The sequence below is a fragment of the Meriones unguiculatus genome, chromosome 19 (genome assembly GCF_030254825.1).
Source record: "Meriones unguiculatus strain TT.TT164.6M chromosome 19, Bangor_MerUng_6.1, whole genome shotgun sequence".
Taxonomy (NCBI): Eukaryota; Metazoa; Chordata; class Mammalia; order Rodentia; family Muridae; genus Meriones; species Meriones unguiculatus.
In genome coordinates, this window is record NC_083366.1 from 34,402,544 (window position 1) to 35,516,206 (window position 1,113,663).

The 1,113,663-nt window shown below is 39.2% G+C and overlaps 5 protein-coding genes and 2 non-coding genes across 34 annotated transcripts; 2 read left to right on the forward strand and 5 right to left on the reverse strand.

Annotated features, from left to right (window-relative positions):
- Positions 1–4,194: 4,194 nt before the first annotated feature.
- Positions 4,195–4,297, reverse strand: LOC132649400 (U6 spliceosomal RNA). Its single transcript, XR_009587836.1, has one exon. It is a non-coding gene; the product is annotated as a U6 spliceosomal RNA (small nuclear RNA).
- A 6,548-nt stretch (positions 4,298–10,845) lies between these two features.
- Sugct (succinyl-CoA:glutarate-CoA transferase) lies at positions 10,846–718,492 on the reverse strand. 25 transcript variants are annotated; one of them, XM_060372765.1, is made up of 17 exons: positions 718,319–718,492; positions 697,907–697,958; positions 697,353–697,426; positions 691,920–692,005; positions 691,411–691,461; positions 682,106–682,226; positions 636,875–636,966; positions 627,137–627,280; positions 571,429–571,524; positions 449,353–449,424; positions 436,133–436,230; positions 390,122–390,224; positions 388,301–388,379; positions 268,057–268,244; positions 123,192–123,255; positions 60,452–60,519; positions 10,846–11,379 (listed from the first exon to the last, which is right to left on the reverse strand). In XM_060372765.1, exons 1-17 carry the CDS (start codon positions 718,410–718,412, stop codon positions 11,368–11,370), a joined length of 1,494 nt encoding a protein of 497 aa, XP_060228748.1. In that variant the 5' UTR covers positions 718,413–718,492; the 3' UTR covers positions 10,846–11,367. The 25 variants fall into 25 exon arrangements, 23 of the variants coding, with proteins under 23 accessions (XP_060228748.1, XP_060228750.1, XP_060228746.1 ...); XM_060372764.1 differs by lacking the exon at positions 60,452–60,519 and adding an exon at positions 30,138–30,263 and having other exon boundaries at positions 11,247–11,379; XM_060372767.1 differs by lacking the exon at positions 268,057–268,244.
- On the forward strand, positions 513,197–513,328 carry LOC132649425 (small nucleolar RNA SNORA17). The gene has a single exon (XR_009587856.1). It is a non-coding gene; the product is annotated as a small nucleolar RNA SNORA17 (small nucleolar RNA).
- Positions 718,493–718,763: 271 nt separating the features above from the next.
- Positions 718,764–722,390, forward strand: Mplkip (M-phase specific PLK1 interacting protein). The gene is made up of 2 exons (XM_021631398.2): positions 718,764–719,509; positions 720,663–722,390. The coding sequence occupies exons 1-2, from the start codon at positions 719,174–719,176 to the stop codon at positions 720,861–720,863; spliced, it is 537 nt and encodes a 178-aa protein (XP_021487073.1). The 5' UTR covers positions 718,764–719,173; the 3' UTR covers positions 720,864–722,390.
- Positions 722,391–746,244: 23,854 nt separating this feature from the next.
- Cdk13 (cyclin dependent kinase 13) lies at positions 746,245–835,917 on the reverse strand. Of its 4 annotated transcripts, none has more exons than XM_060372762.1 (15): positions 834,564–835,917; positions 800,470–801,129; positions 794,317–794,487; positions 792,591–792,730; positions 790,784–790,954; positions 782,120–782,309; positions 780,054–780,110; positions 768,527–768,628; positions 768,353–768,430; positions 758,762–758,878; positions 757,645–757,776; positions 753,267–753,314; positions 751,239–751,444; positions 749,543–749,812; positions 746,245–749,113 (listed from the first exon to the last, which is right to left on the reverse strand). In XM_060372762.1, the coding sequence occupies exons 1-15, from the start codon at positions 835,775–835,777 to the stop codon at positions 748,263–748,265; spliced, it is 4,407 nt and encodes a 1,468-aa protein (XP_060228745.1). In that variant the 5' UTR covers positions 835,778–835,917; the 3' UTR covers positions 746,245–748,262. The 4 variants fall into 4 exon arrangements, with proteins under 4 accessions (XP_060228745.1, XP_060228744.1, XP_021487063.1 ...); XM_060372761.1 differs by having other exon boundaries at positions 749,543–749,992; XM_021631388.2 differs by lacking the exon at positions 753,267–753,314.
- A 69,007-nt stretch (positions 835,918–904,924) lies between these two features.
- Rala (RAS like proto-oncogene A) lies at positions 904,925–954,854 on the reverse strand. Its single transcript, XM_021631368.2, has 5 exons — positions 954,639–954,854; positions 919,169–919,318; positions 915,415–915,623; positions 911,146–911,320; positions 904,925–905,110 (listed from the first exon to the last, which is right to left on the reverse strand). The coding sequence occupies exons 2-5, from the start codon at positions 919,280–919,282 to the stop codon at positions 904,988–904,990; spliced, it is 621 nt and encodes a 206-aa protein (XP_021487043.1). The 5' UTR covers positions 919,283–919,318; positions 954,639–954,854; the 3' UTR covers positions 904,925–904,987.
- A 43,898-nt stretch (positions 954,855–998,752) lies between these two features.
- Yae1 (YAE1 maturation factor of ABCE1) lies at positions 998,753–1,004,579 on the reverse strand. Its single transcript, XM_021631357.2, has 3 exons — positions 1,004,392–1,004,579; positions 1,002,793–1,002,914; positions 998,753–1,001,264 (listed from the first exon to the last, which is right to left on the reverse strand). The coding sequence occupies exons 1-3, from the start codon at positions 1,004,515–1,004,517 to the stop codon at positions 1,000,835–1,000,837; spliced, it is 678 nt and encodes a 225-aa protein (XP_021487032.1). The 5' UTR covers positions 1,004,518–1,004,579; the 3' UTR covers positions 998,753–1,000,834.
- Positions 1,004,580–1,113,663: the final 109,084 nt, after the last annotated feature.

Genomic DNA, 1,113,663 nt, shown 5'->3' on the forward strand with positions numbered 1-1,113,663 from the left:
TTGACAGTTAAAGCCAAGAAAAAGTCATCATCTAGGCTTAAATTCTGTCTTGTGTTCTTTAAGTGTTCTTTTTTCCATTCAATTCTCTGAAATATCATTTCCCTTGGCAAGGTAATTTTTTTCCAAATAGGAAACTAGTTGGTGTATTTTTTTATACTCCCTTGAACCTTGTCAAAACAACTAGGTGGAATTGCAGATGTTGATTACTGTTTTGCACATATATTAATATTGATCCCCTTTTTATGTCCTCAGGCTGTCTCTGAGTCCTCCTTTCCATAGAGAAGAGCCCATGATTCCCAGATCTGCAGGTTTTCAGGAGGACAGGTAACATACCTGTGAATGTGCTGGTTCATGGCTGACAATAGCTGTCATCTGCTCAGTGATGCTTGACCTGAAACACTTTCACATTCAACACTTTAGATTCAATGTACCCCAGCTAGTCTCCAAAATATTCACAGAGAGCATCAGAGAGATAGGAAGAGGTGCTGAGAAATGGGCAGTATACCCCACTTTGTTAACTTTAAGAAAACTTGACCTCCTTGTATTCCTGGATTGCTAAATATCCATAAAAAGTAATGCTCACTTCTTATTTAGAGTACCTTTCCCTTTTAAAGGTTCAAAGCTTCAAAAGTATTGTCTATGCTTATACCACAGTCTGATCCTAAATGAAAGAGACAAACTGGGAGAAGTCAAGGTAACAGTCTTAAAAATTATCTCATCAGAGTCCCATAGCCTACAAAGTGTTCTGGAGCTGAGAGAGACTGGGTCCATCCAGCGACACTCAGACAAGTTAAAGATCTCCGTTTAGACTAACCTTAATAAATATATGGCTTCCATCCTTATGTATAAACAAATATAATGAACTGTGGGATCCTGAACAAGCCTTGGGTGAAAGTGTAAAGAGCAGTTGAAGTCTTAAGTGAGTGTGTATTGCTGATATGTTCACAGCCATAGAAAAGGCCTGATGTCTCAGACCTCCCACACACACATCGGGTGAGCTCAGAGGGGTGACAAAGCCTTTTCTGGTCTGAGTGGGAATTCTGACAGCGTGTGGAATTACATGTTCGTGAACAATTGGCCAGTGTTTGAGGAAACTGGACAAGTGCAGCTTCCTACTTTCTGGATGTTTACAGCCTGAAATTGCTCACCTAGAGAGGCCTCCTACCGAGGCTATCCGACTCCTCCTACTGTGCTGTACATAACGAATGAGGTACCCGGATGCTGCTCCATCAGAGCACATATGTCCAACCTGACTCGAGTTCCTCTGTCCACGTGTCTGTGCATCTGTCCTTTCTTCAATCCCTCGACACCTCTAGTCAGTTTTCCAGAAACACAGCACTTGACAACGAACGAAGCATACAGAGTCTCCACTGACTATGATGTTTTGTCTTCCACCTTAGAAATACTGCATGAAGTCAAAACAATAATTTCCATATTGTAAGCTTTTCCCGTGGATCACACGAGACTGTAATAAATCTATCTCCTCCCTACCTTAAACTTATATAATCTAAAACACACACACACACACACACACACACACACACACACAGCAACCAGCAAACAAAAATAAAAGCAGCCAGAATACTCTAAAATGGCATTCCGCATAGCCTGTCAGCACTACTGACACTTTGGGGTGAGTAATTTCTTGCTGTGAGGGCTGTACTGTGCCTTCTGGAACACTTGTCACTTCCTGGCTTCCACTGACTAGATGCCAGTAGCAAACCCACTTCCTTTCCACCCGCTATATCGTGTTGCCGCTGTTTTAGGCAAATAAAAAAGTGACTGCAGATACTATCCAATGTCCCATAAGGGAAAAATTTGCTCTCTTCATTCCACAGAACCACTGGTCAAAAATATGAAATAAATGTGGAGGTTGTTCTGAGAGAGAACCTTCTAAGACCTTCTGAAGAAACAAGGGCATAGCAATGATAATATAAGTCAATGGTAACATGAAACAATGATAACATAAGTCCCCTTTTTGAGGTCTTGTCTAGCATTTCTCAGAATAAGCCAAACCAAGGTTCCTAGTAGAATTCAAATCATCAGAGTTGCACTGAGTTTCATATTTTCTTCTCTCTTATTTTTGAAATATTTTTCATGTAATATGTTCTGATTATATTCTGCCCTTCCCAAGCTCCTCCCACATCCTTTCAACTATATACCCACCCAACTTTAAATTCTCTGTCTCTCTAAAAAGAAAAAAAAAACAACAACAAAGACAGACCTACGCACACACATGTGTACACATACAAAACAAATATCAAAACAAACCATAAAGAAGAATAAGAAAAGAAATAATACAAAAAGCACCTGAATGCTGTCAGCTGGAGGCCTCTCTCTCTTCCCAGAGGCCACTTGAATTGCTTTCATGTAACTCTCTCCAGCAATAGAACCTCCATACGTGTTATATCAACACCCCCTTTTCCTGTGGTCTGGAGCTTTGACATTTAGAACCATATTTAAATTATCCCTGTGAGGTCATGCCTATATAACTAAGTTCCATATGCGAGGGTCAACTGATTTCATTTTATTTCACCAATTTCCTTTTTGAGACAAATTTTCATCATGTGGCCCAGGCTGACCACAACCCTCCCCCCACGTGCTAGAATTATTGGTGAGTGGGTCATGCCTGGCACCAATAACCTTTTAGCTTAATCTAATCTACAACATCTACCAATAGCAGCAGTTAAATTGGTGTCCAACTGCTTGACCAGGAGGGCACATATATTCAGAATGGCTGAAGGGCTGACTATCTCGGGGACTCTCTTAGAATTCTACCAGGAAAGTAAGACAGCTCAAAATATTTGAACAATTTGATACATTTGTTAATGAGAATACATTAATTTAAATGTCTTGTCCATACAACTTAACCTTGGTGAATAGAATATGTTAATATTATAGGAAATGGTAAGTAGCACATGAGAATTCTGTGCTTTGCAGGTAATTTATTATAAATCCAAAATTACTTTTAAATGTTTTAAGAAAAGCATTTATAATGATTAAGTTTTCTTTTCTTATTGTTGTCATTTATTACAATTTGTTCAGTTTGTATCCCGGCTGTGGCCACCTCCCTCATCTCCTTCCAATCCCACCCCCTCCCTCCCAATTCTTCCCCAATGCCCCTCCCCTAGTCCACTGGTAAGGGAGGTCCTTCTACCCTTCTATTCGAACCTAGCCTACCAGGTAGCATCAGGAATGGCTGCATTATCTTCCTCTGTGGCCTAGCAAGGCTGCACCCCCAGGAGGAGGTGATCAGAGAGCCTGCCACTGAGTTCATGCCAAAGAAAGCTCCTGATCCCCTTACTAGGGACCCCCCTTAGATACTGAGTCTATGGGTTACATCTGAGCCGGAGTTTTAGGGCCTCTCCATGCATTATCCTTGGTTAGGGTATCATTCTCTTCAGGGTACCCAGAGCTCAGTATTTTTTGGCTCTGTTGCTCTCCTTGTGGAGCTCTTGTCTCCTCCAGTTCTTTCTATCTCCCCCTTTTTTCATAAGATTCTATGTACTCTGCCCAAAGTTTGGCTATGAGTCTCAATTTCTGCTTCAATACCTCAATCAGTAGAATCTTTCAGAGGCCCTCTGTGGTAGGCTCCTCTCCTGTTCCCTGTCTTCTGCTTCTGATGTCTATCGTGTTTGTCCTTTTGAATGAGGACTGAGCATCTTCCCTAGGGTTTTCTTGTTGTTTAGCTTATTTAGGAGTATAAATTTTGGAATGTTTATCCTATATCATGTGGCTAATATCCACTTATGAATGAGTATATACCATGTGGGTCTTTCTGCTTCTGGGTTACCTCACTCAAGATGATCTTTTCTAGTTCCATTCATTTGCCTGCAAATTTCATGATTCCCTTGTTTTTAATTGCTGAGTAGTATTCCAGTGTGTAAATGTACTACAAGTTCTATATCCATTCCTCCATTGAGGGACATCTGGGTTGTTTCCAGCTTCTGACTATTACGAATAGAGCTGCTACAAACACGGTTGAGCAAATGTCCTTATTCTATAGTTGAGCATAATTTGGAGATATGCCTAGGGGTGGTATAGCTGGATCTTGAGGTAGCACTATTCCAAATTGTCTGAGAAAGTGCCAGATTGATTTCCAAAATGGTTGAACAAGTTTACATTCCAACCAGCAATGGAGGAGAATCCCCTTTCTCCACATCGTTTCCAGCATGTGTTGTCACTTGAGTTTTTTAAAATGTGGAACGCTTCATGCTAATCGTCCATGTACTTAGACCATGCTAATCGTCTCTGTATTGTTCCAATTTTAGCATATTAGTGCTGCTGAAGCAAGCACTAATGATTGGTTTTTGTTGTCAACTTGAAAGTCTGGAGAGATGGGTCAGTAATTAAGAGCTCTTGCTGCTCTTCCAGAGGTCCTGGGTTTGAATCACCATCTATAACTTTCTAACTCAGGGGATTTGAGACATCATCTGGTCTCTAGAAGCACTAGGCATACATGTAGTATGTTCAAGCGAAACACCTATACATATAAAATAAAACTTTAAAAAGAAGAAATTAAATTGTCAACTCGGACAGTCTAGAATGACCTGGAAATGGAGTTTCAACGGGAATTGTCGCCATCAGGTTGGCCTGTGAGCTTGTCTTTGAAGGTGACCACCTTACTTATTTTAATAGATATGGAATGGAGCTGGTTGTGTACAGCACCACCCTGGGTTTGAATTCTGAATTGTATAGACGTGGATAAACTGAGCTGAGAGGTAAGTATGCATTCGTTTACTCTTTCTCTCTGCTCTTGACTGTAGGCATTACTAGATATTTCAAGTTACTGCCACCTTATTTTCCTTACAGTGGTCTAGAATAACCTGTCTCTCTCTTAAGCTTTCTTTTTCAGAACACTAACCAAAGAAAGGGAAAGTAAGATAGGATAGTATGTTCACGACCAGCTCATTTTCTCAAAAGGAGATAAATGATACATCTCTCAATAGGGAGATAAGGGAGTGCATGTAGAGGGAGGAAGACTTGATCGTAGTCTCGTTTGAAGACTATCATAGGTGCTGTGAATAATAGCCAATGGAACAAAAGCTCTTCTCCCCACAGAGTTTGCAGTCTCCTTAGTGAAAGAGTGACTGTCAAAAACATATTTGTCATCTCCTGTGGAGTCGTCTTTACTAGTAGTAACCACTGAAGAAATTATGACTAAGACACCCGTAAGGATGTTACAGTGGAAAGAGGAGAGCAGGCTGGTCTCCAGGCTACTTCATCTCAGTTTATGCTATGTGGGTGCCTCAGAATAGAGCTAGATAGAAAAAAAAAAAAGTTGATAGGACAACCATGAAACTCACAACATTTTCCTTCATGACTTCCCAGAAAAAAATTCACCTCCTTCACTCTAAGTCCTAACACCCTGAAGATATCATGAGCAAACTAACCCCAGAAGACTGAATTTTGCAGTTAGTTTGTTGGTGGATTGTTCTGATGCACATGCCTGATTTTCTAAAGATAGAGATTATCAAGTCCTGCTAAACTCACATATCACCGTAGACAGCTCTCATACATACTTTGTTGCTGTTCATGATTCTAAGGTTTTGTGGGAAATAGGTCTCACTCGTTTCTGGATTTTTTTTTTTAGGTTTTCTGATATTCATAGCTTATTTGCACTGATAAAAAGGGTTTCCCCATGCTCTCTGGGCTCAACAATGTGTCACCTGTTTCTGGGTATGCCAGATCATCTCTCTCTGATGATGAAACCAGAGTGCATGCACTTTCTAGCTTTTCCCCTGGTCTTTGAGAGAGTGGTTCCTGATTTGCAACTTCATGAGTAATTTTATATTTAACATAGTAAAAGAACCAATGGAAAACCATCTCTTCTGGGATGGGGAGGGTTTTAAACAGGTAAAATTATGCCTCCTCCTCTTTAGAGGCGGTCCTGTCTGGGGAGACTACCAAAGGATACATCCACAGTGCTCAAGCTACTTGGATGCTCTTGAGAATTCTCTTATTTTAGAGCACTTGCAAAGGTCAAAGTGACTGTGTTAGGGTCTTATTTGCTTCCACGATGTCTTTCCCATTACATCTCCAAGGATAGGTAAAGCTGCAGAGCCTATGAGCTTAAGGATATAATCTGAGTGATACTTGCAGTAAGAATGGCAGAGGACCACCTAGTCCCACTGTACTTGCCCAAACAGAGGGCACATGAGTGTTCACACAGCGATGTGATTTTTCTGTTCGTGGAGAATGGCCGCCAGGATTTCCCAGACATCTCCCATACAGGAGTTACTATGTATAAGTCACTTCAGTGGTTTTTAGTTATCTTCCTTACATAGAACAGTACCTTATATGTAAGAATATGAGAGATTCAATTATCAACATTGGGTAGCATCAAATTTAATATCAATCATAAAACTCATGAAACAGCTTTCCGAATTTGCTGAATTTTATCTAGTTATGCATTCTGATAGGTAGCACACATACGTATATAAGATATAGTAATTTAAAATCTTTATGTGGACAAGTCTTGTGAATCTACTTCCATTTTGGTGCAGGAAATTAAAGGTATGGCTCTGACTACTGTCAGAAACCTCCCCTGGCACCTATTCTAGATCTCTGAGCTCTTTTTTGCCAAGTTAATAAACCTTCCCCCAGAATGCACCCACACAGAGACCCACCGAGGTACTCATTTCACCTTGTATCACCTGAGCAGTATGAGAGTAGTTGCATAAAGCATGCAGATTGATCACTGGAACCTTGCGATGGTTTGTCACGGAGTTCACAGAGCTGGTTTGCCTCTTGAGCCTTAAACGTGCCCAACCCTGGGATCACTTTCTAGCCCCAGGATTTTTCCAGAAAGTAAAGCTGGAGAATCTCACAAAACATTTGGGATTCTGGAGAGAATCAGAGCTCAGGGCTGGAAACTCAAGTTACTGGATATTTCCAGTTCTGATGTGATTCTGTGAATAGGACATTTTAGTTTGCTGTTGACTCAGACTTTCCCATTACACAGTTCAGCAAAGCAGGCTGAGGAGGCTCTCAGGCTCGTAGACACTGCTTCCAGAGTCGGGCTTGTGGATTAGAGAATTTGACATCAGTGCCGGTGTCACTGTAAGCATGTAAAGCTTCTGTAGGGCAATCCTATGTAGACAAGGAGACAAGTGCTCTCTTTTCTATTTTCATAAGATGTAGTTAACGATCTCCCTCAAAAAGAATGTATCAGTTTTCTCAACACAATAGCCATTCACAGTTCATAGTATGAAGCATTCATCAGGTACAGTCGGGGATTTCTTCTTAAAATCTAAAGACATAAATCCACGAAAATTGGGGTGAATGTTACACATGTTGCCAAGTCTCTCATACTAAGAAACACTTAGAAAATCTAATTTCTTTCTTTAGGGTTCACAGGAGGTAAAGTGGCAGAAATCACATTCATCTGAGGCAGCTTTACTTTTTTCTTTCTTCTCAACCTCTGTGGTACATGTTTGGAGGCTGACTTTATTGCTCTTGAGTAAAACCAATGACGCTAGGGACAGGAAGGGATGTGGTGTTGGCAACAGGTTGAAGAGCCACCTGAAAAGCCTTCCTCCAGTCTATGTGGTAAGGAGTCAAAACAACAACAAAACAGACATCAGTCATGAGGTTGATTTGCAAAGATAAAGAAGGGGAGAAAGGGCCAGTGTCTGGGGTATGGGAGCATTTTGTATCTTGTTTGAAGATTATGAGGATCCCTTCATCCTGTCTGACTTGAAGGTCAGGTAGAGGGCAAGGCACCATCCACCTTCTCAGAGGTCATTCAACTAAAGTGATTACTCATGAGCTGAAGCTTAAGAACAGGAAAAATTGAGACCAAGCCCAAATCTAGTACTGGACAGAAGAGTCCAACACCCACCAATCATAAGTGCTGACTGTAGAGCCAGAGAATGTTTCATTCATGAGTCAATGACAGGAGAATATCATGAGGAATAATTATGAAAATTAGTAGCCAAAAATAGGGGTATGGATAGTAGAAAATATACTCCTCCCCAATTACTTTCTTTGTCACTGAAGATTAAGGGTCAACAGCTCCAAGATGCCAAAGATATTAACAGTCATCTTAAAATCTAAAATTTCTAGCAATGTAATTTCTGCACCTGCCATCCCTTTTCAAATACTTCAGATTTTCAATTGCTCAGAGAATCGGTCCTGAAGATGAGGGCAGCTCTAGGCCTTACAATAGGGTGATCAGTAAGACTCACATCTATGTGGCTTTTAATGATCCGTTTTTGCAGAATTAAGAATTAAGCTTGGGGCCTCACACGCGCTAGGATAGTGCTCCACCACCAAGATATACCCTCAGCCCACACGGATTTTAAAATAGGCAATTTGCCAAAGGTAAAACACAAGTCAAAAGTGTAATGTCAAATTGAAGTGATATATGAATGGGTACAAATTGCTGTAAGAAGATTTAAAAGTAGAACTTGTGAAATCTTCACATAGAAGTCCTCGTGAAGATGAGCATCTAAAAATAGTGGTCTAAGGCTGTAATATCAAATAACCAATATGACATTCTTTGTCTTTTCCAATTATGATTGTATTTCTAATACTCTTAGGTGTCTCAAATGCAAGATTAGATGAAGTAACTATAGTGCTCATAAAAATCTCATCAATGTTTGTTTTCACTTTTACTAAAAGAACATTCAGCGTATCAGGCTATTTACCAGAAAAAAAAAATGTGTTGGTTAACAAGAAAAATTTTGCTAGAATTTTTTTCAGAAAAAAAAAAAAAAAAAAAAAAAAAAGTCCACTTGCTTATGGACATGCCTCTGGTTCCATAACAATTAACTTACAGATTTTAAAGGCATCTTTGAGGCCAACCACAGATATAACCTTCCAGAAGGCAGGCTTTGACACAAATTGAACCTGAGCATATGGTATCTTAGTAGTGTGTTATTTTGAAGACTGTGTAAGATAACCAGTTCTGATAATTAAAACAGCACATTTGTTTATAAGCATAATTTGATCTGGGGCATATTGCTTGAAGTTTTAGTAAGCACAATGTTTCTTTCAGGACTGATAATCAATGTGAACTTGAAGCACAGCCTGAACTTTTTTTTTTTAATTTTTAATCAGTGGAGTAATGTTTCATGTTGGCTATGTAACCAGAAATCTAAAGTTCTCCTGGATCAAACTGCGCTGAGCAGGTGGGAATCTAGAAGCATGGTCATGGTTCAGTGGCAGCCCTACCGTTTTGAAGACTTCAGGTTTTATTGACCTGAAAGTTTGTGAGCTACATTCTGGCCCTATGCATGACAGAATCCTCCTACATGTGGGTATTCACATATGTAGAATTATTGCTCAATAAGGAGTATTTGCATTTTCAGATTTCATGGTTCAGTGGGGGAAATGATGCATCTGGCTTTGAAGATTTGTGGCTTTATCAATTCTGTCACCCAACCTTTTCCTGATTTCTATATGAGTCATATAACTATAAAGACATTGTTCTTTAAATGTCTGGTTTGGGGCTCGAACAATGGTTTAAAGGGTAAGAACACTTACTGCTCTTGCAGCAGACCTAAGTTCAATTTCTAAACCACATGGTAGCTTACAACCACCTGTAATTACAGCTTCCAGGGACCCAGTGTTATCTTCTGATCTCTGCAGGCAACAGGTATGCACATGATATGCATACACACATGCAGCCAATACAGTCACATATATGCATATGTACATATATACATACACACACAAATACAATCTTTCAAGCCTGATTTGATGTGAACAAACTCCATATATGATTCTATAAATTAGGAACTGAGTCAGGGGACTGCAGAAGGCACAAAACTATTCTATTATGACAAAATTCTAACTCCTGGAATAATAGCAAGAGTCTTTGGAGTACAATGTGATGAGCAGCAAAGTTTGGGTAGGGGTGGGTCTCAAAAATTAGGACATTTGCCTCTGGAAAATCTTGAGAGAGACTTTTAATTTGGCATCCTTGATTCTAGAGACATATCAGGCCTTACAACGTGGGTGATTCAAACCATCCAAGATGAAAAGGAAACCCAGCTCTGCTCAGTTTGAAAGGTGGAAATCTTCATGTTAGCTACCAATTACTACCAGCATATAATGGCAGTGCTTTATAGTATATGTGTATATGGGCCATGAGTGGAGGTCCCAAGACACCGACCAACTGGTACCCAATGCCCCAGTCTGCACTTGTCCTATGCAGTTTTTGGGGGGCAACAAATTCTAAAATATATATCCTGATCACTTTTTATCTTTGATGCATATTTTACTAAACTCAGAGCTCACTGACAAATCAAAATACCAAGACATAATACTGTCTTCTACAGAGATCTTCAAATTACAAAGAAATCTATCTTATTTTTTTTCATTTGGCATTCTTTACACCTTCATATGTGAGCAATCACCTCACATTTATTTAACGTGTGTTGTACTTGGCTATGTCTCAAAATAAGGTAGCAAGAGAAGAAACACCATCCTTTCTCATATACACAAATACTCATACCCTGAATGAATAGGTAGAAATTTATGTTCCACTGCACATCACAGTATCACCAGGGAAATACAACATAAAGCAAATATTTACTCTCTATGAGCAGAGTGGAGCTCAGTCTTACAACAGACATCAGCAAAGTCCATGGTTTAAATTACAGACTAACAAAGGGTTTGTGGGCTTGAAATTAAGTTATACTGTTTAAAATCAATCACAGAGACTGTCATTCTGCTTATTGCTTTTACTTCCTAACAAAGATTTAAATGAGGACTTTATGTACAAGTAGAACATGTCAAGAGTCCTGCTTTTTATCAGGCTTGTGTGGGTGGGACAGGCAAACATTTTAGGGCACTAAGGCAATTAGAATAAAGAGGGCTTTTTCCAGAAAAAAAAAATATTTTGTATGTTTTGCTTTATTTTTAACTGACAAATCAAAACTACAATTTATAATTTGATGCTTCCATACATGTGTACATTGTGGAGAAATCAAATCAGAACAACATTCCATCAGCAAACAGTCATCACTTTTTTTGGATGAAAACATTAGAATTAATCAAAGTCCACACATAAACAATTGAATTGTTTTCTGGAGGAAAAAAAAAAGTCAGAATAATAAGTTTTTAAATGGGCACTAGACTTTAATTCTAAAGTTACCCCAGAGATGTAGGGCGGGAAATCTGCAGTTCTTCTCACTCTGATTTCAGGGGATCAAAATTAGGGAAAGGCATGCACAGGCACCTGGGCTGCCGGGTGCACTGTTATCTGTCACTTGGTTTCATGTTGCTCTATCACACCAGTGCCGAGTAGCTCCTCAATAGCCCCATCATCATATCTGAGGACCTCCTTCAGGATGTGCCTTGTGTGCTGTCCCAGCAGGGGAGGTGGCTTTGCCTCTGACATCTTGAACTTGCTGTATCTCACAGCTGGACCTGTCAGAGGAAGGGAAGGAGAAAGCCTGTTAATCACTGGCTCTGGAAAGTTAATTACTCAAGTAATAGAGAATTTTCAAAGGACTCCAAGATTTTCTCTGCTACTTATGCCTTGCCCATGCTCCATGTTTTGTTTGTTTGTTTGTTTGTTTGTTTTGGCATGGGTGGCTTTCTTGCTATTTTGGTTGGGAGCCTAGTCTTTAATGTCTGAGCCATTTCTCCAGAATATACACAGCTTTTTTTGATCCAAGTTCATTCAAATGTGCTGTGCTTTTCTAACCTGTCCATCAGCATCTAATGGGCTGTATATCTCTGCCTGGTGTGTTCATAAGTTTCCCCTTCTATAACAGACACCTTCATGGGTAGAACATTCATCCAGAAAAACTATACGTTCAAGAGCACAATGACCACACAGTTGAAGTGTTACTGTGAAGCTAATAATCTGGCCCAAAATGACGGTAACCCAGAGTTCTGCCATTCATTGTCTTTTTTACGATTTCAAAGTTTAGTACAAAATATATCAAACCCTGACTCAGACTCTTACCCTTGGTCTTTAGTAATACAAGAGGCTATGTGACCAAGCATCCTCATTAAAGAGACTTGTGTTAGAGCTTTGGGATTTATACTTTTTAACAGAACCATCTTGGACAAATTACTTACTTTCTCAGAGCTGCATATCCCACAACTGTAATATAATAATGTTTACCACACAGACTTGAGGCAAGGATTTAATTGAGGCAACAGACAAAAACATCAAGTAAGAATTCTATATAACCCATAATAATATACAAAACTTGCTGGCTATTATGCTTATGAAAGCCACTACATCGCTCTTGAAACTTGCAGTTTAAAGGGATATTTACTGTCAGCTATTTGACAGAACTGAGTCATTTTAAACAGAGGAACTCTATCAATACTTTCAAAAATGATTACAATTGATTTTATTGTTCCCATTCTTCACATAACTGCAATAAAGCCTGGAAAGGTTTGTCACCAGCCACATGGCTAATGATGGCATGAGGGTGCACTTTAGCCACAGAAATGGTCTCATTAAAAGTTGTGTGTACACTTTTCCTAACAGGATGCTTCCCACTCCTCAATGGTGGAGCTGGGCTTTTGAGAATGTGTTTTAACAAAATTTATCTTTGTTTACTCATTCTATATTGATTATATTTTTACCACATGTAATTAGGCTTCAGGACTACAAATTAAATAGTTGTCCCAGGAAGAGTTTATAAAGCAGCACATGTCTATCTCTTGGGAATTTATTTGAAGATTTTTAACAAGAAAGCACAACTAACTATCCAAGAACCCTTGACTGAAAACTGGTCTTCATCCTTCCAGGAAGGTCATGTCCTTTAACAACGGTATGCAGCTTTGCAGAGGACACACATGGACCGATGAAGGAAGGAGTGGCATCCACCTAGCTCATCAGACCAGCCAAATCAACCATGGTGGTCAATGGCATACAAGATCAAAGCCAGGTTGTCCTGATCCTATATTTTAACCTCTTTGTTTTTTCTAATCTCTCTCTCTGTCTCTTTCTCTCTCAGAATTGTAACCGAATGCAGGGTTCTAGGCATGTTAAGCAAGCATTCTATCACTGAGCTATATCCTTGTTTTTCTGTAGGCCACTCTTGATTTGAGACCTCCACAAGAACAAATAAGCCAAAGCATGCACAGTTAACAGAATGTCCATCAGCGCGACATAAAAGCCTTTTGTGGAATTTTATTAATAAGAATACTTATTTGCATATCATTTGACAGAGACAGCATCCAGATACGGCCTAACACTGTCACATCCAGTATTTTCCTACCACATTCCCTCCTCTGTAGACCAAGGACAACTTATGACTGATGCTTAAAGTTTTCCTTTCTCTGAAGCTCAGCAGAGTTCATTTCCTTCTCACATTTTCCTGGAATGCACCATACAGGAGGGTTTTGTCAGGGCTGGTTCCTGCCCGGTAAGGGAGGACACAAACATATTACACATTGGGAGACTGAGAAGAGATGAATAACAATTATTCTGCTCTTCTATGACAGAGTCTTTGATCTTGAAACCAGTGGTTATGAGAGAGACAGACTGGAACTAGAAACAGGACTGGAAGCAGAAGGGTTGGATGTCTCAGTGTCAAATAGCTGACCTCATTCAGTTCTGCTTGTGCAAGCTTTGTAAAAGCAGAGCCTGTCAGTGTTGAAGTACAAACAAAATTTCAACCAGCTACTTAAAAAAAAAATCAGAAGGAATTCTCAGAGAACAATAAATGGCCATCATGCGAATGCTGGCCTCCTAGTGAAATTCTCCTCACTACTAGATTTGAGGGTCCCCATGGTCTTAACTGTGTCCCACCCGCCCTTAAATTTAAGTGTTTACAAATGCACTGCCCTGACTCAGAATTATGGTTTATGCTAACTTCTGTAAGAGAGAAAAATACCTCACCAAGAAAAAAACCAGTGCTATACATCTGGACCTTTATTTTTTACTGAACAATCAGCCAAAGATCACTAGACAGATCACATAGAACAGAAATGAAAGAAACACTAGAACAATCAGAGACGGCTTACAACAAATCAGGGTGAGAACGCTATGTAGGAGACAAAACTGAAAATATTTAATGCTCATGATTATTAGTGTTATATTTTAAAGCAAAAACTTAGAAAATAAGTAAAAGATATTTCTAAGCATTTAAAGAGAACAATATAAAAGGACTAAAACAAAAATGTGATAAAGAAGCCGAACTTTCTTAGGAAACAGACATGAATCCCAGGAAGAAGTAAAAGAATGAGGATGGTAAGAAGTTTCTGTACCAAATGTGATGGTGAATGGAAAAAAGGCAAACTATCAGATTGAATCAACAGAGAATCCAACATAATGAATGAAGGAAAGATTTGTATCTTGATATCTCAAATGAAATATTACAATGTAGCATTAAAATGACAAGAGGTCTCCCAGGCGTAGAGAGGGTATACAAGCTTGGGGTAACATATCAACACATCCAAACTTGATGCCACGAACATCCATTTGAGTAGCTCCTGTTACCTTTTACACCCTATTACACAGATGTTAGAATAACACATTAAGTTGTTTGGTTAGTTGCCTGTGTCCCTGATGGAAGTGGAAACAATGCGAATTGTGTTTGCTAATGGGCTTTCACTGCTTTCCGCTGGTTCTACAAAATAAATTGTAACAAGCCTCTTTTCCTTGATATTTATTACTGTGGACTGTGCTTCTGACTTCCCATGTCACTGGATCTCTATTTATAGAGTAGAGACCATTGTAGCCTACATTTTACAGGTGAAAAAATAAAAGGAGGCTTTTTATAGAGTAAATTCGTTTTCTAGAGTTAACAGTATTATAACCAGTGACAGAGCCAGGGTGAGAACTCTAGTCCTGGGACAGACACAAAGTCCTACCTTCAACCAAGATTCGATTTATGATTGGTACCTGCTGACAAAAGGAAATTCAGTTTTCTCAGTGGAGCGACATGGAGTATATCAATTACACTCCATGTCCAAGAGTTAGCCAATAAAAAATGGAGTCCAACAGTTGGTTTTTGTTTAATTTATTAATATTTGTTGTTTTTAATTTTTTTTTTATTTTGAGAGAGAGCAAGGGAACATGAGTTTGGGTTGGTAGGGAGATGGGGAAGATCTGAGAGTATCTGGGGGATGATCATATAATACGATCAAAATACATTATATAAAATAATAATAATAAAAACATCTCCAATCTTTGGACTCCGGTTCTATGTTCTCTCATTCAAAACGGTTATGGGGGTGGGGAGAACAGCCTTGCAAGGCCACAGAGAAAGGCAATGCAGCCAGTCCTGATGAGACCTGATAAGATAGGATCAGAGAGTAAGGGAAGAGGACCTCCCCTATCAGTGGACTTTGGGAGGGGCATAGGGAGAGAAGAAGGAGAAAGGCTGGGACTGGGAGGATATGAAGGAAGGGGCAACAGCCAGGATACAAAGTGAATAAATTATAATAAATAATATAAAGAAAAATTATTTTGAAAAAAAACAAAAATTATTTGACTACTGCTAGCAATTAAATATGTTTAAATAAATATTATTCATATCATACTAGCAATTTTATCCATTCATTTATTATGCTTATACTTTTGAGTATTTATTTCTCTCTCAATATTTGCTATAGGTTATTTAATTATGAATTACTCTAAAATATATATTCAGCCCTGCTGTCAAGGATTATAATTTGTGACATCCAAAAAAAAAATTGCTATAGTCTGATAAAATAATCATAAATCAAGCTTATAAGAGAATGATGCTATGAGCATAGTGGGCAAGCGAGCGAAAAACTAATAGATGATTCAGGCCAAATTGATGTCAAGAGGGCAGGCTTTGAGAATTTAAAACCCTTGTCGTTTCTAGTTCAGTCCCTGCGTGGTGCTTGTGGGTCAAGAGTAGAGCCCTCAGCTTTCTGCTCCTGCTGCCATGTGTTTTCTCCTCCATCCTGGATTCTAACCCTCTGAACTGTAAGCCCAAATTAAACTCTTCCTTCTATAAGTTACCATGGTTTATAGTGTTTTATCACAGCAATAAAAAAGTGTGACTAAGACAGAAGTTGATAGCAGAGAGAGGGCTTTCGCTGTGATAGAACTAGCAATGTTATTTTTTGGAGTAATATGGAAAACGTTATAACTTTGGACTAGAGAGGTGACTGAGGAATATAAGTGGAGCTTAATGGGCCATCCTAGTAAGAGTTTAGAAGGCAGTAGTGCTGAGAGCTATGTAAAATACGGAGGCCTAGCTCAAGAAGTTTTTTCAGAGAGAAAGGATATTAGCAGCTGAACTAGAGACTGTGTCTGTGTTATTTTGGCAAAACAAACAAACAAACAAACAAAAATGCCTTCTTTCTGATTATGTCCTAAGAAGTTGCCTGAGGATAAATTTAAAAGTATCTTTGGTGGAGGACATTGCAAAAGAGCCTAGTATTGGTTTGATTGCTGATATACCTTGGAATACAGGGAAGGGTACCCTCAGGGCATGGCACCACTCAGCTATCTTCCGATTTGTGAAAGAGGGCATAAGGCATTTCAAAAGCAACTACAATCAAAAGTTGGTAGTAATATGGCTCAAGCAGGGCAGTGTCCATCTCAAGAGTCCCTGAATAAAAGCACTGAGAGGACGAGAGACCCTGAGAGGCCATTGCATGAAGCCGTAAAAGCGAAGCCTGGGTTGCATTGGAGACCCCGATATGTTGGAGACGCCAGAGCTGTGAGGCATCTATCAAGAAGTACTGCCTTCAGCGATAGGAACCAGCCTAAAAGGTTGGTGTATGTTACAAGCAGCAAAGCCCGAACAATAGAAGCCCTTTGACAAGTGACAAGAAGCGATGGCACATGATGTTTGTCCTCCTGGGTTCTGGTCTGGTTGTGTCGAGGCTTTCTTCACGATGGCTCCTCCCTTTTGGAATGGTATTTTATGTCATTATCTGTTTGAAGTATATAAGCTGCTTTTAGATTTTATAGGCAGTTAAAATTCAGACATTGTCAAGGAGTCTCAGAAGGGATAGTGATTTTGGGACTAAAGTGTTGTAGATGCAAAGGACTGTGGAGATTTTTGAAGTTGGATTAAAAGCATTTTATATTATTATATTGCCACAGGACTATGGAGGCCAGGGAGTGAAATGTGGAGGTTTGAATGATATTTCCCTCACAGTCTCAGACATTTGAATGCTTGGGCTCCAGTTGGTGGAATTGTTTGGGTAAGTTTAGGAGGTATGACCATGCTGGGGAAAGTGTGTCATTCGGGTTTGGGGATATTAAAGACCTGTGCCAGTTCTGGTTTGCTGTCTTTGCTGGGTGCTTGCAGGTGAAGATGGGCGCCCTCAGCTTCCCACTTCTGCTGACATGACTTCACCCTGCCATCATGGACTCCATTCTCTGGAACCGTAAGTCTAAATAAGCCCTTCTTCCCACAACTAGCCTTGGTCATGGTATTTTATCACAGTGACAGAAAAGTAACCGATACACACAGTAAGGGGGAAAGAATGGAAGGGAAATCCTATGCATTTAAAAAGAACAACTGATATAGACATTTCCAGGATGGGAGACTAAAGGAATGCATGGATAGGTTTTATAAATAAAAAGAAGTCATGAATTCTTTTGGATACTCCAAGTTTAGGTACCTTTTGACAACCAAAAATTAAGTCTTTATACCTGTAGCTTTTTAAATCTCAAATTCAGAGGTGAGTTCTCCAGTATATATAAAAGTTACTTTTTAAAATGTCTTCATTCAAAAAACAATATAAGCAACTGTATTTTTTCAACATCTCTGATGCTGTTTCCACAACTCGTCAAAATGCAGAGAACAACTGATTGTGTCATGCCCAGTCCCTATTGATACATCTACAACACAACTCCTAAGGCTCAGGGAAAATAATGAAGAAGAGGTAGAAACTCTGTAAGAGCCTGAGGAAGAGGAAGTCTGCTGCAAGCCTGTATCTCCTTAAAAAAATTACAGGGAAGCGACACCCATGAGACCTCAACATTATGTCTGCTTAAACAAGGCCTGAACAATGATAACATCAATAGACATAATACTGTGTAAGGGAGAAAGCTCATAGTCTCTATTCATAGACAAAGAGCTACAAGCAATTTAATGGCTGCTGAGAGAAGGAGAATTAACCCCTTCCCTAGGGATAAACCCCCAACTGGTTATGCAATACCAGTGAAAACATCAACATTCAAGAAACACTAAGAGAGCTCAGCAGTTCGTTAAAGAAAAAGAGACCATAGATTTGAAAGGGAACAAAGTAAGGGGGCGCGCGTGAGGAGAGGGAGGTGATACATTTAAAATGTAAATATAATGATATTTAATTTTAAAAACTGCAAGAAGAAAACCTCCAAAACCTAAGTTGAAAATAGAGCCTTTTTCTCTACTGTCAAAGCTCTTTTCGATTTTTTGAAAGTAGCATATGAAGTAAGTTTCTCTTATGGCATTTTCATGCATGCTTTGTTTTGGTTAACCCTCCTCTTCACCCCCTTTTATCTCCTTGCTCCTTCCGCGGTATAATATCCTACCCCCAATCCTGTCCTTTCCAGTCTCATATAACACGTGCATGATTAGCCTCCTCAACCCCTACCCCGTTTATTTTCGTTGTTGTTGTTGTTGTTTGTTTGTTTGTTTTTGAGACCGGGTTTCTCCTTGTAGCCCTGGCTATCCTGGAACTCACACTATAGACCAGGCTGCCCTGAACTCAGAGATCTACCTGCCTCTGCCTCCCAGGTGCCTGGATTCAAGGTGCACACCACCCTGTCTGGCTTCATGTCCCTCTCTTAAAGCCTATTTTTCATGTCTTTTGGTCCAAATACAATATTATGATCTATATTCACATGACGACACAAATGTATATGCATTTGTGTGTATAAATATACACACAAATATATGTGTATATATACACACACATATATGTAAAAATGAGAATCTTAGATCTGCATATGGCAGAGAATAATGATGTTTGCCTTTCTGAGACTAGGATATTTCATGTAACATACTATTTTTCAGTCCCATTCATGTCCTGAAAATTTCATGATTTCATATTTCTTAATAGCATAATACAAATTCCATTGTTCCACGTTTTCATTATCCATTCATCTGTTGGTGGACATCTAGCTCCCAATTTCTATTGCATCAAACATGTTTTGTGTTCATAAGAAGCAAATTAAATAGTTAAAAGAAAGTGTCTCTGAAACTCAGTGTTTTAGAGATAGGTTCAACGATTTGTAAAACGCTTCTGTTCTTTGTCCTTAATGATTTTTTTAAATTTATGTTTTGAATGTTTTGCCCTCATGTATGTCTATGCACCATGAGCATGTGGTACCTGCGGAGCCCAGAAGAGGGCAGTGTATCCTCTGGAGCGGAATTTGCAGATGGCTCTTAGCCATGTGGGTGGTGGGAACCTGAGCCAGGTCCTGTCCAAAAGTAACATGTGCTCTTCACTGCTGTGCAGTCTCTACAGCCTCTGATCTTGGTCTTTAGCAGCTAAATCTCTACTGATTTTACAGTAGAATAAGGGAAGTTTTACTGTTGAAAGAATTGTTGGCTCTTATTCCCATAGAAAACCACAAACAAAGCAACTCACAGCTCTCTTCTACTCAGAGGCAAACTGAATGGGATGCTTTGAAAGCCAATCACAATGTATCACACAGGAGAAATTCATGCTCTATTTTTTTGCCTTTAAAGTAGAAGGTGTTTGGAAACATGCCACTTCTCTAACAGACATTAGCCATGTACCAGACATGGCTTTGTATATTTTTTTCTATGTGCTTTGTATATTTGCTTATTTGGACCTTAGGATAAAGCCAGAACTCACTCTTGTCATCTCCAGTTTGCAAATGGGGAGAAATGAGAGATGAGGAGAGGTCACCTGCTCAGGGTTGCAAGACATGGTAAGGAACAAAACTCCGGGTAGTCTTGTTCCTGAATCCCAGATCTTTTCCACTCAGCCACATCTCTTTGTGTAAGGACGGCACGGAAGAGGGGAAAAATTAATTCAGTTTGACACTGTACTGAATTCTGGGTTCCTAAATAAGACCTTGACAAGGAAAGCTGCAGGCTTCATCATTCCATCAGTATATTTTCTTTCATTTCCTAGATTAGAGTCTTATGGTATCTGCGTCCAATAGTATCTCATCTTTTTAATTAATTTGTTAATTGCTAATGCTTCTCATGTAGGAAGTTGTAGAATTGCAACGCCATCAATGCATAACACTTTCTCCTACTTCTGTGAGGCATTCCAATGCCCTTCTTTCTACTCACCCCAAAAGAAATGAAGCTTTCGCTGCTGTGCTCTCTGGAAATCTGTCTGGTTCAAGGCACATGGACAGCCAGTGCCTGGCACACTAGAGAATTCCTCAGACTAGCCATGTAGAGTTTTCCATCTGTGGTTTGAGGCCCTTTAGTAACAAAACCTTGGCTGTTTTGTCTCACCTCCCTTTAGAAAACATCCATAATTCTTAGGCTGAAAGGAGATCTACCCAATCTACGTGAGCATCCCAAGCTACCATTTATCCAAGTTCAAGCCACTTATCTGTAAGCCAGATCAACTTAATAATACAAACAGTTGCAGGAAACAGAGGTAGCCAAAAACATGTGGGAAGCCATAATGAATATTCAAGTAACGGGAACATAATACCACATCATCCTGAGGGAAGGGACTTGAACAGTGCCTTTTTCCAGAACTGCATGCACCTCCTGTCTTAATGATGCATTCCCAAAGCACTGAAACAGCCTCTTGCTCAGCTCACACTAAATGGCAATGAATCAGGACAAAGGGTTAAGTAGTTAACATAGCAGGCGGGTGTGATCTCGGCGGTAGTAAGAATAACTAGAATTGAAACCAAGTATGTCGGGTTTTGTTGACTATACTTTTTTTTTCTTTTTAATTTCTTATATTGTATTAACTTTTCAAGAATACTTAAAAGCAAACATCTGTCATATAATGTATGAAACATTATCTCAAAATGTTTTTATTTTGACGTCTTTGGCCCTCTTCTAAGATCCATGCTGTGGATAGCAAGCATTTAATCTTCAGTGCTTACTAGTGTAGCAAAAAGCCAAACTTCATTTTGCTAAAAATAATGATAGCTTAGTATCAAAAGATTTCCCAACTTCCCCTTTGGTGCTTGAATTCATCATTATAACAATAACAATATTTTTTATATGGCGCCTCTCAGCCATAGCATCCAACTTGCCAAATGGGACCATACAGTTAGAACACATTAAACCCATTAGATGTGAGATAAAAACAGATAAGAGCATTTAAATAGCATGTAATTATGGAGGAAGGCTATAACAGAATAAATATGGCTTGGGACATCTTTATCCAAAGAACTCAAACTATGGCATTGCTTATGGGGTCAGGAAGTCCAGAAACTTGAGGCAACCTGTGGTATGTACCTCCAACGTGGCTAGGTCATCGTGCCTTGCTTGCAGTTCAGAGGTTCTTAATATCACTATCTACAGTAATAAATTTTGACTCAATATTTTTTAAAGATTTTAATCTTTAAGCGTCTATGCTTGCGGGTGTCTGTGTGGAGGAATGCATGTGTGAATGCAAGTGCCTGTGCAGATAAGAAGCAACGGATCTCCCTAAGGCAAGAGTAACAGGCAGCTGTGAGCCTGTGTAGATACCAGGAACTGAGGAACTGAACTCGCGTCCTCTGGAAGAAGAGTCGGTGTTCTTAACACCGAGCCACTCACCAGCACTTGACTCTGCCACTGCCAGAGTCTTATTTTCAGCTGTGTCAATGGCTCTAGGATAGTCATCAGTGTTGTTCAACAGATTTCCAGCTTCTGCCTTTCGGAAGGATAACTATATTACATGTTTTGACCTTTGTTCAGTTGGGCCAGGCCATCAAAGCTCTGCTGAACTGTGAGTAGAGAAAGTTGGTCTACTCCGGGGCAGATCACACACTTGCTTTGGGTAAGTGTCGGTAAGTGTGGGTCTCTCCTTCCTTGCTTGAGTAGCAGTGTATGAGACAGTAACCACTGCGGTAACCCGAGACTCTGTGAACTTGCAATGCCGATCGCATGTAGCATGAGCAGGAACCACATCGTGTGTAAAAACACTGTCTTCTCCATCCTGAGGGTGATCTATGCCTCAGTTTAGTACAGAGACCTATTTGTTGCCATCAGAGAGACCTTCACTGAGGAGCCTTTTAAAAATATAATTCAGTCCAGACACTCAAAATACTTTGAAGCTGCATGATAATACTTATTTTTTATTGAATACTTACACACGTTAGGCATTTGGCAGAATGCTTTCTGTATATTACTGTGTCAGATGAGCTAAATGACTTTAAAAGGTATGATTATAATGAAACCATTTCATCAAAGGGGAAAGTAATGTTAAGTAACGTTATCAAAATTACACAGCTTATCAGCTGAAGAATTTCATTAGAATTTAGGTTGGTTAAATACAAAGTGTATGCTTATTAGTACAAGGATGTACTTCCCCTTTGCATAATGTAGAAGAAAATCTGTTCTCGTATCAGTGGCTGAATAAATACGGCTCTTCAGCAGATGGTGTTAAAAAGCAGTGCTGTTTTATAAATACTTATACATTTCGTGATTGCTAATCTATTAAGGCATTAATCTTTCATTTGAAAAAGGAATAAGAAAACTTGACAAATAAGGAAAGATGGATGGATATATCTTATTCCAGTCCACTGAAATGACGTAGTAGAGTATCCATTTCCGACTGGAAAAATATATGGCCCATAAGGAAATGCTATTCGTGTTCATTAGTGCACAGGCTGCCTCACCTCCAAGTACATGACCCAAGTGCTGAGCCTTCTGAAAAATGTCCTTGCTGGAAGGAGGTCTGTCAGGAAAGCCTCCTCCTAACACTCATATTTGTTTCTAATCATTTCTCACACTTCTGAAAAATGTTGAGGATAGTGAAGAAACACCTTGCTGACAATGTGCTTTTTGCCAAAACAATCAGTTCTTTTTTTTTTTTTTCTTTGCCTTCGAAAATTGAAGTGTTCAACATGAGCTCTTTGGGTGCACTCCCAAGAGTTTGTTTGGTTAGACTTCACCATGGAAAACAAAATTGGTTCAGCTGATGTCTGCAGCCAGAACATTTTAAGCTTCATAGACCTTCAAAGAAGTGACCTTCTCCTCACCTCCTCTGCCTCTGTGCTCCATTAAGGGAAATACCGGAAGATGTTTCCAGTTGGAGATGCCAGATTGCATTTCGATTCCGTTTCAGAAGAGGAACTAAGCAGAGCTGGAGCAGGTGGCTGTTTGTGGCTCTTCCTCAAATGAGCTTTGGAAAGTTCTTTTGTAAATCTTTAAACGTCTTTTGCAACTTAATAAATTTCTGGACATCTTGGTTCTTTATTAAAGGAATCGGCTTTATGTCTACATGCCTTTTCTTTTTTTCCCAAGACTCTCCATAATCATACAAATCACAATTATGCTTAAAGAATATTGGATCCAATGAGGCCCCTAACCCTGCTGTTGAGAAAATGAGTAGGTGTTCATTATGAGCCAGAAGAGCTGATCTTACATTTCTATCTTCTTTGCTTGCACAGTGCAGGTGAAAAGGTTTTAAGAGGTCCTTGCTCACCGTACTCCCATCTTAGCTGCTGCAAAACCACCCTCAAGACAACAGCACTGGTGTATCTTTGAAATATGGAAAGTCCCAGCAGTCCCACCCATGAAATAGCTCCTCAACACATGTCTAATATTTCCTGCTACCTCCTTTTGTCCATATCATCCCACAATATGAGAACAACTTGTTCACTCTTCTCCCTCAATCACTCTATCCGCTATACATAGTCCATGGGCCAACCTGAGATGCATCTCATTGGGGCAATTCCCAAGTCTATATTGTCTTCAAAGATATGTTAAGGATGATGTGGTGGTGTAGCTTTTTTTTTTCCCACAGCCCAAAGGAACATCTCTTCTTTTATTCCACAGAATCTTCAATCCAGTTCTTCACGGTGTATCATTATTGCTAATTTTATTATCTTTTGTCATCTTTCCTAGGACCAAAATTAATGTTTCCCCATTTTTATATCCCCCATAATATTTACCATGTGATACCATTTCAAAAATTATCTGCCAAAAGAATATGAACATATCAAACAACCACACAGAAATCTCCCATGTTCCCAGATTTGGAAGCAAAGCCATTCAAAAAAAATTTTTTTAAATCATTAGAAAGGAATTAAAACTTGCAGACTGTTACATTTTGTACACATTTCTAAATCAAGTCATATTGATTCCTCCTGTTTTTTAATATGTCATGTCAAATCTATCTACTAATTCTATTTACTACCTTGAAAGTATACACATATTCCAACCAACTTTTTAAACCACCATTGTTTCTTGCTTGGGCTTGTGTGTTAGGGCTTCAGGCCAGCTTTGTCTGGGTGCTTCCTTTCACTCTATTTCAACAAGGAAGGTGGAATCATCTTTCAAATAATTAACTCCAATAATCTTATTCTTCTACTCAAAGTCCTGTGAAGTCTTTCCTATTTTATTTTATTTTTTTTTTTAACAATGGCAATAGGTCCTACCTCACCCATGCAGCTTCCCTGGAAGCCATTGTGATCTCTCTCTGTTACGTCTTTCTCTCTTTGTGAAGCCACAGAGACCGCCTGCCTCTTTACAGCACAGCAAACCCCTTCTAAATGTCTCTTCCCCACTGTTTGCTATGCTCTGCGTGCTCACTGTTTTTCCCCAAACTGTCCTGAATCATTCCCTTTTGTCCTTCAGGTCTTCTCAGCAAATATATCATGACCACTACAAAGCTGTCCTCGTTTCATTTCAGTTGCTCTGACAAATATTCTTTGAACAGAAATGTAGGGGATATAGCATTGTAGTTCACAATTCCATATCACAGTCCATCATCGTGGGGAAATCCTAGTGGCAGGGGCTTCACCCAGATAGTCACATGACAATCACAGTCAAGAACAGAGAGAAATGAATGCCTCCGTGAGTGCTTGCTTTGTCACAGTTGTTTCTCCACTATTGCACATTTCAGGACACTTTGATGGTGCCACAATAGTAGGCTAGGTCCTATGTCATCAGTCAAATGCCCAAGTGGCATGCCCATAGGGCAACTGCCTCTCTGTTCCACCATAGTTTAGCCCTCTTTAGTCTGTGGGTCTTTATTCTATTGTACTGTTAACAAATCTGCCATTTTTTTTTTAAATCTGCTTCCTTTGGCTAGAATATGCATGTCATGATGGTGAGGAATCTTGGCCTGCTTTTTTAAAAAATATTTTCTGAAAGACAAAGAATGAGTGATTTGACTTAGGCATTGAATAACTTTCTCTGGTGTCTAAAACAACGAAACTCAGTGTGTTGATAATTTCAGACCTCAGGATTCTAAATAAAAACAATTCCACTAAACAGATTCAAAAGCAAGATGAAGTATTTTATTATTATGAACCCAAACAGGACCATGCAAACAATGTGGTTTTTTTTTTCTCATTTCAACAACTGTACAACTTGTGTTTCTGCCACCCATCAGTATAGACACATTCCAGTGTTCAGAGATCAAGCACTGGAACAGTTGTGTGGATTTTTGAGCGCTGGCTTTCATTTTATAGGTTCCATAAGGGAAAGACCCTATTTTCTTTACAAGTTTTGTCTAGAAAGTTAGGATGCAGTGTTCCCTGAGTGGATGAACAAAAGGAAAGAACTCTTTTTTTTTTTTTTCAGAAGTAAGTAAGATAGTAAAATGTGATATTTCTAGCCACACAAAGAAGGGTTTTAATCTAGATGTTGGATAATAATAAAGTTTACATTGACTTAGTGCCTCGGCCTTGATTTTTATAGTAAAAATACTATGTAGGGTTCATAAAACCTTTGAAAGTATCTCAGGAAAACTCTACTTTACGGGGGCTCCTCTTTTTTTTTACAGTATTGGGTACTGTAGAGTTCACATATTCTAGGCAAGTGTTACTACTTAGCTACATGTGCAGTCATAAGCTTTTTTTCCCCCGTGAATGTTCATTATTTCTTCTCAAAAGGACACGCATTATCTTTGATTAAGTTTTATGCATTTATTTAGTTGTGTGTGCAGGTGTATACAAGTATGGCCATGAGTATGTCAGGGTGCATACGTGTGTGTCTGGAAGCCAGAGGAGAACTTGTGAGAATCTGTTCTACCTGTTGGATACCTATATATCATAGGTATCTAATGAGGTTGGTGGCAGGTGCCTTCACTCACTGAACCTTCTCACCAACCCACTCTGGATTTTTTTAAAAGTTGCTGTTCTTTATTATATTAGAAAATAATAATCTTGTTTTTTATTTATATAGAAAATAAGTTTTATAATTACACACTATTTTTCTGAAGTTTTTCTTTGCCAGTGACTATAGTGAATTTCATATAACAGTGATGATAACTCATATCCCTTATGTATATAAGCTTTTATGTTTTATTGTTTCTTTTTTTATAGTCGCTTTATTAACTATTTTGATTGATGCTTTCAAAGCACTCTGTCAATTGACTTTCATATTAATTCTGTTGTTATTCTTTCCTGTTATTTTTCAAATTATTTAAAAATCATTTAACACATGTGAAAAAGGCCTAATTTGCACTAAAATATTAAATGTTGATTTTATTTTCATAATCACATTATAAACATGAATATGGTCATTTTTAATGCATTGATTAGATGTCTAAGTACCAGGTGTCCACCACCCTGGTGGGACTCTTCACACTTTCTAAGAACACAAACTCAGTTTCTGCTTCTGCCCAGTACAGAGCGGGCTGTCTTTAACCTATCCTCGATGGTAAGGTATCCTATGCACCCTGAAATTCACTATTTTTGCCTGAGTGAGTAACTAGTAAATGAAAGTAAGTAAATAAAAAAGAAAAAGGAGGAGGAAGGAAAGAAGGAGGGAAGGAAGGAAAGGAAAAAGGAAGGAAGAAAGAAACTAGTAAGTACGTAAATAAAAGACATGAAAGGAAATGAAACTAGGCCAAAGGTATGTTGTTAAATTAAAAGAAAATTTACCAGTATACAAAAAAAAAAAAAATGGATTATAAATACTAAGTCAATTAGTTACCTTCACAGGGTCTTTGATCTGGGCTGATGCTTGCTAATTGTTAAGAGTAATCAAAACATGTTTTGTGTAATCTTTGTTCAGGAGTTTTTAAAAAGATAGCACAAAGATAAATCTCAGGTAAGCATATCACATCAATATGATCACATACTCTGAGTGGCAGGTCCCAAATATAAAATGTTGCACATCTTGAGTCTCAATGCTCAGGTAACTGTAGGATCTAAAGTCAAGGCACTTCCTATGTAGTGGAGAGAGAGCTTCAACTATAAAATGCTGAAATGCTTATCACAGGGCCTGAGAATCTAAACTCAACCAGAAGCATCCATGTATAAAGCCTGGCACCCTTTTGTACACTTGTAATCGAATATTGGGAGGGTGGAGCCAGATAGGTCGCCGGGACACACTGACCAGTCCTAGAAACAGTATCCCCCAAATCAAGGACGGTTTCTGAGGAAAACATTTGAGGTTGATCTCTGGACTCCGCATGCATGTGCACATAGACACAACAAATATGTAAACAGATAGAGTGAATGAAAAAGACGTGGTCCACATAGCAATGCATAGTTTATAAACAGGCAGGCAGTCCTTGAAAAGTAATAAGCCAGAGGGGAATTGTCTAATATGTCAACAGAAACTTATTTGCAAACACAATTTACTTTTTAATTAACAAGGTAATAGTTAAATAAGAAATATTCAAAATAGGTTCCCATGTGAGACTTTACTTCCCACAAAAGAAAAATGTTTACCCATTATAACAGAAATGAGTTATAAATTTAAGGGGGCTCCTTGGATTATACTTTCTCTGAATGTTGTTGTACCTTATAATGAAAGAACACGCTGCAAAATAGTTTCTGTAAGCATCTATAGAAAGAGCTGTTGTTATAACTAAAAATTCCAAATAAATGGCATATGTCTTACACATAACCACAATTTGTTTCCTATGAGGCATACACTCAAGTACTCATGAGCAGCTCCTCTGCAATGACTGACTGTCCAGCTTAGTGGTGTGACAATGCAGGTTTAGTCAAGCCTACAGAGGTCGGTCCAGAAAGTTCTGGGCATCATCTTGGGCAAATCTTGGAAGACAAATCTTTTCTTTTTTTTTTTTTTTTTTTTTAAAAAAAAGGGGGTTGGCCATTGTCTTGGTTTGCTTACTACTACTGTAACAGTCTTATTTAGGGTTACTATGGCTGTGATAAAACACCATGACCAAAGCAACTTGGAGAGGAAAGGGTTTATTTGATTTACACTTCCATAGCATGGTCACCATTGAAAGAAGTCAGGGCAGCAACTTAAACAGGGCAGGAACCTGCAGGCAAGAGCTGAAGCAGAGGCCATGGAAGGGTGCTGCTTATTGGCTTGTTGCCCATTGCTTGTTCGGCTCACTTTATTTATATATTATATTATATTATATTATAAATATAATATATACACATTATATATATATATACATATTATATATATGCATATAACCTAGGAATACCAGCCTAAAGATGACACCACCAAAAATTATCTGGGCCCTCTCCCATCAATCACAATTTTAAAAAGCTGTACAGGTTTTTCTACAGTCTGATCTTATGGAGGCATTTTCTTCATCAAGGTTCTTTCCTAGATGACCTTAGCTTGTGCCAAGAGTCAAGTTGACATAACTGTGCAGCACACACCATGATCAAAAACAACTTGAGGAAGAAAGAGCTTATTTGGTTAGAACCTATAGTCATGAAGGGAAGTCAGTGTGGGAACTCAATGCAGAAACCTGAAGGCGTGAACTGAAGCAAAAGCCATGGAAAGATGCTGTTTACTGACTTGTAGCGATGTGCTCAGTCTCTTTTCTTATACTCATAAGCACCTGCCTAGAGAAACACCACCCACAGTCGTCTGGGCTCTTTCACATCAATCACTGGCCTGTCTATAGGGCAACCTGACGGATGCATTTTCTCAACTGAAGTTCCTTCTCCCTTGATGATTCTAGCATATGTCAAGATGACACAAAAACTAAGGACCACAATGGCTTTCTTTATTCCTTATTATTGAAAAATAGCTTACACAAAGGAAGGTATATGCCTCACTGCCTTCAGTATTTATTAAAATGTAAATAAAAGGCTTTTTACCTCAAATTTCCAATTTCCAACTTGCCCAGACAAAACAACAATTAAAAAAAACAAACAAATAAAGTAAATAAAACAAAACTAAAAAACAAACCAAAAAGTATATTCCAGAGCTTTCCAAATAACAACTAAATCAAAATATTTTCAGTGGCTCTTATCTGATTTTGTGCAAGATTGCAAAAATATTACTGAGACAGAATATCAAATGTAAACAAAATATTAAATAAAGCACAATACATTAAACTTCAAGCTTTGGCAAGAACAAAATAACTGTTCTTCTCAGAGCCTCCCTCTTACGGTTAAACACACTAAACAGGTAACAGAGCTTGTGGGAATCCTTAGAGGCGAACATAAAAGCCTCTAAAAGGTGAGCCAGAAGCAGCTGCAGGCCTTGACAACAAATGCCAAGGCAGGCCTGTTCCTCTTATTCAGAACACCAGGAGAGGGGATACCAAAAAGACACACAAATCTTTTTGACAATACCTGCCCTGCTTGAGCCAAACAGTAGTGGGAAAAAAGTCTACTTCCATGGCCAAATAATTCCAGCTGGGTCAAGATGTCTGAAAATGTCTAGAGTTTCGCAATATCCAAATATCTTATAATATCCTGAATACAATCAAAACTCTTCATCCAGAAAAATCACAACTTGAGTGAGAAAAGACAGCCAATGGATATCAGTGCCTAAATCAATAAAAATATTGAAGTTATAAGACAAAAATTTCCAATAAGGCGTCATAAAAATAATTCATAAGCAATTATGAATTCTCTTGAAATAAATGGGAAGTTAGAAAATCTTAACCAAAAAATAATTAAAATTAAAACAACCAAGTGGGAGTTATAGAACCAGTAATACAAAAGTCAGCAACCCTCACTCCATAAACATACGGATAGGCTCAACCAAAGAGTGAAAATGATATAGCTTGAAATCTGGTATAGTAATTCCTCAAGCAGCCTTGATTTTTCTCATAATTGTTTTGGCTATCAGGGATCTTTCACGGTTATGTATGAATTTTAGGATTTATTATTTCTATTTCTCTGAGGAATGCCATAGACATCTTGGTTATAATTGCATTAAATCTATAAACTGTACCTGGTAGGATGTTCATTTAAAAACTATTAGTTCTACTAATCCATGAACATGGAACATCTTTCCATCTTCTAGTGTTTTTCTCAATCTCTTTCTTCAGGAATTTAAAGTTCTTTTGTTGAAGGAGTACTATTAATAGTGAGGAACAGAAAGGAGATCAATAACAATAAAGATTATTAAAAATTCATTAGATTACATATTTCATATTTACTTATAATTTATACGCTATATACATACACCTACTCATTCACACATACACACACACACACACACGTATATATGACATTGGTTATATAAAGTTATACCATTTGGGGGTGAAAATGCACTTCCAAAGAACTACAGACTAACAAACAAAACAAAGCATACAAACACACAAAAACCATGAGAGAGCTTTCTTCAACTTGTTGGTCAGGGGCTATAAATGTAACTTTTATTCCCCAGATGTAATTATTATCATCTCTGGGGCTTACTGCTCAATAAACTCACCCTTTCTTGATTTTTCTGAACTCTGGTTGGCTGGTTCAACTCAGCTGTTCTTGCTCAAAACTCCAAGCTGACTGATTCAATCTGGCTTCTTTCTGGTCCTCACTGAATTGCTCTGCTTGGCTTCTAGTATCTGGTTTCTTATTCTCTGGCTTCAACTGCCTCTGCATGAACTCAGAAATGAACTCAACTCCATTGCACTGCACTCACTCAATTGAGCTCCACCAAATTCAACTCCACTCAACTGAACTGACTGAACTGCCACAAACTGAACGGCCATTGGCATGGGATGGTTCAGTTGTGTTGAGGTCAGTCAGTTGACAGTCAGGGGGGAGTCATTGGGCATAGCGCAGTGGCAATTCGGATTAGATCAGTCAGTTCAGTTGAGTGGATATGAATTCAGCATCAATGCACGCAGGAACAGTTAATGGTTCCCAATATCCTTCCTTCCTACACAGAAGATCAGCAGAAGACTTCTGCTTCTCAAGTATTAAGTACTGCATGTAAAAACTTGGTTTTGTCAGTTTTGACTATTTGGAGGTTCCTAATGCAGAATATGGGAAATGATATCTTTGCCCCAAATGTTCTATGTATTTATGTTAGTCCTTTTGCTTCTTATGTTGACAAAATACCAGACATAGGCAATGAGAAAAAGGAAGGTTTATGTTAGTTCATAGTTTGAAGTTATACAGCCCCAAATGTGTAAAGCACAGTGTCAGGAGCAAGAAGTAGCCTGGTAGTAAGAAGCAAACAGCAATGAAAATGGGTTCTCGCCTATTTTTCTTTATCATCCTTTTATTCGCCAGATGTAATTGTCATCTTAGAGGCCAGGTGCTAAATAAACTCACCCTTTCTAGCCTTTTTTGAACTCTGGTTGGCTGTATCGTCTGAGTGGTTCTTATGAGGGCTGGGATATCTTATCTCTGACTCATTCTGTCAAATCTTTCTCTGATTCATCACCTTGTCTGTCTCAATTAGAAGTCATTGTTTGGGATTAAAGGTGTGTACTAAGGGCAAGTCTGCATTCCAGCCAGAGGGATTAAAGGTGGGTCTGCATTCCAATTGATCACACAGACCTAGAAGGTCTTTGGATCTGATCTGAGCAGGCATGTTGCTGGATTAAATAAAATTCCTCTACAAAAGGCCTCCAGGAGACTTCCAAGAATTTATAGGCTATTGCCGTTTCCCTTGGTTGCCTCCCTGAGGTTGAAGATAAGACTTTAACTTGTTGAAAACACCATACATTTTGTAAACATGGCTTCCAAGACTTGAAGAAGGACCTGACCCAGAAGCCTCCGGCCTGAGGAGCTCTCAGAGAATCTGCAGGTATTATGCAAGCTGTCAGTGGTGATAAATAATTAAAAGTTCTACCTGAATGTAAAGTCTATGAACCACAACAGTGACCAGTCTGGCAAGACACCCTCAACAGTACAATAGTGGCACATATCTTGGCAGTAACCAACACCCATCTAATTGTATGTATGGCCCACCCAGAAGGAGGGAATTCACACGTGATACTGTAAACCTAGCCCTACATACATGATTATGGACCCTAGGGGAGAAGATATCTATATCTATATCGATCTAGATCTAGATAAGTAGATATGCTCCTTCCCTAAACCAGTGTAATTCCCTACCTTTACATTCACACTAGACATTGCTTTCTCCTCATCAACAGAGCTTCTTTTCACAGCAGCTGGATGCCATCACAAAAACTCACAAATGTTCAAAATGCGGAGAACAACGAGAACGCCGTAGAAGAGGGCAGAACGTTTGTGAGGGCTAAAAAGGATGAGGTGTCTGCTACGCGATAGTGCCTTCTATGGATGACAGGGTTACACCCATGAAATTTTAAAAAAGTCCTCGGCTAAACAAGACCTGCCCGGTGACAAAACCAGATGACATCCCAACATGGATGAAGGGGTGGGGGATCTCAAAAGGCCCCACCCCTAAAGAAGGAGCTATAGGCAACTAATGTCTGTGAAGGTGGGGAGAATCCGTTTTCTTCAGAAACAAGCCCCCTGATAGGAACTCTAATCCCAAGAGATCAGCCCTGAACACAATAAGTATACTCAGCAGGTTATATTTAGATATGTATATATAATATATATGCATCTTTTTTTTCTTTAAAAAGAAGAGGTCCTGACCTTGAGAGGGAAGAGGCAGGGGACACAGGAGAAGCTGGAGAGGAGACAGTGAAAATGACGTAAATATAGTAGCACTTTTTTTTTTCAAACAAAGAAGTACATAAATGTAAAAAACAATGGAGAAGCCAAACAGTAAAGACTAAAGAAGATAGAAAATATAAGGACAAATCAATCAAACCTATCAGTATTACAGCAGAGAGAAACCACTGAAAAAGTGCTAAAGGAGGCTTGTGAGTAGCTAGGATAACAATAATAAAACTGTTTATTTCCGTTTTTATCGATTAAATTTGGTCACTAGCATGCGTATATGAAATGTGTTCTGATTAGTCTCACACTACCTCTTTTTCTCTTTTCTTTTCTTTCCAACCTTGTCAGCTCTGTTCCCTCCCTACAAACAACTTTCTACATTCATGTCTTCTTATTTTCTTTTATGACCCACTGAGTTTAACCAAGGCCAACTGTGTGCCCCTGGGTTTGGAACTATCCATTGGGACCCAACAGGTTCACTAGTGTGAACACAATAAAGATATTGAATTCCCTTCTCCCAGAATCTATCAGTACTCAGTAGTTAAGCACATCCCTCTCCCTGATCCACGGCTAATAGTTCACAGGGCCAGTTTTGTGCAGTTAGGTCCATTCCAGGTACCTGCAGCTGCTGTGAGATCATGATTGGAATGATCTGTGTCCCACTCAGGAGGAAGCATCTGCAGCCCTTCTTCCTATCTTTGACCTCTTCCATTCTTTCCACCCCGTCTACATGCTGTTCCTTGAGTTTTAGGAAGAGGTATAATTTTCTTATTTAGGGCTGAGCATCCAACTCTCACTTGTTCTCTGCATTTTAGCGCAGCCATGAATTTTTGCACTACAAGAAGAGCCTCCTCCAATTACAGCTAGACTAGCCTCTATTTATTTATCTGACATAAATACAGATACTTTGGAGGCAGTTTGACACCATGTCAACTTAGTCAAAGAGGAATAAGTTCCCCATTTATATGATCTCCCCAGCCATGCGTTTTTTGTTGTTGGTTTTAATCAGGTTTACAGTATCAAACATGTGTTCCCTCCTGTGGAGTCAGGGAGAAAACTAGCAGATCATATCGTTGGAGTATCAGAAGACAAAGTGAGGGAGAGAGGGACTGAAATAGTTATGGTTGAAAAGTTCTCCAAATTTAGTGAAAAACATAAGTGTGCTGCTGCAACAAGTAAACAAATTTCAAGTGGGATAAATCTAAAGAAATCAGTGCTGTGGGAACTCACAATTAACATTTGAAAACAAAGGAAATCTTTGAAGGCAACAGAATAAAAAAAAATGCAGCATTTATCCAGCAGGGAGTAAACAACCTGAATTATGTCAGTTCTTATCAGAAACCATGAAAAGCAGAAGAAGCAGCATTTTTAAAGTACTGAAACAGGCCAGTGAGATGGCCCGGGAGATAAGAGCATTTGTGTATGGCCTAACAAACCAGATCTAGATGCCAGGACCCACAAAGTAGAAGAGAAGTTACTCTTGCAAGTTGCCCTCTGGCCTCTAAAACTTAGAGGTTATCACAAAGGATTAAAAAATATGCTGCTCTGAAAAAAAAACATTTTGAATTTAATAAGTAACATAAAAATGAAAGGCTAAAAGCATGTTATATCATGTAGACACTAATTGATACAAAGCAAGTGGCTATAAAGTAGATTTGTGTGAAATGAAAATAACAAGAGATGAAAGAGATGCTTTACAATGATAACATGATCAATATAATAACATAATAATCCTAAATGTGCACATATCCTATAATAGAGTTTCAAATAACAGAAAGCAAAATCTGATAGCCCCATGAGAATAAACATCAGATTACATACCTAGTGATAAAGTCATCAACAATTCACTTTTAATTTATAGGACTATTGGTCAGAAGCCTGCACGGTGTAGAAGAAATGAACAGCACAATTGGACTTAAAGGGGGAAATGTTGGTATAATGTTCTTGTGGAATGTATACAATTTACCCTTGTTCATTCAAATGCTGATTTCCCTACCCCACTACCTGGTTTCAATCATTGCATTGCGATGTTTATTCTAACACCTGTCTCAAGTCTGTGTAAACATGTCATCATTTGTTACCTGTATTTTCAATAAAACAAGCAGCCAATGCTGTGCAAAGGACAGAATAGGGTGGGACATCCTGGTCCAGAGAGGAGAAGGAAGCGAGTGGGAGGAGGAGGAGGGCAGAGATGGGCAGGACAGGATTTAGAATCATGAGGAGAGATGAACTGAACCTAAAATATGACTAAAAGCAAGTATAATGTGAGAAATCTGACTGGGAGGAAGCTATGCATGCTTGAAGGTTTAGGATGGAGAAACTATTGCCCAGCACTGTGCTCTAGGTTAATTAAATAAATCCTATTCTCTATGTGGTGATTTGGATATACAGCTGGCTTAGGAATAACTGTTATTTAACTAAAAGATGAGCCAATAATAAATATTAATAACCCACAACAAATGGCATGCCAACATGGGTTTAATTTACAGTAATCTAGCAAGAACTTACATAGAAAGTAAAACTACAGAGCAGTTTTTTAATATAATTTTATCTATTACAATTTATTTACTTTGTATCCCAGCTGTAGCCCCCTCCCAACCCTGCCCTCCCTCCCAACCCTGCCCTCCCTCCCTGCCTGTCTCCTCCCATTCCCCTTTTCCAGTCCACTCTGTTCCTTAAAAACAAAGCAAGGGCAGTTCCTAAACTAGGTGCTCACAGATTCATGATTAGACAGACCCCTGCAGAGCAACAAGGCCTTCAGTAGGCTGCAGAAGAACAAAAATTGATACATACAAACCCCAGAGAGGCAGTTTCCTTAGGTTGAGGGAAAAAATGGCTCTTTAAGAAGGAAGCTTCTCAAAGCCAGACTTTGCCAGCCAAGGCAGAAAGTAAAATCCCTTTGAGAAGGGGATCTTGCCGGTCTGAGGAGCAAACATTTGTGGACCCATTAACTTTCCAGAGTGAGGAAAGACTCAGGATCCAGTGAGAGAGACAGAAAAAAAAAAATACCTCTCCCTGGAAGCAGGAACCAGAGGCAGAAAAGCCTCAAGCATCTGAACCGGTAAGATCTGAAAGGGAAGCTGCATCTAAGAAAGTACAGTCCTTAGGGAAAGGGTTTGAGATTTAAAAAGATGATTTTCTATGTTGAAAAGGGAGGAAGACACAATGACACAGTGCTTCTGGATACCATCTGAGTTTGTGTCCTCTTTGGAAGGGATCTGATTAAGACAAACTTGGAGAAAGAAGAGACTGGGAAAAAATAGATGCTAAATTAAAGGCCACAGAACAGAGGTTGGGGGGAATCTTTGAATCAAAATAGCCTTCATAGCAATCCAATCTGGTACTTACAATAACACCAAAAGAGGTGGTTCTATATGAGAAAAGTCCACAGAGGCTTAAAGATACTGCAAAATGGCAGCCCATTAAGATGCTGGAGAGAAAGTCTTCGGCTATACACCAAATTGGTCAGACAGGATATTGCATGTGTATTCTTAAGGTTCAATTACTAGATGAAGGCCTTATATGCTAAAGTAGAAATGCAGATCCTGTTTAGTGTTGTCTTAGAACAAGGTCACACAGTGGCTGGCATACTCCATTTTACAGAGTTTGGAGAACTGAAATATATGCACCATGCCTTAGATTCATATTCAAAATTACAGTGGGCTTTTGCCTTAAATTCTGGAGAACATGATCCTAAGGTTACACAATTGTTACAGATGTTAAATGTTTTGGAGATGCCCTGGCAAATTGGGGTTGATGGTATTTCAGCATGCATGTATATCCAGTGGAATTGAACAATATTTAGACATTATGACATGAAACCTGTTACAGATATAATTTATAAGTCTACAGGTCAAACAATTGTGAAAATACCTAACAGTAATTTTTAAAAGATGGTCATAAAAGAGAAGAGAAATGTAATATCTCCCCAAAATAGATTAAATTATGACTTATCAATTTTAAAATGTTAAAGTGAGATAAATAGCACAGCTGATAAGACACAGTGGAATTTAGAAAGGAGTGCTGAGTTACAGCAGTGTGTAAATGTCCTAATTCCAAAATGGAGAACAAGGAATGTGTTATGCTGGGGAAGAGGTTTTGCACATATTAATACAGGAACAGAGAAATTATGGGTTCCATCAAAACTAATAAAAATCAAATATGACAGAGGAAGTCCACCTGAAGACCTTGGCCACACACAAGAAGAGAGAAATCAAGAAGACCAAACAAAACAGCTAACATAAAATGCTGATACCTTCACATGGGAACAACTCTGAAACTAACTGAGACATAAAAAATGTCTCCAGCCAGAACTTCAACAATACATGGCCAATAAATCCCTGGCTACAATATCCTCAAAATTTATTATGCCACTCTTTTAAATGGCATAGACAAAATTTGTTTATAATTTTGTTCCATCATATACATCTCATACATTTATAATTTTAGGACTGTATAATTCTTATGAGAAATTATATGTTTGCAGAACAAAAGGACTGGACACCAGAGATACTGGATCAAACCTGACAAAATTCATCTTTCCAGTGTGCTGAGACATTGACACATCTGTTCCAGCACCTTGCATGTTCCAGCATTCTGGTTGTTCCTGCCTCAACTGCTTCAATTGCTGTTTCTCAGCAAAATCTGCTCCCAAGAGAACTTTGAAGAAAGCTACTAATCTCAGTTGGTCCTGCATTTCAGACTATTCCAAAAAGGGCTTCTATTAAACCTGAAATTTCTCAACATTCAAAGACTGGACCACAAATATTAATGCTTGCTTAATTAAACATTTTTCCCATTTCTTTTGGGCTCCCTAACAGGATTTCTGCTTGTCCAAAAAGTATGCTGGAAAAAAAAAATTCATGAGAACAATGTCCAGTTTCCTTTTAGGAGGGGTTGGTAGGTTTTTGGTTGTTTTCTGTGGCAATGTATGTTTATTATCATTGGGAGATGGCTATAAATTATTAATGGTCTTATAGAGAAAACAAGGTTAGACTCAGGGATTTCTCTTTTCCTTTTTCTTTTCTCTATCTTTCTTAGATAAGGAGAAAAGCAATTGAAAAAAAGAAAGGGGAACATGGGTATATCTTATAGGAATAATAAGACAAAAGGTAGATTATTGAATCTACTCAATTTAAGGCTTTATTTGTTATTCTCAAATAAAGTAATTTTTAACTCTGGTATAGGAGTTTTGTATATTGATGCAAAAATAAGTATTTTTAATACATTGGTAAATTTTAGTATATTAATACAAATTCAACTTTACTTCCAAAATTTTAAACTGCTGTTACAAACTGTTTAGGGTATTAGGTAATAGAAGTTAATTGATAGTTAGTCAACTCATAGTCGTGTTAGACACTAGTCTACTTTATCACAGGAGTATACACCCTAGGTTTAACAGATAAATATGATTTTGTCAACAGGTCAATTACATAAAGATAGGCAGTCTTCAGAAACTTCAGAGTCCTACAAAATATGTCATTTTAAAATGTCTTCATTATTTTAAAGACTCTTTGACAAAGAGACAGGTTATCTCCTGGCAGCTGTATACCCAAAGAAGATGATGAGCATTGAAGAACCTCCATAAGGAGATGGCTTCAAATGTGGCAAATGAGCCACTCTGGCAAAAAGAAAATGCCCTCATTTTATGACAGACAGAATTCTGCCAAAAATGGGCAAGCTTAAATGCAGGACAAGTCAACTGCCGAACTCTGCCAAGACAGGGTAAGCAAGTCTTAAAGAGTTCCTACTTCACATATATGTCTGTCAAAGATTGTAAGCCAGGAGGCTGAAGATGATGCTTCAGAGTTATAGAGAGTTTTGGGTGATTGATTGGTCAGGCAGAAAACTGTCTCTGTCAATTTTTTATTTTTTGGAAGCTGTTAACATGCACTTCCTATTTACTCCAGTAACTAGTTTTTTTCCTTCTTAAGTCTCTGGTGGGGTTAAAGACCAAATAGTTATAGTTCCACAATTAAGATTAAGTTGTTAAGAATTAAAGAAAATGTTGTCATATAGGTAATACCAATAAGGATAAAAGTTAATTTAGGTATAGAACTCTAAACTTGTCACAATAGGATAGATAATCAAATACTTTTCCTAAGTGCCAAATGCACATGAACTGGATGTTTCACAGGTAAATCTTACCTAATAGTTTTCATAACTTTTATAATTATTATTATATTAAAAGAAAAGGAACCTTTTATTGGACTTAAAGGGGGAGATGTTGGTATAATGTTCTTGTGGAATGTACACAATTTACCCTTGTTCATTCAAATGCTGATTTCCCTACCCCACTACCTGGTTTCAATCATTGCATTGCGATGTTTATTCTAAGCATCACCTGTCTCAAATCTGTGTAAACATGCCACCATTTGTTCTCTGTATTTTGAATAAAACAAGCAACCATTATTGTGCAATGGAGAGAATATGGTGGGACATCCTGGTCCAGAGGGGAGAAGAAGGAAGCAAGTGGGAGGAGTAGGAGAGCAAAGATGGGCAGGATAGGATTTAGAACCAGGAGGAGAGATGGACTGGACCTAAGATATGACTAAAGATATGACTAAGTATAATGTGGGAAATGTGACTGGGAGGAAGCTATGCAGGTGTATGTCTATCTTGGAAAGTTCAATATGTGAATGATAAATATATAAAAAGAAGTATATTCTATGATCAACTGGAATTCATACCAGTTATGTGAATCTGACTGAGCAGAGCAAAATCAACCAGTATAATTTATCATATTAATAGACAAAAGGAGAAGTTTCTTGATAATTTCAATATATTCAAAATATTTTGGCACCTAATATAAAAAAGTTGGAATAGAGGTACTTCCTCAATGTCATTTTTTTTTTAAGTTAAGAAAACAAGAACAGTAGCAAAATTTTCCAGGTACTATCTTATTTGCCATAAAAGAAAATACTCCCTTCAAGATTAGAAACTAGGTAGGGATCCCCTCACTCAACATTCTTATTCAACAAGGAATTACAAAGTTTAATAAAAGCTTATGCAATAAGGCAAGAAAAAGAATTAAAGTAATGACAATGGGGAGGAAGAAGTGAGTTGTGCACATTTGTGGATGACACAATCATCTGTATCAGGCTCCAATCAACAAAATCATATAGACAAATGCCCTAGTTAAGAGAGGTGGGGGAGAGAGGACTCTGGATTTGGAATAAACACAGAAAAACTGGTCACATCTCTATGTATTAACAAGGAAATATGAGAACTGAAATAAAAAGCACATTATCATCCCCGATTGTTCTATAAAAAGTGAAATGGGCATCAATTAAATATTTCATGTGATGATTATGTTGAAAATTACAAAATGCTGATGAAAGAAATGAAGCTCAAATAAAAGATATACAGCATTCACAAATTTCAAAGATCTGCCTATTAAGGAAGCCATTTTTTTCCTCAAATTGGCATATATGCAATGTAATTCCTTTCAAAATCTTTAAATAACAAAATTCTAATTGGAAATTAGTAGTGTTTGAAAGTAACCATAGAACTGAGAAGGGAGTTAAGAGTTGGTGCATCTAAAAGTTTGGATAGCATGAAGAATTCCTGCACTAGAACTAATCTCCACACTGATTACTCTGGTTACACATTTGATGAAATTTCATAGAACTAAACACACGAATTCAAATCAAATAACAAATGGAGAAAATACGCCCAGGATCATTCTGTTACACTGTGTTAGAATGATGTCAGATTTTATGGTTAGGAATAAAATTAGGTAATTCTTATTATTATTTCCTTTAATTCTATGTAAATCTACAGTTATCACAAGGTAAATTAATTTTAAAAGCCATAAAAAGAAAATTAAAATCCCAGTAATATCTTATGCTTGATTAATGCTGTCTACTTCTTATTACAAACTCTATTATTTACTCTTCTTCTTCCTATGACAAAATAGTTGACAAAAATAACTAAAGGAAGAGGACATGTATTTTGGCTCACAGTTTGAGGAAGACTGAAATCCATCATGGCAAAAACTAAACACTACAGGACCATGTCCAGCATCTGGGACTCATGATGACATCATCTTCACTCTAACAAGCTTGGATGGCTCTTTCTGTCCAGGGTCATTGTCTTGGACACAGTATTCCTCTCTCTTGGACTGGTTCCATATTATATCTGCAGCTTTAATTGTATGATGTTCCACAGACTCAAACAATTTCCTGATGTCTCTACTTCAACTTAGGCCTCACTTTCTCAACTTTATTTTTTAATTAATTAATCAATTATTTATTTTTGTTTTTTGAGACAGGGTTTCTCTGTGAAGCATTCATTGGCTGTCCTAGAACTCACTCTGTAGGCCAGACTTAGTTCATACTCATAGAGATCTGCCTGCCTCTCCCTGAGATTAAAGTTGTGTGTAACCACTGCCCAAACAACCTCAAATTTATACAATGGCCTCATAATTTTCTTGCAGAGAATCCAATCCCTATCAAGTAGGGATTCATCTCAGTTGCTATCTACGTCCTTGATCTTGTGACTCTTCAATTCTGTATGCCTGCAAAACAACGCCCTGCCAAAGTTCTGCCAGCTTGAGAAATCAGCTGCCTCTCTTCTACCATAGCTGTGATGGGTTCGGCACGGTTTGGTGGCTGAATCTGGGAACAGACTTTCCTGGGAGAACATTTTGGAGCATGATCCCATTGATGCTGCTTTAAGTTCATGCTTTAACCTCTCAAATGAATTTGCATTGTTACGAGCAAAAGCACCAGAGGGGAAATTTTCTTACTGGAGCAGTGCAGAGTTTGAGGTTTTTCTTTAACAACACTAATCTCTAAGTATTACAGCTTCTATCTCTTGTATACAAGAGCCTTAGAATACACTCATGAAGATTAACTTCAGGCTAGGTATTAGCCACTAGGACTAGACTTTGTTTCAAATTTATATACATATATATATGCATATACATATAATAATTATATATTTATATATTATATACTTACTATGTATTATATATTTATTATATATTGCATATAATTGATTATATTATATATAAATTTTGAAGGTAAATAAAATTATATAAGTCAATGTAGGTATTTCCTTTATCATAGCATATGAATCTATTTATAGCAGGCATCAAAGGCTTGTTCTTCACTTAAATAGATTCTGGAAACTGGAAAGAGAAGTGTGCATTGTTGGAAGGAGGACAGGACATCAGCCAGACTTAATTTCTTTAATCAGTACATGAACGTGTATGTGGACAGTACTTAGAGCAGGTGCTATTTGAGAAGAATTTTGAAAACCCGAGGTACTGAATTCAGAATGTGAGTAGGAAGACGTTAAAACAAATAAACTAAAAACACGTACTTTGTAAAACAGAAAACACGTACTTTGTAAAACAGAAATTGGGTTTTCATTCTACTAGTCACTTGCTTTTATAGTTTAGATAAATCTAGAAGAGATAAGAGACCAAAGCGCAGATTTGCCAGCAAGTTAAAGTAGCAGTCAGTATTTTGAACCATGAAGTCTTTCAGTCATATATGAATTTACATTAACACCAAATTAAGTTAAATTAGATTAAATTCTTTAGATGGACTAGCACATTTCTAGGCCTTGAAAGCCAAACGTGGCTAGAGGCTGTCATTCTAGACAACATAAAATGCATTTCCATCATCCCAGCCCAGCAATAGACAACCCAAACTACACAATTTAAGGAACTAGTACAAAGTCTCAAAATATTCTATTAAATACATCTTTTCACCAATGATGCTTCCCAGAGGCAAGGGAAGAAAGATCTCTTTGTCATGTGAGAGCATTTGTCATACTCTCTCTCTGCCTGGTTATCCATTTGTGCCTGAATATCCTTACCTGTAACAGATAACTTAGTTTCTTTGATCTTTGCATCTTAAGGCAATTAATGTTCTTTGAAACTATTTCATGACTTCAAATCCTTGATTATTACTGTGCCTCTATAGCTAATGATTTAACTTTAGTACCAAAATTAAGAATCATGCGCTGTGTACTCATACCACATATATTTTATCTTCTGTCTTGAGCTAGGCATTATCTCCATTTTTATAGAAAAACATTTCAAGGCATCTTCAGTAAACATACCAGTTAATTTGCAATGGTCTTTTAACCCAAATCTTCCAATCTGGCTGATATAGCACACTGTACCATCTAATTGAAGCTTTTCCTATACTAAGTATAATAAGGTCTCTATGCAATGGCCCACTAACATACTTTTGAACACTTCTGGTGGTTAAGTCATCAACCTTGTAGATTCTGTATTATATGCAAAAATGTAGCCTCCTATATCTTTCTCCATGTAGCTGTTAAAATTCTAGTGAAGACGGGCAGTGATGTGTCCTTTAAAATATCTTACCCATCCTCACCCCCAGTTTAACACCTTCACAGTACAGATCCAACCATCCATATGCAGTCCAACTTTACTAGGGCGAATTACTCTCTTCTCTGCTTTAGCCACAAAGAAATACCTATGAATCTCAATTTTACTGAATTTCCTAAATTATACTTCACGTTTCCCAAAAAGCCAAAAAGCAATGATTAAAAAATAAGACAAGAAGTTTTTACACAGAAGAGAATTCATGCACAGAGAGGATACAAGGGTAATACAAGTCTTAGTCCTCACAGTGGGCAGTTTTAGCATCTCATAGTGAAATAGCACTGAGAGACATTTACAGTGGTTCTGTTGCTTGCCAAACAATAGTAAAGGGTGGAGTCTAGCTAAAGGTGGTGTTTCCCACTGTCCTTCACCTAATGGAAAGCTCTTTGCAATATCTGTGGGAGAGGAGAATTCAGCAGTCCAGATGCTGCATTGCACTACTGCCCGGCTGGGAGGCCTCAGACCCAGCTCTCATATGGACTCTTTCAGCCCAGAAACAAATGAACGTCTGTAGTGCCTGACCCCAGATCAGGTGACTGTTCCTTAATGAGGAGCATGAGCAACATCCTGGAAAGGAAGCGTACTAGAGAAATAGTCATAATTATTCTTAATGCTTCTCCCAACATGAAAATGTTTTGTAATGATGATTTTAGTTTTAAAAATACAATGTAGTCTAGAAGTAAAAAACAGGGATCTGGGATATTAGGTAGTTTGTGTGCCAGTACTAGTTAAAATGATAAAGCACTAAGCCAGCTGTCTTCTCCTTCAAGGAGGAGTCTTGTAATAGAAGCAAATTAAGTCAGCATTTACATTCTATGTAAGGAACTTTACATCACAAAAGAGCTTTCTTTGGGTTGTTAGTTCTTATGTTCTGAGTCTTATTTTTTTTTTTTTAAAAAAAAAGTGAATTTTGTATTTGCTGAAGGTGTTTATCAGCTGTAAGAGTTCCCTGGTAGAATTTTGGGGGTCACTCATGTATACTATCTTATCATCTACAAATAGTGATACTTTGACTTATTCTTTTCCAATTTGAATCCCTTTCATCTCCTTTAATTGTCTTATTGCTCTAGCAAGGACTTCAAGTTCTATGTTGAAGAGATATGAAGAGACTGGGAAGCCTTGCCTTTTCCCTGATTTCAGTGGGATTGATTTAAGTTTTTCTTCTTTCAGTATGATGTTGGCTATAGGCTTGCTGTATATTGCCTTTACTAAATTTAGGTAAGTGCCTTGTATCGTGATCTCTCCAAGACATTAGACATGAATGAGTGTTGGATTTTATCAAATGCTTTTTCAGCATCTAAGGAACTCAAGAAATTACACCAACAAACCAAATAATCTAATTTAAAAAATGGGGCACAGAACTAAGCAGAGAATCCTCAATACGGGAATATCGAATGGCAGAGAAACACTTAAAAAATGCTTAACGTCCTTAGTCATCAGGGAAATGCAAATCAAAACAACTCTGAGATTCCATCTTATACCCATCAGAGTGGCTAAGATCAAAAACTCAAGTGGCAACTTATGCTGGAGAGGATGTGGATAAAGAGAAACCCTCCTCCATTGTTGGTGGGAGTGCAAACATGTAAAACCACTTTGCAAATCAATCTGGTGCTTTCTCAGAAAATTGGGAATAGCACTACCTCAAGATGTAGCTACACCACTCTTAGGCATATACCCAAAAAATTCCCCACCATTCAGCAAGGACCTTTGCTCAACTATGTTCATAGCAGCTTTATTTGTAATAGCCAGAATCTGGAAACAACCCAGATGCCCCTCAACTGAAGAATGGATACAGAAATTCTGGTACATTTATACAATGGAATACTACTCAGCTATTAAAAACAAGGAAATCATGAAATTTGCAGGCAAATGGATAGAACTAGAAAAGATCATCCTGAGTGAGGTAACCCAGAAACAGAAAGACAGGCATGGTGTACACTCTCTTATAGCCATATAATATAGGATAACCATCTACTGACCTAAAGAAGCTAAACACTAAAGAGGACCCTAGGGAGAATGGTTAAATCTCATTCAAAATGGCAAATAGGATAGACACCAGAAGAGGTGGGACAACAAAGAGGAAATGTAAATTCTTCTGAAAGGAGACACTCTATCAGGGTAAGGGGTGCTGGGCTAATGAGGGGCTGCTAGTAAGCAGACATGGAGGTCCAAGAGATAGAAATGGCCAGAAATAAGAAGTTCTGGACCAGTGAAATGTCTGGGCTGAATTCTATTTTAGATTCTCCTATGTTACTAGAAGTAGTTTTTGTTTATCTGAGTGAAGACACAGAATTTGTATTTATCATATTTTAGCATATAGGCAACCTACTTTGGTTTGCCTAGTAACCTATGATGTCATCATGTGTCACCCACCAGGTGTGCGGTGGTTCATCTACGTATGCACAAGCTGTGAAAGGACCAACCGCCCCTTTGCCTCCTCTTACTCTCCTCTCTTGCTCTCTCCACCTCATTTTCTTTCCTGGGGGCTACCCACCATGTCTCTTTCTTTTCCCCCTCTATCTCTCTACCTCCATCGAATACATCTCTTCCATATAATACCTGTTGTGTGCATGGCATCATTTTTAAATAAATACTACTGACATCATGATCTCAGCTGTTAGCATCAGTTCTTCGAGAACATGTGGTCCACTGTGTCATTCTAACTTAACTAGCTTGGGCATTCAGTGAGATCACTGTGTCTTGGCCATCACTATCACATTTCATATGCACTCTGGCCCATGGGATGGAGTGTAATTTTTAATTACTGTTGAACGGTAACAAAGCTCTGGTAGCCTGGGTTCTCTCAAAGAAAAGATCAAGCCCAAGGCTGCCAGATTCTATTTCTGGATACTTCTCTTAAGGTGCATTGCTGAGAGATTACACTAGACACCCACACCTCTGCACATGGAGCTCTTTTAAGGTAAATAACTTCTATTCCTCATATTGCTTAATTCTTTTCCTGACTTCTCATTAGACAGTGTCCCATCCAACATTTGTTGTTGCCCTGAAGCCAGAATGACTTCTGTATGTACCTAGACCACAGTCCTACCAGAGTACCCCTACACTACAGGTCCCAGGAACCCCCAACTATCCCTTCTGGACAACAAGAGTTGTGTACTCTTCCTTCCCTGACTCCATTACCCTAGAAATATACCACAATCTGTGTTGACGTTGGGATTACTTGAGTGTAAAAAGTAGGAAGACTCTCACATACAGAGAAATAGAAGCTGGAGGTAAAGAATATGTTCTTTATTTCCCCATTTGGAACAGAAATGGCTTTTCCCAGAATCCATGTAAATTCTAGGGCTTCTAAGATTATCTAGCAGTATCTTGTTTGGACATCTGCATTACACAAGGCTTCCCCTTGCCCCCAAGACCCTATCTATCATTGATAATATTGTTTCGATGGGGAAGTGTATTTAAGATTTCACAGGACAACCTTCCAAAAAATTTTAGGAAACAAACCCATCTGTGAGTCGGGCATCTGCTGTCTTCCAGCACGAACTGTTCCCAGGCTTGGTCTCTCTGACCTAACCTGCTCTCTTATATCCAACTTCTGGGTGGCCCAGGAAGGCTATTGTTCCTCTGAGACTACAAGAGCCATAAGCAATGAAGAAAAGGGAAAGCTCCTAGATCAGAAAGAGCAAATAAAGAAAGAGAGGGGAGATAGTTTTCACCAGACAGTGAAAACTGAGTAAGTCACTGCTGTTGAAAGTTTATAGGCCTTTTGTAGAAATTGAATATGCAAATTTTAGAGAGGGGAGATGAATGTGTTTAAAAAAGTAAAGACTGGTGTGAGGTAGGCCTGGGTACACTGTAGAGCTTATTAGAAACTGTGATTAAAAGACATAGTCAACCTTCTGAAAGGTTCCATGTTCTCAACTCTAAGATTCTGACAATGTTGACATCTCTGCGTATTTGTGAAGATCAAATTACTATGAAAATATGACTAGCAGAGTCTCTGGTAAAGGAAAGCAGAAAACAATGCTATATTCTCTGGGATGCCTCCAGAAAAATGAATTAATATATTTGTGAATGCCTGTGAGCAGCTGATCAAAACTAGTATTAATTTGCTATTTGAATAAATATAGATATAAGAAACATTAGATTTTTCTACACTGTATAATTTTATTTAAGACAAAGAATTCAAATCTCTTTATCTCCTTCACCTTGTAAAAATCTTTGTGCAAATATTTTAAACCCCACTTGCACCACACTTGGTAAAACTTTAGTTTACACAAATGCCCTGCTGCATTCTGGGAACTTGCATCCAACCCCTTTCCTCTTTCCTTCATTTCCTTTGTACCAATTCTTTTAAAATTAACCAATCAAGAAAGATTGTGATGTCAGACCCCAGCGGAGAAGGAAAAGTCAGTCATCACCTGTGTGAGAATCAAAATCAAGTGGCCTTCCTACCCTGGTGTGCTCGAGAGCTCTGCTGGGGCATCGGTGCACCCATTTTGTTTGTTTTCTACTTTGTAAGACACTGGGATTAATCTTCATTTATTTCTTTTCTTTTTTTTTTGCGTGTGTATTTTTTAGATTTATTTTTCATTTATAGATGCATTTTACATCCCAATCTATCGTATCCCCCTTTCTCCTCTTCTTTCATTTCTACCCGACCTTCTTCTTCCTATTTCCCTTCCCTTTCTCCCCTACCAAGTATATCTCCCAGTATATCAAGTCCCATGAGGACTGAGCTCATCCTCATCCACTGAGGGCAGGCAAGGCAGCCCCATTAGGGAGAAGAGATTGAAAAGCAGGCAACATTCTGAATGAGATTTTAGCATCCTCCCTAGGTCTCTAGGTCTCTTTTGGTCTATAAATGGCTGTCTTATATTATACAGTTAATATCTGTGTATTAGTTAATGTATACTATGCCTGTCTTTCTGTTTCTGGGTTACCTCACTCAGGATGATTTCTTATAGTCCCATCCATTTGCCTGCAAATTTCATGGTTTTCTTTTTTTTAATAGCTAAGTAGTATTCCATTGTGTAGATGTGCCACAATTTCTATATCCATTCCTCCATTGAGGGGCATCTGGGTTGTTTCCAGATTCTGGCTATTACAAATAAAACTGCTATGAACATAGCTGAGCAATAGAATAGACACCAGAAGCAGTGTAAGAGAGGAAACAGGATGGGAGTCTACTATAGAAGGTCCTCTGAAAGGGGTCACTCAACAGGGGATTGAAGCAGATGCTGAGACTCAGGGCCAAACTTTGGGCAGAGTGCAGGGAGCCTTATGGAGGAAGAGAGGGGTGGGGAATAGAGGGATATGGAGAGAAATAGGAGCCCTACAAGGAGACCAACAAAACTAAAAGATCTGAGCCCTGGGGATCCTGCAGAGACTGACGTAGCAACGGAGGACCATGCATGGAGAGGACCTAGACCCCCTGCTCAGATGTGGCCAATTGACAGCTCCGTCTCCATGTGGATCTCTGAGTGAAGGGAGCAGGGGCTGCCTCTATCATGAACTCAGTTTACTGCTCTTTAATCACTCAACCCTGGTGATGGAGCCTTGCTCGGCCACGGCCACAGAGGAAGAGGATCCAGGAAGTCTTGATGAGAGTTAACAAGCTATGGGCAGATGGCAATAGTGGGTAACTCCCCCTTTCAGTGCACTAGGGAAAGGGAATAAAAGGGAGAGAGAGGGAGTGTGGGACTGGGGAAGTTGATGGGGGAGGGGGCTTCAATTGGGATACATAATGAATAAATTGTGAAGAAAAATAAAAAAATAAAAGTAGGTAACAGTGTCCATGTCATAGACAGCAGCCATTCAGTTTACTAAAAGAATCTACATGAAAATCAAACTGCCCATCAGTTTTAGGGGGCCTAGGTCTAGTCTATGCATGCTCTTTGGTTGGTGCTTCTGTCTCTGTATGCTCCTATGGGCATAGGTTAGTTTACTCTTTTGGTCTTCTTGTGGTGTTCTTGTCCCTTCCGGGTCCTTCTATCTATCCTTCCTCCCACACTTTTCCACAAGACTTCCCTAAGCTCAGCCTAATGCTTGGATGTGAGTCTCAGCTTCTGATTCAATCAGCTGCTGGGTGGGGCCTCTCAGAGGACATTTATGCTAGGTTGCTTCCTGTAAACACAGCAGAGTATCATTAATGGCAACAGGAAATAACAGGGTGTTGTGGTAGATGGGATGATCAGAGAACCTAAGATTTGAGCAGAAAAGGAAGGAAGGAAATTATGGAAGTAGAAAGACTCCAAGCAGAGGTAAGTGCAGGGGTATATACAAGATGTCAGTCATCTTGGACCTGACTAAGATAGTTAAGCTGATTCTCAGAAAGTTGTTGGGACTACTGCAAAGATAATGGGAGTGAACTACGAGCTGTTACTGAGCATTCCACAGACTGCTAATAGGACTTCCTCTGGGTTCTTAGTACAGAGAAGCTCTTGGAAGCTCTTGAATAGTGGAGTTTGTGATTTAAAGAAACCTTTTCCAAAAGAGATGGTGGTAGCCTGAGGGAAAGAAGAGAGGAAACTTTTGGGAGTGACTGTGATTAATAGAAGGGCTTTGAGATAAAGCCTGGGACCAGGGCATGGAGGAGATACAGACTTTTCAAGCCCTCACCATGGATTCTGGAATACAACAGAGTTGAGTATGATTAAAAAAAAAAAAAAAATGCATGCTTGTGGAAAATGAGATTAAGAAGGGAGCTGAGGAAGACTGAAAATTGTGGAGTTTAGGTAAGTTTGATGGGATGGGTGATGCAGACGATGTTACAGAGACCAATGTGGGGCAAGTCAGAGCCATGTTTTGAACAGCTGAGTTCAATATGTGTCCATATGGAAACCGGAGCTGGTCAAGGAAGAATGAAGACCAGGACACAATGATGGTCTGAAGTCAAGTACCAGGTGAGCTCACCCAGGAGTCAAGAGCTGAGGAGAACTGCTTACCACACCACACCACAGCATGTAAAGGTCTGTAGGCTGCTGGGTTCCAGAACGGAAAACTTTATTTTTGATTTAGAAGAAGAATCCATCGGAAGAATAAGTTCTTCTTATTACAATTCTGTAACTTCTTACTGATTTTAATTTTTTAATTAAAATGTCATGAAATGCTTCAAATATTGAAAATACTAAAAACAAAATAACTGGCACTCTAACCCCAATTTTGAACTTGGGAACGTTCTGGCATTCTATTGAGTTCATTTCAACTGCAAGTAAAGTTATGTCTACTCCACAAACCCTTCTTCCCTTTCCTTCTCCGTAGGCCTTAGAGAGTATCAGCCAGTGAACAACAGAAAAAGCTGCAACCCCATGCTCATCACAGTACTGTTGACAACACTTAGCTCAGTCATAGCTGGATAAATGGATAAGGAAAATACTGCACCTCCAGAGTGGAGGAACAGGAGGTGGCAGCAGCAGTAGCAGAATGGGGTGCCAAAATCACAAGCATCTGGGATAAGAGAGGTGGTACAGGTGGCCCTGAGAGGACCCAAGAGCCAGACTGGAGACTCGACAGTAGGTGACTGCAAACAGAGCTACACTGGTGGAAGCAGACAGGCACCACGTCACAAGAATTGATACCTAGTTGGGACTCAAGAAACCTCAGAGCAAGTGACACTAGACAGTCCGACCCTACAACTCAATATGGACTCTCCTCAACTGACAAACAGGACCCCACACCTCTGTGTACAGACTTCAGGATGACTGTGCATGTGGCTGGAGAGCTAAGAGCCCTTGTCGCTCTTACAGAGGACCCAGGTTCAGGTCCCTGCACTCACAGGGTGGCCCACAACCATCCGTTACTCCAGTCTCAGGGGATCCGATGCCCTCTTCTAAACTTTACAGCAGCAGGCACACATGTGGTGCACATAGACATGTGGACACATAAAATAAAAATTAATAAATCTTTTAAGTTTACAGGAACGCAAGTGAAGAAGACAGCTGTTGACATCCGTCTGGGCCCTGCACTAAGTCACTCCATATTGTGTAAACTGGTGTTTTTTCAGAGGGCCTTTCCCAGAGAAGCTCTATTTCACAAGCAGTTTTTACTCCATTTTGGGGATGGAGGATGACTGTGCACTTGGGTGGATCCACAAACACCACCATCTGTCCAGCAACACCCCTCCAGCACAGACTGATAAACAACTTATGCCCGGAAGTGGAAAAAGGTGCAGCCATATAAATTCATCAGGGTGAATTAAGACTGTAGGCATATTAAAATCATACCAGGGAAACCAGGTCCAAGAACTTATCAGACACACCAGAGTGAGGAAAGAGAATAACTCCTTCATCTGTACCCTAAAAGGAGTAGACACACACTACTGCAATGGCAATGGCCTCCACTGACCTGTCATCTCATACCTGGTGTGTGTGTGTGTGTGTGAAGGAGTAGACACACACTACTGCAATGGCAATGGCCTCCACTGACCTGTCATCTCATACCTGGTGTGTGTGTGTGTGTGTGTGTGTGTGTATGTGTGTGTGTGTGTATGTGTGTGTGTGTGTGTCAAGGACCACAGGCTCAACCCTTAGTCTCTCCTGTTGACATGGCCTGTTTAAGTGCCATTTATGCATCCTCCTGCTCATTTCTTAGTATCTGCTCTCCATCTGCCCACCCAGTCCAGCTCTGGACCTGCCCCTACCCTTTCATCTGGCCTTCTTTGCAGGGTTACTCTCTACCTCAACTCCATGGCAGTCTGCACAAAGTGGGAGTTTCTTCCCCGCATCTGACATTGATTCCTTATCTTATCAATACAGACTCTATGTGCATTTCTATCATCCTACTTCTGTAACCTCCTAGAACTCTGGTGCTGCTTTTGTCACCCTTAGTATCCACTCAACATACACAGACACACATAGACAGATAGACTGTGTGATGTGAGACAATATTACTAAGAAAGACTGGGATAAAATAATCCATATTCCCCTTAGCCAGACTACCAAGCAAAGTAGGATTGTCAGGCAAAGTACTGCCTTTGAAATCATCCTACCTTGTGAATGTATCATCTTAATAAATGTTGACACTGTGGAAAGACACACGTGTGTTCTAATATTTAGGCATAGTCTACTTATAGACAGATTTTTTCTCTGCTGTTAACATTGTGGTGTTTGTCATACCATCATAGCTACTATTGCAGTCAACTTTCTTCCTGAACATAAATACAAGCAAAGAAAACCAACCAGCAAAACTCATAAAACAAAACAAAACAAACTAAAGTAGTTGGAAAGAGCAAAAAAGCCACAAACTGGAAGTTAGACTCCATGAGTCAGAAAACACAACACAACACACACACACACACACACACACAAACATGAGACATACTTCCATTATTACAATGTCACAAGCTGATAGCCTCAGAACACTGGAAAATAAAGATGATGAGATAGCTAAGCTTCCAAAGAAAGAGTTTAAAGGACTATTGCAAAGGATCAAAAACCAACTTACAGAATCAAATAAACAATCAAAGAATTTGATCCAAGAATTGGAAAAGTTACTGAATTAATTCAAGATATAGACTAGTAAGTTAACAACGTAGGTGAAAGAATCAGGACCTTTGACAGAAAATAAAAATATAGAAGAAACTTCCACCTACAGATGACTCTCACCCTTCATCAAAAAGCATTTTTGCAGCAAAGGTTATTACAGCATTTCTCAACCTGTGGATCTTGACCTCTTTGGGGGTCTCACATCAGACATCCTGCTTATCAGATATTTACATCATGACTCATCAGAGTTTAAAAATTACATTTATGAAGTAGAAACAAAATAATTTTATGGCTAGGGTTTACCACAACATGAAGGACTGTATTTAAAGGGTCTTAGGAGACTGAGAACCCCTGGGTTCTTACATAGCCCTATAACCAATCAAAATACACAGAATATGTGACTGTGGGTTTCTTGAGTCCACATATACATATGTGGCTTGCTTGGTTATTTTTCTGTTTCTCTATTTCTTTGCAGAATTGTTCCCGGTATTTTTAATTTTAAATTATTTTTGAAAAATTTTACACAAGTATATGTGTGTGTGTGCACACACGTGTGTATGTGTGTGTATCCCACTGATACATATCCAACACATCTCCCACATCTGAGGCCCAAGGAACATCATGGATGAAGAGGTGGAAAGACTGTAAGAGCCAAATGTCCAGAAGAGCTACTGCAAGATTTCATATTCTAGATTTTATTGAAGGACAGGGAAGCTGCCTAAATAAGAATTGCATTAAAACAAACAAACAAACAAACAAACAAAAAACTAACTGACATGTCAATGAAGATGGGGAGAAATTCATAAAGTCCCATCCCTATATAAAATGCTGTAGGCAAGTATTGGCTGCTGAAACAGGAAGAATCCATTTCTTCCAGAGATGAGGCCCCTGATAATTTAACCCATCTTAAGTGGTCAGCCCTAAACACACATATATGATGTGAGAATCTCTAAATCCTCTCTCTCTGATGCATGCATGCATGCACACATATATATATTCATACATACAGATATATTAATTAAAGAAGAAGAGGCTATAAATTTGAGAGGAAGAGAAACACAGGAGGAACTGGAAGGTGAAGGAGTTATGGAAATAGGTAAATAAATACAGTACTTGTATAAAATTTTTCAAAAGTAATTTAAAATTAAAAATATTGGGAAAAAATTCATCAAGGAAATAGAAAAAGAGAAAAATAACCAAACAAAATTCTGGAAACAAAAGAATCAATAAAATAAATAGTGGGGAAGAAAGTTTCATCAACAAACAGAATCAAATGTACATCAGGTATTGTGGAGATCAAGCCTATATCATTCACAGAACTGTGTAAAGAAAAACAAATTCCAAGATGAGTAGGATACACTCAAGAAACCAAATCTAAGAATACATGGGAAATAGGAAGGAAGACAAAAAGCAAGGGCATAGACAAGCTTTTAATCAAATTACTGCCAATAATTTTCCAGATCTAGAGAAATGAATAGACATAAAATGACAGGAAACTATTAGAACTCTAAATAGAGAGGAAACTCTCCTTGACATATCATGGTAATGATGTTAAAAATAAGAAACAAATAGTACTGAAAGGAGAAGGGAGGAAGGGGACAAGGATTAGAACAAGGATGAGCCAGAGAAATAGCAGTAGAAGAAGGCAGAGGAAGAAGAGAAGGACAAGGAAAAGGTGGGTGTGGGGCAACAGCAATACAGAAAAAAAAAGTTCCCTGAAGAACATAGATGTAAAACTCTTTAAAACCAAAACTGAATTCAATTCAAGATGGCCTTAAGAACAACATACATCATAACCAAACTCTTGTACAAAACAATAAATGTAACCCACCATATTAACAGGCTTAAAGGCAGAAATCACACAATCATCTTGATAAGCACATAAAACTGAACACACCTTCCTTCTAAAAGTACTAGGAATAGGCAGAACACACCTCAACATAATAAAAAACTATATATGTGACAAATCTATAACCAACACAGTTCTAAACAGTAAAAAACTGGGACCATTTTCTATAAAATATGGCATGAGAAAAGGGTATCCTCCCTCCCCACTCTTCCTCATTAAAGGGCTCCAAGCCTTGGTTACAAGAATAAAAGACAAGAGGAAATACAAAAGGGATAAAATTACAAAGGAGATTTTAAACCAACCCTAGTTGCAGATGAAACAATTCTAATAATTAAAGGACCCCAGGGACTCCACTCAAAAACTTCCATAACTGATAGTTTCAGTAAAGAAACATACAAAAAATAAATAAATCAATAGCTTTAGTGCACACACACACACCAACAGTGAACTTGCTAAGAAAATACCCCATTTAGAATAGTTTTAAAAATATCTAGAAATAAACGAAACCAAGGAGATTTTAAGAAATTGGAATAGTGAAATTTTGAAGAAAGCATTGGACATGTTAAGATCTCCCATGTATCTGGACCAGCAGGGTTAGTATTAAGAAATCGGCTATAGACTAGAAAACAACACACAGATTTAATGCAACGTGGGGAGGTCACAGGGCAGCTTGCACGCTTTGGTTCTCTCTGTCTACCATGTACGTGTACCCTAGAAATCAGACTCAAACTTGTTGGGTTTGACCGCAGTCACCTTTACCTGCTGAGTCATCCCATAGGCCCCAAACGAAGTTTAAAAGGAAGACACGCTGAGCAGAGGCAGGCAAATTTCTCACTGAGGCCAGAGAGGTGCTCTGTGGAGCAGGCCTTCAGCACACGCTTCAGGTCCCCATCATAGAAGCGCATCTTCAGAAACAATCTGAGCACCGCACTTTTTCTCTTCTGAGTTCCCCCCCCCCTCGGGTCAACCTTGTGTTCTTAAGATGCTCCTGTTTTGCTTTGATTGCTTTATTTTGTTAAAGGAGTCGGTTTAGAAAGTAAGAATAACAGGAGGAGGAATTAACTGTTACAGAGAGAGATTAGAGAACGCTTTGAAATCTCAGCACCGGGTCCGGGTCTGTGGCTCATGTACTTTCTCTCTGATGTCTTCCTCCTCACCCCTTTCTTACTGAGGAGCTATTGAAAGGAAAGTTGGATCAACCAAGGTTTGGGGGGACATTAATGGTTGGTCTCAAAATTCTCAGACAGAGAAAGAACCCCACAGACTCTGGTCTTGCAGTCCCCTCTGGCTCCACTGCACTCTGTCCCTCTGCCCGCAAGGAGGCAGGAAGTAGTGCCCCTGGGCAGTGTTGTGTTACTCCTGGGTGATAAGCACCAGCTCTTCTACAGGCAGAAAGCCAGCACATGAGCTGTCCTTGCTGCTCACTGTTACTGTTCTGCTCTCTCATAGTCCAGTTATCTGTTTTATTTTGGAGTCCTCCCAGAACAGGCGGTGTTTGGATTTAAGCTCCAAAGAGATGACAGTAGACACAGCGCACATTCCACATCAGAAACCAGGAGAACATTTCAAAACGATGTGTTGATCAATGTCATCGTGGTGCTTAGGCTAGAAGACAAGATTGGTTTTCACGCCCCTAGTGCCTATCTGTGACAGGGTGGACCGCTTTTGGGCTGGTAAGATCCGTAGCACCCTTGACGAGTGCCATTCCCTTTACGGTGGCATGGTTTCCACAGCTGGGGAGACAGACTTTCGTTGTTGCTTTTGTGAAGCCCAACTCCTTGTGATTTTTATTTCTCTTTCCCAGCCTTCCCCGGGCCCGGAGGGAATTCGACAGGAAAGACTAGTAAGAGGGCAGAAAGAACTGTTGCAGATCACGTCTCGAGGCTACAGGCAAGAGGAAGATAAGGCCCCAGCTCAGGAAACTCAGGCCAGATCAGCGACTGATCCAAGCCTGTGCTTTCTAACCTCTCTGAGGAACTAAGAGCTTCTCACTCTCGGTAAATTATATACAGGATAAGAGTTCAAAATCAGAATCAGACTGAAGGTGACGATCCAATAAAGGCATTGGGTACCTAAAGGTCAGAGCCCCGTTTGCCTGTGGCCCTATGAAGCCTCCCTATTTGCTCGGCCCTTCTGCCCCCCTCAGCTCCTGTCTCCCTTAGTGGAGGCTCTGATCCTGCTTACAGTAGGTGCGGGGCCTCAGGGGTATTTCTTCCCCAGGGTGTTTCCAGCAAGGCCTGCACCCTCTGCCCACTTACCTTTGATCCTTCCCCATTTGCAATGGTGTGGTTTTTCTTTGGCCTAGGCTGAGCCTGCCCCAGTTTGTGTCTGTGTTTGTATTTCTAGGGCTTATCCCCTGCTTACTCAGGGGCCTCAGCTCACTGAGCCTTTGTAAGAGCAATTCCTTTAATTCATCTCTTTTAAAAAGATTGAAACAATCTAAGAAAAAAAAAAAAGAAAAGAAAAGAAAAGCAGTGTACAGGACACACACCTCAATGGAAAATGTAGTTGATTTGAGTGAAGTCAAGCAGCCTCACTTATCAGTTCTCCAGTCTGGAGTCATGTTTATTATTGTGGCCATCTTGTTACCCCAACAGTAACACTCTGGGTTTGGTTTTCATGGTAGATGAAGATACTTTCCTGCTTTTCCTGCTGATGGATTAATAGTCAAAGGTATACCTCTTTCATTCCCAGTGATGCCCTGTTTCTAGGAAAAGAGATTCAGATGATCCAAGCAGCCAGCCTGGCAGAAACCTAGGGCCATTTTTGTGAAGACTGACACACAATAGGTGATTCAGAAATAAGAGGCTTTTTGCACTGTTTAAATGACAGCTTTCTTTTCTATTTATCATCTATCTATCTATCTATCTATCTATCTATCTATCTATCTATCATCTATCTACTTTACATCCCTACAGTAACTGCTTCTTCCTCTCTTCCTAATCTCATCCTCCCTCCTTCCTCCCTCTTCTCCCTCTCCTACTCCTCAGAAAAAGGGATCCCTCCCCCCAACCCACCTGAGCACATCAAGTCGCCTATGAAAAACAGATGCTAAGACTCATAGTCAAACATTAGGCAGAGCGTGGGGATCCTTGTGGAAGAGTGGCTGGAAGGATAGAAGGACCGGGAGGAAACAGGAACTCTACAAGAAGACCAACAGAGCTGACTAACCGGCGCTCAGGGGTCCTTACAGAGACTGAAGCACAAACCAAGGAGCATGCATGGACTGGACCTAGACTCCCTACACAGATGTAGCTAATGGGAAACTCGGGCTTCACATAGGTCTCCTAGAAAAGGGAGTAGGGGCTGTCTTTGACAAGGACTCTGTTGTCTGATTTTCTATCACTCTCCCCTGGCGGGGGGGGGGGGGAGGGGGCTGCCTCACCAGGCCACAGGGGAAGAGGGTCCAATCAGTTCTGATGAGACAGCTATTTCTTAAGCTGTGTGGTTTCAGAGCCCATCTCCTTAGCCTGAAGCCAGCTTAAGCTTTGTTATGAGGCTCAGAGTTCTAGCTTCTTCACCTAAGGCTTGCAAAATGTTTATAGTGAATTCAAATGCCTTCCACAGATTGCTCTCATTCCCAGTCTGATTTCTCCACCAGCTGTTCCATGCCTGACTCATTGTCCAGATTTCTTTCTAGTGGTGTGTTTATTCCCTAGGCACCTACCATAATGCTAGGTTCACAGGTGTACAGCATGCATGTACTGCCTGTTCTTCTACTCCCAAGGACAAAAAAAATCATAAAATACTATCTTATGTGTAATTTTTCTGAATGCTAAATGCTTTGCCCTAAATTGGAAGATAGGGTATCAGTTGAAGGGTGCCAGGAATTACTTCACCTCTTGCATATGTACCTGGTATAGATTATATTCACTTTCAAATTAATTTAAAAGCCAGCTGTTATTTTTGGTATAAGTAATCTATGGTGGTGTCGCTTGGTAACAACATTTAAAACTCAGAGACAGCAAGCTGCGTAACTGGAGGATTGACATACAGTGCTTTGTGGTTATCATGATTTCACATCTTGAGCTTGAGTCGCCCCTGTAATTACATTGTCTGTAAGCACTTCATAAAACAGATGATATGGGGAAACAGTCTGCATGATCTACATGCTACAAGATAAATTTATATGTGTACATGTAAGAAACTTGGGTGATTTAGTTTTCCTGTTTGAATACAAGTGCCTGTATGAATCACAGCCCTGGAAGGCTGTGTTTGCGCATGAGCACCTGGCTGACCTACATAAACTATACAAAGGGCCGAGTCAACTCTGTGGTCATAGGTGGGAGGAGTGAGACCTGCAACCACACATGGATTCCATTTTCTCACTTTTCTTAGTCGTGAAGCGTTACGATTTTGAAGGAGTCAAGCCCATGTTTCCTTTCTCTTTCTCCTTTTCTTTCTCATCATGGAATTGAGATAGCAAAAATTTGAGCAGGGAGTGGCATTTCTAGACTTTACCAGGCACTTCCAAATTAAGTTTCGGGTTTCCATAGGAAGTCTGAAATCCTAAAAGCTTTCTTCAGGCCACAGACAAACACAAATAATAACTATGCAAATTAGAAGTCTTCTAAAGAATGCTGAGCGCAGGCAGCAAGGGTGTCAACGGGAAAAGAATGGGCCTCATGTGTTTGAGGACGTCTGACTGTTGACTGCTGAATGATCGGAGTACTAGGATGTGTTGGACTTGTTAACATACATCCACTAAAAACAGCTTATGTTCCTTCTGGGCAGAAAGACAACAATGACCTTTCCCCGGTTCCTTTGCAATTAGATTTGGGTTGTAAGTATGAATTCTATCTAATGCTATGCAAGCAGAAGCTTTATATGACACTTCCAGGCTTCCTCCCTTGCAGGCGTGGTCCCAACCCGCAGGCCTCATATATAACCTTTTACATCTCCTCCCCACTTTAAAGTAACATAGTAGAGACTTGGGTATCACAAGAGAGGACGATCCTGGGTGCCTGAAAGACTAATCGAAGCAACTATGTCTCACCCGTGATTACACTAGACCATGGCAAAGGCAATGGCGTGAGTCATGAAAAATTCACATTGCAACCTAACTGCACTTGTGGCAGAACTGAGAAGTGAAGTTTGAGAGGAGTGCCAATACTCCTCCCCCTTTCACTACCTCCTTTTTGCCCTCTTGGCTCTTGGATTCCCACCTAGTGACCACTTCTTAAGTAAGCTATAATGGCACCTTGGCATTGAACTTCCCAGCCCCTAGGATTATGAGACAAATGCTCATTTTAGATTACAGTCATTGGTATCCTCTTATGCAGCACACGATGAACCACGACATAGGGTTAAGCAACAAAGTGGAGATCCATTCCAACTAATGCATGCCATGTGTCGCCCAGGATGATGTCTGTGTGGCCTGCTTCCTGCACTGCTCAGCATCAACACTGGAGGACTAAAAGTGAAGAAATCTACCTCTTCTACCTCTTCTTAGGCAGGTGCTTTTTAGCCACACCTAATGTTTCTTCTCTCCTCTTTTCCTTTGTCCTAGCCACCTAAGCAATATACACAATACAACACACACACATTAGCATCTTGATACAGTCATCCTTTTCATCTTCAAAATGTCAAACAGTAAAGACTATTTGAATTCTAAGGGCATCTATTAGCCTTATTACTATGGACAAAAATTTTCTGAGGTAACTTTCTTTTTCTTTAATATGGAATATGTTTTCTCTGTCTGGTTACATAACAACTTTAAGCATATCTACTTGTAATAAGCTTGAGAGAAAAAAATTTTACCTGCTGCTCAATGTTTTTGTGTATTTCTTATCTCTGTTTCCCACAAGTCTTTTCATTAACCTCTCCATCATTCAACGAGTAATGTGTTAGTAGGAGTTCTTTTAGTAAAGGGGCCAATAAATATTCACTGTTTATGCTCCATATATGGAACCAACTAGGTGACCAGTGAATGCTGACTATTATTTTGAAATAAGATTATAAACCAGGAAACAAACTTGCTTTAATTCCTCAGAACATACCAGGGTCATGCTGAGGGAGTAGAACATCTGGGAGTCCTTTTCTGAGTCCATAGTTAATTGACACACATCTAAAATTGAAAGGAAATGACTTTGTAAAGTAAAATGCCACTTCATAGTTTCGCTTCAAAGATGAGAATTAGGAACAGGAGAAAGAAAGAAAGGAAAACTTGTAAGAAGCCCAATTTCTTCTTAAAGAAAATAAAGACCTCAAATCTACCCCTTCGGCCTTCTATGGATCGGCATTTGTAATAGTTAGATAATACAAGGACACTGTATTAGAAGGACACTGAAAGCTAGAGAAGACAAGGTTGCACATACTGAGCACAAATTTGAAACTATAGCTTCTGCTTTCATTCTCCAGTGTGAGTTTTGGAAATCCCCATAGTAGGAAATCTACTTGAAATATGTTTGCCTTTGGATCTATTTTTAAATAAAGGAAAAAAAAAATCCTCAGTGCTTCTGGCATATGTATGTACTAGAGAGTCTTAAACTAAGATATTAAGAGAGAAGCCTGGGAAAATGTATCACTGACAGAGAAAAATTCCAGAAGAAAAGTTAAGATGGATTTTCAAAGTACTAGTTAAGATCTAACTGATTTATTCACAAAGATTCTTTCTGTTATTAATTTATAAGGGGATGTTCTCAAGGATTCAGATAGAATGCATGGTTAAAGTCATGATGATGATGATGATGATGGTGATGATGATGATGATGATGATACAATAGCAATAAATACTGCTTACAAATAACACGCTCTAGAAAAATCTGAAGGAATCCTACTCTGGTGGTGTGTTATGTGAAATACTACAACGAAGGTCTGATTTTAAGCATTGTACTGCAATAAAAGAAATAAACACAGTGCTGGAAAATCCAAAAGATTCTAATTTCTCAAGAACTTCAGAACAAGCCCTCATCTAATGACATATCTGCATTTTCCCTTTCTTGTTTCCTGTTCCTGTTAATCTTTCTGGTGGCCCAATCCTATGTCATGCCATTGCTTTCATGACCTCATTTTCAATTTCATCCTCCTTCATACCCCTCTTAGAACTTCTCCGTTTCTAAAATGATCAGAATTCTATACATCGGTATATACCCTTCCAAGTGATAGAATGCTATCAGGCCCTTCAAGCCTTTTAAGGACTCTATTCATTTGCCATATTCCATTCACAAAGGCACCATTTCTTTCTCTCTATCTTGGTTGCATATGTGCTATCGGCTATGATACTCTATACCGTAACTTTCTTTTTCCCCATAGGCTTACTTGTATTCTCTCTCTCTTTCTCACTCTCTCTTTTTTCCTTGCTTACTTATAAACTATTCAACTGATTCAAGTACAAAAATCTATTATTTGTGTCATTGAAACTATTGTCTTAGACACAGCAGTTCCATATTTCCAGTATCCCTGATGCAAGAAAAAAAGGTGAGAAAAGAAACACACACTTGCAAAAACTCTTTCAAAGGAATGAGATCTGTGGTGATTATGATCTTACATCTGTGATACTTACGTCCTCTGATGACTGACTCCAGAACGGGCTCACTCCTGGTTCCCAGAATACAATTCTGAGATGCCCTTTTATTTATTTACCATTTTTTTTTCTTTCTTTGTTGCTATTCCTTCTCCTTCTCTTTTCCTCTCCTCCTCCTCCTTCTGCTTTTAAGTTTTTCAAGACAGGGTTTCTCTGTGTAGCCTTGGCTATCCTGGAACTAGCTCTGCAGACCAGGCTGGCCTTAAATTCACAGAGATCTGCTTTTCTGCTACTATTTTTCTCATTTTAACCTTTGAAAATAGGATCTTGGCAGGTATCCCATGATCTACATTTCTTTTTATTTTATTTCTTTTTCCTCCACTCTCTCATCCTTGTTCTTCCTTTCTTTACTTAAAACAAATTCTTCTGGTAATGGGAATTGAACCGACTGCCTCACATATGATCGTAGGCAAGTCTTCAATCACTGAGTTAACTCACTATCTTCTTCCTACTTCTTATTTTGAAATGGGATCTCATTAACTTGCCCAGGATGGATCTGAACTCACTCTGTAGCTCAAGAAGGCCTTGAACTCCTATTTCAATCTCTCAGATAGCTGATACATGTTCATTGTCTGAAGAAGGGCATACTTACAACTTTGGCCTTTGTCTAAATTCTCGTGACAGCACTTTGCCAGATACTTGATCCATAATTTTATCTTTTGGAAGACCACAAGAGCCTCAAAGTTCACTTCTAAAACTCAAATCCTCATTATTTTCTAACAGCACTTTGCCATGTAGTATTTTAAATAATTCAGAGAGTGACTAGCTTGTACTCAGTCCCTTTATTTTCACCTACTGGATGCTTAACTTTCTGTTTTCATGACTCCACCCCACTATGGTGACCCAGTTTGCACACCCCTGTAGAGCCTGCTTGCCGTATTCCTCTTCAGGCCAACCCATTATATTGCAGACACTGATTTCCTCATCTCTCTCTGTGGAAACTCCATCTTTGCTTATTTAGAGAACCCATTTAGTCACATTTGTGATTTTATCACTTAATATGAAGCTGAAAGAATCCAAGTACACATAAATAAGGTTTGGGGGTGGTAGATAATAAATAATTAAGGAAAGTTAGTTGCCTGAACTAGCCACAAAAAAATGAAGGAAGTTCCAACCACGTAATTCCACCAACATCTACATGTTAAAAACAGGAAATGAAACACTGGGTCACAGTTATAACCTCCACACCTCTCCTTTCAAGACAGTGAAGATGAATGCTCCCTTGTCAACTCCTACCTTTTTTCATACTTCTTTCCAATACCTTCTTGCAACTCTTATTTCACTTTTCATTTTTAGCCCCATCAACTCAGTTCCTGGATTTGGGGTTAAATCCTACAGCTATCACTGCCTAGTGAGGACCTCACCTACCAAGATTCTGTTAGTCCATATGTGGAGGGGACTTTTGCATTTAGATGCAGTGGGCTTGAGATAGCACTGTGGCCTAAGAAGAACTGGGGAAGAACTTAATGAGTCCAATCCCACTGTCTGGGTTGTATTTCCCTAAATTGTTATTGAATGTTTCAATGATAAAAATTTAATCACTTATGGAATGTAGTGTTTCTGTGTGTGTGTTTTAGAGAGAGGGGAGGGAAGAGAGACAGCATAATATATTATATATTATATAATATATAATATATATGTAATTCCTGAAAAAATGTATATAAAAAAGCAGATACAGGCTTTGATGCAGTTGATTAGTCTGTAGGTACAACACAACTGGAATTAAAATCAGGTACATTCTCCCAAAAATTTGTTTTTAAGAATCACTGTTTTCAAACATACATTGCCAAATTAATTGTAAAGGTCAACTTGATAAGATTTCAATTCATTCAGATCAGAATCAGGAATGGTCATGAACTACCTATGAGCACTTAGCCATGCCACTGAGAAGAGCACCTACCTATAAGAATAACCAGAATAACCAGAATGAGAGGTGAGCAAGATAGCATTGCATGGTTTCATCCTCTGCCTGACTTAAAAGTGGCTTACATTCTGTTTCTTATAAAAAAAAATCTCCAAGAGACAACAATTGCACTCGTGAAGAGGAAAACAATCTGTTGTAATGACACACACAAGAGACATTTCTGCATAAAAGAAGGGAACTGAGCCACTCCAGCCTCTTAAAGATCAAAAGGCCCTTGGAGGAATGTTCTTCTTCATCCCCGGCTCCTTATCCATACCCACAGCTGACTGGCATCCGTATTAGGCTTGAGCAATTGAAGGACAAAGAATTTAAACCAACTGGGCTTTCTGAAGCTGCAGAAGAGTAAGGCTTGGGGAATGGAATCAATGCCCCCTGGGAGCATGGCTGGATGTATACCAGTTGGGCAGCAAGGGAGAAAACAGTGCCCAAGCATATGGCTACTTCTCTTCAGATAATCCAGGCTTGGCTGAAGACAGTTACTGAAGATCTAAAGCATCTCCATTTTCCAGAAGGCTGTTCCCACTTACTTCTCCTGCCCAGACTTCTGTTGTTGCTGGGTGTCTGAGGTCCTCCATTTTCTGGTGAGGCCAGAGGCCAGAGGCCAGAGGCCAGTCTCATAGATCAGTCCTGAAAAGCAGCCTTGGAATGCAGCAGCTGTCATAATTGGAATCAACCATGAAGTCTCTTGTGCCTTTCTTGTTGCCAAATACAGTAAGAATGGGAGATGGATTAAGGCCATTGATGGTGGCCAGATGACACTTGCATGGTAACTCAAACTACTTTGAGTTAACCTTGTATGATTCTGAGTTTCTGTCTGGTTATGCAGCTACCACCCTAGACCCTTGTCAATGGTCACAGTTCTTATCTGCATCTCAGGTGGCTGACCGTCTTTTATTGTTCAGCCTAGGAAATGGGTAATTCACTTGTATTTGCCTTGGAGCCCTCCTTCCTACTAATCTTTCCTCCCTACCTGCCCTGTCGTTGACGGTCCATCATGTGATGCTTCACCTCAAATGTCCTTATTCTACAACATGAGGCTTCAAACTATGTCATTTATCTTTGAAAAAAAAGTACATAGAATTAGTCTCTAAGTTTCCAATGATTCTCTGCAAATCCTGGGTTATGGAAAAAAAAGAACACTCTACTTCAACTGCTCCTGCCTTGACAACCACCACAACTACCTCACCGTTTGGTTTATCTTAAGCGCAGGCCCTTGTGCTTAGTGATTTACATATATGGACCAGTTTAAACTCCACAAGCTTGAAAGGTAGGTAATGGTTAGACTTCTTAATTCCATTTTGTAGAACATGAAATTGGTCTAAAGAATTGAAGCAAGAGACCACCAACTGTGGTGCTTTAGAAGTGAATGCAAAATGGGTTAGAAGTCTCTGGAGCATCTATCCCTCCCAGCTCAGAGCAGCCAGGCAGACCTCCTGGTATCTGCTTCAAACAGCCTTGTTTGTTCACTCCAAATTACAGCAAATATACAACTATTCTCTTTTGGAATATAGTCTATAATAGCTAAAATCAACTTATGTGGTGTTTAAATGGTTACATGTATATTATCAAACTATTGTAGAAGCATTTAAATGGAGTTCTTCTCTGGCTTGTTCTAAAACCATGGTTGGTTGGTTGGGTGGTTTTTGTCCGTGTAAATTATCATTTAAGAAGCCTTGGAAATGTAAAGCATAGAGAACGGAAAGCTCCTTGGAATAGGGCTTGCATCATGAAAAGCTACTTTGGGAGTCTTCCAAGAAGCATGGCTAGATATACTTCCAAATCCTCAAACACTAAACACCCAAGTGAAAACCATTATGTTCAGTGAGATCTTATTTGTATGAAATAAATCCAGCAGTATTGACAGAAGCTTGTTCTCACAAATTTCCACGTGGTCCTGAACAGCCATTACAGGGTTTTATCAGACTCACGGTGAGGAGTTGCAGATGGTCAGTCTTCATTTCCCACTTCTTTTAGAAAATGTTTCATAGAACAAAGGCTACTCTGGATAGCAAAAGCAATTTCTTCCTTACGAATTCTCTAAAAACTAAGATTCCATTCCGGGCAGCCTTCGCCATCCCCCCTTAGCTACCATTAGTATGTATATCAAATGCATGCACTAGAATTTTTATATTAAAAAAAACCCCAAAGGAATATGCCTATTTTTTTATGAAGACATGGAACAGATGACCACCATTAAGTCAACTAAACAGAAGAACTATTCATCCCTGACAGTGAAGGTGTTAACAGTTCACTAGGCTGGATATCTGTCTGCATGATACCCAAGTGTTCCTCTCCCATAGCTCAGAGGAACATGAGCATTGAAAGAAACCTTTAAGAAGATTCATAAGTGTGTATGTGGGCCTCTGTGCATGGAAGCAAGTTGTCATACTTTCAGCTGTTGTCTGCTGAGGGAATGTCAGCTTGGGTTGATGAGAAGACCTCCAACATATTTGCTTTCCAGACAGAGAAGCAGCAAACAACGCTTTTTCATCAAACCCAAGGAACAAAATTTTCATGTCTGTTTTGATGAATGAGCTATTCAGAAGCAGTGAGTTCATGTTTTTTGGCATTCAGAAATTGGTAAAGACTCATATAAATAGTAAACAATACTTTTTGGCTTCATGTCCCAGCCCAAATAGTATGTTACATGCAGCCAGCCCCATTCTATCCTTGAACACACCCGTAGTTCTCACTTAAGTAAATAAAAGTTGCATGAAGATTTCTGGGGAACTGAATTAAACTAAGGCTAAGAGAAATGAGAAATGTTGTGCAAGAGAAATGAAAGCCATGAGTTAAGCCTTCTGTCTATGTCTTGGGCTTGTGAGTCATTAAAAGCAATACATTTTTTCTTTGCTGTATATTTACTAGCATGCCTCAGTCAGGCACATTAAGTAAGTAAGTAAGTAAGTAAGTAAGTAAGTAAATAAATAAATAAATAAATAAATAAATAAGAAAAAGAAAGAAGAGAAAAACTGAACCAGGAGCCAGTAAGTCCTATAACTAGCCAAGTGTCTGAAGTCATAGTGTAAAAAGACAGAGTCCTTTTCACTTCTGAAGGGTGCTTTCGTGTAGACACAGCGAAGCTGACCACAAATAAAAGTGAAAACAGATCCAGAATAAATACAGCTAGCAATGGAAAACAAATGAATTCTGGAGTTCAGATGGAACAACACAGGTTTCTGTGTGCCCCATATTCTGCTCCTCACTCCAATTTTTTTTTTTGGCATTTCCAGCATTATTAATGGAATTAAATTATTCCACATGGGTGAAGAATTGGTCCCATGATGCCAACATTTTATTTCTACACTCAAGCTGGGAGAAAAACGGGACAATACTCTGACAAAGCCACTGCTATTTTATTGTAACAGTTTGGGACTTGGCCACGGGCACCTAGACACCATTCTGAACATATAAATGACAAAGGACTTTGAACTTGAGTGCCTGATCATGTTTTCTAACATATGTTTTCACTTAAGATATTCAATCTTTGAGCCACCCACAACACAACATCAATTCTGCTTGAAGATAGTCCTGTGTATCTCTCTCTGTGTCTCTATCTCTCTGTTTCTGTTTTTTTCTCTCTCATTTGTCTCTCTCCCTCCACTATGTCTCTCTCTGTTTATATCTCTCCTTCTACTTCTCCCTTATCCCCCAACCTCTTTCTCTATTTGAGAAGAGCCTGGAAAGTTACAGTATTAAGAAAAGAAAGATGACTAACCTCACAATTTCAAAGCTTACATACAAAACTTGATGTTAGAGGTATGGTATTCTTGGATTCTTTCTCTCAAAGCTCATATTATCTAAGAAATATTAATTAATAATTTATTGTGTTTTGGATACTCTTCTAGGTGCCAGAGAAACATTAATTAGCTGAGAAATGCCAAGTATCCATTCTCATGGAACTCCCACTCTACTTGCAGGAAAAAAAAAAAAAACCTAACTCAATACCTTACTTTGAAGTTTAGTATTTGCTGAAGCTTTTAGTTAACATTCCTTTTCTTTATTTATACCCAATGTTATATTTGTGCACAGTATTTATAATGCTGATAAGATTTCATTTTGGAGAGTTTGAAAAAGAAAAGGCCCATATTCTTTTCTAGGGAAGTTAAGTCATTGCTGAAGTTGATCAGCATCTTTATTACAAAGAACAAACTGCTATTGTTTTGTGTCTGTAAGCCATATAATGATGGATACTGATATTAAATTTATTAAAGTTGTTTTTATTGGTATGTAGCATAAAGTATGGAGGCAAGTATCAATTAATCTTCAGGCAATAAGGAAAAAAAGAGAAGGAATGACATATAACAGAAGACCTTAATTTTATAGTTAAAAATAAGTGTAGGCTCTTATTCAATCCTCCTAACCAATTGTTATTCTATTACTCTTCTTAAAATGGCTAGCTATAATAATCTTTAAGCTATACTGAAGTATAATTACTATAAGAAACATAACTAAAATGTAAATAAAATCTACAGTTTTTATTTTCTGGTGGAAAAATGCTAAAGTGTAGAAAAAGAAAGAGCAAAAATAATAATAAAATCTTCTCTTCCAGTTCCATATAAGCAACATATCAGCTGTCTGGTACCAAAATACCCAGATATCTATGAAGAGAAGCATTGCCCCAAGAAGAGGAGGGCTGGGTGGTTTCCAGATACACAAAAAGAACCCTTGGGGTGGGCAGCTTCTGTAAATGGTCACTGTGTTGACGTTAGATGGTCCTTCTCATCTTCCATGGCTTCGTACAAGGCTCTACTGCTCACGACATGTAAGTAGGACTCTCTGCGAAAGGTGTTTACAAGGCTTTAAAGATGACGTCGTGGAAACTGTAAAGGTTTTATAGTCTTAACAGAAAACATTGTCCATCATGAAAGCCAACAGGGATCCAAAGAAATAGTAAATGTAAACCCAGGAATAGAGACTGACTTTAGGGATTTTTAAAATGACATTTTGGTGATGATTAAGCTGTACAGTCAGAAGGGAAATAGTTGAAAAGGAATGGTTTTGTGTGCATGTGTGTCCATGTGCCTGTGTGTGTCTAACTCTCTCTCTCTCTCTGTGTGTGTGTGTGTGTGTGTGTGTGTGTGTCTGTGTGTTTATGTACATGTGATGACCACACTTGGGGAATTTCTATTTGGGAATAGAGAAAATATCTATTCATCCATTCTTTGCAACAGTGCTACTTGAAGCATATCTCCAAGTAATTTGTCTGGTCTAGTTTGAAATGACTAAGTGATGGACCTACCAAAATTTTCCCAGTGAGACTATTCCACAGTCTACAAATTTTCACTGTTTCCTCTAATTTAGCTTAATTTTTTTTCCTGTTTCAAATTACTGTCTCTTTTTAAGAAAAAAAAAAAAATCTGCCCTTTAACTTCAGTTATATGGAAAAATTTACTTTCATTTTGCTCATAGAGACTGTTTCTCTCTGGGCCAGTCTAGCATTAGGTAGGAATTGGGGCCTATACCTACATGAATTTTCTGTCATGTTCAAAAGCGATATATAAGTAGGTCTTAGCGGTAAATCCTCATCGGATGCAACTGTGGGGCATTTTGATTCTATATAGCATGATTTATAACAGCCTGTGCATGAAGTATAAACTATACCTTCAGGCTTACTGAATTCTAACAACCAACATGCCCTGTACATAGTGCAGAGGGAGAGTTCAAAGTTCAGCCCAATTTGAAATGTCCTATGGCTTTTCATTTGCCAAGCTTATCTTTTAAAAACTGTTTATTTTATTTTATTTTAATTTTATGTCCATAGGTATTTTGCCTATATATGTGTGAATGCCTGGTGCTCATGGAGGCCAGAGGAGGGTATTGGAATCTTTGAGTCTGAAGTTCTGGGCAGTTGCCACGCAGATGCTGGGCTTTGAACCCAGGTCCACTGGAAGAGCAGCCAGCACTCTTGACTGCTGAGTCATTTTTCAGCCACCCCCTTCCCAAGCTTACTTCTAAGAGGCATGCATTGTTATTTTCTCTAATTTCCAGAAGTCTGACCCATGAAACAGCTTTCCTTGCCCATGAAAATGGATCTAAGTGACAGATTTCTGTACCAGATCACATCCACAAAGATCACAGAGAAAGACATTTAGGATAAAGCTTTAGATCCTCTCCACTTTCCACTTAGTCTGTGCATGTAAGCCCGAAGTCTCCACGATGCTCTGCATTGTTGGAACATGCTTACACAAATGTAGACTCTAAACCTCACCAAGGCTTGTTGAACTTTCCTCAGGGAGAAGATCAGCATAGTCTCCTGGGAACTTGGGTGCATGTTAGAGCCATCCTTTTGACCCCATACATTACAGTATCACAAACTCAATATTTCTCTTCTTCCTGGTATGAGTCTTCCTTTCTGCCTATCTGCCTATCACACACACACACACCCATACACTGTAACATTGCTGTAAACATCATTATGGTGTAAGACCATTCCTAGGGTGACTAAAACAAATGTTTACTGACTCCAGTAGGGAATGGATGACAGACTAATGAACAGGTACCACCAAAGTCCAACTTGTTAAACAATGATTTTATTGGGGTTAGTAAAAGGAGCAGAAGTGATCAAAGACTGCTGTCTCACTATCACTGAAGACCTAAAGACCAGCTTGGGTGGCAGCTTATGATAACTGTAAACCTGGAGCTTACTGCACAGCCTGCAGGCAGCTTAACAAGTTGGTGTCCTTTCTTGGTGGCTTGTTTGTTCTCAGCCTCTTCCAGGGAGTTTAGCTGATTTCTGTTTCTTCCAGGCTGCTTGGCTGGTTTGAGCCTCTTCTAGTCAGCTCAGCTTGTCTTAGCGTGACTCTGGAAGTTTTTTCTGCTTATATGCTCTCGAGGAGGGAGGGGCCTAGTGAATCTAGTTACTTTCAGGGACTTCCTGAACCTATTTTGAGTTGTCTATTTAACAAACTTCCCTGTATGGTGGACCACTTTACCTCCCTTCAGAGTCTAAAGTTTAGAACATCCGTTCGTTTCATCTTACTGTAAGCATTATGTGTTATGAGGTTCCCTCCAAGATGACCAATTTTAATCTCATAGGAAACTGCCGTACAGAAGTTATCTGCCATCATTGATAATGCTTGGGCCAGGTGTCAAATCATTAAGAACCTAGACTAGACCCTGGACCTACTTGTGAATGGGCCTTGTATCTTAAATGAGAGGCTGACCTTTCTCCATCTGGGTGACCTCATCTCTGAAGTACTTAAGGTAGCAATAATGCCACAGTGGTCATATCAACATGTGTTTAACATAATGTCTGAAACAAAGTATCTTATAATTGTTCTTAAATTGAAACTGAAACACACCCTCTAAAGACAATAACATCCTTCAGATTCCCTGCACATCTTGCCTTGAAGAAAACAAAGAAATAGAACACAAGACTCTCTCAAGAGCTATGACATGAAATGACAGGAAGCCTGGTTTCTACTGTATGCACATTCAACAGCAAAACCTTTAAGGGAAAACACAATTTAAGAAATAGTCCTTCTCAAGACCTGCCTACCCTCAGACAAGCCACACCCACCCTCCAGGGCAGGACAAAGCAGCACCAAGACCACAGCTAGGAAAACATCATCATGACATAGAGAAAGGAGAAAGTCCCATTATTTAGGCTGGGAGGCAGGAAGGAGTAGGTGGACACTCAAGACCAGTATCAGTTAGAAAAGACACAGATGTTCGTCTGGAGCACAGCGCCCTCTTCAGGTCCCAAGGATCGTTGCTGTAGCTCTGTGCTTAAAAAAAAAAAGAACTTTCCTACAGAGAGATTCTGAATAAAAGCCCGCTGATTTGATGGGTACTGGCCCTTCCTATATCGGCTATCTGACTTTTCTTGGGACAAGTTTGCCACAGTAATGGCTGCAGGCTCTTATCACTTGCTTGTTTCAAAAACTTCTTTCTCTGTATTTTCCAGACTAGTGTCAAGAGTAAAGCTTCTCCATGCCAGGTTTGCTGCAAAGATAAGTCTACTGCCACAATCCCCGCAGCCTTGACTGACAGTTTAATAAACGGCACGATGACAAGATTCAAAGCCTGAGTTTTCTAATGGGATTGCTCTCTCTCTCTCTCTCTCTCTCCCTCTCTCTCTCTCTACCTTTTTCTCTCTCCTCTCTATTTGACAAGATTTACAGATTAGCACTTCTGAGATGTGGACACACGCTGTAAACTTAATCCTTGGCAATTTCCTCCTTACCTCAATAACCTAAGATTTTTATGAATGGAAAAGTCTTCACACGTCCATTACCAAGCACAGTTGTCTCTGCCTTATGCTGTCTCAATTTTTTTTTTCTGGTTGTTTAGGTGATTTCCTTTAAGAAAATACATTTCTGTCAATTTTCACACAGAATGCAAATAATCCTAATACTTTTACTTCAAAAACTTTTAAAAGGAATACTTTTTTCCCCAAGCAAAAATCTATTAAATAAAAATAGGCTAGGGTCAGAGGGAAGGGGAGGAGGCCCTCCCCTATCAGCGGACTTGGGGAGGGGCATATGGGAAGAAGAGAGAGGAAGGGTGGGGTTGGGAGGGGATGAGGGAGGGGGGATACAGCTGGGATACTAAATGAATAAACTGTAATTAATAAAAAAATAAAGAAATTAAAAAACATCTTTAGGGTTTTATATAGCCTTGACATTAGGTTTATTCGTTTTTTTTGTTTTTTTTTTTTGCTTTTCTTTTATTCTTTTAAGGTTTGTTTGTAGGGTTAGATGAGTAAGAGATTCCAGTTCTAGGGAAAGAAATGGCTTGATTGTGCACCAAATGCTGTGGCTGTCCCCACACTCTTCTCACGGGATAAGGCAGCTCATGCCTGGCAGCGTTGCAGGTACCCTTGATCTTACTGGATTTTGTTGAAGCCTATCATCTGTCCTTCGCAGTAGAAGTGCCGGTCCTCAACGTGGCTATGAGGCTTTTACGTTTGTTAAACAGAATCTATTTAATGCTTCTGAGTCTAAAGCAATACTCTTGCTCAACAGGTATTGCTGGTATCATTTGGGTGGTTTAGCTCTTAACTAAGAACCAAAAATTACTATGCTTGTGGAGCTAACACTTTTGAGGTACTGTTTGTACCACAAGCTTATTTTAAAAGAATAAATTGATATGTCAGCTATTAAAATATTATGCTAACAAGCAAATTCTGATTTGTCTTTATTACTGTGAACAAAGAATTTCTACATCTTCTCATATATCAACCTACCCAAGAAGCTAAAGGAAAACACTTTATCTATCAATCAATCTATCTATACAGTTTTCAGAAAAACAAAAAATCAACAATTGTTGAACAGAATTTATATAAAAAAGATCAGAGTTTTTTATTGCTATAATTAAGTTATCTATACAAAGGCTGAGCATAAAAGAGAGTTAAAATATGGAACTAAAATCAAAAACTAAAGATGCCAGTAAAAAGATAATAGTAAATTACCATATGCATTGATAATTTATAGAAAATGTAGTTATAAACAAGAATAGGGCAGATTAGAGAATTAATGTAGATCTGGTGATCTCTCAGAAGGACAAATGCCTGAATTCTATGTGAGGAACAAGGGGTCTCTTGCTGCATGTTGGGAGGTTACTTACTTTAAGCAGAGGAAATAACACAAAAGCAGAGAGCTGCAAACAGCTGAAAGCTATATCTAAGGAGTATTTGCAATGTGCATCTAGGATTCAGGAAAGACAGGCCAACTCCTGATGATGAAGTCCTTGCATTCTAGTCTGTGAAAATATAAACTTTGACCCATAAGAAAAGAACATATAGGGAGTAGTCAAACATTAAAAAGCCTAAAATATTATGGGCACTTCCAACTTTCATAACCAACTCCAAGCATTACAGCATTTGGCCATTGCTTTGGGCCAAGGTTGTGGTTAGTGTGATCTTGTGAGCTTGGTCACAGTAAAATGAGATGAGAAACAGGTTCTGACCCAGAGGCTGTGCATAAAAAAGTCCAAGCAGATGACATGGGCAATGGCCGAATGGAGAAAGGGGATGAATTGGAAAAAGGAGGGGAAAGGAAAGGGGAAGGGAAGGAAAAAATGAAAGGGAAGGAGGAACGGGAAAGGAAAATGGGGAAAGGGAGAGAAGAGGAGAGGGAGAGATAGAGGCAGGAGCTGGGAGAAGCAACCAAGAACTTAGCTGGAGAAGATTATGCAGCTGCAGAAATGCCCACAATTACTTTGAGGATCAATAGTCCACAGAGTGATGTGGAAAAAGTAAGTGGCTTCTTAGGAGAGTGCACTGCAGCAGGTTAAGGAATCTTGAGAGAAAATATAAGTATTTGAACTATTTTTCTATTTTCCTAAATGAAAAAAAAAAAAAAGATTACTTTGGACTTCTCAGTACACAGATTTTATGTACAAACAAAGCAAGTGTTTCCAATTAGAATGATTGGTGTAACTATAAAATATACTTTGTGCTATAAATTAATTCTTGCTTTTTAAGAGCCAGTTTTTTAGGATTAAGAATAATTTTCATGGTATGTTTTTAATATATACCAATACGGAATGCATAGAATTGAACTTTGTATAATCAAGTCTCCTCTCTTCCATACTGAACACAGGAAATTTCATCCTAACAGTTTCGTGAGTCCCTTCATAGCTCTGCAGAATGTAAGGTGGGTAGACTAGTTATGCCTCTCAGAAAAAAAATGCCTTTTTTTTCAGGAATTCTGGGGCTCAGTCTTAATACAGGGTTCATATCCCTGCCAACCCTGGCCCTTTCTACATTGCTCTTTGAACACTCCGCTCCGTCTACCCCTGGCTCACCCTCAGGGACCTGCCTCATTCAGCTGATGCTGCCCTCTGTTCTCTACCATCCTCTCTTGTCAGCACTTGCTTTATGCCAAGACTCTTGGAATTTTCGAGTTTTACTAGTTTAGAATCATAACACAAAGACAAACTTCTCCAAAATGTCCAAGACATATTAAAAAAAAAAAAAAAAAAAAAACAAAAAACAAAAAACAAAACACCCTGATGGGGTTTCCCCACCAGGCCACAGGGGAGGAAGATGAACTCAATCCTCATGTGAACAGATGAGCTGGGGTTTCTGGGCAGGGGAAATATTCTATGGACTAGGAGAGAGGAGATACAAAAGGGGATGCAGAAGGAAGGGTGGAACTGAGAGGAGAAGAGAGAGGGGCCTATGACTGAGTTGTAAATTAAACAAATTAATAAAAAATAAAAATAAAAAATATGCAACCTATAGCCAGATCTTCTCAATAAGTAAAGTTGGTTAACTAAAACCAGGGGTATGGTATCAAAAAGTTGGATCTGAATTAATAATCATTTATCTATGAAGCAGTTTTTAAGTTACTTTTCCTTTTTATGCTACAATTGTTAAGCAGGGATGGTTAATAAAGCTGCCTCCTAGCCACTGGGATACAAATGTTAGAATAAGGTCATATATGTACAGTACTTAACCTGGTGTCTAATGTTTTAAGTTTCTCCTTCGCTTCTTTTGTTTTTCCTCATTATTTTCAATTCTTCACAATACACTTCTCATTAGTACAAAGAGTACCAAATCGCCCTCTGTGAAGATTGATGGGTACTGTTATCAGCTTGACATGATCCATAACAAACTACGAGGCCTGCAGGCACATGCGTAAGAGATTATCTAGGTTAGCCTCTGTGGGCACCTAGGGGCTGTACGCCTTTGTCTAGAGTAGGTTACTTGATAAGGGAAAACCTGCCCACCGGGTGGCACCATTGCACGGGTCGGGTCTTGGACTTTATAAAAAGGAGGAAGCGAGGCAGGCATCCATTAGCCCATTTCAGCTTCCAGATTGTGGATTCAATGTAGCAGGCTGCTTCAGGTTCCTGCCAGTTTGACTACCTGGCTGTGATTGACTGTACCCTGGAATCATGACCCGAATGAACCCCTTTCTCCCTTAAGCTGTTTTTGCCCAGTATTTTATCACAGCAACAGAAAAAAATAAAAAACCAAAACACTAACAATCCTCCCAGAAAGCACTTTCCCAGAAACTCCCGAGTCCCTCCTCAGCATCTAGTTGGAAGTTCTTGTCTTAGTTCTCAACCGTTTTGAATGCCTTTACACATACCTTTTCGCTTTTGCTGACTGATGACCAAATGAAACACCAACACCAGAATTCCAAACCCAATGCTCACCCTGTTGTCCTATCTCAAAAGCTATTAGACATCCTTTCTAACTGACTTAATGGGCTCGAGGCACTGTACTTTTTCCATGAAAGGTATTTGTTGTACACAGACAAACAGAAAGAATGAAATTCTAAAAGGAAAGAATTTTTAGACCTAAGATCCAAGGAGGTTATTATAAACAACGGAGAGTGTTAAGAAAAGAAGAAGAAACATTTAAAAGAGGTCAAGAAAGTCCTTCAACAGAATCCTTTTCATTTATATTGTTTCAAGTAAAAGATCACATATTCAAAATGTTCCTATTAATTTTCATATGCTGCACTGGCTCAGCATGTTTGACTATTTCACTTCATAATGTTTTGGCACAAAAATGTAAATAACATTGTACTTCATCTTCCCATGCTCCCTCAGTCCATTTTCTGTAATAGAAGGAAGGATACACCGTCAAAAACTGTGCACATTCTGCTGGTGGGAATCCAAAAAATGGCTTTTAAAAAAGATTTCTGTCACAGCTTGTTCTTAGAAATTTGTTCCCTATCAACCACATCTAGGATTACAGGAGAGTACAAACCCTCTTAAAAATCAGACATGGGTGCCATAGGTGGGTATTGTTTTAAGCTGAAGCTCCATTGCTGGGGCATGCTGGTAGGCTGTTTTCAAGAGAGAGGCTTACTTTCAATTACTGGGAAAATTACACTAAATGTATGTTGGTGTAAGGGAATGGCTTCTACTGGAAATTGGGTTCACAAGCAGCTGTTTACAAAAGGCACCACTGTGATCAGAAAGGGGACTGGATTTCAGCCTTGGCTCTGTTACTGACTCCCACTGTAGTTCTGAAAAAGTCATCCTAATCTCCATGCTTGCTCTCCTTGACCAGCATCTCAAGAACACCGGGAATCTGACTAGTGCTCAGCAATACTCAAAGATGCTCAGGATATCTGGCCTGTTACAGGCTATGCCATCTCATCGATGAAGAAGTTTGATATTCTGTTGAAGCCAGCATTTCTCCGTTTACGTTCCTACATAACTACAAATTGTGATTTAGGGAACATTCAATTGGAAAAACTTCTCTAGGTATAAATTCCCAAATAAGGAATAAAAAGTAAAGATATTGGAAAGTATTTACTTTAATATTTTTTTTAATTTTCCTTTAATTATGAAAGTTTAGCAATGAACACAACCTTAAAATATCAAAATCTGTATTCCTGCCAGGTCTTTACTCAAATTCAGGTTCAATACATTTATTGTAAGCACAAATTATTTGTCAAACACTTTCATTCAATAAGCTTGTAAATCTTCAGAACAATGCCCAAAGTAGTTGAATGCCCTCTACTTTATATATAAGGAAATGGGGGCGTGTATTGTTACCTTCACTCAAAAATATTTTTAATGATTCTTGTTTTGTTTGAGTGCTCCAAATGTCTGTGACATGAAATAAGAACAGAAAAGTAAAATTTTTGTTAATTATAAAATAAATATGGAAATTTACGGAAATATGATGGGTTAGCTAGCTGAGCCTTCTTCATCTGTGACATCTGAAATTATTAGGCTATATTTCAAAAGGATTTTAAATGTATGGATGAATTAACTAAAATGTATGAAGAATCATTCTGGAAGAACAGTGATTTAGGGAGGGAGAGTCAACAGACAGGGGAAACCATAAGCTGTTAATTAAATGAGTTCTGCAGCCAGCAGCCTTCCCAAGAGCATTTGGTGAATGCTTGTCGATTTATAGCAGTATAATAAGTGCCCACACAGAGAACAGAAGACACATCCTAAGAGCTGTGCTAGGTGAGAAGTTGTTTGAGCTACTTCTCTAAAGCTAGGGGCCATAAAATGAAAGCAGAAAGAAACAGTATCCTTTTCTTGAACAGTAGCATGAAAAATTCTGCTTTAATTCTAAGTCTGTATAGAGAATAATAAAATAATTTCCATGAGGACCACAGGTCAGTCTTCATACAAGTTTAGATCAGGGATTAGATCAGTATTACTTTGGTAGCCACAAAAACCCCTGAATGAAATAGTCTAAGGAGTTGCCAGTCTCAAAGAATTGTTAGAGTCAAAGTATCAGATGTAAATGCAAAATAATATACTACAATTTAAGCCTAAAGATGTAAATGTTTCAGTGGACCTAATACACTCACACAGACACACACACACATGAGAGAGAGAGATTCACCACATAAAAACACACAGACACGCACACACAAAGATATGTACACATACATAGACACAGATAAACACAAATATATATATATATAACCACAAACACATACATGTATAATCATACATATACACATACATAATCATACATACTTATAATACACACACAAACAAACACATATAAATATCTGGAAATATGTCACTATAAACCAGAGACAGCAAAGCCAGCAAAAATAAAATAAAATAAAATAAAATAAAATCCTAAAGTATATTGTCATTGTCATAAGATTATTATATCTTTTATATAAACTTACTATGAAATAAGAATTATTTATAAAAAATATAATAATAAAGTATTAGAAGTTATTGTAACCCATAATTTCTAGAAGTGACATAGCCTTTACACTAAAAACTGAATGGAGAGGTTGAATATCAGATTTCATGTGTTTGAAAAGACAGTGGTTTGCAAGACTGAATTAATGACCCCACAACTAAGGACTTAAAATATTAAGGAGAAACAAAAAGGCATGAAACTAAAGTGATACAGCTTAGCACACATATAGTTTAGGTTCTGAGGAGAAAATAGAGGGTCAGTATTTCAAAACATTTCTAGAACTGATCAAAGGCAGGATACCTCAGACTCATGTAGTCAAACATGTTATCAGTAAAACAGTAAAAACAGTAATTTAGACACAGCTCAGAAAAAAAAAAAAAAAACCTCAAATCAATGTACAAAAGAAAAAAGTTAAAGCCGACAATGGAGAAACAGAAACTGTTACCTAAGAATTAACACAAAGAAAGCTGACTTTTTAATAGCACAAATGAATCCGAAGCATGTGTGCCACTCCCACGTCAGTGAGAATGACTTTACATAGTATAATCTGAGAACAAAGACTAATCAACAGAGGGGCGGAGCGAAGGAGAAGTGATGGTAAGTTGAGTATGCAGCCATCGCTCATCATTATTTAGATGTCGGGGAAGCCTGGATGCCCGTTTACCACATCAAACAGGTACTAGTACCTTCCACTTTTGTTGCCGCCTCTCTACAAAGCCAGAGACATACATAATGTGGATGAAACCGAAATAATGGCAAGAGCCAGCATATGTATTTAAAACCTTTTATATTTGAAGTCAGAATGAGAAGCATTTATGAATGTTATGTGGAGTTAAATACTGCCTATCAGACGTGGACATCTATTAGAACATTTGAGGTGTCCTTAAAATTCCGTATAGCTGGACTACATCCGATCTACTGAGGTAGAATCTTCAGCAAGGGAATCTCTAGTTTAAAAGCGTCTCTAGGTGAATCAGTGGAATTCCGGTTTGATTTTACCTGTGTACCTCAGAACACTTCAGCCCTATGAAAGCTGACATAGTCAAAGTCAATCCATCTTTAAACTCACAGAGAATGGGCTACTCAACATCTCCACTAGTATCATACAAGAGCTCTCTCTGTCCACATAACGAAAAGGTTTCTGAAAAAAAGAAAACACACAAAAACTAGAAGTAGATCTATCATAGATCTTATAGCTTACCATATAGCTTTTCTACTCCTGAATATTTACCTAAAAACTCCAAGTCAACATATCAGGAGTCAATTGCACATTGATGCTTATAGCACTTTCACAATAGCTGAACTATGGTTGCAACCTAGATACCCATCAACAGAGGAAAGGATAAGGAAAATGTGATTTGTATATACAATGAAATGTTTTATTCTTCCATGAGGAAAGATGAAGTCATGTTATTTGGGGGAAAATGAATACAACTTTTGACAACCATACTAAATGAATTAAAGAGGTCTTAGACTCATATATGCTTTCTACTGTTTATGCTTCTTAGATTTTATATACTCACCTAAAATCACATACAGACATATTATATGATAATAGAAGTGAAAGAGTCAAAGGAAACAAAGATGTAAGGGAAGGAGAAGGACCAGAATAAAGGAGAACAGTGTGGAAAGGCACTGGGGTATGTTCAAAGTATATACCTGTATAAGAGCTAACGAATACAATTAATAATTATAAAAGGCACGAAGATTAAAAAAATAACTGTTAGAGATAACAGAATGCCATTCTTTAATGCATGTAACTATTATGTGAACAACAAAAATGCATGTTTGCACGACTAAGTGATTTTCCAGGTATCATTAACTGCATGGTAATAAAATTTTAGCTAGAGATGTTATTAGTTATGAAACTATTCACATGGGCGATGTGGCCACATAGTTCATCCATGTATTGTCTTAATTTAAATTACAGATGATTACTGACTATGGAATCAGAACAAGAGAAGGAAGTTAAATTGAAAACTCCCTTGAAATTTCCTCTTCATGAACGAATGACAATCAATACAAGGCATACTCTTCAGGTCTTGTGACATCCTCCTATAGCAGAACTCTGAGTACTTGGATGACATTGGGATGTATTTAGAAAATACTGGTTCCATATAATGCCTTAGCTAACTTCCATATCCTCTGTTCTTCTGCATTCTAAGCCATGGGTACCACCTGTTCCTACGCCTAGGACAAGACTTGCATTAAGATGAATGAATAAAGTTAATTGGGTTTACTACTGTAATTTCAAATTTTCTGTGACAGAAATTATCCATCTTTTGTCAGATCTGGGCCAATCATGTGTAGTCAGAAGCACAGGACCAAAACTTTTTGCTGATCATCACTGTGGGAAGAGTTATCCCAGAAAAAAAGTGTTGGGGGGAATGAGGAGAGATAAGTGTAAGGCCAAATAGTTACTGTATTCCCAATATTTTTCATTAGTTCCAAAGGGAGCTTCTGTCAGAAACAAACCAATTCATTTCAGTAGAACGTTTACAACAGCAGAATGGTGGCCCAGGTGAGACCTTAAGTATGTTTTTGGACTGCTTTAGCAATAAGAGTTTGGACTGAGGTAAGATAAAATGTAAATTCAGAAATAATATTTTCACTTTTTATTTCCTCCTGTCTCTATTAAACATTGGCTGTGATAGTAAAAACCTGCCAACATTCTACTGTTTGTTTGCATGGGACCTATGGAAACAGTGTTATGCAATTTATTCTTCAAACTATGTCCTTCTCTCAAAATCCAAATGTATACCATTATGGATTCTTCTGAGCAAAATAGGTTGCCCTAGTTAGCATCTTAGATCTTAAGTCACTAAGCAGCATCCACAGCTGTGAACTGGCTAAAACCCCAGGATTCAGTGGAGTTTCTAGAAACTGAGATCCACTGGGGAACTAGATAAGCCAAACAAGCAAGTGGAAACATTCTTTAGTTTTTAATTATTTTGCTTCTCTCTCTAGGAAAACACAACAAATTTGATTGTTTACGTGATATGGCTATGCTCTCAGTGGTGCTTTCTTAATGGAGTCAAATAAGTTACACCTATTTAAATCTGGTGGTCTTACCTTTATCATAACAACTCTCATGTTTTTTAATTGAAAAGGAAAAAGATACAGATGTAAACAGCAAATTCACTTTATATCAAATTCAATAAATACTTGATAAACTTTCTAAATTTTATGAAAGAGAAAAGTTTTTCTTTTAATAATCTTAGAAAATTTGTGTTTTCTTTGACCTCTGTGGGGGGGTCTCAATATCCTAGAGTTATTAGGTGTCTTTTGCTTTCAGCAGTAAGCAAATTAGAAAAAAATTACCACCCCAAATCTTCGAATAAGACCCCTCTTGTAATACTCTCAGACTGGCAAACTAAAGGACAACATCAAACACTCTTTTAACTGGTTGCTTACAGATAAAAATAATACATTGCAGTTGTTGTCTAAAGAAAGATCTGGACTCTACCCCAACACTAAGAAGGCAAACTGTGTTTCTAAAACAACACTTGGAAACAACTCCAGCTTCTTCTGGGTGTGTGTGACTATGATCAGAATTTAAACTAGTTTACAGACACAGGTGAACGTGGGATAATAGTATTCATGCATTACATTACTATGCCCTTAAATTAATTTTTTAGCTGAAAATAATTTCTGTCACCTACCCTACTATTATTCTATCATGTGTTAATTCTGCTCTTCAAATCTGTGTTAAGTCATCAAAAGGGTATTTTAAGAAAATTGTCTTCTTTACATACTTGCTGGCTCCTAAGAATTTGGATTTTCAAGTTAGGATACAGTCTTTTTTTTTTTTTAAATGCGCTCCAGCATCAAAAATTTATTGACGAAAGAATTATGATTTGTGACACATTATGTTACACACATACACACACGCACACATACACACATTTTGAAGACAGCTCTTGAGAAGAGATACCCCCTCCTTGCATTTTTCCTGTGGCATTTACTAATCAGGAGAACCTGTACACATATCCTGGCATTTCTGAGCTTCCTTATTTATACATCTATTGAAAGTGGAAATCATAGTTATAGCATTTTATATAGTATACATTTTATGAGCACTGGATGAGGTGATTAGTATAAATGCAATTCAATGCTGTAAAAATAATAGGTTTTATTATGCTTTGGATGTATAATGTCCCTCAGGGGCTCATGTGTTTGATACTTTTTTCCCATCTGATGCTGCTATCTTATGATGGGGTGGAAGGCATGGCTAGTAGAGGTAGGTCCCTGGGGGGTGGGGCTTTGATGATTATTGCCCACTTCTTACTCAAGCTTTCTGCTTCCTGACCTACTATCAGGTGAACAAGTTTCACTGCCAAAGCTCCTAACTGCCCAGACACCAGGTCATTATAGAAATGAGTGACTATGTTTTCATGAGTCAAGAGAAAAGATCTTCCCTCCTTGGGTTGTTCTTCTGTCAGGTACTTGGTCACAATGATAAGGAGTAACTAATTCAGGTATATATTTCAAGATCTAATGAATAGAACTATAATATAAACTAGTCATTTTCTGAATGGCATGGCCCAGCTTAGAAACGTAACTCAAAATCTATCTTATGGTGTAGCAAACATACTTTTGAGCATATGAAGGAATTGAAATCAAGATCTTAAGAAATTTAACCACATGGTGTTCATTACAGCACTATATACAATAGCTCAGATATGAAAACCAAGGTCCATTGATGGATTGATGGATGTAGAAATGTGATTTATATATACAGTTGAAAATTACTGTAGGATTTTTTTTTCCTGTGATGTTATTTGAATGGCGTTGGAAATCTGTGCCATATGGATGAACCCTGAAGAAATTATGTTAGGCAAAATAAGCCAACCTCAGAAGGTTATCCTGCATGGCCATTCACCTGAGCTATCAGACAGAAGAATGATGATTACTAAGTACTAAGGGCAGGTGAGGGACTTGCTGACTAGTGGACATAGAGTTTCTGTTATGCTACAAAAAGTTGTGATGATATTTCTACTACTATTAAAAGTGAATCTTCTGGCCTGTAGAGAGTACACAGAGCATAAGAACACTGGCTGCTCTTCCAGAGAACATCAGTTTGATTCCCAGCACCCACATGGCAGCTCACAACATATGTTTATCTTTAACCAGTGGTTATCTTTAACAGCAGTTTCAGGAAATCCAATGCTTTCTTCTGATCTCTTGAGGGTACTTCAGATAAGTGGTGCACAGACATAATTGCAGACAAAATCCAACACACATAAATTAAAGTAAATCTTTAAAAGAGTCTCCTGTTAACTGATTTTTACTAATTCCATGACTCTTAGGATGTCTACATAGCTGTGGTTATCCCATGACTATAAATAAATTGGTGAATATGAATCTGAATAAATGGAATAACATCTAGTGTTCATAGCACAGCAGAACGTGGTTAACGTTGTTAACGTGGTTAATGTGTGTTTCAAAATTCCTGTGGAGACAATTTGAATTTTCTCAATTGAAAAACTGTTTGAGGTAGTAAATTTGCCAAAGATTTTAACCAAATTATTATGCAGCACAGTCATACATTGAAATATTATACTATATGCCAGAAGTATGTATAGTATGTATTAAGTAAAATTCAAAACAGATAAACAGGGAAATTTCAATAAAATTGAAAAGTAACCTAACTAAAAGAAAAGGTCAGGATCAATCCAGGGGATGAAATCATAGCATGACCCTAACTGTCATCAAATTTTTATTCCTGTCTTTGGACTCATCTCAAGCAAATTCCTACCATGCTGCAAACTTACTTTCTAACAACTGAGCAAACCAAGCTGAAAATAGGAATTTGTTTTTCAGTACTTCCAGAAAGAACTCAGGAGTTTCCTCTGGTTATTGAAATGTGGCCACTTGTATGCATTCTGTAGCAGTTTCTTCCAAGGTTGAAACATTTCAACCTGCTAAGAAGTTCCTTAAAACAGACAGTAAGCAACTTAGAATAGCTTTAGGAAGTACCTGAAATAAACAAGATTCACTAGGTCCCTCCCTTCCCAAGAGTAAACAGAAGAGGCTGCTGTGAGCCATTCTCAAATGAGCCAAGCAGCAAAGAGGGCAAAAGAGACCAGCCAAAACCCCTGGACAGAGGCCTACAGAACTGCCTGGAAGAAGTTGACACAAACTGAGCAACCTAGAAAGGACACTCTCTAGTCTCTTGGGCTGCCTGCGGGCTGTTCAGAGTACTCCAGTTTCCCAGGCTTCTTGAGCTTTCACTCATGTTGGAGCGGTTTGGTAATTCAACTGTCCTCGAGTCATTTCTGCTCCTTTAAGTAATATCTCATCCACACTGATGTAAGTGAATGAATCTCATTGGTTCACCAACTTGAACTTTGGTGATAGCCCTGATTCTGTGCTGTCTTGGGCTCTTTATCAGCAGTAAGTAGGTGAGTGCATTGTGTCTCCCCAGGAAAGTCAGTCATACAACAGCATGTCACACCTTTGGCTGAAAAAAAAAAAATGAAGTAAATTCCGTGTCTCCCTAGGCCAAGAAAGGCAATAACAACCCTGCCTGGTTCACAATGAAGGCATAGAAACATCTGAACTTGGGATAGATGCTTTCACACATGCTGAGATCCACCTGAAGGGAACAGAAACACAATTCCATGTGTTGTTGTTTTTAAAAATTTTCTTCATTTTCTCTTTCTTTACAAGGTTTCCTTATTCCTTACGCTTGCTCTTCTTTTCTGTTTTGTTGGCTTTCTCTTCACCCTTTTGATAAAAGGACAACTGTTTTAACAACCTTCTTTAGAGAATGCAGGTATCAGTGCATTTCCCTTGTTGGTATTCATCAGCTGTCTTCTACCATTGAAACCTGAAACTCTCCTGGCTCCACTACATATGAAGAGTGATTTTCAATTACACCCCAGACACCTAGAGTTATGAAACTCTAGACTGTATTTATTTATTATTGTTTCTGTTTGAGCATGCCTCCTTTGAGTACATGCTGGCCTTACTTCAGGGTGATAGAGGGATCCCACATTCCCTCTCTGATTTCCACAAACATCCTGTGGAGGAATAAGTCCTCCTCCTTACTTATGGTGAGATACACAAGATTAGATTCTCCACTTGGCCTCTCCCAAACACCCCTGACTCCTAGTGGGAAAGAGAGCCTCCTGCTCTTCAGCATCTATTGCCAAAGCAGGTGAGGTGGGTAGCTTGCAAAGGTTGGGAGGCTATAGAAATCCTGGCTTCCTTTGGTCTCCTCGGAGACCATCCCCACAGAGATGCCTAGAAAAGTGCTATTATCACTCTGGGAAAGTTTATTGTCCCCACTGCTCTCTACTTTGACCATGAAAGTAAACCTCACTGTTTCCAGGAAAGGATGACAGTTCAGGTTACCCTTCTGCCTTTCAATGAAATGACCCCAGTGTGGGTTCGTGTTGCATGATATCGAGACTCATTGCTTTTCCTGTGTGGACACTGGTGAAGTAAGGAAGCAATGGTATCTTCCCGTGTCTAAACATGAGTTGTGTTGCTGTCTATATGTTTCTATATGTTCTGCCTGTTTTAGGAAGATCCAGCATTGTTGAAATCAGTTTTTGTTTCAGTCTTGGATTTTTTTTCTAACTACATGAAGCTAACACTTAAGAAACATTAGGGAAACACAGTGCCAGGCTGACCATCTTGGATCTAAAGATCTTTGCCGACCTGGTCTCTCCATCTTTGTTTTCTTATGTTTACTTCTAATACTCACTTTTATATGAGCTCTAGACCCCTAATGCTCTGGCTGTTTTTAGAGTCTCTCAAGTGAAAATCAGTAAAATTAATTGGCTGCAAATGTTAAGTCACTATTTTTAACCAAAGAATGGTAAAGACCAAGTTTGTGTGAGCATGGGATGGAGCACATAAGGTCTGTTTCATGCTGTTTTCCTTTTCGGGGGGAAAATGCCCCTGGCTTACCTATTGTACATGCTCTGAGTGTATAAGTTAATTCTGAACATGTATAATCTGCATTTCAAATAGATCATATTTGCATAATTTAACAGAAAAAAAATGAATCAAATGGTTCCTAACATGCCATTTGCTACCCAGCACGGCTGATATTCAGCCTATCTGCACTGGCACACTCACACTGGGCACTGAAATTTTGATTTACACTGACTTCATAACGGTAAGTGAATGCTGTTCTGCACCCTGGCATCTTCCCTAAGATCCCCCTGACGTTCATAATGATGCAAACATAAAGAGCTAACTCCCACTTCAAGAAATGTATTCAGAGACTATGCCAATGCTGTCACCAGCAGCCTACATTTTGTGATGAAGGCTCATACATAACTGTTTAAACCTATCTTGTGTACTGCTTTGTACACTGGGTGATATGCACCCTAATTTGAGTTTCATTTAATATAGGAATTTTTTTCTTGGTTACTGTCACCTCAATTGGACTTAAACCAGCAAGCAAATACCTCTCAGTGTATATGAGGAGAAAGGCTAAACTAAAGAAAGAAATTCCACCCTGACTTAGCTCAACATCATCCATGAGATGTAGTCCTGGAGTGAATTAAAATGAGAAAGTACCCATCTTTCTCTCTCTGATTAGAGATACAGTGTGACTTGCCCCACACTTTCCTTTCTCCTTCAGGCTGGATTGTGTCCCCCATCTGTGAGCCAAAATAAACTCTTCCTAAAGCTTCTTTGTGTCAGGCATTTGACCACAATGATGAGAAAATTAACAAATACTGTTGTTTCCACACACAATTGCTCTGAAGGCTCTTTTATTCATTTATGTAGTAAGCAGCAATACAGTTAGCAAAATAGTTCAGGGTTGTTTCTGCTAAAGCACCCCATTTGAATTTCTAGTCCATGAATATCTTTACCTATCTCTACTACAATTAAAGTCGGAAATGATTGCCAGGTTGAGGATTGCCGAATAATTTATAATAGGGCCAACCTAACAGCTTAGATAATCATGTTTCTTTGTTAATCAAATGTGGTGCTGAACACACGCCACCAAGAACACTCCGTACCACATAATTGACAGAAAGGAACCATTCCCACCTTCACTAATAGTGACCTATTTATTCTGTCACTCACTGAGTCATTTGCAGTCTCTGCATATTGTTGTCATGCTTATTTGAGGTACAGTGCTCCAGTTTCCTTCGCCCTTCATCAATACTTCAATTACTGAATTTCTATGAGGAAATTCAAAGCATTATGTAAACACGGGTTTTTTAAAAAAATTAAATTTCAAACAGCTGTGTAGTGATTTTTCTAAATTGTAACACATTCATAATTTTTCATTCATGAAGCCCACGGACTTAGAGGTTGGGACATACATTTGTTTAGCCCTGTAACCATTTTTCTTTGTGTTAGTACATTATTTTAGTAATAGTAATACTGTATGCTAAAAATAAAGGCAAAACTGCCTATAGGTGTGTGAATATTTCTAGCCATTACAAGAAAGCCTTGGAAGACTTTTCTAGATTGACCTTAGATTATCATTACTATTTAGTCTAAAGAAATTGCAATAAGAAATTTATGTTCTCTAGCTGCAACTAAGATTTTTCTAATAGGATTTAGAAGATTTACTTATTTTTTCTTTTTTATTAAATTTTTATTTTTTATATTAATTATAGTTTTTTCACTTTGTATCCCAGCTGTAGCCCCTCTCTCATTCCCTCCCAATCCCACGTACCCATGGGATCCCACTTCAACTCCTCCCATGCCCCTCTCCAAGTCCACTGATAGGGGAGGTCCTCCTCCCCTTCCATCTGACCCTGGCTTATCAGGTCTTATCAGAACTGGCTGCCTTGTTCTCCTTTGTGGCCTGGTAAGGCTGCTCCCCACTCCCCCTCAGGAGGAGGTGTTCAAAGAGCCAGCCACTGAGTTCCTGTCAGAGACAGTCCCTGTTCCCCTTATTTGGGTATGCACTTGGATACTGAGCTGCCATGGGCTACACCTGAGCAGGAGTTCTAGGTTATGTCCATGAATGGTCCTTGGTTGGATTATCAGTCTCAGAAAAGACCCCTGGGCCCAGATTTTTTGGTTCTGTTGTTCTCCTTGTGGAGCTCCTGTCCTCTCCAGGTCTTACTATCTCCCAATTCTTTCATAAGATTCCATGAACTCTGCCCAAGGTTTGGTTATGAGTCTCAGCATCTGCTTTGGTACACTGCTGGGTAGAGTCTTTCAGAGGCCCTCAGTGATAGGTTCCTGTCCTATTTCCTGTTTTCTCCTTCTACCAATGTCCATCCCACTTGCTTTTTTGAGTAAGGATTGATCATCTTACCCAGGATCCTCCTTGTTGCTTAGCTTCTTTAGGTGTACAGATTTTAGTATGTTCATCCTATATTATAGGTCTAGTATCCACTTATACGTGAGTATATGCCATGTGTGTCTTTCTGCTTCTGGGATACCTCACTCAGGATGATCTTTTCTAGACCCCACCATTTGCCTGCAAATTTCATGATTTCCTTGTTTTTAATTGTTGAGTAGTATTCCATTGTGTAAATGTACCACAATTTCTGTATCCATTCCTCCATTGAGGGGCATCTGGGTTGTTTCTAGGTTCTGGCTATTACAAATAAAGCTGCTACAAACATGGTTGAGCAAATGTCCTTTGTGTACTTGAGCATATTTTCGACATATGCTTAGGAGTACTAAAGCTGTATCTTGAGGAAGTGCTATTCCTAATTGTCTGAGAAAGCGCCTGGTTGATTTCCAAAGTAGTTGTTCAAGTTTACATTCCCACCAGCAGTGGAGGAAGGTTCCCCTTTCTCCACTAAAATTGGTTAGAAGAAAAAGTGGGGAAGAGCCTAGATCTCATCGGTACATGAGACAAATTCCTGAACAGAACACCAACAGCACAGGCTCTTAAGATCAACAATCAATAAATGGGACCTCATGAAACTGAAAAGCTTCTGTAAAGCAAAGGACACTGTCATCAGAACTAAATGACAGACTACAGACTGGGAAAGTATCTTTACCAACCCTATATTTGACAAAGGGCTAGTATCCAGAATGTATAAAGAACTCAAGAAGTTAAAAAGCAACAAATCAAGTAATCCAATTAAAAAATGGAGTACAGCACTAAACAGAGAATTCTCTGTAGAACATTTACTTATACTGAAGGTAATATAAGAGGCTGATAGATAAAGGGAGACAGACTGATTGTCAGAATCATTTGATTATGATAATTCAGTCATGGTTTCCTCACCTGATATAAATTAGTGAGAAGAGAAGGTAGTCATACCAGTCAATCCAGACACAGCCTTGTTTTCAAGAGCCCTAACTAGTGGTATATGTTCTCGCTTAGTTATGAAGGGAGAGCGTTTCTGTGGGGGGAACTGGTGATAGCAGAGATTATCATAGATTTAATTTACTAAATCTGCAGACTGTACTTGGAATCTCCTTATAATTCAATTTTACAAGAATATTTTGTTACCCAGATATTGCATTCCATATTGTCTCTGTTGACTACCATAGATGTAGATGTTAGCACTGTTCATTTATTCATTTATTTATTATAATACACAAACGATAATTCCTATGACAGTGAAGAAACAAAGACTCCATGAGATTAAGCAACTGGTTTCAGGTAACAAAACTCACGAGTTCAAAGGCTAGATTCTAGGGCTTCACTCAGTGTAGGTTTTTCTAGCTACTTCAGTCAGTGTACTACCTGTGGTATACACTAATCATGTCTAATGATGCAGTGCAAGCTATTATCAAGGACACTTTAAGTCATTTTGGCATTAGAATTGTTTTAAATGTATTTTCTTCCCCAGTTCCTCCTACAGAAAAGATGAGCTATACAGGGGTCAAAGAAAGGGCACTTGCTAGCTCAAGAGATGAAGAATTCAGAGTGTATTAACAGGGGATTAGTCTACAAGAATCCCTTCCAGAAGTAAGTGACTCTAGTCCTTTGAATGTAATCCCAAGTCATGTAGGATTTTAATGATATGAAAGTGTTCAAAATAGCTACCAGAAGAGGGTGACCTCAGCAGTTCTGAATGGTCCACTTGAAGCACTAAAAATGAGAATGAAAAGAATGCAATTAGCCCTGTCTAAGGGGAGCTCCATCAGAAGAGCTTAAGCCTTCCATAACCACAAAGGCATGCTGATGAGTGGAGTAGAACTAAGTTCTGACAAAGTTCTGAAACCACCCTTCCCCCATACCTGTTCCAAACTATCTGTTTGTGTTAGCTCAAAAGCCAGGTTCCAACTGTCCTATAGATACCAACCAACCAGCATGCCATACTAGGACTCTGAAGAATGTACAGAGGCGGGGATAGAAATACACAGACACTTCAAAAAGTTCTGCTCACACCCTAATTCAATGCACCCTTATTAAATCAGCATTTAATGAATCATGCATCCAGGTTCAACACTGAGAGATAAAATATGATGGATATTCCCATTGCTGCCTTTTGTTAGCTCATAATCTAGTTGATTTGGAGTGCAAAAAAATTTTATGTGAGTTTCCAGAGGATGTGGGTCATACTAAGGGCATGAAATTTTACTAGGGCATCCAACTTCCCATGGAATTAAATCACAGTAGAGCAAATAACTAAAAGATTCCTTCGTTTCAGAGGTACGTGGAAGGTGGAAGTGTAGGTCAGTTGTATGTAAAGTATGTAAAGTCCTGAGTTCATTCCTCAGTAACACAAAAGGAACAGTCTAGCCTAAATACACTGCTCTCAACCATATGCTGATTTGGTACATTTTCTTTTTAATTTACCGAGAAGGCTATTTTCTTTAAGAAGACATACTTAGCAATTTTCAAAGTTCAGCATTAAAATAAGGATATATAGTCAGAAGGAGAGTGTGAGCAAATCTTCTGGCTTTGTGTCTCTGTTATCATTCTCATCTCAGATTCTTGCCTGAGGTCCTGGGAGCTGGTCCTGTCCCTGTGTTAGTGTCTCAACATTAAGCATAAAAAGAAAAGATCCTCTTGGGGGTTTTCTCCTTCTACACAGTGGAATATTACTCAGCAATGAAAGATAAGGAAATCATGAAATTTTCAGGTAAATGGTGGGACCTGGAAAGGATCATCCTGAGTGAGCTGTCCCAGAAGCAGAAAGACACACATAGTATATAGTCACTCATATAGACATATACCATAGGACAAACCTACTAAAATCTGTACATCTAAAGAAACTAATCAAGAGAGAGGACCCTAACTAAAATGTTCAATCCCCATCCCAAAAGGCAAAGAGGATGGACATCAGAAGAAGAAGAAAACAGGAAACAACCTAGGAACCTGCCACAGAGGGCCTCTGAAAGGCTCTGCCCTGCAGACTATCAAAGCAGACACTGAGACTTATGGCCAACTGTTGGGCAGAGTGAATGGAATCTTATGTAAGAAGTGGGAAATAGTAAGAGCTGGAGAGGACAGGAACTCCACAAGGAGAGCAACAGAACCAGAAAATTTGAACACAGGGGCCTCTCCAGGGACTCATACTCCAACAAAGTACCAGGCATGGAGATAACCTAGAACCCATGGCAGTTTAGTGTCTAAATGGGTTCCATAGTAATGGGAAGAGGGATTGCCTCTGACATAATCTGATTGGCCTGCTCTTTGATCACCTCCCCCTGAGGGGGGAGCAGCCTTACCAGGCCACAGAAGATGACAATGCAGCCACTCCTGAAGTGATCTGATAGACTAAGATCAGAAGGAAGGAGAGGAGGACCTCCCCTATCAGTGGACTTGGGGAGGAGCATTCATGAAGAAGGGGGAGGGAGAGTGGGACTGGGAGGGGAGGAGGGAGGGGCTTATAGGGAGGATACAAAGTGAATAAAGTGTAATTAATAAAATAAAAAAAGAAAAAGAAAAGATCATCCTGAGTGAATATCCCAGAAGATACACAGTGTATATACTCACTTATAAGTGGACATTAGACATATAATATAGCATACTAAAATCTGTATACCTAAAGAAGGAGGACCCTGGGTAAGATGCACAATCTTCATTTAGAAAGGCAAATGGAATCGACATTGGAAGAGGGAGAAAACAGGCAACAGGACAGGAGCCTTCCACACAGGGCCTCTGAAAGACTCAACTCAGCAGGGTATCAAATCATATGCTGAAACTCAGAACCAAACTTTGGGCAGAGTGTGGGGGATCTTATGAAAGAAGGAAGAGATAGAAAGACCTGGAGGGGACAGGAGCTCCACAAAGAGAGTAACAGAACCAAAAAATCTGGGCACAGGGATCTTTTGTGAGACTGATACTCCAAACAAGAACAGGGGAAGACAATGAAGCCAATCCTGATGAGATCTGATAGGCTAGGGTCAGATGGAAGGGGAGGAGGACCTCCCCTATCTTTGGACTGGGGGAGGGGCATAGAAGAAGAAGAGGGAGGGAGGGTGAGAGGGCTATAGCTGGGATGCAAAGTGAATAGACTGTAATTAATAAAAATGAAAAAAGAGCAAGTAATTTAGTGATTTATTTGTTATTTGTGTGTGTGTGTGTGTGTGTGTGTGTAGTAAGAGGACAACTCTGAGGAGTCAGGTCAGTTCTCTCCTTCCACAGTGAGACCAAACTAAGGTGGTCAGGCTTGCATAGCCTGCCTGTGCTTTCGCTTACTGAACCATCTTACCAGCCCCAATTACGTGTTTCCTCCATCAGTTTAGAAGAAATGGGCTGAAGTGCTAAGAGGTATCTGCTGAGCAGTGAAGCAGAACTAGGAGAAAATAAGAATAACATTACACACTGATGTCTTCTATGTATGAAGAAACAACAACAACAAACAAAAACGGGACATTTATTAATACTTAAAAAAAAAATAAGGCATGTACTTTTTCCCACCTGGAAATCCTTTTTAAAATATTAAGGTAATGCTGTAAATTTTAGGGAAATATTAAAAATAAAGGGCAAAAATTACCCATATGCTTATGACCCCCCAAACTCCAAGCTCCACCTAGCACATGGCAGACCTTTCAGTGCCATCTATCAACAGACTCTTCACCTGGAAAGAATTTCATATACCCTCAGAGGGTGCTATGCATTCCTTCTCTGTGGTCTGAAGCCATACAACGTACTGATGTCTGGTATCAAGACACACTGCGGTCCATACAGCTCTGTTGCTTAAAAGCCTATGTGTATGTGGTGTGTTACAAAGGTGAATACACACATACACATCTGAATCCAAAAGCATCCTCATGCGCACGTGCAAAAATGCACACGGACATTTGTCAGGGTCTCTCTCTGGCCTTCTTCATTCCCAGAGCTGACAAACTTTTCCTGAGTCAAAGGTCGCAACTGCTACGTACATTATATTGTGACTTCCATGGCTATAATTTTAATTGGGAGAAAAAGTGATCAATTCTAGTGATGTCCCTTTGATTCCAAGGGAGTATGAGGTGGAAATTTAGTATCAGAAGCTCAAGGCTAAGAATACAGAAATAAGAAAACCTCGAGAAGAATTATCTTGGCTATATAGAAACAGCACATCGTGTGCGTGGCTAAGAGAAACAGCCAGCTGATACAGCCTTCAAGTAGGAGAATAAACACCACATGGAGAAGTGAGCTAGCTTTCTTCAAAAGCTCATGTGATGCCAAAAATAGGAAACAAACTTATCAACAGGAGGAGTCCCATGCCTGAAGAATGCGAAACGACAAACTTGGTGACACTGTACTTATTTTGTTCTTTGGTGAGCATCATTGAAACTATTTCCCTTTTACCATTTTGAAGATTTATAATGCAATTCTTTCTGCTTTAATGAACTCCATGCTGGTCTCTGAAAATTGTTTCCTCAAAACGTTTAAAACCTCAATGTCGGTGTTTCGATTTTTTTTTTTTTTTAGGCAACACAATTTTTAAAAGGGAGGGCACACTAGGAACTCCAAGTCCTGCCAATTTTTTCTTGCTGTCAAGTCCTATTAGTATAAATGAATGGTTTATTTTAAGAAAGGCCTGATAAATGACACGACACAATCAGTAATGAGCGTACTGTCAGCAAAGGAGAATCATTTCCAAAATCCACTTGGCACTGAGGCGCTAGCGCCTTGTAAGCACACACTGGGTTATGTGGCCCTAGCCCCCGTGGATGCCATAAATCTCCGCTCCTCCGAAGACAGAGTAGTGGCTGATAAGGAGAGCTGCTAAGCTTCTCCGTGTCCACTTACAGCTTTTGAAAACTGGAACCAAACAGAGCATGACCATCTTCAAACTTACCTTGTCAGTAGTTTCTGCTGTTATCCAAAGAGTTTGTTCTACAGCTTCTCAACTTTCCCAAGGAAAAATATTAAAGACTCTGGGTGAAATTTTTTGAAAACTTAAAAACAAAACAGAACACTCTCAGCCAAAACAGAACAGTGTGACATGACAAAGGGACTTACATACAGCTCCTGTTCATATCCCGTTAGACCTGCACCGTCAGCTAGCATCTTTCCGCATCCTATACACTCACCCAACTCCTTCCAAATCCCGTAGGACTAATGGGTCCATTAGTTCCTATCCTTCCAGGACCTTCACACCACACCAATCCTGTCCACAGCTTGTAGGACCTGTAAGCACACCCAGCTCCTATCCACATCCCCATGAGACTTTTTGCTTCTTCTGAAAAATCACTGGTCATTCACAATGTAAAGATACAGGATAAAGAAAACCAACTGAGCTGTGACTGACTAGTGAAAGGTGATGATCCCTGAGAGCACCCTCCTCAGAGTTCCTGTGGCGCTGTGTGACTCCAGTAGACCCTTCAGGTAGAGCTCATTTTTTTATAATAAAAACAAAACAAAACAAAATGTACAGGAAGCTCTTAGAAATCAGAGACTGATGTCCTTCCTCCCCAAAACTTGAATGGAGAACTGGCCTGTCTTAGAACTGTGTCTGACGGGAGAGAAAGCAGTGTTCTTTTATGGCAGTAAACATCAGCAAAGCTGTTGTGGGAACAAAAAGTTTCAAACTTGGAGTCGCTTATCTAGGGAGCCTTTCTGTGTTCTGTAGAGGAACAGCATTATAAAAGTTAATGTGCAAAAAAAGTAAACAACTACTTTTAGCCCCTTCCCACCCTCCATTTTCTTTGGCCCACTAATAAATCCTCCGTGATGGCTTTCTACTGTTTCTGCCGCAACACCATTTGCCAATCACTGTCTGAAAGTCTTCCACTTACTTTTAGCAGCGTCTGTGTAATGTTTGTGGTGACCTTGCATTACTGAGCCTCCAAGCAGGAGACAAAAGTGTTTCATACAATTTACTCTACTCATATTTTGTATTTAATATGTTTAAACACGAGGATCAGAGTTCAGCGTTTAATGCAATGCAGTATGTACACAAGCTGACTAAATTACAGATGAGCCAAAGAGGTGCTGCATGTTTCCTCCAGTCTTATAGCAAAAGGAAAGATACCAGTGCTTCTTAAGAAATATTTACACGTTCCAAGCATTCTTCACATTAATAATAAGCACATTTTCCAGTGGTCCTTAGAGGTTATAAAAGAAATCGATCCCTATTTTGCAAACGAGGAAACTGAGTCCTAGAAAGAAACTGTGTGAATGTCTCAAGGGCAAATTTATTAACAGAGCCAGAACAAGCTTTACTCACTGCAGGACCACAGCCCCTCAATTGTTTGCCTGATTTTTTTTCTCTAAGGTCTCTACTCACAATGGCACTGTGAGCACTCTATAGTGGGGTGTTTGGTCAGTGTCCATACCAATAGTCCTAAGATGCCTGCATCAGAACTGAAAAGGCTGGATAACTAGACCACAACATAGTCTTGATTTGTGCTCAGGAAAATCCTCAAAGGAGCCTGGCAACATGTCTCAGTAGAGAGAGGACTTGCTCCTCAAACATGAAGACCTGAGTTCATATCCCCAGCCAGGCTTGGTACCACATGTCTGCAACCAATGGATGCAGAGATACGTGAATCCCAAGAGCATGTCAGCCAGTAATAAAAGGAGCTATCCACAACTCAGAGGAAGGTAGAGTGTCCTGACCTCTGGACCTCACACATAACACATGCCATACAGCCAGACAAAAAGCGTCAATGGATTTCAAGAGTGCTGTCATACCCCAAGGACTCTAACCTTTATCATACCACGTTAGAAAAATGTTTCCTATAGGAAAGAAGGGGAGGAAGACCTCCCCTATCAGTGGACTTGGGGAGGAGCATGCGTGAAGAAGGTGGTGGGAGGGTGGGATCGGGAGAGGAGGAGGGAGGGGCTTATGGGGGATACAAAGTATATAAAGTGTAATTAATAAAAAGAAAAAGAAAAAGAAAAATGTTTCCTTACAAATTTATAATTTGATACCATGTAGAGGTCTGATCCCAAGCTGCTGTTGACATTTCATTAGCTGGGAAAGTGGAGGAACAAGAGGTAGAGGTTTCATATTTTATTTTTTAAATTAAGTTTTATTTCTTCACTTTACATCCTGGGCTCAGCTGTCAAAGGGCAAGGTTCACAACCAAAATCCTAAGAGTCTTCTCTTTATAATTTCATCTCATTTTTTTGGGTGACAGAGAACATTCCGCATCATTCAATCAATAAATAGCAAATAGTAACAACTGTAAGAAAATTTAGCGCTTCTGAAATGATTCTGTTACTGCCAAAAGGAACTATATGATGATAAATAAATCTGTAACAACACAGGCAAAATTCCTAAACATTAATGTTGTTATTAGCCCTCTGGAGCCAGCTTTGGAAATAGCCACTGTATTGCTTCACCAACACTAAGTAAGTTAAGGAGGCTCCTGTGGCACTCATTCCAGGCTTACTGGTCAGATTCTTATACCTCCACGGAAGCACCAGTATATGAAGAGACCATAGAAGACAACTGTGATTTCTATAGTTGCATCCAATAACTTTTGGCTACTGCTGGTTAAATTGATAGCATCCTGACTCCAAACCCTGACTTGTGTGTATGTGATATCACAGTGTTGGAACAACACTCAGGTCCTCTCCGCAGAACTGAGGACTGGAGTAAGCAGCCAATGAACTAGGAAGCTGGGGCCACTTCAGCAGGTAGGTGGCATTTAACAGATCTGGGTGGCCATCAAGGACCAAGAGTGTGCTAGATTTATGAAGAGGCAGTGACTCCAAATTCTCCGTGTAAGACATCTGGGAAAGGAAGGGGGAAGCAAAGCCTAGAGCACCAGATTCGGAGACAGATATGCCAAGGCCAAGTTGCAGTTCAAAACCGCTCTGAGTGAAGCTGCTCATTCAGCTTCTCCCACACAAGAACTTTGAATACGCCTTCCTTCACGTGAGGCAATTTAAGAGCATGTCTGTTTCTTGTAACCAAGAGAGCCTCTAGAAGAACAAAGGCCCCCAAGGAAATGATTAAAGACCTTCTGGCATAGCCCAACCCTTGTGTTTTCCAGTCCCAGGCAGTCCCAGCTTTCTTAAAAACACCAGCAATTATCAGGCCTCCCAGAAGATAGTATGTCCTAGTATGTACATTACATAACTTAAAGCTCATTCCTCCTCAAAAGTTAGCGTGAAGAATCACTGAAAGTATAAAGAATCATGGTAAGTTTGTACCACTCACACTCAGAGTAAGGGTAGCAAACATGAACTGATGAACAGCGCTGTCTTAGGAGCTTAACAGAAATGTGGCCACTCACTAGGGATTTGACACCAATTTGTTTGAACACAATAGGAATGTGCTAACACATTCCTGGTGCTCACAGAAAATATGAGTGCTCCCATCTGGCCTGTCCTTCCATCATGCACTCTTTAGCTTAAGTTAGCAAGGAAATGGGAGTAAGGGGTTATCCCCAAGGAGCCATATCTGGGCCAGGCTGATGACATATCACCCCACATGACACCAGTGAAAGCCTGTCTACAAAAAGAAGTCTATTATCTTATATCCTTGAGGCTGGTGTTTTTCGTTTTTAATTCCAAACTTCATTTCTTCACAAGATACTTTCATGGATAAAATTATACTGTTCAGTTATGGAGAAGGTCAGAGCCTTTCATTACAGAGGGTCTTTTCATTAAAGCGTCAAAGTGTTCCCTAAGGAAAAAAAAAAAAGGATCAATATATTTTGTGTTTATTACATGATCCATTATTCCATGGATGACAAATTGATTTCTTCCCGTCCACCATTGCTTAGATGATTGTTAGAGCCTTTTTTCAGCCAGGGTATACTGAAGTCAAGTAGCAAACAGGCTCGATGGGAAAGAGCTTGGATTGATTAGCACTGTCTGCCATAGTTGAGGCAAGGAAACTGAACAGAATTCTTTAGTTTTCACCTTTACACCTATATACAAGTGCTTGACTGCAATTTTGTGTTGAGAATAAAGTGAATTGACTTCAAATATGCCTTTCAAATAGAGGTGTTTACATTTAAAATAAAATAATATAGAGAAAGTAAGTTTGATATTGAACCTGTTGACCTCTACATTCCAAAAGGTCAGCATAACTCATACCAGAAAAGAAATTCTGAAAGAATTTTAAAAAGCCCACTAAAGATCGAGGAAATAACAAATTAGCTTACTGCTACACAAACATCTTTACAGGACTGATCAATAATATCTGTTCAAAAGGTAAAATAGCAGGAAAGAATGCACTGTTCTACTGACTGCCTTCTTCTACATAAATTAAAGCATTATGCTTGCTACAGTATTTCCTGCCACTTCCAAAAGCATTCTTCAGGCAATAAATTTTGTAGTACCAGTGAATACAGTACTTTTCAGAATTGTTTATTGTTCTTTAGCCAGTTAGAGAGATGGTGGTTTAACCCTTTTTAAAATGGAAAAAAGACCGGCCTCCAAAACTCTGACATAATCACAAGCTTGTATAATCTTGGTGAATGTTAAGTAAGGGGGGAAAATGTAGCAACAGAAAGATTTAGGTTCCCAGAAAATTCGGCAGTATTGTGCAAGTCTAAAATCTGATGTAGTGCCGTTTGCCCTCACGCCAGTTGTTTAAGACATTTCTGTATAAAACAGATTTATATCATCAATTTTCACTAATTTCCTGTTTCTCTCTCCATTCACCAAACAAACGTTTGGAGGTCTCAGCCATCTATGGCAACTGTTAAAAATTGACCTAGGAAGTGAGGACTCCTCTGGGAGCAATTTGATTGGTTAATACTAGTTCTGAGCCCCCTGTGTGAGTCCATATGACTGTTCACATTCAGGAATGAATTACTTGACCTTAACTTTCTCCACAGGGGTGCACACCTTAATTTTCCACACAAATTTTCAAATGGAATTACAAAAACACTTCACTTATTTAGAGGTCAACTATTTATAAACTCTTGGAACACAGACAAAAAGTATTTCTGCAGGCAAAGTGATGTCATAAAATACCATGAGCTTTCCCTATCAGAGAGCTGCTAACCATCTGAAGCAATTGCCCTTACTTTATTAACAGTTCTCTTCACTATCCCAATACTGTTTGAGCCAACTGGACATTAAGAAAATGTATAAATGTATCATAAATTAGAAAAGGAAATTAAAAGAGAAAATGCATGGAAAAAAGTGTAAAAGATACTAATTTAAAAAACTACACATGCAGAATGTGCCTCTGGTCCATAAGGATATCACATAAAAGTGTAAAAATATAGTATTATTCATAATCATTTTATTAAATTTTCATAAGTTAGTAAGCAAAGATTATCCTTTATATTTTATAAAGGATATTTGTAAAAATTCCTTAGGCTAAAAATATTTCAAAAAAGATTAGCACTAGTTTATGCTATGGTGATCTATCTATCACCTACCATACTGGTTGAGCGATGACCTCAGAGTCATTTAATGAAATGCTTACTAACTCAAACTTCTAAGTCTTCATTGAAGGAAGACAAAAGATGAGAACGGGGGTGGGGGGAGAGGAGGAGAAGTAAGAGGAGAAAAAAACACAAGAAAGATGTCTTCCAGAGAAGATAGACTTTGATTTGTATACCACAGGGACTTAGAACAAAGTTGTAAGTCCTGATTATGAGCTGAATTCCATGTGGTAGCAAGGAGATTATGGAAACCAAGCTGCAGGGAAAATGTTACTCTCTTCCCTCCACACTTGGTTTGGAGAGTGAGGAAGGGAGATATTTGGGAAAGTGCATCTTATTGTTTTGCCTGCAGATTCCTTGGAAGCTAAAGGGTTACTATTAAGACTTGTGCTTGGACAGACAGGTCAAGACAATCACAGGCAAGCTGAATGGTTACCCTTGTAACCAGAAGCAAGTTAAAAGTAACTTTATAAGCTGTACACCGTCTAGTGAATTTTGAAGTGGAAAATGACTATGAACATGAGAGATGAGTTGAGGAAGTTTCCCATAAAATAACACGAAACGTTGGCCTCCCAGGCCATGTGCTCATTCATTCATACTTACTGTAACACACAATTATTGTAACACAATTGCTTTTCTCTTATGGGTCATAAAATTTTAAGAATATAGCTTCTTTTTAGCTTCTTTCCTTTCAGGCCCTATTTATTCAGTAGATATGATAAACAGTTGTTAATAATCTAGAGTTATACATGCCATAAGATATATGAAAATCTGAATTATTTCAATAAAATTACTAACCATCAGACTAATTTTAATAAGGTAAAATTCACTGCTTGAACTTAAAGAATTCTCTGGGACTTTGGATTTCTCTGAACGACAGAACACTTTTCAGCCCTGACACACTCACACACAGTGAACATGTATTACATAAAAAGGAAACATATGACCACATCCATCCTCTCCACTAGCCAGATACAGCATATCCTTTTCCAGGACCTATCTGATTGACTCCACCTGATACTTCCTTTCATGAAACAACTCCAATCCCCAACTCTAGTCCCTACATTCAGTTCCCCAGCATGGTCTGGCCACCCTTCTCTATACCACCCTCAATTTCTAAGTTAACACCAGTATAGTTTCCATTGCTCCCAACACATACCACATCTAACCTCCTGATCCAGCCAGAGCTTGCACCTCCTTTGCCAGGGTCTAGGTGAGTAAGTCTATCTGATTCTTCCTGTCACAACCCTCTGAACCCCCAAATCTACCTGTATTTTCCAAGCTTGGACCAGGACACACATCCTGCACACCAGCCCAGGTCCCTGTGTCTACTTAACCTAATTGTACCTAAGCCATATTCAGTGTTCAGGCCCAACTAAGCTACCACAGACCTGCTCTATCCATATCATACAACAGAATTGACAAAACAATACCAGATTCCCAGATCTCATTGCAAAAATAAAAAATCATAAAAGATCAAGGCATTATCCACTCCTTACTAAAATTCACCAGTGTCATAATAATTTCACCAGTGAGAATTACCTAGCTGAACAATAGGAGAGAGGATTTTTTTTTTTACTGTGAACTTTACCAAAGAATTTAAATATTTTAAAGAAAACAAATAAAAAGATCAATAAACTTAAGGAGAAATGAACTGAAGGAAGATAAACGCCTAAGAGAGTACAGATATGAGGATGGTAGAAATGACTATGACAATCCAATATTTTAAAACTTCAATAAGGAGATTGAAACATTGAAAAGAAGTCAAGCTGAATTGAAGATAGAATTAAAAGACTCAGTAACCCAAATGGAAAACCCCAGGAATAGAACTACAAATAGAATGAATCTATCAGAACTCAAAAATAAAGAAGACAATCTAGACGAGATAAGCAAAGGAATATGAAAAAAGTAAAACTAAAGGAAAGAACATATAGAAAACATGGGCCCTTATGAAAAGACCAAACCTCAAATTATAGGGATAAATGAAGAAGAACCCCATGTAAACGGCATAAACCAGATCCTCAACAAGATCATAGAAGAAAACTTCCTGAAACTAAGACAATAGATACCCAAACAGATACAAGTAGCACACAGAACACCAAAGACCTGACCAGAAAAGAAAACCACTGCTTCATATCATAATTAAAACACTGAATATACTGAATAGAGAAAGGATTTAGAAATCTACAAGAAAAGCAGATGTCAATCTATAAAGTAAAACTCAACAGAATAGCAGCTGATTTCTCAATCAAAATTCTGAACATCAGTAGATGCCCTAAGCAATGCCCAAGTCCTAAAAGACCACAGTCCAACTTATATTAACGTACCCCACAAAACTATCTGTCATGATTAAAAAAGAAACATTTTCCATGATATAAATAATTTTTAAATATTTATATCCAACAGACCAAAACTAAGGAAAATATAAGAAGCAATATTTCAAGATGAGGAGAAGGAAGAGCATAGCCAAGCGATTTTAGAAAGAAAACTAAGGTACAATTACCAAAACAAAGTACCACTAAGAACACAAATAAAACCAAAATTCAGCAACAGTGACTATAATCAACACATACCTTTTAATAATAATTTTAAATATTAACAGCCTCAAGTTTCCAATCAAAAGACACAGGCAGGCAGAATAGATTAGGAAACAAAATCCATGTATCTGTTGTCTATGAAATTGCAGCCTCAAAGTTAACCACCACCTTAGAGCAAAAGCATGAACATAAATATTCTAATCAAATGGGACCAGGAAGACAGAAGGCATCACTATTCAAATATCTGAGAAAATAGACTTCAGATTAAAACTAATTAGAAGAGATAAAAGAAAGATATTTCATTCTAATCAGGGAACAACTAACCAAAAAGACATTACTGTCCTAAAACTCATACATACCCAGCTATGGCAAATCCAGTTTCATAAAAAATGTTTTATTGATATTAAAGGCACAGCTTAATATCAACCCATTAATAATGGGTGATTTCAATACATCATGCTCTCCAGTAGACATGTCACTAGACAAGTCAATCAATCAATCAATCAATCAATCAATCACCAAGGGACATTAGAATTAATTGACATCATACATAAAGTAGATTTAATAGACTCCTATAGGATTTCCCATACAGTCTATTCAACAGGATATCAAAACTTCTATAAAACAGACCAAAGCCCAGAACAAAAACAAAAATTAAAAAATTCATAACATTGAAAAAAATCTGTGTATCATAATAACCATAATGCAATAAAACTCAAAGTTAACACAAAACTACTCTAGTAAACACACAAACACATGAAGATCAAAGAACTCATTTCTGAATGATAAATGGGGCAAAGAAGATATCAAGGAAGAAAAGTTTCTAGAAATAAGTGAAATCAACACAACAAAACCTCTGGGACATATTAAAGGCACTCTGATGTGGGAAATTTATAGCTCTAAGTAGCTACATTAAAAAATTAAAAAGTCAGAAAGAGCATAATTAAATGCCTTAATGATGCAAATTAAGAATTTAGGAAAACAAGAACAAACCAAAGCCTAAATCCAATAGACGGCATGAAATAATAAAAATCAGAGCTGAAATTACTGAAATAGAAACAAAATAATACAAAAAATAAATAAATCTAAAAGCTGATTCTTTAAGAAAATAAACAAGAGCAATAGATCCTGTCCAAAAGAAAAAGAGAGAAAATCCAAACTTCCTGATTCAGAAATGAACAGAGAAAAATTACATCAGACACCAAAGAAATTCAGAATATTTTGAGGAAAACTTCATTAAGTTGTACAGCCTAAACAAAAGAACAAATTTATAGACTCAGTCAAACTATCAAAATTAAAGCAAGCTAAGACCAACAACTTAAGCAGACCCATCACAAATGAATATATTGAGACAGTAATGTAAAGCCCTTCAACTAAAAGAAGTCCAGGTCCAGATAAATTCACAGCATAATTTTACCAGGCTTTCAAGAAAAATCTACAGCCAAGCCTTTTTAAACTACTCAACAAAAGAGAAACAGAAAGAAAACCCCTAAGCTCCTTCTATCAAGCCAGTATCACACTTATATGAAAACCAGTTAAAGGCAACTATAGGCCAATATCACCGATGAGCATAGACTGAAAAATCCTTAATTAAACTGAATACAGTCATACATCAATGAGACCATCTTTTTTTAATTTTTATTTTTATATTAATGTACAGTTTACTCACTTTTTATCCCAGCTGTAGTACCCTCCCTCATCCCTTTCCAATCCCACTCTCTCTAGCTCATTTCCTCCGATGCCCCTCTCCAAGTCCATGGGTAGGGGAGGTCCTCCTCCCCTTCCTTCTGACCCTGGCTTATCCGGTCTCATCCTAACTGGCTGCATTGTCTTCCTCTGTGGCCTGGCAAGGCTGCTGCCCAATCCAGGGGAGGCAGTCAAAGAGCCAGCCACTGAGTTCATGTTAGAGACAGTCCCTGTTCCCCTTACTGAGGTACCCACTTGGATACCGAGATTATCTTATTATTCATCTGACCAAGTGGTCTTTAGCCAAGAAGTACAGAGGTGACTCAGTGCACACAAGTGAATATCTATAAGTTCACATAAATGAACTAATGACAAAAATCGCATGACTGTCTCAGTAGATTCAGAAATAGCCTTTGACAAAAATTCAACATGCTTTTATAATAAAAGTCCTAGAGAAAGTAGGACTAGAGGGAACATGTGATAAATGTACAACCAACATTATCCAAAGTGGAGAAAAACTTGAAGCCATTCCAAGTGAAGTCACAAAAGAGACAAGGCTGCCCACTATCCTGATTCTTTTTTTAATACTGAAGAACTTCTAGAAACTATTAACATATTCAGTAACATGTCAGGATACAGAATCAAATGGCAAAAGTCAATAGCTTTTTTTATGCACCACCAACAAATATATAGAGAAGGAGATCATTGCTATACTCCCAATCACAGCAGTCTCTAAGAAAAATAACATCTAGGAACAACCCTGGCTCAGGAGATGAAAGACCTTTATAATAAAAACTTAAATCTCTGAAGAAAGAGAGACACAAGAAAATGGAAAGTCCTCTCATGCTCGTGGATTTTTAGAATTAATATTGTAAAAATGACCATCCTACCAAAAGGCATTTAAAAGAATCAGTGCAATGCTAATCAAAGTCCTGATCTCACTATGTAGAAGTAGGAAAAGTTTCTTAAAATTCATAAGGAACCACAAAATTCCCCAGATAGACACAACAATCCTGAGCAAAAACAGCAATGCTGGATGGATTACCATTCCAGACCTCAGCTATGTTACAACAGTCATAGTGATAAAAACACATAGACCAAGGAAACAAAATAAAACTACAAATGTGTGCACACATAACAGCCGTCTATTACTTAACAAAAATGCCAAAACATACACTTGAAAAAAGACAACATATTCAACAAATAGAGAAAACTGGTTGTGCACATGTAGAAGAATGAAATTATACCCAAATCTATTACCATGCACAAACCAAGTGTGTAAGAGCCAGGAGAGGGTGTGTGTGCGGAGGATACCAGGGGAACAGGCCCTCTAAATCAACTGGGGAAAATTCATGAAAACTCAGAGACTGAAGCACTAAACACAAGCCTACATGGGTCTGCACCAGGTCCTCTGCATATATATTATAGCTTTCAATTTAGTGTCTTTCTTGGACTCTTGGGTGTTTGAATGAGTGGGACTCTGACTCTAGAGCCTTCTCTTGGGCTCTTTTCCTTCTGTTGGTATACCTGTTCAACCTCTATGTGATGGTTTTTGTTTTCTCTTATTATATTCTTTTGTGTTATGTTTTGATGTTATTTCTTAGAAACGAGTTGGGTTTTTTTGTTGTTTGTTTGTTTTCTATAATAAGAGACAGAAAGGGAGTAAATCCTGGTGGGAGAGGAGGTGTGAGAAACTGGGAGTAGTAGAGGGAGGAAAACTACAAACTAACCTAAATGTGAAACCTTAATCAGTGAAACTGATAGAAGAAAACATAGGTAGTACTCTACAGAATAAAGGTATAAGAGAAAACTTTCTTGTCAGGACCTCATTTATTAAAGAATTAAGTCCAACTGGAAAGTGAGACCTCAGAAAACCTTCTTTATAGCTAAAGAATTTAGGTGAGGAGGAAGCTCACAGAATGCTAGAGAGAATCCTTGCCAGATATATATCCAATAGGGAATTAATATCCAATCTACAGAAATAATTCAAAATAATTTAAAAAAACCACAAATGACACAAAGAATCAATTAAAAATGGCTGGAAATGAAAAAAAAAAAAAAACAGAAAAAACAGGCTGGAGATTTGTGGATCTGAACAGAGAATTCTCAAAAAATAAAAATAAAAATGGCTAAATAGTAAGAGCTGGAGAGGACAGGAACTCCACAAGGAGAGCAACAGAACAAGAAAATTTGAACACAGGGAACTTCCCAGAGACTCATACTCCAACCAAGGACTATTCATGGAGATAACCTAGAACCCTGACAATGCAGCCACTTCTGATGAGAACTGATAGACTAAGATCAGAAAGAAGGAGAGGAGGACCTCCCCTATCAGTGGACTTGGGGAGGGGCATGCATGCAGAAAGGGGGGGAGGGTGGGACCGGGAGGGGAGGAGGGAGGGGCTTATGGGGGGATATAAAATGAATAAAGTGTAATTAATAAAAGTTAAGAAAAATAAAATAAAAAATTAAAAACTGCAAAAGTAAAATATCTTTTAACAGTACTTTTTTTCCCTAGAAGTATGGAAATACAAATCAAAACAGCTTAGAGCTTTCATCTTACACAAGTTAGAATGGCTAAGATCAACAAAAAAACCTGACAATAAATGCTGGAGAGGATGTGGGGAAAAGGGAACCCTCTTGATAGGACTGCAAACTTCTCTAGCTGCTCTTAAAATCAGTGCGGAGGACTCTCCAAAAGCTAAAAAATAAAATAAAATAAAAAAATCAATGTATCATATGACTCATTTATATCATTCCTGTCATTGCCCAAAGACTTGACATCCTACTACACAGACACCTACTCGGCCATGTTCATTGTTGCTGTATTAGAACAGCCAAGAAATGGAAACAACCTAAATGCCCTACACCATAGAATATTATTCAGCAGTAAAGAAAAATAGAATCATGAAGATTGCAGGAATATTAATAAGAACTAGAAAAGGTAATATTGAGTGAGGAGACCCAGGTCCCAAAAGACAAGTGTTACATTTTCTCTCTCATCTGTAGTTTCTAGCTCCAAGTCTTCAGAAGTGAGCATGTAGATACAGAAAGAAAAAAGGGATCATTGTAGGAGAACAACAGAAAATGAAATATCAGAGGCCAAGTTATTTGAAGGGGAAAGTGGGGAAAACATGGTGGATGCTTTAATTATGGAGGAGAGGGAAGTAAGTACAGAAGATGAAGGAGGGGTTAAATAACAATGAGGATGTCTGAAAAAGTCATACCGGTTATATTATTATTTATCTACCTAAATTTGCATATAATACATACGCAACCCTGTAAAAATCATTTCTAGTTTAAATAACATTTTCTCCTCTGGTATGGCAATATTCCCGCAAGAAATATAGGCCATCTAACAACTCCCAACACCAGGCCTATTAAAATCCCTTTTGAGTTGTTGATATGGGTTGTCCAAAGGACTCTGCAAACATTATAGCCATTGCTGTTGCCCTAGGGTACCTTCCAGAGATTAAGCCCCTATTTTTGAAAACAGCCTGCACTTTGGACACAGAAATCTGAGGACCTGAGCTAGATTAGACCTGGAAATCTCCTAAGAAACGGATATTTTGGTACCAGCAGGTTAAAAATATCTTAAAAGCTCCCAAGGGAGGAAAGCAACCAGTAGTCTTACCCAGAAAGGATGTCTAGGAACCTCAAAAACAACCAGCATTGCAAGATAATCCCACGGGTGCAGTAGTGGCACACAAGCCTTGGTTGTAGCCAACAGCTTTGTAATTGGACTTATGACCCATTCACTCAACAGAAGGGAAACCATGCCTCCTATTAAAAACCTAGCCAACTACCTGGGGAGAGTAAACTCTCCCCAGGAGGAAAACCTTTAACTACCACTTTGCCAAAACCAGCATAATCTCTAACTACATTGTAAGTATTTTTTTTATTATACCCCCCCAGATAAATAAAGTTCCTGCATTATCAAAGAAACTCCTCCTTCAACAAATGGAGATCACTAAAGAAGATGACACTTATCAAAAGGCAGAGAACAGAGGAGAAGTTGTACCCAGTTTAAAGTGGGACAGTTAGAAGGTGCCTGTTGTGGGATGGGTTGTGATGTGGGAGAGGCATTTGGTTCAACTGGGGTACAAGACTCAGCCCACTTCAGAAAGCATTCAGATATGAGTGACCGCACTATTTTTTTTTCAATCACAGATTCCCAGTTTTTTCTTCTATATGAATTTTATTTTTTAAAATTATTGTCTATTCCCCTACTCCATTTAAATAAGCACAAAGAAAACAATGAATAAGGAAACACAAACTTTGTTTTTTTACATTGGCTTGGAAATCTCTGTTTCTAAACAGTTAGGGTTGTTTTTGTTGTTTTGTTTTGTTTTGTTTCATTCAGTAGGTTTGTTTTCCAAGGCAAATTCTCTTTGCACAGCCCAGGCTTGCTTTGTACTTCCTACTGCTGGGATTACAGGCCTGCGTCACTATGACTGTGAGCACTTAGTTTTTTGTGGAATGTTTAATGATTACTCAAGTTCTTTTTTGTTGTTTGTTTTAAATTAATTAATTTATTTATTACAATTAATTCACTTGTATCTCAGCTGTAGTCCCCTCCCTTGTCCCCTCCCATTTCTACCCTCCCTCCCTCTTCTTCTATGTCCCTCCCCAGTCAACTGATAGGGGAGGTCCTCCTCACCTTCCATCTGACCCTAGCTTATCAGGTCTCATCAGGACTGGCTGCACTGTCTTCCTCTGTGGGCTGGTAAGGCTGCCCCCCACCTCAGGTGGAGGTGATCAAAGAGCCAGCCACTGGGTGTATGTCAGAGACAATCCCTGTTCCCATTACAAGGGAACCCTCTTGGAGACTGAGCTGTCATGGGCTACATCTGTTCAGGGGTTCTAAGTTATCTCCATGCATGGTCCTGGGTTGGAGAATCAGTCTCAGAAAAGACCCCTGGGTCAGATATTTTGGTTCTGTTGCTCTCCTTGTGGAGCTCCAGTCCCCTCCAGGTCTTTCTATCTCCCTCTTCTTCTATAAGAGGGAGAAGAAGTTTGGCTATGAGTCTCAGCATCTGCTTCAATAGCCTGATCAATAGAGTCTCTCAGAGGCCCTGTGTGGTAGGCTCCTGTCTTGTTCCCTGTTTTCTCCCTCTTCTTAGGTCTATCGCATTTGCCTTTCTGAATGAGGATTGAGCATCTTTCCCAGGGTCCTCCTTCTTGCTTATCTTCTTTAGGTTTACAGATTTTAGTATGATTATCCTATATTATATTGCTAATATCCACTTATAAGTGAGTATATACTGTGTATGTCTTTCTGCTTCTGGGATACCTCACTCAGTTCCCACATTTGCCTGCAAATTACACGATTTCCTTGTTTTTAATTGCTGAGTAGGATTCCATTCTGTAAATGTAGCACACTTTCTGCATCCACTCCTCAGCTGAGGGGCATCTGGGTTGTTTCCAGATTCTGACTATTAAGAATAAAGCTGCTATGAACATGGTTGAGCAAAGACATTACTGGTGAGAATGTACAACCACTTTGGGAATCAATCTGGCGCTTTCTCAGAAAATTAGGAATAGTGCTACCTCAAGATCCAGCTATACCACTTCTAGGCATATATCCAAAAGATGCTCAAGTGTTACTCAAGTTCTTAAACTGAGGAGAAGACTTCAAAGCATAAAGGCTGGTTTAGTTTGCTTGTTTCAGGAGAAGCACACAGTTTGGGGTTCACTTTTGAGGTCTTAAAATGGAAGTACTTGTGTCACACTAAGACTCAATACAGGGCATCTGAGAACACAAAAGCCAAGAGGCATTTCCCAAAAGATTCTTGTCCATTTTGTTTTTTAATTAAAATTGCCCAGTTCCATGGAGAGCATCTTGGAATTTTGGCTGGAATGACTACCTCTGGCTTGCAGTTTTTACATTTTTAATCTGATTTACCACCAAATATGTACAAGTGACCATTCTCTGAATTCGATTTACTACAAAATTTCATAACTAGAGATTTTGAAAAATAAACAGAACAGAAAAAATATTTCCCATGTTTAATTCACTATATATGAAGGGATATCAGTTAATGAAAGCTGATACTGACTCCCCTTAGCTATAAAATGTCAAATACAGATTGGATTGCCATTCTTGCTTTCTGAGGAATTGAGGATTATTGCTATGTGCTGGCAAAGAGGAGAGCGCATCATACCACACTGAGTGTAACTTGAGGTCCTAAAGGGATGCAGAACCTCCAATATTGGGATAATAAACCAAAGAGCTGTTGTGAGCCCTAACTTTAGCCTTATATCTAGGACCATATCATAAATTGTATCAATGGCAACAGAATAGAATTAGATTGCAATTATCCATATTAGAAAACAGCAAAGGTGCTTTGCTTGTCACACATAATGAAACATCTCTAATTAAACTTCGTCTTTAAAAAAGCATATCTTTTGTCAGGCTCAATTGCCCTCTCTTGCATTAAAAGGGTTTAAAAGGGTTGTTTTATCTTAGTATTTTCAACTTTCCTATTAGATCTAGCTTTTTTCATCACTGCTAAGATGCATTTATATATCTTAAGGAAATAAGAAAGCATAAAAGAACTAGCCAGGCTAGAAATATGTCATGTTTGCTAAGGATCTACTATAGAACTGAATAGCTCTGGTTTGAAATGTGTCCATAAGTATAAGAGCCCATTAGAAGTCAGCTATGATGGCTAAATAAATGTAATTGAGGTAATGTGGCAATGATGGGATGTTTATCTCAAATGTCATATAAATGGGTAGTGAAATTAATTTTTAAAACGGTATTTTCTTTTTTTCAAGGCAAAAACTACTCAGAGGTGAGCTGAGGGAAACTGGCATGTGAGTGGTCATTTCCATACATAGATTTGGGACTTTCTTCCTGAAACAAAAGCCACACTGAAAGTTAGAACATCTACACGTCTTGTACAGCTCATGAACTTGGATGGTAGGGACTGGTGTTCTTCTTCTCAAAGGGACTTCTAGAATGAGCACCCCTTGCCATAGTAACTAGTGCGGTGATGGAGACAGGCTTGCTGTGGAAGAGCTAGTGGCATTGGCTTGTCTATAGAAACATGCAAACCGATACTTTTCCTTTCAAGTTAGCCCCACCCCCTTCCTCCTGGGACATTCCACAATGCCACCATAAAGGAGAGATCATTTCTGTTTATGTGAAAATAGATCTGAAGTCCATGATACAAGAGAAGAAATAACAAAGTCTTCAAAGACCACAAAGAGGAATTACATTCAAGTATGGACAGTTTTTGAGATCCATCTGTGTCCCTCTATATATCAGCAATGAATGCTCAGGGACTCAAAGTCAGCATGGCGCAGCCTTGCCTAGCACACTCAGGTGAAACTTGGTACAAGCTGCCAGCTGAAACTGGGCCTTGGGTTGGGCTATCTGAAATAACTGTGAGTAACTCAATACTCAATAACTGGTCACCCATGCTCAAACACAAGGAAACACTTTCAGGATAGATAGATAGATAGATAGATAGATAGATAGATAGATAGATAGATAGATAGATAGATAGATATAGATATAGATATAGATATAGATATAGATATAGATATATAAAGCCTCTGGCCTCAAGCCTACATATGCGAAAATGCAAAATGTCTTCTGGAGGCAGCAGAGGGTGCAATCAATGGGTATAGATCCCTTTATGAACATAGAGTCCAGCTGTGGGACTGACCTTAGCCATGCTATTGCATTTCTTTGTAGCTTTGTTCATTCCGTTATAAATGGAGACTCTGAGTGTCATCTGCCTGACAGCTTGACGTAAAGCAAGTTTGTAGGGAACGCCCAGCTTGTCTGTGCTCACTAATTATTAGCTAGTTTTATTCTGCATCCTTTATGGTACTAGTCTTTATTATGATATGGGTTACAGGGCATATCTTCACATCCATAACTCCACACCATAAAAAATGCATATATTCCCAAGATTATCACCAAAACTTATGCTATAGGTTAGTTTGTGGGAAAACATGCTTCAAGCCCTGTAGCAAGGCTGCACTGTCACCAGCTCACAATACTTTGCGGAATTTTTAAACATCTTTCTCCAGTCTTTAAATTTCACTCCAAACTATCCAAAAAGTTGCGCATCTTTTAATAGGAAAAAAATATTTTGTTGATATTGGAATATAGGGGAAGTATGATCCCAAGTCCTATTCAAATAACTCACCTGGTTTTCCCACACAATGACAGTCAAATCATCCTTACTATTAAATGTCATTTTCCTAATATACTTCAGGTTTCCTTCTTGGAGGTTAAAGTCTGTTTCTTTTCATTTGCCACATTAAGGAATTAACTGGGGATTTATAGGCATCCATCATATACCACACTGTCACTGCTACTCAGTCATGCATCTTAATTTCTCCACACATTGCCACTTAAATCCTACCCCATAATCACCTCATCATCTTTGTCACATTTTAAAAGTTGCTTTCCACTTAATCAACTCCATTTTCAGAGCCAGAGCATGAACAACTGTGCAGAATTCTCTTAGTGTAGCATTACTGAGGCTCGACGGAAAGGACATGTTTTCTCTTCGAGTGATTTCTTTAGATTCCAGGAGAGGTTTTGCTTCTAGTGCAAGAGCATCACCATGTGAGCTGTTTCTGCTCTGCACTCCAGGACTGCCCTACTTCACTGTTGAAGCTTTGTCTTCTTAAATGTGCCTCTCCATGGTGGGGGCTGAACCCACCACTTGTCACCATGATCTCTAGGAGCCACGTGTCCCCTAGGTGAGTTACTGATTGACCAATATGCATGACTGTACACCTGTCATGGAAGAAAAACATTCCCCTTTGAGCAGTCCTCAGAAGCCTTGGTACCTTGAGCAACAAAGTAAGAGAAGATGTAAGCAATCAGTTTAATGTGCTTTCTCTCTATCAGTACACATTAGCCAGTTTCTTTAATAAATACCCATTGCAGATTGTCTCATGTGGCTCCAAAGGACTCATGTTCCCAGTGGCATGACCTACAAATCACTTTTATCAGGCTATTCAGAAGAGCTCAAAGGTCTCTACTGTCCTTTTCCTTAACTCCCTCATTTTCTTAATTCCCTAACTTAAGAAATTAAGGAAATGACACTCATTATTCCCAACTAGAAAACGCCAATATGTCAAAGGGTGTTTCTGGAAAAGGGGAAGGAAAAGAAAATCTACTGACTTTTGTGTAATGTAGGTTTTCCAGAGATCTTTGACAACATGGTTGTCTTGTGGTGAGAAAAATATTACTTATTATTACAAGGAACTGTGGCCTCCTCCAGGGAACATTTTGGAAATGCACAGTTGCATCATGGCTCTCCTCTAAGATCTCCTCCAGGATCTCTCATTGTCTGTGGTGTGATCTCTGAAAGTAGCATTCTATCAATCTATTCGGAATAACTTTGTGGAGAGCCTCAAGATACCTAGTCTCCACTCCTGGCATTTCATGCAAAATATGCAAGGCCTTCTAGTTACAGAGCACAGGTTGGTTTGGCCTTAGATACCTGATGGTGAGTCTCAGGCTCTCCTTGGCCCCATGGCAGGTCATCTGTTTTGCCACTGTCACATGTCCCCTTATAGTGGGCTGCTTGCCAGCTAGCATCTGGCACCTAGCAAATACTAGATAAATATTTAGTAAACAAAGAAATTATGTATTTTAGCATAGTTCTTAGAAAAACGTGTACGCTTAATGTTTAATGACTGAAAAATTAACAGTGTAGCTAATTTCATTTTTTGTGAGACTCTGCCACAGTAGATACTGTGAAGAGTTTATGAATAGTCAATAATGCACTTCCACTTACGTCCTATATGTTCTGAATCCTTGGCATATATTTTTACTTAGCTGTTATGTGGGTCAGCAAGGTATTTGATCTTCATGTCACAGGCAAGAAGGACGCCACCGAGATGGATTAAGTAAGCTGTATTGTTTTCCGTTGTATAAGGCTAAATTTTGATTTCAGTATTTTCTGAGCTCTTACACTCTCTAGCACATCTTGTCTTAATTTTACACCGTACATGTGTTGCACACGTAGTCTACACTGTCTTAATTTTGAAGCAGACACATGTAGCACCTGCAGTCTGCCCAGTCTTAAATGTGCACCACACATTTATAACACACACAGCCTACCCTGTCTCAAGTGTGTTCCATACATGTATAACACATGGCAGTCTCCCCTATGTTAACTTTACACCATACATGTATAGCAATGCAGTCTACCTGGTCTTAAACGCACAGCACAGGTACGTAACACATGCAGTCTATGCAGTCTTAAATGTGCACCATACATGTACAGCACATACAGTGTCTGCAGTCTTAAATGCACACGATAGATGTATATAACACATGCAGGCTGCCCGGTCTTAAGTTTATAACACACACATATAGATACCACACATGCACATATAAAAGTAGAATCTAGCCAGTGACTTCTTGTACTATTTGAATTTTTGATTTTAATCATAGTTTCTTTCATGCAGAAAAAGTTATATATATGACACAACAGTGAGTACTTCAGGTACACAGTCCTATGGCACTGATTGCACTCACATTGTTACGCGACATTCGCTGTAGCCATCTTTGGTCCCTTTCATCTTCCCAAACTCGAAATCTGTGCACACTAAACACAGATTCCTCCCACTCCCCCACGCCCTCTGATAGCCACCATTCTCCTTTCTGTGGTTTTTATTTGGAGAATGTAGCATCATTCAGTAATTCTCATGAATTTATCACACTAATTCAACTGTTTCCATTCTGGCTGTGCTATTAAACATACACTTGGAGGGAAAAAAAAATCTTCTTTAACTTTCTTACACCAAGAAGGCATTGTTTACAGTTTAATTAATGTTGCTCAAAGGAAATCAAGGCCTGACTGTGAAGCAAAAACAGCTCCGTGCGAAGAAGTGGAAATTTGTGCACACAGCCCCAGGACTAAAAAGCAGGTCACTGAAGAGACAAAAATTATGGGGTAGGCCTGGGTAGTGGTGTTAACATGCTAGGTCTTTTGATGGTTGCAATCCACATATAGATCACAAACAGTTTTCATTTTTCTCCCTTACAGACTGCATTTCTGTTAATGTGTGAAAACGAGGCAACTGGAGAGAATGTAATCCACATGTTTTGGTGCATTTACACTTCTGTGCTCTTGAGAATATCAAAGTTGCCCAACAGTATATTTTCTGAGGCCTTAAAAAAAAAGAGCAAGACAATTACAGACTTTTTGAAGCACAAACAATCCTCAAAGGCGAGTACTCAATATAAGCTAATCCTAAAATCTAAACAATATTAATTCTCTATGCTGATTCTAAATAAAATAAAGTTTATTATACATTTAGCTACTTTAAATGTAGGCTGAACTCCAAAAGCCAAAAACTGTATAGGAGGCTCAGCTTTTCCTTTTGAAAAGAGGTTTGTTTCTGAGACAGGTGTGGGGGAAGAGTTTGCCATTGACATCTGCTCAGTGCAGCAGCACTCGGCAAGTCTCATTTTCTCCATCTACAAACGGACATGAAAATGCATGAGGTGCTGATTTATCCTAGAGATAAAGCAGATCATAGGCATAAAGTGCTCAAACAGACACCACGTAAAGAGAAGCACCTAGCAAATGTTTGCTCACACACATATCTTCAGATTTGAATACTCCACAGTGACGATGCCATTAAAATCTATTCATAACATGAAGTTGCATGAAATACAGAGAACTACGTTCCTCTTTTACATTGAAAGGATGAAAAGCACTGATGATAAAAGGTAAAATGGCACGCATTAACCCAAAGGTGGGACCACTAAGAGAATGCAGGTCCAGCTTATGGGGTTTCTCTGTAGGGTGGCCTACAGCATGAGGGAGTGTTTCCTCACATTTCTAAAATGTTTGTATTAACTAACATTATTTCTTAAGTCTTAGTTTAATTAAAATTAGGATGTTGCTTGTCTGTTCATGAAGCTCGCAGATTTTAAAAATAATTTGGGCTTTGTCTTAGGATAACTTTTAAAACGGCAAGATAAGTAGGCTTCCCACTATGCAAGTAACACAGCCCTCTGTCACTTATGTAACGTCCAGGTGAAAGAAGCCTGGGAGAGCACTCTAGGGCCTCCTTGTCCTCCCCCTCTATGTGATGTCTTAATCATACCCAAAACCTGAGCTCAGAAACACACTGACTGCTAATTCTACAGCCAGCTAAAGTCATGACAATGCGTAGACATGGTTTCATTAAAGCAGACATGCAAGGGGCACACGGAAGACCACAATATCTCAATCTGAGTAGATAAGCAAGGAGGCCCACAGACCTAGCCCTATGCTAAAACCTCCTTAAGGTTTAGGGTGATGTGGTAAGTGGAATATTGTATATGACTCATTGGTTAGTTCTTGAGGTTTTAATTTAACTCCTTTAGCCCTGCTCAACATCTACCGTCATCTTTTCAATATAACAAAATGCTCTGTTTATTCAAAATTCAACTATGATTTATTTATTTATTTTATTTAGTTTTAAGCTATATTCATCTCTATTTTTATCATCTCTATTTTTTAAAAGAGAGATATGCTTCTTCTAGATGGCCTGGAACTTGCTGTATAGCCCAGGCTGTCCTTCTTCAGCCTGCTGACAGCTGGGATTACAAATACTTGCCACCCATCCAGCTTATATTTTAAATGAAAAGCAGGCTTCCCCCAATAACATTTTCTTTGGCTAAGTCAGTCTTCTTTACAGGAACACATCTTAACCTACTGAAGATTTATGGGAGAGGAAACAGTTTTGTTTTGGAGTTCAGGCAAAACAGTCATCTCTTTGTGCACAGTGTCTCATCTTGGTAAGATAGCAGTATGTAGAGCTGCTCTTCCTTTAAAAACCACTAAAATGGTACCCTCCCTTCCAAGAAAAAAACACAGTGATGAACTCAAATAGCTAGCCCCATGGGGAAGTTACCTAGAGGCCAAGATAATGTAATTTCTTGATCATCTAACTGAACTCCTTAACTTAGAAGTAGAAAACAGAAAACAGTTTAAAATTTCTCTATTTACTTATTAAATTATATATTTTATTGTTTTTCCAATAAGTTTGAATGCTCAATTTCATTTAATTTATAACAAAGACCCACTGGAAAGTCTATATATCTTATCCAGAAAGAAACCTCTCTGGGTAGTAAATTAAAATTGGATCCAGCTAACATGCCAAGACTTCAAAAGCCAGCACCAAAATTTGTCTAGTGGACCCACAAAGACAAGGGAAGATGCTTTCCTGTCATTACAGCCTCTGGGCTTCCTGTGTCATTATTTCAGTTTTCTTTTGATTTCCATGTTGAGCTCAACATGTAGGCATTTGATCGGGTTACCTCTGGCTTACTTCTAACATAGGGAGAGTTGAAGACATACCACAGAATCTGTAAGTCTAAATAAATGTCCACCCACGAACATTACATTACCTTTTCCTTTCCTTCTGAGAGAGTCATCTGAAAGGCCCTTTTCTCTTGGGAATAAACAGCTTACCTCACCTTTCATTCTTGTATCAGATTCACACTGTTTTCCTTGTGAAGACAAACACTGAACTTTATGGCGGAGTAATGCTAGAAACCCTGGTTCTGATCAGTCTTTCTTTTGCCGGGTAAGATTTGTGACAGTTTCCCAGCTGCTTTCATCTAGTTAAATTTCATCTAGAAATTTAACCATATTTTGATTTAAGAAACGTCTACTTTCATATCTAAAGGGAAATGAAAGTGACAGGGTAGGGTTCAGGACTCCAGAGTGCAGATCTCTCTACCCGCAAAGGACTAGGTGGCCAGTGCATTCACTGCTCAGGCCTCAACCTGCAAACAACCTAAATAAGAGAAACTTTCAGAAGGTTTCGAAAGCCTGTTTATTTAAAAATCACATGGAATAAACTTGCCACAGATCATCTTTTAAAGTTTTTTAATATGTAATGGCTTCTAACATTAAGTTTGTTCAGACAGTGCTGACGTGATTTTTCCCTCCCAAGTTTATGTACACAGAGACCTTCTGTGTCAAAGCCAGAGGGTGTTTTAGAACATCCCTTATTAAAAGTCCAGCAAGTAATTTACATTTTAAAAATTCACTAACGTTTAAGATGTTTCAAATTGGTGACTCTTCCTGCTTTATCTAATATCCTATGCTTAAAACTGCTAAGTTCTGAGTGTGCATATTAAAATTCTGTGTAGGAAAAATGTAGGCTAGGTTTTATTGAAAATCATGTGGAGCTCTTTTTGGAAAACACAGACCAGAGACAAGCAGGCAGGATAATTCAATTTAGAATCCTTTCACATGCGTAGAAGACGGATCCCCTCAGAGCACTGACACAATCCACTGAACACTTCCCAGAAATTTCTGGAGTCAAATGACCACTGTGCATTTTCATGGGTAAGAATTTGAAAGGTTATAGTGAGCAACTTTAGAACTATATATCAAAGTCTATTGCAGTGACAGCCTTTGAAGTGCAGGGCACAGCACCAAGGCCATTTTGGCACTTCCTCAGAATATGAAAAGACACCAAGATCTGCTGTGGCTAATATGCCAATGGCCAGTGGCATTGCAAGAAGATGCAGTGAGCAGTTCAGTGAGAATTGACAGACTTCATGATAATTTATGCAAGCCTGTTCCATTACAGTGACAGTCAGTTGGTGTTTATTTCATCTGTCTCATTGTAGAACTTCTGCTGGGACTTGAATATGACTTTATTTTCTATATTTAATAGTCACGCATTTATCAGTTTCACAGTTTAAAACTCAGGACACTGTAAGTTTAATGAAAGTTTTTGGTGGAAATCAAATCAATCTGTAAGAATATCTGTTCTGCTGATGTTGGGGTTTCTGTCCAAGCTCCAGCTCCAATCACCACTTTCAAACTTCACCCAGAAGGGAAAGAGAGAGAGAGAGAGAGAGAGAGAGAGAGAGAGAGAGAGAGAGAGAGACTGCCATAGATGGCTTTGAAATCTCTGATTTGGTTTTAATTACACCATTAGTTCTATTTAAGACCTCATTCATCTGGCATCTAGATCACTCTCCAGAGTAACCATGAGCCTTTTCTTCCTATTTTCTCAATCCTAACATATTCTCATATCCTAAAGATGTATTTAGACCACACCACTCAGAGATACTTTCTTCAGATTGTATATACTATGTAGGATCTCTCTGGTCTAGGCATGGAGAGTAACTGCTGCAGCCTCTAGTTTTTCATGGAAACTCACTCATCCTTCTTGCCCACATTTACTGTCCCTTTCTTTCTTTCTTTCTTTCTTTCTTTCTTTCTTTCTTTCTTTTTTCACCGCCTGCCTTTCTTAAAAACTGTAAGCTCTGTGATGCCATCTAGTATTTTTGAATAGTGAAGAGAAGCAGATTTTACTTATTCTGTGTATGGGAAGTAAGTACTTGACATTGGTTAAGCAGTACTTTGAGGTGTAGTCTGTTGGTACCCATGTGGGAGCTATTAGCTAAGGGAATGCCATGTGGGTTTGACATCTAAAAATAAGGCACTAGAAATGCTGCTTAAAGATGCCCACAGGCCAGATGTGGTGGCCCACATTGTCATCTCTGCACCTTTGAGGGAGAGGTAGGATGCATGCTACAGATGTATAAGGCCAGCCTGGTCTTCATATCAGGCTAGCCTCAGCTACCTAGTGGGTTCCAGGTCAGCTATAACTACATCCTGAAACTTTGTCTCTAAAAGTAAATATATTCTTTTTCAGGATACAAGTTACCAGTAATGGCTAAGACACCAAATATGAAACACATGAAAATTCAGCATATGTCATAGTTCATTAATAAAAAAGGAAATATGGAGGTTTGTTAATATTTAGTAATAATTTTACTATAAATATAAAGATGAAAATACTTAGATACAACTCTATAGAACTATGTTTAGAAAGTTCAAAATATGTCTCTATTAGATAACTAAAAATAATGAGCCTGAAGTTGGATAATTTTCGTACTGATAAATCTATAGATACAAATCCTGTCAATAAGATAGACAGACCAAAAGGATTCATGAATTGTACAGAAATTAAGAAGAATTAATCTACAGGGAAATAAACCAGAAAGGAGTTAGTGCAGGAGAGCTGATAACATCATTGTAAATTGACTTTTGCTCCCAGTTATCTGCTCATCCTTAAGCTCACACTCTCCACCACAAAATCTTCTCAAAGGCATGGGTGTTTGCTGACCTATGGAAACAGCTTTAAATGGCCTTAGGCAAATAGTTCCGTTTGCTGGTTCTATGTCAATACTTTAAGTGACACTAAAGCTTCTGTTTACCTTCTTATTCTTCAGCCAGTTGCCATGGGGACACAAGAGATATACAGAGAAGAACTGAGGCCAGCATGCAGTGAGAAATCAAGCTAGCTGTATGTGTAATCAGAAATAAAGTCACCCTGTGACAGCAGCTTGTGGCAGTATCTCCCTGCTGATTACACACATGCAATGAAGAAAACAAATAATGCAGCTAAGGTTTTGTGGTTCTTTGTTATGCACCACTATCATGACCATAACTATCTGATACATTCACAAATTAAAAAGAGCAATGGGGACAGTCTTCCCTTCCAGAAATTAAAGAAAAAAAAAAGTCTCTTTCCTAAGATTGATTCTTTATTCTTTTTCCACAGAAATCAGCAAATTTGCATCTGCTCAATGCAGAAAGTATGAGTTTCTCCTACGTCCTCCAGTGGATTCTGTCTTCTTCGTGGTCAGGCTAAGAACTGTATTGTCTTTAAAATGAAGACTTTCCTCTAGTTTATGGGGATGCCAATGACTCTGTGGCCTCATCTGTAAAATATGGAGTCAACTTAGAACCATAGTTTAGGACTCTGTTTGGGGATCTGTTGTTAAGTTGTCCTATGAGCATGATGTGGCTATTTTCTTTTGAACTGTGAATACTCCCCTCACACACACTTAAAACTGAGCACACTGTTTTTCAGTTCTGGAGAGTGGAGGACTCAAGGATCACGCCAAGGATTTATAACGATTGCCAAGGGAGATGGGTTTATGAAGGACCACCTTTCCCAAGTATGTATGTGGTTAACAGTTGCTGGAGGAGACAGTTCTCTTTCTTCGGTGGTATAACTGTTTAAAAGTAGCCATGCCTCTGTGAGTAATCCATTACCAAATTCCTGTCAGTAACTGCATTAGACTTACTAATTCACAAAGCTATACCTGAGTGGACCATTTCTTTGTTTCTGTTATTGATGTCTTATCTGGGGCAAGAAGACATTCGTACATTCTCCTCAGGAAAAGTTTTAATAACAGTACCCTTTAAAGATGGACACTGAGAGTCCTAGCATGTGGAGGGGGCAAAGCAGGAAAGCTAGCCGATCAGACTCTTCATGTAGCAACATTTTTCCTTTGATCTGTTGAAAATGTAGAGACTCATTGTGAAAAATCACTTTCACTGTTAAAAAATTAGAAACAGTAACAAAATAGTTTTAAGGTTATCTCAGACTAAAAGTTGGTTGATCGCGGAGTTGGTTCTAACGTATTTATGAGACTGCCATATAAACTCTTGGAATAATATTCTGACTTGACAATCTGGGTCATAGATTGTATCACTTTGCGCTCTTATTAATGGTTAGGGTAAGTCCAGTTTGGTGGGCTCTCATGCTTCTGCCTGTACCCTCAGCATGTTTTCCATCCCCATGGTCTTCCTAAACTTTAGGAACACCCAGCTCTTTCCTTTATCAGGTTTCATACCTGCTCTTTGGTTATTCGGAGTCCAGCCTCTGTTTTTCTTCAGTCTTAGTTTATTAAACAGCCTACCAAATAAATATTCCCCAATCCCCCAAAATACCAGAGACCTCCACGCCCTTGTCAGTCTCTATGACAGCATGCTTTGCTTTCCTTTATTTACAGTTCCAGAAGAATCCACTCATAGTTCATATTACTTGTCATACTCATAAGAGAAAAGTCTGTGTGTGGGGTCCAAGTTGCCTCATTTACTTTTATATTAATGGAATCGAAAGCAATACCTGGCACAGACCATATGTTTTTTATATGGATGAATGAATAAATGACCTCCTTAGACTTCATCAACATTTTCTTCACCATATTTCTAAATATCATGTAATATTTATAGACTATGCATGCGTGAATCCCTCAGTCATATTCCTAATCCACACAGAACCCTCCTAATCCCCTTACACATCAATATTCTCTCAGTTTTCTTCTGTTCATCATTCTTCTTCTCGTTACATATTTTTAGTTATAAATGGTCATCATCTGAGAAGCTTCAGGAAATAATTATCAGGTTGTTCTTGAAGCTTAAAAATAGAGGATTCTCTGGAAGTGGCATGAGGCTCCTGGATGCTGCAAAGATACCTCCCTCTGGAAATGAAAATGGCATTTTTGCTTAAGCTACAGACTTTGCTGAGTTTATCTGGTATGAGCCAACATTTGAACACCTAAGTTTATTAATGAAAACACTTAAATTTTTGATCTGGAAAAATCAAGATCTATACATCAGCTCATAGTTATGAGAGATGACCATTCGCACATTTCTGTTTTTCTTTTCCTATCTTCACACAAACCACATGGCATTTTTTGGCTATACTATATCTATTATTATTATTTATCTATTGATAATTGCATAATGTACTTTCATGTGTACATAACTACATAATGTGAAATGAGGAAACATGAAAATTTTTGTCACTGAGACATTTCCACATTCTTTAGAGAAAAGACATACAGCTTGAAGTCTCAGCATGCATTTTTATGAGTAGGTATGGTCACAGGATTCCCCTGTTATACTAAGTTATACCTTTGAATTTATTTTCAATAACTTCTTTAGGAAGTTTTTGGCTCCCTGTTGTAGGGAGTATATGTACAATTGATGAATGAAGGTGTTAAGAAATGTAACAAAAACTTTCAAACCTGGGACTGAAATCTTCCCCACAGTGGGATGATTCATTTCCATAACGAGGCCATTGTGCAATACCTGAAAACAAGAAACCAGAAAAACAGCTCAGAGAAAGAAACTGTGTTCAATCCCAAGCTATTCAGACAGCCGGCTACTTAGCATTGAAGAAAGATATAACAAAATAGAGATCTTTTAACTTTCATTTGAAAATTGTTTCTTATTGTCATAGACACCAATTGAAGCCAAAATGGCTAAGCGTCTCACTAATTAGAAAACTTCCCATACTAAAAACTTTAATTTACCTTAAGTATAGTTTATCTAAGTATGATATATATAGCTTATTTAATTTACTTTAGATATAGTTGATCAAAGTGTGCTACTCTAATGTCAAATGTCGCCTTATTTTTTGCATTAAATAATGGCAGGACCTGAGCAAAGTCAATTGCAGCAGGAAAGAGAGGATGGGGGCTAAGATCTGGACTAGAAGTGTCCATGGAAAATATACATGCACTTCTGGCATTCTGTTCAGTTGGATTAGGAGCTCATTCCAATGTGAAGGATGAATCAGTGTCCAAAGGGCAATTCACAGCTGGAGGTGTAAGATACAAGAATGTTAAGATCTATATGAGCAGAGTCAATTGAGAAAGAGCCTAGGGAAGGCCCAGGTCAGGGACTTGAGCAGGGAGGTTAACCTAGTTGTGTTTTCAATGATGAAAAGACTTTTTAAGTTCTCAAGAATAGGACTGATGAGAGAACACAGAAAGAGACAAAAACCTCATGCTGGAGAACTGAGTGGGTTCTTCTGTGCTATGACCAAGATCAGTTTTTCGGTGTTCCCTGAGGAACAAAAGTAAACATAGCTTGGGGTAAGACTTAAGACCTTAGGTCAGTTACTACTACAGCATTTCACCAGAGACATAGACCTGCATGCTTTGTTATTTGACTACAAAATCTGGAAATGTTGGCTAAATTTTTGTTATTGTTGTTCAAGAATCTAAAATCTGCTAGATATAATCAAATTGCTTTGCCTATTAATAGAGGATGTCATCATAGCTTGGGGCTACACTCTGTACCATAAAAAGTTGAATTGCTAAAGATAAAAAAATATTACAACCATTATCACTGTTATACATATTATCACATTGTATTATAGAGTAAAGGTTCATGGAATAAAGGAGCCAATAAACACATATTCTTCCCTTAAGAAAATGCTCAGGAAAATAGCAAAATGACATGGGATTGTATCTATTTCTAATGAGCATTTGGGTTATACTATGACCTAAGTCATATTTTAAACAACTAGGGGAATACTTGAATATACTCAAAGAATCCAACATGGATTGTCGGATCTTCACCAAGTTAAGTGTCAACTGTGTTTCACTGTCAATTGAGATTAGGTCTTTCTTTCTAGGCTGTACATGACAAGAGCATTCCAGGAGTCCAACACACTTAAGGAGTTTGAGTTCATACCCGAACAACAATGATGATAGATCTATAGCATTTTGAAGCTCAGATTTATTAAACTACACTGTTACCATGATGCATTTATAGGGTAAAGGTGCATGGAATAAAAAAGCCAACAAAAATCATACCTCCCTTGAATAAACATACTCTGGAAAATAGAAAAATGAGATGGGGTGGTATCTAGTTCTCATAAGCATTTTGGTCACATTATGACCTAAATCATCAATAAGACAACTTCATGGGTAACCTTGTAAGGCCAGGCATTCAAATCTGTAATGCCTAAGCATTCTTGTATCCAGCAAGGTTGTGTGAGGAATGGCCACCGTTTCAGAAAGTAACTCTCTCGCAAGTATTCAGCCCCCACCATTTAGGCCAGTGCCACACCATACGCAGAGCCTTGCCAGCAATGCCTTGCTTTTCTTTTGGCATCGCCAGGTTTGTACACAAGAGCTGGCCAGAGAAAACCCTTGCCAGTGTTAGAACTGTGCTATAATTTAATTCTGGTGTGGCTCATTCTCAGCATCCACCCAGCACAGCCTCCTTCTCTGTGGGGGTGGAGGCTAAATGCCAGCCGGAGGTGCTAAATCTCAGTTCCGCTGAGGACAGGAACAAAAATACCAAGCTAAATTTCACTTGAAACAATTATCCGCACACTGAATCATTCTTCTCTTCTCGTATCTCTGTTGCCCTCCTGACTACCTCTTTGTAATAGCACTGCAGTGCTACTCACAAAAGACAAAAGTGAGTGTTCTTAGCTAAATATAACTTAACTGATAGCGTTGAAATTAATTAACGCTGAATTTTAATCACGTAGCAAATGCTAAGTGTCAAACGTGAAAGGGTAGTTGGTAAAGGTCAAGGGACATATGTCAAAGTTCTGTGAAGCAAGCGCTAGCGGCAGTTGATTGAAAATGTTCACAGAGGATGCACTACATATTATGCTTCCTTCCCCTCTAACTTGCCTGCTCTCTGCATGAAGTATTTCCTGCTTGCGGCTTTTACCTGAGCAATACACCAGCTTTAGGCAAAAATACGAATCTGTCTAGTGTTTGGCACAAGAAGCTAAGTGCCATTTCTCATTGTCATCTGCTGTGACATTTGTACAATGAAGCAAATGGGCTGGACTGAGCTCCTCCTTAAAAGAGGGGCTGGTTTTACTCTGCCCTTGGCAGACACTCACCTTTTAACGTGCAGTGTGGAGCTGGTAAGGGTCCATAGGCTTTTCTCACGGTTCAGGTCTCATCATCCCAGATACAGTACGTGACCTGGGTAATCTTGGGTAATTCTCCAGCCTTGTTTGTGGAGCTTTGCCCAGTATAATTTTCAAATATCTCAGAGGCCAGAAGTCTGTATCTTAACATAAATCTCACCTACTTACTCCAGTGTGCTGTCTCATCAAAGCTTCATTGGAAACTGAGGGATGCCCTCTCCCACCTCTTAACAAGCATTCCTGTGGGAAGGGTTAGTAAGTGCCCCCCTTTCTTTTGCTCATCTATCCAAACTCCCATATCTAGAACTTTAATACAAAAATGTAAATAAAAATGTTCTGTTCCATGGCCATTAAAAATGGACCAGTCCAGACAATATTCACTGAGTTTAATAGAGATTTTTCTTAATTTATGTGTATATTGCGGCAGGGGGCTGGTGCTTAAGAAGGCTATAAGAAATAGGATCAGATTCCTTGAAGCTGGAGTAGATGGGGATGTTGGGAACCAGCTTGGATTTTATGAAAGGGCAGTGCACTTTTAACCAAGTCTTCTTCATGCCAGTCCCCTTCAGGGCCTTTATAAGTTTTCTTCAAGTGGATTTCTTGACATTAAATTCAATCTGGCCATTCAGGTTCTTCTTATTGCATATAAGATTATTTCAAAATAAAGACAGACCTTCCCTGGAACTCTTATGTGAGTTTTGTCCTTTGGCAGTGTGTTTAGATTTGACTGTTTTCTCCCAATTTTAATGTTTTATTCTTCCTAGACCTTCCATTGTTTGGTAGCTCCTCTAAATTTCATTTCTTCTTGATGTTTCAAAAGCCTATTCTTGCCAAGAATAGAATTTTAGATAGTGCACTAACCTCTTTAGCATCAGGCCTACTTAAAATAAGGACTCTCTTTCTCAAGGGTTTTATAGAGTGACAGCCTAATGATAGTCAAATGGTAATGTATTAATGACGGGGTGATAAATGTATACCTTAGAGTGATGTGAGAAATACAAGTCTAAAGTAAGTCTTTTTATAAAGTCCTATGGAAGAAGAAGAAGAAGAAGAAGAAGAAGAAGAAGAAGAAGAAGAAGAAGAAGAAAAACTGTAATATAGCACTAGAAAAACAATTAAAAAAATCACAAAAATTAAAACTGATAGCCCTATGGGTACAGGGCAAAAATCTAAGCCGCTTGAGAAACTGAAGCAGAGAATTACAAATGCAAGCCCTGTCTGAGCTACAAACTGAGTTCAAGGCCAGCCTGGACAAATTAGTAAGACCCTGTATAAAAGTTTTAAAAGGAGGTAGGGGAGCTTTAGATAGAGCAAAGTGGTAAAGTGCTATGTGCAAATCCCTAGGTTCAGTCCCCAGAACTGACCCCACCCCCATATACACACTGTTACCCTCTTTCAAATGCAAAACTTTTATGGAAAGCAAGAAAACTAGCTCAAAGATATATATATATATATATATATATATATATATATATATATATATATAATTTTTTTTTTACCTGTATCAAAACAGGTGGTACAAGAAATGACATCAGCAAGAATTTCCAGAAGACAAATCTAAGCAATTTACTGTGAATCCCCATTTGACGAATTGACTTAATTCAACAAACTCCACATAATTTTGATATGTTAAGCCCAAAGAAAAGGCAGGCAGTAATGATGAATGAGTTTACACTGAAATTGTCTTTAATTATGAGAGAAGGGATAAAGAACAAAAGGCTTAAGACAATCTAGAACATAATAGAAGGTCCGTAAGGAAGGAGAAACACCCAATGAGAAACAAATATTTAACTCTGTTTTAGAACAAAGTAACTCAGGTCAAAGAGGCCAGTGGAGGTCATTCAACAGAGATAACACTGAAATTAAACATTCAAGCTAATCACAGCTATAATGCATTCAATATCAGCACTTACAGCAAAGCTCCAAAAAGATCACCCATTACACTAAGAATCAAACACATATTTCATTAAATTTTCCGATGGACAAGACCAGGCTGGAAGTAGTGTCTTCTCTCCAATGCTAAGATGACGGAAGCTTAAAGAAGTTGAGTCCTGGTCCAAAAGTCCGCCTTGGACAAATTAGAAAGTCACCTTGGTAGCTGACCTGGGGCTGTAATTAATATGTCTAAGCCTAGTCACTTAGGAGGCTCCTGGCAGTTGGACAGTCAGTCAAGGAAGACAAAAAACTAGAGAAGCATAATTTGATTTACCATTAAAATAACTATCCAATGTGGTCAACTCTGTAACAACAAGTCAGCTAAGTGGAGCAATGAAACTAAAGGGATTGCTTGGCACCAGGAGGCACACTTAATTAATAAATGAAACTGCTCCCTTGTAGGAAGCCAAGAATAGTCTGGCACAACAAGGCAAAGGCTGTGCAGAGAGAGGGAATTGCACCCAGACTAGCTCAGAGTATGAGGGAGCCAGACCCAGCCATTGGTCTGGCAGGAGCACTGAAGAATTCTGAGGCATGAACCCTCACTCCTATAAGAGAATAATAATTTCTCTGTGGCATCTTGAGGGATTAAGTGAGATGATAGTCGTGGCCCTCGTTCCAGGTGAGCTCATAGAAAATAGCCACTGTTTCTGCCACAGTCAGGATACAGGGTTCAACCCCTGGTCCCAAACAATGATCCTGAGGTTTCACCTTCTACCCATCAGAATGGCTAAGATCGAGAACACACTTTCGAGATTTGGGCACATTCATTTGTCTGCATAGCACACATGTGTTAAATGCATCATCAGGAATAGGTGTTTATTGATAGAGCACAAATCCTAATGGAGTTTTGGGTGTTTTGTTTGCTTGCTTTGTTTTGTTTCCTTTTTGAGACAGGGTATCATTATGTCAGTCTGGCTGTTCGGGAACTCACTAGGTAAACCATGATAGCCTAAAACTGACAGAGATACACCTGCCTCTGCCTCCAAAGTGCCAGGATTAAAGATGTGTGCCACTATGCTGGAATATAAAGACTGATGCAGCAGATGTAAAGTGATAAGGAAAACTGAGGCCATAGCAAAAGCAAGGTGCTCACCTTCCAGAAGCTTACAGGCCTGCATGGAAAATTCCAGTTAAACATAGTTACTGGTCTGTTCCTGATATGTAATAATATCTGTTGGTAATCAACTATATATTTGATAGATGTTCAAAAAATACCCATTGAATTTTCTTAAATTTAACTTCATTAACTGGATTAATATCAGGAGCTTCTTTCTGGTTCTATAATTTGATAGGGCTGTTGTTTAACTATTTTACCAGACTCTAAATTTCCCTAGACACAAAGTTCTTCCATAATATGTGTACTTTTAGGATCTTCATTATGGAATTCCAGGGTTGCTCAGTAATGCCTTCAGTCAGCACTCCTGGCTAACCTTAAGGGCTATATTGCAAATAGGGGAAGACATTCCAGGGACCATGCTGAGAATCCCTTAAAGGAGCATGGTCATAGCCTCAGTAGAAAACATAAGAATGACCTATTAATCAATAACAAGAAAAACTCCATTTGTGGTGTAAAATATGCCCACCAAACCTGAAAAGCATATCAACAATTTACTTCATTAAGAAAATTCAGAAAAAAGAACAATAAGCAATCTCATTTATTATTCAACTCAAACACTCCTTATATGAAATGTTTATGACAGAGTGCTTTAAACTTAAGTCTTTTTCCAATGCTGAAATAGTTAAACATACATAATAAGATATCTTGGAAAGGGTACACACTCAAGTATATCATATAATTTACATGTCATACAGACTTTATATTCTAGTCTGAAGCTGATTTTATGGGAGGTTTTCCTAGCGGGCTTATATTATGATTCAACCTATAATATCAGATGGAATTTTCCATTTGTGGTATCAAAGCACTCAGAAATTTTCAGTTTTGGAGCATTTTAAATTTCAGATCAAGATCATTCAACATATAGTATCAATTTTAGCAATTTAATCATACTTAGTATAACAGGAGAATATTTTTGAAATAGCATTTTGAGAAGTTCCATAAACAGAGGCAAAACTTACTATAGATACAGCCAACAAGTTAGTTCAATTTATAAAAACTTCCCACAGAAAATACAGAAATAACTTGAAGCCATGAAACAAATAGAAAGGTAAATCCTCAGCTCTACCTAGATAATGGAGATCAGCTTTAAAAGCTGCTGTTTGGGTCTTTCTTATTTCTTTGACTCAATCCCTCTTTCTTTATTTCCTTTTTATTTTCTTTTATTTTCTTAAGTTCCCTACTATTTTTTAATTTTTATTAGGTCACTAAGAATTCCATAGTTTGATCACATTCAACTTCCTCTTGGTCTCAGTTTCCAAAACTAAATCTTATTTTCAAGCTAATACACACAAGCCCCTCTTCAATTTCAAGAACTCATAATTCTGGGGTTGGGGAGATGGTTTATCAGTAATGAGTTCATGGGCTCCTACAGTTCATGGTTCAATTTCCAGAACCCACAGGCCGCTCACAACTTTCTGTAATTCCAGTTTCAGGTCATCTGATGCCTTCTTCTGGCCTCCACTGGTACCAGACATGTATATGGTACACATACATACATGTAGGAAGAATACACACACACACACACACACACACACACACACATATATATATATATATATATACACATATGTATGTGTGTATACATGTACTCATATATATTAAAATCATATTTTAAGTCATGAAAAGGGGCAGGACAATAGATGCATAGTTCAGGAACTACTGATAAAATGAGCACAGATGCACCCAACACCAGAATAAGAAAGTAATATTTTCAGCAGGGTTAATGTCCCAAGTATGCTCAAACCCTGATAAAATCTCAAATGATCACTCAACTGAATTTTACTACTCATTTTCTTATTTTTATATTTATGCACATGTATGTATAATGTTCACAATTAAGTATTTTAATTGACTTACAACATTTTTCCTAGTGAAATCATGCATAGGTTTTCTTTGACTAGCTTTTTCTCTGGACATTGTTTCCATGATGTAACTATTTTTAAGGATATGGGTGAGGGTTAATGTCCCAAGTATGCTCAAACCCTGATAAAATCTCAAATGATCACTCAACTGAATTTTACTACTCATTTTCTTATTTTTATATTTATGCACATGTATGTATAATGTTCACAATTAAGTATTTTAATTGACTTACAACATTTTTCCTAGTGAAATCATGCATAGGTTTTCTTTGACTAGCTTTTTCTCTGGACATTGTTTCCATGATGTAACTATTTTTAAGGATATGGGTGAGGGTTAATCACGGCCATCAATGTAAAGTGGTATTGTATAAATATAGCTTAATTTTGTAGATTTTATTGGTACATATTATACATAATGTATTTTGTTGTGACATTCTTATATATACTTATTATACAAAATGGATTTTTAATCTATTCACCTTGTTACTCTTTGTTTTCATCCTCCTGCCCCTGCTGATTTTTTCCTTTTCCCAATTAGGTCCCCTCCCTTTTAATGCCTTTTTAAAATAATTTTTTTTTCTTTTTGATATCACAACGAGTTTCCTTAGGGTTGCATGTATACGGATCTGTACAAAATTGGGCCTGTCAGCATCCAGTGATGAAGGGGTGGAGGTGGTGAGGCTCATGAGTCCCCAGCCAGCTGAGGATGTATATGAAGTTAATTGTTATTGAAAGGAGATGTACTTTTTTCAGTGGTGTACTCACTAGCATGATTACCAGGCTCCTGTAAATACACCATAATTTAGTAACATAATCTTTCCCTGTGTGCTCTGAAATTATTTTACTGTGCCTACGTAAGTAACAATTAGCGTGCTTCCTCATAAAACTGTATCTTTAAGACATATACCTAAAGGCAGAATTGTTAACAGATAAGAAATATGTATATTCAACTTGCTAGTTAATAACCAAGTTTTTTTCTTAAAAGTTTCTAAATTGATTCTCTTCAATTGCTTTACCTTCCTTGGCAAAACCTAATATTCTGAGTGTTTAGATTTGATCAGTTTATCTCTTTTAAGCTTCAACTTACATTTCTTTGATTTCCTGTAACAGTGAAAATATTTTTCAGTTTAATAATAACTTAAATCCTCTTTATAATTAAATATTTATCCAGTTAATGTGTGCCCTTTCTCAGTGCCTTAAGTGATTTTTAGTTTTGAATTTCCAAAGTTCACATAGGATATGAATATTTATTGTAACAAAAATAGTAGAAATAAAAATTTGCTTTTGTTCCAATTCACTTCATTATGTATTTGGGTAAAAGAAATTATTTACCCTGACATTCTCAATTTACTGACCTTTATAACATGTTTTTCACTTTTTCTTATTGATTTTAACATTCTTTCCTGTGCTTAGATGACAATGCTATTCTCCTGAATTTCCTTAGAAATGTTCAAAAGTTGTTCAGTTCCATAACAGCTGAGAGAAAAGTTAGTGATGTGAGAGAATAACTTAAACTTGATAAAGAATACATTCACTTGTGAATGGTAGTGGTGCATCCTTGCACCTAGCATATGAAAATCTGAGGCAGAGAGACAGAGAAGTCTTGTCCATTGGGGACATATAGTAAGGCCCTCAACAAACAAACAAAAACCAAATTACAGAAAAGAAAAAAAAGAGCAAAATATGTATATAGAATATATATAACTATAACTATAACTATAAATATATATACATATATATATAAGCATGAACAAAAATACTAAGGCTAAATCAATACACAGAAGTTAAATACTGAGATTTAACCATAACAAAACTTAGAATGTGAAAGCTGGGAGCTAAAAAAGAAAAAACTACTGATAGACTAAATCAAAGCTGACTTCAACACGCAGAGAAACACACTGTGTTAATGGTCAGGATACTCAACATTACATAGATATTAAGTATCCTAAAATGTAGCAGTTTGATGAAGTTTTTGTGAAGACTCACATTTTTATGGTTAAAAAAATTGTTCTTGTTCAAAAGTATGTGTGCTGTCCCTAACCTGGTGCACTAGATTATGATCAGCCTTCTTCCCTTCTTCCCCTTCCTGATCCTTCTTCCTCCAGAAGACATCAGCTCCCCATAACTCTTCAGTTCAGAAATCGAGATCATAACTCCTTCCATACCAGAATACTGGCTGGCTTGACCTTGTGCAATTCTTGTGTGACACTATTTCTGGGAGATAAAAACAAGTGTCTACTGACCCAAGAAGGAAACCAACAATAGACAAATATACAGATATCACCCAAACCCAACTTGATGAACTAATGAGAGCCTCAAGGGGTTACTTACAGGAATATTGCATGAGGGATTGTGTACGAAACAAAAGCAAGTCAAGAAGAGCTGTACCACCATGTAAACCAGCATGGATGACAGGCAGTTCACAAAAGCCAGAAACCAGCAACATACTAACTACACAACCAGCAGGCAGCTCAATAGTTTAGAAAATGTCCTTCACAGAGAGCTTGGCTGGTGTCTGTTTCTTTCATGCAGTCCAGTTGGTCTCTGCTTCTTCCAGGCAGCCAACTTGGCTGGGATTATCTCTCAGCAGCCCTTATCATTTCTATATATTTGAGGAAGAAGGAGTCCAGTGAATCTGGTCAGTTTCAGGGACTTCCTGGTTTGGATTGAATTCACCTCGACAATTTAAGGAGCTTTTCCTGCAGGAGTGGAGTGTTTCACCTCACCTCAGAACATTCCTTGCTTTTACCTTCTTATAAATATTCTGTATTAGCAAGTATATGCCTAAGAATATTCTGTTCTCTCTCCCTCTTAACACCTTGTCTTAAAACATTATGTTGATTTACCTTCTTTTAACTATTCTGTGTTTTATTGAGTGTTCTACCAAGGTGTAAAGTCTTAATCTGGGAGGAAATGGCTCTAAAACAGGAAGCAGCCACTGATGCTGTGAGTTCTTCAATTCAGCAGTCCTGTTATATCCAGGAGACAGTTTCTTCCCAGTTCTCCTGGATCTCTCCTTGTCACAATCCTGCCACCCTCTTTTCTGTGATGGTCCTCAAATCTTAGGGAGAGCTGTGATACAGTCATATAGTCATGGCTGAGCAATGTGCTGACACCTACTCTCTGATCTTTCACTACCTGTGTGTTTCTGTGTTAACCACTATCAATTGCAAAAAGAGATTTCTCTGATAAGGTCTGAGACATGGACTAATCTTTGAATATGAAAACAAACTTAGAGAGCAGTTTAGTATGACATCAGTTTTGCAGAATAACAGTTGTAGGTTCCCCCTGAGACCTCTGAGCTTTCCAAACATGGGTTCATGGACAGAAGTATAGTGGAGGTGTCTGCTTCTGCCTGTGAAGCAGGCCATAAATCCAATCAGAAAACAGTTGATTATCCACATAACACTCCTGCCTCTATTGTATCGATGGAACATTTTGCAACTCAAGTCATTATTAAAGTCACATGGTTCAAAACTGGGTAATAACTGTTTATGACTCATCCCAAGTCTCCATCAGCAAACAGCCCACACAGCACCTTTCAAAAGCTCCTACAAAAGCTAGACATCAGGGAGAAAGCTCTCTGCTCAGTGCCAACATGAGTTTTTTTTTCATGCAATGTACCAATGTGTGTGGTATCTTCAGCAATAGGGTCTTACCATCAAGTTCTGGTGGACAGCCTAGAGTAAGGAAATATTCTGTATGGTTTTGAGGGTTGCTAGCAAACTTAGGGCCAAAAATTGAAGGGGAGGTATCTCATACCTGACATAAGCTATTAATTGGTAACCTGTGGTTTCTCGGATAGACATAATTCCCTATGTAGGAACCTGCATCTCCTATCTCAATGGATCATGGACTTAAAAATAAAAACACTCTATTTATTATTATTTCTTTCCTTTGAGATTAATATAATTATATCATTTTCCTTCCCTGTCTTCCCTCCAGATTCTTCCATATACTCCACTTTGCTCTCTTTTTTCATTACTTGTTGGTGTGTGTGTGTGTGTGTGTGTGTATGAGTGTGTTTGTATCAACAGAGACCAATAACAAAAAATTAAAACAATTAAAATACAGAGTTGTGGAGTCTAGTCCCAACACTACATCTAAGACTCAAGAATTATTAAAGAAGAGAAGGTAAGAGCCAGAGAAACAAGGAGTTTAATATAAGTTTGTATCTTTTAGGAATATCAGAAGCTACAGTCTTCAAATATCACCAACATGGCTGCCTAAACATGAGCTGAACAAAACAACAACAGTGAATAAGCTAACACTGAAGAGGGAATGTCCACAAGCCCTGAACCCTATCATATTTTAGGGAAAGAAACAAGTAAAAGTCCTTGATATTATTTTGCTGGGATAAAAAGAAAGGCTATAGTGTGGAAAAACTTTTAAAAATAACATTTCTGACAAGACTAACAAGTATGTGAGTATGTGTGTAAATACATGTGAAGAACTCATTACAGTAACACACACATACACACACACATATAGAGTTTAACTAGAAAATACTCCTAAATAGTAAACAAGCATTTCACCAGAGATTTTAAGAGATGAGAAAGGAAGCACATGAGGAGGTATAATCAGTGTCATTAACCATGAGGAAGAGTGGATTAAATTGTGAATGCAATACCTCTACAATGACAAACCCAAATAGAAAACTAAATTTTTAAGTAATGTATTCAATTTCTGGAAAGGAAAAATGGAGCACTCAGATACCACTGGTGACAGGTTGTTTCTAAAAATGGATGGCATATGGATAGATAAACCTATAGATGCACAGAACCCAGCATTTATGTTCTTAAACAAATATGAAAAGCTATGATATCCAAAAATCTGCACATGAATATATACAGGAGTTTGTGATAGTAGAAATTAGAAACATAGAGATTTATTTGATGAATTATTAAGCAAACTGTGATACATCCATAACATGGAACATTCCTTAGCAATAAAAAATAAATAAACACCAAAAACCTGCATGACTCTTTAGGGGTGCTATTAAGTGAAAAGAGACAGTTTGAGATTGTTTTATAGTGAAGGTTCATTTCTGTAGCATTCTTGATGACAAAATTAAAGAGGAAGAAATTGGAAAAGAGTTGAGAAGAGAGGAAAGAGTTTCTGAAGCTATAAAGGAAACACAACAAGGAAACCTTGGGAGTGGTGAAATGGGTCTTTGTTTTGACTAGTATGCGGCTATGATGTTACAGTATAGTTTCACATGAGAACTGGCCTTGATGGTAATGTGGAACCCTCTGTAATATATCTTAATAACTGCATCTCAACATAAAAAGGTAGTTGGTTTATGATTTCAGTCTACCATGATTCTTTTTTTAAATCTAGAATTAAATTTCAATTGCGATGTGAAAGGGAGTTCAATTTTCCTTTCCTCTGAGTGATTCCTGAGCAGCCTTTCCTCTCTGAATCTGCAGCACAAATTCTGCCATCAGTCATTCTATGCTAGGCTTGTTTTTGGCTTGTTGGTCTATGACTCCCCTGCCAATCCCACACTGACTAAATCACTGTGGCTTTGCATTGAGTCCCAGTGTTACATTTGGCAAGATCTATGACCCACCCCTGCCTTATCCTTTGTCCTGAGGGGTTCTTGGCCCTTAACTCTTTTCTATAAATCTCAAAGTTAGCTTATCCAAGTCCAGGAAATCCCTATCGGGCAGAATGAATATTCTTACCATATTCTCTTACACCCATTAAACATTTACTTAAGCAATTTCCATTTATTTAAGTCATCCTTAATATTTTATAAAGTGTTAGCAGTTTTAATAAAAGCTCTGTACATTTCTTTTTATTAAGTGCCTTGGAAGCATATTGTTGCTGCTTGGGAAAAATTTTTGAGGGTATTGCTGATGAAATTAATTTTTTTCTTTTTTTAATTCTTTATTAATTACAATTTGTTCACTTTGTATCCCCCCCCCCGTGGTTCCCTATCTCCCCCAATCCCAAACCCTCCCTTCCTCCACCTTCTGCATGCATGCCCCTCCCCAAGTCCACTGACAGAGGAGGTCTTTTTTTCCTTCCTTCTGATCCTAGGGAATTAGGTCTCATCAGGGGTGGCTGCATTGTCTTCTGTGGCCTGGTAATGTTGCTTCCCCCTCAGGGGGAGGTAATTAAAGAGCAGGTCAATCAGTTCATGTCAGAGACAGTCCCTGTTCCTATTACGATGGAACCCACTTGGATACTGAACTGCCATGGGCTACATCTGTGCCGGGGTCTTAGGTTATCTCCATGCATAGTCCTTGTTGTAGTATCAGTCTCAGGAAAGACCCCTGTGTGCAGATTTTTTGGTTCTGTTCCTCTGCTTGTGGAGTTCCTGTCCTCTCCAGATCTTACTGTTTCCCACTTCTTTCCTAAGATTCCCTGTACTCTGCCCAAAGGTTGCCCATAAGTCTCAGCATCTGCATTGATAGTCTGCAGGGCAGAGCCTTTCAGAGGTCCTCTCTGTCAGGCTCCTCACTTGGTCCCTCTTTTCTCCTTCTTCTGATGTCCATCCTCTTTGCCTTTCTGGATAGGAATTGAGCATTTTAGCAAAAGTCCTCCCTCTTGATTAGTTTCTTTAGGTGTACAGATTTTAGTAGGTTTATCCTATATTATAGGTCTATATGAGTGAGTATATACCATGTGCATCTTTCTGCTTCTGGGATAGCTCACTCAGGATAACGTTTTTCCAGATCCTGCAAATTTCATGATTTCCTTGTTTTTAATTGCTGAGTAGTATTCCAGCATGTAAATGTACTACAATGTCTGTATCCATTCCTCCACTGAGGGGTATCTGGGTTGTTTCCAGCTTCTGGCTATTACAAATAAGGCTGCTACAAACATAGTTGAGCAAATGTCCTTATTGTGTACTTGAGCCTCTTTTGGGTATATGCCTAGGAATGGTATAGCTGGATCTTGAGGAAGTGATATTCCTAGTTGTCTGAGGAAGTGCCAGATTTCTTTCCAGAGTGGTTGTACAAGTTTACATTCCCACCAGCAGTGGAGAAGGGTTCCCTTTTCTCCACAACCCCTCCAGCATGTGTTGGCACTTGAGTTTTTGATCTTAGCCATGCTGGTGGGTGTCAGGTGAAATCTTAGGGTCGTTTTAATTGGCATAAACCATTCAATGAAAAAAAGACAGCATCTTCAACAAATGGTGCTGGTCTAACTGGATGTTTACATGTAGAAAAATGCAAATAGATCCATACTTATCACCCTGCACAAAACTAAAGTCCAAGTGGATCAAAGACCTTAATATAAAACCAGACACATTAACTGCTTAGAAGAAAAAGTGGGGAAGAACCTTGAACTAATTGGCACAGGAGACAACTTCCTGAGCAGAACACCAACAGCACAGGTTCTAAGAGCAACAATCAATAAATGGGACCTCATGACACTGAAAAGTTTCTGTAAAGCAAAGGACACTGTCATCAGAACAAAGCGACTGCCTGCATATTAGGAAAGGATCTTCACCAACCCTATATCTGACAGAGGACTCATATCCAGTATATATAAAGAACTAAAGAAGTTAAACAGCAACAAATCAAGTAATTCAATTAAAAATGGAGTACAGAGCTAAACAGAGAATTCTCAATAGAGGAATATTGAATGGCAGAGAAACACTTAAAGAAATGTTCAGCGTCCTTAGTATTAAGGGAAATGCAAATCGAAATTAGTTTTTAAAATATGGCAAGCATTCTTAACAATAATATATTAATGCATTCCTTTGAGTTTTCTGTATAATCAATAATATTCTCAAAAAAAAATGTTTTCTATTTTCTTCTAATTGCTATATTTTATTTGGATCCTCATAATGAATTTATTGCCAGATAGGGCAACTAACATACCAATGAGTTACAGCATTAGTAGAAAATATCTTTTCCTACTTTTAAAGAAGATGTACATCATATTTCTCAAAGAACATACTTGTACTAAATTATTGTAAGCACACCTCATCAAGTTCAGCATCCTTTTTCTACTTTGCCAAAAAAAATCCTATATTGCATGCGTTCACTTTAGCAACTATGTTTTATAAAAGTGTTGAGAGAATTATAGACCTCTTGACCTCTTCACTAATTTGCTAACATGAGGAAGTAATCCTCCAATGTTTATACAAACATGTTTCAAGGGCTAAGTAATTTTTTGAGTTCTGTTTGATCATGGTTTGCCTTTTTGTTTGTTTGTTTTTGCTGTTCTCAGGAATGATATCAATATGTAGTCTTTTTGTTTGTTTGCTTTTGAATCAAGAGAAAGTTTATTCACAAAGTGTGCAAGGAGCCTTTCTTTTCCTGCATTCTGAATGCACTTGTGAAGGACTTCAACAGCTAGAGGGAACTGTTATCAAATGATCTGGTGCTTAATCGGTGAGATTTTTAACATTTAATTACGATTTTTAGTTTTTTTCCTCTAAATGACATACAGATGAGTTCTGCTAATCCCATCTGCGAGTTTGGATTTGTGTGTTTTAATTGAAAGATTGAGAGCATTGACATTTACAGTTATTTTTGAAAGATAAATATTACTTTCTGTGATATTGACTGACTGATTGATTGGTTGCTATTGGGATATTTGGTACCTTCCTAAATCTCACTTGTTTTTACTATTTGGGTGTAATTACATGTATCTTTGGCTGCATAGATGAGTCTATCTGTCTCCATACTGCCTAGGATTCCTTCAGCAATCACCTGTGCTAGTGACTTAACGGTCATAAAGTCCTCCAGTTTGTGCAATGCTTAGGAAGTCACCATGCCTGATTTCAAAGAACCATCTTACTGAAAATAGCATGATGCTGGCATGCACACACACACACACACACACACACACACACACACACGGTTCAAAGATCAACAGAACAGACTAGAAGATCCACAATTAAATCCACACAACTATATCTATCTGACTTGGACAAAGATGTCAAAAGCATACATTAGAGAAAATACAGCTTTTTGTGAAGCAATGCTGGGAATCTTTTCCACAAAGAAAGCTAGATACAACTCTCATGCTCTACATTCAAAATGAGTAAAAGACTTTAATGTTAGAGCTCTGAAACTGGAAAGGGAAAACCTTTAAGAAATAGGTAAAGATACTTCTCAAAAGAATCCCAACACCCTTAGGAAATGACACCCTGAATTGACAAATGTGATTTCATACATTTGAAAAGTGTCTGCATGGCAAAGAAAATGATAAATTAAGTGAAGAGAAAGCCTACAAAATAAGAGAAAAATCTTTTCTAATTACACATCTGATAGAAGATGTGTGTCGATACTACATAATAAACTAAAATTATTCTAAATACCCCAAAACCAAACAACTCAATTAGTAAATGGGTTAATAGGATAAATAGATAGTTCTAAAAAGACAAAGTACAAACTGACAAAAAAAATACAAAAAAATGTTCAACATTCAACTGCAAATCAAAACCAGAGTGAGAATCCATCCATCTAACCTCTGTTAGAATGGTTAAAACAAATAACCATTTGTTGGGAGGGTGCAAGGAAAGGGAGTGTGCTTTACATTGCTATTGAAAATGTAAATTAGTTCACTTTACCAGAAACCATCATGGAAGATCCCTCAAAACCTCGAAACCATCACATCACCCACCTCTACTTCTGGATATATACCAAAGGACGATAAGCCAATATATAGCAGGGACCCCTGAACCACCATGTCTGCTGCAAAACATTATTCACAGTAGTTACATAATGGGATTAGCCAAAAAGTTTGCTAACCCATGAACAGATAAATAAAATATGGTGTATATAAACAATTGAGTTGTATTTAACCACAGTAGAGAGAAAATTATGCTGTTTACTGGAAAATGAATACAACTGGAGAACAACATCTTAAGTCAGACTCAAAGACAAATGTCACATTCTCTCTCATTTGCAGATCTTAGAATTTTTATAGATACATAAAACCATTAATGCACATAAATGATATTAATGTAAAAAGAAAATTGGAGGACACTATGAGTCTGGTCAGGGCAAAAAAAAAAAAAAAGAAAGAAAGAGAGAAAGAAAGAGAGAAAGAAAGAGAGATAAAGGACACAGTATGAAGAGAATATGTTCCGCAATGGATTTGGTACCAGGTCCCCTGTGTATACAGTATGGCCTCCAGGTTAGTAATTCCTGAGTATGAAGAGAATATGTTCCGCAATGGATTTGGTACCAGGTCCCCTGTGTATACAGTATGGCCTCCAGGTTAGTAATTCCTGAGTATGAAGAGAATATGTTCCGCAATGGATTTGGTACCAGGTCCCCTGTGTATACAGTATGGCCTCCAGGTTAGTAATTCCTGAGTATGAAGAGAATATGTTCCGCAATGGATTTGGTACCAGGTCCTCTGTGTATACAGTATGGCCTCCAGGTTAGTAATTCCTGAGTATGAAAATACTCCATTTAAAGGATGCAGATATGATCAAATAAATATCCCCCCCCCAAAAAAAAAAATTCATGCTTGACTTAATATACACCTCAGCAAAAGCACCTTAAGGAAGATGGGTTTTCTGGGTTTAGAACTCTGGGTAATATTCCATCACTGAGGAAAAGTTGAGGCAGTTTGAACTTGAAGCTGCCAGTCACATGGCATCCACAGCCAAGAGCAGAATGCAATCAGTTAATACATGCAGTAGCACTCGGCTCCTTTTGTCATTTTTATGTAATCCACAATTCTTTCCTCAGGAATGCTGACTCTCAGTGTGGCCTAGTCTTCACACCTCAATTAGCATAATCAAGACAGCGCCCCCAACACACACACAAAGCATGCCACAGGCCAGCTGAATCCAAACAACACTTCATTGGAACTCCCTTCCCAGGTGATCCTGTATTGCACCCAGTTTCGAACAAATGGCTAACCTTCACACATGCTTATCAAAAGAGAAACTGACCAGTGCATATCTTGTCATTCCCTGCTAACTTACATGCCAGATGCTTCCAGAAGGTTTTGATTCTTAGTATTCTTAGAGTCTTGAAACGTTTTTGTTTTTTGGTTTTTTTTTTTTTAACAATATCCTTAGGCAAAAAGGAAAATGTTTAATTTTGTTTTTAAAGTAATTTTGTTTTGTTTATTAAGTAATAACATAAAAGCTATTTAATATGCATCTATGTCCTAATGACTTCATGATTGTTTGAAAAAGTAATAGACATAAATTAAGAGAAAAATGGTATTTTTATTTCCCTCATAAATAAACACAATTGGTTTCTCAAAGCATAGTCACATTGAATACAGTATAACCTTCAATCTTAGACACCCATCATTATTTCCTGTTTTACAGTGATTTAATTGATCTCATCTTGGCATTTTCTTTTTGTGCATAATGATATTCATCCAAAAATACGCTTTGATAGGCACTGAAGGGCATGCATGTGGCAAGAGTTGCTCACTGGTAGAATGGTTCGCTCTCAAGGGATAAGCCCTGGGTTTGGTTCCAGTACCACACACACACACACACACACACACACACACACACACACACACGCACACACACACACACAGAGGAAGAGAAAGAGAAAGGAGTGGAAGACAGACGGAGGGGAGAAAGAAACACAGAGAAACAGAGTGAGAGAGACAGAGAGAGCAAAATGTCAACCAGTTTACAAGCGTGATCCTTGTAAAATGAGAACTTGCCTTGAGCTAGTATTCTGCGCTATAGCCAACAGACACCTTTTCTGTGAAGATGAAGGCACCTGTGCTAGCCTTGTCCCTGCTGGCCTCAAAGACCTCAGTTGAAACTGTGGAACCATAGTTATACATTGTCGTGTTCATGGATTTGTTGCCTTTTAATTAAAAATTACTCCTTGTCACCCATCTTCAGAACTGATGACCTGTACTTGACACAAGTTTACAGGACATTTGCTCAAATTCCAATTTTGTTTTAAATTTTAGGCATTCAGTGGTTGTTTTCCTTTTTCATGAAGAATATTCTCCAGAGTCCCCTTAGTAATTTTTTTCAAAATAAAATTGGTTATGTGCCTCAAAGTCCTTGATTTTCCTGGGAGAGAGCTGTGCTGGCTACACCTTTCTGAGCTGACAGTTACTTTCTGTTGCCGCATGGATGCTATTCCACAGGGCTGCTTTCAAGAACTTGGGCTCCACTAGTTATCACTGTCTTTTTGGGTAGTCTGCATGTAGTTCTCTGTTGATTCAAAGAAAAAAAAAATCCCCATGATCAAAGAGCCGGCCACTGAGTTCTTGTCAGATACAACCCCTGTACCCCTTACTAGGGCACTCACTTGGAAACTGAGCAGCCAATGTGCTTACTTTGAACAGGGGTCTAGATCACCTTCCCCTGGGAGATGCAGCCTTGCCAGGCCACAGAGGAAGATGATGCAGACAGCTTGATGAGACCTGATGGGGGGAGGAGGTCCTCCCCTATCAGGGGACTAGGGAAGAGCAATAGGGAGAAAAGAGGGAGAGTGGGTGGGACTGGGAGAAGATGAGGGAGGAGGCTGCAGTGAGGATACAAAGTGAATAAATTGTAACAAATGAATATTTAAATAAAACTAAATTAAAAAATATCCCTGTAGTTTAGGTTTACTACAGTTTAACTACCCATCAGCCTACACCTTAACTGACTTTTTCTTTAATCTATTTAATTTTTATTTAGTCTCCACGACTTCCTAAATGTGAATACATTCGTTTTTAAAAGCTCTGATTTCCTCACCATGTTCAAATGTTTCCATTATTTCCTCTAGATTCTTCAGCAAGTTCACATTAGTCCTATGTTGGACATTCATAGATTGGTCTACTCTTCATGCCTCTGTACTCTGTCTCTGAATTCTAATGCATTTATGGTGGCCCATGACCACCTATGGATCCTTTCTCACTGTGCCTAATATATTTAGATTTGTATAGGGGTATAGTGATTTTCCTTGGGATACTTTACACATTTTTTTTCCTCCAAGTACTTGGAGTACCATCACAATATATTTAAATTTCTATTTGGGTATTTTTGAGTCTCAAGTTGAGTTAATTCCTACATGCAGAACAGTTGGTTTAGAGCAAGACCACCTCATGAGAGATTTTCTGTTTATATCTTTCCTAAAAAAGAGAAAAAGGCCAAATTTCCTACTGTTTCCCACTTTAGTTTTCAATGTGGGTTTTAAAATTTGCTCTCTTTCTGACTTTTACTTAGCTGATGCTGATTTTGGCATGTTCCAACTTCAACTTAAAATACCTACTTGACCTCTCATCTGATATGGGCTTCCAGATGTTTGTTCTGTTTCCTTGATTGAATATTGGCCAAATGGCTGGCTGACTGCTTGCTGGGGATGGAGCCTGGAGTTTCCTATCGGTGGGTACTCTAACCACTGAGCTACATCAACAGCTCCTGTCTCTGTGTCTCTTTTCCCTTGAAGTTCAAGCTGTAAGGCAGCAGCTAGAGCCAATGAATTTCAGTGCATGCTGTTTTCTAGGTCTTCTTGGGCCAGCAGATTCTCCAACACAAACCTCAATACTGTCAGATCCAGAGGATTTCCAGAAACTTCTCTCTACATTTTTGAGGCCTAATTTGATGCTCCAATTGTTCCCAAGATTAATTAACCCAGGAAGTAAGAAGAATAACAACTATTAAATAAAATAGGAAATACAATGGAATCCAGTGAATATAAAGGTGATTTATGAACTTTAAAGTCAGGATATTAAAAGTCCAGACTTGTAACCTTAATTCAATTCTCTTTAGCATTGGGACCTTCAATTAAATTATCCCAGAACCAGTTGCTACAATCTATGGTGAAAGTTGAGAAGCTCTTCTTTCCCCCAGCACAGGGGCCTGCAAAGCCCTGTAAGAGGAAACTTGCCAAGAGGTGGCCCATGGGGTGACTGCTTGTGCTGTCTTCACTTTGAAAGAACCATAGGATTCCTTCATTCCTAAGCATTCTCCAGTTGCCCTGTGGGAAAACCAAGTTTTATTCATTCTAAGAACAGGTCAGGAGGTTGTAAATGTATCATCTTTCTCACTGGACTTAGTACTCTTCCCCACAGAGAGATTGCAGCCAAGAATTTGGGAATCTAGGCTGAGAGGTAAAAGTCATCTACTTTTTTAAACAAAAGAGCCATTTTCAGAAAGCATGAAAGTAGTTTTTTTTTTCCACCAATATCCATCTCTTGATCAGTAAACGACCACATTAATATGGATGAATGATAACTATACCATCTCCCAAGGACTTTAGGAACAACAATAAAGAGGAGAAAGGTCAGTGGATAGGATCAAAATGCACCACAACAAAAACAACCTTTTAAGTATGTGAACTCTAGGTGAGCAGCTACCTGACATGGCAAGGGTCAGCACTTTTTCCAGCATGTGTGAAGGATACAGAATGAGTTGAGATGATGGTACAAAACACATGCTTGTCATGAAAGGACACTTGTATGTCCTGCTCATGTCTTCTGTATGGAGACCATGTTGGCACCTTTGTCTCAATTTCTCTTAGGTAAAGACCCATATGCAGGTAGAGTGACCTGTGCAATAACAACAGAGTCTGCCTGATGACAGAGCCAATACAGTCTTCCTATTACAGTGTGCTGCCTCTAAAGCGTTCAGTGTGCCTTTCCACTACCATGAAATCCTAGTGTTCTGACCTGGGTGCTGTGCAGACGTAGGAGAAAGAGTCCATGGGGAGTTTGAATATTCCAACGGATTGCTATTATCAACTTGCCATTTCTTTTGCTGGCACAAATACAGCCTCAGAAAGTCAGACATGGGAAGATGTAAGTAGTTTTATGGACAGTCTGCTGTCTGTCCTTCTGATGACACTGTGCTGAAAACTATGGAAATGAACTCTCCATTGGGATCTAACTGCAGCATAGCATCTCCTTATTTGGTACAGGAAGGCTTTCTTTAGTGAGTCCATGGGAATACAGATAGCAGGATGCAACAAAGCATCCACATCTGCTTCCATAACAATTTCATTTTAGTAAAGTCGCGCACGCCAGATATATTTAAGGCTCGTTGTGGATAACTCTTCCTACAGGGCAATATAAGTTTAACATGAGGGAAAAAAAAAAGAATTTACCATTAGGAAAACACAAAGGAAATGTTATCGGGGCACATAAGCTACTGAACCTGCCTGAAATCACAGCAATGCCTGATAATCGTGAGGGTCATACAATTTTCTGCCAGGAGTAAGCAATGCTCGTTGTTTACATAAGCCAGTCTAGAAAACTATAGGTGACAACGAGGCAATCAGGAGGCCGTCTGACAGCTGCAGAAAGATCATGGACACTGCAGAATGTACCCTCTGTATTCCTGACTCATTATTCAAAAATATTGCTCAGGTTCAAAGGAAGATAGCAATAGTATGATTAACTAACATGTTTCTAAGACTTAAAAGCACTGAGGAAGTTGTTCTAAAATTCAATAAATCTGTGCTTTCATCTTACATGTTGGTTTGGTTTTCCTGAGCATTTATGCTAGGGGAGAAATGCTTTGTTCTCTGCAGGCAAATGCATGTTTGCTCTAGGGAAAGCGATAAGGAAAACTATTTTAGGAAGGAGCCGCATGACTCAGTGTGGGAGAGATAATACTGATAAGCATGAGCCAGGTCACTGATAACTCTAAGGCCAAGTGATCCTTTGGATAAGACCACAGATTTTATCTGCAAGAAATGTCTGAGTTATGCATCTATATTTTTGGATTGAATTAGTTGCGTGGTAGGGCAGAGGACTGTGGATGGTGGAACTTAGTAACAGAGACTGAGAGGCAAGAACCCAGCCAAAAGTTAGGCCTGAGCTCCTCTCAAACGCATATGTTTTCCCAGCTGACTTTTTGCATCCAGTGGCTCATAAATTTTAATCATGTGTCATCAACCTGCCTTACAGACACGTTTTCAGCGTGGATATTCATGGCGCTGTCACATCTCCACGAAGCAGCCAGAACAGTGGCTACTACCTCTGTCTCCTCCTACCTCTGTCTCCTCCTAGTGTCTGAGACTCTAATGCCTCTGGCTTCCAACTGCATGGTGTGGCTTCTCATCACATGCTTTATCTCTGGGGAATGACACATGACACTGTGCCATGTGTCATTGTGTTGTGGACATTGTCCTTTTAGTCATACTAAAGACATCCCCTATAACTTGAGCCTTATGATTTTAGATGTGTCTTTGTATTTTTTCACAATAATTTTTATTTATTCTTTGAAATTTCACACATGTATAAAATACATCTTGAAGATAACCACATCCATTTCCTTCTCCTATGCTCCCAAACATATTTTCTTCCCAATTTCCTGTCCTCTTTAATATTGTTATTGTTGGTGTTATTATTATATTTTATTATTATTTATTGTTATTGTTGGTGTTATTATTATTGTTATTATTTTAACCCATCAAGTCTAATTAGTGTTGTTTATATGTTTGTGAATGTGAATCAAACCTCATACCAGCTACAGTAAGTTAAATAATGACAACCTATACATACCAAATTACAATCCTTGGAATTTGTACATTTTACTGTATCTGTGAAATGAAGCTTTGAAGATGGGATTGAGTTAAGGATTTTGAGATTGTAAGACTTCCCTGTGTTATGGGTTTTTGACCTTCAGTTCCATTGCTAACGAAGAGGCAAGATAAAAATGATAGCTATACCAAAGAAGAGACAGAAACGTGACCACCAAAGCAAAACAGAGAAATGCTGCCAAAAGCAAAGAACACTATTCCAATTTGCTTTTTATTGCCATAAAAGACCATGACCAAAAGCAACTTGGGGAGAAAAGTGTTTGTTGGTCTACGGCTTACAGCCTGTCACAAAGGGAAGTCAGACCCAGAACACAAGGTCTACATTTCTTCAGGTAGAAATCTGAAGGCAGGAACTGAAGCAGGGGCCAGGAAGAAATGCTGCTTACTGGATTGCTCTCCATGGTTTGCTCAGCCTGCATTCTTTTTTTTTTTTTTTTTAATTTTTATTTATTCACTTTACATCCTGGTCATAACTCCCTTCCTCTTTTCCTTCCAGTCCCACCCTCCATCCTTGTTTCCTCAATCCCCCTGCCCTACTCCTCACAGAGGGGAGCCCCTACCCACCCACCCCAGCCTATCAAGTCACATCAGGACTGGGCTAATTTTCTTCCCCTGTGTCCTGGTAAGGCAGTCCTGCCAGGGAGAAGTGATCAAAAAGCAGGCAAAAGTCTATATTAGAGTTTATATATACCCTTATTAGTGAACCCACATGAAGTCTGAGCTACCCATCACCTACATATGTGTAGAGGACCTAGGTCCACTCCATACATGGCCTTTGGTTGGTGCTTCAGACTCCCCAGGTCCCTCTGGGCCCTGGTTAATTGGCTCTGTTGGTCTTCCTGTGGAGTTTTTGTCACCTCTAGGGTCTTTTATTCTTCCCCTAGACTCATTATGCTTCACCTAACATTTCACTGTCTCAGCATCTGTTCTGAACCATTGCTGGTGGAGCCTCTCAGGAGACAACTCTGATATGCTCCTATCTGCAAGCATAGAAGAGTGTCAGACAGTATCAGGGGTTGGCTCTCTTCCTTGGGGTGGGTCTCCAGTTGGGCCGGGCATTGGTTGGACATCCCTCAATCTCCGCTCTATTTAGCCTATCTTTGTCCCTGAAGATCTTGAAGGCAGGATAAGTTTTGGATTGAAGTTATTGTGGGTGGGTTGGTGTTCTTCTCCCTCCACTAGGAGTCTTGTCTGGTTAGAGAGTGTCCTCTTCAGTCTCCATGGCCTCTGTTGCTAGTAGTGTCAGCTAGAATGCCCCTCATACCCTCCCAGAGGCCTATTCTGACTTAGGTCTCCGGCTTCTCACAGAGATGCCCCCACCACAGTTTCTCTTTTCTCTGCAGGCCTTTGTCTTTCTGCCCCCACTCTCCTCAAGTCTGATCTCTATCCTTATTTCTTTCTATCCTTCCTTTCCTACCTTGTTCCCTCTCTTCAACCACTACCTCCATCTATTCTCTTTCCTCTTCTCAGTGAGATTTAAGCATCCTATTTTGGGACCACCTTGTTACTTATCCTCTTTGGATCTGTGCATTATAGTATGTTTAGCCTTTATTATATGGCTGAAATCCACTTATAAGTAAGTACATACCATGTGGATCTTTCAGGGTCTGGGTTACCTCACTTGGGATGATCTTTTCTAGTTCCATCCATTAGCCTGCAAATTTCATGATTTCCTATTTTTAATGGCTGAGTTGTATTCTATTGTGTAAATGTGCCAGTTTCTTTATCCATTCTTTGGTTGAAAGACATCTAGGTTGTTTCCAGGTTATAGCTATTACAAATAAAGTTGATATGAACATAGTTGAACAAATGTCCTTGTTGTATGATGAGCATCTTTTACATATATGCCCAGGAGTGGTATAGCTGGGTCTTGAGGTAGAGCCATTTCCAATTTTCTGAGAAAGTACTAGATTAATTTCTAAAGTGATTGCACAAGTTTGCACTCCTACCAGCAATGGAGGCATGTTCCCCTTTCTCCACATCTTCACCTACATGTGTTGTCACTTGAATTTTTGATCTTAGCCATTCCGATAAAATAGAATCTGAGTCCCTTTGATTTGCATTTCACTGATGACTAAGGACATTGATCATTTCTTTAACTGCTTCTTGGCCATTCTATATTCCTCTGCTGAGAATCCCTGTTTAGCTCTGTGCTCTATTTTTAATTGGATTATTTAGTTTGTTGATGTTTACTTTCTTGAGTTCTTTCCTGAGTTTGGATATTAGCCCTTTGTCATATGTAGGATTGGTAAAGATCTTTTCCCAATCTGTAAGGTGCCATTTTGTTCTAGTGACAGTGTCTTCTGCCTTACAGAAGCTTTTCAATTTCATATCACAGGACCAGCTGCCCAAGGGTGGTACCACTTATAGTGTGCTGGACCCTTCCATGTCAATCTCTAATCAAGAAAATGCCCCACAAACCTGCCTACAGGCAACTTATTGGAGGCATATTCTCAACTGAGGTTCATTTTTGCTGAGGACATGAGATCTTGTCAAGTTGACCAGACATGATTTACTCTTTGGCACTCTAGAAATTTAAGTACCCATTACTTTTAGCTACTTGGTTTGCAGTAACTTGTTACATCAACCCTAAAATATGGAGTACCCTAGCACCTAAGTTTCACCCAGATAGATTAATAGAAACTATTAACACATCCAGATAGATTAATAGGAACTCAGCTTAGTTTTTGTATCCCTATTTTAATAAATGCCTCTCTCCAATAAAGTCAGAGATAAGAAAGCATCTCCAGTCCCATAACCCAGATAAGACTTAGAGTTGATACTTTGTGAAGATAAATATTCTAGCAACAAGGAATTGGAGTTTACATCAATTATGAGGCAGTGTTAACTGTTACTGTCTTCAATGAATAGCACTACTTTTCTCCTGTCTTTAAATCTTTGAGAACTACCCCTGCCACTCTCAGTCACCTAGTAGAAATCTGAAGCCAAACACTGTTTCCATGTTAAGTGTTAAGTGATAATTTATGGAGATTATTATGTCATATAAATACAGGTGTATGTTACTTTTGGTCCTATGGTTCATTAATAAGATCCACTTAATTTTTGATTGCTATTGAATTTTGTGTGTGGTGTGTATGGTTTTTTTCTTCAAGTATGAAGGTGTGATTTGCAGATGCTATTTTAAATCCATAACATAGAGCACTCAGAAACAAAATTAGAAGATGAGGAACATTTGGCAGGTACTTGAGAAGATGCTGTTCTTTTCTGAAAACAAGGCTTACTGTGAAAGGAAGATTTAGCTGTTCTGATCTGGAGCTAATTACAGGAGATGGTGTTGGCATATTTGAAACCTCTCTGGTGTCTTAATTGAGGGATTGCCCAGATGAGATTGGCTTGCAGCCATGCTTGTGGAGAATTGTCTTGACTGTTGTCTCACATGGGGAGGCCTAGCCCACTGTGAGTGGTGCCACTCTGAGCCAGTGGTCCTGGGTTGTATAAGAATGCTAACTGAATGGGAGCCATTTTGAGCAAAAGAGTAAGATGGTCTTCATTTCAGATCTTGACTTGAGGTTACTGCCTTGAGTTCCCACCTTGAATCCCCGGGTGATAAACTGTTATTTGGAAATATAAGCTAAGATAAAACCTTTCTTCACCGAGATTACTTTTGGTCATGGTGTTTATCATAGCAACAGAAAGCAAATTGGTCCTTGTGGCGCTCCTGTCCTCTCCAGATCATACTAACTACCCCCTCTTTCATATGATTCCCTCTACTCTGCTGAAGGTTTGGTTATGAGTCTCAGCATCTGCTTTGATACACTGCTAGGTAGAGTCTTTCAGAGGCCCTCTGTGGTAGGTTCCTGTCCTGTTACTTGTTTTCTCCTACTTCCAATGTCCATCCCCTTTGTCTTTCTAAGTGAAGATTGATCATTTTACCCTGGGTCCTCTGGAGCAGCCTTGCTAGGCCACAAATTAGGACATTGCAGCCAGTCCTGAAGATACCTGATAAGCTAGGGTCAGAGGGAAGGAAAGGAGGACCTCTCCTATCAGTGGACTTGGAAGGGGGCAGAGAGGAGATGGGGGAGGGAGGGTGGGATTGGGAGGGTAAGAGGGAGGAGGCTATGGCTGGGATACAAAGTGAATGACCTGTGATTAATAAAAAAATAAAATAAAATAAAAAGAAACAAAACAAAACAAACGAACAAAAAAAGGAAAGCAAATTGGGAGAAGCTGTCAGGGACCCAAAAGGAGCAGTACTTTCATCTTGCATGGGTGATGGCTTCCCCACAGTTCCTCAGGTGGGGCTGCCCTACCCTTCAGTTAACCTTGTTTAAATTACAAACTCTTGCACCTACAAAGGACACGTAGAGTTCGAGCAGAATTGCATATAAATGGCTGGGAGGTGCAGGAGGAAGCAGCTGGAGTCTAGGGGAAGAGTCTAATAATCCTCTCCACCCCCTTTTCTAGTGAATGACAACAGTCAATAGGCCTGCTTGTGATGATTGCTTGAAAGCTGCACGGCTGATTTGATGAAAATGGTATCTGTTTTGCTCAGAGGACAGTGTTCTACAATAAGCACCAATATGTATTTGGCACATATCATTAAATAAATTTTGCTGAAGTTGTTTTGTTATTAGCTATCATTTTGTTATGTAACATTTTCAGCACCAATTAATCTCCCTTGTGTATAGCTCATGCAGACATGTAGATTAGCACACTCTGGCAAGAAGGCACTATGATGTGGTTCCAGACTTAACTAATACAGTAATTAAACATATTCAGATAAGGTTCAAAGTTCTTTCTTCCCCATTGGTGGGTGTCACAGGGAACCCCTTTTTTTTTTAGCTTCAAACTAAATATATAAAAATAAATTAATATAAGAAAAGCTGCCCTGGAAGCAGCGGTAAAGAGAATTGGCTTCTCTTCCAGAGGACACAAGTTTGGTTCTCAGACCCCACATAGCAGCTTATACTATTTATAACTCCAGAATCCAGGGGATCTGATACTCTCTTTTGGCATATACATAAAGGCAAAATACTTATACACATACAATAAAATTAAAAATATGATTAAAAAAAAAGAAATACTGTTGTCTGCTTTTTGATCACTTTCTCCTGATGGGACTGCCTTATAAGGCCACAGCGGAAGAAGATGAACTCAGTCCTCATGTGAATAGATGAGCTGAGGTGTCTGGGAAGGGGGCCGTCCTTCTGCAGTGTTCCACGAGACATGGGTATGAAGAATGAGTTGTAGAATGTATTAGAAGGGATCTGGACACCCTCCACTTACTTGTTCTCTGCATTTTGTCCAGTTGTGGCTTTCTGAAATTGTCTCTATCTGTTGTACAAAGAACATTATTTAATGAGGGTTGAGAGCTACACATATCTCCGGGCATAAGGATAAGTATTAAGAATAAACTTGGGAATTGTGCTGCTTTGGTAAAGTAGCAGCCGTTTCTTCTTTAGGATCCATGCTCACACTAGCCACAGGCAGTGAAATGAGGTTACAGTACCAGGTATGATTTCCCACATAATCATTAGGCCTTAGGTCCAACTTGACAGCTATTGGTTACCACCGAGATAGGAGTGCCACCGTTATACCTTGAGAGAGATCATGCCAAGCTGTGGGTCACAGGTGTCATGGCTGGGTAGTAATATTCATTGCATTTCTCCATCAGCAGGTTGTATAGCAACTTCTAGTACTATGAAAACCAATCTTCAGCAAGGAGGCATTCAGGTCAGATTTGGCTCAAATCTTCAAGTCCTAGCTCAGGTCCTATATTTCAAGCATGTGGTATCTTCAGCAATGGGGATTCCCTTCAAATTCTAGGAGGAGCCAAGAGCAACAGCATATTCTTAGCATTACTGTAGCTCTTCTATCTTTAAATCTGGAATGGTAACCCCTCAAGCATTGTTCTCTTTTCTGAGGATTGATTTGGCTGTTCAGGCTCTTTTGTGGTTACATATAAGATTTAGGATTTTTTTTTAATTTACATGAAGAATGCTGTTAGCATTTTGATTAGGATTACACTAAATCTATACATTGCTTTTAGTGAAATGGTTATTTTCACAATATTATTTTACCAGTCCATAATTATTCGAGCTTTTTCCATTTTCTGTGTCTTCTTCAGTCTTTCTTAAGAGATTTAAGTTTTTTATTACACCTCCTTGGTTAGGCTTACTCCTATATATTTTATTTTCTTTGAGCCTATTATCAGTGGGTTTTTATCAAGAAGCCATGCTTGATTTTGTGAAAGGCTTTTTCTTTATTTAATTTTGTGATTTTTGTCTTTTGGCTCATTTATATGATTTATTAATCTGCATGCTGAACTATCACTGTGTCTCCACAACAAAGTCAAATTTATCATGGTGTAATTTTAATATATGTCTGTATTCATTTTATAAATAATTTATTGAGAATTTTGCTTATATGTATGTAAAGGATGATGGCCTATAGTTTTATATTTTGCTGTGTATTTCTCCAGTTTGGGTATTAGAGTTAACATTGGCTTCATAGAAGGAGTTTGGACGTGACCCTTCTGTTTCTAGTTTCTTTAATAAGAATTATTGGTTGTAGCTCTTCTTCGGAAGATCTGATTAAATAAAGGGGCTTTATTGAGTTGGACAGTTTTTTGTTTGTTTGTTTTTTCAAGACAGGGTTTCTCTGTGTGGCCTTGGCTGTCCTCCACTTTGCTTTGTAGACCTGGCTAGCCTGGGACTTACAGTGTTTTACCTGCCTCTGCCTCACTGAGTCCTAGAATTACAGGTGTGCTTCACTGTGCCTGGCAGTGGGGAGGTTTTTAATTATACTTTCAATTTCCTCGATTGTTACAGGTCTTTTTACGTTGTTGATCTTTTCTTGATTTAACTATGGGTTTACATGAATCTATAATTAATACATTTCTCCATATTTTACAACATAACAGAAGATAGATTTTTAAAGTGTTCCCTTGTAACATTCTAAATATTTTGGAGTCTGTTGGAATGTTTTCCTGTTTATTTCAGATTCTGTTACATTGATTAGGTTGATTTCCTTTGGTTACATGGGCCAAGGAATTGTCAATCTTGTTTACTTTCTCAAGAATAAGCACTTAGCTTCATTTGTACTGGTTTTTGTTTGTTTCTATTTCATTAATTTCTGCTCCGATTTTTTTTCTTTCCAATCATTGGTTTGAACTTGGTTTGTTCTTATTTTTTCAAATCTTAAGTTGCATCATTACGTCATTTATTTGCGTTCTTTCTGATTCTTTAATGTAGGCACTTTGAGCTATAAATTTCCCTGTAGAACTACTTTTAATGTGTCCCAGAGGTTTTTGTTGTTGTTGTTATGTTTTCATTTTCATTTAGTTCCAAGATTTTCTTTTCATTTCTTTTGTGATTTCTTCTTTACTCCAGTCATCATTTAGCCTTGAGTTATTTAACCTCTATGTGTTTATGTATTAGAGATTTGGTCACTGTTGGTATTAAGTTTTACTGTGTTATGATGACATAGGATACATGGAGTTATTTCATTTTTTTTAAAATTTGTTAAGTTTTATTTTGTGTTTCAAAAATAAAACTTGAAAGAAGTATCTACTTTAGAGAAGTGTCCATCATTTGGTGAGTGGAATGATTGTTGTTTGGGTAGAAGAGAATACACTGTAGATAGTCTTAAAGTGTTACAGTATTTATTCTGATGTTTCTCTATTTGCATTTTTGTCTAGAGCTTTCTATTGGACAAAGTAGGAGAGTGAAATCACCCACTAGTAAAGAGTTAATGTTAAGGTGTGTCTTTTTCCAGTACTGTGATATTTATGAAAAGGGGTATACCAGAGATTACTACATACATGCTTAGTATTTGAATGTATTCTTGGCTAATTGTTTCCTTGATTGGAATGATATGTCCTGCATTACCAGTTCTGATTAGTTTTAGATGGAAGTCTATTTTGTCACATATTAAAAAATTATCGCTCTCTTGCTTTGTGATACCATCTACTTGGAATACTTTCTTCCATCCTTTCAATTTAAAGTGGTATGTATCTTTAAATCTAAGACGAGCTTTTAAATTTTGTACTTAATACATTTAGCTTCCCAGTATCTTTTGATTCAAAAGCTGAGGCCATTAATATCCTAATATTATTGAAAGGTATGTGTTAATTGCAGTCCTTCTGTTTTATTTTTATTTATTTATATTGTTTTACATCTGTATTCATAGCCATACTTTGTGTTTCAATAATTATAGCTTCATTTGTTTTCTTTTACAGTCTCTCGGTCATGTTTATTTCTTTTCTCAGTTTGAAATGCTGCTTCTAGTTGTCTGTGTATGGTTGGTTTGAGGGACATGAATTCTTTCAGAACATTTTTATCATGGAGAGTTTTCTTTCTCATTCCACTATGGCATTTTTGTACGGTATAATAGTTTAGAAGGACAACTATGGTCTTTTAGAATCTGAACTGAAGTACATTTCTAGGCTCTTCTGGTTTCAGGGTTTCCATTGAGAAATCAGCTGCTATTCTGATGGATTTTTGTTTATATGTAACTTGTGATGTTTCTTTTTCAGCTTTCAGCGCTCTTTGTTCTGTTTATTTTGTGTTTTAACTATGATTTGCATGAGGAGCTTGTTTTCTGATCTTATCTATTTGGTGTTCTGGGCACTTCTTGCATCTGTATGGATATGCCTTTCCTTGGTTTGGAAACGTTTTCATGTATAATCTTTTTGATGACCTGACCTAAGCTATTAATATGGAATTCCTCCCCCCTACCTATACTAATAATTCAAAGTTTTGGTCTTTTCATGTGTTCACAGTTGCTGATTGTTTCTTCTCTTTTGATTTTATAATCTTTGCTTGTGTGATCTAATTTCTCTACTCTGGAGTCCTGATATTCTATCTTCTTTTTGATCCATTCTACCTGTAAGCTTCCCTCTGAGTTTTCTGTGTTCTTAAATTTTTAAATTCCATCTTCATTTCGACTTGAGTTCTCTTCAGTATTTCTCTTTTAAATTTGATTTTCAAATCCTAGGTTGTCTTCATCATTTCATTTAGTCTAATGGTTGTGTTTTCTTGGGCATCAGTTAGACATTCAGTTGCTTAACATTAATTATCTCTAAGTTCACTGAGGTGTCCATTTTATCTTTAAACTCCTAAATTCTCTGATGAAGCTTCCTATTGATCTTTTATGTTCCATGGCTCACACCCAGGAATGTGTGATATTGATCTCATTGGAAAACATTTCTGTAGGATTGACAGGTTGGAATAAGTGCCATCTTATTTTGGTTGTTCATATTCCTTACATTTTTATGATTAAACCTGGAAATGATGACTTCTTTTCTGGTTGTGAGTTTGGTATGGACACAGAAGGCTTTGTTAACCTAGCCTAACCCTGGAGGGCTGGTGCTGTGCATGCTGCGTGCACCAGTCTGGGATGGCATGCTGGTTTTGAGACCTGGACTAGTTCTAAGATTTGGGTAGGGTACGTGTGGGGTTGGTTCAGTCAGAAAAAGGAGTCTCCAGGCTTCACTACAGCACAGGACACATCAGGCTGTGCCTGGAGGTTGAACATGGTGTAATAAAGGAAGCTCAGATAGAAAATTGAGATTTTAAAATTATGTTCACTAAGTTGTTTAACAACGGGAGAAAAGGTACTAAATAAAAAATGTAGGGCACAAATTTATATATGCAACACAATCTTAATATTAAGGAGGAAAACAAAAGGAACTATACCTGTATTTTTCACATAGACACTTAGACATGCAACATTCCTAGATTAGATAAAATTCTCTTTCCATTTATAATAATGAACTACTTCAATTTCATGACACATGCTTCAGAATTAGAAAACAATGTTAAAATCAGTTTTGGGGAGAAAATTATTATTAAAATTAACTGGGCACCAATTTAGAAGAAAATGTATCTCAAATTATGCAAATAATTAATGCCTTCTAATATTTAATAAGCTTTAAAAATCTGGTATGCATACTATACACATCATTTCTTTTCATTTTCTATGGAAATTGACTTACAAAAAAAGGAAACTGAGACACAAAAGCCTGTGGTAGCTCAGTAACCAAGTGGGTTTACCCTAGTAAGGGGAACAGGGACTATTTCTGACATGAACTCAATGGCAGGTTCTTTAACCTCCCCACCCCCCAATGGAGGAGCAGTCCTGCTAGGCCACAGAGGAGGACTTTGCAGCCAGTCCTGAAGATACCTGATAAAACAGGGTCAGATGAAAGAGGAGGTGGTCCTCCCCTATCAATGGACTTGGAAAGGGGCAGGGAGGAGATAAGGGAGGGAGGGTGGGATTGGGAGGGGTGGGATACAGCAGGATACAGCAGGATAATAAAATGTAACTAATAATATGTAACTAATAAAATGTAACTAATAATAAAAAGAAAAAAATTTAAAAATAAAATTTACATAATATATTAAATTAAAAACAAATCCTATGTAACTTGCCAAAGTCACCCAACCAATTTAAATGATTGGTGCCAAATCTTTCAACCTCAATTGTATTCTGTTTTCTTACACCTGCCTTTTTGACTGAAACATTATCATTTCAACAGAGTGCTGTCTGTCTCCGTGAAGCTTCTGTGGTGGTATCCTGTTTTATTTTGTTTTAAAGTATCTTCACCAATCAATACTGTAAGAGACAGGGAGAGGGAGAAATTTGGTACCTCCATGAAAAAAATCTAGTACATTCATCGGTGTCACAGCAATTCTGGAAAATACAGACTGGCAGCCAGTGTGGCAGGAGCTAGAATGAAGGTAGCTTCATTACAAGGTTTGGAGAGAATATATCTTTGAGGTGGTTGTGTGAGCTAGTGACTGAAGGTTCTATGGATTCTTATGACCAGGGGTGGGGGGTTCTTGGAAGAGCTGTTAGAAAAGAACAGTTAGAGCTGAAAACCACTTGTCCTCATTTATGCTCCTGGCTGCAGTATGTGGACCACCAACATGAGAGTTACAGCTTTATTTAAAACGAAGAGTGAGGGAGTAACAACTCAGAAGGTTAAACATGAGTGGCAAGATCTAAGCTATTCCCCCAGGAATGAAAAGTGCTGTGTAGCATTTGAGTATAAGGATTCAAACAGGATAGTTCCAGACAATATATATTTAGAAGTAGACAAAAAAAGGAGGGCTTCACATTTTCTAATCATTCGAAATTGAGAGTCTTCTAACAGGACAATTCTAGGAGTTTCCATTTCTAAGGAGCTTCCAGGTGGTCCTGATACTGCTAGCACATCCCTAGCAACTGCAAGAGTTTCTGTAACACAAGCTGTGTGACTGGAAAACCAGCTGTCAAGTCCTAGGAAGGAAGACCAGACCCAGGATGGACTTAGAAGTGGGAAACAGACCAGGAAGGATGCCCACTGCTGAAGTCTAGCACTTCCACTAAACACTATGAGCATGCCTGGGATTTTACTTGGCTATGAGACTGTGCTACTGGCAAGTACAGCCAAAGACCACTTATCCAGTAGCAGACCAGATAGTTGTTTAAAAGCATTTCCCGCCTTATTTTTTCTAATTTTAAATACAAATGTCTATTTTAATACTTTATTGGTTTTGAATCTGTTCTTTTGTTTAAATAAATTGTGCAGTTGATTTCAATAGAAGCCTAGCTTCCATCCATGCGATAAACATATAAAATGCTTACATACGTATTTATGCACAAATTTACACCACATATAGCCTATTTAAATTGCAACAAAGATTTTGGATGAGAGGTCAGTAATTACATTCTGGATTTGGACTGATATCCTAAACCATTGTCTTCAGCCCCAGATGTCTTAACAAGCGAGATAAATGACCACTTACAATGTCCTTCCATTTGCCAGTACCCCCGTGTGAAGAAATCACTGAGGTACTTTACCTCAAAGATTTAAGGGAACAACACAGGCAACCCTGTTCTCCAGTTTTGTCATTCAGTTTCATTTCGTGCTCAAGTGGTCTCAGCCCAGACCCTGGCCTTTCTCATAAACATATTTTCATTTTCTTCCTATAGTCTCTGGTCTCATTCTGTTCTTCTCTTAGTTTAAATGCTCTATTTCACACGTGTTTATACACTGCTTTAAAACTTTGGGGGAAGCAGACAAGAAATACATAAATATTGCTCTATTTGTTCATTTAGACAACAGTTTCAAAATGTCCATTAGTTGGCAGACACTAGGGACAGAGGCAAATGAGATCCTATGTCATGAGCATGCAAGCAAGTGCCCCGTCATGGTGCTGTGTCTTCATCTAAAGGCTCATCTCCTAAATTCATGATATAAGCAACTCTAGTCTATCATATAAAGCCATTCTTTATCAATTTCACCAAAAGTTAGTTTTAACAACCAAATTGGAAATTTCCGTGTTTTTATGATCTACCTGAAAGTCAAAATCAGAAAGTCTCTTGCAAGAATTTGTATCACACTCTGTTATTTGTGTAAGTATATATACCCACACTTATATACTAAAAATAACCTTGTTCTCTTTCAGTGAACAAAGACTTCAAGGACACGTTTCTAAAAGGAAAACTGTTACCTGCCCAGGGATAAGTCCAGAGAACTGTGGATGGCAGTTCCCTTTAGTGTACACAGAAGCAAAAGTGGAAAGGCATCGGTCAGTTCCTGGGCCTGCTGAGAAGGGAGGTGATGCATTGCTGTGTAAGCACACTGATCTACTTACTCCTGCAGTCACCCCCTCCTTCCAGAGCTGCCTCAATTGTTCAACTTAGAGTCAAGTCCATTTTAGAAGTCACAGGGACGTGCTGAGGCCAACATTACAGCCCTGTTCTCTTTGCTATACATACAGGAGCTCTTGCTCAATGGAGGCCTGAGGCTCACGGGTATCTGCTGGCTGTGCTTGGGAAGTGCTTGTGACCTCCAGTTTCTACAGAGTGCTTCACGGGCCCATTGTCATCTTAGGGAACCACAACTTTCAATAGCTTTATAAACCTAAAGTTCACAGAAAAGTCTGCCTGCTGCCTCCTGGATTTGTAACTCATGCTTGCTGATCTCAGAAGCAAGTCACTGACACTGTGATTTTGGGACAGTCATCTCAGATGATAAATGTTACTTGAGAGTAAAGACTTTTTTATAATTTATATGATTTATATATGACTCCACCAAAGTGAAGAACAATGACTAAACTAAACAAACAAACAAAAAACAAAACAACAAAAACAAAAAATGAAGCAAAATGGACTTGAGTACATACTTAAAAAAGAAATCTTGAAAAGAAATTAATAAGAAAAGAAAAAAATTAACATTATTATTCATTTTAGAGAAGGATCATTTAAGCATTGAACATTATATAAAATTTATTATGCAGTTGTAACCAGCCTAGCAGAAATGAAGATATTCTAAAGAGACACTGTGACTTTGAATTTATCAGACTGCTAAAACAAATACCTCAAAGAAATGGGAATTTCCCCAGGAATCTCATGCTGTGGAAAGAAAACATGCCATCCATAAGGGGAACTTATCTCCAGGAAAGAGATCTCCCACAGTTCTAACAACATGTCAGACCATCTTACAGGGTGAGACTGAAGCTCAGATAGACGAGTCAGTAGTGGACAGAACCACCTTGACCACCACTACCTAGCTGGGTATACCCTTGGCCCACTAAGTAAGTGTTGATCCCTCTTCAGGACTGACCTTGTGGGGTTAGCTGGATCTCTTTGTCTCTCTTCCCAATGTGGCCATTTACTTGTTCCACTCTTAATTCGGCACTTTTCATTGGCTTACTGAGGAGAGGAGGCCAGCTCTGACTTAGGGCACATATGATGAGCCCCCGGTCCAACCAAAAAAAATGGACTTGGGGGCTGTTTTTAACTTGCATGAGCTGACACCTGGTGGAGGAAAAATGGACATCCCCAGTAGCCGCTGAAGCCATTGACTCCAGCAATGGTTTTCTCTATCCACTGCAAGCTTTAGCTGCATTTACTTCTACATGGTGGAGCAGAAAAATGAGTTTGGAGTTTGTTTTTGATTTTTGAAAAAGTCTGAGCCTTGTTAAATCTCCTTGTGAGGCTTGAACCTCAGGCTTTGCTTTCCTTTTACCTTTGGACTCTTGAGCAGTATGGCATTCTTTTGAACCTTTGAGGGTGGTTGCCATTTGGTGAACGGCTTTCTCTTTCCGTGTTGTATGTTGAACAATATTGAGATATTATTGTAAAATATAGAAACCCAGTGACCATGGCACTGGAGCAGAGATCTTATGAAGCACCGGGAGCCTGAGCATAACTCAAAGTCAGGGACAGCAGGGATAGGGAGATGCTCTGACATTCCTGCAGTCAGACGTGGTTACGTCTCCTTTGATTTTTCCCTGCTGTGACATGTGCAGGGCCTGTCAGCTCTACCAGGAAGTCTGGCTTGACTTTCTAGAAAGAGGACTATCTTTCTATCTTAAAGTGACAATAATGTCACCTTGCAGGACAGGTCTTGTCAATGTGAAGTTCCTTTGAGTAAATATGGACTTCTCATGAACTATTTGGGACATCCACCACACATGACAAAGGTTTGTGGCTCTAGGTTCATTTGGAGCAGAGAGGCAGGTCTGTTAAGATCTGCCAAGATTTATGTAACCATACAAATATTAAATCGTTACCAGGTCGGTATGAAATGTCTCAATTGCCGTTGGTAAACAAATTTAGAATGTGAAATCGAAAGTCTGGTTTCAGGATTGATCTGTGTCTGTTACAATGCCAGTTCTTGTTTCACCCATTTCCTGCTGATTTTCTCTTCAAATTAAGAGACAATCCCTTTTGCACATGAACAATTCATAACATGCAATAATAAATTCATGTTCCTGAAATGTATTCACCATTTTATAAGATCACTGATTTATTTACACACATATACTAGTCTAAGACAAAAACTTAAATTTTCAATAAGAAAAAATTTTAAGAGATAACACTGAAATGTACTACTTCCAAAACTACCCATGGATGAGATTTATATTGTACTTAAATTTTGTGAACAAAATTTTACTTATTCCCCATTCTCCTTTATATTTCAGGCTACACTAAAACACAGGGAAGTCAGAAGACTAGAATTTTGCTAAAATAATCATCTTCCACATAAGCCGAGACTATTTACTAACTCTTTGCATAAATAGATATAGAAACAGGTATATCCTCCCTGTGAGATGTTGAGAGCCACGATCCAAGCAGCTTCTGCGCATGGTGATACCTGTTGATCTGCAAATGGTGGGAGCTTGAGCCTTGTCGGATACTATTCTGGGAAGCTCAGCAGTGTATGCTTCTCTGCTGGAAGGTCACTGATTTAGGCAAGGCTAGCTCCAGAAAGAAAGAAAGAACCTTTTAGACATGTTAGTCACTTGGTGAAGTAATCAGCAGATAAGTGAGGAGGTCCTGGACAAACTCGATGCCAGTGTAAGGAGAGATGGTCACAAGAGCAATAGCCTGGGGACAGCTGATATAGACAGCACAATTTGCTGAACTGGGACCGTCAATAAAATTTACACAAAAGCTGACTGACTTCCACCTTAAAATCAACTTCTTATGTGGAACAAGCTGCCCTCTTATGTTCCAATTTCATCAGGTGCACGAGGAGAACAAACTCGGAAGGGCCTGTCAGGATGCTCACTTGCCCTCTGCACCAACCCTTGTTGTTGCACTTCTTCAAAGTGTCTACACTGCGATGGCCAGATCTAGAGAGCACCTGCTCTGTTCCACCTCTAGACAGTTCTATTCAGGGAACTCCGTGCATCCTAAGAGAAGATTCACTCATTCTTCAAGGCCAGCATATCAGATAGATAGACAATACGGCTTTAGTGGATAGAATGTCCACTCCATTGTCTGTCATGCCACTGTGGTTCCCAAATAACCAACAAGGAATTTTTAAAGTGCATCTTCATGCTACAGGTGTGATTATTTATTAACAGCAATTATATTTGGTCTACACATACTGTTTTTGCGTCGAAGGAACAGACATTTCCAAGGAAAATAAAATGAGCTGCAGCAGGGCAATGGGTGAGCACTATGCCAAGATCTGTACTCACTTGGTTACGTGGATTTATGATGTGAACATAGAACAACAATATGGCTTTTCTAAGACACCTCCTACAATGCAAGCAGGAACTAAAACCCAAAGTTTAAGACTTGAGTGTCTGCCTTGTTTTTATGGCTGTCAGTCTTTTATACATTTAATGTTTTCCCCAAGTTGTCATTATTTACTATGATTATTTACTGGAAGGAAAACACATGTTTACCGGCAACCATAAAGAAAAGTTCTCTCCTTACTAAAGTTTTGATGGATGGAATTATTCAATACAAAAGCAAACAAAAACAACAACAGCAAAAGCAAATCATCAACAACAAAGCAGAAAACGAAAAACAAAACAAAAACAAAAAAAATTCTCTAATATCATTGAAAGAATCTAAGAGAGGTTTCCTCACATGTAAATGAATTGCGTTTGCCTCCTTTCCTCGGAGCCTGCTGCAGAAAGTCTTTCATCCAAGACCAGAATATATGTACACAATACTAGAATCCTCATGAAAGGACATTCTTGAAATTCTCCCAACTCTACAAATCTCACTGGGAACCATATTTTCAATTTTAAACTATGGATAAAACTCATTTCCCAATTTCTTTCCAGATTGCCTGCATGTGCACAAATGGAGTTTGAAGATACTTTATCAGTACTTTAGCAACAGCAAGCTAGGAGACAAGCTGCTCAGAAAGAAAGAATGTCCAGGTTATAGGAACGGAACGAAGCACTTAAGAAAATGGTCAGTTATGGGATGGTCTGTGCATAAGTATGTTCATTAAGTGATAAGTGAACCGTAATTACCAACGAATTTCATACTGGCCCCCAACCAGCTGCCAGTTGGCTACAGCTTGGTGACAGATGGTAGTGACTGATCTGCACTAGATCTGACCTAGAGATAGTCCAACATTTATTAAATTGCAGCCCCAAATAAAATTCCCCTCATTGCAGCATTTCACCATGATGCCTCACAGGGAGATGTTCTAGGGGCATTCCTGATCTCCCATCATGTTGCAAACAACAAATTACCCCAAGGGCACAGATATAAGTCTCTAGAAGACCTCTCCAAAGAGAAAGAAAGGGAAGGAACTTGAATGAGTGTTCCTCATTTGGTATAACAAGGGTCCGTTTTGTACTGTTCTGGTTTTCCCTCCACATCCTTCAAACATCAGGAGTTTTCACTTAGATGGCATCTGACAAACAGTGGCTGTTCAGGTTCTGCTTTATTTGTCAACACATCCTCAGAATGAAGAGGACTGCTGCATTCTGGCTGCAGGACCTGCTCACCCGAGGCTCCTGCATAAACAAGTCAGTGGAACAGGTACAGAGTCTGGGGCACTTGTCTGTCTTGCTTGTATATCTGAAAGCATTAACCTTAACTACGCATTTGGATGAGAATGTTCATGAAGACAAAGGTCTATCTAAGTAAGATATGGAGAAAATAAAATTCTGACCTTCACAGGCTTATTCACCTTTTGCTGCAGAGCATGCTTCATGCTAGCCAAAAGTCAGGTCGATTTTTTTTTGTCCTCTACAACATATAATTATTGCATTTTATTACAAACTATGTATTCAAAGAGCAACAAGTAAGTAGTACTTCTTTTTACCAAAGTTATTATTTTCTCATTTCTATTGCTACTTTTATTTTTTATGTTCATATATTATGCTTTTACCTTTAAAGTGTATTGCTTTGGTGGAATGCACCTGAATGATACAGTGGTCAGTGCCTCAGAGGTCCACTGAAAGACCCCCTAATGGTAGAGAAGAGTGAGTGAATAGAGATTCTTCCTCAGAGATTTGGGAAAAATTCCAAAGAACCCTATCATGATGAAGTTTTGTTTTGTTTTGTTTTGTTTTAACCCTCATGCTTCAACTTAGAACTGCACTCGCAGTCTGTATGTGATCCACAGCCTATCTCTGCTTTCTGTGAATTATAAACATGATGCTAACTTTGCCCCATCATCAAAAATTTATACCCATCCAAGATGTGACACCTTTATCCTGTAGCTTTATAAAATTCTGTCATGTCACCCTGGGTATTTGTGACCTCTTTGATAAGAAACAGAGATAGCCAATGTGTCCAAATGAAGAACATTAAAATATGTCTGTCTATAGATTATTGCTTAACAAAGACACTTATCTCTAAAGTATCAATGGCTTAAATGACTTATCTAAAGTCATATAATAAAGGAAGGGGTGTAGAACCAAAGGCTGAGACTGCCACACGGGATTAAGGTGTATGGTGCTGAAGCATCAGAAGGATTCCTGTAAGCTTGCTACAGGTGGGCTGTAGTCTTTTAGATCTTTTCCTTTTTATTCAGCTTAACTCTCTCATCTAATGTTGCTCAGGATTTTATCTTTAACTCAATTCGCTCTCTATTTAAACACACTACTTGATTTCATTCTGCTTTTGAAATTTCTGTTGTGAACTTTTACAGTCCCTTGCCTAACCCTGTTTTCAGCTTTGCTTTTCTTCAGTTTGTGACTTGCAGAACATTTGAGAACCCCATCATCACACATACGGGGATTGCCTACAAACCAAATATGGGCATTCAAGGCAAAGAGTGGAGAAGCTAAGCTTAGGAGGGCAACTACAGCAAGAACAACAGGAGAATTTTTAAAAAATAATGCAATGGAGCCCCGTTATCTGTTCTGTACGCAGGGCCTGTTTCTAATAAATGACTGACAGGCAGGTAATACATAGAGCGTGGAAATACTAGACAAAAGGTTGATTCACACCCAAGATAGGATGGAAGAAGATGGCATGAGACTTCACATAATGTTCATGAAATTAGCACATATTATCAAGTTTATGAATTATTTATTTCTAAAATTTTCCATTCAATATTTTAAGATTGGGGTTGGCAATGAATACCTGAAACTACAGAGAGTGAAGCCTAGGAAATGGAGAACTACTGTGATAACAGACTTGAGATACATCAAAAAGCCTGGCATAGAATAGGAATAGACTGGGCTATAGAGTAGGAGGGGAAAAGCTACACTATTTCAGAAATTAGTCTGATAAAATGTCCGTATGCCAGTAAGAGTGGCTTAGTTGATGTTCTGAAGACTGTAAAGGGAGCATATCCTAAGAAGTGATATAGCTGGGTCCTGTGGAAGATTTACTTTGAGAATTCTCCACATTCTCCACACTATTTTCCATAGTGGCTACACCATTTTGCAATCCTATTAACAGTGAATGGGGCTTTATACTCTTCCTTTATACCTGGACCAGAATATTGTTGTTACCTGTTTTGTTTTGTTTTGTTTTTTCCATTTTAGCTATTTTGACTGGGATAATATGAAATCTCAAAGTACTCTGATTTATGATTGTTGAATCACTGAAAACTTTTAAAGATATTTCTCTGCCATTTTTATCCCTTCTTTTAAGAACTCTCTGTTCAGATCTGTAGCCCAGTGTTTAGCTGGGTCTTTGTGGTCTTGATCTTTGCTTATAGAGTTCATAGCATATTCTGCATATTAACCCTTTATCAAATCCATAGCTGGCAGAGATTATCTTCTACTTTGTGGGTTTTCTCTTTATTAGAATGATTTTCCTTTGCTTTGCAGAAGTTTTTTGTTTTTTGCTTTGTTTTTGTTTTTGTTGTTTTAGTTTTTGAGGGTCCATTTGTCAACTGTTGACCTTTATTTCTGATCAAATGGGAGAGCTGCCCAGGAAGCTCTTTCCTACAGTTATACCCCTCAGGGTACAACCTATGTTTTTGTTGTTGTTGTTGTTGTTTGTTTGTTTGTTTGTTTGTTTGTTTGGTTTTTAGCAGTTTCAACATTTCAGGCTTTACACTGAAGACTTTGATCCATATGAAGCTGGAGTTTTGTGTAGGGTGATATATATGGGTCTAATTTTGCTCTTCTATATGTAGACACACACATTTGTAAACACCATTTGTTGAAGATAATATTAATTTTTCGTGTTAGTTTTAGATAGTTACATGCACTCATGTTTGAGTCTAATAAACTAATGACTGGATAATGAACATGTGCTACATATACTCAATGAAATTTTATCAGAAGTTAAGAAATATAAGATCATCAAATTCACATATATGGATGGAATTCATATATTGCCCTGAGTAAGGTAACCCAGACTGAGAAAGGCAAATACCCCATGTTCTACTAGCTCCAAATATTTAGACATGAGATTATTTCCTGGAGAAATCACAGAATCATGAAAGTAAAAAGGCAGGGACATGGATTGGGGTGGAAGTTTCTAAAGCAAGGGATAGGACTTAGTATTAGGAAGGGAAAATGAGAAAAACGATGGGAAGACTTGAAACAGAGAATGAGAAACAGGGAGATTCAGAGAACGGTGTTAAAAATAACCTTAGGGGGTTCTAAATAACACTTAGGATGTTTGGGGAAAAACATGGGAAACTATATTTAAATAACAATACATGTATAATTTTAAGTGCTATATATATGCACATATAGAAATATATTTTTAAAGGAAGTTACAACACTTAGGGGATGATTGCCCCCCCCCTTCTGCAAGAGTCACAGATCATACAGCAAGAACTCCAGGGCCAAGCATGGGCCAGGGGGAGTTTGAGACTCCTCAAGCTATTGCTATTGCGCTTGATTGCCTCCCAGAAAATGAAGGTAAGTCCCTGTTACTGGAGACATCACACACTTTGGACATAAGACTTGGAAGAACTGAGCCGGAACTGACCCCGAAGCCTCCTATAAAGATTATACTATCTGGAAGTTCTATGCCAGCAGCCAAAGTAGACATTTGACCAACAGTCCGACCCAGCTGTGAAGCCTACGAACCACAATTACCACCATGGCAAAATATCCCCAAAGTGCAATAGGGAAACCTGTGTACTGGGGGTAATCATCATAGATTTCTCATTGGATGTAAGGCCTGCTCAGTAAGAAGAAATTCATGCCTAGTTCTTTAAACCTAGCCAGTTACTTGTAGCTGGCTGAGGTCATAAAGCCTTCAGGGAACCCACTACTGCCACTTCCTCAAACCAGTACAATTCCTAACTGGATTCTAAATGCCAATCATTAAATCTACAGGTAAGAGCAGTTCTTCCCGTATCAAAGAAGTGTGCGTTAAGCCGACATATTAACACTATTAGAGAAATCTACAACTGGTGAAAATGCAGAGAACAGAAAGTGGGATGCACAGCCCCAGGACGCTGGTACAACTGCAGTAAACAACTTCACGTAAAGAACGATGCAGAAGTTGGAAGGAAAGATTGTGAGAGCCAGAGGACCAATATACCAGATAGTATGTTCTAAATATGGTAAGTGGTTATATCCACGAAATCTCAATAATATAGCTGTTTAAGAAAATAAAAAAGACATGCACAATAACGACAGTTGACAGAAGAGGAAAATATCACAAGGCTTTATCCCTAGAAGAAGAGTTTCGGACAGTTAACGACTACTAAGACAGCAGGAGAGAGGTTCAATGCATTTCCAGGGAAGAGGCCCTTGATGGGACATAGAATCCCAAATAGTCATCCTTAAACAAATATCCATATGAGCAACACATAATGGACTCACTGGGCGCTATTACACATACATATACATATGTATGTACAGAGACCTGCATATAGGCACAATAATAATGTTTAAAGAAGAGGTTATGAATTTGAAGTGGAGTTGGGGGGACACAGGAGGGCTTGGAGGGGTCAAGGGAGGGGTGAAAATGATTAACTACAGTACACATTCCCAAAGACATAGAGTGTGTTTGAGGAAGACATGGGGCATCGATCTCTGGCATCCACACACACATGTACATAGGGACAGGCAAACATACTCATTCATACATACACACTAAAGGAAATTATTCAGAGAAATTTGTTGAAAAGAAGCACCTCGGGAATCACTTATGAATGTACACTAATATATTTAAATCTCTGACTGCACATAGCAATTTTAAACAGAAAGTCAAAATCTGCTTTTCTCCTTTTTACTGGACTAACTAGGCAGGGAACCTAGCAGTTTACTTATCAGACAAAAAAAAAAAAAAAAAAAAAGAAAAAGAAAAAAGCATGAGTGTTTGACAGATGAAAGCTATAGCCAAAATGTTATGACTTTATTTGAATTACATTATAGAGACAAAGCATGCTAATCCATCAGCCTCGAGTTATTGCCCTGTTACCCATGGTAACAGATACTTTCTTCATTTTTTAATAATACCAAATCTCAAGTAAATATCATAACATGAGAAACAGATGTTAAAATGTGACACTCAAGGTCACTGCATCCCATGCCTGTTCATTTCTGAGTGCCTGGTAAAATGGGCTTGGTTAAATGGATTAAAATATCACTATGTGCATGACACTAATAGACAACTGCCTTGAAACTAAGCTAGTAATTAAGTGGAAGAAACTAGTTTATATTCATAATGTTCATTTTATATGAAATTTGATTTATACCAATGACCAAGATCAAAGATATATTCTATCTTTATTTCAAATATTTTACTCATAATATCTCCTTTCTGCATCACATAATCTTTAAATTTATTAAGGGAACATCTTTGTCTTAAATAGATAAATTATATTTTGTTATGTGTTATTATAAATTGTAATTTTAAAAGCCCAGAGTATCTAAATAAATAAAAATAAAAAATAAAATTCTCACTATAACATTGCTCTCTAAAAATACTTTAATATAAATTTAGTTCCAGCTACTTTTTCATATCCATATCAATGTCTATATTTACTTGAGAAAAATTAGTGGATGAAAGTATGAAGTGTTTCCAGCTACTCCTCATCTGCAGGATCATTTTTAAATCTGGTGGATGATGCCCTGATATAGATACGCTATAATTTATTCAACTAATCACTGATTTCTGTGCATTTAAATTGCCTCCAATGCTTTGGTTTTATAAATATTATGGCAATGAACAAATATGTAGCTTAATCTTTCTACAAATTCTTGATTATTTCCTCATCATAAATTCCAAGAAGTAAAATTTCAGGGTCAAAAGGATGCATGTTAAAAATTGGAGTACATAACTGCTAAATTGCATCCAGAAAGAGTATACCAAATTATGTTCCCACTAGAGGTGAGTGGATGACACTTTTCCGACAAAGTGCTTTTCCAGTTTGCTACTAAACTTCCTTAACTCTAAGAGGCAAGTTTCTTCACATTTCAATATGTTTAAAATCAGGTCACATTTTTAAATTGATTCAATAGCAAAACTTAACTAGTAGCATTTTTTTTTCTTCTTAGTGATGTTTATAAAATGTTGTACAATGCTATCAGTGTTTTAAATTCTAAATAAATTTAAATTTGCCTCACTCTACTGTTAAATAACTGATTGTTAGATAAACACATAGAAGTATTTGATTTTTTAATTTTTTATATTAATTACAGTTTATTAACTTTGTATCCCAGCTGTAGCCCCTTCCCTCATTCCCTTCCAATCCCACCCTCCCTCCGTCATCTCCTCCCTGCCCCTCTCTAATTCCACTGATAGGGGAGGTCCTCCTCCCCTTATCTGACCCTAGCTTATTAGGTCTCATTAGGACTGGCTGCAATGTCCTCCTCTGTGGCCTAGCAAGGATGCTCCTCCCTCAGGAGCAGGAGGTCAAAGAGCCAGCCACCGAGTTCATGTCAGAGACAGTTCTGTTCCCCTGACTAGGGTACCCTTTTGGATGCTGAGCTGCCATGGGCTACTTCTAAGCAGGGGTTCTAGGTTATATCCAGGCATGGTCCTTGGTTGGAGAATCAGTCTCAGAAAAGACCCCTGTGCCCAGATATATTTGGTCTTTGTGGAGCTCCTGTCCTCTCCAGGTCTTACTAACTCCCCCTTCTTTTATATGATTCCCTGCACTGTGCCCAAGGTTTGGTTATAAGTCTCAGCATCTGCTTTGATACATTGCTAGGTAGTCTTTCAGAGGCCCTCTGTGGTAGGCTCCTGTCCTGTTTCTTGTCTTCTCCTACTTCCAATGTCCATTCCCTTTGTCTTTCTAAGTGAAGATTGATCATCTTACCTGGGGACCTCCTTTTTGTGTAGCTTCTTTAGGTGTACAGATTTTTATTATGTTTGTCCTATCTTATAGGTCTAGTATCCACTTATAAGTGAGTATATACCATGTGTGTCTTTCTGCTTCTAGGATACCTCACTCAGGATTATGATGCATTCAATTTTTATAGAAACATAGTTTCATCAGTAGCCATCATGCTAATGATTCCTATTCTGATGAAAAAATAAAACCTCTATTTTTATCCTATTACTTTACATTCAAACATTTAATAAAAAACTTTTCAAATGAATAAGCATTCACTCTAACAGTATTTGTGCTGGTATACTGATTTAAAGCTTATTTTACTATAACAGTTACCTTTGTCAGGTCACTGTCTTAAACACAAAAATTTACAAGATATCCATTCACTGGTTAAACTCATGGTAACAAAGACAGATTTGAAAGGTTTGAAAGTCATGGTCTAGTGTGTCTAAAGAGATTGTAGAGTTAGTTGCTAACTACTAATCTACCATTTATTTGGGTTCCCTGAGTCATCATTGCTTGGTTACAATGATACAACAGGATCCAGCAGCCCAGAAGCTAGTGTTCTTTGCTGATGACTCCTCTCAACCTCTGAAATCTGAGGGAAGGAACAACTGTGCAGTATGAGAAAGTCTGTCTGCTGTACTAGTTGATAAAACCCCATCGGATTTACAGAGAGCTAAGGGTGGTTGTACAGTATCACAGAGGGAGAGAAATATGCTCCATCCAGATCATCAGCTGAGTCTACAGGTCTTTCTTTGGCAGTGTCTAAACCCAATGATGTGCTCAACCAATGCTGTAATAAACTAGTTTGATAAACAACTATTGTCTGCTCAGCATTAACGACAGGTACACGGATAAAAATTTTTGCCTCAGAATACCAGCAAGTGAGGAGTATGAGTAAGTCCTACCAAGTATTATAGGATACAGCTTTTTTTTTCCTACTGATGCATTCTGGACACTGGACATGTAGGAGAACACTGGAGAAAACAAGAGGAAGTTGGAAAGGGCAGAAAACCACAAGAGGAGACTGATTGGTTGGCTGAGGTACGGTACAGGAATGGGGACTGGGAACGCCTAATTAGCATGTGATGGAAGATGAGAGTGAAGTGGTCCAAGGACACATCTGGACAAACACAAGGAATCAGCTGGAAGATATCAAAAGGAGGTGGGGTGGGAACTTGACTTTTGAACATAGAGGAAAGTACAAGGTGAATTCTGGACTGCTTATCAGAATGTGATGGCTAGCTTTGGTAGGTATTTTGTAATTGTTCAAATTAGGCCACCAGAGAAGGTTCTCACTCCACCATAAACTATAAGCTGCTCATCCTTTCCTGCACAACTAGAATAGATGAGAGTAAAACATGGCTTCTCCGTACTGCTTGGTTGATTTTTAAAACAAATGATGGATTTGTATATATATATACAACATATATATATATGTTGTGTGTGTGTGTGTCAGTAGAACCACAAGTATGATTTTTTTTAAAAATGTTTATTCTTATTACTTTTAGTTATGTATATATTTGCAGGTATGCCCATGTGCATTCACTGTCAACAGAGGCAGAGGCTTCAGTTACAAGCTGGAGCTGGAGTTACAAGCAGTTGTAAGCTTCCTGACATGGATGCTTGGAACTAAATTCAGAACCCCTGAAAGAGATATGCACTCTAACCCGCTGAGCCATCTTTCCAGCCCCCAAAGGGTAATTTTTATAACCCGCATCATACCCTTGTGCTGCTGTTTTTGCAAAGAACTTTAGTGGCTGGCCACGAGAGCAAAGGTAACCCAAGATTCTCAAAGTGCTAATTTCTGATTTGCATCTAGAACTTTGGAATATGACACAACTTCAGTATGAATTATATTTTTCAACCTTTAGTTAAACCAGGGTTAAAAGGAGCACTACTAACTGGGAGCTTGGTCGTATCAATTGGCTGCATGAGAGAGTACAGAAGATAATGACTGGGAGCTACACAAGCATCAAATAGGTATCAATGTACTATTTTCATTTACTGTCTTGTTCAGCTTGACTTGCAAACATTCAAGAGCTTTAGCTTCTCTGGGGTGTTACAATCAGCTTTAAGCATATCCATCGTGCTTAAATAAATTTGCTTCTGAGACCAAATAGCTGTATTAATATGGGTTAATTGATAACAGCCAATGGCAAGGCAATTAGTGAAGATCTATGCATTAATAAACAGTTACATTAAATAATGTGGAATAAATTTTCAAAGGAAAAAAAAAAGAATGCCAGCTCACAGGAGCACATGGTTTTCATTTGAGAGGAGGGGCTGGAAAGAGGCTCTGCGCTGAGGTTTACTTCATGGCTTCAGGCAAAACTGGGAGATTAGCAGAAACTGCAGCAGAAGCAGAGCTGTCTGCATCGAAGGCATTTGAGTCAGTGCTGGGCAAATCTCAAAAGATCTTTTGAATCTGGGAAGAATAGAACCTTGGGAGAGGATGAAAAGTTATGCTTCCTTCTTTCTTCCTGTCTTCCTGTCTTTCTTTATTTCTTTCTGGTTTATTTTCAATAATCAATGTTACCTAAATAATGTCAACGTATTTTAGGCACGGAATTTAAGATGCTTCTCAATTTAGTAACTTAAGTTTTACAAATGGCAAATGGGAAGTGCATCTCACTTGATGTCTCCTAATGTGGTCAAATGACTTCTTTCCAAAATGGGAAGAGAATATGAAAGAAAGCATAAAGCACAATGACACAGTTTGTGGTGGTGAAACAAGTAAATAAAATAGTTGAAGCAATTCTACATACAGTTGACACTTCCCAGAATAATATTCAAATTGACCATTGCTAGATGCCTTGTGAAGAGCAGGATTTTTCGTGTGCTATAAGACATTGAGCAAAATGTCTTAAAACAAAACGTTTGCCTCTGTTTTGTTTAAGGACCAGAAGTTACACACAAAGTGGCTATCTTTCTAGATGACTTTTGTAATTCTTGCAGAGCAGTGGTGGAAACCAAATTTGAGATATTTGAGATCCTTAGCTATTTCATAGGCATGAAATTAAAGTGGGGTGGCATTTATGTGTTGGCAGTAAAGGCGGTAGGTATGGTATGGTGTGAAATGGTATGGTATGGTATGGTATGGTATGGTATGGTATGGTATGGTATGGTATGGTATGGTATCATATGGTATGATATCGTAGCTATGGCATAGTATGGTAAATATACCATGGTATGGTATGCTAACACACTTAGAACATTTAGGAGGGTTGAGGAAATGCTAATGCCCCAGGTACAAGACAGTTATTTTCTGACCCATGACTCCCTGCGATCTGCAGGAGCACAGTGAAAGTAGTGTTAGCAACACCAACAGTAGCCAGAGTCTTCACCCAATCACATAGAGCTGTCAAAAGTGTTGTCCTTGTCCTTCAGGTCTGCTCTGCCTGTTCATGTTCCTCTCCTCATGGCTAATTAGGGTGATAAGTTGTAGTAACAGGTAAGGAAATGAAGAAGAGACTAATAATGCATTGCCTCCCTGACGAGCCTCCAACTGCAGAGTTTTGGACTTAAAACTGGCCATCGTTAAAGGAAAATAGAAACTCTAATTTTAAAAAAAATTCAGAGATTTTGCTATTTTATTGCAGTTGATATCTGAGTTAATTGTATATGCATTTATTTTGGCTCACCGTTGCAATAGTTTTAACCCATAACCTACCATCCCTACGCTTTTGAGCCTATGGCAAAGCAGCACATCAGAGAGGAAAGTGTTTGCAATAAAGCTGCTAAACTCACAGTGGCAGAGAGATGAAACAGAAAGGAAGAGGAGGAGCCAAGTTCCCAATGTTTCCTCCGAAAGTACACTACCAACAGCCTAATTTCTTTCCACAGACTCTTGCAGAGCTAGCTACCTCTGATAGCACCTCCTGCTGGAAACTAACTGTGACACCAAGGGTTTATGAAGAAAGGCGTGTCAGCATTTTCTGAATTCAGCTCTCTAAATCAGCTCGAGGGAAATGTAAGCCCTGCTTACGCCAAGGACAGCCATCCTGGGTTACAGAGCTGCCACCTCAGGTAAGAGAATCCCTTCTTCTCCAATATACCTTCAAAGTCTGAATGCTGGAATATTTTCTTTTCTCTAGGAGTGAGCTAAAGTTGGTAGTTCTAATAAATTTAAGAAAAGAAGCCAATAGACACCCTTGTTATATGGTCAGCAATTCTTACAAGTAAGAGTTTACTTTCAAGTCGGGTTTCATATTATCCTAAACTATATTTTTCTCTACAGGGACAATGTTTTCATCCCATGCTACATTACACTTCAGGAGGTTTGTGAAGCACCCAACAACAAATTAGAAGAGGAAGTCAGCATATGTGTCATACATCGTGTGAGCTAGGCACTGCCTTCCAGATCTGCCTGATGAACTGCAATATGCTTTATTTGGCTAGAAAAAAAAAATAAAAAGGGATACATTTGTTCTTTAAAAAAAATCACTTGTAGATAAGTGAAGATAGATTAGTTTTTAATCAGCCCTTTCCTATGAGCTTCTTCATCAATGTTGTTCCTTTTAAAAGTAGTATACTAAAATGCAATAGTGTCTAGCAATCACATATTACCAACCAGATAAATGGTAGTTCCATGTACTAAAAGTCCAACAGGGTAAAGCCAGTTCCTAGTGCCTTCATAATTGAGCCACTTGCTCAGTCAACAGGATTGCTGAACTTTGGTTTCCCTGTGTTGAAAGTAATCCTTGATTACTGAAATGACTGTGCACTAAAAGCCCAAACTCCTCTGTGTCAAAGCAAGTCATACTTCCCAGAAAACAGAAAGGTCTAGACCACTCCAAGGAACCTTTGTGAGCCTGGACACTTTGTTTAAAGAAAGAAAACAAACAAAATAAAAGCTTGCAAACCTCTAATCATGTTGGATATACAGAGACAGTTTAACCATAATTTTAAGGTATGAATTATGAAACTACAATACCAATCTGCTGGGCAAGATATACCCATTAGGGCAATAGTGGCATGACTATTATGGAAGTAACCAATTGGCCTCTGATTGAAATAAGGCCAACCGCACTAAAGGAAATTCATGCTTGGTATTATAAAAAAAAAGTATGACCTGGCTGAGGAGAACTTATGTCCTAACTAAAGACTTCCCACCTTTGTTCAGCTAAAGTGACATGACATCTATCTTCCTTTTGAAATACTTATGTTTACCCCATAGACAAATGATACTCTCAGATTTAAACAACAACAACAACAACAAAAAAACTTCTCTTTGCAATTAATATCAGTGAGTGCAAAGACTCATAGCTGGTCATGGTGCTGAAAATAATTGGCAACTGAGTGCTCAGCCCTAAACAGGGCATTTATGAAACTCCCTCTCAGACTAACAGAACACTGAAGAGGGGATGGGAAGAATGTAAAAGATTTGGAGAAGAGCTTTAAAATACTATACTTTGGGTATGAAACAAGCCGTATAATGATAATAATCATATAGTAATTGCTACCATCTGCACCAGGCCTGTATAAGACTGGACCTGTTAACAGTGAACATAGATGAGGGAGGGAATGATAGGTCCCACTTCTCCCCGATTGATTGTTGGAATATTTTTTGGATTTGGTGGGAGGGGCAGTCCTTGTTTTCAGTTGTGTACCCACTGATGAGCCCACAAAACTACAATGGACGGGCCCAAACCTGGTCAAAACTATGGCCTTTGTTAAAATCAATGGGTCACAAAAAAAAAAAAAAATCAACCAACAAACAGAAAAATTAAAAATCACAAATATGAGAGAGGAGCTTGAAGGAGGTAGGATGGAGCTTGCTAAGGCTGGAGAGAGATTAAGGGTGGGTGGAGAGTAAACAGAAGATATAAAGTATGTATGTAAATTGTATGAAATTGTAAAAAACAAATTTAGTAAAAGATTTTAAAAATAATCTTCACATAATAGTATCAATTCAAAGGAATGGTATCAATTCAAAAAAATTTGTGAAAGTTTTCTTTGGAAGAGCCATACTACATGAACGGTAGTGACAGGAAGGGAGAATGGAAGCTGGTGGAGAGTGTGACAGGAATCGGGGACTGGCAGTGCTTCATACAGGGGTTGCAAAAAGTACTATCTCTATGAGAAATTATCACAATAAAAAAAAAATCTTTATTTCCAGCCTGTCTTTTAACTCCAAGCCCAGGTCTGCTTCAGGAAAGGACTCCCCTTACTAGTACACCAGAGAGGTCTTCACCCTCAGTTTCTCATGCTTCTTACTTAGCTTGGCTTACTGGTGTTCCCTGCCTTGCCCTGGGGTGAGTCCGGGACTGACGCTCTCCACGTTAGACATCTCATCGACCTCATTGGGCAGGGATGAGAACCCAAGTGAACATCGACCCTTGAGTCAGCCGCCAGCACGTCTCTATCCTTCCTCATCTCCTGCAGGCCACACTCCCTCTTAGGACACCACAAGGCTGCAATCCACGCTAACCACAGACGAGCTGCACATGAAACTGCAGTTTATTTTACATGGCATCTTTTTGAATAGAACTTCCTGAGGGAGACTTTCTTAAATTAAGTTCCCAGTGGGAGAAAATCAAATAGTCAAAACTCTGGTGAGTCCTGGAGCTGGCCTTTCAATAAGCTTGCCATTATCTACCAGGGTTCTCCGCTCAAATCATCTACTTTCAGCATCTGGTTTATGTCTTCTCTCCTGGGTTAGTTTTTGTTGCAATAAGAATTTTTTTCTCATTTTTCCCCTTTAAGCATGATTTTCAAAATCTACACTTTCTGTACAAGCCCTAAACCTTAAAATCACTTTTATTTATTTTTTTTAAATATCAAGATCTTTAAGACTGAGAATGTAGGAGGGGATAGAAGAAAATGATGGATTTCCAGGTAAGGTCTGGGTTAAAAATGAAAGCCTACTGTCCCTTAGAGTCCTATAATCATGTAAAACAAGGGCTGAGTGCTACAGTTCTACCATTTCTATACACTAAGAGGTGGATCACAAATAATTTGTGCCTAATGCCTGTAGAATAGATCCACAATCTTTTTTTTTTTTTAATTCCTTTTTAAAGACAAGAAAATTCAAGGTCCCATATGTGGTAAAGCATCTTTACCTGACATTCTATCCTTCTGGATGGAAGGGGAGTAGGATTAACACAAAGAATGCTTGATACCCTGCAAAGAGCTGTGGTCCCCACAGTAGGAGTGGGACTCTCAAGAAAGGAAGAATACCTAAGAATTGCTCCTCAGAAAGTTTTCTCAGTGTGATGCTGGGCTCCTATGTCCTGTCCCCTTCTGAAATAAGCCTTAGTGGGGGCCTGTTTGATGTCTTGTGCCTGTTAGAGTAGAATTTATGTTTCTTGTTGCAGACTGTCTTCAAAAGGCCTCCAGCGTGTTATAATCCAGTCATTCTCAAGGTAGTTCCCCGGTGTTTGACTTGTATCCACAATGCCTGAAACTTGCTAAAATAACCCATTAGCTCTGGGAGTGAGGCCCAGAAATACATATGTGTTTGAAGTTGTCTCTAAGTGATCTACACATTCAAGTTGGAAAACAACTGCTGTAATCTAGATGTAGCAGTGATTAATTGAAACCCCCTGTAGTACTACCACAGAGGCCACTGACGGATACTCCTGGACCACCAGTGCCCCTTCTCTAGGAGAACATAAAGATGATGGCCATAACTTGCCCTGTACTGGAAGAATAAGAGAGACTCCCATGAATTCACCACCTACCACTTCCTGCCCCTGAGGCAGCCAGTAGAGAGCTTAAGACTAATTCTCTCAAAGAACAGGACACCTCTGGCCTGTGATTCCCATGGATCAGGGCAAGGCTAGAGTTCACTTAATATTTACTGCTTGTGTGCATATGTATGTATGTATGTGTGCAGGTGTATGCAAGCCACAATGCACATATGGAGGTCGGAGGACAACTTTACAGGAGCTGATCCTCATTCCCACCTTGCTGAGCCAGGGTCTTCTTTGTTTCTATTGCTTTGCTATGTGCCTCAAACTGAATAGCCCGCAAGCTTCAGCCAATGCCAATTCTCGTTTCTACCTCTTATCTTGTCACAAAAGTGCTGGGACTGCAGCTGTGCACCCTTTTATTTGTGTTCTGGGGATCCAAGTCTAGTTGTCAATCATTTCTCTGATAGAACCTTTACCTACTAAGCCATCTCTGCAGCCCCAGACTCTACTGAAGACCACACTCCATGTACTCCTTTCTCCACATGGACTGCCTTTCTCTCTCACAAATTTTCACTAAAGACTACTCCGTCTTTAGGTCTTGAACATCCATGTTATTTCCTCAGGTTTGCTTTGAGGGACCAGACCAAGATACTATTATGAGTTTTAATGACAGATGACTACAATGTTCTTTTAGGAGCAATAAAAATGGGTGGGGATGATTACTGTTTAGTTGAAAAAAAAAGAATTCCCAAATACTGGCAAGAGTATAATGGACACTAACAGCTTCCAGAAGGTAAACTGATTTGCTCATGTGTCACTTTAACCCATTAGAGTTCTCAATGGACCTGAAGGCTGTAAACACACCATGTACTCTACGGGCTCCCTGACCCTATTTCTTACCTCACAACATGGGAGGAGAAGGGAGGATTTATGTAGCAATGAGTCTCAGGCATCCAAAGAAAGGCAGGTGTAGGGCATCGCTGAAACTGAGGACCTAGCAAGTGGTTAGTACTGGTGTCTGAGACTACCATTAGCACTAGACTACTTTATACAGCTTCTCTCTGCATCCTGACACTTCGTGTGGTACTTTGCAAGGCTAGGATGCAAGGCTGAGTTTACATTTTTGTTCTCTGAAGCCAACCTGAAATAAATAATTTCCATGTCACTCTATTCACAGTAAAAATTAGGCCAATAAGTATTAGGCAAATAAGCAGAGTGTCAACCTCATTATTTTTGCTTCCAATAGGAAACTATTTGTTGCTAAAAACATCGTGTTAGTAGTTTTAGATGTGTAGGGACAGAACTCAGTTATGATTTCTAATACTAGCAATTCTTAAGAAAGGAAGTGAATTCTTCGGGAAGGGACAAAACCCTTCCAGTACTTACTTAGGAACAATATTTAAGGCTTAAATCCATGGAGATCCTGAACATTACTTTTCTAAGTGGCATTTAATTTTCCTGTTTCTAAGTTTCCTGATGATGGTGGTTGTGGGTGTATGAGCCTGTAGTCAGGTGGTATAGGAAAAGTAAGTTATAATAATGAAGGTGCTGGTTTTTAAATTAAGTCTGAATTTTTCACATGCCTTAACAGTTATGTCCAAAAGAAATTGCTTTCCCTGGGACCAAACGCACTATCTTACCACTCCAATACAAAGAGCCAGAAGCCTATTTAAACATTCTCCATGATTTATTTCCCAGACTGGGCTTACTATGAGCACTTCCTTCAGGGAAACACACTTTTCCTCCTTAGCAGCCCATTTCCTGTAGGAATGCGTGTCTAGGAAATTATAATCACAGCATGCTTCTTGGGTTTACAGTGTCAACTTAGAGGCAACATTTGCACACACACACATACACACACACACACACAAACACACACATACACACACACACCACCTTCAAAAAATATGGGGATGAGGCAAAGTGAGAGAAAGAATATTCTGCTTTCCTAAGTGATACTCCATTTTCTTCAGTTAACTCATCAGTTTTACATAGCAACTTTTATAGCATGTTCTTAGCTTACTCTGAGATTCCAAATTTACACCACTCAGCTTGAGGCTGGGATATTGGCCCGGCATGTGCAAACTCCAGATTTTACCTTAAGCACTGCAAAACAAAAATCAGTTCTTCTTTCAGTGCTATATATTGATTCACACAATCTGATTCACTATCAGGGTTCAGTTTAGTTGTAAGCAAAGGATAGCCAGGACAGCTGTCAGAATTTTCCAATAAACATATGTCTCCTGCATTCTGAAGAAGAAGGTAGATGAGCAAAGTATGTAGCAGAGCTGAGCTATGAACACAGTCATGACAAATATTTCCTTAAGGAGAAGGACTGACCATCTTAAGTTAAAAGAAGGACTCCGACTCCGTGTGTGTGTGCGTGTGTGTGTGTGTGTTGGTGGTGGGGTGCCCATAAGAGAAGAAGGGCTGATGAACTATATAGAGCCTCCATCTCCTAACACAAACTCTGACAATGCTGTCCTCTCTCTAGATAAGGACTCAGAGAGCTCTAGTTGCTGGATGCCCTGTGCCGTGGTTCTGGAAACATGATTGGTTTCTTATATGCCAGAGCTGCTTACCAAAAATTACTAAGTGGATGTCCCTTGCTAGCAGCTGAAGAACTCACAGCCATTAGAAGAAACTCAGAGAGCAGAGGGTGTATTTCCCCTTAATAACCATTAGCAGTGCTTACCGCTTACAACAGCCATGTTTTCTTAACCACAAACTCTCATGCCTATGGTACAGGTGTAAGACATACTTTCATAACTGAAGGCACATACTAATATAAAGACAGCAAAAAATATAGTTGCCACAGAATAAAGGAAACCTATTATTAGGATTGATATTGGTCCTAGAACACTTCCTAGGCTCCCCACTTAAAGGTGTTACATGACTTAGTTACCACAAACAGACACCTCTCCAACGTAGACACAGATTTTCTAATTTTATAGATGAGAAATCTAAAGCTGAAGCAAAGTGAGGGAAATGAAGAACAGCAACGGACCCTGGAGCTTTGTGGCTCTGAGCTCAGCTGCTCGGGCTCTGGGCTACATCAGTCCCCTCTAAGCGTGTAAGATGTTCTTCCACGAGGATGCCACGCAAAGGTAAGCACCTCCTGCCCTGGCAGTGAAACCAATGGTAAACATGAATAAATAGGCAGTCCTTTTATACCATCGGCAGACATGGCTCAAAACCTTGGCTTAAACACTTTGTTTTTTTTTTTTCTTTTACCCAATTAAATATCATGGGAGTCAAAAGGCAACTCTCCCGAGATGATGAGGGATCCTGGCATTGAACTCAGGGTATGAGAAATACACACGAGTGCTTTTACCGGTTGTTGTCAGCCCACAATTGTTTCTAATGACATAAAAATTATGTCCCACCTCTGCTGTGACCCAAACTTTAGGACAGAATGTAGTGGACAGGACGGAGCTATGGCTCTGCAGTCTGAAAGATCTGGGCTTCACAGTAGTACAGAGCTGGGGCCGAAGGACGGACTTTCTAATCAGTGTCAAATACGGTGCTTTATGAACGATGCTAAGGAAACGCGAAGGTAGAAACTATACTTCCTATCTCTCAGCAACACCTGAGTGAATTCCAGATGAGCCAGCAAATGTCAAGTAAAGATAAAAGCGTATGTGGTGGTCCAGTACGTCCTTGCTGCACTTAGAGTGCTCATTACACAAATCTGCATGTGTCTAAATGGCAGGAAACCACACACACACACACACACACACACACACACACACACGGCGTCGACTGTCGGTCTCCTGATTGTGAGAGTGTGCTCTGATTATATAATGTGTGTGTGTATATATACATATATATATATGTATATATTATGAGCATTTTGTCTAAATGAAGATTCCTACTAAGGATCTGTGGGCTGCACTTCTAATGCAAGCATCTGAACACCTTTGTTGATATTTTTCCTTTTTTTGTCCTGATTCTTGTCATGGTCCGAGAACACCTCCTCTGGGAAAGCAGCTTCCCCTGGGTCACACTTGTTGCATGTGCACAGACTGCTTCCTGTTACCAATGCAGCTGTTTTTCAGCTCTGTATTGAAGGAGATGAGGACCACACATATCTGTGGTCTGATATCCACTGACAAAAATAAGTACAGTGATCAGTAGTAATCACTTCTGATCCTTAGTCCCCCCTATTTAGAAAAATAAATGTAAAGGATAAGAGTTTTGGCATTTGTTTGAGAAACTTTTGCTACATGCCCATCTTTGGTCATCTTGGATTACAAGTGCTCACCCAAGTACCAGGTAAACAGGTACTAAGAAGGTCAAAGATCAAAGTCCTGTGTACCCTTCACCCAGTTCCTTTATTGTTATTCTTAGAAACAAGAACATCATGCTACAATACCACCATTCAGTGTGGCCTTGGATGGGTGATTAACATTGCTAAATCATTTCTTTGACACTGTGAAGGGACTCAGCACCATTTGGAAAACCGACTTTACCACACAGTACCTCCAGTATTCCCAGTCTTCTAAGAAATAAGAGCACATGTATAAACGAGAAGTTAAATGAACTAGAGGACTCTGAAAACACATCAAAGGGGATGTTAAGGAGTCAGTGCAGAGCTGTATCTGTGCTGTGTTCTCCAGAGAAAGCTGTTCAAAGAATCAGGGCCACCCCATTCCTCAAAGAAGAGAAATATGCACATATGTGTATATTACCATTCCCTTTGTGTGTATCTCTCTCTTTGTCTCTGTCTCTCTCTTTTCTGTCTCTCCTTCTCTTTAATACATATAAACACAGAGAGGGCATGCAGATTTATTCACCTATGTAATATTCTATGTGACTATCATTAGATTCCTTTCTACAACAAAGATGGGACAGGAGGATACAAAGCCTCTATTAAATGTAAGCATAGGACCACGGTATTTTTGCACACTATACAGGATGCTTTAAGTATAATATAGTCCTTGACTAGGGAAGAGTGTCAAATTTAGCTCTGGTATATAAGCGAGGCCTCCCCCTGGAATAAGAAACTAGCCCAGGAAATACATTTCAATGACCTGTTATTGAACTAGAAGTCCCACACTGGTGATTGTAAGGTGTTAACAAGAAGCTTTTGTTATATAGTTCCCTTAGTCCCGAAAACAAGGAAGAGAACTCTGTTGTTGGATCACTATGAAACTGAAAGTAGCTTTATAGTAGGCTGACCCGTAAGCAGAGAGATTTAAAGAGAGGTGGACTCAGTGTCTTTAAAATACACATAAATCTAGCATATCGACACCATATGTTCAAGGCATCATTACCAAATATAGGAAAGAGGAAGAAACAGACTCATATTCCAAGAAGCTGAGAAGGTAACTTCTGGCTGGCAAAGGCAATGGATAATAATTTTAATAGGTTTTCTTGACTTTGATATTTTTACTAAAAAGTCACAGGAAAACGTACATTTTTCACTCTATTATTTTCTTCATTGATATAGTGCCAAGATTCTTACACACAGGGAGAAATATCTCAGCACAGCATAATATCTCTAGTCTCAGAAAGGTTAGAATATAGACTTCCCATTTCTTGGTAAGCTTGTTCTGCCAGCCAGCCTGCTCATCCAGCGCAAACCTAAAAATGCAGAAGACGCCTGATGACTGAGAACCCACTACTTCATTACCAGCTATCTGCCAGGCCATGAGCAGAAGTTTTTAGGTTTTTTTTTTTTTTTATCTTTTAAGGATGATTTTCATAAGCTAGTCTTTGGCTGAGTTTACAGAGAGAGACAGCGACAAGGTGATATTGCATGTTTAGTGATAGAACCCAGGCAGGCTACATTATACTAACCTGTGAGTTACACAGGTTACACATTGCTACTGATTCTCCTTATCTTTGACACATGGATCAGCCAAGTGGCACATTCGTGTTCCAGGGACTTAGGCTCTGAGGTTAAGCATTCATAACACTTATCTTCTTAGCTCACTGTGTGGTGGTTTAAGGATGTACCCTATCTTTCATATAGGAGTCCTTAGTTGAAAGGAGGAAGAAAGCCTCATATACCTACCTCACAGGTTTTTAGTGAAAATTTGAATAGATTATGAGAGCAGAGGATGCTACAATTTAGAAATGTCATCCAGGGTCTCCACATGAAAATTCCACTGGTTAATAAGGAAACGTTTGGTAGCATGAAGACTGGGATTTACCTCCTGTCCATACCCAGATGGCTGAAGAAAACAGAACTTTGAACAATCCCTTTAATCATAATATATTTCTTTTTTGTAACAATATTTTATCACTTTAAGGATGACCATCTGGAAAATACTGTGCATATGCTCAGCATATAATCAGTTTGTTAGAACTCTTCAAATGGCAGGTAGCAGATAACACTGAAAAGGACTCGGGTGGTCTTGGAAATTGTTATTCTCTTTAAAGATGCAGCTTTGGGCCCCAGGCCTTGTGGTATTGAGGGCAGAAGTCTGTCATTCATGACTTCTGAACACTGGTGTGGCATTGCGGAGAAGCTTAGCTCTCTGAAGTGACCACAGTGCTTGAGATAGAGGTGTCTTGCTACATTCACTCCTTAGGAACAAGTTCAGCCAAAGCCACATAAAAAGACAATTGCCTAATGTTGGCAGAGTCTTCGGGAAGCAGCAAACCTGGGTGATCAGGAGGAGGAGTGGCCAGTGTCACAAAATGACAGAGCTGGGCAAGCATTTCCTGTCCTCTAATTCATAACTGGGATGGGGGAGGAAATGGCTTCAGAGGCCGGAGGGTCTTCTGGAGAAGCTATAAAAGGAAGGGATGATAAAAGGAGGCAATTTCAAAAGGACTTCTAAGGAAAACAAAGAAGGAGGCAAGGCAGACTCCCCACTCAATCCCAATACTCGTTTGCAATTTGCAAACTGGGTTTCTACGGTAGGCCACTTAGAGGAGATGTAGACTATGGTTTGGCTTTTTGGTGGCTCTTTTGTCCCCGGTGAGCCACCGGGGTCTTCTTACATTTTCATAATAGAGACTTTAAAGCAGCCAGAAAGCAGCAGTTGCTTCTTTTTGCACGCACACCTCCTAGTGGCTCCGAGAGAATGTGCTACCTGCTCAGAAAGTGGTTCTTGCTCCCTGAACTCTCTATGTCTGAAGTCAGTATTTCAGCAGAGTTCGATACCTGTATGAAAAAGCATCAGCATGGCCTATCACACATTTTCATTCGGTTTCCAGGCCAAAGAAGAGTCATCATGAAGTATTCCCTCAGGTATTTGTCACTTTTAAGTCATGACAAAAATATGAGTACTTAGTTTGAAGGCAGACCAAGTGGAAAACATTAAAAATCCTCAAAATAGGTCAAAAATGTTAAAACACTATTCCATTTAGTATTCCAAATGGCCAAAATAGTAGTATAACAGGATTTCTGATCAGGATTTCCTGAACAGTTTCAATTCTTAGGTCTTTCATTCCATGACCATTCACATCCTCCAATATGCAATTTTATTTATGAAAAGTCTGAATACGAACATGAGGAATTTTCAGTGGACTGTAGCTGTGGTGGGACTGTAGTTGTGAGGCCAGACCACTGGGATAGCATAGACAACGTTGTACAGTCGGAAACACAAGATGCACAGAGCTTCACAGAGGCTCCAGGCATCGCCAGGTCCTTGGGGATTATATTTGACTCATGAAATTTAGAATTCACTCACCCACACAAATCAATGTCATCTTCTTTTTCCTTGTCCTTGTTCTACCCTCTTCTATAAATCAAGAGATGCATGAAGCTGCCTACAGCAGTCACAAAAATCTCTCCAGTGAAACACGCTTCTAGTGTGGAGAAGGAAAATTTTCAGAACAGCTCAGAGTTTAATTCAGGGATGAAATCAAAAGCCTTCATCTCTGATTTGAGTTCTGTGGATAACTGATAGCATTCAAATGCCTCTTATAAATTGTAATATGTTTATGTTAAGTAACCCATTTGCCTGTTTTATAGATGAACAAGTCAACTCCACGGTCTTTGTAATTTACCAAAGGCCGCATCTTGACATCTGCAAGTGGTGATCAAGTGGTAATCGTTTACAGCCTTCCCAGCAGCATACACATTCCTGCCAGCTTTCCAACCTCTGTGCCCTTAAAGAGCTCTCCTTATCACTTGTGGTTGCATAATTATCTCAGGGCTCCTAAAGAACAAGGCCTTGAGGAGAGCAGGAGTTGTGGACTCCCATCTCCAAAGCTGAAGACATGGCACAGTTTGCACATGGAACAATACTCCATACATATGTAACAAACTGAATCAAACTGAATTAATCCAGTAAGATATTACCAACTGAGGAAATTCTGTGCCTCACCCACCTGACAACCTCTTGTTCTCAGCCCAACTCCCACCAGTCAGAATCATTTAAACACAGAAGAAGCTCTATAATTGATAGAAACTTAAATGTTACTCATCACTGTGGGTAGGTAATAACTTTGAATCTAAATGAATGCAGCTCTAATTTCAGGCATGGCATGAACATCTGGAATGACTAGGGAGTGGCGGTATTTTTTTTCCCAGAAGGCCAGAGAACACACTTGGAACTTGGTGGCACTTAAGCTTGTACTAACATCATAGGCACTCAATCACCTACCTTGTCACTCTCATCTACAAGTTGAAAAATAGACTCATCAACTGTTGAGAGTATGTTAATTCACTAATTATTTTGGATAACAAAATGCCAATCTCTGAGGTTAACTCAGCAGCCAATTAGCCAATGTTGACTTTAAGATCAACCTAAAAGTCCAAGAGAGAAAGAGAGGCCTATTTTGAACTCACTCACAAAGAAAATATGGAAGAGTAAGTAGCTTCCACTTCTTGGATAGTGCCCACATTGGATGCTTACCCCAGTGGGACACCATCCTGAATATCTTCTCAGCCAGATCTGGCGTTGAATTTACAAACAGACACATCTCAGGGCATCTGTATTCCACCCTTGAAGATTTCTGCAGCTTAGGTTTAAGGTCCTGTTCTCACCAGCCTCTACTTTCTTCTTCCTAAGAGTCTAGGTTTTCAACTACCTAGACCTGAGACTCTTTATTTTGAAGATTACATGGGTCCTATCTTCACTTGTCAAATAGCCCTTAAACTACTGCCATTCCTGCTCCAGAAATACCAGGAAGTTTCAACAGCTTCCACTTCACAAATTCTGTTAAGGCTTTCTCTTGCCTACAATGCTCATATTGCAAAATTGTCACTCATCATTCAGTACTCAACTCATATAACCTGGGACACCCTCACTGCCTATAATAGGCAGGTTTAGGATCTCTTTCTCTCTGCTCTACAAAACTTTTGGATCTCTATCAAGCACAGCATGCATAACATAAAATAGTAATTCTACTTAACATCTCTACCTTGTGGTACCAGAGGTTCTGTGAATGAGTGGTACACTGTGATCACTAAGGAACAAAAACATGTTGGCTGAATGGATGGGCAATGGGTACAGTGATGGCTGTCACCTCAGAGTACTCAGAAGAGAAGCTGAAGTCATTTGAGATGTATTTATTCCCCAAGTCTAATGAAGAAGCTGCTTCACCAATTGAAACTGAACCATCTGATTCATATCTTGAGGTTAAAAGGATGACTGTCTTCATTCAATCAGTCTTGGTTGACTGACCATCTAATAATACAGGCAATTTACTTGGCACTGTGGATGCATAACCAAAGAGGCCAAGATGCTAAAGTGGCAATAATTTCATAGTTACATAAGTCTCAGAAGAAGCTCAAGCATTCTTCTTTGGGGGATGAGGACAACTTAACTGTATGGGTTGAGGAGATGGCTTCAATGGATAAAGTGCTTGTTGGACAACCTGAGTTCAGATCTCCATATCCACATAAAAGCTAAGCATGGCAGGATGCATATGTACTACAAACACTGGTTTGGGGAGGTACAGACAAAGTTATAAGCCCACCAATCTAGCCAAAGGGGAGAGTTCCAACAGGAACTAGAAGGCAAGTTCTTCAAAAAGGCAAGAAGGAAGTTTAGTTCAACACAACTAAGTGGCCAGTATTGGTTCAATCTTCAGGAGTCTGATCCCGGGTAGTTTATTTTAGGCATGTTTAAGTTGATGAAAACCTTTCTGGTGATAATTAACTCATTTAAGAGTGCACAACAAAGCATACCTGAATGTCTTTAAGGAACAAAGTAAGCTAAATATAGATCGGACATGACTATATTGAAACTACATTATGCAATACCTTTTATAAAGATGGGCTGTATAGATTGACTATGTGTGACACCTTCTGTAAAAACAGGTTCTACAGATTGACAAAAACAAGCTCTCAGTGAGGATCTGGGGGACAATCCAATGTGGTGTTGGCCACACAGATAGCACAAAGGTCACCAGGCTATTAACCACATCTGTTCCCAGCTTCCTGGGCAGATAACAGATTATGCACCCCTTCCTTCGAAGAAACAATTGTATGTACGCTAGGCCACCTAGAGCTTATTTGTGAGCACAAAGACCTCATGCCTTCTACATATCCGCCTTTTTTGACCTTTCAGCTGTATGTATATGTGAATATGTATATGTGTGTTTGCATGCTCGATATCTGTGTCTTCTCTGTCCCAAATACCCTGGTATGAATATTTATGCAAATGTTAATTACACAGTAATTACTTATAATCATCTAAAACTCCCCTTGTTATTTCATGCCAACTAATATCCTCTTGCATGTATGAAACGTTCTTTGGATGACAGCTTTAACATTCCACAGGCCTGAGTTTGCTGTCCCTAAACTGCTTATTCTCTTGGGTCCTGTTAATCTCTCATGTTTATTATCATTTTTTCAGCTGCAGTCACTGTGAACAGTAGTATGTTTTCCCTCATGGTAATAAATATCCATGTATTTATGAAGTAATGAAGAAAGTGTTGCTTAGCATGAAAAAGTAGATGTCAACAGTCAGGAGAGAATGAAACAGCATAAAAATCTATTAACATTCTCACACCTTCCTAGCAGTTCAGTTGCTCCACATGGAGAAGGCTGAAACTTGGAGTTTGGGAGTTTGATAATGACTACAGGATGGGCAGGAAAACAAAGACACATCTGGCTCACCATGGCTCTGAGTGTTATTCCTATTTCACAATAGCACATGGGTGAGAAGCACTTGGGGGCTTTTTTACATTGTTTATTTATCCCTTGGAGACTGGGATGGTCTTCAGAGTCCAAACATAAGACACAGTCTGGGCAGTGATGACTTGTAATGCAAACTGCTCAGCCTTGTCAGGAAATGGAGACTGCTTAAGATGAAGCTCATTAGTCTGGACATGTATCTGTATTCTGAACTCAGATCTCCCCTCAAATACACCTGCTGGCTCAGAGTGCAGCTACTGTGAAGACACAGCTGTCATCCCCCCAACCCCCCCCCAACAAAAATCCTGTCTGGTGAGTTTAGGAGCAATAATGCAAAGTCAGTTCTAGAATGTTTTGAAATATGAATTTCAAAAGTTGCTAGACAAGAGTGCTATGCCAGCGTGCACATACTGTGCATGGAAAATGCTCACTTGAAATAACACTATAAAACAGATAAGCTCATTGTAGTTTGCAGTATTTTGTAGTCCTCGTCATGGCGATAGAACTTTAGGAAAACTATTTAACTACCCTAGATATAAATTTTAGCATCTCCTTAGTGTGACCATTCTTAACTAGAGCTAAATTTCACCCACAATCCCACAGGGACATTTGACAACTTTGGAGACAGTTTTGATTTTCACCAATAGGATGGGTGTGCCTTGTGACATGTAGTGAGTAGAAGAGGGGGATAAAAACAAAAACAAACAAACAAACAACAATCCCTTCCTCTAGTCCTATGACAGTCCCATAACAAAGAATGATCCCTAATCCAAATTTTCAGGAATCTCCAAGTCGAAAAATCTGTCTTAATGGATTAGTGATGATTGTACCTGACATAAAAAGCTTTCAGGAGCACCACAGAAGTTGACATTTTGAAAGTAACTATTGTTGCTATAATAATAGTACAAGAAAAAGAAGACTAACGCTTATTGAGAGCCTGTCATAGGCCAAGGATTGTGTGTGAAATACTTAATGTAATTTTCCACATGTAACAACACAGTCATCTCACCAAATAGGGATTATTTCAATATAGGAGGTTAACCTCAAACTCTTACATAGCAAGGTAAGACCATTCTAACATCTTTATATGGAGAGAAGAAAATGTTGACCGAAAATCACCACCAGGTGTGTTGTACCCTCAGCCCTGCGGTGAAGACAGCTATGAATGCCGCCCAACACAAAACCATAAACAAACTTAAAGTGGTAGAAGAGTGGTTGTCATATTTTTCTCACAAGTTGATTGTGCATTTCTCCAGCACGAGCTTTGTAGATGAACATATGGTATTGCAATGTCAAAAAACTAGACAGCCCTGCGCGTCTGTGGAGAAACTAAAGTTTTGTTTTCAGTCTCAGTATTTTCCTCCCTACTTCTCACTTAACGAGTCTCCCTATTTATCAAGCTGGCCCCACTGCTCCTTAAACTCAACATCCTGCCTTTCAACGGTCACCCTAGGATCTCTTGCTTTCTCAGTAATGACGTAAAAATTCTAACACATCCTTCACAATCACATGCTAAACTTCCCAAGAAACATATGAAAATATTTAGGAGAAAACACACACACCAGACATGAATAAAAATCTAAAATTCTTAAGGCATTGGAATGCAGATGGAAATTTCACTCCCTTAGCAATATCAGGTAAGCCTTCCTCTTGCAACCAAGAATTATGTTATATAATTCGTGAAGGGCACACCCAGAACAACCTTTTCTGTTTTTCAAGCCAAAGCTATTAGAACTGACCATGAGACCATGTGGTATTTTGCTATAGAGTCTCCCAAAATATTTCTAGGCATTCGGTTCACATTCATCCCACTGATTTCTTGGGGTGAGGTGGCAATTTGATGTCAGAAAATACAGAGTCACTTTATAGGCAGAGAGATCTTCTCAAAGGACAGATGTGGCCACTGATTCTGAGAGTTGTTTTCTATCATCTTCTTTGAGTTGTTTAGCTCACAGGATTGAAAAGGCACAAACGCAGACCATTTTCATTGACTTAACCTAAGTCAAGAACAATGTAGAAATTGTCCACTAACAATGTAGATCATTTTCAGATAATCCCCAGAAAATCTGGGATAAGTTAGGTGAAAGAGAGATAGATGACAGTATGTGGAAAACTTTATTTATGAATGTTAATAAAAAATTTCTATTGCAAAGGAAATACTAGAGACAAAACTGAAAACCTTCCAACAAGAATAAAGCTTATTCCAGGCTGACACCGAGATGCAAAGAGGCCCAGGACCAACTCATTAAATGCCAAGTCCATGAGATGGATGGCAGGCTGTGGCTCAGCTGGAGAGGTTTCCTCCTGAAGGCTTTGCCAAGAGCCTGATTACACGTTTGAAGACCATCGTGGACATGTCAGGGCAGAACCGACCGACACTTTTGCCAGCTTTGCTCCATCAGCTTCCTTGCAGGATGGAAAAAAGTTGGTAGGTTCTGGACTCAAAACAGTCTTCTTCATTCACACTTAGGGCCTTTGACAGAAACTTTTAAACTGAAAAGGGAAAATGGAATCCAGTCAAAAAAACAACAATTTAAGTTTTGCAACCCCTGGAGATCCCTTTGAATGATAGTAGTTGATAGAGCAGAATGGACTTGAACTCATGTGCAAATTCATTCCACTAAATATCTACACTCATGTTAGTTTTTATGGTGGGCACTGGCGTGTTTCATTTGTTTAAGTGGAAGAAACGCTGTCAAATGAATGGTGAGGACATGGCAGGACAAGGTGTTTGGGAGATCAGGAAAGCTTTTGTGAGGCTGGAATGAAACCGTCTGGAAACAGTGCTCTCAAGGAGCATCTTTCCCTAAAACTCACGCAGGTCGTGAAAACAGTAATTATTTTAACTGCCCTTCTGTAAGCTGGGGGTGAGGGGGATACATCAGTTAATATTTCAGTGACATTAGACCAGGTGTTCAAATTCTAATATGAAATAGTATGCTATTAGTTTCAAATTAATGCCCAGATTTCTTCACTGTTCAGCTTTTATTCCATATTATATCTGTCGATGTATATCAAACTAATTGCAGAGGCAGTACAATAGGAAAGCCAAAGAGGGAGCCTAAAGATCTGGTTCCAAATCTCAGCCCTGATACTATACATATGACTTTAGGAAATGTGCTTACCCTCTCTGGCCCTCCGCCTCCTCATCTAGTAAACAGAGATAGTAATATCACCAATATGCTGTTTCAGAATTAAGTAAATGGATGCAAGTTGGTACACAAGTGGCCTGCTAGTCCTCGGTTTCATTTTACAAATGAAGAAAGTGAGCTCTGCAAGGAAAATTACCTTGTCTAAATTAACATAGCTCCTATGTGCCGGAGACACTTGAAACATCTTTTATCTTAGGCCAAAGACTAAGATGCTACGACTGTGAAGACTCAGTCAGCTGGTGGGGCCTCCCTTAGTCTAATCCATAAGTCTTAGTGATCCTCCAGGCACATACAGAACATTTCTGCTTTCTAGATCCCTTATGGGGGCAGGGAGTAAAGACATAGGACATCAGGGATGACACACAGACCCACAACTCCCCCCCCCACACACACACATTGTCCCAATGGAAATGTTCTTGCTTCTTTAATCGGATTGGTTTCCTAATACCGAGCCCAATGTGTGAATATCTGAAAGCCACCGTCTTTTCCTGTACCCCCAAAACATCTCAGGAACATGCTGCTCTTGTTACAATTGTTTCGCCGCCGTTGGATTTACTGAGTTCATCCCAGCTCACATCTGTGTGAAGGCTAAGAGTGACAGCAGGTTTTCGCAAGGACTTAGAATAAAGCTGGTGTTGGTGCCGCAGGCTCTCTGTTCTTCGTTTCGTTCTGGAACTTTATCTGCCCTACTGTTGTCCCCACCTTGCAGTAAATCGTGCTTTATGAGTTGTTCTTGCAGCTAATAAAGCCATTGCCATCATGGAGCAGATGAGTGGACATTGCAGGCTCTCGGAGTTTGGCTCCATTAAAGTGTGGATAAAATTAACGTGATGATTCTGATCCCATGCTCATGATAAAAAGTTATGCTGCCTTCTGGGGAGAATTAGGGCTCTGCTGGTTTGGATTCTTTGCAGATACCAGTGGCTTCGGTATCTGTGGATCAGCAGACAGCATGCCATGTGCATGATCTGGCTCCAAGGAGGAAAATCTCTGCTCTCCTTTCAATCCTAGAGTCAAACCCAAAAACAACAACAGATCTCCGTGTGAATTAACCACTTAGGTGCCTGCCACTTTCTAGTATATTTTAGCACAGCGGGTGGCAAATGTGATTGCTCTTGAATACAAACGCCATTTTCTATTAACAGAGCTAGAGGCCCGGTCACTCTTGGGTTCATCAGGTTATTTACTTTCCTGCTTCTGCAGGGTCCAGCTTTGTTTTTAAGATTCTCAGTTGTCTAGTCATTTTCCCGAAGTCTGTCCTTTTGATTATAAGAGGAATAATCAGAGACCAGAAAGCAAAGCCCAAGCATATTCAGTGCCTATGGTAATCTTCCATTGAAGGAGCAGTAAATGACTCAGGGCCTATCAAAAAAACTTTCAATCATGTGTTTAAGGTGGTTAGAAGATTCAGTTCTTATATTCATACCAGGGAATAGAATATGTTTTTCTATCTGTCTGTCTCTCTCTCTCCCATTTACATAATTTATAACATGGCTTATGTAAATAGTTTTTTAAATAGTTAAACATTAGGTGTCATATCTGTATATTAATATAACTGACATCTTTAGGTTTAGGGAAATAATACTTAATGATAATGACCAGATAATGACTAGAAAATCAACTTAAGGTTCTAAAGTATTTTTTTTAGTTTTAAAACTCTTTTAAGCATAAATCAGCTAATCACACACACACACACAAAGTTCTTATTCATGCTCATAAGGACACTACATTGTCATCATGTGGGTCTCCTAACAACAGGAGTAGGGGGCTATCCCTGACTGTGTTGCCTGCCTTTGGATCTCTTTCTCCTAGGAGGATGCCTTGTCTGGCCTCAGTGGGAGAAGATGTGCTTATTCCCATGTGACTTGAGGTGCCAGGGTGGGCACCTTAGGGGCCTCCCCTTCTCTGAGACAAAGAGGGAGAAATAGGGAGTGTGAGGGCAGGACTGGGAAGAGAGGAGGGAGGGGGCTGGGATCAGAGTGTAAAGTGATTAAATAACTAAAATTTTTAAAAATATATATTTTAAAAAAGGACACTGCGAATGCAAGTTTCTAAAGAGACCTAAATCCACAGTCAGAGAACCAAATCAGAGCCATTATGTTCACCATGTTGGCTCATGTCCCAAGAACCACGTTTTATCCTCCCCTGAAGTCAACAAAAAGGCCCAAATGCACAGTTCTTTTGTTGCTACTCCAAAAACATAAGAGAATAAGCCCATTTATCTGAACATGAATTTGAAATTAATTCTAGTATGGTGACCATATGCATTCATCCTTAAAAAGTAAAAGCAAAATATTAATTTCTCTTTCTGCTAGAGCACTTTATGTTTATGACATGAGGAACTGATCTTATTAAGTGGCAATTTACAGTATGGCTCCTGATTACTTAAATATGGAAAATCTACAGGGTAAGTCATGGGGACTAAAGAAAAGAGCACACTAAATAAAAGACTACTACACACACCTAATTCTCCAGACTCATTCCAGAGCCTTCCTCGTGTGACACCCTAGTCTCCAAGCCCATCCACCCCATTCCCTGACACTCAAACATTACCAAGAACTGAATAAAATGTGAAGTTTTCCCAGTAAAGTCTGCTTTTTCATTACTTTACAAGTTATAGTAAACAAAACAAAACAAAAACCCTTTAGGGTTAGGGTTTCCATTGTTGTGATAAAATGCATAACCCCAAACAACCTAGATCAAAGAGCATATTTGGCTTACATTTCCACATCACAGTTCATCATCAAAGGAACGTGTTAGAACAGGAAATCAAAGCAGGAACCTAGAGGCAGGAATCGAAACAGACAACATAGGAGAGTGCTGCTTACTAGGTAGCTCCTGTCTTGCTCAGTTTTCCCTCTTATACTATCCACCTACTGAAGTGGACCTGGCTCTGGTGATCTGTGCCTTCCCATATCTATCACTGAGCAAGAACATGCCCTTAATATTTGCCTTACAGAGACTTTTTTTCCCCCAGCAGAGATTTGCTGCTCTCAGACATGGGTATCTTTGCATCAAGTTGACAAAAAAGTAGCCAGCACACAGCGTACACAGTGAGCATGGACCCATTGGCGTGGAGCCATGTAGCTTTTTGTACATGGCATTCTTTTTTATTTTACCAAAATTTAAATCTTTATTTTGTCCTTAAAATTTTCAGAGCAAGTGGTCCTGAATTTATCAAAATATTAATTTTTATTTTATTTTTAAATTTTTATGTATTTTCTTAAATTTTATTTTTTTCTTCACAATTTATTCATTATATATCCCAATTGAAGGCCCCTCCCTCAATTCCCTCAGTACCATCCTCCCTCCCTCTTTCCCTGATTCCCCTCCCCTAGTCTGCTCAAAGGAGGAGTTCTCCACTATTGCCATCTGCCCATAGCTTGTTAAGTCTCATCAGGACTGCTTGGATCCTCTTCCTTCCTCTGGCAAGGCCGCATCATCAGGGGCGAGTGATCAGTTCTCAAAGAAAGTTTCAGTCTTTGTCTGCCAGAATTAATTAATGCTCTTCCTTTCTTTGCCTCATTGATAAACTATGGTAGGAAAAGTCAATAAACAAAACTCTAAATCTACACTGACATCTCAGAATGTTGGTTCTTCCCAATTATCTTCTAAAATATCAATCAAGAATTTGATTTTAGGTGGCACACATCTGTAATCCCAGCACTCAGGGAGGCAGAGGCAGGAGGATCTCTGTGAGTTTGAGGCTAGCCTGGTCTACAAAGCAAGTCCAGGACAGCCAAGGAGAAACCTTTTCTCAAAGAAAAAAAAAGAATTTGATTTTATTTCCATACATAAATATAATGACCTGAATTTAATTTACTAATTTTTCTGAGACAGTCTTCCTCCATAACCCATTCTGGTCACACACCGATTATCTTCCTGACTCCAACTTCTAAGTGCTGGTATTTTAGGCATGACCCATTATGGCCAGCTAATACAGTGATCTCTATCATGTGTCTATAGACTTACACTTTCTTACTCAAAGGGAAAAATGTCATTATAGAGAAATTTAGAAAATTAATGGCCTGCAGTCTCATTCTGAAACACAATTAATATTAACATTCTGTATATTTGCTTAAGTATGCAAGAAATTTTGCTATATCAAAATCTGTTTCATATTTAATAACCATGATAGATATGTACTTTGGGTATTGTTTTCAGATTTTTATTACAAATATAATTTTATATAGAAATGCTATAGTGTATTATAACAACTACCCCAGGGATGACTGGGGTGTGTCTACTCAGTGTAAGTCTAAACTTTGACACACAATGTCCATTATATATTGAAACATCCAACTTTAAATCTCTGGTGATCAAGAGAATTTCTTTTAAGTCTGCAGGTCCAAGAACCTCAGGAGGAGGAGAACTGGCTCAGACAAGAGACACTGGTGCCTAAAACAGGGACCACGGGATCAACTGGATGGAAAATTAACCATCTGCCCTTTGAGGGGGGATTCAAGTAAAGCTGGAGTCATTCCACTAAGCCAGAGTACAAATCAGCAGAATCATTCTGTGTCAAGGAGAATTGGATAAAATCAGAAAGAAGAATATCTGTTGGCAGTGGGCAAGGTGAGACATGCTGCGGGTTTGAATTAAAAAAAAAATAAAGAAAATAAAGAAGAAATAATAATAATAATAATAATAAGAAGAAGAATAAACAAAAATCCTCACAGCCAACAGGTGTCCATGGACATCAGCGATCTGACTGGATAGGAAATATTCCCCACAGAAGGCTGAACAAGTGTGCTGACTCCCCCCAGTTCCTCACGAGCACAGAAACAAGCGATCTTTATATTCAAACCTGATAGACTGCAAAGCAAAACGACAAGAAACAAAATACCTTGAAAGATGGTAACAATGTATGGATTAGTTACTTCTCTACTGCTGTGATGAAACAGCGCAACAGAGGCAACTTAGAGAGCAAAGAGGTATTTGAGCTGTGGTTCCAGCTATGGTGGGTAAGAATAGTAGCAAGCAGGGGACATGGAGGCAGGAGCCAGGACACTGAGTTCTCAACCTCTTGAAAATCAGGCTGGAAGATTAGGGACCAAACTAGGAATTTCCCTATAGGTTTGATCTCAAAGCTCACCTCTAAGGACATACATCCTCCAGAATCAGCTAAATCTTCCCAAAGAACACCACAGAATGCCAGAGATAGCGGGGGATAGTTCTTGCTCAAACCACAATAACATTGCTCTCTGTCTCTGTCTCCATCTCTGTCTTTCTCAGTTTGTCTCTGACTCTCTATTTCTCTCTCCCTCTCTCTTGGTTTATTCATGTTCTGTGTATGTGTGTTTATCTGCATGTATGCATATGCACCATGTGCTTGTCTGGCGCCCATGAATCCCAGTAGAGGGCAACAGTCTCCCAGGACTGGCACTGTAGGTGGCTGTGTGTGTAGGGAATCTAACCCAGGTGCTCTGCAAGAACAAGTATGTCTCCAGAGTACCCACAACAGTATCTCACCAGTCACACAATCAGGGGTAATTAGGCCCTAACGGAGAAAGTAAATAGTGGGTTGGGAGATGCAGTGAATAGGGACCAGTTAGGACTTACAAGTTTTGGAACTAGAAAGCCCAGAAAATGAGAAATTTGGGGATACAGAGCAAGGGGAAGTGAAAATATGAATATTGGCTCAACATTTAGAAAATGTTGGATGTTCCTCATGCAGCTCTCTGAAAATGGTGAATATCAAGGCTTTGGATATTAGAACAATACCTACAGCTGAGGGTAAACATGATACATTCATGCAGAAAAAAAGGTATATTAATACTTTCATTCCCATAGCAAAGAACAAAGTTAGTTATTGTGCAGAAAAGAAGAAAATTAGATGAAAATCTGCATGGGAATCTCTCTTGTGCCTCATAGAACTCAGGCAAATGGATATTTGTATGATTTCCTTTCTAGATAACTGAACAGACTAAGAGAGTAAATATGTGGAAAGCGATAGTTAAAAGTCCCAATTACCAGGTCAACCCTTACCCGCACATTTCTAAAAGTTACCAAGCAACAACTGTTATGCCAATCAGCTTCTCAGTTTTTGAGGACCACATTTTAAAATAGTAACAGCCACTTTGGTCTCTCTATGTGCAAAGAACCATGCTAAGCACATTATAAACAAAACAAAATACTCATATATATTACTTATTTAATCAGCACAACTATATCATATGCTAAGAACCATCACCATTCTCATTTTTCTAGAAGGAAACCGAGGCACACAAAAACTAAGTAACTTAAGCCTGGCATGGTACTGCATGCCTTTAATCCCAGAACTCAGTAGACAGAAACATCAGATCTCTTATGAGTTCAAGGCCATTCTGGTCTATATAGTGAGTTCCAGGACAACTGAGACGTTACAATGAGACCCTATTTCAACAAACAAACAAACAAATAAATAAATGAATGAACAAACTAATGATTGAATGAATAAAAGAAAAGAAAAAGACTAAGAGTAAGAATAAGCTTTGATCCCCTACCTTATACTGCACAGGAAATGCGAGCAGACTTAGGCAAGGCAAGTATGCAGGCGGCACAAGATCAAAAAGATACAAATTATCTTTAAGACACTTGCTCAGTGGTCTTAGCTTTATGTCTGTAACAACAAAAGAGCAATAGATTTATTCTGGTTCATTATTTCGTAAGTATCAATCTATGTTCAATTAGCCCATAACTTTGGGCCTGTGCTGAATAGAAGTGCTTGATGAAGTAAAACTGGTTATAACCTAGTAACTGGGAATTGAAAAGGCGATGATAAAATGGGCCATGGTTTCAACATGCCCACTGAAAGCTACATTCTGAAGTTTCTAACCTTCTCCTGTTTCTCACATATCCCAATAGTACATCCAACTAGAACAGAGACTAAAATTCCAATAAATGAGCCCTTGAGAGACATTCTATATCTAAACTGTAGCATCATGTATAATAATGCATCTACAAGAGTGAATAAACAGAACACAGAATAATAGAATATGAGAATGTAACATCCTGTAGATGACTTATAAAATGGAACTGTAGACTAAAAGACAAAAGAAGTACAAAGGAAACGAAGAGGAGGATCTATCCAGAAAGTGTGAAGAGTTCAAGCTATGTAGTGAAACTACCAAAGAAACAGGAGGAACTATACAGATTTCATGGACCCATGAATACTAAACTAGTATGGTAAAAGAGAAAGAGCCACAGAAAGATAGGCTCTTTTCTGTTGGAAAGATTAATTCCTCAGTTTCCACAAAGGAAATGATAACAGAGATTAAGAATTAGAATGGCATGAGGAAGCCCAGCAACAACTCTTTAAGTTCAGGGGGCAGATGGCATAGGTCAAATTACAGTTTAATTGAAAAGCAAACTGGGCATGATATGTACACCTATAATCCCAACACTCTAGAGACAGGCACAGGAACAAATTCTAGACCAGACTTGTCTATAAAAAAGTCCTAAGCCAATCAAGGCTACACTAATAGTTCAGGGCCAGGCAAGATTACATACCAAGTTTATGTCTCAAAATGTAAAAATAAAAGTATTTAGAAAAGGAAACAAAGAAAAATGAAAAAGAAAGAAAATAGGGCTCTAGAAAACTATCCCAAATGGACAATTATGATGTTTCAGGAATACATTTGAACAGCAAGACCACAGAAAACTAATCCACACTGGAGCAGCATGGTAGACGTCCTAAGAGATCACTCAGATAAGCTGAAAGATTGATCGATTAGTCAAAATTTTTCTATTTACTTATCTTTCTGTGTGTCAGAGTAGAGGTGCCACAGTGCACATATGGTAATCAGAAGACAACTGTGGCAATCATTTCTGTCCTTCTGCTCTGAGTTTCCTGAGACTGAGCTCAGGAAATCAGGTTTGAAAGCAAGTGTCTCTACCCCTGAGCCATCTTGCCACTGTCCAAGACCAGTCGGTTTTTCAAAATTATGAGAAACATGGTTCTGATGGAGAATGTAGGTCTAAATTAATACAACAAACATAGAATGAACAGATAAAAGCATTTGTTATGAACATTGATGTACTCATACCAATGTGAATATTTTCTACTGATTTCCTCAAAATGGGGATAAAACCATTTCAAAATGGATTGAGGAACAAAGGTTGGGAGTTGTGTGAGAAAGAATAGGAAAGCTAAATCATCATTGAGTATAAAACAGAATAAATAAACAATACCTAAAATTCTAAAAAGTCAGGAAATAGCAATATTGAATGTATCATACTGAAATACAGAGATAATTAACAGAAGAAGGAATTTTCAGAAGTTTGGAAAAATGGCAAACCTGAGGGAAGATGACAGAAAAAGCTGCTATTGTTATGAATCTGTGAGTCCTTGTTTCTTCAAGCTGCTGAACATGATTTTTAAAAAGATGAAGAAAGACTTCAACGGGCTGGGGTAGAAACTGAGAATTGGGCTGTGAATAAAACCCAGTGCTTCTAGTCATCTCTACCCTAGCCTCACAGAGACTGTTTCCTCAAAACATGCCGTGTCCTAGTTCCTAGAACCTGTGACGGTGTTTTAGGTGAAACTGAAATTCTCAACCAGATAGGAAAATATTTATCCTCTACTATCCTTTTCTAGTTGCAGAGAGAGAGCTGCAAACTTAGATGGGTTCAACTCATCCTTGCTGAAAAGGAGGAGTTGAAAAGGGCCATGATCCAAGAAATGAAGCAGTCTTTAGAGCTGAGGCCAGTCCTAAACTGATGACCGGTGAATACACCATGACCCTGTTCTTGGAACTATAAGGGACTGAACCTGCCACCAACTAAAATGTGCAAGGAAAGGATTCTGGGACTCTTAAATTTTAACGAGAGCTACATCATTCTTTTAACTTCTAAAACAGTTAGATAATGCACTTGTGCAGTTTTAAGCCACTCTACTCATGGAATAACTGCTACTCCAAAACAGAAAACTATTAGTAATACAGATATACCACCAAATCCTCAGTCACTTCATGAAGTTTCTAATATATGTGGCAAGATCTGAAATTGGCAATTGTTAGGCCCAAATAAATGAAAAAGTTCTAAAAAAAACAACTGAGAACATTTAACAGAGCATTAATCAATAGCATTAATCAATCAATAGATCCATCTGTCATATAGGCGCTAAATTAATAATTTTTGAGTCTGATCAAAAAGCCTAAGGTTCCCATAGTGGGAACAGGAACTTAAGATAACCAACCAACTTTCTCCCTTATTTTTCTCCTTGTCTGTCTCTCCAATGCATCTAAGCCAGTGGGATGTGTTTAAAGTAGAACTTAAATAATTGTAAGCACCTAGATAAGAGCATAAGCTCAGACTTAACAAATGTGCCTGCAGAAAGAAAAGAGGTGGCCCTAAGCACGGCTGGGCGTGTCTAAGCATCCCCGCTCTAATCGCCACCTCTGTAGCAGCAGGAATCGACTTTTTAGGACCAAATATGCTTTCACAGAAGACACAAGTAACTCTTCAATCACACTTGAAGGCAACGGATAAGGAAAACAGCCTTGATTAGCTTTTAAAACCTAGGATATAGAAGTTCCTTGGTATTTACCTTTTAAACTTACCTAAAGTTAGATTTAGATCTTTTAAGATTTATCCTTATATCTAAAACCAAGGACAATAAAATGGCAATTTGCAACTATAGAGATTTTTATTTCAAACACTGGCATAAGATCAGTCTACTGAAAGAACAAAATAAGGAATCGACCCTGTTGGTATTCATAGTGTACATCAGTCCTTCTAAGTTCACACAATCCTTTCCTTTTCATGACACCAAAACATTAAAATGGAGCAAGACAAATATATCTCAGTTCCACATTTATAAAAAATAAGGAATAAAATTATTTTCAAGGCAGAGAAAGGCAAACATTAACTTTTATTCATCCTCTTACAGAAACTAAAGAATTTGGCATTGCTCTAGTTTTCTAAAGAATCTACAGATACAAGAAATGGAGTAGGAGCTATCTCTGACTCTGTTGCCTGTATTTGGATCTCTTTCCCCTAGCTGGACTGCCTTCTCTGGCCTTAATGGGAGAGAATGTGCTTAGTTCCAGCTGTGACTTGAGATGCCAGGATGGGTTTTACCCCCTGAAGGCTTCCTCTCCTCAGAAAACAAATAGAGCCAGTGTGGGGGAAGGGATAAATGAGCATGAGACCTGCAGGAGAGAAGGGAGGAGGTTGGGATCAGACTATAAAGTAATTAAATAAATAAAGGAAAGAAAAAAAAAGAATGGAGTATTTTTCTGCTCCTGTACAAAATTCCATACAATATTTCTGACACCAGACATTTAGGTAAATATCAATCATCCAAAAAGCATTAAATAGATGTCTTACAACTCATTTCAGTTTAATTTGCTTCTGATACTAGCTACCTGAAAATAGGACCAGCTCCCACAGACTAAGGGCTCAGTCCCACAGAAGGAGCCTCAATTTAAATGGCTGTCACAAGCTGCGGGTTGATAACTCCCCTTTGGCTAACTGGTTAGAAATTTATCCCCTCCATGAGTTCAACGTATTTGCTAGAGTGGTTCGGAGTTTACCAGTTAAAGCAAAGTACAGCAAATACAACTGAAAAGCCTTATGGGAAGTATGTACTGACAAGGCTTAAAGGAAGAAGAGAAAAGTTCCCTCTCTCCTGGGCACATCACCCTCCACGTACCTTATATGTTCAGCAATTATAAAACTCAAAGGAAGCCTACTCTTTAAGTTATTAGGGAGTCTCACTACTTAGGTTTTACTGACTAAATTATTGGCCTCTCTTCCTTTTAGAATTTGGAGAGATAGGACTGACTGTCTCATCTCTACTTCTCTAAACGTATTTGTGTTTTGTTATTTCTGGTTACCAGGCCCCATTTTGAACTTATCTAGGGGCAGCCAACCACATTAGCAGATAAAACATGCTCATTTCACTCCAGAAATTCCAAGTGTTCCAGGAAGAAAACAGGAACAAAGTACAGATATGGACACCAACCCCCCATGTTTGGTGTCATCATCAGCATCCTGCTGTCAATCAGCAAGCAATCGCAGATCAGAAATATTTAGATGGAAATTTACATTGAAGCAAACATATGCAGGTTTTTCTTGCCATCATACTTTGGTAAAATTATGTTTACAGCATTTACATTGCATTATGTATATAAGTAATCTGGAAGATTTAAAGTTCTGAGAGAATGTGTATAAGTTACACATAAATACTTATTTTAAATGTAAATATAAAAGAGATGCTGTGATGTTCATGGAAAATTGTAGAACCAACCTTCTTGGGATAGTGAAGATCAACTCTTTACATGTCACATTACAACCCCCTCCATGTTCTTAATATCTATTATGGCTCATTCAGAGGGACATAGGCTATTTCAAAGTTAATATTCCACAGTTGTCTTTTTACTAGTGTATGTTTGTATCTAAGTATTTTTTTTTTTTGCTCCAGTTTAGAGAAAGTGCATAACATTCCATATGGTAAGCATGGAAGATTTCAGATGTTAAAGGAGGCAAGGTAGCCCGATGGACATGATACTTCATCTCCTTACTTGCTTTTGTCTCACTCACACAATGCTTGTCTAGAACATTAGTGCTGATTATATAGAATGGCCATAGGTGTGCTGCCCATACATGCCAGCCTCGGATTTCAAAATCACGGTCACACAATTAAAGAAAGAACAGAAAATTAAAAAAACAGAACTATGTAGCTCTCAATTACAAATTATATTAAAATTCTCTGCAGATGGAGATTGCACCAGTGCATGATATAGATTTTTTTTCTCTATAAAGGCTCATGAATAGAGGGTGGAATGCCATTACTTTTTGACAATAGAAAGCACCCTGAAACTTTCAAGACAAAGCTGTGAGGCATTTTATTTTTCTTGAACTTCTTTTGTGGGCATGCAATCTTTCCTTAAACATTTGGTCTACATATGGATAGACCTGTGATTTTAAATGGCCTAATGAGCTTCAGACAGACTTTTAAGTAACACTTATGAATATGCCAAAGAGAGATTCTCACATGCTAACATTTACTGTTCTGGATTTTTTTTTCTGTTTTTGAATTTTTCCCTTTTTAAAAAGTTAACACTTATTGACCATAATTAATATGTCCTGAATCTTTTGCAAGTGTTAAACAGCTGACTTTAATTTTTTTTAAAGGATCATCCATCTATTACCAAACTTTATTAAAAAAAAACTATTTATTTAGGTAATTCTGGCAATAAATCCTTCCTTTCTATTATGTCCTAGTAAAAGGCTTGCATTTCTCCATTAAAATAAACTTTTATGAAGATTAAGAAGATATGAGCTCATATGGATTTGTTCCTTAAAAATTTATAGTCTAAAATGTGACATTATATTTCCTTTATTCTAACGCTTTAATTTAGGATAGCAGGACACAGTAACACTGCCTTTAAAAAAATAGCACATCTCTTTATATTGACATAATGCCATCATAAGCAAGTGATCTTGAGTTAGGTCATTGTCTAGATGAAATCCCCACTTTGAAGTGTCTAGGGGCTTCAAAAACATGACAGCAGATGAAATTTGAAGTGTTGGAGGAGAGCTCAACAAGGCCAACTTGAATGTCAAGTCTGGCCTTGGACTCAGAATACTCATCCAGTATTTGGACTTTTCTGTCATACATTTTCCAATGGCAGTGGATTATTACTATATCACCAGTTATCTTCCATCACCTATGCCAGATAAGGAGTTTCCTACTTCCAGCAGCCAAATGGGACCAAGCCACCAAAGGATGAACACAGTGGAGAAAGCTTCAGGGAAAGCTAGTGAGGCTTTCTTTATAAGGCTTCCCTTTATTGAAGGGGCTGACATAATCAAGGACAGTTTTGTGGGGCAGGATGTAGCCTTGTCCAACAAGCCTATGAATGGTGGTTCTAAGATTATTGATGTCTTTGTAAACTCCATCATGGAGACATGGAGAACCTGTATGTCTTAGTTTCAGTCCTCACTGTGGAGCTCATTCTCTGTATCAGTTAGGAATGAAAACTCTCTAGGATTGGTAAACTAGATCACAGACAACCTTAATCAAAATGCCAATTCTAGGTATGGTTTCTTCAGAAGGGATGTAACCTTCTTTAGATCTGATGAAGAGGACTCTGTTTACCCCAGGATGGATACTAGAGACGCTTTCTAATGCAGAGCCAAGGTAACTGCACTGATTACACATATTGTGGAGACATGTCTACCTTGAATATGATAATCCCAAGAGCTTGAAGCCTGCAGAACAGCATGGGATCACCAAAATTCTCAATTGCAGTACCTGACTGGAATATTTGGTCACTACTATAGGAAACCAGGGGCAGCTAACAAAGTCACTCAGTTAGCTACATTGTATTTATTTATATTTTGTGACAGATTTCTCATCAACCATGTTTACAAAAGTGGTCAGCAGACTGTCCTGAAAAAGTCTTGGGAAAGAAAATCAACATAAACTTCTTTCTGTTTTCTTTAAGAAAAGCTTACTCAAAGCTTACTCAAATCACAAAGTATCCAAAAACCTGCCTATAATTCTGGTCTTGCTAACTATCCTGCACTAGTTATCCCATCTTTGCTTTCCAAGGCTGGAGTTACAGGTAGATCACCTTTCCCACCCCATTATTTACATAGGTCCTGGAGATCTGAAATCCCTATACCTTATTGCATTAACTGCCGAACCATCTACCCAGACTCCACATTCTCCTTCAAATATATATAATGTATATATTCAGCATGCTTAGCTTCTCCTTATTTAATTAACATTTTTACTTCCCTGATTTTAAAAATTGATTTCATTCTTTCCCAAGGATGAGACTGATCTTTTCAGAAGCACAAGGCCTTTTGATTAAGGTTGTCTGTGATCTAGCTTGCCAATCCTAGAGAATTTGCATTCCTAACTGAGGCTATAATATGGCATCTTCATCCAGATTCTTTCCTCTTGGTTGCTGGAATTCCTACTGGGGACAAATAGCTCAAAACTGCTTTGGGTTTTCATGGAAGTTTTCCCTTTCCCTGTCTTCAAGAGTACTTCCAGGAACGGAGGGAGGGAGAGAAGAAGGGAGGGAGAGAGAATGATAAGATGTGGCCTTTCAGGTGGCTTTTCTCAAAGAAAGGCCTTGCCTACCTTTGAGCAGCCTTGTCTGGCCTCAATGGAAGAGGATTCCCTTAATCCTGAAGCAACATGATAGCACCTGTGTATGTGGGGGAGGGGCTCCCTTCTCTGAGAAAAAAGGGAGGGAGGGATGGGAGAAGAGGGTGGGAGGGTAGGAGGAGAGGAGGGGCTGAGACTGGGATGTAAAGTGAATAAATAAATAAATTAAAAAGAAAAAAATAAAAGACGTCTTCCTTAGGAAGAGAACTAGCTATGTTTCTTGGAAGTATGGATTAGATTTGATTCGACTGGATTAGATTAGATTAGATTAGATTAAGCAATATACTGAAATAGGCACTTCCTTTAAAAAGTAAAGTTTCTACAGATTATGTTCTATGACCAAATGCCCCTGTTTTATAGTCACTCCTTAAACAACATTCACTATTATAAAGAAGAAACCGTATCAAATACTTTTGGAATGACAACATTTTTTTTAAATCTCATATTTTCAGTTTTTTAAATGTTTTCCTCAATAATTTCTCCTCATCCTCACTGTAATAGGAAGTTAAAATGTTCAAAAAACACAGTTGGTGTTCATTGTTTCTACTATTGAGGTGGTTGACTGTCATCACTTTAAGTAATGTTTAGAAGGAATGAGTCTGAGGAATAGGAGAGACTCCTCAATAGCTGTAGTATAATTTGCAGTAGTGAAACCTCTTCTTAAATTTGAAATGAAAACAGCTTCTTTAACAGGGTAAATTTATAACACCCACAACTTGAGGCCAGAAAACATACAATCAACTTTAAAGCACAGGCAATTCATCTCAAAGACTGTTTTGTTTTTTTTTTTTACTAAAAAAAAAAAGTAATAGTCATTACCTTCATAGTTATTAAGTGATATATTTCTATAAAAGAAGTTTATGAATTGTATACCCTCCGTGTGTATGTTGTACTTCAGCCATAGACATTTTATGATTATATAATTCTTTTCAGCTTTACATGGTTCCCTTAAAGAGAAACCAAAAACAGAGTTTCCTTCAAAAATGAAAAAGGAAAGATGGCTTTGAGGCATAGTTTAAGTATAGGAAGTGGCTCAATGGCTTGAGAAATAATGCAAAGAGATGAAACAGTGTCTAGGAACAAGGCTCTAGATCATGGAGGCCATAAACAGTGAAAATTTGCAGAGCATTGTGGGAAGTAAGGCATACTGCTTATCTTTCAGAGGGATTCAGGACAAGGCAGCACGAGAAGCTATGTTGGTGACAGTAATAAGCTTATCAGTACAGAAGACTGAATTTGTGGTTTATGTGGGAAGGGTGAAAATTTCTGTCATTACGCAAGAAAGAATCAAATAGTTTCTTTGAGAAAGAGCAGGTATGGAGTGCAGAAATTTTAGTCTGAAAACTTTCAAGTTAAAAAACCTAAATAGAAGATAACCAGTGGTTTATTACTAAAGACGATGTTACTGATCCGGGTAGAGACACAAGCATACAATTGGAAAGTGAACACTGAGATTGCAGGATAGATGGATTCATTTATGTTCTAGGAGGCAAAGTTCCACAATCTGAGATGATAAAGACAAAGTATAAAGGGGAATGAGGAAACATTGTTTATGGATGAAATGTTCTGTATCTTGCATGTAGTGGTGTGTTCACAGCTGTACGTATTTATCAAAACTTACTCTATTGTCCACATGTGCGTTTTATTGCATATAAACGACAGCTCAAATTATAGGGGTTTTTTTTGTTTTGTTTTGTTTTGTTTTAGAAAAAAATGAGTTATTTCAAGGTGGACATTGATTCTTATGTAGTTGTAAGAAACAAAAAGACAGCACTCATGCTGTTTTTCTAGTTTCCCTAGTGGGAACATCTCACAAACCCACAGTTGAGTCTCACACTGGGGGTACTGTGTGATGCAGCCAAAATACATCCTATCACCACATTTTCCAAAACCACAAGCTCCCTCATGTTGCCTCTTGATGCTTACTCATTCTTTCTTACCGCCCCTACCTTCTTAAACCCTTTCCTCCAGTCATCTAGCCTCCATTTATATGGGTTTATCATTTCCAGATTGTATGTATAAAAGGGATCTTACCATGTATGACCCATTGAAATAGTTTTTCTATTGGCATAATTCCCCCAACAAAGATCTCCCTGAATAAGAAGGGCAAAGGTTATTTTTATATTGTTCCTCATGTTGTCTCCAATGACAAGCGATGGCCTTGTTCTTGTTAAGTCGGGATAGCTACCAATTTCTTCTTTAATAACACAATACAACAGACAGGGGTTTATAAAGAAAAAGAGTGCATTTGCTACAGAATCCTAGAGGCTGGGAAAGCCTAAGCCATAGTGCCAGCATTTGCTAGGTATCTTGTGAGAGCATGCCTGCTGTATTACCCCACATCAGAAAGCAGAAACAAGAGGACTATTCCAATACTCACACTAGAGGATTGGCGATATCTCGTTGTACGTGGGAGGAGCAGAAATCTTAGCTAGCATTTGAATAACTCTGAGAGACTGCAGCTTACTCGGGGACATGGCTAAAACGTGGCAGTTATCTGTGAGAGTATTTTGCCCTACTAGGCTCTACTTTTCCTGGGGAATTAGCTCTCTGTATGTTGTTAGTGTCTCCTGGTTGCTACCTTCATCAGATCCAAACTCTGGGATACATGAGATAAAACAGCTTTTTAATACCAGGCATGGATTCCTTCCTGGGAAGATCTCAAATCCACCCAGAAAAGAATTGGTCGCTCCCATCACTGTCTCACTGCTTCTTCCCAATAGGCACATTTTGCTTGATAGATAGTATGCAGGGTCTAGTGCTGGATAAGATCACTGATCATTGATGGCTCTTCTTTCTCCCTCAGCTTCCTGCAATGTACCTTCCTGACAAGCTTTTTTTTCTTTAGTGAACCATGATTAATAACGAAACTCCTAACTATAAGCGACCATGGACATTCAGCCACAGGTCATGGGCCACCTGTGTTAACTTCCTCCCACCTCCCACGGCCAGGCCCATCACAGAAAAGTGGGAAGAAAGAATATAAGACTGGGAGGTGGAGAAGAGTTCTGTGAAATGTCACCTAGACATGACAGGGCCATTATAAACAGGAGCTCAGAGTAGCTGTGGTTACCTGCACAAGCTTACGCCAAATAGAATTTCCTGCATGAATACAGAAGGGGATTCCGGGGCTCCATCTCTGGCTGAAGAGATATTGGCAGCCCCAGGGAATGGCCCCATACCAATGCCCACATGGGCAGAACTAACCAGATTCACTGAGCTTTTTTTTTTTTTTTAAAAAGATATACTGGAGTTAGGGCTGAGTGAACTTTGTGGGGGAAGTGAGTAGATATGAGAAAGTATAAATTTTGACAAAATAAATACTGCTTTTTAAAAGAAATAAAAAATCAAAAGAATTCAGCACTGTGTTGTTTCGTGTGCCTGAGTTCCTTAGCCAGGCACTCTTCAGACTTCCTTTTGTTTTGTATAATTGTCCAGGATTTTTGCTGGATTCAGGAAAAGGAAAACATGTTAATTCCATCTTTCTGGAAGTCGGAATCCTCCAAAGTTGACTCTTTTCACAAGTAAATTCTCTGGTCCAAAAATAAAACAATACAAAAAAAAAATCCCCAAGCAAAATATTTTGGCTAATATTTTAATTACACATAATAAATCCACAACTATCCATATAAAAAAAGGCTATCGACAGAGAAATAAAAATCAGGATGAATGAAAAAATAAATTCCAGAAATAAAGAACATTTTAAAATTCTAGAGTTGTTTGAAGATGGAAATTAAAAAGCAACTATGAATTTAGCCAAACTATAGTTCATAGTTAAGCACAAAAACCTCTACAATATGTAAAAGCTTAGTCAGCATACTATTTACATATGATTCTATTAACCCTTTAAGGATGAGTTTCCTAAAGTTTGTGAGTTAGCGGTTCAACAGTATTTAACATTAGAAACTAAGAGATGATTGTGTCAATAGGGCAAGGCATTCATCACTGAGGTAATGATATGGGAGCAGGTTAGTATCACTGTGTTTAGTTTGGTCTCCCCTTGCCTGCATGCTTCCCAACAACTGTGTGTCCATCCTTGCCATGGGATGCCCCAGAAAGGCCTTCACTAGTGCAAGCTCCTTGGCATTGGACTGCGAAGAAATCAGTTCTTACATCTTTCCAAGGTAACTACTCCTTGGTATTTTATTGTACCACCCAAAAGGGACTGTGGTGGTTTGAATAACAGTGGGCTCCAAAGGCTCACATAATTGAATGCTTAGGGAGTGACACTGTTTGGAAGTGTGGTTGGAGTAGCTGCAGTCCTGTTGGAAGAAGTTTGTCGCTAGGGGTGGGCTTTGAGGTTTCTAACGCTTATGCTCTTCCTGATGCCTTCAGATCTAGATGTAGAACTCTCAGCCACCTCTCCAACACCATGTCTGCCTGCATGCAGCCATGCTTCCCACAATGATAATAGACTAAACCTCTGAACTTGTAAGCAATCCCCAATTAAATGCTTTCTTTTATAAGAGTTGTCATGGTCATGATGTCTCTCCACAGCTGTAGAACACTGTAAAAGACAGGGACCAGAATATACCTTTGAATTCTACCAAAGAAAAATTTACATCAAGAATATAGTCTCAATTTTGAGATTAGTGAATATTAGAAATGATACTAAACAAATTTCTTTTATAAAGTATTCCAATATAATAGTTATCAAGGTTATTGATATTCAAAGTAATATTCTTCCAACTTTGTGCAGTTATGAGCCAGATAAAGGGCAATCACCTCTCAATGAGCACTAAATAGGTATTAAGTATTGCTCAGCTCACTACTAATGTAAGTAATACACTATATTGTCAGCACTATTTCTGATATTCATTTTCCTATAAATAACATCAACAACAACAAAACTATAGTGTATTTTACCAGTTCAGCCTTGGCTGCTGATAACAGTTTGTATAAGACATTTTCTTATCCAAGTCTAAATGAATTAAAGCTCTAGGTGATCCAGCAGTCATTTCTACTTTGGCCAAAAGGGGAGAAGCCCTTGGTGGTCTAGGAGAGGACTGTTACGTTTGCTGCTAAGAGGCCAGGCTGCCATTGCTCCAAGTGCCCCTCCTCAGGCTATAGAAGCAGGTAGGAGGGACACTCTCCTGTGCTGCCCATTCTGGTGTTGCAGCATGAGGCTCAGTCAAATGCTTTGCTTTAGCAGTCTTTGCCTGCCTGTCTTCAGTAGTGTGAGTAGAGCTGGTAAAGCAAGAGTATCACTGACTAGAGGTGGTAGAGGAGGTGGAGTAAAGAGAGCAGCAGAGGTAGCAGACCTGCAGCAGCAGTGAAAGGCAGACAGCGGTGGTGACAACAGCATAACAGGCAGGCTAAGCTGTAACCTCCGTGAGGCAGGCGAGGAAGTGGAGACGGTCTCATACTGTGGTCATGCTCGAAGTATGGTACATGCTTGGCTCTGGAGCAGCCTGACTCCATAGAAGACCAACTTTCAGCTCACATCTAGATCCTCACTTCCAAGCACCCGTCCAGCCCACTGCCAGTGACAGCTTCCCTAGTGGACAGCTCCCTTGTGGCCTTGTTCATGCCTGACACCTGTTGTCTGAGTTTCCTGACTTTGGAGAAGCTCTGGACCCCATCCTCAGCACGCAGTGCAGGTAGAGGCCACGGCTCCACCTAGCTGTGAAAGAAGTCACACAGCCCACTGTCTGATAGCTGAAGAAGCAGCCAGCACAGCCAAGGAGGAAATGGGATGTGGAAAATGGCTTGGTTTATACTCTTTCAAAAGGCATTTCTTTTACTCCAGTAACTTAATTAAACATTCATTATTAGGATAGATTGGCTATATGCAAAAATGGGATTCACTGTGGCATTTCATACACACACACTATATATATATATATATGTATATATATATATGTGTGTGTGTGTGTGTGTGTGTTACTTATCATTTCCATTCTCTGTGACTCTCCCTGATCTCCTCTCTGCCTCCTTTTCTCTCTACCGTCTTGAAGCTCCACCACTTTCCTGCCCTCGTCTTATGTTATTGCTCTGTATCAGCCACAGTTCTTGAAAAACCCTTCCTTCTTGAAGGATCGTTTTCATCTGGCTTATCCACTCTTGGGTTTGTGGTTCTAATTTTAACCTTTTTTTCTGGCTAGCCAGTAATTGTCAATTTCTTTTATTAATTTTATTTTTTGTTCATCCTTGATATACATACCTCAGAGAGATGACTAGTAGACTATTGATTAACTACTTACACACAGTCCTCAGAATTTTAACTAGTAGACTATTGGTCAAATATAATACACACATAATGAAGAGATAGAAACTTACAATGACAATTGTGAAATGACATGGACTGCCTTTCAACCAAATCATACCTGTTAAGAGACTCAGAATATCAGGTCAGGTCAGAAATGTGTGTTGTTGCTTCTCTGGTTGAAGAAGGAAGCCAGCAGTCCTACAGATCATGTTCACACTGGATTTGAACCAGCCAGCTTTTCCTTTGTGATTATGATACCCTCACCTCCGGCAAAACCTTCTTCTTATCATTTAGCCTGTGTATGGCAACCCAAGTGTTGTTCATCAGGAGGTACTTCCACCTGATTTTTGAAACAACATCTGCCATTGGCTTAGTGACCCTGGCTAGCCAGCAGGAATCTATTTGCCTTCACCTTGCATACTGAAGCTTGAACTTGGGCTTTTAGGGTTATGTTAGAAGCACTTTATAGACTAAACTAGCTCCCCAGTCCCTAGAACTTTCTTTATAAAAACATAAACCTGGAAGCAGAAGAGACAGCTCAGAAGCTAAGAGTATGGGTTGTTTTTCTAGAAGACCTGGGTTTGAATCCGAGCACCCACATGATAGCTCAAAACTATTTGTAACTACAGTCTCAAAGGTTCCAATAGCTTCTTGCAGCCTCCTTAGATACTAAATGTACCTGGTGTGTAGATCTAAATGCAGGTTAAACACAGACATAATAAACAAACAAACAAAAGTAAATAAAGAATAAATAAATAGATAGGTAGATAAATAAATGAATGTGTGTTGGTGAACACCTGAAGTCCCAGCACTCTGGGAGGCAGAGGCAGGCAGATCCTTGCGAGTTCAAGGCCAGCAAGTGAGTCCAGGACAGTGAAGGCTACAAAGAGAAACCTTGTCTTGAAAAAAAATTAATAATAATAATAATAATAGTGTAAACCCTGAATAAACTGCTTACAAATTTCTTTTGATCATCACTAAATTCAGAGTAATAGCTAAGTCCCAATCTCAGTACTTCATACACACTCACCTAGCCTTTTCTCTGAGGCATTTGTCCCTTTAATCACTGTGGGCTTCCTACAACACAGAATGGAACATTTATTCACATGGTGCCTTTGAGTTTGTCATTCCTATGCATAAGCTTTTTCTGAGAAAGGCCCCTCTCCTTCTACAGCTCAGCTGACATGTCACTGCCTCAGGCTCTTCCTTGTCAGTGTAATCCAATATAGCATCCTTCCGCACATGCTTCCTTCCTTTCCTTATTCATTCCCTGCCTTCCTGTTGTCTTTTCTTGATTCTTTTCCTTCTTCCCATTATCTCCCTTCTATTCCTTATTTTCTACATGCATAGAGTTTTAAGATCTACTGAATTAGAAATTAGGAGAGTATATAACTCATTCTCACTTGGTAAGTGCTCAGCAGTGGCTAAGGGAGTTCCTACCTTTAGTTTCAGAAGTAGGACTCAGTTGGTCTAAGAGCATCAAAGGACTTCTCACTTTCCTGCTTTTGTGAATGAGCACGCAAACCAGACACAAACTTTTCAACACCTACTGATACGCAGGCCTAAATCAGCTTCAGAGAAAAGCAGTATCATAAGTAAATACTGGCATACTAAAACCAAGTTCCCTCCTATTTCCCCGGAGGTGACTGAAGAAGCAGGCATCCATTATTGATCCTAGTGGCAGCTTTCTGACCGTAAAGGGAACCCTCTAAGGACAGAAACAAACATATGGAGAGCAGACAGTCAAGGGTAAAGCACAGACGCTCCACAGAACAAAAGCTCCAAAGCCCACATAACACAGAGCTGCTCAGTTACATAAGTCAATAGTTTCCATTCTTGGCTGCGTATTTGGTCCTTATGGAGAACTTGCTGATACCTGGGACTCATCTCCAAAGGTTTCTGCTTCAAATGCAACTCATTGTACCTCAGGTGCTCTGAAGTAACTGCAACAGGTAACCAGGTTGAGAGATAACACGGCATATCCTGGTTATGACGGAAGACCAATTGAGCAAAACTTTCTTTCTTATTGAGAACATTTTAACACCATGTTTCCAAACTTCAAGAATCAGGAAAAGAACCTGGAGTTGTTCTAACAACGCAAATTAAAAGCCATAACCCTCTGGAGCTGTGTAAGTTTGCCAGGATTTCTATAGTAAAGTATTGTAAAAGGTCAAGGTAGCTTAAAAGAAAGAGATTAAAACAACAGCTTTGGAGTCTAGAAATGCAGACTCAAATGGTTTTTCTGGATTTCATCCATCTGAGGACTTGTAGACAGCCACCCTACTTCTATGTGTGTCTGTGTTGAAACTTTCCCTTTATAGATGGATCAGGCCCATCCTAATAAACTCATTTTCCTAGATTACCTCAGAAAATATTCAACCTCCAAATAAAGCCATATTATGTAGTACTTCTGAGCTTCATCATATGAATTTTGGTAGACACAATCCAAATCACATTTAAGAATGAAGAGGTTGCATTTTTAGCAAACTCATAGAAGATACCGATATTCTTGGACTATGGATCACACTTTGAAGAATAAGGTTCTATCTGTTACATTTCTCATGTACAGGACTTGGTGAAATTTAGATCCCTGATTCTAAGAAGAACACTCTTGAGACTGCCTGAGGGATATCAAGCTGGTGGGCAGAGCAATAGAACAAGGATGTTGGCCATGGGCATGATATGTATAAATATACATACAAGAGAAAGCCCTACTTACAGAAGATCTCTGAGAAAGACTTGAGGTGAAGAGTGTAATTGCATGCAAACACATACAAGCACACATACACATATACGAAGAAATACATACTCAAGTACATACATGTACACAACAAACTAACACACCTACACACATACATGCACAAAAATATGCTCACACACATACATATAACTAGACACACATACATAAACACACAATTTGTTGTGCATAACCCGAAAAGAAGCTAATTGGCAATTGACGCAAATATGTGGGTTGACAACAGAAAGAGCATTTCAATAAAACCTCAAAAATAATTTTTATGGATGATTTTAAAAGTGAATAATACATTTATGAATCTTTCTTTTTCCCTCAAATTTTCCATTTTTCCAAAATATGTGAATTCTACAATAAAAAAGCAAAAGTGATTTTAAAAAATTACCGTTAATAAACAATTACCGTTAAAAAAAAACAATCCATCAAATTAGTATGACTGGTTAGCTTTTTATTTATCTTTCAGGAGAGCTGTCACTCTTTACAGAATAGAGTTGCACTAGTATACTAGTGTGTTGCCACTGAGTGCTCTTGCTAATGTCACTCAAAGCTCTAAAGTTTACCAGCTTTCAACATATCAAAACCAAAATTACTGCTGTAGCAATCCCACCCTCTTGAATTCTTAGTTATTGTTGCAATGTCACAAACTGTCTTTCACTGTTGAATGTTGAGCCCTCACCATGCATCTATGTCACACTGGCTCCTTCTCAAAATCAGGGGATATCAACAGTATAGCAGACAGAAAGATTGTAAGAGCCAGAGCACGGATGGAAGTACCGTCAAACAGTGTCTTCTGGGCATGGCAGCCCTTGCACTCATGATCTCACCGTGGCCATGATCACTGGCATAAGACTGAGATGGTTAATACTCTATCATGCATGGGAGAGGCGCTCATGAGGCCCCACTACTCTCTGAGGTTCTTTGGTCAGTTAATGGCTGCTGAGAGAGGAGGTGCCATATTCTTCTCTGGTGTACCCACCTATGAGTGTCCTATGCTCCAGGAAATAATCCATAACCCATGCTCATGCAAGAAGCCTCGGTTTCTCTCTCTTTTTCTATCCTCACACACATACACACACACACACACACACACACACACACATCAAAGTCAGAGGGAGATGAGTTGGGAGAAGGGGTTTTATTAGGGAGAAAGAGGAAGATAAAAGAAAGTAGTAGGGAGTAAAACCAACCAAAATTTACTACATACAGAGATGGTACTGTCAATAAATAAAATAATAATAAAGAGAAAAGAAACTCAAGCACAATGCTTCGGCCCTCGATACTACTGAGAGGCTGTGTACTAGAAAGAATAACCACATCTTGACAAGACACACGCCAGTGATGATTTAATACAAGCTGTTATGGTGGAGTTTAGCAAGTCAAATCTCACTTTCAGAAGCCTGAGGAAAAGAATGAAAGGTGAGAAATAAGAAATTTGATGGGTCATGTTAGATGTGTTGCCAGTGGGGCAAAGGATAAAATTGCTGATACTAGAAAGAAAGAAGAAGACAAGAACCAAATCCCCAAGACACAAGATCTAAGGAAACATTGAAGACGTAGCTTTTATATGCAACCACTTTGTACTGTAACATAATAAGTACATAATGTATGTTTTTCCATTTTTAATGCTCAGCTTCAAAATAAAGGTATGGCATAACTACATGGTTAGTTCTAACCAGCCCTAGAGGTGTGATAGCCAACTAATGAACAGAGAGTAAAGAAAGAGGCATGAAGAGTGAAAATGGTTCCAGTGATTGACAATGGGTCCCAACTTGTAGGCAGGGAAGTGAGTGACCCTGGAGAATAACAAACAGTTACACCAGGTGCTGTTAGAGAGTAGTTGAGACCATGCTCAAAAGCAGAACCAGGGTGAATGGGGCCTAGGCAGGTGATAGCAAGTCAGGGCTTGTCAAGTGGCCTAAGAATTGGTGGTTAACAATAAGATCATTCTGACTGTTGCCAACATGTGCAGTGGAGATGATCCTCAATACCAGGGAGGGTAGACACAGAAGAGCTGGGGTATTGTTTGAATTATCTGCTTGGATGTGGAAACAGCTAAGATTAAAAAGGAAAAGCAGTCAAGAATGAGACAAAGACTGAAATGCTGGCATCTTCACTAAATAAGAGAGGGGAGGCCAGGAGGCCAACAGATGGCAGCACGGAATGCTAAGGTTGGTAAAGCCTGATGTCATACCCATAAAAGATAGAAAGGAAGACAATTTGGCACCAGAAAACAGAACAATTTTTTTTTATCTGATCTTCTTTTCCTGAGATCAACAGGGTGGGACAAACACAGCTTTCATCTGGCAGGCATGTAGAAGAGGCAGCATTATTAGAGGACAGCCAGGTTGTTCTTACAGCATGAAGAGGATCATAGATGGAAGTAGAGATGCTGATGAGAAGGGTTCATGAGCAATGGCGTGGAAGGCTCCAAGTGGGCTAAGAGGAGGGTAATAACAGAGATGGAGTACTAGGAGATGGCGTTCTCTGAAGGTAAGTGGCAGGGCTGGTCCTAAGTTTGTGCCCTTAGTGACCAAAAAGCTCATGTAATTCTTGCTGCTAAGCATCAAAGATGAGCAAATATCACCCAACCACTACACCTATGTGTGTGTGTGTGTCTGAGTCTCTGTGTGTGTGTGACATCTGTACATTTGTGACCTCATCCAATGAAAAATGTAGCTGTGTGTTTACAAAATGTCCCTGCCCTTCTTTCTTACTTACAAGCTGCCTATCCATGGATTTCATTCTTCACCTAAAGAAATTAGGTGGAGAAAATATGACTAAATTCCAGCAGTGAAATGAGAACAGTAGTGATGAATGTCACCTCAGGACTAATACATTAAAAACTCCTCCAGGGGAAGTTGCCTTTAACATTACTTCATGCTATTACAATACTGTCCTACTTTACATAAGGAAATATCTAAGGAGAGAGATGGGGGGGTGAGTATTTAACTCTATGAATGGTACAACTAAGCCAAATAATCAGTGGAACCAGAGCCAAGTGATTTTGGATGCTCTCAGTCACCTGCAGGAACTATGGTGGCATACAAGAGGGTAGACTGGCTATTACTGTTTATGTCAAGTACATTTCTGAAGTCCCACTGTAGTGACCAGCCTTTACTATAACACCTGATGATCCTCACTTCCTGGTACTTGTATCTTTTGTATAGTCCCATTTTCATCCTCATTTAGACCTATTGTTGGAGACTGGGGGGAGAGTATAGAAGTAACAATTTTTAAGCTGAGGTCAAAAAGCATGTGACTTTTGACTTGGTTTCATGGGTCTCTCTTTCTGGGAGGAAAACAGCATCATATCAGGATGGCATTCACACATCCATAATCATAGGTAAGTGTGGAGAATAGCTGAGACCTTCTCCTTACAGGCAGGACCAAGATGCCAGCCAATAGGCCAGCCAATATGGCAGTGGGATTACACCTTGGAAGTCAAATCTCTGGTTCGTGACAGTCCTCTGATGACTGAAACCCAGGCAAAATCTAAATATAACTTCACGGGAAACTCTAAAATAGACTCTCTGGCAAAGGCTGTCCAAAATTCCTATTCCAGAGAAACTACATAATAAAATACTGTTAAGTTATCACTATTTTTTTGAAGTGAGTTCTTCAACAGTATAAATAACCTTAACATCAAAGAAACTGCTGCCTCACATGTTTCTTGATGTTTGGCTATATTCACAAAGATACTTAGAAACATCCTGATTGGGCCAGATTCTGGGCTACAAACTTCCAAGAGTGAGACCCAAACTAGACTAGTCATGCAAACAGAACTTGAAAAACAAGTATAGTAGTCTTTCTAGGAATGAGATATGACCCAAATTAGATACTGCCTCAGTACATAGGGGCCTCAACATCTTCTGTTGTTTTCTTATCTTAAATGATGACACAGGCAAAATCCAGGCCAAAAAAATGAAACAAACAAAACAAAAAACAAAAAACCAACCAAACAAACAAACAAACAAACAAAAAACAAAACCAAAAACGTAGGACTATGCCATTGACAATAGGCTAAGCATTACATTAATTACACACTGTAGAGTATGGATTTTCCTATACTGGCAGTGCCAAAGGAAGACCTAACAGATTCCCTGTGAGAGGTGCTTCACAAAAAGAAGGATAAAATAATTTAATATATGTCCCAAGAAAAGTCATGAAGCCACAAGCATCAAGTAAGACTAGACTGTCTCATGCCTGGGGCCTCTTTCATCATTGGATGCAAGCAGGGTAATAGGAAAAAGAGCACCATCACTATTCCTCCTCCCTGACATCACTGACAATAATGTAAGTCCCAACGAGTATGAAAAGAGGACAAATCAGGGGCAGGTTGGCCACATATCCATTCTAAGAAACAAGTTCTAGTTGATCTATCACTAAAGGTTATGAAGTCATTCAATATGGTATATCAAGAGACAAAAGAGGGAAGTTTCAACATAACAGAATGGAAAATACTAATTTCAAAAAAGTAAAAATGACTATCCTATATTTTTCTCTCAGTGAAATAAGACTCCTTAATATAAAGGTCATACTTCAAATGTACATGCTAACATAGTCATATTAGAGATGAGCAACAAAAATGATATCTACATGGGTATCTATCTATCTATCTATATCTATCTCTCTCTCTCTATATATATATATACCATAGATAAATAAGTATGATTAAAATGAAGACTTAGCTCCTGCTATTAATGGGACAATTATTTGGATATCATTTTTAAAAATTTGTGTTTTTATTGGGGATTCCCTTGCTCAGTATATAACTGGATCTGATGTCTAAAGACTGAAGTTTTCAATCTTAGTTCTGTCACAGAAGAATTACTAGTGGATCATGAAATATTTATCATTAATATTTTCATGTAGAAAATAGAGATCACTAAATTTGTTTCATGGAACAATTAATTAAATACAACAGTACCTAGCTAAACAGCCCCCTGATTTTATGCAGAATCTAAAAACTGAATTTGTAAATGTGGTAGTTTTAATTCTGATATCATTGTCAATAACAAATACCACAGCCATGATATTGACACCCTATTTGCAAGAGAAATTATACCTGTGCCAGCAACAAGTGAAATTATTTTCCCTTACTTAAAAAAAGATAACAAAACTATGATATGACATACATGCTTCCACAAAACTGTAACAGTTATATATAATTGTTTCTATGAAAATTTGATTTATGGCTTTAAGGAAAAATACAGCATTAAAACCATGTAACCCCTAATGTATTCTTTCCCTGAAACCATAAACACACCTCCAGTTATTCTGTCCAACAAAAATATACCACAGCAGGTGGATCCCCGAAATGTAAACAGTTTCAATCTCTTTGTTCATTTCAGTCTATTCCCTCAACAAAAACTTCAAACTGCAGGTGCATGAAGCATGCTTCTGCTATGACAAGAGCAGTGCATCTCTGTAACCGAGGCTTCACCTAATGATGTGTGAATGAAATGTTAACTGCAGCAAAGCGACTCCAAGCCAAGAAAGCCCCAGCTGAGCTCTCCTGGAAGGGGCCGAGCTGTAGGAACACACCAAGCACTGGAGTTGGAGCCTTGGTGCTGGGGTACTTCCTTCCTTTAGACTTCTGTCGCTTTGAGAACAGTGTAAATTAAGCTTGGCTTTTCAATTGTCATACACACCTCATTTTTAGAGCGAAAATTTGATTTCAGGCTAGAAGCTGGCATCAGACTTACTTTGAGATAGGACTAGGTTATAGGGAAGGTCAACCCAGTCAAAGAAAAACACTAACCACTTATTGCAGGGAAGTGGTGTCACAGCTGGAACTGGTTACATGGGAGGCAGTGGAAAGTTCTTAAGATAGTTGATTTAATTACATTTTTAAAACAAGGGAAACTAGCCTAGGAAAGGAAGCTAATCTCAAATGCAAGTAGACCACCTCTAGCTGCTAAGTGTATTTGCTTCTTGTTTCCACACAAATCTTTACTATTATATTCATAAGTAGTTTCCACCACTTGTTCATCAATTGCTGAAAAATCTGGAATGTCCCCTTGAGGATGTACATTCTTTCTAGAAGTTTCTGTGTGTTGGGGTCAGATCTAAATACTCAGACATCTTGCAGCAGAGAGACACACAGAGAGAGATATGGAAGAAGGGAGGGAGGGAGGGAGGGAGGGAGGGAGGGAAGAAGGAAAGGAAGAAAGAAAAATAACAGGTACTGAGAGAATAGCATTAGTTTGGACATAACATTGGCGTGGATACTAAGGAAGCCCAAAGTCTTCAACAAAAGTTAGCTCTCTTGTCCCTCTTATGTCCCCTCTATTCTCTTTCTCCTCCTTTATTTGTTACCACTTGTTTTTAGAAAAAGGAATATACTGTTGGCAAATATAATGAAACAGGAAGCTGCTGTAGCCTACCACATAAAATATCAGTAGTATGGCACAGGAGAATAGGGGAAATCAAATATATATAAATATATGAACTTAAAAGTATTCTCCACTGGACATCTCAAAAAAGTTTATTGTTGTTATTAAATACAGTAGATGAAATACATCTCTTGAAATATATTTTTATTACTGTACAAATTAAACCCTTTTGGTTTCATCACTGTTGCCCATTTTCCCTAGAATCTCTCCAAAAATACTAAGGAATAGAATGTTTTTATCATTTTGATCCTCTGTCAGGCTAATCACTAGCCCTGGGGCCATACTGGACATACTGGACCCAAAGTTTTATTATCTTTGTAAGAGTTCTAACATTCAAGGTCAACAGATAAGTCTGTATACTAATACTTCACCCAGAGCACAAGACAGATTGTACTTTGTAGTGCAATGTAGTTTGGCTAAGAGGATGCACTTTATAGGAGCAGGGTATGACTTTTCACAGGAAACTTCACCAAAACACTGGTTATCACTCTAATACCAATGAACAGAGGCTGGGGTACTGGGTGGTGTAATCTTTGCAAAGGTGCTATGACATTGATTGTCTTTTGCCTTAAGTTCTGTTTACGTTAGCAATATATCCTGAAGTGATATCAAATGCCTCCTAATTTAAGGAAGTATCTCTACTTGAGTCTGGGAACAGGAGTAAATCTGTGAAGAGAAGTTAGAGGAAAGAGAGAAGAGTGCTGTCCAAAGAGATCAGCTGACATCTAAGGAAGATGAACCACAGGCCACGGATCCAAAGTGTTAGAACAATTCATCACAACTGACTGAAGCAAAGAGAGTTGTTAGCCAGCTTGACATTCCTCAGGGTCAGTCTTCAAAGTTTAAGGTCTTCATGCACAGGAAGCTGTACAAACTAGAAGCCACATCTGAATGGCATGTAACAGAAGGGAAGTTTGATGTCATTGAGCATTTGCCTTTCTTACAGTCTGCTGTTTATAAACAATCCAGCTATGCAAATAGGACAAAGCCTTTGATATCCATGATATCCATGATGATCTGGTATAGCAGGGACTTAGGAGAAGGTGTTGAGTTTTTGTATGCTAAAACTTGTCAAGGACACATCAAAATGTAATAATGAAATCAACTACCAGGCAGATTGAATAGCAGATTTTGGCAGCTAAGAAGGAGCGTTCTCTTTATAGGATGTGTAAGCTTGTGGGCTGCACTACAATTAGAAACACTTTTTTTTTTGCTTGAATTCTTTGACTTTTTTTTTCTTCTCATAAATGACAACAGCCAAAGACTGCTTTCCACTGACTAATTTGCATTATTCATCTTCCTGATGTTAAAGTTGTTAGCATCTTAGTTGAACATCAAACTTTGAAAAATTGGGTCAATATTGTTCAATACTGGTGGGGCAAACATGGCTTTCCTTCTACTTATGGGTATATTTCATAAGCAACAACCTAGTGAACCAGGTCAAGGGTTTCTGACACACAGCAAGACAGGCACAGAAGCAAATGGCTTCCTTTGAACTTCACTGTTTGCCCGAGCCAGTAGTAAAGCTCCAAGAAAGTCAAAAGTAACCTTAACAATTCCGAAAAGAAATGGATAAAAACTGACCACAGGGAGAATTCAGCCTTTTAAGTACACACAGCAATTATGCATGAAAGAGCAATCTAAGTCCTAAATTACTGGTCCCCAAAGAAAGGCTAATGGGACCTTTGATACAGTGTGGAGATAATGGACAATGAAGTTAGGAAGGAAGTTATCTTTTTTTTATAAGACAAGAGCCTCTTATTTTTGAGGGGGAAATAAACATGGGGCTGGAGAAATGTCCAAGAAGCTAAAATTACATCAGGCTCTTGCAGAATGATCCAAGCTAGGTTCCTAGCATCCAGGTCTAGCAGCTCAAAAACACCTGTAACTCCAGCTCTGGGAGAGTCTGACACCTCCGGCCTCTATAGGAACCTACATTCACATGTACATACACATACACAGACATACACACACACACACAATTGAAAATAATGTAAATGTTAAAACATATGCATAGGACTTGGCTTGTAAATCCTTAAGAGACAAGAGGAACTAAAGAGAAGAATTAGACATGCATTTATGCTTTTTCTTTTACAGGAACAAAAGAAATATATTGTTAGTTTTACTTTACATCAATGACCATGTTTAAATGCATTCTGATACCAGTCTTTGTATCAGATTTTAGGGGTACAGAAGAATGTTAGAAACTTCCTCCACATAGTCATGGCCAAGTAAAAGGGATAGAGACATTAAGAGTAGCCTTTGTGTGGTGCTTAGCAGAAGTTTAATGATGGAATGATTAAGTTTGCTATTCCTGGAAAAGGTGAAGCTGTAGTTCAGTCTAAAAAGCTGAAAAGGCATTTTCAGGACAAATCGGAAGGAAAAGTCTGAAGAGTGAAGAGAATGCCACCAATCAAAGCACAGAACGTTGGAATACGGTATGAGAAATGGATTTGGAGGCTTATACAGGATGCAAGATGAGATTATTGTAGAATTGTTGAACTTCTTTGTGTGTGCATGTCATGCTAGGGAGTGAATCAGACATGAAATTCTGAAGATCAAATATTCCACAGTAAGTTGACACAAACTATATTGCGTTTTTAAAGGCAGAAGTGAAATAATCGATTCTGTTTATAGATATCCTATGTGGCTTTCAGAGACTAGAGATTGTATTCAGACAATTGTGTTTTATTTTTTTTTAAAGAATATTGTAAAAAAAAAAGTCAACAATGTAATGCCTCCAATTTCTTATTTCAAATATCTACAAGATACAGAAAATGTGATATATCACCTAAAGCCAATACCAAAAATTTAAGAAAATAGACCATAATTACAAATTGATGCTGGACCTACATACATCCATTCCCTAACATCTTCCAATATTCTATTTGAATCTACAGACCAAAAAGCAGAAAACCAGTGGGTAGCAAATACAGGGTATGGCAGAGATTAGATATTATAAGTAAACGGTATATTTTAAAAAGTGGGTATACACACAGGCTAGTGTCAAGGTAGGTTTTTTTTTTCATGTATTTAATAATAAAACTGAAGAAAAAAGAAAAACGATGTTACAAGACAGAGAGACCTTGTAACACCAGTGAATTAGGAAATAGAAACGAAACGCACAAGTCTGTGCTGCATGTGGCAGCTGTGACAGTCACAGATATACAATCAGGTTTCTTTGTTGAAAAATACTGATGAGATACCAATCTAAATGGAGAAAATAGTTTCAGAAAAATCAAGAAGAAATGGTGTACAGAAAACAAGGAAGAATAAAACACTTAATACTATCTACTCCCAGACTGAAATGTCAAGGAAGCATTTGGTTTCCTCCATAAAGGACAAAATGAGGCCTCTATAGGTAGGAAAAGTAATCTTAAGGAAAGAATAGGCTGGAGTATAAGGAAAGATGGCTGTCAAATGTTATGAGCAGGAGACTAACACCAGCATGTGGTGGCCAGTCTCCTTACCAGCTTAGAGTCAATCTCAGCTCTGTGTATACTGTTGAGTCTGGACTCCATTTAGTTAGCTCATTCTACTGAATACACATGTAACAGAGGCAACCGAGTGTTATACCCAAGAGTATCTTACTAAAGATGGCCTCTTATCTTCTGGCGCGCTCTCTCTCTCACCCTGAAAATTCCCACTCAGGCTCACTGAGAGGGCTGCAAAGCAACACATTGAGAGATGACTCCGTCCGAGAGCTTTGAAGGAACTGGTGCCCTCCGAAAAAAAATAGGAAAATGAACCCTAGTGACACAGTCCCCACACCGCAGCCTTCAGAAGAGAATACAACCCCACACTTTGCCGTTCTTCCTAAGGACCTTGAGTTAAAAGCACCAAAAAAAGATAAATTCGGATATGTAACACAACAGCTAAGGTAATAAATATTTGTCATTTCAAGCTACTGTGTAAGTATTGGAAGGAAGGAAGGAAGCATTTGAAGCGTATTTTATAATTGCCAGAGTAAAGATTGGAATAGCCTTTTTGAGTTGTCTATCATGAGACTGAGAGTAGAGCAAATTACTCTTCAAATATTTACAATTACGCTTCAAATGCTTACAATTCAGTAAGCAACAATAAATTACCCACAATAGCACATTTATTCTGGAAAAAAAAGAATAGGGAACAGCAATAAAGTCTTAATATTTGTGTCTCTATGCTCTAAAATCACTGATGCACATCTTTTTAAATAACTGAAAATTGGTGGTGGCCTTGAGATAGAAGATTTCTTAAATTTGAGCAAGAGTATCTTACATGCACTAATCGTATCACATTGCCTCAGTTTAGAAATTAATCACTCCCTCTATCTAATCTATCTACCTAATCAATCTATCTAATCCCTCTATCTAATCAATCATATCTACCACCAGAAGATATGATTGATATAATACAAATAACCTGATATTGATTAGCTCTCACAACCCGAGGATTTATTTGGAAGGCCTGCTAATACAGCAGTAATGATCAGAGCTAGAGATCAGTGGTCCCTTACTTAAGTTATAGCTTTGACAAAGTGTTTTTTCTGATGTATTTATTTATTTATTTATTATTTATGACAATTTATTCACTTTGTATCCCAGCTGTAGCCCCCTCTCTCATCCCCTCCCAATCCCTTCTTTCCTCACTCCTCCCATGTCCCTACCCCAATCCACTGATAGGGGAGGTCCTCCTCCCCTTCCATCTGACCCTAGCCTATCAGGTCTCATCAGGACTGGCTACATTGTCCTCCTCTGTGGCCTGATAAGGCTGTTCCCCCATCAGGGGTTGGCAATCAAAGAGCCAAAGAGCCAGTCACTGAGTTTTTGTCAAAAACTGTCCCTATTCCCATTACTAGGGAACCCACTTGGCCACTGAGCTGCCATGGCTACATCTGAGCAGGGATTCTAGTTTATTTCCATGCATGGTCCTTGGTTGGCATATCAGTCTCAGAAAAGACCTCTGGGCCCAGATTTTTTGGTTCTGTTTCTCTCTTTGTGGAGATCCTGTCCACTTCAGGTCTTTCTGTCTCTCCCTTCTTTCATATGATTCCCTGTACTCTGCCCAAAGTTTGGCTATAGATACTACTCAGCAATTAAAAACAAGGAAATCATGAAATTTGCAGGTAAATGGTGGGAACTCGAAAAGATCATTTTGAATGAGGTATCCCAGAAGCAGAAAGACACACATGGTATATACTCATTTATAAGTAGATATTAGCCATATAATAGAGGATAAACATACTAAAATCTGCACACCTAAAGAAGCTAAGCAAGAAGGAGGACCCTGGGTAAGATGATCAATACTCATTCAAAAAGGCAAATAAGATAGACATCGGAAGAGGGAAAAAACAGGGAACAGGACAGGAGCCTATCACAGAGGGCCTCTGAAAGACTCTACTGATCAGGGTATCAAAGAAGATGCTGAGACAAAGTATTTTTAATGCTGTTGTCTCTTCACGTGCAAAGAAGATACGTAAAATGTAAACCTATCACAGTGGCATTGCACATGTAAATATGCAGCGTTATCACTGCACTCTAAACCTTAAATGGAAAACAGGGGGAAACTTAATTTGCTTTACTCCCAGTCTCATGATAGGTGACTCAAAATAGGCTATTCCACTCTTTACTCTGGCAATCAGAAAATATCCTTCAAAGAAGAATGATTCTGCTAGGTAGAGTCTTTCAGGGGCCTTCTGTGGTAAGCTACTGTCCTGTTACTTGTTTTCTCCTATTTCCAATGTCCATCCCCTTTCTCCTTCTAGATGAGGATTGATCATCTTACCCCTGCACCTCTTTCTTGTTTCTCTTCTTTAGGTGTACATATTTTAGTATGTTCATCCTATCTTATAGGTCTATATAAGTGAGTATATACCATGTGTGTCTTTCTGCTTCTGGGATATCTCACTCAGGGTGATCTTTTCTAGATCCCACCATTTGCCTGCAAAATTCATGATTTCCTTATTTTTAATTGCTGAGTAGTATTCCATTGTGTAAAAGTACCACAATTTCTGTATCCATTTATCCGTTGATGGACATCTGGGTTGTTTCCAGCTTCTGGGTATTACAAATAAAGCTGCTACAAACATGGTTGAGCAAATGTCCTTGTTGTGTACTTGAACATCTTTTGGATATATGCCTCAGAGTGGTATAGCTGGATCTTGAGGTAGCACTATTCCTAATTGTCTGAGAAAGCGCCAGATTGATTTCCATAGTGGTTGTACCAGTTGACATTCCCACCAGCAATGGAGGAGGGTTCCCCTTTCTCCACAGCCTCTCCAGCGTGCGTTATCTCTTGAGTTTTTGATCTTAGCCATTCTGATGGGTGTAAGGTGAAATTTCAGGGTCGTTTTGATTTGCATCTCTCTGATGGCTAGGGATGTTGAACATCTCCTTATGTGTTTCTCTTCCATTCTATATTCTTCTACAGCGAATTCTCTGTTTAGCTCCATACCCCATTTTTTAAATTGGCTTACTTGGATTATTACCTTTTCACTTCTTTAGTTCTTTATATATTCCAGATATCAGCCCTCTGTCAGATGTTGGGTTGGTGAAGATACTTTCCCAATATGTAGGCTGTCATTTTGTTCTAATGATAGTGTCTTTTGCTTTACAGAAGCTTTTCAGTTTCATGAGGTCCCATTTATTGATTGTTTCTCTTAAGGCCTGTGCTAATGGTGTTCTGTTCAGGAAGTTGTCTCCTATACCAATGAGTTCTAGGGTCTTCCCCACTTTTTCTTCTAATCTATTTAGAGTATCTGGTTTTATATTGAGGTCTTGGTCCACTTGGACTTTAGTTTTTTTCAGGGTGATAAATATGGATCTAGTTTCATTTTTCTGCATGTAGACATCCAGTTGGACCAGTACCATTTGTTGAAGATGCTGTCTTTTTTCCATTGAATGGTTTTGGCTTCTTTGTCAAAAATCAATTATTCATAGGTGTGTGGGTTTATTTCTGGGTCTTCTATTCGGTTCCATTGATCCACCTTTCTGTTTCTATGCCAGTACCAAGCAGATGCTGTGACCCATAACCATGCCTTCAGCAGAGTGTATGGAATCATATGAAGGAAGGAGGAATTAGTATATCCTAGAGGGGACAGGAAGCTCCACAAGGTCCAAATATATCTGAGCACAGGGTTCTTCTATGAGACTGTTTATCCATCCAAGGACCATGCATAGATAAACCTACAAGCCCTGCTCAGACATAGCCCACGGTAGCTCAGTATTCAAGTGGGTTCCCTGGTAAGGGGGACAAGAATTGTTTCTGACATGAACTCATGAGCTTCCCCTCTCCCCTGAGGGAGGAACAGCCTTGCTAGGCCACAGATAAGGACATTGCAACCATCCTGAAGATACTTGATAAGCTAGGGCCAGATGGAAGGAGAGGAGGACACCCCCTCTCAGTGGACTCGGAAGGGGGCAGGGAGGAGATGAGGGAGGGAGGGAAGGATTGGGAGGGAAAGAGGGAGTGGGCTACAGCTGGGATACAAGTGAATTTATAAAATTATTTAAAAATTAAAAAAATAAAATTAAAAAAAACAAAGAATGGTTCTGAAGAATATAATGGTAATTTAAACACCCACTTCAAAACCTTAAAGAAAAGATGAAAAACATAAGTGAATTAAATTACCAAAAATGTTATTATCAATATTATTAGTAATAGTAGTAAATTAAAGTGAGTAAGCTCTCCTACTTCATAAAGAACGTTTCTTAAAATTGTTCAAAGAATAAAATGTTACTCTTAAGTTAGTTTCCTCGGGCTGGTGTAACAGGTTTCTGCATGCCTAGTCACTTGAAACAACAGAACTGTGTGAACTGTAGTTATAGACCAGAGTTCAGAAATCAAGGGCTGAGGAAGAACCTGCTTTGGACTCTGAAGGCTCTGCTGAGGGACTTTTCCTCCCTTTTGGCCAGCACCTGGTGGTCACCGCCATCTTTGTTCCTGTAACTGCCTCACCCCCATTCTTAGTCCCATCAGCACAGAGGCTTCTTCTTTCTTTGTGTGTGACTATTTTCTGGTATCTTCCTAAAGTACTGGCTTTAGGGCCATCCCCAACTCAGCATGATCTCCTCTTCACTCGGTTCTATTTCCAAGGACTATTTCCAAATGAGATCATGTTCATAAATATCAGTGGTCAGAGTTTAGACACACCTTTTCATGGGACACATTCAGTTCACATGGATGTCCTATCTACAAAAAGCACACATAAAAGCTGTTTTTAAATAATTTAAACACCACACTAAATGCTATTTGTGACAGTAGTATAAATAGTCAAATGGTAAAATTCTAAAAAGCTCATGGAAGAGTAATATATGAGAAAAATGTTATAATGTGTAAAATGGTAAAAAAATGTTAACATACAAATAATTAAATATGTAAAAGATACAAAGACCTCAAACACAGATTGAAATATCTTAGTAGAAATAAACTAAAATGAGGGGCTTAGAGTGCTTAGTACTGAGGGCAATAGATGGTTTTATTTCCATTTTCAAAATTGGCTGTACTGTCAATATTTTATTGTAGTCAGTATTATATTTTTAAATTTTCATAGTCTTTGTAAACCATGCTTTCAACAGCTGCCACTGGATGTAGATATGATTCTCTCTCTCTCTCTCTCTCTCTCTCTCTCTCTCTCTCTCTCTGTGTGTGTGTGTGTGTGTGTGTGTGTGTGTATTTTAAAGGAACATGTGAAGCCAGCAACTGTTGCAAGTTTATGCATAGTATACTAAGATCTTCGGCCAGTTACTTGGGCTGACGGTCAGGATTCTATTTTGTAGCTTCATGAAACTGAGCAGGAGATCTCACCACCGTGTGTCTCCGTGTTCTCCCACATGTAAGCTGGAAACATGATAGGGCCTGACTCAGAAGCCTGTTTGGGTAGGAGTTTTACTCACTGTTATAGAATGGCTGCTTTCTTCCCGGGGTTGCAGTGCTCCTATCGTGTGTCTATAGCAGTAGAAGCAGTTTGGGTAGTCATGTACTTTTGGATTGGTCCACAGGGATAATCTTACCGTGTACAGTGCTCTGAAATGCAATGTGTTGCCTGCAGTAACATACAAGTCCCAATCTCGACGATACTAAAAGGGGTGGCTACAGCTCACCACTCTGCCAGATACACAGGAAGTCTGAAATACTCCCTCATATCATTTGCTTGCCTCCCAGTGTCTGGTCTTACAAGGATCTACCTCATAGACTTTTGGTTGCTTTCCCAGCCACCAGAGAAACAAAGAATGGAGAAAGGCCTGTTACCATTGGTTCTCTTCTGTTTCTCCTATGCTCTGTGCTGGTGCTAAAGGTCTATGACTCTCAGCTGCACCCACTTCTGCTCTGCTGAAGCCTGGAAGTATGTTCTGGGGCATCTCCCCAGGAAGTGGGTGGTTTGTGATTTGCCAGTGTACTCACTCTGCTTGTAAGTATGTCTGATTTCTAAGCTGGCAACATCATTTGGTTTGGCTTGCCTCAGGCTGGGTTAAATGATTCATTCAAGATGTAAATACTAATGGAATACAAGACCCTTTACTTGGTGCTGAAAAAATACTACATATCCTTGCATGGGATTGACTGACTTAATGCATTAAACATAGAACTATAGAAACACAGAACCATAAAGGAAATGACCAAATGCAAAGACAGGGAAAAAAAAAAAAAACAACCGGAAGAGTTAGATATTAATAAAATCACAAAGTCATCAATGATAAGAGGACGAGGCCATGCAAAGAAGTGGAAAAGAGCAGCCCCAAGCTAAGGTCCTGAGTGGGAAAGCATTAGATAAATTCAATAACAGAAATGAAATCTCCTCATGGTACGGTGAGGGAGAAAAGGTGTTAAGACAATGCCATCCAGGTAAACCAGGCCTCATTCTAGCCTGATTGGTCTCACAGGACAGAGAAAGTAGGGCATTTTGGCTGTTTCAGCAAGATAGACCAAGAAATGACAGGGTTTAAGCAAAGGAAGAATAAGTTCTCCAATTACATCTCTGTGAGGTTGGGGCTTTCTAAAAGTGCAGAGGAATGAAGATAGGGAAATGACTAACTAAGGAGGCTAGGAAAAACTTCAGGTGAAATGTCATGTGAGATGGCAGCAAAGAATTAGAATTTTATGTTAGCAAAGAAATGACAACACTGCACTGTATATGAGAAAGAGGAAAAAACCTAAAGACTACTCTTGCTTGAAGACATGTCTGCCTGGGGGAGCATCGAGGAAGAAAAAAAAAAATCTGACTTGGCAGAAATCTCTTTGGGGTTGACAGAAGTGGGATTGGAAATGGAAGTCAGAGCTCAGTTTCAAACACTGGGAAAGCCAGTGCACAAAAGGAGATGAAAGGAGGCAGCTGGGTGTCCATATCTGGAACTCAGATGCAGGGTCTGAGCCCCAGATGCGAATATGAAAGCTCTCAGTTTAATGACTGAAATACTGACTTGCAAGCTGATCCTCACCATGGCAGGAGCAGGGATTCGTGTCTGTAATGGCTAAGGTCTACCTCTGGATGCCAATATCTACCCTGAAATGACATGCATCTCTCCCAGGCTACTGTGCCTGGGACCTACCTTCTCTGGTCTCAATCAGTCTATATGAGACCACTGTTTTATGCTCTGCCTGGCATCTGTACTGAAACAAATAGCTGGAAAGCCAATGTCTCCCTGTAGGAAGAAAATACACAGTTACTTCAAGGAAGTGAATAAACTCAGGTGACAGACAGGAATCAGATGGGGATCACTAGGTCAACTCCATTCCCAGTAAAGCTGGTTCAAGGTATGTGTGTAGTACCAGAGGTCACAGTCAGGCTTCCTTCCACTCTCTCTATAGCATTCCAGACTGTAGGTGTTCCCATGGCGGAAGGACAGGGAGAACATGTTCTGCCTGCAGCCCTGCCAGCAAGCTGGTTGAAAGGAGCCAACCAGAGGTGTGGGAGTGGGTGGAGTTGGAAGACAGGCCACTTTTCCCAATCAGGCAATCAGATATGGCCTCTTTCCTGTGGGAGAGGGCTGGCAGGAAGGGTGAAAGTTGCCTTGCTTCCCCAGTGTATCCAGAGAGACAGATGTTTCTGTTTTACAAACCTTAGGAAGGATGCTGGCATAGTGTGTCAGATTTGACATTTTGATATGAAGAAAGGGAAAAAAATTAATTTCTGTATGGACTAGAAGAAAGCTTAGGCATTTTTTGAGCTACTTTTTCTTTTAGCTGTCTAACTCTTCTTTAAATGTGAAATATAAAAGCTAGACTAGTTGAAAGAACATAAGATAAGAGGTGAGATAGCCCAGGGTCTACCTTCTCTGCCCTATCACACACCATAGGCAACTCAAGGGACTCTGGGACCTCACACTGTCATTCCCAGTGTTCTTAGATGGTCCTGCTTCTTGCAGAAAGTGCTAGCCAGGGAAATTATGTAACTGTGAAATGGGGCAGCTGCGCCAATGGTAGAGATGGCGCTTCTAGGTCTACCGTGGGAAACCTCATCTTGACGATGGTTTGAAATCAACACAGTTGGAAACAAATTATATTAATATGGGACTCATACCCCATGTAAAATCTAGAAGTGTTAGAAGAGGCTCTGCCCAGCCAGGGAGTTGACATCCATTACCGCCATCGCTGGTGATGTAAATGTCGACAGATCGAATTTGTTGGGGACACGTGCAACAATCAGAATGGAGGACGCTGTGAACGGTAGAGTAACAGAATTTCCAGGGTCACCAAGACCATGATAATTTAAATCCTGGGTCCTCTTTTCTTGCTAGTTTCTCCTTTTCCAATGAAACCAGCCCACAAAGACATCAGGAGAGTGTCACAGCATGCAGCTGCTGGTCAGAACCTAGGCAAGCCTTCATTTTAACCCTTGCTGCCCGTGAGCAAGGGAACAGTGAGGAACAAAGAGAAAAAGCAACTCAGCTTTTGAAAACAAGATCAATTCATATGAATGAAAACTCTGAATCATATATTTCTGAAAGTCACCAGTGGCCCAAAATGCATTATTCATTTTTTTATTTTACTTATTATTTTTATTCAGTGACCCAGTGTGCTGACAACTTTGACCTTTTCATTATCCTAACAACAGGCTTTAGTCCCAGTCCATCCTTGATTTTGCATCTTAATTTAGGAAGGAGGCAAACAAAAATGTTCCAGGCCTTTCATTTTATTTATTTATTTATTTATTTCTATCAAGGACCCTGAAACACGTTCAGGCATTTTACCTCACTCTTCCCCTGCCGATGCTGCTCCTACGTAGTTTTCTCTTTACCCTCCGTTTGTGCCCATGTGGTCATAAGACAGCAACCACACTGGTTTCACAGCAGTTGTCGAAGGTGGGGTTGCAGAGGGCCAGGATACAAGGTTTAGTATCTCAGAATTTGACCACTTACTCTTTGGAAGAACAAGATTCAAAGACCTTCATAGAATAACGTATTTTTTTCTATTATTACCTTCATAATTGTAGCTTCAGCATAATCCCCACAAAAGCAAGTACAGCATCTAAAAGGCCAGTTGATGAGTGTCAGGGGAATTCATATCATCACAGATTGGACAGACAGAATATCACTATTACCAAACTTACTTTACAAAACAAAGTGGAGGTAAAAGTCCAGGGGAAGGGAAAGGAACATCAAAGAGGATTGATGGGCTTCCCATCCTTGCTCTACATTAAGGGGTGACCTCTGCAGACTGGAAACTGGGTTACATCAACAAAATGCACTTTAAAGTGTGAGATGAAAGAGGGCCTCCCCTAACGTTCTGCAGTATTACTGGCTCAGGTTTAAAGAAAGTATGCAGCCAGGTACCAGTGTCACATTTCAACCTGTGATATTGACATGGATGTGAAAACCTCAGCCTTTGAAATTGAGCCTTTCATATGCTGAACAAAAACCTGAAATGCACTCTCCTGCGAAGACCTGAAGGAGAGAGAAGCAAGATGATAAAGGGGAACCTGTCACACATGGAGCAATTCTGAGTTTTCCTTCCAGAGCTGTAATTTAAGCCTGCTAAAGTAGGGCTTAACTCGGATCTTGACATTGGTTTGTTTGGCTTTCCTCAATACCAGGGCTTACCTGCCTTGTAGAGATTTTAAAAGACCAGTAGGGGAGGAGGGATAAGGGTTCCACAAAGGTGGTGATGTGTCATGGCAGTGTGGAGACTATTTTAACAGAGCCACTCACACTTGAGTTGGATGCAATTATAGACCCCTGCACCTCCTCCCCCCCACCCTCCGCACACACACACAAACTCTCCTCTCCCAATACATCCTCCGGTCCTTTGGACTAATTTTTCTATTGGCTCAGCAAACTCCTGAGCAAACAACAAATAACTCAAATATTTCAGGAAAATTTCATTAGCTCACTGCGAATAAGCTTCACTCTTTCTTCCACTATGTTAAAAAAAAAAAAGGCATCTCAGCTTTGTGCCTTCCATTTTAAGCCTTGTGGTTTTGACCTAAAAATTAACAGGACAGTCGGGAAGTACATGACTGTAACCCCAGCACTTCTGATGTAGTGGCAGAAAGATGGCAAGTTCCAGGCCAGTGTTGGCTACATAGTGAATCCTTATTAAAAAACAACAAAAACAGACACACACACAAGATATTAATGAACTAAGTATATAACAGCTAGCATAATCCATAGGCACGTCTATAAAAAAATTGCAGGAACTGAGCATGTAGGATTCCTCAACTTTAAAAATCACTTCACACAAGAGCCTCAAATTATATCTTCCTGTGACTTTCACATAAGGGAAAATGTATTACAAAGGTATTCGAAATTCTTGCAGATAGAGAGAAGGGGATATTTGCTAAAATCTGGTGATGCAAACCAAGTTTCTAATACTAGGACACAAAAATGCCCTAGTACTGTAAAGCCTTGAAAACCTCTTTAGTCCCAGGTCCTCCCTTGGCTGTCAGCCAGACCCTAGGCTCCTTTACCAGGAACAGACCCCAGGATGCATTACACTTCCTAATTCTTCATAGTCTGCTTCATTTGGCAAAGGACCTAAACCTAACCACAACAGTTAAAAGAAAGCCTTACATTCTACTATAAAATATACAAATCATGAAATGTATACAACTAACAAAAACAGTCTCAGTACTACTTGATGAGAAGAATTTGGGAGGGGGTTTTCATTCAGCATTCCAGTAATGTGAAACCACTGTTTAAGGTAGAAAATCATTTTTCAATCTCAGGAAACATCATTACTAGCTGCCAAAAGTTGATCCATATAATAAGAACTGTTTGGTAATGCTGAACACCTGCACTTTTATAGATGGCCTCTCAGGACAGCTGTAGCTGAGGCTTCAAGTCTACTGATACAGCAGCCAAAAAAAAAAAAAAAAAACAACACAGTATTGTAGATAAGAATGCTTGTTGAATTGCCCACATGGTTACACTGTCTAGTGTGTGTACCTGTGTGTATTTGTGTGTGTGTGTGTGTGTGTGTGTGTGTGTGTGTATGAACTCTGACAGTCATTAAATACAATACAGTACAATACAGAGTATTTCCCAGATAAGGCTGCCAGCTGCTAGAAGCTTACATCTTGAGGTGGTAGGATACACAAATCAAAACATACTAAAAGTATAAACATATATCATGCTTATGGAAGCCATTCATAAATATTTACTCCACTTCCCATGGCTAGTTTTAGCTTTTCGGTTTCATTGTTTGATTTTCTGACTTGCTGAGTTTATTGGGAAAAGTCAGACATCAGAAGTTTGAAAGAAAAGTTCATTAGGAAGTTGCAAGTCTCATTTCATAGGCTTCTGAAATGAAGCTCCTAGCAAGCATGGGGGTAATTTACATTGTGTGCATATGTAGTCAAGCATCGATGATCTCTTCATTGCTTTCTCATGTACTGGACTCTCCTTATCAGTCAAGCAAGAGCCAGGTGGAGACGACTTTCTTCTTGTCTGTTGTAGAATTGGAATTTGAAGAGAGTTCCATTCAGGTTGAGAAGCTGTTGTCTTTCCTATGTATTATTCTCTCTCTCTCTCTCTATCTCCCCCAACAATTTCTCAGCACTGAACATATGTTGAGCACTACAATGAGAGGAGAGCAGCTAACAGAGCAGATGTTGTCTTCCTCAGTTTACAGTCTAGTCAGGAAGACAGGTATGCAATGAGTATAATATGTAATATGTTACATACCTTGAGGGACACCAGCAAGACCTGGCTAGATATGAAAAGAAAGCCATGGAAAATTAAATTCTTAGTCATCAGTCATCCTTCAGACCTTAAGCCATCCTAGTGTTCACACAACACAAGCTTGGTATCCCATTCTAGTGTTTAATGAACAAGATTCAATGAGTTTCCTCTGTTTGGCAATGGTTTTAGCAGGCCAGAAAGAAATAGGAAAATGAGAGTGAGAGTAAGGGCTTTGAAATTATTTTCTTTCCTCCCAATTAAGCCTTTCTGCTATCCTCAAGCCTAGCAATGCTCTACCTTATCATTTCTAAAGCAATCCATCAACTCCTTTCCTTTACCCATTGTGACCTCTAACGACTACCACAAATCACCGAGGTTTTTACATTGACTATCACAGTCCTATCCCTATTCTGATCCATATTACTTCTCACCATCTTTTACTGCCCTGGCTAGCACCTTTGCACACTGAGAACAGTTCCCTGGTGTCAGAAAATGGAATTTCCATCATTCCTGGGGATTGGTTCTCTCTTAACCCAAGCAGAAAAAGAACTTTTCTTGAGCACTGAATCTGGCTTTTACCACTCTAAGCCATAAGATTTCTCAAAAGCAGACACAGACCAAGTGCCCAGGGTTAATCATGGTGCCAAGATTAACCGAAAGCTGTGCACCCAAAGCACAGCCATCCTCTCTTCCAAGCCTCTGTTGGTGTTTACTATCTGACTCTGCATGTTCTAGAAAGCTCGTGTATGTATTGCAGCAGATACAGTGTCTATGAATCTTAGAATTTCCAAGCCATAGAATTCCTATTTCAGGGATTCACTTCTAATGAATAGAATGAGAAAAAGTGGTTTTGGGTTACTTAGGCTGGAACACAGAAAACAGAGTTAAGAGCTGGCTGTGCCTAACCTGCTCTCCATGCTTAAGAAGTCAGTACTATACTCTGAAGAACCTCAACAGATAAATGGAAACTGTAAGTTGTAGGTGTTCTAGCAACACCTCCAGCCAATATCCAGACAACATCTAGCAACATGCTTCAGTGACACCCAAGCCCTGCATGTGATCTTTGCCAGTTTGTTATTCCACAGGTTCTTGAGTAATCCCAGAATGTCAATGAGAGCTAGAAGCCATTCTCATCAAGCCCCCCTTGAATGTCAGAATAACGAATAAGATTCATTAGAGCTTTAATGTAATTCAAGAATTGTAATATTAATCTATCAGGGTCCATGCTAGCTAGTCCATCACACCTTATATCTGCTGAACATCAGACTTCAATTTGTCTCACATAACAAATGAAGCAAAAATCTTCATCAGCCAATTCCACAAAATTTGAAAAAAAAAACATTTTTGTTATACTCTGAAATGACTTTATAATCCCTTAGGCAAAGTGAACATGGCAAGGGTTCAGTAATTCTTGAGCTGATTGGTAAATTTGACTACTACACAGTAGCAATTTCTAATCATGAATTGGGGGGGGCATAGAAAGTCACTGAGTTGAGTATTAAATATATTAACATTATTGATGCATATGTAAAAAATAAATTATGAAAGAACATATTTTAAGCCCACTGGTAAAATATATTAATTATTGATGGATACAGAAGTAAAATAAATTACGCAAGAAAATATTTCTAACTTACTGGTTTAAAAGTCTATTTCTCTGTATCCTCAAAAACTCAGACTTGGATTATTTTGATCTCTGCATTTTACCTTATTGAACATCAGGCATAAAATCACTAATAGGAAAAATCAGAGAGCAGGAAGAGACCGTCATGCAAGCACTCTTGTGGAAAAAAACCTGGACTGAGTAAATACTGAATGTTGTAAAATATTACCATAGTAGAAGCTTCAATAAATATTTGTAGATACATATTTGAGTTGGCTCTTGTTCATTTAATTTGATCAGGACTCCATGCTTTTCCTGGCTGAAATCTCACAACTTTCTTCGGTTCTAGAAAGTTCTTAGCAGTTATCACCTGTTCAATTTGGCTTTTCTTCACCCTCTCCTTCTGGGATTCCTATTAGATATTATTTCATATGTCACTTCACTCTCCAATTCCATCTTTTACATTATCCTTTCCTTTATACACCATCTTACATAACTTTCCATTTCATTAACTTTAACTGTATACAGCCTATTATTCATATTTTTATTAGAATTTTTCTGAACTCAGAATGTTTGAAAATTTCACTTGGCAAGATTTCTAATGGTTCTTGCCCATATTTATCTGTTAATCTTATTTTTAAAATTTTGTTCAAAATATCCTATTACTATTTAATTTGGATAGTACCCACTTTATACCTTTTTTAAAAATTATACTTTATTTACTTTGTATCCCTTCTCTAGTTCCCTCCCACCTCCCCTCCCAATCCCTTTTTTCCTTCCCCTTCTCCACACACTCCCCTCCCCAAGTCCACTGGTAGGGGAGGGTTTCTTTTTCTTCCTTCTGATCCTAGTCTGTTAAAGTGACTCCTTCAATAATTCTATTAAAATTATATAAGCAGCAATGGATTATTTATAATAGCTCATGCATAATTCCTCCCATTTGTTAGCTATAGTGACTATCTTGGTCTTGAATTTTCACATGTGTTTTTCAAATCTGAGCTTATGAACTCATTTGGCATTGGAAATTTGGTTTGTTTTATTTTTAATTATTTTACTTATTATTGATTGTGCATGTAGTACGTGAATTTGGGTGCGCATATACCATTACACACGTGCAAAGACCAGAGGATAACTTTTAGCAGACAGTTTTCTCCTTCCACCATGGGATCCAGGGATTAAACTCAGATCACCAGAATTTTATGGCAAGGTGCTCCCTGCTGAACCACCTCCTTGGCCCTGCTTCCTTGTTTTTGCACTTTCCTAAACTCACTTCCAGGAAACAGGTATTGTCACAATCACCTGAGCCTGACACCAGAGTCCATAGCTTGGAACAAATTTTATACAAATGTCTGGGGCTTTTCCCTGTGAGGAAATGAAGTTCATGTGTCTGTGATAAACATGGCGGCAGCATCAAGAAAAACCATGGGAATAAACAGGAAGCTGCGAGTCTCCTTTGTGCCATGTAGCTGACCCCATGGTCATCATCCTCACAAGGTGGTAATCAGGGAGACTCACCACGCGGGAATCATTTTCTGCCCTACGGGTTGGTATTAGTTGAGTTTGACCTGTCTTCCAAACCACACTGTGCTGGGCGCCCCCACTCTATTCACCATGTGGATTTCAACTCTTGTTTGTTTAGCAGAGATTTTAGTTTATAGTCAACTATTAAATGAAACTGTATTTTTTAAAGTTTACTTTTACAGCTTCAAGTGTGCTCTAAGGGAAGGCACTCCCTTTCTGGCACCCCATGTATGCCTACCTTGTATTTTGATGACAGAGAAAAAAGAATAGAATAAAATAATTCTTTCATTTTTGTAGTTTTGAATGAAAAACTCTGTATTTCCCATTTTGCTTTACATGATGATGCTACAGCCATTTATCTGAGTTGAAGTCTTTATACAGCTAAGTGTTGATGTCACAGCTCTGAATTTTCAAGACAGTGGTTCCAGCACCTATTTGGAAGTAAGTAAAGGACTCAAGCAGAAAAGACAACGTGATGAGAAAGAAAGCAAGTGACAAGCATGTAGAAGAATGGAGCATGCGAGTGAGACAGACTGAAGAAAATGCCAGGCTGAGCTCATAGCATCCAGCAGGAGCATCACATCAGTTCTTCAAGACTGAGCCCTGCCTGGCCCCCAGACCCACTCAGCATGTTTCGGAGACCAAACTTCAACAGGAATGTCAGTGGGGACAAACCAAATTCAATCCACACCATATACATAGTCCCTGTTACATTTCATATTTATTGTGGTGATGAGAAGTGAAAAAATGGGAATTCTCTTCACCTTATGTAGTTAAGATGAACTGAGAAAGAGCTAGAAAAAATACAAAGACACAAGCATCCTAGGTAATGAGAAGAGGTCTGCTGAGGATTTGATTCCATGCTAGCAAGGCTCAAAGCACAAAGCCTGTCAATGTGTATGTGTGTCTGTTGGGGCAACGCCAGACAATACACAGAAAATTATGTTTCATGTCTCACCTAGGAAGTAAGCTTTATGCAGATATCTTCAGTTCTGTGTTCAGAAGCCTCTGGGTGCTCGAAGTTGCTGGCATTAGCTTCTGATTCACAGCACAGACAAACTCTGTGGCTCCTCTAATTTGCAAAGACAAGTGCCGTGTGCCTGATTTCATACTCACACCTGCTAAAGGTATCATTTTTCTGGCAGCTGACTTGACATATGTACTGACAAGTGACTTCATTAAAATACTTCTGTGCATGTCAGTTCACTGTGAGCAATCTTCATTATGCTCAGAATTCTGAACCGTATTAGTCCATTTCACTGTAGATCCATCTCTCTGCAAACAGGTCAACTTTTGTATAAGAAATGTCTCACAGAAGGATCATTGTATTAAAAAGACAATGATATATTCTCTCAAGCTTTAATACAGCTTGAATGAAATGTTCCCCACCCCCACCCCAGGCTCTTGTGCTTCAAGAGATAGTCCACAGAGGGTAGCTCTAATGTGAGAGTGTGTGGAACCCTTAGCCTGGAAAATGCTGCTGGCAGATCTGAGGGGGGCTTTGGGAGTTTTACCCCAGGCTAGCCTCTATTCTGTTTCCTAATCCACCAAGGTGTGAGAAGCAAGCAGCCACAAGCTCCAGCATTATGGACTGAAACCCTTCATCACACCTTCTGTAACACATGGGATTCATATCTTCTGAAACTATGTCTGAAAATAAATAATTCCTTCCCTAAGTAGCTTTCCTTAAGAATTTTATTGTAATAATGAGATAAAATAGCTCAAGCCTTAACACGGTCAATACACTTGAAAAAGAAAAACAGTACAAACATATTTTGTTCCCGAATATGTAAAGAAATAGTCCTGATGAGACCTGATTAGGTAGGGTCAGATGGAAGGGGAGGAAGACCTCCCCATCAGTGGACTTAGAGAGGGGCATGGGAGGAGTTGAGGGAGGGAAGATAGGACTTGGGGGGGGAAGAATGAGAGAGTAGGTTACAGCTGGGATACAAAGTGAATAAACTGTAATTAATACAAAAATAAAAATTAAAAGAAAAAAGAAACACAGGGGACATAGCTCAATGGTTAAGAGCACTTAATATACAACAAGGAGGACCTGGATTTGAAACCCCAGATCCACCCTCAGGAACACCCTCCAACAAGACCACACCTCTCAAGCAGTGCCACTCCCCAACTGGCCAAGCATTCAGATATAGGAGACTGTGGTGGCCATTGTGATTCAAATCACCACGCTCACTCACTTTTTCACTTGTTTCATCTCTCAGTTTTTTTTCCTAACTACTCTCTAGGAATTCACTTTCTTTAACAAGCTGAAGGAAATTCTATTTATAACACAGTAATACTAAGCTCTGTGGAACATGAAGAGTACTAAAGGTTATTTTATTGGCATTTAGGAACATCAGTATGAGTTTCTAAACTCATCAAGATTGTTTAATAGGGCCAAATAAAAACTCTAACTCTTCTTTGTTTTGGAGACATGATAAAAATGAATTATCTTTCCAATCACTTATGCAATTGATAGAGTTGACATTCAGGTGAACAAATATGGTTTAATGCTGCAGATATGGAAATAGCTCCACAACGTTCTTTTCTTCTTACACATTCACAAAGGAAAAACAGAAGAAAGGTATTGGGGGGTAATACCACATTCCTTTTACATGTGTGCCTAGTTTGTCTTCTACTTACTGTGAGTGAATAGGAACTAGAAGGGAAATACAGAATAATTTCTGATCAGCAATGCCCATGGCCATCAAAGATTGCCTCTGAGGAAGAGGACTCACAAGAAGAATTAGCATTTAGTCTGTATCCTTCCTTTGCTTCTATTCTGTAGTAGCAGGAAGAAAAGATATTAGTCTATATTCTCTCTCCTAACAGTTTGGTCTGTTACTGTTAATGACATTGTGTATTTATAGGTCTATGCTTACTGTTAGGCATCTACAGGCAATAAAACTCTATGCCACTTGAATCCCCCTCAAAGAAGATGAATTAGCACTTACTAGGAATATACTATATGCTAGACCCAGCTGAAAAGGCACAGTCCTCACTTTTCCAGAAAAAGTCAAGGTCTGAAATTCAGAAGGTTTGAGCCTCTCTAAGGGGCAAAGCATCTTTCCTTGCCTTTGGCTTAGTGGTTCCCACATAAGACTCTCATTTCAAATGTCTGCCTAATTGGAACATACTTGTTCTTCAAGGTGGCACATAGCATTTACAAAGAACCAGGCTGTGTACCCTGCTAGGTAGGCATTGTCCTCTAAACATCATGCTTAGAGGATGAGCCAATGAAGCAGTAGAGGAAAGGATAAGAGGAAGAGTGAGTACTGTGAAAGTACTTGCAATAGAGAGAAGCAAATAGTGCTTTGAAATGGAGGAGAAGGGAAAAGCTCCCAAATAGAGCAGAGGGGAAAAAAACCAAGAAGTGGATCATGAATAGCATCTCAAAGGTAAATGTAAAGGAAACAATGACCATAGCTGGGCATCTTTGTGAGATGGACAAAGGGTCCATATGATGAAAGGAGATGCCATTCAGTATAACCACAGCACAGGCAGTGAGAGGATGGAAAAAGGAACATGACTTGTGAGAGAGAGAGCAAAAGAAGGGTTAGATTTTCTTCTGAAAGCTTAAAAGCAGGTACCCCATCATACATATACCCAGAAGATATAAAGGGGTGGCTGGGAAATGGAGAGACCTCTTAGGATGCTATCATTTCCAAACATGTAAGAAATAGTGAAGGACTGAAAAGGACAATAGCTGTTAGATCAAAAAGAAAAGGACAAAGTCAAACAAATCTATATAATTTTCTGGTGTGGTTTAATGTTAGCTTGCTTGTGGTGGCTCTGAGAGAGCTAATTCTGAAGTAACCTCTTTGTTTCTTACTTGAATACCTACTATTCTGAGGCACTGAGGGGGGAAAAAAAGAGCATGCGTTTAGTTTGGACAGTAATGACAATTAGTATCTTGTCTCGAAGCCCAGAACAATGGAAAAATTATATACATGTCCTTGCTGAAGTCTACACAGAAGCAAAAAATGGATGTACTGGATGAGAATGAGTGTGACAGAAAAATATATTGAGAGACATGTTCAAACCAAAACCCCAAAGTTTACTTTGCCATCGTCTTTCTAATACCCCACTCCTTACATTCAAACTCTGATTATACATTTCCCAAGAGCCATAACAAAGCTTAGACCACTATAACACATCAGCATTTACCTTCACCGCTGTTGAAAGTCTCCTGCTGGACTGACCAGATCATTCTTTCTTTACACTCTATTTTCTATCGTCAGAGGCAACTATACAGAATCATTTAAAGTAAACAGAGGTTTCCTTAGATCGCTTGTATTAAGTTGAAACACAAATTTTCTGTTACCACTATATTGTCAAAAAATTCATGTTGAAGAAGTGAAATGAGCTAACCAAGAGGGCAGTGACAGGGCCTTTTCTCTGTGATCTCAAATACACATGCCTAATCCAAGCATCAGCATATTCTCAGCATCACCATTTCCCTGGCAGAGTTGGTCCCAGAGCCACAATAGTCAAAGTTCTATGGAAAACAGACTGATTGATTCTGCATGAGAGAGAGAGACAGAAAGAGAGAGACGGGGCGGGAGAGGCAGGAGGAGGGGAAAGAAATTCATTCACAAGGGTCCAATGCTTGTCCATTGCCCTTTGTCTTACTTAAGCATTCATCCTCCTTGGGACCCAAGTAACATATTAGAAATTATTAAGAATTATTAAGTTTCCCATGGTATCACAGAATCCAAATACAAACCCTTCATAGATTTCTACACTTTAGGAACAGAATAGATGAAGGAAAGAATTAAAGAGGTGCCTGAAGAGGAAGATTAAAAATGCTCAGCAGGACACAATTTAGAAGCAGTGGACTGTCAGTACAACAACAACAACAAAAACAACAAAATGTCAGATATAAAAACTAAAATGATAATAAATTCCACCCACACAAATGCTTTTCAGTGATTTAGTACAGAATCAAAGCTCCTGAAAGTGGAAGGTAAACAAGCACAAAATCTGGTTTAAGTCAGGATGTATCTGCATTCCAGCCCAGACTGAGGCACTTCAGTACTAGGGCAACCAGAAATCTGCAGAGATAATCTGTTTAGTTTCCAAGTTACAACTGAACTTTTACCCAGAAAGAAGGGAATGTGATAACAAGGTCTTGACCTTTGGCCTCCAGTGATGAAGTCTAAGGTGTTCTAGAAAAAGTTCTAGTTTTTCATGTGCTGTGAAACTACACATTCTCCTTCACTTGTCATTTGGATAAATGTGGGAAATTACTTTGCCTTTATAGAGAAATTTTATTTTAAACAAAGAAGAAATAATAAAGGATTCCCTGCAGCACTTCAAAGCCAACATGCACAAAATTGACCTTCCCCCTCTCTCTGTCACACACACACACACACACTCATACATACACACTGGCAATGAGACAGAAAAAAAAAGAAATATGATACTAAGCTACAATAATATTCATTTTGTAGGATGACATGAGTCCTAGATTCAAGTCCTGGATATCCCAGTTTTCAGTTCTAAGTCTTCTCAAGTAATTTAATCTCCCTTTCATTCCCTTTCTTCTTGAGTAAGACTGATGTGGTCATTAATCTTCCTACTCAACAAATCTCTGGATACGTCTGTGTGGATATTTCCAGGATTTAACTACAGAGAGAAGACTTACCCTGCATACAAACTCTATCCTACGGGCTACAGTCCATGACTGAATCAAGAGAGAAAGCTACTGGAACATTCAGATTCCTCTCCGCATCCTGGCTGTGAAGACATCTGCCTTCACATGCTCCGGCTACCACATAATGGACTGTATCCCTATCCTCTACAATGAGCCTTAAAAACCCTTTTATCCTTAAATTGTTTGTGTAAAGTATTTTAAGAAAGGCAACTACTGTGCCAGAGTAACAATATCAGCTGCTCACAAGCAGTAGCTCTGCACATGAACACGTTAAAAAAAAAAATAGCATGGCTGTTGGGGCAAAATGACTTGAAGAATTGTAATTATCATGGTGCTTCAGAATCTGCCAAGTCTTCCAATTGATTATTACAAAGACTGAAATAATTATAGACTATGCACTACTTACAATTCTTTGCATTAACAGAATATAAACATGCAACTATACACACACACATAAAAATAGCTTCTGAGAAAAGTCCATCTTCATATTATTAAGAATTTCAATTTATAAATACAATGATAAAGATAATATTTGATCATGGGAACATTTTTTCCTCATAAAAACAATGATTACACAAAGTATTCACATAATTCTAGGACCCACATTGACTTCTAAATAATAAAACATCAGAAGAATACAATAAGAAGTAAGTAAGTTAGTACATCTGAAGAATACATTTTCTTAACATCTGCTCTGGCTAGCAGGAGTTGGTGATGTTAAAACTGAGATAAAAATTCTTAAGACATTACTGCAATAGAATTTGGGGCAAGGGCTAGATACATGAAATTATTTTTCAGAGCAGAGTTGAACAGAAAGTCATGACAACAGAGGTCTTATTGGATTGTTTTTTTTCTCTCTCTTTTTTCTTTGTTTTCATTTATTTTACATGATCTCACTAAATAACCAGGCTGACCCCAAATTCATGATCCTTCTGCTTCAGAGTCCTGATCACTGTGGTATGTGCAGCCTTGCATTCACCTGCCCTGGCTCAGCAGCATTCTATTTTTTATTTTATTTTTATTTTTATTTTTGAGACGGGGTTTCTCTGTGTAGCCTTGGCTATCCTGGAACTCACTCTAGATCAGGCTGGCTTCCAAATCAGAGGACCATCTGCCTCTGCCTCCCTGAGTGCTCTGCCGCCATGTGTGCCACCAATGCTGGGTTGGCAGCATTCTTGAGCACAGCGGAGGCAAAAAGGTCCTGGCAGCTTCTAGTTGCCTTTGGGAGGTTAGCTTGTGTTCTAGCTCTTCCAGCAATTCTGAAGCATTTCAGTCTCTTGTATTAAATCATTGTCCATTTATACTAGCTCTAACGGGTTCTGACCAAAGGAGAGAAGGAAGCAGGGCTTTGGACAGGAACTCAGACACTATTCAAGCAAATGCAACTTGATTCAGAGATTAGGAGAGCAGTGACTTTTGTGTAGTAATGGAAACTGACTGCTTCTCAACTTAGAGCCCAAAGATGTCTGACAGTTATTATCAAACAACCTCCCCTGAAGAAATGGCATTCTGTTGTGTACGTACACAACTGGGTGGAGGGAAAGAGGAAAAAGTGGAAGGGTCAAGGTTTTCCAGAGGTCAAGAAGGAAGGGGTGGAACTCTTGCACGTTCTGGTTAGCTGCAGCACAGCTTTTGAAAGAAAATAAGCACTATCTTTAGTGAAATGCTCAAGGCAATGATTTGAAGTGCCGAGACTTCCTTCATTCCATTCCAAGTTGGCTCCGTGAGAACGTAGACTTGTGATGGTTGTTCTTGGTTGGTCAACTTGATTACATCTGGAACTAACTAAAACCCAAGGAGCTGCAAATACCCGCAAGGACTTCTTTTGCTCTTAATTAAATCATTTGAAGTTGAAGACCTAGTGTTAATACAAAAATTTTGAGGGGGGAAGATTCACTTTTATTCTGGGCAATGTGTTCTGCTGGCAGCCTACATAAAGGACATTTAAGAAGGAAGCTCTTCCTCTTGGCCTATCTGTTCTCAGTTCCACTGGCATGTCCATTTCTACTACTGGCTTTAGAGCCTACTACACTGGGGTCCTGGTGTATACTGGAGATCAGCTGAGGCATGCATCGTGTGGACTGAACAACTTCTGGATTCTTAGACCATTTTTTGGCAGATAGCCATTGTTGGATTAGCTGGACCACCTCCTGTAAATGACTTTAATAAATCTAATAAGTAAATGGAGAGAGGAGAGAGGGGAAAGATTTATTCTATAACTTCTGCTCCTCTAAGGAACTCTGATTAATGCATGGGTAAGAAGGTCATCAGTATTTGTGAACTAACATTACAATAACGAAGCAGAATAAGGAGAGAACTGAAACATCAAGACAAGCACATGAAAGAAGCCCTTTTGTGGAGGAAAACTAGAAGCCCTTCCTTACCTAGGCTTCCTCTAAAAGGACAGAACTTGCAAGCAGAAGGGGAAAGCCAGAGAAATATAAAGCAGAGACACAGACTCTAAAGGTCCTATCACAGGCTATATACACTACATGGCAAGACTGTTTTCTTCAGATCAATGGGTACTTCCTTTCTTGACAGTGCTTTTCCTTTCTTCAAAAGCAGTCCCTATTTCTAGTTACGGGTTCTTAGTACAATCCTTTGTCCTGAGACACATGAGCATGAGGAGGAATGGCCTATGAATTTAGATCCTCAGCTGGGCATTCTTAAGTGTATTTTCCCAGATACCTTGGGCTTTTCTCTGAGTTCTGTTTCTAATCTAAAAGGCATGACTTTTTCTTATCGCCTAATCTTGGTGGCTGCCAGTATCTTCCACTTATCTGTAGTGCTGTGTTCTTCTCAAAGTCTAATCAAACTGTCCCTAAGCTTCCTTCTGAGTCAATTCTTTAATTATTTCGTTAATGAGGCTAACAATCCCAAAAGGGAGCTCACTTTCCCTGTAACAGCAAACATGGTGGGACAAAGAAAGGTTTTTTTTGTTGTTGTTGTTGTTTTTTCTGCTCATTTTCAGAAATAATTCAAAGGAAGGAAGGAGGAAGATGGCTTGATCCTGCAGACACGGTTCTTTTCGGCTTGCAGCTGTTAGTAGAGAGGAGCAGGGTTTGTTGTTAGGTCTCCCTAATCACGATGCAGCCGCATTAGTGTGCTCTGCCCTGCAAGGGCTGAGGTAGGTGGCCCACCTGACAGAAGCTCTGACTTGAGGAGAACCAAATGTCATACTCTGATGACTGAATCATATCTGCCCAGCCTCTGGTTCTTGACAAGCACAGTATGGATGTTCTGTGCTTGAAGATATTGATAGGAGGTATTTGTTAGATCAGTGGGCTGATGATAAATGGTTTAAGCCTTGAGGCAGCCTCTGGAGAGAACACTGCATGTGCAGTAAATTTGGATAAAAATCACTCAATACAGTAAATGCTGATAACAGAAAAGTCCAAAGTCCAAACTCTGTAAATAGCTATGAACAATACCACATGTCTGCACATGTGGCTGGAATAGCACGCACAGCTCTTTCCAGACAAATGCACAGGGCCTTCTTGCCTTCTGTCCCTGGCAGAGAACGTCAGCTCCAGGGATAAGAATCTACCTCTGCTTCTTTATCTATACATCTTTCAGGTTTCAGCAAAACTGGATAAAAGGCAGGCACTGGACAATAAGACTCTTCTGTTGGCACTTTGAAATGTGTCTTTTCAAATATCTTCATAAGTTAATGCTATACAAAATAAAGACAGTTAGAAATATGGGTCTTATTTTCATTAAATTGCCTCTCTTCAGAGGCCATTGTCAAAACCACTGAATAGTGTATGCAAATACTGAAAAAATATATTAATATGAAACACTCAACTAAAATATAGAAAGAAACAAACTCCTGAACATTTCTTATATTCATCAAGCTCGATGCTGAGAAAGTAGGTGTCAATATGCACACTGAATAAAAATGGAGGTTCAAATGTAACTTGCTGTAGGATATACACAAAGATGCCTGCCTACTGCTAAGAAAAAGAAATAAATGTATACTTAGCAAACTTCAGTTTTTCCCTCATATACTGAGGAAAGACATGTTCTCAGAAGAGAGCTGGAGAGGGCTGCTCTCCTCAAATTTTATGACTCTCTTAGGAAGTTGGAGCATATCACAGTCCAGGAAACTCAGGGTCAAGGGAGGCCACAAAGTGGAGTTGACCATCAAAGGAAAAAGAAATGTCATTTTGTCAATTTGTAGCTGGAAAGTCTTGCATAGAAATTAAGGATATGGAAGGGTAGTGCTGGGCTACTTCTTACTTCCTTGACTCCTATACAAGCTACCTAACCTGCTGACTAACTAGAATAAAATACAAATATGTATTTTCTGTGGTATTTAAAGTGCTTATCCCAGTCTCTAACACCGAGTAACTGTTCAATAATTGTTTATGACTCAGTATTAATTGCGCAAAGTAAAAGAGTTGTTTGGCTATTCTCCACAGTACATGCCTTGCTCCCCAAAGTGGTTGAAGTGCAGCCTCTGGGGCCCATCCCATCACCAACTCAGTTCCGTGTTCTTGTGATGCACACTGCGTTATCACAGTGAGGAAAAGCTCACCTTAAGTGCCTGCACCAGAACCTCTATGAAGACAAAATCATCTTTGTTTAGAAAATACCCTGGTAATTTTCTCAGAGTAGAAGTTGTCAGCTTCAGAAGGCACGGGTAAGAAAGAGTAAGCAAAAATGTGGGGAAAGAAGCAGCATTTTAAATGAGACATTGATGACCCGGAAGGAAGACACAAACAGTGAGACAATACAGAACAGACCATAATCACAACACCAGACACTTGCTGGTGGTAAAGTGGCTAAAGAGCTTTGAAGAAAAGGGATGGTTAACAGTGTATCAAATTGCTTTACTGGAAGGTAAACCTTTTCTCCTCACCTATAGGTAGGTATTCCTCAGGGAATACCTTGTGCTAATGTAGGTAGGAGTGTGTTTCAAGTGACGGAGAAAGGATTGTTCTACACATAGATCAGCCTAAAGCACAGAGGAAAAGGGCAGCCAAGGAGGGAAAAAGGCAGCAAGCAAGCATCGAAGTTAAGAATACACTAGAGAGTACTGTTCATGGGGACAAGTCCTTGTGTGGACAGATATGAGGGTGGTGTTGGCACATTCAAGGAGAGATAAAATGGAGTCCGAGGCAACTCAAATCTCAAAGGACAAGGTAACCTTAACAATAAGGGTGACCCCAGTTAACATGTGAGTTACATTAGCACTTTTTGACCTGGGGGACAAAAATAAGAGTGCATGGTGATAAGTGGGATTGTAGAAGGGAGTATTTTCAAAGCACGTTTGTTTTTATAGAGATATTCTTCAAATAAAACATTATTTGGAAATCCAGTTTGAAACAAATGTGTATCTACTCAGCTTAGTTTGTCTGCATGTGTATGTGCATGCGTGTGTGTGTGACAGATGAAAAGGAGTTGTGTTTTTTTCCTCTACCTCCTTCCTTTTAAGTATTATGCAGGTCTCTCTGCGATGGAGTCTATTATACTCTTAAGATAATGCACAGTGGGTCTACATATAGATGCATTTGGCTACTCTTCAAAGAGCATCAATTCAGCACACAGGGTCTCATCTCAGATGAACAAGCCTTTCCTCACTGTATACTTCTAGGTAAATTACCTTAACATCTTGTACTTCACACATGTGGTAGATACATAAGAATAAACACCCTTCCTTGCAGGGTTATTGTGATTAACTATAAAATTTCACCTTACTAAATCAGAGCAAATAATTAATATGAGATGTCACTGCTACCTTAATAGGCTTTTTTCCACTGCAAAGAAATAATGTGTAGACGTAACATTATTAAGGTATTTCCAGTCTTCAGTTGCCTATAAGAGGTCAAAGTAAGAATGAAATGGTGATCTAGCTAGAGCTAAAGGGAGACCCCTGGGGATACAGATATGAGGAGGTTGAAAGGAGAGTGAGGGGTTACTTCCCATAAAAAGACGTGAAGTCGGAGCCTTCTGAATGACAGTTACCCTGCTAACTGTGTACCTCGTGACTATCTGATTGACTTACTGTGATCCACATGCTGACTGTTGTTTTTGTTTGGGCTCAGGGATCCACAATTATCACTAACAGACATTAATGATAGAAATTAGTGATGAATATATCAAAACCAGGATCCTTAGAGGGATATATAAACTTAATGCAAAAAGCAAAAATGTTAGAAGTATTTTTAACTATTGCTCCAGAAGAGGCAATAATGCTCTTTACAAAATACTATTTTGTTCCTATGCCAGCCCACAAAATTCTTGGTCATACAGTGATGTGTGTGTGTGTGTGTGTGTGTGTGTGTGCACACGTGCGCACACGCGTGCAAGAGTGCGCACATTCTCAAAACTTAAAAGGCAGCTATTATTAAAATAAATGATCCTCTGCCCAAGAGCAAAAGAAGAAATAATGTTTTTTCTCTCAAAAAAAAATCTGAGGATTGTATTACTTTTAATAGTTAATCATTTCCTATAAAAGGGGATGTTAAAAAAGAAGAAAGGGTATGAAAAGTAGAGTATAAAGGTGATTTTTGTGGCTGCTCATAAAACAATAAATTGTACCTTAAGGAATGCATAAAAATGAGATAAATTTAGCTTTCCTGCTCACAGTAGCCACGGGAAGGCTATGGCAGGATCCAGCCCTACAGAATTCACTGCTCCAAAGCACCAGCTATTGTTATTGGGAAACAAAGATTTAGGAGCAAAGGACAGAATACTGGGGAGGACTGAAAAACAGAAATATTGCTGATGGAATTTTGAAGAAAAAGAAAATGTGTTTAAGGATTGGGAAAACAGCCACCATTAGATGACAGAGCCCCTGGAATGGGGAGATGGGCAAACAGAAAGAAAGTTAAAAGACTGAGGGATAATGAAGTGTAGCTCTCCCCTGCACAACGAGGAGTAGTTCCATATGCTTTTATTGGCAGGGAGATGTCTAGAAAATCCTGTTATCAAGCATCAGGGAATTTGGACGGAGATCAAATAAACTGCCTAAGGTCACACGCTGTGTCAGGGCAGACCCAGAGTTAGAACTCATAGCCCTGAAGTTTCCAATCAATTGCTTGGCTCTCTAAACCACATATGCTTGTCAGGAAAAAGTCTCCCTAGAGCAGAGACAACACATCTGGAGAATATTAAGTCCAAGGTGAACCAGGCTGAATTGTACTGGATCCACAGATCGAGAACCAGTTTTCGTGAACACATATATACATAGCAGGAGAGCAGAAGAAAGACAAGACTATGGGAAGCACAGGGAGGCTGAATACACACACACACACACACATACACACACACACACACACAGGGCATACATACCATATAGACACATACATAACATACACATATATGTGCATACATACCATATTTACACACAAGTGCACACACACACTCACACATGCACATGTACCAAATACACTACACATACATCACATATACCATGCACAATTGCATGCATACCATACACACACACACACATACCATATATACTATACACATACACATACTTTATGCACACATATACTACACACACATACACACAAGTATATACACATACACCACATACATGTACACATATGCACACACATATACACACATCATATATATGGTACACACAATATATAGACCACACACACAGACATACATACAAATACATAGAATACACACATGCACACATACCAAACACATCACACACATATTGCATATACCATACACAAGCCACAAACATGCATGCATATACCATTACACACCCATCATGTGCACACACCGTCCTAAACACACACACACACACACACACACACATACACACATACACACACCATACAAATGTTGTGAACTATTAGCTGACAAGATTGAAAATGCTTGCCTGGAAAAAAAGGCTATATTTTAGTAGTAAGTCATCTGTGGTGTGGGATCTGGGTTTACATGGTTTTTAATCTGCAAAGGATGCTTTTTGTTATATCTAAAATTGTAAGGAGATAAAAAGAGAGGAAAGAGGAAGAAAAGGACAGAGGGAGGAAGAAAGGAAGGGAAAGAGGAGAAAAAAGAGGGAAAACAGGACGGCAGTTAAGTCTAAGATCATGGCTTTTCCTTTCTGGAATTCTCTTTAAATCTCAGGCCTGTGTGTCTTGAGTCTGTAACCTTTCTCAGTATTTTCTATGTTGAGAACATGATGAAAGCTATGGTCCTCTCCAAGAGCACTGTTTATGGATTCAAAGCTGTAATTTTAACATTAGAGTGTCAGGAGATTAAACATCCCCATAGGTTAAAACTCACAGCGTAAGATTCACTCTTTCGAGAGGCTGTGAATATGTGCATTTGAACGGTCCTGACTGGCCCACTGTCTTCCCAAAATTTGTCTACCAGCCCAGTTGTCTAAAGATCACATGGGACCCTTGCTAACAGACACACAATCATTTCCAATCGCAATGAGCTGAATTTCTTAAGTGAAAAAGAGTAAAGCAAATATTACAGGGATCATCAGTTACAGCAATGTCCTGCACTATTCTACAACAGATTTAGGAAACACTGCCATTGACTTGTGTGAAGTTGGAGTCAGAGTGAAAGCTCCTTGGAGGCCTTAAATGTCGAACTTAAAGCCACAGGGAAAGGAAAAATGTTTTAAGTATGCCTAGTCTACTAATGGGAAATACCAGCATGTTTTTGCCTTGCAACACTAAAGTGATTTTTTTTTTCCTCAAGACCATGGACCATGTTATAATACAATTAACCCAACTCTTTTTTTCCTCTCCCCCCTCCCTTCCTTCATCCTTCTAAGTCATCGAATTACATTAAAAAATCCAATGCCTCTGTTATTTTCTAAAAACACCACAGTATGCACCTTTTATGACAAAAATCTACACATCAAACCAGTGTCCACAATATTTGTTTAACTCATGACAGTCAGTGAAAGGGAACAGCATATCTGGCTTTGAAAGATGACTCTAAGTCATCCAGAAGAGGCACTTTCTTCAAATAAGAGACAAGAATGGGCGAAAAGGCATCTTTGAGATCTAAATTAAAACTAAGCATCAATGTGGAAGAGGTCATCAAAAACAAAGCAGGAAAAAAAGATTTTTAAAACTACTTTGCTTGACCTTAAAAAAAAAAAAGTGAAATAAAAGATAAGAGTTACTTCCAGCTGCTTCTGGCCAGTGCTGTATTCCAGCAGCAGAAAGCAAGCTGGGAAACTCCTATATCAGGCTTCAAAGTGTCAGATCAAAGAATTTCACAGCTATATAAACCTAAGGGAAATGCCACTAATTACTAAATTATAAATGTTTTGGCAAATGAACTTAATTAATGATTCAATTACCAGAAGTTATTATTTTTAAAGTCTTTGTCTTAATCACATACTTTTTAAATTTTTATTTATTAATTACATTTTAGAGATTATAACTTAATTACAATATTTTCTCCCTTCCTTTTTCTCCCTCTAGACCCTCTCATAAACTCCTGCCTGCTCTCCTTAAAATTTGTGTCCTTTTTAAAAACTAATTGCTATTACATGCATGTCTCTATATGTAACCACACATATATTCCTATGTAATCTGTTCAGTCCATATAATGTTACTTGGATGTATGTTTTCAGGGTTGCACATGTGGCAGTCTTCCCCAGAGAAATGTACACCAGAAGTTAATGATTCATCCACCTCTTACTATGGAGAGCTTAGGTATTATAGATGAATAAAAAATCAATAAGCATATGCTACATCGCAATGTGACTTAAAGAATATGGTTTACAAGTATTTGCCAAAAAAATTTCCTTAGCTTTTATTTTAAATAAGTTTAGTTCTGCCATATGAAGGAATAGACTTCAAAAAAAAAAACTAAATACTGAACAATTTGTAAACAAAGCAGTCATCATAACTAATAATTTACACATCTTAATAACTGCATAAATTCTAGACTTATTAAAATGAGGTCTAAGGAAATCCAGTTAAAACTTTGATGGTGGATTCCTGCTGAAGCAGTTGTACCTAAGGGTGTTTATAAATAATAGGATCTCAGCTGAATAGAGGGCTCAGTGGCTAAAGGTGCTTACTGCTCTGGCAGAAGACCTGGATTTAGTTCTCAGTACCAATAACATGGGGCTCATAACCACCTGTAATTACAGTTCCAAAAAAAAAAAATCTGACATCCTGTGGTCTCCATGAGCGCCTGCACCTCCACCCATGTAGCACAACAGCATACGTACATATACGTAAATAATAAAATTAATTCATAAAATAATGGGATTTTTATCTCTGAGTTACTTCTTTCCCATTGTGAGACTCCTGTGTTATTCCTGGATAAATGGGAGAGAAATTGGAGCATACCAGTAAGGGCAATGTGGGGGTACATTCTAAAGTGCCACTTCCCAAATTTCGAGACTGTCCTGTTTGTTCCATAGACACGCATACCTGTAACATCAGGCAGGCCACTGGTTTTAATTCTTTCTGTTAGACACAAAAGAAAGGTGAAAGAAAGAGTCTTCATTAACATTTAAAAATAGAAAAATCAGACTTAAATTCTGGGGCCATGACCATTAACAAAATTAGGTCAAATCATTTATATTCTGCATCTTGGTTCCATTATTTGTAAACCAGTGGGAAAAATAATACCTAGAAATAGAAGGAAGATAAAAATGAGCTAACTATGAACAGTTATTTGTAAATAACAAGTAATATAAATTCTGGCAAGTACATTTTTCTATTTACATTTATCTCATGTTCTCAGGTTATATTAAACTAGCTATCAAATGGTTTTTCTAGGTGGGAGAGCAAGACAGTTCATGTTTGAAACACAATTCAAGACTTGCTATGTGGCTGGGCAGTGGGTGGCTTTAATCCCAGCACTCAGGAAGCAGAGGCAGGCAGATCTCCAAGTTCAAGGCGAGGTCTACAAAGCAAGTTCCAGGACTGCAAGGGCTACACAGAGAAACCTTGTCTCAAGAGGAAGAAAAAAAAAAAAGACATGCTATAAGCCTGGCCATTTTCTCTTAAGTCTAAGGCTCAAGAAACATTGTAGAAGATGGAGCAGGATATGTAAGTATTTCAAGACAGGGTCAAGGGCTGTGAAAAGCCATTCTCCAGACTTGCTATATCTCCTACAACCAAAAACTCCTAACCACGGTTACATGACTGGGCCCAGTGAAGATTGGCCCTGTCAATAATCAGTCACACAGAAGGCCCCTAGTTAATCTCATCAGACCAAAAGAAATGTACATGAAGGCAGGGAGGGTAGATGAGGAAATAGGGAGGTAGGAGTGAGAATGGCCAATAATATGCATAGGGTGTTCTACATGAAAGGAAGAATGAAAGGGAGGAGGAGAGGGAGGAAGGGAAGGACAGAAGAAGATGCCTTTTGGGTTAGAAATGGTGACAGATATTTGATTATGTACATGTCCAAGGCAGTCACATGCATTTACAAATTTGGTGTTGTACAAAGTTATAAGAGAAGCCTGGCTAGATTCTAGAATATTTTGGCAGCAAAGCCACAGCAGTTTCTAATGAATAAATTGCAAATTATGAATGAAAACAGTTAAACACGGTAGGCCCCGGACCTGTTCCCTCTCTTCCACTGCTTCTGGTGTCTATCCTGTGCCTTATCAATGAGAATTTAAGCATCTTCCCTAGGGTCCTCTTTGTTGTTTAGTTTCTTTTAGCTCTGTAGATTTTAGTATGTTTATCCTATATTATATGGCTAATATCTGCTTATATGTGAGTATATACCATGAGTATCTTTTTGGTTCTGGAGTAGTACCTTACTCAGGATGGTCTTTTCTAGTTCCCACCTTTTGCCTGCAAATTTGATGATTTCCTTGTTTCTAATTGCTGAGTAGTATTCCATTGTGTAAATGTACCACAATTTCTATATCCATTCTTCTATGAGGGATATCTAGGTTTTTTCCAGATTCTGGTTATAAAGAGTAAAGCTGCTATGAGCATAGTTAAGCAAATGTGTTTGCTGAATGGTAAAGCATCTTTCAGGTGTATGCCCAGGAGTTGTATATCTAGGTCTTTAGGTCAAATTTCTAAGAAAGTCCCAGATTGATTTTTAGACTGGTTGCACTCCCACCATCAATGGAGGAGGGTTCTTTCTCCACATCTCTCCAGCATGTGTTGTCACTTGAGTTTTTATTTTAGCCATTCTGATGGGCACTAGATATAATCTTAGAGCCCTTTTGATTTGCATTTCCCTGATGACTAAGGACTTTGAGCATTTCTTTAAGTGTTTCTCTGCCATTCTATATTCTTCTGTTGAGAATTCCTATGTTTAGTTCTGTATCCATCTTTTAGTTGGATTATTCAGTTTGTTGGTATTCAATTTCTTGAGTTCTTTGTATATTCTGGATATTAGCCCTCTGCCAGATAAAGGGTTGGTGAAGATCTTTTCCCAGTCTGTAGGCTGTTATTTTGTTCTGCTGACGTGTCTTTTGCTTTACAGAAGCTTTTCAGTTTCATGAGGTCCCATTTATTGATTGTTGATTTTAGAGCCTAGGCTGTTGGTCTTCTCTTCAGGAAGTTGTCTCCTGTGCCAATTATCTTTCCCCTTTTTTACTGTAGTAGATTTGGTGTGTCTGGTTTTATGTTGAGGTCTTTGATCTACATGGACTTTACTTTTGTGCAAAGTGATAAACATGGATCTATTTACACTTTTCTACATGTAGTCATCCAGTTAGACCAGCACCATTTGTTGAAGATGCTATCTTTTTTTCCAAATTGTATGTTTTGTCAAAAATCAGCTGTCCATAGGTGTGAGGTTTATTTCAGGTCTTCAATTTGATTCCATTGATCCACCAGTCTGTTTCTACACCAATGCCATAGTTTTTTGTTTTTTTGTGTTTTTTTTTCTCTTTCCATTCTTTTATTTTTTTTTATCAGTTACATTTTATTAACTCTGTATCCCAGCCGTGTCCCGATCCCTCATTCCCTCCCAGGCCCTCCCTCCCTCCCTCATCTCCACCGTGCCCCTTTCCAAGTCCACTGATAGGGGGGACCTCCTCCCCATTCATCTGATCCTGTTTTATCAGGTATCTTCAGGACTGGCTGCAAAGCCCTCCTCTGTGGCCTAACAGGACTGCTCCTCCCTTCGGGGGTGGGGAGACCAAAGAGCCAGTCATTGAGTTCCTGTTAGAAATAGTCCCTGTTCCCCTCACTTTGGGAAACCAATTGGTTACTGCACTACCACAGGCTACATCTGAGTGGAGGTTCTAGGTTATATCCATACATGGTCCTTGGTTGAATGTCAGTCTCAGAAAAGACCCTGTGCCCAGATATATTTGGTCCTTGTGGAGCTCCTATCCTTTCCCCATCAGACTAACTCCCCTTCTTTCTTATGATTCCCTGTACTCTGCCAAAGGTTTGGTCATGAGACTTTGCTTTGAAAACACTGCTAGTTAGAGTCTTTCAGATGCGCTCAGTAGACTCCTGTCATACGTTCAATGCACATCCCATCTGTCTTTCTTTTTTTTTTTTTTTTTTTATCAGTTACATTTTATTAACTCTGTATCCCAGCCGTGTCCCGATCCCTCATTCCCTCCCAGTCCCTCCCTCCCTCCCTCATCTCCACCGTGCCCCTTTCCAAGTCCACTGATGGGGGGGACCTCCTCCCCATTCATCTGATCCTGTTTTATCAGGTATCTTCAGGACTGGCTGCAAAGCCCTCCTCTGTGGCCTAACAGGACTGTTCCTCCCTTCGGGGGTGGGGAGACCAAAGAGCCAGTCATCGAGTTCCTGTTAGAAATAGTCCCTGTTCCCCTCACTTTGGGAAACCAATTGGTTACTGAGCTACCACAGGCTACATCTGAGTGGAGGTTCTAGGTTATATCCATACATGGTTCTTGGTTGAATGTCAGTCTCAGAAAAGACCCTGTGCCCAGATATATTTGGTCCTGTGGAGCTCCTATCCTTTCCCCATCAGACTAACTCCCCTTCTTTCTTATGATTCCCTGTACTCTGCCAAAGGTTTGGTCATGAGTCTTTGCTTTGAAAACACTGCTAGTTAGAGTCTTTCAGATGCGCTCAGTAGACTCCTGTCATACGTTCAATGCACATCCCATCTGTCTTTCTAAATGAGGATTGATCATCTTACCCCATGTCCGCTCAATTGATTATCTTTTTTAGGTGTATAGATTTCATTATGTTTATCATATCTTATAGGTCTATATAAGTGAGTATATCCCATGTTTGTCTTTCTCCTTCTGGGATATTTCACTCAGAATGATCTTTTCTAGATCCCACCATTTGCCTGCAAATTTCATGATTTCCTCCTTTTTGATTGCTGAGTAGTATTCCATTGTATAAAAATACCACAATTTCTGTACCCATTCCATCGTTGATGGACATCTGGGTTGTTTCCAGGTTCTGGCTATTACAAATAGAGCTGCTATAAACATGGTTGAGCAAGTGTCCTTTTTGTATACTTGAACAAACTTTGGGTATATACCTAGCAGTGGTATAGCTGGGTCTGGAGGAAGCACTATTCCTATTTGTCTTAGAAAGCGCCAGATAGCTTTCCAGAGTGGTTGTACCAGTTTACATTCCCACCAGCAGTGGAGGAGGGTTCCCCTTTCTCCACAACCTCTCCAGCATGTGTTATCGCTTGAGTTTTTCATCTTGGCCATTCTGCTGGGTGTAAGGTGAAATCTCAGGGTCGTTTTGATTTGCATTTCCCTGATGGCTAATGAGGATGAGCATTTCTTTAAGTGTTTTTCTGCCATTCGATATTCCTCTGTCGAGAATTCTCTGTTTAGCTCTGTTCCCCATTTTTTAATTGGATTACTTGGATTGCTGCTTTTCAGCTTCTTTAGTTCTTTGTATATACTGGATATTAGTCCTCTGTCAGATAAAGGGTTAGTGAAGATTCTTTCCCAATCTGTAGGCAGTCATTTTGTTTTGATGACGGTATCCTTTGCTTTACAGAAACTTTTCAGTTTCATGAGGTCCCATTTATTGATTGCTGCTCTTAGAGCCTGTGCTGTTGGTGTTCTGTTCAGGAAGTTGTCTCCTGTGTCAATGAGTTCTAGGCTGTTCCCCACTTTTTTTCCAATTGATTTAGGGTATCTGGTTTTATGTTGAGGTCCTTGATCCACTTTGACTTTAGTTTTGTGCAGGGTGATAAATATGGATCTATTTTCATTTTTCTGCATGTAGACATCCAGTTGGTCCAGCACCATTTGTTGAAGATGCTGTCTTTTTTCCATTGAATGGATTTGGCTTCTTTGTCAAATATCGAGTATTCATAGGTGTGTGGATTTATTTCTGGGTCTTCTATGCGGTTCCATTGATCCTCCTTTCTGTTTCTATGCCAATACCATGCAGTTTTTATTACTGTTGCCCTGTAGTACAGCTTGAGATCAGGAATGGAGATACCTCCAGATGATCTGTTGTTGTACAGGATCATTTTGGAGATTCTGGGTTTTTTGTTTCTCCATATGAAGCTGAGTTTGTTTTGTTTTTTACAGGTGTTCTATAGTACTGTTTGAGATCAGGGATGGAGATTCTTTCAGAAGATCTTTTATTGTACAGGATTGTTTTAGCTATTCTGGGATTTTTGTTTTTCTGTATGAAGTTAAGACTTTTTCTTTCAACATCTGTAAAGAATTGTGTTGGTATTTTGATGGGAATTGCATTGAACCTGTAGATTGCTTTTGGTAGGATGGCCATTTTTACTATGTTAATCCTACCGATCCATGAGCATGGGAGATCTTTCCATCTTCTGACATCTTCTTCAATTTCTTTCTTCAAACACTTGAAGTTATTTTTTTTTTCATACAAGTCTTTCACTTGCTTAATTAGAGTTATACCAAAATACTTTATGTCTTTTGTGGCTATTGTGAAGGGTGTTGTTTTGCCCAATTTCTTTCTCAGCCCATTTGTCTTTTGTATACAGGAGGGTTATTGATTTTTTTTTGAGATAATTTTATACCCAATCATTTTGTTGAAGGTTTTTATCAGCTATAGAATTTTCCTGGTAGAATTTTTGGGGTCACTTGTGTATATTATCATATATTCTGTGAATATTGATACTTTGACCTCTTCCTTTCCCATAGATATCCTTTGAAACACTCCACCCAGCAGGGAATTAAAGCAAATGCAGAGACTCACAGCCAAACTTTGGACAGAGCACAGGGAGTATAATGGAAGAAGGGGAAGATAGAAGGACTTAGAGGGAACTGGAGCTCCACAGAGACCACAAAATCAAAAATCCTGGGCACAGGGGTGTCTGCAGAGACTGACCATGCATGGAAAGGACCTAGACCCCATGATCAAATGTAGGCCATAGGCAGCTCAGTCTCCACGTGAGTTCTCTAGTAAGGGAAGCAGTGGCTGTCTCTGACATGCCTGCTCTTTGATCACTTCAGCCTTGCAGGGTGACTTTGCCAGCCTGCAGAGGGAAAGCATCCAGGCAGTCCTGATAAGACTTTCTAGGCTAGGGTCAGATAGCAGGGGAGGAGGACTCCCCCTTTCAGTGGATTAGGGGAGGGTGATGGAGGGAAGTGGTACGGAGAGTGGGACTGGGAGATGCTGAAGGAGGGGTACTACCATTGGGATATAAATTTAATAAATTGTAAAAATTTAAAAAGTAAAAAAAAATAAATAAATAGTCAGACATGGATTCAAGACTTGTGGCCTGAGCAACAAGAAAACTGGAGTTGCCATTAGTAAAAAATGAAGAGGATTGTGGATGAAGAAAGACTTTGATGACTAACAATTTAGACTAGGGATTTTATAAAGCATCAAAGTAGTGATATCAACTACTATTTTAATAAAATATAAAGAAATCACAAGAAAAGATACAGATATATATAATGTAGAAACTCACTGAAGAGAAAATAATTTGCATAATGTTAGCTTTGTAACAGGCCTCAAAAGATCAAGTGGGGTGATAACACTCTCCCAGGAGCTATAGACCATCTAACAAAAGCCATTTGTGGGAGAGAAGGAAGCACTGAATGAAGGTGTAAAGAGCTTAGAAGCCCTGAGTGAATGTGTACTGTTGACATAGGCATGGCCATGTCAAGGATTCCAATGTTCCAGACCCATGGATTGGCAAAGCTCAGAGAAGACAAACAAACAAACAAACAACAACAAAAAAAACTAAAGCCTTCTTCCACTTCAAGTATACATGTTCACAAAGAATTGTGCAGTGTGTTCAAACAGGAACAATGGCAGCTTCGGACAACATGCTTGTAAAAATCAAGCTAGAACTGAACTGGCAGCCTCCTCCATGGGAACTAGCTCTGGTAGTATGTTGAAGGATCTCTGCAAGCTGCCAAGGAAAGAAAGCAATTAGAAGTCCTACATATCTGTGAAGGCTGCAAACCACAATGACCAGCATGGCAAGATATCCCCAATGATGCAATGATGGCATTTCATATATTGGGGGTAATCAACACCCATCTAATAAGACTTAAGGTCTGCTAAGAAGAAGAAAATCCTATATAGATAATTACCAATGGCTGGTGGGGTCATGACCTAGCGGAGAACCCACTGCTGACACTTTCCCAAACCAGAATAATCCCCAGCTGCTTCTAAATAACAATATTATATCTACAGGCAAGTGTCGTTTTCCCCCTATCAAAGAGATTTTCTTTTGCAACAGACAGGGGCCATCAGAGATATTCACAAAAGGTCAAACCACATAGAACAACTGACTGTAGAGGACCCATCCCCCAAACATACATCTACAATATTAGTCCGGCACCTAAGGACCAGTGAACATCACAGAAGAGCAGGCTAAAGGATTGTAAGAGCTGAGGATCGCACTTCTGCTACAAGACAGAGTTGCACCCGTGAAATCTTAACAAGATGGTGGTCTAAACAAGACCTGTCCCAGCAGAGGTTTCAACATGAATGAGAGAAATCTCACTAAATGAAGAGATGCAGGCAACTGATGGTTGTTAAGAGAGGTAGAAGCGGTTGTTTCCAGGGATAAGACCTCTGACAGATTATCCAGTCACAAGCAGTCAGCCCTAAACAGAGATACATATGTGTAACAGTGAATAAGCTCAGCAGGTTGGGTGAAAGGATAGAGGAATTCAAAGTGTGAAAGGGAGGGGGAGAAATGATGGAAAGGCAGTTCTCGTGTATGAATTTCTCAAAAAAAAAAACTTAACATGGAAAAAACAAACCAGCCATAATCCAAACAAAAAGTCAGTGAGCTCCAGAAGGAATGCCCCGCAATAGAATTATGAATACGAATACGTGACTAAGGAGCCAACCTATAGAAGAGCAAAAATAGGCTGACGAAGTCAATATGAAAAACTCATAGGCATAATTTTAACGATTGTAACATGAGAAAGAAGAATGTATCTGACTTTTTAATATCACAAAAGTATTCAAATGAAAAGAATATAGAAAAACAATTCATAGCTCACACTGAAACATATGTCCTTACTGATTTTCAGTTTTTAAAATAAACTATATAGAGAATGTACAAGGTTATGAAATTAGTGAGATTTTTCATTTAGCCTTTTGGCCCTTTTATCTAACCAAAACTTCTTATACATGGCATCAGTAGTGACTTATCTTCAGGTTTTTTGTTTTTCTAGAAGAATAAGCTAGTTAAGAAGAAAAAGCACACTTATTAATGTAACCAGTTGGATTTTTGTCAAAATTTACTGGCATTTGAGCTCTTACACTGTGAATGTCGAATTTCTCCTTCAAAAATATGTCAAAAGCAGATATTTCAGGGGTACTTCATAGATCATGAAAGTATAAAGCTTCAAGCATGCCAGGTACGTGGGAGGTGACTGCATGCAAAGCCAGGGTGGGTGACCTTTCAATGCTTTCATGTAACCTTGATCATTTCAGGGTATTCATTAAGCCCAGGTATAACAAAGGATCCTGCTGGACATTAAAGATGACTCCATATATTCTTTAAAGACACAATTCCAGTGTTTGGGGAGAATTTGTTCAAAATGGTAAGGAATGGGGTGAATGACTTTAGACTTTAGTTCAAATATTAAATAAGAAGGAAAAATGATTAATGAAGTACAGGTTTTAAAAACAAGACATAATAGTTATTTTCCTCATAGTATGCTATAAAATAACATAAACACCGGCTGGCCTTTAATCCATTAAACACGATCTTTTAAAACTTGAAGTGAAGCCATTAATTGACTGCCTTGGTTTGGCTAGGTGCAAATGAAAAACCCAGACTTTGTCAGAAAAAAGTCAATATTGACAAAATAAAAATACCTCATTAAATGTCTTGGTCCTAAGTCCCTCAAATGCAGAATAGAATGTACATAGAGGCTGTGAATCCCCCTAAGAGGAAAAAGTGGGAAGGGTTACATTCCTGTCCTTCCCTTTTGGCACCAGACAGCAGTGCAGTAGTCAAGCCTAGAATCCCCTCTTGTCCCCCCCCACTCCACAGTTAGAGAGTCCAACAGAGAGTCCATCCTCAAGCAGATGACTTAGTCCCTGAAACAGCTTCTTTGGCTCTGAAGATAATCAGATCTGTATTCTTATGCCATCTTCGCATAGCTCTTGCATCTTAGCCCAACCACTTCAACTGTATTTACCTACATTTTCATATATAAAATTAATGTATGGTTTATAAATTCAAAATGTTTTATACATTTTATAAATGATAATAGCTAGTTCTTGAGTTTTTTAAGAATAAAAATATGCAAAAATTGCTTAGTATCTGGCACATAATTGGCATTCAGTAATTATTAAGTCTTGTAGTCAGATAATTATTATATTTTTAACATTTTAGGTAGCAATTATAGACCCACAATCATAGAGATGTTTAAGGGGGAAAAATTCTGGTCATTCCTGAAGAAATTAACAAAGCACATCCTTATAAGCCTTAAAGTGTGAACAGACCATGAAGTGAGTGATTTTTCAAAGTACAAATAAAATTCTTCTTTATAAGCAGTGAGTATTAACTTTGCTTTACTTTGTGTCCAGATATAGGGTCTTGTTCTTTGTGTCCAAAATCATTTTTATATACTCAAGAGAATAAAGGTGCACTAAGGAGGAAGACACAATTTTTAAAATTAGTCCTAACTGGCTTTTACTATGCTGTGCAACAAGCTGAGAGATGTATCTGCTCCTTATATATTTCTTAAATAATTTAAGAACTAGTGAACAAGAGACTCATCATTCCCGTGCAGGAAGCATTTCCCTGGGAACTATAGGTTTCCCTCTTGGTCATTTATTTCCCCACCTCTTAGATCTGGGACAAACTACTAAAATTTATCCTTTATTTTTTCCCCTAATAAAACTAGTTTCTCATACCTGCTTTCTTGGTTATTTTTAAAAGACAACAAGATGAGCGAACAGCCTGCCTTCCACTTGGTCTCTTGCCCAAACAGTTGATGGACATTAAAGTCCTGGTAGTGGAAGTTCATTTCACGGAGGCATGTTGGTTCTGTTCTGGACCAGACCTCAGGGGCCCACTGAGGTTCAAATTTAACAAAATAGCAAGCACTTGTGCTCTGTGAGGTGACCTAGAGTTACCATAACGTCACAGCGTATTTAGGACCTAAAGAACACTAATTAAAATATGTCCACAACAAATGTCATTTACTTTGCCAAAGTTCCGAGAAAATGGCTCTTCTGTGTAGCTGAGGAGATCTACAAAACATTTTAAATTGCTGTTATAAAATATTCCTAGTGACTTGTCGGCTTACTTTATGACCACATTTCTTTCTTATCCTTGATGACAGGTTGAGGAGGTTGTAATAACTAATGCTCTCTGTTATTAGTCTGTCTGCTGATACAACACATATACACAGCCAATTTGATCTGTTAGATGAAACATATCGTGGGTTCAAGATTCACTATAGAATTAGAAGTATGATTTTTTTAAAAAATTATTTTTTATTACTTCCTTTTTCTTAATTTCAATATAGGAAAAATTCTCCCTCCAGTAAGTTCAAAATTCAAGCTTTTTATGTTTAAGTAAACTATGCCATTGCCTTATCTAATCTTAAGAATAAATAAATAAATAAGAGTACTATGACCTTTAGGCTGGGGATCTGTCCTTATTTCTATCTGTAACAGGGAGAATCATATAAACTCTCATATCTCAAACCATGATGCTTAGACACTAATTCTGTGAAATGTGACAAAAATAAAGACGCCAGTCAGACAAACGCAACATATGATAGTTTCCTCTCAGAGATGGAAGTGTGCCGGTGCGTAAAGGATTTGCATGCAAAGCCCATCGGAAAAGGAGGCTGGCTACCGCATCAGGGCCCTGACTCCCCAAACTGATGCAGAAGCTTCTTGTTTTCAGCATGGCAACACTAACATCCTCCAAACAGCCTCATCCAGAAGAGACTGAGGAAGTCAAGCGTCACACAGGCAGGGGCACCCACCTGAACGTCGAACTCACCAGAATTCGGTACGGTGAGACAGTGGAGTGACAGCCCTTACGTCAGTCAGCCAGGTGGGTTGTGAATTTAGTAAAACCTGGATTGTTGTCTGTGTTTTTGTTTATCTCCATTCCCCTTCCCTGGGTGAATAAAACTCTACGCTTCCATAGACTAGGAACTGTCACAGGTACATGAGCTAGCGCAACGAAGATACTCAAAATACATCAGCTACAGCTTAAAAAGCATAAAATTAAAACTGTTACACATCAGTTCACTACTGAGCTTCATGATGATACTGAGAAGACTGGAAGGAACAAATAACATGCTTTGGGGGTGCTACAAAATGCTGGACTACCAAACCTGGTCGTCTATGAATAATAGAGAACTGACAGGAAAACACAGCATCAGAGTCATTGCAAAGTCCTTACTGGTCCACATTCTCTCTTCCCTACCTGTCCCAGCTCTGGGAAACGAAGTCCTAGGGGTGATGGAGAGATCCCCTGCCATCTGCTCCAGCTGTGGACGCACTTCAGCTTGGACCTACAAACCTTTGCCATGAGCGCCCACACTCTGACTTCCAGGAGAAAGGTCTCACGCATGCGCATTGCTCTCATATGGCAGTGTTCACTGCACTTGGCTCCTAGGATTAAAATCACGACTTTAAAAGTCATAATATACTTGCGAGACTCAGATGTAATTCTATTTCCAATAGTTATAATAACATTAACTAATCATATTTGCATGCTACTTTATGGTGAGCCCTACAGTAAGAGCTTTAATTTTCTCATTTAATCCTCACAGAGATCCTGTAAGAGACAAAGTGCTGTAAATAACCACACACATACACATACAGGGACACACACACACACGCAGAGGCCACACAAATACACACACATCACACATACAACACACACACCACACTAACATACCACACACGTGCCTGCATACACCCCCACAGACACACATAATATACCACACACACAAACATACACACACACCACAAATACATAAACATGCCACACATACACACACACACCACACATACAACAGGCGCACACACACACCACCCACCCACCTATATACATACACAAAAACACACAACCACACATACTCACATATGCCACACACACACACACACACACACATACATCCACCTAGACACACACACCACACATGCTACATATGACACACAAACATAAATAAATAAATAAATAAATAAAATAAAATAAAACCACATGCCACCATTCAATAGCTTTATTTCTCAAGATGTTTAAAAAGACACCCAGCATGCTTTGTTCCTCTTTCCACCACATCCCAGCATCAATGACTTAAAACAGAAAACTTCCGACAGGACTACTATGAATTACTGAGCAGCAAGACACTGCACAAAATATAGATGGACTTTAAAGAAAGGTGAATTTTCTAATAAACTAACCTGATTTGTTTCACTTTGAACAAGGAATTGCTGATTGTTTAAAGATTCACAGCCTACTAGGCTCTTCAGTTGCAACACTTAAAAAGGAATTATACTTGAGAACCTACAGTCATTCCAAAGCTTCATTAATAAGCCTGATATACCTTAAAAAAGTATGAGAGAGCCAGAAAATACACTAGTCTTTTCAGAACACCCCGTTCCACAAACCTCACTTGGGTATGATCTAAACAAACATATTTTCCAAAGGGGAGTTAATGAGATGCAAGACAACTTGTATTTTCCTCACCCACATCAAATTTGTTTACTAAAATTTAAAGGTTTTCTAGATTTTTCCTACTTATTTATTTGTTAAATTAAAGCCTACTTCTCATTGATGGTGATGAGATCATTAATAGACAAATTATACAGAGCCAAACTAAGAATAATTAAACCCAAGCTAAATATAGCACAAGGTTGATATAACTTATCCATAGATGCAGTTTCAGGATTCCCAATATCTGAAGCAAGAAAAATCCTCTGGAAAATTAAAATAAAGCATTTGACTTAAGATAGAGAGCCTGGTCTAGGAGAAGGCTTGGTGTGCAAGGGCATTTTGACCAAGCCAGATTCTACCTCTGTAATCACAGGGTGGAAAAGAACAGATTCCTCCTCGCTGTCTTCTACTTCTATAGATGCACCATGACATGTGCACCCCCACACAACACACATACACACACACACTTAAATGCAATTATATACAAATCATACCATTGCATAGCTCATGCAATAGATGCATACTTAAATGATATTAACTTTTGTCAGTTTATTCAATTGTCCAATAATCCAGTTCAGACTTCAATGAGCACCTCAATAATAACCCTTTTATGGGCAATGATTATTATTTTGCTCAAATAAAACAAACAAAAATAAAAAATCCACAGTATTTTGAAATGTGGATTCAAGACCAAGGTAAATGTGAGTCTAGTTGGTTATCATGTTGTATATTAAAGATGTTAAGTAAAATTTTAGGAGCATTTGTGTATAAGTACAAGTTTAGAAATAATGTCCTTAAGAATAAAGGGGTGTTATCTTTGCACTGTAATGAAGGCAAGCACTTAGAAAGCAGTGAGAAGTCATTTTTACATATACCTGGTTCCTGGAACATATGTGTCACCTAACTTCATCTGCAAACAATCCTGTTCCATAGACACTATCACTATCTTGCTCTATTAATGAAGAACCTACGGCTCAAAACAAGTTAATCAGAATACTCCAGACCACAACCAGGAGGAGAATATGACTATCGATGCCACTGCATGGTTCATGTCATTCCTAACCTGCTGCTCAAAAGAGGTCTGACACTGTAGGGGGCAGGATGCTAGGCTCTGTTTGTTTGTTTGTGCGAGACAGGGTTTCACTGTGTAGCATTGGCTGTCTGGACTCTCTTTGTAGACTAGACTGACCTCGAACTCACAGAGATCCCCCTGCCTCTGCCTCCCCAAATGCTAGGATCACAGGCGTGTGCCATAGCGCCTGGCTGAGGCTCATTTTCTAAGTGAGGAGTCGAAAGCACCAGGAGGCCATACTGGCTCTTTACCACATCCGAACACCAGAGCACCCTTACCACAGTTTCCCCAACCAGCGTTTCTTTTGTCACATCGCAATGTGTGATGCTGACCTTGTGGTTAGAGTGTCTGTGACATCCTGAAGACACAGAACAAGCTAATAATAACAACTGTGTTTTCTTTCCTCCTCATTTTTGGCTCATGGCAACATATACTGCAAGTTTATTTGTCAATTTGACCATTGTACTAAAAGTACAAAAGAATATAATTAAGATAAAGTAAAAACATAATAAATAGACTAAAAATACACTATTTTCACAAGCAAGAACCACAGTTTTCTAAGCTACATTCCCTAGAGCTAGAGAATATCCTTCTAATGAGTTTTGAGTAATCACATAAATTGGAAAACGTAACCTTGTAATGCCTGATAGTGATCTAAACTACTTAGCTATGTTTTGTATTATACCACAAAACAGTGGTTTGTTCACGAAATGTAACAAAATATCATGTGTTACTCATATTTGGCCTTAGGCTCGCATATGTTGAAACCATAATGCCCAACAATTTTCAGTGTGTTTGGACAACCAAACTTACTCTATGAAAATAACCCAAAAGGAAAAAGGAAAACCCTATTCCATTAAAAACACAAATTGCTAAGAGCTAAATGTTTAACTGCTGCCTAGAATGTATGGAGATTGAAAGTAGAGTACTGATTTTCCCACCTGAAAAATGAAAAGGGAGCACTGAGAAACCACACAGGGAAGCTGTAAATTAGCTACATCCTGACCCACTTCATTCATGCCACATTATGTAATGTGCAAGAAACAGGATCCTAGACCCCAACAAAGGGCTGTTTGATACTGAGCTCCAGAGAGGCAGACAGGCTGCCTGGTGTGATAAATTAGGGATATTTTAAGGGGACACAGAACCTCCATGATTCATATTAAAAATTCATGGGTTGACTATCCTCAATTCAAGCTACTAAAAATCCATGCGAGCAATACTTATGGATAGGATTTAGGCTCTATCTTCTCTAAAGACAGTCCTGTATTGTTAATAATGGGGGTGGAATCGGGGTGTGGTGGTGCACACCTGTATCCCCAGCACCCGGGGAGGCAGAGGCAGGTAGATCTCTGTGAGTTTGAGGCCAGACTGGTCTACAAAGTGGGTCCAGCACAGCCAAGGTCATACAGAGAAACTCTGCTTCGAAAACACAAACAAATCAATTTTTTTAAATGGGAGTAGACAAGGCAGAAACTCTTGAACCCCAGTTCTATAACTCACCAGATGTAGAACCCTAGGAAAATGCCTTACCTCCCCAACTCTTCCCAACCTCACCTCAGAAATAAAAATAACACATCAGCCACAAGGACTGTGAGAATTAAGTGAGATTTGTGTGGAACATTTAGAAAATTCACTGTACCCTGTAAGCAGTCAACACGTGTTTGCTACTGCTGATAGTATTATTATTTTACACAAAACAGTATTTTATCCCCCAAAGAACTTCCCAGAGACTTTAAGTGCCGATGTGAATTATGAAGAAAGTCTTTAAGGGTTTCTCATACTCATTGTAGTTTCCTTGTCTAGTAATGGGAAGAGGGACTGCCTCTGACATAATCTGATTGGCCTGCTCTTTGATCACCTCCCCCTGAGGGGGGAGCAGCCTTACCAGGCCACAGAAGAGGACAAAGCAGCCACTTGTGATGAGAACTGATAGAATAAGATCAGAAAGGAGAGGAGAACCTCCCCTATCAGTGGACTTGGGGAGGGGCATGCATGCAGAAAGGGGAGGGAGGGTGGGATTGGCAGGGGAGGAGGGAGGGGCTTATGGGGGGGATACAAAATGAATAAAGTGTAATTAATAAAAAAATATAAAAAAATGAATAAAGTGTAAAAAAATTAAAAAAATAGAAATAAGATTTCTCAACATGATCTATACAATTCTTTCTCCTCTTTGAAAGGTTAAAAATTCTAAGCATTTTTCAGAAATAGTTATGCATATGCATGTAAATAAAAATCAATGTTTGTTCATTCTTGATCATTCAGGCCTTTACAGCCATTGAAGCAGGACATTCTCCCCAAGCATGGTTGGATACCATAAAAAGCTAAAATGATACGCTCAGGATGCTAGGCTAAGCACTGCACTCAGGGTCAGCCACTTTGGACCCAGAGAAGAGCATGTCTGATTGCATGCGGGTTGATGCCCCAGGTCCCGCCTCTGAGAAAAAGGTATCGGACGGGTCTGATGCTCTTTGGGTGGATGACACCTAAATGAACATCTGTACAAAGTCCCAATTTATTTCTAATATCAGAGATCAGACCTCTACTCTTGCCTGATGCGTCTAAAACAAAAAGGGGGAACTATAGAGAGCTGCGGAATGCTATGCCTTAAAGATGGAGCTGGTTTTCGCCTTCCACCTTCCCGATGGTGAGTGCTCTCTGTCACGAACAACTCCACATTTGGCTAAGGCCGAGGATCTGGCTTGCTTCCATGTATGTGGACCTATCTGCATTGCCCCCGTGGCACGCCTGGGTTGGCTGCCCAGAGGCTATTTAAGCTGTGGGCTGGCTTTCCCCGGGGTCCGAGGATTGTTCAATGTTCCTGAATAAACTGCATTGAAAAAAAAAAATGAATAAAGTGTAAAAAAATTAAAAAAATAGAAATAAGATTTCTCAACATGATCTATACAATTCTTTCTCCTCTTTGAAAGGTTAAAAATTCTAAGCATTTTTCAGAAATAGTTATGCATATGCATGTAAATAAAAATCAATGTTTGTTCATTCTTGAATCAAAATAAATTTAATCCTTTTCCATCTTCCCATTCCCAAGCCCACCCATAAAGAACTCCATCTTTGATATTTTATCATGCCTGTTATTTGATGCTTTAAAACACTTTAAATTCATCTTGAGTTTATGTTTAAGTCATTTCTAATTTAATATGACTTTTTATAAACATACCTTGCTTGCTATCCATTATAAAATGCTGAAGTTTATAGACTCGATGATAAAGATTTGAACATAGAAAGTTAAAGAGTAAATGTTTTGGAATTCTTACTTGTAAGTAATGTTCTCACTAAGGCATTGGAGGTTGGTCTAATGCTAATTACTGGCCCTCAAGATCTGGTTACTGCATGCAGGATACACCCATCCTTGTTTGTATAAACCTGCCTAAAACATTATACCTGTTGGTTCATTAAACAACCTATACCTGGATAAGGCAGAATGGGGTAGGTGTGGCTAGGTTCCGGGGCTTTTGAGGAGAGTCACAAACAGTCAGATGGCAGGAGAGGAAGAACGAGGACCTCATGATGGGTTAGGTGGTGAGGAATCACATGATCGAGGAGAAAAGACTCCAAAAAGGCATGAAAAGGCCTAGATGAAGAAAATAGCAAGTACCATGGGGTTATGCATGGAAGATAGACCATATGAGGAGGATAAAGGTGGATAACATTGGATGGGGGCTGGGAGATGGAAGGTGAGGATTCTGAGGCAGTGTATGGAAAATATGTGCATGGCCCATGGTAAATAAGGCAATGATAAATCTAACAGGTGTCTCTGTCTTATTATTTGTATAGCGGGTCAAACAATACCTCCATGATACTCTTAGGGCTAATAATAACATTATAGGGCCCAAAATGCCATTTTACTTTTTATTTACAACACTAATGCAAAATATTACCCAGACTTCTTCCCCAATAATGTTTCATATCCCTCAATGTAAAAAAGAAACGTGTGGTTCTCCCTGCTGCCTGCCTTCACACCTCTCTTCATAAATCATCCACTGAGGCTGTGGATCTGCACCAGTGACTCTCACATCCGTCCCCCAGCATGTCCTAGCTCTGAGCTCACGCCCATCAGTTTACTGGATATGTTTAATACAGTCACCTCAAGCTCAACATAGCCAAAGTACAAGTTGTGATTGTGACAGCAAACCTTTATTCTCTCATCCCTGCATCCATCTCACTTCCACTTCACATCTTCCCTAATTTCTGTTTCTTCATCCTACACAATCAGTCTCTACCTCTTGAAATTTTCCCAATAGCCCTTTTCCTAGGGTCTATCTATATGACTATTATCCTTCCCTTTTCTTCTCTGTCCTATTAGAAACAAAAAGCTGCTTGTTGCAGCTTTACCTACTCTCTTACATTCTCTGTCTTTCTGAGACAGATTCTAAACTGCAAAGCAGTCACCACTCTACACTCTCAGCAATAGTTAAACATGTAACTCTTAGCAGTTTGTGTTTCTAATGGAATAGACAACAAACGGCGGTTTGCTCATGAACTGTAACCACATATCACGTGACACTGCACTATGGACTGCACACAAGGCTTTGTACATAGTAGGCAAATGTTCTATTATTGACCTATGTCTCACACCCTTGTTTTTAAGACAAGTTTCCATCATGTAGATTGGGCTGCCCTTGAACTTGCTGTCTAGCACAGGATTAATATTGTCCTTTGAAAGCCTGAAATCCAAGGAATGGACAGTGGTAAACGGTGAGGCTGACACAGTAGTTTGAATCAGAGTGTGAATGGCCTTGTGCTAGGGAGACTGGATTATACCCAGCCAGAGGACGGAAGTCGTGAAGGTCTGGAAGCATACATCCAAAATTATGTGCACAGCATGAATTGGTTTTCATGGTTTAAGGGGGAAAAAGCTGGATGGGTAGGAAAAGGTGGAGTGGATCTGGGAAGAGTTGGGGAAAGGAAAACATATATGAAGATTTCAAAGAACTAAGAGAAATACAAATAAAAATTTTTAAATGAAAATATTTGCCCTCCTTTATGACTTTTCTTCACTTGTCCTGGTAAAAAAACCTATGAATAATTCTGTAAACTTGAACTCATTTGCTGTGTGTGGGAAACCACTTTGAATAGTTTTAAAATACTGAATTGCTCCACAAGCACAAAAAAGAGTCTGAGTCAGGCCCCGCTCTCAGTGTTGGGAATCACACAAGAACACCAAGCTACTCACTCTTATAGGCTCCCTGACATCTGTGAGCACCCATGAGTCCAGGTCAGTTGATTCTGTGGGCCGTGTTTTTATGGTGTCCCTGACCCCTCTGGTTCTTCCAGTCCTTCATCCCTATCCTCCACAGGACTCCCGGAACTCCACTTAACATTTGGCTGTGGTATTCTGCGTCTGTTCCTGTCAGTTGCTGGATGAAGTTTCTCTTGTCTCTCTGATAAAGATTATGTTAGGCTCAGGTCTCAGAACACTCTGCAGGTGGGGCAAACCGTAGGTCAAAGGTTTTTGTGGCTGAGTTGGTGCTCCAGAGTTTCCATTTAAGGAGCCTTCCCTGCCTACTGAGTTGTGTCATCCAGCTTTGATGTGATGGTATGTGCCTGGTCTTATTGTAGCTTGTTATGCTCTGTTTGGTTGATGTCCCTGAGAGGCATGCCCTTTTATGAGGAGAGGCTGAGGAGAGGTGGGCATGGTGGAAAAGGGAGGTGAGGAGGAGATACTGGGGAGAGTGGTGCAAGGGAAAACTGCAGTCAAGATGCAATATACGAGAAAAGAATTTTTTTTAGTGTTTAAAAACTGAGGTGTTAAAAAAATACAGCTGCTTCACAAACTGAGAGATTTCACTGTGATTATTTTAAATTTGGGGACCACTGGCTGCGCTGCTCATGATACCTGCGATGTCAACAGAATAATCTGTGTTTGACTTGCAGCTCTCACACTCATAGTTAGTCTAAAGCCTTCATCTTCTGACTGTCATTATAGCTTCAGGTATACCACTAGGCATGAGAATTCAAGACTTAGACAGCAACCAGATTAAAGGAGAGATAACAGTCTATTCTATAAAAGAGCCACGGGCCAGGCAGTCCTGATGAGACTTAACAAGTTATGGGCAGATGCCAATGGTGGAGCACTCCCCCTTTCAGTGGACTAGGGGAAGCTGATAGGGAGGAAGGTGAAAGGAGGCTAGGTCTGGGAGGAGTTAAGGGAGGGGGCTTCAATAGGGATATACAATGAATAAATTGTGAAAAAAAATTAAATTTAAATTAAAAAAAGAGCTACAGGCTAGTACAGATTTCATAGTTCATACTGTCTCTAATGCAACTATTTCACTCCCTAGCATAAAAGCAGACACAGAAAATTCATGAACAATATTGGGAGTGATGGCCCCCAATTGTAATTTCAACACTCAGGAGACCGAGGCAGGAGAAATGCCTTGTAAATTCAAGTCCAGCTTGAACTACAAGGTGAGAACTGTCTCTCAAACAAACACTCACCCCGAATAAAACAAATTAACAGCAAAAATGCACAAACAAATGAACATATAGTTGATTTTAAAAAACAATTCTCATATGTCATAGATTTTTTTCAACCAATAAAAAACAGAAGCAATCGGGTGTGGTAGTATACGCCTTTAATCCCAGCACTCTTGAGGCAGAGGCAAGTGAATCTTTATGGGTTCAATGGTTTAATGTGTTCCAGGCCAATCAGGGCTACTTAACGTGACCTTGTCTCCAAAAAGGGAGAAAGGGGATTGAAGAGACTGCATACTGGTTAAGAGCATATATTGCTTTTGCAGAAGACTCAAGTTCTGTTCCTGGCACCCACACGGTGGCTCACAACCATCCTAACTCCATGAGATCTGATCCCCTCTTCTGAATTTTGCAGACACAATGTAGTGTACATACATACACATGGACATTAACACTTATACACAATTTTTTAAATTTCCCATGAAAATATTTTTGCTGTTACGCTCAAGCATGGGTGATGGATTTGATATAGCAGCATGGTTGAGGGGTTACTCATAAGAGCATGAGTGACTGACAGTAGTTGCATTACTGAAAGACCCACCGAAGCTGGATGATGACTCGGGAAAGCTGCACCCCGAGAGCTTCCATCCTGCCTTATAGACAGCTGCACCAGAGTCGCTTCCTGCTCACTTAACATAAGGGAGGGGCCTACTGAACCTGTAACTCACTCAGCTTCCTGAGCCTGCTAAACTGCCTGTGTCCAGTAAGTTCCTGGTAGGTTTTCTGAGCTTCCTGAGTTGTATAAGCATTTCTCCTTCCTCCAGGAGCAATTGACAATATTCAGGGGCAACACTAGGTGACCCAGTGGACCCGGTTTTCATTCTCCGCTATCCTGTGCCTTCTCTGCTATTCTGTTGTCTCCCTTTGTCTTCTAGACCAAGTGCTTCATCGATGAAATAGGCACTTTGATACAGTGCCACATGGTTTTGAAACTCATACTCTACAATGTTGATAATTAATAACACCAAATTTTAAGCATTATTTTTATATGTCTTACGTATATTTCTCCTAAAAGAAACCCAGAATAATCTTTTTAAAAAATTTACACCTTCCAAGTTAATAATAACTGTAAATGAAAATTTATTGCTTCTCTTAAAAAGCTTTATAGTGCTAAGAGAGTATCATCATTTGTAATAAGTAGAGAAAAAAAGCCCTAAGATCTTAAAACTGTGTGTGGACAACTGTTAAAATGTATAGGATGAGGTCACTGGTCTTTTGGAGGGAAGGGACAGTCATCCTAGAAAGAGCAGATGCACAACAGAATGAAAGATACCAGGGGGGAAGGAAACAGTTCAAATTAGGATTATTAAATTGCTATAATAAAGTATTTGAAGATGGATTTTCTTTAAAGACCTTTATTTTACTCATAGTTTTGGAGGCTGAAGCCCAAAACAACATAGATCCAGCTAAGGTAAAGGGGTTTGTAGTGTTTGTTTCTAAAACTCTCCTTTTGGAGTGTTTTTAAGCCTCTACCTCCCTTCTATCAATTCCCCAACCCTTGGTAAAAGAGAGAAGGTTAACAGGGAGAGGGAAACCCCTTTACTTCTTCCAGCTGTTTAGTGTCGATGGTCTTCAAGCGATATACCAGTCTCCCTCAAAAGCACATGAAGCCAGCAGTCTCTGGCAAGCCACGGAGCCTCGAATGGTTTCTCTCCGTCTGTCTGCTCCAAACTGCCTCACTGTCCATCTCTGGTCTCTAAACTTCTACTCGCCACATGCCAACACTGTACCGTGCCCTCTTTCTGGGCTCTCAAATCTATATCCTCTGAGTCCTAGGCCATGCTCCTCTCTGTGCTGCCTGTGGAAGGATGTTACCAGAGGCAAAAGCCACACCCCACATGAGACGATTAATAGCTGGGAACAAATTATAGCCCAACTAAAACCCCAAACTTGGGATTAAAACAAAAACCTATTTACATAACATAACTGAGTTTACAAAGAAACCAAAGCTTCCATTATAGGGGTCCTTTAGCTATATCATGTCATGGCAGATAGATAATGGTAGGATTGTACGTGTTAGAGAAACCATGAAGAGACAGAAAGCCTGGGCCAGGAAAAAATGATAACTTAGGGTTTTGTTTTGTTTTGCTTTTGCTTTTGCTTTCTTTTTTTTACAACACTCTCATGATATCTAATAAGAGCTGTACCAATTTCTTCCAAGAGTAACACCCTTCATGACCTAATTATTTTCCACTAGTCCTACCTCTTATTAGTTCAAAACTGTCTGCCAATATTGCCATAGTATAGACAACCAACACCTGAGCTCTTGGAAAACACACAAGACAATCCAAAGCAAGACATAGTTTTTCTAGGTTCTCACAAGACACTTCCTGTTAACTTAGCAACTTATATTTTTGAAAGCTTTCTCTATGACTTGTAAATAGCCATAGTTTAAGGATAGATCTAGGATCTAACCTTTATGAGAATAGTAGGGGTACATTAGCAAACTTCAGATGAGCCTATCTGAAGTGAAAAGCAACATTCAGAACCCCGAGAACTGTCTATCATGTTCACTTGATACATTGTTTTTCTAGGATGCATGAAGCCCTGGGTTTGATTCCTAGCACTTCATCAAAGGACATAGTGTCTTATCAAATTACACACCAGTAATTTCAGCATTCCAGAAGTGGGCACAGAGGATCAGAAAATCAAGGTCCTCCTTTAGTTAACCAGAGCCTGCTTAATAGAGTCTAGTAAATAGGCATAGAGGTCAATCTGAGTTACATAAAATCGTAAGTATTATCCAAAACAGGCTATATCAAAGTCGGGATGTTGGATGCTTTAAAGTAAAGGCTTCAGGCCAAGGGCAAGCCTGCGTTTTTAAGACACCTACTTTGAATTTGGCCATGAAGTTTAGATCTCATTTTGTATTTTGAGCTTTCTGAGGAAAGCAGCTGTCATCGAATACTAGAAGAGAGAAGCGTGAGGTTAGTGTGATATACCACATTGTGGAATTTCATGTTGATTCATGAAGTTCATGTTGACAACAAAAAAATCAGGCTGTTCATCTCCATAAAGGAATCTAAACCTTCAAAGTTGCTTCTAAGCAGTATGCTTTTGTCACTCAGAAATCCATTACCGTAGTACCATATGGATATGTGGCCAGGTCCTCTGTGCTCAGTGGTTATAGTCCAACAGGAAGTTGATGCCTGGTTTACTTTCTTGTGGTTGATGAAGCAAACTGAGATCCCCAGGTAAGTAGAACACATCATTAGATGTATGGTTTGTAGAATGTGCTTCAGTTATTGGTGTAAGTCGCAAAGATAGTTATGGAAGCTACTTGCTAAGACAACTCTTGGATTCATCTCTATTGAGGACCCTACAAGTGGTTTGGATGTATGAATTTCATACTAATATGGAATCTAAAAACACAAGTGCCTTCTTTTTCTTCTTTTCTAAAATTGATATTAGATTCATGAGATCCCATTTCTGTTGCCACAATATACATAATGCATTCCATGTTTTGATCAAAATTATGAGATCAGATTATTAAATATGGGCATCTGACTAGGGGCAGCACATGAACAGAGCATGACTGTCTCCCTGGTCAGTCTAGAGGGGTTTACACAGGGTGTGGAGACCCTCCAAGTGACTTGGCCTATGACAGATGAGATCATTATCTAATCTCAGTAGAGGTGACCTTAGAGTCTGGGCAGTTTCTGCCACTGTCCTATAAAACTGCTAAACCAAATTCAGCAGCTTTTTACTCTTTAGGAAACCTGTCTTTCCCCCTCTCAATTTTCCTGAGTTTTCCACTTTTTTTTTTCTCAATTTCTTACCTTTCTGTGATAATACTTATAAGTCTGTTTTCAGTTTGCTTACTCCCAAGAGAGTCCACATCATCAATATTCTTTGACAAAAGACAATAAACTTTGATCCACTGTCTCAAGTTATGATACTTGGAGTGATAATGTTCTCCTCATGACTTGTAGACTATCTGACAAAAACTCTAATTCCAGGCATGGGTAATCTCTTTTTGGGTTGTTGGTCAGGGGAAGCAAAGAGACTCCTAAAACAATGTAGGTAGGGTCTTGATGTTCTCATTGGTTGATCACCTCCCCCTGAGGGGGGAGCAGCCTTACCAGGCCACAGAGGAAGATAATACAGCCACTCCTGATGAGACCTGATAGACTAGGATCAGAAGGAAGGGGAGGAAGACCTCCACTATCAGTGGACTGAGGGAAGGACATGGGTGGAGAGGGGGAAGAGGGTGGGGTTGGGAGGGGAGGAGGGAGGGAAGTACAGGGGAGATACAAAGTGAATACATTGTAATTAATAAAAATTAAAATAAAAAAATGAGTTGAATGAGAGTGAATTCCCAGCATCATGGCATATTAAGTCCTTGGGTCACTCAAAACTGGGCTATAAAAGGTTCTCTTACTCTCAAAACCTGATATCATTTTGACCAGAACAACAACAACAACAAAGGTTCATTTTTATTTCTGTGATTCATAGAGTAAATCAGGTCCTCAGTCTCCTATGTCTCCCCCTCTCTATCCCCTCCCCCCCCAAACAAAATGATAAGGGCTTTTAACAATTTTATTCTGAAAACTGACGTGAAAGGTTTGGAGACTAATAAGCAAAGTCCTGGAGGGTCTCTCATAAAACCTGGATATTCACAAAATTAGTTGCTTGCATGACAATATGCAAATGTGGCACCAGCCAGCCCTGATCACCCACTCATCCAGAAACAAAAGTCAGAGACACCCTGCTGGAGAAATGGTCATGCAGCTTGCGGAACCCAGACTGAGCTTCAATTAGAATTTACACACAACTAATGAGAGAATGTATTGATTCTGCTTCTGTTATTTGTTTACTAAAATTCTTCACTCTTATTTGTTTGTTTATAGGTTCCTGAAAAAAAAATAGGATTAATAAGATTGTTCTGTGCACATGTCCAGGAAAAAACTGACAGCCAAAACACACTGCCATCTACCTCAGCGGTGGATCATGGTACCAGCCCTGTAAATGGAGCTGCAAGCAAAGCCATCAGCATGAGAAGTATTACCCTGGGTTCTATAGGGTACCGTGAACTTCAGAGGGAAGCGAGGTATTCTTCATATTTGTGTAAAACCCACAGTGAAGAAACACAGGAATGCCAGCAATAGAGGCAGCTGTGAAAATGCTCCATTGTTCTTTAAAGTTGAATAGTATTCCAATGTTTGCATGTACCACATCTTCATTATCCATTCATCAAACAAGAGACATTTAGGTTGTTGTCCTCGCTTTATAAATTGAATGACAATGAACATGGCTGAACAAGTATCTGTGTAGTAGGATGTTAAGTGCTTTGGGCATATGCCAAGGAGTGGGATAGCTGGGTCATACGGCAGGTTTATGTTTAACTGTTAGGGAATTTCCCACACTGATTCCTACAGTGGTTAGATCATTTTGCAATCTCATGAATATTAAGTGAGTGTTCCCCCTTTCCCACATTCTCACCAGCATTTGTTGTCTGTTGTTTTCTTGATCTTAGCCATTCAGACAAGAGTAAGATAAAATTTCAAAGTTGTTTTAATTTTCATTTCCCTAATGGCTAAGCATACCAAATACTCTTTAAAATATTTCTTAATCGTTTTTATTTCTTCTGAACTCTGTTCAGATACATAGCCCATTCATAAAATAATGAAATTTGTAGGTAAATGGGTATAACTAGAAAATATTATATTGAGTGAGGTAGACCAGACCCAGAAAGACAAATACCTATATTCTTTCTAGAACTTTAGATGTGAGTATGCAATCTGGACAGACCACAGTAAAAATTGATTGCTGGAAGAAGGGGATGGGGAAGGGGAAAATTAGGACATAGGTGTTTTGAAGTGGGAAATAGAAAAAAAATGGAATAAGAACTTTACTTGGGAAGGTAGGAAAGTGATATTACAGAAGGAGAGAATGGAAGGAGGGATAAATAATACTAAGGATCTTTGAAAAGACCATAAATAAATAAACATTTTATATTTATTTTAAAATAATATATATTAAAATTATATATAAATGTATATAATATATATTATATATAATGAGATTATAACACTTGGGTGATAATGCCCCTCCCACAAGAGCCATTATACTATCTACAAAAAAAAAACCAAAACAAAACAAAACAAAAAAAAAACCCAAGTGCTATGCACAGAAAACCTGTTTTCAAGTTGTTGATCAGGGAAGGATAAGAGGCTCCAAAAACAGCATAGGCTACTGCCTTTGCCTTTGGTTGCCTTCTGAACTTGAAGGTACATCCTTATCGTTAAAGATACCAAACATGACTAACATAGGAGCTGGAGGAATTGAGGTGGTACTGACCTCAAAGCCTCCTTCTTGAGAACTAGCTTTTATAGTATCTGAAGGTTATAAATAAGCTATGAAGGTAGAAAAGCAATCAACAGCCCTACCCAAGTATGAAGCCTATAGACCACAACACTGATCAGTACAAGATATCCCAAAGGGTAAACTAGTGGTATTTATATTTTGGGGGTAACCAAAAGAGCTAATTGGACTTAAAGCCAGCTTAATAGGAGGGAGATTTTGAATGACACTGTAAACATAGCCTACTACTGGCGCTTTGCTGATCCTGTGTAGTTCGCAACAGCATTCTAAATCCTTATTCCCACTGGGAATTGTGGCTCTCACCCATTCAAAAGGTTCTATTTGCAGTAGAGAGAGAGCATCACAGAAATCAAAAACTGGAAAAATTTAGAGAACAAAATTGTTGTGTTGTAGCTTATAAAACAACAACAATGGTATATTACTCAGCAACAAAAAATAAGGAAATCATGAAATTCGCAGGTAAATGGTGGGAAGTGGAAAGGATCATCCTGAGTGAGCTGTCCCAGGAACAGAAAGACACACACACGGTATATACTCACTCATATAGACATATAATATAGGCTAAACCTACTAAAATCTGTACATCTAAAGAAACTAATCAAGAGGGAGAACTCTGGATAAAATGCTCAATCCCCATCCCAAAAGGCAAAGAAGATGGCCATCAGAAGAAGAAAACAGGAAACAAGTTAGGAACCTGCCACAGAGGGCCTCTGAAAGACTGCCCTGCAGACTATCAAAGCAGATGCTGAGACTTATGGCCAACTGTTGGGCAGAGTGCATGGAATCTTATGAAAGAAGCGGGAAACAGTAAGATCTGGAGGGGAAAGGTACTCCACAAGGAGAGCAACAGAATCAGAAAATTTGAACACAGGGGTCTTTCCTGAGACTGATACTCCAACCAAGTGCCATGCATGGAGATAACCTAGAACCGCTGCACAGATGTAGCCCATGGCAGTTCAGTGTCCAAGTGGGTTCCATAGTAATGGAAAGAGGGACTGCCTCTGATATAATCTGATTGGCCTGCTCTTTGATCACCTCCCCCTGAGAGGGGAGCAGCCTTACCAGGCCACAGAGGATGACAATGCAGCCACTCCTGATGAGATCTGATAGACTAAGATCAGAAGGAAGGAGAGGGGGACCTCCCCTATCAGTGGACTTGGAGAGGGGCATGCGTGAAAAATGGGGAGGGAAGGTGGGATTAGGAGGGGAGGAGGGAGGGGTTTATGGGGGGATACAAAGTGAATAAGTGTAATTAATAAAAGTTTAAAAGAAAGAGACTATAAAAGATTTCAGACAATAAAAGAAAAAAAAACCTACAACACCTCGCATACTTAAGGTTCAGGAAGCCTTGCAGAAGATGGGACAGAAAGAGTGTAAGAATTGCAGCACCAGGATATCTACCGTAAGATAACGTCTTTTTTATACATGCAGGGAAAGAACATGCATGGTATCGTAACAATACCTCACAAAGATGCCTGTTTAGTTGCCCAAACAAGACCCATACAATCACCAGTTGACATATTAATGTAGATGGTGGAAATTGCATGAGGCTCCACTCCTAGATAAGAGATACAGGAAAATAATGGCTGCTGAGAGAGTAGAAAGTGAGTCTTTTACAGAGATAAGCCCCATGATGGGTCATTAAATCCCAAGTGAGCGGACTTAAACTCAGATCCATATGAGTAACACTAAATGAATTCAACAGTTTCTCAAGTATACTCATGCACAAAATTCTCAATAAAATATAAGACACCTTCAAATGCAAGTAAGGGCAGCTTTCGAGACAGAGACACAAGTATCTATATACTAGGCCCCACAGGCCACGTAAGGTTCCCTTCTTACCTGACAGCCTGGATGTGGACCCATTCAAGGGGAGCAAAAGTAGAGAAAGTAGTAAGTAGTGGTTCAAAAGAGAACTTGAAATCTGGAATTACACTAACGAACACAGATACTTTTACTGTTTATTATGTATTAGCCACAAGCTCATGAGCCCAAGGATATTGGTTTAGAGATCAAAAGCAATCATATTTTAAATTTGAATTTTAAACAAGAAAAATCTGATGAGGAATTTGGGGGAAGAGAAAGACTACTTATAATCAATAGGTTATTTATACTACTCAGAATCATGGTTATACAGGAAATCTTGCAAGATGAATTCATACTTACAAGGACAAGCCGGCCTACCCAGGGACCAGCTTTGGTGTTGAAGTTAATATGACCCAAAGCAATGGCAAGCAAACCACTACAGTTTCATGTGAAAAGCCTGGCTCTCATCTCCCCTCCCACGCTTCATTTCCTCAATGTCAAATACAGATATCCCTTACCTTCCAACTTCTAGCCACCAATCTAATTCCCTAATTAATGAGAATGCTGAAGCTGCCCACAGACTTCTTAGAAGATGTCGTTAAGCCCGCGTATCCTGCCACATGGATAACAAAGGGCAGCAGAAAATCACAAGCGTCGGCTTCTGAGGGTTTGCTCAGAATGTCGGTTCCCACCTCCCTCTCATCTGACCACAAAGTGGAGCTGCTTCCTGCGGCATCTGCCGCAGGAACAGGAGCAAGAGGCAGCGGTTCATTTAGGAGGAAGTGCAGAAAAAGGTGGCCCTCACGTTTTCCTCCGGACTCCATCGTGTTTAGACTTGTGAATGGAAAAGACAGCCCTGTAAAGGATACAGACGACTACTCTCAGTCTCATTACTCCTTTGGCCAGTCCCCTTTGCCCATCTCAGGGTAAACAAATCCCTCTAAGTCAGTGGCTCTCAACCTGTGCATCTGACTCCTGTGGGGTATGGGTCAAACAACCTTTTCATGTTTGTCGCCTAAGACCATCAGAAAACACAGCTATTTCTGTTACGATTCATAACAGGAAAAAAAGTCACAGTTATGAAGTGGCAACAAAAATAACCTCATAGCTGGGCTCACTCTAATGAGCTGCTTTAATGGGTCGCAACATCAGGAAGGTTAAGGACCACTGCTCCAAGTGGTTAGTCACATTCCACGCTTGAGACTTTTTAAAGTGCCATCTCTGAAGATGGGGTTTTTCAGCTGCAGTCATCCTTCGCTGGTCAAAGTTACTCTCCTACATCACATGTTTCTGAAACTATGACATATAGTTATCTCTCACATGCATTCATGTTGATAATATACATGCACTGGCAAATGCATGACTCCTCTGACCCTCACCTAGTCTGTCCTCACCCTCTTTAAGCAGTCAGTCCTCCTTGCAGCGCCTTTCTCTGCAGTGTTCTACTAAAAAAAAGGATCTTACCCTTGGAGGCCTAAATCAATGATCACCTCTGTGGATCTTTTTTTTTTCATTCACTTTTGAGACCAGCTCCATCTCAGTAATATTCTTGGTTAATATATTTGAATTCAAGTGGAAATGTGTGTCTGTCCCCTGAGCACAGTTCAAGCCATTAATTCCTTCCTTTTGGGTGACTGAGAAAATTAGATTCTCTCTAGTAAACAATGACACTAGATGGAATTCCTGAAAAAAGAGGGCAACAAGTACCAGAGTGGACCCGTTCTGACCCAGTCCTTGGGAGACAGAACAGCACTTGCTGAATGTGTGCTGAATGACAGCCACCCATTCAGTGTTGCAATTAGGGTGACAGCTAGGAATATAATAACAATTTTGCAGTAGTTTCTATCATGGCATGCAATGCTTCTTAGAGATTTAGATTGGCCAGAGACCATTATGTTAGTGACTGACAAGAAACATCCCTTCTGTGAGGAATCACATGCACATTATATGGTATAGAAATGAGAGGAACACGGTAGTGGAAATGATAAGTCTTTTATAGGGTGTTTTTGGGTATCATAAAATGAGAGCTTAGAGAGTGGTAGCTTGTAAGATGGCTCAATAGGTTAATGACCTGAGTTTGAGCTACAGAACCCACATGATGGAAGGAGAGAAACAACTCTCAAAAGCTATCTTTGGATTGCCACATTTACACACAGCACATGTTCCCCATACTCATCTACAAATACAAATAAATAAATAATTTATACATTTATTAATTACAAACACTGGGGGTTTTAAAAACTTGATATAGAAGGCAAATGATAATATCTGAGGGATCCCAAAAATATTACCTGCACGAGTAAGAATAGGCTCAATTTCTCTTCAGTAATAATATGCACTAAAAACAATCAGGATAACAACCCCGAATCTTGGTGGCTTAAAACAACAACTGTTCACTTCTCTTTCATGAAAATATCAATAGAGGACTCTGCTCCTTTTCACCACTCAAGAACCAAAGGGAATGGAGAAACCAATATCTCAAGAATTTACCAGTCACCATGCCAAAGAAGATGAGAGAAGTATTGGGTCAAATGTCATAGCCTGGAGGTGATAGAGACTCACTGTTCCCAGCAGTTTGGCCAGATCTAGTCACATAGTCCCATTCCACAGTAAGAGAGCTGAGAAGTAGAATTCCATGATGTTGCCAGGAGTCAAGAGCTGGAAATATTTGGTAAACAGCTTTGATGACTACCACATGAACCTGCCTGGACCCCAAGCTTACAAAGTACATCATACTTGCTACAGTCAGTCGAACTGGATCTTACTTAAACATGTTTCTCTGTTGCTTTGATTCAAATGAAGAAAATACATGTATTTATTAATGTTATAAGAGTCTGTGTGAGCGGAGGAGGATCTCACCCGAATCTAAATGTGCACCACTGTACCATTCACTGTATTCTCCAAAACTTTTGAAGAAGACACAGACCAGTTCTTTATTTAATGAAGTGCATTGGGGACAATGTTCTAGTATTAGGAACCAGAGATTTTGGTTTGTTCATTTCTTTTTTTTTTTTTTTTTTCTCCTTAAGATTAAGGCTTTTCAATGAAGGAAACAATCTGGAGAAAACGATATTACAAGAGCCAAGGAGTATTATGTCTAGGTCCCCATCTTCTGCCTACCTGTTATAGAAATCAGAGGAGTCCTGTAGACACTGAGGTTTAAATATTTCTACCTAGAAAGATACATTATTTCACCTATTGCCTCCATGGAAGTAAGCACTTGGTTACATGGGTAATACAAACATTCAGGATAAACACACACACACACACACACACACACACACACACACACACACAAAACCATGATTCTTGACCTTATAAATCACGCTCTGTTTGTTACTCATGGTAAAATCACCTGCTTCTACATAACAAACATGGTAATAAAAATATGGAAATCCATGATATGAAAATTCCTCAGACCCCAGTAATCCACTAAATACACTGACTGGCGCATGAGATATGAAAGGGGGTTACTAAGAAGATAAGCAGAAGGAAATTCAGGGAACACAAAGAGTAAAGAAATTAACAGCTTAATATTAGAAAAAGGTAATCCCTAACTACCCGTACATATGAATGACCACTCTATACTGAAATAATACACAAGTATTAGCGATAGGTATTCAAATCTGTCACATATGACTCATTTATATAAAGTTGATGAGTCATGTTTGCTTGGATAACTCAAGTAACTTTATAACTGGCTTCCGAGCTATTCAACTTAGAATATTTGCTATGTATTTAAATAATTAAATTTCCCTGGTAACAAAAATCACATTGCAATATCAATATATAGCCCTGGCAATGTTTTCTATACATTCAGTACTCAGAAGAATCTCTTTGATACTTTTAATATCAGAGGAACCAATTTGGTTTCCAAGGACATGGTATATCTCCAGTTCTTCTGTTTAGCTATTTTTATTGGAATCAGTGAATAAACTTTTAAAATACAAAGGACTCTTTCAAAGTTACAAAAGAAATGTGCAAGAAGCTATGAATAGGGTAAGAAATAATTTCTAAATTGAACAGTTTGTTTTATTATTAACAATAACAATAAAGTAAGTCACACAGTTCCTAAGTCCTCCCAGATGAGACATCTGTGGGCTTCTCTGCTTTGAAAAGAAACTTATCTTATAAACATGTCAGCCATGTTCCGAATAAAAAGAAGGCTCCCCACTACATGGGAATGTGATTATTTGTTTTCCAAGATGTCCAAATTTCAGTGCTATTTTAAAGTGTTTTTGAGTCTAACTAGACGGAACGTTTTCCTTCAGCTGTAGGGGGGGCGGGGAACAAAGGTCCCCACAGCTGCTCTTCATGATGGTAATTGCTTATGCTACTAAACTCAAAATTGGGCTTTCAGACACCAATATTAAAACTAAATCTTACCCTCCCATGGGTGTAATCCATTGCATTTTAACCTCTGTTACCACAGACCATCTCCATATTCTTGTTATCACGTTAGATCTTTAATCAGTTGTGTTAGCTAACTGATTTTAAATAGACGGTGGGGGTACAGCTCTGACTTGTTCTTGACCTCCCACTAAAAAATGAATTCCATTCTTCTTACTGTGACAAAATTAAAGAAAAGAGGAAAAGAAAAGAAGGGTGTATCCAGTAGCCCAGGAAGCTAGATGACAGCAGGGGACTGGCGAAAGCTTCTTTTTCCATGCTCCTCTCCAAGAAGCAGTGTGAGGACTTTCATTTGGTTCGAGCGTTGTCAGACGCATCGCCTTCAACTTGTCAACTGCGCACTCCTGACTTTCTATGAAGTGTTTTTCAAGGTTTGCCATTTCCACTCTACTCTCTGCTCTGCTCATGGCAGTAATGGACAGTGACAGCATGGTACAGCACAGATTAAAACACACCACACATTTCTTCAGAGCTCCACAGATGGGAAGCGGTGAGGGGAGAGAATGTGGCCTTTAGTGTCATGCAGATCCATCACTTAGTAGCATTCTGACTAAGACCAAATAACATCAGCTTCTCTGAGGACCTCGGTGCACTCAACTAAAGCCTGAACAACAACAATTTTACACGTAAGTACAGCAGACTATGAGATACTTTGAGGTTTTCAGCATGTTGTAAACCTTACATTTTTTGTTCTCTTAGAATGTGAAGTATACAGAGAACTTCGTTTTTCTGATATCTGATCTTTTTTTTCTTGTTGCCTCTCACACTACATGTGCAACTCTAAAATAAAAATTATTCGATGACCGTTGATCAATATTTACTCCCAAACTGCTACACAAAGGAGACTTCAAAGATGGGATCTTCACGAGGTTGCTGAGGCTGCCAGAGAAGCTCAAACAGATGAGGGTCTAGGTGTCTTAGCCTATCCAACCAAAGCAGCTGTGTTGCTTTGATGGGGGAGGGGTGATGAGTACCTACTTTAACCATTTCTTGTTGACGCCACATAGGCCACATACGAGTGGAAGCAACTTCCCAAGAAGGAGGAACTGCTTGTCCTGTGAATGATCCTGGAAGATTGTCATAGAAGGGAAGATAAATCTGAAGCCAAATTGAGCGCCGAACCTCCAACACTGCAGCTCCTGTCACTACAATAGACCAAGGAAACACTTCAGCTGCAAACAACAGTCTATCCCTATGGTGTGTTCTGGGCTCTTTTTCTGTTAGCTCCAAACCTCACATATAGCAAGGGGTTGCTCTACTGGACTTAGCCAATGAAGAGAAATATAGCATTCTTAGTTCAAGACCAAAGGATAATGACCATGATCGCTACTAAAGGCAACTGGTCTGCCTTTCTCTCCTAAGTCATCCCCAAGACATGTCCCGATCAAAACTGGAAGGACAAACATGTTTTATTCTTGGACATCTATGAGGTAGAAACAGGAAAAAAATAATAATCTAATACACTTGGGGCCTTAAACATGCCAAGTAACAAGTGATTTACAATTATTTACTTATTTAATCCTTACTAGAACATCACTATCACTATAAAGGCACCATTTCTATTCATAGGGAAGGAAATCAAGACGAGGAGATTGCCTTGTCCAAGCAGAATGACTTAATCTTTGAGAACACTCTAAAATGGATTAACTTCGCACAGTATTCCTGCTATATGACTATAGTTAGTGTAATCATATTTTCTAATTATATTATAGATGACCTGATAAAGCTGATAATATATTGAAATTTTCACTTAAGATTTTATTTTAAAAATCATACTGACTTTTAAAAATCTTACCTTTGAAGACTATTACTATTTCAGACTTTGGTTTCAAATTTTCTTATGAACTGCTTAGAGAGGTCATTCCTTGAGGTAGGAACTCAATTCTACCCAGTTCCCATTTTCTATTTGTCAATACAATATGTCTATCTACTGGCTTAAAACTAGACCTAAAGCGAATTAATGCTCAACTAACAGGAGACTTGATGGTGTTCAATAAGAGGATTGACCTCATGCAGGAGCAAATTGATACCCTATGGCAAATCGCTCAACTTGGCTGTCAAAGGAAGTATGCTGGACTTTGTGTCACTAGCATACAATATGAGAATTTTTCCCGTGCTGCAAATCTGTTTAAACAATTGTCTAGCTATATTTTAGGTAATTGGACTGAAGAATTCGATACTATGATGGAGCAGCTGAGAGTGGCCATTGTTAGGGCAAATTCTACCAGAGTGGACGCAGGACTAGCCACAGGATTATCATCATGGATTGCTGCAGCCATGAATCATCTGAAGGAATGGGCGGGCATGGGAGCTTTAGCAGGCCTTCAGGTGTTGGTCTCCTTGGTTTGCCTGTAGTGTATATGCAAGATTAGAGTCTCACAACAGCATAATGCAGCCATGATCATTCAGGCCTTTACAGCCATTGAAGCAGGACAGTCTCCCCAAGCATGGTTGGCTACCATAAAAAACTAAAATGTTACGCTCAGGATGCTAGGCTAAGCACTGCACTCAGGGTCAGCCGCTTTTGACCCAGAGAAGAGCATGTCTGATTGCATGGGGGTTGATGCCCCAGGTCCCGCCTCTGAGAAAAAGGTATCAGACGGGTCTGATGCTCTTTGGGTGGATGACACCTAAATGAACATTGGTACAAAGTTCCAATTTATTTCTAATATCAGAGATCAGACCTCTACTCTTGCCTGATGCATCTAAAACAAAAAGGGGGAACTGTAGAGAGCTGCGTAATGCCGCGCCTTAAAGATGGAGCTGGTTTTCGCCTTCCACCTTCCCGATGGTGAGTGCTCTCTGTCACAAACAACTCCATATTTGGCTAAGGCTGAGGATCTGGCTTGCTTCCATGTATGTGGACCTATCTGCATTGCCCACGAGGCGCGCTGGGGTTGGCTACCCAGAGGCTATTTAAGCTGTGGGCTGGCTTTCCCCAGGGTCAGAAGATTGTTCAAGGTTCCTGAATAAACTGCATTGAGAAGAACAAAAAAAAAAACAAAAAAAAAAAAACTAGACCTAAAGCATTTTATATATCTAATAATATAATAATATATATTGGATATATTGGATTTATTAGACTTAATTATAGTAATTATATTAATATAATCTATAAAATATATAATATAATTATATAGTATATGGCATAATATTAATATATAATGTTAATTACATTAATTAGAATTAATTATAGGCTACAGTCCGACAGTGGCAGGCTATGAGTGGAAAGTCCAAGAATCCACAAGTCTGGATGTCTCAGCTGATCTTAAGTAGATGCTGGGATTCCAAGTCAATAGACTCTAATGCCAGCGAAGGAACGGACGTGCCAGCAGGGCAAGAGCAAACAGGTAAAGAGCAAAGGCTTCCTTCTTCTGTGTCCTTATTCAGGCTTCCAATAGAAGGTATGGCCCAGTCTAAAGGTGTGTTGCCTGCCTCAAGATCAAAGGCCTGCATCTTCATACCTCAAAGTTCAATACTAGAAGGATTTACCCACATCAAACCAACCAAAATATCTCTCACAGGTGTGCCTTCCATTTCTGGATTATCGTTCATTCGAGATACAGTCAAACTGACAATCAGGCACAGCCAAAAAAGATATCTAGACATGAAAAATAGCCATGAAATGAGGAGTTTTTCTACCTACCTTTATCATAAGGAATAAAAATATGTTAAGCATGGGCTTGGGATAGCAGAGAAATAAAACTAGCTAGTCCAAGAGCAAAGAGAAATAGACTCTAATATTATCCTTGGCTTTCCCCACTCTGTACTCCTAGGCTATTTCTGCCTCAGTGGATCTGGATTATTTTTTTTCTTTTTTTTATTGTTTGTTATTATTAGTTACATTTTATTAACTCTGTATCCCAGCTGTATCCCGCTCCCTTATTCCCTCCCAATCCCACCCTCCCTCCCTCATCTCCTCCCTGCCCCTTTCCAAGTCCACTGATAGGGGGGGACCTCCTCCCCATTTATCTGATCCTGTTTTATCAGGTATCTTCAGGGCTGGCTGCGAAGTCCTCCTCTGTGGCCTAGCAGAACTGCTCCTCCCTTGGGGGGTGGGGAGTCAAAGAGCCTGCCATTGAGTTCCTGTCAGAGATGGTCCCTGTTCCCCTTACTATGGGAAAACAATTGGTTATTGAGCTACCACAAGCTTCGTCCGAGTAAAGGTTCTAGGTTATATCCATACATGGTCCTTGGTTAGAGAAACAGTTTCAGAAAAAAAACCCTGTGCCCAGATATATGGACCTGGATTCTTAACATTCCATTGACTATCTGTCTTCTTTGGATACACCCTTAACAGTCATTGTCCCTTTGTCTTACCAGCCACTCAGCCTAGCCAAGGACTATGCTTACCTCAGAGATTAATCTTATTTACGGCCAAACAGAATATTCCCTTAGCTTTTTATAGGGCCTATTGTCAAAAAGGTGTCTAAATGTTAAAAAGATAATAAATGTGAGCCACAGTTACCTTCACTCTATGTACTGATCCAAAGATCAAGACATGAAAAACAGCCGTGAACTGAAGAGTCTTTCTGCTAACCTTTATCATAGGAAATAAAAACATAATAATTACTAACACCTTGCTTTTTTGGAGCACAAATAAAGATATTAGATAAAAACACATTCAAATGTAGCCTGACTCTTCTCATTAGAATTTAAATGTGATTGGGAAATTCCCTGATATTAATCTATTTTTGAATTTACTATACATTTTTTCCCCAAATATTACCAGGTCCATTTGATAAATATCTATGTCAGCAATCTTGTCTTTCATAGTTCTTCTAGACAGCTGCTGCTTACTTCCTATGCTTTCAACTTTCCCTCTGCCTCTGCTCAAAAAAACCAGCCTACCATCTAAAAAGATGCACCCTTGCTTCCAGACTATCAGAGACCCTGGTCATTCTCCAAGTCTAGGAACGGCAACTGTCGGTTATTTCACCTGAGACTTTGCCACAAAGGAATACAGGAGATAGTGCGAATCTATCGCTGTCCTGGGGACCACAAGTAATTAAGTCATACAACCCATAGTATGAATATTAGCAATTCACAAAAGTGAAAGTGACCATAAAAGTAATTTAACTTGCATGTTGTAACAATAAATGGATTGAGCAGGTTGTGTTTGCATAGTTTGTCACTGAAGGAGATATGTAACAATAACAGTTTAAAAAAAAGATCATGCTTTCGAAAGGAAGCAAGGTGGCAGGCGTGTGGGAGGGATGAGAATAAGAGCCAGAATAGAAAACGATTTAATTGCATTTTAATTTTCAAAAACTGAAAAATTAAAAACAGACAAACTTTTAGCAGAGTTTTCCACTTGTACTTTAGAACTAGCAGAGTTGACTTTAAAGGCATATTTGATACCATTTACCAGAAAGCTAAAAAAAGCATACCTCTTTGTAAAGTGTTTCTAGATAGATATAAATGAATAAGAAAGTCCAAGGAATTATCCCAGATGCTTTGAGAACATTATGATATCTTTTCAAAAACGTCATAACATCAACAACTGACCACTTTTTCCTATGGCTTAAGTTTTTACTGTCTAAAATATCTACTATGGAGATATTAATATTGATATAATACAATCAAGAAGCAGTACATTCTCAATTTTCTGAGAAAGCACCAGACTGATTTCCAAAGTGGTTGTACAAGTTTATATGCCCAACCCCAGTGGAGGAGGGTTCCTTTCCACATCCTCTCCAGCATGTGTTGTCACTTGAGTTTTTTATCTTAGCCATTCTGATGGGTGTAAAGTGGAATCTCAGGGTCTTTTTTATTTGCATTTCCATGATGACTAAAGACATCGATCATTTCTTTAAGTGTTTCTCTGTCATTTGATATTCCTCTGTTGAGAATTCTCTATTTAGCTCTGTACCCCATTTTTTAATTGGATTACTTGGTTTGTTGGTATATAACTTCTTGAATTTTTTTTAATTATACTTTATTTACTTTGTATCCCCCCTCCAGTTCCCCCCCTCCTCCCCTCCCAATCCCTCCTTTCCTTTCCATTCTCCACACAGTCCCTTCCCCAATTCCACTGGTAGGGGAAGGTTTCTTTTTCTTCCTTCTGATCCTAGTCTGTTAGATCTCATCAGGAGTGGCTGCATTGTCTTTCTCTGTGGCTTGGTAAGGCTGTTCCCCCATCAGGGGGAGGTGATCAAAGAGCAGGCCAATAAGTTCCTGTCAGAAGCAGTCCCTGTTCCCATTACTATGGAACCCACTTGGACACTAAACTGCCATGGGCTACATCTGTGCAGGGGTTCTAGGTTATCTCCATGTATGGTACTTGGTTGGAGTATGAGTCTCAGGAAAGACCCCTGTGCTCAAAATTTTTGGTTCTGTTGCTCTCCTTGTGGACCTCCTGTCCTCTCCAGATCTAACTATCATTTCCCATTTCTTTCATAAGATTCCCTGCATTCTGCCCAAAGTTTGGCCATAAGTCTCAACATGTGCTTTGATAGTTTGCAGGGCAGAGCCTTTTAGAGGCTCTCTGTGGGAGGTTCCTAACTTGTTTCCTGTTTTCTTCTTCTTCTGATGGCCATCCTCTTTGCCTTTCAGAGTGGGGAATTGAGCATTTTAGCCAGAGTCCTCCCTCTTGATTAGTTTCTTTAGATGTACAGATTTTAGTAGGTTTAGCCTATATTATATGTCTATATGAGTGAGTATATACCGTGTGTGTCTTTCTGCTTCTGGGACAGCTCACTCAGGATGATCCTTTCCAGATCCCACCATTACCTGCAAAATTTCATGATTTCTTTGTTTTTCATTGCTGAGTAGTACTCCACTGTGTAGATGTACCACAATTTCTGTATCCATTTTCCCCCTGAGGGGCATCTGGGTTGTTTCCACCTTCTGGCTATTACAAATAAAGCTGCTACAAACATGGTTGAGCAAATGTCCTTACTGTGTACTTGAGCCTCTTTTGGATATATGCCTAGGAGTGGTATAGCTGAATCTTGAGGAAGCACTATTTCTTGTTGTCTGAGAAAGTGCCAGATTGATTTCCAGAGTGGTTGTACCAGTTTACATTCCCACCAGCAGTGGAGGAGGGTTCCCCTTTCTGCACAACCTCTCCAGCATGTGTTGTCACTTGAGGTTCTGATCTTGGCCATTCTGATAGGTATAAGGTTGAATTCTTCATATATTCTGGATATTAGCCCTCTATCAGATGTAGGGTTGGTGAAAATCTTTTCTCAGTCTGTAGGCTGTCATGTTGTTCTGTTGACAGTATCCTTTGCTTCAAAGAAAACTTTCAGTTTCATGAGATCCACATGATATCCACTCACTTATAAGTGGATATTATCCATATAATATAGAATAAACATACTAAAATCTATAGTTCTAAAGAAGCTAAACAACAAGTAGGACCCTAGGGAAGATGCTTAATGCTTATTCAGAAGGGAAAATAGGATAGATATTGGAAATGGGAGAAGACAGAGAACAGGACAGGAGCCTACACAGGGAGCCTTTGAAAGACGATACCCAGATGTGTATGGAAGCTTTAGGCAGAGTGCAGGAGATCTTATGAAAGAAGGGGAGATAAAAAGACCAGAAGGGATAGGAGCTCCACAAAGGAGACCAACAGAGCCAAAAAATCTGGACCCAGGATGTCCTGCAGAGACTGATGAATCAACCAAGTACCATGCATGGAGAGGACCTAGAGCCGCTGCTCAAATGTAGCCCATAGGCAGCTCAGTCTCCATAGGGGTTGCCTAATAAGGGGAGCAGAGAATGTCTCTGACATGGACTCAGTGGCTGGCTCTTCGATCACCTTCTTGCAGGGTGGCATTGCTAGGCCACAGAGAAAGAGGATGAAGCCAGTCCTGATCAGACCTGATAGACTAGAAAAAGATAGTAGGGGAGAAGGACCTCTCTATCAGTGGACTATGGGAGGAGTATAGGGGAGAAAGAGGGAGGAAGGCAGGGATAGGGAAGAGATGAGGAAGGGGGCGACAGCCAGGATAAAAAGTGAATAAATTATAATGAATAATAATAAAAAAGAATTAGTAAATTCTCTCACCTTATATCTAATTCCATAATCTGTATGCAAGTAGTATGGTCAGAATGTGTCATCAAAAATAAGTTAGAATTGTATTCCTTAAGGCAACACTCTCAGGAAATAGGACCTACAGGGAACTCTTCAGGTCATGAGAGCAGATCTAAGCATTTTTGTGGAAAGAAAAAGAGCTTCTCTTGCCTCTACCACATGCAGCTATGACATTTCTGTTTACTGAAGGACATGACATACAAAGCACCAAGTCAGAAGCAAAGAAACCTGGCCCTAATCTGACAACTCCTTACCTTTGGACTTTCTAGACTGCAGAAATATAAGAGAACAATGCTTACCAAGTCTTAGGCATCCCATAAAAGAAGCAAGAGATCACCATGATAATCACTGAAACTACAACAAGTATAATAAAACTTGTTCACATGGATAAAAGGCAATCCCTTTTGGGTTCATATACACAAATACATACATATATTAAAATAATGATTTAAGATTCATGACCATAATAACAATTCATTCTGATGTTAATTATTGGGTTTGTTTCCATTCATAAAAACAATTTCAGGAAATAAGAAAGATGGTGCTGCCTGTAGAGTTAATGTACAAACACAAGGGTGTGAGTTTGAATATTCAGCACCAATATAAGTTGGCTTCTCTCTGTCTCTCTCTGTCTGTCTCTCTCTTTCTCTCTGTCTCTCTCTCACATTCTCTCTCTTTATGTTCTGAGTTCTGCCATTCCATTTGAGGTGACAATGCTTTACCCCCTTCCCTACCCACAGCAGCCTCAGGCTACTCCTCAAACAAACAAACAAAAACCTATAAGGAGGTATAAAAAAAAACCCTCTTTTTGAGTTGTTGGTTAAGAAAGTTCAAAAGACTCCCAAGATAATCCAGGGTATTGCTATTGCCCTTAGTTACTCCCAGAAATTGAAGGTAAGAAAACATTATGTACTTTAGACATAGAACTTGGAGAAACTGAGCTGTAACTGACCTGGAAGCCTTCACCCTCAAGTCTAGATTTCAAATCCTTCCTGTGCAAGCTGCCAAGGAAGGATTGCAATCAATAATCTTAGCCAAGCTAAGCTGACTATGGCCCACAATGGCTAGCTAGGCAAAGTATCACTAAAGGTCCAAGAGCAGCACTTATGCTGTAAGTAACAGCTGTCTAACTGAATTTAAGGTCCACTCAATAATAAGGGATTCATGCCTGGTACTGTAAACCTAGCCAACTACCCACGGTTAGTAAGCCATGGATCTTAGAGGAGAACCTAGAACCACTTTACTAAACCAATAGAACTCATAGCTGCAGTCCAAATATTCATCCTTATACCCAGACTAAGGTTCATACCTCATCAGATAAGCTTCTCTTTGCAGCAGATGGAGACCATTACAGAAATACACAACTAGTCAAAATACAGAGAACAGCTGACCATGGGGCACCCAGCTCCATTTGATACTTCTACAACAAAACCTCTATTCCTGGCTTAAACGAGAGGGATTAAATATTGCAAAAGCAAGGGAACCAGGAAGTCTCCTACAATATTGTGTCCTTCAGACATAATAGGGAAGCTATAACCATGAAATAGCAATAATATGGCTGTCTAAATAAGACTTGAACAATGGCAATACCAGTTGACACTCTAGCATGGATAGGGAAAATCTCATGGGAAATCTTAGATGAAGAACTACAGAAAACTAACAACCATTGTAAAATTATATATACATATATATCCTGTATATAGGATAAATATGTGTGTGTGTATGAAACAATAATAATTAAAGAAATATTTAATTTCTTTAAAAGAATAAGGGTATGGGAATGATTAGAGGGAGGAGAGGAAGGAAGGATTGGTGTAATTATAATTTTGGTAGTAGTTGGGTGTGGTAATGTACATCTCAGTGATGGGAGAGGGAAGTGGACCAAATGGTTCCTTAGGTTCACAGGTCACTCAGCCTAGCTCAACTTGTGAGCTCAGGTTCAATGAGAGACCTTGTCTTAAAAACATAAATTAGAGAAGAAATTGAGAAATATCATCTTCTGACCCCCACAAAAAAAGCACACACGTGTATGCACACCCACGTCCACATGTATGTATATTATCTTCATAGGTAGAGCATGTGCACACTCACGCACACAAAGAATTTAGATGCTTTTAATTAGATCATAAAAATCAATTTGTATATTTAATTGCACAAACAAGTACTACTTTCTAGCCAACAAAACAATCAGATACTAGTTTTCTCTGCAATTGTATGCCGGATCCTACTTGAGAATATAGAGAGAATGGCAAGCAGATGACTGAAAGATAAAATCAGAGGAAGAAAACACATTTGTTCAGGGATTCACATCTTTTAAAATGTTTTCACACCCATCACATCAAATTGCATATTAATAAATGCACCCCATTTAAGCATACAAATTTTTCTAATTTTCCCATTCACTTATGAGGTTTATTCCAAGATTAAATAAAGTTACTGGAGTATTATTACATATGATATTAATAAATCTTGGACTTGAGAAACATTTGAAGCAGAGAACCAAGTAAAGTGCTTAAATGATAATCTTTGATTAATCTTGTTTATAATTCTGTTTAAATTAATAACTTCAAACATGAAACTCTAATCATTACCACTGTGATTGTGGTGAGGTTAACTTGTCTGTAGCTACCTCTTCACTTACAAAACAGAGACATCACTTTTTTCATTTGCCTAAAAGCAATGGACCATGCCAGATAACAGTTTGAGGTTCTGTCTGTATAAGAAGGTTTTTGGTAATAAAAAAGAAAACCAAAAATATGCTAAAAGGCAACCACTGTGGCATTCTCTCATATAGTTTATTATAAAAATAAAAATTCCATTATATACTGAGAAATCTTAAAGTCATCTTTAAAAGGACTGTATGACCTCATAGGGCAGCTATTTTTTTTTCATTTAAAAAATAAATGGAATTTATTTTAAAAAATGGAATTTTTTAAAAATATTCATTTAAAAAAATGGAATAAGCCATATAACATATTAGCATTCAGATTTAATTAAAATACCTCCTCATCTTCCACCTCCATCTTATTTGCTATGCCAATGGTAAACAAACACCAAGCTGAAAAAAACATTTCATGCGTCAACTCTGTTATCCCTCTGTAAAACAACCTTTAGGACCAAAGTCCATTGTCCTCCATGAAGACTTCCCTCACTCATCATCCATGTTTATAGATCCGTTTTTCATCTTTCCATACAATTCAGTCTGGTAGCCACTATGACAAAACCTTTTTCAAATGTTGTTTATGGTTAAACAGAAATTAAATCAGAACTCTGCTGTCACATTAGACATATTTCAAGTGCTCAGTGACCAGGTGGCTAGTGGCTACTGTGTTAGACAATAAAGAAACCAAATATCTCAATCACAATTATCAAAGAAATTTTGATTGGGCATATGCACTCATTCCATTTAGAACCTGATTAAATAATAAGATTTCTCTTTAGGTTTTCTGCTCATATGAAATGGTTAGCAGACATTGGCTGAGCTTCTTCTAGGATAATACTCTGCTAGGGACAATAGTGAGCAATTATACCATATCCTCTAGGGAATCCTGGGCTACTTAAAGAAATAATATAAAGAAAATTAAAATAAGCAATTTTCGCTCTGGTTTAGCTGTTTAAATGGGAGATCATAGAAAGTCTCAACATATGTAAGTCCAGGAGTTTGTAACTATGCAGCAGAGTAGACAGAACCTGACCTTATGGTGATCTCTGCGTCTTCTAAAGCATCTACCAATTCTATTAAGAAACCAAAAAACAAAATGATCAAGAATAGGATTTTTATGGAGACATATAACATAGGATAATTTGAGATACACAGTCATGTGATGAAGATTAGAAAACTCGATAATTAAACTTGACAGTTTAATTATCTACACTGTCAAGGATAGATATACAGCAAACACAGAGGCAGGGGTTTAGTAAAATTAAGCCAAGCTGGGGAAAACGAATAAATAGTGTCCAGACAAAGTGATATTGGAATAAACATGGGTTCAAAGAGGAAGGAAGGAAGGCAATATCCAAAGGTTAGGACAAAGAGCCAGAAGTAACTCAACACCAGAGAGATTGAAGGACAGGAGCTTGTTCACCCATGCAGGAGGCCAGACTAGGGAATGCAGCCAGTGTGGGGACACTGCTCTGGCTATCTATTATCCTTGGTGTTTCTACATACAGTGATTTATCTTCCTTTTTGAACACTGAAATGACATGTGGAAGTCATATAAATCTTTTGGATAGGTTGTGGTCATTGGCTAATGCAAGAGAGCAGAAGTAATGATAATACTTTTCAATCAAGCATAAAGGCAAAATCTGCAAAAAATATTGGAATATAGGGTTAAAAAGTAACATTCTTATGTTTATTGGCTTTCTGCCTGACACTTCCTGCCCTAGTGGTGTCCTTACATTTTTCCATTTCCTTGCTTGGACTTCTTTTCAGCTTGAGTGACCTGCTCCAGAAGCTACTTACAAAGAGATGGTTTCAATTGCTCATTCCTGTGTTCTATCCTGTGTATTTAGCCAAGAATTCACGAATCACAAAACTGCTCTTCCCAGATTTGTCTGGATCTAATAACATTATCAAAAAGAAAGTAAACATTTTAAAGTCCAAATCTCAGATGAGAAACGAAATGTGCTGTTGGCAAAAAAAAGTCAACAGCAACAGAACATGAATAGTAGCACAGTCACATCTGAAAGTACCTTTAAAAACTCATGGGCACAGGAGACAACTTCCTGAACAGAACACCAACAGCACAGGCTCTAAGAGCAACAATCAATAAATGGGACCTCATGAAACTGAAAAGCTTCTGTAAAGCAAAGGACACTGTCTTCAGAACAAAACGACAGCCTACAGACTGGGAAAGGATCTTCACCAACCCTATATCTGACAGAAGGCTAATATCCAGAATATATAAAGAACTCAAGAAGTTAAAAAGCAACAAATCAAGTAATCCAATTAAAAAATGGGGCACAGAGTTAAACAGAATTCTCTGTAGAGGAATATAGAATGGCAGAGAAACACTTAAAGAAATGCTCAAGATCCTTAGTCATCAGGGAGATGCAAATCAAAATGACTCTGAGATTTCACCTTACACCCACCAGTATGACTAAGATCAAAAACTCAAATGACAATATATGGTGGAGAGGTTGTGGAGAAAGGGGAACACTCCTCCGTTGCTGGTGGGACAACCACTTTGGAAACCAATCTGGGCTTTCTCAGACAATTAGGAATAGCACTTCCTCAAGATCCAACTCTACCTCTCCTTAGGCATATATCCAAAATATACTCAAGTACACAACAAGGACATTTGTTCAGCCATGTTGGTAGCAGCTTTATTTGTAATAGCCAGAACCTGGGAACAACCCAGATGTCCCTCAACAGAGGAATGGATACAGAAATTGTGGTACCTTTACACAATGGAATACTACTCAGCAATTAAAAACTAGGAAATCATGAAATTTGTAGGCAAATGATGGGAACTAGAAAAGATCATCCTGAGTGAGGTATTCCAGAAACAGAAAGACAAATGCATATATACTCACTTATGAGTGGATACTAGACATATAATGTAGGATAAACCTACAAAAATCCATACACCTAAAGAAGCTGAGCTAGAAGGAAGACCCTGGGTAAGATGATTAATCCTCACTCAGAAAGGCAGGTGGGACAGACATTGGAAAAAGGAGAAAACAGGGAATAAGACAGGAGCCTACCATAGAGGGCCTCTGAAAGAGGCATTGTATCAAAGCAGATACTGAGACTCATAAATAAACTTTAGACAGAGTTCAGGGATCTTATGCAAGAAGGGGGAGATAGTAAGACCTAGAGAGAACAGGAGCTCCACAAGGAGAGCAACAGACCCAAAAATCTGGGCCCAGGGGTCTTTTCTGAGACTGATACTCCAACCAAGGACCATTTATGGATATAATCTAGAACCCTGATCAGATGTAGCCGATGGCAGCTCAGTATCCAAGTGGGTTTCTTAGTAAGGGGAACAGGGACTGTCTCTGACATGAACTCGGTGGCTAACTCTTTGACTGCTTCCCCCTAATGGGGGACAGCCTTGTCAGGCCACAGGGGAAGACAATGCAGCCACTCCTGATGAGACCTGATAGGCTAGGGTCAGATGGAAGGGGAGGAGGACCTCCTCTCTCCGTGGACCTAGAGAGAGGGCATTGGAGAAGATGAGGGTGGGAGAGTGGGAGTGGAAGGGAATGAGGGAGGGGGCTACAGCTAGGATACAATGTGAATAAACTGCAATTAATATAAAAAATAAAATTTAATTTAAAAAAGCAAATACTATAGATCTCATTTCATGAATCAACTCAAATAGTAACCTATAGCTCTGGCATCAGGCCCTTATACACTGCCTGAAACAGTAGAGTTCACAAAATCCTTAGACGTTCAGGAATAATTGCATGTGGTCCAAATCAGTGCTATCATTTACATCTGTGACGTCATCTAAAGTTCCATGGATTAGAGGCTTGGTTCTTACCTTGGCATTATTCCCCCTTAAGAGGGGGAATACTAGAATAAGTTAGGTGAGTGGGGCCACACCCTCAAAGAAAATACTGAGACCTATTTTTCTCTCTAATTCTCACTAACATCTCTCTTCTACCATATACTCACTCCTATTATAATATTCTTTCTTCTAGAAGACTCAAAGCCATTGACCAGAGAACAATGGACTTAAGCCACTAAAATTAAGAGCTAAAGTATATCATCTTCATTCGAGTAACTTATCTCAGTATTTTTTTTTTCACAGCAATGTACAGCTGACTAAAATAACCAGCAATGGGAAAAAGGCTCATTAAGAACTTCTCATATTTGTTTCTCCAACTTCCAGTACTTACCAAGTGAAGCTACTTTAATCACAGAAATTGAAGGTCTGATATCTCCATTTGCATTTCACAAAGGAGATAGTGGGGAACACTGGGGGGTGACCTTAGCAGAAGACCATTAAGGCCATTTAAAATGAAATATAAAGATTAAGCTATGAAATTGGTATTGGTAATGCATTTACCAGAGAAGACCCTGGCTTAGTAATTTTTCTCCTGAAAATTAGCAGAATTCCATTGTGTTTGGGGGAGGCTGAAATCTTTCTATTACCCCAGAAGCAGAGAGATAAGTATCTAGTCAACATGATTTGCCACCATGGAAAGTCATGGTGCTATAAAGAAAGTACAGGATTTAAACCAAGATCCATGGTCTAATTTGAATACTATCTATTCAGTGACCTCAATTTAATTTACTAATTTACCTACCATCAGTTTATTCATCTGTAAAATGGGAAAATCATTTTCTAGCTATTTTGGTGAGATACTGTGATGATCAAAGAAAATAGTTATCAGAAAAAAGATATTTTGCAATCTGTATATTCCTATGCATAAGGGAACTATTATCTTGTCTTTCTTCCCTCAAACACTGGTCCTTAGAGTTTACTTAGCCCAAAGTTTTCCAAGTTACTTCTGAAAGAACATTTTTTAAGCTACTCAAATGAAGACGTAGACAAAATATGAGTATGATTGTTTTTTACTTTTTTTCTGATCCAAGGAACTTGCTTCCTTTCACAGATTTCACTCTTTATGTCATTAACTAAATTTAAATCATGCCTAAAGAGTTACTTGCTTGGCAGCACAATTTCATATCCTGTTTGGTGTAATTTTTCAAATTCTTTTGAAAAGCACTCCAAGATGTTTGCATGAAGATCACTCAACAAATGCCTCTCTTGACTGCGCAGACAAGGACACACCCACATCAATGGGAAGAAAAACTAATTCAGACTTTTGTTAAGGAGGTAAAGCAAGTCTACAGAAAACAGCTCCTACATGCACATCTGTTGCCACATTGTTGGGCCATCTCTTGGACCCTTCACCTCCTCAGACCTCCTTGAGAGGCTAATGTGATCTTACAGAATGCGAGGCTACCAACCGACAGAGATATGTTAGGATGTGGTTCAAAACAGACACAGTACTTTCCATGAAGCCGGCATCTTGGCAAGAGAAAATTCCCTAGTGTTTCAACATTATCAAGAGACTAACCATCAGATCATGCACTGTGTTACATAAACACAATAGCCTTATTGTTAGCAGCTGTTCATCGGTCAGCATTGCACAACTGACCAGGTGCACAGCAGGATAGGGATCTGTCCTTCAAAGATGAAAGGTAGGTGGGCTGAAGACTTAATCTAGTGTGGAAATATATTTGTTTCAAGCCACCACGATTATTACAATCCATAAATTAATTGGTCAAGTAACAGAAATTAAAGCTACAAGTACACAAAGACCTTTAATTAGTGACCTCCTTTTTTTATTTTATATAACAATTGATTTTAGGCTCAGTTGTCTAGATGAGAAAGAATGATAATTGACTCAGTGTAACTGAAGATCATCAGATAATTCCATGGATATGTATATAAGTTACCATCTGCAAGAACAATTCAGTTTCAATGACCACATTAAAATAACTCAGCAGTGTGCAAATACATCCACTATGTATACAAGCATATCCATTATATTGAAAGGGTTAGACTAACTTTGTAACCTGTATGTCTTCTAAAGCCTATAGTTTTGAGTTTTAGGTTCAGGTTAAGCTAAAGCCTCTTAGTACCTTTCCAGAGAATGGAAAAATGTGACCCTATCTATGAGGACAGATAGAAAAAAGGCAAGCAAGCAATGACCTTCACTCAGCAAAAAGAAAAACTCCTGTCTTTGAGATAGCATTTCTCTTTTTTGGGGGGGAGGTTCTCTTTTTTTATTATTATTATTAATTACACTTTATTCATTTTGTATCCCCCCATAAGCCCCTCCCTCATCCCCTCCCCATCCAACCCTTCCTCCCCTTTCTGCATGCATGCTCCTCCCCAAGTCCACTTATAGGGGAGGTCCTCCTCTCCTTCCTTCTGATCTTAGTCTATCAGATCACATCAGGAATGGTTGCATTGTCTTCTTCTGTGGCCTGGTAAGGCTGCTCCCCCCTCAGGGGGAGGTGTTCAAAGAGCAGGCCAATCAGTTTATGTCAGAGGCAGTCCCTCTTCCCATCACTATGTAACCCACTTGGACACTAAACTGCCATGGGCTACATCTGTGAAGGGGTTCTAGGTTATCTCCATGAATAGTCCTTGGTTGGAGTATGAGTCTCTGGGAAGTTCCCTGTGTTCAAATTTTCTTGTTCTGTTGCTCTCCTTGTGGAGTTCCTGTCCTCTCCAGCTCTTGCTATTTCCCACTTCTTACATAAAATTCCATTCACTCTGCCCGTCAGTTGGCCATCAGGCTCAGCATCTGCTTTGATAGTCTGCAGGGCAGAGGCTTTCAGAGGCCCTCTGTGGCAGGTTCCTAGGTTATTTCCTGTTTTCTTCTTCTTCTGATGTCCATCCTCTTTGCCTTTCAAGATGGGGATTGAGCGTTTTAGTTAGGGTCCTCTCTTTTGCTTAGTTTGTTTAGATGTACCGATTTAGTGGGTTTATCCTATGTTGTATGTTTATACGAGTGAGTATATACCATGTGTGTCTTTTTGCTTCTGGGACAGCTCACTCAGGATGATCCTTTCCAGGTCCCACCATTAACCTGCAAATTTCATGATTTCCTTATTTTTCATTGCTGAGTAATACTCCATTGTATAGATATACCACAATTTCTGCATCCATTCTTCAGTTGAGGGGCATCTGGGTTGTTTCCAGCTTCTGGCTATTACAAATAAAGCTGCTACAAACATGGTTGAGCAAATGTCCTTTTTGTATACTTGAGCCTCTTTTGGATATATGCCTAGGAGCAGTATGGCTGGATCTTGAGGAAGCGCTATTCCTAGTTGTCTGAGAAAGTGCCAGATTGACTTCCAGACTGGTTGTACAAGTTTACAATCCCACCAGCAGTGGAGGAGGGTTCCCCTTTCTGCACAACCTCTCCAGCATGTGTTGTCACTTGAGTTTTTTATCTTGGCCATTCTGATGTGTGTAAGGTGAAATCTCGGGGTTGTTTTGATTTGCATTTCCCTAATGGCTAATGATGTTGAGCATTTCTTTAAATTCTTCTCTGCCATTCCATATTCCTCTACAGAGAATTCTCTGTTTAGCTCTGTTCCCCATTTTTTAATTGGATTACTTGGTTTGTTGCTTTTCAGCTTCTTTAGTTCTTTATATATACTGGATATGAGTCCTCTGTCAGATAAAGGGTTGGTGAAGATTCTTTCCCAATCTTTAGGCAGTTGCTTTGTTTTGATGACAGTATCCTTTGCTTTACAGAAGCTTTTCAGTTTCAGGAGGTCCCATTTATTGATTGTTGCTCTTAGAGCCTGTGCTGTTGGTGCTCTGTTCAGGAAGTTCTCTCCTGTACCAATGAGTTCTAGGGTATTCCCCACTTTTTTTCAAGCCGATTTAATGTGTCTGGTTTTATGTTGAGGTCTTTGATCCACTTGGACTTCAGTTTTGTGCAGGGTGATAAGTATGGATCTATTTGCATTTTTCTACATGTAGACATCCAGTTAGACCAGCACCATTTGTTAAAGATGCTATCTTTTTTCCATTGTATGGTTTTGGCATCTTTGTCAAAAATCATGTGTCCATATGTGTGTGGGTTTATTTCTGGGTCTTCTGTTCGGTTCCATTGATCCACCATTCTGTTTCTATGCCAGTACCATGCAATTTTTATAATTGTTGCTGTATAGTACAGCTTGAGATCAGGGATGGAGATACCTCCAGAAGATCTTTTATTGTAGAGGATTGTTTTAGCAATTCTGGGTTTCTTGTTATTCCATACGAAGTTGAGAATTTTTCTTTCCAGGTCTGTAAAGAATTGTGTTGGCAATTTGATGGGAATTGCATTAAATCTGTAGATTGCTTTTTATAAGATGGCCATTTTTATTATGTTAATCCTGCCAAGCCATGAGCATGGGAGATCTTTCCATCTTCTCATATCTTCTTCTAATTCTTTCTTCAGAGACTTGAAATTTTTTTCATACAAGTCTTTGACTTCCTTGGTTCGGGTTACACCAAGGTACTTTATGTCATTTGTGGCTATTGTGAAGGGTGTTGTTTCCCTAATTTCTTTCTCAGCCCTTTTGTCTTTTGTATACAGGAGTGCTACTGATTTTTTTGAGTTAATTTTGTATCCGGCCACTTTGTTGAAGGTGTTTATCAGCTGTAGGAGTTCTCTGGTAGAGTTTTGGGGGTCACTCATGTATACTATCATATCATCTGCAAATAGTGATAATTTGACTTCTTCCTTTCCAATCTGTATCCCCTTGATCTCCTTCAACTGTCTTATTGCTCTAGCAAGGACTTCCAGCACTATGTTGAAGAGATATGGAGAGAGTGGGCAGCCTTGTCTTGTCCCTGATTTTAGTGGGATTGCTTTAAGTTTCTTTCCGTTCAGTTTGATGTTGGCTATAGGCTTGCTGTATATCCCCTTTACTATGTTGAGATAGGTGCCTTGTATCCCTGATCTCTCCAATACTTTAAACATGAATGGATGTTGAATTTTGTCAAAGGCTTTTTCAGCATCTAGGGAGATTATCATGTTTTTTTTTTTTCAGTTTGTTAATATGGTGGATCACATTGATGGATTTCCGTATATTGAACCACCCCTGCATACCTGGGATAAAGCCTACTTGGTCATAGTGAATAATATCTTTGATGTGTTCTTGGATTTGGTTTGCAAGTATTTTGTTAAGTATTTTTGCATCTATGTTCATAAGGGAGATTGGCCTGAAATTCTCTTTCTTTGTTGAGTCTTTGTGAGGTTTAGGTATAAAGGTGACTGTGGCTTCATAGAATGAGTTTGGTAATGTTCCTTCTGTTTCTATTTTGTGGAATAGTTTGAAGAGAATTGGTGTTAGCTCTTCTTTGAAGGTCTAGTAGAATTCTGCGCTGAAGCCATCTGGTCCTGGGCTTTTTTTGGATGGGAGACTTTTGATGACCACTTCTATTTCTTTGGGGGATATAGGACTATTTAGTTGATTTACCTGGTCCTGATTCAGCTTTGGTAAGTCAAGTCGATCAAGAAAATTGTCCATTTCATTTAGATTTTCAAATTTTGTGGCATATAGACTTTTGAAGTAAGTCCTAATGATTGTTTGGATTTCCTCAGTGTCTGTAGTTATGTCCCCCTTTTCACTTCTGATTTTGTTGATTTGGGTGGTGCCTCTCTGCCTTTTAGTTAGCTTGGCTAAAGGTTTGTCTATCTTGTTGATTTTCTCAAAGAACCAGCTCTTGGTTTCATTGATTCTTTGAATTGTTTTATTTGTTTCTAATTGATTGATTTCAGCCCTGAGTTTGATTATTTCCAAACTCAGGTCTGAGTAGTTTTTGACCTGCAGCCAAAAGTCCGAAGTCCCTAATCTTCAAGGATGAGCTAACCACCCCCACCTTAAATTGCAGCTGCATCCACACTTGGCAGGACTGGCCAAGCTTGAGCACCTAAGATTAACCAATTATCTTACTTTATAACTTCCTCATCCAATCCTAAGTTGCCAAAACTGCAACTTCAAATTTCCCACAATTTTTCTTTTAAAACCTAAAGGCCTTTGTCTCCCGGTGCCACTCTTCGCTGACCAGCAGGAGTGACCCCATTGTGCAATGGTTAATAAACCTCTTGTTTTTGCAAAGAGTCTTGGTCTGGGGGAGTTTCTGGGAAGGGCAGGATCTTGAACTCCTGAGCTGTGAGACCCCAGGTCTTACAATATAAATGAAGGAAAGTCTAATTCACACAAGATACAAGTGTTTCTAGAGTTAACACCTTTTTTAAAAAGTGGTCACATATTTGAGGAAAAATTGTAATAATTAAAGTCCTTTGAAAGGCTCTACCCTGCAGGTTATCAAAGCAGATGCCGAGACTTATGGAAAACCTTTGAGCAGAATGCAGGGAATCTTATGAAAGAAGTGGGAAAGAGTAAAACCTGGAGAGGACAGGAGCTCCACAAGGAGAGCAACAGACCCAAAAATATCTGGACACAGGGGTCTTTTCTGAGACTGATACTCCAACCAAGGACCATTCATGGAGATAACCTAGAACCCCTGCACAGATGTAGCCCATTGCAGTTCAGTGTCTAAGTGGGTTCCATAGTAATGGGAACAGGGACTGTCTCTGACATGAACTCAGTGGCTGGCTCTTTGATCACCTCCCCCTGAGGGGGAACAGCCTTACCAGGCCACAGAGGAAGATAATGCAGCCAGTTCTGATGAGACCTGATAGACTAGGATCAGAAGGAAGGGGAGGAAGACCTCCCCTATCAGTGGACTGGGGGAGGGGCATGGGTGGAGAAGGGGGAGGGAGGGAGGGATTGGGAGGGGGAACTACAGGGGAGGAAACAAAGTGAATAAATTGTAATTAATAAAAATTAAAATTAAAAAATAAAGTCCAGATTTATAATTCCCATGATAGTGTTTCAAAGGATATTGAAGGATTTATTTGGTTTCAAACATTTAAAAAATATTTAGAATAGTATAAAGGACTTGTCATCAAAAATTGGGCTACAAACATGCTTTCTAACATGTAAAATTGTTGCCTTAAAAAGAAGACTATCAAAGGCCCAAGTTCAGGATTATAATTATGGTATTTTTATTAATGAAAAGCAATCTTAAGACTCTGGTTAATGACAAAATATTGAATAGTGTTCATTATGTTTATGAAATGCAATCACAGGGCAGCTGTGGTGAAAAACTCATGCCCATTCAATGGCAGGTACAACTGTCTTTTCCTTGAGCATCTCTTCCATAATGTCAGTGTTACAATTTATTTTAAAATTGTTTCTTAATTAATTCCAATTTAGCTTCAAAAGGAAATAGTAGAATTCTGGTACATAATTGCTGAGAGATGTGAAAACAACATGATTTGATGAGTTGTCTCCAGTCCAGAGATAACATACAGAACATGTCAATGAGGAACACACTCCATGAGCCCAGGAGTGCTCCAGTGAGGGAAGAGAAGCCATTTGCAGGATATGTTCTAGGGTGTGATCACAGAACATAATGGTTCAAGTTTTTATTCGAATAAAGTGGGATATTTTTGTACTTGTTTATTATTTGTGAAGGCAGTGATTCCCCTCCCATGGTGACTCCCCTCAGCAATCTTTATGGATCGTGGTGTTCATTTTTCTGAAGACTGGAGATTATCACAAGCTCTTGAAGAGAGAGTATATGTCAGAGATCAACACTTTCAGTACCAAATTATAAAGAAGAGAGACTACAGTTTTTGGTTGTTTTATTTTCCTAGACACATTAAACATGAGGATGGTCATTAGTTTCTGTTCACAATGGTCTCTTGTTTTTCATTTCAAAAACCAATTTTTATAAATAGAGGTGATTGGACTCTGAAATTCGTCCATGTTCTAAATACCCTTAGAAAGTGCCACGTGAAATTAATTTGTTTTACTAAGGTGTAATACATATAGCACATACAAATCCAATACTATGTACATATGCATTGTGAGTATGGAGAAGCAATCTTGATCACAATTACCATTCCTTTCTCTGCTGCAAATCACAGGCTTGGCAGAATCTCTAAACTGGTTCCAGCTTGTCCTACATCTTGCAGAAATTATTAAAAAGTTCTAGCCTATGGGTCTTACTATTTCTTATTTCCTGAGAAAATACCATTTTATCTGATGGGTATCAGCAAAAAAGATTATACACACATCATTTAAGAGAGAGTATTAAATATTCATGCTAAAACAAAAATAGTCCTTTGTAAAACCTTCTACATGATTATCATATGAAAGAGAAAAATAAATTTTCATATCTTCCCCAAGTATACAATAAACCTTGAACACTGTCCCTCTTTAGTTTTGGAAATAAAATGACTGAAATCAAAGGTAGAAATTTTCTGGAAACTCGGAAGTCTAAGGCTGGTAAACTCATTCTAGACTTAAAAAAAAAAATCTCCTAATCAGTGAATCTTTTCTCACAACTCTGCCCTCACAAAAGTCCCTCATGGCACTATTTCCATTCATGTACTAACATACTTGTAATTGGAGAGGGTTTTCATTCTCATCCCTTCCAGTGTAATTATAAGCTGATTTTTCGATGCTGATGTTGACCATTATATACCTACCTATATACACATAAGAAATATAGCACTTAAGAAATACTCATAAGTATGTATTTAACTAATGATTCAATAAATAGCAATCAATAAATAGACAACAGTGAGTTTATGAAGCTGTTTGATGAAGTAAAACAGCCATAAAACATGTACTGTGTCTGGATAGTGTAGGAGCATTTCCCACAAATCTTCAACTAGAAATCAAAAGAAAAACCTGTAAAGCTAAAGTTCTACATTAAGCATCTCTAATAACTTCATAATTAAAGACATAAGAAATGTGTACGGCCAAGTCAAAGTTGAGAATTTGTTCCTGATAGTGTTGCACATTGGGTATGAAGATTATTTCATGGAGCTAAACTGTTTTACATGTATCCCTCTATTCCTCCATGAAGCCTGGTCAGGCAAGTGAATTATCTAAGGAGGAAAGGTAACGTGAAAAATACTCCCAACCTAATCCCTAAGCCATGCTGCCCTTGCCATGAAGACTTCCATTGATCAGCACAGGGCCCTTTGCTTAAACTTCAGATGCTACTGTTCCAAGCCTGATCCATAATAATACCGTCTGGGCTCTGTTGATCTTGTATCTTCTGACTGAGTCTTAACAAAGTCTTGACTCATCAAGTACTCCAGCTCTCGCAGGTCATTCTATGTGGGGGCGTTATCATGTGTGTGGCTCAATAGAATGAATGCAGTATGTTTCCCACAGTTTAAACACATCAGGAAGACTCTCTAGCTCTATACACAACCCAGTGACTTAACATGAGGGGAGGAAACTGTACAGTCGTGAAGGCCCTCCACAGCACCTCACCACAAGCCAACATAGTGGAAATTCACACCTGAAATTATGGCTTGGGTAGTCATGAAGAAGGAGTGAAATACTCCCTCAGCTTCTGCAAATCAGTGAGTTCTTGTAACCATGCAGAAACATGGCAAGGAGGTCTAGTTGTCTGCAAGTTTCCCTCATAATGTTTGGTCATTTACTAGTCTATGGTCCTAATAGGCTTGAGTAAAATGGTGTCTTACAAAAACAAGTAATCTACCTTGATAGTCTGCAGGGCAGAGCCTTTCAGAGGCCCTCTGTGGCAGGTTCCTAACTTGTTCCCTCTTTTCTCCTTCTTCTGGTGTCCATCCTCTTTGCCTTTCTGGATGGGGATTGAACATTTTAGACAGAGTCCTCCCTCTTGATTAGTTTCTTTAGGTGTACAGATTTTAGTAGGTTTATCCTATATTATATGTCTATATGAGTGAGTATATACCGTGTGTGTCTTTCTGCTTCTGAGAGAGCTCACTCAGGATGATCTTTTCCACTTCCCACCATTTACCTGCAGAGACTTATGGCCAACCTTTGGGCATATTGAAGGGAATCTTATGAAAGAAGTGGGAAATAGTAAGATCTGGAGAAAACAAGACCCACAAGGAGAGCAACAGAACAAAAAAAAAAATCTGAGCACAGGGGTCTTCCCTGAGACTGATACTCCAACCAAGTAGCATGCATGGAGATAACCCAGAACTGCTACACAAATGTAGCCCATGACAGTTCAGTCTCCTAGTGGGTTCCATAGTAATGGGAACAGGGACTGTCTCTGACATGGACTGATTGTCCTGCTCTTTGATCACCTCCCCCTAAGGGGAGAGCAGCCTTACCAGGCCACAGAAGAAGACAATGCAGCCACTCCTGATGAGACCTAACAGACTAGGATCAGAAGGAAAAGAAGACCTCTCCTACCAGTGGACTTGGGGAGGGGCATGCGTGGAGAAGGAGAAGGGAGGGAGGGATTGGGAGGGGAGGAGGGAGGGAACTACAGGGGGAATACAAAGTGAATAAAGTGTAATTAATAAAAAAAAAAACAAGTAATCCATTGGCTTGTGAACCCTACAAAGGCAGAGAGACTACTTTTATGCCTGTTCCTGGAGCCTCACAAGACACTTAGCACAATGTAGGTATGAATGAACATTTTTACTTGGTGCTTTCATGTCTTCAGTTCTAATAACTGAATACTTGGTGATAGGCAATGCTCTTACCGCGCTAGTGTGGAGACAGACTGACACAAGAGCCTGGTTAAAGGGCAGAGCATCAGTGACTATGGAACCTATGAAACTTCTGTAGCATCTTGGTCATCAAAACCTTCATAAACTTTCAAATAAACCAACTCTTCATTTATTGATTCTATGAATTTTTGTATTGCTATTTCAGTAAGTCTAATAGTTTTTACTTAAGTTTTTATTTTATATTAATTACAGTTTATTCACTCTGTATCCCAGCTGTAGCCCCTTCCTCATTCCCTCCCAATCCTACTCTACTTCCCTCATCTCCTCCCATGCCCCTTTCCAAATCCACTGATAGGGGAGGTCCTCCTCCCCTCCCATCTAACCCTAGCTTTTCAGGTCTCATCAGGACTGGCTGCATTGTCCTCTTCTGTGGCCTGGCAAGGCTGCTCCCCGGTCAAAGAGCCACTGAGTTCATGTCAGAGACAGTCCCTGTTCCCCTTACTAGGGAACCCACTTCTATACTGAGCTACCATGGGCTACATCTGAGCCCATGGTTCTAGATTATATCCATAATGGTCCTTGGTTGGAGTATCAGTCTCAGAAAAGACCCCTGGGCCCAGATATTTGGTTCTGTTGCTCTGTTTGTGGAGCTCCTGTCCTCTAATAGTTCTTTTTAAAAATATTTTTGTCTAGATGATCTATCTATTGGCATGATATGAGGGTGAGGAATTGGATTCACACACATTATCACCATGTTGGAGTTAATCAAGGTGTCCCTATTTACTGATAATATGATACTATAAACAGAAGACCCTAAAGATTCCACCAGAAATTTCTTAAAGCTCATAAAAACATTTAGAGAAGTGGCAGGATATACTATTAACACACAAAAATCTATAATCCTCCTATATACCGATGAAAAGCATACTGAGAAATAAATCAGAGAAACAATCCCATTCATAATAGCTTTAAAAATATCTTGGAATTAATCTGATGAGGTAAAAATAAGAGACACCATGACACTGTAGAAGGAAATAAAAGAAGATATCTTCCCAAAATAGAGAGCCCTCTCAAGCTCATAGAGCACTAATATTGTGAAAATGGCTATCTTACTGAAAGCAATCTATTGACTCAATGCAATCCCCATCAAAATTCCCGACATCTATTCAGAAAAATTTTACCTGAACCTTTATCCTGATGTATACTCCCTACACTTTCTTACAGAAGCTCCAGAGGTTCATGTCTAACCTGAAGCCAAGTTAACCAAAAGGAAAAGACAGCTGACACAAATGATGAAATTAGAAATAAAAGGGAGAAATTACAAGACATCAGAGAAATTCATAGACATAATAAAATACTTTAAAATTTTATATTCCACTGAACTGAAAAAAATAAAAGAAATGGATGATGCATATGACCTGCCAATGTAAAATCAAGATGAGATTTATTTACACAGATCAATAACAATCAATAAGACAGAAACAGTAAATTAAAGTCTCCCACTTAAAAATATGCCAGGGCCAGAAGGATTCAGTACAGAACTGTACCAATGCTTCAATTGGCTTCAAATTATTACAAAAATACAAAGGAAAGGTCTTCCAAATTCTTTTTATAAAACTGTATTAGCATGATACCAAAACCAGACAGATCCAACACAAAGGGAAAAACTACAGGCCAAGCTCCTCAATGAACACAGATATAAAAATTCTTAATAAAATACTATCAAACCAAACTCAAGACATTAAAAAGATTATCTACCATTATCAAAGTCAACTTCATCTCAGAGATGCACCGATGATTAAACGTATGTAACTCGATAAATGTAATCCACCACAGAAGTACTCAAAGAAACAAAGCCACTATTATCTCATTATAAGAAGAAATGCCCTGTGACAAAACTGATAATGAAACCCTGAACAATCTAGAGATACGTGTGACATATCCCAACCTATTAAAAGTGGTATTACAACAAGCCCACAGCCAACATCATGATGAGTGAAGAAATTTCCATGTATTGCCACTAAAACCAGGGACAAGATAAGATGTTCACCCTCTCTACTTCTTCTTAACACCGTGTATGAAGTCTGAAATAGAGCAGTGATGATAAGAGGAGGTAAAGAGAATACAAATCAGCTAACATATAAATCTAGCTAACATATAAAGCTTTGGTTTTCACTGCTTTTTCTTCCTCACAAGATATCATTACATGCAATCATATTTACCCTCCTGTTGTTGTTCCCTCTCTCACCTGGCCTCCTTATTTGACAGATGAAAACAAAATGACAGCGTTATCAAGCAACACCACAAAGCTTCGCTCACATTTTCTCATCAGGCTGCTGGTGTTGCACCTCCAGATAGAGGCTTCTCATCTTTCACACCCACCAGGTTTTGCTATGAGAGCTACGTAGGCTTTATCACACCCACTTTGATTTTATGTACAAAATGGGGCCTGTCCTTTACTATTTGTGAAAAAAAAAGTTAAATGCCAGAAAGCGATAGTGAAACCAAAAAGAACTTGTTGCAGCTCGGAAATTCTAGCCAGCTTTTACAACACAGGAAAGCATCACACTTGACCCACCACTCCTCTGTGAAACGTGGCTGACTTGAAGAAGCCTAACAGACTTTTTACTTCTGATCTTCTTTTACCATTCTATACATGGCTGCCCAGGAAACACACAGAAGTTCTGAGATTCAACACAGGAGCAATTGATATAGTCTATACCATTGGCTGAAGGGAAGAAATTAGTCAGATTCTTCATCTGGACCCACCTGTTTCAAAAAGGACACCCTTCTTCTCCACTTTCCGTTTATTAGTCATTAGTTTTCTAAAACCTGTGACACATAATCAAAGCATGCAATTAATCAAATTGTAAGTGGGGAAAAAAAAAGCCAACCAAAGCAAAGAAAGGACTGATAAAGGCCTTGATCCTTTCTATGAAAAGTATTACCACCTTATTGTTAGCATACTAAAAAGAAAGTGATTAATATAAAAAGACAAATCTAGAACATTGCTTAATGGTTGAGCGTGGATTTCAGCCTCAGCCACTTAGTCTAGGAATGATCGATACTTGCTGTCGCTCAACATCCACATGTCCACGTCTTCTACGCCAACTTCATTCCCCAGAGCTGTGGTGATAACATAACCATCGAAGTTAGCGACTACCTACTCATCTAAATGGTGTATGCTAAATACATCGTGTATGTGAAGGTAGGAAGCTGAGATGAGCTATTAAATTATTGGACAATGTGCCCCACTTCACTGTGGCAGATATATTTAGAAAAAAAATAGAAATAAAACTCAATGGAATTTTAAGTTATTTAGCATTCTATCTATAAAGAATTAGATTGACTACATTGCAGACTCAAAGATCAATAATAGATAATTAAATTTACAAGTAAAATCTATAATACAGTATGAAATTGTTCATAGTCACACATGCAAAGGGCTCTTGGCATATACAGAAAAGACTATATGTCATGAGTGCACAGAAGCCAGGATCCACAAGTTTGATTCTCATGGAGACCCACTGGGCACTGGATCCTTGACCATGAGTGTGATCTGGTATAAGAAATGGAACAGTGTATATAGAGCAGGTAGAAAACATGTATGGTCTTATAGCATGATTGGTGAATGATTGGAATGGTGAATTTTATAAACATTCTTTTGAAAAGGCAACATTGTAAGTAAATAAAGTTAGTGTATTTATCCTCACAGTTTTAGGTAGAAAATGAATAAAGTCAGCCTGGGAATGTGGCTGAGTGGGTTTGCTATGCAATCGTGAAAAGCTTAGTGTAGAATACTAGCACCCACATAAAAGCAGGGTGTGGCAGCCCCCATCTGTAACTTCAGTGCTGGAGAGGCAGAGATGGTGGATATCCTGGGAGCTCACTGGGTAGGCAGTGTAGCCAGAGCTGTGACCTCAAGGTTCAGTAAGTGACCTTCTACCAATAACATAAGGTAGAAAGAAACTGAGGAGAACAGCCAGAGGCCAACCTCTGGCTTCCACATGTGCTCCTATGGGCAACTGTGCAATTGTACTGAGAGAGACAGACAGACAGACACAGAGACAGACAGAAACACAGAGAAACAGAGAGACAGAGAGAAGGTTCCCCAAAAATATATTCCGAAGTAGAGGGTATCAGGGGTTTAAAAGCCTGGCTCAAGGGTAGTGGGACCAGATACTAATGGGGCATTCTGGGTAAATCTCAGCATCTCAGCTTCATACATCTCATCTCCAAAAACTACAAGTTGATTTATGACATTATTAAGGAATCTGGCATCTGAAACCCTAGGACAAAATGAAAACAATTTCTCTTTTTAGATACTTATTAATAAATAGGTCACCGAAGTATCTATTGTTTAGTTTAAATGACCGTTTTTTGAAAACTCACATTGCCAAACAAAATACAAAATGCTTGTGAACATAAACGTGTGTGTGTGTGAGAGAGAGAGAGAGAGAGGTGGGGGGAAGGGGTGGAGAGTGTGTTTATTATTACTTAGGGGAAACAGACTGGATTAAAGCACACCTGGTTACTGAGCATGAGGAGGAAAGAGGGGAAGGAAAAGGAATTTAAAATGTCTGCAGAGCTCATTAGTGCCCTGTTACCAAATGATTCAAGGACATCTTTGGCTGCGATTCAAACAGTTGTTCTGTTCTGAGGAACATGGCGACAATATAGAGATCCACAGCTGGACTCTGGAAAACCCCGTCGGAATCTTTTGCAATAAAAGTAACAAATTTGCTGCATTGGTTGTCTGACAGAGGACCATCTCAGAGTGAATCCTCTCAAAGCCAGGGGCCTATGAGAGCTGGTTTCTGCAGTCGGATGAAAAAAAAAAATGTGTTTTGTTTTTAAGGTAGTTTGGTATTAGAAAATGCTGAGTAGTTCTGAGCGGTTCCCAAATAAAGTCCAAAGTAGTGAACAGCTGATGAGACACATTTCTGTTTTTAACCTTTTCTCCTCTGTGGATGTTTTCTCAGGCCAAACAACCTGTGGGCACTAGCCTCAAGATGCACCATCACCCATCCTCTACCATGTCTGTTCTTGTCCCACAGAACTTAGATGCAACCAGGCATGCTATCAATAACACCATTTGATTTATCAGCTCTTCCTCCGATGCACTCTGAATTCGTTCTTTATCACAGCATCACTAAAATCTAAATCCAACGGGGAACTGACACGTCATTCAGTTCCATTCGTAAAGAAAGGAATATTTTAAACACCACAGTAATAGGAAGTGGTTAAGATAAAAAAAAAATCTTCGTGCTCTTTCCACCCTTGCTCTTTAAACTAGAGACTAAAAGCTACCGTGCTAAGTGTGGGTAGGCACATTCTTAAATCAACAGGTAATGCAATGTCTTCCTTAGTCTCTACAAAATGCTTGCTTTGCAACTGTCCCTATCATCTTTATGAGGCTCATTCCAACTTTTCAACTTTCCTTCCCTTGACTCCCAGAATTATGTGACTGCTAGGGAATGAAATCCAACCATCTACTGTCAGCATCCCCAAACACTTCCTGGAATGAACAGTATCTCCTTCAAATATACAGTATAAGCACTGTGAACAGTTCCTTATTCCATTAGGAAAAGGAAAGTAATATTTTCCTCGCTGACAGACCAACTATCCCTTCCCTGCAAAAATTTTATAAGCGATTCTGCACGCTAAAATTTGCATATGAAGTATAAATTTTCAGACACATTCCTTCAGGAAAGGCAGTGTCTCATACACCTTCCAGTGCGTGGTGACCACATCCTGGCCAAGGCTGAACACTGGGAATGCTAACCAGATCTAGACTACAGGAAGCAAGATGCCACACGGGACAGCTGTCAGCACTCTCTCAGCACCCAGCCTTCAGTTCAGCCCTCCCCAGCAATTAGCAAGCAGCTAGGTTTGGAAGCAAGCAGACCCATTGTGATCCCACAAGTAAAGGAGAGGAGCCCCGGGTTTGCTACTTGTGATTGCTAGGCCAACAGTTAGCAGTGTCTGTAGCCAGTCCACAGCTATATGACCACTGCTTCCTAGCCCTGTCCTCCTGAGATAGGTGATAAACACCAGCTTATCCAGTCTTCCACAATCCCAGACAATTTTAGAATACCACATAATCACACTTTTTTTCTTTTTTTTTTAATTTTTCATCAATTACACTTTATTCATTCTGCATCCCCCCATAAGCCCCTCCCTCCTCCCTTCCCAATCCCACCCTCCCTCCTTCCTCTGCATGCATGCCACTCCCCAAGTCCACTGATAGGGGAGGTTCTCCTCTCCTTTCTGATCTTAGTCTATCAGTTCACATCAAAAGTGGCTGCATTGTCCTCTACTATGGCCTGGTAAGGCTGCTCCCCCCCAGGGGGAGGTGATCAAAGAGCAGGCCAATCAGATTATGTCAGAGGCAGTCCCTCTTCACATTACTATGTAACCCAATTGGACTCTGAACTGCCCTGGGCTACATCTGTGCAGGGGTTCTGGGTTATCTCCATGAATAGTCCTTGGTTGGAGTATGAGTCTCTGGGAAGTTCCCTGTGTTCAAATTTTCTGGTTCTGTTGCTCTCCTTGTGGAGACCCTGTCCTCTCCAGCTCTTACTATTTCCCAGTTCTAACATAAAATTCCCTTCACACTTTTTTTTAAGGGATTGGTGTTTGACAAAAATCTCTTCTGAAGACATACAACTATACACTTACATATATGGAAAGTTTAGTATCTAGACTTTCAGATTAGCAAAGTAATTACAAAAAACTCCCAAATGCAAAAAATCAATAGACACAGGGCTGAAAACAATATTTTTCAATTGAATTTAAATGTTTCATAATGTAATCTATGGTAATACAACAGAATAGATTATCATTAAATGTTTATTGGGATAATTTATGCAGTGATTCCCAATAACACAATACTTTGCATTCATATTGTCTGTATTAGTGGACTAGAGGTTGCTATTAACTCTTTGTTTCTTATATCACTGGAGATTAAATCCAGAAACTCAAGAATGCCAGGTAAGTGCTCTACCCCTGAGCTAAGCTTTCAACCATTAGGATAAATTGTTAAAAACAACAACAACAAAAAAAAAAAAAGCTTACACTTGCACATAATTAAGATGTGTCTACCTTAAGTATGCAAAGCATAATTAAATTTAATTATTTTCTTAAATATTTATTTAATTTATATGTATATGTATTTTTATCTCCGTGTATATGCACACCTGTGGAGACCAAAAGAAGTAGCTGGAGTTATAGGTGGTTATGAATATGGGTACTGAAAACCTAACTCAGGTCCTCTAGAAGAGCAGCAAGTGCTCTTAACTACTGAGTCATCTTTCCAGGCCTCACATGTGATTATTTTTTTAAAGATCTTTAGAAGGAAAACATTTAAAATCAGATCACTCCTTGTACCAGCTGGTTTTACATCAACTTGACACAGCTAGAGTCATCAGAGAAGAAGAAACCTCAGTTGAGAACATGCCTCCATGAGATCCAGCTGTAAGACATTTTCTTAATTAGTGATCAGTGCGGGAGGGCCAGACCATTCTGCATGGTGCCATCCCTGGGCTGGTGGTCCTCAGTTCTATAAGAAAGCAGGCTGATTAAACCAGTAAGCATGGCCTCTGCATCAGTTCCTGCCTCTAGGTTCTTGCCCTGTTTGAGTTCCTATTTTGACTTCCTGCAGTGATAAATAGCAATATGGCAGCTTGAGCCAAATAAACCCTTCCCAACTTTCTTTTTGGTTGTAGTTGAATCAATACAAACCCTAAGACTAAAACATATGTTTGTTTAATGTTTTTCTCACTGTTCTTTACATGGGAAAAGCCTGGAGCCCATATAATGGTGCATTTAAAGAAGTATATAGCTTTCTCTACAGGAAAGTATCTACAGCAAACTCATGTTTTCTTCACTCTCACCTTAGTCATAATTCTAATGAGCTAGAAGCAAATTAAACAGAAAAAAAATTGTGACTGGGATTTAAAACATAATGATTGTTGCAAAATTAAAATATTGGTAGTAAACAAAGAATCTGTGGGGAAAAGGATTAGCAGTATTCAAAAGTAAATACATCACACAGCTCTTGAAATGGATTTAAGCGTAAGATGGCTACAAACACAAAAAGGCCCTCGTGATTTAGCTGTGTTTCTGACTTTCTAGGTGTCTCAATCCTTTCTGCTTCTCCTCTGCTATCCCCTGACCATACCATTCAATTCTGCAAAGGTCCTCAAGTGTCCCCACACCTCAGGACAAGTTCTGTTGTCCTCCTGGTCTGAAACCCTTTCTCTCTGTCTTCACATCCCTGGGTCTCTTTTCTTGAAGGCTCAGTTTATTCAGTAACTGGTCCTTTAAAGGGCACTCACAAATATTTGTTGACTAAACAAATGTAAATCTATCTATATATCATGTTAACTATGTGACCACAAAAAGTAGTTAACTTTATTCTTTAAAAAAGTAGAGTAAAAATGCATATAATATGTCCACCAAAATATTGGAAATAAGTCTGTCAAGGAGTAGAAGCAGAAGCAAGTTCAAATTCTTATTTTCTAGAATGAAATGAAAATGTGAGTGAGCTACTACTCTGGTGTATTTCTTTTCTGAATCCACATTTTGCTTGCTTTGAAAACAAGATTCTGTGACAAGGTGGGTTCTGCAACCCTCATTTTTAGGACATCAAGCTATACATCAGCTCCTGGAGATACCATACTCTACATTTTAAATAAATAAATATTATAACTTCATAAATTTCACTTTGCTCATCTTTCCAATTAAATATTAAAAAGTAATAATTATCATTTAAATAAATATTGGAGGTTGAGTAAGATTAAAGCTTTTTCATGCAATATGATAGCAGTTGGAATACAGCAGGATAAAGGACTACAAGGTCTGATAGTTTCACTCTGAAATCCACTCAATAAATCAATTCAAGTTTCCTGTTTGATGACTTGTCCATGTTCAGATAACTAGGATTTTACAGCAGAAATTGGAATGCGCATTTGTATCTTCTCAGTGATTTCTCAGTCCAAGTTGCTCACTTCACAAGTCTAAAGACGGCTCCTCTCTGCCCCAGCTGTGCCAGTTCAACCTGGGATGGGAAACGTCGAGGTCTTGACAACCTTAGAAGCTACCATGACTGCATGAGAGAAATAAAACTGACAGTTCTGTCAGGGATGTGAGAAGCAGAACTAGATCCGTCTCATTCCTGCAGAGATGTGCTGGCTGCACACAGCTGAAGATAATAAAAGCAAGTTTGGTGGAGAGAATGTGCAGATAAAATTCAAAGACACAGGGGAGAGGGGCTGATAGTACCTTTGTCACTAAAGCACATAGTGCTGAATACTGTCTTCCTAAAGGTTTGCTAATCCCAGAGAAGGCTGAGGAGACTTCCTTTATGGACTACCCTGCACTTACATTTAGACTCCATTAGACTGCATATCTTTACAGTCTAAACACCATGGCACCACCATCTCTTCTCCTTGTCTTGATATTGTAGGAAATGCACTTAAGATGGCTGGTAGTATTAAGTCCTATGATGAGGGTCTTCATGACCCAAATTCTCACTGATCATGTAGGTTAAGTGGCTGATCACTTTTAAAGTTACCTGTAATCTTCATGGTAATTTATTGATTAAAAGGGGAGTGGCCCAATAAAAAAATTAAATTGCCCAAATTCACACAGCTAGTGAATAGCAGACCCAGGATTCAGACTTAGTTTCTTCCGCTCCTCTCCCCTCCCCTTCCTCCTGTCTCCCTCTCTCTCTCTCCTTTCTGTCTTTCTTATTCTCGTTCATTCTCTCTCCCTTTCTCTTGCTGTCTGCTGTTGTAGACATAATCTCTCCTATACACTCTATAGCTATTGAGAATATATTCAGTGTTGTCCACAAAGGAAGATATTTAAGGTTGGGCATGATGATACATGAATTTAATCCCAGCACCCAGGAGGCAGAGGCAGAAAGCTCTATGCGAGTTTGAGACCAATCTGGTCTACACAGAAAGTTCCATGCCAGCCAAACAAAAACATTGATAAAAAGGTAAGTTGTTTTCCTCTTGTAAAATGTGAATTACTTAAAATTTTTACAAACAACTAAAACCCTTTTAAAGCCTAAATCAGAGCATGAGCTGGCTTCCCCATGGGAATACCATTGTCCAGCCAGATTCCTGGATAAGGGATGTAATAGGCTCCTGATCTGAGCAGGTGACAGTGTAGCTGTGCTGGCCACTCACTGCTCCTCTATGATTTAGCAGGTGTGCTCCAATGGACTAGGTCACTTAGGGTTGCTGAAGAATAAATTTTCCACAAGGTGGGTCTTCTAGCTATCACTGAAAAAAAATATTTATTTTGGTTTTTTATTCACTTACATCCTTGTTGTAGCCCCACTCCTTCCCTCTCAATCTCACCCTTGCTCCCTTCCCCTTTTCCTCAGAACAGGGGAGCATCCGGTTCCATTCAGACCAGCTCATCAAGCTGCATCAGGGCTGAGCATGTCATCTTCCCCTATAGCCTGGCAAGGGAGTCCTGCCAGGGGAAAGTGATCAAAAGCTGCCAAGTGAGTCCATGTCCAATGCAGTTCCCACTTCCCTTACTAGAGGACCCAAAGGAAGCCTAAGCTGCCCATCTGCTACATCTTTGTAGGGGGCCTAGGTCTACTTTATGCATGGTCTTTGGTTAATATTTCAGTCTCAGCAAGCCCCTCTGGGCCCTGGTTACTTAGCTCTGTTGGGCTTCTTGTGGAGCTCCTATCACCTCCAGGTCCTTTTCTCTTTCCTCCCACTTTTCCACAACACTCTCTAAGCATCATCCAATGTTTGGCTGTGAGTTACATCTTGCATTTGTTTTGAGGTGCCTCTCTGTAACACCTCTCAGACAACTTTATCAGGATCCTGGCTGCAAGCTTAGCAGAGTATCTTTCATAGTGTCAGGGGTTGGCACTCCCTGATACGGTGGGTATTTGGCTAGGTCAGACATTGATTGGTCATTCCCTCAATCTCTGCTCTATCAGCTCTATCTTTAACCCTGCACAACATGTAGGCAAAATAAAATTTTGGAATGAACCCAAGAAGTTAAAAAGCAACAAATCAAGTAACCCAATTAAAAAATGGGGTACAGAGCTAAACAAAGAATTCCCTATAGAAGAATATCGAATGGCAGAGAAACACTTAAGAAATGCTCATTGTCCTTAGTCATCAGGGCGATGCAAATCAAAATAACCCTAAGATCAAAAACTCAAGTGACAATACATGCTGGAGAGGATGTGGATAAAGGGGAACTCTCCTTCATTGCTGGTGGGAATGTAAACTTGTACAACCACTTTGGAAATCAATCTGGTGCTTTCTCATATAATTAGGAATATGGTGCTTCCTCAAGATCCAGCTATACCACTCCTAGGCATATTTCCAAAAGATGCTCAGTATACACCAAGGACATTTGCTCAACCATGTTGGTAGCAGCTTTATTCGTAATAGCCAGAACCTGGAAACAACCCAGATGTCCCTCAGTTGAGGAATGGATACAGAAATTGTGGTACATTCACACAAAGGAATACTACTCAGTAATTAAAAACAAGGAAATCATGAAATTTGCAGGCAAATGGTGGGAACTAAAAAAGATCATCCTGAGTGAGGTATCCCAGAAACAGAAAAACACACATTGTATATATTCATTTATAAGTGGATATTAGACATATAATATAGGATTATCACACTAAAATCTGTATACCTAAAGAAGCTAATCAAGAAGGAGCACCCTAGGTAAGATGCTCAATCCTCAGTTAGAAAGGCAAATGGTACAGACATCGGAAGAGGAAGAAAACAGGGAATAGGACAGGAGCCTACCACAGAGGGCCTCTGAAGTACTCTACCCAGCAGAGTATCAAAGCAAATGCTGAGACTCATAGCCAAACTTTGGGCAGAGTGCAAGGAACCTTATAAAGGAAGGGGGAGATAGAATGACCAAGAAGGGACAGGAGCTCTACAGGGAGAACAACAGAAACAAGAATCTGGGCCCAGGGGTCTTTTCTGAGACTGATACTCCAACCAAGAACCTTGCACGGAGATAACCTTGAACCCCTGCACAGATGTAGCCCATGGAAGCTTAGTATCCAACTGGGTCCCTAGTAAGGGGAACAGGGACTGTCTCTTACGTGAACTCAGTGGCTGGCTCTTTGATAACCTTCCCCTGAGGGGGGAGCAGCCTTACTAGGCCACAGAGGAAGACAATACAGCCAGTTCTGATTAGACCTGATAGGCTAGGGTCAGATGGAAGGGGAGGGGGACCTCCTCCATCAGCGGACTTGGGAAGAGGCATGAGAAGAGGTGATGGGGGGGAGGGAGAGTGAGACTGGGAGGGAGTAAAGGAGGGAACAACACCTGGGATACAAAGTGAATAAACTGTAATTAATAAATTAAAAATTTTTAAAGGAAATATATATAGTCATCCATATGAAGACCTTTAGTAATTGGCAAGGTCCAACCATTCCCCACTGTTAGTCTATATCTTTTCTAACTTTGAGCATGGTTTTATATAATAAAAGATTCCATCTAACTCTCCGGAACTTCAAACAGTTATATGTTTGATGAACTGGAAATGCCTTTTTGTTTTTTAAAACTTGAACATCTCTGTTTCACCTCAGGTTGCGTCTTTTGTGATTCTGCTTTGGAGAAGCTCACTTGTTCTTATGGTGGCTACTCTGCTCCAGCACAAGGCAGGGCATGTCCCCTGTTAGAGTACTGTCAGACCAAAAAGAGCATGTAGAACACCCTGGAAAGCAAAGCAGATTTATACTGAACTGATTCTGCATAATTCACTTCCTTGATAATCCTTGCTCTAAGGTCAATTAAACTAAAGATCTCTAGGGCTGGAGGAGGTCACATGTCCAGATTAGAGGCCCAGGGTGCACGAAGAAACCTCTTTTCATGTTGCACTCATATTTGCAGTAACTTTCAGATACTATCTGGGTATATAATGATTGCCGTGTGGTTAGGAAATGAGCAGTAATGAACAGTATTGAATCATTTCATCATCTAAGAGAAAATGTCAAGAACAAAGTTTAATGATTATCCCCAACAAGTGAAATACGCAAGACCACAAGTGGCTTGCCATTCTAAGCCATTCAAAGCATAAACCAGCACATACTTGCATGCACTCACAGACTTCACAGACCCTATAGACATCCACTGAAAGAGTTAATTTAGGACTTGAAACAAGGGCACTTTAAGCTCTGCTTCAAAAGCTCGTAAATGGCAGAAAAATCAATACACTTTTTATCAGTCCTTAGTGTTTATAGAAGCAATACAAAACAGGATTTTGTTAAATGTATATATTACGCTAGATCAAACTGTAAGTTAAAACAGCTGTATCCAAGTTAATCTCAGATACAGCATGGAGATTATTTGAGTTGTGTGTTTCCTTTTGTGGCTGTTTTAGATGTGGCTTTCAGGGGGTGGGTGGGAAATCATTTTCTTAAAGCTTTTTAGTTGTCTGCAGCAGTGCCAACAGTTGAACATATAGCAACATTTTTAAGTTACCCAGATGAGAAACAAAGGAGAAAGAACCCCCTTTAGTAATTCCAAAATAGTGTTGTACAGGTAATCTGTAAAAAACAGATTATAGGTATATAAATGTAGGTATGCGCATCTAAGATTGCTATAGGCTACCCATGACATAAAAATTTCAATTAAAACCATTTTTATGAGCAATTATCACATTCTGAGAAAGCATATGCAACTTGCGGGTGGATTATACCACCTCCCCAATGAAACAAGACTTAAAACATAAGTGACTATAATGTACTTAGCCTAGTGTGCATGGATTATTTTTAGCATAGGAAGGGTCTTATACAAAGTTCTTAGTTCTTGTTTGTAAGAGACAAAAAATTAAGTTGATGGAAGCTTTCTTTTTTTAGATCTGTTTTTAAAGAATCAGACATCTGTAATTCAAATCCATTTTGATTGAAACAGTAAATTTGATTCAATTGTGAAATTTCATTTCAAAAGAGTAAGAGAGAAGAAATTCATGGGACCTCTCAAAGTAAATGACAAGCTTGGTCTCTGAAATATGTCAGGAACACATTAACACCATGTAAAAATAACAGCAGAAACAAAACTAAAGTCACAACGGCCAAATGTCCTGAAAACAAGAATCAAAGAAGGGAACTCACAAATTTAATATTAATTGTATCTTTGCTAATTAACTGGGCATTATGGTTTAACCTACTCAGTAATTTTAATCTAGTGTTGTTATTTATTCTTTGTTTACTTCAAGGGCTAAGCAAAGACATCTACCCAAGATTAAAAAGACCATATTGTCAAATGGAAGCAGAATCATGTATCAACATACAAAAACATTTTAAAAATACACATTATGGGCTGGACAGACTGCTCAGAGGTCAAAATATACATTATGGTGAAGCTCTCTTCTGTATGCTAGATACACACATTTGAGCAATCTAACTCACTGATTTATACATGTATACTAATGATAGTGAGAACCATAAAGAAAATGAAGCAAGGAACGGGAACTGAGAAGATCTAAGAACTGCTATTTTAATAAGTCGTCGAGAAAGCCTTTGTGTTGAGGATAAAATTTGAGTAAGGTCCATTAATATCTGTAGAATATCTACACAGATGCCACAAGGAATGAGCTTGCTTAATGCACTTACAAGGGTCAATAGGACTTGAAGCAGTGTGAGAAAGTTGCAAAGAGGTAGGAAGTAGGTAAGAAAAATAACTAGGGCCAGATTAGCACAGGATCATGAAATATGATGGAAGGCCACGGGATGATTTAAGGATGACAGGAGCCAGAGCAAATCAAATGAATAGGATTTCTACCTAAATTACAACCATAAAGTTCTTAGCACAAAACTTCAGGCAGTATTCAGCATGAAATAGCTTATCAATAAATATGAATGACTAATGAATGGGTGGTGACAGTCTTTTTCTATCCACAAGAGTTGCCCGGATTATTAGACTTTTACTTCTCTGGTCAAAATTATGTCCCCAAGATGGGTATAGTGGCACCTGCTTATAATCTCAGAACTCAAGATGCCTAGACAGGATGATTGCTGCAAGGCAAAGCCCAGGTTGGACAACATAGTGAAGAATGCCTCAAAGAAGAAAGACCTGTGGGTTAAGAATTGTGTATTAGGATATTATAATTGGATGGAAATAAGAAAAGCCTGAAAGAATGCTATTAAAAGGAGAAGATGATAATGGTAGGTTCAGATTTTTTTTCCTTTTGGTGTGTGTGTGTGAGTGTGTGTGTGTGTGTGTGTGTGTACAACGTGTGCTTGCATACATGCTTGTATATGGACCTATGCATGTACCTTCCAACTTGATCGAGGTAGGATCAACTTGTACACCACTCTGAATGCCAGGCTTGCTGGCACACAAGACTTTGGGGCTTTCCTGTCTCAGTCTTCAGTTTTGCTATATGGACACTGAGATTATAGATACACATACCATGCCTGCCTTTACATGGGCCAGATTGAACTTGGTTCCTCACATGTACAACACAAATATTTTACTCATGGAGCCACCTCTCCAGCCTAGTTCTGCTAATTTCTGTAATTACCCAAAAGTTAACCCTAGTAATGCTACCTTTCCCTCTCGCTGCGTATCTCTGATATCCATTTGGCTTCCTTAGAATGTACTTTTTCTAACTGAAGGGTTTATCTATGAGCCTTGGATTACCACTCCTCTTGGAGTACAGGAAAACGGATCTAGTACTACTTAAACAAGAACATAGCAGGTGCTCTGTCCCTTGAGCAGAGTACACTAGAGCTTGTGAAGGATGAAAAATTATCTTCATTCTTAGCATACAAAAGGCTGCTCCAAAATAATAAGTATGTTTCTTGGAGGGCTCAATCCACTAGCAGAGAGGAAAATTACCCCTTCCTTCCAATCGTCAGTACAAGTAGTTAGGCTCTACCCCTCCTATTTTCAGGAGCATATAAAAGTACTAATGACCTAGGACTGAGTAATAGTAAGCATTTTCTACATTACATAATTATCTCAATCTTCAATATAATAAATGGTTGTCTAACGGATGGGCGTATCTCCATTAGGAAAGGAAATTGAGGTTATGATTCATGACTGAGCAAGGAAACATAACTGAATCTAACTGTTCTATAAAACAATCTTAAGTATATTTCTTTCCCATATCTTAAATATACATGTTCTTTTATGGCAAAATAATGTTTCTGTGATCACAAAAGTTGTACAGGCCAATTGTTTGAATATCCAAATATTCAAACAATTCTGAATTGTTTGAATCTTTAACAAAAAAGAAAATTACATAAACATTATTAGCATTTTGGTACACTTCGCTTTTTCTTTCTTTAAGTATGCATATCCATTCATACTGTCTACTTTTCAGTGCGCTGCACTGAACACTTGGGAACATTTGATTGTAAAAAGTAAGATTCATGTCTCTGAAACAAATATTCCCATTAATCACATTCGTTTAGACCTGGGCTCAGTGGCACGCCCTGCAAAGTCTGCAGTGTAGATTTCCATGTGACCACAATGAATGTTTCATTTGGCCTTTACTGCATCTCTCCATCCAGCTCGGGGTCAAATACAGGTGCTGTCTCGTTTGGATTGTTTGTGGTACTAGGGATTTAAACCAAAGGCCTCACATATTCTAGGCAAATGCTTTCCACTAGAGCACTCTTTTACTTTCAGTTAGAGTCTCCCTGCTCTTTCGAGGCTACCCTTGAACTTGATTCCTCTTGCTTCTGCCTCCAGAATAACTAGAATTTACATACAAGCAAAGCCTGGCTGGCCCTTTGTAAATAAAGTTTTATTGAAGCATAACTCATTCCTCTGTATGTATTGTCTGTGGATGGTTTCACATTATAGTAGGAAAGTTTCAACAGAATGATGAGAACAGAGATTGTGGGGCTTGCAAAGCTTAAAATATTATTAAGTGTTTGGCTGCCCTCTTATGAAAAATATTTTTTTAAACAACTACATGCCCCTCCCCATATAAATATAACCACCACCTTCCATGAAATTGGCAGAACAATGATATTACCGATGTTCATCTATGCCATCCTCCACCTGTATCTGGGCCTGGTTAGCTCTTTAACCAGACTGAGTGCCCCTTATATGACATGTTTAGACTTAGAAGTGACTCAGATTTGAGAGTTTAGAATATTTACGGATGCATAATATATCTAGGGGATAAAACACAAATCTAACATCAAATTGATTTTTGTTTCATACACACCACACATACTAGCAAGAAGATAATTCTGGACAATATTTCCAATGACTTTGTGTATGAAGCCAAGTTTTACGGTGTTGCAATTTTCCAGTTGCTGTATCGTAGACTCAAAATGTTACAGATCTTATAGCTTTTCAGGTTTTGAATTTTCAGATTAAGGATCTATATTTTAGGTTTCTAATCATTATCTCCAGTTTTAATTGGGAACATTTACAGGCACGGCACAGCTTTATTTTGTTTCGATTTGCCTTAGTTGCAAGAGGGCACATTCAAGGTGTTGGGAATAAAGTGGCACAGTGGGATGGCTACCCTAAGGGAAACAACTTCTGAGTTCTTGTGAAGTGTGAAGGACCAACAACTCCATATTTCTTTCCTCAGCGGCCCTAAAGTATCCACTTGCTAGCATAGCCCCCCCCCCCCTTTTCTAAGCATGGTCTAAAATAATTGTTTTTTATCCATCACATTTTGTTCTATAGAGGGAAAACATTTCCTTCATTTACAGTATAGAAAGACAGTTTCTGGCTGGTATGAATAAAGCTACTATGAACACAGTTAACCAAATGTCCCTGTTGTACGATAGAGCATCTTTTGGGTATATAACCAGGAGTGGTATGGCTGCATCATGAGGTAGCACTATTTCCAATTTTCTGAAAAAGTGCCAGATTGACTTCCACAGTGGTTGTACAAGTTTACATTCGCGCCAACAATGGAGGAGAATTCTCCTTTCTCCACATCCTCACTAGTATGTGCTGTCACTTGAGTTTTTGACCTTAGACATTCTGATGGGTGTAACAAGGAATCCCAGAGTCATTTTGATTTGCATTTCCCTGATGACTAAGGAATTTGAGCATTTCTTTAAGTGTTTCCCAGCCATTCAGGATTCCTCTGTGGAGAATTCTGTACACCCCATTTTTAATTGGATTACTTGGTTTGTTGGCATTTATATATTTTGGATATTAGCACTTTGTTAGATTCATGCTGGTGAAGATCTTTTCCTAATCCGTAAACTGCCATTTCCTTCTATTGACAGTGTCGTTTGCCTTACAGAAGCTTTTCAGTTTCATGAGGTCACATTTATTGTTGATCTTAGAGCCTGAGATGCTGGTGTTCTGTTCAGGATGTTTTCTCCTGTGCCATTGAGTTCAAGGTTGATCTCCACTTTCTCTTCTAATATATTTAGTATTTCTGGATTTATGTTGAAGTCTTTGATCTATTTTGACTTGAGTTTTGTGCAGGGTGATAAGTATGGATTTACTTGCATTTTTTTTTTCACATGTAAACATCCAGTTAGACCAGCACCATTTGTTAGCCAAGCTCTCATGCTAACAAATAATGACTTTTCCTGAGCACCTCTTAGACCTAAAGGATCAAGCAAGTATATAGACTAAATTCTAAAGACTTGTCAAGACCTTCTGGGGACAAGGAAATACAAGCTACCTCACCTCTGGCAAAGCAATAGAAGAGAAGATACAAAAAAAAAAAAAAAAAAGAGGTGAGATGAAAATAGATAAACATAAATAAATAGTTAATAAACAACAAGAGTATGGGAAAGCGTGCCAGAATCCCTAGAAATAGCAGACTGAAGGGATGTCTGTGGGTACCCACTAGTGCCCACAAGACACATGAGAACAGAACACACAACTAGACAGCCTTCCTTTCTAGTCACCTACCACGCAGGGGCTAGAATTAAACACCACTCACTTGCTTAGACTCTAAGCCACTGAAAGAGAAATAGGAACTGCTTCACATATCCGAGTCAAGGAAGAGATGCTTCTATCTTGTCCGAAGGCAACTTCAATTTCAACATGTGCAAAGGAGAACTCGTTTCTTTCCCCTCCAACCTCTGTTACATGCCTTAACAGAGATGGGCGTGCTGCCGTCATCCAGTTAAATGTACCAGCCCCAGACTTCAGGGTTCATTGCATCTCTTGCCTGACTCCTCATTCTTAGGTTAAAACTAGTTTTTGTTTTGGTTTGGTTTTTAGCATAGTATTAGTCATGTCTAAGACCATTTTAACTGCCACCATTATGATGAGGTTTAGACCTTCATCACTATCTCTCTGACTGTTATATTAGCTTCTTAAGAAATACCTATGTGTTCAGCTGCTCACCTTCCCATGCCAGTTCATTTCACTTCCTTCTTCAAATGCTTCAAAGTCTCTCTATATTCTGAAGGGTGGAGTTGAATTCCTCAGCATATCAAAGAACATCTTCCCACCTTGCCAAATACCTCCCCTGCCACTACCACACAGTGCATCTTGAAGCCACACTTCAGCCAGCACACCAATATACTCCAGCCTTTTTATAGCAATGCTTTATACGCACAGTCACTCAGCCTGGAACCCTCCTCTTGTTTTTTTTTATCTGGTATACCTATAAGACTTAGCCTGAGAGTCTCCACCTGTGATGTCACTCTAAGCCCCTCTCTCCACCCTTGCAATTTTTATTTTTTTAATTTTTTATATATTTTTTATTAATTACACTTTATTCACTTTGTATCCCCCCATAAACCCCTCCCTTTACCCCTCCTGATCCCACCCTTCCACCCCCTTCTTCTCGAATGCCCCTCCCCAAGTCCACTGATAGGGGAGGTCCTCCTCTCCTTCCTTCTGATCCTAGTCTATCAGATCTCATCAGGAGTGGCTGCATTGTCGTCCTCTGTGGCATGGTAAGGCTGCTTCCCCCTCAGGGGGAGGTGATCAAAGAGCAGGCCAATCAGATTATGTCAGAAGCAGTCCCTCTTCCCATTACTATGGAACACTAAACTGCCATTAGGCTTGGACACTAAACTGCCATGGGCTACATCTGTGCAGGGGTTCTAGGTTATCTCCATGCATGGTACTTGGTTGGAGTATGAGTCTCTGGGAAGACCCCTGTGTTCAAATTTTCTGGTTCTGTTGCTCTCCTTGTGGAGTTCCTGTCCTTTCCAGATCTAACTATTTCCCACTTCTTACATAAGATTCCATGCACACTGCCCAACAGTTGGCCATAAGTCTCAGCGTCTGCTTTGATAGTCTGCAGGGCAGAGTCTTTCAGAGGCCCTCTGTGGCAGGTTCCTAGGTTGTTTCCTGTTTTCTTCTTCTTCTTATGTCCTTCCTCTTTGCCTTTTGGGATGGGGATTGAGCATTTTAGTCAGGGTCCTCTCTCTTGATTAGTTTCTTTAGATGTATAGATTTTAGTAGGTTTATCCTATATTACATGTCTATATGAGTGAGAATATACCGTGCGTGTCTTTCTGCTTCTGGGACAGCTCACTCAGGATGGTCCTTTCCAGGTCCCCACCATTTATCTGCAAAGTTCACGATTTCCTTATTTTCCATTGTGTAGATGTACCACAATTTCTGCATCCATTCTTCAGTTGAGGGGCATCTGGGCTGTTTCCAGCTTCTGGCTATTACAAATAAAGCTGCTACAAACATGGTTGAGCAAATGTCCTTACTGTATACTTGAGCTTCTTTTGGAAATATGCCTAGGAGTGGTATGGCTGGATCTTGAGGAAGTGCTGATCTTTGACAAAGATGCCAAAACCATACAATGGAAAAAAAGATAGCATCTTCAACAAATAGTGCTGGTCTAACTAGATGTCTACATGTAGAAAAATGCAAATAGATCCATACTTATCACCCTGCACAAAACTGAAGTCCAAGTGGATCAAAGATCTCAACATAAAACCGGACACATTAAATCAGTTAGAAGAAAAAGTGGGGAAGACCCTAAAACTCATTGGTACAGAAGATAACTTCCTGAACAGAACACCAACAGCACAGGCTCTAAGAGCAACAATCAATAAATGGGACCTCAAAAAACTGAAAAGCTTCTGTAAAGCAAAGGACATCGTCATCAAAACAAAATGACAGCCTACTGATTGGGAAAGAATCTTCACCAACCCTTTATCTGACAGAGGGCTAATATCCAGTATATATAAAAACTAAAGAAGCTGAAAAGCAGCAAACCAAGTAATCTAATTAAAAAATGGGGAAAAGAGCTAAACACAATTCTCTGCAGAGGAATATCGAATGGCAGAGAAACACTTAAAGAGATGCTCAACGTAATTAGCCATTAGGGAAATGCAAATCAAAACGACCCTGAGACTTCACCTTACACCCATCAGAATGGCCAAGATGAAAAACTCAAGTGACAACACATTCTGGAGAGGCTGTGGAGAAAGGGGAACCCTCCTCCATTGCTGGTGAGAACGTAAACTTGTACAACCACTCTGGAAATCAGTCTGGCGCTTTCTCAGACAGCCTTGCAATTTTATATTACCTCCTCTGCCTGTCCGTAGCACCCTCAAAAAAGAGCTTTTGAAGCCACAGTGTCTGCCTTATTCCTATTAGGAACCTTGAGCCCTTGGCCTTTAGTTCAGCTCTACAGAGATATTTAATATCTTTGTCGACTACATTTTAAATCTGAAATAAAGACAGGGACCCGATAACTTTCCACATCTCAACATCTTAGTTTCCAAAAGGTATTTAACATGAGTTTTGCTACCAATGGGGATAAGATAGAACCCTCAGTTCCTGGTTTACTGTTTTATTTTATGTGTGTGAGTGATTTGCCTGCATGAATGTGCACCATATGCTTATCTGATGTTGAAAGAGACCAGAAGAGGGCACTGGTTACCCTAGGACTGGTGTTCTGAACAGCGATGTAGATGCCAGAACTAGAACCTGGGTTCTGTTCTCTGGAAGAATACTCAGTGCTCTTAACTCCTGAATTATCTCCCCAGACTCCATGATTACAAGTTCTAAAGGTTATGTTAGGAAACCTGAGCTGGGGTTTCTCCCTCCACATAGTTCACCAGTGAGAGATTTTATTTGTTTTTCACCATCCAGTCATTGGTTCTAGGATGCACTCCTCAAGGCAGCATGGACTCGTTTGAATTTTCAGTAGTCTACGTGAAAGATTGGCAACATTTAATAACTTTCAGACTGTATAGATTCAACAGTAGCATTCCTCCTCAGTCCAGACACACTGTTTTAAAGAAAGAACAATATGGCGATTATCATCATTTATTTTCAAGCACTGCATATTTGTTTCAACAAATTTCACAACATTTCCCAAGGGATTTTTAAGAAAGCTACCAAGTATGTTTAGCAGAACAACATATGGAATGCTAATTTTGTTGTGATGCTACACTCTAATACAGCAAGAAACAGATTCTTCACAAAATCAGCAGATTTGCAAACACTAATTAAGAAACACTGAAAACTATCAAGGTCAATTTAAGAATCCATTTGAAAACAAATACTCCCAGTCATGTTAGTTCTAGTAATTTCTCAGAAGGGATTTGCTGAACATCAACAAACTTTCACACTGCAGTGTTTTCAGTGGAGGTAAATAAACAAAGGTATATTTTAGATTTTTGAACTTGGTCAAACATAGAGCTTTGGACAACTGATTAGAAATAACTAATTTGTCTCTCTTGGTACAATCAGTCACTCCTTGGAAACTGCAAATCCTCAGAGTGTCAGATTTCTACTTAGCCTAAGATACATGACTTCTAAGAGACTTTGCAAGGAGTCTATTTGGGTATTATGAACTGCTAGACTGATTCTCTGCATGGTACGCAAGAATAAGTCGTCAACAAAATTCCAATTTCAAAAGTTAACTCTCAGTCCTGCCTGTTGTCTCCTGGTTATGCCTTTGTTAAATCTTTCATTGTCATGCCATTATCTGCAAAAATCTCTAACCAATAATTAAAGGGGCAGTCCACTCACCATGTGTACATACATATGTGTGTTATGTGTGTACATGTGTTCATTGTTCTTCACATGGTCTATCCAGTGGAAAATGATTAAATTTTACACATGGTTGGCCTCACTGTGTGCTTAAACCTAGTACTGGATTGCCCAGATGAGAACCAAAAAGAGTTTTAAGATAATGTAGTAAAAACTACAAAACATACATTATGCAGAAGCCAGAGGAAATGTTACAGAGATTAATCAGACCTGGCAATGATACTGTCCCCAAACAAAACCATCCCATGCATTTCCTTCTTCTGTCTCATTTCACTGCTTACAATAAAAATAATGAAACTTTGAGACTGTGGGATTTGAAGGACAGCATAGTCAATGGGTGACTACCAAACTGAATGGACAGAGACAGCCATGTTGTTTTGCCTAGAGACACAGAAAACTGCCCAACCAAAGCACTGGAACACCACATACAGTCACTGCTACATCTAAATTAGTGCTATGGGCTATTAAAGAGTTTCTCCTATGGGCATATTTCTGTCATACAGAGAGATGTGAGACATAAGAAGATGGAATGTCTGGTTTCAGACCACTGTGCCTATGATCCCGAACCAAGTGCATCCATATGCTCAAGATTTTCAAGAACCATAAATAGGAATGCTGAAGAAAACCTTCAGCTTACACTCTTTTAGTGTCCATAATCACACTGGAGTAACTGCAGTCATGAGGTGCAAATTCTGAGAACACCTAGAGGATTGGCTAGTAAACTAACTGTTTTCTTATTCATTCAGATTTGTGCACTGTGACATTTTTCCTCTCTTTGAATTGGCGCTTAAAGTTTACAGCTATATAGACATATATTTGTATGTCCACAGATCAGCCACATGTACCTCCCACATGTAAGAGAAAAGGAGTGCTAGTGACAGGTATTGAAGTGTGGAGGCAGGGCAGGAAGAGCAAATGGCATTCTTGAACTAATGTGCCCATTATGCTAAAATATACAAAACATGAAAATTACCACTTTAACAGCTTTAAATAGACAAATTGCTTTAAATATATTTACAACATTGTAGAATCATTACTATATTCTTTTGTGTGGCTGAATATTATTACATTGTATATTGCATATTGTTTCACCTGTAGATACAGGTTGTTTCCATTCTTTGACTGTGGAGAATCTCACTGTACTCGTGTTTTATAGACTCTCTCTACACCCCTGTTTTCAGCTCCTTTGGATATAATGCTCACAGTGAAACTGATGGGTTACTTGGTAACTCTCTTTCACTCTGTATGGAGCTACTATTGCTTTCCCTAGCAGTTGGAGAATTTCACATTCTCATACTGTGAAGAAGTTGCAGTTTCTCCATGTTGTCGCTCAAACTTGCCAAACTCACCATTTCAGAGTTATTTAGTGTAGTCATCTGCAGGAATGTGCAGATGACTTTCAAATGAGAGTCAGTACTGAATGCCAGAACCCCATAGGTCAAAGTCCTAAAAGATTGTACAGTATAAAATCCCTAAAGATTAAAACTCCAAAGAAATAAAATTGTGAAGAAGTAAAACCTCAAATTGTTGAAACTCTAAAAGCTTAAATGGCCAAAGCCACAATTTTCAGAGAAGAGAAGGAAACATACAAAGTATAGAAAAAAATTACATGGAAGGGCTTGGTGGGTTTTTGCTTGTACCCAGGACAGTTGTATCTTATTGAGTGGAATAGATGCTGAGAAGGCATTATTTTGTTATATCTGTGGTGTATCTCCAGAGAAATAAGTCAGTCTGTGACATTATATCCCTGGTACTATCATTATGGCCAAGAACCTCTAGCTAGGCAGTACTGAGAACCTAGTACTATTATTCTGCTAAATGGTTGAAGCATTAAACCAACTGGTAACAATTATTCTTCTATCTCTATAATACTGCACGGAGTGCACTGAAATAAGTTGGTTTAAGTACATCCACAGTGTTGTATTATTTATATATGCACTACATAAATATATACTATATATGAACACTGCTACATGAATTGAATATACATACATTAAATGTATAGAACATATGCATTATTTATGTATATAATCACTGTGAATTTGAAAGGGACTACATTGAATCTAGACATTGCCTTGGGTAGTACCCCCATATTAATAGCATGGCCTTATAATCCATGAACACAGTCTGGCCACTTACTTATTTCTTTAGTCTCTTTCAATGCATTTATCTTTTAAATTGCTTTTACAAACACCTAATTCACAGTACATTCCAAGAAACTGTATCAAGGGTCTTACAAGTATTAAGGTATTTAATAATATTTTAAACAACCTGATGACACATGAGTTTAAACTTTATTTTATGGGTAAAGACATGAAAACATGCAAAAGCTCAATAAGCAGTAGTCAGTGGAAGAACTGATATCTAAATACAGGCAGTGTGGTCCCAGAGTCCATTGCTCTACTCTTGAAAGCAATTGCCCATTCAATAAATATTTGTGCAATTCCTACCTGTTCCCCAGAAGCAGGTCTTGAAACAAGAGTCTAAGTTCCAGTTACATATTAAAAAGTTGCCCAAGAAGAAAGAAGTTGGGAATAAAAAAGGGTGGCTAGATAGGAGGAAGAATTCAAACAAGGCTTTCATGTCAGGTGAGGTCCTGAGATCACAGCCTTGAGAGAGCCAAGGAACATGTGTCTACCTCAAGGCAAGGAGCTGGACTTTCACATTGCTGAAGCCTTCGGAGCCTCCAGACCTGTCTGCTGCAGATGCACACAGACAATCTCAGGGTTCCTTATGTGAGGCAGAAATGGATCCAAAAATGCAAATGTAGTCTCCTGAAGTAAGGGATAGGCTCAAGTGGATAGGGAGAAAGTGTGAAGAAGCTGGAGGTGTGTATATGAAAGCAGTACAGAAGATTCCAGGGAACTCAGCAGAGCACCAGCAGCTTGTACTGTGCGTATGGTGCCCACATTAGAAGTGAGATGAGTGAAGCCTACTCACAAACTCCCCAAGAGTTTATATATCAGGAAAAGAGGTCAATAGATAAACACTACAAAAGAAAAAAAGAAATGGCTAAGAAACTGATGAGTTGCAGCCATCAGCTAATATGTGCCCTGTTTTAAAAAGAAAAAAAAATATCACTGAAGAGAAGACCATGGCACTTGCTTGAGGGTTAAAATTAACAAGACATTAAGGACAAATTGTGGAAGTCCCCACACAGTTGAGAAGACATGGCACTTTTCTTATAACTGCACACAACATTGTGCTCCCACATATATGAATGTAAAGAGTGTTTCTAATTGTGTTCTTCTCACTCCCCTGTTTACTAAATCAGATGGGGTGGGGTGGAAGGTAGGTAAAAGTGTATGTTTACTAAGCTTTGAAAATGTCTGTGATGAATTAAAGCTAAAAAAAAGATGTTATCCTACCACCAACAGGACGTTGTCCAGGAAGCTCAGCTAAGCACCCAGTATATACCTAGCCATCTGTGACCCTGCTACCTGCCTGATACATCCTCTCTCTTCCCATATTTTAAGTGAATGGCCAGGAATGGGAAGAACGTTTGGACCATATAAAGGAACACACTCCAGAGAGCAGGGTCTTGTTTACAAACATGAGGCTGAGAATTCCATGAGGTCTTTTCAATAAGGAAAAAAGTTGATAGACTGGGATTCCTTTATTGATCATCAGTGGAGGGCCAGGCCATCAAGGGCTAGCTATAATCCCTATAGGCTTCCTGATAATTGTGCAGGTTCTTCCTTAGCTTTCTTCTTTGGAAAGTGGGCTGCCTTGTAGTATTCGCCTTGCCTCATAAGAAGACTGGCTGGTTATCTGTGGCATCAGACAAGAAGGAAAGTGAGAGAGCTACCATGTTTTGAAATAATAACTCAAGTACTATTTTCCCATTGAGAAATGATTGGGAATGAAGAGACAATGAACAACTAATGGCATGACTTATGACAGAATAGTGAGGTTTAGTAGGCCAAGCTGTGTGGAAGAGCAATAAACAGGAGCAAGAATTCTAAGTCAAGGTGATGTGCCATTACTCCTGGGGATGGAAATAGAGCCTACAGTTTGGGTAAATTACCCTGACAAGGAGCACAGTGATTAGGAAAGACATATTTTTAAACAAGAGAATTTTGTTAGAAGGCTTCAGTAAAGAACTATGGATTAGCAGAAAACACAAGAGAAAACCTAGATGTAGAGTTGACAAATATGTGGAGAAAAAAAAACAGGAGTCATTTAAATGTGCAAGTAACAGACATTGATAAGTTCAATAAAGCTGGAAATCTTTACTTTTTAGGTAAAAGAGCACATGCACTTTAAAATTACCCCCACACTAAAAGCTAAAACAAGGCAGCAGGTAGTGCACAGATGCTGTGTGACTCTCACACCCACCACAGAGGAGTTCTGAATGGACAAACCAACAATTCCAGGCCTTCCTAGGACAATCCTGTCCCACCTTTCAGAATGGATAGAACCATCTCAAAGCCAGAATACTGACTGAAAGATGTGAGGCCAGCCAGGTACAAAGTCAGCAATCACAACCAGAGATTCACATAAACAGAAATCAGGGTTTTCCAAATCCCGTGATTAGGTCAGGAAATCTCAAATCCCTGAACCAATTGATTAATACAACTTTGATGGGTTCAGGAAACAAATCGAAAGGGAGTTAGTTAAGAAGAGGCTGTGCAAGAAAAGCTATACTTAAACATAATTTGCCCCTTCCTTCCATGCCTTTGGGGGAAGTGTGATGGAAGATGTTGCCCAGATCATAGCCCCTGTTTGGGCAACGTTCTAGGTTATCATTTCTGTATCCTTCTTGCACTTTGATCTTAGTCATGCTGTCAAAGGAAACAAGTGGAGCAAGCTAGACAAGCCCCCAAAGCTAGGTAATCATGACAGATGAGCATGGGGCTGAGCTGTTCCAGCTGGCCTCCTAGGCCATCAGCAGGCCCTGTGTGATCTATTAGCAGGGGGAGCCCAGGTGCGGAGACCTTGGGGCAGGCTCACTGAGCACAGTCAGGCCATTAACTGATGTAAGCATTGGGTAACTGATGAAAAAAGCATGCAACATAAACGCCAGCCAGGAAATGGTTACAAATTAGGAAAAGAAAGAGCTATCAAGGGCAGAGGGGCCTTTTATGCCACAGTCATAAAAGCACTTCCTCTTTCCCCTGACTTGAGAACCACAAAGTGGAATTCTCTCCATATGAAATTCCTCCCGAGTCACGGGCAGCGCTAAACCACGACCTGTCCTTTTCCATGTGTTCACACTGTAGTCACACAGAAACAGATGTTACTGTTTGGCTGTCACGCTGTTAAGGGAAAGTGTCATAGTACTCGGGGAGTATCAGCCTATGACCTCTCGAGCAAAATGCTCCAGCACCCCATAGAGTCATTGGTTCTCTAGAAAATCTGGATCCTTAAAGTTAGGAAAAAGTTCACCAGCATGGTGATTAAGTAACTGAGCTGAGGAGGGACTCTCTCAGCTTACAAGTTTGGTGTAATTATCACCCCTAAAAGTTCATTTATCTCGTGATTCCTGTTGCAGTGGGTTGGCTAACTGAGCACCATGACCTCAGGCCAGTCTCCTATACCAGTCAGATTCTGCATCCTCAACACCCTTTGTCTGCCTCCTCTCCTCTTCCTCTCCTTTTCCTCTCCTTTCCTCCCCTCTCTCTTCTCTCCTCTCCTCTTCTCTCCATCCCTCCTTCCCTCCCTCTCTCTCAGTTTCTCTCCACAAAATCTCAGCATGATAACAATTCGATCAATCACAGCTATGTTCTCATGGAAACAGAAATCAGGTTCAGTCATCGCATTTCTGTTCGTCTCTCTAACAAGAAGGCTACTTTTTGAGCTAAGCCTAATTATGGCATCCTCCCACCAACAGACAACAGAACCGAGCACATGTGGAGTCTACTGGGGTTCACAGAATGAATGGATCAGACTGAACTGTCCATGTTTATTATGGCCACATACAACATATATTTATTTCTCTTTCTATTTTAGATTGTATACTTTTTTGTGATCTAACTAAACCACTTCTTAAAGATGTTTTCCAATTATATGTGGGTACAGGTTGAAATGTTTATAAAATGTCTTTGTTCCTGGTAGTATTCACCAGAAAGTCAGCTCTCTCTCTCCAAAGAGACCGGCTACCCTAAATGAAGATTAAAAAAAAACTTTATTTTCAACAACAACAACAACAAAAAATGCAACTAACTCTTTTATGCTAAAAAGAATTTTAACCTCAAAGCCTTACTAGGGATTTAATCAAAATACAAATTTTCCAAAATTACAATCAGGAAGGGATCTGAAGAAAAGCTGGTAGGCAAACAGCATTTGTACCCTAAGTGCAAAGGCCTAAGAAATACTGAGGTAGGGGGTGGTGTTAGAAAATAACATATGATAAAGAGACATGGGCCTCAGACTGACTAAGGCATGAGCATGCTTCCACATGGGCAAGAGAAGACAAGGAAAGGAGTGCAGGTAGAGAAGGGTCTGTGAAGACTTGGGAACCCTGTAAAGACCTCAAGTGGGACAAAAACCTGGCCATCAGCCTGAGCAGGATCACACATGTCCTCTGGGAAAGGTTTCAGAAAAATGTTTGCATTTCTAAAATGTTTGTTCTAATTTCATACTAGAACTAAATTAAATTTAGTCATCCTTCTAAGTCTTGTTAATGTTTATTTTTAACACAGGAATCCTATTTAAATATTGTCTATTCATAACTCTTTCGTTAATCTTACAGAAAATCCAGATCATCAGGTCAACAGGAAGCAATAGAAAGTAAAAGTCTAAATAACTAAATAACAGCATATGTTGTATTCCAAATGCCATATGCACATCACCGCTTAAATGAAACAGTTTCCTCCCAGAACACCACACAAGAATAAGCACAATGATTTCAAACCCAAAATACTTCAATCTGAGCTATAGTATAGACTGTTTACATGAAGATACAGGGTAATTCTTTTTTACAATGAGTTATTCAAATATGACCACTGAAATAATCTATAATAATAACATAATAATTGAACATGAAGTATACGACAATGTATATAAGTTGGAAGAAATGTAAATAACTTTTACTCATGGGCAAATTCTTTTACGCAACTTTCAAAACTAATAGAAACTACATGGTAATTTCTTCAGGTTTTAATCTATTGCAGAGAAAATATTCTCACAGTCTACAGTAAGTTTTAGTAACAACTTGAATCTATTTTCTCATAATTAGACACAAAAATTTTAAAAATACATTTTTTTCCTTCATGAAAAAGAGAGAAAAGACAAGATGGGGAGGGGATCAAAGACAGGAAGAATCCACAGAAAGAATGTTATGAATTTCCTAAGGGTAAAAACTATTTAATGTGGAACTACAATGCTAGACACATCTCCTCATGCATTAGTCAGAACCCATGGACTCACAGCATAGAAAATGAATGCTAATATACACTATTGGCTTTGGATGCAGAGAGGGCAGCACAGACTCACTGACTGCCACGTATACACCAATCCAGAGAAGCTACTGATGACAGAGAACACATGTGTGGGTTAACATGATAAACTCGGGGCTTTCTTGATTTTCTGTGAATCCCAAACTCTCTAAAACACAGAAGAGAAATAAAAGAAGGGTAGGTTCTTTGAGGACTGAAAATAACACATGAAAAAAACACAAGCTACTGTAAAACTGGTCTGTAAGTAGAATGTTTGTATGTGAACATTATAGAAAATATTACTAGATATAGTATTGCATGCACTTAAAAGGATAGAGACTTTAAGACCCTATTTCCAAACAGAAAAGTTGGTAATAGTATATATATAAAAAATATGGTAATAGTTATAACTAAAAAAATAGCCAACTTAGTTAATTATAATGATAAAGAAAATAGAAATTTTATGAGGTTAATTTCTCTAAAAGAATAATCAAGTGGGTACATTATGTTCCATACACAAAACTATAGAAATAATCCTGTCAGCAATGGCAGATCACTTAATGAAAGAGCATAAATCTAAATATATTACTCCCATAAGGTAACTTCTAATTAAGGAAAATATTTTATTTTCTTCTTTTGCTTCTTTCTTTTGCTTATTTTCTATTGAATTTTAGGATAAACATGGATATGCTCACAATGATGATGATGGATGATATTAACATCAAAATTGAGTGCATCAGGTTGGTTGCATACTGAGACTGAGCTGCATCAAACTAACTGGAAACCCAAGTGAAAGAAAAGGGCTGAGTGAGTGCTTTCCTGACCACTTGGGCTGGAAATCTAGCTTTCTGCCTTCAGACGAGAGCTATACTGCCAACTTCCCTGGTTCTCCAGCTTGTCAAGTGAAGACCCTGGGATTCTCAGCCTCCATAATCATCTCACTCAGTGTTTAGAATTAAAGATATATATTCACAATACATAGATCTGACACCGTTTCTGCGAAGAACTACAGGGATCAAATTAATGGTCAAAAATATATCAGTGCATGGGGGTCCTCTATGAGACTGTTTCTCCAACCAAAGACCATGTATGGATATAACCTAGAACCCCTGCTCTGATGTAGCCTATGGTAGCTCAGTATCCAAGTGGGTACCCTAGTAAGGGGAACAGGGACTATTTCTGATATGAACTCAATGACTGGCTCCTTTATTCCCCCACCCCACCCCCCGAGAGAGGATCAGCCTTGGTAGGCCACAGAGGAGGACACTGCAGCCAGTTCTGAAGATACCTGATAAGCTAGGGTCAGATGGAAGGGGAGGAGGACCTCCCCTAGCAGTGGACTTGGAAAGGGGCAGGGAGGAGATAAGAGAGGGAGGGTGGGATTGGAAGGGAATGAAGGAGGGGGCTATGGCTGGGATACAAAGTAAATAACCTGTGGTTAATATTTAAAAAATAAAAATTAAATTTAATGGTCAAAGCTATATTTAAATATGGTTACTGCTACATTGGCACTCAGGGCTAGCTGTGGTAGGGGAGGCCAGAGGCTATGGATCTGGGCAGAAGGATGCTGCAGACTGTGCAGACAAGCACACCAAATAGAAGCTTGGCACAGATGCTGGGGAAAGAGCAGATTGTGGTGTTGAGAAAACCAAGTTTCCTGGGTTCTGATTCAAGATGGGGGCTTAGCCCTGGGGTAAATCAGTGACTTCCCACTCTAAATCTCTGATTTCTTCTCCATGAGTTGGTTAGATTATAAATCCTAGGATTCTTTTTCTCTTCTATAAATCTAAAATTCCACTATCAGTAGAAAACAATATTTAGAGGCTCTTATCCAAATTGTGAATCCATTGCCTCAGCTTTGTTGTTGTATACTACAACTGAAATTCCATCAGTACTCAATAAATAATACATTAAGCAAGTTGTTTTGGACATCTTGGTTTAATTGTAAGGACTGGAAATGCCCTGCCTTTTGGCAAAGTCTTCACAATATCAATTACTTTATTAACTTTGCAAACATATAATGGAAAAATAGGCACATTACTTTGAAGCAGGCTTGTTTAATCTAATTCTCTTTCTTAATCATGGAAAAAGCCAATTTATGAGAAGAGCACATTTCATATCAGGCAATTTATTTATGATGAAAATTATGTAACTTCACAGTACTTGATGCAATTTAAGGATACTGTTCGTGGGTTAGAATGAGGATCCGGTTGTTCAAACAGCCATTACTGTGTCTCTAATACACAGAATGCTGATCCATATCTGGGTCTGAGCTAGCCTGGGAAGCCTTGTTAAATTTATTCTAAATTGGCTCAATGGGATCATTGTCAAAGCGGAGACATCTGAATAACGTACTTGAAGATTAACTTCTTGAATGCCAGAATCCCTGTGATCTATATCATACACAGTTCTGGTTTGAGAGAAACACATAGCTGAATTTGTTGGGTCACATTAAGGGAATCTCACAAACACTCTGCCAAACCTCAGAAAATACACCAGGCCCTCAGTGAGTGCCTATGCCTACATTCCCTAATGTGATCTTCATCCCAATCACACCATTCTCTGGGTGTTTCCTGAGGCAAAAGCTTGAAAGAACAAAGCCATGATTCTTCTGTAGTTCACATACTTGGTTATACTTTGCATTACTGCAAAATTCAAGTAAGGAAAAAAGAAAGGAAAAGGGGGGCACCCGCACACTAAATCTCTTTTCAGCATGTGTCTAATCCCTTACAACCTGGACATGTGGACCAGCTCTTACTTTTTTTCTTCCTGTGTCTTAGGTTCTTTTTTACAACTAAACCTGGACCTAGCAGCATTTAATGTCCTGAAACTTTCAGGTAAGGCCATATTTTACATCATATTTTATTTCTGGTCTTGGCAGTAAACTCAGAATTAGCCATTAAGTCAGGATTTCTCATCTAGTCAACTCCAGGAAAAAGTACGATTGAGAAAGGAGGAAGAGCCAGAGACCTTGACCAACAGGACTTATGTTAAGCCAAGAGAAAAGTATTCTTCCTACTTGGGCTCCAATGGGAAGAAGGGAAGGCTTGCTTCCACATCAAATGAGGGTTTCTTCCAGCAGAGGGGTTCCGCTGAAATCCTTTCACTGGCCTTCTTCCAGTAAAACTGAATATGTCAGGCCTCTTCAACTCCACCTCCCCACTCCGCGCAATCAACTGAGATTCTGAGATCTAAGCTATTATTTCTAAAGAGGGAGGAAAAAGGAGAACTTATTCCCAAAATATCTGGTTCTCCACCCCCACCTTCCTTCATTTGCGAAGCAAGCTATCTAAATCTCTCAGGCTATTTTTCCACAGGCTTGTTTATAATGTGGTAATGATTATGCTAATACCAGCTGGGAATACATCTATGAGGACATGTTGTGTGAGTGTGTCAGGGACTGGGGGAGGGCTGTATAAGCAAGCACATGAGGAGAACTATTCAATAAAATTATAGTACACATGTAGCCCTCTTTCAGTATTTACTAGTTTTTGTAAGCCCTTTCTCAACTGGGAAATAGACCATGTTTCCTTTGCAGAGGGATAGTTATTGAATAACGAGGACCATGTGTTCTGCTATATCTTATTTGTCTGAACACTCTGCAGCTATTTTCTAAACCAAATTAATAACAGTATACTAAACTTATTTCCCCAGTGAAAACTTCTGTCTACTAACAGTGTCAGTATGTGCGCCCCACTGTCCCCAACAGCGCAGGTAATCACTACGCAACCAAAGTCTATGATGGTACCCAAATGAGGAGAATGCAGTATTCACAGTATCCAAAGGAAAACTGATATCCTCTAAATAAATGATTGTGGTACCACAGGCAAACAGTATTACGTCACTGTCCCTACAAAGAGGAGAGAATGTGAAGTTTCAGGGAAGACAGATAGCTATTTAATGTGGAACTTGTCACCGCCATCAGCTTCAACATAATAGAATGCATGTGGAAAATCTCTTTCAGCAAACCCTTGTGGAGAGCCGTCCTTGCCTAGGCCACGGGGTGTGCTAGTGTCTAAAGGAGTGCTATCTTTTCACACCCACTTGCTGTGCAAGGAGTTTTCAAACTCGTTTTTGTGATGTATCCAAAATACACTGGGGACACAGAGATAAGAGGCTGGAAACAAGGCCTCTGGGTGACTGAAGATAAAAGAAATGAACCCCTTCCTACAGGTCGAAAAACCAAAACAACAACACAAACACATCCACTTCACAGGCAAGTAGAAGAAAAGCGGTACTGCAGAGAAGCTGCCTTCTTTCACCCTTTCCACAACCAGGTGAAGCCCAAGCAAACATGAAACGATTCCAGAAGAGCCTGTTTGTGAAAGGGTCATCTATATTACTGTGAACTCTGACCTTTGCCACGTCAACATACAGGTGTTTTATTTTTATTTTTTTCTGTAGTTTTTAAAATTAAAATATAATTACACAGTTCTGCCTTCTATTTCCTCCCTTCAACCTTTCCAAGTATATTCCCTTTGTTCCCTTTCAACTCTGTGGCCTCCTTTTCTCTGTTACCTATGTGCGTGTGTATGAGTGAACAACTATTTCAATGAAACCTGTTCAGGCCATTTGATGTTGCTTGTGCATATGTGGCTGCCGAGCTGACCATTAGGTATTGGATAACCACACAGGGGACTCATCCCTGGAGAAGATGAATTCTTCCTCACTCAGCATTCCTTAGTTGCCTATAGTTCTTGGCCTAGAGATTCTCCCTTCCACAGTAGAAGAGCTGTTGGGGTTGTCATTATTCAAGTCTTGTTTAGGCAGCCAGAATGGTGAAGTCCCATGAGTGTAGCTTCCCTGTCATTTCTAGGAGACACGATCTCACAACAGACTTCCTGGTCCTTTGATCCCAATAAGTACATACAGGCATATACCTCACTTAAACACACTCTATAAAACCCCATTAGGCTGATTTTATTTCCTCTCAGACATCGTGACTTAAACATTCTATTAATTCCACAGCTTGTTCATTCTTTCACAAGTAAAAAAAAAAAAAATACTTTCTGGTGTTTTCTAATATAACTTTAAAAGTTCGTTAAATTTTTTCATACAAGGAATCTTCCTAACAGAATCAAAAGTAACAAGAGCTAATGATGCAAGCCAGCAGATAAACTTTTGCAGGTTTCCATCTGAAAGTCATAACATAACCTTTTATTCTGTGTGTCACTGGTGCAAAAGGTTTTTCAAGGCAGAGTTCTTCAAACTGCAAGATGTTAAACAGATGTACGGCCTAGACTTCCAGGTCTAAGCCATGAGGAGTCTGCTCTCAGTCTCTGCACTGTAGCCTTTATTTTAAAACTTCTTTTACCAAGACAATCAGCTTTGGATATTTGTTTTGTTGGTGTTATTATTTTTCAAACGGTGTGTTTGTTTAAAATCTGAATTTAAAACACATTATTTTTGAACTAAGAAGTGTTCATTTGAGTTTTGTCATTTAAAAGCATATTTTTCAGAAGTACAGTCTCCACTTCCTATGGCAGGTGCTGGAAGCCCATTCCCAGATGTTTTGATGTGTAAATAGCAAGTGAAGAATTTGAGAAATGGACAGAGATGCAAGAAGAAGGAAGGCATAAATAAAAACAGACTTGTTGAAACTTTAGTCCATCTGCGTCTGTCACTAAAAGCCCTTTCTAAACATCTTGGCTTTGTTTTCCATTGGTGGCTTTTATGTTTAACTCTTTTCTCATGTTACAAAAGTCACTCTCTAAACCATGAACTAGCCACAGTGATCAGCTGAAATGTTCACCTAGCTCTTCATTTCCAGTGAACCAATTCTATTCTGACTTTGAGTGGAATAAGTCCTACATTCAAATTCAATATGCTGAGATGGAGAACCCTATCCTATAGATGAAGCCATACCCCTCATGTTCAACTTCGTTTTAGTTTGGTGTGTTTGTATTGTCAACATGATGAATGGGGTTCTTAAAACATACTAGCCTTTTTCTTTGCAGTTGAAAGGCCAATTTCACCCTTTTTATTCTGACCCATTTGTTATCTGAAGGAATTTCAAAAAGTGTGGCAGTAACAGGTATAAAGTATTGCTTGTAAATGTTTTTTCTTATTTGTTTTGATGTTGACAAAGCATTTTGTGAAAGTACCTTTTATTCTTGCCAGATGTCATTGTCTCTGAGGCTTACTGCTTCCATCTGCTAACGTAGGCCTAGTCCTGGAAGCTTTTAGCCTCTGTAAAATCTAATCCAGGCCTAAAATGATTTAAGCCTCTGAGACTTACTCCTGAATAAGCTAACCCTTTCTACTTCTTTCTGAACTCTGACTGGCTGGTTCAACTCAGCTGTTCTGGCTCAAACTCCTCTCCAAGTTGACTGATTCAAACTGGCTTCTCTCAGCTTCTGACTAAATTATTTTGCTTGGCTTCAGACTAACTCTAGCAATCAGTTCTAATCTTTCAGCTCCTTCTCATTCTCTAGCTCATTCTATCTTCACTGGTGTCTAACTTGTTCTTTCTTCAACCTGTCTCTAGAATACTCTCCCAGTAAAACTGTCTCCTCTCTCTATCCCTCTGTGCTGTTCTCTCTTAAATCACCTTTCTTTTCTCTCTGTTCTAATGAGATTCTAAAGACATTCTGCCAAATGTCTTTCTGATTCATCACTTTGTCTGCCTCTCAGGTAGACATGATTTTCAAACCATGTTTGCTTCCTTCTACAAACTAACCTTATCTACACTGTTTCGGATTAAAAGTATATATTTCTTTAAGTGCTTCTCTGCCATCTGATATTCCTCTCCAGAGAATTCTCTGTTTAGCTCTGCTCCCCATTTTTTAAGTGGATTACTTGGTTTGCTGCTTTTCACCTTTTTTCGTTCTTTATATATACTTGATATGAGTCCTCTGTCAGATAAAGGGTTGGTGAAGATTCTTTCCCAATCTGTAGGCGGTCGCTTTGTTTTGATGACTGTGTCCTTTGCTTTGCAGAAGCTTTTCAGTTTCAGGAGGTCCTATTTATTGATTGTTGCTCTTAGAGCCTGTGCTGTTGGTGTTCTGTTCAGGAAGTTTTCTCCTGTACCAATGAGTTCTAGGGTATTTCCCACTTTTTTTTCTAGCCAATTTAATGTGTCTGGTTTTATGTTGAGGTCTTTGATCCACTTGGACTTCAGTTTTGTGCAGGGTGATAAGTATGGATCTATTTGCATTTTTCTACATGTAGACATCCAGTTAGACCAGCACCATTTGTTGAAGATGCTATCTTTTTTCCATTCTATAGTTTTGGCGTCTTTGTCAAAGATCAGTTGTCCATAAGTGTGTGGGTTTATTTCTGGGTCCTCTGTTCGGTTCCATTGATCCACCATTCTGGAAATAGTAAGAGCTGGAGAGGACAGGGTCTCCACAAGGAGAGCAACAGAACAAGAAAATTTGAACACAGGGAACTTCCCAGAGACTCATACACCAACCAAGGACCATGCATGGAGATAACCTAGAACCCCTGCACAGATGTAGCCCATGGCAGTTCAGTGTCCAAGTGGGTTACATAGTAATGGGAAGAGGGACTGCCTCTGACATAATCTGATTGGCCTGCTCTTTGATCACCTCCCCCTGAGGGGAGACCAGCCTTACCAGGCCACAGTAGAAGACAATGCAGCCACTTTTGATGTGAACTGATAGACTAAAATCAGAAAGGAAAGGAGAACCTCCCCTATCAGTGGACTTGGGGAGTGGCATGCATGCAGAAAGGGGAGGGAGGGTGGGATCGGGAGGGGAAGAGGGAGGGGCCTATGGGGGGATACAAAATGAATAAAGTGTAATTAATAAAATAAAATAAAAAATGTTTAAGCAAAAATGAATAAATAAATAAAAGTATATATTAAGGGTATGTCTGTATTCCAGCCAGAGAGATTAAAAATGAGTGATAAGTCTGCATTTCAGCTGGATCCCACAGACCTAGAAGGTCTTTGGATGTGATCCCTTGCCAAATCAGCCATGTTGCTGGATTAGAATTCCTTTACAGCATTTGAATCATTTCAATGAAATACTAACAAGCAGAAAGACTTTTGTAATATAGCAACACCTTTATAACACATGCATTTTTTTTCTTGAATACCTTTTGATTATCTAATTAGTGAGTGGGTAAAATTAAAGCCATAACTAATGTAGGGCTGAGTTTTAATTTAACTGCTTGGCCACTAGATCCTCATGCATCACACTGACAGGAACAGACAGCATCCCTTACTTGTGAAAAGCACCAGTGTATGAAGGAAGGGAGTCATACATGGCAGAGTCAGATATACCCAACCCTTAGCCATTAATTTAGCACTTCCACAGTCTGTGACAGGAAGGTTGTTTTCCTCATGAAAACATGCTTTCCTTATTTGAAACATAGATAATGATGAAGAGTGTGGTTGTGTTTACATTGTCCATACCATACTTTATAAGGACTATTCTCCCCATCTAAATGACAGACTGTAATACCTGAAACCTTGGGCTGAGTAAATTTTGGCCTTCACTGTTTGCCTCATTCATACTCTCTTGCAACCATAGGATGCTTCTCTTTCCCTTTAAAATGAACCAACCATTGTGCTTTCCCAATGTCTACTAAGAGTTTGCCAGACCCTAGTCCATAGAAAGTTCTTTTAAAGATACAACACCATTCATCTGATCCTGTTTTATCAGGTATCTTCAGGACTGGCTGCAAAGCCCTCCTCTGTGGCCTAACAGGAGGTCCCCCCCATCAGTGGACTTGGAAAGGGGCATGGTGGAGATGAGGGAGGGAGGGAGGGAGGGACTGGGAGGGAATGAGGGATCGGGACACGGCTGGGATACAGAGTTAATAAAATGTAACTGATAAAAATAAATAAATAAAAAAATGATATAAAAAAAAAAAAAAAAAGATACAACACCAAACCTATCCCTTTCATGAGGAATTCCCTGAACTCTTCACATTGTGATTCCTTAACTCCATTGATGTCAGGATTTCTGCTCTTTCTGGTAAGGAACGCTGACTCAAACACACTCTCCACTTGATATCATATTACAATTAATGGCTCTTAGATAGTGCCTTTGATGTGTGTGTGTGTGTGTGTGTGTGTGTGTGTGTGTGTGTGTCCTTTCTCCTCTCATCCTCTACTACCTTCCTCTTCTTCCCATGGAGAATGTTTCTATTTAATATGTATCTGTTTCTAACAAGCTTTTACAAAATGGGTACTACTTTCACACCTCTATTGTATTAACAGGAACCCATGGCAGAGCTTGTAACACTTCTTTTTTATTTTTTCTTCCTATTTTAATCGCTTGCCAAGTTGCTGGAGATACTTCTAATTATTGCCTAATTCTTCTCTCTGCACACTGCCTACCTTTCCTGCTCTTGGGATAATTTCTTAGCAACAAGAAATGAATACCTTTAAACATGACCCCTACATTTCTTCTTGGAAATATTAGGCATTATTCTAAGGAACAGAATTGCAGTTCACAGAAACAAGTACAATTACTGATAACATAACACTAAAGTACCCATAGAATAACAGCAACAGATCTATGGATCAGTTCACAGATCCTCATAGCTCTGCTGGTACTTGGTTACACCTAGCTTTTGAACATTTGACACTTTTCTCAGTGTCACTTTAGTGACCTCTCATTATTTTTTTCATTCGTGCTTGCTTGCCAATATATTTACTTTCTATGGTTCTATTTCTCTTAGTCATTCAGCTTATATAGCTTGGAGAAATGTTTAATTAAACACTTACCTTTTCTCTTTACTCTCAGCAAGAATATAAATTCATTTAACAATGAATTTTTTTGCTTACTTTTGTGCTCACTGTAGCACCAACCATAACATATTAAATATATATATACATCATGGTCACAAAAACAAGTGGAAGGCAAAAGGACCACAAACATACAGTAACAAAACAGAAGAAAAATGGATGCCTCTCATTCTGAAATAAGCTAGATTCATACTTTGCTAGTATGACTTCTCCTGGCCAGCTGAACAAAAAGTGTCAGTAACCACTTATGGTTTGAGTAAGATGTCCCTAAAATGTCTCAGCATGTTCCTAGGTTGTTTAAGAAAGTTTAGGAGGTTTGGTCTTATTGGAGGAAGCATGGCACTACAGGCAGGCTTTGAGGTTTCAGAGGCCATGTGCATTTCCATTGAGCTCTATTTGTTTCCTGTTCACAGTTCAGGATAAGGTCTCAGCTTTTCCTGCCACCATGCCTGGGTGCTTGCTGACAAACTTCCCCAACCTGATAGTGATGCACTCATCCCTCTGGAACTGTAAACCTAGAATAAACACTTCCTTCTGACATGCCTTTGTCATGGTACTTTATTACAAGCAAATGAAAGTAACTAAGACACTACTCATTATCATAAAAAATGCTATAGGTAACAACACAGAAAAATGAAACTCAATCCTCAACAGAATTCAACTGCAAGTGGATCAAAGACCCTGAATCTGATAAGGAAGAAAGTCCTAACTATGGCACAGGAAAGGACTTTCTGAATATGATGCCAAAAGCACAGGCATTGGGCATTAAGAGCAATAATTAATAAATGGGACCTTATGAGATTAATAAGTTTCTGTGCAATGAAACACATTATCACTTGAGTAAAGGAAGAGCTTACAGAAAACAAAAACTTCTTTACCAGCTGTATACCTGAGAGAGGAATAGTATCTAGAATATATAAAGAACTCAAAAAAAACTAAACATGCAGAAAACAACCAAATTGAAATTTGGAACATATAACTAAACAGAGTTCCCAAAAGATGAAAAATAGATGGCTGAAAAACACTTTTAATTTTTTCATCATCCTTAGTCATAGGGAATTGCAAAATAAAACTTCTCTGAAATTCCATATTGCCACAGTCAGAATGATACTCAAAACATAAATGATGACAAATGTTAGCCTGGATATGGGTAAAAAGGGACCCTTAATCACTACTGGTGGAAATGTAAATGAGTGAAACCACTGTGGAAATCAGTGTGAGGGTTCCTCAAGAAGTTTCAAAAATAGATCTTCCAAAACACACAATGCATTGATCAAGGAGGAAGGTTTGGAGTTCAATGGGTAGGATTATGACTCTACCACATGACTATTGTGATATTATTTCCTTGAAATGACTCCTCATCAGTGAACATGAAGGCTCACACTTACCTTACACATATAGCTAAGCACAACAAGAACAATGCTACACAGTAACTGACAGTTATTCCAATACTATATTCTAAGTTACACCTCTTATTCTCTAAACTATTCCACATCATTAAGTTTGCAGTGATATATCAGAATGTGCTATTACAAAAGCAACAAAATTGGGAAATGCTTATATTTTATGTTAACTGTTTCAAGAGGTCCCATTTATTGATTGTTGATCTTAGAGCCTGAGCTGTTGGTGTTCTGTTTGGGAAGTTGTCTCTTGTGCCAATGAGTTCAAGGCTCTTCCCCACTTTTTCTCCTAACAGGTTTAGTGTGTCTGGTTTTACGTTGAGGTTTTTGATCCACTTGGACTTTAGTTTTGTGCAGGGTGATAAATATGGATCTATTTGCATTTTTCTACATGTAGACATCCAGTTAGACCAGCACCATTTGTTGAAGATGCTGTCTTTTTTTCATTGTATGGTTTTGGCTTCTTTGTAAAAAATCAAGTATTCGTAAGTGTGTGGGTTTATTTCTGGGTCTTCTAATCGATTCCATTGATCCATCATTCTGTTTCTATGCCAGTACCATGCAGTTTATATTACTATTGCTCTGTAGTACAGCTTGATATCAGGGATGGAGATACCTTTAGACAATCTGTTGTTGTACAGGATCGTTTTAGTAATTCTGGGTTTTTTGTTTCTCCATATGAAATTGAGAATTGTTCTTTCAAGGTCTGTGAAGAATTGTGTTGATATTTTAATTAGAATTGCACTGAATCTGTAGATTGCTTTTGGCAGGATGGCCATTTTCATTATGTTAATCCTACTGATCCATGAGCACGGGAGATCTTTCCATCTTCTGATGTCTTCTTCAATTTCTTTCTTCAGAGACTTGAAGTTTTTTATTTTTTTATTTTTTCAAAAAGGTCTTTCACTTTCTTGGTTAGAGTCACACAAAGGTACTTTATGCTATTAGTGGCTATTGTGAAGGGTGTTGTGTCCCTAATTTCTTTCTCAGCCCTTTGTCTTTCATATACAGGAGGGCTAGTGATTTTTTATTTATTTTTTATTTTTTTTAGTTAATTTTGTATCTAGCCACTTTGCTGATGGTGATTATCAGTTGAAGGAGTTTTCTGGTTGAATTTTTGGGGTCACTCATGTATACTCTCATATCATCTGCACATAGTTGTACTTTGATTTCTTCCTTTCCGATTTGTTAACTGTTTATGGTAAATGACTAGAATATTTTTCTGTCAAAACTAAATTGCTGATACTTTAGTGGAAAGCATCACTCACTTAAATAGTTAGTTATAGTTTTGTGTCCTGGTTATTATCATTCCCTTGCTGTGAGAGTTTGGGCAAGTTCCCTAACCTCAAGTCAAGAGGCAGATCATTATAAATATGGACAATATTATCTACTCCAGAAACACTAAGAATTTACTACTAATCATGTGAATAACTTTGAAGAATTCAAGACTACATGAACTATGTTCATTTTCATTGGTTTTCACAGTTAAATAGAGTCTTGGTTTTGGGTTTTTTTTAGTTTTTTAATTAATTAATTTTATTTTTATTAATTATAGTTTATTCACTTTGTATCCCAGCTATAGCCCCCTCTCCCACCCCCTCCCAATCCTACCCTCCGTTCCCTCTTCTTCCCCTATTCCCCTTTCCCAGTCCAATGATAGGGGAGGTCCTCCTCCCCTTCCATCTGAACCTAGTCTATCAGGTCTCATCAGGACTGGCTTCTTTGTCTTCCTCTGTGGACTGGTAAGGCTACTTCTCCCTCAGATGGAGGTGATCAGAGCCAGCCCATGAGTTCATATCAGAGATGGTCCCTGTTCCTATTATTGGGGAACCCTCTTGAACACTGAGCTGCCACGGGCTACTTCTGTCTTGGTTTTTAATGGTGTTGAAAATAACTCTATCATGACTTAAAATGTCAAAAGCATTTTTCTAGGGACATAATAATGCTACCAGAAGTCTTACGTTTTTGTTTTGTTGTTAAGAGATTGCTGACTTTTATTTCATGTTCTTTAAAGCCAGACAGTCCTTTCTTGCAATAGTAAAATAGAATAAGAGCCAGTAGAATAGGAGGCACTGCATCCTCCCTACCTAGAAATGGACTAAGAAAACCATCTCCCTTCAGTCCCCATGAAGTATCTTACCACTGGAACAACTCTTGTCTTAATTCCCTGATAATAGTGATGTTTCCTTCTTTGGGCTAGCTGCTTGGTCATCTCAAAGCTAATAGCTAAAAGTGGAGTTACTTTTGGTGTGCTCAGCTACACAGCATGAATTTTATGTTCCCACTTCATCCCTAGATGTGGTTTCGTATTCCTGCCTCTGTTTCTCATTGACCATGACTTTCCAGTTGCTCGTTTATCCTCTTGAGTAAGGAGTTTAAAAAAATGGACGAGAAGCTCGGTATCTGCACATATTTCCTGTTCAGTATTCATTCAGAAGACATCTTGGCTGAGATGTCAATACTTGCTCCTTATTGTCCCTTTACACTGCCAGCACCGATCTTTAGCCTTTGTTTGTGCTTTTGTTTAGAAATATTTCTGAAAAAAAATGCCTGAAACTTAGAAGTTTCTTACTCTAATGTTTAATATTCTTGACAAGATATATTTATATTACATAGATTTAGACTCAGTAAGAGCTTACAGGATAGAACACTCTGTCCTAACAAAACTTTCAGTGACACAACTATTACCTTATCTAGTTAAAATTAAATGTTAGGAATGGCAAAAGAAGATATTGAATATTTTGACTACAAAACATCAAATCATAAGCCTTGGTTTTCTTTTTAATCTTTATTCTTTGGTGGTCTCATAAATGAATACAGTGTATTTAGATCATATCCACCTTTAAATGTGTATGATTTCAAACTCTGTATATTGTTTCACATCACCTATCTAAGGATTTTTTATTAATCAACAACAATCCTCATGTTTACCTTCTTGAAATGGCTCTCAAACATTTTCAAAATCCAAGTACTGAAAAATGTTAATACTAAATGGATGTATTCATTACCTTGGCTCTAGTGAATATTATGTCAAAAATTATCAATGCCAAGTGATATAAAGATAATAAGGTATCATTTCTACCAATCCTAATATTAATATCAGTCTCTCAAATCACAGATTTATGGATGGCCTTCCCCTAGGTATTCTCCATTGCCTGGTTTATCACGAGTAATGATATTAAATTGACCACCTACAGATGGATTTCAGTGAGGCTATACAAAAGTGAAAGTTAATAGGATACAGAAATAATGTGTTTTATAGATAGCCTTACCTGGTATTCCAACAAAAAATGGAGATTGTGAATTCAATTAATATACATTAGATAAAACAAAGTGTTTCATAATGATTAATTACATAAACATACACATTATTTTATCTACTTCTTTCAACGTTCCTTTTTATGTAATATAGAAACATTCCTTTCTATGTAATATAGTTAAATAGTATAAAATTGACCTGATGCTACTTTGTTTGGACAAAAAAGAAATCTCCTCAAAAATATTTAGTTTTTACTATTAGATCTTATTCAAAATGTCAATAAGTAGGGAAAACTATATGTAAGTAACTATATAATTTGTAAAAATATTCTAGGCTTAGATCATGTAGCACAGTTTCTTAAAACTAGCAGTGTATCAAAGCAGATACTAAGACTCATAACCAAACCTTCAGCAGAGTGCAGGGAACCATATGAAAGAAGGGGGAGTTTGTATGATGTGGAAAGGATAGGAGCTCCACAAGGACCAAATATATCTATCTGGGCACAGAGGTCTTCTCTGAGATTGACACTCCACCAAGGACCATGTATGGATATAACCTAGAACCTCTGCTCGGATGTAGCCCGTGGTAGCTCAGTAACCAATTGGTTTCCCATAGTAAGGGGAACAGGGACTATTTCTGACAGGAACTCAATGTCAGGCTCTTTGACCTCCCCACCCCCCAAGGGAGGAGCAGTCCTGCAGACCACAGAGGAGGACTTTGCAGCCAGTCCTGAAGATACCTGATAAAACAGGGTCAGATGAAAGGGGAGGAGGTCCTCCCCAATCAGTGGACTTGGAAAGGGGCAGGGAGGAGATGAGGGAGGGAGGGAGGGTTTAGGAGGAAATAAGGGAGTGGGATACAGCTGGGATACAGAGTTAATAAAATGTAACTAATAAAAAAAAACAACACAGAATATAAAAAACAAAATATTCTTTAACCAACCAAATAGATGACTGGAAAATCAAGCAAGTTGGTGATTTTATTTTTAAACCTCAATTTACATTTTGTTTGAATTTTGTCGTGTGCTCAGTTATAAAACATCTTTCTCAAGAAATTAAATATATAATTATAGATAGTTTCAATAATATCCAAACTAAAATTAATTGCTTAGCTCCATATCAGACTATATTTACAGAATAAGGAAAATAAAACATATTTCCTAAATGCAACCAAATTCACATAAGTATGTCATTCAAGAAGAAAAATCACAAAACAATATTTAATTAATATTCTAAAATATGCTGTTTCAATTGGATATAATATTACCAAACAAATTTAAAATTTGAAATCAATAATGAAAAAACATCAGATATACTTTAGAGGCAATAAATATAACAGAAACTGGGATTTTATTCAGGATATAAAGTTTCCTTATTTAATTTTATTGATAAATCTTAATAAAATTATTTATGGTTGTATCAGCTTTATATATTCTGAACCACTGTTTAGATAATGAAACTTCCTAATAAAGTTTCATTCACTTTGATGGCTTTAGGGTACCTTTCTACAGATTTCACAGTTATTGTAGCAACTCACATTCTACTCTGCATCATCTGGAGACATTTGAGAGGCAGAAAGGAAAACTCTAGGATTTAGAAGTATGGTGGAAAAATTTAAAAAGCAGAAACTCTTAAGCAACAATTGAACTTATAAGCCCACAGTTATTTATTTTTCAATATCTATCAGCTCATCAGAGCTTTCTCTCTCCTCTCTCTCTCTCTCTCTCTCTCTCTCTCTCTCTGTGTGTGTGTGTATGTGTTTGTAAATAGGGGCATATGTGTTTCATGATGTGTGTGTGTGTGTGTGTGTGTGTGTGTGTGTGTCAGGTCAGAGGACAACCTTGGGTATGAGTTTTCACTTTGTTTGAGACAGGGTCTCTGACTAGTCACTGCTGCGTCTGCAAGGCTAGTTGGCCTATGAACTTCTGGGGATTCTCCTGTCTCTTCCTCCCATTTTGCTGCAGCAGCTTTGGGAGTAGAGACATGTGCTTCCACCCCCAGCTATAAATGCACACTGAGGATCTGAACTCATGTCCTCCCATTTGAGTGGCAGGCACTTTTCTAAGGATCAGTCTTTCTGGGTCTAAAGACAAGAGTATTACTTAATCACCTGAGGCAAGACAATGATAATGTGGTACTGAGTTAATTTTAATATATAATAAATACATTTTAATTATATTTGCAATTCACGTATGAAATACTGCTTTGTAGTTTCTAACACTTTACTACAAAACATAATGTTGACACTATAGTTTTAGCGACATGATGAAATACAGGTTACATTTTGAAGATGTTGTGAATGATAATGAAGCTTCTTTTGTAAAATACTAGCTTGAATTGTCTTCTGAAGCTTCTCATTTCTTATTTAGGATCAATTTCAGAGACTCTAATACAACAGAGTAAAAGACATACACATACAGAGATGGGGGCTCGGTTCAGATTGCCATACTTCAAGTGGTTCCTTATATTTCCTTATTTGTTGGGCTCCTTCAAAAATATAAAAAGCTCTATAGTCCTTTCTGTTAAAAATATTTCTTGCTTAAGCTTCAGCTGAGTAAATGTTAACATTCAACCCCTTCTAAAGAGAATGAACTCGAAGTCAGCAATCTTTTTCCGTGAGCAATTGTTTTCCCTGGTGTCAGGCAGGGAAACATAGCAAATGGCATACAGTTGGTCCTCTCTAAAATTTTCCAAACTAAATTTTCTTAATTTCTGGAGTTGTATGTCACTCTAAGACATGAAATCATTTGGTCATGTTAGATAGACACTGTAGAAGGAGATATTGTGACATGCTTTTTTAAATTTTTATTTTTTATATTAATTACAGTTTATTCACTTTGTATCCCAGCTGTAGCCCCTCCCTCATTCCCTCCCAATCCCACCCTCCCTCCCTCATCTCCTCCCTGCCCCTCTCTATGTCCACTGATAAGGGAGGTCCTCCTCCCCTTCCATCTGACCCTAGCTTATCAGGTCTCTCCAGGACAGACTGCAATGTCCTCCTCTGTGGCCTAGTTAGGCTGCTCCTCCCCCGGGGGGTGGGAGGGCAGGGAGGTCAAAAGACATGCTTTGACAACCTTATTTACAATGGCTTCCTCTGGTCTGCCTCATCCCTTAGGCCTGCCTCCTTGGATATTTTATCTTGTCTACAACTGTCTAGACATATCACAAAATTTGAACTTAAGTTTCCCATATATGTGATGAAAGTACATTCTTTTCTTTTTTTCCCCCTTGGTTTTTGAGACAGGGTTTATCTGTGTATCATTGGCTGTAATGGCCTTAGGCTGGACTCAAACCCACAGAAATTTGCCTGCCTTTGCCTCCCTGAGTGGTTGGAAGGCATGGAAGGGCCACCGTGCCTGGCAGGAAAATACATCCTTAATTCTACCAGCTAACACGTTAACTGTGTGGTTGGCAATAATTTCTCATTTACCAAAAGGACAAGAATGATTATCAATTTTCTTAATAAAATTTTAGTAACTTGATTCTCTAGTTCCTTGCCATTAAATAAACAAAATTTATCACCTTTATATCAATAACACAAAAAGCCCTCAAAATTTAGTAAGTCTTTTGTTTGTGGCAGTGAGACAGACATTGAATTTTAGGTCAGAATGTGTTTTCTGGTACTTCTCCATTGCTATGGCAAGCTGTTTCAGCAAGGTGTTTGTTTGTAAAACATGAATAACCCCGCCTCCCCGTAGAGTCCTTGTATGGCCAACTCAACACAGCTTTTTCATTTTTATATAATGTTTGCTTTTCAACACACATCTTCTGCTTTACTCACACCAAACTCCTTGAAATTCTCTTAGGGTGCCACATTCACTCTTCTCCTTTGCTTTGAATTGTTAATTTCTCTATTTCAAAGTTAACATTAATACCTCACTATTCAGTACTCCTCCTAACCATCTCCAAGTTGATTCAACCTGTACAGATCTTTATCGGAATATTTGCTTGTGAGCACAACTCTATAACCCCACACTCTCTGAGTCACAAAACTATGAATTCCCTCTTTCCCATCTCATATGTCCTTTGCATACGTCTATCCTGGGGGAGGGGTTAATTGTGTGATTAATTAAATGCATGACATACCTAAGCACATTCAAGGATGAGGTAGGGATTCAACTTAGACTAGTTGAATCTGAAATATAAGTCCTTAGAGATAATGGATCAAATGCTTACCATGGTATCACTTAATTTGTGTATTTTAAACCTCTGAACAATAACTGCTGGTGATTTTAAGATATGTTTCATAAAAGAAAATGGAAAACATCATTGGATAAATCCTACATATGGTCAGCATACACTCTTAACATTTTGTCTTGTTTGTATTAAGTTAGCATCAAGGTCTTTTAGATTACAAATCCAATGAAACAGGCAAACTGACAAGCAAAACCTCAGTATATCACAAGATTGCAAGCATGCTTCTTTTAAGTTTCCTCATGGTCATCGGATTTAAGTGCTTAGTAGTGGTATTTCAAAGGTTAAATGCATTTCCTGCTCTTGGCTACCTTGATTCTTGATTAAAATAACTATACTGCCATGGCCAGAGAGTATGCTGATTTTAAAATAACTGTAAAAGTATACAAGAAAAATCAACCCTAAGTAGGCATTTTCTGTAGCTAAGAATTATAGAACAAACAACTCCCAACTTGTTATAAGTTGCAACTGAAAGCATTCAAAAGGAATGAAAAATAGCAGTAAAATAAGAAACGAAAGTCCTTAAGGGTGAATCACAGGCGTTCCATAAACAAATGTATCACTGAGATTCATGGTTTGGGATGTACTTGGCAAGAGAGGCTACAGACAAATGACTATGTGAACAACAAAGCAGGGCAAATTGAAAAGAGTGAAAATGGAGTCAAGGGAACCATTAGGTGAAAATAATTCTTCAGGCACTTGGCTGCTCCATGGCCCACACTGGGCCCAGTTTATAGCCCTCACTAGACTCAGGTCCACGGCCCACACTGGGTTGAATGTACAGTTTATCCTTCAATGTTTCTACCCTCAGAAAACAGCTTAACATAGAGTTTGAGGCACATAATGACTACGTTAACTTAAACTTCCTGGAGGGGTTGGGCAGACTTTATATTTTGCAGCTCATTTACCTTTTAGCAAATGTCTTTCCCTTACAGGACTTTTCACTAGTGGGAAAATAAGCAAACAATTCCTTTAACCACACAAGTTATTGAAAAGTATTATCCTGTTCTCCTGCTCAGGTTGCCTGTTGGGTGATTGAAGATGAGCAAATGGCTCCTTCACCTTTTGGGATCTGCTTATCAGATCATCTTCTGGCTTCTGCTTAGATGTCTTGAAACTGAGTCCATTGGAAATTCTCTTCTGATATTAGTGACTTCTCTGCTCTAGAATTATGGTGTCAGGCTGGTATATACTGATGATGACTATGGAATGCTGTGTTCTGCATCCTCCAGTTCTTAGCTCTTGATTCAAGACCTTTCAGAACGGGGCAGTAGATAGGGTTTTCCATTCATTATACTTCTCACTCTCTCACCCAAGATTCTGTATGATAAGAAAATCATAGCATACAATGATTCTCTCTTCCCTATTCCAAAGAAAAATTTTCTCCAAACAGTGGATACTTCAAGGCTATGGTGTGTGTGTGTGTGTGTGTGTGTGTGTGTGTGTGTGTGCATGTGTTAATGTGTGTGTGCATGTGTGTGTGTGTGTGTGCATGTGTTAATGTGCTATTCATTAAGAAAATAGCATTTATGGATGCAAACATGCATCCATAAATGCTATTTGCTTAATGAGTTGATATAATTGAGGAACAAAGGGGAAACAAGATTACCAAAAATTTTCACACAGCATTTAAACGTGTCTAAGATATTATCCCAAACAGGCACCTAAGTCTAGTTTGGAAGAATTAATTTACATAAAGTTAGCTTTCATTTATACACTTTTGAGTGTTACTAGGTGACTAATACACATTTTCATTACTTCAGAGAAAATAGAAGAAAACATGGAGCATAGTGTTTTTCTCACTAGATTAAGTATTCTCAAATTTGGGTCTGAAGAAATGAGTTCATGCTTTAGATCCCTTGCTCTTCTTGTAGAGAATCAGAATTGAGTTACCAGCACCTACACTGTACTCATTTGTAATTCCAGGTCCAAGGCTTCAGGTGCCTTCTTCTGGCCTGCATGTGCTTTGCATACTACAGACAAAACAAATAAATCTTTTAAAAAGAGAATCAAAGTGGATATTAGTCATAAAATACAGAATGACTATGCTATAATCCACAGACCCAAAGAAGTTAAGTAATGAGGAGAGCCCATGGATGGACACTTGAATCTCACCCAGAAAAAGAAATAGATTAAACATCAGGGATGGATGTAGGAAACAGGATGGGAGTCGGGAGAGAAACAAGAGGGATCAAGCATGGGGAGGAAAACAGAGGGAGATAGAACTAGAAGAGAGAAGTAGAATCATGGGAGGGAGAATCTCTGGGATAAGCTAGAAACCCAGGACAGTAGAAACTCCCAAGATTCTATGAGGGTGACCGTAGCTAAGACTGCTAGCAATTGGGAATATGAAACCTGAACTGGCTACCCGCTGGAACCAGAAAAGAAATACAATGGAGGGATAAGGGTACCAACCCAGCCACAAAACCTCCCACCCCATAATTTATCCTGCCTATAAGATGTATAGGAATAAAGAGGGAGCAGAAATTGAGAGGAGAGCCAAAGAATGACTGGCCCAGCTTAATATCAATGCCATGAGAGAGAGCCCATTCCTGACACTATTAATGATAGTCTGCTATACTTGCAGACAGGAGTCTAGCATAACTGTCATCTGAGAGGCTTCACCCAGCAGCCAATGGAAACAGATGCAGAGACCCACAGCCAAACATTAGGCACAGTTCAGGGAATCCTGTGGAAGAGGAGTAGAAAGCATTGAAGGAGCCAGAGAGGTCAACGACACCACAAGAAAACCTATAGCATCAACTAACTGGGGCCCAAAGGGGCCCACTGAGACTGAACCACCAGACAGAAAGCATGCATGGGACAGACCTAGACCCCCTGCATATATGTAACAGATGTGTAGCTTGGTCTTCATGTGGGAGCCCTAAAAAGCAAGAGCAGGGGCTGTCTCTGATGACATTGCCTGCCTATAGATCCCTTTCCCCTATCTGGATGGCCTTGGCTAGCCTCAATAGAAGAAGCTGCTCCTAGGCCTACTGCAACTTGATATGCTAAGGCTGGTGGATATCTATGGGAGGCCTCCTCTTCTCTGGGGAGAAAGGAAAAGGAGAGGGTGCAAGGGAGGTGAGAGGGAGGGACTGGGAAGAGAAAAGGGAAGGAAAGATTAGGTCTAAATGTAAACTTAGTTAGTTAATTAATTAATTAATGAAAATGAAACCAGTACATAGGTGTATTACATCACAATAAATCTAATTATTTAAAGATTAAAAAGAGAGAGACTCAAGGATGGGTGGGGAGGTAGAAGAATCTAGGAGGAGATGTGGGAGGGAAAACTGATCAAAATATATCATATAAAATATTTTTAATTTAAACAAATAATAAAGATATACTGGACTGAAACAGAATCTTAAGTTCTTAAGGTTGGAAAGCATTAAAATAACAAACTATTATTGCTAAGATGTAGTTATTTCCTAAAATATGCTACCAAAATACCATACATTCAATTTTTGTAAAATAACAATCTATACTCATAATATTTAACTCATTTAAAGCCTGAAGCATTCCTAAGTAATATTTTAAATAGCAAATTATAATGAGTCTGCCTTAATGTTCTTGCCCTGAGGGAAACAATTAATCAAACTAACAAGTTTAGTCAAAATAAACAAACAAAAATCAGTATTGATGGAGAAATAGTATGAGCCCAGAAGTGTTCTCAGTGACTAGTATGCATTATCTAACTTACTGATCTTTCAAGGTAAAAAGCTTATCTTCATTTCACACATTAGGTGAAGAAAGCAGAGAAGTGCCAAGTAGCTTTCTGAAGTCACTCAATAAAGAAGTAACAGAGTTAGAGTTTTAACCCCAGCAAACTGCCCTCATCACCCTTATCCACTGTACTGGACTGCCTCTCGTGGAAAAGAAGTGTACAGCAATGAGCTTAAGATGAAAAAAAAAAAAATACCAGGCTTTCAAGACTATGCCATCTTCATAAGGACAAAGGAGGGGACTGAGATTCCATATTTAGAGCTGGCAAGCCTCATGATCCCCAGAACCATATGTTTCTAATGACCTGATCACTGGGCCTTTCATTTCTGATCATTTGACATTTTTAAGCATGAATCATCTAATGAAAAAATTACAAGGCTTTCTTTTGAACACACTGTTTATTTGTCACCAAAAGATCTCAGATATACTTTAAACAAATTCCTTCTATAAAGGAAAGACTACATACCCTCATGAATGGCATAACCTAAAAATAGAAATTATTTAAAACAGCTCTAACACCTTTTCTAAATTTCCTACATTGTGAAATGACAGCAACGTCTCCTTTTCAACACTGCCTTCTAGTCAATGCAAAAAGAAATAAACCATGCCCACATGCTCATATTTGGTGTTTACTTTTCCATCAGTCATCTAAAATAGGACACAAAAAAAGGGATGTGTCTGTCTCTGTTAGAAAGAAAAGAAAAGTGAGGGGACGGAAATCTAATGCAACAAGAGAGTTGCCAGATTTGGAACTGATTGAAAGAGTTTTGTGTCACCAAACATTTTTCAAAGCCCTATCAATCTGCAGCTCTTTTTATAAACCAACCTGTAATGAGTGGTGTTTCCACACATTTTCTTCACACAGTTGCTTCTGAGTTTGGCAGTGTCTTTGATTTGAGAAAGAATTTCAAACTTTAGATGATCACACAGAACCTTTTTGGCATCACAGAAAAGAATATTTAGATCATAAAGACTTAAGGGAATGTCAGCTAGAGATCCAAGTGGTTTGAACTCTCCTTTCTGAGGTACCCAAAGCCACAGTGCTGCACTTACAAGTATGTTTATGAGTGATGCCATTTGTGGCTGTAATTAATAAAGAATTGGAAAGGGGGACATAAGAAAGAAGGGCAGAGATAAAATGTTAGTCTTACAAGTATAAATTCAACAATATTCAAATACCACGACATACCAAACATCATCACAATGTTCCTATTCACATCGCTGGCACTAAGGGAAAACCACCTTGGAAAAACCAGCAAATCCTTGAAATAACAGAAAAGAGCCAGCACTAACAGTGGTAAACTTAGCACTCCCTGGGAAAATTCAAAGAAAGTACAGTAATGCAACTTGTCACCTGATGACTGGTTTCTGCTGCTTCAGAAAACAAAGAGCACAACTGACTGGGGTTCAGAATGTACAGACAGAGGGAGCAGGATTCCTAACTGCAGAGCCACAGACTCCATTATAAACACAAGCTTCCTTCTCTCCACCCTTTCTAAACCACTGACCTAGCAACAGCAGCCTTCTCAGACTGCCGCACATTGGTCGCATCTTAGGGTGAAGCCTGTAATGTGTCTGATTATGATATCCATACACATCAGTGCTGAGACACAGCTCCAAATCTGTAAGATGCCCAGGGGGACAGACCATCATCTGAGAATGACTCCCGTTAGAATGACTCCCACTGGATAACCAAGCATTCACTAGGAGCAGAGCACTTTTCATAGCATATTGTTTGTATGTGAGGATTCATTCTATGTCAGGCCCTCAACTGCCACACCCAAGTGATTTTTTTAATCTAGGTAGGCAATGGAGAAAATTATCTCCAAAGAACAATTACTAAGAATACTGAGTGTCTTAAAGGCACACCTACTGATAGCAAAATAGGCAGAAGCCCTGGGAGGCCTTGAAAAGAGATTGCTGTACACATTCCAGGCAGCTGCCATTGATAAAACAGATTCAACAGTTCTAAATTTTCACTTTAAAGGTCAAAAGAACAAGATGTGTTTCATTGTGATATCCTTCATTCGGGTCCCAAGTGGGAGTTGGTCTAAGTCCAGATAGCCAGATGTACTGAATAGCCATGGTGACAAGTAAGGTGGAAAGGAATCAGCCAGATGGCCTGAATTCTGCCCAGCTCTGATTTCAACCCCATCTTCTCCACCTCTGATCCCTCATCTAATTAGTGCTTGCTCTTAGTAGCAGTGGGCAGAAACTATAAAAGAATTCAAGAAGCAAAATATGTCTGAGTGTAAATGGTAAAAAAGTCATGACATAAATGGTAATCTTTAATTAGCGCTGGAAGTCTATTACTTATTTTCTAATAGTCAGGCTTGAAAACTCAATATTCTTGAATATTCCTCTTTCTTCACTCTGTCACTCAAGAAATCATCAAATCCTTGCACTCTTTTACCTGGACTCTTCTATACATCACTTCTTTTTCTATCCTAACTTCCCCCTCTTTGCTTCCCCTGCTCTTTCCCTCCCTCAGCTCACCCTTGATTATTACAAGACTCTTTTTAAAATAACTTTATTACAAAAACTTGGAAATCAATAAAAAAAACCCACACACCAAAATTAACCAGACCCACAGTCTGTGAAACTTAATGTCCTTACATAGTTAGAAATGACAAATCTCTTAATGTGCTCCTCACTGTTGTGTTCATCGTGGACAAGAAAGGCAAGGCCACTTTCACCACTATGCGCTCTCCAGTGCTGACACGATCTACTTCCTAGACATAAATACGTTATTTTTCAACTTGGTTCCAACCTCATTGTCCCTGCATGCGAATCTGAAACACTAATCAGTTCTGTATTCACTGTCTCCATAATAGATCATGAATATTCTAGCAACTCTTCTTCATCACTGTCCATAGCTATATAGTAGGTTAAATAGTAGATAAATCGTAGGTTAATGGTAGGTCAAATAGAAGGCTAAATAATAATTAGTATAAAAAGCCAAAGTGAGAATAGGTGTTAAAGCAAAGCATAAATTAAACTTTCCTTGCTCTTTAGCACTGTGTTTCATGAGAATTATTTTTTATTATTGAACTCCAACTGTTGGAGAAAAACATGAATGTTTAAATTATTATACAAATTATTTAAACTACTTTTTAAATATTTAATTGATAATTAAATAATAATAAATGTTTAATTACTTTTTAAATATTTAAATTATTAACCTGGATCCTTGCTTAACCCATAAAATAGCACTTAAACTAAATTAAGTTGCTGCCAAAAATAAACATATATAAAGGACAAAGGCTCCTTCTCCAACATCACATAAAGCAAGCCCCACCATGATACCTAGAATTTCCATCATTTCACCAAACTCAGTGCTGAGAACTGAGGTCTACTTGTGTCTACTTATGCCTACTTGTGTCTAGGAAACAACAGTCTAACAAATCCAGTTGATTCCTTCATTTGTCATCATGAATCCCATCCTCTACAGCCTCAGATAAGTCTACAAATTAACTTAACCATGGAGGTGGAAGACATCTACATTGAATATTTTAATAAGTTTAGGAAAGAAATCAAAGAAGACATTAGTGGCAGAATGAACAAGTCAGTATACATATCACAAACCCTAACCCTGATGACAGAAGATTGGGGGGTTCAGAACAACCTAAGCTCCATAGTGAGACCCTGTCTGAAGAAAGAAAGGGGACAGAAAGATTCGGCTTCAAGAATAAATAATTTTTTTTTTTTTAAAAAAAAGCTGACTCTTTTTTCTTTGTTTTATTTTTGAGGATATTTTGTTTTATTATATATGTGTATAGAAAATTACAGAGTTCTCCAGTTCAAATTTTTAGGGATAAGGTTAATTCCAAAGAAGCACAAGTTTTAACTCTGATAACTGTCGTTTACTCACTTTCTAGAGCAAAACAGTTCCTGAAAAGGTATTCTCAATGGAGTTGGAGTTCATTGGATATCTTTCTAATTTATCTAATTTTCTTTTTGAATATTGTAAATCTGCATCAGTTTCACACTGCATCTATCTAAATAGGATCCTCTAACTACTAGAAAAAAAATCATGGATATTGATTTTTAAGCAAAAATAGTTTGTTGTTTGCTGCCATTATAAGCCAATAAAATTCAAAAAGTAGCTCACTTTTCTTTTTTCTTTTTTAATTGTTCTTTTATATTAATTTATTTTTATTAATTATAATTTATTCACTTGTCTTCCAGGTGTAGCCCCCTCCTTAATCCCCTCACAATCCCACTTCTCCCTTGCCCCTCCCCCAGTCCAATGATAGGGGATGTAAAATGAATAAATTTATTTACATCCCAATCACAGTTCCCTCCTTTCCTCCAGGTCATACCGTCCCTCCCTCTTTCTCCTTTCCCTTCTTACTTTCTCCTCAGAAAAGGGGAGTCCCACCTCCGCACAAACCCACCTTGGCCCATCAAGTCACATCAGGAATTAACACATCCTCTTCTACTGAGGACAGGCAAGGCAGCCCAGCTAAGGGAAAGTGATCCAAAAGCAGGCAACTGAGTCCATGTCAGATATGACCTATGTTCCCCTTGTTGCTAGGGGAGCAACATGAAAAATAAGCTGTCCATCAGTTACATATGTGTCATGGGCTTAGGTTCAGTCTGTGAATGCTCTTTGGTTGGTGTATCAGTCTCTGTAAGCTCCTATTGGCCTAGATTATTTGACACAATTGGTCTTTTTGAGGTGTTCTTGTCCCCTCCGGGACCTTCTATCCTTCCTTACATTCCTCCACAAGCTCCTGTAACTCCACCTTATGTTTGGCTGTGGGTCTCAGCATCTGTTTCATTCCACTGCTAAGTGGAGCCTCTCAGAAGGCAATCATACTAGGTTCCTTTCTGCAAGCATAGCAGAATACCATTAATAGTGTCAGGGGTTGGCTTTCTCCTATGGGGTGGGTCTCAGGTTTAGCCAGGCATTGGTTGGCCATTTCCTCATTCTCTGCTCCATCTTTATCCCTGAATATCCTGTAGGCAGGGAAAATAGAAATATAAAAACATGCCTACACAAGAGCTTGTACATGAATGTTTATAGACATAGTATGGGTACTCACCCAAATAGGGATACAACCCATTGACTGAAAATGGATACTTAAATTTTATATGTCCATAAAAGGAAATACAGGCATATACGGAAACAAAGTATTGACTGTGCATGCTATAACAAATTAATCTTGAAAACACTACTTTGTGTGAGTGAAAATAATAAAAAATGAGACATTTTAAATGGTTTGATTTATATGAGATGAAAAAATGGAACTTGGTGGAAATGGAGAAGAGACTGGTGATTACACAGACAGTAAGAGGAGTGACCGCTAAGAAGGCTATTGCTATTATGAACATGTCCTGCAATCACAGAGCGGTGCTGGTTGGGCAAGTCTGATGATGTGCATTACATATTTTAAAAGGCAGATTAAAATAATTTTTAAAGTATTTTAATAAAGTTGTTCTAAAAGGTCGCGTGCTGTTTGGCTCCATTTGCATAGCACTCTTTAGGGTACTAGACAGAACGAAGGCAAACTAAGAGTTGGCAGGTACTAGGACAATCATCGTTGCATAATGATGGCTAGAGTGAGAGCCTAGGGGAGATCTTTATGGTTATAAAAAAATGTCTGCATCTTGGTTGTGCTTGTGGTTACACAAACTTACACATGTAATAAAATGATACAGACTTTAAGCCAGAGCATCAACAAGAACTATTCTTGCCATGCCAGATTCCTGGTTTTACTCTTATCCTTATGATTAAGATACCTCATCAACAGAAGCCAGGAGAGGGCCCACTGGATTACTCAATACCATTTTGGAGGATTCCTACAAACCTAATTGTTTAACGTTTTAGCAAGCCCCAGCCTCACCAACAGTGACCTGGTACTAATTTGACTCTACATGGACTTTGATGCCCATGCAGCTTCCTTGGCAATAAATCACTTGGCATTCCTATTTATTACTTAATTTCATACTAGCTTTATAAATTAAACAGTATGGTTATTCTACTTCCCAAGAACATTTAATATTGTTTTAACCTTTGGTGTTCATGAAATACTTGATAACAAATGAATCTGAATCTTCAGGTCTCTGACCGTAAATTGAACTGCAAGGGTTTTACATCAGCACTGCAAGGCCTGGCAGAAAACAGCAGGAGCGCATCTTTTCCACACACAAATTTCTGGGTCTCTGAAAATATAGTCATTATTTAGTTGCAATTCTAACAACATTTTTTTTAATTTTATTTTTTCTTATCAGTTACATTTTATTAACTCTGTATCCAGCCATGTCCTGATCCCTCATTCCCTCCCAGCCCCTCCCTCCCTCCCTTATCTCCACTGTGCCCCTTTCCAAGTCATCTGGAAGATTTGAATAAAAGTAAAATTTTAAAATTTATCACGTTTGCATTTATGGACATGGTTACTTGGCCTACATGTATGTTTATGCACCGTATTCATGCTTAGTGCTCACACAGTCCAGAAGAGAGCCTCAGGTTATCTGGTGCTGGAGGTACAGACAGTGATAAACTACAATTTGGGTGCCAGAAATTAGACTCTAAAAGAGAAGCCAGTGCTCTTGGTTGCTGGACTCTGTGAGCCTTATAGCTGATGGCAGCTTAAATAAGAGAAGCAATGACAGAAAACTCAAGTATGGACTAAGATCAGAAAGGAGAGGAGAACCTCCCCTATCAGTGGACTTGGGGAGTGGCATGCATGCAGAGGGAGGAGGGAGGGTGGGATTGGGAGGGGAGGAGGGAGGGGCTTATAGGGGGATGCAGAATGAATAAAGTGTAATTGAGGAAAAATTAAAAAAAAAAGGGGGGAAATAATTTAAGAACCTTAAATGACTAACAACATTTTTTAACAATGGATTTCTCTGGACCTAAGGCCCACACTCTCACAACTGTCTCTCTGTAATTCCTCTAGTGATCTCCACTTAAAATGTCTAAATTTCTTAATAGCCATAATGTCAATGAATGCAAAAATGGAGAATGGAGAGGAAAGCTATGAAATATCGCCTTCTAAATACAACTTGGCTGCTCTACACATGAACACACATCACACGATCAAGGCAGTTAAAAATTGTCCTCCTTCTATCCTGCCTACTGAGGCCTCAGTAGCTGGTGTGCTATTAGCAGTTGATGGTTGCTGAGGGAGGAATAATAACTTTTCTTTGAGGGAGTATCCACTTGCAGGCTGCCCATGTCCCAGTGGATAACACCACACCTGGACTCATGGACTTAATGGGGTAGATATATAAGTGGACATGAAATTGGGAGGGAATTTTGTTAGGAGATGTCTGGGGAGAGTTGGAAAGGAAGTAGGGACAATATGGATATAATCAAAATACATTGTAGATGCGTATAAATTTTTCAAAGAAGAAAAGATATCATTTAACAAATAGATTTTGTTGGAGATCAATTAAGAGAAAGCTGGAAGCTCTGTGATACAAGTAAAGTCACAAAATCAGTCTAACAACAAGAACCAAAGAGACAGTCGAGGAGAACCCTTCAGGATCACAGTTAGCCCCACATGAAAACATGAATGTACACATGTGCTGGGCTGCCTCCAAAGGGGCAATTAGATCATAATATGGGGAAGATGTGAAATCATAACTAGGCTATACCATCACCAATCAGAAGTTTACAAACCCTGACAGTAATGGCTAGATGACTAAAAATCAAGGTAAAATAATTGTAGACACTCAGAGTTGTCACATGGCAGCAATTTACACTAGAGGAATAATACATATCTCGTATTCATCCTAGTAACTACCAGTAGCAATTAAAAATCAAAAATGGCTTCTGCAATAGGAAGTGGATTGGCAGAACAAAGTATGGGAAATGCACAAGAACAAAGCTGGCAATAGAAATTGCCTCTGAAGAGGTACAGATGGTGGATTTAGCAGAAAAAGAAAAAAAAAGCCTTCAAAGTAGATGTTATAAACATGTTCAAAGAACATGAAGAAAATGTGGTTAAGTGAAGATATGGTGATGATGTCTCATCAAAGAAAGAATATCAACAAAGATCATTATTAAAAGAGATCAAATGGACACATGAGTCAGAAAGTACAATAGTGAAAACACCAATTCTTTAGAGGATCCCAACCACAGATCTGACTAAGCAGAAAACAGAACTGGTTATCTTAAAGATCAATGAAGACCAATGCAATCATCAGAAGAGAGGAAGAATGAAGAAAAATGAGTGGAGACTCAGTGACAGAGGCAGCATATCAAAAGATACTATTGATTTAAGTAGAAAAGGTATAATAAAAAAGTATGAAATTCAAATAAACTAAGACTAAAAGCTTTCCAAATGTCAGGAAAATCATTAGTTTGCATATCAAAGAGGATCAATGAACTCAAAATAGAATAAACAGCAGAACAACACTCAGAGAGACAGTATACTAAAAATGTTCAAAGAACTCCTGAAAAGATGAAATGAAAAACAATACATCACACATAAGGAAATCAACTAAGATTAACACATTATTTCTCATCAGGTACAATAGGAGTCAGAAGTCACTGGAACAAGTACTGGAATAACAGTACTTAAAATCTGTCAACCAGGAACCCCACAAAGCTCTTTCCAAAACAACAAACCACATGAATGTTGAACACACAAAACTTTGAAAATCCATTGCTAATAGTCTTGTATTACAAAAAAAAAACAACTTTTTTTGTAGAACCAAAAAAGTTCTTCAAGCTGAAAGTAAGTCATATCATATAACAATACACACACATACACAGACAAGCACGCATGCATTAATAAAATAATATTCATTTACAAAATAATGTAATTGTATATTCCCCTTTTCTTTTTATTAATATGAAATTGATTAAAATATACATAGAGATATACTGGCAGACTTATACCATATAAAAATGTTGAATGTTCAACAATAAATAATACAAACATTGACTAGAAGAAAGCCATAGCAGGATAAAACATATATCAATACGCAAAAGCAGAGTAAATGGGTAGATAGAATAATACAATTGTCTATAAAAGACAATTTGTTTTTATTTCTTTTATCAGCTTCTATCAGTAAATGAACTAATGAACAGGCAGTTATCAAAAATGAAAAAAATGGTCAAAACCATGAAAATTATCCAACATCCTTCACTATCAGGAAAGTGGAAATGAAAATGATTTCAGCCAGAATGGGAATTATTGAACAAAAACGACCAAGTAATTGCAAAGATATGAAGAAAAAGAAACTCTGCTTGTAGCAGTGGAATGTAAACTGATCCCACTATGGAAATCCATGTGTTGGCTCCACAAATACTGAAAACAGAAGTGCCGTATGACCCAGCTCTGCCACGTCTTGGCATACATCAAAAGGACCCTAGTGCAACCTATCACAGAGACATCTGCACATCTCTTAAATGCAGCTCCCCTCACATGGCTAAAGAAGTTCTGGTACATCAGCACCATGGAGTCTTAGTCAACTACAAAGAAGAATTAAATCATGTTGTTTCTTGGAAAAAAAGGAAACAGGTAAAAGTAGGAATCATCACATTAAGCAAAATAAATCCGATGCAGAAATTTAAATATTATGTGTTTCTATCATCCATACAACATAAAATTCTTTACAGATATGTAAAATCATGTATATACTCATGTATATAGATATACATACATGCATACATACATATCAGAAGTGAGAGCAGCAAAGAAAATGAGTTAGAAATAGAAAATTTAGAGGTTAAACAGCATATTTCTAAATAATGACAGGTCTGGGTTACATTCTTAATGTTTAGCTGATTTTGAGCCAGAATGCCAAGAAAATTCAATGGGATAAGAATAATCTCTTCATCTGGGTGTTCTGGCACATACCTGTAATCGCAGCACTCAGGACGGCAAGGGCAGGCATATCTCTGTGATTTATAGACCAGCCTGGTCTACAAAAAGAGTCAGCCAAGGCTACACAGAGAAACCCTTTCTTGATAAACCAAAAGAGCTGGAAGAAGAAGAAGAAAGAGGAGGAGGAAGAAAGAGAGAGAGAAAGAGAGAGAGAGAGAGAGAGAGAGAGAAAGAAAGAAAGAAAGAAAGAAAGAAAGAAAGAAAGAAAGAAAGAAAGAAAGAAAGAAAGAAAGAAAGAAAGAAAGAAAGAAAGAAATAATAATAGTGGGACAGGTAGATATCCACATGCAAAATAAGGAATTTGAAACCTATATTTTCTCTCTCCCGAAACATAACACAGACCTAAACATAAGGCTTAAGGTATATATTTAGAAGAAAATGCAAGAGTAAATATTTCTGTGCTTTGAAGTGGTAATGTTTTCTTCCTGTAAAATGAAAAATCACAAGTGAATTAGAGAGAGATAGGGAGAGGGAGAGAGCTAGACTATAACAAGATTAAACCTTTTATGCTACAAACTACCAAAAAGTAGTTGAGGATGGAGCTCAGTGGTAGAGTGCTTTTCCAGAGCCCTAGATTTTATCCCCAGTGCCACATAGACTGGACCTATTGGCACATGCCTGCAAAGCCAACTCCTGGAAGGTAGAGCCAAAAAGATCTAAAGCGTAAGGCCATTCCTAGTTGTGTAGGGGCTTTCATAACAGCCTGAGTTATGTAAGAAACAAAGTTAAAACAACATGAAAAGACAGAATTGAAAACATAATAGTAAATAAGGATTTTATCTAGAACATCAGCAAACTATCCCAGTACCATTACAAAATAATAATTTAATGAACTTAAAATAGGCAAAAGTGTGACCAGGATTTTTTTTCTGTCTTGAAGATTTATTTATTTATTTTTATGTATATGAGTGCTCTATCTGCATGTATACCTACATGCCAGAAAAGGGCACCAGATCACATTACAGGTGCTTGAGAGTCACCATGTGGTTGCTGGGAATTGAACTCAGGACTTCTGGAAAAGCAGTCATTGCTCTTAACTACTGGGCCATCTCTCCAGCCTTAGGAATTTTCAAAAGAAAATATAAATGATGACCAAAACCATTAAAATGTATACTATACCATTATACAGAAAAGAGAAATAAAAATCAATTCATATCTGCCAGAGGTACTGCTCCACATCCACCATGATGACTACAATAAAAACCAAAGACAGCTACAATATCAACATATAAAGCATGTCAACACTGGAGAAAAAAGAGGGGAGGAAAAGGAAATAGGGAAAGAAAGGAGAAGAAGGTGAAGAAAGGGTGGTCAGGGGGACTCTCATTCACTAACTGCTGAATTCTTACACAACACGGGGCCCCCACAGACAGGACTGTACTGCTTTGTATCAACTTCTCTATTTGTGTCTTAATCTGGGAAATATTATAAATAATGTTTCAAGCTCTATTGAGATATAACTGAAAATCTTATATAAATATAAATGCACACAAGTTATACTTTGATTCCACTATATATTTTATTATGATCAAGCACAACCACCTCCTTCAAGGTTACCTTTTCCTGTGGCAGACATGAGAATACTCATCTCTCTCTTCAGCAAATTATAAACAGATGATACATTTTCATTAGTTATAATCCGTGACACTGCAGATTGAATCCAGAAGTTACTCATCTCCTATGTAAACTTATAGCGTTTAACACTTCCCAATGTCTTAAACTTCAAGCCCCTCTTAACCACCATTCTTCTGGAAGTTCAAATTTCTCGGATAACTGAGAAAATGAAATGTTTGTTGGTATCTGACTAATTTTGCTTAACATAACATCCTCATTTTCAAGGCACAATAATATTATATTACATATATATCATATGTTTTCCATCTTGTATTTGCTGGCCATTAGGTTATGTCTATATTTTGGTTTCAGAAGGCAGATACCTCTCTAAGACAATGATTCTATCCCTCTAAGTAGATATCATACGATAGATATAAAATCTATAAAGGGGTCATACAATGTGATAGGTTTGTTTTAAAGCTGGGTTTTGGGGGGGGGAAGCAAATAAGCTTGAATATTTTTCTTAAACAGGACAGTTGAATGGCTGTCCTTAACAATGGTGTTAAGCTCCACTGATGAACAAGAAATGCAAACTGCACAACAATAGGGTTGTAATAAAGTCCAAAGAGAACAGAAATCAGTGAGGACAGGAAGGTAAGAGAAAGCCCACACACTATTGTCCTAAGCAGATTAATTTTCTCTCAGTCATGGTCTCTGTCCAATATATTGCCAACAATATAAGTAGAATGGATTGTTGACAAATCTTTCTGGTCAAATAAAAATACAAACTGCTTTCTTCCCCTGGGAAGTGTAATGGGCATCATTGTAACAGATTGTAACTATGCAGAAATGACCACAATTCACTTTAGAGGGCCATATAAGATGTTGAAGGTTTCTAAGTTCACTTACTCTTTCTGATTATAGAAGTGGCATGATTATTGTATAAAGAATGTTTTACAAGGTTGGAAAATACATATGAGCAATTTTGTATCCTGCTTGCTCATCTTTATGAATGAAATATTTCACATTACTCTTTAAAAATATAACTTAAAGGTAGTGTGTCATTTACTGCAATATAGCATATTATTTAATCAATATGTCTATAACTACTGAACATTTTTATTTGTGTTTAATAATATATACTTATGTATCATATATTATACAATAATTTTTAAGAGACTGAATCTGAGAGACAGCAAGTGTGGAAATATAAGAGGGGATGCAGGGAGGAAAAGGAGGGAGGCAATTATGTTATTATAGTTTAGTTTCAAAATAAAAGACCAAACAGTACAAATAAACCAAAAATAGTTTCGATTTAAAATAAATCCTTGATTCCTTATTAGGCATATATTGTGACTAATAAAAATACTGTTTCTTTCCTTTGAGTAAAATCAATCTCTTTTTGTCTTCCAGCCCTAACAAATCTGTGAAATTTATTTTTAGGTTTCCATTCATGTTGTATCGTTTATGTCTCTGTTGACTACCAGGGCCATACTCTTTTTTTTTTTTTTTTTTTTTTTTTCATTAAGGTCACTATTGCTGTGATGAAACACCATGACAAAAGCAACCTGGGGAGGAAAGAGTCTATTTGTCTTACACATCCATCTCATAGTCCACACTGAAGGAAGTCAGGACAGGAACTCAAACAGAGAAGGAGCCTGAAGGTAGGAGCTAATGCAGAGATGATAGGGTGGATGTGGGTACTGCTTCCTGGCTTGCTTGTAATAGCTTGCTCAGCCTGCATTCCTACAGAACCCAGGACCACCAGCTCAGAGATGGCACCACCCACCATGGGCTGGGCCCTGGGCCCTCCCTCATCAATCACTAATTAAGAAAATGATCTACAGGCTCGCCTACAGCCAAATCTAATGGAGGCATTTTCTTGAGGTTTCCTCCTCTCGATGACTGTAGCTTGTGTTGAGTTGACATAAAACTATCCAGTACATTACGCTAATACATGTGTCCCTCTAGTGACTTATATACTTTACATACATCTTAGACCTCTATCATATTTTTGTTCCACTTAATGTTGTAACATTTGCTTGCTTATTATGTGTATGTATATATGTGTGTATGCACACATGCAAGCCACGGCACAAGCGAAGACATCAGAGGACAAATTGAGGGAACTGGGTTTTTCTGTCCACCTTATGGACAGGGATTTAATTTTGTCATTAAAATTGACAGCAAGTGCCTTTACCTAATGGATTATCTCACCAGCCAAATATTTGCTTTACTTGTCCATATATTTTTCCAGACAGCCCAGAAAAATAATTGAATAAGTTACTTGAAAGACTGTGGCTTTCACTGCAATTATAGTAGAGCTATAATTAATCTAGGAATATTGATGTCTGAACAATATGATCTCCTTGGTTATGATTGACTATATTTTTACATTCTTTTCAAACTCTCTTTTGGCTTTCAACAACGTTTTACAGTTTCCTAAAACAGCATTCTACTTTACTTTGCAGCTCCCTCAAAATCACCCAGAAAGAAGGAAGGCCCTAAGTTTAACATTGTCTCAGAAGAGAGTGTTGATCATTTATCATCTTTTCTTCTTCTTTTTTTTTTAGGATTTATTTATTATTTATACAACATTCTGCCTGCATACCAGATCTTACTATAGATGGTTATGAGCCACCATGTGGTTGCTGGGAATTGAACTCAAGACCTTTGGAAGAACAGCCAGTGCTCTTAACCTCTGAGCCATCTCTCCAGCCCCCCATTTGCCATCTTTTGATGTTGTTACTATAGAAATCATTTAAGTAAAAGATTTTCCTTTTGAACTATAAAATATTTGAAGTTCACAAGAAAATGAAAACTAAAACAGGACTGGGAAAACAGGTATATTGTTATTAGAGCCTCCAATAAAAGACATGCAGACATATTACTCTTAAACAGAGCTTTCACAGAAGGGAATGCTTAAGACTTAACTTTTTTAATTGAGTTGGGAGATATGAATGAAAACCAAATTAACTACAAACCATGCAAAACCGAAAATAATTCCCAGATATTTTTACAATTATCTTGGTGGACCCCACCACATTGAAGTAACTTCTAGGCACTTAAAGTAACAATGGCATGATGTAAGATCACTGCAAGGATAAAACGCACAACAGGTTCCAAAGGCTGTATAAGTATTTTAACACCTCATCAATAATATTTCAGTATTATTCCTACTTACTATCATGGCCTATTAGAATTCATTCTGAGTCTCAAAATGTCCCCAGAAAACACTAATTAATATTTTCTGATTTTTTTTATTTATAGCTTTTAATTCTTTAAATATTTCTCGATAGCAGTAAATTTTAGGGCCTTATTGTTAAGTACATATGCAGGGATAAAGGTAGTTCTGTGCTAATAAATTGATACATGTGTCAATATCTAATATCTAATATCTCTTTTTTTTAATAATTATCATCATCTTTCCTGATTTTCATCCCATACACACACACACACACACACACACACACAAAACAAAAACAAAAAACAGACTATGTCTCTGGATGGGAAGGTCAAGATCAGGCAAAAGTCAATGATAATGCTATGAAAGTCTACTCTGAAATAGTGTGAGAATGTTCCTAAAAATATAGGTTTTATATTTGGAACGTAGAAATTAGCTTCATGCTGTGCAGACTCACGAGGAAGAGACACAGCATCAAAGACAGACAGAGGAAGTCAGTTTATAAGACACCTAGAAACCTGCCATGTCCTCAGATCTCGGATGTCAAAATCACTAAATAGAAGCTGAATCCCTCCATTGTCATCTTCCTAATCTCTGAGGAAAAAAATATCAAGGCCAATGTGATTAACTAATTATAAGAAATAGTTAAAGGGATGCTGGATTCCTTGGTAGGTATCATGATGAAGACGTTTTGCAGCTCTTTGTTTTATTTTAGACTTTTGCCAAACCACATAGTTGGAAATCTCACAGGGCCTTATGTACATCATCTCTGGCTATTCGGGTACTCAGCATTCGTTTATAATGCTTCTCTGGCACAGAACTGGTTCTACATAAGGCAGACTCCAACCTCCTGCTTGTCATTGTATCCTCTTCATTTGCTTTCCTCCACCATCTCCTCCCCTTACCCGATACCTAATAGCAGACCATCCATACGACAGGCCACCCATCCCTATGTGCTGAATGAAGGAGTCTGAACTGAGTGATGTGTTGCTGTGGTGTCCTCCAGGACTAATCATGCCTCTAGATTTGCTTAAGGGATCAGTCAGATGTTAGCCATGGCACTCCAGTGGGGTATCTAGGTGTGAATCAGTACGATGTGTCAAACAGTTAATTTCTCTTTAGAATGTATCCAAGCTTCCTAAATATGAATATTAAAAATTAACTTGTTTTCTTCTTAAATTGTAACAGAAAAATATTATTGTGAGATTCTTCCACTCAAAACATATAATTAGATGTTACTGTCTTATACTCAATATTTTAAAATAAAACAAATTCTACGTTTTGTTATTCACCTAAATTTGAAATACATCATTTCTTCAGAAGTTGGACATATTGTGCCCAGATACATAAGTCAAATAACATATAAAATATTTCTAAAATGAGTAATATATGCAAAACAAAATCACTAAATAGTAAAAGCTAGAACCCTAAATTGTCATGTTATCAATCATGATGGAAAATATTGATGATAATGAGATTTATAATGTGATTATATTTCATATCACCCTTATCTGTTAGAAATTATTTCCAGACACTATTTTATTCAAACCTTCACAACAGTTTTCTTGTTATAGAAATTACGGTATATAAATAGGGTGTAATCATTTCCTACAGTGTTCAACAAAGATATTCGCTTTATATAACTCCTTGAAGCCCAAGCAATGCCACTAAAGGATAATACCATTCAAAGATAATATTTACTATCAGTAATGTGTGTGTGTGTGTCTACAAAAGACAGCCACGGATTTTGCGGTTCTTCTGATGCTTATTCTATCAATATCGAAGGCCTTTTTTCCCAGATGCTCAGAAATTTTGCCAAAATGTGCTAAAACAAAATTGCTTAGAGAATATGAGTTAGCCTTGAGATTAATAAAATCACTAACTTCACAGGCTTTCACAAATGATGAGATGAAAACAATAGTTTTTAGCCATCAAGTATTTCAATACTCCACTTTGTTTCCGTGATACATCTATCCCATACGAAATATTTACAAAAGGAGTTGTAATGGCCTTTTGGGATAAGAAGAAGAAGATTCCTGTAGGAAATGTTAAAACCAATTTTGATGGGATGCAAAGCTAGAGACGGCTGTTAAGAGATGGCGTGCTGCCACAGGGTGGGGTTTTGTTTTGGTTCCTGTTAGAGCTGCAGGTGTTTGGCACCAGTTAACATCGGGGCCAGCTGTGATATTTCAATAATCCTGATGTTTCTCTCACAATATTTCTCAGAAGTGATGCTTCCTGGGGATGTCTTACACCTGACATATTCAACTTGTGTGGTACAAATAGAAAATTATGGTAAATAACACCCATTTGTGACACCCTTTGCCCTTCTTCCGCACCCTCAGGTCATAACATCAAGGACAAATAAAAAAAAAAGTGGAACCTGGGTGCTCTAATAATTCACAGTTTTTATCTAAGCAGTTGGGTATAAGATGACGATACTCAAGAAAGACTAGATGAAGTCTTAAGGGCAGTCTGGGGGCAGGCTGGAGTCTCCTTGATGCTCATTGTAAATAATGGTGTTTTAAAACACTCTTTGTGGTAGGATCCATACCTAGTTTTGCAGGAATTTGTATAATTTCTATTAAAAGCCTCATTCTCTTTTAAGTTTGTTTGAGTTGGAAACCTGCAAACCACAATGCATCTCATGCTCATGTTCCCAAGGGCATTTTCACAGGACCATGCTGAGGTCATGTAGTAAGCTGTTGAAACGTTTTAAGAATCCCTTTAATGTATTGCACAATCTTGACTTGATTAATTAAAAAAAGATATTTGAAGAAAGCACTTGTGAAAGAGGCTAACTATTAAAATCTACCTGTAGATAAGCTATATAGCATTCTATAATGCATTGAGCTTCCCTCAGATAATTTGTCATTGTGGGAGGAAAACAATAAAACTATCACTTCGAGAGTTTTGAGTCAAAACATCCTGGAATTATTGGCACATTCAGGCAAAACCCCTGTGGTATTTGTGATTGACAGCAGATATTCATAGGGGCCACTTAAACCATTCAAAGATCAGATCATTTAATCAAAGGATGGAAAGGTGGACAGTATTCTATCGAGCTAAGAAAATGCATATCATCTGTTGCCTTTCAGTTTAGAGAAATAATTTGTGTCCTTGAAAACAAAGGTGTGATGAAATTGTTTGGTTAGAACTGGTTTTTACCCTGAGCACTGGGGCCCCTGAAGAGAATGATACCCCAACCAAGGACAATGTATGGAGAGGACCTAAAACCAGGCTCAGATGTAGCCTATAGACTCAACCCCGTAGACTGGGGTCACTAGTAAGGGGAGCAGAGACTTTCTCTGGCATGAACTTAGTGGCAGGCTCCCAGATCTCCTCCGCCTTGGGGTAGGACCTTGCCAGGCCACAGAGGAAGACAATACAACCAGTCCTGATGAGACCTGATAGGCTAGGATCAAATAGAAGAGGAGGAAGACCTCCCCTAACAGTGGACTAGGGGAGGTACATAGGGGGAGGAAGATGGGATAGGGGAGTGGGGCACAGTCAGGATACAAGATGAATAAATTGTAATAAGTTATAATAATAAAAAAATTTTAAAAGAAATAGTTTTTTACCATTAAGTAAATGTTCACTTTCTACTGAGAATTTCCAAGCACAGATGGAATGTAAGTCATCCACTTGATAAGTGGCACACAAAATTCTCTTCAATTCTTTGAGTTTCCAGTCTCTCTTTCTCACCTCCATGGCTGGACATACCCCTTTTCACATCATCAAGAACTTCCTTCCTGTCTCTCATTCCAGGCCTTGTACTTCACCCAAAATGATTTCTAATTGAGCAAGCAGCTGTGCTGGCACGGCATGCATGGGGCATGGGGCCACAAAACCAGTGGTCCATTCCCACAGCTGAACACAAGTGGCCAGTTCCTTGTACCTGGGGCCAAGAAACTCCGCAATCCATCAGAGAAAAAGACTAGGAGGACACTTCAAACAGAAATCATACTTCAAAAAGATACTTTTTATGGAAAATTAAAAATTCTAGAGGGCTGTCAATCAGAAATGAGGGAGGGATGAGCACTTTTGGCAAAGAGTTTGTGAATATATTTTCATAAAAAGATAGCAGAGTATGGTTTCAGTGAATGACCTTCACGGCTAGACTGGATGTGACTCTGTTCATAAGCATAGGTAAGTCAAAGGTACCTGTAACAATAATAAAACCTAAAGGGCGCAACCTTAAATACTTCTCAGGTTCTGTGGTAAGGCACCATGACCAACACAGCTTACAGAATAAAGAGTTGGTTTGGCCCTTATGGTTTTGAAGGCTGGGGATCATGGCATCTAGCAGTCAGGCATGACTCTGGAGCAGTAGCAAGAGCTTACATCCTGATCTATAAGCATGAAGGAGACAGACCTTGCTGATAATGGTGTGAGTCTTTGGAAACCCCAGAGCTTACTCCTAGCAACACACCTTCTCCAATAGGGTCACACCCCCAATCCTTCCCAAACAGTTCCCCCAAGTGGGGAACAAGTTTTCAAAAAGATGAGTCTACGGAGGGACAATCTCAGTCAAACTACCACAGGCACCATAATAATGAAACCTGCCATTGTGCTGTTTCCATCCAGCCTTGCCTGGACTCCTACTCGCTGAAACATCTCATCTGATGCTGCCAACAAAGAGTTAAAATTCTGTTTTAATGTTTGACATTTTTTAGAGAAACAGTAATTCAGAATGTTCATAAAAGTAGCAACCAACTCTGACACTTGGCCACTATTTTACACTCAGTCCCTTGAAGTCACCAAAAACAATTTTGCTAATCCTAAAGATAAAGTTGGTCAGCCCATTTTCAGAGGCACAAAGACTCCACTTGAAATTGCAGGAAAACTGTACTCCCCACAGCTATTATTCGTGAATCTACAAGTATAATCTCATACATACTAGTTTAGTCAATTTTGAATTTATTTTTCAGAAATGCAAAGCATACTAAATTTGCACTAAATCCCTACCACCTACTACCTAGTAGATACAATAAGGCAAGTGAATAAAATGAAATATTCTTTTAAATGGTCATTTATGTTTCTATTTGTTTTGCTTTGGAGATAGGGTCTTACTCTTATCTCAAACGACCTTGCCCTTGCTCTGTAACCCAGCGGGGCCTTGAACTCATGACATTCTTCCTTACTCAACCTACTGAGTGCTAGGATTATAGGAGTGATCAAACAGCTTGGCTGAATGGGCATTTTTACATGTCACATTAATGTGTTTTTGAAAGTATGTTATACATTTTTTAACTCTGATTTCCCCACATTATAAAAATGCCTTTAAATTCAAAATTGGGGGGGGGACAAATACTCCCAGTATGAACGCAAAGAAGGCAGTCCATCTCTTGGATGGAACAAACAAAAACATTTGAAACTTTCACATTCATCTCTGATTATTTCTATAATGCTAAGAGCAGATTGTTTATGAAAGTTCAGAGAAGCTGCACATATATATATATTTCAGTACTTAAATCCCCACCCCTAAAAAAAAGATCTGGTGAATAAAGAAAACTTTTTTTTTTTTTTTTTTTTTTTTTGCTTCAGGGGTTCGATTACCGCAATCAGAGCATAATTAAATATTTATGGTGATAGAATTATGACAATCAGAAACTACTCTTAGTAAGAGGGCAGTCTGTAACATCTTTGGAGGTGATATGAGAAGATGACATCTGACAAATAAAATCATTCTTCCTCATTTGATAAATAGCCTAATGACTAAAAAGAAGCCATAGACTAACAAAAAAAAAAAATCTTTACATTCTGAAACACTTAATTTACATTGAAAGTAATTAAATAAACTAAATTTCACTTGTCATAATTAAACTGGACTGGAAGGGACAATTAGTTGTGAAAATAGGAATGAGCCATCATTTGAGCAACTGTATGAGAGTGGGTAGAATCGAGGCTAAGCACTGCACTCAGGGTCAGCCGCTTTGGACCCAGAGAAGAGCATGTCTGATTGCATGCGAGTTGATGCCCCAGGTCCCGCCTCTGAGAAAAAGGTATCAGACGGGTCTGATGCTCTTTGGGTGGATGACACCTAAATGAACACTGGTACAAAGTCCCAATTTATTTCTAATATCAGAGATCAGACCTCTACTCTTGCCTGATGCGTCTAAAACAAAAAGGGGGAACTGTAGAGAGCTGCGTAATGCCAAGCCTTAAAGATGGAGCTGGTTTTCACCTTCCACCTTCCCGATGGTGAGTGCTCTCTGTCACAAACAGCTCCATATTTGGCTAAGGCTGAGGATCTGGCTTGCTTCCATGTATGTGGACCTATCTGCATTGCCCACGAGGCACGCTGGGGTTGGCTACCCAGAGGCTATTTTAAGCTGTGGGCTGGCTTTCCCCAGGGTCAGAAGATTGTTCAAGGTTCCTGAATAAACTGCATTGAGAAGAACAAAAAAAAAAAAAATCAGAGAGGAGAGGAGGACCTCCCCTATCAGTGGACTTGGGGAGAGGCATGCATGCAGAAAGCGGGGGAGGGTGGGACCGGGAGGGGAGGAGGGAGGGGGTTATGGGGGGATACAAAAGGAATAAAGTGTAATTAATAAAAGTTAAATAAAAAATTAAAAAAATAAAAATAAAAAATAAAAAAAAACAAAATTATTGTGATTCTACTGTTGTAGAAACTTACTTTTGCTTTGGTAACTTTGCTCCTGATGAAATATACATGGAACAACGAAAATGTTGATGAATAAGCTCTTAAGAAGTATCTGTGGGGAAATACACCCCAAGTTGAGATAAGCTAGAAGCCCTGCGCATCTCACAACTTTAAAGTGACAGTTGAGGACATAAAGTGAGCAAGCCAGCTTCTGGGTCCATCCACTGGCAGCTGAGCACCTCTTCCCAGGAGTTAGCAGGCATGACTCCCTGGTATTTGGGGTCACCTCCTGATTACCCATACAACACATAGCATACAGGCCCCTAATGTCAAACCCACACTCCCCATTATTCTATTATAAAAAAAAAATCTTACAATCTTAGTAAGAAAACAAAACAATTGTTTTGTTGTTGTTTGGGGTTGTTTTCTTTTTTTGTTTTGTTTTGGTTTGGTTTTTTAGTTTTGTTTGTTTGTTTGTTTGGTTGGTTGGTTGGTTGGTTGGTTTTTTTCAAGACAGGGTTTCTCTGTGTACCCTTGGCTGTCCTAGACTCACTTCTTCTTTGTAAGCCAGGCTGGCCTTGAATTTACAGATATCTGCCTGCTTCTGCATCCCTGAGTTCTGGGTGCTGGGATTACAGGCATGTGCCACCACACCCAGCTTCACATTTCCCTCTAAGTTAACATTTATGTAAAATAAAGGTGCTTGTGTTAAAGAAGTTCATTTTCCAACAAATTCTTCTCCTTTAAAAAGGTACGTGTTTATATTGTGTTTACTTTGTCTGTTGATTGCATCAGACCACATCTAAGTGCAGTATTCAAGGTACTATGATTTCATGAACACTGAGTTTCTTAAAACTTGTTCTGCTCTTATGGGGCATGTGGCTACACAAGCAGTAACTGTGATGCCATCACATTTAACTCTTAGGTGAGACATAGTCCAAATCCCCCCACACACACACAAAGGTATGTGTTGTCTCCAATAATTCATTAAAAGTTAAAAACTTCTATTCTAAATGGATAAATAGCTCAAGAAAAATATCCTATCATTTTACAACTGTTAGAAACCGATACATGAGTCATAATAAAATCTTCCCAGAAAAACATAGAATTCTTTTATATTTTAAGTTATTACAAGAGTCTGAGATTAGCAAATTTCTTCTATTTGTTACAGTAATTGAAGTAATGAAATAAAAATACTGACAGCCGTGTCTGTAATCCCAGCACTCAGGGAGGCAGACACAGGTGAATCTCTGTAAGCTTGAGGCCAGCCTGGTCTACAAAGCAAATCCAGGACAGCCCTGATACACAGAGAAATACTGACAACATATAAATTTGAAGACTGTTCTAGAAGAAAATTTTCAGATGCCCCTTCTCTTTGCTTGGCATTCATCCTATCCAAGTTATTTTATGCCTTACAAATAGCACAGTTAACCAAACACATAAAAGCTTTTACTCTACAGAACTAAGTATGATTTGCTTTGCACATTTTGAGACAGTTAGTAAAAGATAGTAACTGTGAGACCTATCGTATTTATTTCTATAAAGAGCAATCTCTGAGTCTCAAACCCTGGCTATATTTCTGGTTTTAGGAAAAATAAATGCCCCCGACTTTGGAAATTTTATGCAGCTTAAGTGTGCTGGATCTAGCAGACCTGTAAGTATGACTATAGACATGTAGCTGATTCTAAATTGTATTTTTCTTTTTTTTTTTTTAGTTTAGACCCACAGACAATTTTAATCAAATAGTAAAATATTGTATTATGTGACTTAGGCTCCAGAGCAATGGTTATTGTTCTTTATATAAGTCAATAAAGAATTTTTAAAAAAGTAACCAGGAAATTCAAAAGTACAGACCTGGGCATCTGAAAACACATCCTTCATACTGTTGATTGGGCCATATGGGATCCCACTTCCTTCAAAGAGACAAAGCCACTTGGCTGTCACTTCTTCTGCAAACCTAGGTATAGAGAAACAGGGTGCTTTACAACCGAAAGAAGGTGATACCAGCTTTCCTCTTATGCAGCCATCTTTCAGAGTAACTAGTTGTGACAACAATATGCTTTCTCTTCACTCTGGGAGCCTAGAAAAACCCATCTATAGAACGTGATCTGAGTGGTCCTGCTGTGGTCAGAGCAGCCACTGGGAGAGTGCTTCCTCCCAGTTCTGGCCTAAGTCAGTATCCTCTGACAGAGCATCCCTGGAAAGGAAACATTTGAGGGACATGCACTGAATTACAAGTGCTTTTGAGTGAAACATAGATAAGCATCATAATTGCACTGTGAGCATGAAATCACGACATAGAATATTTTTTAAGTTTCAGATATGCTATACCAGGTTAGAGTACTAGATAATCCTTCAAAAATAAAAACAATGGATTTTTTTTAAAAAAAGAAAAAAAAACTAAAAACAAACTAATATTTTAAAAGTAAGCTACTAATGAGGCAGATAAGAATTAATAGCCGCAGTCACTTGCTTTAACTCCTTGTTACTCTGTCTGCACCGTGATGTGGGAATTGGAAAAGCAGATATGTAAAGACATCTGCATTCCACACCTAGTCTCTACATACAAGGCATCACTTTCTACCATTATGTTCAATGACCTTCCTTTTCTCTGGAATTGAATTGTAGTGAACACAGACTTTTCCTGTCTGGGTGTCCCACACGCCTGTAGTACCTGCGCTTGGGGAGTGAAAACAGAAAGATCAGTTCAAGGTTATGTTAGGCTACATAACAAGTTTAATACCAGCCTGGGCTAAATTATATAATATATTTCAGTACCATAATTTGATCTCTCTACACGCAGTTTTAAATAATATAATTCACTTTGAAGTATTGAAAATCGATTTTTTTTCCATGAAAATACCATACTATAAGGCTAAATATCTGGCTTATGGTTAGTTCTTGACCTTTTCTTTTCAATCACTGCTACTGTTCTCTCCTGGCCAAGACTTCCAGAGAGAGAAAGAGACAGATCATCAAAATGATACATGTTGAAAAAAATTAAAAAATACTTTACACCTAGAACCTTTTTTCACAAAGTGTCCATTATTTACGTTTTCCTAAGGGGTGTGTTATAATAGTTGGTCTGATAAATTTTCAAGATAACTAATTTATAATCAGTGGACCATGCAAATGGTACAAATGATATACACAGAAAATGTGTGTCAATAGATCAAGGGGTCAGGCTAGCTAGAGAAAATTTGGGAACCATGTGAAGCTTTAATATTTATACAAGCTGTCTGTCCTCAGGGTTTACTTCCAATTATAGGCAAAATGAGGCTCTATTTCATTTTACAGAAGATAGCCTATGCACTTTGGAAAGGAGCCTGGGGCATAGTAAGTATCTGGGACCTAAGCTGTGGCCACTGTGTAAGTGTGGGTAGTGCTCAGTCCCTAGATACCACAAAATCCATCAGTCAGAGATGACTGACAGGCTGCATTCCACCTCTCCTAAAAAACCAGCCCTTCATCTTCTCCAAAAACCTATCTCTTGATCTAAGTCCGATGGGAAGCTTTTCTTTATCCACAAAAGGGTTGCAATAAAAGCACATGTTTTCACTAACCACAAAAGCTCTCAAGAAATAAATAAGAACAAAAGAAAAAAGAAAAAAAAATGCTGACCTGAAACAGTCAGAGCAAAAGAATTTGGAGGATAAGGCAAAAGTAAGTGGAATGTCTAACCAACCAGCTCAGCTCTGCAAGGGAGTTGTGCGGAGTCCCATAAACACCTCAGCCTTAACTGGAAATTAATTTGTCTCAAATATTTAATCCTTCAATTGTGTCAAACCCACTCAACACAAGAAAGCAGTATTCTGAACCAGACATCCTGCGATATGTTATAGAGCAGCTATCTTTTCCAGTTATCAGCTTATATCATAGAAGCACCAAGCTGACCAACAAGTTCAGTGTCATGACCTTGCTAGCCCAGGGTATGAATCACAAGTCTCAAAGCTCTTAGCTGGTGAGCCCTAAATGTTTTTATTTGGGTTTTTGTTTGTTTGTTTGTTTGTTTGTTTGTTTCTGTTTTTCTGACCTCAATTTGTAGAGTGAAATTTAATAATAACCAAAACTCTAGCAGATGGTTCCTGCTTAAGTCATAAGCAATGGAACTACTGTATGTCCCCAAGTTTGTAAAAAAAAAATGGAGGCACTCTGTATTGAATGAGTTGCCTGTAACTTGCCACTCTTGCTTTCTTTCCATCTGGCACCCCTGGAACTGTGGAATGTCATATCTCTTCAGCAACAAACCTGAGCTGGTTCATTTGCTTGCATTTTGGAGGTTAAGACATGGAAGCTTTATTGGGGTTCAAATTCAAGTTGGCATTCTAGGCTAGGGTTCATCTCACAGCACAGCGCTGCCATATCTGGAAGATAATGACAGTCACTGGCCACAAACATTTACTGAGAAAAGACTGACTTTTAATCCTCACATAACCCAGATCTGTGTTCCTGAGTCAGCTGGTTGCCCTCTCTGCACTCCAAGCCGTCCATGTTTTAGGAAAAGTATAATAGTTGTAAATTACTTATGGTAGGACATGATAAGTAACCAACAAATGGCATTTACTTGGCAGCGATTCCACTTATAATAAAAATAAGTGTAACAAAACCTCCCATAATTGCAGATCACCATTAGATCACCATGTGAGTTCTACAGTATCCCAATCTATTACTACTTATCTGTCAGGTATTTTATGGTCACAAAAGCTTAAGTTTCCAGAACTTATAAAATATATTTTTATCTTTTTTGTTGTTGTTGTTGTCATTTGTTTGTGCCTTTCTCTATAAAAACATCTTTGTACTAAGGCCTCTAGGGATTTAGTGATGACTGGACTCAGGAATCCCACTTGGTCTTCATTATGCTTGGAGCTCTACCATAGGGAAGGATGAGGCAGAGACTCAAGCTGAGCAGGAAACAATAAATCAGGCTTTTACCAGGCCAACAACTAAGACACTTAGAAACAATTTAAAGAGTCACCAACAAACACCGCTTGTGGACAGACTAAAGAGGTTAAGGGTTCTCTTTCATCTCATCTTAAGAGTTCAGTGTAAAGCCAAAGCCTCAACTCTTAAAGGCGATGAGAGTATGCATGCTGACTTTGTGTTGTCATGGCTGCATGATGGCTGCAGGCCTCTAGGCAGGACCTTATAAATGATGAGAATATGTGGAGCCCCTGTTAAATCCATAGCTGGATGAGGTCTGTGCACCTCCACCCTTAGCCTGCTGGCTTCAAAATTATTAACAACAATGTGAAGCCAAAGAAATATTATCTCTTCCCTTATTGCCTGACAGGATTTTTAAAGTACTCAAAGAGAACCTTCCCCCCCCCCCCACCCTTTTCAAGAGTTTTCCTAATAAAGGGCAAAGTCCTTTATTAGAAAAACCGTAAGTGCATCAGTGCCGCTGTACTTGGATAACTATTTCCTTGAAATAGCTGTGCACCATCCCTGACTCTTAGACTATTTCTGCCTTCTCTTCTGCATAGAACCCTGAACTTAAAAGGAAGGGGTTTGATAAAGACACCCAGGTTAATGCTGATTTTTCCATTCTCTGCACAGTGTCCAGTTATGGGCTGTTGGGGGTTGGTCTGGTGCTACGTATTCTAATGCTAATTACTAGTCTCCAAGATCTGGTTGCATCTTAGACAAGCACATTCTCATGTACACCATTTGATACTGTGTAACTCACTACCTAATTATCTCTGATTAGTTAATAAAGTTGCTGACAGCGTGAGCTGGACAAAAGAGAGGTAGGCAGGGCTTAGGTTCCTGGGCTTGGGGTCTGAGAGGGACCACAAGGCTGAGAGAGAAGGAAATGAAGCAGAAGATGTAGTAGGAGGAGAGGAATATGGAGAAAAGGAAGTTGTCATGGGGCAGTATGGACCAAGAGCACATGGCTATGAAGACAGATAGAACAGAAGCAGCCCAGACAGAAATGATTAAGTCAAGTAACATGGTGTGTGTAGCTGGGAAATATTAAAATAGCTTAGAGAGTTGATATCTGCCCAACTCTAGTGTTTTAAAGTTTATAAAATAAATTATAGTCTCTCTGTGCCAATTATTTGGGAACTAGCCAGGGTAGAGAAGCCTTCAAGAGTCTAATATAATTTTCTACAACAGTGGGTCTCTGTGCCGATTACTATGTGCTGCAAGGGGAAGCGTCTCTGATGAAGGTTGAGTGACACATTGGTCTATAGATATAGGAATATGTCATTAGGAGTCAGATATTTGCATAAGATATACACGAGCTAAAGCTAGACAAAAATTCCAGCATTAAGAAGAAAAACAGACACAATGTCCCACCTATAGCCAAAAATTATCTGCAGTTGATACCTGCTGGAAGAAGGAAAAATCAGTTTTCTTCAATGGAGTAGACGGCCAACACAAATCTTACTTCACTCCTCTCCTCATTTTGTTTTGTTTTAGTTTGGATTTGTTGTTGTTGTTGTTGGAAAAAGGGAGAAAGGACGTGAAGTTTGATGAATAGGAGAGAGGGTTATATCTGGGATTATTTGAGGAATAGAAAAATATAGTCAATGCGTACTGTAGGAAAATGTCTTAAAATAAGAAAAAATAGATTCTGAGACAAATACAAAATTAAGGCTCTCTTTTTTATCTTGTTACTTAATTTATTAGTAGTGACGGTATAGTAGTAGGTGGCATGCATTTGGAGGTCTGTGGAAAACTTTGTCGAGTTCATTGTTTCCTTTAAATGAGTTGCAGGGTTCATACTTAGGTCATCAGGCTTGTGCTACCAAAACAGAGCTTCGGTTGTCAAGCTTGCAGGACAGGTGCTCTATGTGCTGAGCCATCTCACGAGCACTATGTCGCTCTTTTCTTTTTAAACATGAGACAGAAAATATTTTATCAATATGTACTAAGTTATCTGATAATCTTATATATGATACTAGAAAAAAATCCGATATTAGTTATCTGATACCTGGTATTAGAAAGAACTCAATGAACATGGTGCTATGAAAAGTTAATAAATGTCCAAAAGAAATTATGTAAGAAAGGTACTCTTCCTCTCCTTCTCCACCATTCTGGTCTCCCTTGTCCTGCTATCACCTGCCTTAGCATCCTCTCTTCTCAGCCAACCTCCTTTATTTTGGCAGATTCCAGCCTGCTTCCTACCAAGGACCCTGTGGCAGGGATGACTGGCCCAGATCCAAGCAGGCTAACCTATGTTATTTCTTCTTCCTCCATTACAGTTCTCCTGTTCTTGCAAACACCACCATCTAAGTCAGACAATACTCCCATACTTCTCTTATCTACTGAGAGCCACTGTATCCCAGCTCTGCTTCCCACCAAGGAGCTTGTAGCAATTATATGAGGTAGGTGTACTCATTCTCTTCCTCTTCTGATCCAGTTGTGCACACCACATCCAATTTCCAGTTCTTGCCTGAATCCCAGACCTAGCTCCAATCAAGCAATTTCCCTGAATCGTTGTTTATGTGCACCACCTCCAATGTCCAGAAACAGCAGGAGTTGCACATTGTCTACACAGTCTTGCTACATTGTCTGATCAGTCTTGCTGCACTTTTCTCCAGCCTGCAGGCTTGGCTCTTATCCTATACCCTGTAGCCCATCCCTGCTTGATCAGCCCTCCTTGGCTCTAGCCTATCCCTACCACATAGCCTTGGGAGCACAATATATGCTGAGATGTGGTCTGGTATGCTTGCTCAACCATAACTTACATGTACTCTCTGAGTGTCCAGACTTATCTCTGATTACACATCTGTGTGAGGTTCAAGCCTTACAATTCCTGGAACCTGCCCTCAGAATCCTCAAAACTCAGGCCTTGTTGATACAGCCTGAATGCTGTACTATCCCAAGGAAGTCTACAAAGTCATCTCAGACACAACAGCAAAAAAAAAAAAGAGAGAGAGAAGAAGAAGAAGAAGAAGAAGAAGAAGAAGAAGAAGAAGAAGAAGAAGAAGAAGAAGAAGAAGAGGTAGTAGTAGTCCACATGCCCAGGTCACATAAAAACAAACAAATAAAACAAAACAAAATTTAAAAAACATTCAATATGAAAGGCCACCAGAGTGTACTTCCCCCGAAGTCTACCAGTCTATAGAATTGTTCTCCAATGAAAACAACCTAGATCAATCCCAGTACAGAAAAATTAAAAGACAACCATAAATTTCCGCAACGAAATCAAGGGCTTTAAAGAAGACACAAAGAAACACGCAAATGTACTTAAATGATGAACTTACAGAGAATAAATCCATGATGTCCAGGAAAACAAAAGCATAGGGCTTAATAAATTGACAAAGATAATCTATGATTTTAAAGTCAAATTCAGTGTAGAGAATATTGAATAGAACTCCTGCTGAAATGAAGATGAAAATGAAAGACTCAATATCCCAATTTAAATACTCAGGTGCGGGGAAGGCTTACCAATAGAGTGAATTGAGCAGAAGATAAAATTTCAGGACTCAGAGATAAAGTAGAGGTTTTACAGCACACAAAATCAATGATTATAAAAATTAACAATAAATACAGAAAACAAATGTCCAGGAATTATGGGATATCATAAAAAGACCAATATTCATATTATAGGCACAGTTGAAGGAGAAGGATCAGGTCAATGGCATAAATCACACTGCCAGAAAGTTAATAAAAAACTTCCTTATACTTAGGAAAGGCACCCATATAGATACAAGAAGCACACAGAACACCAAATCAGAAAAAATAACCCATGCCATATCATTATTAAAACAATAAATATACAGAAAAAAAGAAAGAGTATTGAAAGCTACAAGAGAAAAAAATTACAAGCAACATTCAAAGAAAAACCTATCAGAATAACAGCTGATTTCTCACTGGGAATTTTAAAGCTGGAAGAGCCTGAAGCAATGTTCTTATAGTTCTAAAAGAACTCAAGTGCCAACCTACATTAGTGTACCCAGCAAAACTATCTTCCATAGATGATAGAGAAAGAAACTTAAAGCAAACATGTTATCCCAATAAAAAATAGACTTCAAACCAAAACTAAATCAAAATAGATAAAGAAGAACATTTCATTCTAATCAAGAGAATGATTACTCAAAAAGACATTACAACCTTAAACATACACACATCAAACTTCATGGTACTTGATTTTCTATAAAAACACAAATTAACATGAAACACATTAATAGTAAATGGTTTAGTAAATGGTCTATTGCACTTTCTCCCATAGACAGGTCATCCGGACAAAAATAAAGAGAACCATCATGATTAAATTACATCATAGAACAGATATACCTGATAGATATCTACTGAATGCTCTTCCCAAATCTCAAAGAAAGTAGATTCTACTCAGCAGCCCATGGAGGCTTAGACAAAAAAAAAAAAAAATCTTAACAAATGTCATAAAACTTAGTGGGTTACATAGTAATGGGAAGAGGGACTATCTCTGACATAATCTGATTGGCCTGCTCTTTGATCACCTCCCTCTGAGGGGGAGCAGCCTTATGAGACCACAGAAGATGACAATGCAGCCACTCCTGATGTGATCTGATAGAATAAGATCAGAAGAAAGGAGAGGAGAACCTCCCCATCACTGGACTTGGGGAGGGGCATGCGTGAAGGAGGGGAGGGAGGGTGGAACTGGGAGGGGATGAGGAAGGGACTTATGGGGGAATACAAAGTGAATAAAATGTAATTAATAAAATAATAATAATAATAACAAAATCAAGAGCAAACAAAGCTCTACTAAGTATATAAACTCAAGAAGATTTAACAACTTATTACTGAATGACAAATCGGTGAGAGAAGAAATCAAGACAGAAAAAAAAAAATCCTGGAACTAAATGAAAATGAAAACACAATACAACAAAACATCCAGACACATTAAAAGCATTCCTATGAAGAAAATTTACAGCTTTAAGTGCCTACATTAAAAAAAATCAGAAAGAGCACAGATAAATGACTTAATGATGTAATTCAAGAATTTGGAAAAACAAGAATAAAACAAACGCAAATCTAGGAGATGGCAAGAAATAATAAAAATCAGAACAAAAAATTAATGAAATAGAAACAAAGAGGATGATACTAAGAATTAAAAATCAAATAAGCCTGTTTGAGAAGATAAACAGGAACCACAGACCATTAGCCTAACTACTAAAAGAAGAAAGAGATGGCTCAATTTAATAGATTCCAAAAGAAGAAGGGAAGCATTAAAACAAACACTAAAGAAATTAGAATGTTATAATGAAATACTTTAAAAACCTGTACTACGTTATGTTGAAAACCTCAACAATATGGTCAGGTTTCTAGATTCATCCAAAGCATCAGAGGTAAACCAGAGGGAGATCGACAACCTAAACAGACCAATAAAAACAGAGAGATGAAACAGTATTAAAAAGCTTTCTAAACACAGACCATGACCAGATGGATTCAAATCAGAATTCTAGCAGACTTTCAAAGAACTATAGCAATACATTCAGAGAGAGAGAGAGAAACAGAGACAGAGACAGAGAGAGAGGCAAAGACAGCAACAGAGACACAAGCCACTTCAAAACTACTTGTATAAGGCCAGTTACTTTAATACTAAAAAAAGGAAAGACATCAGAAAAAGAAAACTAAAGACCAGTATCCCTGATGAACACAGATGTAAAAACACTTGGGAAAATACTTGAAAAACAACTAGATATATATAAAAGAGATCATCCACCATGATCAAGTTGGCTTTTCCCAGAGATATAAGGATATTTCAACATATATAGGGTAATCAATATAATAAATCATATAACAAGAATCACATAATCATCTCAACAGATACAAAGGGCCTTTTACAAAATCCATCATATCTTCATGATAAAAGTCTTAAAGATAAGAAAACTGAAGGGCACATAACCTCAACATAATGAAAGTTATATATGAGAAACCCACAGACACCAGCATCCTAAATTTATTTGGAACCACAGAACACCCATATAGCCGAAACCAAAGAAAATAAAATGCTGAAGTATTACTACTTTGGATTTCAAGATACATTAGAGAGCCATCGTAGTGAGAACAGTGTGGTACTGTTAAAACAAACAAACAAAAACCAGACATTATGGACCAACTGAATAAAAGAGAAGACACAAACAAGTGAACATTTAACTACTCTCACCAGATATTTAACAAAAATGTCAACAAAATCGTCACTGTAGAAAATATAGCATAATCAACAAATGGTGTTGGAAAATAGTATATCCACATGTTTAAAAAAAAACAAAGTTAATATCAACCAACGTGCATGAATATTAACTTCAGATGTTTAAAAAAAAAAAAAGAAGAAGCCCTCGATGTGACTCAATGTGAAACCTAACATTCTGGAACAGAGAGAAAACATAGACAAGTACCCTACAGGATACAAGTGTGGGAAAAGGCTTTCCGAATAAGACTTGACATACTATAGCTAGGAAATGAAAACAACCCTAACATCCTTCAATGAATGAATGGATAATGAAAATGCGGTACATATACACAATGGAATACTATTCAGCTGTATAGGGAAAATAAATGAACTCATGAATTCTTCAAGTAAAGGGATAAGTGAGCAAACTCAGATTGAGAAGGAAAAACGACATGTTTTCTCTAACCTGTAGTTCATAGCAACAAACCTTCAGATGTGAGAAGGTAAAGCAGACAAATCACGGGAACCAGGACAGCAAAGCGTGACTATGGGATGCGGAGTACTAAACGGGAAAGTACCAGGATAGAGGTGATATGAAGGTATAAATGGAAAAATAGTGGGCTTTAACTTGAGGGGGAGGGATGGAAGTCAATACAGAAGGAGATAATAGAAGGAATGAATAACGCTAAGTATGTTTGAAAACTCATAAAGAATCATATAAATTTATATTTACCTAAAATTAACTATAACACATATAAATCTATATATAATACATATAATACACACACAGACACACCAATGTTTACAGATTAAATGAAGTTATTACACATGGGGTAAAAAATATTCCTTTAAGAGCCATATACTATGTAATAAAAACTCTGGGATCAGGTATGAGAAACCCTCCTTTGTTGCCAAGAGAGTTCCAAAAGCTCCAAGACAATATGGAGTATTTCCATTGGCCCCAGACTGCCTCCTAGAAGTTGGCCCTACTGCTGAAGACATCATATAATTCAGATGTAGGTCTTAAAGGAATCAGGGTATATCTGACATAAAAATCTCCTCCTTTGGATTTATGTTTCATAAAACCAGAAGTTGTTATGTGAAGAGCCTAAGGAAGAGGTGTAATTAATAGTTCTACCAAGCTGTCATGCCTATGAACCACAACAATCTCCCCACAGAAAGCGTAATTGTGAGACACTAAAGGTGTAATAGTGAGATACATATCTTGATGATAACATCTGTTTAATTAGACTTAAGGGCCACTTAATAAGAGTCTCTTAATTAATACTATAGTATGTACGTACATTTACATACCACTCTATTGATAATATGGTATTTATATTACATTTGTGTTTATCTATATCATGTTTTTACTTTATCTGTGAATATTTATCCATATTATATCACATATGTACATCTCTGTATTCATGCTATAATATGCATCTCTCTATATATAGTAGAAGACACCATATAATTATTCCTGTTCACCTCTCAATTCATTCTAGAGTTTTATATTACATTTGTGCATATCTATAATCATTCAGTAGTATTTAAGTTATATTTGTGCAGCTCTTCAATTTACTGTATTTATAATAAACATGTAGCTTTCACTGAACTCCTAAGTAGCATAAGTAACATGTTTTATTTGTACATTTTATACTATAATGTCTCTTCTTATATGTGATGTTAATTTGTCTATCTAGCTATGTCATAAATGGATATGTGGCCCATTTAGTTTATCCAGTGAACATAGCCAGTGCTTCCATTATACAGTGCTTCTGTGTGCATTACCAGTTTTTGCAACACGTGCCCATAGAATAAGGTAGAACTGCTGAGTCACAGACGCCTGCTACTGTGTAACAGCTGGCCAAACAGCTCTCTAAAGGATATCACACTTGGTAATTCTACCACACCCCACATTCTTGCCTTTGTTGCTACGGGAGTTAAAGTTCTGCCCGCCGAATAGAGAGGGAGTGATGCCTTATGGCTACATAAGCTGCATTCCCCACAGAAAGAGAAATCAATAGTGTGTCCTAACGGCCACAAGGTGTTGGAGGTTGTCTTGTTTCTTTTTCTGTTGTATATTATGGACTTATCAGAAGTGCTGAATTATCAAAGCAAAGATCCTTTGCCAGATATATGATTTCTAATTTATTTCTAGACTAAAGTTTGTTTTTGTTCTTATGTAAATTTTCATATAGAAAAAAATTGTAAGCTGTGTGTGATCTTGGAGGGTGGGGTAATACAGCGTTGTAGGTGGTGCGTTTGCGTATGTGTGTACAGAGGTCAGAGGAGGCCGTTGGCAGTCTTTGTTGCTCACCATCTTAAATCCTTGAGACAGACTTTTTGCTGACTCTGAAGCTCTGTTTCAAATCAGATGCGCTGGCTAGTGATCTCACAGGCTCCACCTTTCCCCAACCCCTAATGGTGTGGTCACATGCTCATTTGGACATGTCTAGTGTTTGCATATGTGCCTGAGAGTCGATGTCTGGGCAGCAATCATTCAGCCACTGAGCAGCTCCCCAACCCAGAACTTTTACTTTTAACGTAGGAAGATTGTTATTCTTATGTTTAAGATTCTAGTTTTTGTGTTGCTTTGACAAATAATAGTCCCTAGGGCATACGCTTGTTTTAAGAAATTAAATGGACATATTGTGTGCATTTAGAATAGTATGGAGTACTAGTTCAGTGCTGTTTTGGTATTAAACATATACAACTAAGCTAACACTACAGGGAGAAACTATTGGCAGGGAACTGGCAGTTACTGGAATGGAACTTTTAGAAATAAAATTTTGATAGAGGGCTGCATTCTTACAGGAAATAATCTTTAGACAAATCTGAATAAGCCCAAACCAAACCAGTGAGGCCCTACAAGATCCAGGCTGGAGTCTCCAGCTAAGTAACTATAAACAGGCTCGTGACACTTCTATAACCCACAGAGAAACAGCTGGAATTTGTTGGTCGGTGTTCTACCATAAACAGAATCGTGGGTTTAATGTTTCCGGCAATTTCTTCAGACCTTATTTCCTCTTGGGAATTTTTCTCTCTATATTACAATGAGTTATGCTAAAGTTATCTGCTTTCCCCTCACCATCCACTGGCATTACCCCTCATCTGCATGTTGATTTATAGGCCACACAGAAGGTGAACATATACCCAGGAAACCTAGTCAGAGCCTTCTCTGTCAGTGTCACTCAGAATTCTCCATGCAACTTTCTCTTAAACACGCCTTGAAACAAGAGCTTGAGTAGCCAACATGCCTTAAGACTCACACTAGGAGGGAGGGGCAAGATGGCGGCGCCTGGAGGACTCTCATTCTGAGCAGCAGCAGCAGGATCAGCACAGTGACCAGTAATCAGAACTCTCGGCCATAAAACACAGTCATTGTGTTTCCCAGGTGAGAGGAAACCCCACGGTGCGGGATTCAATCAGCTTTTAACTCACCCGGCTAAACCGCAGAAGAGATCCCGGTTTCCCGGTTCCGCCAGACGCTTGGCTGCCGGCCGCCAGCCCCAGCCCCAGCCCAGAGCCACAAGCCAGTGTCTCTGGTCACGGTCCCAGACTGAACCGTGCGCACCACACTATCAGAGACTGGATTCTTCAGTCGAGAGATAACCCCAGGGTACAGGAAACGATTGGGACCGGCCTTAGGTCACCCAGACATCCCCTGGAAAAGACTCGGGTTCCACGGGCACCCCAGGACCCAGCCCGGAGCCAGAGCCCGAGACCCAGGCTCCGGCACTGAGCCCTGCCTGCCTGCGCGCCTGACTCGCCGCCTGAGATAGAACTGTGGGCACCAGGGCACCAGCGAATGAGTTTCACTGTCCGGTGCAAACACACAGGGAGGGAAATGGCTGGTCTGATCTCAGAGCACTCAGCCGACACCCCCAGCCTGAAAAACGTCCCCGGAAAATTACCCAGCTTAGGGAGGAACCCAGGCTCCCAAAGGCCGCAAAGGCAGACACAGGCAGTTTCTGCACACCAGACAACTGGCGGAGACTGAGCCGCCATCACTCAACTGTGCTCCAGGCACAGGCAGTTACTGTGGCCAGCCAGCTGGCGGACACTGAGCAGTGTGCACCAGGGCAAAAAAGACACTGGGAGTCCCTGTCTCCAGAGAATCCACAGGGAAGGAAGAAGACTGTACTGACTTAAATCACCCAATCCTTCCCTAGAAAAAGTCTAGCAGTCTAGCAGACCAGTGGGGCCACCACTCAGCTGTGCTCCAGACATAGGCACAAACAGTTGCTGCTCACCTGATGTCCAACTGGGTCATAGCAGCTGATCATTAAATTTACAACAAGAAACCCAGAAACAGGGCAGCTGCCCTCAGGACTTCCCTGGGTGAGAGGAGAACCCTCTCGACTAACAAAGACCACAGTTACCACTCAGGTCTATATCCCTGAGGTGAGCAACTCCTGAAAAAACACCAGCCATCCAGGGACTATACCCAAAAAGCTGAGAAGACATCCTTCAGGAAAAACCAGCTTTCTGCAAAGGGGATTCTCTCCACCACAGGATCCCCAGGAACCACCAGAAAATAACCCCAAAAACCTAAGATAGCACAATGGGTAGAGGCCAGCGAAAAAGCTCAAGCAACAAAAGACAGAGCAATATGGCATCTCCAGAACCCAGTTACCCAGGGGCAAGTAGCCCTGGACACCACAGCATAACTGAAATCCAAGAAGATGACCTAACAACTATGCTCATGAAGATGATAACAGAGGAAACAAATAAGATACATAAAGACATAGAGGAAGATAAACTCAAACAGAATATTGCCATCCGTAAAGAAATAGAGGAAGCTGCAGCCGAACAGTTTATGGCTTTGAGAAAGGAAATGCTTAAAGCACTGAATGAAATAAAAGAAACAGAGTTGAAGGAACTAAAAGAAAAAGAGAAAAGTACAATCAGACAGGTGAAGGAAGTAAACAAAACAACACAAGACCTGAAGATAGAATTGGAAAAATTAAAGAAAACACAAATGGAGGAAATAATGGAAAGGAAGAATCTAGGGAAGAAAACAGGAACTACAGAGGTAAGCATAACCAACAGACTACAAGAGATGGAAGAAAGAATCTCAGGTGTAGAAGATATAATGGAAGAAATCGATGTATCTGTCAAAGAAAATGTTAAATCCGAAAAATTCCTGACACAGACCGTCCAAGAATTGCAAGACAATATGAAAAGACAAAACCTAATAATAATAGGTATAGAGGAAAAAGGAGACTCCCTTCTCCAAGGCCCAGAAAATATTTTCAACAAAATCATTGAAGAAAATTTTCCCAAGCTAAACGAGAGGCCAATTAGAATACATGAGGCCTATAGAACACCCAACATATTTGACCAGAAAAGAAAATCCTCCCACCACATAATAATCAAAACAGTAAGTATACAGAACAAAGAAAAAATACTAAAAGCTGCAAGGGAAAAAGGCCAAGTAACATGTAATGGCAAACCCATTAGAATCACACCTGACTTTTCAACAGAGACTATGAAAGCCAGAAGGGCCTGGACGGATATCATGCAGACACTAAGAGAACACAGATGTCAGCCCAGGCTACTATACCCCACAAAACTCTCAGTCCTCATAGATGGAGAAAACAAGATATTCAATGACAAAAACAAATTTCAACAATACCTACAAACAAATCCAGCATTAGAGAAGACACTAGAAGGAAAAATACAACCCAGGAAAACTAGCTACATTCAAGAAAACACAGGAAATAAATAACCTCACTTCAGTAAAACAAAAAGCAACCAAGCACACAACCTGATGACCACAGCCAACATCAAAATCAAGGGATCTAGCAGCCACTGGTCATTAATCTCTCTCAACATCAATGGACTCAACTCTCCAATAAAAAGACACAGATTAACAGAATGGATACGTAAACAAAACCCAGCAATCTGTTGCATACAAGAAACACACCTAAGACACAAAGATAGACATTACCTGAGGGTAAAGGGTTGGAAGACGACTTTCCAAGCAAATGGACCCAAGAAGCAAGCAGGAGTAGCCATTGTAATATCTGATAAAATAGACTTTCAACCAAAATTAATCAAAAGAGATGGGGAAAGACACTTCATACTCATCAGGGGAAAATTCCACCAAGAAGACATCACAATCCTGAACATCTATGCCCCAAATACAAGAGCAGCCACATTTGTTAAAGAAACATTGATAAAATTTAAAGCACATATAGATCCCCACACATTAATAGTGGGAGACTTCAACACCCCACTCTCAACAAAGGACAGGTCAACAAAACAGAAATTAAACAAAGAAACAATGTCTCTGACAGAGGTCATGAATCAAATGGACCTAACAGACATTTACAGAACTTTACACCCAAACACAAAAGAATTTACCTTCTTCTCAGCACCTCATGGAACCTTCTCCAAAATAGACCATATAGTGGGTCACAAAGCAAGCCTCAACAGATACAAGAAGATTGAAATAATCCCTTGTATCTTGTCTGATCACCATGGAATAAAGCTGGACCTCAACAATAACAGAAATAGCAAAAAGCCTACACACACATGGAAACTGAACAACTTGTTACTAAATGACAGCTGGGTCAGGGAAGAAATAAAGAAAGAAATTAAAGTCTTTCTAGAAATCAATGAAAATGAAGACACAACCTACCCAAACTTGTGGGACACAATGAAAGCAGTGCTAAGAGGAAAGTTCATAGCACTAAGTGCCTTCAAGAAGAAATTCGAGACAGCTCATTCAAGCACCTTAATGGCTCACTTAAAAACCCAGAAAAAGAAGAAGCAGACACACCAAGAAAGAGTAGACGGCTGGAAATAATCAAACTCAGGGCTGAAATCAATCAATTGGAAACAAATAAAACAATTCAAAGAATCAATGAAACCAAGAGCTGGTTCTTTGAGAAAATCAACAAGATCGACAAACTCTTAGCCAACCTAACTAAAAGGCAGAGAGACACCACCCAAATCAACAAAATCAGAAATGAAAAGGGGGATATAACTACAGACACTGAGGAAATCCAAACAATCATTAGGACTTATTTCAAAAGTCTATATGCCACAAAATTTGAAAATCTAAATGAAATGGACAATTTTCGTGATTGATTTGACTTACCAAAGCTGAATCAGGACCAGGTAAATCAACTAAATAGTCCTATATCCCCCAAAGAAATAGAAGCGGTCATCAAAAGTCTCCCATCCAAAAAAAGCCCAGGACCAGATGGCTTCAGCGCAGAATTCTACCAGACCTTCAAAGAAGAGCTAACACCAATTCTCTTCAAACTATTCCACAAAATAGAAACAGAAGGAACATTACCAAACTCATTCTATGAAGCCACAGTCACCTTGGTACCTAAACCTCACAAAGACTCAACAAAGAAAGAGAATTTCAGGCCAATCTCCCTTACGAACATTGATGCAAAAATACTTAATAAAATACTTGCAAACCGAATCCAAGAACACATTAAAGATATTATCCACTATGACCAAGTAGGCTTCATCCCAGGTATGCAGGGGTGGTTCAATATACGGAAATCCATCAATGTGATCCACCATATTAACAAACTGAAAGAAAAAAACCACATGATAATCTCCCTAGATGCTGAAAAAGCCTTTGACAAAATCCAACATCCATTCATGTTTAAAGTATTGGAGAGATCAGGGATACAAGGCACCTATCTCAACATAGTAAAGGGGATATACAGCAAGCCTATAGCCAACATCAAACTGAACGGAGAGAAACTTAAAGCAATCCCACTGAAATCAGGGACAAGACAAGGCTGCCCACTCTCTCCATATCTCTTCAACATAGTGCTGGAAGTCCTTGCTAGAGCAATGAGACAGTTGAAGGAGATCAAGGGGATACAAATTGGAAAGGAAGAAGTCAAATTATCACTATTTGCAGATGATATGATAGTATACATGAGTGACCCCAAAAACTCTACCAGGGAACTCCTACAGCTGATAAACACCTTCAGCAAAGTGGCAGGATACAAAATTAACTCAAAAAAATCAGTAGCCCTCCTGTATACAAAAGACAAAAGGGCTGAGAAAGAAATTAGGGAAACAACACCCTTCACAATAGCCACAAATGACATAAGGTACCTCGGAGTAATCCTAACGAAGGAAGTCAAAGACTTGTATGAAAAAAATTTCAAATCTCTGAAGAAAGAATTAGAAGAAGATATGAGAAGATGGAAAGATCTCCCATGCTCATGGCTTGGCAAGATTAACATAGTAAAAATGGCCATCTTACCAAAAGCAATCTACAGATTCAATGCAATTCCCATCAAATTACCAACACAATTCTTTACAGACCTGGAAAGAAAAATTCTCAACTTCATATGGAATAACAAAAAACCCAGAATTGCTAAAACAATCCTCTACAATAAAAGATCTTCTGGAGGTATCTCCATCCCTGATCTTAAGTTGTACTATAGAGCAACAGTTTTAAAAACTGCATGGTACTGGCATAGAAACAGAATGGTGGATCAATGGAACCGAACAGAGGACCCAGAAATAAACCCACACACTTATGGACACCTGATCTTTGACAAAGATGCCAAAACCATTCAATGGAAAAAAGATAGCATCTTCAACAAATGGTGCTGGTCCAACTGGATGTCTACATGTAGAAAAATGAAAATAGATCCATACTTATCACGCTGCACAAAACTGAAGTCCAAGTGGATCAAAGACCTCAACATAAAACCAGACACATTAAATCGGCTTGAAAAAAAAGTGGGAAATACCCTAGAACTCATTGGTACAGGAGAAAACTTCCTGAACAGAACACCAGCAGCACAGGCTCTAAGAGCAACAATCAATAAATGGTACCTCATGAAACTGAAAAGCTTCTGCAAAGCAAAGGACACCGTCATCAAAACAAAGCGACCGCCTACAGATTGGGAAAGAATCTTCACCAACCCTTTATCTGACAGAGGGCTAATATCCAGTATATATAAAGAACTAAAGAAGCTGAAAAGCAGCAAACCAAGTAATCCACTTAAAAAATGGGGAACAGAGCTAAACAGAGAATTCTCTGTAGAGGAATACCGAATGGCAGAGAAGAAGCACTTAAAGAAATACTCAACCTCACTAGCCATCAGGGAAATGCAAATCAAAACAACCCTGAGATTTCACCTTACACCCATGAGAATGGCCAAGATCAAAAACTCAAGTGGCAACACATGCTGGAGAGGTTGTGGAGAAAGGGGAACCCTTCTCCACTGCTGGTAGGAATGTAAACTGTACAACCACTCTGGAAATCAATCTGGCACTTTCTCAGACAACTAGGAATAGCGCTTCCTCAAGATCCAGCCATACCACTCCTGGGCATATATCCAAAAGAGGCTCAAGTACACAAAAAGGACATTTGCTCAACCATGTTTGTAGCAGCTTTATTTGTAATAGCCAGAAGCTGGAAACAACCCAGATGCCCCTCAACTGAAGAATGGATGCAGAAATTGTGGTACATCTACACAATGGAATATTACTCAGCAATGAAAAATAAGGAAATCATGAAATTTGCAGGTAAATGGTGGGATCTGGAAAGGATCATCCTGAGTGAGTTGTCCCAGAAGCAAAAAGACACACATGGTATATACTCACTCATATAGACATACAACATAGGACAAACCCACTAAAACCTGTGCATCTAAAGAAACTAAGCAAGAGAGAGGACCCTAACTAAAATGTCCAATCCCCATCTGGAAAGGCAAAAAGGATGGACATCAGAAGAAGAAGAAAACAGGAAACAACCTAGGAACCTACCACAGAGGGCCTCTGAAAGCCTATGCCCTACAGACTATCAAAGCAGATGCTGAGCCTGATGGGCAACTGTTGGGCAGAGTGAATGGAATTTTAGGTAAGAACTGGGAAATAGTAAGAGCTGGAGAGGACAGGGTCTCCACAAGGAGAGCAAAAGAATCAGAAAATTTGAACACAGGGATCTTCCCAGAGACTCATACTCCAACCAAGGACTATTCATAGAGATAACCCAGAACCCCTGCACAGATGTAGCCCAGGGCAGTTCAGAGTCCAATTGGGTTACATAGTAATGTGAAGAGGGACTGCCCCTGACATAATCTGATTGGCCTGCTCTTTGATCATCTCCCCCTGGGGGGGAGCAGCCTTACCAGGCCATAGTAGAGGACAATGCAGCCACTTTTGATGTGAACTGATAGACTAAGATCAGAAAGGAGAGGAGAACCTCCCCTATCAGTGGACTTGGGGAGTGGCATGCATGCAGAGGGAGGAGGGAGGGTGGGATCGGGAGGGGAGGAGGTAGGGGCTTATGGGGGGATGCAGAATGAATAAAGTGTAATTGATGAAAAATTTTAAAAAAATAAAAAGAAAAATAAAAACAAAATAAAAGACTCACACTAGTTGTCAGTACATCAACAACTTCAATTCACACTCACTATCATTCACAGTTCACAAATGAACTGTTTCATAGAGATTTTACATGCAGCATGGATTGTCGTGCATGGTTGGCCTGTCTAACACTGCTGCATCTGCTTCTGAATTACAACAGCATTGTGCAAATCTGAGAGCAAGAGGCTGCTCACATAGTCTTGGTTCTGTCCCCTGCGAGGCTGCCTACTCACACTAGAAAATAAGCCTGTTTAACTGACATACCCTCATGAAGAGCTATGAATAACGCACTATAAAATTATTGGGAAAAAAGGTCTTTAATTAACAAGAAAGCAATTATAGCTTTATTATGTGAAAATAACTTTGGTGATACATATTCTTGGTAATTCTACCACACCCCACGTTCTTGTCTTTGTTACTGCGGGAGTTAAAGTTCTGCCTATATTTTAATGAACCTATATTTTTAAGTTAAAATACTTTATAATATTCTGTAAGTATTTTAACTTTAGCAATCCTATGCATAGGTCAAAAAAGGTTACATACTATATCGCTTGAATTGCATCAAAAATGTTACATGGAAACATACTACTGTAGTCTTCCTAACACTATAGACACACACACACTCACACATGCACACACACACCACATTTTTTAAAAGTTAAAATGAAGCTACTCTACAACCGAGAAACAATGCCTCTCTTAGACCCCAGAGACTATCAAATGAAAAAAGTCCGGTTAGGAATGGTTGGAGGCCATTTGGGGGTAAGGGGGAAGACATGTTAGCCAGTGAGGTTCCATAGACACTCAAATAGTGCAGAAAATTGCAAATGCTCTTGGCTGCTCCTCAGAACTTGATAGCAAGGCCCTATTGCTAAACACACCACATGTTTGAACTGTACACCATGAAGAAATTGAGCTGGTACTGAAAAGAGTTTCATCCCTACTGACTGGCTTTCCTAGTGATAGAAGATGCTGTGCAATCTACTGGAGGAGAAGAGTAATCATTGACTCTACTCAGCTGTGAACCCTGTAAGATGCAATAAGCAACTTCCTGGAAAAGCATGCCTATGGGTGTAAAAGTGACATGAATGTCCTCAGAGTAACCAATCACTTTCCGGCTGGATTTTAGCTCAGCTCCACGAGATGAAACCTATACTTCACACTATTGTCAGGCCAGGAAATAATGGCTACACAGATGTTAGAATTCAGTACTAATATTGTGCATAAATGCACATGTTCTTAAACTAATTCCTAGTGACTTAACATTAATTAAGTCACTAGTACTCTAGTAGACTAGGACATTTCTCAGGTCCCATCAGAGTAGTTTCTATTTGCAGCAATAGTGAATAACACAGGGATTCACAATTATCCATTGCACAAAAAGTAAACTGAAGATTACTCAGCTCTAAGTAGAATACATACCACACTCACTCTTACAAAGATCACTGCAGAAGAGGTAGTATAAAATGCCTAAGAGCGAGAGGCAGTGAATGACTACAAGAAAACTTTGTCTTCTGGACATAGTCAGGCGGCTACACCTATAAACTCACAGCAGTCATGGCAGCATACATAAGACCAGTGCAAGCTCAAGACAGACTACATCTCATTATATATATAGGAGTTGGACATTAAATCTCATCCTGGAGCAAAGAAGAAAAAAAAGGCACAAAGCTGAATGGATGGAGAAGCAGGGGTAAGACGTAGGAAGAATTGGAGGAGAGAGTGAATATGACCAAAGACATTGAACAAAATTCTCAAAGAACTTTTTAAAGAATATCTATAATAAAAAAACAAGCATCAGATATTTAAACAAACTCCAGTTGTTAGATATGTACATTTTGTTTTCCTACAGCTTGTAAATATATCCACAATAAACATATTTATAACTAAATCTCATTCCAGAAATGAAACTATTTAACATCACCCATGAAAATGTCTTTAGATTGCCATATAAGTATTTCCTGAATGACAGGAGACACTGTTGAAATACTGAGCAAAGCAAATGAAAATGCAATTCTTCAAGCAGCTTACACAGGGTAAAAGAGAAAGGAATAAAACCATTCCACCTTTGGAATTTCCATGGAAAAAGACTAAGCAGAAAAACACAGCCCTCTGCCTGCTCATTGGTTATTTAATAGGTAATAAAGAACTATACAAGGAAATGAAGTGTCAAATGTGTTCCAAGTAGGTCGTTTTATCAAACCTTGGTATGACTCTTTATCATTTGATTTGATTTTTCCCAAGTTTGTAAATGAGAAAGAGACATCTCACTAATTCCTAATCCTTAATGCTATTTATGTATTTTACAAAACTCCTGATTTCAGTCTTTCAAAAAGTTTCTATTTTTTTTCCTTTTAATGTGTGAAAGGTAATTTTCTATTAAGTTTTGTACTTACCTTAAATCTTTACTTATGGTGTACTTTAATGTATAAAATATTTGGAATAATTCTGTTTCTTGGGTATACAACTAATAATAAAATTATACTAACCAGTAATTTGCTTTGTCCTATATCACATATGTAATGTATCAGAAAAATGCCTTTAAAATGCCACAGGTCATTTTTGTTTTGCTGCTGTTGTTTAAGTTTTGGTTTTGCTGCTCCAATCGCAGCCCTGTGTTTAACAGTTGTATAATAGCTATGCACGCACAGGTCATATCCTACCTGCTCCCCTAGACTCTTGTCATCTCTCTATTCACACACACAGTCAAAGTTCATTCCATACCAGGTTATTCAGTCTCAATTCACAAGAGCAACATAGTAACAAGGAAAAATCGCGAGAAGCGAAAGATTTATACACTAGCATATAAAGGCACCCGATTAGTACCATTAAAACGTGCAAGTTCTTTACCAACAACGTATGTATGCCATTATTGCACTCATAGGGTTATCATGCAATGTTGGTAATTCTTGCAGTTTTTAGGCAACATAGCTGGGTAGGGCTGTTTGTCCTTTCCCTCTTATGGAATCACACATGATACCCTCTAGTACCTTCTGGTACCATGATAGCTGATTCTCAAGGAGGAGGCTTTTACAGATCAACTCCACTACTCCATGTTCTGTGTGTAAAAGTATATGCTTTCTTCATCAATAGTGACTAACCCTACCTTTGATGCTCAACAAAGGGAAACAGCACTAGTCTAAAATGTTTGGAGAGTTTGTTGGACAACTCAAAAGATTTCTCATACCTGGTAATAAGGTTTCTCTTGGTCTATGGCACTTATAAGGAGCAGTGTCAGCCCAATGAGAAATTTATATTTAAACTTTATATGTTTTAATTATTATTCTAGTCTTTAATGACCTAACTATCTCTCTATCCCAATTTAAACCATATATGTATACACAGATATAAGAATGAGAAGAAAACCATGCCTGGTACTGGAAACCAAGCCAACTACCCAGGGCTAGTGAGGTCATACATCATGAAGGCTAACCTTTAGTTGCCACATTACTAAAGTAGCACAATTTCTAACTATGTTATAAAGGTTGTCTGAAGTGGAAGTTTCTGGTTTCTTTGAAGACTTGGTATTGTCATTTGATGTTTTGCTGCAAGCTGGGCACGTGATGTTTGTTGGAGCTGGCTTGTGAGAGGACACCTGATGTTTTGCTGTGAGCTCTCTCATGCAAGGGGCGTGACTTTGGCCAGCTGAGAACAACTGACTTTGAACTGGACTGCTGGTATCCTGACAACTGAGTTTGATAATCCCCTAAAGATCCATCAACCCTAATCAGCAAGAAGGAGATAAAAGAGGTCTATAGCCCTTTTCCCTACTAATCACCTACCTAAGGTGGGGAAGGGGGCTTGGAAGGGAGGTAAGAGTGTTTAAGAACCCTAAATAAAGCAGGTTTGGTGAAAAATCTAAGCCTACAGTTGTAGCTATATATTTAGAAATATATTATTATTACTATATTATATAAATAATTTAGCAAACACATGTTATTTTTATATCACATATATATTATATACTAAAATACAATATACATTATATATATATCATATAATAATGGGAGGGGTCGAACAAAGAAAAGGAAAAGGAAGAAGTGATGTAATTATATTATAACCTCAAAAATTATATTTAAAAAATTGATGACAAAGGGAGCAAAGATGAAGACAGCGTATTTCTTGGTTTCAAAAGATATTACAAAGTTACAGAGCCCAAAATAGTATGTTCAAAGTGGCTACTTTTATATTCTTTCCACAAAAAGAAATTATGTGAGATATGGTGTTTCTTATATAATGCATATGCAATCATCAAATTGCTCTTTAAATATATGCAGTTTGGGTCAAATATTCTTCAATGTTTAATAATAGTCATAGTTCTTTAAGTTGACTAGCCAAGATTTGTTTCTTCTGTGTACTGGTACCATGATTTAATCCTCAGACTATTATCAATGGAAGAGATGAAAGAACAGCCTCAATCTTAGAAGCTTTGGAAGGTTAAATAAGACACAGAGGTGTTAAGCATTATGTATCATTGCTGCCATTGTTAAACTTCTCCACCTAAGGCCTATTGTCTATGGCATAGTTGAAATATTAACAGTTAAGCCACAGTCACCTGAGTACATATCCACAATACCTCAGCTCTCATCTAAATTTACCTGCATGAAGATGCAATGCACTTGCCACAGAACACACACTATCACCAGTTTTTAATTCTTCTCTTCTTGGTCCCTGTTTTTAATATAACCATGCTGAATTTAACTTAAACTTATTATAGAAAGAAAATATTCAAATGAAGTATGAGAATCTACTGTTTTACAAATTTTCCCATTTTCTCACCTGTGCCCTCCATGCGTCAAGAATCTAGGGAAAGAGAACAGTTTTGTTACTGTACTAAGTACAATATCATGACACTGGTGGGAAGAGGCCTTAGCTAGAAAGTTTACTCATGATTCAATGTGTCCCAAAGGTGAAAAGAACCCTCTGAGAATCCCACACCCGCCACCCATCCTAACCGTTGGAAGCAAATATCATGTTTCTCTCCCCTTCCTTTATACAGAAAGTTCTGGGCACATGATTTCTGAGAAGCTACCCATCCACACTCAACTCTTTTTCTCCTCTTCTCCATTTTTTTCTGCCAGTGCTGAGGATGGCACCAGGGCAGTGTGCTTGTGAGGGAAGTACTCTGACACTGAGAGGCACCCCATCCTGGATATACCCAAGTGAGGACGCCATCTTCCTAGTCTTTCTGCTCTTCTCCACCTCTCTTACCATGCCTTGATGTTTTCTAAGAAACCACACTGTAAGTGTGAGACCACAACTGCTCACACCCATCTAGGAACCTGTGCCTGCAAATGTCCTGGGTCCTGATAATCTGGAGAAGCACAGTGCTGCATCCTTTCCCATAATTCCCCTTCAACCTTCTTTAAAACAACAGCCAAACCCTCCCACCAAATACTCTTCCCCATAAGCTAAACATCCTTTTACTAATTGTTCAATATGACATTTATGAAAATTTATATAATCTATGCTCAATTTATCAGTCAAAAATATTTTTTATTCAAAGAAATAAGGTAAGAACAAATCTTTACCAAGAAGCATAGTCAACCAAACTTGTACGTTAAATAAAAGGTGCAAATTCAATGACTTTGAGAAATTCAATGACATTGCCTCAGATAATCAACAAAAGAAATTCTTAAAAACAATCTATTAATAAGTAACAAAATAGATTTGTCCATTTAGTTATTCTGAAATACTCCATTTTTCTAATAATACACAAATCACATATTTTTAATAACCATAAAATTTGCCTGACACAATTTTAACCCTAACACTCAGGAGGCAGAAGCAAGTATATATGATTGAGTTTGAGGCCAGCCTGCTCTACAAAACGAGTTTCGAGCAAACCAGGGTCCCAAGAAGACCCCATCTCAAAAGTAAACAAATAAAGACTGAAAATGGCAAAAATTAATAACAATACTAAGTATACTGCAAAGCAGTCTTGCAACAGACTAGTCTGTGACTAATCTACAGTAAGCATATAGCCACACATACCTTACATCATATGCACACAAAACAATTTTAAGTCAATTCAAAAACAGAATTCACATTATGTGTGTGTGTATATATATGTATATATATATGTGTGTGTGTATGTTAATAAACTTCTAAAACAGTCTGAAGATATAAGTAAATGTTTATAATATTCTTTTGTCATCAATGTTTTTCAAACCCTGTGAGAGAGAGAGAAGGGGCGATGATTGAAGCAGTCTCGTGGCTTAAGCATATGGGGAACTCCACTGTAAGGCAGGAAGCAAGCCGGACTCCTCCCTGTTGCAGTGTTACAGCAGAACAACCTAATATTTGATAGCTGACACTTCCATGGGACAGGCTATGTGCCAGGCACCATTGTAAGTGCTTTCCATAGATATCACATTCAGTCCTCACAATAATCTTATGGGCTAAACCCTACTAGCATCCTGTTTTATAGACAAGCAGCCTGAAGCTCACAGAGACTTGAGTGATTTACCAAGGTCACACATATAAGAACAGAATAAGCAACCAGACAGTGTGAGCTCCAGAACCTACACTCTTCCCATCAATTACAAAGAAGCACAGCAAAAGAGGAAGGCAGCAAATGTGTTCATGGATGGATGATGCTGATGATCAACTGGTGAATCTATCAACACAGCCAAAGTCTATGTCTTCACTCTTTGTGGACTCTGGAAGAGGAAAATGAAGTGTGTACTTCCCTGTTCTGATGCTCTGTAATCACAGTAGCAGTCTGATATGGAGTCATTATTTTATGCCTTTTCTGAAGACAAGAAATTTGTTATGGCTGCTTGGGAAAGTCAGTCTAAGATTCAAAACAATACTCAACAGAATAGGACCTTAATTCGTATTTGTTGAATGAAAGTTTATTAAGTACTCTTTTCATGCTTACAAAGGAAATAGTAAGAATTAGTAACTAATACTGTTTCTTAAAGACAGCTAATATTAATCCAATTTCATAACTTTATTTGGGTTTTATATAGAAACCCTAGAGGACTCCTACAGGTAACATGCCCTGGATTTCATCAGAGCTACGGACAAGGCCATCCAAGGTACATTTGTGGGTCAGATAAACACGCGACCCCCCCTCAGGGAGTTCACACATGCCCAGAGAGTTCAGTTTCCCTCATTGGTAGCAAAGTTGGTTTCTATTACAAAACTTTAATAGAGACGTGCTGATGCCATGTTGGTGAACACTGTAAGAAACAGAAGCAGATAGAGAAAGCAATCTTGTTAGTTTAAACAGAGCTGACATCATTTTAAACAGAACAATAAAAAATGTATTTAAGGCCCCAAGTAATAAACACATAAGAAAAAACAAGACCCCACTTAAGAGGAAAATAGAAAAGAAATGGTGTTTTGTGGTTAAGATTTTATACAAGTCAACATGACACAGAGCATGAGCAACACAAAGCAAATGAGCAACCACCACATTGCTGCCATCCTGCCAGACCCCTGCCAGTACTACAGTAGTGCTTATTGTATGGCAGGAACTTTATAGCGTCCCTTTGACTCTCTCACTTTTCAGGGCTTAGAATTATTATTATTATTATGCCCAATTTATGGAGAAAGTAAAATTTAAAACACCTATAACTTAACTACTATAATGTCTTAACAGGACAGAACAACTATTGAAATTTCAACAGTTTTATTCAAGCTTCGACCTACATTAACCACAATTCTCTTGTCCTCAAACACCAACAGCTATTAACAGCTTTTTAAAATTAATTTTATTTATATATTTATTTATATATTTATTTATTATAATTTATTTACTTTGTTTCCTCTCTGCAGCCCCCTCCCTCATCTCATCCCACTACCACCCTCTCTCCATCTTCTCCCCCTATGCCTCTCCCCTAGTCCACTGATGAGGGGGATCCTCCTCCCCTACTATCTTACCCTAGCCTATTAGGTCTTATCAGGACTGGCTACATCATCTTCCTCTGTGCCCTGGCAAGGCTGCACCCTGCCAGGAGAAGGTGATTAAAGAGCCAGCCACTGAGTTCATGTCAGAGACAGCCCCTGTTCCTCTTACTAGGGCACCCACTTGGCAACTGAGCAGCAAATGGGCTTCCATTGAACATGGGTCTATGTCCTTACCATGAAAGGCCCTTAGTTGGAGTATCCGCCTTTGCAGGACCCCCTGGGCCCAGATATTTTTGTCTCTAAATACCCCATTCAGTATCCTCTGGTCAACCTGGATTTCACTGACAGCTCAGAGAGTGCCAGCCTCCCATTTAAAATCCCTATGTTTCTTTTCTGGTGGCTTGGATTGCACTCTAGAGGTGACCCTGGGCCACTGGGAGGTGGGCTCATGGGTAAATGTCCCAGGTTTTCACCCTCCGGGGCCATGAGTCTGAAACATGTTCCACACCATTCTCAGTGTCTGCAGCATGGCGGAGCTACACTACTGAGATGCCAACCGCAGTGGTCTGGAATGGAGTGGCTTCCACAGACTCGTGTGTTTGAATACTTGGCCCAGAGGAAGTGGTGCTATTTGGAGGTGTGGCCTTATTGGAGTAGGTGTGGCCTTGTTGGAGGAAGTCTGTCACTGTGGAGGCAGGCTTTGAGGTCATATATATGTTCAAGTTACGCCCAGTGTTGACACAATGTCATACAGTTTCTTGATCTGCTGCCTACAGATCAAGATGTAGAACTCTCAGCTCTATGTCTCTAGCACCATGACTGCATACCACCATGTTTCCTGCCGTAACTATAATGGACTAAACCTCTGAAATGGAAAGCAAGTCCCAATTAAATGTTTTCTTTTATAAGAGTTGCCATGGTCATGATGTTTCTCTGCAGCAATGAAGGCCTAAGACACCAGCCTACCCATAAAAGTAGTATGTCTGGCCTCACCTCCCCATTCACTCCTGTTCTTTGGAATAAATTCTCTAATAAAAAGTTGTGCTCATGACTATGGCTTGGTTTGGATTTGAGGCAAACTCACATTAAGATAATATCTTCTGCTGCCTCTGAATTATCCTGAGACATTTAGCTAAGTAGAGGTAATTAAAGTAACTACTTAAATTCTCAAAAGAATTTAAGTATTTTACATTCTTCAGCATGTCACAAGCAGCTCTGGCATTGGCTAAAGACTATTTTAATGAGTTAAACTGGATCTGAGCTTGGGGAAATGGGGAGAAGCCAGCATGATTCTCTCCAGGCCACCTACCAAGCCTGTCACTAACTGAAAAAGACAGTGAGTATCTAAAGGCAAATTAATGGGAGAGCAATGTGAGACATGGATTCTTACTTTAATCACTGTAGCTCAAATAAAACTTGGACCCTGACCACCCCAGCAGCTACCCATGGACTCCTAGCATGAAATTATAAAGCTGTCTCATACTCAAGAATATTGAGACTAAGTTCAAGTCATTTTCTTTCTGGATGTACCCAGAGGAGGCCATTGGCACCTAGAAACAAATCAAACTGGACAGAAAACTTGGAAGCTAGCTTTCACTCTTGGCTAAGTGGTTATTAAATATGTCTGATTCTTGTGATTGCATTTGGAACTCACTGCGCCATGAGGAGTGCTTCAAGAATGGACAGTGGCTGTTGGTGTGTCAGCAAAGCTGGTATCCTGCTATGTGGTGGAAGGAGCAAGCTCTTCAGGAGGTTGAAGCATGAAAGCCACTTGAAAAAAACACTGTAGTCTTGACTTTTTATTTTGTTGTGGTGAAAATAGCTTTAATCAAATCTCATCTTCAGCTGCTGCTGTTGTGTGGGTAAAGTGATACATTTAGTAAAACTAAAGTAGCCAGTAGCACAAAATTATTGGCAGTTTTGGAATATATAGCTTTTGTTTGTGAGTATTGCTTTAAATGCTTCGTATGGTTGCTGTAAAAATGAGTATATAAGTTTTATTGAATAATACTATAAAGAACCACAAGAAGCATGCATGAATTGTAAGTAGATTCTGCTACTTAATAGCAGAAGTCATTGGTGGACTGTGTTTCATCAAAGCATCCTTTTCGCACTAAAGAATGAAAGGTTTCGCACTAAAGAATAAAAGATGGCGTCCTTTGCCTCTTACCAAGTTGGGTTTTTTTCCCCATAAAACATCATATATATACACATATGTGTGTGTGTGTGTGTGTGTGTGTTTCTCAACTAATCTAGTGGAGAAAAATACAACTGCAAACAAAAATTTTGACATTATAGACTTTTATCCATTTTTCTAGAGTAACATAAAAGTTATTTCATACGAAGTAAAAAAAACATGAATTATTGACAAAGGGCATCTTCATAAATAATGTTAATTTCTGATATTTAACCTGTGTGTTCTGTTTGCTTTTTTCTCTTCCTAGCAATAAACTTAGCCTAGAATTGCTGGTATGCTCATTAGGTAGAACATAGCCCAAAAACCTTTCAGTTTGTTTTTGTTGCCTCTTTTGTTATTTTGGTTACATCTAATATACTGTTGTTTGATCTCTTCTTTTTGTTTTGTTTTGTTTTTTAATGACTTATTATGGGCCAGTGATATAGCTCAGCAGGTAAAGGTGCTACATGACCTATGTGCAATACCCAGGACCAACAAAGAAAATGGAGAGAACCATCTCCCCCAAGTTCTCCTCTGACCTCCACAAGTACACCATGGCACATGTGCATCCCTGCCCCTCAAATGTATGTATTGGAAAAAAATAATAGATTATTTTAATGCATATAGATGTACTCTCATGCTTTTCTCTCATTTTAATCGATTTAATGACTATTCGCATAGTCATTTTAAAAATTCAGGAAACAGAAATTCAAGGATGTAAAAAAAAAAAAAAAAAAAAAACCCAAAACTACTCAGCATGTATCCAGGAAGAGCCAAGATAAAAATTTAGCATCTTTCTTTTGTGTTTTTGCTTTCTATTGTCATGACATTCTTTCTTTCCTGGTACCTGTGGTAAGCTGGCTTCAGGACCCCTGATGACAACAGATACTATACGTCAAATGCTCAAATCCCTTATGCAAATGTTTTGTATGCAGCTTATTAAGCACTGTCTCCTCTGGCAAGTACTTATGATATGCATGCAATGTAAATGGCAGTATACTGGGCATAACCATGACAAAAGCGAGCACATTCACTGTGGGTAAAAATAGTTTCTAAGGATTCTTTAAGAGTTTATTGAATGAACAGAGACATATGCACTGCCAATTGTAACCTGTAAGTTTGCCTTTAAAAACTAATATTATATAATAAGCACTTCCCACACAGTTAGAAATTCTTGCTAAAACTCATTTTCACTGAGAATATAAATATCATATCACATTGTTCATTTTCAACATTGTGGTGAGCGTTTATGTGGTCTGTAGTATATGCTTGATTTCTTTTGTTATCATAAATTTCTTTCACTTTTCTAAAGTTTCAGTATGATATCAAGGGTAAAAATCTGAAACGGAATGATACCTTGGACTCTACGGACCTTTGGCCCATACTTTTTCAGTATGTCATATATGCATTTGGTGATACTAATTTATTTTTCAATTGTTAAATTTTGAATGATTAGAAACTTACTTCAGTCATTGTAATCTCTATGTTTGATTTCCAGTGAGACTGAGTGCTTGCCCCACATGGGTTTGACATTAGGATTTCAGCTTTTATGAGTCAATTCTTTGGTTATCTGAGTTGCCTAGGCTATTGCTGCTAAACATGCTGGAATCATGTCATTCCATTTTTGTTTCTGTACATTGACTTTGGATTTAAGATACTGAGAGCTACGTCATCCTCCCTGCTCTCCTCTATTGTAGATGGTGGCATGTTAAATCACTAACAGTCACATTCCTAACAATTTCTCACTGATTTTTTTATTATTATTATTTTAGACTATACTGCTATATGTTGATATGTCTGAAAACAGCTTGAAATCATCCCATGAACTTATTTTCCAAAACCAATTTATCTAAATGGCCACCAAAAAAGCCAATCCCAGAGCCACAAAGATCCAGGCCAGCGTTTTTATTTGCCTTTTTTGTTTCCATTCATTAAACTGAACAGAGTACTGAGACTTAAATAAACTCAGACATTCCAATGTCTGGATTTTTCTTTTTCTAAAGTTAGCAAATGAGAAAAGAAAAACAATTCACAAAAGAGGGGGGAAAGGGGTCATTAAGAAGGGAAAATGTAAATTTATAAATTGCAATGTTAAAATTTTATTCCTATATGGATACTTGTAAGAGAGAGTTAGAGGTGTGGAAAGGGAGAAAAGGAAAGAAGGGAAAAGAAAATGAATGGAGGAGGGAGGGGTGAAGGATGGAGGGAGAGAAGCAAAGAAAAAGAAAGATGGAAGAGAGAAAAACAGAGAAGGGGCAGGGATGGAATGATTTCAGCCAGAAGTATTCTAAACATGAAGTTTATGGGTAGGAAAAAGTGGGGAAAGTGTAACTATTCTGTGAGTGCTCTGGAAAATGAACTGGCCATCAAGAGATTCCAATTTGGGCCTCACCAATGAACTATGTCATAGTAAGAAAATACATGAAACTAGAACGAAGGTAGATCCAGCCTGACTACAGAAGCAGCAAGAAGCCTGACAAAACTATGAAGGATTGACTAGGTAACAAGGGCCAGGAGTGCCGATCACTAGTGAATATCCTGGAACAATTGACACGAATCTGGACTCTGCTGAGATGGTAGCTGTCATCACAGAGCGAGAAGTGAAGCCCACATTTGCCAGGAACATTAGCTCATGAAAGAGCAAAGATTAAGGGAGGCCCAACTGTGAAGCCAAAGCTAAGAGAATAAAAAGTACAGGATTCAGGCCTAGTGCAGGCAGGCATGAAACTTGGCAGGAGAGGAATGAACTGGGCAGTCTAGAAGCAAACCTGAGTGTCAGGAAACTGGGTAAGTCTCCCGGTTCTTTAGCTAGTGCAGAAGTCAAGAATGAAACAAGAGTGTCCAGAGAAGTCTGGAGAGCTTTATGACCTACAAAGAATGACTTTAAAGCTGGCCCATGGCATCTCCCACCAGGTTTCTAAGGATCTCTGGCCCACCATGATACAGTTAAATTTCAGTTTATGTACTAGGAAAAGAGTTAAATTTTATGTCGTTCCAACATCTATCCAGTTTACAAAGTTCAGACTCCAACATTCTATAAATTGAAAATGATGCATTAGGTTCCAATGGAGAAATGAGGGCATTAAATATTTTATCTAGGGAAGCAGAATTTACTGGACTCTTGCCCACTCCCATCATTCCCTTCCTACACACACATAGAAATATCACACAACCGCCACCCAGCTCTTTCTTCTAAAAAGCAGTGTGGAATGGTTTATAGCTGTGCTGGAAAACAATGGACAGGGTTGGAGAGAGTAGCTGACATTCCATTCCCTCCCAACTCGATTAGAGACATCATTTGATTCTCAGTCACAAAGACCTCTGTTGCAGGGTGAAAAGTGCCTTGGTCACAGGAGCTTCTCTGGAGTGGCAGTGGTCCATTGCTTTCTGTAAGCCAAAGGGATGATTTCCAGAGCTGGCTTTCTTTATTTCGCCCTCCAGGCTGGTTTTATAATAACAACATGGCCTTAAATCTCTCTCCAAATAACCAACATGCAGAAAATGTACTACATCAAATATAGACATTTTACAAGGGACCATCTATTAGCTGATAATGGCAGAGCTGCCAAGGAATGCGTAAGAAAACAAATGTGACCCTCACCAAACATCAGCTCCATTTATCCAAATTATCCCTGCTGCAGTAGATGCAAGATAAACTGACAACACTATGATTCAGAGCAGTAGGAGAGGCTGGGGGGAGGTTACAATAAGCTAAATGTGTAGGTCGAGGATGTGTATAAATCACAAGAAGTGCATCCTCATGAGATGCTAATGGAAGTCAGGAAAGGGACTGGCAGAGATCGTAAAATGTGATTATATGGAATATTAGACCAACAGAACTGTTTCAGAGGGAGAAAACAATAAGTTTCTCTGTGGAGATTAAAAACATGTAGACATAGGGGAGTTGATGGCTACCAGGTTTCAGGAGCAGTGGACTGCACCAGAGTGAAGAGGCAGCCACTGCCCCCAGCCCTGAGTGTATTTCAGAAGAAAACCCTGGGCTTCTGACTGCTCACAGATTTTCATGACGTTCTTCTCTGCCCACCAAGAGCAGGTGATGCTTGGCGCTCTCTCTACCGTGTCTATGTTAAAACCCAGTCTGATGGAAAGGCCTTTTGTCCTAGGGAATCAGACTTCCTTAACCCCCCCCCCCCCCGCGAAACTGCCTGAAACCTAAGGACAAAAAAAAAAAAAAGGCAAACTATAATTTTGTAATGTCAGATCCTCTGAAATCAGCAAACTATGTGTAAGGAAGAACTATATTACATGAAATAAAGGTTTCTTCCGGCCCTTCACAATGATAAAAGTTTGTCTTTTCTCTTAGCAAACCAGGTAGTCAATGAAGCCTCCATGCAGATGAATGGAACCTAGCTAGGAAAACAATGCATAACATCTACTCACTGTTTTAACTGTGGAAGAGTTCAAACTGTGAAAGGCAGGAAAGACAGCTCAAGAGTGGATTGAAGGAGATGAGGGGGCTGCAGCTGGGATACAAAGTGAATAAAATGTAATAAAATGTATAAATAACATCAAATTTAAAAAAAAAACATTTAAAAAAAAAGAGTGGATTGAAATGGAGGAGGAAACAGTGAAAAACTTACCCACAAAAGTAACACAGGTGAACTCAGTTTGAACAGCCTGGTTAAAGCTGTTCCCAGAGACTCTGCCCTAGCTGTAAAATCATTTGCTAGGGCCTTGTTTGTCTCTTTTGGAATAAGACTTCCTACCTGGAACCTTAATATGTTTTTAGTATGTTATTTTTAATAAAAGTTTATAGTTAAGAGAAACATGGACAATGAAGGCTCGACTTGTGAAGTTTCAGAGGGAGCAAAGACTCTATTAATGCTATTCAAGGCCTATATAGTTGAAAGTAAAATCTTTGCTTTCCTGAAAAATCAATGCTATTTAGCTGGGATTTACAAACCAGATGTAACTAATAAAAGAACAGCATTGTGAGAGGAAATCTTCTAGGAAATAGTTCCTCATGTAGGACACAGAAGCTGTAGCCCAAGAGACACCAAGGGTGCCTCTTAAGCTGGTAGCTGAATTTGGAAATGTTAGAGAGCCTCACTGGTTTGGGTGGCATGAAAGCTAGAGGACTGAAGAAATCATGGAGACAAACTGAGCCTTGGCACCATGCAGCAGGGTTGGAATTCTGGCCGAAAGGTCAAAAGGCTGCTGGTGAAGGTGCAGCCCCAGTTCCAACGAAAAACCTATCATGTTGGAAATGCCAAGACCACAGCTGCCTGCCAGTGATGGTGTGGAGTGTGGAGGGGATCCTGACGGAGCCTAGAGGGGGAGCAGTATGTGCTGCAGATGTCAGAGCTGGACAAGGGGAACTACCTATAGGCTCCTTGAAGAATGAATGATCCTGAGTCTCAGATGTCAGACACCGAGCCATGGGAGAATGGTTTAAAAGTGATGTGTCTATGAGCCAAAGTTGGCAAGAAATTGTCAACTTGACATACCCAAGGAGAAGAAACCTCAATTGAGAAGTTCCACCCATAGACTGAACTTAGAGCATGTCTGTGGGGCATTTTCTTGATTGCTCGTTGATGAAGGACAACCCATCCCCCTGTAGTCAGTACCACGGCTAGACAGGTGGGCCCTGGTAGTTCAAGGATGGTAACTGAATGTGAACCTAGAAGCAAGCCAGTAAGAGGCATTTGCTGTGGTCTCTGCTTCTGTTCCTACTGAGGGTTCAGGCCTCTATAATCTGAAAGCCAAATAAACCCTTTCCTCTCCAGCTGCTCTTGGTCAGAATGGTCTATCACAGCAACAGGGAAACAAACTAGTACAGACAATTAAACACAACACCGCAACTAAAGGACTCGCTGAAGTATTTTACTCCTAGGAAAAGATAGCTGCAATGTAAGGAGAAACTCAACTAAGTTCAAACCTCCAAATTCACCAACCACATTAAGGAACAAGCGTCTCTTGAATGGGGATGAACCAGGGGCAATGAACAGCCACTCCAAAGGGTTTCAAAAGCTCTGGGCCCATTAATAGCATCTATCAATAAAATAGAACAAAGTTAAATGTATTCCTAAATCCTGAAAGCTACTTTAAGTTTTTGAAGTTATCCAGAAATGAATTTTCTAGCTACAAGTCCCAGGCCAACTGGAATCTCGCTTTACTTTGTTAGAACCAAATTAGATCACAACAATAATACTATATTTATATCATCCCAATCAAGATTTCTGATTGACAGCTGGATGCTATTTTATTAAATAAAAATTTCTAAAATTAATTATTGTAATGACTATAGTGTGGCAGAAAGGAAATCTCCCTAATACATGAGCTTTGTGAATTAATAAGATGATTATAACTGGAATTCCTAAAAACAAATTATCAGAATTGGTCATGGTGGCACATAGCTATAATTCTAGTACTCAAGAGGTTTAGACAAGAGATTGCCATGAGTTCAAGGCTATACTGAGTTACATGGCAAAACCCTGTCTCTAGAACATAAAATTAACAAACAAAAAATAGTAAAATATTTGTTATACTGTAGTTGGTGATTCTTGAAGATTGAGGTTTTCCCCTGTGATGGTTTGAAATGTCCCTCACAGGCTCATGTTTTAAATGTGTGTCCTAGCTGGAGGTGTTATTTGGACTCTGAAAAGTGTGGTTTCCTGAATTTAAAAAGTTACTATGTGTGATTTCCAAGGTATCCCTGGCTCTGCTTCCGGTCTTCTCTGCTTTGTGATCCACAGTGATTTTTTTTTTAATTAATTGAATTTTATTCACTTAACATGCTAGTTGTAGCTCTACTCATCCTCTTCTCCCAGTCCTACCCTCTATCTCTCCCTCCCTTCCCCCTCACCCATTCCTCAGAAAAGGGGAGCTCTCTTTCCAATCCAGCTCATCAAGTTGCATCAGGACTCACCTTGTCCTCTTCCCCTGTGGCCTGGCAAGGCAGTCACACCAGGGGAAAGTGATCAAAAAGCAGGCAAGTGAGTCATATCCCCACTTCCCTTACTAGAGGACCCACGTGAAGCCTAAGCTGCCCATCAGCTACCTCTTTGTAGGTCCAGTTCATGCATGGTCCTTGGTTGATGCTTTAGACTCAGCAAGCCCCTCTGGGCTCTGGTTAGTTGGCCCTCTTGGTCTTCTTGTGGAGTCCTGTAACCTACAGGTCCTTTTTCCTCTCCTCCCACTTTTTCACATGACTTCCTAATCATCGCCCAATGTTTGGCTCTGAGTCTCAGCATCTGTTTTGAAGCACAGCTGGGTAGAGTCTCTCAGAGGACAACTCTGACAGGCTCCTGTATGCAAGCCTAGCAGAGTATCTTTCATAGTGTCAGGGGCTGGCACTCTCTCATAGGGTAGGTCTTTGGTTAGGCTGGGCATTGGTTGAGCATTCCCTCAATCTCTGCTCTATCTTTGTACCTACACGTCTTTTAGGCAAGGTAAATTTGGAGTTGAAGTTTTTGTGGGTGGGTTGGAGTTCTCCTCCCTCTGCTAGGATGCTAGACTAGTTAGAAGTGTCCACTTCAGTCTCTATGGCCTCTGCTACTAGGAGTCTCTGCTTGAGTCCCCCTCATCTCTTCCCTGACTTAGGGCCACAGCTTGTCACAAAGATAACCCCATCCTCCATTTATCTTTTCCTTACAGGCCTTCTGTCCTCTTGCCCTTGCTCTCTCTAGATCTGATCTCCACCCTCTTAACTCTCCGTGGCCCCTCTCTTACTTTGTTCCCTCTCTTCAGCTACTACCTCTGTCTATTCTATCTCCCCTTCCAAGTGAGATTTATGTATCCTTCCTTGGATCCTCCTTGTTATTTATCTTCTTTTGCTCTGTGCCTCATAGTATGCTTATCCTGTTCTATATGGCTAAAATCCATTTATAAGTGAGTACATACCATGTGTATTTTTCTGGGTCTGGGTTACCCCACTCAGGATGATCTTTTCTGGTTCCATCCATTTGCCTGCAAATTTCATAATTTCTTTGTTTTTAATAGCTGAGTAATAGTCCACTGTGTAAGTGTGCCACATTTTCTGTATTCATTCCTCAGTTGAGGGATATAGGGATCATTTCCAGATTCTGGCTATTGTGAACAAAGCTGTTATGAACATAGTTGAGAAAGTGTCCTTGTTTATTGTGGAGCATCTTTTGGGTATATACCCAGAAGTGGTATAGCTGGGTCTTGAAATAAAGCTATTCCCAGTTTTCTGAGAAAGTGCCAGATTGATTTCCAAAGTGGTTGTACAAGTTTACACTCCCATCAGCAATGGAGGAGTTCCCCTTCTCCACACCTTCGCCAGCAAGTGCTATTGCTTGAGGTGTTGATCTTAGCCATTCTGACTGGATCCACAGGGATTTGAATGGCCTCTCTGATCAACATGAACAAAGCTATTCTACCATACTTTCCCTGCTATGGTGGACTAAAACCTTTGAACACTTAAATGAAAAATTTAAATAATTTCTCTCTTGTTTTACGTCCTTTGGTCATAATAACACTAAACGAACTATGTCCTCCAATAATTGGGACATGTAGCATAGGCTTTACAATGCTATCTGCTTTAGAGCTTGTTCCCTGATGACAGTGCTCATAGTGATGGAGGTATTGTCATGGGTCCCTAACTTATAAGAACCCGAGGCTCAGGGAAGTCAGATGGGAGTTAGTTCCAAGAAGACTATGGCCTCCAGTTTAGTTCTTCTGACATTGTGTGATCATGAGTCTACATGGTTTCTGACTACTGAAGTTTCCCCCTTTGGCTCTGTAGGTCCTAACCCTGGAATCTTCCCTGTTTGGTCAGTTCAGATCTATTTAGATAGCTCGGTTCAACACTGACTCTTGCCTTCACTACTTGACAGATCATTTACTGACTTTCAGAAACCCAAACAAGTATGAGAAACAAAAACAGGAATAATATATTTCAATAAATTTACTGTATTGTCAAAAGAAGGGGGAAGGATCGTCAGTGACAGGTGACAACTTATTACAAAAAAAGCCATGATACAGGAGCCTCAAAAAATGGCTTACAATAGATACATGAAGGAAGCAAGAACATCTCCTGGAACTGTGTTTACTTTAAAAATAGAGGATCCAGGAGACCAAAAGACTCCATAATTCATGGGTAAATGGATGACTAAAAGTCTGGGCCACAAGGACTAGCATGTGATTCTGTGTCTTGCTTTCTGGACAAGACCCTAGATCAATACCATGTATTAAAAAATGGTTTAAACTTTTCCTTAAAGCATGAAAGGATACCAGAAAGACCTAGCAGGAAAGTGCAATAACCCTCTTTATCTAAGAGTACCAAGACACAAAGAACAGAAGGCCTAAAGAGACAATGTGTGTTTAGAAAACATGATACTGATATAGGTCTCCAGTATGACTCAGCTAACACATTGCTGACACCAGACATGGAAAGTGGTGTGTGGAGTGAAGTAAAAGGATGCATGTCTGTAAGTCAGCACAAAATGGCTGACCCTGTTGCCAGAGCATTCCAAAAGTAACAGTGTTGTAATCTGTTACATAACTACTTTTGGCCAAGCAGCATTTTTGTGTGATTTTGTATAAATACGACCTTGTATAGATATGACTTAGGCTATGCCTTTGCCAGACTGACTGTGTCTGACTGTAGGCCTGTGTGCTACCTGTATGTAGCTGGTGTGTGCCAGCATATAACTGGGTCCCTGTCTGTCTTACAGCCTGTGCTCAGAGTAAAGAAGATGAGTCCTCAAATCTCTTCAATCTCCTGGCCTCTGGTGTTTGTTTTGTTGAACTAATACTAAATCAGGTACCATTGAGCTTATAGTCCTTCTTTTAACACTACGATGATAAGTTCCAGGTTCAAGTCTTAAAAATTTTGTACATATCTTTTTTAAAAATGTGGTGACAGATTATAGAAAAAAATCTAGATAAAATTTTATTTCAGTTCCAAAAATATTTAATATCTCTTTTTAGAAATCACTGAAATCGAACATTTAATCTCACAATGATTCACTATGGCAAACTCTAAAATTAAGTAAACTCCCAGCCATATACCTGAGACTTCATTAACAATGTCAAGGCAGGCAACTGCAGTCGGTGAATTATGCAGTCTGTTGCTTTTGCTCCTGAGGAAGCAGCACAGCTCTTTTAGCAATAACTTACTGGACTATGTCAAAAGACAGTGACTTTACATTAGTAATATTTCCCCAAAATTAAAAAGTGCCATCCATGTCATTCTAAACCACAATTTTTTTTTCTTCCTTCGGAATTTTTTGAGTCTTTAAAATTAGCTCAAGTGATTGTTTCTGTTTTTTTAAAATAACTTTTCCTTTCCTAATTTAATTCCATCTGTCCTTCAAGATTCGTGACAAGTGGGAATGCCTCCAGGAAGCCTTCCCTGGCTTAACCCAAGCTGAAACAGTAGTCCCTTTCTTGGCTCCACAGCACGCTGGCCACCCTGGCACTAGCCACACACTGCTAGTGTGGATTTCATTCATTGCCTTATGTATTTGCTTTCCTAATTAGACCAGAAACTCCTGAAGATCCCAGGTTTCACTTCATCCCAATGTCTGTTGAACCAGAGTAGCTAGACAAAGGCCAAAAATGTCAGTAAAGCAGGGAGGAGGCAGGGAATGCTGTGACTCTGATTTCTACTTCTTCCATTGTTCTCCTTTCCTTCAACCTCACTTCATGGCTTCCTGGTATTTCTCCCCAAATAACAGCACATTCATCTTCATCCTTCTTTTCTTAGGTTGAACACACATGAGAACTTTCACTCTTGAGGCCCTAACTATTACAAAAACGCTGATCCAGTGTGCTGATCCACTTACATGGGTTGAACAGCCTGGTGCTCCTTAGTATTGCAAAGGTGGGATGTCTTTGCCAGAACCTGGACAAATCTGTTCCTTGTGTTTTTTGTGTTTTAGCTAAGGTTTAATATGTTTTAGCTTTACCTGGTGCTCAACACTAGCAGCTGGGTAAACAGAGTTTCTGCAACACTAAGGATAAAATGGCAACCTCAAGGGGAAAGTCTTCCACGTTACAACAAGAAAAAAATTGCTGGCAGGCACAGTGGGGACTAGACACACCTGAGGGGCCTGGAGGGAACTATGTGTGCTGGCTACAGAATCAGTTGATGACCAAAGCAGGCAGCTGAAGCTCAGAGAAAGCCTCCAACTGTACTCCAGAATAGTCAAAGCAAAGCCCCGCACGGGCCCTTCCAGCAATCTAAGAATTCCACAGTGTACAAAGGGAATTCCTGACTCTACAGACTTCACATGAATCCTACTGTGGCAAAGATGGAAATACTCATTGCTGAAGAAAATTCTTGGAAGATTATGAAACTCAGTAGGAAATCCATATGTCTACTGAGGGGCATACACTTGTAAAAAAAATCTGTTAATGCTTCAGTTTTCAGTTTGGGGTGTCAAGTTGAGTGTAAGAACTGAGTTTCGTGTGAGTCCATCGTGCCTACAGTTTATTTTTAAAGTTATCTCTACTGCTAATTTATTCTCAGAAATCTTTCCACATTTTTACATATTCTAAAGTTGGGAGTGTACGTGAGCACAGGAGAAAAGGTCCTATGTTTAATAACAGACAATAGGCAGAATCCAGTTACACTCACACAACAATGTAGCTATTGATCTAAAAATCTGCTTTCACTTCAAAAGGGATTAGCTAACACTAGAAAAATATTATAGCATTCATATTAGTATGTTAAGAAATGACAATAAATGGTTAACAAATTCTAGCTGTAATTTTTTTAAAGCAGAAAAATGTTTTAAAGAAAATGTTATATGAAAAAACAAGTTCAAAACAACCACAAGAAACGTCTTTTAGGGAGTTAGCAAGCGTCCAGAGAGCTGGGCATTTTGGCTGCACATATTTATCCCAATATTTCTTTTTCCTAATGTTCAGAATAGCCCTTGGTATGTAGTAGGTAATCTATATTTGTAAAAAATAAAATAGAATAAATGTGTGAGTAAGCAAGTGAGTGAGTAAATAAATTTGGGGGAGCCCAGCACTGTTACCAGTGAAATTGAGGTTCCTTTCAGGGATCTTAGTCTTCTTAATAAAAAGAACTTCAGAACAATTCAAAAAACAAAAAAAAGCAGGGACAATTTTATTATCATTTAAAGAAAACCCACAAGGGAGTCTGGGTGTAAACCTCAGTACTGCCTGGAGGAGGGAGATAGAAAAGAGGAAGCAAAAAAAGCAACGTCTTGGGGTTAGGTATAGAGGTTCAGCAAGCAACCACGTGACAAACGGGAGATTCCTTGGCAGATAGAGTGAAAAATCCCAAAGTACTAGAGGAAGTTAACGTAGATCCTGGCTCATATCCAAAAGAAAAAGAGGAGAATGGGAAAGTTGGATCTTTTTGGGTCTATAATTAGACCTAACAGAGCTTCAGAGTAACTCTAAGGCAACTGTATAGAAAATAAGGATTCTGGGAAGGAAAAGTACATGACCTCATGGATAAGGATTTAAAAAGATAATTATCCCTCCCATCTCTTTAGCATGGCATTAACTGAACCTGTCTTCTTATGGGATGTTCCTTAACTAGGTGATTTACTGGCCCTGCTGGATTAAGTCTTACATTTTGGGATATGATGGAATATTAGGTGCTTTCCTGTCAAGCCAGAGGAAGACTCCATTTTCCTTCATGGAAACAACATTCCCTTAATGGGTCTCAGCAGAGTCCTGATTAAGGCTCCTATAACAGAACCGCTTGCTATGGAAACTTATGAGTTTCTGTGGCCTCTCCACTGCAATGAAGTTTTACTGGCTGGGTGTTACTGGAATACTTTGAACTTTGTAACAAGTAAAGATTCCCCTTTGACACTTTAAGTTGGGTGTAAAATAGCTGCCGCTGAGCAAACTCATTTATAACCCCCTGCCAAAAATAAAAAATAAAAGAAAAAGAAAGAAATCCTTTAGTTCACAACTTAAGCATCAGTCTGATTATAAAGCCCACCTTTATTTCCACAATATAATCTGCTTGTCATGTCTCTCAATGACTGTGACCCATCCTCAGCCTTCACCTTGCTCCCCTAGTCGAGGACATATCATCTTCTGAACTGTTTCTTGAACATCATCATATGCCCTCAGCCTTAGAAACTTCCTCTGGATATCTGCTGACTACCTTCTCTCAATTCCTACAGGCCCCTGTTCACACTTCCCTTTATCAAGAAGGCCCCTTGATATATGCATGGGAATGAAGCCATCCTCATTCCCAACTTTTGGTATTCATCCTTTCTCTTTCCTAGTTGTATTTCAATAATGTACTTTCCTGTTTTACTTACTAATCTCCAATGCTTATAACTTATTACTTAGTATACAAGAGCCTCCAGTAAGTGTACACTGAATTAATAAATAAACAAGCACAAAGTGACTATGTGTCACTGCAAGGGGGGAGATAAGGTATATGAATAGGGTATGGTCCTTCAAGTCTCCATTTGTTGTATATAGAACCTGCGGTGGTTTGAACAAGAATGGCCATCATAGGCTCATATATTTGAACGGTTGGTCCCCAGTAGGTAGAACTGCTTGGGAAGGATTAGAAGGCATGTTGATTTGTTGGAGAAGGAGTGTCACTGAGGGTGGGTGTTAGGGTTTCAAAAGCCTACACCTTTCCCAGTTAGCTCTCTTTCTCTCCCTGCTTCTTGCTTGTAGAAAAGTTTGTAAGTTCTTAGCAACTGCTCCAGCACCAGGCCCACCTGCCTGCCATGTTCCCCACATGTTTGTTCCATGGTGGTCATGGACTAACCCTCTGGAACTGTAAGGCCCCAATAAACGTTTTCTGGTATAAGTTGCCTTGGTCATGGAGTCACTTCACAGCAATTGAAAAGCAAGTAAGACATTACCTGCACTTCAGAACTGGCATCTGTGAAGAGGAAGAAGAAACACATAATCTGGCCTGAACATCTAGCAAACACACCCCTTTTCCTTTCTCCCTGCTTGCTAATGTGTCTCTGTTCTCAGGGAACAAACATAAAATGATTCACAGTTTCTGCAATGATGGAAAGGAAACTTTTTAGATGAAGATGACCATATTGAACAATGCAGAGCCCTGAGCATCCATCCCCAGAACTAATGCCTATTCTGCTTATGTTTGATGACAGGGTGGATATAAGGTAGAAGCTGCATACTTTCTCTTCTAAAGAGGCCATCATCTCTTTGGAAACTCAGGAAGAAATATAATAGTGTGGCTTCATAGCAATGTAGAAGCCACAACTGCTTCAGGACAATGCTAAGTCTAGGAAAGAAGACAGAACACACAAATAGGAGTGTGGCCAGAGCAGGGGCCTCCAGCTGAAACAAGATAAGAAACTGCAGACAGGAAATTTAGGTGACATCAGACTATGAAGGACTCTAGATTTCAAACTGGACAGACTGGGCTTAGTCCTGTAATTTATGGAAAGCCACTAAAGTTTTACAATACTGGAAAAAATGTTGATCATACTATGAGGACAAATCTCAAAGCATCTGTAAAGGCTTCTGAAATCTGACCACTAAATAATATTAATGCACCCAGAATTATTCATTTAGAGAAACTGAGATGTGCTTGTAGGTGAGGATGAATAAACATGCTAATAAACCCTGCTCCCCACTACTGGATATACCCTGGATGAGAAGATATTGAAAGTATTGAAAAATCATAAAAATCTTAAGATAATACCAAAAAAAGTCACCACACTAAGAGAAGGTAGTATGAAACTTGTTTCCAAAACAACAACAAAAAGAGGACTCTAATTAAAGAATCTCTAATCAAAGTTCCTTTCTGTGACCATCATTACATTCTTCCTTTCGGTATGATTCCTAATTCTTTCTTGAATCTGAGTAAAAAAAATTATGACACCATGAGTTCAAAAATGTTTAAATACCTATATGTGTATATGAAAATGTAAAATACTCCCTAATTACCTAAAAATAAAAAATTAATTTAAATATTACAGAGTCTTCTAAAAGTCTTTGCACGGTAGATTTCTACAACTGAACTAATTAAGGAATCAAAGTTTCAGGATACAGGAAACCCTAATTCTGTGTGTCCAGATGCTACCAAAATGCCAGTGACTTAACAACAAAATGATACTTGTATCTGCCTGGGTTGATATTTTTTCTTAGAATCTACTCTTCTCACAGCACGGACATGATTTATTTAGCTTGTCAAAGAGCTTTTGACAAGGTTCTCACAAGTGCCTATTATTGAGACTTGGTAACCATGGTGTGAAAGGAAAGGTCCTATCAATGAATTAAATGAATTAAAAATGCTTGAGACACAAAGAGGCCCAAAGCAGAAATGAATGGGTGATTCTCATGCGGAGAAAGGTTAATCGTTAAGGGCTGTGAGTTTTGCAGTAGATTCAGAATTATATTTAACTAATGATCAGGAAGGGGGCACCCAACTTTCATTCCCGTACTCTGTGCATTAGTCCCACACGCAAAGCCTCCACTGACAGGAAGATCGTTTGACATATGGAAGAGCTACAGCGCAGAGAAGTGTTTAAAATCCAGAGAACAAATGGGTGAAGAAATATCAATAACTTCATGGAAAGACAAAAGAAATGGAGGTATTGCTAGCATGACTTCACTTTCTAAGAACTTCGATTCATATTACACAGTATTACGTGGGTGTTTGAACAAAGCCCTAAGTCACTGGCATGACAAAAGCAACACTGAGTGACAACACGTGTGAGCATTTGGAGTCACAAAACCCGCAGAGACTATTTCTATAGACTGAGAAGTTTAGAAGCAAACAATGTGAAAGTGATATGAACTGTGAATAGGAAATATTACTTTTTTTTAATACAAAATTTAAAATTTGGTATATGTTTTTCAAAAGTACAACTTGACATGAATGGAAATTTAGAAATCAAATACTCAATTAATATGAATCTTTTATGACTCCTTACTTAATCTGGCATTAATTCCCATCTAAGTAACACATTCACACCAATGGCCCAGAAAATCTGTTAGTTTCACCTCCAGATATTTGGTTTCCTTATCTGTAAAATGGGAACAATAGGACCTACATCACAGGATGACCACAAGGGTTAAATGAGATTATAGCAAAGCATTTAACACAGTGTAGACGCGATTAATGTTCAGTTCTTGTTGTGCTTGTCCACAGTTTATGGTACCAAATCCAAACAATTACAGACCACAGAGAAGCAACCTTACTGAAGTCACTGTGACTTTGTTTACACCGTTGTTAGGAGCTGGTATTTAATAAAACATTTAAATGCTTTCAAATGTTTTTTTTTTTTTAACAACAACAAACAGCTTTAAGATGTCTTCTCATTGGTCAATCTGGGATATGGAAGAGAATTACAAACTGATATAAAGAGTGGGAGGGCATGCAAAGTGTCGGATGGGGAAACCAGATGATTTTGGGTATCAGGTCCAAGCTTACCGTGAAGACAGGATTTTCACAAGTTCTTTTCTATTTTGTACCCGAAGATGGTTCGTTCTATACTTGGAATCATCAATCAATTCAGGCAAATTCAAGATCTAAAAGGAGGAAAATAAGGTATAATTTACAGGTTTTTCACATACTCTTAGGTCACAGTTAATCGGATCATTCAGGATCTGCCTCTCCCTTCTTTTCTTATCTTCACACCGCTCTACAAGGGGATGGAAGCAGCAACACTCAACTGAAGGGATCATATTGGTGAATGGGTCTTGTCAATTATATGAGAGAGACTACATTCATTTATATAAAACATACAGTCCTCATATGTCTTAGGGGCACAGGCCTAGCTGTTCCACATGTTAATAAAATACTATCTATCCCAATAGTCCTATTCAGGATATTGTATAAGGTGCTAAAATAAAGGGAAAGCACATTTATTTGTCCAAATCCTAGCTGTTCAAACAACATCAAATGAAAAGATCTTCTTCCTGCAGGAGGGTCACTATTTTTCTTTAGTGTGTCTTCCTCAAGGAATACTGACTAGAAATGCTGTCATGTACTTCCTCTTTGGCTGCTCCTTGCTAAAAGGAAAATCTATCTTGCAAATCCCATTGGACACTCTGTAGTTTTAACAAGACCGTAATGAAAGTACCAAGTGGATTTGGAAGGGAAAAGACATTTTGAAAGAATGTGTGGAGACAGAGTTTGGCAGTTGTGTTGGAAAGTCAGAAGGAGCATTTATGGGCTGGGGGCAAGCCAGGTGCCCTACAGAAAGCCTTACTTCCTTCATTAATGTGTTTGCTTTCAATATAAACACTTAATGGTTTCACTTGTTTCTCATAGTTTAAATAAAATCAATCCACTAATCATCTTACAAAAGAGAGAGGAGCAGAGAAGATTCCCCGGAATCAAGAGACCATCCCAGCAGAGCAATCCTTCTTTCCAATCCGCCACTTACTCTCTCCAAAGGCAGCATCGCTGCAGGATTTTAAAAAGTGACACTACATATGGTGCCCTTTCTAGAAACCGCCATCACTACACCTGATCCCAGAACTGGTCTCAGTGCCTGACCTGGTCACAAACCTCCTTCAAAAGAGTAACTCTGCAAGAAAAAGTCAGTTCCTCCCCTAAATAATGGCCCAAATTTGCAGGTCAGGCTACTTATAAAGCATGCTAATGACATCTACATAAAAAGGTACAAGGTGACTATGTTTCAGAGGGGCCTGGATGCCATGTGTCCTGTGCACTTGACTTACTGGGCTTTTTCTGTCTTTCAAACCTCATGCAAAATTGTGGGCCTAAGTAATTATACATCCGACATCAGCCCTGCTAGCTGTCTAAACAGACAACACTGAGGGCAGTGAAGGATCCATTCTGTAGGCGCTTGAACAATTGTGCGCCAGCTAGCACACCCATATACATGCACACACACATATATATACACACACACTGAATAACTAAATATAAAAATGTTTTTAAAAAGAAAATTAAACGTTGGCAAATTCAGACCACTCAGTATCTGCTCTTCCAGTGCAGTACGAGGCAATTCCTTGGATAAGGATTTGTTACAAAAAGGCTGACATTCAGCCACTGCCATAAAAGCCCCACTTCAGCTTTCTTGATGACATCTTTGCTTTAGTTTTGTGCCTTTTACTATTCTCTGACTTTACCTTTCAGTCTCATTATGCTTGAGGTGAATTTACTTGTTAGAGCATAGAAGTATGAATTATCTTTTTAAATAAATAATGCCCATTAAAATATCTGAAAGGAAGTCAGTCATAAAATAACACAAAAATTCGTTATTTTATGAGAAATTAAGAATAGACAGAACTGCTGTGTGGTGATTAGCAAAAGATTGGGTTGACTAATTTACATTCCTAACAGCAGTGAATAAATTACTTTTATCCTGATCATCACCAGCAGTTTATTTGTTGAAAATATTACAGATCTGCACAATATATTATAAATATATCCACTCATCAGTCCATCCCTTGAATTCCCACCCCCTTTAACCCTATCTTCAAACTCTTATTTTTCTTACAACCCACTGAGTCCAATTAGGCTTACCATCATACTAATGGGTGTAGCATCATCCAAAGGGGAATGGACAACTCTTCAGTGGCCATGCTCCAAAGAAAAGTTACTCTCTGGTCCCCAGTAGCTGAAAATAACTCCTCAGCTAGGATTGGGACCTCAGGAGCCTCTTCCTTTTGCCAGAACATTTAACTTGCTTGATCTTGTGCAGGTCTTGTGTGGGTAACCACAGCTATTCTGAGTTAGTATGTGTAAGTCAAGTCATGTCCAGAAGACAGCTTGTCACAATGTTCTTCCCCATCTTCTGGCTCTTCCATTCTTTTTTCTCCCTCTTCTGTACTGTTCCCTGACCTTTGTGGGATGACAAGCACTCACAATCACTGTCAGCACTTTGAACAGATGGAGCCTCTGCATTAATCACTACCTAATGTAATCAAAAGCTTCTCTGCCCAAGACTGAAAGCAGTGCTGCTCTATGGATATAAACATAAATATTTAAAGGTGGTGGTTTGGCAACTTGACCACTCACCAAAACAAATCCAAAGATTTCTCCTCTGAGCCTATGACTTACCTAGTAACAGTTTTTAACCATGTTTATAGTACCAAGAATGAATTCCCTCCCGTAGAGCAGGCTTCTAATCCAATCATCACTGTGTCTGGTTACCCATAAACAATCTTGCCCTTAAACCTTAGTGGGTATATGTTTCCTAGGATCTTAGATTTGTAGCATTCCAAAGGCCAGCACTACATGAAACACAGACAAATAACTTAAGAGCCTATTCACCTTGGATAGGTCACCCATGACAGGTCAAAAAATGATTCCACAGAAGTCTAGTTTATGAACTAGTAGGCTCACTGGAGTTACTTATAGAAGCACACAGACATATAAGGAATTACTAAACCATGGGTGACGCAAAGGCCTCTGTATGCTGAAAAGCCTACCCTAACATAGGCTAATAATATATGAAGGCCATGCCCCCAGAACTGCCTACATGGTATGCAAGCAGCTCATCTGGTTAGAGTCTCTTAACCCAGCAATTGTTACCATTTATATGACCTTGGGTAGAGGTCTATGAGTCTTAGAACTTTCATCAGCATCTTGAATCTTTTAAATACTAGTCATTTTCTGTGCCTTGTATGGTTTGTTCAATTCCTGAGTCTTCAAAGCCTTCTTTTTCCCTCCAAGAGGTAATGTTTCAATAAAGAGGAAACTGCTACATAACATTCAACCCCTTCCTCTATTACTTGCAGTCTTTCTGCTCCATCATCTACAGTGTTTCCTGATCCTAAAAGGGGGTAATACAGCTGTTTGACTAAGTATGGGACACTACTTCCATTGTAACTGTCACTAATTTTTAGGAACTTGACCAGTCTTTCAGTACACTACCCATTCGAGGGAAAAGTGTTCCCTAGGACCAATTGAGATTGCTAGCTATAGTAATCTATGAACCCAAGTATAAATGTTTGCAGGGGTTATTTGACAGGCACACCACATCTATTTATCATTTAGCAGTGAACTTTCTAGCCACTGGTGTTTGGTTTTTCCTTCCAAGCAGGAAACAGCATATTAGACCATCAAAGTCTTGTCACTACTGTATCAGTAGGCGCATCATGTTGTCACTGTGGTAAACAGGGTCCATAGCTGAATAGCATTGTGGGTAACAATTCTTCCTAGTTGACGACATGGTGCTTCCTGGCACTAAGGAAAGCCAGAAAGCAGGAGAGAGCTTCCAGCTCGGTCTCAACCTGATCTCCCCATGTCCCGCAGCCAAAGCCATGCAGTGTCTTCAATAGCATGTACTTTTCACTTGATTTTAGCATGTAAACAATTGTGATAGTAAAAGCCATTATAGTTTGTAGAGACCTTTGGGGCGCTCCCTGGCCAACCATCGATAGAATAGTAATCTGCCTCTGGCACAGGGATTTTCATTCAACTTCTGGTTCTCAAGAGCGTTTTCTCCATTTTCTAAATCTATCAGAAAACCGAAGGCTATAATTACATAAATAAATTTATAAGGCAATAAGTATATAAATAAATTTAAAGTTATAAAAGGCTATAATTATATAAAAATAATTGTAAAGAAGATAGCATGATCTCTGAGGGTCTACTGTCATCTATTCCAAATGTCGCATGGCCTTGGCTAAGGAAACAGGTAAAAAGAAGCATGAGAAAAGCATGAGGGAACAAAGTAGTCCTCAGGGTAGCCTGCATGCTCAGCAGTAGATGGGAAACAGAATGAACTCCCTGACATCTTTGGAGCTTCCTTATAATGTGTGTTGGGGCTCTTCCTTTCTAAATTTTTTTATCTTATTTTTTTTGTACTTTTTTTTTTAATATTTTTCTTCTATCTTTTTACCCGATGGGCCCCTTGCATATATATCATGGCTTCTCGTCTGGTGGATTCCCAAGCTGTGTGACTGAATGTGTCTCTGTTTCTTATGCATTCTCTTGGGCTCTTTTCTTTCTGTTTGTTTGTTTTACCCAATTCCATTGCGTTGGGTTTTGTTTTATCTTACTATATTTTACTATTATCTCAGAGAAGCCTGTTTGTTTTCTAATGAGGAACAGAAAGAGTGGATCCAGATGGAATGGGAGGTGGAGAGGAGCTGGGAGGAGTAGAGGAGGGAGAAACCATAATCAGGATATATTATGTTAGAAGAAAATCTATAAAAGAAAAAAATTAAATAAAAATAAACAGAAAAAAACAAAATAAATAAAATATGTATATATGAAAAATTTACTTATCATAAAAATGTTATGATATAACCTGCAATAGACAATGTGAGAGGAGTGAGAGATTTTGGAACATGCAGTCTTAAATGTCATGTCTTCATAAAACTCCTCCCCTCAGGGCTCCTGGAACTATGCCGAAGAGGAGGCAGAAAGAGCAAGAGACAGAGGGGAGGGATGACTTCAGGAAAACTGTCTTCCAGACACTACAGGACTGACACACATATGAACTCACAGAGACAGTGGCTGCAGGCACAGGGCCTGCACAGCCTTGAGCTAGTTAGAGTCTCACTGCTGAGAGGGGGCACTGGACACCAGCTATCAGCCATAACCAAGAAGATATATCAAAGTTATATCTCCTTTCAAAGGAAAAAATAGTTCTCTTTCTATTGGAGTCTCACACCTAGCAGTAGTGACCAACAGAAAATTAACCCAATGATATTTTTTTTTGGACTCATACTGTTTTGTTTGGGAAATTTTTGTCTTAATTAGTGTTTTGCTTGTATAATATAGTTTCTGATTTTGTGCTTTTATGGATTCTCGGTGTGTGTTTCTAATGTTTTTTGTTATTATTGCTGTTGTTTAGTTAGGTAGTTGATCTGCCTGTTTGTTTTCTAAAGAGAGAAAGAAAGTTCATAGAGTTGGGTGGGTGGACTTGGGAGGAGTTAGGGGAGAGGAGATAGTGTTCAGATTATGTGGTATGAAAAACTTTTCCAAATAAAACAAAAAAAATCTCATCACTTGTTTTAGTTGTTTCATAAAAGAACAATGTTGGATATAGACACTACGGATGAAAAATACTACTCCACCTAGCCATCCATAACCCACAGTTCTTTTTTATGAACCATACAGCCTCCTCAGCCTGGAGTGCTGCTGCGGCTGCTTATCTCTCCTCCCCTGATGTTCTTGGGATGGAGGCTACCTTGAGATGCTCAGCCTACCTTAGACTCAGTAAGTCTTAGTCATTCATGCTTTAGCTTAGAAATGGCTCCTCCTCAACACTGACAGGTTCGGGGCCCACACTGGTGTTTGTGTTACCACTGGTCACACTTGGAAGAGCCTAGGCTGGGTGAATAATCTCCATCCATAACATACTTTATTGCAAGGGAGAAATATACACTGCCACATACTCAAAACCAATTCTTCAGCTCTTGGTCAAGCTTAATCTTTTTTGACCTGTGCTGTTTTTATCATTTATGTCTTAAAGCCTTTCAGAACCTCACTGGCATAACTGGGTTTTCTGTCAAATTCTTCCTAAGAAACTCTGGCTCAACACAAACCTTGCCACACTTACCTTCAAGTGACCTATCTTCTGCCTTTAATCATCCCCTCTTGATTGTTTTATAACTTTGGAAATCAATTTACATGCTTGTCTAAGTCAGTTAGAGCTTTCAAAGGCTCTTCTAATTCGTAAAGATCACATCTCACCATGGAGTTTGGCGAAGTCACTCAAGCCCCATACTGGCTTTGAGGTCCTACCAAATCAACCTTCTTCTCAGCTCTCCTGAGCATGTGCAGGTCTATCCAGCTGAAGGCACTGAACATCAAACAAAATCTCTCACATGCCCTGGTCTCTTGGTAATATTCCTGCTGTTTCTCCAGTGTATCCCAGTCCTTAATAGCCATGGGACTCTTCACTGGAAATATCCAGATAGCCATAATTACTCCTATGAGCCAGCCCACCAAGCACTGATTTTCTTAGTTTGCCTCAGTCTTTGTCTTAAAGATGGGTGCATGGTTCCATTACCCAGTTTCTCCACTTTCACTGCACTCAGAATAACCCAGTCCATCCTCATGTCTCATAGTCTCTCCAGCAAGGCTGTGAGTGTAAAAATTGTTCTTTGCTGGGCATGGTGGCACATGCCCTAAATCCCAGCACTTGGGAGGCAGAGACAGGTAGATCTCTCAGTGTGTGGCCAGCCTGGTATACAGAGTGAGTTACAGGGCAACTCAGGCTACAAGGAGAAACACTGTCTCCAAAAACCTAATTAGAAATAATTAATAATATAGTAATAACAATAATTAACAACAGTTGTTCCTAATTCAAGCAGCTCAGATGCTGAGTATTCCATAGTTAACATAGTTTCTGATGTTGGGCCATTATGAAAGTCTCCATGCTCGTGCTGAATCTCATCTGTCCCTGCTCTCTCTATTAAAGATCAAGCTTCACAGGTATCTTCCACAACTTCTACCCCACTCGTTCATTTTTACTGCCCAATTCTTCCCATGGGTTACAGGTTGCAAGGTTTTGCATTCCAGGAAATGTTCTTTAGCACAGACCCAATTTAAACTCTTTTGCTTGTGCCCTACCAGATGTAATAATAATAATAATAATAATAATAATAATAATAATAAAGTTATGCCAATACCCTTATCCCAGAGGTTCTGAACCTATGGGTTATGATACTTAGGAGGTTGAATGACCTTTCACAGTGTCTCCTAATACCATCAGAAATCACACATATTTATATTATAATTCATAACAGTAGCAAAATTACAGTTGTAAATTGGAAATGAAATAATTTTGTGCTTGGAGGTCATCACAACATTAGAAACTATGTTCAAGGGTCTCAGCATTAGGAGAGTTGAGCTCCACTGCTCTGCCTCATCTTCCCCTTTGCCTCCCGTTCCTGACAAGCCAGAGTTTAATGTGGCGGAGAACATCTGCATGTCTTTCCTCTACTGTAATTCCTCACTTATGCAGAAACATTCTTTCTGGGAAGACAGCTGAGCTTTAGCTGCATGCCTTCCCACCCACAATAAAGCCATGCAAATGGCACTGCACCCAGAAGGGATCATGTCCTTTATGAGCTACTTTCAAAGACTTCGGCAGAGCTGCTAGCTTATCGGTGGCTTGCAGGACGTGTCCACACTAACTGAAGTTCTATGTCCCATGCGTAAATTGGCATTCCAACCAAAACCAAGAAGAAGACAGTGGCCAGCCAAGGATACTCCACTCTCAGACGGCCTGGCTTTGGTTGCATACCCTGTCATCCATGTGGGGAGCATGTAACCACTCCTCCCTAACTAACTTTTGGTTTTGAAGGTCTCTGTTCAGACATCAAATGTGTTGTGTGCTTTCCTCGGGGAGATGTGAACAAACAACTATTGAGCCAAATAGAATACTGACAACAGACAAAAATGATGATACCCCTAAAACTAGCTGGTGGACTATTGAGTCTTTGGGAATTACTTATGAAAGCATAGGTGGCCACTACTTTACAGAAGCATAGGGAACTCAACAGAAGTTGCATCATCACCGAAAAGCCCATCTCTTTGTAGGATCACAACATAAAATTTCCATTTTATTCTTCATATCTTCAATAGATTTGCTAAACACTTCTAATTTCCCATTTATGTACAGTGCCTATGATGCTTATAAGAGAACTTTGAGAACAGCTGTCATTGTGAATTAATTCCAACATCCGTGTGGCCCTGATATTGGCATATACAAATTTTTGAAACTTCAAAGTCTTTCCTTATGAAACTTCAAATTCTGCATAATCTGAATAATATCCCAGACATTTTAAACATACTAAGAACTTCTGAGTCAGGGCTGGAGATGGCTCAAAGGTTAAGAGTGCTTGTCATCTTTTTTTTTTCATTCTTTTTTTTTATTCTTTATTAATTACACTTTATTCACTTTGTATCCCCCCCATGCTTCCCTCTCTCCTCCCGTCCCAATCCCTCCCTTCCTCCACCCTCTGCATGCATGCCCCTCCCCAAGTCCACTGATAGGGGAGGTCTTCTTTTCCTTCCTTCTGATCCTACTCAATTAGGTCTCATCAGGAGTGGCTGCATTGTCTTCTTCTGTGGCCTGGTAATGCTGCTTCCCTCTCGGGGGAGGTAATTAAAGAGCAGGCCAATCAGTTCATGTCAGAGACAGTCCCTGTTCCTATTACAGTGGAACCCACTTGGATACTGAACTGCCATGGGCTACATTTGTGCAGGGGTCTTAGGTTATCTCTATGCATAGTCCTTGGTTGGAATATCAGTCTCAGGAAAGACCCCTGTGCTCAGATTTTTTTGGTTCTGTTGTGGAGTTCCTGTCCTCTCCAGATCTTACTGTTTCCTACTTCTTGTCATCTTGCAGAAGGCCTGGATTTAGTTCCCAGTATGAGCATCAAAGGGCTCACAACCACACGAAGTCCAATTCAAGAAGTTCTGACGCCCTCTTCTGGCCTCTTCAGGCACCTGCATGCAGATGATACACTTAACAGACAAGAAACTATACACACATACACATAAATAAAAATAATTTAAAAAACCTGCTGAGTCTTGTGTAAACACTACAGAGACATCTAAATGCTACTGTTTTTAGACTTGGCCTGCTTAGTTCTAAGCTGAAGTTTCACCACATTTTCCACATATTTTGAATCTAATGTTTTCAATTCACAAGTCTTTTCAGTGACATTAGAATCTGTCTTGCATGTGCACCACTTAATAGTCACACTATAAGCTGGGCACAAAGGCAGATATATGTTGATTCTGCTCTCAGCATTTCGGGACAAGATATTTAATCAGATCAGTGTATATGCAACACAAATGTAAGCTCAGAAACTCACAAATAACTTTAAGAATTGCTTTGAAAACATTTTCCCCCTTTGCAGTCTTTTTCTCTGCGGTCTTCTTCTTTGGTTAGCCCACTTTCCGTGTACTTTTAGGTTAGAAGCCAAATGGCCAAACACAGGGTAGCAGCAACCCAGATTCACACTGTTGTCTGAGTGACCTGAGCTATGAAGAAAAGTTTCTTTTCTTTAGATGAGGTTTCTGTCCCTCTGTACTGCTGGGACTGGTCTGTGGCTAACACAGAAGAAAGTACAGAGGAAAAAAAAATTAAGGCTCTCTCTACATAGAGACCACAGCTCACTTTTAATTCTTTTTGTATAGAAATAAAGAGCAATTATGGAGCTCATCTCCCCTTCCTGGTATCCACCCTTATGCTTCAGGCTCCACTGAATTGAGATAACAGAATAACTAGACAGAAAAACTTGGCTGATCTGCTACTAGTTTACAAGAACTTTAGATTCTAATTTTTTTTTTTAATGCCCCTGTTGATTACTCATAGAATCTTCAAGCAGAATTCCCCTCTGTTGTGCCCAGGTCTTTCCACAAGGCTCTGTTACAGCAGCAGAGGGAAGTATGCCATCTGGCTCTTTTCTAAAATCAGAACTGTCTCACCCAATTCTTTAGGGGTCAGGTCCTAAGTGCCTCCTGTAGGCCAGGAGTATGCTGTGTTCTGCTTCTGTAACTAACCCTTGTGATAGTCTCTATGTTGGTGTAGCTGTACATTATAACCTACATTTCAAGCAGAAGGAAACAGATGCTTAGAAAAGATTAAGTACTTTACCAGTGGTTACCTGACTAGAAGCAAGACTCATAAAGCCCTTATGAATCATACTATAATGTCCCCAGGACACCTGCACCCGAATCAAGTACAGCATTTATTAAAGTTGAAATTTCCTGCACCCTACCTCAAACACACCAAAGTCAAATCTTTAAGAATGTTACTATCAAAGATTCTATACATATTGAAACTGAAAACCAATGCATTCAGTACCCAGTGAGGGAAACCATCAGTCTAAATGACTTTAAAGGGGATGTCAAGAGACTTCAAATAGAAATAGCCATAATGTTGGCATCAATCAGCTTAAAATAGCTTACATATGCTCACTTTCACTGCTCTTCTGCATCATGTTAAGGGACCTAAAATAGAAATTGTCATAAACCAAAGTTCAGTTTATATACAGCAGTATATTTTTGACCTCTTGCTCTGAATTTTTGCTCTGGCTCTGGCCCCTGAAAACAAGCACTTCCTGATAGGACCCCTCCTCCATATGTGTTAATCCACCAGCATATCAAATTCTACTTCGGAAAGAGGGGATTTAGGCAAATCCCATCCATTCATCACTGACAGCTGTCACCTCCCTCTCTAGGAGGCAGAGGTTGTTCTGGCTTTTCAAAAGAATCTGACTTGGGCTCACTTCTGTGAGGCCAGTTTGCATGAATCCATCCCTCACAGGCAAGTGTAAATGAAATTTAATTAGAAATTTATGGATTACTAATAAGAAAAGAGAATTTTGTATCCAAGCAGAAATACAAAAGTTGTTTGTTTGTTTGTTTGTTTTTAACTTGGGTGAAAATAAGTGTAGCACAAGCTTACATGTGATGTTGTAATTACAAAGATTGAGAAAGTCAATCAAACTTCAGTGCTCAGTCAGCAAACCCAGAAAATGACCTAAATAACACTGAAACAATCCACACAGAACGCTTCTTCTGAGGTCTTGGAGATTTTTTTTAATTCTTTATTAATTACACTTTATTTACTTTGTGTCCCCCCTGTGGTTCCCTCTCTCCTCCCATCCCAATCCCTCCCTTCCTCCATCCTCTGCATGCATGCCCCTCCCCAAGTCCACTGATAGGGGAGGACTTCTTTTCCTTCCTTCTGATCCTACTCAATTAGGTCTCATCAGAAGTGGCTGCATTGTCTTCTTCTGTGGCCTGGTAATGCTGCTTCCCCCTCAGGAGTTCTTGGAGTTTTTACAGGCACTGCCTTGATGGCTCCTAGCAGAGATCATCATTCCTACCTCATGTGTGGGAAAGTCAAGTATGCCATTATCTAAGGGCCTATGACAGTCTCTCTTTTGAAGCAATGTGCAAGTGTATCATAGCAGTAAGTCATACTTTAGTGCTAAAATGTGCAGCAAACATTCTGCTTTGAAATAAGTCTTTTCCAAAAAGCGTTCTTATGGATACCTATGAAGAAGTTTAAACATTTCAAAGTGATCAGCAGTAATGAATCATTTAAAAAAAATGAAGAACATATCAATTTGGAGAGGGAGAGGCTTTAAACATATGGCGCAGGAAGCAAATCTGTACTTGTTTAGAGTACAGAGCTGAAGTTTCCATCTCTGCAGTTGAGTACGCGAACGACTTCACAGTCAACGGTTTCCGTATGTTTCATATTTTTAAAGCTGACCATTCATAATAAAGATGCTTTGATCCCAGATCAAATGTTTGAATCAATTTTCTTTACACTCCCTGGGTCACTCTTATAAAAGCTTTGCCCTCCTTTCCACCTCGGCTGCACCAGCACGCCCTGAATCAGAACCGTCTCCGCTTGTCACCTTTTCTACAGTACTTCCCATCTCTTTGCTGTGGTTTTCAGCTCTGCTTCCTAACCTCACACACAAAAGAGGCACCGTAATAAATAATTCTTGTACACAGTGAGCTAACTACTATAATGAAAACGATTCCTCTGAGAACTTCAGGAGTCTTTAATGAGACTCCTGAAGCTTATGGTCACGCAGTTGGTAAAAAACTGAGTCATCTCTCAGTCAGAAAAAGGTTTTGATAGATGAAACCCTTGTCTATATGCAAGAAACTTAAAAAAATTAAAACAAACATATTTTAATTAGCTTATATATCTTTGATGAAAACTAGTGAAAGTGAAGTAACACTTTTGAAATGTCAAAATTTTGTATTTTATTTTTGAAAGTTTCCTAAAACAGAAGATCCAAAGTCGAGATAAAAAGTGAAAACATTAAAAACTATCTAGGCAATACTGAAAATGTAGCATATTCCTAACCTAAATTGGTCCAAGTATTTCAAGGCTTTCTCGGATTTTGCTTGGAAGAAACACTTCTAATAAACACTTCTATTTTCTACCATATTTAAGCATGAGTTCCACAGAAAGTTAGTCATTAAACAAAGGTAACTGAAAAAAAAAAAAACCTTAAAATTTCTTGCAGAATATAAAATTAATTTGCAAATACTTCAATTATACTTGAACCTAATTAAATATGATATAAAGAGATGGAGGGGAGAAGAGAAAGTCACAGGACTGAAAATCTCTAAAAAATTGAGAAAAATATTTACATATGTATGTATTTGTGTATATATGCATTTGCATATATATAATGATAATAATCAAAGCATAAGATGCCATCAATTTGAGAGAGATTGAGATGAGAGACATGAAAAGGGCTGGAGGGAGGAAGAGGAAGGGGACAATGATGTAATTATACTTTAATTAAAATTAAATATTTTGATTGAGAAAAATTTAACTTACAATTTCTCATTTCAACCTAGATAGTACACTTAAAACAACAAACAACAAACAACAAAAAAATCTCGAGAACCCATGAAGTGGAAAAATATGCCTTGTGGTGCACACAAATATATACATACAAAATGAAACAAAGATTGAAAATAAGGGAGGAAAAGAAGGAAGGAATGGAAGGAGAAAGGAGGGAAGGAGGGAGGGAGGGAAAAAAGGGAATGTTTGTTTATCGGACCTGTGTCTGACCATTTGTAAGCATCAAGCTGTGTGCTTTTCGGTGTTAACACGGGAACTCAAGTAATTATGACTGAGAGACACTATCAGGCAAAGTTGAACTTTTCCTCGGTTGTACAAAATGAACATTGGAACTTGTCATATGGTGATTATGTATTACCTTGCATACAACAGCAAACTGTTGGTTATTTCCTGCTCCAACTACAAGATAGCCGTCCTTGGTTTTAAAAGCCTAAAAAGAAACAACAAATACATATATAAGTGTATGTCTGTACATGGGCAAGACCAGAAAATTAGTTTTAATTTCTAATAATTCTATATTGAAAGCTATTTTTTTATAACTTATTCACTTTATATCCTGATTGTAGATCCCTCTCTCATCTCTTCTTGGTCCCACCTTCCCTCCCTTTCCCCCCCTATCTTCCTCCCCTTGTTCACAAAAAGAGGGAGCCTTCCTCCCCTGCTATCTGATCCCAACCTATCAAGTCTCCTCATGACTGCCTGCATCCTCTATCGCTTTGGCCAGAGGAAGTGATCAAAGAGTGGGCAGCAGAGTCCACGTCAGAGTCTGCCCCTGTTCCACCTACTCGGTGGTTCACATGGAGACTGAACTGCCTAATGGCTGCACTAAGCAGGGGGTCTAGGTCCTCTCTATGCATGGTCCTTGCTTGGTGCATCAGTCTTCTCAGGACCCCCAGGCCCAAATTTGTTGGCTTTGTTGGTCCTCTTGTCCCTTCTTGGTCCTTCTATCCCCTGACTCTTCCATAAGACTCCCTGCACTCTGCCCAAAGTTGAAAATGTTTAAGTGATGCTATTCATCAATTTAGTGGCAACCTAGTATATATCTTTTATCTTATGACTGCATTTTTTTTTTCATTTAAGACTTTCAAGTTGCTTCCTAGTTTTTCCAACCTAAAACATTGGGAAAATGTGATAAAAATTTTAAGAAAATGCTAGACTAATGCTTCATAACACAAAATCCTACTTTCATTACACTGTAGATTAATTTCTGATATTCAAAATTTTGTGTTTTTTTAGTTCCTTTTTTGTAGAACTTTGTATGGCAGATAGTACACTTAAAACGAGTGAGAAGAATACACAAGGGACTCTGGGGTTTCTCCCAAAGGGCCTTCCTTTCTCTTAACTCTTATGCTTAAAATCTATTTCAAAGTATTTTCAATAACTCCATCTCAGCTTCTCCCCACTGCTTGAAAAGAGGAATGGAAGAAAAAGAAGAGTAAAGCATTGGAGCTGCATTGCTCTCAGGTGTAAACTTTTGGGTGACTTTCAGTTTTTATTGGTCTCATATGGCTTTAGGCACATAAAATGGTCAACTGCTCTCTAGGAATAAGCTCAGGCGGACAGACACTCAGATTGGCAATTTCACCATCAAATGGCCCAGCTCAATGGGAGACCTTTCCACACACTCTTCAGCAAATGTGACCTTAGTGTAATTGGAGAAACAAGCTCTACTCTCCAACTGCCCAATCAGCTCTTTCTCAGCAAGCTCGCTGAGTGTCTTTGCTTCCCCGCTGAGCTTTGCTCTGCACCCTCATCTGCTTTTCCTTCACTAGGCCCTGCTGTTGAGAAGGATGACATCTCTCTAATCTGGTGAGTATTACTTCCACTCTGATGACGTTTGTGCTACCTTTGAGTATTTCCTTTGCTCAGTCATCTTTTGTCTCTTCTTCTCTCCTACAGAATCTTTCTCTTCTGCCTCCACAAGCCTCCACTGAAGATATCAACACAACATGAAATTTTCTTCCTTCCCTCCGCTTCTCAGTGCATAAAAAACACAACCTACTTATACCTGTGTACAATACCACATTGCCAAGCCTTTGTCTTTCTGTTGCCCTATTACTTCACCAAACTGATACCTTCTTGACTGTTCTGGATGACTGTCTGCCGCTTTGTTTATATTTGCCTCCCATCTCTCTGTCTTGTATTTTTCATGCACCCCCCCCTCGCACCCTGCAATATTTTCATCACTGCATGCTATCAGATTTGGTCTTTTCACTTCAGTTGATCTTGTGGTAGTCACTAGGCACATATTGCTAGTAAATTCATGATAACAAATAAGCTAAAACTACATTTTGTAATTTAAGTCATATGAAATGTCCCAAAATAGATAAATCCCAGGAGACAGAAAACACAATGGTTACCTAGTGCTATAGAAGTGGGTAAGAAATGAGAAATAACTACTGAGTTTGGATATTTTGTGGAAGGGTGATGGTTGTAAACCCTTGTGAGAATGAAAAATATAAATTTTATATCAATCAAGCTGTTATTTTAAATTTAAATTCACAGTGATTGGCTACAGTCCTACCAACTACCAGCCAAGCATTGAAGAGCCACACATGGCTGGTGAATACTACATTAGATAGTACATGCACAAAGCGAGAAAACTACTGTTGCCTGGTACTGCGGGCCACAGCTGGGAAACTGCAGGGTTTTCTTACTTACTCCTCTTATTACATCCATGCTGATATCTGAAGACTGTCAAGGTTTATGAAAAAGGGTTGACAAAGGGTAAACTGATCAAAGGATTAGTTCCAGATAATAAAATTGAAGCTAAAATTTATCTGGCATTTTAAAACTACAGTAGGGTTTTATTCTGTTCACACTGCTGCTGGATTTGGTGAGAAGTGCTATTAAAAGCACATCACATGAACTATTGTAAGCATTTGTCATTGTTCGCAAAGGCACGAGCAAAGTGAGTGATAAGGGTAATGTATTGGTGTTTCTCAAATGGCAGGAAAGGAGTCTGCAACACACCTGTGGGTAAGCTGCAAAGGACTTTGAGATCAGTCTTTTTAATGAGCCCTGGCTAACTATGAAGGTATACCAATTCTCTACTACTTTATGTATTTTTTTGTAGATTTTATAATTCCTTTTTATTTATTTTTTTAAGGTGAGGCGACAAATAGGAAGTTAAGTAACCATTTACTGTCAAGGATAATGCAAAGACTTATTTTCAAAACTGGATCAGTAATCTGTTCAATAAGTTTGGGAGGGATGTCATTTCATTTTAATAAATTTCCTTTTAATGAATGAAGAAATCTTTTTATTTCCTTCACCCTCCATTATGTTATGAAACACTGACACCAATATAAGAAAAATAGTAAACAAATGTAGGAACTTTGATCACTTGTAAGAAAGTGGATACTTTGCAGGCCTGGAACCAACAGATTAAGATCAGAACACAGACTACAAGAACTGAGGTAAGATTTTGAGTTTTCTTAATAACTACTTCTTATTAATATTTTAAGGTGTTCCTGAAATAAATATATTTTAAATAAGAACATCTTTTAAAAATGAATTAGCAGCCTGGCAGTGGTAGCGCACACCTTTAATCCCAGCACTTGGGTGGCAAAGGCAGGCTGATCTCTCTGAGTTCGAGGCCATCCTGGTCTACAAAGTGAGTAGATGAAAGGGCTCCACAGAGAAATACTATCTTGAAAAACCAAAAAATAAAAAAAATAAAAAATAGCAACTAGAAAACTGATCAAGAAGAGAATGTGACAAGGAATAAATTAGCTATTATAACTACTATTATAGCTACTATTATAAATTAGCTACTATTATATACTATAACCCAAAGAAACAGATGCTCACAGAACTCTTTCTGCTCTCATTACATCTTCACATAATTCATACCTTACTATATTGCTAATCTTTATTTTAAGGTTAACAGCACTTCACAAGAATAATGAAATGTCATAGATTTAAAAACCAAAGTACATATTTAAAGTGTAATTATACATGCTCAGTTTGTCTAAACTGTAAGGTGTTTGTGTTTTGTTTTATTTTATCAGTTTTAAAATAAGCATTAATATGACTGGTATACAAAATTTTAATTTAATTTACAGTGAAACTGTAACAAAATGCCTGATCTAATTAAATTATTTAAAATATATTCTTATCTCAACAAGCCAATATACTAAACTAGATAACAAACCCTAGATCTATGTTACTTAACCTGTGCAGTGCCAGGCATGTTACATAACTCTGAAGGCTCTTTTTTTTAATTACATAAAATAGAAATGACAAGTACTTAACCTTAAAATTATTAAAATAATTAAGTTTGCTTACGTACATTTATTCATCTAACAAATACTAACATAATACATCATATTCTCCAGACACTAGTATTATGGGTAAAAATAAAGTGACCTTTTCACTTTTCATAAAAGTTACATTCTTATGAAGTGGCAGATTTCAACCAAACATTAATGTCAAAAAAAAGAAAAAAGAAAGAAAGAAAGAAAGAAATTGCAGACAATGACAAGCTCTAGAACAGAAGCATACAGATCAAAATGAGATCTTACATTACATAGTCCTAATATTGTTTGGGATGAGGAAAGACAAGGCAGAAAATTTCCTTTAGAAAAGTGTTCTGTGTGCTAAGAACTAAGAATTCATAAATATATACTGAATAGAGTTGGGGATGTGGTTGACGATGGAAGAATGACACGTGCACACAGACAATTATACACAGGAGCACAGAGAGTAGCTCACGTGAAGCTGCTGAAGAGGAAAGAGAGGCAGGTGAAGTCGGAGGCCATAGAAAATATGTTATGTACCGTAAAGCTAATGGGAGGTGACTACAAGGCCTTGAATGATCATGCCTGGATTTCAGAAAGATCTTTCTTTCTGCAGACTAAACTGCTGGCTAGAGGATACGATTAGAACTGAGGAAGCTGATTATGAGGCTGTTGTAATGATCATGACAGGAGAGAGTGTAGTCTTAGACTAAGGGCCATGTGAGTAGAGGCAGAAGGAAATGGGGTCAGTAAGTAATTAAGTGGAGGAAATTAGTGGGATGATAACAGGATGGATATGATGGCTGCAAACTGCAAGCTAAGGGAGAGGGAGGTGCCACAGGTGACACTGATACTGATGAGAACTTTGTGAGACTTCCCAGAGCAAATTTCACAAGTAGGAACCAGATCAAACTCTGAACTACAGATAAAATCTTGCCAATCATTTCCTTATAATAATATGTAACTAAAGAAATGACGTAAATGAAATCATTTATCAAGAAACGGAGCAGGGAAAGGACTAACAAATGCCTAAGGGGCGACATTTTATACTCTCAGAAAGCACTTTTCTGCTGGCTCAAGGATGCAGTATGGAGTAGGTCAAGGATGAAGTAGCACTGAGGGATGTGGGGTAAACCACAGCAGCCAAGCCAGGCTGCGATGTGGAGGTAGGCATGCCTCCCGAGTGGGTTGGATGGAAGGCACTGACTGACAAGGGTCCCCGATGCTTCTACTTTCTCTTGCAATAGGGGTGACTTGGAGCTTGTTTAGGGGAATATGAGAGGAGATGAGAAAGAATTCCAGTTTGCTACAGACAATGAAAGAGCAGAGGGCTGGAAGAGAGACAACTGAAAGTGGGTGTGCTGAGATGCCAGATAAGTGCTTCCTTGCCTAGTTTCAGTTACCCGGCCTTAGAATAAACACACACTTGTATATATTATGTTTAGGGTTTTCCCAGACAGATAAGGGGACAAACAAACAAATGAACAAGTGCAGGAAAGTTAGAAAATTACCTGGAATATTACTGAACAATGGGGCATAAACCACAAACCTAAGGAAGAAGGTGGTAAAGAAAGGGTGTGCCCAGGGCCAGGCAATGAGAAGCCCATGCCGAACAGTCATGATGGGGGTGGGGGGAGCTAAGCAAGAAAGGAGAAAGAACAGGACACAATAAAAACTCAAACTGGAAAAGCTTCCTCAGCAACTGTAGAAGGGAATCAGTTTCAGATTATAGCTAGAGAACTACAATATGTCCTACATAAAGCAGCTGCCGATGTGAGACGGGGACATGCTTTGGCCATTCTATCAAATAATTACTATCACATCCACACACAGAATCCCCAGTGGATCCAAATCTCTTGGATCCTAACAATAGCCCTCACCAGTTTTGCAAACAACCTCTTGGAATTCACCCGATTGCACACTCACCAGATTTGCACAGCACACAGAGCACTGTACCCACTCCCAAACTGACCTTTCATCACCTAGCCTGGCTGCAAACATCTGTAACTGAACTGTTCTTTAAAGGAATTCAAGTCCCCTGGGAAAAAAGCAACTCCTGTTTCTGCATAAACTGATGGAGACACAGCCAGGAAGGGCAAGTATATACCATTTCCCAAGAATAAGATCAGAGCTGAGCTTTTCCTCATAGGCATCTAGAATTTATTCTTCCTGGGGAAATAAATTCTTTCCATCATATGTAAGATTCCCAAATAGAAACTGCAAGGTGATCTAGAATGTTGGCAATTCAAGGTATTAAATGTCCCAACTATCCAGGCAGACTTCATGAACAAGAGGACAAGTGAGTTAGTTTAGAAGTAACAGGTGATCACAGCTGAGGATTTGGGGTACCCATGTTGGGCGATGAGTAGTGAGCAGAGTTAAGGCACGGTAAAAAAAAAAAAAAAAAAAAAAAATCATTCTAGAATTTTTGTTGCATGTGGAAATTTTCAGCCCTTCCCAGGGATTGTGTGAACTCCCAGACTGCCATCTTGGCTCAGTGGTGTCTTACTTGCTAACTTGACCAAAGATAACAACATAGATGGACTTTTAGACGTCCCTCACCCACTGGTTATAAACCATACTCCATCAGAAGAGGGAAAAGTATAGTTTTGCCTTGCTGTACTATCTTTTGTAAATGGCCCTGTCTGATTATCTATAATGCTGCTTCCGTCGTTAATAAGGGATGTACAATTGGTAGGGTATCAGATTCCAAAACAAGAACACATATGCTAAAACCTTCCTGGGCCTACTTTATCATTTCCTTCCACAAAAGGGAAACACTGCTGATGCCCTTCACCATCCACAGGAAAAAGGCATGCCATGAAGTTTAATGCACTGCCATTAGAATGTTTTCTGTAACATCAGGCAACTGACTTCGGGTATGTGCTAGTACGTTGTGACAAACACAGAGCCCTCTTTTCCACTGCTAACAGTTCAGTGCACCTTATGGTGCTGGAGCTGTCTGCCAGATGGCAACAAGGCATGGACTGTTTATGGATCAAGAACAGTGTCACCAATGGAATGGAACAATGCAGAAAATGGCAAGTGAGTTCCCCCCTCTCAAACTTCCCTACAACCAATTTGGCACCATCTATACATTTTTCATATGAAATAACACATTTTGAAAACTCATAGCTGATTGCAAGCCCTTTCTTAAATTAAATAATTCTCCAGTACCCTTGAAAGCAATGTTATGTGAGGATTTCTGGCTAGAATTCACCAGAATCATAGGAAGTTTAAATGTTTATAGTGATATTTTTGAGGCTCTCTTAACCAATCTAAGATTTTCAGTCACTTTTCTTTTGGCACCACTTGTGGAGGAAATTGCAAAGAAAGACATGGGGAAAGGTCTTCAGTCATTTGTGTCCTTCACAAGTTATCAAGGGATATAATTTTCCTTACAGTACTTTGTGAGGAAAGTCTGTTTTTCTTCAAAAAAAACTGTAGCAGGAAATAGTGAGCCAAATCTTTTTTCCTGAGACACGTGCAAGAAATCACCTCTGATGGTCCTGAACTGGCTGTGTTAGGGTGAGCCTTAAGCCAGATGACTTGGAAAGTTTATCAATAGCACCCACTTTTAATGGAAAGTGAAAAACATGCTTAATCAGAGTGTCTGATTTTCAATAAACATTACCATGTAAAAATTCCCTTACAGTATAGATCTTTCCTTAACTTCCCTCTTGTATCCCAGGCATGTTACGACACTCGTGGCTTTATACCAGTTACATGCCATATAGAAAATGCCATTTGGGAAAAGAGGCTCACACATACCTCAGACTCCTGGGAAAGGTGTATTATTTTTAACTGTATTCTAAATATCTATCACTATAACCTCAGATCAGTAGTTCTCACAACTGAAGTTTTCCAGCAAATGGAGTTACAAAAATCTACAACTGGTCAAAATGCTGAGAACAATTGACTGTGGGGGTACCCAGGCCTAGCTGATACATCTACAACATAACTCGTACAACCTAAGATTCAAGGAACATCACAGAGGAGGCACGGAAACATAACGTGAGCCAGAGGACAGGCCAACTCTGATAAGACATTGTCTTCTAGATATGACGGGGATGCTGCATCCATGAAATCTCAACAATATGGCTGCTCAAACACAACAAGCACCATGGCAACACCAGATAACATGACAGCACAGACCAGGGAAATCTCTTGGAAGAAATACAAGAAATTAATGGCTACTTAGAGAAGGTGACTCAGTCTTCTCCAGGGACTAGCTGCTAAGTTTTTCCAATACCAAGTAGTCATCCCTAAACATAATTCACATAAGAGCAGCACTAAATCGGCTCATGAAGCTGTACATATATGTTAAGATATACATATGATATATACATATATGTAACAATAATTAAAGAGGAAGATGTCATGAATTTGGCAGAACACGGGGTAAGGGGAGGAGTTATAGAAAGGAGGGAAGGGAGGGAAATGATGTAAATACAGTATTCATATATTAATTTCTCAAAAAAAATTTAAAGATTATGCTCTTTTAAAAACAGAAAACATTAAGCACTATGCAAAAGAGTTGATTGCAAAAGTTGGAAGCAGGAAATAGGGTTGGGGAGCATCCCTCCTCTCAAAAATTCAAAGACCAGGACCCTCTGAAAAGCGCAATATACCAAGAAGGACTACCACAGCCTTCCCCAGAGATGATCACTGAAGTTTGAAGGTGAAACTAAGTTAAAGACACATGGTGACTTTGTTCTCCTAGCAGCTCCGGGTACCCTAGGTTGAGACACTGACAGTCTCCATCTCTCTACTGAGGCATTTTTACTATATTTTCCACGACCAAAGTTTAACATCCAAATCTATTGCATCAGCCCCTATACCTTTTCTAAGAAATACTACAAATAGTTATTGCCGAATAATTGGACATGAGCCTGAAAGCAAAATGTGCTTTCCATCCAAATACAAAATAAATTCCTGGCCAGGGACCTGGATTCTAAAGCACAGTGGAGAATCAGTGCTTACAGGAGGACCCCACCAACTGCAGACACAAGTGAATTGTAGAGAAAAGAAAGACTGAGGGTGGGGTATCTTTGTGACAAGCTAGAGAACCAAGTCAGGGTAGGCTCCTGGGAGGATATGAGGGGACTCAAGCAGAGACTCCTAGTAACAGAGGCTGTAGAGACTAAAGAGGACACCCTCTAACTAGACTAGCCTCCTAGTAAAGGGAGGGGAACCCCAACCCACCCACAAAAACGTCGACCCAAAATTTACCATGACTACAAGTTGTGCATGGAGAAAGATAGAGCAGTTAGAGAAGAGATAGAGGGAATACTCAACCAATGCCTGGACGAATCAAAGACCTACCCTATGGGAGAGTGCCAACCCCGATATGAATAATGCTCTGCTAAGCTTGCAGACAAGAGCCTGACAGAGTTGTCTTCTGAGAGACTCGACTCCTGAGGGCCTCAAAACAGATGCTGAGACTCACAACCAAACATAGAGCATAGGGAGTCTTGTAGAAAAGTAGGAGGAAAGAGAAAAGGAGCTGGAGGTGATAAGAGCTCCAAAAGAAGACCAACACAGCCAACTATCCAGGGCCCAGAGGGACTTGCTGGGACTGAAGCATCAACCAAGGACCATGCATGAACTGAACCCAGGCTCCCTACAAAGAGGTATCTGATGGGTTGCTTAGGCTTCATGTAGGTTCTCTAGTAAGGGAAGTGGGGTCCGCATCTGATACGGACTCACCTGCCACTTTTTCGATCACTTTACTCTGGTGGGACTTCCTTGCGAGGCCACAGAGAAATAGAATAGACTCAGTCCTTGATGAACTGGGGTGGATGGAAAAGGGAGATCCCCTTGTTTGAGGAATAGGGGAGGGGGAGAAAGGGAGGTTGAGACTGGGAGAGGAGGAGAACTGGGGCTGCAACTAAAATGTTAAGTGGATTTTAAAAAAAATAGTGACCAAATGCAGAGAGTAAGGAAATGTCCAACCAATGCCTGACCCAACCTCAGCGCCATCCCATGGAAGAGAGCCAACCCCTGACACTATTAACGATATTCTGATATGCTCACAGACAGAAGCCTAGCCTAGCTCCTTTGAGAGGCACCACTCAGCAGAAGATCAAAACAGATGCTGAGACTCACAGCCAAACATTGGGCAAAGCATAGGGAGTCTTGCGAAAAAATATAAAGAATAGGAGAACCTGGAAGTGACAGGAGCTCCACAAGAAGAACAAAAGAGCCAACTAACCAGGGGCCAGAGAGGCTTGTGGAGACTGAAGCACCAATGAAGGATCATCCGCAGACAGGACCTAGTCTCCCTACACAGATGTAGCAGATGGATAACACAGGGTTAATGTGGGTTCTCTAGTAAGGGGAGCCAGGACTGACAGTGACATGGACTCTGTTTCCTGTTTTTTGATCACTCCCTCATGGCGGGGGATACCTCAACAGGCCTCCTGGGGCGAGGACAATCTCAGTCAAGGTGTGACTTGATGAACTGGGGTAGGAGGGAGGCTCCCATTTTCAGAGGAATATGGGAGGAGGGGTGAGGGAAGAGGAAAGGAGGATGGGACTGGTAGGAGAGGAGGAAGGGGGCAAAGATGGAAATGTATTAATTAATTAATTAAATGGACCTCAGCATAAAACCAGATACACTAAATCGGTTAGAAGAAAAAGTGGGGAAGAGCCTTGAACTCATTGGCACAGGAGACAACTTCCTGAACAGAACACCAACAGCACAGGCTCTAAGAACAACAATCAATAAACAGGACCTCATGAAACTGAAAAGCTTCTGTAAATCAAAAGACACTGTCGTCAGAACAAAAAAACAGCCTACAGACTGGGAAAGGATCTTCACCAAACCTATATCTGACAGAGTGCTGATATCCAGAATATATAAAGAACTAAAGAAGTTAAAAAGCAGCAAATCAAGCAAGCCGATTAAAAAATGGGGTACAGAGCTAAACAGAGAATTCTCAGTAGAGGAAACAGAATGGCAGAGAAACACTTAAAGAAATGCTCAACGCCCTTAGCCATCAGAGATGCAAATCAAAACGACCCTGAGATTTCACCTGACACCCACCAGAATGGCTAAGATCAAAAACTCAAGTGACAACACATGTTGGAGAGGTTGTGGAGAAAGGGGAACCCTCCTCCATTGCTGGTGGGAATGCAAACTTGTACAACCACTTTGGAAATCAATCTGGCACTTTCTCAGACAATTAGGAATAGTGCTTCCTCAAGATCCATTCCTAGGCATATATCCAAAAGAGGTTCAAGTACACAACAAGGACATTTGCTCAACCATATTTGTAGCAGCTTTATTCATAATAGCCAGAACCTGGAAACAACCCAGATGTCCCTCAGTTGAGGAATGGATACAGAAATTGCGGTACTTTTACACAATGGAATACTACTCAGCAATTAAAAACGAGGAACTCATGAAATTTTCAGGCAAATGGTGGGATCTAGAAAAGATCATCCTGAGTGAGGTATCCCAAAAGCAGAAAGACACACATGGTATATACTCACTTATATAGACCTATAAGATAGGATAAATATACTGAAATCTATCCACCTAAAGAAGATAAACAAGAAAGAGGACCTGAGGTAAGATGATCAATCCTCACTTAGAAAGACAAATGGGATGGACATTGGATGTAGGAGTAAACAAGTAACAGGACAGGAGCCTACCACAGAGGGCCTCTGAAAGACTCTACCTAGCAGTGTATCAAAGCAGATATTAAGACTCATAACCAAACCTCCAGCAGAATGCAGGGAATCAAAAATAAAAGGGGCAAGGGGAGTTAATACAACCTAGAGAGGACAGAAGTTCCACAAGGACCAAATATATCTGGGCACAGGGGTCTTTTATAAGACTGTTTCTCCAAACAAGGACCATGTATGGATGCAACCTAAAGCCCCTGCCCAGATGTAGCCCTTGGTAGCTCAGTATATAAGTGGGTACCCTTAATAAGGGGAACAGGGACTGTTTCTGACGTGAACTTGATGGCAGGCTCTTTGACCCACGCCCCCAAGGAGGAGCAGCCTTGCTAGGCCACAGAGGAGGACTTTGCAGCCAGTCTTGAAGATAGCTGATAAACCAGTATCAGACAAAAGGGGAGGAGGTTCTCCCTTATCAGTGGACTTGGAAAGGGGCAGGGAAGAGATGAGGGTGGAAGGGTGGGGTTGGGAGGGAAAGAGGGAGTGGGATACAACAGGGATACAAAGTTAACAAACTGTAACTAATATTAAAAAAATAAAAATTAAAAAATCTAACAAAATAATTAATTAAATACATAATTAACATTAATTAATTGATTGACAGATTAAAAAACAGTGGCCAAATAAAATAATTCTTAATCATATTCTGCTATCCTCATAGATTTGTTCCTTGTCCAGTCATCATCAAAGAGGCTGCCTCTGGCAGCAGATGGAATCAGGAGCAGAGACCCACAGCCAGACATTACATGGAGAGAGAATCTACATTGGAGGTTTCCACCAGGTCCCACCTTTTGGAGCTAGGGGAATGCTTCAGAAGAATGGGAGGAACGACTGCAGGAGTCAGAGGGGATGGAGGATGCTAGCAGAATATGGCCCAATGGATGGACTAAGCATGGTTCATATGGGCTCATATTGGTCTGCACCTGGCCCACTGTGACATGCTTTCGCTGTCAGCTTGGTGTTTGCACAGGACTCCTAACTGTGGGAACTCGTGTGTCTCTCTTTTCCCTGCTCTTGGGACCCTTTCCTCATATTGGGTTGCTTTATTGAGCCTCAAGGTGAGGGCTTTTGCCTTGTCCTAATGTATCTTGTTTGTTGTGTTTGTTTTTTTGTCTCCTAGAGCCTGCTCCTTTCTGGAAAGAAACAGAGGGGAGTAGATCCAGAGAAGAGGGGAGATGGGAGAGAGATGAGGGAGTGAAAGAAAGGGAAACTGTGATTCAGATGTAATGTATGAGAGAAGAATCTATTTTCAAGTATATATATATATTATATTTTCAAGTACATATATACACTTTCAAGAATATACTTTCATATGAACAGGGACAAAAAGAGCTTCTAGAAAACTCCATCTGAAAAAATTACAGACATTTTTAGAAAGCAATGAAATAGGGATGGTGAGATGGCTCAGCGAGTAAAGGTGTTTGCCACTGATCCTGATGATCTCAGTTTGATCCCCAGAATAAGAGAACTGACTTTCACAAATTATCTTCTGATCTCCATACATATCGGTGGTGCACAAAATATGTCAATACATGTACATGAGCGCACACACGCACACACAGACACAGAGAGAGAGAATAAATAAATATATTTAAAGGCAATAGAACAGATAAAATGCTGGAAGCATATTGCAGGACTGTAAGAAAACCAATATATTCTAGAGTTTTTATTCTTTTTTCTACACTGTAGATGAATCCCAGGGCCTTGGGCATGATGTTCATGCTTTTTGCCATTGATCTATATCATGATCCCTTGAACTTTTCTTAGAGACCCACTCGTTAGTGAAATATCTAAAATACCTCCACAGGGAGTGATTTAAAATACCAAGGAAAAATTGAGGTGAACATTACAGGATGGAAATACCTCCTGTGCTCACAGATCAGCAGAATGAATATTGCGAGAAATGACCATCCTACCAAAAACAACAACATACACAGTGCCATCCCTCATCAAACCCCAGTGTCATTCTTTACAGAAATAGGAAAAACAATTGTAAAACTCATATGAAATCCAAAATAATTCAGATCAAAAAGAATCATCCTGGCAGTTAAGTTTCATGGTTTCATATTATATTAAAGTGTCAAGGTAAAAACAAAACAAAACAAAACAAAAACATGATGGTATTACCACAGAAACAAACATGTAGATGAATGGAGCAGACCCAGATATAAACTCATACAGCCTTGTCTGGGCTGGGTAGAACTGGGAGCTTCTCTCAGACTAGTTAGCACACATAAGCTTAAGGTGAATACCAAGAAAACACATTGCTACTCTATGACAGGGAAAATCTGCATAATAGGACACAATACTTGAGAGCTAGGTGACTAAGGAATTCTCTTCTTATAAAATTAATATTTAGAGAGCAAAATAACTCATGAGTTGAGTACAGTTTACTTTCTTTCTCAAGTTCCCAGGAATCTATATGAGTTAAGCCCAAAGCAGCTGATGAAAGGTGCACAGACCTTTCTATATGTGACTAGAAGAGAGTGGAACAGACCCAGGCTTCTAACAATACAAGACAGAAATGTACTAAGGCCCTCAAAAACATACTTTAACCATTCCTAGTCTGTGAAAAAAATCTATTCAAAAAATAGGTAATCTGAACATTGTTCTGCATGCACTTCTGTTTCCAACACTGGTTATACCCATGAATTGGATCCTCACAGGCTCATAGCATGGCTGAGTCTGGATGGTGTTCTGCAAGACATGTAACAAAATGCTGTTGAATTAGAAAGTTGTGTCTCCCAAAGTAAGCAGAAATCTGTAGAAGCCTTACAAAACAACATGAAAAGAAATTCAAGTCTCCCTGTTCCATCAATAAGAAAAATAGCTAGTCTCTTTAGCTACTTAAGAGGAAATATCTGATCTTCTATGCCTTGCTCCTCTTACCATATGAACATACCACATTATCTAAAACATCCAAGGGCAGCAAAGATATGTTGGTTTATTTTAGGCTTTATTTGCCTGTTGAGCAATAGTTATATTTTAGTTTGTCTGAGATTCCTGTCCTATGAATAAATGTGAAAATCACTGAGGAATTTTTATATATAGTAACAAAATGAGTTAAGAATAATTTACCATTGCCTGCCTCCCAAAATATAGCTCTTCATCCCAATAGTATAAGATATGTTTAATAAATATTTCTACTGAATCCCCTTGAAGAAACATCCCTATATAGTGTTCAACTATGTAAGGCTGCCATTCCGCTATTAGCCAACTGGCTCATTAGTCAGGAATCAATCAGCTGCATCGGTTCAAGAATACACCTCAGGATGTGGGACAGGGATAATCACATTAACACAGAAACTAAGTTAAAAAGTCAGAGATTCCCAGGAAAATAACCGAGATGAAATACTAGAAGAAGCAGAGATAAGGATGAAGCAATGGCCTCATAACTGATCTTCGGCACCTTGATCTTCGCCACCAGGGTTCTTGTGAATAGTAGTTTTGGAGGAAGCAATGAACAGAGAAAGCTGAATCTGCACCTTATGTAATTGTGGTCTGTCTTCCTACCACAGGGCACAGCACTTGAAAGGTCTGTGTATTTACACCCATTTAAAAATCATTTTGTACTAGATTATCATTTTCCCAAACCATTTCTGTGAAACAGTGACATAAACAGTAAGTAGAATTGTCTCTTTCTGAGCACTTCCACTCAGACACACAAATCCACAGACACAACATACAATATACTTCTTTTCATTCCAAGAAATTTGAGAAATCAAGTTCAACAGCCTATTTTAATTGCATTCTTCAAAAATCAAAAGGATTAACAGGGCAGTGGTGGCACACACCTTTAATCCCAGCACTAAGGAGAGAGAGGCAGGTAGATCTTTGAGTTTAAGGCTAGCCTGCACTACAGAGTGAGTTCCAGGACAGCCAGGGCTAAATCAGAGAAGCCCTGTCTCAAAATAAATAAACAAGAAAGAAAGAAAGAAAGAAAGAAAGAAAGAAAGAAAGAAAGAAAGAAAGAAAGAAAGAAAGAAAGAAAGAAAGAAAGAGAAAAGAAAAGAACAAAAACAAAAGCAAAACAAAAAAGGCTTAATGAATTTTCTTTTAATTTTTTTATTTTTAATTTTTATTTATTAACTTTATTCACTTTGTATCCCCCCTATAGCACCCTCCCTTCTCCCCTCTGAATCTCTCCCTTCCTCCTCCTTCTCCACCCATGCCCCTCCCCAAGTCCACTGATAGGGGAGGTCTTCTTCCTTCCTTCTGATCCTAGTTTATTAGGTCTCATCAGGAGTGGCTGCATTGTCTTCCTCTGTGGCCTGGTAAGGCTGTTCCCCCATCAGGGTAAGGTGATCAAAGAGCAGGCCAATCAGTTCATGTCAGAGGCAGTCCTTGTTCCCCTTACTATGGAACCCACTTGGACACTGAACTGCCATGGGCTACATCTGTGCAGGGGTTCTAGGTTATCTCCATGCACGGTCCTTGGTTGGAGTATCAGTCTCAGGAAAGACCTCTGTGCTCAGATTTTTTGGTTCTGTTGCTCTCCTTGTGGAGCTCCTGTCCTCTCCAGATCTTACTGTTTCCCACTTCTTTCATAAGATTCCATGCACTCTGCCCAACAATTGGCCATAAGTCTCAGTATCTGCTTTGATAGTCTGAAGGGCAGAGCCTTTCAGAGGCCCTCTGTGGCAGGCGCCTAACTTCTTCTCAGTTTTCTCCTTCTACTGATGTCCAGCCTCTTTACCTTTCTGGGTTCAACCACTCTGGAAATCAATCTGGCGCTTTCTCAGACAACTAGGAATAGCGCTTCCTCAAGATCCAGCTATACCACTCCTAGGCATATACCCAAAAGAGGCTCAAGTATGCAATAAGGACATTTGCTCAACCATGTTTGTAGTAGCTGTATTTATAATAGCGAGAAGCTGGAAACAACCCAGATGTCCCCCAACTGAGGAATGGATACAGAAATTGTGGTACATCTACACAATGGAATATTACTCAGCAATAAAAAAACAAGGAAATCATGAATTTTCAATCTCAAAGAGGCTTACAGTTTTTAAAATGATATTTCTCAAATTAGTTTAGTCAGCAATTCCTTTAAAAAGCACACCAATTAGTTTTTCTCAGAAAAACACCACAGAACAATCTGAGAACATCTTTGTCTTTCTTCAGATCTGTTCAGACACAACCATCATGTTTGACATCCAGAAGGCTCTGTGGGTATGAGTCTTCATTTTCTCCCATCTTCATTTTACAAATTAACTCATCTATTCTATGTCATTTCAATATTATCTGTTCATGCGATAATTATTTTTTAAATTTTATACTATTCCCTAAAAAAAGGCTTTGGATAAATGCAAAAAAAAAAATGTTGTAAATTAGTTTACTCTAGTGTATCCCCTGTAGCTCAGCTTTTAAAAATAGGAGTGCTGATTATTCAGAAAGGTTATTTTTTTTTGCAACTATGAAATCTTGTTAATCAGATATCATTAGGAGAGAAAGATACCCACAAGAACGAAATAGTTTATATTCTTAGAAAATTCTCTACATATGCTATTAATCAAAATTTTGAGGCTACAGTGTAGCTCAGTGGTGGTAGTTGCTAAAATACACTTTGGTTTGATCATAGCACCACACACACACCCTCACACATGCACACACACACACATTCACACTAATTACTTCATGTCCTACACTGTTTTGCTTCTGAGGTTCTGAGGGTTTTTTTTTTAATCTCCTCTCGACTTTCACACCCTTGTAGGTCATTTATTACTGTCCTCTTTATTCTAAATAGTAGGTGATTTAGCTAAAACTCTGAAAGCCCAGTAAATCTTCTCAGTCCCTTTTAAAAGAGAAGGGTTCATCTCCCCTTAACAGATCTCTTACTGTAAAGAGATGGACCATCTGGAATTGCTCAAATGGCTATTAGTTAAGTGGTTACTGTGTGTGCCAGACATGACGCTAAGTTCATCTTATGAATCATCTTGTTGATCAGCACAGTCACATGCTATCTGGGTCATTATACATTTACTCTATTCAGGAAGTGGACACACCAGAGAGAAGCAGCTTCCCGACATTTTTGCTGGCAGCAACCTCCCAGAACTCAGGTTCTCTCCTACCCTGAGGCTGGGAAACACACTCTGATTGCATTTCTGGCTCTACCTAATATTGCTGGCTAACTAATATACGAGCATAACCAATATAATATTCTTTATAGGAGTTTCATGGCCCCATCCAAATAATTTCACAACAGCCAACCTCTGCCTCAGGTAAGGGTCTTCAAACCAGCCAACTAACCTCTTTCCAGCCTTGTGCTGTAGCTCACTTTTTAGAGCCCCAATACCACCTCTTCTAAGCTAAAAAGTTTCTACTTTGCCTGGATCCAATTTTTATTTCTTTTTTCCTAAATGTTCTGGACTTGGCAACAAGAGACCAAGACTCTGCCACTAATTTACTGTATGGCCTTGGGAAAAATCACTTAACTCATCAGGTCAAAGCTTCCTCAGGTATAAATTTGGGGTATTAGACTAGTTCCTCTTAACTGTAAACCTCTGTGATTTTAAGATCAAGTATGAAATCTGGAGAGGAGAATTGCTTGAGGGGGAAAAAAAACATTGAAAAGAAAAAACATGGCCTAGTCTAGAGATCTTTCTAAGTTGTTTTTTTTTTTTTCCTAAAAGTTCAGGGCTATTTCATACATGTTCACATTTACTTAGAGACATTGCAAATGATGCTATTTCAAACTGGCATGATGGTGCATGACTGCAATCTCAGCAATCAGAAGACTGAAGCAGGAGAACTGCTGCAAGTTTGAGGCCTGCCTGGGCTACATAGCAAGATCTTGTATCAATGACGACGACGATGACTGTGATGACGACGATCAACTGTGGACATTTTATAAGGTAAGAAACCAGAAAGCCCTCATACACAATATTTAAACAGGGCTCCACGGTTCACAACACCTTCCTTATGTATAAATAGAACATAACCTTTACAACCACTAACCCCGTAATGTATTTCTTTTGGCTGGGAGTTAACTCTGTGAGACTCTGTAGAACACTGACTTTTTCTTTATGTTACTGAAGAAAGTCATGCTATTATGTAATGACAAGGGTCCTTGAGCACTCAATCTAATTATTACTGTGGATTTTTTTTTTGTTTGTTTTTGCAGATATTTATGACTCCCATTCACTGACCACCTACTATCGGGTCTGGCTCCATGTTTGATCATTTACATATGCAATCTCTTTCTTTCAAAAAGCCTACAGGGTATGTATAATTACCCAACTTTTCTCATAAGAGAAGTCCGTAGGGAGTACACTATTTGGATGGGGCCATAAAACTAGGATGAAAAGCCAAGCTTGCAAACCTGCTCTGCCATTCTGCCCTGAAACCTCAAATCATGAACCTATTCACTGTTTGAGCACAGTCACAGACCTATTGAATCCATATTATGCAATAATGCCATAATGCCGCTAAGTCTCACAGCAGTCTTACCAGCTAGATGCCATCATCATCTCCATTAGGTAGGTATACAAACTGAAGCATACAGAAATGCAACTTGTCCAGAGTTACATAGCAGGAAAGATTCAAGCTCACCTTGATTCTTACCTGCAAACCACCTAAACTCCGGTAGAAGCTTGAGAGCTAGAAGGAAAATATCCATTTATTTTGAAGTTCCACAAACTAATATCTAATGAATCTTACTGATAAGGAGACGTTTATCTAGAATTACAAACAACTACTGAAATCCTTTCATTTCTACTAATTTCCACACACTCACACACATTACAGAAATGTACAAAAAAAAAAAAAATGACCTCTCTGACTGGAACATATTTCAGTATTCCCAGCCCATCCCATTGGGCTTTCCACAGTTTCTTTTCTTTATGGGAACTATGAATGCCAAAAATGATCGCAAAGCTGACGATGACAATGATGATCATGGCAGAAACAAGAAATTCTAGACTCAACTGTTTCTACCATTAGGTGCTATCCCACTTTGGAGACAACACTTTATAAGTTAAATATCAAAAGTTCATTTATAAAGATAAAAGCCATTGATCCCTTTAAGACCCTAAAACTTGGTATTTTCTTATTGACAATGATTGTACATAATGTTGTAAGCCTGAACTGAGACACTTAACAAATATTTTGTCAAAGAAATGAGATAGGCTTGAAAATGGAGAGTGGAAATAATATATTGCCAATTGTGAAATGCTTTAAATATCATAAAGTTCATTATAAACTTTAATTCTAAATAAACACGTTGATGTAGTAAACACTCACTGTGTTGGAGTGTTTAAAAATTTATACGTAGAATCAAATTCTCCATTGCAACATTAATTTTCCAGTGCCTTTTCAATAGCATCTTAAGAAAACACACACTAAAAGATGGATGCCTTACAATAGCAGTGCGTTGGAGCCAGGGTAATGAGCTTTATGTCAATGTTTCCATTTAAGACACTTTTTTTTAGCAGTTTAATGACCGGACTATAAAAAATGTGACTAAGTGAAACCTGGCAACTGCATTCTTAGTAACATTAAAAAAAAAAAAAACTGCAAATAAACTAAAAGTAATGGCTTTCCATTGGGTGATTTTTAAATATAGTTTTTAGGAACATACACTGTTAAGGAAAGTCATATAAAACTTTTGTTCAACTGGATTCATAAGTATATTTTGGAAGTGTATTGCCAAACGCATTGAGTCAAGTCTTTCTCTATAAAATGGTGTGTTATTTAAGATAGGCTGATATGTTCTTTCTTACTGAATACAGAATGCATCAGGAAAATTGGTGCCATTCTACAGTTATTCATCACAACATTTGGGAGTTCAGATATTTGTACAAGGGTGACATACTAAGAAGCAGTAATAAAATCAAGTGGGAAATGACACTTCGTTTAAAAGCTCCTGATAACTGTAGAATTGGGAAGCTCAGTCAGGAGGCAGAGTCACTAGATTCAGCTTGTGTCAGTTTGACTAAGTGTGAGTCTGTGGGACCCAAGCAAGTATTTAACCTCACAGTGGCTTAACCATCTCCTTTCATTAAAAATATTATTTTATTTAACCTGTCTTTGTGTTTTGCCTGTATGTATCTCTGTACCCTGTGTGTGCCTGGTGCGCACAAGGACCAATGAGTTGCTGAATCTCCTGGAACTGCAGTTACTGATGGTTTTGAGCTGTTATCTGGGTGATAACAGCTGACTCCAGCCTGGGAGTCTCTGTGAGAGTTCACTGCTCTTAACTGCGGAGTCATCTCTCTATCCCCAAACTGATAACAGTATGATACAGTATCTATTTCATGGGTCCATTTATGTAAAAATTTATTTCTTAGAGCAAACGACATTAAACCAGGAATTTTAAAACTTGATTTATTTAAATATAAAATATTTTTATATTTTTTATAATTTATTCACTTTATATTCCAATTGTAGCCCCCTCTCTCCCTCTTCCCGCCCATCCTCCTCCCCTAATCCACTAAAAGGGGCAGTCCTTCTTCCCTACAGTGTGACCCTCCTATAAAGTCTCATCGGAACAGCCTGCATCTTCTAATCTCTGTGGCCTGGCAAGACTGCCCACCAGGGGGGAGTGATAAAAGAGCAGGCAACTGAGTTTATGTCAGAGACAGCCCCTGCTCTGTGGGATCCATATGGAAACTGAGCTGCCTATGGGCTACATCTGAGCAGGGGTTCTAGGTCCTCTCCATGCATGGTCCTTGGTTGTTTCATCAGTCTCTCCAGTACCCCTGGGCCCAGAATTTTTGGCTTTGTTGGTCTCCTTGTGGAGCTTCTGTCCCCTCTGGGTCCTTCTATCCACACACGCGTGCCTTCTTCCATAAGACTCCTGCACTCTGCCCAAACTTTGGCTGTGATTCTTCTCTGCATCTTCTTCAAGCCTATGCTAGGTAGAGCCTTTCAGAGGACATCTATGGTAGGCTCCTGTCCTGTTCCCTCTCTTCCACCACTTCAGGTGTCTATCCTGTTTGCCCTTCTGAATGAGAATTAAGCATTCTTCCTAGGGTCCTCCTTGCAATTTAACTTTTTAGATCTGTGGATTTTTAGTATGGTTATCCTATAGTATAAGGCTAATATCCACTTATAAGTAAGCATATACCATGTGTGTCTTTCTGGGTCTGGGCTACCTCACTCAGGATGATCTTTTCTAGTTCCATCCATTTGCCTGCAAATTTCATGATTTCCTTGTTTTTAATAGCTGAGTAGTATTCCATTGTATAAATGTACCACAATTTCTGTATTCATTCCTCAGTTGACAGACATCTAATTTGTTTCCAGTTTCTGGCTATTACAATTAAAGCTGCTATGAGCATAGTTGAGCAAATGCCTTTACTGAATGGTGGAGCATCTTTCGGGTATATGCCCAGGAGTGGTATGGCTGGGTATTGAAGTAGCACTATTCCCAGTTTTCTGAGAAAGCATCAAATGGATTTCTAAAGTGGTAGTACAAGTTTGTGCTCCTACCAGTAACAGAGGAATGTTCCCCTTTCTTCACATCCTCTCCAGCATGTGTTGTCACTGAGGTTTTTATCTTAGCCATTCTGATGGGTGTAAAATGGAATCTCTGCATCATTTTGATTTGCATTTCCCTGATGACCAAGGACGTTGAACATTTCTTTAAGTGTTTCTCTCCCATTCGATATTCCTCTGTTGAGAATTCTCTATTTAGCTCTGTATCCCATTTTTAATGGATTATTTGGTTTGCTGGTATTTAATTTCTTGAGTTCTTTATATATTCTGAATATTAGCCCTCTGTTGGGTGTAGGGTTAGGGAAGATCTTTCACCAGTCTGTAGGCTGTTATTTTGTCAAGGCAAAGCCACACAATGGAAAAAAGACAGCATCTTCAACAAATGGTGCTGGTCTAACTGGATGTCTACGTGTATAAAAATGCAAATAGATCCATTTTTATCACCCTGCACAAAATTAAAGTCCAAGTGGATCAAAGGCTTCAACATAAAACCAGATACTAAATCTGTTAGAAGAAAAAGTAGGGAAGAGCCTTGAACTCATTGGCACAGGGGAAAATGTCCTGAACATAATAGCAATAGCTCAGGCTCAAAGATCAACAATTAATAAATGGGACCTCACGAAACTGAAAAGCTCTGTAAAGAATAGGTTACTGTTAATTTTTTATATTTTTATATAATTACAATGCTTTATTTAACAGTTGCAGGTGATCCCATGAGTCAAGTGGTGGATATCCAGGACCCAGCAGCACAATCAGCGTAACCTCCTAGCTTCTCTTTCTGACTCCAATAGGGTGAGCACATCATCCTCTTGAATGGGGGCCTTTGACGTTTCGGATAACAGAGCAGCTGGTGTCATCCATAAATTCTTTGCAAAGGGGTTCTGCCCAGCACTTTGGTTACCCTAGCCAACTAATCTCCTTAGATGCTGAAAAAACATTTGATAAAATCTGACATTCATTTATGTTTAAAGTCCTGAAGAGATCAGGACTTACAAGGCACTTACCTAAACATAGTAAAGGCAATATACAGCAAGCCCTATAACCAACATCAAACTAAATGAAGAGAAACTTAAATCAATCCCACTGAAATCAGGAACAAGGCAAGGCTGCCCACTCTCTCCATATCTCTTCAACATAGTACTTGAAGTCCTAGCTAGAGCAATAAGACAACTAAAGGAGATCAAGGGGATACAAATAGGAAAGGACTAAGTCAAAATATCACTATTTGCAGATGATATGATAATATACATGAGTGACCCCAAATATTCAACCAGAGAACTCCTTCAGCTGATAAACACCTTCAGCAAAGTGGCTGGATACAAAATCAACTAAAAAAAGAAAATCAGTAGCCCTCTTGTATACAAAAGACAATTTTTAAACAATGAAAATTTCTCTAAATTATTATTGATTATTAGTTATTATTGATTGTATTTTTGGGAAAGACGGTTGATTTGATTTGTTAATTCCCTAAGAATGAGGAATAGCAAGTCACTTACAATCATGTCAACCTCTATGTCACAACCAAACATCCTCTTAAGATGCCTAACAACAACAACAAAAAAAATAAAAACAATAATGTTTCCAGTATTACATTCAACAATGATGCACTGTGGTCATAGTGGGGAAGAGCTCAGTGGTAAAATATTTACCTAGCATGCAGGAAACCCAGAAGAACAAAGAAGGGTATGGGGCAGGGATGTTGACAAAGATTACCTTAAATGCAGACTGGTCAAAACACACTAGGAGGGTTCAAACACGTTTCAGTTTTAATTTAAGAAGAAAATGGTGTACATATCATAAAGTGTATATGTTAGTACAAAAAGGTTCAATGGGACCCATTAAAATAGAGACTCAATGATCATGAGCACAAAACAAGGGGCAGTAAGAGAGGCTCTCCCCACCCCCATCACACACACACACACACACACACACACACACACACACACACACGCACACGCACATGCACACACACATGCACACACACTACCTACACTTCCCCTCTCCCAAGTCCCACCAGATCGTCTCCCCTTCCCTACCTACCTGTCTTTAAGTTCAACCAAAACCCGATTCAACCAAAAAAAACCAAAAACAGAAACCAAAACCCAAAACCAATAAAACCACATCCAAAAAGAAAAAAAGAAGAGAACTGTAACCAAATAAAAGCACAAACAAACAAACAGAAATCTGTGGAGTCCAGTTATATATTAATCAACTACTCCTGACCACAAGGCCTGTCCTAGGGGGGTTGATATACCCAGTGTGACTCTAAGGGAAGAAACTGATCTTTCCCTCTCCCAGCAACTATAAGAGCGAGCTCAGTGGTTAACCTTTACCCTAGTGGGTAGGTTTTTATTCATCTATCATTCATTTTTTTAAAATACAGTAAAATAAAACAAGAATTATCACAGTGAAGTTGAGCAAGACAAACCAACAGAAGCATAAAACTCTTGAGGTACCATGTACACACATGCTCTTCCTTTAGATCTGTCTGTAATTCAACTGACTCCTGCTTTCCTCTTGATCACTGTCCCTACCAACCCCCTTGAGAGCTTTACCCTGTAGCTAGAAAAAAAATACAGAACCCTAATAACTCCCCAGGCACACACCTTCGCTGAATGCTTTTGTTATCCACCAGATCATCCTTTGCCTACTCTTTTCATTTGTGAACTCCCCACATTTCAAATCGCCCAGTCCTTGATTGATTCCCCTCTAGACCACTTCCTCAGTGGCATTCAATAACTTAGCCTCAGCAGTCCGAATACACTAGCGACATACGTGTGTGACACATATTGTAGTAATTCAGATTGTTGCTCTCTCCTCCCAAAATTCTAACCAGGCACAGGGAGAAAAAGCAAAACACACATGTTAGGAGCACAGGTTCCTTTTCTGCAGCCCACCAACACCATATCACCTTAGCCCCTGTCTTCCTCGAAAAATACAGGAAACTCCTACCTCTCGGGGCACTGCAAGGAGTATGAGACAATGCATGCAAACTGCTTAGCACAATGCCTGGAGCAGCAGCAGCCACACATGCACGGCACGGCTTTTTAATTAACCATACTTGAAACACTTCAGACCAAACAATGCAGAAAGTTGGGCTCCTTGCCAGACGTAACCACCAAAGTCAATGATCAGAGCCAAGCTTTCCACAGGCCTCCCAAGCCCTCCTGCCTCCACAGACGGCTTCCCGGCAGTGGGTCTCCTTGCCATTGGGCCTGGACTGTAAATGCACAGAGAGGGCCAGGCTATGAACAAGTCTCTCATTTCCCCTCACAGGTACCAGGTAACCATGCTTCTGAAGAGAGAACTACCCGAAGCACAAACCAATCTTACAGATGGCTTTGTGGCTTGAAAATAAAACCTGAGAAAATAGCTTTTTAATGACTACATTATAATTCTCCTTTTCCTTCTAATTTAAGCCAAAGTTATTTTCCCTCTTTAGCAATGAATCAGGTAATTCATGAGTAAACTGGGGATTCTGCCTGGACTCAAAGCTGGCTACTAATATACAAAAAGTATATGTGATTAAGTTTTTGAAAAACAATGAACTCCTGATATCAAGTATCTCATTACACTACTTTCAGTACTACCTGCCAAAAAAAAAAACCAACTAATAAAACCCACAAAGAATTATTTTCAGCATTCACTTACAACATGTAAATATAAATGTTGCTTTTGTTCCCTGCAACAGCAATTCATTACCTCATAAGTCAACATTTGTCTTACGGTTTTGCTGTATTTCATTACAAAAAGAAAAAAAAATTGCTACAATTTATAGTAATTTTCTTCTATAAAATAATATTCATGCCAATATAATGTCTAACTGTATTTATAACACTGTACTGTAGGCAATGAGCACGGAAAAGAAGAAAGTATCACTTCCCAACTTGGACAAATATTAAAAACTTCTGACTGGAAACTCAATAGACTATGGATTCTGCTTCTTAACAGGGATTTTTTTTTAATATCTTGTTACTTTAGTCTGCAGTAGTCAAAATTCAAAAAGCAACAACAACAACAAAGAAAAGCTAACTGAAAAGACTGTGTTCTTAATTCCAAGCCATTCTTGGGTAACTGATAGAGTACTGAAGAGAAACCTACCCAGAGGACATCCCAAATTCCCACATTCTGCCTGCATACAGCCTGCAGCAAGATGACCTAGTCCTTGGTCATGGCACCTTTGTCTCTGTTAGCATAGTTGGTAGGGGGCAGACGAAGGTACCTGACCAATGTTTTGTCCTCCATAGGCCTGCAGTGGCTGCCATGATTAAAAGTGTAGGCTGGCAGTAATCTCTCAAACACATGTCATAGGGAAAAGAGGAGAGAAATCCATCTACATGGAAAACTGGTAATGAAGGGATGCTTTGAAAGTTCGTCCAACATGGCAGCGACACATGCAACTCAAGTCCTTGTACAGAAACCAGTTGGTTTAGATTCCAGTATCCAGCCCAATGACAGGCAGAGCCAGGAGGAAAGGTTCTTTCCTAGGGAAGACACATTTTCTAAGAGTTCCCACATGAAGCATCAGTACCAAACAAATCAGTAACAAACAGTAACAAACAGGGAGATCCTTGGTTCCCTGCACTCAGAAACACAATGACATCTGACATAGTATTAACAGATAATTAGAACAGTTATCTCGGGACTAAAAAGAGAAAAAGCTACTTTACAGGAATGCTGATAACAAACAAAAATGAAATACTGTTTAAATATAAAAAGATGAATAAGAACTTAGGAATGGGGTCACAAAAAGATATTCATTTGTCTTATGCCAGCTGACATAACATGAAGATAAGGTTTTCATGAAATATCTAAAACTTCTTATATGTGCTTGCTACTATTTTGCACAATCAACTACCATGAACTTAGACACTTAGAAATAAATCCACTTATGAAACGTTTTTCCTCAAGAAAAGTCTCCCTGCCTGCCTTTCATTCTCTCTCTTTCTCTTTATATATACATAAAACAACACAAACTCATACACACATACACACACACTACTTCAGTGTCTCCGAGGGAAAAAATTCCAGGTGTCAGCTGGGCTGAGGTTTCTGGAATCTGACTAGAAAAGATCATCCTCCCAGGCTCCTTAGCTTGTTAACTAATTTTCCTGATTTGTATGACTAACAGTCTCATCTGAGTCTGCCCATCTCAAAGGAGTTCCAGATTACAGCTATTTGCATTTTAACGACATCTGACATAATAGAGATACACATAATGCAATAAAAAGAGAGACTGACCTATAACCTTTGCTACCTAATCTTTGGCATTGCCGAAAAGTAAGTCCCAATCTCCAATAGCCTTCAAAGGAAGGAAATTGTACAGAAGATGAATGCTGGAGGGTCATCTAGGTAAACCAAATCCTTCTGGCTTGGACATTTCATTGTAAATGTTGCTTAAGAGAAATATTAATTACAAACAAAATTACACATAAACATATTCACTTGCCAAACTAATATATATATTACTGAACAACTTCCATTACTATATGACAAATTGACTTACATTTTCTTTAACCTTAAAAACATTGATAGACATATAGATATAGAAACAGATACAGATTCATAAATACATTGATGCAGGCAGACAAAGTCATTGGTAGCTGGCATAGCAGAGGAAGAAGCAGGAAAACTCTCCCAGAGCAGTTACAGTATCTGTGGACTTACCATGCCACTCTTTTGATACACCACAGTAAAGCTGGAACCCTCCTTCTGGCATTAGATCTGCTGCTCATCATTATTGTGAATATTTCCTGGGTTATTTTTTCAAAAGTGTGCATTAAAAGCCAAACTGTATAACTTATTTGTTTCCTAAAAGGCATTGCCACAGTTTTCCAAAAGCATATTGCCTACTTAGATAGGCTGGGTTTTATGCAAATGTAAGTCACAAAATTACAACTGTTGTAAGTTATTCTACTTTAATTACAGTAAGGCAAAAATATTCTCTCTCTCTGTCTCTCTCTCTCTCTGTGTGTATGTGTGTGTGTGTAGACTTATATACAAAATATGTTGCAATCTATAGATTTTTTTTGTTCCTGAATTATTTTCTATCAATGTTTTACTTTGCAAAATAATTGGTACTCATTATATAGTACAGGCTATGTGTTATCATCACTGTGACAAAAAAAAAATGACAGAACACTAAAATTCTAGACAAACTTATGGCCTCAAATGTTTCAATCAGTTGTTAGCCACCTTCACTGTTTCTGCACTCAGAAAAAGCAGAGAACCATGGCAGAGAAAGTCGAGAAGTGAAGCTGGTCATCTTATGTATGCAGGAAGCAGACAACAAATGACGGCTTTCTCCCTTTTCCTTTCCAGTCCATCCATAGCCCCCAGCCTATGGAGTGGCACTGCCCACATTCAGGTAGGTCTTCTTCTCCTCAGTTAATTGTCCCTGGAAATGCCCTCAGACACACCCAGTGGCCTGCATTACTAGTCTCTGGCACTTCTTAATCTAAGTAACCTGACAAGGAAGATTAATCACAACAGATGAAAACTAAAGGGATGATTTTATCTATCACTTATAAAGGAGACAAAGGGACAAAGGGACCTTATGACTCAATACCTCAATTTTGTCAAGATCATAGGTTCTGGTTCTATTAATGTACAAAAATTAGTTATCAAACTTCAAAAGAACCAATTTTAATTTACTTTTTGTAAAATAAAGACCCTTTTGGCTATTTATGTTTTAGTAATTAGTCTTTTATTAATTTTCATTTTGAGGCATGATTTTGTTATCCAGTTATACTACCATCTCTCTGTGGTCACATTTTCACTGATCACATCTGAACTACTGTCCCCATTCTCCTTCCGTCTATGTGAGTTCTTCAACAATGTGAGTTTTCTGAGGGCGTGGATTATGTTGGGAACAGCTCCTAGTCTTTCTTTTGTTCCCATAATAATCACACAGTAAATGTTTAATAAACTGAACCAACTAAATAAAAATCTTGGCTTAAAGTATTTGAACTATTCCACACTCAATCCTGGCAGGTAATGACCTAAATAAGCACCACAGATGTTCTTCCTCCCGAGTTCCAGCTACACAATTAATTTTCCAGAGAGATCCAAATCAGGGCAGATCCGGGCACATTAATATTCAAGGTTTATGAATGCAAAATTAGACCTAGAATGTCAGTCTCTTCTAGAGAGCAGAGGATATCCCTCTGGCACCGCTAGGGACCTGCTAGCCCAGAGGCTGGCCCAAGAGACTTCGGGATGTTCCCTAAAGTATGAACCCCACAAGAGTTCACCTAATCTCCTCAGTCTCACGGAAACCTTATGAAAATCTCAATTCAACACTCAGGAACTCTTAGCCTTGTGCATAAGAAGGGCAGAACAAGGGCAGCCAGGAGACTTGAGAGCAAAGCAAGATGTCCTCCTCAATGGAAGGCAGCTTGAGGTCAGTATGGCCTCCTCCATGTAAGCATTATTTTATATACTGTGACACAATAACATGGCTTGGACTTCTGGATGGCATAACAATGAGAAACCTCAGATGTGACTAGATCAAATGAAACATTATGGCTAATGCACAACCATCTCCATCTCCATCACTGTAGCAGACAATAGCTATAAACCACCGTTTTGTTTTTGTTTTTGTTTTTTTTGGTTTTTTTTTTTGTTTGTTTTTTTTTTTTTTTTGCTAGGTTAGATCTCCACACGGAGGAAAATGAGAGCAGTTCTAACCTACCTAATGTGTCCAGCTACAGCAAGTGGCTCTGGCAAGATGACTGGAAACCTTGACCAAAAGTGTTTCCCTTCATGCATATCAGCCCCTCAAGAACAGTTACCTGGACCACCAAAGGTCTGGGTATATGACTGGCAGTAAAGCTTAGCAAGCGAGAAACGTTGGAAAGAGGAGAGGGTTCAGTAAAGTCAGTAGAAACCACCACAAGGCTTACAATTTTCTATCCCACAAACACTGGTACCAAGAAGCCACCCAGGGAAGAACTGTGGCAGAAAGAAGCTGGAACCAGAGAACTAAAGCCCTCTACAAAGTCGTGGGTGCAAAGCATGAGGGCCGGACTGAGAGGCAGATGCAAGTCCCTTGTGAGGGTGCTACTGAGGTGAGTGGGAGCCAGTAGTAATGGCTTCTACCTTCCTCTTCCCAACACAACACTGCCAAATCAGACAAAGCCTCAAGGAGTGATCTGCTAACTACGTCCCCAAGTCTGCCCAGGCATGTCAGAAATTTTATCCCAAAAGTGCTGCTCTAAGCCTCACTGAGAGGATAGCACCCTGAGAAGATATCCCACTGATGAGAAGGTGCCTGGCTGAGGTGCTGCCTCGCTGAGATGACTGGTACCCCACTGAGATGGTACCTCACCGAGACAAGACCTTGTGTGAACTTAGATGAAACCTATTCCAAATTTTCTCTGATCAAAAGTGAGGTTAATCACTTCATGAAGGAATGAAAATTCCAAACACATATCACCAACGCAAGTATACCTAAGTCCAGAAAAGAGACATTACTGGATTTAGACATGGGTTAACCCCAACAAAATAATAATATTTTAATACCGCATTGTTGCCAAAAGACAGATATTCCATAAAAAAAAAAAAAAAAAAAAAAAATCAAGAGCCGAGCACAGCGGTTCACAGCTATAATCCCTGCACTGGGAAAGACAGACTCTGTGATTTTGAGGCCAGCCTGGACTACAAAGTAAGTTCAGGGCAGGCAAGGCTGCACAGAAAAACCCAGTCTTGAAAGAAAAGAAAAAAAGAAAAAAAAAAACAAAGGAAAGGAAAATATTTGAGTTAAATGATATTATAAATCAAATAAAATGAACCTAAAAGATATCTACAGTACATTCCAAAGAAATACTGCAGAATATTATTCTCAGAAGTCATGGGAAAATTCTATTGAAAGGAGTATGAAAGGACACAAAATAAGACTTAGGAAATACAGGAAAATTGAAATAATTTCTTGTTTTCTTTTTGACCAAAATGAAATAAAGCTAGTAACACACATCAAGATAATCTATGGAAAACACACAAACTGGTCAAGACTGAGTATCACATAGCTGAATAATGAATTGGCCACCAAAAAAAAAAACAAAAAACAAAAAAGGAAATCTAAAAATACTTAGAAATGAAAATACAGCATACCAAAATGTATATAATATGAGAAACACAACACTAAGACAAAAGTTCATAGAAATACTGAAAACTCGGAGTTTCAAGATGGCAGTGACCAGTGTGTACCTTATCTAAGGGGCAGAAGATCAGAGACTGCAAAAAGGTTGAGCAAACAGCTGGATCCAAGTCCCCTGTGGCTGTCTCCCAGGGCCAGGAGTCACACACTGTGAGACCTCTGCTCTTTCCACATACTCAAGAGAGTGCAGGCCTCCAGGCCCAGGGACCCTCTGCTACAGCAGCCAGATATCAATCCCGCTTCCCTGAGGGCAACAACTGGATTCCTGGGACAGCATCCCAATTTCCAAACCAGCGCTCTACCAGTCCCTCTGTGGAAACCAGGTCGACAATAAAATCATGGATCCTGGATCTACAGAACTTTTCACCCAAACACAAGAATATACTTTTTTTTCAGCACCACATGGAATCTTCTCCAAAACTGACCACATAGTCGGTCACAAAGTAAACATCAACTGATATAAGAAAACTGAATTAACCCATTGTTCTTTATCAGATCACCATGGATTAAAGCTGTACCACATTAACAATTGAAACAACAAAAAGCCTACATACTCATGGAAATTGAACAACTCCCTGCTCAATGATCTTTAAGTGAGGGAAGAAATAAACAAATTACAGACTTCCTAGAATTCAATGAAAATAGGGGCACAACTTACCCAAACTTATGGGACACCATGAAAGCAGTGTTAAGAGGAAAGTTCATAGCATGAAGTACCTTCATAGAGAAATTGGGAAGATCCCATATTAGCAAATTCACAGATCACCTGAAAGCTTTAGGGAAAAAAGAAGAAGCAAATACACCCAAGAGGAGTAGACAGTAGGAAATAATCAATCTCACAGCTGAAATCAATAAATTAGAAACAAAGAAAGCAATACAAAGAATCAATGAAACCAAGAGTTGGTTCTTTGAAAAAACTCAACAAGACAGACAAACACCTAGCCAAACTAACTAAAAGACAGAAAGACAGTACCCAAATTAACAAAATCAGAAATGAAAAGTGGGACATACAACAGACACTGAGGAAATCCAAAGAATCATTAGGACTTACTTAAAAAAACCTATATTCCTCAAAATTGGAAAACCTAAAGGAAATGGATTTTCTTGATAGATTTCACTTACCAAAGTTAAATCAAGAACAGGTAAACAGTTTAAACAAACATATAACCCCTAAAAAAATAAAAGCAGCTATTAATAGTCTCCCGACCAAAAAAAAAAAAACAAACTCAAAGTCCTTAGTCATCAAGGAATGCAAATGCAAATCAAGACAACTCTAAGATTCCATGTTACACCCATCAGAATGGCTAAGATCAAAAACTCAAGTAACAACACATGCTGGAGAGGATATGGAGAAAGGGGAATGCTAGTCCATTCCTAGGTATACATCTGAAAGGTGCTCCATCATACAACAAGGATATTTATTCAATCTTGTTTGCAGCAGCTTTATTCATAATAGCCAGAAACTGGAAACAACCTGGATGTCTCTCAGCTGAAGAATGGACACAGAAATTGTGGTGCATTTTCATGATGACATACTAGTCAGCTATTAAAACCAACGAAATCATGAAATTCTCAGGCAAATGGATGGAACTAGAAAAGATCATCCTGAGTGAGGTAACAAATAGACTCAGAAAGACACACATGGTATGTACTCACTTATAAGGGAATATTAGACCTATAGTGCAGGATAACTAAACTACAATCCACAGACCCAAAGAAGCTAAGTTAACAAGGAGAACCCAAGGGAAGATGCCTGAATGTCACTCAGAAGGGGGACTAGAATAGACAGCAAAAGTGGGTGAAGAGAAGGAACTGGGCATGAGATGGAATAGAGAGGCGAAACAAGGGTAGAAAATAGATGTGGGGAGAATGAGGGTGGGAGGTGAGAGGGCTGGAAGGAACAATAAGGAAAACTGAGGGGGGACATCTCTTTGTCAAGCTAGAGGCATGTGAGAGTAGGCTCCTGGAAGGACATGGGTGTGACTCTAGCTGAGAGTCCAAACAGGGGGGACCAACTGAAGTGACCACCTCCTAACCAGGCACGACTAGTATAAGGAAGGGAACAACAACCTACTGCCAAAACCTGAGACCCAAAAATTACCTTGCCTACAAGAAGTACAGGAATAACGAGGGTACAAAGATTGAGGGAAAATCCAACCAATAATTGGTCCAACCTGAGACCCACCCCATGGTAGAGAGCCAGCCCCTGACACTAATAATGATACTCTGCTATACTTTCAGAGAGGATCCTAACTTGACTGTCCTCTGGAAGGCTCCAGCCAGCAGCAGGTAGGGACAGAGATGATGGGGTTGCAGCCAAGAATGGGGTAGAACTCCTGGGTTCCTATGGAAGTGCTGGGAGAAATATGGGTGAACCCAGAGGGGACAGGAACCTCACAAGAAGACCAACAGAGACAACAAACCCAATCCCATGGGGACTTTCCAGACATCAACTCAGGAGCATGCATGATCTGGACCTAGGCCTCCTGCATGTAGCCAATGGGCAGCTTGGTCTTCATATGGGGTGCCTGGGGGGTGGAGTGGGGGTCTGTTTCTAACATGGACTCTTATTGCCTGCTTTTGGATCACTTCCCCTTGGCAGGGCAGCCTTGCCTGGCCTCAGGGGACAAAGATATGGTCAGTCCTAATGTGACTTGATGTGCTGGGGTTGTTGATATGGGGAGAGGGGGCCTTCCCTTTTTGTGAAGGAAGGGGAGGGAGAGAGGAAGGGAGAAAGAGGAACTGGGAGGAGAGGGGGGAGGGGGCACTTTTAGGATGTAATGTAAATAAACTGAAAAACAAAAGAGAGGGAAAAGAAAAAGAAGGAACAGACAAGAGTCCCTGCCTAGGAATGATACCACCTACATTGATATTTTCTTAATTAATGTAATCAAGATACTCTCACCACCAAACAGATGAACACACACAAACACACACACACACACCCCAAGTAGCCTATATCTAGGATATAAATTTTCTCAAGTTAACAATCAACATTAGCATCCCATGATAACTCTACAAGCAGCTCTTTATTAGATAGAGAAAAACTCAAAGTATTTCTACTGAGATCAGGCGCAAGACAATGGTGTTAACTGTCCCTACTTTTATACGTGATAGTACTGCAAATCTTAACTAGAATAGTTAGACATGAGAACTAAAAGGAACACAATAGGGAAAAATTGAAACAGCAATCTTATTCATAGCTGTCTTTTAAAACACCTAGGTATCAACCTAAGAAAGGAAGTGAAAGATATTAATAATTAAAATTTTGAAACACATGAGAGAGAGAGAGGAAGAAAGAGAGAGAGAGAGGAAGAAAGAGAGAGAGAGAGGAAGAAAGAGAGAGAGAGAGGAAGAAAGAAAGAAAGAAAGAAAGACAGGAAGGACAGAAGAAAGGAAGGAAAGGAGAAAAGAACTACTTTGGAATACACTTAGAAACATTTTTTAATAGCAGAAGAAAAACTTTTTAAAAAAGTGTATCCTTTAAAATGTTATTAGAGTATAAAGTCCTTGACCCCAAATCCTCTAGGGCCAGCCCATCTTGAACTTCAGGTAATTAGCTTTAAAAGGTAGAATTTATAATGTTTTACTAGAAAACTAAAGTCTTGTCCAAATGGACTTGGGAAGAGTACTCTATCCCTTTTCCCAAAAGATGGGTGGATCCCTTAACTTTTCCCATGCTGGGTCCTGTGCACTCTATCCCTATGCCCCTTCTTTTTTTAATTAAATTTTTACTTTTATATATCAATTACAGTTTATTGATTTTTGTATTCCAGCTGTAGCCCCCTCCCTCATTCCCTCAGCATCCCACCCTCCCTCCCTCATCTCCTCCCATGCCCCTCTCCAAGTCCACTGATAGGGGAGGTCCTCCTCCCCTTCATTCTGACTCTAGCTTATCAGGTCTGATCAGGACTGGTTGCTTTATCCTCCTCTGTGGCATGGCAGGGCTGCTCCCCCCTCAGGGGGAGATGATCAAAGAGCCAGCGACTGAGTTCACACCTATGCCCCTTCTTTATGGCATCCATTCTTCTTTGGTCAGAGGTGTTATGGGAAGAGAGTTTGTCACAGTTTATTCATTTTAACTGAATAAAAGTACTCTTGCCAAAATGAAAGAAACAAAGAAAAAAACTCCAAATGTACAGAGACCTTAATGTAACACCCAAGACTCTAAAGGTGATTGAGGAAAAAGTAAGAAAACAATGCAAAATATTGGACTAGGCAATTTTCTGAGTACACTTGTCACAAAATAGTATCAATTGACTGATGAAATCTCATAAATTCAAAAATCTTCTGCACAGGAAAGGAAACAATTAGGAGAGGAGGCACCCTAAAAAATAGAAATTTCCACTAATCACTGCTACCTATGCATCTGAAAGATGAATGACATCTTAAATTGTGGGCAGAGTACAGGAAATCTTAAGAAAGAAGGGGGAGAATAATAAGACCTGGAGAGGACAGGAACTCCACAAGGAGAGCAACAGAACCAAAAAACCTGGACACAGGGGTCTTTTCTGAGACTGATACTCCAACCAAGGACCAGGCATGGAGATAACCTAAAACCCCTGCACAGACGTTGCCCACGGCAGTTCAGTGTCCAAGTGGGTTCCATAGTAATGGGAACAGGGACTGTCTCTGACATGAACTGATTGGCCTGCTTTTTGATCACCTCCTCCTGAGGGGGGAGCAGCCTTACCAGGCCACAGAAGATGACAGTGCAGCCACTCCTGATGAGACCTAATAGACTAGGATCAGAAGGAAGGAGAGGAGGACCTTCCATATCAGTAAACTTGGGGAGGGAAATGGGTGGAGAAGGGGGAAAGAGGTGGAATTGGGAGTGAAGGAAGAAGGGAGCTACAGGGGCGGATACAAAGTGAATAATCTGTAATTAATAAAAACTGAAATTAAAAAATGCAAAAAAATAAAATAGGATACAATAAAATAAACATTCGAATCAACTGAGCCAGTGGAATGAGCATATTAGGTCAATAACTTAGCTAACAATAAACAGTCCTGGAACAAATTCTAATTTGCAAGTATGTCTGTGATACATTTTTTAAAAGTAGTTAGAGCAAATGCCCCGAAAAAATGAAATGGCTGAAATGAGCAAAATAAGTGGTACAAACAGCCAATAAACATAAAAATTGTCAATATCATCAATCATCAAAAGATCTATGTGACATTCTATCTCATTCCAGTCAGAATGGCAGTCATCATGAAAATAGACAAAAACAAATGGTGGCTACTAGGCAGACAAAAGGCAACACTCAGACTGCTATTAGGAACAAAAATCATCCACCCATCGTGGAAATCAGTAAGATTGTTTCTCAGTATATCTTCCCTATGACCCAGCACTACTGAAACACAAATCACAATAGTTAAGTTAACCTAGGTGCCCATCACCTAGAAGAATAGATAACGAAAATGGGGTTTGCATGCACAGTGTAAATAGTTAATCACAAACAATAATGAAGATAATTATCTGCAGTAAAACAAATAAAAGTGGACGTAATTATATTAAGCAAATTTAAGTCAGTCTCAAAAAGTCTTGTTTGCATTTCCTAGATAGATGTATGCATATAGAGATAAATAAAATCACAAATGAACAAAGGACATAAAAGAGGAAGCAAAACTGGGGAACCAAGAGGGTAAATGGAGGGGAAGGAAGGAAGATAGGAAAGTAGGAGAACAGTAGGGGAAAATATTCTCTGTTATTATACAGTGTATCAGACGTTAGCATAAGAGGGCCTTAGGTAACTCTATATAATAAAATATAAACAAAATGAAATAACAACTTGGCTTGATCAGTGAAAATGAAGAGACAGTCTTGGCAAAAGAAAACAATAAGCATTAAAAGGAATCACTAACTAGGAGAACGACTGCAAAGAACATTGTTCCCCTGCTCTGTTTAGCCGTTTATTTCCCCAGGAATTATATGTTCCTGTGTTCTTCATGTCCTCTTCTGACTTCTGCAGGCACCAGGCACACATGTGGTATACATACATAAATGCAGACAAAACACATATGCATAAAATAAATATAAATAAAAAAACATTTTTAAAGAAATTAAGGAATACTATGAATTACTAAGAATACGCATTTAAAGAGAGGAATATATTTTTAAAGAAAAGGAAAGAATATTATAAATATACTAAGGAATTTATGAAGTCAGTATTAGCCTGATATCCAAACCAGAAACGATACATTAAAAGTAGTATAGACCATTTTCCCTCATGAACATAGACTTAAAATTTTTCAAAAAAATTCTTGAAGAATCATATTTAAGAACACATTAAAAGGCTGATCTCTATGATGGTGTGAAGACAGCCAGGTCTACATAGTTAATCCCAGGCCAGCCATAGCTAAAATGTAAGACCCTGTCTCAAAAAAAAAAAAAAAAAAAATTTGTGTGTGTGTTTTAAAAGAATACACTAAGACTACACCATGACCAAGCTGATTTCAGCCTAACAAGGCAAAGTTGGTTCAACATTTACATATCAATAAAGGTAGCTCAGTATTTATTCAGAACATGCATAGACTTAAGGATAGAACTTACATGATCATCTCAACAGACACAGAAAAAACCTATCATAAAGATCAGTGTCATTTCCTGGTAAAGTGTCTGAAAATATAATAATACAAGGAATATATTTCTACAAAATATGTGCTATATGTGAAAAGCTACAGCCCACATTATACCAAATGGGACTAAACTGAAAGCATATCCACTAAAATAAGGAATAAAGTAAGGGTGCCAGCTCTTACCTCGCTTACTTAATATAGGGAGCACTGAAAGTCTCAGCTACAAGACAGAAAAAAGGATGTAAGCAGAAAGAAAGAAGCCACGGTACTCATATTTGTAGGCCCTAAACTTAAAAGGTCCTAACGGCTCCACTAGAAAACTTTGGAAACTAATAAACACTTTCAGCAGAGTATCAGTTGGATACAATTTCTACTTATAAAAATCAATAGACTTAAGACAACAATCATGAACTTGCCAATAAAAAGAAATCATGTATAAAATCCTATTCATAATAGCTTTTTAAAAATAAAATAAAATATCTAGAAATAAACCTATCTAGGAAGGTAAGATATGTCTACAAGAAAACTTAAAGAACCTCAGAAAGTAAAGATGACTCTAGACAATGGAAAGACCTCCCATGCTCATGGACTGACAAAAGCAATCTCATACAAATGGCAATATTCCAAAATCTGCAGATTTGATGTAATCCCTATTAAAATTCCAACCATATTCTAAGAGTAGAAACAAACAAAAACAAAGCAAAACAAAATACTCACCTAAAATTCATATTGAATCACAAAAGATCACAATTAGCCAAAACAATCTAAGAAGAATGGATGACACTAAAGACCTTAACACTTTCTAATCTCAAACAATACTACAGAGCCTTGGGTCGTTGTTTTTATGAATAAAAATGCAATTCCACTAGTACAAGTCAGAAATGCAGACCAGTGAAACATAGAAGAACCAGAAATAAACACACAGTCACCAATGATTCCACTTCAGGTTCTATTGTGAGAAAATATTCTAGCCAAATCTAAGTTGAGGAAGAAAGAATTTATTTGGTTTATAGCCCATCACTGAGGAAAGCCAAGGTAGGGACACAAGACAGTAACCCAGAAACAGGAACTGAAGCAGAGACCAGGGACAAATGCAGCTTACTGGCTTGCTTCCTCTGGCTTTCTCAGAGAATTTTTTAAATTCAGGTCAGGTCCAGCTCCCTAGGAATAGCACTTCTCACTGTAGACCAGGCCATCCTGTATCAGTAATAAGAAAATGCCACACAGGCAAGCCTATTGACCAATCTAAAGATCGCTTTTAATTTCTGCTGAAACAAAAAGGGGGAACTGCAGAGAGCTGCGTAATGCCGCGCCTTAAAGATGGAGCTGGTTTCCGCCTTCCACCTTCCCGATGGTGAGTGCTCTCTGTCACGAACAATTCCACATTTGGCTAAGGCCAAGGATCTGGCTTGCTTCCATGTATGTGGACCTATCTGCATTGCCCACATGGCACGCTGGGCTACCCAGAGGCTATTTAAGCTGTGGGCTGGCTTTCCCCAGGGTCAGATGATTGTTCAAGGTTCCTAAATAAACTGCATTGAAAAAAAAAAAAAATTCTGCTGAGTTGACAAAACTAACCAGCACACCAAATTTTCAAGAAAGGGTCAAAAACATACACTAAGCGTGGGGAAAAAACACCTCTTCAACAAATGGCTTACGTGGCTATATGGCTATATAAGAATAAAACTAAGCTGGGTGTGGTGGTGCATGCCTTTTGTCCCAGCATTCAGGGAGGCAGAGGCAGGTGGATCTCTGTGAATTTGAGGCCAACCTGGTTTACAAAGTCCAGGACAGCCGAGGCTATAGAAACCATGGTTAAAAAAAAAAAAAAAAAAAAAAAGATACAAGGTCATTATTTCTCATCCTAAACAAAATAAATTCAAAGTGGATCAAAGACCTCATTATAAGACAACGCTGAAAATGCTAGAGAAAACACAGTATACACAAAATAAACTCTCTCAGACACAATGTAATGTTTTAAGTAGCTAAATCTATCAACTTCAATTCCTTTTGCACTGAATTTAAAGTACACCCTTCTCCAAATAGTATATAAGTGATTTTCCATATTTGACGACCTATGAAGTTTTTTTTTAATATGTAAATCTTTAATACATCTGGTGTTTGTTCTAGTGGATGAGGTGAGTTAGAAATTTGACTTTCCCAACTGAAGCAGAGGGAAAGCCTGAAACAGCTGGGAGAAGCTCCAGGAAGGAGGCCAGACATAGACAAGCAATATTCTTGAGAGGAAACCATAAGAAAAAGAAACCTCGCATGGAAAGCTGGACGGCGGAGCAGCAGCTTCTCCACAGACAGACTGTAAACCAAGCAGAGGGGAGTTTCCTCTGCCTGACTTGCTATGTCTCTAACTTCTTCCAAATGGCTGCGGCACTAATATAAATGTATGTTACATAGTGATTCAATTTTAAATCTTAAGGAAGGACTTATGTCACACAAGGGAATGGTGATTGACCTCAAAAGAAACCTAACCATGCCGTGTGTTTTTATGAGGCAAGTGTCAAGTTAGAAAAACTCTTTATTACCTAAGAATGAATAAACATAAATATAAAATAATATTCATAAAGACATTCTATCCTACAGAAGAATCTAAATCCAACATGTAGAGCGAGCATAAGGCAGAAAATAAGTGAATGTCAGGAGTGTTCATCTATGCTTTCACAGAAATTAAACACTCCAAAATCTCTACAATGAGAAAGCAAAAGTAAGCTAAATAAAAAAATTAATAATTTCATTACGAGAAAGAATAAGGAACAGACACCTCAATAGAACCTAAACAACACTAAAGTCTGTGTAGTTCAGACTCTGTGCTGAAGAAAATATAGTGTTATATGCAACACAAAACTGTACCCAGGTAAAACTGAAAAGAAAAGGAACAAGAATATTAGCATGATCCTCCACCAAAGACTAAAAACTATGAAAAGTTTCTGCTGGAAATTCAACCTACAAATAATGTGTGAGTGGAAAAACTAAATAAATAAGATAAAACGTCTGATTACATAAGAGAATCCCCAGCCCACTGGTGAGAATGATTGTGGTAGCTATTACTGTAGTTCACCTTATCTTAGAAAAATAAAAAAGAGCAGACATCAGCTAGTTCTACAATGTGTACTGTAGCAATATGAAACCCTCTTCTACAATCCACTTTAGCCACTGGGAAATTTAAGTTTATACTCCAATACTGTCTTACTAACAAGTTAGGTACATGCATCAATAAAAATTAAGTAATCTGTGTCTAAGTCAAACGTGGCAGGATTTGTTGGGTACGAAGACCACAAAAGGAACTAGAGCATATACAACTTTCCGGGTACCTTGTACTTCTACCAGTGAAGGAGAAACTACACATTTGTCATCTCTATCTCACAAGCAAAGAAAAGACACATGAGCATTTTTGCAGAGATAGCAAAAGTCGATAAGGCCTGAATAAAAAGGCAGGAAGAAATGCCTGCCCTCTTTTGGTCAATATAATCAATGTACAGCCTCTTCTGCTTTTTCCCAGCACATGCCACATTGCCTATGTCAATAGATTAATAAGAAGTGAGAGGAGGCATTTAGCCTGCCCACACTTTATGTTATTCAGAGATTTAGCATCATAAATAAAAGTAATGAGCTAAATAAATAAAGGCTGTTGACTAAAATCTTTCCCTAATACAGGGTGAAATTAATTAAATCTCGGCAAACCCTGATGATTATTTTTTCAAAAATATGGAAACATCTCTCCACAAACTCTTAAAGGCAAGGTGGCCTAGATTGCTCATTCACCATGTCACAGATGGAACAAATCATCTAGGTATTAATTAGGGAAAGAACACTTCTAAAGAATTCTATGTGCAGATTTCCATGCACTTGTTCAGGCAACAGAAAGGTAACATAGGATTATGTAAGGTATATAAAACATGTCACTCGTGCATCCCGGAAAAAAAATCCTCAGAATGTACTTAAAGGACACTATATTGTACTGCAACGTTGTTACAGCTTTATTCATAATAGCTAGGAAATGAGATCAGCCAAACATCCATCAACTTAATGAATAGATAATGAAAACGTGGCACATATATACGACGAATCTTATGCAGCTATGAAGAAAAGAATAAAACTTATTAAGTTTTTAAGTTATTGGCAATGATTGATTTGGGTCAAACTGTGTGTGTGTGTGTGTGTGTGTGTGTGTGTGTGTGTGTGTGTGAAGTAACCAGGCCTAAAAAGACAAATGCCTCATATTCTCTCTCGTATGTGGATCCTAGCCTCAGATCTTTAATTTTATGAGTTTAACCTGGAGCACCAGTGGAAACAAGGAAACTACAAAGGAGGCACGGGGAGAGGGTAGTAAAACACAGGTAAAAGGAAAATAAAGAGGAAGTATGGTGTAGAAGGGAGGTTCATGCATGGAGTTGGCGGGGGCACAGAGACAAAGATATATGGGACAGGATTAACCGGAATGTGAACTACATGAAACTCCCATATGGAAGCATACTCGTAAGCCAATTAAATTATATGTGTTATAAAAGAATTGGAAGGCAAATGTCCTACACTGTTGGATAAAGTTGCTTCTAAAACTCTCGGATAAATAAGTGAAAACCTCAGTGCCAGTTGTGGGATTTCTCCTTATAAGTTGCTGGTCAAGGAAGCCCCTGAGGCTCTAGAAATGAGTCAGGCTCTTGCCTTTCATTTTGGTTCTCTGCCAGAAATAATGGAAAAGACTCTACTGTTGAAGACACCAAACACCTTCACAGCACGATACAGAAATATGGAATTGAGCTGGAAGTTTCCTCCCTGCCAGCTAGATTTTATAGTACGAGACTGTGCAGACTGCTGGGGAGGAAAGGTATCAACAGTCCTAACCAGCTGTGAACCCTATGAACAGCAATGTCAACCTGCCAGACAAGATGTGCTTAGCACTGTAGCATGACTGTTATGGAGGTAACCAACTGGCTAAAGTATGAGGTTCATTCCATTGAAGAAAATTCATGTCTAGTATATAAACCCAGTCAAAATCACAAGACTGAGGGGAACTTAGGCCCGAAAGGGGAACTTACAATTATTGTATAACTAAACAGACATGCTCCAAACTACCTTGTCAATATTTATTTTTATAGTCATAAACAAATACTATTCTCTGTATTAAGCACAGAAGATTCTCTTTGCAAAGAAGGGTGATGATTGCAGAGACTATGTCCTGAGAATGAGTTGAGTACTACACCCCAAGGAAGACTGTATTCTAGCACGGCCTCTAAGCCTCAGAGAATATTTTGGAAGAGGAGATAGAAAGAGAGACAGAGATGATGGAGAGAAGGGCTGCTTAATTCTTTTAGGCCTACATGGCAATGGTACTCTTGATCCTACACCAAATGAGGTTTTACTGGGCCTGTATAAGACTGGGCCTGCCATCCTTAAATAATGGGCAGGAGAGGAGTTTGAGGGCTCCGCTCCTCCCTGCTGGACTATTAGCTGAGCTGAAACCTCCTAGTGAACCCATCAGTGGACAGTTTCATGACCATCCTCATACAGACACCCCTGGTTAAATAAACCATGAACGTGGGAAAGGAGGGAGGGGCTGAGACAGATAAGAAGGAAGTAAGAGATCATGGATTAAGAGTGAAAAGAATGCATCATATACATGTTAAATTGTCAAATAAAAATTTTAATATTGGAAGGGGTAAATCATAAGTAAATACACTGTAATATAAGTAATAACAAACAATAAAAGAACATGTTTTTAAAACACAGAAAATTTTAAAATCATTTTTAAATGTTTTCATACAATGTATTTGATCACATTTTCCTCCCTCCCAAATACTCTCAGATCCCTCTCACCTCTCCAACTACCCAACTTTATGTTCTTTTTCTTTCTGTCAAAAAAGAAAACAAACAAAAACCAAATAAGATGGAAAACATCAAATCAAACCAAATCATTAACCGCCCCCCCAAAAAAAAACCCAGAAAAACATGGAGTCTGTTGTTCAACTACTCCTGAGCATGAATCCCACCTTAGAGAAGGATTAATATACTGAGTGCCATAGACTGGAGAAAATAATTTTTTTATTTTCCTGTCCCAGCAAGTGTCAATTGCAGTTTCTTGGTTAGGGGTGGGACTTTGTGACCATTCCCATTTCTCAGCACTGGGATTTTATCTGAGTCGATGTTACACAGGTATTGTGCATGTCGTCAAATTCTCTGTGAGTTCATATGTGCATAAGCCCTGTTGTATCTGGAAGACTGTTTACCAGAAATCAACTACCACCCCTAGCTCGTACAACCTTTTGTTTTCCACATAAATATCTGAGCCTTGGGAGAAGGAGTTTGATACAAACATCCCTTTTAGGGCTGAGTGTGCCAAAGTCTCTTACTCTCTTCACATTTTCTATTTCAGGGTCTCTGGGTCAATTACCACTGACTGCAATAAGAAGCTTCTCTGATGAGGATCTAATGATGCACTGATTTAAAGATATAGCAATATGTTATTAAGAGTCATTTTATTGCTATGTTCCTTTACCTGAATAATAGTTGTAAGTTTTCCCTTAGGCTCATGACCTATCTAGTCTCATGTTCTTGGCCTCTTTAATAGTGCCAACTGTTGGCTCCCTCTCATAGAGTAGGTCTTAAAGCCAATCAAAAGTGTTAGGTCACTCCCATAACCTTAATGCCACTGTTGCCCCAATATATCCTATAGGTGACCGCTGAGTGAGACTGAGGATTCATCTTCTCCTGTGGTAGTATGGAGAGTAATTTCTAGCATTGTGAATGCTAGTCAGTGGGGCTGAAGCTTCTGCTCTGGCATCAGATCAGTCTTTCCATGCTCAGTATCATGAGTGGTGGCAGTGTTAAAGTCACTATGGAATCAGTGTGGTTCCTCAAAAACATAAAAATATATCTACTTCAAAATCCAGCTATGCCACTCTAAGGCATATACCTAAAAAACTCTACATCTTACTATAGAGACACTCGTTCACCCATGTTCATTGTTGCTCTATTCATAATAGCCAGAAATTGAAAACAATCCAGATGTGTATCAATTGATGGATGAATAATAAAAACGTGACACACTTACATGATGGAATATTATTCAGATGTTAAGAAACATGAAATTTTAATGTAAATGAGTGGGATTATAAACAATTATTCTAATGAAGTGACCCAGAGTCTAAAAGACAAATACTGCATATTTTTTCTTATATACGGATGTTAGCTTTAAATATTCATATACATGTGTTTCATTTAGAATATCCACAAAGTTTAGATAGCCAGTGAGTGACCAGGAAGAGGGAGGGAATCTTCCAAGGAAGGAGAAATAGAATATAAATAAGAAATAAATAAACTAGAATAGGAAATTTAAGCAGGGAGAGGAAAGAGAAGGTGCAGTGGAAGAGGGAATGCTGGGAGTGCTAATTAACACAAAATACCTTTGAGAAGCTATATGGGCCAGTAATACAGACTGTTGGGCTGTATCTTCCTGTATTTATCATGACATTTGCAGGTAAATGGTGGGATCTGGAAAAGATCATCCTGAGTGAGCTATCCCAGAAGCAGAAAGAGGCACACGGTATATACTCACTCATATAGACATATAATATAGGATAAACCTACTAAAATCAGTACACATGAAGAAACTAATCAAGAGGGAGGACTCTTGCTAAAATGCTCAATTCCTATCCAGAAAGGCAAAGAGGCTGGACATCAGAAGAAGGAGAAAAGAGGGAACAAGTCAGGGGCCTGACACAGAGGACCTCTGAAAATCTCTACCCTGCAGACTATCAATGTAGATACTGAGACTTATGGGCAACCTTTGGGCAGAGTGCAGGGAATCTTAGGAAAGAAGTGGGAAATAGTAAGATCTGGAGAGGACAGGAACTCCATAAGGAGAGCAACAGAACAAAAAAAAATCTGAGCACAGGAGTCTTTCCTGAGACTGCTATTCCAACCATGGAGATAACCTAAGACCCTGGCACAGATGTAGCCCATGGCAGTTCAGTATCCAAGTGGGTTCCATTGTAATAGGAACAGGGACTGTCTCTGACATGAACTGATTGGCCTGCTCTTTAATTTCCTCCCCCTGAGGGGGAAGCAGCATTACCAAGCCACAGAAGAAGACAATGCAGCTACTCCTGATGAGACCTAATTGACTAGGATCAGAAGGAAGGAAAAGAAGTCCTCCCCTATCAGTGGACTTGGGAAGGGGCATGCAGGCAGAGGGTGGAGGAAGGGAGGGACTGGGATGGGAGGAGGGAGGGAACCATGGGGGGGATACAAAGTGAATGAAGTGTAATTAATAAAGAAAAATTAAAAAAAGAAAAGCTGTATGGAAACCTACTACTTTAGAAACTTCCTAAAATATATAACATGAATTTAAATACAGTTGTCATATAATAGAGGAGGCAGTGGCCCAACTAAACATCATATGTTATCAAGTAAAAACCCCAGGATCAGAAGTGGGTAACATCTTCTTGAGTTATTGGCCAAAGGGTACCATAGACTCTTCCCAAAACATTACAGTCTGTTGCAAATGCTGCTGATTACCTTAGAAGAAAATATTTTTCAAAACTCAAATCTTATGACAAGAATTTAACTAAATACAAATATATTAGTGACATACAGCTGAGTAGCCAAAGGAAAAAAACTAAGCACCACTAAAATGTTTATCAAAATCAAAATTATGCCAAAAGTTGAAAGTAACTATAAGAATAAGGCTGGGTATGATGACCTGAGTATGAGGATATTAAACTCAACAGCCACACAAGTAACTAGAACCTGTCTCAAAGCAAACAAAACCAAAAAATAAATAATAGCAAAAAGAAAGTGTAACATTACTATGATCTAGGTACCATCACAATATAGCCTTGTAGACGCTAATAACAGGGGCACAAGAATGAAAGTGATTTTCTTAGGGATACACAGATAGTGAGTGGCAGAGCGAGAATCAAATTCAAACTCGGGTCCTCTGTCAGAGCAGTAGTCACTCTTAACCACTAGGCCATCTCTAGCTCCAAAAGTGTGGTAGCACGTGCCTACAGCCCCAGCACTTAGAAGAATGTTGCAGGATTATAAATTCAAGGCCAGCCTAAGCTACATAACAGTACCCTACCTCAGGAAAGGAAAAGAAGCATTTGTTGAGTTAGGTACTGAAGGAGCAAGGTTGGGTGAAAGAAGAATGCTAGAGCTTAAAAAGCTCAACTGGGTATAAACCAAACTTTGGTAGTTGACCAAAGCAGTAAGAAACAATAGAACAAAATATAAAGGCCAAAGCATTGTGGGGCTATGTTTGAATAATTAAAATAAGTTAAAATAACTGAGAGCTTATGAATAGTTGGTGATAAGTAAAAGGGACAAAAAAATCTACGCAATTTATAAAAAGTATACTGTACTTATTTGGATCACCACCAAAAAAATCAAAAGTAGCTACAATGTACATGATAAAATTATGCATGTACTCACTTTAGACACTATAAGCAAGATGGCCTAGCACTGATATTTACCAAATGACAGAATCACAATAAAAATTGTTTCCAAGTCTAAGAAGTGCTCTAGAAATATTATCTTTCAGAAAAATATTTACTTTCTAGCTAATTTACATAATAAATACTGAAATTATAGAAAGGTGCACTGATCCAAATGACTTGGACAAGGTCACTAATATCAAAATCAGCAAACCATTACTATAGGTAAAAAACAGAACTGAAGACATCACAAAGGAATGAGCTGGACAGCTCCAACTTCAGGGAGCTGAACACGATAGTCTAAAAGAAATAAAAATAAAAGCACTTTCTAGTCTATGGCACCAATTCTTCTATATGCAATGAAAAAATAAATTTGGGGGTGGAAGAGGGTCATGATACACCTAAGCAATCCAAATAAATATATTGATTGGTTGATTGATGACATTAAAAGCTCAGATCTGCCAAAACACTTTGGAAAAGGATGACCAACCTGAACTGAAAAGGATCTTAAGCCAAGTATCCAGTGTTGCTTCTCTTGAAGACAGACTGAGCCCAACATGCACAACGTGTTTCATTTTTGCTGAGGGTCTACGAAGCTTAATATCTCTATCGTGTTAAGACTTAACACTAGACCACATTTTAACTAGGCCATAAATAGTTCTGTGCTTGACTTCAACATACACAGAACTTTCTATTTTCATCAACTTAAATGTAATAAATTGAATATTTATTTAATTTCATACAACAGTCTTTCAAAAGTTTTTTTTTTCATTTTTGTTATCATAATAAAAAGAATCTGGACATGTTCTTATACTTTAGACACAATTTCTTCCACCATTGGAGACATCACAATATAGTGTTAACTACAAGTTTACTCACTAATGAAAAATAATTGTCTAAACTCAACGAAAGAGTTCAACAGCAAACTTTTTTGGTGACAATAAGTTGTAAGCTGCGAATATTTTATGTGTGCATTTCATTTATTATTCTCATTCACATTTTTTCTGTTACCGTCTTTTTAAAAGGCCTAAAAGATCTTATTTCTTTTTTTAAAAAGTACGTGTCATTATATAACATAGACATTGTTTCTACATGTTTTACATGATAAACCTTCTCCCTCTGTATGCACTGTTTAAAATTCAGCACAAAACAGCTGAAGAAACTGCTTCTCTTTCTAACCCAAACAACTCTCAAAGCCAGCATTGAATGTACAGAGGCATCGAAAACTGGTATACCTTGAAATAGTATTTGTTCTTTTACAACTTTCTAAAGAACAAAACCACCCTAGGGCAGGTTTTTGGCATCCTGATCCCCCAGCCATATTTTTATAACTAAATTAGAAGTTTCTGAATAAAAGAGATTAGGAGAAATTAGCTCGTGATTGCGCAAACTCTAATCAGGTTAGCTTTCTAGTTAGCCTAAATAAACCACTTTACCTTCCTAATGGCATCATAATTAAAATCTGCTGTGGCAGCACAATTACAGGAGTTCACAAATTAAAAAGGACATTTCCTGGTTCTTAAAAAACGTTAATTTTCTAAAGTATGTCCTATATTAAGTAACACTGATACATTAAGCAGGAAAACATGCTTCTTGTAAAAATTAAAACATTACATATTCAACTATAAGGCAGGAAACATGTTAATTTAATTGGAAAAGACATACTTAGTACAGATGATACTTGTTACAAAAAAGCGATAAACTGATTTCCATATTCATGTGAGCATCTCTTATAACACCTAAGGATCCTGTGACTTTTAATGTAGAGTGGAACACCACGTCTGTCACCCTGAGGGCAAGCTCACTGGGAACATGGCTAAGATGTTGGCTTCTTTCAGCCCATAAGAAGCTGATGCCTACACAAAGGTCTTTCCTGAGATTCATACTCCAACCAAGGACTATTCATGGAGATAACCTAGAACCCCTGCACACATGTAGCCCATGGCAGTTCAGTGTCCAAGTGGGTTCCATGGTAATGGGGACAGGGACTGCCTCTGACATGAACTGATTGGCCTGCCCTTTGATCACCTCACCCTGAGTGGGGAGCAGCCTTACCAGGCCACAGAGGAAGACAATGCAGCCAGTCCTGATGATATCTGATAGACTAGGATCAGAAGAAAGGAGAGGAGGACCTCCCCTATCAGTGGATTTGGGGAGGGGCATGCATGGAGAAGGGGGAGGGAAGGTAGGATTGGAGGGGAGGAGAGAGGGGCTTATGGGGAGATATAAAGTATAATTATTAAAAATTAAAATAAAAAAGATTAAAAAAAGAAGAAGCTAATGCCTGGTTATGAGTCTCATCTCTGCTTTGATACACTGCTAGGTAGAGTCTTTCAGAGGCCCTCTGTGGTAGGCTCCTGTCCTGTTACTTGTTTTCTCCTACTTCCAATGTCCATCCCATTTGTGTTTCTAAGTGAAGGTTGATCATCTTACCCCAGGTCCTCTTTCTTGTTTATCTTCTTTATGTGTACAGATTTTAGTATATTTATCCTATCTTATAGGTCTAGTACCCACTTATAAGTGAGTATATACCATGTGTGTCTTTCTGCTTCTGGAATACCTCACTCAGGATGATCTTTTCTAGATCACACCAGACCTTTGGCAGAGTGCAGGGAATCATATGAAAGAAAGGGAAGTTAGTATGACCTGGAGAGGACAGGAGTTCCACAAGGACCAAATATATCTGGGCACAGGGATCTTTTATGAGACTATTTCTCCAACCAAGGACCATTTACGTATATAACCTAGAACCCCTGCTCGGATGTAGCCCATGGAAGCTCAGTATCCAAGTGGGTTCCCTAGTAAGGGAAACAGGGACTATTTCTGACATGAACTCAATGACTGGCTTTCTCCCCGCAACAAGGGAAGAGCAGCCTTGTTAGGCCACAGAGGAGGACATTGTAGCCAGTCCTGATGAGACCTGATAAGCTAGGGTCAGATGAAAGGGGAGGAGGACCTCCCCTATCAGTGGACTTGGAAAGGGGCAGGGAGGAGATGAGGGAGGGAGGGTGGGATTGGGAAGGAATGAGGTAGGGGCCTACAGCTGGGATACATAGTAAATAACCTGTGATTAATATTTTAAAAGAGAATATATATATATATATATGACGCTGATGTTTTGGCTTTGTCAGCACAGCTGAAGAGAAGACCCAGCTATTATAGCTCCACTGCTCTGGGACTCTAATAGGAGACTCTCATCTCTTATTTCCCATGGAATTTTCAGAAAGGTCAAAAAAAAAAAAAAGAGTATGTGTTCATTTTAGGTGAAGAAAGGCCTAAAAATTGAAATTGAACTATATGTACCCACTTAACACAGAGCCTTACCTTCACGTTTAAGCTAAGCCTGGGTAATTCCAGGAAGATATGAGAATTACACGGAAGGGCACTTACTCCTAGGGCTGCTGGAGCATTTACTTGTGTAAGCACTGAGAACCTGGCAGGGCACAGGATCCTACTGAAGAGCAGCTGATGCCCTAAAAAGGATTGTTGTCAGCTAATAGCCTCTCTGTCACATGTACATCAATATTTCCTCTGTGTGCAAAGACAAAACAGAACGGGACTGTGACTAGAGACTACTTTGAAGGAATAGCTTTTCCAGATGGAAAAGAGAGATAAAGAGTACAGGTTACTTATTGCCCACATACTCACTCTTACAAAGGGTGTCAAGAACCAACAGAAGACCAACGGTGCTTCCGTTCTCTGAACCGCGGAGGAGTAACTCCACCAGTGCCCTTATCATCTCTTGCAGAAGGAAACTGAAAACTTTCTCAAAGTTACATGAAAGCAGAGCTGCTGCAGGTCCTGGTAGAGGCCCTTCCACTGTGCAGGGCAGTGTTTGTGTATCTAAGAGGCCTCCTCCTGTGCAGTTTGCCTTCCACACCTGACAGAAGCCAGTACAGTTCCTTTAACAGATCCTGTCCTTACCTCCTTGCCCTGTGCTGCTTAAACCTGGAAAATAAAATTCACAGAAGAAAAAGAAGTGTCCTGCAGGGTAATGCATGATTCTACCAAGGGCAAGTCCATTCTATCGGCCAGCAAGCCAGTAGGAAGGCATCCCCAGGATCTGACACCGCTTGCAAAAGCTGTCTTCAAAAAGATGAAAAGGGCATGTTGTAAACTCAACCTGTTTGCCAAATAGTCACATACACACACACGCACACACACACACAAAGAACATAAGAAACATGCTTGCCATCCAACTGTATCAACAGTTCCCTCTGCTATGAAGAAATGAGTTGAAGTTGAAAACCTTCTGAAAGAAGCACATCAAAGCAGAGCATGGGGAAAAAAAAGAAGCAGAGCATGAACTGCCTGGGGCAGAAATTTAAACTGTTAAGTACTTTGTCCTGTCTGCAGGTCTCAGTAGCTTGTTTGGTCTGTGCAAACATTCTTCCTGGATTTTAAAATGGCTCATCCATTTTCACATATGTTGCAACTTTTCCCGTTTTTTTTTTCTCAACATGCTGACAGTTGAAAATACCATTGTTTTTCCTTTAAAAATACTATTCTTTTGTCCCTTTAGAATTGCAGACCCTCTAGCAGAACTCAATGTTAGTAAAAACGGTAGTACTGTTTTCAGTTGTAAGGTCTTGAGGTGTGTGATGCTCAGCTTCATGTGGTATGACAAGTCTTTGTTTAGTTTTCCTAAAAGATCTCTGCCATGATTTATTGAGAGAAGATTTCAATATTGTTAAGCATATTTACCTATATTTGTGCCAGCATAATATCAAAAATTGTACAAAACTATAGCAGAAAGGAAGCCACTGTGCTTATCATATAGTTTATTGCCATCTAATTCCTAAGCATAGGAAAAATTCAAGGAAATGAAAAAAAATACTTGAAAACATGACCATGGGGCATGAGGAGTAAAGATCCCAGTCCATACGTGATAATCAGTGCAGGTGCCAGCACCAGACTCCTCCTGTGCTCACAATTACATCTGGACTGGAGCTGACCTACCAGAAAATAAATGAAGTGTGACAAGTAAATGCCTCTGCCCTTCTCACCAAAATCCATGGGAGACAGTAGTCGTCATCATTAAGACCACACATGAACCTACACTTGGTGGTGTTTACTCAGGAGTCCAGAATGTAAGCTTAGAGAGTGAACTTCCTCCCATCCTACGTAATCAGGATAAAGCAAGGACAGAGGCCCTTCTGGATGGAGGGAGACAGGGAAGATGCAGGGAGGGAAGAAAGTAGAGAGGTAAGGAAGGAAGGAGGTAGGGAGCGAGGGAAGAAGGAGTTTTATTTTTGAAACCTCTAATGTAGTCTTATTAAAATGCATTTATGGATTCTTACCCTAACATGTACAAGCCAAAAGTGAGGGGTTTTTTTAAGTGGATTTTTGGTAAAACAACAAGAAGAAAAGCAGACACAAATCAACATCTGAAGAGCATGGTATGCTCCACTGTCTCTGAACTGGCAAATTGTTTTAGGATTATTTCTCTACCTTAGTTTTGGCTTTACTGTCACAGTAGACCCCTTCTTACTTAAAACAATTGATTTCCAGACCACATCATGTGAGAAAAAGCAGGCATCTGAACTTCTCCTGCCACTCATACACAAAGCTCCTTCTCTATCACCTGTCCCAAAAATAAAATCAGATGACACCAAATGATCTCTACTGTTGTCAAAACCCCAACAGGAGAGAGCAGAATCACCAGATGTCTAAGTATATGGATTCTAAACCCACCCTCCCAACTGTGTGACCTTAGCATGATATCTAAACTCCACATCCCTCGGTTTCTCTGTTGAAAAGGATATTTCTATTTCATAGAGTGAACAGGAAGGATGAAGGGAATTACTGTTAAAAGTGCTCACTAAATGTATTCTCCATGAAAGAATTTGTAATATTTGAGGAAAAGAGGAATAGGAAGGGGAAGGAAGGGAGGGAGGAAGGAGAGAGGGAGGGAGGAAGGAAGGAAAAAGAAAGAAAAAAATTATTAAAATTAGCATCTTGGAGCATTTTGAAGGACCAGTAGAGAAAACGAATCGGAAAAATTGTTAAGGGGCAAGAAGCCTTAGCAAGACATGACTACCTGAACAGTTGGGATAGGCTTTCCCCTAGGGTTCCCTTTTTGTTCAAATTCTATACACTCACCACATTGCCTACTTGTCTTGATTTATAGTTCTTGTTATTTCTGATCTTATGTAAACTTCCCTTCTAGGAAGAGGGATTTCCTATTTTAAGTTATTAAACTAGTTTCCAGCTAAAATCAGAACTTGGTCATTGTGAGTCTATTTTCCCTAAGGCTTAATCATTCCTTAGATTAATTGAACGGGCAACTCCCAGACGGCAAAATTGAAAGTGCAAGCCCGGAAAATAATTAGTCCTTAACCTACCTTTCCAGAACTCCTCAGTTTAATTAATCGTTCTCTGCTTGAACCCAGGAGTATCCTGAGTAAGTTAATAAATCAGTAGCCTCTTGTATTCTATTTGGCTTCCTTGTCTCCCTGCCCGGTCTGGTCTATAGTATTCAGTATTTCCACTGCATGAGATTACAGAGCACACAGGGGCCAGAGTCCTTGTCTAGTCATCTGAAGCCTATCTCTACTGCCAACTAGTATATTACAGACCATTCAATTTTCCATCATCACTACAGCAAATTTTAACTATGTCTCTTTTTCTAGTTATTCTATTTTTAATTTAAAATACATACTTTCTCCCTTCCCTTTCTTCCCTCCAATCCATCCCAGAGCCCACCCATGCTATCTCTCACGTTCATGGCCTCTATTTTTTAATTGTTATTACACATACACACACACACACACGTCATTGTGTCCCCATTTTATAGTACTCCATTTAAATCCCTTTCACATATGTATATATTTTAGAGGGCTTTACAGTAGAAGATAGCCATACAACTTTTAAATGGATTTTATTGTTAATTCTCCCTCCCTAGAGCACTTCCATTACCTTGCTGTCCTTCCCTCTCCCCATTTAATCCTCCTATTCTAGTTTTCCGTTTATCCCTTTATATCATTATAGTCTATTTCACAACAGAGACTCTTAATGTTGAAAATGCCTCCATAAGTTTTGCCTAAAGGCCCATTGGTGAGAGACTGTCTTGATTAATGATTGATATGGGAGGGCCAGGCTCATTTTGGGTGGCGCCACCCCTGGTTAGTTTTCTGGGTCCTCTCAGAAAGCAGGCTGAGCAAGCCATGAAGAGCAAACTAGTAAGCAACATTCCTCTGTGGCTTCTGCTTCAGTTCCTGCCATGACTTCCTTTGATGATGTGAACTTTAAGCCAAATAAACTGTTTCCTTCATAAGATAAAGAACACAAAGTGAAAATACATGGCAACTTCAAAGGTGAATCGGACTGATCTTTACTGGGTACTTTTACTATCAGTCCTATCTACTTCAAACTCATCCTAGCTCAGGTGCAAGAAGCGTTTTCCTCTTACCTTATGCCACCTGTAGGCTCATAGCCAATCTCTAGAGATTAGGTTGAAGTAGGATGAGTACCTAAGGGTCCTGAGACTTTAGGTAATTAGCAATGAAAGGTATCACAACAGCAAAAAGTTACTGAAATACATGCAAGTGGGGATGAAGCCTTTTCAAATGTTAATGGGAAGTCTATGTTAAGCAGTTCATAATTTAAAGAAAGCTTAGTGCCAAGCATGGTAGTGTATACTTGTAAGCCAAGCACTGGAGAGGTGGACATAGGAGGGCTAGCCTGAACTACACAACCTAAGGCTGCAACTGTTAACTCAGTGGTTACAGTACTTGCCTGACACGTTCAAGGCTCTGGGTTTAATTCTCAGAACTTACTGCCGATAAACAAACAAATAGAAACAGAATGCACTCTTTCAACGTGACGGAAAAACCTATGACACACCTACACACTTCACAGTGAAACACTGAATCATTCTTTTCTAATATCAGTAGGAAGGCAAAAATGGTTTTTCTGATCCTTTGTACTCAGCTAATGCAATAAGGCAAGAAAAAGGAATGAATTGTATACACTTTGAAAAGTAAGTAAATTGATGTGCTAATTTCATTATTCTGGCCTCTAGAGATAAGCACATGCAACAAATGAGTTTGAATGAGAGACTCCTGAGTTGATATAAAAATTCTTTTCTTCTGTGCTATCTTTTATGGTGGCTGGATTGGCCTTCCAACTTCTTTTCATCACCATCATGGGCCTGAGAACAAAAACTCCTCATTTTAGATCCTTGTCAGAAAAAAATGGTTCTGCTGACACAAAACTGTGTCAAGCTGCTCTGTAAGCAGCTCCTTTCCTGGACCTTTCTAGTTTTATGACATCACAAGTGTCTCGGCCCAACTAGATGAGAGTTGCTCCTCATTTATAAGTTCTAACTTTTTCCTTGCACCTTCTTTTATACCTCAAATTTACTCAAAAGTTAGGCTTCTGGTTTTTTTGTTGTTGTAGTTGTTTTTCTTTGGGAGGAGGGTTTGGGGAGTATTTTTGTTTGCTTGCCTGCTTGTTTTAGCCTGCTTTCCCGTTTCTTTAGATATAACTCAAAATCTATCTAGGAATTTACATTACAAAAATGTAAATTTGTAATTTACATTACAAAATTTAAATGAACACAGTGAAAACTAAGGTACTACACATTTGACAAATAAATGTAATGCTGTGAGTTCTTCAATCCCTGACTAGTGAATCATAATCAGCTCATTATTTATAAGCTTCCCCATTATTCTGAGTAACAATGTAGACCTGAGTAATATTTTACTTCTGGGTGCATTGCCCTCACTGTGCTGGCATTGGACTAGCAGTCAAAAGCAAATTATTTTTTCAATTTGACCAAAGCCTAGGTTTTCAAAGAGGATTCAATGCAATTCATCTACTCTACAAGAGCATTCCTTTATTGTTTCATTCTTTGTTCATTGCACATAACTCTCAAAGACTCTTCCAAAATACCTTCTCTAAAGACAAAGCTAATTAAACCAAACATTTCTCCCACTCGGTTACAATTTTTTCATCGGTAGCAATTCTCATTGTAACAGCATTTAAATGAAACCTTACATTTGAAGACATTTATTTGTTGCTAAGACTTCATCTCTACTTAATCAGAATGACTACGAATGATTAGTCACAAAACAAGACCCTATTTATTAAGTGATCTGGAAATACAATTTGGGTATATATACGTGTGTGTGTGTGTGTGTGTGTGTGTGTGTGTGTGTGTGTTTAAAGGAAAGGAAAAGAGAAAAGCTACTGAAGAATGTATTGAACCACTGTGTCACTGCTCTGGTCAGGTCTTGTTCATCTTTACCAATGACCTTCAGAGAGATCATCTATAATAAACCTCATAAATGTCCACCAGCTAAGTCAGAATAGTTAGCAACTGGTTTCCATACAGCATTGGTTACTCATTAAGATATGAAACCTATGATGTTTCTGAACAGCCCTTTGTGGAACAAGAACCTGTGATATGAAGTAAACCCTCAATAAGAAATTACAAGGCAAAGTTATGTTAGGTGGAAAACTGTTCATTTGCACAGGAACTGTCCATCATATCTGCATGAGAACTCAAAGTGAATAAATGAATATAGAATGGGTCGTCAACAGTAGCAGTAACACTGTCCAACTTAGCACACAGATCATTGCATCCTCAAGATCAGGAAAACTCTAACTTCTTTCTCCTCCTCATTATCTCAGGAATTTCCTTATAGTCTATACATGCATCTTCACTCATGTACTTGACATAGATTTCTACTTATATGTAAAATTTGCTTATTAAATATAATTCAGAAAGCTAAAATATGGAAATTTACCGACCAGTTTATTTTTAGTTTCTCTGTGAAAAATCTTCTGGAGGAAATAAGAGGATTCTCTTCCAACTGTTTCAAGAATAAAGAAGACACAGCCCTGCTCTACAGCTGTCTAGGAGGAAAAATGTCAAGGTCACAAATAACAAAAACATAAGGCAAAATGAGCTAAGTGCCATTAGAGAGGTATATATGCAGTGCTTTGGGGACTCAAAGGAGATAAATATCACATCTACTTGGCAAGATCAGGAAGAATATGTGAATGAGGAAATGTTCGAGCCAAACTTTTAGGGATGGATGGGATTTTGTCTGTAAATGGTGGCTAGAGGACATTGTAAATACAAAGACCATTAGAAGGAAAGTTCCCACCCACAGAAAAAAATTCTTTCAGGGACAGCACATGCTCCTTAGCTGATGTACGTATCTAGAAGTCTAGTAGAAGCCACCACTTGAAAGGACCAGTCTACCCACATTTTGGTATAAAAATGTGGGTATCACATCGAAGTTCCTGGTGATGAGATATGTCCATTGTTTAATTTTAACATTATTTTAGTATTTGCAGTTTTAATTTTCCATAACATCAAATTTGTTAAAAGGGAATGTAAAAATCAGGAGTTCTTTTTTTTTTCTGGTTATATAAAGACAAGCAGTAAAGCCAATGAACCATTTTTGTCTTTGTCCAATAAAAAACTAAGGAAAGGATGGTTTATATTTTGTAAAAGTGGTAGAATAAAGTAATAAAAATGATGAAAAGCAAATTAAGTCACTACTTAATAGTCTCTCGAACAGGTGCTTGAATAGACATCTATACATGAGTTTACAGAATTAGCCAAAATAAATAATGTGGAGATCAGTGTTAAACACATTTGTATGCATGTGGTTTTTCTCCATTCTCCGGAGAATTCACATTTTAGTCTTGCTGAAATCCCATTATTAATCTTACTGTTACCAGAATCAAATGGAAAGTAAGTGCACTGAAGTGTAATGACTGAAGCTACAGGAAAAACATTTCTTCCTCACAGAACAAATGCTTCCATTCAACTTGAGGACCATTTCAGACAGTCCTAAAGGCAGCGTTTATGAACACAAAATAATGACTGGTTAATTTACCTCTAAATAGCAGTACTTTTAAAAGCAAACACCCATAGTGTTAGAATTTTAAAAATTCTGTAAAATATATTGCTCCCAAAACATCTCCATTTTACAGATTAAAACACTAAGTCTCAAAGAAAGCTAACTGAGCCTCACATGTTGGCATTGTAATATGGCATTTTGAGTCTCTCTTTTTGCCAATATACCTGAAATGAGTCTTAAAAGGAAATGTAATTTCTTAAACAGTTCTCTATATTTTTTCATAATGCAAAAACTGCTTCTTTTAATAACAGTCTCACTATGAGGGCATACTCTACTTTTCATGTGTTTAATATTCTTCTATGATTTCCTTTCACAAAGCAATAATAAAATGATCTCTTACATGGTCTTTGCATTAATCCTCTAGAGTTTCACAATTCTTGCAGAGGCTATTGAACAGAATCAGTGTTTCTTCAAGTTTTGCTCTGCCTGTGATCTATGGTATGCCTATGCTAAAAAGATTCCTCCTATATGTGCTAAAATATTTGAGTAAATTTCTCATTTTCATGCAGAATATCAACTTTCTACTTGTATCTTAGGGACTTCAAATCATACTATTTCATCATTAAGTAATTCAGCTCAGCTAGGCCAACTCCTCCACCATGGACACTCTCCTTACACACACTCTAGCCTACACTAAGTCACTGGCAAGAGCAGGAAGATGGGTAAGGAGAAGGTGGCACAGCCTAGAATTGCTAGATAACTTTCAAACGTCAATCTGCACACAAACCATGTGGACATCTTCTGGAATGAAGATTCTGACTCAGCAGAGCAGAGCTGAGACTCACAATCAGACTCCTTAGGCTGGAGAGAGGGCTCTGCAGTTAAAAGCACTGTTGTACACGCAGAGGACCTGGCTTTGGTTCCTAGCACCAAACAGGGGATAACAAACATCCATACCTCCTGTCTCAGGGTATCTGATGCCCTCCTCACACCTCCAAAGGCACCAAACATGCATGTGGTGTGCATGAACACATGCAAGCAAAACACTCTTACACATAAAATTTTAAAATCTGTAGGAGATAAAATTAAATCTCTCATTAGCTACCGGAGATTCATTCCTGTGCTCTTAGTTCAGAATTACACGAGTATCAAGAACTTGTCTAGACGATAGACTCTGCAATAAACCGAAACTGCTGATGACATCGCATATAAAAAAGTTTTTCCTCTATTTTCAAATGGCTCTGGGGGACAGACTAAAAAACACTTTATTTTGTGAAAATTGTACAAAATTCAAATCTATGTGTCCATAAATAAAATTGATTATGTCATTCACAGTAAATAAGATGTGGAATCAAACTAAGTGTTCACTAGAGAGATGTCATTAATAACTTCGTGCTGCATCTGAAGGCTCTGGAAAATAATAACGAACAGCACAGAAAAAGAGTAGAGGGATGGGAAGAGATCATCAAAATCAGAGCCGGAGTTAATTAAAAAGAAATGGAAAAAGTTACAAAGATTCAATAATATGAAGAGTTGGGTCTTTGAAAAGATTAACAGGATTGACAAATCTTTTGCCAAATTAACCAAAAGAAAGAAACGGAGAACCCACATTAGTAAAACCAGAGATGAAAGGGGAACTATTACAACAGATACTGAGAAAATTCAAAGAATCATGATACACTTTTCAAAGAAATGCTTGCAAACCAAATATGTGAGTACACTAAAAAGCATAAACCATGATCAACTCAACTTTACCCACTGGTGGAGGGATGGTTGAACACATATAAACCAGTATAGGCAACACACCACAGAAACAGATGCAAGAATAGAAAAACAACAACAACAAAAAAATGATAATCTGACTGTACTCAGAAAGTTCCTTTAACAAAACCCAATGTCTATTCATGATTAAAGGCCTTGAAGAATCTAGATATAGAAAGGATATGTCTCAAAATAATAAAAGGCAATATGCAGTGTGTGTGTGCGCGTGGGCGCACACATGTGCAGCCATCTCATTTAGGCTCTCTCTTCATGTAATGTCTGGCTTTGGGTCTCTGCATCTGTTCTGATCTGCTGCAGGAAGAAGCTTCTCTGACAATGACTGGATAAGGCATTGATCTATGAGTATAGCAGAATATCATTAGGAGTCATTTCATTGATTACCCCCACCCTTTTTTTAGACCAGTAATGTTTGGATTTACCCTAGGTCTCTGTGTTCCTATTTGTGGAGTGAGCCTTAAGTCAAATCAGATATTAGTTGGCTATTCCCATAACTTCTGTGCTACCACTGCCTTAACATATTTTGTGGGCAGGACAGACTGTAGGTCAAAGTTTTTGTGGATGGATTGCTGTTTCTATTTCACTTTTGGTAGCCTGCGGAGTACTTTCCTGCACCAAAGGCACTAGAAAATGTACAGTTAGAGGCTCCATGCAGGTGCCAGATGGACACAGTGTTCAATGAGTTGTGTGGGTGCTGTCCTTGGCAAAGGCAACGGGCAGTGTCCTCTGTCAGTTTGAGGAGGGGAAACTATTGTCCTAGCAACAGCCTGCATTCTTTGGGTATTTCATTTAACTCCCCCACCCCCTGGCAAACAACTCAATTGAATGTAACCCTGTCCAATTACTAAATGCCTCCTTTGGTTGTAAGATGGCCAGTTGAGACTCCTCACCCCTCCCTTATTATTAGGAGACCTCATTAGTATTGCCTACATATATTTTAGGAAGTTTCCGCTGTATTGGGTTTTCATACCACCCTTCAAATGTCCCTCAATTCTAGCTGTCTCTCCTCACATTCTTTCCCTCAAAACCATCCCTCCTCCTCCTCATTGCCTGATCCTCCCATGCCTGCCCCCACCCACCTCGAGTCCACCCATAAAATCTATTCTACTTCTCCCTCCTGGAAGAATCCATTTGTCCACCCTAGACTCTTCTGTGTCTAACCTCTCTGGGTCTATGAATTGTAGCATGGTTACCACTTACTTAATGTCTAATATTTACATATAAACAATTCACATGTTTTTCTTTCTGGGTCTGGGTTACTTCACTCAGGATGATTTTTTTCTTTAAGTTCCCGAGTTTCACGATGTCATTTTTAACAGCTACGTAATAGTCCACAGTATAAATGTACCATGTTTTAATTATCCATTCTTCTACTGAGAGGCATGTAGGTGGCTTCCAGTCTGCGGCTACTGTGAATGAAGCAGTCACGGACATGTTTGAGCAAGTGTCCTTGCACCACCTTCGAGACGTTATCTAGACGTGGAAGTGTGGGTGGAAGGGAATCTGGGTCACTCACCAGGATGGGGAGATGGGCAAGCTCCACACCCCAGCTGGAGCTGGGAAAAGAGACTGAGCGGTCAGGCAGGAGGCTGGTCAGTCGCCAGGCTGGAATAGTGTGCAACATGAGAGACTAGAACTGGACCTGGGAGTGTGACGACGGCACAGGCAGGCAGGGACCTGGGCCATTTACCTGACCCACCTGGCACAAAAGCTGCAAGACTCCAGCAAGGCTTCAGAGTTACTAGAGGGCCTTATTCAGTTTTCTTCAGGTAGTTTTGCTATTGGCTCAGGCCAGCCTAAAACTCAGTGTGTAGACCACGCTGGCCTTGAACTCAATCCTCCTATCTTAAGCTCCTACGTCTCAGGAATACAGCCTTAAACCACTGTGTACAGATCCCAGACGTGTGTTTCTTAAAGTCCTCAAGTGGTTAAAAATGTAACTACTATGACCCGTGGATGATTTTTTCCTATAGAAAACAAAAAAGAAAACTTTAAAACTAAATTATTTTTAATTATCCACATTCCAAATAATAATTGTCCTGTGTTTACTTCTGTTTAGAACCTTTGCTAATTTAAAAATATTTAATGCTCTGAATTGTGTTGCTTCAAATGACTTATATTAAAATGGAGTTCAATTCCAAAGCCAGAGTTCCCTCATTGTATTATATGATCTCCATTTTCCTAAGTAAAATGCACAGCATTAAGAGCATGCCTATTAAGCCAGCTTCATCATTTTTTTTTTCAATGCAGTTTATTCAGGAACATTGAACAATCCTCGGACCCCGGGGAAAGCCAGCCCACAGCTTAAATAGCCTCTGGGTAGCCAACCCAGGCGTGCCACGGGGGCAATGCAGATAGGTCCACATACATGGAAGCAAGCCAGATCCTCGGCCTTAGCCAAATGTGGAGTTGTTCGTGACAGAGAGCACTCACCATCGGGAAGGTGGAAGGCGGAAACCAGCTCCATCTTTAAGGCATAGCATTCCGCAGCTCTCTACAGTTCCCCCTTTTTGTTTTAGACGCATCAGGCAAGAGTAGAGGTCTGATCTCTGATATTAGAAATAAATTGGGACTTTGTACAGATGTTCATTTAGGTGTCATCCACCCAAAGAGCATCAGACCCGTCCGATACCTTTTTCTCAGAGGCGGGACCTGGGGCATCAACCCGCATGCAATCAGACATGCTCTTCTCTGGGTCCAAAGCGGCTGACCCTGAGTGCAGTGCTTAGCCTCGCATCCTGAGCGTAACATTTTAGCTTTTTATGGTATCCAACCATGCTTGGGGAGAATGTCCTGCTTCAATGGCTGTAAAGGCAGCTTCATCATTTTTAACTACTGCATTTTTCCAGCAGTGTACAAAAGGAGGTAAGATGAACATAGCCCAGGTGTACCCTCTATTACTCAATACACTTAACTATTTATTTTTTGAGTCTTAACATTGTGATGCTTTTGAATCCATTTTTACTGATCTTTTTTTCCATTTTCAATTGAAAACACTACCTATAGACAAGGACAGGACAAAACTGCACAGTAAGCTCTAACTAGGCCATAAGTCCTTATGTCCACATTTGCAGAGGTGATTTCTCTCTGAGATTTCAGCTAGTTGCTATATGCCCTTTTTAGGCAGTGTTCCCTTGAGGAACTAACTTTTCAATGCCTCATACTGCTCAACTGTAAAATGGGGATGAAAATGTCTGTTTCAGGAAGGTTTGAGGAAACATCAAATTATAAAGCACAAAGTTGTTAAGACGGTGTCTCAACACATTAACATATTCCTTTCATGGTACTGATGTTGGCACTCCATAAGCATTATACCCGTCAATCCTTTAACAAACCTGAGCAGTGTACAGTATGATCATACTCTTCCAACAGAAGATTTCTTTAAACCACAGCTCTGATTATCCCACAGGACAACTTTAGTAGATAAACAGTAATTGGCACTAACCAACGGATGTTTGACAAGGAAAATAAACCCCAGTGCCCTGAGACATCCATGGTACGCAATAAGCTAATTTCTCAAATTAGAAAAGAACATTTGTAAGAGAACCGAGAGACACAGTCACTCAAGCAATTTTTCTGCATTCTGTTTTTGTTCAGGCAAGCAAACAAATGACAGTATAGCCCCACACCCCTCTCAATTATTTCCTGACTTTGTAGTTTATGTGTCTTGTTTGCTAAATTATTAAATTCACATTTTTCATTGTAAACAGAAGTTTATACAGAATTAAAGTAGAATCGTTTGCTTATTTAAAAAAGTGATGAACTATTTTGTTTGAGTGGTATGGTAATTTATTAAGATACAAGTTAGCTTTTTGGTCTCCCTGCTGTTTAACAACTCAGAAGACTGATCCACTAGTTAACAGTTTACATGTCCTATTCTGTCTTCTTCTATCACACGCTTTCTTCTGAGAAAACAATCAAACCTTCAGCAAACATTCTGTCACTACAGTGTGCTCCTGCTTCCGGGACCAACGCGGAAGTGGCTGAAAGGGAATGCCCTTTCCTTACTATGCTTTTCCAAAAGCCTAGTACAGAGTTAAAAAGAAACCGCTGCCCTGCCCCTAGAAGCTCTGCAAGTGGGGCTGCTGTGTCACACGTGCATCAGCAGGTGGCAGAGAAGAGAGATGCTATCTCTATACTCAGTGTTCTGACCTATGAACATCTGAATGGTTAGCAGCCTAACGTTTCTTCTGAAAAAAGTGAGTTTGAAATGGCCACCAGTCCAAAGTGTGTCTGTGAGTCTCTGCATCTGCTTCAATCCCCTGCTGGGATGACTCTTTTAGAGGACATCTGTGATAGGCTCCCATCCTGTTCCCTCTCTTCCATTGCATCAGGTATCTATTCTGTTTTCCCTTCTGAATGAGAATTAAGCATCTTTTCTAGGGTCCTCCTTGTTGTGTAGCTTCTTCAGGTCTGTAGATTTTAGTATATTTATCCTATATTATATGGCTAATATCCACTTATAAGTGAGCATATACCATGTGAGTCTTTCTGGTTCTATGTTACCTCATTCACGATGATCTTTTCTAGTTCCACCCATTTGCCTGCAAATTTCATGATTTCCTTGTTTTCAGTAGCTGGGAGTATTCTACTGTGTAAATATACCACAATTTCTGTATCCATTCTTTGGTTGAGAAACATCTAGGTTGTTTCCAGATTCTGGCTATTATGAATAAAGCTACTATGAACATAGTTGAGCAAATGTCCTTGTTGTTTGGTAGAGCATCTTTTGGGTATATATGCACAGGAGTAGTACGGGTCTGAGGTAGAACTATGTTCATAGCAGCTTTATTTGTAATAGCCAGAAACTTGAAACCCAAATGTTCCTAAACTGATGAATGGATAAAGAAACTGGTATATTTACACAATGGAATACTACTCAGCTATTAAAAACAAGGAAATCATCAAATTTTCAGGCAAATGGATGGAACTAGAAAAGATCATCCTGAGGTAACTCAGACAGAGAAAGACACACATAGTATGTACTCATTTACATGTGGATATTAGCCATATAATATAGGATAACCACACTACAACTCACAGAGACAAAGAAGCTAAGAAACAAGGAGGGCTCAAGGGAGGTTGCACAAATCTCATTGAGAAGAGCAAATTGAAAAGACAGGGAAAGTGCTCGAAGAAAGGGAAAAGGATAAGAGACAGAGTGCTGAGGGAAATGAGGGTGGGGGTCTGATGCAGAGAGAGTTGGGGAGAAGGGAAGGAGGACAGAGGGCATGCAGAGGGAAGAGAAACTGTGGCCTGAGACATCTCTTGACAGGCTGGAGACCTGTCTGGGTAGGATTCTGGGAGGATATGGGGGTGACTCTAGTGGAGAACCCTATTAGTGGGGGACATGGAGACTAAAGAGGCCACCCTCTAACCAGACAGAACTCCAAGCAGAGGGAGGGGAATACCAACCCACCTATAAAAACTTTAACCCAAAATTTACCTTGCCTACAAGATATGCAGAGATAAAGACAGAGCACAGATTGAGGAAATGTCCAACCACTGCTTGGCCACACCATGGGAGAAAGCTAACCTCTAGCACTATTAAGGACACTCTGTTATGTTTACAGACAGGAGCCTAGCATAGCTATCCTTTAAGAGGCTCCATCCAGCAGCAGATCAAACTAGATGATGAGACTCACAGCCAAACACTGAGTGTTCCACTAGGCTTGTGGAAGAGTAGGGGGAAGGATAGAAGGACCTGGGGGGAATGAGATCTCCACAAGAAGACCAACAGAGCCAACTAACCTGGGTCCAGGGGAGCTTGCTGAGACTGGGAGACTGAACTACCAAAGATCATGTATGGACTGGACCTAGGCCCCTTACTATACAGGGTGGACAACTCGATCTTCATGTGGGTTCCCTAGTAAGGGGAGCAGGGGCTGTCTCTGACAAGGACTTCTTGGATGCTTTTTGATCACTTCCCTCTGGCAGGGATGACTTGCTAGGGAGAGGATGCACCTACTCCTCAGAGGCCTTCATGTGCTGGGATGGGTAGGTTGGGGTTGAGGAACTCCTCTTTTCAGAGGGAAAAGAGGGGAGGTATATGGGGAAGATGGAAGGAGGGTGGAACCAGGAGGAGTGAGGAAAGCAATGAAAAAAAGAAAGAGGGAAGAAAGAAAGAAGAAAGGGTTAATGAAATTTCCAAAGCACTTAGTCATTTAATCAATGTTTGCATTCAAAGAAGATGGTCTCTGAAAAACTTATTCTTCTTTTTTTTAATTTTGAATTTCAAATTTATTTTTTGTACTAGTAGTATGATATTCCATTATACAAACATACCATGGAAAAACTTATTCTTAAGTGTTGAATCTAAGTTAAATTTGATCTGTGTAAAATTTTAGCTCTTCATCATTTAATAGGGATTCATTGGTTTAATTAAACAGTATTTTCATTCCTAACTTCTTTCTAAACCTTGAAGCATATTGGATGCATCTAGATGTTGGGTTCCTATAAATTTATCGTTCCTTGAATTGCTGATTTTCTTCCTTTATGAGAGTGAGGTACCTGTGTTCTGCTGATATCCTAAAGAACTGATTACACTAACTACTAGGAATTTAACTTGCCATGTTTTTCTTAAATCATACACATTTACGGAAATCCTCATTTCTCTAAATAAAATGTGCCCTACCTTTCATGTTTCCTGTCCCAGCAAACAGAACTCATGACATCTGCCTTGAAGGCTAAAACAAAATTTGAGGAATTCTGACCTACACCTTCATCATTTACATCCTCACTAACAAGTGCTGTGCAGGTCTTGTGACTTCCAACTGCTTCGTGGCTACTGAGACTCTGTACTCCTCCCCCAGGATTGCCAACACTTCCTCTCAAGTGAGTGTACAGAGCTCCTGTGTCTTTCCCTCCTTCCTTCCCCTCTGTCTTGTCTTGCCCCACACCATCAAAAACACTTTATTTCTACATAAAATATTGTTTGTGAACCTAAAACTTTTCAGAGAGGGATGAGGAAACAGCTCAGTCAGAACCCACTGGGGAGCCAGAAACGAAGATCCTTGGTGATGCTAGGTTAGTTGAGCCCAAGACTCATTGGGAGACCTTGTCTGAGAAAAATAAAATGAATAGCACTTAGAAATGACACCTTACCTTGATCTACACACACACACACACACACAGGGAGTGGGTAGTCAGAGGTTCCCTTAGGATAGTGTCTATATTGCACATATATATGCAGTATATGACAAAGGCCCTTAAGAACCTCCTCAGTTGCTTCACCAGCTCCCCTCTTGTTGGTCCACTTCCTCATACTTCATTGACCTTCAGGTTTTAATTCTTCTAGGAAGTTTTTCTCAAGTGTTCCAGGGCCAGAAGAGGTCCCCCTGGCCTACATGCATTCATGGCACTCGCACTGTTATTTCATCAGTCACTAGCGAATTTTCTCCAGCTGAAAGAAGCTCACGCAGAAATTCGTTCTTCCTCATTGATTCTGTACTTGCTAAGGATAGGTACGCAGAGCTTGTGAAAACAAAGAACCAATGAACAAATAAAAGAAGGAATGGCAACGGTTAAATTTTTTCTCGAACATCCCAATAAAATTTTCACTACTACTTTTCAAGCACAGTTAGACTACAATAAAAACAGTGGCTTTAAAAACCATACACACACATGCACAGCAGACACGCAGGCTATCCTGTGACTAGGAAAATGCACATTTGTGAGTAGTTACTAATAGCTCTGTCCGTAATGAGTTTTGCATTATGCAGTGACAACAGTCACCTAGTCATCTTAAATTAAGAAACATTACAGTAAAATATGTCATTTAATGTAAATAATAGCTACCATCACCATTCTCTACGCTTTGTGCTAAACATGTGCTGTCTCATTCAAATCCCACAACCGAGCTCCGAGGTAGATCATCTGCGAACTTTTCAGAGAAAGAAACCCAGACTCAGCATGGGAGACAAGCGCCTGTCTACAGCCCCGAGGTCAGTTAGGAGGGCTTTCCTCAGGACAGCCCTATCTGAGCGGTGCTACCTCCACAGTTGCACCGCGAAAGGAAGAAGTTTAACCCGGGTGGTGTGGCACCGCTACCATGTCTGGTAAAGGCTTAGTCTAGCGAACAAGGGGACTATGCGTTACATCTGCTACACAGAAATGCCTCTGAGAAACAGCTCCACACCCAAGGTGATACTTAAAAATGTGCTGAGTCCTTTGAATTCAACCGAAGAAAATGCAAAATTATGGTGTTAAAACAGGCCTATAAGTAAACCAGTAGGGCCCCATAATTACTCCTATTGTGAGGATAAGCAAGAAACGTGGAAGTACACATCATTGTGGATATATTTAGTGTACATATTAATCAAGTACAGGATCATAACACAAAATTCACTGTTGGAAAAATCCTATTGCAAATGGCTTCCTTGGCTTGAAGTTGTTTCCTTGATGAAAATTGTTTTCTCTATACAACTTAATGATCTAACAGTAAAGAACACTGTAGAAAAAGTCTAGAATGGTTTATTTGTTACACTTTCTTTGTATCAGAATTATCAAAAATAACATGATTCATATTACAGTTATTATGTCAAAATGATTTAACAACTATTGACAATTCTTCATGCTTCTTAGGGAAAAAATTTTTCCCATGGTGTCAGAATGAAGAGGAGAGCTGTGACTGAGAATAAGGGTGAATTAATCACAGTACATTCCATACATGTACCTTTGTACATAATCATACAAAATAAACTAGGAAAAATAACTTCTTACTCTTTTTAAACTAAATGCAAAGAATTCCCTTTATACTTAAGCTCCTATATAGCATATGGCAGATAGCATGCTATCATGTACTTTCCTCACCCAGAAGACCATCCCAGGTTTATCAGGATCCAGAAATCACCCTCTATTCGCTTACTCAAAAGAGATTTGGTGAGCATGTGTACATGAGGGACTTAGCAAGAAACAAGAAACTTAAGGCTTCCTATGCCTTCATATGCCAACTCTCAAAAGAAGACCTAGTTATTATAATTTTTAGGTCTCAAGCTGCTATCCAAATCAAGCCTGGTTAGTTTTTATTTTGGTCTGACCCACAAGCTAAGAATAAAATAAAATATTACATGAAAAATGTATTACATGGCACATGAAAATGGCATGAAAGTCGACTATTGGAGTTATATATAAACTTTCATTCAAGCTCAGCCAAGCTCATCTGTTTACACCGACAGCTGCGTTTGCACCACGTCAGCAGAGGCAAGCAGTTGTGACAGAGACCACGAGGCACCTCTGTGCATATTGCTCTGCACACCTGCCAACACAACATTTATAATCCAGCCTTTCCACTGTCACGGAAATCGCCATGCCACAGTTTTATGTTACTACAGAGCACACCTGAAATGTCTAAACAAGAGGAGAAAAGTAGACTTAAAATGCCCTGCTTTTAGCATGCACTGGAAGGTACATTGCTTTGTTATTAAATTAGAGGATGAATCATTTTATTTATTATGTGGTGGCGCTAGAACTGTAGTAAAGGAGATGATATGTGGCATGTTAAATAACATCACAATATTTCTAACTCACAGGGAAGGAATGTCACAAAAATTACAAAGTCTAAAACAACACAACCGCAGCCAAAAAAAATCATAATTGATTTACATGATAACAAATGCACAGCCAACCTAAATTTCTATGTGGGTCATTTTATCTACAAAGCTAAGAAAATGAAGCCATTTAGCAATGGTGAGTTACCAAAATCATGTATTACTTCAGTAGCTGAAAAAATGTGTCAACAGAAAACAAGCATATTTAACATCCTGGTAGGGAGAGTTGTTCAGTTACAGACATTAACTCAATAATCAAGGAAAGGTAGGTAGGACTGGGAATGCAGGTCACAGCTACAACTTGGCCTACCATTCCCCAGGCCAAGGATTCAGTTCTCCACACTTGAAGAGGGAGGGCCAAGGAGAGAGGATCAAAGAGAGAACAGAGGGCCTAATATAATCCAGACTGGCCTCAAAGCCAGGCATGGGGTGCATGCCTTTAATCCCAGCTCTCTGGAAGACAGAGGCAGACGGCTTACTGTGAGTTCAAGGCCAGCCTGGTCTACAAATCGAGTCATGACAGCTAAGGTTACACAGAGAAAGCCTGTCTTGAAAACAAAACAAAACAGACTGGCCTCAACTCACTACTTCCTGATCTTTCTGCCTCCACTTGTCACATTCTGTTGTTCCAGGTCTTCATGCACCACTGTGCCTGGCTCAGTGTAGTTTTGCTCTTTACATAAAAAAAAAAATCAGTGCCAGTTTGGAAGTGAAAGAAGAATTCATCTCTACAAGACAACCTACAGATAAGAATATCTTTTTCAAAACTAATATGGCAGGCTTTCAGAACCGATCTGAGGTTTGTGAGGCGAAGCATGATTAAGCCAGGTAGTGTTAGACAAGTGCTTCAAAGGAAAAATATTGGGCTCACAGTCCCACCCTCTTTCAGGATCTTAATGCCCACTGGTTTATAGGAACTTAGTGAAAGCAGATCTTTCAGATCTTATATATTCTGTTCTTAGCTTAAATAATTTTATATATAAAATATATATGTATAAAATAAAAATATGTTTTATACACACACACACACATATAGTGCTCATGCTTAAATTCTATTTTATTTGAGGTTCCTTAAAGCCTTTCCCTTCCAACATCTTAACCCTAAGTAGGAGAGGGAAGGTTAGTGGGGAAAGGAGGCACAGACCCCATTACTTCTCCCACTGTTTAGGATTCTTTTAAGGCTATATCAATCTCTGTCAACAGCAAATGCAGCCAGCGGTTTCCTCCAAGCCGAGGGGCCCTGAAGCGTTTCTCTTGTCTGTGTACCCCAACCGCCACACCATCCATCTCTGATCTCCCCAAACTGCCACTTGCCTCACGCCACACTGCACGTCACTCTTTCTCTTCCTGGGCTCTCATATTTATATCCTCAGAGCCCTAGACCACACCCTTGTCCATGCTGCAGGAGGCAGGCCATTGTAAGCTGTCAAAGGCCATGCCCCATGCAAAACAAATATCAGCTGTGGTCAAACTAAAACCCAATTAAAATCCCACACTTGGGATTCAAACAAAAACATATTTACATACCTAACTGAGTTTACAAAGAAACCAAAACTTCCATTACAATATGACGTTTTATTTTTCTGATTGTAAAAGAAACACCTGTGCACAGTGGCACACACCTGTATCCCAGCACGTGGGGAGGCAGAGGCAGGCAGATCTCTGTGCATTCAAGGCCAGCCTGGTCTACAAGGTTAGTCCAGGACTGCCAAGGCTACACACAGAAACCCTGTCCTAAAACAAAAGAAAGAAGGAGAGAAAGAAAGGGAGAGAGAGAGGAAGAAAGAAAGAAAGAAAGAAAGAAAGAAAGAAAGAAAGAAAGAAAGAGAGAGAGAGAAAGAAAGACAGAGAGAAAGAAAGACAGAGAGAAAGGGAGAGAGAAAGAAAGGGAGAGAATGAGAAAGAAAGAAAAAAGAGAGAAAGAAAGAGAAAGTGAGATAGACTTGTGCATATTGAAACTGTATAAAAATCACTTGCAGCCAGTCCTGAAGATACCTGATAAAACAGGATCAGATGAATGGGGAGGAGGTCCCCCCCTATCAGTGGACTTGGAAAGGGGCACAGTGGAGATGAGGGAGGGAGGGAGGGAGGGAGGGAGGGACTGGGAGGAAATGAGGGATCGGGACACGGCTGGGATACAGAGTTAATAAAATGTAACTGATAAAAAAATTTAAAAAATAAAAAATAAATTAAAAAAAAATCATGCAGTACTCTCAACCTGAAAGACGAAGATGATTTTTAAGGAGCTGTGCAAACAGTCCCGTGATAAAAGCATCTGCAGCGGGAGCATGGAGACCAGAGTCTGGATCCCCAGCATCCAAGCAAAATTTAGGGCTGGTAAACCTGTCATCCCAGTGTTCAAGAGACAGGGCAAGATGACTAACTAGCCTACATGAATCAGAGACTTTGGGGTTTAAGTGAGACACCCTGACTTAAAATATAAGGTGGAGAACAACCGAGGGAAAGATATACCTGGCTTCCAAATGACACCTCTGGCTTCCAAATGCATACAAGTACACAAGTATATACAAATACGCAGACATGAAACACGCATACATACACACACAGAAAGAGAGACAGAGAGAAGAATCCTTCTAAAATGTTGAGAAAACATTCAGTTCAACTTAGGTAGAATATACTTTACATGTTAAGATGTACTACATTTTCAAAACAGTTTACTGGGTTTTATTTATTTATTTGGGGGGATGGAAGGGAGCACAGGCCTCAGTGCATACAGGTCAGACAAACAGACAACAAGCAGCCAGGTAGCAAGACAAGGAGCTTTAGGGGGAAAGTATACATGCCCAAATTATCAGAAAAGTCAAACTTAGGTTCATTCAAAAGAAAGACAAAAAAAAAAAAAAAAAGTCAAAAGGAAGAGTTGTGCCTTTCTCACCAGGCTTCTGAAAGTTGGGCAGACCTAGCTCAACCTCAGGGTGGCTCCTATGGACTGGGCTAATAAACAGGAATTCTGGGGATTCTGGGAAGGAACAGTACAGTACCTCATTTAAAAAAAAAAAAAAAAAAAAAAAAGGATGCCTATTTTTAACATAGCAAAGGTAAACCTATCTTCCTAGGGATGGTCCCAGGGTCAGGTGATTGACCAGTCCCAACTGGAACGTGAGGTTTGCATCCAAGCCAGAGATTCATCCTCTTGAACAGGAGATTTTCCTGCTCTAACACAGTGAATGCTAGAATGATAGAGAGGCCTCCTGGCTGTAATCAGCTACTTGTGAGATGTGGTACTATACTGAGACATTGCTACGGAAGACACCATTGGGTTTCTTTCTCTGCATATTCCCTGAGTCTAATGTAAAGATATCTAGAGAGAGAATTTGATGTTATCATCCATAGGTCAATCAAGAGCACTAAAGAGAACTGAGAAAGTCAAAAGCAGATAGAGGTTGGGAGAGGAAAATAATCATAGAGGAATGGCAGTTCCATAGAGAAGGACCAGATGCACAGGACTGGATGGGAGGCATAGAGGGTAGAGGGTGCCAAGAAAAATCGTAGCAGCAGCAAAGGCTGGACAACTAACAACAGAGGGAAATCCTTTTGGTATCAAGCTCTTGGCTAAACACTCCCCAGGATTTCAACCCACACATGATTATGAGACCTTATAATGTGGAAATCATGACTCTTAGCAACAGGCATATGCATTTTGCATTGACTCAGGTTTGACACTGAACCTTTTATCCTATCTATTGGGAAGTTATACCACAGAATATATTCTGGCTCCTGCCCTCTCCACAGATTTTCATGAAGATAAAGGAGGTTGTCTTGGTGACTAAATAAATAAGGAAGCAGGCTCTGATTAGCTCTTTGTTTCTAAGATTGCTCTCCAGAAATTCATGAATTCTGTCTACTGCCATTGGTAATACTAGAATCTGGGTGGAGACTCTGAGCCACTTTGGAGTTATTGGAAGAATTTTTATCAGTGTGTAGAGTCTATGATCATCATTATTACGTTAGGAAATAGGAACAGTGAATGTTCCATATAGACACAAAACTTTTTATATCAACGGCAACCCTCTTGGGAAAAGGCTGACAAACTGTTTTGGAAAAGGGTCATATATAATAAACAACTTAGGATTTGCAAGCCACGAGGAAAAGTTGAGGATGTATAAATATTTACATATGTGCAAACAAATTTCACAAAATTTTAATTGATGAAATATAGTACATTTTTTTAAATACAGATTTTTTTGATGAGAAGAATCAAATTATTTGGGGAAGATAATATTTCGCTTCATCAGAATCTACTGCTAATATTTCTCTCTTAATGCCTTTCTGTAGTAAGAATTTATTCATCTCATCTTTGAAATTTCATTTACATGGCAAGATGCTGCCCACCAAGCCTATGACTGTAATTCCACATATTCATTGCCTGCAGGACATGTAGGCTTTATTAGACTTCTCTGTTGATATTTTCCTTCCCATGTCAGTACACTCTGGATTAATCACTCTCTTTTGAAACTTAGGTCAAGACTCTTCCATTTCACAGCAAAGTAAGTTTGAAATGTAAGAATTTCTCTCACATTTGCCCCAAGATTTGAGAAACATTCTGTCATCTGGGCTCAAATGTATCTGCTCCAGATGAAAATGGAAATAGCAATTTCACTTTCTGTTTTAGCTTTTGAAACCAAAGAGTATATGCAGACGTCTGACATTATTTGTGATTAAATATTTTTGCTAATAAAAGACATTATGGTCATACAATACATGTAAGTGTTGTTTTGCTATGTGATTGCTAATTAAATTCACTAAAATTAATTACCAAGCCGTAAAAAAAACTAATTTCTAAAGCTATTCTATGTTTAATGGAAGTGGCTGGAGGAAGATCTTTCAATTCAAAAAAATGTTATTCTTGACTGTGATCTTTGATCTTAATACCACAGCGACAGTTTATTCAGCTGGCATTGAACCCTGTAGTAAGAGCACTGGCCTTCTGCTTCTGAGAAAACATCATGAGAGACAGTGCTGATCATGTTTATGGTTCATGCGATAACAGATACTGCTGGAGCTATTACATCATAACAGTGACATTTTGACCTTGCATGCAAAATGGTTTCAAATATTCCCTGAAAAGGACCTGCTAATAAAGCAAATGCAGTGCACAATCACAGAATTTAAACACTACAAGTTTTAGTATATTAGGTCTGTGACTGCCATTTATGACTATCCTGTTCTTTTTAACAAAATTCCAATTGTTCGATTTTACCAATACCAGATGCTGGGGTGAATGCTTGTTAGCTCAGAGAGGCAAAGAAAGCACTCAGCTGACCTTCCTCCTCAGCTGATGTCTCAGAAGGACTGCCCCCCTCCCATGCCATTTCAGACAAACTCCTTCAAACCGAATGTCCCTTCCTTTTACTTCCTGTATGTCTCTCTATCCTTCCTCCTAACTTCCTTTTCCTCTCTATGTTTTTTTTTTCTATCCTATGTTCACTTTCTGTTGACTGGTTTCCTGCTCCACCTCTTTCACAATGGTTGACTTTATTTAATCCTGTTTACAACAGTGAAGCAGAAAGCTCTTGGATTAAAGATGTGTGCTAAGGCTGAGCTACACCACACTTATAAAACGGGTTTTTTCAGTCAATAACATGATCTCAGGGTTCACGGGTGTGATCAAATATCGTGCAACATTTCCCCCTTTTGTCTAAATAAACAGGAAAGGTTTTAAGATTTATTTGTTTATTTTATGTCTGAGTCCTCTTTCTGCATGTAGACCTGCATGCCAGAATAGGGCACCACGTCCCAGCATAGACAGCTGTGGACCACCATGTGGTTGTCGGGAATACCGCTGAGCCATCTCTCCAGCCCCACGCTCTCACACAGTAAAACTATTTATAATAATGAAGCTATTTCTGTCACACTTTCCACAAGGTCCAGCTTGGTTATAGCTTGCAGTCTTAGAATTAAGTAATTTTGAGTTCAAAGTTCTGTAAAATGTTCATGTCAGTCTCCTATGAACTCAGAAATCTGAATGCCCTGAGCAGTTTGTAGTCCAAAGCTGATCTTTGTGTGGTGTTTGTCAACCTAGTGGCAAAGCTGCTTAGGTAGAACAAGACGTCAACCCACTGTTTGTGCAGAACCTGGTGGCAGAAGAGGTATGGGGCAGTTTTATATATAAATTCAAGGTTTCACATTTATTTATTTTTAGATAACAAGGAACATACACTTTGAATTTCAGCCTGCCTTTCGCAAGTGGCTTTTAAATTTAAATCACTGTAATTCTTGTGTGCCTGCCTCTGTCTTCCAAGTGTTGGGGTTAAAGGTGTGCGCCTCCCAAGTGCTGCAATTAAAAGTATGAATCACCACCTGGCTATGGATTGCTTAGAAAAGTTAGTCTCATAGGACTGTCCTGGTTCCCCATTTCCCCTTACTTTTTAGGGGAAGGGGTAAACTTTCAAGTTTTTTGAATGTGTAATCTATCATTCTTGCTGATTTATTCTGAATTTGTTCCCTAGCAAAATATAATATTCAAGTCTTAAACATAATGCCAATTTGTCCACTACTTTATTTTTTTTTCTGTCTTGCCTGTATGAGCTACATAAAATTTACATCTTTGCTAAATTTTGCTAGTTTTTGCCATTTCCAATCATGCCTCCCATGACCAGGTATCTTTGCTATTTTATCTCCCATTTGGTGGTTTTCTATTTTGATGACCATATAGCTATACTCTTGCACACATACACACCATGAATTAGAGAAGACGGAGATTTTCCTTTTGCTTTCCTCATTGTTTGTCTTACAGCCAATAGTACTGTACTGACTTTGCGGTTCCTTCCTCAGGATTGGTCATTCCATTCCCTGGGCTATAGGCTGCCACTTTCCATTAGTGTTGATTGCATCAATAGTTGGTGAACCATCAATAAGCCATACATTAACCAAATGCTGTGACCATTCCATCAGTCCCCACAGTTTAATAGGTATCTCTCTTAAGGGAGGGGTGGACAGTTCAGACAACTAAGTTATTTCCTCAGTGCAAGAAAACACAGACACCTTTGTTACCACATCACTGTCATGAAGGAACTCAGAGAGGTGTCAATTCCACTATAATACCTTTCCTTGCATGAGTAGGCCTGTGAAGGACTCTGCCTTCAAATGGGTCCAATCCATCATTATAAGGGGCACCCTTATGGCAATAAGATGGTTGGTAATAACTTAGTATAAGGTTCTCCAGGCCTCATAAAATGTCCAGGTAAGTTTGTCAAAGAGAGAATATTTATTCTCTGTAATTATGGAAAGTGTTTTCAATAAAAGCCAACAGACAAATGTTGGTGGGCTCCTTTTTGCTTTATGAAGAGTCCCCAGTTACCAATTAGCCCATAAATATGATATCCATAATTAAGGGAGCATCTGATTCAATAGTGGTCAGATTGCATGCACGAAAATGAGATTACCAGCAGTTGAAGAAGCTGCTCTTTGTTCCTGTGCCTATTGGGAAATAGCTACCTTTATAGTAACACTGTAGAGCATTTTTGTAATAACCTGTAAATATGGTATGTGATTTTTCTAATGTGCAAGTATACCAATTAAAAGTTGTATCTGAGTTTTGTCCTTGAGTAGTGGGATTAAAGGGATGTGCCACCACTCCCTTGTTCAATGTAATTCTAGATTAAAAAAAAAAAAAAAACCAACTAATTTATAGAAACCTGCCTGTCTCGGTAGGGACTAAAGACATGGCTTGGCTCCAAATCACTCCAACTCCTAGAGACTTAGAAAACAAGTTTAAGCCATAGTAAATCTTTGAATTTACTTAAAAAAATTTTAATCTTTTAACTGTATTTTTAATAACAAACAATAAAAATATCTTTTTATTTAAGAAGAAAACTCAAAAGCTGATGTTCAAGATGGGGCAGCCATGTGGCAATCTACAGTCTAACGTTCTAACACAGAATGAAGACCCCTGGTTTAAGGAAAATCATTTTCCATTTCACGCCAGTAAGGGAAGTGTGCCTTTGATAAATTATCACTTGAAAATATTCTTTTTTATTTGTATTGGTCTTTATAAGTTAGTTTGGATTGAATGACCAAGTTGTCTGATAAACTGACTCTTCTCCTTATTCCATGAGGTCTCTCCTATTCATATCTAATCTCTATCAGTCTTGATGGTATCCACAGTGTTTGTTCTGCTGTGGAAAAAAGACAAAACATCTTCCCCAACCTAACACATATCCTAGTTTCCATTCTGAGGTCAACACATCTTTAAAATATACAGGTTGATTTAATCTAGTAGATTTTTTCTATTATCTACTGTCTCTCTGCAGCTGTTGTTCTTTTCTCATTAACATTTAAAAATTTGAAGTTAATAAAACACTGTGTAATCTATTTCTGAGGGTCTTTATTGCTCTTTTATGTTTATTAAGCATATCTTTTAAAGTACAGTTGGAACGTTCTATACCTGCTTGTCTTGTAGGATTGTGTGGTATACCCATAATATGTTTTATTATGTAGAATTTAGAAATTTGCTATAATATGCAAAAATCTGTTTCACTGTAAGTTTTAATTCATACAGGTATACCCATAATAGCCATAACTTCTAATAAATGAACAATTATAGCCAGCCTTTTCAGAATTTAGGGCAGGTGTCCAATAAAATCTTCAATATTTATTTATGGTATGGTACAATACTTTAAATTTCCAAACTCTGCAAATCAAAACATATCCATTTGCCTAATTTCAATCCTTTGGATACCTTTTGGGTTACTTCTTGCAAATAATGGAGTTATACAAATAACAAGTAAGACATTGCCTTATAATTTACTTGACTTGTTTACCAAGTGATAGAAAAAAAATTTCCTCAAACTTTTGTTATTAACATGGCATTTCTTATGAAATTCTAGAACTTCTAGCACATTTCCTATTAATACCTGATCAATTTCATCATTACCTCTGTTAGAGGGCCTGGCAGACCCATATGTGATCTTATTTGTAATATAAATAATGGATGATTTCTTCTTCCAATTACTTATTGTGATTGAATAAATAGCTAAGTTAATTATAAATCAATCTGAATAAGTTCAGCAGTTTCAATTTGTAAAAAAAAAAAAAAAAAAAAAAACTTTTTCTACACACTATGAGTCAATAACTATATTAAGAGATTTAATGTAATATCCAGAAGCTGGAAACAGGCCAGATGCCCCTCAGTGGAGGAATGGATGCACAAATTGTGGTATATCTAAACAATGGAATATTACTCAGCAATAAAAAACAAGGAAATCATGAAATTTGCAGGTAAATGGTGGGATCTGGAAAAGATCATCCTGAATAAGCTATCCCAGAAGCAGAAAGATGCACACGATATATACTCACTCATATAGACATACAAAATAGGATAAACCTACTAAAATCTGTACATCTAAAGGAACTAATCAAGAGGGAGGACTCTTACTAAAATACTCAATTTCTATCCAGAAAGGCAAAGAGGATGGACATCAGAAGAAGGAGAAAAGAGGGAACAAGTCAGGGGCCTGACACAGAGGACCTCTGAAAGGCTCTGCCCTGCAGACTATCAAAGCAGATCCTGAGACCTATGGACAACCTTTGGGCAGAGTACAGGGAATCTTAGGAAAGAAGTGGGAAACAGTAAGATCTGGAGAGGACAGGAACTCCACAGGACAGGAGAGCAACAGAACCAAAAAATCTGAGCACAGGGTCTTTTCCTGAGACGGATGCTCCAACCAAGGACTATGCATGGAGATAACCTAAGACCCTGGCACAGATGTAGCCCATGGCAGTTCAGTATCCAAGTGGGTTCCATTGTCATAGGAACAGGGACTGTCTCTGACATGAACTGATTGGCCTGCTCTTTAATTACCTCCCCCTGAGGGGGAAGCAGCATTACCAGGCCACAGAAGACAATGCAGCCACTCCTGATGAGACCTAATTGACTAGGATCAGAAGGAAGGAAAAGAAGACCTCCCCTATTAATGGACTTAGGGAGGGACATGCAGGCAGAGGGTGGAGGAAAGGAGGGATTGAATGGGAGGAGGGAGGGAACCACAGGGGGGATACAAAGTGAATAAAGTATAATTAATAAAGAAAAAAAGAGATTTAGGAAAATCTAATGATACCATAAAACTCTTGATTTTTTAACTGAATCATAAGGACTCTGAGCCACTTTACTTACTTTTCCTGATTTATAAACTGCTTTTCCTGATTTATTTGCAAAAATGTAGAATGTAGGGACTCCAGAAATTGGTGTCCCTTTTACTCTATGTGGGAGAATCCAATTAGTTCTTTTTATAAACTGGAGTCTCTTACTTTGGGGATATTTGTTGTTAATCTCTCCCAAAAAGTCACTGTAAGCTCTTTGCCAATATTCCTTTTCTGCCCAAAATAAGGCAATTTCAGCATTAGCAAAAGATAGCTCAATTTCTGCTGGCTCTATTCCTGCTAATTGATGAAATTTCATTTTTCCTTTCAGAATCAATTCGAAAACCATTTCTACATAGGTCTTTAACTTTTTACTGTTTGTGTGCTAAAAATATCCATTCTAAGACATTATCTTCGCTCTGCTTAAGAATTCCAGTGGAAGAATGAGTCAAAGGCAAAATAACCAAAATACAATCACTCAGTCCACATGTACATCCTGTAATTTTTTTCTCAACCAATTCTTTGTCAGCCTCAGCTGATAATTTTCTTGGATTATTAAAGTCCTTATCACTTTGTAAGGTTTTAAACAAATCACTTAGCCTTTGAGTAATTAATCCAATTGTGGGCCGTAGCCAGTTATTATCTCCCAGCACTTTTTGAAAATCACTAAGAGTTTGTTTTAATATCTTCTGACTGGTACTTTCTGTGGTTAAATTTTCTGAAAACGTGTCTTATATCCTAGATAACTGATAGAATCTCCTCTTTGTATTTTTTCAGGAACAATTTGTAATCCCCAGCAAGACAAAATGCTCTTTACTTCATCAAACATTTTTTTCTAAGGTATGTGCATCTAAATCATTTATATGATGATAAATTTTAGATTGAGGAAATTGTTTAAAAATAATTTCTAATAACTATTGTACAAAATATTGGCACAGGGTAGGACTGTATAACCGTCCTTGTGGTAAGACTTTCCAATTATATCTCTATATTGGACAATTATTATTATAAGTAGTGCTGAGAGAGCAAACCTTTCCCTGCCATCTCATTCAAAGGGATTGTGGAAAAGCAACCTTTTAATCAATTGCCATCCAAGACCATGATTTAGGTAGTACAGAAGACAATGGGATTCTAAGCTATAGAGTCCACTGGCTGAATCATCTTACTTATGGCTCTTAAATCTGTAAACATCCTCCATTTCCTGATTATGTTTTTATAACAAACACAAGAGAATTCCATGGTTTGGTAGATTCCTCAATGTGTTGAGAATTTAGCTGTTCCTGTATCAGGTGTTCTCATGCAATTTTCCTTTTGTCATAGGCCATTGTTCTATACATACATGTTTGTCAGCCATTTTAAAGGCAGGATGATTGGTACTTTTGAAAGAACAATACCTGCCGTATCCTGCTTATAGACAACCTGGACAATCTGTGACTATTCTTGATGTTTACCTTTTAATGTTTCTCTCAGAGCATTCTTTATTTTATGGTTTGTTTCTGAGATTAGATGAACATTAATCTTTGTTTTCTATTGCCATAAAAATCACAACTCCATAAATTCATGACTATGTTAGCCACATACAGCTTTAAGTTTCCCATTTGTCCTTCTGGCCCTATACACTCGACCCATCTTGCACTTTGTTTTATCTGAGATAAGGTAAAAATCCCTAGAAGCTGAATATTTACCTCCAGAAGAGGCCAATCTGGGTGCCAAGATTTTAGTGAAATGATTGCTACATCTGCTTCTGTGTCTAATAAACCATCAGTTTCATTTATTTGTTTTTTTATTTGTATTTTTAGGTTTGGTCGCTGATTATTTATAGCAGTTTGCCAAAATACTTGTTTTCTGTTCTCTCCTGAATTCATTATTTTATCTGTTAGAGCTATTCTCTCCTTGATTACATCCAGAGCAGTGTTCTTTTAACAACAGTCATTAAATCTTTCAATTGCTCTGTGGATAAGTTTATCTGACACTGAAAGGGAATGGTTGAATTAAATTTGATGTCAGGGCCTACAGGAGGTCCCCTCTGGCACTTCCCAGTGGCAAGGGCTTACTCTGCCTGTCTATTGTTGACCCCCAGTGGCAAGGGCTTACTCTGCCTGTCTATTGTTGACCCCCAGTGGCAAGGGCTTACTCTGCCTGTCTATTGTTGACCTGTATTCATTAGTCCAATGCTGGACTTTGCCATACCTTCTGAATACTCAAGAAAGCTGGGCCTTCATTTTGGATGATCTCTAGAAAACACATTGTATCTAGGTATGCCTTGCCACCTTCACTTTTCAAAGGCCTGGCTTACCACAATTGCAACATCTGGCATTTTGATATTTCTTAAAACTTTTGGAAATTACTTCTATCAGAGTAGCATCATAAACATGAGATCCAATATCAGCTGCATTCATCTATTGGTGCTGATTTTGCCTTTAAAGGTCTAATTACCCTTTTGTATTCTGAACTAGCATTTTCAAAATCCAAAGATGCAATTAGTATTTTCCTGACTTCTGAACCCAATACTATTGAACTTACAGCTAAAATCAATCTTAAAAAAACAAACAAAACAAAAAATAATTTAAAAAAATAGCAAAGGTTTCTTTTGGGCCTTACATAATTTTGGTAAATGACTAAGAACTCTTTCCTAATTTTTTAACCTTATCCCAAGCATATAAGCATCTAAACAACATGGTGCCAAGGTATGATTATCAAATTCAAGCTGCCTTTATAACTCAGCATACTGACCTTCACCTAGCAACTGATCATGGGAAATATTAATCCCTTTAACCTTATGTCATTCTTCTATGGCCCTAACTTCTCTTTCCACCATGTTCACCATTATAACTGAGGAACAGCTTCCAATATTGCTGTTGCTAAATCTTTCCAGTCTTGGGGATAATTCTGTTCTGAGTTGCCCATCAATTTAATACCTGCTTCACATAGGGTGAATGCATACTATTTGAAATGACCACTTCCTTAAATCTCCTCAAATCAAATATTTCTATAGGGTTCCATTTAACTTCTTCATAATCTTGGGTATGCCTATCATCTCCTGGTAGTTCTAGTATAATAACTGGATGGATGAAGGTTGGTTTTCTAACAACCTTGGGCCCAGATTTCTTGGTTCTGTTGCTCTCCTTGTGGAACTCCTGTCCCCTCCAGGTCTATCTCCCCCTTCTTTCATAAGATTCCCTGCACTTTGCCCAAATTTTGGCTATGAGTCTCAGCATCTGTAAAGCTTGTATCTTATCAATCTACTTTTCATATTTTGTACTAAAAACCCACTATGGCTATTAAGGATAAAATATGAATTGCCAGACTAATTATAACTGGTATTATGTTAATCTCAGTTAAGTCATTTATATTTTCATTTTCTGCTTCTATTTTCAAGTCATCTAAAGTAGCATTATACATGGTCCTAATGCCCCATATTACAATATTTCCCGTCTTTAACATGAGCGAGATTTTTTTTCCTTTTAGTATTACTTAACTTTCTCTTTAAAGACTTACTAGGTGCCTTACCAAATCTGATGACTTCTCAGTTTGTTCCCATCTGGCATAATTTCTCTGTCTACATGGTTGTATCTCACACTGGGCACCAAATGTTGTTTTTAACAAAATTTCAATCATTCAATTTTACCAATAAAGACTAAGGAGCCATATGCTGAGGTTAAAACCTGCTGGCTCAGAGAGGCAGAGAAACACCCAACTGACCTTCTTCCTCAGCTGACACGCCAGAAGGAATGCTCCCTCTCCCATGCCATCTCAACCTCCTTCAAACGAAATGTTCTTTAATTCTACTTCCTGTATGTCTCTCTATACATCCTCCTGGCTTCTTTTTTCTATGGTTTATTTTCTTAATAATCCTATTATATTTCTTAATAATACTCCTTCTCTTGACCTATGGTTGACTTTATTTAATCCTTTTTACAATATTGAAGCAGAAATCTCTTAGATTAAAGGTATGTGCTAAGGCTAAGCCACACCATGACTAAAAACAGGTTCTTCCAGTGAACAATACAATCTCAGGGTTCACAGCATGATCAAATATCCTACAACACTACCCAATTGACTTTACATGCTAAACTCTGTAGAGCTGGCAGCACAGTAGCTATGCTTATTCCATTGTTGCCACAAACTTGAGAGAAATGTGTTGCACTATGATATTTCCACAGCTGTGATCTAAAAGGTGGTAATTTTTCAGTTCTGTTACAATCTTATGAAACCACTGTCATATATACATATGCCCTCTATAACTCCAGTCCCAAGAGATTGCCCTCTTCTGACCTCTGCAGACACCACACACACATATGGTGCACATGCATACATAAATCCATACAGGTAAAACTTGCTTGTTATTTTTATCTGATTATCATCATCACGATCATCAACATCATTTGCCTATTAGTTGGCAATGCAGCTTAAAAATGTACAAGATTAATCAGGGACAATCCCGATATTATATAGGGTACGTCACTGCATCCAACATATCCCCTAATGATCTGTTTTAATGGCAAGCTCCTGCGTGAGACACACATTGCAATCCGTCCTCTTATCACTTTATCTTACAGGAAGTAAACAATACTTAAGTGATCAGAGGCACCTGAGATAGGTAAATACAAAATGTTGTTGTAGCCCTTATCTCTCTCTGTGGGATAGTACACAGGAGATAAACAATAATGTGTAAATAATTATATAAAATTATTTAACAGTAACACAAATTCATGTGAAACTGAATCTCTATAGTGTTCTCTTAATTGCCTATTAATCCACAATTAATTGATCCAAACAAAAAAGTATTGTTGCAATGTGTAAATTACACAAATTATACAAATTTATAAATGAAGAGTGGATTTTTGAGGTTCCCAGGTAGTGCAGCAAGCCTGAGGCCATACTTTGAAAACCTCATTATTGCACATTAAATGTTTTTTCTTAAATTTCTAGCCTCACAACAAAACAATCTAATAATTTTTGCTAGTGAAATCTGGCATTAATATTGATTTTAAAATCTTGTGTGATCCTATTATGCATCAATGATTGGAAACCACTAATCTTAAAACCTGCCTGCTGTTATAATTCTCTGTCTCGATTAAGATAGACATACAAGAGTAGATAAATTTTCATTTATTTAAAAATCTGCATACCTAAAGAAGCTAAGCAAGAAGGAAGATCCTGGGTAAGATGCTCAAAGCTCATTGAGAAAGGCAAACGGTATGGACATCAGAAGAGGGAGAAAACAGGCAACAGGACAGGAGCCTACTACAGAGGGCCTCTGAAAGACTCTAGCAGGGTATTAAAGCAGATGCTGAGACTTGTAGCCAAACTTTGGGCAGAATGCAAGGAATCTTATGAAAGAAGGGAGAGAGAGAGAAAGACCTGGAGGGGACTGGAACTCCACAAGGAGAGCAACAGGACCAAAATATCTGGGCATAGGGGTCTTTTCTGAGACTGATACTCCAACCAAGAACCATTCATGGAGAGAACCTAGAACCCCTGCACAGATGTAGCCCATAGCAGCTCAGTCTACAACTAGGTATCTTAGTAAGGGGAACAGGGGCTATTTCTGACATGAACTCAGTGGCTGGCTCTTTGGTCACCTCCCCCTGAAGGGGGCAGCAGCCTTACCAGGCCACAGAGGACAATGCAGCCAGTCCTGATGAGACCTAATAGGCTAGGGTCAGATGGAAGGGGAGGAGGACTCAGTGACTGCCAAAGGAGCATGAGAGTAGAGGAGGAAGGAAGGGTGGGATTGGGAAAGGGGCTACAGCTAGGATACACAGTGAATAAATTGTAATCAATAAATAAGCTTAAAAAATTATGAAAAAAAAAAACAAAAATTGGCAAAGCTGCCATTAAGTAGAACTATACCTTTATCCCAAATCCTAAATGTTTTGTCAGATAATTATTAAATCTATGTACAAATATACTGTTGACAAAACAGAGCCTTACATATTGTAGGAAGTTTTCTAAAAATATATGCAGAACTCTAATCATAGTTATTATATAACCCACAAGGTTGTTGTGTGAATTAATTGAATAATCTTATGAAGTCTTTCTTTGACAATCACACTATTGTCAGTACATTATGCTGAACTGCAAAACAAAACTAGTTTTGCATTCAAAAAACAGAAACATAATTTGCTTAAAAGTAGATGCTGAGACTCATAATCAAACCTTGGGCAGAGTGCAGAGAATCATATGAAAGAAGGGGGAGTTAGTAAGACCTGGAGAGGACAGGAGCTCCACAAGGACCAAATATATCTGGGCACAGGGATCTTTTATGAGACTGATTCTCCAACCAAGGACCATGCATGGAGATAACCTAGAACACCTGCTCAGAGGTAGCCCATAGCAGCTTAGCATCCAAGTGGGTTCCCTAGTAAGTGGAACAGAGACTGTCTCTGACATGAACTCAGTGGCTGGCTCTTTGACCTCCTCCTCCCCCCGAGGGAGGAGCAGCCTTGGTAGGCCACAGAGGAGGACATTGCAGCCAGTCATGATGAGACCTGATAAACTAGGGTCAGATGGAAGGGGAGGAGGACCTCTCCTAGCAGTGGACTTTGAAAGGAGCAGGGAGGAGATGAGGAAGGAGGGTGGGATTGGGAGGGAATGAAGGAGGGGGCTACAGATGGGATACAAAATAAATAACCTGTAATTAATATAAAAAATAAAAAAGAATTAAAAGAATAAAATTTAAAAACAGATAAAATATTACTCTAAATATTGTTAAAATACCAATGAGAGAAACTGAATAAAAATGTAGAAAATGCATATATACATAAAGATGCCCATGTGTGTGGATTACAAAAGTAAGCATCTCCAAAATGTCCATGTTATTCAGAATGAGATATATAAATCACATGCTTCTAGACCAGATAAAGAAAATCCTAAATTTCAAATGGAGTCACAAGATAACCCAAATAAGCAAGGCCATCTTGAGCCAAAAATAGTAAGATTGAAATCATCAGCTAATTTAAAAATACATTACAAAGCTGTAGTAACAAAAATAGCATGGTTCTGGCATAAAAACTTATACATGAAACTGAAAGCTCAGAGAAAGGAACCCATTACTTGTGAATAACTGCTGTTTGTTTGTTTGTTTATAAAAATGCCAACAATGTAAAAATACCATCTCTTCAACAAACAGTATATGGGAGACTGTCTACACAAGAACTTAAACTTTACAGGTCACCCTAGTCCCAAATCAACTCATACACAGAGATTCACAGCACATAATCTGAATTAAGCTTTTTCTTCTCCTAATTAAATATGAGTCAGGAGGATTCAGGCCATATCTCAAACATTTAAAAATCTTCCTAACTAAATAACCCATTTTAAGGATCACAAATTCTACCTTCTAAGAATGCTCAAATACGATCTGGCAAAGGTCTCTGGTACATTTTTTAAAGGAAATATTAACTTTTCTCCAGTGGTCAGTGGCTTGTTCCTGTTTCCAGCAGATACCTCCCCAGAATGCAGTACGTCATCCACAATGTGTGTGTGCACTCTCTGAAAAGCACTGGAGGTGATCTCTCCTTCCCTCTTTATTTCCTAAGACCACGGGAATAATCAATTGTTTGTTTTTATATTCTGTGAACTGAAACCAGGGACTCATACATGCCAGGCAAGCATTCTATCACTGAACTATATCCGTAGCCCAACATCTATTTTTGATATCCATATTAACACCACCAATATCTTCACATAAATCTTGACTTTTTCTGCTATGTGTTTCAAACTCTTGGATACGAAGAGAATATGTTCCTCTCAAGGGTTTACATGTTTGGTGTCTTGTTGTCCAGGAGGCTGTCAGTATTTCCAAGATGACAAGAGCCTAATTGCATACAAATGCATGGAGATAATCTATTCCAACAGCCCAAAATTTGTACACCAACCACTAAAACAAGTGGATTGCTAATTTCTCAGCAATGAGAACAACTCTGAAAATCAAAGGCACTGACCACCCTGGCAGTGATGGAACAAGCAGTGGACAGAAAGTGGAACTCCTGGTTGACAGTGCACAAGGTTGCTACAGCTGCCTTCCTGAAAGGTTAGCAACCTCGTGAATCCAGGTATTCCTTTCTGAGCATTCACACTCAGGAGCCATCGAGCAAGAATGAAGACATATTACCATTGTTAATAAAACAGAAATGTTAACCTTTAATGGTTGTGGTATCATACTTTTAGCAGTAGCTATAATGTAATTAAAAAAAAAAAAACACCAAAGGTGTTAACATCAATGAACAATGAAAAAATGAAAATCACTTGGTCCACGTGGTGGTAAATTAAAGTCTTAGAAGACTGAAAAAATAAATAAACTGGAGACTTTAATCCCTCACATAGACATGCAGTTTCAGGTTTTATTACAATGAGAAAAATAAAGACTAGGTCTGAGAGTAGGAATTCATGAGTAAAGTTTATTTAAAAAGCATTAGAAATTTAATGTGCTGGGCATTGTGCTATTGCTCAAAGCATTAGACTATCATACTATAAACTTTTCAATCAAACCTGCTGATTATAGCCAAATTTAAAGGGCCCACACCTACAAAGAATAAGAATGAGAAGGTTGCACAATGTGTACAAAACAAAACAATTTCAAAATGAAAAACAGTGGAAACTAAGGAGATGGCTCCCTTGAGGACTGGCAAGCTGAATTTATTCACATGCCTAAAGTTCTTGAAAATTAGAAACCTTTTCACAATAGACAGGGTATTATACTCACATGGGAAAGAAAACAGAACTGGTTAAGGTTAGAAGAGACAATTTTTGATTCTGACTGCCAGCTTTCATCCAAAATAACAATGGAACAGCTTTCATTTCAAAAGCAAAACAATAAATACCTAAATTTTGTCAAGAGCCAGCTTCATTTTGAATAAGGCTGCGTTGTCCGTGTAAGGACGGCTCATCGTGGTCTGAAATTAAACGCACTTGAGATTTTGTCCAATATACCTTCTTGGACAGTTACAGTTCATATTTCTGGATTAACCTCCACACGCATCACCGCCATGTATCAATTGCTGTTCGAAATCTAGAAAAAGGTCTCACCTTTGCAACTCCTCCTCATAAAACAGGTAACTTGAACCGCTAACCCCTATATATGTATGGGGCTTTGGTTGCTATATTTATATATTCTGATGTAAGGGAAATGTTTTAGTCCAGATTTAAAACCGCCTAATAAAGTGGGAGATGATTTGAGGGATTATTCTTCTAAAATACCCTCATGTTTCTGCTCAGGGCTAAAAAGCACGATTTTAAAATGTCACTTATTATTTCTGTCGGACAAGCATAAAATATGTAAGGATTAAAAAAAACCCAATGAACTATTATAAAAAGGGTAATATTTACCTGCAAGACAATCTAGGCAATCTAAGTCTAGACCTTTCAAGGAACATAAGACGGGATCGAAGGATTGAAATAGTAGTCTTCCTAGTTAGGTTAGTATTACTTCTGTGAAGATAGCATAGAAAAGAAATTTTGAAATTTGAAAATTAAATGAAGGGGCCAACAACAGCCACAGAAAAAGCATAAGAAATTAAAATTTCAGTATAGGATAATAAATTGAAGTATGTACAAATCGCAAGTAAATAAATGCTCATTAAATAATGTCAAAGAGAATTAAATAAAATGAGAAATATTAGGTGATTCACATATTTTTCAACATAATGATTTTTTTTAACTTTTATTAATTACACTTTATTCATTTTGTATCCCCCCATAAGCCCCTCCCTCCTCCCCTCCCGGTCCCACTCCCCCCCCTTCTGCATGCATGCCCCTCCCCAAGTCCACTGATAGGGGAGGTCCTCCTCTCCTTCTTTCTGATCTTAGTCTATCAGTTCTCATCAGAAGTGGCTGCATTGTCAGGGTTCTAGGTTATCTCCATGAATAGTCCTTGTCAACATAATGATTTTATTGATTCTTTGGGAATTTCATGTCATATAACCTGATCACACTCACCTCCCAGTCTTTCCATGCCCACCCTCTCAAACCCTTGCGACTTTCTCCCACTGAACAACATAAAAAACAAAAAAATGTCAATTTGTGTTATCCATATACTCATCAGAGCATGGTCAAACTCTCAGTGGCCACCCCTTAAATAGAATTGATGATTTCCCCTCATCCACCCCACCAGAAACCATCAACTGTGGAGAACTACACTTCAGCATCCTTATCACACTTTTTTATTTTTTTATTTTTTACTATTAATTATACTTTATTCATTTTGTATTCCCCCATAAGCCCCTCCCTCCTCCCCTCCCGATCCCTCCCTCCCTTCCCCTGTATCATGCATGCCTCTCCCCAAGTCCACTGATAGGGGAGGTCCTCTTCTCCTTCCTTGTGATCTTAGTCTAGCAGATCACCTCAGGAGTGGCTGCATTGTCATCTTCTGTGGCCTGGTAAGGCTGCTCCCCACTCAGGGGGAGGTGATCAAAGAGCAGGCCAATCAGATTATGTCAGAGGCAGTCCCTCTTCCCATTACTATGTAACCTACTTGGACACTGAACTATCATGTGCTACATCTGTGCAGGGGTTCTAGGTTATCTCCATGAAGAGTCCTTGGTTGGAGTATGAGTCTCTGGGAAGTTCCCTGTGTTAAAGTTTTCTGGTTCTGTTGCTCTCCTTGCGTGGTTCCCGTCCTCTCCAGCTCTTACTAGTTCCCACTTCTTACATAAGATTACATGCACTCTGCCCAACAGTTGGCCATAAGTCTCAGCATCTGCTTTAATTGTCTGAAAGGCAGAGGCTTTCAGAGGCCCTCTGTGGCAGGTTCCTAGGTTGTTTCCTGTTTTCTTCATCTTCTGATGTCCAGCCTCTTTGCCTTTCAGGATGGGAATTGAGCATTTTAGTCAGGGTCCTCTCTCTTACTTAGTTTCTTTAGATGTACAGTTTTTAGTAGGTGTATACTATGTTATGTCTATATGAGTGAGTATATACCGTGTGTGTCTTTCTGCTTCTGAGACAGCTCACTCAGGATGATCCTTTTTAGGTCCCACCATTTACCTACAAATTTCATGATTTTTTTTTTTTTCATTTCTGAGTAATACTCCATTGTGTAGATGTACCACAATTTCTGCATCCATTCTTCAGTTGAGGGGCATCTGGGCTGTTTCCAGCTTCTGGCTATTACAAATTAAGCTGCTACAAACATGGTTGAGCAAATGTCCTTATTGTGTACTTGAGCCTCTTTTGGATATATGCTTAGGAGTGGTATGGCTGGATCTTGAGGAAGCGCTATTCCTAGTTGTCTGAGAAAGTGCCAGATTGCTTTCCAGAGTGGTTGTATAAGTTTACATTCCTACCAGCAGTGGAGGAGGGTTCCCCTTTCTCCACAACCTCTCCAGCATGTGTTGTCACTTGAGTTTTTGATCTTGACCATTCTCATGGGTGTAAGGTGGAATCTCAGGGTTGTTTTGATTTGCATTTCCCTAATGGCTAATGAGGTTAAGCATTTCTTTAAGTGTTTCTCTGCCATTCGATATTCCTCTATTGAGAATTCTATTTAGCTCTGTTCCCCATTTTTTAATTGGATTGCTTGGTTTGTTTCTTTTCTACTTCTTTAGTTCTTTATATATACTGGATATTAGCCCTCTGTCAGATAAAGGGTTGTGAAGATTCTTTCCCAATCTGTAGGCAGTCGTTTTGTTTTGATGACAGTGTCCTTTGCTTTACAGAAGCTTTTCAGTTTCATGAGGTCCCATTTATTGATTGTTGCTTTTAGAGCCTGTGCTGTTGGAGTTCTGTTCAGGAAGTTGTCTCCTGTGCCAATGAGTTCTAGGCTGTCCCCACTTTTTTTCTATCCAATTTAGAGTATCTGGTTTTATGTTGAGGTCTTTGATCCACTTGGACTTTAGTTTTGTGCAGGGTGATAAGTATGGATCTATTTTCATTTTCTACATGTAGACATCCAGTTGGACCAGCACCATTTGTTGAAGATGCTGTCTTTTCTCCATTGTATGGTTTTGGCATCTTTGTCAAAAATCAGGTGTCCATAAGTATGTGGGTTTATCTCTGGGTCTTCTGTTCGGTTCCATTGATCCACCATTCTGTTTCTATGCCAGTACCATGCATTTTAAAACTGTTGCTCTATAGTACAGCTTAAGATCAGGGAGGGAGATACCCCCAGAAGATCTTTTATTGTAGATGATTGTTTTAGCAATTCTGGGTTTCTTGTTATTCCATATGAAGTTGAGAATTTTTCTTTCCAGGTCTGTAAAGAATTGTGTTGGTAATTTGATGGGAATTGCATTGAGTCTGTAGATTGCTTTTGGTAAGATGGCCATTTTTACTATGTTAATCCTGCCAAGCTATGAGCATGGGAGACCTTTCCATCTTCTGATATCTTCTTCTAATTCTTTCTTCAGAGACTTGAAATTTTTTTCATACAAGTCTTTGATTTGCTTGGTTAGGGTTACTCCAAGGTACTTTATGTCATTTGTGGCTATTGTGAAGGGTGTTGTTTCCCTAATTTCTCTCTCAGCCCTTTTGTCTTTTGTATATAGGAGGGCTACTGATTTTTTTTTTAATTAATTTTGTATCCGGCCACATTGCTGAAGGTGTTTATCAGCTGTAGGAGTTCCCTGATAGAGTTTTTGGGGTCACTCACGTGACCTCAAAATCATATCATCTGCAAATAGTGATAATTTGACTTCTTCCTTTCCAATCTGTATCCCCTTGATCTCCTTCAACTGTCTTATTGCTCTAGCCAGGACTTCCAGAACCATGTTGAAGACTTTTAAAGAATTTCTTTGATGGGCTTCTCTGTAGGCTGTTACTTCTGTAGGGGCAGGCAGCTGAGGGGTAGGTTTTGTCACAGAACCCCTCCCATGTCCCTCTTTCTTAACTGTGTCTCTGCAGTCATTGAGATCACTGCCAAAGTCTTGCTCTTTACAGTCAGTGGGCTGCATGGATCATGGGCTTCCACATGGTTTCTGGCGACAGAACAGACCACAGAACACAGGCCCCGGTTGCAGTAGGACTGTTGACCCAGACAAGGCCTTCGGGAGGCAACCCAGACCACAAACATCAACGTGGCATCAGGTGGCAGCTCAGGCCACTCACATCAATACGGTCCCCAGCAGCAGCACTGCCCACAGACACAGCCATGGCTTCAGGTGGCACAGACATGGCACAGACTGTAAGACATCCACACTGCCTTCAGTGGTAACAAGGCCCAGGGACACCAACGCAGAAGCCGACTGCATCCAGGACCATTGACACACACATGGTTCTCAGTGGCGTTACAGATCGTGGTGGTCCCTCAAGGAGGTCTGATCCAGAAAGTGAACCATTCTTCTTGGCCGCCATTATTACCCAGAGCCAGGGCAATCCTGTCAGTGTTTTGTTTTTGTTTTTTTTTTTTTTGTTTTTTTTTTTTTTTTTTTTTGGGGGGGGAATGAGTCTGCATCTGCTCAAGCTCCAGGCTGCTGCACACAACCCCACCTACCCCACTGAGAAACAACATGTTCCGCCATGGACTGTGGACCTCAGCTCTCTCTCACACCTGTCACCATAATCACGTCTCCAGTCCTGCCTCTCTCCACAGCACAGGGACTGCTCCACTCTTCCATCTTTCCCACACCTTCATTCATCGTAGTGGTGCCCGCCCACACCCACACCTATATATTTTTTAATTGGTAACATGCGGGTCAGGAATAAGTTTTTGGAAGCAAATAATTAATTCCTTTATAGCAAGTTTTCTGTAGCTAATTGGAAACAAGAGACAGTTGATTACTTTTCAAAACTTGTTGCCCACTTTAGAAAGTAGATATGTGTTTGGTTGGTAAGACCAAGAGCCAAGGAGGAAAACCGTGACGCTGCTTGGGTCTTTAGAAACATTCCAACTCAAAGCAGTATTCTTCCTTGGTAAAAGGGCTCATAGCAAACTATTCTTGTCTCTGACGACCATGATTGCAATCCACAGATTCCTGATGCAACTACTCAACTCATTCTTTACAAAAAAAAAAAAAATGTAGTCAAGCATACATGTAAATGAGCATGTCTGTGACTAAGGAAAATTTTAGTTATGACCACTGATTGTTAATTAACTACATGGACTTTTTGTGTATTATAAAATGATGCTACTTAGTTGATTCTTTTGAACCATTTTTGAAATATAGTAACTAATTCTACATCATGGGTCCTATAAAATTAGCACAGGTCCAGGATTGCAGCTTGCTAACTGATGTTCTAAAGAATTTCCAATTGCACTTTAGAAGCTGAAATGAGACACCTGGAAAATGTGCTCAGTATGAGAAGATGCTTTATAATGATAAACACTGGAAAGTCAAAATAGAAATGGATACTAAGGGCTTTATAAATAGAAGTGTAAAATGGACATACTAATAAAATATAAACATCAGTAGAACTGTTTTATGAACTCATGTGATTAGAAACACATCCCTATATGATGTCCAAAATTACTATCATTTAAGTTTTAGCAAGTAAGGAGAGTAAAATACCACCATTGAGCCCAGAATGCATTTCTTCAGCTGCAGCAACATTGCTGCCTAGAGAAAACACAAAAAGGCTGAGTACCCACCACTCGGTCTGGTGAACAGGAGTCAGCTTTGCAAGAATGAAGAGAGGAAAGAATAGAACACAAGACGTCAGATAACTAAATATTTCTAGAAAAGGGGGAATAGGGAAGAAAAAAATAAAAGGCTGGAGTGCAGTCTAAAGGATTCTCTGGTGGAACTTTGTGAAAAATCTGTCCAAAATCTGTGGCCTGCAATCATGGTTGTCAGAGGCAAGAATAGTTTTCTATGAACCCTTTTACCAAGGAAGAATACTGCTTTGAGTTGGTTTGTTTCTAAAGACCCAATCAGCGTCACAGTTTTCCTCCTTGGCTCTGGTCTTAACACCCAGACACATATCTACTTTCTAAAGTGGGCAGCCATAGAGGTCTCTATGGTTCCTCTTCATTTCTTATTATTTTTCTAAAAGAGTCCACAGTTGAAAATTCAGGTATGGCTTCAAAGATGTCCCTGATTCCTTGTTTCTAAAAGTAAATGGATTCAAGACCCAGGTGTCTGTCTAATTTGTATTACCGGGTTGCCCACACGAGATGCCATGATTTTTTAAATTTTTACTTGTTTTGAGAATGTCATATATACGAGTACTGAGTTTACATCATTCTCCTCAACCCTTCTCCTCCCTCCAGTTCACCCCTCCCTATCCTCAAATTCATGGTCTCTTACTATAAAATTATTATTATCATAAATAAGCTTATAAATACAACCACTTGATGTTGCTCAGGTGTTTAGGGGTTTAGACCTGATCTCTGGGTTGGCTAATCCTGACAGGAGGCTCATTCCAGGGGAAGACTGAAAATTCCTTCGTCCCTTTGTCTCTTTCTCCCTTTCTTAGCTATTCTTCTAAAGATGCAGCCTTGTGATTATTCCTCCATCCACGTTGGCCTGTCAATTGGTGATGTCATTTTTTAGTTCTTGTTTAGGCAAACATATTATTGAGATTTCCTGGGAGCACCTTCCTTGTCGTAAATAGAATGAAAAATCTCAGGAACATGGTTCCAAAAAAATGACCCAAATGAACAGGACCCAAAAAAATGACAATACCAATTGCTGCACAAATGACGGTATTTATTATAATTCAATATCATGGGTTATTTAGTAGATAAATTAATTTACAATATACAAAAGCTGTCACAGCTGTGAGTTAAATTAGATAATGACAATTTCTAGCAATTGCAACAATTATAATTTTAGAGTCTAAGAAATGAAGTAAAATGAATTTTTTGTTTACATACGCACCTCTTATTTATTAATCATTTTACTTGAATTTTTAAATTTTATATTAGTTACATTTTATTAACTCTGTATCCCAGCTGTATCCCGCTCCCTCATTCCCTCCCAGTCCCACCCTCTCTCCCTCATCTGTGCCCCTTTCCAAGTCCACTGATAGGGGAGGACCTCCTTCCCTTTCATCTGACCCTGGTATCTTCAGGACTGGCTGCAAAGTCCTCCTCTGTGGCCTAGCAGGGCTATTCCTCCCTTGAGAGATGGGGAGGTCAAAGAGCCCGCTTTTGAGTTCATGTCAGAAATAGTCCCTGTTCCCCTTACTAAGGCACCCACTTGGATACTGAGGCATCATGGGCTACATCCGAGCAGAGGTTCTAGGTTATATCCATACATGGGTCCTTGGTTGGAGAAACAGTCTCATATAAGACCCCTGTGCCCAGATATATTTGGTCCTTGCAGAGCTCCTATCCTCTCCGGGTCATATTAACTCCTCCTTCTTTCATATGATTCCCTGCACTCTGCTGAAGGTTTGGTTATGAGTCTCAGTATCTGCTTTGATACACTGCTAGGTAGTCTTTCAGAGGTCCTCTGTGGTAGGCTCCTGTCCTGTTACTTGTTTGCTCCAACATCCAATGTCCATCCCATTTGTCTTTCTAAATGAAGACTGCTCATCTTACCCTGGGTCCTCTTTCTTATTTATCTTCTTTAGGTATATAGATTTCATTATGTTTATCATATCTTATAGGTTTAAGTAAGTGAATATACACCATATGTGTCTTTTCTCCTTCTGGGATACCTCACTCAGAATGATGTTTTCTAGATCCCACCATTTGCCTGCGAATTTCATGGTTTCCTCATTTTTAATTGCTGAGTAGTATTCCATTGTGTAAAATTTTCTGTATAAGATGAAATTTTGATATGAATCTAAAAGTATGTTGAGCTAGTTTGTTTGTTCTTCTTTTTTGTTGTTCCTTGCTTGGATTGTTTTGTTTTGCTAACTTTACACATGCTAGGGTCATCTTGGAAGAGACAACTTAAATTGAAAAAAGAAATGCAGCCATCAGATAGGCATATAAGCAAGTCTCTGGGACATTTTTTTGAATTATGTGAAAGGGCCCCATCCGAGTGTGGGTGGTACCACTCCTGAAGTGGTAGCCCTGGGCTGTATTAAAAAGCAGTGTAATCAAGCTGTGGGAAGCAACGCACATTTCTGCCTCCAGGTTCCTGCTTTGTTGGAGTTCCTGCCTTAGACTATGATCAAGACATGTAAGCCAAAATCCCCTTTTGTATACAAGATGCTCTGACCATGGTCTTTATCACAGCCCTAGAAAGAAAACTAGAATTTATGTATTGGAGTATGATCTTCGATTACACACTACAAATTTATTTTTAATAGACAAAAATGTTCATTAGCTACTATTATTTTATAGAGGAAAGTTCTGTGTGCCATAGATCGAGAAGATATTCCAATTCTAAACACGTACACACCAAATGTAAGTACACTCAACTCCATAAAACACACCCTACTAAATGTGTTATTACAGGTTAATCCCAGCACAATAATCATGTGAGATTTCCAGACGCCCAATCTCATGAATAGATAGATCATTCAGACAAAGTATAAACAGAGAAAAATTGGAGATAATGAATTAACAAAGCAAATAGAGCTAATAGACAATTACTGTGTGTTCCACTCAAACTCTGAAAAACACATAATCTTAAGATAGTATGGAACATTCTCCAAAACAGTCCACATGTTAGAACATAAAGCTAACCTTAACATTTTTTGAAAAAAAAAAAATGATATAACACCCAGTACTCTGTCTCACTACTATGAAATAAAGCTAGACAGCAACAGCAAGAGAAACTATGGAAACCACACAACCCATGGATTTTAAATACCACTGTATTGACGGATAAATGAGCCACTAAAGAAATTAAACAGAAGATTCTTTAAAGTCCTGCAACTGAATAAGTGATATTTATGATAAATGGATAAGTGATATAATGAATAAATGATAAATAACATAAAATACCAAAACTTATGTTTTACAATGAAGGCTAAGATGAAAGTTTATAACACTGTATGACTACATAAAAAAGTTGAGAGAACTCAAATAAATACCTTAATGAAGTATCTTCAGGACTAGTAGAAGGATAGGAACATGAACCCACCCACAAAACCTTCGACCCAAAATTTACCCTGCCTATAAGAAGTGCAGGGATAAAGAGGGAGCAGAGGAATGTCCAACCAATGACTGGACCAACCGAGACCCAACCCACAGTAGACAGCCAACCCCTGACACTATTAATGAGATTCTGCTATGCTTGCAGACAGAAGCTGAGCATAACTGTCCCCTGAGAGGATTCATCCAGCAGCAGATCATAAAAGATGCTGAGACATGCAGCCTTGCTGGAATGGAACTCAGGGAGTTTGGGGAAAGTACACAGAGGGGTTAAAAACTCCACAAAGAGATCAACACAGTCAACTAGCCTAGGCCCACAGGGTCTTACAGAAACTGAAGCACCAAACAAAGAGCATGCATACGTACGTGGACTGCTTAGTCTTTATGTGGGTCTCCTAGCAAGTGGAACAGGGCTGGGGCTGTTTCTGACATGGACTCTATTGTCTGCTTTAGGATCACTTCCCCATACCAGGGCTGCCTTGCCTGGCCTCAGATACACTCAGTCCTGATGAGACTTGAAGTGCTGAGGTGGGTTGACTGGAGGGCTTCTCTTTTCTAAGAAGAAGGGAAGTGGATGGAAGGGTTGGACCATGAGGAGAGGGCTGCATTCGGGATATAAAGTGAATAAATAAATAAACCTTTAAAAAGTTGAGAGAATGAAATAAATAGCTTAATGATACATCTTAAGGATTTTGAAAGGCAAAAACAGACTACAGTCTAAATAGTAGTAGAAAAGATATAAAAGTTAAGTTCAGAACTTAATGAATGAGGAACAAGTTTTTAAAGGTAATGCAAAGATCAATCAAAGGAATAGTTGGTTCTTTGAAAAGATAAATAAATTTGATAAACCATTCACCAAATTAATTAGAGATGAAAAGGGAGGCTTCACAACAGATAAAATTGAAATTTAAAAAATGATAAGTACATATACTTTAAAGTCCTATATTCTAATAAATTGAAAATTCTAAAATAAACAGTTAAATTTATAGATATATATGTTATACCAAATAAAGCAAATAATATATATATATATATAATTTAAATTTAAATAGCCATTGATGAGATTGAAGGAGTATTAAAAAGCCTCCCATGTAAAAATAAGTTGAGGACTACATGAATTCATCGACAAATTCTAGAAGCCTTCAAATAAAACTTAAATCAATGCTTCTCAAACTCTTCTTGCAAGTAAGAAAGAAAGGGACATTATCGAGCTCTTTTTTATGAAGCTAGAATTACCCTGGCACAAAACATGAAAAACATACAACAATAAAAGAAAATTAAAGAAGGCTGGAGAGGTTAGCTCTGTGGTTAAGAACATGTGCTGCTATTACAGAGGACAAAGGTTTGGGTCCCAGCATCAACAAATACAAAAATACTCAACAACACTATTGCAAATTGAATTCACTAGTAAATAAAATAAATCATGCATCATGGCAAAGGTGGCCTCATTCCAGAGATGCAGAGATGACTTACCATTTACATATGTTGAAACATGATGTAAATGTAATATATCACATAAATGGACTCACATGATTATCTCAATAGTCACAGAAAAGACTTTTGACAAAATAAATCCAATAACCTTGCATGATCAAAGTTATGGAGAGCCTAGGGATAGAAGGAGCACACTTCAACGTAACAAAGACTACACACAACAAACCTATAGATACTATCATAGTAAATGAAAAAAACATCAAAGCATTTACATTGAGCTGTCTGCTCTATCAACTCCTATGCAATATAGTGTTTGAAGGCTTAGCTAAAGCAATAAGCCAAGAAAAGGAAATAAAAGCAATGCATATAAGAAGAGAAGTCACATTATCCCTATCTGTATATGATATGATTTCATACATCATAAGTCCTGAGAGGTTCCACTGAGAAACTGTTATAGCCAATAAACACTTTCAACAAAACGGAAGTGTACAAAATGAACACTGAGAAATCAGTGGCCTTCCTGTGTACCAGGGACCCACACATTGAGAAAGAAATCAGAGAATCAAGCCTACTAAACACACACATGCACGCACATGCACACACACACACTCACACACACACACACAAACACAAAGAATATACATAACCAAAGGGACAAAAGACCCGTTCAACAGAAAATTTTAGACACTGAAGAAAGAAATGAAGAGTAAGATAGATCTTACTCTTACAGACAAATCTCTGATGCTTCCAGATCAGAATTAATACTGTGAAAACAGCCAACTGACTAAAAGCAATCTACAAATTCAATGCAATTCCAATCAAAACTTTATGTTCATTCTTCACTGATATAGGAAAAAAGTATCTACAATTTGTCTAAAAGCAAAAAATAGCAACGATAGCCAAAGTGATCATCAACCGAAAGAATACATCAGAAGTTATCACCACATTTGATTTCAAGTTATAATGCAAAACCATAGCAATAAAAATAACATGGCACTGATATAAAAACAAACATGGCATGGAATAGAGGACCCAGATATAGATATAAGACCATACAAGTACAGTTGTCTGATTATTGACAAAATGTCAGAAAATATTGAAGGGAGAACAGCAACAAATGAAAGCTAAAACACCTGAATACCAGCATACGGAAGACTGAAACTAGGGCCTCATCACTTACTTTGCATAAAATTCAATTCCAAATAGATCGAGGACATCAGCATAAGACCTGATAAGCTGAAACTGATACAAAAGTAGGGAGCACATTTCAACATCTAGTCATAGTAGGTCTATTGCAGCACAAAATAAAATAAAATAAAAAGCCCCCAACTATCAAAAGGATCTCATGAAACTGAAAAGCTTCTGTTCAGCAAAGAAAACTGCAAGTGCAGAAGCTGCCCACAAAATGGAAGAAAATGTTTTCCTGTTATATATTTGACAGAGGATCAGTAACTAACATATACAAAGAACTCAAAATACTAAACAAACAAAAAAACCACCAACCCTTTTTAAACAGTGGATTGCAAAACTAAAGAGAATCCTCAAAAAAAATTAAAAATAAAATATGAATGGCTAGGAAGCACATTAAAAATGAGTAGGTAAAGGACCTTGCCATCAAGCATGAAAAGCTGAGTTGAGTTTACTGGAATCGACATAGTAGAAGAAGAGAACTAACTCCCAACTCCCACAAGATTTGCCTAACCTTGGTAGGCACAGTCTCTGTAGGAGAGCCATCTTCAGACTACAAACAAGGTAAAGGGCAGCCATGGTGGACATTTTCTGAACATAGAACATTCACACTCAAACAAGAGGAATGTTGTATGGTCCCTCTGAGCCCCAACCAGGGAGAGAAATTTAAGAAGTGGGGAGAGAGGATTAGAATGATGAAGGTATATCGAGAAGAAATACCAGATAAAGAGAATAGAAAAAAGACATATGGAAATCTACTTTCTTATAACCAATATCAAAAACAAAAAACCCTCGGTGCTAGGCATGAACTACCTCCCTATGACTGATTAGTCAAGGAAGCCCCAGAAGTCTCCCAAATATTAAAAACTATTGCCATTTGTGGTGGTTTGAATATGAATGGCCTCCATAGGCTCATACATTTGAATACTCAATTATGAGCAATTGGCACTATTTGAGAAGGATTAGAACAGTGGTTCTCAACCCCTTTGGGGCTTGAACTACCCTTTTACAGAGGTCACCTACGACCATGGAAAACATATATGTTTATATTACAGTTCATAACAGTAGCAAATGCAGTTATGAAGTAGCATGAAAATAATTTTATGATTGGGAGTCACCCCAACATGAGAAACTGTATTAACGGTCACAGCATTAGGAAGGTTGAGAACCACTGAATTAGAATAATTAGTTGGTATGGCCTCATTGCAGGAGACTTGGCCTTGTTGGAAAAAGCAGGTCACTGGGAGTAGGGCTTAAGGTTTCAGAAGTCTATGCCAGGCCCAAGTTCTTTCGTTTTCTGGCTGTGGGTCACAATGTAACTCTCAGCTACTGCTCCAGCACTGTGCCACCATACCCCCACTTTGCCCCCGCCACAATGATAATTAGCTAACCCTTTGAAGCTGCAAGCAATCAAACGCTCTCTCTTGTAAGAGTTGCCTTGGTAATGGTGTCTCTTCACAGCAGTAAACAGTGACTAAGACACTGTTGCTGATGGTTGCAAAAGCCACCACCCATTTTGATTCCAGGACATAGCGAAATAAATCCCAAACTGATCAGGAAGCTCCCGTCTGCTGTTTAGCTTTCCCAGCGCTGGAAGATACTATAAAGGCCACTAGGGTTGTAGTCATCAATGGTCTAGACCTTCAGCCTAAAATACCAACCTGCCAAGCAGTATGTGCCCACTGTTACAATAATAGCATGGCTGCTATTAGATTTAGGGTCTGATTTACAGAAAGGAACTCATGCTTGGTACTGAAAACCTGGTCAAAGCCCATGAATGGGGATGTTATAGACCCTAGAGGAAATTTTATGACTTTTTTTTTGCTAAATGGTCATGTTGTCAAAGTTCCACATAAATATTTATATTTCTACCCATAGGTCTTGCTACTCTCAACCTTTTACCACAAAATCTTCCTGCTGTGGGTAGCGGTTAACAGATATTATAGTAGGTCAAAGTGCTCAGAATAAGTGGCTGTAAATGCTCACTCCTAAATGGGAATCTGTGTCAGCTCCACATATACAGCACTCAAGGCTCAAAGAAGAGGGGAGAGGAAGAAAGGTTATGAGCGGTAGAGAGTGGGGAGGAGTTCTGTAAAAGGCTGTCTTCCGCACATGACAAGATCATTGCACTCATCACAGAAGCTATGACGACTTGCACAACCTCAGTCCATTCAAAGTTCCAGCACAGATAGGTAAGGTTCATGAGACTCCATCTCTGGGTGAGGAGCTGCAGAAATGACTGCTAAGGAAGGAATTCTATCTCTTTGGGGTGTGAGCCCTAGTCGATTCCCCATCTCCAGCAGCTAGTCCCATGCTTATATTCATATATGGTGTGCCAATTTGACACTGTGGTTTATAAAACAATAAGAGGACATAAGATAAGAAGATCTGTTGGGTTCTCCAGCATTGAAAAGGGAGAGCAGGGATAGATATGATCACAAGTCATTGTATACATGCAAAAAAGTAAATTTAAAAAATCAGTTCAAAAATTGGTAATCTATTTCTCATTTATTTTCCTGATATCTCGTGTATGTATTCCTTGTTCTCATCATGCAAAACAAAGGTTTCATCTAGGGTTCTCTTTCTTCTCTGTTATTGTGTTAATCTATAAACCACAAAAAAGCATATGACATATAAAGTTGTAAGGGACAATAACAGATGCTAAAACTAAATTATTACCCTTCCAAAAGCGAGTTCTAAGTGAGCTGAGTGGTAGAGAATTTGAGTGAGTATCTGCAAAACTCCACAGGGTTTTCCACAGCCTGTGAGAGCTTGAATGCTTTCTTCCAGCCTGCTGTTGTCAGGTCCCTTCTGAAGCTTCTCAATGCTTGCCATGAACCATGAAAACAGATACTTCCAAATGTGCTTAATAAGGTCTTCACAACAATCCTTGACGACCAAGTCAGAATTTGAAACCAGATCCATATGCTGCATTTTCATTTGATACATGACCACCAAAACCAAAAGAATACTCAGACACAATGCCTGCTTATAGTGCATCCTGTCTCTAAGACCATCCGACCCTTTGTTGATTTACTACTATGACTCTAATGCCTTTGCTCATTCCTGAATAAAACCAACTTTCTAACTAATTCCGAGTCCATACTTTTACAAGTTTAGTCTAAATTTCCTTTTTTTCTAAATGGAGAGCATTTCTCTGTCACTTTCCTGTTTCCTTATATAAACTTTTTAAAAGCTTATTCTAGTTGATTTAGAATTTCTGTAGCCAGAAGAGCTTAGTCCTACAACCTTGGAAACTTCCCTGTGTACTTGCTCTTTCAGGGTATCCATAAATGTGCTTAATTAATTAAAAAGACCAGAAAAATCCCTGTTTGTGGGCTCTGTTTGCATATCTTTGGCAGCATCAGGCTGACGTATTCTTCCTTGCCCCTCTATAATACCTATGTATGGCAAAATACTCTTTTTAAACCATGATGACACTATTTGGAATAGCTTTCTTGTAAAACTTTCTAACTAGCTCTTTAAAAGCCTAAACAAATGATATTTGGGTTGTCTTCCTGGTTCTTATTTATTTATCCTTTCAAATAGCTCCAGCATATTATAGAAAACAGAATGGTTTTCTGCATTCATTATACCAAGTATCCTGTGATCCTACAGCTTTTGGGATCCATCAGTATGATTCAGATTCAACAGTCCACAGATTGTAGGACTCCTCAGAAGGCTTCAGAAGAAGGCAAGCAAGAGTAGATAGAATTCACCAACAGGGAAAAGTAGTGCAATAGCTTGTTTACTCACTTGGGCCTTGATTTTCTTGAGTTTCTTCAGAAACATGTGATGAATGTCATAAAGTTTCAGCAATTTACTTATATCCACAATTTCAATGAGGCAGAACATCCTGTTCTCTTACAACCATTTGATCTAATACTACATATCTCACCTCTTTGCTTCAAAAGACATGAGGACAGTAGAGATTTCTGCATTTCAACAAAGACCAAAGCGAAGCATTCATTGAGTCTCCAGATCTTCTTTCTTCCCGTGAGTACCCTGATCAAGCAGGTCCATTGATTTTCCCGTTGACCTTCTGCCTTTCATGGATAAAACAGCTTTTATTTCTGGATTTCAGGCCTTTTGTGCTGTTTCTTGAATTCCTTTATAGCCAGAGTAGCTTCTTATTTACACCTGACCTGTCACACTTGGGGGCCTTCCCTTTCTCACTTGAACAGTCTTTTGCCCACTTTTCCCATGACTTTGGCTTCTTTTACTTTATAAAATGGATGCAAAAGTTTTCCTGTGAGCTCCTAATCTTTGATATTTGACATATTTTTCTGCCCTTCCATGAACATATTCAAAGCATTTCCAGATATCCTACAAGGTACAGACTTTGTTAAATGTTACTTTCAATTTTAACTTAAAGCACACATTAGTTGGACCATGGTCTCATTCTCTAAAATAAAGTGATAATCTGATGGGACATTTTTTGGTTTTGTTCCTGTTCAGAAGGTTGAATGTAACTGAGTTGTGAGTACTATTACAACAGTCATGGGTTATTTTCTGTATTGACCTCTGTCTGATCTTAGGATCAAATGCAAATAATTCCTTTATTAATTCTATAACTACTCGCTTTATGAAACAGATACCTGTGGGAGAATTTTTGGTTGCAGGCTATGACTTCCCTCACAGTAGGTATTTGTCTAATTTTCTAATGTTCTTAATATAATTTTACATCTTTAACTTATTCAGATGGACCAAGAGACCAAGATCCAAGAGATCTTAAAGGCTCCTGAAAATCATAGGCAAAGTGATACACACATATGAGTGTGTGCACTTTCCAGAGAAAGGATCCCCTGGCTTGAATCAGCTTCTCAAATAAAGTATGGTAAAAAATAAAAATAAAAATAAAAATAAAAACAGCTGAAATGCCCCTTGTCTACACTCTTACCAAGTAAAACATAGTATTTCTGAGCATGAATGTCTCATCCACACAGAAACTATTATCCCATCATTATTTTCTGCATTTCTCAGTTTTTATTACTTGTATTCTGTTTCCATAACTTCTCTGTGAAAAATATTTTAATCCCATCCTTTTCTCTATCACTGATGTGTCTTTAGATTCCCTAAGCCATAAGTAGCAGGTTGTTGTTTTGTTTTTTTTTTTGTTGTTGTTGTTTGTTTTGTTTTGTTTTGTTTAGTTTCTATTAGGTTATTCATATGACAGAGCTTATGCAAAGGAAGCCGAATGAGAGGCTTGCTTGCTGTTCTTTTTATGATCCTATGGTTTATTTCAGCAGTCTGAAGGTAAAGGCTGAAGCCTTTACTTTTCGACAAAACTGTAGATTTTCTGTCATCTCCATAGCATCTTCCAACCACTGAATTCCTTTTTTTCCCTTCTCCCTCCACAGCCCGTCACCAGAGCTCTAGAAAGGTCTGGAACAAATTGAGTCCCATGCTTCCTCTGCACTTATCAACTTTCTCCCAATTTTTAGGTTAAACCCTAAGCTGCCACTTAACAGAGTCACTAAACACTGAACTCATTTTCTGGCCCCCCACATTAACACAACACCTCAATGCACCATTATATTTGCTGAACAAACCTCAGATTCTTTTGCAATCTACACAGTAACACCATTATAAGTCTTGTTCCCTAATCCTCCCCCCATTTCTTTGAACTAGGACTGAACTTAACTAATTTGACTCCTACAATGGAAACAATAATGACATAGTGGAGAAAAAAAAGAATGATTTTCCCCTCTTTTAAGATTTTATGAGATGCATTTTAACCAATTGCCAAATATACACATTAATATTAACCACATTAAAAAAAAAAGAAATACAATGTGTAGTTCAACACTCTCACAAGAAGGAAAATGAGTTTATTTTTCTAGTTCATAATGCTTGTTTTTGAAACACTCTCCATCCTCTTCCATCCAAAACAGCACAAGAGCACAGCTGATGCTGCTTCAGTCACTATCACAAACCGTCGAAAGATATTGTCCAGTAAATGCACAGTGTTGTTCATGGTAGAAATGCAAAGAGTTTTGTAGGTTGTTTTTCGGACAGCTTTTTAGTAGCTTTCTGAGAGTGGAAATCTGCTTCCTAAGTAATATTCCAATGACATCAAGGCATGAGTTATGCCTGCCAAAAGCCTAGAAGTCCTTCCTGAAATTAGAGGTCGGGAGAGAGAAGAGACAGTCTCTGACATGAACTCAGTTGCCTTCTCCTTGATCAGTTCTCCCTGGTGGGGCAACCTAGCTAGCCCGCAAAGGAAGAGGATCCAGGCAATTCTGATGGGCCCTGATAGGGTAGGGTCAGACAGTAGGGGAGGAGGACTTTCCCTATCAGTGGACTAGGGAAGAGGGGTAGGGGAGGAAGAGCGGGTGATGGTGGGACCAGGAAGAGAAGAGGGAGGGGGCTACAACCAGGATACAAAGTGAATAAATTGTAAATAATAATAATAATAATATAATAATAATAATAATGGTGGGGAACATCCCAACACATTAAAAACAAATAAAAAACTGCAATCGGGAATTTATGCTACAAAAATCCAACCAGGATATGGCAATTTGCATTTCACATTGAGTTTCTCTTTAAAGTCAATCATAAAGATGGTTATTGAGGTCATGGGCCAGCCTATGATGCATTACTGACAATCCTATGGGCTAGCCTGTGCTGTGCTGTGCTGTGCTGACAATGCAAACAGTGCTGTTATATTGAACTGGATTACCATTTTAAACACAGAAGTACAATTTTACTGAGGATTTCAATGTGGTTATAAGGAGACATTCCCTCTCCCTGCTGCTGTTCTAGGATTTATTTGCTCCCCGCCATTCTACAATTTTGCTTCTCTGTTCCTACTGACACCCTTTCTCCTCGTGGGTATCTTTGCCAAGCTGAGGAAAAGGAAGACTTCAGGTGGAGATACACCATTAGAACAGGGGTTCCTGCCTCAGTTGTTGGGCTATTACAACAGCTGAAATATCGAAGTAAGCACAGGTCTACGGATGCAAGAATGGCCTTAACAGCTACTGCTGAGTAACTTAGCATAAAGTATTTATACTAAGCACACAGTGGCCAGACACTGTGCCACGGACATTCCGTGCATTGATGTGCCAGCTCGGCACCACAACCCTTGAGACAGGTAGGTTTTCCTCTATTAAATGAATGAAGATCTGCAACATCAAGCAGCGCTTCCAAAGACCTGTTCTACGCCGAACGGCACATCTACATATGATGCTATTCCTGACAGCCCTGTGCCTTAGAAGTGACAATTACAAAGAAAAGGTTGGGGAAATTTCAACAGTAAAGAGGTTGGACAACTAAAGCCCTATCATTGCACACGTGAAATTTTTGATTGTGGCATTTCAGAAATGTTTTCAATAGGTTAAGTTCTGCTTTCAAAATATATGAAAAATATTTTACACAAAATACTGTCAACTTAATTCTTCTCCCAGTGATCAGGATCAATTCCTAATAAACAACATGGGAGAGCTCTCACACTTTGAAGACAACATCCAGACTGCCTTTCCAACAAAAGGCACTGACTGACATTTAAGCTAAAGTTACAGTATTTTCATGTGAATAAGAGTATGTTTCTTGGCTGAAACTAATTAGAGTAAACATTTTCATTCATTTAGTAAGGCATGTTACAAATCAGGTGCCCCTCCCTCCAGAAGAGGAAATACACATGCTCAGGAAACACAGACATACACACACCTGTTACTTTACTCCTTTTTCTGCTACATTTGTTGCAACAGATGAAAACCCACATCAGACTAAGAGGAAGAATTGGGTAAGCAGCTGATTTATTTCAAGAAACTAACTCTTCTCAGGCTGGGCTTTTCTAAAGCATGGTCTTTAATCTGTCCAACCCTCTTTCCTAACATGCAGACCTGACCAGCTGTTAACAGGGCCTTTCATAAGCACCTGATACATCTCTCAAAGTGTATAATCTCCCTCAGGATGTTACTGTACCTGCAAATGTGCTTACATTCATTCCAAGGCTAAAGCCAACTCCCTACAAGATTATAGTTGGACTTTTTTTTTTTTTCCTGAGCAGACCTAATCTTTATAAAACTACCCTAGAGACACTCCAAGAACTCAGAAAGGCTGGCACTTCTACCAGCAATCACATCCCAGGCTGATGCTATTTCACAGTCCAGCCTTCATTCCACCCTGCTCTCAATAATTTCCACAGAGATCAAGGATGTGTGTTAGTGTATGCTGCTGTAATCAGAAACCTGGGAGGGTGCTCTCTTAGTGAGCTAGTCAAAGAATTGGCAGCATAACCCATGCTAAGGTTATATAATGTCAGACCAACTCCTGCAATGGGGCCTGGGGCCGGGGGCGGGGGGGGGAGGGTGCAAGGAGGGGAAAGATAGTGAACGGGAGTGCTAATTCAACAACAAAATGAAAATCGTTTCCAGGAATCGCTCCCAATACTTTGAACCAAAGAAGAAAGGTAATTTTACCTTAAATAATCAGTGTGTGTATCGGTAGCCCTGGGGGTGGGATGGAAATCAGCTAATAATAAGATCTTGGTTGAAAATTCTTCCTAGGCCCAACTTAAAAAAGTGATCTCCAATACCAGGTTACAATAGTGACATCTAGTGGACTCTTACTAGAATGACAAAAAGGGGATTCAAATACACGTTTCTACAAGTCTTCCCAAAGCCTGACACGAATGAACCAGAAACCTGTCACATCTAACAAACATGTAGATGATACGCATGCTGCCTCTCCTAGACCTCTCATGGAAACCAGGTCCCAAGAGATCTCACATCTGCTCCTCCCCTCAGAAGAGAAGAGAGTCAAGGGCTCTGTCAGCGCTGATATTCAGCCCCACTCGGCAGCACATTTACTCTCCCCTGTATGTTCAGGCCTCCAACACATATTGACTTCATCATTCAACACAGTAAGTGTTCCCTTTCATTGTCAACACCCCTCACGGGATTTTGTTTTGCAGTCCCAGGGATGGAATTCCAGGCGGTGGACAGAGGCAAGCTTGTTGCCACTGAGCTCTATGTCTAGTCTCCCACTGATCTACACCAGTAGTTTGTACTTGCTTCAGAACTCAGCTTTCCTCCCACCACCACCCCAGCTAATTTGTTATTAAACAACGATCCACCAGGGTAGGCAGTACTGCTGAGCAAACCTACCCAGAATTCCAACACAATTTTCTGGGGTTAGCTCTGAGAACAGAACAGGGTTCATAACTATAGCAAGTCCAACGCCTGCCCAAATCCAGACCTGTATGATTTAAAGAGCCCTCACCTCTACACAGAATTTCCAGCCTAGTTTCTTAACACTGAATTAACCCCTCCTCCACTAGGGAGCCCTGCAGGCCACACAAGACTCCTATCAAAGCCTCCCTCTGTTCCAGAATAGGCTCTTCACTTTGCCCCTAGTTAAACCAGACCACAACCCACAACCACTTTCCAACAAGGAAGGAGAGCAGTCTCTCATCTCTAAAACATGCGACCATGCACAAAATCCACTTTCCAGTCCCACCTTATATTATGGTACAAAAATGACTGACTTGGACAAATAATCCTTTTCAAGCAGTAGAACCTCTATTTCAAACTTACATAAGCAGAAAAACCCTAACCCTTTGACATGCATTGCTCAAAGACAGTGTTCTCATTAAACTGATGGAGGGAGATCTGACCTAATTACTATTCTAATACAATTATAGCATATGCAATCAAAAGATTTATTCAGAAGATGTAAAACCTGACTTCCTGAAGGAAATTTGCTTTTAAGAAATAATTAAGGATCCCTGTAATGAATAAACAACTGAAATGTTTACACCTCTTCAAACTGCTCTTGGCAGCCTGGAGGGGGAAATTATGAAGAGAAAAAAATGCCACATGACTCTTTCTCTATGGTGACATTAAGATAGAAAACGAAAGTAAACATACAAGAATGTATCATCTGCCAAAGGTCACACAGACTCAAGTCTTCCTACCCAAGATAGAGGTCCGGGTCTAGCATGATTGTGACTGTGACCAAGTAACTCAAACTCATTTCCTGTTTCCTTGTTGAAAACTAAGAAATATATTATAAGTATTAATATAAATATCAATATTATTTAAATGGTTGTATTATGACTAAATAAATATGTAGAAAGCATTTAATAATGAGCATAGTAATCACTCGTTAACATCAACTCTCATGGTTGTGAGGATTCTCACTAACTGGTTACTGATTGTGATGGCTATTTAAACGTTCTTTACTGAAAATGATACTTGCTTCTTTTTGATAGTCTTCAAGTTTGTTAGCATAAGACATACATAATCCTATCAGCTCTTCATGTGTCTTCAGAATGCAAGAGGAGCAGGTGAAATTCTAAACTCCCTACAAACGTTTCCTAGTTCACTGCCTTTCCTTGTGCCTGCAACTTCTTGGCCCCTCAGTGAAGCACATTTAAAATGTTGTGGGTGTTAATGGAAGGCAATCGGCAGTCGTGACTTACAAATATCAAAATAGTTTTCTAAGCATCAATACACTGCCCTTGAGCATCAAAATCATCTGAAGTTCGGGAACTTTGTCTTACATCAGAAACTGTTCAGACTTTTCAAGGAGAAGCAGAGGGGCAGCTCTTGCGCCAGTGGTTGGCACAGCGTCCCCAACTTTATCTGCCTCTTGGATGCCCAGTGACCTATTTTCTTAGAATTGTGGCAGAGTTCTTGCCAATTTATTTCAAAGTAACCAGGGCCTTCAAAGAAGGATTCTTTTTGTTTTAACAAGAATCTCAAATTTATGAGAATGGAGGCATTCAGAAGCTTTGAAGTAAATATGTAATACCTGGCCCAACCTTTAAGAAGAAAGGAGAGACATCAAAAAATTAGTCTTTTTATTAAAATTTATTCACTTTCTATCCCAGCTGTAGCCCCATCCCTCATCTCTTTCTGGTCCCAACCTCTATCCTTCATCCTGCCCCCCAACCACCACATCCCTCCACTGATAGGGGAAGTCCTCCTCCTCTACTATTTGCCCCTATCCTATCAGGTCTCATCAGGACTGTCTGGATCCTCTTTCTCTGTGGCCTAGTAAAGCCACCCTGCCAGAGGGAGGTGATCAAAGAGCAGGCAACCAAGTTCATGCCAGAGACTGCCCCGGTCTCATTACTAGGGAACCCCCATGGACACTGAGCTGCCCATGGGCTCCTTCTGAGCAAGAGTTCTAGGTCCTCTCCATACATGGTCCTTGGTTGATTTATCAGTCTCTGCAGGACCCCCTGGGCCCAGGTTTTGCCTTTGTTGGTCTCCTGTAGAGCTCCTGTGCCCTCCATGAGTTCTGTCTCCCCCTTCTTCCATAAGATTCCCTGCACTCTGCCCAAAGTTTGGCACATCTGCTTCGATACCCTGCTGGGTAGAGTCTTTCAGATGTCCTCTGTGGTAGGCTCCTGTCCTGTTCCCGTTTGCTCCTACTTTCAGTATCTATCTATCCTGTTTGCCCTTCTGAATGATGATTAAGCAAGCCTCTTGCCTAGGGTCCTCCTTGTTGTTTAGCTTATTTTAGAACTTTACAATTTAGCATGTTTATCCTATAATTTATATGGCCCTTTAATTTACCAGAAAATAAACTTCAAGTCCTAAATTTTACTGTTCATTAATTTAAAATTTGCAGATATTTCTGTACTACAATTTGAGAACTAAAGATATACCTCAGTGGACAGCACACATTCCACAACCCATATAGCTCAGTGGTATAGCACACACTCCATGCACACAAGGTCCTTGAGTCAACTCCCAACATAACAAAAAACAAAACAAAGTAAAGTGAAATACAGGCTAATATATTTGCTATAATCCAGTAACCCATACTTTGTTTTTTGTTTTGTTTTGTTTGTTTGTTTGTTTTGTTTTATGAAGGTGTTTCATTGTGTAGCTTGCTGTCCTGGGACTAGATCTATAGACCAAACTTCTCTAGAACCCACAGAGATCCACCTGCCTCTGACCCCCAAGTGCTGGGATTAAAGGCAGCATCACTGCCTGCCTCATACTTATCTTTTTTTTTTTTTTAGGTTAAAAAAAAGTGCTTTCTTTTGGCTTACATTTCCAGAGGAATAGAGTCCATCATATCAAGGGTAGCATGGAATGGCAGTGGGAACAAGAAGTTAACTGTTCATGTTTCATCTGCTCACAGAAATCAGAAGTATATACCCCTTTGGTGGCAAAGCTATAAACCACCAAAGTCCACTCCCAGGGACATACTTCCTCCAGCAAGGATCCACTTCCTAGAGGCCCCTTAGTCTCCTCCAACAATAGTACAAACAGAGGACAGGGATGCCAATATGTGATCCTATGGGAGGCATATCTCATTCAAACAAGAACAGGCTTACGCTAGTATTCATGTAGGTTTTTATACCAAATAAATAAGAGAGAAAACATTTGCAAGAAATGTTATTAATACAAAGAAGCGTGGGCTTGGTGGTCATCAAAAAATTTAAAGGTGGTGTAAGCCATTAGATTTTTCAGAACTTCTGGCTGCAGAGTGACTATCATAGAGGAACAGAAGTATCATGTATTTTACCATGATCTTAACAGAAGCAATGTTGACATACAAGTGTTACTTCCTTCATCCATTAATTTCTTTTTACTTTGTTGTTTATTGATGCTTTTTGCTTTGTTTTTAATAATGTAATATTAATAGCTAATTATTAACATAGAATATGTATCTAACACAGTTTGTATTTCTCCAATCTTTTATGTATACATGTTTTTGTCTGAGTGTACGCCAAATGCGTGTGGATGCCTGAGGATGTGCTATAGTTGGGCACTGTTTCCATAATACAATTTCTAAAAAAAAAATTCCGGGACATGTTTTTGAAATAGAAAACACATACAGGCACACACACACATACACACATATATCATGTTGTCATCATTCTTTAAATAATTTGAAATGAATTAAACTACAATTTCCATGAAAGTTAAAATTTCACCCACGTATCTTTATTTATTTCCCCCCTAAGTTCTCATGGATATTTTCTTAGACACTATTTCAGACTTCCACAGAAACTGTTCACAAAGTTCTAATGACAACTCACCTACAGCAATAGTCGTAGGAGTTACCTTTTACTGAGATTTGATTTAGTTCTTCCAGGTCTGACTCCAAACCTCAAGCCTTCTGGGTTGTGCCTGCTATACTGTCTCTGAGTTCCTGCTGCTTGCAGGACTAAACTGGTGTCTCCTCCACACAGAGCTAGAGAAACTGTTATTTACTTGACTTTCAATGGCCATATAGAAGCAATGAATTCAAAGTATAGTACAGGGAAACCTATATTATTCCATACCTCAGAGGTCAGATCTAGACAAAGGACTCGTGCTATGTTTTGTGCCTTCCAGAATCATAATAAATATGTTATCTTTCAAACACATGATGAATAAGAAAGAATTATTCTCTAATAAAGAAGCAAATAATTTTTCACTTACAAATACAGCCTCTGAAAGACTCTAGCCAGAAGGGTATTGAAGCAGATGCTGAGACTCATAGCCAAACTTTGGGCAGAGTGCAGGGAACCTTATGAAAGAAGTGGGAAATAGTAAGATCTGGAGAGGACAGGAGCTCTACAAGGAGAGAAACATAACAAAAAACATCTGGTCCCAGGGGTCTTTTCTGAGACTGATACTCCAACCAAGGATCATGCATGGAGATAACCTAGAACCCCTGCACAGATGTAGTCCATGGCAGCTCAGTCTCCAAGTGGGTTCTCAAGTAAGGGGAACAGTCCATATCTCTGACAGTGACTCAGTGGCTGGCTCTTTCATCACCTCCTGAGGGGGGAGCAGCCTTACCAGGCCACAGAGGAAGACATTGCAGGCATTCCTGATGAGACCTGATAGGTTAGGGTAAGATGGAAGGGGAGGAGGACCTCCTGTATCAATGGACTGGGGGAGGGTCAAGGAATGAGAAGAGAGAATGTGGGATTGGGAGGGGATGAGGAAGGGGCCTACAGCTGGCATACAAAGTGAATAAATGATAATTAATAAAAAAATAAAAAGGAAACAAATACCTATCTTATATTATACCTAGCAGTGAAGGAACCTGTAGGTTGCATATAGTGGGACAATAAATAAAATTTGGAATTTTAAAGCCATGATTCTAATCTAGGCTAGAACACTCTAGCACTTTCTTGCTCTGTTTATCTATCTATCCATCCATCTATCTCTCTATCTATCTGGTTTTTCAAGACAGGGTCTCTCTGTATAGCTTTGGCTGGTCTAGAACTTGTTCTATAGACCAGGCTGCCCTGGAACTCACAGAGATCCACCTGCTTCTGACTCCCAAGTGTTGGGATTAAAGATGTGTGCCAGCATCACCCAGCTCTAGGTCTCCTTTCAATCAAAATAAAATGAAAATAAAGTTGATATATATAATATATATTACATAGAGAGACATACATAAATATGTATCCCAGTTACATTCAATGTGTTCAGTGGCATCCAGAATAGCCATCGCTACTTACTATCATTTCATCATCTCAGCTAAGTATGCAGTGTTGAACGCCTGTTCAGACTGTATCTTCACACTTTACTGAATGCCTTCGTGTGATTCTGATTTTAAAACAAAACCGCATATAAAAAGAGACAGATGTGTATTGTTTAAATTTTGACATTTAAAAGGATTTCTTAATGTGAGCTAAAAAATATAAAAATATTCTCAATGTTACCTAATCTGCACGGTTTAACGGCACTTGGACATTTTCTGAGGAATGATAACAAAGTGCCGCCTCTCCTCACACTTGGAATTTACTGCCTGTCTGAGTCTCTGCCTGGGCCAAATTAAACACGCAGCACAATGTCCCTCCCAGAAATAACAAGCACAGCTTCCTGCGCTGCTCCAAACAGAGGTAAGGAGGACAGCATTTCATTTAATCATCGAAGTAACTGTTTTCTTCCATCTCTTGAGTTAGAAGCTACTTCAGAAAAAAAAAAAAAATGTTACATGATTGATCAGGTCATTTAAAGGAAAAAAAAAAAACACCTCTCTTTGAAGATTCTTTATTTGAAAGGCTCAAGGAGTATGAAGGAAGCATAAAAGTCTACTGCCCTCACTATTTCACGCCTGAACACCTGGGGTTCCCTAGGTTCATGTACTATTCAAGTTTTTGTCTGTAGGGCATGAAAGCTATCCTAGAAGGGATGGTCAGTTCACCACTTCCTTCCAGAAAATACTACTCAAACTCCTTGGAAAGGTTTTGTAACATAAGAGGACAGAGAAGTGGAATGATAATTAGAAATAGACATGCCCTGGAGCCCTGTTAGGTAGGAAGGGAGGTGGGCTCTGCTTTGGTTCAGTTGTTTTGTTTGGTTTTTAGTTGGTTAGCTTGTTGGTATTTTGTTTCATTTCTTGCCAGAGTGTGGGCTGAACTCAGGCCTCTTCATATCCTAGGCAAGTGTTCTACCACTGAATGCTATTTGCAGTCCTCTGTTGGAGTATTGCTGTTGTTTGGGTTTGGTGTTGTTTCAGGGTTTGGGGGGGGAGTTGTTTGTTGTTTTTGTTTTTCTGAAACATATCCCCACTACATTGCTCAGAGCCTCACTACATTGCTCAGGCTTTAATTATCCATATTCACCACACCCTGCTAGATGGTGGATCTTTGAAATGTAAACTGTAATGTTTATGTATGCAAGGTATAGAAAAGATAAATGCAGAAATAGTGTTTTTAGGTAAGAAAAATGGGGTAATGAATGATTTGCCCACTTGGCATAGAAGAATAGAATTAAGAATATGTGGGTATACAGTTGGAGTTTGTGGATACAACAGATGATAGTCTCTTCTAACTGCATTAAGTTTTAAGAAGAAGATGTCAACTAAAGAAGGGTACCAGTTGGGAAGATCTATAAAGACACACGAAGTAGACATCTCAGAGAAACAGGAAACAGAGTGTAGGTGACCGGAACAAAATCTTCAGGTAAGACTGGCGAACACATGTAAGAGATGGCCACAAACTGGGAGGCAGATACGCAGTGTGTTCATGTGTTTACTGGTCATATTCACTGCTTTTGAAGCAGGCATGGAATTGATAGAATATTGGGTTTAATCAGCACTGACATTCTCCAGGTAAGTATAACAATGCTGTCACTATTAATTAAATCTAAATATGGAGCCATAGTGTTCGTGGTACAGCATCAGCCTCGTGTCATATCAAAATTAAATGGCCTGGAAGAGTTAGAGTCCCAGAAGTGATTAAGGCAAATGGGTATAAAGAATTATAGAACAGCCAAGAATCGTATATGCCTATAGTAACAACTATTTGAGAGGTTGAGCAAGAGCAGAGATGGAGCTCAGGAATTTGAGAACGGTCTGAGTAACACACTGAGATCTCACAAAATAAAAAAGGAAAAAGAACAAGGGAAAGTGGTAAGAAAAGGAAGGAAATGAAAATGTAGGAGAGAGAGGAAAGAGGGAAGTAAAAAAGGAAGAAGAACAGGACTAACTTTTAGAGTGCAAAGGGTGAAATGACAGCAGAAGACACACCTGCAGCCTTGAGCTAAAGTAGCACCATAGCTTCAACTGCTGAAGAGTTACACCCTCACTGGGCAGAAGCATGGGAAAATAATGGAAGAATTCTGCTACATCCAATCCGTTGCTTATCTACTCGGCATGTTGATGTGTAAAAATTGCATATAATTCTCATTTTAGTGTACTTGATTTTTCATGATGTTTTTAATCTATTAGTTATTGCGGAGAATTAATAATGATGGATGTCGATCAGAACTTTAATGCCCAGAATAAAAAGAACAAATGATATATAATCAAAAAAAGGATCAAATGAAAAAAATTAATTTTTATAGTCCTTTAAGGGAGTAGATGGTTGTGATTGCACTTTCATTTTCCTGACTGATCTTATGAAAATTTGTGTTAATCATGGAATTTGGGTTCAATGGTATGACCCCAATTCCTTCATAATAGTGAACCTCCTTGTTAGCAGACAATAAACAAAGTTAGAAATGTGAGTTCTTCTGTTCTGAGATTGGCTAAACTTAATAAAAAAGTCTTTTTTTTTTTTCTTCAGTGTACTCACTATAGTTTTCTATCCTCATAAGTATACTTGTGAGTAGACTTTTGGTGACTTGAAAGAGAGTTGGATGTCAGGATCACAAGCATAGGACATACAAATGTGGGCTTTTGGTAAATGGAAATCTGTAAGGGGGTTTTGAATATTAAAATTAAAGGGATGAGAAGAAGCCTAGATGAGCACCAAATAATGAATGGATAATAAAAATACACTACAAAAACACAATAAAATTCTATTCATCGTTAAAAATTAAATCTGGAATTTGGAGGTAAATTAATAGAACTGGGAAATACTATACTGAGCAAATTAACCCAGGCCCAGGAAAGCAAACGCTGCCTGGTCTTCCTTATTTGTGGATCCTAGATCCAAATCTTTAGTTTTGAATGTATAACCTGAAATAACCATACAAGACAGAAAAGTAGAAAGGGACCACTGGAAGAGGTGAGAGGAAAGAGTTCTGGAGAGGAAAAGAGCAATGTCATGAAGGAAAAAGAAAAAAAATGTGGGGACTTAACTGGAGAAGGAAAGGGATAATACAAAGAACAAGAAAGGAGGAATAAATAAGTTCCATGCTTCGATGGCTTGTAGGCCTTGTGCATGTTGTCATATTCATTATGGGCTCATGTGAGCATCTGCCTTTTACTGTCTGGAAAATGCTTTCCCTTGAAGTCATTTACCACTTCTGGCTCTTGAAATCTTCTAACCCTTTTTAGAGCTACACCTAGATATTCCTACAGGGCTAAACATGCCAGTGCCTCTTATTCTCTATACACTGACCAGTTGTAGGTTTCTGTGTTAACTACCACCCACTTCAAGAAGTTTCTCTGATAAGAGTTGAGTAACGTACTGACCTGCAAACATAGCAATAACATTTCAGGAATAGTTTTATTGCCATGTCCATATAGAATAATAGTAATAGGTTTTCCTCTGGGGCTTATGACCTATCTAGTCACAGGTTCTTGGCCTCATTGACAATGCGAAGTATGGGTTCCATCTCATGGAGCAGTACTTACAGCTAAACAAAATTTGGTTGGTTATTCCCATAACATTTGTGCCACTATTACGACACATAGCATGTGTCAGGCATGACATTACTATGACTCACAGGAGTCAGAGCTGGGTGATACTGAAGTTTACTTTTCTCTTTGGGTAGCATTTATCCTACTTCCCAGGTGTATGAATGTTAGATAGTAGGTTTGAAGCTTCCCGTTGGGTACCAACTACATGTGTCCGTGTTCTTTTACTCAAGTATGTAGTATCTTCTGCAATAGGATCTTAAAGTTAAATTGTAGATGATAAACAATATTAATGGCAAAACCCTGTCAAGTTCTGGGAGATCTATATGACTCCACTGAGCCAACCATTCAAAAAGATGTAATCCATATGGGTTTTGTTTGGGAACATACGTTGTCTACTTGAGGTATTGCTCTCCTGTAGAAGATAACTCTAAACATACTCCGTGTGTGTGTGTGTGTGTGTGTGTGTGTGTGTGTGTGTGTGTGTCTTAGGAAGCTTCCATAGTATTAGGTTACGAATGGCTTATTCAAAAGTCCTTTATTGTTAGGTATTCTTCCCAGTATTCCTTCCTTTATCCTGCTCTCCCATCCCCAGTCCACTTAATCTTTCCTGTTCTACACCCCTTTACCAACATAACCATCTATTCTGTTTCCCCTTCCTTTAATATACCTTCCTCCCCAATGATCTCTTACTAGTTACTTACCTTCTATGGGTATTCTAAATAAAACACACTTATGGAACTGATGGGCAACTTGGTCTTCATGTGGATGCCTTAGCAACTGGAGTGGGGGTTGTCCCTGATATGGATTCTCTTGCCTGCTGTTGGATCACTCTCCCCTGGCTGGGTAGCCTAGTCTGGCCTCAGTGGAGGTGCATTTAAATCCTGATATGACATGAAGTGTGGGGGCGGGAGGGGATGGCTCCCTTCTCTCAGAAAAAGGGGAGGGTGGAATAGAGGAAGAGGATGGGAGGGCAGGACTGGGAGGAGAGGAGGGATGGGGCTGTGATCAGGATGTAAAGTGAATAAACAAATAAATTAAAGAGAAAAAAGAGACACACATATGTAAGCTTAAACGCCTATACCCACATACAAGAAAAAAGTCACAATGTTTGAGTTTCTGAGTCTAGGTTATATAAGTCTAGGTTATTTCTAGTTCTATTCATTTATCTGTAAGTTTAATAAGTTCATTTTTAAATTTAATGAGTTCAATTTTAAACAGAAACAGCAAAAGATCTATCTAAATTATTTATATTTTTATTTAACTTGTGAAGTTTTTTTAAAATGCCAGCAAACTGAAATGGTGGCAACTACCTGAATCTTACTAAGCAGAAGGCTAAGGTAAGAATGTCTAAAGTTGGGAGTATCAGTCTCAGAAAAGACCCCTGGGCCCAGATTTCTCGGTTCTGTTGCTCTCCTTGTGGAGCTCCTGTCCCCTCCAGGTCTTTCTATCTCACCCTTCTTTCATAAGATTCCCTGCACTCTGCCCAAAGTTTGGCTATGAAACTGATACTCCAACAAAGGACCATGCATGGAGATAACCTAGAACCCCTGCAGAAATGTAGCCCATGGCAGCTCAGTCTCAAGTGGGTTCCATATTAAGGGGAACAGGGATTGTCTCTGACATGAACTCAGTGGTGGGCTCTTTGATCACCTCCCCCTGATGGAGGAGCAGCCTTACCAGGCCATAGAGGAAGATAATGGAGCCATTCCTCATGAGACCTGATAGGCTAAGGTCAAATGGAAGGGGAGGAGGTCCTCCCCTATCAGTGGACTTGGAGAGGGGCATGGGAAGGAGATTAGGGAGGGAGGGAGGGGTTGGGAGGGAATGAGGGAGGGGGCTACAGCTGGGATACAAAGTGAATAAACTATAATTAATATAAAAAATTAAAAAATTAAAAAAGAATGTCTAAAGTTCAAGTTCTAACTGGGCTACATAGCAAAATCCTGTCTCAACAATACATAAAATATAAGTTAGCAGCCAAAGAATTAAGACGAAAAGTGCAGCAATGAATAATTGATGTGAGAAGTTAAAAATTACATATTTATAAAATAACACATAATGAGGGATCACTTTTTCTCAGAAATATACAATCAATGTAGTAAAGGTCTATGACTATCCAAATGGAATTCAACAACTGAAGAAAGCAAGGTGAGAACCTTAACAAACTCCTAAAGCTATCAGGATCTTTAGTATAGACACTGGGCTATAAACTCAGACAATACAAAGCAAATTAGAAGCAAAACTGTAATTATCATACGGAACTAACTAATAATTATCATGGATTTCACTCATGAAAATATTCCTCATATCTATTTAAAAAATTCAAGCAGATAAGAATCTTGAAGCATTGCTAGGGCTCATTATATTAGTTTCATTCGAGTTAAATTTGCATTTAATCTTTAATCAATGTGATGAACCAGTTCTCTAGAAAGAGGAAGCAGGATGATTCCACTCTCCTGAGGAAAGACCAGAGAACTCATTTCTTATACTCAACTATGATCACGTAGGCACAGTACCCACTTAATATGGCTGAGGTGACTCAACCATCAAGACTCAACCTTGATTCTTGAAGAAAATACACTGTCACACAAGTCTTTTATATACTTAACCATCTAAAACAAAGGTCAAAACCTCTGAATCCCTTTGTCCCTCACAGCAAAATAATTAAACAGTCTATTGGGATGTCATAATTCTAGGTATGAATGCCCAGGAATGATTGTTAGGATCTAAAACAAGGTTTTAAAATATTTTATTTTTACCAAAAATAAATAATGAACAAAAAATAAACATTTAGATTTTGTAACATGACTTAGAATTATCCTACAAATCTTCCCAACTCAAAAATGCTCCTTCCTTCATATACATCAAAGATGGAAGCTTGAATTTCAATTATTTGAGATGAATTCACATAGATCCTAACAGTGTCCTTTGCTAACATCCTCTTGAGAATAATTTGCATCATGAATCATAATTATGAACCATACCCCTGAATTAGGAGGAAATTGAATGAGAATGAAAAGTGATAGAATTGAAGGAAACTGAAACCACAACACACACCTGCCATTGGCAAAAGGAACTAAAAATGGCTAAACACAGAGCTAAAAAGGACCTGTTGGGAACTCTCCTTTCAAGCTAGCTGTGTGTTTTTTTTTTTAATTTGGAAAATAATAATCCTGAATCTGATTATCCAGTTCAAAATACAACAATTTTATGAATCAAGGTAGGAAGGTCTAACTAGAAGTCTAGAGCCAGCCACAGAAAGAAGAAAGAAAGAAAGAAAGAAAGAAAGAAAGAAAGAAAGAAAGAAAGAAAGAAAGAAAGAAAGAAAGAGAAAATGAGAGAGGGGGAAGGAAGGAAGGAAGGAAGGAAGGAAGGAAGGAAGGAAGGAAGGAAAGAAATAGAGAGAGAGAGAAAGGAAGGAAGGAAGAAAGAAAGAAATAGAGAGAGAAAGGAAAAAATGAAAAAAGGAAGGAAGGAAGGAAGGAAGGAAGGAAGGAAGGAAGGAAGGAAGGAAGGAAGGAAGGAAGGAAAGGAAGAAATGAAGGAAGTATCACCATTTCTTCACATATTCATTTGCACTAGCCAAAGTCCAAAGTTTCTGAGCATAAGTTTACACACTTAATAAGCAATAGCAGCTCTTAAATAAACCGTTTTACTCCAAGGATAAAGATCCATCACACACAGATGGATCACTTTACTCTAACCCCATGAGCATATTGTCAGATGGAGAAGCTAACATTTGTTTTATAGCTAGCATGATGATGCACCATGCTTTATAAAGTAGCTATAGTCAGCAGCTTAACAGAAACTTTTGGATGAAAGGAGAGAAAGAGAGAAACCATTGTATTAGGAACCCCAACATAACGCCCTTTCTGTAAGGCCCCTTGATCCACTTAAGTGTCCTGTTACAGATCTTTTGGTGAAGAAATATGACACACAAAAAATTAAAGAGAACAATAGAACCTTGTTGTTAACAAGTCAGAAACACATTATAAAACAACCTTGGAGGATTTTTTTTTTAATTCTCCAAATAATATTGTACAGATCGGTAGATTATAGTAACAGAAGGCTAACGTGTACCTGATAAGGAACAATACTGCCATGAGCTGTGCCCCAGCGCTTTGCTTCCTTTTGGCCAATAAGATAATTAGCAGCTACTTGGGTCAAACATGCCACCTGCCAGAATAAAACAGGAAGAAATTACCTGTAATTATAAACAAAATGTTATGATAGAAATCCACTTTACTTCATGTCATCATAGAGGGAAAAAAGACCCCAATTCAGTGACAATATATACATGTCTGTATTCTCTTCACATAAACAGAGAACAGCATTACATTATTGCATGATTAAGTGATGATCAGTTTAAAAATATAAACACATGAAAATTTATCTCCTGAAAAGGCCATCTAAAGGCAGATGTCAACCAAGCCAATTGCACCTTGATCTAGCCTTGAAGGGGAAAGAAGCAGCAACAGAATAAATCAGCAACTTCTCTGCCTATGCTCTTAGTCTTTTCATCAAGACACCAAAAAGCCTGCCTCATCACGAAGGCCAGTGAACCAAAGCAAGGAGCTACAGTCTTCTAAGCTTTTCAATATACAAAGAGAAATTATGCCAAGCTTTTAGTAAATCAGTTCAGTTTTGAAAAATGCCCAGGCATTTTTTGACATAAAAAATGTCTTTTGAAATTCATTAACAAACCTTCCACATTTAAGCAAAGAGTACTGTATCTCTCTCAACTTGATCTGACCAATGCTCTCATTACTAGGTTCATTTTTTGAGTACCATACATCTGTTTAAGGGGCATCTGAAGCCTAGTTCTGCAGACAGACCTTGAAAAACTTCTTATTTTGATTTTCATTGGTTTGTTGGTTGTTGTGAGACTTGAAATAGAACCTCAGTCTATAACCCAGTCTACGCTGGAACAAACTTTATAGTCCAGGCTAGCTTTAAGCTTGCAGCAATTCTCCTGCCTCATCCTGCTCTGTACTCGGGTTATAGACACAAGCTCTAAACTTTCAGGTCCACATAAAGAAATAATAAGGATAAAGACAAGATTTCTATGACCATCCATAGGAATCTTAGGATCCTTGGATACTTAGGCCTCCAAAGATCAGGACTATGAAAAGGTGATACGTGGTATTTCATAATTTACAATGAAATAAAAAACTCTTCATACCATAGCTTTGATATATAGCACTGGCTTAATTTTCCTTTTCCAGATCTTCAGATGTGACTGGAGACCTACCCAGCCCGTAACTCAAGCACATCCCAAACTGCTAGTCACTTCTGGAACAACTCAGGTGCTGATTTTTTAGGGCAAGTTTCCATAACTGATTCCTGCCTGTGTCTAGCACGGTTAACTAGTACCTTAACACGAGGTATCCATAAGAATCACACTGAGAGAATCTTGCTGCTGTATCAGCCATTTTCCTTTATTATGGAGACTGACTCTCATTTTTGTGTTCATTTACTGTTTTGCTAAATTGGAACTGCCTTGTGGCAGCTGGTTTGGCTGTACTACCCAGGTGGCAGAACTAATAAATTCTGAGTCATCCACTTCTGGACTTCCATCTGGTCTCGGGCATTTGAACCCTGAAGCCCTCCAGGGCCGCCTGGTGCTAATCATCATTTCACAGATCACTTCTGTGTCTTTCAAAATGCAAAATCAAAATAACATTTTGTAGTAAAAAATGCCCTGGAAGGGAAGTCCAGATTCATGGTTTCTAAGTTTGGCCAACACCCAGGTAGGTACATGACTGTTGGCATCTTGTTTAACTCCTTTGACCCTCAACTACTTTCTCTATAAAGTTATGATCATTTTTGTTAAACTTGTGAGTTATAAAGAATTTCAAAATCAAATTAAAATATCTGAAAGCCTAATAATAGGAAGTTAATATCTCATGTCCTATGGATGCAGCCTATGCTGTCACCACAGACAGGATGCACATAGAACACAATTTGCAAAATAGTAAATGACCTCAAATTTTGCAATCAACATCTGCACTTCTTTCTTTAATAAAATTGTTTATTAAAATTTATTCACTTTGCATCCCATCTGTAGCCCCATTCTCATCCCCTCCTAATCCTGCCCTCCTTCCCTCTCTCTCCTTCCCTCCCTCCCTCCCTTCCTCTCCTCCTCCTCCCATGTTCCTTTCCCAGTCCACTGATAGTAGAGAGCCTTCTCCCCTTCCATCTGACTCTAGCCTATCAGATCTCATCAGTCATGTCAGAGACAGCCCCTGTTCCCCTTACTAGGGAGCCCATTTGGAGACTAAGCTGCCACGGGCTACATCTGTGCAGGGGTTCTAGGTTATCTCCATGAATGATCCTTGGTTGAAGTATCAGTCTCAGAAACGACCCCTAAGCCCAGATTTTTTTGGTTCTGTTGTTCTCCTTATGGAGCTCCAGACCCTTCCAGGTCTTTCTATCTCCCCCTTCTTTCCTAAGATTCCCTGTAGTCTGCCCAAAGTTTGGCTATGAGTCTCAGCATCTACTCTAATACCCTACTGGGTAGAGTCTTTCAGAGGCCCTCTGCGGTAGGCTCCTATCTTGTTCCTTATTTTCACCTCCTTCCGATATCTATCCCATTTGCCTTTCTGAATGAAGATTGAGCATCTTACCCAGGGTTTTCCTTTTCCTTAGCTTCTTTAGGTGTACAGATTTTAGTATGTTTATCCCATATTATATGTCTAATATCCACTTATAAATGAGTATATACCATGTGTGTCTTTCTGCTTCTGGAATAGCTCACTCAGAAGCAACAAATGAAACAAATGAATAAATAAACAGCAACAAATGAAGTAATCCAATTAAAAAATGGAATACAGAGCTAAACGGAGATTTCTCAATGGAGGAATATCAAATGGCAGAGAAACGCTTTAAAAAATGCTCAACATCCTTACTCATCAATGCAAATCAAAATAACCCTGTACCTTACACCCATCAGAATAGCTAAGATAAAAAACTCAAGTGACAACACATGCTGGAGAGGTTGTAGAGAAAGGGGAACCCTCCTCTACTGCTGGTGAGAATGTAAACTTGTACAACCACTCTGGAAATCAATTTGGTACTTTCTCAAACAATTTAGAATAGTGTTACCTCAAGATCCAGCTATACCACTCCTAGGCATATATCCAAAAGATGCTTAAGTACACAATAAGGACATTTGCTCAGCCATGTTTGTAGCACCTTTATTCGTAATAGCCAGAAGTTGGAAACAACCCAGATGTCCCTCAGTTGAGGAATGGATACAGAAATTGTGGTACATTTACACAATGGAATACTACTCAGCAATTAAAACAAAGGAATCATGATATTTGCAGGCAAATGGTGGGAAATAGAAAAGATCATCCTGAGTGAACACCTGCACTTCTAACAACACTATTCCTTGTAGCTGTCATATGATAAGACAGAAGGTGTGCAATAGTAGACATTTTCTCATGATGCCCCTTCTGCATTTTGGGACATTTTCTGGAGTCAGAACTCTGTAAGACAAATACTTTTTTCATATAGTTCTTTTGAGGACCTTTTTAAAAAAATTTTTTCAAGGAAATCCCAGTGAAAGTCATGCTCTAAGACACTCTGACAATACAGAGGCCAAAAATTCAAATCCATAAAGGTAACTGTTATAGGAAATTAACCATTATAGGTTCATTATATCTATGTTTTCTATGTTTTCACTTCAAAGTCAAGGATGTTTGCTGTTGGCTACACCAGCATCAGCAAAGACGTGTAAAGCAGGAGACTGGGTAGATGATCGCAAGCAAATCTGTAAATTGTAGAATGAGATAGGTCAGGGCTAGACTCAAGGCAGGATATCAACCTGGCTACCTTATTTCTTAACTGTCTTATTTTTCCCTTTCAAGTGTGTGTGCACACATGCATGTGTGTGTGTTCTGAGATAGGGTCTTTCTACATAGGTCAGGGCGTCTTAGAACTCTGTGTAGACCAGGTTGGCCTGAAACTCACAGATCTCAAACTGCCCAGCCCTTTCAATTTTTGACTTCTGTTTGCCTGACCTTGCCTCATTTAAAGTGCATCTGAATTAAAGAGCAGAGCTTATCGCTCAAACTGCTTCTAAATCAAAGATAATACCCATTTCCTCCACAAACCAGCAACTAAGCTCCAAAACGTTTCAAAATTAGCAGGTTCTCAGTGAATAGAAAGGTTAAATTAGATTTTAAACCAGTTGTCATTCAAATAAAACTATGACTTGGTAGCTTCTCAAAGACAAAATTGGATGAAGAAATTTCTATTTTTGAAATGATAGCAATGGGGCTAAACTTAGCTGTTCACTATTTAGAGAGGGCATACAAATCTCAGAGTAGTCTACTGTTTATAGAGCTATATTTTAAGGCAGGAGAAGGGGGAGAAAGTCAACAGCTATGAGGTGATTTGTATGAAAAATCAGAGGTTTCTTAGGCAATTAGTGACAAATTTTTCACAAATTAAAAGAATGCAGGATGTGACTTTTAGGTTAATAACTACATACTAAACACTCATTCTAAATATTGCATTAGACCATTGCTTTCATCCCCTAAACTTAGGCTCATTATTTCATCAAGTGGACGCTATATAATTTACTCAGAATGTTGCTTTTATATGGTTTCATCTAAACAAAAAAGCCAACTTTGGTTTAATAATAATAATTCTGCAGTAAATCTATTATTTTAAATAACATAGTGGTCCTCATAATCTTTGTATCTAACCAGAAGTTCAATGGGGACTAACCTAAGTGGATCACAAAAGACACAGCCCCTAGAGGCGTGAGGAAGGTTGTGTTCTTTTATTTCACAAAGGAGCATTATGATGCCTGTTACCACCTGACCACATGTTACCCTTCCAGAAAGCAAACTGAAGCCATAAAATATTTCATCTTCAAAAGAAAAATAATTTTGAGAGCAAAAAGAAAACTAGAACTATGGCCCACTGCATCAAAACAGGTCATTTTCCTCTTTTATATATTTTGGCCAACAACTAAGTCATGCTAAATACCGAGCAAGCATGCACTTACCCATATCTCTACCCAGTCTTATTGGTCAATGATAACATCATCTTTTCCAGAAAGCCCCATGCCCTTCACCCAAGCAATAAAATACTTCACACCTTTAAATGAATAGAGTACCTTAATACAACTCCTTTCTGTTAAAGGTGGCCTTGTTAAAACTACAAGGTACTACATTAGTTCTTCACAAACATAGCTGTTAATCACAGTTACACTGTAAAGGGCCAGAGGAATTCTTGGAAACCACCCCTAAGTTTCTCAATCAAATTTCCCAGGGACAGAACATGGGAAAAAATCATTTGGCTAGTGTCCTTTTAGATGCACATCAGATTTGAAAACCAAATCTTTAAAATGTCTAATCAAATAGTTTAACATTATACTTGGGTAAGTAAAAGAATGGGGAAGAGAAATAACTTGTCTGTGGTCACAAAACTAGTTAATGAACCCCAACTTCACGATTTTCCTCACGCTATGACATTTTTCTTGTTCCTCTTTTTAAATTAGAGACTATTTTAGGATAAGTATTGTGTACTACTAACTCTTTTTATGCTTTCTTGCACACAACACTGAATCTCAATATTGAAATTTTTAATAATTTAAATAGCAATCAATATTTGTTTATTAAACAAATGCTGGAGGCTGCTATATAAAAGACACCGTACTGGATACGGGTATAAATAAATGCAAGCTATATGATCTAGTCTCCTTTGTTCTTACAAATAAATGAAAAGATAAGTAAGTATTAAGGCACCTGATGGAAAGAGATGGATGAAAAAGAATGAACATAATGTATAAAAGCTCTAAGACAAAAGGTAGATTACCAGCAAAGCAGGGGATTCTTAGGCAGTCATAGGCATCAGATGGTATCTGATAGCATTCATGGGTTTGGCTTGGAGAAGATAGGTGTCTGTACATTCTAAAGGACTTACACAGTAGTCACAAAAACATTAAACAACACACATAAATTAGTGAAAAATAGCTAATAAGGTGCCAAAACAATGCAAGATAATCTTTATTAGGCCCAGGAACTGCTATTTTCAACCTTTATGATCACGGATGCTCTGATCACCCCGTGGTTAAGCATCTATATCTTCTTCCCAGGACTGCACTACAGAGACTTACTTTCCTGATAAACATATTATCAGACCTGCTCTTAGTCATTTTTTCTTCTGGTTTCCATGTACTATCATGTACTTTTATGAATTATTCTCTACTGTGTTATGGCATGGACCTCTCCCCTCTAAAATAGTCATGTCCCACAGCCTGAAGAAATCAGACCAGGTCCTGCTATAGCTACATCTTTGTCTGGTAAAGGCTATCCTGTGCTCCAAATTTATGGACATTTCCCAGTATCACGGTCAACAGTATAGCCAAGATCATCAACAAGAAATAAAACTTCCCTAAACTAAGGAAAGACATATCTACACAGATTGAAGGAGAATAGTGAAAACCAAAATAAAAATACCAGTAAAGAAACTGCCCACAAAGACTAATGCATAAGACACTAAATATACAGAACAAAGAAAGGATTTTGAAATCTAAAAAAGAAAACTGCATAATTCACATATAAAGGAAAATCCACCTTTTTCCCCTGCCCCCAAATCAAGGAAAGCCACGAGTGCCTAGAGTGATATATTCCAAGTTCACAAACACCATGGGTAACACAGACTACTTTGCCAAGCAAAAGTATCATCCACAGTAGAAAGAAAAATTAAAGCTTTCTATCTCCCCCTTCTTTCATAAGATTCCTTGTACTCTACCCAAAGTTTGGCTATGAGTCTCAGCTTGAATACCCTTCTGGGTAGAGTCTTTCAGAGGCTCTCTGTGGGAGGTTCCTATCCTGTTCCCTGTTTTCTCCATCTTCCGAGGTATATCCCATTTGCCTTTCTCAATGAGGATTGATCATCTTATCTAGGGTGCTCCTTCTTTCTTAGCTTCTTTAGGTATACAGATTTTAGTATGATTACCCTATATTATATGTCTAATATCTACTTATAAGTGATGAGACCTAATAGGCTAGGGTCTGATGGAAGGGGAGAAGGATCTCCCCTATCAGTGGACTGGGGAACGGGCATGGGAGGCAAAGAAAGAGGGAGGGTGGGATTGGAAGGGTATAGGGGGCTACAGCTGGGATACAAAGTGAATATATTGTAATAAATAAAAATTTAAAAAAACTAAAATGTGTCATGTATGCTAACAGAATTCATGTTCACCAAAGCAACCATATAGAGAATACTGAAAGCAATACTTCAGAATGAAGAGAGGAACAAGCACAACCAAGAGACTCTAGAAAGAAAACAAATGATGCTATAGTTATTGGAACACAAATATGACTAGAAACACTAACAGCAAAAAGCAACAAAATTACTCCAATCAATACACACTTCACTAACATTTTTAAATACTACTTATCAATTTTCCCAATATAAAGAAACATACTGGATGAACATATTAAAGAAACAAAATCTAACTTTCTGTTGTCTACAAAAAATTAAGCTTTAAACAAGGGCTTACCTTAAAGAGAAGAGATTGAAAAAAAAAAAACTCCAAAAAAATGAGAACTAATGAAATAGACTTCAAACTAAAAGTAACCAGAATGAAGAAGAAGAAACTTCATTCTAGTCAAGGGAACAATTAACCAAGAAGACATTATAATCCTAAATATATATGAACCAAACTTGGGTGAGCCAAATTTCATAAAAAGCATATCACTGGAACTAAAGGCAAATATTAACACCAACATAATAATACTAGGAAGTTTCATTATCCCACTTCCTCCAGGACACAGTTCATCTGAATAAAAAATAAACAAGAAACTTTTAAAATAAATGATATATATAAAACGGACTTGACAGATATCTGGAAGACAGTTCAGTAAAACACCAAGAAATATATGTTCTGATCAGCAGGCCACTGAAAGTTTTCTAAAATAGACCAAATCCTTGGACATAAAACAGGTCTTAACAAAATCAAAAAAAGTTGAAATAGTTCTGTGTATAATAACTATCATTTTAAAGAACATAAATTTCATAGCAAACAAACTTCCAGTAAGCAAAAAAATTAAGGCTATTAAGTAACTCATTATTGAACATTGAATTGGTCAAAGAAGATATTTTTTTAATGCCTGGAACTAAATGAAAATGAAAATCATAACACAAGAAAACCACTGGGACACATTAAATGCAGTCACAGAAGGGAAATTTTTAGCTCTAAGTGCCTACATTAAAAAAAAATGAGAAATAGCACAAGTAAATAACTTAATGATGCAACTCAAGACTTTGGACAAACAAGAACAAACGAAACCCAAATCCAGTAGATGGCAAGAAATAACGAAACTTAAGAGCAGAAATAAATGAGATTAAAACAAAGAAAACTATACAGTAGAAAAGATCAAGGAATCTAAGAGCTGGGGGTTTTTTGGGGGGAGGGGAGTGTTGTTTTGTTTTGAGACGATAAACAAGACTGACAGACTCTTGGCTCAATTAACCAAAATAAAGACAGGACCCAAATTAACAGAATCAGAAATGAATAGTGAAAGATTACAATAGACCCCAAAGAAATGCAGGATATCATAAAAGAATACTTTAAAAATCTGTACTCCATTAAGTTGGAGAAGCTAAAAGAAATGGATGAATTTCTAGATTCAGCCAAACCACTGAAGTTAAACCAAGAAAAGATAAACAACCTAAACAGACCCAAAACAAATGAGAAGCTTCAAAAAGCAATTAAAAATTCTTCTGGCTGTCTAAAGGCCACAAACTGTTTGGCTGCAACTTCCTGTATTTCTTCACAGATGGCCATAATCTGTTTTTCTTTATCTTCTACAGATTGGGAAAGAATCTTCATCAACCCTTTTTCTGACAGAAGGCTAATATCTAGTATATATAAAGAACTAAAGAAGCTGAAAAGTAGCAAACCAAGTAATGCAATTAAAAAATGGGGAACAGAGCTAAACAGAGAATTCTCTGTAGAGGAATATCGAATGACAGAGAAACACTTAAAGAAATGCTCAATGTCATTAGCCATCAGGGAAATGCAAATCAAAACGACCCTGAGATTTCATCTTACACCCATGAGAATGACCAAGATGAAAAACTCAAGTGACAACACATGCTGGAGAGGTTGTGGAGAAAGGGGAACCCTCCTCCACTGCTGGTGGGAATGTAAACTTACACAACCACTCTGGAAATCAATCTAGCGCTTTCTCAGACAACTAGGAATAGTGCTTCCTCAAGATCCAGCCATACCACTCCTAGGCATATATCCAAAGAGGCTCAAGTACACAATAAGGACATTTGCTCAACCATGTTTATAGCAGCTTTATTTGTAATAGCCAGAACCTGGAAACAACCCAGATGCCCCTCAACTGAAGAATGGATGCAGAAATTGTGGTACATCTACACAATGGAATATTACTCAGCAATGAAAAACAAGGAAATCATGAAATTTGCAGGTAAATGGTGGGACCTGGAAAGGATCATCCTGAGTGAGCTGTCTCAGAAGCAGAAAGACACACACGGTATATACTCACTCATATAGACATGTAATATAGGATAAACCTACTAAAATCTGTACATCTAAAGAAACTAATCAAGAGAGAGGACCCTGACTAAAATGCTCAATCCCTATCCCGAAAGGCAAAGAGGACAGGCATCAGAAGAAGAAGAAAACAGGAAACAAGCTGGAAACCCACCATGGAGGACCTCTGAAAGGCTCCAAAGCAGATGCTGAGACTTATGGCCGACTGTTGGGCAATGTGCATGGAATCTTATATAAGAAGTGGGAAATAGTAAGATCTGGAGAGGACAGGAACTCCACAAGGAGAGCAACAGAACCAGAAATTTGAAAACAGGGGTCTTCCCAGAGACTCATACTCCAACCAAGTACCATGCATAGAAATAACCTAGAACCCCTGCACACATGTAGCCCATGGCAGTTTAGTGTTCAAGTGGGTTACATAGTAATGGGAAGAGGGACTGTCTCTGACATGAACTGATTGGCCTGCTCTTTGATCACTCCCCCTGAGGTGGAGGCAGCCTTACCAGGCCACAGAAGATGACAATGCAGCCACTCCTGATGAGATCTGATAGACTAAGATCAGAAGGAAGGAGAGGAGGACCTCCCCTATCAGTGGACTTGGGGAGGGGCATGCGTGAAGAAGGGGAAGGGAGGGTGGGACGGGGAGGGGAAGAGGGAGGGGCTTATGGGGGAATACATAGTGAATAAAGTGTAATTAATACAAGAAAATTTTTAAAAAATGTACATGAAAAATAAATAATAAAACATCAAAAAAATCTTCTGGCTGAAAGAGAATCAGATACAGATGGATTCGTAGCAGAATTATGCCAAACTTACATTAAAAAAAAAGATCTACAGCCAATACTTCCTAAATTATTTTTCAAAAATAGAAAGAGGAATACTTCCATACTCCTCTATAAAGCCAGTGTTACTCTAATACTAACCCACCCACCCACACACACACACACACACACACACACACACTACAGTACAATAACCCTGATGAATATATGTAAATATTGGCAGAAAAATACTTGCAAAGCAAATAATGACATATATTTAAAAGAATATTCACCACAATAAAGTTGACTATTATGAAGATGCTGTGTTTAGTTAACCATATAAATTGTTGTAAAGACAAAAATCACATGATTATCACCAGAAGAAACATCTTTGACAAAATATAACATGACTTCATAATAAAAGATCTAGAGAACATACTACCAAGAACAAGACACCTCAACCTAATAAAATTTATATATGATAAAGTCATAGCCAACATAATCCTAAGCAGAGAAAGAAATTGAAGCAATTCCATCAAAATCAGGAAGGACATAAGACTTTCCACTATCCCCATTTCTCCTTAATACACTTCTTGAAGCAATAGCTACAGCAATTAGATACAAATAGGAAAATAATAAGTCAAATTATTTACATATGATATGACATGGTACACAAGAGATGTGAAATTCTACCAGAAATTTTTAAGATACAATAAACAATTTCAGCAAAATGACAGGATACCAAATCAAATTACAAAAATCAGTAGACTTTCCAAATATCATCAACAAATATGCTAAGAAAAGGATTGTGGGTACACTTTTTTTTACAAGAGTCTCAGAGAAAATAAGACATAGGTGAATAAACCTGACCAAAGATATAAAAGATATCTACAATGAAAACTTCAAATTTCTGAAAAAAGAAATTGAGGAAGACACTAGAAAATAGAAAAAAAAAATTCTATGCTCATGAATTGGTAAATTTGATATTCTGAAAATGACCATTCTACCAAGAGCAATTTATAGATTCAGTGAGATCCTAGTCAAATACTCATAATATTCTTAACAGAAATAGAAAAGGCACCCTAAGATTCATATGGAACCACATAAGACCCCACGTAGCCACATTAATCCACAGAAAAAAAGAAAACAGTAGAAGGATTACGAGTGCAGACTTCAAGAGACATTAAAGAGCTATAGTAACAAAAACTGTTTGGGGCTGGCACAAAACAACATGTAGATAAACTGAACAAAATCAAAGACGCAAATATGAGTACAGCCATCTGACATTTGAGGATGACAAAAATGCACACTAAAGAAAAGACACATCAACAAGTGGAGCTGAGGAAACTGCATATACACAAGTGAAGAATGAAATTAGAACCATATCTATTGCTCTACACAAAAATAAATTCGACATGGGTCAAAGACTTCAATGTGATGGCTGAAATGCTGAAAATGCTAGAAGAAAGCATGGTAGTACTCTACGATACGTGTGTGAAAGGACTCTCTGAATAGGAATCTATTTACCCAGGAATTAAGGTCAACAAATGACAAGTGGCACCTAAGAAAATTAAAAATCTTTAGTACCGTAAAGAAAACAATCAAGCAGAGAGGAGGATCACATAACAAGGACAAAATCCTTGTCAGCTATACAACTGCCAGGGGATTAATATCCAGAATATATAAAGAATTCAAAAACAAATGAATCAATTAAAAATGGGCTATGAAACTAAATAGAGAGTTCTCAAAAAAAAAAAAAGAAATTATAATAGCTATGAAATATCTCAAAATGTGTTCATCCTTAGCAGCTAAGAGAATGCAAAGGAAAACAACTTTGAGATTTCATGTTACCCAAGTCGGAATGTTTAAGAGCAAAACAACAAATGCAGAAGAGGATACTGGAACAGGGAAACCATAATTCACCATTTATAGGGCTGGAAATGGGTATAGTCCCTCTGGAAATCAGTATGGAAAATTCTCAAAAACACTAAAAAATAAATCTACCATATGATCAAACTATACAACTTCTTAGGATATGCTCAAACTTCCTGCTCCACAAATAATTGCTCAGCCTTGTTTGCTTGTTAATAATAGCTGGAAAATGGAAACAAACTTAAATAATGTTTAACTTACAAATGGATGATAAAAACATGGAACACATGCATAATGTAATTCTATTCTGCTGTAAGAAGAAATGAATAGAGAAAAATGTTGTGTCAGTGAATGGAACTAAGAAAATATTAAACTTAGTGAGGTGAACCAGAATTGAAAGACAAATGCCATGTGTTCTTTCTCATCTGTGGTTCCTCGCTCCAAGTCTTTAGATCTGAGTATATAATTTCTAGGAACCACAGAATCGAGAGAAGTAAGAAGGGACCATAGCAACTGCTCTAGAATGGAACACCAGGATCAAGGTGATATGAAAGGGGAAATTGAGAAAATGGGGTTGGAGCTTTAACTAGGGAAGTGAGAGGGAGCATAATACAGAATGAGGAGTAGAAAATAACTTGAAAATGTTTTTTAATTATTAATTACACTTTATTCATTTTGTATCCCCCCTGTGGTTCCCTTCCTCCTCCCATCCCATACCTCCCTTCCTCCCCCTTCTGCACACATGCCCCTCCTCAAGTCTACTGATAGGGGAGGTCTTCTTTTCCTTCCTTCTGATCCTAGTCTATCAGATCACATCAGGAGTGGCTGCACTGTCTTCCTCTGTGGCCTGGTAAGGTTGCTTCCTCCTCAGGGGGAGGTGATCAAAGAGCAGGCCAATCAGTTTATGTCAGAGACAGTCCCTGTCCCCATTACTATGGAACCCACTTGGATACTGAACTGCCACAGGCTACCTCTGTGCAGGGCTTTCAGGCCATCTCCATGACTGGTCCTTGGCTGGAGTATCAGTCTCAGAAAAGACCCCTGTGCCCAGACTTTTTGGATCTGTTGCTCTCCTTGTGGAGTTCCTGTCCTCTCCAAGTCTTACTATCTCCCACTTCTTTCATAAGATTCCCTGCACTCTGCCCAAAGTTTGGCTATGAGTCTCAGCATCTGCCTTGATACACTGCAGGGTAGAGCCTTTCAGAGGCTACATGTTTGTACCAGCTTTATTTGTAATAGCCAGAAGCTAGAACTAGCTAGAAATAGAGATGCTCCTCAGTTGAGGAATGGATACAGAAACTGTGGTACATCTACACAATGGAATATCACTCAGCGATAGAAAAAAAAAAAAAAAAAAAAAAAACAAGGAAATCATGAAATTTGCAGGTAAATGGTGGGAACTGGAAAAGATCATGCTGAGTGAGGTATCCCAGAAGCAGAAAGACTCACAGGGTAGATACTCACTCATAAGTAGATATTAGGCATATAATATAGGATAAACATACTAAAATCTGTACACCTAAGGAAGTTAATCAAGAAGAAGGACTCTGGCTAAGATGCTCAATCCCCATTCAGAAAGGCAAAGAGGATGGACATTGAAGGAGGGAGAAAATAGGGGAAAATGTTTTAAAAGACATTGAGAATTATCTTTTTTTTACCTAGAATTATATATATTATGTATGTTTATATATAGTTTATATACATACTTTATTATATATTATATATATATGTATATGTATATTTTGAAGTTCTACCACTGGGGATGAATTTACTTCTTTAAGAGCCATAGACTACCTACCAAATAAACAGGCATCAGAAACTTCATTTCAAGTTTTTGTTCAGAGTCCAAGAGACTGTCCTCCTAGCAATAGAGACTACTGTTATTGATCTTGGTTACTTTCCAGAAGTTGAAAGTAAAAGCTTATTGTTGAAGATAACATGGACTCTAGACTAAGACTTAAGAGGATTTGGGCTGGAACTGACCCAAAAATCTCCTTCCTGCCATCTAACTTTCTTATTAGTATAATGTGATAAGCAAGCTTCTCGGGGAGGAAAAGCATCAACAGTCCTTCCTACCCAGTTGTGACACTTATGAACCGCAACAATAATAAGAATGGCAAAATATCTTCAGATGTGCACTAGTGGCAATTATATCATTGCAGTACCCAACAGCTTTCTAATTAGACTTAAGGTCCACTTAACTGGAGGGAATATTCCTTGTACTGTAAACTTAACCAACCACCCATGGGTGGTAAGGTCATAGATCTCAAAAGAGAACCTTTTCCTGGTACAAACCCGTATAGTTCTTATCTGCAGTCTAAATATCCAGAGATAAGCGTAGATCTCATCCTTTATCAAAGAAGTTCCCTTTTGCAGCAGAAGAAAGCCATTACAAAATGTAACAATTGGTCAAAATCCAGAGACAACTGCAGCACAATTCCTATACCTAAGGTTCAGGGAACGTCTTGAAAGAATAGGGAGAAAGAATGTAAAAGCTAGAAGAACAAGGAGTCGTCTGTAGAATTGTGCCTTCTAGGTATGACAGGAAAGTTAAACCCGCGCAATCTCAACTACATGGCTACCTAAACAAGATCTCAGCAGCTGCAACACTAGCTGACATCCCATCACAGACAGGGAAGTTTCAGGGGCCCTACCCCTATATAAAGAAGTAATTAAAAACTGAGGGAAGAATTAGTCGTCCTGAAATCTTTGACTTCATTTTATTTTCTTATTTTCGAGGTAAGATCTCTCATATATCCCGGGCTGATGTTAAGCTTACTATGTAACTCCTATTCCTCCTGCCTCTAGCTCCCTACAGCTGGGATTACAGGCATGAAAGACCATGGCTGGTTTATATCCCTCTCATGTGAATAAGAACTGATTCTTTCAGAACAACAACAACAAAATAAAACATGTAGGAGCAGATAACATATTTTAGACAACCTATGATGAAAGGTATTACAAGAACTAGGGTCCATGAACAAACATCTCTTCAGCATAAAGATAGTAGGCACCAAAGACAGACCAAAGTAGCAAATCCACCCAAACCCACTATGGCAAACCAAAGAGTTTATTTGATTTCCAAGTGATAGGTTACTAAGAGTAATAGTAGTGACACCAAAATAGCTGTATTATCAAAAATCTCACCACAGCCGAGATGATGATTACCTTATAACTGCACAGATGGGGTTCCCCAACACCTTAAAATAGCTTTCTATTCTCTATTCAATCAAGCACCTCCCAAGACCATGACGGGATGAGGCAGAACTAAATACAGATGGAAGAGTGGATGCAGAAGGAAGTAGCTGGGCTCTTAGATAAAAATCTAATACCCACTTTGTACCCTTCTTTTATGAGGAAAAATCAACAGGAACAAACTTGAGGGTCTCTTTACTGGTTATCACAGCTGCTCTGATAAGATGGTGACATCTCGTATACAAGATAGCATTACAAAACAAGAACAGAAAAAAAAGGAATATTAATTTTAATTATACATGCCATACCTCGATTTTGGGTTTAAAGTTTTACTGATGGTAAAGGAACATGCATTGCACTGTTGTACTGCGACTTGCTTATTAACATTATCAATTTAGTTCTCATAGTGAACGTATAAGAGAAATTCTATGATTATTCCATTTTACAAAGGAGAAAACGAGGCACAAAGCAGTTTAGCAGTGGGCCCAAGGTCACATGCATAGTAAGTAAGTGGACCAGCCAGGTCTGACTCAGCTAGTTTACATTGTATACTAGGTTACACAAAAAACCAAACTGTTAAAATTTCTGAATGATCTTGTTACTAAAAAAGTTTAATAGGAACCTGCTATTAAAAAAAAAGAAAAAGAATAATGTTTGAGTATCTTTCCAATTCGGTACATTAGGTAAGCTTCTCTGATAAACCAGAATTATGTAAAACTCAGTGTACTACTCACTCTAAGTTGTCTGGTTTCCTATGAATAGGATTTGGCTTTTAATCCACTGTATTTAGGAATAAACTTCAACCACAAACATTTTGTCTGTAAACACTGAAATCCAACAGACTTTTCATATAATTTTTAAATCTCAATTTTATTTACATAGCAAAGATAAACCATATTATCAAGTCCTCTTTGTTAAAGTCTTTGAGTTTGATGAAAGGAACATTCACATTTCCCATTTTTTTTAAGTTAGCACTAAGGATAGGAAATCAAATTGGTGTTTACTTTGCATACAGATCCACAAGAAAAACAGATTTGCATGAAGCACAATAAATTTGCCAAGCCATTTCAATCAAAATCAAATGCAAAGAAACTGGATGTCAAATTCCAGAAAGTAAGATCTGATAGGAGAACAAGGAAAGATTTCAAAAGCCTATGTAGGGTAACACCTCAGACATGTTCATTACCATGAGATCAGAGGGCTCAAAAGGTGGTCAAAAGCAACTAAATGATATATGATGAATAAGTAAGAGCACTCTTGACTGTCATTACTCAATAAATGAGGGTTAAAATTTGGAATTCAAAGTAAGTGGTCACAGAGAAAATTTTCTAAATGAAATAGAGGTAAAAGTGGAATTTGAAGCTGACCCTTTGATAAGATTTAGCCAAGCAAAAACAAGAAAAGGGGCTTTCCACAAGGAAGTAATATTATGAGTGAGGTCACAAAATAGTCACCTCATGAGTGAGGTGTTGTTGAATGAATAAATAAGTAAATAAATTAGAATAAAATTGGAGGCAAAGCATTGCATTCAATGACAAGGACATCACAGGTGGACATTAAGCTGTAGTGACCATAAGGCAACAAGTATAATTCCAAAACTAATGGAGGAATGAAGTTTAAAAAATGAAGAAGAAGAATGTGGGAAGCCAGGGTACTAGTGTGGTACTATCTGGAAAAAGGAGAACAGCTCTGGCAAGTGAGGAGGAAGAATAAAGAGTTTGTTGTTAAGAACAACAGGGGGGGAAAAAGGCAAAAACCAACTAGACATGAAGTTTAACTATGTAAGTAGCAAAAAAAGAGTATGTGAAGTCACGAGGTCACAGAATCCTAAGAAGTAAGAGAAGGAAAAATAATGTACAGGTTAAGCTCAGTCTTTGTTTCAGTGACGCAACCCAGACTTTCTCAAATGAGACACATTGTTTCCTGGGCCTCTGCCCACCAGAACCCAGGCATCAGGGAGCAAAGGTCCCATTCCATGTGTCTGCAGACCTCTCTTCAGCATCAAGAACAACACCTCAGACACACTGTAGCCATCCGGCAGCTCTTAGAGGACTAGTGAGTGAGTGACAGAATAACAGTTTTCTTTTCACCGAGATATGAGTCGTGGTGAAGAAATAATAAAACGGAAAAAAAGTAAGTTAAGTCCCATACCCATAGAAGACTACAACAGAAGAAAGCATATTTGTGAACTAAGGGTATGGGAAATTTGCCTCATTCTTTAAAATTTGGTTCTCCCCACCAGGGTCAAGGAACAAGACTTCTCCTTTCATTATATACTAGATCTATAGATCAAGTCTGAAGCAGAAAGCCACATCATGATCTGAAAATCCATATTCCGGCTAACATGAGCCACAATTAAAGAACAGGGGGTCTTTTGGGATTAAGACTCAGGTTACAAATGATCCCATGATGAAACTAAGGGCTGTGGGTAGGTAAAACAACTCTCCTATGAAGTCAGAAGTAGCTAGGGCCTTACCAGGCACCTCTTTGGGAAGGAATGAGTTTTCAATTGGGGTGACTAATGGCTTCTATGAAAGAACACTAGACATCTCAATAGCCAAGAAACTAAATACAAGCTGATTACTATTGGCCTCTACATTTTCTTGATTGCTTCTAGAGTCCAAAGTGTTATTCCTTTCTTCAGAAAGTTTTTGTTGTCTTTGGAGAAGAAACTACAATCCTGGCAATAGGTCTAAAGAATAGAGGCTACAAAGAGGGCTTCAATGCTGTTAGCTTGTACTTTAAACAGAATGTGAGTTAACTTGTAGAAATGGCTTTCTTAATGAAGAAGATGTAGGGTTTATTGGTTGTTTACCTGATCGAGGATTATGATGATTTAAAAGTGTGCTAGGATATACAAGTGGCAACACCTGTGGGTGGCTACAAGCCAGCTATTGGAGTCTTAGATTATATAAACTGTGTCTGTTAAAAAGACAGGAGGTGGCAGTTGAAGAAAAGAACTGACAAGCAATGATCCTTCAGGAATGAGCTTTATTAGAAAAGAAATCCTCATGACCAGGGGACCATGACTGGGCTTGAAATGGGAAACCCAACGTTGGGAGAACAGTACACCTTATCAGAGACTGCATGATGGACCATGAAGAGAAAAGAAGCTTTTTCTTTAAAATCTACAGAAGCTCATCATCAGGAGAGTGTGAGAGATAGCTACCACAGAAAGCACAGCAGGGCCAAAGGGAAGAAAGTTTGCAGGGAAGTCCTCCAAAAGGCATATTTTGGTTTTAATGTTTTGAGAGGGACTAGTAAGGCAGTACTGCACCATGTAATTTACCCATGACACTATCCTTTAAAAACCAAAACCTTCCTTATAACTAAAGGAATTAATCCCTTTTGTGGACCTTCAAGCATGTTCCCAAGGAATTCTCTGTAGAGGAATACCGAATGGCAGAGAAGCACTTAAAGAAATGCTCAACCTCACTAGCCATTAGGGAAATGCAAATCAAAACAACCCTGAGATTTCACCTTACACCCATGAGAATGGCCAAGATCAAAAACTCAAGTGACAACACATGCTGGAGAGGTTGTGGAGAAAGGGGAACCCTTCTCCACTGCTGGTGGGAATGTAAACTTGTACAACCACTCTGGAAATCAATCTGGCGCTTTCTCAGACAACTAGGAATAGCGCTTCCTCAAGATCCAGCCATACCACTACTGGGCATATATCCAAAAGAGGCTCAAGTACACAAAAAGGACATTTGCTCAACCATGTTTGTAGCAGCTTTATTTGTAATAGCCAGAAGCTGGAAACAACCCAGATGCCCCTCAACTGAAGAATGGATGCAGAAATTGTGGTACATCTACACAATGGAATATTACTCAGCAATGAAAAATAAGGAAATCATGAAATTTGCAGGTAAATGGTGGGATCTGGAAAGGATCATCCTGAGTGAGTTGTCCCAGAAGCAAAAAGACACACATGGTATATACTCACTCATATAGACATACAACATAAGAAATTATTTTTTTAATGGTGAAAAAAAAACTTATGTATTTAGAATTAGACATGTAATTTAGTCTGGTTTATTGCACGTGGCTCCAGATACTGGGCAGACTTATAAATTTCTCTTGTAATTCTTGGGGGAGGGGCTAAAACGCAATAGCACTACCAGAGACAGAGCTGTAGGATCTGGTCTCTTGGAGTGATTAACACTGAAAACAACAAGCCCCTGAGCTAAAGTTGGCTAACTGCTAACATTGACAAAGGGTTTATGCTAGGCAGGACTCTAAAATGGTGACCAACATTTCTGTTTCCTATTCTCTGTGGAAGGATGTCACTTTCCCTTATGATGAGGTATCACGCTTATGATCAGGTCCGTACTCAATTTACCATGAGTTCAATGAAAGGTAGAACTAAACATAAGTGTACATGCCTATAGTCTGTACTTGCGAGAGTTAGGTAGGATAATCTCCTGAGCTCAGAAAGAATGCAACTGTCTGGGAAAATTAACAAGAGAAAATAAGGGAGGTGTGAAAGTAAAGAAGAGAGAGGGAAGGGAGAGATGGAAGGAAGGAGTACAAGAGGGAAGGAAGGGAGAGATAGAGGGGAGGCAGAAAGGAAAGAAATAGGAAGCAGAGAAAAGGAGAAATGAGAGTTTTTGACTGGGCCTGTCCAATAACAGATGAACTCCTAAAAGATATGTTCATGCTGGTCTGGAAAAATGTAGCCTCCAGTCATAGGAAGTATGTTTTTCAAATATCCTGAATGAGCCTGGGGGAAGACCTGTGAGTCCCAGGTGAGAATCACACTCCTGCAGACACCTGGACTGCACCTTTGAGGGCTAGGTATAAGATCCAACTGAAGTGTGTCTGGACTGCTCTCTCTTAGACACTGAGACAATAAATTTGTGTTATGTTAAGCTATACTTATGCAAAATTTTTCATAATTTGTTACATGGAAATATAAAATTGATACACAAATTGGGTTAATGATGGCCCAGCTGGAAAATCTGAGAGAACAAAAGTCCAAGGACAAGATACTAGAATCAACTGAGGAGCAGACAAAGAAAGACATGTTATAAAGCCTTAAAAATAGCAGAATGGTATATGAAGGCCAAAGGAGAAAGAAGGAAGAGTATAGAATGTAAGTGGAGTACTCACATGGAAAGATCCCTGTACTCTGCAAAAAGAAATTGCTTTTAAATGAAGACATTGCTAGTAGAGGCTTTGGAGTGGACATAGGAAAGGGATTTGGAATTAGTAGGAAGTGGAAGCCTTAAAAACAAATAGTACATCAAGTTTGCCATTGAGAGGAGGAAAAGGACAAAAAATTAAATGGAATACAGAGCTAAGTCACCAAGTGACTTGGTGACAAGTAAATTTACCCATGACACTATCCTTTAAAAACCAAAACCTTCCTTATAACTAAAGGAATTAATCCCTTTTGTGGACTTTCAAGCATGTTCCCAAGTTCCTAAAGAAATTATTTTTTTAATGGTGAAAAAAAAAAAACTTATGTATTTAGAATTAGCCAGCTGGACTCAGTTTAGATGATCCCAATCTTGCTGGCAACATCCAGAGCATCATAATCAGGAGCCAATCAAACATACGCCTTCTTCTCTTTGTCAGGCCTTATCAGGGTATTGCCTTCGGTCACATCAATGTCATAGTCTCTTCACGGCCGGTTTGATCTGGTGCTTGTTGGCCTTGACATCCACAACGAACACAAATGTGTAGTTGTTCTCTATTGTCTTCATGGCTGACTCAATGGTCATGGGGAACTGGATGATGGCATAGTGAGTAGTCAAGGTTATTTCTCTTGGTGCACTCTTTTGAGGGTATTTAGGCTGCCTCTGGAGCCACAAGGTATTGAGCCACCAGAAGGTGGGTGACATGCAGATCTTTTGTGTGTGTGTGTTTGTGTTTGTGTGTGTGTGTGTGTGTGGCTGCGCACGCCTTTCAGCACTGCCTTTTTAGCTTTCAAGGCCTTTGCTTTGGCTTCAGCTTTGGGAAGGGCAATAGCTTCCTTCTTCGATTTCAGCACCATCTTGGAAAAAAGCAAAAAAGAATTTTTTTTTTAATCCAGGCATTGTCTAAGAACCCTTAAGTCAGCAAGGCAGTGGTGGCACACACTTTGTTCCCAGCACTCGGGAGGGAGAAGCAGGCAGATCTCTAAGTTCAAGGCCAGCCTGGTCTACAGGTCCAGTTCTAGGACAGGCAGAGGTACATAGAGAAACCCTCAAAAAAAAAAAAAAAAACTTTTTTAAGTAACAAAAGTGTGTAAAACAAACATGCATGTAACAACAGCTTCTCAATCAAGCCACAGCATGAAAACAAGTATGATTTAACTTACACAATTTGTCTGCATCTGATCACTGACTTAACTCCAGGTTATGTATCTGAAGATGTTTTTAGGTCCCACCTTCCAGTTGGCAGAGTCCTTGTCTGGGCACCTCAGGTTATTCTGAGAGCTGTGGGATGGCACCCAGACCAGAGAGAAGACTTGTGAGACTACAATACATAGTAATGTTCTTTAGTAATGATTCCTAAAGTGATCTCATGGGAGTTTTGGGGGAAAGTACAACGCCAGGTGTGGATTGAAACAGGAAACCATGATGTCAGTGATGAAATGATTCAGCATATCACATAAGTGTTAGGGCATTACACCTCAAACAAAAATCCATGCAATGAGGGCAGGTACAGAATCTCAAGATTTGACTTAATCAGTAAAAACAAATGGATAAGAAAGAACTTACAGATGCAAGAGAGAGAAAATGTGTTTTCTTGAACATTTTCTAATACTGCATCTTACTGTCCTTCAGCAAATGCTTACTGAGTGGCTACTTTGTTTAGGTATTGTGCTAGGTGTTGGGCTATAGAGGTAAAGGGGGATGGATTATTATTGTTATTTTATTATTATTATTATTATTTATTTTATTATTATTGTTTATTATTATTATTATTATTATTATTATTATTATTAAAACACTCTATGACCTGGTAATATGGGAAGCTTACAGGTAGCAATAGGTTCAGGAACAGTCTCTTCTCCCAAAGTTAAGTTTTCCTGACTAGTACACTCTTTTCTCACCTCTATCCTCCCTGCCCCAAACACACACAATGCCTTTAACAAATGTAATTCTCATATATGGCCATCTTTACAAATCAGGGAGGTACTTCACAGGGACAGAGATGATGAGACTATTTTCTTCACTACGCACACTGACTGACCTGTAAGCACACACCTCACAGAGAAAACTCTGACTTCAGAAATAGCAGTTGGAATTCATCAACAGCAGACCACATGACACAAGTCAGGGGGCTTTTAAGATCTAAACTGCAATTGTGGACATGTTTGAACCTCTCAGCATCACCTCTAAGGGACCTCAAAGGTATGCTAACATAGTCAGCCTTTGATGATACACTGTATCCTATATCCATATTCTCATATATCCCTACCTCAGCTTGTTTGAATATGATGTGCATTCTCTCATAGCCACAAATATGTTTTCACGTTTAGAAGACTGTAATATGACTTTTTAAAAAACTCTAAGGAACAGTTCTGCTTTGTTGTGTCAATTCTCATAGTCATCAGATAATCATTTTTGTAGCCATATCCTCCACTTAAATCTTAACCACAATTGGAGGCTGTGACAGTTTGGAAAAGCACACCATCTTTGTATCTTTCTGACATCCTAGACAGTTTGGCAGAAGGAAAATTAGACCATACTGAAGAATCCTAAAACCCTGTCTGCTCGGCTCCTCCACTGCACCTTCATGGGCACAAAATTCCGACCCATGAGTTCACAAAGTACTCCTGACCTTCCACTTAGCCTGTATGTGTGGCTTCAGAGGAGCATTGTAAAGCATGCTTTGAAAATACTCAATGAAAGGTCATGGAAGTTTATCATTTGAAAATAAATTACCCAAGGAAGTACAAAGCAAGCTGCCTGCTTAAGGTTTTACCATAAGTGATTTAGTGACATCAGTGAACCAGGGTTATGTTTTACGTCTTTTCTGATACAATCCATCTAACAGGAACAGACGCCAAAGCAGGTAGTCAGCTTTGAAAACTACAAATGCAGTAATTTTTATTAGTCAAAGAATGGTTTGTAAACCTTTGATTTTTTTTACCTTTTTTTTCAAATGTGTATGCACATTACCGAAACACTATAATTTAGAAGGGGAGTAATAGTAGTTAACCCATTGATTAAACATCTAAACTTTAATAGAAAGTAAAAAAAAAAAAAAAAAAAAAAACAACTGAATTCTAACTAGATTTCTAAGAGAGACATTACCAAGTAACTCCAGAGGGTTGAAAACTGGTGGTTTATAAGCAGGACTTAGTTTGTCAGTTTTTTTGCTTTGGCCAAGCAGTATTTCAAAAGCTTTCTTACTGTGCTGGGCTAGTGTGCAGGAGCCAATGACTAACCTTTTCTTTCCGTTCTTAGCAAAAATGGAAGGAAATGATTTGAAGTTAGCTATAAGAAAGTGTTTACCCAATGAAAACAGGGAGATGCTACAATATACAGCCATTTTCCTAAGTGAAAACAGTTGTCAAGCTTTTGCTTGCATTCCACAACATAGGCATCACAGTCTCCCACACAGGACATGATACATCCTTCTAATACAGGCTGGGTAGGCCCATGTCTGTCCTAATCCTAGGCATCTTTATCTGACATGGGTCACTCATTTTAACTAGCTGCCTGTAATTTACATTTGAAATGGCAACTCCTGGGCTACAGTCATACATTATCCAAACAAGCTTTTAGATGACAAAATTTGGAGCAGAGATCATTATGCTTACTTAAAAATTAAAAGTCTGAAAGAATAGTCCCAGTTTCAATACTGTGGACAAATGGAACATGAATCTTTTCCTTTTTTTTTTTTTTTTTTTTTTTGGTCCTCTTCTAACCATTGTGTTATCCAGAAAAAAAAAATGTGATACAGATTTCAAGATAAAAAGTGGAAAGTTCTCAGGATGCGAGGCTAAGCACTGCACTCAGGGTCAGCCGCTTTGGACCCAGAGAAGAGCATGTCTGATTGCATGCGGGTTGATGCCCCAGGTCCCGCCTCTGAGAAAAAGGTATCGGACGGGTCTGATGCTCTTTGGGTGGATGACACCTAAATGAACATCTGTACAAAGTCCCAATTTATTTCTAATATCAGAGATCAGACCTCTACTCTTGCCTGATGCGTCTAAAACAAAAAGGGGGAACTGTAGAGAGCTGCGGAACGCTATGCCTTAAAGATGGAGCTGGTTTCCGCCTTCCACCTTCCCGATGGTGAGTGCTCTCTGTCACGAACAACTCCACATTTGGCTAAGGCCGAGGATCTGGCTTGCTTCCATGTATGTGGACCTATCTGCATTGCCCCCGTGGCACGCCTGGGTTGGCTACCCAGAGGCTATTTAAGCTGTGGGCTGGCTTTCCCCGGGGTCCGAGGATTGTTCAATGTTCCTGAATAAACTGCATTGAAAAAAAAAAAAAAAAAAAAAAGTGGAAAGTTAGTCCAACTGATTTATCATATATATACATACATACATACACACACATATATATACATATGACATTGGAATAAAAGTAAAACTGTAACAATGGGAACTAGTGACAGGAGACAAAGGCACAGATGTGGCAAAAATGCTCAAACTTACATTAACATTTGCATGATGATGACTTACAAAACCCTGTTTCATGTACAATGGATATGTATTAATGGGGGAAAAGTTAAAACCAACAAAAATAAATTCTATTGAGGAAAAGCACATTATTTAATTGTATACACAAGGAGTGAAAACTAAGAGTCTGTATTTCTAGGGGAAATACAGTTTTGCTTATCAAAACTATCTAAGGTTTTAAACAAACCTTTTAGTTTGTCTAAAAACTTATGTAAAGCTAGGCAGCCTGGACTATATGAGTCCCTGTCTCAAAAAAAAAAAAAAAGAAGTTAAATGAGAACCTTATAGAAAGAGTTGATGGAAAACTTGAGAACCTTCACACCACACACACATGCACACGTACATACACACATCCGTCCCCCAAACAAACGTCTGGCTAAATGACTCTGTCAATAAGAATGTCTGAACGTGAAACTAGATACGATCTGGTTAGAGTAATCCCCTTTCATGTCACATCAAGTGGGTTCTACAGATGACTGTTGCTCATCCAGCCCTAATATGTAGGTCCGTGTTTCTGAAGACAATAGCGCCTTCATTACTGCTTTCTTCCCTCAAGGCATGAACACAAGCCTCTACCCACAACAAGAAAAACAGTGTTTGAAACCACTTCCCAAGAACAAACATGCAGGACGTAATCTGGAAAGGAAAAGCCAACAAAAGCTCCTAAAACTTTTCCCATCAATGGGTTCCTTTTAGAGGATAAAATGAGGAGATGTCAGGAGTCTCTGCTACTGTTGTGTTTTATGGATTTTTCTATTTTTTTGAGACAGTCTTCCCAAGGAGCCAAGGCTCAACTTTAACTCATGGCCCTGCTTCCTTGATATCCTGAGTGTTGTCACTGTACCACAGTTAAAACTCTATCTTCCTTTCTCTGCATCTCACTAAACCTATGTCTATATCATATCCATATATGTCTTATTTTGTCATGGTAATTTTTTAACTTTTATTAATTACACTTTATTCACTTTGTATCCCCCCATAAACCCCACCTTCCCTCCCCCTTCTTCATGCATGCCCCTCCCCAAGTCCACTGATAAGGGAGGTTCTCCTTTTTTTTCTTCTGATCTTAGTCTATCAGATCTCATCAGGAGTGGCTGAATTGTCATCTTCTGTGGCCTGGTAAGGCTGCTCCCCCCTCAGGGTGAGGTGATCAAAGAGCAGGCCAATCAGTTCATGTCAGAGACAGTCCATCTTCCCATTACTATGGAACCCACTTGGAAACTGAACTGCCATGGGCTACATCTGTGCAGGGGTTCTAGGTTATCTCCATGCATGGTACTTGGTTGGAGTATGAATCTCAGGAAAGACCCCTGTGTTCAAATTTGCTGGTTCAGTTGCTCTCCTTGTGGAGTTCCTGTCCTCTCCAGATCTTACTATTTCCCACTTCTTTCATAAGATTCCATGTACTCTGCCCAACAGCTGGCCATAAGTCTCAGCATCTGCTTTGAAATTTTTTTCATTTTTATTAAGATTTATAAATAACAAGTACTTTATCCTAAAAATATGTCAATTTTACTATAGCAAGAAAGCAAAGAGATTAAAGAAACAGTAAAGAAGGGAAGTAGGGAAGGAATGTGGGTATGTTTGAGGAAGAGACAAAAAAGGAGAAGGAATAGTAAGAGAAGAAAGAGAAAAACATGGGAAGGGCATGTTTCAAAGCACTAGAGAAAGGGGGAGCTTCTGTTCTCTCTGGGTTCTTCTATTCCTCCACTCTTTCTTTTGATTTCCTGTGCTCTGCCCAAAGTTTGGCTGTAGTCTTAGCATCTGATACACCAACCAAGGACCACACATGGAGAGGACCTAGACTCCCTGCTAAGATGTAGTCAATGGGAAATTCAGTCTTCATGTGGGTTCCATAGTAAGGGGAGCAGGGGCTGTCTCTGACATGGACTCTGCTGCCTACTCTTTAATCACTTTCCCCTAGTAGGGGTCCTTGTCAGGCCACAGAGGAAGAGGATACAGACAATCCTAATGAGACTTGATAGGCTAGGGTCAAATGGTAGGGGAAGAGGGCTCCCCTTTCAGAGGGATAGGAGAGGGGGTAAAAAGGGAGGGAAAATGGGTCTGGGAGGGGATAAGGGAGGGGGCTACAATTAGAATGCAAAGTGAATAAATTATAGAAAAATTAATTTAAATTAAAAAAAAAAGATTGAGGGAAAGTCCAACCAATAATTGGCACAACCTGAGACCCACCCCATAGTAGAGAGCCAGCCCCTGACATTATTACTGATGGTCTGCTATGCTTGCAAACAGAAGCCTAACTTGACTATTGTCTAGGAGGCCTCAGCCAGCACAGACCTAGAGACAGATGCTGGGACTTGCAGCCAAGCATGGGTCGGAGTTCAGGAAGTGCGGGGGGGAAAGTTGGGAGGACCTGAAGGGGACAGGAACCTCACAAGAAGACCAAAAGAGAAAACTAACCCAGATGCAAGGGGGCTTACAGAGACGGAGACATCAGCTAAGGAGCATGCATGGTCTGGACATAGGCCCCTGCACATATGTGGTCAATGGGTGGCTTGGTCTTCATATGGGTTGCCTAGCAGATGTGGCGGGGGCTGTTTCTAACATGGACTCTACTGCCTGCTTTCGGATCACTTCTCTCTGGCAGGGCTGCCTTGCCTGGCCTCAAGGGATGAGGATATGCTCAGTCCTGATGTGACTTGATGTGCTGGGGAAGGTTGATACTAGGGGAAGGGAGCTCCACTTTTCTGAAGAAAAAAGGAGAGGATAAGTGAGTGGGGGCGGGGTAGGAGGGACTGGGAAGAAAGAAGGGAGGGGACACCTTGGGATGTAAAGTAAATAAACTGAAATTTTAAAAAAATGAAAAAAAAAACCCACTAAACATACAGAACAAAGACTGATAAAGCTATAGGAAAGAAGACCAAGTCACATATAAAGGCAGACTTACTAGAATTACACCTGACTTCCCAATGGAGACTCTAAAAGCCAGAAGGGTCTGGACAGATGTGCTGTAGACTTTAAGAGATCATACATGCTCTAAACACGAGGTCACACACATTTGTAAAAGAAACACTACTACACCTTAAATCACATATTGGCTCTCACATACTGATAGTGGGAGACATCAATACCCCGCTCTCACCAATGGACAGGTCATCCAGACAAAACTTAAACAGGAAAATACTAGAGCTAAGAGATATTTACAGAACATTTCACAGAAACAAAAAGGCCATACCTTTTCTGCACCTCATGGAGCTTTCTCCAGAATTCTCACACAAAGCAAATCTCAATAGAGTCAAGAAAATTGAAATAGCTACCTGCATCCTATTAGACCACCACAGATTAAAGCTAAATATCAACAACAAAAGAAACTACAAAAAGTTTACAGATTCATGGAAACTAAACAACTCTCTACTGAATGAAAAATGGGTCAAGACAGGAAAAAAGAAAGTGAAGACTTTATAGGAGTCAATGAAAATGAATACATATCATACCCAAACTTATGGGACACAATAAAAGTGGTGAGAAAACTTCATAGCACCAAGTGTCTATATTAAAAAATTGGAGCAATTTCAAACTAGCAACTCAATAACACACATGATATCTCTAGAACAAAAAGAATCAAACACATGCAAGAGAAGTAGAGGACAAGAAATAATCAAACTGAGGTTTATAATCAACAAAATACAAACAAAGAGAGTAAGACAAAGAATCACTGAAACAAAGAGCTAGTTCTTTGGGAAAATCAACAAGATAGACAAACATTTAACTACACTAACTAAAAGACAGAGAACATAGAAATTAATAAAAGCAGAGATGAAAGGGATTACATAACAGACACTGAGGAAATGCAGAGAATCATAAGACCATACTTTAAAAGCTTATACTCCACCAACTTGAAAAATATAAAAGAAATGGATATTTTTTTCTTAATAGGTAAGACCAAATCAAGTCAAGATCACAAAAACAATTAAAAAGATCTATAACCCCTAGTGAAATAGAAGCAATCATAACAAAAAAAAAAAAATAAGAAGAAGAAGAAGAAAGAAAGAAACAGGACCAGACATTCTAATCAAAGTGAATGCTAATACTCCTCATTTACTCAACAAAATAGAAACTGAAGAAACATTGCCCAACATACTTAATGATACCACAGTTACCCTGATACCCAAACCATAGAAGACTTAAAAAAGAAAGAGAACTACATATCAATTCCATTATGAACATAGATGCAATTTTTTTTAATCTTACAAACAGAATCTAAAAACACATCAAAAAGATCATCCACCATGATCAATTAGATGCAGAGCTGCAGGGATGGTTCAATATATGAAAATCAATAAATGTAATCCATTATACAAATAAATGAAAGAAAAAACCCACATAATCATCTCATTAGATGCCAAAAAGCCTTTGAGGAATCCACATCCCTTCATAACAAACATCCTAGAAAGATCATGCCTACAAGGAACATACTTAAGCACAATAAAGGCAATTTACAGCAAGCCTATGGCCAACATCAAATTAAATGGAGAGAAACTCAAAGCAATTCCACTAAAATCAGAAAAGAGAAAAGGTTTTCCCCTCTCTCCATGTCTATTCAATCTAGTACTTGAAGTCTTAGCTACAGCAATAAGACAACTGACAAAGATTAAAGATATACAAATTGGAAAGGAAGAAGTCAAAGTATCTTTATTTGCAGATAGTATAATACTATATGTAAGTGACCCTAAAAATTCTACCAGGGAACTCTAAATCTGATAAATACTTTCAACAAAGTGGCAGGATACATGATTGGCTTTGAATAATCAGTAGCCATCCTATATACAAATACTACAAGAACTGAGAAAGAAACCAGGGAAACGAAAGACATAGAAACTAAGAAAAATCAGGGAAACAACACCCTTCACAATAGCCTCAAATAATTTTAAATATCTTGGGGTAACTCTAGCCATGTAAATGAAAGACCTCTATGATAAAACTTCAAGTCTTTGAAGAAAGAAAATGAAGAATATATCAGAAGATGAAAAGATCTCCCATGTTGATGGATCAGTAGCATTACATAGTAAAAATGGCCATCCTGCCAAAAGCAATCTAGAGATTCAATTCAATTCCCATCAAAATACCAACACAATTCCTTACAGACCTTGAAAGAACAATTCTCAACTTTATATGGAAACACAAAAAACTCAGGATAGCTAAAACAATCTTGAAAAATAAAACAATGCTACACATCTATAGTAATAAGGACTGTGTGATATTGGCATTAAAAACAAACATATTGCTTAATAGAATCTAATTAAAGACCCAGATATAAACTTACCTTCATATAGACACCTGATTTTTTTATTAAAAATCTAGAAATACACACTGGAAATGGAGAGCATCTTTAACATGTCTGCATGTTGAAGAACGCAACAGATCCATACTTATCACCCTGCACAAAACTCAAGTCCAAGTGGATCAAAGACCTCAACATAAACCTGGTAGAGTGAACTGGAGAGGAGAGTAATTGAGGAATAGCCTTGAACACATTGGCACAGGAGATTACTTTCTGAACAGACCACTGACAACATAGGCACTAAAGTTGATAATTAATAAATGGGACCTCGTGAAGCTGAAAAGCTTCTTATAAGGCAAAGGGCAGCTTCATCCAGACAAAGCAGCAGCCTACAGAATGGGAAGAGATTTTTACTAACTCCACATTAGATAGAGGACTAATATCTAAAACATAAAGAATTCAAGAAACTAGATATTAAAAAAAACAAATAATCCAATTTAAAAATGGGGTACAGCTCTAAACAGGAAATATTTAATAAACTCAAATGGCTGAGAAACACTTAATGAACGAACAACATCCTTAGCAATCAGAGAAATGCAAATGTTAAAACTACTTTAACATTCCATCTTATATCTTTCAGAATGGCTAAGATCAATAACACAAGTTACAGCTTATGCTGGACAGAATGTGGAGCAAGGAGAAAACTCCTCCATTGTTGAAGGGAGTGTAAACTTGTATAGCCACTATGGAAATAAATATGGTAGAATCTCAGAATATTGGGAATCTGTCTCAAGATCCAGCTTTATCACTCCTATAACACTCCCAAAGGATTTTTCATCCTACCAAAAGGACACCTGCTCAACTATGTTCATTGCTGCTTGTTCAATCCCACTCTCCCTCCTCCCTCTTCTCCTCCCATGCCCCTCCCCAAGTCCAATGATAGGGGAGGTCCTCCTCCCTTCCAGCTGACCTTAGCCTATCAGGTCTCATCAGGACAAGCTGCATTGTTTTTCTCTGTGGTCTGGTAAGGCTGCTCCTCCATCAGGGGGAGGTGATGAAAGAGCAGGCACTGAGTTCATGTCAAAGGCAGCTCCTGTTACCCTTACTAGAAAACCCTCTTGGAGACTGAGCTGCCATCTGTGCAGAGGTTCTACATTATTTCCATGCATGGTCCTTGGTTGGAGTATCAGTCTCAGAAAAGATCCCTGGGACCAGATTTTTTGGTTCTGTTGCTCTCCTTAGGGAGTTCCAGTCTCCCCTAGGTATTCCTAATTCCCCTTCTTTCATAAGATTCCCTGCACTCTGCCCAAAGTTTGGCTATGAGTCTCAGCATCTGCTCTAATGTCCTGCTAGGTACAGTCTTTCATAGGCCCTCTGTGGCAGGCTCCTCAATCCTCATTTAGAAAGGCAACGGAATAGACATCAGAAGAGGGTGAAACAAAGAATCTAATTTCAATAAAAGAAAAAAGATAATACAAGCAAAAGCACAAGGGAGTGTGAGCACCAGGAATGGTGGCTCAAGTCTGTAATCCATGGTTAAGGCAAGAGAATCTGAGTTCTAGGCCAGTGTAGAACACATGGTGGGTTCCAAGTCAGCCTGGATGAGAGCCCATCTCAAACAAACAAACAAAGAGTATGAGTCTGCATCCAATAATAGATACTAAAACAATTAACTTCTGTCAAGTTTGATCTCAGTGCATTGACTTTCCTCAACTTGAAGCTAAAGGCATAAAACTCAGGCACCTCAGACTCTCTGAAAAAGTGTGCAAAGTAGGCTGGAGTGCTTTTTCACTCAGGTGCACTGTAGCTGGCCAGCAAAGATGTACCTTCTGAGATGTATTATTTGGTAAGTCACAACTCTAAATACCAGGCAGAGGTTTTACAGAAGAATATTTACAATAAGCAACATAGTACCCGTATTTTTCATTTCCCTTTCCTTAAAGAATTTTAACACCATGGTTTTTTTTATTTTGAAACATTCTGTATTTATGTTGTCCATAATCTACATAATTGTAGTCGTTCGTTAAAATAAGAGCTCTGCATGTCTGATTGCATGCGGGTTGATGCCCCAGGTCCCGCCTCTGAGAAAAAGGTATCGGACGGGTCTGATGCTCTTTGGGTGGATGACACCTAAATGAACATCTGTACAAAGTCCCAATTTATTTCTAATATCAGAGATCAGACCTCTACTCTTGCATGATGCGTCTAAAACAAAAAGGGGGAACTGTAGAGAGCTGCGGAATGCTATGCCTTAAAGATGGAGCTGGTTTCCGCCTTCCACCTTCCCGATGGTGAGTGCTCTCTGTCACGAACAACTCCACATTTGGCTAAGGCCGAGGATCTGGCTTGCTTCCATGTATGTGGACCTATCTGCATTGTCCCCGTGGCACGCCTGGGTTGGCTACCCAGAGGCTATTTAAGCTGTGGGCTGGCTTTCCCTGGGGTCCGAGGATTGTTCAATGTTCCTGAATAAACTGCATTGAAAAAAAAAATAAGAGCTCTGGGTACAAAACAGTATCTGCTGCAACCATTAGGTTTCTATGGCAGAAAGCACAAGGTCAAAGAATCATAAGGTGAAAGTGTATAACAAAGAGATGTAAGGAGAGACAAAAATGTCATACTGAGACATTAGTGACAATAGTTATATAATGATAAAGCTCACACTTCTTTGTACTTACTGTGTAATGGGCACTAACATAATCACTTAATACATTAACTTATCTCAGTCCACAGTTACCCTGAGATTTCACCTTATACCCATCAGAATGCCTAAGATCAAATACTCAAATGACAACACATGCTGAAGAGGATGTGCAGAAAGGGGAACCCTACTCGGGTTGGTGGGAATGTAAACTTGTATAACCACTTTGGAAATCAATCTGGCACTTTCTCAGACAGTTAGGAATACTGCTTCTTCAAGATCCAGCTATACCACTCCTAGGCATATAACCAAAATATGCTCAAGTATACAACAAGGAATTTGTTCAGCCATGTTTGTAGCAGCTTTATTCGTAATACCCAAAATCTGGAAACAACCCAGATGTTCCTCAACCGAGGCATGGATAGAGAAATTTTGGTACATTTACACAGTGGAATACTACTCGGCAAATAAAAACAAGGAAATCATGAAATTTGCAGGCAAATGGTAGGAACTAGAAAAGATCATCCTGAGGGAGGTATCCCAAAAGCAGAAAGACACACACAGTATATACTCAGTTATTAGTGGATATTAGACATATAATATAAGATAATCATACTAAAATCTATACACCTAAAGAAGCTAAGCAAAAAGGAGGACCCTGGGTAAGATAATCAATCCTCACTCAGAAAAACAAATGGGACAGACATTGCAAGAGGGAGAAAACAGGGAACAGGACAAGCGCCTACCACACAGGGCCTCTGAAAGACTCTACCCAGCAGAGTATTGACATAGATTCTGAGATTCATAGCCAAACTTTAGGCAGAGTGCAGGGAATCTTATGAAAGAAAGGGGAGGGGTATGGAACTCCACAAGGAGAGCATCAGAACAAAAAAAATCTGGTCTCAGGGGTCTTTTTTGAGACTGATACTCCAACCAAGCACCATTCATGGATATAACCTAGAACCCCTGCTCAGATGTAGCCCATGGCAGTTCAGTCTCCAAGTGGGTTCCTTAGTAAGGGGAACCGAGACTGTCTCGGACAAGAACTCAGTGGCTGGCTCTTTGACCACCTCCCCCTGAGCGGGGAGCAGCCTTACCTGGCCACAGAGGAAGACAATGTAGCCAGTCCTGATGAGACCTGATAGGCTAGGATCAGATGAAAGAGGAGGACCTCCCCTATCAGTGGACTTGGGGAGGGGCATTGGAGATGAAGGAGGGAGGGTGGGTTTGGGCGGGGACAAGGGAGGAAGCTACAGCTGGGATACAAAGTGAATAAACAAGAATTGATAAAATAAATAAATAAATTAAAAAAAAGAACTAGTCAGGAATGAGTCATGAAAATATCTGGTTCACAGATACTCTAAATCAGTTAGAAGAAAAAGTGGGGAAGACACTAGAACTCATTGGCACAGGAAACAACTTCCTGAACAGAACACCAACAGCGCAGGCCCTAAGACCAACAATCAATAAATGGGACCTCATGAAACTGAAAAGCTTCTGTAAAGCAAAAGACACTGTCGTTAGAACAAAATGACAGCCTACAGATTGGGAAAGGATCTCCACCAACCCAACTTCTGACAGAGGGCTAATATCTGGAATATAGCCCATATATATATGGGCTTTATAATATATAAATATATATAGTTCTTTATAATATATAAAGAACTAAAGAAGTTAAAAGGCAATAATTCAAGTAACCCAATTAAAAAATGGGGTATGGAGCTAAACAGAGAATTCTCTGTAGAAGAATATAGAATGGCAGAGAAACACCTAAAGAGATGCTCAACATCCCTAACCATCAGAGAGATGCAAATCAAAACGACCCTGAGATTTCACCTTACACCCATCAGAATGGCTAAGATCAAAAACTCAAGAGATAATGCATGCTGGAGAGGCTGTGGAGAAAGGGGAACCCTCCTCCATTGCTGGTGGGAATGTCAACTGGTACAACCACTATGGATATCAATCTGGCGCTTTCTCAGACAATTAGGAATAGTGCTACCTCAAGATCCAAGTATACCACTCCTAGGCATATAACCAAAAGATGTTCAAATAAACAACAAGGACATTTGCTCAACCATGTTTGTAGCAGCTTTATTCATAATAGCCAGAACCTGGAAACAACCCAGATGTCCATCAATGGAGGAATGGATACAGAAATTGTGCTACTTTTACACAATGGAATACTACTCAGCAATTAAAAACAAGGAAATCATGAATTGTGCAGGCAAATGGTGGAATCTAGAAAAAATCATCCTGAGTGAGGTATCCCAAAAGCAGAAAGACTGGGTATATCCTCACTTATATAGACCTATAAGATAGGATAAACATACTAAAATATGTACACCTAAAGAAGATAAACAAGAAAGAGGTCCAGGGGTAAGATGGTCAATCCTCATCTAGAAAGACAAAGGGGATGGACATTGGAAATAGGAGAAAACAAGTAACAGGACAGGAGCCTACCACAGAAGGCATCTGAAAGACTTTAGCTAGCAGTGTATCAAAGCAGATGCTGAGACCCATAACCAAACCTTCGGTAGAGTGTAGGGAATCATATGAAGGAAGGAGGAATTAGTATATCCTAGAGGGGACAGGGAGCCCTACAAAGTCCAAATATATCTGAGCACAGGGGTCTTCTATGAGACTGTTTATCCAACCAAGGACCATGCATGGATATAACCTACAACCACTGCTCAAACATAGCCCATGGTAGCTCAGTATCCAAGTGGGTTCCCTGGTAAGGGGGACAGGAATTGTTTCTGACTCATGGGCTTCCCCTCCCCCCTGAGGGAGGAGCAGCCTTGCTAGGCCACAGATAAGGACATTGCAACCATCCTGAAGATACCTGAGAAGCTAGGACCAGATGGAAGGACAGGAAGACACCCCCTCTCAGTGGAGTCGGAAGGTGGCCGGGAGGAGATGAGGGAGGGAGGGAAGGATTTGGAGGGAAGGATTGGGAGGGAATGAGGGAGGGGCCTACAGCTGGGATACAAGTGAATGTATAAAATTATTTAAAAATAAAAAAATATTGAAAAAAAAAAAAGAAAATACCTGGTTCAAAAGAAAAAAATGTCAGTACTTTTCACCCTCATCCTTGTCCCATTAGCAACATCTGAAGTATGGAACTTCCAAAGAAATGAAGTCTGGAGGTACAGCTCAGCTGGTGGAGTGCCTGCCTGGCCCACACAAAGCCCTGGGTTCCAGCTACAAAATTAGATAAACTTAATATTCTAATCCCAGGATTTGGTGGATGAAAGCAGAAGGATCAGAAGTTCAAGTTTGAGACAGGTTTAGGTTACATTAGACCATGCAGCCAGTCCTGATGAGACCTGATAGGCTAGGGTCAGAGGGAATGGGAGGAGGACCTCCCCTATCAGTGGACTAGGGAAGGGGCATAGGAGGGAAAAAGGGAGGAGGGTAGGAGTGGGAGAAGACAAGGGAGGGGGCCACAGCCAGGACACAAAGTGAATAAATTGTAATTAATAATAATAATTAAAATTTTACATTTTTTAAAAAGATAAAATCGAGAATGTAATAAGGAATTATGCTGGTCTATCAAAGTGGTGGTAGTAAATTCTCTTCTAAGACTTGTGACCACCCTATCTCTGGGAAGCTCAGTTTTCATTGCCAGGTATGATTTCTCTATCAGGAGTCCTTAAATCCAATTAGACAGCTATTTGTTACCACTGACATATGAATGCCATTTATTGTATCTTTCTGCATATTTTACCATGGTAGTAATTGTCATGGTTCATGGGTTTTTCATTCCTCTACTGGCAACCTGAAAAATATTTTCTCGTACCATGGTGTCTAGACAACAGGAAAGAAGCTTTCAGGTCATATCCATTGCAGGCCACCAAATCATGTTTCATGAGGTATCTGCAGCAACAGAGAGCCTCAACCCCTGAGTGACAACTAAGGACTACATTGATATCTAAATTGATTTGGAAGTCACTTTGATAACACTGACCACACATTCCAAAGGAGTTCTCTTATTGAGGGGTTTGTTTGCCTATGGTTCTTTTTTCCTATGGTTCTTGTAGGAAGCACTGTCAGGTCAAGTAACTTAACTTCCTTGTAATTTGGGTTAAAGAAAGGATAATATGTTTTCTTTAGGATTTATCACAATTTTTGTTAGTTGTCCTTCACCTCTCCTCTATATTGACCTCAATCCCTCCTCAATTGTTGGATCCCCTTCCCATTTTTCACATGGTACACATAAACTAAAGCAGGAACATATACATGCATATAAATTAAAAAGAAGAAATAAAATCAATTTAAAAGAAATTTTGCATCAATGTTCATCAAGAAGATAGGTCTATTATTTTCTTTGTTGTGTCCTTGGTTGTATTGTCATGATAATAATTGCTCAGAAAAAGAACTTAGTAGTGTTCGTTTTCTGTTTAATGGAATCATTTGAGAAGTATTGGTTTTGAGAGTCTGGTAGAATTCATCAGTGAATGTGTGTGGGCCTCACTTTTTTGCAGGGGAAGGTGGGAGGAGATATTTGATTATAGCTTCAATCTCATTGCTTGTTATAGAACTGTTTTAATGGTTAATCTATTAGTTTGATCTCAGTAGGTCATAAGCATCTGTAAATTCAAGTTTTCTATGCTGCGATTTATTGGAATATAAGGTTTTAAGATGAAGTCTTAAGACTTTTCCGAATGCCTCCCTTTATCTTTAAATTTATGTTCAGTCTTCTCTTGCTTTTGATTCTCAAATAGCAACTCTTGTTTCATTGATTCTTTCAATTGTTTTTTTTACTTTATACTTCATTAACATCTGCCATAGTGATAATTATTTCTTTTCATCTATTGATCTTGGGTTAGTCTTATTTATGTTGTTCTTTTTCTAAACCCCCAAAATATATTACTTATTTGAGCTTTGACTAATACTTCTTTAATGTGGCCACTTAGAGCTATACCTTTCTCACTTAAAATTCCTTTTATTGTATCCCATAGCTTTTCATATGTTATGATTTCACTTTCATTCAGTTCAAGGACTTTTCTTTATTGATTTCAACAATATTCATCATCCTAAACAATGATGCTTAATCTCTGTGAGTTTGTGTATGTCTTGTCATTTTCTATCATTTCCCATTTTATTTCACTGTGGTCATATAGAACACAAACATTATTCAAGTTTCTTATATGTAAGAGATTTTTATGTTCTTTTACATAATGTAATTTAGACAAAGTTCTATGGGCTGCTGGAAAAAATGTATATTCTGCAATAATTGAATCAAAAGTCCTATATGTATCTTCTATGGTCATTAGTTCTATTACATCATTTAACTCAAGTGTTTCTGTGTTTATTTTTTGTTGAAATGACTTATTGGTGAGAGTGGGATATTGAGGTCTTCACTATTATTATATTGGTATTTTCTGTGGTTTTATTTATAGTAATATTTGTTCATGAAACAGTACAGTATGTATATATTTAAAATCAAAATCTTCTCTTGGTGGATTATTTCATTAAGTGGTAGGAAGTGACATTCTTTATTTCTTCTTTTGGTTTATTTCTCTTTTGTCAGCTAGAACCATGACACCTGCTTTGTTTCCTAGGTCCATTTGCTTGGAACACATTTCTCCATCCTTTCACCCTAAGGTACTGTCTGTTTTTTATGGGGAGATGCATTTCTTGGAGCAATAGCAGTTCTTGCTTTTTAATACAATCTGCTGTCCTATATATTTTGATTTGAGAATTAATATTCAGAATTAAAGGAGGGTATTTATTCCTATAATTTTGTTCATTTGCAGCATTTGGTATATATCTATTGATGATTTACGTAACTACCTTGATAGAGCATCTTTTATTCTTTCCTGCAGCCCCATGAGATATCTTTAAGTATCTTCTGCAAAACTGATTTATGGTCATAAACTCCTTCATCCTGTTTTTACTGTTAACATTTTTCTTTTTCCTTCAGTCTGAGAAATAATTTTTGCTGTACACAGTAGTCCTGCTGTCAGTCATTGTATTTCACAGCATAAAATATGCCATTCCAAGACCTCCTTGCTTTTAAATTTCCTTTTGGAATACCAGCTATCATTCTGAAAGGCCAATCTTTCCTTTTTCTTTTCATTATTATTGTTGTTGTTATTATTATTATTATTTACAATTTATTCACTTTGAATCCCAGTTATCGCCCCCTCCCTCATCTCCTCCCAATCCCACTCTCCCTCCCTCATCTTCCCCAATCCCTCTTCCCTAGTCCACTGATAAGGGGAAGTCCTCCTCCCCTACTGTCTGACCCTAGACTATCAGGTCCCATCAGGACTGCCTGGATCCTCTTCCTCTGGATGGCTGGGTCGCCTCAACAGGGAAAAGTGATCAAAGAGCAGACAACCAAGTTCATGTCAGAGCCTGTCTCTTCTCCTCCTACTAGGGAACATACACGGAGACTGAGCTGTCTACGGGCTACATCTGAGCAGGGGGTTTAGGTCCTCTCTATGTATGGTCTTTGGCTGATGCATCAGTCTCTGAAGTCTCCACCCCTGCCCCCAGGCCTTGCCTTGCCTTTTGTTTGTTTGTTTTGCTTTGTTTTGTTTTTGCTTTGTTGATCTCCTTGTGAAGTTCGGTCCCCTCCCTTCTTCCATAAAACTCCCTACACTCTGCCCAAAGTGTGGCTGTGAGTCTCTGCATCTGCTTCAATCCCCAAAGTTTGGCTGTGAGTCTCTCCATCTGCTTCGATCCCCTACCAGTTAGAGTCTTTTAGAGGACATCTGTGGTAGACTCCAGTCCTGTTTTTTCTCTTCTATCGCTTCCAGTGTCTCTCCTGTTTTATCTTCTGAATGAGAATTAAATATCTTCCCTAGAATCCTCCTTGTCATTTACCTTCTTTAGGTCTATAGATTTTAGCATGTTTGTCCTATATAATATGGCTAATATCCACTTATAAGTGACTATATACCATGCCTGTCTCTCTGCTTGTGGGATACTTAACTCAAAATGATCTTTTCTAGTTCCATCCATCTGCCTGCAAATTTCATGATTTCCTTGTTTTTAGTAGCTGAGTAGTATTCTATTGTGCAAATGTACCACAATTTCTGCATTCATTCTTTGGTTGAGAGAGATCTAGGTTGTTTCCACATTCTGGCTATTATGAATAAAGCTGGTATGGACATAGTTGAGCAAATGTCCTTGTTGAATGGTTGAGCATCTTTTGGATATATGCCCAGGAGTGGTATAACTGGGTCTTGAAATAGCACTATTCCCAATTTTCTGAGAAAGCTCCAGATTGATTTCCAAAGTGGTTGTACAAATTTACATTCCCACCAGCAATGGAGGAGGGTTTCCCTTTCTCCACATCCTCTCCAGCATATGTTGTCACTTGAGTTTTTCATCTTAGCCATTCTGATGATTGTGTGATGGAATCTCAGAGTCGTTGTGATTTGCATTTCCCTGATGACTAAGAATGTTGAACATTTTTTAAGTGTTTCTCTGCCATTCCATATTCCTCTGTTGAGAATTCTCTGTTTAGCTCTGTACCCCATTTTTAATTAGATTATTTGGTTTGTTGGTGTTTAATTTCTTGAGCTCTTTATATATACTGGATATTAGTCCTCTGTCAGATGTAGGATTGATGAAGAGCATTTCCCAGTCTGTAGGCTGTTGTTTTGTTCTGATGACCATGTCCTTTGCTTTACAAAAGCTTTTTGGTTTCATGAGGTCCCATTTATTGATTGTTGATCTTAGAGCCTGAGCTCTTGGTGTTCTGTCCAGGAAGTTGTCTCCTATGCCAGAGACAACTCCCACACTTAAGGCTCAAAGAAAGGCAGAAAAATGTTAAGAGCCAGAAGACCATAAAGTCCGTTGTGAAATAATTTCTTCTATGCATAAAAAGGAAGCTATATCCTTGAACTCTCAGCAACATGCTTGCTTAAACAAAGACCTAAATAATAACAACACCAATCAACATGCCAACATAGATGTATGGAAGATGTACTATATGCAATTAACACAGTTGAACAAAGAAGAATTAATATTCTCCCAGGGATGAGACCTCTAATTGTTTATCTAATACTATGTGGTCGGTACTTAACACATATATATATGAGCAACACTAAATGAACTCAGCAGGTTGTGTGTGTATGTATGTAATTATAATAATTTTTAAAAAGAGACCACAAGTTGAGAGGAAGTGGAGGTTGAAGATATGGTAGAGTTGGGAGGAGGACAAGTAGGAGGAAATTATGTAAATATAATACATACATATGAAATTTTTAAAAATAAATTTAATTTAATTACAAAAACTGACAACAGATATGCAAGGATTGATGGAGTTTTCAAAGCAAGAATGCAAAGGGCCTCTTAAAAGAGATATTAAAATTCCAAATCACTGTTCCTGAACTTTTGAACTTTCTGATAGTTCCACTTTTTTCTTTCCCTGCTGCACTGTTTCAACTTCCTCTACCTCAGACTATGTGCTTCTCTACCTGTCAACTTGTTTTTAGATCCAGCTCTTTCCTGAATGCACAAGCTTTTTTTCTCTCCTCACTTATTTGGTACATTTACAAATACGTAATTAGAAAACAAATTTCTTACCATGATTCTTCCAGAACCAGTTCATTAAAAAGAATAGACATAATGTCTGAAGCCCACAATACTTTAGGAACATTAAAAAATGTTTAATTTTAATTTATTTCTTAAAATAGTAAAAAATGAATATAATAACAGCAGAAAAAATAATGAAATGTATTCATCTTTATATTAATACAGTTATACCATTTCTTAAAACATTTTATAGAACAAAAACCACAAATGTCAAGTTCCTAGAGTAGCAGACGTTAAAATGAGCCTTGAGTTCTTCTAAATAAGCCCAGCTCTGGATTCCTCCCGAACCCAAAACAGATCTGCTCTGGCCTCATATGAAACCAGAAGTTACTGTATGAATATTTACTTCAAATTGTGATTTATAGTGGTAGATATGTAATTTTATAAATTTATTAAATATCACTAAGTTGACAATTAAGGTTGATTTTATGGTGTATAATATGTATTTCAATAAAAATAACTTTTTCAAAGTAAGCTGAATATTACAAACACAAGTGTATCTAACAGAAAAAAATGATAAGCTTCAGATGAGTATACTTGTTTGTGATTTAGAAAGTTTGTTGACAAAAAACTGTAGTACAACAAGTTAAACTTTTATAAATCCTAACATGTTTATATACATATAAAATGAAGAACATTCAAATATGGGAAGAGATCATGGCATCAAAAGTGACAAAATGTTCTATCTTTGAAAAAAACTGTGGAACTAAACACTAACTCACTATAGAATAATTAAGGAAGCCTGGTTACAATTACGTACAGGAAGGATATTAAACTTACAAAAGATATTTCTGAAAGCCACAACAGAAGAATAAGAGCTCCAGAATAATTGGAACCACACCACACCCACTTCCTTGCTCTTTACCAATATCATCTAAGGACACAGTGTTTAGATGCTGACATTAGACAATCTTGAATGAACAACTTTAAATCATATTAAGACTAAAAGAAAATCAAAAGAATTTTATGACAAGGGTTAAAAGTTTATAGCTTTGAAACTACAAAATATTTGGTGCCCACTACAAACCACATCCCGGGCACCATCATGTCTCCACAGTGAACTTGCTGAAATGGTTTTGTTGTGGTTGAGGCAATCATCTCTGAGTTAATAATTAGCTACTATTCAAATCAAGCATAATTTGTCTATTGTACAGTAGGTCACTTTTAAGAGAGTTCAAAATCACATTTTTAGTGGCTGACACTCAATGTCTCATCATTCTATATAATGCAACCAAAACAAGTTATAGTTTTTGACCACTGCATAAAAAAGTTATTTTCCAGGCAGCTAAAACTAAAAACAACTGCTATGTACTAAACATGGGTGAACAAATATTTAAATTAAAAATGAATAAAATAAATATTTCTTTTAAAAAGAAAAGCTGCCTATCATGATACTTTGAAAATTACCTAAAAATTATATTTCTTATATATATAAAGCAGACTTTAATAATTTCATGGGTTTTTTCAATCTAGACTCTACATATGTTTTTATAATTGATAAGTGAAATTAATGAATATTTCTTTATTGTGAAAGGGTATAAATATAATACCAAAATATTTATTTTAAAATGTAACTTTTCAATATCAACACATACCTAACCCTGTGAAATATATTGCAGCTACCAAATTAATCTACTTATAGCTATCAGCAGACTACTTTCCCATTTACCCTTTTTTTACATCCTTTATTGCCCTGCATCTTCAAACAACCCCATATGCCAGTACAGTAAATATATAGAAATTATCTACTCAATATCCACAGGCCCCTCAGTCAAAAAAAAAAAATCCCCTATCATTCTTTGGTGTATTACCCACATTAGGTCTTACCCAGACCTACTATGGGGTGAATAGAGTTAACCCATATCGCTAGTGCCAGATATGGCTTAACCCATTCATCACATACTAACTTGCAGGATTCCATCCAATTTACAATAGTCAACCAACCCAAATCTTTCCTGATATTAGCATATAAAGTCTTCAATGGAATAAAATAAGAGTTAAATAATAAGTGCATGTAATTAGAGGCACTTGACATTTGACAATGGTTCCTAAAACACTGAGGAAAGACAGTGTCATCAACAAATGGAACTGGGAAAAATGGATATCCACAAATAAAGTAGTGAAACTAGACCCACTTCTAACACCCTGTACAACAACCAACTCCCAGTGGATCAAAGACCTTGGGGTGAAGCTTGAAATGCTGAAAGTGCTAGAAGAAAATATAGACAGCACAAGACACGGGTGCAGGGCAAAAAAAAAAAAAAAAATCTGAATGAAATTCCATCCATTCAGGACTTAGGGCCAGCAGCTTACACATGGGACTCAAAAAAATAAATCAAACTGTATGGAGCAAGGGAAACGGTCAAGTGAAGAAGAAGACTACAGGGTGGCAGAGAATCTTTGGCAGTTACAAATTTCATAAACAACATCTATACTATAAAAAGAAATCAAAATACAAAGAATTAAGAAAACAAATGCCTCAACTAAAAATGGAGGATGGATATGACCAGAGGATTCTTAGAAGAAATAGAAATGGTAAAGAAATAATGGGAAAGTGTTTGATGGTCATAGCAGTCAGGAAAATGGAATTTAAAATGACTGAGACATAACCCTACTCCATATGTACTTGCTCAGCTGTATTCATTGCTGCTCTATTCAGGATAGCTAGGAAATGAACAAAAACTAAATACCTTTCAGCTGATAAGTGGAAAATTAAAACATGGTACACATATGAAATGAAATATTATTAAAATGTAAGTAAAATTGTGAAGTTTGCAAGTAGATGAAACCAGATAATTATATATAAATATAGATACAGTTTAAATGATGTTATGCCACTTGGGATAAGTGCCTCCAAGAAACATGGACTAAGAAAACCCCAGCACAAGGGCAAAAGAAACCTCATTTTGAGTTGTTGGTCAGGGGAGTACAAGAGACTCACAAAACAATGTAAGCTTTTGCCGTTTTCCTTGGTTGCCTCTCAGAAATTGAAGGTGAAGACCCTGTGCATTTTGTACACAGAATTGGGAACATTCAAGCTGGATCTGACCCAAAAGCCTCCAAGCCAAGTATTAGCTTTCATAGTAATAGAAGATGATATGCAATCGACTATGACAGAAAAGCAATCAATAGTTGTACCCAGCATTATTAGTACAAACCACAGCAATGACCAGGATGGCAAGTTTTCCCTAAAGGTACAAGATACACACACATAGAGACACATTCACACACACACACACACACACACACACACACACACACACACCTTGATGGTAAACAACAGTTCTCTAATAGAACTTAAAGCACACTAAACAAGAGGTAAATCATGCCTGCTATTAGAAACCTATGACTCCCTGGTGGGGCAGGGGGCACACAACTAGTACCAGTTTCCTAAAACAGTTGTGTTACTCAGGTAGCTATTACTTTGATAAAAAACCATGTCCAAAGGCAACTTGTAGAGTGGCATATTTCAGCTTACAGCTCTCAGCTCACATTCCATTACAAAGGAAAGTAAGGAAAGGAATTAAAGCAAAGAACCATGAGGCAGAAACTGAAGCAAAAGTGCAGGACTCGTTTTTTAAACTCTATTTTTTTCTGACCCTAGCTTATCAGGTATCTTCAGGACTGGCTGCCATGTGGCCTAGCAGGACTGTGGCCTAGCAGGACTGCTCCTCACTCTGGCGGGGAGGGGGCGGAGGTCAAAGAGCCTGCCATTGAATTTATGTCAGAAACAGTCCCTGTTCCCCTTATTAGGAAACACACTTGGATACTGAGCTACCACGGGCTACATCCGAGCAGAGGTTCTATCCTCTATTCATGTATATCCATACATGGTCCTTGGTTGGAGAAACAGTCTCATAGAGGACCCCCATGTCCTGATATATTTTGCTTTTGTGGAGCTCCCGTCCTCTCCTGGTCATATTAACTCCCCCTTTTATCATATGATTCCCTGCACTCTACTGAAGATATGGCTTATGAAACTCAGCATCTACTTTGATACACTACTAAGTAGAGTCTTTCAGAGGCCCTTTGCAATAGGCTCCTGGCCTGTTACTTGTTTTCTCCTACTTCCCTTGTTCATCCCATTTATCTTTCTAAGTGAGGATTGATCATCTTACCCCAGGTCCTCTTTCTTATTTATCTTCTTTAGGTGGACATATTTTAGTATGTTTATCCTATCCTAAGGACTATATAAGTGAGTATATACCATGTGTGTCTTTCTGCTCCTGAGACACTTCACTCAGGATGATCTTTTCTAGATCCCACCGTTTGCCTGAAAATAATTTCCTTGTTTTTAATTGCTGAGTAGTATTCCATTGTGGAAATGTACCACAATTTCTGTATCCATTCCTCAGTTGAGGGGCATCTGGGCTGTTTCCAGGTTCTGGCTATTACAAATAAAGCTGCTACAAACATGGTTGAGCAAATGTCCTTATTGTGTACTTGAGTTTGTTTTGGATATATGTGTAGGAGTGGTATACTTGGATCTTGAGGTAGCACTATTCCTAATTGTCTGAGAAAGCACCAAATTCATTTCTAAAGTGGTTGTACCAGTTGACATTCCCACCAGCAAAGGAGGAGGGTTCCCCTTTCTCCACAACCTCTCCAGAATGTGTTGTCACTTGAGTTTTTCACCTTTGCCATTCTGATGGGTATAAGGTGAAATCTCAGAGTCGTTTTGCTTTGCATCTCTCTGATGCCTAAGGACGTTCAACATCTCTTTAGGTGTTTCTCTGCCATTCTATAGTCCTCCTCTACAGAGAAGTTTAGCTCCATACCCCATTTTTTTATTGGATTGCTTGATTTATTGCTTTTTAATTTCTTTAGTTCTTCATATTTTCTGGATATCAGCCCTCTGTCAGATATAGGGTTGGTGAAGAACCTTTCCAGTCTGTAGGCTTTTCAGTTTCATGAGGTCCCATTTCTCAATTGTTGCTCTAAAAGCCTGTGCTGTTGGTGTTCTGTTCAAGAAGTTGTCTCCAATGAGTTCCAAGGTCTTCCCCACTTTTTCTTCTAACCAATTTAGTGTATCTCGTTTTATGTTGAGATCTTTGATCCACTTGGACTTTAGTTTTGTGCTAGGTGATAAGTATGGATCTATTTTCATTTTTCTGCATGTAGACATCCAGTTGGACCAGCACCATTTGTTGAAGATGCTGTCTTTTTTCCATTTAATGGTTATGGTTTCTTTGTCAAAAATCAAGTATTTACAGGTCTGTAGGTTTATTTCTGGGTCTTCTATTCGGTTCCATTGATCCTTCTTTCTGTTTCTATGCCAATACCATGCAGTTTTTATTACTATTGCTCTGTAGTACAGCTTGAGATCAGGGATGGAGATACCTCCAAATGATCTGTTATTATACAGGATCATTTTGGAAATTCTGGGTTTTTTGCTTCTCCATGTAAAGTTGAGAGTTTTTCTTTCAAAGTCTGTAAAGAATTGTATTAGTATTTTGATGGGAATTGCATTGAATCTTAGATTCCTTTTTGGCAGGATGGCCATTTTCACTATGTTAATCCTACCGATCTGTGAGCACGGGAGATCTTTCCATCTTCTGATCTCTTCTTCGATTTCTTTCTTTAGAGACTGAAGTTTTTTTCAAACAGGTCTTTTACCTGTTGATTAAAGTCACCCCAATGTACTTTATGTTATTGATGGCTATTGTGAAGGGTATCGTTTCCATGATTTCTTTCTCGGCCCTTTTGTCTTTGGTATACAGGAGGGCTTCTGATTTTTTTTAGTTAATTTTGTATCCAGCCACTTTGCTGAAGATGTTTATCAGCTGGAGGAGTTCCCTGGTTGAATTTTTGGGATCTCTCAGGTATACTATCATATCATCTGCGAATAGTGAAACTTTGACCTTTCCTTTCTGATTTGTATCCCCTTGACCCCCTTTACTTGTCTTATTGTTGTAGCTAGGACTTCAAGCACTATGTCGAATAGATATGGAGAGACTGTGCAGTCTTGCCTTGTCCCTGATTTCTGGGGTATTGATTTAAGTTTCTCTCCATTGAGTTTGATGTTGGCTATAGGCTTGCTGTTTATTACCTTTACTGTATTTGGTATGTGCCTTGTATTCCTGATTTAAGACTTTAAATATGAATGGATGTTGGATTTTGTCAAATGCTTTTTCGGCATCTAAGGAGATGATCATGTGGTTTTTCTCCTTCAGTTTGTTTATATGGTGGATTACATTGTTGGATTTCCATATACTGAACCATCCTTGCATGCCTGGCATGAAGCCTACTTGGTCATGGTGAATGATATCTTTTATGTGTTCTTGGATTCGGTTTGCAAGTATTTTATTGAGTATTTTTGCATCAATGTTCATATGAGAGATAGGTCTGAAGTTCTCTTTTTTTGTTGGGTCTTTGCCTGGTTTAGGTATTAAGGTGACTGTAGCTTCATAGAATGAGTTTGGTAAAGTTCCTTCTGTTTCTATTTTGTGGTATAGTTTGAAGAGAATTGGAATTAGCACTTCTTTGAAGATCTGGTAGAATTCTGCACTGAAACAGTCTGACACTTGGCTTTTTTTGGAAGGGAAACTGTTGATGACTGCTTCTATTTCCATGGGGGATATAGGGCTATTCAATCTTTCTACCTGAGCTTGACTTAATTTTGGTAGATGGAATCTATCCAGAAAATTGTCCATTTCTTTTAGATTTGCAAATTTTGTGGCATATAAGCTTTTGTTGTATGACCTGATGATTTTTTGGACTTCCTCAGTGTCTGTTGTTATGTCCCCCTTTTCACTTCTGATTTTGCTGATTTGAACCATTTCTCTCTGCCTTTTAGTTACTTTGGCTAAGGGTTTGTCTATCTTGTTGATTTTCTCAAAGAACCAGCTCTTGGTTTCACTGATTCTTTGAATTGTTTTGTTTCTAATTTATTGATTTCTCCCCTGAGTGTGATTATTTCCAGCCTTCTGTTCCTCTTGGGTGTATCTGCTTCTTTTTTTTCCCCCTAGGGCTTTCAGTTGGGCCATTAAGTTGTGTGTATGAAATGTTACAAATTTCTTCTTGAAGGCACTTAGTGTTATGAATTTTCCTCTGAGCAGTGCTTTCATTGTGTCCCATAAATTTGGGTATGTTGTACCTTCATTTTCATTGAATTCTAGGAAGTCTTTAATTTCTTTATTTCTTTTTTAACCCAGCTGTCACCGAGTAGCAAGTTTCCACCCATGTGTAGACTTTATGTTATTTCTATTGTGTTGAGGTCCAGCTTTAGTTCATGGTGGTCAGATAGAAAACAGGGGATTATTTCAATCTTCTTATATCTGCTGAGGCTTGCTTTGTGACCAACTATATGGTCTATTTTGGAGAAGGTTCCATGAGGTGCTGAAAAGAAGGTATACTCTTTTGAGTTTGGGTGGAAAGTTCTGTAGACATCTATTAGGTCCATTTGATTTAGGACCTCTGTAAGTGCCTTTATTTCCCTATTCCTTTATTTCTAGCTTCTGTCTAGATGATCTGTCCCGTGGTGAGAGTGGGGTGTTGAAGTCCTCCACTATTAAGGTGTTGGGATTGATGTGTGATTTAAGTTTTAATAATATTTCATTTACAAATGTAGTTGCTCTTGTATTTGGGGCACAGATGTTCAGAATTGTAATGTCCTCCTGGTTGATTTTTCCTTTGATGAGAATGTAGTGTCCCTCCTCATCTTTTTTGATTAATTTTGGTTGAAAGTCTATTTTATTAGATATTAGGATAGCTACTCCAGCTTGTTTTCTGGCTCCATTTGCTTGAAAAACATTTTTCCAGCCCTTTACTCTGAGGTAGTGTTTATCTTTGTTGCAGAGGTGTGTTACTTGGATGCAGCAGGATGTTGGATCCTGTTACCACATGCATTGTTAGTCTGTGTCTTTTTATTGGCGATTTGAGTCCATTGATGTTGACAGAAAATAGTGACCAATTAACGTTAGTTCCTTTATACTGTGGAGTTGGTGGTCTTACTGTGATTCATTGCTTGTTTTCTTTTGATTTTTGTAGGGACATTATCTGTATCCTATGTTTTCGTGGGTATAGTTGTTTTCGTTGGATTGGAGTTTTTCTTGAGTCCATTGATGTTGATAGAAAATAGTGACCAATTAACGTTAGTTCCTTTATATTGTGGAGTTGGTGGTCTTACTGTGATTCATTGCTTGTTTTCTTTTGATTTTTGTAGGGACATTATCTGTATCCTATGTTTTCTTGGGTATAGTTGTTTTCGTTGGATTGGAGTTTTTCTTCTAGTATCTTCTGTAGGGCTAGTTTGCTGTGTAGAAATTGCTTAAATTTAGTTTTATCATGGAATATTTTGTTTTCTCCATCTACGCTGGTTGAAAGCTTTGCTGGATATAGTAGTCTTGGATGGGATCTTTGGTCCCTTAAAGCCTGCATGACATCTGCCCAGGCCCTTTTGGCTTTCATAGTTTCTGATGAGAAGTCTGGTGTGATTCTGATAGGTCTACCTTTATATGTTACTTGGCCTTTTTCCCTTGCTGCTTTTAATATCTTTTCTTTGTTCTGTAGATTTAGTGTTTCAAAAATGATGTGACATGAGGATTTTCTTTTCTGGTCTATTCTGTAGGCCTCTTTTATGTTTATGGACATCTGTTTCTTTAAGTTGGGGAAATTTTCTTCTATGATTTTCTTGAAGATATTTTCTGGACCTTGGAGACTGGAATCTTCTTTTTCATCGATTCCTATTATTCTTAGATTTCACCTTTTCATGGCATCTTTGATTTCTTGGATGTTTTGTGTTTGGGACTTTTCCAATTTTACTTTTTCTTTCAGAAAAGTATCAATTTCTGCAAGCGTATCTTCAGCACCAGAGAGTCTCTCTTCCATCTCTTGTATTCTGTTGGTAATGCTTGCTTTTGTGGTTCTCCAGCTCCAGGGTTTTCTCTGTTGGTGTTTTCTTTATTGATTCTAATTCTATTTTTATGTCTTGTACCATTTCCTTCATCTGTTTGAATGTAGCTTCCTGTCTCTGTAAGATGGCCTCTATTTTTTTGTTTGTTTCTTCTCCATATGCCACTAATTTTGCCTCTACTTGTTCCTCTTTTTGCAGGTCTATTCCTCTGAGAGGTTTGTTTGTTTCCTCTTTATGTGACTCTAATAACTGGATAAGCATATCTTTAAGGTCATTTTCCTGTGTTTCTGATGAATTGGCGTATCCATTGATTTTTGTGGGTTGCTGGTGAGGCCATGATTTCCTGATTTTTGTTGGGTGAGTTCTTTTGCTAACCTCTGGCCATTTCTTTATCTGTAACCTTCACTGTTTGTTCTTGGATTCTGCAGTTCAGATTGGTACCGTCTTTCTCTGGTGTCTGGAGAATTCTTAAGGGAGATAAGAGAGGTCCAATGGTTTCAGCGTGTGCAATGTTTCAGCTATACCTGTGCGAGGGAAGTCTGCGGGCGCAGAAGGACAAATGCGCACAAGTGTGTATGTGTGCATGTGTGTGGAAGTTTGCCTTGAGGGGCAGGGTGCTAGAGAATGCAGAGGCCTTCAGTGTGAGGAAAGGGTGCCTTGCAGTCACCAAAGGGCTCGCAGGTGCTGAAGTTATTGCAAGTGCTGGTGATGATCCTGTGTGCAAATTCCCTGAATATGTCAGTGGCCTACAGGCTATTGGCATTTATCTCTGAGCTCCAGGAGTTATTTGCATAAACTCCACTGGTGGTGCCACAGAGCTGGGGTTTCCATGTCCCAAGAGACCCTCTGTTTCCCACAGTGGATGTGTGGGTGGGAGATTTGTGATGTCTGGCTGCTAGTTTAGAAACACCCTTGATCTGGGGCTCTGCAGGCACTTGGGGGTGCACTCACTCTTTAGCAGGTCAAATCATAAAGCACAGGGGTTCCTCCTGTTCTCTACTGGCAGGTTTGGAACTGCTAAGCCAAATGTGTGCTCAGACAGCTCAGTGGTGCTATAGCCGCTGTACCAGGGAGTCCAGCTGTGGCTGCAGAACTGAGGTGTCCAGGTGCCTGCTGGGAAGTCCTGTGGAGCCAGTACCATGGCTCAGTGCGTCGTTCACCTGTGTGGTTTTGTAGGTCCACCGGACTTTGGTGGCTGCACAGCCCACTGTCCGCCACTGAGAGACTGAGTGGTCCATACAGTCAGGCTCTGTAGAGTCAGTATGGCCGGCTGCAGTTCACAGGCGTGGGACCCAGGCAGACTTTTACCATGGATCTCAGCTTGGCAAGCGGGTTAGGCTGGCTGCTGAGGCTGCAGTTCTAGTATCCCCACCTAAGCTGTCTCTGTTCTCAGGCAGCAAGTTCTGTGTCACTGGCACTGTGGCTCAGCTCATCCAAGGAAGAGAGAGGCCTGAAGAAAGAAAGTGTCCCTCTCTATTCCCAGAGAAGTCCCAGCCTGACCTGAATCTAAATGTTCTCTGCTCCTGTGCTGTCCCCCCTCCTTCAGGAAGCCACAATGTCGATTTTCCAGCTTCAGTTGCCCCTCCACTGACCAATTTCGAAGTTTCAAATCCTCTGCCGCTCAGAAACGATGCACGTTGATCGCCGCCATCTTGGATCCACGAAGAACTTAACTGCAAAGAGAACTCCAAACCTGCAAGGCATACTTTTACTGTTTTGTCTCACACTAGCAACCATCAGTACCATTTAGACCACACTACCAAGTTGTGTTGCCAGTCCAAGATTTAAACTGGCTGTAGAGTTTTCTGAGTATACCCTGGAAGGTGGATCTGCAAAATCACTTTCCTAGGCAATTATTTCCAGCAAAGAACCCACTTCGTGGCATAGTCAGGCTGCTTTCTCCTTTCAAACAAATTTGCTTTTTTCCAAATTGAAGCTTTTGATGGGTGGGGTCTTGCCTTCAGGGCACTTTTCTTATTGAAGACAGTAGAGTTAATCTAACAATTATAAATGTTTTTTTTCCTCTGAATGTTCTGTTCCTTGTCCACAATTTTAAACTAGCTCACACAACTTTCCTTGCTATGTTTTTCATCATTACGCTCTCATTGACAATCTAAATGGGAACAGTGAGAAGTAGCCATGTCACAGACTGGATGCTGTGCTGTCTTGAAATGTCTTCTACTAATGAAATGAGTCTGTTACTTCTTAACTCATCCTCACACAAGTTCTCACCCCGTGGACAGAACATGCCCAAGTTTCCTTTTTCCCAGATGTAATTACAGCAAGTCCACGTCTAGATCTCACTAGCCCAGGCCTCCTCCACTGTCTGCCTACCACTTATCACTCCAGTCCTCTGAACTAAATGGCCCATTAAACTCCCCTCGTGGCATTCTGTGTATTTTCTAGCCCAAAGTTCCAAATCAGTCTGCACTCCTTCTATAAACCAGTTCCAGTGCCTGAGAACTATATGATTAAGTTTATAAAATCAACAGTCATACTTCTTGGTACCAATTTTCAGTGTTTGTTGCTTTTCTCGCTACCATAATGAAATATCTGAGAAGAAATTATTTAAGGGAAAAAGTATGTTTATTCTGGCTAACAGTTACAGGGGATCATTCCTTCACGGAGAAGGAGGCATGTCAGCAGGAGGGGAAGGTATAGCGAAAGGATCAGAGCCTAGCAGGTCACATTGTGTTAGCAATAAGGAAGCAGAGGGAGAACAGAAAATGGGGAGAGGTTATAAAGCCTCCAAGCCTGTCCCCAAAAGACACACTTCCTATAGCAAGATTCTACTTCTCAGAGGCTCCATATCCTTCTCTAACAGTGCCACCACCTGGGAACTAAATTTTCAAATACATAAGCCTATGGAGGATATTTCTCTTTTAAAGTATAGTATCACTGATAGCTTGATACTTGACAAATACTGAGCTGACCATTGAGGATACTGTGAAAAGCACAAAAACACATTTTCCTTAGACTGCTGGAGCTTACAGTACCAAGAATCAGTATGAACAACCATGCCTACACACACACACAAACACACACACACACACACACAAACACACACATACATTAATGACCTTAATAAATATCTGTGTGCCTCTGCATACATGCTTTTGTTGTTCAACTTAGGATGTTTATGGGACTTCTAACAGTAGAATGAATCTTTTGCCTGTTTGGGGGACCCTTTTCCTCCTACTGGGCTGCCCTTTTAGCCTTAATATATGTGTTTGAGTCTTATGGCATCTTGTTATGTATTCTTTGGTTGATAACACAGGGAAGCCTGCTCTTTTCTGAAGGGACCAGGATGAGCAGTGAATCTGGGAGACAGGGGTGGTGGTGGAGGAGGGGACTGGGAGGAGTGGAAGGAGGAGAGAATGTGGTCAGGATGTATTGTACGGGAAGATAATAAAAGAAAGAGAAAGAGAGAAAGGAAAGAAGGAAGGAAGGAAGGAAGGAAGGAAGGAAGGAAGGAAGGAAGGAAGGAAGGAAGGAAAAGAAAGAGGGAAGGAGAGAAGGAGGGAAAGAGAGAGGGGGTATCCTCAGGATATAAAGTAAAGAAACTAATATAAAATTTTTTAAAAAGGAAGGAAGGAAGGAATATGTGGGGGCGGGGAGACTGAGTTTCCTCATTTTGAGGCAGTCTTGCAGGTGAGAATATATTCCACATGGGAACTCATCAGTGCAGTTCTAGAGGATCTTTCAACTTCTATACCATAATAGATAATTGTTCTGAAAGTTAATGTATCCATTAATGATTGAAGTATAAAGTAAAGAAGCTAGTATAGACCACACTCTATGACTACCTACATCATTTAGGAGGCTTGGTGAAAAATGAATAATTTAAAAAAATCTTCTGTTAAGAAATGTTAAGCATTTCAAGACAAGGAGAGTAGGAGCTACAGAGTAAGCCCCAAGCCCCGTAGGATTACATATATCACACACCTATGAAGCATTCATCTCTTCCACATTTATTGCATATATTTTATTTGCTTACTTAACTTACCTCAGGTTCATTACAGCTATTAACACAGAGAAATAAAAGACTTTTAGTTTCTTCCCATCACTACCATCTGTGGCTTTCTGTGGAGCAGCAAGATAACTCATCTGAAGAGAGTTCTTTTATCCTTTTATAAAACCATTAAAATCCTGACAGTGATTCAAAGTTGCTGTTAAAAACTCATACACACTGTTTCACCATCAACCGTACTGACTTTTTTATCTGTACACACCTCCTTAATTTTGCCTAAGAGAAAAAAGTCTCCAATGTAGTGTTCCAAGTTTACTATTTTCCCATGTATGCCACTTAAATCTGAAATTCCCAACTGAGATCTCTATGTCTAGAAAGTAATTTTCCCACAGTAAAATGTCTCCTTGAACAAATTAGGTATTTTCTTTTTTTTTTTTTTTTCTATCTCTGAAAAAAAATTATCTATTCAGAATCAACTTCCACATATGGTACAGCATCTGGGTCCGATCCAGTAAAGGAGGCAAAATGTCATGTTAGACGTGAATTAACCCTTCTGTTTCACCACTCTTGTGTCTACTGTTGTGTAACAGTAACTGTCTAAACAGGGAGGTTAGTCTGTAGTCTCTGGACAGAGTTCTAGGAGTTAAAAAGCAAGAATGTATAAAAAGATATCTTTATATCTTCATCAGCCTCTGACCTGAGCAATTATAAACACAGGCAATGAAACCACCAGAGTATTAGCAATATCTATAACTTGATCACTGATAATTTTATACATCCTTTCATATCATATTATGTACTGCATATTTCTTGAGATATAATTTCTTCTCAACATTACATCAAAAATTTTAATGGTGTTATAATCACTATTATGTCACCAGAGGCTAAAGCAGAAAGATGTCCAGTTCAAAGTCTCCCTAGGCTATCATTTGAGTCCAAGGTCAGTTAACTGAGTGAGACTGTCTCAAAATGAAGGTAAAGAGAGGGCTTGGAATACAGCATATGAGCAGAGTGCTTATCTAGCATAGTTCAATTTCCATAAACTGTCGTATGTTAGTAAAAGTCATATATTACAACACAAAAATGATTTTTACATTGACATTGAGATAAGTATATTTCTACATAACTTTTTCTTTTGTAATCCAATTACCTCATCTTATGAACTTAAAAATATGATCCCAATATAAGATGCACATATTTCACCAGACTCACAAGAGAGTTTATGGCACATAAAAGGTGAAGAAATGACATCAACCGCAATTACAGAGCTCATATGGCAGTGAAACAGAGGTGACTGTACTGTCGTCTCACAAGAAGTACTGAAACCATTCTAGCACGGAGAACTTGGAGTTCTAATTCAACAGTGTGTAAATTATAACATAATCATCATGATTTTTAATTATGATACAAAAGGAAATATATCAAAACAAAGTAATATATGGGGGTGGTTTGCTTTTTTATTTTAGTGACCATTAGATTCTATCCCAAATGCATTGTTATCTTATATGGATCGGTACCTGAGATGACAGTAGGTTACAATCAATGAACAGTCCTTTTCCAGTTCTGTAACGTTGTATGAGGCCAGCCATAATGGCTCCATAGGCAAACAGGCCAGTGGCAAGGTCAGTCATGGCCACACCTGGGCGAACAGGATCTCCATCCTGATTTGAGGTTGAATGAAGAAAACAGAAATTGAATATTGATTCATCTTATATTTCTCAGACATTCTGTAGCAAAATAACAGAATTATATTTGAAGCATGCATATCTACAAATGAGTACACCCCTACACATGAATAAATGCAGGAAATTAGTAGTGAGGATACCAGCTGATGGGAATGTACTGCTAGCAAATGTATATTTACCACTGTATTTCTCAAGAAGCACACAAGCCAACCTAAGCCAAGTCAAATGAAATTAAAAAAACCTTTATAAACATATTTGAAGTTCCTTTTTCATGTATTCTACTTAAATAAAAAAAATAAATGAATTGTTTGAATTTGAATATAAATATGTTAATGTTACAGGAAAGAGTTAAAACAGTATTTTTTCCCCATTGGATGAAATGCTGTTCTAGAAAAAAAAATTACAGGAGGAAGAGGAAAAGAAGGAAAAAAAAAAAACCCTGGTTTTATTTCCTGATAACTATGCTAATAGCAAGCAAATATCCTAATGGCATATGCTTTCTAAAAAGATACATAATGATACATATGTTTGAAAATATCATAATGAAGCTTATCACTTTAAATATTAACTTTAAATTTTAAATTTAAGTTTTGATTAAAAAAAAAGACTAAGCAAGTCAATTAATATTTACATGTATTTCTGAAGAAACTTATAAAAAGCAAAAAATAGTAATACCATGTGATGAACCATAGTGACAACCAAAGAATTGTAATACCTGAAAGTCAGTACAAAATATTTTAATGTTATGAAACAGATTAATCATTAAAATTTCACTACAACGAGTGATAACTAAATCAAACTTCAGTAAGTTGTTCGTATAACACTTTGAACATATTCTTTTATGGTATAGAGGCCCAACTTAAGCAGCTTTCAATGCCATTCACACCTGCCATGCATACCCACCCCAACTCTAACCACTATATTGCCCATTCCCAACTCAACTCTAACCACTCTGCCGAAACCACTCATCCTTACTGGGCACATCTGATCCCTTCTCTAGAAGACACAATATTGATGCTGCCAACTACACACTCCCTCCACCTAAGGATTGCCTCTTCAAAGGAGGATGCTAGCCCAATACCAACAATTTACCAGAACCCATTGTCTGAGAAAAGTCCAAAGCATATCCATCATGCTCCTGAAGATTAAGTGTAAAAAAAATCCACTAAGTCCTACAGAGGGTTTGCTTCTGAGCTTAGAAACTTTACTTGGATGGAGCAGAGCCAGGACTATTTCTGATATTACATTTCAACATTTAAACTGAATTGCCTACAGACTAAACCCTAAGCCCCATACAAATGGATGACCACCTGACAAGCTACAGTGACAAGAAACAGAGCTTAAAGCACTCATTCAACAATAGAGAGATGGGGTTTCCATAAGAAACAATACCAACAACCTAACTCCAGGTGTCTAGCTCCCATTGCAAAAACACAAACCTAAATAAACCAAAACAATAAGTCTCTATTAAAAAGTAGTTCTCCCAGAGTAATGTCTCTTAGAAAGGCTACTTAGATGATGTACAAGCCAATGGTATCAAAATATCAATAATAAACATTATCAAAGAACTCAGAGTATATTAACGAATGCCATAATGAAAACCAGAAAAATAACGAATAGTTAAATGAAATGATGAAAACAATTCAAGATATGAGAACAAAATCTAGTGAAGAGATAGAATATCTGGAGGAAACCAAAATGAAATAAAATTTAAAATGAAAATTTCAAGAATTCAAATGAAAAATTCAATTATTCAGACAAAAAAAATCAGAGGAACACTTTATCAATCGATAGGGACAAGTGAAAAAGATAGTATCAGGACTTTAAGACAAGGTAGAAAAGTTGTTCAGTCAAAGAAAATATCAAATCCAAAAGTGGAAAAAAAAAGAATAAAAATATGTTGAGGACCCATAGGAAAACCAAACCTGTGAAAAAATAGCTTTAAAAAGAGGAAGAGACCCAGGCCAAAGGAACAGAAAATATTTTCAACAAAACAATGCAAGATGATTTCCCTTATACATGAAAGGAGATGCCTGTCAAGTTCCAAGAGGCATAGAGAGCAACAAAGAGAGAGAAGCAGAAAAACAACTACCCTCAGCACATAATAGTCAAAATATTAAATATACACAGCAAAGAAAGGATATTGAAAGTAGCAAAATAAAAAGATCAACTCACATACAAAGCCTGCCCATTAGAATTACAGCAGACATTGCAAGGAAAACAGCAAAACCCAGAAAGGATTGGGACCAATGTTCTATGATTTATGAAAGGCCAAAAATATCACCCAGACCACTATATACAACAAAGAGATAAGCTATAATTTACAGAGAAAGAAAATATTTCAAGACAAAAGATTTAAAGAAATTAGGAGCAGCAATCCTGTTCTACAGAAGCTACTGGGAGAAATACTTAGTTTTATTTGCCTGATATAACTGTCATCTCCGAGGCTTACTGCCTCTGTGTGTTAATTTAGGCCTAGTCCTGAAAGCTTCTAACTTCCATACAATCTAATCTAGGCCTAGAATATTTTCGGCCTCTGAGACTTATTTACTGAATAAACTCACCATTTCTAGATCTTTTTGAACTCTGGATGGCTAGTTGAATTCAGATGTTCTGTCTCAAACTCCTCTCCAAGCTGGCTTATTCAATCTTTCTTCTCTTCGCTTCAGAGTGAATTTCTGCCCTTGGCCTCAAGCTAACTATAGCAATCTGTTCTAATCTTCTCGCTCTTTCTCATTCTCTTGCTTGTTTTGTCTTCACCTGTGTCTAGCTTGTTGCTGTCTCTCTGGAAACAGTCTCTGTAAAACTGTCCTGGTAAAAACTGCCTCTGGATTCCACCAACTGAACTGCCAGAAACTCAACTCCACGACACTGTCTTTCATATGACTGGCTCCTAACTCCTGACTCAACAACACTGCACTGGTTTCAACTGGCTGAACAGAACTGAATCCGAGATCTGCCTGGTTCTGTTTCCTGAGTGCTAGGATTAAAGAACCTAAGCTTTTCTTTACCTGAAACTTTCTCTATACCAGGCTGGCCTTGAACTCAGAGATCTGCTTGTCTCTGTCTTCTGGTATTAAAAGTGTATTCCAGCTGGGTCACACAGACCTAGAAGGCCTTTCTTTGGATATGATCCCTTGGTGGAGAGTGTTTCAGGATTAAAATTCCTCTACATGGTTAAACATGCACAAGAAGGCATTAGAAACAATTTCTGAACACTGAATCAAAGAGATTAAATAGACAACCACAACAGCAACAAAATGACAGAATTTAATACACATTTTTCAATAATAACTCTTCGTATTTATGTCTTCAACTCACAAATAGACACACAAACTAGCAGATTGGACCAGAAAACAGGATCCATCCTGTTGCTGCCTTTAAGAAACACAACCTCATCAGGACCGGCCACATTGTGATGGGACCTGATAAACTAGGGTCAGATGGAAGGGGAGGAAACCTCCCCTTATCAGTGGACTTAGAGATGAGCAGGGAGGAGATGTGGGAGGGAGGGTGGGATTGGGAGATAATGAAGGAGGGGGCTACAGCTGGGATACAAAGTAAATAAACTGTGATTAATATAAAAAATAAAAATTAAAAAAAGAAACACAACCTCATGACCAATGATATACAACAGCATAGGATAAAAGGATAGAAAAACGGTATTCCAATCAAATGAACCAAGAAACAAGCAGCTGTAATAGTCTAATATCCAACAAAACAGACTTCAAACCAAAACAAATCAGATGAGGTAAGGATGGAATACTTTATCCTCATTGATAGAAAAGTCCAAGCATAGTATACAACAACCCTAAACATATATGTACCAAAAATGGGGACCCAGTTTCATAAAAGAAACACTATTAGACTTAAAACCACAGATAAATCCCAAAACAGTGACAGAGGGTGGTTTCAATTTTAACCAATAGACAGGTTATCTATAAAACAACTAAGTAGACTAAATAAGGAGATTGTGATAATTAAATGACATCATGAAATCAAATGGACCCAATATATATATACAAAACATTTCACCCAAACACTAAAAGATAAAGGATTTCAGCAGCCCATGGAACTTCCCACAAAATAAGACATAAAACAAATCTCAGCAAATGCAGGAAAATAGAAGTCATATGCCCCATTCTCTCTGAACACCATTCAAGACAGAAAGTACACTAACCTATGAAAGTTGAATAACACAATACTGAGACAAGTTGGGTGAAGTAAGAAAGGTATTAATTTTTTTCTATAACAATGAAATTGAAAACACAACATACCAAAATCTATTGAGCTACAATTAACGCAGTCATAAAAGGTCATTTATAGCATATGTTTCTACATCAAATGATTTGAGAACTTAATGATGTCTCTGAAGGTCAGAGAAAAACAAAATCAACATATATAGGAAGAGATAAATAATAACAGTCAGGGCTGAAATTGATGAACTAGAAATAAATTTTTTTTTCAGAAGTCAAAAGATAAATGAAATAAGAAATTAGTACTCTGAAAATACTAACAAGATTGACAAATATTTAGCCAAACTAACCAAAAGAAAAGATGCAAATTAATACAATTAGAGAGGAAAAAGAAAACATCTTAACAGACTAAGAAAATTCAAAATTTCATAAGGACATGCTTTAAAAGTTTATGTTACACCAAACTACAAATTCTAAAGACACAGATAATTTATTATAAAGAACACATCCTCGGCTGCTGAGCATGGCCTCAAGTGGTTGCATAGGCCACTCACATCAACATGGCCCTTGGTAGCTGTGGGTTTTGTGTAGGAGTGGAACCTGTTTAATTTCCCCGTTCTCTGTTAGCATGCTTATTGTTGTTGCCATTGTTTCCAGTCTGGTTTAGGTAGCCATACTTTCCAGTACCAGGGGTAGATATGCTATCATTTCTAAGAAATGTAATCTCACAGCAGATTCCCTGATCCTCCGCTCTTACAAAACTACCAGCCTCTCTTGTTCATCGTTCAGTGAGCCTCAGGTACAGGTACTCCATGACTTGTTGTCCCATCCATTTTAACCAGTTGTGGTTTTCTGCTGCAAAGAGAAGTTTTTTTCATGGGTGATGTGATGAGAGATAAATTAATTTGTGGAAGTAAAAAATAAGCAATTAGAAAGCAGTTAAGAATTGTTCTGATCTAGTAAAATGATGATTGCATGTTCTCATCTAAGATCCATAACTTCACTAGGTATGGGTTGTTGGCTGCGTTCCAGTACCAGGCATGATTTCCTTCCCTTTAAATGGGCCGTAAGTAAAACTACAGAGCTTTTGGTTACTACCGAGGTATAAGTGCCAGTGTTGATCTTTTAGAAGTATCTTGCTGTAATTGTGGTTCAGAGCCATTCTGACTGTGAGGGACTTTTGTTTGGTTCCTTCCCTTGGCAGCTAGCATATCAGCTTCTGGTACTATGAAACCTAGTCCTCAGGGAGGAGGTTCTCAGGCTCAGCTTCAATATTCTGAGTCCTGTGTTTGAAATACATGGCATCTTTAGCAAGAGTAACTTACTTCCAATGCCTAGAAACATCAGTCACAGCCTATGTAGCCTTTTTATTAATTATTTATTTGTCTTGAAGGGGTAATGTTGACTCTGACATGGGAAAACTCCATTTTAACTTTCTATGTAAATATAAAAATTTTCTACAATAGTAGGTTTCTATATGTCATTTAAAAGGTCTTAGTGATTTATCTTTTCCAATATCCCCTCTTCTACTTTACCTTCCTCTCCGTAACCTCAGCTTAATTGCTACTTTTTTATTATTTCCCCTAACAGGACTAAAAAGTGTGATCAGAGTGTATTACATGAAATTCTCAAAAAAATCAATAAAAATACTATGTTGAGAAAAAAAAAGGAGGAAACTACACATAACTAATAACAGCTGAGAAAGAATTAGTCTTCCTCTGGATGAAGCTCCTGAGTAGAGGGCCTACAGAGAAAAGAGAAACTGTGGGTGGGAACATCTCAGTGACAAGATGCAGACCTAAGACAGGGTAGGCTTCTGGGAGGATAAGGGGGAACTCTAGTTGAGACTCCTAGTGGCAGGGGTCATGGAGACTGAAGAAGACACCTTCTAACTAGACAGGACTCCTAGTGGAGGGATGGGAATACCAACCCACCCACGAAAACTTCAACCCAAAATTTGCCCTGCCTATAAGATGTGCAGAGATAAAGATAGAAAGGAGACTGAGGTGCAACCAATGCCTGGCCCAACCTCAGACTCACTCCGTGGGAGAGAGCCAACCCTGACACATTAACGATACTCTGCTATGCTTGCATTCAGCAACCTAGTATAGAGGTCCTCTAAGAGGTTCTACTCAGCAGCAGATCAAAACAGAGGCTCACAGCCAAATATTGGGTGAAGTGTCGGTAGTCTTGTGTTAAAGTGGGGGGAAGGATACAAGGTCCTAGAGAGGACAGGAGCCCCACAAGAAGACCAACAGAGCCAACAAACCAGGGCCCAGAGGGCTTGAGGAGACTGAAACACCAACAAAGGACCATGCATGAAGTGGACCTAGGCCTGCTACACAGATGTAGCTGATGGGAAATTCCAGCTTCATGTGGATTCTCTAGTAAGGGGAGCTGGGGATGTCTCTGACTTAGACTCTGTTATGTGCCATTTGATCACTTCCCCCTGGCAGGGCTGCCTTGCCAGATCACAGGGGAAGAGGATGCGTTCAGTCATGATGCAACTTGATGTGCTGGAGTGGATTGGTAGGGAGGCTCCTCTTTCCTGAGGACTAGGAGAGGAGCAAAGAGGGAAGGAAGGTGGGAGCAGGAGAAGAGGAGGAGGGGGCTACAATCGGGATGTAAAGTGAATAAATAAATAAATACATTTTTTCAAGAAGAGGAGAAAAAAACTACACACAAATAATGACTGCTAAGGGAGAAAGAATAAGTCTTCATCAGGGATGAGACTCCTAATTAGTTATTCAATGCCAAGTGGTAAGCCGCTAAATCAAATCCACACAAAAAACACTTAATAGTTTCAATGTGTGGTGTTAATGTATTTTATGAGAGCGACAGAATAATACATAAAACAATAATATATAAAACAATAATGAAAAACAGGACATGAATTTGCGAAGTAGTAAAGGGGATGGGGGGCTAGAGGCAGGTACTTGGGAAAAGTTTGAGAGTAAAGTGAAAGCAGAGAAATTATAGTTTAATTCCTAAAAATCATTTTTAATTTTTCAGTAAGACATCATTTGTGAAGAAAGTATGAGCAACAATTGACATTGAGGCCTCATAAAACCAAAAAGTTTCTACAGAACTGATGAAACAAAATAAAAAATTTTAAAAAAGAAAAAAAAAAAGAACTGATGAAACAATTAAGTGAAGAGGAAGTCCACAGAGTGGAAAAGAATTTATACATCTACAGGTTCTTCTGCCAGCTATACATCTGACAGATTAATATTCAGAATATTATAAAGCAGTGAAAAAAAACATTAAAAAACTTTCAAATCTAAATGCAGAGTTCTCAAAAGAGGAATGTAAATAGTTAAGGAGTATCTCCACAAGTGTTCATCATCCTTAGCAATTAAAAAATACAATTCAAAACAAGTTTAAGATTTCATCTTATCACAGCCAGAACGGCAAAGGTCAGGGAAACAATCCACAGAAAATGGTAGAGAAGATGTAGGGAAAGGGGAACACTCATTTACTGTTGGCAGAATTGCGACCTAGTGCATCCACTCTGAAAACTGATACAAAGATTCCTCAGAAAGTGAAAAATAAATCTACCACATGACACAGCTACACCACTTCTTGACGTATGCTCAAAGGACTCAACAGATACTTCTTCAGCCATGGTCACGGCAGCTCTAATCACAATAGCTAGGAAATGGAAATAGTCCTAATGTCATTCAACTCATGAGTGAGTAATAAAAATGTGGGACACACACACTTGAAATATTACTCAGCCACAAGGAAACATGAAATGGAATTTGTAAGTAAGTAGCTAGAACTAAATATATATATATATATATATAATTACATTGACAGAAATAACCCAGATAAGAGAAACAAATGGCACATGTTCTCTCATATATATATTTCCAAGCTCCAATTCTTCAAATGTGAGTATATAACCTGAAGTAACCATAAAGCCAGGAAAGTAAACCACGGCTGGGAGGGCACTAGAGAGAGGAACAGTAGTAGAGGAGTGATATAAAAGAGGAAATGGAAAAAATGGGGCATTATTTGGGGAAGCTGGGAAGGAGGTTAATACAACAGGAGAGGGAGAAAAGAATGAAAGTATGAAAAAGAATGTTTGAAAAGCCATAATAATTCATAGTTTTATTTACCTAAAATTACATGAAATACACATAAATGTGTGTGTGTGTGTGTGTGTGTGTGTGTGTAAATACTTATGGGAAAGATGGTAAGATGGAGAAGAGCAGGTGAGAAAAATCAACTAAAATAACGTATTATGAACGTGACAATGAAACGTGTTGCTCTGTAACTAATTAGAAAATAATCTTGGAAAGTCCTAAGGTTGAACATGCACTATGTGGACCCCTGTAAGAGTGTACTGCACATCACCAACGGAACCACAAAAATGTTTCACCTCAGTAGTTTTTTATTCATTTTTAGCCCTTGAGTAAAAACTGATAGGTCCCAAATTTCACATATTTCCAACTGAGTTCAGTTCCTCTAAATAAAAGCACTCCCAATAATGACATCTTTACCAAATGAGACCAAGTCCATGCTCTGCTCTCTCCATGAGCAAAATGAAAATTGGTCCCCTCCTTATTTTAAGGAAGGGCTGCATACTTTTTTTTCTGTGACTAAAAATGAAACATCAGAAGACAGAAGTACAAAGGGCCTTGTATCTTAGGACGTTAAAACCTCATAGCTGCTTTGAATTAAATATAAGATTTTAAAATAGGTCACTCTGCCTCAGTTTATCTGAGCACTGCAGTGATCTGCCTAGAATTAACTAAAGAAAAGTAACTAAGGGAGAAACACCTGCTGTAAAAGATTTTCAAGCATACCAACCCTGTTTGTCTTGAAATAGACATACTTTAGTTTTATCTACTAGGCTTTCATACTATGCTTTTGTTTTACCGTTAATAACGTTCATATTTTCCCCAAAAGTCTTTCCTTTGATCTAACCAAACACATTCTGAACAGCTATATTCTTTTAGAAATCCCGAAAAACACTATCAATGGAGGACTATAGCATCAAATAATTTAACTGTAGTATATATGGCAAGCCAGACACAATTATATCTGTCACTTTAAATAACAAAATTTCAAGTACATGACTACTTAAAATACTCTACATGAAAAAAGTGTCTTCTCTGTATATTTACTAAATGTAGGCAGAAATGGATATCAAGTCAGTCATTCTTCTCCAAGGAAGAAAATTTCTAAATCGCACAAAGGTGATTATTTCTGAATAATGAAAAGAAGTTCATTGCAAGATATTAAAAAGAAAAGATTGTTCTTTTCAGTGAAGTCATATTGACTTTAGCTTTCAGTTCCTTTATAACAACCACACTTCTGTTGTAGTTTAATAACTCTTTCTGTATCCCCAGTTTCTAAGAATACCTACCTCAGGCCCTGTGATGTGCATTAGACCAGACATAGCAGAGGCGACAGCATCATAACCTGCTCTCTGAGACATGGGCCCTGTCTGGCCATATCCTGCAACAAGAAGAACAGGCATTCAGCATCACATGGCGTTGAGAGCGTGCTAGAGCCATTCACCTCAAGAAACTGCAGCACTTTTCCTTTCTGATCAGTATGACCCCTTGACGGAGGCAGTAAGCATTAACTGTATATTATGGAACACAAAAACCTGCTCAACTGCTGGCCTCGTTCTAACCTCAGGAGTGTTTTGTTTGGCCTTTGGAATATTTTGGAATGATTTTATTTAGTTGGCAACATTTTTTTTAAGATAGCATATAAGACATAATTTCTAGCTTCTCTTTAAAAGTCAGAAAATAAACCGGGCACGGCTGGGACACATGCCTTTAATCCCAGCACTCAGGAGGCAGAGGCAGGTGCATCTGAGTTTAAAGGCCAGCCTGGTCTACAGAGTGAGTGCCGAGACAGCCAAGGCTACACAGAGAAACCTTGTCTCAAGAAAACACAAACACACAGAGAAGAACATATATCCACTCTTAGCCCCTATCCTCCCCCTGGAAGCAAGCCAAGTTGAACAGCTCCCCGCTTTACATGGGGCATGCTCTCTCTCTCCTTGGGCCTCCACCCACTTCTTTATGTCAGCTCCAAGGCCTCACTACGCACTAGCTGCTCTTCTTCCATGACAGTTCACAAAGTGAAGCAAAATGTATTTGCTAGAATAGGTCCGCAAAGCTCTCAACTAAGGCAACAAATCCTAAGTGACAGACTTTAAAACTGGACATACTTCAGGAATGGTGGTGCAGTGTGTGCCTGTACTCTGAGCACTCAGGGGGCTAAAAGGGAAGACCCAGAGTTTGGGGTTAGCCTGAACTACATAGCTAGTCCCTGTGTCAAAAGACAGCAGCCATATAAAAAACAACTTCATGACCTATCAGTGTCATTTTAGGTGCTACATATTTTTCTTTCTGACTTTTTTTTGTTAGAAAGGAAAGGCAAAAATCAAGAGAACATGAGTAATCTTTCTTTTACTCTTTTTCTCTCTTGGTACTCATTGTTGAATCCTAAAGGTTCTATCAGCTGTAGGATTCCATCTCCAAATCCCATTTATGACCCAGAGAGTGAACAAATGACGAGCTTTGCTGACATCTGTATTTATATGCTCTGCTTAATAAGTACGTAGAAAGGGTCTCCTGGGGGACTTGTTTCACCAAACACTGGGGAGGCATGCCATTTCAATCCCTCCTTCCCTCCAGTCCTCTACTTAAATGTTTCCTCAGCAAAAAAAGACTTCCTTAATGGCCCTTTGTAGAAAGCAGCTTACATCCCATTTTCAATTTCCTTTATGCAATTTGTGTTCATAGCACTTTCAACCTCAAAGAAGTGTAATATAGTTGTTTACTGCTTGCAGTTCTCTCCTCCATGCTTAAATGTAACCTCTGTGAATGTTTTCTGTTTGAGTGGCAGCTCTCTCTCCTTAGCCTCTAGTATAATGTTTGATGACACTTAATGGAGGAATAAATACTTGTTACTCAAAAATTATCATGTTTTTCAAGATCAATCCATAAACTGAATGAAGAAGCCAAAGAAGTTATATGGTCTAATCATCAGTTAATCTACTCAGACATATTTGCTAGCAAAAATGGTCTCTGTTAGCACAAAAGCATATAAAAATCCTCACTTGAAACATGGATAAAGTCAGGAGCAGTAGCACACACGTATAATCCCAGCACTCTGGGAGGCAGAGGTCAGTGGATCTCTGTGAGTTCGAGGCCAGCTTGGTCTACAAAGCAAGTCCAGGACAGCCAAGGTCAGAGAAACCCTTTCTTAGAAAAGAAAAGGAAAGAAAGAAAGAAAGAAAGAAAGAAAGAAAGAAAGAAAGAAAGAAAGAAAGAAAGATGAGGGTAATATGAAGATATTATTAATTAAAGATTAAAAGATATTTGTCTCTTGTTTGTTTTTCTGGGTCTTGAGACAACAGCTTACTTTATAGCCCCATCTTGGGCTCTCAGACTTCCTGTCTCAACTCTCCCGTTTGCCAGGATAACAGGTAGGTACCAATGGGCTTGGTTGATGATATCCCTCATAACCGGTGACAGAAATGTGCCATATGTCCTTTGTATTTTGTTATGCAAATTTTCAAACAAAATAGAGAAAATTTGTAATAAGCCTATCATTTAATTTCAATTATCACATATTTACAGACAATCTTTCCAATATATTTACCTTCCAGTTACAACTATTGTATGAAAAAAAAATATGATTTAAAAGAAAAACTTGAATGTCCTGATTCAGGTAAAAAGTTGTTTTTTCTTAATTTCAAAAACAATGCATATAATTTCTAAACTATTACTCTTTAAAGCTTTAAAATAGAAAAAAATGGACTATGGAGAGATCATAACAATAAAAGAATTCGATGCTAGGATGAAGCTGAGAAACAGTTATTTATCTTTATTAACTTACCACAAAAGTCCGTTATGAGTAAAAATGGAAAAGATATTTATTCAAATGGAATTGAGGGGTCCTTCCAGAAGAAAAGAAGCTAATATTTTAACTGTATTCAGTACATTTGTAGTCTTAGCGGGGTCTGCCCATAATTCCCCTGTTTACATCGTCTTCTTGATGATAAAAGAAAACTCACTTTATTCACAGAATTTCTCAGCATACAAATCTATTCTTGAATTATGTATTGAATAAACTTTATCCATAATGAAAAACAACAATTAAAAAAAACAAACAAACAAGTGAAGTCAGCAGTCGCCATGCAAGAAATCTGGAAAGTTCCTCCAAGCTTTGGCGAGTAGATTTCAGTGCATCTGTTAGTGGTGCTAGACCAGACTTGCAGTCCTCACTGCAATGTTTTCCAAGCCACAGATCATTCCCAGCATGGAACAGCATCCTGGAGCAAAGCAAAGCTTCTGGCACACAGAAGGAACACTGTGACTGGTAAACCACTTGTAGGCTCAACAGGAATCTCGCGGAGGATGAGGTTTCAGTGAGCTCAACTTTAGGAAAATCAATATGTGCATCTAGCGAGAAGCCCAAATCCTTCAAGTGAGACGAACTAAGGCCTCTCCCCATCAGCACAACTCTAAAGGAATCTTCTAGAGGAGCTTGCAGAGAAATGTGCTCAGGAGGAAATCAAACAGCTTACTAAATAAGTGTATCACACGGCTGTCTTGTGATATAAATTCTCTCTTTTGTTCATTTCATAACATGAGTGAAGCACAAATACCATAAACTTTAAATTCAAACTTCCTACTCTCTCTAGTGAAGAAATATGTAGATAGTTTCATTGGAGACAGAAGGTACAATTAAAAAGAGAGTAAACTTTAGAGTTGAAAAAAATCCACATTCAATTATGGCTCTGCCAACTATTAAATCTTCAACAATTCACTTAATTTCCCTGAGCTTCAATGATAATACTTTTATCTCACACATTTACTGTGAAAATTCAACTTGACTGCACAGCATAAGCAAAGTGAATTTTACACTGAGCATTAAATATACATTAATCAATAAAAACCTACTTGTCAACACACCAATAACACATTAGCTTACATTCTTCCATACGGTATTGAGAAGACCATAAGAAAGGCTACTTTGAAGTATGTCAAAGTATTGAGACTAGAAGTCCTAAGTATTGAAATTAAGTTGTCTAACATCCATAAAAGATGGAAGATTTTTTATAATTGGAACTTAACACTTGCTCAATATACATAAAAAAGTGGTAGCAATACCATAATATAGTAAAGCTGGGTGGGGTGGTGCACATCTTTAATCCCAGCATTTGGGAAGCAGAGGTAGGCCAACATCTGTGAGCTTGAGTCTAGCCTGGTGTACAAGTGAGTTCCTGAACAACCAAGGCTACATAGAGAGACTCTGTCTCAAAAAATAAACAAAAATAGTAATATACATGTGTATATGTGTCTATATGTGTTTGTGAGCCAAAAAAAAATTGTCTTTTCACCTAATACTTAACTATTAAATGCTATTAATAATACCAACAGTTTTGACAATAGTATTAACAATTAGATTTCTCTGTTGGTAATGTGAAAACTGGAATTATCTACTGAAAATTTCAATAAATATCTGGGTATGAAATCCAAATAGTTGCGGTCTTTGTTTTACTTTTATCTCTACAGTTTCAAAACAGCTATCAAAAAAACCTACCAGTTCTTTCTCTTGAAATTGAGGGGGCTGCAGAAATGCAGAAGCACACTGTTCTCTGCCTCCTGTCCTCTGTCTCTCTGTCTCTTTGTCTTGGTCTGTCTCTCAGTCTCTGTCTTTCTGTCTCCTTCTCCCTCTCCCCTTCTTACTGCCTCCCTACACACACTTCGACTTACTTTCACTGTGAGGGACAAGCGCGCCATCTCGTGGCTCTTATGAACAATGACTAGAAAGCAAAACTTGCTTGCTGGAAAGGGAGTAAAAGGGGTCCTGTTTTCATTCTCTTCTTACTAGAGCCTTGCTTCTCGTCATCCTTCTCTCCTTCACCAGCAGTCTTAGAAAGCAGCACAAAGAGGCACTCATGCTCTCTGTAACTCTGTGAAGCCTCACAGTGTTCAGTGCCCTCTCTACCAATGCTTACCCTTTGGGGAGTCTCAAATCCCTTTGAAAAACTGTTGAGAAGCTCTGCACACACCCCAAATGAATGGAACTGAATGAATGTTGCTCACAGGATGCATTTCTGCACCGTATTGGGTCAGGTTGAGCATCTTAGTAGCACCCAATGGTTATATACACCTGTCCCAAACCCAAAGCGCCTCAATTCTCAGGACAGCTCTCCTGATAGAGATCAGCCTAAGGTCAGCTTGAAGCTTCTAAGTAACAAAGAGTTTCAGGGTGGGGTGTTAGCCTGATAACAATAAAAGGAAAGAGAACAAAATAAAGCCTAGGGAGTATTATAACAGAGCTGAGATATGGGCTCAAATCTGTATTCTTAAACACAAAGATGTTTATGTGTACTTATGTTTGCCTTGACATCACCATCCAAAATTCTGAAATACTAGAAGCTTTTGATGTCCTAAACAAAAATGACAACAACTCACATACCATTAACCAACATTGTTCATTTTCCTATATTCACTGGCTCATTTAATGAAAATCACACCTCAGCATATACACAATCAAGGATCCTGAGTTACCCCAAACTCTGGTCTTTAACTCCTTGCTCATATAACTGGTCAATAATTCCTGGTTGATTATTTGTCCTGCCAGATATCTCCCATACCTATCTAAGGTCTTATACTCTTATTTACTGCTCCCCTGCCTCAATTTACTTTTCATGTGATACAAAGAACTTCCAAAAATCAGATCAAATTGTTTCTATATTAAAATTCTTGTTCAAATATCTATAGGATTAAAAAGATTCACAAACATGGCTTATTGGGTTCCTTATGATGTAATCAGTTCAACATTCACTGTATCTTTTGCCACGCCTCCAAAGCAGTTTAAATTCAGTATAGTTGTTCTCCAGACACGAGCAGCTCTTTAGTTCCTCTGGCCCTCTGTTCATGCTATTTTACACATTATCCCCACATCCACTGTCTGGTATCTGATTCCCTCAAAGACACAGACCAGGGAGAGGCTCTTAGGAACAAGGAAGAAAGACATTTCAAAGGTGAGTACATCTGTGCCAGTAGTGAATGTAAAAACAAAATATAAATACAGTAATATAATTAGATAGCTAATACTAATATTCTAAAAGTTGTAGAAAGTCTAACAATAGGCCATTATGTGGGAAGAGCAAAAGGTAATAAAATATTTGGTGATGAATAATAAAGTACATAAATATCCGCACTTCTTTTGTCAGCTGTTTTTTGTTTGTCTGTTTGTTTTATAGTGTGAAGAGTTAAAATGATAAGAGGGCCTGAAACACAGCTCATCAGGAAATAGCACTTTTTCTGAAAGCCTGATGACTTGAGTTCTATTCCTAGACCCCAAGCCTGATATGGTGATACACATTTGTAATCCCAGCATTCCTCCTGTGAGATGGGAGGCAGAGACAGGGGAATCTCCTGAAAGCTCACAGGCCAGCTATCATGGAATAGACTGCCCAACAGAAACATAAGACAAAATTAACATGTGAAAGGCCAGAACTGACTCCCAAAATTGCCCTCTGTCCTCCATATGCATATCATAACCCATAGTCCACCACACACACACACACACACACACACACACACACACACACACACACTTTTTGGTGGGGGGGGTGTTAAAGAAAGGGTTTCCCTGTGTAGCCTTGGCTGTTCTGGATGCACTTTGCAGACCAGGCTGGTCTTGAACTCACAGAGATCTGCCTGCCTCTGCCTTCCTGAGTGCTGGGATTACAGGTGTGTGCCTCCGCACCTAGCTCACACACACAGTTTTTAAGTTAAAATATGAACAAAGACACAGTATTTTAAAGTTTTATTTTATTTAAATGTTTGTTTTCTACCCATTAAAAATGCCCAGGAATAAGGGAATAACACAGAACAAGTATTCCTAGTATCCAAACTGCAGTGAATTTAAACACATCAACTACCTTAAATTTGTGTGTCCATAGTGAATTTTTAATTGCCCGTAACTGTTGCTATATACTAGGATATAAATTCATACTGTGAAGATTAGTAAGTAAGGGAAACTTTTGCATCTACCTAACCTTCACTGAGTAATAATCAAGTAGTTGATGATAGAATTGTGTGTGTGTGTGTGTGTGTGTGTGTGTGTGTGTGTGTGTGTTGCATGCACACATCTGGCAGCCAGAGATGAAGACCAGTTGCCTTCATCACTAAATCACTTAAACCTTATTTTTTTAAAACAGCTGTTCTCACTGTACCTGGAGCTCACTGATTGGCTACACTGGGTGGCTTCAGAGCACCAGGGATCTATCTCTATACTCCTTGATCCCCAGCACTGGGGTTGCTGATTGATATAAGCCACCTTGCCCAGAGCATTATGTGGGTTCTGAAGATTCATATTGGGTTCTCATGTTTGTATGGCAAGCATTTTGCCAACTTACACATCTACCCATAATCCAGAGAAATTAGTTTTGTAAAAGTTTAACAACCATGGTTCATGTCATTAGTCCCAGCACCTGGGAGGCAGTGACGGGGAGATCTCTGAGTTTGAGTTCAGCCTCATCTACAGAGTGAGTTCCAGGATAGCCAAAGCCACACAGAAAAAGCCTGACTCAAAAAAAAAGTTTACCAAGCATGAAGAAAACATAGCAGAGTTAAACCCATTGCTATAGAATTCCTACAGAATTAATAGATATATGCAAACATTAATAATAATGAACATACACAATCATTAATAACTTCTCCAACTTCACCTTCACAAAAAGGTGTCATTATGTGACACCTAGAAAAACATCATTTCTATTAAATACTCTTGACAAAAATAGAACTCAAATAAAAATCTGAACAATCTTACAGATTTGTCTATGTACTATTAAAAAATACAGACATTATAGAAACACAATTAGCATAACAGGACAAAAGAGAAAATCAAGAAAGTTACAAGGAAAAAGAAAGATTGGAAAGGGGCTGTAAGGTAAAGAAGATATTTGAGAGAGAGAAATTTGAATGGCAATTGCATGCTTAATTACCTTAATCACTATTTTTATTTATGTTTAATAATGGCACTGCATATATATAGGCTTTAAGTTTATGTGTGTGTGTAAGTGTATGTCGGGGGGGAAGGGAAAAGAAAAAGGAGAGGAAGAGAGAGAGAACCTGCATGCATGCTTGCCAGTGTCTTTGTGGAAGCCAGATGTCTTGGCTCTCTCCTGCCACCATGTGGATCCCAGGGATAAAACTCAGGTAGTCAAGCTGACTCACCCTGCCAGCCTAATTGAGGATTTAAATAAGGTCATTTTCTATTACGTATATTCTAAGATAATTAGAAAGGACATTACATGAATTCTGATTTTTATTTGTAAACATTCAGTAGTAGAAGATCCATAACAGGTTATGAATTATGAATAAAACATGGTAAGTCATAAATTATTAAACTGGGTACTGAAATATCCTATACTCTGTTCAGTATCACTTTTTCAGAATAATATATAAAACAATAATAATAAATTCTAAAATGTTATGCTGTCCATTTTCGTAGATCTAAAATTACACCAAAAGAACAATAAAAGTACATAAATAATATTAGATATGAAAAGATGTGAGCAAAGGCTCTTATGATGCAAATATGAAAGGTGAGTTCTGGAGGTGTTAAGTGATATTCAGAGTCAGAAAGCGTTAGCAGGAAACCCTGAACTCTAGCTTCAATGTTAAGATCACAATCTGGACATCAACCTGAACAGCAGACATCATTCTCCATTCTTAGCCACTTTCTTTTTTTTAATTAATTTTATTTTTTATTTATTACAATTTATTCACTTTATATCCCAACTGTAGACCCCTCCCTTGTCCCCTCCCAATCCCGCCCTCCCTCCCCCTTCCCCACCTACACCCTCCCTTAGTCCACTGATAGGGGAGGTCCTCCTCCCCTTCCATCTGATCCTAATCTATTAGGTCTCATCAGGACTGGCTGCATTGTCTTCCTCTGTGGCCTGGGAAGGCTGCACTCCACTGGAGGGAGGCTTTCAAAGAGCCAGCCCCTGAGTTCATGTCAGAGACAGCCGCTGTTCCCATTACTAGGGAACCCACTTGGACACTGAGCTGCCATGGGCTACATCTGTGCAGGGGCTCTAGGTTATCTCCATGAATGGTCCTTGGTTGGAGTATCAGTCTCAGAAAAGACCCCTGGGACCAGATTTTTTTTTTCTTTCCTTGTGGAGCTCCTGTCCTCTCCAGGTCTTTCTATAGCCTCCTTCTTTCATAAGATTCCCTGCACTCTGCCCTAAGTTTGACTATGAGTCTCAGCATCTGCTTTGATACCCTGCTGGGTTGAGTCTTTAAGAGGCCCTCTGTGGCCCTCCTGTCCTGTTCCCTGTTTTCTCCCTCTTCCAATGTCTGTCCCGTTTGCCTTTCTGGATAAGGACAGATCAACTTACCCAGGGTCCTCTTTCTTCTAGCAGGTCTCTTAGCCACTTTCTACTTTACACGGATTAATTCAGAAACGAACTTGGGAGATAGTTTTCTAAAAAGTTTTTTTTTTTCTGGTGTTTCCTCTTTGTTGTGTGATCACTTTGCTTGTCCCGAGACATCAGCTGAGAGGAGCAGAATTTTACAATCTTGTGGCTTTTTGCTTTCTTACTAACACTCTGGAAAGTCCCCTGTTGAAACTTTCCCCACAATCATATCTCCAGTTTAATAGGGCTTTTCTTTCTACATCCGTATCCATATTTCTTTCTCTCCTCCTCCCTCCTACTACAAACACTTCAGCTGGATTCCAATGTAACAAGTCTACAGCCAATCTAAAAATAATTAATCCAAGGACCCCATTGGCCTAATAACAGAGACAAGTTAGGGTTATAAAAATAGCATGGCCACAGTACATGCTACTTCAAAAAATTATACTCATGTTTCCTACGTCATCTCATTAATGCTTCACAGTAACTAAATGGAATACATTTTACTGTCCCATTTTAGGTACAATGAAAGAAAACAGTGTTGAAAACAACTAAAACGATTACCCAAGGTTACACCATTACTTACCATGACCCTATAAGCAGCTATAAAACTGTTGACATTCATGATTATAAGTAATATTTAATAAAATATTTACATGAGCACCAACGACTTACATAATATTTGGAACAAAACTGTGATCAAGAATGCCAACAATTTGGACCTTGTTTAAAGACCAAAAGTATGATTAATGCGGTTTGTTCTTTCAACAACCTTTGAAATTAGATCACCAATTTCTATCGGAAGCAGCAGCAAGATTGAGATTGGTTAATTGCAAAGGACTTAAAACATGGGAAACATCATGCTAACAGGCATATGTTCCCAATTCAAACAAAAAGACAAATTGGATGGTGTAACAGAAGCATCCGGTTTTTATCACAAAATTGCCATTTGTTTTACCATATCTAATTTGTTAATGCTAAAAGTACTTTCTGCTTTACAGCTGTTTTATGTACATGTATTTTTTTCCAACTAAATATCATCATACAAGGTAGACAGTAGAAACTTAATATCTGTAAGCTAACTGTGCACATTTTGTGTTTTATGCTATTCCTTTCATGGCTATGATATTCTTTATATAAACTTTCAAAAATGCTTCCGCACAACTGATGGGAGTAGGGGTGGTTGGGTGCCAAGAGCGTTATCTTAACTACGGTATACAATGTATCTTTATGGAAAGAAGACAGCCATTAAAATGTTCATCATCTAAATGGAGTCCAGCACTGCGAAGCTCTGATGCCATGCCGGCCGATTTACACTCTCATGCCCAGATTATCAAGTTCTGATGCCATGCCAGCAGATTTTCACACTCATGCATGGATTATTCTAAATGCTAAAAGATTTATTCAAGAATTGGAGCAAAGGCTGTTAGAAACCACAGTGATATAATGAAAATAAATAAAATTGTCCTCCAACTATGAATTGGAACTTATTTCCATGTTTAAAAAACTATCAGAAAAACAGGAACTCAATGGCTGGCTCTTTGACCTCCCCACCCCCCAAGGGAGGAGTAGTACTGTTAGGCCACAGAGAAGGACTTTGCAGCCAGTCCTGAAGATACCTGATAAAACAGGATCAGATGAATGGGGAGGAGGTTCCCTCCATCAGTGGACTTGGAAAGGGGCAGGGTGGAGATGAGGGAGGGAGGGTGGGATTGGGAGGGAATGAGGGAGCGGGATGCAGCTGGGATACAGAGTTAATAAAATGTAACTGATAAGAAAAAAATAAAATTAAAAAAAAAGAAAAAAACTATCAGAAAAAAATATCAGTGGTTAGTTTTATATTGCAAGCTTCATTACACGAATTCAGGTCACAGTTTGATAGATGCACCATAAAATCACTAAAAAGTGAAAACAGTTAGCATTATTACATATTTTCTAATCTTCAAGAGAAAAATCAAATCTTAAATGACAGAAATGTAAAACAAACTTTTGAGTAGAAAAGAAAATAAAAAACCCAGCCAGACTCTCACATAAGCCAACTCCCTATAGCTGGATTCCCACACTCCAAATAGCAGCACTACGTCAGCCTTTGAAAGGACATTCTAGGCAACGAATACAAAAATATTCAGGACAGACTTCTTTACAAAGCAAGACTAAACATCATCTCAAATCAAATCCAAAGAATAATCCAAATAAGTAACAACTTAATAAGAATCACCTTTATCCTTGTTCCAGGGCCAAGAGAAAAACTCTCAGTTAAAGGCAAATAGACATGTTTATTTAATAAATAAGTGAAACAAAAGAATAAAAGAAGCCACATGAAATATGTCCCTGAGAAGGACATAGTTGAGAGCAATTAGAACTTTTGCGCAGTGAAGACTTTGGTAAGCAATGCTGCCAAGTACTCTCACTGACACTAAATCTCAGGGCAGAGAAATAACATAAAACCAGAGAAACACAATGACATGTATTGGTCCTGGTAAACTCAACATGTATAGACTAGCTAATATGAGGCTTAAAAGCTTGCAGTTACATATAAACACATGGAGTTCTGAAATCTGTTTCTCCACTCAATACCAAGGTCGCTGGAGAAAATGGACTAGGGCATTGGCATGGTGGGGCAAACCTAGAAAGTCATGTGTGAAATAATGTTTACATGTTCAGTGAATACGTCACGGTGAAAGTATACAAAAGGCATCTTTAGGTCATTCGTGTTGGAGGAAGGGAAGAAGAGATGGCTCAGCATTTATTAGCACTTACTTCTCTTCCAGAGGACCCAGGTTCAATTCCCAGAATCCACATGGCAGCTCCCAGCCAACTTTAACACCAGTTCAGTTCCAGGTATTGGACACTTTCTTCTGGCCTCCACAGACATGGGACGTGCATGTGGTGTGCATACACACAAAACATAAAATAATTTTAAAAAAGAAAGGGGGGTTCCCACTGGCCAAATCCGTCAGTATCTGAGCACTGAAAAAAGTCAAAGCTACAGAATAAAACTTACTGATTAAATGATCTTTTATCCCAGTACTTGGAAAACAGAGGCAGACAGATGACTTTAAAGCCATCCTGGTCTACATTGAGAATTCCAGGACACTCAGGGCTATGTACAGAAACCCTACCTGTACCCACTGGGAGGAACTGAGCATATCTTCCTAAGATGTGACATCCACAGTACTTAAAACCCATTTATGAGGAAACGTCAAAGAAATACAAGTTGAGAGACATCCTACCATATAATGGACTCTTCAAAAACACCAATGTCATGAACTATAAGATAAAACCTAAAATAAAGGAGACTAAGTCATAACAGTTGGATTCAACCAAAATGTTATATTTTCCTCAGCTTTAATGGACATTATTGAACAGCTGACAAAATATCAATAGGGTCTAGCTATAAATTACTTAAAATTGGGCTGGAGAAATGGGTCAGTAGTTAAGAGCTCTGGCTGTTCTTCCAGAAATCCTGAGTTCAATTTCCAGTAATCACATGGTGGCTCACAGCCATCTAAAATGGGATTTGATGCCCTCTTTTTTTATAAAGGTATAAATGCATAAAATACTTATGCATTTTTTAAAGAAAGAAATTTTTAAATACTTAAAATGATGTAACATAATATCTTAATTTTCTGAGAGATAATTGTGCTGTTTGCATTATAGAAATCCTTGGATTTATGAAATATAAACTAAAATATTTAAAGGCAAAGGGACAATATGTCTGCCATTTATATGGCCCATATAAAAATTCAAACAGGACAGGTATGTTCTGCATTAAAGACATGTAATGCATGTCTTTAATCCCCATACTTGGGAGGCAGAAGCAAGTGGATCTCTGTAAGGGTGTGGATAGCCCTGTTTAGATAGATTAGATAGATAGATAGATAGATAGATAGATAGATAGATAGATAGATAGATAAGAGAGATAGATAGAGTCATCTGACAAAGGAACCTTAATTAAGAGAGGTTCCAGATGAAATTGGCCTGTAGGCATAACTGCAGAAGAGTCTTGATTATTAATTGATGTGGGAAAGCCAGGCACACTGAAGGCAGCACCCCCGGGCAGGTAGACCTGAAATGTGTAAGGAAGCTAGCAAAAGTGTTCAAGTGGTCAGCAAGCAGTGTTCCTCCATATTTTCTCCCGTGGCTTCCCTCAGTGATGCACTGTGACCCGAAACTTTGAGTGGAATAAACACTTTTGACCCTGAGTTGCTTTTTGGCAATGTTTTGTCACAGCAACAGAAAGCAAACTAGAAAAAACAAAAGGATAATACAAAAGTGTCTGTATATCCAAATGCATAATTTAATAAATTACTCTGCAACCAGTGCTAATATACATCTGAAATTCCCTTAATTTATCTCTATGAAGAAGACAAAGAGGATAAAGAGAGGAGGGAGAGGTGGTGACAGCACAAAAAAGAAAGCCCCACCAGTTCCTAAATATGTTTCTCTATGCCAAGCACTTCATATACAGTAATTCATTTAATCTATACAACTCTAGAATTTTCAAAGGAGAAATTTATAGTTCAGAAAATTTACGTAACTTCCTCAAAGTTACATAAATAGCAAGGCCATTGGTTTTGTTGTTAGCATTTTATTTTTGTTGTTTATTTGGGGGTGTCTGTTTGTTTGTATTATAGTAGATCTCACACATACTAAGTTAACACTCCACCACTGGGCCGCATCGCTGGGGGCTGGCCCCACTTTGTCTGAAAAGTTGCACTTCATCTGCATTAGAATTTCAAGTAAGACTGAAGAGAGAACCTAACAACATTTAAACAGCACAGAAGGGCTAGCAGAGTAGCTCGGTAGGCACAGGGCTTGATTCAGAGCCTGAGTGTCAGGATCCACAAGGTGGAAAGACAGAAGAACCAAGTTCTGCAAGTTGTTCTCTGGTCTCTACGTGCACAAGGTGGCACTCACATGCCCAAAGCCACACAATAAGAAAATGTTTTTAAGACACAAGAAGGCATTGCTAGGCCTCTCAATGTTCTGAACTTTACAGCAACAACAGGAATGTCGTTTGATGAGAATGTAAGAGTGAAGCTATGGAGAGAGTCAGGGAGCATAGCCAATGTTGCTCCTCAAGTCGAGTTCCTAATGAAAACTTCAGGAAGGAAATGGCCATCCAACATAGGAACCAGGAGAGAGTTGTTTTGTTTCTAGTAAGTTTCATTCCACTAATTTTTTACCACTGAATGAAAATTTAACAATTACCAAGAAAACCCATGGCACTTAAGAAAAACCAACAGTAAAAGGGCTCAACTCCACAGGGCATACTGGTTCACTAAGCAGATTCTAGCACCCCCTTGGTTAGGCAGGAAAACAAAGGTCTCCACTGCTGCTACTTTGGTGATCAAGTGTAGTTTCACTCTGAGCTTAAAGCTCTCCTTCACTCCAACAACAGAGATTTCTAACAGCAAGGCTCTCTATACTGGTGTCTCACTCCCTTTCCAGCTGGTCACTTATAATCTTTCTTAAGCCCTGGGCATCATCAGCATACCAGCTTCCTTCTGCTCTGTTCTCTTGGACAGACCAAAGGCACACAATGTTATTTTTTTTCTCGCCCTGATCCACAGGAAATATTAGCAAGACTGCAGTCGCTTCCCAAACCACAGTCCTCCAGACATCCTTTAGCTCTCTAAATGTCTCGGGCATGAATCACATACCAATCCATTTATTCACCAAACTCCAGGGAACAAAAGCCAAATCCTCCCCAAAAGTTTCAATAAGGTCTTTTCCTTTCATTTGAAATGATAAATTCACTCAAACTATTTATTTGGAAACAGTAAACATTTGAATAAAAGAATAAATTCTAATATATATATATGATTGAAAAAAATGGAGTTAAAAATGATTATCAGCGGGGCATGGTGGCACACACCTTTAATCCCAGCACACGAGAGGCAGAGGCAAGAGGATCAATTTAAGTTCAAGGCCAGCCTGGTCTACAAAGAAAGTCTGGGACAGCCAAGGCTACACTGAGAAACCCTATCTCGGGAAAAAAAAAAGTGATTATGGATGTTTGCACCAAAATTTAAGTAATTATCTAAGGGTAGTAACATTATAATTGTTTCCTTTCTTAAATTCTATTATCAAAATTTTCAAAAGAGCATTTTATTATTTTTAGGATTAGTAAAAGAACAATAAGAGTTTTTAATTAAAATAGAACTAGTAAATATATTGCTTATTATATAATTACATATCTAGCAATAATAATTACACACTATATGATAATACTACGCAAATGAAAACTGACTTTTGTTTTTTAATTCTTTTTACTAAGTACATGATAAATACTAAGAGCAAATCTAACACATACCTTGTGTCCCTACCAACTCTAAGACTCTAGAATAAAAACTGGTTCCTGTACCATCAATGTAAGTAATGTGCCTCCATTTCAATACACTTTCCCTCTTGCTGGTTTCAATTAAGCTAGCACTAAGAGAATCTGCATTAGCCTTCAATGTCCTCATGGTAAAGTCAGATGATGTCAAAATATTTTGCATTGGGAGACTCAGCTCTGGCTCAAAGTTCTTCTATGAGTAGAGAAAAATAAATAATTTGTAAATTACTACACTGGAATGAACAACTGTGAGACTGGCACTGTTTCTTCTAAATTAATACTTGTATGTACTTTTGACAAAGTACCAAGAAGAGTTGCATTATGGAAATGCCAGAGAGAGCAGCTCCCATTTAGCTCTAAGCTAAGTGGACAATGGAGTGATGAGAAACTCAGGATTTGTTATCTCCACATGCAGCTTGAATTCTACAGTGCTTCCTCCACCTTTACTCAGGGTCTCTCTCTCTCAACCTGGTGTTTGACGGCCTAAGAATGTGTAGTAACAGACTGATTACAAAATCATGAACTATACCAGATTTCCTCCTGATACAGTCAAGTTCAAGTTACAATGCCAGGTTTGTTTCAAATGAATGCTGACTTTGTAGCCATATGCAAATAAATTTCTACAATACTCTGAGAAGATCTTTAGAGTCAGAAAGGTTAGCAGAATAACTCTAAAGGCAAGGCAGTGTGGTGCATGCCTTTCATTCCAGCATTTGGAAGGCAGAGGCAGGCAGATCTCTGTGAGTTCAAGGCCAGCCTGTCATATATAGTGAGTTCCAGGGAAGTCAGGGCCCCTTGTAAGATCCTGACTCAAAAAAAGACAAAAAAGAAAAACGTGATCTAGATCCTACATTATTTGACAGCAAGCAGTCAGTCCTTACACTGGCGCTCAAAATCCCCTCAGATGCCTATAGAGAAACAGGCTAAAGATCAAAACTGATCAAAGGCAGCAAAGACAGCTTCACATGCCACAATTGGGAGAGAACTTCTGAGAAAAGCATCATGGATGCAAAGGATTAAGAAGAACATTCTTCAGTGGTAAATCATGTGTCTTATTCTGACTCAAAGGAGCGCATGCTGCCCTCAAATGAACTGGATTTTTTTCCTCACTCACTCCTATTACAAGGAAAACCAGCTCATGTTTGGTGTGGATTTACTGTCTCTAACAGGGCCTGATTCAGTGACACTTTATTTTATAGAGAAGTGAACAAGAGATTTAAAATTCTATGAGAAAATTTACACCAAAGGAATTTTTAATGAAAATTTTTTGCATCTCTATGTGCAAGGGCTTGGGGGTTTTGTTTGTCTGTTTGTTTCCTTTATTGTTAACCTGTTTATCTTGTCTGTTGGATGCTCACTTTCAACAAAATATAAGAGTGGCCCTGCCAAACATCATTATTGTGACCCTTAGTAACAGAAGGTCCTTTCATGTACAGTCCATATGAACAAGACCTGGTTGTTACATTTGATGGGTTAATCTTTCCTGACAACTTGACTGGGTTGAAAGACAATAGAAAATACTTCAAGGAATGTCTTTGAAGGTATTTTCAAATAGGATTAACAGACTAGCTAACTAACTACTTATTATATAGGCAATAAGGATTACCTGCCTTCAATATGTGTGGCCCATCCCTTTTGCTGGGTGCAGTGTATAACAGAGTAGAAAGGAAAAGATGATAGCCTAAGTGTTCTCTCTCTCTCTCTCTCTCTCTCTCTCTCTCTCTCTCTCTCTCTCTCTCCTGTCTGCCTGCCTGCCATGAGGAAAATAATCTCACTGGATGCAGGTTCCCACTGCTACAATTCTCTGCCTCACCATGAACTCAGAATCAACAAAGGAAAAGATGGTGAATGAAAGAACTCAACAAGGAAATCATGAAATTTGCAGGCAAATGGTGGGATCTAGAAAAGATCATCCTGAGTGAGCTATCCCAGAAGCCGAAGGACACACACAGTATATACTCACTTATAAGTAGGTACTAGACCTATAAGATAGGATAAACACACTAAAATCTGTACACTTAAAGAAGCTAAACAAGAAGGAGGACCCAGGGTAAGATATCAATCCTCACTTAGAAAGACAAATGGGATGGACACTGGAAGTAGAAGAAAACAAGAAACAGAACTGGAGCCTACCATAGAGGGCCTCTGAAAGACTCTACCTAGCAGTGTATCAAAGCAGATGAGACTCATAACCAAACTTTGGGCAGAGTGCAGGGAATCATATGAAAGAAGGGGGAGTTAGTAAGACCTGAAGAGGATGGGAGCTCCACAAGGACCAAATATACCTGGGCACAGGGGTCTTTTCTGAGACTGATTCCCCAACTAAGGACCATGCATGGAGATAACCTAGAACCCCTGCTCGGACATAGTCAATGGCAGCTCAGTATCCAAGTGGGTTCTCTAGGGGTCTTTTCTGAGACTGATTCCCCAACTAAGGACCATGCATGGAGATAACCTAGAACCCCTGCTCGGACATAGTCAATGGCAGCTCAGTATCCAAGTGGGTTCTCTAGTAAGGGGAACAGGGATTGTCTCTGACATGAACTCAGTGGCTGGCTCTTTGACCTCTCCACCGCCTGTGGGAGGAACAGCCTAGGTAGGCCACAGAGGAGGACTTTGCAGGCAGTCTTGGTGAGACCTGATAAGCTAGAGTCAGATGGAAGGGGAGGAGGACCTCCCCTATCAGTGGACTTGGAAAGGGGCAGGGAGGAGATGAGGGAGGAAGGGTAGAATTGGAAGGGAAAGAGGAAGTGTGCTACAGCTGGGATACAAAGTAAATAAACTGTAATTAATATAAAAAATAAAAATTTAATTAAAAAAGATATTAAACACCAACAAACCAAATAAACCCAACTGGAAAATGGGGTACATAGCTAAACAGAGAATTCTGAACAGAGGAATCTCTAATGGCCAAGAAGCACTTAAAGAAATATTCAACATCCTTAGTCATCAGGGAAATGCAAATCAAAACGATTAGGAGATTCCATCTTACATCCATCAGAATGTCTAAAATCAAAAACTCAAGTGATAGCACATGCTGGCAAGGATGTAGAGACTGGGGAACACTCCCCCATTGCTGGTGGGAATGCAAACTTGCACAACCACTGTGGAAATCAATCTGGAGTTTTCTCAGAAAATTGGGAATAGCTCTACCTCAAGATCCAGCTATACCACTCCTAGGTATATACCCAAAATACGTTCCACCATACCACAAGAACACTTGCTCAACCATATTCATAGCAGCTTTATTCCTAATAGCCAGAATCTGGAAACAACCCAGATGTCTCTCAACCGAAGAATGGATAAAGAAAATGTAGCACATTTACACAATGGAATACTACTGAGCTATTAAAAACAAAGACATCATGAAATTTGCAGGCAAATGGATGGAACTAGAAAAGATCATCCTGAGTGAGGTAACCCAGACCCAGTAAGACATGCATGGTATGTATTCACTTATAAGTGGATATTAGCAATATAGTACAGAAAGCAATGCTACAATCCAGTCTCAAAGAAGCTAAGTTATGAGGGCTCAAAAGAGGTTGCTTGAATCTCATTCGAAAGAAGAATTAAAACAGTCATCTGAAGGAGATGGAGAGAGGCAACTGTGTGTGAAAGAGGGTGGAGAGGGAAACAAGGGTGGGTATCAGGTGTGCGGAGTGGTGTTAGAACTGGGAAAGAGAATGGAAATCGGTAGGGCCATCTCTGGGACAGGGGAGGCTCTTGGGAGTCTATGGGGGTAACCCTAATTGAGAGTCTTAGCAGTGGGGGATAAGGAGCCTAAAGTCACCACCTTCTGTGGCCAGGTAGGATTTCCAGTAGTGGGAGGGAGACATCAACCTACCCATAAAACCCTCGACCCAAAATTTGTCTTTTCTACAAGAAGTGTAGGGATAAAGATGGAGCAGAGACTGGGGGAATAGTCAACCAATGACTGGGCCAACTTGATATCCACCCCAAGGAAGAGAGCCAAGCCCTGACACTATTAATGATACTCTGCTCTGATTACAGGCAAGAGCCTGTCTTCTGAGAGGCTTCATCCAGTAGCCAATGTAAACAGATGCAGAGACCCACAGCCAGACAATAGGTCAACCTCGGGGAGTTTTGTGGAAGAGTGGAAGGAAGGATGGTGGAAGCCGCGGGGTCAGGAACACAAGAAGACCTACAGATTAAACTAACCTGGGCCCATGGAGTTCACAGAGACTGTAGACCCCCTACACACATGTAGCAGATGGGCAGCATGGTCATCATGTGGGTCCCCTAACAATGGGAATAGGGCTGTCTCTGACTCCATTGCCTGCCTTCGGATCCCGTTCTACTAGCTGGTCTGCCTTGTCTGGCATCAGTGGGAGAGGACGTGCTTAGTCCCGCTGCAACTTGAGGTACCAGGGTGGGTTTATACCTCTTGGGGGTCTCCCTTTCTCTGAGAAAAAAGGAGAGGGATTATGGGAGATCGGTGATGGGAGTGTGAGGAGAAGAAGGAGGTGTTGGGGAAGTTTTGGTTTATGATATGTAAATATGTTTTTGTTTTAATACCAGGTGTGGGATATGGGACTGATTCAGATTCTTTATAGCAGCAGGCTATTTGCCTCGTGCAGGCTCTGAGTGGGGCTATTTGCCAGCTGCAGATAGTTTAAATCTGAGGACTCTAGAAAGGGAATAAATATCAGAGCCCAGAGAGAGAAAGGGGGCTCCAAGAAAGAAGGCTGCTGGTGCTCCCCAGTCCTGCTCCTGATTACTGCTGATGCACTGTGATGAGAAGTTGGAGATATCCTGAAACAAGGATTGGACTTGCCCCAAGGAACCCGACAACATGAAACAGCAGGAAGTAACTAAGAAAAACGATGCCCCTTCTCTCCACTAACCTTCTTTCTTTCCTAAATGGTGTTGGGGTATTGGAAAGGACTGAGGTGGAGAAGAGAGGAAAAGGCATAAGAAACCAAAATAAACTGGATATAAAACGTATGCCAACAGGGAGGGGGGCTGCAATAGGCTGTTAAGATATTAAGTAAACAGCCTAGAACACATTGGCACAGGAGACAACTTCCTGAACAGAACTCCAACAGCACAGGCTCTAAGAGCAACAATCAATAAATGGGACCTCATGAAACTGAAAAGCTTCTGTAAAGCAAAGGACATTGTCATCAAAACAAAACGACTGCCTACAGATTGGGAAAGAATCTTCACCAACCCTTTATCTGACAGAGGACTAATATCCAGTGTATACAAATAACTAAAGAAGCTGAAAAGCAGCAAACCAAGTAATCCAATTAAAAAATGGGGAACAGAGCTAAACAGAGAATTCTCAATAGAGGAATATCGAATGGCAGAGAAACACTTAAAGAAATGCTCAACCTCATTAGCCATTAGGGAAATGCAAATTAAAACGACCCTGAGATTTCACCTTATACCCATCAGAATGGCCAAGATGAAAAACTCAAGTGACAACACATGCTGGAGAGGTTGTGGAGAAAGGGGAACCCTCCTCCACTGCTGGTGGGAATGTAAACTGGTACAACCACTTTGGAAGTCTATCTGGCGCTTTCTCAGACAATTAGGAATAGTGCTTCCTCAAGACCCAGCTATATCACTACTAGGTATATACCCAAAATTTGCTCAAGTACACAACAGAGATATTTGCTCAACCATGTTTATAGCAGCTTTATTTGTAATAGCCAGAACCTGGAAACAGCCCAGATGTCCATCAACAGAGGAATGAATATAGAAATTGTGTCATTTTTACACAATGGAATACTACTCAGCAATCAAAAAGGAGGAAATCATGAAATTTGCAGGCAAATGGTGGGATCTAGAAAAGATCATTCTGAGTGAAATATCCCAGAAGGAGAAAGACAAACACGGTATATACTCGCTTATATAGACCTATAAGATATGATAAACATAATGAAATCTATACACCTAAAAATGATAATCAAGAGAGCGGACACGGGGTAGGATAATCAATCCTCATTTAGAAAGACAGATGGGATGAGCATTGAACTTATGACAGGAGTCTACCGCAGAAGGCATCTGAAAGACTCTACTTAGCAGTGTTTCAAAGCAGACACTAAGACTCATAACCAAACCTTCGGCAGAGTACAGGGAATCATATGAAAGAAGGGGAGTTAGTATGATGGAGAAAGAATAGGAGCTCCACAAGGACCAAATATATCCGGGCACAGGGTCTTTTCTGAGACTGACATTCAACCAAGGATCATGTATGGATATAACCTAGAACCCCTGCTCGGATGTAGCCCGTGGTAGCTCAGTAACCAATTGGCTTCCCATAGTAAGGGGAACAAGGACTATCTCTAATAGGAACTCAGTGGCTGGCTCTTTGACCTCCCCACCCCCAAGGGAGGAGCAGTCCTGTTAGGCCACAGAGGAGGACTTTGCAGACCTGATAAAACAGGGTCAGATGAATGAGGAAGAGGTCTCCCCCATCAGTGGACTTGGAAAGGGGAAGGGTGGAGAGGAGGGAGGGAGGGTGGGATTGGGAGGGAATGAGTAAGGGGGATACAGCTGGGATACAGAGTTAATAAAATGTAACTAATAAGAAAAAAATAAAAATTAAAAAAACAAAAAAAGATATTAAGTAAATAAATGGAGGAATAAAACTTGGGAAAAAAGAAAGTTCTGGAACCCTCAGTAAAACAAATCCTTCCTCCTTCTAACATATTATGCCCCAAAAGAAACAAAACACTTGAATTTTATATCAAGATTACTAATCATAATAGTCAAGTATAGTACCATCCCTTTTTTTTCCCAATTAAAGAATAGGGAGTCGTATTCCATTGTAAATGTACCATAATTTCTATATCTATGTCCTCAGTTGAGGGACATCTGGCTTGTTTCCAGATTCTGGCTATTAAAAATAAAGCTGCTACGAACATGGTTGAGAAAATGACCTTGTTGTATACTTGAGCATATTTTGGATATATGCTTAGGAGTGGTATAGCTGGATCTGGAGGTAGTACTAGTCCTAACTGTCTGAGAAAGTGCCAGATTGATTTCCAAAGTGGTTGTACAAGCTTATATTCCCACCAAAATGGAAGAGGGTTCCCCTTTCTTCCCATCCTCTTCAGCATACTACTCAGCAATTAAAAACAAGGAAATCATGAAATTTGCAGGCAAATAGTGGGAACTAGAAATGATCATCCTGAGTGAGGTATCCCAGAAGCAGAAAGACATACATGGTATATACATACTTATGGATATTAGACATATAATATAGGATAATCATACTAAAATCTGTACACGTACAGAAGCTAAGGTAGAAGGAGGACCTTGGATAAGATGCTCAATCCTCATTCAGAAAGGCAAATAGGATGGACACTGGAAGAGGGAGAAGACAGGAAACAGGACAGGAGCCTAACACAGAGGGTCTCTGAAATATTCTGCTCAGCAGTGTATCAAAGCAGATGCTGAGACTCATAGCCAAACTTTGGGCAAAGTGCAGGGAATCTTATGAAAGAAGGGGGAGATAGTAAGACCTGGAGGGAACAGGAGCTCCACAAGGAGAGCAACAGAACCAAAAACTCTGGGCAAGTGACCATCCTTCAAATACAAGATTTTCCAGCTGTTAACTTAGCAACTATAAACTATATGACTCAGAAAAAAAAAGTTTTTCCAAAGTAGAATTTGAGTCTTCCAACTTCATCCATTTTTCTGTTTTTCTGTTTCTATAGCCTCAGTCTCAGTATTCAACAAAGGGCAAAGTAGATGAAAATCATAGATGTCTGTAGCATGTTAGCATGCTTCCATACCTAAGGTACAGGATACAGGTGCAGCCTGTTACCTCTACCTATGGAGAAATGTCCACTCCAAAATTCAAATCATTTATACTGTAGAGGTTGCTAAGCCTCAAATACCTCAAATTATTTTCATTTTACAAAAAAAAAAAAAAGGATGCATGAGTTCCATTCACATGTCCTCATTTGCTATGCTTGCAGACAGCAGCCTAACATGACTGTCATCTGGGGGGCTCCACCCAGCAGCTGATTGAGAAATATGCTGAGATTTGCAGCCAAGTATGGGGCAGAGCTCCGGGGGTCCCATAAAAGTGTTGGTGGAAAGATGGAAGGACCTGGAAAGGACAAGACCCTCACAAGAAGACCAAGAAAGAAAACTAACCCAGACCATGGGGACTTAAAGAGACTGAGACATCAACTAAGGGGCATGCATGGTCTGGACCTAGGTCCCCTGCACATATGTGGCTGAAGGGCAGCTTTGTCTTCATGTGGGTCGCCTGGTGAGTGTGTAGGGGGGGCTGTTTCTAACATGGACTCTATTGCCTGCTTTTGGATCACTTCCCCCTGGCAGAGCTGCCTTGCCTGGCCTCATTGGATGAGGATATGCTCAGTCCTGATGTGACTTGATGTGCTGGGGAGGGTTGACATGAGGAGAGGGTTGGGCTCCCCTTTTCTGGTGGGAAAGGGAGAGGGGAAGGAGGAAGAGGGGAGCACTTGGAGGAGAGAAGGGATGGGGTACCCTTGGAATGTAAATTCAATAAACTTAAATAAAATAAAAATAAAAAGAGAAAGAGAGAAAGAGAGAGGGGGAAAGAAAGAAAAAAAGGGGGAGGCCAATACTCCTTTTTATCCCTTTTTTTTCAATATAAGAGCTTAGCCCACATGGATGGTACAACCTACATTCAGGGTAAGTCTTCCCTCCTCAGTTATATCTTTCTGAAAATTCCCTCAAAAACACACCCAGAATAAAGAAAAAACCTAGAGGTTTCTCCTAGCTGATTCAAAAGTCCATCAAATTAAAAATTAAAATAATTATTAAAAGTTTATCCCTTACCAATAAGATACTCAAACACATCACTTTTAAACCAAAATGTTCCATCCCTGATCCTCAAAGGTACATGATCATCTCATAATGCAAAATGCATTAGATCATCTATAAGAGTGCCCAAAGTCCCAACAGTACAAGGTCCATTTGTAACTGTGAAATAAAAATCAAGTTATATACTTCTAATATACAATGGCATAGAATATAAATCACCATTCCAAATGAGTGCATAAGGGCATATTAAGGGAAGGGCAAACCCAAACTCAGCAGGGCAAACACCAGAGCCTGCATCTCCATGTCCAACATATAGAGCTAATGATGGAATTTCCTGGCTCCAACTGGCTTGAAGAGCCCCAACTTCTTCGCCTTCTTGTCCATATCAATTGTGTGTTCTCTTTTAGGCCAATTCCTAGATGCCTGAAGCTTTCTTCAACAAATGTCCTGTATTCTGGTATCTCCAATATTTGGAGATAATCATTGCAAAATTTGCCTTTACTTTCTCAGCTTCATACAGAAGCTCCATAAAGAAGCAGAAAACTAGATATCAAGTTTTCACCACTGTACTGAATTTTTTTTCCAAGACAGGGTTTCTCTATTGTAGCCTGGCTGTTCCAGGACACTCTGCAGACCAGGCTGGCCTATAACTCACAAAAATCGTATTACCTCTGCCTCCTAAGTGCTGGGATTAAAGCTGTGTGCCATCAATGCCCAGCCTGAATTTTTATCTAAGGGATTTTAACAACCTTTAGTCATTGTTACAAATAAATAATAATATCACTGTTGCCAAAGGAACATGCAAATAAAGCAAAAAAGCTTTGGAAGGTGGCAATTTCTTTTGTAAAAAGGATGTACCATGACCTGAACTGGGACAGTAGGCACACCAGAGCAAGAAAATAATTTGGTTTTTATTCTAATACAAGTAGTAACTGTGTCTTTTCCCATCGACTCTGGTTCAACCTCACAGTCTTTCAAGATTGGCTAGTTTTATAGGAATTGGCTCAAAGGAAATTAAGCAATGGGGAAGGTGTCTGCCACTCCAGGCCATAAAATTCTGAGAAAGCAGCAGGACCATTGTGCATTTCTCCTAGTTACTGTCTCCTCTTTATAACATGAAAAAGAATTTATACACAGTGAAATATAAATTATATTTATGACAAAATGTAACAAACTAAGTTACCTGTTTATATATTGTAAACTATGAAGTCTATAAATGTTCCTAGGATATTCTTCATTGCTGCTTAGATTTTTGTTGGGATTTGTTTTGTTTTTTGTTTCTTAGGTATTTTGTTGTAGTTGTTGTTTTGTTTTTGTTTTTCAGACAAGCCTGATGTCTCCCAAAAATAATTTTTAAATCTTTATATGTTAACTCTGGTATGATGGTTTGAATAAAAATGGTCCCCATAGACCCATAGCAATCGGCACTATTAGGAAGTGTGGCCTTGTTAGAGTAGGTGTGGCCTTGTTGAAGGAAGTGTGTCACTGCAGGGGCTGGAAGGGGGGAACTTCAAGGTTTCAAAAGCTCAAGCCAGATCCAGGGACTACTACTGGTTCTGGTAGTAGGATCCAGATCCTACTACTGCCTGCCTATCCAGATGTAGAACTCTCAGCTACCTCCCCAGCATCATGTCTGCTTCCTGCCATAACAATAATGGACTAAAGCTCTGAACTATAACCCAACCCCATTAAATGTTTTTCTTTATAAGAGTTGCTGTGGTCATTGTGTCTCTTCACAGCAATGAAACTCTATGACACCCTGTAATTCTAATTTTGTATACAAAAGGCTTCAGTTCCCCAAAGGAGTAGGTCTAACAAATCATTATATTCTTCTGGAACATCAAAGAGGGAGAGAAACAAAGATGAAAGGGGAAGAGAAAGAGAGAGAGCACACAGTGGTCTAGGCAGGCTGGAGCTGGGTCCAGTGATGACACTGGGACCCACAGTATTTGTGTTTGAGCTGAGTCAGGGTTGGAGAAGGGTGCACATTCCTATATGCTATCAAAGTCCCCACTGGAAAACTCACAAAGGGGAAGAATACTTGTTTGGGATACAGTGAGGCTTTAATTTCTCCCTAAGTTCTCTATACAAAGATCCTAAGTAAGTATATGAGAGAGTGTATGTATCTAAGAATAAATCATGAGAGTTCCATAGGTAAAGAAAGAAGAGAGAAGTTAGCCACTTAAGGGGCCAGTATTTCTTGTCAAAGATTGCCTAAAAAGGAGAAAGTTAATTACAAAGGAAAAGAAGTCTGTGGTTCTGAGAATATAATTTAGACTAATGTTTTAGAATCTATACCGTGAATAAATAGGAGAAATAGAATACACATGGCCCATTTTGGGTGTACCAAAACCCAAGTGGTATCTCTGAAAGGCAATGAACTTTGCATTTCTGCATTGGTTAAACACATTTTAGTGATAAACTCATAGTTATCAAGATACATCAGTGTTGCATTTAAAAAGGCACAAACATGCCCTTAATCCTAGCAGTCAGAAGGCAGAGTCAGGTGAATATCTGAGCTCAAAGTCAGCCTGGTCTACAGAGTGAGTTCTAGGACAGACAGGGCTACACAGAGAAACCCTGTCTCAAAGAACAAAGAAAGAAAGGAAGGAAGGAAGGAGGAAGGGAAAAAAATGAAGGAAGGAAGGAAGGAAGAAAGGAAAGAAAGAGGGAGGGAGGGAGGAAGGAAGGAAGGAAGGAAGGAAGGAAGGAAGGAAGGAAGGAAGGAAGGAAGGAAGGAAGGAAGGAAGGAAGGAGAGAAAAAAATCAAAGACTTCCCTTTGGAATCATGTGATCAAAAGCAAACCCAAGTTTTAAATTCTGCACTCCTCTTCTGTCTCTCTGTAACTTATGGTTTATGGACTATCATAAGCCTGTGTCATAAGTCACTGAAGTTCAGATTTCTCATGGTCTGGGCCTGTTCCTTAGAGTGTGAAATTCTTCAAATAGTATCACAATGTCGGAAAATTGTAGCTAGGACTTGTTATGGTTACTTCTTTCTGATAAAATACATAGTGATCTTAGTCAGAGGCAACAGCAACCTTGTTTTTGCTCAGCCTACTGTAAGGCAAAACCATCCTTGTTCTACTGCTGGAAACATACAGCACAGCCACCCATTCCAAAACAGTGCTCACAGCTTCTTTTCAATTATACCCAACTGGACTCAGATATTAGCAACTATTTCTTGAGTAATATTCCTATCACATGAATGATGGTATATTGAGAAAACAAAGAAAGGGAGCACACTATTACTATCAAAATGACTACAACTGACATTTGAGAGGGGAGAAACGGCAGTAAATTCATTACATTACAGGTCGGGGATGTATCTTGGTGGCAGAGCACTTGATTAGCCTTGCCCAGGACTGATATCCATTTTAGTCGCTGTACAGTGCTTATTGCAGATCAGATGTAGTACCTATTTGATGAAGGAATGGGCAGATGGAAGAATGGATGAGTATAATCTAACAGGTGTGACTATCAAGACAGTATAAAAGAGCCGACAGGGGTCCAGGAATGGAAATGCTCTCTCCACAGTATTTGACTCTAATGATTTATATTCCCCCTTGAACTTTCATATTAAGCTCATTTTCACTTTTTGTTTCTTCCAGATCCCCAGATGCTTCTCCATTACTCTGCTTGCCACTTTGAGATACACAGTTGCTCTTTCCTTTCTTGTTCTCTTCAATATATATGCCAAATTGTTCTTTAATGTTTCTCAGCTGTTCTCTCTCCCTCTCTCTCTATATATACGAATATGTATGAATGTATTATGTACAGATATATACATATATACCACCATTCCTTCTGCAACAGACCTACAGCAGGTAACTTGTATGAACATTCCTTTGTCAAATGTCTTTGCTTTACAGAAGCTTTTCAATTTCATGAGGTGCCATTTATTGATTGTTGGTCTTAAAGCCTGTGCTGTTGGTGTTCTGTTCAGGAAGTTATTTCCTGTGCCAATGAGTTCAAGGCTCTTCCCCACTTTCTCTTCTAACCGATTTAGTGTGTCTGATTTTATGTTGAGGTCTTTGATCCACTTGGACTATAGTTTTGTACAGGGTAATAAATATGGATCTATTTGCATTTTTCTACATGTAGATAGCCAGTTAGACCAGCACCATTTGTTGAAGATGCTACCTATTTTTCCACTGTGGTTTTGGCATCTTTGTCAAAAATCAAATATCCATAGGTGTATGGGTTTATTTCTGAGTCTTCTATTCAATTCCATTGATCCACCATTCTGTTTCTATGCCAGTACCATGCAGTTTTTATTACTATTGCTCTGTAGTACAGCTTGAGATCAGGGAAATACCTCCAGACAATCTGTTGTTGTACAGGATTGTTTTAGCAATTCTGGGTTTTTTTGTTTTTCCATATGGAATTGAGGATTGTTCTTTCAAGTTCTGTAAAGAATTGTGTTGGCATGGTACACACTCACTTATAAGTGGATATTAGACATATAATATAGGATAATCGTACTAAAATCTGTATACCTAAGGAAGCTAATCAAGAAGGAGGACCTGGTAAGATGCTCAATCTTCATTCAGAAAGGCAAACTAAATGGACATCAGAAGAGGGAGAAAACAGGGAACAGAAGAGGAGCCTACCAGAGAGGGCCTCTGAAGGACTCTACCCAGCGGGGTATCAAAACATTTGCTGAGATTCATAGCCAAACTTTTTGCAGAGTGCAGGAAATCTTACTAAAGAAGGGGGAGATAGAAAGACCTGGAGGGAACAGGAGCTCCACAAGGAAAGCAACCAAACCAAAAAAAAATCTGGGCACAGAGGTCTTTTCTGAGACTGATACTCTAAACAAGGACCAATCATGGAATAACCTAGAGCCCCTGCACAGAAGTAGCCCATGGCACCTCAGTGTCCAAAATGGTTCCCCAGTAATAGGAACAGGGACTGTCTCTGACAGGAACTCATGGGCTGGCTCTTTGATCAGCTCCACCTGAAGAGGGAGCAGCCTTACCAGCCCATAGAGAAAGACAAATAAGCCTTTGATGAGACCTGATAGACTAGGGTCAGACGGAAGGGGAGGAGAACCACCCCTATCATTGGACTGGAAGAGGGGCATAGAGGAAGAAAAGGGAGGGAGAGTGGGATTGGGAGGCAATGAAGGAAGGGCACTACAGCTGGGTTACAAAGTGAATAAACTATAATTAATAAAAATAAAATAAAAAATTAACAAAAAAAGAATTGTGTTGGTATTTTCATGGGAATTGCATTGAATCTGTAGATTGCTTTTGGCACGATAGCCACTTTCACTATGTTAATCCTACTGATCCATGAGCAAGGGAGATCTTTCCATCTTCTGATATCTTCTTCAATTTCTTTCTTGAGACTTGAATTTTTTTGTCAAACAGGTCTTTCACTTGTTTAGTTAGAGTACACTAAGGTACTTTATGTTATTTGTGGCTATTGTGAAGAGCATATCCCTAATTTCTTTCTCAGCCCTTTGGTCTTTTGTATACAGAAGGGCCAATGATTTTTTTTTTTTTGAGTTAGTTTTGTATCCAGCCACTTTGCTGAAGGTGTTTGTCAGCTGAAGGAGTTCTCTGGTTGAATTTTTGGGGTCACTCATGTATACTATCATATCATCTGCGAATAGTGTTACTTTGACTTCTTCTTTTCCTATTTGTATGAAAGGACATTGTCATCAGAACAAAACGACAGCCTACAGACTGGGAAAGAAACTTCACAAACCCTATATCTGACGGAGGGCTAATATCCAGAATATATAAAGAACTCAAGAAGTTAAAAAGCAACAATTTAAGTAATCCAATTTAAAAAATGGGGTACAGAGCTAAACAGAATTCTCAATAGAGGAATGTCGAATGGCAGAGAAACACTTAAAGAAATGCTCATCATCCTTAGCCACCAGGGAAATGCAAGTCAAAATGATCCTGAGATTTCACCTTACAACATCAGAATGGCTAAGATCAAAAACTCAAGTGACAACACATGCTAGAGAGGATGTGGAGAAAGAGGAACCCTCCTCCTTTGCTGGTGGGAATGTAAACTTGTACAACCACTTTGGAAATCAATTTGGCGCTTTCTCAGACAATTAGAAATAGCGCTTCCTGGAGATCCAGCTATACCACTCCTAGGCATATATCCAAAATATACTCAAGTATACAAAAAGGAACTTTGTTCAACCATGTTCATAGCAACTTTATTCATAATAGCCAGAACCTGGAAACAATCCAGATGTCCATCAACGGAGGAATGGATACAGAAATTGTGTTACATTTACACAATAGACTACTGCTCAACAATTAAAAACAAGGAAATCATGAAATTTGCAGGCAAATGGTGGGATCTAGAAAAGATCATCCTGAGTGAGGTATCCTAGGAGCAGAAAGACACACATAGTATATAGTCACTTATAAGTGGATACTAGAACTATAAGATAGGAAAAACATACTAAAATCTGTACACCTAAAGAAACTAAGCAAGAAGGAGGACCCAGGGTAAGAGGATCAATCCTCACTTAAAAAGAGAAAGGGGAAGGACATTGGAAGAAGGAGAAAACAAGAAACAGGACAGGAGCCTACCACTGAGGGCCTCTTAAAGACTCTACCTAGCCTTGTATCAAAGCAGATGCTGAGACTCATAACCAAACTTTGGGCAAACATACGAAAGAATGGGGAGTTAGTAAGACCTGGAGAGGACAGGAGCTCCACAAGGAGAGCAACAGAACCAAAATATCTGGGCTCAGGGGTATATTCTGATACTGATACTCCAATCAAGGACCATTCATGGATATAACCTAGAACCCCTGCTCAGATGTAGCCCATGGCAGCTCAGTCTCCAGGGGTGTTCCCTGGTAAGGGGATCAGGGACTGTCTCTGAAATGGACTCAGTGGCTGGCTCTTTGACCAACCGCCCTGAGGGAGGAGCAGCCTTGCCAGGACACAGAGGAAGACAGTGCAGCCAGTCCTGATGAAACCTGATAAGCTAGGGTCAGGTGGAAGGGTAGATGGACCTCCTCTATAGGTGGACTTGGAGAGGGTCATGGGAGGTGATGAGGGAGGGAGGGTGGGATTGGGAAGGAATGAGGGAGAGGGCTACAGCAGGTAAGCAAAGCGAACAAAATGTAATTAATGTTAAAAAAAAATGTGCTGAGCTTGAAAAGGTTCATGTGTTAATATAATAAGGGAGTAAGAGATTCTGATGTCCCTTCACTAAGGTAAAGTCTCTGCACATTTCCCAATTATGAGTTTCTGTGTTAGTCAAGAAGCTTTCCTGACAAAGTTTCAGTAATACAATTAAAGAGTTTCATTGCTATGTTCATCAAATCACTAGAAGTGGAGTTTCTCCTCAGTCCTATGACCTATCTAGCTTCAAATTCTTGCCTTCGTTAACAGTGGCAAGTATAGGTCCCTCTCATGGTACAGGCCTTAAATCTAATATTTTAAAAAGTGGTTGGTTACTTCCGTAACATTTATGCGACTACTGCACCAGTGGATACAACTTTCAGGTATGTCATTATCGTAGTTTGAAAGGTTCATAGCTGTTTGAGACCGGTGATTACTTTTTCACCTCTGGTAACATGTACTGAACCTTCCAGCAATACAAAACCTAGTCTGTAGGGCTGAAGCTTCTAGTTGAGTACTAGCTTAACTTCCTCACGTTTGATGATTTAAGTGTGTGGTGTCTACCGTAAGAGGGTCTTACCATGAGGTTGTGGGGGCCAATACAATAGTATTGGTGACAGTCTGTAATGTTTGGGGTGGGGGTCTAAGGACCCCTTGGCCAATAACTCAGAATTATGTAAGCCATTCCTGGTACTAGAGGTTTAATTTGGTAGCACATGCTGTCCAGGTGGAGCACTATCTTCCCAATTATATGGTAATTCCACTTAAATTTGTCTTATACATGCATATATTTAGGAATATTCTACAATAGTAGGTTTCTGGGTGGCTTTTCAAAAGGCCTTTCGTCTGGAGAGATGGCTCAGAGGTTAAGAACACTGGCTGCTCTTCCAGAGGTCCTGAGTTCAATTCTCAGCAACCACATGGTGGCTCACAATCATCTAGAATGATATCTGTATACTTTGTAAATAAATAAATCTAAAAAAAAAAAAAAGAAAGAAAGAAAGAAAAGTTCAAAAGGCCTTTCGTGTTAGTGCTTTACCTCACATTCCCTCCCTTCTACCGTCCTCCCATTCCCTTTTCCCCATTTATACTTCCTTAAAAGATTCCCTCTTTATCCCTGATCCCATACTAGCTACCTAATCTCCGTGGTATTCTAATTAAAACACATATATCTAAAGCTTAAAAGCTAACACCCACATATAAGAGGAGCCATGCAATCTTTGTCTTCCTTGATCTGAGTTACCTCATGCGGGATGACTTCTTAACAGCCGAATAATATTCCTTGTGTAAATGCATCACATTTTCATTATCCATTCATCCGTTGACAGCATCAATGAATGTGTGCTCAGCAAGTATCTCCGTAGTAAAATGTAGAGTCCTCAAGAATGGTATAGCTGGAGCTTGTGGTAGATCTATTTTTAGCTTCATGGGGAACTTCCACATTGATTTCCATCGTATATGTTTCAGGTGTGCTCCTACCAGCAATAAATCCTTTCCACAAATTTTTTAAATTATATTTTTATTTTTTATATTAATTACAGTTTATGCACTTTGTATCCCCTGTATTTGGTGCATAAATGTTTAGAATTATAATATTCTCTTGATAGATCTTTTTCTTTAATGAATACGCAGTGTCCTTCCCTATCTGTTCTGAGTAGTTTTGGTTTGAAGTCTTTTTTGACAGATGTTAAAATACTTATGTCCACTTGCTTCTTAACTGTTGCTTGGAATAACTTTTTCTACTCTTTTACCTTGAAGGTGAGGTTTATAGTGGTAGTGTTCCCTAAAGACAAGAAAAAGATATGGAGCCTGTTTTCTAATCTAATCTGTTAATCTGTGCCTCTGCATTGGGCAATCTATTGATATTGAGAGTTATTATTGAGCAGTATTTATTAATTCCTATTATCTTATTGTTATGATGTTATTGTTTTAAAAACAGATTGCTGCTATATTAGATCCTCTTGAGTGTAGCTAATGTTCTCTTCATTCTAATGATTTCCTTCTAGTGTCTTCTGTGGAGATGCATTAGTAGACAGAAATGGCTTAAGTTTGTTTTTATCCTGAAATATTTTTTTCTTTCTCATTCTATAATTGTTGATAATCTTGCCACTATTCTACTTTCTTTATTCTTCTTTCTGGGTATTTGAGGTTGGCATCTGTGGTTGTTCAGAGCTTACAAAACATCCATGTAGGGCTAAGCCCTGCTGACTTTCATTCTCCACTGAAACGACAGGAGTTATTTTAATAGGCCTGCCTTTACATATCATGTGGTCTTTTACGTTGCAGCTTTTCTTACTCATTTTCCTGTTCTTCCATACATTCAGTGGTTGATGGGCTAGCTGAAAGAGGACGGAGGCAGAGAAAACAGCTCTGGGAATTGTTAAAAATGTTTGGTTGGAACTCTAGACTCAGACTACATACAGTCCCACAGAGGTACAGTGGAAGCAGTGGGTAACATGCACAAAGCTGAAAAACAGCATCTATTTCTATTTTAAAGAAAAACAGCAATCATGGCATCTATTTACCATAACAGACAATTCTCATCAGAAAATGTTAATATAAATTCTATTTCCTCAATAACTGAGAATTTTGTAAACAGCATTAGAAATGATAAATTATTACAATAGAATGATAAAAATGAGATCAATAGCAATAAAAACCTATCTAAAGACATAAATCAGTATATAAATAGGATTTTGACCCAAAACATGAAATGTTGACCATTATTTAGCAACAAACAATTTGCAGCTGCATGATTAATACAGTGATTATGCTTTAGGTTGAAAAGAAAAAAAAAAGACTCTTGAGATAAAGCACATTTAATTCGTATATACAAGTACAAATTTGTTATTGGAAAAAAGGCCTGTTTTATTTATTCAATACCCAGCCATTAAATATTTGTATTTATAAATGACACATTTAAAGCATGGCTTAATTGTTGAAGCATAGTAATCTTTCCATCACAGACTGTTTGTCTTTCACTTTTTAAAAAGTATACCATACAGAGGCATTAAATACATTCACATTGCTGTGTAAGTGATATGGTGACTCATGTCAATTCCCATAGGTTTTCAACCTGAAACCCTGTACCTATTAAACAACTCCCTATTCCATTCTCCTCAAGCCATAGACACTACTGTTCTACTCTCTTTATGAATTCGACTGCTCTGGATAACACATATGAATAGATTCAAACAGTATTTGTCTTTTTCCTTGATATGTCTTATTTTACTTGACATAATGACTTTAAAAGTCCATCTATTTTGTAACATGTTCAACAGTTTCATTACTTTTAAAGCTGAACTTTGCTTTTCTGTGTACATATGTATGTGTTGGATTTTATTTATAATTTCACCAGTCAATAGAAACTTGAATTGCTTTCACATTAAAGCTATTGGAACTAGGCACATGGGAACATGGATGTATAAGCCTTTGTCGAAATCTGGCTTTCAGTTCATCTAGAAATATATCCAAAAGTGAGACTGCTAAGTTATATAATAGTTCCTCTGTTTAAAAAAAAAAAAACTTTTTAAATAAGACCTGAGTATGTAGCCCTGGCTAATACCATCATCCTGCCTCAGTCCTCAAGTACTGAGATAACAAGATTGTGCCACTACACCTGGAATTAATGTTTAAATCTTATTGCTGTTTTATACACAAAGTTCCCAATTTTATTTTTGAGACAGGGTTTGTTATGCTGCCTGTGCTGACCTCAGACTGTTGACCCCCCTGCCCAAGCCTCCCACATGCTAGGACTGAAGATTCTCCACCCTGACACGCAACAGGGATTCTAATTTCTCCACATCCCTGTCAATTCTTCTTTCTTCCTTCCTCCTTCCTTAGCCATTCTAGGAGGTATGAAGTAGTATCTGAAATTCTTTTGATTTATATATCCCTATTAAACATTATTTCATCGCTAATAATAGTCAACATGTTTCCTTGTACTTGTCAGCCATCTGTGTATTTTCTTAGGAGAAATATCTATTCAAGCCCTTTGCCTATTTTTAACGGGTTGTTTATTAGACTAGTCTTTCTCCTAATCAAATTTCTGCCAATTATTTTAGCTTTGCTATTTCTCACTTGTGAAACTTTTGTGGGGTTTATAATCTCCACAACCAGATATCCCCGGTTCTGCAATTGGAGCCTATCAATACTCGCGAGTCTAGCATTCATGACTCTTGCTCTACATACTTTTGACCTTGTGAATAAATACACTATGGTTCAAATAAAGGGCTGAGAGGGTAGTGTTGCACTGTGCTGTTGGCTTAGAAGACCATACAAAGAATGGAAAAATCATTAGCATCCATGACAAAAATGCTATCTAAACTTTACCACTTAATCTTTATCCTTTTTAAGTATAAAATTTCTTCTTATCTACCACTGCTTCTTTTAATGTATGGATTTTTCCTCAGGCATATTACTATAAAGGGAAACTATTTAGTTCTGATGACAGAGTTTTTGGAAGGTGGCTAAGCCTTGGCACATTTATTTGACACAAACTTTGAGACATTCAAAAGAGTTTTGAAATAATTACTACCTTCATATTAACTAAAACTCACTAAAATTGTCATCTTTTCCTTTTTCTTTTCTCTAATTCCCAAGAGATTCTTTGTGGGGGGTAGTGATTTGCATGTATGCTCACTCAGGCATGCACATACAAAGAAAGAAGTTTGATGTCAGGTGTCTATTTATCTCCACCTTATTTTTTAAGACAAAGTCTCTCTGGGAACCTGGAGTTCATTGTCTCATCTGTGCTTGCTAGCTAGTGTATCCCCGGGTTTAGCCTGTCTTCACCACCCCAGGAGTGGAGTTACAGAAGCATGTCACTGCACCCATATTTTACCTGCCTGCTGGGGATCCAAACAGTTCCTCATGTTTACCTAACAAGTACTTTACCTACTGAACCATCTCTCCAACCCCTCCATGAGATTCACTAAATTGTAAACTATTGTATCCATGTATCAGAAGTTAGAGACTAAATGTTAACCCAGTTTATTTTGATGAATAAGAAGCCATTATATAAAAAATACATATGCAGGTATACCATATTTTTAATCCTAAGAAATCTATAATCTTACAGCATCTAGAGAAAAAGCCCAACTTTCTTTTAAGTCATGAGTTTCTCTTTTGACAATCAACATGATAAGAAAAAGAAAACTATGCAGGAACTGGAGTAAAGTCCCACAGTTTAAACTTTTATCATGAAATAGTCTCATGACAAGTGACACATACCTGTAGTTACACCCAGCAGCAAAGTTATTTAAGAAGAGCAATTTCCTTTTTATATGTAATAGAGGATGATGCTATTCATAATGCAATAGGGTTTTGGTTAGGGGTGGGGTGGCTAGGAGGGTTGCCTGTGAAGCTGGGATAGAAGAACCCAGGACCTTGCTTAGGCAAGCACTCTATCACTGAGCTAGAGCCTCAGCCCTTGAACTTCGCTATGAAGTGCAGGCTAGCATTTGGCTGACAGTCCTCCTGCCTCTACTTCTCAAGTGCTGGCATTACAAGCATGTACCAGTAGAGTCCAGGACAGCTTCTTAATCACACAGCTCATGGAAAAAACTGTCACAATGTCACAGTAATCCTAATAATTCTCACAATGGTCTAAATACCCAGAAGTAACTCAGTATCATCTTTACTACTGGGTAAAATATTTATTTTGAAATCTGGTATGTAGAAAAGTTATCTTTTTACTCGGATTTAAATGGTAAAAAAAATTATGTTACATTAGTGAAAACATTTTTATCATTTTAAGTATCTTTTCACACTCAAAAATTTGAAAATAGAAGTTTCATTTTTTTCACACTACTTAATGTTTTTAAGGTCTTCCCATTTTATTTCCATGTGATCAGAACCTTTTATCTACATTTCTACACAACTGTCCATTCTTCATCAAACATAAAAATACAGTTTTCTGTGACTCTGTCTCTTCACCAGTGAGGAAACCCACATCCCATAAAACTTGGCTAAACAATCTTAATAGTTTTGTCTTTTGATCACACAGTCAAAAGAAAACAGAGGTGAGTAAAGAAAAAATAGGAAAATCTGACATGAACTCCCATGTAAATGCTACTTACTGGAGAACTGCTATCTTTTACTTCCTGAAAAATTTATTTCTTAAGCAAGAGTTGAACTAAGGAATATTCAAGCAGGACTACTTTGCTTTTTCAACTGAAGCTTCATCCACAGAGAATACCCCACATTCTGTAAGGCCAAAGCAAGACTATTAAAACATGAAAGATGGCTTAGATTTTTCATTCACTGGAAAACACTCAAGATAAGGCAGAAGGGTACAAGATATTTAGGGGGCACTTCCTTGTAAGAGGCCAAAGTATCCATCTTACACAGAGGTAGCACAATCTATTTAATCCACCAGAGGGCCACATAATGGTGGCTTCAAAAACAATAGCATGAAGACTATGGTTAGATCAGCTAACTGCAGAACTAACAAATAATGGCAATCCTGTCAAAAGAGGAAGAGTGCCTTTTTGCTGTGAGCCAAATGAACCATCAGGAAAGCATTGCCAGTTTATTTTAAAAGGAACCATACCCATGAAAGCTCACCCATAGAACCAGGAGTCTTAGCAGTACACCAAATGTATGGATGACCTCAAAAAGCCAAAGTTATCCAAAGAACTGCAACTTGCAATCTGAGAGGAATTTATAGTACACCCTCCACATAAAGGGCCAGCAGCAGAGATAGAAACCCAGAGAGCAACTGAGCACATACTTGGTCAGGAATTTGCTTTCTGGTTTTGTTTTGTTTTGTTTTTGTTTGTTTGCTTGTTTGTTTTGTTTGTTGAGGGAGGGGCGAGGGTTTGGTTTTTTTCATTGATTTGTTTTTGTTTTTTGGGTTTTGATACCCTAGAACTCACATGTTTTCCCTAAAGGGGTCTGACACTAAAGAATCACAAATAGCAGCTAACAGCAGGGAAGAGATGGGTCACAGAGAATGAATGAGAATGAATGAGAAGTGCAAACAATCACTGGAGGTGATGTGTAGGAGGGAGAACCCTCACTCACTGTTGGCAGGATTAAAAACTGGTGCAGCCACTCTGGAACTCAGTGTGGACAATTCTTAAACAACTAAACAATAACTCTACCATATAACCCAGATATACCTCTTCTTGGTATATTCTTAAAGGACAAAATGTTCTACAACAAATATTCTTGCTCAGCCATGTTCACTGGCACTCTATTTAAATTAGAAAGGACATACACCTAAATATCTTTCAACTGATAAATGGATAATGAAAATGTGGAGCACAGATACTGTGGAACAGTATTCAGCTGTAAAGAAAAATAAAATCCTAAAATTTTCAGACAAAGGGATGGAACTAGTGAAATACTGCACTGAGTGAGATAACCCAGACCCCCAAAGACAAATGCTGCATATTCTTTCTTATTTGTGGATCCAATCTCTGAATCTTTAAACATGATTACATAACATGGAGCAACTGCTGAAACTAGGAAAGTAAAAAGAACCACAGTGTGGGGAGGGAAGAAGCTTTAGAGGAGGGGATAGTTGAACACAGGTGCTCTGACAGGGAAAATAGACACAAAGGAAAAGACTTTAACTGGAAAAAAGAAAGGGAGTGCAGTACAGAGAAAGAGGACGGGGAGGGGGAAAAATGACACTAAGAACACTGATAAGGGTCATGGGGAAATATTTGTATTCACTGAAAAATAAATACATAATATATATTAGTGTATATATATATATATGTATATACATAAATATTTAAGTGACGTTATGCCATTTGGGTGATACTTTTTCCCCAAGTTCCAGAGACTATCTAATAAAAACCCTACTACCAGCCATAAAAATTCCTTTTCAAGTAGTTTGTCAAAGAGTCCAAACGACTCCTCAAACAACATAGACTATGCCTGTTGTCCTGGGTTGTTTCCCACAAGTTGAAGGTAGGACCCTACTTCTGAGGACAACATACATTTCAGACACACGACTTCAAGAGATAAAGCTGGCAGTCACCTGGAAGTCTGTCCCCTGATGACTAGTTCCCCTAATATCTGGAGGTGCTGTGCAAGATGACAATGGAAAAAAGCTGTTAACAGGCCTACCCAACTATAATGCCTATCAAACACAACAACGACCAAAAAAGCATGATATGCCCAAGGGCACGATAGCGGCACTTACATCTTAGAGGGAAACAGTGGCCTAACTGGACTTAAGGCCTCATCAATAGAAGGAAGTTCATTCTGGCTACTGTGGCCTGGCCAACTACCACCAGATGATGAAGTCATGGGCTCTGGAAAATAATTTACTACTACCACTTTCCTAAACCAGTATAATTCACTACTGCATTCTAAATACCTAACCTTACATCAACAGATAACTGTAGCTCTTACACCTCATTAAAAAAAAAAAAAAAAGCTTGTTGCTGTGTTTTGTTTTGTTTTAACAGACAGTGTCTTGGTTAGGGTTTCATTGTACTGAAACCATGGAAACTCTTATAAAAGAAAACATTTAATTGGGGCTGGCTTACAGTTTCAGAGATTTAGTCCATTATTGTCATTGTGAGGAACATGGCAGCACACAGCCAGACATGATGCTGGAGCTGAGAGTTCTACATCTTGATCGGCAGACAGCAGAAGGAGACTGTGTCACACTGACCAGATTGGAGCGTATAAGACCTCAAAGCCTACCTCCACAGTGACACAGTTCCTCCACAAGGCTATCCCTACACCAACAAGGGCACACCTCCTACTAGTGCCACACCCTAAAGCCAAGTATTCAAATACATGAATCTATGGAGGCCATGGCTATTCAAACCACCACTGATGGAAACCACCACAGAAACCCACAACTGGTCAAAATGCAGAGAACTGACTGCAAGCTACCCAGCTTCACTTGATACATCCACAGCATAAGCCTTACATTTAAGGCCCAGAAAATACCACAGAAAGAGCTAAAAGATTGTAACAGCGAGAGGACAAGGACATTGAAACAGTCCTACCTAAGACTGGGAACCCAAAACAAGACCTGCACAGTGGCAACGACACCTTCACAGTGGATGGGGGAAATCTCACGAGGCCTCACGCCTAGATGAAGAGTAACAGGCAATTAATGGCTGCTAAAATAGGAAAAATCAGTCTACTCCAGGGATAAGACCCCAATAGGTTCTCTATTGTCAGTGCTTAGCCCTACGCATGTACATACAGGCAACACTAAATGGATTTAGCAGGTTGTATTTATATATATATATATGTATGTATATATCAATAACAATTAAGGAAGAAGTCATGAAAGTTCTAACTGATATTCTGAATGTCTTATAGAAATAAAACAGGCAAATTATATATGAATTTAATCTATTTTAAAAGAATGGTTCATAAAGCAGCCTCCGGTTTTGGATTCCTATTTACACCAAGTTGTGACAGCATAAGACCTGTATAAGCACAAGCCAAACAAACAAACAAACAAACAAACAAAATCCCAGCATGGAGCCAGGAAATGGTCACCTAGTCCCACCTCCAACTGAGAAGTATTGGTAACTGACAGATGCTGGGAAATGGAGAGTTAGTTTTCATTAGTGTGTTCCCTCTGAAAGGTTAAAATATTCCAGAGGATGACCACATACCCAATAGCATGGGTATAAAATAGGAGGTTGATCTGGGAAAAGTTGGAGAAAGGGGTAAATATGATCAAAAAACAATGTATTTTTCTTAAATAATAATTCTCAAATAATTAATAAAATATTTGTAAAAAGAAAAGAAATTTGCTATGATTTTCTAAGTCTTTTTCCTTCTGTTCTTTCCTCCTTTCTTCTTGTTTTTTGACCATATTTACCCCTTCCTCCAACTTACTATCTACAGGGAACAGTCTGCCATTGTTCTTACTAAACACTATCTTGGCTATTCTTGTTGTTTTGTTCTGATATATGTTTTCCTTGTTTCAGAGGCATGATCCAAGGTCTTTCCTACTTAGCGCTAAAAGAGTAAATCTGGTGCTGGGCGTGATGGTGCTCGCCTTTAATCCCAGCACTGTGAGTTCAAGGCCAGCCTGGTCTACAAAGCCAGTACAGGACAGTCAAGGCTACACAGAGAAACACTGTCTTCAAAAAAAAAAGAATAAATTTGATCCCCTGGGTATGTTTTCTGAATTAAGCCCTTAGCATATCCCTTCTCTGGCCCTTTCCTCAATTGTAATACTGCACCCTATCCATAGAGGGTGAAGATTAAGAAGATATTAATGACAAAGTCACAAAATCAAAATTGCATTTTCTAAGTCAACTCCTTCCCCAAACCCCCTACTCCAAAGACGGTTTTATTACAGAGTACTCACTGTTTCCACCAAATATTTCATCTAGTCAAATAATGTAATATTTATCCTGCTAGAAGGAAAGAGTAATGGAGTGAACAAATAGAAAAAAAAAAAATTTGAGTGTGATGGGAAGGATTCGCTATTTTTCAATTAAAAACATGCTCCAAAAACACAACTTTACATTGTTAAGAGGTGCCTGTGGAGGTCTGAAAGTACAAACATGTATGGAGTAATAATTTTTAAATGATTTTAATCATTTAAAATTGAATAATAATTTTAAATTATTTTAGTTTTAATTTTTAAAATTTAATAATAATAACATAATTTTTAGTTTTCTATTTAAAAGATATAAATATGTACTGTTAAAGACTTGGCCTACCCAGTGGTTCACAGAGAAACACTGAAGTTTTGGGAAAAAGTAATTGTTAGTGAAGCACAGCCTTCTAAACACTGCCCCCTACTGTTCCCATTCAGCTTCCTCTGACATGGAAAGGATGGCAGAAATAAAAACAACCGCCCCTTCAGCCTTTGAAATCAGTTTAGCATTGTTGTTCAGCAGACCAGATTTCACAGACTGCGACAATTTCAACTACACAACTGTGGGGCTTCATTAAAGCGAATCCCAGACATTCAAGCATTACTTTCATCAGTAATACAGCCAACCCCAAAGAGGGCAGGATTGGACTTGGGCAGCACTGATAATATTTGGAAACAATTGGAAACATCAGTAAAGACAAAAATCCCCATGTTGATATGTGCAACCTTGAACTACTATAGTCAGTCTTATTTTTTAAAAATTATATATATATATATATATATATATATATATATATATGGCTAGCAAGAATGACAAACTTCTACAAAAGAGATGAATCGTGCTTTATACCACATAAACTCACAACCCGTAGATGACTTTTACTTCCAAATGATCTACTGACTAGACTTTCTGACTAGTTGCTTTGCTCCTGACTTCTACTGGTACAAATACTATTAGCAAGAAATCAAAGAGAGCAGACAAAAAAAAAAATCTCACCTAGAGCATCCTGTCATCACAAAGTGCACGTCAGCACTGTGCTGGCCATTTTTCTGCCAGCTTGACACGGGCTAATTCATATGGGAAGTGAGAACCACAACTGAGAAAACGGCTCCACCAGACTGGCCTGTGGGCAAGCTTGTGGTATATTTTCTTGATGATTGATGTGGGAGGGCCCATCATACTGTGGTTGATACCACAATGGTCCTGCATGCTGTACAAAAGCAGACTTAGGGGAGCAAGCCAGTAAGCAGGACCCCTTGGGGGTCTCTGTTCCAGTTCTTGCTTCTAGATTCCTGCCTTAAGTTCCTTCCCTGATTTTCCTGGATGAGCTCTAAGATGAAATAAACCCTTTTCTCCCAAGTTGTTCTGATCATGGTGCATCATCACAGCAATAAGAAGCCTAAGTGGGGCTGGGGAGATGGTTCAGAGGTTAAGAGCACTGGCTGCTCCTCCAGAGGTCCTGAGTTCAATTCCCAGCAACCACATGGTGGCTCACAGCCAGCTATAATGAGATCTGGTGCTCTCTTCTGGTGTGCAGGCAGAACACTGTATAAATAATAAATAAATAAATAAATCTTAAAAAAAAAAAAAGAACAAGCCTAAGACGGCACTTCAGAGTGTCATAAGTGTGGAATGTGATGAGTCACTTAATATTACAACAAGAAGCCTAGGGGATTTATCATATAGTAATTTTAAAATAATAGGTTTCATAATGTAATTTTCATACATTTATATATTTTGATAATATTTCCCCATAGTGAAATTTCCTACCCTGTCCTGATGATCCTATTCTGCTTTCCAAATAGCTCCTCTTCTGCTTTCATGAAAATTCTAGATCACACATATGAAAGAAGACATGCAATATTTGCCTTTCAGAGTCTTATTTTGTTTAACAAAATGGTCTCGAGTTTCATACCTTTTCCTATAACTGACATGTTTTATTTCTTCTTACAGTTAATTAAAACTTAATTGTCTCTATTCTACATTTTCTTTATCTGTTCTTTCACGTTTTGACAATCAAGCCATACTGATTCCAAAACACGGCTGTTGGGAAGAATGTAGATATCTCTAATACATGCTGACTTTGATCCATTTTGGCATTTACCCAGGAATGGTATAGCTGGACCATATGTCATTTTTAATTTTAGAGTTCTGAGATACCATCCTTAGTGATTTTCATATTAGCTACAAAAATTCATATTCTTATCAGAAGCCTATAAGGGTTTCCCATCCCCCTTACCCCTACCAAGTACTTTTTGTTATTGGCTTTCTTAATGATAGTCATTCCTGACTGGAAAAGGCAGACTCTCAGGCTAAGTCTGATTTGCATTCTGTGGTGGCTAAGAATATTCAGCATTTTTAATGTAAGAAGCTTGGGTTTTAAAACTGTTTACGATTAAATAGTTTTAAATAGTTATGTAACCTCAGGTCTCTTAGCCACTCAGGACACTCTACAGATATTATTCTAAAGACTGTCGGGAGGTGGCGATGAAGAAACACATAGAATGATGAAAGGGTTATTTCTTTTCCAGCCGGTTTTTCCCCATTGCTCCCTAATCCCCTATCCCTACCACTAAAACCCTGTGATCCACCCATTTCCCTCTTAGTTAAGAACTATGAAGTCATATAATCTTTCTCCATTAAATTACACATTTTTTTGTATTTGTAAGAGAATTGAACTCTTTTCTATTTATTTTCTTTTTTAATCTTATTAATTACACTTTACTCACTTTGTATCCCCCCTGAACCTCCCTCCCTCCTCCCCTCCCAACCGCTCCCTTCCTCCCCCTTCTCCACCGATGCCCCTCCCCAAGTCCACTGACAGGGGAGGTCTTCTTTTCCTTCCTTCTGATCCTAGTCTATTAGGTCTCATCAGGAGTGGCCTGCATTCTCTTCTTCTGTGGTCTGGTAAGGCTGCTCACCCCTCAGGGGGAGGTGATCAAAGAGCAGTTCATGTCAGAGCCAGTCCCTGTTCCCATTACTATGGAACCCACTTGGACAATGAATTGCCATGGGCTACATCTGTGCAGGGGTTCTAGGTTATCTCCATGCATGCTACTTGGCTGGAGTATTAGTCTCAGGGAAGACCCATGTGCTCAGAATTTTTGGTTCTGTTACTCTCCTTGTGGAGCTCCTGTCCTCTCCAGATCTTACTATTTCCCACTTCTTTCATAAGTTTCCTTGCATTCTACCCAATGGTTGCCCATAAGTCTCAGCATCTACTTTGAAACCATTATGTGGCACACACAGTTGTAAGCCCAGCACCTGGGAAATGGAGAGAGAAGGATCAGGAGTTCAAGATTATCCTTGGCTACAATATACAGGGCTTAGGGCCAGCATGGACTACATGAGACCCTGTGTCAAAAAACAAACTACAGAATATGACAACTAGACAAAAATTTAAGAGTTCTAAAATAATAACCGAATGCCCAGAAAACCCTTTGATGCTAACTATAATTAGGTATAAATGTGAATTTGACAATTCACATTTGAAAATGTTCAATTTAGGTCAAATGTCCTTAATAGTTCTGTTCAGTGGGCTCTGTGCCTTCAGGAGAAGCAAGGAAGGATTCTTACAGAAAAGAAAAATCTCCTTAAGGATGGTAGGGGGTTGAAATACCTGTGATGGAACAGTAGATGATGTGAGGAGCAATCTTGTCTATATCCTCATATCCTAGGCCCATCTCAGAAAGCTTGCCAGGCACATAGTTTTCCACAAAGACATCACAAGTGGCTGCAAGCTGAAGGAAGAAAAATCAGATTTTTTGAGGGACTTTCAAACCTTTAACAACTTTTTCCACATAAACAAACTTTAATTTCAATTAAATTTTCACATTGTAAGAATCCAGAAAAAAAAATCACAGGATAAATTATGTTTATGGAATCATAAGAGCTCTGGTCAAATTACTTGAACTACTACAGTCAAGAAAACAATGGTTATAATATTTTTGTAAATATATACTATTAGATAGATTCAAATTTAAGAAACATTTATTGAACATGGTCTGTCCAAATACACTCTCAAAAGAATACGTAAAAATAAAATATAAGTACATAATATCCATACAAAAAAAAATCTCTTGAAACCTTCACTAAAAAAAATCCCTAAATACAATATCATCATTATAATCTATCCTTATTCTGTAATATTCTAACTACAACACAGTTTAATACATTAGAACATGATTCTGAAATGCCTTCTACTTTCAAATGCTTTTTCCAAAGAATTTTAACTGTTGATAGTGAACTGTATTCTGTTTTGATTTTCAATAACTGCAGGGCCTCTCAAGGAGAGAACTTGTCATCCTTTGAAGCTCTAGAAACAAAATCAGCAGATGAGTAGGTGATCTCTCTGGAGACACACGAAGAACACATTAAGAAATGTGAGCTCTAGATCATTACTCCAGAGCATGGACTTATTTACCTCACATTTTAGAGGTCTGAGAGCAAACACCAGCATCAGCTGAGGTCCAGTGAGGACTTCTTGAAGAACACCATCCAAGTGCATGAAGAGGATCACTCCCATTGTGAAATGGGAAGTTGGAAAGTAGGATTTCATTACTCGAATGAGAGCAACTGCAATTCCATGAGAACTAATTTCTTTTGAGGGCAGATACTCCCATGACCCAACTACCTTCCATCTTTCATTTCCACTACATTATATCCCCTACATGTTCTACCATTTCCCAACACTGTCATACTGAGGGCCAAGCTCCCCCCAAAACAGGAACCACTGGAACTACACTTAAACCATATCCAAATAATAGCAGATAAAGACAGAGAAGATACAGGTGTGCAACTGAAATATCACACTATACAAATATTCTTTCCAAATCTCAGGTTAGACGTTAATAAACCTCCCATATGGGTAAGCTATACAGCATACCCCAGGTGTATTGTTCTAGTGCTACAATTAAATACTCTGAGAAAAAGCAACTTAGTAAAGGAAATGGTTTATTTGGCTTATACTTTCAGGTACAATCTATCATTAAGGGAAGTCAGAGCAGGAACTCAAGCAGAAACCATGGAGGAAGGCCGCTTACTTACTTACTTCCTGGCTCACATCCAGGTAGCCCTCTCATACAGCCCAGACTCATTTGCCAAGGAATGGTACCACCACCAGTGGGAAGGGCCCTCCCACTTTAATTATCAAGACTGTTTCTCATAGACAAGGCAACAGGCCAATCGGATCTGGGCAATAACTCAATAGAGACTGTATCTTCCTAGATGACTCTAGGTTTTGTCAAGGTGACAATAAACCTAACACCACACCAGATGAGCCATAATATGAAGGAATGTATTAATGTTGATAATTCATGTACAGAAGATCAACTGAGACACCCTGTCTTGTGAAACTGAACAATTACTAGATTCTTGGGCTTTCCAGTCACAGATAGCCATTGTTGGATTAGCTGAACTGCACCCTGTAAGTCATTTCAGTAAATTCCCTTTAGATAGATAGATAGATAGATAGATAGATAGATAGATAGATAGATAGATAGATAGATAGATAGACATAGATATAGAACCTTGACTAATACATTAATACATCAGCCCTTTGAGATTCCTCTCTTGAGAATTCTCTTTATATCATCCCATTTTTAATTGGATTATATGATTTTTGATATCTAGTTCTTAAGTTGTTTATGTATTTTGGATACTAGATGTCTATCAGATGTGGAGTTATTTTTTAAAAAAATATATATTTTCCCATTCTGTAGGCTACTGTTTTGTCTGAATGACAGTGTACTTTGGCTTACAGAAGCTTTTCAGTTTCATGAGATCCCATTTATTAACTGTTGATCTTAGTACCTATGATGTTCTATTCAGAAAGCCATCTCAAGTGCCAATGCATTCAAGGCTATTTATTCCTCAACTTTTCGTCTATCAGGTTCAGTGTATCTGTATCTGGTTTTATGTTGAAATCTCTGATCTGCCTGGACTTAAGATTTGTGTGGGGTAATAAGTATGGATCTACATTCTTCTACATGCAGCCATCCAGTTTGACCAGCACAATTATTAAAGATGTTTTCTTTTTTCCAATGTGTATTTTTGGTTTCTTTACCAAAAATAATGTGTCCATAGGTGTGTGGATTTATGTCTGGGTTTTCAATTATATTCCATTGATCAACACGTCTGTTTTTATGCCAGTATCATGCAGTTGTATTAACATAGCTCTGTAGTATAACTTGAAATCAGGAACGGTGATACCTTTAACAGTTCCTTTATTTTTCAGAATTGTTTCAGCTACCTTGAGGTTTTTTTGTGTTTTTTTTGTTTTTTTTTTTTTTTTTTTTGCTTTTCCATATGAAGTTGAGAATTGTCATTTCAAGGTCTGTAAAAAATTGTGCTGAAATTTTGATGGAGATTGCACTAAATCTGCACATTGGTTTTGATAAGATGGACAATTTTACTGTTAATCCTACTGATCCATGGGCATAGGTGATCTATCTTCTGATATCTTCTTCAATGTCTTTCTTTAAATACTTCAAGTTTTTATCATACAAGTCTTTCACTTGCTTGAGTTACCCCAAGATATTTTATATTATTTGAAGTTATTGTGAAGGGTGTTGTTTCTCAGATTTCCTTCTCAGTGCCTTTGTCATTTGTATATAGGAGGGCTACTGATTTTTTTTTTAAGTTAATCATGTATCCAGCCACTCTGATGAAAGTTTTTATTGGCTACAGGAGTTCCCTGCTTGAATTTTTAGGGTTACTTATGTATCTAATCACATTATCTGTGAGTATCAAGACTTTGACTTCTTCCTTTCCAATTTGTATAACCTTGATTTCCTTCACTTTAAATATTATATTAGACTTCAAATTCTGTATTAAATAGATATGCAGAGAAGAGACAACCTTGTCCTGTTCCTGATTTTAGTGTGATTGCTTTAAGTTTCTCTCCATTAATTTGATATTGGCTATAGGTTTGCTAAATACCCTTATTGTGTTTAAGTATGTTCCTCCAGGGTGTTTATCATGAAGGGGCGTGGATTTTGTCAGTCTTTTTCAGCATCTAATGAGATGGTCATGTATGGGGTTTTTCCTTCAATGTATTTATATAGTAGATTATATTTACTGATTTTCAAATGGTGAGCCATTCTTGCATCTCTGCAATGATCCTACTTGATTATTATGATTTTTTATGTGTTCTTTAATTTGGTTTGCAAGTATTTTACTGAATTTTTTGCATCTATGCTCATAAAGGAACCTGGTCTGTAATTCTCTTTCTTTGTTGAATCTTTATCTGGTTTAGGTATCAGGGTAACTCTGGCCTCACAAAACGAATTGGGAAATGTTTCCATTTTGTGGAATAATTTGAGGAGTACTGGCATTAACTCTTCCATGAAAGTCTGGCAGAATTCTACACTGAAACAGTTGGCCCCAAGTTTGGTTTTTTTGTTTGGTTGGTTGTTTTTTGTTTGTTTGTTTTCTTTTCTTTTCTTTTTTGTTTTGGTTGAGAGACTTTTAATGACTACTTCTATTTCAATAGGGGTTATAAGTCTGTTTAAATTGTCTGGTCTTGATGTAACTTCAGTAGTAGTACTTATTAGGAAACTCATCCCTTTCTTTTATATTTTCCAAGTTGGCACTACAAAAGTTTTTAAAGCATGTCTTTATGATTCTCTGGATTTCCTCAGTGTCTGTTGTTATGTTCCTTTTTTTTATTTCTGACTTTATTAATTTGAGTAGTCTCCATCTTTTAATTAGTTTGGATAAGAGTCTGTCCATCTTGTTGATTTTTTTTCAAAGAACCAACTCTTTGTTTCATTTATTCTTTGTATTGTCTTCTTTGTTTCTATTTTATTGATTTCAGCCCTTGGTTTGATTATTTCCTAATACCTGCTACTCTTGGATTCCCTTACTTCTTTTGTTCTAGAGCTTTTATGGGTATTGTTAACTCGCTAGATCTCTTGAGTTTTGGGGGAGGGTTGTTTGTTTTGTTTTTTTATGTAGTAACTTAGTGCTATTAACTTTACTCTTAGCAGTGCTTTCATTGTGTCCCATAAGTTTGAGTATGTTGTATATTCATTTTCATTGAATTCTAAAAAGTCTTTAATTTTTTTTTCTGTCTTCACTCATTTTTCATTCAGTAGAAAGTTTTTCAGATTCCATTGAGTTTGTAAGCGTTATACAGTTTCTGTTGCTGTTGATACACAGCTTTACTCCATGGTGGTCAGATAGGATGCAGAGAGTTATTTCAATTTCCTTGTATCTATTGAGACTTGCTTTGTGTCCAACTACGTGGTCAATTTTAAAGTTCCAAGAGATTCTAAGAAGATACATTCTTTTGTGTTTCAGTGGAATGTTCTGTAACTATCTGTAAGGTCAATTTGCTGTATAATGTCAGTTAGCTCCAGAATTTGTTTATAGTTTTTGTCTGTATGAACTGTCCTTCTTCCAGGGGTGGAGCCCTATGAGATTTCCCCCTTCCCTGTTATCAGTGTTATCATTGTTTCAACACCCATATTGTTGAGACATACCTTTCATGTCATTTCTTGGAAACACAATCTCACAATAGACTTCCTGGCTCTCTGGCTCTTATAGTCTCTCTGCCCTCTCTTCTTTGATGTTCCCTCAGCTTTAGGTATGGGATTATCGTGGAGTTGCATCAGCTGGGTCTTGGCACCTAGTTGTCAATTGTTCTCTGAATTTTAAACAGTTGTGCCTTTTTATAATGGTCTCTACGTACTGCAAAAAGAAGATTCACTGATGAGGGCTGAGAGCTAAACTTATCTGTGGGTATAATGATAGCATTTATAGTGCTGTTAGGAAATGTAACTGGTTTAATAAAGTGGCAGTAGTATGTTCACCTCTAAAATCCTTGGGCTCACAAGCCATGGGTAATTGGTTAGGTTTCTAGTACAAGGCATAATTTCCTTCATACTGAACAGCCCTTAAATCCAATTACATAGCTGTTGGTAATCACCAAGATATGAGTACCACTATTAAACCTTTAGGAATAGCTTGTCATGCAGGGCATTGTTGTAGTTCACAGGCATCCCAGCAGAAAAACTCCTGAACAAAAGAACCAAGGCTACCTAGGATCACAAAAACAATAACCATGGCCTTTCAACCAATTTCCATACTTGAATCAGTTTAGAGACAAAATATCTCAATGTAGAGACTGGTTTTACTTCAGGAAGAACCTCACTGCAACTCAATAAAATAAAATCAAATAAAAAGTACTAATGATTCTTTCTCCCATCCATCTACAATGTATCTCCTTCTGCTAGGGTAACTGAATACTGGAGAAAATGAAATAATCACACCATTCAGGGCCTGCTAGACACTAGCTCTTAATTAGTTCTTAGAGGCAGACCTCCAACACCATTGTATCTGTCTAGTTGAAGTGGAAGCTTTATGAAGGTCTGGGGATCAATGAAGTTTTAGTCAAAGTCTGGAATCATAGCAGGTACAGTGGGTTCCCTGGGTTCACCCTGAGTGTATTTCCCCATTCTCTGAATGCATAATTAGGATAGATATTCTTAGAATCTTTACATTCATTCCTTAATCTGTGGAGTGGGGGACATTGTGGTTAGAAAGGACAAATAGAAGCCATTAATCTGCCTCAGGAAAAATAGTGAAGCAAACACATTTTTCCATCCCTGAAAATGATTACTGCACCACCAAGGTCTTGAGAGATGCAAGGGTGGCAGTTCCTACTATGTATCCCTTTACCTCTCTTACTAGGCCTGTGCAGAAGATAGATATGTCAGGGAGAACGACAGTTACTTACTGCAAATTTAATCAAGTACTGACTCCAAACAGCTGTTAGACCAAGGTGTAAGTTTCCTTATTTGAACATAGTTACCTATCCTCTAGTACCAAGTAGGCAGCAATTAATCATGCAAAAATATTTAACATCATTTTTGTCCATAAAACTCCCAGAAGTAATGTTTTCACCTGTCAAGGCCTGAAGCAGACCTACCTTAATAGCTCTGACTTCAAAAATCTACCATCTATCCCTATGTCATAACTTAGTATGAATGGATCTTGATCGCTTGTCTCTGCTACAGGTACTATATTATGCTGCTCCATTATATTCATGACGTCATGATTATTTGATGAAGGAAACAGAAAATATCTGTAAAGAAATTTTAATCCAGTAACATGGCTGCTCTGTCATGGGATGATATCCAAAGACCCTCTAGGTCTATGTGATCCAGCTGGAATTCAGACACAGTCTGGATTACAGTCTGATGTAGCTGGAATACTTAGTGCACACCTTTAATCCCAAACAATTAGCTTGGTAAGGTTAGCTTATATAAGGGAGCGGCCTTGCGAGAAAGTGACACCTAACTGACAGGCAGACAAAGTGACCAATCAGAAATATTTGACAGACTCAGTCAGAGACAGGATATGCTCAATTCTCAGAAGAACAGGACAGAAAAACAGAGACTGCTTAAGAGAGCGCAGGGGGAAAGACAGTTTTTTATCAAGAGTTTATTAATGGGACAGCTTTACAGAGAGAACAAGCTGGACACAGGTGAAGACAGAACAAGCCAGAGAATGAAAACGAGCCAGAAGATTAAAACAAATTGTCAGAATTAGTTTGAGGCCGTGCAGAGCAACTCCGTCAGAAGCCAAAAGAAGCCTGTTTGAATCAGTCAGCTTGGAGAGGAGTTTAGGCCAGAACAGCCAAGTTGAACCAGCCAGAGAGAGTTCAGAAAGATCTACAAAGGCTTGGGAATGGCTCTCATCTCAATCCTTCATCTGAGGAAAAAAAAAGCGACAGTTACAAACATCAACCATTCTGTACTTGCTGGTAAAGAATATGTACATGAGAAGATGATAAATAAATGCAATCAAAACTCAAGAGCTTTCTATCTCAGCAAAATGTCTAGGAATTCAGTAGTATGAGATTCAGAGATATCCTTTCTAAGGTGAAAAATAAGTATTTTCATCCTGCCCCTTCTACCACCAAGAAAAAAGTACAAGGCTCAGTGGACCTATTTGGATCCTGGAGAAAGCACATTCCCCATTTGATTGTGTTATCTTGGCCCATACAGCAAATGAGTTGGAAAGTTACTAGTTTTGAGTAGAGTCTAGACCAGAAGGCTTTTCAACAGGTCCAGGCTATTATATGGGCTGTTGTGTCACTTGTATCTCAGGATCTAGCAGTTTCAATAGTATTTGTGGTGTCAATGGCAAAGAGGAAATTGTTTGGGATCTCTGGCAAGCTTCCATAGGTGAATCACAAAAGAGGCCCTCAGAATTTTACAGTAATAAAGACAAAGTTGATTCTTTGGTTTTAAAAAATTAAAACTTGAATCCCTACTCAAATGGATAAAAATCTACTAAAGTGAGTTGAAAAGCTTAATGATGACAAACAAAAAAAGATTTAGCTCACATGATGCAGCCAACCACATCTGCATAAGGAAATAACAGATAATAATTTCTAGGTGCTATACAGCAAAAGCTCTTCTAAGCATTTAATACATATTAGCTCGATTCTAAGCACAATGGGAAGAAGTTACAGTTATAATCCTACTCTGCTCATGAGAACACTGAGGCACAGGGAATAATCTACCTAAATTTTCATAGCTTGCAAGGGAAGTAGGCAAAGTTCAAACTCTTGTACAGATGCATACCTTAACCACTGTGCAATACTACCCCAGGAGACAAACAGGCTGAGATCAGATCTGGAAATATTGGACATCTAAAAACAACATGCCAATGAAAGCATAGCTTCTCCAAAAGTTGTTCAAGTGTCAGCTTTTCCCCTTACTTGTGTTTTTAAACAAGCTTTATTAAAGTGAATATTAAATTTAACATAGTTTGTTTCTAAAAAAAATAATGCATGCATCAGGGAATGTTGAAAACCAGGAGAGATCCAAGGGACTCCACATAGCAATGTGGATCTGTAGTACTTACAAACAAGAAGAAATCCCATGCAAAAAGCAACCATCTGCTCAATGGGCAGCCGAAGACTGACCGACGTTTTATTGTTGTGACTGAGAGCTCACTATTTATCACAGGAATATACACAGAAATAGTTTGTTCAATAAATTCAATTGCTGTTTACTGTTTACTGCAGTGAGGATTCATTTTTAAAAATAGAAACAAAAACACACTTAATTTTTTACAAGTGGTGCAGTCCTTTAATCCCAATACTTGGGAGGCAGAGCCAGAGTATCTGAGTTCAAGGCCAGCCTGATCTACAGAGTAAGTTACGGACAGCCAGGGCTACACAGAGAAACCCTTGTCTCGAAAAACCAAACCAAAAAAATAGTTAGTTGGTTTGTTGGTTAGTTAGTTAGTTAGTTAGTTAGTTAGTTAGTTGTGTATGGTCCACATATGCATGTGGAAGTCAAGACACAATCTGTGGAAATGTGTTCTTTCTTTCCATCATATGAATCCTAAGATTGAACTCTGATCTTCTTGGCAGCAAGTACTTTACCGCCTGAGCCATCTCCCTGACCCGAAAATAAAAACTCTGAGGCTTTGAGGGGAAAATATAAGTATGGTACTCAAGACTAGAATCTGGTACCAAATGAAGTCCATTGATAATATAAGGATTTTAATTACATGCGAGATATAAGATTATTGAGAGCACCAGGCTTACTAAAAAACCATCAACTCAGATATACACTCATTGGAGTCAGTGGGTTGTCTTTTTATGTTTATTAACATATGTATGTGTATAACAGTATTAATTAAGAAAAAGAGGCCACGAATTTGAAATGAAGTAGAGAAGAAACATGGGAAAGAAGGGAGATGGATAATGTAATTACATTTTAATTAAATTTTTAAAATCCAAAACATTTCTGAGAAACAAGCCACCAAAAGAGAAGGTCAACACCAATTACTATAGCTACAACTTACAGATTGACAATAAAAAAGGTTTTATGATCCTTTTCTCAGGTATCCAAATCCCTACTAAGAACCCCTACCCCGAAGATGCCATAGCATGTACTATACCTCTTTGACAATTCTTGCCCCTCTTGGATCCTTGATATTAACAGCTATACTCTAAAAATCAAAATACAGACATTAAAATGTTTTCATAAACCTTTCATCATTACTGTCAGTTCAACTATTACAGAGCCATTCACATCATACAAATTCCCATTGTAAAGCAAGATTAGTATCTTTATGAATAAATATTTAGGTCATCTTTATCAACTTCATTTACAATCAAAATGTTTATCTGACAGCAAACCATAGTAAATACTCTTCAATAGTAATATGGTATAATACCAATAAATGTAAAGAATCAAATTACTTCTACTTCACAGAATATTTCCATTATATATTTTCATAATTTCTTATTTAGTAGAGGAGGAATAGTAATAAAAATTCAATTGTTTGGATGTGATAATAAATATTTGAAATATTACTTTCATATTAAAAAGCAAGCCATGATATCAAAAGTTTTGTAACTGCCAAAAGAATTACATAAATAAAGCAAAAACAGCAAATAGCCTTACTTTTTTATTTCGATTAACACTAAGAAAATATGTACTTTCTGTGTTCACAAAAGGAGGTCCCCAAGTTCGTGTGTCATCACCAGCTCCTGTAAATGATAATATGAGCTATTAATTGCAAACCAACAGGCTCACTCCTGTGCATACTCCCAGGTACCTAAGGAAAGTCAGCTCCACCTTTGGTGGTGGTGGTACGCACCTTTAACCCCAGCACTAGGGAGACAGAAACAGGTGGATTACTGTGGTTTTGAAGGCAGCCTGGTCTACAGAGTTAGTTCTAGGACATCCAGGGTCCTGTTACACAGAGAAACCCTGTTTTGAAAAGCCAAAAGGAATAGAAGGAGGAGAAGGAGGACGAGAAGTAGAAAGAGGAGGAGGAGGGAGAAGAAGAAGAGAAAAAGAAGAAGGTAGTCAACTCATCCTAGGGGATCCTTACCCCGTGGGGGCTTCTGCCGCTCAATAGAACTTCCCAGATCTCACTTTTTAATAACGACTGCCAAATCGTTCCCCATTCACTTTCACTAACATGCAATATTGAAGGTCCAAAATCAAAAGGAAATGTTTTGTTAGCACTCTTTAGCATTGATTAACAGCAAAACTTGGGGGTGGGTGGGGTAGTTTTCATTTTTGGCAAGCATGTTGGTTAGTCCCTTTATTATTTCTTGACATTGAACATAAAATGAAAATATGGAGCTGGGTGCAGTGGCAGACACCTGTAATCCCAGCATTCGGGGAGGCAGGTGGATCTCTATGAGTTCAAGGCCAGCCTAGTCTACAAAGCGAGTCCAGGACAGCCAAGTCTACAGAGAAACCCTGTCTCAGAAAAGAGGAGAGACAGAGAAAGAGAGCGAGAGAGAGAGAGAGAGAGAGAGAGAGAGAGAGAGATAAAGAAAGAAAGAAAAAGAAGGAAACAAAGAAAGAAAATACAGAGTAAACAAAAGATGCAAGTTACATACTATTTAAAACAGAATAATAATGTGAGTATATAGCTAAATTAGCATAAGGAGCTGAGTATACAACAATGACTAATAACCTATAAAATATTTTTTGTAATAAAAATCAGAAAAGCCAAAATAGACGCTGGAGTAATGGCTCAGCAGTAAGTAATGTGCTTGCTGCACAAGCATGAAGACCACAGTTCAAATCCCCAGAACCCATATAAAATTCAGGTGGGTGTGGCAGTCTGCCCTTGTCCCTAGTACCTACTAGGTAGAGAAAGACAGTCCACAAAACAATGTAAATACAAATACAAATGTTAACTTGGTTACCACCTAAAATGACAAGAGAATTAGAATGTTCCATCTGGGAACAGATGATACAAGAAAAGCAGTGGTTTAAATTGATGATGCTGTGGCAGAAAGCTCACGAGTTCAAGACCAGCATGCACTTCCTAGCTTTCTCTCCTCTCCTCTTCTCTCCTCTTCCCTCCTCTTCTCTCTCTCTCTCCCTCTCCCTCCTTCTCCCTCTCCTTTCCTCCCCTCCCTCCTCCCCTTCTCTCCCTCCCTCTCCCCCTCCCCCTTCTCTCCTCTCCTCTCTCTCACTGTTCTCTCTCCTCTCCTTTTCTCTCCCTGTTCTCTCTCCTCTCTCCACTCCCCCTCTCTCTCCTCTTCTCTCTCTCTCCCTCACTCTCCTCTCTCTCCCATCCCTCAATAAAATAAAATAAAATAAAATAAAATAAAATAAAATAAAATAAAATAACCAAGAAAAGGTATGGTATTGAAAATGGAATTTTTAATAAGAAAGCTAGAACTTTATAGAACCTGGAGTGTAGGAGGTGGGTGTTCAGCATTCTCCAGAATATCCAACAAAGACAAAAAGTGGCATAACTCACTGACTGGGTGGGTAAGGTGTTGCCTCTAGAAAGCAGGGATTGATAAGCACTTTTGCCAGTGGAGATTGACAAGCCCAGGCTCAGATGGATGCAATGGTAATATTCACCTTGGTGCTATGAGAATCTTCTGCTAACTGCTTTGGGCTCTTGTGAAAATCTATTTAGCAAGCAATTGAATCTCTCAATTATTCTACTTTAAAAAGTTTGTCTTTTATTATAAATTAATAAGTTTATGTTATCATAAATTATTGTTTGAGTCTTATGAATAAATGACTATTATGGTACTGTACTAGACCATTTTCACTGATTTGAGAACTCTGTCCCAGACCTTTAAGGATCAGATCTTTTAAAACAAATGATAATGTGATTTCATCATTTTTTGAGACATGTTCTCGTTTAGCACATGCTGGCCTAGAACTCGTTAGGTGGTAAAGAATGACTTTAAACTAGTGATCCTTCTGCTCCCACCTGCATAGTGCTGAAGTCACAGCTCTGCACCACCACAAAGAAGAATAACAATAATTTTTGAAAACAAAACAAACAAACAAACAAACAAAAACAATTTAAAGGATAGTGTAGAGGACAAGAAGAATGGAAGATTGGAAGAATGGGGACTGGACTATGCCTAAGTACTTATTGGAGAAAGGGGCATGCTGCATTGACACTCTTTTGAGCATTTTATTATGAACTAACTGGTTGCCAAACCTCTAAGAAGGCACCAAATAAAGTGAGAAATGTGTACAAAAATGAAATTTAGTTGGTAGGCAAAGAGGAAAGAATGAACTTCAAAGATGTCACATCCTGTCAGTTGAGTCTGAGACTTTGAGGCTCCAGACCAACCTGGGCTAGGTAAAGACATGTTATAAATCAATCAATCAATCATTGAATCAATTTTAAAGAACAAAAACTGCCAAAGAACTTATCTAAATTAAGCTTTTTGTTATTATTTATTACTTTACATCCCAATCACAGCTTCCTCTCCTCCTCTCCTCCATGTACCTCCCTCTCACTTCACCTTTCCCTCATGCCCCCCTCCTCCCTTTCTCCTCAGAGAAGGGGAGGCCTCCCATTGATATCAACCAGCCTTGGTGTATCAAGTTGCAGTAAGACAAGGTGCATCTTTTCCTCTTGAGGCTGGACAAAGCAGCCCAGTTAGGAGAAAGGGATCCAAATATAGGCAATGGAGTCAGAGACAGCCTCTGCTCCCACTGTTAGGAGTCCCACAGGAAGACCTGTGCAGCCAGAAAACTATGTGACTAGGTGAGCAAGAGTGAGGTGGAAGCATTCCAAACCCAGGGAATCTCTTGAGACCAGCCGGCAGGAGTAGGACCTTTCCCTCCCTGTTCTGAGCCTGCATGTCCTAGTACATGTACCCTTAGGGACCCATCTCTGCCACCCTTGAGGTAGTCACCTACCCTGGTGGCCAGGTTACAGGTCAAACTTTCTCTCTCCTCATAACCTCATGTCCAGCAGCACCTGGAATTCCTCTTAATGCAAATAAGGCATTCCCAGTACCTTGGCCCTGGCCAATGATGTGTACGCACCCTAACAGCTTCTACGCACTCCCCAAAGTTTAAAGAGCCTTTGTTTCCCGCCCACCCACTCCTAGGCTGTCTCACTGAAGCCTGACTCCCAGGAAGTCTGTTTCTCAAATTCACTGCTACCTGGGATTTCCTCACTTACTGCCTCCACTTCCTCCCCTCAGGCTGAGGAAACATGCCAGAGTCCTAATGGCAGTGACCCAGGACACAACTGTTATGTATGTGTAGGGGGCCTAGGTCCGACCCACACATGCTCTTTGGTTGGCAGTCTCTATGAGCCCCTTTGGGTCCAGGTTCATTGACTGTACAGGTTTTCTCTTGGTGTCTTTGACCCCTCTGGCTCCTTCAATCCTTTCTCTCCCTCTTCCACAGGATTCCCCAAGCTCTACCTAATGTTTGACTATGGGTCTCTGAATCTGTTTCATCATTGCTGTGTGAAGCCTCTCTGATGACAGTGACACTAGGCTCCTGCCTGCAAGTATAACAGAATATCATTAATATTGTCAGGGGTGGGCTTCCTCTCAGAGCAAGTGTCTTAAATTGGGCTAGTCATTGCTTGGCTATTCCCTCAATTTCTGCTCCATCTTGTTTATCCCTGCACATCTTGATGGCAGGAGAAATTGTGGGTCAAAGGCTTTGCTGCTGGATTGGTGCCCCAATCCCTCCATTGGAAGTTTTACAGAGAAGTCTTACAAGAGATGGCTATTTCAGGCTTCAAATTCTCCCAATGCTAGGAATCTAGTGAGTATATACCATGTGTGTCTTTCGTGGTCTGGGTTACTTCACTCAGGATGATTTTTTTTCTAGTTCCATCCATTTGCTTGCAAATTTCATGATGTCCTTGTTTTTAATAGCTGTGTAATGTAATAATTGTGTAAATGTACCACATTTTCTTTATCCATTCTTTCGTTAAGGGACATCTAGGTTGTTTCCAATTTCTGTCTATCACAAATAAAACTTCTATGAACATAGTTGAGCAAGTGTCCTTGTGATATGGTGGAGCATCTTTTGTGTATATGCCAGCAGTGGTATAGCTGGGTCTTAAGGTAGAACTATTCCAAATTTTCTGAGAAACCTCCAGACTGATTTCCACAGTGGTTGTACAAGTGTGCACTCCTACAGTGGAGGAGTGTGTCCCTTGCTCCGCATCCTCACCAGCAAGTGCTGTCCCTTGAGTTTTTATCTTAGTCATTCTGATAGGTTTGAGATGAAATCTCAGAGTTAGCCATTTTGATTTGCATTTCCCTGATGACTAAGGATGTTGGGCATTTCTTTAAGTGCTTTTCAGCCATTAGAGATTCCTCTGTTGAGAATTCTTTGCTTAGGTCTGTACCTCACTTTTTAATTTAGTTATTTGCTTTGTTGATAATCTGGTTTCTTGAGTTCCTTATATATTATTGGATATCAGCTCTCTGTCTGATGGAAGGTTGCCAAAGAATTTATCTAAATTTTGCTTTATAAAATCAAACTTTTATGATAGTAAAATGATGAAATAATTAGTTTATTAGAAAATGATGACTTGGGTTAGAGCATTTGGATCTCTTGATTTAAAAACTTTGATTCTTTTTTCCTTCTTTCTATCTGTCTCCTATTTCCTTCTTTTTCTGTTCCCTTAAGCCCAAAGTCACAGACTACGGTCACACTAACTCATGGGATGACTCATATGGGCTTAAGAGAACCAAGATCAGAGTTGAGTATTTGTATAATCCTTCTACATTAGTTCTAGTTCATCAGCACACAGAATTGTTGCAAAGATTAAACTAAAATCAACAGAGGGCTTAGAACTTTGCCTAGCACTATGGTGCTGCTATTAGCATTGTAATTATGTATCATAATAGAACCTTTCATTATATAAGAAGGAACTTCCTTGAGCCTTAGTCCTGGATACATATAAATAAAAGATAACGGTGATATAGATACAGAGAAAGACAGGCAATGGAGAAAAATACCTCATTTCCATTATTTGCTCATTCAACTTACGAATACACTAATCCTGGATTACTTAAAGAATTACCAAAAACATTTGTTAGCCAGATTCTACTTTCTAAAAGTAAGTAGACTTACCCGGTCTTTCCACTTTTATAACCTCTGCTCCAAGATCTCCTAAATTCATCGTTGCAAATGGTCCTGCCAGTACTCTACAATGTTAAAACAGTGACAGATAAATGACCATCTTGAAACCTTTGTATTACATATTTTCTTAACATAGAGAAGCTCATATAATGCTAGCAATGATCAAACTTGTTAAAATTACAGTATTTATCAAGAGTTAAAAAAAAAAAACAACTATAACCCCTTTGATGCAGGAACTTTGTTTCTAGAACTCTATCCTGGGAAAAAAGTTTGAAACTAAAGCAAAGATTTGTATATAAAAAGGCCTTATTTATAAAAGTAAATTTGGGGGGATAATCAGGCAGCAGCATGACATTCATAAATGTCATCTTTTGTTACATTTAATGAGCATAAGAAACGATTTGAAATATATTGGCACGTTTAAAACATAGGTAAAAACTGCAGGGCGGTGGTGCATTCCTTTAATGCCAGCACTTGGGAGGCAGACGCAGGCAGATTTCCAAGTTTGAGGTCAGCCTGGTCCTCAAAGGTTAAGTGACACAAACCTTGTTAGATCCAGAATTCTCACACCTTCCAGGGGCTTCCTATTGTCAGTACCTGCCAAACATATAACATTAAAGAGTATAAATTAGAATTTTTTTCAAAGTAAACAATGCACAATTCTTCATAATCTAAGTTATTTGTTATCATCAAAAGTAAGTTCCCTTCATACTAATTCTGTTTGATATGTAACATAGAAACCTTGGCCTGTCTCATTCAAAAAAACATCTACAGGGTTCTGCAGGAACCATAAGGCAAGGATTTACAACCTCTCTCCTCTGTGGTCCGGAAACACAGAGGCCAGGATGAGGGTCAGGGCACAAAGAATGAGGGCTGCCACTCAGGCCTCCCTCACAGGGCACCAAGTGGAGCCAGAGGGATGTGACAGCTTCCCAACCAGCGCAAATGTGCTGGAAATGTACTCCACAGAGTAGTCTTTCAATGTCTCACTCTGTATTTAATTCCCACTCTTGCTTATGTGTCTCCTGATCAGTTTGACCTGTTAGTCTCAGACAGGCTGTTCTGTGCATTGCTCTACCCATTATTTTATTGTGCGCTCTCTAGTGTACTTTTCACCTGCCTTTCATGTACTCCCCTACTTATTCCTGTCTTCCTTTCCCCCATCCTTATACTCTTTCTACTTCTTGATTTCACGATCCATGGTTTTAACAGTCTCTAAAATCCGTGGATCCTAACAGTATTTCGGCTTTCTCCTCCCAGTCTGTTACCCACCATGTCAATTTTTTTTTCTTTTTAAAGTCACTCTAAATCTAATACTTATCCCCGTCTTTGCTTACCTACTTCCTTCCCAACCTAATCTTAGTTACTAAAACTAGCATATGCTGTACTACCCATGTTTGTTTATCCTCCAACTCTTACTGAAGTCAAAAGGATCACAACTGTTAACTGGCTAACACAACATTTAAATAGGCCAACTTGATATAGAAAAATCCCTCACTGAAACTCTCTTCCAAACTTATTATGGATTGTATCAAGTTGGCAGTTAAAACTAACAATTGGGACTGGTAATATGGCTTAGCTGCTAAAGGCAGTTACTTCCAACCCTACCACCCCGAGTTCCATACCTGGAACACAAAAAGTAGAAGAAAACCAACTCCCACAAGTTGTCCACTGACCTACAAACACTCACTGGGGACATGCACACTTTTTTGCATACACACGTGTAAATAAAATAACCAATTCTGGGAAAAGTAAGTGAAGAGGAAAAAAGTTTAAAACATATTATATAAAAAAGTTTAAAAAAATAAAGGAAAAAATACATGCACCCAAATGTATCACTGTAAAAATGTGAAAACATTGTTTTTGTAACCAAAGAAGATGTGAAGCATTTCAAGGGGCAGAAAGACAAACATGGCCATCTTTAAAGGACTGCTGATCAAGACAGTTTCGGATTCCTTAAATGTGTGTGTGTGTGTGTGTGTGTGTGTGTGCCCGGAACACAGTGAACCAGCAAATTGGCACCTGCCTGTATGCAGCTACCACTGGGAGCCAGCAAGGGTTATCAGATCCCCTGGAGCTGGAGTTACAGGAGTTGATGAGCTGCCCAATGTGTGTCCTGGGAGCTGAACTCTGGCCCTCTGCAGGAGTTGCAAGCAGTCTTAACCACCAGGCCATCCCTCCATCTCCAGTATCATATTTCTCAATAATTAAAGGCTAAAATGGAGCAAAACCTTTGAAATTAGAGGGTACAGAAATTTCTTCCCTAAGTTCTAAATTCAGTCAAGATACAAAGTATGAGTGAAAGTATGAAAAATAATATTGAAAACCTCTATCTCTCTGTATCTTTTCTCAGAAAGAAAAATATTGCCTGTAGGGGTCACCATTCAACAAAAAGATGAGTAACAAACAAAACAAACAAACAAACACAGACAATAGATCTTACAAAGAAAGAGAGCATAAGAGGATGCCGAGAATCAAAAATGGTGGACAAATGGTTCAGGATGCCTAAAATGGAGCAGGAAAAAAACTGCTAAGCAGAGCTCAGACACATAGGCAGATGAACCTTTCAACTGTGCTGCTGATGCAACATACCACGCTTGTGTGAACTGACTGCTGAAATACTGTTAAGGCTAATGATTGTACAATGAACCCTGTCTTAGTTAGGGTCTCTTCTGCTGACGTGTAATACCATGACCCAAGGGAAAGTTGGTCCATATTGCTGTTCACCATTGAATGAAGTCAAGACAAAAATTCAAACAGGGCAGAGAATTGCAGGTGAGAGCTAATGCGGAAGTCATAGAAGGGTGCTTCTTACTGGCTTGCTTCACCTGGCTTTCTCATCCTGCTTTCTTATAGAACCCGGGACTATCAGCCCAGGGATGGCACCACCCACCCAGTGCAGGCCCCTCTCCCATTCATCACGAATTGAGAAAATGCCTTACAGCTGGATCTCATGGAAACATTTCTTCAACTGAGGCTCCTTCCTCTCTGATGACCCCAGCTTGTGTCAAGTTAACAAACAAAAGCAGCCAGGACAAACTCTATCACCCGAGGTATTCAGAGACATCACGTCCAGTCGATTTTTGACAAGATGACTTTTAAGCATCATCGCCTATCATAAATTTCTGACTAACTGCTGATATTATCTCCATACAACCACACTGCAATTTAAAGTTATAAATACAGGAGAGCTGCCCAGGAAAGGATAGCAAAAACTGCAAGGGAGCTGCTGCTCCTCAAGAGATCTCCGTGTTGTGCAGGGACCCGAGGCAACTACCAAGAAGGGTTTTACCACCTCTGTTCTACCACACACCAAAACGCTGATGCTACAGAGACAGGTGGATCCTACACAACCCCCCACAGGCGGCATCAAGTGAAGCATGCAAGAGCCAGACAATCTGAGAGCTTTCAACACATCGCAGCTGTGCCAGCAACTCATTCCCCACGTGTGTTTTTTAATTTCTTACTTTCGTGTATTTAATTTCCATCTCTGCATATACGCCTCACGATGGTTTTGATTGTGCTTGTGTATTACTCAGTTAGGTTGCAGGACTGTTGCTTATGTTCCTCCACCCAGATCTGCAAGACGCTCTTCCCTCTACTTCTCAACCACATCTCACACTCCTCTTATCCCTATGAGTTTTCTGAGTCTTCTTTATCTCGTTCTTATCTCAGCCTCCTTTTTCTTCTTGATTGTAACCGTCCATAGAGTTATTATCTCTCAGATCTGTAGGCCTAGAGCTGAAGAGATGGCTCAGTGGTTAAAAGTGCTAACTGCTCCTGGAAGAGGCCAGGTTCAGTACCCAGCACCTGTGTCAGGTGACCCAAAACTGCTTGGAACTCTGCGGGCATCTGTATGCATATACAGTGCAGAAACTCATGCAGGAGCATGCATGCACAAGCACACACGCACACACACACTCTATGGGTCCCAAAAATATCTGATTTATTTTGTTCACAGCTATATTACCCATGTCATTTTTGTTTTTGTTTTCTTTTCAACGTAGATGTGACATTTAATTATCATCCTACCCACTGCACTTTTCTCAAACTCCTAAGTTTAGGTAAAATTTAAACATACTCCATACTATCCTTGGTTGTTTGTCTTCCAAGAGTGATTGAAGTCAAAAGAGCCACTACATGATGATCATAACAAGCACTCTGGAAGCAGAGGTAGGAGGATCTCTGTTAGTTCAAGGCCAGCCTGAACTAGAGAACTAGTTCCAAGAAAACCAAGGCTCTGTGTGCACATGGGGACTGGGAGGGGCACACACAGAGACAGAGAGACAGAGACAGAGAGAGAAACCCTGTCTCAAAAAAAAAAAAAGAAAAGAAAAGAAAAGAAAAAAGGACCTCATCATAGAATAACTGGAAAACTAAATATAAAGAACAAAGAAAAGATATTGAAAGTAGAAAAAGTGAGATGCCAAGTCTCAAAAAAAGTAAGTCCCATGGAATAACAACACATTGTTCAAATGAACTCTCAGAAGGCAGGAAGGCCTGCAAAGATGTGTTTCAAGTTCTGAAGCACAACAACCTCCATTGCAGACTACCATCCCTAGCAAATATTTCTGTAAATTTTTTCATAATAAAGATTGGCTAAAGAAATTTACAACCACCAGCTAGCCCGGCAAATGATATTGAAGAAGTCATTGAGATTATTTACTATAGAAAAAAATCCATTCATTAAGCCACAAGAAATATTTTTTTTTCATGACAGAATAATGGTTAAGCAAGAAAGAAAAAAGGATGTTTACTAATCCCAGCACTTGGGAAGCACAGGCAGGCGGATCTCTGAGTTTGAGGCTAACCTGATGTACAGAGCAAATTCCAGGACAACCAGAACTATGTACGCAGCGAAATCCTTTCTCAAAAAACAAAAAACAGAGAGAGGGAGAGAGAAAGAGACCAAGAGAAACATAAACAATCAAAATTGAGGTACTTTTATTTGCAGATAATATTCTATACATAAGACCAGAAAGTTCTTAAGCTGATGAATACTTTTCACAAAGTGGCAGGATATAAAATTAACACAAGGGGCTGGAGAGATGGCTCAGAGGTTAAGAGCACTGTCTGCTCTTCCGGAGGTCCTGAGTTCAATTCCCAGCAACCACATGGTGGCTTACAACCATCTATAATGAGATTCGGTGCCCTCTTCTGTCATGCAGATGTATATGCAAAATAGAGCACTCATATGTAAAATAAAGAAGTAAAAAAAAATTAACACAAAAAGTCAGTAGCCTTTCTATAAACCAATAAAAAACAAACTGAAAAAAAAAATCAGGGAAATAAGCCGGACTGTGGTAGCACATGCCTTTGATCTCAGCACTTGGGAGACAGAGGCAGGTGAATCTCTGTGAGCTCAAGCCATAGCAAGTTCCAGGACAGCCAGGACTGTTACACAGAGAAACCCTGTCATTAAAAAAAAAAAAAAAAATCAAGGAAATAACCCTATTCATAATGGCCTCAAAAACAGATTGCTTTCAAATAAATCTAAGCAAGGAAAACACTAGAAGATGGAAATAACTCAATGCTGATAGGTTGGAAGAATCAATACTGTAAAAATGGCTTTCCAACCAATAGAATTCCAGAGCCAATGTAATCCCAATCAAAATTCCAATTACATTCCTCACAGAAATAGTTTAAAAATCTTAAAATGCACATGGCAGCATGAGACCCCATACAGCCAAAAGAACATGGAGGGAGGTATCACTGCACTTGACACCACATTCTACTACAGAGCGGTAACACCTTGGCGACAAGCAGACTTTTAACAAATGCTGCGGAGAAAACTGGACACTTATGTAGAAGAATGAACTAGATCCTTATTTCTCACCCTGCTCTAAAACCATTTCTAAATAAATCAAGTACCTCAACATACAAACTGAAACTCGGAAGCTGTTATAGGAAAAAGAAGGGAGTACACTTAAGATACAGGTAAGGCCGTTCTCCAATTGCTCAAGAAATGGGGTCAACCAAAATTTGTCTTGCCTACAAGAAGTGCAGGGATAGGCTGGAGAGATGGTCCAGAGGTTAAGAGCACTGGTTGCTCTTCCAGAGGTCCTGAGTTCAATTCCCGGCAACCACAGGGTGGCTCACAACCATCTGTAATGAAATGCACGGACTGGTCCTAGGCCCCCTACACATACGCAGCACATGTGCAGCTTGTTCTTCATGTGGGTCACCTAACAATCAGAACATGGACTGTCTGTTGCCTGCCTTTGGATACCTTTTTCCTTGCTGGGCTGCCTCGTCTGCCTGAGTGGTAGAGGACGCGCTTAGCCCTGCTGTGACTTGTGGTACCAAGGTGTGTTACCACCCATGGTGAGCCTTCCCTTCTCTTAGGAGAAGAGGAAAAGGGAATGAAGGCAGGGGTGTGTGAGGGTGGGACTGGGAAGAGAGAAGAAAGGGGGCTTAGATCAGGCTGTAAAGTGATTAAATAAATTTATGAAGGAAAAAAAAGAAATGAGGTCAATAATCAACAGATGGAACTTCATGAAATTAAAACACTCTGCACAGCCAAAAAAAAAGTCAATTGAGTGAAGAAACGGCTTGCTAAATGGTAGCAAACTTTAGACAGAAAAACATTTGGCAGAGGATTATTATCTAGAATATACGAGGGGCAAGCAATCCAAATATTTTTAGGGGCTAGGAAATAAACAGAGTTCTCAAAACAAACAGGAGGCCAGTAAACATTTTAACTTGTTTAACATCGTTGTTCATTAAGAAAATGTAAATTAAACTAATTTCAGATTATGTCTCTGCCAAGTCAAACCGGCTACCATGAAGAAAATAATTGAAGCCAGGCATGGTGGTGCATGCCTTTGATCCCAGAACTCGGCGAGGCAGAGGCAGGTAGAGCTCTCTGAGTTCTGGGACAGCCAAGGCTACACAGAAAAACCCTGTCAGAAAGAGAAAGAAAAAAGGAAAAGAAAGAAAGAAAAGAAGGAAAGAGAGAAAGAGAAAGAAAGAAAGAGAGAGAGAGAGAGAGAGGGAGGGAGGGAAAGGAAGGAAGGAAGGAAGGAAGGAAGGAAGGAAGGAAGGAAGGAAGGAAGGAAGGAAGGAAAAGGAAGAAAGGAGGAAAGGAGGGAGAGAGGAAGGAAAGAAGGGAGGGAAAAAGGAAGGAAGGAAAAAAAGAGAAAAGAAATCAAAGTCCAGACATGGTGACACACCTTTTTAATTCTAGCACATAAGCAGCAGAGGCAGATGGATCTCTGTGAGTTCAAGGTCAGCCTGGAAGAGGCCCTAGGAAAGAACCTACTACTATTATTCGACTAAATGGACATACTATTAACTAACTCCTAATAACTTTTTGTTTTACCCATAGATCATGGTATCTCTCAACCTTTGTCAGGGAAGCTTTTTTCTGCAGTAGATGTCAATTAATACACAGACACACTTCTGGTCAAAGAGACTGGGGAGGGACCAGCATTCAATGGGACATCAACATTACCCCCTCCTCCCAGGACTCAGAATCACGTTGGAAAGGGGAGCAGAAAGATTTTAAGAGCCAGAGGCAGTGAATATCTACAATGAAAAGTGTTTCCCAGACTATGAACTAACAGCAGCTGTGACAGGATATGCAAGACCTGGGGAAGATCACGGCAGACAAAATCGGAGCATAGACTAGGGAAGTGGCCATAAAGTCCCAGCCCTTGCTAAGAAAGTACGGGCAACTGATAGCTTCTGGGAGACAGAAAGTTTCTTCTGAGATTTGGGACTTGAGATGCTACAAACCTATCTTTAAATTTCTTTACAAAGTAGTGGGTTCAATAAGGGTTTTTCATAAATCGTATCACATGTACCTATTTCCTCACCCCATAAGTACTCCCCCTTTCTCATGGGCCTTTTCTAGCTTCCTGACTAAACATATACTTCAAATTAAACACATAGATCAATAAATTTGGAAGTAGGACCCACATATGAGAGAAAACATATAATAAACGGATCTAAACCCATGCACATACAGAGAGCATTAAATGGACTCAGTGAGTTTTTAAAAAACAAAAATACAAAACAAACATACAAACAAAAAAAAAAAGTACATGAAGTTGGGAGGGAAAATGGTAGGGGTAGGAAGGCAGAATTAACCTTTTTTGTTTCTTTGTTTTTGAGACTGACACTATGTAGCCCTGGCTTGCTTGGAACTCTCTCTGCAAACCAGACTAGCCTTTTAATAGAAAACTTTAAAGGTGGCACACTCCTTTTATTCCAGCCGGCAGAGGTAAGTTTGAAAACAACCTGGTATACAGAGTAAGTCACACGACAGTCAGAGCTACACAGAGAAACCCTGTGTAAAGGTTACCCATTAACACATTGATGAAATATATATGAGCAGGACCCTAACACCATGTGTGTCCTAGAAGCGAGTTCATTATTCAGTATACACTATTACATGAACCACAGGCCTTAGAGAAGATGACTACTGTGGAAATTCATTTGATGAGTACATGATCGAGAACAGTCAGTACAATTATGGGGTTGGGGAAAGATACCTAGGCTAAGAGATTTTACAATATACTATATCAATAACAAGCAAGTGGAGCCAAGACTTTATTCCCAGGACTCAGGAGGCATATGCAGGTGGATCTCTGAGTTCAAGGCCACCCTAATCTACAGAGTGAGTTTCAGGACAGACAGGACTGCACAGAAAACCTTCTCTTGAAAACAAACAGAAAACAGAAAAGTGAATACATCAAAGAATAGGGAAATAAGTATAATAGAAAAATGAAACAAGGATAATAGAAAAATAAAACTTCTTCATTATCACATAATGAAGACATTTCAAATAACTGAGGAATGTTAAATTATTTAAGACATAGTTGGGAAAACTGATTATACACATAAAAAGAGGGACTGCCATCTGTGTCTGTTCTTATTAAACTCTAGGGAGATTCAAGAGCTAAATATAAGGAGGGCTCCTGGAAGGCAGTGACCAGTGTGCACCCTATCTGAGGGGCAGAGGATCCAAATCTCCAACACTGGTGAGTGGATGGGGCCTGAGGCTTCCCAGGCTAGAGGGGACTACCAGCAAGCTAGGACAGAGTGGATCCCGGTGCCCCGTGGTTGTCTTGGGGGGAGGGGTGTCTGAGAGTAAGCACTTTCGTTTGCTCTGGCTGCGTTGAATGCTTAACCCCAGGTACAGGGCCCTCCCTGCTCTAGCAGCCAAACAGCGGACCCAAATCTGAGAGTAGAAAACCGTAGGGCCTCTGCACTTTCCACGTACGCCTTCGAGTGAGTGCATGCAGAACCCCAGACCCTGGGACCCTCTGTACTAGCAGCCAGACATCAGATCCCTCCCACCCACATCCCCACTGTGGCCAATACAGGGATCCCTCGTTCGGCGTTCTCAACACTGAAGCCCCTGTTCTGTTCTCTGGGTCTCCAGTGGAGTGTAGCCAAACAATTCCAGGAGACAAGATGGTGCAGCCCAGACCGATCTGAGTGCTTGGAGGACAGGCCTGTGGGCCACTGAGCAGGGCAGGGCACCTGCGCATGCGCACTTCACCAGAGACCTGGCGCCCGCACCCCCACCTTTGCTTTCGCTCCACCCTCCCAGGCATCTACAAACACTTTCATAGGTTCCTTCAAGGCACGCCTCCATGCACATGCCTGAGCTTGCGCACATGCGCCTGCAAACATTTCTTCCTTAGCTGCAGCCGAAACACCACCATCCAGTTTCAAACCGGTAGACCTCTCTCATCTTCCTGAAGAATACTCCAGACTCCAGAGACAGACAGACCCAGTCTGAAGTACAGGCTCCAGGAACAAACAGCGAAGGCTACGGACAAGCAGATGGCTAGAGGCCGGCGTAAGAACACATCCAATAAAAATCAGGACATCATGGCTTCACAAGCAACCCCAAAAATCAATGGATATTTTAATTCATTGGAAACACAGGAAAATGATTTTAAATCTACGTTTATCCAGCTCTTAGAGGCACATAAAAAGGAAACAAACAAATATCTCAAAGAAATAGCCACGCAACTGGAAGCATTTGAACAGGAAACAAAGAAATCTCTCAAAGAAATAGCCACGCAAATGGAAATAAATGAAGAGGAAATGAACAAAGCTCTCGAAGAAACACATGCAAATATAGCCAAACAAATAGAGGCACTGGTAGAGGCATATAAAGAGGAAATGAACAAAAAAATAGAGGCCGTCATGGACAGAGAGGAATCCACATTCAAAGAGATGAAGGAAATGCTGCAAGATATGAAAACAGAATTAGAATCAGTGAAGAAAACACACACTAAGAAACTCCTGGAGATGGAAAACCTAGCAAAGAGACCGGCAACCACAGAGGTAAGCATCACTAAGAACTATATATAAATAAAATTTAAATATTTACGGTGTTAGAAAAAGCTGGAAGGAAATACACTTTTATTTGAGGAAAAGCTTTTATTTATCAAAAACCAAAAAAGAAAGAAAAAGAGGATAATAGATAGAAATTCAAACAACCATAAAGGAAATAGTTAATAGTTGCAATACATAGGATAGTATATGGACAGCTTGGCACAGTAAAAGATACTGGGGATAAAATTAGAAGATAAATGATACAGTACACTGATAAAAGCATTCTCAAGCATAAAACAAAAACGATTTCTACAATAAAACTTAAAGAGATCAGTAAGAAAGAAACAAAGTCCATGGGAAAGTAATTCAGATAAAAATTTCTAGTAGTGTAACAAAAAATGTCTTGAGCAATTTCTAATAGTAACATTCTTCAATTAAGTTTTCCTGTCTACAGAATTTAAATCACCCTCAAAAAAAACAAAAATCTACCGGACACTTGGGAGGCAAAGGCAGGTGGACCTCTGTGAGGTCAAGGCAAGGCAGGCCTGCTTAGTCAACTGCAGGCCCCCCAGGGAACCATGACGACCCTGTCTCAAAAACAAAGAAACAAAAAACAAATCATGGTACTCGTATGCTAAGAGCCAGGTGTAAGCATGTCCATTGTGAAGGGCCTGGGAGAGGGCTCAGTTGGTAAAGTGCTCAATTTATAAGAATGAGGACCTGATCTCAATAACCAGAAGCTAAACATGAAGCCATGTACTTGTAATCCAACACCAGATTGCAAAGTCCATGGGATCCCACACAAGCCCACTCAGCCTACTTGGAAAGTTTCAGGCCAGGCCATTGAGAGAGCATGCATTAAAAAAAAAAAAAAAAAAAAAAAAAAAGGCCAACACCTGACTAATGACACTTCAGGTGTCTTCTGGTCTCCACACCCACTTACATATACATGAAAAAGCACACACATACACATGTGTGCATTGCAGGAATTTTTGTTTTAATATTATCATACTTTGCATATTTTAAATCAGTTTTACTAAAAAATTATTTATACGCAGTAAGTTAATCGTTACATATAATTTACACAATTATAATTTGTTTTCTATCATACATAATTATTGCATTAGTCATTAAGTCACTTAAGTTTTAAGTAGTACTTTGGGTCTGTTAATGAAGCATGTGAGTGCAAGCCCATACTACGGCACTCACGTGCAGGTGAACTTCCAGGTGTCATGTCTCTCCTTCCCCCCTGTGTTCTAGGGATGCAATCAGGCTTGTACAGCAAGATCATTTACCAGCTGAGCCAAATTCACTGGTTCCAATTAAGTGATATGTGTCCACAACCAAAACCAAGAATTCTATCACATAGTCATTTCCTACTGCCACAGGCAAATGACCTCTCCTTCCACTCTAAGCCTCAGGCCACCATGGAGGAAGCGTCTTCTGTCACTCACTATACTTTCATTTGGTTTTGTGGGTTTTTTTGCAGGAGGGTTGGTTGGTTTGGTTTGATTTTTTGTTTTGTTTTGTTTTTTTAGAAATAGTTAAGAGAATGCAGCCTGTAACCAGACTGCCTAGATTCAATCCATGCCCCTACTTTTTACCACCTAAATAACCTTGAGAGGTAACTTCCTTTTCCTGATCTTCTCTTCCCTCGGATGAAATACCTACCACATAGGTTTTGTAAAGATGACACGCAGTGTTGTATGTGATATATTTAATATACTTCCTGCAATATAACAAATGGGGTAGAGAAATGGCTCTGTGGTTAAGAGCACTGGCTCCTCTTCCAGAGGTCCTGAATTCAATTCCCAGCAACCACATAGTGGCTCACAGCCATCTACGATGAGATTCAATGCTCTCTTCTTGCATGCAGGATCTATGTGCAGATAGAGCACTCATATACATAAAAATAAAGAAATGAACCTTTAAAAAAGACAATAAAAAGGAAATATAGCAAATGTTTATTAAAAATCTGTGCATGTCATTATATACATATTTTATATTCATACCACCTACTGAAACAAATGACTTAAAATGTATGTTTGAAAAGACATTATAAACATTATTATTTTGAGCAAAAGGAAAAATTTAGTTCTCAGTACTCTATAAATTTTAAAGGATATCTAAGGTCATATTTTGCCTGTTTGTGAAAGTTAGAAGGGAAAAAACAGAAACAGTGTTAGTCCTGACGTGATTTGTTAAAAGTGAGTTGCTTGTATATCTTTCTGTCTTCCTAGGTGTCTAGCATGGAGAGCTGTCATGAAGACACAGCTGTGCGGACAGTGGAAAAGTATAAATATGATGAAGCTGCCATCTGAATGCAGACCTAGCCTCTCCTCGATGGTGTTAATTTCCTTAGCGATTACAGCCCAAGCTTTGGTTGTAATAAATTTGTACTTTTTTTCTCTCGAAACTTTGTATGTTGTATTCCTTTCTATCCCGTTTGCTAGTTTTCATTTTGGATCTGCAAAACTGTAATTGCTAGTAACTACATGATAGAGTCAACATTAGGCTGTCTTGAAATCTATTCTGACAAAGAAATCACTTTTTTTAATTTTTTTTATTTTTTATTAATTACACTTTATTCATTTTGTATCCCCCCATAAGCCCCTCCCTCCTCCCCTGCTGATCCTACCCTCCCTCCCCTTCCTGCATGCATGCCCCTCCCCAAGTCCACTGATAGGGGAGGTTCTCCTCTCCTTTCTGATCTTAGTTTATCAGTTCTCATCAAAAGTGGCAGAAATCACTTTTTAATTTAGCCTCAGGCAAGTTCTTAAAAGCTACTTTTTTCCCCAAAATATCACAAGAACAGTCTCGAGTCCAGTTGCTAATATTGTTCATCTCTGAAACCTCTTGAGCTGGCACTACACTGCCTCCCAAGCTCCTATTAGAATGGCCTAATAAATTCCAGTTTCTGAATACAACTACTTTTCTCATCCAAAGCTCCAAATTAACAACCACACACACACACACACAAAAATCAGCAATACCCTACTCCTCATACCAACTTCTATATTAGTTAATTAACTCTTCATCACTATGATAAAACATCATGAACAAGACAACCTAGAGAAGGAATGGTTTATTTGCACTTAAGTTCAAGAGGAATAAAGAGAGTTCCCCATCAGTGTAGGGAAGCAGGTATGAGAGCTGTAGCAGTAAAGCTACATAAGCACACCCATAAGCAGGAAGCAGACCGTTAGACCAATAATGGCAAGGGACAAGTAACAAAACAGAGCTTATTCCTATGTTGGTGAAATAACCCTCTAAGTACTAACAGAGAATTATAAAAGATCAAAGCCAAAATGAAAATGAGCAAGGCCAGGCAGTGGTGATGCACGCCTTCGATCCCAGCACTCGGGAGGCAGAGGTAGGTGGATTTCTGTGAGTATGAGGACAGCCTAGTCTATAGAGCAAGTTTCAGGACAGCTTGGGCTACACAAAGAGAAACCCTATCTTGAAAACAACAACAAAAGGAAGAAAGGAAAAGAAAGAAGGGAGGGAGGAAGGGGTGAGGTAGGATACTGAAATATTCCAACAGAATACAAGAAGTTTCTTTAGGCAGCCCAAGCGGTGATCCGCCTGCTATTATTTTGCTAAATGGATGTAGTATCAAATTGCTTTCTAAATTTGAATGTCTATGCCCATACATCAGTGCAGCTCTCAGTACTCATTTCTTTGCGTAGAGGACATAAATTGATACAGAAACTCATAACTGATCAAAGTGTGTCAGTAAATGTCTTCAATCACAAGTGGGACATCTGTGTTACAAACACACAGACACACAGAGGTGGTGAGTGCATGCCCACATACACAGGCATGGGCTCAGGAACCATTAGAGAAGAAGGTGTGTGGAAAGACTTGTAAGGAAAAGCCAGAGCAAAACAGTATCTTCTGAACAGGACAGGATGCTGGCACAGGACTTGCACATGATCGAGCTAGTCAACATTCTAGCACAGTGTGGGGAAGACCTCCTGAGCACCCACACTTAGCTGAGGAGGTATTGACAATTAATGGCTTCTGGGGATGGGAGAGTCAGGTTTTTTTAAAGGGTATAGCCCCTGCTAGGTTGACGATGCACAGGGACTACACAATAAGTTTGGGCGGAGCACAATTTGGATTCACAGGGTTTAGAAGAAAAAGAGGAAGGGGATAAGAAAGGGAAGGGGAGGACAACACTAATAGGGGGAGGAGAAGATGAAGAGAAAGAGGAGGAGGGGAGAGGGAAGAAAGAAGTAGAATAGGAGGAGGAGGGGGAAAAGACAAAAAAGCTGGAAGGGGTGGGAGATAGGAGATGAATATGGAAGGAGTTAAGGGGTGGGGATGGAATGCAAATATGTAACAATGAAAAAAGTCATGAATTAGGAAGAAAACAAGGATGGGTATATGGGAGGGCTTGGGAGAATAAAATGAAAGTGGGTATAATAGAATTATATAATAATTACAAAAATAAAAAATATATAAATTGTATGAAATGCTCAAAGAATAAAAATATATTTAAAGGAACGTTAAGTTGTTTCACAAAACATTACACGTGTTTTACAAAACATTGCACAAGGGAGAGGAAAGGACTGCAGTGAAGAAGTGTGGGGATGAACATGTCCATGAGATAGGTTCTGCTATTTGATTTGTGATAGCACTCATTGAAAACTCAGAAAAGCAAGAGGGGTGTGTAGAGATCCTTGTGTATAAAGGGTTATAGAATCTTCCCAGAGTCTTCATACGGGAAAGATAAAAAAATTAATGTTTAAGAAGAGATTGGGGGAATGGAGAAGAAACAGTTTTGAAACTGTTTCTGTAGAAAAAGATTGGTAGTAAGGTAACCCAACCATGTTCACATGGTAAATGCTTTAGAACTCTTAATAGATTTTATCAAATTGTCCATCAGAAGGTTTCATTCATATGTGCTGGCACCAGAAATGTATGAAGACAGTGTTTTCCATCATCTCTGATAATCCTGAATATAATTTTGATGGGGGGGATATTTTTATTTATTTGTTACAAATTTGACAGTTAAAATTTTGAGTACTACTGTCATATTTTTTCTTGTAAACTACTCCTGGTTAATTACTCGTTTCAAAAACTTCAAAAATCTTTTTTCTTACTGATTTATATAGATTTGTGTACCAAAAATATTAACCTTTAGCTACTCATGGTGGTACATGGGTTTAATCCAACACTGGGAAGACAGAGGCAAATAAATACCTGTAAGTAATTGACTAGTCTACAAATGAGAGTTTCAGGCCAGCCAGGGTTCTACAGTAAGATCCTGTTTCACAAAAAAAAAAAAATTAACTTTTTAACCAGTCATTATTTAGTAGAAGTACATAATGCACAGGTATAGGTTTTTGCAACCCCGGATTATACCACTTATAGTTGGTTTGTCCATTTTAAAAACTTCTGCTTCCTATTTTTTTTTAATTTTTATTTTAATTACAATTTATTCACTTTGTATCCCCCCTGTAGCTCCCTCCCTCCTCCCATCCCAATCCTACCCTCCCTCCCCTTCTCCACCCATGCCCCTCCCCAAGTCCACTGTTGGGGAGGTCCTCCTCTACTTCCTTCTGATCCTAGTCTATCAGGTCTCATCAGGAGTAGCTGCATTGTCTTCTTCTGTGGCCTGGTAAGGCTGTTCCCGCCTCAGGCGGAGGTGATCAAAGAGCGGGCCAACCAGTTCATGTCAGAGCCAGTCCCTGTTCCCATTACTATGGAACCCACTTGGACACTGAACTGCTCTGCTTCCTATTTTTAAAAGAACTATCTGATGTTTATTTTACTTATTAAAACACCAAGTAGTTGCTTCTTGGATAAAAATTCATTATTTCTCTTGCTTATGTTTCTAAGTCTTTACATTTTATGCAAAAAAAAAAAATTGTTGCATTTTCTAGTTTTCTGCCGCTATAACAGAAAAACATAGACTCAGTGATTTATTTAAAAAGAGATTTCTCATAATTTAAGAGCTGGGACTTCCAAGAGGGCACAGTGCCTACATGTAGTCTTTGTGTTCCATTCCCTGTGGCAGAAAACAAGGGGACAAAGGGCACCACCAACAGGGATAAGGAAGTTGTTTGCTTTTATAAGAAACCACTCTAGCAATCACTAACTTAGAGCCATGCTAACCCATCATGAGAGCTAAGTCCTCAAGTTGGAAACATTTTAAAAGCCAATACTACTACAGTTGTGATTAAACTTCAACTTGCATTTTAGAGGGGACATTCAAATCATGGAATCATTTGTGTACCATTTTATAATTGGAGAACAGCAAAGATACAGATTCCACTGTCAGCTGCTCATTTCAAGTCACCTTTTAGTATTGCTTTCTAGAAAACATCACTCAAGTTTCTAAATCTGACTCCAGTCCAGACTGATGTTCAGGCCACAATACCTGCAGCAGAGCCATCCCATTCAAGTACCCTAAGAAACTGTCTGTGAATCTCCAGCTAATAAACTTACAGGAGAAGGATTTCTCACCCGGGGCACTGAGTTTACTGTGGCCATGCATATGCTCTCGTTGCCTGCCTCCTGCGAGGGAGCCAGAGAGCTGGCCACAGGCTTATGCTGTCAAGTCCCACACTTCCTCAGAGACCTGTAAGAAGAGACACCCCTCCAGCCTCACGAACCTGATTCTGTTACAGAATGCCCATCAAGTTCTCTGTCTCTACCTCTCTTCAGAGCCCTCCCCATGCTGATATCTATCTGTGTAGATAAAGTTTATTAAAACTCATCCTCAACAATCCATCTCAGTGTTCCTTTGAATCTCACATCTAAACATTTCAACCCTTCGATTTCTTCATATAGAACTATTTCTGTAAGTATTTTTAAAATTCCAATGGAGACTTGAATACAGACTGCTGGTGTATGTCTACTAATACTCGTCTTATGATATTAGTCTGGAAAGAAGCAAATATATATAACACATTTCTTTTGTGCTTGACCATTATACATGCTTAAAAAAATAAATTTTAACAGAGCAATGAAATTTGACTCTTAAGAGGCTTTTTAAAAGGTTCCTTTAAATCTTGCTTTGTCAATGGAAATATTTAATTATTTAAGTGATATAACAGGCAGCACTCTAAGGAAAAATGATAATCTGAAGACCTTCAGAAAATAGGAAGTTAAAGGTTATGCTCTAAGGATTACGTCCTAAGTGTCCTCCATACATAGGAATTATTTACTACGTTCTCTTAAACAACGTTTCTCAATAATAAACTTTTAATCTCAATATTCAAGCCTGAAAGTAAACCCAAGATCTCTATAGAAGTTATCAGTTCTGATTAATGACATCAAGAAATGCACCATAGTCCCACACCTAGAACCTTACAGTTAACAAATGCAGTAAGAACAGGTTGGTTAGGCCTAAAGATTACAGGGGTTGAGCCATAGGAGAAGATCCCAAAGTTATTAACGTAGGAGTTTGTTCAGGATGACAGCCCAGCTTCCATCTTCCTTTGATAAATGGGAGCAAATACTCCTTGAGGGAAATAATGAACTGACACCTGAGATCCTACCCAAGGATTATAAATAGCCTTTCCAGGGGTACAGAAGCCTCACTGAGTCCTAGGAAAACATCCAAGCCTCTTGGTTTAGATCCCCTTAAATATAAACACATACTTCAAACTATCTAATCAATCATCTTTTAACTTCCAAGGTTTGTCCTTTAACCCAGTTTCCATTTAGAAAGTGCTAACAATGCAGAAACATGAAAATATTTACTTCTTGCAGACACAGTAAAACTAACCAAAGTATGAGTTCATAAAGCACTGATTACTGCCATTTACCTAAAATGGGGAGCTGAGGGGTAGTAAGAATCTTTTTTGCCGAGAACTCCTCAGAGGGATCCTACAGTCTCTTTGCAGGATAGCGAAGTAAAGACACAAGGTGAACAGTATTCTGGGTCCCCAACCTCTGTTTTAAACATTACTCTTCTGCTTTTATATGTTGGGCTCGCAGGTGCTTTGTATCGCAGGTTTCTGTCGCTGTTTTGTTTTGAAGATATGGTATGATGAAAAGTAACATAAGTAATATCCACTGTAAACATACACACACACACACACACACGTAGGTAACCTAAAGACTGCAAACTTACAGAAATAAGCCAACTCCATATTCATATGTACATTTCCTCATTTTGTTGCTCTTACTTGCTTTAATTTCCATGCTCCAAAACACATTATCACCCACAGAGTTCTTAAGAACTGAGAACATTCCCTGGTATTGTTGGCATCTATGAATACAAGGGTAACTGAAGTCAACACCTAGGCACTGGCAGCTCTGTCCTGAGAGCACTGCAGTGTGTATTATCCTATCTTCCAATGCTAGTCATCCCTACTGTGCTGTGGTGATTTTTGCAGGAACCATGCTCACAAAAATTTCCTTTTCCCTTCAAGAGAAAGCTACTGTCATAGCCATCATTACAGGTCTTTAATTTTTACAGCTCCAGGAAGCACAACTAAAGTTTTCTATCGCCTCATGCTTTTACTACATTCAATATATAAAGAAATTTTCAAAATGGGGCTCCGGGGCCCACCAGCTCATCCAGTCACACTGTAAATCCTAGGCTAAATGTTGGCAATACACTAGCTGTAGCTATGATTCATCAGCTGCAAACCCAAAAGAAGCTACCCAATACTACTTTATTTGCTTGTTTATTTATTTATTTAGAGACAGGTTCTCTCTACTAGGCCATCCTGGAACTTAATCTGTCCTAAAACTCGCAAAGATCCATCTACTTTTACCTCTCAAGTGCTAGGATTAAAGGCATGTGTCACCATGTCAGCCCACTTTCAAGATTTACATGGTATTTTAAATTGCATTTTTCAAATTTGTATTTCTAAGGGGAAAAAAATCTATGGAATTTAGAAAGCTTCAATTCTGATCTTGATAAGTGAATTTAAACCATTTAATTATTCTTGCCAGACTTCTCATTTGAAGAAGAAAGTTTCTAAAAAGATTAAAATGGGCCTTGAGTTTTACATAATTATTAAAGGTTCAGTTTTGGACAATTCTTATATATACCCACAGATGTGCTGGGAGGTACACTGTCTTACATAAGTACCTGGCACAATTCCCCACTGTATTTCTTCCTTTCCCAGATTTCTGGTGTAAGGTGTGGATAGAATGTAAGAGCATTCTGGGGACTGGGGATGCACTGAAGCTCAATAGTAAAGAGCTTGCCTTGTATGCACAAAGCCCTGGGTTCAATTCCATACTAAAAGCAGAACTCAAGTAAAAAGATAATAACATAGTGTAAGCTGAGACCCAATTCTGCATGTCTTCTGCCAGTTATAAAAAAAATAAAATAATAAATGTAACTTTGGTGCCCATCACCCCATTTCTCAGTTTCCTTTGTAAGGCAGATAAGTGAATCACTGACAGACACATATGTGTGCCATATCTATGTCATATATATGTCATATTTGTGTGTGACATATGACATATTTATTCAATACGTATGAGTGGCCAACTGCCAGATACTAAGATAAACAAAATGTTTACAAAAGAGAAATTTTGGTCAGGATAGAACAATGTAAATAAATGTTAGGTAAGCTTAGTCCGCAGCTCTTATTATATCACTACATCTTGATGGTGACATTATTCTTCCGTGATACAAGTTGTCTTCAGTAGAAAGAAACGTGGTCAAGCCTGGGTTATATATATTGAGAACTTGTCTCAAAAACAAAACAAATAAAGCAAAACAAGAAAGTCAAACTGAGTTGCCCAAGAATAAAAATTACACAACAAAAAAAATTGAACATGGAAAAAAAAATTAAAACCACCTCATCCCCCACCCTCAACTCCACCCTCACCACCACCAAAAAGAGCTTGGTTTGTGTCTCCATTAGTGAAGAATAAAACTGGGAAGCCACTCTTTTAGTTAGGTCACTTAAGATGTCAGAGACTGAATAAAGGCCAAATAGATCCATAAAATTTCTTTGGCTCAATGAAAACCTCGGGTGCTGAAGAGATGACTCAGTGGCTAACAGCACTTACTTCTCTTGCAAAGGACCCTGGTTCTGTTCCCAGCACCCACACAGTGGTCACAACCACACTTTTCTCCAGTTCCAGGATATCTGATTCCTTCCAAGCACCAACGGCATTAAGTACGTAAGTACAAAATTCCAAACCAACAAAACTCCCATACACGCTGGTCTAATGGAATGAGTACTAAAATTCCCCGAGCTGATTTCAGAATGCTAAAGGACTAAGGGAAACTCCATAAAACTAGTAATTTGAAATTCTATCTTCTACAAGAATATCTAAGACAGGTCTCCCGTTCTTTATAATTAGAAGGTTTTAAAGTTCTGGCTGAATTTTCATTTTTTTCTTCTTCTTTTTTTTTTTTTTTTTTTTTTAAGTCTCTTTTTCCTAACCTCGTCCACTTGCATTTCACAAGACCTGAAATGCAAGGGTCAGGTCCAGCAGTACAGGCTCTCTAATTATTCAAAGCTGCAGCCTGCTTCCTAAAACTCAGCTTTTGGCGGTAAGTGCTGTTTTGTTTTTGTTTTTGTTTTGTTTCGTTTAAGTTACCAAAACCAGGGGGGCGAGAAGGTAGGGTGAACAGAAGCAGGGCACGAACGCGGCTGCGAGCCCAGCGACAGGCGCTCCCGAGGCGCGAGCGCTCTCCTCGGGGAGCCCGGACGCTCAGTGCCGGAGGGTACCTGACTGCGGGCGGCCGGTCCACAGCCCCCTCCCGTGGGCCCGTGCTTGCCAGGGTCTCCGAAAAGCCACCGCCCTGGCCAGCATCCACAGCATCGCCCCCTCAGCCAAGCGAGAGCGCCCCGAGATCTAACGCCTCGACCTTAGACCCCGCTGCTGGTCCGGGGCCCGGCCAGTCCCGCCCCCTCCGGCAGCCCCGCCCCCTCCACCCCGGCCACGGCCCGGGAACCCTCGGACTCATCCCACCCCACCACGAACCCGGCCTCCGCCCGGACCTCCGCCTCAGTCCCACTCGGCCCCGCAAGTACAAGGCGTACTTGCTCCTTCCGCCTTTGGCCCCGCCCTCCTCGGAGCCTATCTCCTCGGCCCCGCCCTCTCGGCTCACCCCACCCAATCCCGCGCCTCCGAGCAGGCTTCCGCCTTGGCCCGGCTTCCCGGAAGCCTCGGGCCCGGTGACCCACCCCCTCTCCGACACTCCCCTCTCCAAGCCGCACAGCCCATAAGGCCCGAAGACTAGTTTTGTGAGTTCAGCTTCCGTCTTCGTGTACGTCGGTCCAACCTGAGGCCGCCGGGGCAGTGTTCTTGCTGGGGTCGCGGGTCTGGTTCCCCATTTACAGTCTTTCCTCCTCTCAGACACACCTACCACTCTCCGACTTGAGTGACCTATTTACTCCCCCCCCACTCCCGGCCGAAACTTTGTGATGTCGGAACCTTTGTGCTGCCGGAACGTAGGTGCCGTACCGCGCCGGGCAACCGGAAGGCTGCATAAATAGAGGAATACCAGGTCTCTCCTGGCGCTAGATCGCTGGAGTTCCGGTGAGAGGTTTGCGGTGAGCTGTTCGCCTACGGTTCCTGATATGCACCGACCGAATTTTCGACCCCCAACTCCTCCGTACCCCGGCCCGGGGATCGGAGGTTGGGGTGGCGGAAGCAGCTTCCGGGGTGCCCTGGGCGGGGGGCCGCGGCCGCCCTCCCCGCGGGACGGGTACGGGAGTCCGCACCACACTCCACCGTGCGGGCCCCGGGCTAGGCCGTACGGGAGCAGCCAGTCTCCGCGGCACGGCGGCAGCTTCTCGGGGGCCCGCTTCGGGTCTCCGTCCCCGGGCGGCTACCCAGGCTCCTACTCCAGGTCCCCCGCGGGGTCCCAGCATCAGTTCGGCTACTCCCCAGGGCAGCAGCAGACCTACCCCCAGGTAAAGACAATAGCCAGCGTTTGCCGAGCTCTTACTGTAATGGCAGGCGTGATACTAAGATTCCCTTTACGTGGATTATTTAATCCTCTGTGAGGTGACGTACTACGTTGGCCCAGTTTTGCCGAAGAGTGCACTGAGGCGTAAAGAAATTAAGATTACCATAAGTGGAGGAGCTGTAGTTCTCTGTTCCACACAAATTGTACTTTTAGCCAGTATACCGTATTCATATATAAACTTACTTAATCCTCCATGTTTTTTTTCCCCCTAGAGTTTTTTGTCAGTTATTTTCAGTAACCTTGAATTCCGAGGGGGAGGACAGTCACTGATTTCCTACTCTTGTGTGGTTACTCTAGACTGTAGTCTACGGCCATTTTCCTACAGCTCAGCTGTCCCTTATTTTTTCTTTCTTGCTCTTTTTTTTTTTTAATCGTTATCAGTTGTTTTTTTTTCGAGCTGTATTTACATCTACTCCAAGTTCTCTTGAAGGGAAAATCGAGAATTGAAGATTGTGGAGATTTCCCTTCTCAAGTAAATACAAGGCAGGAAGTAGCTCTTTGGCTTGTACGGTGCTTGCAAACTTGAATGAATGTGCTCACCCAGCTGAATCCCTTTGAGCTGGAGTTGCGAAGTACAGGAAATTTTCATGTGTTATAAAAGTTTTAGAAATTTGAAACTTATTAGGTTAAAAAGTAGGTGTCCAGGAAAATGTGAATACAATTAATTGAAACACTTATACTGGATTTATTTTTATTTAATAGCTGCAGGATTATCAGATTCGAAGCTGGAAAGTTTTTAAGATGATAGCAAACTTTTTAAAAAAAAATTTAGTAATTTTTGTTTGTTTTGTCCTTTCGAGACAGGGTTTCTCTGTAGCCTTGGCTCTCCTGAACTTCTTTGTAGACCACGCTGTCCTCGAACTCACAATGATCCTCCTGCCTCTGCCTCTCTGAGTGCTGAAATTAAAGGTGTGTGCCACCATGCCCAGCTGGTTTTAGCAATTCTTAAAAGTAGTAGGTTAAAGAAAACAAGAAATTTGCAACTGAATATATTGGGTTTCAATTGACAACTTTTAATCTCCACTAATATTTACCTAGCAAAAAGTACCAATTATGTCTATTAGATTTTTTTTTAACTGATGATTTTTTTCCTAAAGGGTTCTCCAAGGACATCTACACCATTTGGATCAGGGCGTGGTAGAGAAAAAAGGATGTCTAATGAGTTGGAAAGTTATTTTAAGCCTTCAATGCTTGAAGACCCTTGGGCTGGCCTAGAACCAGTATCTGTAGTGGATATAAGCCAACAGTACAGCAATACGCAAACATTCACAGGCAAAAAAGGAAGATACTTTTCCTAACATTTCTGAGATTCAACTGGAAGCCTCATGTGTCAGGAACATCTTGGACAGAACTTTTACTTGTGTAAAATGAGTTGAACCCAAAGATGATGACTTTGAATAATGATTCCTATATCTCAAGTGTTGTTGATACTAGAGAAGATGACAGGATAATTTGCAGTATTTAGCTATCTGGGAGTGTGTACCACATTCAGAGCACAGTTTTCATACTTAACATTTCCAAGATAACAGACATTTGTTTTTTCAATGTTTTAAAATAAAACATTTTGTCTTCCTAGTTACATTGTGATTTTGTGGATATGTAGAATTGCAAAAATAATGCTTCATAATCACTTGTTTGGCAAACTTTTTTAGTGAAGTAGATAAGCTACTAGACAGTTTACTATATATTAACAGAAAGTTATTCTACATTTATACTTTACCTAGTATTTTTGTTAAAATGTGGAAACGTAAAAATCACTGAAAATCATGTAATGATTTACTCTCCTTTAACCGCACAGCACCAGGATGAACCATATGTATGCAGTTCAGTGTTCTATCAAATTTCTCTATATTTTGAGCACTGTAGACTTATTTTTCTCATGAAGCCAAAGATGATGGTGTGTTAATTTTTTGTCATTGTGACAAAATGCCAAAAAAAAAAAAAAAAAAACAACAAAAAAACAAGGGAGCAGTTTTGGCTCATAGTTTCTAAGGTTTTAGTGAAAGTTCAGCTGGATCCATTAGTTTGGTGTTGAGATGAGTGATAATATGGCTGTGGATGTGGCAAAAGCTGCTCAGTCTTGGCAACCAAGCAGCAGAGGGATAAGGAGGGGCGAGGGACTAGAGGAGCCTTTCTAGGGCACATTCACTTTTCTCTGTCTCCCCGAATTACCATCTTAACACATGACTCATTTGGGGAGACACTGTATATCCATACTATAACAAATGACTTAACAGTAATCTCAAATCACTTCCACAGTAAAGACAACAAATATGTATTTGATTCCATCAATCCCAAAGAAGAAAATATGAAGCAAGTTATCTATGACCTAGATAGTAAGGTCTAATTACCTTGACTCATGGACACATTTCTAATCTAAGAGAGGGTTCTATTAACTTTAGCTTAATTTTGCCTACCTGTAGTAAAAGGGAAGGGATACTAATGGATAATAATGGAGATAAAACTTGGAATATTCCTCAGTATTTGAAATCAAGTCTTGAACAGTGCAGTCTGTTGAAAAATTTGTCAACAGTATCCGAAAGAAAAATGAAATGGCCATTCCACCTGGTTGAGCCATACCTACTTGTTGATAAGGTATTACAAGGAGAAAAAAACTGGAAGGATTTTATGTAAATAAAACCTCCACTGGAGCTGGGCTTTTAAGATTTTTCTACAAGTTATTGCTAGATTCCCAGTTTTATCATGTAAAATGAGAAAATTTATAGTTTGTCTTATTTATACCTGTATTCTGACTTTTTAGAATAGTGCCTCCAAAATAATAGGTACTAAGTAAATGTTTAATAAATATATTCTGGTTATAACTATTAGCTCTGCTGAGTCCCATGTGTATAAGGTTTAGTAGAGTAATGTTATGTGATTATTTTTAAGAAAATGTCCGTATTCAACATCTTGGGTTTTTATAAATACATGTCGTATTTGATGAAAATGAAAGCATGAACTTCATAAATAAATACAAAAAAATAACATTTGAAAACAGTTACTAAACAGTCTCTTAGAAAGTATGTTATTGGCAATAATGAAAAAAATAGAGCCAGATTCAATTTACATGGCTGGAATCCTAGCTGCTCCAGATGCTGAGCCTATTTGATTGTAAGGTTGAAGCCAGCCTGGACAATTTAACAAGACTTTACAGAAATAATGAAGTTATAAAAGATTTCATGTGTTTGTACCATTTTTGGAAGACATTCAAATACAACCTAAAGAGTTCACATTTTATTTTTCTGCTGGACTTAAGTCCACACTTAAGTGAAATACTTTTTAAAAGTTTTAAATAGTAACCATCTACTTCCAGAGGTCTGTCTAACCTTTGACTTTTTAAGGGGAAAACTCATACATACTGTGTATACTATTAGTCATGTATTCAGAATTGGGTTTTTGATGGGGTTTTGCCTTGTTTTTGCATTGAGATAGAGTCTGGCTATGTAACTGGTTTACATGACACTATGTAGATCAGGCCAGCTGTGAACTCAAAGAGATCTATCTGCCGGGGTGCTGGGATTGGAGGAGTGTACCAGCACACCTGGCTATTTTTAAGAAGGGTTCTCGAGCAGACACCTGTAATCTCAACCCTTCAGGAGTCAGGTGGATCTCTAAATTTGAGGTCAGCCTAGTCTACATAGTGAAGTCCAAGTCAGCAAGGGCTACATAATGAGACCCTGTCTTAGAAAAACAGCAACCAAGAGGCTGAATAATTATTGGACAACTGTATAAACCTTTACATCTCAGAGTGTAGTCTGTATAGCATTGTCTTCAAATGGGATTATGAGTACTTTTGGGGTAATTAACTTTTCAAGAGATAGGTAGGCATGGTAGTTTTAAAAAAATACAAATTCAGATCCTTAATTCCCCAAACTGTAGAATAAATTTACTTAATAAGATAGATAACTGTGATCAAGAGATCATAGCAACCTCCTTTTTAATCTTTCTCCCATTTTACAAAAGAAATAGCAAGATTTGTTTTCCAAAAATAAGCTCAACAATATTTCAAGTCCCGTATACTCTTGAAGAATTTTGCCACTTCCCTATCAAGAGAGTGTGTCTTTTTGAACTTTATCAAACAGTTCTTACTTTCCTGATTAAAGGAGTATGACAGAATTTTGTATTTTTTTGAGTAAAATATGGTGTGCATTCAAACTGTTAGACTTACATACAGAAATATGTTTTGTCAAGTAAAGGAAATGACTGTTTAATGACTTTTTGGGTGAATCACATGAAAGGAAAACTGAGTATGAATATAACATGAAAGAAAAGCTGCCTTTTTAGGCATCAAACAAATGGTAAGGCTGTTTGCCTCATCTCTCTAAGAAGAATTATCAGATATAAAACTATGGTTGATTTTAGTGAATCAGGTTCTGTGTTTCCACCATGTTGAACAATGATGAGTCTAAAGATGCATCTCAACTCCTCAGAGTTTGTATTATTTCAAGGAGGGAGAAGCTAAAAGTTCCACATGAAGTTCTCATATACTAACATTACATTTCACAATAAAGGAGTGTGGCTTAAGTCAGACAAGTATAAGCCTGTAGTCCCAGGACTCAGGATGCTGAGGCAAGAGAATCACAAGTTCAAGACCAGCTTGGGCTCTATAGCAAGAACCTATTCCTCCTTTCCAATTCCCTTCCTTCCCACCCCAAGTACTTTACAGGTAGTGTTTTATATTTTCTGGAATTCTTTCAGATTCTTAAAACCTTTAAGTAATTTTTGCCAGTCTATTAGGTAATCTGTAATTTCACATTAGTTGTTTTCTTTTAAGCCTCCTTAGTCTGCCATGTGACTCAAACCACTTTTCTAGTGTTTACCTTTTTACCATAAACTTCTTAGTATCTTTTTTCTTCTATATCCAATATTTACCACTTAACCCAAGATGTTGTTTTATAACCCACTTAGTGAAAACACTGACAGTTACCTTATGCAAATATATCCCAATTCTGAGTATAATAAAATATTTATTTTACTTTGATGAAATACCATATACAATTAGAACCTGCACATTAAATAGGAGTAACCAAGCATTGTGGCACACACCTTTATTACCAGCACTTTGGAGGCAGAGGCAGAGGAATCTTCCAAGTTAGAGGCCAGCCTGGTCTCCATAGCAAGTTCCAAGCCAGTGAAAGCTGTATGGTGTGACCCTGTCTCTCTTTCAAAAAAGAAAAAGAAAGAAATCTATAGAAATAGAAGTAAGTTGTCTCCAAAATGTACTCTAGAATAAAATGTCAATATTCTGTTCTAATGAATTAAAAAGCATAATCAGTTACAAAATTTCTATTGTGTATAATCATCTTCAAGAAATGCAGCCGGCAGAGGTAAGACAATTAGGAGTTTAAGACCATCCTCAGCAACACAGTAAGTTTGAGGACACTGGGTCATGAGACCTTGTCTCAGAAGCAAATTATTTAAAATAATTTAATGAGAGGTCAACTTTCGCCTTTAGCATATAATTGGGAGTCCAATAATTTTTTGTATAAAAATCTTTAACTTTATGTGCTTGTATCTGTCTGGGTGTATATATGTGCCCCATGTGCTTGCAGGAACCCATGGAAGTTAGAAGAGGCATTCTGTTCTCTAGAACAGAAATTTCAGAAGTTTGTGAGCCACCATGTGGGTGCTGGGAACCAAAACTGAGGGATTTGCAAGAGCAGTAAGTACCTCGCCACCAAGCCATCTCTCCAGCCCACTTCCGTCCCTTTTTCATTATGTATATGTAGAATGGATTTTTAAGACATTTCTTTTTTAAAATTAATATATTTGTTTTTATCAGCTAAATAGGATTGATACCTTTAATAATTCTCCAAGTGATAAAATTATTAGAAATAGATTGTTTCAATTATCAAAAATATGAATAAATATAATTGAGTTTTTGCTTTCTTTTTTGAGGCAGTGTCATGTAGTCCAGAGTGACTGCAAACTCACTTTGTAGCCAAGAATGATACTGAACGCCTTATCCTCTTGTTTTTACCTCCTAAGTGCTGGGATTGTGGGTATGTGCAAACATAGCTTCATGATCATAATATATTTGAAGAAGGATAAGACCTGGAATCATACTTCCTTACTTTGAGATTAAGTATATGGGTAAGTACAGGAAGTGCAAGTGTAGAATAAGTGATGCAGCCTTCTATTACAGGAAGGCTTAAGAATTTTAAGGAGTGGCGGTAGATACTAAAATTCTGTTCAAATAACTGTACTAGTGTTAGAGAAATTACTGTAATGTTTGAACTAATCCCCCCCTCCCCCTGCCAAGATAGGCAGGGTCTCACAATGTAGCACTTCCTCCTGGAACTCAACTGTGTAGAGCAGGCTGGCCTCAAACTCACAGAGATCTGCCTGCCTCTGCCTCCCAATGCTGGGATTAAAGGTGTACTCCATATAGCTTTATTTTTTCTAATTTACTCTTAAAAAGTATACAACCAAAATTCTTAATGATGTCAAGTCAGTTGAGGAGGGAGGGAAGGGAATATAGTAAACTGAACCCAAGAAAAGGGAAAGAAGACCGTGAAACAAAGTAAACCTTAAAACAACAGTAGTAAACTTGGCATGGGGACCCATGCTTTAAATTCAGAGGCATAGTTAGGCAGGTCTTTAAGTTCAAAGTCAGCCTGGTCTACATAGAGAGTTCCAGGCCAGCCAGAGCTACATGGTCCAATTGTTTCTGTTATCCAAATATATCTATCCAAACAGTAATTTTGCTTTAGCAAAAGATCATAAGCTACGATTAGAAAAATGGAATTTGTTGCTTCATGGAAGGAAGAAAACATCTAAAGTAGTTTATTTAAAAAGATTGAGGGATGTGGGTGTGAGTCAGTCAGAGTGCTAGACAGGATTCACAAAGCCGTAAATTTGATCCCCAAACCTCAATACTACCAAACCTTGTGGTATACCCCTGTAATTCCAGTACCTGGGAAATAGAGGCAAGAGGATTGGAAGATCAGGGTCCTCAGTGTCACAGTGAGTTTGAATCTAGCCTGGGTTTCCTGACCCTGTTTCATAAGCCAAAATAAATAAAAATTTAATGCCACAGTGGAGAGTTTAGCACATCTTCCACAAAGTCAGCTCTATGAACAGATAAAGAATTTCTTAGAGCATAAGAGACATTTACCAAAAAAATGAAGAGCACACATATAATTTATTCATAGCTGTTTAAGTGTATACTATATAATTTTTTATAAATTTTAAAATCACTATAAATTTCAAAGACTTGGCTGATACACAGATTATATTTTCTCACCAAAACATCACTAAATGTCAAAACAAAAGTACTCCCTTCCCAAGAAATACAGGCCGATGAAATAACACAGCCTGTAGAAAATGCCCACAGATTATCAGTGAAGATTCTGAATTGACAATTGCAAATTTTCCCTCCACAAAAGAGCAAACATCCACGCTATCATGGAATGTGAAATTCCTGTATCATATGAATTTTGGTGGGGAAAGTAGTCAATACATTTTAAATTAATTTATCTCAAAGTTTCCAAAAAATAAATAGAAATTGTAGCTTATTTCATTGTTACCAAAAGTCCTAAACAAGATTTACAAGCTCCAGCTATAGTGACTGCCTATCAGCATCAGTACTTGAGCCACTAAAACAGGAAGAGTACCTTGAACCGTCTGAACATTAGCATGGGATTAAGTTCCAGTCTAAAACAAAAAAAAAGGTTAATAAAAATGAACGAACAGCATATTTCACTTACCCTCTGGATTGCAGTGATGGCACAATCATTCAGAGTTTTTTGGTATAATATATGTGGTTGCCCATTACTTTTTAAAGAATTGGAGCTGAGCGGTGGTGACACACCTCTTTAATCTCAGCACTCAGGCAGGCAGATCTCTGAGTTTGAGGTTAGCCTGGTCTACAAAGAATTTCAGGATAGCAAAGGCTACACAGAGAAAACCTGTCTTGAAAAACAGAAAAAAAAATCTTTATTCGTAGGTAAATAAGTTGAAGTAAACATTCTTAAAACTAGATATGCAGTCTTAGAGAAGTAAGAAAAGAGATCACATCTAGAAGAGTCTAAGTAAGATGAAAGGAGAACTAAGCTATCTGCCTCGCAAGAACAGCTGTGCACTTATGGCGCTCCATGTACCAGCCAGGGAAAACTCCACCGAGTGGAGGAAATTACAAAGCATTTCTAAAGAACATTTTTTTAAAGTATTTACCTGAAGTAGATACTGAAAATTCATTTTCTTAACTTCTATTTCAGTCACAATCTTAAAATCATTTTGTACATTTTACAAGAGGATTGTATATATGGGAGAAAGAAAGACCAAGGTAAATTATTAAAACATACAAGAAGAAAGTGTAAGCAGACTTTGCTCTCTTGTATAAAGGAACTTGAAAAAGAATAAACAAATAAAATAGGATTGGAGACCTCACAGATGAGCACACATATAAAACAGTCTACCCAGCCCTGCCAGTCAGTGGAGGTGAGCAGACAGTAAGTGGCAATAGGCATCTGATCCATGCATATGAAAAGCAAAAATCATGACAAGCAAAAGTCAGTTTCATGTAGAATAAAGACAAATGAAAAGGACAAAAAAACTTTAAAATTTAGGCAGTATTATAAACTTATAATAGGAAATTTTTTTTGGTCTTTTTGAAATTTATTCACTTACGAAAGTATTTCTTACACCAGATTTTTAAAGCATACAAAAGATTGATAAAATTGTCTTACAATTTAAAAAGTTTTGTACAACAAGTGGTATTGAAGTTAAAGGTAATACATTTGCAGTGTACTTAACTCAAAATGATTTGTATTAATAAAGAATGTGATACAAGTGTGTATTCCCAGAGGTATGAAGATTAGTTCAAGGTCAGCCAAGGCTACTATCAAGACCGCGCATTTAAAAAAGAAAAAAAAATTCTTATGTGCCAAGAACACTTGAAAAAAATAAAAATAAGGGGCTGATAAGATGTCTCAGTAGTTGAGAGCACTTTGAGCTCTTGCAAAGGACTCAGGCTTAGTTGCCAGTGTAACAGTGTCTTACAAAGATGACTAACTCAAAGATGCCCTCTTCTGGCCTCCTGAGGCAATGCAATTCACATAGTGCACATAACATTCAGGCAAAACACTGATACATAAAATATTTCCAAAAAGCGTGTGGAATACAGAAAGCTACAATGACCTATCATACCACATCAGACTGATACAGTTTTTAAAGCCTTATACAGATGCTTGTGAAAATTTAAGCTGTTAAAATCACTCTAAAAAGCATTTGGTTTATGAAGTACATATCTTAGAAGTACAATGTGCTGTTTTGATATTTGATTACTGATTGGATGAAAGCAGTTGGCAAATCTATCACTGTGATTATCATTTTTTTGTACTAATACCTATTTTGAAACATGCAGTTATTAACAGCCATAGTCACCCTGTGCTTTTCTAGAACACAGAAGTTACTCGTCCTGGTTAGCTGCATCCCTGTACCTCTTAGCCATCATGCCCCACTTGTCTCCTAGTCATCCTTCCCAGCGGTGATGACTCTTAAAAATTCCACATCTAAATGAGAACACAGTGTTTGTGCTTTCCTTATTTCACCGTATAATGTCTTTCAAAAGGCGGGATGTGGTGGTACATGCCTTTAATCCCAGCACCTGGAAGCAGAGACAGTTGGATCTCAAAGTTTGAGGTCAGTTTGGGTGTACATAGAACCAGGACAGTTAAAGCTATTTATGAGATCCTGTCTCAAGAAACAAAAAAGCCATTCAGGCCCATCCATCTTGCCACAAAGGGTTTTTGTTTTGTTTTGTTTTTTTGCGTGTATATGTGTGACTGAATAAATACCTTATTAGTGTGTGTGTGTGTGTGTATGTGTATTACTTTTTTTTTTTTGCCATTCATCATTTGGTGGAAACTTAGACTAAATTTATATTTTTACTATTCCTATCAAGTTGCTTTGGGTATATAGATAAATGGATACTAACTTTTAAAACAATGTTATTTTAAGGGGCATACATATGCTATGGTAAAAATGTAGACGTCAGAGAACAACTTTTGGGACTTGATTTTCTCCATCTATGTGGGTTCTAGGGGTCCAACCTGGGTCATCTGTCTTGGAGGCAGCCTTTTTCACCTGCTCAGACATCTCACTGGCCTTGTTGAATCTGAAGTTTCATTGTGAAAGTAAAAGACCTAGACAGCCAGTTCTACAGAACATGAGCCTATAAAAGAGGCTAATGGGGAATATGAGGGGCTGGACAGATGGCTCAGCAGGTAAGAGCACTGGCTGCTCTTGCAGAAGATGTGGGCTTCATTCCTAGCACCTATAAGGCATTTTTCAACCATCTGTGTTTTTTAGGGCAGTGGTTTTCACCCTTCCTAATGCTACAAGCCTTTAATATAGTTCTTCATGTTGTGGTGACCCTAACCATAAAACTATTTTATTGGTAACTTCATAACTGTGCTTTTGCTACTGTCATGAATTGTAATATAAATATCTGAATGCAACCCCTGTGGCAGAGTCAGTGGTCACCCCTCACCCCACCAAGGAGGTTTTAATCCACATGTAGAAAAACACTGTTTTAGGGGATCATACACTTATACAGGCAAACACATGAAATTCAACAAGTCTTAAAAGAAAAACAGAGACCTTAAGCATTCTGCCCAAAGTTCTGCTTATTCACCTAGCTCCTGGTACCAACAAATACATGCTGTTCTCAAATCTTGGTCAGAGAAGCTTTTTGTCGCAGAGAGTAGTGGTTAATGTAGAGATTCATTAGCTGTTCATGATGCTGAGAATAAGGGATTGTGAGTTTATCAGCGATAGATGGAACATGTGTATCAACCAAGCCCCCAAGGTTTAGGGTACACTGAGGAAGATGGGGCAGAAAGAATGTAAAAGCCAGAAGAAAGGAGTGCTGTGAAAGATTGGCCTGTGGGCATCAGTACAAGATCAAAAGTTTACAATTCCAACTGGAGAGAAGGCCCCCTGGCAGAACACTGGCAGCTCTTCCATATGACCACTGGGATGCTTTTCCCATCACCAATAGAGTGGCTTACAGCCAGGTGTTACTCCATTCTAGTGGGACCTGAAGCCCTTTGCTGACTGCCACCAGCACTGCATGCACACCACACACATGCAGGCAAAACACCCATGCAGTTAAAATTCAGCTGGAGATGGAGGGCCTCTGGATGTTTCACACTTAGCTGAGGAGCTAATAATGGCAGTTGATGGTTGCTGAAATGTAAGGCAGTGAAATTAGAGAATACGATACTAGAGGATACAAATTAATTTTATAACCCTGAATCCAAACCCATAGAATGTTAAAAGTACAAACTGAAAAGTCAGTTTTTGAGGGGCAGGGTTTGATAGGTTGCCCATGCCTGAGTGCTTAATGAGGCTTAGTGAATTAAAAACGTTTTAGAAGACATGGAGGTCAGATGAAGGATACGATAGAAACTGAAGGGAGCTAGAAGGGGATGGATATAGCCAACATACATACATTTTATACCATGTATGAGATTATGAAAAATAAGTTTTTCTCTCCTCAGGCTACTTGGTACTGTTTACAAAAAAAAAAGGAAGAGGAAAGAAAATTTGACCTTGGTATTAACTTTAGAACACCAAAAGCCTGATTCGTAAAAGAAAGAATTGGAAGTTCAACCTCGCAGAAATATTTTGCTCCATGAAAAATGCTTAAGAAAAGTAGACAGTGGAAAATAGTAGTACATGCCTCTAATCCCAGTACTCAGAAGGTAGAGGAAGGACAATGATCTTTGTGAGGTTGAATCCAGTCTGGTCTACATATCAAGTTCTGTCTCAAGCCTTCCAAAATAAGAGAGAGAAGTCAAGCCATGAACTAGGAGAAAACACTTTCAAAGACTGTGCATTTAAAAAAGAAGAAAAAGAAATTCTCATGTGCCAAGGACACTTGAAAAAGAGAAAATAAAACTAAGGGGCTGACAAGATGTCTCAACAGTGTACCATTTCATATCTATTACTGTGTCAAAAAGAAAAGCCTGGTGACAAATGCTGGCCAGTACTCACTGATGCCAGAAGAGGGCATTGGGTCCTCTGGAACTAGAGTTCTAAGCCACTATGTTAGTTCTGGAAATTGTCCCTTGAAGTGCAGTTACTGTTCTTAACTGCTGAGCCATCTCTGCAGCCACATGTTTGAAGTTTTTTATTTTAGGAATTGTGTTCCTAATAAACACTTAAGAAATGTGGGTTAGCAAGATGGCTCCATGGATGAAACACTTGCCACCAACCCTACTGACCTAAGTTCCACCCCTAGAACCCACATGGTAGAAGGAGAAAGTGACTGGCAAGTTGTCCTGTAAATGCCACAGGTGCACTGGCATGTGTGTGGGCACTCACAAACAGAAGTAAATGGGAAATGTAAGAAATATGATCATCCCAATAGCTCTTGTAACTCCAATCCCAGTCAGATTAGATAATTCTAAAGATTTTAGATGTATCTTTTCACACTGTAGATATTTGTGTACTAAGAATTCCTTCAGGTTCTAAGAGTCAGAAAGTCTACTTTAGTTTTCCTTACACACAGATAATCCACTTTAAGTCCAGGGCCTGCCTAAGTGCAGGGGCTTACATGACACTCAACTCTTTTTTTTCTCTTGGTGTGGTTCTATGCTTTCCTGCTTTGCTCTTGTTTTCCAATAGACTCTTCACTCCTGAAGACAATAAGACTGATAAAACTTTCCTCAGCAACCCAATAGAAAGGAGAGATTTGTGTTTCTTAGCAGTTTTGCAAGGGTCTTGGAATTGCATCTTGCTGGCTCAGTGTCATGTGCATTCTGTAATCTGTAACTGACAAAATACAGTATTTCTCAGTAGCTCAAACCTAGGTCCAATGGCCTCCATAAAGAAGTGAAGGGAGCACTATTCTGCACCCGAGAGACTTAACTATCTTGAGCATGTAGTTTCCCAGTAGTGCTCCAGATAAAAAGCCGTCTCATGGGCATCACTTTATACAGACCCTCTACTTTGTAGCAATTGCTGAGGAGTTGCAAAGATAGTACAGAGCTAGTTGTCAAAAGCAAGGGGACTAAACACGTTAAACTATAAACTATTAGATTTATGGATGGTTCGCTGGGTAAGTATACTTATATACAAAGCTGACAACCTGCGTTTGATCCCAGAACTATCACAGGTCAAAAGGAAGAACCAATACAAACTGTCTACAAAGTCTGCTGACTTCATTCCTGCTGTGGCCACAGTTATCTCACTTTCACCTCTGTTTGTGTCCTCCTTCCACTGTCTTACACAAAATAATGAAGTTTATAATTCTTTCTGTCCCGTGATCCTTTCTAAATTTTCACTTAATACTGAGTATACAAGCTTTAAAGATACCTAGTAAGATACCATAGGGAGACAAATTGAAAGAGAAGTCCAAAACCTCTATGATTTGTTTCTTTCTTTTCAGGTCTAAATACACAGATCCACATGGTCCACCATTATTAATATATATCTAACTAATTCCACCAACAGTATACAGTGATAGAAAATAATCATTTAAATCTGAAAAGAAAAAAGAAAACTATTAGGCTAGTAGGAGAAAAATGAAAACATAGTACTCACTGTTTGAACTGCATACGTGTACTTACCCAAATCAAAAGGATTTCCTGCGGGGAAAGTGAACTTGTCATCAACTAGTCTGGTTCTGTCAGAACTCCTTTTGTCATGAGTTTGTCATATAGCTAGGTCTGAGGTAGACTATATGGGATTTTACTGCTTTTCTAGACTGTATCCTTGGCAACCTATATCTTGTTCTTAAAACATATACTGCATTTCTTTGATTAATTTTGTCCAGGTTTATTCTGGTTTTATGGTAATTCAGTATGCAGGGACTAGTTTTCCACCTTGTACATCCCTTTTAGCCTGCATATACAGGTTGGATTGCTGTTTGCTTATTTTATAGAGAGGTGGGTGTGCCAGGTACAGTTCTTGATCCTGGACATAATATAAAAAGCCTTACCCTTGTAAAACTTTGAGGAAAAAAATTAGTGCTACTGGAGAGAGAATTGAGCAAAGGGGAGGTTTTTTTCACAAGCTGGATTTTTCTAGAAGTGATTTATCCATGATAACAGGGAAGAAATTAGTAAAATAGGGACAGTAGCCAAATGTAGGATTTTATTAATTTCCTTATCTGTAAAATAGAGGCGACATCAACAGAAGTCGGGGATGGGGAAAGTGTTCCAGGCTGAATAGTGCTGCACATGACTAGTCACAGGCCTAGATACCTTAGATGGTAATATGGCGTATATGCAGATCACTGTCTACAATATAAAATCCAACGTACTTTTGCAATATAGACTATACAGGGCCCTGTTTGTCCCTTCTCACTATGAGACAGGCCTCAGAAGAAACCAAGCTTGTTGACTTGGCCTTGGACTTCCAAAACAAAAAACAACCTTCTGTTAAACCATTCAAATTGTGGTATTTCTACCTATTAACAAATACAGAAAGTGTGCATGCTTTAGAATTTATGAAGTGTTATAGAGCATTCATTGGGCAACTGTAGTGAATTTTGGTTTCTTTAAAAAACACAGAAATATTACAAGAATGTTTTCGTTTTAACCCCAGGTGTAGGAATATAAGGCTGCTTCCCAACAGCTGGCTATGATTTGCCTGGGCCCTAGCAGAGGTGTGCGTTGTAACAGCTGCAGAGTTTCTGCAGTTTCATGACATTTGGAATTCAAGGAACTTTTCAGAGGATATATAAATGCTAGGGTCCTAATAGAAGGGGTTGGTTGTGGTTTGTTAGTAGTCATGCTCAAAGGAGATAGAAGAAAGAAATTAGGTTCAAGGGTCTCTCTCTGCCTCCCTCTCTTCTGTCCTTTCTCTCCTATCTAGTGATAGGGGGTGAAATCGGGAGGATAAAAGGGTGAGAAAAAGAAGAACCCACCAAGTAGCAATGACCTGCTACAGGCAACTTTAGGATGCAGGAGTTTTAGTGAGTGTGAAGAGAAATTGGTTGGCACCCTTCAGCAGTTCTCCATCAGGTGCGCGCACACACAGTGTTTGGGGATTCTGAATCTAAGTAGGGTTTTAGCTTTGTCAGGAGGATACAGGGAAGCAAAATGTAACAAAACTGAAAGTGCTCAGGAAGTGGAGTCTGTTTCCAGAATCTCCGGGGTGAAGGCTGAGCTCCAGAAACCCTTTAACAGTTTAGCTACACCTGTCAATTAAAAGGATGGATGATGGTAAAGAGTAGATTTATTCATTGTGTGGAAAAGAAGAAGAAACAAAGGAATGATCCCTTGGTCTGTCTTCTGGGTACTGACATGAACTTGGGTTAAACAGAGGAAGAGTTGGGGCAGAGGAAAAGAAATGGTTTAGGAGTGGCCTCCTTGATCAAACTCAGCTCCAGTCTATAAGATTGGGAAAGAAGTCTTTATTGCTTGAAGGCACAAGATTGTTCTCTGAGCATTACTACTTTTGTTCCAGAGTGCAGAATTACTGTCGTGGTATTTTTCCTCATCTGTGGTAGCGAGAGCCTCCAGCCCTTGTTGGCCCAGGAGAAGAGTCAGTATTTTTCAGGGAAACACAAAACACACCTTCTCGTGCTTATTTCAAGAGTATTAAAGGGGATTGTGCTGCAGACCTAGGAGGGAATTTTGCAGGCTCTAGCGTATACATTGAAATTCAGATTAATGTTTATGGAAGGCCTAGAATGACGGGTATGAAAGACGTGAAAGTCTCCTAACCTATGTCTACGAATGCCAAACAAGATATATACCAGAAGACATGCACTTAGACTTCATCATAGTAAAGCTAAAATGTAAATGATCTACTTGGTGTTTAAACTGGGCCTGTACAACTTTACACCAGGCCCTCCATATTTATAGTATGGCTTCCCGCTTAGTGTTTTTATTGGATTCCTGAGTGTGCAAAATGGGTGGATCTTTGCTTATTATACCTTCTCTTATTTTCTTTTCCTTCTGTTGGTCTGTCTTGTCCAACTTTGTTGTGGCAATTTTTGTTTTATCTTATTTTGCTATATTTTATTATCTCTTTAGAAGCCCGTTCTTTTCTGAGAGACAGAAAGGGAGTAGATCCAAATGGAAGTGAGGAGGAACTGGGAAAAGTAGAGGGAGGAGAAACTGTAATCAGGATATATCATGAGAGAAAAGAATATTTTCAATAAAATAAAACCAAAAAAGTAAAACAAAAAACACAAGGTGATTTTTATTTTATGTGTGTGGGTCCTTAGCCTGCATGTATGTCTGTGTATCACATTTGTGCCTGGTGCCCTTGGAGGTCAGAATTCGTCAGATCTCCTGGAACCAGAGTTACAGATATTTGTGAGCCACTATATGGGTGGGGCTCAAACCTGACTCCTCTGTAATAGCAGTGTTTTGCTGTTAACTGCTGAACCACCTCTCTAGACTCCCCTCAATACATATTTAAAAATAACAGATAAAAGGTGACCGAGAGAGTGATGGGGAGCCTCTGCGTGGGTTGGGGAGGGTAATGAGAATGACTCAATCAGGAAGTGCCTGCACCAGGGAGTTAATATAGTTTGATCAGCCAAATAAGAATGATCTGATAGTGAAAAAATTCAGAACACCTAGCTAGACTAAAGGCCCCAGATTTACACAGGCTGGGAAATTGCCCTTCAGAAGGCTAAAGGGCAGTTGGCATCCTCAGGGAAGATTTGGCCAAAGCAGAAGGCCAAGGGAACACCAGTTGATCCCTCAACCCCAAACACTTAAACACACTAAAGTAAAAGTAATTTTATTAGATATTGCAGAAAATTTTAGTATCCAGTATCAACATGGAGTCTGATATTTTTGCAAGCAGTCATTCATTTAAAAAATTACCTTTAAAATGAATGTGAAATTCTGGGCCTGGAAAAGAGTCATGTTTGTTTCCAGCAGCCACGTGGCAACTAGTAACCATCTTTATACTTCCGTCCCAGGAGATTCAATCCCCTCTTCTGGCCTCATGGGGCACTGTGCACATACGTGGTACACCAACATGCATGCAGACAAAACACTGATACACTTAAAATCTTTTAAAAAATACTTTAAAACTCTGAAATTCCAATTTTTTGTAACTACATATCTTTTGTCATGTATGTATGTTGCTTGGTATTCTGCAAACATGTTAACTGGGAGATTCATTTCATTCTGAAAAATTTTCTACACATATCTGTCTCCAGTCTGTATCCTCTTCTAGTAGCCTGTTTGATAGAGTGGGTATCATCGGGACTCGCTGCCCACTTACTGATTCTCCATTTGTACTTTATTCCAGCTTAATTTTTGCAGCAAACTGTAGAAAGGTGCACCTAACCCCTTAACTCATGTTTAGGCTTGCTTCTTCTTCAGCTGAGGATAGTGGATTTTAGTCTGTCCACTATTTTTGTCTGCAATTGTTTTTAATGTACCATAGCTCTTAACTTTTTCAAGTCCTTTTTTTTTTCCCTTTACTGATAGCTTTAACAACTATTATAGGTACCCTTTCAATATTACTTTAGCTCAAGTTATCAAACTAACATCCCTGCTTTTATTAGTTGTTTTGGCAAATGTGTAAATAGCTTCTTTCTGGATAAATGTTGCCCTAGAGGGCTTTATTCATCTCATAGAGCATTAAAAAAAGAATTGAACCAGAATTAACTATAAAATAGTGGGCCTGATGGGCCATATCTGAAGCCCGATCTTCTCTAGGAATAGGCGAGATGTCTCTCTTGCATAACTTTTTGCTAAATTTTTGGTGTTTGCAAACCCAAAATGCTGACCTGATACAGAATTTAGTTAAAGTGAGGGAGCAATCTCAAGTATATGTAGTTAGCAGAATGAAGGTGGAGAGTTGGATGTAATTCCCACTATCCCAATGATCCTTGTGTTTGGCCACTTTGCTACCTTATACATTACATTAAGCTACTAGCCCTGTTCCTATAGAAGGGCAGTACTGAGGGAGGTGAAGAAGAAGAAAAAAAATCTAAATGTTAGAATATATTGGCTATTTCTTGAAGTCCACAAGAAAATTATATACAGTTGAAGGTACCCTGGCCAGAAGCAGAAGCCTTTCTGGCTGGTACCCACACTCCAGGTGGAAATTTTCAGATTTTAAATAGCTGAATTACTCAGCTTGGGAGAACAGCATCATTCAGTTGGTAAAATGCTTGACTAGTATGCAAAAAAATCCTGGTCTGAATCTACTCCCTCTTCTGAGGAAGGAAGCAGGAGAATAAAAAGTTTAAGATTGTCCTCAACTACATCATGAGTCCCAGACCAGCCTGGGCTTCATGAGACTGCTTTAAATAAATAAATAAATAAATAAAATAAAATAAAATAAAACAAGAACAGCTGAGTTATCCTCAACGTGAGAGACATAGTTGCTACAACTGTGGGATAAAGTTAACATCAGGCTTCTCTCAAAATTAAAGGATTATGAATAATTTGTTCTTACCCAAAGCTGTTGTTTCACATAGCCTCAAGACCAGATCTTACTAAAGAAAGATAAATGAAAAGATTACAAAAATGAAACACGAGGAACTGTATTGTACTATCATTCTGTTCAGACATACCACACAGAAAAGTTGAATGGCATTCACATTCTGTCCTTCAAACAATCAGCTCACTTGGAGAGCTTTAAAAAAACAAATTTGGAGTCTGGGAACTTTATTTCCAATGCACATGTAAGACATCAGCTTGCAAAGTTTTGCAAACCTTGTGTCAGACTTTTGTGTCAGCTTTACAGGAACACAAAACAAGGTGGAAGAGGTTTCTTCCTCTAATCTTTAAGAATATAAAACTAGACAGCCTTTTCAGCCTTGAAAGAGTGGTTTCATATTCTGACATTTTAAAGATATAATTTAGATTTTTTTTTCCTGAAATGGACAGTTTTTACCTGTGTCTATTTTTAATCTATTTTTAAACCTTTTTGAAGGTATTAAGAAAACACTGCCTGGCTTTATTAATACAACTCTAAAAAGTAATGCAAACCCACCTAAGGCATTAGAATTTAGAAGTTGTACTTGTTTCAGAGGAACTGACTGAGAAGGAACAAGGCCTTCTGCTGGCAAATATGTTAAAATTCTTAACTACATAGAAATAAAACTAACTTGTGATTGGTGCTCATTTCAGGTAGAAATAAATGTAAACAGCATGAGAGAGCCAATCTAGGAAAAAGTATTTATGAACTGTGAGCTGTACAGTTTCCTCCCAGCAACTACAGAACTAGCTAACTAACTAGCTAGTAGAGAGCAAGGGAAACAATATGGAAAGCTGAATGTAAAAACCAGTGTTTAAACAACAGAGTGCATGGACGACATTTGCTTTAGTGTTCCCCATTAATCTCTTTCAGAGTAAGATAGAACTTGAAAAATATTTCAAAAATTTACTCTTAAAAAGTCTCAATAATGAATATGACATCTGTATACCTTCTAACCTAAAAATGTCTTAACTGATATTAAAAATTATCAATAAGAAAGAAGCAAGATTTTCACTGTCATATACAGTTAGTTCATTTCTCAGTGGCAACAAAAATGACTCTTTATACCAGATACTATATAACTTAATTAATCCCCAGAATAAAGGTATTTTAGTGATTTTCCTACTGAAAATATTAAGGAATAAGGAGATTCAATAAACTGCTTAAGGCTATGTACAGATTAATAAATGTTAAAGCCAATTATTTAATTATAGCATTAATCTATAAGTTATAAAAGTTTTGAGTTTTCAAACCTCTTCCTATGTAAAACTATATAAAACTGCCCTACCCCCCCAAAGATGAAAGGCATTCTATACGATAGGTAAATGCTGTCTATTAATTAAATGGGGTTATGTTAGTTGCACTCACTGTTTCTCCCACAGATGAATATCTGGCATGGTATGATGGTTATTCCCACCTGTCAATTCGATGAGATCTAGAATCACTTGGGAGAGAGGCCCCTGGGCATAGCTGTGGGGCATTGTCTTGACTGGGTTCATTGAAGTGGGGAGACTTGTACCCTTTGGTGGCACAATTTCCCACACAGGAAGCCTCAACAAAATAAAAGGAAGAAGCATCCATTGCTGCCTTCTTCCCATCGTGAGATGTGACCAGCTCTTTTGAGTCCCCGCTGCCTTGACTTCCCTGCCATGATGGGCTTTGCCTTAAACTGTAAGCCCAAATCACTCTTTCTTAAAATTGCTTTTGACACGTTACTTTAACACAATAAAAGGAACTGTAACTAAGACATATTTATATTTTTCACTTCAGAAATCAATAATACATGTATCAATACAGGAAGTCACAAGAATTGATCAGTCAAAATGCATTTTTCCCTTTTAATTTTTTGCCCTACTAAAGTAGGTAATTATTTGAGTTTAAAACCTGATAAACCAGACTCTATTTGTGTGCATGTGTGTGGGCACACATGCCACAGAACATGTGTGGGGATCAGAGGACAACACATAGGAGTTGGTATTCTCCTCAGTGTGGTTCCAGAGATAGAACTCATTATCAGGCTTCCTGAGAAGTGCTTTTATGCACTGAGGCACCTAACCAACCCTGGTAAAACAAACTGCCAATCAAATGATCTCAGCCATTCACGGTTCCACATTCTTTTACATGCTTCTGGTAACTTGTTAAGTCTCCTATTATGCCAGTTCTCTGACTTCTGTATGTCTTACAGTCATGTCTGGTATTAAACACCTTTCCTCCTCAAGACCTTTCCTCTTTTTGTACAACAGACTTACTACAAAATTTTGGTCATGTGAATAGCAATGATCATTCTTGATTTTAAAAGGATCCTATCTAATATTCCACCCTAATTATAGCTGTAGAATTTTTCTAGAAATGGCTAAATTTATATAAGAACAAACTTTTTAATTGTTTCTAAAAATCATGACTTTACTACAGAATAAATAGGGAGCAAGTTGGTGGTTAAAGTAAAATGAAGTGGACGTATTTTATTTTTCATATAGGAATATCTTGGGTAATATATTTAACCGTCTTTTTGTTTTTTGAGACAGTTTCTTTGTATAGCCAAGGCTGTCCTGGAATTCACTCAAGGCTGGCCTTGAACTCAAGTCTTCTTCTGCCTCCCCAGTGCTGGGATTGAAGGCATACACCACTATCTCCAGGCTCAGGTGATTTTTCCCCCTCATGTTATTCACTGAAGAGATAGATGTAGGTTGGGAACTTGTTTCAGTGACAGAGCACTTCATTAGCATTCATAAGACCAAGTTCAGTTCCCAGCACCAACAAAAAATACATTTCAAAAAGGAAAATATATAGTTAGAAAAATTTGTTAATTTTTTAAAGTTAGAAGTCAGTAGAAGGCACCAGAATATAACAACAACAATAATATAATCTCAGAAAGAATTAAAACAAAACAGATGGTAAAGAGACAGCTCAGCAGTTCTGAGCACATACCGCCCAGTACCTTGTGATCCCAGTTCCAGGGGACCTAGTACCTTCCTCTTCTAAACACTATGGCACTTGCATGCACACACCCACATACAGACACGCAGAATTGAAAAAATCTATTTTAAAACAATCATAATTTTTAAACAAAAAGGTGGAATATCAAGGCATAATGGCAGAAATAACCCCAGCAAATAGGAGGCAGCACAGGAAGATAACTGAGCCCAACACCATTTCCTGCCCATATAGACCTAGTCTCAAAGCAACTTGGCAGACAGCACAAACTAAACACAAGGCCAGTAACTGAGGCATACTAAAACAGAATCTCATAGAATTCATGTTAAAAATGTAAATGAATGATGAATAATATAGTATATATGAATATATAAGCCAAACGAAAAAAAATACAGGGCTTCTTGAACGTGTTTTAGAAAATAAATGAAAACACAGTAATTTTAAAAAGATCAAGTCACAGACTTAATAATTGAGACTATAAGCATTAAAATGTTCCCTTTAAACTTCTGAAGAAATTATTACTCAACTAACAAAGCAGGAAAAAAATGAAATTGATTAAGTACCGAAACCAAATAGAATAAATTAAAAAAATAAACTATACATGAGTAGTGAGAAAATGAAAGTAGATTGGGAAAATTAATGAAGAAAATAAGAACTAGAAAAAAAATCAAGCAAAACAAAATGCTGGGTAAAATGAAGCAAGAAATCTCTGCTCATCTAGAAGCTGAATGATAGTTACTGGAGCTTGTAAGTTCAAGACCAGCCTGAACAACTTAGACTCCATATCAAAAGAACAAGAAAGATCTCATGCCCCCCCAAAACCCAGAAGATATTAATAATATGCTTAAAAACAGATATTATGTGCATCTCCATGCTAACTGCTCATCATATATGTCATTATATATTGTTACAAAATATATAATTTTTTCAGAAAATAGAAATTTCCTAAGATTCATGTTAGAAACAGAACCTTGACCAGATAGAAACACAAATGGAAAGAGGAAAACTAAAAGAATTATTTTCAAGGATAGACTCAGGATTATCAAGTAGAAAGAGAACACCTTTAACTTATTTAATCAACAGTTCATTCTCAAGATATATTTTAAATAAAACAGCATTCCAACTTATTCTGCCAATGAGCATCACATGTTAATCAATGCCTGCCTGAGTAAACACAGATCCAGGATCTTAAATAGTAACTACTTAGTCAATAGTACACAGCAATATTAAAATTTTAAACGAATGGCTTAATATGAGATCCTATTAACTGATATCTATCAGGACAGGGTACAGTCTTAAAGGAGAAAATCCATATCAACATTGTTAAGAAATTTAATCTGTTCCTATTAAATATGCTCTATGAATGGAAAAACTCACATTAAGTAGCTCATCCCTAAAATATTGAGTTTTGGACTCTAAAATCAGAAACTATTAAGTATGATAGTTAAACAATATAGCTAGGTTTTTACTTTTAAATGATAACTTTCAAAATATTATAATCTTGGGGATGGAAAGATGGTCAGTGGTTATGAGCAAGTATTAGTCTTGCAGAGGACCCAAATTCTACTCCCAACACTCCCACCATGCAGTTTACAGCTGGGAAGCCTACAATTGCCTAGAATTCCAGTTGAAGAGCTGGCCTCCCTCTCCACCTGCACTCATGTGCAAATGCCCGTAAACCTTGTGACACTTATGAGTCTGTTTCTAAAAGCAACAAAATATCAACTGCAAAAAACTAGTATGTTGAACCAAACAAAAATTTATAACTTACAAGGGAAATGTAACAAAATACCTTAAATGGCAACCTCCCTGTTAACTGAATAGATTTTCAGCTAAAATGGGTCATAGGTAAAATGAGAAAGAGACAGGAACAGAAAATGGAAACAGACAGGAGAGAAATTTAAAGTTTTTGTTTTGCTTTGTTTAAATGCAGATCTTCATGTAGCCCAGAATGGCTATAGGAACTCACTGTGTAGCTAGATGACCTTGAACTTCTGATCCTCCCTGCCTCCCACCCACAAATGCTAAGATTACTGTTGTGCAGTGCCACATGCACTTTATGTCAGTGCTTTCGGCATGCCAGCCAGGTAAGCACTCTGTCAGACTATCCATAGAAGGCTGTGGATTTTGCTAAGAAGTGGAAATATAATAAAAACCTCTTATGTGCAGAGGTCTGAATTCAACCCCCCTCCAAAAAAACAAAACCAAAAAAACAAAAACAAACAAAAAACCCACAAATGTACATGCAAACAGAACAGAAAGATCAGGGTGGAACATCACAGAAACCTCAGACTGTTCAACAGATGCTGCTGAAAAGGCATGAAACAGAATCCTTGCCTCACTATATTTAACAAAATAAATTCTAGTATGGTTAGAATTAAACAGAGAAAAGAACAAATTAAACCAGAAAAGAACAAATTAAACCAGAAAAGAACAATAAACTTGCATGTGTATTTAAATAGTGTTGGAGTACCAAAGACTCTCCAAAGACAAACCACAAGGAAAAGATTAACAGAGTTAACTAGAGAAAAAATTAAATTTATGTATAACAAGACATGCCAAAGACATACTTTTGAAGATACATAGGTCACCAAAGGCTGTCTTTAAAGCAATAGAAGTAAAACTTCATAGACAGGCCAGACTACCAAATAAAGTAATGAAGTTCACTCATAATTAAATAAACACAAATTCAAGACTGTCACCTGACCCCCCCCAAAAAAAATATTAAAAAAAAAAAACAAACCTCTTCTGTGTTCTTGTTCCTGAAGACAACTATATGAAAGCAGAAAGCACTGAATCTGTTCCAGGTTCTAAGCTTTGTCCAACAACAACCACCTCTCACCTACCCCCCCCCTCGCCCAAAAACACATGGCACAATTTTGAGTGGTATTTTCTAAGAGTCTGCTTTGAATATACGAGGCAGGGGGGCTTTAAAAAGGGGCCTGGAATTCTTATGGAAGTTTATTTAGAAATTATCAAATACCTTTTTCCCTCTTAGAAACAAATGGCCTATATGTTAGACCTAACTACGAAACATAAAAGTTCTGCAAAAGAATATACTTTTTTTAATACTTTTACATCAAAGTAATTGGGCTAGGGGGGACTGAAGGATGAAGATTCACTGCATACTATTATTTTAATAGAATCAGAACTTAAAGTCTGAGGAGTTGAATTCTACAGTACACCCTTACCACTACCATCAAAATTTTGTTTCTTTTGTCTTCAGCTGACCTTGTAATATCTTATTAACTTGTACTAATAATTTAAGAAACTCACAAAAAGAAGCACTTTGGTAAATGGCACTTATAAAATGACTTGAAATAACAGCCATCAGAAAGACTTACATGCAAATTGTTTGTAAGCCTGATATTAACCAATTCCTGCTGTACAAACAGGAAATAACATTTTAATGACTTGATCTCAGAATTAATGCATGTGGCCTGGAGAAAACACACAGGAGCCTTTTATTAACTACAAACATGAAATGCACCTGCTACTACCTTCTGTTTTTGTTTCCTACAAAGAAAATAGGCTTTTCCTGGTCTGTTTTTCAGACAGGTGTCACTGGCCTCCTGCTCAACAATAGACCAGCTTAGCCTCAAACTTCTTGCCTCTGCCTCTCAGGTCTTGGGAATGTAGATGTGTGCCACTGTGTGTGGCATTACTGAGTTTTTAGGGTTTTGTGGTGCTACTTATTAAACCTGGACTTTGTGCATGGTAGGCAAGCATTGACTGAGCTGTAGCCCTAGCCCTTAAAAAGTTAGTAGTCTAAATTATTATTAATTCAGTTAGATTATTAGTCTAGTCTAATACTGGTAAGGGTGCTAACAATCTTCCCAGTAATAACTTGGTATTGCTTAGGCATGGTAGCAGATCCCTGTAATCCTAACAGTGGGGAAGGTGGGAGCAGGAGAATCAATCAGGAGTTCAAAGACAGCATTAATTAACTACATAGTGCGATCTAGGCCAACCTGAGTTACATGAAGACTGACAAGAAAAAGCAGTAAAATTATATATTTTAAAAAGTGTTTGCTGCAGAACTAGATGTAGTGTAGAGGAACCACATGGCAATCCAACTATCAGAACTAAACCAGAGTAATCTTTCTAATCCTTTTCTTTAGTTGTCTTGTGAAGATTAATCATCCGATTTTGGGTTATTAGTAGGTCTAGTTCAGACTTAAAATAGCAAAGCCAGCATCCCAGACAATTAAGTATTCAAAACATGATTTATGTTCCGCTTCAAACAACCTAGTGTGGAAAGTCAAAGGTGGAATGGGCTCATAGCAAATTCACCAAAACCTTCATTCAAGTACCAACCATTTCAGTTTAGAAGCATGAAGCATGTAGCCGACACCATCTGCATTTTCCTCAAATCTTGGCACCTCTTATGAACTAGCCAGATTCAAATTGTTTCTTTCCTTCACTGAGTGTGTAGCTTTGTTTCCCTGAGGAGCCTTATTTCTCCATTCAAATTTCCACTTTATATTCACTTAGGTATAATTTATGCCAGCACCTAGCTTCTCTAGACATTAAGAAACAAGAAATTCTGTCAGCCTCATCAATGTGTAGTTAAATATCCTCCATGATTATGAATGTATCCAAAGAAATAGACTAGCAACTGGCATGTGATAGTCAATGAATATGTATTTACTAACAGAAGTAGAAGCAGTTCAACTACCACATTGTTTCACATTCCACAAACCAGTTTAATCAATTAACTCTCCAGAATTATTCCTTTAAATTTTCAATTATCCAACAGATAATGATTGAAGACTTGGGAAATATTGAAATTTCCATGTGGGAAAGATTCGTGTGAGACATACAGATTCACAGGAAGATTATATTTTTCCATAAGTCAATCTTTTTATGTTCATTTTCTTAGCTGCAATCTGACTTGTTTCTATGCCGTAACTTAGTATTTTATGTACTTTAGATTTTACACAAATTGCAGATTTTAACCTAAATAACTAGTGATTTCTCAGCTCTGTTCTTAATCTACACTTGTTAAACTGCAGTACTTCCCCTCAGCATTGTGCTAATACCCCATTGATGTATTTCACCTTGCTGTAAGACATCTCCTGCACCACCACCCGAGTCTGGGATTATCCTACAATCACTGCCTCTCAGCACTACATTATGTTTTAACTGGCATCTTCTTTTCTTCTACATACATAAGATATAAAGTTACACTGTCTTAGAAAACACAGGTTATTAGAAGGAATAGTTGTAATTTTCTACTTCAAAGTCAATAATTTCCTTGTTTTCCCAGCCACTCTCCCAACATAGATATATATGTTAAATGTTTAATTAGAAAAACTATCCAAACACAGGTCAATTTTATATAAAATATTTAATCTTTAAAACACAGGCTATTCATGTCACATAAATAGTTTCAATTTTAGGTTAGCTGCTTATGGCGAGCAGACGTAGCAAGTGTGACGAATAAGAATAATTTAGATACTGTCACTTATAGGAAAGTCTGAACTCTATGACTCACCATACTAAAATTTCAGAGACTTGAATACTATTTTGCTAAATTTCAAAACATTTCTTCACTTCCTCTAATGTTTTCTGTAGTTGTTACGTACTCAATATTCAAATGAAAGCAAAATATTTTTTTCTTTCAACAACAAAAATACCATCAAAAAATAAAATGGTCAGCTGAAAACTCATTTAATAGGCGTAAAGTGGAAGATTATCTTTCTTTAAAATATCTTACTGTTACCAAACAGCGTTTCCTGAATCATGTTTTTAAATGCAGGGTCACAAATCAGATAAAGGGAATGAGGTTAAACTGGCTTTTCATAACAATTCTTCCTATTTAAGATTCCAATTAAAAATGTACTAGAACAGTTGAAATTTTCAGTTGGCACACTCAGTTTCCCAGAGTCTGTTATCTCTTGGTGAGGAAGGAGATGCTGGTTATTTACCTTTGGTTCCTTTCCAGAAATGTAACTTTGTTTTTGTGTGAACATTAAAACAGTAAGACTTGACAACATTACAGTTATTCTTTCTTGGTTGATTTCAATAGAAGAAAAAATACTAAAATAACCTAATAGCACTGCTCTAATCTGAAAGAAATTACAGTAAATTTCACAAAATTGAAAGGAAGAGGGAAGGTTTTTCTCTCAAGTTACTAAATTAAATCTAGAACATATTTCTACTTAAGTTGACTTTTTCTTAAAATAAGTACATAACTTAAAAATACCATGTTTACCACCCTCTTTCTGTGAACTTTAATACATTTATTATTATTGTTACACATACTTGCTTCAAAATCCTGTCCTCCAAATAGAAACTGGGTCAGTATGGCAGTCAGAAAGAAAAGATCACTCTAAAATTCTCATTCAGCTATTATTTTCAAACACTTAAATGATTTTAAAAAAATGTTTTTTAGTACTTCCCAGAAGTAACAAAAGGAACTCAGTTCTCCCTTTCTTTCCTCTTACACCCCTAACAAGAGAAGGTAACAGTGAAAATTAACACAGCCAAAAGACAGGCAGAAAAGGATAGTGTGACAGGCAGAGGGAATGGACCTACAGACCTGACCAGGCAACTCCTAGAAACTGAGAGCTTCCTGCCTCAACACACAGCAGACTAACTTCACCCTCAGTCCTTGCGCTTACCTGTTAAGGCACTTACTCAACCCCTCCCCACCCTACCCACAGTTGTCATATAAAAACCACTATTTCATTTGAGTGAATTTCGCTGGGTAATGGTAAGCTGAAAAACAAAACAAAAATAATGTTGACCATTTTTTTTATATAAAACTGTTGCATCAAGAGAAAGGTTGTGTTTTATTTTCTGAAATGAGCACAAAGTACACCTTTCACAATAACACTGAAAGCAGGTGCAAAGACTGACAGTGACCTTTGACTAAAGGTAGCTTTGTAAAAAGAAAATACCAAATAAATCAGTGCCCTTTCTGATTGTTGTAAAACGGAGGGTGAGGGAAGGGGTTGGTTGTTACATAAAAGTTGGTCCAAACTTACAAAAAAAGCACAAGTGTGCATAGTTCAGAAGATCTGCAACAGGGCCATAAAACATTATGTCCCTAATGTTAGCATCCACTTAAAACTGCAAGAATACAAAATAAAATTGTTAACTAAAATCTGTGACGATGTACAATCAATAGAGCTAGTTTTAAGAACAGCATGAATTTAAGCAAAGTTTTTTTTTGTTTTGTTTTTTTGTTTTGTTTTTTCACTATTGTATGCAAGACCCTTTTCCACATAAAAATAAAGCTGTTGTTGAATTAATATTATTCAAGTCTCTTGGATTGCTGCCTGAAATTGCAGCTAGAAAAGTCTTTCCAGATAAAAATGATGTGCCTGAGGAAAAACAGATACTCAGTATGGTAACCCTCTGCCTCGACCTCTGCCAGCTGATGTGCTAATGTGTCCCCTGTATCCTTGTGAGTATCCAGGTCCTTGAGCAGGAGAAGTCCAGGTCTGTCCATGCATGAGGCTAGGGCCACCTGGATTTTCCTGTAAGTTACCACCATAGTTATAGTTGTGCATCTTTGCTGGCAAGGGATGAGTACTCTCTGGCCCTGCGGAAGGGTCGTTATTGTTTGTGAGAACTGCGATAGGACCATGGCTATATTCAAATCTATGGTCCTTGTCTCCACTAAACAACATGGGACCAGCATTGAGGTAAATGTCTCCATATCCAGCTACTGAACTGGGAAATGACTTGGAAAAGGCAGAAGTTTGAGGTGGACCACCAGTGTGAGATGAAGCAGTACTGTAGTTATCCAAAGACTGAATATCTGAGTTTCCAATGAAACTACGTGGTTCCAATGGTGCAGCCGCAGAACTACTTCCTAGACCATCGCTGCTAACATAAGGAGCGGCAGAGAAAGAAGATGCAAAGTTGTCCTTATAGTCTGAAGTGGGCACATACGTGTCCCCTGTGGGATAATCAATACCACCTTCTCTCTTGGGATCATCCTGGGGCTGATGCTGAGCAAGCAGCTGTAAGAGGGCTGCCTTTACTCCAGCATGTGGGTCAGTTAGTGAAGAACTAGTGGTAGGGACATGCTGGTTTTCTGTCCGATAATCCAGGTCATCCTCAGTGACTGGCGGTGGTTCAGGAGGCTCAGGAGGTCGCTGATCAGGAGGCAGAATCCGAGGCCGGTCTGGTTCTGGTGTCAACTCCAATATCCTCCTGTCTTGGTGCTGGATGAGGTCATCTTGCCCTAAATAAAACAAAACCAAGAGTCAAATACTACCATGGAAAACAAAATGCTCAAAATGATCACACATTCCATCTCTGACAAAATGCAAAAGGAGACCTCATGAGTGTTCACATTGCCCTACCACTTAAACCTAAGATCACTGAAGGAAAAAATACACTAGCTTTTCAGAGGTTCTCCATACACTTGTACTTAAAGCTTAAGGAGTAAATTGCTACTATACATACATTTATCCTTCTGTATCCAGAAAAGCGTTATTTTAGATTTACCTGTGGTATTCATAATAATATAGACAATTTGCTAAACAAATCTACTCAAGGAAGTAAATAGAATAGGAAGCCACCTGTCACCAGTGACCTGAGAATCCTTTGTCTTTACAGATGTCAGTGAACAGATAATGCTGTAGATAACAGCTCTTAGCCAATCACTCACCAGATCCCGGAGTGCTGGGTTCTGGAGGTGGCCTGAGCTGTAAAGGAGCTTCATGTCCAGATCCATTCTCCCTCTCCTCTAGCATGGCATCTTTCTGTTTTGACTGCTGAGCCTTTATTAACTGAGTCAAAAGAACTGCAAATGCACTCTGCACAGCAGCCTGGGCAGCATCAGTTTCCACTTTAGGCTGGATGGTCTGTGAAGGCTGAGCTCCTCCCAATGGCTTTGAAGACTCCTGCTGTGGTGTTGATGGATCTGTCTGTTTATCACCTGTTGCCAAAATTCCAGCAGGAAGGTTTATTTTATTTAGCTGCTGTTGCGTCTCAGAGTTTACCTTAATGTTCAACACTTGGACAAAATCAGCCATATTAACACTTGATTTAGACTGTAGTAGGTTTAGAAGAATTGCCAATTCACTGTGGTTTAACGGCTGTCCAGGGCCTGTTATTACTAAAGACAAAATGTATTAATTAGAACTGCCATAATTCATAGTTTTCCCCACCCCCACAATGTCTTTATTACACAGTATTAAAATTACATTTGAGGAAGAGTGTTTCAGAAACAATGTGAAAAGGGCACATTAGTCTATTCACTCCCATGACATCCAAACTCTTAACTACAACATACATCAAAACTACAATCTATTTTGGATAATTCACCTTTAGGAGTATATTTTTCACAAGAGAAACCAAGACTACCACCAGATCCCATGCACAGATTTAACCAGGAACTATCACTGTGTTGGTCAGAAATGAATGATGACAACTGCTCACAGTGTCACGTACTTTCTAAGCATTTTGTAGCCTTTATCGCTCACAACCACTTTTTAAGGGAGTATCTATTATTATCCTAAAAGAGTGGATAATTTGCCCAAGGTCCTAGATTCTGAAATTTAATTCTGAATGTAGTCTCCAAATTCTTTATTATGCTATCCACTTAAAAAAAAAATGAAGTTCACTATGCAAAGAACTTTGTAGGTATTAAAACTAACATTTTATAGACTCTGAAAAAAATCTATTTTTATTCAGATAACTTAAAAAAGTTAAGCCATTTGGATTAGAAAGACCTACAGAAACAGGCGTATTGCATTAACTCATTACCAACAGGACACACCTATTCTAGAACTGGGTTCTTGGAGAACAACTTGAAACTTCACTTTTTGAAAGCTGTCAACTAGTCAAGCATAGTGGCACACATCTTTAATCCCAGTCCTTAGGAGGCAGAGATGGGTGAATCTTTTTGAGTGTGAGGCTAGGACACCCAGGGCTATACAATGAGACCAGACAGATGACAGATAGATATGAATGAAATAACGGAGTATAAAATAGCCTTCTAAATAGCAGATTCCAATCTTCTAAAATAAAGTGACTTAGTAATAATGATCCATCAATGAGATAAAGAACTTCTAGTGCGGTTTTGGCTGTCTTCCTGTGTTTGTTACTCCTGAAGCAACCATAGTAATTAAATACTGAACTTCACTGACTAGTGTTAATGAAAGGTATATTTCTGACTCCTAAACTATAGTGTGAGTAGCCATGAAACTTTTGTGCTGGCACAAATAATATAGTAATGTCAAGTTTACCCAATAAACCTTGCCATTTATCTTTTTGCCATAATATGTTTTAACAGTAGAACAAATCATTCAACACAGAACATGAAGCAATGTGAAAAAACAAGCCACGGAAGCATTACTGACCAGGTGCTACATTTGAGTTGCTTTGAGATTTCAACTGTGCAGGTGGCAGCACACCCTGGGGCGTATTAGTTCTGCTGTCATCTAAGCCCAGAGACAGGTCCTTTCTGGGGGCTTTGATTGTGGAAAGATCATCAGTCATGCCCATCTGTTTCTGTCGTCTTCTTTTTTTACTCCATAATTCATGACAATCTTGCCACAAAGGAAGACTGAAAAAGATAGATGAATATTAAATCACAAATGCTATAACAAATGCTAATGTTACAATGTACCACTAAAGCTATTCCTCTCCCACAAACCATTCTAAAAAACTTTATACATACATCTAGTAAAATTCCATCATACTTCAGGGTTTTAAAATCAGTGATGGACTAATTATTTCTCTTTTAAAAATTTGTCCTAATTTTTATTTAAAAAGTTTATTCATGCATATGTGTTTGATGAAGTACATCTCACATACGCCCCTTCAAATTCCTCTTCCTGTATCTCCTAAACCTTTATTCCCTCCCAATTTCATGTATTCTGTCTCTCAAAACTCCCTAGGTTCACTTAGTGCTACCACTATGTGCACGGGGACAGGACTACCTACTGAATATGGTACATTCTAAAGGGGCCACATCCCTCAAGAAAAGGGTGACCCTCCCTTCCCAGCAGCCACTAATTGCCAGTATATTCTCAGCTGGGAGTGGCCTTCCTGGGATCTTGTCTGGCTTGATCCCAAGTGGGCCTTGTGAATACATTCATTGCTGTGCATTCATATGTACAAGTACCCTGTTGAAAAGATGAACTGCTTTTGTCCTCTGAATAATCAATACATAACTGTTCATCAAAATTATGAATATATATTAATAAAAGCTGGCTATTATCCTTGGTATAACCTTTAAAACCAGTTCTTACAGCACACTGTACACTGAACAGGATTTCTGAAAAAGGATGCAGAAACAATCTATTTGTAGAAGCCAGACATAAATAAAAAGAGTAAAGGCTAGAACATAAGATTCATATAAAACTTTTTAGTAAAATCTTTTCACTTTTTAGTAACATATTTATTACTGTTCCCAACTGCATTGGAAATAAACTGATTCTGTGAGTCTCAAGAATGGGTGATCAGGCACAGAGAGGCTCATTGCTCAGCAACTGTGTGATTAGTGACTACCAAAATCAGCTGATTCTACAATAACTTCATCCTAATATATAATTCTGTAACACTAAACACTAGAAAATAACTTTTTCTTAAAGACAAAAATACTTGATTTATAAATTTTTTTTTATCCCAGTAATAAAGCCCATGGAAACTTACTATTACTTTCCTCTAGCTTAAAGGTGAGAAAATTAAGGCTTGGAAAGGTTAATAAACTTGCCCAGAGTATCTAGATTCTTTTAAGCAATGCCATCTAGTGGTATGTACCTGCTGTTCTCAACTTGGATGTGTATCTCAAGAGGTACACAAGGACTTTCCCAAGAGTGTGCTGAGGTTTTATGGGGACTTCATTTCCATATGTACTCTGTTTAAAGACTCAACTAGAAGGATTTCCTGAATGCTCAAGTAAATAATTTTTTCACAATTACTTTCTCATAAAATAAAGGCATATGCAACTGAATGGTTGAATCTTAGCAATATAATATTAATAAAAATGTCATTTCCACAGGATTACAAAACAGCATGACACCTTTGTATAAAATGAAAAACAACTACATTTTTTAAATGTAATTTTTTATGAATACATACAGATGGTAACAGAAAATATATACAAGAATAAGGAAACGGGAATGATGGTTACCTCGGGAAGAAGAGGGCAAGGGAACACGTGGGTAGAAGGAGGGGTTATGATATGATTAAAGTCAGTTATTTTCAAGGTTTCTAGCTTTTGCTTGGTAGGCTCATGGCTGCTTATTAACATTTAAAATAACTAATTAAAGTAACTAAAATAAATAAAAGAGAGCCATGCATGGACCAATGATGAGTGACACAAGGATTATGATTAAACCAAGTCTATGCACCTGAGGTCCGAAAACAAAACAAAGGCATACCTCTCAGCCATCTTACTATGGTGCATTGCCTCAGCGTGTAAAAACCTCCTGGAGTAACAAACAAAGGGATAATTTGAAATATTGATACTGGGAAGCTTTAAGGCATCAAAAACCCTCCAAAAGACTTTCCTTTCTGGAAATGTGTCTGTGGTTTATGATGTGGGCTTTAGCCTCTGTTGGGATTCTGATTTCAAATATACTACAGTACTACAGATTAGGGTAAATGAAATCATTACACCTCCTCCACTCTAACAGCCAAGAAATACAATGTTCTTGTGGAAAAGCAAAGAAATCCAGATAAAGGATTTGTTTGTTCCCTTCCACAACTTAAAGATAAGAGAGTCATTATGAATTACCTTAACACTCATCTCTATGAAACATAAACATAATCTTATAATGATCTAAAATGGCACAGATTAAGGACACTGATTCTCTAAACAAATCAGGCATGTTCTCCAAATAACCAAAAGTGTGTGCTTTGAAGGTTCAAATGCTGGCTCAGCCACTTCTTAGCTGTCTTGTCAGGCAAGTAACTGGACTTCTGTATCTCAGTTTTCTTTTTTTGAAATGAGATTAACAATATTACCTATTTCCTAGGGATATAAATAAGATGTTAATGTGTAACAGGGCATCCTTGGACAGAGCCACTCACAAAGTATGCATGATATTTGTTTTTGTCTAAAAGTTTGTTTATTAAGTCATCATGAAATATTTATTCTTTTTATAGATGGTCATATTACTGTGTATTTCATGCATTTTATATTGCTAATGAGGTATAAGCTAGCAGCCATCTAATTTGCTTTTTAGTTTTATATATATATATATATATATATATATATGTATGTATGTATGTGCATGTAACTTTTTAAAGTTACAAAGACATTAGAAAAGCTGACAAAGCATCTACTACAAATCAGTGGATTTCTGATTTAGTACTTTTTATCATTTACTTGTTGAAAATAACTTTTTAACAATTAGATTACTATTGAAGGAAAAATAAAAAATGTTTGATATATACACTTCTCAAAGGAATACCATCACTACTTCATAGTTCCTCTTATATATCAAATAGAGGGTGTTAAACTTTTCACTTTAAAAACTAAATCAATGTCATTATAACCTTGTCCTGACAATTTTAGCGATGTATCTAAGAACATACATTCCGGAACAGTTTCAGAGAATACCCCTAAAGTGTACTGCAATATTCACTTACTTTTTAATAGAAAACTACAGTAAGGAATATTTTGATAAAAATTAAGTGAGTTATAGAGCCTTGTTTGACAGGAATTACAGAGTTTACAAAGGAAAAAAAAACCCTACAAGTATTTTAAGTCATAACAAAAACTGGTAGAACCAGTAAAAATAAAATAAAAAAAATTTAAAAAAATTAATGATTAATGTCTAATTAAGCCTACAGGTCACATGACTTCCTTAACTGTCAGAAGACCTACAGGAGAAAGACATTTCAAATGACCTCACTTTTTTTGTTTTTGTTTTTTAAATGTATGTGTTTTGCCCACAAATATGTCTCATCCAACATACGTGTGTTTGATGCCCACAGAAGTCAGAAGAGGGCATTGAATTCCCTTGAAATAGAGTTTTAGACAGTGGTGAACCACCATTTGGGTGCTGGAAACCAAACTCAGTTCCTATGCAACTAATGATCTTAACCACTGAGCAAACTGCTCCTGTCCCAATCTCACTTTTTGATTAAAACAAAAAACAAAAAACAAAAACCTTTCGATACGTAATGCAGAAGGAGTTCAAAACCAGTGAGTGCTTATTTGCAAGGGCACTCATTAAAACAAAAAATTTTAATTAATGTAAAATCATGTCTCAATCTACATTAAATAGGACTGATTCAGAAAAATGTAAATTACTACAGTTACTTACAGGGAAAGCTCAGCTCAATCACTTTTAGTAGATTGAATCTCTAACAAAATTCATTCGTTTCAGAACACTGAAATGTGTATACTAATATAGCACCAAATAGCCTATATTAATATTCATATATGATACATTATAAGAGATATTTTAAAACTGAAGTCTATTTATATACATATCCTTGTTTTAAAAAGTACAATAACACAATGTAATATTAGTTACATTAGAATAAAAATATAAGAAATAATGGAAATTCAAGGTAAAAACAGAAAAATGCCCCAAATGTTGAACATTTTCTAAGTGACCATACAAATTGAAAGGCAATTTAGACACCAATGGACACATTTACAAGAGTAATGTAACTACAATACTTAAAAAATGTTAATTATAAAGTTCATTATTACATCTTTTGCAACCTGTAAATTTGGTTTTAGAAGTTTAGCAACTGAAAATAAGCTTGATACAATCTTACTACAATTCTTTCATGTGGATTAAGTGATTCGAATTAGCACTGCCAATTATAGGGCAAAATCATATTATCTTCCTATTGGTGTACTCTATCAGGAAACGCTTGTTAACTTCTGGGTATTATTCTTGCACTGAAAAATATTAATGTAATCTTGATCATAGAACAGCAATCAAATTCAAATTATGGAATACTCTGCTGAACAGCTATTTCAGGCTCTCAAAAAATGCCTTTATTGGAAATGGAAATGAAGCTTAGTGGCAGCAGTTGCCTGAGCATATGTGAAGCCCTTGGTTTGATGTCCAATACCAAAAAGAGAAGTCAGTGTCATCAAAACCTTTTCTAAGAATGCGCAAAGAGTGAAGTTCAATGCGAAGTAAACACAGTATGTGAGTTCTGACAAATCATTCAATCCTGGCTCCCTAAACAGATTGTAAAAAAAAAAAAAAAAGTTATTGGACTACCACTAGGGAGACTTGAATAAGCACTATTCGTTATTGCGATGCTTCATGCTTTATAACAGTCGTATGTGTAACAAAGTTTCAGTTTCTGTATACTCATGCAACAACTTAATATTCAACTATTTCAGAAAGTTTATGAAGTAACAAAAGAAATGTGTCCACACAGCTATAATTATTGAATCTAGGTAAAGAATATGTGAATGCTCATTTTTCCTATTCTACTTTTCTGCAGGAGAAAAGGCAAAAGTTAACAACAACAACAACAACAAAAACCTTTGATAGGAGACTAGAATGAAGCCACTTAGAAGAGACTACTAATATATTCTAAATAAACAAAATAATAAATAAATACTAAACTACTAAACACTTGTTCGGCCATGTCTGATCTAGGTGCAGTGGTGCACACCTGTCATCCCAGCACTCAAAAGGCACAGACAGGAGGATCTTGAGTTCAAGGCCAGCCCGTATCACACAATCAAACTCCCTGAGTCAAAAACAAACAAACAAAAAAATCAAAAAACCTGAAACAACAACAACAACAACAAAAAACTATTGAATAACTTCTGCATGTCAGATGATAGTTACTTTTATCTTTCCAACTTCCCCATGGGCCATTTATATATAGTTCAATAAAATCTTAATGAAGTTTATCATGACAAGTCCTATGGAAATAAAATTCCATATAACTGATAAGTGGAAGAGCCAGGATTTGAACTCTAAAGCTCATGCTTATCCATTTAAAATACGTGAATTTTATTACACCAAAGTATTTTATTGGAGATAGATAGGTTTGCTTCTAATACTACTAATCACGTTAACAATTACTAAGGAAATAACTTCAAAATTTTAGATCCTATCATGGAGAGGCAAATGAACTATCTTCTTCCCAACTAATCCTAGACAAATTTTGGCAGCTCTAAGAAGATTCAAGAAACTAGCTATTCTAAATTCTCCAAACTATTTTCCCTCCATGATAAGAATCATTCCAAGCATGCTTTAACAATCTTTTAAATAGTAATAAGGATTTTCTATTGTGCAAGATATGTCACAGAATATTTTCAGAATTTTTGTTTCCTATTAAACTGAGGTCAATTTCAGAGCTGGCACCACCCTTTACCATATTTGTATTCTTGGGCAAGTTTTTTAACCTCTTTGAGCCTGCTTCCTCCTCTGTTAAGCAGTGGTAATAATAATAATACCTACCGTAGAGGGTTGTAAAGATTAAGCTTAGCATAGAACTCAAAGCTCTGGCTAAGGCAGCGCAGCGCGACTAGAAATTTAGGCCTGACAGACGTGTTCCACCATAGTGAGATTCTGACTCTTACAGGTGAAACATATCACTACCCTTCATCAGCTGATGAAATGGTAGAGGCTTTTTTGGCAGTTCTATGGTAGACTCAACAATACACAAGCGTTCTTGATGTGGTAATCATATAAGTTTCTGATGTTCTGCTAACTCTTTCAACTTAGGCATGGAATATCTACTGATCATGACAACTAAGTTAAAAGTTTTCAAAGCTGTCCAGATTCTGCAAATATGAAATCTAAAATAAAGAAAGTCACTTACTCTGGTGGAGGCATTTTGGAGGGTTCCACATCTCGTAGAAACTCACACTGAAGAGCCTGCTCAGCAGTGCAACGCTTACTGGGATCCAAGGCAAGCATGTAATCAAATAAGTCGAGTGCAGCTGCAGGAATACTAGCACCAGAGGATACAGTAAGTCAAGCACAGTCTTCACACAAGCTCTGTGCTTCTGTGAGCACTTATTTTAAATATAAGTATTTGGCATCAAATTTGAATAGTAATTTAAAATTATATTTTAAATACCAAATGCTTTACTCGGATTACCTATATCTTTAAAATCATTACTTAAGTAACTAATAAATCTTGTTATAGAACACTATAAACAAATAGGCAACTGTAGGTGATGACTATTTTAAAACTAATTTAGTAATCAGTTGAAGTATTAATGAAATACTGGTTATAATTGCAGTGTTCTGCTCAAGAATGTATCAATTTTCATTTCAAGAACTATCGTTATTTTTAGCAAACAATTACCTTTTATTACTCCATGGGCAATTTACTGTTATAAATTAAAAACTGACTAGCCTTCTAAAATAAAATAAAAACCTATGCTCAAGTCACATGAAAACTGTTTCAATAAAGTTTACAACACTACTATTAAAGTTTTTTTCATGTAAACAAATAAAGCCTAATGGCCAGTCACTGACTCTATGAGTCACTTCAAATGCAGCAAAGGGAAATGTGCAACACAACACACTAGAAGAAGAGCTGCAATAACTCCATCTCAGGTCAAAACAACATTTATGGAATTCTTAAGAAATGATTGTCTGAGCTGTGTGTGCTAGGGCACACTTACGATCTCAGCACTTGTGAGGCCATCAATACCAGGAATTCAAGGCCAACCTCAGCTACACAGAGAACTCAAGGCCAGTCTGTGAAACTCAGCTTTGAATTACAACAAAAGACAAAAAGAGAGAGAGAAGAGAGAGAGAGAGAGAAAAGAAAGAGAGCGAGAAAGAAAGAAAGAAAGAAAGAAAGAAAGAAAGAAAGAAAGAAAGAAAGAAAGAAAAAGAAGAAAGAAAACCAAAAAACTTAAACTTCAAAAAAGCTTCAAATAAGTATTCATTGCAATATGGATATTTAAGCATCCCTTTCTTACAAAACAAATTCTTCTCTTAATTTCCGCCGATATTGCTTCTTTGGTTTCATGGTGTTGAAATATGGCAGTTTGATTACATCAGGCCACACTGCAGGACATGGACTCCCACATATACGGCTAAACAACACACACACAAAAAAAGGAATTTTATCATTACAAATGACATACAAAAATTAATAGACACGATTGTTAAAAAAAATCAACTAGTTGTTAAGGACATGAAAGCCCTGATACGAGGTATCAGAAGTTTAAATATTTTAGTCTTCACAAATTAATTTGAAAAATCCCCAAATTTTCCACAGATATTTTCTGTTAAAAGATCTTCTTATTAAACAAAATCTTAAAACACAAGTGATATTTAAAATATGTGGCCTATGTGTTATAAATTAAGGAAATGGCTTAGTATCTGTCTCACTCTAGTTTGGGGTTGTTGGGATGGTGTCCTCTCATAACTTAAGGTAGATTGATGCAAACTTCCTACCCACTACTGCCTCTAGATGCAAACAAGAGCACTCAAAAGGTAGTAATCTTGAAATACACAGTTCTGCAGTTTCAGCAGAGTCCTGGTCACACATATTTATACATTTTAATTTCTCTAGTCTTTGACTATGCCTTGACATTCCTCAATAGTTTGGTATAAACATATAGGTAATCACATTGGGAAAAAAGCTTTAGCATATAAAAAAATCACATATTATAGCATTAATAAAATTGTCAGTAAGGCTTAACACGGTAAGAGAAAATGTGGGTCCATCACTGCAACTATTAATGCCTATTTCCTTGTCTCTTCTGCTTAAAATTCAAATTTCCAAACCTCTCAGGAAATGTTACCTCTTAAAGAATGGGCTCCGATAGGATCCCAAAAGGACACAACTACACGCACATGAGCCTCATTCCCAATCAATGCATTTCTTCCCACAGACTGTTCCTTCATTTATGGGACTGTATTTCTTCCTACATTCTAAGCAACTGTATCCTCATGACCATTTACCCAACAAGATCTTCTTTCTCAAAGGCTATGCAGAATGGGCAGTCCTTCATATGCTTTTTTTGTTTCTTTAGCACTTGATTCATCCTTTGTATTCTAACTGTATGCCTAGCTGTTTTTCTTGGCCCCAGAAACAATGATACACATTAATAATATAGAGTACACTAGAAGAGAAAAATGAAGGACACTTTCAGCTGCTGATATAAGAGAAAATTTAAGTGAGAGAAGAGTTGAAGATTTTTGGTTTTAATTCCAAACCATAGCCAGGGGGAGAGGGGGAGAATAAATGCATGTATTACAGGCAAAGAAAAAACAGGCAAAGGCATACAAATAGCAAAGAACAGACATATAACAGGAAAACTAAATAAAACAGTATAATTAGAATTTATGTAGTTCAAGGGAGGTGAGCTGAAAGAACAGACTCCGGATTATGTGATGGAGTTTTTAACCTGCCTTTTACTTTAGGTTTGAATCCCAGGTTTGGTATCAGTCTAAACATAAAAACTTAAGAATCTGTTCTTTTGTATAACAGTGATCAATTTTACTTCAAAGCTATGAAATGAATTAGCACCTGCCTTTGACAGCTACAATGAACATAAGCTAAAGAGTTTTAATTGTTTTATTATTACATGTGCTGTTGGAATATAAGTATTAAAAGTTACCAACCAATAGCACCATGCAAGACGTTAGAATCTTGATGTTCTAAACTTACTTTACATTTCCATCCTAAATATAATCTATTTCCCTCAGTTTTCAGTATTTTTCTGCATTAAGACCTTATGTTTCCTGTTAACAGCTTTCTTTTTTTCCTGTTTTGAATGTTATCACCCATTGCATCTTCTAAAGAGTAAATCTGGAAATATTTATATAGGAAAGGGTTGAAATTGAGGCTTTGTAGATAATACACAGAATGTAATGCAACACAGTGTTGCATACTTAGCAATTCTCAAACAGTGCTAAAATGCTGATGATGGCATAGTATATGGTAATTTTGATCTGTTTTTTTATAGGAGTGCTTTGAATTTACTCCACGGAAAAGCTAATGAATTCTGGTTTGAGAAAAACACAGAATACACATTGAAATATATTCATAAACATACACAAAAAATTCCCACATTTCTACAACAAAGAATCTATTCAATGAGCCAGATATGGTGGTACACCATGGGAGAAGAGGGAAGAACAGTGAGGTTGACAGGGGACTAGGGAGGGGAGTACAGTGTGATATAAAATGAATAAATTATAATTAATAAAAAATAAATTAATTTTAAATAAAAGAATTCAAAGCAATTAAAAGATATCTATGTATTCTCAAAGAATGTTAGGGAATCAAACTTTAAGCAACTTTTATAATACTTAATATGAGAATCAAACATGTTAATAGATGTTAACTAGAAAGTGCAATCTTCCTCCTTAGCATTTTAACAAGTCCGTCTTCAGATCAACACTTACGGATGCCTTTGATGTGCTTATCTAAATGGGATCAAACTGTGAAACTGCTCTTATGCTGCTTTTCTGCATCCTACCCACAGCCTGAAAGTTCCTTTTATCAACTCTAAGTATCACTGGACTGAGCTCTTCTACCCCTCTCACTCACTTATATACATAAAACCAATCAAGTACACATGTGCTTGGGGTCTTTACTTTGCTGAGCCTAATTTACATTACTACCCAAACATGACTTTCCATATATATAAATATATTCTCATAATTTCCCAAACCCTTATATTTTAGCAATTAGTTTTGTCTGTGCCCACCCAGAACCAGAAAATAGAAATATGGACTTTCTCTCCTTCAGACTCCACGCCATTCTTGGTATATAGTAAAGCCACACAAACATGACATCAACATTGTTCATGCTGGGCATAGTGGCACATCCTAGCATGTGGGAGGCAGTCACAAGCTTGAGGCCAACCTGCTCTACAAAGTGATTCAAAGGCTAGCTGGGTGAAACAGTAAAAACATGTCTCAAAAATTTAAAGAAAAAAAAAATTAGGTCAAATAACTGATTTGCTATCCTCTATATTACAGTCTATTGTCCTTGCTTTTTAGAGTTCTCATGTAATTCCACTGATTCACCTATATATTGTACCCAAGTAAATTGGTTACTGTAATTTGGTTTTAACAAGCTATGTTAAGTCTGGCGAGGTAGCACACACCTGTCAATCCCAGCACTTGGGAGGCAGAAAGTAACACAGAGGCAGAGACAGAGACAGAGACAGGCAGAGACAGGAAGACCTCCATGAGTTCAAGGCCAGCCTGGTCTTCGGAATGAGTTCAGGATAACCAAGGCTACACACACACACACAAATAACCCTATCTCGAAAAACTAAAAACAACAAAACAAAAACAAGCTATGTTAAGTTCTGCTTTTTTAAAAAAAAGTCCTTTCTGGACTTTTTTATGTTCTTATCGTCCGCCTATCCCCTTCATAGTTACTTTCACATTTATCCTTCCACAGATATAAAATGAAATGAAATAAAATAAAACAAAATAGTGAGAAAGCCCATGTGTGGAAACCCTGGTCAGGAATGCAAGGAAAGACAACAGGACCAGAGAGCTGGCTCAGCAGTTAAGTGCATGTACTGTTCCTACAGAAGATCAGGTATTTCAGGCGCACCCTGTTCTGACTCTTCAGCACTGCATGCACAAGATTTACACGCATATGTGCAAGGAAAACCCTCATCCCACTCGCCTTTAATCCCATAACTCCAGAGGCAGAGGCAGATCTCCAAGTTTGAGGCCAGCCGAGCCTATAAACCAAGTTCCAGGACAGCTAGAACAGAGAAACCCTGTCTTTAAAAACAAAACAAAAAAAAAACAAAGAACAAAAAAAAACAACAACAACAAAACCCACAACAAAACACAAACAAAAAAATTCCATTCATCCATATGTAATTTTTTGAAGTTTTAGTTGTTTTTTTTTTTTTCTTTCTTTCTTCAAGCGAGAGTCCTAGCATATATAACTCTGGCTGTCCTGAAACTCACTACATACATCAGACTGGCCTCAAACACAGAGATCTGTTTGCTTCTGCCTCCTGAGTTCAAAAAGTAAAGGAATGTGCCACTACTTCCAGTTGATAATTTTTTTTTGTAAATAAGATTACAACATGGACCTGGAGAGATAGCTCAACGGTTAAGAGCACATGCTGCTCTTGCAAGGGAACCCACAACTGATGGCTCACAACCACCTATAACTCTAGCGCTCATGTGCAAAAACCCACATACTAAAAATAAAAAAGCAAGCAACATTTAAGACAGGATAAACTGCCATTTTAAAAAGCCCTTTAAAGTTTAGCAATCAAAAATAAAATGTCTCTCCAAAATAGCTATTTTAATATTTAATTATGTGTATTATATGGATCTATATATACATTTGTGGAATCCAGAAGAGGGTATCATATCCCCTGGAATTGTAATTACAGGCAATTGTTATCTGTCTGATATGGGTGCTAGGAACCAAATTTAGGTCCTCTGCAAGAGCAACAAATGCTCTTAACAGCCATCTCTCCAGCCCACCGATGCAACTGTTTCCAAAATCAGTGTTCCAGGGGCAAATATGCTAGTGATTTTATTAGAGGCATGTCCTCCTACCCTACTGTACTTATTTGATACACATTTTCAAAAGGTAGTTTTCTTTATAAATTGTTACACTACAAATATATCTTGATACATTATGAGTCCTTTAATCTTATTATTTTAATCAACCTTTTTGTTTTGAGGCATTTTAGGTGACTTTCTGACATTTTTAACATACTATGTACATACATATACAATATTATATACGAATTATTTCCAAAAACCTATCTTGTCCTGATTCACGTTGCTAATACTACTGTGACTGACTTGTATGTCTAAAAACTAGTAAGCAGCAATACTAGAAGGCAATTTTTCTTTCCCTTCTTTTTCTAATATTTTACCATTAAACATTATTCTGGCTGTTACTGATACACATTTTTAAATATTATTTTATTTTTTGGTTTGAGACAGGGTTTTTCTGTGTAGCCCTGGCTGTCCTGGGCTCAACTTGTAGACCAGTTTGGCAATGAACTCACACAGATCTGCCTGCCTCTGCCTCCCTGACTACTGGGATCACAGGCGCCTAGCTTACCAATACACATTTTTACTGTGTTTAATACACCCTTATATTGGGCTGGACAGATAACTCAGAGGCTAAGAGCAATGGCTAATCTTCCAGGGGTTATCAGTTTAATTCCCAGCAACCAAATGGTGGCTCACAACCCCCTAAAATGGAATCTGATACCTTTTCTGGTGTATATGAAAGCAGAGCACTCTTGCTTTATACATAAAATTAATTAATTAATTAATTAAATATTCCCTTACATTAAAGAGCTTACATCCACAGCAAATGTGTATTTAAATCTATCAAACAGATTATTCAATTATTAAAATGGCAAATTACACTAAAAATATGTCTCTTAAAGCTTCCTTCTATTCTTGGGATGAACCTTATTTATTCTAATTAATGTTATAAATTTATTTTTAACTTTTTTCTATAAATTCTCTGAACACATGTACAATTTATATATGCAATATACATACAATATACAATATGTTTTATGGTAGTTTTTAATGAAAACGTGAATATTGTTTACTAAATCTCCCTTAGATCTGAATATAGAAAAAATTTCATACTGTCATTGTCAAATCTTCCTGTTTCGACATATTGTATAAAATGTTGTGGAAGTCTTGTTTCTTGCATGTACAGAATGATTAATTCAAAGCTCAATTTTTTTTCCTACTAATTACTTGAAAGACCCTGGATAAACTTACCTTTCTAAGCTTCAGCTTTTTTTAAAGATTTATTTATTTATTTATTATTTATGCAATATTCTGCCTGTATGTGTGCCTGCATGCCAGAAGAAGGCATCAGATCTCATTATCCCACATGGTGCTGGGAATTGATCTCAGGACCTTTGGAAGAACAGCTAGTGCTCCTAACCTCTGAGCCATCTCTTCAGCCCAAGGTTCAGCTTTTTAAATTGTAAATATAAAACACTGAGTTGTAAGAAATTTAACTGAAATAATTCGGGTAAAACTACTAAAGCAATGTTTCCCTTGAAGCCTAGCTGTAATATGTTAACTAAGTCCCACTAACATAAATCAGGACCAACAATTGGAAAAAAAAAAAAAAAAGGTTAGAGGGAATCACAACAAAAGAAAATATACAGATATACAGATACATAATTTAAGTATTTATTCTCTAACCTGCCAAGGCTTTTTCTTTGAAGAAGTTTCACTGAACAGAATTCCATGTTACTATCTTGTACATATAATACCCACAACACATCACTGACACTTAGTTTTGATCTCTTTAACTTTTTTGCATTTCTTTTAAATACAGATATTTGAAGCAGTTTCAATAATCCTTCTTTTGTTTTTATTTTTATTTCACTTATGAAATTACTTGCTCATTCCCAATTAGTGGGCAATGTTTTAAGATTTCCAAAAAGCACTGATCCTATGTTTAACTAAACTATGTAAATGAACTTAAACACTTAATATCCAACCCCCTCTTGAATTCACATTCCTTACCTGATTAGGACAAATATGTAACCTTACTAGAAAGTTCCAGGCTACTAAACCCATTGTTTTTACCTGTCATGTCATCAAGATACTATTCACTGAGGAGTGGAGAACATCAAAGTACATGACAGAAGGTTGGAAAACTGTTACATAATAGTGTAAGGACCACTACAACTAATTTTAGAAATATTGCCAAGAATTTACCCACTAACATGCAGGGAGTGACATTTTGATATTACTATTTTATAAGTTTGGGGCTTTCTAATGTGTGAGTTTGGGGTTATTTTGGCAGTTAAATGACCTCATAGTTTTTATTTTCTTCATATCTGAGATAATTTTTCTAAGTCTTCATTTCACTGTACTTTTCTCACTGTTAAGTTACATTAATTTACATAGTACATGTGTAAAAATCATCCCAAAATGAAATCTTGGGTTTATACATAAGGTTCCACATTTTTCTGTATTGTAGCTCATTAAGTGCTTTTTTATTCTCTTGGCTTTATTTTGCTGCTTCAGTTTGTCACCTGAATGATCACTTCATTGGTTTTCATTTTCTTACTTATACTATGAAGTCAGGATATGTTCTGAGTACTGGCTTGTTTAGCCAATTACTTGATGTGACCTCTTGGTACAATCAAAAGAGGTGGCAAAGTTATGTAAGGCTGCAAGCCAGTTAACACGGCATACTGTTGTACAGTAAACTTATTTTTAAGTACAAGTACACATGAGAATAACAATAAAATACTGTAAGTAGAGAAAGCAGTAACATAGTTTATTGCATTAATGAGTATTGTGTACTTAATGAGTGTGTGTGTACTAAGCTTGCAAACGACTACACAGTAGAATGGGTATTTAAAACTGTAAACCATCCATGTTAAAATAACTATGGCAGCACTAGTTGATAACAATTTTCAAGTCCACTGGATCAACAGTTTGTGGTTGACCAAAATGTCAATATATAGCACAAGACTGAATTGAAAGCTAAAACTTTCTCCTAAGCAAGGATTTAGCTGTGACATTTTTGTAGTTCATCTACTATTTCTGACTTTTGTATGTATGCCTCAGCAGGCATGCCCATTTGTTACGGCAGGCACCTACAGACAATAGCTTCCATTTCACCACATGTGTCTTCTAGTTCAAACTCACATCATTAGGATTTGTAGCAAAGAATCTTTACCCACTGAACCATCTCATTATCTCTACTGTTCTTTTTAAACTGCAGACTTCATTTTTTTTTTGCATTCTAACTTACTCTATTTTATTTAGAAAATATATTCTGCTATTTCATTCTTCAGAAATTATCAGTTCTGATGACTTCTTATATGTAGCGCTTTTATTATTACTGAAAAGTATACTTATTACTTGGGAGAGTATCCGTTCCTCTTGATTCTAGTTCACTTTTCTGTCCTATCAAAAAGGAAAGATAAATGCTTGCTATGTTCCTGGTAAACTTTAGCCTGCTGTGGTTTTACGTGTTCATCAAATTTCATGCTTTGGAAACTTAATCCCAAAGTCACATTAATGGAATTTGATAGGTGTAAATTCTGGGAGGTGGGAAAGTCAGGAGGACTCATTAATGAGTCCTGCAGGGCCATTTCTATATAAAAACTAGTCTCTTTGGTTAGCTTTGTCTGTTGCTTTCTGTGTCACCTTACAACTTTACAGAGTTTGGTATTAACAAAAAGGACTGCTATCCTCAGCTTTTCAACCTTGAACTGCCAGCCTTTAGAATCATGAGTTGAACAACTTTCATTCTGTATACATTAACTAATCTATGGTATTCAGAAAGCAACAAAAAGAAAATAGACTGATACACTCTTTGTGATTTTACTAAGAGTTCCATGTGTGGACAGGAATGGGAAAAGTCTAGGATATGTGCTTCCATTTTATGAGGCAACTGGCTGCCCTGGAGGTGAAACAGTGTTAGTTCTGGCTGGGGTACCTCTGACTGTAGACAGGCTCTCCCCAGGGAAAAGTGGCTCTAACACACTTTTCTGTGTGCTTGCTTGTTTGTTTGCTGTGTTCTATACCAAAATTTAAAAAAAAAAAAAAAAAAAGATAATCTGATCTAACCACTAGAAAGAACAATATTAAAGTTTGGGGGCCTTTTCTCAGGGGTAGGGGTCAAAGCATAGCCAAACTCTAATACTGTAAGGAAATTCCCCAAAGGCATATTTCCACTCAATGTGCTCTCTTTCTGGATAATATCCTTCAGATTTCTATCTAAGAGGAAGCTGGAATCCTTCTCTGTTTACTGTCTGTTGCTTTATATTTATTTTGTTCAGTTAGGAAAGAGAAATGCTATAAATCTGGATCTCCTTCCAAATTCTCTACCAAAACACCCTATTCTCTCTCATCTTGAAACTTTATAATGTTAAAAAATTTAGCCTCCCCAGTGCTGGGAGGCTAAGGCAGGAGAGTTTCTGAGAGCTCAAGGCCAATCGAGGCTACGGAGTAAGCTCACAGGCAGATTGTACTATAAAGTGAAATACCGTCTTGACAGGCAAAGGAAAAGAAAGAAGGAAAGAACAAAAGGAGAAAACAGAAAAAAGAATACTCTTAAAACGAAATATGAAAAGAAATTTATAAAGTTGTATATAATGCACATAACGTATATGAGTTAACATAAATGTGTATGTATAAGCTATCTCCTGAAGAACACACAAAAAATGGCATGTGCTGTTAAATATACACATATATTCTGCTGTGCAGATAGTACATACAGATAGTTTACATGTAAATTTTTCCTGTGTACAAAGAATTAATTCTTTCCTACCTCATAATATTCTTCCTTCTTAGTCCTATGAGAGACTAAGTAATTTAATCCATGTCACAAAAACAACAAAAGAAACAAAAGAAAAAACAAAAAACAACTTTAGGGTCCTTAATTTGATTGGAATGTGTATCAAAGGGACACACTCTAGTTTGTCCTCCACTTAGCAGTCACTAGAATTCAAGAGAACCGTGTTGCTCCCATGAAGAGACAAGCTTGAAGTGAGTTCAATACCCCGCGGATCATGACACTGTACATCCCAAATCTGTCACTAACAGCTTACCTTATTAGCTCTAGCTGTGCAAGTTCCTGGTTTGCTTGAAATATAGGCTTTTTAGTGAAGAGCTCACCAAGGATACATCTAATAGAAAAAAGTAGAGCCATGATTACCTAAATTTCCTCATTTTAATTCGCTCTCAAAACTTTTTAATACCATAAGCAATTGTGCCCATCTTACCCACAGCTCCACACATCAATAGCTGGTGTATATCGTTCTTCTCCCAAGAGCAGTTCAGGTGGACGATACCACAAAGTAATGACCTTGTTAGTATAGGGACGACTAAAAAAGAAACAAAAACAAAAATACACAGACAGCACTCTTTAAAGTTAGCATTTGTTGTAATAAGAGATTCAAAAATACTATTTTGGATAATCAAAGCAATCCCACAATCTTAATTAAATCTAAGGTATTTTAATACACAATCATAAAACACATAAGCAAGCAACAGACATTCCCTCAACATGTGAATATAAAAATAAGCAGTTAGCTATAGTTAGCTATTAACTGCAATTTGGTCAGAGAGTCAGTCATTCATCAACTCAACTGAGTAATGTCTTCCCTTTCCATAAAAACTTTTAAAAATGATTAATTCATGAAGGAATAGGTTGTTTTAACAAATCTGGCAAAGGATTAACAGATAACAAAATGTAGTTCAGATTCAGATTACCTAACAAACTGGCTGTTTTTGTTTTGGGTATGAGGATTGAATCCAAGATCTCTTATGTGCTAGGCAAGTACTTTACCAAATCCCTAACAAAAGTTTACTGTCTGTTAATAAGATAGGGTCTTGCTGTACAGACAAGGCTGGCATTGAACTCAGAGATATTCTTGCCTCTTCTGTGTGCTACGATTCAAGGTGGGCACCACCACAGTTGGCTCCTAGCAGAAAGTTTTAATTAAGGCTATCGGTGAAAATATTTAACGGGCTCCTAGCAGAAAGTTTTAATTAAGGCTAACAGTGAAAATATTTAACGAATGTGGATGCACTCTAGTTTGTCAAAGTAGATATTGACTACAAAAGTTAACTGTGGTCTAATCAACACAGAAGCACAAGCTACAGGTAAGGTGTGTTATCAGAAAACTACAAAGAGAAGCCTCACAGTACAAATTCAGCAGAAATCTTTGTTTTTATTTGTTTTGTTTTGCTTTGTTTTTCCAGAGAGGGTTTTTTTGTGTAGTCCTGGCTGTCCTGAAACTTACTCTGTAGACCAGGCTGGCCTTGAACTCAGAGATCCACCTATGACTCTCCCCAATGGCAGAAAGACATGTGCAACCTCCACCTGGCTTCAGTAAAGTATTTCTAAACATCAGACAGTAGTCACATTCTACATGATTCGTATGAATAAGGATGATCCTAAAAAATTGGGATCTGTGGCTAAAGGATAGACTTCAGAGTAATTACACCTTTAGATCAGTTATAAACCTCATTCTTTTAGATGTCTTCCAAAAAACAAGGACTACAAGGGCAGATAGAAAACTCCCCAGCAAGGCTGTATTCTAAGCCCATTCACTAACTTGAGAATAGCATTCATTTGGGGAGAAGAAAAAGTATATAATTTAACCCAGCAACTTTCTCTTAGCAACCATCGTCTGAGTTTCCAGAAAGCCCAAGATCCACCTGAACTGCTTGCTCTGCCCCAACGTGGCCAAAATTTCTCTAAATAATTTGAACACCAATATTTCCAAAGCCAAAAACTTCTGCTGACATCAATCAAACTGAAAGTTAATGAGTAAGAATCTAATTTTTTGTTGCTGTTTGATTTAGATTTATTGTCAGGTAAGGTCTCACTATCTAGCAGCCTTGGCTGGCCTGGGACTTGTTTTGTAGTCACAGTGGCCGTGAGTTTCCAGTGATTTTCCTACCGTTGACCCCAAAAACTGGGAGCCACTACCACATCTGGCTAAAATGCCTATGAAGCAAACAAAAACTGAGTATACTTTCATTAGAAACTTTCTTTGCCTACTTCCTGGCATCACTTATCTTCATATAATATAAAGTGTTTAAACCCTAGCTACACTAATAAAGATGGACTTACTCACTCTTATTTGAGCATAATTTCTTTTAAATTTGAAATACCTAATTTTTCTCACCTATATACTATTCTTTGATACATACAAAAGATCTAATATCTACTCTCATAGTCTAATATCTACTCTCAATAATTCGTCTTTACATGCTTCCACTGTCTTAACACAGTGTCTTAAACTCTGTATATATTTTCTATCTTCACTCAAAAGTCTAAACACTCATTTTTTAACATGAACCCAAACATGAAGTCCAGGAAAATGTGGGTACAATAGAGCACTTAAATGTAACATAGGGTGACATAACATGTGAATCAGCTGAATAGGGGAAAAAGATTACAAATATGAAAACTAGTTTTTAAAGTGTTTCAAGGGCCTATAAGTACTTGAAGCCTATGCTGTACAACTGAGACTAGATTAACTAATCTTAAGGAAATATTGAAATTAATATAAACCTAATTTTTAAATTAAAAAAATGAAAGTATGAAGAAACTACAAATATTGAGGTGATTTTTTTTTAAATTTATTTAAAAGAAATGTTTAAACAAAAGTTTAGTTTACGATAGGCATGGTGGCTTACGTCTTTAAACCCAGCACTCAGGAGGCAGAGACAGGCAGATCTCTGTGAGTTTGAGGCCAGTCTGGTCTACAGAGTAAGTTCCAGGACAGCCAGAACTACACAGAGAAACCATCAGGAGGGGGGAGGGGTTAATTTAATAAATCAAATTCTATGTAATTTGTTACATAGTTATTTTTAGCTTTTAAGTTTGGTTAACAACCTTTACCAAACTTAGAATAGTCAACTTTTAAAATGATTAAACACAAAACCACACAAAGTATAGTTCTAAGTGTATTATTATAAAGTATTTAATATAGCAGGTGTATTCTAAGTATTCCTAAAATGTTAGTTTTTGTCAGATACTTTTTGCTTGTTTGGTGACATATTTCAATGCTTTCCTTTTACACAGTCTTAGGAATTCCAGAGCTTGGGGGAAATATGTTGGGGGGGGGGTGTAGATTTGGTATTTTAAATTTGACAAGACCATTCTATGAAATTTTAAAAGATTCACTAAAATTTAAAATACTTAGTTTCCCCAACAATACATAATAAAGTCCTCAGTGATTTCTTTCCTACTTATAATTTGTAGTATTTCTGAGACAAGAAGGGGCGCCTTACAGTTACTACTCATGATGACCATTCCATTGATAACTATCTAGCTGCTGTAGGAAAACAACTAAGGGCTTTTTTTTTTCTTCTCTCTCTCTCATGGATGGGGAATGGGAACTGTCTCCCCATATAGCCCACAAGTAGGCCTCAAACTTAAGTACCTTCCTGTCTCAGCCTCTTCAGTGCTAAGATGACAAATAATGTGCCATCACCCCTAGCCAGGAATCACCAATAAATTCATTTTAAGTACAATAATATTTTTATAATTTCAATAGCTACCTCCCAAGTCTGTTCACTGGTACTATTTCAAAAGTATAGTTATTAGTTTCCTCTCCTTTAAAGTGCCTTTGCCTCCCACCTTTTTAAAAATACTTTTTTTAAAAAGAAATCCAGGGCATACCCCACTGCAAATAAATAAAACTTACCTCGGCCTTATAATAAGCCTGTACACTGAGGATCTCATTCCTGTGACTCTACTGCAGAATTTCAAACTCTTAAACGCCAGGGTGCTTAAGCATCAGCTGAGCTTCTACTGGAATATTCTTTGTGTGGGTCTTCATTAAATTTTCTTTCTTCACTCTAAGATCTTAGTTCCAATTTTCTTCTTCAAAGCCAACTATCCTAACTGTCCTATTGAAATTCCTCCAGCCACTGTCACTATTGCCAGAGACCTATAGTCACTATTTTATTTGAATTGTGGCACTATTTACATCCATTGACTTCTCTGAGCACCATGTAAATGAGACAAGGATTTTGTGTTCCTTTTACAGTTATAATGCTTAGCCTTTGGATACTTATTAGGTCACACTGTCAGAACAGTAATATTGCGGATATCTTTAACTGATTGACATGCTAGAACTACTTCATAGTAAGTACAAACTTTTTCTTATGTCTCTTTTCTTTTTCCTTTATACTTTTACATTCTTTTTACCTTGTAAGGAAAATAAAATTTAAATTTCTGTAACATGCTATATATTGAAAAATAAAACTCATTTTCCCCAATAGATGTTGTCATCTTGTCTGCTCTTAAATGTGCAAATTTTTAAGTACCTATAAGAACCTACATCATAGCATTCAAAGATAAATTTGTTACCTTCTGCTGAAAATTGCTTTACTCTTCCTGTTTCCTGTCTCAGCAAACAGCACTACTTGTGGTAGAACAGCTGTCCTCTAGGACTTGCTCCTTTCTTCTACAGCAGCTGCCCCGCTACATACACTACACTTCTCATCCTCACTGCACTGAGGTGTGGCCATGTGACCAAGTGCTTGCCACTGGAATAGGAATATATGTGCTAAGAGCCTTTTCTAGGCATGCTTCATAATACCACCCCTCTTTTCATATTTCTGGCAACAGCCTTGGAAGGCATGTGTCAATGTTAAGCAAGTCTCCCACCCAGATTTTCTGGATGACTACATGAAATAGTCACCATCTGAACTGATGTTATAGTTAAACATTAATGGTGCACTGAGGTAAGCAACAATCAGTTAACATTAGTGAGAAATTATAATACTTTACGCCATTACTAAATATTTACAGTAGTTTGCCTCTCCTAACTGTAAATGTATCCAGCTACTTAAGTACAAACCTTATAGATAGGAGTGGAGACATTTTTTCACAACAGGTGATAGTTTCTAACTATTCTCTAATAAAGACATTTATGACATAATTCACCTCTTTCTAAGATGTAGTTCAGTGCCTAGGTCTAACCACAATAATTTTTAATTAACATTTAGTGCAACCGCTTCTAATCAAGTGTTCTTGCTTCCAGACTTTCAAGACTTAAGTCACCTCTCAAAGCACAGTCAAAATCAGTTTTAAAGCATAATAGCAAGGCACACTGCTTCTAGTCACCATTCACACAAGACCCATAAAATGCTTTATTACCAACCACAGTGAATCATTAAGCTTCCTGAAATGGCTGAGCAAATGTGTATTTTCTAGAACAGGGAGACAGAAACCAAGTTGGGGGAAAAAAAGACATCAAGAAACCTTTGAAAAAGTTAATGGTGCTTTAATGTTTTAAACAAACTCTTTTAACAAAATAAGTTGGTGGAACATTCCTGAAAGCCCAGCACTCAGTATGCTGAGAGACAGGAGGATTATCAGTTTAAGGTTAGCCTGGGTTATACAGTTAACATACTAACAACAATTTTTTCTTTAAAAAGTTGGTGTCCTGCCCCCATCTCTGTTCCTCCAAAAAGGGTGCCACACCCCAAATTTTTCATTTTACTATTTATGAGAAAAAAGCAAACACTGAGAAAGTATGCAGACAGAAGGACTTTAATCATAAAAGCAAATCTCAACATAAGGAAAGCTAGGAGGGCACTGAAGCCAATTTCACAAACCACATCACTCAACAAACAGTTTATATAGTATTATCAAGAAAATGTTATATGTTGATTAGCCTTTCAATCGAATTAGTTCTGATTACCTACTGGAAACAACCTAAAGATAACAGATCTTGTTTACATCATAGGAAGAATTAGAAAAGTCATGACAATACATATGTATTTTTCTTCATGGATAAAAAAAAAAAAATCCTACTTCTAAGGAGAGTCAATCCTGTCTTTTTACAAAAATCAGATCAATACTTTATTGAAGATACAGCACTGAAAAAAATAGCTTTTTAGTTGTATGCACATATATACTTATAAAAAAGGAAAAGGGATATTATAAAATAAATCATTTCAATTTATTTCCATAATTAAAGTTCTAAGCAATAAATTCCATCATCTAATCAAAGACACACACACACACACACACACACACACACACACACAGACTTCTGTCATTAAATTAGACCACTAAGTCCAATAAGCTTTTAATTACAGGTGGCAAAACTAAACTTTATACATACTTTAGAAATAAGGGTGCAAAAGTCAGCTACTCTCAATTTTGCTTTCTATTAAGTATCACCATCTATAAATCAGTGATGGCTTTGGGTTTGTTTTATGGTGCTAGAAATTAACCTCAGTACCTTGAGCATGCTGGGCAAGTACTTCACTACCAAACTATTCTTTAGGCTCTGATCAATTTTTGAAAAAGCAGGTGATACTCTCATTTTATCAGTAAGGGAAGCGATATCTTGAGGGACTAGCAACAACAACAAATGCCTTTTTAAAAGCCTTTACCTTGTAATTATCAATTTCTTTTTTCATTTTTAGCTTCCTACTTTGGTATTTAAGGGAGCTCTGACACTACCTAAGTACAATAGAATTGGACATGACTATGGAAAAGATGAAAATACTGTAATTTGTTAATCAACTTCTAAAAAATTAAAGATAAAGCATACATATGACTGGAGAGTTGGAAGGGCAAAGTCAGTTAAGTTCAACAAACCTGGGGCTGGAGATGTCTCACTGGTAAGAGCACTGGCTGCTCTTCAGAAAACCCATGTCCAATTCCCAACACCCACACGGCAACTCAAAACAATCTATAATTCCAACTCCAGGGAATCCAAGCCTGAGTACTACACATACATATAATGCACATACACATACGCAGACAAACACTCAGCAAACCCTCTGCCATAAAATAACTACAAAAAAGGCAATTAGCCTAATGTTACCCTTTAAAGAAATCTGTGAGGACCCTAGCACTATCTACCTGGAAGAATTTCACAAGATCACAGTATAATCCAAGGGCCTAACCAGGAAGCACTACAGAAAACAGTATTTCTATCCCAAACTCCAGACTTACTTCCTCGCTCTCTCGGGTATTAGCAGTGTAAAGAGACAAAAGCCCTGTGTTTTAATTGTTCAAAATAAAGACACTTATTCCACCCATCTCAAGGACTTTCTCTTCAAATAATTATCATGATGCTCACTACTTAAAACTAAGTCAACACAGAAAGATCTGTTAGTTTCTTCCTTTCCCCCCTCTTTTTAAACAATTCAAAGTAAACTGGGTACTGTGCTAATAAGCATTAACTGGTGCTTAGACCAAAACCATGGTTGTGGTTCTTTGGTGTCCAGAAATAATAGTTATAAATTATAATAATGTACAAAAGCACTACACACACGCCAAAAAATAAAAAAAAAAGTGCCCTTAACACATGAAATAAGATTCAAACAGAAACACCTGTGGGGTTCCTTGCAGAATTCATAAGATGTACAAACCTGAATTGAACATTTGAAATACCAAATTTTTCAAAATGAAAATATGGGAAATATAACTGTAAGTAAAAGAAAAACAATTTTTGTAGATTCACAAAAGTATTTCAGAACACATGGTGTTCAACAATGTCACTGGTGGCGTAGCTGGAAACGGCAATGGCAAGGGATGTGATAGAGAACATAAAAACAAAGTGACTAAAGACAGACTTTCTTTAGCAGGATATGTATAGTTGACATGTATCTGTGGAAACAAATAGATAACTAAAAAACGTAGTGTTTTTTTCTAACATGGTAAACAAGGCAGGAAACATGGCTTAATTTAAGATATGCAGATCACTTGTGTGGAGATACACAACAAACACACATGCTTGATAACATGAAAATATTTCAACACTGGAAATTTAAATTTATAATGAGAACATGGATGAGATTTCCAGGGAGGTGGTGGGAATGGGACCATAGAACACTGCTAGAAAATGTAGTTGCCTTTCCCATTTTCCATAATCAAAACAGAGAGTATAATAAAGGAAAAAAAAAAGAACCGATATTTCATAATTAAGTCATCAACCTGAGTAATAACTGTTTGTGAAGACTGCTGAAGTATATTATTTAGTGTTATACATATCACTCTGCAATATTTTGTTGTGTACTGTCACAGTTACAGTCTTGTCTCCAGCCTCCCAAAAGATCCTCAGCATTACCCAAGAACCCCAAAACTCCTTGCAGCACACTAGGACTGTTTTGCAGGTCAAGGTGCCCTGCAAAATACATATGATGTTTAAAGCATTAAAAAAAAAGCATTGCTTCCATCTCTAAAGTAACAACAATTCTAGATTTAAGGACTATGAGCCATAATGCTGAGTAATTTCAGCAAGTCCCTGAACAAATGGCAGGACCAGAATAGCCACTAGATGGCAACACTGCTTTTAAGATGTTTCTGACTGGGAAGCCTGGGTTAAAAACTGTTTAAAAAAATTAAAAAATAAAAATAAATAAATAAACAAACAAAACTTTTCCTTCAAAGACTGGCCCTACTTGACACTCATCCCATGGGAGAGAACCAATCCCTGAAATTATTAATGTTATTCTGCTATGCTTGTAGACAGGAGCCTAGCATAACTCCTCTGAGAGGCTTCACCCAGCAGCTTATGGAAATAGAAGCAGAGAACCAACCACAGCTAAACATTAGACAGAGCTGGGGGGGGGGGGAGAAGGTCACATGGAAGAGTTGGGGGAATGACTGAGGGAGCTGGAGGGGTCAAAGACTCCACAAGAAGATCTACAGAGTAAACTAATCTGGGCCCATGGGGGCTCACACAGACTGAACCACCAACCAAAAAGAGTGAATGGACTGGTCCTAGGCCCCCTGCACATAATGTAATAGATGTGTAGCTTCATCTTCACGTGGATCTTTCAACTGGAGCAGGGGCTCTCTCTGACTCTGACGCCTCCCTTTGAATCCCTTTCCCCTAACTGGGCTGCCTTGCCTGGCCTCAGTGAGAGGATGTGCCTAATTCTTCAGTGACTTAATGTGCCCATAGGGGATCTCCCCTTTCTCTGAGGAGGGAGAATGGGAGGGGTATGTACAGGGGGGGACTGGAAGAAAAGGAAGGGCTGCCATCAGGATGTAAAGTAAAATTAATTAAAAAAATAACCACCACCCCCAACATGGGATCACAGAAAAATACAGCAGACTTTGGTTACTATTTAAGTAAGTTTTATTTTGATACTGGCAAAAGCATAATAGATATGTGTCTTTGTTCATTTGTTTAAGTACTTTATAAGTCACAACTTTGCAGCATTTTGGTTTTGGTAGTTCTGTGAGTTGGGCCCACAGCCTCAAACACGCCAGACAGGTGCTCTACCACTGAGCACCACTTTGAGCTCAGGATGTGGAATGAGAAAATGTTTCCTTCTTTTGTACTTTGAGCGTTACGAGTATTCTGTCTGTGTATCTGCATGTGTTCCATTCGTTTGCTTAGTGCCATGGAGGCCAGAGCCAGGTGACGGCGTTAGACACCCTGGAACTGGAGCTCCAGACTGTAATGAGGTACCACATGACTCATACAGACCAAACCTATACAGTGGGTATGTTTGTATATATACATATGTACACATAGACATAAATGTATGTATGTATGTATGTATGTAGTGTCAAAAATATATGCTATGTTTTTTGTCTGTAACATCTACTACAAATGCACAAGGATATCTTCAATAAAAAGAACTTGTTAGCTATAAAAGGTTAATTAACTAGGTATATCCCAATGTGGATGAAACACAACAAAAAAATAAGGGATTTACATTCAAGTACGGCAGATTTGTTGTACCAAGGGCAATATATCTATAATGAAATATCAAGGGATTAAGAAAATAGAATCCTTTATAAACCAAAATCCCCCCTCCAAAGATTAGCCAGATTAGAAACTTTAAAAATTATTATTCAAGTGACATTTTTGATTAAGTAACAATAATATCATTTTCTTGGCAAATTCTACCAAAAGGTACATTACTATATGGTAGAAATATTTAAAAGTTTACAGCCAAGCATAGAGGCACACATATTTAATTTTAACACTTGAGAGGCAGAAGTAGCTGAGTCACTAAGTTCAAGGCCAGTCTTACATAGTGAGACTTTGTAAAAATAAAGCAGCTGAAAACTTGAACTCTATAGCTCCTTGACTCCGTCAACACATACCTTACAGTCATTCAGTCCTTCACAATAAAAAAGAAGAAACTGAATGTGTCCAACAACAGAAGAACTGATGAAGAAAGAAGTATGGCTTACATAGATATTAGAATACCATGAATTTAGTAGATAGGGAGGTGGGAGGACCTGGGAGGTTGTGTAGTGGAAAAGAATATGACAAAAAAAAAAAAGCGCATATGAAAAAATTCTAATAAAATAAGTTATAAAAATAGTAAATACTGTGCTATTCCATGTTGTGACACCATGATGAACCTGAAGGACACTAAGTTACATAAGCCATACAGAGAAGACAAAGACCACATTATGTCATTTGTATATTAGCTAAAAAGTTCAACTCAAAAAAGTACAAATCAAGAGTGGTAGCTGCCGAGAGCTATGTGTTGAAGATTAGAAATTAGTCAAAATATAAAATTTGCAGCTAGATGAGATTAATAAATTCAAGATATTTATCAAACAACTTGATAGACATAATAACAACTTAGTGTCTTCTTGAGAATTATTAAGAGATTTTAAGTGTTCTTACCACCAATAAAAAGAAATTCTGGGATAAGACACTGGCTAATTAGCCTGCTTTAGCCATTCTACAATGTTATATATAGTTCAAAAAACATATTATATTCAACATAATTTTAAACACCAATTAAAAAATATTTTTTTAAAAAAACATCACTTAATGCACAAAGAATTTTTAGTTAAACAAATATATAAATAAAAACAGGAAAGAAATGGGCTACACTAACTATATTTATTAAATCCAACCAATCCCACAGCTTATTTACATAAAATCATTATTTCAACAAAATATTTTATTTTGAAAGTATTGTATTAATTCTACAATAGTCCTATTTCTTTACCACCAGACCCAAAGGGAGCCAGGCTGATACACACCCCAATGTTAGCCAGAGAAGCTCCGTCTGTCTCTATCTTATACACTGAACTTCCTCACAATTGCTTGTTTAAATAGTTCCAGGGAGATGGGAAAAAATAGACTACTGTAGATATAAGTAAAACAAAAACAAGAAGGTAAAGTCTAAAATAATAAAACAAAGTTTTAGAGTTTAAATGTACTGTTTAAAAGCATACACCAAACGTTATTATTAAATACACAATTAAGAACCTTAATGCCTAGATCTGCATTAAAATTTTAAGTATTAGTTTTAAAATTTTTAAGTTCACTGCAGTCATGTTTAGAGTCATACATTTTAATAGAAATTGTAATTTATCCATTTAAAATCAAATTTATTTAAAAACTAAATACAAAATACTAAAAACAACCAAAACAGGGTTTTTTTTCTATATTATTCAGGAAACATGTCTGTGTTAAAAAAAAATACGTATCAGAGCTGGAAAGATAGTCCAACAGGTTAAGAACATTTGTGACTTTTCAGACAACCTAGGTTCAGTTCCCAGCACCCACGTGATAGTTCACAATCCTCTGTAGCTTGAGTTTCAGGGGATCAAGAGCCCTCTTCTGACCTCCATAGGTATAAGACAACTCCAGCTTCAGGGGATCCAAAGGCCCTCTTCTGACTGCACAGGTACAAGACAAATGCGTGGTGCACATACATTCACCCAGCCAAAGACCCATACACATTAAACATTTCTTTAAAAAAAATCAATATTGTAAATATTGCTTCTAAAATTGAACATAGTGATTACAGTAATTTCTTTCAAAATACTCTTACCTTTCTTCTGAGCTATACAAACGAGCAAGTCCAAAATCTGCAAGTTTTATCTGTCCTCTGGTAGAAATAAGACAAAATTTTAAAAAAGCATTAGTCTACCATGAATTTAATAATTTATACTTGTATTCTATTGCTAGGGCTCAAAACAACCACATTAAAAACAAAAGCACCCATAAATTTTTTCATTGTACTGCTATAATACAGGCAAGGTAAACTAGTGAAAAATTAGCATTTTGCTTTGGACAGTTTCTTCTTGTTATGAGCCCACTCAATCATCCATATCTGTAAGTTCTTAATTTTCAGATGCAGCCATCGGTGTCAAAACTCTCAAAGGGAGTATACTGTCCTAAAGGGAGTATACTGTCCTAAAGGGAGTATACTGTCCTAAAGGGAGTATACTGTCCTAAAGGGAGTATACTGTCCTAAAGGGAGTACACTGTCCTAAAGGGAGTACACTGTCCTAAAGGGAGTACACTGTCCTAAAGGGAGTACACTGTCCTAAAGGGAGTACACTGTCCTAAAGGGAGTACACTGTCCTAAAGGGAGTACACTGTCCTAAAGGGAGTATACTGTCCTAAAGGGAGTATACTGTCCTAAAGGGAGTATACTGTCCTAAAGGGAGTATACTGTCCTAAAGGGAGTATACTGTCCTAAAGGGAGTATACTGTCCTAAAGGGAGTATACTGTCCTAAAGGGAGTATACTGTCCTAAAGGGAGTATACTGTCCTAAAGGGAGTACACTGTCCTAAAGACACACAGACATGTGTTAACATTTCCTACACAGTAGTGTACCAACCATATACCACTTAGGAAAGTACCTCAGTGGCACCTAGGCAAAGGAATACTTGTTCAAGTAGGTAGTGCTTAAGGACTAAGTCACGGCGTTGGAAGTTTATGTTTAATTTTCTAACTCTTAAAAGGCTAGGGTACACAAATTATCTTCTACCATTCAAAACCAAGTGATATATGTTTTACTTAAACCTAAAAAAATATAGTACTAGAGGGGCAGGGAGGAGATGAGGGAGGATGGGATTGGGAGGTAATGAGGGAGAGGCCACAGGTAAGATATAAAGTAAACAAACTAATTAATATAAAAAATAAAAATTTAAATTTAAAATTAAAAAAAGAATAAAAGTAGAAGATAAGTAACACAGAAGATCCAAGGAAAGATGCATAAATCTTACTCGGAAGGGGAGACAGAATAGACAGAGGTAGTGGCTGAAGAGAGAAAACAAGGTGGGAGAGGGGACACAGAGAGTTAAGAGGATGGAGCAGAACTGGGGAGAGCAAAGGCACGAGGACAGAAGGAATATAGAGAAAAGAGAAACTGGAAGGGGAGTTGTTATGGGGGTTTAGAGTGAAGGGAAACCATTATTGGAAAATATTCTATTAAAAGATTCATCTGAAAAAAAAAAAAGCAGAAATCATTGAAAAAATAGTACTAAGTACAAGAAAAACACTAGAATTATGCTGTTCCTGAAAATATTCACCATAAGCCTTATTAACATATTTTAAAAGTACATGTAAAACAAATCTAATGTTTGCAAGTGGGGATAAGGATAAAGAAATGACTCAGAGGCTAAGAAAGCTGGCTGCTCTTTCAGAAAACCAGGGTTCAGTGCCCAGCACCTACATGGTAGGTAACAAACATCTGTTGACTCCAGTTCTAGAGCCCCAACTCTCTTCTGGCTTTCAGGGACACTGTATACATGTTGCACACAGACGCACATTCAAGCAAAGCCCTAGTACAGTGTGCATAAAATAAAAATAAAATCTCAAAAAAATTTAATTTGATGAATGCTTACACACAAAAAGTAAAAATGTCTACGAAACTAAAACTGAAATCATATTAATCATTATTAGATCCATCTGATGTTATCCGTTAAAGTATCAAACAAAAAGGACGTGTGCAATACAAATCTTTTCTGGAGCTACTGAAGGACAACTGTAGAAGCAATGCCAGCTGACTGCTGTTCATTATCCATGAAACTTGAAGCAATAAACTGAATATATAGGATGTTATATATTACATTAACATTTTAAACACATGAATCTCATATCCATACCTATTATTTAGAAGGATATTTGAACATTTAATATCTCTATGCAAAAAGTTCTTCTTATGACAATAATCCAGGCCTTCCATGAGCTGTCTCATAAAAGATTTTATATGGTTTTCATTAAAATGAACCAAGCCTGACTCCAGTAGCCCCATCAGATCGTGGTCCATATATTCAAACACCAGGTAAAATGCACCTGAAAATGAGAACAAGTAACAGATTAAAAGCTTTTATTCCTAGAGGTTCAAGTTTTTTTAAATAAAGTATAGATAAGGAATATAACCCTTGAAACTAATGGCTACTTTGTCACTTATTTGTAAGACTCATTTATTCTCTCAGAACTTAGTATCAAAAAATGCCAAGAAAAGTCTTCTACAGAAAGCCATTATGATACACATCAACTCTGCTAATTTTCACATTTTACAGTTTTTTGATCTGACTAAATTCTTCCCTATATAAGACAAACTGTTTTTCAGTAGATATGTAATAAAATTTGTATGGCTCAAGGAAAATTAAAAGATTATTCAGAGAGTTGCTTTTAATATAAGAATGTGAGCCCAAACAGACCAAAGTCATCCTTAGATGATTTCTATTAAGCTTTCAACAAATACATAATTTGGTTTATAAGCCTATATTAGAAAGCATAAAAATTATACCTTTACTTTTTAGTTTAAAACTCTTAAATAAATCATATACAAATTGAATCCAAAGCTAAATAAAGAAATATCACAATCAACTAAAGCTTTAGAGTTTAGTCCATGCTACACAGAAAAACCCTGTCTCAGAAAGCCAAAGCCCCCCCCAAAGAAAACAAAAAAACACACCAAAAAAACACAAAAAACTAAGAGCAAGTCTTGCTATCATCTGTGAAAAGAAAAATGAGTATCATCCCCAAGAAGACAACCAACACAGTTTACGATCAGCTCCTAACTTAAACAGAGCAAACAACTTTCAAAAATGATGCAATAGAAGGATACTTTCTAGAAATTTATTTTAGTACCTCTCTGAAGACAATAATCAGTGCATATTTAAATAGGAAAATGCTAGGCATTGTAGGAGACAAAAATCTTCATGGTTATTAATTCTATGTATATGGTAACATGCAAACAAAATTTAAGATAAAAGTTATACTCAGAAGGAAAATATAATTAGTTACTGATAAATTAAGATGACTATCTTCCTGAAAATCTTTTTCTATGTACAAAAAGCAAGATTATACATAGAACCTCAATTCATCAAATGGAGGTTTTAAAAGCTGAGGAGATAGCACAATGGCTAAGAGTGTTTGCTGCACAAACCTGAAAAACAAAGTTTAAATCTCCACTACCCATGTAGAAGCTGGGAAGGTAGTGACAGTTTATAATCTGTGTTGGGGATGAAGCCAGGAAGATTCGGAACACTCGGGGGCTAACTAGCCTACCTGAAATGGCAAGCTTCAGGCTCAATAAGAGAAACTATCCCAAGGAGATAAAAATATAAACATGAATATAGAAAGACAGTCTTCATCCTCCCTTAGCCTCCACATAAGCTTACACAAGCACATGCATCCCTGCATGCCCACACATATGCAAACACATTAAACACACTACACACACTCTCACAAGTAAAGTTTTTAATGGTACTACAATTATAGAAAAATACAAATGACTAGAACTAAATTGTAACAAGCATTATACATCAAAATAGAAAACTCTATAACATATTTCAATAAAAGGACTGATGGTTAGGTTTAATTCTTTTGCCTGAGGGAGAAGAGATAGGCACTTTACTTGACAAAATAATTATAAAATTCACCTTGAAGAAACTGAATCATATCACTGTCCAAACACTGTTGAAAATACACATTTTGTCCTACAAGAAATTAATATGTCCTGTCATGCTTAGAGAAAGACAGAAAGTAGAAAAAAATACACACCAGGAAATTACAAATGTTTACCCAGTAATTATGGGAACAGTAATTTCAAACTCAAATAAGTGAAAAATTATAATCCACAGAGAGATGAGGAATTACATCACAGACTAATGAAAACATAACTAACAGATTCCACTAGTGACTTAGGAATGTCACTAAAGACAATACAGAACCAATGAGAAAAAGGAAACTGGGAAATATCATCTGTGCTATGACAAAGTAAACATTCTTAATATAAAAGAAGGTCTTATAAGCCAGTACAAAAGAAACTCATGGTATAGCATAAGATGGGAAATCAAATGGGCAGGATATACACAATGGTGTATGTCTCTAACTCTAGCACTTTGGACTTCTGCAGAGGAGAACTTTCAGAAAAGAAGTTCAAAGTCATCCCTAGATCTGACTCAGGTTAAAGTGGAGCCTCCAGTATTCAAAAGAATATCTGTGTCCAAAACAATATTAAAGATCCTTAATGTCATTTCAACTCCAAACAATATGTCATTTGAACAAAAAGATTTTAGAGTAAACATTAAGTTGGGGGGAGAGTATGAACACTTAGAAGATATGTTTCATTTCGAATTGCACAAGCCACAGAGTCAGCTACTAATACACAGGTAGCTACTGAATGCTTGGGGCTTAGTCTAAAACTGTTTTGAAGTATAAAACATGCACCAGATTTCTAATACTGGTTAAGAGTCCTTATTGCTCTTGCAGAAGACATGAGTTCAATTTCAAGCACCCAGATCAAGTGGCCAAACTGTCTGTAATTACAGCCCCAGGGGATACATCCTCTTCTGGCTTCCATGAGTTTCCACATGCACACATGTGTGCACACTACAAATATTAAAAAATCTTTAATATCAGATGTGGTGGTGTACACCTGTAATCCCAGCACTCGTGGAGGCAGAGGCAGGAGGGTATCTGCGAGTTAGAGAACATCCTGGTCTACAAAGCGAGTCCCCAACAGCCAAGGCTACACAGAGAAACCCTATCTCCAAAAACCAAAACCATAAATAAATAAAAACAAACAACAATAATAATTTATGACAAATTGATTACACATTGAAACAACAGAAAGTAAAATAAAGTAGCAATGAACGGAAGACAAAATGATATTCTACTCTCAGAAACCAGAAAGTTCAATGTAAAGTTATTAGAAACAGTAAAAATTTAAAAAAATAGTATAACATACAATAGTCATTACTATTGGCTATCAGTTAAAAGATAAAATAGAACCTATTAATAGTAGCTAATTAAATTAAAAGTAAAATAATTTAATTCCCTTATAAGAAAAAAAAAAGCACATATAGAGAAGAAGGCAAAGGAATAAAAATGCCAATCTTCCCAGATTCATAAATTACACAAAAGCCCAATCTCTGAAATTATCAGTGTTGTATTTTAAATGATAAAATGGACCTATAGGCTCATGCACTGAAACACATGATGCCAAGTTAACAGCACTGTTTGTGAAGGTTATGGAATCTTTAAGAGGGGCAATCTTTAAAGAACGGTCAATCTTTAAGTACTCCAATGAAGGCAGGTTTTGAGGTTTATAGCCTTACTTCTGATTACCTCTCAGTACTTCCAGTATAAGGATAAAAAGTGATCACTCTACTTACTCACTGCCATGCCATGCCTTTCCCACCATGTTGGATCGCATTCCCTCAGGAACTATGAGTCAAATTAAACTCTTTTTTTTTCTAACTTTCTTTTTCTCAGTAATAGTAACAAATACAATCAGTGAAAGTATTTCCCCTACAATGTACATCATATAGGAAAATAACTGAGAGCAACAAAAGCATGTGAAGAAGAAAAAGGGATAAATAAACAATGGCTCTACATCCCTATTTTAAAAAATTACGACGTAAGAACAGATCCCAAGTACAAACTGAACTTTTACTGTAGGATAGACTGTGGGACATGAAACGGCTAGGTGACAGGCAAGCATGAGTCCAGATCCTCAGCATATATGTAAAAGCCAAGGCACAGTGGCATATTACTATAATACCAGTGTTGGGAAGGTGCAGAGAGGCCCTATAGTTCACTGGCCAGTCAGACTAGCTGACTGACTACAGTGAGAAATCCTGTCAAACACTAAAGTAGAATATCTTTTTCACTATCCCATATTGACCTAAAACCACTTCAACTTCCATCCTTTGCTTCCTGTATGATACAAACAATGATGACTCTTTTGCTCACCTCTTGTGCAAGATCAAGCCAGCACATACAAGAATATTTTGTAAGTTACCAACGTGCCTGATAAAGGAGGGAGGGCTTACCATCTGTCTAGTCTTATTTCATTATTCTACATGGAAAGGGGTGCTACAGTTTGAATATGTTTACATATTAATATTTGAAACCAATGAAGTAAAAACAAGCTCTACTACTCTTCTTGGTTGTCTAAGCTAACGATTTTATTCTTGAAGCACCTGAAGATAAAGAAAACAAAATGAATCTACTTAAAAAAATATACCAAACATCCAAGAAAAGAATGAATCACTGAGTACAAAGATATGTAAATAGGAATATTCAGAAGCAAATGTGCAGGTGGAGGAGGGGATTAAAAAACAGAATATCCAAAGACAGTAAAACAATCACAAAATGTTAACATTCTTTCAAGGATTAAAAAGAGGAAAAGAGAGAAGGAAACAGAAAAACTGTGAGTGAGAAGCACCCACACATACAGACACACACATTCACTGAGAACTACAAACCTTCCCCCATATGCCAATAATAAGCAACCATAATTTGAAACTAAAAACACGAGCTGGGGTGTGGTTGGCCCAGGAGGCAAGGGCAGGCAGATCTTTGAGGCTAATCTGATATACAGAGTTACAGGTGAGTAAGGGCTATACGGAGAAACTTTGTCTTTGAAGAAACACAGGCAAGCAAGCAGGCAAACACAAGCACAGACATGCACAAATGCAAGCACACACACAAGAAAAAACTACAAAATTTGAATGGAATAAATTACAAATCCAAATGAATGAAAACATGATCCATATTTGTAGATAGCAGGCTCAATCAGTATCAGTTCTTCCTTGCTTAATGTGTACTTTCTAGAGATCAGTAAAATGACTTTAAAGTTTAAGTGGTTAACAAATGGCCCAGAATGACAACACATAGTGGCACAAACATTTAATCCCAGCACTTTGGAGGCAAAAGCAGGTGGCTCTCTAGGAGTTTCAGGACAGGGAGCTCTACAAGGAGATTCTGTCTCAAAAATGAAAAAACAAAAACAAACAAACAAACAAAAAAACGGGAAAAAAAAGAGAAAAAAAATCTGCTTCTAGGCAGTAAAAGAACAATACCTGAAATATTAATAAGGCATACTATTATCTACCTAAAAATATCTATAATGTATGTAAAATGGCATATAAATACACATATATGGTTTAAATGAAATTTTCCCATTTAGGCTGTCAGGAGCCACAGACCCCCTAACAAAGCCCCTAACACCAGGCAAGAGAAGCCCTCTTTTGAGACTTTAGTCAGAGCTGTCCGAGATATTCCCAAAACATTACAGGCTATTGCTTTTACGCCTAGTCATGCTCTAGAGGTAAAAAGCAAGTCCATATTGGTGATCCACCTGCCTCTACTTCCCAGGTGCTAGAATTAAAGGCATGCCCTACTACACCCAGATTCTTTCCTTCATTTTTAAGAAAAATTACAAATTAAAAGATTACTCAGGTTTCCTTAGTACTTACAAATAGTGGAAGTACTATAGCTCAATGAACACACAATGGCTGGGAATGTGGAATTTGGTTGTCTTAGAATGCATGTCAGTAATTTCAAGCAGCAAAACACTATTTCTTAAAGCATATTTTTATGGTTTGGGTTTTTTGTTTGTCTGTTTGGGTATTGGTGTTGGTGTTGTCATTTTCGGTTTTTCAAGACAGGGTTTCTCTGTGTACTCTTGGCTATCCTAGAACTCACTCGGTAGACCAGACTGGCCTCAAACTCAAAACTCCAATGCCTCTGCCTCCTGAGTACTGGGATTAAAAGCATGCATTGCCATGCCCGTCCTTTCATGTTTTTTAATCTAAACAATAAAAGATATCTTCAATTGGGCATCAAAAATAATCAATGAAAACTTATGTTTTTTTAAATGGAGTGTACTGTAGAAGAATTAAAAAAGAGGTTTCACAGAATATATAATTTAATAAGGCAAAAGAATTCTGACCAAGAGCAGAACATAAGGAAGACTATTAACTCTTTTATTTTCAAAATCATTAGTAGCCTTTTCAAGAGTAGTAAAAGTTTGTATAGTACTATAAAGCAAAGCTCATTTATTCACTCAGCCATTAATCATTTTAACAAATTCTGTACTGTTTGATTACGCTTGGTGTGGTCAGAACAAAACAGGTACAGCTCCCATTTTTAGTAAAGACAATAAAAAGCTAAGCAATTACTTTTAGTTACTGGAAAGATTTTATCTTTGTAGTGGGGGAGTTACTTTAAATTGCGTGTCTATCTAGTGGAAGTTGGAAATACTGGAAAAGTAAGGTCTTACCAAACCATAAAGTAATATTCAGTAGCAAGAAATCCATCTTTCAAATTTCAGTTCCATATAGTCTGCAGAATATGGTGTGAAGGTGGAGGGGGATTGAAAGGAGGGTTGTTGTGGGATGTATATGTATGTGTGTGTGTATGATAGAAGTACCGACAGAAGCATCACATCTAATGGGTTGAAGGCATCAAAGCCCACTGGTGTATTTGTGGTCCCCAAAGCCCAAGATAACTCAAGCTTAATGCATAATCAAAACTAGTGCCAGGTGGTGGCTCCACACACCTTTAATATAAGCACTTGGGAAGCAGAGGCAGGTGGATCTCTATCAGTTTGAGGCTAGTCTGGTCTAGCCTGGAACACTGAGTTCCAGGACAGCCAGGGCTATACAGAGAAACTCTTCTGTCTCAAAATACAAGTAGGCAGGGAGGTGACCCCAAGATCAAAACAGGAGAGTTGGAGCATGTCAGAGAAGGAACAAATATACTAATGTGTCTGCAATGTGCTACGAAGGCAAAATCAAATTACAATTGAACTCTACTTCATGGTTAAAGTCCAATTTTTACTAAATGGCAAGAGATATAGAATGGTCCCCTTTTAAGAATGGGAAGGAATAGAAGAGACAAAAGCCTTATTAATAAGGTCACAATGCTCAATAAGTCACTAAGTCTCAAAGCTGAGACATTTTAACTAATGTCAAGCCAGTAAGTACCTTCCTTTCATGCATTCAGAAGCAACAAATTAAGGCTAAGATGGCAAACCATGTCAAATGTCAAGTTACTAAGAAATACGGGTCTTACAAACAACAAAAATCCTAAGTAGTAACAGTTAAAATGGTTCTGAGCTCTATTCTGCATGCATAATACTTTAAACATGGGAAATTATAAAAAATAATTACCCTATAAAAATAATTACCTTCTGATCTATCAATTATTTAAAACTATACATTCCAGAAGAATAAGACTGTGTGTGCAGACAGTAAAGAGACTAAGTACAATTTTCAGTTGTAAACTGTGATGACTGACTTTGATTGTCAAACTGTAGAGCATAGTCACAAAGCAAGAGAAAACCTTCAACTAAGAAACTGCCTAAACCAAAATGACCTAGAGCAATGTATATAGACTGTCTTTATTTCTGATAGATGTAGATGGCAGTACCATCTCTAGGCAGGCGGACCTGGGCTATAAGTAGCTAAACATGACCCAGCAAGCAACATTCCTCCATGGTTTCTACTACGAGCTCCTGCTTAAGCTGCTGCCCTGACTTCCCTCATCGATAGATAGACCATAACCTAGAAATACAAATCAAATAAACCCCTCAATTTCTAAGTTGCTTTTGGCCAAAGTATTTTATCAAAGCAATAAAAAGAAAACTAAGGCATATTCCAACTAAGTCTGTTTTATATTTATTTAATACAGGACCTATGGCAACTACTTTTTAAAAAAGTCAAACTTTTCTTGGAAGTTTTTTTTTTTTAACTAAAAGCAACCATATTATCAAGCTTGCTGAAAAAAAAAATTTAAAGAATATTGCTGCTATACTTTAAGAAATATAGAACACGCTTGCCAAAAGGTGCCAGTAGGAGGCTGAGGTGATGGTTCAGAGACTAAGCACGACAATTTAAGTTCAAAACCACAAAAAACATGTCAAAAAATGGGAATGGTCAACGCATCTATAACCCCAGCTCTATGGAAAGACAGAGACAGGAAGATCAATGGGGCTTGCTAGCCACCAGTATAATGCCAGATTCAATGATAATCCCTGTTCTCAAGGAAATAAAGACAACAGTGATGGAACAGATACCTGATATCTCCTCTGGCCTCAGCTCATGAACACAGGCATGAATACCACACATGCACAAGCACACATAACTCGCACATACATCTTTAAATTTTTTCTGTGTATTCACAGCATTCATAATGTAAAAATTCAGTATAAATATAATCTTTTCTCAATCAATAAAAAATACAAAGATTTTATATTTATATATAAAATGAAAGCTCAAAAAGTTACTATTCAGTACTTGGTTATACATTTCAGTACTGGTAAATACATTTGACTTAGCTGACTCAAGAACCTTAAAACCAGTAAAGTAAATAATGTAATGCTTTCACTCTACTAAATTTTAAAATAGCTTGACATTAGAGACTACCTTTATTTACCCAATACACAAATAATCATCTCATAATAAAATCTTCAAGTTGAAAATGACATGAATTCAAAGACTTAGTTATTATATCTACATACATACCTTTGTCTTTCTTAAAATCCAAAGCATCTTCTTTATCAGTCACTATTTCCTTCATATTGATGATACTCTGATGGGTGAGTTGCCGAAGAATTTTAATTTCTCTAATTGCTGTAATTGGGAATCCCTCCTTTTCATTATCCAGACGTACTTTTTTTAAGGCTACCATCTCTCCTGTTAGACAGTTAAATAAAATCAAGTTACTACCTACCAAAAGACAATGACAATTTTCTTAATTTAAATGTTTTTCTTATAATTTCTGTTCCTGCTTTTTTAAATTATAATTCACAAATTATATTTCAGTGTCCAACATACCAAATAATACTAATGTTTATTCATATTCTCATTCTCTCACTCTAAATAGAAAATATACTCCAACATTTCTTGCCCATACTAACCAATTACCTAGTCATCAAAGTGGGGGTCAGAATGTCTCAAAAATGTTTTACATTACATTATATTGCCACATAATTTAGATGTACCAGACACCAAGAATTAAATTCATACACACACAATCACAAACACAGAAACACTATCACAGAACCACAAATACAAGTTAATTGCAGGTTAAGGTAAGGTCCAAAAATGGTTTAGATTTTGGAGGTTCAGGGGTTTTTTGTTTGGTTTTGTTTTGTGGGAATGTGCAGAGACCTAGAAGGCTCGGCATCAATCAGCATGAGAAAAAATTCACTACAATAAAAGCATGCATATTCATAAAAAAGGACTGATGTTACAAATTTTCTGTGAAAAAAAGTATTCTCTTAAAAGCATTAAAATTCATTTTTTCATGTTTTCCTATAATGTAGTATGTTTTGTTTCATCAAAGCTTCTGAAAGTTATAATTTAATCTTAGAGATAATACAATATTACTATTATCAATGGTTACTCTATGCTCTAATTGCCTTCATCAGTTTCTAACCATAACGTGGTTTATAATAAAATGGCCTCAGATAGCTCTCCATTTTAATCTTAGTTTATGTTAAAAATGAACTGTGTTCTAAAAATTCTAGTTCTGTTAGGCAGTAGTGGCACAGGCCTTTAATCCAAGCACTGGAGAGACAAAGACATGCAGATCTATGAGCCAACTTATGCTACACAGAGAAATTCTGTCTTGAGTGGGTGGGAGAGTGTATGGTTATAGCTAGTTCTATACATTATTAGTTTAATGACTAACTTCTGTAATGTGACTTCTAACACAACTACTTTCTTTGGAGGAGGTATTTCAATACTTTCCCCCAGAGTCTTGATTATGCTCTGAAAAAGTAATGTTCTGAAAATGTAAGCTTCTGAATCTGTTCCAAAGAGTTACTTCTATAGATGGGAGAAAGTTATCCAAAAGAAAAATTTATGTGATTCTCAATAGAAAATAACTTATTCCTAAAAACAGCATGGTGGCACATGCCTGTAACCCTAGCCTTCAAGAAGGTCAGGCAGGAGGACCACAAAGTCCAAAGCAGTCTGGACTACATACTTAAAACCTTGCCCTAAAAAGAAAAATCAAAACAAACTGCTATTATTTTTGCCTATGTATTATATTAACAGTTTAATAATTATTCACCACAAAAGGAACACATTCCTAAATCCCACCATACAGCAGCACATCTGCAATACTGAAGTGTCATTTTTAAAGGTTTTGTTTGTACCCCCATGTGCTGATATGATATGAGTACACAGAAAATGCACATACAGAATAAAATTAAAACTAAACAAAAGCATGAAAAGATGTTTATTTCTTTGGAAATTCTTAAAGCTGTACATTAGAAGGAAAACAAAACACAAGGGCATTTTTCCCCAAACTTAACATTCTTACCAGTATCTTTGTCCCTGGCTTTGTAAACTTGTCCATAAGTACCTTCTCCAATAATTCCGATGATATCAAATTTATCCACGCAGCGTTTTCCCCAGTCAATATCTTTTTCTTTGATTTCACCATAGCGAGGCCCACATATTCTATTAAATATAGTTCTGGAGTTTTTATAAACAATCAAGCAAACTGAATGAAATGCTTAATAATTCAAAAATCAATCTTGCCCAATCTTAACTCCATTATTTCAACCTATTCTTGTGTATCGGTGAACATTCATGTAAGATAAGTTACTGTTAGTTGACATTATAAGTTATCATAAAAACAAACTATAATTGCTACATACCAAAATCTTCTATAGACTGGAACTTCAAAGAGGAAAAGAAGCAACAATGATTCTTTAAAAGGCTTTGGAGTGTAGCTCTTCAGTAAGTGGGTAAAACCAGTATTATTATTAACAATCAAGATTCTCCATTTTTTTTTCACTCAATGATTCTCTCTTCCCATATATGTACATGTATATACAGAAAAGGAAGTGTATATGTGCATGCACACACACAGCAAAAGGTAACAAATAATAAAAGAAACTGACTAAAAATTATTCACAAATTTAGACTCAAAGCAGAACAAAGCCATCATAAAAATACTGAAGATTTTTCACTCAAAACAGTACAGAAATTATTAATTCATGTAAAATCAAGTCTCAGAATTCCATACTTGGGTAGAAAACAGATTTGAAAAAAATTATATTCTTTAAAAATATGGTATTTTCCAATATTGTAATATTTAATAGCAGGTCCACCACAAAAATTCAAGAATTGTAGTAAAAGAATACAAAGATAGACAAAGTTTTCTCCTAATAGAAAACAAGCTCATATTTTTAAATTAGATATTACCTGAAAAGCATATCAAATCTATCTCCAAAGTCTTAAACTTTTCCTTTGTTAAGTATATATAAGTAGATATATTTTAAAAGTACCAGTGTTTAAAATTTCAGGGCATGTTAAAAGAACCTTTTAATGATAAATTCAGAGAATTTATGATATATATTTAAATTCTACATATTAATATCCATTTAGTTTAATATATATTAAATAATAAATATGCAGACCAGGGTTTTGTTTTCATTTTTAACTTTTAAAGCAAAGCTGTAGAACACTGGGCCCAGAATTTTGTATGACAGGCCTAAGTTTAGAGTTAAGTGGAAGAGGGTGTGCCCAGCATGTACAATTACTGAGTTAAACCCTAAATTCAGCTTCAAGAAAAGAACTATCAAGTATTTAACATGAAGCTACATCAGCTACATTTTGAAAAATGCTATCTCTTGGAAAATTAAGAATGCATCCAGTAATATAGGGAAAATGAGTAGTTAAAAGCCAAGGAAAACACTGTCTATTGCTGATTTTGAGTAGACTGAATGCTGTCTTATACTTTGTTCAATTTCGGTCTTTGTATTAGTTAGCTATCTTAGTTATAGATTAATATCTTTAACACACAACAGCCCCAAAATAATAATTACAAACTGTAAAAAAATTTTATCTGATTTTATTAGTCAATGCAAATAGGTACCACCTCATGAAAATTTGTTTCAGAAGTCTTAACCAATCTGTACATTTATGTTCAAATAAAAACAGACTTTTCGTCTTAAATCTTAGTGTTTTCTAAATTTATAATGATCCAGGATATAATGTTTTCTGGTCAACTTAAGTGCAGGTAGAAAGCAAGCACATACTTAGGTCTTCTTTTGCTGTGTAACTGTGTTGCTGTTTTCTTCTCCTCTGGACTCTTGGAAAGATCATCTCCTCCCGGTAACTCAGGGGGCAATGGTAAATCAGCAAGCAGACATCTGAGTTTCTTTTCTACTTCTTTCTTAACTGCTTTTACAGAAATACTGCCTCTTAAACTAAAGGGAAAAAAAGGAGGGGGTAAAATAAACCACAAATATTTGATTGTATGATAAAATATGGTCATATTATAAGATTTAAGCAGCATGCAAAGGCTGTATTTCATGTCACACTTTAAGTCCAGCTAAAATGAATACTATCCTTCAACTAGGCAAAAACTTTAATAGGAAAAAAAAATGACACAAAACTCAGTAAAAACCATGAAAATCTGTAAAGTTTAGACCTTAATTAATAGTAATATATTGATACTGATCAATTATAATAAATGCAAGGTAAACAGAGATTCTATAACATCTTTTTATCTTTGCAAACCTAAAACTATTTTAAAAATAAAGTCTAGAAAACTGAGAAGATAGCCCACCTAGTGCTAGGGCATGCAAGTGTAAGAACCTAAGTTCAAATCCCAAAGCTCCTAAAGTGGGAAGGGAAGTGGAGATAGGAGAATCTCTGAAAGCTCCTGGGCCAGCTAGCCTGGTGTTCATACTGGAGTGGCCAAACAGCAAAGGAACTTGCCTAAAACACAGTTAGGAACAACACCCAAAGTTGAGCTCTGACCCCACACCAGCACCATTACATACACATGCTACACACAATACACACATACAAACAACAAAGTTTAAACTTTAAAAAATATAGCTCTAACTTTAAAGACTATATATTAAAAACAGAAAATCAACTTGTTACACTTTGTAAGAAACCTCATTAATTTTGTAATATTTGATTTTGGTAGGGAGACAATGATGCTTTCTTTTTAGCAAATAAAATACAAACTACAACTGGCATACAACTATTCTCTTGCCCATTTACATAATCAAAACTAATTAATTTGCTTTTAATCCCAGCACTTAGGAATTAAGAGGCAGGTAGATCTCTGTGAATTTGAGGCCAGTCTGGTTCCAGGTCAGAAAGAGCTACATAGTGAGACCTTGCTGTTAAGATGTTAGGTCTCAGCTGTTGCTGCTGCCATCGTGAACAGGAACCCTCCATAACAAAATTACAAGTGAATTATTAGCTTGGTTAGTACTATACTCTTTTTTTTTTTAAATACCCAAAGAGTTGTAATTTTCAAATTGTATCTGAACTCATAATTGGTAATTTAAAATTTCCCAAATACTGAAAATCTGTTACTTAATCAAGGCACATTAACAGAGAACCTTTTAATGATAAAATCAGAGAATTTTATTTAACTATTCAAATCGGGGGTTTTGTTTTTAATTTTTTTTTAAATCTGTACAACACTGGGCCCAGATTTTTGAATGGCAGGGCCGAGGTTGGAGCTCCGTGGAAGAAGGTGTGCCCAGCAAGTACAACTCTTGAGTCAAACCCCAAATCCAGCAAACTAGAAAGAAAAATAAGCCTCTTCACTTTCATACCACTGATCTGACCCCTCAATAGAAATTAGAGTAAGCACCAATATACTAGATTAAAACACAAACACTAAACTATGAGCAACAAAATCAAACGTGTAAGAAAAACAGAAAATATCTACAGCAAGTAAAAACAAAAATAAATATCAGGCATAGTGGCACATGCCTTTAATCCCAGCACTCGGGAGGAGGAGGCAGGTAGCTTGCTATGATTTTAAGGATACCCTGATTGACATAGCAACTTCCAGGTCAGCTAGGTATTTCTCAAAATATAAAAAAAAAAACGAAAAATAAATGTCAAAAAAAAAAAAGAGACCATGAACTACGAAAGACCCCCCAATATAAGAAAACTCTAAAATAAACTATAAAGGGAACAACATCAAGGAAGAACTAAGAACCATGAGCAAAACAAAACACCACTAAGTGTCCCAATAGCAACCAAATAAACACAAAATTTAATTATGTAACTTAAGACCGTAAAAATTCAAATTGACGAAATCAGTACCATGATGATTCCCTGCCTCCCCCAAAAAGGAGAGACGGGCATGGTGATTCAGGCCTTTAATTGTACCAATCTGGAGATTCAGGAGGCACAGGCAGACAGATGACAATCTCGTCTACAAATACGTTCCAAGACAGCCAAGGATACCATGAAGACACAGAGAAACTGTGTTTCAAAAAAAAAAAAAAATGATTCCATACATTTGAGGATATAAACTGGCACAGTCTTGTTAAAATATAAATTGCTGGTCTCATCTCTAAAGTTCTAAATGGATATAATTTGTCATACTGTATCCTACCTAAGTGTCTATACATTAATAGTAAAAAGCATGACGTATCTATTGTTATCTTAGATAAGTACATTGGACCTATCAAGATTAACATGAAAAGATCTTCAACAGAGTAAGTGAAAAAAAGAAGTGAAGGAATATCATGATTCTAATTCTTTTTTTAAAAAAGTAAACAATCATGTTTTTATTTAGAAAAAAAAAACAACAGCAGTAAGTCTATCTTTCAGAAGTAACAGTTTACTGTAGTTCTGGGAGAAAGATTCAAAATGAGTCTGATATAAACTATTTGGCTAAGACTCAAGGAGGTACCAGTCCAGTGAAAAGGTGAAAGGATTTAGGTTAAAGGAGCACCTACCAACCAAACTTCAGATTGGATGACTGATCATAATGTAGAAAAAAAGTTCCATATAACAGAGACTAGGGTACAGTAGAACTGCCTTTTTTATATTAGCTTTACAAACAGCTATTAAGAGGAATGATCAAATTCAAAAAGCATCATTTGCAGTTCCTACTATAGTAACTGATTAAGACAAATCCTATTAGTGACCAGTTGCAGGGAAACTGATGGATTTGTTATTCTATAGTTTCTAAATGCAAGGGGGACACAAGTACCTTTTACATAGAAGTTTTATGGCTGGTCATCACTTAACCAAGTAACCATATCGCAATTCAAAATTTTGTTCCTCATATACTAAGTAGTACCTAAAACCATCTACATATTCTGGACAAAAACCAGTATTTGATCTCAACCTAACTAAGATCCAACTAATATCTAGTTTATAGAAAATGAAAAGGTTAGAGAAGAGCAAGTGAAGTGTCATCAAAAAGAAATCATCAAAAGGTAAGACATCTAGCAGATTCTTCAACTCATGGGGTTACACTTGTAATTGTCTTATTTACATTAACAGTACTTGTGATTAAACTGAAAACTATGGCAACCACTTATTTTCAAAAATGTATGTGTGTATATACCTTCCCTATACAGGGAAATTAAGAGCACAGAAGTAAGTATTAAACAAATATTACCATTTGTTGACTCTAGAAAATTGGTTCTCAACCTGTAGGTCACAACCCTTTCAGGAAAAGTTGAATAACCCTTTCAATGTATGTCTCGTAAGACCATCTTGCATATCAAATATTTACTTTAGGACTCATAACAGTAGCAAAATTATAGTTATGAAGCAGCAACAAAAATAATTTTATGGCTGGGGTCACTACAACATAAGGAACTGTATTAAAAAGTCACACCATTACAAGGTTGAGAACCAATGCTCTAGAAGGCTGTATAGACGCTAATTTTATTATTTAACTTTTCTAAATGTCTGAATACATAAAAGTAACAAGTAATGGATTACAGATTTACAGAATCATAGTCTCCATATATATACACACACACACACATATACACACATACTTTTCATAAATTTGTTTAAGGATGTAACTGTGACAGCTAATTAGGAGTGGGTAAAAGCATACTTAAAGAAAGCAAAGGTGGAAAGTATTCCTTAAGACATGCCTACTAAACCAGGCATAGTGGTGCACACCTGTAGTCCCAGCATTCTGGGAAGCAGAGGCCAGCCTGGTCTAGAAAGTTAAACAAGGCTATACAGAGAAACCCTGTCTCAAAAAAGACAAAAACAAAACAAAACAAAAAGACACGGCTACTGAGATTATGTCAACCATTACTGTTCTTTAAAATGATCTTTAAATGTCTAGTGAATAACAATTAAATAAAGAAGATGCCTTTCATATTCCAGTTTCCAAGAGCAAATCAGAAAAGATGATCTCTCCATCAAGATAGTTGACAATTTCAACTAATACCTGTTTAACACAAAACAAAACAAAAACAAAACAAACAACAATAACAAAACCTGCACAGTTGCTCAAATATGAAACTACCATGCTCATTAAAATTGGTGAAAGGAGTTGTGAGGGTATGGAGTGGCTCCTCCCTTATGAAAGGAGGAGGAGGAAAGCCAACAAACAGTTCTGTGCTTACAAAAACCTAAAAACAAGTCCTTTTCAAACAAAGCATGAGGTCTATTATACTTTGTAACTCTGCATTATAATAATTAGCCATTTTACTTTTTTTACTTAATGACATCATTAACCTAAAGCAGTCAGTATTTACTGCAGTCATGATTTACACTAATGCTAATAATCATAGTATCTGAGATGCACCGAACTTTAGTTTACAAAATTCCATCAGGTCATTTGATTCAAATAACTAATCTATGATTTTTTTCAGGATAAATATTCTTATCTTTGGATATAACTACATGGAATAAAGTACAGAAAAATTGAAAACATAATACTATCAACAGCTATGACCTACATGTAGTCCATTAACAAAATTTATTGTACTTCTAACAAAACTAGTAAGGCTATAAAAATATCTTCTGCCCTATCCAAGTAATTCTAACCATTTTTCTTTTCCACAGTACATTTTTATTTAATCACTTAAAACTTCACTGAAGTCTATCTTGTTTGCCCTTCTGAATGATTAAGCATCTTCCCTAGGGTCCTTCTTGTTGTTTAGCTTCTTTAGGACTATAGATTTTAGTATGTTTATCCTATATTATATGACTAATATCTACTTATAAGTGAATATATACCATGTGTCTTTCTGCTTCTGGGTTACCTCACTCAGGATGACTTTTTCTAGTTCCCACCATTTGTCTGCAAATTTCAGGATAGGACAGGAGGCTTCCCACAGAGGGCCTCTGGAAGACTCTACCCACCAGGGTTTTGAAGGAGATACTAAGACTCATAACCAAACTTTGGGCAGAGTGCCGGAAACCTTATGAAAGAAAAGGGAGATAGAAAGACCTGGAGGGGACAGGAACTCCACAAAGAGACCAACAGAGCCCAGCAGGGTTGGGCCCAGTGGGGCCTGCAGAGACTGATACTACAACCAAGGACCTTGCAAGGAGAGGACCTAGAAACCCTGTTCAGAGGAAGTCCATAGACTACTCAATTTCCAACTGGGTTCCCTAATAAGGGGTGAAGGGGCTGCTTCTGACATGCACTCAGTGGCTAGATCTTTGATCACCTCCCCCTGAGGGGTGAAGCCTTGCCAAGCCACAGAGGAAAATGCTGTAGCCAGCCTTGATAAGACCTGATAGGCTAGGGTCAGATGGAAAGGGAGGAGGGCCTCCCCTATTAGTGGACTGGGGAGGGGCATAGGGGGAAAAGAGGGAGGGTGGGTAGCACAGGGAGGAGAGGATAGAAGGAGCTGCAGCAGGGATACAAAGTGAATAACTTGCAATAAATATATGAATAAGTAGAATATTTTTAAAACTTCACTGAAAAGAATGTCTTCTCTTTATATGTTTAAAACTTTGTATTTAATCAGTCACTGACAGAAAAAAATTACTGGCACAGCCATGTCTATAGTAGTATTCAGTAAGAAAATGTCATACCCATAAAACAAAAAAAAACCCATTCAAGGAGCAGAGACACAAAGAAAGACAAAAAGCAAGAAACAGAGTAATCAGGAAAGCTGTGGTGGGATAGGTGTGGGGTGCACACTTTTAATCCAAGCCCTCAGGAGCCAGTGGCAGGCAGATCTCTGTGAGTGAAGAAGTTAGCCTGTTCTAAACAAAGTTCCAGGCCAGCCAAGGGCTACATAGTGTGAAGCCATCTCAACCTCCCTACTTACTTATTCTCCAAAAACAAAAAACAAACAAACAAACAACAAAAAAAAGACTTTTATGCTAACTTTGGGAAAAGATAAGCTAGCAGGTCAAATCATTTCTCAATTTAAAGTTAAATTTTTTTCTTTGAATGGCTACTAACAAATTTCAAATTTGTTTGCACTTACCTCTCAGTATCTTTATCTTCAGGCAGCATGGGAGGCAAAGGTAATGGTGGTAGTGTAGAGGTCACTAAAGCCACATGTTGCTCCTTCTCCTTGGCTCCTACACTTGGTGTGAGTGGCTTGGTTTTCTCTTTAGTAGATACTGGTTCTTCCTTTGAAGTAGCAGCAGTTTTACTCTCCTTACCAACAACAGTTTTCTTGGTGACTTTATCTACAATTAAATTATTGTCCACCTTTGTTACCTGAAGTGGTGGCTTTGTTTTTGCTTTGTCACTTTTGAAGGTCCCACCACTTGAAGGAGAAGGTCCACGCTCAGTTTTAAGTTTCTTCACATCCTTCACATGGTTTGTCTGAGAGGCGCTGGCACCAGTTTCTGTGTTCCCCTTTGTAGGTGTAGAAGCATTTGAGGCTTTTGCAGCTTTGGCAGCTGCCTCAGCAGCCTTAGCTGCCTCTGCAGCTTTTGCTGCCTCTGCAGCTCTTGCTGCCTCTGCAGCTCGTGCCTTTTTATTCTTGTTCAATTCAGCTGCCAGGCTACTCTTCAGAGTTAGTGTGCTAGGAGAGATGCTTGAATGACGACTTCTGGATCTAGACAATCTGTGCCTGCTACGAGATCTTGAGTGCCTAGATGAATATGGGCTTCTGCTTCGGGATTTGGCAGACCGTCTGATGAAAAATAATTAACATTTAATCAGGAACAAAATCAAACTTTATAGAGTTCTAATTTGAATCACTGAAATAAAACAAATTTACTTTATTTCAAAATGATAATATACTGTTTCTGGAGGGTTTGTTGTTCTTGTTAAGTAAAATACTAGACAGCAATTTTCTTTAAAATATTTTTCCTTTTCCTTGGCCTTTAAATGACCAAAGATAAAGTTGGATTTAAAACAAACAGAAAACCTCATAAGAAATTTAACAATTAAGGCAGCGTCAGGCCATCACTGTTAACTCAAAAAGGAGAAATAGGCAGTAAGAATCTACCAATGACAGCACCAGATAAAGTCTTCCACCCACCTCCCTCCCTCCACTTGGCCACATTTTCTGGCACAAATTGTCTTTCTTCACCAACATGCCTCCTATCTTTGACACTTGAGAGTTCCCTATTACTCTTTTTGTTCCCTTCTATCTTTTATGTTCTCCTCTTTTATGTTCTTTTTATGTTCCCTTCAATCTTACCTATATAATTCCCTTCTTTAGAAGTCTAGCGCTCAGACGGAGGCTCACAAACATCCCCAACTCCAGTTCCAAGGACTTGGACACCCTCTTCTGACCTCCACAGGCTCCTGTGCACACAGGATGGTGCACATACAAACTCAGTTGGGTATATACACCCTACATATTTTTGGGGGCGGGAGGAATGTGTCTGTACTGGAAATGTAAAAGTCTTTTTAAAAACGAAAAAAAGCTAGGTGTGGTGGCGCACTCAGGGAGGGAGGGGCAAATGGATCTCAGTGAGTTTGAGGCCAAACTGGTCTATAAAGAGAGTCCAGGACAGCCAAGGCTACACAGAGAAACCCTGTCTAGAATAAACAAAGCAATAGTCTCTTGACCATCTAAATTGGATTTCATTTCTTTCTAGAGCCTTAACTAACCTGCAGTAGTCATATGCCAGGTGTTAAATTCGCAATTTTTAACTCTTCAGGAGACAGGTTAACACAATATACTGAACACACTAAAAAGAAAGCTCTCACTAGACTTTGGTAGAAATGATGATTCTAAAGCAGGGCAGGTTAACACAGTAAACTTTCAAAAAGAGAGCCTTACTGAAAATACTTTGTTGATATTATAGGAAGCAGGAAAATGAAGCAAGAAATTCCTTCCAGCAATCCGTAGTAAAAACGGCAGAAACAAAAGAACAGGCCATTTCTATTTATGGCTGTTATTAATACAATGTAGAGGTACATTTATAAAAACATTCTCTAATTCTAGAATACAAACTAATTACTAAGCTCAAGGTAAATGGAAATGAAAGTGCAGATTCTCCTTCACTCTTTTAAAACTAATGTGGAAGTAAATCCCAACTCATTTCAGTACTGAACTCTCATTTCATTTAAGTACCATGCCTTACATAAAAATGTATATAATTGTTTCAGATTAATAACAGTAGTTTTTAAAATATTCCAAGATATTAAATGTTATATATACCAATTATTAAAATAAACTTGTCATTATTCACTGAAATAAGTGACATTTAATTAAATGCAAAATACTATAATTGTAAAATGACCTGCATAATTTTATATAGGAAGCAAATACTGAAATAGAAAACTTGGCTACATTTTAATTTATTTTCCCTTCAGATGGTTGAGTTCACAACAAATCCAATATAAGTCACATTTGTATCCTCTGACTAGATACCGATGAGCAGCAAGAAAAGCATAGAGATGGTAGCTCATCACAAGTAATAGCAAAGGCTTATAAAGCAAGTTTTCTACAACGTATTTTCCTAGGTCCACAAGACTCTGGTTACCAATTTAATATAGACACAAAAGTTACAGACTCTACTCAGTTGCTAAAAAATTTCAATGATACAATTACTACTTATAGAAAACAGTTTGATAACCTAAAATTTAATATAAAAGAAAACTCAAGTTTAATCAATTTTTACTAATGATTTTGCCATACATTACCAAAAGCATTATCGTTTTACTAATGCTTCAGGTATATTTGTGAGAGTGAAAAGAAAAGCATCCTAAAACCTATAACATATTACACTATTATAATCTGACTGTTTTTATAAATAAATTTTTTTCTTTAAAATTTTTTTTTCTTGGACCAACAAGACAACTCCGTTAAAGTGCTCGCCACTAATCCTAAACACCAAAAGTTCAATTCTCCAGAACCCACAAGGTGTAAGGAAAGAATCAATTTCTACAAGCTGTTCTCTGACATCAGTGTAGACACACATACAAGTAAACATAATTAAAATGTTTTCTTCTAATCTATACTGTTGAATCTACAATGAGCACATATTAACTATTCATTGCTTGTTTTAAACAAGTTAAAAGAGGTTTTTAGGAGCCGAAAAGATGGCTCAAGGGTTAAAAGCACATAATGCTCTCAAAGGTTCAGCAGCATCAAAGTCAAGCATCCAGCTCTAGTAGATCTGAAAGTCCCCTTCTGGCTTCAATGAGTTTTCCACTAATTGAGCATACTCATACACAGACATACACATAATAAAAGTTTTAAAAGACATCTTTTAAAAAACTAAGAGATTATCCTCTGCTTCTAAGTAGTTTTCCCAAATTCATATAACTCCAGTAAATTCAGAATTACAACTCAAACTGGCTAGTGTTCACTATTAGGCTAGTTAAATGCCCCTTAAAACAGTGGTTCTCAACCTTCCTAATGCTGAAAACCTTTAATATAGTTCCTTATGTTCAGGTCATCCACAGCCATAAAATTATATTGTTTGCCAAAGGGGTGGCTATCCACACGTTGAAAATAGCTGCCTGAAAGAGAAAGCACGGCGTCCTGGTAATCTCAACTGTATCACAGAGCCTTTGCAAAAATCCAATTCTGAACATTGTACTTGATGAACAAGCAAAAATTCAGGCAGATTTGTTTCTTTGCCACTACGGCTACTGCAATATAACCTCTTTTCCACAGCTCTTATCAAACCTCAATACTACTATATTATTCTTGCTACTTCAGCGTTCCCTGTTACTACTAAGCATCCTTTATGTGCTCCCTTAATCTGCAATAATTTCTGTGGTCTCTTTTTAAAGTCTCTTGAACCATCTAAATTGGTTTTCATTCTTTCTAGAACTTTCAGTGGTCTAGGTAGAGATATGCCAAATCTTAAGCCAAAATACTTTATTAATATTTGGAGTCCTAAATTATTTTTGCCGAAAGACATATCCAATATACCACTGAGAACCATTTGCCAATGTAAGTTCCTGGGATGATAGGAAACACAAAAGCTCATGTAATAAATATCGAATATAGCCATTATTTCTAACATTTCTTAACCCACTTTTTCTGTCTTATATTACATCCTCTTAGAATTTTCACAGATACATTGACTCCAAAAGCTTGTGAGGGTTTTTTTTTTTTTTTTTTGCATATGGACTTTATTTATTTATACTAAACTACGCACAGTAAGAACAGTTACAAAACAATTAGAAAATGTTACATTCCATATGTAAAAGTTGCATTCAGAATGTTTAGCTCACATTAGGCAACCTTGAAGAAAATACTGTGTGTCTAATCTAGGTGAGTCTGAAGGTTTATACCTAAACCATGCTCTGTCTTATCTTGTATTTATCAACTTAAAAAACATTTCCTACACCTTAAAAATATTTTCTTAAATCCTAAATAACTTAAGCCTAACTAAAACTTTAACTATCTAGTCTTCAAGTCCTCAAAAGAAGTATGAAATGGTTACCAAACTGAAAAGTATCATGTTAAGTGCTATCTCTTTTTCAAAATGTCTTTCCACATCCTTGTTTAGTGCTGCAATAGTCACAACAGTTAGGAAATGGAACCAACTTTGACATCTATCAACATAGGAATGAGTTTTAAAAAAACAACAACATGGTACAGACATTGGAACTTTAATGAGCCATAAACAAAAATGAAATCACGGCATTTGAGGAAAACAAATCAAAGTAGAAATTATTATGTTAAGCTGATTGAACAAAATTTGTTTAAAAAACAAAAACAACCAACAACACGGCTTTTTACCTGAGTGGCTCACACCTTTAATCACAACACTTGGGAGGCAAAGGCAGGAGGATCTCTGTGAGTTTTAGGCCATCCTGATCTCTAGGCTACACAGAGAAACTCTCTCTGGGGCTCTGGGGGAAAAAAACAAAAACAAAAAACCAACAACAACAAAAACACCACCAACAACAAACTGCATTTTTCTCTTAATTGCACAATTTAGATTTTAAATTATTTATGTATAATTTTTAAAGGTCTCACTCAAGCATTTCAGCATTTCTTAGCTACCTTCCTAAGTCAAAATTTTAAATGGCTAGACATAGACACACCTTTAATCCCAGCATTCGGCAGAAACATGCAAAAATCTGTGTGTGTTAAAAGCCAGCCAGGTCTACACAGTGAGTTTCATTCTAGCCAGAGCCACATAATCAGACACTGGCTCAAATAAAACAGACAACAACAAATGATGTTCTATGTACTTTATTATATACTGTTTTTAGTGTTCTACTAATTATTTCCAACAGCACTGTAAAGACTCTTACATGTATCTCATTTTAAATTTTTCTCTCTTATCTAATTCATACTACTACACTCAAACTACTGATTCCATCTGAAATTAAAACTTGAAAAGTGCATACATTGTCCTCTTAATAGTTAGTTGCTCCTTTGAGCAGTCTCTATTTTTAATTTTACTATTCTCTATCTACTTAGCCTGGCTACAAATTTCATTTCCCAGTAATCACACATAATCTCAGAATAGTTTCATCTTATTGATCCTAACTCTATTCCTTTATAAAAATACCCTCTGAATATTTCCCACTGTTGCTGTAACAAACTCCTTCAAACATAATGACTTAGAGAAATAAAAAATTATCTCACAACTCTAGAGACAAAAATCCGGTGAGCTTTGAAAAATTAAACCATGTAGCTAGCTCTGCTAAAATCTCTTGGAAAGTATGTTCTCTTACCTTTCCCACCTTCACTTACTCAAGACCTCCATTGCTCAGGCCTCTGCTTCCATCACATTTGTTTCCTCTGTTTCTACTATCACGTGGCATTTCTGACTCAAATCTCCTTTCAATGGTACAGGAACTCCAGGATAATTTATAAACTCTGTATCTTAAAATCCTTAACTTAATCATATCTATATTTTAATCATATCAATTTTATGCCACAATATATTTAATATACACATTTCAGGGAGTATAAAATGGATATCTTATGGGACTACTGTGTAGCCTACCATACATACCATCCTATCTTATCCTCAAAATCACTTTTCTCTTTTGCCCAACCATCTTTTCTCTGTTCCATTATTGCCGTAGACAGCATAACCAAACCAATCCTCACTGAGCAACGATTTTTTTTAACATCCTCTAAATCCTTCACTTGCCTTTTCTTCTTAGTAGTTGCTGCAAACTAACACAACTTTCTTCAAGCTCACAGCCTCAGTCCCCAGATTACCCAGGCATGTCTTTTCCCACACAAAGTAGATTACCTTCCACCTTATGTTCAACCTCACTGCTATATACAGTATACCCTCTGGTGAACTACTGATGGCACATTTTCTGGAACCTTACTTTACACAGTGTTGGCCACAAACAACATAATCTGTAAGACTGTCAAAACGCTTTTTCTTAGCTCTTTACCCATACCTACGGACTCATACACACAATAATTTTTTTTTTAATTGTAGACAGGTAAATCAAAAGAACAAGTGTTGATTGGTATCGTGCTATTTTATCTTTCCTGGTACTCAAACTCCTATGCCCATGAACTCATATACTCACTAAAATTAACTAGAAAATAAACATGTCTATGATCACAATATTAAGTACATTCTTAAAAATACTTCCTACCATTTCTGCTTCCTTACTTTTTCCTGACTATATATGCTGGCAGTTTCTGCTTCTTAAGGTTTTCTTCTGTACTGTATTCATTCTCACACAGAATTTAATTTATACTTACAAATGTGATGGTCTGAGTAAGAATGGCTCCTATAAGCTCCTATATTTGAATTTTTAGTCACCAGTGAGTGGCACTATTTGAAAGGATTAAAAAGATAAAGAAGTGTGGCCTGTTGGAGGAAATGTCACTAGGAGTGGGCTTTGTGGTTTCTGTCTCTGTCTCTCTGCCTATGGATCAGGAAGTAGCACTCTCATCTACTTCTCCAGAACCATACTTCTCTTTTGCATGCCACCATGTTTCCCACCATGATGATAATGGACTAACCTCTGAAACTGTAAGCAAACACACAGTTAAATACTTTTTATAAGAACTGTCTTAGTCATAGTCTCCTCACAAAAGCAAAACAGTGACTAAGACACATATGATAGCTTAAACCCCAGGCTCTTAAACTGTGTATTTCAACATCTGAAGGTTCCTGAAGGTGCAACAACAGAAGTCAATTCAAAAATCAAATGTAATGGATATGAGAGGTTTCTGGCAGTGTTACTGTGCAGCTTCACTGCAATCTTGGTTCTGAACATACAACATGCATACTTTGCACTGGGCATGTCCTCACACCATACCATGCCAATGAATGTTACCTGAAATACCTCAGAGCTCAGACTTGAGACTACTGCAAGTTATAAACCACAGTATCTTACTATACACAGAAAATTTCATGCTTTTAGAGAAACAACAGATGTTTTCTTAGTTTCTCGATGTCACTGCTCAACATGTAAATAAGAAGTTAGTATCTTTGAACTCTATTGTGCCAGAATGTTTTGATTTTTAAAATTGGTGTTTAAATTTCTGGTTAAAAAAAAAAAAACAAAACACAGAGCAGATGGATTTTGGCACAGACATTAGGATATATATGATTCCCACCAATTTCTGAAATGGCATACCTCGGCCATTTTGTAATATATATTTATGCAAAGCAGTACTCTCAGCATTGATCATCAAATTATTAATCAATGTTAATAGTCCCTGAAAAATATTGAAGAGCTCTACACATGACAGTATTAAGTATTCGGTCAACATTTAATTCTTTATGTAAAAGTGACAAGGTACATGCATTTCTTTAGTATCAAATCTGGTTGTATCTTTAATAAAATTGTATTCATGTCAAGGAATTGCTATAAAATAAATTTCTGGTTTATTATCAATAAGTGCCTGATCTGTTTAGCTATTTTGTATGCCTCTATACCTGAGAAGGATATGAAGCCCTGGCTTAAAGTCACCTCCTCCTCACTTCCAACTACCACATGCAGCCCTCAGTACAATACAGCTAAACCATTAAGGTGCATTAAATCTGAAATATTCCCTATATTTTGCAATGGTACCTGCTAAAGGGGCAGAAACCTGAAGTCATTCTACAGTCCACTAGGTCTCTTTTCCCCCTTTCTCTAAGTCCTGTCAACTCTACCTTTCTTCAGTTTTAAATAGTCTCCAGACTCCTTAGCTACAACTACTATAATGGACTCTGCATCATCACTTACTTGGAGTAGTCTCGTTACCAGGCTCCTACATCGTCTCCACCCTTTCTTACTCTCTATGTAGTCTGAATAATCTTCCAATTACCCCTCTACCAAACTCCTTAATCACAGCATGTATACAAAGTCCTTCTCCAGCCATTCAAAATTAAAGAAATGCCAGGCCTAGAATGCTTTTCTCACATTCCCCTAATCACCTTCTCTATCTGCCAGACAAAGGGATACTTAACATCTCAGCACAATGTTTACCACCTATCTACAATTCCCATTCATGGGAACTGGGTAAATAGTTCAACTGATAATTACCCAGCATTCAGAAAGCCCGGAGTTCAATCACACACACAACATAAGCCAGGCCTGCTAAAGGCACAACCATAATCCTAGCACTCAGAAACTGGAGGCAGGAAATTCATATCAAAGTTCAAGGCTACACAGCAAGCCTCTGGTCAGCCTGGGATACATAAGACTGTCTAAACTCACAAACACTGACACACACCACCACCACCACCACCAACAACAACAACAAAACCCTCCTCCTTGATATGACAGCATTAGAAATAATCTTGGTCCAATGATCTTCCCACATTGTCTTATGTCATTATAATAAAAAGTAATTTAACTATCTTACCCAACTAAACTGAGAGATGCTATCTTCAAAACTTGACTTTGAATACAATCCTGGCCAATTCCAAAAGCCCAATATACATTTATGTAGTAAGAATACCACTGATGATATTCCTATGGTATGTAATTTCACCTTGTTATCAAAGTTCTGCAGCTCTATATGGTCCCAATCTTGCTTTCCCTATAGTTGTGACTTGAATAGATTTAATTCCCCCACAGGTGCATGACACGAGTCTAAACATTTGTTCACTACCTGGGCACTGTTTGGGAAGATTATAGAAACTTCACGAGGTGGGAACTTGCTTAAGTAAGCCCATCACTAGTGGTAGGCTCTCAGGTTGTACAGCCTGGCCCCACTTCCTTTTTTCATTTTCTTGCTTGCTTGCTTCTTGTGTATGAACAAAATGTTTTGGTTTTTGATTTTTTTCAAAACAGTTTCCCTCTGTAGGTTTGGCTGTCCTGGCTCATCTCGAATTCACAGAGATATCCGCCTGCCCTTTCCTCCCTCAGTGCTGGGATTACAGGCGTGACACCACACCTGGCTTGTATGAACAAAATGTGACTGTCTAGTCTTGAACCTGCTTGTTGCCTTGCCTGCCCAAACTATGACAACACTGAGTACCTCTGGAACTGTAAACAAACAAACATAAAGACGCTTCCCCCCGACCCCAAAAGATGCTTTTTGTCAAGGTATTGCATCACAGTATGAGAAACAAAACTAATATTCCAAGAACTACTAGATTTGACCATCACTGCCTATGGAGAAACACCCTCCATCTTTTATACTGAAATTCTTCCCAGTTTCCAAAGATTTCCTTCTTTATACAGCCTTACCAACTCCAAGAAAGATGCAATGGTACCTTATCATCATCCTTCTTGTGACCAGATCCATCACTCTTAACTTTTTGTTTTACACATTTACCACATTACCATTATCAGGCTATACCCTCTTTGAAGAACAAAGCATAACCCAAGTCAATTTTATTTTATCACACTACACTCTATAGTTTAATGACATTTGGATAGCAGTTTTGTCAAATGAATATAAAGCAATGAACATCAGTTCACAAAACACATTTCATTTGACTTGCTCTTCCTTCAGCAATGAAAATATACAAAAAGCAGATGGGAAAACTAGGACAGAATGCTAAGAAACTTCTGACATGTCAAAAAATACTTAATGGAAGTATCAAACCAAGAGACCCAACTCAAAGCCTGGAGCCACTTTCCATTACCCACTGGACTCTTTATTTAGTTCTTAGCTAGCTTTCAGAAATCAGGCTGCAGTTTGTTCTCTCTCATCTGTCCATTAACTGAGATCAGAACAACTGTCACCTACTACAAGACATCCCAGAATCTTGTTTTTTTTAAAGACCAAACCCCAGAATTTATAATTAAATGCTTTGCTGAAGAAAGAATATATGTTTCACCCACCATTAGGAGTAAAAGAAGGAAGTCTCTTCTTACTACATTACTATTACACATAGTAATTAGGCAAGAAAGACGTAAATGAAATCCAGAAGCAAGAAAGCTAGCTATGTCTATTTTGAGATGATATAATCTTGTTTATAGGAAAACCATAAAATCCACTAAGAATATAGACACTAATAAATAAATGAGTCAACAGAGTTTCCACACACACATTCAATATGGAAAGTTTTAGTTTGACAGGGCAGTGCTGGAGTACACTTCTGATCCCAGCACTAGGGAGGCAGAGGTAGGCGGATCTTTTCTTTTTTTTTTTTTAATTGTTTTATTTACATTTGTGTGCGAGGGTGTCAGATTCCCTGGAATTGGAGTCACAGACAGTTGTGAGCTGCCATGTGGATTCTGGGAATTGAACCAGGGTCCTTTGGAAGAGAAGCCAGTGTTCCCAACCACTGAGTCACCTCTCCAGCCCTGGGCGCATCTTTTGAGTTCCAGGACTGCCTGGTCTACAGAGCAAGTCCCAGCACAGCCAGAGCTAGAGCTACATAGAGAAACCCTCTCTTCAAAAGCAAAAACAAACAAAAACAAAAGGGGAAAAAAAAAAGAGAGGACATTTTAGCTTGGAACACTAGCAATGAACAGTCAGGACATACAGATAGCTAAGGCTTGCTGGCAACAAGCCTATCAAAAACACATAAGCTCCAGGTTCAGGGTGATAATCTGTCTTAAAGGAATAAGAAAGAGTGACAAGAGGACAGACACTACAAGATACCTTCCTCTTGCTTTCATGTGTACACACATAAGCATGTACACCCACACAGGTACATGGCATGTAACACATGCAAATAACAGTAAGAATTTAAAAATCACTTTAAAAAAACCTACTAAAAGAGATATTCGGTATGGCGGACAACAGTCAAGTACAGTTGGCCAGTTTCCAAGGAATAATCTGGGGAAAGCTGAACTGGCAGACACAGTAGTAATCCCAGAGGCAGAGGCAGGCGGATCTCTGTGAGTTCAAGGCCAGCCTGATCTACAAGGCTACACAAACAAACCCTGTCTCAAAAAAAAGGAAAAAACAAAAACAAAAACCAAAAAAGTAACACAGTTAGATAGCTGGTAGGAAAAGGTAATGCCCAAGGCAGTGGCAGCAGTAGCAGGAAAAGCCAGGAAAAACTCTTAGCACTGGGTGTGTGGTACTGACAGTCAACAGAATAGAAGCAAGATACAAACATCTGCTTCTGTGGCAGCTTGGCAGCTGACATCCTGTGCAAACGACATCTCAGAAATTTCAGAGCAAGTGGTACAAGACTAGCATTTCAGTTTTATGAAACGAGACTAACAGAATACTCCAAGACTGGAAACGAAACCCTAATCAGATCTGCACAGCATTCAATAAGCTGAAACTAACTCAAAGTAGCAAGTAGGAATTAGGAAGAGCTGCAGAGGGGCACTGCCAACAAGAATTTTCAGTAGAACATTATTCTACTTTCTGTGATGAACTTTAAGAGGTGTGACCAGATCTGAGGCTGAGCATCGGTAACCCCATTATCCAGTGACTCAGGAGAGAACAGAATCATTTAGTAATAGTGGACTTCCCAGTACTGGGTATGTGTGGAGAGCTAGATCACCCAGACTGAGAATGGAGGATATACTGAGTGATTTGTATTGTTGATGTAGGCATGGCCACATCAAGGACCCAATGCCTGGAACCCAAAGGAATGGCAAGACCTTAACCACAGAGCAAGGCTCAGAGGGATGGCAAAGCCTTCCTCTGGTCAGTATGTGCAAGTATGAGTGTTCTATGAACACTGGCAACTACAGATCCCTCCTGACAGCAACCTGAAACTGCTCTTATACAAAGAGGTCCCACAAAGACTAGCTCACCCCTCCCCTTCCCCCGGTACATAATAAACTTGCTCAGGTTCTGAGTTGTTGCATAGTAAGTGTACTCCATCAGAACAAGCACAGCCCATTAGATCCCAGCTTTTCTATGTTTTGAATGTGTGCCTGATTGTCTGTCCTTTCTTCATTTCTTCATCTCCTTCAAGAGGAACTCAATTTTCTCAACCTGTACCCTTCCTTGTTTCTCCTCCACACACAACTATCTACTCTGTTTAATGACCAATGTCATTGTAGCACAGGGACTTGACCCTGCTCTGCTGCTGCCCTATATTGCTCCACCACCCCCCAACTACCTTTTTATCTCCCAAAGAACATGGTCTAGCCTGATCTGCAGGGTTTCTGTGCTCAATCTATGAACTGAACTATTCAATATGCCAATGGCAAATAGCCTCTTCCCAGTATTCCTCAGGCAAAACTATATAATTCCTCCACCACTTCCTATTACTATAGCTCCCTTTATTATAAACATGGCTTTCTTTTACTTTGTCTCTATCATCCCAATGCTAATTTCTAGTCTCTCATTTCTGTTTCTTTGAATATGCACTGTAACTAATTCAGTTCACTAAGTAAGTACCATTAATTTCACTTTGCTCCATAGAATGATTAGCAGTTAAGGAGTGACTATTGCATACTTATCTATTATTCTATTTTCACAGGAATATTCTATTTTACTATATTCCAGGTAGTCACAATTATTGCAGAGTATTCTACTAAACATTACAAATACTTTAACTGAAAGGTAGAAAGATAAAAAGGTAGAAAGAAAATGAATGACCTAACTCCTGATGCACAGAGCCTTAGGACAAAAAGACAAGTGACATAAAAAGCCAACACAGCATTTTATCCAAAAGTTACTTATCTCTGAGTAAAGGCCCAGAATGAAAAAGACTCAACACAGCTGAGCGCAGTGGCATACACCTATAATCCCAGCAGAGGCAGGTAGATCTCTATGAGTTTTAGTTCAGCCTGGTCTACAAAGCAAGTCCAGGACAGCCAAGGCTACAAAGAGAAACCCTGTCTCAAAAAACCAAAAGAGAGAAAGAAAGAAACAAATAAACTCAGACAAATTCTAGAACGGGAATTCAAAACAATGATGATTAATATGTTCAAAGAAATGAAAAAGGGTCTACATAATCTCCTGAATGCATCAAAAAGCTTAGGAGACGTAAATTAAATGAGTCGATGAAGGATAAAAAAATGGAATTACTAAACAAATACCAAACTGAAGTAATGCTAGAAATGAGCAATTCAGTATCAAATAAAAAGCACAATAGAGGGCTGGGGAGATAGCTCGGGTGTTAAGAGGACCTGAGTCCAACTCTGAGAACCCACATGGCAGATCCCAACTATCTGTAACTTCAACCCCAGGGTGTCCAATGCTCTCTTCTGGCCTTTACAGGCACTTCACGCACACAGTGCAGAGACAAATGTGCAGGCAAAGCAGCCATTAAAAAAGTTTAAAAAGGAAAAAATATAAATAAAAAAAGCACAGCCAAGTAGAGAGGCAGGTGTCCCTGCACCATTCTCCTTGTCCAAAGCCTAACAATCACCCACCACACCACAGGACACCAATACTTGGGAGTCCAACTCAGAACTCCAGACAGATATAATCCATATGCATTCTGCCCACTCTCCTAGCAGTCAATCTACACACAACCCCACTGGAAATCACATGGAACAACATGGACCAAGAATTTTAGGTAATGTACTCCCAAACCAGTCAAACCCATTTACCAAGATGCCCTGGAACCATAGTGTCCTATGTTCCTAATCCCACATACAGATTTCTCACATGGCCTCCTCTACCTGAGGACAATATGACATACTGTGTCCTGCTCCCTGCCCCGACAAAGTACTGCTTATTCCCACTATGACCCCAGTCCTTGCTACCCAACGACTATCTACAGAATCCAGGGCATCATCCACAAATTCTGAGGATCAACAACAAGAATCTAAGACTTAAAAAAGGTTTACTCTAAGGCTCAGAGGCTGGCACCTATCCCTCCCTAGTTAAGCTGAAGATTCAAACCTGACACACGATCCAAACATCAACAGAGGGGCTCTAAGAATGAGAAACAAGCACCATTCAGCTGGTCCAAACCTGACACGTTGGGGTAACAGCAAACAAAGACCCAAACACCCACTGTGCAAATAAATGTGAGACCAGACACTCATAGCAAAAAACACCATTCCTGAAATTAGCGTCTTCAGCATAACATTCCCCAAGAAAACCTAGCTTAATGTATGACTTCAAAATAGCAATTACAAATATGTCCAAAAATCTCAGAAAATAGGTCCAAATGCCTGACTGAATAAGAACTGCAAAGACACAGTTAAATGAAATAATAAAAACAGTTCAAGATTTGAAAATAAAATTTTAATCTAATTTTTCTTTCTTGTCATATTTCAGTTGGAAGTATTTTTAATGTTTGGGAGGTAAAATGTTTCTGTAGAGTTGAGCTGCTGTCCTTTTCCTTTTCCATAGGGCACCAGGTGCTATGACCAGACATCTTTTCTATGAGTACAATACTTCCAGCAACTAATTTCCAAAACTAATGATGAGATGGACTCTCTAAGGAAAAGCTCAATTGAAAAAAAACTCAAATGAAAAAGTTCAAGAAGTAAAACAAAGAGCATAGAGAAAGTCTAACCAAAATATTGGATCAACTGGAAGAGAAAATAGCAGGTCTTCAAGACAAAATAGAAGAGGATAACTCCATGAAAGAAAAATCTTTAAAAAAAAATTAAAATTAAAATTAAAAAAACCTTAGGAATGGAATTAGCAGTCAATCTGGAACACTATAAAAAAACTAAACCTACACAATTATATGTAAAGGAAACAATGAAACCACATTCAGAGGCAGAGAAAAAAACTTCAACAAAATCATATAAGAAAATGTAAACGGAACTTTTACTAGTCTGTTTCAATTGTCGTCTCAGAGGATTACCACCTCTGTTAGCCAGGCCTAGTTTTGGAAGTTTCTAGCCTCCGTACAGTCTAACCTAGGCCTAGAATGTTTTCAGCCTCTGAGACTTACTCTTTCCTGTTCTTTTCTGAGTTCTGGTCTGGTTGGTTCAATTCAGCTGTCTGGCTCAAACTCCCCCGCTGACTTATTGAATGTGGCTGGGCTAGCCCCTAAATTGCTCTGCATAGACTCAAACTAACTCCACCACTCTTTTCTAATCTTCTGGCTCCTTCTGCCATCACCTGTGTCTAGCCTGTTCTCTTATTCAACCTCTCTCCATAAAATTTTCCCAGTAGAACTACTACTCCCTCCCTCCCTATCTCCCTTCGCTCTCTGCATTGCCCTTTAAGGAGCTTCCCTTTCCTCTCCACACCTGTCTGGGCATATCTGGTTCTATCAAATCTTTCCTGATTTGTCACTTTTTCTGCCACTCAATTAGACAACACTTTTTAACATGGATGGGTGTTTCCTTCTAACAAAGTAACTTTACTAACCTTCACTGTTTGGGATGAAAGGTGTGTACCATCATCACACCTGAACCTAAGCTTTTCTTTACCTGATACTTGCTCTATACCAGGCTGGCCTTGAACTCAGATCTGCTTGCCTCTGTCAGCCAGATCACACAGACCTAGAGGGTCTTTGGATGTTATCTCATGGCAGAGCAGCCATGTTCTGAATTCCTCTATAAGAAAAAAAATGTCCCTAAAAAGGAAAGAAATGCCATCAAGGTACAAGAGGAATACAGAACATCAAATAGACAGGACCAGAAAAGAAATTCTCCATGTCATATAATAATCAACACATTAAATGTACAAAACAAACAAAAAAATGAATATTGAAAACTGCAAGACAAAAAACCAAGCCGCACATAAAGGCAGCTACATCAGAATAACTTTAAAAAATTAGAGACTGAAAGCCAGAAGGGCCTGAAGTGATTTCTGCAATCTTTAAAAGACCATACATGCCAAAACTAAATACTACTCCCAGGAAAACTACAATTCATTATTAAAGGAGAAAAAAAAAACCTCCCATAATAAAAACAAATTTATGGAATTTATGTAAACCAAGTCAGTTGTGCAGTGGATATGGCAGTCTAAAGGAAAGGTAAACTATTTGCAAGAGAACACAACATATGCTCCTATTAACAGTAAACCAAATGATGGGGTTGGGTTTTAGCTCAGTGGTAGAACACTTGCCTAGCAAGCGCAAGGCACTGGGTTCGGTCCTCAGCTCTGGGGAAAAAAAAAAAAGACAACAGTAAACCAAATGAAATCTAAGATAACTAGATTGAAGAAATAAATAAGCATTGTTCAATAATAATTCTCAGTATTAATGGTCTCAATCTCGCAATAAAAGGACATAAATAGATTGGATTAAAAAATAGGATCCAGCTCTCAATAGCTGTCCCATATCAGAACAACAATCCTATTAACAGTAGACTTAAAAAAAAAAATCAACAACAAACTATAGCCAAGTATGCTAGTTAATCCCAGCAGAGGTAGGTGGATCTCTTTGAGTTGGAGGCAGAAGTGGGCAGGTCTATGATTTCGAGACCAGCTTGGTCTACAAAGTGAGTCCTGAGTTCAAACATAGCCAGAGCTGTTACAAAGAGAAGCCCTGTGTCAAAAAATGAACACAGAAACCAAAAAAGTAAAAGAAGAGAAAAAATGAAGAAAGGAAAAAAGAAAACAGGAACCATCTTTTACTCTCTCTAAAATAAATACCTCACCAACTTAGAGTAGAGGATGGAAAACGGTGTTCAAACAAATGGAATGAAGAATCAAGCAGGCAAAGCTAATCTAGTATCTGACAAAATAGACTTCAAACCAAAACTAATTAAAAGACATAGGAAAAGACATTTTGTACTTAAAGGCTATTATAATCCTACACAGCATAAAATCAAAAGTCACACATTGACCCCAACATAGTGAAAATGAGGGACTTCAATACCCCATTCTCAACAACAGAAAGATTTTCTAGACAAAAAGTCTACAGTTAAATGACATCATAAATCAAATGGAGCTAATGGACATTTATAGAACATTCCACCCAACATTACAGACGTACTTTCTCCTTAGCAGCCCATAGAATCTTCTCCAAAATAGACCACATATTAGGACAAAAAAAAAAAAAAAAACACAAAAATTTAGGAAAATTGAAATAGATGATGCATTGTATCAGATGACAAAAGAATAAGCTAGATAACAGAAAAGACAATAAACTCACACAGCAACACACCACTGAACACACACTTTCTTTCAGGGGAGAAAGTAGGAAGAGAATTTATGAGCTTCTAGGACTGAATGAAAATGCAAGCCAAAAACCTTATGGGACACAGTGAAGACGGTCCTAAGAGAACATATTAGAGCACTAAGTGCCTACATCACAAATCAAGTGAAATCTCGTAATAACTTATGTTGCACTTAAAGGCCTTGTTAAAACAAAAGTAAACACCACCAAAAAAAAAAAAAAAAAAAAAAAAGGGTAGTTGATAAGAGAGAATTAACAATCAGGGGTAAAAATCAATAAAATAAATGAAAAAGAAATGCAAAAATTCAGGAGTTCTTTGGTTCTTTGAAAAGACTTACAAGATTGACAAGCTTTGGCCAAATTAATCAAAAGAAAAAAAACACAAATTAATAAAAATCAGAGATGAAAAAAGAAACATTTCCACAGATGCTGAGGAAATTCAGAGAAGCATAAGGCCATAAAATAAAAATTTATATTCCACTAAACTAAGAAAGCTAAAAGTAGATGAATTTCAAGATAATCATGACCTATCAAAAGTAAATCAAGATGAAGTGAGCAACAGACACCTCACAATCAGTGAGACAGAAGCAGTAAATAGTCTCATGACTAAAAAGACAGACAAAAGACACCTCAGAACACAGTTCAGAAATCTTCAAGACCTTCAATGAACTAGCACCAATACTCTTAACTTATTCCACAAAACAGAAAATAAAGGAATACTCTCGAACCCTTTTTATGAAGCCAGCATTACCCTGACACCAAAACCAAAGACCAACAAAAACGTAAAATGATACACCAATCTCTCTAATAAACACTGATACAAAAATTCTCATTAAAATACTAGCGAACTGAATTAAAGAACACACAGAAAAGATAGAACATCATGATCAAGTCAGCTTCATCCCAGAGATTCCATCATGGTTAGAGTAGCTTCATCCCAGTGGTAAAGATGGGTCAACACATTCAAACCAATAAATATAATCTACTACATAAACCGAAAGTCAGAAATCACATGATCACCTCATTAGATGAAGAAAAGGCCTTTGCAAAAATCAACATCTTTTCATCACAGAAATCCTAGAGAACATGAAGACACAGGGAACCTATTTCAACATAATAAAGGCAAAATCCCAAAAGCTACACACTAAACAAAGAAAAACTTAAACCATTTCCACAAAAATCAGAAATGTTTAATATACTACTCATAGTCTTAGCTAGAATAGTAAGTGGAGGAGATAAAGTAGATATGCATAGGAAAGGAAGATGTCAGAGTATCCTTATTTGCAGATGAAATGATTCTATATATAAAAGCCTTAAGGACTCCAACAAAAAAAAAAAAAAAGAAAAAAGAAAAAAAATCAATAGCTGTCCCATATCAGAACAACAATCCTATTCACGGTAGACTTAAAAACAACAACAACAAAAACAAAAACTATAGCCAAGTATGCTAGTTAATCCCAGCACTCAGGAAGCAGAGGTAGGTGGATCTCTTTGAGTTGGAGGCCAGTCTGGTCTACATAGCAGCAAGTTCCAGGACAGGAAGGGCTACATAAAAAAGTAAAAAGAAAAGAGACTGTCTTGAAATAAATAGAACTAAGGAAGTTTAAGACTTAAGACTTGTGTAATAAAAACTTTAAGGAAGAAACTGAGGGAAACAGGAGACTTAAAGATTCCCCAGTGTGATGCGTTTTCAAGAAAATATAATATGAAGTACCTCATTAAGCAGACAACTGAGTCTCCTACCTGGTCAAATAGAGAAGTGACCATTAAATGCCCAGTCATAAGTGGAATACATACACCACTACCTCCAAAGTTTAGAGAACATCACAGATGAAGGGGCAGAAAGAACCCAAGAACTTCATGAGGTTATATGTGCAGTCCAGTAGCAGAGTGGCTGACCAGCATGTATGAGGTCCTGAGTTCAATTCCCAATAGCCAGGAGAAGAAAGAAAGAAAGAGCTGGAAGAAGGTTGGAGAGCAGTGGGGAACACAGACTTTAGCAGCATAAAATGACTGTTATACTTCTGAACTCACAGCAGCTGTTATCACCTCCAGGAAATATTAATATTGATGGACCCTAGCCCTTCCTGGAGATTTATACAAGGAAGATGGTTTCTGGGGAAGAAGTCAAAATTTCTTTAATCATGTAGACACTAATAAGGTGCATATGTTCCTGTGAACAAATCCCCAGTCACAATTCCATACAAACACATAAACAACCCTGTTAACCTCACTGGCTTGCAAATGTAAGAAAGACATAAAGTGTAAGATGAGCTGGGAGGAAGCATGGGATCATAGAGGGAATTATTGGGAGTGGGTCAAGAGAAGAGGAGAGGAGCAGAGGAGATGGATATGATCAAAGTACATTATGTATAGTGTAGGAAATGTCCTAAGGTCTTGCACACTTGTGCTTGCACCAAGTCTGAACACCTGAGTTTGATCCCCAGAATCCACATGGTATAAGAGAACTGACTCCCTATTTTCCTCTGATTTCCACACTCTTGCTATGCCACATATGGGTGTACATGCTAGTACACACACACACACACACACACACACACACACACACACAATTTTTTTTTAAGATTTAACGATCGTATTCTATATGCACCAAATGTTGGTATAGCCAATCTCATAAAATAAACGCTAATAGACAAAAAGAAACAGCCTGGTGCAGAGAAAATACTAGTATGTGGCTTTAACATTCACTCTCAGTCATGCAGATAAAATGAAAGGAGACATACTGTAGAGGAATTCAGTGCAGCAACATGGCTGCTCTTATCACATCCAAAGATCTGTGATCTTTGGTGATCCAGCTGGAAGGCAGACACACCCTTTATATACATAAACACCTTTAATCTCAAACAATGAAGGTAAAATTTGTATGAGGCCAAGCAGATCAATTCAGTGAGAAGCTGAGAGAAGCCAGTTTGAATAAGTCAACTTGCAGAGAAGTTTGAACCAGAACAGCTGAGTTAAACCAGCCAGTCAGAGTTCAGAAAGAACTAGAAAGTATGAGCTTATTCAGCTGTAAACCTCAGAAGCTGAAAACATTTGAGGCCTAGATTAGATTATATGGAGTCTATAAGCTTCGAGGACTAGGCTTAGGTTAGCAGATGGGGGCAATAAGCCTCAAAGACAATTACATCTGGAAAAGTTACTTTTACACCTACTCAGTTTGAGGGGTTTTTTTGAAACAGTATGGGAAAGAAGAGTTTCCTTTTGGGACATCTGCTGAGGAGGAAGGTCAGCTGAGTGCTTTCTCTGGCTCTCTGAGCTGGCAGGCTTTCACTGCAGCATCTGGCTCCCAAGTCTTTATTGGTAAAATTGAACAATTGACATTTTGTTAAAAACAACAACATACCCTTGTAGATCCCTTGCAAGGATTACAAGTGTGGCCAGTAATGATACAATCCCAAATAGCAATGAGTCACTTAAAAGATCAGAAAGGAAATTTTAAAACAAAAGCACAATTTAACAGAACCATTGTTTATTTAAAGAAAAATCTAAGAATAAAATTTATAGATGAGTGTTCACATTAAAACAAACAAACAAACAAACAAACTGGGTGAAGTGGTGCATTCCCATAATCCCAGTGCTCTGAGTGACAGAGGCAAGTAGATCTCCGTGAGTTTGAGGCCAGCCTAATCTACAAAGTGAATCCAGGACAGTGAAGGCTATACAGAGAGACCCTGCCTCAATAAATAAATAAACAAACAAACAAACAAACAAACAAACTGAATAAGCATCAAATCACCTAATAATGGACTTTATGACCTTAAAAAAAAAGCCAACTCTAAAATTAGTAGACGGAAAGAATGAATACAGATCATGGTGAAAATTAATGAGATAGGAGACTAAAGCACAGTATAAAGAACTAAGGAAACAAGGGTGGGTCACCTTTGATAATGCAGTGAGTTCAAGGCCAGCCTAGGCTACATGAGACCTTGTCTCAAACAATAAGAAATTAACATAAAAAAAGAAATCAATTAAACAAAGAATTAGTTCTTTGACAATAGTGGGGCAGGAGAGATGGTTAAGAGTACCTGCTGCTTTCCCATGAGGACCTAAACTTAGATTCCCACCTACAACCCCAGCACTGCCAGAAATATCCCTGGGGCCACCAGACTAATCAAAAAATGCAAGCACTAGGTTCAGGGAGAGACCCTGCCTCAAAGAAATAAGGCAAAAAAGTCATAAAGGATACCCAACTCCTCACCTCCACACTACACACACACATACACACAAAACTGACAAACCCTTAGTCAAACTAACCAAAACAAAGACAGAAGATCCAAATTAATAAAATTAGAGGTGAAAAAAAGTTTCCAACAAGCACCAAGGAAATCTAAGAGAATCACTAACACTGACAACCACAGTCAAAAAATAAGATGTAAAATATAGGAGAAATGAACAAATTACTTCCTACATATACCAAAATTAGGAAGATATCAACAGGGCTGGAAAGATGGTTCTGCAGCCAAGCCTGACAAACGGAGTTCAATCCCTAGTTCGTCCATGATGGAACAAAGAAGATAACTAACTCCTGCAAGTACATGAAACACTTTCCCCCCATAACAAATATTTTTTTCATAAAAATAGCTCTAAATAGGATAAACAAATCTACAACAAATAACAAGAATGACACAGTAGTAAGGAATCTCAGAAGGAAAGTCCAGAATGGCAAATTTACTGTTAAAACCTTTAAGGAAGTAACACCCAATACTCATCCTATTCCATTAAAACAGCAAAGGAAGAAACACCAAGAAACTCACTTTATTACTTAAAATAATAAATTATGGCACAACAAAAGAAAATCACAAATTAGTTTTGATGACAAACTTAAACACAAATATATTCAGTAAAATAACTACATAAGCAATTCAACAATACATTGAAAGAGCATAAATATGCCAGGGACTGGCTGCACAATCCTTTAATCCCAGCACTTGTGAGAGGCAAGCAAATCTCTGTTCAGAGTTTCAGGCCAGCATGGTCTGCTAGTTCCAGGAAAACCAAGGCTACACACACACACACACACACAAAAAAAAAAAAAACCCTGTCTCAAGAAATAAAAAACATCAAAAATTATAAACAATAACCAAATTGGTTTCACTCCTTGACTGCAAGGATGGTTCAGTATATGTAATTCAATAAATACAATGTCACATAAATATATTCAAAGGCAGAAATCACTATATCATCTTAGTACATGCAGCAAAAAGGCCTTTGACAAAGTTCAACATCCCTTCACGATATATCAGGAAAAACAGTCCATTCATAGTAACTTCAAAGAGAAAATAATAAAATGTCTGGAAATTAACTCCTAGATCTGACACCTTCACAAAGACATGCATGCAAGCAAAACACCCATGCACATACATAGAAACAAAAAAATAAACAAATCAGTCCGATTTGTGAACAAAAGAGGAGACAGTTCTCAAGAGTTGGAAAGATGGCTCAGCAGTCAGCAGCGCGTGCTGCTTTTCCATATGACTTAAGCATACACACCTGCACATTAAAAATTTTTTAAAAATCCTTACTAACAAAAAGAAATACAAATATTCAAAATATTTTGAATTTTGAACTGAGATTTGTTTCTTGGGCTAGTACTCTCTCTCTCTCTCTCTCTTTCTCTCTCTCTCTCCTTTTTTTTGAGACAGTCTGCTTGTCTCTGCTTCCTAAGAATTGAGATAAAAGTCATGCCACCATGCCTGACTCCAACAAATATTTAAAAAATATTCAACATCCTTAGCCAGTGAAACATAAACAAATTAAAATTACTTTAAGATTCATTTCAACTCACCCCACCCCTAACCCATCAAAATGGCTACCATCAACAAAGAACAGCAAATGCAAAGGAAAATGTAGTAAAAGAATCCTTTTGCACTAATGGTGGGAATAAAAACTGGTACAGCCACTATGGAATAGCTTTTTCTTAAACAGAAATAACTGAAATATGCAAATAGTCTAGATGTTCATAAACAGATAAAGGATAAAGAAATGGCGGTACATACCAAAAAAAAAAACCACACAAAAGGATGTGTCAACATTTAGAAAGTAGATAAACCTGGAAATCACCACATAAAGCAAAATAAACCAGACTCAAAAACAATCATGTTTTCTATCACTTGCAGAATCTAGACTAAAATGATGACATGTATAAGCAGAAATGGAGAGGCTATGTGGGTGAAGAGGCTGAGAGAGAGAGAGAGAGAGAGAGAGAGAGGCACAAGATTGATTAGTCTCAGGCTAGCTTGGGCCACACCAGTAAGGTCTGGTCTCAAAAACAAACTACAATCTAATTCCAAATTTTAAAATGAGAAAAAGAATGTAAGACATTTCTTTTAAAAAAAAAAAAAGATATTCAAATATATAACAATGCTTAACTTCGCAATTCCTCAAAAAAAAATGTAAATCAAAACTGCACTGATACATTCAAGTAACAGATGGTTATAATAACACATACTTTGTGGGTTTGATACAGAAAAAGTGAAGGTCCTCATTCAATGCCAGTGTAAAAATGATGCAGCTTCTCTGAGAAACAGTGTGTGGTTCCTCAAAATATTAAAAATTACATGACCCAACAAATCTTCAGGTGTACATCTGAAAGAAGTAAAAACACACTCAAAACCTCATACAAAAAACGATCATAGGAACATAAATATTTTTTTTCTGGTTTTTTTTAAGACAGGGTTTCTCTGTGTATAACCCTGGCTGTCCTGGAACTCACTTTGTAGACCAGACTGGCCTCAAACTCACAGATCCTCCTACCTCTGCCTTCCAAATGCTGGGATTAAAGGCATGTACCACCACCACCCAGCAAAAAGCATAAATCTTAATAGTGAAAAAACTAATAGCCCAGATGTCCATTAACAGTAAAATGTAGTGTTCTCTATATAGCAGAGTATTAGTTGAACATAAAAATGAAGTGAAGTATTAATACATTACACAACAGGGGCAAACCCTGAAAACCAGTCCAAAAGACCATGTAAGATATTATTTCGATTAAATGAAATATCCAAATTATATAAATCTATAGACATAAGGTAGTGATGCTAAAAGCAGGAGGAGGTAGAAATACAGAGTGAATGTCAATGCTAATAATCACGGGGTTCCTTCAGGGGTGGTTAAAATGCTCAAGATTTGATGGTGATGAATGTAAAACTCTTAAGAATGTAGTGAAAATTAATGAGCTAGCCAATTTAACAGCAATTCCACAGCTAGGGAGAGCTATGCTCCACCTGCTTCAGATAAAAGCTAAAACTGGATGAAAACTGAAGTTGAGGAGCTCAAGGCCAGCATAAGCAAAATAGGAAGAACTTGTCTCAAAAAACTTGTAAGGAAAGTAAAATAAATAAAAGATTAAACTGTGTGGAATGTAAATCACATCACAATAAAGACATTATTTTAAAAACTACAAAATAACAGAAGTTTGTACTTAGTCTAAAAGTATGCTTCCTTTCCTTTAAAGGTTCCTTAAACACATTTAAAAAAAAAAAAAAGACACATAACTAACATCTTACACATTTGCTGTCACTAGTTTTAGTTGACTGAGCCTCAACTCAGTAGACTAAACTAAATTTTGTCTTCATGTTTCACTGAACCATGACCTGAGATATGTTTTTAAAGCTAAAAAGGAAAGGTGGTCAAAGCAGCAGGAAACTGTGTCTAATTTGCACATTACACTTATTAGATTCTCTGGTCATTTTAGACCTTGTTTACCTTAAGACATTTACATAAATGGTGGTTGCTGATGACCATTTTCACGTCTAAATCGGGTCAGTATCACTTGATGGATACTTTGTCATATATTGTACTAGATGTTAAGAGCATAAACTTTAAAAAAAACTCACTGGATATAAAATCAAGTGGCTGAGATAGATAGATAGATAGATAGATAGATAGATAGATGGATGGATGGATGGATGGATGGATGGATGCTCAGACTATGGAAGCCAGGTGTGGACAAGTCAAAATACTGACAAAGAAATAGCATATATACAGAATAAAATACTATTTGGTATTATAAAAGAAGGAAATCCAGGCTGAAGAGATGGCTCAGTGGTTGAGAACATGTACTGCTCTTCACTGGGCAGCCCACAACCCCTCCTCTAACTCTAGCTCCAAGTGATCCAATATCCTTGGACTTCCAGGTGTGGTATACAAGCACACACACAGACAGAATCATATATACATAATTTAAGGCAATAATAATAATGTACTTTGGGGAATTGGAGATACGGCACAGCACTTGGGAGTGCTTGCTGCTCTTAGCAGAGAATCCAAATTTGGCTCCTGCCTGCAATTCCAGCTCCAGAGGATTTGGTACCCTCTTCTGAACTTTCATGCACAAATGTGCACACATACACACACAGGGGAACAGGGTGCGATAGGAGGACAGACAGACAACAAAAATCTTTGGAAAAAATAAGGAAATGCTGTCATGTATAATAATGTGGATAAACCTGGAAAGATTAAAGTGAGTGAGTTGTACACAGTGACCTACGACTTCAGTGTTGAATGTAATCTAAGAGACAAGTCTGCCATTACTACCTTACCAAATGTTTCCGAATGTCTATAGAAGCAGAGAGTGGGATGGTATTTAACAGAGGTCTTAGGAAAAGGACAGACAGGGAAAGGAGAAATGCTCATCTAAGTTGATAACATTTGAGTTAAGAAAAGTACCATTAATGATTTCACAAAATGATGACTATATAGTAGTGTTGTAGATATTTCAAAATTGCTAAGGGGAGATTTCATATAGGAGTGGTAACGCTCACTTCGATGGAGTCCCAGAGAATCAGAAAGGTCAGAAAGTGAGAAAGCACTGGGGAGGATTGAGGACTGGGTGTTTTCAACACACAAACATGTGAGGCAATAGATTGTTAAATTATCTTGAAGCTCATATTGTTCCTCACAAATACACACAATCACTACTTATGGATTAAAAATAAAGTGTAGCCAGGCATAATGAATGCTACATAATCCCTGTAATCCCCAAAACTCAGGAGACAAAAGCAGGCAGATAACTATGGGTTGGAGCCTAGCCCAGGCTAGATAACCAGTACTAGAACAGCTACTGAACACAGCAATGCCCCATCTCAAAACAAACACACACACACACACACACACAAAAAAAAAAAAAAACACTAAGATGGCTCAGTACATAAGAGTGCTTGCCATCAAGCCTGACTACCTGAGTCCAATTCCCTGAACCCACAGGCAAAACAAGTAAAACCAATTTATCCAAGTTGTCCTTTGAACTCTACAAGCAAGCATGCACTGGCACATGAACGCACATAAACACACACATACACACAAAGAAAATAAATAAAAATAAGTTTACAACAACAAAAAATGTTGATCAAAATGTCAAAAGTAAACAATCATGCATCTAGATTTTGGCAAGGGCTGAACTGAGTCACATGCCTACCCCTAAGGTAATCAATTTAAGAATACTTACAAAGACTGGGAAGACAGATGGCTCAACTGTTAAGGGCTCTAGCTGTTCTTACAGAAGAATCAAGTTAGGTTCCCAGCACCCACAAAGCAGCTCACAACTATCTGTATGTAACTCCAGTTCCAAGGTATCCAATGACCTTTTCTGGATCCCTAGATAATAGGCATTCATGGATGCACACACAATACATGCAAGCATGACATATATACACATAAAAATAAATCTTAAAAGAACACTTTCAATTTCATACATTTCTGTAATAACTGAAAAATTCTACTATGAGCTTCTACTGTCTATGTAAAAAGATAAAAAGCAGTATCAAAAAAAATTACCCTATAAAGAAACCCTGTCTCAAAAAAACAAAAAGAGAAAGAGAAAATTACTCCCAAAGAGGTAAAAAAAAAATTTACTCTTAGATACTACATTAAATATCAAAGCAACCCAGTGAAAGTGCCCCTGAGTAGCTGAAAATAGAGCAACAAAAGACTGGGGAGGGGGGCAACCCAACTGCAACTTTCATTTCCTTTCTCTACCCTTTTCATGTAAATTCCCTATTTTACTAACATGTTGCCCTCTAATACACATTCAGATTACCAAGTCAACCCACAATTTACAAGTTTTTATTTCACTGCAGTAAAAGCAGTAATGTTTCCGATTCAAGCTTGATACTTTTGCTCACAACATCCACTTCAAAGTTTATAAATTTCCATACATGAGATAAAGACAACCCAAAACAAAAAACAATAATCACTACCACCAAAAAAGAAAAGAAAAAGAAAGTGATATCCACAGGGGGCTGGGGAGAGACATACCAAAACAGGGAAAGGGGTTGGGATTACCTTATATAAGAGTATTAAGCAACATTCACTTTCAACTGATTTTTCAGAAATAACTGTTTTTTAGGGTTTCAAATAAAATATAAGTATGCTCAGAAACTTCCTCCCATAAACAAATGATTTTCCTGGTAAGTACAAGATACTTACCATATTAACAGTAGGTCTGAGTTTTTATTTACATGAAAGTGACTGAGCACTCTGTTCATTTTCCAGTAAATTAAGAGTTCTTTTTCATTTTTGGGTGGGGATCTCACTATGCAGTCCTGCCTGGCCACAAATTAAGATATCCACTTGCCTCTGCCTCTCAAATGCTGGAATTAAAGGTATGTGCTAACACACCTGACTGGGAGATGTTCTTGTTTAAAAAAAAAAAAAAAAAGTGTTCAGTTTATTGTGTATGTTTAAGTGTGGGCACTTAGACCATGGCATGTGAAAGTCAAAGGACGATCTTCCAGAACCTGTTCTCTTCTGACCAAATGCAAGCCCTGTACAGTAAATATTTTTCCCACTAGTCTCTCCCTATGAACCACAATTACTTACACAAACCTAGCGAACATGTGAACCAAAATGACAAGTTTCAAGGTGGCACTGTACACACTGGTTTGATTACTCTGTGAAAAAGAAAAGGGGCAAGGAAGCTGAGGAGTTAAACCACTACCACCAAATACATTTCGGAAATTTGTCCTTTAGCTTACAATCTGTAGGGACTAACAAATGCAGTCAGCCAATTAACTAAGGTAGAATGCCAGAACTTTTAACACCTCTACAGCAAAAATAAAACAAATTGCTGTAAGGAGCAGGGGGGGGATCAACATCCAGATGAGGAAACAATCAAGATGTTAAGATCTGAGATAGAATTCTGAATGCAAATAAACAGCAAATATGAAAAAAAAAAGTTTTCAGTCTCTTCTACCTTTTCAAGCTCAGAGAACAGTTATCAGGGAAACACTAAAAAATACAAGTGCTTGAAATAAGAGTCCTAGATGGGCAGGTGGCACACACTTGTAATCCCAGTACTCAGGGAAGGAAAGGGAGCCGGATCTCTGTGAGTTCGAGGCCAGTCTGGTCTACAAAATGAGTCCAGGACAGCCAGGGTTACACAAAGAAACCCTGTCTTGAAAAACAAAAAGAAAAACAAAGAAAAAAAGTCCTGATAAAATGGGGTCAGATCATTAAAAGCACTAAGTCACAATGTATCACAACGTTTATACCCAATCTTAAAAAAGAGAGACACTATTTAACCATGTAGCAAGAAAACTTCCCTAATAAACCATGGACGGGAGAAGACAGTCAGTGTTAATTTAATCCTAGTGTTCAAGATGCTATGGCAGGACTGCACTGAGTACAAGGCCAGACATTGCTACTGAGTGAGGTCTTGTTTCAAGAAACTGAAAAGGATAGGGGAGGGTGATGACAAAAAGTGTAATAATGACAGCCTAAATGAGAGCGTAATAAGTGTAAAAGTGCCAGGCAAGCCTTTAAGCGCAGCACTTGGGAGGCAGTGGCAGGATCATCTCAGTGAGTTTGAAGCCAGCCTGGTCTACAAATCAAATTCCAGGACAGCCAGTTACACAGAAAAAAAAAAAAAAAAAAAAAACCTGTCTGGAGGGTTGGGAGGGTTGGGGTAAGAGTGTGGGATGACAACAACAAAATTTTTAAATATAAATATTAGTATTAGAAGGAAAGAAAGTTAATGAGGAGTAAACAGGTGAAAATGCAAAGACTCACCTGAGAAAAGAGCAAGACACAGGCCCATCTTCTTAGAATGAAAAGAAGGACCACAACTTTTGGTAACTTTCTGCACTTACGCAGTATCTTACATTTCTGGTATTTTGTCTATGAATTACATATCAAACCAGATGCATTTTATAACAGGTTTTTTTAAGAAGCCTCAAATATTCTAATTTCACATTAATTTGATCAGCAGTTGTAAGAATAAATAATCTTAACCAGGTGCCCCATATAATAGGCCAGTTAGTAAACACCAGTGACTTCACTTATCCCTATCCAGGTCCAGTCATTGGATTCTGCTTAGCCTTGATAGAGCCTCTACCATTGGAAGACACAACTAGCTATACACACACAGTTCATCCTACTGATGGAAATTAACTTGACTTCAGTAACTTCAGGTCAACACCTCCTGCAGCAGATATGTCATCAATAACTAATTACTATCTCCAAGATATATTTTTGGCCTATCTTGTAAAGACAAAATAGAAGAACCACTCAAAAATTTAAGCTTCCTCATTGTTCTATAAAACTACAATTGACTGGAATGCTTGTTGTCTACCAAGCCAGAGGACCTGAGTTCATCCCAAGCACCACAAAAAAAAAAAAAAAAGAAAGAAAAGAAAAAAAAGTTAATAAAAATCACAAGCTGATGAGTTGATGAATTATGTTTCCTGTATTTCCAGGCATGGTCTCAATGTAGACTATGCTAATCATGAGTAACTCCTGTCTCAACATCCTGAGCGCTGGTTACGAGGCCAAACCATACTCTGCTTAGAAATTTTCTTTAAAACAAACAAACAAACAAAAAAACTTTAGGGCTCAGTGATTAAAAGCACCAGCACAGTGACGCAGGCCTGTAGTCCCATTACTTGGGGAGGCAGAGGCAGGTGGATCTGAGTTCGAGGCCAACCTGGTCTACAAAGCAAGTCCAGGACAGCCAAAGATACACTGACAAACCCTGTCTTGAAAAAACAAAACAAATAAAAGCACTTTTTGCTCTTTGCAGAGGGCCCAGGTTCAATTCCCCGGACTCAAGAGCAGTTCACAACTGTCTGTAACTCTGGGCAGGGCATCTGACACCCTCTTCTAACCATGTGACCTCAGCAGGCACCAGGCCATCATGTGGTACAGAGTCATATATGCAGCAAAGCACCCATAAAATAAAATAATAGTTTTAAGTTTAAAAAAAAAAGTTTAAAATATTGGGGGAAATGGTCAGAGAAAAGAAATGGACACTTAAGTACCCTTAAAAGGGTACTTAAAAACAGGTCAGGATACTACAAGTAGCTAATGAAGCTGAACACATCTCAATATTGAAAACTTTCAAATCAGGTTAGGGTTTTAATCCAAACCGTCCTTGATGAAAATCACTTAAGTTTTTGAAACACTGATTTTCTAGTCCATCAGTGGGAACTCTCACAAGTATTATTCTGGTGTATGCTGTACATTTATCAACGCCTACCACAGAGTTCCAACACTAGACTCAGCACCCATTTCCGTGTATTAACACACTTCACATTTTTATAGGCTTATCAAGAAGACGAAAGAATTCACACACCTCAACAATCAAAAAGTAAAGAAAAACACAACAGGCTGGGCAGTGGTGGCACACACCTTTAATCCCTGCACTCAGGAGGCGGAGGCAAGCGGATATTGGTGTTTGAGACCAGCCTGAACTACAGAGCACAAGACATAATCTGTCTGGAAAAAACAAAAAGGAAAAATACAATAAACATCTTATGAGGAGAAATTAGGCTAGGAAGACTGATGAAATGTGTTAGCTAGGAATGAAGACACAAATGCAAACAAAGAACAGGTTGTAAGGCAGAAGCCCTAGAACATAAAGAATTTATTCTATAAGTAAGTTATGCTCTTACCATGATTTCAATACTATTTTGGGTATGGACACATTTCCTTTAAAACTCTATATTGGTAACTCATTAGTAAGTGGACTTGGAAAATGTCCTATTGTAGGTTCTTATAGCATGGCACACGGTCCATATTAATTATTTGTTCAAATGAAGCAGGTAATCCAGAGTCACAGCGGTAGTTCCTATGTTCAGTCCCCTCTATCGCCCCTTCACTTACCTACTCAAGATTATTAAGAAGATATGCCCACCCAAATGCAGTGCTGGCATAAGGAATTCAACAGAGGGCAATAAGCCAGAGGCCTCTGTGGAGTTTATAATCTCCTCTACTCGTTAAAGAGCCAGTCATCTGGGGCTGGAGAGATGGCTCAGAGGTTAAGAGCACTGGCTGCTCTTCCGAAGTCCTGAGTTCAGTTCCCAGCACCCACATGTGGCTCATAACCATGTATAACAAGATCCTGGCATGCAGGCAGAATACTGTTTAAATAAATCTTTAAAAAAAAAAAAAAAAAGCCAGTCATCTGGCTCCACTAATACACCTAGAAGTAAATAAAACTTTCTGCATTTTGCTGGACAAGTGAATTCATGTTCCTCTACAGTTATGTACATTTGCTATTTTTCTAAATCTTGTTTACTATTTTAGCCATGAATTCTGGTCCTCAAATTTTAAGCAGGCATTTGACAAGCAACACAATGCATAAACAAACAAACAAACAAACAAAAAAGCCAAACAAAAAACCTGAAGACCATACTCATAATAAACATGTTTTTTTAAAAATACAAGCTTTCGCCCATAGAAGACTTGAAAACGTAACAACTATCTTCCATGTTTCAAAGAACTAGTAAAAAAAATTTATTCTGTGTACCATTCCAAAGCATTGTATGTTAAAAAAAAAAAAAATTTGGATGTGGATTTGTTTCCATATGAAGATGTTTAATAATTCAAACTATTCACAATTCAACCACTTTAGATTTCTTTAGAGCTTTATACTTTATAAAGGCACTTTTTCATTTATCCCTTGAAATAATAAAAAAAGACAAGTATTATGTTTTAGCAAACTAAGTCTTTAATGGTTTTGCTTAAAAACTCAACAAATCATGAAAAAAAGAAACTGGGCATTGTTTGAACTCAAGTCTAACACAGACTGCCCAAAAATAATGTGTTCCCACCTAGTGATGTATTCAGGCATGAACCACATGTCCAGCTGTCAGAAATGTTGGCCAAGTATTACTGAAAAAGCTTCTTCCAAAATCAGCCCTTTGGAAATAAAGCTGGTCAATACACACACCACAAAAAGACTCCCTAGAGAGTGGGCTTTCTAAATGCTAGCTTTATGAGGACAGTAACTTTGTCTTCACTGCAACACCGCAGTGCCTAAACTATCACTGGCTTATATGTGTTCTTAGCTATCTGTTAGGCATACTCAAGCCTTATCATACAAACTCTATTATATATTATCCACTTAGCAACAATGTGGAACAACAAACCTTACTAAAATATCCAGAAACACAAACCCACTGTTAAAATTGCCATTACACACTTAAATTGCTATATAAGATTATGAAACTTAACCTAGCCCGTTTACAAAACAAATTGAATTGAAGAAAACAAAAACTATTTGGCAAAGATAAAATATCACAAGTAAAAAGTAACATCATATAAAAAGCAAGTTAAACTTGCTCTGAAAGTTGTCAATTGCAAATCTCTTAAAACTGGCATTTTATGTGTACTCAAACACTGTATAAAGAAAGGTATACATATCGTTTGGTTTAAAGACTTTCTACTCACAACTTTATACAGTTAGTAAAAGAGATTTGCAAAATTCACAGATGCAAACACTGCACTAAGTGGCCAGCATAACCAGTTCTTACAGATATTCATCCACTAGGCATTACCAAAACCTTAAGACAAACAGAAAAATAACCCCAATCCTAAGGCTAGCTTACAATACCCCTAGAAAGCCCAGATATGTTAAGAAATATAAGAACCTGCAAGGCCTACAAACTACCAAGAGATACGTATCAATAAGCTCACATTTTGAGACTTATTACGGCATAATAATAGCTATTAAAACTTTACTCCAATTTCCCTAGATTAAAATATCGCTGCAAAAAATTCTGAACACACATTCGTTAGGATTATCATTACTATTTAAAAGGCCTAACTAACTTTACAATGAGCAGTTTCAGGTTTATAGTGGCCTGAGAAAGTACTAATTCACTCAGTTACACTATACCACTATGTCCATTTATAATATTGGCAACTGGATATTGAACGTAACTGTCAATTTTTTCCTCCTTTTTAAAACCGTGACTCTGAACGATCAGGTAAACAGCTACCCAACACAACAGTATCTCAAACATAATTTCTTTACTCATCTTCAAACTCTATTACTATCAACGTCTTCGTATGTCAAGTATTAAATTTCACAAAAGCTGCTTTTCTCATCCCCGTATTCACAACCTAAAACATATGCAATCCTTTTCTAACTCTGACACCACCACCTGATTCTGACCTCTCTTGACAATTTAAGTCCCTGCACTACAGTCCATCACTAAATCAACAACAAAGTAACCTTTTCTCCACAAACAGGTTTCAGAAGTAGTAAGAGAAATTAAGACACTCCTAGGGTTTATCCAAACTAGCAATGCTGGAAGAGGAGAGCAGTTTGCAGAAACCTGCTAATAGTTAAAGCAACAAGTTAAAAAACTTTGAACTCTAGGAATCGTCCCTGCTGCAGCTGGTCCCTTGTTCCCTCCGACCCCCACAGGTGTGCACACCACCCCTCCCCGCTAGAATTCCTCCTCTGGTCCACAGCTCTGGTCTGGGAAGTGGACCAAGTGGACCAGAGGTGCCCCACCCAACTTTCCCTGCTTCCTAGGGGTCGGGGGGGGGGGGGGGGAGGGACGGCAGGACTCACCTGAGCACTGGGCTGTAGGGACTTCGCGAGCGACGCCAGCTGCTGCTGCTGTACGGACTGGGGGACACGTCGCCGCCCCGCTCGTAGGAGCTGTGGCGGCTGTAGCTGGGAGAGCGGCGCCGGCTGTAGGGACTCGGGGAGCGCGGCAGCCGCCGGGAATAGGGACTGCTGCCACCTCCCGCCGGGCTGGGGGACTTGCGGCTCCGGAGGCTCTGCGAGGCCCTGTGGGACACCGGGCTTTCGTCCCGGCCTCCCAGCGGGCTCAGGGACCGCTGCCGCCGCCTGTAGGCCTTAGGCTCGCTCTTGTCCTCCCGGTAGGCCTTGGGCGGCTCCTTGTAGGCCGAGGGAGGCTCCTTGGACGACTTAGTCCTGCTGCGGTGGGCCTTGAGGTCCCTGTCCTTGCGGCTGCTGCTGCTGCTAGACGTGGCCGATGCGCTCTTGCGGCGGCCGCCGCTGCTGCTGCTGCTGCCGCTCTTGGCGGCCTCCGTCCGTTCCTCGCCGCTGTGTCCGTGCCGGCTGCGGGCCTTTGAGGCCTCGCTGCCGCTGCGCGTCCCGTCCCGCCGCCGGTGCTCGCGGTGGCGCTCCTTGCTGCGGCCGCTGCTGCTGCGGCGGTCCCGGCGCGGCCTGCGCTCCGACCCCTCCGCGCGCCGCTGCGTGCCGGAGGAGGAGGCCGGACTCCCGCCGTTGCCCCCCGTTCCCCCGGCAGCCGTCGCCGCCGTTGCCGCGCTGGCGCACCCCAGCAGCAGCCCCTGCTCGGACTGGGAGCTCACATCCTCATACTCCACCAGCGGGGTCACACCCCCGCCGCTACTGGCACCGCCACCGCCGTCCTGCTGCGGCTGGGGCAGCGAGAAGACCCGGCGCTTCTCCGCCTCCTGCCCGGCGCGGGGCCCGCGGCGCCGCTTCTGCCGCCCTCCGGGGCGCCTCTTGCCTCTCGCCAGCCGCTTGACCTCCAGAGGGGGGCCCGGGCTGAAGCAGGAGGAGGAGGCCGCGGCGGCGGCGGCTGCGGCGGCGGCCGCGCCGGGGGCAGCCAGGAAGAGCAGAGGCGGCGGGGGCGGCGGCGGTTGCAGGAGCTGCGGCTGCAGGAGCGGCAACAGCAGCGGCGGCTGCTGAGGGGACAGGAATCGCCTCCGCTTGCGGCGCTCCTCCAACTTCTTCTCGGCCCAGCTCAGGCCCCCTCCTCCCCCCAGCGCCGTGTCCGAGCTGCTCGGCATCGCCTAGAGCCCGCCGCAGAGTGCGGCGAGGGTGCGGCCTCCTCCGGGGTCAGACCCTGGCCATGTCCCCCGCCGGGAAGGGGACGGCAGCGGCCACGGAGGGGTAGCGAGTAGCAGGGCCGGCCGGGAGCCGCGCCACGATAATCCGGGTCGGGACGCGCGTCCCCGCTTCCAGTCGCGGTGTGTGCGCAGCGGCCTCCGGGCCTGGCGCGGGAGGATCCTGTCCTCGGCAGAACGCCGGCCGCGCCGGGCGGCGGCGGCGGCGGCAGCGGCGGCGGCCTCGGGCTCCGGCGGCGCAACGCGGAAGTGCCACCGCGGGCCGCGCTTCACTCCATCGTCCTGACGTCGGGGGCGAGCTCGCGGGGAGGGCAGTGGGCGCGACCGCAGCACGCCTCCGTCGCCCGCCGCTGCGCGTCCACGTCGTCCTGTGGCGGCGGCGGCGGCGACACCCCGCGGCGCTCGGACGGGCCTGGGCCTCGCGCCCCGAGGGCACTGCGCTCAGCTTCCGGAGCGGGGGCGCGGCCCGCGGTCCTCCGCCCCTCCACGCGGGCCCCGCGCGCGCCGCTCGCCCCTCCCTCCGCTCCGCGCTCTCCCCGCGGGAGGGCGACGCGACTGGCTGGCGGGGCCCTCACCCGCACCACCCACTCGTCGCGCTCCTCGGGCTTTTCCCCTAAGCCCGACGCTAGGGCCGGCGGCGCGCACGCTCGTCACGTTCCGGAGCGCCGCTGGGGAGTGGCGGCGCCGTCGAGGGAGGTGGGAACGTGGGCTCTGCGCGGCGGCGTGCTCGCTCCCGCCTGGACCCTGGCTGTCGCCGGAAGTGACGTGCAGAGAGCCGCTCTGCTTCCGGCAGGGGTGGCACGGAGGAGCGGGGTTAAAGAAAGGAGAGGAGGCGTGGGTCGTGCTGTGTTGTCGCTGGAGGCGCTCCCGGCCGCGCCAGCCATGGCGCTCGTTGCTCGCCTCCAGTGAAAGGTCAAGGCAGGACCCGGGGGAACCTTGACAACTACCCTTAGCGCAGCCTCGGGATTGGAACAGCTGTGAGAGGAGACGAGACTCCCCGCAGAGGGCGAAGATGACGTTAGCCTGACTAGACTCACGTACGCCCAAGTTCAAGGACCCACCGTAACCTAAAAATATACTTGGTGATCATAGCTTCGAGCTTCCGCGGCACCGAAATTTCCTTTTTTTAAAGTCTTAACTCGATCTTCAGAATAAGCCAAATGTCAAGAAGGACTGCTGAAAATCCCAGGGACCTTGAAAACATCTTGCCGTGATGGGGGGCGGGGGGGCGGTGCTCTCTTTGTACTTTCACCTTTATTTCTAAACCTATGAGGCTGTCAGCTACATGATGCCCTCACGTCGCATCTCTTGCCTTAAGATTGTCCTTCAGTTAGAGGCTACGCATTCAGGGTAATTAGATTAAAATCTAAATGGCTTACTGGCTTTGGGAAGAGGCTGAGCATACTGCTCAGTGGTTACACACAGTTATTCCTTAACAAATTTGTTAGTTCAGATCATCAGCTGGTTCACAGTTCTTAAAGACTTAGTAATTTAATCAGGTTGACATCAGGTATCACAGACATGGAAACTCAGACCTAACAGTTTACACAAGATAAAGGAATAGGTTTGAAATCGAGTTATTTCTGACAATGACGGGCCTGAATGGATCATCCAGAGGGACCTTCTACGCAGCAGGGGGAAAAGAAAAGGGTACTGGAAAATTCTACAATTATGCTGCCTAAAGCAAATTTCTTCTTGACAGTATTGTTAATTCGAAGTTCTGTAGCTTAGTAAAGACTACTCAGAGAATGGCTTTTTTAGAAAAATAAGATCAACCGGCCCCATCATGCTGCTTTTTAAAGCCTAGTGCAATGGCATATTGTCTATTCCCAATACAGAAGAGGCTGAAACAGGACAAGACAATGATGAGTGTCCATATAATAGCAACGCCCCTCCCATACAAAGATAAATAAGCCTGGGTAGAACAGAGGAGGTAAAATAATGTTTGTATAGCAGTAGAGACACACATAAGCTCTAGCATAAGCTACTCCACCTAAGAATCATCTGTTCTTGTCCCTAAAAAGAAAACTTGATCCGAAGTAAAATGTATTAAGTAACTAGTCCAGGCTGCAAGCAGAAAACAACGAAAATATTTCAGTGGGGTTCTTCCACGTTTCCTCAGTAATTCTTTCTTTGAAAAAAATAGATAAATGGAGCATTTTAAGTTCCCCAGAGGTATTCACCCACTTGCTTGGAAATGCTTTTGATAGGATTCAGTCTCCAAAACAATGGAAATGATCTTTAAATCAGGTGTTTCTGTAAGAATACCTGCTACCTGCATAGAAAAAAAAAAAACTTAACTTGCCACTTGGAACTCTATGAAGGTATGCGTGCCGTTAGTGTGTTTCTCATGTAGTTATGCATGTTTTTATTGACTCATGATTTTAAAAATATTTTTGTTTATCTGACAGGTCATTATCATACCACATAAGTTGTTCTTTATAGTTTGGGGCTGGGGCACGAGGTGGTCTCTGTTGTTAAGAGAGTATGTCTAGTATGCCAAAGCCTGGGGTCTGAGTGCCAGCAACATAAAACATGGGAGTGGATGCCTGCGATGTAGGTAGGTAGGAAACTACTATGCAGCTTTGGTGTAGTGTTGAAGATTATCCACAGTTAAACTAGAAAGGCTATTAAAATACAACCTTCCAGTAATATATTTGGTTTACATATTTTAACCAAACAAAATATTAAAACAGACTGCATAAAAAGGCAGATATAAGAGTGCAGTTTTGGCACTGAAGAGATGATTCAGCATTTAAAGAGCATTTGTTTCTCTTTCAAAAGACCTGGGTTCAGATGGAAAATCCATAAGGTAGCTCACAACATCCTGTGGTTCGAAAGAACCCAGTGCTGTCTTCTGGCCTCTGAGGGCTCACACAAAAATAAAAGATAAAAACGTTTTCTGCAAATCAAATTTCAGTTACATTAAAATGGGAATAAGAGGTTTGAAAACCCAGTTCCAGCACTTTAAAAATAAAGGCAGGAGGATCGAAGTTCAATGTCAGCCTTAGCTACATAACAAATTCAAGACCAGCCCAAGACACAGGAGGCCTGATCTCCTGTTAGGGAGGGAAGGGGCTGTGATATTGCAGAAAATAAAATCTCTAGATATTTGTGTTTTGTAACAGTTTTGTTGTTTTGAGGTAGGGCTTCTTTATGTAACCTTGGCTGTCCTTGTAGACCAGGCTAGCTTCACAAATCAACCTGCTTCTGCCTCTCAGGGTGCAGGGATTAAAGTTATGTGCCCAGCAAAATAAATGAGGTTTTTTTTTTTTTTCTTCATTTCCTTTCTTCATTTTATTTATCTATTTAAAGTCCAGGCTGGCCCACAATCTTAGAATCCTCCTGCTTTTGCCTCGTAAGTCCTGGAGTTATAGGAGCATTTGGGTTTTTTCATTTCTTTGTTTGTTGTATTTTCTCAAATTTCATTTCTGATATAGCAAAAAATACCAGTAGATTTTTTTAAGTTCTTTGCAGTTTCCACCAATTTCTAAGAGTATAAAAGTCCTTTGGTCAAATGCTACACAAAATCACAGACATAAAAACTTAATTGTTGCCTTCAAGCTTGTAAATGGTACACAGTTCATAACTAGGCCACAAACTTCACTCCATGATCCTGTAAATAATAATTTTTACAGCATCTGTCAATATCGATTCTCCTTTAGAGGGGTTGGATGGTTTACACTTTTTCTTAGTCTTAAAAAAAAAAAAAAAAACTTTAAACCCTCAGCCTTCTTATTCTCCATCAAAAAAAAAAAAAATAGACATCAGCATATTACTATTTAAATTAAGCTGAGGGAACTTTTGAATAAGTAAAGATTTGATGGTGTTTACTGAACACATAGTATGTACCACATTCTATGCTAAATATTTTCTCATTTAATACAGCAGCACTTATAAGTAAGATAACCATGTTCTAGGGTTATCGAGGAGTGCTCCTGGTTAACACTGCTTCTTCACATTAATAGAACTCCCTTTTAATCATGAGTTTTTCCTCCTAGATATAAATCACCATGTCCAGCTTCCTATAAAAATTACCAACAGTTTACAAATGAGAGTAAGGCACGCAGAAATTGGCCCAAAGTATACTTCTAGTATGACCCACTGTTCTGTCCAGACTTGAGGAACATGCTCTTCAAGAGTGCTAGTGGTTTTACAATGACGTTACTGCCCCTGGACTTTATACTGAGCCAATGGTAGTAATATAGTCCAGAATTAAAATAGGAAAGAATAGCTTCCATACCTTAAATGTTTCCTTCAAAATTCAATGTGCTAGAAAGTCAATTCTCAAATCAGACGTTAATGGTAACTGAAGACAGGGCCTTTGGGAGGTAATTAGAATTAGACAAGGTCACAAGAGCTGACTCCTATGATGAAATTGGTAGCATTAATTTTTTAATGCTTAGTTTTAAATTTTCTTTTCATTGCCTTTTGTTTTGTTTATATATGTGTGTCTTTGTGTGTGTGCACCAGGCAAGTCTACATAAGGAAACCCTGTCTATAAATAAATAAATACATAAATAACAAAAGCAATTTAAGGTAGCAAGAAAGGGCTTATTTAGGTTCTAGGGTAAAATCTATTGTGACAAGCCGTAGTACAGGAACTTGAGTTCACAATTTGGTCACATTGCATCCACAGCCGAGAAGCATAGAATAATGAAAGCTTGTGCTCAGCTCATATTCTCTTTCTCCCCTACTTCCTCCTTTCTCTAAAGCACAGGATCCTAGAACAGCGAATGGTAAGATGACGCATTCCACCACAGCAGGCGAGTCCTTCCATATCAGTTGACCTAATAAGATAACCATCCATACACATGCCCACAGGCCCCTTGGCAGGCGTTAGCAATTGAGATAACCTTCACAACTTATATGAGTAATAGTTTGATTATAAACAATATCCCGAGTTAGGCCACCCATAGTGGCTCATATATGCCTGTAACCATAGCATTTGAGGTGTGGAGGCGTGTTTGAGACTAAAGTAGGCTGTATGACACACTATCCCCCTGAAAAATCACACAAATCGAACAGAATCCACAAAACAATACATAGATTTTTTTTTCTTTGTGGTGGTTATTCTTTCTGTTTGTTTGGTTTTTCAAGACAAGGCTTCTCTGTGTAGTTTTGGCTGTCCTGGACTCACATTGTAGACCAGGCTGGCCTGCAACTCACAGAGATCTGCCTGCCTCTGTCCCTCCCCCAATGTTGGGATCACAGGTGAGCACCACCGCACCCAGCTCAATACATAGATTTTTGTTGAGAATATAAATGTGCTTAGATAAGAAACTACAGCATCCAGCATTCCTTGCAGATGAAGGAAGTAGATATTGGTTCCTGAGAATGTGAAAGTTTTGTAGTTTAACTTTTGGAAATATTAAGAAAAGGGAAGAAAATCTAGAGCCATCTAGGAGACAGACCTCTGGTACACCTTTCTAAAGGAAAGTGAGGCTCCTAACAACAGCTTCGTAAGAGTTCAAGAGATATGAAATGAACTAAATCTTAAGTAAGTTAAATTCATGGCATCACTAAACTAAGTAGTGCAATGACTTTTCAAGTTACACTGGTTATATTATGAAAAGTAAAGTGTGAAATACCTATAGAAACACAAAATAAATTGTGTTTAAATGGAATGTTTCACTATCCATACTTTTAAATGTAACATTTACTAAAATTTATACATGTGACACACTTGCCAACATGCCTGAGAATTTCCTTGAAAGGTTCCTGTAACAATAGTTTCAAGAATTTCATTAACTCCCCCAGCAGATACATCTTTTTAAAAGTTCTTGGGGGCTAGAGAGATGGCCCAGCGGTTAAGAGCACTCACTGACTGCTATTCCAAAGAACCTGGGTTCAGTTCTGTGTACCCACATGGCAGCTCACAACTGTCTGTAAATCCATTTCCAGATGATCCAATATCCTCACACAGATAAATATGCAAGCAAAAACACCAATGCACGTAAAATAAAAAAATTTTAAAAGGTGGACATGGCACCTCTAATATCACAATAATTAATTAGAAATAGCAACATCACTGTTTTCTAAAACATTTCAATGTAGACCACCAGTGACAAAGATCTAGAATATTCTGGATTCATTAATCCAGTTAATTGTAGCTCAGAGTGGTGGGAAACACCTCTAATCTCAGCATTTAGAAGGCAGAAGTAGAAGGATTGCAAATTCCAGAATGTGCTGCACAGTGAGATTCTGATGTTAGGAATAGAAGAAGAAGAAGAAGAAGAAGAAGAGGAGGAGGAGGAGGAGGAGGAGGAGGAGGAGGAGGAGGAGGAGGAGGAGGAAGAAAAAGAAGAGGAAAAGGAAGAAGAGGAAGAAGAAGAAGGAAGGAAGGAAGGAAGGAAGGAAGGAAGGAAGGAAGGAAAAAATGTGTTGTGGAAGATGGGAGCACATGACCAGCTGCTAAGACTATTTGACCCCCTGCTGTCCTGGATAAATTAGTGTTTTTAGTAAAGCAAACAAACAAACAAAAAACCCTCATGCTTCTGAGCACTTCCACCTGAAACTGATTTACTGGGATGTTTGTGTATATACAGTAAATGTATATTAAGTGCTGTCAAAGTGGCTGCTAACATTGATGAGGGTCAGTTGCTCCATTGCTAAAGAGAGACCGAACAATGTAAGAATACTTTGAGGGATGAGGTCTAGGTGATCATTTCTTAGTGCAAATGTGAAGTATTACTTGATTAGGTTATCTGGGTGGGACCATTCATTGGGCTGGGATCCTGGACTATAGAAAATGGAGAAAGTGAATAGAATACAGGCGTTCATTGTTCTCTGCTCCCTTGTTGTAGATGAGATATGAACAGCTGTTCAAGCTACTGCAACTTTGACTTCTCTACCGTTATGGACTGAGCACTCCTAAACTGTGAGCCAGAAATAAACTCTTTCTCTCATATGATGCTTTTGTCATATTTTATCACAGCAAGAGGAAAAGAAACTAAGACAGTTAATTCACCTGATCTGTACCTTTCACCCTTACTTTCTAAACCTCAAATCCAGCTAGTGTGTGAGTAGAAAAGATCAAGTATAGCCTAAGGATGCTTGAGTAAAGAGGACACAAAAGGGCATGGCTTCTTCTTGATCATGTGGATTCACCAGACCAATTGTGGTCTAAAAAGACAAACAAACAAAACATAAAATTGTTAAAAATTTGTTTAAGCATCATTTTCCCCTGATTTTCTTAAAGCCAAGTGAAATCCTAAATATTTTGTTATAGCCCCTGATCCCCTTCCTGCTTACAGAATCATTAATTAGTAATAGAGTATATTAATTAATAATATAGTAATTATAAATCAAATATATGTAATACAATATAATATTATATTCTATATTATGTATTATATAATAATATATTAATAATGTAATACCTCTACAAGTTCATCTTAACTTGACTCAGAGTCATTCACATATGATGCTATAAACATCCATTCTTCAGAGATGATAGGAACATTAAGATTAGTTTTTTGCTTTTTCAGAAATAATTTTTGTAATTATTTTGGCAAATTTGTTGGCCGGAAACAGGACATAAATTCTGTAAGAAAAACTACTGTCTCTGTTTTGCAGTTACATTGCACTAGATACATTAATTATAGAGATAAATCTATACACTGAAGTATTTCATTTTTTAAACATTTTAGTGGAGTAAATATTTTCTTGATCATTAATTTCATGAGAAGGAACCCTATTAGGAGACAGATTTTTAGGAATATTTGGAATTTCAACTACAAAAAATATCTTAAATTTAACTATATCAGTGAATATATTTGACTAAAGCAATAATGTAATAATACACCTTTGTTTTATTAAAATTTATGATAGGTAGAATCATTAACATCATAAAATGCAGCACTAGTAATACAGGTAACAGGAAATTAATCTCTATTGGAGTTTTTAACTAGCAGCATAAATCTTGTCTTATAAAACATTAGAAAGAAGTATTAGGGTTGGCATTTAAAAATGAATTCAATTTCCCGTTGTTGCCTAGGTGCTTTTCAGGAAGGGTGTCAAGACAGTTCGCTGGAGAACACTTGCCTTCATTTGTTTGGTTGGTTGTTTTGGTTTTTGAGACAGGGTTTCTCTGTGTAACAGTCTGGCTGTCCTGGAACTCACCCTGGAAGTCTGCCTGCCTCTGCCTCCTGAGTATTGGGATTAAAGTTGTGCACCACCACAACTAGATATCTACATGAGGAAGACACATTTGTATTCCAACTTTATACCGACTTTTAAAAACACACCAGAGACCAAATATAAGAGCTGAAACATGCAGTCTGGAGAAATAAACACAGGATCTTTTGCAACTTCTGGTTAATATAAAACAAAACTACACTATGCAAATGAAAAAAACATACATAGCAAATGCAAAAATACTTACATTCCTAGGAGTGGTATATAGCTAGATCTTGAGGAAGCATTATTCCTACTTGTCTGAGAAAGCACCAGATTGATTTCCAAAGTTGTTGTACAAGTTTACATTCCCACCAGCAATTGAATAAGGTTCCTCTTTCTCCACATCCTCTCCACCATGTGTTGTCATTTGTCTTAGCCATTCTAATTGGTGCAAGGTGAAATCTCAGGGTTGTTTTGATTTGCATCTCTCTGATGACTAAGGATGTTGAGCATTTCTTTAAGTGTTTCTCTGCCATTCGACGTTCCTCTATTGAGAATTCTCTGTTTAGCTCTGTACCCCGTTTAGGCATATATCCAAAAGATGCTAAAGTATACAACAAGGACATTTGCTAAACCATGTTTGTAGCAGCTTTATTTGTAATAGCCAGGAACTGGAAACACCCAGATTTCCCTCAGTTGAGGAATGGATACAGAAATTGTGGTAAATTTACACAATGGAATGGTACTCAGCAATTAAAAACAAGAAAATCATGAAATTTGCAGGCAAATGGTGTGATCTAGAAAAGATCATTCTGAGTGAGGTATCCCAGAAGCAGAAAGACAGGACATGATATATACTCACTTATAAGTTGATATTAGACATAAAATATAGGATAACCATACTAAAATCTATACACTTAAAGAAGCTAATCAAGAAAGAGGACCCTGGGTAAGATGCTCAATCCTCATTCAGAAAGGCAAATGGGACGGACATTAGAAAAGGGAGAAAACAGGGAACAGGACAGGAGCCTATCACAGAAGACCTCTGAAAGACTCTACCCAGCAGGGTATCCAAACATATACTGAGACTCATAGCCAAACTTTGGGCAGAGTGCAGGGAATCTTATGAAAGAAGGGGGGGTGGGGGATAGAAAGACCTGGAGGAGACAGGAGCTCCACAAGGAGAGCAACAGAACCAAAAAATCTGGGCACAGGGGTCTTTTGAGACTGATACTCCAAACAAGGACCATGCATGGGAATAACCTAGAGCCCCTGCACAGATGTAGCCTATGGCAGCTCAGTGTCCAAAACGGTTCCCCAGTAATAGGATCAGGGACTGTCTCTGACATGAACTCAGTGGCTGGCTCTTTGATCACCTCCACCTGAGGGGGAAGCAGCCTTACCAGTCCACAGAGGAAAGCAATGAAGCTAGTCCTGATGAGACCTGATAGACTAGGGTCAGATGGAAGGGGAGGAGGACCTCCCCTATCACTGGACTGGGAGAGGGGCATAGGAGGAGAAGAGGGAGGGAGGGTTGGATTGGGAGGGGATGAGGGAGGGAGCTACAGCTGGGATACAAAGTGAATAAACTGTAATAAAAATAAATAATTAAAAAATACTTAGATTCTGAGAATTTTTTTAAATGCTTGAAATTCAAACACCATTAAGAAGTGAAAAGAGAATCAAGTGTTAGTATAAAAACTTTTAAAGAGTATGAATAGATGTTTCTCCAATGATATACCAGTAGTCAAAAAGCACATGGGAAGATTCTCAACATCAGCCATTAGTAAAATTCAAATCAAAGCAACATTAAGATACTACTTCAAATACTGTTGCCTCAGACAATAAACAACTTCCTTGGTGGAGGTAGAGGAATTGGCATTTTTATACACTGCTATTGGGAAGATAAAATGTACAGCCACTTTGGACAACAGTTTGGTAGTTTCCTAAAACATCAACCCTCAGATAACCATATGTGTCAGATTTTTCAGTGCTAGAACTACAAACTCACAGCATTTATGTCCATAAAATATGCACACAAGTGCTTACAGCAGCACAATTCAGCATGGACAAAAAGCAGAAACAACCCAAACGCCCATTTCATTCATAGATATGAAATATGGCATATCCATAGTCTAGAATGTTCAGCAATAAAAGAAATATTTCTTTTATATGCAGCATAGATGAGCCTCAAAGACACCATATCTGAGGTGCAAGGTAACTTATTACTCCTGTTTAACAGTTAAAAAATAAAACTCAAAGAAATGGACTTGCTGATAACCACATAAAAAATAACGTAAAGCTGAAAATTTTTGTTCTTTAATATTTTTAATTTTATTAATTACTTTATTCACTTTGTATCCCCCCCATAAGCCTCTCCCTCCTCCCCTCCCGGTCCTACCCTCCCTCCCCCTTCTTCACGCATGCCCCTCCCCAAGTCCACTGATAGGGGAGGTCCTCCTCTCCTTCCTTCTGATCTTAGTCTGTGGCCTGGTAAGGCTGCTACCCCTCTTTAATATTTTTAATTTATTCTTTCATAGTGTCACACATGTGTGATGTATCTCCATCAAACCCGTTCTACTCCTCCTTCCATGTCCTCCATTCTCTCCCCAATACAAGCCCCTCCCACCTTCATATCCTCTTTTTTTTTTCTTTTTTCTTTCTTTTTTTTTTTTTTTTCAATTTGGAAAGCAATTAGAGCTGCCCCAATTTATAAGAGTGTGGGAACATCCTCTGGAGTATGGAAACCTGCCAGGAGTCACAAACCCTAATAAAAACTCAATTGGAGTCGCTCTTCATCTTAGGTGTGGGGAGGGGACTTGGGGTTTTCTCACCTACCCGCAGTGGAATGGTGACTAGCTTGATCTTGTTTAAGCCTTGTGCAGGTAGCCATAGCCTCCTCATGAGTATAGCCACCATGCCATGTCCAGAAGATAGCACTTCACAGCATTCCTCCCCCTCCTTTGGCCTGTACTTCTTTCTTCCACATTCTCTGAGCCTTAGATGGAGTGAGGGATTGTGGGTAGTTCATTTAGTGCTGAATGTTCGATAGTCACTTATTCTCAGCTTTAACCAGCTTTGAGTCTCTTCATTAAGCTTCAACCATGGTTAAGAGCAGCATTAATTCATGGCTTTAAGCATAAATGTTTGGAAACGTGGTCATTTAGCAGAACAACAGCATTAAGTTCACCCCTAGGCCCTATGACCACCCTCCCTAACCATGCTATTTTGTTTTGTTTTAAGCAGAGGTACAGTACCTAGCATGAATTCCCTCTTGGAGTAAACCTCAAACCCAATCAGAAAGAAGTTACTGTCCTGGCTATTATTAATTGTCAACTTGACAGAGCACCCTAGAGTTCTCTGAAGAACCCTAGAGTTCTCAGTTGAGGAATTGCCTAGGTGAGGCTGACCTGTGAGCATGTCTTGGGAGGGGTGGTATCTTGATTAGTGACTAATGTAGGAAGCAGCAGCCCAATATATGTGTCACCATCCCAAGGTAGGTGGTCCTGGGCTGTAAAAGAGAGCTAGCTATGCATGAGCCTTTGAGCAAGCCAGCAAGCAGTGTCCCAATATGGTTTCTGCTTTAGGTTCATGTTTGAGCTCCTGCCCTGACTTTCCTCAGTGATGCGCTATAACTTGAAAGCTTAAACAAACTCTTTCTTCCCCATGAGTTGCTTTTGGTCATGGCATTTGTCATAACGACAAAAAGGAAACTAAAACAGTTACCCTCTTATTAACATGCTTGCCATTTATGTTAGTGTTCTGCAGAGGAACAAAACTTGAAGAATGGATTTCCTTCACTGTCATTCTAGCCTTCTTCTTCAGGATAGTGGTGTATAGTTGAGACCAGATGAGATATCCAGCTTCCCATGAAGCTGAACAACTATTTTATTCTTGGACCCTCTGTTGATAGGCTGCCGTTGTTGGACCAGCTAGACCATGTCCTGTAAGCCATTCTAACGTGTGTGTATCCTGCTGGGAAACTCATCAAACACCATTATTAGCTCCAAGTAGCCAGCAGATGAGCTTCCAGTTCAATGGAATGTCTTAGTTAGGGTTACCATTGTTGTGATAAAACACCATGACCAAAAGCAACTTGGGGTTGAAAAGGTCTATTTCACTCAAAGTTTCATTTAACAGTTCATCATCAAAATCAGTGAGGGCAAGAACTCAAACATGGCAGGAACCTGGAGGCGGGAGCTGATGCAGAAGCTACGGTGGGATGCTGCTTACATGACATGGCTTGATCACCCTGCTTTCTTATAGAACCCAGAAGCACTACCCCAGGGATGGCACCACTCTTAAAGACTGGGCCCTTCCCCACTAATCAAGAGGGAAGGCCAAGCTAGCAAAATGCAAGATGTTTTTTTTTTTTTTTCTGCCATCCTTTTTATCTGGACTGCCACCAGAAAATGCCACCCATAACCTGGGTGGGTCTTTCCACTCCCTGCTCAGGTGATTCTAATCTGTGGCAAACTGACATTAAAACCAAACATAACTCAGGGTAATTCTTATCTATTATTTAAAAATTATAAAGATTTGAGCCTTTGTATCTAGGATACAAAGCGAATACAAAGCACTTAGGCATTCTGTTAAAGCTTTTGGGCCAAATTCTTAGAACAACCAAAAATATCCCATAAGGTGTTGTCAGACAAAATAAACATAAAGTTTTTTTACTGTGTCTTAAAATGTTCATAACTATAACACTTCTTAAACATGGATCCCAGAAGACATGGATTATTAAATGAAAATTGCAGTATCAGTCATGGTATAACTCCCCAAGATTTAGTGGTTGGGAAGCCTCCATAGAAGCCAGGAATGGTGGCTGTGCTGGCTAATTTTATGTCAACTTGACACAGATTAGATTCATCTGAAAGGAGGGAACCTTCATTGAGAAAAATGCCTCTATAAGATACAGCTGTAAGGCATTTTCCCAGTGATCCATGAAAAATACCTCCATTAAAAATCCTTTCTATATATGGAAAGGCTTCTGTCCTCTCCAGGTCTAACTAACTCCCCCTTCTTTCATATGATTCCCTGCACTCTGCTCAAAGTTTGGTTATGAGTCTCAGCATCTGCTTTGATAAGGAGAGCAACAGAACCAAAATATCTGGGCACAGGGGTATTTTCTGAGACTGATACTCCAACCAAGGTCCATTCATGGATATAACATAGAACCCCTGCTCAGATGTAGTCCATGGCAGCTCAGTATCCAAGTGGGTTCTCTAGTAAGGGGAACAGGGACTGTCTCTGACATGAACCCAGTGGCTGGCTCTTTGATCACCTCCCTCTAAGGTGTGGGGGTGGGCCAGCCTTACCAGGCCACAGAGGAAGACAAGGAAGCCAGTCCTGACCTGATAGGCTAGGGTCAGATGGAAGGAGAGGAGGACCTCCCTATCAGTGGACTTGGAGAGGGGCATGGGAGGAGATGAGGGAGAGAGGGTGGGGTTAGGAGGGAATGAGGGAGAAGGCTACAGCTAGGATACAAAGCGAATAAAATGTAATTAATGTAAAAAAATAAAAATTTAATTTAAAAAACCCTTTCTAAAAATTACATATTAAAGTTTACAAATTGGAAGATTTCCATTTTTTTTTTTAATAAAACCTTAGTTTTGCTCCATATTCCCCTGAACACTTTTCTTCCCTTGATTTTTCCATCCTAATGCTTTTCTAAGTTAGGGTTATTACTACAGTGATAAAACACCAAGACCAAAACATCTTGAGGAGGAAAGGGTTAATTTGGCTTACAGTGAATAATAACAGAGGAGAATTGGAACTTTACTTACTCAGAGTCAAACAAATCCGTTTTGACAGAAAAATAAAAACATTTTTAAAGTATTCTTACAGTAGTGAAAAAAGGATTTTCTGATGGGAAACAGATAAGGGTGGTTATCAGCATTATCAAGATATCTCTCAGGGCTGGAGGGATGGCTCAGAGGTTAAGAGCACTGACTTGATCTTTTTAAAGTTCCTCAGTTCAATTCCCAGCACTATGTGATGGCTCACAACACTCTTTAATGAGATGTGGTGCCCTCTTCTGGCATGCAGGCAGAACACTAGATACATAATAAAAAAATATATATATATATTTTTTTTTAAGAAAAAAGATATTTTTCATGTTGTGGTATTTACTATGCCTGGGTTATGGCATGGTGCTTTTAAAATTAGCTAAAGCCGGTTGCCTGTGTGGCTGCCAAGTCTTGAGGGATAACTCAGGCACCTGACTAAACACTAGGCAGAAAGAGAATGCTGACAGAGGCTGGCAGAAAATTGCTTGGGAATATTATCAATCCTTTCCCTTTTCTGTTTTATGTCTCTTCAGGGTTTGTTTAAGAATGTGTAGGTAGCTAAAGTCAACCTCACCCTTTATTGTTAAGGTCAGTTGAGGCTTCTTAGGAGTTGGTTTTAGGGATGTAGGGCCTTATTCGTCCTGTAATTTACCTTGTGTCATTTGCTGGCATGGCCAAGGTTTTGCGGATCATGTGACCTCTGTTAGAAGCATCGGTAACATTACCATCAGCAATGACTCTCCTCTTTGTACGTTGAGCTCTCCGTGGACTCTTTGATCAAGGGCGGGTAGGTAGCTCACCAGACTGTAGGTGTTCCATTATTCCTGGTGCTTGACTGAAGTGGGCCAGGGGCCACAGTATTGGCTGTCTCTTCAGCCCCTTTATCCTAACTGGTTTTGACAGCTAAGCACAGCAGTTGAACATCCAGAAAGTTACCTGTACCAGTCTCGAAAAATGGATAGATTTTCAAATTTAGCTAAGTTTAAAAAAAAATTCAAAATTTTAGTTTCCTAAGTAGCTGAAAGTATGATGCAGCAGAAAACATAATTATCTTGCTAAAATTAAAATTACTAAAATTATTATATTAAAATAGTTATATCAAAATAATTTAAGCACTTTTTATGATTATTATCAAGAGCAGATCAATTTTAATTTTTTAATTGATTTTTAAATTACTTTTAGATTTTAAAATTTATGTATATAAAGGTTTTGCCAGACCACATGCATGCCTGGTACTCACAGAGGTCAGAAGAAAGCATTGGCTCCTTGGGAAAGGAGTTACATTGGCTGTAAACTACCTAAGTGGGCACTGGGAACTGAACCTGGGCCCTCTACAGAAACAACAGTGCTATTAACTGCTAAGATATCTCCTCAGTGGCTCAATTTTTATTTTGAAGCAGAATCTATAACTCAGATTGGTTTTCCACTCAATAGATAGCCAAGGATCACCTTCAACTCCTAGTCTTCTTGCCTCCTGTCTCCAGTGCTGGGATAACAAAAATGTACTTCATACTTGAAAATAGATCAAACTTAATTGAGTGAAGACGCACCAGAGTAGTGGTTCTCAGCCTTCCGAATGCTGCAACTCTTTAATATAGTTCCTCATGTTGTGGTGACCCCCAACCACAAAATTATTTTCATTTTTACTTGATAACTGTAATTTTGCTATTATCAATCACAATGTGCATAGTTGACATGCAGGATGTCTGATATGCAAGTCCCTCTGAAAGAGTCATTCAACCCCAAAAGAGGTCACAACCCACAGGTTGAGAACCTCTGCCCTATAAAGCAGGAGAAAATCTTTGACAACTATAATCTAATAAAAGATTAATAAGTAATGTACGATGAATGGATGTGGGGGCATGCACCATTTATCCCAGTATTCAGGAGTCAGGGGAAGGCAGATATCTCTGAGTTCAAGGCCAGCCTGGTATACAAATTTATTTTGAAGATAGCCAGGGCTAAACAGTGAGACCCTGCTCAAATAAAGTAAAATATAATTTTTAAAAGGCTGAGGCACTGTCCTAGTTGTTTTTATATTGTGGTGATAAGACACTGTGACAAGGAAAGTTACAAAAGGATGTATTTAATTTTGGTTTAATGGCTTCAGAGGGTTAGAGTCCATGATTGCAGAGCAAAGGCATGGCAGAAAAAAACTGTTGACAGCTTACATTTGATCCACAAGTAAGAAGCAGAAAGAGATGAAAGGGCAGGAGTCTTTTGAAGCCTCAAAGTCCACCCCCAGTGACACACCTCTTCCAAAAAGGCCACACTCCCGCCCTAATCCTTCCCAAACAGTTCCACCAACTGGAAACCAAGCTTTTGAACCTTTGGAGACTATACTACTTCGTTCAAACCACTTCAGGACTTAAACAGAAAATTATCAAAACAGACAATACAAACACCAATAAATACTTTTAAAGTGCACGTCATCCTTGAGCATCAGAGAAATGCAAATTAAAACTTCTCTGAGATTACATCTCAATGAAGTCAAAATGGCTGTCATAAAAAAATATCAACAAAAGCTCATGACAGTATGGAGAAAGAAGAACACTTAGTCACTGCTTGTGGGAGTTTAAAGCAGTGCAGACATTACGGAGTTAAATGTGGAGGTTTCTCTAAAAGCTAAAAATAGAATTAATATGTGACCACTCCTGGACATCTACCTAAAGGACTCTATTACAGAGATACTTACTCATCTATGTTTATTGCTGCTCTATTTAAAATAGCAAGGAAATGAAATCAGTCTAGATGCCCACCAATGTGTGAATAGATTAAAAAATATGTGAGATGGAAGAAAGAATCTCAGGTGTGGAAGATATAATGGAAGAAGTCGATGTATCCATCAAAGAAAATGTTAAATCTAAAAAATTCCTGACACAAACCATCCAAGAAATCCAAGACAACATGAAAAGACAAAACCCAAGAATAATAGAACTAGAGGAAAAAGAAGATTCCCATCTCTAAGGAGCAGAAAATATTTTCATAAAATCATAAAACCAATATAAAATACAAAATCATAAAACCAATATAAAATATAAAATATATTTATATAAATATAAAACTAAACCTGTTAGAAAAAAAAGTGGGACTAATTGGCACAGGAAACAACTTCCTGAACAGAACACCAACAGCACAGGCTCTAAGATCAGCAATCAATAAATGGGACCTCATGAAACTGAAAAGCTTTGGTAAAGCAAAGGACACTGTCGTCAGAACAAAACAACAGCCTATAGACTGGGAAAGGATCTTCACCGATTCTATATCTGACAGAGGGCTAATATACAGAATATATAAAGAACTCAAGAAGTTAAACAGCAAAAAATCAAGCAATCCAATTAAAAAATGGGGAACAGAGCTAAACAGAATTCTCAATAGAGGAATATCAAATGGCAGAGAAACACTTAAAGAAATATTCAACATCCTTAGCTATCAGGGAAATGCAAATCAAAATGACTCTGAGATTTCACCTTACACCCATCAGAATGACTAAGATCAAAAACTCAAGTAACAGCACACGCTGGAGGGGATGTGGAGAAAGGGGAACCCTCCTCCATTGCTGGTGTGAATGTAAACTTGTACAACCACTTTGGAAATCAATCTGGTCCTTTCTCAGACAATTAAAAAAAGTGCTACCTCAAGATCCAGCTATACAACTCCTAGGCATATATCTAAAAGATGCTCAAGTATACAACAAGGACATTTGCTAAACCATGTTCATAGCAGCTTTATTTGTAATAGCCAGAAGCTATAGCCAGAAGGAAAGAACCCAGATTTCCCTCAGTTGAGGAATGGATACAGAAATTGTGGTACATTTACACAATGGCATAGTACTCAGCAATTAAAAACAAGGAATTGATGAAATTTGCAGGCAAATGGTGGGAAATAGAAAAGATCATCCTGAGTGAGGTATCCCGAAGCAGAAAGACAAGCATGGTATATACTCTACATGAATATTAGACATATAATATAGGATAAACATACTAAAATCTGTACACTTAAAGAAATTAAGCAAGAAGGAGGACCCTGGGTAAGATGTTCAATCCTCATTCAGAAAGGCAAATGGGATGGACAATAGAAGAGGAAGAAAAGAGGGACCAGGATAAGAGTCTATCACAGAGGGCCTCTGGAAGACTCTACCCTGCAGTGTATCAAAGAAGAGGCTGAGACTCATAGCCAAACTTTGGGTAGAGTGCAGGAAATTTCATGAAAGAAGAGGGAGACAGAAAGATCTGGAGGAGACAGGAGCTCCAAAGGAGAGAAAAAAAAAATCTGTGCAAAAGGGTCCTTTCTGAGACTAATACTCCAACCAAGGACCATGCATAGAGATAACCTAGAATTCCTGCACAGATGTAGCCCATGGCAGTTTAGTGTCCAAGTAGGTTCCCCAGTAATGGGAAAAGGGACTGTCTCTGACATGAACTTAGTGGCTGGCTCTTTGATCATTACCCCCTGATGAAGGTTGCAGCCTTACCAGGTCACAGAATAAGACAATGCTTCCACTCCTGATGAGAACTGATAGACTAGGATCAGAGGGAAGGGGAAGAGGACCTCACCTATCAGTGGACTTGGGGAGGGGCATGGGAGGAGGTGAGGGAGGGAGGGAGGGTAGGATTGGGAGGGGTCTAAGGAGGGGGCTACAGTTCAGATACAAAGTGAATAAACTATAATTAATACAATAATAAATAAAATTTTAAAAATAAAAAATAACAATTAAAAATTTTTTAAATGTGGTGTATATGTGCAATGGAATTATATTTAGAAAAATATAATTATGCAAAATTTCAGGAAAAATGGATGGAAGTAGAAAATATTATATCAAAAGAGGTAACTCAGGCTCAAAAAACGAACATGCTCTCTATGCTCTGTCGTATATTCTGAGCTAAACCTCTAAACTTTTCAAAGATCGTTAGGTAGCCAGACATGGTGGCACATGTCTGTAATCCCAGCACTCAGGAAGGCAGAGACAGGTGGATCTCTGTGAGTTCAAGGGAGTCCAGGACAGCCAAGACTACACAGATACCCTGTGTCGAAAAAAATTATTATTTATTTTGTAAGTATGCATGTGTGTCTCTCTGTGTGTATGCTGTGTGTGTGCTGCTGGCCTGCCCTCAGAGTCAAGAAAAGGGTATTGAATTACCTGGAGCTAGAGTCACAGGTGGTTTGAAGCTGCCTAAGATGGGTGCTGAAAACTGAACTTGTATACTGTGGCAGAGAAACACATGTTTTTAAGACTGAGCAATCTCTCTAGCCTCTTAACTTTTTATGTCTGAGTACCTGTGAGGGAGCAAGGGAGGGGAATTGCCAGGACTAGTGAAAGGCAGCCAAGGACAGGGAAAATTTACTTTCAGTAAAAAGTTATTCTGTAGGGGGTGGTTGAGCACACACCTTTAAATTACCCAGCACTAGGGAGGCAGAGGCAGGCGGATCTCTGAGTTGGAGGCCAGCCTGGTCTACAGAGTTCTAGGTCAACCAGTGTTACACAGAGAAACCCTACCTCAAAAAAACATCTAAACAAAATATTCTATAAAGAAATCTCAGTAACTAGTATTTATGGTTTATTTAAAATCCAAAGAGACATGGTAGAGTAGCAGGAACTAAACACTTATGAGAAACCTGAAACTCCTGATTATGTTCTGTTAGAATTCCTCTTTGAATTTACTTCAGCAGGGGGCTGGCTGGAGAGATGAGTCAGTGAACACTTGCTGTTCTTTCAGAGTAACCATATGGCATTTTCACAGCCATCTATAATTCCCGTTCCTGGAGATCTGACACCATTTTCTGGCCTCTGTGGGCATCAGGTACTCACATGGTGCACACAATACATGTAGACAGAACAGACACACACGGAAAGGGAAAATGAGTAAACTGAGGCTGGGGATCTGGTTCATTGGTTAAGAGCTGGTACTGCTCATGAAGAGGACCTAAGTTCAGTTTTTACCACCCATATCAGGCACCTCACAGCTACCTGTAACTTTAGTTCCAGAGGCTCCAACGCTCCGTGCTGCCCTCGGACACCTGTGCCGGAGTCTGGCATAAGACTTGAATAATAGAAACTGAGTTGGCTCCAGATAGCCAAAAAGCTAAAAGACTTTCAAATAAACAGCCTAGAAAAGTGGCTCTCAATCCTTCAGTACAGTTCCTCATATTGTAGTCACCCCTAGCCATAAAATTATTTCGTTGTAACTTCCTAACTATAATTTTGCTACAGTCATGAATCTAATGTAAATAGCTGATAAGCAGGATATTTGCTATGTGGCCCCAAAAGGCCCACAGGTTGAGAACCACTGATGTAGACAGATATAGCCACCTTTGCTGCAGGACCCTGCTAATGTCTTTTGGAGACTGCTCCTCACTGCCATTGGAATCGGTTTTCCACAGTTGTGAATTAAAAATCAATTCTTTGGCTGAGAGGTGCTGGCGCATGTCTTTAATCCCAGCACTCAGGAAGTAGAGGCAGGCAGATCTCTGTGAGTTTGAGGCCTGCCTGGTCTACAGAGTAAGTTCCAGGACAACCAGGGCTACACAGAGAAACCCTATCTCAAAAAAACATAAAGAAAAAAAAAATCAATTCTTTGTGTCATTTAGTAGAAAAGTTCTAGAAGAATGATCCCTGGCTGGCAACAGATAGTGTGCCCATACCCAAAATGTCCAAGCTGTAAAGTACCAGGAGCTGGTCCTTGGTGCTTCCAGAGAGGGAAGGACAATGTACCTCACATCAAAATGGTGGGGAATTCCCTCAAAAGGAAAAGGGGGTCAGACACAGTTGCTAGCCAGTAAAGTACAGCTGTCCATTCCAGCTGTCTAGAACGAAAGCAAAATATGTGTTGTTGTGCACGGCAGCTTGCTTTGCTGTAGCGTGTATATTTAGGGCCTCCAGAATGGCGTGAAAGACATGAATTGAATGTGACATTTGTGGAGTTGCCCTTAAGGAATCATAATTTTTATTCCATTCTCAAAGGAATATGCAGAAATTGAGACGTGCTTATGGTAGAAGTTTTACTTTACCAAGTGTTAGGAGTAAAAAAAAAAAAAAGAAAAAAGAAATTACAAAACACACATTTAAAAACATCAAATAAAAAGAACTGAAGATAATTTGGTTGCGTTATGGAAACCTTTGGTGCTCTGCTCTCAGTTATAACACGTACTGTACCTTTCTGTGTAAATGGCCTTGATCCTAGAAATTTAAGAGACTTTGAAGATCACACAACAAATTGTAAAAATCTATCAGTTTTGTGGAAACTTTATTGCAATTAATATTTTATGATGATGTAATAAGGATCCAGCCTGGCAAAAATCAAGATCAATATTTTTCTAAGAGGTGAAAGAGAAAAAAAATAAAAAATATTGGAGAGGGGGGAAGGACACAAACACAGAAGCAGGAATTAAAAAAAAAAAAAACCAAACATTGGCGTTTAAATGATTTTATGTGTAAGTGCCCAAATCTGCAACCATCTAAGGTGTCTTTCAATAAATGAATAGCAAAACATCCCATCACACATACATTCAGTAGAAAAGTGATTCAGAATTAAAGGAATGCATTAAGCTATAAGAAGACCCAGAGGAAACAGTCCATACTGCTAGGTGAAATAAGTCTATTTGAAAATGTTCCAAACTGTATGATTCCAGCTATATAACGTTCTGAATAATATAAGACTCTGCTGACAGTAAAAAATGTGGTTGCTAGGGGGTCGGAGAGGAAGGAAGAGACTAATGGAGGTAAGTGGAGTGTAGGTTTTTTTCAAGGATGTAAAATCACCCCGTGTGACGGGAATGTGGATACACGTCATCACACATTTGTCAAAACCCATAGAATGCTCGGTGTGATTAATAATAATGTGTTGGTGTTGCCTTATCAGTTTTAACAAATGTAGCACACTGAGACAAGATACTAATCTGAGAAGAGGCTTCGAGGAGAAGAGGAAAACAGGAACACAGACTTCCTACTTAAATCTTCTACCAAAATAAGTGATCAATATAATTTAATTGTTAATGCAATTTCAGATTATCACAAGCCTTTCAGTTATTTCATGAAAACATCTATCATACTAATTTTATTGGTATTTATTCCAAAAGTGACATGTGAAAAGCTTGCTGGAGAATAATGATGTGAACAGACATAGACACTTAGGGAGTAACATCCTAAACCAGTTCCAAATGATCCTCATCTTTTTACCACTGCTTTAACCCCCAGTCTTCTGGTATTTGTTACATACCAATAGATACACAACACACTGTGCTTGAATTGGTGTTAAATTAACAGCTATACATCAAGACATATATGTATGCAAGCAACAAAGTGACAACTCTGGATCTGTACAACTTCATTCATAGAGTTTTCTCCTCTCTCTCTGCAGTCAGTGACCCAACCGCTACAGAAATTTTTCATGTTTTAGAACTCCTTTTTTTTTAATTTTTTAAATTTATTATTTATTGCAATTTATTCACTTTGTATCCCTGCTGTTGCCCCCTCCCTTGTCTTCTTCTAATCCCGCCCTCCGTCCCTCTTTTCTCTCTAAGCCCCTCCCTAGTCCACTGACAGATGACCCTAGCCTATCAAGTCTCATCAGGGCTGGCTGCATCATCTTCCTCTGTGGCCTGCCAAGGCTGCACCCCCCCGGGGGGGGGTGATCAGAGACAGCCCCTGCTCCCTTTACTAGGGACTCCACTTAGAGACCGAGTCTATGGGCTACATCTGAGCAGGGATTTTAGGTCCTCTCCACACACGGTCCTTGGTTGGGGTATCAGACTCTGCAGGGCCCCCAGGGCCCAGTTATTTTTGTTTTTTTGTTTTTCTCTGTTGGTTTCCTTTTGCAGCTCCTGTCCCCTCCAGGTCTTTCTATCTCCCCCTTCTTTCATAAAATTTCATGCACTCTGTCCAAAGTTTGGCTATGGGTCTCAGCCTCTGCTTCGATACCTTGATAGTCTTTCAGAGGCCCTCTGTGGTAGGCTCCTGTCCTGTTCCCTGTCTTCTCCTGCTTCCGAGGTCTATCGCATTTGTCCTTCTGAATGAGGATTGAGCATCTTCCCTAGGGTTTTCCTTGTGTTCAGCTTCTTTAAGACTATAGATTTTAGTATGTAGATTTTCTTAAGAATTTAATTTAGAGAGTGTGGTATTAGCTTCTTTTGCTCAGCATAGTATTTTTTGTCTGTTTTATTGCATAGTACTACTTAATATATTCATGTAAAAATATTTTCAAATTGAGTCCTGAGTCCATGTGGTATGGCCAAACAACGAGAACACAATTCCTAAACTAGACTCAGTGGGAGTCACACTCAGATGTGATCAAGGGGATTTGACTGCTGTAACAAAAGGCAAAGGAGGGATTCTTTATTTTTTTATTTGATAACTTTATACACATATATGATGTGCTTAAACATTTTTAACTCCCATTACCAGAGAGGGGGTTTGAAACACTCAAGCACCTTTGGAGACCCCCGAGAGCTTATGTTGGTATGAGGAATGGACTATTTTCTGTTGACTACACATCCGACGAGGTCAATTGCAACTAGAAATCCCAGGAAGGTTTTTGTATAGTATAATATATATGTGTATGCATATATGTGTATACACATATACCAGCCCCAGTCATCCCTCCTATATCATTTAGTAGGTAATAAAATACCACACAGACATGTCTGCAGGCCAGTTTGATGGAGGCAATTTTTCAGTTGCGGTTTCCTCTTCCCTGGTGATTATAAGTTTGCGTCAAGCTGACAGCAAGCAAGAACAATGGAGAGAGCCTCTGTTGTTATGTGGTCCTCTTAGGGCTTCCATGACCAGAAATTCAGAAGGTTTTCCCGCAGATGGCACAGGGGCTCTTATTTTATAACCTGTAGCTTAAAGGAGGAACTTTTTTTCAGCCATGCAAGGTATTTCCTTTACAATGATGTATTTACTTATACTTGGGTTACAAGATTACAGGTTTATGTACAGCTTTTTATATCGCGTTCATTTTGGTTGAACTTCCTCCTGCTATCTCAGTTTCGCTACACTGTATCCCTTCTCCATTTAAACATTTACACCCTCAGTATAGCCTTCTTCCTGCCTTTAAATTACCTGTAACCTACTACATACTTTCACTTAAAATACTCTTAATAGCCTCTTTCTAGGTCTCTGGATAGTGCAAGGACTCTAAGTTGAACAAAGAGTAAGAGATTTTGAAGCAAGGATCCCTATATGAGACATAATGTGTGAGACTGGCTTTTCTATGCCTGGGTTACCTCACTTAGTAAAATTTTCCTAGTTCCACCCACGCCTACCTGTAGACATCATTATTTCACTTTTCTTTACAGCTGAATACAATTCTAATAAGTGCTAAATATGGATCTAGTTTCATTTTTCTACATTTGGACATCCAGATTTCCAAGCACCATTTGTTGAAGATCCTGTCTTTTCTCCGGTGTATGGTTTTGGCATCTTCATCAAATATCAGATGGCTGTAGTCATGTGTACTCATGTTTTTGTTTCCTGTTTTGATCTATTGGTTTACATGTTTGTTTATGTACTAGTACATTAATGTTTTTACTATTATGGCTCTGTAATATGATTTGAAGTCAGGAATGGTAGTTGTATTAGTCAGGGTTCTCTAATGGAATAGAAATTATAGTTAAAATATGTATCTCCAATATTTCTTAGTCCATGAGGCTAAGGCTGGTCTTAGCAGTCCCAATCTGGTACTGAAGGCCTGGAGGATTCCTGGGGAGATAGTCTGCAGTCTACACTGGAATCCTGAAGAAGTTCATTCTAATATTGACAAAGGAATGCCTCAGCAACAGAATACATGAGTTTGCCAGTAAGTGACAGCAAGTGAGCAAGAACATTTTTCTTCTTCCTTGTCTTTTTATATGGGCTATCGCCACAAGGCGTGGCCCTTACGTAGAGTGGGGCTTCCTGTTTTGGCTACTGAGAGTCTTGTGAATCCATTTGAATTTTAGAATTTTTTTTTCTGTCAAGACTATTGCAAGGAATTTAGTTGGTATTGCATTGAATCTGTAAATTACTTTGGGTAGGAAAAAAAAAAAAACCTAAGCAATGCACACCCATTACTTCAGAAGGCTAGGCTGAGTTAAAGACAAACAAACAAATTCTCAGCTATTTTTTTATTAGGAGCATTGAACTAAGAAATACATTGCCTCCTGTTGTTTCTATAAAGTGTACCATTCTGGATGCAACATAAAGACACGAAGCAGGCTTGTTTCTTCTCTGTAATATCATAGCCTTTTGGTGGAAAGCTTGTTTGCAATTTGTTTATAGGGCATTTCACTAACCCAAAGTATAACATATTTGAGAGTAGGTTTACTGAGTTTCTTGTCTGCAATTCAAAGGTTTGTTTAGTTGTGAGCAACACTTTTCAGTTACTCAGTGTGGTGGTTTGAGTGAGCATTGTCTTTCATGGTCTCTGGCATTTGAATACTTGGTCTCCAGTTAGTGGTACCATTTGGAGAGGTTATGGAGATGTGCAGCCTTGCTGGAGGGGGTACATCCATGGGGCCAGGCTTTGTACTCTCTCATTCAAACCACCACATCAAGGCAGGCATGCTGGACATCACGAGAGTCAAACGGGATTAACGCCTTTCAGGTGTACTTGCCTCTTCCTAGCCTGGAACATGGGCAGAGCCAATCAAATGACAATCGATAATAGTTCTCTTGGAGGAACCGAGTGGTAGGTAGATGTGATCACTCACACAACCACTCCAAGGACATTAATTGATAGCTTCTTTAGGGGAGAAAGAAATCATTGTGACCTCTCAGCTTCTTGCTCCTGCCACCATGCTTGCTGCCTGCTGCCATTCCTCCACCACACCCTGATGGACTGTCACACTTCTGGAACTGTAAGTCAAACTTAACTCTGTCATCCTTAAGTGGCCTTTGGTCATCAGGAAAGTAGTATGCTCAGCTTACATGGGCTGACTCTCTCATTCCTTCTAGCATTAACTTCTTGGAATATTGGTGAATTTGCTATAAGCCAGTGTCTTGGTTCCTGGCCTGGTGAATGCCATAAAGATTACAAGGAAAATTTTCAGTTATAGCTAGGTGTGGTGGCACATACTTTTAATACTGGCACTCAGGAGGCAGAAGCAGGTGGAACTCTATGAGCTCCAAGCCAGCATGGTCTATGTGAGTTCCAAGCCAGCCAGAACTATACATCATGCTATAAGCTTGCTGGTTTCTGTTCTGTGCCTCTGAGAACTAAAAGCTTTCTTTTAAGAGTCTGCCTTCCTCTGTTCTTTTAACTTACTTTCCTATCCCCCATCAAAGAATTTGAAACCCAGTTTTATTTTTTGAAGTCTAAAGTTTCTCTATGCATTTACATAAAGTGTAAATTTTCAAAAGGTTACAGCTCATTGTGGTTACCAAATTCTCATAGGCAGAAGGGCCTTTATTGGATGAGTCCTTTCATGTAATTTTTATTTCCTTGGAACACTCAATATAAAGGAGGTTTGCATCTCTGGGTCCATGTAACTTATGCTCCAACAGTTTGAGAGGCCACTGTCACCTGGATTATTGGATCAGAGGTGCAGAGAGCTGGGCTCATTACTTGACATGAGGAAAGCACAGAGGGACGCTTTGACAAGTCAGAGCAAGTGTGATTTGAGGAGGCAGCTTTGCTCTCCTCGCTGGGAGATGAGCCCCGTTCCCTGGACAATGGGAAGAAGGGCTCTTGGGTTTTATATTCTGACAGATCACTGTGACTCAACAGAAATAAGTTGATTCAAAACAGAATGTTTTAAAGTACTTCTAAACTACTTTTAAAGTACTTTTAAAGTACTTCTAAAAGTACTTTTAATAAACTTCTTTCAAAGCATGTGTTAACTCCATAGTCAATGACACAGCTTTAGGATTATACTTTGTGCACATTTTCCTCTATGTATTTAAATCCATTTGTAAGTTTTAACGGTTTTCTAAAGTTTTTTTTTTCTCTTAAATTTTGAAATTCAGTCTTCTGGTGAAATGTTGAGAGAAGTGTAGGAGGTAGAAGGCGTGAGAGGCCCATTTAGATGCACTTTGGCCTTGCCTTTTCTAACATTTATCTAAACTCAGCCTCAAAGGTGACATAAGCCACACTTATTTCTACAAAGTTCTCATGATAATTAAGACAGCATGTATGGTCACTCCCAGATGGATTGCAAGTAGGTGTTATGACCCGTGGCACAGAACAGAGGACTAAGGCTTGAGACATGTAGGTCACTTCTCCAAGGTTGCTCATCATGTACCAGACTGAATTTATGCTTCTGCCAGGCTCCCTCTGTTTTCCCTGACCTGAACTCTAGATCTTGGCCTCTACGCTCGGTGCAGAAATCTGGTTTCTTAACATTTCAGCTCACTTTCTTCCCCGGCACAAAGGCCTGGCTTCCCTGATCCCCATTGTAATGTTTGTAGTTGCCCCCCCCACTTTCCTCCTGTTTTTCCCTTCCCCATTTCTCCTTAAACCTTGTTGCTAAATTTATTTTTCTTTTAATACCCTACTTTAGCCCTCATATCACCTACTCTGGAGACCCCTTCTCCATCTACCCCACAGGAGAGTAATGTACAAGGCATGAGACAGTGAGTATGAAATGTTGAAGTATCTCTTGCAGAAGGAGAGGAAACCATTCGCAACCTTAGCCTTCAGACACTCTATCCCCAAGTCCCTTTGCTCTTTCAGAAGTGCTCCTGGTAATCAACTTGAGGATGGAACAAGTCCATCTCCTAGAAGGGCCTCCAAACTCCAGCACCCAATAGGAAGTTCCAACAACAAGTGCAAGTTTGGGTTTCTTTTAAAAACTCAGTTGTTTTATGTGAATGTATTTTTTGTTTTGACCCCAAATATGGGATGTGGAAATGCTTTATCCCCCGCTGACAACAGACTCTTTCGGGGGTGTGATCTTTGTCAGCTGAAAATAGACTCATGAAAGGTACCTGATGTTTTCCAGCTGGAAACTGTCTCCATCAGTTTTGCCAGCTGGAAAACATCCTTTTTGGATTCTGAGGATGAATAAATAAGAACCCACAGACAGACACAGAGAGGACATTTTGCATCGCTTGGTTTTGCTTCTCTTCAAGACGCTCTTAGAGAGAAAAGCTCCAGGGAACATTTTGAGGTTGCTGCTACTGTTTGCTGTTTGACTGGACTGCTGGTATCCTGACAACTGAGACTGGTATTGCCATAAAGAACCCAATGTCCCTAACCAGCAGGAAGTAGCTAGAAAAGTCTGTGTCCTTTGTCCCTGATAACCTGCTTTATCTTCTGACTAGGGGCTAGGGGTAGAAAGGGAGGTAAATTTAAGAACCCTAAATAAAGTAGGTTTGTGAAAAACCTAAGCCTACAAACAACTGATGGAGAGAACCGACAGGACCTTAGATTCCAGCAGGGATGGAACTCTGTTCACCACCTCTGTGTAATGGTCTCATGTAATGCTTTGTTCCTCTTGTGGGTCCACACTTTTCTCTGTTTCACACAGGGGCTCTCACCTCCAGAGGAAGATTTTCTTCCCTATGACCTTTCTTTTTCATGTTCCTCCAAAAGGAAAGAAAAGAAAGAGTGGGGGCAGCAGCAGTCTTTCAGGTCCCTACTGGGTCAGAACAGCTTTGTATCCTGGGGAAGACCTTTGACAAGATGCTCCATGTCCTTGGTCAGAGCGGTGAGGGTTACTTCCCTCAGAACAGGGTCAAGGCAATTAGACAGTACTGTGCCAGAGGTACGGTGGTGTAGGTGGGTGAGGTTATCCGTGCAGAGCAGCAGCTTCTTCCATGTTCAGTGACTCTTGGCTGCGCTAGGTACTATGCAATTCACTAGCAATGGCATCTGCTTCGACTCAAGTGAACTAAAGTTAAATGTGATTAAATTTTTCTCGGCCTCATCAAACACATTTCAAGTGACCATTAACCACACCTGACTAGTAACAGAACGGACACAAAGCCTGTACACCATCAAAGAAAGTCCCCTTTTCTCTTTTCTCCCCGCTACTCACATCTTTTTCTTTCTCCTCCCTTCCCTCTTCTTCAACCCTTTTCTTTCTTCTCTCTACCCCTGTTTTTTTTTATTTTGCAGGGAGGTTCGAGACAAGAGTTTTTCTGTGTAGCCCTGGCTGTCCTGGACTCACTTTGTAGACCAGGTTGGCCTCAAACTCATAGCAATCTGCCTGCCTCTGCCTCCCTGAGTGCTGAGATTAAAGGCAGGCACCACCACTCCCAGCCTCTTTTTAATTTTTTGAGACAGAACCTCACTACAGAAGTGCCTCAGCCTCCTGAGTTCTAGGGTCCCAAGCGTGTGAGCGTGCCTAGCATACTACAGAAGGTTCTGGATGGTGCTGCTGTAATTCTTATCATAAGCATAAGCTCTATTCTCTGATGGATACTCTTAAGCCTTCCAACTTTTTCTGTTGTGTAGTCACTTCCTGGAAGTGGAAATATTCCTCCTAGAGGAGACACACCGCTCAGGAAGCTAATGAAGCTGACGAGGTTCAGTAAACTCAGGTGTTATCAGGTGCTTGGGAAGGAGGAGGAATCATGAGGTGCCTTCCTGAGGCTATACACATGGCTACCATTCCTAGGGGAGAAGGGGTTCTGGTGGAGCTAATTTGCAAGTTGGGTAGGGAGCTCCGAGGATACCACTTTTATCAGTCATCACCTACTGTGGGGTAGAATCGCGGCTGCTTTTGAGTGACTACCATTCCTATAAGGCAGCCCTCATCCGTGTTCCTACAAATAGCCCCAATAAACTCACTGGATTACCATACTAGATTTAGGTTGAATCCTTTGTGTGTGTGTGTGTGTGTGTGTGTGTGTGTGTGTGTGTGTGTATCATTGGTACACTTTCTGGAATGAGTCGATGTTTGAACTTTCCTCAGAAAAGTCATACAACACTACAGACAAACAAACAGGGACTAAGAGGAATTGAGGAGAGCCATTGCGTGGCCTCTGGAACGAGTGGTTAAGATACATGATGGAGGCTCGTGACTCTGAGGGTGAAGAGTGTGCTGCACCAATCTCAATATGACTGACTACCTTTCCCTGTGTGCTACAGGATGGTGTGCTCTCTTGTTACCGATGATAAGTAACCCAATGAGGCTGATCCATCTGAGAGTGGGGCATCGTTAAGGGGAAACGCTACCGCACTCATCTTCCTCCATGATGTAGAGGGTGGCATACCTCTTTGATAAATGAAGTCTGTCACATGAGTTTTAAGACACTTCAAAAGGTTAACTAGAAAAGATGTTACATTTCCCAAAAGTTCCCAGTATGGGATGAGCCTGTGAAAAGGCTTTGGTGGCAGTTTCGTGACCTTGGTGGGTGATAGGACCTGTCACTGAATCTCAGCCATCTGTCCAGAAAGAACTCGCCCACAAAAGGAAGGGATTATGATGACAAGGGACATGCATGTGCTGTCTTCTGCATTACTCTTCCGTTCGGCAGGAAAAAAAGAGAGAAAGGAAGATGAAAATAGAGGCATTAGCTGACCATTTCTTATAGCGGTGGGTTATAAGTGGAAACATGATCTGTGCTGATGAGCCCTTTCAGGGTTCCAAAATCCTCGGAACTCATGGGGGAAATAAGACAGTGGAAATGGAGAGAGTGAGATAGACGTGACAGAAAATATCACTGTGGTCTGACGTTTAATTCAAATGAACGGAAACATCTGTAATTCAGTCTTCATATGGGTATCTTAATAATGGCTCAGTATAAGACTCTGTGACACACAGGAACTACTCAGCATATGAAGTGCTTGGATTAGAAAAGACTTTTAAATAAGCAGTAAAATTGGCCCTTACAGCCTAGCTTTTGAGGGTGCAGAGCATGAGAATGAATGGGATTGATGTAACTAACTGTTCAGGCCCCTTGAGACAAAAGCTGTTTAACATTGAGCAATATCAGGGAAACAAGTCCCGGATGAACTGTCTCATACAGCTCACGTGGTTATCCACCGGACATTGTAGGGCATTTTAACCCAACAACATGGCTGCTCTGGCTGGAATATAGACATGCCTTTAATCCTAGGAGACAGAGGCAAACAGAGTTAAAGGTCAGCCTGTTATAGTGCAAATTTCAGGTAAAGAAAAGCTTAGGTCCAGTGGTGGTACACACCTTTAATCCCAGCACTCAGGAGACAGAGGCATGCAGATCTCTGAGTTCTAGTAAGTTCTGGTCATGCAGTTTGGTTGAGTCAGTGTGTTGAGAGACAGTGCCGTGCAGTGGAGTTCATGGCAGTTCGGTTCCTGAAATTCAGGGGCAATTTTACCCAGAGAGAGATTTTTATACAGACAGGTTGAAGAGAGAACAAGATAGACACAAGTAAACACAGAACGAGCCAGAGAATGAGAAGGAGTCAGAAGACTAGAAAAGATTGCTAGAGTCAGCTCAAGGTCAAGCAGAACAATTCAGTCAGAAGCTAAGAGAAGCCAGATTGAATCCATCTTGCAGAGGAATTTGAGCCAGACAGTTGAGTGGAACCAGCCAGCCAGAGTTCAGAAAGAGCTAGAAAAGGTGAGCTTATTCAGCAGTAAGGCTCAGAGGCTGAAAAATATTCTAGGCCTTGATTGGATTGTAGGGAGGCTAGACACTCCCAGGACTAAGCCTAGGTTAGCAGAGGCAGTAAACTTTGGAGATGACAGTTACCTGAGGTAGATAAAAGTTACTTTTACAGGATATTTTCATGAATACCAGAGACTGGCAGATAATAGGACATGAACAAGCCTAACTGGAGTATGTGTATAAGTATTCTTTCATATTTTCACTGGGTTTGAAAATATTGTGCAGGAGAGTGAAGTAGGACCTCAGAGACCTCAGGACTGGTACAGGGCTTTAGTAGTTTTGCTGAGCTTCATCTTGGTATGTGATCTTTTTTTATAGATATTTTATTTTTTAAAATGGTTTATTTATTTTTTATGTGCATTAGTGGTTTTTGTTTGCTTTTCTTTTCTTTTTTTTTCCATGTATGTCTGTGTGAGCGTGTCAGAACCCTTGGACCTGGAGTTACAGACAGTTGTGAGCTGCCATGTGGGTGCTAGGAATTGAACATGGGTCTTCTGGAAGAGCTGCCAGTGCTCTTAACTGCTGAGCCATCTCTCCAGTACCTTGGTATGTATCTTTATGAAACAGAAAAGCTCTGGGCTATTATGTTAATTGGGTGTGCAAAGTGCTAAAGCAGAAAAAGGCGGCAAGCCAGAGTTTCCAGAAAAAAAAAACTGATCAAAAGGTAAACATTGTGCTAGTAAATCTCTGGATTGCTTTAAAATACAAATAACAGTCCATCAAAGGGGTGAAAGGAGTCAATGATAGAACAACGCAGGTGAAAGAGACAAGGCTTTTCCTAGCAAAAGATAATTAACCTCCCAAGTGTGCTGTTGTACATTTCTTCCCTGAGATAAAGTGCCCTGAGAGTGCGGATACTATTCACCCAGCCGGGGTTCTTTTAGCAGTCAGGTGTGCCTTAAGGGGAAGGCAATAATCATGGTGTCAGACAGAGCCTGTTAAAACCAGTGTATCTGCTTCAGTGTCAGGTAATACAAGCAAGCGGGGCCTTCCTTCCCTTTGGCTTCAGCCAGGCTTAGCAGCTCTAGCTGGTCCTACAAAGCCCGTGAAGTGTAGATGTTGGGATAAAGTACCTTGGTGGGTTGGTATCAAGGTGTACTGCTAAGAGATCACCCCATACAACAGATGTAACATAAGAGGTTTACTGGGGGAGAGGGGAGTCGGAGGCCATCTTGGAGTGGCGACTTGACATGAGAGAGACAGACAGACAGGCCGGCAGGCAGAGAGACAGATAGAGAGAGTAGGAGACAGAAAGAACATTAGAGATGGGAGGGGTGGGAGACAAGAGAGAGCCGTGATGTCCAGAGGGGTCTTTTAAAGAGTGAGTGTGTTGCATAGGAAAGTACACAATGGAAATGTGAAGCACCTGGTGGCAGCAGATGATATAAGCTGTTGGTGCCGAGTCACTGAAAGGCAGGTTGGTGTAGGGAGATGCACAATTGCCCCACAACAGCAACTATGAGGAAGCAGCATGGCTCATGGAGAACGTCTATACAATATGGAGGACTAGATGAGGTAATGTTCCCCCATCCATACCGCTGAACCCAGTATAGCTCTTTTCGTGAAATAATTGGTTCCTTGTTAAACTGGAATTGACTAATTTTTAAAGATACTCTCCTAGCTGCTGAAGGCCAGCTAACACTTTCTTGGAATGGATGGTGGAGAGTCTGCTATTGCATGTACCTTACAGATGTAGAAGAGGATCTGGACAAAACAGCAATTAGGCATTTGAATGAAGATGTCCTCTGAAGATAGAGCAGAAAAGGAAACTTCCAGAAGGCATGAGATTGTTGAGTGAAACATTCCTAGGTTACCTCCCTAGATGTAGGCCAAAGAGGCTCCTAAGGCCTGGAAATCCATAAAGTCTGTGCCATCGCTGCTGATTACATGCCAGGACTAGACAGCAAGTCTCCAGTGCAGGCCATAGCTGTAAGATATGGAGATATCTCACAGGACTTAACTGAAAGGCTCTTCTCTGCTGGCTGGACTTCAAGAGCCAGAAGACATGGACATGGGTGGTGAACAACCAACACTGCAAGCAAGATGTAGCTACTGGCATAAATGGTGGCACAACTATTATGAACATAATCAAGGATTTCATACTGGATTTAAGGCTCATGACACAGTTCACGTTTGGTATTGTAATCTGTGGCTGGGGAGGTCGCTACTATTGTTTCCTGATATAGATGTGATGTGCCTGTTGAATTGCCTTCTACGCACATTTGTGTTTGCACCTATGGAGTCATCCTGCTGTCAGCCACCATATTACCAGGCTGAACGGCAAGCGCCTATAGTTGCTGAGCCACCTTCCTCTTCTAACCTTGATGCCAACTTCTTTTTATTCTTCTCTTCCCCTCCTCCCCCTCCTTCTTTTATTTATTTTTGACATTGTTATTTTCATGTTCTGGATAAAATTTATGGTTGTTTATCACTCGCTCTGCTTTGTGTTTGTGGTTAAAGATGTGAAATCTCAGCTTCTTGCTTCTGCTGTTATGCCTCCTTGCCATGATGGGACTCTTATCCCTCTGGAACCATAAGCCAAAATAAACTCTTTGTACTTCTTATTTACATACTTACTTACTTATTTGTTTGTTTACATAGGTACTTACTTGCTTTTGGTTTTGAGACAGGGTCTCATTGTGTAGTCCTGGCTGGCCTGGAATTCACTCTGTAGATCATGCTGGCTTTAAACTCACAGAGATTGGCCTGTTTCTGCCTTCCAAGCGCTGGTACTAAGGGTGTGTGCCACCATGCCCAACTAAACTCTTCCTTTTAAAAATAAAATTGCTTAACAAAGAGAACGGTTACAACCCTTGAACTTGCAGTTATGAATTGGGAGATTTGTGAAGCATTTCCAGAAAGGAAGCCCGGAGGCGTACACTTGCGCACCCGAGCTGCTGCTGAGACCTCTGAAGGTAGACTGCTGTTGATAGAGGGTAGATAAGTGGTAGAGGAGACCCAGACAGCCGGGTCTAGGGATGGAGTGTGGTGGGAGAGCACTTCTTAGCACCCCTGAAGACTAGAGTGCACCCCAAGACCCGAAAAAGAAAGCCACGCTGACTGCCTCCTGTCTTTGGAGTGTGGACAGTCAGACCATGACGAGCCACAGGTTTTCTATTTTTGCATCTCAGCTTGCCTGAGATCACTCAAAGATTTCTCTGAAATACATGATCCTCATCTCTGCCTTTGGAGATCCTAATCCAGCATGATTAAGACTGCAAATAAGGTAGAGGCTTCAGGGTCTGTGAAGAACCGGGATCTCGGTTATGCAACTGGGGAGGAAGTCATTTACTCAGACTATCTTCCGGGAAAGGAGGAGGAGCAAGGGCTCCAGGCACCGCAGGCACCAGCTCTCTAGACAACAAGGCCATTGTTATTTTTAACTCACAGTTACTTTATTGGCTCTTCAGCTTTAATTTTGCTTTGATTCACGTTGCTGATAAATAACTTTATAACGTCTATTTCGGTGATTTCAGCGCTAAGTGAAAATTAACAATAAAAAAGAGGGGTTATATAGGATTGAAAAAGCAAAACTAGACCGTTGGATGGAAGAAATGAAAACCAGGGTGTTCATGCCTACGATGAGTCACCAGAGGGCGCCATCACCCTGTCTTCAAAAGTTTTCCCGGCCCCAAACCCTTTAGACTTCAGTTAAACAAAAGATTGCCCACAATGATAGGTTCCACCCAAATAGTTTTAAAGGTAGAAGAAGAAAGTGGGCAGCCAGATCCTGAAATAGCCTGCTGGGTCATAGAGTTTCAGTGACATCACCACCATGTAAAAAACTGGCATGGTTCTAATGAATCTGAATATTATCCTGGTTTGGTTTTATTAAAGATTAAATTATTACTGTTATTATTAATTTATCCGTGTGGATGCGTATAAGCCTGCTTGAGTCGATGGGCACCGCAGGCCTGAGGAAGCCTACGGAAGCCGGAAGAGGTCATAGGATCCCTTGGAACTTCAGGTACCGACAGTTGTGCCGCCCTTCGTGGGTGCTTGGAACTGAACGCGGTTCTCCGCAACAGCTTTCTGCGATCCGGCCGCTGAACCATCTCCCCGGTGCCCTGGTTCTTTCCTTGGGTAAATAAGGAACCCAGGAGAGCGCAGTGCGAGGTCGGTGTGGTACACCGCATCCCCATCCTTCCGCGGGTACTCAGGGCAGGGGAGGGAGGGAGGAGCTGGTCTCCTACGGTGACGCCCCTACACTCCCTGACCTCGACCCTGAGAGGCCCTGTCTCACGGTGTTCGCTGCGCCCTCCCAGGAGACCTGCTGAGAGCCACGCAATAGTCTTTTTGGACCAAACTGAAACTGTGTTCCAAGCCTCGAGCAGACAACAGTATCACTCACCGCGAAGGCGCCCTCTGTCCAGGTAGTTGATGAACATAAGTCTAAACAAGAGCGAGAAACAACCCTATTATCTACCGAAACCAGGTTCAAAATCCAAAGGAGCCGGTCTGTGGCAGGAGGCTAGGAGACGTTTCAAACAGTACTTTTCTGCGAGATGCCACAGTAGTGCTGCCACCCCGTGGACAACCAGAGAATTAAACTTCTCTGTAAAGCTGGCTTTACCGAATGCTTTGTAAAAACAGCTGACGCTTGTATTTCTGTCATACTTCCTAACGCGATTTTGGTACTTCCAAGATCAGCGACCGCCATAGGAACACAAGGGGTCCAAAGTGAAGAGGCATGAAAAGAGACATGAGAAATTAAGCCTGTCTTCTAAGCTTTATGAAGGTAAAAGTTCTGGGGATCTGGAATAGTTTCCAATATAACATTGTCTCCACAGTAAATGAGTCACAAATCATATTCAGAATTAGAAGAATAGGAAGCATTTGCTGAGTACTTACTGTTTGTTGTGTCTGTATTTTATGTGTGTACTCTCATGGACAGGGTACTTCATTGCTTCATCTATACTTTTAGGCTGAACTCCTTTAATCCTCGTTACCGTCCCCTCGAGTGGATGCTATTTTTATTTTGGTTTTACATGCAAATCTCAGAGGCACTGTCCCAGGTCACACAGCAAACAGACGGTGAATTGGAAGTCCAACCTAGGGAAGCCTGTCCTCCTGACTTACAAGGCTACTTTTTCTCAGACGTGGCCTGAAACAAGCATCATCGTCATCACCACCTGGAAACAGGCCTACCCCAGGACGAAGCAGAAGCTCAGGATGGAAATCAGGGTGAATCCAGATGTTGCACCAAGGGAAGAAGCGCAGCTCTTACAAAGAAAAACATTTAATCAGGGCTGGCTTACAGTTCAGAGCTTCAGGCCATTATCCTCATGGCAGGAAGCATGACGGCACGCTGGCAGATAACGGTGCTGGAGAAGGAGCTGAGAGTTGTGCATCTGGATCAGCAGGCCGCAGGAAGAGAGTGAAACGCTGAGCCTGGCTTGAACCTCTGAGACCTCAGAGCCGCCCCAGTGACACACTAACTCCAATGAGGCCACACCTCCTAATAGTGCCACTCCCTTTGGACCTACGGGAGCCGTTTTCACTCACACCAACCTCACTGGTCACCCAGATATAACCTGTGCTAATATAAGTAATGCGTCTATCACAATTCCCGTAAGCACTAGTGGAATATTTTTTTTTTCTATTTACTCATGATAAATCTACGTCTACAGACAACTCATAATCTACCTGCACCTCTCGGAAAGTAGCGCTCTCCTGCTTCCTCCCACCGTTGCCTCTGGGATTGGGCTTGTATGCATTTTCCTCTCCTACCCAAACTCTACTGCCAGTCCTCAGGGAGGAAGTCTTTTGCACAGCATACCACCCTTTCTCGAGTCTTCTGTGCCCTTACCTCGCCTATGGAAAGTACTTACTAGCCCCAAGGCTTCTGGCAAGCTGCCTAGGGGGGTAAAAATGCTTGCTTCCCACACCCATGACTTGAATTAATCCACCTGTGGTGGAAGGAGAGAACCAACTCCCCGGAAAATTGTTTTGTGACCTCCACACAGGCACCACGCCATCCATGCGTTAACCTCCCCCGACTCACTACTCCCTGCAGAACAGGCCACTAATAAATAAGATTATAAAAATCAACAAACCCAAGGTGCAAGCGAGCCTGTGGAATCCGAGTGGCCGTGGTTGAGGGGCCTGATGAAGGCAGCGCTTTCCCAAGTGCCCTTATCACTAACTCTATTGCTGAATCTCCTCATCAGTGTGACACAAAGCCTTTCAACCCTCTCAGCGGGTAAGCTTCTGGCTTCTCTTAACCACTGTGGTCACTATTATGTCATGGGATAAGAGGCATCTCTCCCCCTCCCGCTGGCAGCTAGCGAGGCTAGCCATCTGCAGACGAGGGGCCTCAGAGGATACCTGAAGACAAACATACTTGGGGCCGAAAGAAAAAGCAGCCCACTTCTACAGCCAACTTCTCAGTGGGCTAGAACGGGGCATGGCAATCCAGAAATACAATCTATACTGTAAGCCCATCATCATTCCTCCCTCCCTCTTCTTCCGGGTGCCATGAAGGGAACTTGGCTCTAAAGCACATTCCCCATGGCGACTTTCCCCTTACTGTGTGTAGGCCAGAAACTACAGAATGCATAAGCCACGGGCCAAAATGCTTTTAAGGGAGGGAGGGCTGTGGGCCCCTCAGAGTCGATACAGGACACACCCAGACACCAAGATTTCAGCACAAAGGAGATGTTTTACCACAGAGGGGCAGGAAAATGGTGGGCTGCCTCTGTGTCCAGCAAAGGTAGACAGCAAGCAGCACATTTTGTTGTTGTTGTTTTGTTTTTTTCTGTTTTGTTTATTTTGTTTTTCGAGACAGGCTTTCTCTGTGTAGCCTTGGCTGTCCTGGACTCCTTCTGTAGGACTAGGTTGGCCCCGAACTCAGGGTAATCAGCCTTCCTGAGTGCTGGGATTAAAGACGGGCACACCCAGTTTGCAAGGCTGGGTTTTTAAAGGGGAAGTCTGTGCCAGAGTGAGTTGATAAGTCCTAATTGGAAAGGTTAGCTAGTGTAACCAAACAATGAATTTTGATTGCTGAACCTTGGTATTTAGTCTCAAGAATGAGTCAGCGGCCAAATAAGGGAATGGGCCTTGGGGGCTAGCTTTAGGAATGTAATACAACCGTTTAGCAAGGGAGAGAGAAGGGGAAAGGGTGAAACCTTTGGGCGCCATGTTTGCCATGCTTGGGCATGCCAGACAGCCCTTGAGGTCTCATTGTTGCTGCCTACAAAACTGACTGTGATTCTCCGAGGGTTTTTGTTCTTCTTGTTTGCTTGTCTGTTGAGGCAAGATCTTGCTGTGTAGCTCCAGGCTGGTCAGTTTATAGTGCATCTGCTTCCACCACTCTCAAATGCTGGATCACAGGTGTATATTCTGTGTGCTAAGTAGCATTCTTAAAGTCCTCATATGTCGTCAGAACAATATGTCTCAAGCTAGGTTGTAGCATCCCGGCTTTCGTTCAGGACACAGCCCAGGATGAATGAAAAGAAATCTAACTGGATTCTAGTGATTATACATGTCATAAGTAAATCTTATATAAAGGAATAAATTAACTCACACACACAAAAACATAAATGGAGGATCAGTGTCTTAGTTTCTTTTCAGTTGCTGTCATAAGCCATGACTTGTGGGGCTTGATCTAGAACCACCATGGATTCAGATGTTTATTGCTTGGGCCCCTCCCCAACTTCCTGGTCTATGAGCAATCCCTAATGTAACCAAAATGGCGTTTCTGTAACCTCACCCCTAATTATCTATGACTGGCCAATAAAGTGCTGACACTGGCTGAGCAGGCAAGACGGGGTGGAGGGAAGGTTCATGTGCTTGGGAGAGTAGGAGCAGATGAAGAGGAAGAGAGGAGAGAGATGCAGTGGGGAGGAGAGAGGACAGATTCCAGAGAAGATAATAACTACAAGTATTGAGGGCTTTGGGTGAGTGGAAGATAAATTGATAGCAGGGTAGTAGATTAGATATTAGGCTCAGCCCTGTGTTTAGCTTTTGAATAAACCATAGCCTCCGTGTGCAGTTATTTGGGGAAAATTGCTGACATAGGAGTAACAAAGCTTTACTAATATACGGATGAATATTAATTATTAAAATTCACCCTCAATGACCAGGCCGACTTATAGAGAAAACAACTTTACTGGAGGCCTGCTTGCCGTTTCAGAGGGTGAGTCCCTGGCCATACTGGTGGGGGCAGGGCAGCGAGCAGACATGGCCCTGAAGCAGTCTGTGAAAGCTTGCATGTTGATCCGCAAGCAGGAGGTAGAGAGAGCTAACCAGGAATGGCATGGCTTTTTGTTTGTTTGTTTCACACCTCAAAGCCCATCCCCAGTGACACACCTTCTCCAGGAAGGTCACACCTCCTGATCCTTCCCAAAGAGTTTCACCCACTGCGGACTAAGCATTCAAATATATGAGCCTATGTCGGCAATTCCCATTCAAACCCCCCCAACACACACACACACAGTCTGGCACAAGGTTTACTATAGGGCTCAAACCCAGCTCTTGCCTGCCGATCTCTAGAAGAAGGCTGCCAACAGCTACTGTTTCCTCAGACTGGACCAGGTGAAAGCAGCAGCAGCAATCTTCAAAGTTCACACACTCTTCCCTTTGTGGGTACCCATCGCCCACATTACAAGACAAGGAATATGTTCTACACTTGGCGACAAACAACAGTGATCCGGAAGCCAGAGCACAAGTAGAGTCCGGTCAATCTTCTCATCTGCATGTGTCTGTTAGGTGCTCTGACCTGACCCCTCTCAAGCTTACAGTACTTCTTAAAGAGGTGTTTTGGTCAGTCTGTTACCTCTGGGTTTTTTGTTTCTGTTTTTTTTTTTTTTCAATTTTATTCTTACAACAATTCTAGGTAGCAGAGAATTATGTATTTATCCTACTTCAGAGAAGCCTATACAAAAGCTATATTGGTTATCCTTGTTTTTTTGTTTTGTTTTGTTTTGTTTTGTTTTAGCTCGGTCTTACAGGTTTTAGTCTATGGTGGATGGGCTGTATGCCATGCCTCATCAAAGAGCATATGGCAATGAAAATTTGGTTTACCTCATGGCAGGGATCTGAAAGAAAGGACGAGACTTGGATCCTACTTCCCTTTTGAGGGTACAACTCAATTATCCAAATGTTATGGGACATTCTAGGGAATCCCTTCATAGTTGCCAGATGATACCGGAGGAATTTGAGTCTCTTCTTGGAACTCATTAATAAAAGAACTTAAGGCAGGACTCAAATACTATTAGCTAAAGGACGATTCTATTAGCGTTTAAAAGAAAAACCCAGGGAAAAATATTTGTAAATCTCTGCAGCTACCTGGAGGAGGAGAATGGAGAAGAGGAGGATGAGAAGGTAGGCCACACTGATGGAGAAAACTGACCCTTCCTCACCCCACAGAGAAGAATTGCCAATTGCCCCTTGGCTGGGGTGGAACTTCATGTTCAGCAACCACCCCCCTTCCATTCTGATATTTGGTTTAGTTTGGGATAGGAGAAGGGCTTAGAGAAAGGGTAAGGAAGCCCAAATTACCAGGGAGAGCATGATTCAGCTTTGGAAGAGCAGCCAGTGCTCTAAACCTTTGAGCCACCTCTCTAGCCCATGGTTCAGTTTTGGATAGCATCTGAAAATGACAGAAAAAAGACAAAGGAAAGGATGCGTCTTTATGAGTCAGAAATCCATCACAGCCTTTTGGACCTGCACTAGCTGGTGGCAGTTATGGAAAGGAAAGGTACAGTATCCCACTAAAGGGATAATTCATCCTATTTCTTTAGCATGGTTTGAGGTGAGCTAGCCTTCCCAAGGGTGGTACCTACTACCTTCCTGAGGGGTAGTCCCTTGGCTAGATAACTGATGAGCCCATCTGGAATGTTCTGTTTCCATCCAGGTCAGAGATTTCCTTCTCTTGACTAGAAGGAAAGCCCATAATAGCTTTAATGCCACTGCATCACAAACACCTCTTGCTAAACCATGCCACCTCGCAGTGCTGCTGAGTGGGTGGCAAACCTTTTTAACATAGGGACCTTTGGAGGATTCTCTAGATACAAATATAGCAAAGGCAGATTATTAATGCTGTTAAAATAAATGAAATAATATTAACATTTTGCTTATCATAAGTAAATGAAATAGTGTTTTTTTTTTCCTGAAACAGTTTTTTTTCTTCCAAAAGTGTTTTTCCCTCTAAAAGAACATAGGTGCTATTTTTCCTGATTCTGAAAATTAATCTTAAGAACTTTCTTTATTAGATTGCTCATTTTTCTATTTTGAACAGCAGGATCTGTCTCCACAGAATGTTACTGTCTTGTGTTTCCCCTCGAGCTCATTTTCTGCTTGGTTATAAAGCTTCTAAATGGTTGTCTGTCGTCGCAACAGACCTGGGGCACTCTTCACCTGTTGTTTGTAGTCTCCTCTGCATCAGTTTGTTCAATCAGAGGATGTGTGTATACCAGGGAAAAGCAATTTCTTGTTTTAGATCCATAAAGTTCTCAAGAAAATAAACTCTGAACCTAAAAACAGAGTGTATCCTGAGGCACATGCATTTGATTTCTCCAGCCACTAAGCATAAAAATGTCTTCACTATAGGAACATGTTTTAATTTCCTAAAATTGGATTTTTATTCTCAATTCTGCAGAGAATACAGATAGTAAAATAAACAAACAAACAAAAAGGAAAAAACCTCACCAATCTCATGTAAATCACCTTCCCTCTATTTTTTAAAATTTATTTTTTTTATTAATTACATTTTATTCACTTTGTATCACAGCTATAGCCCCCTCTCACATCACCTCCAAATCCCATCCTCATTTCCTCCCATGCCCTTCCCCAAGTCCACTAATAGGGGAGGTCCTCCTCCCATTCCCTCTGAGCCTAGCCTATCAGGTCTCATCAGGACTGGCTGCATTGTCTTCCTCCGTGGCCTGGGAAGGCTGCTCCCCCCAGTGGGAGGATATCAAAGAGCCAGCCACTGAGTGCATGTCAGAGACAGCCCTGGTTCCCATTACTAGGGAACCCACTTGGACACTGAGCTGCCATAAGCTACATCTGTGCAGGAATTCTAAGTTATCTCTATGCATGGTCCTTGGTTGGAGTATCAGTCTCAGAAAAGACCCCTGTGCCCTGATTTTTTGGTTTTGTTGCTCTTCTTGTGGAGCTCCTGTCCTATCCAGGTCTTTCTATCTCCCCCTTCCTTCATAAGATTCCCTGCACTCTGCCCAAAGTTTGGCTGTGAGCCTCAGCATCTGCTTTAATACCCTGCTGATTAGAGTCTTTCAGAGGCCCTCTGTGGTAGACTCCTGTCCTGTTCCCTGTTTTCTCACTCTTCCTATGTCCATCCTGTTTGCCTTTCTGAGTGAGGATTAATCATCTTACCTAGGACCCTCCTAATTGCTTAGCTTCTTTAGGTGTACAGATTTTAGTATGTTTATCCTATATTATATGTCTAATATCCACCTATAAGTGAGTATATACTCACTTATAGTATATACTGCTTCTGGGATACCTCATTCAGGATGATCTTTTCTATTTCCCACCATTTGCCTGCAAATTTCATCAATTCCTTGTTTTTAATTGCTGAGTACTATTTCATTGTGTAAATGTACCACAATTTCTGTATCCACTCCTCCACTAGGGAAAACTAGGGACATCTGGGTTGTTTCCAGGTTCTGGCTATTATGAATAAAGCTGCTAGAACATGGTTGAACAAATGTTCTGTTGTGTACTTGAGCATCTTTTGTATGTATGCCTAGGAGTGGTATAGGTGGATCTTGAGGAAGTGCTATTCCTAATTATCTGAGAAAGTGCCAAATTGATTTCCAAAGTGGTTGTACAAGTTTACATTCTCACTAGCAATGGATGAGAGTTCTCCTTTCTCAACATCCTCTCCAGCATGTGTTGTCACTTGAGTTTTTGATCTTAGCCATTCTGATAGGTGTGAGGTGAAATATCAGGGTCATTTTGATTTGTATTTCCCTGATAGAAAAGGATGTTGAGCATTTCTTTAAGCGTTTCTCTGCCATTCAATATTCCTCTATTGAGAATTTTCTGTTTAGCTCTGTATCCCATTTTTTAATTGGATTACTTGCTTTTTTGCTGTTTAACTTCTTGAATTCTTTATATATTTTGGTATTAGCCCTCTGTCAGATATAGGATTGGTGAAGATCCTTTCCCAATCTGTAGGCTGTCGTTTTGTTCTGATGACAGTTTCCTTTGCTTTACAGAAGCTTTTCAGTTTCTTGAGATCACATTTATTGATTGTTAATCTTAGAGCCTGTGTTGTTGGTGTTCTGTTCAGAAAGTTGTCTCCTGTGCCAATGAGTTCCAGGCTCTTCCCCACTTTTTCTTTTAACAGGTTTAGTGTGTCTGGTTTTATAGTGAGGTCTTTGATCCACTTGGACTTTAGTTTTGTGCAGGGTGATAGGTATGTATCTATTTGCATTTTTCTACATGTAGATATCCAGTTAGACCAGCACTTATTCTTGCTTAACAATTAAATAAATATTATGTAAGAAACTCCAGTTTTCCACTTGTATGGATATGTTGAAGTATGTCGTATAGAGGGATTTTAATCCAGCAACATGGCTGATCTGGCAAGGGATCACATCTAAAGACTTTCCAGGTCTAGGTGATCTGGCTGGAATGCAGACATGCCCTAGATTACAATGTGATTGGATTGGAATTCAGACAGGCTCTTAGTACACACCTTTAATACCAATGAAAATAAGATTAGTTTTTAGAAGGAAACAGGCATGGTTGAAAGTGATGTCTACTTAAGGGGAAGGCAAAGTGATGAATCAGAAAAGGATTTGACAGAATGAGTTAGAGACAGGATACACCCAACTCTCAGGAAAACAGACAAGAAAGAGAGGCAACGTAAGAAAGCAGCACAGAGGGAAGGAAGAGTTGGTTCAGTACCGTTCAGTTGAGATCATGCAGTCGGTGCAGTTCAGTTTCTGGAATTCAGAGGCAGTTTTTCCAAGCAGAGCAATTCAGAAGCTGAGAGAAGCCAATTTGAATCAGTCAGTTTGGAAGGAGTTTGAGCCAAAAAAGACGAGGTGAGCCAGCCAGTCAGAGTTCAGAAGGAACTAGAAAGGGTGAGTTTATTCAGCAGAAAGTCTCAGAGGCTGAAAACATTCTGAGCCTAGGTTAGCAAAAGGAGGCTAGAAGCTGAATCCTTCAAGTCAACAGCCATAACTGAATTAAAATGTGGAAGAATTTGAAGTAAAGCAGATACATGACATGACAAAATAGTCCCTAAACTCCCCTGGAAAGCAAGTGAGATTTTCACTTGCTCTACAGTTTTTATGTTCCCAGCACAATGAGAATAATACCTTTTTTTTTTTTTGGCAGAGTTGGATACCAAGCCAGTTGATTACTCTTCAACGGTTCTCCACCCTCAGTCCCAAAGGAGAAAGACATATGATAAAGGGTCTCTAGGTTGAAAAACCTTCTTGTCAGGTCTTATGATTTTTTAAAAAATGTATATTGTTTTGTAAAAGTCAAATAATATTTCTAGTTGTCTCTGTTTTCTACAAGTTAGTCTAGAACAAGCATAAGACCTACACAGGTTTAAGCCAGACAGGATCCCATCACTGACATGAGGAAGTGGACATTGCATCCCGCCCCTAACCAAGAAGCTAATTGCAATTGATACTGGCTGAGTGTGGTGGTTTGAATAGATATGGCCCCCATAGACTCAGGTGGTTGAATGCTTGGCCATTAGAAGGCGTGGCCTTGTTGGAGTAGGTGTGTCACTGAGGGGCAGACTTTGCCGTCTTATATGCTCAAGCTGTGCCCTGTGTGGCACAAAGTCTTCTGATGCCTTCAGATCAAGATGTAGAAGTCTCAGCTCCTTTTCCAGCACTATGTCTTCCTGCATGCTTCCATGCTTCCAGCCATGATGATGATGGACTAAACCTCTGAAATTTAAGCCAGCTTTAATTAAGTGCTTTCCTTTTTTAAGAGTTGTCATGATGTCTAAAGAGATTCTGGCCAGCTTGAGCATAGGGGATATGGCTCTGGAAGATCTTGCCCTTCTCCCCAATTTCCTCTGACCTGCTGAAAACCATTAGCTTGCATTCTTAAAGCTAGCCTTCAAGGTCTAATCTCTTATTTGGCCACTTCCCCCTCCTGAGGCTGAATACTAAAGTCCAGCTATCAAAGTAAGTCCACAATTACAATCTCACTTGGCTCACCTAATTAACATGTCCAATTAACATTAAAACCTCATCCTTACATGAGGTTTCCCCTTTTACCTTTATAAACTGTCATTTGCCCATGGGCCATGTCTGACTCCTCTCTATCCAGAAGCAGTCCTTTGTCCTATGCTGAGATAAATTTTTCTGTCCCCTCTCCCTGTTCTCTTTCCTTTCTCCCTGGTCCTCTATCTCCCGTCTTTGTCTCTTATTCCTTGTCCTTTGTCTCTCTGGGGCAAATGAATCTCCTTCATGCTGAGAACTTGTTCTTGGGGTGTCCTGACCTTACATTTCTCAGTTCTTTTCGACCTGCTAGCCATTGCCCAATCTGAAAGGCACTGCTACATTTTTAGGTAATTGTTATAGTTTCATGCCTCTTCCTACAGGTTCTTGAGATCTACAGAGCCCAAAGGAAATGTATTAATAAACAGGCTCTCAGATAAAATATGACAAATATGATAAAATGACTTACTTGATTCTGGAAGTTTAAAAGTTCCAAATCTACAGTTGGTCATATGCAAACTCAGAAAATCCAGTGATGTGGTTCATTGTGAATCTGAAGGCCTGGGAAGTAGGCAAGAGGATATCACTCCATCAATGGCTGAGTTGAAGGCTGTTCAAAGATAACCTCTGCTCAGCCTTTTGTTCTGTTGATGCCTTTAATGAAATGCTGAGGGTAATTTGCTTTATGACTGACTAAAATGCTTAGCATATTCAAAAACACACATCTGCACACATACTTATTTAGACAAATCTCCATCTGGCATATGACCCACTCAAGTTGACACACAGAATTAACCATCACATAAAGATAAAATTTCCCTTAACAAAATAAATCTCTGGCATAGAAGAATGAGTGGTTTTAATGAGAATGGCCCCCATACACAGGCTCAGATATTAAATTGCTTAGTCCTTACTTGGTGGAACAGTTTTGGGAAGGATTAGGAAGTGTGGTCTTGTTAGAGGAAGTATGTTACTGAGGGTGGAGTCTGAGGTTTCAAAAGACCATGCCATCCCAGTTAACACCTCCTGTCTCTCCCTGTCTCTCCCTGTCTCTCTCTCTCTCTCTCTCTCTCTCTCTCTCTCTCTCTCTCTGTTTCTCTTCTTCATGGTTGTTGTTTCCACATATAAATTCTCAGCTACTGCTATCCTTCCATGCCTGCCTGCCTGCTGCCAGGCACCTACCATGATGGTCGTGGACTCACCCTCTGAAACTACAAGAAAACCCCCAATAAACTCTTTCTTCTATAAGTTGTCTTGGTTATGGTATCTCTTGACAGCAACAAAAAAGTAATACGGAATTGAAATAGCAGAGCATGTTAGATGAATAGATAATAAAATGTGTACGTATAATACACAGTGGAGTTTTATTCGACCGCAAATAATGAAGTTCTATTATATGTAGGAAAATGGGTAATACTAAAGATAACCATGTTAAGGAAGATAAAGCTGATGAGGACAAATACCACTCTCTTAATATGTGAAGCATACATTGAAAAAAAGAACAAAATATATATGTACAAATGCATAATTTATACAGTAGAAATGTAGTGTGTGTGTGTGTGTCTGTGTGTGTGTGTATGTGAAAGCAGAAGGGGAACTAAATATTTGGGGCGTAAGGGAGCCAGTGTGTGGTGGTGAACAAGAGAGTGTAATAGGTAGAGGAATATGAGCAAAGAATGATGATATACATAAGAGAAAATGTCAAAACGACACCCCTTTTGTAGGTCAGTTTTTTTCAAAAACAACAGAGCATATTAATCTAAAAATATTTCAGACATTCATAGAAGTGTCTGGTATAAAGAAGAAGGGATATCTGCTCAGTGTGGTCTGGATGTAGGGTAAGTCCAGGATGGCATGCTTGAACTGCCCCGAGGGGAATGGAGAAGAACCTGGGGCCCAGGGCAGTAAGTCACATACTCTCTAAGCTGCTGGCCTATTTCCTCATACAGAGAAGAAGATGGATATAAAGCATGATAGTCTACATGAAGGTATCTTAGAGAAGTATCTAGCTGGAGGAATTTCAGATAAAGAAAATATAGTAGGAATTCTAATTTGTCTAGAAATGAAGTCATTCTCCCCCCACCCCCGTTAGAAGATCCAAAGGGTGCCTTGGAATATCATTTTAGGGACTGTTAAAGGTAGGACCCACACACCATGTGGAAGAGCTGAATAGAAGAATGTTGGGGTAGGGTGACCCTAAGCACTGTTTTGTTAGGGCCTCAGCAGGTAGCGCCAGCTTCTCTGACCTCAGTACTCCATGAGTGATCTGTGGTCAGGAGGTCTAGAGCCACAAGGAAGGTCTGAAGCAGAGCCTTGGGCTGCGTTTGGCCACATGGAGGCAGACTGAGCCTGAAGATTCTCACTCACCAGCCGATTTGGAAACAGCCCTAATGTCACACCCAGCTGGGGTGTTCTGTGAGAAGGCGGTCAGGGGGGCCCAGGTTAATGAGATTTCTCACACAGCCTCCGCACTCCTGTAAAACCATCCTTTATTCTTTTTCCGTTTATAATTGCAATTATTTTAGAGGTATTTCCACATCGTAATTCCTTTTCCATTTGTTTATTTATCTTGAGACAGGGTTTCACTATACAGCCTGGTCTGTCCTGGACTGTATGACGACCTGGCTCCTGCCCCCAGAAGGCTGGGATTCCAGATGCTCACTCATTGGCTCAGCATTATCGTCCTGCAAATAGTTACTTTTGCTATAAGAAACAAACCTGCGTTTGTTTCAGGGCGATTGCTGTATTAGCGAAGTGTCTGAGCAAAGCGCGAATTTCGCGTTTGCCGACTTGTGTTTCTTCTCTGCAAGAAATAGTAATTGGGGAAGAGAGCAGCCTGCCGAACTGAGCCGCAAGGGGAGTTCCCAAGCCCCACACAGCCCCTCGCTTTAATGTCCTCAGCCTGTCCAGACGTCCTGCTGTGCTAGAAGCCATGCTCACAGGCAAGATGGATACTCTGAATAGAAGGATTCCATTTCTTAGGAAAGGTAGAACCGCCCGATTTGCATTTCCCCTTTGCAAGCTCCCCTTTGGCACCTCTCTTCTGGAGCGGTGAAGTCAGAAACAGTGGAGGCTTAAAGAGACAGCACCACTGACTCTCAAATACACGGGAATCACATTTCCTTCCAGCATTGCATTCTGTGGGTGAGAAAAAGAATAAAACCATGCTGCACCTAGCACACAGTTGGGGAGGCAGGAGCCTGGACCCAGCCTAAGAGCACAGACCCCTCCCAGGGAGAGACGTTCTCAAACAGCTTGGCAACCTGGAAACTCTCAGAGACCCAGCAGCATGCCAAGAAACTGAGCAATGACCAGGTCTCCACTGACCCACGAAAGTAGGCTACTGCCTTTCCTTTTCTTTTCCCTACTTTCAACTTTTATTTATTTATTATTTGTGTGTGTGCACGTGTGTGAAGGTGAGCATGTGAGGTCAGGAGACAACTTTCAGGAACTGATTCTCTCCTTCCTTCCTCCGTCTTGAGGCAAGGTCTCCTGTTTCTGCCCCTGGTACTCCAGGACTGTTGGCTTGTGACCTTGGGCTGATCTGTCTTCGTCGCCCACCTTGCCTTAGGAATGCTGGGATTACAACCTCATGCCGTCACCCTGGGGGCTTTCTGGTGTCAGATTTGGGCAGCAAAACTTTTACTCACCAAGCCATCTCCTTGGCCGAAGCTACTGGCTTCAAGCCCTTTCTCGTGCAGGAGAATCACTCAAGCCTTGCTGATAACGTAAACAGTGTGAGGACCCAGACAAACTCATGAGCAAATTCTGCATCGTAAGAATCCTCAGGGCCTCTGACCTGGATACGCTCCTTAAGCTTTCGCCGTAATTACCTCCTTTGTCCACGACGCTGCTTTCTGCTATTTATTGAGACGGCATTAGAAAAAAAAAAAAAAAATGCAGTAAGCTGTGGTTTAAAAAGACGAAACGGAAAACTCCGGAAGTAATCAAGCCCTAACTTTTAAATTCTGCATTGCCTGAGTAGCGCTGTGCCCTGCTCCATCCAGGCCACACGGTGAACTTCCGCCTTCCCAGAATATCCGCTCAGTCCATGCTGTCCACCTAACAGTCAGTGGCCGCAGTTACTAGCTGTCCGGACTATTAGACTGACTAACAGGACACCACTGTGCCTATGTCCAAGCGATCATTATTGTACCTAATAATGACTTCCGAGGGCAAACATACTGAGGATGGCGAGTCAGTTACGCCACACGGAAGCTGCAGCGGGCTTACGTGAAAACATGCAAGTTGCCAAGTTTTAATAAGGAATGGGAAAAATATCAGCTACTGAGGTTGCTAAGTCTGCAATTAGAGCAAATCATCTGCTGCTGTGAAACTGTGAAGGAAAAGGAAATCAGGATCACAACTCCAACTGTGAAGGCTGTGGCACAGCTGTGTGACAGAGAAGCACCGAGGTGAGATGGGAATTTTCAGCTGTCTTTATGTATAGAGAAAAGTACGTGGGGGCTGTTGGATTTGGTGGGGTCGTTGTTTTTACACACATGCACACACACGGGAGGGGGGGGCGGAGCAGGCAACCCAGAGGCTGTAGTTGAACTCCAGATAAATCTCATTCAGAATTATCCCCCTTTTTCTTTTTTCGGAAATTTTACAAGATTTATTATGTATACAGTATTCTGCCTGCATGTATGCCTGAAGGCCAGAAGAGGGCACCAGATCTCATTGTGAGCCATCATGTGGTTGTGGGGAATCGAACTCTGGACCTCTGGAAGAGCAACCAGTGCTCTTAACCTCTGAGCCATCTCTCCCCGCAGAATTACTCCTTTATACGAAAGGAAACTGCTTTTCAAAACCACTCATAACCTGAGCCTTTGAGTACCAGATCCTGTTGCCCAACTGGCTCGGGTAAAAGGGACACATGAGAAAATCACCTGGAAACGTGTTAAGAGAGTAATTTGAGGGTCACCAAACAAGAGACTCAGCTCCGAGGACTGTTTCCAAGTGCGCGATACTGAGCACACAGGGGGCAGCGTGGAAAGGCTGCAGTTTTCTCCGCCAGGGCCTGAAACCTCCATGTCCGCGATTCTCAACCTCTGGGTTGTGACCTTTTGGGGCAGAACAACCCTTTTACAGGGGTCGCCTAAGACCATCGGAAAACGGATATTTACGTTAAAATTCAACACGGTAGTAAAATTACGTAGCAACAAAAATAACTTTATGGTTGGGGGTCACTACAACGTGAGGAACTGTATTAAAGGATTGAAGCATTTGGAAGGTTGAGAACCACCGCTAGGTCTATCTCCCCCACACCCACTACTGAGCCAAGGCAGCTCATTGGAGAAACCACAGAACATGAGGCAAAAGCAGGGTGGGGTGGTACAGGCGAGCTATCAGACCAGCCCTGAGGGGAGGTCCATTCGGCTTCTCTGAATGGTCACACAGTCCGTGTTTGGGTCATTTGTCTGGGAAATCTATCTGTCTTCAGATACACTGAAGCTGACTCGGCCCCCCCTGTATCTCCCACAGGCCATCTGGATGCCTGTGACCTTTACCCCAGTCCAGATCCTGACACAGCTGGCTGTAAGAAGGAAGGCTATAAGAGATGCCAGCCCCATTTTCCTGATCCCCACGGCCTGACGATACGTACTGGGGATGGAACCTTTTGACTCCTGAAAGCTGAGAATTCCCCGCTTTCCGTAGCAGATATCTGATACCTTCTTTTGTACAGAACCAGGCTCAAACATCTCCTTTTGAGGCATTTCCTAACCCTCCCAAATCTTTCCAGGAAGAGATTTCCAGCCCTTCCTCTGGTCTCCTGTGATCCAGAGAGCTGATCTCATAGCGTCTTCCTCACTCATCGTTAACTCTCAATGTACTCTTCTGAAACCTTTGGCTTCTCAGGATCTATCTGTTCCTGGCTCAAAGCAAGATGTCAGGAAATGATCCTTAGAGGGAATGAATTTTTTATTTCCTCCTAATCACAGGCTTGAGATCAGCAGAGCATACTTTATGGATCTAGAAGCCCTTAACAAGCAAGGGTGACGGTGACTATGGAAGTGAGCCAGCACATTGGCCATTGTCTTCTGGGTCTTTCCCATGTGGCCTTGAGTAATCTAGACCCCTCCCTGAACTCTCCATCACTTTCACTTCACAAGAATCATCGCAGTATCCCGCACTCCTGGTCTCCAAACCCAGACTAGCAAGTCTTGCTAATAAAGGAAACTGTACAATTTATCACACAGACTTCGGCACTCTGGAGAATGAAAGGGCAGTGCCAATGATGAAAGCAGCCAACAGGCCTTACTGGGGAGTGCCAGAGGCAAATAGGGAGGTGTGGACACTTTCTCTGAACTGGCCTGGGTGCAGACAGAAGCTGAATATGGGGCAGTGAAAGGGGTCTCGGAGCTGTGGCTGAGAGCATTTTCTTTTCTTTAAAAGAGTTTATTTATTCTTTATACATCATTCTGTCTGTGTACCAGATCTCACTGTAGATGGTTATGAGCCACCAAGTGGTTGCTGAGAATTGACCTCAGGACCTTTGGAAGAACAGCCAGTGTTCTTAACCTCTGAGCCATCTCTCCAACCCAGCTGGGAGTATTTTCATGTGGAAATAAGCATTTCTCTTTCTCCGCACCACCCCAACCTCAGGGAGCTCTTTTCTCTTTGGAGAAAAGGATTTTTCTGGTGTCTGTTCCTTCTCTCAAAGTTCTGCTGCCCAGGAAAGTTCTTGTACACAAGATTGTCTGCTGAGCCTTTCTGCTGACCCTACTACAAGCCCTGGATGTGTTTTTTGAGATCAGCTAGCTGGTCTACTATTATCTTTAGCACAGAGCAGCACTTAAGGAATAACTCACATTGGTTGCTCGTCGCCTTCAGCCTGAGTAGGAGCCCTGCACACCGACTTCTGACCTGCGCACGTAGACTTCCTACACCTCTGTGGAACTTGGGATTTCTCAAAAGTTCTATGCTATCTTTGTGCCAACCATGAAATCAGAAGCTAATGGGACATGTTACTAAGCAACTACAGTTTTTAACAGTTGCTTACAAATAAGAGTCAGTAAGCAACATTTCCTTAAGACTTTGAATTTCTAAGTAGTGCTAGCTCACTTCTTTGGCAAAATGTCACAAGAAAACTCCACGGAAGAAGATCCTGTTCCTAAAAGTGATTAAAGATACAGACTGCCTGGGACTAAACAAAATTAAATGCTTAGGAATGGTAAGAAGAGAACTAAAATACCATGCCAAGAGACATAAAAATTTTACAGGAGCCTAAGGACCTACCACAGAGGGCCTCTGAAAGGCTCTACCCTGGAGGGTAACAAAGCAGATGCTGAGACTTATAGCCAAACTTTGGGCAGAGTGCAGGGAATCTTATGAAAGAAGTGGGTAATAGTAAGACCTGGAGAGGACAGGAACTCCACAAGGAGAGCAACAGCTCCAAAATGTCTGGGCATGGGGGTCTTTTCTGAGACTGATACTCCAGCCAAGGACCATGCATAGAGATAACCTAGAATTCCTGCACAGATGTAGCCCCTGGCAGTTCAGCGTTCAAGTGGGTTCCATAATAATGGGTATAGGGATAGTCTCTGACATGAAGTGATTGGCCTGCTCTTTGATCACCTCCCTCTGAGGGGGAAATAGCCTTACCAGGCCACAGAGGAAGACAATGCTTCCAGTCCTGATGAGACCTGATAGACTAGGATCGGAGGGACGGGGAGGAGGACCTCCCTTATCAGTGGACTAGGGGAGAGTAGGGTAGGGAAATGGGAGGAAGAGTGGGATTGGGAGGGGAGGAGAGAGGGAGGTACGGGGGTTACAAGGTGAATAAACTGTAATTAATAAAAATAATTATAAAAATGTTTATTAAACATAAAAGAAAATTCTCAAAATGAACATGCTGAGTTACTCTATATTTGCCTTAAATCAAAATGTTAGCATTGTTTTTCTGACGTCTTTATTATATAAGGTACATTTATGTAAAAGAATGGCATACAAAGATGGCTCCAAAATTCTGAAGAAAATGTAATAATGAAGAGTAGACTCAGTTTCCCTAAACATCAAAAACCATGGGGATAGTGAAAGTAGTATTACTGATAGTAGCCAAGAGTTAAGGAATGTCAGCCTTGAGGAGGCGAGGATCAGTAATGCTACTACTGGAATATATAATACATAAATGTATGTGTTTACATATGTATGTAAACATACATGTGCAAAGCATGCAAGCACGCTAACATGCCATGGATTATGGCTCCTCCCTCCACTTGCCAGGTATATGGAGTACATACGTGCAGCCCCTAAAAGCTGCTAACTTGCCCTATTGTTGTCATATGGAAACAACTCCAATCCCTGTGTAGTAAATCAGGGCTCCAGAGTTATTAGCCTATGGAACTTGCAACTTTGTGCTCTTTGCCCTATATGTTCTATTTATCCCTAACTAGTCCTCAGGGACCCCCACCGTCTATAACTATTGGTCTACTTTTTTATGTATTCAATTTGCTTGTTTTCTTAGATTTTTAAAAATACGTGCCTTCCTTTTGACCTTGCAACCCTCCTTGTAGAAACGGTTCCTAAGGAAACAATAACAAAGGCCCCAAAAGACGTGTGTTGAAGTAATGTTTATAGTAAACAAAAGTAGGGAAAAAACCTAAATGCCTGATGCTAGGGAAACCAGATGAATAATTTATGGGACATGCCTTCCTGAAACACTATCCAGCCAACTGAGATCTCCCAGACCTGCATTCATGGAGCAGGAAAAGGCTCATGTCAGGTGGGGGTGCAAAGCTGGTGTCTGTTTGCTACTTTCAAATACAAGTGCTTCCCCAAGGAGCTTTGGTAGGGGCTATGTAAATCTTTCCTTCAGCTTTATCGTTTTATCTTTTTGTTGATTAAACTTTTATCTGCAAAAGGTTATTTATTTATTTATACTAAGACAGCCCAGCTGCTGATAAACAGATTAATTGCCTCCCTCAGAGACCTGAATTCTGTAGGCAGACCCAGAGCTATTGTCCAGCCACTCACTAATCATGCTTCCCTGTGGGCACCACTTCAAGGTAAGGGCTTCCTTGGTGGAGTATGATGCAACATGAAGTAGCTCATGCCTGACCTATGTGGTGTCCTGGGGAAGTCCAATCCAGGGGATTTATTTGACTGGCTTACAGGCTGTGGTCTGGGTAATCCAACAATGGCTGTCTTACTGTGGAAAGGCTGAGAACCCAGTAGTTCGGTTCAGGAAACTGGATGCCCCAGCAGCCCCATTTTGAGGCTGGAGTCTTGGAGGACTCCTAGAGAGCCGCTAGTCTTTAGCCTGTGTTGGAATCCTGAAGAAATAGATTCTAATAACAGCAAAGGAATGCTTCTGCAACCAGATATATGAGCTTGCCTGGGAGAGTGAGGGCAAGCAGGTAAAAAGCAAAAGCTCCCTTACTCTTTGTCTTTGCAGAAGGAGGGGCCCAGCTTCTAGGGTGGGTCTTCCCACCTCAAACCATCCAGTCAAGACAAGGCACCACAGGCGTGAGTGCCCAGCTGCCTGAGTTTTTGTTGATTCCAGGTGTCATCAAGTTGATTAACAAGATTAACTGTCACAGACAGAGGTACAGATACGTACATGGGATAGATTAAGATGTCTTATTACGGAGTACAAAAATAAGCTTTCTGAATGAAACACTTATAAAGTATGCCGTGTTGCTCAGTTATGACCAGCAGCAGAGCTGGCTATCATTCAGTCACTGCCAGGAGGAACACTACACTGACCTTTCTTTTCTTATTTTCTCTTTCTCTCCCCTCCCTTTTCCTCTCCTCCGTTTCCTCCCTTCCCCTCCTCTTTCTCTTTTCTTCACTTTATATTTAACTATTCAAAGACTTAAAGCAGTTGAGGGATCCCAGCCTCAGAACCACAGGTCAATGTTTTAACAGGTAGATACCTGAGACCAGAGCAAAGCTAAGCCAGGAGGAATACGGGCTCGGCTTCCGAGTCTGCAGCTGCTTGTCATCTCAGACAGCCCAGCTCTGTGCTTGGAAAAACTGATGCCCAGGGCAACAAAGACCCCTCGTGTGAGACCTTGTTACTTGTGAGGGTGGACTGGCCCCACCTCCCTCCTGCTAGTTACTGGAGTCAGTTTTTCTGGACTTGCTCAGGAGCTGCACGCTTGCGGGGAACCTCAGACTCCCAGGGTTCCAAGAACCACAACTCTTCCTGCATTTTTCATCCTCTTCATAGGAGTTGGGGACTCAGTGTGTGTGTGTGTGTGTGTGTGTGTGTGTGTGTGTGTATGTGTGTGTTGGGAGGTGGATTCCTGTGATGTCAAAGGTAGGTTAGGCAGGCAGCTTTCTAGCAGTGGGTAGACAGGTATGTTGGACACTTGAAGCCTTTAATGTGGTAGGGGTTAGGAAGTACAGTGCCAACTAAGGGAGTCCAAAAGGCAACCTCGTCTGCTCCCCGGAGACCTAATGACAGGGCACTTCACAGAATATAAGAGAACTTTGTATTCATTCTCTAGGAAGGCATCTACGCACACACTGCTAATATTTGCTCTGAATTAATGTTCAAACTAGTGGCTGAGTGTATGCAAACTTTCCACTGTAGAGAGGTAGTAATGAGGAAAAAGTAGAATCTAGAGCAGTTACACAGAGAAAGGAGAGAATGGATAGAGCCATAAACTACAGGATTGAGCTGACAGGACCAGAGGCCAAAGCACAACTATGAAACCTTGCCTTTGTTTCCCTCCTTACATGATGGCGGATCGAGACTGTACATCTTTAGGATGCAAATCCTGTCTTCTCAGATTTCTGCAGTAGAACAAAACAGTTTCAAGACTCAGTTTCTGGTTTCTGTCTATGTGTTGCGTTGTACAGATCCCGTCACACCAAGGCATCTATCATGTTCATGTTTCCCCCCAAACACACTCTTCCCCTCCCCAAGCATCACACCCCCCATCAGTTTCCATGCCAACACCATCTTCTGTTACTTTAGAACACAGGCGGTTGGGTAAGGCAGCTTGGAAGGGAGCAGGCTTCACTCAGCAATCTGGTCCTGACTTGATTCTGCCAGAAAAGCCTGGGTGGGGTTCAAGGATGGTCGTGGGAGGTTTTCTATCCTGGAAAAAAGAAGTGTAGTCAGCTGCCTGCAGTGGTGCTGGGGGGAGGGGGAGAGACTAGTGTCAGTGTAGAAAGCCTAATTCCTGCCTGTGAGCCTCCACTGTTTTACTCAGAGATGGCCGGCAGTGAGAAATGTGGGTCTGGAGCCCGAGAGCCCCAGCTGAGGTTTCTAAAACAGTCAGTCAGTAGTGTCCTGGTTTGCTTTCTATTTATGTGATAAAGACCTTCGCCAAAGGCAACTCTTGGAAAGGGTTTATTTGACTTACAAATTCTGGGTCACAGTCCACTGAGAGAAGCCAAACTGGAGCTCAAGGCAGAAACCTGGAGGCAGGAACTGAAGCAAAGGCCACAGAAAAATGTCGCAGGGTATTTGACCACACTGTGAATCCCAAGATCGTGTTGTTCATTGGAAAAACCTGTTTCTAGTCATGGTGTGTCTCAGCCCTAGCCCACAGCTTTAATCCAAGACAGGATTAAATAAGGTCAACCATAGGTCAAAAGGGAAGCAAACAGGAAGTTGACAGGAAGTGAACATAGGAAAAAACGTAGAGTAAGAGGAAGTCAGGAGGATGAATAGAGAGACACACAGGAATTAGAAGGAAGGGACATTCAGTTTGAGGATTGTTTTTTGCTTTGTTTTGTTTTGTTTTGTTTTTTTTGAGACAGAGTTTCTCTGTGTAGCAAGAGCCCTGGCAGTCCTGGACTCAATTTGTAGACCAGGCTGGCCTGGAACTCTCAGAGATCTACCTGCCTCTGCCTCCCGAGTGCTAGGATTAAAGGTGTATGCCACCATGCCCCGCCAGTTTGAGTGTTTTTGCGACAGCATGGAGAAGGAGAACTTCCTTTTCCTTCTGTGCTGTCTGCTGAGGAGGAAGGTCAGCTGGGTGCTTTCTCTGCTTCTTTGAGATCCACTTGTCTCTTCCTCCTCAAGTGCTGGGATTACAGGCATGCACCACCTTGCACAGCCAGTATTTAAAAAAACAAAAACAACAACAAAAAAACAAAAACAAAAACAAAAAACATATTGTAACAGATTCCTTAAAGCCATTTTTGGATTACTTATTGTCAGTTTACAGAAATACAATTAATATTTTTTGGTATTGTTCAAATCTTGCTGAACTCATCAAATGACTCTAACAATTTTCAGTGGGTTACTCAGGAATTTTGATATGAAAAAAAATTAATATACAACTAAAGTTTTAGCTAGGGGGATGGCTAAGTGGCTATGATCAGTGATTTCTCCTTCAGGCTTAGATTCTCAGAACCTGAATTCACAATCATCTGTAACTCCAGTTCCAGAGAATGCAATCTCTTATTCTGGCTGCCTTAGGCACCAGGCATGCACACGGTCCAAGGGCATTCATATCAGCATAACACTGATGCTTAAATTACATAATAATAAAAATTTAAAACTAAACTTTAAAAGGTGTTTTTTTGTTTTGTTTTGTTTTGTTTTTTGTGGTTTGTTTCCAATTTATACACCATGGCTCTTGCCTACTTTGTCTAGCTAAGTGCCCAGTACAAGGCTGGACAGAAATGTCCGAGTGATGTTCCTGGAGTGAGCATATAGAGACTGTGGAGAGTGACTTGAGGAGCAGGCTGGGCAGGATCGTTGCTCCCAGAGATGTCTGTGCTGACATATTTGGAACCTGTGAGCATGTTAGGCTGTATGGCAAGGCAGACTAGGTATGCTTACCGTGAAATAGGATTGTCCTGTGATTACAGAGTGATCACACGAGTTCTCGTAAGTGGACAGGATGACGGGAAGAGGGCTCACCATGAAGGTAAGGGCAGGACTTGGCTCAAAGTGTGTCACTCTGAAGGTGAGGAAGACTGCTGGGAAGCGGGAAGCACAGACAGCCTTAAAAGCTGGCAAAGGTGAAGAGTTAGGATTTTCCCCTCGTCCTAGTTAGGGTCACTGCTTCTGTAATGAAACAGTAACCTTGCCATGACCAAGGCAACTTTAGGAGAGAAGGGTTTGTTTCAGCTTACACTTCCAGGTAATAGTCCATCACAGAGGCATGTCAGGGCAGGAACTAACACAGGGCAGGAACCCAGGGATAGGAACTGATGCAGAGGCCATATAGGGGTATTGCTTGCTGGCTTACTCCTCATGGCTTGCTTGGTCTGCTTTCTTACAGGCATACTGTTAGCTATTCAAGCCAACTCAAGTGGTATCACTTGCCATGGACTCTTTTGGTAAACTTTGTTAACCCTCAAGGCTTACAAGCGGCCAGATCCTGGCCCCAGACATCCGGAAGGGCATGAACAGCCAAAACAGCTGTAGCAGCTATTCACAGCCCCGAGGTGGGTCAGAGAATGGCCAGGCCCCACAATACAAAAAACAAAAACAAACAAAAAAACAAAACAACGTCAACAACAACAACAAAAACGCACAAATCCCTGAGTTTGCCCCAAATATCAAACCACATAATATCTCTCATCCCAGGCCACCCTGGAAAGCTCTGCCCACCAAGAAACCCAATTAAACCCTGTGTTCTGCTCAGTTCTCAAAGCCTGGGGTTTTCCCTCCCAAAAAACATCTTGTGTGAAGTTTGTTGTACGGTGTGACTGTGGTGTTTCTTGGCTCCTGATTGCCAGGATACCTTTTTGAGCAGAGCTGTAACACTTTCGATTGGAAAACTTTCCCCTGCCAGAGCAGAGCTGTTACACTTGCAGTGGGGAAACTTTCCCAGCAGCTAGAGCAGAACTTTTATAGGGAAAGCTTTTCCTTCAGAGCTGCGACACTTACATATACACACATTCATACATTCATTCACACATACAAGAATACACACAAACATATATTATATATTATTTTATTATTTAAAACAATTTTAAATATTTTTATTATATTCTTCTTCTCCCCCAAGTCCTTCTACATCCTTTCCCCTTCCTTAGCCACCCAACCATTTCTTTTTCAAAAAAAACCAAACAAACAAAACCCCATTATAACACCCCCCAAATCAAGAAAAAAAAAAAACCTATACCAGCCCATAAAAAATCCACAAAAATGTAACCAGATAAAAGTACACAAAAACCTGTGGCATCCATTATATGCTTGTCACCTACTTCTGAGCATGAAGCCTGTCCTGGAGTGATTTATATGCCCCGGGTCGCTCTATGTAGAAAGCTGATTTTTCCCTCTTCCAGGAGACACAAATGGCAGCTCAGTTGTTAATCTATACCCTAGTGGCTAAGTTTTCATTGATTTAATATATATATATATATATATATGTATGTATCACGATAAAATAAAAGATATAACAAAAACTAACACATTAGAGCTAGACAGGACAAACCAATAGAACGAAAAGAACCAAAGAGCAGGCCCAAGAATCAGAGACCCACTCTTTTGCACCCTTAGCTCAGGTACCCCATAAAAACACTAAACTGGAAGCCATGATATATATGCAGAGGATCCGGTGCAGGCGTGTACAGACCCCGTGCTTCCTGCTTCAGTCTCTGTGAGCTCATATCAGCTTTTCTCATGTTTGATTCAGAGGGTCTTCTTTTCTTGGTGTTGTTCTTTCTCTTTGACTCTTACACTCTTTCTACCTTCTCTTCTAAGGGGTTTGATAGAGACATCCTATTTAGGGCTGAGTGGTCCAAGGTCTCTCACTCTCTGTGTAACATTTGGATGTGGGTCTCTGTGTTTGTTGCAGGAGGAAGCTTCTCCCATGATGGCTGAACAAGGCACTAATGTATGGGTAGAGCAGAATGTCATTAGGAGAAATTTTATCACTACATTTTTTTTTCTAGACCGGTATTATTTGATTCTCCCTTAGGTTCCTGGGCTATCTTTCTCGGGTTTTTGGTCGACCAAGCAATTGCTGGGTATGGATTATATCAAGTGGAGTGGGTTTCAAGTGAAATCAGTTATGGGCTGGTTACTCCCACAAACCTTGCATTACGATTGCCCTAGCATATTTTGAGGATGTGTATAAAGGGTTTGTGGCTGGCTTGGTGTTTACATTTCTCCTTTGATAGCATAAGTTTCTGTACCAAAGATGCTAGGGTGTAGGTGTAAAGGCTCTACATAGGCAGCATCTTGACATCTCCATTCCAATAAAGATGTTGCCTTCAGCAATAGGGCCTTGCTCTGAGTTTCTGGAGAGCAACTTATAATCTTGTCAACAGCCTGGGTTGTTTGAGGATTCCATGGGACCCCTTTGGCCAACAACTCAATTGGATATAACCAGTCCCTGTACTGGAAGTTTCATTGAGTGACAAGAGATGACCAGTTGGGATTCTGTCTCTCCTATTTTTTGGCAAATTAATTTAGATCACTTTCATGTATGTATATATTTTATTAATTTTGTACTGTATTAGGTTTCCATACTACCCATCAAATACTCCTAAATTTTAGATGTCTCTCCCCATATTCCCTCCTAAAATTTCTTCTTCCTTCCTCTTCTCCACTTGAGTCTCTCATTCCTGGCCTTACCTTTTACCCATATCTATCTTACTTCCTTTTCCTAAAGATATCTGTTACCTCTACTCCTTTTTTTCTGTACGTACCCTCGGTAGTTCTATGGATTGTAGCTTGGTTATAGTTGACTTAACAGCTGATGCCCACATATATACAAACTGGAAACATACTGTATTTGTCTTTCTAGGCCTGGGATACATCATTCAAAATGATTTTTTTTCTAGTTTTATCCATTTGTTGGCAAACTTAGTGACGTCTTTTTAAAAGGCTGTGTATACACCATTGTGTAAGTGTCCAATATTTTATTTATCCATATTCTGTTGAGGGACATTTAGGCTGCTTCCAATTTCTGGGTGTTATGAATAGAACAGCAGTTTACATGGTTGAGCAAGCGTCTCTGTGGAACAAGGAAGCATCCTTTTGGTATATGCTCAAGAGTGGAATACTCTTGAGGACCCACCATACTGATTTCCATAGTGACTGTATGAGTTTGCGCTCCCACCAGCAATATATGAGTGTTCCTCTTACTCCACATCTTCAACAGCATGAGCTGTCACTTGTTCTATTGATCTTTGTCCTTCTGACAGGTGTAAGATGAAATCTCAAAGTAGTTTTGATTTGTGTTTTCCTGGTGGCTAGGGATATTGACCATTTCTTAAAGCATTTCTCAGTTACTTGAGTTTTTTCCTATTGAGAATTTTATTTAGATTTGTACCACATTTTAAAAATTGGGTTTTTTTTCTTGACATCTAGTTTCTTGATTTCTTTATACATTTTGTAATTAGCCCTTTATTGAATATGTAGGTAGTAAAAATCTTTTCAACAAAATCATAAAAGAAAATGCTCTTAACTTAAAAAGAAAATGCCTAATCAAGGTTCAAGAAACATATATAACACCAAATAGGCTGGATGGATAAAGTCCCCTTTGCACATAATAATCAAAACACTAAACATACAGAACAAAAAAGATTATTAAGTCTGCAAGGGAAGAAGGCCAAGTAACATATAAAGGTAGACCTATTAAAATAACATGTGACTTCTTGGCTTTTTGGGTGCCCAGACAGATGTTCCACAGACTCTAAGCAACCACATATGCCAACCCAGATTACTCTCCCCAACAAACCTTCAAATTACAATAGATGGAGAAAACAAGACATTACATAATAAAACAAAAATTAAGCAATATCTGTCTACAAATCCATCCCTACAGAAGAAACTAGAAGGAAAACTCCAACCTAAAAAAAACATAGGGAATAAATAATTCCAGACCAGCAACATTAAAAACACACACACACACACACACACACACACACACATTAGTGCACCGCCATCACCTCCACCAAAACAAACAAAAACCAGGAATCAACAATCATTGGTCATTGATTCTCAACAGTAACAGTCTCAATTTCCCAATAAAAAGACACAGATGAATGGAATAGATGCAAAAACAGGACCCATCCTTCTGCTGCATCCAAGAAATACACCTTAACATTACCTCATGGTAAAGGGTTGGAAAATCATATTCCAAGCAAATGGACCTAAGAAGCAAGGTGATGTAGCCATTTTTATATCTGACAAAAATCAACTTCAAACTAAAACTAATCACAAGATATAGGGAAGGACATACTTATTAAAGGAAAAATCCACCAAGAGGATATTGGAATTCTTTTTTTTTTTTAAGTTTGTGGTTTTATTTAAATCAAGTTACTTTAAGTTTTGTTGTGCTTCCCACCTTAATTTCCAATAATGGGGATCAAATCCAAGGCCTTGTGTGAGTGAGATAAGTACCCTATGACTAAGCTATACCTCTGGACGACATTGGAATTATTAACACCTATGCCCCAAACAAAAGGACACCACGTTTGCCCAGACTTCCCTCAGTGATGGATTGTGGCCTGAGAGATGAAAGCTGGAAAAAACCCTTTCTTCCACAAGTTACTTTTGGTCAGAGTGTTTATTACAGTAATTGTGACCAGGAGATTGAACCCAAGGCTTTACACATGAGAGTCTAGTGCTGGATCATTGATCTATGACACTATCCTATCCTATTCTTTTGTTCTATTGTTCTAAAACACCCAGAAAGGAACAAAACAAACAATGGAGATGTTTATTGGTAAAAATTATAATTTCTTCAGGCTGTCTTAAAATGTTCCCCAAAAGTGTATGGAGACCTTACTGGATTTCTCTCTAGCTCTACAGTGGTTAAATTGTTCACAGTATGGCTGGTGCTGTAGCTCAGTGGTGAAGTGCCTATGGCATCTTCAAAGCCCTGGTTCCGTCCCTAGTACCACAAACATACAAAAGAAACATTCTCTTTCTTTTTATTTATTTTTTATTAATTATTTATTTTCTATACATCCCAATTGCAGATTCTTTCTGCCCTTCTCCTAATCTCACCCTCTTCCCTCCCTTCTCCTCTCCCCTTACTCCCCTTTTCTGTGGAAAAGGGGAGGCCTCCCATGGATATCAACTTGTCTTGGCATATCAAGTTGTAGTAAGACTAGGTGCATCTTGCTTTATTGAGGCAGCCTAGTAAGGGGAAAGGGATCAAATGTAGGCAATGTAGTCCCCTGCTCCTGTTGTTCAGAGTCCCACATGTCCCAGCTGCACAACTGTTACATATGTGCAGAGGGACTAAGTCTGTCCCATGCATGCTCTCCGGTTGGCAGTTCAGAGGGGGTATGGTGTGAATGGGTCTGCAGCAGTCATTCAGGTGAAATTCTTCAGCTTGGGTTTGGATGGGGACAGTAAAGGACTGGGATATGGTTTAGTTGGTAAAATACATACCACATAAGCATGGCAACATGAGTTCAATTCTTAGAACACTTGGAAAAAAAAAAAGCTGAACACAGTGGCTCAGTTTTGTAATCCCATTGCCAAGAAGGTGGGCATTGGTTGACTCCTAGGGTCTCGCTGGCCAGTCTAGCCTACCAGGTGAGTTTCCAGGCCAGTAAGACATCTTGTCTGAAAACACAAGGTAGATGCTACCTGAAACCTCTGAGGTTGTCCTCTGACCTCCACATGCTTGTGTATAAACAGGTGCACCTAAACAGACATGTACCTATACACAAGAACACAGACAGAGAATAAAGGCAGTAAAGAGGTCTGTACTCCACTGGTCCTCAAAAACTTCGGCTGTGCACCAGCTTTCACAGCACCAGAAGGTGCTTTGCAAACTGCCAAACTGAGGAAGCAATCAGTAGTCCTACCCAGCTGTGAAACCATGAATCACAATGACCAGTGTCTTAGCCATTGTTCTATGGCTGTGGAAGGACGCCATGACCAACACAACCCTTCTAAAGGAAAGCATTTAATTGGGGCTGGCTTACAGTGCCACAGGCTTAGACCATTACCCTGGAGCCTGGGAGCATGGCAGCACACAGGCAGACGTGGCAGCTGAGAGCTCTACGTGCGGATCTGTCAGCAGCAGGGAGAGCAAAACGCTGTACCTGGCTTGAACTTTTGAAACCTCATGCCCACCCCCAGTGACATACTTCCTCCTAATAGTCTTACTTGCAAAAGGCCAAGCATTCAAATGCATGGGTCTACAGGGGCCATACCTATTCAAACCGCCACCATCTTCATTCTTACTTTAGTGATTCCTTATGTTTTCTTCCAGGCCTTTGATGAGGCTAAGATAGGAGCTAATTGTTCCATCCCTCCATCCCTCCATCCCTCCATCTCTGTCACTATTGTCTACTCTAGTTGGCACGATACACTTATTTTTAAATCTGTTTTCTTGGTATTTAAGTAAGTATATGTTTTCAACAAGGAACCCCTGACCTTGAGTGAGTATAAGTAGCTGGTACTATAGCTGTGCACCACTGTAAACCATGACAAAGCTAAAGATTGGCGTGTGGCAGTTGCGCATATTTAAGGCATACAGGATGACATTTCATTACCTGTAACCAGGTATAATTTCCTGGTCAGGTGGCACATTCATCATCATTCACTTCTGATGGGAACGTTAAAAATCCTGGCTACCCCCTATTAGTTCAATTAATTTTGTTGATTGCAGTCATCCTAATAAGTAACTCTTCCTAACTACACCCTGAACCCACTAACCATGCTCCCTCCATCCCCTTCACTGGCTCTTGAGGAGAGTGTTTTTCTCCCTCTTAGGGATCACCTGGCTAGGAGTAGCAGGCTACCAGTGGTTGCACCTCTAACCTTTCCCTTCTGGCCTCTCTAGCCAACCAAGGCTGCCTGGGCTCTGCAGTTTACTTCTTTCAGAGGGTCCTCTCAGTGCTAACATTTAGGACTGAAGAGGGACAACTTGAGTCTCTTCAACTACTTTTCTAGTTCCTTTTTTTTTTTTTTTTGCCAACACGTCAAATAAAATATACAGATTCCAGTTATTTCATGGTTCAATCAGTGTTAAGCAGTGTCACACGGTAACTCTTATTAAAAAGGGAAATTAATTCTAACAGTTACAGGGGCACTGGAGAAATGAGTGCACATGCCAGCTCTGCTCTTTCAGCTCAAGCCTCCACTCTTAATTGTCTGGTTCAAACAGCCTGTCCTTAGGTGTAAAGCTGCTTGCAAGTAGTGAAAAATTTGGGACTAATCATGTAAATTATCATGTCTGGAGGCTTCTCTTCAACAGGTTTTAGGGCCACAGTTCAGTAGGTAGATGATGCTTGATGTGCAGGCACGATGAGGTCCTCAGTTTGAGTCCCAACATCACAAACAAGACAAATACCCAAAAAGGTAAACCCTTTGCACCCTTTCTCATGCCTGGAAAGGCGCCTTCCCCACTCTCTCACCCTCCACCCACGCATCTACAACAGCTGTGTGCAGACCTACTGGAGCTTAGGACAAAGAAATGACTTTGCAGTTAAATTATTTTGAGATGAAGGCTTCATGATGCTTCTTTACTGAAATGGAGGTTCGGGGGTTGGGGAAGCACGAAATCTTTTGACTCCAGGCTGAGCTCTGAGCAGGGCAGTGTGTGCATATGTGTGTGTGTTTCCTCTCAGCAGAAAGCAACCAGCATGTAAGCAGCTTTTCTGTTTACACAGCAACTTCTGCCAGTTTTCTAAAGACAACCCTGAACGCTGGGAAATCTTGGGTGATTCTCACTTTAGTGGACTTCAAATTATTTTATATATATTCTCAGCTCCACGTTGTCTTTTCTAATGAGGTGGTTAAGAATATAAACTAGGGGTGGGGGTGGGGAGTTAGCTCAGTTGGCAGTGCTTGCCCAGTTTGTGGATTACGGTATGCCCAGCATCCTGTAAATTTGGCACGTTTACAATCCTAGCACTTGCGAGGCAGGAGAATCAAAGGTCCAAGGTCATCCTTTTCTATGCCCCAGATTCCTCATGTGAAGAATAAAGACTAACAAGGGCACTTATGTTAGATAAAGTTAAAGCTACAGGGTTAGTATTTAACCTGAAGGGTGTGTCACGTTTGCTACTATTAAATGGATTACCAGTAACAATAAGGACAACTAGGTTTAACCTCAGCTTTCCTCTCTTCACATCCTCTCCTTGTGCATGGTGTGTTTGTACTTCCTTTAGTAGCAAGCAATGTGATTGCCCCCAACCCAGTTTCCCTTCACTGGCATATTTCCAGCAGCAACAGCCAGGACAGGTAGCCCAAAAACTACTACTGAAAACTGAAGGCATACACTGAAGAGGTCTACTGAGATGTTCTCGACTCCTGAAGGAATTTTCAAAAAGAGCCTCGTAATGTCTGATGCCCCATGGGCACTTCAGAGTGCTCTGAGGATTCACCAGTGGGCTCACTAAGGCAACTGAAGTTAAGGTGAGACATGGCATTCTGACTGAGTCGAGAGTTTACCTTGACCATCCGGCACCCAGCATCTGTTTCACATTGTTTTATTCTGGCTCTAATATAAATGCTCTCCTCCCCTTGCTGCTGGTGAATTTGCTTTTGCAAGGACATGCTCATCTAACCCAGAGTCTATTCAACCACTGTGTGAAAGGTAACAGGCAGTCACTCCTACCCACCTTTTGAAGCAAAATTGTCTCTGAGATGTTCTGATTAGAAAACAAATACAAAATCTGCCATCTGTTCGAAGCATGTGAAGGCAAAGGAAGTTGAGATTTTCATGACAGCACAGAGCCCATCTGCCAGCAACTGTCACAGGAGTCTCCCATCCTGAGAGTGAATTATACCTGAACACCTACACCACTCTGGAATCTGCCAGACCACAAAGATCTTCAAATTGCTTAGGATTCAGCTATTTGTTAAATCTCTGCTCAAGATGCAGTAAAGTGAAAATATCACATGTGAACATCAATTAACACCACAAGCATTTTTAAAAAAGGAAGTTTATTGGTCTTTAAATGGCTCAAATTGCAAATAAACGAACCGGGTAGTGGCATCAGCCTCAGACATGTGCTGCATCTGTCAGCTGGCTTCATAGCACCTAGTACCCCGGGGAGGGAAAGGTTTCAAAGCAAATTGCAATGTTAGTGGTTAGGACCCTGGTTCAACAAGACTGCAATGAGTGCACGCAGCCATGCTGGGCCTGCTGGCTGGGGTTACACAGGGAACTCTAATTTTGCACATGGCCTAGCCAGTAAAAATATTAAATGAAACCCTTTAAGAACAAATATTTATGATAAGCTGAATGTACTATCTAGACAGCAGAGTCCCTGACTGCCCATCTCTGATAATTTCACGTACACACTTGTTTCTTGGAATGCCTGAGCGTCTCTTTGACCATATGAAGTTAGGACTGTGCAACAAGTCAACTGTTTAATCAAGTATCTTAGCCCCATAGAGGAAAAGAAAAATCCAATAGTGGTTTACTTCCCATTGAAATTATGTTCCTAACAGCATGCTTGAATTCTTGCAGCAGAAACATCACAGCCTGCCATCTGGTCAGCGTGGGTCACATATGTTCAACTGCTTCATGTTAGGAAAGACAGATACAGTATTCATTATGAACATAAAGAGACTACAAAGACTCCTCCTAACGCCCAAACTGTAACCTCATGAGTACACATTTAGAACCTACAGGTGGCAAGCATCTTTCCTCAAGTGTCCTATTGCAAACCACATTAGCTCTTCTGATGGTCTTCCCTATGCCCTGCTCCCAGGAGATTAAACACTTAAAAGTGCATCACTTGCAGAAAGTGATTACTGAGGACCAGCATCCTACATAAAAGGAGCATTCACTCAAACTTAATTGGTACTGATACTCATAATCTAAAATCACTGTGTATATATGCTGGCCCTTCACCTCTAACTACCTTATAGTTTATTAAAACCAACAAAGGAGCTCTGGAACTCTAAGAACCAGAGTATGGCACACATCTGTAATTTGGTCAGACTTCGAGCAGACGGATGTTTTTCAGGAATCTTCCTTGTAGCTCTACACTGCCTGGCAGGATAAGACTTTCTGTTACCAGTCACGGGGGCAGCGAGTGGCCCCAAGTGCTAGTGAGAACACACCCAGAGTGATGTAACTGGATTATTTTTCAGTTTCTAAATTAAGGCATATTCAAAAATATCCATGAATAAGTTCACACCTTTTTGTAAGTTAATCACCAGATAATTACTATGCAGATTCACAGATGAATTACTGTTTTACTCTATGCAACAACCATGCCAGCAACGTTGTCTTCTCTTAGATTTGCATAACAACAGTTTAAAAAGTCGTACAGTTAACTGTCATGTTCACAATTGTCATTGTTCAAGGCAGTAGAAGACCAAGACATATTTTTAAAATAATATAAAATTTAAGCTTTATAATAAACACCAGAGGAAGTGGCCATTCCCCCCACCCCCACCCCATTTCACCTCTTGATTAACAGTTCAAGGAAGACTGCCCACCCCCCAAAAAAACCAAGCTTACACGCTACATTCAGGACTGTGATAAATGTAGGCAATTATGAAATAAGTTGAACTCTGCTTCTCGTTGAAGCCTCACAATTTCTTTTTTAAGTGAATTTGACTTCCAGTGCAGTTCCAATTCATGCTTTTAGTGATACATAACAATTTCCAAAATGTTAAAGTAATTTCAGTCAATTGAGCCTCCAATGGCAATGCTTATAAATTATATTTATTAGTACGGTCAGGATAAGAAAGGAGTTTGGGCTTTGATTATAAAATGCAGCATCTTTCTCTGATTCTCTTGGCTAAACTTTTCCTCTTCTTTTTTCCATTTTTTTCTTTGCTGTCTTCCATCTTTCTGGCTCGAATTTCCCTCATTAAATCAAAAAATACCTAGAAATAAGAAAGCAGAGTGAATGAAATGAGTAACAGCATGAACTCAGTGCTTCTGAATCACAGCAGCAAACCTGGGGGATGAAAGAATCATTCTCTAGGAGCTCTTCCCCAGATGGGCCCAAGCCCAGCACAGGATGACAAGGGCTCAGCCACAGAGCTGTCAGGCCCCTATGAGGGTGTGTTGGTGAATGCCGGCAAATGAAAGCACACAGGTCAGCTGGAGACTTGTGGAAAACAGCAACTTTTCTGAATGATACACATTTCTTGGTAAACTGTACAACAAACCCCATCTAGTTATTGTAATTCTCAAGATTCAAATGAAAACAGTGCTATGTAGTAATGATAGAGTCCAAGATAAACTCAAAAGATTATATGAAGTACTTTTGAAAGGCTATTTAGTGTTAGTTTATGTGTATGAGTGTTTTGCCTAAAATGTATGTACAATGTGTACCATGGTGTAACTCTCCCCCACTCCCTGTGCCTAAGGTGGCCACAGGCAATGAATCTCCTGGAAATGGTGTTCAAGATGGTTGTGAGCTGTCATGAGTGCTGGGCACTGAGCCTGGGTCCTGTGCAAGAGCAGCCAGTGCTTCTAACAGTTGAGCCATCTCTCCAGGCCATATAAATATATACTTGAGCACTTTGTGATCAATAATTACATTTTGCTAATTTATATTTAGTTGTAATTTTGTTTATAATTAAAAAATTAACACAACTAAAAATCCCTGGTGAAATAATTTAGATAGTAAATTTCAATTACAAATCTTCTGTTCTCTAACAAAGAAAGGACTAGAAAGATGTAATAAGCAAAGTGTGGGAGGGGAGGGTAACTCTCACAAGCCATATTCTTACATTCTGTTTGGTTTTTAGAGTCTTGCTGCCCTGAACTCACCAAATGCCTGCCCAAGCTTCACAAACATTTGTATTTTCTTCAGAAATTCAGTTACTACTTATAGAATTAAAACAAAAACAAAAACAAAAACAAAACAAAACAAAACTCCAGTAAGACTAGAAACAAACAAGAAATATAAAGGAGAGCTTGTCACATGTGGGCACATACATACACCACAAATGACAAAGACCATAATGTCTGACAGGCTTGTCTTACTAAGCCTTTAGCTCTCAAGGGAATCTAATTAAAAAACTGCAAGGTGCAGCCGCAGGGAGAATGGTGCTTGTGTGGGAGAGAGGGGCAGTACATGTGTATCTGCTTGCACTAGCAAATATGAAACAATCAAGTGATGAACCAAACACTATGTAGCTTATTAGGAAGACTATTTTCAAGAGCAATGGAAGATAACAGAACCATCAGGCACCTCTGAACATGCTTTATGTAATTTTTATCTGGGAAACTTACAATTTTGAACACTAAAACCACATATAAAACACAAAAATCACTAATAACTGGAAAGAATGACTGCATTTCTAGTTGATGCCGTAATCATGCAGAGGAACACATTATTTCAAGAGTCTTTAGGACACAGCGTATGGAAAATTCACCTTAGGTGTTAAAGATAAAAACAGAAGTCCAACAACAAGAAGGACCACAATGCCTAGCTTGCAAGAGACTCTAGGTGTGATCCTGAGTAGCACATACATGCACACTCATTCATACACACACATGCACTTACACTCATACCCAGATGTACAAACACAACAGGCACACATACATGTGCATCCACACAGACATACCTGTGCACAGACACACTTGTGTGCACGCACACACATGTACACACCCAGAATCCCAGCAATAACAGACCAAAGCCAAACAAGTCTTAAGAGTCACTCTGTGGCTTCCTCTGAAGGTAACTCACAAACGCTCTGCGGGACAACAAGTGTTGCTGTTAGAAGCCAGGATTCCAGGGTGGGTACCTTACAGAGGTAAGGACTTGTGATAGTAAATCTACATGGGTAATAACAATGTGAACTCACGAGTTTTTCTGCTATTAAAAAAAAAAAAAGGATTTCTTGCCACTGTTCAATGAAAAGTCACAAAGCGATAACAACTGAAAAACAATGAGCAAATATTCTCAGGTTGAGGCTGCTGAGTAACAGTCTATCAAATGAAACCAAGGATTCTTGGGTGAATAGTTGATTTTTGAGCTGGAGCCAGAAACATAAAATTTAAAGGAGAAAGTGAGGATGTTCTAGAATGTTGGTGGTCAACAGATACAGGAACGGATGATTACAGGGTAAATTTTGGAGTGGGAAGCATACGATGCTGAAATACCACACTGCTGGGATTCAGCTTCTCCCAGGGAGTTTGGAAGCCTCAGCTTCTCATTCAGATGGAACTAGCTCCAGCAAGAAGCTTCCTTTCTGACCAAAGGTCTTCGTGAGAATCCTACAGTGCTGGTGTCTACTGCAGATAGATTCGGTGCACTATGAAAAGGATATATATGAAGGCTTAAATTTCTAATTTCTAACAAGTGAATAACACCAAGAAACCACCCAAACAAGAAAACATGGTCGGAAACATTTAATGTTGGCACCAGCTACTTTGATGAGTTAAGTTCTATTTCAAGCTCCAAGTAAAGGAAACATCTAGCAGGGAAGAGGAAAAGAAAAGCAGACAGCCAGCACTCCCACGGTCGCAGCACCGTCACCTCCTTTACCACAGTTCCTTCCCCTTCCTCCCATCCTGTTCTCCTGGCTCCATCTTCTTTCCTCATTTTAGGGCAACCCAGTACCTATGAAATTTGGCTTTCTAATTGTACACTAATGAGCAGAGGAAATACCTTTATACTTAATCAAAATAAAGCCAGACAAAACAAACCCACAAGTTTACGCCTGACTTGATATCTTTTTTTTTTTTTTTTAACTGTGGCTGAAAAATAAAAACTGTCTTCACCAGTATTTTCACTTTTTAAGTATTTAAGTGGCCCTGAGTTCACACCACAGACTCTAAGTTTCAAGAGAACCAAGTAAGAAGCTTTTATAAAAACCAATATAGAAAGAAATGTGTGTGTGTGTGTGTGCATAGCTTACAAGGTCGAATACTGTTAAGAAAGCTATCCAGTTCAGAAATCACAAAATAAAACACTCAAAATCTGACTACATAATCTTGTACTTTTTCCATGGTCAAAGATAAAGTATGCCACATAAAGACAAGTTATAGATTAGGAGACAATAATGACAACAAATGCAAGTGGACAGAGGAGTAATGTTGCTACTATAAAGCAGACACAGATCAATGGGCAGATTAGACTTCAGAGTTGGCAGAAGACTGACAATCGCCAACCAATCAAAGTAGTACAGGTTCACTGGTAATCAGGTCCACCATTTTCTTGCAAGTTCTAAGGGGCTGTTTGAATTGGTCTGGCAAGACCATATGGAAACAGTTTCTTACAAAGACGATGGGCCACACGGATAGTCTTATGGTAGGCATTTTGTCATCACTGTTTAAGAACCCTTGCACCCATAGGAAGTTCAGTGCGGTGTTGTTTGTAGAAAAACTTGTGGGTGTTGGGGAGGGACGGCTCAGGGGCTAAAACACTTTCTCCTTTTAATGTTTGGGTTCCATATAAAGACTCATCACAACTTAAACAAGTCTGTTATTGGACACATGTAGCTCTAGTCTCTTCCATCTATAAATACTGTTCCAATGACTATTACTGTAACTATATTTACATCTGTGTATGATTTTCCTGTAAAATATACTTTAATTTTTTATTTCAACACTTCTGTATTTATTGGCTTTAATTTTTATAGAGTATTTTGATCATAATCTTTCTCTCCTGCAACTCCTCCCAGTCCCACTCCCCCACCTATCAACTTTATTGTTTCTCTCTCTCTATCTCAAAAATAAAACAAAAGAAACATGCAATCCCTACAAAGGAAAGAAAATAACAAAAGCACACAAAACAAACCAAAAAGCACGCGTGCGCGCACACACACACACACACCCCACAAACCAAAAAGGAAGCAAACAAACAAGCAAACAAAACCCCCTCAAAGCTCTGAAAACACAGCATCCCTGTGTGCTCTACAACTACACACAGACATGGGACCTGCCCTGGGGTGTGGGCTGATGTGCCAGTGAAAGTCCACTGGAGAAAACTACTTTTCTCTCTCCTAGTCACCATCAATTACAAATAGCTTCTTGGTTAGGAGTGGGACTTTATGCCACTTGCCCTAGTCTGTGCTAAGACACAATATACTTTTAGAATTTGAAGTGCTGGGTCACAATTTTGAGAGATAATCACCACACTGCCCTTCCATAAACAAGAGGCTCTTTCTACATTTCTTGCCAAAAATATACTTTCATTTTTTCCCCAATGACACAGGCTACTAAATATGACCTGATATTTAAATAGTACGTCTGTTTTTATAATAAAACTAAATGCCTTTTAAGTTTAGAGCCATCTACATTTTTTTTCTAGTAACACATCTGGACTGCATTCTTGCTGCACTGCTGGCTGTCTTCTTTGTCTTCTTGATCCCACCTTCACGGCCTCTGAGGTCAGCGATCACTACCACATGGCTGTAACAGCGCAGCTCATCTCTGTGGACTGCTAATATTTGCCTCTCTTTCCCTTCCCCCTTAGTCCTAGTCACTTTTAGTGTGTTCACAAGTTGCTTAAGACAATTAGGAAGAAAGATATACTTGTCCAATTTTTCAACCCCCTCACACTGAATCTTAAAGTATATTTTATAAGTACTTTAAAAATAGTAATGTAAGTTTACAGAAAACTAACACAGTATTTGGAACAGAAATATTGTAGGACTCACTGTGTGCAAGTACTAAAAGTCTGAGCACATTACTAAAAATTTAATCATAACAACACTATCATGGTATCTATTATAAATGAACAGAAAGAACCTGTTTTTTTGTTTTTTTAACCTCATGCTTTCTGCCTCAACCTTTTTTTTTTTCTTTTCCTTCTTAGTGTGTGCGCATGTTTTTCTTCTGGAAACATGTTCTCCAATTGACTGTATAGACCAGGCTGGTCTTGGCCTCACAGATCTGTCTCTGCCTTGCCAGTGTTGGGGTAAAAGGTGCAAGCTATCACACTTGGCCAACCTCATGCTTTCTGAATCAGGATTATAGACCTTTATGTATAAGCAGACAGTTTATAAAACCTTAGATCACCTACAGCAATGCAAGCTTTCTAGAAATGCATTCTCAGGCCCAGATGCGAAACAAACAAAGCAAAATCCTTAGTGGTGAGCCTTAAGATGTGTGCTTGTTAAGATTAAAGGACAACTGGCCTGCACAGCAGGCTTTAAGGGCTCCTCTGGATAGTCACAGTACACAGGAGACAGCAGAGCATCCCACTGACAGTTTCCTAGCCCCAGAGTTGTCTCAGCCCTAAAGACAATCTCCCTAATCCTGAAAAGAGTCCTATACAGTTCCCAAGTAGGGTCACTCAATACAGAGGGGACGATATGGGGATGTAAAGGATTTCCCTTTGCACCCGGGGAAACAAAAGCTGAGAATAAAGAATCATAGTGGTGACGGAGATGTTAGAAGCCTCTCAATTAGAGGTTCTTCCTTCCAGAAGCACCCTCCCTTCAGAGACCTTACATAGCACTAGGCAGGCATCAGTCAGGGCAAGCACATACCGTGCTGGCATGTTAGGACCTAAGGAATTTCTTTTATGCTATTCAGTCCCATCAAAAATGAAGGCAGTTAGTGGATGAGGAATGCTATTGATGATTAAAAAAAAGTCCATCTAGCTGTAGTATCTTGTGTCTGAGAAAGCCAAAGGCAAGGTGAAGTATAACATTTCTAACATGTCTTACTTAAGCATTTAGTGATGATAAAAATCAGTCTCTGTCAGGGCTGCTGAAATGGCTTGGTGGGTAAAGGTGCTTACCACCAAGCCCAAGGACCTAAGTTCAATCCCTGGTGGAAGGACAGAATAGATTCCTATGAGCTATCCTCTGACCTCCACAGGTGTGCAATGGCACCATCAATAAATTAAAAAAAAAAAAATCATTATATTAAATCTTAGTGTGGATCTAAGAGTCTAGGTAGTAGGGTAACAGGGCCACACACACGGTGCAGTACAACGAGAACCACAGTTTACCTTGTCAACGTTGGCGCGTGTTTTAGCAGATGTCTCCACATAGTTAACATTCCACTGGTCAGCTCTGTTTTTTGCCTCTTCTACAGAAACCTGCCTTTTATCTTCTAAATCTGACTTGTTACCAACCAGGAGAAATGGAACATTCTCATCTTCTTTTACTCTCAAAATCTGCTCTCTAGATAATTAAAAGAAAGAAGTATTAACAGAATGTCTATACATTAAAATCACAAAACAGGGGCTAGAACGATGGCTCTGCAGTCAAGAGCTTGTGTTGTTCTTGCAGAGGATTCAGGTTCAGTCCCCAGCACCCATAGGGTGGTTCACAAGCATCCCTAACTCTGATCCCACAGGATCTGATGTCCTCTTCTGATCTCTGGGGGTATCAGGCACATATATGGTGTACATACCTACAAGCAGGCAAAACAGACTCAAACATATAAAATAAATCTAAAAACAAAACCAAGAAAAACCCCACAAAATAATAACTAGCTTACAGCAATCTGATAGCTAGATAGGAACTTATTCATCTGTTACCTGTCGTCAATTAATTCAGATACATATTCCCTTAAATAACAATCAAAAATACAGCAGAATAGGGGGCATAAGCATGGCAGCAGCAGTGAAGCAGGAGACTCTACTCTCCTTGGTTGCTAGGTAAGGGTGAGCACATTTCATGCATCAGCAACTTCACACATCACCTACTAATCAGATCCAAACATTATACAGGTAACCTTAGTTATTTTTTTTTATTTATTTTAGCTTTTAGTTTTTCCAGTGTGGGACAGACCCCACGGCTAGGCAAGCGTTCCGCTACTGTTGGGGGTTGTCCTGATGCTTTATTTTGATGTGAATTACTGGCTCTCAAGATCTGGTTACTGCCCTGATACACCTACATCTTTTGTAAACCTTCCTAAGACATTATACCCAAATGGTTGATTAAAGGTCTATACCTGGGCAGGGCAGAATGTGGGAGGCCTGGTTAATGTTCCCGGGGTTTTGAGGACAGGAGAACCACAGGAAAAGAAATGGATGGGAACACAGGAGGAAGGAGGATGCCACAATGGGTTAGGATGGAAAAGAAACCAAGTGGGCTTGGAGAAAGGACTCCAATAAAGGTGTGAAAAGGCCCAGATGAAGAATACAAGTATCTTGAGATTATGGATGGAAGGCAGCCAGATACGGATGATTAAGGCAGATGGCATTGGATGGGGACTGGGAGATGAATGGTGAGGTTTTTGGGCCCGCGGTAATAAGGCAATTATAAAATCCAAACAGGTATCTGTGTCTTATTATTTGTGATAGCGGGTCAAATAATACCACTGTGATAATCTTAGGGTTAACAAATAACAATATTTAGCCCAACACTGGTTTTTATTTTCTATATTACACCACTGAGTTCCATTCTCATTCATACACTCCCAACTGTACACAGCATCTTTTTTCTGCTCCAGGCACTCATTCAGGGCACCACAGAACACTTAGTTTCCTGACACTCCATTAGTCTGTGTGGACTCTCAGACTATCCTTGTTTTGATGACGAGCTTGGAAGACTTGAGACATTACAGAATGTCTCTCAGTTGTTTTGTGATGTTTTTCTCATAATTAAACTGGGACTATGGAAGAAGCTCTCAGAGACAGCACTGTTGTTACTACATTCCAAAGGTCCATCCCATACAGGACAGACTTTTCTGAAGGTAGCTCTTGTATATTACACCAACTATAAGGTATCACCAACTATTTCCTAGTCATGCCTCACTCCCCTCCTCTGTAAGATGGGACTGACCATGCATTATTTGTACAGTTGTTGAGAGCATTAGAAGTGGACGTCTGTAACTGTGTGGTCCACAGTAAATTACACAGTAAGTCACAGGAGCGCTTACATTACTGGAGGAAGATGCTGAGCTGGTCTGTGTATGTATTTATTTTACAGGTCATAGGATTGAATCCCAGGCCTTGAGCATGTTAGGCAGGAGATGAACCACTGAGCTAGGATTTAGGAATCTCTTTCATTCTGATAAATGCCATTAACAACTGTGGCCTGGCCTTGAACTTGTGATACTTCTGCCTCAGTATCACAGGGAACTGGACTTACTGGTATCTGAAACCCTGTCTGGCCTTTTCAGTTTCAAAATAAAGAAACACGACCAGCTGGATGGTTCAGCTAGTAAAGACCCCTATCCCCAAGCTTGACTACCTGTGCTCATTTTCTGGGACTCATATGATAGAAGGAGAGAAGAGCGTCCCACAATTTGTCCTCTGACTTCCGCATTCATCCTGTGACATGCACACATAAGCACATGCATGCATGCATGCACTCACACACTAAATAAACACTAATAAACCTTTGAATCAAGAAACAAAAGTAAATGTCTTAGACTTAGATTATCTTGCTACCACAGACCTGCCGTACCACTGAAATTGTTTAGAGGTGCAGAAGTTATAGGACACATATTCATTTGAGTCAGTGAGACCATTACAGGATTCTCTGAGTAGCAAGCCAGCAAAACATATGTTAGTTTGTATAGTTCTGTGGTATCACATTTGCTACCACTCACAATCTCCCAAAAATGCCTATCAACAACTCACTATTCTTGCTACTTAATTTATGATATGTTTGTAGAATTTTGGCCCACTGGTGCATTTCTGGGGCTGGTAACAACAACATTTCTATTATTCTTTTTTCTTCTGACAGGCAGTCTCATGGTTCCAGGCATCATTATTACACTGTAGCAAGGATGTCCTTCTACCACCTGCTCGGTGCTGGGCGAACAGTTACATGTTAGGTTACTTTCTTCACAGTTGGAAAACTGAACTAAGATGCTAAGGACAATGACCTACAACTGTCTCTCTACTAGCCAGGGAACTGTGACTTCCTAGTTCTCCTGTGCTGATAAATGCCATTAACCAGGTACTAAAGGAGACCCATTCTAAACTGCAGTACCCAAACATCAGAAACATGGAAGACCTGGACCCACTGGGCAATATGCAAGAAAATGATTTTTCTTTAAGTGTGTGTATTTATGTGTATGTATATTTTGTGTGCATGTATGTCTGTGTACTATATGCATGCCTGGTACCCATGGAGATCAGAAGAGGGTATTAGACCTCTTGGAAGTGGAATTTGGGATGGTTGTGAGTCACCATGTGGGTTCCAGGAACCAAACCTAGGTACTCTACACGACTAACAACTGGTCTTAACCACAGAGCCATCACTCAAGAAGATGGTTTTTCTTAAGCATTAACCAGTTATTTTTATTAACTACTTCTCTACCTGTCACAGAAAGAAACTCTTAGGTCTGAAATCTTTATACATATTTTGCTTAATGCTATACTTTCTTTAATACAGATTCAGACATTACTATAAAAATTGTTTGTATTTTAAAAATTCTAAACACCTATTGTTGGTATAATGTTCTTATGGAATGTATACAATTTAACCTTGTTCATTCAAATGCTGATTTCTCTACACCACCATCTGGTTTCAATCTGGACACTGCATTGTGATGCTTATTCTAAGCATCACCTGTCTTAAGTTTATGTAAACATGCCACCATTTGTTCTCTGTATTGTCAATAAAACAAGCAGCCAATGCTGTGCAATGGAGAAAATAGGGTGGGACATCCTGGTCTGGAGGGGAGGAGAAGGAAGCGAGTGGGAGAGTAGGAGAGAAGAGATCGGCAGGGAGAACTTAGAACCAGGAGGAGAGATGAACCGGACCTAAGATATGACTAAACGCAAGTGCAATGTGGGAAATCTGAATGGGAGGGAGCTATGCAGGCTTGGTGGGTTAGGATGGAGTAACTATTGCCCAGCACTGTGCTCTGGGTTAATTAAATAAATCCCAGTCTCTGTGTGGTGATATGGGTATACAGCTGGTTTAGGAATAACCATGATTAACTAAAAGAAATGTTATTAACCAACAGCAACCTATATTATAAGGAGAGTGGCAAAGTGTGACCATGAGACAAATGCTGAGAAATGGACTGCTACCGGAAAAATGGGTAGCATCACTGTGATCCCTGTACCGTAACAGCAGTAGAGATGCTTTACTCTTAAAGACCAACAGTTTAGTAAAACAAAAGTGTCTCTGGGTACTTGAAGCTGTAAAACCTGAATATGTATGTGTGTATCCACAGTGGCCAGAGTCACACACTGATATCAAAGTGGAAAGACACTATTCAAGACAGTAAACAATTAACAAGCAAGAAGCTCCAGTTATCCCCATTTCTGGAAAGAATGCTGTGTGAACAAGATCAGGCTCAGCAGCACCTGAAGTCGGCTGTGGCGGCAAAGGACTCCATCTCCGTGATAGAGAAGACACACAGGAACCCCTCCCCACTTCGGAAGTAGTTGTCTCTGATCGCAGCGTAGTCCTCCTGCCCAGCTGTATCTAAGATGTCGATCTGCACTTCCTCTCCATCCAGCACCACCTTCTTCCTGTAGCTGTCTGCTTTGGTAGGTTCATAGTCCTCTACAAACTAGAAAACACACAAAATACATCCATTTTAAAGTTATTATTTTTTACTCTAAAAACCATCTTATTTAGAAATCACTACTCTTTACCTGTTTTCCCCAAACTATATCAATTTTCATTTTAGATAACTGGTCAGCTTCTTTATCTGCAAAAAAGACTGAGTTAAGTCTTGCTTCTAGACTGTTTACAGCTTAAAATTAGCCCATTTTCTTTTTAAAAACACTACACCTACAAAAACATTACACATATACTTTTATCAAATTTAGCATCCCACTCTAGATGACTCCAGATCTACAAGATTTTGGTACTAGAATTGTGGAAAAAAATTTATGTTTTTCCACAATTCTAGTACACAATGTTTAGATAAGTATCACCAAGTCTTTTCTCTAAATGAGACAAGTCAGTACACTATGGACACCACTCTCTAGGAAAACCTTAACCCAACTATCTGACCTTAAACAGTGTCATCTCCACTTCCATTATTATATACACATATTATTCACCTCATGGTTCTATCAGTTACTAGAATTTACCTTTGACAGCAGGGGTCCTGAACGACTACTTACTCTGGCGTATGTATCCTAAGTCTAGCACAGTAAACAGCACACGGTAGACTAGTGCCTCTCAACCTTAGTAATGCTGCAAACCTTATGGTTGTGGTGACCCCCAAACATGAAATTATTATTTTTGTTACTTTGTAACTGTAACTTTACTACTGTTATGAATCGTAATGTAAATATCTGTGTTTCCTGATGGTGTTCAGTGACCCCTCTGAAAGTCATTCAAGCCCAAAAGCGGTAGCAACCCACAGATTGAGAACCACTGTGGTAGACAGTCACTGTAATTATTTAAAACATAATGTTTTAGTAGCTGTAATGATTATCCAACATTCTACCATATTTTTTTTCTAACACTGTGCTTAACCATTTATTAAAAGTTAAAATACTGATGCAGGCTGGTAAGATGGTTCAGTTGTTAAGAGTAGTGGTTGTTCTTCCAGAGGACCTGAGTTCAATTCCTAGTACCTACATGGCAGCTCACAACTATCTGTGCCAGTTCCTATGGATCTAACACCCTCATTCAGACATACTTGCAAGCAGAACACCAATGCACGTGAAATAAAAATAAACACATAATTAAAACCAGGCCACAGAAGATGACAATGCAGCCACTCCTGATGAGATCTGATAGAGTAGGATCAGAAGGAAGGAGAGGGGGACCTCCCCTATCAGTGAACTTGGGGAGGGGCATGCGTGAAGAAGGGGGAGGGAAGGTGAGATTAGAAGGGGAGGAGGGGAGGGTTTATGGGGGGATACAAAGTGAATAAAGTGTAATTAATAAAAGTTAAAAACAAACATTGAGAACCCCAACATCTTGTGGGAGGGAAACCAATACCTGGCTCTGAGCAGGCTTTGCTGAGGTGTCTGGCCAGTATCACTTTTTTCTGTGTACTAGCTTGGGAAATATCTTTGCAAACCTCTTTGAGGACCTTTTCTTTTCTTTTCTTTTTTTTTTTGGCAGTGGACGGGTAGGGTAACACATTCTCAGGATGGGCCTGGATGTGGCAGGAAAGACAAGAATTCTCTAAATTGAAGCATGGTGAAACAATAATCACCATTCCCACTACTGGTTCCAGGGTGGTGATTGCTGAGTGCAAGAGCATCAGCTTCACCATGAGGTGTGCACAGCCAGGACACGATCTTGCTACTGTGGTGCTACTTCCAGAACACCCATGCTTGATCTTCAAAATGGACAGCAATGACGGAGGGTATATGCATGAGGTTCTCGAAAAGCTCATGAGGATACTGGCTGAGGCTGAGCTCCTGGTTTGCTAACAAGCAGACACCAACTAGACCTCCCCAGTGCCACAAAGCAGCTGAAATCACACATGTGCATACTCTCTATGCACAAGAACTGGTACATTTAGGTGATCTGTCACACCAGCGGGGATAGCTCTGCAGAGGATCAGACTGGCTGTCTAACCAGTCTGGAACCAGAAGTGAACCAGACCCTTCCCCAGCTCACTTCTTGTCTGCCCTTAACTTGCCTCCCATGCGGCAAGTGTGACTCTATGGTCCTGTGTGCCAGAGCTAGCTCAGGGGTTGATCATGTATATATACAGTCTACAGTCAGATTCTTATTTAATGTAAATAGTTTCTGTTTCTACTCAGTTTCTGGTACTCCTCTGCAGTATTACTTAGCCTTCTGATTCTGAAAAGAGAATCAACTCTCTGCTAGTACTGAGAAAGGATCTGGGTGTCAGTGCCTGGAGGCACTGAGCTATAGGCCATTGTCAGTATCCATTCTGGTGACTGATTTTCAACCCAAACTCAGTGCATAAAAAAAAAAAAAGGAAGAGGAAAAGGAAAAGAAAGACAAGAACACCTCAACACACATAAGGGTGCACATGCCTGGGTAAGCTATGCAGTAACAGTCTCAAACTAACCTATAGGATTGCCTGCTACCCTGTGGGAACAAGCCACCATCATTTTCATGACAACAGTCAAGACCCTGTGACCTGACTGTCTTTGGGTCACCTGCATTCCATAGCTTGCTTGTACTTATGGTCACAGAGGCACCTAGAAGTGGGTTAGCAGCCATAGGGTACAGGGCCTGGCCTTGTCCTTGGCTGGTGAGAGCTGGACCAGATGGGAAACCACATTCCTACCTTATTCTTGGGCTTACTTAGCCATGCTGGGAGCAGATCAGGAGCTGGTCCAAGTTGAGAGGGTAGGTCCATTCCAGCCCTACATCCTTGAGCATACCTTATCTTCATGTTTGAAACAGCTGCCTCCCTCAGCCTACAAGGGTCTGATCTGCCATACAAAGACGACCTCTATTTTTTTTTTTTCTTTTGTGTTTTCATAAACACTGAAGAGGCTGTGCTGTTCAGTCTGTCTTGGGGAAACCTCAGAACTGGTTTATTTAGAATGTGGACCATTTTACTGCTTTTAGTCCGTAATTAGTAATCAACTGTTTTGAATACTTGTTTTCAGTTGTCACTTAGACAAGCACTGTAATTACAGCTATTAGAATGAAGTCTCTTAACTATTCTAAAAAAGTTAAAACATAAATGTTCTTGTTTTTGGCTTCCTTGCTGGCAAGAAAGGAACTACTGCTGGGCATGGTGGCTCAGGGGCTGTAATGTTGCCAAGTGGGACATTGAGGCACACAAACAAGCCAGCACAGACTATGGAGTGAGGCCCTATCTCAAATTCCCACCCAAAAAGGGGAAGGAAGGACTAATACAAATATTAGAGAAGATTAGATATGAAATCAACAGTATACAAAATGCAAATGAACAAAAAAAATTATTGCTTCAGCCGTCTTCCAGTTTTGTTTTTTAGCTTGGGGTCCAGAGACTGGCTTTTCAGTTTTTGACTGTAAAATTAAGTAGGTACAGATGTTGGCTCTGAACTTAAAAGTGGGAAAAATATTACTAGGAGCTTTCAAGTATTAAAAGAATCCAACCAAGTAACACTAAAACTAAGCTACAGGAATACTCTGTCCAAACTCAACCTTTGCTCTTCAGGTGAAGTCGGCACTTACCTCATCGTACATGAACTGCAGAGTCAGGGCAGACTTGCCCACACCACCACTGCCCACCATGATGACTTTGTGTAAGGCCAGAGAATTCTGACCCTTGGGCTTATTTGCAGCCATCCTGTTTTCCAGAGTCTTCAGAGGATTAAGAGGAATCTAAGGCAAATGAAACAGGGAGGGGTCAGAATACTCCTTAGAATTCCAGTGAAGGAATAAAAACAATGACCTTGGGTTCAAGACACCAGCTCTTTTTGCAGGGATTGTAAGCAGATAGTAAGTGGAGTGGACTGTACACTCTTAGAGGGAGAATCTCCATCAGAGAATGCCTTAGCAATGAGATAAGCCAGTGACTCAAGGGCATTTCTCTTCTAATAGATTCTGGAATGAGCTGTGACTAAATGTAAAGTTCCCAGGGCAACCACTAGTGATACAGTTGGGCTATCAATTACATTGGAGTATCTTAACAGAGTATGAGAAAAGGCTAGCGGATCATTTTATTTTCATGTTAATTCATACAGACAACGTTTAAAGAAATGTTCCTCACCTTCAACCCAAAATTTGTCCTGCCTACAAGATGTGCAGGGACAAAGATGGAACAAAGATTTGAGGGAATGGCCAACCAAAGACTGGCCTACTTGAGACCCATCCCATGGGAGAAAACCAATCCCTGACACTAGCACTGTTACTCGGCTATCTTGTAGCCAGGAGCCTAGCATAAATCCTCTGAGAGGCTTCATTCAGCAGTTGATGGAAACAGATGCAGAGACCCACAGTCGAACAGTAGACAGAGCTCTGGGGAGTCCTATAGAAGAGATGGGGGTATGACTGAGGGAGCCAGAGGGGTCAAGGACTCTACAAAGGACCTACAGAGTTAACTAACCTGAACCCATCGGGGCTTACAGAAGACTGAGCCACCAACCAAAGAACAGGCATGGACTGGTCCTAGGTCCCTTGCACATATGTAGCAGATACGCAGCTTGGTCTTCATGTGGGTCCCCTAACAACTGGAGCAGAGGGCCTCTCTGACTTCAGTGCCTGACTTTGGATCCTGCTCCTTATCCAGCCTCAGTGGCAGAAGATGTGCCTAATCCTACAGCAACTTAATGGGGCCAGGGCGGGTTGGTACCCATGGGGGACTTCCCCCTTCTCTGAGATGAAGGGGAAGAAAAAAAGGAGGGGGGCACTGGGAGAAGAGGAGGGAAGGCTTTGATCAGGATGTAAAATAAATAAATAAATAAATAAATAAATAAATAAATAAATGAATGGAGACAAAAAGAGAAATGTTCCTCATAACTTCAGTAGGAAACAAGACTGCCATTTGCATTAAGCACCTCCTTGAAAAGGTTTGTTGTAAGTGAAGAAACATCATCCAACAACTAGTAACAGACTTAGAAATAGGATTCCAGCAGTGCATAATTCAACAACCATGTTATGGGAACATCTGTGGGTTTTGGAGTAGTTAGTATAACTTGACTGCTTTAATGTAGCATGCCCTCATTTCCTTAGAACATCCATTTGTTTTAATATATTAAGGCTCCCAACCCAGAGTCTAGATTCTTACGGACGTTGTGGTAGTGATGGGTACTAATGGCACACAGTTGCTTTTGGCCAGAGTATCAGGTTTTAGGAGGAAAAACAGGCTGCAAAGTCACAGCAAACACTGAGTGTGGGGTGGCTCAAGCAAGGCTTTTGCTGTTAGGTAATCAAGGGGTTACAGCTCTCTCCTTAGAACCTCCTCCACAAGTTCACAGACCTATCCCTGTCTGCCCACTTCACTGTGTCCTGTGTCTCAGCTCAATTCAGCCAAATCAGTCAAACCTCTGATTTCCTTCTGATCTTTAACGCTCTTCTCGGCCTTCCACCTTTGCCATCAAGCTTCCTGTTTACCCAGCTATCTCTTCTCAGTTTTGGGGTCTCAGCCTTACCTAAAACACTCAGTTTGAGTCAGACTTTCTTTTGCCCTGTGTTTCCAGGTAGCAGCTGATACTCTCCTTTTACAAGCCTCACCACAATCTGAAATTGCCTAAGTATATGGTGGTTTAGTTCGGGTTTCCTCAGGTATAGTATGGCAGAAGCCACTGTCTGCAGGGCTACCACATCTATTTGGTTATGTATTTATGTACTTTTAATTTCATTATCATCATAGAGTTATGTGCTTGGGTACACATCATGTCAGAATGTAGGCATGCATATGCCAGAGTGGACATGTGGAAGATCAAAATTGGATGAACAGGCTGCCTGGCTATCTTGCTTCAGGTCTGTCACAAGGAACAAAGCAGTGAATGTGTAGTGGACCAAAGATTTGCATCTCAATGAAGGTCAGGAAGAAAAGAAAGAAAGGAGAGGAATGGGGTCCCAATATCCCTTTCAGGGGCATGCCCCAAAGGACCTAACCTCCTTCTATAGGTCACGCCTCCTAAACATTCTACCATTGACCAATAGCACTACAAGTTAGCAATCAAACTTTCATGTCTAAGATAGACTCTATAATAACTGATCCAGATGTTGTTTTATTTGGTAAATATCTAAGGTCGCTTCATATCAGAACATTAGACATACATTAAAGAAAAGAAAATTCCACTAGTGCTAAGTACAATGCATAAAAGAAGGGTCTGTGTGGAGGTAATGGGATAAAAAGCAGTCAAGACTGACTTCTCTGAAGAGGAGACATCTGAGAGCTGAGAACTGAAGTTCATGAAAGCAGTAGCCAGTTATGAGGGTGGAGCACTTCAGACATGGGGAATACAGAGCACAATGAACCTAAAACATGAAGGAGCTGGCCTGCCCTGAGGATAGAAAAAAGCTTGTGAAGATGAAGCCTGGTAAGTACATGAAAGCAGCATGAAGTAGGACTGAAAAGTAGGCAGAGGCAGGGTCACAAAGGCAATAGAGTCATGGAAGAGTGTTTGGATTTTACTATGAGCACACCAAGAAGACTACAGACTTTTAAGGCAGGAGCATGCTATAATTTCATTTGCATTTTTAAAAAGATTGCCCTGCCTGATATGTGGAAAACTGATGGCACAATTATAAGAGCTGAAAAATAGTTAAAAAACCTTGGTGGGACATGTCTGTTACTTGGAAGATGAAGGAGAATCCAACAGTTCAAGGCTTGGCTACAACGGAGCTCAAGGTTAGCCTGGATTACAAGCAATCCTGTACCATTCCATCCCTCCCTTCCCAATAGACTTGAAAATACAGGAGTTGTTCTTAGCTGTACAAACGGGAGAAAAGAGGTGTGGGCTGCAATGGCAGGCAGTAGCAGACACTATAGAAATGCAGGTTCTCAACTATTCTCTGGAATTAATACTATGTATACCAGGGACAATAACATTTACTGAGCACTCACGAAATGCCAGGCATCATTTTGACTATACAGTACCTCAGGGTAGTTCATTTATGGACAACCCGATGGCATATGCATTGTTTTAGTTTCCAGGGTCAGATGAGTTACATGAGTCGCAAAGGTGAGATAAGGTCAAGAAAGAAGGAGGCTACAAATGAAAAATGCAGATGGTCTTAGTGATTTCCATTTCTTCAATGGAATGTGACCACAGATAGTCAGAGAGTGAGAATTCAAAAGCAAGCTTGGCTAACTGATCAATAGAATAGAACATGCAGGAACCAATCTAAATATATACTGTGATACTGGGCAAAAAAGGTGGCACATTACGGGCAGGGGTAAGGGTGACAGCAATGCAATGAAGGGTCTTAGGTCAGTTAGCAAGTGAAAAGAAAAAATAGGCAAGTTGATTACACTTTATTGCCAAATAAGTTAAAGACTGAGATGAATCAGATAAAAACACAGAAGTGCTTTCATAGTCTTAGTAAAGGGAAGTAAAAATACATAACTGTAGAAAATATCTATTAACTCATTTTTATAGTTTATATATAGTTAATGTACATGAAATATACATTTTAGGCTGGTTGTGGAAGAACATGCTATAGCCTCAGAACTCAGGACACTGAGGCAGGAGGACTGCAAGTTTAAGACTAGCCTGGACTACATAACAAGATCCTGTCCCATCATACTACTAACAGTAATAGTTATGACAATAGTTTCCCCATGCAAGAATTACTGTAAGTAAGAGCAATGTAGGAAACTGTGAAAAATGAAATAGAATGGCTCTATATAAGTTTAAGAGAAATACAACTAAAAGTATTAGTTGGGATATCTTTGTTTTACTCATCAGATGCATTTTTTTTTCCCCAAAGTTCAGCAAACTTTAGCTCCTTTGACCTATTTTAATATGGTCAATAAATAAAGTGGTTTTTATGTTTTTGAAGGGCTGTAACCAAACCAAATCAGGATTCTGCAACAAAGAACATAGCCTGAAAGCCTAAAATACTACTGGCACTTTACAGAAAATACTTGCCAATCTAAGTCCAGGCTACTTTGTGTCTTCTCAGGTTCACACTGGACCAAAGTCCACTCTGTTTCCAGATGTACCCTGGGCCCACAGGACACAGTAGCTGTCTGTAGGCCCAGGAGATCTGGATTCAGTATGCAATCCTGCCTCCATTTCTGACTACAGTAGACTCTATGTCCAAACTTGCCTGCCACAGCTGCTCCAGATGTAAGAGACTGCCCTAGCAGCTGGCCTCTGGTCTTGGCTGGGCTCCCTTGAGACACCCCAAAGCCACCCAGCCAGCCACCCTGCCTTGTGATTCTAGTTTGGTGGGCTAAAACTCATACTAAAAGACAACAAACACAACAAATTCAGGAGTTCAGGTCTCACTATAAAAACAAAAATAATTAACAAACCAAGACAATATGGCCCACCTTAATCACAACTTTCATATTAATGTCCCCTAGAATAGATGAAATTCAAGACACAGAATTCAAAAGAACTATTATAAACATCTTCAGCTAGTTTAGAACATTTAAAGAGGCAACAAATACCTGAACTTAAACAAGACAGGAAAGAAAGCACAAGTAAACTGCTGAGTGGAATAATGACGATAATGGATATAAAAGTTAAGTTCAAAAAAGAGAAACACTAAAGAAAACTCAAACTGAATCGAAGCAAGAAATAAACTAAGTCCAATAAAAAAACTCAGTGAATGCCTCACCAAAAGAATGGATCATGTAAAAGACAGAAGAGTAGGGCTTTAAGAGAAGATATAGAAACCGAATCATTTAACCAAAGAAAATAACAAATTAAAAAAAACACACTAATGGAATATAGATGGATTGAGATAGTATAAAAACCAAATTTACGAATTATATGCATAAAAGGTGACAAATGCCAGGCCAAAAGAACAGTTACTATTTTCAATAAAATTATATAAAAATTCCCAAATCTAAAGAGATACCCATCCATGCAGGAGAGGCTCATAAAACACTGAATAGAGCAGAAAGGAAACTGCCCATCTATAATAGTTAAAACAGCAAAAACAAATACTGAAGTTAGGTACTAAAAAGCTGCAAGAGAGAAGGGCCAAGTCAGAGATAAAGGCAGGCTCATCAAAATAACAGCTAATTATTTGATGAAAACTTTCAAAGCCAGAAATGCTTAGAAAGATGTATTCCAAGTTCTGGAAGACATGATTACCAACTAGACTATTACACCCTGTAAAGATAATTAAAACTGAAGGAGAAATAAAAACTTTCTATGACATAAATAGACTAAAGGAATAAATGACCACTCAGCCAGCTCTATAAAGGATCCAGGAAGAAATACTCTGGACTGAAGAAAGTGATATATGTGTCCAAGATGGCACAAGAAGAATAAATAATACTAAAATTAGTAATCAGAAAAGGTCTAAGAAAACAATACAAAATCAACAAAACAAAGAGTATAAATACACGTTTCAATACTATGAAAGGCCTCAATTTCCTAATAAAGAGATACAGACTAACGGAGAGGGTTAGAAAACAAGATTCATAGATGACAAGATAGAAAAGGATACTCTAAGAATGTGAATCTAAAAATAATTATTCTACTATCAGACAAAATAGGTTTTAAAACTAGTTAGAGAAAGGTCTTTTCATACTTATTAAGGGAATAATCCTTCAAGAGAACAGTATAATTCTATGCACCAAACAGAGGTGCAATTTTATAAGACAAATATTACTATGTGCAAAACCCCTGATTAACCCAAATTAACCCCAGCACAGTGGTGACTTCATTGTCACCAATAGATAGGTTACCTGGACAAGAGAAGGGGAAGGTGTGGAGGAAGAAAAAAAAAAAAAAAGAGAGAAAAGGGGGAGAGAGGCCAAGGTGGGGATAGGGGGTGAGAATTAAATGAAACCATAAATCAAACAGAGCTAACAGCCAACTACAAAACATTCTACCTAAACACTAAAGAATATACATATCTTTGTAAAAGTTCAGAGAACCTTTTCCAAAACTATCAGGACATAAAGTAAGCCTCAACAAATACAGAAATATTGAAATAACTGGGCAGTGGTGTGCACACCTTTAATCCCAGCACTTGGAAGGCAGAGACAGGTGTATCTCTGTGAGTTTGAGGCCAGCTTGGTCTACAGAGTGAGTTTCAGGACAACCAAGGTTACACACACACACACACACACACACACACACAACAAAAAAAAAATAATAAAACAAAAAAGAAAAAAGAAAGGAAGGAAGGAAGGAAAAGAAAGAAAGAAGAAAGCAAAAGGAAAGGTCTCTTGGTTGGACCACACAGCACACAGCCTCAAATGAGCTATCTCTATCAAGCTCCCTGCCCCTTACGGCTCAGAAGAGGTGAAAAGAATGTAATAGCCAGGGGTCATGGAGGACAAGAACACAAGGCCCTCTAAATCAACATGAGCAAAGCTTCTATGAACTCACAGGGACTGAGGGAAGCATGCACAGGGCCTGCAGGGTTCAGCACCGGATCCTCTGCTTGTATACTATGGTTTCCAGTTTAGTGTTTTAATGGGATTCCTGTGTACAACCTTATCAGTCTGATTCTCTTCTCTTGAGCTCTTTTCCTTCTGATTGCTTTGTCCAAATCTGGTGTGATAGTTTTTATCTTGCTATATTTTATTTTGTTGTATTTTATCATTACCCCTTAGAAGCCTGTTTATTTTTTAAGCAGACAGAAAGGGAGTGGATCTGGATGGGAGGAGAGCTGGGAGGAACTGGAAGGAGTGGAAGGAAACCGTATTCAGGATACATCATGTGAGGAAAAAAAGTTCTCACTGTGCAGGAAAGCCAGAGCTACAATGAGAGACCCTGTTTAAAAAAAAAAAAATTCTTATCCTCAAAGCCATGTGACTATTGCTTCTTTGGGTCTAAGTTACTTTACTTAATATAGTATATTCTACTCTCACTCCAGGTTCACTGAAAAACCCTTTCCAAAGTAATATGATTTAAATAAGCTGCTTTTTTTTTTTTTTTTTTTTTTTACATACGATAAAACTGAAGAAACACAGAAGGTAGCATGATATATGCCAAACCTTCATTTTTCATATGAGGAAAAAGATGCACCAAAAGAAGTTCCAGGAAGTTGTGGTAGAACAGTGGTTCTCAATCTTCCTAATTCTGTAACCTTTTAATATAGTTCCTCATGTTGTGGTGACTCCCCAACCATAAAGTAATTTCTTTGATACTTCATAATTATAATTTTGCTACTGTTATGGGTCATAATATAAATTCTGATTGAGAACCGCTGTGGTAGAATTAAACCCAGAACTGACCAGGATTCAAGGCAGGCTGACATGACTGGCTTACACAATAACAGGACCATGAATGGTAGTTTCCAGATTCACTAACCTGTCATAGTAAAAGCAGAGTTTAATTTGCAGCAGGACTAGTCAGAATGTGGCTTAGTAGCTTCTGACTGAGCAGGGGGTTAGAACACACCTTGGCTGCAGTAGGGGCTTTAGGAAGACAAAGCCTTGTTTCAGTAGGCGCTTTAACAGCTGCATTCCAGCGCAAGGGAATCAGCAGCAGCTCTTACATCACCTCTCTCTTCCCCAGTTCTTGCTGACCAAGAATCAGTACCTGCCTCATAACTAATCCCAAGTGAGCCAGCCTTGACTCTAAGGGCTTGAAAAGAAGAAAATAAAAGATGAACGCTCTTTATATGCTATTTTACAAGAATTCAACCCAAGAACGACAAGCATGAATAGATGAAGCCTGGGTTTCTTTATTTCAAGTCAAATAAATTCTTAGGCCTAATTATAGTTGTTACTCTCATAAACTAAAGGAATATTTAGAACTAAGAAAGATCAAGTAAGGCTGAATTTTGAATTGCAAGTTACATTTCAGTCAATAGGAAGCAACTATAATGAAGCATGGGACTAAATAAATAAAAGACAGTAGGATAAGAGTTGTTTTGACTTTGACCTTCAAAAACATCCACAGACTAAGGACAGTATCATAAGGACGACAAAGCTCTTCCTATGAGTACTGCCTGCACTGTAACTGAAGGGAAAAGGGAAACCTACCTTATAAAAAAGTGAATCCTGACCACAGGTTAAGATATTAAACTCAGTGCCCCCTTCCACTACTCTTTTTTTTTCCATCCTTCAACTCTTAAATGTTGTATGTTAATCCTGATGCATTTTGCAATGTCTGGGGACATTTGGGTCAACTACCAAAATAGATTTGTAGATACCTAAATATTGGTATAAAAAATAAGCTCTATTAGGACTGACATGATGACTTAGAATTTTACAAAACAACACTTTACAAGTATTATGTTTAGATGGGAAAATAAACCCCTGATTATCAAAATGTGACTGACCTCCTCTATGTATACTTTAGAATTTTACTTGCAACAGGTTTACTGAAATACATTAGATAGTAAGTAAACTGCACATACACATTTGGACATTATAATAGCCTCTTTCTGCTACACTTTTCTCTATAGACCTGATTTTCTGCAACAGATTAGTTAAGTATTTTCTAGGGTTACATCAAAATGAAGTTAGCAAAATGTACTGCTTTCTTCTTGTAAACTGATTTCTTAAAAATTAAAAAAAAAAAAAACTAAGGAAAAATAAATTGCTTGCCTGGCAAGCGTGGATTTGCAGAAACCAATAAACAAAAATGTAAAAACTACACATATTCATGGGACAACATACACTGCTTTGTTTGGCTTCTTTCATTCAGCCTAATTCTGAGTGCCATTCCTGTTGCTCGCATCAACAGTTCATTTCCTTTTATTACCAAGCAGTACTCTGCAATATGGACATGCTGCAATTCCTTAACCATCTACCCCCTGAAGGGCATTTTTATTGGTTATGGTTTTCAACATCTGTTGACAAAGGGACACAGGGTAATGAAGTAAAGATAGGCTTTTCAAGGCGGATGTTGAAACAATTAAATGTACATATGTGAAAATTTACAATCATATCTCATACCATATAAACAAGTGGACCATTCTAAACACAAAAACTAAACCCACACATCTGGAAGAAAGCAGAGGCATGTGACCCTGACTTAACTTCTTATTAACATCAAAAGCAAAATCCATGAAAGATCAAATGGATGAAGTCACTTTCATCAAATTGAAACTCTGCCCCTGAAAATACAAGTAAGAAAGTTAAAAAGATAAGCTATGAAATGGGAGATGATTTTTACAATTAAAAAATGCTGAGGAAAAGAAAAAAAAGTGCAGATTTTGCCTTACTGGCAAAATCTTTCTAGCTCATTACTGTAAAAGTATGGAATGAACTGCCTGTAAGTGCACATCAAAGAAGCACCAAAAATGGGGCGGAAGACTGGGCTGGTTAAATTCCTTCTCACCCTATATACACATTTTAGTTGTTTCCAAGATGACCACTTCAATGCACATTTGCTATAATACTCAGTAATAACCAGCAATAGTTTTGTGGTTCATACAACTCAATCAAAATGTTCTTAGTTAAAACATCTGGGGGCTGTAGAGATGGCTCAGTGAGAAAATGTTTGCTGTCCAAACCTGGGGACCTGAGTTTGAATCCCCATCAATCACAAGAAAGTCACTGTAGTAAACCCATAACCCCTAGCATTTGTAGAAGGACAGGTGGATGTTGAGAGATCCTGTCCTCCCCTTCCAAGTCAGAGTTTCCCTGGGTAGCCTTGGCTGTCCTGTCCTGGAACTCATTCTATAGACCAGGCTGGCCTTGAACTCATGAAGATCCGCCTGCCTCTGCTGGGATTAAAGCATGTGCCACCACTGCTCAGCTAAGAGAGATCCTGTCTTTTGAGAATAAAGTGGAAAGTGATAGGGGAAAACACCCAACATTTTCCTCTAGCCTCCACAAACATGAGCACGGGCATCCACACCTGCCCACATGAACACACAAAAATAAAAGGTTTTTTTTTTTTTCCTCTCAAAGCATATACCTCTAACCCTTGAGAATAATGAGTTTTAGGCAACCCTAGACAACAAGCAAGACAGTTTAAAAAAAAAAAGAAAGAGACAGAAAGAGAGAAAGAAAGAAAACTGCCATTTTTTTTCAAGTGGGGTAAAGTGGATGTGCCCATAATTGGTAAAGAAAGCTATTTAAACAGAGTTGCTTTTGCACAGCTTTCTCTTCCTCCTGCCTGCTTTCCAGATGGTTAATTCCTCAGTGGTTTCCCAGCATTCTAGAGAAGATTTCTATTAGTGCTTCTCACCATGTAATCAGGATTTCCTGGTGCAGAGCTGTCTGTTTTAATTCATCACATACACTTTCTGTAAAGGACTCTACACACAACACATCTGGACAGGAAATGACCTTGAAGAATAGTTTATTAATAGCGGTAAAACTGAGTTATACCCCTGGAGGAACAGGAACCCTACCTAGAATTCTTCTATGGATGAAGCTCAGCAGTAAAATGATTGCCTAGTATGTTTAAGGCCCTGGGTAAAGTTACACCACCACTTTCCCAATTCTTCACTCTCACCCCAAAAAAATCCTAACTGGAGTTACTGCTTTTGCTGAATATGTATGTGAATTATTAGTAAGAATTGATATTTTGGAGGATATAAGCTATCATGATCACGGTTGTACCTAGGGGACTAACATTTGCTTATTGTAGCACTCATAACAAAAGGATTTAATTACAGAAAGCCATACAGTGAATGACAGAAGACATTTAGTAATGATGTTAGAGTTGAGTAATGAGAGAGAGGCATAGTGACACACAACTATAATCCCAGGAGTTAGATATGGGAAAATCTTAAATTCAAAGCCTGGGCTACATATACATAGTAAGACAATAAAGCTCTGAATATCAGTGCAAATTTTCAGGAAAATGCAAAGGCAGCTGTGAGGTGGTGTGAATGGCCTTCACAAGCCTGTTTAAATACTTGGTCCCCAACTGGGGGAGTGTTTGGGAAGGATTAGAAGGTGAGGCCTTGTGGAAGGTGTGACCTTCTAGCAGGCTTTGAAATTTCAAGACTCTTGCCATTCCCAGTGCACCCTCTCTGCCTCCTGCTTGCCCATCCTGATGCGAGTTCTCAGTTGTCACTGCCAACATGCTTTTGTTTAGTTATCATAGACTCTAACTCTCTGAAATTATAAGCCATTAGACATGCTTTTATAAGTTGCCTTCATTATAGTATTTTATGACAGCAATAGAAAAGTAACTAAAACAGGAATTGGTACCAGGAAGTGGGTATTGCTGTGACAGTCTGAACCAGGTGGTTTCCCTAGACAAATGCAGAAGACTTTGGAACTTTGGACTAGAAAAGTGGTTAAATGCTATAAGCAGAGCTTAGAGAGCCATTATAGAAAAGCTGGGAAGACAGTCGTGCCGAGAACAGCACAGACTTTGGAGGATCAGCTTAGGTTTCAAAGGGGAACAATATTAACTGGGCGAGAAACCATTCTTGTGATAGTCTGGCAAAGAATGTGGCTGCCTTCTGCCTTTGTCCTAGAAATCTGCCTGAGGCTAAATTGAAAAGTAATGGGCTAATTTCTTTGGCAGAGATTTCAAGACAGCCCAGTGCTGTCTCTGTCACATGGTCATTACTCTTATATAGGTCTACAATAAAAAAGAGCAAGTGGGTCAAAAAGAAATACAAAAGAAAATATTAAGAGAAAAAGAGCACCTGGAAATTTAATGTTGGAGCCAAGGTGTGTGCTAAGAGACAGGGAGATTGAGGTGAGCCCTGATATGCACTGGAATAAAAGGAGGGGTGCCATCAGGGCAAAATCTCCTTCCCCCAGCTCAGTTTCCAGCATGGGAAAAGGCCTAAGCAAACTTCCGCTCCTAAAAAGCAACAAATGAAAGCTGCTGCAAATGTGATTCCAGGCCCTCAGGCTCCATTCCAAGCAGGCAGCAGAACTCAGTAATGTTGTCCATGTTTTTCTGGCTTTAGAGTCATGAAGACACAAGAGAAAGAGGATGTGGAATCTTCCTGTGTAGTTAAGGAGGCTAGACATGTGACAGGGGAGGCCCTGCACTGGCCCCTGAGAGACCATTATGTGAAGCTATGGAAGTGAAGCCTGGATTATGTCAGAAACCCAAAGATGTTAGCAGAGCTATGGGTCTATCTGCCCAGTAGAGCTGCACATAGCAGTGGCACCAGCCTGGGAGATGTATTGCAGGCAACAAAGCCAGAAGGACAGAGCCATATAAGTAGCCCTTTGACACCAGACACGGAGCTACCAGGATTTAGATTTTGCCTTGAAATGTTTTTGCCTTACTTTCTTCCAATATTTCCTCATTGTACCATCCCCGCCCCATTTAGGAATAGTATATTCTGTGTCACTGTATGTTGGAAGCATGTAATTTCCTTTGTTATTCTCATAAGCAATTATAGTTAAGAAACTGCCCTGAGCCTCAGAGGAGACTTTAGACTTTAAAACTGTGTTGAGGCTGTGAAAGACTATGGGGACTTTTGAAGTTGCACTAAATGCATTCTGCATTGTGATGTGGCCAAAAGCCAATGGCAGACAATGGCGGCAAGGCAATAGAATGAGATTTGAATGAGAATGGTGCCTAAAGACTCATCTGTCTGAATACTTGGTCCTCAGTTGGAGGACTGTTTAGAAAAGATTAGGAGTGGCCCAGATGGAGGATATCTGTCACTGGGGGTGGGACTTGAATTTTTTAAGTCTCTTGACATTTCCAGTGTGCTCTCTCTGCCTCCTGCTTGCAGATCTAAATGTGAGCTCTCAGCTATTCCTGCCATCATGCCTTCCTTGCACCATCATGGACTCTAATCCTCCGAAACCGTAAGCCCACTTAAACACTTTTTTGTAAGTTGCCTTCTTGGTTGTAGCTTGTCACAGCAACATAAAAGTAACTAATACAGAAGTTTGCAAAAAGCATTTATGTAGGGACTTTATTTTTAACATATAAATACAAACAAAAAATCAGCACAATAAAATTTCAGTAAAAATAACCTGACTAGTTATACAAACAAAATGTTTAATTTCCAGGACATTTTGGATATCTGCATTTCACTTTTTTAACGTGAATGTTATTCATGAATTCAGAGAAGAAAAGATTTGGTGAAAATGAAACAAATTTACAAATGTTTATGATTATAAAATAACCAAACTGTCATAAATATCTACTCTGGGCAATGTAGCCAATACAATATAGTTGAGAAGAAGGCCTATCATTTCTAGTACACAGTTATAAAGGACAAAGGCTTCTGTTCTGGTTGTTCTCTCACTGTTTTATTTGGGGGAAACCATGTTGTAAATAGTTCTATGGAGCGTCCCCAGCCTCCTGTGAACAGCAATAGAAACTAGGAAGCAGAATCTCTAGATCTAGCTAAGTCTCAGTTGGGTGCTGCCTGATGAGATACGGAGTGAGAACCATACAGCTAAGCAGACATTTTATTCTTGACTCATGCAAGGGGTGAGAAAAATAAATGTATGCTGTTCCAAAGAGCAAAGACTGGGGTGATCTTAGTACAGCAATAGATAACTAGACAGCCAGTTTACAATTTTAGAGGCTGTTATGATTTGGATTAAAATGTCCTTTAAAACCTCATGTCCTGCAGGCCTGACCTCTAATACAACAGAGTTAAAAGGTAGACCTTCTGTGACGTAACTGGACTGGAATTCTAATCTCATCAGTATACTACCCATCGTGGAGTCATAGACTGTTGGGGAGAAGGTGATGAAAACTTAGGAGACAAAGTCTAGTTCCTCATTTCCTTTCTCTTTTTCCCTCCCCTGCCCCTTCCTTTGCTCATCCCCATGAAATGAGTGGCTCTATTTTGCTAGATACTCCATGTCATCACATTCTGCCTCACAAGGGCCAGGAAATGATTTTTCTTCCTTTTACTGGGATTGAAGGTGTGTGCCGTCACCATCCAGCTCTCTCACATCATCTTGAAGAACAGAAACTGCTCAGCTCTGCTTCCATTTTTTAACTCATTGATGTGTTCCTCTCATTGTCTTCCAAGCCAATTCTTACTGGCTCTTGTTAAGGACATCAATGATCTCTAAACTGCTAACATTAATGTCAGTTTTCAATCTTCATCATTCTTCACATGTTAGTAGCAGTTGACTAAACACTCATTTCCTTTCTTATAAGCAACAGAATTGCTTATAAGAATTGTCATGCTGATGGAAAGCTAATAGAGACTAAGGACTTCTTCACATGGTGGTAGCAATTGACTGAAACACTCATTCCCTCATCTATAAGCAAGGGAATTCCTTTTAACAATTATCATGTTGATGGCAAGCTAACAGAGACTAAGGACTGTCCAGGAACCAAACTAGGAAAAGGTGGTAGGCTGCAAGCCAGTTTGTTCTAAATTCAATTGAGTTCTTATGTTTTGACCAAAATAAGATACTTGAATACATTCTTGAAAAAAATTCAGTTCCTTTATTTGATTTATGCTTCTTTGCCTCCCCACTTGTATTTCAACCTCTCTTCTTCAGCTACTATAAATCTAAAGCCAACAAGCTTTCTAGCAAATACTTAAAGCTTTGTAGCCTCAACTCAACTCTGCCACTGGGACTCCAAAGCAGTCACTGGCAATACCTAAGTGAAAGAATATGGCTGTGTTCCTGATTTTATCCTAAAACCTGGCAGTGGGGTGGATTTGGCTCTTTGCCCCTTTTATAAATGATTTTGGTAATCCTAACATATACAGCAGACCCCATTCACTGCAGCTAATGAAACAGATATCACTCAACAAAACTGTCTTCTTGTCATCCATCCACTTGTTCCTGTCTCTGAGATGGATCCGCTCCCTTCATCTTTTTGTTTGTTTTTGTTTTTTGAGACAGGGTTTCTCTGTGTAGCCTTGGCCATCCTGGAACTCATTCTGTAGACCAGACTGGCCTTGAACTCAGGGAGCCATCTGCTTCTTCCTCCCTAGTGCTGGGATTGAAGGCATGCGTCATCATCATCCAGCTCCCTTCATCTTGAAGAACAGAAATTGCTCGGCTCTACTTCCATTTTTTAACTTATTGATGTATTCCTCATTGTCTTCCAAGCCAACTCTTACTGGCTTTTATTAAGGACATCAATTATCTCTATGCTGCCAACACTAATGTCAGTTTTTCAATCTTCATTATTCTTCACAGTTGACTAAAACAGTCATTCCTTTTCTTATAAGCAATTTCCTTAAAAAAATTGTTTACTCATATATATGTAAGCCGAGTGCTCACAGAGGCCAGGGTGGGTGGGTGCTGGATCCCCTGGAGCTGGAGTTATAGGTAGTTGTGAGCTGCCTGGTATAGCTGCTAGGAACTGTATTCTGGTTCTCTGAAAGAGCAGCAAGCTCTTTTAGCCTCTGAACCTTCTTGCTAGCCCCTCATAAACCATCAAACAAAACAAAACAAAAACTTGACTTTCAGGTTATTATAACCCATTGTTGTTTTCCACCACAAATTTCTATTTACCCTTTTTACTTGATTACTTCACTCTAAACATTGCTTCAGTTGGACCTCCTCTTTCTATCTAAATTTAGCCAAGAAGGATCACACTCATTCTTGTGCTCTTTGCATAACAACAAAATATTTAAGATTGGGTGTCATGAGACAAAGGAATTTACTTTTCATGTATTTCAGGCTGTAAGTCTAATGTCACAACACCACAGGCTTGTTATTTAGAGATGACTGTTCTTTAAGATGGTGCCTGCAAGATGACAAACACTGTCCTCATACAGTGGAATAGCAGTTTCCTCCAGTCCTTTTATAACTATACATATCCCATTTGTTCTGGGTTTTCTCCTCATGGCCTAATGTCCCCAAAGTTCCATCTGGTATCACTTTGTCTTGTGGACTGAGCTTTGGAGGTGACAACCATTTAAACCACTGTACTCAGTATGGAGATACATAGAGACTCATTTATACTTCAGATTTCATTTCTCCCCTAATGCCAGATTTACATCCATTTTCCTACTCAATACCTAAGCCAGCTGTCTAATAACCTTTAACATAACTATTTCCACTCCAAGCTACCAAAACTGAACTCTTAATTAATCTACCTCAATGGGTCTCTCTTCCCTTTCTCTCTATCAGTAAAGGGAAGTCCCACACATCAAGCTCATCAGGCTAAACCTTTGGATTCACTATCAAAGCTCAGAACTTACCTGCTAACAAATCCCTTAAACTATATCTACTCCAAGACTCCATGTCATCAGAACAAAGCCCCACAGTGGTCTCTAGCTATTCTATATGCATTTGCTATCCTTTATATGGAAAGGTGATAAAACACGGCTCATTCTCTTATGTCCTTTAAGATGCTATCTTGTAGAACATAACATCCACGTGGGCAAGGATTCTACTCAGTTTGTTGTCATAGCTCCATCACCTTGCGTAATTCCTGACATACAGTAGTCACTTAATGTTTGTTCAATGAATGAATGAAGTGTGAAGAGACAATGTGTGTTCCTAAAATTGATGGAAACTGTCATTATATATATTTACATGTTAATATAATACATATTTATATTAATTTTTTATTTTTCCAATATTTAAAATACAATCAAAGCTCTATACACCAAACCAAAAAGAGGGCTAGAATATGTAGCAATGGGTCTAGGTTCTGCTGCTGACCATCTAAAAATTCTGGTTTACTGCTGCTCATAAATCTTTACAGACCACGTTTTTCAGGTTTATAGCATAAAAATATTGAACAGAAAGCCCTCAAACCTTTAAAATCCACAAAATTCTACAATTTAGATTTAGATAAATTAATTTATCTAAATTTATTGAGATAAATTAAAAAAGTTATCATACGTGTATGTGCCTGTGAAGGTCAGAAGTTGGTTTCCTCCTACCTTCACATGCATCCCAGGAATCAAATTCAGGTAGGCTTATGTGGCAAGTGCCTTTAAACCTCTAAGCCATCTCATCCTCCCAGCTGTGACTTTAAAGACAGCATCTATAAAGGCATTCTGATCAGAAAATAAAATCTGACTTCCTGGGAAAATGTCCTATTATACTTGTGTTATACTAGCTAGTAAGATGGCAAAACAAAGCCTATTTATGGGCTTAAAAACTTACCTCTCAGTCTTTCCTTACAACACAGATAAAAAGGTAGACATTTTTGGTCTTTTTTATTTTTACTTTTTGTAATAAGCCACATAAATAGAACCACAAAGTCATTTAGAGTGCTAGAAAATACACCATAGGTAGAATGGCTTATAAACAACAAGCGCTTTTTTTCTCAACACTTCAAAAGCCAAGCTCAGGGAGACAGAATATGTGGAGTCTGGTTTATAGACAGCTCTCTTCTCATCATACTTTCATGTGGTATGAGGATGAAGGATTTTTCTGGGGCCATATAAATCCTGTTTTTGAGGGATGACCTAATTACCTACACAAGGCTCTACTTTCTAATCCTATCATATGAGAAGTTGGAGATCAATAGCTGAATACTGGGGATACATAAACATACATAAACATAACCAAGTGCACACAGCTAACAAATGTCTAAGCTGGAATTCAAAGGTGGAGCTAGAAAAATCCCAAAACTACACCCATACAAGTTTTCATTCTAGGAAATAATAAATGGAAATAGCTATAGACACCTAAGAAACACTCTGATCAGAGATAACCAACTAGACTCTAACAAGTTTACAAAAATCATCTTGAATCATACAAAGAATATTCTCAGGGCAAGACCCCTCAGGGCAGAGTCAATATAATTTCCTCCTACATGAAATTGTCTCATAAGTTAATAGAAATGTTTAGAATTCTCAATCCATAGTGATATCCCTGCTTGTTTTTAAGGGAAATGAATCTAAAATCTGAGGAAAAATGCCAACAGTCTTCTAATATTTCTAATATTTTATAGTTTCATCAAAATGTTTTGTAAAGCAGGAACCAGACAGATGTAAACAGAACTTATAAGACTATACAAGGAATTATGTATCTTGCCTCAACATTCAGTATTAACAGTTAAAAGACTTGAGGTGATAGAACCCATCTGTTTCTAACTGCTACTGTGGGACAGCCATATGCTTGAGCTGATTAAAACAACCTGATCTTTCTCCTACACTCCAAACTTCAGTGGATGGCATTAGCATTCAATGATGTTAGGTACCCACACCACAAACATGAAGTTACTCTAGCTGTACCTTACTAAGTCTTCCTGTGAAAAATCAGCCCCAATCCTTGGGATCATGCCTCAGATCCAGCCACACCACTGTACTCAGCTGGGGCTACTCTAAGGATGTTGTTATCCCAGGACAATCTGTTTTAAGATGTTTCACTCGGGTGGTTGTTGGCAGGAGACCTCAGCTCCTTCCTCTCCATTGGCCTACTTAAAGGTCATCATGACGTGACAGCTGGCCTCCTCCAGACTGGGTTATCTATCTAAGGCAAAGCAGAAGCTTCACTGCTTTTAAGCCTTTGAAATCACACTGTAATATTATTTCTCAATAGTGTTTTGGCTCTGCAAGTTTGCCATTATTTATTGTGAAAGGAACCACACAGGATTTAAATATCAAGAAACAAAGATATTTGGTGGACATCTTGGAGATAGATACCACAAACAACTTTACTAGAAAACTAGGAAACATTGCTGAGAAACTTAAATAGTAATTTAGACTGTTAATGTAAGAGCACAGTGATAGTTAACATCACCAATTTGACCATCTCTAGGCATACTGGTGAGAGATTATGTAGACTAGATTGCCTTTGGGTATGCCTGTGAGGAACTACCTAGGTTTGGTTGATTAAGGTGGAAAGGCTCACCTTAACTGAGGGTGGAATAAAATTATAAAATTCTCTTGAATTAAAAGAATTTCCTCTCCCTCTGCTTCCTGACTGTGGATGCAATATGACCAGCTGCATCAAGCTCCTGCTTTCCATGATAAACTGCTCCCCTTGAAGGGTGAATCCAAATTAACCCTCCCTTCCTTACATTTGTTTTGTCAAGGTACTTTATCACAGCAATGACACAAGCACTGAAGACAAACACTCATACTGTAGAAATTGGTCAGTCAGTTGGTCTTGTTTTTTTTTTTTTTAATTTTTATTTTTTTTTAATTCTTGTTTTGGACTCCCTTTGTAGACCAGGCTGGCCTTGAACTCACAGCAATCCACCTGCCTCTGGCTCCCTGAGTGCTGGGATTAAAGGCATATATTACCACATCTAACCCTGGTCAGTTAGTTTTAAAATTTGAGAGCACTAAAGCTCTAAGTGCCCAAGACAATACTGAAGAACAGAAGTGAAGAGTAGGCCTGTTTTTTTTTTTTTTTTCACTAATCAAAACTTGCACTATGGTGCCATACACTGTTTTCTCCACCACATGGCTGCTGTTTTAAGATTTCACACTCTATGGATAACAGGTGCATATCCGTTTGCTTCAAATGTTACAGAAAGAACAACCAATGGAGACCAAAAAGCAAAATGCCCAACTGCTATCATCTTTCTCTTTCTCGTTTCATTTACGAAGCTGTAACTACCAATTCACCCCAGTACGGGTATGAAGAAAATTCATTAATGACAACTTTCATCTCAACATATGTTCACATGACTAGCTTAAAAAGGAAAAGTCCTTTCTGAACATTTGTGACTTCACTTCCCACACCTTGACAAAGTCACAAAATGAGTTTGACTAATATAACAAAAAAAGGCCACAAAAAGAAACCCGTGTTTTACCTGTGGCCTACCTAATAATTGTAATATAAGAACAGTATTTTTCATGTGTTCATTTTTTTTAATGTGTTCAGTTCTAAATCCTAAATGATGTTAAAAATTACAATTTTGACTGCAATATTTCTAACCAAAAGGTACTTCACATTTAAGGTCCAGTTTTCACAAAGGTTTTGTTACATCACACTTAATTTATTAATATAATGAAAACATCAGCAAGTAATTATGTGTGTGTGTTCAGGACAGGGTTTCTCTGTGTAGCCTTGACTGTTATGGAACTAGCTCTGCATCCAACCTGGCCGAGAACTAACAGAGATGCACCGTCTTTGGCTCCCAAGTGCTGGGATTACAGGGGTGTTGCCACCACCACCACCCCGCCAAACAAATTCCCCAATTTAACAGCACAGTTCTTTTAAAAATTCTGGATGGCCAAAGATCTAGTTTGTTCTAGTTTGCTTTCTGTTACTGTAGTAAAATACTTAGAAAAAGCAACTGAGGGAAGAAAAGGGTTTATTTCAGCCAACACTTACATATCATATAGCCCATCATCGAGGGGAATTAGGCAGGAACTCAAGACAAAAACTTTAGGCAGGAAATGAAACAGACAGACTGCTTACTGGCTTGCTCCCAGGCTCATGTTCAGCAACATTTCCTATATAGCCTAGGCACACCTGCCTAGGAAAGTTGGCACTCAACAGTGGGCGGGACCTTCACATATTAGTAATCAAGAAAATGTCCCATAGACATGTCCAAAGGCCAATTTGATTGAGGAGGCAATTCTTCAACTGAGGTTCTCTGTTCCCAGCAGGTGTGTTGACAATCAAGATTAGCTATCTATCGTATAATCACGTTCTTGTGGGTTATAATAAATCTGAAGCACTTTCCCCTGGATTCAATGATCCTAGAATATGGAATTTTTAATTCTTCTATTTGTGCTTTATAGCCTTTCTGTCTTTTGCTTCCCTTTCATACACACCCCTTACTCAATACTACTGCCTATATACCTGCCTTCATCCAGTAGCTTTCTTTTACTCCTAAAAATCATGCAGCAACTACCTAGCAGGCACACTTTTTGTGAAGTATTGTGGCCTAATGACTTTCCCAACCATCAAATGAATAACAATCTGTACCACTGGGGCCTTGGCATTTCTACTCTGAATGCTGAAAAATATTTTTTTGAGAGAGAGAGCGAGAGAGAGAGAGAGAGGGAGGGAGAAATAAATAAATAAAGAAAGAAAGAAAGAAAGAAAGACTATATCTTAATGGTTCAGTCTTAAACTTCAGTGATTTTCTACCACATGATGTGTGTTTGGATAAATAAATGGAAACACTGAATCTGAAATTGCTGGTCAAAATCCAACCACAGAAGGTAATCTATAGATTATAGGGATTTATATTTAGGCTCTAAAACTTAAGCTTTGAGTAAGTGAATGTTAATTATAATAGTTTTAAAAACTAGTATGGTTACAAAGTAAAGAGACAAACTGATGGATTATGTGGGAAGTACAAGTTTTATAACTACCAGCTTCTATTTGTTGAGTAAGGTATATGACATGGTAAATGGCTACTTTCAAGTCTGTTACCAGATGTATAGTTAAACACGGCCTTATGCGTGTAATCCAGAAAGACAAACAAGGAAAAAGAGAAGCCTCAAGAGAATGCTTCAGCTCAAAATGTTTGCACTTTTAAATGCAAACATCCCCATATGAAGCACATTCCACAGCACCACTCTAAGTGTTTAACAATGGCGAGTGGCTGGATAATTGTGTGTGTGTGTTTTAATAGGTATAAGAAAAAAAACTCAGAAAATATGCCTCTGACCTAAAGTGGGACAAGGGACAAAATAAAGCTTTCCTAAGTGGATCCAGGCCTCCACCAAAGAAATCCATACATGAGCCTTAGTCCATTAGTTTCTTCCCTTGCACACAGGTAACTTCCCAGTTTCTTGTCCCTGAAAGCCTAAAACCTGTTTTTGTTTTTGTTGAGGGGGGGTGGTGGTTCTGTACTTCTCCACAAATACATTATTCTTTGTTGAAGATGCTTCATTAGCCACTACTGTATTATTCTTCACTGACCTCCCTCCATAATGTGTGTCACATACATTAGTAAGCTTGTTTTTCCCTGTGTAACTGTCTTTTGTTAGAGAACCCATGACAGTGAAGCACTAAAATGCTTCTCCTGCAGGTGGAGAAATACACTAGATGACCTTCTAAATCCTTCCCTTTTACATGCTGAAAATAAATCCTGAAAGGCAGTATATTGAAGAAATGCAAAATCCACAGTATCCAAAGTTACATGTTCAACTATATGAACTACTTGTATTACTGTGTCAAGATTTAGATGATACTTCCCAAGTGAAAGAAAAAAATGTGGTTTTGAGTAGGATTATCAGCTACGTCAACAGTCCTCATTGACGCCATAGCCAGTCATGAAAACAAACTGGGAATGCCTTACTTTTTAAAAATCTTTTTAAAGGTGGTTCATGTAACATACGGGCACTGAAACTGCTTGAGAACCTCACTTCAGTGAATGTGGAAGGGTGGCAAACTAATTATAAAAGATTGATTTCAGCAATCTGTAGGAATGCAGGGACTCCAAGCCTATTCAGAGAGCTAAAGAAATCAGATAAAAGAATGGCTAGGAGAAGCAGGGCTGAGCCCTAATTATGTTTCACTGTTAACTTGGGTGCCTTCACCTACAAGGAGGTAAGAAACATGAGATGTTTTATCTTAAAGCACATGCTGACATGTATTTCAAAAAAAGGGCTATCCACAAAGTCCGATCAGAGCCAAAATCAATCTGGTAACAAACATGTTTTTATTTGTAAATATTTCATAATTAGCTAACCTTCTACTCACCACAGAATGATATAACACCGTAAGAGAAGCACACGTATGACTTGTCTGTGCATTATCTTTTCCCCTTAAAGAGGGAGTTACCTATCCACTCCTCACCCTACTACAATAAAACTAAATCGAGCTAGGCATGAGGCTGAGCAATAGACATGCAAAGGATTTAAGAAACGTCCATTTTTATTCCAACCCTCAAAAAACAACTTCATAGCAAATGAACATAATGTACATTATGCATCACTCACGGTTAACATCATTACAGAATGCCAGCACTCTCCAACTAAACCATTTATACTAAAGACACATTTCTAACGAAAGGCTAAGGTATACACACACACACACACCACTCTTAAGAAATAGAACATACATACAAAACTCAATAATAATAAGGTATCAACCCAATCTAAAAAGAGAAATAGGGAAAAAGCCTGGATTAGTCACTTCACTAAAGAAGTTATAGAACGGCCTCTCCATACATATAGAGATGCTTAATACCTTGGTCATTAGAGTTATGCAAAATAATCTCAAGAAGGGCTAAGGATGTAGCTCAGTCTGAAGAGGGCTTGCCTAGCAAGCGCAAAGTCTTGGGGCAATCTTCAGTATCATGTAAGTGGTCATGAACACACACAATGCCAGCACCTGGGAAGTAGAGACACAACACAACCTCACGAACAGAATTCACGACCATGAGGTATCATTTTATATCCATCAGAATGGCTACACAATACAAAACGATAATTAAAAACAAACTATAACAATGGCTGGCAAACATGCTCTTATGGCTGAGCCCTCAAAAGTTGGTGGTGGGAACGAAGAAAATAGTATGTTGCCAATTTAGAAGACAGCTTGACAGTTTCATAAAAAGTTAAGAATAAATGTACCACCCAACCCAGCAATTATACCCTTGGATACATACCAAGAGAAATGAAAACATGTTTTTATAAAGACTTTTACATGAACATTCACAGCAAGATTATTTAATAATAATTAAAAACATAGAAATAATCAGATATCCATCAACCAATGAATGCATGAGCAAAACATATCTATAGGATGGAATATAACTCATCAATAAAAATGGGAAAACTACTCATACATGTACAAAGCTAACAAGCCACAAAAATAAGGTTTTTTTATTAAAAAAAAAACAGTACAAAAGACCAGCTATTATATGATTCAGTATTTATGTTCTGTCTAGGAAGGGGAAAGGGGAAATTCCTAGAAAAGACTATAAAACAGTAGTTGCCTAGTCCTTGGGAATGGGTATAGGGACTAACTTGGACATATACAATCCTATTATGTTTCAGGATAGGGGTGTGGAGCCTTGGTTGGTAAAGTATTTGCCTTCCAAGTATAAGAACTACAGTCTGATTCCAAGAAATGTGCAAATGCCAGGCATTATGGTGGGCACCAGTAATTCTAGTGCATGAAGGTGGAGACAGGAGGATTACTGGGGCTCCCAGGACAATGAGAGACACTGTATCAAAAGCGTTCCAGAGGATGACACCTGATGGCCTCACACACATGGACTCAGCCCATGCATGTACCTACACAAGGTACACACACATATATAAAAAAGCATAATCACATACAAAAATAAAAATGCACACCAAAACACATACTTTGTATTATCAAAGTTTGAAAACTGTGTTTCAAAATGTTTTAATATCATATTGTGCTGATGGTTTCAAAATTCAGGAGTTATTTAAAAAAATCATATAAACTTTAAGTGGATAAATGTTATGTTATATAAATTATATTCTCTAAAAGTTGATGGATCAGGGGTACAATTCACTCAAAAAGATAAGAGACTAAAGATGTAATTGGGAAAAAGGAGTCATGAACTCTGACTGGGTCCTAAGACAAGGGAAACACAGCTATTAAAAACATTGAGACAACTGAGAAATAGTAATCTGAACCAGATACTAGACAGTATTGTGGAAGTATTTCTAACTTTCTTGGGCTTTAGAATATGGTAGTTATGTAGAAAATTGCCTTTATGCTCAGAAGATGCAAGTAAAAGAGCACAGATTAATTTCTCCATTTACTTTGAAATAACTAATCAAAGAATTAATCAAAATATAAACAAAAACCCTTAACTTCCAAAAGAAAGGTAAATGTAGCAAAATGAAAATCAGGACTGGCATGTAGCACACCTGCCCAGCAGGCTTGAGGGCTGCACCACAGTGATCCCTAGCACCACAGTGAATGGATAAATGAATGAATAAATTTAAAATGAGAATCAGTAGATGGTGAGTATAGGTGTGTTTGTATGTGCTCAATGTACTGCTCTTCTCACTTTTCTGTAACATGAGTGAAAGCTTCCAAATACAACACTCCAAATGGAACTCTCACTTGTTCAATTTATTTTAATGACTTTTTAGTTTTTGGAGACAGGAACTCACTACGTAGCTCAGGCTGACTTTCAGTCTTCTTGTCTCAATATCTTGAATGATGAGGTTACAAACACATGTGACCACACACCTGTTTTCTCATTTGATCTCTATTATATTTGTTTTACATTTCCTTCCCTCCCTCCCTCCTCCCTTCTCTGATGTGTGTGTGTGATGCAAGTCTGGCACTCTCAGTGAGTGGTGGCCAGAGGACATTGTGGAAATGGATTCTCTTCCACCATGTGTGGTTTGTGGATGAAACTCAGGTTGTCAGACTTGGCAGCAAACACCTTTACTCACTAAACCATCTCATTAGCTGGAACATATGGAACAAATAGGAGATACACAGAGGTAAGGCATGGTGGCATGCTTATACTTATAATTCCAGTACCATCTCAAAAAAGAAAAAAAAAAGCCAAAAAATACCATGTATATAAAATTAGTTAAGTTTTATGGTGGTTTGAACAGGAATGGCTCTCACAGACTCATGAGCTTGAATGCTTGGCTATAGGGAATGGCACTGTTAGGTGTGGCCTGGGAGTACATGTGGCGTTCTTAAAGGAAGTATGTCACTGTGCAGATGGGCTTTGAGGTACTCTATGCTTAAGGTATGTGCTGTGTGACACGCAGTCTCCTTCTGCTGCCTGCAGATCAAGATGTAGAGAAATGGCTCAGAGGGATGGAAAGATGGCATAGTGGGTAAGACTGGCTGTTGCTCTTCTGGAGGATCCAGGTTCACTTCCCAGCACCCAGCTAGCAGTTCATAATGGTCTGTAACTAGTTTGATACTTTCTTCTGGACTCCACAGATACTGCACATAATGCTGCACAGACAAATAAAAACAAATAAGCAAAAATCCCTAAACAAACACTTAAAAAAAGAAAAGAAATGGCTCAGACATTAAAAGCACTGGCTGCTCTTCCAGAGGTCCTGAGTTCAATTCCCAACATGGTAGTTCATAACCATGAGATTTGGTGTCCTTCTCTGGTGTGCAGGCAGAACATTGTATACATCATAAATAAATAAATCTTAAAAAAAAAAAGATGCAGAACTCCCAGCTACCTCTCCTGCATCATGGCGGCACACAGGTAGACAAGCTTCCCACCATGACAATAATGGACTAAACTCTGACTTTAAGATAGACCCAATTAAATGTTTTCCTTTAAAAGAGTTGCTGTGGTCATTATGTTTCTTTACAGCAATAAAAGCCAAAATAGACAATTTTCATGTTTAAATATTTAGTCCTATTTATACTTAGATGTATATAACATGAAACAATACAATTTTTGATTACCCCAGTCATAATTTGGGCTCTCCAGTTTTGTAACCAACATTATACTAATGACTTAAGAGACACAGCCAGTATCCTCTATGACTACTCTTAACTCCTCCACCTGGGACATTTGGTCTTGCTACTTGCTAATCCACGAATTCCATCAATGTATTATAACATTTTAAACTTTTAATAGTGTCACTACAGAGATGGCTCAGCAGGTAAGAGTATTTGTTGCTTTTCTAAAGGACAGAAGTTCAGTTCCCAGCTCCATGTCAGGCAGCTCAAGTTCCAGGGGCTGCAACACCTTCTTTAGCCAATTTGGACAAACTCGGACACACACGGGCACATGGGCACACACACACACACGGCAGATAAATACACAGACATAAACACATATTATATATATATATATATAATTAAAGTTTCAATTGTATGAAATTCATCAAAAAGTCTAATATAAAACATAAATCTTGTAACCAGACATCATGGCACAAGCCTTTAATCCCAGTACTCAGGGAGGCAGAGGCAGGCAGATTGCTGTGAGTTTAAGGGCAGGATGGTCTACAAAGTAAGTCCAAACAGCCAAGGCTACACAGAGAAACCCTGTCTCAAAAAAGCAAACAAGACAAGACAAAACAAAACAAAACAAAAAACTACAAGCATTGTTAGTGAAACAAAAACAAAAACAAAAACAAACAAACTGAAATTTACTTAGAAGTTCACATTTATACTTCTTATAATAAAACATTCTTAGCATTTGACCTTAAACTAAGACTAAAGTAAGAAGAAAAGACATGATATGCTAAAGCATAGATTACTTCACACACACACAGGACTGCTTAGACAAGGTACCCTAGCAGATGAAAGAATATAGAAATTATACCTACTACAATGGCTATGAGGAAAAGTTGGACAATAACAAGTGTTTATACAGATGGAATAAAACTGGAAACACAAACTGCTGGTTCTTCCCTATCTTCACCAAATGGAATAGGTACCTTAGGGGATACTCTGGCCATTCTGCAAAATGTTTATACTAGGTCAGCAGACACAGTTTAGTGATAAGAAACTAACATAAGCCTTCAAGCAGAAGCACTCAAATATCAATCTATGAGTGAATGGATAAAGCACAACAGAGTCACACAATGGATTACTCAACCATATAAAATGAAGTATTCATATATGCTACAATGCAGGGAATCCTGAAAAACACTATGTTAATCTAAGCAGTCAGATATAAAAGCCCATCTATGGAATCCTAGAACATCCTGAATAGGCAAATCTGTAGAGACATGAAGTACAGTAGCCAAAGGCTGCAATGACAGCTAACAAATGGGTGCAGCTTTCTTCTTAAGGGGCAGTAAAAAGTGTTCTAGAATGAGTACTAAAGGTAACACAACTCTCTGACCATACTAATATGAAATTTAAAAAAAGATGAGTTTATGGCAGATGAATTACATATCAATAGTTTAAATAATGTTCCCTTCTTTATTGCAGAAAAAGGGAACAAAAGAATACAAAAGGACAAGTCACAGAGAAGCAAAGCAAATGACCAATAAATATACAAATTTCAAACAATTTTAACAAGCCAAAACAGGCTCTAAAAAAACAAGACTGAATCTTCTGAACTAAAAAAAAAAAAAAAGAAAGACAAGAAGAGAACAGTAGTTTTTTATTTATTTGGGACTAAGTAAACAACAAACAACAAAAGTAGCAAGTAATAATTAATAAGGTAAGGGGCGTAGAGATTATATAATTGCAGCATATAGACAGGGGACTCAGGGAGACCCGGGAGAGTAACTAGTAGGGCTGTGGGAAAGGTAGCAATTATTGATGCACTAAATGATCAGGGCTGGTGTCCCAGAAGCTAAAGTAGCAGAAGACAGAGATTTCCTTTCACAGACTGAGTATCTTAGGCAAAAACGGTGAGTGGAGCCAAGTGAGATGATACATGCCTGCAGTCCTAGCATAACGGAGGCAGGGTTCACAAATTCCGGGCCAGATGTTCTGGAAAAAGAAACAAAGGGGGGAGGGGGCGCGAAGAAAGAAAAAGAAAAGAAAAGGTCAAAGGAGAGATTTCTCTGGCTAGAAGGCCCTGGAGAGGAAGCTAAAAAAGAAAAAGGACAAAAAGTCACTACAGACTCTGTACTAGGACAGCAACACGTGCCAAAGAGTGAGATCTGAGGTTCTCCAAAGCCCCACCCAAGTCAAAATTCCAGGCCAGTGAGGCAGTAAGATGCAGAGAAAAAGGGCTACACAGGTCACAGGACAGCAGAGATGCACAGCAGGGTATGGACCAAGATGTCTGGCAAGATGCTATCCACCTAGGACATAAGAGATTATTAACACCCTGACAGCATTCCTAGGACAGTAAAGATAAACAGGCCAATGCAAGGACATCTAAGGACAAGCTCTGCAGCCCATGGTCCAAAAAATAACCTCCTACCATCGTCTGGGAGAGGAAAGATTTAAACGACAGTGGGATATGGACTGAACACTCACACACGGAACTATATAATCTTGAAATTATATGAACTGTCATACCTTAGTGGTAGAGCACCTGCCCAACATAAGCAAGGTCCTAGGTTCAATCCCCATCATCAAACAAAGTTATTCTGGTTAAGACAGTGTTGTACACCTATAATCCCAGTATTTGTGAGGTAGTGGCAGGATCAGAAGCACAAGGTCATCCTTAACTACAAAGCAATTCCAGGTCAACCTGAGCTACATGACATTCTACTTCAAAAACAAAACAAAACACTACAGGAAACATGTTTTCTATATGAATTACACAGCAGTGAAATAAACACACCCTTCAGGCCTTGGAAGACTGAGCACTGGTCTATACTGTTATATGAGCAGAGTATCTGCAGGATGCTGGACCAACACCCGATTTCACATCTACACATCATTCCAGGCAAAGCTCTAGGCCTGCTTAACTAAACTGAAGAAAGGATAACCTCAAAGTCAGATGATCCAGGCCCTTAGATAATCCTGTCTAGAACTAACCCATAGCTGCATACTCTAGGTTATCCCTGGATACACTCACCAGATTACACATCAGCTTTGCTATATGCCCTAGAGAACCAATGATGCAAGCCGGAGCCACAGCAGGACAGAGTGAGCTTCCAACAGGAGGCTGGGAGAAGACAACAGTAAAGTCTATAAGAACATCATAGAGAAGCTGGATGAAAACAGGATCGATTTGTGACCTGGGAAGCCACCAAGCAGTCCTAACCTTGCTCACCATTGTAGCCTGTTGCTCCCCCTAGGAAGCCTAACCTTGACTGCCTCTCAACATACCTGTCTATAGGTAAGTGTCTCCGAAACAGACAGCGGAGAACTGCAATCTTTGAAATGCATTATCTGTAAGTAAATTAATATCCAGGTATGATGTATGCATCTGTATAGCCACTTAATGGCCTTCTAGAGACCAGCTAAAGAAACTAGACAAGTTAAAACATGTGAACACAGAGAAGAAGTTGTATTTACAGATGATGTGACAGTATCTGGAAAGCCTAAGAGAAAACAGTGTAAGTTATCTTAGTAAGATAACTTAGTAAGAATTTGGCAAAGTATCAGGAACATGAGAAGAAATCAACAGAATTTATCTGAAAATAATAATCAGTTTGAAAGGTATCTGAAAAAAAGAACAAAGATAAAATATGACTAAATTTAATAAGAAACATACAAAAGTTGTATTAAGAAAACAGGCAGTTTCTCAAAGACACAAAAATAAACAAGAAAATACAGACATTGCTTTGTTCTACATTGTTAAAATGTCTCAATACCATCAAGATGTCAACTGCTGCTAAGTAAACCCATAACTGTAATATAGTTCCAGTAAGAATAGGAACAGAGTTAGGCAAATTAATGCTAAAATTCACAATGAAACACACACACACACACACACACACACACACACACACCCCAGAAGAGCAAAAGAAACACTGAAGAGAAGCTGTGCAATTGTGTGTGGGGAAGGTGGGGGGAAGTACCCAGTCAAACAATGCATCAGATCTCAATGAGATATAAACTTCTATGACTAGAGTGTTGGTACTGCCACAGCACTGGTCAGAAAAGCCAACAGAGTAAAACACGCCCAACTCCTAACAGCATGTGTCAAAGAGAAAAATACTGGTTTTCATCCGTGGCAATGGATAACTACATCAATATTTGAAGGTGGTAAATTAGATTAATCTATCATACCATATACAAAAATATGTTCTACATGGAACTATACAGGAAATAAAGTTGTATAGTAAGAAAGTATGAATTTCTCTACAATCTAAGTGCATAGAAAAGCTTTCTATGGTTAGAGCTCCAGATGAAATAAGTTTAAAATGAATATACTTAATTAAGCAAAAGAAAACTTTTCATGGCAAAAACAACACCAAAGGATGGCTAAATATTTTAATATATGCCAAAATTAAAAGCTAATGTTCTTTAAAAAATTTTGAAAAGATGAAGGAAAAAAATTGTATAGAAAGCCAGGCTAATAACAATAACTAAATAGTTCTTATGCATATTTTAAAAAGTATTCAATTCACTTATAAAAGAGAAATACAAAGAAATGCCCAGCCAAGCATGGTGGCACACGCCTGGAGCTCAGTTCTCAGGAGAACACAAGACTTGAAATAAGCTGCTAAGAGCCTTCTCCACAGTGTAGTAAGTACTGGAATAGAGGCCACAGAGGCAGAGTCTCCCCTCATCCCACAACCTAAGGCTGAGTCTCACTACTTAATCCAACTTACAATGGTCCTGCTAAAGCTAAGAATTACAGGGGTGCCCACCACGCCCAGGGCTACTCCTACTTAGCCCAGTCTTGAAGATTTTTTTTTTCTTTCTTTCTTTTAAGATAGGAGTCTGGGGGATGGAGCTAGGGGGAAAGCTCAGCTAGACCCAGACACAATTCTTGGAAAAAGTGTAACCTAACCAGAGTTTGAAGGACTAGCAGTTTACTAGACTGGGGGAAACAGTGGAAGAAGTCCAGGAAGGGAGAATAGGATCATCTGAGTAAACAGCAGGATTCTCAGGTTGGAGCACAGCTGAAATTGTGCTCATGGAAATGAATGAGACCAGTGAGTGAGGTAGCTAAGTGGCCCTTCTGCAAGGTTCTATGCACCAGATAAGGCTAATGTTCAAAAGGAGCTGCAGAATGATTTCAACCAGTGGGGGATGGTGGCTGTTTTGAATATGAGATTACCAGGATTACCAACCATGGGCTAGCATGGGGTGTCAGTAGTCAGAATAAACCCAGACAGGGTGCTGTATAGAAAGCACTGAGAGTCACTGAGCAGCCTCCAGTGTCAATGGGTACCTCCACAGCTATCTGACTGTGTTAAAAATGATACAGAGATCTTGTGGCTTAGATGACCACCATCATACCCTTTGTGGAAATGGGATTTTGTCCACTTTCACATGGCATCTGACGTCAAACTCATCTCATAATTTTTGGTTTGACTGTCAATAATTATACTGTGGAATATGGACATTTAGCTTCAAAACCAAATCAAACAACAGAATTGGAAGTCAGAGTTAAGGAAATTATGTATGTCAACTATTTTGTCTCTGAATCTAATATAGGTTACTGTGCAGGGCTTTCAGGAAAATAGCACAATATTTTATTTCTACATGACTTCTTGGTTCTGTTTCCTTTCAGCTTAGAGTTTTGGTTTCTTTGTTTTGTATTCAAGAATATTTATTTTAACCTGGTGGTGGTGGGCCACACCTTTAGTCCCAGCACTAGAAAGGCAGGGGCAGGCCGATTTCGAGTTTGTGGTCAGCCTGGTCTACAGAGTGAGTTCCAGGACACCAGGGCTACACAGAGAAATCCTGTCTCAATAACCTCCCACCCCCAACAAAAAAAAAAAAAAAAAGAAGAAAAAGAAAAACTATTTAATGGTTTATGTACTTTCCTCTTGAGTTTGAGGAAATAAACCTTCACTTTCATGCATGATTAAATCAATGATGAAAATGCCCTTTTAAAATGTACTCACTCAGCTTTAAAAGTGAGCAAGGAATACTACTCATTGTGGGCTAGAGAAGGCACTTCATTCTTGAGAGGGATAGCCTCTCCCTTCCCTTCTTTTAAACAAAGGGATGGGCATTCCTCCAGACGAAGCCCGTTAACAGATTTTTTTTTTAAGTACATACTTCCAGGGGAAGAGGCATTCAGACCCAAACAGAGTTCTACAACTCATTCATTTTTTTTAAACATTCTTCCTACTGTCCTATATTGACCCCACCTACACTAGTGGAAAAGGGAACAAGGAAACAAACACGCTGTCAAACAGGCTATGGCAGTCATCTCAAACAGGCGCTGCAGAAGTAAAAAGCCATCAAAGATCCCGTGCTAAGTTCCTAGTATTCTACCAGGACTCTAGCAAGAACAATGTCTGACCACATTTCATCTTGGCACACAGCTGACTGTACGCGGAGTACAGTCACATTGTGTTTGCAAGTACCCTGGAGATACAGATGCCAGGAGCTCTCACTTGAAGCCCTTGGCCAGGGTCACTGGTGACTCTGGGACATACTTCATGGCTAGTAATGTTAAGAATAGCATCGGTTTTCTGGAAGCTCAGCTCAGTCAGAATCGCCTTTCCCTTGACTTTTAGAATTAGCTGCAATTTTCAGTGCCCCTGGAAATTGTTACTGTACTTTTAAATCCTGGCTCTACCGCATGCTAGCTTGTGAGTTGAGCCTCTGGCCAAATAACCTCACTTAGTGTTGAGGAAGCCCACCCATCTTGCAGAGGTAAGAAATAATACAAGCAGTAGTGGTTTCATTACAATCCTCTTAGTATAGTGCTTGATGGGCAACCAAAATACGACCACTATTACTACCAAAGTGGCTGTTGAATTAAAGATGGGAAATCTAACTTCTACATAGTAATGTTACAAAACTAAAGGCTTTTCTCCTCTTAATCTAAGAATTATAGTATTTTATGAAACAATGGGAACGTCTCCTACCTCTTCAAGAAGTTAACTATGTTCCTAAGTTAACATCCACAGCTTCTTGTTCCAGTATTTGTAAACTGATTGTCCTTGTAACTCATTTATGAAAGAACACAAGAACCTATTAATTTGGTGGACCCACATATAGGAAGTGATACTGTTATACTTATTTGTGCTCTGTAGAAATGGTGCTTAGAAAGCCAGAGCAAGACTACCATATACTAGAGGAGGAAGACATCAGTAGCTTGACACCCCTACACTGAGAGTAATGCAACCACCCATAGGCCAAAATATTCCCTTAAAAATGGTGAGCACATTCTTTCCTATAATTAGCCTCCCCAAAGCCTAGGGGGAAAGTGTTGTAATGAAATACTACTTCAAAATAAATGTTACACACAACTACACACTCAGCAGAGAGAGAAGCATGTGGATCTCAGAACAGAAACATGAACGTGCCAAGGTCACATCGGGGTGTGGGAAGACTATGTATCCATGGCAAAAAAAAAAAAAAAGCGAGCCACTCTGAGCACTTCTGCTCTTCACCATGTTTCCAAGCAGCATCGACCCTTAACTTCCTCTTTTTGATTGAGACTGGGTATGGTTATCAACTCCAAGCATACACTTGCCACCTTTTGCCAGGAAATCTCTTCCTTGTAACTCTGGATATACTTTAAAAGTAATCACGTAACAATGAAATATAAATTATTATATCGTCTAGTCACAATCTCTAAATATTTTAACCCTTCCCAGGACAGAGTTGTGAAAAGCAAATTCTTTCTGAGTTGTGCTTTGATCTTCTGGAGAACATGAAGACAAAGCAAAACTTTTTAAGCTCCAACAATCTCAAAGGAACAAAATTGTTTGGGGCCTTGCTAGAGATTGAATCTAGTACCCTTTGCTTGATAGGGCACTACAGTCATTGAGCTACGCTCCCAGCCAAAATCAATTGCTCTGGAAAGTGACTATGAGATCAACTGCACATCCATTCATTCAGTGAAGAATTCCAAGCACTTTACATGGAAACAGGGCGGAAAATGAAATGGCTCCTATTCTCAAAAAATAAAAAAAATAAAAAGCTATAGAAACATATTAAGGGTCACAAGAGTCATTTACAAGAATATTGTACCAATAGATACAAACAGCATAAATCAGTAAGATACTCTTTAGACATTTTAACAAGCATAAGCCAAAAGAAATGCCTTCACGATGTTAGTGATAAATTTGTTACCCAATTTGGGGGACATGATTAAAGCTGTAATTTATTTACAGGAAAAGAATTTACAGAAATAAAGGCTCTCCCTGAACACACACCCAAACTGCAAATTGGGTGCTTTCCAGCTTGACAGGTAGGGCGTGGCACTAGAGTTCTCACAGTAGCTCAAAGACACTTGGATGAACTCTCACAAGTCTGGACATTCTGGTTTCCAAGCAAAGGCTAGTTTAATTCCTTAATTTCCCCCGAAGTCCCCCAGCAACACAGCCACCTGAGCGCCACCACGCCCGCCCACTGAAACACGCATATACCCAACTAACGCACACAAATCTTATCTTCTACTCCTGGACATCTTTCAGGAACCGAGCGCGGAAGATACCTCCATCACACAATACCCTTCCCTTCCTCCTCTAGAGGCTAAACCTGTACGAGAAGAGCCCGTGAGCATTCGGCTGGACGCGGAGAGTCTAAAGACTTCGGTCTAAAAAAGCCATTCCTTTAACTGGCACCGAAGACTAGCGGAGCAGCTCGGAAAGCAGCTGCTCTGTGCCGGCAAGGAGTGGATTGAAAGCGAGGGAGGACAGGGGCGGAGTACGGCGCGGGGACTGCGGCTGCAGCGGCCCCAGGTCGCGGGCACCGCCCGGGCGCGGCCCTGGGAGCCACCGGCGCGAAGCAGGTGACCTTCCGGAGAGGCCGCCCGCCGTCGGGGCGCAGTCGGGTTTCAGCCCAGGCGGCTGGCGGGACGTGCAATCTCGGCGGCCGCGGGCCTGGCCCGTCGGACACACCCCCGCCGCGGCCCGGCCTCCCCGGCCGGCGGGTGCTCACCTGCACCGCGAGCCGCTCGCCCCGCGGGCTCTTGGGCCTCGGCTGTGCCGATCGGACCGCGCTCGGCGCTGCGCTCGGAGTTCCGCGCGGGGCGCGGCAGGAGGAGTCGGGAGAGCGGCGGCGGCGGCCTGGGCGGCGGCGGCGGAGGAGGAGGACTCCGGCGCTCCGCTCTGGGGAGACCCACCCTCCTCCCGGCCGCTCTGCAGCAGCCGCCGCAGATCACTTCCGGGGCGCGGGGGAGCTGGGCGGAGCGCCAGCCCGCACTTCCTGTCCGTGGGGCCGAATAGGCCACAGCCGCCGCGAACAAAGGCTCTCCCTTCGCGGGCGAGGCGCGGGGGATAGCCTGCCGGAGGCCCTACGGGAGGCGATCCTCTGCGTCCGCGAGGCGCAGACACCCACCGAGGCCCGGCCGGGGTATCCGAGCCGCGGCGTCTTCGTCTCCCCAGTACACGGAGTGTCTCCTGGGGGAAATTAGGGGAGGGGGAGACCGCCATCTTGCTCCTGGGGGCTGCTAGCTTCTCTGGCAGCCGACTTCCTGACTGTAGCCTGCCGGGTGGCTTGTCGCAGATCAAGACTTGGGAGGTGGTTTGGTCTCCTGTCCTCGTTGGAGGGTCTTGGTGGTTAACCTGGATTGGAGAAGTGGCTTCTGCGGATGGGCTTCGGGTTCCTTTTGGAGAAGTCCCCCTTCGACACTAGATGTGGCACTGACATAAGGCGGTGGCTCCGTGATACACTAATTTCATGTCTTAAATTGGAACTTTAACTGAACCGGTTGTTTTCTTTAAATCTTCCCACAAGTTCGAAATAGTTTGCCTAGCGTCGGTTATCTGCCGTACATTCTTCCCTGGACTTTAAAATACTCGTTTCCCTGGAACCCCACATTGAGAACCAACGGCTTGGTTGACAAAACCACTTACAGGCATGAATGCCCACTCAGTCAAGTGGGCAGTCAAGAAAACAAACACCTGCGTCTAGACGTGTGTATGAAGGGAAGACTTGATGACTTTACTAGGTTAGAGTTTTAAACTTAGCACCTTTTTCCGGTACAAAACGAAGATAATAAATCTGGATCCAAACAAAGGGAATCTCCACAGAATAAGTACCAGTCGTTTGTGGAGGAGGATAAGTAGCACTTTATATCTTAAAGTTAGACCTGGGCTGCTGAGAAAGATGAGGCTGCAGAAGGAGATAGGAGTCAAGTCATGAGCTGTCCTGTGCTGTGTCTTGTAAATTCCGGGAGTTAAATGGCTAGACAGATTAAAATTTAAGCTGTTTGTAAATGGAGGACAGATTAATGGGAATGGGCTCTTGAGCAGAAGAGCAAGCAGAGAGTAGATGGTGAACCATTGCAGAAGTAGAGAAGGAGGGATCTTCATGGCAGTGACCATCCAAAATGATTTCCTAAATGATGAAGCTGTACAAGCTGAGCGTTTTTGCTGGGCAGCTGATATGTAAGAGAATGGAAGTGAATGCTTTGCCTCTGGAGAGATGCAGGATAAAGGTGTACTGTGTGTGTGTGTGTGTGGTTTTTGATGTCTTTATACTGTCATATCCCAGGCTGGCCTCCAATTGATCATATAAGTGAGGACAGGGACCTTGAACTTCAGACCCTCCTAACTCTAATTCCCAAGTGCTGGCAATACATACCTGCACCATCATGTCTGTTTATACTGGGGATAGAACCCAGGCTTTCATGCCTAGCCAGCAAACACACTAACAGTTATATCTCCATTTCATAAAGGTGTGTTTTACTAAAGAGACAAAGAAGGATGAACATAGGTTATGGGAGAAGGATTTCTTCAGTTTGAAATGAGTGGTTTTATCTAATGGCAGTTGCTGTGTGGTGGATTCAACGGGGCTGGAAGAGCTGAAGTTGGAAATACCACAGATTTACATTACCACATTCAAGCAGATACAGTCTCACTTCATTGGGCACAATTTCAAAACTTTTTCTCCTTTCTGCCTTTACTTGAAAAAATATTAATACATCTCACTATAGATATTCTAATATTATTCTAATACCCAATGGTCTACTGACTATAAAAGTCAGGCATCCCAGAAACAGAAGTCAATGTTAACTCCTATATAGTCTCACAAAATCAGGTGAAATATTACCTATGTTGGTATTTGTAAAACAATAGTTGATTAGAACTTACACTAGATCACAGATCAAGGGTTGAGGACAGAGGACTTCACAAAAAGCTTCTGAATGGAAAACTAGATCGAGCTATAGAAACACCATCAAAGACTACCTCAGGTTCATCAGACTGTCTCAGCCAGTGCTTAGCTATTCACAGCTCTATTTACCTAATGTGATGACAGAAATTAAACAGTTCATTTTGAACAGGAGCTTCAGAAAGCTGTAAGAAACAAACCCCTTTATATAATAGCTGCAGTAGCCAGCCAAAACGAAATTATTAGTTTTTATTCTATTATAAGCCAGTAGAATAGTGTTTTTGATACACAGTGATAAACCCATTTACCTTAGTTCTTAGATTACTTAAGTGCACTTTCTCAATTTTCTTAGAATAGAGTACATTTAGGTGTTTTAAACTACTTATAGCTGCATGTAGTGGCTCAAGCCTGTGATCCCAGCATTTAGGAACCTGAGAAAGATTATGGTAAATTTGAGATCAGCTTAGGCTACATAATGAGCCCTGTCTCAAACAAACAAACAAAAAAAAACCTGTATGAACTAAGAATGAGATCAATTAACTGGGGTCTTTTTTGCCATTGCTCTTCCCCTGCCACCCTCAGTGTTAGAATCTTGATGCCAGTGTCCTTCAACCCAGACTAAGCTCTTAACCTTCTACATAGCCAAAGATGACCTTGAAGCAGTGATTTTCCTGCCTCCACTTCCCAAGTGCTGGGGTCACAGTCACTTGTCACTCTACCTGCCTTGAGCACTTTCTGTTGTTCAGCCTATCACCCTAGCAAAGTTTTGTAACCTCTCTGTGCTTTAGTCTCTCTGCCTGGAAAGAAAGGCAATATCTTTTCAACTAGTCCACCTCTTGGAGACACTGGAACAAAAATAACAGTATTATAAACTCTAGTCAAGGATTTAAATGAGCAGAGCAATAGTGGCACCATTAATCCCAGTAGAGGCAGGTGGATTTCTCAGTTCAAGGCTAGCCTTGTCTACAGAGAGTTCAGGATGGCCAAGGCTCCATGGAGAAACCCTGTCTTGAAAAATAAATCAAAAAACCCCCAATAATAAAAAGAATTAAATGAAAGGGCATCATAAGTATGTATTACTAATTGAACTAATATTGACTAGAAATCAAGAGTATCACATCAGTAATGTCAAGTAGAACTCAAAAGCATTCATTACTAAATTTGCTCTGTGGGCCAATCAAAGAATATAAAAGATCTTTTTGAACAGGCTTACCTTTTCTCTTGAATTACGAATTTTGTTACTTGTGAGTCAAATCTTATACATTAGCATTTAGTATAATAAAAACTGGAAAGTTTTAGTAGACAGTTGCTTTGTTCATGCCTATTTGTAGGTTATAAATGCTTTAGAGAATATAAAGTAAGTGTGATTTTTGTGAGGCGTATCAGAATTAATGACTAGCTAATGTAGTCACCTGAGGTTTTGTGTTTAAAAATGTTACTCATTTTCCGTGGAATAATAGGAATGTACGTTGACCTGCATGCTTATCTGAAACTTAATGTGAGCATTCCTGTGAACCTGACATTGGTATCACTGATTAGTCAAATGTATAGTGACAAGTACAGTGCTGTGACATTTGCCCAGGGTTACCACTTGGTAGGTTTTAGATTCATAGCATCAGTATTTCCTCAGGGAAAGATGCATGTATTATAAACATTTCAACATATTTTTGGCTAAATAATGCATATCTACGTACATGTTTATTGTATACCAAATTATAAAAGTAGATAAGGAGGATACACTAAGTATTCATTTTGAAACAGCAATTTAAAAACAAACAAATAAACAACCCTAAGATGTATTGGGGACTAAATTGAAAAGTGGTTAAAATGGTTGGTTAATAGTTTGTCATCAATAGTGAAAAATATCAGAGTACATGTTTAAGAAGTGTTATAGTTATGAACATTTTAAGACACAGTAAAAAAACTTTATGTTTTATTTTGTCTGACAACACCTTATGGGATATTTTTGGTTGTTCTAAGAATTTGGCCCAAAAGCTTTAACAGAATGCCTAGGTGCTCAAATCTTTATAATTTTTAAATAATAGATAAGAATTACCCTGAGTTATGCTTGGTTTTAATGTCAGTTTGCCACAGATTAGAATCACCTGAGCAGGGAGTGGAAAGACCCACCCAGGTTATGGGTGGCATTTTCTGGTGGCAGTCCAGATAAAAAGGATGGCAGAAAAAAAAATCATCTTGCATTTTGCTAGCTTGGCCTTCCCTCTTGCTGAGTTAATTTGCCCTATTGCAGCTGCTGCTGATTCCTTCTCAGATACCAGAATAAGAATTTCCAAACTTTCATCATTGACTAGGGACCAGAGTTTCTCCAGTTACCTTCTAGGCTACCAATGCCTAGAAAATCCAGCTAATGCCTCTGAGAATCTGAATTGCAGTGTTCCTTCTAATACTTCCTACCACACTCAGCTAGATATGACAGTTATGTAAGGAGATTTTAGTCATTTGAATATTTCTATCTTATTACTGAATGCTTGCAGAGTCTCTAAAATTCCGCAAACCTTTTATTTGTAAATGTAGACTATAATTGTTTGTTTGTGGCTTTATCTTCCAGCCTGAAGATAAGCACTTTGTTTTATTTATCTTTGTATTCTTTGTGGTATTCACAGTATACTCCATAAGTACTCAGAAATATCTTTAGTAACAAATAAAACACATATTGTATTTAGTTGAATGGGAAAGAAAACCCTACTTTTGCTTTAAAATCTTTGAGAGGCACATCTGTGTGCAGATTTCCTGTACATTAGGGTAAAGATTTTTCTATTGGTATGATAAAATACCATGATCAAACATGGCGAAGTGTCTTGATTACTGTTCTGTGGCTGTGAAGTGACACCTTGATCATGGCAACTCTTATAAAAGAAAGCGTTTTATTTGGGATTTGTTTATAGTTTCTGAGGGTAAGTCCATCAGAATGCAACAGGTCGGCAGGCATGATGCTGCAGAAATAGTCAAGAGCTTTCTTTACATCCTGATCTGTGGGCAGCAGGCAGAGAAAGGCAAGGAGACCAGGCCTAGAGTGGGCTTTTTGAAACCTTCCTCCAATGATCTCATTCAACAAGGACCCGTATCCTAATTCTTCCAAACAGGTCATCAGCTGGGGACTGAGCATGCAAATATGTAAGCCTATGGGGAACATTCTCATTCATACTACCATAAAAGGGAGGGCGTTATTTCATCTTACACTTTCCACAGTCTGTTGTGAAGAAACTCAAGGCAGGAACTGAAGCAGAGGCCTTGGGGCAATGATGCTTCTTGGCTTGATTCCTATGGATCGCTCAGCCTTGTTTTTTTATGCAATTCCAGATGACCTGCCCAGGGGTGCACCAACCACAGTGGGCTGTGCACACTCACATCAGTCACTACTCAAGAAAATGCCCCTCGGGCTTGCCTGCACGCCAATTTGGTGAGGGCATTTTCTCAATTGAGGGTCCCTCTCCCTGTATGACAAGCTTCTGTCAAGTTTCCAAAATAATTATAATAATGATAATAATAATAACAACAAGAAGAACAGGTAGTTTGTTGTTTTATACTTTATAGTAGGACTATTGCCTCAGTTTCCAGATTAACTTTTGTTGGTATCATGCCATGGACATAGGTAACCTTAAGTAGGGGCTAAGGATGGATATCACTTGTATGATGCCAAAATATGAATATATCTATCTATAGGTGTTATAGATGGCCTCACTGATGTGGCTACACTAGAAAGAGTTCTGACAGCTTGAGACCTTATAACATATTCCTCCATGCCTACCCTGAATTATAAAAGTAGATGAAGAGGAGTTACTTTCTATACAGTTGAGAGGAAAGACTTATTCAATGATTACCAATGAAACTGCACATCAGAGTTACAGAAATTTAGACTCCTTGATTCCCACCCTAAACATAGTTAAAACCTGTTGGCTAAACTAGGAGGCATTTGCTCCCTAGGTTCGGAGGAATGGCTGGGAAGCTCTGGTTCCAATTAAGTCTGAGATTGTACAGAGCACTAAATAGAGCCAATAACTGCCCTAAGGCGCATGAGTCTCAGAAAAATTACTCTCAACAAGCTTGGCTGCCTTCTTAGTGTCTGTATGTTATTATAGAATGGCGAGGTGAGACAAAAACATTTTTTGTGATTGTTTTAGCAAATTCTGTTGCATAATTTTAATATTTATTGCAGTAACATCTGTAGAATCCTTAGAACTATAGCTGGTGTGTAGTAAGGATAAAAAAAACCAATTTTTTTATTATCTCATTCTAGTTTCTTTACTCTGGGTTAAATGAGATAAAATTCCATCATATGTTAACATTTTCTGTGTCAAAAAATAGTATAAATAAAGGTGGCAACATTCCTTCATTTGTTACAGGGAAGCTTTGATTCACATAAATGAAGTTGGTTTTGTATTGTTTATTTTAATATGCTCTGATTAAAATTTTTGAGATGATTATGTGTGTATGTGCACAGGTTCTCATGCAGCCCAGAATGACCTTGAACTCACTGGGTAGCCAAGGATGGCCCCGAATTCCTGATCTTCTTGTTTTGAACTCCCCAGGGCTGGTATTATAGGCATTCCCTGACATACCTAGTGTCCCTTCAAATCTATTATGAGAAGTTTTAATAATATAAAACAACATTTTACATCTATAGTTGTGTCGTATTTTGTCCTCTATAGTTTAGGTACATAAGGTTTTTACATTATCCTTTTTCATTGTATTACTTAGAAACTATTATCTGCTTGGAATGATCTTCCGTTTCCCTTAAATAGATACACTTGATTCTATTTAATTCTCAGCAAATTTCTTCATTATTTTAATACTGAACAGGTTTTATGCTTGTTAGTTATAAATAATATTATTCATTTTACCACTAGAAATGAAGAATGAAATTAATGTTTAATGTGCTCTTTGATGCGTTTTGACAAAGTATGAAAATGACCTTTGATCAGCATCTGTGAGTATCAAAATTGAGATCCACTTTAGCTTTTGTTCAATTTTATGTTATTTTGCAGGAGAATTATTACATCTTTGCATCAGTTTCTAGTTGCTCCTGTGTCCACAAAGGGAGATGGATATATGTGTCAATATAATGTCTTCATATCTTCATGCAGAGTTCTAGTTTAACTTAAATGAACCTTGTTAAAATGAGCTATTTTATAAACAGATTGGTTTTTCACAGAGAAGTGCAGGAATAAAGGCAGAGCAGAAGAGAAAGTATTTATAAAATCTGGATGGATCTAGCAGACAGTGAATTAAACCAGATCAAAGAAGCCAGAGAAGCAAATGCTGTTAGAGAGGAAGCGCTGTTTAAGCTCAATCAAGGAATGGGGATAAGGTCCCAGCTTACTAAACACTTAATGTATTTCAGATCTGTACTAGAAAAGAAGGAAGGTCCCCAAATGTCCCTACTATGTAGGTGGTGTGAGTCTGGGAGTCAAAAAATATGATATTAATAAATAGGACACTTGAATAAATTTTCTTGCTTTCTTCTTTGTAACGTATTGCATAGTTTGTTGTAAGAATTCACTGAAAAATTAAGGATGCATGTTATTGAATATACTGAAGCTAACATATTGACCTTATTCATTCTGTAGGCCCTTCTTTCTTTTTTATAGTAAGAGGCCATTTTTCAATCTGTGTTTTGAATTCTATGCTCTCATTTCTTTGGCGTGCCTTCATCATGCTTATTCTTCTAGCTTCTTGTTCAAATCACCATTTTTTTTCACTAAAGAATAACTTTGAAAATTGTCTGTGCTTGCTGTCTCCTCTTTCTCATCTCTCAGTTGTTCTTCAGTCCTTTATATTCAGGCTTTCACCCTCAAAACTGCCATGGAACTATTACTTGATACCTCTCAGTTCTTAGGCTTCAGTGACGTTGGAAGCTGCTGGTCATTTCTTTCTTTTTTGAAGCAGTCTCTTCAGGCTTGTCTGATACTAGACCTCACTCTTTGTTTCCCTTCCCCTTAGATGTTTCAGTCTTTGTAGTTCTAAGGAATTCTAAGGCTGCTATGTGTAGTTAGGCCAGATACTCTTTTTGGGTGAACCCATCTATGCTGTGGCTTCATCTTTTTATGTCTTAAGTCCTTATTTTTTTATAATTTCGTACATTTAAATTGTAATAAAATATACATTCCTTCTGCTACCTCCAAATCCTTTCATATTCCTCTAGCATTTTCCATCCCTTTCATGTCAGTAAGTTCGATTAGTGCTGTATTTGTGTACACGGGTCTCGGGTTGTCTACTGGAACATAGAAATCCTATCAGTTGGCCATATTCCCAAAAAAGAAAATTTCTCTTTGTTGTAGAAACTATTGGCTATCAATAGCTCCTCACTAATAGGTGGAGCTTGAGATGATCTGCTTCATCCAAACCGGAATTTTGGCTGGTTTGATCTAATTATGGTCTTCTAAAAAAATAATATAGCCTCTGTGAGTTCAAACATGTGATAGCCATGTTATGTCCAGAAGACAGCACTTCACAGAATTCCTCCCCATCTAGCTCAAACATTCTTTCCACCTCCTCTTCTGAGATGTTTCCTAAGTGCTCTGTGTGGGGTGTGTGTGTGTGTGTGTGTGTGTGATAAACGTCCCATCTAGGGCCAATCATTTAGGCTCATTCTCACTACGACTGAATAGACATCTTCTCATTGACTAGTGTCCACTGTAAAGTTTTTTGACCAAAGTTGAGAGAAGCTCTGGTTTATGTGTTAGATTTTGTTTGGCTTTGTTTTGGTTTTTGGTTTTTTGAGACAGGGTTCCTCTGTGTAGCTTTGGCTTTCCTGGAATCACTTTGTAGACCAGGCTGGTCTTGAACTCACAGAGATCCATCTGGATCTGCCTCCCCAAGAGCTTGCTCAGGTCTATGTGTATAAACATAAATATTCAGGTAGAAATTTGACAAAATGACCTTTAGCAATATAACAATGGCAGGTTCTACCCTAAGGCCTATGACTGCCCTAGTCACAGACATTTGCCCAGAATTACAATACTAGCCATGAAATTCCTCACATGGAGATGGCCTCACATGTAATCAGAAAGCAATTAGTTACTTTATAACAACAACATGCGATTGTTGCACCAGGGAGCACATCTTTTCTGGGAGATCAGTATTGTAGCATGCAGGGTCCAACACTGGACAAGTCCACTGATGTCTTTCTTTCTTTCTTTTTTTTTTTTTTTAGTCCCAGCAGCCTGAATAGTACCTTCTGACAACAGGAAAGCTAGCTACCAGGGAAGAAGTTTTCCTGGTCAGTTTGAGATTGATTTATCTATGTCCTGCAGCCAAAGTGTGTGGTGTCTACAGCAATAGGGCATCATGTTGTCACAGTGGGTAACCAAGGGCAATGGCAACAGCTGGTGTTTTGGGGGTTTCTGGGACCTCCTTGACTACTAACTTATTGGGAGATATCCATTGCCTTGCACTTAATAACCCACGTGTTCTGGTTGTGACATTGACCACCCATGCCAGTTCCCGTTGAAAACTTTTAAGTTGTATTTTGAAATTATCTTATTAACTAGTGGGATTCTATAAGGCTATTTCATATATCCTTTGTTTTGATTAATGCACCCATTACCCTTATCTCCTCTTAATCCTTTAACCCATAGTATTTTTTTTGCTCATCTTTCATTTTACATATATTTATTCTTCCTCCAATTACTTTTTAAAACTGAGTTGTGAGGCTTCCACAGGGCACTGGTAAGCTTGATGCACACATAGACATTTCCCTACCTATTGTCTCTTGTGTGTTTTAAAGGCATTCAACTCAAATGCAACATGTTCAGACTGAACCGCGAAACTCGGAAATGTGAAACTTTCCTCTTAATTTTTATTTCTTCAATATCCACTTAACTCCCAGACCTTCCCTCTTGCTATATGTCATAGGCACTAATTTCACTCTTGTTTCTATAATCATTTTTTTTAATTTTTAAAAATTAATTTATTTTTTTATTAATTACAATTTATTCACTTTGTATCACAGCTGCAGCCCCTCCCTCATCCCTTCCCAGTCCCATCTGTCCTCCCTCCTCTCCTCCCATGCCTCTCCCCAGTCCTGATAGGGGAGGTCCTCCTCCCCTTCCATCTGACCCTAGCCTATCAGGTTACATCAGGAGTGGCTGTATTGTCTTCCTCTGTGGCTTGGTAAGGCTGTTTCCCCCTCAGGAGGAGGTGATCAAAGAGCCAGCCACTATGTTCATGTCAGAGACAGCCCTGGTTCCTCTTACTAGGGAACACACTTGGAGACTGAGCTGCCATGGCTACATCTTTTCAGGGGTTCTAGTTATCTCCATGCATGGTCCTTGATTGGAGTATCACTCTCAGAAAAGACCCCTATGCCCAGATTTTTTGGTTTTGTTGCTTTCCTTGTGGAGCTCCTGTCTCCTTAAGATCTTTCATCTCCCTCTTCTTTCATAAGATTCCCTGCACTCTGCGCAAAGTTTGGCTATGAGTCTCAGCATCTGCTTTGATACCCTGATGGGTAGTCTTTCAGAGACCCTCTGTGGTAGGCTCCTGTCCTGTTCCCTGTTTTCTCCCTCCTCTGATCTCCATCCCATTTGCCTTTCTGAATGAGGATTGATCATCTTAACCAGGGTCCTGCTCCTTGCTTAGCTTCTTTAGGGCAGACAACTTCCTGACCAGAACACCAAAAGCACAGGCTCTAAGATCAATATTTAATAAATGGGAACTCATGAAACTGAAAAACTTCTGTAAAGCAAAGGACACTGTCATCAGAACAAAACGACAGCCTACAGACTGGGAAAGGATTTCCCCCAACCTTATATCTGACAGAGGGCTAATATCCAGAATATGTAAAGAACTCAAGAAGTTAAAAAGCAACAAATCAAGTAATCCAATTAAAAAAAATGGGGTACAGCATCTAAAGAAACTAAGCAAGAGAGAGGACCCTAACTAAAACGGTCAATCCCCATCCTGAAAGGCAAAGAGGATGGACATCAGAAGAAGAAGAAAACAGGAAACAACCTAGGAACCTTCTACAGAGGGCTTCTGAAAGCCAGAAGAAGAAAACAGGAAACAAACTAGGAACCTACCACAGAGGGCCTCTGAAAGCCTCTGCCCTACAGAGTATCAAAGCAGATGCTGAGCCTGATGGTCAACTGTTGGGCAGAGTGAATGGAATTTTATGTAAGAAGTGGGAAATAGTAAGAGCTGGAGAGGACAGGGTCTCCACAAGGAGAGCAACAGAACAAGAAAATTTGAACACAGGGAACTTTCCAGAGACTCATACTCCAACCAAGGACTATTCATGGAGATAACCTAGAACCCCTGTATAGATGTAGCCCACGGCAGTTCAGTGTCCAGGTGGGTTACATAGTAATGGGAAGAGGGACTGCCTCTGACATAATCTGATTGGCCTGCTCTTTGATCACCTCCCCCTGAGGGGGGAGCAGCCTTACCAGGCCACAGTAGAGGACAATGCAACCACTTTTGATGTGAACTGATAGACTAAGATCAGAAAGGAGAGGAGAACCTCCCTTATCAGTGGACTTGGGGAGGGGCATGCATGCAGAAAGGGAAGGGAGGGTGGGATCGGGAGGGGAGGAGGGTGGGGTTTATGGGGGGATACAAAATGAATAAAGTGTAATTAATAAAATACAATAAAAATGGGGTACAGAGCTAAACAGAATTCTCAATAGAAGAATACTGAGTAGCAGAGAAACACTTTTAAAAAATGTTCAATGTCCTTAATCATCAGGGAAATGCAAATCAAAATGACCCTGATAATTCACCTCACACCCATCAGAATGGCTAAGATTAAAATCTCATGTGACAACACATGCTGGAGAGGATGTGGAGAAAGGGGAACCCTCCTCCATTGCTGGTGGGAACGTAAACTTGTACAACCCTTTGGAAATCAATCTGGTGCTTTCTCAGACAATTAAGAATAGTGCTACCTCAAGATCCAGCTGTACCACTCCTAGGCATATACCCAAAATATGCTCAAGTATACAGTAAGAACATTTGCTTAACCATGTTTGTAACAGCTTTATTTGTGATAGCTAGAATCTGGAAACAACCCAGATGTCCCTCAACGGAGGAATGGATGTAGAAATTGTGGTACATTTACACAATGGAATACTACTCAGCAATTAAAAACAAGGAAATCATGAAATTTGCAGGCAAATGGTGGGGTCTAGAAAAGATCATCCTGAGTGAGGTATCCCAGAAGCAGAAAGACACACATTGTAAAAATACTTATAAATGGATATAAGAAATATAATATAGGATAAAATACTATAATCATTTTCTTAATTCAAGCTGTTATTACTGCTGTATAGAATCTAATCTTAGCCATGCAACCACGAGAGTCTGGGGAAAAATATGATCTTGTACACCTCTTCTTACATTTTTTTGAATACTTCATTAATTTTAGGATAGTTGAAGTTGTCTTTCTCACTAAGGTGGTCAGGAAGTGTATCTGTTTTGTGTACTGCTATTGATACTTGTTGGTCCAGTACTGATTTGTTCTCAGATGAATGGACCATAGGAAAATATTTGAAAGTTAAGTTCTCTCTATATAGTAAGAGAAAAACTTTAATCTCATGCTTATATGTGATACATGTATAGTTTGTTGGGTTTGTGGTTCATCATGATTAGGAACTCTGCCTTTAGGGGCACCACAATTTCCACAGACAGAGGACCTTTCAAACGTTGCTTTAAATTTGCAGTGACATACTTCCATTCATGTACTATTCCTGTTCAAAGTGGATAAACAAACCACATGGCCATATGGAGAGGGAAATAATGGTTTCTTAATTAATATAGTCACTTCTAGTTGCATATGACATGAATTTGGTTTACTCCTGCTTAAGGAGTGATGAGGACAACATCCCTTGATTTATAAAAAGAATAATGAGAATTGCTCATAAAATTGATTTAATTGTATCAATGAAAAAAGGAGGAATGCATCTAGACTTCACTGATTGGGAACCAAGACTGCCCAAGTCTTGTTTCTATAGGTTTGCTTCATCTTCTATCACAGAATGATTGGCTGTCCATAGTGCCGCTGGCTCCTACCTTTGCAGGGAAGGCCACATTTTTGTACATTCTTTTTCCAGTTTTCTTAATAAATCTGGACCATAGGAGTTAGGTATGCATTTCTGGACCACCAGTTTGTGAACCAGGTAGTAGAGGCAGAGAACAAGTTCAATCTCCCACCCCTCAAGAATGGAGGATTATGATGGCTAATTTATGTGTCAACTTGGCTAGACTGTAACCAGTTCTTAACCAAACTCTAATCTAGATGTTTCTGTGAAGGCAATTTACATGTAGCTGCTGTTTACAATTGCCAGTTCAAGTAGACAAGACTATCCTCAATAGCATGGACAGATGTTGGCAGTAGGCAACTTTATGTAAATCGTTCTGAAACAATAAAGCATATTTCAGTTTATAAAGATGACCAGAGTTATATCCTTTAATTATGCAAAAATATTGGTTATTTTGATTATTTTAAGGCTATTTTGGTATTAGATCTGAGATGTAATGAGGTATTTTTTGTTTTGTTTTGTTTTTGCCCCTTAAAGCTAGATAGAAAATCTTGGGCATACCATTATGTGTATGCATAAATCTAACAGCTAAGATGTAGACTGTAACCCACCATCTGCTGAACTTCAGCTCAGCAATCTCACCAGGGCGGAGTCAATTTAAACAGCACAGAAGAACCTGCTTCACTTTTCCTTTTGTTCTTCAAAGAGCCTCAGACGAATCACTGTCAAAGAGAAGGAGCTCAGAATTCTATGTTCCCTTTGTATTTGCATGAGACTTCCAGTGATAAAGGGAAATTTAGCTATAAGTGGGTGTTTAATACACTAGCACTCTTCAGCTTGCCAAAAATTTGTAAAATCAGAGTTAAAATCTAAATCCAAATGTCTCTGTAGTTTAAAAATGAATACTTAAAAATACAGTCTGTATCTCCTACCCCTTTTACTTCTGACTTGTGATAAAACTTTTTCTTCTGGGGAAGTGGGTGTGGGAATAGAAAAAGCCACAAAGAAAAAAATAAAGTAATATATTGATATTATAATGATGTTTTAAAATTGTAGATTTATGAGATGATATAGATAAGAAAAGTTTTCAAAAATTTTACCAAGACCTCTAGTTTTCTGTTTTCCATTAAAAAAGAGCATGATGGTTATGAATGAATCAATAAAAATGAAAGCGAAGCTAGAATTCTAGTTATTCCTTTTCTTCTACCACCACCAAGTAGAGTAACCAAGTCTGGTTCACATATCCGCTGCTATGGCCTAGTCTGAAAGCTTCACCTGTGCTATGTCCAATCTATTCTAAAAAAAAATAAAAATAAACAATAAAGAATTCTATTCATCTCTAAATCCAATAATAATTAGTTCTTACCTATAAGAACTCCAGAAATGACTTACTTTGAGAAAAATTATTAGCCTATGTATTAGGTTTCTTCAGAGAAACGGGAACAATTTGCATGTTGTATAGGTAGGGCAGGGGAGGATAGAGAGAGAGAAGAGATTCCTTTGGTAATAACTGAATGTCCTAAGACCTCCTGAAGTCTAACTGAAGTCACAGGATATAAAGTTCTGGTGATATGTCCTAGTGTAAATATGGAATAAGTTAAAACTTTGGGTTTGGTGTTTTGACAAAGGGTCTATGTAGTCCCTGGACTGATTCCTCCCACTTCAACTTCCATATTCTGGTATTAACCAGCTTTATGTTCAAGCTGAACAGTAGTCTTAGTAAGAGCCCATGTTTTAATGGGAGAACAAAGTCAAGAAGAGGGAAAAATTGGGAAGAAGATGGGACAGCAGGAGAATGGTAAGAGGTTAATTGGAGATGAAAACAAAATTCATTATATACATGCATTGAATTATTAAAGAATTGTTAATATTTAGAGAAAAAGAGAGGGAGGGGGAGACCCCTCAGCTCCAGGTCTGGAAAGAGGCGTTTGCTCTTCCTTGAGGGAGGTCATCACTTTTTTATTCTGTTAATTGGAGAAGAATCACACCCCATGATGGAAACCAGTGTACTTCACTGCTGATCCAAATGTTAATCTTCTCCACAGACAACCGCAAACATATATTCAGGCAATATCTATGAACATGGCAATCCGGAAACAGTGTTCTCTTCACACTCAATGTCAGTGGTCACACTGCACACCCAGTAATCCCTTGCGATTTAGGTAAAGACAGTAGGTCTGAAGGCTCCCTGCTCTAATTTAATCAAGGAACTTCAGAATGAAAACATATTTTCCTGTCATGAGATTGGTGTATTGGTAAGTGTGAGGTAAAGATCTGGCCAACAGGGCTGCAGAGATAGTTCAGCGGTTAAGAGCACTGGCTCTTCTTCCAAAGGTCCTGAGTTTGGTCTCAGCAACCACATGGTGGCTCACAACCATCCAAGATGGTGCAGGTGTACATGTAGGCAGAACACTGTATGCATGATAGATAGATAGATAGATAGATAGATAGATAGATAGATAGATAGATGAATAAATCTTTAAAAAAATGATCTGGCCAATTAGACAAGTAATATCTGCTGGAACTGTTCTGGGAAGACTTCCTTATCTAAAGAAACACCAATATGGGGCATCTGGGTATTCTATGGCTGAGAAGCTAGGCACTTTCATAGCCATTTTGATATCAGCTGAAAATGTTAAGTGAACGAGCGAGAAAACCAAAGTCGTTGGTGTCAACTACCCCTCCATATCTCCTGCCCTTTCCCTATAATCCCTGTGAAGTGAGATAATGGCCACTTCCTTGTTTCAGACAAATTGAGTCACAAGGCTTCCATTATCGACAAAGGCATTTCATATAAGTAGATAAATTCTGTCCTTACATATTTCAAAATAATGTTAATCCTTACCTCACAATTGGTAGGAAATCCAGTATTTCTTTTGGTTTTTCCAAAGCCATTTTCCTGACATTGAACTCTTGAGCCTTAGGCTGATCCAGTCATGGAAGATTTCTTTTGTTCAATTAAAAACCCACTCATATTACACGTACAAAGTTTTGTGTGTGTGCTTTTTACTTTACTGAAGACAACAGGCATGTATGCCAAATAATAGTAAGTCCTCTGCTAGGAGCTCCATAGTCATCACTATTGCACATAGATTGGTATTGTAACTCACAGGGTTAACATCTGGGTAAGACTGTTGGTGATTTTTCTCCTTTAGTAGCCTGCATTTCATAGCACTATGAAAGCTAGCCAATAGGGAAGAAGCCTCCAGCTCAGTTCCAGATGCGTTTGTCTATGTCTTAAACCCAAAAATATGTCATGTCCTCAGAAATAAGGTCTTACCATCTAGCTCTGTGGGCGACAAAGTAATCACAATGGCCAGCACTTTTTACGTGGCCTCAGAATCTTCCTAACAACTCACGGAAGGTATCCCACCAGGCATTGGGATTTTAATTTAATAATGTGCCTTCTTGAAGCAGCCAGCCACCCATCCACCATGCATGCTATGTCCATTACAACTCTTGTTGTAATTGTATTTTTAAAATGATTATACACTAGTTGGCTTCCACGTAAGTTTTCACACATCCTTTTCTCCATATCTCTACCTCCATCTCTGCTTAAGCTTTTCCACCCTCCTTTTCCTTCTCTACTTCCAGTCTAAAATGTTCTAATATTCCCTAAGAGGAGGAAATTTCAAAGCAGCGTAGCATTCAGCCTATAGCATGGTTATTTACTGTACTTAATAAGGCTTATAATGAGAGGTTGAGGCAGGAAAAGTGCAAACTGTCCAGTTTGATAATAAAAGAACAAGAAAGTTTGAAGTTACAGGAAAGCAGTGAGGGAAAGGAGCTGTAATTGCATAAGAGAAACCTCAGGCTTTTCATTGAACTAATAAGACTCCTCTGGGGTCAAGAACGAATTCATCAGGGTCCCAGCTTATAAAACTACAAATTTGTTTGAAATGGAAGAAAATGAACAGAGAATGCCACTGGAAATGTTTCCTGTTTTAAAAACCATCCGACAGAAAGAAGTCCCAACCTGTTAGGGAGGTGTTTCGTTGCCAAGGCACCCTGAGGCTCCCACAGCTATGGTGGGAGACCAGACTATATTTGGAGCTGGAAGTAGAATTTAACAGTGTCATCTGTGTAGCCCTACAGACATGCAAAATTGAAGCGTTCCAGGGTCATGACTGTAATATGATTCTGGAAAGCTGCTGAGGTCTGGAATACATGCCAGGGCCTGATTTCCTATCACAAGGCCACTGTGTAAGGCTGTGAACGTGAAGCCTCAGTTTCAGTTTCAGTTGGAAGTACCAGGATTATGGAATATATTTTGAAGAGAACTGCAGGCATTGAGTGGGGCGGGCCAAAGAGAGACAGCACACATGCTTCAGGCAGCAAAGCAGGAGGCTAGGAACTTCTCACACTTGTTGATATTTGTGTAATGTCACCACAAACCACAGACACAGATATGAAGCTGCTGTGTTTTTACACTGTTTTTCTTGCTGGGTTTCCTTTTTTCTTTGGCTCAGTCTTTCCTTGTCTCCCATTCCTCTCTTTGGGAATATTTTCTCTATGCCATTGTATATAAAAGTATGTGAGTTTGTTTTGCAGGGACTCACCATTAAGAGCTTGCCTGGAATCTAAGAAGAGACTTTGGACTTTGAGATATATTAGAGCTATTAACACTTTTAGGGACTTCTGGAGATTAACTAAATCCATTTTGCTCTATGAAATAGTCATAAGCCTTTTGGGGTAGACGGTGAGATATTGTCTATTATAGTGATGTGTTTCAATATAAAGTTGACAAAGGGGAAGACTTATCACCATTAATCCTCATTGTCAGCTTGATTGGTTTTAGCACCATAGCAAGAGGTGTGTCTTAATGGTGTTTCTGTGGTGATTTAATTGAAGAGGAAAGAGGGTTGCTACTATCTCATGGGCTAGGTCCCATACAGAACATATATTTATACATACATAAACACTATATATGTATTTATACATATATGTAGATATGTATATATGTAATTTTTATATATGTATATACATACATATGTTATATATAACATACACACATAAAGAGAAAACAAACTGAGCACCAGAATCAATCTTCCTCTACCTCTTGATTGGAGACATAATGAAGAGATGTCTCACACTTTCACTGCCATGTCTTCCCTGCCATGATAGATTATGTTTTTCTAAACTGTGAGTCAAAATAAATCCTTTCTTCTTTAAATCACTTTTGTCCGGTATATTTTCACAGCTATGGGAAACCTAATTAACTTACACACATAGTCAGAGGTTTGGTTTACTAGGAGTAGTTGTAAACATGTTAAAAGTAATTACAGAAAAATCAATAAATGGAACCATTTGTTGCTGTCTCAGCCTATTTACTGCATCTATATAGCAACAAACTACTGTTGGCAGGAGGAGCAGTTCTGCCCACACCCAGGTAAATGGAGAGACCTTGGCTTTGAAATAGGCTATGCTCCTGATTCTCTCTTGTTTGGGGTCCAGGCACTTCATCTGTTCCCATGCTTAACTGCGGAATGTGATGGTGATACATGCTTATAATCCAACCATTTTAGAGAGAGGCAGGAGGATCTCAAGTTCAAGGCCAGCCTAGATTACATAGCAAGACCTGTCTCAAAACAAAATGAAATTAGACACCAAGAAGAGTTGCACCTGAGAAACAACTTTGTTTCCCTTTACCTTTGTCTTACCATTTACCCTTATTTCCATTTATCCTGCTAATATAAAATCATATTACCTAAAGTTTCTCTTCTGAGCACATTCAACCCATCAGAATATTATAGCATCTGCAGATAATGCTACTAATTTGATGTAATAATAAAACACCACAAACTGAATGACTTAAACAACAGAAAATTATCTTTTCATAGTTCTAGAAGTTACACAGTGATATCATTGCGTCATTGAGGGGTTATTTTCTTTATTTTACTTTTTACATTTATGTGTGTGTGTTTCTGGGTACACATGTGCTAAGGCATAAAGTGAAGGTCAGACACAAATTTTTGGGAGTCGTTTATCTCCTCCCACAATATGGATTTGAGGAATTAAACTCAGATCACCAGGCATTGAGTCATCGAATTTTGCCCTTTTGACATGGAACAGATTCTAGATTCCGGATTTATGGAAACGTATGCTGTTTCTTGAGCAAATGGTTTATCTCAGTATTAGTCAACAGCCTTCCATGATGGTCATGTCTGTTGTCTGACTTTATCTTAATTATATTAACAGTATTACCATTTAATATCACGTTATGAAATATCAGAGGCTAAGAGTCCAGCATATGAATTTGAGGTGACATAATTCAATGCATGCTACTTCCAGTTAAAATTATAATTTATAGTAGTGATTCCTATATTTCACCAACAAATGTTTGCATATGTATCAAACATTGTGCTAGTCATTGGGAATTCTGCAATAAATGAAATACAGTTCTTGCCTTTCCATCTGATGGATTTGTGTGTCTTCATTTACATCTTGTAACTCCTAAGAAAGAAAAAAAATAGGAAGAGCTTAAATTATTATGGATTACATGGCAGAATAGCAGTAGTCAATATCTGTTGAACATTATTCAAGCATCATCGTATTAGTGATGCATTTTATTCTTAAAATAGCATTGCAAAGTGGGAACTTTTATAGTTACCCCTTTCTGCAGATGAAGAAACCAAGATTCTGAGAAGCCCAGGAACAGAGTGAAACTCTAAATGCAGTATGGCCTGCCCCAAGTGAGCTTTTCCATACTACACAGTCACACAATATATACCTACTAGTTGTAGCAAAACTTGAAAAATGTCTTTCTTTTCTGTCTGATGTGTTCAAAGTAACCAGTCACCTAATTTCTTCTTTCCTTTGTTGCTGTTTTACTTGACAGCATTTGCAAATTCATTTACTTCTTCTACCAATATTTAGTCCTAAGAAAAGTTTTATCTTCTCTTTTCCTCCATTTCTTCCTCTACACTGGATTCCCTCCACAGAGCAGGCTGGTTCTGGGTTGGTATATTGGTGATAGGACAGTTGCCAACACAAGGCCTTGGGTTCAATCCCAAGTAAATCTTGGGTAAAAGTGTTGATGGGTCACAGTCTCTGCTGGAAGAGTGACTGGAAGATGGTTGGCTTACTATCTAAGACAGAAACATTTAAGTCTTTAGGGGAAAACAGAGATGCAATGAAGTGCTTTCCAGGAAGGAAAATGATCCAGTTTAGGCCCTAACCATTGGCCCCACCCCGACACTGGATCATCTTTCTTCCTGAGAAGTACTTCACTGCATCTCTTCATACTTCAAAAAGTTGTTTTACTTGAAGCTTTAAACAAAAACATTGCTCAGCTGTTTTTGCTTTAGACTCAAGTGGGTAAAAATACCTCGGAGCATCCAGCAGGCCACTATGGTGAAGGGAAACAGTGTCAGTACTGAAAACATCCCAGTCAGGCCACTTCTTCAAGGAAACATGAGATGTAAGGAGCCTAGGTGAGCTGCTTTTTGGAGTTCCTTCTTCAGAAGTAACCTTGGGGTGAATTAAACAAGTTCTCACATGTACATTTTTGTCTTTCTTTCTAATCAGTGAGAGGGTTCTAAGAGGGAAAGTACTATGTTCAATTAGTCAGTATACCACAAATAAGTACAGAAAGAGTATTTTGACTAAATACTCTTTTATCTGAATCCTTTTCACTGTGAACAAGATACATATCAAAAGTAGTTACATTAACGGAGACAAGAATTGCATTTCCATTCTGTTGAACGATGGAGAATAACTTACATCTTAGTGGTGAAAATATATGTATTTTTCTTTTAGTGAAAATAGATTGTTTTCACACAATATATCTTGATTACTGTCCCCCCAATTCCTCCCGGTTTCTCCCCACTTTTCCTTCCATGTGAATCCACTCCCTTTCTGTCTTTCATTAGAAAACAAACAGGTTTTCTAAGGAATAATTCAAAATAAAATAAGATAAAACAAAAACAAACACATTGGATTAAGACAACAACAACAAACAATGAGCCAAAGAGAAAGCACAAGAAACACATATAGACACAGAGACACATACATTTGCACACACAGGAATCCCATAAAAGCACAAAACCAGTAGCTATAATGTATACCAAAGGGCCTATAAGGAAAAAGAAAGCCTTGCAAAGACCCTCCAAAGATGTCCTTTGGAGGTTCTTGATTTTGAGTTGGTTCTTGGTTTTCTGTTGGCTATCTGCTGCCTGAAATGGGGACTACACATTGTTTCCCCAACAAGACTCCATTGGAGAACACTAATATTTCATTTGCAAGTGGCTATCAGTTAGAGGTGGCTTCTGGGTTAGGGGTGGGGGTGTGTGTCCACTTCTTTCAGCACTAGGACTCCATCTGATGAAGACCACCTGTACAGGCCTCATGCATGGTGCCTCAGTCTCTATGAGTATGAAAATACATGTCCAGTTCTGTTGTTTCTAGAAGGCCTGATTCCTTGGTGTCCTCCCTCCTCTCTAGCTCTTATGGTCTTTCTACCTCCTCTTCCACAGAGTTCCCTGACCCCTGAGCGAAAGGATTTGATGGAGATATCCCTTTGAGGGCTCAGCATTCCAAGGTCTCTTAATCTTTTTTTGCATATTGCCTGATGGTGGGTCACTTTATTTGTTACTTTCTGGTGCAGGAGAAACCTTCTCTGTTGTTGGCTGAGCAGGGCACTGACCTATGAGTATAGCAGAATGTTATTAGAAGTCATTTTATTGCTACATTCCTTTATCAGAACAATAGTATTTGTTTTTTTCCCTAGCTCCCTGACCTATCTAGTGTTCAGATTCTTGGTCACTTGAGCAGCATTGACTAGGGGTTCCATCTTACAGGCTTGGCCTTATTTCGAATCATATATTGGTTGGTTACTCCAACAAGCTAAGAACCACTATTGCACCAACTTTATCTTAGGCAGGTCACTGTTGCAGAATGAAGTATTTATAGCTGTATTGGTTTTATCTTTGTCTTTTTGTAGCATGTAGTGTGCCTTCCAGTGCCATGAACACTAGTCTATGGAGGTAAAGACTCTAGGTAGGAACTTACTTGACTTTTCTGTGTTCAATGACGTGTGTACATGTGGTCTTCTGCAATAGAGCCTTTCCATCAGTTTGTGAAGAACAACCAATAGCCTATGCAATATTCTGGGTTGTTTGAGGGTTCCTAGGGGACCTATTTGGCCAAGAACTCTGTTAGAAAATGGCTTATTATAGAGGTGCCTTTTGAAAGCCGGGAAAGAAATGGCCATTGGAAGCACACTAAAAAAGAAAGTCAGTTTTAATAACGTTTATATTTGCTTCCAAATCCTTTCCCTTGAAGTTTTTATAGACATAGCTTGTTTACTTAATCTGATAGTGTTACCTTCCAGCACAGCCATACATTTATTCAACAGGTATATATTGAGTATCTATCATATGCCAGGTAGTGATCTCAGAGCCCAGATACAAAGTTAAATGTATATCCTCAGGAAGGAGGCCATTGGGGACAGACAGTCAGGTCAATGACAGTTTCAATACAGTGTTGTAAACCATATCTGACACAAATATACACGGAGAATGCATAAGACAGCAAGGCAGGAGAAGGAAACCCTGAAGCCTTGCGGTGAATAGCTATCATTATGAGTGACTTATAGACTGCTTCAGCCAGCAGTGCTTATTTTGTTCTCAAATGTTCAGTAACAAGTACATCCTTTGCAAATTCTAAAAGAAACATTATTCTGAAAGTGACAAACTCGTTGACGTGTGCCTGCGGATACCTTGTACACATGGTCTGAGGCCATTTGACACTGTGTTTTTCACATGCCTTGGGCTTTAACTGGAACTTGTCATGAGGTCAAGTGTAGTCTCTATCTATGATGTTACTTTGACACTCAAAAAAAATTTCATTTGTCAGATTCTGACTAGGGACACTGGGCCCGTATATCTTGATAGAGCTGAAATTTTTCTTCTTTTTTCCTTACTGAGGCAGAGGCTCCGGTACGCCAGGGTGGCCTTGCAGAAGATGACCTGGGAATTTCTGATCCGACTGTCCTCACTTCAGAGGTGCTAGGATTACAGATGTGCAGGCCCACACCTGGTTTCTGTGATTCTAGGGATGGAAGCGGGGATCTCATGAAGGCTGGTCAGGTACTCTACCCACCTAGTTACATACAGCTGCAGACCCAGTAAAGTTGTGTTTTAAAAGCCGTGACTGGTCTATTTCAAAGGGTTTCCCTCAGGCAAGCAGAGTTTGTCACATAAGCAGTTGTTGAATGCCTTGACTATAATGGCTCTGCTGGTTCCTCTGCAGTGGTCCCATTTTCTCTGGGACATGTCTCACTGTGACAATTGTTTCTCTTCTCAAATAATACCATTGTATGTGAATTCAAATTCCTCTAACTCAGAAACTTACTGCGCAAACTTCCAAAAGAACTGTATAAAATCTTCATTAATAATGAGAGAATAATTGAATGGGATGCCTGGACATGTTCCCAGAAATGTCTGCAACCTTGGGGAAAAAATAGTCTATATTTCTACTCACTCAGTCACAGGAATAGAACTAAAGGGTAAATCAGGACAAGTGAAAGCTATGATATCATGTCATCTGCAAACAGGGTACTTTGACTTATTCTTTTCCTTTTTGCATTATTTTAATTTCCTTGTTACTCCAGCTACTGCTTTGAGCACAATATTGAAAAGGAATGAGAAAAACAGACATATCTATTTACTCTTGATTTCAATGGAATTGCTTCAAAGTTTTCTCCATTTAAAATCATTTTTGTCTGTGGACTTCTCATAGCTTTGTTTATGATGAACTATGTAGTCCTACTTTCTCTAGGTCTTTTATCAAAGCCATTTTGGATCTTTGTCAAAGAATTTTTCTGCATCTATTGAGATGATCATGTAATTTTTGTCTTTAAGGCCATATATGTCATTTACCTTCATTATTGACTTGTGTCTGTGTTCATTTGTAATCATTTTATTGAGCATTTTTGAGTCTATGTTCACCAAAGATATTGGCCTGTGGTTTTCTTTCTTTCTTTCTTTCTTTCTTTCTTTCTTTCTTTCTTTCTTTCTTTCTTTCCTTCTTTCTTTCTTCCTTTCTTCCCTCCTTTCTTCCTTCCTTCCTTTCTTCCTTTCTTCCTTTCTTTCCTCCCTCCCTCCCTCCCTCCCTCCCTCCCTCCCTCCTTCCTTCCTTCCTTCCTTTCTTTCTGTTTTCTTTCTTTCTTGATTTTTCCCTTTGACCCATTCATCATTTAATAATGTGTGTTTAAATTTATTTTCTGTCAACTTAAACTTTTATAGATAGGATACGGGAAGTTATTTCAATCTTTTTGAATTGGCTTATTTATTTAGATTTTTATTTTCATGTGAGTGTTTGTATGCATGTAAAATTGTCTACTGCATGTATGCCTGATTCCTATAGGAGTCGTAAGAAGACATTGGACCCATGGGGCTAGAGTTACAGACAGTTGTGAGCTGCCATATGAATGCTGAGACTCTAACCCTAGTTCTCTGCAAGAGCAAGAACCTTTAACTTCTGAGCCATCTCTCCAGTGTCTTATTTTATTTTTGATATAATATTTTTCTTTAATTATTGGATAATTTCATACACGGTGTTTTGATTATATTCACCCCAACTTTCTTCCATCTGTTTTTATTATTTTAGTTTTAATTGTGTGTGTTTGTGTGTGTACATGTGACTGTGGGTGCCCACAGAGGCTAGATGACCTGCTCAAAATCAGGTTCCCAGAGCAATATTTGCTCTCTAGCCTCTTGTTGACTTTTTGGACCAAAAACTGCTACATACGGACCATTGACTAGCATCTGAGCAGGCGCCTTTCAAGTTCTTTATGTCCGAAAAAGAAATATGCTGATGGGAAGCAACTGAGTTGGCATAAATAAATAATAAATAACATCAGCCATCTAAAGTTGAAATATATTTGGCTGGGGCAGTCTGAAGAAAGACACTCATGCAACTGCCACCAGTGCCACTATAATGGAGGAATGTATGATGGAGAGATGGGAAAGATGGAGTAACCGGTGGAGAGATAAAAAAGAAAGTGAAGGGAGGGGTTCATACACTGTGAAAAAAGTTGGAGCTGTGGACTCACTGGTGGTGTGGAACAGGCAGATAAGAGAAGGCCATGGTGAAGTCCTAGCCATGGGCTACTGCCAAGGACGAGGCCCATGGTCCTGCTGCATCTGGGGTCTGTGTCGATGGCTGTCACCTGAGTTACCACCAAAGGCCAAGCGGATATTCATCATCTAGGCTGCCACCAGAGACCATGTGAGTATTTGAGGGCCAGGTCGCCATGGGGGAACATGCTGATCTGAGTGGCTTACACTGCCAACCTGAAGCCATAAGGACATTTTGGCCCAGGCTGCTACTGGTGGCCATGTCTGGGTTAGTGGTGCAGCCAGGTCTATGCTGATGCCAACCCCACAAAACACACACACCTACAGCAGGTAAGGAGAGCTGTCCCTGAGATCATGAGAGCAGGAGAGCTGTCCCAGCCCCTCACCAGCTGCAGCGTGGGAGAGTGAGCCCCACCCCTTGCCTGGGCAGCACAGTAGAGCTGGCCCTGGTGGCAAAGGCATGGGTTAGACATCCTAAGGACGTGAAAGCAGGAGAGCTGACTTTGCCCATTGCCAGCTGTGGCACCAGGTTAGCTAGCCTGGAGCGGTGCTGGAGAGCTCTCCCTGGTGGTGAGGGTCCAGGAGAGCTGATGGTTTGACCAACTCAGCTTTCTTCCAGGCCCAGAATGAGAGCTCTGAGTTGGCCCAACTCAACATCTACCCCATCTATGATCTGCTGGAGTGCATGAAGGGGCTGATCCTGTAGATCCAAAGCTGCAGGATCTCCATGACACAGGACAACATTGGGTTTCCAAGAGTCCCCATGAGGATCTATTATTAATGGTGTAGCAGAAACCAGAGGCCTCGAAACAGACCAACAAACTTATTGCAAAGAACATCTGTAAGTAGTTATGTGCACAAATAGCTATATTGTTTGACACACCTGTGACACGCTGCATCATCCACATAAGATTTTTTTCTTGTTTTAATTTTATCTTATTTTTTTCTTTTGTGGGGGGTGGAGGAGATTGCAAGGATGGAGGCCAGCTATGAAAGGAAGAGGAGATGAGTAGGATTGAGGTACATGATATGAAATTCACAAAGAACCAATAAAAATTTAAGAAAATGATAAATTAATTTAAATAAAAAATGAAGTATGATAGTAATGAAGTAGTATTAGTCAGATCAACTATTGCAGAAGGAACACATAAACTCTAGACAAAATGTAAAAAAGAACTGCACAAAAGTATTAAAAAGGAGGAAATCAGACAGGAAATGGATAGGAGTCAACCTCAGAAGAAAGGAAAGATGATGTTAGGTTTTTGGTTTTTTGTTTTTGTTTTTGTTTCTGTTTTTTTTTTCCTCTGTGTAGCCTTGGCTATCCTGGAGCTCATCTTGTAAACCAGGTTGGCCTCAAACTCACAGAGGTCCCCCTGCTTCTGCCTCCTAGAGTGCTGGGATTACAGGTGTGTGCCACCATGCGCCCGCCCGGCTATTTTCCCATTTTTTTGTTGATTGAGCATAGTGTTCAACTTGCATGGGAATGTGAAATTCAGAAACTGTACTCTTACGGGCCAAGTGTTAAGATGCATGTAGAGACAACCACAACTGAAATATGAAGGAGAGTATTTCAGAAAGCAGGGAGTCGTAGGTGGGGAACAGGATGAATTCTGTTTTGAAAAATCTCAGCTCTGCACAATGTAGACAGGGCAGGATCTAAGCAACCCACAAAGGCTAAACCCTGAATAGGGATGACGCCTGACTAACAGAGCAGATAGAGTTTTGGGTCTCAGTTCCACCATGTCCGCTGTTTACCACCAAAACCCAAGTCCATATTCTTGAGAAAACATGACAGAGCTTGGAATTTCTACAACACAATATTTATTCACTATGTCCAGTATATAACCCCAAATTACTAGACACAGGAGGAAATAAAAATCCTAACATATGTATAATAATTTCTAGAAGGGAAAAGAGGGTGAAAGGAGGGAGAAAATGGGATAGTTGAAGAAATAATGGCCAACATGTTTTCAAATTAGGTGAAAGGCACAAGGTATTGGCAAATCCATAATGGGATAAGTAAAGAGAGAGCCTCCCTTAGGTACATCATCATTAAACTATTGAAAATCAAGATTTAAAAAAGACCTTTAAAGAGACAACAAGCAGGTAGCAAGAAAGGTAACAATGGTGCCTGTAGTTACTGACTATGTGAAGGCAGCACATTACACGAACCCCAAAGAAGGATAAATTGAGCTTTATATGGCTTTTGAGTCTGGAAAAGGTATAAAGAATCTTATACCTAGGAAAAATAACTTCAGTCACATGCAAATTAAAGTGAGGTGCCCAGATACACAGATTACAATGGCCCACATGCAGGAAAGGCACAGAACCATGGGAAAAAGGCTCGTTGCTGCTGGTGGGATAACAAAATTGTGACTGACTTATGAAAGCAGTTTGGCCATTTCTTAGAAAACAAAATACCTGTCCTAGCAGTTGAACTTTTTTGGCACTTGTCTAAAGGTGGTAAAATTTTTGTTAAAAGATGCACATGGGTGTTTATGTTATACATGCTTGTCAAAACCCAAGGACACCAAGATGGCCTTCAATAGAAGCAGGCAAACGATTAGTATTGCCATGTGAGGGGGAAGGGCTAAATAGGGTCATTTTAGAGCTGTGAAAGTGCTCTGTCTAATACAATAGGGAGTCACAGCCCCTTACAGATTTGTTCAGACCCACAGAATGTTCCCCACCAAGTGTGAACCCTAATGTAATGATGTGTCCATGTAGGTTTAAAAAGTGTGCTTAATTGCCAACTTTAGAATACTGATAAACAGGGAGTCTGTGCATACATAATGCATGTGGAAAGAGAACATTTTGTACCCACTGTTCAGTTTTGCTGCAAATCTAAGGTCTGCCTTAAAAAAAAGGATGTTCTAAAAGGACACCGGTCTAATTCGAGCATTCAGGAGGTTGGTGTGGGGGGGGGGTCAGGAGTTCAAGGTCAGCCTCTGATACAGAGTGGGTTGGAGGCCAGGCTGGGCTCTATGAGATAAAAATTAAAAATTAAAAACTAACAAACGAACAAATGGGGGCTGGAGTTAAGAATGCTTGCTGTGCAATCATGAGGACTGGAATTCAGATCCCAGATCCCATCTAAGAAGCTGAGTGCCCTGTAGACATCTGTAACTCTAGCTCTAAGGGATACTGTACCCATTTCTGGCCTCCAGAAGTATACAGGCAAGCACCCCCACCCCCACCCACACACAAGCAGACACTCATGCACACACACAAATTAAAATAACTAAAAACTAAAAACCACAACAACTGTTTTTTAAAAAAAAGTAAATTAAGAGAATTTAATGTCAGCAGCTCAATATTTTTAAAAATGACACCTTTTGTATAATATGTTAGATAATATATTTCCTGTTTTGTGTCATGGTTTATGTCTCCCAAAGCCAACCCAGAAATAAAGTTTCAAGTGAAGTGATTTATTAGACTGGTGTTGTGAGCTGAATTTTGTCCCTAATTTATATTAATTTTGTCTCACCAAGTGTCTATGTTGAACTTCTAATGCCGTCCCAAAATGTAATCAGATTGGAGCTGAAGTGCTTTTGCTGGTTCAAGTGAGAGCTGGTCTTAATCCAACATGATTGGTGCCATTATAAAAGGAAAAAAAAAATATTATTTGTTTATTTTCTTTAAAGATAACACAGTTTTACATTTTATTTATTCATGTGTATGTGGGCGTGTGTGCACAGTTACATGTGCCCTGGTGGAGATCAAAGGACAACTTGTAGAGTCTTTTCTCAGTTTCCATCATGTGGATCCTTTGGCTGGAACTCAGGCCTAACAGTGCTTGCCTGGTGGCCAGACATGTGCGTACTGAGAAGAGAGCATCTTCAAGTCAGTGGGGAGGCTTCTGAAGCAGCCAACCAATATCTTCGACTCCCAGCCCTTACAGCTGTGAGAAAATAGGTGTCTCCTGTGTGTAGCACACAGACAGAGGTGTGCGTTTGGGCCGTCAGAGTCAAGGACTGCAAAAGTAAGGAAAGACAGCTAACAAGAGTGCCATCGCCCTCCATGGGAAACAGCCCATGTGGACAACTTCGCGAGACTGCGGGGATTAAGACAACAGTTTTAGAGTGGGGTAGACAGGGATTCATTCTGACCACTGTCTGTAAAATAGATAGTTTCCCATGACCCTAGGCAAAGAATGTAGTCCTTGTGACGTCACTAACCGGTGCTGGATGCACTGACAAGTGTTCAATGTGTACAACTCTTTACACTTTACTCCATTTCTAGAGTTAGTGTTAATAGTGACAATTTGTTTAAAGGTATCTCCGGAGCTGGAGAAATGGTTAAGAGCATGCACTTCTTTCATTAAGAACCTGTGTTCAATTTCCAGCATCCATACTGGGCAGCTCACAACTGCCTGTGACTCTAGTTCAGGGGATCTTATGCCTTTGGGCCTCTGAAGGCACCTGTTCCCTCATGCATATCCCTACACATACACACACACACACACACACACACACACACACACACAATTCAAATTTGTAAAATCTTTAAAAAGGTATCTCTAGTAATTGAAATGATTAAGTTTTGAGTTATACACTATTAGCCTGGTGTATAGTGTTAATGCACAGGATTAATAAATATTTAATACACAAAATAGTTAAATATTTAATACATAGTCAGTAATCACTGGTCTGTATACATACATGACTTTCTTGCTTATGGGATTGGGTTGTAGAGAAGCCACATTCGGTTTTACTGTTTCTCAGTTTTTGCAATGACAAACCACAAATCAGAACACATCCATCTTTCACTAGGTGTTTTCTCTGTGTGAGTCACAAGGTTAGGCGCGGGACTTTTAGTGAGTCAGAGTCTTGGTCTGTGGTGGGGAGGACCTCGTCCTCTGTCTGCTGCCTCTAAGCGCTGCTTCCTGAATTACGGCTTCACTTCCAGGGTAGGCTGACAGGTTTCCGTTGCTTAGGTGCTGTGCCGGCTGCTCTGCTTTCCTGGGAGCTGCCTTTGATAGGCCTCCTGGGAAACAGGAACCTATTTGGCCATGGTGATATCGGGTACTTAAGTAAATTGCCTTTAATTATGGAAAACATAAAGGCTTGAAACAGAGTAAGTGATCAAAATGAATTGTCCTTTTACTAGCGGTAGTTAAGAGGAATGTACATTGAATTACACACACTGATATGAAAGTACTCTTTGATGATACGTTTGGTCTGAAAGAGCCAATGTTTTATCTGTTGAAGAATGCCCTTCCAAAACAAGTAATGAATACCTTCAACTTTAGGTTTAAGATTCTAAAACACATGTACTCACATTACCACTGAAATAGTCACAAAGAAATCTACATAGCAGGAATTTTTATCTACTGACATCAATTTTCAAACCTCACCGATTTATATGTTAATTGTCCTGCCTAAAATGACAGTGTAAGGCATTTTATAACAAAAGCATCTGTCTTTTCTCCTTTTTATGCATTTAGCTATTTCCTTTGGGTTTAATAGTTTTAATTTTTCATTAGTTTTCTAAAAAAGGTATTTATTTTAAAAAGAAACTAAGTTGCATGATGTCTAAATTTTAAAAGAATGTTTTTGAGGGTTTTTTTCCCCCTAAAAATCAGAAGGAGGCAAAGGAATAAAAAGGAAGCCTTTGCTTAATCTGCTAATCAGTCTAAGTAAGTGATGTAATCAGCAAGAAGATACTGAGTAGATAGCAGTCATAGTGACATCAAAGCGGAAGTGGGTCCTGTGACTGAGGACTCTCCCTATCAGAAAAAACAGTGTGTGGGGATTCCTGGCCACAGGCGTGCAGCCCAGAGCACGGCTTTCACCTATTTTTGCAAGCTTCCCTCGGCTTTCCAGCCTCCAACATGGACCAAGAAGGATTCATTAACAGCAACTTTCAGAGCTAGCAAGTCCGCAGCAACCTTTTTAAAAAATTTTTATTTTATTTTTATTAATTACAGTTTATTCACTTTGTGTCCCAGCTGTAGCCCCTCCCCCATCCCCTCTCAATCCCACCCTCTCTTCCTCTTCTTCTCCTATGCCCCTTCCCCAGTCCACTGATAGGGGAGGTCCTCCTCCCCTTCCATCTGACCCTAGTCTATCAGGTCTCATCAAGACTGGCTTCATTGTCCTCCTCTGTGGCCTGGTAAGGCTGCTCCCCCCTCAGGTGGAGGTGATCAAAGCCCATGAGTTCATGTCAGAGATGGTCCCTGTTCCTATTACTAGGGAACCCTCTTGGATACTGAGCTGCCATGGACTACATCTGTGAAGTGGTTCTAGGTTATCTCCATGCATTGTCCCTGTTTGGAGTATCAGTCTCACAAAAGACCCCTGTGCCCAGATATTTTGGTTCTGTTGCTCTTGTGGAGCTAGCTCCTGTCCCCTCCAGGTCTTTCTATCTTCCCCTTCTATCATAAGATTCCCTGCACTCAGCTCAAAGTTTGGGTATGAGTCTCAGCATATGTTTTAATACCCTGCTGGGTAGAGTCTTTCAGAGTCCCTCTGTGATAGGCTCCTGTCCTGTTCCCTGTTTTTTTCTCTCTTCTGATGTCAGTCCCTTTTGCCTTTCTGAATGAAGATTGAGCATCTTACCCAGGATCTTCCTTGATTGGTTTCCTTAGGTGTAGAGATTTCAGTATGTTTATCCTATATTATATGTCTAATATCCACTTATAAGGGAGTATATACCATATGTGTCTTTCTGCACTCTTTCCATACCTCTTTAACATAGTACTTGAAGTCCTTGCTAGAACAGCAAGACAATTAAAGGAGATCAAGGGGATTCAGCTCTGAAAAGAAGTCAAAGTATCACTATTTGCAGATGATATGATAGTATACATGAGTGACCCCAAAAATTCTACCAGGAAACTCCTACAGCTCATAAATACCTTCAGCAAAGTGACTGGATACAAAATCAACTCAAAAAAATCAGTAACCCTCCTGTTTACTAAAGACAAAAGGGCTGAGAAAGAAATTAGGGAAACGACACCCTTCACAATAGCCACAAAGGACATAAAGTACCTTGATGTAACCCTAACCAAGCAAGTCAAAGACTTGTTTTTTGTATGAAAAAAACTTTCAGTCTCTGAAGAATGAAATAGAAGAAGATATCAGAAGATGGAAAGACCTCTCAAGCTCATGGCTTGGCAGGATTAACATAGTAAAAATGGCCATCTTACCAAAAGCAATCTACAGATTCAATGCAATTTCCATCATTGCTTTCTTCACTCCTTTTTAAAATCCTCTCTCAGGTGTACAGCTTGCAAAGATTCTTTCCCATTTGAGGGTTTTTTCATCCCTTGCTTGGTTGGTTCCTTAACTGTACAGAACCTCTTTAAGTTTTATGAGGATCTCAAATCAGCACAGCCACTCTGGAAATCACTATGAGGAATTTTCAAAAGTCTAAAAATAAATCTACCATATGACCAAGCTATGCACAGAAAACTCAACATCTTATTCCACAGATGATGTTCAGCAATGTCAATAACCAGGAAATGGAAATTATCTAAACATCCTTCAACAAATGGATAATGAAAATATAGTACATATATACTATGGAATACAATTTAGTGGTAAAGAAAAACAAGATTTGTAAGTAAATGGATGGATCTAGGAAAGATTGCATTGAGTGAGGTAACCTACTGAAAAAAAAAAAGGCAAACTTGCATGTTCTCTCTCAGCTACTGGTCCTAGGTCCACTTCTTCAGATGTGGTTATGCAAGGTGAAGCAACCACAGAAACCAGGAAGGTGTAAAAGGACCATAGATGGGACATGAGCTTGAGAGCAGAGAGCAAGATCCAGGTAACAAGAAGTGGGGGATGGAAAAATGGGAACTAGGGCTCCAATGAGGGGGAGGAAAGTCAACACAGAAGAAGGGGGTGGGGTAAGGGACACATAACACCAAGGTTGTTGGATAAAGCCTCAAGGATAGTACTATTTTATACTTACCTAAAATTGTAATTCTATCTATCTATCTATCTATCTATCTATCTATCTATCTATCTATCTGTCTATGTATCTTGTTAGGTATTGAGATTGGGGGCAAGTGGGAAGGTAGTTGGGAAAAAAGAAATGGAGAAGTGAAAGTGATGTAATTCTATTTCAATTCAAAGCATATTAAAAATTTTTAAACAAAAAAAAAATTCTTAGCAAAAAGCTGTGACTACAAAGGCTTATGGAGAGTTTCACAATGTTACAAATCCAGAGAATCAAATTATTTTGGGCAATCAAAAGGCAAAATATGCTGACAGATAACATCCAAGGCCTATGGCAGAGAGTTCCCTGTTTGCTCTAGCCCACCTGCTTGACGCTGTCAACAGTGAACTGTAAAAGTGCCTCTTATTTTGTTGTTGTTACTATGAAGCTGCTGCCATACTGGAACGTAGAATTTTGGGTAACCTGGATCTGAGTTCCTAGGCCACGAGAACACCTTACCCTCTTTGAGGTGAGAACTGTGTTCTTTGCGTTGACAGTTACAGTGCCCAGCATGTCGCTCCAAGAACGATTCACCTTTTACTAGAGTTGTCACCTGATGGACACCAGATATTAGGAGAATGGGCCCCTGTGTCGCGATAGGCGTTTTATGGCTTCATCCAGTCTGGAGCACAGACTTCTCTGGTTTTAGTCATAGGTCCATTATGTTCATTTAGAACTTATTGTTCAAAATCCTGTTTGCTGGATATTTTGTCTTCTGTTTTACTCCTTTTGGTTTGCGTTCAAATAATTTGTTTTAAGATATCTGTTTTGTTTGCTTTCGATTTTTTTCTTTAATCCTTTGACAGTGTTTTGTCTTCTGACTATTTGGTTTGTTAATTTGCTGGCAGTTTTTCTTTGGACACTCCTCCCATATATACTCTGGAAAGGGGGGAATGTTTGGGGAAAAGCAGATTTAGGGTTCCAGCCAGGTTCATGTTTGATAAGTGTGTTAATTCAACTTGCAAGTGTTCAGAAAGAAGGGGAGACAGTGTAAGTGAAGAACTCAATTTATGTTTCTCTCAATGGTAACAGTTATCTCTAAGTTGGTTTATTTTGCAATGTTTAACTGACAGTGCAAGGCAATAAAGATTTTTTTAAATCTCTGACATAAATTGGAAGCTTGTTTTAATTGGGAATTTATAATTATCTAAAAGAAAAAAGTAATAAATTTGATAAGTTATAAAAATTTATAGGGTAGAATATACTGAAGACCAATTAAGAAATGCAGCCTCATGGATGTGAACTTGATTCTTGAACCTTTCATTCATAGGCAGCTATTGTTTGGCTAGCCAGGCCAAAGCCTGTAAACATATATATCTATATCTATATCTATATCTATATCTATATATATATATATGAAACATATATATATGAAACATATATATATGAAACATATATATGAAACATATATATATATAAACATTCATATACATATGTCCATTCTATAAGTTCTATTTATCTAGAGAACCCTGACTAATACAGGGCCGATTCTGAAAATGTTCTAAGCCATTCTCTTGCTTCCAAAACAGTAGGACCAGCAGGAGAGCTATGTACCCCAAAGCAGCATCTTCCTTCTTCAATGCCATACTTCTTCCAACAAGGCAACACGCCGCTCTTTGGTAAGTAAACATTCAAATATATGAGGTCATGGGGACAATTCTTATTCAAGCCACCACAATATTAATTAAAAAGTGTTTAAAATGTTTAATTGGTATTGCTCTGTGTGGGATAATACTCCCCCCAAGAAACCATAGGTTGACAAATAAAAAGCCTAGTGCCAGGTGTGGGATAACATCCGGTAAGTTACTGTTCAGAGCTGTCTTGAAGACCTCCAAAACAATACAAGTGGGTCTAGCCCCCTGTTGGCAGTTCCGCCCTGGGCCAGTGGTCCTGTCTAGTGTAAGAAAGCAGGCAGGGCACGTGAGCCACAGAGAGCAAACCAGTAAGCAATTCCCCATAGCGTCTGCTTCAGTTTCTGCTTTCAAGTTCCTATCTTCAGTTCCTGCCCTAACTTCCTTCAGTGACTGAGATATGTAAGTATAAGATGAAATAAGAGTAAAAACTTAACTAAGATGCAGGGCAAGCACTTTAGCCAGGTGAGGCATCTCACTGGTCTGACCTCCAAGTCCTAAACCTCCCGTTTCTACTTTGCAAGTGCTAGGATTACAGGAATGTGCCACCACTCCCAGCTCACCTTTATTGTGGTGGTGTCAACCATGGTCAGTAGGTTTTGTTTTATTTTGTTTTTATGGCCTGAAGTAGGGTAGAATATCATGCAATGGAAGAAGTGAGTGACAGAGCAAAGTTGTTCTCATAACTGCTGGGGAAATGGAATTAGAGCACAGTTACCTATCATAGTGGAGTCCAGGGAGCAACAAGACGAAGGAAATGGGTTTGATGTCTACATATCTCCTTCAAGGGACTACTCCAGGGTCCTAGATTCCTCCCATATGTCCCATCTTCTAAAGAGTCTATTAGTTCTCAATAACACTTACATGCTGAGGTCCAAACATTTTAAGCACATTGAAATAATTAGAAAAAAACCAAACTTTTCCCTATTCTCTGTTGTATATTTTACTCCTACAAGAACATTTCTTGATTCAGTGTTTAAAATAAGTGTGCTTTCTTTTCTCCCATGTCAGCCCAGGCTAGCCTAAAACTCATGACTTTTTGCCTCCTGCTCTTGAGATTTGGTATACAGGAGTGAGACATCACACTAGCTTTTTTTCCCTTACTATAAAAACACTACACTAAAAGTTATTCTGATAAACCAAGTGCTAGAATTTCACTACAATATAGAACTATCATATTTGAGAATGACCTAAAAATATCTATAAAATACACATAAAGCATTGGACATAAAACCTCTACGTTCTTATATAACATTTTATAGTGACTTTTATTTAAATGTATATCCCAAACCTTTTGTTTCTATAGTTATAAGGTAATGACAACTTGTAATGTATTGTATTTGTAGCATTTAATCTAGTTAAGGTTGTAACAATACCTTTTTTTTTTTGAGATCTTTAAAAAATAAATGTCTTAAGCTGGCCCCAAACTTCCAATTCTACTGCTCCAGCCTAATAATTTATTTTTTATTTTTTTTTCAAGACAAGTTTTCTCTGTGCAGCCTTGGCTGTTCTGGTCTCTTTTTGTAGATCAGGCTGGCTTTGAACTCACAGAGATCGGCCTGCCTCTACCTCTTCAAGTGCTGGAATTAAAGGAGTGTGCCAGCACGCTCAGCTTTCATTGATATCTTAGAATGTTCTTTTGTCACCTTTTTTAGTTGTTCTTGCCGTCATTGTACACCCTATTATCAGCAACTTATTTTGCCCAACTTTCTTAAGTTGTTCCTTGGTTGCACACTTAAGAGACAAAGCAGCCTGTGACACAGTCAAAAGTGTCATGTTCACCTTGAAGAGGCAGAGACCCTGGAGCAACTAAGAAAGCCACATCACACCTCTGTTCTTGCCACCTTTTATGAAAGACCCCCTTTGTTCCATCACAGATGGATATGCTCTTCAAGCTGAAAAATGTGTGAGTTGTGATGCCAGTTTCCAGACACCAAATGAACCTGGTATAGGCACACCACTGATACATCATTTAGCATCTTGAAGTCAGAGTAATGATCAAGTGAAAAGTGTATTTCCACGTGGTGGTTTAAATGTTTACGTGAATTAAATGACTTTTCCTTCCATGATCAACTCCATATCAACTTCTAGATCAGTAGATAGATCACAAATTGGTGACTAGGTTCCACACTTGATTTTCACCGAAAAGCCAAGAAGCAATGTCATGCTTAGTTTTTTAAAAAATTATTTGTATTTTATGGGTAGGAGTGCTTTGCTTACATGTATGTGTACCACGTGTTTATAGTGGCCACAGAGGCCAGAAGAGGGCATCAGATACCCCAGAACTGATGTTACAAATGGTTGTGAGTTGCCTTGTGGGTGCTGGAAATTGAACACAGTTTCTATGGAAAAGCAGCGTTCAGAACTGCTGAGTCATCTCCTCAGCCCCGTAATTAGCTTTTGATATGAAAATGATCTGATGTTTCATAGCATAATTTATAATTACAAGTTAGCAAGTCCTTGTTGTTTTTAGGTTTTGATTATGGGAGAAAATAATTTTCAGTATCTCTAAATTAAAAAACAAAAAATGTATTTTTTTCTTGTACCAGCACCAGTATAGTTTTGCTTTAAAGGAAAGAGCTGTCAGTACTGCTGTCAAACCAGACTTACTATACTATAAAATTTTAATTAAATTGCTTAAAAATTTATACACAATCATGTGCTTTTAAAAATAAGTATTGGAGTCCAGAAAGAAGCCTCAGCTGTTAAGGTCACAGGCCACTAAGCGTGATCCCCGAGACCCATAGGCTGAGATAAGAAAACTGGCTCCCGCAAGTTGTCCTCTGACCTTCACATTCAGGTCATGACAAACCCCCTCCCAATAAATGTGAGAGAAGAGCCACTGCTGAGAACACTGTGATTAAAAAACAAATATCAGAGAACATACTTCCTTAATGACAATTCCTAGACAAACGGCTTAACTACTGGAAGGATGTGTATTTTATAGGAGGAACATCTTATCCTATTGTGGTTTTCTTCAGACATGCTAGAGTGGGTTACGAAGCTGTCCGCCACTACCTTTAAGTTATAAAAAAGTTGTTTGTGTGAGCGAGAGAGAAGCTGGACCCAGAGCTAGAGAGCAAGAGATGGCTTACAAGTGTTTGAAAAGGTTAGTCTTACCAGGCAATTAGATTCTTCACGCACATAAAACTGTATCTTCACACAGTCTCTGAAGGCTCTACGCTTTGGGTTCTAGATGTTTTCCTTTAGGTCTCAGTTTGGAAGAATAAAGGGTACATTTTTGGACAGAGGCTTGACATGGGCCTGGCTGTGTGATAATTTTGATACCATGCTAATTTTGATTTAGAAAAACTCTCATCTTAGAATTAGGCAGACATTCAGGTTTTTGTTTGTTAACATAGTCCTCCTACCCTCCCACCCCCCAACACCTAATCTAACAAATGATTCAACCTGTTCAGCAGAACTCCCGGGATAATCACTAGCTCCTTGTGAGAGAGGGCGCAGGGGGAAAAAAAAAAAAAGAGTCACAGTAGGGTGAACCAGCTCCACCCAGTGGCCGTGAACTAAAATCAGCTTCTTGGAAACAGACTCCAAAGTGCCTCTCTTTGATGGTGTAGTGTATACAAACACAGGAAAGACAGGACAAGAAAACGGAGTATTCCAAAGGTCGAATACTTTGGCTATTTTTGGAAAAATCGGTAGCACTATGAGTATGCAAACAGCCCCTTTCAGAAACAATTCTGTTTTTCATGTGCACGTTTGTGGTCTGTGTTTCTCTGTATGCACCACCTCTGTGTATGTGCCTACAGATGCCCGAAGAGGGTATTGGATCTCTTAGAGCTGGAGTTACAGGTGGTGGTGAGCCAGCTCATGTGGGTTCTGGAAACTGAACTGAAATGCTTTTAACCATGGAGCCATGCCTTCAGCCCCATAGCAAAATGGATTACACCAACCGGATTTAGAGAATTTAGCTTCCGTATATGCTAAACACAATTTGCCATACCACTTTGGAGGTGATTTTCTTCTTCAAGTGGGGAATGGTATTTTTCTTTTCTAAGCGTGTAGCACGTTTCTGAGAACGCTTCATTCCTTTTAACTTCTGGTTACCGTTCCCATTGCCAGAACAATATTTTACTGTAACAATATTTGCTGGGATGATTAGTGCAATCGGCGGTACTGCATCTGGAATCAAGTAAGAGCTGTGCTTCCGTGGAAGTCTACGAGGGCATTCCCAAGGGTTAATTGAGGGGAGAAGACTCCCCAAGAATTGGTGGCACCCCAGATATAAAGAAGTCCCAAGAACAGCAGCATCGCCTGCCTTCACTTCTTGTCCGTGAAGGTGTCTGTTCTGTTGCTGCCGTCGCCATTATCATTCTGGATTAGCATTAGAAACCAGTTTCCGATGCGAACGAAAGACCAGCAGCTGAGTCTTCCAGCCTTCAGGGCCATGCCTGGACTGCTGAGGCACCCCAATTGGAGGACGAGCAGCTATCAGGTTCTCAGCCTCTCCAACGCGTGGAAAGTCACTGCTGGCCTGCAAAGCCCCTATTGTGTAATCTGATGCAGCCAAGCCTTTAATAACCTGCCTTGATCCTTTCAGGGTGGTTTCTCCTGGGAATCCTAGTACACTTGCTCACAGGGGAAGACTTGTGAAATGCAGACAGAAGAAAACAGGGGGGAAATAGAGCTCCTAGCTCCAGGATTAAACCCTACCACGGCTACCATGTTATTTAGCGAGCATCTACCTAACCAAGTCTGAGGCCAGACTTACCTGATTTTACAGTTCACCTGTGCCATTGCAGCTTTGAATTTGGGTTAAGTTACTCAGTCTGCTCCCTGCCTCAGTTTCCTCATCTCTAGCATGGGGCTAATGGATATCTGACAGTCCTTTTTTTTTTTTTTTTTTAAATAAGGATTAAACAAATTAATATATGTAAAGCTTTTAGATTAGGGCCTGTGCATACTAAACACTGTATTCATGATGACTTCTACGCCAACTCCTGTTACTAAAACTGTGTTCTATGAATCCGGCTGAAAACTAAGCATTTATTAAACTGTTCCCATTTAGTTCTGTGTAGTTTCTTTCTGTACTTTCTTAATACCTGAAACTAGCAAATACACTTTTGTTTTAAATTAGCATTACAGTGTAATAATATTTATTCATTAGTACAGCTTTCCGATGGTGTAGTGACTTGAACCCAGGGCCTTACATATGCTAAGCAAATGCTCAACTACTGTTACAGTCTCAGCTCAGTATAATTTTTCAGGGTTGGTAATGCTGTTGTCTTGAAGTTACTATTTATCCTGCTATAAATAGATGATGACCCAATTTGCATGTGTGGACTTTTATCATCAACATGTGTTGTTCTGTGTCCCCTGCTGTTGCTGCTGGGCTGAGCACCATGTAGGAAGCATGAAGCATGTTTCTCCATCAGGATGGTCCAGGTGCTGTTGGCTTCTGGGCAGGGAGGAAGCCCCACAATCATAGGTTCGATTTCCCCCAGGAACAGTTAGAGCTCTTAGGGCAAGGCCCATGCACTAGCTGAAGCTCCCAGTCTCACTCGGTGAGGTGGACATGAGTTTTCCACTGGGTGTTAGTTAGCTCTTTTAAAATGAGATTATTGGTACTAGAAGCAGTGGAAACTCCGGCATTCCAAAAGCCTGTGATGATACTGTGTTGTGCCCAGGTTGCCAAGACCCCAAAGACCACCAGGTGACCAACCACGTATGCAAGAACCAAGAGCCTTTACTTCCTGCTTAAGCTCAGACTCTCTACCATCCAGCGCAGTGGATTAGGGAGGGAGTTCACAGTAGCTGCAAAGCTGGATTTTTACTATGGTTTGAGGACAGTTACATGATTGGTTCTCATTTAGCAGAAGCAAGCTTGTCATAAACTGATTGGTTGGGGCTGATCTAGGGGATTGGGGGGGGGGGGAAGAGCTCCATGGAGTGTCCAAGCAACAAGGCTTGTCCAGGTAACAAAGAGTGCTAACAAAAAGTACCCAGGTAACAGTATCATTTTTACTAGCTAAGCAAAAGTTTCTAACTAACCTTTAATTTGATGGGTCAAGTGCTTGGGGACTTTTCAAGGTGGTTACTAGATTATTGTTTCTGATTTTCAAGGAGGTTATTGAATCTCATTTCATAAATTAAATAGTTTCATATTCTGAGAAATAGAAACAGGGTCTAAGCAACTGTGGGAACATTATCAGGAAACAGAAACTCAGGCCTATAGTGCTGCCTGTCATGGCAGCACAGCTGCTTGGGCCCTTCACTGTAGTGATATAACACTCCAGTTAAGCTGCTGTATTAGGGGCAGAGGTGTGGGAGAAAGCCTGAAACAGACCAGAAGGCAGGTCCAGTGAAACACAGTTCTGGTGGGACGCAGGTCAACAGCTGCTGAGGCAGTTCTGCTCGTTGGTGAACAGCAGGAGCGCACAGCGGCCAGCAGCAGGTGACTGACTGACCGACCAGCAGTCAAGCTCCTGGTAGTCCAGAAACTCACAGTGGCTAGGCTGGTGGCTGCCTCATTGGCAGCCAAGCTCAGGGCATTCAGTGGCAATTCTTCAGAGAGCCCTTTCTTCTCCAGAATAAATGATGAGTCTCAGCTGGTCATGGTGGAGTGGAGTCAGAGAGAGAACATTTATTTCCTGAATCAGGGACTTAAAAACCTTGTGCAGTGGAAGGGGTTCCAAGGGTGTTTGATCTGCTGGGACTAGGAGTACCAGGGATACTTGATTTACATGTAACAAAACAGTCCTATTGTAAGAACAAGCAGTGATCTTAACAGCTGAGCCATTTCTCCAGACCCAGAAACATCTTTTTAAAGGGGAAAAAAATCTCCTCCAAACAGGTATTCTGGATTCCCATATCCCAAGTTGTATTTTCAGTTAGGCTAGAAGACTCACTTATACTTTCTTCTCTCATCCAATGTTATCTGTGTATCTCTGTACAGTGTAGGATGCTAAGTGCTGGGCACTTAACCCTGCATAAGGCTTTCCTCAAGTACTCTGAAGCTAACAGACACTCTACATGATGCAGAGGGAACACTGGGGGAAAAACTGAAATTTAAGTTGATGTAGGTATTTCCAGGGTACAATGGATATGTGCAGTAGTTGAAATAAGTAAAGCAGAGGTTGAGAATAGCTCTGTATGTAGTGTTGTAACATAGTACCTTAGTATTGTCTGGGAATACACATAAAATGCAGTGTGGGGAGAAAGAGCCAAGATGGGAAATGTGGCTGATAATGCTGCCTGGACCCATAACTGAAACTCAAGTTTATAATTTACAAGCGGAAAAAAAGGGAACTAGACAAGGTTATGTCTAATAAACCGTCTCAGGCAGGCAAAGACAAATGAATCACGACAGGAATAGGGCCAGAGAGGAAGTTGTGACTGAGAGGCTGGTACAAAGGTTAATCAGTATCTGATGAAGACAGGTATAACAGTACATGCCTGAATCCTGGCATATGGAGGTTAGAGACAGAATTATCATCAATTCAAGGCCAGCTTAGGCCACAGAGACCATCTAGGAACAGGGAGACCCTACTTCAAAGAAAACAAAGAGCAAGAACACAAAAAACCCAACTAAATTAACAAAAATAAGAAAAACCCGATTATTTGAATGAAAGGCCAAGTTCAAAATGTTTCAAAGATGTAAATATACACCATTGGATTTCTAGCTTTGGATGAGCCCAGATGACATTAAGAGAGCCAAACCCCAAAGTGAGTCAGGAAAGAGGAGAAAGGAATAGGTTGTCTTTCTGGATATGCATGTTAAGCCACTGAAATAGGGATGAGAAATTGGCAGTTGTAAATTTAGGTCTGGAGCTTAGGATAAAGGTGGAAGCTGAAATGTTAGCTTTGTGATAGTCCAGTGCAAACTATGGGAGGTGAGACCATCCAGTTAAGAGTCAACAAAACAAAAACAACAATAAAACAAAAAGGGGCCCAAGAATTAAACCCCCAGTGATTTAAGAAGCAGGCATAAAGGGAGCATTAACAGAATAATAAAAACAGTAGTAACTAGGGCAAGAATAAAGAGAAGCAGAGGGTCTTATGGGAAGGGGAGGCTAACTATGTCTGGGGACAGAAACAGCCAAGTGGCTGGAGTGATAACTTATCAGTGATTGGGCAGCTGTGACCTCACCTAACAGTGATCTTAGGAAGAAGCAGTATGAAGCTGGTATGAGTGGGCAGCAAGCAGGTGAGGCAGGAGCATTCAGCTCCATAGGTCTGTCAGTCATGAAAGGCGTCTGTGGGGGTGTAGCATCTTCACAATGGAGATTTGAGCTTTCTGTACAGCAAGAAGTGTTGCTGGTAGTTTATGAGCAGCTTGTTTATTTCATCTACTGGTCAAAACTTGGGAATAATCTAAAAAAGTAAGTTAAAGGTTCCATCCATCCAACCTACATCTACACCTATGTAACTATTTCTGCCCAGATCTTAAGACTAGAACACAAAACTTTGACGAGGGTGAGAATCACAACTTGGCCTTTATCTGGGCTTACTAGGACAACGGTTAGCAAGCAGTGCAGCAGATACTCATGTGCCACATAGTTCTATTTTGGCCCAAAACTGGGTTCAGATCTGATATGCTCCCATAAGGCCTTATCTCATAGTGACATCATAAGCAGCTTATACATGTTAATATTTGCACAACAGAACCACTCAAAGTCACATTTCTCAGGCTCCATCCCCAACAAATGACATGACTGTAAATAAATATGCCTGTAGATTAATTCAGCTGCCTACTTCCTCTGCAAATCACAACTCAGTGGCCTTAGTAGTTCAGTGACGTTAGTGACAGGCAAGCATGGTATTGTGCTTCCTCACCCATTTACTTAAAAAGATCTAGATGTGTCAGCACCAGAGGTACCTTACTTCAGATGCAATCTCTTGGCTATGAAACTGTCAGAGCTGCAGGGTACTCTTGCCTTTTCATTTATGTTCACCTGGGGCCTCTTGAGAGCTGGCTGGCTCCAAGCACAGAAAGCAAGGTAAAAGGCACAAGTCAAGCAGATTTTCCTTTGCTGTTTTTGGATGGTCATACCATTGCAGTCCAGGAACTTCTCTAGAACTTTTATAAAATGTAAGATGTTTCCCCCCTAACCCAACAGCCTCTTGTGTGTGGTATATATGTGCGCATGTGGTATGAGAGTATACATCTTCATGTGCACACACAGAGGTCAGAGGGCATCAGATGTTCTCCTAGCAATTTCTGTTTTACTCCTTTGACACAGGACGTCTCCCAGCAAGCCAGCAAGTACCTATAATCCTCCAGTCTCTGACCCCATCCTGGGGTTAATGTATGCTTGGGACCATACTGTTGTGGAATTAATGTTTATTCATATAATTAAGGCATATGCTAAAGGAATTATTCTATTAATATTAATAAGGTAGCAGTCATTCCTTAACCTGTTATTTTATAAATAAAAGACACAGAAACTTGTTATTTATTATAAGCCTTAAGACTTGCAAACTGGACAGACATCAACCCTCTAAGCTATCTTGTTTGTTTTCCATCCAGAATTCCCAGGAATACTTGCACATGTTCCACTTGGGCTGCTTCTGTTCCATCAGGCCAGTCCTCAGAGCTAGCTGCTCTTGGGCACATGCTCACCTAGAGCAACCTGCTCCTTTCTTCCTTTTCTCTCCTCTTGGCCCTTCTGTGACCCCAAGCACTAGAACCTAAACTGCCTACTTCTCCTCTGCTCAGCCAGGCTGTCAGCAACTTCATTAGCTAATCAGGAATAATGGGGGAGCGAGGATCCACACAAAGTTATTTTGGACACATGAGCATTTGCTCGTAGAACAGTAATGGTCTTGGGGACAAGCAATTAACAATAGCAACTCCAGATCAACCCCAGCACCATATCTAACTTCCAAGTAGATACTAGGACCTGTACTTATGGGGGTGCAGCAAATGCTTTTAACCACTGAACCACCTCTCCAGCTTCCTCAGCTAACAGCTGGCTTCATTTTCTGTTATCTTTAGTATACAGTTGCTATCTAATTAATGATGGCAAGGGATCTTATATTTAGGAACTCCTATAAGGCTATGTCAGAAACAATCTCAAGATTTACTGCACTCAAATCTTTACTTAGAGTGGCCACCACTGTAGGAGATGGTTATTTCTATGTAAAACACAGTGGAGAGCAACATTAACACTTTAAAGACTTTAATATTTTGCGGATATGAGGTTTCAATATAAAAATCATTTATGAGGTCCAAGATTCAATCCCCAGTACCACAAAACAAGGCTTCAAAATAGAAACCCTGCCATCAAGTGTCACTTTGATACTTTAAGCATGTTTAATACATTGGAAACTCTACAACACTATTTCAGATTTTGCTGCCCCAATTTCTTAATGTTCTGTGCATTTTAAGAAGGGATTTAAGAAACCAGCAAAGCATTTTTGCAGTCCTTTACAAGGTCCTCCTGCCAGTCTCACAGGAATGCATCATCTTTCAGCACAGCTAAGTAATGATCAGATAGCAAGTAAAGCTGCCAATAAGGAAAAATTATTTGGTGCCTCTCAAGTCAGGCATTTCATATTAACTTCAAGTGAGGAAAAGCAACAACAACAACAACAACAACAACAACAAAAAAAAAATCCTTTTTTTGATCCTAGGTCATGGAACAAAAATCTGAACATCATTCTGTCTATGCTAGATTATATATTTTATGTCAAAGCAATAATAGTTTTAGCGGGTTTTTAAAAATTCCAATGTAAATAACAAAGCTGCAGTTACAAAAATAGTTTGTTACATTTTGGGAAAATGTGGCCAACTCCTCACTACCTAAAAAACTAAGTAGTTCCTTTTCTTTATAGTTTATAGCACAAAATGTCTTTTTCCCCCTATTTTTCATGGAATTGAACATCTTTACCGATACATAAACAAGGTGAGTTTCAGTGCTTTGCTCCTTGTTAGTCATTCAATGATATATTTTGTCAGTTTCTACAGCGTCTTGATTTAATGTATAACTATCTATACATCTACTTCTACCTATTTATGCTAGCCTCTAGGTTATTTCGGGCAACTTTGGTTTGCTTGCTGGTGAAGAGGTCCTAAACCAACTGATACTGACAGGAGCAGAAAGCAGCATTACCTTTTTTTTTCTTGTTTTAAAATGTTTGGGCTTTGCTAGTCTAAAAATGACTGATTTTTGATTAGAAATCTGAAAATGACCATGAGATTTCTGAGCAGATCTAAAACTTAAAAAACCTTGACAAAGACAAAAGCTTACATTCCATTTACTAGTGTTAATGCTGAAAACCCTTCATATTCCCACAAAGGGTAGCTACAGGCGAAGTGCTCAGTCAGTGGTTAGTTACCTCATCTAGATACACAGTGCTCTAAGGAATATTCTGAGTGTTACTTCCGCCCCAAAAGGGCAAATGCTTTATAGTTGTCTCAGGTGCTGTAATACATCTACTGATACTCCCAGCTGTTTCACTAGATTGGAGGTCTGTTCCAGAATCCAAGTGAGGCTTGGTTTCTCCAGATGTGCGTGCTCATGTGTTCTGCAACATTCCGGATGTGAGCAATCCATCCCGCTAGGACTCCTGTCAGAATTTGGGTCAAACTCGGCATTATTTTCACAGAGTCTTTCATCTTTTGCGTCATCGGTCTTTTTCTCAGCTGGAACTACCTGGCAAAGGTCCATATCATCAATGGAGTCCAATACATCTGCAATGTGCGGCTGGCAAGTGACTGATTTCAGACGCCTGAGCACACACTCTTCACACTGGCCAACCGCATCCAAAAGATTGTTTATCTTACTGATCAAAGTCGAACTATTACCATGAAGATGACACCAGGAAAGCAAAGCACTAAATGAAAATATAAACAAGAGTTAAATAGGAAAAAAATTAAATAGTCACAGGCATTTAGAATGCTAGGCCCTACATGCTTTCCTTTTAGATAACACCATGCAGAAATAGATTAGCAATAGTAACACATGACAAAATCAGAAAAGGAACTATGTAAATAAAACTAAAGTACAAATACAGTATATTTTAATATAAGCTAATCAAGAAGACTTAATCATATAACCTATTTATAAATCCTATCCCCTCTTTCACAGTGCTGTATCCACTTTTTATATTTTCCCTGACCATGTAACTTCTGTGCAGTAAGATATAATTTACAGAAAGACCAGAAAAACCAGTTTCTTCTTTTCATTTTAAAATAGAAAACCCAGACTTGCTAAACTATTAAAGACAAAACATTATCATTTGTACTTTAAAAAACCTCATCCTGGGCTACTTACTGATACAAAGTATTGTCAATGCAAACTCACATCAAAGTTTTTTTTTTTTTTTTCCCCTTGGTGGTACTCAATATTTAACTTAAGGCATCAGGCATCTGAGGCAAGCACCCCAATACTGAGCCACAGCACCAGCCCCCCGTTTCTCCATTAAGAATACTAAACAGCTTCTAAACCAGTCATTGTAAATCTTGGTCTCAAACGAGAATCACCAAGAGAGCTTTCATTTTCTTGAAATGTGTTAAGAATTCTACTCCTAATCTATTTAATTATTTTTGTTACTTTTTAGTAGCTCAGGCCCTCCCCCAATGTTCATACACTATAATTAAATAATGGTTCTCTTTTTACTGGTGGGGGCTGTGTGCATGCTGAGCACACACTCTACCCCCGAGCTACAAGCCTCTCTGAAAATACTATAGAAGTAAAATTGACTGATGCTGACTGACTGACTTAGCAGCAGGCTTTCTAAAGTAATTAAGGTCCCAACATAATTTAAAACAAACAAACAAAAAATTCTTTCCACTTAAAAAAAAAACAAACAAAAACATGATTCTTTGCGGCAGTTTGTTTCTCTGTAAAGTATAAACAGTATCCTTGTCAAAGAAGCCTGGCCCACTCTTAGTCTGCTCTCTTGCATTATTGCTGTGGCATCCTGACAGGTATTCAAAGTTCAGGATTCAAACAAACAAGACCTCTTTTTATTAGTAGTTACAGCTTTCTCAACAGACTTCCAGCTGACAGGCCTGCCATATATTATTCTGCTTCATGTGTGAGTAAAAAGAGCTTTATTTACAAGCTCAAAATCTCACCAGTAGTGATTAGGGCTAGTCCAAATGTCAACAAATGGACACCTCCCTACCACTTCTTTGGAAAAAAAAAAAAAGACAAGAATCAGGCACACATATTAAAGTGGCTGAAAAGAGAACAATTTTTAAAGAACTATTTTGAAAGCAGCATTTTATCCTTTGAAGACTCATGTATGTAACATCAGGAAAAACACTTCAGCGTTTTATTTTTATCTATTGCCTCCATTAAAAACGTCCATTAGAACTGTGGCTGAAATGATTTATCACTTGAACTTTTAAAATTACCTCAGTGTTCCCCTGAGTAGTCCGTAGTTTATAATGACTTCTGCACCCTGTTTATAACCTTGATTGAAGCCCTGCTGAAGAGTGACCGCCTTGCCAGCATCGACTCCATCTCTGTAACCTTCCTAAAAATAAGGAATTAGTTGTAATTGACACCAAGTAAATGTTTTCTAGAAAAGCACAGAACCAGTTTCAAAAACAGACTTAGCAGGTTTTTACTGTGGTAACTGAATACGATATGGCAGAGACATAGGTCCAAAGCAAAATGTTTCTCCTAAGACCTTATTATTGGTTTGTTTTTCCTTATCACATGTTTGTATTTTATTTTATTTCCAGACTACCCTGGAACTCATAATCATGCCTCATCCTCCTAAATGATGGCAGGCTATGCCTCAATGTCATATCCTTAACTCACTTTGGAAATCTAGGGTTACTGTGTAAACATTAAACATCAGCTGTTATTTAATTTTTAAAAACTGTGTTAGCAAGGTCTTCAAAGAAATGGAAAAATACATATATGGGCTCTTGGTAACTGACTAGGACAGGTAGTGAAGGAGGCTGGCAAGACTGGGGAAGAGGACAACTATTTTAGGAACAGCGGAGAGGAAGTCTGAGTTTAGAAATCTAATCTGAACTTCGGAGTAGAGATTTGTCCTCTTATTACTGGTCTAGCCCCCGATTCCTAAGGCATTTTTATAATGACAAGATGGCTGTTGGACTGGAACATTAAATCAGGGTAGATCACAGCTGTAGTTTTAAAAGGGTAATTTAATGGGTGGATGAAGTTCTTTTTATCTTTTACTTTTTAAATATTTAAGTAGCATATATTTACTTTTTGGTTTTGGGAGGGGGACCATAGATTTACTTGCATCCCATAGCTTGAGTGTGAAGGTCAGAGGGTAGCTTCCGGGAACCCATTCTATCCTTCCCCGATGTGGGTTCCAAGGATCGAACTCAGATCATTATACTCTGGAATCCACCTCTATGTGGAGACAGATCTAATCAATTAGTTCTCACCCAGAACTAAGCTGCTTCCACCCAGATATTATTAAGCAAGCTTCAATGTATGGTGAAGACAGATCCGGACTGAATAACTTTTAAAGTAAAATATGGAACAGCATTCCCTTCCCTTTACCGTCCTCTGATCCCTTCCCTTTACCGTCCTCTGACAACATTCTTCAGTTCACCTTTCCCAAGTCTTTTGTAAACACCACGCCAAACTCTGGACTCTCCATCCACAGAACAACGTCCGTGAACACGCATTCTCTGCCAGCCATTATAGCCTAGACGTTTCTCCCACCCCCTCTCAGATCTTGACCCCACCTCCCTCAAACTGCAGACTCTTGAGGGACTGAATAAAGTTCACTTTAGTCGGTCAGTCCCCCTGCTGCCGAACCCAGCCCCGGCTCTCTAAGAGCTCCCCCGTTTAAAAGGTTATCAATTAAACAACCAGGAAACCCTAAGAGTGGGCGGCCTGGGGGCGCGGTCAGAGGGCCGTACCGCTCGGTCTAGGCTTGCGCCCGCGTGCCCCGTGCCCCCGGGAGCCCCTGTGCCCCGCGTGGGAGCCCCACTCCCCGCGCGCCCCCATGCCCGCCCATTTACTTGGACTCGTCTCCGCATGTGACCCTGCCATTCCCGCTGCACTAACAGAGACTCGTCTGCTTCCTCGTCAAACACGTCCTGATCCCCAGGGCTCGGGATCTCGGGAACGGCTCGAACCCAAGACATTCCGGAGGAAACGCACGAGCCCAGGACCACCGGAAGCGCCGGCAAGTGCTTCCGGCTCGGGGGCGGGGCCAACAGGCTAAGCGTGGGACGGAGGGGCGTGTGCGGCTTCCCCGGCAGTTCGGCGTCTATGTGCTGTTTGTTGTCTCCTTCCAGGCGTCTGGGTCGCGCTGAGGGGGCGCGGTGGCTGCTGGGAGCTAGGTCTCACTCTTCAAGGGCTGAGAGTCAGTTTCTGTGTGTGCGTAAGGAGAACTGCTGATGCTAGGGTCAATTTGGGAAGAAGTAATATGGACGCGTTGTAAAACCAGGACCCTGTGGCAGTTTCCCTCCCATCCTTCCGCTCCGACTCTGTGAGTGAGTTCAGGAATGTGGCTCAAGCGTTAGCAACTTCTGGCCCAGAGTAGCTGTGGAAGAACTGGACAGTAGTAGAGATCTTGTGTTCTTTGTGGGAGAAAAAAAATGAAATCATGTGATAACTGAGTTGTTTTCTGACAAGTTTTCTGGCATGCCTATTTTGTATTCGTTAGCGTTTTATGTCTTTGTAGGGTGGCGTGCTATGGGGATAAAAGTTCTCACCCTCAGTTCTTAGGCCTTGTGGGTTTCCTATTAGTGTAGAAAAGGCAGTTGGCCAACAATAAAATACAAGTCAATCCTATTTTGAAGACTGTTGAATGTTAAGAAAAATCATTAATGTGAGGGAAGAGGATACAGGTTACTATTTTAGTTTATTTTATGTTTTTGTCCTGAGGGCCGAACCCCAAGGCTTGCAAATGTGGAATGTGTGCTCTGTCAATCAGATATCTCCTGCAGTGCCAAATGTATATCCATATATGTTTGGGATTGTAGGATATACATAATATATATATACATATATAAATATTATATATATATATATATATAATCGTAATTAGAAGATAGAGATGGTGATTGAAATGAGTAAAACAGAAAACCTAAAATTTGCGCTGGTGAGTTGGCTCAGTAGGTAAAGGCACCTGCCGTCAAGCATTAGAAACTGTATTCAGTCACCATGACCCATATGATGGAAGAAGAGAACGAATTCCTGCAAGTTGTCCTCTGCACATGTACTGTGGTACACACACACACACACACACACACACACAGTATGTAAATACATGCAAAGAATAAAGCTCAGCACTTGCACAGTGGACCTAAATGCCAGCAGCTAGAGAGATGGCTCAGCAGTGAGGAATGCTCGCTTCTCTTCTGGAGGATGCTAATTTGGTTCTGAGGATCCACAAAGGGTGGGTGGCTCACAACCACGCAGGTCCAGGGAGACTCAAGCCCTCTTCTGGCCTCCAAGGGTGCTTGCACAGACACAGCATACATGCATACAAATACATACACAGACATATAAATAAAAGTAAATCTTAGAAAAAGAAAACATAATCTTGCCCTGTCTCTTTCTGATTAAAAAAAGAGAAAAAAAATTAAAGAAGGCAGGAATTAGGAGGTAACCACTAATACAGTTAAAAAACACTATACTATTCAAAATCAAGAGCAATACATTTAGTCTTTTGAGACAAGGTCTTAGGAAACTTGAAGGGTAGGAGGAATTTTGAACTTCTGATTCTTTTGTCTCTGTCTCCTGAGTGCTGGGGTTACAGGTGTTCATCACCATGCCCAGTTTTTGTGGTGCTAGGGATTCAGGGCCTCCAGCATTCCCTCTCTCAACTGAGCTGCATCTCCAAACCCTTAAATGAATACCTGCCCTGTAAAGGTTGAACTGTCTGAGCTATGGCTCACTCAGTAAAATGATCATCTTGCAACGGTGAAGGCATGAATTATATCCCCAGAACCCACATTAAAAAAACAAACAAACAAAACAAAACAAAAACCAAAACAAAACAAAACAAAAAAACACAAAAAAAACCAAGCTGTGGTAATCTGTGTCTTTAATTCCAGATCTCAGTGGATTTCTGGGGCTTTCTGGCCAGCCAGAATAGTTCACTAGGTGAGTAAACTCCAGGTCAACTATTCCAGCACCGCCCCCCCCCCCAAAGGTGTATAGTGTTAGTATTTTGGAACACAACCTGTGTTAGTTACCCAGAGACCTATGACGCCATCGTGTCGTGGCCACACCTGGAAGGTGTGGTTACCTTCCGACTTAAAGGGCCCACCCCAACACGTGGTCCCTCTCTTGCCCCCCCTCTCTCTTATTCTCTCTTTCTCTCTCTCTCTCTCTCTCTCTCTATCTGGGGCACCCCATCCCTCCTTTCTTCTCCCCTTTCCCTCTTTCTTCCCCCACCATGTCCTGCTACCCACATCCTCCATATCCCTCCTAATAAACCTCTTGCAGAGAATATCCGTTGTCCCCCTGCTGCTTCAATTTTAATTTATAACATATAGGATCTGAGGAATGATGCTGAAATTGTCTTCTGACATGCAGCCATTCATTAGTACACCTTAATACTCACAAGAATGCACATGTATATGTACACACACACACACACACACACAATTGTCTTATCGCATTTTAAAAAAAGGTCTTCACATTTTCTGCTGTGGCTCCTTTCTCTGAGAAATTTTCATAGAACCATAAGATAGATATGAAAATCAAACCATTTGTCTTTCTGAGTGGGGATTGATCATCTTACCCAGGGACCTCCTTCTTGCTTAGTTTCTTTAGCTGTACAGATTTTAGTATGTTTATCCTATATTATAGGTCTAATATCCACTTATAAGAGAGTATATACTGTGTGTGTCTTTCTGCTTCTGGGATACCTCACTCAGGATGATCTTTTCTATTTCCCACCATTTGCCTGCAAATTTTATGATTTCCTTGTTTTTAAGTGCTGAGTAGTATTCTGTTGTGTAAATGTGCCACAATTTCTGTATCCACTCCTCCACTGAGGGACATTTAGGTTGTTTCCAGGTTCTGGCTATTATGAATAAAGCTGCTATGAACATGGTTGAAGGAGAAAACAGGAAACAGGATAGGAGCCTACCACAGAGGGCTTCTGAAAGACTCTACCCAGCAGGGTATCAAAGTAGATGCTGAGACTCAAACAAACTTTGGGCAGAGTGCAGGGAATCTTATGAAAGAAGGGGGAGATAGTAAGATCTGGAGAGGACAGGAGCTCCACAAGGAGAGCAACAGAACCAAAAAATCTGGGTCCAGGGGTCTTTTCTGAGACTGATACTCCAACCAAGGATCAATCATGGATATAACCTAGAACCCCTGCTGAGATGTAGCCCATGGCAGCTCAGTGCCCAAGTTTGTTTCCTAGTAAGAGGAACAGGGACTGTCTCTGACATGAATTCAGTGGCTAGCTCTTTGACCACCTCCCCCCTGATGAGGGAGCAGCCTTGCCAGGCCACAGAGGAGGACAATGCAGCCACTCCTGATAAGCTAAGGTCAGATGGAAGGGGAGGAGACCCTCCCTTATCAGTGGACTTGGAGAGGGGCATGGGAGGAGATGAGGGAGGGAGGGTGGAATGAGAGGGGGCTATAGCTGGGATACAAAGTGAATAAACTGTGATTAATATATAAAAAAAATAAAAATTTAATAAAAAAGAAAATCAAACATCATACTGATACATCATATAGGAATTAATTTTTTATTTAGTTATTCATTTTACATCTCAATCTTAGCCTTCTCCCTCCTCTTTTCTCAGTTCTTCCCTTTGTTTCTTCCTCATCCCTATCTCCTCTCCCTGTCCCTCAGAAAAAGGGAGCACCCCAACCAACCCCAGCACCCCCAGTTGCATCAGGACTGTGTATTTCATTTTTCACAGTGTCCTGGGAAAGCAGCCTTTCAGGGGGAAGTGATGGAAAGCATGCAACAGAGATGGCCTCAGGTCCCCACATGGAGGCTAAGCTGCCCTGGGGCTATATACATAGAGAGCCTAGTTGTAGTCCATGCATGGTGCTTCAGTCTCCGCAAGCCCGTCTGGGCCCAGGTTAGTTAGGACTGTTGGTCTTCTTGTGGAGCTCTTGACCCTTCCGGGGCCTTCGATTCTTCCTTCCACTCTTCTATAAGGCTCCCTATGCTCCATCCATTGCTTCCCTGTGAGTCTCAGATTCTGTTTCGATTCTTCGATGGGCAGAGGTGCTCAGAGTACAGCCATGCTGGGCTCTTGTTTGCAAACACAGTAGAGTGTCATCAATAGTATCTGGGGTTGGCTCTTTACTGTAGAGTGGGTCTCAGGTCAGGTCAGGCATTGGTTGCACATTCCCTCAATCTCTGCTCCATCTTTATCCCTGTACATCCTGCAGGCAGCGTAAATTCTGGGTGGAAGTTTTTGTGGCTGGGTTGGTGTTCCCCTCCCTCCATCAGGAGCCCTGTGTGGTTAGAGGGTGGCCTCTCCATTCTCAATAAACCTGGCCACCAGGGGTCTCAGCTAGAGTCACCTCCATATTTTCCCACGGACCCACCTGTTGCAGGTCTCCAGCTTGTCTCAGAGATGCCCCTGCCCCTGTTTCTCTTCTGTCTGCAAGCCCTCCATTCTCCCTTCCCTGCTCTCCCCATATCCTATCCCCACCCTCATTTCCCTCAGTGTTCCCTCTCTTATCCTGTCTCTTTCTTCAGCCACTTCTGCTTACTACTCTATTTCTCCTTCTGAGTGAGATTTAAGCATCCTCCTTTGGTCCCTCCTTGTTACTTAGCTTCTTTGTGTTTGTGAATTATAGTATTCTGTAGTATATGGCTAATATCTACTTATAAGTGAGTACATACCATGTTTTAAGTGAGTACATACCATGTGTTTTTTTTTTTTTTTCTGGGTCTGGGTTACGTCACTCAGGATGATCTTTTCTAGTTCCATCCATTTGCCTGCATATTTCATGATTTCCTTGTTTTCAGTAGCGGAGTAGTATTTATTTCATTGTATAAATGTACCCGTTTGTTTATCCATTGTTTGTTGAGGGACATCTGGGGTGTTTTCAGGTCTTGGCTATTATGAATAAAGCTGCTATGAACATAGTTGAGCAAATGTCCTCTTTGTATAGTGGAACATCTTTTGGGTATATGCCCAGGAGTGGTTTAGTTGAGTCTTTAGGTAGAGCTAGTCCCAGTTTTCTGAGAAAGCTCCAGATTGATTCCCAAAGTGACTGTATAAGTTTACATTCTCACCAGCAATGCAGAAATATTCCCCTTTCTTCACATCCTCACCAGCATGTGCTGTCACTTGAGTTTTAAATCTTAGTCATTCTGATTGGTATAAGATGGAATCTCAGAGTCGTTTTGATGACTAAGGATGTTGAACATTCCTTTAAGTGATTCTCGGCTATTTGAGATTCCTCATGTTGAGAATGCTCTGTTTATCTCTGTACCCTAGTTTTTAATTTGATTATTTGTTGGTGTTTAATTTCCTGAGTTCTTTATATATTTTGGATATTAGCCTTTGTTAGATGTTGGGTTGGTGAAACTCTTTTCTCAATTTGTGAGCTGTCATTTGTTTTGTTGACTGTGTCCTTTGCTTTACAGAAGCTTTTCAGTTTCATGAGGTCCTATTTATTAATTGTTGATCTTAGAGCCTGAGCTGTTGGTGTTCTGTTCAGGAAGCTATCTCCTGTGCAGATGAGTCAAGAGTGAAATAAGAAAACTATTTCTTAAATAAGTAAATAAAAATATACTCACTCATATAGACATACAACATAGGACAAACCCACTAAAATCTGTACATCTAAAGAAACTAAGCAAGAGAGAGGACCCTAACTAAAATGGTCAATCCCCATCCTGAAAGGCAAAGAGGATGGACATCAGAAGAAAAAGAAAACAGGAAACAAACTAGGAACCTGCTACAGAGGGCTTCTGAAAGCCAGAAGAAGAAAACAGGAAACAAACTAGGAACCTACCACAGAGGGCCTCTGAAAGCCTCTGCCCTACAGACTATCAAAGCAGATGCTGAGCCTGATGGTCAACTGTTGGGCAGAGTGAATGGAATTTTATGTAAGAAGTGGGAAATAGTAAGAGCTGGAGAGGACAGGGTCTCCACAAGGAGAGCAACAGAACAAGAAAATTTGAACACAGGGAACTTTCCAGAGACTCATACTCCAACCAAGGACTATTCATGGAGATAACCTAGAACCCCTGCACAGATGTAGCACATGGCAGTTCAGTGTCCAAGTGGGTTACATAGTAATGGGAAGAGGGACTGCCTCTGACATAATCTGATTGGCCTGCTCTTTGATCACCTCCCCCTGAGGGGGGAGCAGCCTTGCCAGGCCACAGTAGAGGACAATGCAGAAAATACAATCTGAGGCAAACATAGAGATGGAATACCTAGCAAAAGAATAGAAACTACAGGCATAAGTATCAGCAACAGAACACAAGAGATGGAAGAGAGAATCTCAGATGTAGAAGATACGATTGAAGAAATGTTAAATCAAAGAAAATGTTAAACCTTTTGATGTGAACTGATAGACTAAGATCAGAAAGGAGAGGAGAACCTCCCCTATCAGTGGACTTAGGGAGTGGCATGCATGCAGAAAGGGGAGGGAGGGTGAGATCGGGAGGGGAGGAGGGAGGAGCTTAAGGAGGGGGATACAAAATGAATAAAGTGTAATTCATAAAATAAAATGAAATAAAATAAAATAAAATAAAAGAATTGTTTTGGCATTTTAATGGGAATTGCATTGGATCCATAGATTGCTTTTGGCAAGATGGCCATTTTTATTATATAATCCTGATCCAGGAGCATGGGAGATATTTCTGTCTTCTGATATCTTCTTCAATTTTTTTCCCCCAGAGACTTGAAGTTCTTGTCATGCAGGTCTTTCACTTGCTTGTCTGGAGTTACACCAAGATATTTTATATTATTTGTGGCTATTGTGACTTGTGTTGGTTTTGTAATTTCTTTTCTCAGCCTGTTTTTCATTTGTATACAGGTGGGCTCCTGATTTTTTTTTTGAGTTAATTTTGTATATAGCCACTTTGCTGAAGTTGTTTATCAGCTGTAGGAGTTCTCTGGTAGATTTTTTGGGGTCATTTATGCATGCTATCATATCATCTGCAAATAGGGATACTTTGACTTCTTCCTTTCCAATTTGTATATACTTGATCTCCTTTAGTTGTCTTATTGTGCTAGTTAGAAATATGAAAAGAGTGGGCAGCCTTGTCTTATCCCTTAATTTAGTGGGATTGCTTTGAGTTTCTCTCCATTTAATTTGATGTCAGCTATTGGCTTACTGTATATTGCTTTTATTTTTTATTTTTTTAATTAAAATTTTAATTTTTATATTGTATATTGCTTTTATAATGTTTAGGTATGAGCCTTGTATACCTGATCTCTCCAAGACTTTTATCATGAAGGAATGTTAGATTTTGTCAAAGGTTTTTTCTGCATCTAGTGAGATGATTATGTGTTTTTTTTTTTCCTTTCAGTTTGTTTATATGGTGGATTATATTGATGGATTTTCATATGTTGAACCAACCCTCCCTCTCTGGGATGAACCGTATTTGATCATGGTAGATGATAAAGTAGATGTATTCTTGGATTCTGGTTGCCAGTATTTTGTTGAGAATTTTTGCATCAATGTTGATGAGAGAAATTGCTCTGAAATTTTCTTTCTTTGTTGAGTCTTTGTGTGATATAGGAAGCAGAGTGACTGTGGCCTCATAGAATGAGTTTGGTAATATTCCTTCAATTTCTATTTTGTGGAATGGTTTGAGGAGTATTGATATTAGCTCTTCTTTGAAAGTCTGGTTGACTTCTTGTGCTAAAACCATCTGGTGCTAGGCCTATGATGATTATTATTATTTTTGTTTGAAGACTTTTGATGACTGCTTCTATTTCCTTAGGGGTTATAAGGGATGTTTAAACTGTTAACATGCTCTTGATTTAACTTTGGTAAGTGAAATCTGTCAATCTATATGTGACTTGGCCTGTTCCCTTGCAGCTTTTAATATTCTTCCTTTACTTTGTGTTTTGATTGTTATTTGTTCCAAAGATTTTCTTTTCTGGTACAATCTGTTTGGTGTTCTGTAGGCTCCTTGTATATTAATAGGCATCTCTTTCTTTAGGTTGGGGAAGTTTTCTTCTATGATTTTGTTGACAATATTTTCTGGGACTTGGATCTGGGAGTATTCCCCTTCTTCTAATCCTACTATTAGATTTGGTCTTTTTATAGTGTCCCAGTTTTCTTGGATGTTTTGTTTCAGGAATTTTTTAGATTTAACATTTTTAGGTTTAACATTTTCTTTGAGTTAACATTTCTTCAATCGTATCTTCTACATCTGAGATTCTGTCTTCCATCTCTTGTGTTCTGTTGCTGATGCTTATGCCTGTAGTTTCTATTTTTTTGCTAGGTATTCCATCTCTATGTTTGCCTCAGATTGTATTTTCTTTATTGCTTCTATTTCAGTTTTCAGGTTGTGAACAGTTTTATTCATTTCCTTCTCCTGTTTGACTGTATTTTCCTGCATTTCTTTAACGGATTTATTTAATTCTTTCATCTGTTTGTTTGTATTTTTTGTTATTTCTTTGAGGGATTTATTAATTTCCTTTTTAAAGGCCTCTATAATCCTCATAAGATTAGATTTGAGGTTTTCTGTGCTTCAAGTGTGTTAAGGTATCCGGACTTGCTGTATAGGATAGCTGGATTCTGGTGGTGTCACGTTGCCCTGGGATTTGTTGCTTGTGTTCTTAGGCTGACCTGTAGTCATTTGGTTGTCCCTGCTATCAGCAAACCTGGTGGTGTCTTATGGTTGTTGTAGGTATAGCTGGTGGTCCCAGATGGTAGCAGTCCTCTGGTTTTTCTGGGTGGTAGCAGATCTCCAGGGATACAGAGAAATCTGGTAGTCTCTAATGGCTGTCGGTCTCTGGGACTGCAGGTGGAGATGGGGGCCAGGAAATGGGGAACACTGGATGCTGTTGGTCCCTGATGGGTGCTGGTCTTTTCTGCCACCTGATGGTTGCTGCTGCTCTCTGATGTTTGCTCTTCTTCAGTGGTTGCCTGTCTCCAAGAATGCAGGTAGAGATATGGAAATGGAGCGGGCCCAGAAGACGGTGGTTGGAGCACACTGAAGGGATTGGGTGCAGATGTCCCAGGGTAGACAGCACCTCTGTAACCTGGCTCTAGCAGGCCAGGAGTTGGGGGAGGGTTCTCACCTGCTGTTCCCTGGTGGTTGCTGGTCCTGGGGTGTGGGGGAATGGAGTGGAGCTTGTAGCATACTGGGGCCAGAGAGGAGGTGGGGCAAAGAATTCATTTCAAAATAATTCTTTGGTGTTACAAGTAATTTTATCATTTATTAAGGATGAAAGCAAATCTGCATAGTGACGTATTATTGGGCGTGATTACTTATTTTTTTCACAAATGATAAAATCTTAGCCATGTTACTTGATACTGCGGGGCACATCATCTTCAGTGTTTTTCAGGTTGACAGTAATTTTCATGAAATGCATCTGTGGCTCAAACAGCTATTTTAAAATTAAACATTCTAAGATAACGCTATCGGACGATATACTAACCGATACTTACACGCCGAGAAATGACTGTAGGGAATATTAAAGGTCGTTGTCTTAACTGCATTTCTATAAAAGCAGGAAACAGTGCTTACAGTAAAAGCGCTTCAGTATGTAGCATACAGTAGTCTTGACTCCGACCCTAAGCGTGTGAGGCAGGGTTCAGTGTCACTGTGTGGCTTGATGGCATGTGCAATACACAGTGTGCGTGCTGTGTGTTCAGATCAAAGCTGTATGAAGTTGAACAAGGCAGTGTGAGCAAATGCTGCCAGAACCACCTTTGATTCATTGCACATTTTTGATTGTTGTGTGTTCAGAAGCCTTTTACTGTTCCCAAAATTTTCACAACTCATATTCAATTACATGATTCCCCGATTAAAGAAGACCTCTTTCTCTCTGTGTTTGTGTGTGAACGCACATGCATGTGTGCAGCATATCTGTGTGCAATGTGTGTGCAGGTATTTGTGTACATACGTGTGCAAGTGTGTGGAGGCTGGGGGTTAATGTCTGATGTCTTCCTCAATCACTCTTCGCGTTGTCTTTTCATTGAACTGGGCAATCATGAATGGGATAGGCTGGCCAGCCAGTGAGCACCAGGGATTTGCCCCACTGTCACCTAGAACTACCACACATGGCTTTTTATGTGGTTGCTGTGGATCTGAACTCATGTCCTCCAGCTTGTGCAGCAGGCAGAGCTGAGACATCTCTCCAGCTCAGTTGTCCTATAAAAGTTCTCTCTGTATTCTGGACGTGAGACCTAAGTCAGATGCATGTATGCAGATGTAGTTATTCTTTGTGCTAATTATACCCATTAAGATACAGAACTAGGAATGTCTGGGAACACCGGGACCAGGAACATGTGCAGGACACTAAAGAGAGGAAGCATATGCAGGCGAAGTCAGCTCTCAGAAAGTGCTCTTGATCAGCTCTGTGACAGGGAAGGAGGTGGAATCAGAGCCCTGGGCTGCAGCGTGTATTTCACTTCTTAGTTAATGTATGAGGAACTCTGCAACAAAGAACAAGGAAAACCTTACATTTGGCACACACAGACATGTCATTCTCCCCGTTCAGCTTAGTTGTGCTTGGGGGACGTCCTGAAAGAGTGTGGCCTTGGCCAGGAGATGATGGCAGATCCCATAAATACTCATACCTTCAACAACCAGATGATCTTTCAATGTCCTTTCATGTGTCTGTTCTATTGTTTCCAAAATTGCATCCCCACTCTTTAAAAGAAAAAAAAGCCCTCATAAATAACTATGACACTGTTGAATAAATTTTGATGTCAGGATGTGCACCTACCCTGGAGGATTTAGGAACTGTATCTTGCAGCTCAGTATGTGTCATATAAACACACTCTAATGGGGTCAGCCTTTAGGCTTCACCACATTTTTCTCCACAGTCTCTTGCTTGTCATTCATCTTTGTTTTTACTTTCAAAGACTCCAACAATTCTTTTTTATGCCTTTCTATTTCTCATCTCCTGCTGAGTCTCATTCTTTATCTTGGTTTTCCACACTTTATTTGTGCCTCTTGCAAGGTGCTCTTTGGTAGTTGACATAATAAACTCCAAGAGGCCACAAACCTTTCGTAGAATCTTCTGGGTTTCTGGCATGGGACACTTAATCACTCAGCCTTGCTAACTAAGCAGGCGCAGATGTCTTTAAACCAAGGGAAGGTGGTTTTCTGCTCATTCCTCCTAAACTTCTGCAAATTCTGTCTTTACTGTTACCACATTGAATCACTTGTGTCAAGATGGCTCAAGGTTACCTAACATGTATTAGAAAATTGATACTAGTGGTGAGAATAGGCAGGAGAGCATTAGAAATACAGTGACTGAAGAGAGAGCTTAATGGTGAGGAAGGCATGAAGATTATAGGCAGCTTGTCTCCTTTATTTTAGTTTTGTCTCTGGAAAACTCAAATCAACACAGCTAGCAAATTGAGGAGGAAAGGTACTTTTAAGTCCAATACAGAACACTTGTTGAGTACTAGAAAAGATGAAGAAGGGGTATCCAACAGGAAGTCTAACTGATCTTTCGAATAGCCTACTGATGGGCAGTAGGTCTAAGCATGTTCAGGTCTGTGTCATCTTTCAGAGATCTTCGATTACCTCCAGGCTCTTTTGTGACTATTTCACAATACTTCTCTTTTCTTTTATAATTAAGTTTCTTGAAAGGGTCCCTTGTACACCTCTCACTTTTCAAGTCTGGCTTCCAATCCCTCCCTATTGTTGAAATAAATGGGGGTCAGAGGTGGAGCAATCTTAAGTTTTTTTTTAAGACTTTCAGAACTCTACTTGTTGTCCTCTTGTGCTAGGCTCAGCAGGGTTTCTTATCTCAGATTTACTATAGGCACTGTAATGTATCATATGGCCGTATCTTTCCTTCCTTTAATGTCCTTGCTTTTCCTATGTTCTCCAGCTTGTTGCTGTTCAGAGTGAGGTACCAACACCTGTAACCTGCATCAAATGGGAAGTTTGTTAGAAATTCAGTTCCTGGTTCCCACCCAGAACTATTGACTCAGTATCTCCATCCTTGGTTGACTGACATGCATACCCAAGTCTGAGGAGTTTTGCAGTGCCTTCAGTTGCACCACTGCCTCCCAGCACCCAAGACAGGAACCTGACTTCTTTTCCTCTCTGTGGCCACATCACTCTGTCTTAAGCATTTGCCATGTCTTAGAGCTTGTTCACACTTACTCATTTGCCTCCAATCCCACTGCCACTTCCCTAGATATTGTAACAGCTTCCTTAACTGATCGTCTTGCTTTGTGTCCTCATTTCCACTGGTCTGTCTTTCTACTCAGTCAGGGCATTATACCTAAAGCAAAATCTGATAGAACCATTTCTTGCTTAATGTTGTCCAGTACCTCCTGACCACTCTTAAGATAAAGTATGACCTATGTGGTCAGCAGTGCCACGTGTGGACTGGCTCCCACCAGTTTGCTACACAACTTCTCTGTGTGGGAATGTATCTTCATCTACTAATGTTTTCTTCTTACAGTGGATGTTTTAGCTTAGATGTCAATTCCATTTGGAATGTTTTCCCTGATCTTCCCAGGTCTCGGTTAATTGCCCTTTCATACGTGTGACAGTCTGTAATACTTTGCTTATACGTGCCTACTGGTTTTGTTCTGCTAGGCTACGGTAAGTTCTTGGAGGCAGAGTCTCTATATTCTCATTATCTGTTTTATCTCCAGTGTATAGTGCCTACCTTTCCTATTGCTGTGATAAAATAACCAACAAGAGCAACTTAAAGGAGGAAAGGTTTATTTCATTCATAGTTTCCAGGTTCAGTCCGTTGCAGTAGTTTGCAGTAGTTTGAGGCAACTGAGCACACTGCAGCCACAGCCACAAAACAGACTGCTGGGGCTAAGCTGATGTCTTTCATTTCATGTAGTCCAGGGAATGATGCCTCTTTTCAAGTGGGTCGTCGCACCTCCATTAATGCAACCAAGATAACCTCTTACAGTCACAGCCAGAGACTGTGTAATCGGTCTAGGTAATCTCTCACTTACTCGGAGCAGAAAGACTGTTTTAGGAATGAAATTTGGAGTCTTTTCTCCAGTAGACATATGAGAGACATTGCTTATATTATCGCCTATCTCTGCTTTCCTTTCTGACTTACACAACTATCTGGCTTGTTGGCACATGGATAGGACATCTATGACAAATTATGACCCATTGCCAGTAGGTGACAATGATGCTCTTCACTTCCCAGCTTAGGTCATGAACTCCTGCCATATCCTGCCCCACCCCATGCAGTAATTCTGGTGATCATATGTTGTCAAAAAGACTGTACTGATCCATTTTCAGTATGAGGTGTGTTTGGAGTTCATCAGCGCTACTGATGAACAGGAGGCTCCAGGCCCCTCTGTCCCCCATCTGCAGTTGGTGCCTGCTTCTCACAGAACACTGAGACTTGGAAAGTTCCAGGTTGTCTGCTATGTGACTTAGGCCACTGCTAGAAGAAGGAAGAAGTCCCAAGCTCCAGAATATCCAGCAAACAAGGCCTTGTTTCTAAACCACTGAAGTGGGCCTTTGAGAAGGGAGGTCCTGACCTATGAGAAAAAAGGTTAGGAATTTCTCATAATTCAGGCCATGTTAAAAAACACTGTCTTGTGCCAGATCAGCATGCCAGCCATTTTTGCTTCTTCTCTGTCCTGGTGTCACTTTCTATAGATGGTATATTAAAAATGTTTTGTTTTTTTTTCCCTTCCATGTTAACATGCACATTGATTTTGTCACTGTTCAGGTCTTGTTTAGACAGCTGCTTCTGGGAGACACAGTTTCATAGAAGAGCCTTATTCCTTGGGCTCATACAACCTTTCTGTCGTCTCTTCCATGATGTTCCCTGGGCCTTAGGTGCAGGGCCTGTGTTGTAGATGTATTTGTTGAGGCAACTCCCCACTATTGAGTTTTTGCATTGTGTCCAGTTGTGCATTTCTGTAATGGTCTCCATTTACAAAGAGAAGCTTCATTGATGATGAGAGGTACCCTTACCTATTTGTATAAGGCTAAGTTTTTTAATATAGTTAGGATTATGCTGATCTAGTAACGTAGCCATTAGCAGGCTCTTATCTAACACTCATGACTTACCTACCTCCAGGGAGTTGGCTAGGTTTATAATGCCAGGAATAATTTCTTTTCTGTTGAGTGCTTTCAGCACAATTAGACATCTGTTGGTTGCTTACAACATTTGAGTTACTTTAGGGGTATCTTGCCATGCTGCTCATTGTGTGCTTCACAGGTCTCACAACTGGATAGGACCATTGGTTGCTCTTCTCTCTTGGAAGCTTACATAGTACTTCCTGGTACTATGAATTTAGACCACAGAAAGGAGTTTTCAGGTTAGATACAGCTTAAATAATCTTGAGTCCTGTGTCTTAAGCGTGAGTTGTCTTCAGCAATAGGGGCTTAACTTCAACTTCTGAGAGGTAACCAAAAGCAGCAGCAGTATCTTATACGGTTTTGAAAGTCAATTGGACTACCATTACCAACATGGTAGTTGTTTATGTCTAGTAATGGGCGGCTTTCTTTCTTTTCTTTTTCTTTCTTTCTTTCCTTCCTTCCTTCCTTCCTTCCTTCCTTCCTTCCTTCCTTCCTTCCTTCTTTCTTTCTTTTTCCTTCCTTCCTTCCTTCCTTCCTTCCTTCCTTCCTTCCTTCCTTCTTTCTTTTTCCTTCCTTCCTTCCTTCCTTCCTTCCTTCCTTCCTTCCTTTCTTTCTTTCTTTCTTTCTTTCTTTCTTTCTTTCCTTCTTTCTTTCTATAGGGAACATTGTCATTTCAGGTAGCATAATTTAGTTTAAGAAGATATATATAATATATAAAAATAAAGATATATATATCTTTTTAGGTAGCTATAAAATAATATGATTCCTCAAAGTTTTATCAAAAACAACTTTGGTGTTATTTGTCCTTCCTTCCTTCTCTTTCTGTTTTGACTCCCCTCTTCAATTAGACCCCCCTCTCCATTTCCCCATTCCCTCCTTCATATCACCTGTATTGTAGTTCCTTCTTATGCATCCCCTATCATGGTCCGTTTATACTTTCCTGGTTTCTCTGCTTATACTCTGTTGTATACTCAGATCTGGAGACTTGGAACTGGCAACTACAGATGAGGGAGAATATCTGGTTTTTGTCTTTCTTTCTGTGTCTGGGTTGCCTCACTCAATATGATATTTTCTAGAAATATCTGTTAACTTACCAAAAGACATGCTAACTCAGAGGAAATAAAATACCTTAGGGAGGGCTCATCATTAGACAAAGAACTACAGGAAGCTAATAACTGCTGAGAGGGAGAATTAGCCTTGTGCAAAGATGAGCCTCCTAATTGCTACAAGTGGTCAGCCCTCAAGTCATATACACGTAAGCAACAAAGATGGACTCAGCAGGCTTTGCTTTTGTGTGTCTCTCTATACACACATATGTCTGTAACCATAATAAGCAAATAAAAAGAGGTCATCATTTTGAGAGGGAGTGAATGAGGGTTTGGAGGGAAAAAAGGAAAGGGAGAAGTGATGCAATTATATTTTTGTTAAAATATATTAAAATAAATAATTAAGATACAATAAATAAACAATTAATTAAAATCACACAGCAAAACAGAAACCCCAACCTTGCTTTGTTTTCCCTATTCTCTTGAGTTTGGCATTGTCTTATTTCTGACACATATGGAGATGGTGGAGTTACAGATAGAAGCAGTCTGGACACTGAGCTACCATGCAAGGAGCCACCCTGGAGGACGGCTGGACCTCTGGCAGATTTTGTATACATTAAATGGAGCTTTATGAGTTTGACTGCTAAGATTTAGGGCTAAACTACTTGGAATGTTCTGTAGATAACAAGTATTGTATATGCTTCATGTAATCTACCTGGACTGTCCTCATATGCTCAGTGGCTTCAAATAGCAACTCAGTGTTTTAGCTCTACCCCTATTCTTCAGTGCTTTGACTTGACAGTGACAGTCTTGTCTAGGTACTTTTAAATGTCAGTCATTCACAATTAACTGCAGACAGGACATCTGAACAGAGAGGAACCACAGGGAGATTCGTGTGCAGTGTGCCCCAAATAAACGTTTTCTTTCTGCTGCCAGTCTTGTCTTTCTCCTGCCTTTTCATTGTAGCTAGTGCCGCCACCTTGCCCTCTTTCTTTTGACTTGCACTAGCGCATGGACAGAAAAACAGCGGATGGCATGTGTGCAGGTGGAATAGTATTGGGCTCTACATGTCCTGTTGTTACGTGCTGCAGCAGGTAATGAGCTCGCCTACAAGAGGCCATGTAGTGATTTCATGGTGTCTCCAGAATAGGCAAGAAGACTAAGGCAGAAAAATCAATTAGCTGTTGTTAGGTGATGAGAGGACAGTGGAATGCGCAGTGACTGTTGGTGGAGATAGGAGTTCTTTCTGGAGCCAGAGAAAGCTTTGTCTAAATAATGTTTATAGCGGCATATCTCTGTCACTATAAAAAAACCTAGTCGACTGAGTACTTTATTTCTAGTCAGTCATTCGATGTACATTGCTGCATAGCGCAGCCACTTTGGAATTTATTGTGTAGCCAAGGCTAGCTTTGAACTTGTAACCCCCAGCCATTCTCCCAAAGGATTGCAAGCCTATGCTACCACACCCGACACTGAATTGTACCCTTTAAAAGGCAAATAATCTTAATATGAAAGAATTATCAATAGAAAAGAAATAAAACTTGAACAATCACCAGATCATACTTCTAGACAAAGCAGAAGATCGAGTGTTTTGTTGAAAATGGTCTTATTTTACGCAGTTCACTTAAAGGACAAAATGCACCATTAATATTTGAAGAACAGAGAGTCTCTAATATTGACCTAACTCAGTATTTATACCAGCAAAGCTAAATTCAACAGTACAATTTATGTTATCCAATAGCTCATCAAGATGGCCAGCAGGATAAAGTTTTGATGGTAAAAGTAGAAGAATAGGATGAAAAAGATACAGTGTATAAACCTATAAACAAAAGAGTTGGTTCTTTTGCACTGGAAAGTTATATTCATAAATTCAGTATTATCATAGCATTCAGCTTGGACAGGCAAGAAAACAAGAGAGAATGGACTTTGCTATTAGATTGCTGTGATCAGCCAAAATGCAGTCACAGTTTTCTAGTTATATAAACTGGATTTCTGGTGCTTTGGCTCCTCATCTGTGATATGGGGTCACACAACAGACTAGAAGACGCATGGTTTTCTGATGTTCTGTTTAGACATGCTGCAGGCTGACTCAACAGAAACCATTTCACAGCCTCTGGAATGGCTGGCACCCAAGGCAACTAGAACCTGGTAAATTACTTCCAATGGCTCACAGCTCTTTTTATTTCCCATATTTGTTCTTTTTTCTCATAAATATTCTGTTATAATTTTGTTTCCTTTCCTCAAATTGTCATCCAGCTTGTCTCTGTTTTAGCTTATTTGACTGCCATGATTTGTTCAAAACCCAGTCTACCCCATTCTTTGTGGAAACAGCTTTACTGATGCACATTTTGGCCGAGTACAATTTGCTATGCTTTGGTGCAGGTACATACCTGTTGTTTCTCGCTGCTGTCGAGGTAATGGATGTATCTATCAATAGTTTTTCACGTGCCTTCCTGCACCTTGCTCTCACACCTGCTGTTCTTCAGGCAATCACTGAGCCTCTTACTGTCACGATGCTAGTTTGTGTTTTCTAGGCTGTCATATAAATGAACAATTTCTTTTGTCATCATGCTGATTTTGAAATTTATCAATGCTCTGTATGTTAATACGCACATACTTCTTATTGCTGGGTGGTATTATATTGTACAGATATATCACAATTTGACTATTACCCACCACTATACCACACTTTGACTATTACCCACCACCTCAACTAAATAACCCTCAACTTTACTCAAGTTACCAAACGAAGTGCTAACAACTCTTTATATTGGCATACCTTCCCCCGCCCTCCGTTGTGTAGCTTACTAGAAGTGCGGTGGTTATTTCACAGAGTGACTGTGATATTTTATGTCATATGACACCATAGAGCAGTACCGTCCGTCCCAGAAGCATGTGGTGTGCGCAGTTTTATGATGTGAGTCACTCTGGTGAATGTGTGGTGTCTCACTGGCATCGGGGTTGCGTTGTCCCGCCGAGGAGCATCTTCTCATGTATCTTCTTAAGAGAAGTCTCTGGTTTAAGCTTTTGTGCAGGATGTTTTCATAATGGCCAGCAAAGGCTGAGACACAAAGAGATCCGAGAAATTGAAAGCCTCTCACCCTCGCAGAAATGTAAGAAAAATTTCAGTCTTAGTACCGTGAAGTTTCTCAGCCAAGTTAGTTTCTTTTCACAAGTTAGGAAGTGATGATATGATATCTGTGAGATCGAACAATGCATATAAGTGGCTGTCTGGATGGCTGGGGTGTCGCTGAGGACATTTTTTTTTTTTTTTTAATTTAGCATATCCTTCATGAGGTCCTTTAGGAAAATGTTTCCCCAGTAGAGCACCAGTTCTGTCTCAACTGGATAAACAGTTTTGTTTTTGTTTTTTTATGTATTAAAATAGTTTTTCCCAGGGATATGTAATTAGTGTTAGCTGGTCTCTTTTGAGCATAGGAGCAAATACAAGGCATTGTTTTCAAGGATACCTAAATTACCCCTAGTACTAACAAATAAGTAATTTTCATTGATTTTTTTTTCTTTTTCTTTCCCAGGGTAGTTGCCAATTTTATTTATTTATTTATTTATTTATTTATTATCATTATTATTATTTACAATTTTTTCTTTTTGTATCCCAGTTGTAGCCCTCTTCCTCATCTCCTCCCAGTCCTACTTTACTCCCTTTCTCCTAGTCCACTGACAGGGGAAGTCCTCCTCTACTACTGCCTGACACTAGCCTACTAGGTCCCATCAAGACTACTTGGATCCTCTTCCTCGGTGGGCGGGCTAGGTTGCCTCACCAGGGAGAAGTGATCAAGGAGCAGGTACCCAAGTTTATGTCAGAGACTGTCTCTTCTCCACTTATTGGAGGACCCACATGGAGACTGAGCTGATTATGGGCTACGTCTGAGCAGGGGGTCTAGGTTCTTTCTATGCATGGTCTTTGGTTGATGCATCAGTCTTTGCAGTAATCAGGGAAATGCAAATCAAAATGACTCTGAGAGTCCACCTCATACCCATCAGAATGGCTAAGATAAAAAAAATTCGAGTGACAACATATGCTGGAAAGCATGTGGAGAAAGGAGAACCCTCTTCCATTGCTGGTGGGAATGTAAACTTGTACAACCACTTTGGAAATCAATCTGGTGGCTTTCTTAGAAAATTGGAAATAGTGCTACCTCAAGACCCAACTATACCACTCCTGGGTATATATCTGAAAGATGCTCAACCATTCAACAAGGACATTTGCTCAACTGTGTTCACAGCAGCTTTATGAACCATGCAACTGATTATATTTTGCTTTCTTTCTGGACTACTAGCATCCCTAAATATAATCCTCCCAAGGATTGAAGAGTACACTATCACGCCCAGCTCTTCTATGACATTTAAAAATGGTCTTTTACTTTTGGATTAATGTTGGATTTAAAAAAAAATGTTGCAAAATAGTGACATATTCTTCCTGTGTACTCCTTATCCTGTTTCCTTCTTGTTAACACTTTACTTGGTCATGCTACATCTGCCAAAACTTTCTTGGCATCTTTTTTAAAATTCGGAATTGAATATGGATTTCAGATTTTTTTAATTAATGTTTTATTCTCTTCCCAGGTAACGCATCACATGCAGTTGTTGTGTCTCCCAATTTCCTCGGGTTTGTGACAGCACCCCCCATCTCTATTTTTATGATCTGGATGGAGGAGTGCTGGACAAGTGTGCATATTATCTCTGATGAGTTTTCCTGGAATCAGAACGGAGTTATGGTTTTGGGGAAAGACTACCATGGAGGTGAAGCGTCCTTTTCTTGCCCCATGTTGGGGGCGGTATGAAGCCACGTGATATTACTGCAGTGGTAACTCTCAACACTGGGGTAAGGCAGTGGTTGCCTGGCTTCTCCACCATAAAGCCACAACACTTGTCTGTTTCCACAAGCTGTCCTTTGGACGTGAGCCACTGAATCTGGTCTACCCTCAAGGTTGAAGCTTGGTGGACGTTCAGCGTTCTCTCCTGGAGAAGGGAGAATAGGCACATGTTATTGGGAGGTTTTTTTTTTTTTTTTTCCGTAAGGAATGTTTGATTTAGCTCTCTTCTGCCATACACCAGTCATTGTTCATATCACATAGATGTGTTAGCTTTTGATTATGAATCAGAATAACCTTTCTGGTTGTTACCCAAGCTGCCCAGCTTTGGCCATTGGGAGCTCTTTCAGCATGGCTTTTTTAAGAATCTCATTGATACTCTCTCATCAATTTGTTTTTTGGACACTTCCTTAGTTTCTGGTATTTCAATATACTCCAGACTTACCTTGCATTTTCTCCACCCAGCCCTAGACCCTTTGCTATTATCCACCATCTAGGGCCAGTTATGTTCATCGTGACTGGGCTGCTGTTGCTTTTAGGCCTTCATAGGAACAGAGCTAGATAGAGTATGAATACACATATGCACTTCTGTAATTGTTTCCATATCTATCTAACTGTGTGTATTGAAGGGAGCTTCTGGCTTTAATTCACACCACAGAGTTCATTCTAGCTGCCCTTTCTTACTTATCTCTAACTTCTTTCTCTAACAACAAGAAATCTGGCTTTTGTCATGAACCATTAATTTACTTAGTTTCTCATTCCTCACACACATACAAAGTAGTTACAGAATTGTTAGCTAATAGCAACTGAAAAATTTAAAGACTTTTATTTATTATCACTCTTTGAGAGTTTACATAGTTTTAGTGTGTGATGTGCACATGCTTAAAAATATGCAAATCAATCATCCTCCCTTGAGCCTTCCTTGGCTTCTTTGTGTTATCTTGAACATCATGGCTGATGTTTACTTCTAAGCCAGCACACACCACGTGCATCTTTCTGCGTCTGGGTTACCTCACTCAGGAAATCTTTTCTAGTTCCCGCCATTTGCCTGAAAATTGCATGATGTCTTTGTTTGTAACAGCCAAGTAGTACTGCATTGTGTAAATGTGCCACATTTTCTTTATCTGTTCTTCAGTTGAGAGACATACAGGCTGTTTCCAGTTTTGACTATACAAATAAAGCTTCTATGAGCAAGCATCCTTGTGGTATGGTGGAGCATCTTTGGGTATGTACCCAGGAGTGGTACAGCTGAGTCTTGAGGTAGAGCTATTCCATGTTTCCAGAGAAACCTCCAGATTGATTTCCACAGGGGTTGTACAAGTTTATACTCTCACCAGCAATGGAGGAGGGTTCTTATTCCACATCCTTGCCAGCATGTGTTGTCACAAGGACACCACAAGAAGACCTACAGAATGAACTAATCTGGGCCCATGGGGCACACGGAGACTGAACCACCAACCAAACAGCAGGCATGGACTGGAATTAGACTTCCTAAGCAGATGTGGCAGATGTGCAGCTTGGTCATCATGTGGGTCCTCTAATAATGGGAGCAGAGGCTGTCTCTGACTCTCTTGCTGCCTCTGGATCCCCTACCCCTTGCTGGGCTGCCTTGTCCAGCCTCAGTGAGTAAGGATGAGCTTAGTCCTGCTGTCCCTTAAGTTGCCAGGGTGGGTTGGTACCCCTTGAGGGCCTCCCCTTCTCTGAGAAGGAGAGGAGGGATGGGTGTGACTGGGAGGAGAGGAGGGAAGGGTCAGGGATCAGACCTGTAAAATGATTAAATAATAAAAAAATGAGTAAGAAAAAAATGTGCAAATCAGGCTGGTGAGATGACTCAGGAGATGAAGACTCCTGCCATCAAGATGAGAACCTGATATGATCCCAGGACTCACATGGTGGAAGGAAAGGACTGACTCATGCAGTGTCTCTCCTGACCTCTACCCATGTGGCATAGCTAACTCATGCCTGCATTCTTGTACATGTGTGTGCATGTGCACACACACACACACACACACACACACACACACACAATAAGTAAATGTAATAAAATGAGAAAGTTTAGGAGGAAGAAAGGTAATTCAGACATGCCAATTTCATTTTTTTCACAGAATTAAGAATTAAAATTGGGGCTAGAGAGATGGCCTAGGCATTATGGGTACTTGATGCTCTTGTAGAGGACCTGGATTTGGTTCCAAGCACCCACATGGCAGTCCAAAACAGTTTGTAGTTTCGGTTCTGGAAGATCTGACACTGTCTTCTGGCCTCTATAGGTACTGGGCACACATGTGATACGTATATGTACATGAAGGAAAATGCTCATGCACACAGAATGAAAATAAAGATTAAAAAAAGTTTAAAAAACTGAAATTAGTTTTTTAAATTTACTTGACTCTGTTAAAATTGTTTTGGCCAAATAAGTGTTTCACAGTCTTCTTGCTCAAGATCAATATATAAAGATATATATATATATATATATATATATATATGCCAGCACTTTTCCAGGATGAGCAATCTCACTAGGCCCAGATCAAAGTATTTTGATTGGTTGGGGTTTTTCCTCACATAATTCAACAGATATTTGAATTCATTGAGGTCCGTATTAGTCAGGGTTGTCTAGAGAAACAGAACTGATAGAATGAATTTATATGTATAAAAATGGGATTTATTAGAATTTCTTATAATCTGTCTCCCAATGTAAAGTCCAAGAATGCACTAGTTGTTTGGTCCATGAGGCTGGATGTCTCAGCCAGAATCCCGAAGAAGCACCCTCTAATACCATTGAAGTTGTCATCGAGACTAAAGGCAAGCAGCAAAGAGCGAAAGCTTCCTATTCCCACATTCTTTACATAGACTGCCACTAGGAGGTGTGGCCAAAGTTAAAGGTGAGTCTTCTTACCTTAAATGATCCACTCAAGAAAAAAAAATATGGATAGTTTTCATTTTTCTGCATATAGACTACCAGTTGGACCAGCACCATTTGTTGAAGATGCTGTCTTTTTTCCATTGAATGGTTTTGGCTTCTTTGTCAAAAATCAAGTGTTCATAGATGTGTGGATTTATTTCTGGGTCTTCTATTCAGTTTCATTGATCCTCTTTTCTGTTTCTATGCCAATACCATTCAGTTTTTATTACTACTGCTCTGTAGTACAGCTTGAGATCAGGGATGGAGATACCTCTAGATGATCTGTTGTTGTACAGGACTGTTTTGGAAATTCTGGGTTTTTTTGTTTCTCCATATGAAGTTGAGAATTTTTCTTTTAAGGTCTTTAAAGAATTGTGTTGGTATTTTGATGGGGATTACATTGAATCTGTAGATTGCTTTTGGCAGAATGGCCATTTTCACTATTTATTACCCTGCACAAAACTAAAGTTCAAGTGGATCAAAGACCTCAACATAAAATCAGACACATTAAATTGGTTAGAAGAAAAAGTGGGGAAGACCCTAGAACTCATCGGCACAGGAGACTACTTCCTGAACAGAACACCAACAGCACAGGCTCAACAATAAATAAATGGGACCTCATGAAACTGAAAAGCTTCTGTAAAGCAAAAGACACTGTCATCAAAACAAAAGGACAGCCAACAGACTTGGAAAGGATCTTTACCAACCCTACATCTGACAGAGGGTTAATATCCAGTATATATAAAGAACTCAAGAAGTTAAAAAGCAACAAATCAAGTAATCCAATTAAAATATGGGGCACGGAGTTAAACAAAGAACTCTCTGTAGAGGATTGTAGAATGGCAGAAAAACACTTAAAGAAATGCTCAACGTCCTTAGCCATCAGGGAGATGCAAATCAAAATGACCCTGAGATTTCACCTTATACCCATCAGAATGGCTAAGATCAAAAACTCAAGGGACAACAGATGCTTGAGATGTTGTGGAGAAAGGGGAACCCTCCTCCATTGCTGGTGGAAATGCAAACTTTTACAAGCACTTTGGAAATCAATCTGGTGCTTTCTCAGACAATTAGGAATAGTGATTCTTCAAGATCCAGCTATACCACTCCTAGGCATATATACAAAAGAGGGTCAAGCACACAACAAGGACATTTGCTCAACCATGTTTGTAGCAGCTTTATTTGTAATAGCCAGAAGCTGAAAACAACCCAGATGCCCCTCAGGGGGGGAATGGATACAGAAATTGTGGTACATCTACACAGTGGAGTACTACTCAGCAATGAAAAACAAGGAAATCATGAAATTTTGCAGGTAATGGTGGGATCTGGAAAGGATCATCCTGAGTGAGCTGTCCCAGAAGCAGAAAGACACACACGGTATATACTCACTCATATAGACATATAATATAGGCTAAACCTACTAAAATCTGTACATCTAAAGAAACTAATCAAGAGGGAGGACTCTGGCTAAAATGCTCAATTCCCCACTCTGAAAGGCAAAGAGGATGGCCATCAGAAGAAGAAGAAAACAGGAAACAAGTTAGGAACCTCCCACAGAGAGCCTCTAAAAGGCTCTGCCCTGCAAACTATCAAAGTACATGTTGAGACTTATGGCCAAACTTTGGGCAGAATGCAGGGAATCTTATGAAAGAAGTGGGAAATGATAGTTAGATCTGGAGAGGACAGGAGGTCCACAAGGAGAGCAACAGAACCAAAAATTTTGAGCACAGGGGTCTTTCCTGAGACTCATACTCCAACCAAGTACCATACATGGAGATAACCTAGAACCCCTGCACAGATGTAGACCATGGCAGTTCAGTGTCCAAGTGGGTTCCATAGTAATGGGAACAGGGACTGCTTCTGACATGAACTGATTGGCCTGCTTTTTGATCAACCATATTTGTAGCAGCTTTATTCATAATAGCCAGAACCTGGAAACAACCCAGTTGTCCCTCAGTTGAGGAATGGATACAGAAATTGTGGTACTTTTACACAATGGAATACTACTTAGCAATTAAAAGCGAGGAAATCATGTAATTTTCAGGCAAATGGTGGGGCCTAGAAACAATTATTCTGTATGAGGTATCCCAAAAGCAGAAAGACACACATGGTATATACTCACTTATATAGACCTATAAGATAGGATAAATATACTGAAATCTATACACCTAAAGAAGATAATCAAGAAAGAGGACCTGGGTTAAGATGAACAATTCTCACTTAGGAAGACAAATGGGATGGACATTGGAGGTAGGAGAAAACAAGTAACAGGACAGGAGCCTACCACAGAGGGCCTCTGAAAGACTCTACCTAGCAGTGTGTAAAAGCAGATATTAAGACTCATAACCAAACCTTTGGCAGAGAGCAGGGAATCATATGAAAGAAGTGGGAGTTAGTAAGACCTGGAGAGGACAGGAGCTCCACAAGGACCAAATATATCAGGGTACAGGGGTCTTTCATGAGACTGTCTCTCCAACCAAGGACCAAATACAAATATAACCTAGAATCCTCCCCGGATATAGCCCATAGTAGCTCAGTATCCAAGTGGGTTCTCTAGTAAGGAGAACAGGGACTATTTCTGACATGAACTCAATGGTGAGCTCTTCACCCCCCCCCCCCCAAGGGAGGAACAGCCTTGCTAGGCTACAGAAGAGGACATTGCAGCCAGTCCTGAAGAGACCTGATAAGCCAGGGTCAGATGGAAGGAGAGGAGGTCCTCCCCTATCAGGGGACTTGGAAAGGGGCAGGGAAGAGATGAGGGAGGGAGGGTGGGATTGGGAGGGAATGAGGGAGGGGGCTACGGCTGAGATACAAAGTAAATAATCTATGATTAATATAAAAAATAAAAAATTAAAAAAAGAAAAAAATTCCCTCACATCTATACCCAGATGCTTGAGTTTTAGTTAATTCCAGATGTAGTCAAGTTGACAAGCAAGAACAGCCACCACAAGCTCCAAACTAGGACCCGTGAGAACATAGGTGTATGGCCTACGACACCCACCACATGGATCATTGCTTGTATGTTTCTCACATGTCCTCCTTAGGTCCTACGTGGGAACTACTGCTCTTGCCAGAATGTACCCCCAAATCTTAGCTCCTTTTAGTAGTTTATATCTTAGCACAGCGGTAAGTTCACAGTTAAGGTGGGGTTCCCCATTGACTTAGCTTGGAGGAACGTCTCCATTTCCAGATTCTGTCTTTGATATCCTTCACAATGCTTCAAACACTGTTTCTCTGCTAATGTTTTAATGGCTTGTCACTCTCTGTCTTCAGCCCCCAGAGCAGGGCCTGGTACATAATAAACACTGAATAATTTTTTTCTTAAATGAGATATTTTGTAGGCTCAGTATTTCTTTCATTTAGACATCTCATGAAGGTCCCACTTCTGTTGGAGAAATAATAATAATAATAATAATTTTGTGTTTTCTTTCAAGGCAGAGTTTCTCTGTGTAGCCCTGGTTGTCCTGGAACTCACTCTGTGTGTCAGTCTGGCCTCAAACTCAGAAATCCACCTGCCTCTGCCTCTGCCTGTGCTGGGATTAAAGGCGTGAGCCACCATTGCCTGGCTGATTTTATTTAATTTTTTAAATTCAAGTTTTATTTTATTTGTGTGTATGGCTATTTTGCCTGCATACACGCATGTTTTGTACACCACACGTGTTTCTGGTGCCTGTGGAGGCTAGGAGGGAAAGTTGGTTCCCCTGGAACTGGAGTTCCAGAAGGTGTGAGCTGTCCTGTGGGTGCTGGAACTTGATTGAAGTCCCCTGTAAGAAGGGCTTGTGCTCTTAACCACTGATTCATCTCTCCAGCCCCAAGAAAGAGTTTTTTTGTTTGTTTGTTGGTTTGTTCATTCCTCATCTCCTTCATTTGTAGGTTGAGCCATTCCCCACTCAATATGAGTTACGCTTCTGCCTGTGTTCATTGTCTTCTGTCATAGTCACCTCTGTTTGAGGTATTAAATGTCCCACGTATTGCTTGTTGAGACATCCTTTTGGTTTTTAAGTTCTGTTTCTTGTCCTCCCCGCTTTCTTTTTTCAGCTCTATTTGCCATTTTGAACATTTATAGTACATCTCCCCAATCCCCCAGGGCTTTTGTAATTGCTGTTATCTCTTTGTGAAGCAATTTTTCTTCAACTTATGCCCTCCTCTCTCACTTCTTTGAGGTCTATATGAAAAAAGAGGTTTTTACCTAATTAACTTAGTGTAAAAATAGGACTCCTAATCAATTTTTCCCCTTTTGATTTTGACCCACTTTTCTTCATTGTACTAATGGCACACTATTTGTTTATTGACTGTCTTTGCCATTATAGTATAATATCTATGAGAGTTGGAATGCAATATGCTTTTTTTAATTGCTGTGTCCTCAGTGTCTGGAACAGTATGTGGGTCATAGGTACTTACTAAATATCTGTAGAATGAGTAAGTGGATGGATAGAGTAGATGATTCTTAAATTTCCATCCTACTCACCTCTCTTAAGAATATATTCTGACCATGCTTATGATTAATGAATAGTTTTTTTATAAGTTACAACATATAGACTATGTGTACGGGACATAAGAGAGTGGCATACATTTACTCAGTATGTATGAACATTAGCACATATCTGTTGACAGTCCATAATCTCTTCTTGTCTCTCTGTTTGTCCTTCTCTGCACTTCCATAAGTAAACAAAGAGCGCTCGGTATGTACTCTGTTGGCAAACAACTCCAACTTAACAATGTCTACAAGAATAAACGAACACTATCTTGGCATACTTACTCAGGAACACTCAAATACATTTGCTCATGTTTTTAGCCAGAACTGGGGACCATCCCCTGCCCTCCACACAGCCTCTCATCCTCCCCCCCCCCCAGCTTCAAACAACAAACTGGATTCCTAGTTGTCACTGATACTGTCACCTTCTTCCAAGGTGGGGTGACAGCCTGGAACCTTGACTTCAGAGCCAGGACCCAGCCTAGGTTTGTTCTAGAGGCTCATGGGTCTGTAGGATGACACCTCTCATCCAAGAACCATTCACCCCCCAAAGGACCAACAGACTAAGATGTTGGAAACATTACAGAAATAAGGGCCTTTGGATCAAACAGTAAAAACACCAGGAGAAAACGTGGCTTTTCTAAAAACTAAAGGACAAATTTTTACAGAGCCTAGATCAGAAAACTTCCCACTTCACAAAAGGCTCCCTCCCTACCCATTTTTGAATCACTTTCCCTTGTAGCTGGGGTAATTGAAAGGGAACATGGTCGACCATGATGGAAGGTAATGCTTTTCTTTAAATAATTTTATTTATTTATTTTAGGACTTGAGCGATGGCACAGTAGTTGACAGGACTTACTGCTCTTACAGAAGACCAAGGGTTGGTTCCCAGCAACCACATCAAGCATCTTTCAACTTATTGAAAATTTAAATTTAGATTAAAAAGTTAGGTCAGTATCATCTAGGCTAATTTTGTTCAGAGTAGGGCTTATACACTGAATGAATTTGTGTTTTAATGAGACCTAGATTTCCAAAGCCTACATCTATCAAAACCTACATCTATCACTTGTTAGCATTATCCTGCTAGGTAAGTGACCTAATCGCTCTGGATGCTCATTTCTAAAATGGGGATAAGTTTTTCTTCTCTTGTTGATACTAGGATTTAGTGAAATTGGATAGTAGCTGCTGACTAAATGTTGTTTTGCTTAATGAAGGCTGGTTGTCTTAGTTACTTTTCTCTTGCTGTGAAGAGGCACCACGACCAAGGCAACAAGAAAGGAAGCGTTGAATTGGGGCTTGCTTACAGTTTCAGATGGTGCATCCATGGCCATCATTGTGGGGAGCAAGGCAGAAAGGAGGCAGACATGGCGCCTGAGCAGTAGCTTAGAGCCATTACCCTGGGAACATCACATGCTGACAACAAACTTGAAGGAGGGACACTGGAATGGGGTGGGCTTTAGGAACCTCAAAGCCCAGTAACGTACCTCCCCCAACAAAGCCACGCCCTCTAATCCTTCCCAAACAGTCCCACTAACTGCGGACAAAGCATTTAAACATATGAGCCTATGGGGGCTCTTCTGATTTGAACCTCCACACTGGTTTTTCTCGCTTTTGATCATCTTCTAAAGCATGTAGCTAAATTAATCCTTCTATTCTAGGCCAGCCATTTTATCTGGAATGTCAGTGCAGACAACCTCATTTCATTAAAGAGCTGGTGATTTAATAATTTACTTAGAAACAGGCTGCAGCTTCCATTATAAACCTCATCTGACATATGTAGACAGAGCCATTATTTTCCCAGTGGCAAGAAAGCTGATGGAATATAAATATAAATGTGCAGAGAACAATTTACCTTCTTGCAATGTCTATACCTGAAAAAATATAATGCTGTGCCCTGCAGTAGATGTGACTCATTGTAAAATTTGTCACTTCCTGACCACTTGAAATATGGCCATGTTTCCTACACCCCTACGCTGCACATACTTATTTGATAATGTCTCTTTATTTCAGTCACTGAAGTGACACAGCCCTGTTTTATGAGTTACCACATGATCAAAGGCACCAGGCAGGTTGCCATTACCCTGGTAACATCACAGATTCTTAGTTCTTAGGGGAAAAAAAAGGTGAACAGTGAGCATTTAGCTTTAGGCTCGTGTGTTCTGTGAGAATGTATCTTCCCAGCAAGTAGTTTGTGGTTTTCTTCTTCTTCTGTGCAGCCTGAGGAGCAGAGGGACATATTTCACATTTCTATTGGCAAGGAATGACTCCTTTTATAAGGATCTGTAGAATTCCATCGTTGGATTTCTGCAGTGATCTTTGGACACCCTCTAGGTTTTCTTTCATAAAGCTTTCAGTACAACAAGCTGAGTGGCTGGGCAGGGGAAGTGTATGTGAGCGTGTGCTTGCCTGAATGTGTGCGCATGCTTATGTGCCTATTTGAAGCACCGTGATTGAAATGCCAATATCCTGTCGTTTTCTGGTCTGAATTTACTATAGCAATAAAATGGAAGCGTCTCCTGCGTAGTGTAGGGCAGCAGTTGAGCCTTGCTATTTTTATTTTCAGTTGAATCAGCTTAATAGAGATCTGTGCAAAGTCCTTTTTGGTTTCTATCTTATTTCTCTCCTCTAGGACTTCTCATCAGCTGTTTTGTTTAGGAGGAAGGACCTCTCTGGAACTGTGACAGACAGCTCCCTGTGTGGGGAAATACAGGAGTGGCCAGAAATCTTCAAGGTTGATAGATGTGAACAGAACTTGTCCAGAATTTTATTGTTTGAAAGTGTCCACACTTTCCTAGTTTTAGCTTCTTGTGGGAAGAATAAAGAACATATATTGGCAAGGAAAGTTTTGACTTCTTCCCAAATCATCAGATGATAGAAAGTGATTTGCAGTCTGCAGGCTAAAAACAACACTTCATAATCCCTCTCAGAATTCTTCGTGGTCTGAAGCTTTCGAGCTTTGGGGGAAAATGACAGGAAAACAATATTCAACAATAGCTGTCTGTCTAGTGGGAAAGATCCCAGCTATTTCTTTTATTCTTTGTGTTAAAAAATTTTCTGATCCTGTAAACCAGTGTTTTGGGCTTAAATAAATAAATAAATCCTGTGAGAAGAACAGCCCAATGTAATCATAGGCAGTGTAGTGACACCTCTGTCCACAATGGACCACATGATATGATGGAAGACTCATAAAATTATAATGCAGCTGAGGAATCTTGTTCTCATTATTTTTCCTGTACCTTTTCTAAGGTTGGACATGTTTGGATGCAAAAGTACCTATCATGGTGCTCTGATTGACTTTTAGCATTCAGCATAATAACATGCTGTGGTCATTTGTAGCTGAGAACAATAGGTTATACCGTATGACCCTGCTATGTAACAGACTATACCATTTAGACTTGCGTAGGTACACTGTTGCCTACACAATGACAGCATCATCTAACACATCCCTTAGAATTTATTCTTTTGTTAAATGGCACATAACTCTAAGTTTGACTCTCTCAATGACCTCATGTGTGAAAAAGAACAGAACCGCTCTCCCTTACTTAGCAAATACTGCAAGTGCCCACCTCTAGGATTAATTTGACTCTTGAGGCCAGTGGGTTTCAAATGGTAAAACCGGCTGAATGTATTCATCCTGTGAATGTTGGCTGCTCACCACCACCCCAGGGAGGGACCATAGTGCTGATTCAAATACGCTTCTCTAACTTAGTTGTGAGCCCCTGGGGAACAAGAGCATCGAGTAACCAGGGAACAAACACATGGGCATCGGAAAAGTGTGATGCAGACAGAGCACGATTGTGCTGTTCAAGCATGCAGGTGAAGGGAGGAAGGAGTGGGTTCTTCAGAGTAGGGAAGCTGGTGTTTGGTAGAGAAGTGGAGGATAATTTTGAGAAGGCGTGAGTACTTGAAGATTTTAGGATAAGAAGACACAGCGTTCTAGGTGTTCAAAGGTGTGGACATGAAAAAGCAGATAACAACACACCCATTTCTGATCCATTGGTGATGGAAGAGGGTGCCAAGGGAAGAGAGAGGGACAACATTGCAGCATAGATCCCATTAGGAATTGTAAAGTTTTTGGACCATGTCTAGGGATACATTGAACATACCAGGATATTCATCAGGGTGCAGGGTAGGAAGTTTTGGGATATGTGGTATTTTCTGATATAACCCCAGATACAAAATACAACCTTTTATAACAACTGATGAATGTTCTCAAAGTGTCCAATAATTCAGCTTAATTATGTCATAATCTATCTGATATTAACACCAGAGCCCAAAAGTTAAAGGGATCAGTCTTTGATTTCCACTACTGCGTGGCCTGGGCCAAGGTAATTTAGTGATTTTTTTTTCTGGCATAATCCACACAACTCAAATGAGTTTTCTATTTATCTTTACAAAGGAAATGATTCACGAGCTAGCAAATGGAAGATGCACAGGGCAAGGTGTGAGTTGGAGGACACAGAGCATGTGTGTGCTCCAGGTGTACCACCTTCTCAGCACATTCATGTGCTCAGCATACAAGAGCTGCCAAGGCCCATCATTTGGAGGGTTCTAGAGAGGTTTCATTGCACAAGCATGGTTGATTAATCACCGCCCACTAGTGAATGAGCTCCATCTTCAGCCCCTTTCCTCCTGAAATTGGGTTGGTGAGAACAAATGAAGCTTCTAACCATAAAATAATGCATCTAGTTTTTCTGATGACCATCTTTACTGTGAGTCACCTCAAGAGCAGTAAGAAAATATCAAACTAAAGCTTTAGAAACTCTGTGTCAGAAACATGGGACAAAGACATTTTTAGAAATTATTATTACACGAGGCAGAAACCATTTAGTACATAATCTTGCCAAGGAGGAAGGCAGTGGTGAGGGTAGAGCTGAGTGATGGGATGGGGAGAGCAGGAAGGTCAGAGCTGGAGTGTGCTGGTGGCTGTTCTGGAACAGTGTGGTGCTTGAGCCAGGCTGAGTGAGGCCAGGAGGGGTTTACCTTGCAGTTGCTGTGCCATGTGAATGCTGCTTCTTGGCTTGAACTTAAGGAAAGTTAGAAGAAGAAAAAGTGACATAACCACACATGTATTTCTTGCTCTTTTAACATGGAATTTCTATCATTGGAGTGATGCAAGCACCGAGAAAGGAATCTAGGCCCCAGCTAGTGTCAGTTCCGGGATAATCATCTGGAGTAATTACTTTTTCTCTGCCTGGCTGAAGATGATCCATCTTGTCAGCAGTCAGAGTGTAAATATACGTGTAGAAAGGCGTGTAGAACGTGCTGACAAGCGGGCTTGCATCATTTGCGGTGTTCACACTTTTCTCTTGGCTGTTGGCAGTCATCTTTAAAGGAAAGAATTTAGTTGAGTGGCCCCAAGAGTCAAATGAAGAGGCCGATTCAGGATTCTACACAACTTTGGGTTTAGGTTTTCCTTGAGATTTTAGTCAGGATGACATTGATTGAAGCCCCATGAAATCAGTCTTCGAATCTGTTTTACAAAGTTTCCCTTTGTAACTTTGAGTCATGACTGGAGAGGGTAGCTAACACCTAAGAACACACATCACTTGGCAGGCCTTGGGATGGGGACTTATCCTATTTTATTTCTTTCAATTCATGTGAGAGCTGTGTGAGGTGGGACTGGCTCTCTACTTTGTAGATAAGGACGTTGAGGTTTGTAGAAGAAAATCAACTTTCATGAGGTTGTTTGACTGATACTGTCTGACCACAGATTTATAGTCTTTCTAGCACATGATAGAAGAGCTCTGAATAACCTGGGGATTATGATTTCGGGTAAAAATAGTGGATGGACAATCCGTACTGTGAGAGTCTTGCTGCTACTTTGGACTTGACTGGTAGCTGGGATCCCTTGGATTAGTGGTAAAATAAAAACCAGGGGTAGCAAGTTCAGAGCTTATTCTTTGATTCCAACATTCTCCTGAGGAGTAGGAAGATGAGAAGGGGTATGATCACATGTAGAGAGAATATGGGATAGATTAATGGAAATGATATCACACACACACACACACACACACACACACACACACACACAGCCTTCTGTTGGAAGATGCCCATGTTGATGACTGAAAATACAGAGAACTAAGCCTGGGATCCATTGGGTAGGAAATATAATATTTTCCAGGAAGGAGTTCCCCAGGAGAGAGGGGTCACAAATATTTAAACACTGACTCAACTTACTCCAAATATATGGTTAGAATGCATGTTTTGCACTTACAAAAACAAGTTTAGAAAGACCCATGCCTTGCTTAAACTGTTAACAAGGTTACTTTCTGGAAGGTGCCTTCACAATTAATGCACGTTTGTAGTTTTTCACATTTCGGTTTACTTTGTTTAGACAAGGGGCTCAACTGGGTATCCCAGACTAGCCTGGAACTTGCGGTTCTCCTGCATCAGCCTCCAGAGTGTTGAACATCTACAGTTCTGAATTTGCCTCACTTCCATGTGCTTTGTGTTAGAAATTTTAAATGTGTAAACTTCTGTTTCTTAAAGAGGACACGTGACTACTGGTTAAATTCTATTTCTGTGTCAAAGATATAAAAACTAGCAGGTAAACAGTTTCAGCTAAAAAGCAAAAAGAGACATCTTCAGAGATGGGTAGGATCCCAAGGCAGTAAGCAGCAAGAGCCGCTAGAGGAACCTGGACTAAATATGGGCCAAAGGACTGTTATTTCAACCCAGGCAAGGATCGGAAGAGAGGGCACAGAGTCTGTACAGAAAGGACAGAGGCATAGTTCTTTAATGGGTACAGGAGGAAAGTTTTACCTTTAATGGAATGCTGCAAGAACATCCTGCTCATCTGCTGTCTGCCTCAGGATCTGTTTGTCTTTCTGCGGCTTCTATAGTCTAATCAGTAAAACTTTCTGCAGGTAAACATATGCGCAAAAGATAAATTCACAAGCAAAATATAGAAAGAGCTCTTAATGTAGCTATTAAGGGCGCCAAGGTGAGATATTGTCAGAATAAATATTCAGAGATACAATAACTGAGAATTTTACAGAACAGAAGAAAAACAACTGATTTTTAAAGGCCTATGGGGCAGGACATGATGGTGAACACATGTAATTGTAGCACTTCTGCAGGTTGGGGTAAGAGGCTCAGTAGATGTAGGCCTGGCTAGGATGTGTGAGAGACGTTGGCTTAAAAAACAAACAAACCAACCAACCAACCAGCCAACCAATAACAGCACCATACAAGGCCCATGAGAAAGCCACAGTGGTACATACTTGCTGCTCAGCTATTCAAATGAGAGGTAGGAGGTAGGAGAATCTCTTGAGTTCTGGAGTGAGAGTCAGCCTGGGCAACATATCAAGACCCCATATCTTAAAAAAAATAAAATAAAACAAAAGGCTCAAAGACTGATTAAAAACAATCCACAAGGCAAGCCAGCCTTTCTTTAAAAACTATGAAAAAGTGGAGTGGGATGGTGAAATGGTAAGAACGAAGAGGAAGTTCTGAAGGTGACAGAGAAAAATCAGATTACCCACAGAGACTTAGAAGAATTTCTTGTTGGCATGAGTACATGCCGGAGATAATACTCCTATGCGTGTATTCCTATGCATAGAAATACCTCTATGCGTGGAGAAAATAATACAGGAACTGTTCATGCCCAGAGGTTTGAAACACGTGAACGCTGGTGATGGCCAGGTGTCTTACATGGCGATTCTGTCACTCAGTGTTCAGCCTCTTCACACCTTCATTCCTTAGCAGAGGATGTAAGAATATTGCAGTGTTATCCATGAATTTCCTAAGATGGTAACTACCACATGTTAGGAAGTCCCTCCACTACACTTAAAAATGTGTTTATATATTGCTTTGATGATTGTTTTCAGACAAGGACAATGTCAGGTTTAGGAACAAGCAGCTACGAAGGGGGGCTTGGCAAAAGGCACAGAGTTAATGATGTCTGGCCAAAAGGTAAGCACAAGAGGCAGACTTATTTTTTTTAATGAATTGAACCTTTATAGAGTGAAATTGGACATAATTTTCATTCCTCCATATATATTACTGTTTTCCATACCAAATTATTAAAAAACATAAATGATTTGCGTTTTATACACCATGTCAGGTAGACAATAGGTACTAAGAGGCAAAGAGCCCATCAAAATCCTAGAAACTGAATCTGCTCACCAGGATGAATGAATACCAGGCACTACTATGAGCTAACATACACTATCTTTTATATGTGTTCCACCCTGATACAAGTATTCTATTTTTATTAAGAAGCTTAATTTTACACAAAATTTGATGAGACTTCAAATTATTAATATTCCCATGTTACAAGTATGGAGATGATATGCAGCAGAACCAAAGTTTGAAGGTGGATGGTCTTGAAGATTAATGCAGAGTGTGACTCTGGGATGATAACCTCACTCAAAGTTCTGTGTTCCTGAAAAGCCTACTCTCCATCTACAATGCCAAGTTGAGTTCAAGCTGTGTTTGAAAACATGCTCCCTTGCTGTGTGGTGGGCCATTTCTTGTGTATATACCCAAGAGTGGTAAAGCTGAGTATTGAGGTAGAGCTATTCCCAATTTTCTGAGAATACGGCAGATTGGTTGAACAAGTTTGCACTCCCACCAACAAGGGAGGAGTAGTCCCCTTTCTCCACATCCTCGCCAGCATGTGCTGTCAGTTGAGATTTTTGTTCTTATAGGTGTAGGATGGAATCTCAAAGTTGTTTTCATTTGCATTTCCCTGATGACTAAGGACACTGAGCATTTCTTCAAGTACTTCTCTTCCATTTGAGATTCTTCTGTTGAGAATTCTCTGTTTAGCTTGTTTGGATTCTCTGTTTGGATTATTGGTTTGTTGGTCTTTAATTTATTGAATTCCTTAAATATTTTGGATATTAGCCCTTTGTCAGAAGTTGGGTTGGTGAAGATCTTTTCCTGCCAGAGCCCACTGGCAGAGTTGAACAGTTCTTGAGTGGAGAGTGAGGATTGAAAGAAAATTTAAAAACCAACACACTACACATAGTATCAATTCAAGAGGGCTGCCAGTCAAAACTGTCACACTAGTTTATTCAACAGACCCTTTTATAGTGAGAGCAAAGAACCTAAATAATGAGGGGGTTCATCGAAAAGTCAAACTTCTTTACCTTGACCACTTGTCTGTATGAATCTCACACAAATGAAAGGAAGTGAACTTGACAAAACATCCTGCCTATCCCTGTCTCAAACAAAAGGAAGTGAACTTGGCAAAACATCCTGCTTATCCCTGTGGTGAAGGCCAGGGTAAAACATGTTTTTCTCTGAGAACTCAATAACAAAGCAGGCTGACAAATGATCATCATTCCACATTTTCCCAATCTGTGGGCTGCCATTTTCTTCTGTTGACAGTGGCTATTGCCTTACAGAAGCTTTTTATTTTCATGTGATCATATTTATTAATTGTTGATCTTAGAGCCTTTGCTGTTGGTGCTCTATTCAGGAAGTTGTCTCCTGTGCCAATGAGTTCCAGGCTCTTCCTCACCTTCTCCTCTAGAAGATTTAGTATTTCTGGTTTTATGTTGACATTTTTGATCCACTTGGACTTGAGTTTTATGCAGGTTGACAAATATGGATCTATTTGCATTTTTTCCCTTTTTTTAAATTTTTCATCAATTACACTTTATTCATTCTTCATCCCCCCATAAGCCCCTCCCTCCTCCCCTCCCAATCCCACCCTCCCTCCTCCCTCTGCATGCATGCCACTCTCCAAGTCCACTGATAGGGGAAGGTCTCCTCTCCTTTCTGATCTTAGTCTATCAGTTCACATCAAAAGTGGCTGCATTGTCCTCTACTATGGCCTGGTAAGGCTGCTCCCCCCCCAGGGCCAATCAGATTATGTCAGAGGCAGTCCCTCTTCACATTACTATGTAACCCAATTGGACTCTGAACTGCCCTAGGCTACATCTGTGCAGGGGTTCTGGGTTATCTCTATGAATAGTCCTTGGTTGGAGTATGAGTCTCTGGGAAGTTCCCTATGTTCAAATTTTCTTGTTCTGTTGCTCTCCTTGTGGAGACCCTGTCCTCTCCAGCTCTTACTATTTCCCACTTCTTACATAAAATTCCATTCACTCTGCCCAACAGTTGCCCATCAGGCTCAGCATCTGCTTTGATAGTCTGTAGGGCAGAGGCTTTCAGAGGCCCTCTGTGGTAGGTTCCTAGGTTGTTTCCTGTTTTCTTCTTCTTCTGATGTCCATCCTGTTTGCTTTTCCGGATGGGGATTGGACATTTTAGTTAGGGTCCTCTCTCTTGCTTAGTTTCTTTAGATGCACAGGTTTTAGTGGGTTTGTCCTATGTTGTATGTCTATATGAGTGAGTATATACCATGTGTGTCTTTTTGCTTCTGGGACAACTCACTCAGGATGATCCTTTCCAGATCCCACCATTTACCTGCAAATTTCATGATTTCCTTATTTTTCATTGCTGAGTAATATTCTGTTGTGTAGATGTACCACAATTTCTGCATCCATTCTTCAGTTGAGGGGCATCTGGGTTGTTTCCAGCTTCTGGGTATTACAAATAAAGCTGCTACAAACATGGTTGAGCAAATGTCCTTTTTGTGTACTTGAGCCTCTTTTGGATATATGCCCAGGAGTGGTATGGCTGGATCTTGAGGAAGCGCTATTCCTAGTTGTCTGAGAAAGCGCCAGATTGATTTCCAGAGTGGTTGTACAAGTTTACATTCCCACCAGCAGTGGAGAAGGGTTCCCCTTTCTCCACAACCTCTCCAGCATGTGTTGTCACTTGAGTTTTTGATCTTGGCCATTCTCATGGGTGTAAGGTGAAATCTCAGGGTTGTTTTGATTTGCATTTCCCTAATGGCTAGTGAGGTTGAGCATTTCTTTAAGTGCTTCTCTGCCATTCGGTATTCCTCTACAGAGAATTCTCTGTTTAGCTCTGTTCCCCATTTTTTAAGTGGATTGCTTGGTTTGCTGCTTTTCAGCTTCTTTAGTTCTTTATATATACTGGATATGAGTCCTCTGTCAGATAAAGGGTTGGTGAAGATTCTTTCCCAATCTGTAGGCTTAGTATTTCCCAATCTGTAGGCGGTCGCTTTGTTTTGATGACGGTGTCCTTTGCTTTGCAGAAGCTTTTCAGTTTCATGAGGTCCCATTTATTGATTGTTGCTCTTAGAGCCTGTGCTGTTGGTGTTCTGTTCAGGAAGTTTTCTCCTGTACCAATGAGTTCTAGGGTATTTCCCACTTTTTTTTCAAGCCGATTTAATGTGTCTGGTTTTATGTTGAGGTCTTTGATCCACTTGGACTTCAGTTTTGTGCATGATGATAAGTATGGATCTATTTTCATTTTTCTACATGTAGACATCCAGTTGGACCAGCACCATTTGTTGAAGATGCTATCTTTTTTCCATTGTATGGTTTTGGCGTCTTTGTCAAAGATCAGGTGTCCATAAGTGTGTGGGTTTATTTCTGGGTCCTCTGTTCAGTTCCATTGATCCACCAATCTGTTTCTATGCCAGTACCATGCAGTTTTTAAAACTGTTGCTCTATAGTACAACTTAAGATCAGGGATGGAGATACCTCCAGAAGATCTTTTATTGTAGAGGATTGTTTTAGCAATTCTGGGTTTCTTGTTATTCCATATGAAGTTGAGAATTTTTCTTTCCAGGTCTGTAAAGAATTGTGTTGGTAATTTGATGGGCATTGCATTGAATCTGTAGATTGCTTTTGGTAAGATGGCCATTTTTACTATGTTAATCCTGCCAAGCCATGAGCATGGGACATCTTTCCATCTTCTCATATCTTCTTCTAATTCTTTCTTCAGAGATTTGAAATTTTTTTCATACAAGTCTTTGACTTCCTTGGTTAGGGTTACTCCAAAGTACCTTATGTCATTTGTGGCTATTGTGAAGGGTGTTGTTTCCCTAATTTCTTTCTCTGCCCTTTTGTCTTTTGTATACAGGAGGGCTACTGATTTTTTTGAGTTAATTTTGTATCCGGCCACTTTGCTGAAGGTGTTTATCAGCTGTAGGAGTTCCCTGGTAGAGTTTTTGGGGTCACTCATGTATACTATCATATCATCTGCAAATAGTGATAATTTGATTTTTTCCTTTCCAATTTGTATCCCCTTGATCTCCTTCAACTGTCTTATTGCTCTAGCAAGGACTTCTAGCACTATGTTGAAGAGATATGGAGAGAGTGGGCAGCCTTGTCTTGTCCCTGATTTTAGTGGGATTGCTTTAAGTTTCTCTCCGTTCAGTTTGATGTTGGCTATAGGCTTGCTGTATATTGCCTTTACTATGTTTAGATATGGGCCTTGTATCCCTGATCTCTCCAATACTTTAAACATGAATGGATGTTGGATTTTGTCAAATGCTTTTTCAGCATCTAGGGAGATTATCATGTGGTTTTTTTCTTTCAGTTTGTTAATATGGTGGATCACATTGATGGATTTCTGTATATTGAACCACCCCTGCATACCTGGGATGAAGCCTACTTGGTCATAGTGGATAATATCTTTGATGTGTTCTTGGATTCAGTTTGCAAGTATTTTATTAAGTATTTTTGCATCAATGTTCATAAGGGAGATTGGCCTGAAATTCTCTTTCTTTGTTGAGTCTTTGTGAGGTTTAGGTACCAAAGTGACTGTGGCTTCATAGAATGAGTTTGGTAATGTTCCTTCTGTTTCTATTTTGTGGAATAGTTTGAAGAGAATTGGTGTTAGCTCTTCTTTGAAGGTCTGGTAGAATTCTGCGCTGAAGCCATCTGGTCCTGGGCTTTTTTTGGATGGGAGACTTTTGATGACCGCTTTTATTTCTTTGGGGGATATAGGACTATTTAGTTGATTTACCTGGTCCTGATTCAGCTTTGGTAAGTCAAATCGATCAAGAAAATTGTCCATTTCATTTAGATTTTCAAATTTTGTGGCATATAGACTTTTGAAGTAAGTCCTAATGATTGCTTGGATTTCCTCAGTGTCTGTAGTTATGTCCCCCTTTTCATTTCTGATTTTGTTGATTTGGGTGGTGTCTCTCTGCCTTTTAGTTAGCCTGGCTAAGGATTTGTCGATCTTGTTGATTTTCTCAAAGAACCAGCTCTTGGTTTCATCGATTCTTTGAATTGTTTTATTTGTTTCCAATTGATTGATTTCAGCCCTGAGTTTGATTATTTCCAGCCGTCTACTCCTTCTTGGTGTGTCTGCTTCTTGTTTTTCTAGGGTTTTTAAGTGAGCCATTAAGGTGCTTGAATGAGCTGTCTCGAATTTCTTCTTGAAGGCACTTAGTGCTATGAACTTTCCTCTTAGCACTGCTTTCATTGTGTCCCACAAGTTTGGGTATGTTGTGTCTTCATTTTCATTGATTTCTAGAAAGACTTTAATTTCTTTCTTTATTTCTTCCCTGACCCAGCTGTCATTTAGTAGCAAGTTGTTCAGTTTCCATGTGTGTGTAGGCTTTTTGGTATTTCTGTTATTGTTGATGCCCATCTTTATTCCATGGTGATCAGACATGATACAAGGGATTATTTCAATCTTCTTGTATCTGTTGAGGCTTGCTTTGTGACCCACTATTTGGTCTATTTTGGAGAAGGTTCCATGAGGTGCTGAGAAGAAGGTAAATTCTTTTGTGTTTGGGTGTAAAGTTCTGTAAATGTCTGTTAGGTCCATTTGATTCATGACCTCTGTCAGAGACATTGTTTCTTTGTTTAATTTCTGTTTTGTTGACCTGTCCTTTGTTGAGAGTGGGGTGTTGAAGTCTCCCACTATTAATGTGTGGGGATCTATATGTGCTTTAAATTTTATCAATGTTTCTTTAACAAATGTGGGTGCTCTTGTATTTGGGGCATAGATGTTCAGGATTGTGATGTCTTCCTGGTGGAATTTTCCCTTGAGGAGTATGAAGTGTCCTTCCCCATCTCTTTTTATTAATTTTGGTTTAAAGTCTATTTTATCAGATATTAGAATGGCTACTCCTGCTTGCTTCTTGGGTCCATTTGCTTGGAAAGTCGTCTTCCAACCCTTTACCCTCAGGTAATGTCTATCTTTGTGTCTTAGGTGTATTTCTTGTATGCAACAGATTGCTGGGTTTAGTTTACATATCCATTCTGTTAATCTGTGTCTTTTTATTGGAGAGTTGAGTCCATTGATGTTGAGAGAGATTAACGACCAGTGGTTGTTAGATCCCTTGATTTTGATGTTGGCTGTGGTCATCAGGTTGTGTGCTTGGTTGCTTTTTGTTTTACTGAAGTGAGGTTATTTATTTCCTATGTTTTCTTGAATGTAGCTAGTTTTCCTAGGTTGTATTTTCCCTTCTAGTGTCTTCTGTAATGCTGGATTTGTTTGTAGGTATTGTTGAAATTTGTTTTTGTCATTGAATATCTTGTTTTCTCCATCTATGAGTACTGAGAGTTTTGCGGGGTATAGTAGCCTGGGCTGACATCTGTGTTCTCTTAGGGTCTGCATGATATCCATCCAGGCCCTTCTGGCTTTCATAGTCTCTGTTGAAAAGTCAGGTGTGATTCTAATGGGTTTGCCATTATATGTTACTTGGCCTTTTTCCCTTGCAGCTTTTAGTATTTTTTCTTTGTTCTGTATATTTACTGTTTTGATTATTATGTGGCGGGAGGATTTTCTTTTCTGGTCAAATTTGTTGGGTGTTCTGTAGGCCTCATGTATTCTTATTGGCCTCTCCTTTAGCTTGGGGAAATTTTCTTCAATGATTTTGTTGAAAATATTTTCTGGGCCTTGGAGAAGGGAGTCTTCTTTTTCCTCTATACCTATTATTCTTAGGTTTTGTCTTTTCATATTGTCTTGGATTTCTTGGACAGTCTGTGTCAGGAATTTTTTGGATTTAACATTTTCTTTGACAGATACATCGATTTCTTCCATTGTATCTTCTATACCTGAGATTCTTTCTTCCATCTCTTGTAGTCTGTTGGTTATGCTTACCTCTGTAGTTCCTGTTTTCTTCCCTAGATTCTTCCTTTCCATTATTTCCTCCATTTGTGTTTTCTTTAATTTTTCCAATTCTATCTTCAGTTCTTTAGTTGTTTTGTTTACTTCCTTCACCTGTCTGATTGTACTTTCCTGTTTTTCTTTTAGTTCCTTCAACTCTGTTTCTTTTATTTCATTCAGTGTTTTAAGCATTTCCTTTCTAAAGGCCATAAACTGTTTGGCTGCAGCTTCCTCTATTTCTTTACGGATGGCAATATTCTGTTTGAGTTTATCTTCCTCTATGTCTTTATGTATCTCATTTGTTTCCTCTGTCATCATCTTCATGAGCATAGTTGTTAGGTCATCTTCTTGGATTTCAGTTATGGTGGGGTGTCCAGGGCTACTTGCCCCTGGGTAACTGGGTTCTGGAGATGCCATATTGCTCTGTCTTTTGTTGCTTGAGCTTTTACGCTGGCCTCTACCCATTGTGCTATCTTAGGTGTTTGGGGTTATTTTCTGGTGGTTCCTGGGGATCCTGTGGTGGAGAGAATCCCCTTTGCAGAAAGCTGGTTTTTCCTGAAGGATGTCTTCTCAGCTTTTTGGGTACAGTCCCTGGATGGCTGGTGTTTTTTCAGGAGTTGCTCACCTCAGGGATATAGACCTGAGTGGTAACTGTGGTCTTTGTTAGTCGAGAGGGTTCTCCTCTCACCCGGAAGTCCTGAGGGCAGCTGCCCTGTTTCTGGGTTTCTTGTTGTAAATTTAATGATCAGCTGCTGTGACCCAGTTGGACATCAGGTGCGCAGCAACTGTTTGTGCCTGTGTCTGGAGCACAGCTGAGTGGTGGCGCCTTGGCCCCACTGGTCTGCTAGACTTTTTCTAGGGAAGGATTGGGTGATTTAAGTCAGTACAGTTTCCTTCCTTCCCTGTGGATTCTCTGGAGACACGGACTCCCAGTGTCTTTTTTTGCCCTGGTGCACACTGCTCAGTGTCCGCCAGCTGGCTGGCCGCAGAAACTGCCTGTGCCTGGAGCACAGCTGAGTGATGTCAGCTCAGTCTCTGCCAGCTTTCTGGTGCGCAGAAACTGCCTGTGTCTGCCTTTGCGGCCTTTGGGAGCCTGGGTGCCTCCCTAAGCCGGGTAATTTTCCAGGGACCTTTTCAGGCTGGGGGTGTTGGCTGAGTGCTCTGAGATCAGACCAGCCGTTTCCCTCCCTGTGTGTTTGCACCGGACAGTGAAACTCATTCGCTGGTGCCCTGGTGCCCACAGTTCTATCTCAGGCGGCGAATCAGGTGCGCAGGCAGGCAGGGCTCTGTACTGGAGCCTGGGTCCCCGGCTCTGGGTCCGGGCTGGTTCCTGGGGTGCCCGTGGAACCCGAGTCTTTTCCAGGGGATGTCTGGGTGACCTAAGGCTGGCCCAATCGTTTCTTGTACTCTGGGGTTATCTCTCGACTGAAAATTCTCTGATAGTGTGGTGTGCACGGTTCAGTCTGGGACCGTGACCAGAGACCCTGGCTTGTGGCTCTGGGCTGGGGCTGGGGCTGGCGGCCGGCAGCCAAGCGTCTGGCGGAACCGGGATCTCTTCCACGGTTTAGCCGGGTGAGTTAAAAGCTGATTGAATCCCCCACCGTGGGGTATCCTCTCACCTGGGAAACACAATGACTGTGAGTTCTGATTACTGGTCACTGTGCTGATCCTGCTGCTGCTGCTCAGAATGAGAGTCCTCCTGGCGCCGCCATCTTGCCCCCATCCCCGAGGCAGACTTATTTTTAATGTGGGAATGAGAAACTGGTCCTATTTTAGCTGAAGGTTTCAGGTAAATAATTCTAAAATTAAATAGCCCCATTTCATGTTCAGAAAAAAATTGATATTATCCCCAGTTATTTCTGATGAAAAGTTATGTTTCCATCCTAGTTTCTCATTTGCTTCTTTGTGTTAACCTGTGTATCTATGAGCCCCTGTTGTGTTTTAGACTAGGCCTGTCTGGGCTGCACAGAGAGTTCCAGGACCATGTGGATTGGATGGGGTATCCTGCTGCATGATAGCTTGTGCAAGCCCGAGGCTTTAGCTTGGAATCCTGTCTCTTTGTTCCTGATTGTATCTTCATGGTCCAAGGGTTTGCTTTTGTCATCCCTGAATGAGTTTTTTTTTTCTTGTTGTTGTTTTGTTTTTTTTCATTTAGCCAATGAAGACATTACAAAGTTGTTGCCAAATGTGAGCAATAACATTCAACTGAGATGAAATAATCTGATCCTGGAGACAAAGAGCAATTCTTTTTTTTTTTTTTCAATGCAGTTTATTCAGGAACCTTGAACAATCATCTGACCCTGGGGAAAGCCAGCCCACAGCTTAAATAGCCTCCGGGTAGCCAACCCCAGCGTGCCACGTGGGCAATGCAGATAGGTCCACATACATGGAAGCAAGCCAGATCCTCAGCCTTAGCCAAATGTGGAATTGTTCATGACAGAGAGCACTCACCATCGGGAAGGTGGAAGGCGGAAACCAGCTCCATCTTTAAGGCGCGGCATTATGCAGCTCTCTACAGTTCCCCCTTTTTTTTTAGACGCATCAGGCAAGAGTAGAGGTCTGATCTCTGATATTAGAAATAAACTGGGACTTTGTACTGATGTTCATTTAGGTGATGAGTATCTTTTGAAATCAGAATTAGTTGGATTTATAACCTGCAAGAGAGAAGAATGATTACAACGACCAACCAGAGTTTTTGAACCTAAGTTAAAGAAGGGATGTGTTAGCTGGGCACAGTGGCACATGCCCCTGTAATCCAAACACTAAGGGAGGCAGAAGCAGGAGGATCTCTATGAGTTTGAGGTTAGCCTGGTATATAAAGTGAGTCTAGGACAGCCAAGTCTACCCAGAGAAACTGTTTCAAAAAACAAAAACAAAAACAACAACAAAAAAGAAGGGGGTTGTTTAGTTTATTTATGTGTTTGTTTCTTTGGTTTGAGTTTGGTTTGTGCTAATTGACGCATCAGGCAAGAGTAGAGGTCTGATCTCTGATATTATAAATAAATTGGGACATTTAGGGATTCACTCCACCGGGATCCTGGTTCAAAAGACACTTTTACTTATTTTTAACCCTAATAAGTTTGATTGGTAACTCTTCAAAATTATCCCATTTAGTTTTCAATTATCCTATCCCCTATTCAATTTTCTGCTTCTTGTGAATAGTACTTGAATTTCCTTCCATTTATCAGTAGCTGGGGATAGAATTCCATAAAATACATTTGATAGTGTCCCAAACATACATTTTACAATAACCTCTAGATAATAACCTTTAGATAACATATATATGATATATATATATATATAAGAGATTTGATTTTATATATACATATATAAAAGAGATTTGAACAGGATTTGTTCAAACTGAACTGAAAACTGGCTCAGAGACACTCACTTGAACAGTGGCCCTATTGGTGATGGGGCATCATTTTCTCTGAGTTGCTCATTTACTTCTCTGTCCTGTTTTCTCAGCTCCAGCCTATCTGCCTCCCCTCATGCGATTCTCTGGAAAATCTTCGAAGATAAAAGTGAAAAAAAAATCTTATGACCTTAAAAATGTAAAAGTATTATCATTTAGGTCATGGCGTAACTTTTGACTTATTTACTTAAGAGTGTCCTTTTCTCCCCTCTTAAGTCATGTAGATATTTATCTCAGCTTTTCATTTCCCCCATAAGTCCAGAATCAAAATGACATCGGCAGCAAGGTCCTGGAGAAGGCTGTCTTAGCAATCTGATCATATGGAAAATAAACAAACACATGTGCCCTCCCCCCCCCGGCCAAAGACACAATGCAAAACAAAACTTAAAAGAAAAATCAACACAGGCGTCAATCTTTAACCCAGACTGGCTCGAGACTTGACATGTAGCCCAGGTTGTCAGTGAATCCAGCATCCTCCTGTCTCAAGCCTCCCAAGTGCTCATGTCATAGATGAGAACTGCCACAGCAGTCTTATTCTTTCCCTGTATGTTTGCAGTAGCCAATCAAAATTATTTGGGTTAAATGATGAATAAAGTGTCCTTAGAGTCAAGATGCAGATGGCTCAACAACACACAGGAAAAAAAATCAGTCATTTTAGTATTTGACATTTAATATTATTACATTCATTTGTATTGCCCAGTAGAGTAGATACGATGCACGCAGCATTTTAAGCAAAAGCCATCTAACTCTAAACTAATTAACATTAAAGTTAAAAGCTGAGGTCTGTATTGGCACTGGCCCCATTCCAGGTGCTCAGTTGCCACAAACAGCACAGTTACTTTGCCATCATAGACCGATACTTTTCTGCAGATTGCCCTTTGGACACATGAATACTTTTGGAGTTAGTAATAACAGAATAGATAATCTTGTCCTATGCAGGGTTCACTTCTGTGTCCCAAATGTCCCAAATGTTTGGAAAGACAAGCATTAAAAAGTGGAAACATGCCGGGCTGTGGTGGCGCACACTTTTGATCCTAGCACTTTGGCGACATAGGTAGGCGGATCTCTGAGTTTGAGGCCAGCCAGGTCTTTAGAGCAAGTTCCAGGAAAGCCAGAGCTACATAGAGAAACTCTATCTCAAACAAAACAAAACAAGACAAAACAAAAACAGAAAAGGAGGGGGAACACAAATAAGTTTAAAGCAAAAGTTGTAAAAGGTTGTAAAAGGAAGGAAGGAAGGAAGAAGTGGAGGGGGAGGGGATTGGGGAACAAGGAAAGGCAGAGGGAGGGAGAGACAGAGACATGGAGAAACAGCACGAGAGAGAGAGATAAGAAACCTAACAAAAGTGACAAGATATGGGCCAGAGGACACGAGGGTGGGATGAGAGAGTGTGGTGGAAAATGTGGTGCAGAGAGCATTTCAGATGGAGGGAACACAGGGAATGAGCACTGCGCAGGAAAAGGCTAGGACCTGGAAGCTGGCTGCTGGAGCTGGAATGAGACGAACATTGTTGCCCGTGACAGGAGGTGCAGAGGTAGCGTGCGCACACTGCAGCATGGAGTCTGGAGTTGGCTGGAATGTGTAGAAGTTCTTGAAGTTTTAAAAGCATGAATTTCCCATCTTCGCATTTAAGAAGGCTGCTCTGACCATAACCTGGGATCATCTTAGAGGACATCAAAAGTGAAAAACAAAAACTGTCTACCTTGCTCTGGGTTAGGAGTCCTTACGGCATTTTCTTAAGGCATCTGGTGCTTAGCTGAGGACAGCTGGTCTTTCATTTCCACGTGTTCTACATTGTAGGATTCATCCAGCCATAGATACAAAATATTTGAAAACCATTGTATCTCAGAATATGCTGATGCTTTTGAACTCACACTCCTTCCACGTGCTGAGATTACAGGGTTATGCCACTACACTTGGCTCAGATGTAAATATTTTGTTGCGATTGCTTAAGTAATGCAATATAATAACTCCGGATATGGCTTTTTTGTTGAAGTAACTATCATATGTAATATGGAAGTGATTTTGTGGGTCATAGGGGAACACGGCATCATTCTGTACAAGGTGCTTGAGCATCCTTGGATTTGGTACACATCAGGGTTTCTGTAACCAATCCTCCATGAATACTGGAGGATGACTATTTCTATTAGTCATGAGCACAGTTTTCTATTTGCCTGTTCACTGCTTCCAGCAGTCTCAGAGTTCCTTGAGGGCAGGGATGGAGTCTTTGTCTCCAAGCCATGTAACAGATGTTCAGTGAAGGCTTCTTTTCTTCTTGGTGTTTTGAGATAGGGGCTCATATAGCCAAGAATGGCCAAATGCTCAGTATATAGCTGAGGGTAACCTTGAACTTTTGATCCTTCTACCTCTACTTCTCCAGTGTGGGACCTGGGTGTTAGGAATGGAACACAGAGCTTCTTGTTTGCTACACAAGCACTCAGATAACTGAGATACACCCCTAACCCTGATTGTATTTTTAAGCAATTAAAAAAACTGTGTTGGACTTAAAATATATCCAACTTTGTTTTTCCTCCAAGTCTCTAGTTTGTAGACTTCTTTTGAAACAAGAAGTCTTCACCAAGGAGACAGGTAGCTATAATATTCTGTGAATCATGTTTGATGGAAATGAGAAGGTGTTTTTAGGTTAGATATCACAGAATAGCAGATAAAATGGGGATTTTTTTTTTTTTGTTTAGAGCTTTATGGCAATGTTTAATTATTGGAGTTTTTCTGGACCATGGAAAAAGATTCTAAATGTAGAAAGAAGACAACCAAATCTTCCCTTATCCTTCGGTGTAAAAACAAGGCAAATCCTGCCTTGTGAAGCACTCCGTTGAGAGCCCACGCAGACTTTTCTACCTAACGCAAGATGCTGGCAAGCTCTTAGCTCTCAACAGTTTGTGCACTGAGAATTTACACAGCAGACACCAACTTCTCTACAGTAGCACAAGATACAAAATACAACAAGTGAGAAGTGGATGAAATTAAAGATACATATGAAATAAATTTGATGTTTCATAAAATCATTTTGGGGAGGCAGAACTCATTAGATTGCAGAATTGAATGACAGCGAGAACATATCCCATAGGCAGGGCATCATTCACTGCAGAGTAATTCCGCTGTTGTCATGGGGCTCCGTGCAGAGGGTGAATTGATGATGATCCTTCCTTTACTGAGATTTGGAGCTCACATCTCATTTATGTTTATGCCTGCCAGGTGGTGGAGTCTTTATTTGTCATTGTATTTCTTTGATGTTCCTTGATCTCTGAGGCTTGAGTGCACAGAAGCTGAAATGGTATAGTAAGTGTGTGCCAGAAATGCACTGGGAAACACTAAAGAAAAAAGACAATGCCAAGGGCAGGAGTTTCTTCTGCAGGACAACAGGGATGAAACTAAGAAAAGGAAAGATTGATGCTCAGTATCAGGAAAAATACCCTGTCTATTCAGCTTCAAGAATAATCTCCCCAGGGAACCCGTGAAAATCCCACTACTTGAGCCATTTGAGAAGAGGTTGGATGATGTATTAGAGATTGTCTTGAAGGGGAGTAAAGTGTACTGTGGTCCAGAGAGTGAACTAAAATAAGCATAGAGACTTCAAAATGGTCTTCTGTGGTCATGATTCTGCAAATCTAGTCACATCTTCCATTACTGAGTAACTTTTATGTTACCAATATGAATTTTCCCCAGCTGAACTGAATGAAGGTCTGCCCTTCCAAATGTAAGCTTGGCTATGTGTGCATGCTGGTGCCTTGGCCAGCTAAAAGACTAGCCGTTACGGCTTCTAACAGAATTGCATTGGTTGATAGATTCACCATCTCTTGCTTTTTCTATCACTTTTCCAGGATAAGTATGACTTACCTGTTGGACTGTCTGCTCTCTGCAGCTTCTAAGGTGTTGTGACATATGTCTTATATGTTTATGTCCACAAGTGTCAACATGAGGTATAGAAAATTCTGAGATCCATAAGCCATTGTACAAATGTTAAAGTTCTAAAACAATACGTAGAGTCTTGTAAAAATCTCCCTTCAGATGCCCCACTATTCAGAGCCGTGCTGGGAGTCTAGGTCTTCTTTGTATTATAATTATTTCTAATGATTTGATATTAGGGGAAGTAAGGTTTTAATTCCCTAGAGACAGACATTCAAGTTAAGCTCAAGAGTGAGCACATTGAAGGACTGCTTTTTATTTTATTTTTTTCTTTTTGTTGATTGCAATTGATATATGGGTATGTTTGAAGAGAAGCCTTTGCAGCTAGAATTCAGATACATTGCTGAAGTAGACACAAATCTGGGTCCAGGAGCCCAGGCAAGGCAAAAGACCAAAGACTTGTAAGTGTTGTGTTTGGGAATTTTCCCCTTCTTTGTTCTGTTTTGCCTATGGTTTCTCAGTTGTTTAGGAGATGTGGCAGTTTCTTACACAGTAGATTCTATGTTTGGCTGTAACATTTACCATTTTGGCCGCTTGAGCATGAATTATATAGAAGCCCATTTTATAAGGTCAAGTGCATACTTTCACTCAGTCATGAATCTGAATTGCACTCTTTCAAAGTAGCTGAGGCTGAGAGTTGGTATTTCTTGCATAGCAGTCCTATTCATTCTTTCTTTATTGTTCTGTGTGAAGATGTTTGGATATGTACCTTAGTGCATGCCATAAATCTCCCCTACCCATTAAAAACTGATTAAATTCATTCTTTGACAATTTTATACATGATGTAGTGTATTTTGCTTGTTCTATCCTTTTCCTCTTATCTCTTTCCCAAACCCCTTTAACTTTCACACTTTAGGTTTTGTTTTGTGACTCGCTGACTTTTTAAGAAAGATTTTTAAAATTTATTTATGCATGTGCACCGTATGCATGCATGAGCCTCCACAGGTCAGAAGAGGGTATTGAATCTCCAGGATAGAGTTATAGGTGGTTGTGAACCACCCCATGGATTTTGGGGGTGGAACCTGGGTACTCTGCAGGGCAGTATGTACTCTGGATCCATCTTTCTAGCTCCTGCAACCAACTGATTTTAACTAGGGCTACATGCATGGCCATAGGTTTGAAACTACCCATTGGAGCCTAGTTGGTACAGTGTTGGGTAAGAGAAGGCGATGACTATTTCCCACTCTTGCCTGTCATTTGGTAATAGCTCTCTGGGAGGGCTTAGGGCCCATGAGCCTCTCCAATCCATGATTGGCTACCGATCTTCTCAGTTCTTTGCAAGCCCAGTGCAGGCAACCACAGCTGCTGTTAGATCATGTTTACAAAGGCTGTGTAAAGCCTCAAAGCTAGGATTTTTGCATTCCTTCTCATCTTCTAACTCTCTTGCAGGGTTCCATAAGCTTTATCACAACTGGTATAATGTCCTGTCGAGGGATGGACATTAACCTGTCATTCATTCTAATCATCTTGAGAAGCCATGAGTCTATGTAGTCATTGCTGCTCACTTTGAAGAAAAGCTTCTCTGATTAAAGATGAGAATAGTATCTTTCTATGGGTATGAAAAAAGTATTAAGGTTGCAGTTTGGTGACATATAAATTTAGATTTAAAAAAAGTTATGATATCTCCTCTAGGATCTATGACCTCCCTAGCCTTTTAAAAATTATTTAATTATTAGTTTACAGTACTAAGCATGGGTCTCAAATCCAGTATGAAAGTGGTTGGTTACCCTTACAATCCTTGTGTCACTAATACACTGATGGACACATTTTGCCTTTGCAGGTTGCATGCTATGATTTGTAAATGCCTCCAGACTGCAAGCCCAACCTTGCTAAATGTGTACCATCACGAAAAGACCCAAGGGTCAGTCAGAACATGGATGATTTGAGTCGAATCAATATTATTAATATTTTCTTTTAAGCCAGGCCTCGCATATTAGGTGTCTTAAGAAATACAGGGCAAGGCTTGCTCTCATTTGAGCAGCACATAAACTGAAATTGGAATGACACAGAGATTAGCATCTAGCATCTGAGCTTGGAGAAATGCAAATTTGTGAAATATTCTGTTAAAAAAAGAAAGAAACGCAAGTGCGACAAGCTCTGGAATTCCAAGTAAAGAAAAGAATCAGGAGGAAAAGAACGAAGCTCTTGGCCATAGTGTTCAGTGGGTACAACATCTGCTGCCAGGCCCAACTGACCTGCATCCCTGGATCGGCATCGTAGAAGGATAAATCTGAGGCTCCCAAGTTGTCTTCCGGCCTCATGTGTATGCTATTGCATGTAAGTGTGCACATCCCCACACAAATAAATAAATGAGTGGAGTAATAGTAATGAAAGGATCTAGAGAAACGAGAGATGATGACACAGGAGATGCCAGGTGGTTATCCTGCTGCCTTTTAACTCCCGGAAAGAATTCTCTGATTCTGTAGACACCACCCTTTGTGTAAAAGTTCAGTCTGTGTGTAGTTATTAATGCACATTTTGCTGCTGTGCATGGGTGAATGGCCCATTGAGACACTCTCTGACCCCCACTGTGTAACAACACAACTGAGTCACTGGACAGTACAGTTGATTCAGTCTTTAACCCTTCTTCTTTCTGTACAGATTAGAAGGCAGGGCTGAAATTTCCACACTTCTTATGAAGGCTTCATTGCCGACCTACCTTAATCAGGAAGTTAAGTAGGTGCCATTAGCAATCCCACCCAAAAGCCATTCCAGAAATTGGAAAGATTTCAGGAGCTGTGTAATCAGGAGCATGACTAAATAACACGTATCAGTTTTTAACACAACACAGCCATTGTAGGGAAATTAAGAGGAATGTGTTAAGGAGGTTTCAAAGACAAGAAAAATTTCATCCAATATTATATAAAGCCAAAGAACTCAGAATTTTCCTGTCCTGAATTTGACATTTGGGGTAAATCTGCCAGCCATTCTTCTGCTTCTTTACTGGTAATCTCATTCCTCAAATTGGAACAATGTCAATAAAATAAAGGACTCCTGATCGCAGCCAGGGCTGAGCTTCTTGTGGTACAGACATATTTTGTTTCCTTGTCTTCTCAGTTGTCTATAGGGCTTAACTCTGTTACCATTTTTTTTTTTTTTTTGTTTCCAGAAACCACAATAAAATGAGGAACTTGCTGTGTGGAACTTGCAATTCCATTATCTGTCAGCCTCAAAAGATAAAAGGTGCCACCAGTGTGTCCACAAAGTAATTTTTCAGTAGCCATAGGTGACAGGAATTGCATTTCTGTACCAGGACATCTTGATGTGGAACATCATAAATATTCAGGTTTGCAGACTTTGGAAAAGATGTAATATCTTCTTTCTTGGATAACACTGGCTTCAAGGTCAGATTCTGGATGACTTAGAAATAGGAACTAAAAATTCTTTTACACAAGAACAAAAGAGTCGTTGGGGAATGGGCTGAGGAGACTGAAGAAGTCAAAACTGAAAGGTGAAGGGCTTGGGCTTGGAAATCATGTGATGTATGGTATCACCCCTGGATCTGGGCAAATGGAGGGCTAGCTCTGTGCCCTTTCCATCTGTGCCTTACCCATGCGATGAGATGTTCTAGAGGCCAAAGGATATGCCCACTTACAGGCCATTTGTGCTCTGTTCTGAAACATGCCTTGTCCCAGAAGCATAGGATTTGTTGCAGAGTCCCTGAGGTCTGCCTGAGCTTTGTAGATTTATCTTGAGGGACGATAGTACCCTCTGTGTGCTCAAAGAATAATCAGGTATCTATTTGGGAGGGACAGATGACACATACAATAGAGCTGGTCTCTATTGTGCTGAGATACTTCTATGCTTATTAAAAATGTCTTTTGAACGGTTTGTGGACTAAGGGAGAAAGGGGTAACTTGTGGCCCCTGTATTATTAGATCCGGACTGTAAATGATAGGGTAGGCTTGCGTAGAAGTCTCAACTTACAGCTTCTAAAGGAGAAACTCTGAATTTGGTAATAGTTCATGGAAGAACTGAGCTAGCCTGATCCTGAGCTAGATTAACTTTAATTGTTGTCACTAACAGGAAAAGAGTTTGTTGTGTTAGCCCTTGAACTCTTACTTGGTAGCTATGGTGTTTGAGATGATAGAATAGAAAAAAGAAAAAAAAAAAGAACGAGAGTGGCCTAAAATGTAGGAGAATCACATGATGTCAATATACTGGGCAAAAGGGCAAAAGAGGGTTGTGTTTCTTCTGAGCCTACTTAAAGAAAGGAACTTTCACAAAAGCTTTGAGATCTCTTATGAAACTCCTGTCCTGGAGCCTATCATAGAGGGCCTCTGAAAGAGGCCTACCAGTGTGTCAAAGCAGATGCTGAGACTCATAACCAAACCTTGGGCAGAGTGCAGGGAATCATATGAAAGAAGGAGGAATTAGTAAGACCTGGAGAGGACAGGAGCTCCACAAGGACCAAATATATCTGGGCACAGGGGTCGGTCTTTCTGAGACTGATTCTCCAACCAAGGAGCATGCATGGATATAACCTAGAACCTCTGCTCGGACGTAGCCCATGGCAGCTCAGCACTAATAAGGGGAACAGAGATTGTCTCTGACATGAACTCAGTGGCTGGCTTTTTGACCTCCCCCCTACCCTGAGGGGGAGCAGCCTTGCTAGGCCACAGAGGAGGACATTGCAGCCAGTCCTGATGAGACCTGATAAACTAGGGTCAGACAGAAGGGAAGGAGGAACTCCCTATCAGTGGACTTAGAGAGGGGCAGGGAGAAGCTGAGGGAAGGAGGGTGGGATTGGGAGGGAATGAGGGAGGGGGCTACAGCTGGGCTACAAAGTAAATAAACTGTAATTAATATTAAAAAATTAAAAAAGAAAGCTCTGTCCTGAGACCTGGGTACACTGGCCTCCTCACCTCCAGGGGCTCTTCTTTCAGAGCGCTTTCTTTGAGTTTTAGTATGTTCTGCTCTGGTGCTCCCTGGATGGGACTCCTTAGCCTCATGCTGAGCCACATATGGGTCCCATTTCTCTTCTTAGGGCAATCTCCCACATTCTCCTGCTCACGTGGACTCTACAAGGCAGCTCTGAGCGTCGTGCGTTTATGTTTTCTTGAGACGATGCACTAGGCCTCAAGGTCAGGGGCAACTTGAGTTTTATGCCAACTGGGGCTACACAGTGAAACCCTGTTTCAAAAAATAAAACCACACAAACATTCTCTCAACCTTAAACCAGGTCTTGTTATGTAGCTCAGGCTGGCCTCAGATTTCCTAAGTAGCCCAGGCTGGACTTGAATTCATGGCCTTTTTGCTTCTATCACCTGAGTGTTGAGATGGCAATGTGTGGCTTCTAAGGAACAGAACAAATTACAGAAACAAATAAGGTTCATTGTAGAAAGTGGGAAAATAAAGAAATGTTTAGATATTTAAAAAACATTTGTAAACTATTTTTGCATTTAAAGATAACACTCACTAACAGGAACAAAGCTATCCTAGAGACATGATATAGGTTTTTGTTTTGTTTTGAGATGGGACCTTATTATGTTGTGGGAGATGGACTCAAATGATTCTTTCCATTTAGTCTCCCAAGTAGCTAGAACTACAGACAGGTACTATCATGGTATAAAAGAGCAGTTTTTTTTTTTTTTTTTTTTTTTTTTTTTGTGGCTGAAAAGACCAAGCCTTTAGATTATAGGTATACGCGAGGGAGAAGAATCCCAGGTCAATAGCATAGACCAGATCTTCAAAAATCTCATGGAGAAGAACTTCCTCAAATTAAGGAAAGACTTGCTCATTCAGATACAGGAACCACACAGAGCAATAAGTAGACAAGATCAGGAAAGAATCTACCCATGGCATAGCATAGTTAAAACATTACACACAGAACAAAGAAAGAATACTGAATGATACAAGAGAAAAAACAGAAGTCACATACAAAAGAAAGCATATCAGAATACGGTTAATTTCTGAATGGAAACTTTGAAATCCAGAAGAGCCTACAACAATGCATTCCAAATCCTAAAGGACCATATGGCCAACCTAGACTAATATGCATAGCAAAACTTCTTCCATAAGTGAGGGAGAAAATGTTTCATGATATAAGTAAGCAACCTTAGAAATGACTGTTGAACACACCAAATATAAAGAAATTACAAGAAGCAATATTTTAGGTTGAAGAGAAGAACAAGAATAGTGAAGAAACTGTAAAGAGAAAGCAAATGAAACTGTAATTATTGAACACAAAGTACTACTGACAACCCAAGATGCTTAATGCTTAACATAATGCTTAACAACAGGAGAAGGTAACTAAATCACAGGACATGTAAATAAACTAAAAATAAACAATACAACAACTGCAATTACCATACACATTTCAATAACAACTTTCAATATTAATGACCTCAATTCTCCAGCCAACAGACAGAGACTGGCTGAATGGACCAAGAAACAAAAATCTGTCTGTTGTCTATAAGAAACACATCTTAGCTTTAAAGATAGACACGATTTTAGAGTAAAAGGATGGACAAAACTACTCAACCAAACGGGGATCAGGAAAGCAAATAGGCATCACTATGCTAAGATCTGACAAAATGGACTTCAAATGAAGATTAATTAGAGGAGACATTTCATTAAGGGGGAGACTTCATTATAATCATGAAAACAGTTAACTAAGAAGACATGACTATTCTAAACACATATGCACCAAACTCTGGTGTACCCAATTTTATAACAAGTGTGCTAGTGAAATTAAAGATACAGATTGACATGAACCTATTAATAGCAGGTGATTTTGTTACACTACTTTCTCCAATACACAGGTTTTCTGAACACAAGCAGAGGAACAGAATTAAATGACATCATACATCATATGGACTTAACAGCTATCTACAGAACATTCCCGCCAAATACATTAAGAGCTTTTCTAAAATATACTACATCATGGGACACAAAACAAAGCCTAACAAATTCAGAAACATTGAAATAACTCCAAACAAATCTTTAGTAAACATACAAATTCATGGATACTATACAACTCGTTCTTGAATGATGAATCAAACAAGGAAACAAAAAATATATTTTTTGGAAGTAAGTGAAAATGAAAACACAACGCAGCAAAACCCCCAAGACACATTGAAAGCATTCCTACCTAAGTAGCCACTTAAAAAAATCAGAAAAAGCACAAATAAGTGGAAAAACAAGAACAAAACAAACAGATGAACAAACAAGCAAAAACCCCAAACTCAGTTGATGGCAATAAATAATAAAAATTAGAGCAGAAACTAATAAAATACAAACAAAGAAAACAATGCAAAGAATCAATGAATCTAAAAGTGAGTCTTTGGAGAAGATAAACAAGACCAACAAACTCTTGGCTCAACTAACCAAAATAAAAAGAGCACCCAAATTAACAAAATCAGAAATGAATAGGCAAACATTACAACAGACACTAAAGGAATTCAGAATATTATAAGGGAATACTTCAAAAATCTGTACTACATTAAGATGGAAAACCTAAAAAAAATGGATGACTTTTTAAATTTAATTTTTTTCTTATTATAATTTATTACAATTTATTCAATTTGTATCCCGGCTGTGTCCCCCTTCCTCGTCTCCTCCCTATTCCATTCTCTCTCCCTCTTCTCCCCCTATGCTCCTCCCCTAGTCCACTGATAGGTGAAGTCTTCCTCTTCTTATATTTGACCCTAGCCAATCAGGTTTCAGCATGACTGGTTGCATGGTCTTCCTCTGTGGCCTGTCAAGGCTGCACACCTCAGGGGGAGGTGATCAGAAAGCGTGTCACTGAGTTCATACCAGAGACAGTCCCTGCTCCCCTTATTAGGGAACCCACTTGGAGACTGAGTCTATGGGCTACATCTGAGCTGGCGTTTTAGGTCCTCTTTATGCATTGTTCTTGGTTGGGGTATCAATCTCTGCAGGGTCCCCAGGGCTCAGTTTTTTTTTTTTTGGATTTTTTGGTCTCCTTTTGGAGCTCCTGTCCCTTCCAAGTCTTCTGTCTTTCCCTTCTTTTATAAGATTACCTGCACTCTGCCCAAAGTTTGGCTATGACTCTCAACCTCTGCTTTGATACCTTGATCAGTAGAGTCTTTCAGAGGCCGTCTGTGGTGGGCTCCTGTCCTGTTCCCTGTCTTCTCCTGCTTCCAATGTCTATCAAATTTGTCCTTCTGAAAGAGGATTGAGCATCTTTCCTAGGGTCTTCCTTGCTGTTTAGCTTCTTTAGGAGTGTAGATTTTAGTATGTTTATCTTATATTATATGGTTAATATACACTTATGACTTATAATATACACTTATATACCATGTGTGTCTTTCTGCTTTTGGGTTACCTCACTCAAGATCTTTTCTAGTTCCCACCATTTGCCTGTAGATTTCATGGTTTCCTTGTTCTTAATAGCTGAGTAGTATTCCATTGTGTAAATGTAGAAATGGATGAAATTTTAGATTAAGGCAAATCATCAATAAACTAAGAAGAGATCAACAACTTAAACAGACTTATAAGAAAGAAGGATATTGAAATTGTAATAAAAAGACTTCCACTTAGAAACATGCAGGACCAGATGGATTCACAGAAAAATTCTACCAGACTCTCAAAGGTGTGCAGTCAGTCCTACTATTTAGATACTTGGAATCTGAAAACATATATACATTGAAAAATATTATCTACCATGATCAAGTTGCCTTTATCCCAGAGATGCAGAGATGGTTAATATGCTTTAGTAAACAAATGTAATAACTTAAGTGGATAAAAATAATCAGATGATAAAAAAATCAAATGATCATCTTAATCGATTCAGAAAAGGCAGTGACAAAATCCAACATAGCTACATGATAAAAGTCCTGTAGAGAGTAGGACTAGAAGGAACATACCTGACATTATAAAAGCTATGTATGAGAAACTCATGGCAAAGATCATCCTACTGAAATAAGGCATGAGACAGAGCTGTCCACTCACCCCACTCTGTTTCAATATTGTGCTATAAGCAATAGTTGGAGCAGTAAGGTTAGAGAAGGAAATTAAAGGGATGCAAATAGGAAACAAAAGAACTATATTTTCAGAGGACATAATATTAAAATATTATAGATATATAATATATATCTATATATTATATAATATATAATATCTATATAATATATAATATATAATACCAGACACTTCCTAGATTATAAATTTAACAAGGTGGCACTGTACAGGGGTACATAATCAACATGCAAAAATACAACAGTTTTTCTATATATGAACAACAAATATGTAGAAAAAGAGATCCTGGACTCACTACTATTCATAGAAGCCTCCGAAATTATCTGGGAATAAACCCAATTTAGGATGGGAAGGACCTCTACAATGAAATAGAGGTTTAGAAAAACTAGGAAATGGAAAGATAACCTCCCTGTGCACAGGGATTGATAAAATTAATATTGTTAAAATGACCGTATGGTGAAAAGCTGCTTATGGATGTAATATCCCAATCAAAATCCCCATCTCATTCTTCATATGAAGAGAAAAAAAAACTATCCTAACAGTTATGTGGAACCACAGAGACCCCACATAGGTAACACAATCCTGTACCGCCCTCCCCACCAGAAAATATCTGGAGAGATCATCATTCCAGACATGAAGATACGTTACAGAGCCATTGTGGCAAAAACAGTATGGCACCGGCACAAAACAGACACGTAGACCAATGGGACAAAATCAAAGACCCAAACATGAGTATATGTAAGTCCAGCCACTTAATGTTCACAAAGATATCAAAAATTTCACCCAAGAAAAGAAAGCATCTTCAACAAATGGTGCTGTGATCATCGGGTAGCAGGATATAGAAGAAGGAAATTAGTCTCCTATCATTCACCTTTCTCAAAACTAACTACAAATGGATCAAAGACCTAAATGTCAAACTTGAAACACTGAAAAGTGCTCGCGGAACCCATTGGCTGTACCCCACACGATACAGGTGTAGGGACGAATTTTATGGATGGATTCCATTTACTCCAAACCTAAGGCCAACTATTGACAAGTGTGTGTGTGTGTGTGGGGGGGGGGAGGTCATAAGATTAAAAACTTTCAGCACAGCTAAAGAAATAATTGATGAAAAGGAGACTCTCAGAAAGTGAGAGGATCTTTGCCAGCTATTAATCTGACAGAGGATTAATATCCAAAAATATATAAAGAACTATAAAACAAGAGCCAAAACAAACAAACTGACCCATTCAAAAAAATGGACTACGAGCAGAGAGTACTCAAAAAAAGAAGTAAAAATGGCTAAGAATTATGTCTGGATTTTTAATTCTAGTCCCTAGCAAAGAATGAGACAGACCTGGGGAGGTAGAGATGCTTCTTTTTTCTTTTTAATTATTTATTTTTATTTTTATTCGTTGGTGCTTTGCTTGCATGTTTGTCTGTGTGAAGGGGTTGAGTCCATTGGAACTGAAGTTACAGAGAATTGTGAGCTGCCATGTGGGCACTTGGAATTGGATCTGGACGAGGACCCGGTGAGTGCTCTTAACCACAGAGCCATCTCTTCAGCCCCAGGTGTTTCTTATTAATATATCAATACGTATATTTTGTTATATATATGCACATATGTATATACAGTACATGTGTATATATACACATGTATATATATATATACACATGTATATATATAAAAAAATATATATATACACATGTATATATATAAAATATATATATTTTATATATATTATATATATATATATTTAACAAGAGTCACACTTTTCCCAATAAAGTACACTGAAACAAAAAAGTGGTGTAAACACTGCTCCCAATTGTTTTCTGATATGCCAATGAATAAACTTACAGCCAATCACTGAGCCAGGGAGAGAATAGGGCTGGACTTCCTGCCAGCCTTGGGAGGAGGAGTTAGAGGAGGAAGCAGGGTATTGAGCTGCTGAAGTCCAGGTGACATCAGAGAGAGGAGGTGGAGTAGGAAGCTCCAAAGTGCAAGTTTCTCTGGAATGTACAATGGGAGGAAACCAGGTTAGTTTAGAGGGTTAAGAATAGATTAATAACTGCTCAGTTATTGTGCTGTGAAGCTTATTATTAGACAAATATAAAAAGGTCTCGATTATTTGTGTGATAGCCGGGTGAAGAGGGGAACCGAGAAACAAACACAGTTTTATATGAAAATAACTTTAGCGGTACTCAGCTTCTAGTTCTTTTGTTTTTGCTTTGAGACAGTCTTCATGTATTCCAGGCTGGCTGGCCTCCATCCTAGGCTGGCCTCTAACTCATTGTGTAAATGAAGATGATCTTGAATTTCCACCTCCTGAGTGCTGTGCTTATAGGCATGTGTCATTACACACGGTTTATGAGTGCCAGGGATGGAATTCAGGGCCTTGTTCATGCTAGGCAAGCGCTCCATCCTGGGTCACGCACAGGCATTTCCCATCTGCCTATGATCTCTACTTCTCAGAATAACTTTAAGGACCCTAGATAAAGCTGAAAGTGGCAAAGTTTCCGTTATTTCTTGTAGTTTCTCAGGGAGGAGTAGGCACTAGCACGCCCCTGTTTAGAAGGAATATTATAAAACATGGAAAGAAACTCAACACTGAAGCTAACTCCAAATGTGGCTAGCCGAAATATGGAGTCTTTCTCTTTCCTGGAGTTTTTATAATCCCAGTCAACTATTATTTTGCCTATTAAAAGCCAATTAATTAACTTTATTTTTTTCCGTTTGTGTATTTTATTTATTTACTTATTTTTGCCTGCACGTACGTCTTCTGCACCACGTTCATGCAGTTCCCGGAGAGGTCAGAAGAGGGCATGGGTTCCTCCTGGACTGAAGGGGCAGATGGTTGTGAGCCACCCACCGTCTGGACGAAGCTGGAAATAAAAGCCAGGTTATTTGGAGGAGCAGCCAGTGTTCTTAACTGTTGAGCCATCTCTCGAGCGTCTCGCTAACATTTTCAAAAGCTACCGTACGTTAGACATCAGTTTTCCTATGTTCCTTTTCTTCACATTCTTTTATTCTTAGAAAAACAACCATGGCAATTACAAATAAACACAGCGCCTGGCCATGGTGGCATTCACCGTGTGCCAGGGTCCTGGGATGCACTGAAGGGACAACAGTTCCCAAATTGTGCTTTAGTCTGAACTTTACTTACAACTAGGAAACTTGACTTTTGCGCTCTCAGGACTTTAAGAAAGAAATTTAGTTTGTCGTTGTCTATAAAAGGGTGATAACAGGAGTGGGCACCAGGTGGCGCTAAAAGACTGGGCTTGGAATAAAAGCGCTGTCGTCTGTAGTGTACCAGGGCCAGGGATGCTCCTACTTGGGGACAGAATTAAAGAAGGGCAAGCATTGCTCTTGCTCTCAGTCACCCCCAAATGCTAAGACCATTCTCTCAAGTTCTCCCAGTGGTGCTTTCTCTGGAGAGCTTAGACTCCCTGTGTGTATGAACCACACTGTAATTTTTCTGAGGTGTCAAGTGTTCCACTTAAAAAAAAAAGTTCTGGCTTTTCTAAGGGACAGTGAAAACAAATCTCATGGGTAATTGCTTTGGGAATGGCTCAGCCTTTCTGTGATCACTTGGCTATGCAGGAATGTAGGTGGAATAAAGACAGAAAACGTGCCCTGGAATACTTTCCCATACATTCTTCATCGTTGGGTACAAGTCCCCTTTCTCAGGAATCTCCAGCATGCTCAGAAGTGTTTTTCCCTAGAGCTGTCACCAGGAGACTAAACTCTTTCAATAGACATCACAATTTAACAATGAAAGTAGGATCCTTCCACTGGCCTTTCATAAGCCTGGGAGAAGGAAGAAAAGTGGAAACCAAAAGCCCTGCCATTCAAAAATGTAGCCTCTGGGAGCTTGTGAAACAGGCAACCAAAATCAAGGAACTGCATGATTGGGAAGAAGCCAGTCCCATTGGAGGCCAGTTCCCTGGTCAGAGTCACCCCAGAACTTAAGGAAGGTCTATGGGAGTTGGCTTTGGAGATAGATGTGGAAAGAGGGATATTTTAAAGGTATCTGGACTTTTGATTACCAGCGCTTCCCTTTCTGACATTCAAATCTAGTAAAAATATAGGACAGTAGTTGAAAACTTGACTTACACAAATCTTTTACAAAATGGGTGTCATTGCTTCCTTACAAGAATAGTAGCATTCCATGGGCTATTTTCTTTTCTTTTCTTTTTTTTTTCTCTTTCTATTCCTTTCCACTCCCTACAGCCCCGGTTGACTTTTAAATCACAATCCTTTTGCTTCAGCTTCCCAAAAGCTGAGATTTTAGACATACAGTGTCACACCTGCCTCTGACTTTTTTCTTTGGTTTTTCTTGGGTTTCTTTGTGTAGCTTTGACTATCCTGGACTCACTTTGTGGACCACGCTGGCTTCGAACTCACAGCAATCACCTTGCCTCTGCCGCCCTGAGTGCTGTGATTAAAGGTGTGCACCAGCATGTCCGGCCCTGCCTCTGACTTTGAAGCTGAATGTCTCAGCATATTTCAGCTATTTTGGATACTTTTGATTTGACCCAGACATCACACCGTGAATTTCCATTGCGATCCCTATTGACATAATACTCCTGTTTTAGCCTGAGTCTGGAACTTTCTAGAAACTCCATATACAGTAGCAGCAGGAACTGAGTCTCTCATTCTTCATTTCAGGGTCCTCCTTGAGTCAAGGGAGGATCAACTGGGAAGGTCAGGGGTTCCACTGTCTCTCCTCAGTGGTGGCCATTTTGCTAATGTAACCTGGGGAGAAGCTAGTTCCCTGGAACACCTTTTTCTCCTAAGTCTCCCCTGTCTCTTCCATTTATTTTAACAGTCAGCCTTGAAAACCAACCTGCTTCCAACACATGCTGGAACACATTTAGTCTGTAAGAGCAGTAGGAACAAAAGAAGGGATTTTATTATCCTTTTCAAGAGTTGATTCTAAGAGACACATACTGGCACACACCTGTTCTCCTGGTTACCCAGAAAACTGAGCCAGGAGGAGGATTACAAGTTTGAGGTCAGCCTGGGATACATAGCAAGATCCAGGCCGGATGGACAGTTCCATGAGACTCTATTTAAAAAATGGCTGGAGGGGTGGTGGTATAGGGTACCACTCAGTGTTAGAATATTTGCTTATGTGTCTAGCATGTGTGAGGCCCTAGATTTAACCCCAGTGTTGGGAAAAAAAAAAGAGTTGAATCTAAGGTTAAAAATATGATTTAGGGCGGCTTATTTCCCCATGGATAGTTATTGATTCTACAGGAATACATCACTGTATTTGTATAGCACTCTACTTTTATCATTCATTAAATACCTCAAAAGGATTTTTTTTTTTTTGGTAAGTATGTACATACAGAAACAGAAGTGAAATAGGAGATGGGTTTAAGATGAGGGAATCACAAAATAGTAAACGGAGCATTTGAAATCTGAAGCATGAGCTTGGACTTTCTCCTTCACAAAAACGTATGCATCAGCAGTATTCCGCCTGCACCAGCCTGGCCTGGCAAAGAAGCCATCTCCCCCCTTTTGGGCCACCTTCTACTTCTGTGCTCTCAAATCTACCCTTTCTAATAAGACAGAAAGATTTTCTGCTTGACGTTTGTATGTGCTCCTCCAGCTCACTAGCTTCTCCAACAAGGAGTGCCGTGAGTTCCCAGGAATCTACAGTCTCTGCTGAGAGTGCGTTTGCAGGGACAAGCATGCCTTTGCCATGCTAGAGGGGCTGATCCTCTCAAAGGTCTTTCCTCTCAAGGGTCTTTCTCTTAGGCCCTGAAACCAGGCAAAGCTTTTGCTCTTCGCGAGGCGTTTGTGTCCTTGGTTATGTTCTAAAGCAGTTAGTCCTTTGATGATTTTGCACAGTGTCTCCCAGTGAGGCAGTTTCTGCTTTGGAGGTTACGAAGAGATGGCAGGTGGTAAAAGCCCTCAGTGTCAGCTACCCCCAAGGTGGGTATGACCAGCTACTCTTTTGGTCTATACTGTTAGATCGCCAGGGTATGGACAACTGCCACTTCAGAAGAGCAACAAGGGTTGGGCAAAGTCATTGCAGATAGCAGCAAAAGCAGAGCCTTTTATTCTCCTTTGAAAGGTGGCTTCCTTTTGGTGCATAAATTCTAATGAAGGCCTTATGGGACCGTCTTGCTGAGTAGATTTCAAGGTGTGAAATCATTCATATAGTTAAATACCATATCACGAAACACCATCTGCCAGGTGGAGACTTGGGCTGGAATTGACAGGTGCAAACCAGGTACCCTAGGAGCTTGCCACTCTCTCTGTCCACTCAGAGCTGGATGGAACAGACAGCGGATGCTCTCATTGTATAGCTCAGCTAGCACTGTACATCCTGAAATGTGGAGGCAGAAAATGTCTGAGGCTAGAAGAGATCATTACAGTCTCAATCAGTGTTCTGAAGTGACGCTTTGATTGTGCATGTTCTCCAGGTCTGCTAATAACTACAGAGTCTTAACACAACATGTCATTCAAAAGATTACCGCACTGAAGCCACCGTGCTTATGTTCATACATGCCCTCGCAGCTCATTATTGTCAAGCTCTTTGTATTTTAATGAGTGTGTTTGTCATGACAGGAGGCATGGGACAGATGCTGTTTTGCCTCCGTCACCGGAAGCTTAGACATCTCAAAGCAACAGAGACAGTGTTTTAACCAGCCTCTCAGTGCATCTGTTGAACACACAGCCAGATTATTTTATTGAAATAAATTCTGCGCTTGATTTTTTTTAACAGCAGCTGCATAAATATGCAGCCATTTATAACCTTTATGTTTTTGCGATCCAGGAAAATGACCTGTATAATTAATTACTTGATTGGTCTAGTCTTTCAGCTCTCAAGATGGAAAGTCAGGATGTACCCCTGACTCAAAGGTAGAACAGCTTTGTGGGGGAGAAATTAGTTTTAAGCACTGAGTAAAGATCTCTTTGAACTCTTAAATTATTTCACAGCTTTAAGTTCTTCAGTCTGCACTGGAAAGTTGGGGGGCGTGAGAGAATCATCTGGGTGCTTGTATTGGCCTCTCTAGATGGACAGGTGTGGCAAGTAGAATTGGGAGATTGCTTCTGTCTCAGTCCATTTCTCACTGCTCTAACAAAATACTCAAGATGGGGATTTACAAAGGATAGAAATTCATTTGGACCACAGTTCTGAAGGCTGGGGAGTTTAAGAGCGCAGTGCCACATCTGCTCAGCATCTGGCAAAGGCTTACTTGTGCGTTATAGTGTGCTTAGGAGAATCACATGGTGAGTGCTTTAAGCTTGGGTCCTACTCTTATTATATAAGCCTCTAATGCCCTCCTGGGTCTCATGACCTCAGCTGCCAAAGGTGGTACCTTTAAGTACATAAGAATTTGGGGGTTAAGTTTCTATCACATGAACTTTTGGAGGATACATTATATGCATAGTGGCCCCTGGGATTTCCACCCTCTGCTGCATATACCTGTTATAATCCCCTTCTCACAATGTAGGCAGGGCCTATGAATTAGGAGCTGTCGTTAAACTCTTGACTAGGGACTAGGTTAGGTTACATGATTCTAGTGATGATGTCATTACCCTTACACTATACTACCAAAAGCTTCATCTTAGCAGGCTAAAGAGATTCAAAGTAAGAGATATCTTGAAGAACTAATTCTCACGCTACAGAGAGGGTCCTACCATGTGGGGCAAATGGTGGCAGCCTCTACCATCTGAGAAAAATCCCCAAGTGACAGCTGGACATCGAGACTTATTGGCTAACCAGGAGTACATGGATGGTGTGCTTTATGTCACAAGTAAATGTAAGCCATATGGTTTAAGCTTTTAAAAGATGGTTTAAATTTCATCAACAAGAATAAATAGAAAATATGATAGTAGAAATTTGTGATCAGGGCCTAGGTAGCAAGAAAGACAACTATGAATTACTATTTTCTTCTTTTGGTTGAAACTCACTACAAACTCTTCTTCATTGTTTCTTTTTACATTCCAGAATGTTCCTCGTCTGTCCTGATTGTGAGGAATTCGTGTTTTGAACATACCTCAATTACAAATTAATTTTATAATACTCCCGAAGCTTTCCTATGTTTACCATGCCAGAGTACAAAAGATGGAATGTACATTTCCAAGTCTCCAAAGCACACTAACTGCTGAAAACCTGAGGTTATGGGAGCATCTCGGGGGCAGAGCCCTGGGGGCTCTGTGCTTCTGAGTCTATCCAGATACCTTTCCATCTCAGCCTGTAGTCAAAATGGTTATCTCTCTCGCCTTTCATCCTTACTTGTTTTTCTTAAGCAATTTCTGAAGTTAAGAAAATCATTCCCATTGAGGTTACTCTGTAGAATAACATAGCCAGAGCCGTGCTCAGTTCTGAGGCACTTCCCTCTTCCCTTTCCCAGCACCTTCGATGATGCAGGCACACTACTGTGACTCTTTTTGCCCAGCCGTCTGGATCAGTGTTGCTTGTGTGAATGCTATGTATTAGTAATTAATTCTGATTCACCAATAAGTCGTAACTGTCACATTAAGGAATAAAATAAAAACACTTCCCTTTGGAGTCATTTAACCAAGATTGAGTGGAGTACAGGTTTGAATTCTCTACTTGATGTTCTGTGTGTCCTCTGATTTCTCTCTGTGGCATGAATCTGAATCTGTGCCTGTCTGAAGGCTGTCTTGTGAAACTGGTTGTCCCTGTGTCTGTCTCTATGTTCGTCTGTCTGTTGTATGAGCTGTGTGTGTTTGTCTCTTACAAAGGATTTGCTGTGTATTTATTGAACAGCATAAAGAAAGCATCTCATGGGGAAGAAACGGAGCACTTCTCAGAATCTTTAACAGAGTTTTACAAGGGATTAAATCACTGGCTCTAACTGATCCCAACTGATCTGGATAACAAATATCATTTGTATCAAGCAACAACTTTCAACCTTTATGAGGGATTTTTAGGAAGTTGCTTTCAATTTCTGTATTTTCTTCTTTCTGCAAATGAGATTACAAATTACAAATGCATTACTCCGAGTTAGGGGCATGGAAGAATACATAGTTTAAGATTGCAGCTATGCATTAGTTTAGGTTGTAGAGGTTGTTAACGGGAAATCCAAGGCAAGTAAGGTTGATTGTTCCATTGTTCTTCTAAAGGCAGGTTAAACTAACAGTCTGAATACACAGTAAGCTGGCAGTCTTAAGTGACCTGGGGTGTATTATTAACTCTCATTATGGGGTCCAGTGAAAGTTCTAGTCTCATAAGAGATATTTTGAGAACACTGCAATGGTACAGGTGCTATTTTTGTTTTAACACTGTGACAATTTTCTAAATGGCTGTGTTCTTTTCAGGCACTTCTACATCTAACTAAGGCTTTATTTATTCATTTATTTGTTCATTTATTTATTTATCTGTTTATCTATTTATTTCATAGCCATGCCAATCCCTTGGAAAAAACATTCACCTTGGTTTTAAAGTTGTTTGGAATGTTGCTTGGTCTACCCAGGTCTGCTAGATTAGGAAGAGAGTGTATATGCAAATGTAAGAGTGTGTCGGGTCTGTGATGAAGTGGAGGATGATAGTAATTGTTCGTAGTGGGAGAGAGGGCTGAGCAGTGCTGTAGGGTTATTTATACTTCCGGGGAATGTTTGGTATCCTTTTGTTCAGAGCCAAAAGCGGACATTTGTCCAACCTTCTTATAATGGTAACTTTATTTTTAGAACTGTTTTTGAGATATAAAGCTTGTTTTCTGTAGCTTAGGCATTAGCCAGAATGTAATAGTCTCTGGGCATGGCGTCCCACTGTAGCATCCGTTACTAGGTGCTGCATTTAGAAATGAAATTTTATTTCAGAGCCTATGTCTCAGGTTTTGTGCCAGAGCAGTAATTATTAAATACTTTAGTTTTGTGATTGACAGGGGAAGTAGGGAAGGAAAAACATTTATTATGTAACTTTTTTCTATTCTAAGCTTTGCTGTCTTTGCCATATGTAAAGCTTAAATTTTTTTTTAAAGTGTACTTGGGACAATAACTTTTTTTTTTTTTTAGTTACTGTTTCTCTGTATATCTTTGGCTGTTCTGGACTTGCTTTGTAGACCAGGTTGGTCTCAACTCAGCAATCCACTTGCCTCTGCCTCCCCAAGTGCCATCATGCCAGCCTTGTGACAATAACTTCCGTGTATATAATACACACACATGTAATTTTATATAAGGCATTATGTTTGTGTACAGTCTGCACATATAACTATAATGTTTAGGGAATGATGACAGGAAACAAGTTTGTACATATTCAGTACAGATACAGTTGAAGATGCTTTTTAATCTGGGATTGATTGACTCCACAGCTTTGGAGCCCATGGATACACATGGCTGGATGTAATTCTGGTCAGGTTTGTGCACTGCTGTTCCGTATAGAACCTGTAAGGGGGTGGAATTCCCTGCCTGTTGTGTTTTTCTAGATTAGGAAATGAATATATGAAGAATTACCGGTTTTCAGGTCAGTGATGGGAACACTGATCTCTTTATTCAGTTTTAAAACACATGTGCAGCCATATTAGGCATGAATATCATCCAAACACTAGATTTCTGCATTTAATTGTGGGTTTCAGTATAAGTGTCCATGGCAAAAGCCTGCTGTTTGTGGCTAAGAACTCTGAATTCAAAGGCTTGTGATGTAGTGCCAAGGTGTAGTGTTTGTCTGGCTTGTGAAGTCCCTGGAATCTCCAACACCGTAACAACAAACTAACCAATTTTTAAAATTCTACTCCTACTCTGGAGAAACTGCTCATCCTGGAGGCATCTTTATCCATGATTTAAGGTTATACTACACACATAGTATTAGCACCTAAACAGACATATAGATCAATAGACGAGAATGTAAGTCAATGTAACAACAGGTACTTGAATCTTTAAATAAATAAATGAATGAGTGAGTAAGTAAATAAATAATAAATTTGTGTATCTATGCTGCCATTCACATGTGCAGATCAAAACATAACTTGGAAGAATAGGTTCTCTCCTACTCTGAGGGTTCTGGGGAGCAGAGTTAGGTTTTCAGGCTTGCAGCAAGTATCTTTACCCACTGAGCTATCTCACTGGTTTCCACCACCTGATTTTAGATAAAGATACTTAAAATATAGGCATAGTTTAGAACTTTCTAAGTAGGACTATGGCCATGTGGGAAATAAGGCAAAAATCAAGAAATTAAGAAATGGGATTTCTCGTGGCACTCCTGTCACCTCCAGGTCCTTTTATCTTTCCTCCCACATTTTCGCCAAGACTCCCTAAGCACTGCCCAATGTTTGACTGTGAGTTTCAGCATCTGTTTTGAGGTGATGCTGCATAGAGTCTCCCAGAGGACAACTCTGATAAGCTCCTGTCTGCAAGCTTAGAAGAGTATGGTACGTAGTGTCAAGGGTTGGAACTCTCCCATAGGGTGGGTCTTTGGTTGGGCATTCCCTCAATCTCTGCTCTATCTGCTCTGTCTTTATTCCTGCACATCTTGTAGGCAGGGTAAATTTTGGATCAAAGATCTTCTGAACAGCCAAGGGAACTATCATTTTACTGAAGTGCAGGCCATAGAATGGAACAAAATCTTTGTCAGTTGTATATCTGACAAAGAATTAGTGTCCAGAGCATAAAAAGAGCTAAAAAAATTAAGAAAATAACCGAATTACAAATGCATTCTCAAAGGAAATGCAAATAGCATTTAAGTTACTAAACAATGTTTAACATTGTTGCCAATCAGGGAAATGTAGATTAAAACTATTTGGAGATTCCATCTTGTGCCAGAATTAGTAATCATCATCAAGAAAACAAATGACAACAAATGCAGGCATGGATGTAAGGAAAGAGGAATTTTTATTTGTTGTGGAAAAGAACATAAATTAGTACTGTCATTATGGCAGTCAGCTTGTCAGCTTCTCAAAAAAATTTAAAACTAGAAATATATTACCCTGATATATTCTTCTGAACATATGCCCAATTTATACCATGAAGATACTTGCACATTCATATTTATTGCTGCTATATTTTCAGTAGATAGGAAATAGAATGAGGCTAGATGTCTATCAACTGATTATGTTAGTTAATGAAATGTTGTATATATATATATATATATATATAGTGGAGTTTTATTTGACCATAAGATAAAACAAAATGATGCCATTTTCAGGAAAATTTATAGATCTGACAATTATTATAGAGAGTGAGGTAGCACAGACCAAGGAATTCAAACATTGCATGTACTTTTGCAAAACTGTAGATCACAGTTTTGAAATTTTCAATTTGAGTATTTAACTTAGTATGCCTGTAGACATCTGGGATCTAAGTGGGGGCTAGGGTGGGACAGGGAGAAAGGATGTTATGAGGAGTAGGGATAGTAGAACCCATGAGATCTGAAAGTGAGTGAGTGACTAGTGAGAGTGTCAGGACTTAATCTGGGATAGGGGAAAGATGATGGGCAAGAAGTGAGTGGGTGAGTTAACAGAAGAAGTTAGCACGAAGAGGTCATGTGGAAACCTACTACTTTATAAGCTAATAAAATTGTTATAAAGTTTGAATAGAGGTACCCTGCATGGATGTTTATTGATAATCTCAGAATACATGGAGTATTAACTGAAAATCTCAGTTCCGGGTGTTTGATGCCACCCTATGAGTTCTTGGCTAAGAAATCCCAAGAGGCCTCTAGGATAATATAGGCTATTGTCATTGCTCTTGGTTCTTCACCAGACCTAGATTAAGACTCCATTTCTGAAGCTATCACATACTTTGGATGCAGGTCATAGAGAAATCATTAGAGTCAGATGGGCAGCTTTCATAGTGCTGGAAGTTGCTAATGTGGGCTGCTAGGGGAGGAACAGCATCAACAGTAATAGTTGGAGATCGTACATGCTACAATAGTAACTTGCCTGGCAAGATGCACTCACTGGTGCAATAGTGTCCTGACTGTTATGGGCTCAACAGCTGAGTTCTGATTGGATCTGAGCACTGCTCATTCTGGAACTGTTAACCTGGTCCAAGGAGCTTACAGGCCCCAGGGGTAGCCTATTACTTCTGTTCTGGTAGTTGACTCTGTGGGTCAAACTGTCTTCTAGTTATGTATGTCTATAACCACAGTCCAACGGTGCTGTTAGCCTTCGTCAGAGAAATGTCTTTTTGCAGCAAATGTTGTTTAATGGTTGTAGCTGGCCAAGGTGCTACACAAGTGACTGTTGAGTGCTCAGCCCTCAATGGGCATCTATATCACTACTTCTAAGGCTCAGGGGAAATCATGGAAGAAGGGGGTTGGAAGATTGGTAGAGTTGGATAATAGAGGTGAGAGATGTGAAATGCTGTCTTTTGGAAGTGGATATCTTACTCACGAACTCGTAAGAGCTGTGGTGGCCTTCCCAGGGCTCGCACAAGACTGGATCCATCAACATCCAGTCATGGATGGGGTTGGAACTCATAGGGTGTGGCTTCTCCTAGATAGCTATTGGAAGCTGATGGCTGCTGTGGGAAGAGTAGTCATTTTCTTTAGTGGTAAAGCCACGGCCAGTTGCCAATGCTCCACTGTTGAATGATTATTAATATTTAACATTGATTTATATTTTAGTAAAGCAGTGGTTAATCCTTAACCAGCTATATAAGCAAATACACAGAGAGACCAGGATTTATTTAAGTAGCCTAGAGCACAACGCTGTGCAAAAATTATTCCATCCTAAAACTTCAAGCTGGTATAGCTTCCTCACATTCAGATTCCCCACTTTATACTTTTTAAATCATATCCTAGATCTGGTTCATTTCTCCTGATGTTTCCTGGTCCTCTCCTCATCCATCCCTCCTCACTTCCTCTTCTTTCTCCTCCTCTCACTGGACCAGGATGTCCCACCCTATTCTCTCCATTGCTCAACATTGGCTGGTTTTTTAAATTGAAAATATAGAGAACAAATGGTGGCATGTTTACACAAACTTGAGACAGGAGATGCTTAGAAATAAACATCACAATGCAATGTCTGGATTGAGACCAGATAGTGGGGTAGAGAAATCAGTATTTGAATGAACAAGGACAAACTGTGCACAGTCCACAAGAACATTATGCCAACATTCTACATTCATGCCCATTTGGGAATCCCTGGCGAAACTTAGTGAATCATGAAGCAAAAACAAAAGCAAAACAAAAAGACATGCAGGTGAGAGGTCTCATTGAGGAAACCGCTATTGATGGGGTGATTGTGCAATAATAGAAGAATGAATGTGACTGTAATTATTATATTCATATATGAAATTGTCAGAGAAAATTAGTAATATAAGAAAAATAGAATAAACATTCTTGTCTTGGTTTTGACTTGGGAAGAAAGCACTTGGTCTTTCTCCACACACTAGGTGTTAGCTGTGTTATATTTAAATTTTTGAAGTTAAATTTTTATTTGCCCATTTTGTTTGTGTATTTATGTGTGTGGTTGTGTAGGTGTCATCGCACATATGTGGAGGTCATAAGACATTGCAGAAATTAATTCTCTCCTTCTACCATGTGGGTCTTGGAGATCAAACTTAAGTAGTTAGGCTTAATGGCTAGTGCCTTAACCTGTTGAGGCAGGCATTGGTGTCAGCCCCCAGCTGGAGGTTTTTCCTGTTCTGTATCGGAGCAAACATTTCTTTTCTATTTCTATTTTGATTAGATATTTTAAATGAGTATTTGCTTTTGTCAAATCCAATTTAGTATTGATTGATCTTCATTAATTAAATAGCCAGAAAGATAAATAGTTTCCCTTTCTGGCTTGAAGAAATGATATTTAATTCTGTATCTAAATACCCATTTTCAGCTACAAAGGACATTTGTCATGAATCAGCACCACATGATGATTTGTGGCATGAAAAACAAAGTTATACCATCTTCTAAAATTCATGATCTTTTTTTTTTTCCTATACAATCTCAACTTATTTTCCTAATATTCTTGTTTTTGTTAACAGCATCACTATTTTTTTCCACCGAAAAAAGTCGTGAAGTGTTTCTGACTGCACAGGAATTCTATCAAGTAAGGGTTCTCCTTTAGTCTTGTCAGCAATTACTTTTGTGACTGTAGACAAGTTATGTTACCTTTTATTTTGTTTGTTTCAGACTGGGTATCAGAGTGCACTCTGTAGACCAGGCTGTCCTAGAACTCACAGAACCTTCTGCCTCTGCCTCCTAACAGATGTTATAGGTGTGCACTCTTGATGGTATTTTTTTTTTTTTTTTTTTGGAGTTTAACACACAATGACTGGTTGTAGGGAATGGCTATGTATGGCAGGACTGAAAAGAAGAATCAGAACATGGAAAAGAAAGTCCTCAGAGCATGACCCAGGTTTGATGCCTGAGAAAAAATGCGAATGAAGAAAGAATATGTGGGAGATTCTTAGCTTGCAGCATAGTTCTGTTTAGCCTGGCAAGCCCTTGATCCAATGTGAACATCACCTGTTAAGTAGCTCTATTTACAAAAATTATGTCTTTATTACTACCAACTCTGTGCTTGGGTGTAGGCTTGCAGTAGCCTATGGGATACGTGACCTGTTATGATCTTGAAGATCTGGAAAGGCATCACCTAGAAGCACTAGTTAATTATACTTCTTGTAACAGAGATCTAGGGAGTTCATTGGTGTCGCTTCCACTCCTTATTTGACCATTTATGAAAATTACAATGCTGAACTTTAAGGTTTAAACTGATGCGGCAGAGTACAGGGAATCATATGAAAGAAGGTGGAGTTAGTATGACCTGGAGAGGACAAGGACCAAATATATCTGGGCACAGAGGTTTTTTTGTGAGACTGTATCTTCAACCAAGGACCTTGTATGGATATAACCTAGAACCCCTGCTCTGATATAGCCCATGGAAGCTCAGTATCCAAGTGGGTACTCTAGTAAGGGGAACAGGGACTATTATTGTCATGAACGCAATGGCAGGCTCTTTGACACCCCCCCCCCCCCCAGGGAGGAGCAGCCCTGCTAGGCCACAGAGGAGGACTTTGCAGCCAGGCCTGAAGATACCTGATAAGCTAGGGTCAGATGAAAGGGGAAGAGGTCCTCCCCTATCAGTGGACTTGGGAAGAGGTAGGGAGGAGATGAGGGAGGAAAGGTGGAACTGGGAGGGAATGAGGGAGGGAGCAGGCTACAGCTGGGATACAAAGTTAATAAACTGTAACTAATATTAAAAAAATAAAAATTTAATTAAAAAATAAAATAGAATACACCATCATCTTCTAGAGTTTTGTTAAGTCTCAAGAATGTCAAGTTCAGGGGTTACTTACTTTATGTGTTTGAAGATCTATAAAAATTGTACACCGGGGGGCTGGAGAGATGGCTCAGGTTTAGAGCACTGGCTGTTCTTCCTGAGGTCCTGAGTTCAATTCCCAGCAACCACAGAGTGGCTCATACCATCTATAATAAGATCTGGTGCCTTCTTCTAGCCTGCAAGCATACATGCAGGTAGAACACTGTATACATAATATAAATAAATAAATAAATAAATAATAAATATAAAAAAATTGTACACCGAACATTGTCAATGTTTAGTATGAATTACTGTAGAAAGCCTTTTTTATTGTGTTTATAAATAGTATAAATTTTTCTTTTGTAATTATGGACTGTATAACTTTTTGTTTCCAATTATAAAGAATTTAAATTTGAAAAAAACCCTGATAGTTTACAAGTGTGTTTTGCTTCAGCATTATATTAGTTACTGTTTTAGTTACTTTTCCTATTTCTGTGAGACAATACCATGACAAATACAACATAGTGGAGAAAGGGTTTAGTCTGGCTCACAGCACAATGTATAGCCCACCAAAGTGAGGAAGTCAAGGTAGCAGCATCAGGTAACACTGCATCCGTGGTCAAGAAGCAGAGAGCAATAAATGCGAACTAATGCTCAGCTCCCTCTCTCTGCTTACACATTCCCTAACAGTAGGTAGAGAATGGTGCCATGTACAAGAGGTGGGTCCTCCCACCTCGATTAAGCCAAACAAGATAATCACCCACAGGGATGTTCTGAGGCCCGTCTCCCAGATAATTCTAGATCCGGTCAAATTGGTAGTTAACACTGATCAATACCGTTACTTTTTCTCATGGTGACAAAATACCTAATAAGAAGCAACTTAAAGAGAAAGGGTATTTACAATCATCGTCAATTGGCTCACAGTTTGAGGGGCACAGTCCATCATGGCAAGAAAGGCATGACGACAGGACCAGGAGGCAGCTGGTTATATTGCGTTAGTAGTACAGAAGTACCCAGTGACCAGGAAGTGGAAACAACCTACGAAACCTCAAGTTCTTGGTCCTATAAACAGTGCCAGAGATGAGGTCCATCTCATGAAGGAGACTTTAGATCGGATCAGAAAGAGGTGCTGAGTTCAATTCCCAGCAACTACATGGCTCACAACCACCTATCATGTGATCTGATGCCCTCTTCTGGCATGCAGGTGTACATGCAGATACAGCACTCATACACAGTAAATAAATAATTCCTTCAAAATACGGAGCTGTGGATCCTAGTCACAATGGACACATCTATAACACACTCCCACTACAAGAGCTCAGGGAACATTACTAAAGAAGGGGGTAGAAAACTAGAAAATCAGGGAGTTTTCTGTGAGGTTGTGACTCCTAATAATGTCAGAAGCCACACTGATTAAGCCTCAGTGACTTAAACTGAGTTTAACTGCCTAAACATGAGTTGAGCAAGGATGACACCAATAAGCATGGCAAAGTAGACAGGGAAGAGCCCGTGAGCTCTCAACCCTTCACAAAGAACTACAGGCAACCAAGGAAGGTTAAGAGCAGGAGAAACAGTCTTCAGGAGAGAGCAGTGCAATTGGTTATCCAACACCACGTGGTCATCCCTGAGAACATGATAACATTGTATAGACTGACAGGTTATATTTAGGATATATATGTATATACATATACATGCATGCATATAATAACAATTAATGAAAAAAGAGATCATGAATTTGAAAGAAAGCAAGAAGGGTTAAGAAAAGAGAAGAAGGAAATGTAATTATATTGTAATCTCAAAAACAAAACAAAACAAAACAAAATGGTTATCTACTCCCATAATATTCAAGCTGTGATTGCGTAAGTGAAAGTATCTAGAGAGGCCCATCATGACTATGGCTTACAGTGAATACTCACGATTACTTTTCTCCTCAGGGAGTGTGCATAGAACCTTGCAGCATCATGAAAGCTAGCCGGTTGGGATGAAGCTTCCAGGTGAGTTCCAGCTTGTTTCTGTGTGTTTTATGACTCATGTACTGTCTCCACCATCAGGGCCTTACCGTCAAGTTCTGGAAAGTAACCAAGGAGTTGGTAACTGCCTGAAGGCTGTACAGGACCCCACTGGGCAACAAGTCAACTCTTCCTGTTTCATTATTCCCTGTTAGCCCATATACTACAGACTTCTGTCTCCTCCTCTTTGAAGCACAGCTCCATACTCCCTTACTATTTTTCCAATTTTTGTGGTTATTCCACATGAAATATACATATCTGAAGAGTCAAAGCTAACATCCACAAATGTGAGAAAACATGTGACATTTGTCTTTTTGTGACTGAGTTGCCTCACTCACAAAGATTATTTATGGATGCAAAGATGGTAGGCTTCTAGGGAGAACCCAGTAATATGGTGCTAAACAGACATAATATTAAAATAACTCCTAATAATATTACTATACCCGTCGATAGGTACATCTCTCAACTCTTATCGCAGAAGCTTCATCTTGACTAGACGGCAGTTAACCCAGGGGTACTCAACTAGTCAGTGTTCGGAGAATTAAGGAGACCATGGCGTGAAGTTCAGCTTTAAATGAAACACATGTATCATGTCTTTTCCTCCAAGGGTCAGAGAACTACAGAGCACGTTTGCTGGTGGAAAGATTGTAAGAGCCAGAGTTAGTGGATAGCTTCAAGGAGCAGTGTTTTCTGGACACAGCAGGGCAGTGGCCATGTGGAGTTCACAGCAGCTGCAACAGTATGCACAAGATCTGTGCAAGCTCAAGCTAGACAACAGCCTAGCATTAGGGCTGGGGAAGTGGACATGACATCTCTGCACTACTGGAGGAGCTATTGTTGACATTTGATAACCTCAGGAAGAAAGTCAGTTTTCTTTAATGATGTGACCCCTGGTAGGTGGACCACATTCCAGGGCAGGCCCTACTGCCAAATCCTCAAAGTTGGATGGATAGGAGGGAGGATGGGATTGGGAGGGAATGAGGGAGGGGGCTATAGCTGGGATACAAAGTGAATAAACTGTAATTAATATAAAAAATAAAAATTTAATTAAAAAATTTTGGATGGATAGAAAGGTGAGAGTAGAGAGAGTGAATATGGGAGAAATATGGGAGAGTGAATATTATCTAAACATAAAATTTAACATTTAATATTATTTAAAAACAAAACAATCAAACAAAACCCTCAAGTGGTTCTCCAGGAAGCTTCCATCTTCTAAAGGTGTTGCCTAAACCTCCTAAACAATGTTGCCAATCTGTGCCACCATCCGGAGAGCAAGTACGCAACAATGCGCTGTGAAGATGGGAGACTATATCAGTACAGTGAATATTGATATATATTAAATATGAAAGCGGCAAATTTAATATTAAAGTTATAAACACGCAATTAAAACTCTCAAGTATCACCTAAAGTTTGTATGTGTAGTTTCTGGTTGTACTGAGTTATGTTTGTCTTGTGTGGCTACAGTCATTCAGCACTGTTCTCCACTGATTGGGGACCACGTATTCAAGTACTTGAGCCTGTCTGCGGTAGACATTGCTCATTCAAACCTCTACAGTCTACCCCTGGGTACTATATACTTGTGGCCATCTCCTGATATAAAAATGAATTTTCTGAGATCTCCATAGTCCTTAACACTCTCAACACTGTTCCCAAGTCCTAAGTCCCAAATCTCTTTTGAGCCTCAAGGAAATCTCTTAACTGTTACTCCCTGTTTGCACACACACACACACACACACACACACACACACACCCGCATGCACACATTTATTTACTTACTTATTTATTTTGCATATATATGCATTCATATGCAAACATGCAATGGTGCAGAATACACCTCTGGGCCAAAGCAAGGCTGAAATTCCGAAGAGATAAAGCAAATCCTGTAACTCCATGTCTTACCTCTGGGACTTTGGTTTCAAAGCGAAGCTTAGATGGCTTCGCTTCTCCAGATGGGTTGCCTGTAACATGAATCTCTCATACACTAGGTTGGTTCCATGCCCTGCATGCAGCTCTGGTTGTCAAATGATTCATGGCTCTGGCACATTCATGACAACCCAGGCTTTACCTCGATAGCCTCATGCAATGGACTCTCAGGACTGCTAACACTGGCACACAGCGCCAGGCCTCTGTGCATCTCTGAAACCACGGAGAAAGAACCAATGACTCTCAACTCTGCATCTTTCTTGTCTCCAAAAGCAGTACCAACTGGAGCACACTGCTAAGTTTTGCTGCAAGCTTGGAAGGAAGCCCTGCCTTCTTGGGCCACAACTGTAGCAGCTTCTATATGCTGGAGTTGGAGAAAATACAACTCCTTCTAGAAGCTGAAAACCCCTCAGACTCTTCTTTCAGAAGCTGGACTCTCCTTTCTTTCTTTCTTTCTTTCTTTCTTTCTTTCTTTCTTTCTTTCTTTCTTTCTTTCTTTCTTTCTTTCTTTCTTTCTTTTTTAGGAAGCTTCTCAGTTTTTTTAAATTTTTTATTTAACTTTTATTAATTACACTTTATTCATTTTGTATCCCCCCATAAGCCCCTCACTCCTCCCCTTCCGGTCCCCCCCTCCTCCCCCCTTTCTGCATGACTCTCCTTTCTTTAGCTGTGTGGGATCTTGCTCTCAGGACACCTTTTCTATTGTCCCAGTGCAGAGCCAGGGGCTCTTGGGTAATAGTGGTAATTTCTTTAAAAATTACTGCCTCTTTCTCTGCACATGACATCCCTGGAGCCTTAGTATTTTTGCTTGTTTGTTTGTTTGTTTGTTTGTTTTTTCCTGTTCGTGTCCTCACTAAAATTCACATTTAAAAACTTCATTCTGCTCCATTTGTTGCTTTGATTTCATTACAGACCTACATAAGAGTAACCAGTAATAACCATTCCCAAAACCAGTGCTGTGATATTTTGAAACTTCCTTTGCTAAGGAAATTAGCCCTTTTAATTCAGCCTCCTGCAAATTCTCAAGGTATGGGCACAATGCAGCCATATTTGTTTTTAGCCACACCATCACAGATGAAAGGTGGTAACAGCCAGAAGCCATATCCCTTAGGAGGCCAGGAGTTACCTGAAAGAGTTGGGGGGGGCAGGGATATGACTCATGATAGGACATCGATTAGCCAAGTGTAAACGTTCAGATAAATAAAGCTGGGTGTAGGGTTAGTATTCTGGGTGGTAGATGATTTTTATTATTTAACACTGAAGACATTTATAAGAATTGCTCAAGGATTTTGTGTCATTTAGGTTGGTCAAAGTAATGCCACAACAGTAACCCCAAACATGAGTGGGTCTCTAGCTCTTGTGCCTTCTCTTGGGGCTCTTTTATCTTTTTTTTCTGTTGGCTTGTCTTGTCCAACTTCAATATGATGATTTTTATTTTATCTTATTATATTTTATTTTGTTAAAAAACCACAGTGGTTAAAATAACAAAAGGTTATTCCTTGTTCATATTATGGTGATGGTTTCTTGGTTAAGGGTTTTTTTCTACACAGTTACTTTCCTCATTTCAGGATCCATTCTGACAGTCTTTTTTTTTTTTTTTCCTCAACTCATTGGTGATTTTGTAGAAGGGGAAAAGAAAGGACACCATTAGGCACACTTCAGATATAAAATCTTTTGCCCAGAAGGGACACATATCATGTATCATCTAGCCAAAAAAAGTCACATGACTACACATGACTGAGTTAGGTGTGGTGGTTTTCCTATAGAGCAGGGCAGAGTATATTCGTCTCCTTTTGGGGCCCTTATCTCAGCTATGTTCAGGCTTCAGGATATGGATGGGAGAAGGTCAAAGGTCAAAGAACATGGTGATTTTGCAAATTAGATCCCAGCACTGGTTTCCACTGCTGCATAAGCACAAAAGTCCCAAGCTTATATCCATTTTAGGGACACTGCCCTAGCTGCCTTATCTTCCTAGGGAGCTGTTCTTCCACATACTTATTTGCAAACCTAACTTCTCTTGCCATTGGAGATTTTAGCTTTAAGTTCACCTCATTGAGAAGGTTTTTCAGATACCCAATCTACATATCCTATCCTGTTCTACCCATCTATGAGTTCTCCTTTCTTCTGCATTGATTTCTTTATGGTACACACTGTGCATGCGTGCCTGTGTGTGTGTGTGTGTGTGTGTGTGTGTGTGTGTGTGTGTGTGCAGTCACCTCAGGTACCATATTATCATTTCTTAACAGTCTTCTGCTTTTTTGAGTTTTGAGTTTTGAGTTTTTTGTTGTCTTGAATCTTGCTGGCCAGGCTAGTCTGGCCAGTCAGCGATCCTCAGGGATTCACCTTTTCCCAACAATTACAAATGTCACCATGCCTAACAACTTTTTATCTTGGCATTGGGGATTTAATTCCAGTCTTCAAGAGATCATGCAAAGCACTTTACTGACTAAATCATCTTCCCAGTTCTAGTCACAGGCTTATACAACAGAAGAAAAGGACTGAGCCAGACCGGCAGTGAGGGGATGAGACGGGACTAAAACCAAAGCTTCTGCAGACCAAAAGTTCCTGGGGTACAGACTTTGGAAAGAAGGCTTATAAAGTGCATTCTCCTGAAAGGCTACAAGATACATGAAAACAGGAGGGAAAGTTGCATCTCTCTTCTCTCTCTCTCTCTTAGTGTGGACTGGAGAGATGGGCTGCGAGTGTTGCTGCTCTTGTGGGTGGCTGCAGCTCTACTCCCAGCACCCATGCAGGGGCCCTGGAGACCATCTCCAACTCCAACTCCTGGTAATCCAATATCTCTGGCCTCTCGTGCAGCCTGCGCTAATGTACACACAGACACATACAATTACAATAATAAAAACAAATCTTAGCAAAGGTTCTATTGTTTGTATTAACGATCCTTGAAAGATTAAAAAAAATCAGTTCAAATTCTCTGAAGTTCTTTTGGTTGTTGCAGTGTGTACATTTGAGCCTAAAACCCTGTATAAAATGAGAGGGCTTTCACACTCTAAGTGCAGGTATTGTGAGAGCACTCTCCTCTGTGATGTTCTGGTTGTCTGTGTTACTTTTCATAAAGATAACCCTATATTAAAAGGATGGTTTCAGGGTCTCTATAGCTGAGGCAAGGTAGGAGGTTTCTGGGACAATTCTTCACTCTGCTGACAATGAGGTCAGAACAATACTCAGCATACGGCAAACTCTGAAGGAAGGTTAGCACCTATGGGGACACTGTCAGAGAGGCAGGCTAAGGCTGTCCTGTACCTTCTCAAGGTTTGGCAAGTGACAGACACTATAGAATAAGGAGTAGCTCTCATTTTGATAAAGCGTCATCCTTGGATTCTTTTTTTTTTGGGGGGGGGAAGAGTACAGTTAGAATTGACTGTCAGAAAGAGAGCTAGGACCTGGTGTTATTATCTTCCCATCTTTGTAACTTGTGAAGTCACAGGTTAATGTGCTAGTCTATGAATTGTAAGTCTTCTCAGGGCATTTTAATGATTAAATGCCAAGCAAAATGCCCCGAAGGGCCATAAATGGTCTGTTCAAGGGAGATGTGATTAAAAAGACTGATACCAGCCACAGAGCCAGATGGTGAATGAACAACTGCTTTGGCAGGTGGCCAAAGCAAAGGGTTCAAGGTCTGAGGGCTCCACCTGGGGAACGTCTCATTATCTGAGATCAAAATTCTAAGGAGCCAAGATTACCAGTGTGCTATTTGGATTCCTGGATGGGGCAAACCTAAAGAAAAAGCATTTTGCTTAAGCTGTTTAAGCCTCATTCTGCTTTCCCATATGATTTTGGTTTGTTTTTTGACATACAGGCCTTCTGTATACCACAGGCTGGTCTTGAACTCAAGATCCTCCTGCCTCAACCTCCTGCATGTGAGGATTATAGGCACAAGTTACAATACTGGTTTGTCTAAGAGATCTTGCCCAGGATCTTAACAGCACACACATACAGATATATCTTAAATAAGGAATTCAAGGTGTTTTCTGGGGGACTTTGATATAGCATTCAAGGCATGACCAGACAAGAATGAAGTATGAAGACAGTAATATGTTGAGCAGTTGAAGGAAAATTTTATTTTAAATTCCTTTTGAGTGGTACAACCTTCTCAAGACATCCTTAGAATTAAACATTTTTGTCAATTATTTAGTAAGTGCCTAATTTGCCCTTGCTAGGGAAGAAAATTACATGGTTGTTCTTAAATTATTAAACAATATTTTGATGGGATCGACAGAGCAAGTAGCGAAGTATTGACCAGTTGCCCTGCTGTAGGGAAAGTCAGTTACAGCTGGGTTTTGTCTTGCAAAGGTGGAATTGAAGAGAAAAAAAAGTCATTAACTCCTGTGAACTACATCTTCAGACTCTGATAGGAAGTCACACATAAAGTTCATTTTCTTTATAAGACAAAGTAGAAAAGCCCACAAACTAATTTCTTCAAGAAATGCTGAAACAAACTTAACAAAAAAATCAGATTACTGTGTGAAGCTTCACTGCCTTGGCTTGTGCATAAAATTTTAGTTTGGGGTAAACTCTCACTTAAACTTTCCTTTATGGGAATGGGCTAATATTATTGTCATGGTAAGTTTGTATGTTTCTTGAAATACCTAGAATAGTGAATCAGTGATCTGTATCTTGGTTGTCTTCCATCCTGCATCCTGTAAGGAGAAAAAGCATGGAGAAAGTGGGAAGACAGAGATTAGTATTAAAGAGAAATCCCAGCAATAGGAGTTTTTGACACAGCGAATTTCCTCAATAATTGGTTTTAATTGAGGCAGCCTTGTCTGCTTGTCGTTGGCTGGGTCAGGAACCTTCCATATTCAATGGGTTGAGAAGACATGATATTTTGGAGAAATTTTTAATCAAATAGAACTTGCCAATTCTTCTTGCTAAGGAGGGCAAGCCACAGAGTTGCTTGGATAGGAAAGATTCCATGACTAGAAGCTGAGGGTTTTATGGAGTATCTACCCGGTACCTACAATGTACTTAGACCACAGTGTACTAAGCACCTAAGATGTGATTACACCTACAGTGTTTCAATGACCTACAATGTGCTTATATATGCATGCCATTTATTCTTACATTGACTCTGGGATGACTCTTCAGTTGCTAACGAAGTTGAAACTTAAAGAGATGGTCTCAGTTCTGTTGTTCTGTTGCTGTGAAAAATACATCATGACCAAGGCAACTTTTAAGAAAGCGTCTAATTGGGAGTTTACTTACAGCTTCAGAGGGTCAGTCCATGATCAAGAAGGCAGGAAGTCTTGTGGCAGGCAGACAGGCATGTTGCGAGCACAGTGGCTGAGACCTTGCATCCTGATCCACAGATGGATGGCAGAGAGGGGAGAGGGGAAGGAGGGAGAGAAAGAAACTGGGCTTGGTGTGGGCTTTTGCAACCTCAAATCCTATCCTTCAGCAAGGCCACACCTCTTAATTCTCCCTAAAATATCCACCAACTGGGAACCCAGTATTCAAGTAGATGAGCCTATGGAGGCCGTCCTCATTCACAGCACCACAGAAACCAAATAACTTATTCATATTTCACAGGAGGAGAAGAGGTAGGTAGACGAGAGAACCGTAAAAACTTTTATCTAGCGCACGCACACACACACACACACACACACACATACACGCCTGCACACATTATTTTCAAAATTCCTTGAAAAAGGAGGGGTCACTCTATTTGAGGGGCCCACAGTGTAGTTAAAGACAGAGTCAGCACACAGGAGTTTGAAGTGAGAGGGTTCTTTGATCTTCCCTCTCCCTCTTTGGGGCAGGAAGATAAACAATGAGAATTTAAATAGCTTTCCTGAGCCAGTTACTCCCGTTCACAGCTTGATCTTGGATCAGTTGTATTCCAGATCTTTGCCTCCTTCAGTGCTCTATGCTTTTCAGTTAAATGCTGCCTATCAGTAACGCGAATGCGTTAAGTGTAAGTTGGAAGAAGGGTAGGACAGACATCTGAGTTAACGGGCAAAGGAAGAATAGAGAGAATGGAGACGGACAGGCTAGGAATGGGCAGTGTAGAGTGTAGCACCGAAACTGCTTTTCACAGCTGGGAAAGCATCTCAAAATTCAGTATGGTGAGTGCATGTGTGGACATAAGTGTGTCTGTATGTGAGTGTGTGTGTAGCGGGGGGAAGTCGGGGGACAGCCCTTCTTCATAGTTCTTTAAACAACTTCTTACACAGCTGAGTTGACTACCATCTGTGGGGGAGGGGGCACACATATCTAAAACGGATAGTGGCAACGATGAACAAAGATGAAGTTTTATAGACCTGCTCGGTGGTTATGGTTTACTGCCTCTAAGTAGGTCCAGTTAATTAGACAGAAGGTCATCCACATTCTTGGCTTGATTAGCATTATTCACATAAGCCAGGGATACATGTACACCTTGCTTATGAATGGCCAAAGCTTTCTCCACATGGCTAGCCTTGAGACTCATATGTGTATTTTATCATTTGTGGAGAATTCGCAAGAATTTCCGTCTTTCGGGTTTTTTAATGGGACTTTTGATCATTGGCAAGTGATGATCATGGCAGTCTCTTAAATCTTCACTTGGGAAAAAGTTCAGAGACTGTGCCCTTAATTCAACTGAAGCTGTTCTTTATGCTTAGGTGGGCAGAATATTGACAGTTCTCATCCCTCAGAAGCCTTACTTTGATTCTCTTCTAATTATAGCATGTTTACAGCATGTCACACAATTAATTGGATTATTATTTGTTAATAGAGCACACTTGTAGGTTTGATACGTCCCTCTTTCCATTTGTAAGCAGAATGAAGGAAACTCATATAGTATTGTAAAGAGATCGACTCAGTTTGTTTTCCAATAGTATACACTTTTTAAAGAATAGGGATTCATATAATAATATTCTAATAATAATCTTAAATTATAACATAATGTTCTAATTATACTGTGAGCTCATCAATTCAGGTACCAGAAGCGCTCAAGCCTTGGTGTTGGATGTCTTGTTGGACCGAGGCTGGTGGAGCATCCTTTTCGCGGTGGCATCTGCTTTCTTCACTGAGGTCTTTCCTTTCCCTGATTGTGGAATATTGTTCACACATGAGCTATAGTTTGTAGGGCACCATTAAGCTGGGATAACATGGCCTTCTGTGTGTCTGTAGCACAGGGCTCACAGAGCAAATTTGAAGCTTTCCTTCTCAATGAGGGTTTGAAGATGATCTCCCACCATCTCAGTTTACTTCTGAGTAAAGATTCGGGCTCAGCCCCAGGTCCTCTCCTCCCAGGCTAGTTTCTGTCATCTGCTTGTGTGCTGTGTGACTTTTGCCTTTGCCTTTGGTATCTGCAAGGGGGAAGGAGCCCAGGAAAGAGGTGGTAATTTCTGGCTCAGAAAAATGAACACAAACATTGAGTGTCCTCTCTAGCTCTATGCATTCAGCATATTTGACATTGTTCTATAGCTCAGCTGTGGGCCTAGAGCGCATCACCAAGTAGATGAAAGCGTCTTTTTTTTTCCCATGGGGAGGGGAGATTTGTGTCTTGGTGAGTAGGGGGAGGGCGGGGGCTAGCAGTTTGGGTGGAGTTGCAGGACAAGCCAGTGAGAGGTGTCTGTGCATGCACACGTCTCCCCATGTTGGGGGGAGAACATTTTCATCTACCACCTCTTTCCTGGGCACCAAGCTGTGCAAGCAGGGCTCCAATGCTGACAGCGTTTCCTGTGCCTGAGCAGGAAGAGTGAGGTCTCTTGTCTTTAAGGAACCTTGTAGACTTGGGCTCTAAGGTTATTATCGGTTGTGGCCACCGTGGAAGGAAGAAAGAAGAGCAACCCTGCAGCCTTTGTTATCACCATGGAGATGGAGAAACATTCCTAATGATTGATAGTCTCTGAATCAGCTTTAATTGGATTGAGAGGCATAAAACAGTAACTTTTACGTGTAGTAAAGTCTGGAGCATTAAATGCATCCTTGCTGTGGATTCATCAATCACATGAGTCGGGAAGGCCCGAGACCATGCCAGCCCGGATGAAGAGATGGTGCTTGCCTTTTGCCAAAGTTCTGAGTTGAAGAGACCTGAAAAAACAGGAGTGCGAAGAGTGTTACTTTATATATGACAACAAGATTACATTGTCATTAATATTGCAAGTCAGTGCTTTGAGGGGAACAGTCTTTGTTTTATTTTAAGATTTTTAGCAGGGTTTATTCTAAGGCTTAAAACACTCAGGAGAGTCGGACCTTCCAGACAAATGCATTTGCCTTGATGAAACACATTTGTGATCACTCTCCAACAATGGCCTAGAGACTACTCCCAATTCACATTGGACTTCAAAAATAAATTTTTTTTTGTCCTGTTTTGAAAATGGACCACGTTTGGGGCACTAATTCACATAGCTACCACACCTACTCTTTCTGCCCAGAAAGTGAGGAGAATGAATGGGTCAACCAGCTGACATATTTCCATCCAATTTCAAGGGTAGAATGTGTTCATTTTCTGACTAATGGCATGTCATTTTGCAGAAGCCTTTGGTCGCGAATTAATCCTGGAATCAAAACAGATTTTCCGAGGAGCAATCTTCCATCAAGTATTGATTTTTTTACACTCACGGAGTCTGTACTCCCTAATTTAACCTGACAATGATTCTGCACAATGGCCTGGGAGCACCTTGGCAGCTCACTGAAGGAACTTTTACTGTCTTTTCTTTCTGCAAAGTGGAAGGGAAAAAACCACACCAGCTAGCCCACTCGGTCACTGGGGGGCACTTAGGACTGGATTCTTTACTTCTGGTGATTCGGAGTGGGCAGAGCTGCCTTCTAACTTTTAAAGCAGTGCTCTGAGGAACAGCTTTGGCTTGCAGAGAGTCTATTCCAAGGAACATATTTTTTTTAAGCTGCCAATATTTCACACGATACATTCTGTAATATATCGTTCAGTCATGGCTGATGCTCTCAAATGATGCCACCTTATTGTGTTCACCAAACTCAAGAAAACAGGGAATGTTTCTGAAGAGTTTGCCTCTGAATTTCAATAAACTGTTGTTTTCTTTCCTGTTTTTTTTTTTTTCTTATCACAAAGTCACTTTGGATTCTTACATTCCTCATTTCTTACCTCTTCTGTGTGAACTCGAGACATATTCTTGGGTGAGGCTAGGCTAATTAAGACAGAATTCCCCACTTGAAGGAACTTAGGGTTAAGAATGTATAGAGGAGGGAAAAAAAGCATATTCTAAGGAAAGAAAATATGGTCTATATACACAGCAAAATGCTACTTAGCCATAGAAATAAACGAAGTCTTGTCGTTTTGACATGGATAGAACTGGATGATGTTATGTTAAATGAAATAAGCTAGGCATAGAAGAACAAATCAATAACCAATCTTTCCCATCTGTGGAAGCTAAAAAGTTGGTTTCGCAGCAGGAAGAGAGAGAGAGAGAGAAAGAGAGGGAGAGAGAGATGTTGGTGACTGGAGGAAAACAACAGTCATTAAGAAGGTCTAAGCTCTCGTTTCTGTTTCTAGTGTTACTCTGTACGATAGATTATGATGGTTCATAATAATAATATATTGCGAAAAAAAAGAAGTGAAAAAATGTAAAGTTCTCAAACAAAGAAATAATACATGTTTAAGGAGAAGAAATGCTAATTAATTACACTGATTTTAACATTACACATTGTATACAAATACAAATTATTACATTATACCCCATAAGCTACACAATTATTTTCCATTAATACAACAACAACAATAACAGCAGAAACAATAAAAAAACCAATCTGACTTTATTGACCCCAGAGAGAAACTGTGGAAGAAGGGAACACAGATCAATGGGGAGGATAATGGTTGATAGTTAAGGTAATGCCTGTTTGGAGAAGATTGGATACGGCTTTATAGAGAAAAGGTGTTTGAGTTGGACTGCAAATGGTGGTGCGTCAGATATCATTTTTAAATGCTCATTAATGTCTACATATGCCTCTACCCTTCTCGACTTCCTAAATGGGTTGATATTGTGTGACCAGTTCAGTGGGCTGTACTGGGAAGAGGAGGTTTTAACTCTCCCATTCCTTCTCTCCTGCACCCTGAGTAGTAGGAGAGTGTCTGTTAAACCTTCTATAAATAAACGTAAACTTTTGTCTTATATAACTTTGAAGAAGTATAGGTTATTTTTTCCTTTTTTATCATCATTAAATTATTAATAATAATTACAATTTATTCACTTTGTGTCCAGGCTATAGCCCCTTCCCTCATATCCTCCCAGTCCCACTCTCCCTCCTACTTTCCCCATGTCCCTTGCTTAGTCCACTGATAGGGGAGGTTCTCCTCCCCTATTATCTGATTCTAGCCTATCAGGTCTCATCAGGAATGTCTGGATCCTCTTTCTCTGTGGCCTAATAAGTCCACCTTGTCAGGGGGAGGTGAACTAAAAGCAGGCAACCAAGTTAATGCCACTGATTGTCCCTGCTCCTCTTACTAGGGAACCCCTGTGAAGACTGAGCTGCCCATGGGTTACTTCTGAACAGGAGGTCTAGGTCCTCTCTTTTCATGGTACTTGGTTGATTCATCAGTCTCTGCATGACCCTGGGCCAAGATTTTTGGATCTGTGGAACCTCTGTGCCCTCCAGGTCTTTCTGGCTTTCCCTTCTTTCCATAAGATTCCCTGCAGTCTTCCCAAAGTTTGGCTATGAGTCTCAGCATCTGCTTTGATACCCTGCTGGGTAGAGTCTTTCAGAGGCCCTCTGTGGAAAGTTCTTTTCCTGTTCCCTTACTTCTCCTACTTCCAATGTCTATCCCATTTTCTCTTCTGAGTGAGGATTAGACACACATTGGTATAAATGTCTCACTTATAAGTGGATATTAGCCATATAGTATAGGATAAACATCCTAAAATCTATATTCCTAAAGAACCTAAACAACAAGGAGGACACTAGGGAAGATATTTAATCCTTTTTAAATCACAACATAGGTTAGAAAAAAAAATACATTTTTTTTTAATGGCAGATACAATTCCTTAATAAAGAGGGCCCAAAAATACAGACTGATATAAATAAGAAGTCTAGTTAATAGACAAGGATTTTGATGGTCCCAGGAGTCCTGGGCTCCTAGGAAGTCAGTACTTAAATAATTTGCAGAAATTAGTAGAGGTTTCAAGTGAGGTTAAAACCTTACACTTACTGAGATGTTGTTGGAGAAGAGGGTCCATACATTTATTGCTGATGGAGAATTGAATCAATAACCTTACTGAGTAATGCACTGAGCAGTTTAAGAAGCTCATGAGTCATGGGCATCCTAACAGATTTCTGTGGTTTGGAAGCTGTAGCTTCTAGCTTCAGTATCTTCAATCTAAATGAGAATAAAATTATAGGCTCAGTACATTGGTAGTACAACCATAATCCTAGCACTTTGAGAAGGTGAAGGGAACCTGGGCTATATAGTGAGGCCAATGAGAGACACAGAGAGAGTCAGAGACAGAGAGAAACAGAGACAGAGGCACACAGAGAGAGACCGAGAGAGAGACAGAGGCAGAGAGACAGGGGCAGAGAGAGACAGAGACAGACAGAGAGACACAGAGTGACAGACAGAGAGAGGCAGAGAGACAGAGAGGAAGGAGGAGGAGAGAAGGAGGAGGAGAGGAGGAGGGAAAAATGAGAGCAAGAGAATGAAAGTGTCAGTAGTGCATTACTTTATCAGAAGTAGACAAGTCAGTCTGGCTGTAAAAGAACTTACGTTGTGGCTGGGGAAGAGATTCCTGGTGTAGAGTGACTAGAGGAAAGAAGGAAGTGAGGAGTGGCCAGCACTGGGAGTGGGGCAGCAGGTTAGAGGCAGTTAGGGTCTGAGAAATGTGTTACAGAAGAAGCGGTGGTGGGGGGTTCAGGTTGGTGAAGACACAATGAATAGAGTAAATGAAAGGCCAAACTGTCTGAGTTGCTGATGAATAGAACCTGTGGAGAGTGAAAGTAATCTGGATGCCCCAATAATGGGAGAAACAGTGGGTCTAAGTACTGGAAGAGCGGGAAGCATTTCCTTAGCTTTGCTGACCTGATGATCCCATGAAACACTGCATGCAACTGGCCATGGCTCTGAGCCCTTTGTCTTTTCTCTACCATTGGTTTTGCAGCAACTTGTTACTGTCTGTGATGGCCATAAAATGATTGCATTAGTCCAATTATATTTCTTAACCAAAGCAAAAAGTTGGTCTTAGTGCATGTTGCAGTCTTCATAAGCATTAATCTCTTCAGAGCAAAATCATAATTAAAGCAAATGGGAAAATTTATGTAATGAAATCAGTACAGTGTTGGCCTTTGATAGTCTTAACAATTGCTAATGTCATTACCAACCTATTGTTTTCACCACTATTCAGAGTATATTTGTATCCATAGAGAAGGTTATACTGGTTGATGATAGAAAATAAAATTTGACTTTGTCAAATCATTTCAGGTCATGGAAGTTTGTCCTGTTGGAAAGTTAAAGTTCTGGAGCACTGACAGCAAGTCTATGGCGTATACTGATGGCAGTTAATGCTTCCTCCACATCTTTCATTCTTCTGTCATTCGAGCAAAGAGCCATGTTGTTATAACTTGCATATGGACGACTTACAGACCCATGTTTAAAGCGATGCTAGTTTCAGAGGTTTGGAAACTTTAGGAGTTACTTGTGGTTACCTTGTTCCTGGATCATTCCTTCTTCCCCTTTCTGATTCCTGTCCATCATGCAGGAACTCCTTAGTCACATGGCCCTGCCACCAGGATGTCCTGTCCAAGCACATGACATCAAGCCATGATGGGATCATGGAGTCTATTCTTTCAAACCCTTCAAGCTGGTAATTCTAGGTGTCTTGCTCACAATGATCAAATGTGACTGAAATATGTGCTTCCACAAGGAGAGACAGAATGTGCCATTTCATGTTTGCCATGTTTTGGAAACTATAAATAATCCATATTTGTATATAACATTTTTATATTTTTAGTGATGCCCGTTTCCATATCTTTGTACTTTTAGAATGAGAGCCTGCCAGCCAGTTCACCTCTGAGGAAAGCTGCAATGAAGCTGCAGTTACAATGCCCGGTACCCTTGTACTTAAAATTTTTTCAGTATAACAGCAAATGTTCAGGTAAGAAAAGTTGATCAAATGCCACTGACCATGTGAACGGGACAGAATGGATCTTAAAGAGGTTAAACTGTGAGATGTTACACACAGTTACATAAACTCCCAAGTTTGAAATTGGTGATTAAAATGGCAGATTCCAGCAATTGTACAGAGAAGGCATTTCAGGGAAAATTCTTTGTTTGTTTGTTTGTTTTTTTTCCTTTATAAAAGTGAAAGAAACTTCCTGGTCATTTGAAATAGCTCTGGCTTTGCATTCTTGTCCATCCCAGTGTTCTGTAAGTCTGAGAACCTGCCTACAGGCTCTGCTTAGAGGGTTCTCTGTCATGTGCAAGAGCAATGGAGACAAATTGCACTTCTCAGTGATACACCAGTGATTCCACCTCACAGAAATAGACTTTGGCTGGAATGAAACCAGCTCTTGAATTTTAAAGGTAGGGGTATTCCATTGTGTTCAAGGTTGAGACTACATTTTGGAACCAGCCTTCCAAACCTCCAGAACAGCCAGGCATTCCTTGAAATTCAAAGAACAGGAGAGTTTTTGTATGTGCTGTTCTGGAGAAAAGTATTATACAACTGGGCCTCATGTTTAGAGATTTGTGGGTTCATGGTATTATGGATGAAAAATAGTTGGAAAAACCAAACCAAACCAAACCAAACCAAATCAAAACAAAATGTATTAGTACTGAGCATGGACAGAATTTTTTTCTTGTCATTTTTAAACTATATAGAATAACAGCTGTTTATATAGCATTTGCAGTGTATTAGCATGACCTGGAGATTTTTTAAAGCATTCTGGGGGCTGTGCACAAGATACTTGACAAAATGTTACTCCAGTTTATATACCATCTGAACACCTGCAGATTTGGATATCCACAAGAGTCCTGGAAGCACACACCTGCTGATGTAAAGGAATGGCTTCACTCAGATAAATAAAAAAATCCAAGAAAAACAACAACCTCCCCATTGCTGAAAGAACAACAACCAACCAATCAATCAACCAACCAACCAACCAACCAACCAACCAACCAAACAAACAAACAAACATAAAACAAAAGCCCATGATTGAGTCTTCAGTTAACGTGAAATGAAACGAAATTGTTTCAGTTTTTCCTGGTCAGGTCTTCTCTGTGGCTGAAGGGAGTCTGGGCTGGTTTGTCTATCCTGTCTTCGCATTTAGAACTGACGCTTGAGCCTAGAACACAGAACTTCTAACTTCGCTCTATCTAAACACTTCTGTCAAGTAGACTCTAATTGCATTCTAATTACTAAATTAGCAAAAACAGAAAATATGATACTGAGAATAAAAATACAATTTCAGTTGGATGGTGTACTTTCTTCTTTTCTATTTTTAGCAATGGTTTTGTGTTTTTAATCATATTGTAAGGATGACTTCTAATTTGACATATTAGAGAAATGATTTAGTAAATTTGTTAAAGAACCAGTAAGAAATTTTTATTGCTTATTTACTTTAGTATTTATAGTAGCAGTTTTGTAAGCAAAAAAAAAAATTGATTGGTAATTAGAAAAATTCTCCTTTACTGGGCTAATTCAGATTTCATGTGTGTGTGTGTGATTTGTTTTAGTATATTTATTTTTTATACATTTCATTTCTTCTTTAATGATTCAGTTTGTTCTTTGACAACTTTATACACATACACAAAACATTGTTTATTCTCACCCTACTTTTTCTTATCTCACACTCTCTTGTCACCCTTACCTTCATACAAGACCTTTCCCCACATTCATTCCTTCTGTGTGACTATAGGCTTGGAAGTATCTATTGGAGGACTGTAGTTGGCTCACTGTTGGGTATACAACTGAAGATAATGACCCCTTCCTCACAATCAATCAGTCAGTATCCAAACATTTATCAGAGAAAGAAGAGTGGTGCTCCCTGAACCTCTTCTTCATCCATCCATGATTGGCTGTTGACAAGACCAGTCTTCTGTAGGCCAGTCCAGATCTTCAGCTGCTGTGAGATCATGTTTGCAAATTGGCTATGTCATGCCCTGAATATAGCATTTCACAGATCTTCTCTCTGGCTTTTACATTCTTTTTTTTTTTTTAAACTCCCCTCTTCTGGAATATTCTCTGAACCTTAAAGGGGGTGGTATAAAGTCCCTGTTTGTGCACTTGACATTCACATTCTTAGCTCCCTGAACACCCACGACTTTCTGCACTTACTGAGATTCACTTTATGGCTGGGTGTTGGCAGGGCAGGATGGTGTGTATTTCAAGTTTTATTTTGTCAGGGGAATGAGGAGTCAGTTTAAGTTATGACACTGAAAACAATTAAAGCTCATTAATACAGAACTGATTTGCTTGTGTAGAGAATGGAAGGAAACATCAGAGCTTTGTATTTTATTCTGACCTGGCTGTTTACTTATTCTTTCTAAGTGATAGACAATGGCCATTTAAAATGAGAAGATTTAAAGTAACATATAAACTATGTAGCCACAGAACAGTAAATAATATTACATTTCTTTTGCTAAGGTCTGTATCAGAACCAGGAAAAATGGTATCCAGAAATGAGCTTGAAAATCAGACAAGACTAATACAATGCTTAGTCTTCAATCAATACATACAGAGCCCAGTAATCACATGTGCAGTACTGGCAGTTGGCATGTACCTAACATGTTTACATTATAACTGGAAGACTTTAGATTCTGGCTTATCTAGTACGTTTTCCTAACAAATTTTGGTTGACTGTAACAAAATGTCTGATGTGCAATGGGAAAATAAGAATCTCAGATGTTAGAAAGAAATCATCTTTGTGGATTTAATTGCCATTGACAGAAAAAAGCTATTGTGCTGGGAAGGTAATCATAGTTCAGTCAAAAAGCATTATATAGTTTGAAATTAAGGGAAAAAATTCCATTAAGTGTATGCTGCTGGAAAAATGAAATCTAACAAAGAAAATATTTAATTTAAATGATCATTATATTTTTCCCAGTGAACTTTTTCATTGTACATGTATGACTAAGTAGTACATGTCTATGCCAGATAGAAATAGATACTTATTGATAAATGTCAGTCTTAACAGAAAAAAATGGGGCACACTGCTTTTAAGCTTACTGTCTTTTTATATCATCTATCTATCTATCTATCTATCTATCTATCTATCTATCTATTTGCCATGATCTAATAGGAGTCCTGGTTCATCTGACTTATAGTCCCGGGAATGCCATTTCCTGGGTGACACTTTCATCCAACCCTTTCCCTGTAAGGAGATTCAGGTATGCCACCCAGGGCACAGCCCTCTCTTAGCTGGACTTGCCTCAGGTGAGATGGTATTCCCTGTGCTGAGCTGCCAATGAGGGTAGGTTAGGTTTGTGGAGCTTTTATTTGGTCTCTTTTCCTTACTACCTCTTGGCACTTCACTGCCTCTGTCATGTTAGTCAGAAGGCCAGCCCACAGGTCATTGGCAGAACACTTCACCCATCTCTCAACTCTCATAGTGGAGATTCATGACAGGTAAGGCTTTTCTAGGTGAGAAACATGATGTAAAAGTACTGTGAAGCTGGCAAAATGGCTCAGTGTGAAAGCCTAATGACCCAAGTCCAATTCCTGGAATGAGAGTAAAGGTAAAAGGAGAAAACACATCACACAGTGAAACACATGTGTTGTGTAGCAGTTTTCTCCAAGATAAAACAATCTCTGTTGGAGGGAAGCTCATTAAGACTCAGGATGTTCTTAAGGGAGAGAAAAACATGACATCCTGCTAGAAAGCACATTAGAACTCAGTAAGAAAACAACTCTGTGTCTTCAGGAAGTCCTGAAAGGGTTCAGATTCACTGGGCCCTCCCCTCCCCAAATTTTTCTAAATAGTAAGAACTGCTAAGAGACATTCACAGACAAGATAAGTTGCCTGGAAGAGGCTCAACCAACTGAGATGCTTAAAAGAGGCAATCTAAAACCTGCTAGTCTTCCTGCAAGTTGTGTGGTGAGATGCAGGCTTCCAAATTTCATGAGCCAATACTAGCTTTTAGTGATACAACTGTCTTTGAGTCATTTGTGCTCCTGTGAGAACCTCTCACCTATATTTCTTTACATAACATCAATAAACTCATTGGTTCACCAAGTTTGTATCTTTATTTTGGTCTGCTGTTTGTTCTCTATCTTGGTTGAGTAGATATTTGTTCATGTTTCCCTAGGAATGTCATACAACAACTTGTCACACACATGTAATACAACAACATGTGCCATGGCACATGTATGCTCACCCATATCCAAACATCTCACAAATAATAAATAAATATATAATTTAAAAATGTGAGGTGTTGATACAAACTGTATTAGCCAAGGTTCTCTCAAATAACAGAACTTATAGAATGGATTTCTTTACATATATAGAAAGGCTGTGGTCCAGCTAATCCAATAGTGGCTGGCTATGAATGTTAAGGTCAAGAATCTGGTAGTTTCTCACTCTACAGGGCTGTATGTCTCAGCTAGTCTTCAGTATATGCTGGAATACCAAAAGAAGCAGGCTATAATGCTAGTGAAGGAATGAACTTGCTATCGAGGCCAGAGTAAAGTTTTTTTTTTTTTCCCTGAAACTCAAGGCAGTGGCTTAGCTATTATCCATGTAAAATCAAAATCTAAAAGCACATCACATTCTTTCAACATACAATGACAGAGAATGTACATTGCCATTCCAAAGGGAAGAAAGGGAGCATAGTGAAGAAATACTGAACCGAAGCAAAACCCGAAACAAGCAGGGCCATCTCCAAATTCTGAATTTTCATGTCAGGTGTCAAAACACTCTTCAGCTCTCCAACTCCTTTCAGCTTTGTTGACTGCAGCACACTTCTCTCTCTTGGGTGGTTCCATACCCTGTTAGCAGCTCTCCTTGTATCCCAAGATACTTTGGTATCTCCAACATCTTGGTGTGTGATGGCTAAGGAAAACTCTATTTTGTGTTTGGCATCCATTCTAAATTCCTAAAAGATAAGCTTCTGGCAACTCTGACTCCTTGCCCTCTTCCCAAAATTGTAAAACTGCTATGAGGTAATTAATCATATTCTTTGGCTTTTATAAACCCACTTATTGCTATATATTAGGGATTGAGATGACACCATTATTGTCCTATACAGGAAGGCGGGAAGGCGGGAAGGCAGGGAGAGACAGCTTCTCAAAGCTGAGGCAAGTAAAAGCAGTTTCTTGTTCAGCTACCCATTCCACACAAAGGAGATAATTGTGGTTCTCACCTTTAAATAAATTTCTTCTTGATTCTTTTGCAAGACACCTCTTTGATTTGGCTTAAAGCTGCTAGATTGCTAACAGTAATTAATAAAGATATTTAGTTATAACTTGAATTGAATCTGTGGGATTTTCCCAGTCTACGTTTAAAACAAAAGGAATTGGACACCTGAGTGCAGACATAATGAGGTGTGAAGGAATCCGACTGTTGTGCAGAATTTTAGATCCCAAGTCACAAGGCTCTTACAGAACCCTGCATTACTTCCCAACTAATACAAACCCGGTGTCCATAACCCAGAGAAGCACAAAGCTTCCTGAGCCTCTCATTATCCTTGTTATTATTGATTATCACTACTAAGAGTAAAAGGTATTTGTCAAGGGTTGAATGTAACATGTCCTCCACTGTCTCATGGGTTTGAATCCTTAGGCAGCACTGCTTGAGAAGTTAGAGAACCCTAGGATGTATGGTCTGGCTGGAGGTACTGGGTCCTTAGGAGACCTGGGAGATTGTCAGCGCAGTGAAACCCATTGTCTCACACCCTGGTGCCAGTGCCAGCAACTGAGCCCACCACCATGCTGTGCCTGATCCTCCAAAAGCCCTATCCAAAATAACCTCTGCCTCTCTTAAGTAGTTTAACAGTATGGATTTGGAAGAATCCATAAAAGAACTAGGAATTGATAATGGGATTTGGCTAGCTGTGATTGGACCATGAATCCTGTGACCTCACAAAGATCCATTGTGAGATATGATAGTAGCCCAATCAGATAAGGCCTGGTTGGGCCTGGATCTTGCTCAGATACTGAAGAGACGCTGTGGCTGGTTGAGCAGATGGACTCAGTTTCTCAGTTGTTTTTTTTTTTTTTTGTCCATCTGTGGAATTGAATAGCTGTGATTCCCCACTGACCTGAACATCGTGAGTTTGTTTTCTTGTGGGTTAGTTTTTCGTGCCTGGATTTTTATTTACTATTTATTGTTTTAGAATTAGTCTGTGCATTTGCTTCAGTTTATTTTTATTATCATTCATATTTAAATTATTAGCTATTCATTTATCTTCAGTATTCTGTACACTGGTTTATTTCCTTACCTTAAAACTTGTTAGCATATATGAGCTGAGAAAAATAAGGAATTGGATTACACAGTGCTCTTGGATTATATCTTGGTCTTCCTGCTCAGATGGAAAGGTACCCTAGAACTAGGGAGCCCAGGAACCACACAGCTCTGAGGTGGGACAGTGTACTAACTGAAGGGTATCCTGAGACATGGGAGCCCAGGAACCATATAGCTCTGAGAGGAAACCTCAGCAGAGTCCTTGTAGCCCTAAGGGAGGATAATATCCCTGGCTGAGCTAGGGTACTACAGTGTAACAGCTCTGCTTCCCTCTTCTTCCTCCTCCTCCTCATTTTTGTCTTCTTCCTCCTCCTCCTCCTCCTCTTCTTCAGTGTTGCAGCTCCCAGGGAAGAGCATCTTCAGCTGAGCTGAGGATCTCAGAAGCCTCAGCGCTGTTCCATTTACTTCTTCCCTTCTTTGCTTCACTGCTTCTTGGTGTCTTCCTAGGAGAGAGTCACACCAGACAGCAAATCTCATAACAGAGATTTTTTTGGGAGGGATGAATCAGGGTGTGGAGAAAGGAATCCAGGGACAGCTGCTGCCTCTGCTTTCAGAAGACAGCAGGGAACTGAGCAGACACAGGCTTTATATAGGGTTTCTTGGGGGTGGGGCAGGGTAGGGAGATCTCCAGGATGAAGATTTTCAGGGTAAAGATTGGGTTTTCCTGTTCAGGGATTAGTGGGATTTTTCTTGTAGGGTGGGGTCTGGGTATTCTCTCACCTCAAGGCTGCTGGAGCTCCTCAGGTGGGGGTGGGGGTGGCCAATTTCTTGCCTTGAGGATTTACAAAGCTCACAAAGAATACAAAGTTTACAAAAGGAGTCCATGGCAGGAAAAGTCCTGACACTTGGGTATATGTGAATAGTCACCAATATGTACCTGCTTTGTTATGTCCACCAGCCTCTCCCTGTGGGTGTAAATTCTCCTATCACATTGAGTCTTTCCAGCCACCATGCCACTCATAAGACAAAACATGCCCGAGAGGATTTTGAGGGACAGTAATTTTCTTTTGGCATCACAGTGTCCACAGATGGACTACTGTCCATCTGATGCCCATAAATATGAGTTTAGAAAAAGAAATTGAAGCCAGGTGGTTGTGGCACAAGCCTTTAATCCTAGCACTCGCAAAGAAGAGGCAGCAGGATCTCTTCGAGTTTAAGGCCAGCCTGGTCTACAGAGCAAGTTCCAGAACAGCCAAGGCTACACAAAGAAACCCTGCCTCAAACATCCCCTGCCCCCATAAAAAGAAAAAAAAGAAATTGAGTATGATGAGGGTAGAGATGAAGAGATCTGCAGTGGTCAGTTATTAGAGAATATGAAGATCTGGGTAAAAAGGACCCCAAGGAAGCCTGTGTGTTCACTGTCTAGCTAGTCAGTAACCATGTCATATCAGCCCAAAGCTGCCTGGGTCAGTCCTTGCTACTGCTGCTCTTATTAAAGTCAACATTTCCTCCTTAAAGTTTGAATGTGAGAGGTTTCACACCACCTCATGTGTTTGAATTCTTGGTCTCTAGCAGGGGTTGTTATTTGGGAGGTGGTGAAACCCCAGGACAGTGGAACCAAAGAAGAAGAATGGGGTCATCAGAGGTAATGTGAACTGCTACAGACATGTAAGCAGAGACTTGACCCTTCTCAGGTCTCCAGCCATGGCTTCCCTGTCTTCCGCAAGCCCGAGCCAAAGGAAAATCTATGTACCCTATGAAGCTTTTTCTCAGGGATCTGCCAATGAGAAAAACAAGGCAGTGCTTGGAGACACAAAGTGAAAGAATTCTTTTCGGGTGTGAAGCACCATGATTGGTTCCTTTCTCGCTATGACCTCACTAGAGCCACTGTGAGGTGTTGTAGACTCCACCCACTTAAGGCCCTGTCTGTCTGGGGTTTCTCACACTGCAGAGAAGCTGGTGGCTGCAGAGCAGTTGGACTGACACTGGTTCTCGCAGCCTTTGATCTTATTGATCTCTTGCGAACAGACATTGTTGATCTGATTTGACCTCCAAAGAGTGAGTTTGCTTCACGGTTTGTTGGTTTTGATTTTCATCTCTTAATTGGCTTTTGGATTAATTCTTACTTTTACTTTAGTTTCTTTCTTTTACTAGCACCCATAATTATGTTTTAAAATAAGCATGATTCTTTAACATTTAAAATTTTTCTGATTTTTAAATGATTTGTTAGTGTAAGGTATAGAAAATAAGAAGTTTCATCATTTGACTATATTGTATGTACTGTTATATCTCCTAAGTTTTGATATAATAAAAAATTGCCTATCTTCCAGACATGTTCCATCCCCCTCAACATCAAAATATGTCAATGAGGGATAGCCCATTCCATTACAGCATTGTAGTGTCAGGAATGGCCGACAATCCTTTAGATGACCATCCATATGAGTTTAAGACAAAGGAACTGATCATAAGTGTGGAGGTGATTGAGGTCTGTAATAGTGAGTTATCAGAGAACTTTAGAGTCCTAGCGAAAAGGCCACTGAAGCAGACTATAGGCTCACACGCTAACTGGTCCATACTCATATCCCTAACCTAAGTCATCAGAGTTTCTGAGTCTGTCCTTCTTGTCACTATGACACTTACTATTAAAGTCAAAATGTCCTCCTCAAGGTTTGATGAGAATGGCCTCACACCTTCTCATGTGTCTGAATGCTTGGTCTCTAGCAAGGGATGCTGTTTAGGGAGGTCATAAAACCCTGCTTTCTGGAAGGCAGCAGGAGGTATTGGGTGACCAGATGCAGTAGGGGCCTGTCAAAGTCTTATAACCAACTGCTTCAGACTTTCCTCCCAAGTTGCCAGCTCCTTCAACTATCATATCTCCCTGTCCTCTGAGAGCCTGGGAGGAGGGACACCCTTTGTCCCTTCAGCCTGTGCCTTATTGAGGATTTGCTCACATCCATGACAAAAGTTATGCAGGGCCTGGACCTGGATAGAGAATCATCATTGGGTTATTTCCTGCTGTTACTGGTTCACCTTTGCTGTGACATCACAAAAACACTTTGTGAGAAGTGATGGAAATCTTCTCATATAAGGCACTTCATTGGGCTAGGTTTTGTCTTGATACTGCAGAGGAACTCTTGTTGAATGCTTTGGTCCTGATAAACTTGGACTTTCCTTAGACCTGGGCTTTGGGAGATGTCCTCTGTTGGTTTGGCTCTTGTGTTCTGTTTTTGCTTGAGGCATGGGTTTCTGCTTAAGTGTTCATTTTGCTTGATTGTTCTATTTAAAAATTCTTTTAATTCTCCCCCCCTCCATGTTTTATTTTTCTTAGTTTAAACCTCAGCTGTGTAAAGTATGGAATGTCCCTGTGACACTCTTATACATGAATATTGTGGACTGAGATCAGTTCCATCTGCTTTGTTACATTGTAGCAGCCACTGTCATGTGCCTAAAAGTACCCCCTCCCCTTTTTAAAAATTAAGGTTCCACCTACCCATTCATGGCTCTAGTCAGGCTCACCATTGTAAGGCTGGAGCCTAGGCAACCCACTGCCTCAGCGTCTCAGCCATGAGCCGTAGCAGTGGAGACCTGCAGCCTTAGCTGTGGAGAGGGCCATGAGAGCTGCACTGGAGCTGTGGCATGTACACACACACACACACACACACACACACACACACAGACCTTGAAGGTGAAAGCCATGGTGGTCCAGCCCCAAGCTCCTGTGCCTTGTCCAAAAGCTGTGGTGGCCCACCCCCAAGCTGCGCCCCATCCATCTGAGTGGCCCTCTGCCTTCCTCTCCCCAGCCCCGTAGCCCACCGGCTCCCTGCTATGGCAACTCAATCCACCCCCTTTCCCAAGAGCTACGTCCAGCCCTGAGCAGAGGGCTACTAAAATTTCAAGTGGCTTTCTGCCAGTTTTCCTCCCCATTTCAGGGCAGACAGGCCCTCTTTCCTGCCCTGGGGCTGTGGAGGCCCGAGACAAAATGGCCGCACCTGTCGGTGGGAGCTGTCCATGGTGGCTATTTCTCTCTCAGCTGACTGCTGTGGCAACCCCAAACCTGTCCTGCTTCAGAATGCCCATTGTCACCGCCTTGGGAGCTGTGGCATGATGACAAACTTTCCTGCTTCAGCCTACTGTCTTTACAGTGGACTCTTTGTAAATGTGGGACTTTATAACTCAAGGCAGAAAAGTAGACTGGCCAGGCCTGAGGAAGCTCCAATAGCCCAGCTCCCCACCTCCCAGGCCTCTGTAACTGTCATCTCCAGCCCCTCAGTAGAACCCATCCCAGATTATGCTAATTTGAGGTGAAAAGTCTGGACAAACCCCACCAATCTCTGAGCAGGATAACTGACCAATCCCTGAGCTTCCCATTAAAACCCAACAAGAAAACCAACCAATCCCTGAACAGGAAAGCCTGCCAATTCCTGAGCTCCCCAAGCTCAGGGCTTGAAATTTCACCAATTCACACTTTGGGAATCCCTACCAAGAAAACTCCACCTCCTAAGAATTCCTATATAAAGGATGTGTTTGCCCCAGTTCCCTGCTGCCTTCTCCCTGGAGCAAAGGCAGTCACTCCTGGATTTGTTCCTCCTCTCCTGGATATGTCCCTTCAATAAATCTCTTTCAAGAGATTTACTGCCTGTTGTGACTCATTAAGTAGTAGTAGAAGAAGAAGGAAGAGGAGTAAGGGGAGGAGGAGAAGGACAAGGAAAAGAAGAAAAGGAAGGAAGAAGAGATGCAGAAATGAATGAAGAAAGGATTGGAGCTCAGTCTCTGAGGCTCCTCAGCTCATCAGGGGTTTGTCAACCCTTCCCTGGGAATGGCAATGTCTCTGTTGAGGAGGCCTTCTCTCAGAGCTGTGTGGTTCCTGGGCTCCCATATTTCAGGATATTCTTGGGACACTGTCCCACCCCAGAGCTGTGAGGTTTCTGGGATCCCCTGGGACAGTTCCCACCTCAGAGTTGGGATACCTTTCCAGCCCTCAGAGTTGTGAGTTTCCTGGACACCCTTCCATCTCAGTACCAGAAGGCAGACCAACAAAACAACAACTATATCTCTGTATGGCGTGTTACAATCTGTATGTCTATGTATATTTCAGAAAGTGACAATATTTCATTCTTCATGGTTGAGCATGGTTTATTCCCTTGACCCCACCTTACAAGCCTGTTGCTGATGAGTGTGGAATCCTTATACTAAACCCTCCATGAACATGCAGCATCACTTCTGTCATTTGTTGTTGAACTTTGTGTGAACTACCAGGGAAGTTCATATTGGATATACATGTGTATAGATTCATCAAAGATACTGGCTTATTCTTTGTGTGTTTGTTATGGTTCTGGCATCAGGGTAATACTGGTTTTATAGACTAAGTTTGGAATGATCTTTCCTTCTGTATTTGGAGAAGCAGTTTGAGGAACATTGCTCTCCATGATACTGTACAGGCCACTACACTATAGGTAAGATACGCCGTGCAATCCACTGATCCTGAGCTGTCCTTGTTGGGAGAGATTGTATTAATCTTCCCATTTTGTCCCTATATTCATCTCTCATCTCTCATCATCCCCATGATGGAGCAGTGCGGAGATAGCAGGTGTCGTGCATGTTTGATAACCTTTTATATCAATGCTGGTGTCTGTTTTGTGACTTGAGAAACCTTTCAGGATTGTCAACACTCTGGAATATGAGTTTGTCTTGTAACCCACAGGCCCCATGGATCCTACTTCTTTCTTCTGTGTCTCCCATTTCAATAATTTGTCTTTTCTCTGGGTGATTCAGGTCAAGGGTTTGTTGGATCTGTTTATCCTTTCAAATGGCCAACTTTTTGTTTCTTTGATTTTTGTTTCAAACTCTAAGTGGCCACTTATTTCCAACTCTCCTTGTGTCAGGGATGTTAGCTCAGTAGACCAAGTGCTGTGAACACATGCAAGTGCTCTGGAACGCACATACAACATTTATTCAGCACCGATGCTGGGAAGCCCAGGAAAAAGAAGGATCTCTGAACTGAATCAGAGTTGAACATGAGCAGGCATAGCTATATAGAATATGAGTTGGTTGGAAAAGTTTGTAAAATTGTTCAATCTGTAAGTCTTTCCATGTGGAATAAAAGGAAAGTCTGAGAAGTTAAGAGAGATACTTATTTTGTAAGAATTTATTGATGAGTGACAATGTCAGGCAGGTACAGGCATAGGGTTTGGGTAAAATGTCCTTTAGAAACTTGGTTGTTGAAGTAGGTAAATACACAGAGTGTTAACTCTGTGACAATCCAATGGCAAGGAGGAGCACCTAAGCTTGTCTTGAAGGATTGGCTGGAGTAAATTGTAACTACACGAGGACCTGGGAAACCAGAAGGATTTAGCCAGGAGGAAGGAGAAGAAATGATGTCCCAGGCAGAAGAACTATTTGAGTGAAGGATTAGAGGTAAGAGAGAAAGAAGATGGCAAGTTCTGTAGACAGTAGCTAGAGTGGAACAGACTATGGAAAATTAAAGAATGATGGATAGGCCACTAAGTAAGAGCCCTGTCATCGGGACCACAGAGGTTAGAGTGATCTTCAAAGCCATCCCATACACTGATCCTAGTTTTAGACATTACTAAACTGATTTCTCACTTATAGTAATTCCATAGTCCAAGACTGTGCCTTGTAATGCATTGGCTATCATAGTAAACCAGACACAGTGATCATGTGTGCCCAGCATACAAAGAGCAAAAACAGCAGGGTTGTTTAAGATGTAGTTTTATGCTTGTACTTATGTAAATGTATGTGTGCATGTGTGTGTATGTGTGTGTCTGCAGAGGCCAGAAGAGGAAATCAGATCTAATGGAGCCGGAATTATGGGCAGCTGAGAGCTGCATGAAATAGGTGCTAGGAAAGATTCCTTGCATTCTTGCCTCCATGTAAATTTTTCTTTTTCTCAGTCCACTGGTTTAGGACAGGGAGCTTGATAGGCTTAAATTCAAATCACACTTAAAATCTGAGCTGTATTTTAGAAAAAAACTTTTCTGTCCATCAAACTCATAGATAGTTCTTTGCTAATATATCTTAGCTCTTCAAATGTCTTTAACAATGGGTTAATAGAAGTTGTCTTGGATTGAATCTCCTCTCAAGGCTAAGTATTCAGTGGTCCTAAATATTCTGAAGGCTTCTCAGTTGTTATCTTTTATAGGTTGGAGAAAAAATATTTTCTTTTCCAAACTTTAAGTTTCTGGATTCTGAATCTTTCCTCTTTGTTCTTTCTTGTGTCAGCTTTCCTTCACTGTGATAGAATACTAGAGACAGACAGAGAATGAATAGAATATTTTGGCTCATGAATATAGAGGTTTTGGTCAGTGGTTACTTCATTTTGGGCCTGTGTTGAGGTAGAACATCATGGTAGAACAAAGCTGTTTACTTCCGGTCAGCCAGAGAGTGGAGTGGTGAGGCAAGAGGCCAGTGCTCCAATAGTTACTTGAAAGGCTCATTCATTCTCTTGATTTTCTTCCATGAGGTGCTACATCTTACATGCTCTACCACCTCTCAACTGTGCTATTTGCTGGGAACCAACATCCAGCATTTATAGCAGCAGGCACTTCTCTGACCTCATGCATTTTTTTTCTTAGCTTTTTGACCAGCCTACAAAGCAACATTCCTTATGATATTATGTACATAGTTTTTCATGGTGCTCCTGCCTCCCTTAGTCTTTTTCTCTGCCTCTTTGTTTGTATCATTCTACTCCTAATATTCTTTTTCTTCTTTCATATAACATGCATTCATTGCTTTCTCCATCTTTCCTTCCTTAAAGCCCTTCTCCCTTTTCTAGGCTTTTTCCATACTCCCACATAAATACTCATATATATAAATTTGAATCTAGGATCTTCATATGAGAGAAAATACATGGTATTTATCTCTTTGAACTTGTGTTACCTAATTTAATGTAATATATTTTTTAGTTTCATTCCTTTGCCTGAAGATATTTTTTAATGCTGAATGAAATTCCATTCTGTATATGTTACACATTTTCATTATTCATTCACGTGTTGATGGTATCTAGACTAACCCCATGTCCTTGATATTGTGAGTGGAACAGCAATAAAAATGGACATACAAATTGTGTCTTCGGTAAGGTATGGAATCTTTTGGATATGCATGCAAGGGAAGAATAACGGAGAGCTGGGAGATATGGTAGTTCTAACTTCAGTATAAAGAAACCTTCATGTTAATTTCTGTAGTTCCTTCGCCAGTCCCCACCAACAACGAGTAAGGGTTTCTCTGTTCCCATGCCCTTACTGGAAATGCAAATTTGGTTTTCTCCTTCCTTCCTTTTTTTCCTTCCTTCTTTTTAAATATATTTTTTACTTATTACAATTTATTCACTTTGTATTTCAGCTGTAGCCCCCACCCTCGTCCCCTCCCAATATTGCCCTCCCTTCCTACCTTGTCTCCTCCCATGGCTCTCCCCAAGTCCACTGATAGAGGAGGACCTCTTCCCCTTTCATCTGACCTTAGTCTATCAAGTCTCATCAGGACTGTCTTTCATATTCTTCATGGCCTGGTAAGGCTGGCTCCCCTCAGGGGGAGGTGATCAAAGAGCCAGCCACTGAGTTCATGTCAGAGACAGCCCCTGTTTCTCTTACTAGGGAGCTCATTTAAAGACTGAGCTGCTACAGACTACATCTGTGCAGTGATTCTAGGTTATCTCCATGAATGGTCCTTTGGTGGAGTGTCAGTTTCAGAAAAGGCCCCCGGGCCCAGATTTTTTGCCTCTGTTGTTTATCTTGTGGAGCTCCAGACACTTCCAGGCCTTTCTATCTTCTCCTTCTTTCATAAGATTCCCTGCACTCTGCCCAAAGTTTGGCTATAAGTCTCAGCATCTGCTTTAATACCCTGCTGGGTAGAGTCTTTTGGAGGCCCTCTGTGATAGACTCCTGTCTTGTTCCTTGTTTTCACCTTCTTCCAATGTCTATCCCATATGCCTTTTTGAATGAGGATTGATCATCTTACCCAGGGTCCTCCTTCTTGCTTAGCTTCTTTACCTTGTTTTTTTTTTTTTTTTTTTTTTTTTTTTGGTCTTTTTGTTATTTTGTCTTTTTTTTTTTTTCCAGAGCTGAGGACTGAACCCAGGGCCTTGCACTTGCTAGGCAAGCGCTCTACCACTGAGCTAAATCCCCAACAACTTAGCCTCTTTAGATGTACAGATTTTAGTATGATTATTCTATATTATATGTCTACTATCCACTTATAAGTGAGTATATACCATGTATGTCTTTCTGATTCTGGGATACCTCACTCAGGATGATCTTTCTAGTTCCCACCATTTGCCTGCAAATTTCATGATTCCCTTGTTTTTAATTGTAGTATTCCATTGTGTAAATGCAGCACAATTTCTGGATCCATTCCTCAATTGAGGGACATCTGAGTTGTTTGCAGCTTCTGGCTATTACAAATAAGGCTGCTACAAACATGGTTGAGCAAACGTCCTTCTTGTATACTTGAGCATTTTTGAATATATGCCTAGGATTGGTATAGCTGGATCTTGAGGCTGCACTATTCCTAATTGTCTGAGAAAGTTCCAGATTGATTTCCCAAGTGGTTGTATAAGTTTACATTCCCACCAGCAATCGAAGAGAGTTCCCCTGTCTTCACATCCTCTCCAGCACGTGTTATAAGTTGAGCTTTTGAACTTAGCCATTCTGATGGGTGTAAGGTGAACTCTCAGGGTCATTTTGATTTGTATTTTCCCTGATGACTAGGGATGTTGAGCATTTCTTTGTTTCTCTGCCATTAGATATTCCTCTATTAAGAATTCTCTGTTTAGTTCTGTACCCCATTTTTTAATTGGATTAACTGATTTGTTGCTGTTTAACTTCTTGAGTTCTTTATATATTCTGGCTATTAGCCCTCTGTCAGATATAGGGTTGGTGGAGATCCTTTCCCAATCTGTAGGCTTTCGTTTGGTTCTGACGACAGTGTCCTTTGCTTTATAGAAGCTTTACAGATTGGTGATCTTAAAGCCTGTGCTGTTGGTATTCTGTTCAGGAAGTTTTCTCCTGTGCCAAGGCATTTAAAGCCCTTCCCCACTTTTTCTTCTAACAGGTTTAGTGTGTCTGGTTTTATGTTGAGGTCTTTGATCCACTTGGACTTTAGTTTTGAGCAGGGTGATAAGTATGGATCTATTTGCATTTTTCTGCATGTAGACATCCAATTAGACCAGCACCATTTGTTGAAGATGCTATCTTTTTTTTTTTCCATTGTATGGTTTTGGCATCTTTGTAAAAATCAGGTGTCCATAAGTGTGTGGGTTTATTCCTGGGTCTTCTATTCAATTCTATTGATCCACTAGCCTGTTTCTTTGCCAGTACCGTGCAGTTTTCATTACTGTTGCTCTATAGTACAGCTTGAGATCAGGGATAGAGATACTTCCAGAAGATCTTTTATTGTGGAGGATTGTTTTAGTGATTCTGGGTTTCTTGTTAATCCATATGAAGTTGAGAATTTTTCTTTCAAGGTCTGTAAAGAATTGTGTTGGTAATTTAATGGGAATTGCATTGAATCTGTAGATTGCTTTTGGTAAGATGGCCATTTTTATTATGTTAATCCTGCCAAGCCATGAGCATGAGAGGTCTTTCCATCTTCTGATATCTTCTATTTCTTTCTTTAGAGACTGGAAGTATTTTTCCACACAAGTCTTTGACTTGCTTGGTTAGAGTTACACCAATGTACTTTATGTCCTTTGTGGCTATTGTGAAGGGTGTCGTTTCCCTAATTTCTTTCTCAGCCCATTTGTCTTCTGTATACAGGAGGGTTACTGATTTTTTGAGTTAATTTTGTATCCAGCCACTTTGCTGAAGTTGTTTATCAGCTGTAGGAGTTCTCTGGTAGAATTTTTGGGGTTACTCATGTATACTATCATATCATCTGCAAATAGTGATACTTTGACTTCTTCCTTTCTAATCAGAATCCCCTTGATCTCCTTTATTTGCCTTATTGCTCTGGCAAGGACTTCAAGAACTATGTTGTATATGGAGAGAGTAGGTAGCCTTCCTTATCCTTGATTTTGGTGGGATTGATTTTAAGTTTCTCTCCATTTAGTTTGATGTTGGCTATAGGCTTGTTGTATATTGCCTTTACTATGTTTAGATATGTGCCTTGTATCCCTGATCTCTCCAATACTTTAAACATAAACGAATGTTGAGTTTTATCAAATGCTTTTTTAACATCTAGGGAGTTTAACATGTGTTTTTTTTCTTTTAGTTTGTTTATATGGTGGATTACATTGATGGATTTCCATATATTGAAACACCCCTTCAT

Excerpts from the sequence above, each read along its gene's own strand:
- Cdk13 (XM_060372761.1), bottom strand. The coding sequence starts at position 835,777 with ATGCCGAGCAGCTCGGACACGGCGCTGGGGGGAGGAGGGGGCCTGAGC. Across the intron at positions 768,629-780,053 it reads TTGTATAGCTCAGAAGAAAG|TCGTCCCTATACTAACAAGG; the intron begins GTAAGAGTATTT and ends TTTCTTTTTTAG. Across the intron at positions 768,431-768,526 it reads ATTGATGTGTGGAGCTGTGG|ATGTATCCTTGGTGAGCTCT; the intron begins GTAAGATGGGCA and ends TTTTTCTATTAG.
- Sugct (XM_060372763.1), bottom strand. The coding sequence starts at position 718,412 with ATGCTGTGGATGCTGGCCAGGGCGGTGGCTTTTCGGAGACCCTGGCAA. Across the intron at positions 692,006-697,352 it reads TATAAAAGTGGAAAGACCGG|GAGCTGGTGATGACACACGA; the intron begins GTAAGTCTACTT and ends TATCATTTACAG. Across the intron at positions 682,227-691,410 it reads GGGCAAGAATTGTCAAAGAG|CTTGCAGCCACTTGTGATGT; the intron begins GTATAGTACATG and ends TTCTTCCTTCAG.
- Yae1 (XM_021631357.2), bottom strand. The coding sequence starts at position 1,004,517 with ATGTCTTGGGTTCGAGCCGTTCCCGAGATCCCGAGCCCTGGGGATCAG. Across the intron at positions 1,002,915-1,004,391 it reads ACATGCGGAGACGAGTCCAA|GAAGGTTACAGAGATGGAGT; the intron begins GTAAATGGGCGG and ends CCTTATTTTTAG. Across the intron at positions 1,001,265-1,002,792 it reads CTACTCAGGGGAACACTGAG|TGCTTTGCTTTCCTGGTGTC; the intron begins GTAATTTTAAAA and ends ATTTTCATTTAG.
- Rala (XM_021631368.2), bottom strand. The coding sequence starts at position 919,282 with ATGGCTGCAAATAAGCCCAAGGGTCAGAATTCTCTGGCCTTACACAAA. Across the intron at positions 911,321-915,414 it reads GCCGCCACAGCCGACTTCAG|AGAGCAGATTTTGAGAGTAA; the intron begins GTGCTGCTGAGC and ends TTAATTATCTAG. Across the intron at positions 905,111-911,145 it reads CACGCGCCAACGTTGACAAG|GTATTTTTTGATTTAATGAG; the intron begins GTAAACTGTGGT and ends TCTTATTTCTAG.
- Mplkip (XM_021631398.2), top strand. The coding sequence starts at position 719,174 with ATGCACCGACCGAATTTTCGACCCCCAACTCCTCCGTACCCCGGCCCG. Across the intron at positions 719,510-720,662 it reads AGCAGCAGACCTACCCCCAG|GGTTCTCCAAGGACATCTAC; the intron begins GTAAAGACAATA and ends TTTTTCCTAAAG.